The 1153433-nt window shown below is 40.9% G+C and overlaps 3 protein-coding genes, 3 long non-coding RNA genes and 2 pseudogenes across 22 annotated transcripts; 4 read left to right on the forward strand and 4 right to left on the reverse strand.

The window, feature by feature from the left end:
* Nucleotides 1–38117: 38117 nt before the first annotated feature.
* GABRG3 (gamma-aminobutyric acid type A receptor subunit gamma3) lies at nucleotides 38118–604299 on the reverse strand. 5 transcript variants are annotated; one of them, XM_009428671.4, is made up of 10 exons: nucleotides 603892–604299; nucleotides 598313–598461; nucleotides 547516–547583; nucleotides 253557–253777; nucleotides 251698–251780; nucleotides 99291–99428; nucleotides 59929–60081; nucleotides 52462–52658; nucleotides 52099–52158; nucleotides 38118–47466 (listed from the first exon to the last, which is right to left on the reverse strand). In XM_009428671.4, the coding sequence occupies exons 1-10, from the start codon at nucleotides 603942–603944 to the stop codon at nucleotides 47185–47187; spliced, it is 1404 nt and encodes a 467-aa protein (XP_009426946.2). In that variant the 5' UTR covers nucleotides 603945–604299; the 3' UTR covers nucleotides 38118–47184. The 5 variants fall into 5 exon arrangements, with proteins under 5 accessions (XP_009426946.2, XP_054522845.1, XP_063650124.1 ...); XM_054666870.2 differs by lacking the exons at nucleotides 547516–547583; nucleotides 598313–598461; nucleotides 603892–604299 and adding exons at nucleotides 360063–360164; nucleotides 360525–360628 and having other exon boundaries at nucleotides 45909–47466; XM_063794054.1 differs by lacking the exons at nucleotides 547516–547583; nucleotides 598313–598461; nucleotides 603892–604299 and adding exons at nucleotides 360063–360164; nucleotides 360470–360591 and having other exon boundaries at nucleotides 45909–47466.
* On the forward strand, nucleotides 366251–366881 carry LOC129137130 (dual specificity protein phosphatase 3-like; annotated as a pseudogene).
* LOC100611737 (uncharacterized) lies at nucleotides 413282–416843 on the forward strand. 2 transcript variants are annotated; one of them, XR_674426.5, is made up of 5 exons: nucleotides 413282–413555; nucleotides 414721–414773; nucleotides 415534–415633; nucleotides 416182–416312; nucleotides 416423–416843. It is a non-coding gene; the product is annotated as an uncharacterized LOC100611737 (long non-coding RNA). The 2 variants fall into 2 exon arrangements; XR_674427.5 differs by lacking the exon at nucleotides 414721–414773 and having other exon boundaries at nucleotides 413291–413555.
* A 5426-nt stretch (nucleotides 604300–609725) lies between the features above and the next one.
* LOC100611888 (Golgi apparatus membrane protein TVP23 homolog B-like) lies at nucleotides 609726–610241 on the reverse strand (annotated as a pseudogene).
* A 15666-nt stretch (nucleotides 610242–625907) lies between these two features.
* GABRA5 (gamma-aminobutyric acid type A receptor subunit alpha5) lies at nucleotides 625908–708816 on the reverse strand. 5 transcript variants are annotated; one of them, XM_009428669.5, is made up of 11 exons: nucleotides 708151–708816; nucleotides 706743–706807; nucleotides 706202–706361; nucleotides 694605–694726; nucleotides 692354–692421; nucleotides 692030–692250; nucleotides 660110–660192; nucleotides 637778–637921; nucleotides 635042–635194; nucleotides 631687–631898; nucleotides 625908–627182 (listed from the first exon to the last, which is right to left on the reverse strand). In XM_009428669.5, exons 3-11 carry the CDS (start codon nucleotides 706285–706287, stop codon nucleotides 626883–626885), a joined length of 1389 nt encoding a protein of 462 aa, XP_009426944.2. In that variant the 5' UTR covers nucleotides 706288–706361; nucleotides 706743–706807; nucleotides 708151–708816; the 3' UTR covers nucleotides 625908–626882. The 5 variants fall into 5 exon arrangements, with proteins under 5 accessions (XP_009426944.2, XP_016783286.1, XP_016783285.1 ...); XM_016927797.4 differs by having other exon boundaries at nucleotides 708424–708507; XM_016927796.4 differs by having other exon boundaries at nucleotides 708117–708207.
* A 92188-nt stretch (nucleotides 708817–801004) lies between these two features.
* On the forward strand, nucleotides 801005–1029804 carry GABRB3 (gamma-aminobutyric acid type A receptor subunit beta3). 8 transcript variants are annotated; one of them, XM_003314571.4, is made up of 9 exons: nucleotides 801005–801130; nucleotides 801985–802076; nucleotides 802288–802355; nucleotides 951979–952199; nucleotides 991156–991238; nucleotides 994115–994252; nucleotides 1006863–1007015; nucleotides 1013414–1013658; nucleotides 1026435–1029804. In XM_003314571.4, the coding sequence occupies exons 1-9, from the start codon at nucleotides 801051–801053 to the stop codon at nucleotides 1026774–1026776; spliced, it is 1422 nt and encodes a 473-aa protein (XP_003314619.1). In that variant the 5' UTR covers nucleotides 801005–801050; the 3' UTR covers nucleotides 1026777–1029804. The 8 variants fall into 8 exon arrangements, with proteins under 8 accessions (XP_003314619.1, XP_003314618.1, XP_054522849.1 ...); XM_003314570.2 differs by lacking the exon at nucleotides 801005–801130 and adding an exon at nucleotides 801697–801874; XM_063794057.1 differs by lacking the exons at nucleotides 801005–801130; nucleotides 801985–802076; nucleotides 802288–802355 and adding exons at nucleotides 812801–813127; nucleotides 931968–932063.
* LOC107968557 (uncharacterized) lies at nucleotides 915785–917495 on the forward strand. Its single transcript, XR_001709827.1, has 2 exons — nucleotides 915785–916079; nucleotides 917166–917495. It is a non-coding gene; the product is annotated as an uncharacterized LOC107968557 (long non-coding RNA).
* A 92890-nt stretch (nucleotides 1029805–1122694) lies between the features above and the next one.
* On the reverse strand, nucleotides 1122695–1128351 carry LOC129137092 (uncharacterized). The gene is made up of 3 exons (XR_008539278.2): nucleotides 1126723–1128351; nucleotides 1125047–1125140; nucleotides 1122695–1124754 (listed from the first exon to the last, which is right to left on the reverse strand). It is a non-coding gene; the product is annotated as an uncharacterized LOC129137092 (long non-coding RNA).
* Nucleotides 1128352–1153433: the final 25082 nt, after the last annotated feature.

The following is a 1153433-nucleotide window of genomic DNA, read 5'->3' on the forward strand; positions in this document are numbered from 1 at the left end:
ATGGAGAAAATTATCCTTTTTCTAGATAAAAATTACCCTAAAATGTCAATTTTTCCAAATAATCACCAAAACAAGTTGCTGAAATAATTGACACTATTGACTAGAACAGAGCAGCTATCCGCACTGATTAGTCCTGTGTCACTAATACATGCACGGATCCACACAATTTGAGACATTAACCATCTTTTTTTTCACCTAACGATTGCCAGCCTTCATCTGAGTCTGGAGTCATGGAGTTGCTATTAACCCCAGAGGATACCAGGGTAGAAGAACTTTCAGAGTTTATGATCAAGAACACATGGTTTGGATGAAAGCAATAGCTAATTTATTATTTAAAATATCTAGATGTATATTTGGAATCATTTTTACAATCTAGCATAACCTATTTTTGCATCAATTAGAAAAATAATTCACCTTCAAAAGGGGAACAATTTTTTTTTAAAAAAACGAGTCTTGAAGGGTGTGATGGTTAATTTCATGTGACTAGTTGATGAGGCTAAGGGATGCCCAGATAGTTGGTAAAACATTCTTTCAAGGAGTGTCTATGAGGCTGTTTCTGCAGGAGGTTAGCAACTGAATTGGTGGACTGAGTAAAGAAAATCACCCTCACCAGTGTGGGCAGGCATCATGCAGTCCACTGAGGGCTCCAGTAGAACAAAAAGGCAGAGGAAGAGTGAATTTGCTCTTTCTGTCTTGAGCTAGGACATCCATCTTCTGCCTTTGGCCCTCAGCACCCCTGATTCTCAGGCCTTTGGACTTAAAACTGAATTATACTACCAGCTTTCCTCGTTCTCCAGCCTGCAGATGGCAGAGTGTGGGACTTCTCAGCTTTCATAACTGTGTGAACCCACTCTCATCATAAGTCTCCTTTTGTATATTTATATACAGTTGACCCTTGAACAACATGGGGTTTGAACTGCACTTATACAAAGATTGCTTTCAATGAATGTAGTCAGCCCTCTGTATCCACAGGCTCTGCATTTACAACCAAATGTGGATTGAAAATACAGCACTTTTTGGGATGCAAACTTGAGTATATGGAGGGCTGATTTTATATATGTGGGTTCTCCAGGGCTGACCATGGGACTAGAGTATGCATAGATTTTTGTATCTATGAGGTGGGTCCTGGAACCAATCACCTGCAGATACCAAGAGAAGACTGTATATCCTATTGATTCTGTTCTCTGGAGAAATCTAACTAAGATAGGAAAGGGGAACTTTGGAACCCAAGAGAGGGTTGGATTTGCCCCTTTTCTACTTTGAATTTCAGAAGGCATTAGTGACCCATGTCCCATCACTACAGAGTCTGGAGGACATAAATATGGCTGCATGAAAGGTCATGACCTCAGCTCCCCTTTGGTTTATAGAGTCAAGAAGGGTCCCAGGTAAGATCTGGACTTCAGTGGGACACAAAGAGAGCTGGTGCACTGAGGCCATGATGAAGGGCTTCTGTTACAAAAACATGTGATGAAAGGTCTGCACTGGGAGGGGTGAGGATGAGCTCCATGTTCCTGCACCCCCAGAGCTGGAGGTGAGTGCGGACCACTGTGCACTGGCTGCTGTTGGTGTGAAGAGGGCCCCACATAGTCTGGCCATGACCAGACAAGATAACATCAGTAAAACTGTGCAAGTGTCACCTTGGAACCAAGGAGAAGAGTCCCACATGTGGCCACAGTTACATAAGGACAAGAAGTGTAGAATCGACGTCGGGGTAATGTGGGTGGGAGAACATCCAGAGGGCCAAGGGTCACTTTGAGACTGTGCTTAAACTGAAATTAACCAGTACATCCTTACATTGTTACTGAGTTCACCTGGCAATCATGAGGGTTATACTCCCGCCCTAGGCGGCTGCAGGCCTGGAGTCATGCAATCATCACAATTTTGACAAATTGAAGTTCCATTTCTGTATCCTTGCTTCTGTGACTATGTTAGTTGTTACGTGCTGTGCCACCACCACTGCTTCTAAGAATGCTTACTTGGAGTATGTGTGGCAGATCCTAATGGGAGACGTAGTCTGCTTTCCCTTATGAAGATGCTTGATTCTAGTCTTGAGATTTAAAGCTGCCATTTAGTCCTAAGAATAATTGTCAGATTGATGCAAACAGCAAAGACATCACATTCTGTGTGCTTCTAGGATCAATGTAAGATTTAAAAACAGATGAATTCTGAGAGAACCAGCTCTGTCCCCATCTTAACCTTCCATTTACCTTATCCCTAGACTAATGAGGTTACCCCCAAGCTTGAGAGGAAAGACAGAGTTGGGAAGATGTTGGGGAGGGTCTCGCTGTGGACCATATCCTGGTAAGCAGAGTAAAACCCTAGTATGACTTAGTAATGCTAACAACTAAGTAGATAAAGCCCTTGGCCTCAATGACCTGACATGACTGGGCTTATTTCTTGCTTAAATGCTGCATTCAGTGTGGACTATTACAGGGTAGTTTTTGGCACTCAGCTTCCTTGTCTGAGGCTCTGTCCTCTCCTGTTACCTGATGTTGCCTGCATGTGGGAAGGGAATGAAATATGGCACACGAGAAATGTCTATGGGCCTGGATGGACAGCAATTCTGTTCATGTTCCTGTGGCCACATAACCACTCCTCTTACAAGCTCTGTGCCTAGAATAATGAGACAGGTATGGAGAACACTTGGCAAGTCCCTGCTAGACCTCATCACATGTCTGGAAATCTGACAAAAGAGGAGCTTCCTGTATTATGGGGTCATGGAGAGGAAGTGGCAGCTCAGGTTCTGAGTTCACTCTAGTCGTCTGGGTTTGTTTCTGGGTTTTCTGTTCCGTTCCATTTGTCTATGTGTTTGTTTTTTATGCCAGTACCGTGCTCTTTTGGTTACTATAACTCTAGTATAATTTGAAGTCAGGTAATGTGATTCCTCCAGTTTTGTTCCTTTTGCTCAGGATAGCTTTGGCTATTCTGGGTCTTTTATTGGTCCATATAAATTTAAGGATTGTTTTTTTCCATTTCTGTGAAGAATGTCATTGGTATTTTGATAGGGATTGTATTGAATCTGTAGATTGGTTTGTGCAGAAGGGACATTTTAACAAAATTGATTCTCCTAATCCATGAACATGGAATACCTTTCCATTCTTTGTATCCTCTGCAATTTCTTTCATCAGTGTTTTATAGTTTTCATTGTGGAGAACTTTCACTTCTTTAGTTAATTCTTAGGTATTTAATTTTATTTTTGGCTACTATAAATGGGATTACTTTTTTATTTCTTTTTCCTATTGTTCATTGTAGCATATAGAAATGCTACTACCGATTTTTGTATGTTGATTTTGTATCTTGCAACTTTACTGAATTTGTTTATTAGTTCTAATAGCTTTTTGGTGGAATCTTTAGGTTTTTTCAAATATAAGATTATCTCATCTGTAAACATGGATAATTTGACTTCTTTCCAATTTGAATGGTCTTTCTTTCTCTTGTCTGATTGCTCTAAGACTTCCAGTACTATGTTGAATAACATCAGTGAAAGCTGGCATCTTTCTCATGTTCCAGATCTAAGAGGAAAAAGGCTTTTAGTTTTCCCCCACTCTGTATGATACTAGCTGTGGGTCTGTCATATATGGCTTTTATTATGTTGAGGTATGTTTCTTCTATACCCAGTTTTTTGAGGGTTTTTGTCATGAAGGGATGTTGAACTTTATCAAATGCTTTTTCAGCATCAATTGAAATAAATGATCTTTTGGTATTTGTCTTTCATTCTGTTGATATCATGTATCACATTGACTGATCTGAGTGGTTGATTGTATTTATTACACTAATAGTGGATTGCATCTTACACGTGAATTATGATCGAAATAATCCTGTGAAGTAAAAGTCATGTTCAAATTTTTCTTTAATAATTCTTTATATCACGATTAAATCACCAAAACACAAATCAAATCTCAGATGCTTAAAAGTCAATGTATTTATAAAAACTGAAATTGACAAAACTAATATTAAGCACAGGATAACAAATAATGAATTTGCTCATTGGCTTATTACTTCATTTGAAAGTTGTATGACAGCCGGGCGCAGTGGCTCATGCCTGTTATCCCCACAGTTTGGGAGGCTGAGGTGAGGCGCCTCAAGTGAGGCAGATCACTTGAGGTCAGGTGTTCAAGAGCAGCCTGGGCAACGTGGTGAGACCCCATCTCTACTAAAAATACAAAATTAGCTAGGTGTGGTGGTGCATGCCTGTAATCCCAGCTACTCAGGAGGCAAGGCTGGAGAATCGCTTGACCCTGGGAGGCAGAGGTTGCAGTGACCTGAGATTGTGCCATTGCATTCCAGCCTCGGTGACAAGAGTCAAAACTCCGTTTCAAAACAAAAAACAAACAAACAAACAAAAAAGAAAGTTGTATGACATATGACTACATACACTAACTGTATGATTAAGAATCATAATTCAACCATAATTAAATCTTGCAAGTTCCTAACAATTGGCAGGCATTTTGTGAGTTATTAGCTTGAGACAGACATATAGACATATGAGATAAACATGTGACATACACATCCTTACATTCACATGTATTTTTATTCTAAGGTCTATAACCCATCTATTATTAACAATCAGCAAATCATTAATTGAATCACTAATTAAAACTTTCAGTCAAATATTTTAATCAAGTTTTTTTTGTTGTTAAGGGATCTATAGAGTGTCAAAAAGATATTTATAATCACAGTGTGGCTTGGAGGAAAATAAGCCCAGCAGTGAGGTTCTATTTTGTTAGTCTCTCAGCAATCATGTCAACATGCCAGTAGGCCCAGCTAATTGAACATTGGTTGAATAAACAGAGCATTAGTTTGAGAGGAAGTGTCCTCTGAGTACATCCTATTCATTTTTGCTAACTACAGATTGACACAGCCTTTGGAGGTCACATAGTTGGTTGAGAGACAGTGGGAACAAACAACCATTCTGAGTGGCTTTTCTTTGGTCCTCAGGCAAATTCTGAGGGCTTCATAATCAGAGCCTTTGCTTCTTGCAGTGACTCCTCTCACCACCTTCCATCCATTGTGCATGTCTCTGATGCCTTCAGTACCATCTCCATGATCTTCTCCTTTCCAGAAAGATGGTGGGACTGGAAACTTCAGTAACCCAAACTTCAATGGAGGTAACAGGCACTTAACATCAGTGACTTAGGCCTGGAATATGATGGTAATCTGGAAAACAGAGTGCTAAACAATTGTGTGAGACCACCCAGAGAAATGCTCCATGGACATAAAGAAGACGGAGAGCTCAGGTCAGGCCTGGCAAGTACACAAGAGATGGTCTGTGCTGGGGCAGCCCCTCATCCACCCTTTTCCTTATGTGTCCTGCAGGCAGCCCCCACCGAACTCTCTCAGGACTGTGCTGGGGCCGCTGCTCCAGGTTGACCATGAGTGGACGGAAGGACCTTCAAAACTTTGCTCCCATTGCTCTGGTCGTAGCTTCAAAATTCGCTCGGCTCACCTGGCCTTCCAAATGTAACAAGGCAAGAGGGAGGTGACTTGAATCATGGAAAAAGGTATTTTGGTCACTAAAGTACAATGATCTCACTGGAAATCAATATATTAGTGGTCTAGTGTTTTTCATTTAGACCCTTAGGAGGTTGGTTATAGTGAAATAATTTTTCTGGACCCAATAAACTCTGGGATACTGAGGGGCTGAAAAACAGATCCTGAATGAGGCTGAGTGCCCAAAGCAACTTCTTTTAGCATAAAAACCAGGTTGCTTTATTTTCATTACCCAGACAATTCCCTCAACCCTCTTCTGTAAGCATTGCCTTTATTAATAAGGGCCAATTATTCTACAAGTATAACAGATGGGGATGTGGGAAAGTTCCCTAGAGTCACTGTAGTTTGGGTCAAATAACATTTCAACAAATTGACTTTGAAGATCTAATTGGCTTTTGTGAGTGGTTTCATGGACCAGGCAGCAACTCCTGTATGAAACAGAAAGGGGTTCTCGAAGCTGAGCACAGCAGGTGGGCTTCATAGACAGAAAAGATCGAAGAAAGCAGAAACAAGGAAGAAAAAGCAGATTGGTCATTTTAAAGTGGCTTTCCTGGTATGGGTTAAAGCAGAGGAAATTCCTTGTCAGGCCTGCTCCTGTTGACTGGGAGTCTTTTGATGGGTTGCTGGGACTCTCCTGTTTTTTGGAAAACTGGACCATTTCTAAATTCAGTTTAATTGTGTGCTGCTTAGCATGAGTGGACTCCATTCTGGTTTGGTCTGGTCTGCAGGGGGCCTAATGCAGGAGGATAGTCAAAACAATGGCCTCTCACAAACTTTATTTAACATTTGTTACCTCATTTACCTTGCTCCCTAAATGTGCCATTTCTTCTAATTTCAAATGTGTTCCTATAATTCCTACAAAGTGATCAGTTAATCTTTAAAAATGTCTATACACTTGAGGGACTGAAAATAATCCTCACTATGTTTTCAAGCCTTTGACCTGTGACTCCCTTCCCAGTGGAAGGTTGTTCTTCATATATATTCCAGATATTTGGGAAATGAGTTCTAGCAAACAAAACCTCATCTGGGAATTACTGAAATAATAATGTAAGATCTAGAAAATCATTAGGATTTGCAATCAGATGAACCAAACATATCAGAAGGAAGAGATTCATAGGGGCAAGCCACAGGGCCCGGTTTCTGAGTCCTGAAGGAACTGTTTGATTTGGCAAACAGGGCTGTGACCACAGAGTCAGGTGGGTGCATGCCAGGGACCCAGGTGCGGGTGAGATCTGAGGCGCTCCGCGGCTCCCAGCCTGGGGCCCGGGCTTCAGCTACCGCCTAAGGAGCACCACTTAAGGAGCGACCACCGAGTGCCCGCTGCACCTGGCATCCTTCTAGGCACTGGGCACACTAAGAGTGTGGTGGAGACAGATAAGCGGTTGCAATTTTGAATGAAGCGGTTTGGGAAGACCTCAAAGAAAGGGGACTCCTGAGCAGAGACCAAGGAGGGGAAGCAGGGGCAGGAGGGGCTCGGCATGATTGGAGTGGAGTGGGGGTTGTGGGGAAGTGCACGTGAGCCCCAGGGAGGAAGGGGGTACGAGGGGCGGTGGGGCCCTGCCAGGAAGGGTGCGGGCCTGTGCCGAAGTGCCTGCACTGTGTTGCAGAAAGCTCTTTGGGGGCTTTGCAATAACAAGACTGCCGGGAGGAAGGGACAGGAGCTTGTTTACAGGGTGGGGTGAGGCAGCCAGGGCTTTCTTAAATAAAAAATAATACCAGGAGGAAATGGAGCCAGAAAAGTAAGTCCCTGGGTGACAAGGTGGAGCAGCAGGTGCCTGGCACCCCACACAGGCTGGGGCCTCCGAAAAGCCCCGACCCGCCGCAGCGCCACCTGTGACCCGGAGGCCACCAGCTCCCAGAATAGGCTGTTTCACTCATCCCTGCCTCTGTTTTCGTATCAGTGAAACGGACTAAAGTAAAGCCTAGCTCGGGAGATTATTCTGAGGACCCCACGGGGATCGCCATGCCGACGGCTTAGAGCCATTGCTCCAATTCAATGATTAAGCCCGACGGGACAACTTAATCATTGAAAGACCTTACCGTGACTTTTATTGACATAAGGAATCATTTACCTCCGCGTTGCAACCAAACGGCCTGCAGCTTTAGGCTGGCTGCGTCCCAGGACCTTAGTGGCCCTGCCGAGTGGAATAGGGCAAGGGGGAGCTACTGCCAGGAGAGCTGGGCCCCTGCACACACATCCTGTGTCGGAGCTCTCTTGCAAAGCAGAACAGCAGTGCAGCATGGCGCTCAAAGCCCAGGCTCTCCCAGGGAAGGCTGAGACCTTTCCATGCTTTTCCCACACACACACCTTCAGGCTGCCGTTCGCAAGAGCCAGAAGTCCCACCTGAGTTGGTGGGTCCAAGAAGAACCAAAGCTGAGGTCACATTTGATGAAAACACCTATCGCACAGTCTCCTGGGTTTACTGAGCAGTGATAACAAGAACGGGTTTATAAGACAAGATCTCAAAGGAGAACTGAAGAGTAGGTTAGTGGGAAATGTAACGTACACGCCAGGATTTTCATTCATTTTTGTTTGATTTCCTGAGGAATTTAAATCAGTGTCACTACATGCTAAAGTGTGTTTGCGGTGTGTCAAAAGCATTCAGGATGTTAGATTTGTTAAACCAAGTGAATGTCCATTGATGTTTTGACTGAAGTGACTGAATTCCCTAAATATTAATCTTAAGGTTGCGTATTTGCTTCAGACAGGCCTTGACCTTCTCTTAGCTTATGGATATGTAGATCACTAAAAAGCATATAGAACCAAGGCAGATCTATTTGCAGAATAAAATATGGAATAAGTAATTTTTCTATCTCCATGATAATCTCTACAATAACGTCAGATAAAGTGAATTTCAGAGCTAGGAAAATTGCCAGGGATAAAGGTGGTCATTGCATAATGATAAAAAGGTAAATTTACCAGGAAGACACAAAAATTCTAGAAGTGTATGCACCTAACAACAGGTCAAAAACATGAAGGTAGAGCTGAAAGGTGAAATAGACAAATCCACAATTATAATCGGGACACTTCACCTCTCCTCAATCAGTAATTACAAAATCAGTAAGCTTGTAGAGAAACTAAATGATACCATCAATCAACTGGGTCCCATGAACATGGGACCCCATCCAACAGCAGCACACATATTCCTTTCAAAACATGGGAAAACCCCATCCAACTGCAGCACACATATTCCTTTCGAAAGTTCAGGGAACACATTTTAGGATACTGCATAACCCATATCATAAAACAAACAATTTTAAAATAATTGAAATCCTACAAAGTATGTTTTCTGACCATAGCGGAATTAAATAGCTATGGATAACAGTAAGAAATTTGGAAAATTTCCCTATACTCTAAAATTAAACAACATACTTTAAAAAATTTACAAGTCAAAGGAAGTTAGTAATTATTTTGATCCAAATGAAAGTGAAAATATAACATATCAACATTTGTAGAATGCACCTATTACAGTGTTTAGAGGGGAGTTTATAGCATTAAATGCTTATTGATAAGAAAAAACTCAAATCAACAAAATTTTCACCATAAGAAATAAGGAGGAAAAAAGAACAAAAGAAACCCAATGTAAGCAGAAGGAGTAATAGAGATAAAACAGAAATCTATGAACCTAGAATAAAATAAATATAAAAATTATTAAGAGCAATTTCTTTAAAAAGATCAAAACAATTGATAAGCCTCAAAAAGAGAAAAAAATTACCAGTATCAGCAAGGATATCACTCTAATCTCCATAGATAACAAGAAATATTATTAGTATCCCTTACTATTGTCTTCATTGTTTATTAAACAATTTGCCACTGCACTCCAGCCAGGATGACAGAGTGACATCCTGTCTCAACAAACAAAGACAAACAAACAACACAAACAACAGAAAATAAAAAGAAAAAAGAAATAACAAAAATTCTATATCTGTTTTCAGTAAATGAAAAACATTTCCCAATTCATTTTATGTCTGATATCAAAATTAAAGAAGGATGATTGTTTATTAATGCAGACAATAGGGAAATACAAAAGCACTATGTACATATATTTGATAATTATTTAAAAGCTGAAAACTATCAAAACTCATTCATAAAAAGACTAAAAAACTGTCTAGTTTTATGTCTGCTCAATAAATTGAATTCATAATTAAAGACCTTCTTAAGAAAAAAATCCCGGGTCTGTGCATTTTTATTAGTGAATTACATCAAACATTTAAAAAAGAAATAATAGGCCGGGTGTGGTGCTCACATCTATTAACCTAGCATTTTGGGAGGCTGAGGCAGGCGATTGCTTGAGCCTAAGAGTGCAAGTCCAGCCTGGACATCATGGTGAAATCCTGTCTCTGCATAAAGTACAAAAATTAGCCAGGCCTGGTGGTGCGTGCCTGTGGTCCCAGCTGCTCGGGAAGCTGAGGTGAAAGGCTCACTTGAGCCCAGGAGGTGGAGGTTGCAGTGAGCCAAGATCATGACACTACACTCCAGCCTTGATGACAGAGTGAGTCCCTGTCTCAACAAACAAACAACCAAACACACACACACACACACAAAATAAAAAATAAAAAAGAACAGAAAATCTATATTTATTTTCCGGTAAGTGGAAAAGGAAACACTTCCCAATTCATTTTATGTCTGATATCAAAATTAAAGAAAGATGATTAAAGAGAACTATACTCGACTATCTCCCATAAACACAGGCACAAAAATAAACAAGAAAATAGCATATCAAGTACAGCAATGTATTAAAAAATTTAATACATTATGACCAACTGGGGTTAATTTCAGGAACACAAGGCCAATTTGATATCTAGAAATCGATCAGTAAAAGCCATCATATTAACAGATCAAAGAAGCAAAACCACTTGATCATATTAGTTGACACAGAACAGGCATTGACAATTTCAACATCCACCCAATGGTAAAAACTGTCAGCAGCAAACAGGAAATAGAAGGGAAAGAACATCTTTAACCCGACAAAGGGCATCTATGGGAAAAAAACAACAGTAGAGCAGATGTTATACTTAATGGTAAGGAAATGAATGTTTACTCCCTATGATCAGGAACAAGGCAAGGACGTCTGCTCTGACCATTTCTATTTAATATTGTACTGAAAATCCTCGCTGTGCAATACAATAAGGAAAAAGAAAAGACAGATTGGAAAGGACAAAAGAAATCCCTATTTGTAGGTGACATAATTCTTTACATAGAGAATGACAAAGAATCTGCCAAAAAGATCCTGGAACAACCAAAAAAAGTGAGTTTAACAAGGTAATTGGAAACTGAAATTTTTTAAAAATGTCATGTATGGGCCCCTATAATCCCTGCTACTCCGGAGGCCGAGGCAGGAGAATCACTTGAACCTGGGAGGTGGAGGTTGCAGTGAGCCGAGGTTGTGCCACTGCACTGCTGCCTGGGTGACAAAGCAAGACTCTATCTCCAAAAAAAAAAAAAAAAAAAGCCATGTTTAAAAACTTCAAAAATACTTATGTATAAATCTAATAGAGCATGTATATGCTGAAACTACACCATGCTAATGAAAGAAATCAAATTGCTAAATAAATGAATAGGTGTATTGTGCTCATGATTGGGAAGACTCATACCTACATCAGTGGAATGGAATACAGCCCAGAAGGAGAGTCATACAATCATAGTCAATTGATATTTTTTATAAATATTGAAAACAATCAAAGGCAATAAAACATTGCTTTCAGCAAATGTTGGAACAACTGGACATCCATATTCCAAAAAAAAAAAAAGAACCTCAACTACTTCACATTCTCTATAAAAACTAAAAATGGAGCACATCTAAATGCAAAATGTAGAAGCATAAACAGTTTTTTTTTTTTTAAAGAGAACGGGATACCATTTACCTTACCTTGGGTTAGTTAGGTAAAGAGTTCTTAGGCATGTTACCAAAAGCATAATTCATAAAAGTAAAAATGATAAATGAGACTTAATATACATAAAAATGTTTGTTTTTCAAAATGCAGTTGAGGGAATAAAAAGCTGTAGCTTGGGAGAAAATATTTGCCCAGCATGTATTTAATAAAGTAGCTGTATCCAGAATATAGAAAGACCATTCAAAACTCAATAATAAGAAAACAAATACCCAATTAAAACATGGGCAAAAGACTGGAAAAGGCACTTCACCAAAGAAGATAACCTGAGTAACAAAGAAGCAATGCTCAATATTATTAGTCAGGAGAGAAATGCAAATTAAAACCAAGATGAGATAACACTGTGAAATTAGAATGGATAAAATGTAAAAGATTGGTGATACCAAGTGTTGTCAAAGATGTAAATGTATACGTAAAATGGTTTAATTCTTTGGGATGTTTGGCAGTCTCTTTAAGATTTAAATGTATACCTACCATATGATCCATTTCACTCTTATCTATCCAAGGGAACAAAAAACATATATTTGTGCAAAGACTGTATACACAGATATTCATAGCAGCTTTATTTGTAATAGCCTCAAACTGGAAACAACCTAAATTTCCATCAACAGAAAAATGGATAAACAAATTTTGCTATGTTCATTCACTAAAAGAGAAAGAACTGTTGATAAAACAAGAATGAATATTTATCTGAGTGAAAGAAGTTAAACAAAAAGCAGTACATTCTATATGATTTTATTTGCATCAAACTCTAGAAAATGCAAACTAATTTATAGTGACAAAAAGGAGATCAATGCTTGCTTGTGGACAAGTGGTTTGGGGATAGGTAGGAGGAAACTTCTAGAAATAATAGATTCATTTTCCATCTCGATTATGGTGATAGTGTGTGATTACAAAAATGAAAATATTAAAGTATACATTTTAAATATATGCCAGGTAATGCATGTCAGTTAGACTGTGATATAACTGTTATTTTAAAAAAATGTGGATTTCTAGTAAGACAAGGTCCTGAAATTTCTGGAATCTGCCTAGGCTATCTTTAAGGAATGGAAGAGGAAGTTCATCAAAGCATGGTGCCTTCCCTCCTCGGGAGCCCTCCGGGCTGAACACATATGAAGGTGTGCAGTTCTGAGCTCGAAGCTGCCCCATCCTCAGGACCCCAGGGGCGAGATGTAAACAATGGGCCAGGCTCACCTAACTTCAGTGAACATGAAAACAACAAAACAGCCCAGACTAACCTGAGTAATCCATTCTGGGTTTTGAAGGATTTGTCTCTATACTGTTAATAGTAGTTAGAGCACTGCCATCTCTTGGATGTAGCAAAAATCAATCAATCAATTTATTTTAAATGGATTTGGATTTGCTTCTTTCAGAACAGGAAATTTAGTTTTATTTAAACAAAACTATCTAACATTTAAGTACTCATTCTGTTAATCAGAGAATTTGAATGTTACAATTCTGGCTGTATTTCACAAAGCAGTTGAAAATCCAGCCAGAGACAATGCAGGTGTTAGATCAGTGCCAAGCCCAGGCTTGAGTAGGATCAGCTCTGGACTGGAGCCGCCTCAGAACAGCGCCTGGGCTCGTCCTGCCCACTGGCACATTGGCCATGCCTTGACCTTTACGAGGTAAAGGGAAGATGTTGGTTGAAGAAGACTCCACAGAGCACAGTGGACAGGGACTGGGGTGTCATCAGATGATGAGGACATGGTCTTTACATGCACCCTTCCAATGTCCCCGGCTTGATTTTCATTCTCTTAATGAAAAAAAAAAGGCAAAGAGCAGAAGTTTTTTATTCTGATGAAATCAAACAAATTATCATTTGTTTCTCTTTATGAACCATACTTTCGGTGTCATTTCTGAGAAATCTTTATCTAAATCAAAGTTAGAAAGATGTTTCTTCTATGTTTTCCTTGAGAAGTTTTATAATTTTAGGATTTATATCTTGGTCTAAATCTATCTTGCATTCATTTTGTATGTGGTGCAAGAATGTGGATCCAAGTTCATGTTTTTCTGTTCTTTTTTAAAATTCTTGATGACATTTCTTTAAAAGATTATCCTTTGTTTCTGAATTGCCTTTATACCTTTGTCAAAAATTCATTGTCTGACTATATGTACATCTATTCTCAACTCTCTTCTGTTCCATTGATCTATTTGTGTATCTTGATGCTGGTCTCACTAAGTCTTCATTGCTTAATAGTCTTGAAATTGGGTAACGTGAGTCCTCCAAGATTCTTCTTCATCAGAAGTGTTTTGCCTGTTTCACATTTGCAGCGACCTGGAGGGAATTGAAGACTATTATTCTAAGTGAAGTAACCCAGGAATGGAAAACCAAACATCGTATGTTCTCACTCATAATTGGGAGCTAAGCTATGAGGATGCAAAGGTGTAAGAATGATACAATGGACTTTGGGGACTCCGGGGAAAGAGTGGGAGGAGGGTGAGGGATAAAAGATTACACTGCTTGGGTGATGGGTACACAAAATCTCAGAAATCACCATTAAATAACTTATTTATGTAACCAAACACCACCTGTTCCCCAAAAACCTATTGAAATACATACATACATACATACATACATACATACATACATACATACAAGAAGTGTTTCTGCTTGTAGTTCTAGCCACTTCTGCTTTATATATTTTGAAGCCCTGTTATTAGGTACATAAACATTTAAGACTGTTTTGTCCACTTGATGAACTGATTCCTTTATCAAGATAAAATGACTTTAATTATCCACAGTGATATCATAATCAAGTAGCTTAGTTTCAAAATGCATTTTAGGCTGGGTGTGGTGGCTCACGCCCATAATCCCAGCACTTTGGGAGGCCAAGGTGGGCTGATAACTGGAGGTTAGGAGTTCTAGACCAGCCTGGGCAACATGGTGAAATCCCATGTCTACTAAAAATACAAAATTAGCTGGGTGTGGTGGTGCATGCCTGTAGTCCCAGCTACTTGGAAGGCTGAGGTATGAGAATTGCCCGAACCAGGGAGGCGGAGGTTGCAGTGAGATGAGATGGTACCACTGCTCTCCAGCCTGGGAGACAGAGTAAGACTCTGTCTCAAAAAAAAAAAAAAAAAAAAAAAAAAAAAAAAAAAAAAAAATTTAAAAAGTGTTTTCTTCTCTGTAGTCTTTGCCTTGAAATACTCTTTGAAACCCTGTTTTCATCCCTTCCCACCAGACACTCCTTACACTGTGCTGGCTTATGTATTTATGTACTTGCTTAGAAATTCCAGAGGCTAATTATGCAATGAACCATAGAGACCCAGCTGCAGAATCCTCCCCCATCTAGAGATTACCCCAGACAGTTCCTCCACAACCTGACCATTGTGGAGATGGTGCCAGCCCACACTCCGGGTGGACAATAACTCAAAACAGCCGTCGGAACAAGACACACAGACCCTGTATCCTGCACCACTCCTGCGTGTTTCTCATACCAAGTTTTCTTTCTTAAACCCCTTTCCCAGGCCAATGTTTGAAATGGTCCTTTGGAGGCATGAGCCTGGCCCTTTCTCAGTTGCTAGCATTTGATTACCAAAATTGCTTTCCTTTCACTGCATCTTGCTGCTTGTATTTTGGCTTCTGGGCAGCAAGCAGCCAGACTGGCATTCAGTTACAGTATTTCTCGCTCTGAAACCTGCTTCAACTGATGGTAATATAACCACTCCAACTTTCTTGTGATTAGTTTTAGAATGGAATTTCTCACTTCTTTGCTTTTGTCCTATTTGTGTCTTAATATTTAAAATGTCTTTCTTGGAACTAACCTACAGTGTGACTTGCTATTTACCCACACTGACAAACTCTGCCTTGACTGGAGTATTTACACTGCTTGCATCTCTGTGTTCTGTCCTCTGCACTCCAGCTGTCTGGTCTCCTGGACTTAGCAAAGCCTCTTCCACTGCAGGACGAGGCATGGATCCACCCACTGCGGGACCAGGCATGGGTCCCCGCACTTTAACCAGGAAACACTCTCAAGGTACCAAACTGGAGCAATCACCGGGCTCACCTTGTCTGCTTCTCATCTCTTAGAGATTACTGTCCCTCATTTTCTGATGTGCAAGCTCTTGAAAACTTGTTCAAATATTCTCTCTCTCTCTCTCTCTTTTTTCTTGAGATGGAGTTTCACTCTTGTCGCCCAGGCTGGAGTGCAGTGGCACGATCTCGGTTCACCACAACCTCCACTTCCTGGGTTCAAGTGATTCTGCCTCAGCCTCCCGAGTAGCTGGAATTACAGGCATGCGCCACCATGCCCAGCTAATTTTGTATTTTTAGTAGAGATGGGGTTTCTCCATGTTGGTCAGGCTGGTCTCAAACTCCCAACCTCAGGTGATCCGCTGCCTCGGCCTCCCAAAGTGCTGGGATTACAGGCATGAGCCACTGCGCCCGCCCCATCTCATTTTTCTACGTCAGGTACAAGAGTAAATTTTGTTCCTGTTACTCCATCTTGGCAATGAAGCAGAAGTTCCTCCATGATGATTTAAAATGCTATTCTCCTTTCCACATTGGATCAAGTCCAAGGACTTGAAAGGAAAGAGGGCTTCTCTGCCTTTGAGCTTTTCCTCCCCTCTGTTTCTGGGTTCTTCCCCTTTTGCTTATTGAATCAGTGAGTAGGGAGATCAGGGAGTGTTTTTCTTAGCTGGAGGCAGCTGCAAAGGTTCTCCGTGGTCATTCTTGGTGACTCATCCTCTCAGATGCTCTCTTACTTGGGTTTCAGCCTTCCCCAGCCGATAAGAACGCTTCCTGTCTCTCCTTCCCTCTTTTTCCTCCCCTTCTTTTAAGTAAATTGCAGAGGAATGGGGGTAATGGCAGGGATGGCAGGGCCGGTTCAGCAGACTCTTAATAAGAATGGGATGTGTCTGAATTCAGGGTGTGGGAGACGTGGTCTTCTTTGTCCTAGGCTTCAGTTCCCACTTCCCAACCCTGGAACAAGGGTGGCAGTTCTCACTCAGAGTTGTTTCACCCACCCTCCCTTGCCAAGGGACACTGGGCAATGTCTGGAGACAACTGTGGCTGGCACACTTGGGAGTGGCTGCTGCTAACATCCAGTGGGAGGAAGCCAGGGGTGCCACTAAACACCCTACAAGGGACAGGGCAGCTCCCCACAAGCCAAGGGTCGGGAGTGCCCAGGTTGAGAGCTCCTGGGTGCAGGGAGTTGTTCCAGACAACATCCCTTCATACGTAGATTTCTTCTCTCTGCTATATTGTGGTTTTTATATTCTTGATGCTTGGCACATAGTAGTGGTTATTTGTTTACTAGATATTTATGTAGTTACTAACATACATCAGAAACCAAGGCTCAACTTGAAAAATAAAGAACTGGTCCAAAACACACCAGAACTGAGGCCACTCTGTCAGCTGGTACTGACTACACCACTTCCCCCTAAATCTCAGCAGTAGCTAATAGTCAGGAAGGAGAATACGGGGAGAAGATGTTGTGTGGTGGAGCTTTCCAGTTCACTAGGCCTTGTGCAGGCAGAGGGCTTCTGAATTCAGCACTGAGATAAGTACCAGATCAGGCAGTACCCATATGCCACTTTGAAAACTACAGTTTTGTGGAGAAAAATTCAACTTAAAGGCTCAGTGTGGACACATCAGCACCCACACACTGTGTGTGTGTGTGTCAGCTGTGCTTCCTTCTGTACACATAAGAGGACACAATGGGGTTGTGTCCTCCCTGGCACCTGCACCGCGGGATGGCAGCTCGACCTGACACAGTGGCCAGAGGAGAGCACTGAGTCAGGGGTGGGGGGAGGCAGTGGCTCTGTGGGGCTGTGTGTGTGGGTCTTCCCCCTGTGCTCCTAATTCCACTCATCCCATCCTTGCAGGGATAGTTGGGGCATCTCTGAGACAAAGGGAAGGGGCTGATGCCTGATAAAAACAGAAGAGATTAGGGCAATACCAACTTAATATGGAGAGCAGCAGCCCTTTTTGCTTTCCCATGCACAATCTCATTAGATCCTTAAAACTCCTATCCAGTGTCCTATGGGAAACTGAATTCAGGAGGGGTCAGCAAGAATCCAACATTATCTGTCTGTAAGAAAGAGTCGGGCCAGAACCCGGGACCCGCCTGTGCATACAGATGGCATCTGTCCTAGGTCCTTTGGCACAGATTTCCTGGCTGCACTCAGAATGAGTCAGGGTCTGTCATCTCTGTATTGTTAGATACCGTAAAACCAGTTCCGTAGGCAAGAAATTTACTGCAGGATTCTCAATTTTGTCTGTAACCCTGAACTGCCAATCTTTTCTTCCCATGAGAAATTAACAGAAAATAAGAAGACTGTGCAGCAGATCAAAAGGTATTTTTACAAATGATGTGAAAGCTGAGGCACAAAATGAGTCTTTATTACGATTTTCAGACACAGTCTCCTTGGGTGAGATTCCTTTCATTTATCCCTCTCTTGCTCTCATAACTTTAATGAAAGGAAGGAGGAATGGGAAAGGAGTGCAGTGCCACTAATCAGGGCTTTGAACTTCAGGATCCCTTGGCTGCTAAAATGAACCAAGGAATAAGATGTTCCCTGCCTGTGCTAATGCAGTCGCAGCTCAAGAACATTATTCCAACCACAGCTTATGTCCCAGGAGGCTTGGAAAATTAGACTTAGCAATGGAGGAATATCGCAAGCCAGGGTAGAGTACACAAAGGGATGAGAGGAGGAGGAAATATAGCTTATGATTTACTGCCAACACAGTAAGCAGCAAGCATTTTGTTCTGCATAGTGTTTAGCATCTCATGACTTCTAAACTTATTGGCAGGGATTAATATTTTAAACATTTTCTTGTATTGTGAATGGACATAGGGTTCATTTTTTGCATGTTTATTGAACACAGTTAGCACTGCACCAGGTGATTTTGGATACACAAAAATGAATCAATGTGGGCTCTTCATTCCTGGAATGTCCAGCCCTGTAAATGACATTTGATGAGTCCTATGTTGCTCATCTCCCCATCACAGACGCCTACCAACAGAAGCCCCACTCCCTGCAGGGACCCATCCTTTTGGTCAAAATTTCCTCACCAGTAAGGTGAGGGAAATGGGTTTAGGAGGTGACTATTATGGCATGTGTAGCAGATCACTTGCCTGACCCCTCTCTGGCCTGGAGGGTGAATATGAGTTTGGGTCCCAGATGGACTGGAGCCATTGTTGATAACCCCAAAGTGGGTTTTTGGATGCTACTCCTAACATATGTTCCTGCCTTAGAAAACAAACCAGATACTATGTTTGATTTATTTCTGAAATATCTGGTAGGTAGCAGCAGTGGTGCTGGTGATGAACTTGGAAAAGTTTATGGTAGGAAGATCTTGAGCTCTCCAGGCCACCAGGGTAGTTCACTCACCAAATTTTGGAAATGCCCTAACAGGACATGGCTAGGTAACTAAAATGTAAAGCAGAAAGTGTTAATTGACACAGGACAGATACTCATAAATTGTTTTAGGAATTAAGCTTGGGAGATTATTCATGCTGAAGAAATTCTACACTGGTTGTGACCTCCAAGTAGAGCCTTAAAATGGGGATAGGAATTGAACATGTCCTGATTGACAGTGAGGAAGTGCTCTCTAAGCCAGAGAAACAATATCAACAGAGACATTCATGTTGGGAAATGAAAACCATGTAAAAAATGGCTAATGTTAATTTGATTGGAATATAGATAACAGAACAAGGGATTACATGGGAATTAGAGTTTTTGAAACAAGATTGGTGTCAGATTATGGGAAACCTTAAATACCAAAGTAAGAAAATAGAGGTCATCCTTTAGTCAAAGAGAATTAATAAAAACAGAGCAATGACAATATATGATATGTTTTTAAATTTTTTTTTTTATGGTGAACTTTCAAAGGAATCTTCAATGAAGGTTCTATAAGTAGCTGTTGTGGTAAAACAAACAAACACACACAGACCATCCCCCAGTTCCTGTAAAACAGATATCATCTTATAGTGAATCATAATTCTAGTGTCAATTCTAGCCTGACACCTACCCTACCTGAGGCACTAGGTCTCCTGCTGAAGAGAACCCTAAGATATAACTTACTACTATGAAAATTAATGTCAAGTCACCCTTAGTTCTGGCCTTGCAATCCAGGCTTGATGAATGTACCTAAACAATATATAGATACCATAATAAAGTAGTAATATCTGTTGTAAAAATAGATGCAAAAAATCCTAAACAAAATGTTAGTCAATTCAATCCAACAATATATCCACAGGGAAAGAACTTCACTTGGACTAATTAGAGAGATGTAGAGGCAATTGGAATTGAAGTTCCAAGAATGTGGAGAGAAGAAAAGCTTATTGAAATGACACAAACCTTATATGCACTATTTCTCTCCTTGGAACATGAGCAGAGGGCAGGAATCTGAAAAGAGAGGGTAGAGGATAGATTCCAGAAGCCAGGAAGCCACAATACTCTTTGGCAGTTACTTGGGGCTAAGGGGACAAACCTTATAGTTTATGTTTGCCAAGATAGCCAGATCATGAGTAGCTAAGGTCTCATAGAGAAGGGTATTTCAGAGAAATAAGCACTACATTTTGCTCTAAGATTTTCTTAAAAGCATCTGCTGATTCATAAGCTTCACAGGGTGAGAAGCCCAAAAACAACAACAACAACAACAACAAATGAGTAATGAGATTAAAAGCTGAGTGGAGCTTTCAGCAATCATTGTGTGGGGAGAGAAAAAACTGAAGTTTAGTGTCCTCTACATAGAAGTCTCCCTGGTAAACATCTCAGGCTCTCATATGAATCCCTTGAAGGCTTCATATTAGAATTGAGAATAAAATAAATGTAGACCAGGCATTAAAAAGTCTGAAAGAGATCTGAGGTCAGGTTATGCCTGTTTAAGTTGAGGAGATCAATCTGTCCTACACCAGCTATTTGTGGAAGATAGGATGAATCCTTTCTTAAAACGTAATGATATCTGGAGCCTCTATAGTCCTCCATGAAGAATTTCTGTCATACAATCTGGTATCTAGTATGTATGCCAAGAAGTTGACAAAGATGACAAAACAGACAATAAAAACAGGCCCACAGATGATATTAACTTGATTTTTAAAGTAATTTTAATTATAAATACCAAAAAAACTAGTGAGCAAGAAGGAAAATAATATCAATAGAGAACTATAATCTGCCAAAAAGAATAAAAGAGAATTTCTAGAACTGAAATTAAGAACATATGTTTTAAACAGGAGATTAAAAATACCAGAAGAAATAATTAGAGAAATGGAATGATGTATCAAGAGAAAATGTTCATACTGAAGCATAAAGAACATTTTAAACTGTGGGAAATAGGAGAAAAAACAAAAGAGGCATATTCAACATAGGGTAGAGATCTAAATTATGTGTAATTAAAGGCCTAGCACACAGTAGCAAAAAATGGGGTAGGTAAAATAATTGAAGAGATACTGGTTGAGAGTTTTCAAAACTGATGAATGACATCAAATCTCAGATTCAAGAATTTCTAAGAAAGCCAGCTTGGGTAAATACAAATAATCACTCCTGAACACATCAAAGTTAAACTAATGAAAACTAAACCACAAAGAACAAAGTTAAAACAGCCCAAAGAAAAAGACCAAAAAAAAATTGCCTTTAAAGGAGCAACAGTAAGACTGACTACAGACATCTCCAGAAAACAATAGAAACCACAATACCATGGAATCAATAGGGGGTATTGAGACAATTACATGTACACATGCAAAAATGTAAACGTCAATCCCTACCTTGCACTATATAGAAAATTAACTAAAAATAGTTCAAAAGTGAAAATGTAAAACCTAAATCTATAAAACTTCTAAAGAAAACATAAGAGAAAGTCACTTACACAACTATTTCTTAGACTCAACACTAAAAGCATGGTCCATAAGAGAAAAAAATATATAAATTGAATTGTATCAGAGCTATGAACCTCTGCTCTTTGTAAAACATTGCTAAAATAATGAAAATCTGGGTAGGCATGGTGGCTCATGCCTGTAATCCCAGTGCTTTGGGAGGCCAAGCCAGGAGAGCACTTAAAACCAGGAGTTTGAGATCAGGTTGGGCAACATAGTGAGACCACCATCCCTACACAAAAAAGTTTAAAAAATTTGCCTGTAGTCCAAGCTACTTAGGAGGCAGAGGCAGGAGGATTGTTTAAGCCCAGAAATTGGAGGTTACAGTGAGCTGTGATTGTGCCATTGTAGTTCAGCCTGGGTGACAAAGTAAGATCCTGCCTCAGAAAAAAAAAAGAGAAGAAAAAAGGAAATGAATGAAAACCTGAGGCATACACAGAAAATGTTTACATATTATATATTCAACAAAGGTTTGTATCCAAAATACATAAAGAACTGTCAATTTTCAACCACATAAAAACAAACAACCCAATTCTAAAAATGGGCAAAGAACTTGAACAGACTTTTTACCAAAGAAGATATAATCATGGCAAATAAGCATACAAATAGCTGTTAAATAACATTAGCCATTATGGAAATGCAAATTAAAAACATAATGAGACACCACCACACATCAATTTGAGTGGCTAGAATAAAAAAGACTGAAATATGAAGGACTGGCGTGGATGTGATGTATGGAATGTTCATAAGTTTCTGGTGGGAATGAAAACTGCTACAGTGACTGTGAAAAATAGTTTTTCAGTATTTTATAAATTCAAACATAAACTTAAAATTCTGCTCCTGGATAGAGAAATGAAAATTTATGTTTCACACAAAGCCTGCACATGAATATTCACAGCAGCTTTATTTGTAATAGTTGAAAACTGGAAATGATCCAAATGTCTATCAGTGGATGGTTGGGTAAACAGACTGAGATATATTTATACAAGGCACTATTACTCATAAATAAAAGGAATAGACTGTTGATACATGCAATAACCTAGAGGAAGGCATTATGCTGAGTGAAAGACACTAATTTTAAAAGGTTACATAATGTATAATTGCATTTAGATGACATTCTTGAAAAGATAAACCTATGGGAATAGAGAACTGATCAGATACATTAACTACAGAGGAACGTGGGAAATAATTTAGGAGACTTTTAATACAAATTATGCAAACCAAAAGGCAATGGAGTGAGAATTTCAAAGTGCTGAAAGTAAAAAAGCTGTCAACCCAGAATTCTATATGCCACAAAAATATTTTCCCCAAATAAAGGAGAAATAAAGACTTTCTTGGAGAAACAAAAATGGAAAGAATTCATAGCTGGCATACTCACTTGCCAGGAAATTACAGGGCATTTTTCAGGCAGAAAGAATTGGTATCAGACTAAAAATTAGATCTACACACATAAATAAACAGCACTGAGAATAGAATAATTAAAGTTGATTTTTTTAACTTTTAATTTGTCCAAAAGATAGTGAACTCTAAAACAAAAATAGGAGAAATGTATTGTGTATTCATACTACATGTAAGAGCACAATATATGACAGAAAGGATAAGAGGGTAGAATTTGGAATATTTTGCTGTAAGTTTCTTAAAATATGTGGGAAGTAGCATAATATTATTTAAAGTTAGACTCTGATTAAAGATGTATATTGTAAACCTGAGGGCAAACACTAAAAGAAAAGTTTTTAAATAGCAATTCAATAGAGTATATAAAATGAAATCATAAAAAGGTGTTAAACACCACATGGCAAAAAATTTGTTTAAATAAAGAAAATATGAAACTAGTATACAATTACTAGCAAGATGGTAGTTTTAAATTTAACCATTTCAAGAATCATATTAAATATGAATGTTCTAAACACAGCATTTAAAAGACAGAAATCATCATATTAGATACAAAAGTATGACCCAACTATATGCTTTCTACAAAAAAAAACCACTTTGAATATAAAGGCATAAATAAGTTAAAAATAAAAGGAGAGATAAATATATAAAATGGAAACATGAACCTAAAGAAGGCTGGAGTATCAATGCTAATTTAAGCAAAGCAGATTTTAGAACAGAAACCATTAAGGAAAATAGAGGACATTAACTAAAGATAAAGGTATCAATTCTACAGACTAGCATTACCCGTATACTGTAATTAACAAAGACATCACTATAAAAGAATAGTCCAATATCCCTTGTCAGCATAGATGCAAGGCTCAATAAAATATTAGAAAATGGTGTCCAGCAATACACAAAAATAGAATACACTATGACCAAGTGGACTTCTTCTCAGGAATGCAAGACTGGTTCAACATTCTACATTAAAATGTAATGTGCCATTAGCAGACTAAAGAAAAAAAATCTGATCACTTCAAAAGACACAAAAAAAGCAAACAAGAAAATTTAATATACATTCATGATAAAAACTCTCAACAAACTGGAAACAGAAAGCAACTTTCTTAACCTCATAAACACAGTTGACCAAAGAAAAACAACAATCCTACAGCTAGCATAATACTAAAATTATGAGAGACTAAATTCTTTCCCTCTGATAATTAGAACAAAGCAAGATTGTCCTTTCTTACCACTCCTACTCAACATCCCAAGATAAGTTCTAACCAGTTCAGTAAGGTACCCAAGAGATGTAAAAGGAATACACATGGAAAAATCAAGAAATAAAACTGTTTATACATTGTATACAGAACTCTAAGGTAGCCACAAAAAAAGCTCCTAGAACTAATAAGTGAAATTATCAAGGTTATTATACAAGGAATTTGAAATTTAAAATACAATACAATTAACAATAGCACCAAAATAAAAATACTTCTTAAAAATCTCATCAAGTATTAACAAAAACTGAATAGATAACTAAAATCCTCCTCCCAAAGTGAGCTTTAGGTTCAGATGGCTTCTCCAATGAAATCTTACAAAGTGTTAAGATAGAAATAATTCCAATTACTCTCAACTCCTAGAGGATAGAAAAAAGGAACATTTCCTAATTCGCTTTATGAAGTCAACATAATTTTGCCATCATAATATGACAAGAACATTATAAGAAAGGAAAAAGCAATACGATGAGGGTGGGGAAGTACTGTAGAGGAAAAAATAAAGTTACAATTTTTCACCACAGACATCTGGTTTCTGCAGAAGTCCAAGGAGTCTAAGCCAAGTATCAGAAAAATTAAATTAACTCAGCCATGTCATTGGATTTAAGATCAATAAAAAAGTCAACTTTATTTCCATGTACTGACAACAAATGCTTATAAAATAAAATGCAATCCCATTTACCATAACAACAAAAATCTTAACTAGCTAGGAATATATCCAATAAAATGTGCATGAGATTCTACACAGAAAACTACAAAAGATTGTTGAGAGATATTAAATTTCATGGGAAACCCTATTTATTGACTATAAGATTCAATATTGTAAAGATATCAGTTCTCCTTAAGATCATAATAGTCAATACAATTGCAATAAAAATCTCAGCATTTTTTTTTGTAGAAATTGACTAAATTACATTTGAAAATATGAAGGGCCAAGAATGCCCAAGATGATCCTGAGGAGTCTTGCACATGTCTGTTCTTTTCATCTTCTAAGGGACAACACTCCCAACTTTGTTTTGAGTGTTGGTGTCCCTGGCTAGAGGCGACCACCAGACATGATTCTCATGGATGAGTTGTAAACATGTCACTAGTTAGGCTGCTGGGAAATTTTTCAATGTGGCAGATTTGGCTGGGAGCAGTGGGTCATGCCTGCAATCTCAACACTTTGGGAGGCAGAGGCAGGAGGATCACTTGAGGCCAAGAGTTTGAGACCAGACTGGGCAACATAGTAAGACTCCCTCTCTAAAAAAACTTAAAAAAATAGTTGGGTGTGGTGGCACATGCCTGTTGTCACAGCTACTCAGGAGATTGAGGCAGAAAAATGGCTTGAGACCTTGAGGTAAAGGATGCAGTCAACTGTGATCATGCCACTGCACTGCAGCCTGGGTGACAGAGGGAGAATCTATTTCAAAAAAGAAAAAAGAAAGAAAAAAAAAAGGCAGATTTTGTTGATAAGAGGTTTTTTCCTTTTTTCTTGTCTGAAACATGAAGGTGAAGTGAATGAGAATGAGGTGAAACACAGTGGATAAAAGTCACATACAGAGCATGACTGAGTGGAATAGGAAAAGAAGCCCCAGTCTCCAAAAGCATTTTGCAGCTGCTGCAGCTACCCTGGAGTCCCAACCTCCAGACTTCGTGTTCTCTGTGAAGAATATTACATCCATTTGCTTTATCCACCACAGTTAGTTCCCTGTTACTGACAACTGAGGGCAATTCCTATCAGATAAGAAGTTCAATTTTAAAAATTAGATGTATTATAGTTATTTATAATTCCACATGAAGTGATGGTTTGTCAGGAGAACAGACAAGAAACACTTTTATGGTGAGAAAATGACTCTGTAACTCTCCTTCCTTACCCAGGTGTCCTTGGGCAAGTCTAACCAGTTTGTGGCTCACTCTCATCTTCTTAGACTTAGGAGCACAACAGATATTATTTCATAGGTTTGAGATAAGGATTAAGTAAGCTAATGTCACAAGTGCTTGGAGCACTGATTTATCCTCTGTCTGCCCCTGTAAGGTTACATAAAGGCAGAGATTTTTGTTTTGTTCATTGTAGTTCAGTACGCAGTGAGTACTCCTTAAATGTGCATAATATTGAGTAGATGAACGAATAAATGTTATTTCTAGACTAAAAATAGAACTACCATTAGATCCAGCAATCCCACTACAGAGTATGTAACCCCCCCAAAAAAAGAAATCATTGTTTCAAAAAGACAACTGCACTCATATATTCATTGCACACTCTTCTCAATAGCAAAGTCATGAGTCATGAACTAATATAATTACCCATCAGTGGTTGACTGCATAAAGAAAACGTGGCATATATACATAATGGAATACTATGCAGCCATAAAAATGAATGAAATCATGTCCCTTTCAGCAACATGGATGGAGCTGGAGGCTATTTTCCTAAGTGAACTAGTGCAGGAACAGAAGAACAAATACTGCATATTCTCACTTATAAGTGAGAGCAAACACTGGGTACACATGGACATAAAGAAAGATGGAAAGAATAGACACTGGGGCCTCCAGAAGCAGGGAGGTGGGAGGAGGTCAGAGGCTGAGAAATTACCTATCAGGTACAATGTTTACTAGTTAGATAATGGCTACACTCAAAGGCTAATCCCCGCCACTTCACAGTATACCCATGTAACAAACATGCACATGTACTCCACTGCATCTAAAATACAATAAAACATTTAGAAAATGAATACTTTTGGGTACAAATAAAGCTTCATGCATACTCTTTCTTTGTTATATTAGTAGTACGAGCCAGAGTGTATGCAGTATACTTAACATTAGTGTGCAGTGCCGTTTACTCCCTTCCCTGTGAAGTATTTTAGGAAGGCTTTGGGAGTGTGGATGTCATGTATTTTGTGGTAGGATGGTGTTCAGGCCCAGCAGCTAGGATAGAAATGTCTTGACACATTGGATGTGGCATCTTCTACTTTCAGAAGACTCAGAAGTAATAGCCATTTTTCATCCTGTGTCATTTACTGAGCCTCCCTATTTACCTAAGTTTTCTGAGAAAGGTTGAGGCTAAGGGCAAGAGGCGAGTGATACCTGTGACTATTCCTAGGGTCCTCCAGGCAGCTCTGGTGACATTCAGGGTTTCAGGGGACCCAATAAGAGATCTTGAGGGGGGATTGTTAGTCACAAATCTTAGATGAGCTATTTCCAAAATACAAATTATACTTAGTGGCTTAAGCTGAATTTTGAGGTCTCCATCCTTCAGAATCAGTCAGAAGAGGCCGCCAATGGCTGCTCTGTGAGTAGAGTTATCATAGTGGAAGACAAGGGGGTGCACGTTGTCCACTCACACCTGCTCTGCTTTGCACACCTGCCTCCAGGTCAGGGCAAGAGCAAACGGGGAGAGCTGGCAGATGTGTCATTCCCCCATTTCCGGGGTATGTGAAACTGCCAGTACACTAGGAAAATAACCGGACTCCCCAGATCCTTTTCTCCTTCTGCAAATAAGACCCACAAAATCAGTTTTATGTCCACTTTGCCTTTCTCCTAAGCCTTCTTCATAAAGACCCCATTCTCTTAAAGTAGCATCCGTCTAGAACTGCTGTGCATGTATTTATGGGATGTACCCAAGAGACACCTTTGAAAAAGAACATTCGCCATTTCCACAGAAAACAGTGCTCTCCAGCCTTGAGTCTTGCTTCCAAAAGTGTACAGGTGCAGTTGTTGGGAAGAAGCAGGACGTCCAGATCAGAGGCTTTGATCTTGATGGACTCATCCACTCAAGCTTCTACTCACTCAAGGTATTGGGTGCTGCGGTTGTGCCAGGTGCTGTTCCTGGGATCCTGCCACAAGGAGGATGCACTGTGGTCTCAGGGCCCCTGGTGCAGTGAACTGTCTTCCTTCTCATCCCTGAAGCATCTCTCTAAGTGCATTCTCTCAGACCTGTGGTCAGGCTGGACAGCTCCGGCATGCAGAGCTGTGCCACCTCCGGCATGCAGAGCTGTCCCACCTCCTCGGTGTGCTCACAGAGGAGAGCTGCACATGTTTTCTAAGGGAGCTCCTGCCAGTCTTCTGCGTTCTAGGTGGTCTCTGTGAATTGAGTCTTGGAGGTTAAAGCAGTGCACCTCATGTAAGGTTGCTGCAGTGCTGGCGTGATTCACACACAGCTGCTGGAGGCCCTTGGCTTTATGAGTCTTGAGGGTGATTTCAGGGGACCAGCTGCCTGGGGTTGTTCCCATCACTGTCTGGGGGATGACAGTCTGATCTCTCAGAATCAGAACTGAGAGATATTAAAGAATGATATAAATAATACAGGGGGTACTACCTTTTCATACCTCAAACAAGGTAGGAATATGAGTTTTCATTCTCATTTTTCTTGAATTAGATGATGTATTTTTAATACACTCCTGAAGCTTGTGTAAAAAACCTGGACAAGTGTTAGAAAGTGCCATGAGCTCCATCTGTACGAACATAATTTTTTCTCCTTGATTTATCTAGTTTATATTTTGGAGGCAAAGGAAAGAGGTGTGAGCTCTGACCCTCTGACTAGCTGAGCAGGCTCAGGTAAGCCACTGAGCCTTCCTTGGCTGAGTTGCCCCATGCATAACATTGGGATCCATCACTTATTCAGCACACATTTATGCAGAGCCAGACCTGTACCTATACTGTGAGAGGTCCTGAGGAGTCAGTGATGTCTACGAAACAACCCTGCTTTTCCTTGATCCCAGCACTGGAGCAGTGTGGCCGGTGGCGGCAGAGGTGTTCCCACGTGTGGACATGTACAGAGGCCGTGGTGGGCCTGACTGGGAGAGCTGCCTGAGTAGGAGAGAGGATCTTCTGTTGCTGCTTCCTAACCTATCCAAGTTGGTGCATGGTACAAATCAGCTAATGCAGGGAAACACTTTATTTACTTATTTATTTTGGTCTTTAAAAAATCATGGTAAAATATACAAAGCCTAAAATGTACCATCTTCACCATTTGTAAGTGTACAGTTCAGTAGTGTTGACATTGTTGTGCAGCCGATCTCCGTAACTCTTTTCATCTTGCAAAACGAAAACTCTGTACCCATTAACCACTAACTCCCCAGCCCCTGGTAATCTGAATGTTACTTTCTCTGTCTATGAATTGGGCCACTCTAGGGACCTCACATAAGTGGAATCATACAGGAATAGCCCTTTCATAACTGGATTCTTTCACTTAGCATCATGTTTTCAAGTTTCATCCATGTAGTAGCACATGTCAGAATTTCCTTCCTCTTGGCAGCTGAATCCGATTCCACTGTATATATATACCACATCTTGTTCAACCATTCATTCACTGATTGACACTTGGATTGTTCTACCTTTTGGTTATTGTGAATATCGCCACTATGACCATGGTGTATAGGGAAGCATTTTAAAAGTAAAGACTACAAATAGGTTGCTTATTATTATCTCACAGTCTTATAAAAACTGACTTTCTCAAAGGTAGGGTTCACCCATATGTTGCTTCAATTTTTTTCCTGGAACTATGGAACTATTCTCTGGCCTGCACACATATTTTTAAGTCAGGGAACAGCACCAACAGTCTTATGGGGGAAATCAACAACAACATAATCATGAATGAATGGCTTCCATGGAAGGGGAATGGTGGTGTGGAGGACTTGTAATAAGAACTTAGCCCAGCCTGGGCACCTGTGATGAGAAAAAGTCAAGGGACCTTCCCTATAAATGTGAGGTTTCACTTCAGGCCTGCTGGCTGGGATCTGGGGCAATGAGCAATGCTGATTGACATATGTATTAGTCCATTCTTGCACTGCTATAAAGAAATGCCTGAGACTGGGTAATTTATAAGGAAAAGGGGTTTAATTGGCTCACGGTTCTGCAGGCTATGCAGGAAGCATCGTGGCTTCTGCTTCTGGGGAAGCCTCAGGAAACTTACCGTCTTGGTGAAAGATGAAGAGGGAGCCAGCACTTCACATGGCTGGAGTAGGAGGAAGAGAGAGAGAGGCGGCTGGTGCCGCACACCTTTAAACAAGCAGATCTCATGAAAACTCACTCAGTCACGGTCACGAGAACAGCACCTAGGAGATGGTGCTAGCCCTCTCATGAGAACTCTGCCCCCATGATCCAATCACCTCCCACCTGTCTCACCTCCAACCCTGGGGATTACAATGTGACATGAGATTTGATGGGGACACAGATCCAAACCATATCGCTACATTCATTCATCCATCAGCAGCTACTTGCTAGAGTCCCAGGTCCTGCCTTCCCATAACTGGCATTATCTACATAAAGGCTGTACTCAGGGAAAGGCACTGAGGGTGTTAAGGAGGGTTGGTCCATGTGTCTAGGCCACCTGGGCATGCTAATTGGGGCTCATCTGGAGGAGAAGCAAACTCCTCCTGTCTTCCTGACAGGAGGCAATGAGGCAGGTTAGAGGGAGGGCTGTCCTCTCCCCCACTCAGCCATCAGGCCGTCTCCTTTCCCCCGGTGACTGGGAGCAAAGCCAGGGCAAAGGGATTTCCTTGGAAGTTGCCATTTCAAAGAGATGTCTTCCAGGTCCTTGTAGAGACAGTTCTGGGTGATAGAAGATTTACATTCTCAAGGGCAGATGAAGAACGTATAATTGCAAGCTTTCTAAAGTAACTGCCCTATGGTGAGGTTTAGTGGCCTCTTGCCTATCACTAGGTTTTGGTTGGAACAAATACTAAACTTTGTTGGGACAAGTAAATGCTGGAAGCATTGAGTTTTCACTTGCAGGTATTTTAAGGTGGGGGGCTGTGAACATCCCAGGGACATAGCCTCATGCTGCTAAAAGCCATGCCGGTGTTTGGTGAAATGGTTTCGTGCAGAGGTTTGGATGGAGTCACTATGTGTCCACAGTTCTTTTGCAGTTCTCAGGTGTCCTCAGTGTTTAAACTCCACCACTCAGTCATCAAGTGAAAAGCAAAAAGAAGGGAAAATTCTTCTTAAGGTGTATGTGTGTGTACACGTGTGTGTGCACCCATATGTATGTGTGTGCATGTGTGTTTTTTTCATGAGACAACTCCATAGAATATTTCATGAGTGAAGGAATTTAGTATTTCTAAACTCTGTGCCTAGTATATTTTACCTAGTGTCTGAGTTTGCTACAGCCAACCTTTACATTTGGAGAGAAAAGTGAAAAGAACCAAGAAAAGTACCAAAGGTGTCAGGTACATGCCCTGGAGTCACACTCCCGGGGAAGGTGTGTTTCCTCTGGAACACAGCCAAGCCCTGTCAATCAACAATGGTGGGGCAGTAACAGTGGTGTCCAACGTGCATGGTGTGCTTTCTGTGTGTGAGGCCCTGTCCTGTTGACCCAACGTGCGTTACCTCTTGTCATCCAGGGTTTCTCCGTTACCATGCCCATTCATCACATTGACAGAAGGACACAGAGGCCAACTTAAATAGCATTCGCGGTTCCCAACCCTTCTCTGTTCAGTTTTCCAATCCTATAAAGGAGCATATCCATTAAATCCTTAGCAAAGCTCCTCAGGCGGAGGCAGCTGCTGGTGCAAATTCCCTGATGCTCCCCACACAGTTTGAAAAGTATGGAACTCTCAGCTCTCAGCATCTTTCTCTTCTCTTATATATGTCTAAATATATTATTTATTTATGTTTTAGAGACGGAGCCTTGCTTTGTGGCCCAGGCTAGAGACCAGTGGTACCTTCTTAGCTCACTACAGCCTCAAACTTCTGTGCTCAAGTGAGCCTCCTGCCTCAGCCTCCTGAGCAGCTGGGACTATAGGTGTGCACCACCACATCTGGCTGACTTTTTTATTTTTATTTTTGTAGAGACAGGTTCTCCTGAGTTGCTGGGGCTACAGGTGTGCAAATGTCAATCGACTTCAGTGCATCTGGATGAGCCCAGTCTGCATTTCCAATGTCAGGCACTGTGATGCTGCGGGTCCCCCAGAGACCAGGCAGTGTGCATATGATCTACAGCGATTTCTGATATGGCCTTCTGACATTTGAATTGCAGAGGTTCACCTTTTAATTCTGTGCACCTGCATGGCAGGGACCTTCACTCACCAAAATCCATGTTCTCTTCTTCCTGGGGATGCCGTTTTCCAGCCTCCTCTGCAGTGAGCCAGGAGTGACTGTGGACACAGCCTCCTCGGTTCTGGCTGATGAAAAGTTGCCTTTTCAGGCCTAGCCCACACACTGCTTCCACAAGGAACCCTCTTGTCCTCCCTTCCCCAATGGCTGGACACAGCAAAGAAAGGGAAACGTGAGTCTCTGCATGGTGGGTGGGGCTGGGGCTGTCTGCTGAGAAGTTCTGGACTGTGAGGTGAGAAAACTCACTCAGGGGTTGATGTGAAACCCCTGAGATTTCAGAGTTTATTTGTTGTATCAGCCTACCCTGGCCAATACAGCATGCAAGGCTAGACTGCTGAATTTCGGGATTATATTGCTTACCGAGAACACTTCTTATTTCAATCTAATTTCAAGATGCTTTCTCAATTACCTATCTAGTTGATTGATGTGTACCCTCAAAATTTCAAGGGGAGGAGCTTGGAGATTCGCTCAGATTCACACCTCCCTTGGGCTTCCTCTTCACTTCCTCCCAGTCCAGTTAGGCCCACGGTTCCCAAGTGCATGTTCCTGGGTCCTGCTCCAGACCTAAGAAATCAGACTCTCTTCGGAGAAGTGCTTAGGAACCTAACTTTAGCTGCAGGTGTCATGCTTTTCAGCAACCACGTTTTGGAAATGAGGGATTAGGCACAATGGCTGTGTAACGGAAGGAAAAAATGGATTGGAAATGACTAACTTTTTAAACTTTTTGTTTTTAAAAGGGCTTTTCTTTTACGGAAAAATTATTCCCCTCAGGTTTGAATTTTCTCTCTTGTTTAGTTTATTCAATTATTTTTCCCCTTTGGAAAAAAATCTGTAGGAGTAAAGTTTTTTTTTAAATTAATTTTTATTTTTATTTTTTGAGACAGAGTCTTGCTCTCTCGCCCAGGCTGGAGTGCAGTAGCGTGATCTTGGCTCATTGCAACCTCTGCCTCCTGGGTTCAAGCGATTCTCCTGTCTCAGCCTCCCAAGTAGCTGGGATTACAGGTATGCACCATCATGCCCAGCTAATTTTTGCCTTTTTGGTAGAGTCGAGGTTTCACCATGTTACTCAGGCTGGTCTTGAACTCCTGACCTCGTGATCTGCCCACCTCAGCCTCCCAAAGTGCTGGGATTACAGGCGTGAGCCACTGCTCTGCCAGAGTTAAACTCTTAAAATTTAACTTTCCATCACCAAGTAATTTGAGCATTTTTGCATTTTGCTTTAAAAATGCCTAATACTGCTTCTTGTTGGGCCTGGTGCGTTGAAGTAAAATAAAATGAAAACCAGACCTGAAAAATCCTTGAGCAGACAAATTAGGTCAGGCCTCATATGTGACCCTAACCCTGCTTGATTTCAAAAACACAAGGAAAACTTAACTTGGGCTAATTCTTGTAAATGCCTGTATTAAAGAAAAAGAAATCTGGCCAAGTGTAGTGGTTTGTCTCTGTAATCCCAGCAGTTTTGGAGGCTGAGGCTGGGAGGCCAGGAACTCAAGACCAGCCTGGGCAACATAGAGAGACCTCATATCTACAAACATAAAAACAAAAAAAATCAGCCAGCCGTGCTAATTTTACAGGTGCACACCTGTAGCCCCAGCAACTCAGGAGGCTGATGCAGGAGGATGGCTTGAGCCCAGGATCTCGAGGCTGCAGTGAGCTAAGAAGGTGCCACTGCACTCCAGTCTGGGTGACAGAGTGAGACCCTGTTTCTAAAATAAATGTTAAAAAAACAAAACAAAACTTAAGCTCAAACCTTAACAAGGAGCAAACTCAAATTATGTAACTAGGAACTTTCCAGTGGGATAGACTAAGTGAGGCAACCTTGTAACTGTAGTTAATCAAACATTTCCTTTCTTTTACCTCCCTGTTGGTCTCACAAAAGCCTCTCTCTTGGGTTCCTCAGTGGGGCTCCCAAACTACTTCTGGTTCGAAGTTGTCTGATTCATGAAACACTACCCACTCAAATAAACTCTAAAATTCTTGTGCCTCAGTTTACCTTTTTAACAGGTATATGCAGTTGGCTGCTGATACCCATGTTTGCTACTTCACCCGCCTGCAGTGGTTTTCTGCTCCCTTTTGGGTATATATGGTGAGGAGACTTATGCTTTATTCAAATTTGTATGGCGTGGTTGAAGGTGGTGGGTGTGACAGGTCAGATTCAAGTGAGTGTCCAGAAACCTTGGCAGCTCTCTTTTTGATGAGTCACCCTTTGTTAACACCGGAACTCCTCTGACACTTGCGTCTTTGGCCTTTTATTTCCATTCTATTGGTCCTCAGTGGATTACAGCCATCACTATTAGAAAATATGACTTACCTGACTGGAGAGTTGTGGGTGTATTTTTGTGTTGATTGTACATTGCTATTTAAACATTCACCTCCAGTAAAAGCACGTGTTTCTAGGTCATTAAGAAATCTATGAGAACACCTGAAATTCTGGTTTAATTGGCAATGTGATGTGGTCTGCCATGGCAATGAAGAGGCCCTCTGTAAACATACATGTGCTGTGTGGACAGGAAAGGCAAATTTATACATGGAATACTTATCTGTTCTGAAGAGGAAGAACCACTTAACCGCCAGAGCAAGGATGCAAAGTGCTCAATGCAGTGAAACTGCAGCCAGGCAGATAGCTAGTGTCCTAGAGAATGGGGCTGCATCAGAGCCACAGCGTTCATGCCTCTGGGTAAACACGCTCTGAGCTCTCCTCGGTCCCTAGGGCTTATTATAGTCATTGAAGGTCCGGTCATACCACCTGGCCCTGCGACTCTCAGATTTGATGATTCCTGCTGGAACCACAGATCCCAGGTTCACGGTGGCACCTCCCATGGTGGCATCATCTGCAACCTGCTCCAGAGCTTTGGTGGTTGCTCATGAATGCCTTTCTCAGACTCTAGGTGGTTGGGGGGATACTCCTGAGTCCCCCACCTATGTTCAAGTGAGTTCCACTTGGGAAACCCACCCTGACATCCCCGTTTTCCACAGACTTAGCCTTTCCCCCTTACAGTGTATCTGAGGGGCTGGCACCTCATTTTCTTTGGCTGTAGGCAACTGGAAATCAGAGTTTCAGCAGTCACTTTACCTGAACAAACAGTTCATCAACCTTGAAAACAAAGGTTTAGTTTTCTTTTTTTTCTTTAATTTTTTCTTTTTTTTATTATACTTTAAATTCTAGGGTACATGTGCACAACGTGCAGGTTTGTTACGTATGTATACATGTGCCATGTTGGTGTGCTGCACCCATTAACTCGTCATTTACATTAGGTATATCTCCTAATGCTATCCCTCCCCCTTCCCCCCACCCCACAACAGGCCCTGGTGTGTGATGTTCCCCTTCCTGTGTCCAAGTGTTCTCATTGTTCAATTCCCACCTATGAGTGAGAACATGCGGTGTTTGGTTTTCTGTCCTTGTGATAGTTTGCTTTAGTTTTCAAGGTTCCAGTGTTGTTTAATCCCTTTATATATAAATGCAGTCACACCAGCTTTAAAGTTGGTCCTTTCTGGTTCTAACACCCTTAAAATAAATTCCCATGCATGCCCCCAGGCTCTTGCCAATACAGATACTACAGATCCTGCAGCTTCTTCAGTGCACCTCCTGGGAACAGATCTTGGGGTGCTCCTTCCAGGCTGTGTGTGAATGTGACCTTGTTTAGGGCCTGAGGTAATGGGTGGATGATGCCGTTCTTGGAAATAGCGTACCTTGGAAATAAAGCTCAAATCTATCTCCCTGTGCTGGCTTCAAGGCAGTATTTTTACTAGGAATGTTTCAGGAGCTGGTTTCTGAGGTTAGGAGGTGACTGGTAGAAGGAAAGGGGAGGTCTGGGAAGTCCCTGGACATGGACATTTATCTCTTCATGTTACCCTGTGGGTCACATGTGCACACTGGGGGGAGCTAGTATGAAACATGTGATGGAATGAGGCTGTTGTGTCGCCAGCCTCATTCTGTGCAGACTCTAGTTGGCCATATTGGTTCCAATGGACTTCAGCAAGTTTTATTTCATGAGCGTTTCAGCAGGCTGTTTCTTTTCTTACCTGCCACCCTGCAAGCTCAAGAATTTCTGTTACTTACTGGTTTCTTTAACTCTTTGGGGTACAGTTTCAGTTCCAACCTGGCAATGAGTACAGTCAGGCCCTTGGCATGATATGCAGTCTCCACTGCTCTACTTCTGTGCAAGAGATCACCCCATCCCTCACTTACAAATCAAGCAGCCCAGCCAGAGAGTCTTCTGCGTGTGACTTTTCCTTGAAAGGAGCTTGCTGATTTCTGTGGGTCCTGAACAAACACAGCTGACCTCATTGTGCTATTTGTGCACATTTGTAAGAGACCACTTTGAAAGTGATATCCTCTGGCTGGGCGCGGTGGCTCACGCCTGTAATCCCAGCACTTTGGGAGGCAGAGGCGGGCGGATCACGAGGTCAGGAGATCGAGACCATCCTGGCTAACATGGTGAAACCCCGTCTCTACTAAAGATAAAAATTAGCCGGGCGTGGTGGCGGGCGCCTGTAGTCCCAGCTACTCCGGAGGCTGAGGCAGGAGAATGGCGTAAACCCGGGAGGCGGAGCTTGCAGCGAGCCGAGATTGCGCCACTGCACTCCAGCCTGGGCCACAGAGCGAGACACCGTCTCAAAAAAAAAGAAAAAAAAGAAAAAGAAACTGATATCTTCCCCCCCACCAAAAAAGTGGGTTTAAATTAACTGAAAAGTGAATGTCTGCCCTATTAATTTTCTCCGAAGTTCACTCCACAGTCCCAAGGTTTTGGAGACATGCACTGGCAGAGTGTAGCAGCTCGAGGTGTTTGAAGTTACATTTCCAGAGTTTCAGTTCTTTTTCTGCTTTTTTCCAGGTTTAGAATATTGGGCAAGTCTCCATTTTCTCATCAATAAAATTGTGGTAAGACGAATACCCTCTTTATACGGTACTCTCAGGACTGAATGATTCAGTGTGTGCCAAGTTCTTAGCACGAGCTCAGCCCTCAATAAGCATCAGCTGTTGTTTTAATGTACCTCTGGAGGGGCCTGCAGCTTTGGTCACAAAGCAGGGCGAAGGTGGCAGTTCTAGCAAGGGAGGGAATGAATGAACATAAAATGTTCACTGTTGTTCAAGCCTAGATTACAGCAATCCAAGAAGGAATTGCTGCGAGCGCCAAAACAGATACTTCCCAGGGGCCGGATGTCAGAAAACCCTCTTTTAGGGCTGAGGGTTCCCACAGAATCAGCCAGAGGCTGCAAAAAATGTCTCATAGTCCCCCCACCCCCACCCCCTTGTGTAAGTGCAGCCCCCATCCGGGAGGGGTGATTGTGTTGAAGTCATGGGTGAGCTAGGGGACCTGGAATTGTTTGTTTTTATTAAAATGTGTTTCGGCCGGGTGCGGTGGTTCACGCCTGTAATCCCAGCACTTTGGGAGGCTGGGGCTGGTGGATCACGAGGTCAGGAGTTCAAGAGCAGCCTGGCCAAGATGGTGAAACCCCGTCTCTACTAAAAATACAAAAATTAGCTGGGCGTGGTGGCGGGCGCCTGTAATCCCAGCTACTCGTGAGGCTGAGGCAGAGAATTGCTTGAACCCGGGAGGCAGAGGGTACAGTGAGCCGAGATCGGGCCATTGCACTCCAGCCTGGGCGACAAAGGGAGACTCCGTCTAAAAAAAAAAAAGAAAGAAAGAAAAAAAAATAGACCAAAGAACAGTACCTAAAATCCTCTAATGTGTGTTGTCTGCGGTGGTCGCGGTCACCGTCGGTTTTCCGTTTGTCTGTGATGGTGTGCCCTTACTTTAACATGAGCCTGCGGCATCTTCTCCAGGAGCCACTGTTAGGACTTTAGGGTGTCCAGCCTGGCTTCCAGATGTGTTGATGGCGGGTCCCAGAACCCTTCCCCCCACGATTTAATCCACTCCCCAGCTGCAGGTGTGGCCTGGAGGCTGGCACCTGCCACCTGGCTTGGCTGGAGCAGAGTGTCCGGCTCTCCAAGGGTGGCTTGGGGGTCTCTGTTCATGGAGTTTTGCAAGAGTGGAGGAGGACGTTTCCCTTAGAAAAGCCACTTGTACCCTTCCTGCCAGAGAAAAGTCACTCCCCGAACCCCATTTGCAGAGTCTGCCCCTGGGCTGGGCTCCCCAGAAGTAAGCATCTGAGAGGGGCAGTTGGGTCACACCCCTGCGGGCATCAGGGCTCCGTGCAACACAGTGCCCTTGACCCCATCCCGCACGCTCCCAGTCGGCCACCCAAACCAGAAAGACGTCCACTTCCAGCTCAGGTATTTCTGACAACATGTGCATTTATTTGTATTAGAAGTACAAACGTAGGAATCCAAATACAAATACAGAGGGCGGCCCAGCCACGAGGCCCAGCTGAGGGCGCGGCGGGGACGGGACGCACGAAGCGGGGCGCGGCGCCGCCCGTGTCGCCAAGGCACGTCGGGCGCCGGTGCGCCCTCATTTCACTAGGACACCACGAGTCGCACGGATAGCGGGGAGCCACGTCCTCTGCGGAGGGGAGGAGGGCGGCGGGACCTCGGGACCGCCCGGAGCCAGGGCCTCCAATCCCTCGTGGGACGACAGGGACACAGGGGCTACTGGAGGCCACTTGGTGAGGGCGGGGACCCTGCTGGGGCAGGAGGCGCACGCACTGGGGCAGGGCGCGGCCCTCTCGGGGCCAAGCGCATCCACACCGGTGCTCTAAGATGATTCCAAAATGTTTTCGGATTCTGGAATCTCCCGGCCTACCTCCCATCTGGAGGACAATGGCTTCACAGGCAGGAAGGATTCCATGGGAACAGAGAGCAGTCCGCGCCTCTCTCCTTCCCTTCCTGCCTGGGCCATCTCCCAGGACCCCTGACAGTTTCACCTCCCACACAGGCTTCACAGAGAGAGGACCCTGCCCACACCCCGGCTGCTTCAAGCCCGACCTGACGCCTTCCTGTGACCTGCGAATACGACTTCCTAGACAAGGGTGGGGATGGCTGTTTGCCATCTAAATCTTGAAAAGTACTTTTGGCTTATCGGGTCAACTTGACCAGAATGCACGAATGATCAAGGAGTCGCCCAGGTGTGCACCCCGGTCACAAGAGTGATGCTCAAGGACTCTCCAAAGGAGGCAGGCTTGTGTGGACCCCAGAGGGACTCCTGATCAGGTAGTGAAGCTGGATTTTTCTTTTCTTGGAAAGAACATGATCCCACTTTGTCAGGAAATGTACAGATTGCCACTTTCTCTCTCTCCCTCTGTCCTCTCTTTCTCCCTCTCCCTTGCTCCTTTTTATCCTAACCAGAGGCTTAGTGCTAATACGCTATCGCTAGAAAACTGCGCTCCTTTCTACTTGTTTCAGCTAAATTTGGGGTGATGGGTAGAGTGACACACATTATTAATAAGTTGTTTCAGTTTTACCACTGTACGTACAGACACAAATACACAGACCACTGCATGTAAACACAAGATGGCCTCTTGCTCCTAACAACACATAGGTCTGATCCCTGAAAATAATTACTCTCCCAAAACTTTCACAGAAAATTTCACTCCTAAACAACGAACCTTTTGCTCAGTACAGGAGCTGCACGTAAAGGAAATCACATTGTGTAGTTGTACAAACGTGTGAGCAGGTAAACTTGGTTCACTAGCACAAAATTAGACATATCAAATGTCAAGAATGATGGACAGTGTCTTTTAGACTGTTTTAATAAAATAGTTATTCTAAACAGAGATCATATAATAGTAAGCACTGTACATTTCATGAATATATTTTGCCTGTGACTATTTCTATTCAAAGTAAAAATGCCAGGATAAGTTAGGGGGAAACAAAGCCTAGACTCAAATTAGATGATAAGAAGCACAGTGATTGTCTTTTTGAGCTCACAAAATTTGCAGTTTCCAAAGATGCATGTATTTTAGTGAAAAAAGATAGTTGTTAGACAATTCAAACGTTGTCTTTACGAAAAGGAATAAAATAGCCAACCAAGGTAAAAACGGAAAAAAAAAAGAGAGAAAGCAATCAACAAACAACAATTGAATGGAATGTTCTTCTAAATAGTAATTTGAAATTCTGATTGAGGCAGGGCAGGCAGGACTGCTGGGGAACACAGCAGTTCTGGAAATGTTTTAGGCGAGCAAAATTTTGGAGTAGGATCTGTATACTTAACGTTTAAACTCTAATGAAACTTTTTCGCTTTTTCCACGATGTAAGTTCTGATTTCGTTATAGTTCAGAAAAGGCTCTAAGCCTTTGTGTTGAATCAGTAGCTGAGTACTAGTAGAAACATGGAAGAGGACAATGAGGGTGATGATGGTTATGATGTAGATGTACTTCATCCTAAAACCTTTCATATTTGGTGACAATTTAGAACTTGAGGGAGCAAGTTATGTGCATCTTTTGCCACATTACTTATTTTTTAATTACATTGGAAGGAGTCTTTAATTGCTTAAGAATGCAACATTTTTTCTTTTTTTCCTCTCTGTAGCTCCCAAGGCCACCCTGGAGGTGCATGGACTAGCGGATGTGGCAGGCTGGCTCAGGGTGGACTGGGTCTGCCAAGCTACATAGAGGAGTGGGTACCCTGATCTCCCCATGAGAGTGACAGAAGTGCTGCTCTGTGCAGTGGGAGGTTTTCACTCATTGACGAAATTGACATTGAAAATCCTTCCTGTTACAAATATAAACAATATTTTATAAAAACCTGTTGTAAGAAAGCCTAACCAAATCAAAGCAGTCATCATTTGCTCCTGAAAATTGGAAGCTGACAGTGGGTTAGGACTACTTAAGGTGTTTCCAATAATCTTTTATAAATTGAAAGTCAAGCACTATCCTTTCGAATAGACCTCCTTAGATTAGAGAAGCAGCTTAGAGTTCCAAGGAAGTGCTGTGGGTGGGCACAGGCACATGTTCCCACACGTGTGCTAATGAATCCAGTTGTAAAACTCCAGTCCACCCAAAAGGAAAATCATGTCAGCCTGTGCACGGTCATGCCCTTGCCAGGAGCGATTCCACCTGCCCTTCCAGAGGCTTCAGACTTCCGGGTGAAAATTCAGCCCATCTCAGGTGGAAAGGGGATGCTGGCACCTTCCCACTGCCTTGCCGTAGTGAACTTCCCACTTACTGGCATCAGTCCTGATTATCACCATGTCCCTAAAATGACAACTTAGCTCCAGGGTCCACAGGTGCCTTTCCCAAAGGAGATTTGGGAGTCTATTTTACACATTGCTATGTATTGGAAAAACGTTTAACAAAAAATGGGAATTTCAATTCTTTTTTAAAAAGTGGTTAGTGACAATGTTGTCATTTTGAGAAGACTGACATCTTGGGGACTGCAATAATTGTGCTGTGGGCTCGCTAAGAAACACATATTTAAGAAAATACAAATTGGATGTGTTGGGTACATACACATCATTCACCGGGATCGAACTTCAGTAAGTGAGGCAACTGGGAGAAATCGGAGTCTAAGCCCCTCACAGGAAGTGTAAATGTTCCTTTCTCATGAAAATCAAAGAAGGAACCCTGAATAACTAGAAAAGAGAAGAGAAAATGTAGCAGCTACCTGCTCAGTCTGGGGGATTTAATTATTGGCAATCAATGTTCTTTCCAACCTGTTCAATTTAAACTGTTCGGCAGACATAGAGGCTCTGGCTTCCCTGCAGGAACCATTATCATCCTCACATTGTGTAGCCTGCTCACTGGGCTGGAAAAACCCTGTGTGTGTTTACAAATGTGAAAAGTGAAGTGGCGAAAGTAGGTGATTATCTCAATTGTTCAAGCAAAGCAATTTACGTTCACCTCAATAACCTGAATGCTACATTCAAATCATGTCCGTTTTGGAAGTGGTGTGTGTGTGAGAACATATGTTTTGTCTGCCTAATTATTTTCTAGCTCATGCTCTTGTATAACCTAATCTAAAAAGCCCACTTGGTTAACTCAAAACATTGAAAACTTGTCAGTGACTGATTGTTCAACTAGTTTTTCAGCACTGATTTATTTACGTTCGTCTAAAATTTGGCCTTTATAAGTAAGCAGGGCAATAAAAGGTATAAGGGGTTTTATTGACAACAGTAAAACCCAAAGCATTATTCAGCTACGTGGCATTAAAAAAGTAAATATAGGCTGGGCGCGGTGGCTCACGCCTGTAATCCCAGTACTTTGGGAGGCCAAGGCGGGTGGATCACCTGAAGGTCAGGAGTTCGAGACCAGCCTGGCCAACATGGCGAAAGCCCATCTCTACTAAAAATATAAAAAATTAGCCAGACATGGTGGCGGGTGCCTGTAATCCCAGCTACTCGGGAAACTGAGGCAAGAGAATTGCTTGAACCCGGGAGGTGGAGGTTGCAGTGAGCCGAGATGGCGCCACTGCACTCCAGCCTGGGCAACAAGAGTAAAACTTCATCTCAAAATAAATAAATAAATAAATAAATAAATAAATAAAAATAAATATAAAGAAAGTCTGCCTTTTGGCCTTAATACAACTAGATCAAGCTGATATCCTGAAATTGCTAGCTTGTAATCAGTAGAAATTTTAAAAGGAGGAATGGAAATGCCCTAATATCTAGTCTTCAAAACTATTAGACATTAAGAAAAAGAAAGCCAAGTTTTTATTCTTCCAGAAATACTGAATGGCTGAGTTCTTACCAAATCATCTCAAAACATACACGTTTTATCCCTATAATGATAGAGATCTATTTTTATAATAAAACATAAGTCAACAAGGGATCAGCGATGCAGGTGTCATTTATCCTGAAGAGTTATTTGTTGGTTCTTTCATGTGATTACACAGAGAACACAAACATAGAGGCACTGCTGAACTCTCCGAACCTGAATGTTTCCTCCAGGCCAATTTGAGAAAAAAAATAGGTACAGATTACACACTTTCTCAATTTTGGGAAATTTGAAGGGGGCTCAGCAGAATATTGTAAATTTAACCTTTCCAATGTATTCGTAGTCTGGTTCTTTCCCCCTTATTTCCGAAACCTTTCTGAATATCTGTTAAATGATAGTGTTCTAAAGTCAAAGGTGGACAGTGTTTCAGTACAAATAGAACTTAATGTTTCAAAGTATATTTACATCAGATTATGTGGACCTTAAGCCTTTTTTTTTTTTTTTTTTTTTTTACAGAAATTGCAGATGAAATTTCTTACGGGTAGAGTTTAAAATCGCTCAGGAAAAGCACTCAGAAAGAGTTGCAAGATCATGGAGTGAATTCCAAGTGCTTTGTGCCTTGAGAGCACTGAACCGATAAGGTGATAAGAATAATGGTTGGAGACCAGGTGTAATTCTTCAAGTCTCAAAGGAAATCACAGAAAATTTCCATTTTGGCAGCTGAGATAAAAATGATCAAGGAAGAAGAGGTTTTGTCTGTTTTGTGTTCTAGCCCTTTAGATAGAGTGGCTCATTGCTTCCTAGTCATGGGGAGCTGGAGTCAATGCGGAATGGGTTACCGGCCCCTCTCCTGTTGCTTCCAGAGTGTGGTTATATTGCAGAACAACGAAGCAACATGCCTGCAAACTTACTGCAGCAAGCTATCACCAGGTAAAATGATTTGGTGTGCAGTTTCTATAGAGACACTCATCCCCATCAGAAGGACTGTGTTGCTGACGTTTTAGATTGGCCCCAATTTCCCTTATGTAGCGTGAAAATGCTTTGCTCTTGAGAACACACATTTTCTCAGTCAAAGAGCCTGCAAAATCTTTGTACTTAATTGGTTTGATGTAAAATTAAGGGTAAGACTGTTTGGCATATAAAGAAATGAAATCCTATTTCCATCCATTCATAAAAGATAAATAAAACTTGGCATGAAATATAGCTAACTGCAGGAAATGGAAAATCTTAAAAGACGTGTATTATTTGAGCTTTCTGTTTCATTTTAAGGCATATTTTGGGTAAATTGGGGGCAGTATTGGCTGGGTCCAGAGTAAATTATACTAACTTTGTCCTTCTCTGTCTGGTATGTAGGGAGTCTCTGTTCTGGTAGGTGGTGTTGGGACTTTGCAGAAGCTGAAGCTTTCTAGGCTCTGAAGAGACATTTTTCTCCAATTCCATTAATGTGAAATGCCTTTTCTTTGCTTTCCCCCCACCCAGTATGCAGCTTAAAAGACAGACAGTCACAGTTTTAAGTGTGATCCACAGTGGTCAGAAATTTGGATTCCATGTCAAAATACAGAACTGTCATCTCCTCAACTTAGAGTATTTCTGAAAGTGAGGAACACAGTAGCACCTTTGGAATGCAGATCACTCAGACAACTTCCATCCCAAATATTTCCCAATTCTGCATGCAAAGCAAGCTGGGGCTTAGCTGTGTGGAACAGCCTTGCACCTCGTGCCCACACACGTCCCTCCTGATCAGGCATCCTGGCAAAGAGAGTCTTTAGTGAAAGAAAGTGTACTTCCTTCCCACTCTCCCCACACTGCTCCTCTCCTTCCTCTAGACAGTAAACACGTACATGATTAAAAATCCCCTGAGCTCTGCACCTCACCAAGGCACACCCATCTCTTCCTCATTGTGGACTGAAAAGGCTCATCTCAGAGTTGAGACTGATACGGAGAACTTGAATTATGCAAGCCTGTGGAGAACCCGGCATGGACATGCCCTCAGGGGGTGCTTTAGCTCTTTTTATTCAGACCCCCTAGTGGGTAGCCTGCTGTATATGCAGGAATCCACACTATGATGCTCAGTTAGTGAAATCCATTGGACTTTCTTGAGATGAAGGTTCTCCTTCCTAGAAAAGGAGCACTGAACTCATCTGTTTTGAGCAGGAGGGCTGCTGAGGTTGGGAAGAAGAGAACGGCTGGATTCAGAAAACTGAGGTTATTGGTGTATTTATCCTACATGTAAAATTTCAGGAGGGTTGCTAACAATATCCAAATGTTGAGTGGTTTTGAAACACAAGGCATCAGTAAAATTCTTTTACGGTAAAATCAAACAAATCCATGTTATAAAAAGTTGTTTTAGGTTATTTTCCTCCCAATAAGAATTTTTCTAGAAAATTCAGTTCTCTCCAGAACTTCATTTACAATGTAGCAGGTTGCAGTTCTTCAGCTTGTTAGAAATTACCCATTCATAAGGTTTGACATTGTGTCTTAAGACTGCCCTTGGGCCACCTTCCCTTGGCGCTCAGTGCTGTGGTGTGACTTGGATTCCTTTGGTCAGGGTCCTTGCAGAATACTTCTGCCAAGGCTGGGGGTTGCTTATGCATGAGAGACAGAACTAGAGTACCAGAGTGTGAAATTCTCCAATAGAGGAGACATTGCATCTAAGACAATATTTTCAACCTGTTTCTCCACAAATACTCTTTTATTTTTAAAACTGAATTTGCTAAACTGAAGCCAATTGGCTTGTGGATTATGTAGCAACTACCAAACCAAAAGACAGAGAGTTGACAGGGAGAGAAACAATGGGTTTGAATGTCTCACGCTGTATAGACTCCATCTTTGGAAATTCAGACATCATATATCTATATCTTTGCATCCATTTAATATGCAACAATCTTAATAGGAATAAGCAGATGAATCTAATTTCACTTTTTCTGGCCTCTTCTGCTCCCATCCTCTTCTGTGTCTGGTATACATCCAGGACATTGTGTGAAATTGATACTTTTCTATACTTTCTCTGCAAAATATTTTACTTTTCTGGGTAATTATGGTATGCACAATAGATAATTTTAAAAATTATGGTTTCTAGGTGAAATTAATTCAGTTTTCTATGTGAGAAAGATGAGAAGCACAGAGATTCTGGTTTCAAATTTTAACAATGCCAAAGCATTATTAACTGGTAAGGACTTGTGTTTTGACTATTGGTGAGGAGAAGTTTCAAAACAGTCTTCTGCAGTTCACATTGGCATCCAGTTATAACAAAGAACTAACAGCAAGCAGCAAGTTGGTTTTGTATTATAAAAATATCAAAAGAGTATTGATTTGGGGGGATATTTTTTCTTTGGGATTTTGCTATGTATCCATATTTCAAAGTATAAAATAATCTTGTTCATCAAAATATGTACTTGATGATCACCATTGCCCATTTTTTTGCATCTAAAGTTGGTTTGAGTTGAAAATTAATATTCGCTAAATTTTTTTTTTTTTTAAATTTTGGCCAGGCATGGTGGCTCATGCCTGTAATCCTAGCACTTTGGGAGGCTGAGGTGGGCAGATCACCTGAGGTCAGGAGTTCGAGACCAGCCAGGCCAACATGGTGAAAACCCGTCTCTACTAAAAAAACCCAAAAAACAAAAATACAAAAATTAGCCGGGTGTGGTAGCGCACACCTGTAGTCCCAGCCACTTGGGAAACTGAGGCAGGAAAATCGCTTGAACATGGGAGGCAGAGGTTGCAGTGAGCTAAGATTGTGCCACTGCACTCCAGCCTGGCCAGGTGACAAGAGCATGACTCTGTCTCAAAAAAATAAAAATAAAATTTTATCTACATGTCTTTCACATTCTGGTGTATGTCTTCAAGATAACAGGTTGTGTTCACTGTATACCTTTCTTTGCAAAATGACAATTACCGAACCCATAATAATATAACATAAGCTGGACACATACTCGAGGGTTGAGCCTTGGTCTAGTAAAAAACAGCTCTTAAGGTGAAATGTTGTTGAACTAGTCCAAGAACCCAAAGTTCAAATATTGTTGACTCTCAGTAAGTTGGAATAAAGTAATAACCTTCTGATGTTCAGAGATAATCATCTTTGACCCCAACAACATGAGCATTTTGAAAATCTTATTTTCTCCTCCAATGGAAACCGTAGACAATGCGAGTATACTCTCCCCAGGCCTAGAATGAGGTTATTAGGTAAAGGGGTGCCAGCTAACGATGATGGTGCTGGAGCCAGAGAGGCCACAGAGAAAGGAGACTGGGGTTGGAACCCACTGCTGTTCACACTGGAGCACACACGTGCCCAGGCTGAGCCAGCAGGAGTGGGTCTCGGCCAGGGGTGATTCAACACTACTGAGTGCTACTACACCCAGGGCTGCAAAGGAAAGATACAGAAGGACTAGAGGCCTGAGAGAGCATCTCAGACATTCACTTGCACATTTTACAGATTTCTTTGCAAGGGTAATCAGCAGCTGCTTCCAATATCCAAAAACCATTCAGAAACAACACCAAGCTACAATTCAGTAGGGATTAGCAAGAATATTACTTTAAAACTCAATTAGCTGTGTGTGTGTATGTATGTGTGTGTGTAAAATACATAATAGAAACCTTTGCTGGGTACTTCCTGTGTTGCTGAAAGGTCATTTATAACAAGATACACTGAGCAGTGTCCTTCCTTGCTACTCCCGATTGGTCACTACTGGTCTGGGGACGACAGAAGGTCAAGTGTGTACCAAATGCTCTTCACTCTTCACTCTGAGCAACACTTAGAGATACAGGTATCCAACCCAGTAGACCAGGTTAAAGAGCAGGAAGGACGTGGGGAAAAAGACCCGGGAGTACGAGTCCAGCTCCAAGATGTCTATGTGAATACGCCCTTTTCTCCAGGATCCTGATTTACATTCTTCATAGCAGCAGAAGAAGCTCTGACAGTCTTTGCCATCCAGACACTCATAGACACAGGTATCTTCAAATTCCTGCCAGTAAACGGAATTGTTTAAAGTGATCATCGCAGGTGGTGGTGGCCTCATGTCCAGGAGGGAATAGTTCTGCAAGCAACAAGAATGACACAACAACCATCATAAAATGCAATAAAAACACCCTGAGGTGTATGAAGCAGTAGGTCCATATTACATCTGTCTCCTATAGATAAAGAGGATGCGTGGGCGTGCCCATCCCCCACTCTTCCCCCCATGCTGGAGAGAGTTGAGAGAGTTGGTCTTTTTTTTTTTCTTTTTTTGGTTTTAAGGAGCAGAGAGTTTAATAGGCAAGAAGGAAGGAAGAAGAAAAGAAAGAAGGAAGAAAGGAAGAAGCTTCCCTGAACAGAGGCAGAGGGAGGGGGGCTCCAAAGCTGAGAGAGGAAACCCCTGGTCTTTTCAATCCTTGCAATTCTAATGCAAGGAAAATTGCATTGCAGTTTCAAATCTTGTATTTCCCAGATTATTAATGAAGAAGGTTAAGCATATTTTCAAATGTGTATTAGTCATTTGAAGTCCCTATTCTGCCTACTTTTCTGTGGTTTTGTAGTAAGTATGGACATATATTTATCCCTTAAGTGTGAAGCAGTATGTATATTGAAGTGGGGAGAGACAAATATGTTACTTTTTTCTAATTAGTGAAGAGTAAAACGTATGACTTGCAGGAATGATGAGAGGATCTTCATGTCCCATGTGATTCTGGTGACAGTGAGCTTTCAGTGTGAGGTGGCTGGACACCGCTTACCATCTCAAGAAGCATAACCAAAAATGTGCCCACCTACAATGCTTGCTTTTCTACCTCCCAAGCCCTCCTCCTGCAGTGGAAAAGTCCAAGTGGGGCAGATAAAGGAGAGAGAACAACATACTATTCACTCCTAAATGAGAAGAATCATTCCTAACCCTGAGACATGGCTGCAAATAGACTTGTCAATTCTTCAGACAGAGGCTGAGCTCTTCTAAAAAACTATGAAGTGTGCACTACATTGAATTCTGTTAAGGGGATACATTTCTAAATTGGACTGAATAATGGAAGGGAACTAAAAAGCATGTTTGCCTGTCTGCTTTGGTTTCATCTGTGCTGGTTGATCTGAGATGGGATGCCAATGGCAGCCATGGAGGGTGACACCAAGGAGGAGGTGGAGAGGGAACCCTTCTCAGTGGGCTTCCTGGCGAGGGCCTCTGCCTGGGTATGGCACACTGCTGGGACAGAGGCCATTCAGAATTCATTAGAAAGCATCGTCACAACCTCTTATACTTTCATCCAAAAATACGATTCCAAGAAGACATGGCACTGCTTTCCCTCCTAATTTTGGGCCTCAATTTGATTGGACATGCTCATAGTCATGGGGTCATAAATCGGGGAGGGGTGGAAGTGTCGATCAGGCACTCAGATTCAGGACTTGCAGCCTTTGGTGCGTTCTTGTAAATGCGAAGCATCTGTGTGTGAGGACAGACCTAAATTAGCAGGACGGCCTGGACCACATGTTCACATGGTGTTGCTTGCTCCTCACACGTGTGGCCATCTCCCTCTGCTACCATTGGGGCCTCACGGTGCGGCTGCCCACCCTCCTCCTCCTCCACAATCCTGATGAGTAGGCAGAAATAAAAGTCCCGCTGTCTCTATGGGCCTAATGTGGACACGTCTCTTCTAGGTTAATGTTCTTTGTCCCGAGTGGGTGTAAACATCACCAAGCGTTTGCTAAAACATAGCAGTTCCCTTCCTCTACCCCACTGCATTGAAGGGATCTGCCTCCTTTTGACAACCTCCGGTTGAAAGATCTGCCTTTATTAACAAACAATTGCAATAAAGGTTTCCTACACGTGTGCTTTGACAGTGATCAGCCAGACATTCATCCACTCGTTGCTTCATGCCTCTGTGTAGTCCCTTGCTATGTGGATGGAACTGGGAGCTACCGGAGACACAGAGGAGAAGTCTGGCCATTTGCAAGGTAAGGCAGCCACACAGGAAGATTCTGACTTAGACGGGGAGGCAGAAGGCTCTGCTGATGTGGGGATGGCTCACCAGAGATCTAAAGGGCAACCCTTGGAGGCCACAGGCAGGGCAGCAGGATGGCCTCTGGAGCAAGAGAAACCTCCATTTCACTTCATTTAGGGAGCCAAAAAACACCTGGAGATCGTATTTACAATATTGAAAATAGCTCTTATTATGTCTTCATAGTTCACTGCTTCGAAATGAAACAAATTCCATTTTGTAAGACTGAAGCAAAACGTAAGATGTTAAGAGCCCTAAACAGCTTAAGAACTTCTTTACTTGCCTCCTTTTCATTTGTCATGAAAATTTCAAACTGTGCCCAAGATAGAGATTTTAATTAACGATTCCCAAAGTCCTCTTTGGCCCAGCTGGGTCCCTGACTCCCTCCTCTTTTGTGTGTGTGTATAGCGCAGCCCCGTGAGTGTCCCAGAGCACCGTGCTTCCTGGGCACATGTGAAGTTCCTCAGCCTTGCATTTGACACGTTAGGAAAGGGGCACAGAGCAATTGGAACAGCTCGCCCCAGGCCACACATGTGACAGTTCACGGAGTCTGGCCCCTGTCCCTCATTACTCAGAGGCTGCCAATTTCTGCTGCTTTCTATTGGTAACGGTGGCTCCTTCACTAGCATAAGGCTGCAGACCGGAGGACAGACTTCCTTTTTCTTTGGCTTAGCATTATTCTTGCTACAGGTCTCTCTGGTTGTGTCTTCTCACCAGGCCTGGCACCCTTTCTGTCTGTGAATTATTTTTCTTTGTACTTCCTTTAAGGTCATTAAACTTTCCCACTTTCTCTCTTTTTTTTTTTTTTTAAATTTTCTGCTCATTTTGTGATAATATCTTTTTCTGTCTGCGTTAAAGGATTTTTTTCTTCTTTTGGCAGCATCATTTCTGTACTAAAGAGGTCAATGTTTCTCTCCTTCTTTCAACACCCAGGTGCTGGCTATGTGTGATGATGTGCACCCTTCCCCTCTCCCCTCTGTTTTGGTCCCACGCCACTTGGAAGCATTTGTTGGCAAAATCTGTATGTTCTCTGTAGCTCCCCGCAGCTGTAACAGTGATTTGCCCACTAACGTTCTGGAAGAACTATCACGATCCACACTTGCAGAGTGCAGATAACTATGTAGTCTCCTGACAATGGGCTGGAAGTGCGCTGCATATGAGGTCCCGATTAACAAGTAGCAAACCACCTGGCACTGCATATGAGGTCCTGATTAGCAAGTAGGAAAAACCACCTGCGGCTTATGGGTGGGCTTGAAACATTCGATTTAATTAGTAAATTGTAATTAGTATACATATGTATAAAGGAATAAAAGTCATTATTGTAAATAAAAGTTGTTATATGATAAAAGTTGTTCACATCATTAATTTAAAAATATGTTTCTCGATTTTTCAGTAAAGCTACACTCTACCCTCTAGCCAAAAGAAATTCAGACTTGTTAATAGTTAAATGTAACAAATTTGTTTTTAAATTGTCAAACCTTGGTCAATATTTATAGGGCTTAATTTATCCACACTTTAATTTCCTTATTTGTAGAAAGGTTTGTTGTGAGAATAAAGTGAGTTGATACATGAAAACACAGAGAACATAATGTCAAGCATAGTGCTCAAAAGAAAGTGAGGGGGGTCATGTCATTTTGAGGGTAGGAAGGACCTTCCAAAGCAGAACACAAGAAGCAGAAACCACAAAAGAAAACACTAACAGATTTGACCACATGAAACAAAATAATACACGTAGAGAAAGGCACAAAATAGGATAGTGGCAATGTTGCCAATTCAAGTTGGAATAAAAACCACATGACAAACATTAATATCATGAATATATCCTATATGTGACTATATAAATTATATATTTTATAAAATACGATTTATATAATATGTAACATATACACCACTGTCAGATTGCTACCTTAAAATACTAATGAAAGTTAAAAAATATTTAAAAGCAATTCCCAAAAATGGAAATGCAAATCAAAAATAAACGAGTGACAATATTGTCAATAGTCAAAGAAATGCCAATGGGAAAAGTTTGCAGAGCTCATTTTCCTGCGTGACTATCAAACTGAATGCAGGGAAAGTTCGGGATGAGGTGTCTGGCATTGCTGATGGAGCTGGTGGAGTGCTATTTGGCAAAGACCATGCAACGCCTCTGCCCAAACATTCTGCTCCTAGGAATTTATAACCAAATACGTAGTCACAGGTATATACAAATTGGTAGTGAAAAGAATGTAAATGCAAGTGAAAAATGTGGATAAGCCCAGTCAGTGTCCTGCCGAGATTGCTTGTGCATCAATCATGAGCATATGATATGATCATTAAAATGATCCTATAAAATAATATTTGTGGCACAAAACTTAAGTACATATAAGTAGATATTTTTGAGTTATAAAAGAGGCTATAAAACAATATAAAGATAATAATTCAGTTTTGCTAAAATGCATGAACCTATATTATTTGAGTGGCTAAAAGAGTCAGAACTATATATGCCATACACTAATCCCCATGTAGAAGGATTATGATTACTTTTCTCCTCTAATTTCCAAATTGTCAAAGTTGGATTTTTAACCTAATACTAAACACATTTTTGAAGTCAGCATGTGCATCACTCATTGGTCTTCAATACATGCATGCATCAACAGCAATCTATCTTTCAAATGCAATCTTAGTTTAGTGAAAGTTCTCAGAAATATTGGCACCTGCAATGCTATACGTACGGAAGGGGCTTGTAGGCTTATTCGCTCAGGAATCCATCTTGAGGAATCTGGATGTAGTAACTACAAGAAAAGAAGAAAAAATAACTAGGAAACTGTCATGAACATTTGCATCCAAGATCACTCTTAAGAGCAATCTTTAGGGTATGACTAAACCAAACCACGTCACCGGTAGGTGACACCAGAGATGTCTTAGAGTCACATTCACATCTTCAGAATCCCTGTCTGGTTTTGAAAAGTCTTGTTGAATTGGGTATTTATATCATGCTTTATACGATCCTTAGGAATACAACTGCATTTAAGTACACACTCATCTCAAACAGCGCCCCCATTACCTCCCGGAGAACCTTTGCTACTGCAGCTCACCGATGTTGTCTTCTTCGTGGTGGTTGGTTTTCTACAGCTGGAATAGTAGTTGAGGGTGGCATACTCCATCAGCGCGGCGAAGACAAACAGGAAGCACACGGTCACAAAAAGGTCCATGGCGGTCACGTAGGACACGCGTGGCAAGGACTTCCTGGCGATGGTGCTCAGGGTGGTCATGGTCAGCACCGTGGTGATGCCTGAACAGGGGACGGGTAGCATGTTGTAAAAGGGTGCAACACGCAACAGGAATCCCAGACGGTCACCCACATCCCTCCACCCCAGCACGGCTGCCTTACAGGAATCCCTGATGCTGCATACCTCATGTAATGTTACTTTGAATTTTAATGTCCATACAATTTTATAAGCAATGTTTCAATGAAATTTCTTATTATAGTCTTCACAATAACATTAAAGTGCCTGAATCAAATCAACACCTTTCAATTCATTCAGTAATTCTCTCATTGTTGGTAATTTTTAACGTAGACGCTCTTTTTGGCAGTCCTATATGTTCCCTGCTGTTCCACACCTCACATTTCTGCCCAGCTAAATCCTTTTATTTCTGACTTCTCCTCACCTCCCCAGTTTGAAAACCCTCACTATTCTTGAAGACCCGGCTCCAGCACCACTCTTGCCTTCCACGCAGAGCTGACAACATGCACATCTGCAGTATCCCTGTACCTTCTACTATCTCAGCTTTTTTTGTTTTCATTATCACAGGGAATCGCATATGTCTTTACATACCTGTCTCCTAGATAGATTGTGTGGTCTTCAAGACAAAAACAGCCCCTTACTTGTCTTTGTCTGCCTGTCCCCCAGCACAGATGCTAGCACATTTGAGGCATTTAAATGAATGCTTTGCATCGAATGAATCAATTAATTGGTAATACTCAATGTTGGTTTGACTTCGACTATTTTATATGCATGGGTCAACACTGGATGTTTAAGCAAATATTGTGGAAAACATTCAGAAAGGAGACACAGACACACACGAGATGGATAGCTTAGAAGGGAAAACATGAAAAAAGACATGGAGACTATTGAACATAAGAATAAAATGAAGAAGAGCGATTATCATGTGAAACAGGCTAAGACTGACTCTCCCGAGTCTTCCCAAGAAATCAGGACCTGTCAGGACTACTAGACAGGGAAGGTTAGTGACCCCAGATTCATGGGCCCCAGAATCACAGGAATCTGAATTTTAACAGTCACCACCTCTGTAGCTCAATGGGACTACAGTAAAATATCTGCATCGCAGTACTAGTCAGAGAGTAGGTACACAGGACAGATGAGGACACATTACTTTCCACCTTTGCTGCAGCATCACGGCCTCTGTTTAGTTCCTCCCTGCATCTGCTCAAGGCAGTTCTGCCAGGGCCAGGTGGAGAATGGGTCTCAAAGCATGGGGTGGACAGCTTGTAGAGGCGTAAAGAGTACTACCTGAAAATCCAAGCCCTCCACCTTGCTCTAGGCCTTCTCAGCATTTGGCCATGAGGAGTCACTTACCATCTTTGAATCAGTTTCCTTAACTTGTGCAGTGAAAATAGAATGCCAGGCACTCTTTAATATAGGTGGTAAGATTTCATGTAAAAACGCTATGTAAACTGGAAAAGTCCATACTTATGTCAGATGTAGTTTTATGGAAAAAGCTCTTTAGAAAAAAATTATTTTATTTTCTTTTTTAAGTTCTATGGAACATGTGCAGAATGTGCATGTTTATTACATAAACGTGTGCCATGGTGGTTTGCTGCACCTATCAACCCATCACCTAGGTATTAAGCCCAGCATGCATTAGCTCTTTTCCCTAATGTTCTCCCCTAGGGAATACTATGCAGCCATAAAAAAGAATGAGATCATGTCCTTTGCAGGGACATGGATGAAGCTGGAAGCCATTATCCTCTTTTAATAAACATCCAATTCAGCTTTTAAAAATGTGACCATATCATGTCTAAGAAGAAGTTCAAAATCTTAGTTTCTATTTCAATAGAAATACAAACTGTTTGTGTCTGTAATTTCCATAGACCTTGTCCATCAGTTGTCATGAGTGGCCTGTATTCCAGATGTAGACAATGGCCGTGTGCTTTATCCTCCCCACTTCCACCCCCACCCTGAAACTTCACCCTGCTGAAGAAAAATAAACCTTAGGCATTTCTATTTAGTTCAGGGATCTAAGCTACCTAGTAAAGAAGAGTGCTCTGCAAAAACACCTGTTGGCGTGACTTCCTCTTTGGGGAAAGCACAAAGGAGTTTAGGAAGGTTATCTCAGCTGAGTCTAGTACATATAGGATGCTTTGGGGATGATTCTGGTCTCACAGAATCCTAGAACAACTTTCTTCTTGACTTTGGAGGGATGAGTGAATATAAATCCTGGCATCTTACTGCAGTCAGAAGTAAACCTCCTAATTTAAACACAAACTAAAATAACACATTTTGATATTGGCTTTTTTTTTTTTTCATTCAGCACAATGCCCTTGACACATTTAAACTGCTGCTTCATCGATAGTTTGTTCTTTCCTACTGCTCAGTAGTATTTCATGGTTTGGGTGTTCCATAGTTTCGTTAGCCTTTCACTTGTTGCGGGATATTTTGGTTCTTTCCAGTTCCATGAACATTCATGTCAGTGTAACAATATCATCCTATTTCAAGTGACTTTCTTGGAGACACATGGTAGTTGGATCATGCTTTATTTTTTTAATCCTCTCTGCTAATTTCTGCTTTTTTACTGGTACGTTCCAGCAATTTACCTTGAATGTAGTTATTAATATTTAAGATGTAACTATCCCATTTTATATTGTTTCCTGTTTGTTTGTTCCTTTAAAATATCTTGTTTTCTTTTTCCTGCCTTCCCATGGGTTATCTCAACATATTTTAGAACTTGATTTTGCTTTACCTACAGTGTTTCTGAGGCATGTCACTCTTTGTAGCCTTTTTAGTGGTTCCTCCAGTATTATAAATACAAAATTTATCATATTTAACATTTTACCAATGTGACTGAAATGTAGAAACTTTATTTCCCCTTACTCCTCCTTGATTTTAATATAATTGTCTTAAATATTTCCTTTAATTAGTTTAGTAATTACATCAAGTAGCATTATGATTTTTTGCTTCAACCATTATAAGTAATTTAGAAAACTCAAAAGGCAAAGGAAAGTCCATTTTACTTGCCCATATTTTCACTTTTTGTATTTTTTCTTTATTTCTTTTGTTAAAAATTTCTTCTCTTATCATTTTCTATTTCAAGAAATTCCATTAGCCATCATTTTAGGGGACATCTGCTAGTGACAAATTCTCTTTGTTCTTCTTTGTCCGAGAATGGATTTCTCCTTTATTCTTAAATGATACTCTCATTGGGTATAGAATTCTGGGTTGACTATTATTTCCATTCAGCATTAAAAAATGCTGTGCTACTTCCTCCTTGCCTCCATGGTTTGGATGAGAAATCCATTGTCATTCAATTTGTTTTTTCTATATAGGCAAGGCGACGTTTCTTTGCTACTCTTAATAATTTTTCTTCAGTTTTTAAGAGTTTGATTATGATGTGTCTTTACCTAACATTCTTTGGATTTAACCTATTTGGGATTAATTCAGCTTCTTGGATCTCTAGATTTATGCCTTTTGGCAAATTTGAGTATTTTTTATCCATTGTTTCTTTGAATATTTTTTTTAGCCCCATTCTATTTCTCTTTTTCTGGAACTTCAATGACACAAATGTTGGATCATTTCCCTCTCCAATATTTGTGTCAACATTTGAAGATATCCCTAAACTCAGTTGATTATTATTTTTTTTCAATATATTTCCTCTCTGTTGCTCAGATTGGTAAATTCTTGTTGTTCTATCTCATGGTTCACTGATTCTTTCCTCTGTCTTATCTTCTTTTGTTAAGCACATCCAGTGAGTTTTTCATTTTGGCGTTGTATTTTTCAGTTCTAAAAATTTCATTGAGTTCTTCTTTATATCCTCTATTTCTTTGTGGAGCTTTTCTATTTTTTCATTTAGTTGAAGCATGTGTGCATTCACTCATTGAAGCACATTTACTGTGTCATCTTGATATTGGCATTTTCTTTTTGATATGATGAGTGATATTTTATTGTATCCTGGACATTTCTGGTATAATTTTATCAGACTAAAATATTATATAGAAAATCTTTAAAGTAGTCATACTTACAACATATTTAGAACAAAAATATTAATATAAAGACTAACAAATTAAACTAAAATTTCTGCACATCAAATGCATAAAAAGAGGAGAAAGATGCTATTCATTGGAAAAATGTATTGATTTTATATAAATACAAAACCACAAATCTTCATGATGTTTCTTTTTATCTAATAACATGAAATATCTATTCAAGTGTGTTTTCATGTCAGAAATGTTTTAAAGTTTTCCTCACCTAAGATTCACTTTCTGGTCTGAGAAATCTTTATCTAATCTAATATAATCCTAACATTTTTCTAGAAATTTAACATTTCTAGTTTTACCATTTGAGTATAATCCATTTTAAGTAATTTTTTGTGTATGGCAGGAGGTGGATATTGAAATTCACTTTCATGATGTAGTTATTAGGTGCAGAGTTCTGTAATATCCAATAGCTCAAAGACATTGATATTGGTGTTCAGATCCTCCATTCCTTTACTGGCTTTTTGGTTGTTGACTGGTTTAATCACTTAAATAAGTGGACAAATGCGCTTGTTTGTGTACACTGCTGATAGAAGTATATTTAAATATCAAACTGTGATTGATTTTAAAAATTTATCCTCTTCTCGGTTTTTGTTGCTCTTAATATGAAGCTCTAATACTAGGCACAGGCACATTTATGAACGTTTTGTCTTTCTGTTGAATTTACCATTTTATTATTATTATATGCTCCTATTTATTTCTACACTGAATTCTTAGCTATGCTTTTTATTATATTTTCATACCTTTTTAACAGATTCCAATAAGATTTCTTAATATATCTACTTAGAATTTTTTTAGAATTACTTCACCCATTTTTATACCACATAGGAACATAGTTCCATGTGTCCCCCAACCTCATTGCTATTTATGGCTTACATTTTATTTTTTCTGATGTCATAAGTCCCATCTTGCAATATTATTATTTTCACTTTAATTGAAAGAATAAAAATAGAAAACTAGTTTTTTTTAAACTTCACCGTATACTTACCATTTCTGATGTTTTTCATTACTTCTTGTAAATCCATTTTTCTATTGATTATTTCTATTAACCTAATTAGCTTGCTTTAGAATTTTCACTATGGTTTTAGATTTTCTGTGATAAATTAGCACAGATTTTGTTTATCTAAAAAAATCTTCATTCTGATGAAATTTTTGAAGTATATTTTCTCTGGATATAGAATTTCAGTACTTTAAAGATGGCAACTGACTGTCTTCTGGTCTCCATTATTGCACATGAAGAATCAGTCAGTCATATTTTTGCTCATCCACATGACAGGACATTTTTATTTATCTACTTTCAAGTATTCTCTTTATTTTTGATTGTCATCATTTGGACTATGATGGTTTTCTTTGTATTTATCTTACTTGTATCTCACTAAGCTATTTGAATTTGTAGGCTGATGTTTTTCACCAAACATTGGAATTTCTTAACCACATGTTTTCAAAAATATTTGTCCTCATTCTTTTTCTCTTCTTATTCTGATTTTAACTATCACCTCAGTTATAGTCAGTTATAGTTATGTTATGCATAACTATATGTTACGCATATTGTATCACAGATCACTGGGACTTCTTTCTTTTTAATCTTTTATTCCTTTGATCTTCAGATTAGATAAATTTCATCTGGTGGTCTTCAATTTTATATAAACTTTTATTTCTGCCATCTTCAATCTGCTCTTAAGTCTAGTTAGTGAATTTTTCAATCAAGATATTATACATTTCATTTTAGAATTTCTTTTTATATACTTTCTGTGATGAGATAACCCATCTATTCATTAATTAAAATCATATTGTCCTTTAAGTCTTCATTGTTATAATAGTGGTTGTTAAAGTCCATGCCTACTGAGTCAGCAATAGACTTCTCTTTGCTTTTTTATTAATCCTTCTTTCTTTGTAATCATGGGTAACATTTTTCTACATCTTAGAATGTCTAATAAGTTCTTATTGTAACTCCTTATAATGTAAAGAGTCTGCACTATATTATCTTTTTAAGAAGCTCTTTGAATTCTTCTGACAAACAGTTAATTTACTGATGGTTCTCCTTGATCTTGTTATTGCTTGGTTCAAGCTTCATTAAAGGACATCTAGGGTACCCCCTTTATTTCTAGGCACAGACTTTTTGGTGTCTAAACTAAACATCTTATTGTTAATAAAGTTCCTCAATTCTTCTGGCTATAAATTTATTATCTGACTGCACCGTGAAATTCTAGCTTCTGTGTCTTGAGCCCAGAACAACTATTCTCTGTAGGATTTTCATAGTCTCAAGTTGTACAAACATAGTTATATATTATATCACTTTGAAGCTTATCTTTAGATGTCTTGTGTACAGTGACATCTAATATATGTAACTATGAAGCCATAACCCCAAGGGTTAGTCACAAAATCTGTGTTGATTTGCCTACAATTCTATCATGTATTTTCTATAAACATGCAAATATAGTATAGGTAGAGGATATTACAGGCTAATTAATCTCTTGGCATCTGGTCTACCCAGGCCCAGTGCTTTGTTCTTGAACAAACAAATAAAGAAAAACACAGAGAAATAACAATGCAAATATGAGAGATGTTGCAGAAATTTGAAATTGAGACAGCTTCCTCTTTTCTATAGGATTTTTTTTAGGGGAAAACAATCTCTATATTCAGTCTTACATATTACCTGCCTTCAAAAAATCAAAACATTGAAAGTTAAGCAAAATTCCTGTCAGAAAGGAAACCTGACATAATATATGTTGCACAAGTCTAAAACTACTGAAAGTTAGTGTTTTATTAAGAAGATTTTGGGAACCAGAGAAAAATTCATAAAAAGACTGAGTTTTAGTGTGTGCTCACAGCTGAAAAGAATGATCATTTTCTCGTTTGCTGATAAAGTTGCTATATACAAGCAGAGCTTCAATTATTGATCAACTATTTTTTACCAATACTATGTCTTCAGTCCTCAGAGGTGTGTGGCAAATTCTGTTTCCTGACATTAACGTACGGGGACTTTTGAGTTGACAGGTTCTGGGATGTGCCTGTGTTTTTGTGATCACATCAGCCTGTGATACAGGATACTATCACAATGGATTTACTGTGAATCTCCTACGCCGTCTTGATTTAAGTGGCATACATAGAATCCCATTGTGAGAAAGAACAGCCTTGCTTGGCTTCTTAAGAGAAAATTCTAAGCATGGTTCAAGTCACCCTCAAATGAGATCATTCACATTTAAATAGTCTTTTACATTGAAGGCATTTTTTATGAATGCTTCTATATTACAATTACGCAAATTTGTGGAAGAGATTTTTTGAAACTCACCTAATGCTGTTCTTGCTGGCGTAGCATCTTTTTTGATCCAAAATGACACCCAGGATAAAACCACAGTCAGTATACAGGGAATGTATGTCTGAATGGTGAAGTATCCCATTCTTCTACTCAATTCAAAATATATAGTCATGACAACATAATCACCTGTAATAAAATATTGTCAAAATTAAGACAACTTTGATGGGTCAAAAATAATTCAGGAAAATAATTTACAATTTATTTTGTTAAGTGAATGACTTGGATAAAAATGCACAACTGCAACAATATCAAATCAGGAAATGGATCAAAATGCTGGTTTTCTTAAACTTAATTTTCATAGTATCCATGGCTGTACCAGGCATTTAATCGGTCAGTGTAAAGGGCACAAAACGAACATATTCACGGATAGAGTGAGAACACATGCAGATCTCTTCCACGACAGGCCATGAGTTGATGAGCTATTATCGCTTGAGTCCTTCCACAGGTTGTACAATTAAATTCAAGAGTAACCGGTAAACTCAACCCTCAAACAGACCCAGGGTCATTTTAAGGGATGCTTTTCCAATGATAACAAAGCTATCATATCTTACATAAACTTGTGTAACCATTTTATATTTTTATTTATTTATATCATTAAGTTTTGCTTATCAACTTTGCACTTTGTTTTAATTAACGTATGTATATTTATCTGATCCTTTTGTAACCCAGGACTTAAGCTGTGCCAACCCAGAAACAAAAAGGAGTAATCATTTGCTGACATTCCACTCTCTTCTACCGAAGCAGAACCACACCATAAAGAAGTTGGGAGCAATGCAGATGTGACTAGAGATTCCATAAGATCCCCCGGGGGCTTGAAAGAGGGTGCATGCTTAATACATTGTACATCTTCTCCCCAAAGCATCTCCATTCATTTCTTGTCTAGGCCACCTCTTGCTGAGATTATCTCCTCATCCTCATCCTCCCCATTTGAATCCTCCACCCCTTTAGCCTGCTGGATTCAGTCATCCAGTGCCCGAAATCCACCATGTCCAGAACTGAACTATCACCTTGCCCGTGCCAATACCTCCTCTTCTTTCAGGTCCATCTCTCACTTGTTCAAAGAGGAAACCAAAAAGCCACCTCTGACTCCTCCTTTTCTCTTCTCAATGGTTCTATATGATCCATTGCTCTCAAATCCTTTCCCCATCTAGTCCAAGCTACCACCTTCTGCCATAGATCCAAGCTTATCTCCTAATGACCAGTCCTTTTTGCTCTAAATCATTCTACCTACTGCCATCAAAAGGAACTTTGTAAAACACTAGTATCATTTTAGCCTTCTCCTTATTAGCTGCCCTTGCACAGCTGTGACACTTTTATGTGGTCCACATCATTCTGCACTAAACACTCCTTGCCCTGTGCTCTCTACACGCTTGGCATCTTGTCTACCCAGGGCCTCAGACTTGCCAAAACCCTTCCCACACTCCTCTGAATTCCTTCCCATCTGCATAGCATGCTCTTCTTTTTATTTCCCCAGCATCTAGATAGTTCCTATTCACTCACTTAGCTTAAAAATCACTTACTTCCCCAGGAAATCTTCCCTGACACCTTCCCATAAATTGGATGGATTTGTTTCTATAATTACTGGTACAATATCTATCTTAAAACCAATAAACTGGTTGGTTTATAGAATATGTCTCTCTTGTTTACCAATGTTGGCTAACCATAATAAATTAATTAATATTTGCTGAATGAAAAGACTATCACTGACGTCCCATTTTTTTTTTTTTGAGACAGAGTTTCACTCTTGTCACCCAGGCTAGAGTGCAATGGCACAATCTTGGCTCACTGCAACCTCCGCCTTCCAGGTTCAAGCAATTCTCTTGCCTCAGCCTTTCAAGTAGCTGGGATTACAGGCATGTGCCACCACGTTTGGCTAATTCTTTTTTTTTTTTTTTTTTTTTTTTTTTTTTTTTTTTTTTTTTTAGTGAGTTGGGGTTTCACATGTTGATCAGGCTGGTCTCGAACTCCTGACCTCAGGTGATCCACCTGCGTTGGCCTCCCAAAGTGCTGGGATTACAGGCATGAGCCACCACGCTCAGCCCAAAGTCCCATTTTTACTTAAAAGATTGACAGGGAGATGGTATTGGTCTCAGATGAAAACTACGCTCCCAATAAATAAGAATTTTTTGCAGGATGAAATACTCTGTTGTAGCAATATTTAGAGTTGTTGATAGAAACATCAACTTTGATATCATTTACCAAGAAACATTTAAAAATTTAAACAAATTAGTATTTCAGTACAAAGGAATTAGGATGATTAGCCTGAAGCAATAGAGCACAAGTATATAGTTTAAAGTAATGTGAATGCTAAAATTACATTATTTCCTAAGGAAATGTGATTTGAATTATGTGTGATTCTTAATGTCTATTAATTTTTTGCATAAAATTGCAATCAAAACCCTAGAGGAATAAACAAACAAGCTAACATACAGAAAAACAAAGCACAATAAATCACCCTAGGAGTTATGCAGAGTCCAAATGGAACATCCAAAGAGTAATTTCATTTATCACCTCTGCAGGTTACTGACAAGATAAACAGAAAGACAACTCCAGACAAGATGCACAATTTATTACAGCAAATCCACCTGCTTTCTCCCTGCCTGGGGTGAGAGGAGCTCCCCATGCCTGTGCTCAGTATACTCCCTTGCCTAATTCAGAAGTCTACCCGGGCATCCATGGTTATTAGCTTCCATGGTCATCCTACTGAGGCTCTGCCTTTCCCAGACATGGGTGCTTTGCAGGAGGGAGGCAGTAGCATCAGTGAAAGTCCCAGTGTTGGGTGCATGACTGGAGGTATGCACAATATGGAGGTGTGCACGATACTGGCAATGACGGAGGAGGCAGCATCAGACAAAGTCCCAGTGCTGGGCACAATATGGAGGTGTGCATGATACTGGCAATGACGGAGGAGGCAGCCTCAGACAAAGTCCCAGTGTTGGGCACATGCGTGGAGGAGTGCACGATACTGGCAATGATAGAGGAGGCGGCACTAGTCAAAGTCCCAGTGCTGGGCGCATGCATGGAGGTGTGCACGATGTTGTCAGTGATGGAGGAGGCAGTGGCACCAAAGTCCCAGTGCTGGGCGCATGCATGGAGGTGTGCACGATGCTGTCAGTGATGGAGGAGGCAGCAGAATGACCCATGAAGATGACTTCTTCCTCAGCTCATATTCAGAGGAAAGTCAGGACCTGAAACTTGTTATTTCCAATCCCAAATACTTGTTTTATTTATTTCATTAGATAGCAATCCATTCTCAATAATTGCTTTTTAGCATTAAACATAGAAATAAAATTTGCCCCAGGATGATGTTTTGAAACGTCACAGTGGACTAGTTGGGGCTTTTCTATTTACTTATTTATTCATTTATTTTAGAGTTAGTAAGTTCCATATCTGGTAGTTCCCACCACCAGAGAGAGACTGACATGCATTTATTTGCTCTCAGTGATTCCATGTTCACATTCTCAGAAAGCCTCTGACACGGTCAATTTCAGACAGGTCAGAATCAGATAAATAAAACCAGTGGTGTAGAAGATTGTATTGGCTTAGATTAGATTGCTGCCCATCTTGGACAAATCAACTTCAACTGAGGCAGGTTCAGGTAAGAACATGGCAGCTCCCAGGCTGGCTGTGGAAGGAGGAGCAGTTCCCAGAAGATGGGGCTTTATCCCCAGAAGAAAGATAGGTTGACGGGTAGGAATAACAGAGGTAATCTGGCTTGGAAACACCAAAGGAAGTAAGTGCACAAATTTTCTTTGTCGTATCATTTAATGACTCTATATTGAAGTATATTTCCATGTTTCGCAGAGAACATAAAATTATTGTTTATTCACACTTCATACAATTAGTTTATTGTAAAATACAAGGACATGGTACATTTAAAGACCTTTTTCTTCATTTTACTAAACTTTATGTTTGCAAAATTATTATTTTAATGAATCAGTAGGTAGATAATAAATTATTATTGAAAAAGGAAGTTGGTAGGGGTGTTTTTTTTCTCTGAAAATGCTAACCGGCTGCTAGATTACATCTTGTGGGCCACATTAATAAAATACCAAATATATAAGCAAATTTACAATTTTTAAATTCTAGGTTTCTGTTTTGAAATTTGACAGCAACATAGCATCTTATGCTTTAAAAGTCCAGTCGAGTTTCAGATAGAGATCTTCACAGAAAATTTAAAAAAGGAAAACCCTTCACAGAATGTATTTCTAATGTATGCGCTCTAAAGATGTTCCCACCTGAATTTATCATCCCATTTAATTGGTAAGTTTGGAAGTTCATATAGATATTTTCAATACTCCAACTCCTCTACGGACTAGGTGAATCTTTTGTAATTGCATTATTCCCAGAGTATACTATTTCAAAACCATTATTTACTCATGCCATAGATACCACATTTCTTTATTGCATCTCTGGCACCAAAAACATCCTTTGAGTCTCCTTTAAACGTTGTTATTTCCCTCCATCTCCTCTCTTTCTCATGGCCATCTCTTCCCCATCCTCCCGACCCCACCAACTTACAGATACATCCAGCCTGGTTTCCTTTCAAAATTGCCTAAGCTTAATACTCTCTGAAAAGCCACCTGAGGCCTGGAGATTAGCAAGCAATGTTCAGCCAAAAAGCCTAATGTTCTCCATCTTATTCTTCAAGTTTGCCCTGAGGTGACTTGTCTTTTTCTTCTCTTTATTACATTTGTTTATAAAAAGAAGTTCCAGCCGGTCGCGGTGGCTCAACCTGTAATCCCAGCAATTTGGGAAGCCGGGTTAGGTGGATAACCCGAGGTCAGGAGTTCAAAATCCGCCTGGCCAACATGGTGAAACCCCGTCTCTACTAAAAATACAAAAAGTTAGTTGGGTGTGGTGGTGGATGCCTGTAATCCGAGCTACTTAGGAGGCTGAGGCAGGAGAATCTCTTGAACCTGGGAGGCAGAGGTTGCAGTGAGCCGAGAACTATCTCGGAATGCCACTGCATTCCAGCCTGGGCAACGAGAGCAAAACTCCGTCTCAAAAAAAAAAAAAAAAAAAAATTAAGAAACATTAAAAAAGAAGTTCCTAATTTTAGGGAAATTAAATTTATCAACCTTTTATTTTACCATTCATACCATTTGTGTCATTCTTGAGAATCTGTTCCTTAACCCAGGACCATTAAGTTCCCTTACACAAGTTTTGCTTTTCTCCTAGTTTTCCTTCTATGCAATTACTTGTTCTCCAATTCAAGTTTTCTGAATTCTGTGATTAGTGGCTACACCATCATTTATTGCCACTTCCAGTCATCTGCAGGCCCACCTCTCTTTTATTTGTGTGTTCGTATCTGTATGAATCTGTGTGTGCATTTTGATTCTGCCACGTAACCACACTGTCTTAATCAGCATAACTGTGGCAGACACACCCTAAAGTGACCCCAGTTAGTCATATAGTTGTATTGTTCCTTCCTCGTGAGTGTGGGCAAAACCTGATTTGGTTTCACTTGATGGATCAACTCCCTTGATTGAATTTCTTTATATGGCAAAGATGAATAAATTTTGCAAATGTAATTAAGACCCAAAATCTGTTGATTTCAAGTTAATCAAAGATTATCTTGGGTGGCCCTGACTTAATCAGGTGAAAGATGTTAAAAGAAAGACTGAGCCTTTCATGAAGAGAGAGACTGTCCTCTGGTCTCTACAGCTGCAAATAATAATTCTGTCAACAACTTGAGTTTGGAAATTGATTCTTCCGTAGTCAAGTCTCCAGATGAGACTGAAGCTCAGCCAACTCCTTAATTGCAGCCCTAAGAGCCTAAACAAAGTTCCCCGCTAAGCCACACCTAATTCACAGAAATTATAAGGTCATAAATGTGTTTTGTTTTAAACCACTAAGTTTGTGGCAATTTGTTAAACTGTAATGGAAAACTAATACAATAGCATTGGTCACAAGTACAGAAGCTGCCAATCTTTGTATTCTTCTCCATGGATGCCTTGGCTCTTCTTCGGTCTTTGTGCTTATAAAATTGTAGAATCAGTTTAAAAATTTTTCATAAACACTGTTGGTATTTTGATTGGAATAAATTATGCATCCTCATTTATTTATATAATCAGTGTAGCTGCCTGAAAGTACAGCAGTTAAGAAAAAGTTTTTGTCATCATGAAGTTTTAGCTATTTCAATTTGCATATCCTTCAATGAAATATTGAATTACTTCCATAAAGCTTTGGCAAGTCTTTTGTTAGATTTAGTTCTTGATACATGTATATTTCTGTTGCTATGGATGATGTATTTAAATTAAATTAAATTACATTTATATTTAAGTTCATGTTTTAATTTTTTTCTTTCTCCCTGATTTGTTATAACTTTATTAACATGTGTCTCGTGTCCTGTTTTCCTGGGACCTGGTTGGCAGATTCACGTCTTCCTTCATTTCAGGATTTTTTTTCCAATACAGGCTTTAAACATTTTGTTCTATTTGTTTTATTCTTTTCCTCGTCTCACAAACATTAATTATGTGTTTGTGAGTACTCTGTTTGATTTACACATCTATCATTTTTTTCTTACTATTCACTGAGTGCATTCCTCGGTATTACTAAACCTGTTCTTCATATTCCTGACAATATTATCAGCAGGTTAGATTCTGTAACAGCTACTTGTAATGTGGCTTTCATTTTTTTTTTCTTTTTTTTTGAGACGGAGTCTTACTCTGTCTCCCAGGCTGGAGTGCACTGGCGCCATCTTGGCTCACTGCAAGCTCCACCTCCCAGGTTCACGCCATTCTCCTGCCTCAGCCTCCCGAGTAGCTGGGACTACAGGCGCCCGCCACCACGCCTGGCTAATGTTTTTGTATTTTTTTTTAGTAGAGACAGGGTTTCACCGTGTTAGCCAGGATGGTCTCGATCTCCTGACCTCGTGATCTGCTTGCCTCGGCCTCCCAAAGTGATGGGATTACAGGCATGAGCTACTGCGCCTGTCCGTTGCTTTCATTTTTTATGATTTTATTTCTTCTCCTCCCCTCCCCCAAATATCTCCTGGCCTGCTTGATATCTCCTCTCATCTTTTCATCTCTGTCTATGTTTCTTTTCTCCTCTTTTGAGTGACTTCAGTTTTGAGCTAAAATTTTCTTCACTTGGTCCAAGATCATAGGGAAGTATTTGTTTGGAATGTTCTTAATATACATGTCCTCCATCAGCATTTGTAGTGTTTTACGTTTTGTCTTTCTTTGGAATCTCTGCATGTGTCCCATTTGCATTTCTAACTAAAATTGACAGGGGGCACTTTTTGGAGGTCAGCCCTAGGGTATGAATAGTGCCTGCAGGGGTCAACTCAGCACAAATGGGTTGTCTCAGCAGGTTTCTGGAGCCCCTGGCCATCTACTCCCCTGGGCTTTGCCCTTGAGCAGTGTATCTGAGCCCTGTTTGTGAGTTCTTTTCTTCTCCACAACCTCCATATGTGAGTGTGCCAGTGGCTCAGCCTGGAGACCTTCTCCCTTCTATTCTTTAATTTTCTAGAGGATCTCAACTAGTTCCAGGAGTTTAAATACTATCAGTGCTTTGCATAGTGTTGACTACTTTCGGGAACTTTAGACTCATCTACCCTTGCATCATCTCAATGTGTCCATACAGGTATAACAGGCATTTCAAAATCAACAGGCCACGTGGAGTCCTGCTTCTCGTGCCTCCTGCTCTGTAACAAGCAGCTCCACCTGCAGTGTACTGTGCTCAACAAACATTCACTCTGTCCTAGTTGCTCTGACCTTCAACCTCACAGTCAGCCTTTCTTCTTCTCTTATCCTCATATTATATATTTACTCCATAAAAATGCATTAAACATGCTCAGATTCCAACCACATTTTACTACTCTAATGCACCAATGACATTGCACTTGATTATTGTAATAATAATAATACAATATAATATTATTGCAATATAATAATAATTGTAATCGTTGCTTAATTTGTCCTTCTGCAGATTATTTTCTATCTAACAGCCAACATAATCCTTTTAAAATAGGGGTCAAATCAAGCCTTTCCAAGCTCACTCCAGGAACTTTCTATCTCATTGAGATTAATACTAAGAGCGTGGCTTGGACTACAAACTCCTTCATGGTTTGGGCTCCCTCCCAGTCAAGGAAACAGCTCTTGCCCCACTGTCCCTTCTGCTGTCCCCCACACACTTGATCTTGCTCCCTTGCTCTTGCATTTCTAGTTGCTAGAACGTTCCTCCCACAAATCTCCAGCGTTGCTTACTTCCTCACTGACTCAGTTGTCCAAATGTGACCCTATTAGATTATTGACTACCTGTGTAAAGTAAGAACAGTTTGCCATTGGAGACACAATGGATCTATGAACAGTGGGAATCTGTTACCCCTTTCCCTGCTCTGTTTCTCTCTGTAGCACTTATCCTCTTGAAATATATGAGATACATATTTACTTGTTTATCATCTATTCCCTCTACCCCATAGAATACAAGTTCCGTGATGACACTTTGTCCGTTTTCTTTGCTTCCTGAGCTCTTGTAGGCCTTCTGTGAATGTTTGTTCAATGATCTTTTAATCTTTTCATCATCATACCTCCTGGGATTTTGCGTTGAGCAGTATATCAGTGTGGATTTAAAAAGATCTTTATAAGCTACAGGGGTAGGTATAGTGATGTAGTGTTTCCTTTTCCATGGTTAGTAGCAGTATAGCTAATCTCTTTTGTAACTCATGTATTAATTCCCTAATTCATGGAATGGGCCTGTCCCTTCTTCAGCATCACCAACACCTCCCTTTCGCTATCAGAGGGGACATGGCTCAGGGATGCTCCTCTAGACTGCATCCTCCTTGCCCCAGCCAGCTCTCACACACATATACACGGTGTTAGGTAGATCAGAAGTTTCTTGAAGGGCCCATCTATTTTTTACAAAACTCTGCAACTTACAAAAGAATTGTAGATAATTCCATGCGCTTTTGGTGCTTCTTTTAATTTAGTCACTAATTTACCTTGCTCCTTTTATTCCTTGTATTGGCAGATTTGTGGTTACTTCCTACAGTCAATGATAATTGTTTTTTCTTCCTTTTCTTTTCACTTTTGTTTTGGCATTCTATTGTTTCCAGAGAGGAATGTGTGGTAAAAATCTTCTCTATCGCACACTACATCATTTTTAAAAGAAGAATCACACAAGTGTTTTTATATATATAAAGAGTTGAGTTTATACCCATATCCTTACCATTCACTTTTATGACCACTGAAAGAAAAAAATATTTAAAGTATTACATATTTTGAAACAAAAAGTGCTAATTTTTATTACAATCAGTTTTTAACTTCATGCCCGTAATCCTGTTTAACCGTAAAGTAACGGATAGTTTTTAGAACAAGTAATTCTTGGCCAAATTGAGGTATAAATATAATGTAAAAAGTTAATTAGCTAATATGATTGTCTACAAATGAGGTGCTGGAGGAAACTTTAGGATAATTACAGGCACCACCAAATATAATATAATTCAGTAACTTTATTCAGCTAGAAATTTCTACCTGATCACTAAATGCTGAGTCTGAACACCACCATCTTTTTAAATGGAGGATCAAGGAGAATCCTGAGAAAGCCTCCCCATGGGGCCGCCTGGGAGAGGATGACAGAACTCATTGCGAGAACTCCACCCACGTCCACATCATTGTGTCCCCTGTGAAGCAAATGTCTCAGTACACAGCGGGAAGGGCAACAAAAACTGGTGCAACAGGGGAATGGTGGAAATCTACTGCAGCTGTGTGTGTGTGACTGGAAAATCAAGCAAGCACTACCCCTGGGGGAGAGATGGCAGTACCGTTGGGCCCAACATTACATCTGCAGAAGGCACAGGAACACTTGTGAAGGTCACACTCTAAGAACTAGGTTTACAAATCATGCCTAAGACTGAGCCTTACTCCAAACGTTGATAACATCTCACCATCCCTTGATCCAACCACCCACACGCAACAAGCATAGAATGAAAACAGCAGTGTAGTCCAGGTGGTGACTGCAAGAGACAGATGTTCCCTGGGAAAAGTGCAAGGGGAAGAGTCAAAACTGAGCCACAGGACCTGGAGTCAAGCAGATAGTCAACTTCAAACCTGGCTTAACTTCTAACTACATAAGCAAGAACTCTCACACTAAAAGCAGGGCAAAATGAAAGGCATGCTTATTTCTAAGCATACATAAAATTTATCTGAGTATCTACTATTCTATAAAACATGTCTAGCTTCCAGATAAAATTATGGGACATACAAAAACCAAAAATAGCAGCCTGAAAAGGCAAAATAATTACTAAGAACAGAACCAGATAGGAAAGAGGGTATTTAAATAATTATTTAATATGTTAATGGCTCTAATGGAGAAATAGGCAACATGCAAGACCAAAGAGGTGATTTGGTCAATCAATGGAAATTAGCATAATGGAAATTAGCAGATCAATGGAAATTATAAGAAAGAATCTAATGGAAGTACAAGAAATCAAAAATGTAGTAAGAGAGGTTAAGCATGCTTTTGATAGGCACATTAGTAAACTTATCATAGCCAAAGAAAGACCCAGTGAGCTTTACTATAGGTGAGTGGAAATTAGCCAATCTAAAACAAAAAGAGAAATATGAGTTAAAAAATCAGGACAGAGAAACCAAGAGCTGTGAAAAAATAACAAACTGTCTAATATACATATTATTTGAATTCCAAAAGAAGAAGAGAAAACAATATATTTGAATAAATAATGGCTGAGAATTTTGCAAAATAATGACAGACACCAAAGTACAAATCCAAGAAGCTCAAATATCAGCCAGAATCAAAAGAAAACAAACAAATAACAAACCCCCCAACTACATATATCATATTAAAAGTGCTGAAAACCAGATACAAAGGGAACATTTTGGAAGCAGCCAAGGGAAAAAAAGATACATTTTTGTTTTTTGCTTTTTCCCTCACCAGAGGAGCAAAAAGGATAAGATTCACAGCAGACTTCTCTTCAGAAATCATGCAAGAAAGAAGACAATGGAATAAAATCTTTAAGTTTCTGAAAGAAAAAGTAAACCCACAGTGAAACTCAGTAAAAACACTTTCCAAAAGTGAAATAGACATAAACAGTTTCTCAGAAAAACAAAAACTGAGGGAATTCAGCCGGGCACGGTGGCTCAAGCCTATAATCCCAGCACTTTAGGAGGCCAAGGTGGGCGGATCAGGAGGTCAGGAGATTGAAAGCATCCCGGCTAACACGGTGAAACCCCATCTCTACTAAAAATACAAAGAAACAAAATTAGCTGGGTGTGGTGGTGGGTGCCTGTGGTCCCAGCTACTTGGGAGGCTGGGGTGAGAGAATGGCGTGAACCTGGGAGGCAGAGTTTGCAGTGAGCCGAGATCACGCCACTGCACTCCAGCCTGGGTGATGGAGCGAGACTCCATCTCAACAACAACAACAACAGCAACAACAACAAAAACAAAACAAAACAAAACAAAACTGAGGGAATTCATTGGCAGAAGATCTAATCAACGAGAAATGGAAAGGAAGTTCTTCAGAGATATGGAATATAATATATTCAGAAACTTGCATACATGCAAAGAAATGAAGAGTGTTGGAAATGTAATAAATGAGTGTATTTATGCTTTGGTAATATTGACTTTAAAAGTTAACTGTTTAAAGCAAAAATATACAATATATTTTATGTTTATAGCATAAGAAAAAATGAAATGTGTAATAGCAATTATACAAGAGACGGAAGAAAGCAATAGGGAATATACTGTTAAGAGGTTTTTATACTACATATATATCAGCATAATACTATTTGGAGGTCAACTCAGATTATTTAAAACTAAAAAGTTTTAAAAGATTGTTATACACAATAAGTCTAAACAGAAAACAAAATTGGAGCATTGTTAATTAAATGTAACGAAAGTAGCAAGAGGGAAAAGGAAACAACAGCTGGAAGATGTTTTTACAAATGAGAGCGAGATCATATATTTTAATCTGACCTTATCAATAATCACTTTATATGTTAATGATCTAAACATCCCAGATGAAACACACAGGTTGACAGCTTGGATAAAAATCAAGACTAAACTATATGCTGCATAAAAGCCACTTTAAGTATAAAGGCATATTTAGGTTAAAAGTTAAAAAATAGAGAAAGGAATACCATGCAACATTAAGCAAAAGAAAGCTGGAGTAGTTACATGAATTTTGAACAGAGTAGACTTCAGAACAAAGGTTATTTTTAGGAATAAAAAGGAATGTTACATAATGATAAAAGGATGGATTCTCTAACAGAACATAATTTTTAATGTGTATGTACTTATCAACAGAGATTCAAAATATATGATGCAAAAACTGACAGATCTGAAAGAAGAGACAGACACAAAGAAATAAATATAGTTGGAAAATTTAATAATCTTTTCTAAGTGATTGAAAAGACAAACAAACAGAAAATATGTAAGGATATGGAAGACTTGAACAATCGTATCAACCAGTTTGACATTATTTATAATTATATAATACTCCGGGCAACAAAACAGCAGAATACATATTCTTCTGAAATACATATGGAATGTTCGGCAAAATAGAACATATTCTGGGCCACAAACTGAAGCTTAACATATTTATTTATTTATTTATTTATTTATTTTATTTTATTTCTTATTTTTATTTTTTGAGACGAAGTCTCACTCTGTCACCCAAGCTGTAGTGCAGTGGTAGGATCTTGGCTCACTGCAGCCTCTGCTTGCTGGGTTCAAGCCATTCTCCTTCCTCAGCCTCCTGAGTAGCTGAGACTACAGGCTCACACCATCACGCCTGGCTAATTTTTGTATTTTTAGTAGATATGGGGTTTCACTATTTTGGCCAGGCTGGTCTTGAACTCCTGACCTCAGGTGGTTCACCTGCCTCAGCCTGAAAAATACTGGGATTACAGGTGTGAGCCATCATGCTGGGCCAAAACTTAACATATTTAAAAGAATATAAATCATACAAAGTAAGTCCTTAGACTATAGTACAAATAAACTAAAAATAAGTAACAGAAAGATAACTAGAGGTTTTCCAAATATTTTACAATTAAACAACACATTTGTAGGATTTTATGGGTCAGGAAGAAAACCTCAGGGGAAATTAAAAATATTTTGAACTGAAAATTAAAATACAATTTATGAAAATTGTGTAATACAAGTAAAAACTGCATAGATGCACATTTATAGCATTAAATGCTTATATTGCAATATTGCAAAGAATAAAAGACCCTTGAATCAGTAATCTAAGCTACCACCTTAAGAAACTAGAAAAAAAATAGTAACTTTAGTGAAAAAAAAAACCAGAGAAATGAAAAAAATTAAGATTATAAAAGAAGTTAGTGAAATTTAAAAGAAAAAAAACCCAAAAGTTGCTTTTTCAAAAAGTAAATAAAATTAATGTATTAGTTTTTCTACTGCTACATTAACAACTGATTGCAGATATAGTGTTTTAAGAAAACACCCATTATTATGTCACAATTCCATGGGTCAGTCATCCAGGCATGATATTACTACATTCTCTCCTTAGGGTCACAAAAGGGTGAAATCCATATACCAGCAGGGCTGCATTCTTTTCTCGGGGCTCTAGGGAAAAATCTCCTTCTAATATCATTCAGGTTTTGGCAGAATTCAGCTCCTTGTGGCTACAAGATTGAGTCCCTTGTTTCTCCACTGTCTGTTGGCCGGTGGTTGCACTCAGATCCCCCTTTCCTTTCCATATGGCAGCGTTCTTATTTAAGCCAGCAAGACCATATCCAATTCTTCTGGTGCCTCAACTCTCTGAGTTCCCCTTCTGGAACCAGTCACAGAAGACTCCATTTGTAAAGGGCTTGTATAATCAATTAAAGCCCACCCAGATAATTTGCATGTCTTAAATTCTACTGTCTCATATAAATAACTTAGTCATGGGAGTCAAATCCATCAAGTTCACAGTGTGGAAGATTATGTAGCAGGTGGGAAATCCTGGAGGCCATTTTAGAATTCTCCCCATTGCAACTGATAAACCTCTAGACAGTCCGAGCAAGAGAAAGAGATAAGACACAAATTACCAATATCAGGAATGAAGGTAGTGGGGCAACATTACGGGATGGTAAGGGAACAATGCTGAATGCATAACACTATGCCAATAATTCTACAGCTTAGGTGAAATGAACATATCCCCTGAAAAACACAAACTATTAAGACTCACTCAAGAAGAAATAAATAACCTGAATAAACCTATATCTATTAAGTTACATTTTAATCTTTCTAAAAATACCATTCAAATCACAGAAGGCTTCACTAGCAAATTATACCAAGGATCTAAGAAAGAAATAGCACCAATTCTATGTAATCTTTTTTCTCAGAAAATTGAATAAAAGGGAACTATACCCAACTTACTCTATTAGGCCTTAATAGCAAAACCAGACACAGGTATTTTCTGAAAACCACAGGCTAATATACTTAACTAATGTAGACACAAAAATCATCAACAGAATAATAGCAAATTGAATCTAACTAAACACACACACACCACATGACAGGAATACAAGGCTGGTGACATTCAAAAATCAATCAATGTAACTCAACATATTAACACACTAAATAGGAAACACAATTATTCAGAAAATGTAAACAAATTTTTTGATAAACTGAAACATCCATTTATAATTAAAAGCTTCTAGCAAACTGGGAATAGACAGGAACATCATTAACCAATAAAGAACATCTACAGAAATACTACAGCTAATATTATCTCCTTAATTGATTACAGGCTAGACTTAGTGGCTCAGTACTAACAAGTAGAAAATTGCAAAGAAAATATTGTAACTTTACAGTGGGGAAATCTGGCAGACAGCACTTTAACCAAGTGATCAAGGTTAACATCACCAGTAATAAGTTATATTGGCATCATGTAATCCCTATGTGATACAATGAGAAGTGTCTAACATGAGAAAACAGACAAGACCAAGTTGAGGACGTTCTACAAAATATTTCACCAGTAGTGATCAAAAGTGTCAAGGTCATAAAAAAAACAAATTATCATAGATTTGAAGAGACTAAAGAGATGTGAAAACTAAATGCAACGTGGTATCAATAATTGGATCCTAGAACAGAAAAAATACGTTAGTGGAAAAACTGGTCAAGTCTGAATAGAGATTGTAGTTTAGCTAAGAGTATTGTGGCTATGTTAATTTTTTAGTTTTGATAACCTCGCTATGGCAAAGTAAAATATTAACATGAAGGGAAAGTGAGCAAAATGTAAATAAATTCTCTTGTAAATCAAAAATTATTTCGAAGGAGAAATTTTTAAAAACCTTTTAACTTGTAAGCTTATACTCAGCAAATATATGTTCAAAGAATGAAGGCAAAATAAAGACTTTCCTAGACATGAAAGCTGAATTGATCACTAGCAAACCCACACTACAATAAATGTTAGAGGAAATCTTTGTTGGGGCGGTGGTGGGGGAAGAAAAAAAAAGACACCAAATGGAAATCTGGATCCACACCAATGAAATGTCAGTCCCGGAAATGGTAACTACATAGGGAAATAAAGTTTATTTTCATCCTATTTAAATCTCTTTAACAAAAATATTAACTATGTAATATGATATTTAACATATGCAAAAGTAAAATGTATAATCACAATAGCACAAAGTTTGGGAATGGAGAAATATAAGTGTACTCTTGTAAAATTCTTACATCATACATAAAGTGGCAAAATATTTAAGGGTACCCTGTGATAAGTTCAAGATGTATACAATAAGCTCTAAAATAAACTGCTAAAATAACAAGTCAAAAAGTTTTATCTCAAAAGGTAACTATGAGGATAAAATGGCATCATAAAATATGTTCAATCAATATGAAAGAAGGTAGAAGAAGAGGAAAAATGTGAACAAAAAATAGACGAGAAGTAGAGGAGAAAAAGAACAAAAGATGAGAAAAAGAGGAGAAATAGAACAAAAAAGGAGGATCACAGATTAAAACCAAAGGTGTCAATAATTACATCAAATTTAAATTGTGCAAATACCCAAATTAAGTCATAGTTTTTCAATTTGGATATATAAGCAAGACCCAACTACAGGTTACCTATAAGAAAAAAAGTTTAATAATAAAGACAATAATAGATTAAAAGTAAAAGGATTAAATAAAAGTTTTACTGTGGTAATAATAATCAAAGGAAGCTCAAGAGCCTATATTAATCTGGAAGTAGATTTTAAAGCAAAGAACACCATAACAGATAAAGAAATTCATTTCCTAATGAAAAAGGGTCAGTGCCACAAGATAAATAATCACCCTAAACATTCATGCACCTAATAATAGAGCTTCCAAATTCACGAAATAAAAATGGACAGAATTGCAAGGAGAAATAGATGAATCTACAATTATGCTTAGTGATTTCAGTACTTCTCTCTCAAAAAATGCTTGAACATGCAGACAGGAAATAAGTGAGAATACAAAAGATTTGAACAACACTAGCAATCAACTTGACCTAATTTGCATTTATAGAACACTCTACCCAATGTCAGCAGAGTACACATTCTTGGTATGTGCACATCAAGTAGACTGTATTCTGAGCCTTGGGATAAGCCAAATTATTGTACACTCAATAACTTGGACAAATCTCCAGAAGATTATGCTGAGTGAAAAAAAGGAAAAAAAAAGCGAAATCCAAAAGTTCCATTTTATATGATTCCACTGATACAGGATTCCTGAAATGGAGAGCAGATTAGGGGTTGCAGAGAGTTAAAGAGGGTGTGAAGGTGGGAGCAAAGTGGGTGTGGTATAAAAGGTCTCAATGAGAGGCCCATGTGGTGATCGAAATGTTTTGTATCTTGACTGGATTCATGCCTGTATTATGGTTGTGGTGGTCCGCTTTTCCCCAAAGCATTACTATAACATTGTGAAATATATATTTGGCTTCATCCCCATTTTCTGTCATGCAACTCCAGAAATCCTTGGCATCTCCCAGGTGATGCCTGTTTTGTGTGCTAATAATTGACTGATGGCTGGCAGCCTTTAGGCACCTTCAGGATGGAGCTGGTCACTTGAAAGACCAAGGCAGGATTAGAAGGCTGGGACTTTCAGCCTCATTCCCCAACCTCTAGGGAGAGGAGAAAGCTGAAAGTTAAGTTGATCACCAATGGCCATCGGTTTAACCAGCCATGCCTATGTAATAAAGTCTCTGTAAGAGGCCCCAAAGGACAGGGTTCTGAGCACTTCCAGATGGCCGAACATGTGGAGGCTGGCAGGAACGGGAACGAGAACTCACCCACGTGTGGATGCAGGTGGCGCACCCCAACTCCATGGGGAGGGAAGCTCCTGCCCTGAGACCCTTCCAGACCTCGCCCTACGTATCTCTTCATCAGCCTGGTTATTTGTATCCTGTTAAATATCCTTTGTAATAAATTAGTAATCTGAAATAAGTATTTCCCTGAGTTCTGTGAGCCATTCCAGAAAATTGATCAAACCCAAAGAGGGGGTTGTGAGAACCCCAACTTGAAGCCCGTTGGTCAGAAGCTCTGGAGACCTAGACTTGGGACTGGTGTCTTAAGTGTGGGGTGGTTTTAAGGACAGAGCCCTCAACCTTTAGGATTTGATGCTATCTCCAGGTGGAGAGTGTTAGAATTGAATAGGTGGACACCCAGCTGGTGTCCCCTGCAGAACTGATTGCACACTTCAGATCTGGGGGAAAAAGCCACACATTTGGTCACAGAAATCTGTATTGATTGTTGCTGTTGAGTGAGGGAATAGGATAAAGCACTTTGAGTGTGTGTTTTTCCAGCTACAATTACCACTGGGGCAACTGAATAAGGGTGCATGGGATCTCAGTATTTTTTCTTACAACTAAATTTCAATATAAAATCATTTTTAAATAAAATCATTAAACAGCCTATGGACCAAACAATAAATCAAAATATAAGCTAAAAAGTATTATTCATTGAATAACAATGATATTGAATATAAACACTGAATGAAAATAAACTTAGTTAACATGATCCATGGTTGTAATTTAGACTTCATGTTAAATTCGATTAGCTTCTTTGACCTAAGCCATCTAATTTTTATTGTCTACACATTACACACTCTCCTACCTTGAGCTTGACCTTACTTTTAGAGTGTTCTGATGCTAGTGATTGTGGCTTCAGTCCTGGGAGGACTCACCTTGTTACTTGGCCCCTATGGGTTGAGATCCCTGATAGCCAATGTTTGAGAATGCTTCAACATGGGTATGCAAGACTCATGGGGAAGGAAGCAAGTGCTGTCCCCTAAAAGCTGTCATTGTCTCATTATCACATCCCACACTCTTCTCCTGCTTGTAGGTGATTCCAATATGACAAACCAGAGGTGTACCTGAAATGAAAACTCTTTGTTTCTCATCCCTAAGTGTTCAAAGGTGCTTGCACACAACCAAACGAGACAGAACTTGGACTCAGCTATAAATACCTGAAGGATGCAGAAGATGAGGAGAGCCAGGCTGAGATGTTTCATAAGCATATTTTCCTTTGTATAAATCCGCTCAGATCGTGTGTCCTAAGGCTTCGGGATTTTTCATGAGTGATGGAATCCATTCAACTCAAGAGTGAGAGATGAGCTGTCAGTTAGGAGACCTGACTTAAATACAGTAGATTGCAGGAGAATGAGCCTCACTTGGAATGGAACTCATTATATCTGGGAGAAGGGCTTAAAACATGTCTGAGGTGACTGACATTGAGGCTCTAAAAGGCAGCCTCGAGGACTAGCCTGATGCTCGTTTCGTCCCATAACTATCTGCAGGGAATATTCCAGGAAGACTTGTAGAGCTTGCTTAGAAAAGAGTCTGTTCTGGTTACATCACTGTGGTTGATGTCTGTGCTCTTCAGGGACAAAGGTGTTAATCTGCTTCTACCACCCATTTCAACATTTAGAAACATACATTACTTTGGCCGGGCGCGGTGGCTCACGCCTGCAATCCTAGCACTTTGGGAGGCCAAGGTGGGCAGATCACGAGGTCAGGAGATTGAGACCATCCTGGTTAACACGGTGAAACCCCGTCTCTACTAAAAATACAAAAAATTTGCTGGGCGTGGCGGCGGGCACCTGTAGTCCCATCTACTCGGGAGGCTGAGGCAGGAGAATGGTGTGAACCCGGGAGGCGGAGCTTGCAGTGAGCCGAGATCGCGCCACTGCACTCCAGCCTGGGGACAGAGTGAGACTCCGTCTCAAAAAAAAAAAAAAAAAAAAAAAATACGTTACTTCTTATTTTTCTCAGACAGCCTCCCCAGGCTAAATCTAACGTCATCTTTTACCTTTCCATTCCCCCTTATATAAGATTCCTGGATTAATTTTTTTTAACAGCAAATACAAATTACACCTGGTCACTAAAAATATTAGAAACTTAGTGATATGATGAATGCAGATGATCAGACTGTGGTACTGAACACTGCAAAGTTTGCACTCACTTAACTGATACAACAGGGGAATGTATCCTAAAATAAAAATAAATGAGAACATGGAGTAGGCTGGATACATTTTTAGGACTAAATTAGCAGGTGGGGCTTAGGGAAGATCCCAACAGGAAAGGCGTCTTAGGGGCTGGGAATATAAGGGCCTGCTTTATTTAGCACGTTTACGTAACGTCTGGCTGGTGCTGGGCCTTTGCCCACAGATCCATTCCTCACCTGTCTCTTGCACCACTCTGTACCTTTCGAAGGTTGACAGGTGCGGCTGTTTCTGCAGCTCCCCAGGGCATGGCTAAGGGAAGTCGCGGTGGAGTCGCGGTGGGAAACGTAGCTGACAGCGTGGAGCAGAAGGGAAGTCAGGGTGGTTCTCCTCCCCTTCTGCCTCGGGCTGTGTGTCGGGTGCTGTCTTGGCTTCTGGGAGCTGCTGTGAACCGGGCCTCTAGCAACAGTGCCTGCTGCCTCTGTCCTACCAGGCTGGGCATCAGGGTGCTTCCATCCTTTATCATCTCTGGGGTATCTCACTATCCCCTGTCTTCCCTGCCCTTCAGTTCAGCCTTGAATTCCCTGCATTCAGTTCCCTCGTGCTCATTTCCTGGTCACTCTCTGCCCAGCTCAAATCAGCTGATAACGTAAAGTCCACTCCCCACGCAGAGAGAAATGAGCTTGCTTCTCTGAGTGCCGCTCTTCCATGCCTCCTTGCTCTGTGTGTTCCAGACACTGACCCTCTTTTTGCAGCGGGGACACACTGTGCATCCTCTGCCAGGGGACTTGGCTCTCAAGCAGCCCAGCTGCCCAGAGTCACCTGTTCCACCAGGTCCGAGGCAGCCTTTGCCTGGCAAGCTCCTCCCATCCTTTGGGTCTCAGTTTCAAGGTCTCTTTCTTGACTCCTGGGGTGAGCTCAGGCTCCCCATCCACATCCGCTTATGGAGAATTCTGCCTGTGGGCTTTCCTCGGCCCCCAGAACAGGGCCTAAGCCATGGGAAGTACCAGCACGTGTTAGCTTTGCTTTTAAAATGTGCTGAAGTCGTAGACATTGTGTGACACTTTTCAGGCTTTTCAGAATGAGGTGAGTGAAATTTATGATTTGTATTGAATTCCTTCAATAAGAGCTATGAGCTTAATTGATGCTCATGCTTATGGCTTATCAAATATTCTCAGAACTGTACTGCCTCTTACTCCGACATAAACATTTCCATTAAAACAATAGCTTTATATCAAAAGGGAGTTGGCTGCTGAAAACAAATGCAAGCCTAATCCTCAGACTGGGGCTGGACTTTTTTTTAATTGAGTGTCCTCTTGCCAGGGACTGCATTGTTTATAGTTAGTGATTTGTCTTGCTATGTGGCGCTATTGTTTCAATAATGGGAGATCTGAATGGACAGGAGGGCGTCAGGAGGCCAATCTCCCCATGCACTGTGTTTTGTTTCCTGAGACTCCTGGGGAATTTTTTGTCTGAGATCGATAAGTGCTTAGAATATTAACAAAGAACCACTTCATTGATCTGAGTTTTCAATATCCTAGAATTAGTCTTATATCTTTGTATCAAATTAAATCCTGAACATTCTAAGAACTGTTTTAATTTGTAATTATAAATATGACAAATGCATACCCCAAGGCATATGAGGTTGGTTATCTTGGGATGCCGAAAACACCGCCCTTAGCACCACTGCAACTGACGAGGTCTGCTCCGTGAGAAAGTACTGATGAGCAGATATCTTCTTCCCACATTACAGCCAAAGGCTGGACTAAGCGCAGCCACATCACGGAAAAGGTGATGCTTGTTGTGGGAGTCAGAGACAAGCCTTCTGGACAGAGTGGCGGACAGTCACAGTGATCACCGTGAAAACTGTAAAGCTGCCATCTTTCTGATAAGACTTATGATTCAGCTTTCCAGGAAGTTGGAGTCAAAGATGAACCCACATCTGGCCGGGCGTGGTGGCTCACACCTGTAATCTCAGCACTTTGGGAGGCTGAGGTGGGTGGATTACCTGAGGTCAGGAGTTTGAGACCAGCCTGGCCTCAAATAGCCTGGCCTCACGGTGAAACCCTGTCTCTACTAAAAACACAAAAAGTTAGCCAGGCATGGTGGCGTGCACCTGTAGTCCCAGCAGGAGGCTGGGGCGGGAAAATTGCTTGAACCTGGGAGGCAGAGGTTGCAGTGAGCCGACATCACGCCACTGCACTCCAGCCTGGGAGACAGAATGGAACTTTGTCTCAAAAAATAAATAAATTAATTTTAAAAAAAGATGAACCCACATCTAATGGAATTGGAGTTGGACGTCACACACAATGACCAAAGAAGTAAAGGAGAAAATGTTATGCAGAAGAAAATAAAAACAAATGTTACAATCAATCACAAAGCTTTAAAATCAGAAAGAAACAAATAATCTAGAAGCAGAGAGGAGAGTTCCCAGCCTTCTCCCGAGAAGCCAGACTAGCTATGGAAATGCAAAGTGTAGCGTAAAAGCAGCAAACACTAGTCTCACAGTCTGAGGGAAGAAAGGAACAGACACTCCATGCCAGGTGGTGGAGGGAAGGAAGAAGAAAGAGAGAGGGAGAAGGAAAGAAACAGAAGGAAGGGAACATGGATAGGCATATCACATATATGACAAATCAAGACATAAATCCTAAGAAAACACAACTCAGAGAAAAGGAAAGTGACTTCCCTGAGTTTATTCACACAGTAGCATAAGAAAAGAAATGAATAATTTATAAAAATAATTTAAAATGCGATAATGAAACAACAGAATGAGACAAACAGGATATCCTGATTGCAGACCTAAGTAAACAAACTTATAATCAAAAACCTGTTGCAGATGATTACCTTTGTCAGAAACATTGAGGAATGAAAAAACAATGGTGAAGTTTCAATGATGGACCTGGAAGAAATCATGGTGAATGTAGCACACACAGGGGAAAATGGAATTAAAGCCATTAGAAGTAAGACAAAAATATGAAAGCCAGAAAGGCAATCCAATCTAAATTACCTGGTGTTCATAGGGTAGGAAACACTCATATGAAACACACAACATATCAAAAAATATCATACATAAAACTCCACCCTAATCAAAGAAATAGGAACACCAAATCTGCCAATTAAAATAATACATACTTTTCTGAACTCCGAATCATTTTCACATTTAAGCTTTTTTAAAATAAAATTTTCTCATTTAAGAATAAAGAAATTTAGGCATTCAGTAAAATAAGGCAAATTTTTTCCAAGGCGAAAGCATGAGTTTGGCCTCCAAATTCTCCAAAACGATAATCAAGGTCTGAAGACACTAGAACAATGTCTATAAGATATTGCGGGAAAGACACTGTGACTCAGTCAAGGTATAATTAAAGAATCAATACATGGGCAGACATTCTCAAAAGGAAACAAATTCTGGAATACAGCACCCGTGAGTCTTTCGTAAGAGAAATTACTTAAAAATAAATCCCACCCAAGTTAAGAACTCAGAGAGGAAGGAAGTATTATATCAGGAAGCACAGTAATCACTGAATTCACTTAAATATAAACCAGTGCAAAACAACCTTGGAAAACAGAATTTTAAAAGATAACTTGGCATTTATAGAACCTAACAATGAAAAACTAATAATGTAAGCACTAACTAGCCATGAGGGGGATATTGATGAGAGGAGATCTGAGAGTGACCGTGTCTGTGGGAAAGAGGACAGCAGCCTCCTGCATCTGGGCTCTGGACTGGTGCAATGGGCCAGGGCTTGGTGCTGCTGAGACCTGGCCTGGCACTCACAGATAGACTTGGTGTTTTCCTTTTGAGCATAAAATTTTCACAGAACATCATCATCAGACAAGGATATTTTGTGACCCTGATATATCAAGACCAAAAGAAGACCACTTTATCTAAACAGAGACAAAGCATAAACATTGTCTAAGCCACAAGAATCACCAAACATTTTTCTACATCCTGCCATGTGAGTGGCTGCTGCTCCTCTACTGATTACAGACTCAGCCTTGGCCTCGTCTTCCCTTTTAGATATGATTTATTATGATACCCAAGCATACAATTACCTCTTTTTTGGACATTTGCTTCTGAGAAGATGAAGTCTACATACTTTACCCTATCCACTAAGTTAAATAAAACTAATAAACCTACATATTTATATGAAATAATCATAACGCTTTGAAATGTGGAGAAGACCAACTAGGGACTTTGGGACCCGAGGAAAGACATGAAGATTATTTCCCTGGGTTGTCTTTTTGCATCACGTAACCCAGAATAGGGGCTGAAAAAGCCAGCAACCTGGAAGCACCAACAAGTACAGACCAAAAAGCAATGCCCAACAAAGGCTGATTCTCTCTAGGTAAAGACACAAGAAAGTGGCAGCCTCACACAACAGAACACTTCAGACAATAATCACCCGATTCCAGCCACACATCCCAGAAAAAGCCTGTGGCCTCAGCCTCACTCACTCCTGCCAAGGCCAAATAAGGAAGCTAGGCTTGCCCACTGTTCTGTTGTAATGTGATCCCCCAACTCCTCCACTAGGGCAGCATGAGAGAAGGTCAAGAGAGGACCCAAGACTTCCATACCTGCCAGATGGCCATGAGCGCTCCTGGCACAGTGTCAAATCCAAACCCCTCCAAGCCAGAGTGGCGTCAGCAGAGGCCTAGTGCAGAAATCAAATTCCTACCTCTGCCCAGAAAGACCAAGGAGCACCTCACCCATGGAGTATTGCTGAAGGCCAAGTAGGTAACCTGGACTTCTACCCCCACCTGCAAGTAAGGAGACAATGTCCCTCTCCTCCTCACTAGAGCAGTGTCAAAAGAGGCTTCATACAACATTTTAGAAAGATTCAGAGCCTAATAGTAAAACATCCAAAATGTCCAGCTTTCAATAAAAAACAGTTTGCTACACATAGAACAAGAAAGGGACAATCAACAGATGCCAATACCAGGGTGACAAAGATGTGAGGAATTTTACATGAATTTTTAAAGTCGCCCTCAAAAAATGCTTTCACAAGTGATTACAAACACTTTGGAAACAAATAGAGAGTCTCGGCAAAGGTATAGGAGACACAAAAATAATCAAAGGAAATTTTAAAATTGAAATGTATGATAAACAAAATTAAAAATTCAATGGATGAATTGAACATGAATTGTGTTCTCCTCAGAACACAGAGGAGATCAGTGGAAAGAATTATACAACAGACTTTCCTTGTCTTGAGTCTTCTAATTTATGTTGATAGTTGAAGCAAATATTATAAAACTGTTCAATGTGGTTCTAAATGTATGTGTATCCAAGAGAACTCAAATCAGGATCTCAAAGAGATATTTGCATACCCATGTTCACAACAGCATCATTCACAATAGCCAAGAGGTGGAATCATCTCAAATATCCATCAAAGCATGAATGAATTTTAAAAATATGGCATATACTTACAATGGAATATTATGCAACCTTAGAAAAGAAGAAAATCCTGTCACATGGCTACAACATGGATGAACCTCCAGGACGTTATGCTAAGTGAAATAAGCCAGCCACAAAGGGACAAATACTGTATGATGCCACTTATATGAAGTATCTAAAGTAGTCAAAGTCATAGAAAGAGAAGGTAGTAAGGTGGTTCCCATGGGTTGGGGGGAGGAGGAATTACTGTTTAGTGGCTATAGAAGATGTAAAATGAGATGTGGCTTCTACACTACAATTAAACTGATAAAATGTCCATACTAGTAGAGTGTGAAATAAAAGACATCAAACTGTGTGGGATACAGCTAAAGTAGTGCTTAATGAGAGTTTTATAGCACTAAATGTACACTTCAGGAAAGAGGAGAAGTCTGAAATCAATAATCTAAACTCCCACTTTTAGAAACCAGAAAAACAAGAACAAAATAAACCCAAATCAAGTAGAATAAGGAAAACAATAAAGAACAGAAATTAATGGAATTGATGACTCAGAATGATATAGAAGAAAAACAAGAAACAAAGAGATGATTCTCCAAACTATCAATAAGATTAACAAACCACTAGGAGAACCGGCCCCCCAAAAAAGATAATAGCAAATTGCCAATATTGGAAATAAAACAGAAAACTACAGATCTTGTAAGGACATCAGAGGGATAATCAGGGAATAGTGTAACAACTTCTCAAACATAAATGTGGTAACTTAGATGAAATAAACCAATTTATAGGAAACGACAAACTTCCCTAGTTCACTTAATATAAAATAAGGCATTTGGATAGTCTTATAATCATTAAGTAAAGTGAATTCATAATTTTAGAATTCCCGACAAAAAATCTTCAGTCCCAGATTATTTCCTAGAGAATCCTACCAAACATTTAAAGAAGAATTAACACCAATTCTACACAAACTCTTCCAGGACGTATGAGAGGAGGGAACACTTCTCTCTTCATTTTATGAGGCCAGAATTACTCTCATAAATATTATTTTAAAACTCTCAACAAGATATAAACAAATATCATCAAATTGACACAATATTAATATTGAATTGATAATATTAATGTTGTATTGTTAATAATATTAACAATATTAATATTTTAAGAATTTTGCATTAATATTTATAAGAGTAGTTATACCCTCAGTAATTTATAGACATAATTATTTACAATGACCAAATGAGATTTATTCCAGGGATTTGAGGTTGGTTCAATATTTGAAAATCGATCAATGCAACCCACAATATTAACGAAGAAAAAAATCATATGATCACATCAAATGATAAAGAAAAAGTAGACAAAATTCAACATCCATTCTTTTATAAAACCAGAATAACCACAGCTTCCTGATAAAATCCAATCGAGAGCCAAGCCTTAGTCCCTCAAACCTTCCATCCAAACATCTAAGACCTACAATAATTCCTTTATTTCCCTCTTACTGAGGTGCCCCACGGTTCCCCATGATATGTGTTCTTTCACGGCAACAAGTAATCATCCCAATCAATCAACTGTCAGTGTGTTCTTAACAATCTCTGGCTGGTAGGTATTGGCGTTACTTCATTTTTCATAGTGTTGAGACTATCGATTCTGTCTAAAATTGAAGAATATAGCTAATAGTTATCTCTGAATCTTTTAAAAATGTTTTTAACTTCAGAGCAATCTTTCAGTTAATAATATATTTCTATCTCTGAATCTTTAAAATTGTTTTTCTTAACTTCAGAGCAGTCTTTCAGAAAATAATATATTTGTTGATTAAAAAAACCCACTTGTTTGAAGTTTTAATTCCTCTATTTCTTTTTTTATTCTAATAGAATCCAGAAAAATCCCATTTACTTTTTAAGATAACATCAATCATACAAAATTGTTATCAAACATTGCTACATTTTCTGTCTGCATACTGGTCTATGAATCTGTCTGTGTGGATTCACTGAAGATTATTTTGAAAGACATCTACCTGATATTAGCTGTGATTTTTACTAGGAGATAGAATTTAAGTTTTAAAAAAAAAATTCTCATGTTTAAACTTTTCCCCACTTTTGAGATTTTTTAAAAAATATGAAATCAAGTCTATTGTATGAAAAAGAGTATGTCTCATGTTAAAACAAAACTCTGGAAACATATGTACCAAGATATTAACAAAAACTGGTGGAGATGCAGATTTGTTGTTTTCTTCTACGTATTTTTCTGTGATTTTAAAGATTTTTTAAAGCAAAATTTTAAATCATTTGGAATATGCATCAATAATTTAAGAAGAAAAGCATTATGGAGATATGAGAGAAAAGCCACCACTACTATTTTGTCTCAAGGGTATTTTTTATCTTGGTGCATATCCACACCCCAATACAAACACATAAAACAATACAGAAGATTTTATACAACTATTTTTACCTAACATTATATTATGAGCATTTTCTTTTTCAAAATGACTAAATCTTTCTTAGTCTTCTTATTCAATACAAATTATCGAACAGCTTGTGAATTGAAGACACAGAATCTCATAGATGGCAGACAAGTTAACCAGGAAATGCAGGGCCTAAGGCCAGCCTTTACACGCACAAAGTGAGTGCACAGATGTCGGTCAGTGGTTCTCTCATCAACACAAAGAACAACATGAATATATGTCTTGAACAAATAGATGTTCTACTTTATAAAAGCAAATCTACTTATGAAACAAACAATATCACTGCATGGAATCAGCAGTTATTTTGAAGATTGATTCCCTGGAATACACTGGGGCCTCCAGCTTAGTTAAAATGGCAGAAAAAGAAGCCCTGTGCTAGCCAGAGGCTGGGACAGGGCTTCCAGGCTCAACTGCTCTCTCTCCTTAGACTTGCCCCGGATCCCACAGCCAGGGCTGGCAGCTGCTGCAGTCACCCTGGGCTGCATGCCTAGCCATCTTATGATGTCCTGGGAGCAGCGCATTAACTTCACATCATCTTCAGATTCTTTTGAAGTGAGACTTAAACCAAGACCAAAGCATGCTTTTTATGCTCCTTTTATCTGTGACTTTATTACAGAAGAAATAAAGAGCAGTTGGAATGTGCCCTCTCTTTCTACTTGACACATACTCAGAAAGCTGTGATGAATTCTAAGCCAAGTCTGTGGCTCTAAGTCCTCATTAGAATTGGGGGCTGGCTAGCTACTTTTTAAAAAGAGACTTTGTTCTAAGTTGAGCATAATTAGTCCTGACAAATGGGCTAATCACAATGCCGTGCAATTCTGGATAAACTCCAAACCTCTAGAGCTTTTTGTTTTGTATTGATAAAACAAAGGCTTTTGGTATGAAAGACCAATAAATTACCCCAACATGGTTTGACAACAAGGCTTTGATAAATAAAATTACACAAGTCATATGGGATATGACTAAAAAATTAATTCTGTAAATAACAGTAGCATTGGGCATATGGGGTAATAAGAAGAAAATTTAGAGCGATGCATACTGCCTAAATAGCCCACATATTTGAAGTATGACTACAGGGAGTAACAGAGGTGACTTTCAATGTCCTCGTAATTCTTACTTCAGTGAGGCTTTTCCTCAGACTCCTTTTTGTTTGTCGGTTTTTTGTTCTGATCACACTTTTTTACTGGTAATTACTTCTTTGAGGAATAGACATTTAAGCATTACATGGACATATAATTTTTACATTTTATTGTCCTTATACTTAAATTTTACCATAAAATACTAACTGAACACAAGTATATACTGGTCTTATGGCCAATCAGCAGATGTTTGAAATCCAAAGATTAACGGATGGATAGCTTAAAGGAAGTAATAAAACAAATATTAACTGTAGAATCAAGGTGGTAGTAGAATTTTTTGGTTTCAGTATGATGACACATGAGGTGATACTCAAGGAAACCCCCTACGGACAGGAAGAAAGATGTAAACTTTGAGTTGTGATTACAAGGAAAACCCTAGCCAGGACTGGACTGGGCTGCCTGTCTGAGGCTGGGAGGTGCTTGGCTGGAGCATAGCTGACTGCGTGGCTTCTCTAATTATGAATTTTTCTTCCCTGGGAAGAGTAAGTAGGTTGACTGAATGAATGTTTGGATACCCTCTGGGAAGGGGAGCCCCGAGGCCACTGAAGGCAGGGGCCGCAGTGTGGGGCTGACGCTGTGCCACTGAGGGCTGAGGGAGCTGGGCTTGCATGCTTCCACCCAGACCAGCGTGAGCATCTCAGCAGCACAGCAAGGAAGGAGGGCATGAGAGCACCCCTGCCAAGGGCCAGGTGCTTGCAAAACGACTGCATTCCTGCATTCCTCTCATGCGTGGTGTTCTGATAAGTGGAGTGAGTCTCCTCCTGGTTTAGAGCAAATCAAAAGGAGAAGGTGAACTACTAAGTCCAATGTAGTATGACTCCGATGACAGACATCTTCAATGGCCACAGAAATGCGGCAAGAGCAGTGTGAGGGGGGGTGGTGGTGGGGGTGGTGGCAGGACAAGGGCCACACGTGGGGCCACACAATTCCCATGCTCCTGTCTCTGTCAGTTGTTTAGCAAATGAGTCTAAAAGATAAATATATCTTTATTTGTTATGGAGAGCGAAGTGGGAACCGAGCAACATCCGAAGAGCAGTGCTGTTGTCCAGGGAAAGTTGGGGTCTGGAAGGAACTATTTTGGGTACACTCAAAATTTCCTGCACAGAAGTGTCTGATCAGTGACAACCAGTTGAAATAGAACCAGTAAGAAAAGTTGCATTGGACAAAGAGGAAACGCACCCAGGTTATCTAATTGATGGCTACTGTGATAATAATGGTAGAGAGAGATTGACCCTGGCTGGCAAAAGCTTCGTTATCTCAGGAAACAGGCCTGCATTTCTTCAGATTCTGTGTTGACTAAGATGGAAAATGGACGTCTGGCCAAGAGTCTTCAGGTGAGCTAGATGGACATTACCTATGTAAGCTCCTGACTCCCCAGGGGACTCCTAAGGAATCAATTCCCCACCTAGGCAGCCAGCCTCCAAATAGGTCCACAGCATCCCTTGTCTGCACAGAAGCAGTGTGGACTTTTAAAATCTGAATCCTGCTGAAAGCACTCAGTATTTTCATAGAAAACGAATTTGTGGTAAGCTACATGCCTGTGTGAGTTTATAAAAATAAATATCAACCAACTAAAATCAATCTGCTCTGCCCCTTTCAAAAATTTTGGTTCATATATTTGTATCCATATGGCAAAACTAGGCTTATCTGAAAAGTACATAAATGGTGTTGGGAAAACTGGCTAGCCATAAGCAGAAAACTGAAAATAGACCCCTTCCTTACACCTTATACAAGAATTAACTCAAGATACATTAAAGATTTAAGCATAAGACCTAAAACCATACAAACCCTAGAAGAAAACCTAGGAAATACCATTCAGGACATAGGCATGGGCAAAGACTTCATGACTAAAACACCAAAAGCAATGGCAACAAAAGCCAAAATTGACAAATGGGATCTAATTAAACTAAAGAGCTTCTGCACAGCAAAAGAAACTATCATCAGAATGAACAGGTGACCTACAGAATGGGAGGAAATTTTTGCAATCTATCCATCTGACAGAGGGCTAATATCCAGAATCTACAAAGAACTTAAATTTACAGGAATAAAACAAACAACCCCATCAAAAAGTAGGTGAAGGATATGAACAGACACTTCCCAAAAGAAGACATTTATGCAGCCAACAAACACGAAAAAAAGCTCATCATCACTGGTCATTAGAGAAATGCAAATCAAGACCGCAATGAGATACCCTCTCATGTCAGTTAGAATAGTGATCATTAAAAAGTCAGGAAACAACAGATGCTGGTGAGGATGTGGAGAAATAGGAAAGCTTTTACACTATTGGTGGGAGTGTAAATTAGTTCAATCATTGTGGAAGGCTGTGGTGATTCCTCAAGGATCCAGAACCAGAAATACCATTTGACCCAGCAATCCCGTAACTGGGTATATACCCAAAGGATTATAAATCATTCTACTATAAAGACACAAGCACACGTATGTTTATTGCAGCACAGTTCACAATAGCAAAGACTTGGAACCAACCCAAATGCCCATCAATGATAGACTGGATAAAGAAAATGTGGCACATATACACCATGGAATACTATGCAGCCATAAAAAAGGATGAGTTCATGTCCTTTGCAGGGACATGGATGAAGCTGGAAACCATCATTCTCAGCAAACTAGCATAAGAACGGAAAACCAAACACTGCATGTTCTCACTCATAAGTGGGAGTTGAACAATGAGAACACATGGACACAGGGCGGGGAACATCACACACCAGAGCCTGTCGGGGGGTGGGGGGATGGGGGAGGATAGCATTAGGAGAAATACCTAATGTAGATGACAGGTTGATGGGTGCAGCAAACCACCATGGCACGTGTATACCTATGTAACAAACCTGCAGGTTCTGTACATGTATCCTAGAACTTAAAGTAAAATAAAAAAAAATTTTTAAAGTCCCTTGTTGGATAAATTTTAAATAATGAAACTATTAATACAAACAGGAGTGAAGTGTAGCTACTAAAATATCAAAACAATATCTTCAGTCCTATGTCTCCTTAATGCTTCCATATTAATTTTTCTAAGATGACAACTAAATATTTGCAAAGGGATATATTTATCCTTTAGACTCATTTGCTAAACAAATTAAGGGTCATTTTCTCTTCCAAACATTCAAGTACTTTCTTTGAGCTAATTATTTTGCTAGCTCCCTGGGATACCAACAGGTGGATTCATTGGGAAATGTGTAAAATGAATGCCAGACAATGATTGCTGTCTGCTTTGAAGCTCATTAATCCTCACAAGGTCCTTATCTCTGAGGCCGGCACTAGAATTGTCCTCCCCATTTTGCAGATGAGGAAACTGTGTCTCAGAAGTAAGACAATGCATCCAAGATGACAGACCTTATGAGTGCAGGCCTGGAATTTAAACCCAGGTAGGATGGCTCCAGCATCACATTCTCAACCTCCGTTTTCCAAGTCCTCCTTGGTTACAATCACAGGACAATGCTATGTGCTAAGTGTCACTATGGGGCAAAATCAGGGCATTATGGAAGTAAATGGCTGTCAACCTGTCTTGGCCTTTGAGGGACGTGGGAGGGGCTCCTGAAAATGGCCTCCTGGAGGAATGACATCAATGCTTAAAAGCCCAGGGACTACTAAGTTATCCAGGTGGGCTGGGAGGGTATGGGAGTGTGGCATGAGTGCTTGCTAGGATGTGGGCAGGAACAAGTGCTCCAGGAGCTTCAGCTCAGGCGTCAAGGGCTGTTTGGCTTTTATCCAGTGCAGGTTTCTCCTGGCGCATTCTAGAGTGCTGTGCTCCACAGCTATCTCGAGGCTACAGGACGGCTCGCCCTCGCATTTCATGAACTAAGATACTTTTAAGATTCAGTTTGTAATTTGCGTCATGGGATAGTGGCCTAACTACCTTAAAGGGTTGTAGTGTCATCAAAAAAGCATGTAAAACAATGAGTGTTCCTAAGCATCTTCAGCATGGCGATATTCCAGAGAAACAGTTTCCAGAGCCCTAAATCTCAACAATAATGTACTTTTATAGATAATTTAAAATCATCCTACTCTCTTACGTCATGGTACAGATTTAAGACTTTCCTTCTGATCAAATATGGGAAGCAGTAATATAATTCTACAATGGAAAAATGATGATATAAAATATCATCCACGCCAGGGGATGTACTGTTTGGTGTATACAGTCCAACACTGGATAGATAAATAAAATGTTCTGGAAACTGGGAGTCAGATACAGGAAGTCAAATTAACTCTTTGTGGCCCTGGCATCATGAAAAAGCCACCTGCCTCAGAATGAGAGGGTCTAATGCTAGCTACAGTACATATTGTGTGGACTGCTGAAGGCCACGCCTGAGATCTTGCTGAGACTGGTTCCTCATCTATAAATAAAGGTATTGGCCCATGTCCCACCTTGCTCAAAGTATAGAGCGAGAGCCAAATAAAAACCATAAAATTCTCTTATGTAGAAATATTACTGTCATAATATATTAAATGTTATAATTTATTCAGGTCCCATGGAAGGAGTAATTAATTAAATCTGATTTTAAAAGAACAGACATATTCAGATATGATTTGTATCACAGGATTTCAATTTTCTTAGCAGACAAGCAGTTCATTAGATCAAGAAGAGGTTTTTTCTGCATTTCCCGTCTGAATTAGAGATGGAGGATGACTCACAGTGGGTTTGAAAGATTTTTCACTCAATCTTGTGAACAAAATACTGACGCTATTTTTAAAATTATGACTTTCAAACCCAGACTGATATATTACCCAGATTGCATTCAGAAAAATATGACAAAAAGCCAAGAAGAAACCACTTTTTGAGTTTCTTCTACAAGAGCTATTTAAACATATATTCCTATTTGCATTCAAGATATAAATCTCACTATAGCATCCTGTTGGAGCATGTCTCATTGAATAAAATGCTGGCAGCTGGTTTAGTGGATGATTACTAAAGAAAGACAATGCGTAAATCTCTCAATTCTCCTCACGGGAACTACATTGAGTCAATAATAATCGGCAATATTTGTATATATATATTGCAATTATGTACTTGGCATGTGTTCATTCACCTAAATTCACAATACCCATATAAAGGAGAAGGCAGTTTCCCTCTCACTTATGAGAGGAGTGCGTGGATGGGTCAGAGGAATTGCCCAAGGTCACATAGCAGGTAAGTGGTGCAGATATGTTCAAGCACAGTGTGGTCTGACTCTAGTGCTGGAGCTCCTGCCCCCTGTGCTCCCTCCCTCCCAGTGGGCACTGCCGGAGGAAATATATGTATTTTTTAATTAGCTGGAGTGTTAAACACACAGTATCAAAAACTTCATATACAGAATACTTTTTTTGAGTTTGGAGAATTACTTACAGAAGCTTCTACACGTAAAGACTGAATCAACTTCAAAAACATCAGATGTCCACATCAAGCCATGTGGCTTTTGCCATAGCCATGCGAGAGCAGCCTTTCTCCTGATTGTTTTGACTATAATAACTAGTCTCTGGGGAAGCCTATTTGTGGTCTTATAATAAACCAGGCACCAGAGGGAAAGCTCCTAGTGCAATTAATCTGGAGCCCCAGGCTTCTTCCTTGATCTCTTCCTCTGACGTCAGGGAGCCTTTGCCAGGATCACTTCCACTACAAAGTCGCTTCTAAGCGTGCTCTGAGCCTGACCTAAGCACCCTTCAGTTTGCCGTAAGTATGCCCACTGCAAAGCGGCCTTCACATTTCCAGTCCTATCTCACAAAACCTGCTGTGGGTAAGAAAAAAACGCTGCGCATTCTACCCAAATTATTTTAGACAACTGGACTCAGGTTCAAATAGGCATTATGGGCAGCCTTGATATGGCAAAGATATGGATTAACCTGCAAATGTCATAAAGGTTTTACACAAAGGAGAGAAGCAGCTTGCTATAGAGATCATAGAGCCAATCTCTTTCTCTCTTCCTGTTTTTCTTTAGCCTGAAAACATCACTATTTCACCATTATTTTTATTGGCTTTTTAATAGAAAATTCTGTTTCTTTTCACATTTGGAATTCCATTGTCTTCTGGTTGCCATGATTTCTGGTAAAAAGTCAGATACCTGTGTTATTTTTGGGTTTTGATCATTTGGCAACAGTGCACTTTTTTGTATGAAAATCTGTAATAAAAAAATTTATTATCCTTCAGGGGGAGCCCATCATTCTCTTTTCCAGGCCAAAGATTGGGACTAATCACCTTAATGCCATCAGGGGCTGGGGTGACTGAAGGCTGAGCTGTAGTTTGCCAGGTTTTTCAGTCATTTTGCACTTGCTGTACAGATAACTCCAGGGGCTCTAGCTCCAGTGGCATGTTCACCGTGACGCCCCCTCCTGGTGCAACCTCAGTGATGCTCTTTCCTTATCTTGCCCTCCCTGATAGAGTCTGCTTTTCAGACCCTTTCTCCTTGTTTTCTTCACTTTCTTCTTTTCACAGTTTTGAAATTCAGAAAATGTCTGGAGTATAGAGTCCATTTGCCTTTCCTTCCTTTCTCTCTGAGATAATGGCTCATAGGTATTTTAATTATTGACTTTCACTGATGCGCCAACCCAAGAGGATAACTTTCCATAGCCATCTTCTTTCCAGACTCGTAAGGTGGATTTTCATCGCATCATATGCAGGGCACATAGGATCACCATCTATAATCACTGACCATGTTCACCGATCACGTGGCCAAGTGGTGTTCACCAGACATTATCCCCTGTACATGTCCTTCCTTTGTCTCCTCCTGCGCTCTTTGGAAGAAAGTCACCAGGTGCAGCCCACAATTAAAGAGTGGGGGCTATGCCCTACCTCCTTGAGGGAATAACATCCACATAAATCATGTGAAATTCTGCATGGGGGATTTATCTGTGTTCTCCCATGTTTGTATGTATTTATTCAATCATTTATTTGCATCAATGTGGCCTCATGGATATTTATTTTATTCTTGGGTTATAATCCAATACTACTGTATTTATCTTGCTGCTCACATTTTTAGCTTTGACCATTGTGATATCTTTTAGTTGGCGTCTGTTGATATAGCCCCATGATTTTGTGTGTAGGCGGGTGGGTGTGAGGTGAGTGTTTAGCATGTCTTAGTTTCTGGAACTGCAAGATTCTCTAGGCTCATCTTGTATATTCACTGCTGCAGCCTCACAATCTGCCACTTCTCCAAGGAGCCCTGGTTCCTTTAATTGGAGAATGATATTAGAAACCAAGATCTGGGCACTAAGGGTACTTATTGCTCCTGCAGTGTTGTTGCTCCTAGGACTTCTCAGCTGACAGAGCAGGAAATATACGTGTGTATATCAACTCATACATGTATGCATATCCATATATATTTAGCTTCTTTTTAATTAATAACATTTAATGAAAACCAAAGCTGAACATCTTGCCATCAGCCTGTTTCCGATAATTCCAAGGTACACTTCCTTGAATTCGCTGCAGGTTATTCTCAGTGTTGGTAAGCCTACAGATATTTTAAATTATCAGAATAAAAAAATGTAGGAGGTTTACTTATTGCAATTGGTAGATAGATATAGATATATAGAAGAGATAACAAAAAGTCTCTGATTTGCTGGGCGCAGTGGCTCACACCTGTAATCCCAGCACTTTGGGAGGGCCAGATGGGTGGACCACCTGAGGTCAGGAGTTCGAGACCAGCCTGGTCAACATGGTGAAACTGTGTCTCTACTAAAAATACAAAAAATTAGCCAGGCGTGGTGGCAGGAGCCTGTAATCCCAGCTACTCGAGAGGCTGAGGCAGGAGAATTGCTTGAACCTAGGAGGTGGAGGTCGCAGTGAGTCGAGATCGTGCCATTGCACTCCAGCATGGGTAGCAAGAGTGAAACTCCGTCTCAAAAAAAAGAAAAAAACGTATCTGATTTTTATTATGCATGGTGGCCTTTGGCTAGTGCAAGGGAAAGGTCAGCTGCAATTGTCCTTGGAGAATAGCTGAGGAAGGCATAAAGACGGCAGAGAGACTGTTCAAGACCATCAGTAACATAACAAAGCACACTGCTGTGCCAGTCAGAAGTCTTAGTAGACTAAGCTGTGATCCCATTTGAATGTGATTTCTATACCATCCACCAGCCGTACTCATTAAGTTAGCCTAGCCCAATGCCTTCCAAACTTCATCATCATCAGATTCACCCGGAGGGGGAACACTGACACCTGCAAGGAAGTCCAAGTAAAAAGGATGCGTCTGGGACAAGAGAACGTCTCATTTCCCAGTGCAATTGAAATGCCACTCCTCATAAAGTGCTAAACTTTCTGGGTTACTGCCACGGGTTAAATTGTATTCACCTGAAGATGTTAGAGTCCTAACCCACAGTACGTGTGAACATGACCTTATCTGGAAATAGAGACTTTGAAAATGGTTAAGTTGAGGTCATGAAGGCAGGCTAATCCAATATGACTGGTGTTTCTATAGAAAGAGGAAATGCAGATACAGGGATCAACACCTCCAGGGAGAAGACAATAGAACAGAATTCACTTCCTTGAATTTGCTGCAGGTTAGAAGGACATGGAAAGAATACTACCTGCAAGCCGACGAGAGAGGCCTGGAGCAGATCCTTCCTTCACGGCACTCGGAAGATGCCAAGCCTGCCATCTTGATTTTAGACTTCCAGCCTCCAGAACTGAGAGACAACACGTTGTTTCTGTTGTTTGAGCCACACAGTTGGTAGAACTGTTAAAGTAGCTCCAGGAAACTAATTCAGTGACTAATGTTTTTGAACAGTCTTTGTGCATTTTAAATAAACATATTTAATATATTACATCCAAGTCTCAGAATGTCATAAATAATATTTTTGATATTTATGTTATCCCAATAGAGAAAAATGGGTCCAGTCAAATAAATGCAGCTGTTTAGGGCTGTGCCCAAAGCATGGCGGGGCCAGAGTGGCCACAGTGAGAAGATGGTGGGAGGCGAGAATGGACAGAGACCACCTCACAGGGCCTGGACTCGGCAATGCACCTGCAGGCTTCACATCTCTTTCTCCTGATTCTGAGGTTTCCCAAAGTGTTTCCATTTCACAGATAAGTTCCCTAGTAGAATTATTTACATAAGCTTGAAAACTTGGCACAATCATATCCATCCTTTTCAAACTTTACAACGACTTGTGAGAACCAAGTAGACAGTGTTGCAAATGCTTTAGTCTTCTTGGAAAAAAGGGGATTATGTAAGTAAGTGTGTTACTGCCATAGTCATAATGTTGAGTTAGGAGATTGAGAAACAAGGAATAACATTTGCCTATAAAAAGGCATTTATCTGAGAGGGATCCTTTAAAATGCCAACACAGTCCCATGAGTGATCCTCCACATTGTGAAAATGTCAATCACATTTAGCAAGCAATGGTGTTTCATGAATATTCATTAAACAGTGAACTGTTGACACCTGAATTGATGCTGGATATGGCCTGAAAAGCACACATGCAACAACACACCCCAGCTGCAGGCAGGGCATGACTTCTCATGCTTGTGGGCTACAGCCACCATGCGTCCGTCACGAGCATATGAAATGGGATTTTTTTTATTATCCAAAGGACATTTTCCTTACAAATGTAATTATACAAAAGATTGAATATGGTTGTAAAACTTATTAAAAATATGACTTTAGAGATCGATTATAATTTCGTTAAGAGCCACAGTAACACCTAGCACAAGAATTGTTCAGACTGTTGCCTCAAATCTGTTGTCTCCTTCTATTTGCCACTTTTCTGAGCTAGTATTTGCTTGCAATCAGTTTCAAAATTCCCTGAGTTAGTTGGGTTCAGCTTAACTTTGCATTTCCTTTTGTTTTGAGAACACCAGGAAAGGCCTTTGGGATTTAAATGCTAGAGCAGTCCTCCCTGCTGCTTGGTGACTCCCTTCAGGCGGCCTTAGACCCCAAAGGTCTGCTGGTACATTGCAGCCTCTAAGACAGGGAATTACATTACTAAGGTAGGTGCCTCTTAATTGGGAGCAAGCATCCCAAAACGTTTCCCTTTGCGCTGCCTCCACAGTTCATTTAAATAAATTGTGGTGTTCCATTATTTAACATCGTCATTGTTTAATATTTAAACACAGATCCCATTTCTCAAATTTTCTACCATGACACTCATAGAGAATCTTTTGTTTTTCTCCCTTAATCAGGTAACTTTTTCAGGACTTTTCTTGATGTGTCAATAGCTCTCTATTTTACAGTTGTACCAAGAATTAAGACTGGGCTTTAAAGATATTTACAATTAATTCTCAAAACTGGCATCTTAATCTAGTCACCCATAAAATAAATTATTAGATAATTTTAAGACCCAACAAATTCTTCATACTAACAAATAATATCAGTAGAAAAGCTGACTCTACCCCCACCTGCACCCCACACCCTACCAAAAGAAAATCAGTTGTGAAATAGTGGACCCTAGGAATAATTAAATACCCAAAGCAAAAAACAACATAAGACATAAGACAAAAAGCAAAACAAAACACATTCACATATATTCATAGGCAGAACAACTCTTTTTATTTAATTACAGGATTTTGAATATGCATATAATGATCACTTCATAAAATCAAATTGGTGGGTAATTATTTTCAATCGTTGAAAAAGAAACTCAAAGATAAAACTTAGAGTAAATAAAAGCAATCGAAACTCAAAGGACATATCACACCAGCTTCTTTTATGTGTGGATTCTCAATAATATTTGATTCTTCTTATGTATGTGGAAATTTGCAGAACTCTCCCCATCAGCAAAATTGGTTTATGTAAATATGGTCAGTAATGAGTTAGGTTAAGTTTATAGCTAGGTTTATAGACATTATGCAAACACAGCGTGGATTCAAAAATATGAATTATTTCTAACATCCCTCTCCCATACCAATTAAAACATGAAAACATAGTTTCACTTTGAATCACTTGTTTGGTCTCAAATATCACGTATGTATCATGGTTGCCCAAAAGGCTTGTACATTAAGGATATGACTACATATGGCCTTAGGCCTCTCTGGCTTTTGAGAGCTGTGCCTCTTTCAGTAAATTCCTACCTGCAGACGTTGTCACGATTTCTGTGGTGTTTCTGAGGCCCATGAAGTCAAACTGATAAAGCCGCCATGATTTCTGGTCAGCTGCCTCCACTGAATTTTTTCTCCATCTATAAATCATTTCTTCTTTGGGATAGCCATCTAAAAACACAGAGCAAACATTAGCACTTGAAGGTACACATTTATAAATCATTAAAGTGAAAATTATAATTCTGATCAATGAATTATAGGAGTTAGGAGTTAAACTTTTAGGCCATATGTGCTCTCTCAATTTTCCTCCAAGACACAGAAACTTGAAAAATGAATGGCTAAATGCCACCTAATCCAGCTGTAGATCTTCACAAATGGCCAGGCGCTCCACTGCATAGGCCTGGCCACTGACAACACACAGGGAGTGGTGTCTTCATTTCTTTAACCTTGGAGAGCCGCAGCTGCCGTCGGCCTTCGAGGAGTGGAGGTGCTTGTCAACGGCTCCCAGACTCTGAGTCCTCGCCATGCAGATCTAACTACATGGCCCATGCCCACACACCTTCCATCCTTCCCCAAAATGTAGTCCATCCAGATCTCAGGAAAGAGGAGCTCACTAAGGTAATCACTCCAGGATTCGATAGACCCTTTCTCCTATCAGTCTTCAGCTTTGATAGGTGAATGTTGACCTGCTTCAGGGACCCCTTCTCATGTGGTTAATTATTCCAGGAAGGGTAAGCCTGGTGTTTCTGCTGCCTGGGACCCAGGTTGGTGACTGCCTAGATCATGACGTCAGGCAGGTGCTCTGTCCCGCTCCTGCGGGCACTGCACCAGGGCTCCCTGGCTCCCTGAGCCAGAGCTGGCTATTTGCCAGATGCCTGCTTTTCTGCCTGCAACTGTACTCCTGGATTCCCCATTTCTGAACCATGCTTGGAACAACACCATCCCCTCTCTGCTGGAGCTCTTTGACCTGGTGCACCTGCTCTCTTTTTACTGCCTGATCTGCAGGCTCTGCAGCTCTGTCTGCCTCACAGGGCATGCCCTACTCTCAAGAACAGGTCTAGGCCTTATGTCATTGGCAACACGTGACAGCATTGGCATTCTCAGCCTTCATTGATTCATACAGACACTGATGGCATGACTCTGGAAGAAATGTATGCACCATCTTGATGAGTTATGCTGAATACTAAAAGCACTGCCTTAGTGCACACATATGTATGCAAACATATTAATAAAGTGGTTGAAATGTGCTGATTAAACATTTAAATCAGTTTGCAAAATTCTTAGAGGCAATCTGCCTTCTTCATTTTTTTCCCTCTCTGCCTGACATTGCTGGCTTGGCTCCACCATTGAAAGACTAAAATAAAGCACAGGCACAGGCATGCCCTGCTTTCTGATTGTGGGTTGCCCGGCGAAATTATTGTCAACACAGCAGGGATACATGCTCTCCCTTAACTTGAAAATGCTAAGCTCAAGGGACCCAGAGCCGGTCTGAAGCATTTCTATGAAGGAATCAAACACTGTCCTTGGCCATTGGCCATGTCCCAATTGCTTCCTATCCCCATAATTACAAAAGGTGCTCTATGCTACAATTCTTCCTTTTTAACTTTGTTTTTAAATCACCTTTATTTGAGACATAATGCACATACATAAAATTCACACATTTAATGTGCCCAAATCAGGGTTTTTTTTTCACATATTCTCTGAATGGTGGAACCATCACCCCAATCTAATTTTAGAATATTTTCATCACCAAAATGAACCACCTGACCAAGTAGTGGTCACTCCCCTTTTCCCCCCTTTTCCTGCCCACATCCACCACCCATCTCACCTAGTCCTAGGCAGTCACTTATATATTGTCTGTCACTATAGTTTGGTCTATTCTGGACATTTTATATAAATGGGATCATACGATATGTGACCTTCTGTAAATAGCTTATTTCGCTTAGCATAATGTGTTCAAAATTCACTCCTATCGTAGCACACATCAGTACTCCATTCTCATTTATTGCCAAATAACATTTTATTGTACAGATATACCATATTTTGTTTATCCATTCATCAGTTGATAGATCTCTTGGTTGAGTCCATTTTTTCACGATTATGAATGTTGTTATGGGCATTTGTATACAGGATTTTGTGTTGATATATGTTTTCGGTTCTCTTGGTTATACACCTAGGAGTAGAATTGTTGAGTCTGGGTAACTACATTTAACATATTGAGGAACTGCCAGATTGTCTTCCAAAGTGGCTGGAACATAAAATTCTATAGCAATGTACAAGGGTTTCAATTTCTCCATATCCTCTGCAACACTTGTTAGTTTCTGTCTTTTTAGTGATAACAATTGTAGCAGGTGTGACGTGGCATATCATCATTGTTTGATTTGTATTTCTCCAATGACTGATAATACTGAACATATTCTCATGCTTTTGTTGGCCATATGTATGTTTTCTTTGCTGAGGTGTTTGTTGAGATCTTTTGCTGATTTTTTAATTGGGTTGTTTTTATATTGTTGAGTTTTAAGAGTTATTTGTATATTTTGGGTACAAGTCCTTTATCAGATATATGTTTTAAAATATTTTCTCCCTTTCTGTGGTTCATCTTTTCTTTTGAAGTGACTGGAATTTTTTTATTGTGGTAATATACACATAATGTAAAGTGTATCATTTGAATCATTTTTGAGGGCACAATTTGGCGGCATAAAGTACATTCGCAATGGCGCATCCATCTCCAGAATTCCTTTTCTTTCTTTCTTTTTTTTTTTTTCTTTTTTTTTTTGTGACATGGAGTCTCCCTCTGTCACCCAGGCTGTGGAGTGCAGTGGTGCGATCTCAGCTCACTGCAAGCTCCGCCTCCGGGTTCACGCCATTCTCCTGCCTCAGCCTCTTGAGTAGCTGGGACTACAGGCACCTGCCACCATGCCCAGCTAATTTTTATCTTTTGTATTTTTGGTAGAGACGGGGTTTCACCATGTTAGCCAGGATGGTCTTGATCTCCTGACCTTGTGATCTGCCCGCCTTGGTCTTCCAAAGTGCTGGGATTACAGGTGTGAACCACTGTGCCCGGCCTCCTTTTCTTTTTAATAGAATTTATTTTCGAGTGTACTTCTAGGTTCACAGCAAAACTGAGTGGAAAGTTCAGAGATTTCATGTATACCCCCTGCCCCACACATGCACAGCCTCCTCCATTGTCAATATCCTGCTGCAGAATGGTACATTGGTTACAATTGATTAATCATGTCGTTATTACTAAGAGTCCATAGTTTACCTTAGGGTTTCCTTTTGGTGTTGCACGTTCTATGGGTTTGGACAAATGAATAATGACATGTATCCACCACTGCAGTATTGTACAGAGTATCTTTCCTGCCCTACAAATCCCCTGTGCTCCACCTATTCAACCCTCCCTCCAACCCTTCCCTGCAGCAAATACTGATCCTTTTACTGTCTCCATGGTTTTTCTTTTCTAGACTGTCTTAAGGTTGGACTCATATAGTATGTAGCTATTTCAGGTTTGCTTATTAGTAATATGCATTTAATTTTTTCCCTGTCTTCATGGCTTAATAGCTCATTTCATTTTAGTGCTGAATAATTTCCATTATCTAGATGTATTGCATTTTATTTATTAATTCACCTACTGAAAGCCATCTTGGTTGCTTCTACATTTGGGCAATTATGAATAAAGCTGCTACAAACATACAGGTGCAAGTTTTTGTGTGGATGTGACTTGTCTTTTGATTTTTCCTTCGTTTTTGAGGAAAATTTTGCTAGAAATATAATTATTTGTTGACAGTCATTTCTTCCAACACTCTGAAGGCATGATCTAATATTCTTAATGGCTTCCATGGTTTCTCATTAGAAATCTGCTGCTAATCATATTGTGACTCACCTGTAAGTAAATATTGCTTTTCTCTTGCTGTTTTCAAAATGTTCTCTTTGTCTTTAACATTGTTAGTTTGACTATGATGTGTACAGATGTCAATCTCATTAAGTTCATTGGGATTTGTTGACATTCTTAGATGTATAAATGAATTGTTTTGTCAAATTTTTGGCCACTACTTTTTCAAGTAATTTTGCCCCTGCTTCTCTTCTCCTCTCCTCTGAGATTCCCATTATGTGTTTGTTGGCATTCTTCATGATGTGCCACAGGTATATTCATTTCTGTATATTTTTCTTCATTCATTTTTCATTTTGTTCCACTCACTGGATAATCTCCATTGGTCTATCTTCAAGTTTGCTGAGTCTTTCTTCTTTATACTAAGATCTGTTATTATGTCAACCCAGTGATTTTTTTTTATTGCAGTCATTGTACTTTTCAACTCTAGAATTTCTACTGGGTTCTTTTTAACAATTTCTACCTTTTCACTGATATTGTCTATTTGGTGATATCTAGTTGTCATACTTTCCTCTGATTTTTTTAAGGCACGATTTCCTTAAGTTCTTTACACACATTTTTAAAGTGTTTGTCTGATACATTCAATATCTAGAATTCTCCAATGATAGTTTCTATTAATAGCTTTTTCCTTTGTGTGTGGCATGCTTTTCTGTGTCTTTTAAGATTTTGTGATTTTTTTTGTTGCTTTTAGACAACATATTGGAACAACTCTGATATCAGATACCTTCCTCCACTCCAGAGTTTGTTGTTGTCCCTGTTTCTGTTGTTTCTCTTCTTGCCACTTATTTGCTAAGTGACTTTCGTGGACTAATTTTATAGATTATGTGTTTGCTGCAGTAGCCATTGAGTTCTTTGCTGGCTTTTTGTGGTTGTTGTTGCTTTTATGTTCTTTTGAGCCTGGTCTCCTTTGGTTCACCTTGGTTCATATAATGTAGTGGTCATCCAATAATCAGCCACAATATTTCCTCGAATTCCTTGCCCCTACTTCTTCCTACCTTTGTCATCATCAGTGTCATCATCACTACAGTCACCACCACCACATCACTATTAACATTATCACCACCTCCATCATCATCACCATCACAATCATCAATACCATCATCACCATCACCATCATAATCATCATTACCATCATCACCATCACCACCACCACCATTAGTATCACCATCATTGTCACCATCACGATCATCAATACCATCATCACCATCACCACTACCATTATTACTATCACCATCATCATCACCAACACCACCAACATGATTACTATCACCATCATCACTATCACCATCACAATCATCATTACCATCATCACCATCACCACCACCATTATTACTATCACCAACGTCATCACCATCACCACCACTGTTACTATCATCACATCATCATCATCACCACTATCACCATCATGATGACCATCATCATCAACAATATCATCGTCACCATCACCACTACTATCATCATTGCCATCATCATCACAATAATCACCATCATCATCACGGTCATCATCACCATATCACTGTCCATATAACTGTAATTACAGTCTATGAACTATTCCAAGGGCTTTCTATATGGTAAGTCTCACAACAATTCTAATGACATAGAGGTTACTGTCTCCATTTTACAGATAAGAAAGCTGAGGCACTGAGACACTAAGTAATGTACATAAGGAAGAGACAGAGTATAAGGTTAGGATGTATGACTCTAGTGTCCATCCCTTCACCCTCTGCACAACACTGGTCTCCATCTGTTCTTCTGATTGTCATGTTCCCCAAATCCAAGTTCCTCAACTTAGACAGATTTTTTTTGAGATGGAGTCAAACTCTGTTGCCCAGGTTGGAGTGCACTGGCGCGATCTCAGCTCACTGCAACCTCCACCTTCCAGGTTCAAGCGATTCTCCTGCCTCAGCCTCCCGAGTAGCTGGGATTACAGGTGCCTGCCACCATGCCCAGCTAATGTTTGTATTTTCAGTAGAGATGGGGTTTCACCATGTTGGTCAGGCTGGTCTCAAACTCCTGACCTCATGATCTGCCTGCCTCAGCCTCCCAAAGTGCAGGGATTACAGGCGTGAACCACTGCACCCAGCCAGCCACCCTTTTTATAAATCCACTTTTCTCAAGAGTAGAGAGGTGATTGTTTCCAAACTGCTTATTGTCTTGACCTTTATGGAAATACTGGTAATGTTTCAAAAGAACATTAAGATTATCAATCATTTAAAATACAGCCTGTCTTCCATAGTTTTCTCAAAGACTTAATAGAAACACTTTTGTTCTTTGCAGGGCTTTTTATAAAACACTTCCTACTCTTGAGAAGGCTTCAGGGTCCCCAAATCAAGGTCGTGAATGCATTTGATCAGAGATTGACATGCCACTAAGCTAATGAAGCTGGGAACACAGAGCCCTTGCTTGCAGGGGCCCTTCCAAAGCGCTGGAGGGACACAGCAGCTTTTTTTGTGGATAATTTTGAATCATTAGAAAAGACCTCCTGTCCCATTTGTTTCCTCTCTTGGTATTTTTTGTTGGATGTTTGACATACTGAATTTTAGCATTCTTATATTAAATTCATCATTAATTTCTATATTTATCTTTGTATTTATGTTTAAGTAATAATTCCCTGAAACATGCTCAGATATTTTTATATTTCATTTGTTAGTCATTCTGAAATTATTTTGGTCTGGGCCTTTCTACTGACTGCCAATTGGGTATATTTGTGATATTAACAAATACTACTTGTCACCAAATTTTTAAAGAAGAAAATGCCTGTGTTTAGGAAAATGAAGTCTTCATATCAGGTAATTCCTAATCTGCTCCATCAGTCTGTCTGTCTAGCCTCATGTGGTGGTGGTGTGGCTGCAGTCGGCCCTGAGGGCATGGCCGTGATGGCTGGACCTGTTCAGGCCTGCTCCCTGGTTCTTGGGATGGAGAAGTCCCTCTTCAGGGCCTCTGTGTAAAGCCTATGAAACAAGGCATTTCCTGATTTTTGAACCTAGAAACCAATATTAAGAAAACTTTAAGACAGACAAGACAGAGTTTAACCCTTACATATACTTTGTGTTAACTTCATGGTTGCCTTCTGTTTTCATGAAAGTGAAGGGATACTGTTTTTAACTATTAGTTCTTCCACACACATCATGAGATAACAGCCTAATTCCTAAATTATCAGTTTGAGTGTAATATTCACTACAGCATCGCAGAGAAATCACAGTTCTAGTCATAATCATAGATTCTTTTGGAAACCTGATACATTTCATCTATTACCTGACTTATCAACCTATGATAAAAATATGAAAGCCACTTCTTTTTTCTTAAATAACAATAAAATATACAAAGTTAGGCATTTGAAAAAAGAAAACTAAAAACTGATCAGCCAGCTCATTAAATTTAATACTTCATAGATTAAGTAAAACTATCAATGATTTTTGGACCAGACGTTTATAATTTCAGTGGCTGGTCAAATCTGTCAGAAAGGTAATCATTTCTAACTATCTTCTAACACATTCAGTCTTAGTCAACACACTACTGCACAATTACATAGCATTTTCCCCTGTAAAAAACTGCACTTTACTAGTTCTAATTCTCAATGACAGGTGTATTTCTCCCCTTTTCCATAGTTTCAAATTTCCTTGCAAATCAATTTGGGTCCTATAGAAGAAACATATAAGGGCTGCAAAAAGAGGGCAAGTATGAGAAAGCACCAGGCCAATGGGTACCTTTAACATTCAGATGCTGTTAGTGCCATTTCAGCCAGCCCAGAGAGTAGGAAATGCAAGAAAAATATCTAATTATATTTTTATATAGTGAGTATTACAATGATATACAACCTAATAATGAATGCACAAGAAAAGCATTCCCGCTTAAAAATATGAATGTAAAATCTCACATAAAATGATAGTTAATGGAATCCATCAGCACATTCTTTTAATACATTAATACATTATGATCTAATAGGATTTATGCAGGAATGAGAGTAGAAATTCATGAGTATAATCCATCATACATTCATCTCCATAGAAAGCAAAACATATTTGATAAAATGCAGTGTATGTTTGTGTTAAGAACACTGATAAAGCTCAAATATATTAGTCAACATACATATATACATACATACACATGTATATATGTAGAGACAGAGAGAGAGAGAGTACGTATGTTCCTAAGATCCAATAACTTAAATTAATAGGAAAATAGAGTTCCTTTTCCTTTTAAAATTGAAAGCAAGATCATATCCATTGCCTTCCTTACTATTTGTCATTACGTTGTACATATTAGTTAACATACTCTTAGGAAAGTAAATAAATAAATATATAAAACAATTAGAGGCATACAGACTAGAAAGCAACATATGTTGCCAGGAGCGGTGGCTCACACCTGTAATCCCAGGGCTTTGGGAGGCCAAGGTGGGCAGGTCATTTGAGGTCAGGAGTTCAAGACCAGCCTGGCCAACATGGTGAAACACCATCTCCACTAAAAATACAAAAATTAGCAGGGCATGGTGGTATGTGCCTGTAGTCCCAGCTACTCAGGAGGTTGAGGCTGGAGAATCGCTTGAACCCGGGAGGCAGAGGTTGCAGTGAGCTGAGATTGCGCCACTGCACTCCAGCCTGGGCAATAGAGTGAGACTCCATTTTCAAAAAAGAAAGAAAGAAAAGAAAGAAAGGAAAAGAAAAGAAATGTTTACATATCCAGAAGACAGAAAGGAATTAATTAATAAACTAGTAGAAATATTTTCCTAACTTATCATAAAATACCCAGGCATAAACTTAACAAAAAACATTCAAATCCTATGAGAGGAAGTTCGTAAGTTACTACTGAGCCAAACATAGATTAAAAAAATGTAAAGACACACTATTTTCTTGCATAGGAAGACTGTATGACATACAACAGAAAGATGGTGATTCTCTCCAAGTTTAATTATGAATTTCATGTGATCTCAATAAGAAGATTATTAACTTTTTTTCTGTTTCCAAAGTTGATGATAAATTTTATTCGTCAGAACAATCAAGCAAGAATGGCCAGGAGAAGTACAGTGAGTGGGGCTAGCTTTTCGTAGGTTATTAACTATTATAAAACTCTACACTAAACCTATTGTGTATTGGTGCTAGACTGATCAAAGAAACAGGAAAGATGAAAATTCTCTTGGGATTAGTTTATGATGAAGGTGGTTACTTAAATTAGTAGGAGGAAGAAGGTGTTTATGATCAGTGGAAGCCATATGAGAAAAAATCAATTTGGATCCATTCTTATATCACATATGAGAATAAATTCTGAAACCACATTTGCAAAAATTATAACAGCAAGAAAACTATGATAGGGAAACAGATATGACCTAACTGACTCCACCTTGCCTTTAACCTCCAAGCTGCCTGTGTTCACCTGAGCATGGGCTAAAATAACTTTGGGGAAAATTTAGTTTATAGTTTTAGCCCTTGCCAAAACTAAACTGCCTTTATGAAACCAATGAAAGACCACAAGTTTAGGATTATGAGAGGGGCCTGAATTCTACTAAGATGTAGGTGTAGTTAAATGATAACCAGGCATTGTCTGGAGGTCACAAGATTTGTAACTTCAATTACTCCCGTAAATAACATCACTATAGTGGAACCTAAGATTGGCCCTTTGAGATGTCTTTTCAGACTTTTGCATTTCTGATGCCTGGATGACTCCACTGGGACCAGCCACTCCTCTGGTGCCCACACCTAGAAGCAGACTCAGCCTAGGAGGACCACTTTCCACACCCCTATGATTTCATTCCCAACTAATCAGCAGCACCCATTCCCTAGCCCCCACCCCCTAAACTATCTTTAAAAAACTCTGGCCTCTAAATTTTGGGAGAGGCTGATCTGAGTAATAAAACTCTGGTCTCTTGTTCAGCTGGCTCTGTGTGGATTAAAATTAAACTCTTTCTCTAATGCAGTTCCTCTGTCTTGATAAATCACCTCCATCTGGGATGCAGGCAAGATGAACCCACTGGGCAGTTACAATTCCAAATGGATCAGGGATCTAAATATTAAACAAACAAAAAAAAAACAGCCATATACTAGGATTTGAGAAATATGAATAAATTCCTTTATAGCTTTGGCTTTGGAAAAACTTTTCTAGCAATGACTCAAAATCTAGAGGCAATTAAAAACTATACATACAAAATTGTCTACATGAAAAAAATGATTTAAAAAAAGCATGGCAAAAAAGTACCCTAGAAGAAAGGTAAAAATGGCAAATAACAATTTGGGGAAAACAGAGTTAATATGTAACAGGAAAAGGACTAATTACGCTAATAAAGAATGATTTATAGGCACAAGAAAAATAAGACCAAAAATCCAATAGGATGAAAAGGTAAAAACTGTGAATAAACAGTTAACAAAGGAAGAAATACAAATGGCCCATAAGCCAAAAAAAAAAAAAAAAAAAAAAAAAAAAAAAAAAAAGGATTACACCCTCACACCTGTAATCCTAGCACTTTGGGAGGCTGAGGTGAGTGGATTGCCTGAGCTCAGGAGTTCGAGACCAGCATAGCCAACACGGTGAAACCCCATCTCTACTAAAATACAAATTTAAAAAAAATAGCTGGGCATGGCGGCATGCACCTGTAATCTCAGTTACTTGGGAGGCTGAGGCAGAACTGCTTGAACCCGGGAGGCGGAGGTTGCAGTGAGCCAAGATCGCGCCATTACAGAGCGAGACTCCGCCTCAAGAAAAAAAAAAAAAAGAGAGAGAGAAAGAAAGAAAAAAGAAAAAGAAAAAAAAGACACCCAAATTCACTCCTAATAAGAGAAATGCAAGGTACTGGGCACCAACAAATCACACTGAAATTTGATAAGTAAAGGGAAAGAATTAAGCATTTTCCCTGTCTTTCCTGTAGATACTGAATTTCAGGCTAAATAAGTACTGATGTGCAAGTTTTTTCAATAAACAAATCACTAACAAATGCAGGAGGAATGATATAATTAGAATATGCCACTTCACAGCCTCCGATGAATCTGGGAGCACCAGAGGCCAGGGCTGTTACCCACTGAAGAGTCTGTCTTACGTCGTCAAGGCAGCAGGAACAGATATTATGTCCTTTCCATTGTAAGGCAAAGAATTATACAGGGCTGCCTATGATATGTTCTTATCCCAAGAGTTCAACTTGAAGCTAAGCAAAGTTCTAGAATTAACTACTGTTTACAGAAAATGTGGGGGATAGAGAAACACCTTACATGACACCATGAGAATATAGTCAGCCAAACCTAGGATGTGTGAGATTTGATGGGCAAAATGGCCTAGTTTCTGCCCAAATAAATAGAAGGAATTTTTATTGATTAAAAGAGACTTGAGGCCGGGCACGGTGGCTCACGTCTGTGATCCCAGCACTTTGGGAGGCCGAGGCAGGCAGGTCACCTGAGGTCAGGAGTTCGAGACCAGCCTGATCAACATGGTAAAACCCCATCTCTACTAAAAATACAAAAATTAGTCCGGTGTGGTGGTGGGCGCCTATAATCCCAGCTACTTGGGAGGCTGAGGCTGGAGAATCGCTTGAACCTAAGAGGCAGAGGTTGCAGAGAGCCGAGATTGTGCCACTGCACTCTAGCCTGTGCGACAGAGCAAGACTCCGTCTCCAAAAAAATAAAATAAAATAAAAAAGAAGAGAGACTTGAGAGAAATATTAGCAGGATGTGATGTGTAGATCTTGACTGGTACTGCTTCAAACAAGCCAACTGTAAAAAAGACAACTGCAGAAACGGCACGTGGGCTGAGTGTTCTATGACAGTAAGGAACCCATACTAACTTTGTGTAATTATGACATTGGATTAACAGAGGCATGTCTGTTAGAGGTAGCTAATGAAGCACAGCAGTCCCCTGCAGTAGCCTCCATGGGGGATATGTTCTAATACCCTCAGTGGATGCTGGAAACCATGGATAGTGCCGAATCTACTGCTGTTGGTTGGAAGGTGTTTCTATTTATATCTTCCGCCTACACATTTAATGCCTTATTCAGCTCAACTAAGAATTTATCATGCACTATGGCTGTAACTTTTGCAGTTTGAGGTGCAACAGCAATACTAGCACAAATTTCTTTTTCATTGTTCACAATTTCATGAATAGAAGATTTTTTTTACTGTAGATATTAACAACCACAGCATATGATTTTTTTCTTTTCTTATTAAGCTGATAACTTTCATCTTTTCTCTTAAAGGAAGCACTTCATGGCTTCTCTTTGGCATATCCAAATTGCCAGCATCACTACTCTTGAACTTTGGGATCATTAAGTCAAATAAAAATTATACTTGAACACAAGCCCTGTGATACTGAGACATAATAATACAGTGAGGAGTAATACAGTGTGGTCACAAGAGAATAGAAAATCCAGGCAGTAGTTTCACATCATGAGCAAAAGGAAACTTGCAATAGCTGCAGATGCTATGAGCTGATAAGACCCTGAAATACCAGGATGTGGACCAAACTGGCTAAGACCAACTGGATCCAACATGGCACTGAATTTGACTTAGGTTTCCCCTAGGACCTCATTATCAACTCATTAACACAGTAAACCACACAACCACCAACCCCATGACAGTTCCAGGAACACCCATATTTGTTGTAAAAATGGGTGGCACCACAGTTCTGAGAAGTCTCCACCTTTTTCCAGGAATATTCCACCACTTGGTTAAAGAAACCCATAAAGATAAAAGCCCCAAACCCCATGGCATGGCTCTCTCTTGAGTATGCCACACTCCCCTTTCTTGAGTGTGTACTTTTCACCTTGTGATAAATCTCTGTATTTTCACTGTATTCTGACTCATCCTTGAATTCCTTCTCACGATGGTGTCAAGAGCCTGGACGCTGGCAGGGGTGGAGGTCCCACAGGTGTATGGGGACTTCCCCTGACCCGCTGGTATCAGTACTGTGACCGTTGATTTGATAACTGTACCAAAGTGACTAATGGGTGGACAGTGTGTACACTGTGGATACCCTGGAGAAGGGGACGATTTGCATCCTGGGTGGGATGGAGCTGGATGGTAAGAGACTTCATCACACTACTCAGTGTGGTGCCCAATGTAAAACTTATGAATTGTTTATTTCTGGAATTTTCTGTTTAGCATTTTTGGACCCAGGTTGACTGAAGGTAAGTGAAACTGCAGAAAGCAAAACGTGGATTAGGGGAGACGACTACATTTCTAGGAAAATCCATACAATGTACCATTTACTTTAAAGTACTGTTTCACAAATATGAGAGGAGATACATGCAGCCAAAATAGAAGAAAGTTGATGTGGAATAACTGGCACATGAGGTTTCATTGCACTCTTTTATCCATAAAAAATAGAACTAAAGGCTATATTTAGCCAATGAAATAGCTGTTTTAATGCTCAAAAAGTTTATCAACATAAAACAACATAGGTAGGCCCCAAACAGCAGTACCTGCAATCTTAGGCCCTGGATTCAGACTCTGTCCTGTACTCACAAGCTGTAAGACTACGATCCCATTAAGTAATTCAAGACCTTTCTAGATCTCAGACCTCCTATCTGTGAACTGCAGAGAATGTGGATGGGACTCCCACCTCCTAAAATTGCAGTGGTACTGAAGATGGCATGTAACTATATGCTATGGTCTGAACATCTGTGTCCCCCCCACAAATTCATACGTTGAAGTCCTAATCCCCAGTGTGACGGTATTTGAAGGTGGGGCATTTGGGAGGTTAATGAGGCCATGAGAGTGACCGGATGGGATTAGTGCCATTATAATAAGAGATATGAAAGAGATGATGTTTCTCCCTCCGTGTGAGGACCCAGCCAGGGTGCACATCTGCAGGCCAGGAAGAGGGCCCTCACCAGACACCGGGTCTGCTGACACTCAGATCATGGTACTTCCCCACCTCCAGAACTGTGAGAAATGCATGTTGGTGGTTTAAGCCACCCAGTTTTTGGGTTTTTGTTATAATAGCCCCAGATGACTAAGATGCTATATAAAATGCACAGCAGTGTTCCAGGCCAGTCATTACTGAGTTGATGTTAACTGTAGTGTTTATTGTGCTGCCAAAAAACATAAAAATTACATCCCTTACTCAAAATACCATATTAAAAAGTTCTTTTCCCTTTTCACTGGGCTCTCTGGAAAGCTCTCCCTCTATGGGTCTCCAGCCCTTGGCTGCTAAAGAGGGTGGTGGAGAGGCTTGGAGAGCAGCAGTCACCCCACTGCCACCATGCTTACCCTTGGGGTCCCTTCCTCTTCCCTCTGCCACTTTCCTCCTCTCTCTGTGCTTCCAACTAGGATACAACGGTTTAAGAGGAGCAGCAGCCTCAGAGAAAAATTACACTGTGCACAGCCTTTTGTCTACAGAAGAGTGATATTTGTTTTGAATGATAAGTGTTAAGTGGTAGCTTCCCGGTCTGTTGCATTTGACCTACTTTGAGAAATGTTTAGAAGGAAAAGAAGACAAGCATTGATTTAAAAGATGCAATATCAAGCTGTTCCAAATTTATTTTTGTTTCTGTGCAATAACGAATAAGTTCTGCTTTGGAAATTGGGATCATTTTCTTGTCTGTAGTTGTTAATGTGTCCAAGTATAATAATAATTTTACTGATTCTATGAACAATGCTATTTTCCCCATGCATATGTCACACCAATGTCCCAGGGCTTGGAATTGACTCAGGGGAATCATCAGTTACAAATTTACCACTGTTGGGGGTAGGAGGCTCTAGAGATTAAGAGACATTGTAGATTCTACTGAATATTCTGTGGTCTTCTATGGAATATTGTAAAGTCTGCTGCTGGGTCACAAGCCCTTCGCCCACTGTTTAGAAACTACGCCAGACTCTTCCTTAAATTTCTTCAGAGATTTCTCAACTCAGTGCGGTCTGGCATTCAGTGTTTTTCATTATGAAATAAGGGGCCTTGAATTGAAGCCTACAGGTTGTTTAGCCTCAGCTCCTTGTTTAGCAGGTTTCTAGATATTAACCAACCCACTCAATCTCTTGGGGCTTTATCTTTTTAAAATATAACAGGGTGGGCTACAACAGTATTTTTGAAACACTGGGTCTTTAGAATCAGTTCAGTGGATCATGTCCAGCATTTTAAAATGAAATACAGCAGAATACAAAAGAACATATCAGAAGGCATCATGCAGAGTGCCAGCAAATATTATTTTGTGTTATTTTCATTATGTGTATATAACTGTATGTATCCTTGTTGTGGAATGGAAAATGTCTTTTCCAGAGAGATTTGGTATGAGCCATTGAAAGAGACTACCTAGAGGTGAATTTGCAAACTCAGTGCAGGGAGGATAAATGAGAGATTGGGTGACTGGAATGAAGTGTAAGTGCCACAGGGACCTGGAGCCACTGCCCTAGGCAAAGCAGTGTCCCTCCTCTCTGGAAAGAATCTGCCTATGGTCACGAAATCATCTGGCCTTTCAAAAAGAGGCAGAAATAGGGAATTCTGTATAAAATCTCCTGACTTTTAAATGTTGGCCACTGACTCATCTTTTAAAAAACAAGCAAAGTGTGTCCTTGGAACGGATGCTGCATTGTGGGGCATCAGTTGGCACAAAGGAAAGGTTTTCCAATTGTGTTCCCTGAGGGAAAGCAGCTGAGCTGGTAGGAAGGGGTTAGTCACGCAGAGACCTTAGGTTTGTATCCATTTTCATGTAATTTTTCAGGATTTCAGTAGCTTTAAAAATGTGAAAACGCAAGTCTAGACATGCTTACACATTACTCTCTTTAGTAATTCTCCAAAGAGTGCCACTGATCCTTGGTCCCATCAAATGGGAGAAAAATGGGCTCTGCTGAGGCAAGTGGGCTGACGTGGCAAGGGGAGACCCCCCTCCACCAGCAGCTGAGAGAGGCAGCAGCTTCATCACCCTTGATCCGTGCAGGCTGGGGAAACATTCACGGGCTCTGTGCCTGGAAGCATGTGCCTTCTTAAGTCCTCTGAGGTTTACTGCCTTGGTAGTTGTGAAAATTAAGCTATTCATAAAGACTTACATATTTATTAATTTGAAATTGTTAGCTTTGTACAATTTTAATAATCCACAAGATTAAAAAAAGTCAATGCAAATTTAAAAGAGTGCTGGCACAGAATGAGAGAAAATATTTCCAAATCATGTATCTGATAAGATATTTTCACCCAGAATATATGAAGAACTTTCACACGTCAACAATACAAAGACAAACAGTCCATTTAAAAATGGGCAAAGAATTTAAATAGAATTTTTTAAAGGAAGATATACAAATGGGTAATAAGTGCATGAAAAGATGTTTAGCATCATTAGTCACCAAGAGATGCAAATAAATAGTACAAGATATCACTTCATACCCGCTAGGATGGCTAGGATTTTAACAAGGAAGTACAGTATTTGAGGGGTTAGGGAAAATTAGAACCCTCATACAGTGCTGGTGGGAGTGCAAAATGGTGAAGCCACTTTGGAAAGCCATTTCACAGTTCTCTAAAATATTAAATGCAGAGTTACCGTAGGACCCAGAAATTCCAGTCCTACGTGTACACAATCACACCAAAACTTGTACATGAAAGTTTACAGCAGCAATAGTCATAATAGCCAAAAAGTGGAAATAACCCAAGAGGTACCAATGGAAGAATGGGTTAAGTAAACCACATAATGTATAATTCACTTTATATAAAATGTCCAGAATAGGCAAGTTTGGAGGAGCAGAAAATAGATCAGTGGTTGCCTGGGACTGGGAGGAAGGGGATAGGGAGTAACTGCTTAACGGGTACAGGGTTTCATTTTGGGGTGATGACAATGTTATCAAATTAGTAAGTGATAATAGTTAAGCAATTCTGTGAATATACTAAACACCACTGAACTGTACACCTTTATGCCAAGGTATAAAATTGGTGCATTTTATGGGATGTGAAATATATCTCAATAAAGCAGTCATTTAAAAAAACCTGGAGTAGTATGAAAATGCGGAGTGCTGGTGCTCCCACAGCTGTTTAGGGGGCCACGATGCATGGGTGACACCAGCTCATTTTCTCACTTGCACACCCACACACAGCTGCTCATGTGTGACATGAACAATGATGCCTTATGGGAGGGGCACGTGGGTTTGCTGGTCCTGTCTGAACTGAGCCCACTCCCTGAGAGAAGAGCGAAGAGAGAAGTTGGAGTGATGTAGTGAACATCTAGCTTTAAGGAGCAACAGAACAGCTGTCAGCCTCCCCCTGCACAGTGCTTCTAAATTGCCAAGCTTTTCATGGCACCCCCAAAGGAGCAGTGTCTGGACTCGGCTCCATGTCTCCAGGAGAAGGCACAGCTGTGAAATGCACACACTTCTGAGCTCACATCCTAAACATGGACACAGCACACCCCCACAGAAGAAGGTGCTAGGGAGGCCACTGGGAAAGGGGCAGGGCTGGTCACACAGCATGGTTTCAATATCTCACTTTTGCAAATTGTGCTAGGGCCTCTCCCAGGGTCTTGGAATCAGCCGTGTGAATGAGGGCCAGGGAGTTTCAGCTTTCATCTTCACAGTCATCTGCTTCTGGCTCACTGTTAAAGATCCACACTTCGGTGATACCAAAAAATAACACAAATAATTTTAAAGAAAAATTGGAATTCTGATTGAAATATTTACACACCAAATTAGTGATGGGAGGTCAGACATCTTTGCAATATCAAATCTTTCCTGTCAAGAATATATGCCTATCTTATAGTACTTGTTTCACATTCTTCAATAGAATTTTAACAATTTTCTTTATATATATCAGGAGTCTTCGAACATATGTTTGCTTTTGCTTTCCTTTTTTTGTCTAATATAAAGAGGTGTTTTATTTACATTTTTATACAATGTTTGTAATGCAAATAAAATCTGTTAAACCTTATGTATTAATTTTGAATCAAGCTCACTTCAAAACATATATTAATTTTAATAATTTTAGTAGCATGCATTATTTTTTCAAGATATCTGATCATATCATCTGTAAACAATAATATTAACTTTTACAATATTTGTGGTGCTTATTTTTGTTTCCTTCATATATCACTAAAGCAGAGACAACATTCCTGATGCCTGCCATGTGTTTTACATCCAATATTTCTCTCTTTAATACATAGTGTTTTTATTGAAATAGGTCACTGAATCATATTTTAAAATTTTCAATTTGTTTATTTAACAAATTATTTTGAAAGATATTCTAATGTTGCATTATTGTCATCTTTCTGGAATTATAGTATGCCAGTTTTGGGATAAATGCCGAATTAAGCAGACAGTATATTAATCTTTGCAGATTTAGTAGGATACTAAATTGTGGTATGCCATGTATTTCACATTGTAGCACAAAAGTTATTTAAAAACCCTCTATATCAAGTGATAGGAGAAGTTAACACTGGAATAAAACACAGTATTTCAACTTACAATTTTAATTAGAATAATAAACACTGGTTTCTTAAAAGTTTGGTAGAACTTATCTCTAATACTATATATAAGACTAGGGCCTTGAAATAATATACACAGAATATTATATATGAGTATCATTTCTGTGTTCTTTCATATTTTAGACATTTCTGTTTTACTTTTCTCTATCCAATCTGCTGGGGCTTGGCTTTTATTTAGCTTCCTTCCAAACCCAGAGTTCCGGTTATTTATTGGTTTTGCTCTGTTTCCATTTTAGTCAGTTCCTGGCACATTTCTAAATGCTGCAGAAATAACACGGATATAGCAAGGTCCCTGCTCTCCTGGGCTTATCCTTGGGGGACAAGATTGCACACAGGCAGATGCTGATAAGCTTAGAGTGGAGGCAGGGGATGAGAGTGGTGGGAGTGAGGAGCCGGCTCAGAGGGGAGGTGATCCAAAAATTCCCTATAAGACCCGGAAGGAGATGAGGACTTCTCCAGGAAACCGTCAAAGACGGTGAGCAAGGGGCTGGGTGTGCTTCAGGAAGAACGAGGAAGACAACTGAGCAAGGGCAGATGAGGGAAAGGGGTGAATTAGGAGAACTGGTTCTAGAAGCAGCAACTGACCAAGAAGCACGGCAGACAATGGGCATGTTCACCAAGAATCCAAGAGTCAGGGAAATGAAAATAAATCAACTGAGGTTCACTTTTCTCGTGAGATGGGCAACTTTTAACACATGTATCGAAACATCCAGTGTAGACAAAAGTGGTGAAAAAGAAGTCTCTCTACACTGTTTTTGGCTCTAGTATTGAATGCAAAACCATGGTGAGAATTGAAGCCCGCTGGGCTTATGGGTCTGGCGGGGACTTGGGGAATTTTTCTGTCTAGCTAAAGGTTTGTAAATGCACCAATCAGCACTCTGTAAAAACGGACCAATCAGCTCTCTGTAAAACGGACCAATCAGCTCTCTGTAGAATGGACCAATCAGCTCTCTGTAAAATGGACCAACCAGCAGGATGTGGGTGGGGCCAAATAAGGGAATAAAAGCTGGCCACCCGTGCCAGCAGTGGCAACCTCCTGGAGTCCTCTTCCATGATGTGGAAGCTTTATTGTTTCTCTTCGCAATAACTCTTGCTGCTGTTCACTCTTTGGGTGGGCACTATCTTTAAGTGCTGTAACACTCACCCGAGGGTTCGAGGCTTCATTCTTGAAGTCAGCGAGACGAAGAACCCACCAGAAGGAACCAATTCTGGACACAATGGCACGGAATGCAGCACTATCAGACTAGTCAATGTTTGTAAACTTTGATTTGTGAAATTTGCATGACAGAAATACAGTGCCAGCAAAAAAAAAGTAATAAAAATAACGCACACATGTGGGTTGCTGTGCTATTTTTGACAGCTTGAATGAAGGCAGGAATTCTGCATCCTATGGGAGAGGATGATGCCATTAATAAGGAAGCAGCAGCAGCAGTGCTCTGAGTGGGAAAGGCGCCTGCCGCACATCTTGAACTGCGGGACCCTGAGTGGTGAGGAGGGAGTGAGTGAGTTCATCTTAGCAAAAACAATCTCGTGTGTACAAGTGGGAGAGTAGATATGTTTGTATAAGTTTGCATGAGCAAACAGATGTACAGGAACGAGCAGAGACCTGTTTTAGGGCCTACCAAACCTGCAAAGCATGGAAATAAAAATCTTGAGTCCCTTTGCGGGATATTCCAGGCACCTAGCTATCTAGCCCTGAGAAGTAAATAAGCAACCTGATGGAAGGAACCTGGACCCCCACCAAATGGATGGGCTGGAAGGCAGACCTCAGGGACAGGAGCTGAGGGCTGCACTCTGACTTTGCTCTTTGTTCCCAATTTCTTCCTGAGGGGCCTGGAGGTAGTCATGTCCTCGGGCCAGATCTTAACATTCCTTTCTGTCCACCCCAGATTTTTTAGACAAAGTTTCACTTCCTTAGCCGATCGCAAATCAGAGAGTCTCTGAATCCACCTCTGACCTGTAAGCTTCTGCTTCAAGATACCCTCCTGCCTGTTCAGGCCAAACCAGCATGTAATCTCCATGTACTGACTTGCAGTTTTGCCTGTAACTTCTGTTTCCCTGAAATTTACCCCTGCCTTTAAAAACTCTTGCTCACAATCCACTGAGGAGGTCAGGTCTTCAGTGTGAGTTTCCTGGTTCTCCTTGCGGGGCGCCCTGCAAATAAACACCCTCCTTTCTCCTGCAGCAAAACTTTGATGTTTGTGTTTGGCCTCAGTGCACCTGCCAAGCAGACCCCAGTTTGGCTCAGTCACACCAACCATGGCTCAGCCTCCAGCAGGGACACGGGTGGCATGAAGAGGAATGGAAAGTTTTTACTCTGCTTTTAGACTTTGTTTGAATGGTTGCAGTATGCAACTTACCACAAAAAAGGCTTGAAATATTGTTTTTGTTGTTGTTGTTGGACAAAAATATTAACAACTGTGATGTATTTGAGGTACTTCCGGTTATAATACTATTATAATACTTAAATTTATCCAAAGGTTAGCATTTAGGTAAACTCAATCTTCAGGAATGCAGCTGTGGCTTCAGAGACATGGCCTTTGAGTAATGACAACAGTCATAAGGCAGTCCAATTCCATTCAAAGGACCACCATTATGACATAGAGGGACTCCTGTAAGTCAGCCAACCACACTCACCTTTCCCTCACTCTCAAAATCCAGAAACAACCGACTATAAATAAATGAAAAAAATGCAAGTTCAACTCTTGGATGATAATGAAAAGTAACACTTGCTAGCAAGAAATGAGAGGGAAAAACTTCTGAAAATTGAACCAAAAGGAAATGTATATCAGTCGGAGGTATTTAATTTTACTTACAAGGAAGTGTGTGTGTGTGTACGCGTGCACGTGCACAAACATGAAATTGCAAAGACCATCTAATGACCAGTGTTGAAATTTTCACTTTGATCAAGTTTCACTATGCTAATTATATTTTTTTATAGTTTCCTTTTTCTTTTTTAAAAAATATTTTGTCAGTTTATTGAGATAGAATTTACATTAGTATAATCATCCTTTTCAGGTATACAATTAGATATGTTTTTTAAAATTTTATTTTACTGCAGTAAGAACACTTAATATGAGCACATGAGATCTGCCTCTTAGCAGACTGTTAAGTGTGTAATTCAGTAGAGTTACCAACAGGCACAATGCTGTTTCCCAGTTTCATTTTGCCTTTACGGAGGTAGAGGATGACATGGTTTGGGTGATGATACCCTAGCGATGAATTTTTCTTTCCTTTTGGAAAACTCCTGAATTGTCACCTGTGCCACTTGAGGCACACAGCTGTCCATGCATGCGGTGATGTGTGCTCACCTTGATGCTCAGGGACTCCCAGCAGCAAGAACACAAGACTCTACTGTATGGGACTGAGCCTGCCAAGGCTCTCTTTCTTACCAGGAGAGCAGCATTTTGGAAAGACATAGTCCTCTAAGGTATCACACATCACATCTAAACCTTGTTGAGACAGAGGGCAGGAAACAATCGGCTTTTGAGGTTCACAAACACATGCTGAAGGGGGAAGTATTTCTGGGGAAAGGTGGAGAGAGAAGACTTATGGGTGCTGGAAGAATCGAAGAGAAGACTTAAGGGTGTTGGAAGAATCGAGCAATGATGCATGCAGAGGATGGGGCACACCACAGCCTGAGAGGAAGAGAATGTGCCGGAGACGGGACAGAGACACTGACCAATGGGCCCAGGGCCTGATGCCAGCTGCACCCACTCCTACATGCCCAGGGCCACAGGAGCCCGAGCTCATCTAGAAGACTGGGCAGATGAGGCTCTTGTCATTGCAATTGCAGCCTCTGCTGTAGTAACCTGCAGCCATTTTTATCTAGCTAGCTCACATTAGAAATTGCCTCTGGAAAATAAGCCTGGATTTTTCTCCTTTTGGTTATTTTTTTTTTTTGTCAGAGGCATATGGAGAAAGTGAGCCCTGCTCAGTTCACAGAGCCTTCCCTAAGAGGGACACGTTATTGCCACCCAATCTCTGATTCGAAGGCGCCACCAGGCATTGATTGCCTCTCAGCCGGATAATGAGATGGAGCTTGCATCTCCTCAAATTGCGAGGCAGCTGTGGATACCTCTCCAGACTTGACGAGCTTGTGAACAGGGATGCAATTTCAGGGAAAGATGATTACATTCCCAGTAACCAAGGCTGTATTAAATTAGGCCATTTCGACTATTTCAATCAGGGTGAGAATTGGCTAGACACATGCACGTCACCAGTCAAAAAGTACTATTATTAAATGGCCTTGCATTTCCTTCCCCTAAAGTGTAATGAAGATAAACAGCGTCAAGGCCAATACAATTCATGAGGATGGAGCGATGTCATATTACGTGTCAGTTAGCAGCTTTGAAGAATAGGAGAGACACTTCTCCTACAAGCCGCCTTTTGGTGGCCGCACTTACCACGATCTGCGGGTGCTTTCGGTGAAGATGCGGCCTGGATGTGTGTGCACTGTGTGTGCGCCAGTGTCCAGCATGTGCCACACAGCTGACCAATACAGGGAGGGGGACTGAGACAGGTGGGGACTCAGAGGAGAAGAGAGAACCCAGAGTCGGAGGGCCTGAGCATAGTTCCTGCACCGTCCAAGGAGTTCACGACAAAAGCAGATGGTCACAGGCTGTTTCTGCCTCCTCTTTCAGCTACATCAATAAGGTCCCATGAGAGACCCCAAAGCCCTGGTGCCTGGAAGCTTTGTTTAAAGATGTGGAGTCAGGAGAACACTCCAATTGAAAGCTGATGGTTTCCCTGAGTGGGAGTCACTGCACAGGTGCTTTGACAAATACATTCTGTCCTTTAGAGCCCCTTGTGAAACACAGGCAGAAAAAGCAGTGGGTACTCGTTGTACCACTGGCCAGAAAACACGGCGACTGCAACCATCAGGTCAGAGTAAGGAAGGCTGGACCAGGCGTCTAGGCTGATGTGAGGCTGCAGACTCCAAGGAGGCAGCCCGTCCTAGAGAGGGCAGGGCTGGTACAGTGGACTAATCCTGGCCAAGCCACTTTAGATACGGGGCAGGGAACGTGTCCGTATCTAATCGCAGGTCCTCCTCTGCCAAGTGTGAAGCTCTTCATTTAAAGCCCAGACCCACTGCTGTGTTAAAAGATTGTTTATCTCAAGAAAGAAATGTGCCCAAGAAGATTGTCAGTGAACAAAGATAGAGAAGGATGAAAGAAAAAAGGAACAGGTAGCCTTTGGATGGATGTAGGTCTGAAGGTGATGTTTCTACAAACGCGAAAAACAAAACGTCAAATGCTAGCAAGGACTTAGTCCAAATATCTTCCAAGCCTCCTTCCTGTGAGACGCAAGTAGAAAGGAAATGCCTCCTTTCTCTCCACCACCCCGCCGGCCCTGCACTGTACATCTGTAGGAGCGTGGGCAGTTCTTGCAGCCTTGCAGTCACTCCCAGTCCAGCTGCATGCCGCCACTGTGGTCTCTAATGAATGCTACAACTCTCCACCCTCCACTCACACCCACCGTGTTGGTGTCAAGCTGCTGGAGAAGGTGGGGCCTGCAGCTCCCCTCCTCCAGCTCCTTCTACTTCCACACCCCTGCTGTCACAGGTCCTTCTGAGGTCAGCGTGATAGGTGGAGCTTGGGAAAGTGGGGAGCTCTTCTCGGGCTGGTAGGATGGCCACTGTGCCTGTGCCTTGGGGCTGGCTCCTTGATCTCTGGGCAGCACTGCAGGTGCCTGTGGTAGGGAGGGCCCTTCTTCCTGCTGCTGCAGGTGGCAACCCCTCTGAGGACTTTGGGCTCCTCCTGGCACGGGCAGCAAGCCTCCTAGGGAGGGGCCCTGATCAAGGATTAAGGAGCAGGCTCTCTTCTAGGCCCACAAGTATCTGAGACCCAGGAGACGGTGGGTCCCATCACCCAGTACAGCCTGCCTATTTCCTCCGCTACGAGCCCTGCAATCCCCAAACTCCAGGGCAGCCCTGTCACTGTGTCCAGATTGGCCGCTCCCTGGGAAGACATCCTCCTTCCTTTGTCCGTGGGAGGGGAGGGAATGCTGAACCTCTGCATTCTCGACCCACCGGTGGACTCCTGGCCTCTTCTTGTATAATGTGCAGCGGGAGCTGAACTGAATGCATCACAGTCCCTCTGCGGGTCCTTCCCGGGGGGGCCCAGTGCCTTTATTTGGGGTGTGAATAAAGCACAGCGCCCCTAAGGATGCCAGGGGACTCACACTTCACCTCCTGCACACCATGCTGGTCACTCAGCGACTCTTGGGAATTAGCAGTTGACCCAATGTTTTCACAGACATTCTCTCATCTGTGGGTGTCATGACCAACTATTGTCCTACAGTTCTTGAGATCTACAGAGGATGGCAGCTGTCATGGGAAGGGGTAAGACTTGAGGCCTGGCTTTCTACCTGTCCAGGGCAGTAGATGTGACAGCCCAGGCCCAAGCAGGCAGGGAGGTGACCACTGGGAGGCCCAACAGCAGTTACTGGCACCTGGTCATAGTGAGTCAGAAAACAGAATCACCTGCAGGACCAGAAGCAGTGCAGGACCATAGTCACCCAGTTCAGGGCAGGTCTCAATCATAGAAAGCTAAGGGTGGGCCCCAGATGTCAGAACACACTGGGGTAAGATGGCTGTGGACTCTCAACCACAGGCTTCTCAAATTCATGTCCAGTGACCAGGCTTATCCTAGAGTCTGGACACGGGCAAAGTGGGACAGTGACCAGAGCCCCAGGGGTCCCAGAATTGGAGGCAAAGCACCTTCAGAAAGTGTTTACACACAACACACACACATCACACACACTCACAAACCACCTACGGCATACATATACCATGCACATATATACAAATGCACACACACATAGCACACATACACACCACACACACACCACACACAAACTCACAAACCACACATAGCATGCACACACCATGCACATATACACAAATGCACACACACAGCACACACACACACAAACCACCCACGGCATACATATACCATGCACATATATACAAATGCACACACACATAGCACACATACACACCACACACACACCACACACAAACTCACAAACCACACATAGCATACACACACCATGCACATATACACAAATGCACACACACACAGCACACATATCACACACATACCATGCAAACTCACAAATCACACATGGCATACATACCATGCACATATACACAAATGCACACACACATAGCACACATGCACACCACATACACCCCACACAAACTCACGAACCACCCACGGCATACACACACCATGCACATATACACAAATGCGCAGATGCACAGCACACATACACACTAGTAGATTAAAGGGCGGAAGGTGTAAGGTTTTGCAGCAGCCAGAGCTGACCTAGTCTTGGGGCTGTTTACCAGCCCCTCATGCTGCTAGCCCACAGGACCGTGATAGCCAGGAGTGTCAGCAGTGTATCACCTTCTAAGACCTCACAAAGTCAAGATTCTGTTAAGGGAAAATGACTTCAATGAAAAGAATATTCTCTTTAGACAGTTTCAGGCCTCAGGAAGAACATTATTAAAATGATAATGGAAAATGTTTACTGAGCTACCTTAAGATGCCACAGTAAATGCGAATGATGCCTATGTTTATTGAAGTCAAACGAATGCACGTAGAGCTAACTGCCTGAAGGGAGAGAAAAAGAGATGAATAATGACCGTGTAACATGCCAGGCATTGTGGTTCATACAAGATTTGGTACAGAACTGATTGAACTCATTATTGCTTCCTGCGGGGGTTACTGCTTGCAGTTTTCTACTTTGTCAACGTACGCATGTGTTGACACTGAAGTTTCTTTGCAAGAGGCAGAAATGAGCACTTTTCCAAATGTGGACAGGGATGACTTACTTGCTAAGGACTGAAATGCATGAATGGAATACCCATCATAATACAGTAGCTGCTTTGTTTCTGTGGCCTTACTGTTCCAGATAGCTAAAAAACAAAATGTGATGTGTGGGTTTCACCTTTCTGAATCCTCCCAGCATGAAAGAAATGGCATTACATCAGCAGCACTGGGCGTCAGGATGGTGACGCATTACTGAGTCATGAGGCGCCTTGGACTCTGGGACCATATCATTCACTCTCTGGAGAGATAGTCACACCCATGTCACCAGGGTGGTCAATGACCTTTCTATCATGTTTTTCAGTTTAGAAGCAACGTTATTAAAAATCCATTACTCAACTTTCCTGCATGTAGACCTCTATTATCAAATCTCCCAGGACAGCCTTGTAAATGCTTAGATAAGGCGTGGGCTTATGATGCTTTGTGGCTTTTCTCCCATTTCTGTGCAGGCAGAGGGACAGACTACAGAATCCATTCATGTCCATGTTGGACCACACGCTTCATTTTTCTGAAGTGTTCAAGGAAATGGTGTATAATTCTTGAGAAAATATTAAAGGCATACCAAAAGGCATATCTTAAAGACAGGCACATACTGGAGTCACATAAACAAAGGTACAACCCCAAATTGACCTTGTGCAAGACTTTTTCCTCTAACTTCTGGGTGAGCCTGCTTGGTGTGGCAGCTGCCTCTGTGGAACTACCTCTCGGTGTGGACGTGGAGTGGACTGTGGAGCTCTCTAGCCTTAAGACAGGACCACGGAGGGAAGCACACAGGCACAGCTGAGAAACAGTTAAAGGGACAATGGGAATGCTGGACAAGGGAATGGAGAGAAGGGCTTAAGAAGTTGGCTGGGCGTGGTGGCTCATGCCTGTGATACCAGCAATTTGGGAGGCCGTGGCGGGCAGATCACCTGAGGTCAGGAGTGGAAGACCAGCCTGGGCAGCATGGTGAAACCCTGTCACTACTAAAAATACAAAAATTAGCCAGCCATGGTGGCAGGTGCCTGTAATCCCAGCTACTCAGGAGGCTGAAGCAGGAGAATTGCTTGAATCTGGGAGGTGGAGGTTGCAGTGAGCCAAGATTGCACCATTGCACTCCAGCCTAGGTGACAGAGCGAAACTCTGTCTAAACAAACAAACAAACAAACAAGAAAAGAATAAAGTCTGTGTTGTTTTGCATTTAAAATCCTTTGAAGGATGCTGTGAGATTTCAAAGGTTACTGAGATAATTAAATGAATATGCTTTAACTTCAAGACACATGCAACTATTCTATTCCTGAGTATATGAATAACATGTATTTTCATATTCTTCTAGCTTTATATAATTGACAAATAAATATTGTATATATTTAAGGTGTATAACTTGAGATTTTGATATACATTGCAAAATCATTCCCATAATTAAGCTAATTAACATATCCATCACTTCCCATAGTTACCTTCGTATGTGGGTATGTGTGTGTGAGGAGAATGCTTAATATCTACTCTCTTAGAAATTCCAGGTGTACATTATTGCTCACTATAGTCATGGTGCTGTACATTACATCTCAGAACTAACCCCGCATAACTGAAGTTTTGTACAGTTTGACCAACATTTTCTCACATTCCCTGCCCTCAGCCCTTGGCAACCACTATTCTAATCTCTGCTTCTAGGACTTGGACTCTTTTAGATTCCACATATAAATGAGGTCATGCAATATTTGTCTTTCTGTGGCTTATTTTACTTAGCATAATGTCCTTCAGGTTCATCCCATGTTGTTGCAAATGACAGGATTTCCTTCTTTTTGAAGACTGAATAGTATTCCTGTGTCTGTGTGTGCATAGACATTTCTTCATCCATTCATATGTGTATGAACACTTAGGGTGACCTTGGTTATTGTGAATAATGCTGCTGCAATTAACATGGAATTGCAGCTACCTCTTCAGCATACTGATTGCACTGCCTTTGGATATAAAGTGGACTCTTGCACAACATGGGTTTGAACTGCACAAGTGCACTTACACATGGATTTTAGTCTGTCTCTGTCATCCCTGAGACAGCCAGACCAACCCTTCCTCTTCTTCCTCCCCCTCAGCCTACTCAATGGGAAGACAATGAGGATGAAGACCTCTATGATGATCCACTTACTTCCACTTTCTGGTTTTCTTAACAACATTTTCTTTTCTCTAGCTTATTTTGTGGTAAGAGTACAGTATATAATGCATATAACAAATGAAATGTGTGTTAATTGACTGTTTTTGTTATAGGTAGGGCTCTCAGTCAACAGTAGGCTGTTAGGAGTTAAGTTTCTGGGAAGTCAAAAGCTATACATGGATTTTCCACTGTGGGGGTATTGGCCTCCACAATCCCCATGTTGTTTAAGGGTCAACTCTATATTGGGATTGCTGGATCATATGACAGTTCTATTTTTAGTATTTTGAGGAACCACCATACTGTTTTCCATCATGGCTGTATCAATTTACAATTCCACCAACAGTGTGCAATGGTTCCCTTTTCTTCACATGCTCAACAACACTTGTTATCTTTTGCCTTTTGGATAACAGCCATTCTAACAGGCGTGAGGTGATATCTCACTGAGGTTTAGATTTGCATTTCCCCGACAATTAGTGATGTTGACTGTTTTTCATATGCCTGTTGTTCATTTGGATGTCTGCTTTTGAGAAATGTTTAGGTCCTGCGCACTTTTGTTCAACTTAAAAATTTTCTTCCAATTTGACATTATTTTAGGCTTAAGAAAAGTTATAAGAATAGTACAAAGATCTCTCAGATAACCAGCAGATCACCAAATATTATGACAACATTTTACTACATTTGTATTGTCCCTTTCTCTCTCAATCTCTCTCCACCAGATATGCTTATATTTTCTCCATCAGTCAAGTTGCAGCCATGTGTCCCTTGGCCCATTTTTAATTGTTTTTGTTGTTGAGTTCCTTTCATATTTTGGATATCAACTTCTTATCAGGTGTGTAGTTTGCAGATATTTTCCCCCAATCCATAGATTTTCTTTGACTTTGTTGATTGTTTCCTTTGCTGTGCAGGTTTTTAGTTTGATATAATCCCAGTTGTTTATAGTTGCTTTTGTTGCCTGTGCTTTTGGGTTCATATTTAAAACATTATCACACAGATTAATGTCATTGAGTTTTCCTCATATGTTTTCTTCCAGAAATTTATAGTTTCAGTTCTTACCTTTAAGATTTTAATCCATTTTGAGTTAATTTTTGTATATGGTGTGAGATAAGGGTCCGATTTCATTCTTTTGCATATGTCTATACAGTTTTCCCAACATCGTTTATTGAAGAGACTGTCCTTTCCCCATTTCATGTTCTTGTCATCTTTTTAAAAAATTAATTGACCAGAAATGCATACATTTATTTCTGAGTTCTCTATTCTGTTCCATTGGTTTGTGTTTCTGTTTTTGTGTCAGTAGTATGCTATTTTTTAAACTGTAACTTTATGATATAACTTGAAATCAAGAAGTATGATGCCTCCAACTTTGTTGTTCTTTATGAGAATTGTTCTGGATATTTGGGATCTTTTGTGGTTCCATATAAGTTTTAGGATTTTATTTTTCTATTTCTGAGAAATATATCATTGAAATTTTGATTGGGATTACACTGAATCACTTTGGGTGATCACTTTGGGTAGTATGAACGTTTTGACAATATTAATGCTTCCAATCCATGAACATGGGGTATTTTTTCATTTATTTGTGTCTTCTTTAATTTCTTTCATGAATATTTTATAGTTTTCAGTTTGGCTACATTTATTCCTAATATTTTTGATGCTATTTTAAATGAGATTGTTTTCTTAATATCCTTTTCAGATAGTCCATTGTTAATGTATAGAAAGGCAACTGATTTTTGCATGTTGATTTTCTGCCTCACAACTGTACTGAATTTGTTTATTAGTTTTAAAAATTTTGGAGACTAGGGTTTTCTGCATATAAGATCATGTCATTTGCAACCTGAGACATTTTTAGTTCTTTTTTTCAGAAGATTTGGATACTCCCCCCTCCTCTTTTTTTATTGCCTTATTGCTCTGGCTAGGACTTCCTATGTTGAACTGAAGTGGCAAGAGTGGACATCCTTGTCTTGTTCCTGATCTTACAGGAAAAGCCTTCAGCCTTTCACCATTGAGTGTAATAACTGTGGGCTAGTCATATATGGTCTTTATTATTTTGAGGTACATTTTTTCTACACCTAATTTGTTGAGTTTTTTCATGAAAATATGTTGAATTTTTGGCAAATGCTTTTTCTGCATCTGTTGAGATGATCATAAGGTTTTTGTCCTTTGTTCTGTTAATGTGATGTATCACGTGGATTGATTTGCATGTACTGAACCATCTTGCAGCCCTGGGATAAGTCCCACTTGCTCATGGTGTACGATCTCTTTAAGGTGCTGTGAAATTCATTTGGCTAGTCTTTTGTTGAGGATTTTTGCATCTGTGTTCATCGGGGATGTTGGCCTGTCAGTTTTTCTTTGTATTTTCATATTTTGAAGCAACAGATGCGGTAGATTAAACACGAAAAAAATGACGGCAGGAGAGGAAGTTGCAAAAGACAGGTTTTTCTTGTGTGGGGAGGGTGTCAGGCCTATGAAACTCCACCCCCACAAGTGTGTGTCTGCCAGAAAACAGCTCTGCTCTTGTGGAGCGGGCAGTTTCTCTGGAATCTCCATTTATAAACTGAACATTTATCCAGGCTTTCTCCAGTGCAAAATGACAGATAGCAGGGTGAGTTTACAAAATCATGTTTCACATATTGTGAATATTTTAAAAGAGTGACATATGTACACCTATAGAAAAAGTACATAAACTTACCAACACTTTCATATACCTTAAGAAGTGCATCTCATTTTCTACTGAGAGAGTGCAGCAAGCATTTGAGAACACAGGATTATTTCTAATTGAACTTCACACAAATTGAATTGATGAACTTTACACAAATTGAATTGACTGCCGTACGACTCAGCATGTAGGTGTTTTAATATTTTTAGAGTCAGCCTTCATTGTCATTAACCATGCCAACACCCTAGTACATGTGGATAACTTTTCTTTTACTACTCACATAAACAGACTCATTCTTCTGGAGTTAGAGCCAACATAGCAATTAAATATTTCTTTTTGTTTTTCACTATTTTAACCAGATTGTCTGACTCACCTTGGACAACATGGAGGAATCTCAAAATAATGAAACTCTTTTCTGGCTTAACTACCATCACAAAATATAAACATTTTTTACATCTTCCTATTTTCATGGCATTTATCATCTTAACTTCAAAATGGAGATTTTTATAAAAATTAGATTTCATTATTACAATCTTATAGAATGGCTTGTCCAAAATAGGGTCAGAGGATAAGGAAACCTTCTGCAGAGCTGGGCTCTTGCTGATTGAATTCTCTGGGCTTCACCAGCCTTCCTGAGAGAGGTCAGGAGTGATGCTAGAGAGGTGCCTGGATGCGGGAGGAGGTGGCTTGGCTGGAGCATTAGGAAGTGTGGGGAGCTGTAACATTCCAGTGCGAGTATGCACAGGCAGAGTTCTGTTGGAAAGGCTACAGCTCCTAGAACACTCCTTTCCTTCACTTATTGGTGCAGGGAGGCACCTATTTCAGAAGAAAAGCAGGGCAAGGATGAGGGATTAGCATGAAAAGAAAGGAAGTCAGACCATGTATCTGTCACAAACATATTTTGGACAGGGCACCCACTCTACTCCCCTCTTGGAGATTCCAATACACTATTACACGGGAGGCTCTTAAAAGATTGATAGTAAAGAAACTTACTAAATTTATTATCCAGCTGTTTCCTGAGTCTTTCTGAAAGAACTGTGAAAGACAATTTGGGAAATCCCTGACCTAGACCATACAATAAGGTGGCTACTTTTAAATAATTTTTATCTGTTTTTTTTTAAATAACTTCGTAACTTATTTTGTATGTGTGCATGCACACATGCACACATGTACAGGCATGGCACTCCTATGTGAAGTGCTTTCTGTAGTTATGTATTTTCTGCTTTTTGTGTAGTTTTGTAGGTTCTTTGAGGCGATCCTTTCAATCAACAAACATACATTTTCTGAATATCTTCCTTGTGGAATCTATGACATAGGGCATAACAGAAATCCCTACCTTTTCTCTGTAATACTTTCCCTGGCAGGGATTACATAGTGTGTATCCATCAAAACTTGCCAAACTGATTTGAATCACGTTTCTTTAAAACATAGAATATAGTATCATCACATCCCAGTGCCATGTAAGTGTGCTCATATTCTATTTTTTCAGGCATAATCATGTGAATAATTACATCATGAGTGGTATTCACATGAAATGGGTTGCATTTACACATGATTCCTCCTTGTATTCTTCCATGCCATGTCTTCTACTTCCTAGGAAATAGTGCCTTCCAGATCCAGCCCCAGTCATGTGAATTCCAGATCCCATTTGTGCCCTCCACGTCCATTGGGAAAGGGGATGGACAATTATTTCAGTGTGTCTAAAACCAAGTTTGTTCTCTTTATAACAAAATCGTCTTTCCTTCACTATCCCTTGGGTAAATATATTACAGTTTTCTCAGACATGCAGGTAAAAAATATCAGTTGTCACCCATTTGTCCTTTTTTTTAAAAAAAAAGTGTTTGGTGTTTTACTAAATACATGGCACCTTAATAACAAATGTAAGTTCCCCTATCTTTCTCTATTACCAGAGACCTAGCTTTGTTTTTTTAAATATTTATTTGTGTATTTTATCTTATTATACTTTAAGTTCTGGGATACATGTGCAGAACGTACAGGTTTGCTACATAGGTATACACGTGCCATGGTGGTTTGCTGCACCCATCAACCCGTCATCTACATTAGGTATTTTTCCTAATGCTATCTCTCCCCCAGCCCCCTTACCCCTGACAGGCCCTGGTGTGTGATGTTCCCCTCCCTGTGTCCATGTGTTCTCATTGTTCAACTCCCACTTATGAGTGAGAACATGCAGTGTTTGGTTTTCTATTCTTGTGTTAGTCTGCTGAGAATGATGGTTTCCAGCGTCATCCATGTCTCTGCAAAGGAAATGAACTCATCCTTTTTTATGGCTGCATAGTATTCCATGGTGTATATGTGCCATGTTTTCTTTATCCAGTCCTTTTATCTCATCGTCAGCATGTGTAGGTCTGTGTCAAATCTGTCCCCATCTGCTCAGCCCTGTCATCTCTGGCCTAGTTCAGATCCTCCCTAACTCTATTCTGGACAATAGCAGTCTTCTAATTTCTCACTATAATTATGGCATCTCCCCGACTTGGACACTTCAGGTTTATTCACCTTAAGAAACCCTAATTATACAATTTTTCTGACTAAAATCCTCAGTGACTCCCCATTTCCCATAGCATAAATGTCCCCTTGCTAAGCGAGGCCACCAGGCCTGTGAGTATGTCTGCCTACATGCCCAGTCTCAGCCATGCTCGACTCCTTTCCCTGGGGTGCTGCAGGTTAGTCTGATGCTTCTGGGACATGCCTGTCTCTTTTGACTCTGATTTTGCCTATAATTATGTCTCTGGTTGGAATGGGAACCCTCTTCCCAAGCCTTGCCTTACTCCTCCACATAGAATTAGTTGTTCCGTCCTCTGTGCTGCTGGAACATTTTATGCACATTGGGATTGTTGCCCTTGTCTACCAGATGTTAATATTTTTGCAGGTGTGTCTTCCCATGTAGGCTTTGTGTGGGGTTCATCCCTAGCCCCTCAATGCATAGTACTGCCCCTGGTGCACGGGAGGAGCATCAGAGAGGGTGGGAAAGCTAACTCTGTGTGGAGAAGTAAGGCACAATGTGTGTGAGTCGGTGCGGGCATGAGTATATGTGTGTGAATGTGTGTTGGGGGTGTGTGTATATTCTCACAGAATGCCATATTTCTAGCTTCCTCTGTGCTTTTTTAAACTGAGCCTCAATGGAGGGCCACTGACTCCCCTGGATTCAGAAAGTCTTTCCGTCTCTAAAAGAGTCATCCATCCTAGTAATACTCGAGCACACCTGTCCAATGAGATCAACAAGAATTCCCAAATTGTATTTATGTAAACAACAATACCATTCCAAAAATAAAATTAAGAAAACAATTCCAGTTACAATAGCCTCAAAAAGAATAAAATACATATGATTAATTAAACAAAATAAGTAAAAATTTTATACTCTGGAAATTACAAAATTTTTTTTCGGCTAGAAATTTTTATTAAAACATATAGATAATGTAACAGTCTTGTCTCATTTAAATGAATATTTTCCTTCATGCTGATATATGGACGGTGGTGAAAACAGCAAGATAAGAAAATTGCTTTCATTTGGAATGCTATTGCACTTGTGTTTCCTAAGATATTTCAGGGGTCGGTCTGGTGTTAGGACATTAATTCAATCTTCAGTCAAATCAGAAGCACATGAATGTCCTACAAAATATTTAAAAGAAATTAAAGACCTAAATAAATGAAAAGGTATACTATGTTCATTGATCAGAAGATTTAATATTGTTAAGATGATAATACTACTCAAAGTAGTCTATAGATACGATGCAATTTATATGAAAAGCTTAGCTGACTCTTGTGTAGACATGGACAAGATTATTCTAAAATTCATATGAAAATGCAAGAGACCCAGAATAGCTAAAACAAAGAAAAAGAAGAATGAAGTTGAAGAATTCACAGTTCTCTTATTTCCAAACCTAGCGGCAAAGTTAGAGTCATTAAAAAAGTGGTACTGAAATCAGGATAGAAATATAGATCAACAAAATAGAATTGAGAGTTCACAAATAAATCCTCTTATTTACAGCCAATTAGTTCCTACAAAGGGTCCCAAGACTATCCAATAGGAAAAAAAAAGTCTTTTCAACAAATGGTGCTGGCACAATTGGATATCCACATGCTAAAAAGAATGAAATTGGACTACTTCATCTCACCATATGCAAATATGAATTCAAAATGGGACATAACTGGTACTGCAAAACTTTCAGGAGAAAACACAGCAATAAGTCTCAGGTTTAAAAAAGCCTCTTAGATATGACACCAAAGATATAAATATAAAAATACACTTCATTAAATTTTAAATTTTGCACCTCAAAAATTATCATTAAGAAAGAGAAAAAATGATGCTCAGAATGGGAGCAAATGTTTGCAAACCACATAATCTGATAAGGGACTTCTATATAGGACATATTTTAAACCACTACAACTTAGTAATAAAAGACAAATAGTACAATTTTAAAATGGTCAGCAGATGGGAATAGATAATTTTTCCAAAGAAGATGTACAGGTGGCCAATAAACACATAAAAAGATGCTCAACATCAATGACTACGGAGGGAATTTAAATCAAAACCACAAAGTGATGCCACTTCACACTTACCAGGATGGCTCTAATAAAAATAAAAAATGAAAACTGCTCATGAGGAGGTGGATAAATTGCTGGTGGGTATGTAAAATCATATAGCTACTTTGGAAGACAGTCTGGCAGTTCCTCAAGAGATTAAGCAAGGAGATACTGTATGACCCAGCAGTTTCACTTCTAGCCAAGGTAAAATAAAAACATGTCTACATAAAATCTTGAACATGACTGGGCATGGTGGCTCACACCTGTAATCCCAGCACTTTGGAAGGCCGAGGCGGGTGGATCACCTCAGGTCAGGAGTTCGAGACCAGCCTGGCCAACATGGCAAAACCTCATCTCTACTAAAAACACAAAAAATTAGCCGGGCATGGTGGCAGGCGCCTGTAATCACAGCTACTTGGGAGGCTGAGGCAGGAGAATTGCTTGAACTCGGGAGGTGGAGGTTGCAGTGAGCCAAGATTGCACAATTGCACTGCAGCCTGGGTGACTCTGTCCCCCCCAAAAAAATCTTGAACATGAATGTTCTTAACAATATTATTCATATAGGATTAAAGCTGGCTTTGGAAATGTGCATTAATTGATGAATAAGCAAACTTCTAAAGTATAAAAGATACTGTATGACTCCCAGTAGAGAGTGAAAGTAGACTGACGAAATATAATCTATTCAAAAGAAAGTAGGAAGAGAATAAAGGAGGAGAAACAGCAAAGTGGAGCAAATTAAAAATTTGATAGTAAGCTGGCAGATTTAAGTCCAAACATATTAGATATATTAAAAAGGACAAATAGCTATAATTAAAAGACAAAGATTATGAGATTGAACTTTGAGAAATCCTGAAAATCAACAATATACTATTTTCAAGAAACATATTTAAAACATAAAGATACAGAAACTTCGAAGTCCAGTGAAGGTAAAAAATATATCATGACATCATTAACCAAAATAAAGCATGTGTACCTGTATTAGCATTACCATATATGGACTTTAAGAGAAAATAAATAATATTTAATAGTGTTTAAATATTTTAATTTGGGGGAGTTAATGATAATTCTAAATTTGCATAAACCTCAATGGACAAAATCACATGTAGAAATAGAGAAATCCTCAATCATTTTGGAAGATTTTTATATACTTTTTGAATAAATAGACAAAAAAACCACTACGTAGTAAGAAGAATTGAAAAACATGATTGATGAAGTTGATCCCACTTCCTAAGAATTCAGAAAAATAACAGTAAATTCTTTCACTCAGAAGGTTAACATGAAAAGTCAACTGTTTCCAACAAATTTTGTGAGGATAGCATTGCCATGACACTAGAACCAGATAATGATATTTCAAGAAAGGAAATTGACATGAACACTTCAACAAAATATTAACTATCCGAATCTAGCAATAAATGATTACCCCAGGAAATTACTATAACATTTGTTGATTAATAGATATGTTTTACCTTATTAACAGAGTAAAAGAGAAAACAGTATGATCATCTCAATAGATGAGGTAAAAGCATTTCCCAAAATTTGACACCGGTTCATTATAAAACCTCCAGGCAAATTTGAAATAGAAGAAATTTCTTCAACTTGATAAAGGGTACCTGACAAAACCCTCCAACTAATATCACACTTAATGATGAAAGGCTCCCAACGTTCCCTCTAAGATCATGAATAAGAGAAGGATATCTTCTCTTGCCACTCTCATTCAGTGTTATGCTGGACATTCTAGAAAGTTCAATCAGACAAGGAGAAGAAATAAAATGCAGGTGTTTTGGAAAAGAAGAAGCAAAACATAATCCTGTATGTAGAACATATTTATCTATAAAAGGCTACTTAAATTTATGTGACAGCTTAGCAATGTCACAGGTACAAGGTCAGTAAACAGAATATTAGCAATACATGATTCAAAATGAATTTTAAAGTGCAATACCACTTATAGTTGTAATAAGCATGAAAATTTTATGGATAATTTTAACAGAATGTGTGGTGCAAGACCTGTATACTGAACACTGTTTAGAAAAATTAAAGAAGACCTAACTAAATAAAGAGATATACCAATGTAGTACATGGAAAGACTCATTGCTTTTGAATTCTCAATTGTTTGCAAATTGGCCTATTAATTTAATGCTGACTCCTTCTGAGGCCTCTCCCCTTGGCTTGAAGACGGTCGTCTTCCTCCTAGGTCCTCACAGGGTCTTCCCTTTGGGTATATCGGTGTCCTAATCTCTTAAAAGGACACCAGTTTTATTGGATTAGGGCCCACGCTCATCACCTCATTTTAACTTAATTTCCTCTTTAAAGACTCTACCTCCAAATATAGTCACATTCTGAGGCACTGGGGGTTAGGGCTTCAACACAGGGATTTGGGGGACTGACCGCATTGCAGCCCATAACCGACTTTATTTGGGGAGGGCCAAGCTCTGGTGCCATAAAGGGCCCTGTCCCCGCTCTGATGGCACACAGAGCAACCTCATTGGAAGGCTCTGGCATTGGGCAGCTGATCTGCCTTGCTGAGCTGATGCACTGACCTCTTGAAGTTCTACCCCTTGGAAGAAAATGATTGTATGTATGGACTATTTTTCTCTATTCCTCTGAAATATAAAAATGTTATTAGAATTGACAACCTCACCATTTCAACTTCTCTGTATAAAGGGGTCAGATTGTAGAAAAAGTCGAAAAAATAACTTTGAAGTTCCTTGTAGGAGGAAGAAAACTAGAAGACACGGCAGAATATGTGGAAGAGATCACTTGACTGGTTTCCAAAGTGCACTTTGCATAAGGGGACTACATGTGGGATCTAGCTGCCAGGGTGCCTGGTTTTGTTCAGGTGGCTTGATGAGAAGCCTGGACTAGGATGCGTGTATGCTGGGCACCTTTGGTGGGTTCCTCTCCCCAGGGCTTGTGCCGCCCGGAGCAGCAGAGCTGTGGAGCACACATCTGTGTGTGCTATAAGGTGGACATGTGCACAGGAGTGTATTCTGTCACTCCTTTGGTCCCTCTCTCAGCCAGCTTCTCCTCAGAACTGCCCAGGCATTGCCCATCTTCCTGAGGCTGTGGGTATGGAGTGCATCCCTCTTGTGGAGCTCTCAGGGGAAAGTGATGTGTATAAGCCACTTCAGATGAAGGGGAGCTGACTTAGCTGAATCCTGGCTATGGGGCCTGGCTGGGGAATAGGAGCTGAGACCAAGAGCCTGGCTTGGTGCATCACCTGTGCCCTCTGCCAAGGCTGGGTGTGGACTTGCTCCCAAGCTCCCAGCAGCCCCAGGAACTCAGATCTCCCAAACCCTCAGCTCCTGGCAGGTCCATGGCAGGGAGGAACACTGGAGACTGGGCTTCTCTGAGCCTGGCCATGCTTCAGTAGGTCTTAGCCTTGGGTTCAAGGTGTCCCCTAGTGTAAGCCCCACCACTGCTTTTTTATAAAGGGGTCTGTGGCAACATAATTTGGGAAATCTGCACATTATGCTCTCCAACATTCACAGCTGGTGCGAGTAATCCTGAAGTAGCAAACCTTGTTGAAATGTGTTTAATCCAGTGGTTGCCAAGCCTGATCACAAGCTTTAAAAAAACATAACATTAAATCTGTGAGTGTCATGGGAACCACTCCGTAGACTGTGTGGGCATGCCTGCTTCTCCCCAGGAGGTCAAGGCACAGAGAAGAAAGCACAGGGGAAGAGTCTCAGTGGTGGCCCTGGCTGGCCTGTCCTGCCTCCCCCAACCCCCCTGATTTGAACAAGCTCTCAGGGTAGATTGGAAGACCCCAAGATTTTCCAGATCAGGTTTTGGTTCTCATCAGAGCGAATGAAGATGGGTCTGCAGGAATTGCTCTGTGATGCCAGGAGAGGAGAAGAGACATGGTTGATCATCATGCTCCTCTTGGGACTAGGCGTTGGGAATACCTGATTGCTCTGCAGTGGGAGATTCAGGGACACAGACAGGTATCTTTCCAGGGCTGCTCTTCATGTCAAACATGAAGAAACAAAACCATCTCAAAAGCTGTTCTGCGCTTTGCTGGCTAAATCTAGAGCCAAGCAATAAAATACCTGCCACATGGTTTACAAGGATCAATAATTTAACATGATAAATTTAGGATGACACAATATATTCCCTGCTAGAGATTTAAGCCTACAGCAGGTACAGGAAATTGACAATGCACAAATGTTCTAAAGTATTCCATTCCTTTGAAAAAGAAAATTGCAGCAATATTTCAGAAGTCATGCAAAGTGGATGCTTGAAATAAATGCTCAAGACAAATTAGAAGTATCTGCCCTATGTTTTGCTGTACCTTTGTATAATAATTTTAAAAACAAACAACAACCCCTTGATCTTTTTTTCTCACTTGGGCTTCTGAGATAGAGGTGGGGATGGGATGGCATGTTTTGAACTGAAACAGACTGTGGAGATCCCTCGCTGTGATGAGTAGCAACTTAAAAGTTGAGGTCCTTTACACCAAGGCAGGATTATCTCTAATCTCATGCCCTCTGTGCTAAAATCTATGGTTTACCCCATGGGTATACTATTTACATCATCACTTAACTTCCATTGTAGGACAGCTTTCAGTAATGGAATAATTAATCGAATAATTATGATCTAGTCTTAACTATGTTCCATTGATATTGCCTTTAAGGAGTAACTCTAATTCCATCCTTGCCTTGGACAAAATGATGAATCTCTCATCTCAGCTACTGTAACTGTAAAATAGAGAAGGAATATTACAAATGCAGACCTCATCGGTGTGATACAAGGATTAGGTGATAATGAATATTTAGTATGGTTGATCGTGCCTGGCCCAGGAAAGGCCCTGCCTCAATATTAGCTGTTATAGGAACAAAGATTCACACAGGCCTATGAATGTTTAGCCAAGAGAAGTGCCACCAACAGATGGACTTTGATATTCCGGATGGCATCAGGTACATTCCAATGCCCATGAAAAAGCTAATGATGAGTACTACTGAAAAGGAATTTGGGAGCCAGAAGGCGCGAATGGTTCACCAATATGCCTAGCTTGGTGGAGAAAAAAGGTTCACTGATGAAGACCTCAAATATATACACATGAATCGCAGGGGTCACAAAAATGTTGTCTAGGCAGGTAGAGCTTTTTAGCATGAAGGATCACAATGGCTCAGGAATAACCTCCGCAGCTGGTTTGTTCCCATGTACAATGCGGAAAGATCTTTCATGGTTATTCTATGAGTTAAGACGGTGCATTGCCCTGTCAGGGAAAGCCCAGAGGAATTTTTGAGATTGTTGGGGATGGAGGAAAGGGTGGCAGGGCCGGTGCCTGTAAAGATCAGCACCTCGAAGCACTGTGTGTGCAGATGCCCAGGACGGGTGGGAATCTGGAGAGAAGTGGGACGGGCAGAGGCAGACACTTCAGTCACAAAGTGCACCATTCAGGGATGTGCACACAGGCCACAGACAGGCATAATTCATACACGACAGAGGTCTAACACATGCAGTGAGGGATGCAGAGGCATGGGAACGCAATAAGGTCTCTGGTGCCAGATCACACATGTTATGCCCTGCGGGTTATACTGGTGCCGTCTACCCCTAAATGACGAGATTTATCACCTGGAGTAATAACCCAGTGATCTGTCTGGAAATAGAGTTGGGAGATCCCAAATTCCAGCTGCAATCTCAGAGAGAAAAAAACAGAATGTGCCTGCAGCTATGATAGCTAGAACTGTGTTGTGTGCTGTGTACACTGTCTTGAGCAAGACCACGTGGAAACAGCACAGCTAGCAGAGGGTCCAGAGACAGCAAAGGCCTAGGGCAAGATACTACCACTGTCCAGCCAGCCCTGGGAGGATCATGGACCACAATACACACATGGACCCCCGTGGGAATCACTATTTTTAGTGTCAGTTCATAAACACCTGAGAAATGGTGTAGGGAATGATTCTCAGGTAGTGTTTGTCTGTAGGGGGACAGATGATCAACATCAATCTGCAGTAAGATGACTTGTGTTTTGGTTTCTCATTTCAAACAGTGTATCATCTACTGGAAATGAGAGTTACATGCTTTAGCCCAATGTAATTATATAATCAAGTGTTTTCAATGAGACTTTTCGCTTCCACCATCCACCCATCTCTCCTTTGTCCAACTCTACTTTTTAACCAGAAAATGCAGTTTTCCTCTCATGCTGTTGAAAAGAAAGTTGCACCCCAGGGGCCTGACTTGGGGGAGTATTGTGATTACCATGATTCATCTCCTGTTTGGAGGAGTTCCTGTTAGCATCAAGATCAACCACAGGAAATGGAGGCTGCTGGTTCTGACCTTGGAGGAGGCCCTTGCATTAGAAGTAGAGAGGAGGAGGAGAAAGTTAACAGTACAAACAAGGTGGCTTTTCCTGTTGGCCTCTTTCCCCAGGTATTCAGCTATCCCCAGGCTTTCTCCACTGAATGCTGTGTGCACTCTGAACATGCTCCCAGCACTCAGTCTGAAATTCCAGCACTGGGCTGGGAAGTGCTCCCCAGAGCAGAGCAGAGTCAGAGCCACCAGGGAGACAACAGACACCTGGCTCCTCCAGGTGAGGCTGAGAAAGCTGCATGGTGCCCTGGGCCAAGCACCCTGGCTGGGTGTCACGGTCCACTTGTTACAGAAAATCATAATGTACTCATGATGATTTTTGAGATTCAACAGTGGCTGTTTTGAAGAAAAACGTACCTCTTGCCATTCTCTTGGTGATTCATCTTCTGGAAGTGCGCATCAGGCGGTAAAAGAGATCTCCAAGGCAGAAGGACACCCGGAGGAGCAGGAGGCGGGCTCCCTGCAGTCTCCTGTTCTGAAGGTGATGCTGGCATGCAGAGAGACGTGTTTGCACAAATGTGGGCTCTGAGCAGACGGCAGCCCTCCCCTGCCTCAAGCAGAGATGTGGGGTGACTGTTCCAGAGCTGGAAGCATTTCGTAGTTTTCCCAAGTTCACTCTGATTTCGTAGGCAATGCCAGCCTATGTATTACCATTAGAAAGTTAGCACAGGAGTTCAAGGTATTTATTTTACTTTGACTTTTAAGTATTATTTACTTTTTATGAAATTCTTCATAAAAATGTAAAATGCACATAAAATTGTTAGCAAGCAGCTTTAAATTTAGCTAAGCTATTAGGAAATTTCTAAACAGGTCTCTGGTGAATGATAAATTTATTAGAAGTAAAAAATTCCAGTGCCAGTTAAATAATCCCACGCTATTTTCAGGAGAGTGGAACCTGGCTGGCTTCTGACTTAGCGTACAGAAATCCTGTTCATGCAGGAAGACTGTCTCCTTCAGCAGCCCATCTTGGATCCCTGGAGCTTCCGATATCTTCTGGATATTTGTCCCCTCCAAATCTCATGTTGAAATCTGATCCCCAATGTTGGGGCCTGCTGGAAGGCGTTTAGGTTGTGGGATGGATCCCTCATGAATGTCTCGGTGCCCTCCTGTCAGTGATGAGTGAGTTCTGGCTATACTTGTTTTGGAGAGAGCTGGTTGTTTAAAGAGCCTGGAACCTCCTCCTCTCTCTTGCTTCTTTTCTCACCATGGGATCTCTGCACACATGGACCCCTCTTACCTTCTGCTATAAGTGGAAGCTCCCTGAGGCCCTCAGCAGAGGCAGATGCTGGTGCCATGCTTCCTGTACAGCCTGCATAACCATGAGCCAAATAAACCTTCTTAAAAAATAAATCACCCAGCCTTAGGTATTCTCTTACAGCAACACGAATGGATGAAAACACCTACGTAGGCCCAGATCCTGTGTTTACTTCTGCATCTTCTCCAGACTGGCAGCTTCGCTGAGTAGCAGTGACCATGTCCAGTTTTCTCCACTGCATGTCTAGTTTTTGTTGTGGGCCAGGACATAATGGGTGCTCTATACGTATATGCAGAACAAAAGAATGACTGGAAAAAAATGCTTCTACTGGAAGTGAGCAGGGACAAGGAGTAGAGGGAATCTGAAAGTAGAAAAAGATCCGTGGAAGAAAAAGCCATTTTCCTCTGTTCTAAGTGAAATGGAATTCCAACCAATCTATTTTCCAGATGATAAAGAAATTTGTTTGTACCAAAAATACCAACATAAAATAAAATTTAATTTTACTCCACTTGTTAATTAGAGACATGTTTAGGCGTTCTGTGTTCAGCAACTCTAAAACATATAAACTTGTTTGCCAAATAAATTGAATCATGTGAGCAGAGAGCAGGTTCATTTTAAAAGTTTGATTTTTGATTTTTTTTTTTCAACTTCTCTAAGCAGCTACAATTTTAACAGGTTAGCATGTGTGTGTGTGTGACGAATTTAAAAGATGCTTGGTGATAACCAACATTATCCAAGCTAAGCCATTAGAACATGGAAACAAACAAATATCACTGCTGACGTCCTCGTGAGAATGTGGGCGCTCTCTCTCTTTCTCTCTCTCTCTCTCTCTCTCTCTCTATTTTTCGGAGAAGGAGTCTCACTTTGTCACCCAGGCTGGAGTGCAGTGGCATTATCATAGCTCACTGCAGCACTGAACTCCTGGACTCAAGCAATCCTCCCACCTTAGCCTTCTGTGTAGCTGGGACCACAGGTGTACGCCACCAAGCCTGGCTTGCCCCTGGTTTTTTTCTCCCAACCCTCTGAATGTTCTCTGTTCTTTTCTTGCCATCCCTTGCACTGCTCTTTTCGGCCAGTTCATGCTGGGAAGCCCAGCCATGGTCTTGGTTGCTCTGATCTGCACTAGGAGCCACATTCAGTCCCATGGCTTTAATTCCTAAGGATGTGTGGACAATTGTCACGTTATTTTTCCTTCAGACTCTTCCAGCCCTCCAGGTTAATCTACTAGTGAGTAACTCAGCATCTCCACTTGTATGTTTAACAAGAGTAACCATGTTACTATGTCCAACATGTTTGACATTGCCCCACAAACCTATCTACCATCTCAGTAAATGGTAACTGTACATGTCCGGTGTTGAAGCCAAAAGTGAATGTGCAGTACTTTTTATTCATCTCCTCTGTAACACCCATCTCTTATTTGCCATGGACTGAATGTTTGCATCCCTCCAAAATTCATATGCTGAAATCCGAATTCCCAGTGGTATTTGGAGGTGTTACCTTTGGGAGGTGACAAAGTCGTGAGGATGCAGCCCCTTCCCCCCCAAGTGGGATTAGTGCCCTTATTATAAGAAGAGACAGAAAGAGCTTGTTTCCTTTCTCTGAAGACAGCCATTAGCAAACCAGGAAGTGGGCCCTCACCAGACGTCTAATCTGCTAGTGCCTTGATCGTGAACTTCCCAGCCTCCAGAATTGTGAGAAATGAATATTTGTTGTTTAAGCCCCCCAGTCTGTGGTATTCTACTGTAGCAGCCTGACCTGACGAAGACACTCATCAGCAATTGCCATCAGGACTAATCCCCATATCTATATTGAATCTTGTCACTGCTCTCCATCTCTACTGCACTATGCTAGTTGAACAAAGTCCCATCACCTGGTACTGGTAACACCACTCTGGCCTCTCCCTGACCCTGTGCCATTCCCAGAGCCCAGGGAATAGAGCAGCCAGAGGCAAGTTGGATCCTGCTTTCCCCACCTCATACCTGATACAGGGGAGGGGTCACAGGACTGTTTATGGAATTTCTAATAAATGTTTAAAGAATGGCTAATGGACATAGCTTAGAGGCATGAAGTCTATAAATTCTGGATGCTAGCCTCTCTCCGGTTTAGAATAATCACTTTAGTAGGCCTCGGTGGTGATTCCAATACCGTAAACTTAAGTTACTTGACCCAGATAAGATAAGGAGAGACTAGCATAAATACTTTAATATTTAAAGTACACCCTCTATTCATTCCTCATACACTCAACCTATTTATTGAGCACCTATATTCTGGTGGTCAGAGACAGACAATTTAAAAACAGCAACAATCCTCAGTGGTAGAATGTGCAAGCCCAGAAGCAGGGTCAGTGCACTATGGCTGTGTGCAAAATCTGGTCTCCACTCATTTTTTGTAAATAAAGTTTTATTAAAACAGAGCAACACACATTTATTTATTTACACATGCACTACAATGGCAGAGTTGAGTAGTTGCAAGAGAGACCATACGGCCCAAAAAGGCTTAAAAAAGTAAATAACAATATTTACTATTTTACCATTTGTAGACACTTGCAAAACTCTGCTAGAGGGAAAAATAAAATAGTATAAAAGGGGGAAGAGTATATAAAATAGTATAATATAATTTATATAATTATATATAAAATATAAAAGACTATATAAAATAGTATAAAAGGACACTGATCTGTTATATAGGGTGATGGGGAAGACCCTTAGGACAAGGAAAACTTCCAGAAGAGACCTACAAAAGTAGGGCACAGGTCCTGCATATGCAAGGGAAGAGTGGTCCAGAAAGAGAGGGGAGTGAGCACAAAGGCCTGGCAGAGAGAGAGCTTGGCATGTTGCGTGAACAGCTGGGGTATCAGGGCTTCTTGGCCTGTTGGATTGGAGAGAAGTGGAAAGATGAGAGCAGGAAGGAAACTGAAGTAAATGCATAGATGGACACATGGCTAACCTTCAGTCGGACTCCAGCTACTTGCCAAAGGGGAATTATTAAGGCAGGATGCAGGAAGCTATCTTTTCTCCTGTTAGACGTCAAAGAAGACCCTCCGAACCAAAGCCGCCAGAGGGGAGGCACTGCTCCTTCCACTCCCTGCCTACTCTATGCCTCATACTGCTGCTCTGGCCAGGTGTTCACTGCCCTCAATGGCCAGTGGCACCGGCTCTGATGGAATATGAAGGGACTGTTGTTATTTCCACAGACTTATACTTTATTTGGGTAAGTTATATTATGTGCTATCATTTGTTTTCATTTTAAGAGGTAGTCAACATGAATTAGATTATTTCTGCATTCTGGATTTGATAATTATATATATAATGTATAATTATTTATTATGAATTATTTTATGTAAAAGATGAAATGTTTCAAATCATTCACTGTTCACTACATATTATAAAGGCCAAAAAGGCTGAAGAGATGGAACCCAGGTGATCGATGGTATAGTACAGACCTCTTTGTGTAAGTTAAACGTTTCTTTTGCTCTGTGCTTGAATTCTGCCGTTCTCAAAGGACAAGTTATTTTTTAGAATTTTATTTGACAAAATGATTATCCATAAATGTTCATTGTCCCACCATTTTCATAGCCACAAACACAAACTTAAAACACACTAAACGAATCTGCTGTTAACATCTGCATCAATATGCTGTGCATTATTCTGGGCCACTTATAACGTGTATGAATATAGCGTCACTCCAGCAGTTTCCATGTTTATTAAAAAGCTTTAGTGAAGCCAGAAATCAGCTGCATGAAATTTGCTATAAAAATATATTTCCTGGGTCAGATCACGGCCTTTCCACAGCAGAGCTGACATGGATAAATAATGAGGGAAAATGCTACAAATAAAAGAGCTCGTGTAAAGTCCTATAAGAATTGTGTTGCCTAAACATTTGGGGGGAGGTAAACATTTGCTAGAAAATTATTAATCTTAGCTTTTTAGTGTTTGTAAACAGGACACAAGGTCGACTTGAAATTCACCTTTTTCAGAAAGTTTGAGAGTCTAGTAAATGATTTATGACTGTGATTCCCCAGAAAGTTCAGAGTCAGCATCTTTGGAGGCAGGTGGCCTGTGAGGATTTCCACATACCTTGTACTGATTTATTCAGCAGCCTCTTTCCATAGCGATAGAGCAATTGTTTGCCGTATGAACCATATCGACACACATACAATACTAGCCCTAAACTCAAGGAGGGCTACATGGCATCTGTTGAATTAGGGGATCATTTTGATTAATTAGATTTAAAAAGAGCCACCAGAGGGGTAGCTCTTCCAGAATGACAGAGTAAAGACGTCTGAAAATCCACTTCTCCATAAAGGCAAAGAGAACATTGGCAAAAAATATCAAAATCAACCTTTTCGGAACTCTGAAAATTAGCCAAGGCCAGGCAACAGCTGAAGGAGAATGTCCAGGGGAATGTGGACAGCCTCTAAAAGCTGGCAAGGAAAAGCATCTCCTAGAACCTACTGAAGAAACACAGGTTTCCTGACATGTTGATTTTAGCCTGGTAAGAGCCATTTTTGACTCCTGGCCACCTGAACCGAAGATAATAAATTTGCGTTGTTTTAAGCCACTAAGTTTTTGGTAGTTTGTTACAGGAGTAACATGAAATTAACACATATTTGGTACCTGGAGTGGGGTTCCGCCTTTGGGCATGGGCAAAAACTAGAAGCATTTTGAGGACCATGTTAGAAAAAGCCTAGATTGGCCTGGAAAGATTTTGAGTACCAATATGGTCACTAGCAACTCTGGTAATGAGGACTCAGAGGAAGTGAGGAGCACAGTAGAGAAAATCTACATCATCTTGGAGTATACATAAATCATCATAAACACATTCGTGGTAGAAATATTGGTGGTGACGGTGCAGAAAGAGATGAAGAACATGTTCTTGGAAACTGGGGGAAAAGACTTCTTGCTGTACAGTGGCAGGAAGCTTAGCAGAACTGTGTTAGACTGTCATGTGGAATGCAGAATTTGTAAACAATGAGTTGTATATTTAGGTGAGGAGATTTCCAAGCACAGTTGGAAAGAAGCAACCTGTTGAAGGAGCAACCTGGTTTCTTCCTGATGCCAATAGCAAAATGTGATAGGAAAGAGATACATTGAGGAGATAAACTGCTAAGCAAAAAGGAACCAGGATTTCATGATATGAGAAATTTTCAGCACATCCAGATTGCTAAAGATGCTAAATTTAGGAAATTCAGTCAGAAAAATGTGTTCTGGAAAAACCTGAGACTGTGGCTGGACTATCCTTTGTACCTTCTAAACATCAAAAGGTAGAATATTCAGTCACATAGAGGCCTCTCTGAGGTGATCAGGCATGTGACTCTTGGATCCACTAAGCCATCTCAGCTAATGAAAGAACGCTAGACAGAAATTCAAATCCACAGAGAGAAATAAAGAGCACCAAAGGCTCTCTGAGGGGCAAATGTAAAAGACAGTGTAAATGTATTCTGTTTGTAACACTTTTCTTTTCCTGTCTAACTTGAAAGGCAACTACATAAAGTAATAATTACATAAACGTGTTTATGGGCTTATAATATACAGATAAGTGATTTCTATATAATTAATAGCACGAAGGTAGGATGAAGGAAAGCAGCTAGCCATATTGAAACAAAGCTTGTATATACTATACTGTCAAAATTAAGTCAATATTAATCCCAACTACATTGTTTTAAGTTAAGATGTTAATTAGCCTAACAGACATATATAGAAATCATCACCAAACAATAATAACACAATACACGTCATTCTCAAGCACACATGGAATATCCTACAGGATGAGCCATAGACTAGGCCATAAAATAAGCTTCGATAAATGTAAAATTATTGAGACCATGCTATGTATGTTCTCCAACCACAATGGAATGAAATTAGAAGTTAATAATAGGAATAAATTTGGGAAATACACAAAAATGTGGAAATTAAATACTACACTCCTAAAGAATAAAAGGTCAAAGAAGAAATCCCAAGGGGAAAAAGGAAATACTTTTAAACAAGAGCGTGAATGCAAGGTTGGTTTAATATATGAAAATCAGCTGCTATAATACACTCTTAATAGAATAAAGGATAAAAATAACATTATCATCTCAAGAGATTCACAACAAGCTCAGCAAAACAAACACGCATTCATGAAAAAAGCAGTCAGGAGATATGGAATAGAAGGTACTTTCCTCACAGTGATAAAGGGTATCTACAAAACCTCACAGCTAGCAGCAAATGGAATGGTGCAAAACGGAATCCTTCCCCCTTCCAACAAGACAAAATGCCTGCTCTCAACACTTTTATTCAAAACCGAACAACAGGTTTAATACAAGACAATTAAGCATGAGAATGAAATAAGAGACATGCATATGGAAAGGAAGAAGTAAAACAATCTCTATTTATAGAGTGCATAATATCATATATAGAAATTCCTAATGAATCCACAAAAAAAGATTAGAATAAAAAAGTTCAGTAAAGCTGCAGTTCACAAGGTAAAAATACAAAAATAAATTGTATTTCTATATAATAGCAATGAAAAATCTGAAAGGCGAGTTACAAAAATGATGCAATTTTTAAAACTTCCAGATGGCACTCACTTTCCAGAAACTGGAAATCTTATTCCAAAGTTCATATGGAAATTCAAAGGACCCAGATTAGCCAAAACAATCTTGAAAAAGAAAAATAACATTGGAGGACTCAAACATCCCAATTTCAAATCTTACTAAAGAGCTTCAGTAATAAAAATAGTGTGCTACTGTCATAAGGATAGATGGATAGACAAGTAAAACAGAATTGAGAGTCTAGAAATAAACCCTTATACTACTGATTTATTTATTTATTTATTTATTTATTGAGACAGGGACTTGCTCTGTCACCCAGGCTGGAGCACAGTGCAGCGATCTCGGCTTACTGCAACCTCTGCCTCTTGGGTTCAAATGATCTTCCTGCCTCAGCCTCCTGAGTAGCTGGGATTACAGGCGCCTGCCACCACACCAAGCTAATTTTTGTATTTTTAGTAGAGACGGGGTTTCGGCATGTTGGCCAGGCTGGTCATGAACTCCTGGCCTCAGGCGATCCACCTGCCTCAGCCTCCCAAAGTACTGGGATTACAGGTGTGAGCCACCACGCCCAGCCTAGTCAATTCATTTTTGACAAGGGTGCCAAGACAACTAATTGGGCAAAACAGTAGTCATTTAAACAAATGTTGCTGGGACAATGGGATATGCACATGCAAACAAATGAAATTATATCTCTTCCTCTCATCATATACAAAAATTAATTCAAAATGGATCATATGCCTAGATGCCAGTGTTAAAACTATAAAACCCTTAGAAGAAAAATTAGAAATAAAACTTCATGATCTTCACTAGACAATGGAATTTTAGATAATACACCAAAAGCAAAAACAAGAGGAAAAAAAAGGTCAAATTAAATTTAATTTAAAATTCATGTGTTTGTGATTCAAAGGATACCATTAGTAAGTGGAAAGTCAACACACAGAATACAAGAAACTATTTATTTACCATACAATATGATAAGGGAGTTGCATCCAGAATGTGTAAAGATATTTTACAACTCAACAATAAAAAGGATAACCCAATTGAAAAATGGGCAGAGGATTTGAGTAGACATCTCTTCAAAGGATATATATGAATGGCCAATAAGCATCTAAAGAGATGCTCAACATCATTAGTCATTAGAAACATGAAAATCAATCACCGTGAAATAAATACCACTGCACACTCATTGGGATGCCTAAAATAGAAATGACAGGCAATACCAAAGTGGTGAGGATGTGGAGAAATTGAAACCCCCTTACACTGCTCGTGGCCTTGCAAAATGATGAAGCCACTGGTAACTTCTCAAAATGTAGACATAGTGTTTCCATAGGACCACAGAATTCTCCTGTTAGGTATAAGCCCAACAGCACTAAATAAATAATCAAAACCTGCACATGAATTTTCATAGCAACATTATTTATAGGACCAAAATGTAAAAACAATCCAAATGTCCATCAGCCACAGAATAGATCCATGGCTAATCACATTGTGGTATATCCATGCGATGGAATATTACTCAGCAATACAAAGGAATGCGGTACTAATATAAGCTATGAGGTAGACAAACCATGAAAACATTATTCTAAGTGAAAAAGGCCAGTCACAAAAGGCCATATATCACATCATCCATTTAGACAAAGTATCTGAAGGAAGCAAATTCAAGTACCGAGCATGATTGCCAGGATCTGGGGAAAGAGAATGGGAAGTTAATATGTATACTGGGCTTATTTTTAGGGTGATGAAAATATTCTAAAGTTAGACAGTGGTGACAGTTGCAGAATTCTGTGAATATGCTAAAAATTACTGAACTGCATACTTTAAAATGATGAAATTTATGGCATGTGAATTATATCTCATTAAAGTTGTGACTTGAAAATGAGTCATCAGACCACCAGGTTATGGGAGACTTAGAGCCCAGTCCAAGCCCTTCTGCTAACTATGAAGGACTCATCGCCATGTAAGCCTACCCAAGGTCAATCATGAATATATTGTCTTCATGTAGAACATGGAAAGGTCAAACAAGGGCATCTCCTTTCCTTCCATTTCTCAAGACTATAATAATATGAATGATTTATCTCCAAATCTTTACAATACACAACACATACAATAGTTGTGTTTTGAAACTATTAGTGTGGTCAAGTAATTCTCACTCCTAGATTTCAATTTCTAAGTAAATGAAACAATTAGGAGACTCAGTGAGATCTGTCATTCTAGATTGCAAAGATCTATTTGAACCTTATCTATATGTATGAAACTATATCTTTTAAAATATATTCATCAGTATGTTTTCTGAACATGGCAAAGAATTTGGCTTCACAGATTCGTACCTGACTTTCCTCCCTGAATGGTAAACTCTGAGAGGTTTAGACAAAATGTAAGCATGTCACCATTTAGTTATAGGAAATCCATTTGCAAACTGACACAAATTTAAATTGACCTAATTTTTTTTCCCTCAGCTCCAGATTCTTGTTTGCTTGTGTGCTTTTTCACTCAAGACATCTAATACCACATGCCCTCCTTGCTGTCAGCTAGCAAAATGAACTAGGCCTGTGGTGAAGGAAGACTTCCCCCCATTAAGTTTGTCTCTGCTTCATTTTTGTCTGGTGGACAAATTAGAAAATATCAGGTTAAACTGGGAGGGACAACCCCCCTAAAAATGAACAAGAAGGGTTCAGCTTCTTACATATGTTATTTTTGAAAATTACACAAATTCCCCAAATAATAAAAAAGTGTCAATAAATTGGCAGAAAATTGTGCATGGTCTCACTGGAGGTTAGCTCTTCTCTTGCCCATCTAATTCACATTCATGTGAAAACAGGTGGGAGCTAGGGCTCAGCTTATGTTCTGTCAAATAGTTTCAGACAGAGAAATAATACATTCAGGATGAAAATAACCCTTGGCGATATATCTCTGGTGTGAATTACATGACAGTACTCTTAATCATGCTTCTCAGCTATATTTTCACACTTAGTGGGAACTGTGCATGTTATAATCACATTCCCTGGTAACAGTTTTCAAATTGAAGCCCTACCCACCACCCTAAAACTCACATTTTAAGGGATTATTTGCTCAAGTCTTTAAAATTGCACAGTCCAGGAGCAGTGTCTCATGCCTGTAATCCCAGCACTTTTGGAGGCCAATGCGGGAGGATTGCTTGAGGCCAGGAGTTTGAAACCAGCCTGGGCAACATAGCAAGACTCCATCTCTACAAAAGAAAAATTAAAAAAAAATTAGCCAGGCATGGTGGCATGTGCCTGTAATCTCGGCACTTTAGGAGGCTGAGGAAAAGGATTGCTTGAGTCCAGGAGTTCAAGGGTGGAGTGAGTGATGTTTGCACCACTGCACTCCAGCCTGGGAGACAAAGCGAGTCCATGTCTCAAAAATAAATAAATAAGTAAAATACATAAAATTGCAGAGAAGTTGAAATTAACAAGCCACTCCAGAGGATGGGAGGGATGTATCTTGATTTATGAAAATATTCAGGCATGTATGACAAGAATAAAATTTCCAACATACTGAAGAGAAAAAAATGAACTACTTAATCCCTGTGCTTGATTCCAATTTGTTCTGCAAGAATTTGTAATTTGGAACAAATGACTAAATGAGAACTGAACATAGAGGTAGGGCTTTGAATCCAAATCTTGTAAATGACATTTGTTAGATATAGATCTGGGGCCAGCTGCTTGCCACATGCCTAGTAATGATAACAAGGAAAATAATAGAAGCATTAATTACATACTTCTTCTGTGTCAGGCCTACATGAAGCTGTTTATATGGTGTACTGTGTTTAAACTACATCGTAGCAGAAGGTAGGATAATTCCCCATTTTACAAACGGCCTAGAAAAGTGAAATAGCTGATCCAAATGCAGAAGGCGGAACCTGAACACAGACTTTCTAATAGCAAACTCTTGGCAGCCACACTGCACTGTTTATTGCCAACTTCATTAGGCTTTAGGTTCCTTATCTACAAAATGGACTGGAAAATATATACCTCAAATTTTTTAAGATCAGATAAGATTGTGTATATAGAAAGTGCTTTTGGATGAATTAGGATGAGGCATTTAAAATTATTGCACATTAAATATTAAAGGATTAAAACTCAATTACTATAAAACACAATTATAAAATGATATTGTTGCATAACACCATCATAAATCCTATATAAAGGAACATATTTAGTCTCACACATTTGGATCATTTCCCAGAAGAGAGAGTATTGAAACAATAGAATTTTATTTCCTTTTCTAATGGAGCCCAAACATCAGATGTTTGGTTGTCATTCAGAGCTCTTCAAAAAACATGAATGCTACTAAATGCTAATATAACAGGCCTGATTCCAGATGGCCTGGAAAATTTATGGGACTGAAAGCATCATGCAGTGCAAGCCACAACCAGAGAAGCAGCAGAGGAACCCTTGAGAAACTTCAGAACAGCTTTCTTTTGAAATTTCTTTTAGAGACAGAGTCTGTCTCTGTGACCCAGGATGGAGTGAGGGGCAGCATCATAGCTCACTACAGCCTTGGGCTCAAATGATCCTCCTGCCTCAGCCTCCTGAGTAGCTGGGACTACAGGTGTGCACCACTGTGCCCAACTAAATTTTATTTTTTATTTATTTATTTTGGTAGATATGAGGCCTTATTATGTTGTCCAGGCTGATCTTGAACTCCTAGCCTCAAGCCATCCACCTTCTTGACTCCCAAAGTGCTGGGATTACTGGCATGAGACACCACGCCTGGCCAAGAAAGGCTTTGTCTTTTCTTTCTGTCATTTTTATAATTTGGCACGTGTGTTTCGTACCTCATGGCTTTGGCTGATTTAGAGGTTGTCACTGGATTTCCCATGGGACTGCCTGGCATACCTCCTCAGCTTGGACACCAGGCTTCTGCGAAGTTACGTCTTTGGAAGTGTTAAAATAACTAACTCTTTTTTTCCTTCATGCCCTTTTGTGTGGGCAAACCCAGACAAGCACATTATAAACGAGGCTTAACAAAACGAGGCCTGCTTTATCAGGTGGGCAGGGTCAAAGGAGATGAGTTTGTCTCTTTTTTTCCACCGCGCATTTTCATCATCAGCTCTTCTCTTTCTGTGGGGAGGAGGCACTTGGTGATAGACTCTTCATCTTGGACCAGAGCTCTGATATCCTTAGTTCCCTGTAGAGATGCTGACATTTTTACTCTAGGAGAGGAATCTTCAGGTATATCTGAGTATTTGAATTCAGTATTCAAACTGGTGCAAACTCAGACTGTGCTAACGAGTGATTGTTCTATAACATTCTCCATTGCCATTGTAGCCAGATGGGAGAGGGTACTTACCACACTCTATCAGCTTCTTCACTTGTTAAGTCAAGCTCTTTTCAAAAAGTGAAGCACTTTCTTGTGTGTTTAACAAATCAAAGTTTCAAACATTGAATAAAAGAAGAAGATTTAGAAAAGAGTTATATCTAATTTACTAAAAATAGTCCATTCCAGGCCTAAACCTTCATACCAATTACACAATAACAATTACATTCTCCAAGGAGAAGTAATAAGAAAAGATTCTCTCAAAAGCCTTATTTGCACCAACTTAGGAACAACTTTTAAGTAGGTGATGCAAGAATAAATAGATTTTAGGCTTTATGAAATACAAAGTTTGAGGGTTCCATCATCACTTCTTTTTTTTTTGAGATGGAGTCTCGCTCTGTCGCCCAGGCTGGTGTGCAGTGGTGCGATCTCAGCTCACTGCAAGCTCTGCCTCCAGGGTTCACGTCATTCTCCTGCCTCAGCCTCCTGAGTAGCTGGGACTACAGGCGCCCGCCACCACGCCTGTCTATTTTTTTTTTTATTTTTTTTTTGTATTTTCAGTAGAGACACGGTTTCACCTTGTTAGCCAGGATGGTCTCAATCTCCTGACCTCGTGATCTGCCTGCCTCGGCCTCCCAGTGGCCACCATCACTTCTGACACTAACTGCAAGGTCAGGGATCCCCAAAACCATCCCCAGGTTTACAATTCACTAGAAGGACTCAGAACTCAGTCAAGCCACTTATACTCATGGTTAGAGTCTATACAGCAAAAAATGCAGACTACAATCAGCCCAGGGCACAAGTACATACAGCAGGGTCCAGCAGTCAACAAGCCAGGGGCCTCCAGCTGTCGTCTCCCAGGGGAGTTGTACGGACAGCTCTTACTTCTTTCAGCAAGATGTATGAAAAGACAGCTGGAGTACTGCCAATCAGGGAAGCTCACCTGGGCCTTGATGTCCAGAGATTCCACTGGAGATTTGTCTTGGAGACATGGTCAAGTGCAAATGTGACTGGTTTAGTCTTAGCCCCTCCAGAGGTCAAGCTGATATCGCATGGCCCTAGGCCCCTGCTATGCTCTGAATGTGTCCCTGTAGTTCATACGCTGAAATGTAATCACCAATGTGATATTATTAAGAGGTGAAACCTGGCCAGGTTCGGTGGTTCACGCCTGTAATCCCAGCACTTTGGGAGGCCAAGACGGGCAGATTACCTGAAGTCAGGAGTTCGAGACCAGCCTGGCCAACATGGTGAAACCCCATCTCTACTAAAACTACAAAAATTAGCCAGGTGTGGTGGCAGGCGTCTGTAGTCTCAACTACTCGGGAGGCTGAGGCAGGAGAATCGCTTGAACCTGGGAGGTAGAGGTTGCAGTGAGCTGAGATCATGCCATTGCACTCCAGCCTGGGTGACAAGAGTGAGACTCTGTCTCAAAAAAAAAAAAAAAAAGGTGAAACCTTAGGAGGTGATTAAGTCATGAGAGTAGATATCTCATGAATGGGATTAATGCCCTTATGAAAGAGGTACAAGGGAGCTGTCTCCCTCCCATCTGCCCTCCGACCCTGCCATGTGAGGACACAGCAGCTAGGCACCATCTAGAAGTGGAGAGGGCAGCCCTCAGTAGACACTGAACCTGCTGTCACCTTGATCTTGGACTTCCTAGCCTCCTTAACTATGAGAAAGAATTCTGTTATTTATAAATTACCCAGTCTTGGGTATTTTGTTATAGCAGCACAAATGAACTAAGACAGCCCTAGCTACAAATCACACTATTTGCATAGGCTATATGGTGTGACCCAAGACCCCATCATAGATCACACTGTTAGCATAAACTAGCTGAAGTGGCCCAGGGACCCCAGGTAAGCAAAGACGTTCTCATCAAGCAGGACATTCCAAGAGTTTAGAGATTACCTTCCGGGAGCTGGGGGCAAAGGTTTGCTCCTTTCTTTGGGCAAAGTTAACTCTTTCCTGCAGGAGAATATACTAGCATAGTAAGTTGAGCACTACTGACATTTATTGTCTGTGTATTATGTTTCAACTTTATGCTGAAAAATTCATGCCAATTAACTCACTTGGCACTTAACTGCATATGCTAGCTACTATCATCAATCCTATTTTGCAAATAAGAAAATGGAAGCTAGGTGTGGTGGCTCACACTTGTAATTTCAGTACTTTGTGGGACCAGGTGGGAGGATTGCTTGAGTCCAGGAGTTTGAGACCAGACAGGGCAATATAATGAGACGTCATCTCTACAAAAAAAAAAGCCAGGTGTGATGGTGCAAGACTGTAGTCCCAGCTACTCAGGAGGCTGAAGTGGGAGAATCATTTGAACTCAGGAGGTCAAGGCTGCAGTGAGTCATGATTGTGCCACTGTACTCAAGCTTTGGCGACAGAACAAGACCCTAAAACCTCGTCTCAAAAAAAAAAAACAAAAACAAACAAACAAAAACAAAACACAAGAAAATGGAGATGTAAATGGATTGCTCAAATTCTCACAGATCATAATAAAATGTTGAGTCCAGATTTGATAATAGACTGTATAATGCTCCTTTCCCTACATACAGGAACTCACTGTGAACTGATGTTTAAAGCATCATTGATAACACAAGCTTAAGGAAAGAGTTAACAGAGCAGGTCTCATTTCTCTGTATTTGTGTGTCTTTAAGGAAGCCTGAAAGCATGACTGATTCTTGCCCAAGGCTTGGGAATTTGGCTTTCTAGAGGTTTTTTTTTTTTTATCATAATGACTTTTTTTTTTTTTTTTTTTTTTGTATACCTGGGACAACGAACCATGCCATTCCAGCTTGTCAGGATTCCTTTGCACAAGCATAACTCTTGATGATGTACACTGGGTTTCACTGTTGGGAGCCCTGAATTTCAGTTACCCTGGCTGGTCATATAGTAAGATGTGTCTCTGTGGCCAGCCCTTTATAAAAGCCCTGGACCCCCAGGTTCACACTGGCTTCCCTGAGCAGAGACATTTAACTCATGCAAGAGAGAAAGCACTCCTGTGTGGCCCAGGATAGGGGTGGTCTCAGAAGCCAGTGCTTGGCCACTTTGGACTTCATTCAATGCATCTTTCCCAGTTGCTCTTGCTCTGTATCCCTTGGCTACAATAAACCTTAGTTGTGAGTATAACCTGCTCTTTTGCCTTGTGAGTTCTCCTAGTGAATCAGCACACCTGGGGGTGGTCTTGAGACCCTCAAACAAGATTAAACCCCTGCAGTCTTCTCTTTAAAGTCACAGATTTTTGTCACATTATTGATATCAATGTTGAACATGTTAAGCCTCAAAAAACAAACAGTATGACAAAGAAACCCAGTGGGGGAAAGTAACACTAGAAAAGATGAGCGTTTAGTGTCCTTAGAAAACTCAGTGTTGACAGAGAGATAACCCACTCCCATGGATGCCTCAGAACACTCAGTATTGGTGGATATGCAGCCCATTCCCATGGATATCTTAGAACACTCAGTATTGGTGGATTTATAGCCCATTCCCATGGATATCTTACAACACTCAGTATTGGTGGATATGCAGCCCACTCCCCTGGATATCTTAGAATACCCAGTATTGGTGGATATGCAGCCCACTCCCATGGATATCTTAGAACACTCAGTATTGGTGGATTTATAGCCCATTCCCATGGATATCTTACAACACTCAGTATTGGTGGATATGCAGCCCACTCCCCTGGATATCTTAGAATACCCAGTATTGGTGGATATGCAGCCCACTCCCATGGATATCTTAGGACACTCAGTATTGGTGGATATGCAGCCCACTCCCATGGATATCTTAGAACACCCAGTATTGGTGGATACTCAGCCCATTCCCATGGATATCTTAGAACACCCAGTATTGGTGGATATGCAGCCCACTCCCATGGATATCTTAGAACACTCAGTATTGGTGGATACTCAGCCCACTCCCATGGATATCTTAGAACACTCAGTATTGGTGGATTTATAGCCCACTCCCATGGATGCCTTAGAACACTCAGTATTGTTGGATATGCAGCCCACTGCATGGATGCCTCAGAACACTCAGTATTGGTGGATTTATAGCCAACTCCCATGGATGCCTCAGAACACTCAGTATTGGTGGATTTATAGCCCATTCCCATGGATGCCTTAAAACAGTATTGATGGATACGCAGCCCACTCCAATGGATATCTTAGAATACTCAGTATTGGTGGATTTATAGCCCACTCCCACGGACGCCTTAGAATACTCAGTATTGTTGGATACGCAGCCCACTCCATGGATGCCTTAGAACACTCAGTGGATATGCGGCACACTTACATGGATGCTTCTTTTGGGGAATATTGTATAGGTTAAAACTTTGGGCAAATTTTCTCTTCTACAATGTTTTCGAATGATGGAAACAGAATGAGATGAAGACTGTCCATTGATATAAATAGTAACTCATTATTTTTCCTCTTTGGGAGTTACTCCTCTGTCTTCAAAGCTAATTCAATGTGTGGGCCTTCTTTCTGATGAGCACCAGGGAATTGAGACATTCTTCTTGGCCTTAACTATCAGCTCAGCAGTGGTGAGCAGCATGTGTCATCGGTCGAGGAGCCAGTATCCAGGGAAACCAGTCTTCAGATGCAGTGTGTGCCCTTCACGAGGGACTCAGAAGGTGAAGCACCTGAACATAGACTTTTCCACGCTTTTCCACAAAATCTAAGAGTTTCTTTTTTGTTTGTTTTAAATTCGAGTGGCACAAAACAAGGCTCCCTAACTTTTCTGAATGAGCGAAGAGTGTAAGAACGTGTCAAATATTCACAAGCCCCGAGCACATTTACTTCTCACACGGAACTGTTTCTTCTTTTGTGTATTTCCTTGGCACTACTTTTATTTTTTAACTAAACATTTTAGTTTTTCTTTGCCACATAGTTTTGTGAATGAAAATGTGAGAAACTATAAATTTAGTCAAAGTATCCTGCCTGCACCTCTTTAATAATCACCAACTTCTTACCATTGACTCACTTATAACCGTTTCCAGATTTATGGAGGTAAAATTACAAATAGGTTACATACCTTTAAGGTGTAAAACTTGACGTTTTGATATATGTATACACTGTGAAAAGATCACCACAATCAAACTAATTAACATGTCCATCCTCTCACACAGTTACTAGATTTTTTGTGTGTGCAGTGAGAACTCTTAAGATCTACTCTCTTAGCAAATTCCCGGTGTGGAATAGGCATTACTAACCATAGTCACTGGGTGTCCAGAACATACTCATCTCGCATAACTGAAATGTTGAACTCTTCAACAAACATCTCCCCATTTCTTTCATACCCCAAGTTCAACTGTTTTACATTCCACTTATAAATGAGATCATACAGTATTTGTCTTTCTGTGTCTGGATTATTTCACTTATTTGGCTACATTTGATAGCATATTTTCTTCTTTTTCCTGCATTTTTCTTAGTGAGATTTATATTATTTTAATAATTTAAAAATCTGTCTTTCATTCTGTTTGAGAAATCTAACTGAAAGGCTATTCAGAGGAATAAGAAAGAAGTTGAGAGAAGGAGTATTCTAAAAAAAGGATTTGCACGGCAGGGTCTACCCTCTACAGAAATGCTGCATTGAAGTAGTTGATCGTTTTTCTTTTGTTTTCAAGGAAAGAAAACAACCCTTGGTGTTCTTCACAGCCTTGGCTATTACACCCAGAACGGTAACACCCCAGTGTTTAAGTTAGTGGAAAACAGATTATGATTTTTTTAAAAAAATCAAACATTTGAAATATATGTCTCTTGGAGTGTTTTAAAGACATCAAAGAAATTTTGTTCTTCCAGTCTATCCTATAAATTTTTGTCAGCAAGTTCCCAACCCATTTGTCAGAAGAGCAACTTGATATGTTGCAATTCTAAACATCAGTGATGAAAATTCAACATGGTTTTGAGCCACCCTTCCGTTACTTGAGTGTGAAATGGGACTGGAATCTTGCTGACTACCTGCTAACCATCTCTTACCTTAAAGCTGTATTTTCTCCTTTAGTGAAAATCATAATGGGGCCATCTTTATGTTTAAGTGGACAAAGCTGCCCATGTGGTGTTCATGATTTGGCTACGGAGGAGTTATTGAAAGTCTCAATAATTCTCCCTGTTTAGTACCTTGCTTCCTATGACACTCGGAGGCTCCATCCTTTGGTAACAGCAACTTGTATTTCCTCTTGTGAGTGCAAATAATTCTAGGCTAGGCAGCCAGGAGTGAAGGGCAGCATCCAGAGACCATGTGGAACCATTTATTCCTTAATGCTCATCAGTTTAGCACAAAAAGACTATGCTAGAAAATTGAGATGGCTTAAAAGGAACAGGAGACAGAACATGAAAAACAAAGTTGGAAGAACCAAAGGTCAAAATATCAAAAAGCCTGAGGGCCGGGTGGTCATGAAAGCTGTGGCGTGGGTACCTGGAAAGTTGGGAATTGGTCAAGGACAGGACCATCGAGAAGGCCAGCGGGCACTGTAGGGCCAGAGCTGGAAGGTGCAGGAGGTGCAGGGGCCCTTCGTGTTTAGGCAGAAGGCAAATCAGACTGTGATTAAATGAGCCCTTCTCCCTTTCCAAGGATGAAGACCTATCGTACCAATGTGGCAGTTGAAAAATGAATTGCAACACAATGAGATATATTCACATTAGGAGAGGAGCAGTACCTGTGCATTCAGAATTGGAACTGCAGGTGTACCATTACTGTTGATAGAGGCATCTCCTGCCGCGGTCCACCCAGCCTGAGCTGCCAGCCCGCCTAGCTTCTGCAAAGCCCCGAGTTGTCATGGCAACCACTTCCTGAGACTTGATACTCATGCCTGCAGACTCTGGGTCCTGACTTAAATAGTTTTATTTTTTTAAAAAGGCATAAATTGATAGTGCAATGAAATCTGGTTTAAAGATTGCTTCCATTTGTGCCACAATTGCTCGGAGGTTCCCCTTCCCCCAGGTTGAAAAAGAAAACATTTTATTTTAGGTAAAAACAATGCCTTTAAAAATTATTATTCATATGTTTACCAACTAATTCCTTAATGCACTCTTTCTCTAGAAGCTAACGGGGAATATGGGACTCTCTGGGGCTCACTCTGCTGCACAGGCAAAAGTCTCACCAGTGGGGGCCATTGGAATGTGCCTGTGGCCGGGGGTGGCTCGGCTGCACAGTGGCAGCTGAATCAGTGACATCCTCAGAGTCAGGGCTGGTGCCTGTCTCTGCGGAGGGCACCGTTGCTGTACCCTTGCTGCTTTCAGGTAACTCCCTCCTCACATTATGAATGGAGGAGCTCAGGTGCAAAGGGGTCAAGGAAGAGTCTGGGTGGCCAGGCCTGCTTCCTGAGGCCACGCACCGCTCCTCCTGGACAGCCTTGCTGTGTTTTGTCTCTTAGTGTGAAATTAATTCCCAGGAGATTGCTCCTTCCATTCCCATTTCCCCCTCACTACATCAGAGCAACACCATCTTCCAGCTCTGCTGCTATGGCCTGGAGTGCTTCTTGTTGGAGCCAGCACTGGGCTCACAGGGTCCCCTGGCCAGTCATCAGGCCTCCTTCCTTCATATTCATCTGAGGCAGGGCTGCTGCCTTCCTCTGTTTCTCCTGTGAGCATTCAGTGCTTTGTAGGAGTTGCTTTTGCTCATGCTGGATCTTCAGTGCAGGCCAATCCACAGCATCTCAAGCACATCTCCTGAGCCTCTGCAGGTGATGGACCTTTCCCACTCACCATATTGTCTGATCCTCGCAAAAGCCCCACAGGAAATAGGATGACTCGAGTATAGGCAAGAGCCTAGGCCCAAGGAAGCTAAGGGACTAGTCCAAAGGTAGTCACCAGGAGATGGAGAGATGGCTTTAGCCCATGCCACAGCTTGTGAAGTGTGCACCAAGCCACCAGCTACCGCACATCAGTGACAGGTACCTGGCAGATCTGATACAAAGGGAACCCCTGCCCAGTCCTCGCATGGGAAGAAGGGGAAAAACAAAAAATACACTTGACCCAAGATGATCTTGTTGCTGAAATGACAGAGGTAGAGACCCCATCAGAGATAGTGGCAGTAACCAGAGTGAAGGAGCATTTGAGGGAGCTTGTGGGGAAATAGGTTGACATGAGAGAAAGCGGACACACTGTGAAGGCCGATGAGCTGTGGACCTGAGGGCACCTGAGCCCCGGGTGATGGAAGGATGGAAGTGGGGAGAAGCAGAAGTGACTTTTAGAGATGGAAAACATGACCTGCTAGCAGAAAACTGCACCCAGCACCCAGCCAAAGCTGTGGAGCTGGAGAGAGAAACACCAACAGGGGTAGAAGGAGGATTGGGAGCCATCAGTCACCTAGAGGTCATCGAAAATACATAGGCCAGATACTGTCTATTTTAAGAGGGATGAGTGTCACCCACATTAAGTCATCTCAAGAACATCAACTAAGAAGTATCCTGATGTGGCCAGAAATCTCAATTTTGAGATAATTAGAAACATCTCTGGGCTCTACCCACTGCATACCAGCAGCACCCACAGCTCCTGGGCCAGAAATCTCAATTTTAAGATAATTAGCAACATGCCTAGGCTCTACCCACTGCATACCAGCAGCACCCACAGTTCCCAATTGTGACAAGCAAAAATATCTTCAGATACTTCCATATGTTCTTTGGGATGGTAATATCACCTCCAGCTAAGAACCACTGCTCTAGAGAATTCCATTAAAGGGTTGATTACTTTATTTTATTAAACAGCCACCCTTCATTGAACATTTAAGTCCTTTCCAATGATTCTCTGTGATTAGCAGCTTTGGATATACATACCTCTTATTATTTATATACATTCTTAGAAAGAGAATTGTGAAAAACAGGTAAAAAGCTGAGCAAACTGAAAATCAGTAACTCTTCTTGGATTCCTAAGAGAAGTGAGGTCACAGGGCAAAACCACCATCCCTGAAATGGACAGGCTGATCGGCACATAGGAAGAATTGCAATTTACCGGGGCAGAAACCCACAGGCTAAAACCTCTGTGGGAACCAGTGCCAGGGCAGGGAAAACTGAACCATAATTGATGGACTTGCTGGAGGCTCAGTGTGTCAGATTCTGAGAGAGAGAAACTCCAGGGGGACTCAACCGTCGAAAACCCCCTCACTTTTGTGAGTTTTACCTGCCGAAGCTCTACCTTATTCTTACAGTGAATATCAGATAGGAGGCCCCTCATGCTCTGGCAGAAGGAGAAGAAAAGGAACCATTTTGAAATATGCCACAGCATCGGTTCTTCTTAGCAAAGGCTGCCTTCAGCAGATACTGTTCAAACACAGCCTAACCTGCTGGGGTCTTATCAGAGCCCTACTGACCTGAGGGCAGGGAAATACTCAACTCCAGCCCACCAAAGGCCATGCATCCCACCTAAGCGGGGAAATTCAGTCAAGTGGCACAGGCTCATTAAAAGGCTGAGACCCAATCACAGGACTAGATGAAGTTTCCCCACCCACACCTTACCACCATATGATTAGAGGCCAGTTTACAGCAGTTTCTCTTACCCGGTACATCCTGTCTGACTATGAAGAAAAAAGTACAAGACATTCTAATAGGCACAGTTTGACATGTAAGCCAAAAAGTATCTGAGACAGGTCTCAACCAATGTAGGAGTTTACTTTGCCCAAGTTAAGGATATTCCTGAGACACATGCCTGTGCCTTTCTTCGAAGATGATTTTGAGGGCTTCAACATTTGAATGGGAAAAGTGGGCTAGAAAGAGGGGGGGTATGGTAATCCATATGTTGCAAGAGGAAAGGAGCAGGTAGGGAAATACTCAATTATGTATTTATCTCATGCTCAGTAAGGTGACCATAGAGTAGCTACCTGTGAAAATCTTTAACCTTTTATCTGTGGCTATTTGCTTAGGACAAAAGGAAAGGCTGTTTCTTGCATGGCCCCACTTCCAGCTTAATCTTTCTTTTGGCAGAGTGGATTGGGGTCTTAAGTTTTCCTTTCACAGAAGAAACAGAGCAAGAGTCAGAATGAGACTCAGCTATGGAAGGGCTATTAGAATTGCTAGACCAGGAATTTATTTATTTTTTTAAATGTCAGTAGGTTTTGGGGAACAGGTGGTGTTTGGTTACATGGACAAGTTGTTTAGTGGGCATTTCTGAGATGGTGGCGCATTCATCACCTGAGCAGTGTACACTCATCCCCCTCCCACCCTTTCCCCCGGTCCCCAGATTCCATCATATCATTCTTATTTAGGAATGTAAAACTACAATGATGAATATGCTAAGAGATCTAATGGATAAAGTAGACAACACGCAAGAACAGATGGGCGATATAAGCAAAGAGATGGAAATTCTAAGAAAGAACCAAAAAGAAATGCTCCAGACCCAACGCACTGTCAGAGCCATGAGGAATGCCTTCAGGAGTTCACTAGGAGATGGATACAGCTCAGGAGAAACATCTCTGAGCTTGAGAAGATAGAAATAGAAAACTTTAAAACTGCAAAGCAAAGAGAAAAAAACACAAATAATGGAACAGAATATTCAAGAACTATGGGACAACTATAAAAGGGGAAACACATGCATAATGGGAATTTGAGGAGAAAGAGAAAGGAAAAGACAACATCTTTAATACTTATTTAAAATTAATTTACTTTTTAATACTGATTTTGATAATCAAATTAAAATATTGACTTGATAATTTACCCAAATTAATGTCAGATACGAAACCACAGATCCAGGAAGCTCAGAGGACCTCAAGCAGGATAAATGCCGAAAATAAAATTTCACCTGAACAGATCACTTTCACACTCCCGAAAATCAAAGATAAAGAAAAAATCCGGAAAGAAGCCAAAGGAAAGGGAATTGCTGTTATTCTGAAGACTTTGACACCTACTTTAGAGGGCTAGGAGGGCAGGGTCGCCCAAGCTTCTGAAAAACACGGGACAGGAAAATGACGATAAAGCAAAGACGTTTCAGCAGGAGAATGTTGGAGCCACTCTGGACAGTAGATGTTCAGAGTCTCTGACATGGGACATGACAGCTCATGAGAGTGTGGTCTCTGTGATGCCAGATAACTTAGTCACAACCATCCGGTTAAGCAAAACTATGCAGAACATGCCAACAAATTCAAGGTATTAAATGCATTAAGTGGATGCTTCATCAGTACCAAGTCCTCCCTAGTCCCTGGATTTCCTTTGAGTTCCCCATCTGTAAATGCTTGTTTCATTTGTTTAAAATAAGCAGCGTTTATTTGTTTAAAATAAGCAGCAGGACCTTCCCACTTAAAGCATCACAATAGGTAGAGTCTGGGCCTCTTCCAGACTTGGAAGAAATCCGTCTCCCAATGAAACCCCTCCAGGCTGTTAAGAAAGCCATGGCTCACTAGAATAAAGAGTAGGCTGCCCACAGAGGTGACCTGAGAGCACAATAACAGCACGGAAGAGGCAGGTGACGGCAAGAAGAGCCAGAAAGGGAGAAACCATGAGGGCTTTGGGACATTCATGAACCAGAAAGATAACATGAACTGATCCCAAGGGGAGAGAAGAGGTAGAAATAAAATGTTTACATCATTTGCTTTAAAAATATTACACATACTTATTCCATAAACTTTAGGCAGCTTGAGAATAAAACTTCAGTTCAGTAGAGGTTACCCAGTGTTTGAATCAGTAATTCCACATAAGCACTGAAATCTACAATTCCTTCACAATTAAAAAAGAAAGGCTGTGAGCATTAACATCTCTAAGGAATTCCACCTTGCACATTTTATCCATACAAATTTAATTTTCTAGAATAAATCAGAGACCTAACAGATGCCTAGTAGAGCACTTTATTCAAATTAGTCCTTCTAAACATGAACATTAATTAACTGAAAATATTCGAGAGAAAAATAGGAATGTAGAAAAATTGGTATCTCATTCCTTCTTTCCAAACCAAAGAAATAGTTGTTCGAAAGATGAAAAGGGTGCATCTTGAGTTAGACATAACTGCAAAATTACAGCCTTGGATGAATAAATAATTTTATTCTGTGAGCAAGCTTCAGCAGCTGGGACTTATATTCTCAGCTCCCTCTGCATTCTCCGTCTTAAAATCAACCACAACTTATACACACTGATCTGAATGCAGTTTTAAAAATAAGGGCCCAATTAAATGTGAAAGTATGCATTTAAGTTATCTACTCAAATGTGATTTAAGCTGTAACCACAACTTGAAAATAATGATTTTTTGTGTGCTACATCAAGCACAGGTGACAGCTCATTTCTAATGTTATCACACACGTTGTTTTTTCTTTTCAAAATACCGTTTTCCCCCTAAACTATGCAATCTGCATATAATTGTAAATCCTTCTCTAATATCTCTAATTCTAGTGAAGTTTGTTTTACTCTAATTGACCTTATTAACCTTGGTCAAGCTTTACTTCTACATTTTTTGCCTTAAATAATGGCAAATTTGAGATGTGTAGTCTTATGGTAGACTTGTTGTAATTACTTCATTGAATATACTTTAATCATGAATTATTGTAAATAAAAATCTCCTGTAACTGTACATTATCTATAAAACTTTTTTAAAACACTGCTAAAATGGATAAAGTATGATTTATAATCTATTGGCTTACTTGCTGTTTGTTCTAAAGAGATTATGCATCTTTTCATTTTTTTGGTTGCTTTGACTTGAAAAAATAAATATAAAACAAATTTAGACAAAACACATTAAAAATAACTTTGCAATTAATTATATTTATTTCCACAGTGATTTGCAATAAACAGGAAGCAAAGAAAACTGTTACTTTACTGTGAATTTTTTTAAGAGAGCAAATACATCATTTGTAACTGGACATGCAAGGTTAAAATTTGGAGTAAAAAATACTGAAGCAAAAATAACACATTAATTTTTTATTTCCTTAAGGGAAGTCATAATATTTGTTTTTTTCCTTCAAAGAAATGATTTATGATACAAAATCCTAGTCCTTTACTGAACTGTTACAGGAGGAGAGATGAAAGCCAGTGCAAATACAAAGCCCTGCAGGGTGGCTTTGCATTAGAATGCTCAGCACAAAGGTCTAAGACCATGCTGCCTCTTCCACGTTCAAGCATGTGAGAGCTGCCAAGAACATTTGATTTCCTCTTCCCATTTTTACTACCTACCTCTAATCCATGAGCTTAGTTCACTGATTTATGTTCTGCGAATGGATGACACAATATAAACACGCTTTATTTATTTAGGACAGAGTCAAAGAACAATCTGAATGAGTATCAGATAATTCTGCTGACTGAAAGTAAGCCAATTCGAAAAGGTTACATCTGGTATTATACCATTTATATATGGTTGAAATGCCAAAATTATAGAAACAGAGAACAAATTAGTGATTTCCAGAGGTCAAGGACAGGAGGGAGTGAATGTGGCTTAAAAAAGGGCAGCATGAGTGATCCATAGGATGGTGGAAATGTTCTGTGTCTTGACTCTATCAGTGTCCATGTTTTGGTATTGTACTATCCTTTTGCAGGATGTCACCATTGGGGAAATGAGGGAAGGGAATGTGGAAGCTCCTGTATTATTTCTTACGGTTGCATGTGACTCTACAGTTATCTCAAAATACAAAGTTTAATTAGGAAACTTGCATGACTGAAAAAAGTGAAGGAGAAATACAGACTCACAGAAAAATAAAAAGTTAGGGAACAAAATGGCAGCAGACCTGCCCAGAAATAAATATTATAAGAAGTTCTTCAAGCAGAAGAAAAATAATTTTAAAAAATGCAAAATTAAACCTACATAAAGAAAGAAAGAGCATTGGAGAAAGAAGAAATTAAGGTAAAGTAAAATCTTTTATTTTTCTTATTCACAATTGATCTAAAATGTAACTGTTGAAAGTGATAATAGTAATAATGCACTGGGTGTAGCCATCAGTACATAAAGAACAAGAGGGAGAAGCTGAGGATACACGGGGAAAAGGCACCTGAAGTACATGTTAAATGGTATGGTGTTATTTGAAGGGGAGCTTGGTTTATTTAATATGTATATTGTAAATCCTATGGCAACCACTTAAAAACACAGGAATATAGTAAGAGAGAAGCAAAAAACTGACTCATATAAAAGCCTTTGAAAATCCCCTCCATAAAAGCAGTAAGAATACTGGTAGCAACAAAAGTTAAAATCAAATTATTCAGAACTTTGAAAATTAACCAGACACTTGGAACAGTTGAAGCAGAGTTCATGCAGGAAGAATGGCTGGATCTCAGTAATGCAAGGAAGCTATGGGGTATTAAATATTTTAAGTTGGCCAATTCTCATTCCCCATTTCTCATTTCTGTGACAGCCTTGAATTGAGGAACTTTATAACTATGGTAACCATGAAAACCAGCAGCCTAGCAACAAGTAGCGGGGGCAGAATGGGTTAGGAGCTTTGGAGGATTGTCTGGCCTCTTCACTCTGTCAGAAAACCTCATTCATAGGGTTTATTTTTATTTGACCTGAATCAGAGCTTGTTCAGTGAAGAAAGCCATATCCACAGAGTGTTTGTCCAAAACTACTAACCACAGTCGTTTAACATCCTGGATGCCTGAGGTGGTGATGCTAGTCGGGCAAACAAGAGGCAGGTGAAAATCCTTAAATAAATACCACGGATGATGAGATTGTAAATACAGTGCTTTGAAAAGCTCTAACATCTAACTGAAGATCTATAAGGGCATACTCATGTGCAGGGCTGTAGGCATGCCCAGAAAAGGCACAAACGGTCCTAATGTCTCATCGCTGATGGATCTTCAATATCTGTGAAAGACGAACTTTAGAATGAAGGTTAAGGCAGGCCTGTAAATTATCTGCCAAAGCACTGAAAGCATTCCAACACACACACACACACACACGAGCGTGTGCACGTGTGCTCTCTCTCTCTTTCACCAACCTGCTCAACAAAGTGCTAAAGGAAAAAGACTGCTAACCAAGAATTCCACAGTCAGCAAAAATGGCTTTGGAAAAAAATGAAGGAGAAATTAAGACATTCTCAGATAAACTAAAACTGAGAGAATGTCACTAGTAAGCCTTCTCTACAGGAAATACTAAAGGTTAAATAAAAGGATAATAGACAGTACCTTGGATTCACCAGAAGGAAACTGTCAAATGTCAGTCAATATAAAATAAGTAATCTGAATACTACTCTATTACACAAATTAAATATATAATTTTTAAACCTTCTGGAAAAGAAGGCTTCATGCTCTGACAGCTTTAATGGAGGTTTCACCAAATATTAGCATCAATTCTGACAATATTGGTCAAAAACAAATAAGGATGAAATAGTTCCCACAATATTTTATAAGGTCAATATCACCTAAATACCAAGCTAAACTAAAAAAGTACAAAAAAACTATAGTATCTTTTATAAATTGAGATGAAAAATGATTTTAAAAAATAGTAAATTGAATCCAGCCATTTGTTAAAAGGACTATCCAACCCCAAAATGGGATTTATTCTAGCAACAGTTCAATGATTAAATATCAATGTTATCCACCGTAACAATAGACTAAAGAAGAAAAACTAACATGATCTTATCATTTGATAGATAAATGCTTTTGACAAATTTAATATCTACTTATAACTGAAACTCTTAGAAAATTAGGAATAGAGAAAAACATTCTTGGTTTTATAAATAAAATATTTCATCTAACATCACACTTCATGGTTGAAGACTTAATGCTTCATCCCCAATATCAGGACCAAGGCAAAGATGTCCATTCTTACCACTCTAGCACAGTACTGGAAGTTTAAGCCAGTATAATCAGGCATAAAAAGGAAATCAAAGTCATATGGATTGGAAAGAAAGAAAGAAAACACTCTCTAATTGTCTACATACAAAATTCCCCAAAAATCTATGTAAAAAAACTAACTCCTAGAACTAATGAGTAAGTTCAGCAAGGTCATAAGATGCAAGATCAACACATAAAAATCAGTCATTTTTTCTACATATTTTTCTACATACTAATAAAGATATAAATAATGGAGAGATGCACAGTGTTCCTGTTTTGGAAGACTCAGAATAACAAAGATGTCAATTCTCCCTGGTTCCTTATAAAATTCCAGCTAGAGTTTTTTTTGCTACATAAGATAAGCTATTCCAAAAGTTATATGGAAAGGTAGAGGAATTTGACTAGCTAAAACAATTTCAAAAAAGAATTAAAATGGGGGAAGCACTCTACCTGATGTTAAGATTAATTATATAGCTACAGTAATTGAGACAGTTTACCATTGGTGGAGGGTACATACACAGATCAATGACAGAACAGAGACTCCATAAGTAGATTCAAATATGTCTAAGCGATTTTTTTTTTTACAAAGGAGCAAAACCAAGTCAATGGAGGAAGGATAGCTTTCTCAACAAATGGTGCTTGAAAAATTGGACATTCATAGCCCCCGCACCAAACCTTAATCTATATTGCATGCCATGCACAAAAATCAATTCAAAATAGATTTAAATATAAAACTATAACTATTTTGGAAAAACATGGGAATAAATCTTTCAGACAACAGTCTAGACAATGAGTTTTTAGGTATGATATCAGAAGCAAGATCCATTAAAGAAAAAAATATTAAGTTGGATTTCATCAACATTAAAATTTTGCTCTGTCAAAAACCCTGGTATTAGCATAAAAAGATAAGCTACAGACATATTTAGAAAAAATAAAGGACCAGAAAGGTGGGTCTGGAAATATTCCCATCGTGTAGAAATCCATTTAATTGGCTTAATACTTTAAACATTGTTTCTGTAAAGTTGTATAATACATACTGTACAAGATGATTTATGGAAACTTAAAATATCTTCAAGCTTGATGATGGGGCAAAAAATCACTGCACCACCCAAGGTCTTAAAGTGCATTACCAGCAGAAGCTGAAAAGAAGGCAATGGGTCCAGTTTCCTGTCTTTTTTGAATGTTTATCTTATAATATGTGCAGGCAAACAGACATAAGATGTCACTTAGTGACATCTGGAAGTCTGAAGGCAATTAGGGCTCAGCAGGTGCCTTGAGGAGGAGAAATTCTATTGTCCTCTGCAGTCACCCCGAAGTAGAAAACACCACACTGGAAGTCTCTGGAATTCCAAAACGTGGCAGACCCGCGGCCCTCACAGCTATTACCGCTGCATTTCTTACCTTCTCACCTGCTTTGGTCCCGGGGTTTGCTTGTGTCAATGTTCATTTCTTCATGATAATAGGATCCATAGGTCCATTAATAGTTAGAAACAATTTCAGAACTATAAAGCAGCCATTCCTGCCTCTCCTGAGGGATTTTGAGACCTGGTTTCTGGTTGTAGCTCAGCAAACAAATAGCTGCACGATCACTGGCTTTTCATTAATTTTCTGGAAACAGTGTTCTCAACTATATTTTCATTTATATGTATCACTAATATTCAATACATCTGGGGGCTCTTACTAAAAACACAGATTCCAAGGCCCCAGGGCAGTCCTCTTAAAATACAAATTCTGAGACCTGGCAAAAAGTCCCTGGAACCTGCATTTAATAATTTTCCAGTGTTTCTGATACTTACTCTTGTTATAGAACCACTGGTGTGAGAATCAACCCAGATCTACTAGTCTGTGATTTTTTTTTAAGACTTTATTTTTTAAAGCAGTTTTCGGGTCACAGTAAAATTGAGAGAAAGTTATAGAGATACCCCATGGAGGCCCTACCCTACACATGCATGGCCTCCCCATTACCAACATCCCACACCAGAGTGGTGCATTTACTGCCACATTGTTGTCACACAAAGTCCATGGTTCACAATAGGGTTCACTCTTCTTGTGTACATTCTATGGATCTGGACAAACATATGGCACATAGCCACTATTGTAATATCGTACAGAGTAGTTTCAATGCCCAAAAAATTCTCTGGGCTCCACCTATTCATCCACTTTCCTCCTACCTTGCTCCCATCCCCTGGCAACCACTGTTCTCTATACAGTCTCCATAGTTTTACCTTTTCCAGAATGCCATATAGTTAGAATCATACAGTTATAGCCCTTTCAGTTGGCTTCTTTCACTTAGTAATATGCATCTAATTTTCACTCATGTTTTTCTATGGCTTGTTGGCTCATTTATTACTAGCCCTGAATAATATTCCATTGTCTGGGTGTACCAAAGTTGACTTATTCATTTACCTACTGAAAAACATCCTGGTTGTTTCCAAGTGTTGGTAATTATGAATAAAGCTGCCACAAACATCCATGTGCAGGCTTTTGGGTAGACATGTTTTCAGTTCCTTTGGGCAAATACCAAGGAGTGTGACTGCTGGGTCACATGGTAAGAGTATGTTTAGTTTTGTAAGAAGCTGCCAAACTGTCTCCAAAGTGTGCTACCATTGTTCATTTCCACCAGCAACACATGAGAGTTCCTGCTGCTCCATATCCTTGCCAGCATTTGCTGGTGTCAGTGTTCTGGATTTTGCCCATTCCAGTAGGTGTGTAGTAAGTGGCAGCCAATTATTTTTTTTAATAAACATTTGCTTTAGAGCCGAGCGCGGTGGCTCACACCTGCAATCCCAGCAATTTGGGAGGCCAAGTTGGGTGGATCACTTGAGGCTGGAGTACAAGACCAGTCTGATCAACATGGTGAAACCCTGTCCCTACTAAAACTACAAAATTAGCCGGCCGTGGTCGCATGTGCCCCTAATCGCAGCTACTCCTGAGGGTGAGGCAGGAGAATTGCTTGAACCTAGGAGGTGGAGGTTGCAATGAGCTGAGATTGTGCCACTGCACTCCAGCCTGGGTGACAGAGCCAGACTCTGTCTCAAAACAACAACAACAACAAAAAAAAGAAAAAAAATTTGCTTTAGAATAGTATCAGATTTACAGAAAAGTTTCAAACATGGTACGGAGTTCCCATCTATGTTTGACCCTTTCCCCGCTATTGTTAATCTTCCATTACCCTGGTACATTGACAAAACTAACAAACTACATTGGTGTACTACTCTTTAATAGCTCCAGACTTATCAAGTTTTGCTAGTACCCTCTTGCCGTTCCAGAATTCAGCCTTGGATCCCACTACGATTATCTGTGATCTCTCCTTAGTTTCCTCCAATCTGTGACAGTTCCTTAATCGTGCCTTGTTTTTGACGACCTGGATGGTTTTGAGGAGTACTGGTCAGGTACCCTGTTAAATATCCTCAATCTGGTTTTGCCTGATGTTTTCTTGTGGCTAAACATGTGCATGAGTGTTTTAGGGGCTACCACAGAGGTGATTTGCTATTCTCAACACATCATATCACGCTGTCCACATGGCTCATCACTGGTGAGGGTCACCTTGATCACTTGGATGCCATTAGGTTTGTCAGGTCTCACCATTGTAAAGATATTTTATTTCCCCCCTTTCATATTCTAGTCTTAAAAAAAATCATTAAGTCCAGCCCACACTCATGTGGGAATGGTGTGGGGTTAAGCTCCACCTCCTAGCAAGAAGTATCTACAGAAATTATTTTGAATTCTTCTGACAGGAATATTTGTGTTTCTTCCCTCCCCATTTATTTATATGTTCAATCATTATATCTGTATGGACTCGTGTATATTTTATTTTGGGGGCTAAATTTCAATAAATTTAATTATCAATTTTTTTGAGATGGAGTCTCAACACATTGCCCAGATTGGTCTCAAACTCATGGGTTCAAGTAATCCTCCTGCCTCAGCTTCTCATGTAGCTGGGATTACAGGTGCACACCACTGGGCTGGCTTCATTATTAATTTGTTGTTCAAACTGTTTGGCCATTGGGAGCTCCTTTATTTCTTTTACATGCCCCATCTTTGTGTCTTTTAACATTTTCTTACTTCCTGGCACTACAGGATGCTCCATTTGCCTACATTTTCCTCTATTTTCCCTATATTCCCTCCCCCAGTCCTAGAATCAGCCATTTCTTAAAGGAGTCCTAGTTTATTTTATTAGAAAATCATATTTAGAAACCAAGACAAGGGTGTTGGGTGTACTCATTGCTACTGGGCTGTTGCCGCTTCAAAACCCTCTCAGCACACAAACACACACACATACAGAAAAAATCAACCATTATTTATCAATTCACCTACAGATGAACGTTTGGATTCTCACAAATTCTTCACTAGTACAAGATGTATTGCAATGAACATTTTTAGAAATGTCTTCTCGAATGCATAAGTGAAATTTTTCTCGTATATTTGTCTAAAAGTAGAATTGTTTGGACACAGAGGATGTATACCATCAGCTTTACCAATTACCCATAATGATTTTCCAACTGTCAGTGTAAAGCAATCCTTGACCCCCCACACTTAACAAATACTTCATATTTACTGGGATCTTCAAAATGTTTCCAATCTAACATGCATGACATGTCATCTCATTTTTGTGTACATTTATAATTATTTCTTTAATAACAAATGAGGCTGAGCAACATATCATTATCTACTGATCATGGATTTAGTGGTCATAGAGATATTTTCTTACATATGTGTTAATGTTTCTATTTTATTCATATTTATGTTCTTAATCAACCTGGAATTGATTTCTAGGTAATGTGTATAGGGATCTTATTTTATTTTACGTTCTATACAGAAAAAAGTAATGTCCTACAATTATGTACCAAAGAATGCATCCTTTCATCATGTTTTCAATGCAAGCTTTAGAATAACAGGTTTCTGGGGAAGGATCATTGTGTCTTGGGATCTCTATTCCATTTGGTTTGTCCATTTGCTTATTCTTCTATCAATATCACACTTGCTCTTTTGCTCTCAAAGTATAAGCTATTCTTGACTCTCCACACCCTGACTTGCGAGGACATACCAGTGTAAGAATCTAGGGGGCATGACAGAGCAGAAAGAGCCATGCCATTTACACAAAGAACATGCCTCCCGCATCCCACACGGCTGAGACAGACCAAGAGCACAAGGACTCCTCACCAGTCAGAGCCAGAAGAGGACACTTATGCACAGGGCTTGTTGCCTTTGCTGGGCAGTGGTCTCAAAAGCCCTCAGAGAAGATACATGTGGCCACCCTGGATGACTGCCTGTCACACAGTCCCAAGTGGGGAGATCCAACATCCTGAAGGCCAGTGGCGGTGGGTGCCCCAAGTAGAGAATGCCCACTGCTACCCCTGTGTCAGCATCATTTTTGTAGCCCAAGCTCATACCAGTGAGCAGAAAATGTCCATTAACCAGACAGCCCTCCCAGACCAGGCCGGGCCCCAGGGCCCCAGGATGATCACATAGGCACAAGCTCTAGAGCTATGTGGGGTATCTGGTTGACCCCCACGTATAAACAAGAGGTCAGAGAGCAAAGAGCCAGGGGCCAGATGGGTGCATCCCAGGCTCAGGGAGCCCAGTGAGACAGCGCTGACATGCTGCAGGTCACAGCTACCAGGGAGGAACCTGGACAATTACAAGGTAGGCATTGCCAGCCCAGCCAGCCCAGGTACCAGAGAAGGACTTAAAAGTTTTGAAGAAAGCACTCCAAAGTATGCAGACTCCTGGGGTAGGAGGCCTGATAGGTTTTTTTCTTCAGACGGAGTCTCCCTCTGTCGCCCAGGCTAGAGTGCAGTGGCACCATCTCGGCTCACTGCAAGCTCCGCCTCCCGGGTTCATGCCATTCTCCTGCCTCAGCCTCCCAAGTAGCTGGGACTACAGGTACCTGCCACCATACGTGGCTAATTTTTCATATTTTTAGTAGAGACGGGGTTTCACCATGTTAGCCAGGTTGGTCTTGATATCCTGACCTCGTGATCCACCCGCCTCGGCCTCCCAAAGTGCTGGGACTACAGGCGTGAGCCACCGAGCCCGGCTTTTTTTTTTTTTTTTTTTTTTTTTGAGTCTGGCTTTGTCACCAGGCTTAAGTGCAGTGGTGCGATCTCGGCTCACTGCAACCTCTGCCTCCTGGGTTCAAGCGATTCTCCTGCCTCAGCCTCCTGAGTAGCTGGGATTACAGGCGCGCACTACCACGCCCAGCTAATTTTTTATTTTGAGTAGAGACGGGGTTTCACCATGTTGACCAGGCTGGTCTCCATCTCCTGACCTCGTGATCTGCCCGCCTCGGCCTCCCAAAGCGCTGGGATTACAGACGTGAGCCACCAAGCCGGGCCAGGAGTTCTTTAAAAGCATTTTGAATTCACTCCGTTGTCTTCTGAATTCCATCCTCTGAGTTGAGAAGTAACTCTCAAGGTAATGACTGCACCTTGGAAGGAAATTAGTGTTTTGTCTCTAGGTGCTTTCAATAATTTTCTGTTGGGTCTGGTTTTCAGCTGATTACCTAGGTGTGTTTAAATGTCTTTTAATCACATTCTTATTCACCATGATTGGAGTTTATAGGGGTTTGGAATTTTTGATTTGGTGTCTTTCATCCATTTTGAAAATTTCTCAGCTCTCATTGCTTCCAACATCATTGCTCTCTCATTTTCTTCCTTTTTCTGAATTCCAATTACATATGCCTGGCTCTTTGGTAAAAGAGCATTGCCTGATTGGTAGGTACTTCTGCTTCTATATTTTCCATCCTTTAACTTTTCAACATTTTTTTTGGTCATTTTATTCTGGCCAATCTTCTACTTTACTAATTCTCTCTTCAAAGTTCTTAAATTTCAGTCTTAATTTTTTTCTTTTATAATTTATTGTTTCTAGTTCACTGTTTCTTTATTGTTTATTGTTTCTGGTTCACTGTTGAAATTTATATCTTATTTTTTACTTACTTGAACATTCTAGTGATGGTTCTTTGGCAGTCTGATTGATAACTGCTTTATCAAATAGGCTGGACCACAAGACCCCGGGATGATCACATAGGTACGTGCTCTAGACCTATGTGAGGCATTTGGTTGACCCCATGTATAGGCAGGAGGATAGAAAAAAAAGAGCAAGTGGCCAGATGTGGGCGTCCCATCACAGTTGTCCTTGTGAATCAGTTTCTATTTATTTCTTGCTCTCCTCTTGTTAGTTGCTTATGGTATATTTCTCCTTCTCTGTCTGTGCATTTTCTATTAACCCTGGATATTGAATATGAAAATTTGTAAACATAATTTGGGGCTTAAGACAAGAATATTTTGGAGAGGATTTGCATTTCATTCTGGGTAACTAGGAGCACAAGCTCTCCTGGATCCACTTAATCTGATTTTAAGATTGACATAATTTAGTGCTGAGCTTCCAATCCTGGAAGGGCCAGGATATCTCTAGTTTATCCTTACTCCCAGGATATATTTCTTGAGGATTCCTATGCCAAATAAGTGGTGTTTGCCAGGCTGACCCCTTGGTGGGCCTTAGGCTCATTTTGTCCTTAGATTCACAAGGCTGTCAAATGATGTCCTTGGCTCTCAACCCTCTCAGATGCTTAAAATGCTGATATCCATAGAGGAGGGTTGGCCCCAAATGGCCATCTTTCTGTTTATTCCTTCCCCTGAACTTAACCCCTTAAGTCTTCAATATCTTGTTAGCATTCTGAAATATTCAGGCATTTTTTTTGTCTGTCTTCAGAGAGGTTTATCTGAATTATATAGTCCACTATTACCAGACTCTGAAATACCCATCACATCTACAGATTTTCTTTGGTTAGATGGCTTTTGTAAGTAGATTGGAAGAGGGATTGGCTTTAATATTATTCATTCAATTGTAAGCACTTAAATTAACACCTAAAATTTCACCCCTGTATATTTTTTCTTCTTTATGAAGCATTGCCCTTTTTCTGTATGACTATTTTAAAATAAAATTATCACTGTAATACTGGGGTTACCAGCTATGTTTTTAAAAATCCCTGACAGTGTCAAAATTCTTCTTTCTCAGTGTTTGGGCTTGTGGCCAATTGTCTGCATTAGGGCCGACACAGACATATTAAGATTTCATTCAAGGCAATGAATACAATATGTTGAAAAGACATGATTCTCCTCTTTAAAAAATATTGTTATCCTTTGCTTATTTTTATTTGGTCAATAATGAATACATGATAATGAAGAAGAATTTGTAAATTCCATATGGGATATTTTCTCATCTTAAGCTTTATGAATCTTGGCATTGCACAACTCCTTAGAGAACACAGTTAATCTACAGTCCAGCTGGACAATCTAACTACGGTCGCGAGAGCATGGAAGAAGGTCAAGAAGTGAACCTGGTGTTACTTACAAGGAGACATGAAATAAGGTTAGAATGTCACAGGGGTAAGGGAGGGAGAGAGCGAAATAACTGCAAGAGAGGGAGAAATTTAAATATCTACATAATTATCTGTAAACTTAGGAAGAAGTTGAATGCAATCCAGAATCTACATTGAAAAAGTTCACACATTTTCAAATATTGTTTTGGATAAAGCCTGAAAATATTCAAGTACCAGTGAAATACTTTAGGGATGAGGCACTTAATTTTGTTTACACCTTGGGGCCTTTTTGCAATCTGATAATGCCAATAGAACCCTGGTTTTTAAAGGAATAAAATAAAATACATATGGTAATTAAGGAATCCAATCACATTGATGTAAACGATAATCCTACTAATACACTTTTCCAATCCAGTAACATATGCGCCTCTCTGCTGATGCATTAAATAAAACATCTACCAGTGAGCTCAATATTTACTAGAATTTTGATGTAGTAAGGAACGAAAATGGCACTTTGAAATTCCTGCAATCATTGTAATACGATGTGAGAAAATCTGTTATTTTTATTAAGGAACTGCTGTAGTTTGTGCTTCATTCAAAATTGAAAGTCATGCTAAATTTCGGTTAGAGGTTAGTGGAAATAAAAATGAAATTTTCTTTACATCTAGGTTCAAAGATTTCCTCCAAATTCTGTCTATGGACTACTTGTGGAAGAGAAGATCCATGAAACGGGAGACTGTTTTGTCTCCCGTCGTGGATTCTGTAGTTGAGTGAGCCAGGTCTGAGGATAAATACATCTTCGTTGTTTAGAGGACACACGTCCCTACACTAATGCACGTTAAATCAACCAGCCATAGACAATGACGACAATACCAGTGAAATTTAGAATAGAAAGTTCTCTTTGAGCCAGTCAATTTCCTCTCAGTCTGATAAGCTCATCTGGAGCTAGGAACACTCACATATGACTAATTTGAAAAAGCACAAAATCTGCACATCCTCATCTAGTGGTGAGGAATAATGGGGTTATACAGCTCTAAACTCGTTTAAAATTCTGGACTGGTCTCTCCTACATGACTAGTTCTAAGAAAATGAAGTGCTTTCTTAAATATCATTTAAAACAAATAAACCCACATGTGAATGGAAGAGTAATAAAGTGTAAGGAACTAATCAATTTTTAACACAAAGGATAGTATCTTATTCAATGGTAAGGAAAGCAGCATTTTAGTCATTGTAAGACAGTATTTTAAAGCAGATAAATTAATTGGAAACTTTCGTACATGACTGCAAAGTGCTTTGCTAAAGCATGGCAAAATAAATACAAAATGTGAGGTATCTTGCAAAAAAATCTTAAATTGTAAAACTCTCAAATAAACTTATTCTCACAACATAGTTTAAGAAAGAAGGCCCTGAAAGAACATTTAAAAAATATAATGGTGAGTATTCATTTTAGCGTTCTAATAGCTACCAATTATTAGGTAGAGGAAAAAGAAATGTTAAAACTCTCGATATCTGGCTTTTGTATAGAAGAAAAACATCATCTGAAAAATTAGGCATTAGCTTCAGACAAATCCCTTCATAGCAAAGTGATAAAAGATTTAAAATTTATGTGTAGCCTTGAAAATAGAGAATAAAAACTAAAATAAAATGAGCATGCAATAGACACCAGTTTGGATCACCCACATAGACTGATATTTACAAGAATATAACTCCTGCTTATATTTCACCAGCAAGCAAGTCCAGATTCATGTGCTCTGGACTTGAGTTTCGAAAGAGCATCTTAGTAAAATGCAGGTATTTAACTTCTGATTCAACGCCGATCTTTTCTGTCTTTGTGTGAAGATCTGGGTCTACTGTTATCATTCAGAGGAAATAATTTAATAGTCTTGAGATAGGAAATTGAAGACATTTTAACAAAATGGACCAAATGCTGAGAGTCAGCCACTCAAATAGCAAGTACAGATGACGGTTTAAGTTGAATCTAAAATAAAACACTCTCCTTCCTAACTAAGGGCCCCAAGGTCAAGCACAGTAGTCAGTCTCTTTAGAAAACATACTTCCAAGTCAAAGGTTTCTACGAATGTCAAAGCTTAAGCTTGTGCCTTTTGATATATTAATTGGAAACGCACTATGGTTTGAACAAATGTTACTAGGTATGTCTGGGGAAAGCAAAGGAATTACAAAGGAACCGTTGCCATGTAATTAAATAAGGCACTTGAATACTGATTAACCGCAGGGACTGGAGGCCGTTATTATGCATCTTAAGCACAGGTTTGAGTCCAGCAGAGAAAGCACGTGTTCATTTCTGCAGCAACCACAGGGCCCTTTCTTTCCTGTTTCAATGGCCAGAACTGACATCCATTTATTTTTCCATTTTTAGCTGAATCACTCCATTTTGTTTTCAGGGTCTTCTCAAAGAGTTTCTGAAGGGACTCAGAGGAAGTGTTCAGTAGAAAGCCCGTTATTAATAAATCGACTTACTATAATTTTAGGTAATAAATAACATATTTTAGCTGATGAGGGGCTATGCCATTGTTTTAGCTTTTGAGCCCATTGTTCTCTTTTCATTTAGATTTGTGGATGAGAGGAAAGGTCTGCCATGCTAAATTTTCAAAGTTAAGACTAAAGCTCATAAACAATTGCTCTGACAGTGGGAAGCTTCAACTCACAATGTAGAAAACAAATTGCTGCCTTGCTGTGAGGAGTCCAGGCATGCCCTGCACTTGCTATTCAAACTTCCCCTTCCTGGCTCTTAATAATAGTGTAATAGTGTGTCTTCTGCCTGATCTGCTTTCTTGTTTACCTCTGACGATGCAGGTTTTATCTGTAGTTCAAGGACTACTGCGTTCTATCTTTGGAAAAATTAAGCAAATAGTCAGGTACACGTTGGCCAGTCAGCAAGCCCTTTTCTGAACTCAAATATTACTTAATTATACAATGTCTTTCATTGTCCTATAATAGAGGGGTGTGTGTGTGTGTGTGTGTGTGTGTGTGTGTGTGTGTGCGCTTGTCATCTCCTCTACCCAAACATATGGAAAGACTTCTTTGAATTCAGGAGCCTTACTTTTACACTTCCACTACACCACATTGGTAGAAAATCAGCACATATTTGTGATTTTCAGCTCAAATTACTTTTTAAAAAACAAGATAGGTATATATTAATATTTTCTTCAAAGGACTTTTCACAATTTGCACACATGCACACACAAAAACACACGTATGAATACATATATTTGTGATTTCCCAATAAATATTTATAAATTAAAAGTACAATATGTTGCATGAGAGTAAATAAGTCAATTTAATAAGCATGGTTTTCAGTACGGCAATATTACCTACTTCTTCAGCTCCACCTCTGAAAACTTACAAATTGAAATATATCATCTTTAAATATGTATGTATCAGGCACAATGTAAGGCCTTGCCATCCAGAAACTGTTGTTCCTGCAAAGGTCATTCCCAGGCTTTTTTATAAATGACTTTGACATATATGTGATATAGACATTAAGTCTTTGACCCACATTTATAAATGGTATAGATTATATACTAAAATTTCAGAGAAGAGCCGGGCACAGTGGCTCACACCTGTAATCCCAGCACTTTGGGAGGCCGAGGCAGGAGGATCACGAGGTCAGGGGATCGAGACCATCCTGGCTAACACGGTGAAACCCCATCTCAACTAAAAATACAAAAATTTAGCCGGGCGTGGTAGCGGGCGCCTGTAGTCCCAGCTACTTGGGAGGCTGAGGCAGGAGAATGACATGAACCTGGGAGGTGGAGCTTGCAGTGAGCCAAGACTGCACCACTGCACTGCAGCCTGGGCCACAGAGCGAGACTCCGTCTCAAAAAAAAAAAAAAAAAAAATTTCAGAGAAGAAAATGCCTTGGAATTTGAGATGAGGATTAAGTGTGATACCATAAACACCAAGAAAAATACCTGCACACAAAAATCCTCTCTTCATATTAGCTACATGCCAATTACTATCAGCAGAAGTGGGAGGCTGGAGGAGAGTTTAGAAATGGTCAGGGACAAACCATAGATGAGCAGAGGCGGAGGCAAATTTAAGAGCAATGTGAATTAAAAAATCCAAGGGAATATGTCCTCGATCTGGCAGAGGAAGTATGGTGTGGTACATGAAGGGGGCAAAATGAAGAGACTAAGAAAGGAAGGTTATAAGAGAGTTTAAAGTAAAGTTAATTACGTAAGGTGGGTCCTAATGATGGTGAATATTGCCTGAAAGCCACATAGAGGCAGTTGGACATGGCAAATCAGAAAATATAGAGAAATTACAAGTTCTAGATCAAATAACAAATTGTTAGAGAACTGTAGATTTCCATAGGTATCGTTTCCCTATGTATCAGGATTGTAGAAATAAACAAGTTAGTCAAAACTAAAATTGCAGTCGTTCTGGTCTTAAGCTTTACAAAATCAAGTCAGCATATTGTTACTCTGGCCAGCTCTTTGCACCCCCGCCCCCTTCCATGTAGGCATATGTTTCACTTATAATACAGTCAGATTCATTTGTTGAAGTATGAACTTCATCTTTGTGCTTACACCCTGGCAGATTTTTTTAAAGTTTATGTACCGTAAAAATGTATTTTCTTGTTGTGCAGTTCTATTGGGTTTGACAAATGCATAGTCTTGTGTTCACCACTTCGATACCATCACTCCCTACATTTTCCCATGCTACCTCTTCATTGATAATACCCCTCCCCATTTTCCAGCCCCAGGTAACCACCAATCTCTTTTTTCTCCTATAATTTTGCCTTTCTCAGAGGAATGTAAATAAAATCATACAATATGTAGTTTTTGGTCTTCCTTCATTTTTAGATTCATCTATTTTTGTTACATGAATCAACAGCTTTTTTTAAATCATCTCATTATGTGGATGTACAGCAGTTTGTTTATCAATTAATCAGTTGAAGGAAATCTGGAGGGCTTTCAAATTTTGGCAATTATGAATAAAGCAGCTGTCACTTTTTATGTACAAGTCTGTGTGTGTGAGACATGAGTTTCCATTTCCTAGAAATGAGAATGCTGATAATACGGTAGGTGTATGTTTTACTTTGTGTAACCTGATAAACTATTTTCTAAAGTCGCTATACCATTTGCTTTCCAGAGGAAATGTGTAAGAGCTCAGTTGTTCCATCACATCCTCACCAGCATTTATTCTGCAATTTTTCAAAAGACATTCTAATAGGTGCGTATTGGTACTGCAATCTAGTTTTAATTCACCATTCTCTAATGATTATGTTGAGCATATTTTCATACACATATCTGACATTTATATACCTTTTTTGGGAAAGTATCTGTTTAACTCTTTTACCATTTTTTTATTGGGTTGCTTGTTTTCTTATTGCTGACTTCTGAGTGTTCCTTACATACTCTGGATACAAGCTCTGTTCAAATGAAATTTGCAATGATTTTCTTCCAGTATGTAATTTGTCTTCATAATCTCTTAACAGTATCTATGGCAGAGCAAAAGACTTTAGTAAGTACAGGCTCACCATGTTGGCTCATGCCTGTAATCCCAGCACTTTGGGAGGCCGAGGCAGGCAGTTTGCTTGAGGGCCAGGGGTTCGAGACCAGCCTGGGCAAATGTCAACACCCTGTCTCTACAAAGAAATAACAAAATTAGCCAGGCATGGTGATGTGCACTTGTGGTCCCAGCTACATGGGAGGCTGAGGTGGGAGGATCCCTTGAGCTTGGGAAGTTGAGGCTGCAGTGAGCCATGATCATGCCACTGCACTCCAGCCTGGGTGACACAGTGAGACCCTGTCTCAAAAAAAAATGTCCAATTTATCCATTGTCTTTCCATTTATAGGTCATGTTTTTGGTGCAGTATCTAAGAAATGCTTGCCCAACCCAAATGAAGCAGAATTTGTCCCATATTTTCCTCTAGAATTATTTGTTTACATTTAGGTCATAATCCCTTTTTAGTTACTCTTGTGTAAGGTGCTAGGTGTATATCTAGGTTCATTTTTTTATTATGGATGTCCAATTCTTATAGGACTATTTGTTGAAAAGACTATCTCTTCTCTTGAACTCTCGTTGAAATTCAGATGACCGTATTAGTATGGGTTAATTTCTAGATTCTCAATTCTGTTCCATAGATCTATGTATCTACACTATTGACAATAAGACTTTCAAGATTACTGTAGCTTTATAGTAATAGGTAAAATTAGGTAGTGTTAGCTTTCAAGATTTGTTCTTTTTTTCCAAAATTGTTTTAGATATTATAGTCTCTCTGCCTTTCCTGCTAAATTTTAGAATTAGCTTGTTAATATGTACAAGTCTTCAAGTGTCATCAAATGAGGGACTGCAATAAAAAGATAGAAATTACGTACAAGGACCAAATAGACATTCTGTGTTTGAAAAGTATAATATAGCAAATGAAAATCCACAAGAAGGATTCAACAGCAGATTTGATCTGACAGAATAAAGAACCAGGGAAATGTAAATTTTAAGATAGGTCAATTGAGATTACCAGTCTGGGGAAACAGATACAAAGAATAAGAAAAATGAACAGAGCCTCAGAGACTGGGAGACACCATCAATTGTACAAACACATGCACAATGGGAACTCCAGAAGGAGAGGGCAGAGGGGAAAGGTCACAAAGATAGCTGGAAGAAATAATGACCTCATACTTTCTAAACATAATATAAAAAGTTAATCAGCATATCCAAGAGGCCTGACAAATTCCAAATAAAATAAAAAACTCAATGAACTCCACACCTAAGCACATAATAGTCAAGCTGACAGAAGACAATGACAAAGAGAGACTCTTCAAAGCAAGCAAGAAAAAAAAATCTCATAGTACAAGGGCTTAACAACAAGATCAAAAGCTGACTTGTCATGAAAAATAATGGAAGCCAAAAGGCAATGGGATGATATATTTAACACTGTCATAAGAAAAAGATTGTCAACCAAGAATTTTGTATTTAGTAAAATTACCCTTCAAAAACGAAGGCAAAATTAAGACATTCCCAGGTTTTAAAAACTGAGAGCACCCATCATTAACACACCTGCTTTACAAGAAATTCTAGAGTCTTTTGGCTAAAATGAAAAAACAAATGGATAGACAGAGTAATCAGAAGCCATACAACAAATAAAGAACCCTGGTAAATGTAATTACATAGGTAAATATAAAAGACAATGCCAATGTACTTTAATAACAATTTTCTACTTCCATACGCATCAAAATACAACTGAATAAACCAAAAGTTATTAAACTGTGCTTATATACTTATCATACATAAATATGTAATTTATATGACAATAATAAATATAAAAGGGGATAAAATTTGAAGCAATATTTCTGTAAGCTACTAAAATAAAGTTAGTATTAATTTGAGCTGGATTGCTTTATGGTGATGATTATAATCTTCAGGGAAAACACTAAGAGCATAATTTTTTAATGTAGTAAAAGAAACAGCAAGGAAATTAAAGTGTACTCTAGAGAACACATATTTAATACACAAGAAGGCAGTGAGAGGAACAAAAATGACCTAAGACATACAGAAAACAAATATAAAAACCCCAGTTGTAAATCTTACCGTATCTGTTGTTACATTAAATATTAAAAAATAAAATAATACAGTTGAAAGGCACAGATTGGCAGAATAGATTAAAACAAGAACATGATCAGACTATATGCTGTCTATAAGAGATTCACTTTAGACTGAAAGATACACATAGGTTCAAATACTTAGGCTGAAACCCTAACCCTAATCCAATAATGATAATTTATTATCTTACAGATTTGTAGGTCAAAAGTCTGGCATAGATCGTAAGCCCATTCAGTAATGGGCTGAAATCAAGGTATCAGCGGGGCTGCCATTCTGTTCCTTTCTATTCCATCTTGCCAGAGGCAGAAGATGCCACTCCATAGTATATGCTCAACAGAAAGGAGTGCATATATTAATAAGAAGATATAGTCAAGAATGAATTGCAGCTTCACTGGTACTATCTGAAACCACTACACATTTTCTGGCCTTAAAAAATTAAGCAAGTGGGTGGTAAATGGAAAGCCAGGATTCTATCTGTGGAAGTGAGAGTTTACAGATAAACAAGGGAGGAGGCTAGAATGATCCATGATGTAACTGATTAAATATAGATATAGAAGGGTATACAGAGAAATATTTATAGATATGTTTATATGTATGTGTATATGTATATGGTCATTATAAACACATATATTCTCCTGCTTTGGAAGCTGAGAGGGCTTAGAAGCAACAGCACTCCAGTATAAATGAACTTTCTTCACGCCCATGTCCTGATTCTTTTCTTTTCTTTTTTTTTTTTTTTTTTTTTTTGGAGACGGAGTCTTGCTCTGTCACCCAGGCTGGAGTGCAGTGATGTGATCTCAGCTCACTGCAAGCTCCACCTCCCGGGTTCACGTCATTCTCCTGCCTCAGCCTCCCAAGTAGCTGGGACTACAGGCACCCGCCACCACGCCTGGCTAATTTTTTGTATTTTTAGTAGAGATGGGGTTTCACCGTGTTGCCAGGATGGTCTCAATCTCCTGACCTCGTGATCTGCCCGCCTTGGCCTCCCAAAGTGCTCGGATTACAGGCGTGAGCCACTGCGCCCAGACCACATCCAGATTTCTAATACCATTCTCTACTGAAATGAACCGGGGCTCTTAGAAATGGCTAGTTCTAGGATTGGAGAAAAAAACAGAATATAAGTGTGGAATATCTTGAAATGCCAGAATGTAAGAAAGAAAATGTAATTTTAAAAATATAATCATGCTGGGTATGTCAAAGGAACAAAGGAGCTAACAGAATGTGCTCCCAATGGCCAACGCTGGAGCAATTTGAGTAACAAAATAAATACAGTAATGTTGGGTTATAACCCAGAGTATAAAATAAGTATCCAGGAGTCTCTACTGACAGAAGCAAATGATTGAGTCAATTGATAAATGAGGGAGAAGGACAAATTTACCTTTCAGAATTCCAAATGATTTATGTAGTTTTCCCTTCAGGAGGTATAGAATAATGCCCTAGTCCTTAAAGTGTGAGTTGGGCATAATGACTTCCTTCTAAAGTATGCAGAGTACTGCATGATGAAGGGAATAACTTTACAGGGAAGCAACGTGGCAGACACCACCTCAGCCAGGTGTTTAAGGTTATCATCAAAGGTGACAAGTTGCATTGATAGTATGATGAGAACTGTACTTGACCTATGCAGTCTTCCTCTCAAAAACGCATAACCCCGGTCTATGGATAATAAAAACATTGTACAATTCCCAATTGAGGTGCATTCTAAAAAATATGTGACCAGTCATCCCCAAAAATGTCAGGGTCATCAAAAACAATGTAAGTCTGAGAAACTGTTGTAGCCAAGCAGAGCCTGGGAGAACATGACAGCTAAATGCAATGTGGTATCTTGGACAGGATCCTAGAACAGAGGAAGGGTAGTAGATGAAAAGGATGGAATATGAACAAAGCGTGGAGGCTAGTTAATATATCAATACTGGGTTATGAATCTTGATAAATGTATGGTACTAAATGTAAGATGTTAACAGTGGGGATAATGGGGATGTGGTATGTGGAAATGCTGTGCTGTCTTCACAGTGTTTCTATAAACCAGAAACTATTCTAAAATACAAAGATTATTTTTAAAAAATTTAAAGACAGTGGTATGTGTCACAGCAAATGTATGTACCAGGACTGAGAATTAATTTTTCACACCAAATTTCAGCACATGATTCTCATCCAAGCTGCTAGTATGTGTGTGTAGTAAATGCATGGACAGTGTCCACACTCTGCTGCTCTTCTCCTAAGTTCATGCTGATTGAGCTATATGGTTAGCGAACAACACTGCCAAGAGAATGGGTTGAGATCATATCACCGTGTTTTAAACAAAGAATTTAAAATAATTACTGTGGACATGAAAATAGAAGCCTGGTCCAGTTTTGATTGTGTTTACACCCAAAAATCAAAGCCATAAGGTGAAAAGAAAATACGATTTCTCTTCCTTTTCCTCATAACAATCCTCTGAAATCAGGTGAGTTTTTAATCCTATTTTTTGCAAAACAGAGGCCCCCATGTTCCCCAGGTCACAGATCTGATCAGTGGCAGCCAGGGCCTGTACTTTCAGTTGCATATTAGCACGAATACAGGGAAGGTGTTAGAACAGTTCCTAGTAAGTAGGTATTCTAACATCGGCATTAAATATTATTATTATTTTTGCTACCTGAAAATGAAGTGCAGAACTAAGTTCTGAAGTCTTTTGTAGTTCTACATTACCACTTCTCTAAATATATGAAATCATAAGCAAACCTAAACCTGCACTTTGGGATCTGTCTCCTGAACTAAGGGAGTTGCTCTGATGTCTTAGCATTCAGATTTAAAGTTGTCTTGATGCCATTTATGTAAACTCATTTCCTGTAACAGCATATTACTTTATAAGTGTAATAGAACTATAATAAAGTCTATAAAATATTAAAAGAGAAGTTATTTTTCTATTTTACAGAGGCTGCTGAATATTATGTGAACATTTATTCTCCACATCTGCATCAGGTGCCACTGTAACCTGAAGGATTGTGTCTTTTTTTTTTTTTTTTTCTTGAGATGGAGTCTCCATCTGTCACCCAGGCTAGAGTGCAATGGTGTGATCTTGGCTCACCGCAACTCCTGTCTCCTGGGCTCAAGCGATTCTCCTGCCTCAGCCTCCTAGTAGCTGGGATTACAGGCACGTGCCACCACATTTGGCTAATTTTTGTATTTTTAGTAGAGATGGCATTGCACCATGTTGGACAGGCTGGTCTTGAACTCCTGACCTCAAGTGATCCACCCGCCACGTCCTCCCAAAGTGCTGGGATTACAGGCATGAGCCACTGTGCCCGGCCTCATTATGTCTTTTTATCAGAATGCTGTCCATAGACTTCCTAGAAGTGAGGAGAGACTCTCCACACAGACCCTAAAGCCTTGATATAGAATTTCTTCATTTCTCCTTCCTGCGCTACCTAGAAGGCCAAAGATGGAGTGATCTCTGGCTCTGACCAGACTCACCTTAGGACACCAAGATAGATGGGAGGGACATGCTGAGAGTCAAGAGGGCAGACAATGTGCACCCCAGTGCTCCCTGGGCTTGCCCTGACAAAATGACTCCCATGGTCCATGAGCCCTGTTTCTATTGCTGGGCACTGTGGGTTTATTGGACTCACTGAGGAGTGCTACACTGTTAAATAATATTCTGATAAGTTCTTGTGTATTTCATCAAAACAGGCAAAAATTATGTCAACAGTTTGAAGTCTAGTGCTTCAGAAGAAAAAAATATTAAATTTTTCTTGGCTTGTTCATTCTTAACTTGTATATTACAAATTGTAAGCTGTTCACAGTTTACCACGTATTTCTGGTGAAGTCAAATTTAATTTCTACAGAACTAATGTTAATAGTAAATAATAGTGGTTTGTTTTCTCAATTTTCAGTGGCGTAATATATCAAAGAAGCAAAATCAATTTGAGGTGTTATGATTTGTGAAGCATTATTCACTTAAAAATGTATTGCTCAATATCTGTTCTGATTTTATCATAATGTGCATTTGATTTTTTAAAAGTTGAAACAAATAACAAACATCTCACTTGGAGCATCATGGGAAATTTATACCCTTAACACTGGCATTCATATTTGTAAACATTCTTTAATAAATTCTTGGCACACAAAAATTTAGCCTAAGAGGTGAGATAGAATATATTCTTTGTCCTCAAATAATTATTTGCCTATTTCCTTAACTTTATGACAGTTTTTATGCCCTGCAGGCAGTTTTATGCCCGCATATTTTGCACTGCTTTTAAATCCAACCATAAAAGAGAGTACACCACAACATGTTCAATTATTTTACTTTTTTACATTTGTTAAAGGAAGCGATGAAAAGCAAATACTTGGTTGGTTTGTTAAGCATTTTACCAAATATAAGTTGATGTGTTAACTTGAAGGGTCATTTGAATTACGTGCTCTGAGTAGCTGTGACGGATTGTTCTGTAGGATGATATTACATGTGTATATTTTACCAATCAGAGTTAGACTGTGGGATGTACTAGAAGCAAGATGTTACCTGAAAACATCAGGCACGTATAGTGAATGATGATGTGTTGGCAGTGAACACCATTTTTCTGAGGACTACACACACTCCAACAACATATTTTATTTATCAAAATAACCCATTTCACCGCAGATAACAGTGGTGGTGCTGGTACAAAATTTGGTTGAAAAAGCTTTCATTTACTTGAGCATCTGGTGTGTTCTCTGTGGTGCAGGAAAAATTTAAATGAAACCTGCACTGGATATTAAGTTATGTTCACAAAGATTACATTGATCTACGCTATCATAAAACTACCCCTTTCCACACAGACTTACCACTGGATATTTTCAAATCATTTATCTTCTGCTAATCTCATAGTGTAATATGGCAACTCTCTGTAGCTTCTGTTGCTTTCATTCGTATTTTCTATTTTAATGAGATGGAATTGATTTTTCTGTTAACTTTCTATTTGGATCTTTCTTGTGCGTAAATTTCCCATTTACATTATATACACACTTCCCTGTTGCATTGTGTGTTTTATTGATTCATGTTGTTGGTATCGATTTGTGGGACTGCTCTGTTCAGCAGGAACATTATGTGTTAGGATACTTTCAGTTACAAGTCATACAATCAAATGTAAATTAAACTTATGCAGAAAATAAAAGCTAATACATTGGACTGTGTAACTAGCAAACAGAACCAGGCATGGGTTAAGGTGAGGAAAAATTCAGGTCTCTCTCTGTCTCTCTCTCTCTCTCTCTCTCTCTCTGTCTCTCTGTTCCTCTCTCCACCTTCATTTCTTAGCTCTGCTTTCTTCCATGGGGTCTTAACTCACAGGCAGACTCTCCAGAAGGTTTTCTATTTTGTGCATTGATCTGTTTCTTGGGGCCCATGGTATTTAGTTCATGCACTCTCCGCTGAGTCTGTCTGGACTCACTCCACACACTTCTACTGCAGACAGGTCATTAATAGACCTGTTTTCATGCATTGTGGGGTAAGATAACACAGCCAATCATCTACCATCCCAGCACCCCACAGCTCTTTGAGTGACTTTTCCTAAACATTGCCAAGGACCGATTCTGTGGTCCTGCTCCTGGAGAATGCTATCAATGGTACTGAATGGCTTTTCTGAAACCTTGTTAAAAATGAGCCTTCTTAGCCTTTCCTGTGCTGCAAATCCATCAGCAATGTTTGAATCACAGCCAAAACAATTCTGTGTTTGCATCTTATCCCCTTCCTTCCCCTCCCTCCCTCCTTTCCTTCCTTCCCCTCCCTCCCTCCTTTCCTTCCTTCCTTTCTTCCTTCCTTCCTTACCCTCCCTCCTTTCCTTCCTTCCTTCCTTACCCTCCCTCCCTCCTTTCCTTCCTTCCTTCCTTACCCTCCCTCCCACCTTTCCTTCCTTCCTTCCTTCCTTCCCTCCCTCCCTCCTCCCTTTCCTTCCTTCCTTCCTTTCCTCCCTCCCTCCTCCCTTTCCTTCCTTCCTTCCCCTCCCTCCTTCCTTTCCTTCCTTTCTTCCCCTCCCTCCCTCCCTCCTTCCCTCCCTCCCTCCTTCCCTCCTTCCCTCCTTCCCTCCTTCCTTCCTTCCCTCCTTCCCCCCTCCCTCCCTCCTTCCTCCCTTCTCTTCCCTTCCCTTCCTCTCTCCCTCTCTCCCTCCCTCCCTCCCTCCTTCTTTCTCAGCACTGCAGAGTGCACTGACTTTGTACTGTCATGAGCAGAGGTGACATTTGGCCCCCTCCCTGCTGGGGTCTGTGGAGACTGGGGGACAGAGGCCTGCCTGTGATCCCCACTGCACACTAAACTAAGCAAACAACAGCAAAGAGTCTCTGCTTCCATCTCTTTGCTGCCACCTAGAAAGGAGGAATCTGGAAGAAAACATATTCACACATGTGTATCAAGTCCTGGAGATACACCAAATGAAACCAACCAGAATTAACAGACAAAAAGCTTGGAGAAATGAACTAGAACATGGAATACCCCCTAATTACAAATGGCCTCTGGGTAGTGCAAACTAGGGCAGGCCAAAATAGTGTTGAATAGGCTTCGAACATAAAATTAACTTCAAATAACAGCCCACAAAAGTAGGCCAGAATGTGCACTCAAAAACTTACCCATTTATTTCTTGCTAAAACAATAGATTTAAATACCAGAGTCTCATAATTTCATACTCAAAATGTTCAGAATACAATACAGAATGACTCATCAAATAAAAAAAAAAACGTGAATTACAACAGGAATTAGAAATCAGCAGACATCAACACTGAGAGATCACACATGGTAGCCTTGTCTAACAAGGGTTTTAAAGCAGTGCTCAAATAAGGTTTGTACTTTAGTTAATATATTGTACAGTCAGTTTCCTCGCTCTGATCATAGTATATTGGGAGATTCTGGGTAAAGGGTACACAAGTAACTCTCTATAATATTAATGAAGTTTCCAAGTGAAGGTAAAATTATTTGTAAATGGAAAGTTTTAAAAAGTAGAGCAACTTTTATATGCACAGTAACATGGAAAGTTATTTAAATTGTCAAAAGGAAGCCAGATACACACACATAGACAAGTGCATCCTGTGTGATTCCATTTTTCTGAAATCCAAGAACAAAGTGATCTATGGTGGCAGAGTATCTGTGTGAAGAACTTGGCCATTCCTCTCTCAGTTATAATTAAAAATGTCTAGATATTGGCCAAAGGACACACAACAAATTGAAAAGGATTTGTTCAAGAAAATCCTTTGAATCTGGTTATAAACAGCGGAGTCTGTAGCAGTTTAGCCAGGGGTTGCTCACATCCAATTCAAGCTCCATAACATGTAAATTCTGCCCTGGAAAGCAGGGCCTCCCATGAATACTGACAGCTCCACAGCACTGCCACACAAGGATGACTTTATTTGGAGCAGAGCACAGAAAAATTCTCCTGAAAAAAAAAGTCCCCCAAGTTCCATGGAAAAATCCCAGGGTTATTGTTCAAACAACATAGATCTCGGTGACAAACAATCTTGGGAGGCTAACATTGCTGTGATATCAGTGGGGAAAGTAAGAAAAAGCTGATCAGCCAGAAATTTAACATGAAGATCCAGCAAAAGAGAGCCTTGCTAAGCTGTCACTCATCTTGGACCAACTTAGAAGAGGCTAGAGAGGGCCTTTGGAACAAAAAGCCCCTGGATGAACACAGGCCATACTTCTCAACTTCCTCAGTTTTAAAAATCCGACAGCAAAGGACGGGAAACAAACTCACTCAAGCAGTTTAAAGACAAGCTGTGACTAATCAGTTGTCACCAGTAAGGTGTGCTGATCCACTGGCAAGACTTAGGAAGCCTGACTTAAAAAGATAGAAAACACCAGGAAAACAAAGAGAGAGAGAGAAGACGACATCAGAGGCCATACCTATGGAGGTAAACATGCCACAGACTTAGTCTAGGCAAGTCAGTAAACAAACAAAACATTGCAATAACACAGCCTGGGGATATCAGAATACAGAGTTGCCACAATATATTATCTAAAATATGCAGTTTTCAACAAAAACTTATCAAACATGAAAAGAAACAGGAAAGTGTAACCCATGCATAGGGGGAAAGTCATTCAATAGAAACTCTCTTTGAGAGGGCCTGGATGTTGGGTTTAACAGACAAAGACTACAAAGAAGATATTATAAATATACTCAAAGAATTGAAGGAAACCATGCTTGCAGAATTAAGGGAAATATGATGATGGTTCACCAGATAGAGACTGTCAATATAGAACAGAATGATAAAAATGAACCAAATGAAAATTCTGGATTTGAAAGGATAGTAAATAAAATTAGACATTTACTGGAGGAACTCAACAGCAGATTTGAGCTGATAGAAGAAATAATCAGTGAACTTAATGATCATTCAGTAAAGCTCATCCACTCTCAAAACAAGCAGAAAGAAAAAAGAATGAAGAAAAATAAACACAGCTTCAGAGACCTGTGGGACGTCAGTTAGTGCTTCAACACAGGTGAAATGGTAGTACCAGGACAAGAGGAGAGACGCGAAGGAGAGAAAATATGTTCTAAAAAATCATGGTTGAAAACTTTCAAAATTTGATTCAAACCTCAATCTACACGTCCAATAAGCTTAAGAAACGCCAAGTAGGAGAAACACAATGCAATCCACACCTAGACACAAGATAGTCAAACTGTTCAAAGGCAAAGACAAAAACGTAGTCTATGATGATACAAACAATATAGTTGCCTCAGGGCTGTGAGAAATTCGAGTGTAAAGTGTTTTAAAATGTGGCCGGTCACAGTGGCTCATGCCTGTAATCCCAGCACTTTGGGAGGCTGAGGCCGGTGGATCACCTGAGGCCAGGAGTTCGAGACCAGCCTGGCCAACATAGCAAAACTCCATCCCTACTAAAAATGCAAAAACTAGTCAGGCATGGTGGTGCATACCTGCAATCCCAGCTACTCGGGAGGCTGAGGCAGGAGAATCGCTTGAACCCAGGGGGTGGAGGTTGCAGTGAGCCAAGATCAAACCGCTGTACTCCAGCCTGGGCGACAGAGCGAGACACTGTCTCAAAAACAAAAGTGTTTAAAAATGCAAGTGTTACTATTATTCAGGTATGACGAGACCAATAAATCAAGATGTGATTGTCACTGAAAAGACTGCTACTCATGGTTTTTAAGAGAAGAGGGCACACCATGACACTGGGCGGTCAGAGGAAAGGAGGAAAATTTGGGTAAGGCCCTTTACTGTGGTTTCCATGGGAAAGAACAGGCAAAGAAGAATAAACAGTTTATAATTCCCAGTTTTAATAATTTCACTGGGCTGTGGGACAGGGTTGTCCCCAGTTTCCCTGGGGTGATTAGTACTGAATAATGACCTGAGTGTGAGAACCCTGTGATAGCTCTACAAAGGAGGTTGATGTGTGGGCTTCTGACAAGTTGGTCTGCATGTGAGAAGCAAGCTCCTGAGAAAGTGTTTTGCTATCTTAAGAATTAGCTAAATAACCCTAGGAGGGGTGACCACTCCAGAGTCAGGAAGTCCTCATGATGTCAAAGCGTCAGAATGAAAAGACCTGCTGCATGAAAGGGCAGGAGGAACATTTTCGGGATAATAAAAATATTCTATATATTTTTTGGATGGTGGTTACACAGATGTATGCAAGTATGAAAATACATTCAACTGAATATCTAAGATATGTGCATTGTACTATATAGCAATTATACTCTAATCAAAACATATAATACAAATATAAACATAAATCAAGAGAAGTGATCTGATGTTGTATGATTAAAAAATAAGATCTATATTGGAAAGTTATTATTAGGCTCAAATACCACATATTGAAAGTTTCCAGTGACGACTTTGATACATATTATGAGTTTAACATTTTAGTGCCATTTCTATTACTTGTATTATTAACAAGACTCCTCTCTTTTGCACCACTTTTTCCTGTTTAACATTAATCTGTAATTCAGACTTGTGTTGATGATCTAAGGCTCAGAATATTACTAAATAATTAGGACCAAGCATCAGGGCAATTTCATGATTCTCTAATATTCATAATTTATCTAGAACATGAATTAAACTCTTCCGTCAATTAAACTGACTCCAACGTCCCCTTTATCAAGCACTTGTGTGTGTGTGCGTGTGTATTTCACTTTTTACTTGCATTTGTTCTTAGTAGTTTTCAAAAGTCCTTCTATTAAAATGCTCTCTTACTTTTTCAGCAAGCAGGTGGGTTTGTGATAGGATGACTGGAATCATTTCACTTAATGCAATTCCTGAGTCTCATTTCCTAGGCTTGTACTAGATTTTAATGTTCTGAGAATTTTTTCCAGTCACACTGATTTGCATTTAATCAAGGAAAGCTCCAGAACTTGGAAGCCTGAGCCATCTTCTCACTGCTTGCAATGACGCTGTATCCTGGGTATTTTCTGTTGCAGGGATGACTTGACTTCGGGTCTCACAATTTAGACATATAGTCACCACTAGGTGTGTACACAGCATTGAGCTGACATGTTTGCATTTCTATTGAGTAAAATTAAACACTTCCCATTTGTTGAACAAATTATAATTAATTAACCGAAAAATAGCAGAAGAAATCTATTGTGGAAAGTCTGTCATGTAGTCCTTAATTATAGCTTGTTTCTAAAGAAATCCGGAAGAACAGTCAATAAAAATATCAGTTGTTTGGCCTCCACCAACATTCCACTACTGAATGCATCACTCTGCTTCGTGACATTATGAAAACGAACATGGAATTTTGCTGTTATCGTACACTTTGTTTTATTATATACAAGTTACTTTATTTTCAAGCTTTTAAGCACTTATAAAAAGACACACATTATTTTTTGGAATTAACACGTTTTTCTGAAAATAAACAATGAAGAAAATGACATGCACATTTGTATCATGCTTCACACTCAGTGAGCTTTTACAAGGCAAAAGTCATTTTTTTTCTCCTTTAGACTTTGTATCTTCCTCTCATAAACACTAGGTGACCCATGTTCCGGTTGGCTTGACACTGTTGACCAGATGGCTGAAAATATTTCATCTAATGTTGTATTTCACTGACAATTTTTTTAAATGAGACAAATACTGGACTGGACAGATGACTGGGAAACAAGCATACATCAGAATTTTTCTGGGCAACTAAATGAATGAATTTTCAGACAGGAACACTGAGGCATAAATGAGTTGCCCAAAGCCACAGCCTAGACGTGCAGTCTCCTAGTTTCTGTGGGGCATATCGCAGGAGCACAAGACAGGGCTCTATAAAAATAAGCATAGCCTATTTGGTGAACTAGATTCAACAAGCGAAAGAATGGCCTTTGGTAATTTGATAGAAAAAAGAACAGACTTAATATTCTCATGACAAATAAGTAATAGCACAAACTCAAAATTAAGGTACTATCCTCAGATGAAGACAGTTATACCTTGGCTAATAAAGATCTTAAAGACAGCATGGTCAGTTGTTTCCAGGATACAGTCCCTAGTGCATCAGCACAGCTCACGGAGTCCTGGGCTGCTTTCTCCTCATCTCACTAGCCCCTTAATACAGAAGTGTTCTATCAATCACTTTTCTTCTCTCTTCACTTACACCTAGGTGATTTCATCCAGTTCAAGGCTGTAAAAGTCTATTCCTTGCTTATGACTTCCAAATTTATATTTGGACCTCTGCATTGAATTTAGGATTAATATATCCAAGCACACTCAACATTTTCCTGATGCTGTCTGCCAAACACTTCAACTATTCCCCAAGCAAAGCTCCAGATGTTTCCCTAATCGTTCCACCGAAACCAACTCCTCCCACGGTGGTCCTCATCTCTGTAAACAACAACTTGATACTATGACTCCTCTCTCTGCTCATACCACATACTCAGTCCCTCGTCAAATAGCATCCACTATATGCTTAACGTATCCAAAATCCAAAAACACCCCACCACTTCTGAAACACAGTAGTGCAAACCACCATCATCTCTTCCTTCTGTTGGTCTCCCTGCATGTACTCTCGTTCTCCTCCCATTTATTTTCCATACAACTGTCAGAGTAAACCTTTCAAAGCATGAATCAAGTCATGCCTCTTTTGTGTTCAAAGCTCTCCAGTGGCTCCCATTTTCACTCCGAGTGAAAGCCATATGGTGCCCTCCGGCTGTTCTTTGACTCTTCTGAGTATTTTCTGCCTTAGAACTTTTACTTGTTTTTTTTTCCCTTGCCCTGAAGGCTCTTGTCACTTAATTAACTTAGCTGTCACTGTCCTATTTCAAAGAGCCATCTCCCTTCACTGACATCTCAATATATATTCCCTAAATTTTTCTCCCTACATCTTGTCTCCATCTGGTAGACTGTATATTTTACATGCTTGCTTTTAACTTTTATCTAACCTAGAATATGGCATCAACATGCAAGGAAGTTAGAAGTTTTTGGCCATTTGATTTATTGCTGTATTTCCAATGCCTGGAAGAGTACTTAGCACATTAGAGACTCAATAAATTTGAAGTGAATGGAGTGTAGAAGCTTAGAGACGGATCATCTAGCTGTTGCTTGATCTTTAATGAAGTTTTATCAATGCAACTCTAATTTCAAAAATCACAGAATTTGGAAGCAATAATAATAACTACATTTAACATTTGATAAATTATGTTCTAAGATAACAAGTTCCTCATGCTACTCTTGTAATTGGGGCATGGAGAGGCAAGAGGCAGATTTACACACGTGAAAAGCTTATAAATTAATCATACTTCCATCCACTCAACACAAATTATGAACCCTGAAATTCATCTCAGCCTCCCATCTCTCATCCCCACATCCAAGCAGACATATTGTTGAGGGAAAAAGCTGAAATCACCAGCTTGGATCCTACGTATAAGAAAGTGTCAGGAAACAAAAAAGCAGGAGGACTTCTGGTTTCCAGTCCTGGCATATATGGAGCTTGAAAGTCTTCACTCTTATTCTCACTGAAAAATCAAAAACTCGTCTTAGATCCATCAAAGAATTCAGGTCACAAGGCAAATCACTGCTTCCAAAACTGGAGAGACAGATAGGTGGATACAGAGAATCACAACATACTGGAGCAGAAGCCCACAAGCAGGAATCTCTTCCGCAGCCAGCACTGGGGTGAGAAAACCTAAACTGTAATGGACAAATTGCTGGAGACTCAGTGGGGACAAAAATCTCAGAGTTAAAAACTCCAAGGAGTCCAGTCTTGGGGGAGTCCCCCTACTTTCATGAATTTTACTTCCACGAACTCTACATGGTTCTCACAGTAAAGATCAGAGAAAAATCCCATCATGCCTTCAGAAGGAGGAGGGAATAAGAAACCATTTTGAAATATGCCGAGAGCATTCTGTTCTTAACGAGGCCTACCTTCAAGTAAACTGTTTCACCATCATCTAATTGGCTGGGGCTTTATCAGAGCCAAACCAAGCTGGACAAAGAGAAACACTCAACTCCAGCCCCCTCTAGCCTTCCTGTCTCATTTAAAGATGGGGGGAACAATGGAGAATTGTTTATGAAGGTCACAGCCCAGGAACACAGGCTTGATAAAAGACTGAGACCTACCAGTAAGACCACAGAGGCCAGGCGCGGTGGCTCACGCCTGTAATCCCAGCACTTTGGGAGGCCGAGGCGGGTGGATCACGAGGACAGGAGATTGAGACCGTCCTGGCTAACACGGTGAAACCCCGTCTCTACTAAAAATATAAAAAATTAGCCGGGCATGGTGGCAGGCGCCTGTAGTCCCAGCTACTCGGGAGGTTGAGGCAGGAGAATGGCGTGAACCCGGGAGGCAGAGCTTGCAGTGAGCCGAGATTATGCCACTGCACTCCAGCCTGGGCAACAAAGTGAGACTCGCCGTCTCAAAAAAAAAAAAAAAAAAAAACACAGAACACTTCTCCCCCCATGGCCCCTGAGCACCACATCCTGTAAAACAACAGAGGGATATGATGGAAGGAATTACATGACTTAGACCTTATTAAGAACAACTCTCTAGGGAAACCCAAAGACAACAGGGGAGACCAAACAAGGATGCCAGAGAAAATGTTAGCCTCTGACACCTATAGCTGCAGCTAACTGCAAAAATAAAACCGAATTCCTAGCAAGGTAAACATAAAACCTCACAATAAAGACTAATTTACTTCCACTCCTTTTACAAATACACCATGTCTGTCTCTTAATAAAAATAATTATAAGGCATACTAAAAGACAAAAAAACACACACACACACAGTTTAAATAAACAGAAAAGACATCATAACCAGACTCAGATGAAGCAGAGATGTTGGGATTATCAGACCATAAAGTTAAAACAATTATGATTAATATGCTAAAGGATCTAATGGAAAAAGTGGACAACATGTAAAAACAGATGGATAATGCAAACAGAAACCAGGTAACTCTAAGACAGGATTAAAAGCAAAGGTTAGTGGTCAAAAATACTGCATCAAAAATGGAAAATGTCCTTGATAGGTTCATTAATAGATTGGACATGGCTGAGAAAACAGTAAGCTTGAAGAAATGTCAATAGAAATTTTCAAATCTGAAATGTAGAGAAAAACAAAAGGGTTAAGAGGACAGAACAGAACATTAAAAAACCATCGGATAATTATAAAATGTATAACACAAATGGGAATATCAGAAGTAAAAAAAAAGATAGGAAAACACAGGAGAAATATTTAAAACTATAATAACTGAGAATTTTCCAAAATTAATGACAGACACCAAATCACAGATTCGGGAACTGAGCAGCAGGCCCATGATATTCAAACTGCAGTAAGTCAAAGACACAAAGAATAGCTTGAAAGAAGCCAGAGAGGGAAAACCACCTTCACTATAGAGAAGCAGAGGATAAGAGTTCCACTGGACTTCTCTTCAGAAATCAAGGCAGTAAGAAGGGAATGGAGCAAAATATTTATAGTGTTGAAAGAAAAAAATCCACCCATCTAGCATTCTGCATCCAGGAAAACTACCCTTCAAAAATGAAGGAGAAATAAACACTTCGATAAAAATTAAGAAAATTTGTTGGCAATAGACCTGCCTTGCAGGAAATGTTAAAATAAGCTATTCAGAAAGATGGAAAATGATATAGGTCAGAAACTCAAATCTACAGGAAGGAAGGAAGACCGCTAGAGAAGGAATGAATGAACATACAATAAAATATTTTATTTTTCTTATTCTTAATTGATCTGACAGATGATAGTTTGTTCAAAATAATAGCAATAAAGAATTTGATGATTATAGCTTATGGATAAAATGAGTGACAGCAATGTAGTAACAGATGGGAGAGGAAAATTGGTAATACTGTTGTAAAATACTCACACTACCTGTGAAGTGGTATAGTGTTATTTGAAAGTGGATTTAGATTAGTTGTCACTGTATATTGCAAACTCAAGTACAACCCCAAACAAGGGGAAAGATAAGAATAATTGATATGCTGAAGGAATTAAAAAATGGAATCTCCTAAAATTCTCAAAACCAGAAAAGGCAGAAAAGGAAAGGTAGAAACAAAGAAGAGATGACATTTGAGAGACTGGGAAAGATTGAATTCTTCTTCGGAACTTTAGGATGAGTGGGCTTATTTAGAAACAAACACAGTAAAAAATTCACACATACAAACATTCACATATCCACATACATACACATTCATACACAAACTTATGCACAGGGAGACAAAATAAAACAGCACTTCTCCTAACACATACAACATGATTTGTTCTTTCCGCTGAGGGCATTCAGAGAAGACCCACTTCATCCAGTTCCCTTTCTTTTAATCCCATAATCCCCTCTCCAATCTGTTCACAAATAACTTTCTTTTCTTTACACATCAACTCCAGAGGACAGAGGTTTGCATGATCTGAGTGTAATTTTCCAGCGAAATGAAATCTCTTTCATAAAGTCAGTGAAATTGTTGCCCTGGCCTAAACATTAGTAATCAGACTATGTATCATGATTTATATAAATCAATATTCAAGCCATCACATATAAACTATGAAGCCAAAACATCCATCAGAAATAACCAGACTTGAGCCTTTAAAATGCATGACATATTAGGTCACTTTGTTGCAAAACTATGAAATTTTGGAATCCATACCTGGATCATACAGTTATAATAAAAATGCCTTCACTTACTCAAATCCAATTTATTCTCAGTGGGTAAATTTGTCCATGCTAAATCCTGGATTATCTATTAGTCACCATTGCCCACTCTGATAGATATCAAAAGTCCTGATTATCTAAGTAAGATGGGGTCAGAGAAGGTGGTCAAGGCCCAGCCACTCCATATCTGGGCCTACTCTAGCCCACAGGAGAAGCAGAGGAGGAAATTGAGTGATTTGGGGAAAGCTGTGAAGGGAGAGAAAATTTGTGGGTTTTTTATATTTTTTTAAATTTCAGCTTTTATTCTAGATATGCCTGACATTAGTTGTTTAAAAGGAAATGGAAGAACTCCAGGCAATTTCACTAACTCGTAACTCTCACCTGGAGCCTATGCTGATAAATCATGACATCAGCTAAAATGTTTTTTTTTTCTTTCCGTAGGAAGGGATATCATACATAGTACAAGAGCTTACTATGCAACACTGGGTATTTTGGGGCCAGTTAATCCTCTGTAAAGTTCAAAGTGTATTAAATGGTTTCCAAGTTCCCTTTCCCAGCTCTTAACAATTCAGAGCTGTATGATCACTTACTTGCTATCTGAATTCCCCAAATCTTGTTCTAGCACAAAAGCCTCAAAGGAGTTCAGAACTGGGTAAAGGTCAACTAAAATTTGGCTGAATAAGACACAAAAAACCAGGAACAGGCATTATTCTAAAGACTCCATATATACAAGCTTTACAAAGTGTTATATTCACCAAAGGCACCTTTACAGATACATCCATGTAGATGGTGCTGCTCCCTTTGGCATTCATGGCCTGGTATGATTTGGCTGTGTCTGTACCCAAATCTCATCTTGAATTCCAATGTGTTGTAGGAGGGACCCAGTGGGAGGTAGTTGAATCATGGGGGCAGGTGTTTCCTGTGCTGTTCTTGTGATAGTGAATAAGTCTCACAAGATCTGATGGTTTTAAAAACAGGAGTCTCCCCGCACAAGCACTCTTCTCTTGTCTGCCACCACAAGAGACATGCCTTTTACCGTCTGCCAGGATTGTGAGGCCTCCCCAGGCACGTGGAACTGTGAGTCCTTAAACCTCTTTTTCTTCCCAGTCTCGGGTATGTCTTTATCAGCAGCATGAAAACTGACTAAACAGTAAATTGGTACCAGCAGAGTGAGGCATTGCTGAAAAGATACCCGAAAACGTGGAAGTGACTTTGGAAATTGGTAACAGGCAGAGGTTGGAACAGTTTGGAGGGCTCAGAAGAAGACAGGAAAATGTGAAAAAGTTTGGAACTTCCTGGAAACTTGTTGAATAGCTTTGACAAAAATGCTTATAGTGATATGAACAATAAGGTCCAGGCTGAGGTGGTTTCAGATGGAGATGAGAAACTTGTTGGGAACTGGAGCAAACATAACTCCTGTTATGTTTTAGCAAAGAGACTAGCAGCATTTTGCCCCTGCCCTAGAGATCTGTGGAACTTTGAACTTGAGAGAGATTATTTAGGGTATCTGGTGGAGAAATTTCTAAGCAGCAAAGCATTCAAGAGGTGAGTTGGGTGTTGTCAAAGGCATTCAGTTTTAAAAGGGAAACAGAGCATAAAAGTTTGGAAAATTTGCAGCCTGACAATGCAATAGAAAAGAAAATCCCATTTTCTGAGGAGAAATTCAACCCAGTGGCAGAAATTTGCATAAGTAATGAGGAGTCAAATGTTAATCCCAAAGACAATGGGGAAAATGTCTCCAGGGCATGTCAGAGACCTTTGAAACAGCCCCTCCCATCATAGGCTTGGAGGTCTAGGAGGAAAAAGTGGTTTCATGGGCTGTGCTCCAGGTCCCTGTGGTGTGCAGCCTAGGGACTTGGTGCCCTGCATCCCAGCCTGCATCCCAGCAGCTTGCCCTGCAAGCCATGGCTGAAAGGGGCCAACATAAAGTTCGGGCCATGGCTTCAGAGGGTGCAAGCCTCAATCCTTGGCAGCTTCCACGTGGTGTTGAGCTTGTGAGGGCACAGAAGTAAAGAACTGAGGTTTGGGAACCTCTGCCTAGATTTTAGAAGAGCTATGGAAACACCTGGATGCCCAGGCAGAAGTTCGCTGTAGGGGTGGGGCCCTCATGGAGAACTTCTACTAGGGTAGTGCAGAAGGGAAATGTGGGGTTGGTCCCTACTGGGGCACTGCCTAGTGGAGCTGTGAGAAGAGGGCCATGGTCCTCCAAATCCCAGGATGGGAGATCCACTGATGGCTTGCATTGTGCACCAGGAAAAGCCACAGACACTCAATGCCAGCCTGTGAAGGCAACTGGAAGGGAGGCTGTATCCTGCAAAGCCACAAGGGCAGAACCACCCAAGCCATGGGAGTCTACCTCTTGCATGAGTGTGACCTGGATGTGAGACATGGTGTCAAAGGAGATTATTTTGGAGCTTTAAGGTTTGACTGCCCCACTGGGTTTTGGGCTGTCCCACTTGAATAGGGTCTGTAGCCCCTTTGTTTTGGCCAATTTCTACTATTTGGAATGGCTGTATTTACCCAATGCCTGTACCCCTATTGTATCTAGGAAGTAACTAACTTGCTTTTCATTTTACAGGCTCATAGGCAGAAGGAACTTGCCTTGTCTTGGATGAGACTTTGAACTGTGGGCTTTTGAGTTAATGCTGAAATGAGTTGAGACTTTCAGGGACTGTTGGGAAGGCATGATTGATTTTGAAATGTGAAGATATGAGATTTTGGAGGGGCTAGGGGTGGAATGATATGGTTTGGCTGTGTCCCCACCCAAATCTCATTCTGAATTCCCACATGTTGTGGGAGGGACCCGGCAGGAAGTAATTGAATCATGGGGGCAGATCTTTCCCATGCTGGTCTCATGAATAAGTCTCACACGACCTGATGGTTTTAAAAATGGGAGTCTCCCTGCACAAGCTGTCTTCTCTTGTCTGCTCCTATGCAAGATGTGCCTTTCACCTTTCACCACAATCGTGAAGCCTCCCCAGCCATGTGGAACTGTAAGTCCAATTAAATCTCTTTTTCTTCCCAGTCTCAAGCATGTCTTTGTCAGCAGCATAAAAACGGACTAATACATGGCCCCAGGCCTTATGCCCTCGGCTGTCCCTGCAATTCTCCGTCTGACGCTTTGCTGGGACTTATCAACCAATACCCCAAAGTATGGCACTTTGACATATTGAACTGAAGAAGATACCTCAAGCTCTCTCTGACCTTCCCCTGCTCTCCTGTCTCTCAATCCTCTGTTTCTCCCAAACACAGAATGAAGTTGTTCTCTGAAGTTCCCTTGTCTGCCTAAAGGCCAGGCCCCACATAGAAGAAAAACAATCAATCATTTCTTGTCCCTTCCCAGCATTTACATGAACTGAACTAATATCTCTTGAAGGGAGACTGAAGTCTGTCAACACACCTACATACTTTTGTTACAAATCATTGTCTACTCTGCAGGCCCAACAGATTTTGTCCCAAGCCACTGTTTGTTCTTCAGGCCCACTGAATTCCCCTAAAAAGCATTTACTACCCACCCCCCAAAAATTATCCACCTTTCTCCATGTCCCTTTCCCCTAAGAAGAGGGGTATATGACCATCTGTACCCCATTGTGTTGGGGGTCATCAGTCTGTGATTGTCCCCAGGGCACATTAATAAATTTGCATGCCATTTTTCCTATTCATCTGCCTTTTGTCAGTTGATGTTCATCAAGCCTTCCAAGAGCAATGGGGAAGTTTTCCCTTCTCTCCTACAGTTTCCTCCCACTGGAAGTGTCAGGACCTCAGCCAATAATGAACTGAGTTGGAGGACAAACCCTCAGCATTCTCGTCCTCCATCAGGATAACTCTGAGGTGTGGTCCATAACATGGTAACCTGCTCCACACACACCTTGGCCTGGCTGTTTCATTTCCTTATTGTCTACCTCTGCTTCCTGGGTCACCTCCCAAATACACTAGTCAGACTCGGTGCTTGCTACAGGTTCTGCTCTGCACAAACCCACACTTAAACAGTAGAAATGCATAGACAATATGCAACCAGGGTGTATGGATAAAATGTTAGTTTATGTGTGACAAGAACAAACTTGAAAACAGGCAAATAAAATATTAGATAGATTCCTAAATTTCAAATTGGAAATATATCAATAGAAAATTCACTGGTGCCGTGGTGCATGCCTATAATCCCAGCACTTTGGAAGGCTGAGGCAGGAGGATTGCTTGAGTCCAGGAGTTCGAGACTAGCCTGGGCAACACTGTGAAACAGTTGCTACAAAAAATACAAAAATTAGCCAGGCATGGTGGTGCAAACCTGTAGTCTTAGCTACTCAGGAGGCTGTTGTGGGAGGATCACCTGAGCCTGGGGAGGTCAAGGCTGCAATGAGCCATGTTCTTGCCACTGCACACCAGTCTGGGTGACACACTGAAAAAAAAAAAAAAGAAGAAAAGAAAAGGAAAGAAAAGGAAAAATTCTAGGATACATCAGATTGAACTCCTTTTGACAAAGATAATTAAAATTGCATTTATAAAATCATAAGAATTCTTAAAAAACTAAAGAACTTTGGAATCTCCTCTGAGATGAGAAAATAAATAACAAAATAATGAAACATGAAGGTATTAGATGGTATTAGAAAGCAGATATTAGATGGTAGCAGATTAATATTACATGGAGATTGTGGCCAACACGTAATAGTGTTTCAGAGAAAAAAAACAAAAAACATCAGCTGACCTGATCAGGAGAACTGATGAGGATTCTCCTTTATTGGTGTTTTCATGATAATTTGAATGTTTATAAATAAAATTATCCATGTTTTAATCATAAATCATTAGGAGAGAAAACTTACTTTCTTGTAATATGAGGGTTAACAAAAACAAAGAGCAAAGTAAGGGCCAGAAGTTGCTAAAGGTCAGATTTTCAAAGTAATTTTTTTTTAGTAATTGAATTACCATTAATATAATTAAGTGCTAGTAATATTGATTCAGGGCTTTTTAGAATTGGAAAAACCCTTTTAATAGACATTGTTAAAACTATTAATTCAACATCCCAAATATAGTGAAGTTACTTGCTAACTTGTAAATTTTTGCCTAGCAGAGATCCAAATAGTTTCTGTCTGGCAGAAAAGCTAGCCTGGAAGATTGTGGTTTATTTCCCTGTAGGGATTTACTAGGTTTGTATCTAATACAGCAATCTTTTCCCTTAACATATCTTTATTCAATTTTCTACAAATGCCTAGTTCCTTAAATGCTCCTTTAACTGGTATTGTCATTTTACTGAGTTCCTTATTTATTAATGAGTTGATAAAAACACTTGACATGTATTTATTTTATATTCATAAGAATCATCTTTTTAAGTTTTTGAAAATTATAATTTAGAAGCATATAATTCAAGTTTGTTATTTCCTAGGTAGAAATACACTCAGAAAGATTAAGCACCTTTTCCTGATTAAGAGTTGGAGCCCAAGCATCCTAAATCCCAGGCTAGGGTCTTTCTAGTACAGGTCACCCTTCTCTCACTGCATTTTAGTGGCATTTGCGTGCTGTCTCTTTTACAATACTGTAAAGTAGGCAAGGGAAGTCATGAGCATTTTGTAGGTGAAGAAAACTGAACCAGCTGAGAAAATATCTTGCTGGAGGCCACAGCGGAAGTCATTGCCAAGCAATGTAGCTGAGAAGAAGAAAGCTCACCACCCTATGGCTAATGCCTAAAAGGAGTTCACAGGTACAGTGACAACCACTCAAGGTACAGTGTTCTGGGACTGGGAGAGAGACAGAGGCACTGGGAGGGAAGTGAGTATGAAGAGGCCAGGGAAGTATTCAAAGAGGAGACAGAGTTCGAGCTGGACCATTGAAACAGGCACAATGACAGTAACTCTTTAAATTTAGTGGTGGACTTAAGTTTTAAGAAGGGGACTAAAGCCAGGCACGGTGGCCTAGTACTTTGGAAGGCCAAGGCAAGAGGATCACTTGGGACCAGGAGTTTGAGAACAGCTTGGGCAGCAAAGTGAGGCCCCATCTCTACAAAAAATAAAAAATGATTTGGACCTGGTGGCATGTGCCTGTAATCCCAGGTACTTGGGAGGCTGAGGTGAGAGGATTGCTTGACTCCAGGAGTTTGAGACTGCAGTAAGCTATGACTGCTCCACTGCATTCCAGCCTGGGTGACTGAGCGAGACCCTGTTTCTAAAAAATAAATAAATAAATAAATAAATAAATACAAAAAGTTTAAATGAAAATCAAAGTGTTCTATGGCTGTAAGCAGCTCCTTCTTGTAAATAATGTGCAGTTGTTTATCAAACTAGGTGATACTGATAAAACAGAAGCAAAACACATACAAGTATTATCTTTAGCCCCATCTAAACTTCTGATATTATTTCAAATATTGGTTTTTCCTAAAATCAAAAGTGAAGTTGGCATAATAGTGATATATATATATCTCATATGAAACATACATGGCTTAAAGCTTAATGCTGAGTTAATATTTAAGTATAATTTTGTGCAATACGTGAGGTTTTTATTAACTTAATAAAATATTACTAATTATGTTCTAAGCCAATTAAAGCAATTAATACTGAACAGTATTAATTACAGTAAAAGCAATTAAAGCCCACATTGAAGTGATATTTACTAGGACTATTTCCTGTTGTTTTATAAAAAGATCCAGCATGTCACTTTGTTTTTAACCTATCTAAATGAATTAACATCATTAAATTGTATGTTGCCCATCACGTCTATGTTCTAATTTTAAATTGTATGATACTTTTGAATATTTAGCGTTATTTTGTGTTTTCTAAAATATGTTTATATAAAATATTAATATATGTGAGATGACGAATTCATTATAATTGTTTGCACGGAACTGAGATTTAGGGAACTAGATCACCCCTCTCTAATCCTTTTGTCCCCCTCACATATACAGACTTGGATGCAAACAAGAAAAGTCAGAATCCATAGAAACAAGTTGCCTTTACAGCTTGTCTGTGGCAGCCAGTTAGTAAAAGCCTTGGAAGATCATTTAACCTTAACTATAAATGGTGCCCCTTGTATTGTGATTTGCATTATTAACTAGATATGGCCACCTTCAATACCACAAACTACAAGGAAAGAGAGAAGCAGTTATAAAAAGGGTTAGATTTTCCTTCTATCAAAATAGATTCCTGCTTCTAAATAATCTTCTTTTTACAGAATGTGATCAGGAATTTCCTTTATGAATTTATATGCATCTCCTCACCAAGGCTGAAAGAGATTAGTGACACATTCACAACTGGGGAACTGCAGACAGGCTGGGAAAACATGACATACAATTCAGAAAAAAAAATGTTCACTGTCTCAGGGAAAAGAGAGGAAGAAAAATTGTGGCATATTCTATCGATGGTTGCTAATTTAGTTGGGGAGCAAACATGTTCAGAGAGTGTGGTCTAAACAGCATACCTTTTTTTTCCCACAAAATGTTGTTTCTAATTCTGGTAGGAGTTTCCAACAATGGAACTTGGTGTACTGGCCATCAAAGCTGGTTACTATGGGATGATGGTGTAATTGTATAGATTAATGAGGGTACCCAAGTCACTTCGAAATTCAACAGTGGATACAACCACATTTGCATGTCTGTTTTCCCCTATTATCTTGACCTTCAGTTTGAGAAGGAGCAGGGAGAGCAGTGAGCATCCCACTTATGCAGTACAATTTAAACCATAGCTTAGTCAGTTTTGATAAATTGGACATGGATCTGCACCCGTGTTTTGCCACTGCTGGAAAAACAACCCACTCATTGCATCTGCATGCATGGGAAACCCAGATATTTTCTATGTTAAATACAGCAAGAGAGGAATGTGCCAGAGTGCTCACTTCATGTGTCATTCCTAATTATTTTCCAGAAAACTAAAATTCATTGCAGGCTTGTTTTATTGAAATGTAACTAATGGGGAAAAGACCATGTGATTTCTTTAAACGAGCAGCTAATGAAGCTGGAGGAACCTACTCCTCCTCTGAGGTGGTCTCCTGAGATTCCAGGGCAAAACAGGAGCATGTCACAGTGCCTCCCACTAACAGACCAAGTCTGCTGGACCAGGCTCCCAGGGTGGTCCCAGACTCCGCCGCTCAGATCTCAAGTGGAGCCATTAACAAACTGGAGATGATCCAAACAGGTAGGAGACTGGCAGCGTTAGGTTGTCTGATGTCCACAGCTGAAACAAAGCAAGCAAGAGCTGCAGAACAAGTACTCCAGGCTATCACATGAGCAGGCTAAGTGGCTAGCTGGCCATCTGGCATGTGATTCTTTCCTGGCAACCTGTCCATTGTGCTATCCTCCTTAGATTCCCTTTCTACTCTGCTAAATGCGTAGCTCAAGCCTCATGGTTGTCAAAGCTGAAAGATACTTCAGGATCACCCAGGCAAATACTTCATTTGATAGATGTGGAAACAGAGGACCTGAGATGATAAGTGAGCAACCCCAATATTTAATTCCATGGAAGCATGCTGCTTTCAATGCATTTGCTGCTGAATTTCACTAAAGGCATATTTTAAAGAATGGCTTTGTTTTACAAGAACTGAAAGTTTAATTGATTAGGGTGTGCTAAAAGGGGTATGCAATCAGCATCCAACCTACTACGCTTCCACGTTGGAACTGATGGCCTCACATGAGAAGCTGGTGAGTAAGGGGCAGAAGGAACATCTGTCCTCAGCCTCCCCAGGGTGAGAAAAGAGGACCATGGAGATCTGGGTCCGTGCCCACATCTGAAAGGTTTTTCTTAGTATGATACCATAATTTTTTTTTTTTTTGAGACGGAATCTTGCTCTGTCGTCCAGGCTGGAGTGCAGTGGCACAATCTCAGCTCACTGCAACCTCCATCTCCCAGGTTCACACCATTCTCCTGCCTCAGCCTCCTGAGTAGCTGGGACCACAGGTGCCCGCTACCACGCCTGGTTAATTTTTTGTATTTTTAGTAGAGACAGGGTTTCACCGTGTCAGCCAGGATGGTCTCGATCTCCTGACCTCATGATCCGCCCACCTTGGCCTCCCAAAGTGTTGGGATTAGAGGGATGAGCCACCACGCCCGGCCAATACCATAATTTCATAGTGGAGAGCCCATGTTCATACACCAAAGATATTCCTAGAATATCATCCAGTTTTTAGGCAGCATGGCTGCATCATTTCAGGTTGAAGCAGAACTGTCTACAATGGCATTGTTTACAGGTTGGTTCAACCATCATTCCTAACAGAGCTTTCTGGTCAGGCAATTTTCCTCGTTATCCTTCACATTCTCCTTAATTGAAAGGTCATTTACATGACATTTGCTCTGGGAGATCTTGTTTTTGTATTCTTTCACCATTCTGTTATTTTGCTGAACTCACTTGCATTATCTAGAACTTTCTGCTAGCTAGCACTCTGAACATCTATGGTATAAAGCTACTGATGCTGGATAAAGTGACTTCTGAAGCTTTCTAAAATTCAGAAATCCTTTAAATCATCCATTTAATTAAGTTGCTTAGTGCATTTTAGTATTACGCATAAGCAAGGTAAAACTAAAAAGCATAAATGCCAGAGGGGATGGTGAACATATAAAACTTTTCAAAACAATGAAGGAGAAAGGATGACTTAAACTCAAGTTTCAGAAAATATAGATGACTTATTACCTGGCCCTTGACTATCTGTCCAAGGTCATTTCAGAATGTGGGGTTCCTTCGACTTGGAGCTTCATCGGGACAGGCATCAAGCTTTCCCCTCAATGCCTTCCATTCCCCAGTACCTTCTTCCCACACCCAGCAAACTCCATTTACTCAGTGTCTCTACCATAAAGCCTCCCAGACTCCCATGCAGATAGATTTGTTTCTTCCCAAGCATGTCTGCTTGTCATTTTCAGTAATTGAAGGATGATGCACCAGGTTCAGAGTGAGCCTGGGTTCCACTCTGTGTGCCCCTGAGGAAGTGACTGCACCCCTGTGCTCAGTGTCCTGCAGAACCGGAGGTAACAATAATGGAACCTACCTTATAGGGTGTTGTGAGGGTCTATGAAATGTGCAGAAAACTACAACAATGACCAGGACAGGGACATGCCACACTATGCACCTCGGATAGAATGACTATTCTTGTGTTCTTATTATAATTATTCATGCTATGCAATAACTTTATAGAAATGTAATTGTCTTCTGAGGGAGACCACAGGTTCTGTGAGGACAGCCCATGCCCAGTTCCATATTCCTCATATCTAGACCTTCTACCCTGCAACAGTTTTGACCAACCACCCTAGCACTCCGTGAGTGCATGTATGTGTGCGTGTCCACCTGCTTTGCCCACACACCTCCATCATGTTTCCTGGTGGCAAGCTTTAGGAACCAGTTCAAACTCTAGATGAGAGGTGCCCATACTATGTGTCCCGGTCTCCATTACCTGAAACTCACACCTTGATCTTGACCATTGAGCTCTGACCTTTCTCCACTGTGGCAGAAATTAAATGAAAAAAGAAACAGCCCTTCTCTAGGAGACCTACAGCTGGATGGCCCATCCCAGCAGTGCTTTCCCATCCCATTCCTGGCCATTCTGGGGCCGCAGTGTGAGGTGAGAGGCCCAAACCTGAAAGTACCCCAATGAGATGAAGGGGAGATAAGAACAGCATGCTTAGAAAGGAGACAGAGCAGAGAGAGAGATTTCAGAAGAAGACCCTACATCTCCCCTGGGCCCTTTTGACTTCTCCTTCTGTGAAAACACACCTTATCACAGTGGTCCAATTTGTCTTCTCTCACATCTAGACTTTTTTGCATGGGTCAACAGAAGGGAAACTGGGGCAGCTATCAAGGTTAATCAGCAAGGACCACATGGCACAGAATAGATACTATAACTAATGCATAATTAGGTGACAGATTTAAATAATCAACCATACAAAGTTTAGGAAAGTCACCACATATATTATATGCAATGTTATTGAATTTCACTTTAATATGTACAGATACTCCCTTTGTATCTGAAAGATTTCAAAAGTTGTTTGATAGCACAGCCCCTTCCTAATCCTGAAATAGTCTCTCTCTTTCTCTCACTATGCAATGGCCAAGGCACTGTGTTAAAAGAGAATTGTAAAATTGTAGACTCTATGAAGCAATATAAAACACTTTTAGGAAAAAAAATGTGGTATTCTCCCTCCCTAACCTCATCAAGAATTAGTCAATTGTTTTGAATAATGCAGCCACTATTTTTTGCTTTTGGACACCACACACCTTTATTGGTAGGCTGGTTTCTTTTATTATGACTTTGGTCCATCCAGGATAGGTCAAGAGGTGTGTTGGCCTAGAGATGAAGGAGGAGAACTGGGATCTTACACTTAAATGATTAAAATAAATATCTAGGACAACTACGTCCCGGGTGTTCTCACCAGACAGGAAGAGTGCAGGGTGTCCTTGTTGGGGGAGGGAGGTAGTGTGCAGCTCCAGGAGGGTACGAGGATGGAAACTCCACCTCTGGGAAGGAATCCCAGGGCAGTGGGTCCTGGCTAGTCAGGGAGACCTGCGGAAAGCAGTGGATGTGAGGATGCTTAGTCCTCATAGGTGGAAGGGACACACTGGGGCCTCCTTGGTGCCTCTGGGGGACCCACTGTCCAAGCCACCAGGGGATAGGGAAGTGAGCTGACAGAGGGTCCCGATGCCCCCATAGTAGGAAGCAGGGGCATCACAGAGGTAATACTGAGGAGCAGGCTGCTGCAGGTACAGATCTGCAGAGACACAGAGGGATGCACAGAAACAGTGAGGCCAGGTCAGGGTCAAGGTGGGCAGGGGGACACGGGCACATGGGCACAAGGTTCTATTATCACCCATAGCAAAATCCAAATTTTAGCAGCCATACAGGTCTACAGTGGATGTAGGAGGAGCTTATGATGAGGGGAGAAAAGGGTGGTTGTTGCAGAGATGAGCAGAGACCTCCTGAACCTGGACCTGTGAGAGCACCAGGACTCCTCTCACCCCCGTGAAGACACAGCTTGGGTTCCTTAACCCAGGATGTTCATAGATGCATGTTAGCCAGAAGAACAGGGCTGAGGCTGGGAGGAGAGCCTCAAAAGACCTACCCCGCAGACAGGGAGCTAAGCTAGATCATGGGATTGGATACTTTTAATTACTGGTGATCAAAGGCCTGTTCCTAACACACAAGAACCCATGAGAATGATGCCCTGTGAAGTTTAGACCAGTCATGGAAATCAAAGATAATGGGATTCCTTTTTCTTTTATTATTTTCACCCAAGAGCGTTAGGGAATATGTCTTTATCCCACTCCAAAGGATTTTCTCCATATGATGCAGGAAAGAGCCCGGAGTTGGAAGTCTGGAGCCCAGCTGGCTGCATGACCGTGGGCTCATCATGATCTTGGGGCTCCTTCTGCCATCTCCCGAGTCCACATGCCTGCGTGCCCTCTATTTAAACTAGAAGAGCAATCGGTGTCTCATGATAGTGCTTCCATGGATGTCTTTGGATTCTGATGCCTAAACCTGAAAGAAGCTTCATGTCTTCGTTTCCACGAACTACAGATGGAAAGGAGACCACTTCATGTTGCAAGTTTTCGTTCTTCTTCCTCTTCTCATCTGATGCTACTGAAAACGAACTCCCATAAAGGGGAATCTTCTTAAATTTATGCCTAGAAAAATAAAAATCTGTACATTTGAGGAATAACAACAAGCCCTATAAATCAATTCAAAAATGAACTATTTATTTTTTTTGCATTTGATGCTACTGTCTTCCACGGTATAGTGAAAGCAGCTTAAACTTCAGCATGAGACATGAATTTGATTCTTGGCTTCATCTCCAAAAGAAGATAGGACTTTGCACTCTGGTTCTTTACTTTTTAATGAGTAATAATTCCGTCCTCACAGGAATGTTTTGCACACATAGTAGCAAATCATAGTAGCAATCAATTACAGAGAGAAAAATAATGGTAGTGGGGAAATTGGGCAACCTCCCTAATGAGTCATCAAAGTTAACATCACCAGTTAGGGGACGAGTCGGTGTCACCTGTGCCCTGGTATGAGCACTGCCAACCTCTCCTCTGGGGTGTTCCTGCTAAAAATGCACAGCCCAGCTCTGACCAGGAGGAAACGTCAAGAAAATCCTGCAAAATACCTGGTGTGCTCACTACAAAATGTCAGTGTCTTAAAGAGATTGAAGAACCAGGCCAGATTAAAGGACATTTAAAAGAAAGGCAAAATACTGAGTTACTTGTTTGTTATCCTAGACTGGATCTTGCACTGGGGACAGGGAAGAGTGGAAGGTTAATATGTGTGTGTGTGTGTGTGTGTGCGCGCGTGTCTGTGTGTGTCTTAGCTATAAATGCCATAATTGGGACAAATGGTGAAATTTAAATAAGGTCTATAGAATGCTTAGTAGTATTGTATCAGTATATTTCCCTGATTATTGTAAATGTATTTGTATTACATTAAAAAAATTCTGGCTTTGGGAAATATATGCTAAAGAATTTAGGGGTAAAGAGGTACCATGTCTGCCACTTGCTGTCAAATGGATCAGCAAGAACAAAAATTAAACCAAACCTTATCTGTGTGAGTGTGTGTAGAGAGAGAGGGAACTCCCAAGTTCTCTCACCATCTTTGGGTGGTAAAATATCAACATTTGAGGAATATAAGTGTCTACAAAAATTCTTTGTCCTAGTCTTGCAAGTTTCTTGTAAGCCTGAAATTAAAACAAAAAGGCTAAAAAAGTCACGACACATCTGAGATAAGTAGCAATACTATGTATTATAGGATAACCTTTCTTGTGTAGCAGGCTGGCTGCTTTGCGCTAGTTGCATTACTCCTTTATGATTACCTTTGAGTAGACCAGTAAACCTTCAGTAATGTGTTAGTGATCACGACGTAGCCAGGTTATACAAATCTTTTTAATAATTTGCCCCAAACCAACCCTACTCCAGGAAAGCTGACAAAAATCAGTCTGCTCTCCTCCCCTCTACCGACTGCTGTGACTTACTATGAAGGCTACTCTCAGTGTTGGTGAAAAACCAGAGACACAAAACCACTCAGCAACTCAGAGCAGGGAGGATGTGTGTAACTTTCTTATCTGCGGAGCTGTGCCTTTCCAAATGATATCTGAACAGTATCTCCATTTACGGTCCTGTCTCAATGTTTCAACGTGCCATCCTGTCCTCAAAGAAGAAACACTTTTGCCTCCTGTGATTGAACCACTTGTTATCAGGCAACATAAGTGTGCCCATCATTACCCAGAGTCCAGCCCGGAGTCATGTAGAGGCGCATCTGCCCTGCGGGGTCCTATTAATGCCCAGTGAGGCACACAGTGCGTAAGCATAATGTGGCCATGTGACTGCTGCACAAATTAAATGTTAGAGACAAAAACTGCTGCCTTTCATTTGAAGCAATTTGTCTGTTTCACTTCCGTCTTGAAATATATAAAACCAGAAGGAGGTTTTCATAATGCAAGCTTGATGTAACAACAAAACTGTGATTTTTAAAACGTTTACTGAAGTCGCTGCACAATTACATGTACATACCATGATACCTTGTGTTTCGGTAGTGACTGTCCTCTGTCACAAACCCACTATTTTTTGGTACAAACATCAGTGTCCTGCTCTTCTAAAGGAAGGTCCACTTTGGTTATTTGGACCCAACATATGTGCCCATCAGATCTCACACTCCTGGACCAAAACTCAATGGCTCCAGAGGGCAGGCCACGGATCAGGATGGCCAGAGGATCAAACACTGCCACAACCTGGCTGTCTCTCCATTTGCTCATGTCTGAAATTTCAAAGACAGCGCCGCTCCTGCAATGTAAGTCTATCAGAGCTTTCCATGCTGATATCCCCTAGAATAATACTAATAACTCATGCATGACTGTTTTGAGAGGTGTATGGTTAGGTAAGTGCAGAGGGGAGGGGAGAAAATGCCCCTCCCAGGTGGAGATGGATACAGACTTGCCCGACTGCCTCGATTTTGGTCTCCCCTGAAAAGCTGTCATGGCTCCTGGTGGCAGGCGTGCTATGGATCAGTTTTTCCCTCTGCTGAATCCTGCACCCTCACTTCCCTAAGCAGGTGACTCCCGAGGGCAATCTCCAGCAGTCGTCTCCATATGGCCCACCAACTCAGTCCATTAATATTTTCAGGGAACCCAATCTGAGTAGCTTCTGTCCCTCTGGCCATACCCTGTCCTCTCTACTTCTATTGTTGATCTTGATGAGTTTCCTTTCTTTGCTCTCCATTCTAGTCTTAAGATTTTCATGATTCCTGTGGCCAGCTGCACCTGGAATCCTCCTGGGTGGGACTTCCTGGTGGCAGGGACTGGCCTCCTTCCCCATTTCTGACCCCTTAACATATAAAGATCTTGCCCAACTTAGACCATGAGAAACACATGATATTCCTGCTTATTTCATCTGCAAGAAGGAGAGCAGACTCCTCTATGACAGAGAGAAATGTGCCTTTGCAGTGTTTGTGGAGGAGGTCTGAAATGTGGGGATGTTGAGTCCCCTTCCAGCAAATAGGGACAGCCTCTTTTGGGGGCCAGAAAGAGCACAAACTCAGGAGGATACAAATTGTAATGAATTATGTACCAGTTTCTAAGCCCTTAAAACTGAAGTTATTACAAACATTTCTATAATTTATATCAATTTACAGTATGGTATTCTTTTCCTAAGTGGTTGCTTATCAATACAATTGCTGTTTTTCACCTATGCACTTTCTCGTCCCTGGGAATCTTGAAGAACGAAGCATTATGTTTGGCAGATGAACAACTTCTGATGCACCATTGTTTGGAGAGATGCTCCCTTGAAGAACTGATATCCGGCTCTAAAATCTCAGGTGGACAGGTAAGCCCTAGATGGTTAGAAGCCATGAGAATAACTTAAACCTGAACATGATGTTGCCTCTGAGTAAAAGGCTCCTGGGGGAGCATCGCAGCATGCTGAGCGGAGTGTTCCTGGTGAAAAAATCCCAGTTCCTTTCAGATGGTGAAATCACAGAGAAAAACATTTTTACCATGTGTATATTTTTCATGTTTTGAAACACTGGATACAAAGCCAAAATGCTACATCAAAGGGCTTTCAGTGTAGTTTTTTGCTAAAAACTAGTCCTTTGAAAACCTCTGCTTTTGCAGAATTATAAGGTCACAGCATTTTGATTTTCATTCTTGGTATCTTCCAAAGAACATCTTCACAGGCTGATTCAAACCTCAGCACCATGTTTAATTAGACAACTGAACCTCCCAGACAAATCTTGCTGGGATACTTGCTTCATGCAAAAATTCACTCTTGGTAGAACCTACCATCTGGATTCTACATGGTCACCTAATTCTGTCACTGAAGTGAAATCAGCTTCCTGGTATTTCTGATCATGAGCAAAACAGACAGATGATAGTAGAAGGTGTCATTTTGCTACCTTTGCTCCTGTGCTTTTAACATTCTTTTCATACATTTTAATTGAGCCAATTTGAGCTCCTGAAAGCATTCAATAGCTTGGGAGAACATCCAGTCTAGCAAGAAATTCATGCGAACAAATAACAAATCATTCTGAATGATTAACGTGTGTCGTTATCATCATTAAATACATTGAGTCCAGAACTAGGAAAACATCATGAGCGTGTGTGGGCAAGATATACATGTATACATTAATTTTTACCTCGGTCTTTTCTCAAAAGTGAATAAAAAGGAGGTTTATCAGATTATCTTTAAAGGGACTATTGAACATCAGCTAAATAAATCCTAATATTTAAAGACACAGATTACAATAATTTCAGAAATGTTGAAATTACAGACCTAATGGGAAATCTTGTAATGTGGCTTAATTGACACGTCATGTTCTGTTAGCCTGACTCCAGCTGACAGCCAGATTCAGAAACATAACAGAAAGCAAGTGACATTTCTATAAGAACAGATTAGCCCGAAATAGCTGCTTGTCCTCTCACCCTTAAAGACTGTTGACCACCCACCCTCATTAAATGTTAGTGTGCTTATGCCTGGACCTGGGAAACTTCCCCCTGGGCTCTGAGCCGACAGGCGAGGGCTCCAGTCTTCTCTGGCAGGGGAGCCCAAGGGGGATGAAAGGCATGCCATCTTACTCCTCTGGTGGTTGCTAAAGTCAATTTCATGGGACGTTTACCCAGGAAAATAATACTATTCCTTTCATGCTGTCCTCTGGAATAGAATGCTGTTTGAGGAGAACACCAAGGCAGTCCTGAGTCTCAGGGCCTTAGCGTCATCCTGGGAAGAAGTTAATTCAGAATCCCAAGGCCGCATTGGCTTGGTCCTGCCTCCAAGATACCATTTGGAAGAGAGACCGCAGCACCCAAGACCCAGAAATGTGTTATGGTGGGTCACTTGAGAAGGTTTGCTCCAGTGGCCACTGCATTCACAACTCCAAGTGCTCTGCTAAATCCTCCAGCTCAAAGTGCCACAAAGACACACTCCCTTCACAGTTCCACTGTCACTAAGAAGTACCCTGCTCTCTCATGCCCCATCCAGCCAGGAAAGCTAAACGCCACAGCCATGATGGACCGCAGGCACTGAGGGCCTGCCCCCTGCCAGGGCTGTGCTATGAGTGGTCACAGCTGACTGTGTCTCAGCCTCACACGGGCCCCTCAGTCCTTTACCATCTCCCTTTCTCAGCTGGGGAAACTAAGGCCTCCAGTCAGTCACAGAATAAGTCTGCCAGGCTCACACTGCTCATGAGAGGTAGAGCTCAGCTGTGAATGTGAGAGCTGGAACTGAAGTCCCCCACTCATGGCCACACAGTGCCGTCAGAGAGCATCCCACAAACTCATCTGGGAGCCAAAGGTTCTTGGGCTGGGAACCTGCCTGAGGCAGACAGGTTAACACTAATGTGGGAACCCTTGAGCTTCCCAGGGTCATCTTTGCAGCAGGAGTCCAGTTTTGGCAGAAAGGGGCTGCCCTTGCAGATCTTATGTAGAGGCTGCAGGGGAGCAGGAGCAGGCTGGAAGGGGAGTGTCCAACCCAAGGACACACCCAAGGGCAAGGTTCCAGACAGAGGTCGGGCACCTCATCCCGGCCCATCTCGGATTGGGGAATGCTCTTGAGGTCTTTGGACAGCCATGGGTTGTCTACTAGGAATTATTCTCCACTGGTGATTCATGCTGATAAAATCTCCATCTCCTGCAGTCTCATTAAAGCAAGCACACACTCAGAGAAGTGTGTTTCTGGTGGCTCATGAGTTTCCCAGGTAAAATACAGGGCTCCATAACTCCCAGATGGAGAGCAGCTGGTTATCTTTGCCCATGAGATCTCCAACACAGGCCGGGGTCGCGGCCCATTCCACCCGACCTTGTCAAGTCCTCCCTTCTGTCCATGCTTGGAATCCAGTGCCTCAGGCAGAGTGGGGCCACCTGAGAGGGCTACTCGTGCTGGATGAACACTGCGTGGGTCTAAGTCTGTTTACAGGGTCACCCCAGCCATAGCCCTTGGAGAAGCTTCCCTGTCCTCCGCAGGGCCTGGATGTCACTGCCTCCCTGTTGAGATTGTCTAGTGAGTCCCACAGTATTTGCTTCTCTTCCTGTAGCACTCCTGACCCAGTGCACTGTGGCCTGAAAATGCTCCCTTCTGACTCTTGGAGGCTGGGCTCAGTGTCCCTCTGTCCCCAAACCTTCACACAGGGCTCAATGTGTAGTTGGCACTCAAAAACCACATGTTCAATTGAGGAACAAAGTAGGTAAGTTAAACAAACAAACAAACAAAAAACAAGAAAAACGTATGTGGAAATATGTGTATCAGAACTAAATCAGAGAACTTGAAAGTTTTAAAAAGATGTTCAGATAAACTTGGCATGACTTCTCTGGGTTATGTAAGCTTCTGCTTTGAATCTGTCTTACAGCAAGGAAGATGCATGAAAATAGAAGATATCTATGTAACGTTCAAAAACCGCAACATGCCATTTGCCTACAGCGACTTATGGAAACGTTTACAAAAACATTTTGATGGGAATGCGTACACTGAGTATGCCAGTCATAAAGGTGCTTTTCTTTTTATTTAATTTTATGTTCTGTTATGTTCTTAATCATGAGGCTAGATTGCCAATGTTTGTTTCCTTAGCTTCAAATCAGAATTTATAATATCCTGGATGATATATAATTGTACTGTTCATCCTAGCTTTGTTTTATGTTTAACTCAATCACTTTCAAAATAAAGAACTGAATAAATATATCTCTTCTCATTAAATTAAGTTTTAGTCACAGACCATTGTGGAAAATACTAAAATCTGAATAAAATCAAACACACCACAAAAAAGAGGGACATAGAACAATAAGCAATAAAAGGAACATATTTCATTTTTAATGACATAACATTTTAAGCAAAGCAGCTTGTGCCTGCAAGACAGCTGGAGGAGCAGAGACGGGGCAGGTCTCCCCACCGCAGCGGGGAGGGCACCCCTCCTTCCCACCCGGCCTCAGGCAGCTCAGCCGCCCTGCATGTAGTCAATCTTGGTGCAGTGGGAGACCTGACAGGGGCCTGAGGCCGGGTGGCCTCCCAAACCTGGATAGGAGAAGGGAGAGGCCTCTTTAGGGGTACCCCTCTGCAGCTTCACCCCCAAAACTTGTCCATAAAAGGAGCCTGCAGTGCAGGCAGCCACCAGAAGGTGTCACTGCGGCTCTTGCGCTGAGCCTGCGTTCGCCCCGCCGGGTCCTCCCCAGGGAAAGCCTAGATCCTCTTACCAGGACCCCCGGGAGAAGCGGCCTCTGCACTGCCGGGGCCCACTGAGCGGGCCTTGCACGGAGCTTCAGGGTGCTCAAACCAACAAGCTCCCAGAGCACACAGCAACCAGGCCCTCCTACGTAGGGAGAAAGGCAGAAAAACAAAAAGCCCTTGCTGTTCGGGGGCACACCACTTAGCCCATAGAAAGAGCTTGATCTGTGTGTTTGAATATGGTACGCATCATTTCTTATGCAGTACTTTCTCTGGGCGTTCCTTAAATGTTTGACCTTTCTCTCATTTATCACATATCATGAGCTCCTACACAGCATTCCTTTTTGGATCTCGGTGGAACCCGGGAGGAAGGATGGAATAAGGGGCTTCCATCAGACCTGCTAGGTGAGGGCAGAGCCTTCTCCTACGTTGGCAAGCAGTGTGTCACCCCTAATCTCACCCTCATGATTTACTGACCATGCCACCAGCCCTTCTCTCTGCACTTCCCTCCCCGTCTTGACTCAGCAGCATTTGCATAGGAATAACGTTTCTTAAGAGTTGGGAAGGAGAACCCTTCTGACAGAGAAGCCCCCAGAGCAGATTTGCCAAAGGATTTAAAATGAATCCATAATATTCATCCATAATTATCCTTAAATCTTGGGTGCTGAAGGACAAAGCTTCGTGTATGAAATAGCATTTTCACTCGTAAGAGCAACAAACTATGGTTATTTTCAGACTGGGGTGTTTGGTAGCCATTTTCTTGAAAATGAATGGAGTCTGTCACTTCTAAGAAAACAACTGGCAGTATTTGTTGCCAATACTAAAAGTCGAGATTTCCAGTGGAAATTGGGATTTTGGAAAACTCGTATCCACCTTCATGAGTCTGGTAGCTTCTCAATATTTAAATACTTTTCTAACACAATTGGTTGGGAGACTAATAAATGTGGTTTTTGTAATATCGTGTCAACATTTGGATGATCAGCATAACTCTGTGAACCAATATTTTCCAATGCCTGAAGTTACAAATTCATGCATGGGTAAAAGGTACATTCAAAGTACAAGATAAACCAATGTTTTGGAAGGTAACAAGATATGAATAGTATAGAGTTTCAGGTTCCACATTAGAACTAAACTCCAAGAAACTGCTAGTTGTTGAGTTTGATGTGATGTCAAGGAAGAGTATGCATCATTATCTGAAAAGTCTAATAAAATCACCATCCATTTTCATATCCAGCTCAGGGTAAATTTCCTTCACAGAAATTACATGTCGCAACAGATTGAATGCGGAAGCAGATATGAAAATCATCTGTCTTTTATTGAGCCAGACATTAAAGATATTTGCAAAAATGTAAAACAATGTCACTGTCCTTACTAAATTTTCTTTTTGGGGGGTATAATAGAGTTATTTTTTTAGAAATGTGTCACTTATGTAGGCTTTTTATTATATTTAGATTAATCAATAATACATATTTTTGAATGTCTAAGTTGAAATTTTTAATATAGTGAATAATGATAGAGATAATCCACATAAATAAAAGTTTTGGGTGGTGTTCCAATAATGTTTAAGAGCCTTGTGTAGGACTGAGAGCATTTCTGCAGTATTTGTGTGTCCACAGACCAGTAGCTTTATATCTTATACTACGTCAATTTACCCACTTGAATTTCATGGCTGCTAATGTAGATTCTATTGAGACTCAGTGGATCTTAAGAAATTCAGTTACTCACTAGGAATGGTTCCACTGGCAGAACGGGGAGGAAGTGCAAGAAGGGCTAGTCTCTTCTCAGTGTTGGGGAAGACAGAGCGACAGGATGGGTGTTAAACACAATGAGAGGCGCCGTGATCACAAGGGTGATTTTTATATTGGAGTGCAGCCCAATGCAGTCCCCTTTTAAGAGTCTAAAAAACTGGATCTAATTAAACTTCCTACTGTTGGTGATCATTTATTTTTATGACATTCTATTATGAAAATTCCAAATATACAAAAAAGGTTGAAAGGATTTTATAATGAACACTCATTATAGAATGAACATCACCTAGAATTAACGTGGTGAAATATTTACTTCATTGCTTACCTGCAGACATTAAATAAACCTATAGGGTTATGTGACTCTTGCTGCGGTCTAATTGCATGCGTCACTCAACCCTATATCAAGAAACCCCTTCCATCTCAATGAAATGCAAATCCTAAGCATCATGTTCAAAGTGGGCAGCCTACTGTTTTTGTGTGGGTACACCAGGATTTATTTAACCCATTTCTGACTGTTGACTGTTTGGGTTGGTTAAACTCTTTACTAATTTGATAAACATTGAGGAGCACCTGTTTTTCCTTAACAATGATCCTTTATTTTCCTTCTTAGACTTATAGGATTAAATCTAAGAAGCAGAATTCTCTAGAGTTTCTCTTGTGTATAGTGGCAAGTTCCATCAACAGCTTTTCCTTTGCAGACTGAGCCCATATGTAGATGTTGGGGAAAAGACGGAGATTAGTCTGAAGAGAAGAGCCGAGGGATCATGTTAGCTCCTTTCTGATATCCTGCCATATAGTACATTCTCAAAAAATAGCTGTCAAAGGAATGAATAACGAATGTTGAGGCCCAGTGGGAGATGCAGGCTTATCCCTGGAATCACTGATTCAAAGAATGAGAACCACAGAGTTGTGAGAGGTCAACTTTGGTTACACATGAAGACCTCTCTCCCCACCCCCTCCCCTTCCCTCATATATTTATTTTTTCTTCCAGGTGGCACTGTTTTTTGAAATTATCATGGAAATCAAAGGTGAAGTGTAATTTGTTGTAGGACTATAAAATTAATTATGATGAATACACTTTCTGAATCACTGATACTCCTTTTTAAAATAGCAGCTTTATTGAGCTGTAATTCACATACTATAAAGGTCGCCCTTTAAAAGTAGACAATTTGGTGGGTTTCAGTAACAATCTAATTCCAGACCTTTTCCACCACTCCAAAAAACAACCCTATCTGTGCCTTTTAGGTATCATTCCCCATTCCCCAATCCCAACCCCCGGCATTCACTAATATACTTTTTTTCTCTATGAATTTGTCTATTCTAGATATTTCATATAAGTGGAATCATACTGTCCTTTAGTGTCTGGTTTTTTCACTTTGCATGGTTTCCAAGTTTATCTATGTTGTAGCATCTGTTTGAATTTCCTTCCTTTTTAAGGCTGAATAATATTCATTGTATGTCCAGACCACATTCTATTTACCCATTCATTAGTGATAGACATCTGGGTTTCCCCCCACTTTTTGTATATTATGAATAATGCTGCTATGCACATTCATGTACAAGTTTTTGTGTAAATACATGTTTTCATGTTTTCCCTGCTATATACCTAACATTTGAATTGCTAGGTTACATGGTAACTCTATGCTTTACTGTTTGAGGAACTGCCAAACTGTTTTCCAAAGCAACAGAACCACCTGACATTTCCACCAGCAAAGTGCTTGCTCTCTATCATCACCAACACTTGTTGTTATGGTATCTTTTGTGTTATAGCCATCCTAGTGGGTGGGAAGTGGCATCTCATGTGGGTTTGATTTTACATTTCCCTCATGACCTATGGTGCTGGGCATTTTTGCTTGTGCTGATTGGTCATTTGTATAACTTCTTTGGAGAAATGTCTATTCAAACCCTTTGCCCATTTTTAATTTGCTTATGTTTGTTTTTATTGTTCAGTTGCACACTCCTAGGCTTTAATTCTCCCTCTTTCCATGGTCTGTTCATTTACAGGAAATAGATCCATTTGAGGTTACAGACTAAAGATCACTAAGCAGCTCTCATCTGGTGGTACATATTGAGACACGCACAGTCTAAGAGATAAGCAGGTGTGGCTCATCGGAAGGCAGCTGAGACAGGCCTTTAGCTGCCAGCAATGGCCAAACACCCTGGGTCTTCCTGGCACCACACAACTGAGTTTTGTTGCCCTCTCATAATTATTGGCAGAGCTCTCTCCTTCTCAATGATCCTCTGATTAGAACCAGAAAGCACATATCACACAGGTCCTGGACATGAACAGAGAATGGCCTGACATCAAATGTTCATTTAGGAATCTTTAAAAAATCACCCAGACTTTGTACTGAGCATGTGGTGCTGAATGTAGCAGCTGCAGCCACTGACCTTTGGGAGCTTTTGTCTAGTTAATGAGACTCTTCCATAAGATTGTGATAGACATTGAGCTTGTGGGAATTGAATCATACTTTAAATGCATGTGAGATATCCACTCACATAACAGAACCTTACAGTAAACCTGCTTGTTGAGTTCCTACAGTAGTCTCTCTGGTTGTGGCATACTGCTACTGCAACCCATAAAAATCAGAAAATGCATCAGCATTTCTTAAATCTCCTCCTGGTGCTTCTCAGTGCAGCTAAGTGCTCCTGCCCTTCCTCAGGCCCCTGGTGAATGCTCAGCTTTCAAGCCCTGCATCCACACACAGGCAGTGCCACCCACACGGGGACTTGGACTGTTAAGATTGGGGACGGGTGGTGCCCTTGCAGTTCCATAGCCATGTAGGCATGGGTCAAGTCATATTCCATTAAGCATAGTCAGAATGTTGGAGAAGGATTTGCTTTTGTTGATTGGAAATGATTCAGGGTGTGGCAAGCCCTGCACTCCACTGAATTCCATCCTGTTCTTCTGAGAAGGTGAGAAGGAGGTACGCAGGGGCTTGCAGCATTCCCATGATGATAACTGCACAAATGATAACTCACAAATGCTGTCAGTTTTCTGTGTGTGAAGAGTAGCTCACCATGCTACCTGGGCTTGATAAACTTCATCCTCCTAGTATTACCATAATTTTTCAGGCTATGAGACGAAGGCTTAGAAGGTAAATTCCCCAAAGGCATCCAGCTTCTTAGTCGGTACAGGCCTGGATCTGAGCCAAGGTGATCTGACTGTGCAATCAGCCAGCTACCTCATCAAGCCCTTCCTCCCTCCCTTCTTTCTTCCCTCCTGAGCCCTTACAGAGCCAGGCATTGCCCCAGGGGCTGGAGGTGCAGGAGAGAGCAAAGAAAACTCCTTGTCCTTATGGTGTCCCATGGGGTGGGAGAGGCAATGAACACAGAAACTAGACCATGCACAGCATCTCAGAGAAAATGGAGTCCAGGGCTGAGGAGCGGGTACTAGATTACACGAAGAATCTGGGAAGACTTCTTGGATATGGTTACTTTGAAGCCAAGATCTGGAGAATGATTGAAAACTACGCACATGTTGGCTGGGCACCACGGCTCACCCCTGTAATCCCAGCACTTTGGGAGGTGAGGTGGGTGGATCACTTAAGGTCAGGAGTTTGAGACCAGCCTGGCCAACACGGCAAAACCCTATCTCTAATAAAAATATGAAAATTAGCCAGATGTGGTGGTGCACACCTGTAGTCTCAGCTACTCGGGAGGCTGAGGTAGGAGAATTGCTTGAACCCCGGAGGCAGGGGTTGCAGTGAGCTGAGATCGTGCCATTGCACTCCATCCTGGGCAACAGAGCGAAACTCCATCTCAAAAATAAATAAATAAATAGAAAGAAAGAAAACTATGCACACATCTATGGGAAGAGGATTTCACTGGTGTAAGAGAAGAGCTGCTGCAGGGTCCTGAGGCAGGCATGCCCAGCAAGTATAGGACACACATGTGCCCTGTGGCTGAGCCTATGCAGGAGCAAGCAGAGTGGCTAGGCAGGTACTGGGAAGCCTTGGGGCCATGGTTAGGACTGGCCTTTTGTTCCCAGTGAGATGGAGATTGGTTACAGGAACACAGCTGACCAGTGTGGCTACTCTGATGAGAACAGTGTGTAGGTGCCCGGGTAGGGGCAAGAGGGAACTGCCAGGGTCCCTACAAAGACAGTGAGGGAGGGAAGGAAAAACATCAAGGACAATTCTCAGGTCTGCAAAGGAGGAGTTTTTGTGTAATAAAAAGGGAAAAGAACATGAAGGAACACAGAAGTTGGGAGGTTTGCAGACGTCACACTTCAAATACCTAACACCCAACCATCAAACGATCCACTCGCTTTCAATGGCTCATTGTCAGCAATCGTGATAATAAGATAATGCAGATGCAATGACTTACCAAGTGAGCATGTACTGGAGTCTTATTTTACGCCCCCCATAGTCCTATGAGTTAGGTGTTGCTATACCTGGGCCCCATATTGCACCCTCCATCTTGCGCCATATCACCCCGTGCATCTGCGTGAAACGTGGCATATGGGGAAGACACTGAGCTCCTTTCTCAAGCACAATCCTAGGGACCAATAACCAAGACCGATATCACCCAACGGTTTGGTATGTGGCTGCTGCCTTGGCAGGGGCTTCCTTGGCCTGCCTCCCCGGGGCAGTGTGGGGTGGTGTGAGCGCCTGTCCCACAGGTCAGACAGAAATAGCACCTGAACAGCAGGCGGCACAGTTCCTCATCCAGACACACTGCCGGCCCCTGTGTTCTCATTCCTAGGATCCAATTCTCGAATCTTTTTAGTACTAATTAGAAGACTATCAATCTGCTTGGCTCACCCTGGATTTACATCTTGTGGGATTTCCTGGGTTATTTTTCTAAGCTTCAGCTAACGGAATAAGAGAAATTGGCAGAGATCCCACCCCATCACCCCTTGAAGTGTGCGGGGGATAATCGTGCTCTCCCTGGGTCCTCTTCCTCTCACTATGGGTCTGGATTTACGCTGTGAACAGTGAGCGCGAGACGGAGATTAGCTGAACGGTCTGGCAGAATCCCTACACTGCCACGCAGTCTTAAAAGGATCCAAGATACACACAAACACACACACCATATACAAACACACACACCATACACACATCATACATACACACACACCATACATACACACATCATACATACATACGCACCATACACACACACGATACACACATACACCATACACCCACATACACACATACCATACACATACACACTATACACGCATACACCATAAACCCACACATCATATATACATACACACACACTATACACACACACCATACACACACGATACACACACACCATACACACACACACACTATACATACATACACCATACACACACATCATACATACACACACACCATACACAAACACACCATACAAACACACACACTATACACACATACACCATAAACACATACATCATATATACAGACACCATACAAACACACACTATACAAACACCATAAACACACTCATACATAAACACATATACATACACACACAAATACCCCATACACACACACAGACCATACACACACACCATACACACACAAACGCCATACACACACACCATACACACATACACCATACACACACCAACACCATACACACACCAACACACAAACACACCATACACACACACCAACACACACACATCATACACACCATACACACAAACATACACACACATAAACACACACACACCATATACACAGACATACACACACACAAACACCATACACACATATACCATACACATACACCATACACACACAAAGGCACTCACACATACACACATATACCATACACACACATACCATACACACACACCATACACACAAACACACCATACACACAACATATACACACAAACACACACACCATACACACACAAACACCATACACACAAACACACACCATACACACACAAACACCATACACACAAACATACCATACATACACACAAATACACCATACACACATGCACCATACATACACACCATACACACACACAGCATACACACACCATACACACACACTATACACACACAAACACACACACCATACACGCACACACACCATATGCACATACGCCATACACACAAACACATCATACACACCACACAAGTAAATGCATTCACACACCATACACACACACACACACCATATACACACACACCATACACAGACATACACACACACAAACACCATACACACATATACCATACACACACACCATACACACACACACCATACACATACACCATACACACAAACACACCATACACACAACATATACACACACACAACATACACACACAAATACCATACACATACACACCATACACACACAAACACCATACATACAAACATACCATACATACACACAAATACACCATACACACATGCACCATACACACACACCATACACACACAGCATACACACACACCATACACACACACTATACACACACAAACACACCATACATGCACACACACCATATGCACATACACCATACACACAAACACATCATACACACCATACACACAAGTAAATGCATTCACACAGCATACACACACACAAACACACCATATGCACACACAGCATACACACACGATACACACACACAAACACACATGATACACACAAACACACACGACCCCCCCACACACACCATTCACAAGGACAAATACCTGGCTGCCTGGCTTGATAAAGGGCTGTGGAGACCCTTTGTCAGCCCAGGCCACAAAGCCTGTCTGTCCTCACCTCAGCACTCGCCCCAGGCCAGTGCCAGGTGTCTGCCAGGTCTGGGGCTGCCTTCCTCCCCCATGGCTCTGGGGACTTCCTCACCAGGCTCTCTCCCTCTCCTGGGCCCATCATGCACCGTCCATCCTCCAGCGCTGGCCCTGGTGGTGTTGATGCGCTGGACTCCCTCCAGACTCCCTGGACGTAGAGAGGTGGGGGTTTCCACACACATCTGGTCATCTGTGGGTAACTGCTCTCCCACGCCCTCGCCATCTGTCCTACCTGCAACTGCACTGTGAACTCCCTGAGGGCAGAAGGCTTCTGCTTATATTGAATGTGTCCATTTTTATTTACTGATATCCATTTGAGAAAACAAAGCAACAATTGGAAAATATCGAGTTGATTTTGAACTTTTAATTCAATGGTTCCTCCCAGTGTTGAGTAGTGAGAACACGCGATGAGAAGTCAGAAGATGTGATTTCCCAACTCACAGCAACCACCAGCCAGCTCTGTGGGTCCCATGGAGGCAAATGCAACCTCTCTGAGCCTTCATTTCCCCACGAATGGAAGCGAATCTCAGAGGAGGTGATCTGTAAGACATCATCAAGCTTGAAACTTTTAAACGTCAGCGATATGCATGAAGAGACAATCTGAAGGCCAAGATGGTGGCTGGGAAAGTGAGCAGGGAAGAAAAACGTGATAAGAGTGACAATTTATCTAAATTAGAGATTTCGTGTGTATAAAGGGGAAAACTGCAACCCTAACCTGGTAATCTTTTGGCTACTATTTAAGTAGCCAGAAGTGAGTACCGATGGGAAAGTTAGGTTTTTTTTTGTTATTGTCACTGAAGAAAAAAAAAAAAAAAAGACTTTAGGGCAGTAAAGGATGCAGTCAGGTATGACAAAAAGATAAACGTGGTTCTGCAACTTTATAGAGAGCCAGAAAGGACACGTCCCGGGGAGAGAGAATCCAGTGCAACTGCTTTCCCAGAGTCTAGGTTTCTCTAAATTCACAGGCTCTATGAAGCCTCTCAGTTCTCCTCTGTAATTATTTGATAAACCGTGCCTGTGCCAAACTTTCCACAAGGCTGTGGAAGCAGACAGGATTCTGTTATCCTAACTAAACAACAGAGAGATGCCCTTAGGAGGTTTGCAAGGAGAAGGAGACAGAGCAGATGCTTGGTGAGCATGTTCGCTTGCTGGAAGATTCAAAGACAGGGTCGACCCCAGTACCTTCTGCAGTGTCCCATTGAGAGTGGAAGCCAAGGACACCAACCTTTGTGACTTTTGTGGTTTTCTGTATTTGAGTTAAATAAATTCCCTCTAGATTTTAACCCTAGTTTAGAAGTGTGTCTCTTAGAAGAAATGGCATAATCCCAACCCAGAGGCAACGGTTAAGGCAGACATCACTTCCCCTTGTTCTCTGGCTACTGGGAAATTCAAGCTTCATTTTACGTTCAAGCCCAATGAAGTATAACAAGCCAGAAGCCTGGAATATTTTATGTGTTCTTCTTTACAAGCCCCTATTTCATTTTTTAATTCAATTATATATAATTTATACATACTGTATATATAGTATATATAAAATGTGTATGTAAAAAAGATATATATATATGTATAAATTTGGTCATTAGCAACTTATTTTATCATTATCCAATCATATGAACGTCAAATACTGAAGTCATTTTAACTCCTTCCTCTTTCTTATTTCCTATTCTGTGGCTCACAATTCCTTGTCAATTCCTGCCCATGCTCCCCTCCCACTGCCATTATAACAACCATCTGACACCAACTATCTAACTGGTCTATCTGGCTCTATACTGTCCCTCTCCAGTTCTTCCTGTGTCCCACTACACGCTGATTTTTCTCAAACATATATGTGATCCCATCACTTCTTAATTCAAAAGCACCCCACATTTTGCCTTCCCTCTATTTTCCACTGCATACTGCTTAGGAGTTCCTGGGCAGTTCTATCATTTTCTTGCCTCCAAAAACCCCTGCCACTATTCCTGTGTGTCCAATCCTGACTTTAATAACTTAAAATGTCAACTCTTCTCTGATTTCCCATGACAGGAGTAATACCTCCCATCTGAAATGTCAGAGGAAATTTTATTTCCCTTGTCATGGCTTGCATTATTATGTATTAGTATTAGTAGATTATCTGCACTTAATCATTGGAAAGAGGCAAAGTACAGTGGTTAAAAGAATGAGGTCTGGAGCTTGTTTTAGAACCGTGACTACACCCTATGACTCACATAACCTTGAACAAGTTACTTATGTACCCTGAACCTCAGTATCCCTATCTGAAAAAATGAAGAGAATCATCGTCCTATCACAGTGGGTTGTTTTAAAGGCTAAATTAGTTCATCAATACACGAATATAGCACTTAAAACTGTCTCAGACTAGTAAGTGCTCAATAAATGCTAGATACTCTTCTTAACTCTTGGTTAGGTACATGACTCTCTTGACCCGGTTTGGTCCTTGAAGACAAAGACCAAGCAGCTTGGTTCCTTCACTGCACCAACATGAGATTCTTACTGCTTCCAATAATGAGTAGAGTATATGACACCAATTTCAGTCAGCAATCTTTGGTTTCAAGTTTTAATGACACCTGCCTTTGAAAATCTCCAACTCTTTTTTTTTTTTGAGATGGAGTCTCGCTCTGTCACCCAGGCTGGAGTGCAATGGCATGATCTCGGCTCACTGTGACCTCCGCCTCCTGAAATCCCCAGCTCTTAAACATTAACTGTGACTGAAGTGGCATATGCAAGGACTTATGGTATCAAATCTAATATGAAAAAAAGCTTGAAGGTTGTCACACTCATCCTTACAATGAGAAAAAGCTGCACTAAATGAAAATCAATGACTTTTCTTGAACCCATCAGACAACTGCAACCACAGGGCAACCCCCCCTGAAATCTGCAGAGGCAGGTTAATAGAGAGTCACAGCAGGTATCTGTTTACCTGGAGCAGAAGCTGCAGGAGTCATAAGCTGGTAGGAACACTGAAATAATCATTCTGATGAATAGTGGAGGCTGAGTGTGAAGGGGCATGAGACTGAGAAACTTCTGGGGGACAACCACTTCAAGGGGTCCCCCAACACTTTCCTGAGCTTTTCCTCCAGGAATCCTATAAGGTTCTCAAAGTGAAAATGCAAGAAAGATCCCATATTTTCTCTGGCAGGGCTATCTCAGAATTAATCATTGTGAAATACACCAGAGCATTTGCCATAAAAGTGACCTACTCTAGCAGAGAAAGATCTTACCAGAGCCTTATCCCTCCCAGTCAAACTTCCTCTAGCCCTCCTGTTCCACTTAAGGGAGTGGGCATAGTAAGCAGGGATTAGGGCTTCTAGGAAATAGACTGGGGGGCACTGTAGCCGGGAAAGGGAAAAGGAGTAAGGGAGGAAAACTTATGCCACTGAAGAAACTTCTGAAGGCCACAGCCCAGGAAAACAGCTCCACTTAAAGATCAGAGTGCAAATGTAAGATTACAGAACAATCCTCCATTGGCTCCACCCTAAACCATCACAGCCACAGGGCTCCAGGATAGTAAAGCGGATTAATGCTGGAAGCACTGCAAGATGCAGACTCTATGTGAGGAGAAGTACCTAGGGAAGCCCAAAGTCGAAAGAAGAGAAAAACACAAGGATGCTAGAAAAATTTTAAGCCTCTGGCACCCAAAGCTACAGTAGACATTAACCACAGCCCAATTCCTAGTCAGACCAACATGAATTCTCATCCTAATGGACTATTTACCTCACGGTGTGTCTAGCTTTAAAAAAAAACTATAAGGCATGCCAGAAAGACAAACAGAAACAAACAACAAACAAACAAAAATCAATGTAAAGAGACACAGCAATCATTAGAGCCACATTCCTATATGCCACAGTTGTTGGAATTATTAGACAACCAATTTAAAATTACTGTGATTAATATGTCAAGGGTTCTAATGGAAATAGTAAATAACATGCAAGAGCAGTTGGATAATGTAAACAGAGAGCTGGAAACAAGAAGAAGGAAATGATATAAATGAAAAACACTGTAACAGAAATGATGAATGTCCTTGAGCAGGAGGGGTCATCAGTAGAATTGACACAGCCAAGGAAAGAACATTGAGCATAAAAATAGGTCAGTTAAACTTCTCAAACAAATAAGAAAAAAAAAAAGCATCAAAAAAAGCAAGACTAGAACATTCATGAACCATGGGAGAATTACAAAAGGTGTAACGTACACATAATTGAAATACCAAAAGGAGGAGAAAAAAAGCAGAATAAATATTTGAAGTATAAAAATAATGGCCAAGAACCTTCCAAAATTAATGACAGACAAAAAACTACAAAACAGGAAGCCCAGATAACACCATGATTAAAGTAAATAAAGAGATAAATGTAAAATGCAATTAAAAAGATCACTTGGTCATAACATATTCACACTGCAGGAAGCCAAAACAGTCAATTTTGGAAAAAGCTGGGGAATGAAGGGTGTAAATTTTAACATTTGAGAAAGAAGAACAAGAATTCAAATGTACTTCTCTTCAGAAACTATGCAAGAAGAGTGAGTGAAATATTTAAAATGTTGAAAGAAAGAAAAAGCTCCAGACTAAAATTCAATATCCAGATAAATTATCCCTCAAAAGAGAAATATAGAATTTCTTTTTCCTTCTTTCTTTTCTTTCTTTCTCTTTCTTTCCTCTCTTTCTTTTTCTCTCTCTTTCTTTCTCTCTCTTTTTTTTTTTTTTTTTTTTTTTGAGAGGGAGTCTCACTCTGTCACCTAGGCTGAAGTGCAGCAGTGCAATCTTGGCTCACTGAAACCTCCACCTCCCGGGTTCCAAGTGATTCTTGTGCCTCAGCCTCCTGGGTAGCTGGGACTACTGAGTGTGCCACCATGCCCTGCTAATTTTTGTATTTTTAGTAGAGATGGGGTTTCACCACATTGGCCAGGCTGGTCTTGAACTCCTGACCTCAGGTGATCCCCCTGCCTCGGCCTCCCAAAGTGCTGGGATTACAGGTGTGAGCCACGGTGCCCAGCCAAAAGTTTCTCATACAAACAAAAACTAAGGGAATTTGTCAAGAGCAGACCTGCCCTGCAAGAACTGTTAAAAGAATTTAATCACGCAGAAGAAAAGTGGCGTGCCAGAAACTTAGATCTATATAAAAAATAAAGGAGTACTAGAGAAAGTATAAAGGAAACAAAATGTATTTCTTCTTTTTCTTCATTTTTATAAAGGATAACGTTGTAAAGTAACAATTATAACAGTGTGATTATAACACATGGATAAGTAAAATAAAGGGCAGCAATGTTGCAGGATACAGGATAAAATAATTAGGAATTCTCTATCCAGGTTTCTGTACTACATAAGAAGCAGTATCATATTATTTGCAAGAAGTCTTTGCTTTGTTAAAAATGTAAAATGTGAACTTTAAAGCAACTACTAATATTTTTATAAGAAGTACAACTGATGTGCAAAGAGAGAAGTTGAAATGGAATCACATAAAATGCTCAATTAAACCAGAAAAGGCTAAAAAATGGAGAGGAAAACAAAGAACAAATGCAAGCAACAGAAAACATGGTAGATATTAATCCAGCTATATTCATAATCACTTTAAGTGTAAATGCTCTAAATATGTCAAATAAAAGACAGAGATTGTCACAGTAGATTAAAATCTTAAAAAGCCCCAACTCTATGTTGTCTAAAGAAACTCATTTTAAACATAAAGACTCAGGCAGGTTAAAATGAAAGGGATAGAGAAATATATACAATGCTAACACTAATCAAAAGTAAGTTAGAAAGCTATATTAATTTCAGACGAAGTGGACATCAGAACAAGGAAGTTTGTCAAGAATAGATAGTGGCCTTACACAATAATAGATGTGTTAATTCTCCAAGAAGACAAAATAATCCTCATCGTGCATGTACCTAACAAAAGAACATTAAAAGACAAGAGGTAAAACTGGAAGAATTGAAAGAGAAATATATATATCCACTGTTATACTTAGAGACTTAAACACCCCTCTGAGTAAATACAAAAATTTACTTAGCTACCAAACGGCAGAGATGAGACTCAAATTTAAATTAAAAAAAAAATGGTTTATCAATTGGCAATTTCCCAATTAGTTAATCAACCTACAATCAAAGAGAAGCATACTAATTTGTGGCTTGGTATGCTTGATGTTGGTATGCAAATTTCTTAATTTTTATAGAATTTGATACAATGATCAAAATAACTTTATTATAAAAATTACATACCCTTACAAAGGTTCTCAGTATTTAATTTAGCTAAATAGAGAGAACATTTCAGATACTAATTTCCATACAATATTAACTTTTCACTGCAACGAGACTTTAGTGAAACTTCTTTAGAAAGACAAGTCAACAGAATGAGCTCGCCTGCATACTAAATAACCAAAAAATATTTATATTGACCTTTACAACCTGCATCATGTCTACAGAGACAAAAATAAAAACAGGTCCCCACCTCACAGTGCTAAGGTATTAAGATGATCAAGGAAATCCCTCCTTTAAACCAGGCCTGGGCCTTGGCCCCAGTGTCTCTGATACCCCATATATGCTAGTACAAGAAAGGGTGTGGGGTCAGAATAAGCCTAACTAGGGAGGAAATTCATGCTGCTCCTCACTCCCCAGACCCCTCAGAACAGATCACATTATTCATAAGATGAGGACTGAGATGCTACCCTCGCTAGTTTCTCTGGAAATACAGCCTTCCACATGAGCTGAATGTCCTCCTTTTTATGCAAGCATCATCCTCAAAGCCATAGTCTCTGCCTTGCCGGCATGGCTGCAACACAAGGGGTGAAAATGCATAAACTTTTCTGATTTTTTTCCAGATCCTGGTCATCCAAAAAAAGGAAAGGTGCCTAGAAGTATAGAAGGCAGTCCATCTGGCACATTTAAACATTACCCAAGTCCTCTGTTCATGCTCCCATAAAAAATAATAATTGGATTGTTTGGCTGTATTCCCAGATAATCACAATCAGTCTAGAATGTGCCTCAACTATGCCTTTTTTTATTTTGTTTCCTTTTCTTTGAGACACGGCTTTAGAATCTGTTGATGTACCGTGTTCTGAATAGGTAACAGCACACGTCCTCATTAATGAGCTAACCACCCACTTAGTTAAATTGCATTTCCCAAAATGAAGCATTACATGAGTTGCATCATCTTAAGCTATTAACGCAAATGATTTAGCTTAGACAGCCACCTACACATATAAATACCTATTAAGCACCTACTGTGATCGAAGCATTCAGTAGCCCACAGGAGACATGCTCCCTAACCTCCAAAATCAACAAGGCCAAACTTTTTCGAAAATATTGATCGGGTGCATGGAAATAGCAACTTATAACCAAAATACATTAACAGACTTTCTTCCTAATTACAGTAAGGCTGCAGCGGCCCAGCAGGGGAAACTATTTCGCTTCCAGATTTCTCATTTCTATCATTTCATGCTGTTAAATCGGCAACAAAGCACAGGTCTGTTTGAGACACACCTGGCTCATGACTGAGGCACTGCAGGGCCAGCCACAGGGACTTCTGCACGCCAAGACAGTCTCGCCCTGCTAGAGCTGCCACGTGGGGGGAGGCGCTGGCTCCCAGTCCCCCTTCCTCCCTCCCCTTCGTGTTTCCAACTGTGAATGGTCAGATGAGCCCGAGGCACTGCACAGTACCATCCATGAGCCACCGCGAAGGGCAGGGGAGCTTAAAGGAGAAAAATGTCAAGTTTTAGAGTAGACAGGTAGGGTCTTGGAGATAGTTTTGGTAGCAAGTCTGTTTTGAGAGGTAATTTACTGTATCTTGCTGTCACTTGCTGAGTGCATCCCCTTGGCACTGCCCAGGTGATCCTGGAACCAGCCCTGTACCTTGTGCTTTAAGCTCTGAGCAGAATGGGCAACAACGTGAAGCTTGTCAAGAGTCCAGACTAGGAGGCAGGAGCAGGTGAGGCGGGAGCAACGCTCTGCGTCCAGGAGCCCCTGGTCCAGGTAGAACCGAAGGAGTCAGGACCCAGGAGGCAGCCTCCCCGCCTTGGTTCACACTGTGGATCAAAGACAAAGCACAGGGGAAAGGAGCTCCAAGAAATCCTACTGCAATTAAATAAGCTGTTTTCGAATAACGTCCACAATACTCTGATGAAGAATGTTTCAGCTTCTCCCCTTGAAAGAGGCATCCTTCCCGTCCCTTGGGAATGCCCTGAGAATCTGCGAACCCTTGCATTTCCACGTTTCTTTTCTCTGGAAGGTCTGTGGGAATGGAAGCAGCAGCACTGTCCGGTCTGGCATGTGAGTCCATGTTTTTCACTCCTTTATTGAGAAGGCAGTGGCCAGAATATGAATGGAGATGATACAGAACGCTGTGGAGGGGTGATGTGCTAGCAGCAGCCAGAGACACAGGCTGGGGTAGTGGAGAGAACCCTGCACTTGGACAAGAGCTGAGTTCACATGGTTGCTCAACCACACACTAGCTGTGTGACCCTGCACCAGCATTTGAATTTTTTCCCTAAGACTCGGTTTTTGCATCTGTAAAAGGAAATTGGTAGGTGGGGACCGGGGTCAGAATGTGCTTCCCTGAAGATCAGCAGGAAACACATGCACAGAAGAGGGATTCTCACTGTTCTTTGGCCACTGCTTGGCACTGGGCCTGTGTCAGCCCAGTGGGAAAGCAGGACATGGCCTTGGGACTGCGGTGACATGGCAGTGGCAGGACTCCGACATGCTCACACTGAGCTTCACTCCCTGGCATTTACTCCTCTTCCAAATTAATCACCCTGGGAGAATGGAACATTGTCTCTTAAAACTCAGAAAGCCAGGCAACATTCTCAGACATCTCTGACAGCTCTGCAACAGCAGTGACATTTTCCTAATAATTTCTCTGGCTCTAATATGGCTGCAGCCAACACAGTTGTCAGAGATAAACAGCACCATGTATTTTTTAATCTTCATCCCAAGTGGCGAGCCAGGGCAGAGCATGCTGCCGCTGTGTACATCTCATACTCCATGGCCTGAGTGTCTTTTGGTTCTGACTGTCCTCCACCAATAACAATAATGGGGTAACAATATGGGGTAACCATAGCCGTGAGCCCCTTTCTGGCACGTGATATATTGATCCCGAGAGCGCAGACTTGCTGGCCATTCTGCTCTGCTCAAAGCCTTGCCCCCTGCGTGATAGGGGCAGATGACCTCATCTCTTCCTGCTTGATGTTCCTCAGCTGGGAAGGGTGCTTAAAAAAACAGGGACTTCAAAGTCAAGGTAAGGATGAAACGGGATGATGGGCTGAATGTACCTACGGAAGTGTGCAGGCTCCCTGTTCTAGCACGGAGCTCCCTGCAGGCCAGGCGCAGTCATCGGGCTGACCCAGGGCTTCCCTGGCACTCAGCTTGGTTCAAGTTTGATTTTTAAAGTTTATAAAAGTTTTCTAAACTTTATTTGAGTGAATACATGCATCATAAACTATAACAAAAACACACAAAGAAGCTAGCGGTTAGCTCTTTTACTCTCTACCCCCAATTAATGCTAACCTTAAAACTCTGACTAGGGCAAAAAAGAAAAAACATACTTAAAAAGGCAAATAATATTTCTATCACAAAAAAGTACCCTACCATTAAATGTCTTCTCCTACACCATTGCACTAGTAAAATTAATTCTGGAAAGCCACATATAAAAACAAAACAAAACAAAAATCTGGAACTAGATAATAAATACTCAGAAGAGTTGCTGACCTGGCTAACTCTTCAGTAGTTTAAAGAAGCTTTCAGGCCTCTGAAGTCTGTTTATTTCTCAGCACAGTGTTCCAGCCATCTTGCCCTTCTTTCCCTCCAAAACACACCCCAAAACAAAAGCATGCATCATTGAGTCTCTGTTCTTAAAAAACAGCTTTCAAAAAGCAAATACTGCACAAAAGTACATAACAGAACCGTGAAAGATGTAGCATAGGACTTTTTCCTTCTTAGCAAAGTCGTCCTTGCTTTACATGGTTTCTTTTGTATACTCTCCAGGGTTTGTCTACCCCATCAGTAAGACAGCACTTTCGGATTACATTGCATGAAAAATAGAAAATGTCTGACTAGTATAAAGCAAGGAGGTGATAACCATGTGATTAGAATTACAATTGTTGCTGAAGCTTTGGTTCCATTTTTATTGACTTCAGTTTTTCCTTTATGGAAGATGTAAGAAACATGAAGGTTTTCTGACCTTGTTATTTTTGCAAAATTTGCCTTTGATAGAGCAAACGTCTCAATAATGCCAAGAACTCTCAGTGGCTCCTTCAAGTTGTTTGTACTATGGAGAGGAGAGTATGGATCGTACTCCTGGTTGCATTTTTAACTCAACAGAGAGCTTGGTATTTGCAATCTTTGCACAGACATATGTACATTGGTGGGTAGATTATTTAAAATTGAGAAGTAAGAAACCCAGTATGAAAGGCTGATGGCTTAGTGAAGGTTTGGCTATTTTCTCTGCCCTTGAAAACCTTGCCCGTGTAGAATGTGTCTACCACAACTGCGCTTTCTTTCCCCTGGGAATTCCAGAGGCCACAGAGAAACTGTGCAATTATCCCTCGCACCCGCTCCTGCCCACGTAGCCACAACACTCCCATAGTTGTACGCTTTCTGGGCTAACTTAAGTGGGAATCTATAACACCTTCACCTAGAGTCCCTTCCATCATCGTATAACTTGCTGTCATTCCCACCTTGCAGATGGGGAAAGGGAGGTTTAGAGGGGTTTAGAGAGATGAAGGTTCCCTGACACAAGAGGAGAGGCTAGCTGCTGTGTGACAGAACCTGAGAGATGCTGAAAGTCACCCTCACTGCTCGCCTCCCCAGCCTTCCTGCCCCAACGCCTCCTCCCTCCATCAACTCTGGGATGTTTGAGGAAGGGGCACGATGCCTCCAGGTTCACTGCTACAAGTCATGCAGGGTCACCTAAATGGAGTGAGAAGGCCATGACCTTCAAAGTGAGAAGTCCCCTTCTTATCCTCAGAAGCTGGCGTCTCTTATCAATGCTATGATCGTGTTCTTAACCTCTCTGAACAAATTACGTCACTAAAGCTGGAATAAAATAACCCACCTTCAAGACTGGGCAAAAGGAACCAGCGCAATCCTGTGCACCTGTACAGTGGTTTGCCCTCTGTAGTGAGTTTCCACCAAAGTAAGGAGGTCAGTTATTGGGGGACGATACTGAAGCCCTGTTACTTCACTGTCATCTTAGCAGGAATGCACAGCCAGCCCGACTGACTGCATCCAGCAGCCTCCCATTCCACAAGGTGTGCAAGTCTACAGTAACGGGAAGCAAGGACAGGAAGGGGTGGGAGAAGGCAAGGGGCGGAGCATATGAAACAGGCAAAGCAGGAGATGATAAACATCCACCTCACCTGTGGCAGAGGCCTGCCTAGCATGGTCCTTGATGGGAAGCCTGGTTCCCAGGGCAACAGCTTGATTCTTACTCACAGGTCCAGGATGCTGGACATGCCGCAGAGCTCCCTCTAGCTGCTTCCAGAGTTTGTGGATTTAAGAAGATGCTTGAGCATTTAGGACCTTGACGTCTACATGTCTGGTAGGCTCCGCCCTCACCTGGGAAGGTGGACTTCCTTTTGGATGTCCACACCTCTTACCTCTGTGTGAGAGGACCCGGGGCCTCTGTGGACACCTTGCAGAAGCTGCCATTTAGAGATTAACTCCTCCAACTAGGAGACAGGACTCTCCTAGTTGGAGTCTCCTAAAGGAGCAGTATGCTCCTTTCCTGCTGCAGCAAAAGACATGGGGGAAGGCCCCACCTGTTGGATGCCCCACCTGGCAGTGGGCCACCTCATTAGTGCACTTAGGCAGTAGGCAGAAGACAAGGAGATTTTGACCTGGCTTATTATAATACGCACACCAGATACGAAGCATTCGGATGACTAAAGAGTGGTTGATTCTCTCCCTAGGTCACATCAACAAGAGTTTAGAATGAAATACAGTTTGCTGTACTCTATATGCTCTGCAAACAGGAAGAAAGGAGGTATTAGTGCAAAAATATACATTTGCTGGTTTGTTTGTACCTCTGCACGGCCAGTCAATATTGCAAAGCCTGATAGCAACATAGATAAATGCAGTTGTCCTGTCCAGTTCAGGCACCTTACTGTCTGGAGGGAACAAAGCTGACCATGCAACGCACATGGTGCCTCCCTGGGGGCACTGAGCACCTAACTAGGAGCATGGTCCTCCTGCGATGCATGGAGAATCTTTCTCCAAGTCAACACTCCGCACAGACCTGTGGCCTGGAAGGATGCGAGTGCCGTGAACCAGCGTCTGAATCAAACTTAATAGCAATGAACTTAACCTCAGGACCACAGAACCACCACATCAGGGGACTTGATCATCTTAAATCGGTTTCCATTGCCCTCTGGTTTTCTGGCATCTCCTCATAGCAAGTATGTTTAAAAAGAAAGACAGAAAGGATGCCTGGGGTGGGGGGCATCACTGCAGGGAGAAGGAGCAAGCACAGGTCTTTCCAGCACGTTCCTGGTTAACAGCACGTCCACAAGAAGTGTGTTGATGGATAACTTTTAGGGTACCAGTATCAAAAGCAGCAGGTGATGCGGACATGTGTTTCCATTTCCTGAGGCGGACAGGGCTTGTTTTCAGACTGGCCCCACTCAAGGGCAGCCTGAAGCGCTGACCCCACATTCCCGACCAGCTCGGGCACACGAATTAATAGCAGAATCTCCCCCAAGGAGGAGCCGAACAGTAACAAACAATGACTAGTATTTCTTAGCTTTAAGACTCCCCTCCCTCCATATTTAGTGCTGAATTATCTATTAATAACAGTCCTAGTTGATTCAGAGACAGCGTTGCGCTTGAAGGTATCTTCCTCCCCTTCTCTAGCCTGTGTTCCAATAGTGAATGTATAGGAAGGGGTTTAGAGAAGCATGGGTGGTCTGGAACTTTTTGAATCACAAGGCTTATTTGTGTGTGAGAGAGATTTAGTTTATGCACATACAAATACATGCATATCTGCATAGATTTTATAGCTTTTTTTAGGTTAGTCAAGGCATCTCATAGTTGGATTTCAAATCTGGAACTGAGAGACTAGAGAGTGCAGAGCATGTATAAAGAAAGATGCTGGAAATAAACAGGGAGAAAAAATGGGAAAAGAGGAATGAAGAACATGACTGATACTAAACAAAATCTAGGGTTTTGAAGATGTGCATCTTGTGTGAAGACCTCTGCGTGGGTCTCAGACTGTGCTTTCCAGCAGCACGGTGGCCTTGAGAGGCAATAGGCTACTGAGCTGTGAAATGTGGCTACTCTACACTGAAGTGTGCTGTCATAAAACACACACTGGTGTCTACGACTTAGCATAAAAATATCTCAGGCTATTTTATTAAAATAGTTCATTGATAATTTTTCATATTGATTGCATAGCAAAATGACAATATTCTGTATAGACTGTATTGAATAAAATGCAGTAAAATTAACTCCACCTGTTCCTTTTTGCTTTTTATAATGAGACTCCTAGAAAATCTAAAATTGTATCGGTGGCTTGCATTGTATTTCAATCAGACAGCTATGATTTAAGAAATATTGTAAAAGATACAAGAAGTGTTCATCTGAAAATGAAGACATTTAGAACTAAGCAGACCATGATGCTACTCAGGGAATAAGAGGAAAGTGTCTGCAAGTTTGAAAGAGAAGCAGAACAGAGGAAAACCAATACAGATCACCTTGTAGAGTACTGTCATTTTAATAATATTTAGTATTTCAGTTCAAGAACACAAGATGCTTTTCTACTTATTTAGGTCTTCTTTCATTTTTTAAATAACAGAAGACACTTAACAACTCCACCTTAGCTCTCACTTCCTGCTTATTTTGAGAATGTTATATAAATGGGATCCCACATATGTGACCTTTGGAGACTGGCATTCTTCACTCAGCTTCGAATGCTGTTGCAGACCAAGTTCTTGCATATATGAGTAATTTGTTTGTTTTTCTTGTGGAGTAGTCATCCATTTTAAGGATGTACTAACAGTTTGCTTAACCATTAACCACTGCAGAACATGAGGGCTGTTTCTGGTTTGAGGCTATTAAGAATAGTGCTACTATGAATATGTATACATAGATTTTTGTGTCAACATAACTATTCATTTCTCCACGATAAATGCCCAAGCTTGCAATCGCTAGGTCATATGGTAAGTACAGTTTTAGTTTTATACGACACTTCTGTACTATTTTCTGTGTCATTCTACATTCCCATCAGCAGTGTATCCAGGTTTTCCACATCCTTGCCAGGATTTGATGTTCCCACTATTTTTTTATTTTAGCCATTCTAATAGGTATGTAGTGATAGCTTACTGTGGTTTTAATTTACATTTACTATTAATAATAGCTGATGACATTGAACATCTTTTCACATGCAGATTTTCCATGTAAATATCACCTTTGGTCAAACGACTATGTCTCTCACCAATTTCTTCTTTCTTTCCTTTTTCTTCTTCTTCTTTCTTTTCTTCTCCTTCTCCTTCTTCTTTTCTCTGTCTCTCCTTCCTTCCTTTCTTTCTTTCTTTCTTTTTCTTTCTTTCTTTTCTTTTCTTTCTCTCTCTCTCTCTCTCTCTCTCTCTCTCTCTCTTTCTTTCTTTTCATACTGACTCTTGCTCTTGTTTCCCAGGCTGGAGTGCAATGGCACGATCTTGGCTCACTGCAACCTCTGCCTCCAGGGTTCAAGTGATTATCCTGCCTCAGCCTTCCGAGTAGCTGGGATTACAGGCATGCACCACCACACCCGGCTAATTTTTTTGTTTGTTTGTTAGTAGAAATGGGGTTTCACCATATTGGTGATGCTGGTCTCAAACTCCTGACCTCAGGTGATCTGCCCACCTCGGCCTCCCAAAGTGCTGAGATTACAGGCATGAGCCACCACGCCCAGCCTGTCTTTTACCCATTTCTAACTGGATTGTTTTGTTGTTGTTCAGTTTTTAGTATACATTTAAAATGTGATTTAAAAATCCATAATATAAAATGTATCATTTTAACCATTTTCAGTGTACAACTCAGTCATAGTAAGTACATTCCCAATGTTGGGCAGCAATCGCCACTCTATTTCCAGAACCTGCTCATCCTCCCACACAGAAGCTCTGTGCTCCCCTCGTTCTCTCCTCCCCCCATTCCCTGGTCCCCTCCACTCTGCTTTCTCTCTCTATGAATCTGCCTATTCTAGATACCTCATGGAGGTGCAGGCATAGAGTACTCATCCCTTTTTTGTTGGCCTTATTTGACTTAAATGATGTTTCCAAAGGCATAGCATGCGTCTGAACATCCGTGGTATAGCATGTATTAAAACATCCTTAGTCATTAGAGAAATGCAAATCAAAATCATAATGAGCTACAATTTCTCATCCACTAGGATGGGTGTTATCAATAAAAAGGGAAAAGATAACAAGTGTTGGTGAGGATGTGAAGAGACTAAAATCTTTGTGCATTGCTGGTGAAAATGTAAAGTGGTGCAGCTGCTGTGAAAAACAGGTTGTCATTTCCTCAGAGAATTAAATATAGAATTATTATATGGTCCAGCAATTCCACTTCTAGGAATATACCCATAAGAACTGAAAGCTGGGACTCAAGCAGGGTCTTGTCTACCAATGGGTATAGCAGTCACAACAGTCAAAAGGGGTCTTGTCTACTAATGGGTATAGCAGTCACGATAGTCAAAAGGGGTCTTGTCTACCAATGGGTATAGCAGTCACAAAAGTCAAAAGATGAAAGCAAGCCAAGTGCCCATCAGAATATGAACAAACAAATCACGGTATTGCATATGATATAATATTGTTCAGTCACAAAAAGAAATGAAATTATTTAAGAGGTATTTACATATCACAGATTCAAGCCTTATCAGATTTCTGGTTTGCAAGTGTTTTCTCCCAGCCTAATTTGCCTTTTCAACCTCATGACAAGCTTTTGGTAGACCAAAAGTTTTCACTTTTGACAAGGTCCCATTTATCACTTTTTTGGGGGGGCAGGGATCATGCTTTCAGTGTCAAGTATAAATACTCTTTGCTAGCCTTAGTTCATGAATATTTTTTCCTATGTATTTTTTCTAATATATTGTGTTTTTATGTTGATTTTAGGGCCTCAATTCATTTGGAATTAACTATCGTATAAGTTCAAGCTTATTTTTTTGCCCATAGATATCCAACCGAACTTCAGAAATCATTTACTTGTTGTTTGATAGAGTAATGATATATGCTACTTGCATACTTCTCATAACATAGCATTTTAAAGATAAGGTTCAAGACATGCTAACAGCAGCAGTGCCATGCATTAGTGTGACCAGTGTCCCAGGATTTAACATTGCACAATAAAGAGTCAACAGTGGGGTACTCATTATTTTACTGTTGAAAGTTTAATTAAAGGAATGGCATCTCAACTTTGGGATTTTAATCTAGTACATAATTTAAACAATTTCCAATGAACATTTATTTTGCATATATAATTTTCTATATCTCGAACTAAACAACAGAAGGAGATTATGTCGAAGTCCGGTGAACCCCTGTATTAGTTTACAGAAGTGTATATGCATGTGTGTGCCTCTGTGTGTATGTGTGTGAAGAGATACCTCTCTTTAGAAAAAATAATGGCATAGAGTTGCAAAACTGGCATTCTTAACATTTTGTCATTAATTTTTTAGTTGACTTAAAACAGATTATGACATCTATGTATATTGCATCGTTTAGTTAAAGGTATATACTGCAGCTATACTAAGCTAGACACATTAATTTTTCAAAGGCAATACAACTTTTGGAAGTGAAATCATGAGTAAAATAAAGCTCATACTAATATATATTAACCAATCAGCTGGACAAAAAGAAACATTTATTTCATAATGCTGACATTTAATCAAAAGAAAACCAAGAAGAAAACAAATCATTTTCAAAACAACTTAAGGAATGAGGAACTAAATGACCAAAATTTGTATTTTGCCTTTTTATTTAATTTTTTCCATAAAATATATTAAGACACAGATTAAACAATACAGTTTGTCATAATTCACTGGGGAATGATTTTTCCTTTTAGTGAAATGTATTTTGGGCTCGTTCTGCTGTGTAGATTCTCCTGACAATCTGAGAATTGTGAGTGGCATATCGACCAGGCAGGTTCCCAGGTCTTGGAATGCTCTGAGTGACTAGTACTCGTGGCAGGCAAACTAGTAACCAGCAAGGACGTTCACACCCTGAACCTCAGAACCTGCTACTGTGTCACTTTACGTGGCAGAAAGGACTTCAAAGATGTGAGTAAGTGAAGGATCTTAGATGGGAGATCATCTTGGCCCATGTGGGTGAGCCCAACCTAATCACACAGGTCTTCAAAACCAGGGGAGCTCTCCTGTCTGTGGTCTAAGAGAGATATGACAACAAAAGTGGGATCAGAGAGAGGTGCTGTTTTTGGCTCCAAAGATAGAAGAAGGGGACCCACGTTAAGGAATGCGGGCGGCCTCTAGGAGCATGAAAAAGGCCGGGGCACAGATTCTCCCCCAGAGACTCCAGGCGGCAACGCTGCCCTGCCCACACCTTGATTTTAGCCCAGTTCAGATTTGTGATCTACAGAAATGTAAGATATTAAATTGATGTTGTTTCAAGCCACTAAGTTTGCAGTAATTTGTTGCACGAGTAATAGGAAATGAATAAAACAACCAATGCTGTTTGCAATTGAATATTCTTTATGGTTCAGTTTCTATGAGTACACTAAATACACAATTATGGCCAAGTTCTAGACACTAAAAATGTTTGTCCAAGAGTCCATATCAACATCACTTTTAATTCATCCATATAAGTAATTTAAAATTTAGTTTTAATAATTTTAACAAGTTTAAATAAACTAATAACATTACCTTTTAAAGTACATTTTAGGAATTTTTAAAATGTGATCCTTAACCACAATGACTACAGAAAGTGCTATAGGAAATTTTTAATTAATTAAAATATTATTTCAAAAATCTCAACTATTTAAAACATAAAAATCAAAGCTATTACCCAAACATGTTATATAGTAAATGTTACCACCTCATCTCTGTGCATATATTGGAAACTGAGAGAGCCAAGACCAGCCTAACAGTTGTTACTCAATTTTATGATCACTTTATATCTTACTGTACATTTTGGGCAGTTTTCCTAACTTTTATTTGTATGATAGTGAATATAACAAGTTGTTCAGCTTTGTTACTATAAAATTTTTAAGTGGAAAAATACAGCTTCGGAGTGTATTTAATTGAAAAATACCAGGACATTGCAAGGTTAACTGTTCACAAACAGGGACACCACTTCACTTTCTTTTCTTTTCTTCTTTTTCTTTTTTTTTTACACGGAGTTTCACTCTGTTGCCCAGGCTGGAGTGCAGTGGCGTGATCTCGGCTCACTGCAACCTCTGCCTCCCAGGTTCAAGCGATTCTTCTGCCTCAGCCTCCCGAGTAGCTGGGATTCTTCTGCCTCAGCCTCCCGAGCTGGCACATGCCACTATGCCCGGCTAATTTTTGTATTTTTAGTAGAGATGGGGTTTCACCATATTGGCCAGGCTGGTCTCGAACTCCTGACCTCGTGATCTGCTCGCCTCGGCCTCCCAAAGTTCTGGGATTGCAGGCATGAGCCACTGTGCCAAGCCCACTTCACTTTCAGTTGCTTATTGGTATTAGGATTGGCCTCTTCCTGAAAATGGACACCCATTATGTGGAAACAACTTAGGTACCAAACTGATTTAGATGCAAGTATCCCCCATCACTCCAAATTACCAATGAGTGTTTTCATTAGGACAGTGTTATTATTCTCATTTATGAATAGTGAATCCTACACATATGAATTAATGCTACACATGTAAAGTGGTTCAAAAACTTATACTTTAAAGCCCTGTTTTATATTTTGGGCATCCAAGTTTTTTTTTTTTTAATTTGATAATATGGCTCTATCAGAACATTGTGGTTTATGATTGCAATAGATTCCTAATTGATTTCTTTACCTCCAATAAGTTTTTACTAGACTCTTAAAAAAGAAGCAGGTTTAGGTTCACAGAAAAATTGAGCAGAAAGTACAGAGTTCCCAAGTACTCCTTTCCCCAACTATCAACATCCCCCACCAGAGTGGTCCATTTGTTACCATCAATGAACCTAGGTTGACACATCATTATCACCCAAAGTCCAGGGACTGATTTTAGCATTCATTCTTAGTGTTGTACATTCTATGGGTTTGGACAAATATGTCCAACACGACAGTATCATACAGAATAGTTTCACTGTCCTAAAACTCCTCCTTCTGCCCACAACCCCTGGCAACCACTGACCTTTCTATTGTTTCCGCAGTTTTGCCTTTTCCAGAATATCATATAGCTGGAATCAGAGTATGCAGCCTTTTCAGATTGGTTTCTTTTACCTAGTAAATATGCATTTAAGTTTCCTACATGTCTCTTTATGGCTCGGTAGCTCCTTTCTTTGTAGTGCTGAATAATATTCCATTGCATGAATATGCCGTGGTTTGTCTATCCATTCTCCTACCAAAGGACATCTTGGTTGCTTCCAAATTTTGGCAATTATGAAGAAAGCTGCTATAAACACCTGTATGCAGGTTTTGGTGTGGACATAAGTTTTAATTCATTTGGGTAAATGCCAAGGAGTACAAATTCTGGATCATATAGTACCAGTATGTCTACTTCTGTAAGAGACGACCCAGGTGTCTTCCAAAGGGGCTGTGACACTGTGCATCCCCCCAGCAATGAGTGAGAGTTCCTGTTGCCCCACATCCCCACTGCATTTAAGGTTGCCAGTGTTTCAGATTTTTGCCATTCCAATAGGTATATAACTGTGTACACCCACTTTTGCGCTTATAAGATCTTTCATACTGTTCCTGAACATGAATTTGATCCTGCCACTCCCTGATTTTCAGATATGATAATTTTTCTTTGCTCATGCATTGAAGGTGCCACTTTCTGACATTAGATATAAGACTGTCCACCCCCTGGCTCCTACATTCACTCTGACCACCCATCACTACCACGACACACCAGAAATAGGGAAATAGATGTGGTTGGTCACACAAACCATTTTTACTACTATGCCAGATTTCTTCCTAGTACTTTATGCTCATTGCCAACTAATTCCAGAAAGGCATTCACTTTTATGTATTTCCCTGAGTACTATGTGTGAATTGTCTTTAAGAATTTAAATTATTTTATTTCTATAAAAATCTTTTTAAAACAATTTATACAAGCACTATTCTTTCTGGCAGCATTGTGTAAGTCCATGTGCACACAATCCCCTCCTGGAACTGAGCACTTAAAAGGCTCTGTGAATGATTTAAACACATTTTCACAGTATGACAGAACAAGGGAAGCTATTACAGAAAGAAATAAGGTTTCCAGTGAGAACGCGTGCACGGTGTGCAGAGCTCTGCTGGTCTCTGTGGATCTGGACCTGGGCCTCCACGGGCCGCACACTTGCGAGGAGCAGAAGCAAAAGTAAAATAAGCGATGAACATATTTTACATTTGAAGGTTCAGGGAAAAATCTATAACATTCAATGAAGAAAGCCACAAAAACTTCTACATGAGATTTCATCAGATTTGTTTGTCATGTTCCATATGCAATTTTATTTATTTATTTATTTTATTTATTTATTTTGAGACAGAGTCTCCCTCTGTCACCCAGGCTGGAGTGCAGTGGTGCGATCTCAACTCACTGCAACCTCTGCTTCCTGGGTTCAAGCAATTCTCCTGCCTCAGCCTCCCAAGTAGCTGGGACTACAGCACCCGCCACCACGCTCAGCTAATTTTTTGTATTTTTAGTAGAGACAGGGTTTCACCCTGTTAGCCAGGATGATCTTGATCTCCTGACCTCAGGATCCACCCACCTCGGCCTCCCAAAGTGCTGGGATTACAGGTGTGAGCCACCACGCCCAGCCCCATATGCAATTTTAAAGAAAGCCAATACAATAAACTGAATTCTTATGAGTCATACATAAGTACTTGTGATTAATTCATTTAAAATGCCCCATTGTAAATTCATTCACCAGATATCTTTCCATTTTGATTTTAACTTAAAAATTGTATAAATAGATTTGATATTTGATATTCCTTTTATATGTCCTCTTATACTAAGCAGTAGATGTTGTCTTTAAGAACTTGTAAAGGATTAACTGTGATATCTACCGTAAGTAAAATGTTGGAAGATACAATACTATGAAAAATTAAATCATCTTACAATGGTTCAATGAGACAAATATAAGTAAAATTAAAGAAAAATTTGTATCTTTCTACTTGGTAGACAAATCACCTTACTTTAAGATAATGTTAAATCAGCTGGCCACAGTGGCTCACATCTGTAATCCCAGCACTTTGGGAGGCCGAGGTGGGTGGATCACCTGAGGTCAGGAGTTTGAGATTAGCCTGACCAACATGGTGAAACCCTGTCTCTACTAAAAATACAAAAATTAGCTGGGTGTGGTAGCACGTGCCTATAGTCCCAGCTACTTAGGAGGCTGAGGCAGGAGAATCACTTGAATCCCGGGAGGCAAAGGTTGCAGTCAGCTAAGACTGTGCTACTGCACTCCAGCCTGGGCGACAAGAGCAAAACTCAGTCTCAATAAATAAATAAATAAAAATTAAAAATAAATTTAAAAAAGATAATGTTAAATCTAAAATATTACATAGGAATTTTGTATACTTCCAAATAGTATGCACAGCTCATTAGCATAAGGGTCTTTGGTAAATCAATGGTTCCTCAGTTTCTGAATCCTTCCATGTCAATGGTCAAGTTGCTCACAGCCTTATCGAGATCACCTATTTTGTAACATGGCTCCTATGTGACAAGGTCTAGAGTGAAAACACCCAGGTGGTCAATACTGAAACCATCATCAGTTTTCTCTGTGTGTGCAGGGACACTGTGATCAATCGCATGACTGTTTGACAGAAGCAGTACCAAGCTAGGCATCCCTCACACAGCATGCACACCCCGGGCTGGGACTGGTACTCACAGCTGGAGAAAATCAGCGGGCAGGAGTGTTCGTCCATGGGGAAGTTGTGCAGCTGCAGCTGGCACTCGGCATTGATGGTGAGCCTGCGAAAAAGCCAAGTGTCAGTCTAGCTCAGCACACAGCACAGGGCAAGGCCGGCGGCCGTTACGGCACCCCATGTGGGGATGGAGAGGGCCGTTCCGTCACCCAGGGCAGCATGTGCGGCTCACTCTTGGCCCGGGAACCATTCACGGTGAGACTGTGCTGTGTTGCTTTCATGTTGGGTTATTTTGTTTTTCTTTTAACTATCAGTGGCACAGAGAATTCCAGTTAGTAAAATTCCAACTGTGTCTAGAAATACACGCCAAGTCAGAGAGGAGACAAAACCAACTGTTGTTTTATAAGTTGTTTTCAATCTGTTTGAATTAAATCCTTCCTCCATTTGGAAACTGTGTGTTTATCTAAACAGCTATTATGCCAAATTAATGCATGCATCGGGGGGATTTCCTGTTTGGACAACTGCCCCTCTTTCACTAGGCAGGTGGTAGCTCTGCCAAATGGGGGCCCTGCATCCTCCCAGGGCAGCAGCCCCATATTTCAGTGTCTACACGGGGTTCCAGAACTGGCCAGGTCTTCGCCCTGGCTTGCTGAGGTTCCGTGTCATGTCAGAATCTCCGGTGTATGGCTTTACAACTGATGAGGAGACAACTTCTACAAACTCCAGCTCGCAATGTTTTTCATCAGCATGGTTCCCAGCTGTGGCGTTTTTGTTTTGTTTTTTTTTTGTTTGTTTGTTTGGTTTTTTTTGCTGTAATTGTTCCCTCCCTGGCAAAATGAGGATTTCCCTGAAACTTTAATGCTGTCTCACAGTCTGCTTATTTTAATGTCCATCTGTGCCTGTGTGTGTGCTGTGGACATTTATTTAATGTGAGGAATCAGATTTCTCCTTGTGGGAATTCTCAGTACGCACATGGCTTTCATTCTCAGGATGGATGAGCTAAGCCAGCAGGGATGGGTAAGGAGAGTAAAGTGACAGGGGTCAAGCCCTGAGGCAGAAAGAGCAGAGTGGGGAGATGCAGCCACAGAGCAGGTGCAAGAAGGAGCCCTGTGCTCCGGGGCAGTGAGAGTGAGCCCCTGACAGCAAAGCCTAGATGCACCCAGGGCTTCTGAGACCTCAGGAAGAAGGGAGTGCAGTGTCCTCTGGAGCAGCACCACCCGCTCAGAGGACACTGCTGGAGGGACCATCCAGTCCCTGTGCTGGGCGAGCAGACAGGAGTGCAGAGGGCCCGTCATTGCTAGTGCTGTGTTGCTGTGTGTTCAGTTAGACTCTGACCATCCCGGTGGAGAGACCTGAGAGAGACAGGCTCCCAGTGGTGACTGTGGGCGAGTCAGTTCCCTTCTTGGAAGCTCAGTTTCCCTTACCTCTCTGGGTTTCTTCGAAGACTTCCCTGACTCCAGGAGGACACACTCCAGGGGAGCTGCCACTTCCCTTAGGGATGTGCTGGGAAAGGGGCTGACTCTGCCCCTCTTCCTTGTGGTCTCAGATTTACTCTAACTACATTTGTTGATTAGTGCACCAAGACATCTGTATTTTCCTAGAGGAGAGGACCTATGGTGTAAATCTATTAAGAATAACTTTCACAGCCTACTTCCAGCAGAAACAGATTCTGAAGAAATGAACTTATATTCTCTGTGGATCATCTGTATGCTTTTATTTTTACACATGTGGCATGAGGGCAGACTTTCTCAGGATGCTGTAGTATGTCTCACGTGAAAGAGAATAGACTTAGAGATGAAAATAGGGTCTCATTCCTACAGTGATTCAAATTAAGGATCCAATTTTAAACCAGGAGTAATCAAAGATCGATGCAGCATCTTACCTCAAAGTGTAAAGGATTTTCCCGTCATTCCAAATCCGGAGGAGCTGATTGGGTGTGGTGATCCAGTGAGCCTCTGCGGTTTTAGAATTGCGGAAGATGGTGTCTGGGATCCAGATTAACCCCACCATGTTACTGTTCAGAGTAAGAATTTTCATTGTGCTGTTGAATCGAAGGCGACTATCTGTCCAGGTCTGAGCAAAAAATATGTCAATTTGGTATTCCTGAAACAGAGCAGAAGGAGAGGCAAGACAGTTCTATTAATAAATGTTCTGTATAATTTGTTCTCTTTGTCAAATGTTGTGTTCTCTCCATGTTGACATCCTCACCTCCCCAATTCTCTTTCTGATAGAGACTGGTTCAACATGGCAAGCACTCAGTGAATGATGACCAATATTATTTGTCAACAGTGTAGTAACATTAACGTGACATACTATAAACCTTAAGTTCCAATAAATACACGAAGTGTGAAGAGTGGCTAAGAGAGACAGTAGAATCTATTTCAGGGTGTGGAGGCAAACCCTAGGCTCGCAAGTCCAAGCCTTGACAGGTAGCAGGACCTATTGGAGCCTCTGTTCTCTGATCTATAAAATGGGGAACTTAATAGTGTCCACCTTCTCAAGGTGTTAACGAAGATAAAAGGAAGTGATTAAATGAGCACCCTTAGTGCCTGGCAGAGAGCAAGTGACCCGTTCATATTCATTCATATAATAGTTATGACTATTTGTACTTGAGTCTTCTCAAGCAACAAAAAGCAAAACAAAAAGAAAAGTAAGAAATAAAATACAACAAAGAACTGTAGAGAGGACGGCCACCTAGCCAAATGCCAATTCCAAGAGCAGGCTGAAGAGGTACAAATTACAGAGGCAAAGGCCCAGGGTTGAAGCCACTGCAGTGTTCACGGTGCCCAGTAAGACTTTGCTGCAGCCATCAAATGGTTAGGATAGGACTGATTCTATCCTAGGGGCACTCTAGGAGACCCAAAGAAGTGCCTGTAGACTGGGCTGCCTCAGAGGCCACTCCCCTCATCACAGTTTAAAGAATTATTTTAGGTTCATGGTAAGAAGTATGTAGAGGCTGATTGTAAGGGATTTTTATATCTTTCATAATTTTTGTTATGTATTAGATATTATAAATGTATTACTTTTGCAGAGTCTGAATTTTTTGATTCTCAACAAATCTCATATTTACCCTTTCCACTGAGTTTCCCATTAAAGAATCTTTCTGTGATAGGTAATTCAATTTCAGGTTTATAATTCAACTGGTCTTTCATTAACTAATGCATTCATTCATCATTTCTTTGCTTCACTGAGTATGCCAGGCTTTTCAAAGCAAAGAAGACCCAGCACTGTGCCAACAAGAAACCCCCTCCCTCCTAGAGCTTATATTCTATCCAGGGAAGATGGGCCTTAAATAAATAGGTTGGTGGTCATTTACACCGCACACAAAAATAAGGCTGGTGTATTACTAAGGATTCAAATTAGAGGAAACAAAAGGTATCCAGGCATCCAGCATAGGAGGAATTATGGAACAGGCAATGTGAGTCTTGCATAAGCATTTATGCAGTTGGGGGAGCAAATGGCAGGAAAGCAACAGCTGGGAGCAGGTTCTCAGCGAGCTTTTCCAGAAGCCTCTCATGGCTCAGCAGCCATGGCAGGTCACGTGTAGCATCTCAGCAACCAGACGGACCCTCCCAAGTCCATGTGTCTGTCTGAATGTGCCCTTGGGGATGAATGGCCTCAGCCTTGTTTCCGCCTTCCGAAACTTGGCATGCCTCTCACTGACAGACTCTGAACCCAGAGCCACACAGTGAAGGTGTGTGTGTAAGTGTGTGTGTGAGTGTATGCATGTGTGTGTTTCTGTCATATAACCTAGCATGTGCTGACTGATACAAAAATGGGGTTCAAAGAGTGGTGAAATGAAACGAAAGCAGGTAGCATTGATGCTTAGAGCTCAGGAATGTGGAACTGGAGGCCAGACGCCTGGTGTCATGCATGGGTGAAATCTCTAAGGGGACGGAACCTGTTTAAGGAGCGGGTAGCTCTCTGGGCAGAGGTTGGAAAAGAAATGGTAATTAGCATGTGTTGACTGCTATTCTCCATGCTTGGTAAGTTATCACAGGAAGGAAATTATCTCCAAAAGAACCCGGTGGTTTGAAAGCTGTTATAAAGAGGAAAGAAAAAGCACACTTGGGGTCTGGCGAGGCTGGGAGAGGCAAGGGCCTCATCTCTACAACAGAACATCAAGAACAGCTTGCAGTGCCAAAGTCCATTGAAACAACCTGGCAGAAATAATCACACCCATTGCTAAAGCCTCTAAATGGATTAGGCTGCCACCCAGTAACCTCTTTAATTATGCAAATATGACTCAAGGGAAAGAAACTAAGGTGTGGCCCTTCCACTGAAAGCTGTAGGGCCCAAATACCTATACTTCAGAGAGAAAGGCTCAGAGTAAAGCCCTGGAGAGGGAGAGGTGCTGGCCTGCAGAAGCAAAGATGCACAGCAGCTCTTGGCATTGCACAGAGAAAGAACTCTGAATGCGGCTGTGCACATGTGAAGCTGGCCTCAGGTAGAAAGTTGGCTCGGTTTTAAGGAAGTTCTGCCAAAGGAACCACAAGTCAGGAAGAAAAATGACTACTTGAGATTGAATGGTACCGTTGCCTGCCTGTCTTTCATGGGCAAATGGCAGCCTCTGCTTGGACCCCAAAGGAGGTGTATTATCCAATGCCCACTTTACCATGGCAAAAATGGTTAATGGAAGAAGAATATATTCCCAGACAATGGAGGCAAGAGTCAGAGTGAAAACATACCTCAGGGGCCCCACCCTAGGGAAAGAATTAGAGCTGAATCTAAGAAAAACCTCACGTCATGGAACCCAGCCCATCAGGATCTGCCCAGTGGGGACTTAGGCTGGCCCTTTTCCACCTTAGTACATACACTGCACGTGTCGGGTGGGAGGGAGATCAGATAGGTCTTCTTAGTTTACAGGTCAGTGGATCAAAGAAAACCACATCCAGACTTGATGTCTCTACCAGGACAGGTATACACATATATACATAACCTTGACCTTGGGCCGGAACAAGGTTGACCTTTTGAGTTGCCTCCTTTGAAGATGGGAGAAGTGTATTTTTCTCCGATGAGAAAGACAGAAGCTAATATTCAGTGGCTAGATACAGATCATGATAGTCATTGGTGCTGTTTGCCAAATACCGCAGCTTCCGTGCTTGCAGGCATGTGATAGAACTGTTGTTCCCCGTTTGGGGCTGGGTGTGGCCACATCACTCATGATGAAGTGAAACACAAGCAGAGTGGTGTGTGCCACTCCTCGGAGGGCCCTGGAAGAGCCCATGTGGGACCTGCTCACCCATTCAGGCCCTGAGAGACTGTGTGGAGCAGAGCTCTGCTGACTCACGTGAACCACGTGCCCTGGGTGAGAAGCATCCAGAGCAGTTTGTCAGAGGAGCCCGTCCAGACTGATAGAGTGGGGAAGGAGGGAAAGGGTTCTGGGGTGTGCAGGTGCTGGAGACATGGGAAAGCCATACAGAAGCCAAGACCTCAGTGAGGTGTAGAGTGAGACAGGCATATAGATGGTGCAGCAGCAAGTTCAAAGGCATCCCTGCAGAACAGACTGTGAGCTGACAGCTGCCTTCCCTCCATCCTGGCAGGATTTGAGCTTAACGATGATTTCTGACTAAAATGTGTAATAGGCTATATTTGCACAGAGAACACACTCAATACTTTAACTAAAATTCAGTATGTGAGAATGGTCAGGGAGGCATATATGGGCATTTTTAAGTTTTACTCCCTTCTTTCTTTGAACACTGGTTTACTGGATTGAGGAACGAGACGAGAAGGATGAAAATGTCCTCCCAAGCACATCCAGGGCCCACCAATGCGATCAATAATGTCAAAGTAACCAATATTCTCTACAAAAGCCCCATCTGAATTTTGGAATCTGAAATTGTTCAAAGCTTTTTGTTTGTTTAACCTAAGTATAACAGAGAAATTGAAGCTCAGAAAACTTGAAGAATTTTACCAACATTACTCAATATGTCAAAAATATTTTGAATTACAGGACCCTCCACTAACAATTTCTGAATGAGCCTTTTTAGTCTATACACAGGGTAAGGCAAAGAGTGACTGGCAAACAGGGCCCTCTTGTTCGCCCTTTTTCTCCTTATCTTCTGTCTCCATCCCCATTAAGGAGCAGTTTGTGCCCCTTCCCCATAAAGCACTTTAAGATACAATATGAGATCGGGAGAACACAGAGCTGGATGGAAGGCGTGTTCTAGCATCCCTCCCAGGAGACACAGGTGCATTCTGTGCCAGGCGACTGGATTCCTGACACAGAGACAGTGACCACCCTTCCTTCCAAGGGTAAACTGAGGCCTAAGACATTGAGTAACCTTCATCCAGTCACACAGTTACTAAGTACCAATTATTCTAAACTCTGCAGCTCAAATCCATTTCCCTGGATGCGACTGAGAGGGAAGGCAGCAGCGGAGTCTGGGTGTTAGACTCGGGGCATGTGGAAGAACCCCAGGGCAGAAGTGTCCTCCACATTTACACTGTTCATAAACTGTGTGACATCATTTACCTTCCTTAGCCTCAGTCTCCTCATACGTACAATGCAAGTGTCGGATTGGATTAAATGTAACGACCCTTCTGACTCTAAAATTTTACATTTCCATATCCCTGCCTAGAGTTAGCCTTTCCCTCTTGAAACTAATTTTCACTTTTTTCTCATTTCTCTATCTTACTTTTGCAAGAAGAACATGATGGGATGGTTTCTTCCTATGTCCCATCTTCCATTATTGGAAGGACTTTCATAGGTCTGAATTCTGCATGAAGTATTCGAGAACCATCCATGAGGTGGAGGCTTGCAGAGCAAGGCAGGAATCCCCACCCCTGTCCCACACAAGATCGTACTCCTTCCCTGTAGCAGAGGGGAGCATCCTACAGTGTTCCGGGTGCAAGCTCTTCCTCATTCTGAAATCTTGCCATGAATGCCACTTTAAGACAGAGTGAGGCTGTGCATGGTGTGGATGTTTTATTGTGTCTACATTTGACTAAATGTTGAAGAAACACTTCCCACCCACATAGAAATATTTTTATTTCTCTCATAAACTTACTTTGTAATGGCATTAATCATCCTTCCTTTTTGCAAAGAAAAAAAATTCTTACAATGTCTATCTGAAAATAAAGATTCTATATAATTCCTTAATGCTATGAAATTAATGTGTCTGAAATACTAACAGATGAAACTCATGCGGACCCTCCAATGTAAAACCATCAGGCTGGTGAACAGCCCAAGTTCATGATTTGTTTCAGTCACTGCAGAGCTCAATAATTTCCAAATAAGCCATGAATTACCGCGACACGCGGATCATTTTAAGAAAACAGAAGAAAAGTTATGCTTCTTCACAATATCCATCTGTAACTTCTAGAAAATTTGGAAATTATTTCCTCACACTTTTCTCCCTTCCTTTATTAAAGAAGAGGACCAAATGAAGAAAAGGAGATTAGAGCAGGATGGGAACCTTGAGATTCTGGTTGCAGGAGACACTTGCTGGGGGACAAAGCCTCTTTCCCCCTATTGGGCCTCAGCTCGTTAGCTTGAGTTAGATAAACAAATCAGGAAAAGAAGCCACTGGCTGTTTTCCTTACAAAATGGTAGTAATAGGCCTTTGCCAATTAAAGGTTGTTCAGGGTTCTTATCTAACAATGTATAATGCAGTGATTAGAGTAAAACCATTTTTATTTCTTCCTTCTCAGGTATGGAAGCATAACTCAAATATATGTTTTTTTGTTTCTTGCAGGTGTTATTTATTCGGTTGTCCTGGGAAACATGGCTTTGACGGTGGGCTTCCCTCTCTCCCTGGGCGCCTGTCCCTGCTTCACAGGCACAAGGGTTTTCCCAAGGTCTGGCCGCCTGGTTGAGCATTCTTCCCAGCTTAGCCCAGGCGCCTCCCTTATTAAGAGTCCTTTGCGGGGCACTGTGCTAGATTTATATAAAGACTAACACCCCTGAGGACAGGTGCACCGTGGGGTCTGGTGAGCCCTGTGAAGGCCCCGCACCAGGGGAGGGCAGACACCTGCAGACAAGGAGGCCCTGTTGGCGAGATGGGAGCTCTCTGCTGGAGGCCACATCTGGTCCCCAGACCACCAGGCTGAAGTTGGAAAGGTGAGGGGTGCAGCAGTCAGAGAGCCACATCAGAGCCCAGAGGACCAAGGCTGCTCCGAGGAGGGCAGGTTGTGAAGGGTTAGTGACAGGCCCTGGGAAGCATAGCAGGGGGTGACGCCCTGTTGCCACAGAGGGGCACGTGGCTCCCCTGAGGAGGCCATGTCAGTCACCTGATGTTAATGCAACCCAGGCCCTTTTTAGGAAAATAATGCAAAATTATAACATTAATATAAATTATTAATATGAATTATGAAAAATCAATATTTGTTTCTAATGAGAAAAATGTCATATTTTAAAACTGCAAATATCACAAAAATCACATCTAAAAGGAATAGATCTTATTTTTATTAATCTGACCACTGGCCCTCCTTCATCATTCTCACCTGCCCTGCATCTTTTGGCTGCAAACTCTTTGATCACGACCTTCCATGACAATGATTTAATAACATTATTTTTTAGGAGCAAGACTCAGAATATATTTATTTCCTCCAGCACAGGGAAGCAGAATTACATTATAAATAGTTTTTAGAAGTTTACTTAAACTTGTAGCATTATTGGAAATAGGACCTGCATGTTTAGGATTCTGCAGTGTGGAAAAAGCCTCAGGTTTCTTTTGTGTAAAGTTTGGGGCTCCCATACACAAGCTGTGGGCTCCAGGTTTCTCCTTCATGCCACCCACACCTCTGGAGCCCTAGACCTTTGAGAGACAATAACATCGGGGTGCACTTCATCCTAGACAGAAGTCGCCATGCCCCATATTCCACTAACCTTGTTTGGAAAGCATCCCCTTAGCCGGGTGATAATCACCTGCCCTTAATAAAAGGAGCAGGTGACAGGGGATGTCAGAGGAGAAAAAGATAGCAGCCTTGTATAAAACATCTTGCACTTGTAAATATCACAAGCAGTAAAAGACCAAGTGAACACACAGCTACGACCTTCCCCAAGACCTGGGAGAAGGCTTCTGCTAGTGAGGGGTCCTTGGGCTTTACCTTTACAGGCTCTATGGTAAGTTTGCCTCTGGCTAGGAGGCCCTGGGAACCGGGTGATGCTAGCAGATCTGGGCCAGGACCCCCTGGTGGAAGCAGGTGCCCCTTGCACATTGCTATAGACATCCTGCCTTTTCTTGGTTTCCTTTCTTGTGTAGAAATCCTCCCTCTGCCCTCCCCAACCCACTGACTGCTTTCAGATTCGCATCCCATTGAATGCTATATTCTCCAACTATATTCAACCACATATGCTGCTATTAAAAAAATGTATCATGGCTACCCAGAGCCTACAGAATTGGGGTTAATATTCTCTGCATGATACTCAAGGCTCCGTGTATCGTGCTTGCTTACAAACCAACCCGTTACTATAGCCACCATGGTGCACGCATTGGTACAACATCCCGGCACAGACCTCCCTTCCTCCCCATCCCATTTGTGCTCTGCCCACGCCTGGACGCCCTCTTATCCAGCCTCGTCCAGTCCTCTCCATCCTCCTGTCTGCCATCTTCCCGTGGCATTGGCATATTTGCCAACAGCCTGCCCCTCCTCATGGTATTACCCACTATTTTTTCTCCTTATGTTAACACTCTATGTCTTCAACTGCCGTATCACAATTATCCGCAAATTCCGCATAGAGACTGCCCCACCACAGTGCTGGTCAGCAGTGACCTGTGTTGGTAATAACTTGCACTTACTACAAATTACTAGGAGTCAGTCCACTTTCCAAATAATTGACATAGCCCTACTGTACCCAATGTTCACGACAATATGAATATCCCCATTCTACAGATAGGAACTAAGAAGAGCCATCCATCCACATCATCAAGAGAGCAGTGACCGAGGCTCACTGGAGCCCTTGTTGGTTTCAGACATTTTTTCCCCCCTGGCTTTACTGAGCTAGAATTGACAAATAAAAATTCTCTATGTTCAAGATGCATGATGTGATGATTTGACATACGTGTACATTGTGAAATCGTTACCACAATCAAGCTAATTAACACATCCATCACCTCACAGTTGCCTTTTATTTTTTATGGTGGTGAGAACATTTATGATCTACCCTCTTAGCCAGTTACAAGTATACAATATTGTTAGCAGATTTCAAGTACACAATACAGTATTATCTATAGGCTCCCTGCTGTACATTAGGCCTGCGGAACTTAACTGCAAGTCTGGACCACTGACCAACATCTCCTTATTTCCTCTGTTCCCAGGTCCTGGTAACCATGCTTCTGTGCTCTGGTCCAAATGGTTTCCAATGACTGCACTCAGCAATAATGAGAGGCTTGCCTTGGACCCTTAGACCCCCAGAGAGGAGGAGGGAGGCAGAAGGCGGAGCTCTGCCCTTAGTACTAGCCCCCATTCCTGGAACTACTCACCTGGGATCCACAGCTAGAAACAGTGTGAAGGGGACATATTGCAAACATCTGAATTCCCTCCAGGAAAAACAAAACAAAACAACAGTAAATGCACTGACTCGAAACCTGACCTGAGGATCCGCAATGTTCCCTGGGCACAATCGGCCCTAGGGATGGGCTGGAATTTCTGACTGTGTCAGAAGCAGATGCTTTAGCTGCTGGACTCAGGCCTCCCCTTAGTGATTCAGAGCATCAACACACGGTATCCCAAGGTAGCTCTACTGGAAGGAGGTGGGACTCACAGTCTTTCCCCCACCTCCCTGGCAGGGTGCAAGTACCATCTGAGGGGACCCTTAGTATTAATGATGAGTATTACTGATGAGGTTAAAGAAGTAAATCTCCTCTTTGGGACATAGTTTTACACAAGGCCTTATAAAGGTAATAGTGGAAGGAGAAAAAAAATGATGTGGTTTTCCTGTGCCTGAAGAAAATGATTCCAATTCCACAATGGGTTATATTTTAATATTTAAACACACAGGCTCCCAGAAGCTCCTGCTTTGAGTACCCTTCCAGAGTGCTCATAAGTGTGCACTGCCACCCAAAACAGAATCATGAGAGCATTAGAATGGGGCTGGTTTACTCTAATACTCTATAAGGGAAGCTGTAGCAGCTGCTTCACAAGAGCACAGTTTTTATTGTATGTAATTTAGGGTTTTTGTAGCCTTGAAGAATGGGCATGGGTTCTTTATCTTATCAACAATGGCAAAAACTCGGGATTCCACACTTCAGAGTGTTCCGTGTTTTGAATGCAGTGAGTGTTTGCTGTATTGAGGATGTGTTAACAGTGGCAGATTTAAATTGCATGCGCTAAGGATGTGCAGAAGTCTTTCCATGCCTTTCTTGCTCACAGGGTCTAAATCAGGAAAATGATGCCCTATTTGGGATGTCTTGAAAAAACCTCTCAATCACTTTTTTATTTTTTAGCTCCAAAAGGTTTGATTTTTCTATGAGAAAATGATTTAAGTCATTCTAAATGCTTCACCAGCGTGAAGTTGGTCACGGTCGGTGACCATCCCAAGTTAAATCACATTGTCAAATCACGTTTTACCCTCAGACTGAAATGTTCTTTTAAAAAAAATATTTAGACTGAACATGCTTAGCCTTGCCTTGTGACACCAGCCAGTTTTCCAAAGATGAGGATGGGCCTCCTAGTGAGGCCTCTCAAACACAAAGCCCCTCTGAAGGAAGTCTGGCTGAGTCTGGCTGATGAAGAAGAAACTGAGATAAAGAGAAACAGTGGCCATCAAAGGAAATGGCAGCAGCGGGTTCCTAGGCTTGTATACTAGAAGGCCACGACTACATTGGTAAAAACAAACAGGATTAGCTTGAGCTGCTCCTCAGAGGAGACGCTGTTGACGTTTCTTCCCAGCAGTCCCTGCCATGGAATTGGGGGGTAGTGTCAGCTCGCTGCAAGTCCTGTGGGAGATGGTACCCTGGGGAGGCCACCATGGAGAGGGTAGAGGAGTCAGAGTTGCCATGCCAGGCTAAGAGCACAGAAACACAGAAGGAATGTGAGCTGGCATGGACTGAAGGGAAGAGGGTGGAAATACACAAGGAGAGGCCAGGAAAATTATTATGAAGATGGCGAGGGGGTCCAAAGGGCACCGGAGTTCAACACCTCTGACCTAGAAAGACAAATAAATCAGTCAAAGCAGTGCAAACCATGAATTCAGGGATTAGGCTTAGCAAAAGTGAGAAGATTTTTCTGTATAAACGACAGTACTTTGTAACCTCACAAGACACTGCTGAGACTTTGTTAATCTTCCTCTCACTAAAATTTTCAGATTCTCTGCAAATATTTAAGAAGAGCATTTAATTTGGAAACTGAAATGAAACTGGAATGAAAAAAAACCACACCAAAATCCACCACTTTCTCACATAAACTAAGGGAGATTAAAAGCACCATTTAATGAAACCACACTCTCAGTTTCACAGCCATAGCCTTGATAGAAATTGAATGTCATGCTGGAAACTCCATCCACCTAAAATGAACCAAATTCCTCATCATTCAGGGGAATTTCTCCCACATAAAAAATGTTCATAAGTTAAAAGCGTAGAGTATCCTCTTGGACTACAATCTTAAACACTTTAAATCATGAGCAGTTGACATTGACTGTGCAGTTACTATACTATTTGATAGGTATTATTTCTTTAATCTGACCAATGACCTTGTGAGGTAGTCTTCGTGACTTCCCAATTTTCTATCCAAAGATGGTGTCAAGAAAGACGCATTTTCTTTTCAACTTGAAGACAGTTTAACCATTTTTGCATTTTTTATGTTTGCTGAAAATAGCATTTAATTACAAAGCAGAATAAGGAAATGAAATTTACAAGTACAATAGAAGGAAAATAGCGTTCAAAATTGTCAAGTTGCATCAGACAAACGCTTACAAAAAGAACTCATCCCAGGTTATGTTAATAATGTGGAATGCTGCATCTACAAAGACCAAGAGATGGATATTTTCAAAGATATAAAGTAGCTTGAGCTACATAAGGAGAAATGAACATCAAAAACAGAAGTAAATGAATATATACTTGTATAAGCTACATATAGGCTTCATAGGAAATCATCACATAAATCTAAGAACATTTTAATTATTTGCAAAGTGTGAACAGTTGTATAATGAATGCATCTTATAAAAATGGTATTACCAAAATTATTTTAAAGTGCAAGATTTCATATGGTATTCATACTGTGAATAAAAATAATGTTGCTTGTGTCTGTCACCATAAGAGGAAGAATGCCTTTGAAGAAAATTCTTAGTGTTCAGGGTCCAATTTGCCAAGGTCCAATTACCCAAGACTAACATTCATGATAATGGGAATATGTCTATATAATACGTTTTCCTAAAGTATCTCCAAACACATCACTATATTTTGTGCCAGGACCTTCTACTGCAATGGTTACATATACATGAAAGATCATACATTTCAAAAACCGCAATGAGCCTTCCAGATTTGTAGTTCTGTATTTAATGTGTATATTTTGTCCTACTCAAGAGAGTTCTGGCTTCTCTGATTGCTAAAGGCATTACATTATTTAACCTATGATTTATCTAGACACTGTAAAGTAAGCACTTGGCACAATTTTGAAGTAGTTCACTAAAAGGCCTCAATGACATGCTAATCTGTTATCACTTACAGATGTTGCACATAAATTCACCTTGTAGTTTGCTTTTCTTCCTTTTAATTCTTTTTAAAATAAAAGACATTATTGATTTTAATAAAGTCCAATTTCTCACTCATTCACCTTATAGGTAGTGGTTTTGAAAAATTTTATTTTACTGCGGTAAGTACACTTAACATGAGGTCTACTGTCTTAACAAATTTTAAGCGTATGATACACTTTTTAAGTGTTGTTATACAATGACAGTGTTGTACAATAGATCTAGAGAACTTATTCATCTTTTATAATTGAGGCTTTATGCTCATTGATTAGAAATTTTCCATTTCTCCCTCCCTGCAGCCCCTGGCAACAACCATTGTACTCTCTGATTACATGAGTTTAATTATTTTAAATAACTCATATAAGTGGAATCCTGCTATAACTATTTTTCTGTGACTGTGTTATTTCATTTAGATGATGTTCTTAAGGTTCACTGTGTTGTCACATAGTGCAGTATTTTCTTCTTTTTTAAAGGTTAAATAATTCCACTGAATGTATATACCACATTCTCTTTAGCCATCTGCCAATGGACATTACGTTGTTTTCATATCTTGGTTATTCCTACTGGTGCAACAACCACTGGAGTGCTAAGATATCTTTGAAAGACCCTCATTTCAATGCTTCTGGATAAATACCCAAAGCTGGAATTGCTGGATTATATGGTAGTTCTATTTTTAATTTTTGAGGAATCTCCATACTGTTTTCCATAGTGGCTGTATTATTCTGCATTCCCCCAACGGTGTACAAGGGCTCCACTTTCTCCACATCCTTGCCAACCCTTGCTGACTTCTGAATTTTTGATGATAGCCATTTTAACAGATGTGAAGTGATAACTCCTTGCGGTCTTGATTTGCATTTCCCTGATGATTAGTGACGTTGAACATCTTTTCATATACCTGTTGGCAGTGTGTATGTCTTCTTGGGAGAAATGCATAGTCAAGTCTTTAGTCCATTTTTAAACCAGTTTATTAATATTGTATGTGTCAAATTGTAGGACTTCACTATAGTTGCCTTTTCACTCTGTTGATCATTTCCCTTGTTGTGCAAAAGCTTATTGGTTTGATGTAATCTCGTTTGTTTATTTCTGATTTTCATTATCGAGCTTCTTTTTTCTTTCTTTTCATAGTCTAGCTAAAGGTTTGTCAATTTTGTTTATCTTTTTAAAACACTCTTAGTTTTGTGGATTTTTTCTATTGTTTTTCTATTCTTTGTTTATTTATCCTCTAATCTTTATTTCCTTCCTTCTACTAGTTTTGGGCCTAGTTTGTTATTCTTCTAGCGCCTTGAGATGTAAAGTTAGGTTGTTTACTTCAGGTATTTATTCCTTTTTAATGTAGGTGTTTGTTTATTACTGAAAACTTCCCTCACAGTACTGCTTTCCTCATATCCTATAAGTATTGGTATGTTATGCTTTCGTTTCATTGGTCTCAAGGTATTTTCTAACTTACTTTTTGATTTCTTCTTTGACCTATTGCTTGTTCAAAATTATTCATTTTAATATATTTATGATTTTACATTTTCCTTCTGCTACTGATGTCACTTCATTTCATTGTGGTTGGAAAATATATTTGGTGTGATTTCATTCTTCTTAATTTGTTGAGACTTGCTTTGTAATTTAACATGTGATCTATCCTGGGGAACGTTTTAAGTGCACTTGAGAAGAATGTAGATTCTGCTGCCGTTGGATGGAATGTTCTGTACGTTTGTGTTAGGTCCATTTGATTTATAGTGTTTAAGTCTACTATTCCTTTGTTGATTTTCTGTCTGGTTGGTCTATCCAGTATTGAAAGTGGGGTGCTGAAGTCTCCTACTATTATGTATTTCTATCGGTGTCTCCCTTCAGTTCCATCAATGTTTGCTTCATGTATTTTGGTGCGCTGATGTTCGGTATATATATATATGTTTCTGATGAATTGACTCTTTTATCATTACATTATGGCCATCTTTGTGTCTTGCAGCCATTTTTGAATTAGTCTATTTTGATTGATATAAAGGTAGCCACCCCTGCTCTCTTTTGGTTGCCATTTGCATGGAGTTTTTTTTTTTCCACCCTTCATTCTCAGCCTATGTATGTCTTTAAATATAAAGTGAGTCCATTACATCCATTTATATTGTGCACCCATAAACACATTTTTAGTTATATTTTATACTTTTTTTAACTTTTAGACTAGAATTAAAAGTGATTTACCCACCATTATTACAATAATAGTCTATATTTGTCTATATATTTACTTACACTAATGAGATTTTTTTACTTTCTTATGTTATAATGTTGCTGTTTAGTGTCCTTTGGTTTCATCTTGAAGGTATTAACATTTCCCGTAAGGCAGGCCTAGTAGTGATGAACTTTCTCAGCTTTTGAACATCTTCACCTCTCCCTCATTTTTAAAGGGCAGTTTTGCCAGGCATAGTATTCTTGGTTTCCAGTTCTTTTAGTACTCTGAATATATCATCTGAATCCCTTTTGGCCTGTAAGGTTTCTGCTGGAAACTCCACTCACAGTTTTATGGGGGTGTCCTTGTGTGTGACAACTTGCTTTTCTCTTGCTGCTTTTCAAAATTCTCTTTTTCTGACTTTTGGCAATTTGATTATAATGTATCTCAGTATGCATTTTTGGGACTCATTTTATTGTCATTTGGGTTTCCTGGATCTAGACCATTTCCATCTTCAGATTTAGAAAAAAATTAGCTACTGTTTCTTTGAATATGCTTTCTGGTGTTTCTCTTTCTCTTCTTCCAGGATTCTCACAATCCATGATCTGCTTGATAATGTCTTTTAAATCCTTGAAGCTTTCTTTACTCTTTATTCTTTTCTTATTTTTGCTCCTATGACTGAATAATCTTCAGTGATCTGTCTTCATGTTCACTGTTTCTATCTTCTGCTTCATCTACTCTGCTGTTAAACCCCTCAAATGAATTTTTCGGCTGAGTTATTATTCTTCAGCTCTACAATGTCTATTTGGTACTTTATATTTTCTGTGTGTTGAAATTCTCACTTTATTCATTAATTGTTCTCCTTACCCTGGTGAGCATCTTTATAATAGTTATTCTAATTTTTTTCAGGCAAATCATATACCTCCATTTCATTAAGGTCAATTTTTGGAAATTTATTTTTTTCCATTGTATGGGAAATATTACCGTTTCTTCATTTTCCTTGACTCTCTGTGTTGTCTGCACATTAGATAAAACAGCTACCTCTCCCAATATTCACAGACTAGCCTCATACAAAAGACCCTTATAATCAGCCCAAGCAGAGATTTTCGGAGCCTCTCCGACCTTTGTGTTAGTCCAACCTGTTTTCTTGGTTTTAAGCAGTCCCTAGGCATCTAGAATATACTGTGTCCCATCAGTGCTCTGAGAACAAGCAAGACATAAGCCAGTTCCTCAGGCCACCTCCAGAAAAGTTGAATCATTGGATTCCCTGTCTGCTTTTTTTTTTCCCTAACCCCAGGGAGAAACTGACATTTGGGTTTTGTGTGTGTGTGTGTTTTTTATTGTTGTTGTTTTGTTTTGGTTTTTAGCTATTTGGTCTGCATCAAGCTGGAGAGAAAGCTGTGGCGACTAGCTGCATATTAGATCAAATTGTCATCTCTGTTCTCACTTACTTGTGGGTGGCTAGATGATGCAGGTGCATCAGCACTCTGAGACAGGCTAGACAGAAGCCCGTCCTCCAGGTATCTCCCAGTAAAGTGGGGTTCTGGATGCATAGTCCATCTCTTTCCCTCCCCAAGGAAAATCTGGGAGCTGGGGGTTTCCTTGCAATTACAAGGCACAGTGCCAAGGGCAGGGATTATGGCAAGAGGGTGTCTTAAATTTCCCTACTGACTTTGATGTGGGTAGTTTTGTGCTCACCTAGGGTGCAGAAGCCTCTCAGCTAGTTTCTGCATTCTGGACTTCACAGGAAATTTGTCCATGCTTTGTTGCTGAATTGGTGAGATCACAGGGTGGAAGGAAGGTCCAGGGCTTCCTATTCTGTCTTCTTGCTCAGGAAAGACTCATGTGAATAGTGCTTTTAAAATCCTATTAAATTCTATCTCTGAAATCAGGAAAATAGCCCTGCTTATTTATGTTCAGAAGTTTTATTCTCTTGACTTTTATATTTAAATCTATAATCTACTACAATTGGGTGTTGTGTGAAGTAGAGGACAAGTTTTCTTTTCTTCTCATAAGAGCATCCAATTACTCCAACACTATTCATTCACAGGACTATGTTTCCTCACTGCTCCACCTGCCATGCTTGTCACCAACCTAATGTGTATATATGCTTGGCTTTGTTCTAGACTCTAATCAGTTTCACTGACTTTTATTGTACCCTTGTTTCAATACCACTATCCTTCTCATTGTAGCTTTCTAATAAACATTGATAACCAGTGAAGCAAGTTCTTCAAATTTCTTCTTTTTATTCAGAAGTGCATTAGCCATTTCTGGTCATCTACATATTATATACATTTTAGGATCAGGTTGTAAGTTTTCACAAAAACTAAAAACGATTGAAATTCTGATAAGGAGTTGCATTGACTCTGCAGATCGGTTTATGGATAATTGTCTTGTTTCCAATACAGAGTCTTCTAAGCCATAAATGTAGATATGCTGACCTTTATTTAGGTCTCTTTTAATTTCTCTCATTAATGGTTTATAGTTAACTCTATAGAATAATATGCATCTTTTACTAGATTTTTCTTAGACATTTAATGTTTTTGATGCTAGTGAAAATAGTGTCTTTCAAGTTTTATTTTTATATCATACATTAACTTTTTCCATAGATGTATCATGCATGACCTTCCATAAATTTTAGACACATGTATATATTTGTGTAGCTATCAACATAATCAGGACACACAATAGTTCTATCACCCCCTGCCCAAAACTCCCTTCTGCTAGCCTTTTGTCATTGCCCCTTCCCTACCCATAACTGCTGCCAACCACTGATCAGTTCTCCATCCTTCTACTTTTCTGTGTGTGAGTGGATTCTTTTCGTTGGGAGGGAGTAGAATATACATGGAATACTATAGTATCAACCTTTGGTGTGTGGCTTCATTCCCTAGCATAATGCCTCTGAGATTTGTCCAAGTTGTTACATATATTAAAAGTTCATTATTTTTTATAAATATTATGCCATTGTTCAGATGTGTCACAGTTTGTTTATCCATCCATCCATCACATTAAGGACATTTGGGTGGTTTTCAGGTTTTAGCACTTATTAGTAAAGCTGCTGTAAATATTAATGTACAGGTTTTTATGTGGAAATAAATTTTTCATCTCTCTAGCCTGAATATCCAGAAATGGACCACTGGGTTATATTTTAGAACAGATTAGCATTTATAAGAAACTGTCAAACTGTTTCCCACAGTGATTGTACAATTTTATATTTCAACCTGCAATTTACAAAATTTCAAGTTACTCCACATCTATTACTTTCCTTGCTCTTGTCAGCAATTTTTATTGAAGTTAAAATAGGTGTTTAGCACTATCACGTCATGGTTTTAATTTGCATTTCCCTAATAGCTAAGAATGTTAAACATCTTTTAAAGTGCCTATTTGTCATCCTTATATCCTCTTTGGTGAAGTGTTTGTTCATGCCTTTTACCAAGTTTTTTGTTTAAGGTATTTAAGTCAAAGTTCATTTTTTATATGTAGATGTCTAGTTCTTTTTCAAAACTGATTTGCATAGGCTAGTCCCTCTGCCTTTCCAAATACATTGTGAAATACCTTACCCATATCTACAAAAATTCTGCTAAGGTTTAAATTGGTAAATATATATATATATATACACACACACACACATATATAAAACACACAGAATTCATATACATATGTATGTGTATGTGTATATGTGTGTTTATATATATGTTTACATTATATGTGTTTCTATATAAACATCTATGTCTACATTATGTTTCTATATAAACATTTATGTTTACATTATATGTGTTTCTATATAAACATCTATGTTTACATTATATGTTTCTATATAAACATCTATGTTTACATTATATGTGTTTCTATATAAACATCTGTGTTTACATTATGTGTTTCTATATAAACATCTGTGTTTACATCATGTGTTTCTATATAAACATGTTTACACTATATGTGTTTCTATATAAACATATGTTTACATTATATGTGTTTCTATATAAACATATATTTTTACATTATATGTGTTTTCATATAAACATGTTTACATTATATGTTTTCATATAAACATGTTTACATTATGTGTTTTCATATAAACATGTTTACATTATATGTCTTCATATAAACATGTTTACATTATATGTGTTTTCATATAAACATGTTTACATTCTGTGTTTTTATATAAACATATGTTTACATTCTGTGTTTTTATATAAACGTATGTTTACACTATGTTTTTTATACAAACGTATGTTTACACTGTGTTTTTTATACAAACGTATGTTCACATTGTGTTTTATATATAAACGTATGTTTACATTATATGTGTTTATATATAAACGTATGTTTACATTATGTTTATATATAAACGTATGTTTACATTATGTTTATATATAGACATGTATGTTTACATTATGTTTATATATAGACATGTATGTTTACATTATATATGTTTATATATAGACATGTATGTTTACATTATATGTGTTTATATATGTTTATATTACATATGTTTATATATAAACAAATATGTTTATATTATATGTTTATATATAAATGTGTTTATATATGTTTATATTATATACATTTATATATAAACATGTTTATTTTATATATACGTTTATATATAAACATATGTTTATTTTATATATATGTTTATATATAAACGTATATGTTTATTTTATATATGTTTATATATAAACGTATGTTTATTATATATATATTTTATATGTAAACGTATGTTTATTATATATATTTTTTATATATAAACGTATATGTTTATTTTATATATATTTTATATATAAACGTATATGTTTATTTTATATATATTTTATATATAAACATATGTTTATTTTATATATATCTATATATAAAACTATAGGTTTATATATATTTATATATAAACCTATAGGTTTATATATTTATATATAAACCTATAGGTTTATATATATTAAATATATAAACATATAAACCTGTTTATATATAAATATATAAACATACAGAAACCTATGTTTATATATAAACATACAGAAACCTATGTTTATATATAAACATATATAAACATATATAAACCTATGTTTATATATAAACATATATAAACATATATAATATAAACATATATGTTTATATTATAATATAAACATGTTTATATATAAACATATATAATATAAACATGTTTATATATAAACATATAATATAAACATGTTTATATATAAACATATATAATATAAACATGTTTATATATAAACATATATAATATAAACATGTTTATATATAAACATATATAATATAAACATGTTTATATATAAACATATATAATATAAACATATATGTTTATATATATGTTTATATGTAGACATGTTTATATTATATATATGTTTACATGTAGACATGTTTATAATATATGTTTATATGTAGACATGTGTTTATATATGTATAAACATGTTTTTATATGTTTATATATTTATATATAAACATATGTTTATATTACATATGTTTATATATAAACATGTTTATATTATATGTGTTTATATATAAACATGTTTATATTGTGTTTACATATAAACATGTTTATATTATATGTTTATATATAACCATGTTTATATTATATATGTTTATATATAAACATATATGTTTATAAACATGGTTATATATTATGTTTATATTATATATGTTATATATAATATATAACATGTATTATAAACATATATGTTTATATAATATATGTTTATATATAAACATATGTTTATATTATATGTTTATATATAAACATGTTTATATTATATGTTTATATATAAACATGTTTATATTACATATGTTTATATATAAACATGCTTATATTGTTTATATATAAACATGTTCATTATATATAGTTTATATATAAACATGTTCATATTATATGTTTATATATAAACATGTTTATATTATATGTTTATGTATAAACATATGTTTATATTATATATGTTTATATATAAACATGTTTATATTATATGTTTATATATAGACATGCTTATATTATACATGTTTATATGTAGACATATGTTTATATTATATATGTTTACATGTAGACATGTTTATATTATACATGTTTATATGTAGACATGTTTATATTATATATGTTTATATATACATATGTTTATATTATATATATGTTTATATATATACATATGTTTATATTATATATATGTTTACATATAGACGTTTATATTATATATGTTTATATATAGAACATAGATGTTTATATTACATGTTTATATTATAAATATGTTTATATTATATATGTTTATATATAAACATATAGGTTTATATTATATATGTTTATATATAAACATATAGGTTTATATTATATATGTTTATATATAAACATATAGGTTTATATTATATATGTTTATAAACATATAGGTTTATATTATATATGTTTATAAACATATAGGTTTATATTATATATATGTTTATATATAAACATATAGGTTTACATTATATATATGTTTATATATAAACATAGGTTTATATTATATATATGTTTATATATAAACATATAGGTTTATATTATATATGTTTATATATAAACATAGGTTTATATTATATATATGTTTATATATGTTTATATATATATAAAACACACCACACACACAGAATCCATATATAAATTTATGGAGAATTTACATGTTGACATGTTTACCACGTTGGGTCTTCTATTCCTTGAAGACAGTATGACTCTCTATTTCTTTATTTTTCAAATATCTTTTATTAGAGTTTTAGTTTCCTATAAACTTACACTGTACACATTTTGTTACATTTATACCTAAATATTTCAATTCTGGAGTTATTTTAAATGATGTTTTAAAATTTTTCTGTTTTCCAGTCTGCGTTCTACTGTATAGAAATATACTTGATTAGAGTACCAAAATAATTCAATGGAGAAAAATCGTCTCTTCAACTAATGATGCAGAGACATTGGAATGATACTGGACTGTTGCCTTACACCATATGGAAAATTAACTCAAAATGTATTAAAAACCTAAAAGTTAGAGATAGTACTATAAAACTCTCATAGTTGTGACACCTAAAGTAAAGCCACCAAAGGAAGAAATAGATAAATTAGGCTTTATGAAAATTCTAACTTTTGGTGTATCAAAGGATACACAATAAGTGAAATAACCCAGAGAATGGGAGAAAAAAATGCAAATCATACACCTTGTCAGGTTCTAGTATTCATAATATCAGAATATGTAAAGAACTCTTTCAACTTGTGGTAGACAGAATAATAGTCCCTAAAGATGTCTGTGTCCTAATCCCTGGAATCTGAATACATTATATCACTTGGCAAATAGTACTTTGGATATCATTAAGTTGAAGACCATGAGATGGGAAGATTATCTTGAATTATCTGGGTGGGCCCAATGTAATCACTGAGGCCCATGTAAGAGAAAAACAGTAAGATCAGAGGCAGAGAAGGAGATTTTACAATGAAAGCAGAGGTCAGAGTCATGCAGTCATGGATCGGGGAATGTGGGTGGCTTTAAGAGGCAGAAAATGCCTAGGAATGAATTCTCTCTTTGAGCCTCCAGAACCTCTTCAAGCATCCATTCTAGAACGAATTCTGCTCCACTGACACACTGACTTGAGTCTAGTAAGACCCATTTTGAACTTATGACCTTCACAACTATAAGATAATAAATTGATTTTTTTAAAAAAAGAAATATACCTGATTAATAATGAGTGCTGATCTTGTATCCTGTGATTTACTAACTTCATTTATTAGTTTTGGGAGACTTTTTGTAGATTTCTTGTGATTTTTATATAGAGTGTCATATCTTCCACAAATGGCACTTTCATGTCTTCCTCTCCAATTTGTACACTTTTTATTTTCTTCTTGCCTTTTCCACTGACCAGAACTTCTACTAGGTTAACAGGAATGTTGAGTTTGCCACTAAGCTTAAGAGAAAAGCTTTCAATGCTGCACAATTAAGTATACTCTTAGCTATAAGATTTTCCTAGATGCGAATTTTTGAGGATGTTCCGTTCTACTCTAGTTTGCTGCGAGTTTTTTTTTATCATGAATAGATGATGTATTTTGTCAAATGTTTTTTCTGTTTAAATTTCTATGACCGCGCAGCTTTCCTTCTTTAGGTTATTAATATGGTCAATTACATTAATTATTTTCAGAGTACTGAACTAGTCTTGTATTCCTAGTATAAATTCTACTTGGTGCTTTGTATTATGCTTTTTATATATTGCTGGAATCACTTTGTTAATATAGTTTGTATTTGTGTGTGTGTATATATATGTATATATATATTTGTGTGTGTATATATATGTATATATGTATATATATACATATATGTATACATGTGCACATATATACATATATATGTATATATATATACATATATATGTATATATACATATATGTATATATGTGCACATGTATACATATATGTATATATATACATATATGTATATAGATACACACACAAATACATATATGTATATAGATAGATGTGTTTATATATATATACACATGGATTATATATATATATAAAGTGGATATATATATCCACACACATGGAGATATATATATATATATATATATATATATACATCCATGAAATATATTGTGTAGTTTTCTTTTTTCTTGTCAGATTTTGGTACCAGGTTGATGCCAGCCTCATAAAATGAGTTGGGATACGTTTCCTTTTCTTCCATTTTCTAGAAAAGATTCTATGGAATTAGTCTAATTTCTTTAAATATTTTATTCAATTAACCAGTGAAACCACATTTAGGCCTGGAAGTTTATTTTTCAGATTTTCGGGTAGGTTTTTAAAACATTTTTTTAAACTATGAAATCAATCACTTTAATGGTCATAAGACCATTCTTATGATCTATTTCATCTTGGGTAGGCTTTGATAGTTTGTGTTCCTGGAAGAATTGGTCCATTACATCTAAGTTGTTGAAGTTATTCCCATAGAGGTGTTTCTAGTGCTCCCTTATTATCCTGGAAGGCCTTGTAGTCCCATTTCTTTTCAATTCTTGATATTGGTAATTTGTGTCTTTTTTTTTTAACTTTGTCTGTCTTGAATGCATTTACAAATATTTTCACAGAATTAGATTTGATTTCACTAATTTCATCTACTGTTCTTGGTTTTCAATTTCATTGATTTTTACTCTTTATTATTTCGTTAATTTGGCTTGATTTAAGTCTGTTTTACTCTTTGCTTTCCAGTTCTAAAGGTGGAAGCTTAGGTTAGTGATCTGAGGTCTTTCTTCTTTTCTAATATAAACACTCAATGCTATAAATTTCTCTCTAAGCAGTCTTTTAGCTGAGTTCTACAATCTTCATTATGCCGTATTTTTTATTTTTACTCATTTCAAAATATTTTCTAATTTCCCTTGAGACTTCCTCTTTGGTCCACGGCATATTTAAAGGTATGTTGTTTAATTTCCATCGGTTTCAATATTTTTCTGTTGTCTTTCTGATATTGATTTCTAGTTTAATTGCATTATGATCTGAGATGATACTTTGAATAATTCCAAATGATTTAAACTTTGGAGTTTGTTTTATGACCTAGAATATATTTTTGTTATGAATGAACTGTGGGCACTTGTGCCTTCTGCTGTTTTTAGGTAGAATGTTCTGTAAAATCAGTTAAATCTGGTTGGTTCATGGCACTGACTGATTTTTCTATATCTTTGTTGATTTTCTACCTAGTAGATTCATATATTACTGAGGTGTGGATGTTGAAGTCACCAACTTTAACTGTGGATATATCTATTTCTGTTTTCAGTTTTGTCTGGTTTTGCTTCATGTATGTTGCATCTCTGTTGTTTGGTGCATATGTATTTAGAACTCATATCTTCTTGGTAAATTTATCCTATTTCTCATTATGTAGTGTAACTGTCCCTGGTAATTTTTTATGCTCTGAAGTTTACTTTTCTGATAAAACAAGTCAACTCTTCACAATCTGCTTAGAGTGAGTATTCTGCCACTTCATTTGGAATGTATAGCTAATATCTTATAGATTCCGTTACCCTCTCCACTTTATTCTATAGCTGTCTTATACATACATGGAGAATTTTGTCAGACACTTTCATGTATTTTTTTCTTGTATATATCAAACATATTTTGAAGAATTTCAGTATAAAAGAATATTCTATTTTCTAATACATCTACCATTTCTCTCACTTTTCCTTCATTTCTGATGCTCCAAGTTTCCTTCTGGTATCATTCTTTCTGTTTTAACAGCTTCCTTGTGTAATTTTTAAGGATGGTCAGATTCCTAGTTTTCCTACATCTGAGAGTGCCTTTATCCCTGAAGGATATTCTTACTGAATGTAGAAGTCTAGATTGGCAGCTCTTTCCTCTCAGCACTTGAAAAATGCCATGCCTCTTCTTTCTGGCCTCCATGGTTTCTGATGAGAAAGCCACCATTATTGAATCACTGTTCCACTATAGGTTATGTGTCATTTTTATCTGACTGCTTTTATATTTTTTGTAAAAAATGTAATATGGAATCACCCTATTGAGGTTTGCTTAGCTTCTGAAAACTTTAGGTTTTAGTCATCTACCAAAGTTTGGGAGTTTTCTTTTTTGTTTGTTTTTGTTTTGTTTTTAACTGTTATATATTTTTAAATAAATTGTGATACATATGAAATAATATATACACACACACTCACACACATATATATGTAACATTAAGTTATAAAGCATAATGATATAATGAACAATTAAGAACTCAAGCACCAGTATTTCTAACTTCCATTTACCTATGTTTTCCCTTGTGCCATTCCCCTTCTTCCCCTGACAGTTATTTTCCTGAATTATGCTTTTTTAGTAATAGGAAAAACTAGAAATAACCAAAGTGTTTCATTAGCAGGAAACCAGATAAACTGTAGTATATTCACAGATATTATTCAGCAGTGAAATAGAATAAACTATAGCTACAGTGATATGATAATATAGATAAACCCTAGAAACAAAATGTGACTTTAGAAAGCAAGTCCCAAGAAAACAACACACAGGTCAAAATAAAGCAAAACTAAAGTATATATAGTTTGGGAGTTTTCAACTATAATTACCTCAATTTTCTTTAGCATCACATTCGCTTATCCTTCTTCGATGACAAGAACTTTAGATTTTGTCATTTTCCCTTAGGTTCCTCTACCTCTGTTCTTTTTTCTTCAATATTTTTCTCTCTGTTGTCACTTTTGATAATTGCTACTTATCCATCTTAGAGTTCACTTAACTTGATCATATGTCATATATGTCATCTCCATTCCCCCACTGATGTTATCCTACAAGTTTTTGTTTGTTTGTTTGTTTGTTTTTGAGATGGAGTTTCCCTCTTGTTGCCCAGGCTGGAGTACAATGGTGCGATCTTCGCTTACCGCAACCTCCATCTCCCAGGTTCAAGCAATTCTCCTGCCTCAGTCTCCCCAGTAGCTGGGATTACAGGCGTGAGCCACCGTGCCCAGCATATCCTATAAGTTTTTGTAGTTATTTCTTATTTCTAAAATTTCCAGCTGCTTCTTTTCTTAATCTCAATTTCTTTGCTGATAACTTCTGTTTTTAACATTTGTTGAAATAATAATCCAGGTTTGTTTTTTTTTTTTTGCTTATTTATTTATTTATTTTGAGATGGAGTTTTGCTCTTGTTGCCCGGGCTGGAATGCAATGGCGTGATCTCGGCTCACTGCAACTTCCAACTCCCAGGTTCAAGCGATTCTCCTGCCTCAGCCTCTCAAGTAGCTGGGATTACAGCCAAGACAAGCCTGGAATATATAAACAATTTTTATGGAGTCATTTTCTTGACCTCTTTTCTTTCTGCAAGCTACCTAGTACTTTTTTATTCTCTGGCATGTGTTTTTTGGGCCTCTGGCTAGAAACTTGGGGCTCTGGTTACCCTCTCTCTGTCACACACTCCCATATCCTTTCTCAAGTGAGGAAAGACGCAGAGGGAAAAGCCAGCATGCGGTCCTAGGAATGCAGCCCCACCTACTGGAGAGGAGGTCCCTCTGTCTCAGAGTTTCGTGTTTCTGGGTTCCAGATGCAGCAACAGCCATCACCTGAGTGGAATTGATTCCCTGGGGACTCAACTTTGAGAGAATGGAGGAAATGGGAGATGTAAATATCCTCTAAGGATTAGGAGTGTTCGGTTCCAACTCCCCATCCAGAACTAGAGGGCTTACATTAGAACTCTTACTGCTTGCAAAACAGTGCCAACTTTCAGATTTCAAGTTGTGTTGAGTTCAAATCAAGAAGTAATGAAGGAGAAATAATGTAAATTCATTGATGATTTGGCAGTACTTCAATTTCTGGTGTTCTTCAGCAATCCACCTATTGTTTTATTTTTAGTGTCTTCAAATAGCTTTTCCAGGCATTATGGCCATGGGCCATGATTTTTTTTGTTTGTTTTTGTTTTTGTTTTTTCTGAGATGGCGTTTTGCTCTTGTCGCCCAAGGTGGAATGCAGTGGTGCAATCTTGACTCACTGCAACCATTGCCTCCTAGGTTCAAGTGATTCTCCTACCTCAGCCTCCTGAGTAGCTGGGATTACAGGCACCTGCCACCACACCCAGCTGATTTTTGTATTTTCAGTAAAGAAGGGGTTTCACCATGTTGAACAGGCTGGTCTCGAACCCCTGACCTCAGGTGATCCATCTGCCTTGGCCTCTCAAAGTGCTGGGATTACAGATGTGAGCCACCATGTGGCCATGTTTTATGTCTTACACAGTGGGAGATAAAAATGAAGCATTTTGTTGTTGTTGTTGTTCATTTAACCCAGAACAGGAACTTATTTTTTGCTGCTGGATAAAAAACATTGATCTTGAACATATTAATTATATGGTCAGGAACCTGAAAAACTTATTCCTTTTTAAAAGCAGAGTCTAGTAGATTTTCCATGTACACAATTATTAATTTCTAATGTAATTCCCTTGTGCTTGGAGACTATGCATTGCATGTTCTCAATCGTTTTAAATGTACTGAGGCCTATTTTATGGCCTAACATATGGTCTTTCCCATAGAATATTCCATGTGTTCCTAAGAAGAATGTGTATTTTGCTGTTGTTGGGTGGAGTGTTTTAGTAATGATTGTTAGGTACAGTTGGTTTATAGTGTTGTTCAAGTCTTCTATATCCTTACTGATTTCTGTTTTTTCTATCCATTATAGAAAGTGAGGGTATTGAAGTCTGTGCATATTATTGTTGAATTGTCTATTTATCCCTTCAGTTCTCTAATTTTTTGCTTTAGGTATTTTAGGGCTGTGTTATTAGGCTCATGTAAGTTAGATCTTCTTGACAGGTTGACCCTTTTATCATTATGTAATGCCTTCATTTATCTCCAGTAATATCTATTTTTCTTGAAGTTTATTTTGTTTGAATGAGTATAGTCACTTCACCTCCCTAATGCTTGCTGTTTGCAGCATTATGTGAAAGGAAATAGAAACTTAGGACTCTAATTCACACTGCCAAAAGGAAATAAATTAAGCTGAAAATAGCAATCCCACTACTGCGTATACACCCAAAGGATTATAAATCATTCTACTATGAAGACACATGCACATGTATGTTTATTGCAGCACTGTTCACAATGGCAGACTTGGAACCAACCCAAATGCCCATCAATGATAGACTAGATAAAGAAAATGTGGCACATATACACCATGGGATACTATGCAGCCATAAAAAAGGATGAGTTCATGTCCTTTGCAGGGACATGGATGAAGCTGGAAACCATCACTTTCAGCAAACTAACACAAGAACAGAAAACCAAACACCGCATGTTCTCACTCATAAGCGGAAGTCGAACAAGAACACATGGACACAGGGAGGGGAACATCACACACAGGGGCCTGCTGGGGGGTGGGGGGCTAGGGGCGGGATAGCATTAGGAGAAATACCTAATGTAGATGACAGGTTGATGGGTGCAGCAAACCACCATGGCACATATATACTTATGTAACAAACCTGCACGTTCTGCACATGTACCCCAGAACTTAAGGTATAATTAAGAAAAATAAAGGATTGGAAATATAAAAAAAAATTAAACTTAAAAATTAAGCTTAAAATTGAGTCCTGCAAGAAGCTACCTTTCCGTCTGTTTCTAAGCAAGTACCTACAAATAAAAGGTTAAATATCCCCACAGTTAGCCACGCTATGCTCACCTTATCTTATGTAACGTGCTGATTTACTGAGTACCCAACGAATACATAATTGACTATTCCCCTACCTGATCCTTTTCTCTTGCGACATATGGATTACTGCAACCTCCCTCTTTCCCCTCCAGCCCACTTTTCCTTTTCAAATGCTGAAGCCCTCAAAATCATCTTTGGAGAAAGGCATAAACCTTTCTCCCAGGCACGTCCTTGATTTTGGCAAAATAAACTTCTAAACTGATTGAGACCTGCTTCAGATACTCTCTGGTTTACACATGGTATATCTTTCTTCATCCTTTACTTTCAGCCTAGATTCCTGAATCTAATGTGTGCCTGCTACAGACAACATCTTAGAGGGTCTTTTTATTTTTATTCAATCTGATAATCTCTGCCTTTGACTGGATTGTTTAATTCATTCACATTTGTTATTCATAGGGTTCAATATACATCTACCATTTGCTTTTTACATCATTCATATGTTTTTATTCTTTTGCTCCTTTACTTACTTCTTTTGGATTAAGTGGATATTTTCTAATGTAACGTTTGAGGATCTATAATGATTTTTAATTTATTAAAAAAATTATACTATTAGTAGTTGTTTTGGGATTTCAATATACATGTTACCCTTTAAAATATATTTTAAATTTATTCCAATTTATTCAAGTGGAATATAGAACTTTACTCCTATATAACACTATTCCCCCTCCCCAATTTTCTGTGCTATTATTGTTATAGTATAAAACTTACATATGTTACAAACTCAACATATCGTTACAATTATTATTTTATATAATCTATGTTTTTAAATCTCTGAAAGAAGAAAGGAAGGCAACTATATAGTCATACATTGCTTAACATTCTAAGAAATGCATTGTTCAGCAAATCTGTTGTTGCGTGAACATCATAGAGTGTACTTACACAAACAGAATGGTATAGCCTTCTACAAACCTAGGTTATGTGGTATAGCCTGTTGCTCCTAGCTTACAAACTTGCATTGCATGTTCCTGTCCTGAATATTCTAAGGAATTGTAACACAATGTTAAGTATTTGTATATGTAAACATAAAAAATGTATGGTAAAAATATAGTATAAAAGATAAAAAATGCTACACCTGTATAGGTCATTTACCAGAAATGGTGCTTGCAGAACTGGAAGTAGCCCTGGGTGAGTCAGTGAATGAGTGCTGAGTGAATGTGAAGGCCAGGACATCCCAGTACGCTACTGTAGACTTTAGAAACACTGTACACTTAGAGGCTACACTAAATGTATAAAATATATTTTTATTTATTCAATAATTAACCTTAGCTAATTGTAACACTCTTACTTTATAAACTTTCTTTTGACTTTTTGACTCTTTTGTTATATCTAGCTTAAAATGCAAACATATGTACTATTATACAAAAACAATTTATTTCTCTACATCCTTATTCTATAAGCTTTCTTTTATTTTAAAATTTTTAAATCTTTTTTACCTTTTAAACTTGTTTGTTAAAAACTAAGACACAAACACATACATTAGCCTAGGCCTACACAGGGTCAGGATTTTCCATATCACTGTCTTCCAACTCCACACCTTGTCCCACTGGAAGGTTTTCAGGGGCAATAGCACACGTGGAGCCGTCATCTCCTATGATAACAGCACCTTCTTCTGGATATCTGGACCTGCCTGAGACTGTCTTATAATGAAATTAAAAAAAAAAAGTAGAAGGAGTACATTTTACAATAAAGATAAAAAGTATAGTAAAGCAAATACATAAACTAGTAACATAGTCATTTATTATTATTATGAAGTCTCAGGTACTGTGCATAATTGCCCCAGCTATAGTTTTACAGCAGCGCAGTAGGTTTGTTTGAGCCAGCATCACCACCAACACCGTGTAATGCTTTGAGCTACAACATTACAATGACTATGCTATCACTAGGCGATAGGAATTTTTCATTTCCATTATAATCTTATGGGACCACCGTCACATATGTGGTCCACTGTTGACTGAAACATCATTATGTAGCCCATCATTATGTAGCACATGACTATTTATATGTATAGAATTTATTATATTAACCATCTTGCTTACCATTTCTGATTCTTTTCATTTATTCCTATGGAATAAATGAAAGTTACTCAAGTTAGCACCCAGTGTCAATAATCCTACTCAAATACAGTTGTTCCCAGCCACTTCCTTGTCTTATTGTATATGACATTTCTATATGTTACAACCATAAAACAATTCTACACATATTGTTTTATGCAACTTCTTTTTAAGTCAGTTAAAAGAAAAAGAAGAAATATGCAAGTATCCTGTATTTCATAATTACATAATCGCTTTACTCATGCCTTTGTCTTTTTCATGTGGATTTAAATTACTGTCTAGGGTCACTTGCTTTCAGCCTGAAGAATGTCCTTTAGTATTTCTCATAAGGCAGGTCTTCAAGTCAGGTGCAGCTGAGAGGACAGAGGCTCCTTCTCCACCCAGGTCCTGCTCACCAAGGACAAGAGCTCTACTCCTGGCACGGAAGACCAAGAATGAGGGCCCCACTGACCCCTGCCACAATTCACTTGTAGGACGAAGGTTCCACACCAGGAAAGGTAAGGCTAGAAGATCAAGGGCTACCATTTCCCCCATTGCCAGCTCATAGAGCAGAGAGAGGCACTCTGGGAAAAGCAGAATGCTACTGTCCCCACCCCAGCTCCTTTGAAGTGGCCTAGATCACACTTACCCTTTCCCCCTTATAGGAGTGGGACTCAGGGTGCATCTATTTCTATTCCACTTTTACTCCTTGGCTGTAGACTCTGAGAGTTACAACCTGAAGTTTGCAGACTTTACCAGACCCCCTCTGGGAGGGGCTTGCACTCTAATTTTTGTCCCCCATGCCTGTAGGCCTGCCTAGAACTTCTGCTGAGAGTCTCCGCATATTGTTAACAGCTTATTTTCAAAGTCTGAAGATGCTCTTAAAATAGCATGGCCCTAACTGCCTGGCTACCCATGGTGAATATTTTTTTTTATCACTTGAATCTTTGTTCCAAAAGTTTTCACAGCCATCTCTCATCTCAAGCAGGATTTTGACAGTTTGTCCAGCCCTTGTGGTTACCTTCACTGGGTCCCTTATTCTGATCTCCCTCGTTCACCATTATCAGAAGCAGAAGCCCAGCCCGTGCTTTTGAAATGGTTACGGGAGAGTTGAGGTCTAGCAAATCTTAAAATCTAAAGACAGTTAAATAAGGCTTTACACCAATTAAAGTGAGAGAAGTAGGATGATGCAAGGCAACCATGTACTTTCCCACTCCAAGCTGGAGTATCATTCTAACATTAAGAACTGGAAAGGAAGGCGAAATAGTAAAATTTAATTTTAAAACTTACTCTGCCTCACTTTGGGTGAAAATCCAGCAGTGACTTTTGATGGGTTTCTCTTTAGGGACACTTTGCTTTCAGATTAGTTCTAGAAAGCTTCTTCTTTCATTCACCATGAATGGGACTCTTTTCCCCCAGAATTTTCTCAAGATTGGGTGAACTGATGCCCCGGAATCTGACCAGTGCTTCATTTGTCCTTCGAGAATTGCACCTGGCCAGGTCTCCTTCCTCTTTGGGCAGCTATTCTGACCATTCTGGGTTCTGATGAGGGCGCACTGAGGGTGTGTCTTCTCCATTCCGGAATAAATTCTGTTGCACCTTTTCTTCTTACAGACAACCAGATCAGGGTGTAGGAGGCCTAGAATAGCGGTTGGCAAATTGGGACTGGTTTCTGAAAGATTCTACAGACAAGAGTCAGAAGTGAGAGGGGTCACTGAAAAGAATGTGCCCCTTGTTTACAGACGTGATTCTCAGAATGACCTGAGGGCCTGTTAAGACACAGGCTGCTGTGCCTCACCCTCCACAGTGCTAGATTATGGAAGTCCCAGCTACTGCCTGAGAATCTGCTTTCTAACAAGCTTCCTGGTAATTCCAGTGCTGCTGAGTCCAAAGACAACCCCGTAAGAACCACTGCACTGGAACAAATGAGCAAGAAATGACATTGGTGAACCATTGTCCAAGACTGGGAAAAGAGGCCAGGTGTGGTGGCTCACATCTGTAATCCCAGCAGTTTGGGAGGCTGATGCAGGAGGATCCCTTGACCCAAGAGCTTGAGACCAGCCTGGGCAACATGGCTAAATGCTGTCTCACCCAAAAATACAAAAATTAGCTGGGCGTGGTGGTGCACACCTGTGGTCCCAGCTACTTGGGAAGATGAGATGGCAGGATTGCTTGAGCCCAGGAGGCAGAGGCTGCAGTGAGCCATGATGGAGCCACTTTACTCCAGCCTGGGTGAGAGCTTGTCTCAAAAAAAAAAAAAAAAAAAAAAAAAAAAAAGAAAAGAAAAGAAAAAGAAAAGAAAAGGTAGCAGGATACAGAGATTACAGATGACAGGGATCTGGGCTCTGGCCTGGACTTGCTGCAATCTGGGCATGTGATATTGTCCTCTCCCTTCTTACTGGAATGCTCTTCCCAGAATATTGGGACGGCTAACTCCCTCAAGTGTTTCATACTTAATGGAGCCAATTCTGATATCCTAATTTGAATCACAATCCCACCTTTCCGCTCTAAATTCTGCTTATTTTGTTTTACCATTTGTCACATGCACAGACATACCCTATACTTTTTTTATTTATAATCTTTACTTTTTATGGCCTATGTTTTCCCTTGAGAATGTAGCTCCCTGGAGATAGGGATTCCTGTCTGTTTAAATCACTGATGTGTATTTCCCAAGAATGGAAAGTAGTATCTGGCCTGTAGTAGATACTCAATAAATATGTGCACAAATGAATACCTTTTAACATTTCATTTGCAAGTTGAACATGCATAATCCCTAAAGTGCCTTCCAGCTCTCCAGTTTTGTTCTGGTTTTTTTTGTTTGTTTTTTTTTGAGACAGAATCTCACTCTGTTGCCCAGGCTGGAGTACAGTGGCATGATCCTGGCTCACTGCAACCTCTGTGCCTCCCAGGTTCAAGCGATTCTCTTGCTTCAGCCTCCCAAGTAGCTGGGATTACAGGCATACGCTACCACACCTGGCTAATTTTTTTTGTATTTTTAGTAGACAGGGTTTCGCCATGTTGGCCAGGCTGGTCTCCAACTCCTGGCCTCAAGTGATCCCTCAAAGTGCTGGGATTACAGGCGTGAGCCACCATGCCTGGCCCCAGCTCTCAATTCTTAACCTCTAATTGTTCTCTCTGCATTCCCCCCAGCATTTACTCCCAATAAACACAGCTGCATCAATTATATTTTTTCTTTTTTATCAGATCTTTGTTATATAATGTTGCAATTCCATTCAGATTCCCTCCATTAATTCTAAATCTAATTCTATTTATATCACTTCTCCAATTTCTACTTACTCTACATCTCACACTCATCCACCATCATCTTTGGTAGAAACAAATTAAGGAAATTTCCTCTGAATTTCACAACAAACAAATTGCAACATTAGTAGTAGCAGTCAGTAATCCCTTAGCCTTTAAAGGTGTCAGGCATGCAAGTTCACGGCATCGCCCCAGGAACCTTCGTGGCATTTTCAATGAATGCAGTTTCCCTATCTTATGTTTTAAGCTATTAGTTCAGGATTAGGGCTTTCTATATATTTCCTCCTGTAATATTATTAATGACTAATATCAATATCGCTAGGTAGAGAAAAGTGTAGTCTACCCACGATCAGCAGATCTCCCGGTTGCTATGGAAATAGTCCTGATTTCTTTTCCTTTTGTCCTTTGTCTGAAATCTCTTCTGTTTGCTGCTGTGATAGAAATAGTCTGCATCCTGGTAGCTATAGTAACAACTTCGGAAAAGTTGCTTTTCACATTGTTGCTTCTCCCCCATCTGTCTGCTCAGACACGGTCCTCATTTCAGCTAACTCAAGTGAATTATTATTATTTTTTGTTTTGTTTTGTTTTATGCTAATAGAGAAAGATGCCTATTATACTTTATTTGAATAGAGAAAGTTCCAGAAAAAAATTATGGTACAATTCTATTTTTGTATCATCTATAGTATGATTACATATATGTACATAATATGTGGTTATACATAATTAAAATAGAAAATTTCCAGAATGATACATAAAAACAAGTTGCTATATTCAGAATATCTGAATTAGGGGAAGGATTTTTTTTTCATTTTTTTAAATTATACTTTAGGTTCTGGGGTACATGTGCAGAACATGCAGTTTTGTTACATAGGTATACACATGCCATGGTGGTTTGCTGCACCCATCAACCTGTTGCCTATATTAGGTATTTCTCCTAATGCTATCCCTCCCCTAGCCCCCCACCCCCCGACAGGCCCTGGTGTGTGATGTTCCCCTCCCTGTGTCCATGTGCACTATTCACAATAGCAAAGACTTGAAACCAATCCAAATGCCCATCAATGATAGACTGGATAAAGAAAATGTGGCACATATACACCATGGAATACTATGCAGCATTAAAAAAGGATGAGTTCATGTCCTTTGCAGGGACATGGATGAAGCTGGAAACCATCATTCTCAGCAAACTAATACAAGAACAGAAAACCAAACACCACATGTTCTCACTCATAAGTGGGAGTTGAACAGTGGGTTATTATTTAGCAACAATTATGGGGAGGTAACCTGTTCTATCCTTGCGTACAAATGTCCCAATGACACTTGCAGAGTCAGTTATGTGGGGAGGCACCGCCATACCCTTTCTCTCTCACACACATACATCTGATCAATACCCAAATTTATTGAACATAGAAGAAAAACACTAGGCTCTTCTCTCTATTGGAGAGCTGATCCAACAGTGTGTAGACACATATGTGTGTAGTCAAACCATGTGGGTTCACAGTTTCCACTCTGCCACTGAGGACGCAGATGTTTGTTCTTCAATTCACTTTAAAGAAGTTCAATGATTTTGACAAAATTTGGAACATGAACTCTAAAAAGACAAGATACTCATTTTCTTTAAACTGTTTTCATTAAATAAGAAACTTCTGAAGTGGACTGTATAGTTCAGCTTTTCATCTTGAAATTAAATAGAAACTACTGTTTTAAAACAAGCACATCTGCTGCCACTTTGATGGATTTCGGTGGGACTCAGTTATATGGGGAGTGATCATAGATGGGAATGATTATAATGATTAATGTTTAGCACAAAAGCCACGGTTACACTAATATTTCATCCAAGCACAGGGCAGATATTAACATACAAAGCATGATGACTCAAGAACAACCTACAGTGAATTTAAAATAACATTCTTAAAATATAAGTGATATCTAAAGTTACATAGAAAGCCATATTTATCCCCAACTCCAAAGCCATTAACCATTGATCTACTTTCATAAGTATGAGTTATGTCTAACTTTAGAATACTCAGTTATGAAATGTTGCTGAACATCTTGGAAATGTTTAGTACAAGCAGCTTGGCAAAGAATACACACACACTCCTTGTATAAAATTATCTGTGAATATGATCCTTTCTATAATTACTGAAAGAGGTGTTACAAGAAAATATGAGCACTTCTGTTGTTATTGGGGCACTTATAATTCATTGTACAATTCAGTAAACTCCAAATGCATTTTCCATGCCTTATTATTTATTTTCTTAATATTAAACCAACTTTTATAAGAGTTTTAGATTTACAGAAAAATTGCAGTGGTGCTAAACAGTTAAATATTCCACACTTACTTTTTCGTATTATTAACATATTACATTAGTATGGTATATGTGTTACAATTGATGGACCAGTATTTTTACACTAGTATGATTAACTACAGTGTATACTTTATTCAGATTTCCTTAGTTTTTCCCTAATATTGTTTTCACTTTTGGATTTCACCCAGGACACCAGATCACATTTAGCCATCATGTCCCCCTTAGGCTCCTCTTGGTTGTGACAGTTTCTTAGATTTTCTTTGTTCTTGATGACCTTGACAGTTTTGAGGGGTACTAGTCAGGACTTTCATAGAATGCCCTTAAACTGTGATCTTTCTGTTGTTTCCCTAGTGATTAGATTGGTGTTATGGTCCTGGGGGGATACACAGAGGTGCAGTGGTGCTCTCATCGTATCACAGCGAGTACAAGTGGTCACCATGATTTAGCCCTGCTGATGTCACCCTTGATCATCTGGGTAAGATCATATTTGCCAGCTTTCTCCACTGTAAAGTCACTTTTTTGCCCCTTTCACATATTCCATTCTTTAAAAGAAAATCATTTTACTGAGCCCACACTCAATTGTGTGTGTGGATGGGGCAGTTAAGCTCTATCTCTCAGCAGGAAATACCTACATAAATCATTTGAAATTTTTCTGTATATAAGATTTGCTTCTTCTAATGTCTTATTCAATCTTTTATTTATATCTGTTCATCAATATTTATTTTATATTTTGGCTTATAATCCAATATTACTTTATGTATTTTATGGCTGAAAATCTTCAAGCTTTTTGAAGGGAGGTCTCTCAGCTGGCTCCGACATACCTCCATCAGTGCATTTTCTGTTTTGTTTTGTTTTAGCATGTCCTTGCTTTCTGGCACTAGAAGGTATTGAAAAGTCTTCTGATATATTTCCTTCTCCAGTGACAGAATCAGCTCTTTCTCCAAGGGGCTCTGGTTCCTTTTATTAGAGATTGGGATTATAAAACAATATCTGGGTACTAGGTATGCGTGTTACCACTGGAGTCTCATTATTCCCGGCCAAAACAAGGAAATTATGTGTGTGTATTAGTCCATGTATATACACATATCTATAAATATTTCTATACGTAATCATCTATATCTATATTAGGCTACATGTGAGCTCATACTGATGTCTCCAACTCTAAATCATTAACACATACATAATTCCAGCCTCCTCCCCTTGTTTATCTGTAAATTCTCATTCCAACTGTGGGAAACCCAGATCCCACCATCTTCCATTCATTCACTTAATTCTTGTATACTGTACAGTGGTATCAGAATTGTTAGACCATAGCTCCATGGATACAACTTGATCAATTAGAGCACAGTGCTTATGTGCAGTCCTAGATTCTTTGTCTTGAGTCTTACAGATGCCACTCATTTACAGATAGCTAGGACAGCAGGTTTTCCCCTGCCCCCATCACTGAGATTGTTTCATTTGTAAATAGTTAAGATTATTTTGTCATATTCCACATTCATTATAGGGCCACTTAACAGAATAATATAGATGACAAGGTAAAGTGCCAGAAACTCAAAGACAGATCATCCAGTTTGAAGAATAAAAAAATAAAAATAAAAATATACAGAGGCTTAGGGACTTGTTAGATTTAAACATTTGTGTAACTGGATTCTCAGAAAAAAAAAGAGTAGAGGCATAGAATGGGCGGAAAGCAATTGAAGAAATAATGTACAAATACAAACCTAAATGGATCAAGGAAAAAAGTTACAGATTTAAGATGCACAGGAAACCTAAGCAAGACAAATATGAAGAAGATCTTGTCTAGGTATATCATAATCAAACAGGTGAAAACCACAGATAAAATCTCAAACACAGTAACAAATAAAAGACATTATATATATACAGAGGAGTAATGATTTCACTGAATACTGATTTCACCTCAAAGTTATGGAAGAAGATGTTGGAACATTTTTCAAGTGCAGAAAGAAAACTCTTAACCAAGAATTCTATACGTAGTGAATACATCCTTCTAAAGTTAGTGTAAAACAAAGGCCTTTCAGAGAAGAGAACTAAAAGAATTCATTGCCAAGAGACTTGCACTACAGGAAATGATGAAGGTTCTTCAGGCTCAAGGAAAATCACATTATGTGGAAACTTGGACGAGCTTCAGAACTGGTACATAACTGGATAAATAAGATCATTAATATTTTAACTTTTTCCTCTTAATTTTTTTTTTTTTCTGTGAGACGGAGTTTTGCTCTTATCACCCAGGCTGGAGTGCAATGGCGTGATCTCAACTCACTGCAACCTCCACCTCCTGGGTTCAAGTGATTCTCCTGCCTCAGCCTCTGGGATTACATCTGCTCCCTATCACTCACATTAATGCCTGAGCTCCACCTCCTGTCAGATCAGTGGCAGCATTAGATTCTTATAGGAGCATGAACCCTATTGTGAACTGCATGTGCAAGGGATCTAGGTTGCACACTCCTTATGAAAATCTAATGACTGATGATCTGTCACTGTCTCCCATCACCTCCAGATGGGACCATCTAGTTGCAGGGAAACAAACTCAGGGCTCCCACTGATTCTACATTATGGTGAGTTGTATAATTATTTCATTATATATTACAATATAACAATAATAGAAATAAAGTACACAATGAATGTAATGTGCTTGAATCATCCTGAAACCATCCCTTGACCCCTGGTCTGTGGAAAAATTGTCTTCCACAAAATGGGTTCCTGGTGCCAAAAAAGATGACAGAAATCCCAAAGTGCTGGGATTACAGGCATGAGACACCGTGCCCGGCCAAGATAGACAACTTTTGCTAGTAGACATCCTACTCCATCAAAACACCAGAAGAAAATTCATGCCCCACCCCAACACCATCAACAAATGCTTGGCAGTGACAAAGTGCCCCAACCCCTTCATGGTGCTGGCAGAGACCAAGTGGGAATCTTGGACTTGGAGCTCCATCCAGCAGTAGGAAAAGCCCTCCACCTTGCCAAGAGGATGACGTGGGTTGGGGGTGAATGCGCAGCCTGAATTTCCACTGTAACTCAGCACAACAAAGCACCCTGTTCCCTTGCAGTGGAGTGTCATCTATATACTTAAGATAGATCATCTATATACTTGAGAATAGCAGGACTTTCTCAGGTATCAGAGGGAGCCAAGGGTAGCCTGAACCGTCTCCACCACCTTCTGTTAGGAATGCCCCTCCCTACCTGGGGCCAGTGAGGCTGGTGGGGTGTCCACCTAGCACGATTTTAGCAGAGGACTGATGAAGTAGAAGATCCAGTTTCATCGCATAATACTCAGGATAAAATTGAAAATACTCATGCTACCAAACCAGGTAGATGCTATCTCATGCTATCTCAACTTGAATGGAAAAAGATAATCAACAGAAGCCAACAACCAGATGACAAGACATTAGAATGATCTGACAAGAATTTTAAAGCATGTATGTAGAGGAAATATTTAATCGCTCCAGTGAGCAATTAAGAACTCTATGGACACAAATGAAAAAATGAAAAATCGCATACACAAAAAAACCTATGATACAAAGTAGAACCAAATGGAAATGTTAGAACTGAAAAAGACAGTAACTACTACTTTAAAACCTTACTAAATGGGCTTAATAGAAGAATGGATGCGAGAGAGGAAGCAATCAGTAAACTGAAGCTAGAGCAAGAGAAATTACCCAGTGTTAACGACAGAGGAAAGATACTGGGGAAATAAGAAGAGCAGGGCCTCAGGGACTTCTGGCCTCTGTGACAAAAGATATGACATTCACATCATTAGAGTCAAGAAAGGAGAGAAGAAAGAAAATAAAACAGAAAGTTACTCAATTAAACTTCCGAATTTAGGCAACAGACATTAACCTACAGTTAAAGAAGCTGAGCAAACCCCAAACAGGCTAACCCCAAAGTAATCCATACCAAGACACATTAAAATCAAGCTTCTGAAAACCAAAACCAAGGGAGAATATTGAAAGCAGCTGAAGAGAAACAAACACTCATGGGGAGCAATGATTTGGATGATAACAGGTTTCTCATCAAAAACACGAAGGCCAGAAGGAAAAGGTACAGCATTTCCAATGCTAACAGAAGATAAATGCCCATGCCCAGAATTCTGTGCACAGCAAATAATGTCTTTAGGAATGAAGGTCAAAACAAAACATTTGCAAATGAAGGAATAGTGAGAAAATTGCTTGCCAGCTTAATAAAATTTATCAAACAGAAAGGGAATAATAAAAGTAAAAAATTTAGAACACGAAAATTAAGAAGAAACAGTAGAAAGAGTGAAAATATGGGTAAATATAATAGATTATTATTTCCTCTACAGTTTTTAAAAAATATATTTATTAAAAATTATAATATTGTCCGCTGTATTATCCTATGTATGTAGAGGATATATTTAAGACAAACATATTATAAAAGAAAGGAATAAATTCAAATTTATCCTAATTAAAGTAATATTTCTATATTTAAATCAAAGTAGGAAAAGTACAGTGTCCGAAAAATACAAAGTACCAACAGATTTTGAAAAGTTGTATATGTATCATGTATCACCCACAGAAACCATTTAAAAAACTATACAAAAAGATATACCCCCTAAAAACTATAGGTAAATCAAAGTGTAACTGTAAAAAAAAAAAGAATTAACCACAGGAAAATGAAACAAATAAAAAACAGAGAGATGCTATCCTTTCAATTTTTCTGTATATCTAAAATTGTCCTGAAAAGATGAAGTCTATTTATTTTTAATCTGGAAAAACGGGCAAAGGTGGGAAAAAGAAAAAAACAAGTGATAAAATAGCAGAGGGAAGGCTTAGCACATACATAGCTACATTAAATATAATGATCTGAATACACCAAATACAAGATATTGGTAGAATGCATTTAAAAGCATGATGTCTACAAGAAACTCCATGAAATATAATAATACAGGTAGGGTGAAAGTAAAAGGATGATAAGGATATATCATGCAAGCATTAATCAACAGAAAAGCATAAGATAAAGTAGATTTCAGAGCAAAGAGAATTACCAAGGTCAGAGAGGAACATTACCTAAGAATAAAATAGTCAAACTATCCAGAAGACACAGCAATCTTAAGGTATATACATAAACAGCACAGATTCAAATATATGAAACAAAAACTGATAAAACTGAAAAGAGAAATAGACACATCCACTGTTATAGTTGGAGGCTTTAACACCCCTCTCTCAACTTTGACAGAAAAATTAGTCAAAAAATGAGTGAGAATATAAAAGGGTTAGACAATATAATTAATGAATGGGCTTAAATTGGCATTTGTAGAATTTACCATCACCAACAAAAGATATTATTTTCTTGCAGTCATCAAACATTTACCCACATAAACTGTATCCTAGACACTAAAACAAACCTCAACAAATTTAAAAGAATTGAAACCATACAGAGTTTGTTTTCTGATCCTAACGGATTCAAACTGAAATGTAATTACAGAAAGATTACAAGAAAGTTTCCTAACATTTGGAAATTATAAAACATACTTCTAAATAACTTATGGGTCAAAGTAGAAGTCAAAGAAAATAAAATACATTCAACTGAATGAAAATAAATATAAAACATAAAAAACATATCAAACTGTGTGAGACGCAGCTAACTCAGTGCTGACAGGGAACAGTGTAGCACAAAATGTTCACACTAAAAAACAAGATTCTATGGCCATACCACCCTGAACATTTCCAATCTAGTCTGATCTCAGAAGCTAAGCAGGGCCTGGCCTGGTCAGCACTTGAATAGGAGACTGCCTGGAAACACCAGGTGCTATAGGCTTAAATTTTAAAATTGTTTTTAAAACATTTTAAACTTTTATATTCATTTTATTTAAAAATAAAAACATTTTTTAAAAGAGGAAAGAAAAACATTCTCATATCAATAATCTAAGCTCCTACCTTAAGAAAAAAGAATAGCAAAATTTTTCCAAAGAAAATATAAAAATCATAGCAGAAATCAATGAAATTAGAAAGAAATAAGTAATGGAAAAAAATCAGTAGGGGAAAAAATGAACTAATTAAAAAAATCACTAGTTCTACCAAAGGAATTTCATTTCAGGAATGCAACATAAATAACAAACCTGTTACAGTTTCCAATCACTGTAAAATATGAAATATATAGCTTTAAAAATGACAAAATCTATATAGGATCTATATGCTGAAAGTAAAAAACACGAATTTTAAAAATCAAAGATATAAACAGAAAGACATCCTTTTTTCATGGATTGGAAGATTCAATATTTCAGATGTCACTGCTCTAATCATAACGCTAACCTGTTAGTTTAATATAATATCTACCCAAATCCCATAGCTATAAAAATGTATTCTAAATTTATATAGAAAGGCAAAGAAATCAGAGTAGCTAAAAAATTTTTTTAAAGAGAAGAATAAGTAGTAGTTTATTACTTTACCTGACTATAAGACTTATACATACAACTACAGTAATCAAGACCGTGTGGTACTAGCAGAAGAACAGAAACATCGATCAATAAAACAGAGTAGAGAATCCAGAAATAGACCCATGAAAGGATAACCACCTGACTTTCAACAAAAGTGCAAAAGCAATTCGTTTGAAGAAAGAGAATCTTTTCAATTTATGGTGCTGGAGCACTTGGATATCCATAGGGAAAAAAATGAACCTAAAACTAAGTCTCATACTTTACACAAAAATTAATTCAAAATTGATCATGGACTTAAAAGCAAAATGTAAAACTATGAAACTTTGAGAAGAAAACCTAAGAGAAAATCTTCAAGATGTTTAGCAAGGTGAAGAGCTATTCTACATGAAATCCAAAACACAATGCATAAAAGGAAAAAAATCAATAAATCAGGACTTCAAAATTTAAAATCTTTGCTCTCCAAAACCCTGTTAAGAGGAAGAAAAGACAGTCTACAGACTAAGAGAAAATAGTTGACAAAGACCACATATCTAGAATATATAAGGAGCTCTCAAAACCCAACTATACAAAAACAAACAATTCACTTAGAAAATGAGCAGAAGAAACTAACTGACATTTCACAAAAGAGGAGATACTGATGGCAAATAAGCATACAACTTCATTAACCTTAGTTCCAGAAAGGCAAATTAAAGCCATAAACTTAGAAAGGAAACAGAACGTAACAGCACAGGCTGGAGAGGAGGCACAGAACTCAGATTTCTCCTGCATTGCTACTGGGAATGTAAAATGATCCAGCCACTCTGGGAAACAGCTTGGTAGTTACTGCAAAAAACAAAACAAAACAAAACGAAAGCAAACATACAAAACTCAACATACGCTTACCATATTACACAGAAATTACGCTCTTGGCTTTTATGTCAGAGAAATGAAAACTTATGCCCATACAAAAACCTATACACAGCAGCTTTCTCATAATCACAATATCCAAAATAACGCCAATGGCCTTAAAGGAGTGAGTGGTTAAACAAACTGTTGGGCATGCATACCAGGCAATACTCTTCAGGATTAAAAAGGAACAAACTATTGATACACATAAGTTGGAGAGATGTCAAGGGAATTATGCTGAGTGAGGAAAGGCAATCTCAGAGCAATACCTACTATACAATTCAATTCAAAACCCACTCTTGGAGCACACATTAGTGGTGTCTGGGATTAGGGATGGGGGGTGGCATAGGTGTGGCTGTAAAGGAACAGACAAGAAGATATTCTTCCTGAGATCCCTGTGGTGACAAGACAGTTCTGTGTCTTCTCTGTAGTGGTGGTTACAGGCACCAGACATATAGTAAAAATGCACCGAGGCCAGGCGCAGTGGCTCACGCCTGTAATTTCAGCATTTGGGGAGGCCGAGGCGGGCGGATCACAAGGTCAGGAGTTTGAGACCAGCCTGGTCAATATGGCAAAACCTCGTCTCTACTAAAAATACAAAAATTAGCCGGGCATGGTGGTGCATGCCTGTAGTCCCAGCTACTCAGGAGGCTAAGGCAGAAGAATCGCTTGAACCCGGGATGGGGAGGTTGCAGTGAGTGGAGATCATGCCACTTTACTCCAGCCTGGGCAACATAGTGAGACTACATTTCAAAAAAAAAAAAATGCATCGAGCTATATACAGACACACACAGATGAGTGTGTATAAAGCTGGTGAAATCTGAATGAGGTTTGTGAATTGTGCCAATGCCAGTGTTCTGGTTTGGCTATTGTTACTATAGTTATTATGATAGATGTGGTCCCTGAGGGAAGTGGGGTAAATAGTACCTAGACCTTTCAATACTATTTTTTCAAATTCCTCTTAAACTATAATAATATAAAAATTTAAAGTTAAAGAAATAAAAGATAATGGTTTAATGGCCTCTAAATTTCTTCCTTTTTTATTGTTGAACAGTAGCAGATTTAATTGCAGTTATTCAGAATTACAGTAGTTAGAATTAAGGTCAAAGTCTTTTGTAATCTTTATAGGTACTGTTGTGAAGCAGAGAATAAGGAGAAAAAGTAGAGAAAAAGGCTGAATCCATTACAGTCACCAATGTCAGTTTATCAATAGCTCATTATATAATTATGAGTTTTATGTCCTGGAACAATGAACGTCTGGGAATATTTTTATACTGATTCCACTAATTATGGCTATCAATCTCCTCCAGTTAGGCATCACTGATTCTCAGAAGTCATCAAAGAATTTAAGGTAACTAATTACAAGCTCTGTCTTCATAATTAAACAATATAAACTAGTTTGTACTCAAATGTCTATACCCTGCAATGTTACATAGTTATTAGGGAGCAGGTAAACAATGAACAAAGTGGATAAGGGAGAGAAGGCTGGAAAAGAGCAGGTGACCATCTGTCACACTTTTGCATGACCGCTCATAGAAATCCTCTTCTGTAATGTTCATTTTCTTTGCCCCTTTCTCAAAGAACTGCCTTTCTTTGAGATTTCATCAGGAAAATAAAATGAAGTTGTTTGCAAGATGTCTCTCTGTTGCCAGCCTATACATGGACCTGCCCTCATCACCAACCTTCCCAACAGATTCTCTCCTCCTTCCCTGCCACAGGCAAGGATGTCAGCCTCTGGTTGCAGACCTCTATCTCACTCTGGCTTTCCCTTCTTGAGCATCTTATTAGTTACCAAGTTCTGATTTTTTTCTTCCTTTACTTTCATCTAAACAAACCACAAACTTCTCCCAGATAGCCAATCAATCAAACTCCCGTTTCTATTTTAGCTGGGAAGAAGTGATATAGAATAGAAGTGTTTGTACTACCCTCATAAAACATGTGATCCCAATGGCATGGAATGATATCTACACAAGCTACATAAAATACGTGTCTCACAATCCAAATTTGGAGCCTGCTTCGACTTTGCTTTGTCCAAATGTTTTCCTTACCCTTTAATGCATTGTGTGGACCAGGCATTTCCTGTTTTGAGATGCTATGAGCAAGAAGGCAACACAGACCTGCACCACGCCACTCTTGTTCCTTTATGACTAATGAACTATAAAACAAAATTCCTTAAAAAGAAGCTAATCATTCCCATTCCCAACTCTCTTAGTAACTCGGCCCAGCCTTATTTATTTCTTAATAATTTAAAATTATCATACAGTACACTGAAGCTTTACTGTGCATGAAGTGCTGTTCTGGGTGCTTGGCAGCATCTCATTTAATCCATGAAATATTCTAGTCTGAAAGAACAGACAACGGACAATGGCCAGACCACAGAACTCTGAGTTCTGCAGCCAACAGCCTGGGAAACCTCTGCAGCAAATAGCCTGGGAAGCTAAACCACCACATTTGCACCATTGGCACAGCATATTCGGGATCTGTCAATAACTGAAGCTTCCCTAATTTGTGCTGTCATTTCCAACTCAGAACCAACCTGAAAAAGCCAAATATGTTCCCCAAATCCATCACAAAGAATGCCTGGCTTTTTGTTAGCCTGTGCCAGCTTCCTCATGCTAACAACCTCCTACCAAGGCCTACCCAAAGCCTTCCCTTCTTCTACCACAGAGCCTTCCCACCCTGCCTGCTCTTAAGTCTCTGCCAAATGCAAGGGATGGTGGCTGATCTCCCTTACTAAAGCAACTCTGAATGAACAGCCTCTGCTCGTTCTCATTTGCGGGTTCTTATTTGTTCCCACAAGTCCTGTGGTCCTGCAGGATCATGCATATCTTTTGCAGATGCAGAGACTGATGTGCAGTCAACAGAAACCTGCAGAAGGTCATTATTGCCCAACAGGATCTCTCTGCCACTCCAGTCTCAGAGCCCCCCACTTTCTCCCACCTCCTTGTGCTCATTGTCATTTGCTCTCACTATTAAATAATGCCATAAGCCTCCCCATCGGACCTGCAGTCACAGAAATCAGGGGCTAATGTTTACATTTCTCTTGGTGACTTTAATTTAAATGATTAGAGTGTTTCCTTTTGTCATAGGAAAAGGAATGCGAAACCTGGCCACACACTGAGGACAACTGATCATTTGTCTGTTCTTAACAAGAAGATACATTTTCTCCTATGCCAAAACAGACAGAGGAAGAGTGATGAGCACTGGGAACCATCAGAAATTCAGCCCAGTCTCTGGGGGAACTGACCTGGCTGATCTGGCTGATGCAGTCTGAGACAAGTATCCCAAGAGGGGGATGAACTTTCCTGGACACTGCTCATTAAACACCATTTTCTCCATTCAATTCCCATAGGTCCTGACTGAGTAGGACCAGTTTAAAAGCTCTATCTCAAAAAAATGTTTAAGATACTAAAAATATTGTTATTTTATAATATTTAAAGTATTTGCTATATGAAAGCTGGTCTTACCCCCTGCCAGAAGGGGATAAAACTACATATATAACTCAAAGGGATAGCAGGTACATATAGAAAGAACCATGAAATTTTGAACAATAATACTTAGGTATTCACCAAAAGCTCAAGGTTACTTGACAACCTGGGGACTTTTAAAATGCATAGACTGCAAATCTACTTAACATTTGAGACTGTCACATGCATGGCAGAGTTCATTAATGCCCCTCATCATGGATAAAATCCTTACATTTTATTGTTGCTTAAATCCTAGAGGTCATGGTTAAGCAAATTCACTATGCTCAGGCAGCACGCTGTGGCTCCAAGTTCAGGTTATTGCAGCTCTAATTCTATCCTCTTGCCCTTACTAGACTTCAGTTTAGAAACTCTCGGCATTTCTATGGCGTTGGTCTTTATGTCTACCAAAAACACTTTACTAACTTAAGAACTGGTGGAAAATGCACAATATTTAAATTTAAAAAATCTCTCATAAGGTGGTGCCTTAAGACTAATTTATTTTTTAATGAAAATGCTATTACTTGTCATGACTCATTGCAGTGTCATTTTAGGTAGGATGATATAATAATTGGGCATTAAAAGTAAGCAAAGCACTATGCATGTATAATGTCTGTGTTATATAAGTAGGAAGGATGGTAAATCAGATGAGGGTAGAAGTGCTCCATGGAGGAGTGGGTGAGTCTTGAGGGCTGCTATGGTTTGTTGGTCTACACCAAAACTCGTGTTGAAATTTGATCCCCAGTGTGGTGGTATGGAAAGGTGGGGCCCATAGGAGGTGTTTGGGCCACTGGGCTTGGTACAGTTCTCATGGTAGTGAGTGAGTTTTTGCTGTGGTGAGGCTGGACTGGTTCTTGAGAGAGTGGGTTGTTGCAAAGCAGGACAGCCCTTGGATTTGGTGCCTCTTTGTACCTGTCCACTTCCCCTTTGACCTTCCCTGCCATGTTATGACAAGACACAAAAGCTCCTGCCAAAAGCCAGGACCATACCCTCGAACTTCTCAGCCTGTGGAAGCTCAACAAGCCTCTTTTCTTTAAAAATTACCCAGCCTCAGGTGTCCTGTTACAGCAACACTAAACAAACTAAGACAGAAAAGCAAATACCACAGTCTTTGGGTAGCTCAGCAGCAGGACAAGCAGTCGGACCATGCAATGGCACATGGATTGTCACTTCCAGTCACTACTCTGTCCTTGATCCTACACAATACATAAGTGAAGGCTGTGTCCTCCTGGAATGCTTATGTCTCTTTCTCCAGAGCATCATGACCGCCATGTTGTCAGGAAGCTCAGGCAGCCTATGGAAGGATCCACACGGTAAGGAGCTGAGGTCTCACACCAACAACCACATGGGCAAGCTTGGGAGGAGATCCTCCTTCAGCTGAACCTTTAGAAAGGAGCTTGACTATAACCTCTTCAGAATCCATGAGCTAGAACCACCTAGCTAGGCTACTCATGAATTCCTGAACCCCAGACATGGCAAGATCCCATTTGTTGTTTTAAGCTAAGTTTGGGTGCAATGTATTATGCAACAATAGATAATAAATATACCAGATAAGAAAGTCTGGGAAATGTGATTAGGATTATACTTGGGAAAATGTTTCAGTCATTCAACTGTGTATTATATTGATACTATGAACCAGGCACTGCACCAGGCACTGATATACAGCAGTTGACTAGGCAGATAATCCTGTTACCTGTCTTATGTTCAGGTGACTGTACTTCCTCATCTCCCATGCAACACAGCATAAGACTAACCATTTCTTGCCAGTGGACTGAGAACAGCTCATATGACTTCTGCGCCTTGAGCCATCAGCTTCCTCTTCTATGCTCCCTTTGTTCTTGCTACCAACTGAAGACAGACTCGACCTGGTTTCAACCATGCAGAACATGTTAATATCTTGGTAGTGATGGATCAAAACAAGTTAGAAACCTGGATTTCTGATTTACAAGAGCAGAGTCACTCCACTGACCTGATGGCTCAAAGCAGGGCCATTACATGAAATAATAAAAATAAACTTCTATGTTTTTTAAGCCCTTGACTGTTCAGTTTCTTTGCTGTAGCCTGAACCTTATTGACAAAATTTATAATCCAAAAGAAAAATGTATTAGACACATGATTGAAATAAACTGTATACAGTTACTCCAAAAAATGCAGCGTCTTTCATGTATCAGATAGAATCCCGAGACAATTCTACTTTGGGCTTAGAGGACACATTTCTCTATCATTTTTACTCCTTGTATTTTTTTTTTATCATTGTAGAATAAGAGTCAACAAACTATGGCCTAGCCCACCACCTATTGTGGTAAATAAAGTTTTATTGGAACAGAGCCACATTCATTTGTTTATGTGTAGTCGATGGTTGCTTTTGCACAAGTGCAGGGATGAGTGGCGGCAATAGACCAAATATTTACTCTATGACCCTTTATATGACAGAATCTTTCAATGCCTGTTGTAGGGTATATGTTTCAATGGTAAAATATTTTAGTGAAAACACTTTTCTATTAGCTCATTATTAAAACTCATAATGTCTACTTGTCCTGATTCTATTTTGAATCTCTGAGCAGCCAGGGTTTTTTTCTGTTACTTTCTTGAAGGAAAAAAATAAAACAAGCAATGTCTTTTTGAAGCACTCTTCTTTCTGAATGAGAGCAAAGCACACCCCCACCAGAGTTCTGCTCCCTTCAGAGGTGGCTGGAATGGTGCGCTGTGGGCTGTAGCCACTCTAATTAGTCTTTAACTCTTGTCTTGGTGTGGATGATTCAGCCCTGACTTAGCAGCCAGACTTTCAAAAAAATACAAAAACACTCTTTGGAACAGCTTAGAGTAGGTGCAGTCATAGACACCTCTTTGCAGAGGTCTTTGAAAACACCACTGTACTATACTGTTACAGACATACCATGGCTCTAAGATCAATGACAACATAAAGCCCACTCAGGTATCTCACAGAGCCCACACTGTATGTCACTTAGCAATATGACACAACCCCGCCTGGGGGTTCCAACCCTGGCCCAGTGATGACTGAGTCTTTGTGACAGTGGAACCTAAACACTCTGGGTGCCCAAGAGACAAGGCCACCTCAGCACAGATGCAACTTCCATGAGCCTTAAAGCTCACCCTTGTGAGAATAGCTAAAACTCCTTTTGTCAAGGAAACACCTAGTTACCCACGGGGAATGAATACAGTATAAGAAAGAGGGAAGAAATCCACTAGTCTCTGAGGACAGTCTGGATGGAAACCCTGCCCAGGGCATCTGACACCTGACTGTAACTGGCCCATGCTAGCAGCTGCTCCCCACTACTCTCTTGTGAGAGTGCCACTGAACAAACTGCCTGTGCACCAGGCAGGGCCTGAGACTCCCCTCAAGGAGAGTCAGAGGGAAGGGGAATAGTCACCTCTGGGGAAACTGGTTAACTAGAACCACCCAGGGCCCCAGAATGCACAAGCTCCCAGGGGATACTTATGCAATTAAGCCACCCCAATTTAAGTTAGATGTGAACCTCAACAGTAGTTAGCATGATGGAAAAGACAGGTTTTAACAGCAAAGCTTCCTCCAGACCTCCCCATCACCTGCCTACGCGTCCCTGACCGCTCTCCTCTCTCCTGATCTAAGGTGCATTGGCTCTTGGTGCAGGAGGTCCCTCTGGCGCTGTGCCAGCCACCACACACCCGCTCCCACACGGTTCCCAGGGGAGGCTGTAAGAGTAGGTACTTACAGACAGCTTATTTTCCTGCCATGTTTGTGACTGACTGACTCTAGGTTGCATACCCAGCAGCCATCCTCTTCTGTACCCCTCACCCCAGCTTCTGGGGAGATCTCCTAAAGGGCGTGGCCTGGGGGCTCTGGGGCGTGGCCTGTTGCTCTGAGGGCATGGCCTGAGCTCCGAGGGCGTGGTCTAGGCCTCATTCATCTGCAGCACCTGGCATACCAGCTTGCGCAGCTCCCTGCTTAAGACCCGTGGAAAGCAGCGAGCACGAGGAGGACAGAGTGCAGGTGGCAGCGAGAGGCACCCGCGGAGGCAGTTCTGGTGGAAGAGCCACACACACCTCAAAGGTCTGTCACAGGGCTGGAGAATGGGTCAGGATGTCGGGACAAGCCCTTTCAGCGCGCAGGGCAAGTGCAGGGAGCACTCACTTGCGGAAGAGCCTTTCTCCCTTGTCCTCTCGGGTACTCCTTGTTGTCTGCAGGACCTCCTGGCATGGGAGGACAGAGGGACAGAGAGCTAAACTCCTGTAGGGTTAGCGCTTCACCTCTCTGCTCAGGCTTCCATATCTCAGTCCTTAAAGTTATTGTAAAATCACAACAAATAACAATCCTCACCACCCAGGACCTTGAATTCATCCGTTGAATTTCCTCTACTGTTTCTTCCTGGCCACCCATTCCCCCAAAGAATGGCCTGAGTTAATCCATTCCCCTTATAATGTTTGGTCCTGGATAGTGAATCATGGTGCATCACCTTTTTAAAAATTACATTTTCATTTATGATTGACATGAAATAATGTTACACATTTATTAGGTAAGGGTGATCTTTCAGTGCACGTATAAGCTGTAGAATGATCAAATCAGGATCGTTACCATATCTATCAATTTAGCCATTTCTTTTTGGTGATAACTCTTAGAGTTACATCTCTAACACTCTTGAAATATGCACTCCATTGTTATTTGCTGTAGTCACCCCACTGGGTCACAGAACACCAGAACTTATTCCTTCTAACTGTAACTTTGTACCCGTGGAACAACCTCTCCAATTTCTCCCTGCCCTCCCTAGCCTCTGATAACCACGATTCTTCTCTCAACTTCTGTGAAATCAACTTGTACAGACTCCACATATGAGTGACATCAGGCAGTATTAATATTTCTGTGCAGGGCTTACTTCACTTACTATCTTTCAATAGAACTTTTCCTCTCCATCTGTCTGGCTATGATTTCTGAGTCGAACAAACAGGGCCACATGACCAGCTGTTGAGGGACCCTACTAAACAAACTGGCACGGTCAAGCTCCACACCGACACCAACGTTCGTATTTTAAAGACATAAGGCACACACACAAAAATCAATTATCAGACATCTACACACCTCCTCTTCATGGCTTTTCTCTCCTGCAACAGAGACATTTCTAGATCCTAAGCCCAAACACAGATCATTCATAATATTAATGCAGAAAAACTTGATTCATTTTTCTAAGAGTTGTATTATTATTGTCACCATTTTTATATTACTCTACACCCTGCTATTTTGGATTCTATCTAGAACACTCATTATCTATTCCTGACTTCCCTTTTGCAATGGACTTGAATTTCTTTGAATTTTGGGTAGAAAGGGAATCACTTCTCTATAAGAGGACATAGCAGAAGTATTCAAATTTCAATGTTTCAATAACATAGCTAATATTAGTGAATATTATAGTTAATATTAGTTTATATTAGTAAAATATTTTCCAAGATTCTTAAAACTTAATATAGGCATATATATTTGTAACAGACATGTAGATAGATAGACAGATATGGATATATATATATATATATATGAAAATTAACAATGAAGGATCATTCGGCTGCCCATCACCACTCCTGCTGACCCAGTGATGCCTTTTGATACATGATCCTCAGGCCGATTTCAAGCTGACTTATGTTTTAGCCCATAAATGTACTCGTGTCACCTATTAATGTCAGGACTACGCAGGGCCTGAGACACAAAAGATGAAATATAAATGCTGTGGCTTGCTTTCAAGGGCTTTAGAGTCTTGTAGTCACATAGATGTGTGAAAATTCATTTAAAATATGAAACTTGCTGGGAGGGAGATATGTAGAAAATGCAGTGCAAACACAAGAGCGAGAACACAGTGTGGGGAAGTGATGGTTAGAGGATACAACTTTGAGCTGACGCTTGAAATTAGGATAGGAACTTTCTGGGAAAACCCGGAATTAGAGGCCATGCTAGGAAAAGAACAGCACACACAGAAAGCACAGGGTAATAAGAACAACATGTCACTTGAAATTAGTGAATCAGGTGATGGTGGGCAGGTCCAGGGGGCCTAAGGGAGGTACACGATAAAGTAGACCAATAGAAACTTTTAAAAAAGTATTGGTTACAAATTAAAGTTGTGTAGATATTACACTGAAATCATGGATACCACTGAGGAGTTCTGGGTGAGGCCAACTGCCCTGGCAGGAGGATGACAGATTGGTTAGGGGGCAGTGGAGAGGCGATGCAGTAGTCCAGCTGAGAGGCATGCCTGCTGGACACTGGCAGAAGTGAAGGATGTGATTCATGCTTCTGGCCAAGATGAAGGAAGAAGGATTAGATATACCCTCCTGCCTGAAATAACTACAAAAAATGAACAAGATAAATGAAACAAGAGATTTGCAAGACAGACCCTGGGCAACAGTGTACGAGATTCAGTAATCCCTGAGAAATGAAAATCAAAGGAGGTGACCCCTATGATTGTCCCAGCTAACTGGCTTAGAAGAGTTTCTGGGTCTTAGTGTGAGAAAGGAACACCCAGGGGGAAGCCAAGAGGACTCCTTGAGGTGAAGAAATGAAGCTGAGAGTATGGGAAGACCAAGTTGGGTAGAGTTTGCAAGACAAGAGTGTTAGAAGACAGAACTGCACAGAGATAAAAATATTTGAAATGAATTTGAAAAATACAACATAGCAAAACATGCAGAATGTATCTAAACCAGAACTAGTAGAAAATATATTGCACTAAAGGCAATATTAAAGATAGACCTTAAATCAATCACCTCAGCTTTCACCTTAAGAAACTGGAAAAAGAAAAGCAAATTGATACCACATCTGCCTCCAAAAAATAGAAGAAAGGAAATATAAAAATCAGAGTAAAAATTAATGAAATAAAAAAATTGAGAAAATCAATTGAACTAAAAGCTTGTTATTTGAGATTAATAAAACTGACAAATCTATATCCAGACTGAGCAGAAAAAAGAGAAGACAAATTAGTTGTATCAAAAACCAGAAGAGGTGACATTACCATAGATTCTACTTATATTAAGAGGAGAATAAGAGGATATTTTAAAGAACTTTATGACAATAAATTGGTATCTGAAGTGACATGGACATATTCCTTAAAAAACACAAATGGCCAAATTGCACAGAAGAAATAGATAATCTGAGTATCTTTATATCTATGTTAAAATTGAAATTTCAGTAAAAATTCTTCCCATAAAAAAACTCCATGTCAAGATGACTTCACTAGTGAATGTACTAACAATACCAGTAAAAAACAAAACCTACTCTCTACACACCTTCCAGAAAACTGCAAAGGAGGGACTACATCCCAACTCATTATATGAGGCCAGGATTACCCTGATATCAAAACCAGAAAACGACATCGCAAGAAAAGAAAACTACAGAGCAATATCCCTCACTGGGGATAGAAGCAATTTTTTTAAAAATAGTATATTGAATCCAACAACACATAAAAAGGAAGATGCATCATGATCAAGTGAGGTTTAATGCAGGAATGTAAGCTTGGCCTAGGATCTGCTCATCAATTAATGTAATTCACTGCAATAATTTAAGTAATCATATTAATAAACTAAAAAAGGAAAGCATATAATCATATCAATAGATACAGAAAAATAATTTGTCAAAATTCGTCTATTTTTGTGTTAAAAAAACTCTCAGTAAACTAGAAATAGAAGAGAACTTCCTTAATCAGATAAATGGCATCTATAAATTCCTTGAGCTCAGCTTGGGCAATATAGTGAGAGACCCTCTTTACAAAAAATTCTTAAGATTAGCTGGACTTGGTGGCCTCTGTAGTCTCAGCTGCTTGGGAGGCTGATGTGGGAGGATTGCTTGAGCCTGGGAAGTTGAGACTGCAGTGAACTATGATTGCACCACTGCACTCCATCCTGGGAAAGAGAGCAAGACACAGTCTCAAAGAAAAAAAAAAATCCTTGAGCTAACATGATACTCTAAAGGTAAAAGACGGCCAGGTGCAGTGGCTCATGCCTGTAATCCCCACACTTTGGGAGGCTGAGGCCGGCAGATCATCTGAGGTTGGCAGTTCATGACCAGCCTGGCCAACATGGTGAAACCCTGTCACTACTAAAAATACAAAAATTAGCCAGGCATTGTGGGGCATGCCTGTAATCTCAGCTACTTGGGAGGCTGAGGCAAGAGAATTGCTTGAACCCAGGAGGAGGAGGTTGCAGTGGGCCAAGATCGTGCCATTGCACTCCAACCTGGGCGACAAGAGCAAAACTCTGTCTCAAAAAAAAAAAAAAAAAAAGTAAAAGACTAGATGTTTTCCCCCTAAGATCAGGAACAATATACGGATATCTGCTCTCCATCTGTTAAACTTATATTGAAGGTTCTAGCCAATGTAATAACACATGAAAAAATAAAGAAATAGAAGACATATAGATTGGGCAGGGAGAAGTACAAGTGTAGTTATTCATAGATGATATAATTACTTATGCAAACTATAAAGAAAGGTATTAGCAAAGTTTCAGGATACAATATCAATATACAAAAATAAATTGTATGTCTATATACTAGCCACAAACAATTAGAAGTTCAAATAAAAAAATACCATTTACAATACCATCAAAAATGTAAAATACATGAGCATAAATCTGGCAGAAGATGTAAAACATATGTACATTGAAACCACATAGCATTACTGGGAGAAATTTTAAAAGACTGGAATAAATGGAGAAATAGACTGTGGTTGTATGTCAGAAGACTCAATATTGAGAGCTAATTCTCCCAAATGATAGATTTGATGCATTCCTAATCAAAATCCCAGCAGGACATTTTTTAGAAATTGACAGGCTATTTCTAAAATTTTTGTAGGAATGCAAAGCACCTAAAACAGTCAAAGTAACTTTGAAAGAGAAGAACAAATGTGCAGGATCAAAATCTGATTTCAAGGTTTATTAGAAAGCTACAGTAATCCAGACAGTGTGATAAAGACAAACAGATTGATCAATGGAACAGAACAAAGTCCAAAAACCAATTTTTTGACAAAGGTAAAAACCAATGCAGAAGATAATCTTCAGCATAAAGTACTGAAAGATGGGATATCCATAAGCAGAAAAAAAAAGAATTCCAATCCATACTTCATATTGCATACAAATATTATCTCAAAATGAATGATTGATGTAAATGTAAAATAGAAAACTAAAACTTCCAGAAAAAAAAATCAGGTCCAGGTGTGATGGCTCACGCCTGTAATCCCAGCACTTTGGGAGGCTGAGGAGGGCAGATTACCTGAGGTTGGCAGTTCGAGACCAGCCTGACCAACATGGAGAAAATCTATCTCTTCTAAAAATATAAAATTAGCCAGGCATGGTGGCACATGCCTGTAATCCCAGCTACTTGAGAGGCTGAGGCGGGAGAATTGCTTGAACCCGGGAGGTGGATGTTGCGGTGAGCCGAGATCCTGCCATTGCACTCCAGCCTAAGTAACAAGAGCGAAGGTCAGTCTCCAAAAAAAAAAAAAAAACCAGGAGAAAATCTTCTTGACCTTGTATTTGGTGATGAGTTTTTAGATAAAACACCAAAAGCATGATCCATGAAAAGAAAACAATTGGTAAACTGGACTTCATCAAAATTGAAAACTTCTGCTTTTAAAAGACACAGCTGAGAGAATGAAAAGGCAAGCTGCAGACTGAGAGAAAGTATTTGCAATGTCCATACTTGATAAAGGACTGGTAGCTGGAATGGAAGTGCTCGCTTAAATCGTGTTTCCTAGTTGGGACCAGCATGGTCCTTGAAGACCTGTGTCTGTTCATGTAACTCCCTGCCTAATGCTTTCAGTGCTTCCCTTTGCTCCGATGTGAAGCCCAGGGAACCTGGGTCGTCTTCCACCTGTCTCTATTGCTGTGTCTCAGGTACCCACCCTTTGCTGTCTGTTAGAAATAAGGCTTAGAGTTTTAAGGAAAAATGAGTATTTAGATAAAGGATTTTTAGTAAAATAAATTTATTTTTGCGTAGAAGGGTGTTTTTTGTATGGCTGGTTGTTATGAGAGTATTTAGAACAAAGGAGAGTAGAAGTTTTTATTTTTAATATGACTTTTGTTTTTGCGTTTCATTTTCAATTGACATTGGCTTTTATACTATAGAAGTGACTGGGGGCAGGCTTAGGGTCAGCGGAGGTAGAGGTAGTAATAGAAATAAGGATAGGGTTGTATTGGTGAGATTGGCAATTAGGGAGAGTGGGTTTTTTGGTAAAATGGAGGAGGGGCTTTAGATTGATGTAAACTTTTTTGTAGAGGTTTAACTTTGGTATGGGGTGGTTTAAAGGATGTAGTTTTAATTATTATAAGGTTGTTAGGCTGTGGGAGTAAAGGAAGGGTGTTTTGGTTGTAGATTATTATAATGGTGAGAACTAGGGTTAATTGTAGAAATTAGAGGAATAGGGTAGAGATATTTATTTGAAGAAGTTGGTTGTTTTTGTTTTTTTTAATTTTTATAAGGTATAAAAGATAAGTATTAAGAATAATGGTTTGGGGTGAGTTACATTCAGTTATATTAATAATGAATTAGTAATAGAGTGAGGAAAGAGGGAGAGACGATATAAAAGGTATAAAAGAATTAAGAATTAAGTTTTTTTTGTTTTAATTTGGTAGGGCTTGACTGGAATAATGGCTTATAATTTTGAAGGCGATGGTGGCGGTTTTTTGACTTAGGTGTGGTGAGTTTACTTTTATGTTGTTGTTTGGATTGTAGTTTTAGTAGTTAGGAGTATTCATAAGGTTTTTTTTTTTTAAGCTGGTTTGAGGGTTTTTTATAAATTTTTTGACGAGGATGTGATTTTTAGGTTGGTGTTGATGTGCTGGGAGCTTTAGGGGTAGTGTTTGTGTTAGGATACTTTGTTTTAAGAGAAAAGAAAGTAGACTAAGTATATAGGTTTTGAGGAACTGATGTTTGGTTTTAAATGTAGGGACATTAGTAGTACAATGTAAATAAGGCAGTCCATATAGTATTTTATAAGGGGATAAACTAATATTTTTTGAGGGGCAGTTTTGATTTTTAATAAGGCAGTGGGGAAGCATTTAGTTTAGGGTAATTGGGTTTTTAGGACTAATTTGGTTAGGTGGATTTTTAGAGTTTGATTTTTTTTATTTTTATTTTTTGAAAAGGATGGATGCTAAGGGATATGGTACTTTTATTTTATGTTTAGTATTTGGGCTAATCTCGCACTCCCTAACCATTTCTCCAGTTTCTCCAGAGGCCGCTGTCTGTTTCTTCTGGCTTCTAGATCCTCCCTCTGTTGTTACTTCTGATTTGAATCCTGCCCTCTCCTCTGTGCCCCTCCCTTGCCCAACAGTCTCCCTTCCCATCCCCTACTATATCTGGCACGTCTCCCCGGTATATGTTCTCAAAGCATCCTGTACTTCTCTTTTCCAGCACTTTTCTTTTCTTTTTTTTTTTTTTTTTTTTTTTTGACAGAGTCTTGCTCTTTCGCCCAGGCTGGAGTGCAGTGGCGCGATCTCGGCTCACTACAAGCTCCGCCTCCCAGGTTCACGCCATTCTCCTGCCTCAGCCTCCGGAGCAGCTGGGACTACAGGCGTTTTACCACTGCAATTTATTAAGCGACAGTCCGTCCGGTGGTTGTCTAAACATGGGACCATGTGCACTGTCTCAGCCTGCAGCATGACCCCACACATAAAAAGAATTCACAAATATGTGTGTAAGAAATCATAACTGAATACAATTAACTTTGCAGAGATGAGTCAGGCATAGCATTTGGGGTTTATAAATTTAAGTTTAAAATTTTTCCCACAGATAGATGGAAAGAAAACAAAGGTTTTAAATATTTGGGGTTCCATCTGTGCATCGGACGCTCCCATCTGCTCCTAAAATGGCTAATCACAGGTCTCATCTGCTTGTTTGAGAAAGTGTTTGACAAGTTCAAATCTCTTAATGTGGGGAAATATCCTAGTATCAGTCATTTCTGTCATAGAAGGAACAGCTAGAGGAAATTAGGACCTGGTGACTTCAGCAGAAAACAGCATTACATATTGCAGGTTAATTTTCTCAGGACTTAACAGTTTACAGATGACTGACCATGGGGGTTGAGATCAATGGATCACTAAACTCTGGAAAACAAGATTCTGGCTGTAACGCCACATTTCTGTGCTAAATTTAAATCACCTTTGTTTCTCCATATAAGCCCTAGTGATAAATTTCTCATCGATTTCTTTCCGAGAAGTTTACGGTCACTGTCACCTTGTCATGACTGCTGATGCGGCACTAGCGTTCTGCATTATCTGTGACAGCCCCTGGCATTGACCTAAGTGGGTTTTGATGGTTCCCTTTCCAAAGTGGAATTTATTTAATATTTATCCTGGGCTACAATGGGAATGAGAGTCCGGTTGATTCAAAACCAATAGCTCTCACCTGTGCCAAATCAATATAGTAATCAGTGGAGAAAACATGTGTTTCTCTCTTGCAGAAAATAGCGCTAGGCATAGTGAAGAAAGAAAGAGAAAACATATAAGTTAGTGCACTCTCTGTTATCTCAAAATTATTTGCTGATTTAAAAAAATGTATTTATTTTGTGCGGAAAGTGGCACTAAGCAGAATAAAGAAACAGAGACAAGGCATATAATTACGTGGACTCCATTTTCTCAAAATCATTTGCAAATTTTAAAAAGAACCTTAATTCAATAGATTTCTTCTAAGTCATGTAATTGTCTTCTGATTCTACATACGCTTCCCTACAAAGTTCTCCAATAGCCGAAGACAATATCTACACCAGGTAAGGACATCGCCCCACTTCAAATGAGTAAGAATGACAAACGTGACGGAAACGTGTGAGCTTCCTCAATACTCAGATGGGGTGGGGGCGGCGATGAGAAAGGTCACCCAGGTATCATCCTCTGACGCTGCAGAACTGGGTCCTGAGAAGAAACTGTTCACTGAAGAAGGGAAGTGGAGATGGAGAAAGGAATCACTAAGGCCCTCAGTGGTGATGAACTCTACACATCCTGTTGCATTCTTGCTTTGGACATAGCACTCTTACCATCAGCAATGTGGAGAGGGATCTTGTCTAAAGACACCCAGGATTACTGGGTAGAAGAGTCCACAGACTACCTCCAGCTTAGACCTCAAAACAGCAAACAGACGCAAATGCGTGGGAAGGCCCATTAAACACCGAGGCACTCAGCTCCCCTTGCCTGGTGCAGGTGACCTTTCCTTCTCCTTCAGGGACACATGGTCTCCTGCCATCGCCTTAGCAAGGATGCCCAGATGTGGGACGTTTATCATTGACTTCTGCTCTAATGAAGGAAGTCTAGAAGGGAAAGAATTTGAGAGAGCATGGCTGGCTGGAAGGCATGATGGAATCTTTCCTTGGGGATTCATTGGAAGAGAGGGAGAAAGAAACCATAAAGAGTAAAGCCATTTAGTGAAGAGGTTTTGGGCATACATAAGATGCAGCTGAAATGGAACCCGGAGGCTTACAGGGAAAATAACGGAAGAAACATTATTATTGGCCTAAACTCTCAGATATAAATATAGAGAGTGGAGGCATTTTTATTCCAATAGAAGCGTAACAATGTAATAGCATCCTTTGTTTGGGCTGAAATAAACTTTTCGATAATCTTGTAAGGTAAGAAGTTGCTCCCACAGATGGAAATACGCCAGGGAAGGTTTATATGAAGAAGAAAGGAAAGGGATAGTTTTTACTCATAAGTCTTTGTCAACAAAAATGTCAGTTTGATGAATATCAAATATATTTCATATGTTTTAAAAATATTTTACATAATTACACACCTTCATATTCAATTACATACACATATATTAAATATATATATATGAATACTGTAGTACGTAAGGGTGTGTGATGGGCATTAACAGCACCGTGCCCATCTCACCAACGCAAATCCCTCCGTCTTGAGCAGACACAGTGGCACTTGGGGGACTGGGGAGAGATTCATTCTTTCCACTCTTTCCAGTCCTGACAGTTAACTCCAGATCTCTAGGTAATACCTTCTCATTAAAATACATCTTGATTTATCAATTTTAGACTCCAATACATCAAACCAGTCCTCCCAATATGGATATAAGACTATTAGTTATATTGGTTACCTTTGTAACTTTAAATAATCTACCTTCAACCATTTCCTTCTTCTAGAGACACCTTGATTCCTAGTGCAATAGAATAAGCTGACCTTTGCTTCCATCCTTTCCTCCCATTCCTCAGATCCTAATTTCTGTCATTTATAAACATAATTAAAGTTTGCATATTTGTTTTTAAAGTTGAAAATCAATAAATAATTATCATGATTGTGACTATGCAATGTATACTTTTTTAAACCCACAAAACAGGTAGAATACTACTGTAGAATACCATTGTGTCCTTGTATTTCCATGCATCCTGTGCGTTTCCCCGTGATTTCCTCTTTCTGTCCTGTGCTGCCCCGTGTCATACCTCTCAGTGCACACCTGCCTCTTCCCAGAGCCTTACTCCTGCTCCCGACCACATCAGCTCATTAGGACAGGTTCTCCAGCCTGCCACCCAGCAACACCTGGGGCTCCTTCATCAGGCCCCTATGTTGGCCTCCCTGTTTCCTGGATCCAGTGTCTTTCTTGACATTTGATTTATCATGCCATTTTGCTGGAAGGAGGCCAACTGTCTGAGTCCTTGAACATACAATCATCCCTCAGTATATGTGGTGGATGGGTTCCAGGACCCCACAGACACCAAAATCTATAGATGCTCAAGTCCCTAAGATAAAATGGCATGGTGTTTGCATCTAACCTATGCACATCCTCCAGCACAATTTAAATCGTCTCTAGATTACTTACACTACCTAATACAATGCAAACGATACATAGTTATTATACTGTGTTGTTTTATTTGTACTGTTTTATTTATTGTTTTTAAAAATATTTTTTATTTATGATTGGTTGAATCCTTGGAATGCAGAACTCACAGATAAAGACCTACTGTTTACAGGTGTCTTTATTTTACCGTGCACCATGTTATAGACTGAATTTTGTCCCCTAAAATTCATACGCTGAAGTCCTATGCCCCCATGTGACTGTGTTTAGAGATAGAGCCTTTAACAAGGTGATTAAGGTTAAACGAGGTAGTAAGAGTGGGCCCTAATCCAACAGGACTGATGTCCTCATCCGAAAAAATAGATGGGGACTGCCTGAGTAAGAAAAGACCATGTGAGGACACAGCAAGCAGCATCTGCAAGCCAAGGAGAGAGGCCTCAGGGGAAGCCAGCCCTGCCCACACCTTGATCCTGGACTCCCAGCCTCCAGAACGGAGAAAATACATTTCCATTGTTTAAGCCCCACTGTCTGTGGTACTTAGTTACAGCAGCCCGGGCAGACTAAGACAACACATGATAGACAGGAGTCCCGAGGATGGAAATTAGGACACAACATTATTTTTCTGGAGAAGTTTCAACACATCTTCCCAGGCCCTTTGTCTTGCAACATCCAGTGTCACTGAGGAAGATTCTCAATCTATCTAATTCTCTTTCCATTCACAGCTGACTTTGATCCCTGGGGTCGCAAAATTTCACAGACAGGTGTTGTGGTACAAATTTCTGTTTTTCTAGCCATTGAATCTGGCGTTTGATCTTCCCCATATGTGGATTCCCTACTCCACCTGCCTTCCACCTTCCAAGATATTTCACATAATATCTTGTCTCCATTGTAAATGAAGTGCCATTTAATACCTCATTCAATGGAAAGGATGGCGGAAAGAGGGACGAATATGCACCTTCCCTCTCTATCTGCTAAGTGAAGAGACTTACTGACAAGTTAACCCCCAGAAGGCCAAGAGCTCTTCTCAACTTAACTCTTACTACCAATGGAAGGGTGTGGAGGAGCTGGGAACTCTAAGAGAGTAGGACCTTGCTGCCCTGGAATTAGTGAAAGTAAGGAAATAATGATTTCTTTGCATCTCAAGTAGACACATTCTCAAGGCTTTGAGACAACAGGAGAGCCTGTAAAGCTATGTCCTGACTACAATAAGTAGAAACAAGGAGGCTCTGCAGAAAGCCTCCGCTCTGCTCACCCTACCAAAGGACATCCCCAAGACAGAGAAGGACGGAGCCCAGTGGCACAAAGCTGCACCTCCAAACTGGCAGGGGAGTAAGTGGCAGATGTCAGGAAGCTAAAGCCTCCTGATAGGCTGAGTAGTCACCACATGACCCAGCAATGCCACTACTTCGTTTAACCAAAGGAAGGGAAATCAGTACATCAAAGAGATACCGCAGCCCCATGGTTACTGCAACACTACTCACAATAGTCAAGACAGAATCAACTTAAGTGACCAAACAGACGAATAAAGAAAATGTGGTGTATACATGGAATACTATTCAGCCATAAAAAAGAATAAAACCCTATCATTTGCAGCAACATGGATGAGTCTGGAGTTCATTATGTTAAGCAAAATGTCAGGCTCAGATAAATACCACATGTTTTCATGTAAATGTGGAAGCTAAAAGGAAATGTGAGCTCACAGAAGTAGGATGTAAACTGAGTATTAGAGGCTGGGAAGGCGTGTTGGAGGAGGCTGCGGAGAGAAGAGGTTGGCTATTGGATACAAAACTATGGCCAGATAAGAGGAATGAGTTCCAGTGTTCCGCAGCACTGTAGGGTGAATACGGTTAACTATAACTTACTGTACATTTTCAAAAAGCTAGAAGAGAGGATTGTGAATGTTCCTACTACAAAGATATGATAAATATTTGAGGTGGTGGATATGCTAATTACCCTGATTCGGTCATTGCATACTATATGCATGTATGGGAATATCACGCTGTATCCTGTAAATATGTACAGTAATTACATGTCAACTAGAAATAAAAGGGCAAAGAAAGTACTAAGCAAAAGAGTCTTCTTTTGCTTTGGTCTCAGAGCAAGCCAAAGGAAGCATCAGGCTGGCAGTGTATCCCGAGAAGGCCAGGAAGGTGCAGTGTGTGCCCCATGGCTCACACTCAGCTATGCAGAGGGTGCAGAGCCTCTGGAAAATGGTCCCGCATGCTGCGTGGGTCACTCAGAACCAGGAGTTACAGAGGAGCCATTTCTCAGGCTGCGAACAAGGTGAACCTGGAAACTAGAGGGGGAGGAGAGACAGAGGTGAATGGTGCAGGCACTTTTTAAAATATCATGCTTTCATTACTATTATATATGTTGGGCATTAAAATTACCATGATACTGAAATAAGGTAATAAGGTATAGCTTTATATGCCTAATCCTGTTTGCATCCACTAACCATGGGTGCCTGAGGTCACCTCCCCACTTAGGCTGCCCTCAGAAATTGCAATTTTCCCTTACAATGCCCTTGTGAGGCCATGGCCACCCCTCAGCCCGTCGTTACCCATTAGCAAGGACAGCAGGGCGTTTCCAAGGAAGCTGTGGGGAATCCACAAATCACTTGATTGTTCTTTAAATATAAATAGCATTTTCCCTTTTGAACTATGAAGTCTTATAACTTTATTAACTAAAATAAGAAAGACCTCACGCTGGGCACAAGGCTCACGTCTATAATCCCAACACTTTGAGAGGCAGAGGTGGGAGGATCACTGGAGCCCAGGAGTTCAAGACAAGTCTGAGGAACATAGCAGGACCTCATCTCTATAAAAAGTTAAAAAAAAAAAAAAAAACAGCCACGTGTGGTGGTGCATGCACATAGTCCCAGCTACTTGGGAGGCTGAGGCTGGAGCCCTGCAGTGAGCTACGATCATGCCACTGCACCCCAGCCTGGGCAACAGAGCAAAACCACGTGTCTAAAATTTTTTAAAATTACAAAATCCTCTCAGTTTTCCAGAACTGGAAATGGTAGGTACAGCTTCTTCAATAAATGGTGCTGGGAAAACTAAATATCCCCATGCAAAGAATAAAACTAGATGGACCCTTATACTATAAATGAAAATCAACTCAGAAATATCTTAAAGACTTCAATGTAAAACCTGAAACTATAGAACTTCTAGGAGAAAACAGGGAAAAAGCTCCATGACATTGGTCTGGGCAGTGATTTTTTTGAAAATGATCCCAAAAGCACAGACAATAAAGGCAAAAATAGACAAATGAGACTGCACCCAACTAAAGGATAAAATCAACAAAGAGACAACCTACAGAATGTGGGAAAATATTTTCAAATTGTACATTCGATAAGGGATTAATACCCTAAATATACAAGGAACCCAATTCAATAGCAAGAAAACAAATAAACTGATTTTAAAAAGGACAAAGGACCTAAAGAGACATCTCTCAAAAAAAAACAACAAAAAAACACAAATGGCCAACAGATTTATTAAAAAATGATCCATACCACTAATCATCCAAGAAATGCAAATTAAAACCACAACGAGGCATCACTTCACAGTTAGAATTATTATGATCAAAACGACAAAAGACAATTCTTGGCAAGGATGTGGAGAAAAGGGAACCCTAGTGCATTGTTGATGGGAATGTAAATTAGTATAGCCATTAGAAAAAAACAGCATGGAGGTTCCTCACAAAATCAAAAATTGAACTGCCATATGATCCAGCAATCCCACTGCTGGGTATCTGTCCAAAGAAATGACATCAGTATGTCCAGGAGAAGTCTGCAGTCCCGTGCTTTGCAGCAGTATTCACAATATGACATGGACCTAAGGGCCCTTCAAAGTGTAGCAGTGGAACAGCAAAAGAACTAACATAACTCACTCCATTTTTGTTTAAGGGGTCTTTACCCATTCCTGCGCATAGGATAGGATAATCTTAGAGCATTGAGGTAACAGGCAAAACCGGCAATCGTGTAGTTTTTAAAACTAACCTGGGGTTAAAGAAGACGTATGTAAACACGTTTTGTTAATGATTTATAGAAGCAAAGACTGTCCTGACCAAAGACAAAGGAGTTCCCACCCTCCTCAGAACCTTGCTGGCACCCCCAAATGTCTGAGGTCATCAGTCACATCTTGATCCCAGCCCCCTTCTCTTCTCCCCGCCCTGCTACCCTTAACATAAGAGTCTAAAATTTGGTTTTTTTTCTTTTTTTCTTTTTTTTTTTTTTGAGACAGAGTCTCGCTCTGTCGCCCAGGCTGGAGTGCAGTGGCACGATCTCGGCTAACTGCAAGCTCTGCCTCCCGGGTTCACGCCATTCTCCTGCCTCAGCCTCCCAAGTAGCTGGGACTACAGGCGCCCTCCATCGCACTTGGCTAATTTTTTGTATTTTTAGTAGAGACGGGTTTCACCATGTTAGCCAGGATGGTCTCGATCTCCTGACCTCCTGATCCACCCGCCTCGACCTCCCAAAGTCCTGGGATTACAGGCTTGAGCCACCACGCCTGGCCTCTCTGTCCTCTCTTTCTAGGTCACATCTCCTCTGACCCTCTTGCTTCCCTCTTACAAAGACCCTGGTGATTGGATTGGGCCCACGTGAAGAATCCAGTATAACCTCCCCATCCCAAAATCCACAACTCAATCACATTTGCAAAATCTCTTTTGCCATGTAAAATAACATAGACACAGGTTCTGGGAATTAAGAAGTGAACATCTTTGGTGGAGAGAGAGGGTCATTATTCTGCCTTCCACACTCACTAACAATGGGTAAAAAGTCACTAAACACATGCTCTTCCCGTTTCTAGGGAGTTTTGGCATCTTCAAAGCCAATTTGGAAGAAAGGTGCTGTGCATCCCCAGAACCTGCCCACCCTGAAGGCAGCAGACCTGGCTACCAGCCTGGCTCTGCCCTCAGCAGATGTATCATCCACTGCTCCTGTGAGCTGAAGTTCAGAAATCAGCATTCCCAAGGTCTGGGAGGATGCATGTGATAAAATACATAAGGTGCTTCCTGGAGCTGAATAAGTACCAGGATTTAAAAGAGTGAGGACAGATCATCAATACATTTCCAAAAAAAAAGGAAAGATGAAAATGGAATACAAGCTGCCATTTGAAAAGATATCGGTAAAAGGAATGGTCTGAAACAGAATGGTAACTGTGAGAACAGGCAGCACCCAAACACCTATTTAGTTCCGTTTTGTCCCTGAGTAAACTAAGAGTGAAACAAGATCTGAGAATCCTAACAACTCTGATCACTGCCATGGTCTGGGTCCTATAGAATTGGCACGTGGCAAGGGTTCTACATGCTATGAAAGTCTGTTAGAGAATCATCCCACGGCACTGACTGTACCACCCTTGGTGTTTGGAGCTTGGGACTCTTGATTTCACAGGACATTCTCGAGGAGGAATCCAGCCCAGGGGGTAAGAGGCAGAAGGGTGGATCCACAGGCTCCTGCTCCTGCCACCCCAGGTTTGCCTGAGGATGAGCCCTGTGGGGAGGAGTGCAACTTGTTGCTTGCTCGGCATCAATAGTGAAGCCCACAGGAGGCAGCCGCTGTCAGGCAGCCCTGGGAGCAGGAAGGAGTCTATGCAGAGCCAGGATCTTTGCAGGGGCTGGGCCTGGACAAACTGCAAAGGCCTGAGCAGAGGGATCAGAGCCCAGAGTGACCGTGGGAGGCATCTGGTGCAGGGGGTATCAGGGCCGGCTGTGGGTGCACCTCCCAATTCTGTCTCAGAGCACCCCAGGCACCTCACCTCTCATTCCATGTCTGTCTGTCTGTCTGTGTCTGTCTCTCTCTCTCTCAATAAAGCTCTAGCTATTTGTCTCCCTGCTCCCTGACTTTGTGCCTACCCAACTGTGCTCTATTTCCACAGAGCAGTGCTATGACCTGGGTGTTTGTGTCCCCCCCAAATTCATACATTGAAATCTATCTCCCAAAGTGATTATTTTAGAAGAAGGAAGGGCCTTTGGGAGCTCTCACAAATGGGATCTGCACTCTTATGAAAGAGGCCCCTGAGAGCGGCCTTGTCCTTTCCATCATGTGAGGTTAGAGTGAGAAAACGGCCACCTATAAACCAGGAGGTGGGCCCTCATCACGCACTGAATCTGCCAGCACCTTGATCTTGCACTTCCCTGCTTCCAAAACTGTGAGAGATAAGTTCCTGTTGTGTATAAGATACCCCATTTGTAGTATGTTGTTATTGCAGCCCAAAAGACTAAGACAAGCAACCACAGAGAAGATCCATATAAGCTAGAAAATGCAACTCCCTTAACTAAACAACACAGTAGCGTACTCAGATGAACAGGCGAGAACCCTCCTGTGTGACATGCTCCATCTGACGGCATCTCTCCCCTGCGCCTTCTCAAGAGTCCCTGGCCTCTCCCTGGCCCTGCCTCCCTCCCTCTGGAAACCTCGCAGCCTGGTTCTTTTCTCCCCAGCCTGCGTCCCCACCTGGCATATCTCCAGGGGCACCTGTTAGTGTGTGGAGCCGCTGAAGGCCAGGGACCTGCATTGTCGCCAGTGCATTCCAGGGCTGGGTTTCTGCAGCTATTTGAAGATTCCAAAAACTACAGAAAAACAAGTTCTCCAAAGAAACTCAGAGATTCTTTAAAGCAAGGTTATTATAGTCAGTAATTTGGAAAATTAATTTCAAGCATGAGATCAGGTCACTTCTTTCGTTATGGGGAAGAAATGTCAATTGGAAAGCGACATAACCTCTGAGGATGACTCTATTTAAACCAGGAAATTTAAAATATCACCAGCCAGTCATTCATTCCTCTCCTTAATGTGAAATTGAGCTACTGCGAGAAGCTGAAAATAAAGGAACCAAAACTCAGCTCACGGTAAAATGGAAATTATTACTTCCCATTCCATTGTATTGCAAAAGACAACCCAGCTGGCTCAGTGGCAGATGAAGGCCTGAGCCCCCGACTTGCCAGGGAGATCAAGAAGAGAGTTCTGCCTTTTCCATCGAGGGAAGCTCCTGCGGAATGGGAAAGGGCTGTGGGCGCCTGAACTCTCAGAGCCTGACGCAGCCGCTCTGCCCCTGTGTCCAGCTTTCCAGAGGATGCTTAAGCCAGAGGGAGGCTCTTGCCTTTCAAATGCATTTCATAACTTACAGCAGAAGGCATCAATACTCCCAGGGACAGGAAACCCTCAGGTGAATTTCCCCAGGTGGGGAGTTCTCCTGTGGCAGTCAGATTCTCAAAGCCATAAGGAGACAAATGGGCCAGCTGAGTGGACAGCTTGGGGAGGGAAGAGCAGGCAGCCTCCACGCTAAGGCAGAAGAGGGGACAGGAAAGGGGTGGCAGCCACCATGACCCTGCAATCCAGCCTCAGGCCCCTCCCAGCACCCCAGGGCTGGGGTGTGGAGCTGCTCTGGCCATTCTTGCATGAGTCAATCCATTCCCTAAATGCCCAAACCCTCCCATGTGAAAAAGATGGGCCTATGATTTGATGCGTCCAGCCTTTGCAGTGCCTTCTTAGGGAGTCCCTTCCTGAGAGACAGACACACGCTCCAGCAGTGGGTCCAGCAGCCCAGTGACTACATGAGTGACACCCAGAACTGTTCTGTGTTCCTTCTGTGAGCCTGCCATAGGCAGCATCGATTCGGCATGGTGTCTAAACAGACAAGGCGCAGCCCGGAGCAGTGACCTCAAAACCATCTGAGACCTGGGCTGGTGTCGGGGCCAAGGCTCTTTTTTGGTCAAAGCAAATGGACCTCAAGTAAGCTGTCACAGCCCTTGAAGACACATGGCCAGATTACAACAAAGCCGGTATTGGAGACTAACAAATGGATTACAGTTTAGAATTTTAAATCACTAGACAGTGTGCTGTGCAATTATTTATAACAAAATCCTCCAGACACGGACCTTTTGGATCCTGAGTTTCTTTATCCATAAGATGATGAAGTTGGATTATCTCAGAAATCTCTTCCAGATTCAATATTCTGCCTGGGGTCAGACCTGCAGGTGGGAGGTGCCCTCTCTCACTAAGTCAAATTCCCAGCCAAAAGGGAAGTCGGCCCCAGGAGGCCCCGCAGATGTCTTCAATTTCTGCTGTAACTCAGAAACCTGAGGGTTAAGGAAGCTGTAGAAACTCCTCAGAGGACCAGCAGGTTTAACAGACGGCGCTAGTATCCCCTGGCTGGGGTGGGGCGGATGCATCATGTTCTGACCGACCTGGACAATCTGGTCTCCTCTATGCTGAGCCTTGAACCTTCACAGGACACTGTGTGGGCTCCTGGCACGGCATCCACACAGCCACCCACATACAGCACATCCTGCTTAGAGATGGGGAGGTAGTGCTGACACAGAAGGACTGCCCAGCCTGGGGTCTGGGAGCAGGGGAGGACCTCAGGAGCCAGATACCGGGGGCCAGTTCAGACTGCAACTCCTCGGACAGGGCATCGTGGACACAGAGGGACACATCGGTGAGAAGGAGGGCCGGTGAGGAGGCCAGGCCAGCCCATGGCCACCCCCTGTCTCTCAGGCATCATCCTCATGTCCCCTGATTTCACAAACAATCACCCTCATGTCCCCCGATTTCACAAAAAGCTGAGTCGGGCACTAGGGAGGGTGAGGGAGATGTCAAGTCTCATTTTAACAAATAATGACAGATCCCCTCAGGGCCATCTTTTTCCAGCGGGCACATCTGCACTGAATCTGCATGCATCATTTCAGCCCCCAGGGCCCGGCAGGTAAGTCCCCGCAGGCTCACAGGGCTCTTACTGCACAGCTGTGCTGAGGAGCCACATCTGACTGTGGCAAGGACGCAGGCCCGGGCTATCAGAGGCGGCAGAGGCAGAGAGAGGGGGTAGGACCCAGCAGAGAAAGCCTCCAGCCCCCTCTGTCCTGGCTTTGTTTTCCATCTGAACCCTGCGTGCCCTCAGGTGAACCTGCATTTCCCCCTACAGAACCAACTCTACTTGTGCACTGTGTAGACATAAAGGCTACACAGTTACTTTTTTTAGAAGAAAATAAACCAAAACCTCACCCAAATGCTTGCATTGTGAAGAAAAGCCCATTCAAATGAACTTAGGGTGCACTACATAATATTTAATATTTGATTAGGATTTCTTTAAAATGCACTGTAATTTATCTGTAGATTTCAAGTCAAAATGGTACTACTTATATGTATGAAGAATACACTTTGTAAATAAAATGGCCAATGAAATAAAACAAAAATGCAAATACGTGTGTCCAAGGGAGATTGGACTCTCCATGTATTCTACACTGTCCAAGTTTCCTGGGCTCCCTTTGCGTCTCTGAGCAGAAGATATCTGAAGGAGTGTTTCCCTTCTTCCAACCTGTCTGGGAAAACCCTGGCTGACCGTCACCTTGGAAATCAGGTGTCTGTTGCTCGGGATCTGTTGTGAAGGAAGGATCTGGAAGCAGAAGCTGAAATGAAACAGGAACCGCTGAGGACAAGAGAGGCAGGCACTAAGTTCAAGACCTCACAGCAGAGGCAATCTGGGCCGAGGAAAGACATTCTCTCTTAGGGGAACTTTAGAAAACAGCCAAGCAGAATCAGAACAACAAGGTTGACCTTCCCAGTCACTAGTCCACGGATAATAGAATGAGCCAGGCAGCAGGCGTGGCAGTCGATTCACGTCAGAGGTATCAGCGTGGGAAAATCAGTGGCGTGTTCTCTGCGACCTGCAAGTGTGGACTGCGCTGTGATGGCGAGCAGTTTGTAAAGTGTGGCTGAAGGTCCAGTTCTCCCTGGACCTCCTGAAGGCAAGACAGGGAGGAAGGAACAACACAGAGAAGCGCTGCACCCAGCGGGTGCTGCCCAGGTGCCGGCCAGGAGGAGCAGCTGCCCTCCACGTCCTCTCCTTGCTACCCTGGTGGCCTCAGCCTCTGCACTCTTCCCACCTCCGACTTAATTGACTAAGAAAATGTGTGAGATATTTAACTCTTGTCACGGGCACTGTCTAAAGTAGTGCTTCCTGAGGCCAGTCGCGGTGGCTCACGCCTGTGATCCCAGCACTTTGGGAGGCCAAGGTGGGCGGATCACTTGAGGTCAGGAGTTCGGGACTAGCCTGGCCAACATGGTGAAACCCCGTCTCTACTAGAAATACAAAAATTAGCTGGGCATGGTGGCACATGACTATAATCTCAGCTACTAGGGAGGCTGAGGCAGGAGAATCGCTTGAGCCCAGGAGGCAGTGGTTGCAGTGAGCCAAGATCGCACCACTCCAGCCTGGACGACGGAGGGAGACTCCTTTTCAAAAAAAAGCAGCGCTTCCTGCAAGGCTAGAAATGTGCACATAAAACACATGACTGGTTAGCACTTGGAATGCAGCCAGTGCCGCTGAGGAAGTGAATGCTTGACTTTATTTACCTTTAACTTGATTAAATGTAAGCAGCCTCCTGTGACTAGCATGTGGCGCTGGACAGCATGGGTCTGGAGGTGATCAGAGCTTACTCTCCAGGTAGCAGGGAGGAGCTTTCAAGGGAGGAGCTGATGGTGCTCTTCTAGGGGTTTCGGTGAGGGGAGTGTGGCAGGTGCACGGGCATCACAGTTCCTGAACTCATACGTGGCCGGCCAGTCCAGCAGAGGCGACAGAGCACCTGGTGGGGGCTGGTGAGGGGGCTTTGGAGAGGAGGGAAAAGAACAGACAGGAGGATGGAGGACACACAGACGCAATGCTGACATTCGCCTCCCACCTGTGCGTGCTGACTCAGCCCCACCCCATAGACTTCAGTGCCTTCTCCAGGCTGCCCTGAACTGAGGCTGCCAGCTCTTTCCTGCCCCTGCACACCCAACCCACTCCACCTCCACACATTATGATAATGTAATTATCTTAATGCACCTAATTGAATTATGAAGAAACTTCCTTCTGGATGTAGCTAAGTGAAGTATCATTGATTTCTTTTTGCCATTCCTCCCCCACGATGTCTGGTAAAAGGTTTTGCAGCTTGGGTTGAAGGAATTGGAATGACTTTCATAAGGTGATATCTTTTTAAGTCACATTCTCTCTTTAATACATTTACTCACTCATCCCTTCTGCATGGCTGAACTCACACTCTGTCACACTGTTGAGGGGCTCAGGGCACAGCAGGTCCTACTTAATTCAACCAGGGGCCAAGAAAACAAGAAAAGCTACAGTGCATCCAGTGGTGAGCACAGAACCTTATGAAGCAGATGTCATAACCGGGGGCAGCTGCCCATTTGGCTGGGACAGTACTCTCTGAAAATTTAAGAAGGTACTTTATCTGTCATTGATAAAACAGAGATGGTCTCACTTGGGACTCAGGGGTCACGCTGCTCTGCAAGGCCCAGGTGAGGTGGGGGCCCCCGACCCGGAAGGGCGCGCAGCCGGGATTGCGGTGGAAATCTGGGGGCTTCTGGGATGCATGTGAGGAACAGGGGATGTGCCCAGCCCCGCGTTTTCATGCCAGCTGTCATCTGGTTTTGGTCCTTGGCCTGTTCCTGGCCACGCGGAGGAGCAGCCTCCCCGGAGCGCCGCGCACTCCCAGGGTATCTGGGTGGCCGGGACGCAGCTTCCAGCATCGCTCACCACCTCCCGCAGCCGCATCACCTGAGTCCAGTCGCTTCAACAGCCCACATCACCCAGGTCACGTGTTGAATATTCCTTTGTATGCACTGTCGCTAGTTATTCCGACCATTTGACTAAACTCTGTGTCCTTTCTCCTCGGGGCAAACAGTGGGTCTCCCTTGCTTGACATCCGCCCAGGGCAGGGCCTGTCTCGGGGTCCTCAGCCTCTGGGGCCAGTCGCCGATGGCTTTGCATTAAAAGAATCCCCCGTTCGTGGTGCAGCCCCAGGTGACAGCTTCCACAGCCCCTGCCCTCTTCAAGAGCCACAGCAGCTTCTCTCTGTCTCTCTTTCTCTCTCTCTCTCTCTCTGTGCGTGTGTGTGTGTGTGTGTGTGTTTTCCTTCTCACTTAAAACTCTTCCATTTTTAGGTCATTGCTGGGATCATGAAAACTTTACAGATCACTGATTTGAATACTTTAAGGCATTCTTAGTACCAAGAAGGTAACAAGACGCACATGCTAGACCTCTGTGGGCAGTACAGGGCAGGTACACAGGCTGACAGAGCATTTAACTTCTGCCAATATGGGATGTTGGAAAATACTTATATTTTGTGTCTGAGATGTGTGTGCTGTGTCCTGGAATTTTACTGTAGTTCTTTGCCTGGCCTTTTTATACCAGTGGCTGAGTAATAAGTAATCCAATCATTGTACATGGTATACTCAGCTCTGACCATGTAGCCACAGGACTAGTGGGAGGCCAGAGGTCAACAGAGGCAGACAGCCCTGTGGACCCATCAGCCACACTGGAAACAAACAAGTGGCTGTGAGCCCTGGGAACAGGGATCTACCAAAATGGGGTTATCAGAGAAGCCCCTTCCAGGGCACCTGCTCCTAGGAGGACGGGAGGTCCTTTTGAAAGCAGTGAGATTAAAACAGAATCTAGAGCAGCACTTCCACGTGTGAAAGAAACTGCAGGCAAGACAGGCCACCAGTCCAGAGGACCACACAGCCACAATAAGAGTTAGAAAATAAGGAGGTGGAAACTCCTTGGCCAATTATCTGAAGAAGTGTTCTGCAGAGTTAACGGGAGGAAAAATAAGTAGAAACACAGACAGTGACAGTGGAGTCACTCCTGTCTCTACCTTCTCTCTGCATGTCTGGTATTGGACATCTGCTTATGTGTAGTCATGCGTTATGGTTTGGCTCTGTGTCCCCACCCAAATCTCATCTTCAATTGTGGCTCCCATAATTCCCATGTGTTGTGAAAGGGACCCAGTGGGAGATAATTGAATCATGGGGGCAGTTTCCCCCATACTGTTCTCATGGTAGTGAATAAGTCTCATGAGATCTGATGGTTTGATAAGGGGAATCTTGTTTTACTTTGCTCTCATTCTCTCTCTTGCTGCCACCATGTGAAATGTGCCTTTCACCCTCTGCCATGATTGTGAGGCCTCCCCAGCCATGTGAGACCGTAATTCCAATAAATCTCTTTCTTTTTTAATTTGCCTAGTCTCCGGTACGTCTTTACCAGCAGCGTGAAAACAGACTAATACACCATGTTACGGCAGTGAGGGCTCCTTTCTGTCTCTTAAAATACACAGCCTTTCCTTTCCTGGTAGAGTTGGGGTAGAATTTTGAGAAGATCTCTCAGAATAAGCATGCCATTCAGGGGTGTTCTGCATCAGATGGCATCTGGAAATGCTACGAGGACAGTGTGGCTGCAGCCACACCAGGTCAGGTCTAGGAAACAGATGACTGTTCTTGCAGGTACCAGGAGAGAAAATGTGGTCAAGCAAGGCCACCTGAGAGGGGCTTTGCAGAGCTGGGGCTGGAAGAGAGTGGCAGGAGCACTAAGCCCGAGGGTTAGAGGGGCAAGGACTCACAAGGAGAAGAGTCTTTATGAGGGGGTTTTAAAGATGAGTGGGCAAGGCATGGTGGCTCATGCCTATAATCTCAGCACTTTGGGAGGCCAAAGTGGGAGGACTGCTTGAGGCCAGGAGTTTGAGACCAGCCTGGGGAACATAGTGAGATACCATCTCTACATACAAATTTAAAAATTAGCTCAGCATGGTGGTGCACACCTGCAGTCCCAGTTACTCGGGAAGCTGAGAAAGGAGAATTGCTTGCACCCAGATTGTGCCACTGCACTTCAGCCTGGGTGAAAGAGAGGAACCCTGTTTATAAAAATAAAAAGATAGGAGTATGTACATGTGTACATTTATTCAAATATGAACACACGTGCAACACATGCAATCATCAAGCACAAGAAACATTTGCAAATCACAACGCTACTTAACGTGTTCTTCCATTCAGGTCACACTGTTTTTGTTATGGTGCTGCCTTTCGATATTTATACAAACGGGAGAAATTTTCTTCCATGGCAGGTCCTCGCAAGTTACTGCTTAATAATCAAATCATGATAACCACAATATTTATCCAAATAGGTCTGTGGTTATTTTAATTCAAGGCAACTGCTGATGCTAGATTAGAAATCCTAGTGTTAGGAGCCAGAGTTATCCCTTAATTAGAACATTTGCCCAAATTTGATATTACTTAAAGCCAACATAAAAAAAAATTTAAGCTAAGAAAGGTTTTCTGGGTACTTTTCTTAAAAGAAAAGTTTTGTAGATAATGTTTTATTTTATGTCTTATACATTCATAACAAAATGATACACATAACCTTTAGAGAATGAAAACTACCTTATACTAGACCTATCTATTTATCTTTGCACATTGGCTTCCATTTGGAAATGGAATAAGTATATATGTAGAAAGTAATTATTCATAAAAAGACCACATGATTCAGCAACATTCTCCCTTCTAGTCCAACTTGTTTCCTCCATGTAAAGAATATACCATATTGTCTTGGGATTAAAAGTTTCCTAAATATATTTACATTTATATATTTATTTTATTTTAAAAAGAAAGAAAGAGATTGCATCCACATGTCATCAGGTTCCTGGAGATCAAATATGGTTTGGATATCTGCTTCCTCCAAATCTCATGTTGAAATATGATCTGCAGTGTTGGACACGAGGCCTGGCGGGAGGTGTTTGGGTCGTGGGGCAGATCCCTCATGAGTGCCTGGCAGTGATGAGTCCACATGGCAGCTGGCTGTTTAAAAGAGCATGGCGTCTCTCTTGCTCCCTTTCTTGCCATGAGACTCATCTGCTCCCCCTTCACCTCTACCAAGATGAAGTGCTTCCTGAGGTCCTGACCAGAAGCAGATGCTGGTGTCTCCCTTGTACAACCTACAGAACCGTGAGCCAAATAAACCTGTTTTCCTTTTTGTTTCTGTTTTTGTTTTTGAGATGGAGTCTCGCACTGTCACCCAGGCTGGAGTACACTGCAACCTCTGCCTCCCAGGTTCAAGTGATTCTCCTGCCTCAGCCTCCCGAGTAGCTGGGATTATAGGCACCAGCCACCATGCCCAGCTAATTTTTTGTGGTTTTAGTAGAGACAGGGTTTCACCATGTTGGCCAGGCTGGTTTCGAACTCCTGACGTCGTGATTCACCTGCCTCAGCCTCCCAAAGTGCTGGGATTACAGGTGTGAGCCACCATGCCTGGCCTATTTTCTTTATACATTATCCAGTCTGAGGTATTCCTTAATAGCAGTGCAAAACAGACTAACACAATATCCAACACATATTTTGGCTGATTTTTGAAGACAGATTTTAGGAAAATCTAATTTTTAGCTAAATGATTCTCAATAATTTCAACAACTCATTAATATATTTGCTCTCATATAACTCATACCATTTATCAAAAATTAATTAAGTACTAGACATTCATGTTACAACTTTTATCAGTCTTATTTCATCAAATCCACACTGCCCTATGAGGTCTTTCGTAAGTAAGAAAGCAGGCCCCTTGAAAAATTTAGTGTTTCCAAATGGCTGGGTTGCTTCACCAGCTTTTTCAGTCACTCACTCTGCCTGGCACCTGCTACCTGCCCAGAATCGTCACCTTCCAAGGCCTGGCTATGCCTCACCTCCCCTTCTCCCACACCGCAGCAGAGGAGGGCAGTTCTCCTCTGTGGGACTGGGCTCCATCAGTCAAAGCAATGCATCCCTGTAGAACGTCCCACAGGACTGAGGAGGAGGGTCCAGCGCTATCACCTCATCCGCACGACCCGTGAGATGTCTGCAGAAGGCAGAAACTCCCACAAACTTTCACTCACTTCTTCAGGAGCAAGGAGCCCGTGGAAATTTTTAAAAACCTACACCAGCCATGACCACCCCATACACACTGTTGCTAAATTTTAAAAATGAAATTTTAATTTTCAAAACAAATAATTTAAAAAGAAAAATAACCCTCCTTTAAAAGAAAAAAAATTAAGGAAATAATTTTATGTAAATATTTTAATTTAATTAAATTAATTTTGAGACAGGGTCTCACTCAGGTGCCAGACTGGAGGGCAGTGGCACAATCACAGCTCACTGCAGCCTCAAACTCCTGGGCTCAAGCGATCCTCCCACCTCAGCCTCCTGAGTAGCTGGGATTACAGGAACACGCCACAACCACAATGCCCAGCTAAGATTTAAATATTTATTTAAAAGGGATTTTTATTCAAATGATATTGTAATTCAAAAATACTGCAGATATTCAATACACATGTGCAGCAAGTTAAACAAGCATCAAATGGAGTAAACGCAACAGACCTATCTAGGTTGAAGCCATGTTACATGATGGGGCATGATATGTTCTCTGTTAGCTAAGCGCTGTGTGGTTCTGAAGATGTCCTGAACCTCGGCACCTCCTGGGGGAGATGCTCCCAGCATGCTCACCAGGCAAGGCTCTGTTGCCTTTTTACCCCTTCTTTGCAGTAAGTCTCCTGGGACCTCTGCCCTCTGCCCATCCTCACCCATACCTTGCTATGGTGCTGACTCTGTGGGCGGTTAATAGACCTGTTAACATATTTCATTCCACATGTAAACCACAACTCCTACAGCTCAGTGACCACCTCTCTTTCATTTTCATTTTCCAAGCCCTGGTACACAGCCTAGCCTCATGATGCTTAAAAAAGATGGTTGGTGGATAGGAGAAGCTATATTTTCAACCTTACCTCTTAAATGTCTTCACATCCATATGCTCTTCATCTCCAAGCAGGCTAAGAGATGATGTCTTCTACTCCCTCTAAATCTTTCCACAGTGACCAGGAACCAGTATTTGCACACCCTATACTTAGTAAATATTTTAAATGCTTTCCTAATTTCCTTAACCCCATGGATCAATTTCAGATTAAGCAAAGCCAAAATAAATAAACCAGTAGAAACAACAAATAAACACTGAGTGCGTAAGGTTCAAAAAAACTTCCATTTACTGGAAAAACCATGATTGGGGTCTTTTTTTCTTGAAATTGTCTACCATGCATTTTAAGAAGATGCCCTTTAAACCTTATTAGTACTAACTGATGTTGAATTGGTATTAACAAAATGAATATACAAATAGACAATGGCCAAACCATATAGAAAGACAGAACTCTGAGCAACAACCTTTGCAGCAACCAGCCCAGGAGGCAAAACCACAAACTCTGCAAACAGTCAGCCCAAAATATTCTCAACTTGGTCAATAACTGCCAGCTTCCATCATTTTTGCCTTTGCTTCCAATTTAAGAACAACCCCAGGAAGCCAAATATGCCCCCTAACCAATCCCACGGGAATGCCCTCTTCTGTTTGCCTCCAGCGTCCCCTGCAAGCAGGGTAAACCTGAAGCATGATGTGTTCAGGTGTGCCTGAAGATATGCCTTCTTTCTTCCCCATCCCCTGCCTACATTTGAGTCTCTGCCAAATGCAAGTGAGATTGGCTGACCCCTTGATACAGCAAGTTCCCAATCAAACATAACATTTGCTTGTTTTCTTTCGGGTGTTATTTTCACGGTGTTCACAATGGTAACATTAGAGTGTCTTCCTTCTCGCATCTACATGGAAAACACACACCCTGCCTCTTACCTAGCATTTTATTTTTCTAGTGATTACAAGAAGGGGGTTGTATTACGAGTATACTTTATCACTAGAGGCAGAAGATATTTGTGAAGTTGACCTGATTGGCTACTGAAGTCTGTAACTCCTATCAGAGATCAAAACACTACGGGTCGTAATCATCTATGGTGACTCTGACCATACACCCCACCTTGGATTTATGCAGCTGCACTGTCTCTTACTAATGGATGTTGAGGAAAAATCCGAACATAGTCACAAATAAATTAAATATGTCCTAAGAGCTTCAATTCATTCATTGATTCTTTCAATTAATATTTATAACCCAACCAATATTTATGTGCCAATCTCTCTGAGAGACATGAAGAAATGGCTCTATTTTAAGTGTTTAGAATAATCTCATAGTTAACAAACAGCAAATTACCCCAAATTAAATATTTGTCACCTATGCATTCTTCTGTTGAGACTCTTTCTCCACTCTTTAGCAAATGCTGGCCCGAACTGCACTATTCTTCATCCTACTCTGTCAAATCAAGACTTAACACATACCTACTCTCAGTTTCAACTGAATAGAACGTAAATTGAGCATGGGTTTGATAAATATGTTGGATTCTGGAAGTACCTTTGTCCTGATTGGGAACTATTAGCAATGAATTCTTTCACAGGAAATGAGATGTCAAGCTCATTTTTTAAAAAAATCAAAGTAATATGAGTAACTTTTAATTTCTATGTAAATTAGGGACCACTCAGGCAAGACCTAACTGGATTGTCCCTAGTTAATTAATAATTTGGTTAGAGACAACCTGTCTTAATCACATATACTCAAAGATTTTAAAAATAACTATTCTGTGCCCAGAGCAACTAAACTAATGTCACAGCATGGTAGAGACACCTGGTTGCCTCTCATTAACCCCTGAATCCTTATAAGGGAACTCTTATAAAACATGTCCAGCTTAGAGAACAGAATCTCCCAGCCACCTCTGCAGCTTGGTGCAGCCACACATCTGAGTTGTTGCTAAAAAGATTGCTTACTGTATAGCATTTCTGTGAGTCATTCTCACACCCTTCCTCATTCCTGCTGTTTGAAATGCTGGTGCAGCAGTTGGGCCAGGCAAACCAGGCATCTCGTGCTGGAGGATGGAAGCAATTCGGGACACAGCAGAGCTCTGAGGGAGAAACCTGAGTTCCAGTGGTTTTACGAAGCTGTCATATCAGCTGAACATCCTCTGGAAGAATAACCACTTGTATGGTTAAGCCACTGATATTCAGTCTCTGTTACTATTTGTCAAATTCAATTCTTAGCTTATATACAGAATTCACATACAGTAATATTGAATCTAGTTTTAACTCTTGTCAAAAGTCAACCTTTTATGAGAAAAACTAAAAGAACACAAAGTCAATAATGTCATATGACAGTGAAAGAGACATAGCGTGAGAAGAAATCTGGCTCACCTGAATTATTCACCTTGGAAAAGACAGATGTTCAATTTAATTATAGGATGTTTGTGGACTACTAACTATGCACTAGAATAGTGGCTGATGTGTGTCAGAAATTAAATAGTGCATGAAAGAGAAACATTTAAATGGAAAGTGAATTTTTAGATGCAGCATCCAAACAGTCTTAGTGACAACACAGTCCTGTCGCTGAATGCCTGGTTTGCATGCTAAATGTGAGGGTGTGCTGAAAACCTGTTGCTCGAGGAAGTGTGACATTCACCACCACACAAATAGCATACTTCCTAGAAAGGAGTCACACTCTTTTACCCAAAATAAGGATGGAAATAAGGCATTGCTGCTGTAAGTCCTTTACTGCTTTGTATAACAGTTCTAGAAACTGTTGCCAAATGTCTAAACTTGGTCAATTAAAAAGGTAAGAATACAGGAGGAAACAAAGAAAATAATGCTGCCACTAACTTTTACTCCATGGAGAGATACAGGTTTCCCATTCCCTCACACTCACACTGACACAAACACCTCATGACCAATGAATGACCTGTTGTGACCTCAGGTACCATATAGTATGTGAAAATTTGTTGACCTTGAAAAGACTTTAGAAGACATAATTCATAGTTGCCTCTTCAGGAAGATCTAATCCAATCATTTTTACTGTGTGTTAAAACACTTATTGTCACACCCTTTCCTGTGGATGCTTGAGATAATCTGGAATTATCTAAGAGGTTGTTGAGGGTGGCAGGAAGGGAGGCATGGGTTGATGGAGATGGTAGGGCTTTATCTTGCTCCAACTTCAGTAAGAACATTTCAATTTTTATCAGGATTCCATATGAAATGTGAAATTTTATTTGAGAAAAAGATTCAGGGTCTAAAATAAATGAATAAAAAACAAACATCATGATCCTGAGGACACACAATGGTATCAACTAATCACGTTCAGTTAAGTGTTGAAACCTGCATTTCACACATTATTTTATCATAATAATAGAAAATACACTTAAGTCTCTATGAAAAGTTATTGATCAGATCTAAAAGAAAAAATGTTAAAGTCAGGGTTCTATCTGAAAAGTATCCAGTATCTAAGCTTAGACTCCTATTAATGCATTTAAACAGATGCTTTGTTGTTCTTTGTGGATAAAATTAAGTTATAATTCCCTTTTATATTTTAACATATTAGGAAAAATGTAATAAATATTGTAAATGATTTATTTTGGTAATTCAGAGGAAAGCAAAATCATTTCATTGTTCTTATGCACATTTAATGAGATGGTATGAGACTTATAACATATTAACTAATTGTGATGTAACTTCCCCAAATCATGTAATCAACAACTTGGATGGAGTCGTCATTTGCAGAAATCGATATGATGCCCCACTGAGTCGGCAAGCAAGGCTCCTACCTTCTCTAACTGGTCTTCTTAGCCTCCAGCACTGTGGACTAGCTCCCACCTCCAGAGTTCTGAGCGCTCACGTGTGTACCCCAACTCTGCCCTTTGCTCTCAGGACTACACCTGCTGCTTTCACTATAGCAAGATAATGAGCTGAGTCTAGTTCATTTTTTAAAATTATAGAATGATCTTAACAACATTGAGGGGGCTCAGAAAGAGAGTCACGATGATCATTTAATAGAGCAAGTGAGAGATCCCAGTGGATTTGTCTAGGCTGCCATACTGAAGTTTAAAATTCAGGGAAATTACTAAGTAATTGATGACACTAATTAATTAGGCATTTTCATAAATGTTTTAAAGCATCAGTACTAATGACTGAATTTAACATCCGCTGCATAACCAATCATTACTAGTATTATAATAAGGATATGGTAATTTATCATAATACAATTAGCTGGAGGTCCAAGCATATAAATTAGTACTGCTTTATAATGTGAAGAGATCTTAGATAACTGCTGTGAAAGCTTAAGGCAATGACAATTCTTATATTAGAGGAATTTATAAATGGCTGTCGACTATCATTTACTTTTTAGGATAACTGAGAATACATTTTTAGAAAAATGGCAGAAACCAATATATTTAAGCAGATGGGAAAATTTTTCATCCTTTAGACCTAAATACATCTTTATACAACTTGGGAAAAATTTTTATCAATAACATACATAATTTCTGAAGCATCTCATGAACACTTAATAGATGTTTATTATTTAAACCAATGCTCTAAATTTCATATTAGAAAAATAAATATTTAAAATTAGCCTAACAAATTCAGGCACATCTTTGTGTTTAAAAGTATATACATGTTCAGAGGTACAAGGCTAGAAAATGCAAAGATAATCCTAAGCTTTATAAAGACTTTTACTACTAAAGAGCTTATGCTTTCTTTGAAAGAATCAATATTTAGCGAATATTCTTCTGTGAAAGTTGTCAGAATCAAAATAGAATCACTAATGTTGAGAAAACCTTGACAAACAGAGCAAGGGAAGGCCACGAAGAGAGGGTTCTCACACTTGTATGCCTCATAACAAAAAAAGACTCCATACAAAACATAGCCTTGGACAAAGGCCATTGCAACTTTAGACAAAAAAATACTTCTTCAAGGACATCTGCCAAGCAACTGCCTGTGTAAACCGCGGACTGGTGTCACCCTTTCCTTCATCTTCGTATCCAAAAGTGATTATTGCAAAATCACTGTGTAATCTTCCTCATTTTTTTCCTTTAACAATCTTTGTCCTCCTTTTCCTCCCTGAACACACACCTAGTTTACTATGGCAAGCGTATTCCCATTGTAATGCTTCATTCCACATAAATGCCTTTTCTTTTAGAGAGACTCGCTCTGTTATTTAGGTTGACACTTCCGCATGCCAAATTTTGGTTTCTGTTTGTTTATTTTGTTTGTTGGGATACTAACAATTGTGACATATGTGGAAGCATCTGAAGCAATCCTAACCCCGGGTTAGTACAGCACAATAGCAACGCTGGCTGTTCTTTGGAAATTCAGATAAATTAAACTCATGTAAGTTACTGCTAACCCTAGGGAACTTTACTTTGTCTTGTCATAGAAAACAAACTCTTAAGTGACTGAAAAGTTCGAAAATATCCAACTCCTTTGCAACAAGAAAGAAAACGGGAATATATGCAGAATTAACAAGTAATAATTATTTAGTCAATTACATGTCACACACAGACCTAAGACATGTCTATACAACTTAGGCAAACTTTGTATAGAAATTTGGGGGCTGTCATCCATCCCTTTCCCTCTTATTTTCCTCCTGTTACAGAATAGAGAAGGAGGGACACAGTACATAATTTAATAAGATTCTCATCCAGATCTATGTAACTCCACAATATCCTCCAGGGCCTCCCGCAGTGGCCTCCCTCATAATGTGAAATAGCTGCAGTGATGACGCACTGCGCCCCCCCGCGGCTCCCTCCAGCTAAGGCAGCCGTGGATGCTGGGTGTGGGGCGAGGCAGGCTGCCAGGCAAGCTTGCTCCTCCGGCCGGTGGGCATTAGGGCCCACGGTCAGACAACACTGTCTCTCCTAACTGTATCCACTTAAACACATCAAACAACTGTAAGTTCAGTGACTGCTTCCTAGGGAAGCATACATTCCTCATCCTGACGTCTCATTTATCACATAACTGATAGGAAACAGAAATGAAAGAAAAAAAGAAGCAAGAATCTGCCACCGCTGCTGTCTGCGAGACACAGAATCTCAAGATGATCCCATCACACTAGGTCCAGTATGAACGACTAAACGCTTCAGCTTCCAAACGCTGAATGGAAACAAGGTCTAAATTAACTCTTCTTCTCACCTTCTCCTTCTTTCCTTCTTCCCAGACATAATAACAGTATTACAGCGTTCAAGAGGGCATGCAGAGTCTAAGCATAACAGGTGTAAATATAATTAAATTTACAGACACATATTATCCACTTAATCCTCATAGAGACCCTATAAATTTGGTGCTTCCTGCCTGGCTGTAAAGTCAGTTGAATGGGCCGTGGCATCCCAAGTCCCAATGAGCAAGGACACAAGCTGGGTGGGAAGAGGTGCCTCCCACAGCCAGACATCCTAACAAAGCTTTATGTTGTGGGTGCAGCTGGCAGGAAGTAACTTATTAAGCTGATTTGAAACCATGCACTGTTGCTTCTCTTTTGAAAATCACATCCAGTTTAATACATTACTTTGCACTTATTCTGTGACACCATTTGCTTCTTGTAGCCGTGGTCACCTTTCCTAACTTATCCCTGTCCCTGTGTGTCTTTTGAACCCATGGAGCTGTTTTCTGTGCCTCTCAGGGCAGGTCAAGGTCCTGCTGCCCGGCTGTGTGGCAGTGGCGACTGCCGGCTGCTGGCGTGAGGTCCAGCTCAGCCTCTTCACAGCTCAGCATCCTGATCCTGCAGCCCAGGACTGGACACATTTCAAAGGTCTTGGAAAAACATGAAGGATGATTTCCCATCTGTTCTAGTTTGCATGACTCCAGAACAATTGGGTCATGTTTCTTTTAAAATCCATACTTACATATCTGACCTCTTTAAGTCCCTCTGTGTTCTAGGTCTTCACTCATACTGGTGTCCTGAAACTCTGCTCGTGCGTCAGCACTGGATTTAAATAACCCATTCTGTATCTCCTCTTCCAGAGAAGTGATAAATATGTCTGAAGGAGGCTCTCACCCTCACAGCCATTCTAGGCTTCATGTTCTCTTGAATTCTCTTCATTTGCACAGGTTATGAAATCAATTTGAAATGGCTGAATGATTCAGAGTGCATCAAATGAGTGTCAACTGAAGAACTGCAAGGTCCATCCATTTGGAAAGGAGAGCTTTATTTCATACGGGTGGCCGTCCTGCAGGCTGGGAAGCATAACCTCCAGCACAAGCCCAGAGCAAGTCCTCCAAGGGAGGGGTAAAGGGAGCAGGAATGTCTGCTGAGTGGGGGGATGGATATGTATATTCAATAAGCTATTGGAGGAATCATGAATATTGATAAAACAAACACATGTGCAATTGCGCTTCATGCCTCTTCATGGGACCCATGTTAAAAAAAATGGCAGTGTTCGCATGATCCGAGGATAGAGTTTTTGGCCCTCTGATGTCAAACGGTGAAGCAAAGGACAAGAAACCCTCACTGTGCATCCTCCCTAGGCTGGTCAGAGCCACTCTGTGGCTGGTGGTCTCTAATCAGGAACAGGTGTATTGTGAAACTGGTGGGCTGTCACGCTGAGGCTGTAAAGAGGGAGGCGGAGTCTGATCCTGGCCTCAGGTGACTGGCTAAGGGCGATAAAGGGATAAGTTGTTCATTTCTTGTTTTCCAGAGCTGGTTTCTGCTTCCTGCTTAGAGAGAATTCTGGTGAAAGGTTACTGAGGAAGGGTACACTGAGGCGTGTCCTACCTCCTGTCCTGTCATGGCAGGGAACTCAGTTTCTAAGGTTTCTCTCAGCCAACAGTGGGCTGGGGACCTTAGCATTTGATGCTTATTTCTCAGAAGCTCAGCTCTGCTCTTCAGTCTCCCTCCAGGGCTGTGCAAGTAGACCCTGGGAGACTGAGGGACTTCACTCATGTAGTGCTGAGCACATCAGAGTCTCCACAGGGATGAGCAGGCTTCCTCCTGAGATGCTTCCATGTACGCCGGACATGGTTTACAGAAAAGTGTTCTGGGTCTGTACCATGGATCTGATGGGGCTCAGGACACACCAGCCAAAAACATATATAACTAGGAGACCAGAATATGCTACCCCAAAATATGTCTCTTTCATATAAGGATTATTTTGAGCAACTGCACACCCAGAAGAAGCTCTGCAAAGTGATCTTTTGTAGAGAACTTTACTTCTATCAAGAAAAACCATTAGTAAGGGTGTGTCCATCTCTGCAGCAGGAAGAGGAGGAGGACTTTTCATCATCTTAATCACTAGAGACTCATCAGTGGAGAGGTCTGCAGAGCAAACCTCTGCGTCTGTTTCTTGTTTTCCCAGCGCTTTCCCAAGCCACCTTAACTGGATTTTTCCTCTACAATGTTCTTTGTTTCAGAGAACAATGGCATTTGAGCCTGGAGTCTAAGATATTTCTTTGAACTCTACCCTTGAGATCTGCTTTCATTTCTCTGGTTTATTGCCCTTGTATACAGGAGGCATACCTGTCAATAAACTTCTGTTTGTTTTTTCTTATTAATCTGTCTTTGGTTACAGGCAGTCCCAGCTAAGAACTCATGAAGGATGGAGGAGAAAATTATGTTTCCTTCTTTAGGGATCCAAACTCAGCCCCAGGAAGGCAAAATTCCCACCCACACCTCAGCTTTCCACATGCCAGTTTTAAGAAATAAGTCTAAATTGAACGACGGTTTGTAAAGATAAGTACATAATCTCACAAACACAGTGAGCCATGTGGAGCAAATGATGGAGTCACTGAGAGATAACCCTGGCAATCTCCCCTGACCATCTAAGAAAGCCTGAGGATTTGCTGGGCTGTGGCGGTTCACCTGTGAACTAGGTTGACCTATGACCTCTAAATTCCTGTCTCTCAGAGGTGAACAAACCATCTTCTGTGCAGGGATAGGTATACTGACTACACCTTTTTCTGGTTTGGGGGACATTATGTTTTATTTCTTACAAAACATGTGACAAGAGTTTAAATTACAATTTCATTTTTTAACAAGCTTTTAAGACAAAACAAAATCTTTCAAGGACATCTGGAGCTTCCAGTAGGAGCCTCTTTGAGTTACAACTAGATTCCTTAAGGGTATTAAGGCATTTCTCTCTCATTACTTGGGTAGAAAGGGGATCAAAACAGCCCCCCCACGCCCTCAGCCAACAGGCCAGAAATGTGGCTATTTGGAGAGTGGACCAGACCACAGAGGACTGTTTATTCATCTCCCTCCACCCTGACAGCACCCCCCCTTTCCCTCATGCTGGGTACCTCAGCTGCTGCAGGAGCCCAGGTGGCCCCTCTCACCATCTGGGCAGCAGGTCCTTGACAACACAGGCCTGCTTTGGAGTAGATCCCTTTGCTTCCTAATTATTATGTCATTCATGAGAGAGGGCCACTGGACAGGAGTCAAAATCTTTAGTCATCCATAAGAGAAGCCACTTCAATATAAAGATTTCACTGCTGAGCAAATAAATCCTGTAACAGAGACACCTACTTAGTAACTAAAAGGTGATCATCCCAGAGCACATTAGTCTAGCACCAGTACCCAGGAGCAGGTGGCTCAGAGCACCGCGGTCTCCAGAACCGAGAATGTGTACCCTCCTCATGTGTGTGATAAAGAAGAGGAGAAAGGCAGATCACACAGCTTGCCTATTACATGACAGGCAGGGAGCTGAGCTTACAGGACCTGCTGACATGTCTAAGCATCACAGCAACCCTAGCAAGGAAGTGTTATTGTTATTTCCATTGTACAGATGAGAAGACGGAGGCCGAGACTCTAAATGCACCTCCAAAGATCACCAGTCAAACACACAGCAGGGCTGAGATGGGGCTCCTGAGAAGGGCCCAAAGCTACATGTCTGCTCTCTGGATCATGGTCCTGGCCAGGGAGCCTCCTCTGGGAGTCTGCAGCACTGGCTTCTGTGGGCTGTGGGAGGCTTGTTTTTATTTCCAAAAAATAAGAATCCAGCAACCAAATGTCACAGAACTAGACAGAATAGAATTAGACAGAATAGAGGTAGTTGGTTCTAAATGATTTTTGGTTTCCTTTTCAACATAATTACAGAATTTTATTCCTTATTTTTTCATCTCCTTAGACTAACAGAAAAAAAAGGAAGCAAGTCTTGGGGATATTTCTCTGTAAAGCTCGCTCTCCCATAGGTGATTGTCTGAATTAGAGATGCTTGCTTCACAAAGTGTAGAGGGAAAAAATGTCATATTGTAAATTGAAATAACTTGACCCACATAATTAGGTATAAAATATAAAACTGATATAGAATACATAATTCACATGATGTGTAATAGCTTCCCTGTTTATAGAAAACATACAAAACCTGAATGAGGATGAACTCTCAACCCTACCTTCTATTGGTATCCTAATCTGGGTTCCCTGGTAGTTTGTACAGGCGTCTGGTATCTTTTGTAGAAAAATGTTCATGTAGTGGGTTCACTTAGTCACATATACTGCTATCTACTAAATGTTCGTGTCCTCCCAAAATTCGTGTGTTGAAAGTCGACTCCCCAAGGTGATGGCTTTATGAGGTGGGGCCTCTGGGAGGAAATTAGGTCATGAGGGTGGAGCCTTCGTGATGAGATTAGTGCCTCATGAAGAGAGGAAGAGAGATGCCCGCATCCTGAGAGGACACAAGGAGAAGGTGGCCTTCTGCACACCTGGAGGGGCCTCACCAAGAACCCAACCAGACTGGCCCGCTGACCTTGGCCTTCCAGCCTCCAGAACCGTGAGAAGTCAATGTCTGTTGCTTGCAAGCCCCCACTCTATCCTGAATTCTCTTCCACTCCAGGGACAAGGTATTCTGTTAGAGCATCCTGAGCTGACTAAGACAGACACCCTTGTCCACTTTTTTATGCTCGCTAGAAAGGTTTTCACGCTCGCTAGAAAGGTTCCACGAAATAAAACCACTGGAAATTAAAATAGAAGCCTAACACACAGGTATGTGGGCACAAAGCAAAATACAAACACAGCCCCTGTCCTCCAGGAGGCCTTCCCTACCCTCTCCCCAGTGAGCCAAGGCTCTCACATGACCAAGCCTCTGGGTGGGAACAGCTTCCAACACAAGTGATCAGGGGTCTCCAGAACCCAAGCCCCCATCTCTTCCACTCCAGGGACAAGAGGAGGTGCCTGGGGCCTGGGTGCCATTCAGCTGGACTGATGCCCACAGCAGCCTACCGGCTTCTGGCTGTGCTTCCTGGCAGTCCTGCCCCTCCTGACCACAGCCTCCGAGGGAGTGAGGAGGTAAGTGGCTCTCCCAGCTCATTTCCTCTGGACAGGTAGTAGAAGAGATCACAGGAACAAATTTAACCACCATGGGCCTGAATATTTCATCTTATTTCAGAAGGAATGTTTAATAAATGGTAACATTTTTCACTAAAAATGTTTATTAGTAGAAAATTATTTGAATTCATAATGTATTTTGGCTCCAAACATATTCATCAAGAAAAGGAGAATAACGGCCTCACCTTTTTCAGCCAGGCCTTCTTGTCTCCTATCCCCAAGTCAAGACTGCATGATTAAAAGCAGAATTGCAGGGAAAAGCCTCTAGTCCCAGCACTCAGAACATGGTCTGGCAGGAGAACAGCTGCCCCAATTTACCCCAAGGCACTGAAGTATCCTGGGTCTCTTCCTTGGTCCTAACTGATGGCTACATTCAATCCAGTGAGTTGGCCACATGCTAACTTTATTCATGGAGACATGGGTTCTGGAACGAGGCAAGAAGGAGGCTCCAGGTGGACGCCCAGGTAAGATGACAGCTGCTCACACCACACTCACCTTGACTGCAGTTCAAACCAGATGCGTGCAGAGTGGGTTACTTTAAGCATCTACTGAATTCAGTATGAGTCATGTTCATTCTCTTTTATTGTACTGAGTTATTATAATCTGCCCTCAATTCATATTCCATGTGGTTAAACACCATTTTTAACCTCAAAGTTAGACTGAATTATGACATACAATTTCCTACAATAAAATTGAATTTTACTCCATTTAACATGGTACAATTATTATAATAAAACAGTCAATGTTTCCATTTTTCCTGAAAAAATTAATCTAAAATTGTTCTGCTTCTTGTAGATCATTTTCATATATTAAGAAAGTATTTTTACTAGAATTGGAAGAGCTGGGAGAGCCTACTCATGTCTTCACTGGTATGATATGATTTATTGTACAGTCAGCTTTATTATTTACTTGGATGAAAATTGGATTTTTGTATGAGAAAATCTTATGAACCTCAGGTAAATGAGAGTAGCATTACAGTTTCTCCATCTATTGTTTAGATCAGACAATGAAGTAGAAAAAATCTTTAAGTTAAAAAAATTTAATATGTTTCACAACATTTAGATAATGGGACCATTCTTTCCTTCATATAACTGTGGAAAAATCAATACTATTTAGATATTCTCTGTCTACCAAGCAAAACCTAAAAGTGTTACCATATCAGACAAATGAATAAATAAAAAGGAAAATGACAGTAAGTTAAATCCTCTATTTTCAATTCCACAGCCAGGATATGAGGGATTTTCTAGGATGTCAGCCTTGACCAGCCCCTGCCTTTCATCTCCAAAAGACATTTTCTGGGAGTCACTAACGTTGGGTTTTCAAACCCACATTCATGAATTATAGCAGATAATCCAATGACATTCAGAAATTGACAGGTGACTTCCCTCAGGTCTAAAATCTCCTTGGAATGGACCAAGCCCTCTTCTGCCTCCTGCTCCTCTTCTCCCTACCCCGCTCACAACGCTTTTATCAGAGGAGCTTCAAAGCTTCAAGCTTTGTTCTGCAAAGAAAACCTTGCTGCTCAAGCAGCCTGCGAAGTCATCCATGTTACTGTGACTTAGTTATCATTAGTTTAACTACAGTTATATTATTATGTTGAGCATATGGCACTGAACAGAACTGTTTGTTACAGGATTTTTTGAAAATGTAAATGTTTGGAAAATACTTTAAAATATAAAGGCAACTTTATAAGTTCTTGGTTTATTGATACAATAGCTCCAGTGTAGCACTTGTATGTATGTACCTAAAAACGTAGGTTTGAGATATGGATATTTGATATTTCCTCTAGAATAAGTGTTTTAAAATTTTTTCTATTTTCTTGAATTTCCTTTAATATTAGGAAGAAAGCACACACACACACACACACACACACACACACACACATTTTACTGTTTTAAACTTGGCTTAACCACTTAAAATATAGTTTAACAATTACATTCACTATTCAAAGGACCAAACAATAGCCCAGATTTTAGCTGCTCCTCACCCTGCTGCATGGTACTTTGCAGCCAGTTCTTAATGACATGCTACAACAGAATGGTAAACTCAGGGCTGTAATTTGTAAAATTTATTTTTAGACACTTAATTTTTTTTTCTGAGCTAAGTCGTTTGGTGGCTTAATACCAAAAGTAAAAATAAATAAATAAGTAGATCACAATAGAAGCATTTCCCATTTTCAAATGGCAGCTATTCCAAAGAGGGTGGGGTAATTATTTTCTTCATTCTTAAAGGGTGAAATGAAACAGAGGAAACCTATTCACCCAAACCATAAGCAAATGGTTTAAAATAAAGCATATGCAAACTTTACAAACATATACAAATTATAAAAGCCTATGCTTCATTTTGCATATAGAACACATATTTCTAGGGAAAAAAAATCTATAATTAAAAAATAACAGTAACAGGAGTAATATCTAATACAGAAAGTAAGAATAGCAATGAATTAATTGTGCCCTCTGGGGTCTGAGCACATAAAGGGTATGTCTTCCATACCCCTCCTCAGCCGTCTATAGTGACATTCTGACAGGTAGAAAATAGTCAAAATATGTGGAAATAAACTGACTATTTTTTTAAAAACCAGGTAGTTTGAGCTGTAGATCAAGTTCAGGTGATTACCATTATAGTGCATCTCAGAATCATTCTACAGGTTTGGTTCGATTTATATGAAGTTCAGAATTTTATGTTATTACAACCAAACTGAGAGTCAAATCAGAAAGGCAATCCCATTTACAATTGCCACACACACACTAAATAAAATACCTAGGAATATAGCTAACCAGGGAGGTGAAAGATCTCTATGATGAGAACTACAAAACACTTCTTAAAGAAATCAGAGAAGACACAAACAAATGAAAAACTTCCCATGCTCATGGACAGGAAGAATCAATATTAAAATGTCCATGCTGTCCAAAGCAATTTACAGATTCAAGCCTATTCTTACCAAACTGACAACAACATTCTTCACAGAACTAGAAAAAAAATATTTTAAAATGTATATGGAACCAAAAAAAGAGCCTGAATAGCTGAGGCAATCCCAAGGAAAAAGAACAAAGCTGGAAACTATACTACAAGGCCACAGTGACAAAAACAGCATGGTACTGGTACAAAAACAGGCACATAGCTGGGCACAGAGGCTCAGACCTATAATCCCAGCACTTTGGGGGTCCGAGGCGGGCAGATCACCTGAGGTCAGGAGTTAGAGACCAGCCTGGCCAACATGGTGAAACCCTGTCTCTACTAAAAATGCAAAAATTAGCCGGGCGTGGTGGTGCACCCCTGTAATCCCATCTACTCGGGAGGCTGAGGTGGGAGAATTGCTTGAACCCGGGAGGTGGAAGTTGCAGTGAGCTGAGATCACGCCACTGCACTCCAGCCTGAGTGACAGAGAGAGACCCCCTTCTCAAAAAACAAACAAACAACAACAACACACACACACACACACGCAAACCTAGGCACATAGACCAATGAAACAGAATAGAGAGCCCAGAAATAAGGCTGGCTGCACATCTATAGCATCTGATCTTTGACAAAGCTGAAAAAAACAAGCCATGGGGAAAACTGCCTATGCAATAAATGATATAACTGAGATAACTGGCTAGCCATATGCAGAAGATTGAAGCTGAACTCCCTTCCTTATATCATATACAAGAATCAACTCAAGATGGATTGAAGACTTAAATGTAAAACCCAAAACTACAGCAACCCTGGAAGACAACCTAGGCAATACCACTCTGGACATAGGAACGGGCAAAAAGTTCGTGACAAAGACACCAAAAGCAATTGCAACAAAGGCAAAAATTGACAAATGGGATCTAATTAAACTTAAGAGCTTCTGCACGGCAAAAGGAAATATTAACATATTAAACAGACAACCTACAGAATAGAAGAAAATATTTGCAAACTATGCATCTGACAAAGGTCTAATATCTACCATCTATAAGGAACTTAATCAAATTTACAAGAGAAAAACAAAAAACCCCATTAAAAAGTGGGCAAAGGACATGAACAGACACTTCTCAAAAGAAGACATACATGCAGCGAACAAACATGAAGAAAAGCTCAACATCACTGATTATTAGACAAACGCAAATCAAAACCACAATGAGATACCATCTCACAGCAGTAAGAATGGCTATCAGTAAAAAGTTGAAAAATGACAGATACTGGCAAGGTTGCAGAGAAAAGGGAACCCTTATACACTGTTGGTGGGAGCATAAATTAGTTCAACCATTCTGGAAAGCAATAAGGGGATTCCTCAAAGAGCTAAAAGCAGAACGACCATTCAACGCAGCAATCCCATTACTGGGTATATACCCAGAGGAATATAAATCATTCCACCATAAAGATACATGCATGTGCATGTTCATTGCAGCGCTGTTCACAATAGCAAAGACATGAAATCAACCTAAATGCCCATCAACGGTAGACTGGATACAGAGAATGTGGTACATATATACTATGGAATACCATGCAGCCATAAAAAAGGAATGAGAACATGTCTTTTGCGGGAACATGGATGGAGCTGGAGGCTACCATTCTTAGCAAACTAGCACAGGAACAGAAAACCAGATACCGTATGTTCTCATGTATAAGTGGGAGCTAAATGATGAGAACTCATGAACATGAAGAAGGAAACAACAGATACTGGGGTCTGCTTAAGGCAGGAGGAAGAGGAGCAGAAAAGATAACTATTGGGAACTGAGCTTAATACCTGGGTGATGTATTAATATGTACAACAAACCCCCAGGACATGTGTTTATCTATGTAACAAACCTTCACATATACCCCCAAACCTAAAATAAAAATTAAAATAACAAAAGTATGTATTATTTCATTGGTGCTAAAATGTTTTATTTATTTTACATTTAGTGTGTTTTCACAGGCACTAAGCATTATCCTTTATTTAACCCTTTTGAGCATTTAAAAATTTTAAAACATGCACTAAGACAATTAAAAATATTTGTTCCTAATTATGAGCAAAAATAAAACCAGCAGTTTCATGTGATGTATCAAGATTATGAAGAAAAACATGCTGGGTAGGCTGGCATATTCAAATAATTGCCTTAGCATCTGTTATTTTTCAAAAGTAGTTATGGTGGAATAAGGTTTCCTGAAATTTCCTTATTTCCACGGGTAAAATCTAGTAATTAAATTTTGCAGATTAAAAAAAATTGCCATGGTTGTTTTCTTTTTTTTTCTTTAGAAATAGAGTCTCACTGTCACCCAGACTAGATTGCAGGTGCAATCACAGCTCACTGGAGTCTTGAACTCCTGGGCTCAAGCAATCCTCCTGCCTCAGCCTTCCAAATAGCCAGGACTACAGATGCATGCCACCACGGCCAGATAATTTTAAAAATATATATTTTATTACATTTTTTCTTTTTTTGAGACAGAATCTCACTCTGTTGACCAGGCTGCAGTGCACTGGCACTATCATGACTCACTGCAGCCTCAATGTCCTAAGGCTTAGGCGATCCTCCCCACTCAGCCTCCCAAGTAGCCAGGACTACAGGTGCACACCACCACGCCCAGGCCCAGGTAACTTTTCTGTTTTTGGAGGAGACAGGGTTTCGCCACGTTGTCCAGACTTGTCTCAAACCGAACTCCTGGGTTCAAGTGATCCTCCTACCTTGGCCTCCCAAAGTCCTGGGATTACAGGCATGAGCTACCAAGCCTGGCCTGTTTTTATTTCTTAATTAATTGTGTAATTACTATATGTTCTAATTTCTGTTAATGAACTTGATACCTTAGTGTTAGATCAACAACATTCTATGTAAGCTAAGATCGAAGGACACTTAGAGCCCTCACCTTACAGGCGGCTGGCTGTTTATGCACCTCATGGGAAACATGGTTTACTTTCCTTTTTCTTTCAGTTTTTTTTTCCTGATATCAACATTTTATTAAAGGAGAATAAAATTTTCTTTGGGGATAAATAGTACTGCTTTAGGAGGCAGAGGCCTGGCTTTTTGTTTCTTTTCTGAAAGTGAGGGACAATGTATCCTAGGCCAAGTCCCTCTGGGCCTCATTTGTTCCAGAGAGTAAAGTGAGTACTAGATAAGATGCTGGCTATGGCCAAAGGGACAAGGTGCCTGCCAAGAAGTGGGGAGCATTCCTCTGTCCCCATCTCTCAGGGCCAGAGGGGGATCTGCTGGTCAGGAAAGTTATGTGCCCGTCACTCCAGGAACCAGAGACCTGGTGAATGCACTGGCTGAAAATGGCAGGCAACTGCCCCGCATAGTGCCCGTTTGCTGGGGGAAGCACCGGTGGCTCCTCTGAAGCCCGGGGCATCCGGATGGCAGCCCACAAGTCACCACTGAGTGGTGGCTCAGGCCGGGAGCAGGAGCTGTGCAGGGTTCTCCTCTCCGCACATCACTTTGGCCAGCTTGCCCGAGGCCCAGCCAGTGTCCTGCATCAGCATGGGCCACGTCGTCTCTGAAGCTGGGTGAGGACACTGCGGTCCCACCCCCTCCACTGAGTGGCCGCGATTTGCTTTGACCTGGACCAAGCTCACCAGGAGTACAAAGCTCACGTCATCCTCCCTGACCATGCTCAGTCCCTGAGAGCACATTGTCCATGTCAGCAGCATCCAAGCCTGTCCCTTGAGTTCCTGGATGTTGCAGTGAGAGGTATGGACCTGTGCCCTGACAGTCACCTGAGGGCATCACCAGGGTGCCTGTGCATCCATACCCAGGAGTGCCGGGTCCTCATCCCTAGGCGCTCTATTCTCACCCCTCTGCCAGCTCAGGGCCCTACTGACTTTCAGCCCCTCTCTGCCCTGGCCTCAACCTCTTGCCTATTTGCATCAACTCACGCCTGCCTGGGACATCCCAGCACCAAAAGCATCCATGTTGCCATTTCTGTGCCTGTGCCTGTCTGCAAGACACATCCAGAGAAATAAATGCAAAAAGTAGTCATCATTTCCAAAGGGAGCCCCTAATCTGCCAATCATCTTAGTCACAGGCTCTGGGTCTCTCATCTGGGCTCCTCCTCCTCCCCTGGAAGCTCCAGCCATGTGGAGTCTGTTCTTAGGGCTCCCTCTCCATCCACAGCAGCCCACATGCACTTCCTGTGGGCACCAGCTCTCTCAGCACCCTATTCTGATGGAGGACTTCTCGAAGACCAGGGCAGGTGGAGGGCACCTGTTAGAGGGCAGCTGCCAACTTCAGATGCATTTTACTAGACAGGCTACAAAGTCCCTCACACCATTCCTGGGCCATGCCCTCAATAGCCTGGTGGTGGGTAGGGAAGCAGGATTCCATACTTGCCTCTTCATCCCTCTGGGTGGAAGGCAGGTGGGAAGCGTAGAGGGAATGAACAACCCAAATGCCCAGCATTTCTCACTTAGATTCTTCTTCAGACAGGAATGGAAAACATCATAAATCTTGATCTACAGGTAAACTTATTCCGACTTTATAAGTAAAATCGTCAGACTAAACAATCGGCAGCCCACCCTTGTAAGTAAAATCTTCAGACTAAACAATTGGCAGTCCACCCTAAGCACCGGCTCCGATTCTGCTACCTGCCTGCCTCCATGTGGAGGGGGGTGGGGAGGTGGCGGCTCCAGTTCTGCTACCTGCAGGGCGGTGTCTGGGAAGCGAAGGCAACTGTGCTTTAGTTTATGGGCACTGTCATGGGAAGGACAAGGGAAGACAGCTTTCAGGTATATCTGTTGTTTTCAATTAAAATTATAAAAGCCTGTGTACTACACTGTGATTATTTTAAGTCAGTCAACAGAATTAAGATACTTCAGTTAGGAAGAACAAATCATTTGATTATTAATCACCAAATAAATGTGATGACCACACCCTGGAGGAAGGAAGAAAGAACCCTAGTCTTTGTCAGAGCAGCAGAATGAGGTGGGAGCTTCCAAGGAGGGTGAAGACTCTCCTCACCCCAGGCGGTGGGTGGCACCAGAGGCATCCACCATTCCTAGCAACTGAGTGACCATGTTCAGCTCCCCTCCTGGAAGGAAACCTAGCGTCCCATTAAATAATGCTTCCTACAGAAACGGCTATGAAATGCTTAGCCTTGTGAATGAAAGAGGAGCTCCATTAAGCTCACAAATAGCACTGCCAGAATGATAGATGGAATACACTAACGTTATCCTACATGCACAGCATGCAAGAAAGCTTCATTGCAGGGATGTGAAAATAATCAAATCTGTTACTGCTTAACCTTTCCATCTTAAATACCTGAGAGATCAAATACATTCTCATCATAAGCCGTGACTGTGGCAATTCCTTGCTAGGAGAGTGAAAAGCATTGCAAGAAGAACCTGTTGAAATCCAGTCCACTCGCATTCAGGTGAGGAAACTGAGGCACAGAGAGGATGCCTTGCATGACGTCACCCTGGGCTTTAACACAGACAACTGGAGGCTACCCCATCAGCCAGCATGGCCAGTGCAGGTGGGAGAAAGGGCAGGCCCAGGTGAGGACCCGCTTCCTGGGTAGCTGTGAGGGTCAGGTAGCACTAGACATTATTTAGGTTCTCAAAGAACCACTTCCTACGCAGCTGGTAAGGCTGGCTAACACTACTCAGCATTTCAGGCCTTCTAAGAAAACGGTTCTGCACTTAGGGAAACTAAAATCCAGATTTAAATTTAGCAGCTTGGTGAAAACATGATCTTTTCCTTTGAAAAATGTTTTACTTCTTAGGTGCTGGCACACACGGAGAGCACCGGGGATGCAAACATGCGGCACCCCCAAACCCCTGGCCTCAGCAAGGCCCGCACCGCCGTGCAGGGAGCAGCCCGGGAGGATGGAGGCCACTCGGAGCTCAGTCCACGGCCTCCACGTACATCACCTGGTACTTCCTCAGAGCTCAGTCCACACCCTCTGGGTACCCCACCCAGGTGCCAGGCTTCTCACCTGCATCTTCCCCTCTCCAGCTCCAGTGGGAGAAAGGGACTAAAGGGAAGGCAGACATACAGTGTTAAGGAACAGCACACCTTACACCCAGACAGGTTCTGAAATTTATCTCAAAGAAATGATCCAAAATACAGAAGAGACGGTAGAGGCAAGTGTTCTGTAACACAAAAAGGGGGGCAATCAGTGTGCCTGCAATGAGGACGTGGGTCAGGAGGGTCAGGGGCAGCACTCACTGGGTTCACCTGAGTGTTGCCCAGCAGGGGAGGCAAGAGCATAGTGAGTGTGAAGTGTGGCACGGGGGACAAGGTATTAGACACCTTTCCATACCCATCCGTCTGTCCAGCATCATTATCTGCACATCTAGTATTTTAAACATTTTTGCAAACCCTACAGAAATGTGAGAAGTGGCTGGGTTAGGGTAGTAAGATTGTGAACCTTTTAAATATTATTTTCTTCATATTCCATTTTTTTTGTAATGCCTTTCTGAAGCTGGCCCAAGTGTCCCACATAAATATTTATGAGTTTTTAAGTAAACATAGAAATTGACCCTCTGGTCTTAAAACTTGAAGCTTCCATTTGTCTCATCTGAGTTCCTTCCTCAGGAAATACACCCTCCAGCAAAGAACTGAAACTCATCAGATTGCCCTATCCAGGCTCCTCCTCCCTGGCAATACTTGTCTCAGCGATTGGCTTTCTGTGCAGCAAGCAAGGGACCTAGACAGAGTCCCTGGCCTTTTGGTAACATTTCTATTATTTCAGTAGAAAAAATATATTCTAATTATTAACTGCTCTCAGATTTTGACACAATAAACAAAATATTACAGTTGTTGATAAGACAATTTCATCAGGGCTGACCCACATTAATATTGGATTAAAATGAAATGCTATAAAGATACAAATGGATGTTGCATCTTTAAATTATTCACAGCCTCACTTTTCATCCTTTTAAAATGAATGAACCATGACTTTGGATTATACCATATCTATCCTCAGAAAAGTAAATAAGAATCAACAAAACTTGTGAACAAAGGAAGAAGTGGGAGAATCTCTTATGCTTGAAAGTTGATTGTTTTCATTCCACTCTGGCCTCTGGATGTCCAAGTATGGCCAGGATTCTGAAGTGAGACTGTGTGGAGAATTAAGGCATGGCCACTCTGTGTGTTCCAGGGCTGTGGGGAACCATTCCCAGGAGAGTGCACTCACTGGAAAGCAGCCAGTGGTCTCCCGGGAACACTGCAGTGGCCGTGGCTGGAATCAGAGGACCATGATATCTGGTTTGTAATGAGTCATGTAGGGCATCTAATTCAATGTAAGAATCCACTCCAAGACTTCTTAAGGTCTTAATCACATCATGGGCACAGAGCTCCTCTCTTGGGGTTGTGCATTCTGTCCTTTGCCATTTCTAGTTCTTAGGTCATTGTTTACACTGACAGACTAAGTGACTAAGTTCCTGCAATATGCACCCATGACTCAAGTACCCGAATCGAAGTACTTGGAATCCAAAGTCCATGTCCTCTACTAATTCACTTTAGAAAATAAGGAGTTTGCTTGTGGATCTTTTGCAGAAAGTTCCAGCATGAAGTCCAAGGTCCAAGAGGAATCATATTAATAGTAATTATAGGTAATACTTCTTTGGTATTAAGTATCTCTCAGGTACTCTTCTAAGCACTTTGGATCTCTGTAAAACAACTTCTTCTGTTCCCCCATTTTGCGTGTGGGTGCACTGCTGCCTTAGATGGCATTGCCAGTAAATGATGAAGCCAGCATTCAAGCCTGCGCAGCTGGCTGGGACGTCTCTGGCTGCTGACTCTCAACTGTGAAAGAGGAGAGGGGTGATTCCACCCAGGTGTAGCACTCACAAAGCAGAGAGCCATTTGGGGCATCTTCTGTGGAAGAACGTGCTAGAGATTTAAGGGACTAAGGTTCTCCAGGAAGAAAATGAGGAGGGAAGAGATAATGGGATTGAGGAAAATTTGCCTTTTGAAAGGCAGAAAGAATATATTAAAGATTTTGAAAAATAATGTAGAACTTCAGCTCAGGAAAACCAAAAGCACCTGCTATCCTCAAACTAAATGGATTTCAATCATGTAGCCCATTTGGGGACAATCATACGAACTCCTAGTGCATGGCTTTACCAAAAAAATATAGATAGAAAACAGCATCTTCATCATCTTTATTTGCCATCTGGATGAGCAAGGTCATTTTGTTGACCTTAAATTTTGAGTTCTTGAGAAACACAGGAAAGAAATGTTTTATGAAACTAAAACAGGCTACGTTGATCCAGACAAATACAGGAGAAATTATTAAGGGCCATTTAGACATTCTAGAAAACAGCTACTTGGTTGTAACAAGACAAAATTCACAGAGACAACTGGAAATATGATTCAGATCAAATGTTTGATAGGTAAGCCATGGGAGCCCCCTAGCATTTGCACCCCAAGGGACTCTCCAGGTCTCTCTGAGAGACCACCTTGAGAATGGCATCACTTTAAACAGGCTAATTTTCTGTGTATTTTCAAACTAAAAATTAGCACCCATGCAGTCTACCTTAGTTTAGTTTGTGGTTGTTGATTGTTTTTGTTTTCTAATTTCCTCAACTCTTTTTCAAATCATGTGGTTATCAATATGCTTTGTGATTTAAAGTTAGAAAGTACAGTAACATAAACTAATAACGCATGGGGAACTGGCTGGTCTTCTCACTCTTTTGCAAGCAGATGGCAAGAGAATAAAACCTTGCTCTACCAGATCAGCACATTGTCCATCAAGGAGCATAGCAAATGTCTACAATAAAGGTCACTGAAGAAAGGAGAAGCATCATGCTTCTGTCTCTCTGAACAGGTCGATCTCTCTCAAACGTCTCATAAGATTTTAATCATCTGTTTTGTAAAATGCCCCATCTAGTTAGAGCATGTTCTGATTCCCCTTAATTAATCCTATAAGCTTGAGCAATTTCCTCCCTGAATCTCGTTTATTAAGGACATCATAATATTTATTGAATAAAAGACAGAAAAAAGAAAGAAAAAAAAAAAAAGAAGCAATTCCAGGTTCATCCAATGGAAAGGTTGAATAATGCTTTGCATTATTGTCCATTCTGAAGATCGAACTGAATACTTGATCTGCGATTACTGATTACAGCTAATGAAGATGACGAAACAGGGCAGAGATCCCCCTTAGGGCCCTGCCACCCCACCCTCGGCATGGAAATAAAGGAAAAATCTTGAATCCTCAAGTTCTGAGTCCCTTCCAGGGAAATTCCAGGCACCCAGTGACCCCAGAGAAATAAATGGGCAACCCAGTAGGCAAGAAGACAGTAGGAACTTAAGCAATGGTCTCCAAACAGGTTAGAGTTGCAGATGTTCTAGGGACTCTATAGAACATCTTAGCATATGTTCTTGAGTTGTTTTTCAGAAACCCAGGCCCCTACCAGATGGAAAATGCCCACTGCTGTCACGTCACACAGTCCTCAGATAAGGGGGAAACGGGACTGAATTCTGACCACGTTCTTTGTTCTAAATTTCTTCCTGAGGAGCCTAAAGAAGGTCACGTCTACAGGCCATCACTCTTGCTAATCTGGCCCCGCATACTGTGGCTTACCCTGGTGACCTGACTCTGGTATAACACCACATGACAATCACCAGGGTTCCTTATCCTAACTACCATATGTTAAGGTCAGCCCTTAATATTCCTTTCTGCTCACCTCAAATCTTTTAGACAAAGCCTTGGTTCCTTAACCAACTATAAATAAAAGAATCTCAATCTATCTATGACCTATAAACTCCCACTTCAAGATATCCCACCTTTTTAGGCCAAACCAATGTATAACCTCCATGTGTTGATATAAAATTTTGCCTGTAACTTCTGCTTTCCTGAAATGTACCCTGCCTTTAAAAACTCTTGCCTGTAAGCCATCAAGAAGGTCAGGTTAGGTGTGAGCTGCCCATTCTCCTTGTTGGGTGCCCTGTGATAAATGCCTCTCTCTTGCTGCGAATCCCAGTGACAGTATTTGGTCTTGTCTGCATGCTGGGCGAGCCGACCCAAGTTCAGTTTGGTGACAAGAAGAAGCATCCCCTACTAACTAGTAAAATGACCACCCTCCTCTATTGCTGGTGAAGAATAAGGAGTCGTTCTTATGAAAAACAGTTGCACAAGTCCCTGCAAATACAGACACTGATCTAATTAATGCATTTCTGAAAACATGTGTTAAGTAAATCATACTAATTGTAGGCAGATGTTTTATAGGCAAGGCGAGGAGGGAACAGGCATTCAGTTTTCTGGACTCTGTAACCACTGATGCTCCAGTCCCTGGTGGCACTCCCCATTAGGCACACCCAACAGTGGCCAGCCAGCAAGAGTCTGGGGGCTGCAGCTGGGAGGTTGGGCGCTGTCTGCCTGGTGGGCACAGAGGTGCTGGGCACAGGTGGGGAGGACTAAGGAGGGTGTGGACAGAGGGGTGGGATGCTGCATCCAGGGCCACAGGATCCATGGACATGACCACTGTCCTCGTCCTGCCCACCCTGAGCTGCCCCATCACAGGTGCAGGAGCTGGAATGTGGGGTGGAAAGAGGCAGACCCACAGAATGTGTCTCACTCAGTTCCACAACTTAAAAACCATAAAGGGAATGGAGGTTATCTTGCCCAGACCTTATCTGACTCAGAGTAAGGGAGGGATTGAGCCCAAATTGGACTCTGCCTACCTTGGAGGAGCACAAACAATGGTCCCAAACTAAAACCCAGCCCGCCCTGAGGCCAGCCCGCCCTGAGGCCAAGAGCACTGCACACATGAAAATACTGGCTTCTCTACAGTGTAGAGCAATAGAAATAGAAAATAATATGGCACAGGGTCCCCTTGGGACTTGAAATCTGCGAGAGAGAATGATAACTAGCCAAGAGATAGCATATCAAAGACTCTGGAGTCTCAGGGGAAGAAGCTAGGACTTGGGGCTGTAGCCAGAGGAGAAGGCCAGGTCAGAGCACGCGTGGTTCCATTGGGAGATTGGTGGAGAGAATGCTTGCCCTCCCAGACCCTGGTATGGCCAGGGTCATCAGGGAGAGAGGAGACCAGGGGGATTTGCATCCATTTGTTCATTTCCTCATTACTCTGTGATTCACAATAATGGAAGCTAACTTCCTCTCCGTGTGTGAATGTGAATGGATGCAGAGCCTTTATCATACTGTGGGGTGAGGAAAGGCAGACTCCTCTGGAAGGTGACCTGGCCACGGTCACCACCCATTACCATCAGTCGCAGCGGTTCAAAATCAATGACATCTGACTCCCGAGCACTATGCTAAACCTCACTTCCTTACATGAAAAACCCAGCACATAAGATTTGCATTGAGGGTAGGAATGAGATGTGAGAATCACTCTCAGAGCTCGGCCTCAGCAGGGACAGGAGGCATCCAGCCAGGACACCATACTCAACTGAGTCAGACAGATGGGAACCGAGTGGAGACGCTGAGCAACTGAAACACAAGCAGCAGCAGCCCTGGGACATAAGCCTCCATCACTGCTGAGTAAAGGGGTTCAGAAGACATCACCCCAAAATATGTCACTTTGGGATGTGGATTATTTTGAGCAAAAGGTCATTGAGAATCAACAAGTGCAGCAAGATGCCTTCTCAGAATTCCCCTTTTCTGAGTAAGAGAAGAAAATTCTGAGAAATGAGGATTGCCATAAATCCCCTCTTAAGGGAGTTTTCTGCCACGAATAAGACGGAACGTTGACAACAGGGCTGGGTGCTTTTGTCACATCTGTGACTCTTAACACTTTGGGAGGCTGAGGCTGGACAGCCTGGGCAACATGGTGAGACCTCATCTTTAACAAATATTAAACATTAAAAAAAAATTAGGCAGGCATGGTAGCACACATCTGTAGGTAGTCCCAGCTGCTTGGGAGGCGGAGGTGGGAGGATCACTTGAGGCTGGAGGGTGGAGGCTACAGCGAGCTGTAATCGCAGAGCTGCACTCCAGCCTGGGAGACAGCGCGGGAAGCTCCCCTGCAGTTCGGAGAAGTGGGGAGGTTCCCAAATTCAGGTCACCTCTGAAGGCGACAGACTGGCCCTGGTTCTCCTCCGCCTCCCTACTCTGTCCCTGCGGCTGGTTTGCAGTTCACCCTCCTCCCATCAATAACCAGCTCAGGGAGAGGCAGGACAGCTGTCCCGCTGGGAAGAAGGCACCTGTGGCGACTTGGCCTGGGTCTAACCTCAGGGTGTGCCCACACATGGCCTTGCCAGGAGAGGACAGCCAAGCCCTCTTTTTGACACTATGTGTGTCTATGTTGAGAGTAGAATGTTTTGCTTTCCTTCATCCCTCTGTGTGTGCCAGTGACTCAAATCGTAGTGAGAGTGCACTTAACTATGATACTTGTTGGTGTGTAAAATACAAAGCACTACATGGAGTAAGAAAGGGTGAGATGCAAAATTTTGAGGCCACAGCACGGAGCAGGATCCTGGAGGCTCCCTGCTGGGCTGGGCAGAGCTTTCATTTCTAGAACCTGGGGCAGATCCCACAGGACAATAACAATGGACAAGACCATCAGAAGGTCCCATGTAGGGCCAGGAAGCCAGGGCAGTGGGGCCAGTGTCTCAGAAGCATGATACCCACTGGTGGGTGAAAAGAAACAGAGAGACATCAAGCTCTCCGTCAGATACCTAGAGCAGTGTTGGCTGAGGCTTCACTTCCAGTCCACTGATCATATTACAAAGGGCCATAGCAGACACTCAAAAATTCCTTAATTGAAATGAATTGGTCAGAAATAATGGCAAGTTTAAAGCCTGGAAGATCACACCGGTAGAAACAGAAAAGGCATTCATCACAGCATGAGCTCTGCTTTGAGTTCCAATGAAATTTGGTGACTAACGATTGATTCCCAGGAGGGTGTTTCAGAAATATGCGGTGGATTTGCCTTAAAAACACACGGATGGAGGTAAATGTCAGAATAAGCTGAGGATGTGCCTTGGTCATAAAGACGCTTTGCCTCTGCACTGCACCCAGGGCAATGGTCCTGCCTTGCAGATGTAGCTGTGGAATGCCCACTCCCTCTCCACTCCCAGCAGCTCTGCAGAGTGAACCCTGTGTGCAGAGGTGCTGGGCTGAGCTAGCTGCCTCTTTCCCATGTTCACTGTCTCTAAGGGTTACCACTTGTGGCAGATCCTCCCTTTTATTTTTTAAAAGCTAGATATACTTCATCTTCGCTCATCAATTTATCACTGACTCCATTACCTGATTTGCATTTTCAACCTGAGTTTGCAGAGGGCCCTGTATCCGAATTTGGTCTGCAATGCCCACAAAGGCAGCCTGGGCTCCACCTCCTTAGTTCTTGCCATCTACAGGATGGCTACTCTCTGCTCTGGGCAACATGCTGCAACTGAGCAAATGCTCCATTAGAACATCAGTGAGGCAGAGATCTTTGCAGAGTCTCCTTGATAGCATGCAGGTTTATCCCAGCCAATTCCTTCCATTCATTAAGCGACATAAATGGGACTGAAGCCACCCTTCACCTCTTCTGGGCCAGCAAGCACAGCTCAGAAAAAGACAAGAGTATGGATTATTTGTAAATTGCACACCTAATTATAGGTAACAACACGCACATATTCACCAGTGCCCAAAGAACTACTTGGAAGGAGAGGACATGGCTTAGTCGAATCCATCCCTGGGACTACAAAGGCACAGCAAAGCTTACTGACATCACACAGGGTCACTGCCCACATTCATCCAGCACAAACTGGTCATGGCATGACCCACACCCCTGACTCGAGCAATCAGAATGCCCTGGTCTTCATCCTGTCATTCATACCTGAGAAATGGACTTCAAGCCTCCCATGCAAGTTTTGCAAATGTGTTTAATAACAGGTTCAGCTAAGAAGAGGAAAACTGAGCCTTTGCCATCCTAAGACAAAGGGGTCTTAGGATCCTTGCAATGTTCAGGAAGAGGTTAGAACAATCTATTAAGGTTAGACATAGAGCCTAAATTGGGTCAGAGCTTGCAGACAGTGTAACTGCAGGGTAGCATAGATAATGTTAAATGGCAAGAATGGGGTGCATCTGGGAGAGCCCTTCCTTCTCTCCAATCCTGGCCCTTAGGAAATGCACTGGAAAGTACATGAGGAGGGCTTGCCAAGGCAGATATAACATGTTTTTGAGGGCAGCAAAGTCAGAGCACCCAACAGTTATCAAGAGAAAGAGAAGCCAGGGAGTTCAGGGGCTGTGGGGGCAAGGGGCCCTCATCACCCTGCCAAGAGCCTCCCTGACTCCTCTTCCTCCTTCAGAGTTCTCACTTCCCCCTGCAAGGAGTTATCTAAAACATGCCAGCTGCTTCTTTTTAAAGGCATATTGGAGGAATATGACATAGAGTAAAAATTAGCTAAGAAACTGGCAGACTTATCTAGGACAAAAGAAAAAGAAATGAAGGCCATGGAAAGAAATGCAAAACACAAATCTGCAATCTGGCCATCCTCGTAGTGTGTGTGCATTTACACAATACCAGTGACGATACTAATAGCCATAGGGTTCCATGCAACTCATTTTAATAGCTAATGACAGGATTTGGACCTTTTGGATTTTGCTATGTTTCAGTTTGTTTTTCGAAGAACAGACTGGCAGAGAAGGAGCTTTACTCTCCCTGAAGCTCTCCAAAGAAGGAGATGAGTCTCACCTCACCAGCAGGGCCTGCACAAACGCTCAACACCTTGCAATGTTGTTTCAATACCAGTGACCAGGATTCTCAAAGGCTATTTGATGAAATGAGTCAAGCTTCCTACCAAAAAAAAAAAAAAAAAAATGTGGATGTGAGAGTTTCAGTTAGATTTATGGCTAAATTTGTTTAGAAATTTTTGAATTAAAGAAGTTAGTTAAGAAGATGAGGAACCTGCATTTAACCTTCTAATTCATTTAGAAATATATAGAAAAAAATGTATAGAAAGTATACAGAATTTTTTTTTAATAACAAGATTCAGCTTTTTCCTTCATATGTAGTTTACCCAAAACTGAAAAGTTAAGTCAGGGGCTATCGCCCTAAATGCCTACACTGTTTTTGTTTGAGTATTTAACCGTAAACCTTGCCTTTAGGAAAAGGGACCAGGGCTCAGGAGGAGAGGAGGATCTGTCCCCAGCATACCCGACGCGGCCATCATGGCCATTACAGGGGCCTTGTTGGCATCTCATGGCCATCTCCTTAAGTAAGTAGCCTTGCATCTAATCAGAATGTTCATTTCACATTCCGTGGTTAAAAACACTGCTGTTGCTATGACTACCATTACTAGATAACTGGCAACCCCCACCTGTTTAACAATGCCTTTTGTCTTCACAGCAACCCTATAGACTGAATCCTGACATTGAGCCCATCAGAGGTAAGTTGGCTCCGAGAGGCGAGGTGACTTCTCCAGATTGCCTCAGTTAGCAAGACTGAGACTCAATCACACATCTTAGCGAAGCCAAAGTCTGTGATTTTACCTGCTAAAAAATGCTGCTCTACTTCACCAAATCAATGGTCAATAATAGACTGTTTCCTTGGAAGCACTCCATAATAAACTTTGGAAACTCTGAGTTTCCCCCTTCGCTGAAACTCACCTCCAATCCCAGGTTGCAAACAAGCAAACACACCCACTCCACGTTCCTGCCTGTGCAGCTTTCACCACAAGTGTGGAGCTGAATATGTGGAGCAGTGGAGTTTGAAGGCCAGTACAGTGGTGAAACATTACATGGTTGAAACAAAGTTCCAAAAGGTGCTCACCGTCTGAGCTTTGGAAATATAACTTCATGGGAATGATTTCCTTTAAGAAGCTCTGTGCATAAGTGTTACAGTTTATGGGAGGCCGCTGTTTTGGATGAGCCCCTGCACCAGGCCCCAGCATCTCAGAACAAACCAGGATGGCCTCACTCATGTTCCACATAATCCAACTGAACTTTGAAACAGGCCAGTTTTCAAAAATCCCCAAGAGGTTCTAGTTTATCTGAGTTAATGTAATAACGAAGTCTCCTGTGTTTTAACGCTATGAGGAAAGTAACTGAAATGACCAGTCCACTCTTTGCTCCCTGTTTCTGCTTTCTTCAGCCCTTTTGTGCCTAGGAAGCCAACCTCATCAGCTCATTTCATCTGAACACTTACTCTGTTTTACAGAATGAGGAGCTTCTCAATTCTAGAATTGCAAATACAAGCCAATTAATCTTTAAACTAAATTGGTGGTAATTCTATTTTGACATAACCATGAAAAGAAGCTGAAATTATGTGAAGCCTCTCACTGGTGGTGACTAGTTGTCTCTTGTCCCACACCAGGCAGTTGTACTTCTCCTCCTTTTTGTCACTGAGGAGTTTTAGATGCCTCCTCCCCTAGTGGTCCTTAGTCACATCTCTAAGCTAAACATGTACCTTCAGACATTTGGCCCAAATACATTTTTTTATGTAATACAGCACTAGAGTTAGACTGAAGTAAAGAGAGTGTACAACTAGAGAGGAATTGTTAAAGTATGAATGGCCAGGAGACATTGGAGAGGGGATGGATAAACACAATGTGGCATGTGGTATATCTATACAGTAGAATATTATTCAGCCTTCAAAAGGAAGAACCTTCTGACACATGCAACAACATGGATGAGCCTTGAGGACATGATGCTGAGTAAAGTAAGTCAGTCACAAAAGGACAAATACCATAAGACTCCACTGGTATGAGATCCCTAGAATGACCCCAGAATGGTCAAAGTCATAGAGACTGAAAGGAGAACAGTTGTTGCCAAGGTCAGGGGGAGGGAAAGGGAGTTAGTGTTTCGTGAGTACAAAGTTTCAGTGTGGGAAGATGAAAAGGTCCTAGAGATGGGCGGTGGTGATGGTTGTACGACAACGTGAATGTGCTTCACACTAGTGAATGGTCCCATGAAAATGGCCAAGATGGTACGGTGGATGTGTATTCCACCACAAAATAATAAGCATAAGGATTTTCTTTAAAATCTCATTCGGACAGAAGAAAATGACATCTCAAAAAATAATCGTGTAAAAGATTTCCTAAAAGAAACTTACCCCATAACTAGGGCTTCAGTTAAAAATTATTTCCCCAAATACTGAATGGATATGCTGTAAACAAAGCCAAGATTTCAACTATCATTTAAGCCTACTGAAACTGAGGTGAAGAACTGAGGAAGCTGGGCCAAATATCAGCTACTTGATCATTTAAATGCCTTATAATTGAGCTGAAGCACCTGGAGCGATGCCAGATTCCTGAGTCCCTGTCAGTAGATTACATGTATGCCACTGTTTGTCCCTCAGACACTACTGCTTCTGTAATCACTTGTCTTCCCCTTTAGGTCCTGGGAAGACAGGTGTATACAGTTACACTGATTTGTTTTCTCTAGACTTGACATCAGCTTGAAAACAACTGCAGTTTATATACCAATTTTCCTTTCATCCCTTGGGTCTAGCCACCATAGCCTCTGCTCTGTTTTTCAAAGGAAACAGAGCCAACACTGAAGGGATATTTTAAGAAATTCTTCTTCACTGCAGCTGGGTCGGCCTCCAGGCTCTTACAGATGACCCTCGAGTGATCTGCAACAGCAAATAAGAACTAGTTTCTCAGGGGCTGGGCATGGTAACTCATCTAGAAATAAGTTAGATGTGGTTCCATCCTCTAGGAGAATATACTCAATGTAGTAGTTTTTGCAGATAAATGATAGTAATTCATGCAAGCTCATGAATATATAGTAAGTCCTGAAGAAAAGCAAAAAAGCACAATTCTAGGTGGGAGGATGGAACTGGCTCCACAGAGAGGTGGACTTGGATGTGGATAACTTTTATCACACTGCACAGAATGCTTAGGGGTGGTTAGCAGGCTAGTCTAGCTAGCCTCAAAAAAGTTGTGATTCTAAATTGTACTATCAATTCAGTAAAAGGAAAACCATTTTAGCTTAAGCTGTTAGTCATTTTGCAATGTATCTGTGTATAGCTGCAGAGCAATAGTCCTCAAACTTAATTCAGCATGACTATAATATAAAAGCATACATTTTTAAAAACTGTATCTGGTTTAGAAGTATTTAAATTCAGTTACTCTAAAGTGTATTTGTTTTTAGGATGGGGCGGCTCCACACTTCACGGATTATTTGTTTCCTAAGCAGTCCTTCTCTCTTACATCAAACGTCTTGTTGTCTTGTTGATTCCATTGTAAATGGCTTCACAGTTCCTGTTGAATGTTTCATTTCTATAATAATGTTTTGTAGGTTGTTAAATAATAAATCATGGCGCTGCTTCTGTGATCTAGCAACAGAGTGGATAAGAGCAGGAAATCTAGAGGCAGATCCACTCCTGGAGGGCCTTGGGTGGGATCCAGGACACACTCGTGTGATGAGGACATTCAAGATGCTGGCCTGCCAAGCAGTGGTGTTTCCTCATTGGTTCATTCCTTTCCACGTCTTTTTCTACCTCTAGCTCCTACAATGACAAAAATCTACTCCCTTACAGGCTAAGACATGCTCTGATAATTCTGATATTTCTCTACCCCCTCTTTTATTTCTAAACTTTCTGGAAAATAGTAAAAATGGTCCTTAAGGAGACACCTTAATAGTGTATCTTCTAAGAAATTTGGAGAGACCTATGTAGAGAGGAAATGGAGAAAATATTTCCCGGAAACAGGCCTTCTGGTCTACTCTAACAACCCTTGTCAAGCAAAATGCTCACACAGCGCCAGCCCACTTGGCTCCTCCCAGTGGCGGCTGTGTCCCCAAAGGGGCCTCCTCAAATCTTCATGGGGTGTTCTTTTCAGAGCTGTGGGAACACCACACCTCCCACCCTGCTGACACTTGACTTCCAAAATGGCAGTGTTTAAACATTCAACACAAACCATCACTGAGTGCATGTTCTGCTGTCTGCATGCACTCTGAGAATACACACTAGTCTCCATTTATCAGGGGCAGTAGACGTGGTGTTTGTCAGGGTAGGCAATGCTCTGGAAGTGCAATTGTGTATCAATTTGGGGTTGTCATGTGAGCACGCGTGTGTGCATGTGTATGTGTGTGCACGGTGTGCGTGTGTGATGGAAAGAGAATGCACACACTGCAGGCAGCTCAAAGCCAGGAGGACAATAGCAGGATATGCCCTTGAAAACTACATGAGTCAAAAGGAGAAAATCTCCCACGTGCAGGAAAACGTGTTCATGAATACTCATCTAAACTCACTTATTTTAGCATCTGTAAAACAGAGACTGTGCATATGGTCTGAAATACAGAGATAAAAGTTCCAAAGGAGTTACAGGTGTTCTTGGTGCTGAGGAGGAATGGGGGCCCTTTTCTCTGAGGTGGCTGCCTGTCCACATTCACCCGACCCTTGGAGGTCCCTTCAAAGGAAGGCCACCTCCTTTGGAAGCTTTCAGCATCCTGCTTCAACATCCCATAGTTATGGTCCAAACTGTGTCCCCCCAAATTCATATGTTGAAATCCTAACCCCCAAAGTGACTGATTTTGGAGGTGAAGCCCTTAAAAAGGTAACCTGGGTTAAATGAGGTCATCAGGGTGGGCCCTGACCCTATATAACTGATGTCCTTATGAGAAGGAGATCGGGACACACAGACGGACACCAGGGATGCACGTGCAGAGGAAAGACCGTGTGAGGACACAGCAGGAAGGTGGCTGTCTGCAGGCCAAGGAGAGAGGTCTCAGAAGACACCAAACTGGCTGACATCTTGATCTTGGACTTCCTGCCTCCAGCACTGTGAAACAGGAGATGTGTGCTGTTTGAGCCCCCAGTCTGTGGCATTCTCTTACAGCTGCCCCAGCCACCAGCAAATTCCCCTTCCTAGGGTTCCTGTGGCCTCGCTCTGGTGGCCTCTAGAGACAGCTGCCCTGTATAAGACCAGGGAGGCCCACCCACCTGGGCACAGCCCAGCACCCAAGGGAATGGGCTCATGTGTGGTGCCCCTGCTGGGTACTGGGACCTTTCCTTGTCTTGAGGGCAGCCCTGACCCAGGTTTCTGGCCTCAGAGACATCTTCCTCTTACATTGCTTGCATAGACCAAAACTGTTAAGAAGCACTGGCCGGGCCGAGATAGCGCCACTGCACTCCAGCCTGGGCAACAGAAGAAGAGTCCATCTCAAAAAAAAAAAAAAGAAAGAAAGAAAGAAAAGAAAAGAAAGAAGGAAGGAAGGAAGGAAAGAAAGAAAGAAAGAAAGAAAGCATTTCCCAGTGCTTAAGAACACTGCTTCCCATTGCCCAGAAAGGGGCCATCATCTGCGTGCTGCTCAGAACCACTCTTCGTTTGGCCTGGCTGGCCTGAACTCCTTCTTTGGATGACAGGACTCTCCATTCTGTTTTGGACAGCAAGTGGGTGCTGTGACTGATGGCCAATGATCAGGACAATGATGCAAATGTTCCAAAATCCCTCACAGACACAGATCTCCATTTCAGCCACGGTGAGCTGGGTGTGCCCTGAGCAGCCGTGCTGGCCTCTGTCTCCATTTCCATGTGGGGAGGAAGCATCAGCAACAAGGTCCGCCAGGCTCAGGGAATCAATGGCTCTGTGAACTTGGGTGAGTTTCTTGCCTTCTTTTTTCTTCAGTTTCTTTGTATACAAATGTGAAATTATATGTGTGGCCAGGGTTGCTCTGTAGTGTCCTCCAAAAATTCAGATCAGATTATATTAGTTTCTTTGCATAGAATCCGTATATGACATCCCACTGACCTCAAGATTAATTTCTGGCTCTTAGCAGCACTCATTCATTCATTCACTTAACAAACATTGATCTCCTATGATGTACCAGGCATTATTTTATTTGGTAGGAAAACTTCAGTGAATTAAAAAGGACAAAAGGGCCTGCCAGACTCCCCCTTGCTGGCTCCTGCACAGCATGCCGGGCCCCACTGCTGCCATGACAGGCCCTTTCAAATGCTCCATGGAAGATCTCAGTGACCTGCTCTCAGACAGCAGTGGCTGCTACAGCCTCCCAAGCCAGCCCTGCAATGAGGTCACCCTGATGATTTACATGGGCAACACATCTGTGGATAAGGATATCCCCAAGCTTCAGAAACTGGGCAGTATTCATGCCCTGAATACCACTGAGGGCAGGTCTTTCATGCACATAAACAATGCCAACTTCTCCAAGGACTCTGGCATCACCTACCTGGGCATCAAGGCCAATGAAGTGCAGGAGTTCAACCTCAGCACCTACTTTGAAAGGGCTACAGACTTCACTGACCAGGCCTTGGCTCAAAAGAATGGCCACGTGCTCGACCAGTGCTGGGAAGGTTACAGCCATCTCCAGCTCTAGTTATCATGTACCTCATGATTGCCAGAAGTTGGACATCAAGTCCATCCTGAGTATCATGAGGCAGAACTGTGAGATCAGCCCCAATGATGGGTTCCTGGCTCAGCTTTGCCATCTCAATGACAAACTAGCCAAGGAGGGGAAGGTGAAACCCTGGGGTGCCCCTACCACCTTTGCTCGAGAGGTTCAGTGGGAGAGGCCCTGGTTGAAGGTATCCTGTGACACTGTACCCTGATCCCAGCATCATGAGCCACTTGCCCTCAAGTCTGTCTCAACAAGTCCTGGGCCACTTCCCTACATGAAGCTTGCTAAGGAGGGCATCCTTGCTCCCTGGTTGTCCTGTTTCTGTAACTTATGATGTCTTTTCCCTGAAGTGGGGACTCAGAGAGGGAAGTCCTATAGCCTGCATGATTCTCAGTGGCCAGGGCAGGAGGTCTGCAGAAATGTAAGGCCTGGGATGTAAAGGGCCCCTCATGATTGCCCTTCCCAAACCCTTGGATACTTCCTGAGTGAATACCTCAGCACCAAGAGCGCTAGCAAAGGAGCTGTGCAAACACAGGCTGTTCTCCTTACCACATCTGTGCCCCCCTAGTGTCCCCCACAGTTTTCCACGTGCTGTGCAGAGATATTGCTGTCGCATCATAAGGTCTGAAGCTTGTCCACTGACAATCCATCAGTTGTCAGTGGACAGAACTTTTCACTAGAGGCTGTATTTTAATTATTTCCTTAGGATTAATGGTACCTACACAAAGAAGCCCTTAGGTGGGCAACAAATTTTCCTGAAGGAGTCTCCTAAATTCATAGAGCTTTCAAAATGTGAATCTTTGGAAGGCTTGAGTTCGGAATCCACTGCTTTGGAGTATTTCCCTTGGACCTATCTCAGTCACTTTGTTTGTGAGAAAAGCTATGTCTTGGACATGGTTATATTTTTCCCTTTTAGAAAACAAGGTGTTGAAGTCCAGCCTATTTAAAAACCCCATCATTTGCAAAATTACAAGGGTTTTGTCCTGAATTACAGTGTTGGTGAGCCCAAGGCACTCGTGCTAGGTGCTTTATTTCTTGGTTGCTAGTCCAAGATCAGAAGGAGGAGATAAACCAGTGACACTATAAAGCAACTACACAATCAAGTCTACATAACCACCAGCTAACAACATGATGACAGGATCAAATCTGCACATACTGTTATTAATCTTAAACGTAAATGGACTAAACACCCCACTCAAAAGGCACAGCGTGGCATCTTGGATAAAGAAGCCAAAGCCAATTGTATGCTATCTTCAAGAGACCTCTCACATGCAGTGATACCCATAGGCTCGAAGTAAAGGGATGGAGAAAAATCTATCAGACAAACAGAAAACAAAAAAAGAGCACCGGTTGCTATTCTTATTTCAGACAAAACAGACTAAACCAACAATGATCAAAAGGACAAAGAAGGATATTACCTAATAATAAAGGGTTCCATTCAATAAAAACACTTAACTATCCTAAATATATACGCACCCGGCACTGGAGCACCCAGACTCATAAAACAAGTTTGTAGAGACTAATAAAATCACTTAGATAACTGCACAAAATAATAGTGAAATAATTCAACCCCCAACTGACAGTATTAGACCTATAATCAAGGCAGAATACTAACGAAGATCTCGGGATAAAAATTCGACACTTGATCAAATGGACCTAAAAGACATCTACAGAATACTGCACCCAATAACAGAATATACAGTCTTCTCATATGCACATGCCACATACTCTAACATTTACCATATGCTAAGCCCATAAAGCAATTCTCAACAAATTCCAAAAAACGAAATCATACCAGCCACACTTTCAGACCACAGCACAATAAAAATAGAAATAAGTACCAAGAAAGTCTCTCAAAACCATACCATTAGATGGAAATTAAATAATCTGACCCCGAATGACTTTTGGGTAAAGAAGGAAATTAAGACAGAAATCAAGAAATTCTTTGAAACTAATGAAAACAAAAATACAACATGCCAGATCTCTGGGACACAGCTAAAGCACTGTTAAGAGGAAAGTTTATAGTGCTAAATGTGCACATCAAAAAGTTAGAAAGATCTCAAATTAACAACGTAACATCACACCTAGAGGAACTAGAAAAACAAGAGTAAATAAATTCCAAAGTTAGAAGAAAGGAAATAACCAAAATGAGAGCTGAAGTAAACGAAATGGCTTACAAAAGATCAATAAAAATAAAAGGTGGTTCTTTGAAAGAATAAGTAACATTGACAGACAAGTAGCTAGACTAATTTTTAAAAAGAGAAGATCCAAAAACACACAATCAGAAATGACAAAGGAGACATTACCACCAACCATAAAGAAATTCAAAAAACCCTAAGAGTCTATTATGAACACCTCTATGTACACAAACTAGAAAATCTACAAGAAATTGATAAATTCCTGGAAACATAAAACCTCCCAAGATTGAACCAGGAAGAAACTGAACCTGAATTGACCAATAACAAGTTCCAAAATTGAATCAGTAATTAAAAAAAAAAAAAAATCCTACCAACCGGGAAAAGCCCTGGCCCAAATGAATTCAGAGCTGAATTCTACCAGGTATGTAAAGAATAGTCTATACCAATTCTGTGGAAATTATTCCAAAAAAATCAAGGAGGAAGGATTCCTCCCTAACTCATTCTATGAGGTCAGCATCATTCTGATACCAAAACCAGGCAAAGATACAGCAACAACAACAAAAAGAACACTTCAGGCCAATATACCTGATGAACATAGATGAAAAATCTTCAACAAAATACTAGCAAACTGAATCCAGTAGCACATCAAAAAGCTAATCCTCTACAATCAAGTATGCTTTATTCCTGGGATGCAACATTGCTTCAACATATGCAAATCAATAAATGTGATTCATCACATAAACAGAACTAAAAACAAAAAGCACATGATCATCTCAATAGAGACAGAAAAAAACTTTCTGTAAAATTCAACATCCCTTCTTGTTAAAAATCCTCAACAAACTAGGCATTGAAGGAACATATCTCAAAATAATAACATCCATCTATGACAAATCCACAGCCAAACTCACATCGAATGGGTAAAAGCTGGAAGCAATCCTCTTGAAAACCAGAACAAGACAAGGATACCTTCTCTCGCCACCGCTATTCAACATAGTACTGGAAGTCCTAGATAGAGCAATAAGGCAAGAGAAAGAAATAAAAGGCATAGAAAAAAAGACATACAAATAGGAAGAAAAAAAGTTGAACTATCATTTTCACAGACTATATGATTCTATACCTAGAAAATGCCATCATTTCTGCCCAAAGACTCGTAGATCTAATAAACAACTTCATCAAAGTTTCAGGATACAAAAATCAATGTACAAAAAATCAGTAGCATTTCTACACACCAATAACACTCATGCTGAGAGCCAAATAAAGAATGCAATCTCACTCACAATGGCCACAAAAAGAATGACATATGTAGAAATACAGCTAGACAAGGAGGTGAAAGATCTCTACAATAAGAATTATAAAACACTGGTGAAAGAAATCAGAGATGACACAAATAAATGAAAAAACATTCTATGCTCATGGATGGGAAGAGTCAATATTGTTAAAATGGCTATACTGCCCAAAGCAATTTACAGATTCAATGCCATTTCTATCAAACTACCAATAACATTTTTTTCACAGAATTAGAAAAAACTATTCTAAAATTCATTTGGAACCAAAAAAGAGTCTGAATAGCCAAAGCAATCCTAAGCAAAAAGAACAAAGCTGGAAGCATCAGATATCACTTCAAACTATAGTATAACTCTAAGTAAAGCAGCGTGGTACTGGTACAAAAACATACAGACCAATGCAACAAGTCAGAGAAACCAGAAATAAAGCTGCATACCTACAACCATCTGATCTTCAACAAAGCTGACAATAACAAGCAATAGGGAAAGCGCTCTCTATTCAATAAATGGTGTTAGGATAACTGGCTAGCCACATGCAGAAGATTGAAACTGGACCCCTTTGTTTCACCACATACAAAAATCAACTCAAGATGGATTAAAGACTTAAATGTAAAACCCAAAACTATATAAACTCTAGAAGAAAACCTAAGAAATACTGTACTGGACATGGACTGTGGCAAAGACTTCATGACAAAGACTTGAAAAGCAATTGCGACAAAAATATTGACAAGTGAGACTTAATTAAACTAAAGAGTTTATGCACAGCAAAAGAAACTGTCAACAGAGTAGACAGACAACCTACATAATGGGAGAAAATATTCACAAACTATACACCTGACAAAGGCCTAACTTTCAGAAACTTAAGTTCCTTAATAAGGAACTTAATCAAATCAACAAGAAAAAAACAAACAACTCCATTAAAAAATGTTCAAAGGATATGAACAGACACCTCTCAAAAGAAGACATGCATGCAGCCAACAAGCATATAGAAAAATGCTCAATATCACTACTCTTTAGGGAAATGCAAATCAAAACCACAATGAGATACCACCTCACACCCGTCAGATTGGCTGTTATTAAAAAGTCAAAAAAGTAACAGATGCTGGTGAGGTTGCAAAGAAAAGAGAACACATATACTACTGGGGAATATAAATTAGTTCAGACACTGTAGAGAGCTTTCTGGAGATTTCTCAAAGAACTTAAAACAGACTATAATTCGACCCAACAATCCCATTACTGGGTATAGACCCAAAGAAAAAATAAATCATTCTACCATAAAGAGACAGGCATGTGCATGTTCATCACAGCACTATTCACAATGCCAAAAACATGGAATCAACCTAGATGCTTAACAGTGGACTGGATGAAGAAAAAGTGGTACATACATATCATAGAATACCTGCAGCTATAAAAAAGAATGAAATCATGTCCTTTGCAGCAACATGGATGGAGCTGGAGGCCATTATCCTAAGTGAATTAACTCGGGGACAGAAAACTAAATACTGCGTGTTATCACTTATAAGTGGGAGCTAAACATCGAGTACACATGGACACAAAGAAGGGTACAATCGACACTGGGGCTTACTTGAAAGTGGAGGGTGGAAGGTGAGAATTGAAAAACTACTTGTTGGGTACTATGCTGATTCCTTGGATGACAAAATTATTTGTACACCAAATCCCTGTAACATGCAATTTACCCATGTAAAAAACCTGCACATGTACCCTTTGAACCTAAAATAAAAGTTGGAAAGGTAAAACAGTTCCATATAGATTAAAGACTTAGTGGTAAAAAATTAGAACAATAAATACTTTAGAAGATAACCTAGTAGAAGTACTGTGTAACCGTTAGGAGAGGTATATCCTATTAGTCAAGACAGGATATGTGAGGGGAAACGAACATATTTTACCACATAAAAACTAAAAATTTTGTATGATCATAAAGGAAATGAGAGACTGAGGAAATAACTTCACAAAAATACATAACAGATAAAGAGTAAATGTTCATAATAGTCAAAGAGCAGTTCCTTGATAATAAAACCATATAAAAGAGAAAAGAGGTATATGGGTAAGAATATGATAGGCAATTCACGAAAGATGAATTCAAATGACCAATTAACATAAGAAATAATGCTGAAAGAAGCCAAAAAATGCAAAATAAAGCAATAATATGACACCAGTTTTTCACTGATAAAACTGGAACATCTTAAAATAATGCCAATTGCTGGTGAAGATGTAGGGAAATGGTCACATTTATACAGTGCTGGTGGGAATGTGAATTACCACATCTCTCCTGGAAACCAACCTGCCAATCTATTCAAATGTACAAATGTGCTTCCAGCCAGCAATGCAAATGCCATAAATACCTTCTACAGAGACACATAATATAATACAGACAAAGATGTTTTGTGTACCATTACTTGTAGTGGGGAAAACTGAAAGCGGGTAGCCATTACAAATAATGAATGATTTATGTGTCTGTTGACCTGAAGGATTGACCAAGATGTATTGTTAAGTGAAACAGAAAAAAAATGAATGTATAGAAAAATATCTTTAATAAGAATCTAACCTTACAAAAAGGAAACAAAACATATATATGGGTATATGTCTTTGTATAGGATTATATGATTATAGAGAAATGTATGAAAGGGTATACATTGGGTTACTTCCATTGGTTCTCCTGGAGAAGACAAAAAGTTAGAAGATGGAAGCAGAGAGGAGATGGGGAAAGGAAGTAAAAAGGTGATAGCAAAATGAAAATTGCCAATGAAATGATGCTGAATATACTTGTATGATGGTATTTGTGTTTACATTTTTGCTCTTTTAATGAATTAAACTTACCACAAACTTGTCTATTTTACAGAAATCAGCTCTTAGATTTTCTCTTTCCTGATGTGCAAATTGCTACTTTTAACTTCATGTTTACTCTCTGCCATTCAATTTAGTTTAGTATATTCTGTATCATTTTAAGAACACATAATGTCGCATTTTTATCTGTATCTAAATTATTTACTTTTATATCTACAATTATTTAGAATTATAAGTTCATTATTGTTCCAAGTATAAACAGCACTAAAAGGGGAATAAAAGGATAAAAGACCAGAGACCCACATCCTCTGTGACCTAAACCCCATGTGGCTTGGCTGAAGCCAGCTCCTACACACCCTATAGGGATGCTGTGTAATAGCGCCTCCTCTTTGGACTAATCCAGCTCTCAAGGTGTAAGTGTTACAGCCCCTTAATGGAAATTTCTGCTGCTTCTCCTCAGCTCACACTCCCTCCTCCCTCCCTCTCACTTTCCCTCCCCTATTTCCCTCTGTTTTCCTCCTCATCCTCCTTTTCCTTCTCTTTCTCCCTCTCTTCTCTCTCTCCTCTGTCTTCTTCTCTTTCTCTTCTCTCTCTCTCTGTGAGTCTCTCTCTCTCTCTCTCTCTCACACACACACACACACACACGCACCCCTCACTCCCCATGCCCCACTGGCATCGGATGTTGAGCTCTGTCCACCAACCTCCCTGTGTTCACCTCTGCTGAGTATCTGCTTGTCTAACTCTCTCCCTGACCTGTCCATACTTGAGGAGCGGGAAGCTGTGTCCTGCAGCTATGTATTCTGAGGACTCAGCACACTCCCAGAACTCAACAGGTGCTCAACAGACAATGGTTTCTTTTTAAAGTCTTCTTGAGAAATCAAAGCAGACACCATTAGCCAAGCAGACAAGGGCTAAACACAAATATTCTGCTCTATTTCTTTCCCCAACTCTACATTTGTTTGGATTAATGGAGACTATTCCAGAGGCAGGGCATGGAGAAGGCTGAGTATCTGTACACAGAATGCAGACATGCTGTTCTTTGTGTCTCATGAACTATGGATGAGCTAAAAAGCTGGAGACAGCTCAAAGCAGTCGGGAGGGTAGGCAGCCTCAGTAAAAAATCTGTAGTATAGAAAATCTCGAGGCCTTAAATAAGGACTTCTGTCAGAAGTGAAGACTGTAACCCACAGGTAGCACACCTGGGCTCGAGTCCACCCCGAGGCCAGCTTTTGTGAGTAAAATGTTATTGAGACATCACCATACCCATCACTGCACATAAGTTACAGCTGCTTTCACTGCCTGGCCGTAGTAGGTACCATAGAAATCCGCTGGTCCACACGTCTCAAGGATTTATTATCTAGCCCCTTACAGAAAAACTTTGCCAACTTCCTCCTCTAAGAGGTGAAAAGGGTCACTTTGCCTGTGCCAGAAAATGAGCTCCGTGAAGGAGGGGTCTGTCCCTGCTGTATTCAGTCATGTGTCTGGGGCACCTGGAGAGGCAAGGTTGCACGCAGCACCTAACACACGGAAGGAACAGCCTGCATTCTTGATTCAAAGGCCCACCCAGGAAACACACAGATGATGTTCTCATTTTACTTCACGTAAAACTCCCAAAAGGAAGCATATATTTTAAGAGTGAAGAATGAGAAGGTAGTGTTTCTAATATGGCTCATGGAATTCCTCCTCTGTAATAGACAGAAGATTTAGGGTGAGTGTGACAGCCATGCCTGCCCCCACATAAACTAAATTTAAAGTTAACAGGTCAACAGCTGCACACAGGCAATGTCAGTCAATAAACATTACTGGTCTATACCCACTACAACTTATTTGTTTTAGTGGCCACAGAGCAGCTGGTAAACAATCCTACTTGTTGCTTTGTTTTACTTTTTGTTTGGAAGAGGCAGAGGCGAAGCTTTAGGATTCTGGAAAGAAAGGAAGGAAAGAAGGAAGAGAGGAAGGGAGGGAGAAAGTAAGGGAGGAAGGAAAGGAGAAAGCTAGGAAGAGAGGAATAGAGGGAGGAAGGAAGGGAAAGAGAATGATGACAGGAAAGAGAGAAGGATGACGGGAAAGAGAGAAGGATGAAGGGAAAGAGAGAAGGATGAAGGGAAAGAGAGAAGGATGAAGGGAAAGAGAGAAGGATGAAGGGAAAGAGAGAAGGATGACGGGAAAGAGAGAAGGATGACGGGAAAGAGAGAAGGATGACGGGAAAGAGAGAAGGATGACGGGAAAGAGAGAAGGATGACGGGAAAGAGAGAAGGATGACGGGAAAGAGAGAAGGATGAAGGGAAAGAGAGAAGGATGAAGGGAAAGAGAGAAGGATGACGGGAAAGAGAGAAGGATGAAGGGAAAGAGAGAAGGATGACGGGAAAGAGAGAAGGATGACGGGAAAGAGAGAAGGATGAAGGGAAAGAGAGAAGGATGACGGGAAAGAGAGAAGGATGACGGGAAAGAGAGAAGGATGAAGGGAAAGAGAGAAGGATGACGGGAAAGAGAGAAGGATGACGGGAAAGAGAGAAGGATGAAGGGAAAGAGAGAAGGATGAAGGGAAAGAGAGAAGGATGACGGGAAAGAGAGAAGGATGAAGGGAAAGAGAGAAGGATGAAGGGAAAGAGAGAAGGATGACGGGAAAGAGAGAAGGATGACGGGAAAGAGAGAAGGATGACGGGAAAGAGAGAAGGATGACGGGAAAGAGAGAAGGATGACGGGAAAGAGAGAAGGATGACGGGAAAGAGAGAAGGATGACGGGAAAGAGAGAAGGATGACGGGAAAGAGAGAAGGATGACGGGAAAGAGAGAAGGATGACGGGAAAGAGAGAAGGATGACGGGAAAGAGAGAAGGATGAAGGGAAAGAGAGAAGGATGACGGGAAAGAGAGAAGGATGAAGGGAAAGAGAGAAGGATGAAGGGAAAGAGAAATGGCTGAATGGAAAGAGAAATGGCTGAAGGGAAAGAGGGAAGGAAGGAAGCAGGGAGGGAGGAAGAAAGAAAAAAAAAGACAAAACAAAATACAAACCAGCCACAAAAATTTAAAGGATAAGTTTCTTAGTCCATTTTGCATTGCTATAAAGAAATATCTGAGACTGGGTAATTAATATGAAGAAAAGGTTTATTTGGTTTATGGTTCTACAAGGCACTGGCATCTGCTTGGCTTCTGGTGAGGCCTTGGGAAACTTTTACTCATGGTGGAAAGGAAGGGGGAGCAGGCACATCACCTGGCGAGAGGGAGCAAGAGAGATGCCAGGCTCTTCTAATTAACCAGCTCTCTCATAAACTCATAGAACAAGAATTCACCCATTACCACTGGGAAGACACCAAGCCCTTCATGAGGGATCCACCTCCATGACCCAAACACCTCCGACGAGGCCCCTGGCTATCACATTCAGTATGAGATTTGGAAGGGACAGATATCCAAACTACACCAGTGGGTATTTCACTTTGGGCTAGAGTCCTCACCCTCCCAGTGGGGAACACATTCTCTTTCGCTCATACTCCATCAAACAGGAATCAAGTTAATCCTAGCATTGAGAAATATTCTGGGAAATGTTGTTTTGTTGCAGTAAGGAACAAATTCATTTAAAAGAAAAGTGCATCACTTCCAAGACCAGACTCATATAATGGCTATCCTAACAACACAATAAAAAACAAAGCAGTCTGTCAACACGTGGTGCGTTTGTTCCAGTAACCTTTGGCTCTATTTTTCCTTAATTCTTTTGTTTTTATATGCTTAAGTTCTGGGATACATGTGCAGAATGTGCAGGTTTGTTACACAGGTATACATATGCCATGGTGGTTTGCTGCACCCATCAACCCGTCATCTACGTTAGGTATTTCTCCTAATGCTATCCCTCCCCTTGTCCCCCAAACCCCAAAAGGCCCCAGTGTGTGATGTTCCCCTCTCTGTGCCCATAGGTTCTCATTGTTCAACTCCCACTTAGGAGTGAGAACATGCGATGTTTAGTTTTCTGTTCCTGTGTTAGTCTGCTGAGAATGATGGTTTCCAGCTTCATCCATGTCCCTGCAAAGGACATAAACTCATTCTTTTTATAGCTGCACAGTATTCCACGGTGTATATATGCCACATTTTCTTTATCCAGTCTATCATTGATGGGCATTTGGGTTGGTTCCAAGTCTTTGCTATCGTGAATAGTGCTGCAATAAACATACATGTGCATGTATCTTTATAGCAGAATTATTTATAATACTTTGGGTGTATACCCAGTAATGGGATTGCTGGGTCAAATGGTATTTCTGCTTCTAGATTCTTGAGGAATCACCACACTGTCTTCCACAATGGTTGAACTAATTTACACTCCCACCAACAGTGTAAAAGCATTCCTATTTCTCCACATCCTCTCCAGCATCTATTATTTCCTGACATTTTAATGATCACCATTCTAACTGGCTTGAGATGGTACCACATTGTGGTTTTGATTTGCATTTCTCTAATGACCAGTGATGATGATCTTTTTTTCATATGTTTTTTGGCCACACAAATGTCTTCTTTTGAAAAATGTCTGTTCATATCCTTCGCCCACTTTTTGATGCAGTTGTTTTTTTCTTGTAAATTTGTTTAAGTTCCTTGTAGATTCTGGATATTAGCCCTTTGTCAGATGGATAGACTGCAAAAGTTTTCTCCCATTCTGTAGGTTGCCTGTTCACTCTGATGGTAGCTTCTTTTGCTGTGCAGAAGCTCTTTAGTTTAATTAGATCCCATTTGTCAATTTTGGCTTTTGTTGTCATTGCTTTTGGTGTTTTAGTCATGAAGTCTTTGCCCATGCCTATGTCCTGAATGGTATTACCTAGGAGCTGGATTTTTGAAAAGATTGACAAAATAGATAGACCACTAGCCAGACTAATAAAGATGAAAAGAGAGAAGAATCAAACAGACACAAGAAAAATAATAAAGGGGATATCACTACTAATCCCACAGAAATACAAACTACCACCAGATAATACTATAAACACTTCTACACAAATAAACTAGAAAATCTAGAAGAAATGGATAAATTCCTGGACACACACATCCTCCCAAGACTAAACCAGGAAGAAGTCGACTCCCTGAATAGACCAATAACAAGTTCTGAAATTGAGGCAGTAATTAATAGCCTACCAACCAAAAAAAGCCCAGGACGAGACAGATTCACAGCCGAGTTCTACCAGAGGTACAAACAGGAGCTGGTACCATTCCTTCTAAAACTAAGCCAAGCAATATTTATCCTTAATTCTTTCTTTTGAGACAGTTTACAAAAAAAACGCACGTGCAATGTTTACTTCTAAATGCACCGCTCAACATCACCCCAACCCTAAGAACATCAACCCTGAAGGCCACTGCCTCCAGGGCTCATGCGGTGGCTCTCTCATTCACATGATACTGATGATAAAAAAAAAAAATAGCTGTTAAAGGAAATAGAGTGGGGGCTTAAGTTGCTATGGAGAGTGCCATTAGTATTCTCAAAAGCCCTTCTGTGAACATAAACTTCTTCTTGCTCACATAATGGATCAAAAAGGCAAGTTTCATCATGAAAGCTGTTTGGGGCAGAAGCGGGTAGCTAACACTGAATTTTAAATGAAAAGTATATTTCAGTCTTTGGTCTAGAATTTTCATATAAGTACAGATGCTCCTTGACTTCTGATGCAGATACGTCCCGATAAATCCATCATAAGTCCAAAGTATCAGGAATCCAAAACGCATTTAGTACACCAATCAACCCATGATTAAATAAAAAAAATCACAATTCAAATCAGCATAAATCAGGGCCTATCTGTAGATACCTGGGAGGAATGAGAAGGATCGTTCTATCCATTCCTTCTCACATCCTGTGCTTTTAACGTTGCAGAATGTGACATCCGCCTTTTATTACTTAATAGAGCTGTGTGCTCTTGGGCTATTTGTTTCACCTCACTGGGCCTCACTCTAAAGCATGGCAATAATACTAAATACTGGCAACAGCAGCAACTACATCACCTACTGAATGCTCACTGTGCACAGCACCTCATGCTGAGAGCTCTTATGCATTACCTTCTTTAGGCTTCACAACAATCCTGAGGCTACTGCCCATATTTCAGGAGGAAGAGCTATGATCCAGATGGGATTTGCACCTGGGGCTGACAACCGCAGAGCCCGAAGTCTTAACTTCTTTGTGTGTCTGTTACTTCATTGGATTATCATGAAGATTAATTAAATGTTGTCTATTAGGACATAACACAGTGCCTGCCACAGAGGATCCAAGTAGGAATTATTATTAAATTACATAATAAGGTCTTCCTATAAATATACTGATCTGTGAGGTTTTCACTTTGAAAGGAGAAAAGGCGGAGAGGCAGTTTAGAGCATATTTTAGAAACAAGAGCCCTTAATTCCCTGGGGAGGAGGTTATACATAATTTGATAGGCAAAAAAGACACTTTGGCATTTTAAGCAAAGAAATGGCAAGGCTGAGCCCTGGGAGAGCTCCCAGCAGCTCACAGCGAGCACAGTTTGAGCAGACAGCAAGTCGGGCAGGGGCCTGGAGAGAGAGAGCAGGAACAGGAGGGCTCTGGGAGGGCTGAGGGGAGCAGGGGAGCAAGGTCTTGGTGATACTCAAACATGAAGGATGCCTAACACTGGTATAAGGAAAAGGGTGTTATTTATAAGAAGAGGAAATCAGACAAAAGAGCTGACCAGGAATGTATAAGCAGGGCTAGGATGGAGCTGAAATGCCACTGCACTCATCTGCAATGAGACATCGGGTTACTGCTCCACCCTTGCAAGAGTGGTGTCAGTGGGGCTGAAGGGACGCTGAACATTCACTGCCATGTGGCCTTCCAACTACACCTCCATGGGGAGATGCCTGTGAAAAAAGTATATACAGAATCCAGAGTCTCATAATATCCCAAATCTTCAGTCTACAATAGAAAATTACCCATCATGCTGGCTGGGTGCGGTGGCTGGGTGCGTTGGCTGATGGCTGTAATCCCAGCACCTTGGGAGGCTGAGACAGGCAGATCACTTGAGGCCAGGAGTTTGAGGCCAGCCTGGCCAAAATAGTGAAACCCCGTCTCTACTAAAAATACAAAAATTAGCCAGGCATGGTGGTGGGCACCTGTAATCCCAGCTACACAGGAGGCTGAGGCAGGAGAATCACTTGAACCTGGGAGGCAGAGGTTGCAGTGAGCTGAGATCATGCCACTACACTCCAGCCTGGAGAACAGAGTGAGACTCTTTCTCAAAAACAAAAACAAAAACAAAACAAACAAACAAAAACATGGCCAGGCATGGTGGCTCACCCAGCAATTTGGGAGGCCAAGGCGGGCAGATCATGAGGTCAAGAGATTGAGACTATCCTGGCCAACATGGTGAAAACCTGTCTCTACTAAAAATACAAAAATTAGCTAGGCATGGTGGTGCATGCCTGTAGTCCCAGCTACTCAGGAGGCTGAGGCAGGAGAATCACTTGAACCTGGGAGGCAAAGGTTGCAGTGAGCTGAGACTGCACCACTGCATTCCAGCCTGGTGACAGAGTGAGACAGATGGACAGACAGAGAGAAAGAGAGAAAGAAAGAAAGAGAGAGAGAGAAAGAGAAAACAAATTACTCATCATGCCCAGAACCAGAAAGTCATAAGATGTATGGAAAAGAAGATTGACAGATGCCAACATCAAGATGATACAGATGCTGAAATTGTCGGACAAGGATTTTAAAGCAGTTGTCATAAAAATGCTTCAACAAGCAGTTATTCATTCTCTTGAAAGAAATTCCTAAAAGAAAAAGCTCAGAAAATAACTAAATGAAAACACAATTTTTAAAAACTCACTGGATGAGCTTAATAGTGAGGATGCCACAAAACAGACTGTATAGAATTGAGGACAGATTAAAATTATTTTACCTACTCTAAACCACAAAGACAAAGTAGACTGTAAAATAAATAATAAACAAACAAACATTCTCAGGGAACTAGTACAACAATTTCAAAAGAGTTAACTTTTATACTGTCAGAATTTTGGAAGGAGAAGAGAGAGAGAGAGGATTGAAACACTATTGGAAGTATTGCAAGAAATAATGGCTGAAAACTTCTGAAACTTCGTGAAAGATATAAGCCTACATATTGAAGAGGCTAAGCAAACCTTGAGTAAAATAAACCCAACAAAATCCATACTGAGAAATATCATCATAAAAAATAAGGTAAAAAATCTTAAAAGCAGCCAGAGAGAAATAACACATTGCATATAGGTTTAAAAAATGCAAATGATAACACACTTCTCATCTAAAACCATGAATGCTAGAAGGAAATTGGACAATATATTTCAAGTGCTGAAAGTAAAGAGCTGTCAACTATGAATTCTACATTTAGTAGAAATACCTCTAGAAACAAAGGACAAATAAAAACGCTCTCAGCCAAAGAACTGTCAAGCAAATTTGTGTCTAGGAAATATCCCTTAAAGAGTTGCTAAAGGAAGTTCTCTAAACTGAAAGGACATGACAATAAAGGAAGGTTTGGAACTTCACAAAAGAAAGAAGAGTATGGAAATATGTAAGAGTAAGGATAAAAATATAATTGACAATCCATCTTTACATGAGTTTCTAAAACAGTATTTGATGGTTGAATCATAACACCATCTGATGTTGTGCTCAACATATATACAGGAAATACCTAAGATAATTATATTCAAAAGGCAAGGAGAAACTAGGGAACTAAATGAAAGTAAAGTTTCTACACATTACTTAATGTGGTAAAACATTGAGACTGTTATAAGTTAATTATGTATATATTTATTCTTACAGTAACCATGAAGAAAATCATACAGAACAAAATATTGAAAGACATTATAAATAAATTATGATTAAATTCTAAAAACTATTCAAGTAATCCATGTGAAAACAAGTAAAAAGAAACAGGAATGAGAGACAGAGAAAACAAACATTATAATGGCAACTAGAATGCAAGTATCTCCTAATATATTAATAACTACCTTAAATGTAAACAGCTTAAATTAACATCGAAGTGGGGCAGGAGCCAAGATGGCCGAATAGGAACAGCTCCAGTCTACAGCTCCCAGCGTGAGCAACGCAGAAGACGGGTGATTTCTGCATTTCCATCTGAGGTACCGGGTTCATCTCACTAGGGAGTGCCAGACAGTGGGGGCAGGTCAGTGGGTGCAGCGCACCGTGCGTGAGCCGAAGCAGGGAGAGGCATTGCCTCACTCGGGAAGTGCAAGGGGTCAGGGAGTTCCCTTTCCTAGTCAAAGAAAGGGGTGACAGACGGCACCTGGAAAATCGGGTCACTCCCACCCGAATACTGCACTTTTCCCACGGGCTTAAAAAACGGCGCACCAGGAGATTATATCCTGCACCTGGCTCGGAGGGTCCTACGCCCACGGAGTCTCGCTGATTGCTAGCACAGCAGTCTGAGATCAAACTGCAAGGTGGCAGCGAGGCTGGGGGAGGGGCGCCCGCCATTGCCCAGGCTTGCTTAGGTAAACAAAGCAGCCAGGAAGCTCGAACTGGGTGAAGCCCACCACAGCTCAAGGAGGCCTGCCTGCCTCTGTAGGCTCCACCTCTGGGGGCAGGGCACAGACAAACAAAAAGACAGCAGTAACCTCTGCAGACTTAAATGTCCCTGTCTGATAGCTTTGAAGAGAGCAGTGGTTCTCCCAGCACGCAGCTGGAGATCTGAGAACGGGCAGACTGCCTCCTCAAGTGGATCCCTGACCCCTGACCCCTGAGCAGCCTAACTGGGAGGCACCCCCCAGTAGGGGCAGACTGACACCTCACACCGCCGGATACTCCTCTGAGACAAAACTTCCAGAGGAACGATCAGACAGCAGCATTCGCGGTTCACGAAAAACCACTGTTCTGCAGACACCGCTGCTGATACCCAGGCAAACAGGGTCTGGAGTGGACTCTAGCAAACTCCAACAGACCTGCAGCTGAGGGTCCTGTCTGTTAGAAGGAAAACTAACAAACAGGAAGGACATCCACACCAAAAACCCATCTGTACATCACCATCATCAAAGACCAAAAGTAGATAAAACCACAAAGATAGGGAAAAAACAGAGCAGAAAACCTGGAAACTCTAAAAAGCAGAGCACCTCTCCTCCTCCAAAGGAACGCAGTTCCTCACCAGCAATGGAACAAAGCTGGACGGAGAATGATGAGTTGAGAGAAGAAGCCTTCAGACGATCAAACTATGAGCTACAGGAGGAAATTCAAACCAAAGGCAAAGAAATTAAAAACTTTGAAAACAATTTAGACGAATGTATAACTAGAATAACCAATACAGAGAATTGCTTAAAGGAGCTGATGGAGCTGAAAACCAAGGCTCGAGAACTACGTGAAGAATGCAGAAGCCTCAGGAGCCGATGAGATCAACTGGAAGAAAGGGTATCAGTGATGGAAGATGAAATGAATGAAATGAAGCGAGAAGGGAAGTTTAGAGAAAAAAGAATAAAAAGAAATGAACAAAGCCTCCAAGAAATATGGGACTATGTGAAAAGACCAAATCTACGTCTGATTGGTGTACCTGAAAGTGACGGGGAGAATGGAACCAAGTTGGAAAACACTCTGCAGAATATTATCCAGGAGAACTTCCCCAATCTAGCAAGGCAGGCCAACGTTCAGATTCAGGAAATACAGAGAATGCCACAAAGATACTCCTCGAGAAGAGCAACTCCGAGACACATAATTGTCAGATTCACCAAAGTTGAAATGAAGGAAAAAATGTTAAGGGCAGCCAGAGAGAAAGGTCGGGTTACCCTCAAAGGGAAGCCCATCAGACTAAAGCGGATCTCTCGGCAGAAACTCTGCAAGCCAGAAGAGAGTGGAGGCCAATATTCAACATTCTTAAAGAAAAGAATTTTCAACCCAGAATTTCATATCCAGCCAAACTAAGCTTCATAAGTGAAGGAGAAATAAAATACTTTACAGACAAGCAAATGCTGAGAGATTTTGTCACCACCAGGCCTGCCCTAAAAGAGCTCCTGAAGGAAGCACTAAACATGGAAAGGAAAAACCGGTACCAGCCACTGCAAAATCATGCCAAAATGTAAAGACCATCGAGAGTAGGAAGAAACTGCATCAACTAGCGAGCCAGATAACCAGCTAATATCATAATGACAGGTTCAAATTCATACATAACAATATTAACTTTAAATGTAAATGGACTAAATGCTCCAATTAAAAGACACAGACTGGCAAATTGGATAAAGAGTCAAGACCCATCAGTGTGTTGTATTCAGGAAACCCATCTCACATGCAGAGACACACATAGGCTCAAAATAAAAGGATGGAGGAAGATCTACCAAGCAAATGGAAAACAAAAAAAGGCAGGGGTTGCAATCCTAGTCTGATAAAACAGACTTTAAACCAACAAAGATCAAAAGAGACAAAGAAGGCCATTACATAATGGTAAAGGGATCAATTCAACAAGAAGAGCTAACTATCCTAAATATATATGCACCCAATACAGGAGCACCCAGATTCATAAAGGAAGTCCTCAGTGCCCTACAAAGAGACTTAGACTCCCACACAGTAATAATGGGAGACTTTAACACCCCACTGTCAACATTAGACAGATCAATGAGACAGAAAGTCAACAAGGATACCCAGGAATTAAACTCAGCTCTGCACCAAGCTGACCTAATAGACATCTACAGAACTCTCCACCCCAAATCAACAGAATATACATTTTTTTCAGCACCACACCACACCTATTCCAAAATTGACCACATACTTGGAAGTAAAGCTCTCCTCAGCAAATGTAAAAGAACAGAAATCATAACAAAACTATCTCTCAGACCACAGTGCAATCAAACTAGAACTCAGGATTAAGAAATTCACTCAGAACTGCTCAACTACATGGAAACTGAACAACCTGCTCCTGAAATGACTACTGGGTACACAACGAAATGAAGGCAGAAATAAAGATGTTCTTTGAAACCAACGAGAACAAGCACGACATATCAGAATCTCTGGGACACATTCAAAGCAGTGTGTAGAGGGAAATTTATAGCACTAAATGCCCACGAGAGAAAGCAGGAAAGATCCAAAATTGACACCCTAACATCACAATTAAAAGAACTAGAAAAGCAAGAGTAAACACATTCAAAAGCTAGCAGAAGGCAAGAAATAACTAAAATCAGAGCAGAACTGAAGGAAATAGAGACACAAAAAAACCTTCAAAAAATTAATGAATCCGGGAGCTGGTTTTTTGAAAGGATCAACAAAATTGATAGACCGCTAGCAAGACTAATAAAGAAAAAAAGAGAGAAGAATCAAATAGATGCAATAAAAAGTGATAAAGGGGATATCACCACTGATCCCACAGAAATACAAACTACCATCAGAGAATACTACAAACACCTCTACGCAAATAAACTAGAAAATCGAGAAGAAATGGATAAATTCCTCAACACATACACTCTCCCAAGACTAAACCAGGAAGAAGTTGAATCTCTGAATAGACCAATAACAGGAGCTGAAATTGTGGCAATAATCAATAGCTTACCAACCAAAAAGAGTCCAGGACCAGATGGATTCACAGTCGAATTCTACCAGAGGTACAAGGAGGAACTGGTGCCATTCCTTATGAAACTATTCCAATCAATAGAAAAAGAGGGAATCCTCCCTAACTCATTTGATGAAGCCAGCATCATCCTGATACCAAAGCCCAGCAGAGACACAACCAAAAAAGAGAATTTTAGACCAATATCCTTGATGAACATTGATGCAAAAATCCTCAATAAAACACTGGCAAACTGAATCCAGCAGCACATCAAAAAGCTTATCCACCATGATCAAGTGGGCTTCATCCCTGGGATGCAAGGCTGGTTCAATATATGCAAATTGATAAATGTAATCCAGCATATAAACAGAACCAAAGACAAAAACCACATAATTATCTCAATAGATGCAGAAAAGGCCTTTGATAAAATTCAACAACACTTCATGCTAAAAACTCTCAATAAATTAGGTATTGATGGGACGTATCTCAAAATAATAAGAGCTATCTATGACAAACCCACAGCCAATATCATACTGAATGGGCAAAAACTGGAAGCATTCCCTTTGAAAACTGGCACAAGACAGGGATGCCCTCTCTCACCACTCCTATTCAACATAGTGTTGGAACTTCTGGCCAGGGCAATTAGGCAGAAGGAAATAAAGCGTATTCAATTAGGAAAAGAGGAAGTCAAATTGTCCCTGTTTGCAGACGACATGACTGTATATCTAGAAAACCCCATTGTCTCAGCCCAAAATCTCCTTAAGCTGATAAGCAACTTCAGCAAAGTCTCAGGATACCAAATCAATGTACAAAAATCACAAGCATTCTTATACACCAATAACAGACAAACAGAGAGCCAAATCATGAGTGAACTCCCATTCACAATTGCTTCAAACAGAATAAAATACCTAGGAATCCACCTTACAAGGGACGTGAAGGACCTCTTCGAGGAAAACTACAAACCACTGCTCAATGAAATAAAAGAGGATACAAACAAATGGAAGAACATTCCATGCTCATGGGTAGGAAGAATCAATATCGTGAAAATGGCCATACTGCCCAAGGTAATTTATAGATTCAATGCCATCCCCATCAAGCTGCCAATGACTTTCTTCACAGAATTGGAAAAAACTACTTTAAAGTTCATATGGAACCAAAAAAGAGCCCGCATCACCAAGTCAATCCTAAGCCAAAAGAACAAAGCTGGAGGCATCATGCTACCTGACTTCAAACTATACTACAAGGCTACAGTAACCAAAACAGCATGGTACTGGTACCAAAACAGAGATATAGATCAATGGAACAGAACAGAGCCCTCAGAAACAACGCCACATATCTACAACTATCTGATCTTTGACAAATCTGAGAAAAACAAGCAATGGGGAAAGGATTCCCTATTCAATAAATGGTGCTGGGAAAACTGGCTAGCCATATGTAGAAAGCTGAAACTGGATCCCTTCCTTACACCTTATACAAAAATCAATTCAAGATGGATTAAAGACTTAAACGTTAGACCTAAAACCATAAAAACCCTAGAAGAAAACCTAGGCTTTACCATTCAGGACATAGGCATGGGCAAGGACTTCATGTGTAAAACACCAAAAGCAATGGCAACAAAAGCCAAAATTGACAAATGGGATCTAATTAAACTAAAGAGCTTCTGCACAGCAAAAGAAACTACCATCAGAGTGAACAGGCAACCCACAAAATGGGAGAAAATTTTCGCAACCTACTCATCTGACAAAGGGCTAATATCCAGAATCTACAATGAACTCAAACAAATTTACAAGGAAAAAAAAAACAACCCCATCAAAAAGTGGGCAAAGGACATGAACAAACACTTCTCAAAAGAAGACATTTATGCAGCCAAAAAACACATGAAAAAATGCTCACCATCACTGGCCATCAGAGAAATGCAAATCAAAACCACAATGAGATATCATCTCACACCAGTTAGAAAGGCAATCATGAAAAAGTCAGGAAACAACAGGTGCTGGAGAGTATGTGGAGAAATAGGAACATTTTACACTGTTGGTGGGACTGTAAACTAGTTCAACCATTGTGGAAGTCAGTGTGGCGATTCCTCAGGGATCTAGAACTAGAAATACCATTTGACCCAGCCATCCCATTACTGGGTATATACCCAAAGGACTATAAATCATGCTGCTATAAAGACACATGCACACGTATGTTTCTTGCGGCACTATTCACAATAGCAAAGACTTGGAACCAACCCAAATGTCCAACAATGATAGACTGGATTAAGAAAATGTGGCACATATACACCATGGAATACTATGCAGCCATAAAAAATGATGAGTTCATGTCCTTTGTAGGGACATGGGTGAAATTGGAAATCATCATTCTCAGTAAACTATCACAAGAACAAAAAACCAAACACCGCATGTTCTCACTCATAGATGGGAATTGAACAATGAGAACACATGGACACAGGAAGGGGAACATCACACTCTGGGGACTGTTGTGGGGTGGGGGGAGGGGGGAAGGATAGCATTGGGAGATATACCTAATGCTAGATGACGAGTTAGTGGGTGCAGCACACCAGCATGTCACATGTATACATATGTAACTAACCTGCACATTGTGCACATGTACCCTAAAACTTAAAGTATAATAATAAAATAAAATAAAAAAATTAACATTGAAGCTGAGAGCCAAATCAATAACAAAATCCCATTTACAATAGCTACAAAAAGAATAAAATATCCAGGAATATAGCTAACTAGGGAAGTAACAGAGCTCTACAAGGAGAACAACAAAACGTTGATGAAAGAAATCAAAGATGATGCAAACAAATGGACAAACATCCCAAGCTCATGCATTGGAAAAGTCAGTATCATTAAAATGGCCATACTGCTCAAAGTGATTTACATATTCAACACTATTCCTATCAAACTACCAATGCCATTTTCTTCACAGAATTAGATAAAGAATTCTAAAATTCATATGGAATCAAAAAAGGGCCTGAATAGCCAAAGCAATCCTAAGCAAAAATCACATTACCCAACTTTAAACTATACTACAAGGCTACAGTAACCAAAGTGCATGGTACTGGTATGAAAACAGACTCATAGACCTATAGAACAGAATGGAGAACCAGAAATAAAGCTCCTCACCTACAACCATTTAATCTTCGACAAAGCCAACAATAAAAAGCAATGGAAAAAGGACTCTCTATTCAATAAATAATGCTGGGAGAACTGGTCTGCCAGCCACATGCAGCAGATTGAAACTAGACCCCTATTTATCACCATATATAAAAATCAACTCAAGATGGATTAAAGACTTAAATGTAAGACCTCAAACTATAAAAATCCCAGAGGAAAACCTAGGAAATGCCCTTCTCAATATCAGTTGTGGCAAAGAATTGAATGGCTTAGTCCTCAAAAGCAATTGCAACAACAAAATAAAATTGACAAGTGAAACCTAATTAAAGACCTTCTGCACAGCAAGAGAAACTATCAAGGGAGTAAACAGACAACCTATGGAATGGGAAATCAACAAGCAAAAAACAAATAACCCCATTAAAAAATGGGCAAAGATTAAGAACAGACACTTTGTAAAAGAAGACAACAAACGTGAAAAAATGCCCAACATCACTTGTAATCAAAGAAGTGCAAATCAAAACCACAATGAGATACTATCTCAGAACAATCAGAATGGCTTTTGTTAAAACGTCAGAAAATAAGAGATGTTGGCAAGGCTGCAGAGAAAAGGGAATATTGTTGGTGAAAATGTTAGTTCAGCCACTGTGAAGGGCAGTTTAGAGATTTCTCAAAGGACTAAAAACAGCAGAACTACCATTATACCCAGCAATCCCATTACTGGATATATACCCAAAGGAAAATAAATCATTCTACCAAAAAGACATATGATGCACCCACATGTTTATCATAGCACTATTCATGATAGCAATGACAGGGAGTCAACTTACATATCCATCAACACCTAGATTGGATAAAGAAAATGTGGTACATATATACCATATAATACTATGCAACCATAAAAAATAATGAAGTCATGTCCCTTGAACAACATGGATGCAGCTGGAGGCCATTATCCTAAGTGACCTAAGGCAGAAACAGAAAACCAAATACCACATGTTCTTACATATAAGTAAGAGGACGCATGGACATAAAGATGGGGTCAATAGACCCTGGGGACTACTCGAGGAAAGAGGGAGCGGGCCAAGAGCTGAAAAGCTGTCTATTGGGTACTGTGCTCACTACCTGGGTGACAGATTGATTCATACTCCAACCCAGCATCACACAATATGCCTTTGTTACCAACCTGCATATGTATCCCGATTCTACAATAAAATTTGAAAAAAAAAAAAAAGATTTAAATACAACATTTAAAAGACAGATTTTAAAAACCTTGATGCAACTGCATATTGTTTATAAGAAATTCACATCAAATTCAACAGCGTAGAATCTTCACAGTGTAAGTAGGTTGAAAGTAAAAGTATGAAAAAATATATAAAATTAATTTTAAGAAAAAGCAGTAGTGTCTATATTAGTATTTCATGAAGTAGACATCAGAGAAAAAAATTACTAGTGACACAAATGGACATTAAATAATGATAAAAAGATTATTCCACTAGGAAGACATAACAATCTCAAATATGTACATACCAAACAAAAGCATCAAAATACATGAAGCAAAAACTAATAGGCCTGAAGAAGAAAGATACAAATTTATAGCTATCATTGAGAACATCAAAACCTTACTTAAGCAACTCACAGAACCATTAGACAGAAAATTATCAAGAACATTAATCTGACCTACTCAATCCACCAATGGAATCTAATTGACATATACCAAAAACTCTACCCAATAACATTGGAATCCACATTTTCTCCCAACATGTGTAAAATATTTACCAAGATATTCCATATCCTGCAACATAAAATAAATCTCAAGAATTTTAAAGTAACTGAAAACATATGAAGGAAGTATGTTCTTTGACCATAATGAGTCAAAAGAGAAATAAAGAAGAGAAAGACAAAAGGGAAATATCCAAACACATGAAAATTAAATAACATACTTCAAAATAATCTATGGGTGAAGAACATACGTCAAAGGAAAAATTTTAAAAGTACACAGAACTGAATGAAAGTGAATATATAACATATCAAAATATGTGGGATGCAGCTAAAGCATTGTTGAAAGAGAAATTCACAGCTGTAAAGGCTTATATTAGGAAAGAAGAAAGGTCTCAAATCAATAATTTAAATTATTATGTCAAGCAACATGAAAAAGAAGAGCAAAATAAACCTGAAGTCAGCAAAAGGAAGGAAATAATGAAAATAAGAACAAAAATTAATGAAACTGAAAATAGAAAACAATAGAGGAAAAATCAAAGAAACAAAATGCTGGTTCTTCAAATCAATGCAAACAATAAACATCTAACAAGAATGACAAAGGAAAAAAAATAAGACGCAAATCGCCAAATATCAGGAGTGAAACAGAGGATCTTGCTACACCTCTCGCACCCATTAAAAGGATAATGGTGGCGACCATATAGAATATTACACTCAGAAATTTGCCAGTTAAAAAGAAGTGGACCGATTCTTCAAAATCCACAAACTGCCAAAATTCAAACTACATTAAACACGACCTGTATGGTCCCATAACCATTAAATAAATTGGATCCATAATTTAAAAGCTTCCTCAAAATAAGTGTTTGAACTCAGATGGTTTCACTGGAGAACTTTACCAAACATTTCAAGATTTATTAACAACAACAATTTCATACAATTTCTTCCATTATTTGTGTTTGGTGCTTCCTTTCAAGTAAAAATTCTGCCTCCTCCACCAGAGCATAAGCTTCATGAGACCAATAACTGTATCTATATTTTCAGTTGCCAGTGTAGAAGATGAGAATATGCCACCCCAAAATGTGCTGTTTTGGCATAAAGATTACTTTGAGCTGAAGGCAATCGAGAAGAATCCAGATACAGGAAAAACTCTCTGCCCTCTCCCTTTTTGCCTGAAAACAGGATGTAAATGTTCACAAATGTCCCAGTTACCCTTTCTGTCAGGGAGAGGAAAGGGTAGCCACTGAAAACAACTTGATATCCTTCTCAGCCTGGAGACAGCAGCAGAGGCACCTGCATGACAAACCTTCCTATCCTTGATCTATCATTAGTTTCCCATTTGTTTTTCCTTCCCATAATTTGCCTTCCCTAAAAATTCAAGGTCCTTTATCTTTGTCTTGTCACTTCGCTAAAACTTTATTGTTCATTGTGAAGATGTTATATAAGTTGGAGTTCTAAGCCACCCCAGTGAGAATGACTTGCTCCCTGGCTATCTCCCATGTGTATATGAAATACACGTTAATAAACTCCTGTTTGTTTTTCTCTTGTTAATGTCTTTTGTTACAGTAGTCCCCAGGTAAGAGTTAATTACTCAGAATGGTAGAGGGAAAGTGCCTGGCACAGAGTTAGTGATGAATAAATGTGAGGTGATGAATAACCATGCATAGGAAAATCCCTCAGAGAACATCCTAGAGTACTATGTGCAAACATATGCATTTAAAACACATAGATTAAATATATATTAAATTTGTCTGATTAATATGCTTAAAATTGTTAACAGAGCTTGCCTGAAAGGAACGGAACAAGATTATGTGGATGAGTAACAGAGGGAAAAATTCCTCTTGCATAATATAACTCTCTGCTCTTTATACTTATTTTTAATTGGAAATGTATGCTTGTGCATTACTTCTGAAACTCCAATGTTTGTTTTTTAAAATAATTCGAAGAAGAATATAATGCATGCTTCAATAGGCAAACAGCCTTCAACAGTTTTTTAAGGTCCAGTGCTATTTCAATCACCTCTTCACCCCCTTCACAATAATACTTTTGTTAATTAAATGTGCAGTGTGGTGGATGAAATCATGGAGTCTGGATCCACGCTGCCTGGCTTTCAATCAGCTCCCGACGCAGCTGTGCAACCTCAGGCAGGCTACTCCATCACTCCTTCCCTCCCTTTTCGCTGCCATCAGCTCATGGCCAGGAGCTAAACATAAGCTGCAAAGCCAAGCCTAATGCTTTGTTTTGTTTTATTTTCTCCTTTCCAGTTGTTCTGTGGCCTAGGGAGAGTAAGATAGCTTTTTTATATTGTATTCAGATACACAACAACATGATCAGATACATATTAGAAAGAAAATAAAGCATGTTTCTCACCCACTAACCTCTGGCTGATTATTTCGCTGCCTGTTCATAGGGAAAAAAAATTGGAAAAAAAAGTCATCTGTAAAATAATATTTCACAAATTAGACATTAAGGATTTAAAGAAAACAACCACCTAAGGCTCTTCTCGCTAAAACGAATTAATCAGCTTCACTAAAAGCTAAAAACGATTCGTAAAAGCAGAAGTTTTATGTTCTTGCTATTGTTTTCGCTCTATTTGGCTTGATCTCACCCTCAGACAACATCCTCAGCTATCAAAGGATGATTTTGCAGGTTTCCCGTAAACACTGGTTTCCCATTAGCGGCCTGCACCAGCAGCAGCTCGTCTCGGCCAAATGGACATCCTGTTCATTAGGTCATTGAGCCTCCACACAGCCTGGCCCCGAGCAGAAGCCCTTTCAATTCCCAGCAGTTGCAAATTCAGCGAGCGCACAGCACATCCAATGGAGCACTTGACTCCAGCACAAATCTCTTTGCTTGGCGGCCCTGTGGGGAGTGCTTTTCTATGCACCAGCCTCTCAGCTAAGCACCCCCTCCTGTCATCTCATTCAACTCTCAGGACCACACTGGGCACAGAGAATCATTACCTCCATTTTATAGACCAGGAGCGGAAGCCCAGGGGTGTCCAATTCTAAAGTCACTGCTTTCACATGGCAGGTTCACATTCAAACACAGTCAGCTTGATTTCCTGCTACATGCTTTTAAACATCATTTACAAAAATCATACAGCCCAGCCAAACCTGTACAATCCATGGATGTAGCTGCCAAAGTCTTTAGTATTTGAGAGTAATTTCTTAGATCCATGGCATTTTATCACCTGTAATTTTGAATAAATACTGTACACATTCGAATAACAACCTAACACGACGAGTGAGTAAGAGTGAATTACCCAGGTCCCAGCCACCCCTGCTTCCCAGGCACCTGCCTGCATTTCAGCATAGAACATGTGGCCTAAAGGTCAGCTGCAGAAACTGTAGACGGTGACTTCCACCAGGGACTATCCCCAGAGCTGATGTGAAATTGATGTCTTGGAATCTGCATTTGTACTGGCTCCAGCACATCACTCTAACATCTGTGTCTACAATCAACTTTGTGGCTTTCTACTTACTACTAACCCTCAATGGGGTTGCATTTTGTTTTCAGTTACATTCATATTATATTATTATAATATTATTATATTATATATTATATAGCATATCATAGTAGAAATTATAGTAGAAATGCTATGTTATAGTGGTGTTTGGTAGTTTGAAGAATTCACAATGATTTCTCGTGTACAGAACTGGATGAGAAAGATTGCTAAGTATCTGGTAGAGTTTGACAGGAATAAAAAAAGCCCAGAAACATCTTAGCTATGACCTTATAATCTGAAAATGACCAGAACTCCTTACTTCTGAGTGTTGGGATCTTTTGTCCACTGCTGTTTTCCTACCATCACTCACAGGAATGCTTACATGCAGCAGCCACTTAAAGTGTGTATATTAAGTGGAGGAATAAGTATTTGCCATAGATATATAACAGAAAGAGAAACAACTGCTTCCACAAAGACGTGGGCAGGATGTACGTGTAGAGTCAGATGGCTTTGCATATAGCATAGAACAAATAGAGGGAGAAATTCATTCAGACAGAAATCTTCAAACCTGTTTTCCAGGCCCTAACATCAGCCTGATGCCCTAAGTATGGTGGCTCTGTGCAGCCACAAGTCTGTGTTACAGCCTTCCCCATCTGCAGCATCCCCAGCCATTTGTATTAGGATAGAAATCTCATACAAATCTTCCCCCAAAACAAGAGTCTTGGTTGAGCCTCTACCAAATAAAGGTGTGCATGGGTAAGAGAACTACCTCTTGTTTTTCTCTCCCTGGTGGCAAATCTCTAGAATGAAGGACTTTGGGGTTTGACGAGAGACAGCCTGGGGAGTATTGATTCTAGATCCTCTGCAGACAATTACCCTACTGCCTGTGCTCGTGGGCAGCTAGCATTGGTCCTTCCCCGTGTAAAGTCTGCTTGCCACAAACTGCTCCTCCCCACAGGTGCCTGCATTCAATGCCTCCAGCCCTGCATGCTGGGAGCCACAGAGGTTTCATGGACACATATTTATTTATTCAAGGTCAGCCCTTCAACCCTTTAGGCCTTTACTGCCCTGTGCCATCTCATGAAGTTGTGAACTACGGCCCTCCTAAGAAGTCAGCACAATTCAGCAGCTGAACGTAACACCCAAAGCGAGAGGGGTTTTCAACCCTAAAATACTTAACTGGAACGATAATGCTGTGTTAGATTGGTTAGTCCAAGCCTCCAGCCTTAAGTAGACATAAGATAGACCTTTTCAGTGGCTACATGGGGTATATATGCTGATAGTGACAAAATGTGAGTGGATAAGAGCATTAGTCAGTGGATTTAGGGCCAGGAGGTATCAAGTAGAAATTAGGAAAATAATTAAAGAAAATAGGTTTCTGTTTTTCAATTATTGCTAGAACTGACCTGGGGTGCACGCGCGTGCACACACAAACACACACACACAGACACACACATGGCGCAATGTGTAAGTTCACCTTAGAAACAGAATCTGAGCTGGGGTAAAGTTGAGTGAATCAGGATGACATGGTTAGAGCGATGAGTTGAACCTGAGGGTATACGTGGAGCAGGGTTTGTTGAGGGAAGCGCAGCAGTCGGTGCTTCATGATGAATCTAGTGCAAGCATAGGGTAGGCGGAGAGTCCCGAGTGTGACAATGGATGCACAACGTGACCTCAGGATGCAAATGCACTGCCTCAAAGCACATGGCAGTCATAACCTGAAGCATTCTACAGTTGCTCTTCTTGTTCAATCTCATTTTTGGCTTTCACTCAAGCCATTTGCCCGTTTACTCTAGTTGCCTTTGTGACCAGAATGTACATCTACTCCCGCTTCTACATCAGTGGTTTACAAACTTTATTTAGACCGTGCTAAGGTCCTTCAGAAAAAGTGTGTTCATTATGGGCAGGCTCAATTTATGTATCTCACCCCCAGGGCCTGGACAACTTCTTTGTGAGTTCTGTGATTGGTAAAACAAGTGCAATGAGCCCCACAGTCTCCTGGGGAAGGCCGAGACTCACAGAGATGTTCAATCAGGCAGTGGCTCTGCAGAAGGCCATTTAGCCACTTCCATGTAACCATGAGTGTGCAAAATGTACTGCCAGAGAGAAGTGCTGCAGCTCTTCAGAGCCACGTCCAGCCTCATCTAGGAGGCGATGAACTGTGAATCAAGAGAACAATCTGGTAACAGGGCACAAACATTCAGCTTATTTTATGCACACAAGGCCTAAAAGGACCCCACTGTCTCTCTTCTACGCAGGTCTCCTCCCTTTAATCAATATAGTTTTCTTTTCCAAAGACCCAGTGCATCTTTGGCTTCCATCTTTCCCACAGCATTCAAAATTCACACCATGAAAAGACACAGGACAGATGGCAACAAATAGAGAATCAAACAAAACTTCTGAAGATACAAGATGAATGGACCCCTGGCAGGACAACAGAACTTGAGGGTTCTGTGCATCTTTGTAGTCTGGAAATGAGTGAATTCTGAACAATTTGAAACTGGAAACTACTCACTTGGGTAGTTCTTGCTTAAAGTTTTCTTACTCTACCGATGGGGAAAATGATAAATTTCTCAGAGCCAGACCAAGCATAAAGCCAGCGAAATTGTATCACAAAAATCAGAGGAAGATTTTATGCAAACAAGGTAAATAAGCAATTACAAAACTGAGGGCATCATTATCAACAAAAATGGAAAAAGCACAACGTACCTTATTTTGAATGTGGCTAATGTGCTATTCTCACGGACACATATGATAAAGTGCATTGGCCACGTGTAGGAAATTGTTACAGCTGCTCCTGAGGGGAAGGTGGATTGCCACGCGGGGCATGTTTGACATGGCAAATCACGGCAATGCATTGATGATAGGAGTAAGCAATATTTCTGATACAGGCATTGATTAGAATTTCTGAAGAGGATTTTCATAATTTCTGACTTGTAAGCTTCCATGAGTTTTCTTTGTTTATTTGTTTTATTGGGGATAAAAAACTATAACCCAAAATGAAGGCCCCAAAAAGAAAAGTTTTCTCTGACCTTCTCCTGCTCTCCTCTCAGTCCCATTCTCCTCTGAGGCTGCCATAGAAACAAGAATCCCTCTTCCCCAAGGCAGGTCATAGAAACCAGAACCTGTTTTCCTACAAAGCCAGCCATAAACCCTAAAAAGTATTATGTACCACTCCCTCTGCCCTATCTGTGTAAAACCTGGCCCATAAAGACATTATCTGCCCTACTTTGTTTGACTGTAGGTCATCAGACCCCCATTCTAGAGAGGGGCCTGCCTCATACCCGGAAAAGAGGAATATGTTTTCAGAGAACCCAAGAAGAATCTAGACCGATATGCCTTGCTGTATTTTCCCACTCAGTCTATGACCATTAGATCACACCCTTTTTGTTTAATCATATTTCTACACAACTGTCCATATTTTGTTGAAACTAATTATAAAAACAGACAACCTCCCCCGTGTCTCTGGGTCTTCAGTCTGAAGGTTATTGTATATACATGTTAAATAAATGTGTATGTCTTTTCTCCTATTAACCTTCCTTTTGTGAACCGACTTTTCAGCAAACCTTCGGAGAGCCAAAGAGAAAGCTCTTTTTTTAGCTTTTTTTAGATTTTTAGCTGCTCCAGTTGCTCCTTTAGATAACAACACTATCGTAAAACCTAAGACTGGTTTTGAGATATTTCTCAGACTTTTGCATTTTGGCAACCAACTGACTTCCCCTGGACCTGTAACTCATACCAAGGATCTGACTCAACCAGTCCTATGAGCTGCTGCCCAAGAAATTGACTCAGCACACAAAGACAGTGTTGCCACTCCTGTGACTTCATCCCCACCAAATCAGCAGTACCTATTCTCTAGCCCCCTGCACATCAAGTTATCCTTAAAAACCCTAGCCTCTGAGTTCTCGGGGAGAACGATTATAAAAATATCTCTTGTCCTCCCACTAAACAGCCTTGCAATAATTAAACTCTTTCTCTCTATTGCAACACTGCTGTCTCAGTGTATTGGCTTTTCTATGCAGTGGGCAAGAAACTGTCGGGTGGTTAGACAGTGAGTTCAGCATCTCATCTCTAGCATTTTCCAAGCTCTCTTTCCAGCACACAATAGTAAACGCAGATAGCTGGGCTGCCCATCCCCAGCTCCCTCAGCTCCCCACCCTATGGCATGCCTAAGTCGTTTTCAACTCTAGATACTTCCTTCAAAAGCCCCCATGCCAGCCTCTATCAATGCTACTGTCCTGTGATGCCTGGCTAGGGCAAGGGTAACAAAACCCAGGACCTTCATGCAAGTTCTAGAACTTGGACCTTCTGGTCACCTCTTCTGGGCAGCCTTCCTGACTTTCTAAGGCAGAGTCAATCACTAGAGATGTTTAAAGTGACAACTGTTATTCTTAGCACAGGATCACTCATGCCTTTACTTGCAGTTCCTTATACTCCATAACTGCTAGTACTCCTCATGTTTTATTATCATGATTCATTAACACTTGTATCTCCTTGAAAGCAGAGTCCTAAGCTTAAGATCCTTTGGCATAACCTAGAACAACACTAAGCTATTCAGTAAACACTGGTTCAGAAAATGAGTGGTTAGAAAAGAAATACTATTACTTTTATTGAACTCAGCGTTTTGGTGCTAATAAGCACAATAGCCCCTACAGCACTCAACTTGCACTAGTGCTTTGTGGGAGCATGGATTTAGAAAGAGGTGGAACTCTTAAAATAAAGGCATAAAAAGGGATGAGTGGTTTAAGTTAGCATGGGAAATGCTGAAGGCTAGCTCTTTGAGAAATTCACATTACACATTAGCATAGTAAAAGCTGTATGGTCTCTTAAAGTTAAAAAAAGGAACTGGTTTAATTTTCATTAGCATTCAAATGTGAGCTATAGAATGCATTTTTGGCTTGTTTTCTTTTTTCTTTTTTTTTTTTCCCAGCATACTGTTTACATAGGCCAGAATCCCAGCTTGATGCCCTATGCCTTTTTAAAGCAAAGTAGCTGATCTGACCCTCTAAGCCTTTTCTGTGCATAATTTGCCCCAGGCCTGCTGCCCAGGTCTCTCTGAGGAGGCTCTGCAGGCTGATCAGAGGAAGGAACAATGTCTCTTTTCCTTCACTGTAACCAGCACTTACAGGTGAACTAGAATGTTTAAAGCAACAACTGAATTATTCTTAGCACAAAAGTCAGAATGCATGGTGCAGGGAAAAGAATGCAGGCATCTGCTCTCCAGGGCAATCTCAAGGGATGTCTGGAGTACTGTGGGCCCATTTGCCACGCTTCCTACCATTTACCATTTGCTTTGTTTTATCGTCTCCATTGGGAATGCCAGTAATGTCCCCGTGAGAGCCTCATGTCTAGCTCTTGTCTAATCAGACTGCTTTTAGTTAAAGACATTATTATTGGGCGATGGAATCAGGGTGGCTGCAGTGTTTCTGAATTTTTCCAAATTCTTACTGCAAGTCAAACAGATTAACAGGATAACCTGGAAAACCTATGGATGATATATTTAGAAACAAGCAAACAAAGAAGTATCAGGAAACCCCCTGCTCCCGCAAATACTGGTAGTGTGGCCATAGCACTTACTTCAGTGAGCCCTGCAAGGGGTTAGCACCAAGGTGTCAGGGCTGTGGATGATGCAAGGGACACCTGAGCCCCACAGGCTGTCCACAAACACATACCCCCTAAACCAGGGGCAATAAGACAGCATGTGGTGACAAGGCTGGGGAAGTCCTGCAGGCTCCACATTGCAGGTGGAGGTAGGACCTTCCTCGAGCAGGGCAGAAGCCCTGGGGTAAGGGAGACAGCCAGTGCCCTGGGTGGGAGGGGTGCACAGGAAGCACATGCCAGGGAGACCTCACAACAGCAAAACCCACCATCCCCAGAAGAAGGTCCCCTGGAAGGCCGAGAGACACAAGATTAGGGGCCAATCTTGGTCCTGATTGGTTTTAAACAATATGTATTTCCTAGCTCGGAGCAACAGAAGGTTCTAGAAACTGTGATGACCTAACAGCAATGCCCACGTGCCCATGTGCCGATGCCCAAGGTGTCAGATGGTATGTTCTAAATGCCATTCCCCTCTGAGAGGGGCAGAGTCCCTTTTAGAGGATCAACCTATTCTAGGGCTTGGTAAAGAAATGTACAGAAATGCTGGGACAGCATGTGATGCCCGAGGACCACTAAGGAGAGGTCAAAAGTCATGAAAGCCAACTTGCAGGGGCTTCTGTTAGCCAAAGATAGGACAATCTGAGAATCACATAGAGTAATGATGGTATCTGATTAAAATGCATTGAAAACATAAGGACCTACAAGTTTATAATGAGAGTCAACAAGATGTGAGAGAGAGAGAGAGAGAGAGAGAGGCAGTCACTGGTCCACACTGGAGATAACTAGGGCACTACCCACTCAGCAAATATAAAGGGAGAGATTTCAGCATTTATCCTCCCTTTCCTGTACAATAGGCTTTCTGGGAGAACCAAATAGTTCTAACTGATGAGGGAAAGCTGCTTTGTACCAAAGGATTCTGGCTATTAAAAGAGGAAGAAATGGCCTGTGATGAGTTACAACATATGAAATGCAGAAAATGTGGGGAATAGAACAAGTTAAATGATACCATGAGAAAGCAAGCAGACAAATCTTTTGAACAAATCAATGCTTGAGAATCAAGGACATGTCTCAAAAGACATGAGGGTATCACCAAATGCACTGGACAGTCTGATACTAATTTAAACAAAGCAACCACACAATGGTGTTTGGAGATGGGCTGGGTAAGACATGATGCCAGAGAAATGCTGCTAATTGTGTTGGTAGTACAATAACATTGCCATTCGTTTTTTTTTAAGTCCGTATTTTTTAGCAATGAATTCTCAAGTATGTAGGAGCAAAATGATAAGAGGCCTGGGTTTGCATTAAAATATTTCACCATCAAAAATATCAAAAGGTGCAAAAACATCTTGATAGCTATCGAATCAGATGATGGGTAAACAGAGTTTTATTATACTGTTTTCTTTGATGTTGTAGGTGTTTAAACATTTTATCTTCTTTTTTTATTTTCAGAGACAGAGTCTCACTCTGCTGCCCAGGATGGAGTACAGTATCATGATCACAGATCACTGTAACTTCTAATTCTTGGGCTCAACTGATGCTCCTGCCTCAGCCTCCTGAGTAGATGGTACTACAGGTGCAAGCCACCATGCCACACTAATGTTTAATTTTTTTTTTTTCTGGCAGCGATAGTATCTTGCTCTGTTGCCCAGGCTTCTCCTGAACTCTTTTCCAGTGATCCTCCTGCTTTGGCCTCTCAAAGCACTGGGATTACAGACATGAGGCACCACGCCTGGTCTAAATGTTTCATAACAAAATTTTCTTACAAGTGTTACGGTAAGGGAAAAGTACTCCAAATATACATATTTATAATTAGGTTCAGGTGAAAAGAAAACTCTTAAAATATTTTGGAGTGAGGAATGCTATTCAGAATCTCTCTCTCTTTCTCAATAAAATGAAATCAACCCATATCCAGATGGCTTTGAATCATTAACCAAGGAGGAGGTATAATGGGTATGTAAGTTTGAGCTACTTTCTCAGTGCTGCGGCCCTGTTAGAATGCAATAGTTCTTTGCTGTACTGCTAACGGGACTCTAATTGCATACATTTCTCTGCAACTATAAAGTAGATCACATCCAGAACATTTTGAAATAAATTAGGTAGGTAAAATACAACAGGAAGGAAGCCCTGACAGATCAACTTTAGAGCTAGGAAATGATTCTAGGCTTTTAGAATGGAGTGTTAAGATGCACTGTCACAGGAGATGAATCTAACCATTTGATGTGATGTAGCCCTCCTAATCCCAGAGTGAAGTTTGCAGGAAGGAGGAATGTTTGTTTAAGTGCATTCACAGATGAATGAGTGGAATTCAGGCCACCCAAATGACGCAGGGTACAAATTGCTGCTGGCGGCCTCATTTGTGTGGTTCACTTAGGGTAGCTGTTCTCAGACCCACTAATTAATCCTGGATCACAGTTGGCCCGAGAGGAATGAGCTCCCTCCTTCCAGGTGCACAGACCTGGACGATGACGCTGTCTATGGAGTGGAGGCCCTTCTCAAAAGTTGAGAATACCAAGAATAACCCTGGATACCTGGAAGGGCAGGAAGGCATCTGCCCTGGGTAACCGGGTCTGCAGTCATATTTAACTTGACTAAAAGGGATTCAGTGGCCACTTCTGGCTCACTGTGGACTAAGGTTGCAAGTGCCTGTTGGCCGTTATGTATTAACTACCTGGACACTGCAGGAGGCGATGACCAGGTCTTTTCCTGCAGCTAGAAGAGAGAGGAGACCAGGTAATGATGTTCTGAGTGCCGAACAGCCAGTGGAAGTGGGCAGCAGAGTGTCGCAGAGGAGTTTAATTTGTAAAAGTGCAGTATACAAATTTGAGGATAAACAATCCCATTCACACACGTCAAGTGAAGGGCTCAGAGCCAAGGGAGAAAGAAAGGGTGGTGGCGGGAGTTGGGGGTGGGGTCAGCGTAGAGCCCAGTCTTGACAATCCCCAGAGGAACTCTAGAGCCAAGAAAGCCACTAAGTGACAAGCACACTAAGAACTAAGGAGCCTTCCAAGATTTCAAAAGGGCTACTCCAAGGACCTGTGCAAAGCTTCACTTATCATAACACTTCCTTCCATGCACCTGTCCACACTGTCCTAGCCCCGTCATATCACATTTTTGCTCCACGTATACACTCTTCTCCTTTGAGCACTGCTGTGGGTTGAATGTCCTGTCAAAACTCATGTTGAAATTTAACTCCCATTGTAATGGTATTAAGAGGCATGGCTTTTAAGAGGTTATCAGGCAAATGGATTCATGCCATGATCATGGAACAGGTCAGTTATCACAAGAGCGAGCTCCTGATTAAAGGTAAGTTTGGCCCCGTTTTTCTGTCTTTCGTGCTTATTCGGCATGTGACACCTTCCACCTCGGGAGGACTCTCACCAGATGCCAGCACCATGCTCTTGGACTTTCCAGCCTCCAAAAACCAAAAGCCAAATAGACAGCTTTTCTTTATAAATTACCCAGTCTGCATATTCTATTACAGTCGTAGAAAATTAGGTAAGACAGACACCTTGGAAGCTAAAATCTCCTTTATTCATAGTCCCTCACTGCACATAGAAAGGCAGTGCCTGGCTCAAGCAGGCACCACACATATGTATCTTGGTTGGCCTAAGAACTAGGTAACATCTCTAAGAATATATACACATACTAGACAGAAACAGACAAAAGCTATGGTGTCAGGTAGCAAGAAAAGGAATATATTTTTCTTTCTATTATGTTCCTAATTGTTGGTATAGCATCTCTCTCTCTCTATATATATATACACATATACATATATATACATGTGTATACATCTGTATATGTATATATATATATGTTAGACATGCACACACACACAATTTGGGGAGAAAAGTGATAGCATGGCATATGTCTTGGGAACTTCCAAGTGACTCAATGTAGTGACTCAATGAGGGCATCTATGTACGACAACGTTCCTTTATTTCTAGCTTTTACATTGGTAGGCCAGGGGAAATAAAAACATAATTTTCATTTACTACTAAGAGACAAGGTGAAATAAAGTGAAAGGATTCCATGATTAAAAATTTGATGCAGATATTCAAAGCTATAATTCATTTCTTAACTAGGGGCCTGGATTCTACAAGCCTGATGTTTTATTAGTCCTACTAGGTGTACAGACTATATTTTAGCAGAAACATTTGATGCCCAGGCTTTCACCCCACCCCCAGCCCCTGCTGAGCAGTGAACCTGAGCATCATGGCTGTGAGACACTGGTCCTCTCCTCTGGTCCCCAGCATCCTCAGCCAGCACCAGACAGTGCCCCGCTCCCTGCTTTTCTGTCACCTGATGAATCGTCTGAGTCAGCTAAGAGCGAGTGCTAAAAGCCCAATCTGGAAGGGACAGACTTGAAAGTAGTAATTATATATTTTCAATTTGAAAATTGCTTGAGATGAGAGATTCAAAATCTATTTGGGGATGCATAAATAATACACTGGTAATTGGCACATTTTTACATCAGCCTTTCCATTTTAAACACTCAGGACAACTAAGGAAAAGTGCTACGAAAATAAAAATGAGATCATATATTTCTTGCCCACATCTTATTTGTTACATTCTTTACATGATTCACATGGTCCATGGAACACACCTCCACTGTCATGTTCTCAAAATAACTGAGAGCACTGATACCTCCACTGGGAAACTGATGGACTGAACTTATTAACTGAGGCATTTGGTCTGTTCACACTTGATATAATTACTTATATGTTTCTGTCTGTCTTTCATCCTGCTTTTTCTTCTCTTTGTTCCATCTATTTTTGTTCTGTCTTCTTCTCTTGTTTTCTTTTGGATCAGTTGAGCATTTTAGAGTTTCTACTTTATCTCCCTTATTGACTCTTAAGCTTTACCTCACAGTGTTGTTTTTAATGGTGGCTCTAGGGTTCATAATATATATACATATGTATGCACACACATGTATATATACATATATGTATATATTTATCAGTATCTATTACAAAAGAACATCTTGTATGCACATTACATGGTCTATGTGATTTACAACAGTATATTTTCACTTTCCCTCTCTTGTCCTCTGGGCTATTGCTGTCACATATGTCATTTCTACCCATGTTATAAACTCAACTATTTTTGCTTTAGATGGCCAAACATCTTTTAAAGAAATGAAGGAATGGAAAAAATTTACCCACATGTCTGCATTTGTCTGAGCTCTCCACTCCTTCAGTAGACTCCCGTTTCCATCCAAGGCATAATTTTCCTTCAATCTGAAGAAGTTTGACTGTTTCTTGTAATGCAATTCTGCTAGTGATGAATTCTCTCACTTGTTAATCATAAAATAGCTTTATCTGACCCTTATTTTTAAAAGGTATTTTCCCGGATACAGGATTTTTGTTGGTAAGATTTCTTTCCTCTCTCTCTCCCTCTTCCATCAGTACTTAGGATGTTTTTCCATTGTTTTTGGTCTGCAGTATCTGTGATAGCAGAAGCATCTTTTCACTAACATTCCCTTTCCTCTGTGTAATGTCTTTCTTCCCCTCTGGCTGCTTTTGGATTTTTTTCTTTGTCTTTCAGTAATTTGAGTATGATTTTCCCAGTTTTCAAGAACTGTGAGAAATAAATGTCCTTTGTCCAAGGCTCCCTGCCCGTGGTATTCTGTTATGGCAGCCTGAGCCTGCCGAGATGGAGTGGCCGGGAGGGCTGCTATCTAAAGAGGCTGTGCTATGCTGTTGCTGGTCATCGACTGCAGCTCCTCTTGTGTGTGACCTCCATGGGAAATGTCGGGAGCACAGTTTTGATCACATCCCCATCACCACGGCCTCCCCTCCGATGGTTCCCATAGCTTTCGGCACTCACCAGGCCCAAATGATCTATCCCTAACCTACCTTTCCAGACCCACCTACCAACATGCTTCTCGTCCCTCCCCTCCTTTCACTCACTGGCCTTCAATCAGTTCCTCCAATGGGCGGTGCTTCCCCAGCCTCACACCTTTGCAAGGTATTCCTCCTCCCTCCCCAGGAAGTGCTCTTCCACTCCCAAGTACAATTCACTTGCTCAACTCATGATAATCCTCCAGGTTCCAACACACCCAGCACTTATCCAGGGAAGGCTACTCTGCCTTTACTAATCAGATAAATTCTCCCATTGTACATTTCATGACATCTGTCTGTAGCACTGACCAATATCTACAAGTATGTTTTCTGTGAATACGAGACTAGTGGCTCTTCCCTGCACTTGTCTTGCTCCACAAACACAAGTGCCCATGTCTATTTTGCTCACCATTGCACTCCCAGCCCTTGGCACAGTACTTGGCCCACATGCCTATTGTGTGCTCAGCTATCTATTCTAATAGACTCATTAACAAAGAGCAAGAAGGACCTGACTGCCAAACACATTAGGTCACAGCTGCACGGCTCTCTCCTCAGGCCTGGGCTTAATTCCTCTGCAAGAACTTGGCTAGAATGGTTTTCTCAGTCCTTTCAGTCTGCTATGACAGAATAATATGGACTGGGCAACTTACAAACAAGAGAAATTTATTTCTCATCGCTCTGAAGGCTGAAAAGTCCAAGATCAAGATACCAGCAGATTTGGTGTCTGGTGAGGGCCCGCTTCCTGGTTCACAGACCACATCTTCTTGCTGTGTCCCCACACAGTGGAAGGGATAAGGTGTCTTTTTGAAGTTTCTTTTTGAGGGAAATAATCCCATTCACGAAGGCTCCCCACTGGGACCTACCACCTCCCAAAGGTCTCACCTCCTACCACATCACCTTAGGCGATACTGTATTGATGGGCTGATTCTGGATTGATAGTTCACTATGTTGATAGGCTTTATGGTGTGAACTGTTTTTGGGGGGGGGGGGTCACAAACATTCAGATGATACAAGAGTCCTAAGAAAAAACAGAAGGAGAAACTTCTTACCTAAACAACTGAACTTTGTGCCCTTCACAGGGGAACTTGCTTAATCACGGTGTGTGTTCAGACATGTGTGGGGTGACTGCCTGCTGGCGAGTGGTGGAGGGAATTTAGGTATTGAATGAGAGCTTCAACATGATAAAAATGAGAGCTTCAATCTGATTGAATGAGAGCTTCAACCTTCAAATGCTTACTGCATGAGCACATTCTCAACTCCAGCTGCTCCCCCATGACATCAAGTGGTTTTGGACATCAAGCCATGTATTGGGAGATGTGTATTTTCCCTTTTTTTTTTTTTTTAAACTGAGCTTCTTTAGAAAGGTCTCAGAGATCACTCACAACAGCTTTATGACCAAGTGCTGTTTTTCCCATAAAGAAAAGGGGGGTCCCCTGAGTCACCTTCCTATAGCTACACAGCTGGTGTTAAGAGTGAGATTTGGGCCGGGTCCCTCCATCACTTCTGCTCGCCTAGCGGGCATCTGACTGCGAGGGAGCCTCTTCTGCAGTCTCAGGTGCCAGGGCCTGTGTTCCTGCACACTGTGCAGGGTAACAGTACCAGTGATCGCCTTGATCGCACCTCCACCCCCACTGCCATGGGGTGCAGCCACTCCTTCCCTACGGACCCTGGCAGCCGATGCAGCGCAATCAGAGAGAGTCACTTTCTTCCCAGTTGGAAGCTTTTCTCCTGGTGTGCACCTCACCAGGCTTGAGGACAGAGGGGAGGCCTGCAGAGCTGGGAGGCCTAGCTGGAGTGAGGACGTCAGAGGAGGAGCAGCTGTTTCCTCTGCTGTCTTTCCTCTGGGACACTCCAGGTGGGCGCCCTTGAGAGGGGTCTCATTTTTGAGCTCCAACTAGTAGTATGTGGAGGGATTTCTGTTATTTTTAAAATCTGATTAGTTTTAGCCTCTGTTAACTAAGAACAATAGCCTCACTCTGAGCCACCCACCACATGCAGGCAGTGCTGAAGCAGACAGTGAGCACAGCTAAGCTGAGCCCAGCCAGGACATCTTGGTTTTAATTTTGGTTTTTGCACCTTGGGTGCTCTTTCTCTACATGGGATGACAATATCCACCCTGCCTTTCTCACGGGAGCTACAGCAGATAAATCCAGGGAGAGAAAGCAATTTTCAAATGGCCAAGTGCTCTAAAGGACAAAAGACAAATGTACTTCTTACTTTAGCAGATATGGAAAGAGAGGAAAAGAATCAGGGGGCCCATGACAGAGGAGGCCCAGGGGACCTCGGGCATGGGCTATCTGCAGTCATCCCTTCAGCCATTCACCCAGGCAACAGGCACAAAGCACAGAGACTAAGCTTTGGGTGTGCAGTAGCCGGGGACACAAGCATGAGAAGACAGCCCCTGCTCTATGTGAGAGGGCCTGGAGAGAGGGGCTGATAGCTAAAGAAGTATTTACTCAGAAGAGCTGAGCAAAATTAGTGCAGGTCACACTGAGCAGGAGAGTTAAACCCAGGGAGAATAAGGCTCCGTTTCTCTTCGGTTTTCAATAAAGAGCCTTGTGGCAACATGAAGTCCTTGGAGGTGACAAGGGAGTGGGTTTCAGGCCAGGAGAGACATCCTATCATCTCTTTAAAATACGTGCTAAGGAACTCAGTGCTTTGTCTTTGCATTGAGACATGCACCCTGCAGTATAATGGATTTCTTTGCTGCACTAGGTAAAATTGTGATTTTATTTGCATAATCTATTTGTAATAATAAGTGGAGTGTCTTCATTCCCTAGGAAACAGCAGGAGCTGTTTGTTTTGCCACCCCAATCCTAGTTCCTTGCAGGAAGCTGGAACATCACAGGTGTGGCTGGTGCCTACTGGTGTAGGGGGTGGGCTGCGAGTCATGGGAGCTGAAAGCCATCATTCCACACACGGCCTTCACGCATGGGCCAAGCCAGGGGCGCAGGCAGGGGCCTCCCTGCAAGACCTTTATTACCCTAGAGGCTCCCCTGAAGAGTCCTCAAGCCTGGAAGAAGAAGACAGAAACACCTTTCACTCTTCCTACAAAATAACAAACCACTCTAAAACCCAAAGAAGAAGGTGTTGTCCACATTAGGGCATTTCTTAAATTGATTTTTTAAAAGAGCAAATCAATACTAAAATGGAATTAATGGTGATATTCTATTTGCAATCAGCTGAGATACTATAAGAAAAATTGTTCAAAGAAAACAAGAACACACTTCTTTTTGTACTTTTCCCCTCTGTTATTTCTGAATATTATCTGAATATTAGTTGAGAAAGTTCACTATCTCATATGGAGATGGATATGGATGCATTTTCCATCCAATTTCCTTCTAAAATAAAAGGTGTGTCTCTCCCTGTTACTACTCTCTAATGTGAATCTCATTCTGCAAGCTTCGCATTGCCTAAAGACATAATCAGAGCCACTGAGAAAGGCTCAGAAGGCTCACCGTGCTAGTTCGCCGCATCCCACCCCATCCCACTCTCTGGTATCTTGCTCTCCCCTGCTTTGTAGCTTTGCATGTCTTCTTAAATCTCTCGCTTCTTGGACTTATGCCATGCCCACCCCTCCCTAGAAAACAGCCACTCCTCCAATACTGAGGTTGCCTTTTCTTCCTCTAGGGCTAGCGACCACCTCCTCCTTTGCGACAGGTATGACAGGTGCCCCAGACAGGTGCCATCTCACTGTCAATAGCATCCTCTGCTGGCCTGATCCTCCTCTCACTGACTGGTGAGCTCCCTAAGGACCAGCAGTTTATATTGGTTTTCACAGGCATGACATGTGCATGGCAGACTTAAATTATTGTGTGAGGTAAGAACAGTAGGAAGAGAGGGGAGACAGAACGCTAGAGCACACATGTTAAAGAGAAAGCAAGCAGAAATCATGCACTTGGGAGATTGAAGAGGAAAGGCAGAAGGAGCTCAGGATGCTAACACTGGAGAAGAACATCTTTGGAGAACGTAAGAGCAATCTTCAAATATTTGAAGGGTTTTAAGGTAGATAAAGCATGACAAGAACTAGAATCTGGATTGACCAGTGAAAGAGTGAGGACATTTTCACGCAGAATTTTCCAACATTTCAATGGTCAAAGATGCCCTGACACAGACGCTTTGTCATGCAGGTCATTGTGTGCTTGGTGGGGACCAGCGCCTGGGCGGAGGTGGAATGCTGGGTTAGGTGACCTCGCCAGCACTGCCCAATGCTGGAAGTCTAATTGTCGGTAAACATACCACCAGCAACAAGGTACTCTGGCGTGAAGCCCTACTCCATCTGCCTTATATCAGGCAAAAGGAAAGAAAATTATCTGGGAGAGGAAACTAAATAGCCCTGAATGGTTGATCTCAAGAACCATCAGTTTTTGGTATGCCAAATTCTAAATTCTATATTTTTTTCAAGTTTCACTAGTAAAAATATTCAGAAGCACTTTTGCCATCCTAAATGTCTCGGACATTTATATGAATGGTTTGAAAAAAGTTCTTATCCAAGATTGATTACTGATCTGCTTTTGGAACTGGCTTTCTAAACACTTCATGAAGCAACATCGCTTGATACGAGAGACATCACTTTCCACTGAGAGGAGCCCACCTGTATTAATATCACTTCCTTATTTTGTAAAGAACTAATGAATGTGTACAGATTATGATGAGAAGATCCCCTTTCAAAACAGTAGTCAGCACAATACTTGATACTTAATATCTAAAATGATTTCACCAATGTGATATTACAGCCACAAAAGGTTCGACGTAAATCTCATCATCATAGAGCTATCAGATATTGCAGAATGCAGGACATTTTACCCGTCTAACAGATAACTGCCCTGGAATCTTCAGGAAAGTAAATGCCATGACAAATACATCAAATTGAATAGGAGGGTGCCAATCTAGATCAAAAGAGCCTGAAGAGACACAACAAGTAAAAATGTCAAGGGTGAAGCTTTGATTCCTGGATCAAACCTGGATCAAAGCTATGAAAGATCTTTCAGCTGCAACTGAGAACCCAGTAGTAGTATTTGTCTTGTGTGCTAATACTAACACTAATGTGCTAATACCAATTACAGTAACATTAGGGGTAGTAGTATTTTTGGACTGTAGATTTGATACTAAATGACAACTTTGATTTACCGTATTGTGAGTATGCGGGGGAATGTTTTCATTCTTAGGTGCTACATATGAAATATTCAGGACTGACATGTAATGTCTGCAACTTATTTTCAAAGGATTGGCAAAAGAGAAGCTGTGTTTGTGTGTGTGTGTGTGTTTGGAGAGACAGTAAATGTGGTAAAGGATAACAATTAATCTAGGTGAAGAGTAAATAGGTGTCTATTATACTATTCTTCAGCTTTTCTTTACATTTGAGCATTTTCCAAGTAAAAGTGGGAAAACAATTTTGGAATGTTTATGTGTGAAACATTCTAATTTATTCTATGTGTAATGACAATAAAATTTGCTTGCGAACATGGACATAGGTCCCTCTGACATGTCCTTCTTCCATCCCCCCGTAACTGAATTGGTCCGCTCCTAAGGTGCAGCTGAGCGACAGTGGCACCCCTCACAGGCTCTCACAGCCCCTGCAGGGGAGAGATGTCAAGAAGACCTGCACGTTCCCTGCCACACAGAACTGTTTTACTTCATGGAATGGTTAAGACAAGCAAGCCCACTCGCACATGGTAGACAGTGATGCTTACATTAGGAGAGATAAGTTCACAAAAGTTTTGGGGACACTCAAGAGGTTTGGAAAATTGAAATCACTCAGGCTGGAGAATAAAAGAGAGTAAGATAAAAAATGGAGTGTGGATATGGCCACCATGCTGAGAAGCACTGACTTATGTATTTATGAGACAGGGTCTCACTGGAGTGCAGTGGCACAATCGTAGGCTCACTGTAACCTCAAACTCCTGGGTTCAACCAATCTTCTGGTCTCGGCCTATTACCTATTTGATCCTAGTAACAGCCCAAGAGATTGCAGCTGTTTTTCTAAAATGAAATGCTCCATGTGATCACATGGAGGTTATGAGATTTGCCTACAATCTTAGTAGGTGACCCCACTCTGGAGCCAGGGCAACACAGCAAGACCCTATCTATACAAAAAAATAGGAAAATTAGCTGGGCATAGTGACATGTGCCTGCAGTCCTAGCTACTCGGGAGGCTGAGGCTAAGTTGCCCAGGCTAAACACAAGTCCTGCCCTCAAGAAATCCTCCCTCCTTGGTTTTCCAAAGTGTTGGAACTACAGGCATGAGCCACGGTGCCCAGCCTAGATTTAATTTAGAGGGCAGTAGGAGTCTCTGAGGATACTGAGTAGAGATGAGACATGGTGAGAGGTGTATTTCAGCAGAGTTCATCTGGGACCAGGCTTGGTAGGCAGGTGGGTCGGGGGAGCTGAGAGGTAATGTGGGGAGCAGCCACATGGGACACTGAGACTGGCGAGGGCAAGAAGAGGTAGAGTGAAAGTGATGGCCACCAGCCCAGGCTCCAGAGCTGGGTCACCTACTAAGATTGTAAGTGAATCTCGTAACCTCCACGTGATCACGTGGAGCTCTTCATTTTAGAAAAACAGCTGCAGTCCCTTGGGTTGCTACTAAGATCAAATAAGTAAGAGGATTTCAATGTTTTGAATTCTAAAAACAATGATGTTGCCTTACCCTTATGTGTGCAAGCTAATTTTCTGCTGGTCCCTTATCCCAACTGTGAATGCAGAACCCTCATACCTCCTGCCAATGTTTCTTCAGCTCATCAGCTATATCTAGGGGCATCAGAGGATGCTTCACACATGCTAAGGAGCAGGCCCAGTGCAGTCTCTGGCCAGTCATCCTGTGATGCCCATTTTCTTTCCCTATTCCAATTCTAGAAAACCCTAGGTACTCCCTTTTCCATTTGGCATGTTTCTCCATTGGATACCATTGATATCCATTACTGCCAGGTACTGCACCCGATCTGGCCCCTACCTACCACATCAAAAATGTGCCACTACCATTCCATCTAGCCCAAGAGGACCAAAGCTGCACAGTGGTCAGTGGCACAGGGAGGAGATATTCACTTTATCCTTTTGTACAGACCCATATCTAAGAAGGCCAAAAGTATGGCTGCTTTACCATGTCAATACCTTACCATGATTTCAGTGAAACAGTTTTAGCTTTCCCCTTACCACCTCCTTCTCAGGTACCCAAGGAGAGAACAGAGTACCAAATGCTACACTCAGAGTGATCCCTAACTCTGTGGACCAAAGCTTTGCTAATGAATCAAGTTCACCACCTTGGGTTGGGCTCTCTCCCAGGAAATTCCTCAATATGTCATAATATACAATTCTTCCTATATCCTTAATTTTTTCCTAAGCATCCCCAGATATTTTGGGTCAGATGGGACAACTTCAGTACTAGTAAGCTGTAAACAGTCTTAGAGAATCATTATCAGTTTTATTGCATAAATTTTCCCTTCACTTTTACAAATAAAATTATAGTGTATGTGTAAAGTTTATTTCTATGCATATATTTTTAAGTTCCTTAAAGACAGGGAGGATATCTTTTATCTTTGTTTCCCTTGAAGAGCCTGTCATTTGGTAGCACACAATAATGGCAGCTGCATTAGGTTTCACATCCTTTAGTTTATAGAAGCTGTGATATATTAACTACAGTATCACCTTCCTGGTCTTTAAGATTCTGCACATGCTTTAAACTAATTTTTCTAATACGTGTTTCTGTAGCAACTAGATATCAGTATGAAGAGAAAAACATGAACCTTGACTCCTACCTCATACCACAAGTAAAAATTAATTTGAGGTGAATTATAGACCAAAATGTGAATGCTAATATACTCAAAATGCTAAAGTATTCAAATTTTAAGAAAAAAGCAAATACAAATTTATATGACGTTTAAATAAGCAAATAACTTGTAAATAGGACATGAAAAACACTAAACATAAAAGAAAAAACATTGGCAAGCAAATTGAACTTCTTTCAGAGCTTTTCTTCATCAAAAAGCATCATTAAAAAGGTATGCAGACATTGTAAAGATGGAGGTTTCCTAAGTTCAGGGTTCCTCTGCTGTGGCACAAACTGGTTGGCTGTTTCACACTGCCCCCATGGAACTTGGGGGGCAAGGAGAACAGAGGCAAACATGAAGCTCACAATGCCTGCTGTGACATCAATGCCTACTGTGTAACAATGTCCTTTGTCTCTGACCCAGGCATCTCTTGTCTTCTTCCAGAAACCATGACACTATGGCAGGCCAACTTACTAGCTTTCAAGTAAGGTAACATCTCAGACCATCACAGGTTTTGACAGGGGAAACTCTGAAGGACCACAGGAGTTGGAGGTTCCACGTATCTCTAAGTAGTAACATACAACGGGTCCAAAACAGAAGAAAGAGAACTCAAGATTCCCGAGCCACACAGCTGTTGATTGGAGGCTGACTCAGAGAGACCCTGGATTCAGTGACATACAGAGATAACAGGTGGGTGCACCAGCCCCTTTCCTTGACAGGCTCCCAGCATTTTGTCTGTAGGTTTACAACTTCCCAGGCAACAAATTAATAGAAAAAAAAAATCTTCCATCTGAGGAAATTAACAAGCCAAAGTAAAAAGACCTGGAAATACTAACAAGCAGTACTTCTCTGAAATTCCCAGTTTTCATCCTAATATGAGGCCCATAGAGAACTTCCAACCAGCCAGGAGTGCTTCATATCTACTTATTCATGAGAGGCCAGTAGGGAAATGCTCTATCATGAATGATGTACTCCAAAACAAACAGAAGCAATGTGAGACCAGAAGAAAACTTCCAGAAACTATGGTTAAGATCCTCCAAAAGAAAAAAAAAAAGTTACTGGTTCATTGAAATAACAGGAGGATGCTGTAAAAAAGAAACATCCTAAGTATTAGAAAGATCCTTCAGAAATTAAAAAAAAAATCAGTAGTTGGAAGGTAAATTTGAAGGGATTTCCCAAAAACTAGCATAAAACCAAACAGAGAAGTCTTATAAAAGAGAAAAGTAATAAAAGAATTATCAAAGAAATAATACCAAACAATCTCAATAATCAAATGACTTTACATATAGTTAAGACTTGCCTAGTCCATGGCATATGAAAAGAAAATCAGAAATACTACCATTTGAAATTCCAGAATAAAAGGGGGAAGACCTTTCTGGTTGTGGCTGAGGATAAAGGGGGTTGGGGCAAGAAGCAGCTCACAATCAGACTGACCTAAGGAAAGATGGCCCAGAACTCACCCACAAGCAGTGGATCAATGTTTGCACAACTCTCAGGGGAAATTATTTTCTACCCATTCACAAAGTTACCTTCCATGCAACATTCCTCAGAAGAATCCTGGAGAATATTCTCCACCAAAGTAAGGAAGCAGAATGACCAAGACTGGGAAGATCTGGTGGGGAACCAGGGAGTCCACCCAGGAAAGAGCAGGAGGGTCTTGCAGTATGACAGTGAGGGGTTCAGGTGGGCCACTGTGGCAGGCAGCCCTGTGGGAATGGGAGGGAGGGTAATCTGAGTCTGTGGCCACGGAGGTTGGCTAAAGCCTTCCAACCCATGGAGAGGGCTGTGTGCTTCCATCACAGCTGCCAACAAAACACTACAGTGCTTGGATGTCAGACATTATTTTCTTTTAAAGGGACTTAATCGCCTTCTGGACAAACATAATCTATGCGACCTCCTCCCCAAAAGGTAAGCAGGTCACACTAGGACATTCTGCAAAGTTCAGTAATTACATGACTGCAACATTGTAAGCAGGGAATGTGTATCTGACCAAATCTTGGTTCATGATTGTTTTGGAAGGTGAGCGGGGGAACAAAAGGGGAAAACGGGTAGAGTGTAAGACAGGGAAAGTCTAGCGTTTCCAGGAGGCATCAATGTAGCTGAGAACTAATAATCAAATGTTCATATAAGGATATTACTAGGAACATGATGGAAAATAAGAGAAGAAATCCCTTAAAGAATGGAAAATGAACCCAGGTTCAGGCAGGATGGAGGGAGCTGCACTTTTTTTTTTTAAGATGGAGTCTCACTCTATTGCCCAGGCTGAAGTGCAGTGGTGCAATCTCGGATCACTGCAATCTCCACCTCCCAGGTTCAAGCAATTCTCATGCCTCAGTCTCCCCAGTAGCTGGGATTACAGGTGCGCACCAGCACACTTGGCCAAATTTTGTAATTTTAGTAGAGATGGGGTTTTGCCATGTTGGTCAGATTGGTCTTGAACTCCTGAGCTCAAGTGATTCACCTGCCTCGTACTTCCAAAGTGCTGGGATTATAGGCGTGAACCACCATGCCCGGCCTGTATTTTTCTTTTTGAGTCTTTTAGTATTATCTTATTCTTTTAACCATAAAAATTAAATTGCTTAGATAAATATAAATTTTATAGCAGAACATGGAGGAGGAGGGCGTGGAGGAAGAGGGAGGAGAAAATAAAAAATAAAGTCTTTTGTAGGTGCCATAAGCAAAGTGAGCGGTTTGGAGAGAACACTGTACATGACTTCCTGACTACAATGGCCTGTGGCTGATGAAGTACAGCACTTTGGTGGAAACAGGTGGGCAGTGTGTGTGGGTGAGGAATATGATGGCTTTAAAGACATCTTTCAAACTAGAGTGAAATGAGAGACCATTCTCTAAATAAATATTCAGGTGGTAATTTGCCATACGAAAAATTTCAGCTGTAAGATGTGTTCACCTAATAAGGAGGTATTCCCCACATGACATGGTTTATCATGGAAATAATGAAGGTTTTATTTTTCCTTTTTTAATATTTGACAATAATGCCATTTACTTGTTATTAAATTTTTAACTTAGCTACATAGCAGTTTATTCTAACCCTTGGCACATTATTTAAAAAGAAACTCATCCCAGGTCCATGGCGAAGATAAAATAATTTGTCTCTCTCAGATAGAAATCTTATGAAAACAGGTATGATTATTGTAATTCCTTTTAATTACTGCTATAATTGCACAAAATCTTTAACATAAAGCAAATGTAAACAGTATTTATAAGTATAATTTGAGAGTAAATGAAAAATCACTTTGAAATAAACATGGAATAAGGGAAAATCATCTTTAACAGTCACTTCTTCATGGACTCTTAGGTACAGGATCAGTATGGGTTTTAATTGAGGGGCTCGGCACCAAATGACAGACTTGACACATCCACCCCCACCATGGATGCTGTCCGTCCACTGTTGCACAATGTCCTTCAGTGTCTAATTTACAGATCCAGGTATATTTTACCTTCCTCCTATTTCTCTGTCGTGGTGTAATTTACCCTAAATCAACCAGACCATTTTCCACGTATTAAATAGCTTTCATCTCAGGTCTTATTCCTCGCAGCTGTATTTCCCCTTCCACCTGCATCCCTGAAGTTCCTCCCACCTGAAAACTTCACCTGACCCAAGAAAGCAAAGGAAAAAACCCGGAGAGCCAGCTCATGGTCTGGTTCACTGTTTAACAGCCAGAAGCCAGAGCCTGCGTACTAGAAGTGGATGCCCAGGAAGTACTTGTGAGCTGACTAAGAATGTAAGAACGCCACCCACTTCATTCAGGAAAGTGAGGCAGGATTCCATGCAGTGTGAATGACTGCACATGGAACAAGCAGGTTATCATTTATATTCAGCAAGGGACCTCCATGGACAGGACATTTGGGGAGCTGCTATCAAACATCAGAACTTCTGACACTGTGCACACAGTCTTATATTGTGCCTTGTCTGTGGTGATGTCTCACTACAGTAATGATTAAGATGATGAGCACTTATGCGTTGATATTGCAATATGTCTGCGTAAGAACTATCGCTAAGGCAGGTTATATTATTACCCTCAGTGTATAGGTAAGGAGGTTAGACTGATAACTTACCCAGTGTCACATAGGTAGTAATGGCCAAACTAGAATTGGAACCTGTCTGCCTACTCTCCAAGCTCAGGATTGACTTGAGCACAAGGGTAAGTATCTCACATGCTTTGTAAAGTTCAGGTTGATAACAAAATATGTGAAAGGCAGGGGTATAAACAACAGGGGGCATATGAAATACGGGAAGAGCCTAAAGAAATTCAAGTCTATTACTTTTAATCCACTGCTGTCAAATGACAAACGATTACTGGCTTTTCTTCAGCTTATGATTCCTGTATTCGAATCCTGAAAAACTTACATTTCATATATTACCAACTATTATGGGGAAAACTATTACATGGGAATAAAACTCCAGTGCCCTAAGGATTTGTTTAACGCTAGATAAATCTTATGAGTTTGCAAACTATAATTTTTAAAAAGAATTCAGTCTTTTTCTTCTCCCAAATATAAGTTTCCAATCTTCCATTCCAGACATGCAGCAATTGAATTCGAGTCATCTGTGTTTCATTTTTTATAGTGCAATACTCTCTACCTGCAAGTACAAATAATTTTTCCAATAACATATTCTTCTCTTCCACTTCAGAAATATGATTCTTTCTCTGTTGGACTTGGGGCTGGGGGAGGGAGTCTTCATCTCCTGCAACTCTGCTTCTAGAAAATAATGTCATTCTACACATAAGTCAGAGGCAGGCAGGAAAATGATGGGAAGAAATGACTTGTCAGGTGTGGATTTCTTCAAAGCATGAACTGCTTAGAAATCAGTGGTGGCAAATAAGCCTGCAAAAGACAGGAAAACACTCCACACCATCGAATTCTATCTGTAATTCTATCTGTAAGTTCCAAATGTTCATGGCCCTATTGCTGAACAAAAATCTGACTGCTGATCACCTTCAGAGTAAAAGCTGGAAAACAAATTCATCTTCAACCAAAATCAAAAATTTCTCTTGTCAAGAAAACAGTGAGCTGAGGAAAATTTTTTAAAATATAAATCCATTTCATTTTGGTAAGATGGAAGAGACATACTTGTCTCTACTTTTCTTGCTAAATGCAACTAAAATCCCTGGATACTACATGTAAAACAATCATAATAAGACTGAGAATTAGACAAAAGGCAAACCAGTTAGGGCATCAGGACCCAAGGGATGACATGGTAGCGAGTATCTTGGGCTTTCTTTGCTTTTCTTTTCATTCCAGATTTGGAACTGAAGAAGCTAAAAACTCAGACACACCAATGCACGGGAATTTTAAAAATTCTCAACAGAAGCCTGCTCTCTCTAGTTAAAGGACAAGTAAAGGGGCATCCTAACAAGACAGAATACTTCTATTTCTTTCTTTTTTTTTTTTGAGACAGAGTCTTGCTCTGTCACTCAGGCTGGAGTGCAGTGGCTTGAACTCGGCTCACTGCAAGCTCCACCTCCCGGGTTCACGCCATTCTCCTGCCTCAGCCTCCCAAGTAACTGGGACTACAGGCGCCCACCACCACACCCAGCTAATTTTTTGTATTTTTAGTAGAGACAGGGTTTCACCGTGTTAGCCAGGATGGTCTCGATCTCTTGACCTCGTGATCCGCCTGCCTCAGCCTCCCAAAGTGCTGGGATCACAGGCATGAGCCACTGTGCCTGGCCACGACAGAATACTTTTAAACAATAACCACTCTTTTCTAGCCAAACAGAATAGATAAAATGGTGGACCTGGCCTCGCTCACAAAGGCTGAGTAAGGAGCCCTGAATTCTACCCTTACTGGGCTACAATAAGGCATCCATCCCTCAACTAAGGTGGTTTCAGAGAGTGCTGATGAAGGAGACAGGCGTTTGATTTCCTCTAAACAGTAATGAGCTTCCTCTCCTAATGATATAGTTGGAGACCACGTGGAAGCAGGTACTTGTACCCGTCCAGCCAGCACACTATCTGCAGGGACCTAGAGGGAAGCTAGAACTCCCTCCCTACCCAGCAATTATTAGGAGACAGCCTCCAAGGGTAAATAAGCCCAATAAATAAACCCAAGGATGGAAACTGGACTTCTGTAGCAACCTGGAAGTGATGAACTCCAACTCCCTTTCCGCCAGAGTGCTGTTGCAGAACGCCAAAACAGACAGCTTAAATAAGATAGACTGTTGCATAAAATAATATCTGAAATGTTCAGTTTTCAACTGAAAAACACTCAGCCCATTCTACCAAGAACCAGAAAGATCTCAAACTGAAGGAAAAAAGATAATCAGTTGACATCTATACCAAGAAGGCAAAGATGTTAAAATTATGTGGCAAAGATTTTAAAAAATAATAAAAGATAAAAGCAGCCATCACAAAAATGTTTCAACAAGCAATTACTAATATGCTTGAGACAAATGAAACAATAAAAAGGCTCAGCAAAGAAACAAACTCTCAGTAGAAGACATAAAGAAGACCCCAATGAAAATCTTAGCACTAAAAAATATGATGACAAAAATAATTTTTAAAAACCTTCACTGGTGCATTCAGCAGCAGAATTGAGGAAAGAGGAAAGAATCAGTGGAACTTAATATAAAACAATAGAAACTGCACAATCTGAAAAACCAGCAAGAAAACAGACTGAAAAAATAAACAGAGCCTCAGAGACTGGTCAGACAAAAGATCTGGTATTTGTGTCATGGAAGTCCAGGAAGAATGGAAAGAGAGTAAGGATGAAAAAGTACTCAAAAATTGACAGAAAGCATGTCAATTACAGGAGAATTCTACCAAATATTAAAAATATAATACAAATTATATACAATCGCTTCCAGAAAATAGATAAGGAAGGAACATTGCTAAATTTAATTAATTTTATGAAGCCCCATCATCCTGATATCAAAATAATAGAGACAAGGACAAAAAAAAGTATAAACCAATATTCCTCATGAATATATGTGCATAAACCTTAAAGATACATATTAACAAACAGAATTCAGGAACATATAAAAATAATTATATACAATGACCACACGGGGTTTATTCCAAGGATTCCTGGCTGATGCAATATTCAAAAATCAATCAGTATAATCTTCCACATTAACAGGCTCAAGAAGAAAAATAACATGATTGGATAAGTCACAATGCAGAGTAAGTATCAAACAAAATGCAACACCCATTCTTAGTAAAACCTCTCAGCAAACTGAACAGAGGAGAACTTCCTCAACTTGATAAACATCTACAACATACAGTTAACACTGCAGGTAATGGTGAGTTACTGAATATTTCCCCCCTTGAGCTCAGTAGCAATTCAGGGATGCCCACTCTCAACTCTCATTCATCACAGTACTAGAAGATCTAGCCAGTGTAAGAAGGCAAAAGAAAGAAATAAAAGGCACTGAAAAAGATTCTCTGCTTGACCAAAATTTAGTCAGCCTGAAGATACAGGGCTACTAAAAGACAGATTTGATCATAAGATAATATAAATTTCCCCTCTCGCTACACCATGCCACATATCAACAGGGCTCCACTATAATAAATAACATTAGTTTACAGCTGAAAGACCTCAAGGTGCAGATTCTATACAAGGAGGGATTCTTAAGGAAGCCAAAAGACAGGAAGGGGAGGCACAAATAAAGAATTTGGAGTTCCTGTTACATATACTGCAACAAATACTAAGCACAGCCCAACTCCTAGTAAGGTTAACATAAAGCCTCACACAAATGGCCTATTTACCTCACTTCCTGTTACTGATGTATCATGTCTTCCTTTCATCTAAAATTTACAAGTGATGTCAAAAGGCAAGAAAAAACACAATCTGAAGAGAGAAAGCAAACATCGGAGTAGAATGATTCAGATATGACACAGATTTTGGAATTATCAGAGAATTTTAAATAGCTACAATTAATATAAGGGATTCTAAATAAGTACACAACACACTAGAACAGATGGGTAACATAAGTAAACTTCAGAACACCAAAGGATAAGACAAAATACTGAAAGAAGCCAGGAAACAGAAAAAATATATATGTTGAGAAGATATATGTTGAAAATTACAAAATGCTCATGAAAGAAATCAAAGAAGATCTAAATAAAAAGATATTCCATGTTCATGGATTAGAAGATTAAACATCGTAAAGATGTCTTTCCAAACTAATGTGTAAGTTTAACACAAATTGTATAAAAATTATTTAAAAATATTTCGTATATAGAGCTACAATTATTCTAAAACTTATAGGTAAAAGCAAAGTACCTAAAACAATGCTGAAAAAGAAGAGTGCGGGAAGAATCACTCTACCAGATATTACAGCCTATTGTATAGCTACAGTAACCAACATTGTGTGATATTGTCAGAGGGATACACACATAGATCAATGGAACAGAATAGAGAACCTAGAAATTGCCTACACAAAAAGAGCTAGGTGGTTTTTTATAAAGATGCAAAGACAACTCAATGAAAAAAAGATAATCTCAATAACTATCTGAAATAATGAGATATTCATAAGCAAAAATGTGAACCTTGACTTACACCTGAGATCTTATACAAAAACTAACTCAGGCCAGGCGCCGTGGCTCATGCCTGTAATCCCAGCACTTTGGGAGGCCGAGGCGGGCGGATCACAAGGTCAGGAGATCGAGACCATCCTGGTCTAACTCGGTGAAACCCCATCTCTACTAAAAATACAAAAAATTAGCCGGGAGTGGTGGCAGGTGCCTGTGGTCCCAGCTACTCGGGAGGCTGAGGCAGGAGAATGGCGTGAACCCTGGAGGCGGAGCTTGCAGTGAGCCGAGATCGCGCCACTGCACTCCAGCCTGGGTGACAGAGTGAGACTCCGTCTCAAAAAAAAAAAAAAAAAATTAACTCGAAAACGATCATAGATTTAAATGTAAAACTATACAAGAAAAACTGAATTGTAGGATGCTCCACTGGTGTCAAATAATTGCTGAAAAGCACTTAAGGAAATCATATCTGAAATATGCAAAGAACAAAATGATTTTTCATGTTGTAAAAAATCCAATTAGAAAAAGGACAAAAGATATGAAAAGACATTTAATACTGATGAGAAATCAAAGAAGATCTAAAATCACTGAAAGACAGACAGTTTTTATGACTTCAACAACTCAGCATAATACAGATATGAATTCTCTACAAATTGATAGACAGGTTTAATAAAAATTCTATCAAAATTCCAGCAAGATTTCTGTAGAAACAGAGAAGATTATGCTAAAGCGCATATGGAGATGCAAAAGAACAGGAATAGCAAAACCAATTTTTTAAAATATTTAAAAAGTAAAGTTGGAAGAATTAATTTACCTAATTCAAGAATTTTTAATAACTATGGTAAACAAAACCTTTTGGTACTGATGGAGGAAAACAATAGATAAATAAAACAGAATAGAGAACCCAGAAAGACCTCCATCCCCAAATATATGGCCAACTCATTTTTGACCAAAGTGTAAAAGGGATTTCATGGAGGAAACATAGTCTTTTCAGCAAATTGTGCTGGAAAAATTGGACATTTATTTTTAAAAAGATTAACTAACCTTGACCTATATCAAAAAGTAATTCAAAATGTATCACAGAATTAATAAAACTATAAAACCTTTAGGAAAACTACGGAAGAAAATATTTGCAATTTAGACCTATAAAAAAAGGTCTACTTCTCTAAAAGCATGACCCATAAAAAGATCAGTTGTCAGGTTAGACTTCATCAAAATTAAAAAATTTGCTGTATGAAAAACTTTGCTAAGAGGATGTCAAGACAAACTACAGACTGGAGAAAAATATTTGCAAACCACATATCCAACAAAGGACTAGGTACCTAGAATAGATAAAGTGTTCTCAGAACTCAACAGAAGGCCAAAAAGGGCTTCAACCAAGGTGTTGTCCAGACAGTGCTCCTTCTGGAGGCGCTAGGGGAAATCAGTTTCCTTGCCTTTTCTGGTTTCAGAGGCCTCCTGCAGTCCTTGAGTCAGGGTCTCCTTCTTCCATTTGGGTTGAGTTAATCTAACACAGAATCACTCTGGCCTCTGCTTTCCTTTTCACATCTATTTTTCTGACTCTCCCTTTACTCTCTTTCCCTGATAAAGACCCTTGTGATACGTTAGGTCAACCAAGAAATTCAGGGTAATGTTTCCATCTCAAGATTCTTAACCAAATCACACCTTCAAAGTCTTTTTTTCCACATAACACAAGACATTCACAGGTTCTGATGATCAGATCATGAACATCTTTAGGTAGGTTCTTATTCTGCCCAGCATACTACGGAATACTACTCGCAATAAAAAGTAACCATCTATTGATATTCACAATAACCTGGATCAATCTCCAGAGAAAGATGTTGATTAAAAAAAAAAAAAACACAGTCCCAAAAGGTGGCAGTCTGTGTGATTCCCTTTGTGTCATATTCTTTAATTAACAAAATTATAAAAATGGAGGACAGATTAGTCGTTGCCAGGAGTTAAGTAGGGAGTGAGAGCAAGAGGGAAATGTGTGTGGTCATAAAAGGGCAACATGACAGATCCTGCAGTGAACAGGATCTATCTATCTTTACCAATGTCAACATCCTAGTTGTGATACTGTAGTATAGTTTTGCAAGATGTCATTATTGAGAGACAGTGGGTAAAGGCTACAGAGGAATCCCTGTATTATTTTTTGCTTCTGTATATAAAGCTACAGCTATCCCAAAATAAAATGTTTAATTTTAAAAAACCCATCTCAGCTATCTTGGGAAAAATCAGTAAATTTGGAAACGAGATGTTCTGCAGGATTTCTTCATCATTACCTGAGCAGCCAGTAAAAATCCCTGCTGAACTCCTCCCTCTGAAAACTCACAGTCAATTCAACAGCTTGACCAAATTCTCTCTTCTCTGAAGTGCCTGTTCCTTTCCCAACCCCCTGCTACTAAAGGTTGCACTTACAGAGTCATAAGAGTGGGCTGTAAGTAGTCAGGCTGGAAAACTCAGGTCCCACATCTGCACTCTGCCAGTAACGAGTTGTGTGAGGTACTTACTAATGGCAAAGTGCACAGGTAATTCACAAAGTGCCTTCTGATGAGTGAGTAGGAGTTGCATGGAAAATGGCAAGGGTTAGTAGTGAAATCATTTTGTATTTTCATTGGGATTAGCGTAGTTGATAGAAGTTGTTGTGAGTGCTCTAGAGAAGAACAAATGTGTTTTAATAGCATTTCCAAAATTATTTGACAATGGAACCCGGCCAGCCCACCTTCACATTTTTTTCATGGAAACATCTTGTTAACTATTGCCTATGGAATACATTTTGAGAAACGCTGAACTAAATAAAATAAAGATATGTTAATACTGTTTTATAGTATACATGCATTTTTTAATTCTTAAAGTAATACTTGGTTGTAAAATATTCAAACATTACACAAGCACAATAAGGTTCAAAATGAAAACACCCATTTGCCACTCCCACTCCCCAGAGGAAACTGACTTTAATGGTTTGGTGTAAACAGGTTCACATTTTTTCCTCTGTATTTAAAAATATATCACTTTTATAATCAGAACAAAAAATAAATGTGATAAAAAGGAAAGAAAGAAGGTCAACCCTTCCTATTCCCAAAAGAAACATCTAAATGATGGTTGTATCACCCCTGGACACCTTCAGGAAGGAGGAGTAAGGGGTAGTTAATTGAGTTTCTAACGTTATCTCAGGTTGCTCTTGTAAGGAAGATATTACACTTATTTTACACACAGTAAATCTGAAAATCAGAGATTAACCTACTTGCCCAAGATCACACAGTAGTAATAAATGTCTGCTTAGTATTATATGTTAAATTCTAAACCAAGTGCTTAAAACTTTATCCTTTTGAGTATTTATGGCTAGCTTCTCAGGTAGGTGCTGTCCGGATGGTGCTTATCCTTGTTTCAAATGAAACTGAAGCCTAGAGGGAAGCCAGACTATTTTTCCCCAGTAAATTATCTTGAGCCCTTGTCAAAAATCAAGGTTTTGGCAGGATTGTGCTCCTTCCGGAGGTTCTACGAGAGAATCTGAGATGTGATACAACCATAAATGTAAGAGTTTATTTCTGGATGTTCAATTTTATTCCATTTATGCATATGCCTATCGTTATACTAGTATCACATTGTCTTGACTGCAGTAGTTTTGCAGTAGATTCAGAAAATGCAAATTGTCAATCCTCCAACTGTGTTCTTCTGCAAGATTGTTTTTGCTATTCTGGATTGCTTGCAATTTCCATACACATTTTTGGAGTAGCTTGTCAATTTCTGCAAAAAAAGGAGGCTGAGATTTTGACAGGGATTCTACTGAATCTAGATCAATTTGGAGCTATTACCATCTTCACAATGTTAAGTCTTCCAATCCATGAACATGAGTTGTCTTTCCATTTATTTAGATTTTTAATTTCTTTTAAGAATATTTTAGTTCCTAGTATACGTCTTATACTTATTTTGTTAAATTTATTCCTGAATATTTTAACATTTTTGATATTACTGTAAATGAAATTATTCTCTTAATTTTCAGTGTTCACTGCGAATGTATAAAATTCAATATGTTTTGTTTATATTGATTTTGTATCCTGCAATTTTGTTGAACTCATTCATTATTTTAATGTCTTTTGGAGGGGGCAGACGCTCTTAATTTTTTATATGCAAGAGCATGTCATCTGCAAATACAGTTTTACTTCTTTCCAAAAATATGACTTTTATAATTTTAATTATTAATAGATGCCTGCACTAGGTAGAACCTCCAATAAAATTGTGAGTAGAAATGGTGAGAGCAACATTCTTACCTTGTTCCTGATCTTAAGATGGACACTTTTAGACTTTTATTATTAAGTATGATATTAGTTGCAGATTTTTCATAGGTTACATTTATTGGGTTGAGGAAGCTACCTTCTGTTCTTAGTATGTTGGATGTTTACATCATGGAAGAATGTGTAATTTTGTCAAATGATTTTTTCTGCCCATAGAGATGATTCTGTTATTTTTGTGCCTATTCTATGAATACAGAGTATTACATAGAATGATTTTTTATGTTGAACCATCCTTGCATTTTTTAGATACTACTTGGTCACTGGTGTATAATCATATTATATGTTGCTGGATTCAGATTGCTAGTATTTTGTTGAGAATCTTTGCAACAGTATTTGTATATTTGTATGAGGTGTTGATTTGTAGTTTTCATTTCCTCTGATGTCTTTGGCTTGGAGATCAGGATAATATTGGCCTCATAGAATGAGCTTGGAAGCATTCGTTTCTCTTCAATTTTTAGGAAAAGCTTGTCAAAGAATAGTGTTAAGCCTTGTTAAAAGGTTTGGTAAAATTCTCCAGCAAAGCCATTTAGGTCTACACTTTACTCGACGGTAAGGCTTCTGGTTACTAAAATAAACCTCTTTTTATGTTATGAGGCTTTTTAGATTTTACTTTTTCTCGATTCAGTTTTGGTAGTTTGTGTCTTTCTAGGAATTTGTTTATTGCATCTAATTAAGTTTAATAAATTCACTGCAACTAATTTAGGTGATAATCTAAATATTATAGATTATAATCTAATAATCAAAGTATTCTTTTGTAATTCTTCCCCCACCCCATGAAGTCAGTAGTAGTGTCTCCTCTTTCATTCCCTAATTAAGTAATGTGCATCTACTCTCTTTTTCTCTTGATCAGTGTAGCTAAGAGTTTGTCAATTTTGTTGATCTTTTCAAAAAACAACTTTTGGTTTTGTTAAATTTTTATTGCTTTCTATTCTTTTTTCATTTGTTTCTCATGTAATTTTTATTATTTCTTTTTTCTGCTTGCTTTGGATTATTGTTCTCTTCTTTTTCTAGTTGCTTAGGGGAAAGGTAAAGTCATTTATTTGAAATCTCACTTTTTAAAAATAGGCAACTGCAGCTATCTATTTATGAAGCACTGCTGTTGCAGCATCTCATAAGTTCTAGAATACTGTGTTTCTGCATTTTTAAATTTTAAAGTGTTTTCTAATTTCCTTATGGTTTCTTATTTGACCCACTTTTTATTTTGGTGTATATTGGTTAATTTTCATATATTTGTGAATTCTCCAAATTTCTTTCTGTTGTTGATTTCCCATTTCATTCCATTTTGAATGGGAAATACACTTAGTATGATTTCAATTATTTCAAATTTCTTAAAACTTATTTAATGGCATAATACACAATTGTGTCCCCCACTCACCCAGAGAATAAAGGAGAATTACAATACACTTGAAAAGAATATGTATTCTACTGTCATTGGGTTGTACAGATGCCTGTTAGGTCTAGTTGTCTTAGAGTGTTGTTCAAATATTCTATGTCCTTGTTAATCTTCTGTCTACTTGTTCTTACTATTATTGAAAGTGGGGTATTGAACAAGCCAACCACTATTTTAGCATTAAGTATTTCTACCTCCAATTCTGTCAGTTTTTGCTTCATATATTTTAAGGCTCTCTTGTTTAGGTGCTTATATGTTTATATTTATTATGTGTTCTTGATGAATTGACTCATTTATCATTATATACATTAATATTATATACACATATAAGATAAATGTGTATCATTTTTGCCTCCTATAGTGTTAAAGTCTACTTTGTCCAATATTAATATAGCAACCCCAGCTCTCTTTTAGTACTCTTGTCATGGTATATCTTACTTCTGTCCTTTCATTAACAACTTACTTGTGTCTTTGAACTGAAACTGTCTCTCATAAACAACATATATATGGGTCATATTTTTTAAAAGCTGTTCTGCCAATCTCTGCCTTTTGACTGCAATATTTAAACTATTTACATTTAATGTAATTATGAATAAGGTAGAATTTATATCTGCATTTTGCTATTTATTATATATTATGTCTTTTTTGTTCTATTCCTTTACTTTTGCCTTCTTTTGTGTTAAATGAATATTTTATAGTGCATCACTTTAATCCCCTTGTCCTTTCTTTTACTACATTATTTTTTAGTTATTTTCTTAGTTGCTACCCTAGGAATTACAAATAACATCTTAATTTACAATAAGCTAGCTCGCATAACCAACTTAATTTTAACAATATTCAAAAATTTTGCACTTATATAGTTCCACCCTTCTTCACTTTTGTGCTATTATCATACCAACTCAACCATTTTATATTATGATGTCCATCAACAGAGAATATAATTGTTGCTTTATGCAGCTGCTTTTTAATTTTGATAGGAGAAAAAAATAAATAAAAATATTGAGGGAGGAATTGTATTTACCTTTTTAGCTATCTTTACTAGTTGTTGTTGTTGTTGTTGTTTTTGAGACAGAGTCTCACCGTGTCACGCAGGCTGGAGTGCAGTGGCACAATCTCAGCTCACTGCAAGCTCCGCATCCCAGGTTCAAGCCATTCTCCTGCCTCAGCCTCCTGAGTAGCTGGGACTACAGGCACCGGCCATCAAGCCTGGCTAACTTTTTGTATTTATTTTAGTAGAGACAGGGTTTCAACGTGTTAGCCAGGCTGGTCTCAATCTCCTAACCTGATGATCCATCCACCTTGGCCTCCCAAAGTGCTGGGATTACAGGTTTGAGCCACCGTGCCTGGCAGGTTATTTCTTAACGTAGATTTGAGTTACTGTTTGGTGTTTTTTCATTTAAGTCCTATAGTCCCTCTTTAGTATTTCTTGCAGGCAAGTCTGCTAGTGATACGTTTTCTGTTTTTTCTTTTTTATTTGGGATGTCTAACTTCTTCATTTTTGAAGGATCACTTTGTTGGATATAGAATTCTTATGTGACAGTCTTTTTTTTCTAACACTTTGAGTCTATTTTTCCACACTTTCTAACATCTATGTGTTTTCAGGAGAAATTAACTGTTAAGCTTACTGAGGATCCCTTGTACATGATGAGCTGCTTCTCTTTGTTGCTTTCAAGATTTTTTCTCTTTGGCTTTTGTCAGATTGATTAAACTGTATCCAGCATGAATCTCTGAGTTTTTCCTATTGAGAGTCCATTGAGATTACTTGATATGAAGATAAATGGTTTTCATCAAGTTTGAGAAGACTTTGGTCATTATTTTTTCAAATATTAATTCTCTTTCTCACCTCTCCTTCTGGCACTCTAGATAGATAGATAGATAGATAGATAGATAGATAGATAGATAGATAGATAGATAGATAGAGAGATAGATATATGTATATATGCCTAGTAGAGTAAATAGAGAGTAATAGGTCTCTGAGACTGTTGACTTTTCTTCATTTTTAAAATTCATGTTGCTGAGACTGGATAATCTCAATCAACCTAACTTTATGTTAACTGATGCTCTCTTCTGTCACTTCACATCTGCTGTTGAGTACCTTTAGTGAATTTTTCACTTCAAATATGGTATGTTTCAACTCTAGAATTTTATTTTGATTCATTTTTATATGCTCTCTATTTTTTTTTTACAATCTCCATTGGGTGAGATGTCTTTCTTACTTCTTTTTAGTTCTTTATACATGGTTTTCTTAGTTTGTAGAATGTTCTTAAGGTAGCTGATTTAAAGTCCTTGTCTAAGAAGTCCAATGACTGAACTTCCTCATGGACAGTTTCTGTTGACGGTTTTTTCCCTGTATATGGTTCATTCCTTATTTTTCCTTGGTTTGTCTCACAATGTTGGTTGGAAACAGAACATTTCAAGTAACATAATGTGGCAAATCTTGTGATATCAAATTCCTTTTTCTCCCAGAGTTTGTTGTTCCTGTTTCTTGTTGCTGTATTTGTTTGTTTGTTTGTTAGTAGCTTTTCTGAACTAATTCTGTAAAGGCTGTATTCTTTGTTATCTGTGGCTATTGACATCTTAGCTAAGTTAGTGGTTGGGCAGAAATTTTCTTAAATGCCTAGAAGTAATACATCTCCCAGCCTTTGCCAAGTTGCTCTGTGTGTCCTTTTTGGGAATACACCTTCAATTCTCACGTAGGTATGTTACAATTCTTTATTAGCATTCACTTAGCATTCCAAGGTCAGTCATAAGTGAGAGCACAGGGCCTTCTTAGGTATTTTCTGGGTGTGCATATGACACTGGGCATGCCCAAAGCCCTGCACATATGCCATATATGTGAACTTCTGGATTTCCAGGAATACGTTCCATCTTTTCAAAGGCCTCTTATGCACATCTCACTCCTTAGCTTTTCCTTTGAATTTTTTGGTGAGCTTTCTCTCCCCCAACTTGTATTGCCATCTCAGGCAGGTGTTGTGACAAATAGTTTTCAACAAGTACTCCTGAAGAAAAGACTATTTCTGCTGGGAGAGCTCTGATTTAGGTCAAATAAAGACATGCCCTTTGAATGGTGGTTTCCTGAGAACTACCAGACAGTTTGAATAATGACAATACTCTAAGAATGTTGCTTTAGGGGAACTACAAACCCATGCTGCCTCTTCCAGGGGCTACCAGGCTGCTGATTTTCAGCATGATCTGTGGGCTGCTGGTTTTCAAGGATATCTCAGAGGTGGGGAGGGGGTCATGAAAGTGAAGCAAGTTAAGATGCCACACAGTCAGTGTTCTTCCCAAGACTGAGATATTTTACTTGAATAAATGCTACTTAGATTATTGCAAGCCTTTAGTTAATTTCATATTTTTGAAAGGATGATTTGCCAACTGTCAGCATTGTTATTGCTTTTTTGGAGGAGTATCTTAATTATGGGGGTCTTGACTCCACTATTCTTCTTACCAACTGTTAGGGTTCTTAATATTTCATAAGTCTTGTTAATGGCAATCTGGGTTGTGTTAAAATGTCTTCCAAAAAGTAACAAAATATTGCCTTATCTTTTATTTGAGAAATAAATTTCCCGTTTTCTAGTTATTTCTCTACACTACGAAGGTGTATTTATCTTCATCACACCAAACCTCATGGTCAACAAATTTATGAATTGATTGAGAGAGGGACACATAAACATCCAAATCAGTTTTTTAAAAGAACCCAATGCTGGTTAGCAATCCAAGTTGTTACTTTAGAAAGGGTCATTTCAAAGTGAATCATATAACATTTTACATTATTGTTATGGTCGCTCACCCCAAAACATCCTTCCAGCTTTAGCAGAATGTTAGTCACTTTTCAAGTCTATAGAAAAGATACACTCGCAGCTTTCCACGGCATCATCTCAAATGTTGTTGTGAAATATCATCCTGTCACCTGGGCTTTTCCATTTATTGAGAATGTATGACTTGATTTGCTTTTCTCTGCTAGCATGAAAGATTCTTTGGTAAAATTTTCATTTGATAAATCAAATAAATGTCAACCTGTGAGAATAACTGACAAACATTGCTGAGACAAATCTACTATTTAGGGCAGGGTTGCACTACACTCTCTTGTTGCTTCTTATAAGAAACCCAGCCAGATATGGTAGCTCACACCTGTTATCCCAGTGCTTAGAGAGGCTAAGGCAGGAATATTGCTTGAGTCCAAGAGTTCTAGACCAGCCTACACAACACAGCGAGACCCCCATCCCTACAAAAAATTTAAAAATTATCCAGGCGTGGTGGCACATGCCTGTAGTCCCAGCTACTTGGGAGGCTGAAGTGGGAGGATCACTTGAGCCCAGAAGATCAAGGCTGTAGTGAGCTATGATTATGCTACTGCACTTCAGTGCAGTGAGACAGAGTGAGACACTGACTGTAAAATAAATAAATAAATACATAAATAAATCCAAATAATCTTATCTATCAGCTGCAGCAGCTCATGCTTTTAATCTTAGCATTTTGGGAGGCTGAGGCAGGCAGCTCACTTGAGCCCAGGAGTTTGAGACCAGCCTTGGCAACATGGCAAAACCTCATCTCTACAAATACTACAAAAATTAGCCAGATGTGGTAGCTCACGCCTGTAGTCCCCCCAGCTACTGGGAAGGCTGAGGTAAGAGGGTCACTTGAGGAGCCATGGTTACACCACTGCACTCCAGTCTGGGCAACAGACAAAACCCTGTCTCAAAAAAAAACCAAGCAAACAAACAAACAAATCCTCAGTAACCCCTGTCAACATGAAGGGATAAAGTGAAGTGATAAAGCACACTAGTGTGTAGGGAAGACTGACTTGCCCAAAACACTGCCATTTAAATTTGACCAAGGGGAAAAGTCATGCACGGTAAACTCATTTGAAGTGTCCATGGTTTGGCTCTGTGTCCCCACCCAAATCTCATCTTGAATTGTATTCCCACAATTCCCACATGTTGTGGGAGGGACCTGGTAGGAGATAATTGAATCATGAGGGTGGTTTTCCCCATACTGTTTTCATGGTAGTGAATAAGTCTCACGAGATCTGATGGTTTGATCAGGGGTTTCCACTTTTGCGTCTTCCTCATCATTTCTCTCTTTGCCAACTGCCATCCATGTAAGATGGGACTCGATCCTCCTTGCCTTCTGCCATGATTGTGAGGCTTACCCAGCCACGTGGAACTGTAAGTCCAATTAAACCTCTTCAGTTTGTAAATCCCCAGTCTTGGATATGTCTTTATCAGCAGCGTGAAAACGGACTAATACATTGTTCTTCTCTTAAACAGAGTATTTATCAGACCAAAATATAATGAATGAATAAGTTATCAATGAAAAATGGAAAAATTATATGGATTTTATATAATGAGTTAAACTAGAGTTCCATTATGAAATTATAAATTGTGAAATACTGAATGTAAATTCAAATTAAAAAGAGGACATCTGAAATACTTTTAAAATCAAGGTGAATGTGTAAAAACTTTTCCACTCACTTCTTTTCTCAAAAAATATCAAAGAAAAGAAAAAGGATTATAAACTGAAATAAAACTAGAAATATTTAAAACCCATCAAAATACATGAAGACAGAAAGCAATGGCAAAGACAGATGAGAGATGGGTGAGCACACAGCAGAAACGGCCAACAAGTCCAGGAAAGGCAGTGCATCATCGAAAACACGTCCCCAAAAGAGAAAAACAGACTAATTCCTCTGTAGTCCTATTGCTAGGTTTTCAGTCGGGTCTTCATTCACTGTATCCTGAATGGTGCACACATGTTGTTCAGGATCAGCAGGATCAGAGAGACATATTTTTTATTAAATACTTTATGGTAAATAAGAAGTTTGTTAACTGCCACTCCCCTCCCTCTTTGCCATAGACCTTATCCCTAGAGTGACACCAAGCCATTTGTCCTACATGAGTAGCTGGACATCTCAGAGGTGCAGGACAAGGAAAATAGATTTTTCTTTGCTTATGAATAGGAAGAGGGCAGCTTTCCTTTGCATCTCCTGAAGGAGTCTCCTAGAAGATGCAATAGACCTGAGTCCTAAATCCAATCTTTTGATGTGTGAATAAAATCTCGCAGAAGCCAGAGAGCCCTAGAAATATGTCTAATGTTTCCAGTTCCTTCCTCCTTGAAATGTGAATACCTAGAAAAACGACACTCCAATCTTCCTTGCACCTTAGAGCTTAACCTAGGATCTAGTCTGGGCTGTAACAATTTGGTCCTTTTTGTGGAAATAAGAGATGTCTTACTGTCTTTTCAGATCAAAGCAAATAACTAGACAAAGAGGTCTAATTCTTATGGTGTGTGAGGGCTGCTTCTCAGTGAACTAGGGCTTTTTACAGGAATAATAATCTATTCTCCCACAATCGCAAAGGCTAATGTCAAAAGCTAAGCTTCTATCCACCACTATTCCACCCAAAACACTACCTCTAAGTCAGGGCATCTGAACCCACTTTTCTGCATAGGGAACCACAGAACAACAATAACAAAAAAAGCAACCACAAAAAGGCTGACAATTTTGGACTCTACCGCGAGAAAATATGAAGGACGACAGCTAACCTTACAGTAAAGCTCTCTCTCACACACAAACATTTTAACATTTTCAGTCCCTCACTCTTAAATATAAATGAGATGTCAAAAACCAGAGAATCAGAACCATGAAACAGACAACAAAATCAATAGATGAATAAACAACATACAGCGCGGAAGAAAATATTAAAATAACTACAATTAATATTCTCAAAAAGATGAAAGTCAATGCATACATAAAACAAGAATAAGATACTATTATGAAGGAACAATCAGAGAACAAGAAAATAAGTCTTAGAATGTATATATTAAGAAATATTATTAAAGTTCAATAGAAATTTGTAAATTAAAGTTGGGGAAATTCCTCAGAAGGTAAAACAAAATTTAAAAAAACCTAAAGGACTAATAAACAGAATATTAGCTGATGGTCCAATCCCAGCTCATGTCAGTTCTAAAAAGGAGGGGAAAATGGGAATAAAATGATAAACTATCAATTAAATACTGAGATTAAAAACACTCAAACTGAAATTTCTTTTGATATTCTCTAACTCCACAACAACAATGAACACAGAAGACTTCTGTGCCCAAACGTGTAGGGATTTCTCCCCATCAACAAGCAAGCAAGCAACCCACAATGGACACCAGCTGGGTGTCCTCTAATTCAATTATGACACTGTCCACCTGGAGATAGCGTCAGCCCTCACGGGTTGAGGGCTCAGTCCCCAGGATTGCCCCGCACTTGCCACCAGTCACAAGTCCAGGCCCTCAGCCAGCTTCAAGTTAGGAGTCCCACAGCCCCCTATTTGTGTTTGGTTAATGTGCTAGAACATCTCACAGAACTCAGTGAAACTTACCTTTACTGGTTTATTATAAAGGATATTGCAAAATATCCAGATAAAGTGATGCACAGGGCAACACCTGTGGGAGGAGGTGGAGCTTCCGAGCCCTCCCTGGCACCTGCCTCCAGGGACCTGCACATCCTCACCTGTCCGGAAGCTCTCTGAACCCAATCCTTTTGGGTTTTTATGGAAACTTCACTATGTGGGTATGATTGATTAAACCATTGGCCATTGGTGATCAGCTTAACCTTCAGTCTCTTTCTGCTCCCCAGTGGTTGGGGGTGGGGCTAAAAGTCCCAACCCTCCAGTACTGCCTTGATCTTTCTGGTCACCGGCCCCATCTTAAACCTACCTAGGGACTGCCAGCCATCAGTCAGCTCATTAGCATACAAAAGACATTTCTTGGGAGATTCTAAGGATTTGGGGAGTTGTATGCCAGGAAACAGGGTCACAGACCAAATATATATTTTATAGTATCACAAATAATGTTTAAAAATTCAGATATATAATTTCTGGGAAAAAATTTCAGAAACAGTAAGTACCTGTGAGAGTTAATTTTAGGTGTCAACTTGATTGGATTACTGATGCCCAGATAGCTGGGAAAGCATTCCTTCTGAGTGTGTCTGTGAGGGTGTTTCTGAAAGAAATTGGCATTTGAATCAGTGAATGGAGAAAGGATGATCCCCATCACCTGATGTGGGCAGGCACCATCCATTCTGCTGAGGGCCCAGATAGAACAAAAAGGCAGAGGAAAAGCAAATTCTCTCTCTCTCTCTCCTGAAGCTCCTTTTCTTACAGTTGAACATTAGAATGCCAGGTTCTCTGGCCTGTGGACTCCAGGACTTGCACCATCCCCTCTCTGCACCCCCCAAACCAGCCGCAGTTTCTCAAGCCTGCAGCATTGGACTGAGAGTAACATCATCAGCTTCCCCGGGTCTAAGGCCTTCAGGCTTGGACTGAGCCATGCTCCGGGCCTCCCCAGTCCTCCAGCTTGCAGGCAGCTCATCATGGGACTTTTCAGCCTCCATAATCCTGTGAACCAGTTCTCATACACCTCTCTCTCTGTCTGTCCAGTTCTCATATACCTCTCTCTCTGTCTGTCTGTCTATCTGTCTATCATCTATCCACCCATCCCCTATTGGGTCTTCCTCTCTGGAGAACCCTGAGTTATACAGTACCCAAGACAGACAAAAGCTCCTAAAATGCTCAAGAAAATGAATGAGAAAAAAACATTTCTATCCACATTGTAATAAAATTTTGGAACACCAGGAATTAAGAAAAGTTCCCAAAGCCTCCAGAGAGAAGAAAAACAAGACAATGGATAATTATTCAGAATGATATAGGACTCACAACAGGCAAAACCAAAAGACAATGGAACTATGCCTTCAGAATCCTGAGGGATAATAATTTTCCACTCTACAATGGAAGATAACAAAAGATGAGGAAAGCCTGGGATTGGCACCAAGGACATCCAACACTTCAGGGTGAAGAGAGGTGTCCAGATGAAGGCATCCAGGGGGGCACTCCAAGTGCACAGGAAGCAGGACAGGCTTAAAAGAGGGAAGGATAATCCGCATGCAGAACTCATGTGTAAAGAACTCTGTGGAGACATATTTTACAAACTTTTGGAGGCTGAAGGAAGATTTAGTGATGCATTCCAAGAACATTGGGGAAAAAGTGCCCATTTTTTAGTCCAAGGAAAAACAGAGTTTGATGAGAAAGGATGTTATATTACACTTGGGCTATATATTATAGCACAGCCCAAGAGTGAACCATATTTACGTGGTCAGAAGAAAAAGCCTTTATTTGTGTTTATCCAGTTTAGATGTAGTTACCAGGAGGGGTGTGAAAAGGGGCATGACTAACCCCCAGTCCCCAGCAATCCTTATAAGAAGACAAATTGTTTGTGTCTAAAGTTGAATCAGAAGAGCAGGATATGCAGATTATTCTGAACTACAGGCATAAATATCAGAATAAATAGCTGAAAAGGCTGAAAGTGGTTGCCACTGGGAAATAGGATTAAGGAAATTATAATATTCTTGTTGTTGTTATGCTTTAAAATATTTACAAATAATATAGGGTAGGAATAACAAGTTAAACGAGCACAAAGGAAAATTCAGAAAATGTAAAGATATTTTTGAAAGTGCTGTTGCACCACCTTCTTTGATGGGTGCATGGGTGTCAAATCCTAACAAAGACTTTGTCACAGCCCCTGGAGAGGCAGATCAACAAGTAGAAGGGAAAACCTTTACTTACCTTAAACAAAAATAAAAGTAACCTTTGCCCACCCACCACCACCAAAGGAAAGGGGAGAAAGACAAGAAGTCACCTGAGCATTTGCCACAGAATATCTATCGCTTTATGAAACGAAAAACCACATGTGCCTTGGATGTAGCCACAAAGTCCTACAATTAGAGACAAGTCCTGTGAACTCAGTGTTTGAAAACAGAGATAAATTAGGGAGTCAGTGTTATGAAACAGTTGGTCACACGACTTCTCTCAGTATTAATGCATGTTATACATTAGGCTTCATTGTCCAGAGAGTGTGTATGCAGGGTGTGTGGAAGACCTAATATGAAATGGACACTGATCTAATTCTTAAAAGAAAAATCACATCATGTGATTTTTTTCACAGGCGTATTTTCACATTTGGAAAGGGAATCTTGCCAGCATTTATTTGGAGACTTTTTCATCAACTGTTTCTCTTGGTCACAATTCTATCACGAGTTTCCTCAAGCTCTGTTCTTATAGAGAAAGGCTCCTTTGTTTGTCCAGGAGCCTTCATTTGGCACCCACCACATGCTAAGTCATGTGTATTTCATTGGAGACAGTGGTAGGGATGAATCTGTAGAGTCCATGGACTAGGAGAGAGATGCAAAGAGAGCTCTCAATAGATGCTATGGAGGAGTACTCAAAGACTAACCGTGGGAGTGTGGGGCCAGGGCTCAGAAAAGGCTTCCTGGGGTATTGATAACAGCATCTTGAGGACGACAAGCAGGGTGGCTGCCCAGGCAAAGGCCCAGAGCATTAAGATAACAGGGAACCTTTTATAGGCAGGTACAAGTCAGGCAGCTCCTCAGGATGCTGGGCTGGAGCGGCGAGAGCTGGGGCTTGATTCAGGTGAGGAAGCATCTCATCCATCCTGGTGGGCGTCAGGCTCTTCTCTTGGAGAAGAGGCAACTGGGAGTTGTTACAGTATTTAATAAAAGGAGTGACCTGGAGGCGGGGGCGACAGGAGGGAGCCCCCTAGGTTAGGGCTGTGGCAGTCATCGGAGAAATGTTAGGTGGGGAGGGTGGGCTCCCTGGGAGCATTCAGGTGCTGGAATTGTGAGATGTTGTGACTTATCCCTTGAGTTGGATGAGGAGGAATCTAGGATTAATTCATACTTTCTAGGATGGGGAGTAAATTTAGAATACTATATCCAAGATAACATAATTGGGAAATGCTATTTTTTATTCTTAAAAAAAAAGTTTGCCCATTTCCACATAATCAGAATTCAAGGCAGCTGCCCTATGATCACAGTACAGGAGATCATCCACTGGAGAAATGGTCTCTGTCATCCACAGCTGATCCCATGCCTGAAACACGATCACCCCAGCCCTCACACTTTTAAACAGAAGCTGGTAAGACACAGAAGATACATGGATTAAGCACAGCCACCTTCCACCCTCTAAAGTTAAAACCTACACTTTATCTGAATCTGCTTTCAATTATGTTCAGACATAATTTAGGGGTATTAGAACATGCAGTCAAAAAAATCTCTTGAAAATTACTCTTTCAAAGCTTATATATGTCAATTTTACATTCCATGTTGGCCATTATAGAACTCAGTTCCAAATTTTCACTCTTTGAAGACCAATCTAAATGATTCCCTGGTGCAGAAATCATTCTGACAAGTATAGCTCTTCAGAGCCTTAAAAAGAATAAAATGTTTAATCACTGCATTCATATTTAATTCATGTTCATAGCACCCCTTTCACAAGGCATGCTGGAGCTCAAAGGATGGAGCCTACCACTACTCTTCCTTCAGGACATTAAGGAGCTGTGGACTCCCTGCCACCCCTCGTGGTGCTGTCAGCTCTTCACAGCTCCCATTAGAGGGAAGGGAAGAACTGAGCTTTCTGAGCATCCACTTTGGGTACAACCCTGTGCTTTCTCTCCCTTATCAATCTGTTTTTTGATGTTTTGTTTTGTTTTGTTTTTTGTTTGTTTTGTTTTGGAGACAAAGTCTGGCTCTGTTGCTCAGGCTGGAGTGCAGTGGCATGATCTCAGCTCACTGCATCCTCCTCCTCCCAGGTTTGAGTGATTCTCCTGCCTCAGCCTCCTGAGTAGCTGGGATTATAGGCGCACACCATCATGACTGGCTAATTTTTGTATTTTTAGTAGAGATGGGGTTTCACCATATTGGCCAGGCTGGTCTCAAACTCCTGACCTCGTGACCCACCTGCCTCGGGCTCCCAAAGTGCTAGGATTACAGGCTTGAGCCGCTGCACCTGGCCTCCCTTATCTCCTTTAACTCTCACAAGAACCCTTAAGTCAGTGCTAAAAATTTGACATTATTTGCCCTAGCTCATACAACCAGCATGCTTTGAGACATGGTCTGTCTGATCCATCCAAATGGTCACCCTTAAATATCTACACTAAGTACTGGATAGTGGAGCTACTCTGAAAGATCTGCTGAACAAATCAGGACTGGGTACAGAATTCCCCTCGCTGCTTATGAGAACAGACTGCTTTCAAGCACATAAGAACAGCCACTTAGGAAATTAGCCCTCATATGTTCATTCAAAGAAGCTCTACCTGGCCACACTGGCTCTTATTCTCAAAGCTATTAATGAGTTCTGCTTGATTAAGATCAGTTCCTAGTTCCTTTAATTAAGCAGGAACACACACACATATGCCATATATCAATCCCATCTATCAAAACTAGTGAAATTTACCATGATAGAAAAGTGGCATCACTGCCTACATAAGCACTTCTCTTTACTATAGCTAAAAACACGTTTGCTCATCAGTATAATTAGATGTTAGAATAAAAGTTTTCAGAAGAGACTACTGATGTCCCTTTGTGTGGTGTGTAAAAGTCCCATACTATCATTCAAGGTCATAACTGTTCTCATTGCACTTTGTAAAGCTGACTCTAACGTGGGCAACACCTTAATGCACTCCTGGAAATTTGTATCTTATTTTTTTAGTCAATGGAGGACCAGCCCTGTAAGATTTGGAAGTGCAACACAGAAGCTCCAGGAAGGATCCCTAGCTTCAGGGGAATTTTGATTCTCTCAGAGAGAATATTGTTCTTTCATAATATCATCTGCTTTGGAAAGAGTATTCAATTCCACAATGCCAACAATGATCGCACAGTACCTCTGTGGAGGGCAAGACCAACATGAGCAGCAGAAGCCCTGGAGGGCTTCCTGGAGGAGGTGACTTTAGCGACACCTTCAAAAACATGACAACGTGCACCTGGGTCTTTCTGAGGAGGACAGTGAACACTAGGAGAGGAGGGAAGTGAAAGGAGAAGCCGGGCATGGGTGGGACTAAGCCAGAGCCCAGTGTGGTGACCACAGGGCCTCAGCAGTGGTAGGTAGACAGTGGGGTGTCACACTGCAGAGCCCCCAGAAGCCAAACAGAGGAGGCTAACTTTGAACAGAGCGGAGAGTCACCATGGTGGTCATCTTGAACAGGAGGGTGTTTCTAAAAAAGGGAGGTTTGGGGGATTGCCCTGACAGAAAATTGGAGATGGGGGAGGTTCTTTTAATATGGTGAGGAAAAGGAGTGGCTGGAACTGAAGCATGTCTAGGACAAGGGCTGTTTTGTCTCTTGCACAAATCCTGTGTTTAGTACCTGCAATCTGCTCGCTAATAAAGTGTATGCTTAAGTTAATGACATTCATTTTTAACCCTGGTCTCAGGCCAATCATGTTCAGCCATTTCCTAACATTCGTAACTCCCTAAAGAATAAAATGAAGGAAGTGTAAGATCATTCTTTCTGATGCCTATGGACAAGCTCAGTGATGTGAAATTCACTTTCCCTTTGGTGGTGGGAGATAAACAGCAAAGCATTTAATTACAGAGAGACCTTAAGAATCAGGAGCCATGGTGCTACATGATAATCTCTTTGATTCATAAGTAAAATATTCTTGATTTTTCTGCAATTATAAAATTCAAAAAGTCCAAAGAACTTCAAATGTTTAATCCTCTGTGAGAACTGTTTTACCCACTAAGGTGTGTGGGTCTTGTTGAACTGTGAAATCTGAAAAGTGCATACTGTAAGATGAACCTAGACATTTACACCAACAAAAATGATTTATCATGTTGAAGTTAACAGCCCAATTGCATTTGCAGCTTGTAACAATTTGCTCTTCATCTTTGCACATGACAAATTCAATTAACTTGTCACAAATTGCCTAATCAAGAAAAACTTCATTGTCATAAAAACTAATAAAAAGCTCTCCCAGAGAAATTCATATTTGGATTTTAGAAAGCAAATTAAATACTTAGAAGCAGAGCAACTAGCCTTTTGTCAGTATAAAAACATGTCAGCAGGAGCCTGTTTCAAAGGTAGAAATGCATAAAACAGAAAAAAAGGAAAGGGAAATTCATAGCTCAGGATTGAGCCATAAGTAATCCACAGGATGCCTCACCAGCACCTTGGGCAATGGCTACAGGAAGTCACTCTGTGACTCTGAAATGGGGGTGTAACACCACACAGGAGTGGGAGTCTCCATTAATAATACATAACTGATTACAAAAGGCATGTGGAAGTGGAGAACCCGAACATTCATAGGTATTAATTCAGGACACATGTTTAAAAAATGAATCTATTATTTAAAAACATCTTAACTTCTCAATAGGCTGGTAGAAAAAAAGTAGTATTTTCTAATAGAAAGCCAGCTATATGTTAAGATGGAAGGATGATCGTATTCACTTTTCTCTATAGTTTAGGGAAAAAAATCTCAATAATAGAATAAAACTATAAATCTAAAGCAGAAAAAAACTTTAAAAATCACAAATATGTGGAAATAAACAACATATTCTTAAACAACCAACAGGTCCTAGAAAAACAATATCATAAGAGAAATTAGAAAATATCTTGCGGTAAATGAAAATTAAAAGACCACATAAAAAAAATTATAGAACAGAATAAAAGCAATGCTGAGAAGGAAATTTAGAGATGTAAATGCTTACATTAAAAAGAGGAAAGATGTCACATCAATAATCTAAGTTTACACTCTAAGGAACTGGAAAAAGAAAAATGAACTAACCCCAAAGCTAGCAAAGGAAGAAAATAATAAAGATTAGAGCACAGATAAATGGAATAAGAAATAGAAAAAAAAATCAACAAAATAAGAGTTGATTCTTTGAAAAAAATCAACAAAATTGATAAACTTTTACCTATACTGACTAATAAATGAAGAAAATGCATGTAACTAAACTCAGCACCAAAAGATGAAAGAGACATTACAACAAATTTCAATGAAATAAAAAGGATTACAAGAAAATACTAAAAAAATGCCCACCAATACATAGAAAACCCAGATGAAATAGAAAACTTCTGGAAACGTACAACCTTTCAAAGTTGAATCAGGAAGAAAAAGAAAATAAGCCACAAAAAATAAAAATAAAAAAACCTGTAACTACTGGGAAGATTGAATCAGTAATCACAAACCTCCAAACAAGGAAAAGCCCAGGAATAGATGGCTTCACAGGAGAATTCTCTTCAATAAATTGTGCTCTGAAAACTGGATAATCACAGGCAGAATAATAAAACTAGACCCCTATCTTTCACCTTATACAACAAACAACTCAAATGGATTAAACATTTAAATGTAAGACCTGAAACTATGAAACTACTAGAAGAAAATATAGGGGAAATGCTACATGACATTGGTCTGGGGAAGGATTTTTTTGGATAAAATTTCAAAAGCACAGGCAATAAAAGCAAAAATAGACAAATTGGATTATATCAAACTAAAAAGATTCTGTACAACAAAGGAAACAATTAGCAGAGTTAAGACACAACCTACAGAATGGAAGAAAATATTTGCAAATTATACATCTGACAAGGGGTTAATATCCAGAATTTATAAGAAACTTGAACCACTCAATATCAAAAATATAAATAATCCAACTTAAAATTGGTCAAAAGACCTGAATATACATTTCTCAAAAGAAGACATGAAAATGGCCAAATATATATTTTTAAAATGCTCAACATCTCTAATCATCAGGGAAATGAAAATCAAAACCACAGTAAGATATCACCTTACCCCAATTATCAAAAAGACGAAAAATAACAAATACTGGTGAGGATGTGGAGAAAGGAGAACCGCTGATGGGGTGGAAATGTAAATTAGTACAGGTATAACAGAAAACAGTATGGCTGTTCCTCAAAAAAATACAAATAGAACTGCATTTTACCCTGTAAGTATGTATAACAATTACATGTCCATCAAAAATAAAACTTTAAAAAAATTAAAGAAGAATTAATACCAATTATCCTCAGATGCTTCAAAATATTGAAGAGGAGGGAACACTTCCAAACTCATTATATGAGGTTGGGTTTATCCTGACATCAACACCAAACAAAGACACTCTAAGGAGACAAAACTACAAACCAATATCCTTTTTGACTACTGATATGATACAAGAATCCTGAATGAAATGCTATCAAACAGAATGAGCAACACATTAAAAGGACCATAGAGCATGAAAAAGTATGGTTTTTTCCTGGAAAACAAGGATAGTTTGACATAAAAAAAATCAATCAGTGCAATAAACCAAATTAACAGAATGAAGAAAAAAAAGCACATGATCATCTCAATTGATGCAGAAAAAGTATATGACAAACTTCAACGCCCTTTTGTGAAAAGAAGCACTCAAAGACTCAGAATAGAAGATAACGAATGCACCACAATAAAAGCCATGTATAAAAACCCACTGCCAACATCACATTCAATAGTGAATGACTGAAAGCTTTTCCTCTAAAATCACGGACAGGACAAGAATGCCCACTTTACCACTTCTATTGAATGTAGTATTGGAATTTCTAGCCAGAGTAGTTAGGAAAGAAAAGAAAATTAAAAGGCATACAAATTGGAAAGGAAGATGTAAAATTATCTCTTTTCATAGACGTGATTTTATATGTAGAAAAGCCTAAAGATTTCACACCAAAAAAAATAATAACAAAGAAAAAAACCTGTTAGGACTAACAAATGAAGTAAGTAAAGTTACAGGACAGTATACAAAGTCAACACCCCCAAATCAGTTATATTTTCATGTAACAAAGAACAATCTGTAAAGAAAATTAAGAAACAATTCCATTTACAATAGTACCAAAAAGAATAAGACACTCAAATAAACTGAACCAATGGACAACAGACATGTATGCTGAAAGAAATTAAGGAAGATACCAAAAAAATGGAAAGATTCTGTGTTTACAGGTCGAAAGATCTAACATTGTTAAGATGTCAATACTACCCAAAGTGATCTACAGATTTAATGTAATCTCTATTAAAATTCCAATAATATTTTGGCAGACATTGAAAAGAAAATCCTAGAATTAATATAGAAATTCAAAGGACTCCAAATATCCAAAACAGTCTTGAAGAAGAACAAAGTTGGGGGTCTCATAGTTTCTGATTTCAAAACTTACTACAAAGTTACAGTAATCAAAAAAGTATGGTAATTATATAAAGACAGATATCTAGACCAGTGGAACAAAGAGCCCAGAAATAAAGCCACACAAATATTGTCAAATGATTTTTGACAAAGGTTCCAAGACCATTAAATGGAGAATGGACAGTCTTTCCACAAGGGTGTTGAAAAAACTGGATATCCAGAAGCAAAAGAATGAAGTTGGGACTTTATCTTACACCACATACAAAAATTGATTCAAATTTTAACAAAGACCTACATATACCAGCTAAAACTTAACTGTTAGATGAAAACCAAGGGGAGAAGCTTCATGTCATTAAATCTGGCAATTATTTCTTGAATATGACACAAGAACACAGGCAACAACAGAAAAAAATAGATAAATTGGACTACATCAAAATCAACTTTTATGCATCAAAAGTCCCTATCAACAAAGTGAAAAGACAACATATAGCATGTGAGACAATATTTACATATTATTACATATCTGATAATGGGTTAATATCCAGAATATATAAAGAACTACAACAGAACAACTATTTCAACAACAACAACAACCTGATTTAAACTGGACAAACGACTTGAATAGGTATTTCTCCAAAGAAGATATAGAAATGGCCAATAAACACATGTAAGGTTGCGCAGTATCAGTAGTTATTAGGAAAATGCAAATCAAAACCACAATGAGACACCACTTCACACCCATTAGCATGGCTGTTATGAAAAAACAAAACAAAACAGAAACTAACAAGTGTTGGCGAGGATGTGGAGAAATTGGCATTTCTTTGCACTGCTGGTAACAATGTAAAATGGCATAGCCACTATGGAAAACAGTACGGGAGTTCCTCAGAAAAATATAAATTATCATATGACCGCAATTTTACTTGCAGGTGTACACCCAGAAGAATTGAAAGCAGGGACTCAGGCAGATATTTGTGTACACATAGTAGCATTATTCACAATAACCAGAAGGTGGAAGCAACCCAGGTGTCCATCTAAGATTGAATGGTTAAATAAAATATGGCATATACACATAATGAATATTATTCATCTTTAAAAAGGAAGGAAATGCTAAGACATGAATGAACCTTGAAGACATTAATGCTAAATGTAATTAAACAGTAGCAAAAGGACAGATGCTGTATGATTCCACTATATAAACTACCTTGAGTAATTAGATTCATAGAGACAGAAAGTAGAATGTGGTTGCCAGGGACCGGGGAATGCAAGGACTGGGGAGTCACTGTTTAAAGGAAGTAAAATTTCAGTTTTAGAAGATGAAAATTTCTTTGGCTGAACAGTGGTGATAATAGCACAACAATCTGAATGTTCTTAATGACACTGAACTATACCCTCAAAATGATACATTTTATATTATATGCATACCATACATGTTCTATGTTATGTATATTTTTACCCTCCCCAAATTTCCCAAACCTCCAATATTGACTTAAATTATTTTTAGTTTTATCTAAATATGTGGGAACTTAAAAGTAGATATAAATTCCATATCTTCTAATTCTCACATCACTGTAAATTACATTTTATAAATAAAATTCAAAACTGAAAATCAATTAAAAATATCCAATTGACCTCATTCAAATAATGAAACACACGGTATCGTTCTGCTGGCAGGTAACTGCAGCCTGCAATAGGAATAGTAGGAGAACCCCAGAAATTGTCACTTGTCTAGAGCCAGAGGGCTCTGCGAAGAAGTCATTTCAGTTCTGGACTCGGCTTTCTATCTCTGCCTTCTTCCCATGGTTGTGGAGAAGTTCTAACAAAACAACTGTGTCAAATTGTTCTGCTTTACAAATGCTCAGTGTTGCACTTATTTCATCAATGCCCCATCCAAATATATAAAATATCAGCAACGTGTCAATGCAAGTGACAACATACTCTGTAAAACATTCACACACTAGAAGGGAAGCCATGCTGGCTGCAGCTCAACCTCAGGATTATGGGCTTCAAGGCGTGGGCAGATGACTCGCTCAATGGATCTCCCCAAAACTAAGCCTTCTGGACAATTATTTTAAATAATTCCGGTACCTGAATAAGTCTTAAAGCACTGACTCATGGGTTGATCATGCATGAAGGGAGAAGTGTGTGGTGAATCTGTGGCATCCAGCACCCTCCACAAGGTAGAGCGACACACAGCACACAGCACACAGCACCACAGCAGCCCCAAGCTCTCCTCCACCAGATATGGACGCCAAGCACTATTCGCAATAACAAACCACATTTTATCTTTTTTGTAGAGACAGGGTCTCACTATGTTGCCCAGGCTGATTTTGAATTCCTGGCCTCAAGCCATCCTCCCTCCTGGGCCTCCCAAAGTGCTGGGATTACAGGCGTGAGCCACCATCCCTGGCCTCAAACCACGTTAAAGGATGAAAGGTTTCCCTTTATATGTCATGAGATGTGTCCAGTTTTTCGCCTTCCATACCCAGGTCACATTTCCTGCTTCTCACTTTGTAATCTCTTATCTACTGAGGAGACGCTTTATCACCAGCACCCACGTGGCTGGCTCACAGGACAAAGCAGCTGTCCAGGCTCATCTCCACCCTCCACACCTACCAGTGGGGGGTCTCTATTCTTACTGCCCACTGTGTGCTGTCCAAATCTGCCAAGGCCAAAGGCTATTTTTGTTGTAAACACGTGTATTGTTATTTAAAATATAGATGAAGTATGAGTTTTGTTTTTTAAAGAATGATTCTTGCTTTGAACGCTAAGTTGATGACTTGGGGAAAAGGGGAATAATGGGGTCACCAAAACAAACACTGCTTAAGCACGTGTCGGCCATGCAGGTATAAACGTGTGGGGGCTGGCATTCTGTTCGTTGGTATCTTTAAGTACTCCCTCCACCGTGAAGTGCAGAAATTAGAATTCACAGAAGAAGCTGTGCTTTCTGCCTAAAAGCAGACATGATTTCCAAGGAGACCCCAGAGATTTTCCACTTTCCCCAAGTGGAACCCTGTCCACATTAAACGGCTCCCACCCCCCACCCCTCAGCACCTGGCAACCACCATTCTACTTTCTGTCTCTATGAATTTGACCACTCTAAGTATTTCATAAAAGTAGAATCATACAGAATTTGTCTTTCTGACTGGCTTATTTTACTTAGCATAATGTCCTCAAGGTTCATGCATATTATAGCACATGTAAGAATTTCCTTTTTTGGGCTGAATCATATTCCATTCTATATATCTATCATATTTTATCTATTCATCCCATCAGTGAGCACTTGGGTTGCATCCAAGTTTTAATTACTGTGAACAATGCTGCTAGGAACATGGGTATACACAGATGTGTTCAGGACCCTGTTTTTAATTCTTTTGTATATACACTTATAAGTGGAATTGCTGAAACCACTTGATTTTTTAGGATCATCTTTTTCTTTTAATGCCCTGCCAAATGCAATCAATACCCAGCAATGTATACTATTAAAAATCTATTTTCCAATCTCTCCGCTGGCCATGAGGTCTGTAGGTGCCTGACCTGCCTTCCAAGTTATTGCCCCTGAGGCCGAATGCTACCTCACTACATGCCAGGGTCACCATGTCCTCCACTTACTCAGGGCTCCATCACCATCGCTGTCACCTGAAGCCAATGCTGCATATTTCAGGTTTTGGGTCATTATGCCATCCATCCCTAGCACCTGTCTTGAATCCATCATGGCGGGCTAAACTAATCTATGGCAAAAGGCGGTGCTGCAAGTTCAGAGGCCTCAAACAACAGCATTATTGCCCAGTGGCTCAGTGCTGTTCCATCCTCACCATGGATTTGCTCCACTTTGGGGAGATGACTCACCACAGCAGAGGGCAGGGGAGCTCGGAAAGGCCTCACCCCAGCATTCAACGCTCAGGCCTGGAAGTGACACCCATCACTTCCATGGAAAACCCATGGCCTCCCCCAGCCAGTTGGCCATGACGCACCACAGTGCAGCCACAGCCACAGCCAGGAAGTGCCCTCCTGAAGATGGTCAGAAGTCGGAGGCCTGGAAGCACTCTGAGAACAGTACTGATGCTACCGTCGGTGGGAAAGATTGAGGACCGAATGCAAGTCAAATGTTACGGTGGATTCACCAAGTCAGACAAGACCTAATCGCGAGTCCCTCCCCTGCCTATATGCTGGGTAACTTTGACTAAGTTACTGAGCCTCTCCGTGCCCCAGTTTCTTATCTGTAAATTAAGGTGATAATATGATTTATCTTTAGGATATTTGTGGGGATCCAATAAGACAATATATATAGAGTGTTTAGTAAAGAAAGTGTAAAATAAAGAAGCGCTGTTCTCTCAACTTGCTACTCACTGGTTTTATGTCATGCCGCTGGTTGCTGTAAGCACGTGAGATTGTGTCTCTCCAATATCCCCGTGGATTTGGGCTAAGGGAAGACACATTTAATTGCACTGTGATCTGCAATCACTGTGTCTAATCATCATCTCTGCTGAGTTGCATGCATAAGGCAGTTCTTCCTTTTTACTGGAACATGCCATTTGGAAGCTCCTAATAGATCATATTATCTGCCCTCATTCTATTAAGAGGCGTTTGGCTGCAAAGTTGAAGATGGTGTTTCATTTGGTGTTTGCAATAGTCCCAAACAGACTTGAGGACGAGTGCCACAGCGCACACAGCCCAGCCTTGCGGCAGACAGCGGCCAGTTGCTATGTGGCACATGGCTGCTGTCTCTGTTTCCCTCTGAGAGATACTCTCCCTTTCAGGGACACAGCGCTCCCGCAAAGAATACTAATATCTAATACCTAATGCTAATATCAAACAAAGTTAATAGCTAATGTCTAACAACGCTAATATCTTATTTTTTTCCTTTATCTTTGGTCAACACATAAAATTGTACATGTTTATGGAATACAGAGTGATACTTCAATATACGTATATAATATGTAATTATCAAATCCTGGTAAGTAGCATAACCATCACCTCAAATACTTATCAGTTGTGTTGTGAACAGTCAAAATTCTCTCTTTTAGCTTCTTGAAAATATGCAATAAATTACTGCTAACAATACTTGCCCTGCAGCACTCATTCCTATTTGGCTAGAACTTTGTGCGCATTAACAAACCTCTCCCCACCCTCTCCTCCTCCCTTCCCTTCTCAGCCTCTAATAACCTCTATTCTCCTCTCTGCTTCCGAAAGCTCAAGGTTTTTCTTTAGCTCCCACATATAAGTGAGACCATGCAATATTTATCTTTCTGTGACAACACTATTTCTTTACCTATCTTTGAATTACCTTCCACTGTACAACAGTGGCTACAAAAAACAGCGATACATTTCATATGAAATATTTCTTTTTTTACTAATAAAAAGTCTTTCGGCATATCATCACACTACATCTCTTTGGTTTGAGAAATATAATTAAATTAAAATGTTTTGGAAATGCAACTGGCTGCTGTCATTAAAAGCCAAAGTCTGGTGAACATCTAGGGAGAAATAATCCCACACAGCAGTAAGCAAGCAGGAAGAATAGTACCAGAGTGCACTGAGGTTTTGAAGAAATCAGTAGCCATAATTAGAGTGAATGTAATTATAACACATCAAACAGGTAGTCTCAGCAGCACTGCTGAAAAAGAAAAAGGTTGGGCAAGCTTTCAAAGTCTATTTTTCAAAGGAACCAGAACAGCTCCTCCAGGGTTTTATAAGCAGAGATAACCTTTATGGGGCCTTGCCTGAGGCAACAAGCTGGTGCCTGCGGTGAGCTGGCTCAAGCACCCACAGCTGTTGCCCCCAGGGTCTACTGGGCCTTCCCCCTACTCCCCTGCTTCCCTGGTAGAGCTGTTATCTAAAGCCAAGAGGCGCTGAGTCAGGCTCTGAAAGACTGAGGCATTGCCAGTAAGCCGTGATGATTAATCAATGATAACAGGACTTCAGCAATGACCCATTGTCAAGACTCTGTCATGGGCATCATCGTCTCTCCCTCCATTTCCCCGGGTCACACCGTAAATTAGGGCAAGGACATCTGCCTCACCTGTGTGGAAAAAAAGGCTCTGCTCCAGATGCTAGGAGGAGAGGTGGTTTGGTCATGCATTCCTGGACAGAGAGCCCAGCAGCAGGGCCACTGGCCTTCATTTCCCACCTGTGAAGTGAGTGTCATCAGACCTCACAGGGCTGCCCTGAAGATCCTAGAATATTAGGTACAGCAGAACTAGATACAATGTGGTAAACGGAATTTCTTACCACTGCTGTTCCAATGATCCCCTTCCACAAGTTATATTTATTGGCTAACACTATGGCTTTACACTATCCAGAAGTGTCTATTTCGGTAGAAATCATGGACATTGCAATTTGTTCCCAGGCTCTAAGAAGATATCCACACAGACCATTCTTCTGTGATCTTAACATGAGTTAAACTGCTAAGGGTCGACCTCCTCACCGCTGCTCTCCAAACCCCCCTCTACCAATCTGGAGTTTAATTCAGCCCACTAAAGCGTAGGCTTCCAAGGCAGGGCTGAGTCAGCAGGGAAGGCTCCGGCCGCCTGGGTGTCCAGAAAATGTCTAGTGAGTGGTGAATGGCCCTTCCCAGGACAGGCCCAAAAGCCAGCTTCCTTAACCCCTTGAGTGACCTCAGGGACTGCTGTGCCTCCACAGTGGCCTCGGCTTCCCCTTTTGCTTGCCTCCCTGGTTCGAGTCCTGCTGTACACAGCAGCAATGACTCCATTATCATCCTCGTGTGTGTATTTCACCCCACTCAGCACCAAGCGTTTGAGAGCAGGGGCTGGAATGGGAGTCATTTTTATCACTCCCACTGTGCTAATCACTCGGGACGCCACTGGGACTGTGTGTCATACGCACCCATCATTTTCCGATGGGCTAGAACAAAGAATACGGGCTGAGATGTCTATGCCAGTCCATTTGTGCTGCTATGGCTGATTAACTTATACACAACAGAAATGTATTGCTCACAGTTCTAGAGACTGGGAAGTCTAAGATCAAGGCTCCAGCAGATGAGGTGTCTGGCGAAGGCCTGTTCCTCATAGACAGTGCCTGCTGTGTCCTCTCATGCTGGAAGGAGTGAGGGAGTTCCCACAGGCCTCTTTTATAAGCACACTAATCCCATTCATAATGGCTCCAACCTCAGGACCTAATCACCTCCCAAAGGCCCCACTTCCTAGTACTATCATCTTGGGGGTTACGTTTTGATATACTAATTTTGCAGGGACACAGACATTCAGACCATAACAATGTCCAAGAGTCAAAAAGATATCTGATACCTACAAGAATGAGAACTCATCTATTTCTTTTCACTAACATATTGACACACCTATTTTACCCATCAGCATATTCCAACCTTCAATTAAAGTTTCACTGACAAAGAGAAAGAGTGATTTCACAGATGCCCTATTAGGCAAAATCAGCATGTGAGGGTAATATGCTTCTTAGAAAAAGATGGAAAGGGAGAGGGAAAAAGGGGATCCCCTGAGCTCCACACCATCACTGCCAGCCAGGCCCATCTTTGCCCTTCATCTTACTAGAGGTGGGCCAGATTGGCTTTGGGGACCACCCTAACCTTCCTGAAACAATTTCCCAGCTTGCTTTCCATGCTAAACACAGCCTCTTTTCCAAATACCAAAATGAGCTACACGGGGAAGTGAGTGAAGCTCTCTGGGTGAAGGGGGTCTCCGCTGCTTTACTAAGCTTCAAGTGCAATCGTCACCTAATTCTCTACTTTGTGGAGCATGAGGCAGTAGCTAAAGTCGTACCAAGGCATCTACTGACACCATTGGTGTAAAGCTTTCAACTGGAGGCCATGGAGCCAGCCCAGCCTTGCGAGCAGTGCAGTGACCTTCTCCACGGCACAGGCTGTCTGCACCTCCATTCTGTAGGAGAGGAGTTTCCCTGAAATCATGTTGCATTGCTTTTCTCTCTCGATTGCTTTTATTTTTTACCAAGTGCAAAGCAGAGTCATAGGGATAATTCCCCCACACATGGAATAATCTGTGGCAGACTGGTTAACAACAGTGCAGATGCTGGGTTTGAACCCACTTCTAGCTGTGGGAACCTGAACAAGTTATTTCACGTTTCTTTGCTTCACTTTCTTCAACTGTCAAAGAAGATAATAATAGCTTCTATCACAGGGTTGGTCTGATAATCCCATGGCACACTGCATATACAACAGTACAGTGTTGAGCACATAAATGTTTGTATCTATATTATTTGGCCAACAGATCTTTAAAACATTTTTTCATTCTTAATTTTTGTGGGTACACAGTAGGTGTATATATTTATGGGGTACATGAGATGTTTTGATACAGGCATGCAATGTATAATAATCACATCATGGAGAACGGGGTATCCATCCCCTCAAGGCTTCATCCTCTGTGTTACAAACAATCCAATTACACTCTTTTAGTTATTTTTAAATGTACAATTATTTTGACTAAAGTTACCCTCTTGTGCTATCAAATATTAGGTCTTATTCATTCTTTCTAACTATTTTTTGTATCCATTAGCCATCCCCACTTCCCCGCTCCATCTCCACTACCCTTCCCAGCCTCTGGTAACCATCCTTCTACTATCTTCATGAGTTCCACTGTTTTGATGTTTAGATCCCACAGATAAGTAAGAACATGTGGTGTTTGTCTTTCTGTGCCTGGCTTATTTCACTTAACATAATGATCTCCAGTTCCATCCATGTTGTTGCAAATAACAGAATCTCACTCTTTTTTATTAGCCAAACAGATCTTATAGACTCAACCTTTTAAGGTTATGTATAATATTGTGGTGGAAACACACTGCCTGAGTTCATACACTGGCTCAACTATTTTCTAGCATTATGACCTTGGGCAAATTACATATCCTTTCTAAGTATGTAAAGAGCTTGGAACAGTAGGTGGCACAGCATTTAGAGGGGTGCACAGCATCATTGTGGTGGTGGCTGGCTGAACAGCCCCAGGCACAGCCTCTACACAGTCACTGTTAGTCACATTAGCTGCACAACCCAGAGTCACTATGTAGTTATGCATATAGCTATTGACTGAATAACTTAGGTGCCATCTGCTCAAAGGGAAATTAGACATGATGGAACCAGGGTGGTATCGCCGAAGGGAAGCTGAGTCCCTCTTCAAGGCTCTCATCTCTGAAGCTGTTAGGTACGAATGTGAGCACTCTCCAAGGGCAAAGGCATCTGGAGCCTGTGAACATCTACCTTACAGCAACCGTGAACATCTCAGTTCAGCTTCAAAGACTGACCCCAGACACAAACTCCATTCTGTTGGTGAGAAAATTAACCAGCTTCCAGAATAACCAGACATTTGATTCCTTACCTGGTTCCCATCATGGGGCTGACGTATGCAGTGCACCAGACCCATAAGCTACTCTGTAAGAACGCCACCCTCTCATTGTCTAAAAGAATTTTGCTAGCTAGAGATAATAAACGACGTGAAAATGGAATCCAAAAATTGAATGGCATTCCTTCCCCAAGGCAGCAGACTCTCTGAATGCCAGGCTGTGGATGACCTCAGATTACTTACTTTGTTATTTTAAGGTCAACTAAGTTTGGCATATGCTTGAGCAAAAATTGATTTTTAAAATGAACAAAGTCTCCCAAGAGTACTGAGATATTAACAACTGGGGAGATTAGCTGACATTTTTATGACAATGAAGCTATAATCTCAGGCTGCCTTTGACCCAGGTGAATATCTATATTATGTGAGACATGGTCAAATAACTTAGAGATTTTAATACATTTCCTATAAGTCAACCTTGTGATAACAAGAAGATGGCCTTCAAGAATTGGCCTCAGCCAAAGGAGTATTGGTTGGCAATGACAGCCAGCAGCCTGCTTACTAGGAGCCCAGTCCAGGAGCGCCTATAGACAAGCAGAAGGCCCACACGCAATTAGACCTTGATAATTGCTTATTACTTTTTATCACTCCATAATTACTAATTACTTTATCAGGGGCCAAAGATGAAATATCATGACCTTCCCTACAATCACTGGCAAAAGCAATAGCCAGAATTCCACAAGCAATGAGAACAGTCAACAAGAGTATGTATCCCTAAGGAAAGAAGTAACATCACACATAGACCAGGAGTTATAAAAACACAAATGTCACCAGAGGCCAGCCAGATAACACAAATAACTGAAGCACCTAGATGCGTGAAAAGCACCTATGCATGCAAGACAATAAACAACAGCAACATACAATAAGCAAGAAAGGATTGTGATGAGATGAGTAGCAATGCAACTGCTCAGAGCAAGCAGCTATTTCTCAGCTCACACTGATACTGGTCACATTAAAGCAGATCTGGCATCAGGCTTCCTAAGATCTGGGGACACGTGGAGTTTTAATATGAAATTTCCTGACATTTCCTGTTAGCAGTGAATTCAGTTGTTTAAACATTATTGTCACCGACGAACTCAAAGGAATCTTCCATGATCCCCACCTCCTGGTGTTCACACATTCATTTAATCCCCACCTCTTGAGTATGACAAGGACCTGTGGCTTGCTTCCAACCAATAAAGTACAGCAAGGTGACAAACGTCACTCCCATGATCCCGTTACATTGCACAGGACTCTGCCTTGCTAGCAGATGTGCTCTAGGGGCTCTCCTTGCTGCCTTAATGAAGTCAGCAGCTGTGCTGGGAATGCCCACGTGCCAAGGAAATGGAGATGGCTTCTTGGAACTGTGGCACCTCTGGGAGCTGAGAGCAGTGGCTGGGAGCTGTGATAAGCCTCCAGATGACTTTCCATATGAACCCAATGACCTCAGTCCTGAAATCACAAGAATATGAATTCTATGAATGACCTGAGTGAAGCACACATTCATCCCCATTTGAGACTCTAGATGACAACACAGCCCAAGGACACAATAACTTCAGCCTCATTAGACCTTAACCAAAGAACTCACTGAAGACATGCCCAGACTCCTGACCTGCAGAAATCATGAGGCAGTAAGTGTATGCGGCTTTACACCACTGTGCTCCCCTGTTACACAGCAGTAGGTAACTATCATCATGCAAACCAAACTAACCACATCTACAGGACATATTTCACCATAAACATGTAGGACTGAAAAAGTTATATCTTTTCCTTAACCATTGTAAGGTTCATGGCTGAAACTCGTATAACAAAAGACAGATTATCAAGAAAAACATACAAATGTATTTAGTATAAGATTTATGTTACACTGGAGCCTTCATAAACGAAGACCCAAACAAACAGGGAAAATGGCATATGTTTATGCTTGGGTCTGATGAAGACTGGACAGTTGCATACAGGTGTAAGTGGATGAAAGGAGGTGTGATCTGACAATGAGGAAACAGGGAGAACTTAGCAAGGTCTGTGTGTTCAGATTCTTCTTGGTGTCTCCACATTTCATACCTTTCCTCAGGGTACAGGGAGGTACAGGGAGAATACCGCTGGGATGAGGTTCTTATGATAGTGGAAGATTAGACAATTATTTTATGGCCTGCTTCAGGGAAGAATGGTAGGAGAATGTCTGTGAGTGACCTTTCTGCTTCTGTTGTTCCCTCAAAGGCCACGGTGCCATATTTTGGGGCAGTATGTACTGATCCCCTCAGTCAACTAGGTTGAAACTAGGTTGCAACATTTGGTGTATTCCATCAAACCTGACATCAGTATTTGCCAAAATTATAAAACTCTCTGGGCCAGGACTCCAAAGCATCTAAAGAAAACAGAAGAACCCAGAAAGTCCTAATAATACATGAAGGGTAAATATAGTAAATAGTACATGAAGGGTATGGTTTTTAAATTTCATATCCTCATTAGTGAATCAGCAGAATGACTGAGACATAACCCTAGATTTTCCTATGACTTTTGGTAAAATTTTATGTTACCAATTTTATTCAGACTGCACCAGTGTGGTCTACATGGTAAGACAAACAGCCTCAGAGTGGAACTCTTAAGGCACTGGGTGATTCACAAATTGAACCGAGTCAGATGCACAGTAGTTGTATATTAAGTACATGCACAAATGACACTAATGGACAGTGCTGCCATGGCACGTCTCAGTCATCTGCCCTGGTGCTGTTCTTTTTGCAATATCAGAATTAGTAACATAAAACAGAGGGCCTGGATACCAAATTCATGAGTGACATGGTGTTCGGAGGGAAAGCAAGTAGGTTGAAATGCCATGTTAGTCAATGCCATCATCCTTATCTCGTGTACCATATAATACGTACACATAAGCCATGCTGCCAGTAGTCCCTTCCCTCTCTGTTCCAGGCCTTGGAGAACCATGGTCACTTTTGAGAAGTACCACAAATTAGAGTCATCTGGAGAATTCCACCAAGCATAGCAGCATGTTTGATACTCAATAAGTTATTATTAAAGAATTACATTATGGACTGACTTAATGGATAGACTATAAACTAAAGCATTGAAGAATGGTCTGGAAAGATGAAGCCTTGAAACTGGTTATGAGAAGAGGTTGTGAGAGGGACAATGTGCCATTGTATCATTCTGGTTGCGTACATTGGTTAAGTACGGGAGCCAGACTGCTTGGGTTCAAATCTAGGTCTTACACCTGCATGTTATGTTACTTACCCCCTTTACACTTAAGTTTCCTTATTTGTAAAATAAAGATCAGAATATCAGCCCCTTTCTCTAGAGGGCATTCTTGAAGAGCCAATGTATAAGCACATTCACTGGGCTTAGAAAGATATACAGGACACAGCAGCACTTACCAGCATTATTGGTTATTATTGTTGTCATTATTATTTAAATTATTTTTCATTAGATAAAGAGCTAGTAAGAAGTAGGCTTAGTCTGAATCATTCCAGAGGTCAGAAATAGTATTAGCAGATGAAGAAAAACTTTCTAATAATCTGAGCAGCACTGAAATGGGAATGGGTTGTTCTGAAGAACACCTCACCCCTGGAAATCTGCCAATCATTTTCTATGACATTTTTGAGAGAGTTCATATGAAAACATATTTTATTTGTTTCAATGACTCCACAATTCAAGTGCTCCTCATGGGAGTCCCTTTGACCCAACCCTACCCCAAAATGGTACAGGAGGACCAATGCGTGTGTCTTGGGAGAAGGCTGGGATAATATGACTCATTTAGGCTACACAGAGAGGACTCACTTCTCTGTGGTCTGCTAGTATCTGCACCTAAAAAACTTTGAGTATTGTTCGGCTCCAGAGGAGAAGACTTCAAACTGAAATTTAGTGCTCAGATTAACAGAGTAGGGGGTGGGAAAGACATTTACATATGCAAGACAAGAATAAAGTTTCAAAGAAAATACTTCAATGAAATGAGATTTCTTTTTAAAAAGGGAGTTCAAGGTAAGAAACAAAAGCTTTGGGCTGTAAAGCCAAACTCTCTGGGTTGAAATTGTTTCCTTCCCTTATTAGCTTTGTGACCTTGAGCTATTGTTTAACATCCTTCTGCCTGAATTTGCTTAACCAAAATTCAGGACAGTAACATAACCTACCTCAGATGGCTGTTGTGAGGATTAAATGGTGTCTTTCTGTGTGTACTGATATAACACGATACCTGAGACTGGGTAGTTTATGAATAATATAAATGTATTTCTCATGGTTCTGGAGGTGGGGAAGTCCAAGATCAAGGTGCTGGTGGATTCAGTGTCTGGTGAGGACAGCTCTCTGCTTCCAAGATGGTGTCTCTTGATGCACCTTTACAGGGAGGAAGGCATGAATGCTTTGTCTGTCCTCACATGGCAGAAGAGGTAGAAGGGCAAAAAGGCCAAATGCTGTGTGAAGCCTCTTTTATGAAAACCTTAATCCCATTCACAAGAAAGGAGTCCTCATGACCCAATCACCTCCTTAAGGCCCCCCTCTTAATACTATTGCATTGGAGATTAAGTCTCAACATGAATTTTAGAGAAATACGAACACTGAAACCATAGTAAATCGTGGCTATGTTTCTTCTTTTCCTCCTTACTTTTCTTCTCCTTCTTTTTCTTAGTTGTCATAGTAGAAGTGGTAGTACTAGTATTATTTTGCTAGAATCTTTCCTTATTCCTGGCAATTTGCCTTGGATGACATAGGTAGATAGTGGATGTTTCTAGTGTTTTTGCCATTAAGGAATGCAAGATAAAATGATATACAACAAACACAAGACATATATGAGAAAAAAATATATAAAAGTCAAATCATAAAGGCTATTATTGTAACTGTTACGGAAAAAATGAAGAAGGAACAATGACAAAAACTCTCTCTTTGACCAAACTTTAATCAGCCTCCTCTGAGTCCAGCTAGGCTCTGTCTTTGGGCATGTTCCCCAGGGGCCCAAGTGTAATATGAAGCCTGCTAAGTCAGTTTAGCCAGAACTCCCCACCCTTGATATCTGATGACATTCTCTGTCCTCCTCCATCCCCTGGGCGACATCTGGCCACCATGGCCTGCCTTCAGCGGGTTGGTTGAGGTTGGTTTAGCCAGAATCTCTTTAACCCTGATGTTTCCCCTTAGTAATTTTCCCTCCACTGGATCCCACCCTCTGTTCCTTGCATATAAATTCTCACTTTTCCTTGTTAAATCTGGAGTTGAGCCCAAGTTCTGCACTGAGGGCTTCATTTTCCTACTGTAACAGTGTCTTGAGTAAAATCTGACTTTACCCCTTCATTGTCTAGCTCTGGTTTTCGTTTGACTACCATTAAATCCTGTTTGCAAGATGTATATGTAACCGCCTTGGTTTGAAAATTGAGAATTTTGAAAGTTTTACTCTGTTCATAAATGCATGAAAGAATTTTGGGACATTACAATGAAAATAAATGTTGATTTAGAATATATATTGAGATAATATGAAGTTCAAAGGTATGTTGGGAGGACTGGTTCCAGCAGGCCTGTAATTAGCCTGAGCTGTCAGACTGAAATAAGAAATGTACCTGCATAGTCTTAGCACCTAGTAAAGGCATGAAACATAATCATTGGCAATACTGATGGCAAACACAGATCCAAGGAGTTTTGGGGGATTCGTACCAACTTTTCAGCATTGTTTATTGATGAGAAACACAGAAGTATCTGCTGTTTGGGTTGGATGTGTGGCAGGAAAATGCCCACATGATCAGGAGAGTACTAAAACATCCTGACCACATTCCGCCCTCAGCTCCCTGGGTCCACCGTGTTCTGTGCACTGGTCAGTGGCTCCTGATCTCAGAGCAGAGGTGTTTCCATAAGGCCAAATGGAGCTCGCAGCTGGACCCAGAGGGAGCCTTTAACTGCCGTGGATATTCTTTCTTTAATACTGCTGCTGAATTGAACCCTTTTCCTGCAATAAACCATGGCTTTGTAAGCATGGTTGTTTGGGGTCCTCTGAGGCTTCTTAGAAATAGAATGCTGCCTAACTGCCACCATTAGTGAAAAAGGATAGCCTACTTACAAAAAAAAAATTACAGAAGTAGCTCACTTCCCTTTATTTCATTTTTATTTACAACCATTTCTTGGCTGTGATAATATGAAAGATAAATTTTAACAGCAAGAAAGTTATCAACATTTATCTAAAAATTAATATTTCCAGAATTCAAGGACCAATAGCATCTATTGAGAGACTTAGCTCAGGTAATAATGATAATAAATGTCTTTGCAATGAAACCTGCAAATGCTAATTACATCTGCGAGTTCCATGTGATGGTATATTTCCATCAGCAAATAGAATAATCCTTCTGTGCTAGAATGGAAGGGGTTTAATGAAAAAAGAAAAAAGAATGATAACTCCTTTGGGTAAGCATTCTCTTATGCCTTTAATAAGTCTGCACCTTTCATTATCTAGTCAGTTAACTTTGTCTTCTGCTTTCAATTTTAAATCACTGTCTTCATTCATGAGCTAAAACTATGCAGAAAACACAGCAGGATGTTTAATTAATGCTCACTCAGCTACTTTCATGACTATTTTTCAAGTCAACATTTTAAAATTATTCTCTTTTTGTGGAGAATACAGCAAAGAGCACTTCAGAATTCAAACAATCACTGCTTCTTGGTATGGTTATACTGGGACTGTTATGCATGTGTTATGGATTAAAGCAAATAAAGAATAAAGTCAGTGAACTGGAATCTCCAACCATGGGAGAAAGAATGCACAGCTATAAGATTGATGAAGTTAGGTAAGATCAGGTAGCCCTGAATTTGAATTAAAGTATCATGGTGAGCTCATGATGTATTATAGCTTAAACATATATATTTTCTACAACATTCCACTGAAAAATCCTAGAAACAATGTCTACTGTAATGGCAATCAGTACCCCTAGGGGATCTGGAAAGCAGTCTCTAAATACTATTTGGTAGAAAAGGAAACCAGGGACCTTTGAATAACTAGTCATTCTATGTTTGAGCCAAGAAATGTATGAGACAAGCCTAGAGCATCTTTTATAACAGACGGCAAATAATCTATTAAAAACTATTGACAGTATATCCAAAGGTCTTGGAAATAAATTTTAATTTCTGCCCACTGGCAAAAGATAAGAAAGAATAAGGTTTAGTAAGAATAAGCACAATGGATTGAAATCTATCAAATATGTTTATCTCTTGCCTTTAGAAAGGTATTTTTTAAATATGTTGGTCATTTTTGCAAAATAATGAGCTGGTTCCCTAGCATCACTCAAACTAGTAAGTAAAGGGGAAAGACTCAAGTATTTGTCCACCTTTTCCTCTACGAATTACACCTTAGGGCATCCAGGCAATCAAGCAGTCTTAGGTTTATCCCTATAGAAGTATCACATCCCCACCTGCGATTAAACATACTTCAGTCATGTAGGAGGCTATGTTCTAGGTCAGATTTTAAATTTTTGATAAAACTTATTTCACTTAAAAGTGAATACCTGAAGAGACCCATTGCTCAAAGCAGGAAGCTGGGGTCCTTGGGTGGAAGGTATAAAGAACTGACCAATGAAGAAGCTAGGGCCACTCTGCTGCCAAGGTATAATGACTGTGCAGAGGCCTTTAAGCTCCACAGTGTATATCCTCTATAGGCATGAAAGCCCTGATGGACTATGACCAGAGCATCACCCCCAGCCCTCCACCTGGGTCACTACACCACTGCAGTTTCTGCATTCACCATCCGGTAACTCTTTCTTTGGTATTCTATGTCATGACATGATTTGGATCTACTCGTCACATACATGGCTATCAAGTCAGTCTATGAGCAGACCAGAAAGGGGGTCACTAGAGAACTAAAAAGAAAAAATTAACACAAAAACAGCAACTAAAACAACAGGAAGAAAAGGGAACTTGGAGGAAACAGAAACAATGTACAGGGAAATAATACACAATAAATTATTATTAATGATCTTAAAGAGATAATCATTATTGCAGTCAAGAGACAAGTTCAGAAAAAAAATAACTGTTAGAAAAAAAAATAAGATAGTCCAAATAGAATGAAAGGAAGATGAAGTTGAAAAAATATAGGCCCAATGATTAGGAAAACAGAGCTGAAAAGCAGTGGAGAAAATATATGCAAAATAAATGATTCCCTCCAGAAGTCATCTGAATTGTAGGAATTCTATAAAGGAAAATCAGAAGAAATATATTACAGAAAATTATCAAAGGAACATTTCTAGACTTTATTCTTAGAACTGAAGGACAAAGTTTCCATGTTGTAAGGGATTGCTAGCTGTAAATATAATACAACGGGGAAAAAGGTCTGCAAACAAACCACAGTGCTGTAAACTAGCAAGTTAATCGCTCATAAGGGGTTAGCTGACTGATTGATAGGGTGTCCACACAATGGACATAAAAGCATCACAACATTGTGTTTTAAAAAGTAATCAATGTGGCTGGGCATGGTGGCTCACACCTGTAATCCCGGCACTTTGGGAGGCCAAGGAGGGCAGATCACTTGAGCTCAGGAGTTCAAGACCAGCCTGGCCAACATGGTGAAACCCCATCTCTACTAAAAATACAAAAATTAGCGGCTGTGGTGGGGGGCGCTAGTAGTCCCAGCTACTCAGGAGGCTGAGGCAGGAGAATCGCTTGAACCCAGGAGGCGGAGGTTGAAGTGAGCTGAGATTGTACCACAGCACTCCAGCCTGGGCAACACAGTGAGACCCCATACCAAAAAAAAAAAAAAATCAATGAAATAAGTAAATGCTGAAGATATGGGGTTAAGGGGAAAATAAAAAAGAAATTAAAGAGGACATCCAGAATCTGCTCATACATATATTGAGAGCTAGGATGTTGTTACTCCTGCTTTACAACAAGAAAAAGCTGGACAAATTGAAAAACACTGACCTTTCTAAATCCATCAGAGAACTGAAGTCACCGGAAAATACTGTTACCCTAAAATGTGGAGAGATGGGTTCATCCTGAGAGACACTGCAAAGATCTGCTTGCTTGCAGCAGAATCCACAAGGGCCATAAAATGATGGGAATTGAAATGATGACTTGCTGGAGGCTGAGTGTGGACTAGCTTGAGAGTCAGAAAACACTGTGGGCCCCTGCCTTAAGGGAGATCCTACACTTCACTGAACTTTTCTTCAAGCGTTCCACCAGATTCTCATGGTAAGGATCCAAAATAGATCCTCTCCTGGTCCTGGCAGAGGAATGGGGAGAGTAACTGTTGTAAAACATTCATAGAACCTTCTCCATGAAAAGGCCTACTCTCCTGGGGAAATCACTTTGCAAGAGCTGAACTGTGAAAATCCATCCCACCCTGGGGAATGGAGGTTGGGGGTAAAACTATCACTGGAGTAGGGACAGGAACACTTAGGAAGCTCACAGCCCTGAGATGCAGACCTGCTACAAGACAGATTTAAGCAGAAAAGTACAGAATGCTCCCTCCACGCCACATACAGCCCCTGTACCAAGGCAGCTCCACTAAAGCAGCGGGTTACAGCTGAAACAGCTACAAGGCGTAGACGCTCTCTGAAGAACAGCACACAGGAGAGACCCAAATCCAAAGGGGAAGACAAAAATGAGGACACTAGAGGGCTGTGAAGCTCTGCTACTTACAGATACAACACACAGGAAACAAAGCCCGCTGCCAGCAATCTAGCGAGAAACCTCACCCTACAGGACTATTGACCTTGGATCCTATTACCCAACACATCATGTCTGGATTTCAGTAAGAAAGTACACGGCACATCAATAGGCAAGTAAAAACACAGTCTGAAAGGACAAACCATCATCAGAACCAGAATCAGACATGACAGAAATGTTGGGAATAGTAGACAGGGAATTTGAAGTAACTATGATTATGCTAAGGACTCTCAGGGAAAAAGCAGAGGACATGCAAGAGCAAAGGAAGCAAAATGAAAATTCTAAAACTGAATCAAAAGCAGATACTAAAAAAACACACGCACAAGAAAAATGAAGAATGCTTCTGAAAAGTTCATGAGTAGACTCAAAACAGATGAGGAAAGAATCAGTGAACATTAACATAAGTAAATAGAAACTGCACAAACTGAAACAGAAAGAGGGAAAAGAAAAAAATTAAACTGGAATAGAACACCCAGGAACTATGAGGCAATACCATATATTAATATAACACATGCATCATTTGAACACCAGTAGGAGAATAAAGAGAGAATGAAGCAGAAGGAATATTTGAAGTAATAATAGTAAGAACTTTCCAAAAGTAGTGACAGACACCAAATCACAGATACAGAAAGCTCATCAAACACCAAGCAGGAAAAATACCAAAAATAACCCACTTGGACATTTCATACTCAAACTGCAAAAAACAAAGGCAAATGGAATATCCTGATAGAAGCCACGGATGGGTTGGGGTGGGGAACACTACACCTATAGAAGTGTGAGTTTAGGAATTACAGTGGATGTCTCATCAGAAATTATGCAAGCAAGAAGAAAGTGAAGGAAAATATTTAAATTGTTCAAAGAAAAAAAACCTCACCAACTTAAAATTCTACATCCAGTGAAACTGTGCTTCCAAAAATGAAAGAGAAATAAAGACTTTCTCAGACAAAAAAAAATTGAGGGAATTTGTTGTCAGCATACCTGCTCTACAAAAAATATGTTAAAAAAAAAAAAAAAGGTCTACAAGCAGAAGAATTACATAGGTCAGAAACTCAGAGCTACATAAAAAGAGAAAGAACATCAGAGAAGCAATAAGTGGAGGTAAAATAAAAAATCTTTTATGTTTACTATTTTAAATTGCTCTAAAATATAACTTTGAAGCAATAACAGTAACACTGTATTAGTATATATATAAGTTAAATTAACAACAGTAATGTATGAGACATAGGAAGAAGAAATAAGGAATACACTGTTACAAGGTACCTGGTTTATACATGGTGCAGAATAGTGTTATTTGAAAGTAATTTGACATTATTTTAAGCCATGTATTGGAAACACTAGGACTATTAACAAATTAAAAATAAGCATAAATGATATGCTTAAAAAAAGATAAATGAAATCATATAAAAAGCTTAGTTAAACCAAAGGAAACAAGAGAGAAAAAGAGACAAAAATCAAATGCAAGGAATAGAAAACAGTTAAAAGATTTTTGATATATAGCTAAATATATCAATAATCATTTTAAACATGAACAGTCTAAACACACCAGTTAATAGACAGAGATAGACAAAGTGGATATAAACACAAAGAAACAAAAAACCCAGACCCAGCTAAATGCTGTTTTTAAGAAAACCATTTTATTTTATTTATTTATTTACTGGAGACACAGTCTCGCTCTGTCGCCCAGGCTAGAGTGCAGTGGCGCAATCTCCACTCACTACAACCTCCCTCTCCCGAGTTCAAGTGATTTTCCTGCCTCAGCCTCCCGAGCAGCTGGGACCACAGACACGTGCCACCACATCCGGCTAATTGTTGTACTTTTAGTAGAGACAGGTTTTGCCATGTTGGCCAGGCTGGTCTCAAACTCCTGAGTCCGGGTGATTCGCCCGCCTCAGCCTCCCAAAATGCTGGGATTATAGGCCGTGAGCCACAGCGCCCGGCTGAGAAAACCATTTTAAATACGACAACTCTGAGTATGTAAAAGTAAAAGGATGGCAAAACTATGGAGACAGGAAAACAATCATTGGTTGCCAGGGATTTGTCAGAAGGAAGGGATGCCTAGGTAGAACACAGGGGATCGGAGGTAATGAAACTATTCTGTATGATACTGTAACAGTAGATACATAGCGTTACACATTCAGCAAAGCCTATAGAATGTACAACACAGAGTGAACCCTAAGGTAAACTATAAACTTTAGTTAACAAAATACATTAATAGTGACTTATCAGTTGTACCAAATCAACTAACCACACTAATAGTAAGGGAAACAGCATGTAGTGGGAGAAGGACTCTATGGGAACTCTCTGTAAACTCTGCTCAATTTTTCTGCAAACCTAAAACTGCTCCAAAAAATAAAATCTATTAATTAAAAAGATTATATATCCAAAGAAAGACTGTGGGGTAAGTATATGCTCTGCAACCTTAATTTACAACAATCTAAATGCGTAACATCAGAGGAATATTTAAATAAACTCTGGTACATACATACAATAGAATGTTGTGCACAAATGCTCATAATAATATAGGTGAAAAAGAGAAACGAAGCTAAGAGATCTCTTAGCTGCTTTCTCTCCCTTTTTGCCTATTTTATTATGAGCATTTTCCTATGCCAATAAGGTACATAATGCTAACTTTAATCAAAGGAAAGTTGGAATAGCCATATTAATTACAGAAAATCAGGTTTCAGAACAAAAAAAAATTATTAGAAATGAGGAGGATCACTCCATCATGATAAAGGGGTCAATTCTCCAAGGAGACAGAATTATCTTAAATGTATAGAAACATAAATACCAGGGTATCAAAATAAATGAAGGAAAAACTGATAGTAATGAAAGGAGAAACAGAGACATCCACTATTCTAGGTAGATTCGACTGCATCGTTAATTGACAGACAAAGCAGGCAGAAAACCAGTAAGGATATAAATGACCTGGACAGCACTATCCACCAATTTGATCTAACTGACAGTTATTGAATACTCCATCCGACAACAGCAGAACAAGCCCTCTTCCCAAGTCTCATGCAACATTCAGCAGCATAGACCATGCACTAGACCATAATGTATACCTTAATAGACCATGCACTGAACCATAATGTACATCTTAACACACTTACAAAAACAGAAATCATACAAAGTCTATTCTCAGTCCATGATGGAATTAAAATAAAAATCAATGACTAATAGGTAGCTGGCAAATTAAAATTTCAAAATTAAACAACATACTCTGCAATAACCCATAAATCACAGAAAAAGTCTCAGGAGAAATTTAAAGTAATTTGAACTAATTAAAAACAAAATAAAGATCAAAATTTGTCAGTCAAAATTAAAGCAGTGCTGAGAGGAAAACTGGTAGCATTAAACAAATGTATTAGAAAAGAATCAAAATTCCTAAGCTCCTACTTTAGAGAACTAGAGAATGAAAAGAAAATTAGGCCTAAAACAAACAGATGAAAGGAGGTGATAAAAACTAAGAGTATAAAACAATGGAACTGAAAAGAAAATAGAGAAAATCAACTTAACCAAAAGCTAGTTCTCTGAAAAGATCAATAAAATTGATGAACTTCTTGCAAGTTTAACCAAGAAAAAAAATGAAGACACAAATTATCAATATCAGAAATGAAAGAGGGGTTATTACTAATCACCCATGAACATTAAAAGAAGGGAATACTAGATAAAATTCCATGCAAATTTGATAAGTTGTTAATAAAACTATATCAACAAATTTAATAATTAGTTGAAATGAGCCAATTCTTTTAAAGACACAAACTACTAAAACTCACTTAATGGGAAATAGTCAACCTGAACAGCATATATTTATTGAAGACACTGCATTAGTGATTAAATGCCATCCATAGAGAAAAAAACAACAAAGCCCAGATTATTTCACTGGTAAATTCTATCAAACATCTATTAGGAAGAAATAATACCAATATTCTATAAACTGTTGCAGAAAATTGAATTAGAGAGAACTTTTCCAGTTAATTTTATGAGGCCAGCATTACCCTAATAGCAAAAATAATAAATAAAAACACTACAAAAAAAGAAAACTAGAGATCCACGTTTTTCATAAAGCTACATGCCAAAATCATTAAAAATATTAAATCTAGGAATACATAAATGTCATCACAAGCAAGGAGGCTTCATTTCCCAAATGTATAGCTGGTTCAATATTTATAAATCAATCAATGTAAATCACCATATGAGTAAGTCAAATAAGAAAAACCATACGATTCTACCCACTGATGCAGACAAGCCCCTTGACAACACTGAACACTCATTCATGAAGATCACCTTAAGGAACCAGAAATAGAGGGAAACATTCTCAATACAGTAAAAGTAATATATAAAAATCCTACACCTAACATCATATTTAATGGTAAGAGACTGAAATCTTTTCCCCTAAGACTAGGAATATTTAATGGTAAGAGATTGAAAGCTTTTCTCCTAAGACTAAGAATACGGCGAGGATGATTTTTTTCTCTACCTCTCTCCAATATCTCACTGGAAAGCCTAGCTAGTGCTAGTTCTCATTTCTAAAAGGAATGTGTAAAATTGAAGAGACTGTATGGAATTGTTTTGTGAAGCTATCTAGGCCAGGATATTTCCTTGGCAGACTACTACAATTATAAATTAAATTCCTTTAATGACTATAGGGCTAGATTGTTTATTGAACTCTGATAGAGTTTTAGTAGTTGGCAGTTTTTGAGGAACTAGTCCATTTCTTCAAACTACTGAATTCATGAGCATAAAATTATTCAGAGTGTTCCTTTTTTATCTTTTCAATAGCTGCAGACCTATAGCGATATCCCTCATTTCATTCCAATAATGGTGATTTGCATCATCTCTCCTTTTATTTTTGTCAGTCCTGCTAAATCTTATAAATTGTATTGACTTTTTGAAGATCCAGCTTTTTGTTTCATTTATTTTCTCTATTTTTCTATTTTCACTTGCATTAGTTTCTGCTCTTATCTTTAGTATTGTCTTCCTTCTGCCTGCTTTGGATTCCTCTTGCTTTTCTTTTTCTATTTTCTGTAAGTTAAAAACTTAGATACCTTTGAAATCTTTCCTCATTTCTTTCTTTCCTTCATTCCTTCTTTTTTTCCTTTCTTTCCTGCAGGACTGCTCAGAATATTTTTAAAATAATTTTATTGTATATACTTAATGTATACAATGTGATGTTATGGGATACATATAGATAATAAAATGGTTACTATAGTAAAGCAAATTAACAAATCTATCATCTTACATAGTTGCCCTTTGTTTTGTTTTTTGTAGCAAGAGCAGCTAAAATCTACTTATTTCCCAGGAATGCCAAATGCAGTACAATTTTATTATCTCCTGTTATGCATTAGACGTCTAGAAACTTGTTCATCCTACATATTGCTACTTTGTATCCTCTGATATACACATCCCTATTTCCTTCTCAGGACCCACCGCTGGTAACTATTGTTTTATTTTCTGTTTCTGTATAGTTGACGGAGTTTATACATTGCATATATAAGTGAGATCATGCAAACTTTTCCTTTCTGTATCTGGCTTATTTCACTTAGCATAATATCCTCCAGGTTCATTCATGTTGTGGCAAATGGCAGGATCTCTTCTTTTTAAAAGTCTGAATAATATTCCAATGTATATACACACCACAGTTTATTTATCCATTTGTCCATCCATAGACACAGGTTGTTTCCGTATCTTGGCTATTGTGAATACGCTATAATGAGCATGGGAAAGCAGATATATATATGAAGTGGTGATTTCATTTTGTCCCAGAAGAGAGGTCATATAGTAGTTCTATTTTTAATTTTGTTAAAAATCAGCATACTGCTTTCCATAATGACTGCACCAATCTACGCTTCACCAACAGTGTACAAGGTTCCCTTTTCTCCATACTCCCACCAATATTTGTTGTCTTTTGTTGTCTTTTGGCTTTTTGATAACCGCCATCCTAAAACGTTATGTTAATGATTTCTAGTCCGATTACATGATGGTTGCAGAACAAATTCTTTATGATTTCAATTATCTTAAATTTTCTGAGATTTGTTTTGTGACCCAAGATACAGTATATCTCAATGAACATTCTATAAGCACTTGAAAAACTGTGTATTCTGCTGTTGTTGGGTGGAGTATTCCATACATGTAACCTAGATCTTGTTGGTTGATTGGCTGATCAAATCTGCTTGACAATTCAGGAAGTGTATACTACTATACCTTTTCCAAGTATAATTATAGATTTATACATTTCTTTTAGTTTCATCAGTTTTTGCTTCATGCATTTTGAGGCTCTGTTGCTTGATGTGTACACATTTAGCATCATCATGTCTTCCTGGTGAATCGATCCTTTTATCATTATGTAATGTTCCTCTTCATCTCTAATAGTTTTCTTACTTTGAATTTCACATCATTGAATATTACCATAGCTTCTCCTGCTTTTAAAATTGTAATTAATATTTACATGGTATATCTTTTTCCATTCTTTTACTTTCAACCTACCTATGTTATTTAAATTTTAGCGGGCTTCTTGTAAACAGCATATAGTTGAGTCATCAAAATTTTTTAATGTTTTAATCCACTCTGCCAATCTCTACTTTTTGATTGGTGTATTTTGATTATTTACACTTAAAGTGATTATTGACATGTTAGGGCTTATGTCTGCCATTTAATATCAAATTATTCTATCTGTTTCCTCTGGTTCTCTCAATTCTTTTAAAAGGTTTGAAAAATGTATAGTTCCATGTAGACAACAGTGGAAAGAAATTCTATGATTTGTTACCATGGCTTTCTCTGTCTTGTGTGATCCCAGTGTATTTCAGTGTATTGCACAGTCTGTCTTCGATTCAGCTGAGGAAGCAAACAGCACCTGGGGCTTTTGTTCCTACCTAGGCAGATCAGCTCATTTAAAGTATCATGATGCAAAAGAAAAAGTTATGGGCAAAACACCCACTGAGGCCAGGCGACCTAAGCCATGCCTCGTTGGTGTCTGTGGAACAAATGCACAGCACGTCACTAGACATACCATATATCAGTGTTTCCTTGGGAGTGAGTGAGTGAATGAGAACAGTTTCAATAAAACCCATACACAAAACTACAACAAACCAACCAATAAACAAACACAAATTTTTAAAGTCCACATCCTACTAAGACTGGATAGGGAGCATCTACATTCATACTCAAAATCACGCACCACTTTGGCCATGACTGACTCATGCCACGCCTCTGGAAGGCAACAGCACTTGGTCAATTTAACTTCATCTGTCCTGGCTCATACCACTGATTCAGCCAATTGCCATGAGCAGAAATGAGAAAACGTGATATATAAATAAAATTAGTGAAATTGTTTTGAGGTAGAATAGCTAAACATCCTAAAAATAGAAGCTAATATTTTTAAGTGACTTCACATTTCATTAAATTTTCTCTTCTTGAAACACTAAAAGGCAAGGGCCATTTCATTTTCTATAACCTCGATAAACAAGTAAGGTACAATGAAACTACCTCAACTTGGTAATTTCCAAATATTGAGCAGCACAGTTCCATAAGGTTCTGGCTGAGCCAGCCTTTTGTTCATTAATACAAGTGCTTATTTATCTTCCCACTAATTATTAAAGAAAATCCTCACCATGGGAAACAGATATGTCAAAAGAGCATTTACAAGGCAGTCATTTGAAAGGTGTATAATTCTATAGCTGAAGACATATATAAGAGCAGCTAGAAAACTGTGGGTGGATATGCCCCAAGCTATTGATATTGGTCACCTTGAGAGAGAACCTCAAGAGTTCTGAGGTCACCTTGAGCGGTCACCTTGAGAGAATGACCTCAAAAATTGGTCATTCCTTGAGAGAGAACAAGGAATGGAAAGGCAAATTCATTGTCTTTAATAGGCCATTGTATTGTATGCTTGTTACAATGGATGTGTAAAATGTTTGTAATCTTAAAAGTGAAAAAAAGTTAAAGGGAAAGGGGAGGGGTTAATTTTGCTTTTCTCTTCTCCATGCTCCCTAACCGAGCTTTGGTATTTATTAAGGTGGTTCTGTTGCTTCTGATTCCCTGCAGCTGCAGGAGCAACCCTGTACGGTCTGGTGCCAGCAGGCTGGCCACCCTAGTTGGACATGCTGTGGACCCTGGATGGACCTGCTGTGGACCCTGGGTGAACCTGCTGTGGGGATGCTCAGGGGTCCATGGTTCAGACACTCCTACTTTAACTGTGCCTGGGGAGTGGTGTTTCACGTGAGCCTCCAACTGCAAAGGGTTTAACTTTTAAACATTACTAACACCTGAACAAAATAGAGTCATTCCTGAGGAGTGGGTTGTCAGTACAGGGAAAATATGTATACGTCAAAGAAGAGGTAAGGCTTCTGGGCAGGCCCGGAACCTTCCAAGAGCACCTGCGGAGCATGGTGGAGTGTGTTGCTCCAGCATCAATTTCATACAGATCGCAATACCTGTTAAATCTTCCAAATTCACTGAGAACTAAGAAAGACTATGAGTAAGACTAGTTTCATAATTCACAAACCTGAATGCTGAAGGCATAATCCAAGCTTTCAACTTTTTACAGGATAATAATCCAAAACAATTAAAGAAAGTATTTGTTAGAAATAGAGCTACATCATTTTTATCAATGGCAGTTTTATTTGTTCTTCCTGGAATTTTCAATATTTAAGACATGGTTAGTTTTTAATGCCGGTAGTACTTGGGGGAGTACTATGGAAGAAAAAGTATCAACACATACAAATTATATACTTATGTCGGTGAATAAGATATTAACAACCACACATGACATTTAGTGGTTATTAAAATCTATTACTTGTTAGTACTTTTATTAGGAGAAGTAAGCTCACAATTATATGGTGGAAATACTGTAATTCAACCCATAGCATCGTATTCCTGAAGCACCTAGTGAAGAAAGCAACTTGTTTATAGTTTATGTGACCAAGGAATAATCTTCAGCCGAAGATTCCATACACTTACCAAATAGACTTTAAGTAACAAATGCAGTCCCCACGACCATAATAGAAAATCCTCTCACCCAGTGAGCCAAAAGCACAGAGTTGTCACCAAGCATGATTTTATAAAAATTTAATATTAGTATCATGATCTGTTGTTGTCATTGTTATTATGGAGCCCAGGCATTTATCTGAACACCCCTCATAAGAAGGAATAGGCCTCCTAATCAGTTTTTAGAGCTCAGTTCGAGTTTCTAGCTCCCTCGTGGAAATTCTGATTAGTCATTTCCAAATCCTCAAAGAAAGAAGCAAGTCATAACAAAAACCAAACTCATTTCTAAAACTGTGTAGAACACGGCAATTTGCAGAATTTTATGTTCTTAAGACTGAAATGAATTGACTAGCTCTCCCAGCTCCTAACATTGGCAGCAGCCCATGTATGTAATGGGACTCCCGGGCCTTGCTGAAACACAGAGCTCAGGAGTACTGATCCACTTTGGAAGACATCCCACATCAGGGGAGTCCACGATGGCATGGCTTCGTTCACATGGACGTAGAGAGGCTGGACGTGGTACATCTTTTATATTTCATTTTTAGTTGATTTTTGTATAGGGTGTGAGGTTAAAGTCTCGGGCAAGCTTGTCCAGCTGGTGGCCCATAGGCCACGTGCAGCCCAGGACGGCTTTGAATGCAGCCCAACACAAATTCATAAACTTTCTTAAAACGTTATGATATTTTTTTCAGAATTTTTTTTTCTTTTTTTTTAGCTCATCAGCTATCGTTACTGTTAGTGTATTTTATCTACGGCCTAAGACAATTGTGGTCTTCCAGTGTGGCCCAGGGAAGCCGAGAGATTGGACACCCCTGGTCTAGGGTGTTGTTTTGTTTTTGTTTTGTCTATGGATGCCCAGTTGTTCCAGTGCCTTCTTCCTCCATTGAATTGCTCTTGCACTTTTGTCAGTAAACAGGTCGATGTAATTGCATGGGTTCATTTCTGGATTCTCCATTCAGATCTATGTGTCTACTCCTCTGCCATACCACACTGTCTTGATTATGTAGCTATATAATATAGCTTGAAATCAGGCAGACTAATTCCTCCAATTTCATTCTTCTTTTCCAAAACTATTTCAGCTATTCTAGGTCTTGTACTGTTCTGTGAAAATTTTCAAATAAGCTTGTCTGGATTTTGGTAGGAATTGCATTAAACCTGCAGATCACGTAAGGAAAAATGGACATCTTTACTATGTTAAATCTTCCAATCCATGAACAAATACATCTCTCCATTTACTTAGGGCTTCTCTGCTTTCTTTCATTTGCATTTTATAATTTTCAGCATATATTAATAGATTCTGTACCTGTTTGTTAGATTTATACCTAAGTATTTCATTTTTTGAAGCAACTGTAAAAACTATTATGTTTTTAATTTTGGTTTTCACATGATTTTTGTTATTATATACATATGTAACTGAATTTGGGTGATAATCTTTTATCCAGAGACCTTGCTGAACTCACAAGTCCTAGGAGTATCTGGTAGATTCCTTGTGACTTTCATGTAGACAATCAGCTTATCTGTAAATCAGGACACTTATTTTACTCTTGCCAATCTACTTGCCTAATAATTGCTTATTCTTGCCACATGCAGGTGCTAGGACTTCCAGTGCGACATTGAAAATGACAGTGAAACCACACATCCCTGCCTTGTTCCTGGTCCTCAGTCTTTCACCATCAAGTTTGATGCTAGCTGTAGTTCTGCGTGCATTTTGTAGATGCTTAGTATCAAGCTGAGTAAGTTTTCCCCTATTCTTAGTTTGCTGAGAGTTTTTATCATGAATAAGTATTATATTTTGTCAAATACATTTTTGCATAAAATGATATAGTTGTATGATTTTTTTTCTTTTGCCTGTAATATGGTGGATCACACAGATTGATTTTGAAAGCTGAATCAACCTTCTATACCTGAAAGAAATCCCACCTGGTCATGATGTATAATTCTTTTAAACTTTGCAGGACTCTATTTGCTAATATTTGTTGAGGAGTTTTGCATGCAAGTTCATGAAAGAAACTGCTCTGTTGTTTTTCTTTTTTATGCTGTCTTTTTCTGGTTTTGGTATCAGGTAATATTAGCTTCATAAAAAATGATGGGGAATGTTTCCTTCTCTTCTGCTTTCTGGAAGAGATTTTGTAGAATTGGTGTTAATTCTTCTTTAGCTGACTGGTAAAATTCTCCAGTTACACCATATAAAACTCAAGATTTCTTTTTTGGGAATATTAATTACTAATTCAATTACTTAATCGGTAGAAGAATATTCAGGTTTCCACTTCTTTTATTGGTAGATAGTGAATTTAAAAAAACTGGTCCATTAATTCTGATTTTTTTTTTTTTTTTTTTGAGACAGGGTCTTGCTCTGTCACCCAGGCTGGAGTGCAGTGGCACGATCTTGGCTCACTGCAACCTCCACCTCCTGGGTTCAAGCCATTCTCCTGCCTCAGCCTCCCCAGTAGCTGAGATTATAGGCATGCACCACCACACCCAGCTAATTTTTTTTGTATTTTTAGTACAGACGGGGTTTCACCATGTTGGCCAGGCTGGTCTCGAACTCTTGGCCTCATGATCTGCCCACTTCGGCCTCCCAAAGTGCTGGGATTACAGACGTGAGCCACCGTGCCCGGCCAATTCTGATTTTTAGAATAATATCAAATTTATTAGTTAAAAGTCTATTATAGTATTCTCAACTTATCCCTTTAGTGGCTGTAGAATCTATAGTGATAGACCACGTTTCAAGGATAATATTGATGATTGGTGGTTTTTTGTGTTTTCCTCCCCTTTGTTTCTCATTCTTCTACTTCTCTTATCTGTCCAGGGATTCTTGAACATTTTATGGGATTTTTTTTTATTCATAATGTTTTTAGTATATTACTTGTACAGTTTTCTTTGTGGTTGCTCTGGATATTACAACATGAATACATAAATGTTAGGGGCTGAATTGTGTCCCTCCAAAATTCGAATGTTAAAGTCCTAGCCCCCAGCACTTTAGAGTGTCATTGCATTTGGAGATTGGGTCTTCAAAGACGTAACGATGTTAAAATGAGGCTATTACAGTAGGTTCTAATCTAATACAAAAAGAAAAATCATAAGAAGAGAAAACTTGAACACAGGCACAAACAAACAGGGGAAACCATGCGAAGACACAGGAAGACAACAGCCACCTAGGAGCCAAGGAGAGAGGCCTCGGAAGACACCAAACCTGATGATCTTAGACTTCCAGCCTCCAGAATGGTGAGAAAATAAAGTGCCCAGGCTGTGATGCTTGGTTATGGCAGCCCAAGCAAGTAACGCAACAACTTACCACAGTCTACTGTCATCAGAGTGGCTTAGCACTTGGAGTGAAGTGTAGAAAACTTACTTCCATTTAGGTCCTTTTACTGTCCTCATTATTTAGATGTAAATGTCTAAGTATTTTCTCTGCATACTACATATTTTGCCCAATAATTACAACATCTCATTCATCTTGCTGTTGGCAAAACTCATTTCATTCTCTTATTCAAGGGTGTCTTTCCTGTTTTGCTGTAATTCAAGTGAGTTTTGATCATATCCTCGGCACTTTGGACATATTACGGGACTGGGGCTAACTCATCATGTGTTGTCCCTTAAGTCCCAAGGTCACCAGGCAATCCACCTTCTTCTTTTCCTGTGCTGGCTTGTTTTGTCATGACCAGGGACTTTTGGTCCTAAGTGGAAACCAAGAGCAAAAGGGTAGCTCCATCTTGACTGGCACTAGAAGACTCTCTGGTATGACACATTTTGTCTAGTATATTGAGGGTTTTTATGTTTCTGGAATCATTTGTTTTTGTCATTTTACATATGATAATTTGCCACATATGAATTCTGCAAGAATTTCTAATTTACTTGAACAAGTAGAGACTTTGCTTGTCCTACTAGACTTAGGAGACTTTCAGTACCAAATCCTGGAATAGGTTTAGGGAAGGCTCAAACTCTTTAAAATAATCTTGATGACAACTGTCAAACTTCTTATTTAAAAACGAACAAAATATTTCCTCTTCCTAATGCCCAAGTCAAGTTGGCTTTAAAAAAAGGAGAACATATCTTCAAAATTAGGTCCTGAGATACTGACATTCAGTTTTTTTGTGTATTTTTGTTGTTGTTGGTTTTTGAGACGGAGTGTCTGTCTGTCACACAGGCTGGAGTGCAGTGGTGCGCTCTCAGCTCACCGCAACCTCTGCCTCCCAGGTTCAAGCAATTCTCCTGTCTCAGCCTCCCGAGTAGCTGGAACTATAGATGCCTGCCACCACACCTGGCTATTTTTTGTATTTTTAGTAGAGATGGTGTTTCACCATGTTGGTCAGGCTGGTCTTGAACTCCTGACCTCAGGTGATCCACTCACCTTGGCCTCTCAAAGTGCTGGGATTACAGACGTGAGCCACCACACCTGGCCAACATTCAGTATTTTTTAAAAGACTGAATCTTCTCTTCCTGTGTTCTCAGAGCATATTAACAAAAATTTAAAATACTAAAATTGTGATCACTCCCAATCATTCAGGCCTAACTCTTTCTGTATGTTACCCAGGACTTTGTTGTTACAGTTTCTTTTTTTTTTTCTTTTAATTCCTTCTCTTCTTATAAGACATCTGATTAAAAAAAAAGAATAGATTTAAGAAGAAAAAAATTAGCTAATAATGACAGCAGGCTTGTAATATTATCATAATGTCATTTATCATAGATATCCTTATTCTCCAGGGCAGCACTTCTCAAATCCTTGACAGTATGACATTTTGGGCCAGCTAATTCCTTAGGGAGGGACCTTTCCTGAATATTCAGGCTGTTGAGTGGCCTGCTTGGCCTTGACCCGCTCACTGCCAGTAGCACACCTCCCCCAGGCTTCAGCAGCAGAACACCTCCAGTCACTCAGTGGGGACTGGGTAGGTGGGAGACAGAATCGCACCAGTTAAGTGTCTCTGCGGCAGGGTGAACAGAAAATTTAGAGAATATTATAATTAAAGCTGTAATCCTGAAAGACAAAAATGATTAGGAGTGGTTGGAAAAAGGAAGGAGAGACAAGAAAGAAAAAGAGAAAGAGAAAAACAAAGGAAGTAAAGGAGGGAGGGAAGGAGAGAAGGTAAAAATAACTGAATAAAATTTTTCTATGCCTCAGGAAAAGTTGTGAATGAGGTGAGCTGTGTCTACAGGGAAGATACTCTTTCTTCCTAAGCCCAGAGAAATAGGGCCCTCTTTCTAAGCCCCAAGTACCCAGGGTCCCCAGGAGCCCATACTCTTGCCTCAAAACATCTGCAGCCTTTCTGGGCAGCTTCCTCTGCCTTTCCATTTCTTACATGCCCAGCAGCGGGCCAGCATCTCCAAGTATCTGCCCACCAGAGCTCAAAGTCTGGTAGAAGGAACTGACACTAGAAACGCATTCAAGGCCAGGCGCGGTGGCTCACACCTGTAATCCCAGCACTTTGGGAGGCCAAAGCGGGAGGATCACCTGAGGTCAGGAGTTTCAGACCAGCCTGGCCAACATGTTGAAACCCTGTCTCTATTAAAAAATAATAATAATAAAAAAAAAAATACCCGGGTATGGTGGCATGTTCCTTTAATCCCAGCTACTTGGGAGGCTGAGGCAGGAGTACTGCTTGAACCTAGGAGGTGGAGGTTGCAGTGAGCCGAGATTGGGCCACTGCACTCCAGCCTGGGCAACAGAGTGAGACTCATTCTCCCAAAAAAAAAAAAAAAAGGAAGAAAGAAAAGAAAAGAATCTCATTTGTATGGTTCACAAGTGCTTTCATGTAGAGTTGGACACATACAGCAATAGAAAAACAACAACAAATACAAAAAGAAGGTGGACAGGATCCAAAACTGGTCCCTTTTCTGACCCAGTGTGAATTTATTAATTATTTGGAAACTGGTTCCAGATTTGAAAAACATATGCAAACAGAAGTTAGTATCTTATAGTTACTGGTCCCTCCCAGAAGATACAAAAATGAAATGTATACACAGAGCTACTGACAATGAGAAGGAAAATGCTGGTTCTAATTTCATGCCTTGTGCAGAGATCCTTGTCCTAAGACAATTTGAGATTCCAGCTCAGCAGCCCTGGCTTCAAAGTCCAAAGATGAATAAGCTGTGAGCACAAAGGTGAGCAATTAACTAATCATCTCTCTGCTGAAAGATACAATTTTTTCTGATCTGCAAAATACAACAGAGGAACAATGATTCATATGGTTGACCAGATGTCTGTGGACATGTTTTATCCCCTTACTGCACTAGATGTTCCTGAAGGGCAGAGACTTCCTCTGATGAAACTCAGAATCCTCAGCAGCGCTGAGCCTGGAGCCCCTACACAGTTGTGCTCAATAAATATTTGCTAAACTAAATGACAAACATGAGGAAAAGACACACAGAAACCAGAACCCTGCTTTGTGTGACGGTGCCCACTGTGAATCGTGAAAGAACAATTTGTCATGAGTTAGTATGAGCTAACTGGCTATACTTTGCTGGGAACCGTATGTGATGAATTGGAGCATTTCCAAATGCAAGGATCTGCAGCCTGCCAGGCTGACCATATGGTGGCTGTTGATGAGATGCGATAATCCAGGTTGGGCTGAACTGCTGGAAATGGAAGAGTCGTTGTGGGTGCCCAGGAAGGGAAGGCGGGTCCTGGGGGAAATCCTGCAGCCAGGAGGAGCTCAGTTTCTGCATGCAGAGAAGGGATCAGGCATCCATGTCTGAAAACGGGTTGGTGTGGAAGAGGAAGTCAGAAGAGGCAGAGCCAGGAGGAAGGCACGTGCTTCCCGGACCAGGTCTCTCCTCCTGCGCTCCACTGGGAGGACACTAAAGTCCCAGCCTCTCACTGCTTGGAGCACAACATCCAAAGAGAAAAATCTAAGTTTAGTGAAAGAATAGGGAGCAGATGATACTTGTCTCCTCTCCCATGCTGTGGCATCATTCTCTGCTAGGAAGTGATGAGTATACACTCGGTTATGAAAATTGTGGGACAGCTTTACAAATAATTAAATTATGAGGGACAACCACGTGTAATGCCACGAGGAAGAAGTTCACTGTGAGATACCACACCTTCCAGCACATTCGCCATCATCTGTGTGGAGACGGAGACCTACACAAGGGAAATCACTGTGATGAGAAAGCGTGTGTTTCCCACACCTGTCGCAAGAAAGTATATGGGGTGTGTCTTGATTTCCAGAACTCTCTTTTATCATCACAGAAGCATGTGTGTGTCTGCATATGCATTTACCAATTCTTATACCACAGTGAAGTTCTGTAATCCATGCACTTTTGCCAAAACAACCATATAAATGCCTTCATTCAACAGAGTTGCCAAGAGCCAGCCACACAGGGGCCTGAGCCATTTGCTGCTGACATGACGGTGATAAGACAGTGTAAGTCCAAAGTCCTTGTGGAATTTGTTACTGAAATGTCATTTTTTAGAAAACTGACAATGGGAGACATCGGTGTGGCGACAATCTGGTCCTGTTCATTTGCAGAGATGCCTGTCTCTCAGAGGGTGGAGAGTGTATTAGGGTTAAACACTGAGGCAGAGCTTTGAGGTACAGCTGTAAAGAAAAGAAACTATGGTATAGACACAGATAATTATGTGTCTTGTGTATAAAACAGGCTAGAAAATGCTATTCTCAGTGTAAATTGTGTGTATGTTTGTTGTCATATATATTTGGAAAACTATATACTAAAATTTAAATGGTAATATCTAGGATTTTTTCTTCTTTGTGCTTTGCTATGTTTTTAAATTTTAACAATAAATATCTATTTGTAATCAGAAAAACAAATCTTTTGAGTTTATGCTGCACAAAGCATAAAAGTGCTGCTTCTAGTTTGAGTTAATTTATGTCCTACACTCTCCACCCTCTGAGAGACAGGCATCTCTGCAAATGTAGGTGACATAATGCTCTCAGGCCCAATTCCAACAAGGGAAGGCTCTCCCTGCTCCCTGCAGAACTGCTTCCCTCTATTTATGTTTCCTGAGGCCCAGGAATCTGTGCCTCCTCAGGCCCAGAAGCTTTTCTTAGAATCCAGGAAGGTCAATCCCATCTGTATGGCCACACTCCAAACACATTAAAACAAGATCATCTATTATCTGGGGCTGAGACTGGGAGACACTGTTTTCTAGACCAAGTACACTGCAAATATGGAGACAGACAACTTTTTAAGAAGGCAGCTGGTGCAATAAAAAGCTGCAGAGCCTGATAGTCCTCATCTGGAAACCCTCATCACCTCAAATGCCTTGGGCCATGCACTCTGGCTTTCTGACCCCTGGTCTCCAAAGGAGTAATGAGGAAATAATGCTCACCCCTGCAGCCTCTGAAGGCTTGACTGCTGTGGCCTTCACTCTAAAATGGAAAAGGCAAGCACCTGGGTCCTTGGCACAGAACCCAGGACAGGACTCGTGGAAGCAGCCAGCTTAATTCAGGTCTGTGGGCTGTATGGAGCAAACACTCGCAACCACTAAGGGTAACTATATGCATCTCCCATGTGCCAAAGACTGTGCAATGTGATCTGCATGCATGAAACCAACGTCAGGTGTCAGAACAATGGCAGGAAGACTAATACTGCTAATAACATCTTTATTTTTTAAGTGAATGGTCATGGGGCTGAGAAGGTGTCCCATGGCACTGGCCTTGAAACCAGGTATTCTGACCAAACTGTGAGCCGCTATGCTCTGTGCCTCCCAGCATGAAGTAAGGCATGAACCCATTTACACGCTGAAGGGACCTCGACATTTAAAAAGGTGCAATAGTGTCAATACCTTCTGAAGTTCCTTTTTTAGGGCTCTTTATGTCACTCTCTGACTTACAGAGTATCCATCATACTGGAAATTGGGTTTCTATCTTGAGTGCCCAAATATTGTTGCCAAAATTTTCTAGCCTGTTTTCTAAAATTTTTAAAAATAAAAATTTTAGGGGCCTTTCTTTTAACAAAACATCATAGCTACGACCATGCATAATCTTTCTGTATGTCCAATAGAAGGATCAACATTAGAAGTCAAGAGAATGCACACTCAGGACTGGGCCTTGTGTATATGAACAGCAGAGTCCCCGACTCCAGCAGGGAGCCGCAGGGCTTAGCAGCTCATAACAAAGAGTACTTACGATGTCATGACAGCTGACTCTCAGAGAGCACCAGTGGACTGTTCAGTGCTTCATACACTTTTCTCAGACCTCCTGACTATTATCATCATCATCCCCATTGCACAGATGGGAAAACCAATGAGGAGGGCATGTAAGAGTCTGCTCACTGTCATGCAGTAAGTGTCAGAGCCTGAGTCAGCCTGGCTGCACCCCTCCACTTCATCGCAGCTCTCCTGCCTCCACCTCACCAACCTGGCCACATGTGACATTGGTCTGTTCCGTTCTCATTTTTACACTCCTTTCCTCACTAGCTTCAAGCCTCAGGTGCCAGGGACACAATGCTCAGGCACTCTCTGAGTGAGCACCCACTCCAGAGGAGATCCTCTCACTCATCCCAATGGCTGCCTGTCTAGAGGAGTCCGTGGGGGTAGGGTTCAGTGACTGGGGATGTGTGCCAGGAAAACACATTATAGAAGGAGGCCCCTTCTCAATTCCCTTTCAACTGCACCATGCAGGAATCTACAAACTCAGCTACCAGACCAGGTCTAGTGAAAACTCAACGAGAAGACCCTGTGGATGGAGATACTGGTAATTATGTGGGGCTGCAGGGGGGACACTCTTCTGGGAGGGAGAGAGCTGCTGTTTGATGGACTTCTGTGAATTCCATTCCCTAATTTTGTAAAACAAAGACACTGAGCAAGTCATCTCGAAGGTCCCACCCTTCCTGTTCTGAAAACTCTGTAATTCAACTTGCACACAAAGGAAACACATATTTGATAAGCACATCTATTTTTCAATGGCTGGCCTGCCTGTTATTTTCTCCAGCACTAAATCACCCGAGATTAAGCACAGTCCGCTGCACGGCAGCTCACACGGACGGGGCAACACGACACAGAGCCTCCAGAGCATCCACTGGTTGCTGCAGACACAGGAACAACCATTACCTGTGAGTGCTGCGGGTCCTTACACAGCAGCTACCTGACAGCAAACAGCTGTCCAAGGCAGGCAGGACCAGATAGTGAGGTCTCAGACAGTGGGAGAGGAGACCAGAGAGATAAACATGGACACATAAAAATAGGATAACAGAGAAATAAAACATGAAAGACAAGCCCTGCCTCATTTGCAGTTATTTGGAAATGCGCACACACAAAGAAGCATTCTTTATAAGACTCAAATCTGGGAGACCATCCCCCATAAAGATTCCCCAGTTCTGTCAGAAAGGAAGTCAAAAACTAATAAACCGAGTCATAACAGAATTACATGGCTGGTGTGATCCAGACACAGAAGCCCGGGGTGAATGGGACATCAGAGGGTGCTTCCCGTAGAGGGCCAGGTGAGAGAGGAAAATGATGAGACTCTTTAAACTCCACAGTAAAAGAACTGTTGCTTCATAAAACAGTGAGTGTGTAAGAAAAGTTTATTTAATAGGTGTGACAGCAAAAGGGTGGAGCAGGGACCTCTGGGGTGTTCCTCCTAAGAAATGCTGAAAAACTTGACAAAAACTGGCAGAATCAACCTTATCAGCATGCCGAAAGATAGCCACAGGGTTATAACAACCAAGGAATGTTTGCCACTGAAACAGGGCAGGAGAACACTGCAGGATTTTAGCTTGCCGTAGCTCTGCCCCACGATGCAGTACAGCAGCCATCTTGAATAGGGCAGGCCGAGTTTCCCATGTGGACATTTCTGGAAAGAGCAGAGTGGATCTTATACCCAAGGAACCACATTTGTTGGTTTTGACCTGACAGGGGTTTCCCTGGAAAGACGTATGCAGGGAAGTGACTCACAAAGAAAATGGAAAATCCGAACAGATCTAGAGCAAGCAGCGAGGTTGAATCAGTGATCAAAACTTTCCAGCAAAGAAAAGCCCACGATCAGATAGCTTTTCTGGGAATCCTACCAAATATTTAAAGAAGAATCAACACCAGTCCTTCTCAAACTCTTCCAAAAATAGAAGAGGAGGAAACTTCTAACTCTTTCTATGAGGTCATCATTACAAAGCCAGGAAGAGACATCACAAGAAAAGAAAACTATAGAACAATATCCCCTATGAATATATATGCAAAAATCTTTAACACAATGCTAGCAAACTGAATCCAGTAGCATGTAAGGGATTATACATCATGATCCAGTGGGATTTATCCCAGAAATGCAACAGTCATTCAGTATACAAAAAATTAATGCAATACATCACATTAACAGAATGAAGAGAAAAACAAAATGATCAATTGATACCAAAAAAGGAACTCACGAAATACAGTATCTGTTAATGATGAAAAATTAACCCAATAAACTAGAAGCAGAACTTCCTCAACATGATAAAATGTATGAGAAATCTGCAGCTGACATCATACTCAATGACAAGACTGCACCCTTTCTCCCTTAAGAGCAGGAACGAGACAAGTATGCCCTCTTTTGCAACATTTTACTAGAAGTTCAAGCCAGAGCAATTAGGCAAGAAAAATAAGTAAAAGGCATCCAAATAGTAAAGGAAGAAATAAAACTATCTTTACTTACATATGATACACCCTTATATGTATAAAATATAAGAACACACCCACAGAGCTAATAGACAAATTCAGCAGTGTTGCAGGATACAAAATCAACTCAACAAAAATCAGTTGCACCGATTTCATATGCCAGCAATAAAAAGCCTGAAGAGGAAACACACTAGCAATAAGCAAAAGTAGGAAAACTATTTCATTTACAATAGAGTCAAAAATACTTAGGGATAATTTTAGCCAAAGAAGTACAAGTCTTGTATACTGAAAATTATCAAATGTTGAAACATTTTTTTAAAACACAAATAAATAGAAAGACATCCTAGATTCATTAGCAAAATGCAAATCAAAAACACAATCACATACCTCCTCACAGCCACTAGGATGACCATGAAACTAAAATAAAATAAGTGTTGTAGAGGATGTGGAGGAATTGGAACCCTCATAGGTTGTTGGTGGAACTGTAAAACGGTGCAGCTGCTATAGAAAACACTTTGGCAGTTTCTCAATCAGTTAAACATAGAATTCCCATATGACCAACAATTCCACTCCTAAACGCAGGTGCTGCTCAGCTTACAATGGGGTTACCTACGGATAACCCACCATATGCTGAAAATACTTTAAGTAAAATATGCATTTAATACAACTAATCTACCAAACATCATAGCTTAGTCTAGCCTACCTTAAACATGCTCAGAGCTCTTTATTAGCCTATAGTTCAACAAAATAATCTAACACAAAACATACTTTATAATAAAGTGTTGAATATCACATGTAATTTATTGAAAGTGAAAAATAGTATGGTTATGTGGGTACTCAAAAGTATGGTTTCTACTGAGCGTGTAGTGCTCTCACTCCATTGTAAAGTCAAAAAATCTTAAGTCAGGGACTACCTGTCTATACACAAAAGAACTGAAAACAGGTGTTCAAACAAAAACTTGTACACCGATGTTCATAGCAGTTCTATTTAAAATGGCCAAAAGGTGAAAACAACTAAAATGCCCATCAACAGATGAATGGGCACACACAATGTGGTATATCTGTATAGTGGAATATTATTAAGCCATGAAAAGGAATGAAGTACTGACACGGGGTGCAGCATGGATGAACCTTGAAAACATGATGCTGAGTGAAAGAAGCCAGTCACAAGAGGGAGGCCACATGGCATATGATTTCATTCACATGCAATATTCAGAACGAACAAATGCACAGAGGCAGAAAGCAGATGAGTGTTTGCTGTCCTGGCAAGATGTCCTCCCTTCGCATGTCCACAGCCTTCCTGCATGATCTGCCACTGTGCCCTGTGCTCGGGGGTGTCCAATCCAAGAGCCTCTCTCCCCCTCCTACCCTGAGGCCTGGCAGGGGCTGCTACTACGGTCACACACGGTAGAGTCCTGTGCAAACACATGCTTGTCTCTGAACTGCCTTTCAACTCTGAGTCTGGTTCCAGGGCTATGGACCCCGGATGTACCCTAGAGTCACCTGGGGAGTTGACTGAACCATACTAATGCCAGCCTGCCCTAGAGACTAGACTTAGAATGTGGACAAGAAGCCTCTGGTGTGCTCCCCACAGAGGACACTGCAGCCTGCACCCTCTTCCCAAAGTGTCTGTACCATGGGGACTGCAGGCAGCAGGTCCACCTCGCTCCTCCCAGTTGCCTGCAGACGAGCTGTCCTCTCCAATCCAAGGGAATCTCGCGCTCTGTGGATTCCGCAGCTGATTCCCCAATGCTTGGCCACCGTTCTGCCTTCCCTGTGGCTCCTCCTGACCCCAAGGCCCTGCTTCCTGTCCATTCTTTGCACCCACAAGTCTGGTCCTTCCACGGTCCTTCCTGCCCTATGGCCCCAGCTCTTATCTTCCAGAGGATGTGCCTTGCTCCTGGTCATTGCCCAGGCCTTAAGAACCGACATTCTGCTCTGAGACGCCCTGCTCAGGGCTCCAGAGCCCGGCGCCAGCCAGCCTGACACCCCCAGGCTCTCCCGTGTTCATCGGGCTTCGATGCCCTGGACCCGGCACAGCCCCATTCCCCTCCTTCCCAGCCAAGGCTGTGATCCTCCCCATGCATCTCCCCCATGGCTCACCCCGTCTCCCTTCAGAGTCCTCTACTGCAAAGTGCAGCACCGCTTCCTCGGGCACTCACATGGCTTGGCTCTGCGTCCCCACCCAAATCTCACCTCCAATTGTGAGGGGCCTGGTGGGAGGTGACTGGATTTTGGGGACGGTTTCCCCCATGCTGCTCTCCATAGTGAGTTCTCAGGAGCTCTGGTTGTTTACCTCCTCAGGTGCTCGCTCTGTCCTGGCCACGTGACGAAGAAGCCTGCTTCCCGCTCGCCTTCCACCAGGATTGTGAGTTTCCGAGGCCTCCCAGTCAGGCTGTTAGGCCTGCGGAACTGTGAGCCAATGAAACCTCTTTTCTTCAAAAGTTGCCCAGTCTCAGATAGTTCTTCACAGCAGTGTGAGAACTGGACTAATACAGGCAGTGTTCACGCGCAGCCTGCCCGGCACACAGCCTCCCCAGTTGGCCAGAGTAAAGCCCCTGGGGCTGCAGACTCCCAGCCCTGCCTCCCACGAGCGCCTGCCCTCTGAATAGCGCACCCTTTCCTTCTCCTGGGGCTTCCCCAGAGCCCTGGAGGCGCCAGGACGAGGACCCCACCTTTAGCCACCACCTCCCACTCCTGGCCCGCGCCCGCCCCCGAGCACTCCCAGAACGCACCGCGGCGCCCATCTAAGAAACGTGTGTCCGCCGGCAAGGCTGCCTTTCCAGACCCACTCACACCCTCAGCTGCTTCAGGCCTCTCCACACACATGCGTGCACACACACACACACAACCATGGCACATCACACACACACACACACTGCAGCACACCACACACAAACACCACAGCATATCACACACTCATACACATGCACACACACAACCATGGCACATCACACAGAGACACGCACATGCACACACACACTCCACAGCACACACCACACACCACAGCACATCACACACACACCACAGCACACCACACTCACACATGCACACACACACATACCCCACAGCACACCACACACACCCCACAGCACATTACACACAAACACATACACATGCACACACACATACTCCACACACACACGCACTCCACGGCACACTGCAATCTCACACATACTCGCACTCACCCTGACATGCACACACCTCAGGCCCTCCTTACTTCCTTTTCCTGCTTTACTTTTCCACAAAGACTTTATCACCATGTGGCATGTTCACATGTCCTTTTTAAAAGTCATCTTGGCCCACACTTTCAAGTGTCAGCTCTGTGAGTGCACAGATACTGTTCTGTGAACCACTGTGCTGCCAGCACCCCAAGGCGGTCTGACACAAGTAGGCTGTCAATAAATGCTCAGTGAGCCACTCGTCCTACAGAGCTCAGAAGAACACGAACTGTGGACCCCGAGGTGAAGCATGCAGGCTGGGATTCCACTCAGGCCCCTGCCCCGGCACCAAGTCCCCAGAGGTCAAGGCTCCCATGCCCTGGCATGGCATAGACATGCCCGCTGCACCTCACTGAGCAGCAGCCTCGCTCGATGTCAAGTGTAGTTTCGATCAGCTTAAACTCCCTCACTGCTGAAGACGCAGACTGGAAGGGGCCTCCCGGGTCACGTCACCCATCTCTCAGTCTCCAGTCACTCCAGCCAAGCACGGGGGCTGGCCCCGTGCAACCTGTTACTGTGATGGCTCATGAAGCAAGAACCCAAAGATGTGATTTGGGCACTGCGTGTTTTCTTTGGCCTGCAGACACTTTCTGGAAACGGAAGTCCGGGCTCCCCAGAGGGGTTCCTTTCCCTGTCCCTGCCCTTGTCCTGCATTCAGCTATGGACAGAACCACAGAGACAGTGGCCCACAAGGACGACCTGAAGGCAAGTGCTTCACCCAGCAGGCCTCAGAGAAGCCAGGACAGCACCTCAGAGAGAGCCTCCAGAACTCAAAACTCTCCCCACCAGAAACTGCTACAAACAAAACATTTTCAATCTGACAGAAATAAATCAGCAAATCCAGACAAACCCGAATGTTTTTTGCATGCTTTACCTAAGCAGCAGCAATTCAAATAAACCGCCCATTGAAAAAATGCGTGTGGAACTAACCTAAATGTATGTTATAAAGCTTTTAATACAATAACTTCATTTTTGTTCAATTTCCTTTCCATGTTGACATTAATTACAGTTTTGATGACTTTCCATTGTATAGGACTTTCCAATTTGAAAAGTGCTGTCATAACATATTATTCTTTGGATTTTCAATACATTCTGGCAGGGGAGGCAGGGTAGTAACTACAGCGCTCATTTTCAGAGATAAAGTTGGACTTCCCAGTCTAAGCTCAGAGACGTGCCTGAGTGACACAGACATGGATCTGGAACTGCACCTCCCCCACAACCCATGCTGCCTTTGTAAATGCACAGAACTCTGACCTGCTCTGTCCCCAGTAGGAGCAGGCTGCTCACAGATGAAGGGGGGTTCTTTCTTCCACCAGTGACCCTTCCACCTCCTGCTCCTAGGGAATATTTTATGAATTGTTGCCTGGCATGTCGGATCCACAAATATTCATTTATCTGACTCCTTACTCCCTCTACTCCATGTCCTTTACAAGAAAAAAAAAAAACTGTCAAAACTCCAAAAGGTTCAATTTTGTTAAACTGTATGTAATATTTAATCTTAAAAACCAAGGAAAGTTTAGAAGCTGATAAAACAGGAAGTTCTTACGTTGAGCTCTGCCGTATATAATGCAAATTTGGAGTTGGTTTTAAGTTCTTCAGTGAAATGTTTAAAATGTTAGTTACTATAAAGTACACAGGTCACTATTCTGAATCTAAAAGCAGGATATATCCAAATAGCATAGATGATTCATTGTAGATTTGCAGATCATAGGAAGGATTTCAATATACTAAAATAATATGCTAGGGAGAAAAAATAAGCTGAACAATTTTGATTGTATTTTAAAATTAGCATTTTGTTATTTTCAAATTAACTGAAGCTTGCTACCTCCCTCCAATGCAGGCCTGTGTTGTTTCATTCAATCTCTCCCTATCACAGTTCATAAACAAAAAAAAGTTTGTTATTGATCACCAGATTAGCAATTTTTAAGTTAAAATAATTGATGTTATGCAGTGATTGTCAGAGGGAAAACAGCAACCTTCTACACTGTTGATGGGAGTAATTTGAGACAATATTTTTCAAATTTTTTAAAATGAAATTTCGCAGTAACTATACAAATATAAGTACACAGACCTTGAAAACAGCGATTGAATTTCTAGGCACACATCCCAGAGAAATATTCCTAAAAGTATTTAAGGGTGCCTGTGTAAATATATTTCCAACTGATTTGTTTGGAGAAAAGCTGAAGACACCATCAATAGCACACTGGTTAAAAAATAGCTGGTGTACCAGTGCTATAGGTTATTTTGCCTCAATCAGAATGAGGCAGATCTATTAAGTCTGTGAAAGGTGATCTGTTATGATGCAAAAAATTACAAATAACAAGATCACAGCCTAGAGATGTGACATCCCATGAGGTCAGACTCCCCTCCTCTCCAGCACTTCCTCCAGGGTTCTCACACAAGTGTCAGAATGACTGTTCACACCAGCCTTGAAATGAAACCCTTATTTGCCCTCTTATGTGGTGCATGATACTCTCATTCAAACATGCACCTGCTGAGTATCGAATAAGCCTGAAGTGCTTCTTGACAAATACTGCCAAAAGTCACTTCTATGAATTGCTAAGATCAGAGGCCCTTCAACTACTGTACATGTCCCAGGGCCTGTGGAAGTGGCTCCTAGGGCTGGTGCTCACACAGAGAATTAAGAAGACACAGTGTCAGAAGGAGAGCCACGTTTTATGTTGATCCCATCTGTTTGCAGCAGCCCAGGAAGCAGCTCTTCAGAGAGAGTGGCACCGCCCTGGAGACCCTGGCCTCCTGGCTTCTGCAGTGATGGAGGTCAGTGGTCAGTTGCTGAATCCAGGTAAAACTAGCATAGAGTCTGTTCCATGTGGCTGAAGACTGTTTTCCTACACAGTACCCAATTTGCTAATTATTTGGTCCCCATGACGAAAACAGACATACTTAGTTAACTACTGACTATAATGGTTAAAGACTGAACAGTCTTTCCAGAAGGTTCTCTGACTCTTGTGCCATGCAGCCCCAGGCTAGCCTGAAGTGCCCAGGTTCACATTCATGGTTGTACCACCAGGACCAGTCTTCTCAGTGTTTGCTTATTTGTCTCACTACAAAAGAACCTTGGGCTAAAGACTGAGGCAATCTCCATCATATCTCAACATTCTGGCTGAGGGTCAGGGCAGAATAACCTCCATTTCCCATTTGGAGGCACCTTGCCAGGTAGAGACACACACACTAAGAATTTTGTCTTTCTAAAAAATAAGAAATGTGCCTGGAAAACTCAGAAGCAAAAATGAAAAAGAGGTTGTAACCAAAGGTCTAAGAGAGACACAGAACCACAGGATTTCAGAGGCACCTGGGATAATCCCGAAAGGCTCAAGGACAAGATGGTATTTGAGTCTGGACTGAAAGAATCAACATTCCATCAGTTTATCTGAGCAGTTCAGCTGGAGGATGGAGTGTGAGCAAAGTGGTTGAGGCAAGACAGGGCCTGGATGAGATGAAACGTTTGCCTACTGGGACCCAGGGTTCTCAGGTGGGGTGAGGCCTGAGGCTGAGTCTCTCCACTGTGCCTCCAGCTCAGACACCAAACCAGGCTTCCCTGCACACACTTTTGCTGTGGATGAGTGGTGACAAGTCATAGGTGGACTGTGATCATGTGGACAGGGAAAGGTTGGCAGCTTACCTTCACAGCATGTGAATGAGGAGGCTTATTGAAGAAATATAAAGAAAGAGAAGTGTGGGAAACAATCACTTATTTAAACACTGCTAACGGGTATTTAAAACACTCATGCCCCACATACATGGTGAACACATACTGCAGATGGTACCTGGGGCTTTGTGACACTGTTTGGAAAGGATGATCCATATGTAGATTTTGACATCCTTCATGAGGCCATGGTTTTTTGGCCTTTGCATATAACTGCAGGCACTTGGAAGTCATGGGAATTAATTGAAAATAGAAAAGTTGGCTGGGCACGGTGGTTCATGCCTGTAATCCCAGCACTTTGGGAGGCCGAGGCAGGTGGATCATGAGGTCAGGAGATCGAGACCATCCTGGCCAACATGGTGAAATCTCTACTAAAAACATAAAAATTAGCCAGGCATGATGGTGTGTGCCTGTAATCCCAGCTACTCAGGAGGCTGAGGCAGGAGAATCGCTTGAATCCGGGTGGTGGAGGTTGCAATGAACAGAGATCGCACCACTACACGCCAGCCTTGGTGACAGAACTCAAAAAAAAAAAAAAAAAAAAGTCAATAGCTCTTACTTTTCAAGAATCCAAATTTTACCACTTGTCGGTTCAGATGACTAAAATTTTGATGCCGCTTCCTTTCTGAATGAAAGTCAGGAAAAAAATGATCTTAGCCTTTGTTACTACAGCATTTGTTAATGCTTGTCTGCAAGTATCATTTGAGTCATAAAAACTGCCTCTATTTTTCCCTGCCTCATTTGTGTTATGCTAACAAGTCTAGAGCTTGTAAGTTATCACTAAAAACATGAAAATGTATTTTTTATAGTTTAGGCTGGTTTGATCTTTACCTTATATGATAAAATATAATGATGAAACAAGCTGCACTACACAGACACACAGACAGGCTTTATAAAGCACAAAATAAATGGTTAACGGAGAAAACTTGTAGTCCTGAGAATTCTGTAGTAGAAGCCAAGATGCAGGGAGTTCGGGGAGGCTCGCCTCTTGAGGCAGAGAAGGCATGAGTGACAGAGAAGCGGGAGCAGGTCCCTCAGGGAACAGAGCTCTAGCAAGCATCAACATTCCTGCTGCTGTCCTGGCTGGTCTTCATTCACCAAGCCAGGGTCTACTGCGGCTTTCATTGCAGCGGACTTTAAAAGGCATCTGTGGTTCCTGGCAGTCATTTCTTATCCTACTATTCATAAACTAAATGAGTTTGCTTTCTTTATCCTTTCCACATCAATCATGTTCTGCAACTACGGAATGACTCTGTGATTTTATCGTGATCTTGAATACTCCACAACATCCTTCTTCAGTTGTGGGGGTGGGACGCACACCCAACCCTTGCCCAAGTGGCTTCTAATCAGGTTCCATTTAATGCAGGGCACCCCTTGTCATGATTCCTCTCATAACATTTCTGATCTGAAACCTTGCCTGCAGAATTTTTTTTGTCTTATTATGTTTAAAATTCAGCTATGAATGCTGATGAATGTCATACAAGCTCATGCGTTCCCTGCATAAATGCAAGGTTATGCATTTGTGGCATTCTGGAATCTTTCTTCTACAATTATACCTGCAACTTCATTTCCTTTCATGAAAAGCAGGAAAGAGGCTTCATGTGAAATTGGGTGGCTTTTCAGGTCAGAGGTCAAATGCACTGTGACTTATTTTTCCACAGTGTTTTTGTGCCTGACACTTGTTGCCCCTGTGGATCAGCATACAGGACTCTCTCCGTCATCTCAGGGAGGACACAGCCACAGGGTCAGGGCCATGTCTGAACCTACCTCCACCAGAAGCAGGCAAGAGAATCTTGACCACAGAGCTTCTCATGATGACATTGAGGCATTTTATTTGTAATGTGATGTGACTGTGTGCCTTGCTTCACCACTAAACATTCACCAGGATGTGTTCAGATAAACACTCTAACTTAAGCACTCTCTGGGTCCCCAAGAGAACTCTCACTGAAGATTAGAACTCAATTCAGTGAAATGTAACCTGTTAACAGCCACTGGAGGGATCTACCACACCAGGAAATATAGCTCCAAGAGCCTCCTTTCTATTGAAAATCAATGTCATATCCATACGGGAAAAGCATGAGCATCTGCAGTATGTCTCCTGGGGAGCGGGGTCGACCACAGCAGCTGGGTTCAGTCACAGGCTCTCAGCCGCTGGCTCTGGGAAACCCATGTTGTTGGTATCGTAGTGGCATGGGAGGGGACTCAGTCCTGCCTGCCACTCAGTGTTTACTCCAGCTCCCTTCCCTCCTGGCCCATGGAGTAAGTCAGTGATCCATACTACGTGCTGTGACATCCATTTGGGGCCAGCCTCCTCTGCTGCACCCACACATTGATAAGACATAGCTATGCAGCCAAGAACTCCTCAAACAATGAACATATTTTTCAATCAATGAATGTATTTCTATTCAAGAATAAATGAGTGAATATTTAATAATATTCAATAATTTATGTATTAATATTTAATAAATTTCAAATGAATGTTTAATAAAAGTACAATAGTTAAGGAAACTACTAATTCTACCAGAATATGTATTATAATTCATCAGTTTCCCAACCCAAAGCAGTCTAATCTAGTAGGAGAAGCACTCAGCAAAACATGAGAATTAAAAGATCCTAGTTCTATCAGTATGTATCTAGCATCCTTGTAGCCTCTGGGCCCCAGCTTTCTAATTTGCAAGCTACCTGTTTGTGGGGGGCAGCATCTATACCTGTTAGCTTTTACTATAACCAACACTCACTGGCTTAAAGCAACAGCCATTTATTACTGCTCAGGAGTCTCCAGGTCAACTTGTGGTCCTGCTGATGTGGGCCAGGCTTAGCCAAAGTGGGCTCAACTCACTCAGCTGTGTGCCCTCAGCCACCCGTTAGGGAGCATTCCACCTAAGACGACCTGAGTGGGGTGGCCCGCCTCTTCTCCAAGAGGTCTCTATCCCCCTCCCCACCACCACCCCCACCAGCAGGCTAGCTTGCCTGGTTTCCATGGTGGTTAGAAGGGTTCCAAGCAAGTCACTGGGAACCACAAGGCCTTTTGCCTCCCAGGCTTGGTGAGGGCTAACTAGCACCAGCTCCTCTTGTTGGAAGCAAGTCCCAGGGCCAGAAAGAGACTTGCCTCTGGATGGGAGAGATTGGAAACTCACACTGTAGAAGAATGTGGACAGAGGGCCATAACTGTGGCCACTGCTTATAAGCAATATCTTATGGTGTCTTATCACTCGTTCTCCAGTGTGTGTTCCTGGACATTTCTTTTTTAAAACTTTTTAATTTCATTTCATTTTATTTTTAGAGACAAGGTCTCGCTATGTTGCCCAGGCTGGTCTCAAACTCCCAGCCTCAAGTGATCCTTCCACCTTGGCCTCCTGAATAGCTCAGAATACATGTGCAAGCCATCATGCCCAGCTTGATCAGAAGGACTATAAATCATGTTTTGTTTTCTGGTTTTTGGTTTTTTAGAGATGAAGTCTTGTTCTGTCACCCAGGCTGGAGTGGCTCACTGCAGACTTGAATTCCTGGGCTTAAGTGATCCTGCCACCTCAGTCTCCCAAGTAGTTGGGATTACAGGCACACACCATCATATTCAGCTAATTTTTATTTATTTATTTATTTATTTATTTATTTATTTATTTAATTATTATTTACTTACTTCCTTATTAGAGAGAGGTTCTCGCTATGTTGTTCAGGCTGGCCTTGAACTCTTGGGTTCAAGTGGTCCTCCTGCCTCAGTTTCCCAGTAGCTGGGACTACAGGTGCATGCCACCATGCCTGACTTTCTAGACTATTTCTGTAGCAAGATGGCCCCTTGCTAGAGAAATGGTTTGGGGACCTTGAGGCAACCTTAGAGAGGACGCATCTACTCTAGGAAGATGACTTTCTTCCAAATGGACTTGGCTTCTTGGAGATATTGGCAGATCAGCTGGCATTTCCCCTGATCCCTAGAGATGATGCTTAGCCTGAGCCAGCCCTCAAAAGCTCCACCTCTGCATACTGAGTGAGCTGGGAGTGATGTTGGGAGGATACCTTTCTTCCAGGAAGACAATCAAAAGAAAAGCAAACCTGAGAAAGTGCGGGCTGATTTTTATTTAATTCTCCGCTAACTCATCCTTAGCCATTAGAGGTCTTAATGATGCTAAGTCTGAGGCTCACATGATCCAGTTTTCAGAGCTGTTTTGGGACAGTGTTGGAGACTGTCTGTTCAATTTACCTTGCTTTATAGCAAAGTGATGGCAATGTTATTATTTTTTTAATTCTGTCCCTGAATAGAAGGCCCGAGACTGGGTCTCACTGGTGAGAACCATCAAGCTTCCTGCCAGACTCCCTCAGGGGTTCTTGAAACGGCTCCACTTCCATTTGTCCCTTTTATCCAAGCTGCTTGATAGATTGTTAGCCCTCGCCAAGACTTACATCAATCCTGCAGTGAAATCTCACCCACTCCCAACACACATACTCCACACGGCATCTTCTAAATTCACTCTATTTGTGGCTTCTGTATGAAAATCACAGTGATCATCTGTTCTGCAAACACGTGTGCCTCCCTGCTCCTGTTGTCCTTTAAATCCTATTATACTTAATTTTTAAAAGTATTCTGACTTCCAAAAGTTCCTCAATATTGTATAAAAACAAAATTATTTGCCCTTTTTTTGGCACTATCTTGTTGCTTCTCTACTCTTTACATATGCAGGCTCCTTTAGCAACTCCTGGCTCTTTGATTAGGGATATTCATGAAGCCTCCCTGAGCACTGGACATGTCTCCTGAGGTGCTGCTGCCTTGCTCACACCCGACCATGCCTACAGTCCAAAACAAGTCATCAGCTGGGCCATGCTCTCTCTGCAGGGTCTGGGGGAAACGGTTCTATGCCATCTGTCAGCTTCTGGTGTTGCCAGCAATCCTTGCACTTCTTGGCCCACAGATGCATCACTCCAGTCTCTGCCCCCATGGACATGAGTCCTTCTACCCCACTGGGTGTTTTTCTCTGTCTCTTCTCTTCTTATAAGAGGAGTTACAATGGATTAAGGCCCCACCCTACTAGTCCTGTGTGACCTCATCTTAAGTAAGTACATCTGCAATGACCCTATTTCCAAATAAGGTCATTTCTGAGGTTCCAGGAAGGATATGCATTGCAGGGGGACAGCATCCAACCCAACACTGACCACTTTACTGGCCAGCCAATGTTTACTGAGCCCTTAATATGGTCCTCATGAGAAAGACACTTCAAGCATGGTCTCCTTTCATCCTGAAAACGAAGGAATCAAGAAGACACTCTTATGTCCCCTCTTTACAGACGAGGAGCCCCTGGGCGGTGACCAGTGACAGCTGGTGTTACATCTACAGAGAGGTGCTTCTCCTCTCATAGCCTCGGTACCCTTTGCCTGGCATATGTTTCCATTTCTCTACTGCAGTTTCATCTGACATCTACAGATTTCCTGATATGCTGTGGTTAAGGCATGTTTTTCCTTTCATAAAAACAAATTTTTCCATAGCATATAGAAGAGCTAAAAACTTGGTTTTTCAAAGTTAGAAGTAAGTGATCAAAACCCCAAATCATAAAGCAAAACAAGGTATATTAGGGTCCCCCAAAGAAACGGAACCAAAAGGATGTCGAGAAAGAGAGATTTATTGGAAGGAACCGGCTCACACAATTATAAATCTGGCACCTGACTGACTGACTGACAGTGTCATTTAGAGGAAGTCAGCCTTTCATTTTTCTATCCGGCCCTTCAACAGATCAAATGAGGCCCACTCACATTGGGGAAGCCTAGTCTACTGACTCAATTGTTAATCTCATATAAAATCACCCTCACAAACACATCCAGAATAATATTTGACCAACTATCCGGCACTCCATGGCCCCCAGTGAAGCTGACATACAACACTGATCATCACGCAAGGAAAGCCCGGTCTGTGTGTCCAGCCAGCATCACAGAGGGCGCCAGGGAAACAGAAACATGGCACATATTTCAGAACCTGAAGACACCTCCCCCGAACCCCCGGCGGGGAGGCCGAGGAATGGCTGGGGTGCACAATAGCTCCCCTGATATTTGCTGGGCTGTGATGATGCTGAGAACTGCCCTCCACAGTGGCCCAATCTTAGTGCTAACTTTTTGGTCCTCATAGGACTCAGCCTTAAATACTGTTTAGGACAAGAGAGAAAAAAGTCCTTCCTTTCATTTCCAGAGTAATCTGCAGCTGAATAAGCGGAGAGAGATCAGGGGAGCATTACAAAACCTGGCAAATCACTTGCCATCTCAGAAAATGGTTGCTTCCATCTTTACCCAATTTTCTCAAAACATTCTGGAAATCGACAGAGTGATGGGGAAGAAGGCTCACACGGGGTCTGGGGAAGATGTTCCTTTTCCTGCTGGCTGCCTTTTACCCACAAAGGTCAGCACAGAAAGCAATCAATTAAGCCATAAGGGGCATTTGCAAATTAGTTTCCATTTGTCTTGGCATTTCTAAAGATAATGCACCCCAGAATAGAACAGAACAGAAAAAAAAATGAGAGAGTAAGAGTCCAGCTGCTCTGGAAAATGCAGCTGGCTGGAAGGATCCTAACAAGCCGGTGTGTGGCTCCACAAACCCTGGGTGCATGGGGACCTGGTAATCCTAATTGTCATCTGAAGAAAGCCTGTATGAAACAGAGACAGGCAAGCACGGTTGGAACCGCTCTGCTAATGAAACATAACCACAAACGCGCTGCAACACAGTGATACCCAGAGAGGCTGGGCATGCAGGGTGCTCCCTAGAAACTCTCTCCTCCACGAACACTCAGCCACTATCATGCTAAGACTGCCCATGGTTTGGCCTCACTGTGTGGTCTGTTCAGGAAAATTGCAGAGGAAGACAGATAGGTCAAGCATCAAACTTTGGCAGCGTTACAGAATCCAAACTCAAAGGCTATTGGGGATCATCAGAGGGCAGCCTCGGGTTGGAGCAGGTCACCTGAATGCTCAGAAACCAATGTCTTCACTTTTCATAAGGAAGATACATTAGCTTCCTGTGGCTGCCATGGCAAAATACCACAAACGTGGTGGGTAAAAGCAACACAATGTTTTTCTCTCACAGCTCTGGACACCAGAAATCCTAAATCAAAGTGCTGGCAGGGCCACGCTCCCTCCTGAGCTCTGGGGCCGAATCATTCCCCATTCTTCCGGCTTCTGATGGCCTCTGGTGTCTGCTGACTTGTGGCAGTGTCACTCCATGCCCTGCCTTATCTTCTCTTCTGTCCACCTCTCTCTGCCTCCCTCCTAAGAACACTCATCATTGGATTAGGGCCCACCCAGGAAGTCCAGGATGATCTTGAGACAGTTGGCTCACCGGGCACGGTGGCTCACGCCTGTAATCCCAACACTTTGGGAGGCTGAGGTGGGTGGATCATGAGGTCAGGAGATCGAGAACATCCTGGCCAACATGGTGAAACCCCATCTCTACTAAAAATACAAAAAAATTAGCTGGGCGTGGTGCTGCACGCCTATAGTCCCAGATGCTCAGGAGGCTGAGGCAGGAGAATCGCTTGAACCCAGGAGGTGGAGGTTGCAGTGAGCCGAGATCATGCCATTGCACTCCAGCCTGGGCAACAGAGTGAGACTCCATCTCAAAAAAAAAAAAAAAAAAAAAAAAAGACGGTTGGCTCAATGTCATCAGCAAAGGCTCTTTTATAAACATGTCAGCTGCTGCAGCTTCCAGGGATTTGGCATGGATGTTTTGGGGGACATCACTTTCCACCTGCCAAAGGACTGGGGAGAAGGTCTAGACCTGTCAAGTTCTGCCATTCTGTCAACCAATGAAAACAAAGTTCTTGGTGCCAGGGCTCTTGCTGAAACCACTGATGGCAGAAAAGAATGCAGCAGTCTACAAGATGAACACTCAGGACCAAACACCTGCAAGCTCAAGACTGTGAGGAAGCCCCCAAAATGACTCTGCAACCCTCAGCACAGGGACACAGAGAAACTCACATGCTACGCGAACACTAGCAGCACTTCCGTTCCGTGACTCTTACTGTGGAAAGGACCAGCACATGGTAGAACAGACACATAGCATCTGGATGACAGTTCCTTAAATCAGGACCTTTATACTGGGTTCCCCTGGACTGGAATCCTTCACACTCCTCATGATCTGACAGAGGACTTGTCCTTCAAGCACAAGTCTCACCCCCACCAGGGAGCCATCCTGATACCTCCATAGAAAATCCACCTCTTCCTCAACAAAATGACTTATACATCCTCTGAAGTGCAAGGCTCATATTGCCTTATGACATGGATTTCTTTTAATGGTCTAAATGATACGACTTTGAACATCTCCTCTAGCTTGCTTTCTGGGTTTTGGATTGTTTGACTCTTTCAGGTTCCATGAATTATTCAGAGGGCAGAATGAATTTCTTATATAAACAATATGGAAAGAGTTCTCTGCCGAATGTACAAAGCCTTCAGCTCTAGGGTTTGCCTTCATTTTTGCACTAGATTGAGGATAAATTTTATAACTTATTCATTGCATAGTCCAGCACTGAGCTCCTGCAATGTGGTAGGCACCATCCCTGATGCTAGGATGCCAAAAAAAAAAACAAGATTCCATTTCCCTTCTCGAGAAACCATAGCATAGCTCAACCAATGTAAAGCCTCCACACGTAACCATTTGCAAATAAAATGTCTTTGTTTAAAAAGCTTCAATATGTCTTAAAATTAACATAAACCTATTCCACTAAATACCATGAGATGTTTTGCTCAATAAAAGAGGGAAGCTTTTCAGTTAAATAATTTTCACCTCATCGTAAGAATTATTAATAGCCAGTTATATTACTCTAAACAAATGAGAAAAAAATCACCAATAGCTAAGTGAAATTCTAAAAAATTGTTTTTGAAAATCGTGTTCACATTTTACTTGAAGTTGATTGGTTTTTATTCATATATTAGTATCAATAAAAATGTCCTTCAACCTCACCTTTGAATGTAAGCTGTTAAGTCTGACCACAACTATTACTTAAAACTGATGAAGATGAGTACATGTTCTCATCATTCAAACACAGTGGCTCCTCCAGGAACTTTGGAATAAAGCCTCCATGTAATGTCCAACTCTTTAAAAATCAACCCCAACATTTCTTTTCAGCTTCACTTCCTTCGATTCGCTTTCCACCTGTGCCATCCATTCACTGCCTACACACACACTCCTGATGTGTTACACTAAATCCTACATTTGAACACCTGCTCCACCAGTTAGTGTCAGACACTAATGGATCTCAACTTCAATTTTATTATTTGCGAGGTAAGGATAATAATAGTTGCTTCAGTCTTGTAAAAAAAAAAAAGTAAATGCTATGGAATATATTCACACAGAGTAGGTTCTTGATAAAGGTTCCAGGATGGGCTGAAATTAGAGCCACCTCCTGGTACTCAAGCCTTGGGCAGTCCCATCCTCTGAGGAAGGGACAAGAGTCCAAGCTTGGCTTGCACAGGGCCCAGCCAAGCCAAGCTTGGACTCTTGTCCCTTGCACTGAGCGTGGGCAGCGTGTGAGACATGCTTCTAGCCAGCAGCACAGAAGGAAGTGGTCACATGTCACTCCTGTGATTATGACTGTGATATCCACCTTGCTGGAACACTCTCTCTCTTGCTGGCTCTGATGAAACACAGCCTTGTCAGAAAAGCCCACGTGGTAGTCTCTGGTCAACACTCAGTAAGAAACTGATATGGTTTGGCTCTGTGTCCTCACCCAAATCTCATCATGAATTGTACTCCCATAATTCCCCCGTGTTGTGGGAGGGACCCAGTGGCAGATAATTGAACCATGGGGGCAGTTTCCTCAATACTGTTCTCCTGGTAGTAAATTAAGTCTCAAGAGATCTGATGGTCTTATTAGGGTTCCCCCTTTTGTGTCTTCCTCATTCTCTCTTTGCCTGCTGCCATCCATGTAAGATGGGACTTGCTCCTCCCTGCCTTCCACCATGATTGTGAGGCTTCCCCAGCCACGTGGAACTGTAAGTCCAATTAAACCTCTTTCTTTTGTAAATTGCCCAGTCTTTATAAGCAGCATGAAAACAAACTAATACAGAAACAAAGGCCATCTGTTGATGTGAGGAAATCCATGTGAACAACCACCACGAGGGCTTGGCAGTGATCCTTCCTCAGTTGAGCCTTCAGATGGAAACCCAGCCGGGGCGGACAGCCCGATCTCCACCTTGCAGAAGGCCCAGCCAAGTCAAGCTTGGACTCTTGTCCCTTGGAATATGTGAGCTAATCCATGTGTGTTATCTTAGCCACTGAGCTTGTGGAGACATTATTAAATAGCAATAGCTAACTAGTTCACAAGGTGAGCTCAGTCAAACATGGATTTGTGCAAAAGCAGAAATAAACAGTAGAAGAAAAGGGAATCCAGGAATGTGCATCTGGAGCTATATGATAGCAGGCAGAATTATAAAGGACTTTAAGCTACAAAAGCCTGTTGAGAATTCCCAGTCACAGCTGGTGGCAGCACTTCATTAATGACCAGGTGAAGATGTCATCTTTAAGCCAAGCTTCTTGTTTCATCTGCCTTGGACACAGCCACTATGAAGCAGAAGCAAATGGCACATGGGGTGGCACCCCTGAGGCATGCTGCTGACACACCTCACTGGAGGTCCTGGAGGACCATGGACAAGAAAGACCTTGCAGAAGTACAGCCAGCACCAGGGGTCCCCTCCTCTTCCAGGCAGACATGCTGCAGGACATCTGCCAGGCAGGATCTCATGAGGCTGCATTCCTGAAGGCTGTGTGAACTCCTCTATTCCCTTTCCAGAAGGGAGGTTCTAGGGAGGATTCTGCCTCTGCTTCCCTATCATGCTTTGGATGGGTGTGCTGGGAGTCCTCAATCCCTGGACACATCAAGTCACCCCACACTCAACAGACTGCTCAGGTATCCGGGACCCTGGGCTGGATGCAGCACTGGACAGGAACTTGTTTTTGTTTGTTTGTTTGTTGTTTGTTTGTTGCTAGTTTGGTAGTAAATGTACTTGGCCTACATTTGGAAAATAGGGTCAGTCTGACTATCTGCTGGCCAGAACAGTGGGCTGTGGCAGGGATGGCCAGCCATATCCCAGAATTCCACATTTTCCACTCCACAGGGAACCATTTCTCCTGGGAATTAACTTTCTGGGCTGTCTTGCAGTTGAGTGAGTCCACAGGCAGAGAGAAGTGTGGCACTTCTGAGCCTGGCCCACAGTGCCTCTGGCAAACGCCCCTTCTTCCTCGTGGTGGGTGGCATGGAAACAATCCTGGGGCACCTTGGGAGCCAGGGGCTGAGGAAGGCAAAGTCCTTGTCAGCCTTCTCCCTCAGGCCAGCTTGGAGACGCACTGCCCCCGACCTGTTCCTTCCGCAGTAAGTCACTTGCGCAAGAAATGGACTGGTGTCATTTGAGTCATTGTACCCTCTGGAGTCTATCTGTCACAATAATTAGCATACCCTAATAAAATGAATCCTACAGGCTGATATGAAGTGAGATGAAATGTCCTGAGAGAGGTGGTATCTGAAGCTATTTTGAGTGTCCTCTAGAATCTTGGACTAAGATGAATACCTGGGTGGTTAGGAATGAAGGAAAAAGGAAATGAAGGAATGAAGAAAAGGAAATGAAGGAATGAAGAAAAAGAAGGGTGTCCATGGAAAAGGAGGTAGGATGCTGAAGACAAAGTTGATCTACCTCACAATGTTACCGAGTGGACTGGGGACACAGAGAGAAATTCCATTCGTAATATGAAAAAATAAATAATGTATTTCCTTGCAGGCTTGAGTTTTCAGACCATGAGAAGACTCACAAGGAGAGCAGGCAGCCTTCAGGACCTTCAGAAGCAGAAGGAAGCTGTCATCACGAAAGCATGACTGGAGGTGGGGTACTGCGAAAGGCTCTTACTTTTAAGGGCGGGATGAGAAAATCAAGGCTGTAGGAACTGCAATAGCTAACCAATCAGGTGAGCTCTTTGTGCAGCTTTGCTTATGGCTTAAATACCGTCCTGATTTAGTAGGAAATGACCTGATCTATCTTCCAGCCTGAGAGGAGCTGTGGAGACTGTTTTTTCTTATCCCCACAACTGTGAAAGAGGAAAGTAATCAACTAATCAAGTAATAACTGCTCACCAGAAAAGCCGTCTTAGTACGCTTGAATACAATGTTCAAGCTTAAGATACACTTTAAGAAGGTAATACCTTAACAACCCAAATTCAGAGTAAATATCCATATCTGACTGCAAACATTACAATTTTGACATCTCTAGAAAATAGGTCTTCAGCATATCTCCAGTTGATATTGCTTTATCGCTGAGGGAGAAAACCCCAGCCTCACCGTACTACAGCCAGAGAGAGCCGCCAGGTGCTTTTGCTGCACCTGCGCTGGCCTTCCCACAGTGTGCAGACTGCCCCAGTCAGGAAAAGCAATCACATCTATGGACACGGTAGTGAAAGGCAGACATCCGTCAAGCTGGAGAGCTCTATCAGGACAGGTGCACCAGCTTCCCTAATGGGAGCACTCAGGTTTGCTGTGTCGTTGCTGCATTTACCAGCAAAAGCAACAAAGCAGGTGTGGGGCAGGTATGTCAGCTAGTGTGCAATTAGCACAGGCCTTCCTCTAGCCTCACATCGAATCAGCGCTGTCCGAGGTGACTGGACTCAGAGGGAAGAGAGGAGAAGGGGGTAGGGTGGCAAAAGGGTAGAAATGCCCCCTCCTTGGCCTCTACATGCAACACAATGCCACCAAACACCACTGGCTCCTAGCAGCTTTGGCCCCAAAGGGTCAAAATGACAATATCAACACAGCTACTACCCAGGGAGCAGGGGTTGTGACTTAAACACACAGGACGCCTCCCACTTTGCATTCTCTCTCCTCTAAATGGTTGCCTAGGATACGAGGGAGCCCAGATTTTGAAAAACAACACAGACACTGATTGCAAGCTCAGACTTCCTCCTAGTTATTCAGATGAACAGGGCATTAGAAAGCAGCCACCAAGCAGGTTCTCCCAGCGCTTCAGGAGGTCCTTAGGCTGGAGAGGACCTCGCAGTCCCGTCTGCACCTGCAAAGCGGAGCTGGGTTCAGCCAGCCACAGGGAGGCTCTGAGGGGCTACCTTTGAACACAAAGGAGTGAATTGGGTAGTTCTCATTTTCTAAATTCAGAATAAGATGTGACCATCCATCACTGAAACACTTACTTTAGTGATTTATTTCCAAGATTCCTATTTTCTAAATAAATCACCCTACCAGTGCACTCTATTTCTGGCTTCCCAAATGCCTTTAGGGTCACAGCTTGCTCAGGGCCAAGAAGAAATACATTCCAGGTTTTTCATTTATACAAATTGTCATAAACCTTAACATTTCATCAAATCCTCTACTTCAATCTCTAAAGCAAAAAAGGGCAAAAATATGAACTGACCAAATATTCTTCCAAATGTTGGTGACAAGCATAATTCCATTCTTAGGGGTGCAAGAGAAGAAATTTTACTGATGTGAAACTTATATTCACAAAATTTTTCAATGAGTTTCACTCATACGTGGAGTGCAGTCGGATTGAACAGAGGACGGAAGCCTGGCGTAATGGAATGTTCTATGTGGTCACAGTCCCTCTGAATGATGAAAACAGACATTTTCAACTTGGCATATGGTCATAACCTCTTGATAATGTTCCAGAACAGTTCCTGGGTCACACCAAATGCACATCCTACCAATGGGAAGCAATATCCCTATTTGATTATCTGTCTCTATGTTTATGGCACTGAAGATACAGAGAAAGGTCCAAACTGCATTCAGGCTGTTGCAAAAGGTTTTGTTTTGCAGACAAGATGACATAAGTGGAATCTGGGCACCTGCCCTCTCCTCACGTCGGAAAGGACTCCCCTCCAGGAGCATTGGATAGCCATCTTCTACTTCCTTGGTTTTCTGTTTTTTTCACAACACACAATTCTCTCCTTCCTCTCTCTAATTCACTTCTCTTCCTGCCTCTTCTGGGAAGGGAAGCTTGCATTGTCTTCCAATGGAAACGATAGAATTACCAGCATGAGCAGAGACAGAATGGTATTTGGAAAAAGCACTGTTCCACAATGTACTGTTGCAAGATCCACAGGCACTACTGCAAGCTCTCTGTGCCCATTTCTCCAGTGGATATTAACGACCAAGGCATCTGATTTTTGCACGTGTTTCAACATGGGTATTTATACTCTGAAAACAGATGAGCTGAATATTACTTCTAAATAAGTTCTACTTTTCCTGATAATACTAGTGATGATTCCAGATTGTGTAACATTTGGAAGATCCAGTAAAGTATACAGGTGGAAATTTAAATCATAGTTTAAATAATAATCCTGTTTCTTATAATAACGGCAGTTAACATTTTAGTTTATACTCTGCTAGCCTTTCCCTTTCATATTTACACATAAACACACTCAGACCCTTATATGCACACAGTGAAAGAGAGGAGATGGATGTGTATGCACAGTTTTGATTCCTGCGCGAGTCTCTCTGACAGTATACGGTTACCTGATACACAGTAGAACTGTAGAAGTGCACAACATTTTAGAACTTTTTCATGTAACTCATTCATTGTGGGCCCACAGCAATTGAGACAGGAGACACAGAGAGGCTTTCAGGGTGGCCCAGGTGCCTAGAGGGATGTAGCCTGCCTCTATGTCCAGTGCTCCCTCCACTATGCCATGAATGTCTAGAACAAGTGTCTAATCCCAAATTTATACTTGACCTTAGAAAATTCACAAATATAAAACCCTGGAAGTATTACTCATTGTGAAGAAGCACTGAGCAGCTCGAGGGTTCTGTGAGCAGACCCATGTCTCAAGGGCACACTGCACCCATGCAGCTGCCTTGTGGCACAGAACTGCAAGCTGACAAAACAAGAACAAGGGCAAAATGATTTGACCCAGCGTAAACATGCCTTCTCTTAGTTATTTCTCTCCCTTGGGATTTAGGGTCCCATTTGCAAGGTGGGGAAACAAAGTCCTACTTAAAATTAGCAGTTCCTGCAATGATGCCTGAGTGGTGTGCTTGCTGGGAAACAGTGGCATGTGGTACCCAGAACAGGAGGTATCATCTCTCTCAGAAGGTTCAGGGAGACTGGGAGAGTAAGAGATTATGGAGCACTGATTAAACAAAATGCCCTAACTACAGTTCCCAGGTAAATGTTTTTCACTTTCATTTTTGAAGAAGATACAACTCACCCTCTTCAGTCTTTCTCTTTGCAACTGCACTGCATGTTTATCACAGACTCCCTGTCATATCCATGACTAGCTAAGAGGCCCTGCCAGTGCAACATGTAAGGAAATGAGGCATTTTTCCAAGTATCAATCCATGCCTCTCAGCTCTGAATTCACCCTTCATTGACTGTTTTGTGAAAATGGATCTGGGCCCTACAAATATATCTCCTTTGCTAACTGGCAGTAAGCTTTGTCAGCAGAGGATGCTGAAGAAACATTGCCAAAAGTTTCCTTCTTGTTTCTGCAGTGTTGTCTGAGCAGACACCTGCAGCCAGACCGCTGCCACCCATACAGTTCCCCAGTGCCCAGTTCCTGCAGTTCATAGGGCCTTTCCAGCTCCAGGCTCCTACAGTGCACAGAGTTTCTGCAATGCTCTGCTCCTGCAGTGCGGGTGGCTCCTCCAGCCGCAGGCTCCTGCAGCAGTTTCCCCAGTGCCCAGCTCCTGCAGTGCAAGCATCCCCCCCAGCACCTGGCTCCTCTGTTACACAGCAGTGGTTATGCTTGGCAGCCAGCAGCTTCCACCAGCACCTTCCTCGGGTGATGTTTCAGTGGAGTAATTCCCCAGTGAGACACCTTCCTGTGAGCAGATCTCTCTGGCAGCTTGGAGGGCAGATTTCTGGCAAGTTTCATGGGTGCTGCAGCAACCCCTCTGCCATCCATTGAGCCATGGCCACGATCCCTCCTTAGGTATCTATTTCTTTTTAATGTGCTCCTTTTCTCTGCTATTCCTGTATTCTTCTGTGCACTCTACTTACTAGCTAAGCCTTCTCTACTCCAATGCCTATTAGTAATTCTCTATATTAAACTTTTCATGTTCAAAGTATGATGCAGCTTCCCTCTTCTGATCTGATCCTGGCAGATCCAGGCATAAAGCTGTTAGATCTCCTGATTGCAAGCAAGAGACACCAACCCTAGCTGACTTAGAACAGAAAAGAGATTAGTACAGGATAGCTGGGTGTTCACAAAATAAAGAGGAGGCCTGAACAGCCAGGCTTGGAAGGCAGAGCCGCCTGAACGGACCTAAAGTTCCAGGTGCCTAAGCTGATGGGCTCAGCCTCCCTGAAATCGGGGCCTGAAATGGGATGAGTCAGGAAAGGGAAGGGGAGTGGAGAAAGGAGGAAAAGCTAAGGATGCGGTCTCAGCTGGAGGCAGCTGCAGCCTGACCCACAGGGGCACTCTGGAGCACCAAGGATCACAGAATCACCCCATCTGCAGCAAAGGCCCTGGGTGTGACCCGGCTGTCGGCCACCCTGGGGAGCGTGGGACAAAACCTTCTGGGTAAGGTGATTCCATGTTCTCTGGAAAGGGGCAGAGGCGAGCCCTTAGCAGGAACACGCTCCCTCCATCATACATCGCGAGAGGGGACACAGAAGGGGGCGGGTAGATGGGGAGTGAGGCAAAGTCCATGTAACACCTAGCCCTGCCCCGCCAGCTGCGTAGTGAAACACAGACACGAACTTCCAGGAGAAGGCAGAGAGCTGAAGCCCTGCCTGGTGGCTTTTATCTGGGTGACCCCAGGTCCACTCGGCTCCTGGAGTGCCAAGTCTTCACCAGCCCCAGATGCTCCCACTGGAGGGACGGGAGAACATTACACGACAAAATGTTCCCTCCACGGCAAAGGTGCAGCCGCAGGGAGGCTGGGCAGGGCTGTGCTATGTTTTCATGTGTGCACGTGATTTAAAACCCGGGAACAGTGCACTCCTGTACTTGCTGATATTTGTATTTTTCTTGGCCAGAGAGAAGCTAGTAGTCAGATTATCCCACCATGCCCCTCAAAGTCCTGTTTGCACTGAAGTAGTATGTAGTTGTGGTTTCTGTTTGCCTCACCCTTGACATTCTATTTCTCAGCATTACAGATAGCAGCAGTGTATCTATGTGATATTCTAAAGAAATTCAAATTTCTTCACTCCTAGAACTTGAAGGATTTAATGGGATAAAATCAGGAAAGGGATTATTCTGGAAGCATGCAAATGAACAAGATATCACTTTTCAAGATAGAACGGAATGGGCGTCCAGGAAAAGTGACCCACATATGACCTCCTGAATGCCGATCAGGCTCTGGCCTCTCTCTGTGGTCAGCCCACGCATTCCGTAATACCCACTCTCAGACTAAGAGGTCTTTCCCTGCACCTGCGGATACCACTTGTTTTTCTGAAAGTCCTTCCGGTGGTCTGAGGTCTACTTTTAAATGCTTCCACTTAAATGGGGCCTATTTTTCTTTTTCTTCCAGGCATATTTAAAATCATAGCATCAACTATGTGTTGGCATCTCATTGAAAGCAGTCCCAGTTGTTTCTAATGTTAGGAGCTCTTTCCTGTCTCAGGTTTGGACCAGCCTGGACCAGCCAGTCTTCTAGACCATTCAACAGCAACACTGAAACAGCCCTATCCCTCCAAAAGACATAAACACAGAAAAAACAGCCACACAACTTCAAGAATATGCAGAAATGGATGGAATAACTACAACAGGTGATGACTTTGATGCTTAAAAGACACACTGTTAGTATTGAGTGAGGTTTGTATGAACGTAACTATATCATAGTAAGTACTATTAGCTCTATCAGGGCTTAGGAAAAAAAGGAGTATCAGAGATGTCTGAAATATCCTGAATATAAATGACCAAAGGATGTTTTCCAGAAATCTAATGTTTAATCATTGCAAACAGCCAATGTCACTTTCGCTGATTTATTTCAGCTATCATTGAGCAACAGTATAGGAGTATGATCATGCAAAATCAGTCATTTTCTCAGAATAGGAGGCAAATGTCATCTTCCTGCAGAGAATGTTTTTCCCATTAAAAGTATAAATCCAGGTTGACATGTCTAAATTGACCAGGATTTTCTCTGTTTGGAAACCGAAGTCCACACAGTGTTGCAGCTGTCTAGTTAAATTCCCCGGAGAGGAATCCAATGGAGATCAAGGCTGAAAGAACGCTCAGCTTATTTTTCCATTATTTTTCAAAAAGCAGCAAGTAAAGTGCTGTGTCCTATTGGGCAGCATTTTGGTTGTTCAGTGGTGGCAAGGTGACCCCAGTGACTGCCGGAAGGCTGCTCAGCAGGCAGCTAAGGTCTCTTCTCTTGTAAGTTCTTTGCAAACAAAAGTCTTATGCTACACATCTTTTATCAAAACAACACAAAGCACACAGAGATTACTGGAGTTGACTTCACATTTCCTTGTAAATGTTCTGGTCCAAACCCAGGGGATATTGGGAATGGAAGGAACCGAGACCCACCGGCTACTCACAGCAGCTTCTCCGGGGACCAAGGGAGAGAGAAATTGGGCTGCTGTGTCCTCACCATCGGGAAACATCTGACCAACCAGGGAAAAACACATTCCTGGATTTCTGCCTTCAATTCTTGCAATAATAATGTAACAGCCTCAGATCCTTTCCAGTTTTCAGACATAAAGATGACTGTCTAGCAGCAGGTTTTGCTGAATCCCCAGCACAGAAGCAACAGCCAAGTCCTATTTAAATGTTTCATTGTGCAGATCATAAAGCAGAATTCCTGCATCCATTTGTTCACTTAGTATTCATTCATTCATTCATTCATCCACTCGTTATGGTGAGTAAAAAGTAGACCGCCATAAACAGCCTTTCCTCCTGAGTGTCCCCATTGAGAGTGGCAGCCAACGTGAGACTAGTCACCAGCTGCCAAGGAAGCAATGGGGAGCCTCAAAGAGAGGGTGCAGGAGCCCACCACACGGCACCTGCACCTTCTCAGGAAAAATGATGATGTCAGCCTCTTTACTGGTGACTCTATTGGAGGAACAAAATTTAACTGACTAAAATTAGTGTCTCAATTGTATATTAATTAAAAAAGGAATACAACTTGACACACTTTTAAAGATGTTTAGATGGTCATGAAGAGAAGGTGGGACTCAGTCCTGATTTTTCAGTGCACCATCAATAACCAGTCATGTATGGCTACAAAATCATAAAGTATTGCTAACACACGGGATGGTGTGCAGAGGCCCTGAGTCCTGAAAGCACCTGTGGACACCCTGCTCTGATGAGAAGGCCCAAATGAGGCCCTCCTGTGGGTTGCGTGCTGCATGCTCATTCTTTAAATAATGCTTTGGGCCCCCAGCTGAGATGAAAGAAGAGTGGCTGGAGGATGATGGAAGCAGTAAGGCAACCCCACCAGATTATTTAGCATGCTTCCTGAAACACAGGGGCTAGAGGACAGCGAACAAAGAGGCAGCTGCCCACCTGAGCCCTAACCCCTCAACAAGACCACCCAACCAAGCCAGACAAAGGCCAGAAAGCCCAGCGCTCCCTTTCCTGAGGAGCCAGTGGGCTGGGGCTCCTGAGAACGGGTGAGATTCATGGACGAAGAGAAGGGTCAGAAATGCTGCACCAAGCTCCAATTTCACATGACTCCAGCGCAACCACAGGCCTTACCGCCGGGCCTGGAGGGACTCTCACACCTGATGGTCAAGACCTGATTCCGGCTGAAACATTTCACTTCTCTAACCAGAGTGACATGTGGCCATCTGCTTCTCACACCTCATGCTAGCCAACACTGCAAGTATCCAGTATCAAAAGCGTGTTTTCCACCCTGCGCCCTCCTGGGGAGAGGCTGCGGACTTCCTCTGTACCTCCACCCTGCACTCTCTGCCACCCCACTACGTGTCCAGTTCCTTCCATTTCTCTCCCCAAACTCAAGGGATCATTTGCATCTTGAGATAAACACATTAAACGAATCTACTGCGTCTCCAAAAACAGTTGCTTGGTTGATCATTTCTCTGATTGGGGACAGCACCTAGAGGGCAGTAAGGGATGGACTGTGTGGGTTTCATGTCAACCCTGAAATGACACCCATGTCAGGAAAGGAGGCAAAAGGAGAAGGGGTGTGGGGAAGTGGGTGAGCAGGCCGGGTGGTCAGCAGGTCTTTCCTGCCTCCTAGAACAGCTTGCGTTGCTCATTCTGACCTGGGGGGCTCTGCAGGGGCGGACTCTGTGCTCATTGCAAAGACGGCAGTGATTGACGCCAGCCTGCAGGGCAACCCCACCTGGCCTGAGCTGGCTCATTCCTAAGGTGCTGTCTTAGGCCATTCTCGCAAGGCTATAAAGAAATATCTGAGACTGGGTGATTTAGAAAAGAGGTTTAACTGCTCACAGTTCTGCAGGCTGTACAGGAAGCATCTGCTTCTAGGGAGGCCTCAGGAAGCTTCCTTTCAGTCACGGGCAGAAGGCGCATCACATGGTCAGGGCAGAGCAAGCCAGGGAAACGGGGCCACACAATCTTAAACAACCAGATCTGGTGCAAACTCAGAGCTAGAGCTCATTCATCAGCAAGGGGATGGCCCAAGCCGTTCGTGAGGGATCCTCCCCATGATCCAGATACCTCCCACCAGGCCCCACCTCAGAGACTGAGGATCGCATTTTAACAGAGATCTGGAGGGGACAAACATCCAAACTATATCAGGCACTCCACAAGGTTTGCCAAAGACACCTGCAGATCTGGATCTCCACCTGAAAACGTCCACCCGAAGACACTCCTGTGTGTCCCTGAGGCGCAGGCAGGGATAACACTGAAAGGGAAGCTGTGTTGGTCAGCTGCTTTCCACTTTTGTCATGGCTCCAGTTTTGTCCTCATCTTGCAACAGTTTAGTCAGGCTTAGGCAAGGGAGTAATTAAAACTACACATTTCATCCTTTGAGCTCATTCCTCATTGGGGGGGAAAACGCATCACGCGTCACCTGCTGTTTACATTTTGCAGTGCAAAATGCCATCTCACGACATTGAACCATGATACATGAATTTCTTTTCTATTGAAAGGATCAGCAGATATTAGTGCCAAAAAGATCCCAGATATAATTTTGGCCAAATCCACTTATTTTACAAATAAAGTAATAGCGCCAAAGAAATTAACTGTTAAATTTCTCTTTTAGGATTTACTTTATCTTTTAAACACATCCTTTACAGTTCAATGAAAATTAATGGAGCATTAACTAGTAAGTACTAACTCTCTACACCTGGCCCTTGTGGCACCTGCACATGAACATAAAACATCTGGTTAAAGGATTGTTCACAGTTAGTTAAAACTATCTATTCCTGCTCTCAAGCTAAAGATTGACATACTCAGTGATTTTTGTTTGTTTTTTTTTTGTTTTTGTTGGTTTGTTTGTTTTTTGAAACACAGTCTCTCTCTGTCGCCCAGGCTGCAGTGCAATGGCAGGATCTTAGCTCACTGCAACCTCTGCCTCCCAGGTTCAAGCGATTCTCCTGCCTCAGCCTCCTGAGCAGCTGGGATTACAGGCACCCCCATCATGCCCGGCTAATTTTTTTTTTTTTTTTTTTTTTTTAGTAGAGATGGAGTTTCACCATGTTGGCCAGGCTGGTCTTGAACTCCTGACCTCAGGTGATCTGCCCACCTCGGCCTCCTGAAGTGCTGGGATTACAGGCGTGAGCCACCACACCCAGCCGATACTCAGTCTTTTAAAAGTGGTCAGGGTGAACTCACCAGCACCCACATGCCCACGTGCACATATAAGCACAGCGGAGCCAGCTCCCTCTCCTGTGACTCCACATCCACACACTCTGGCTCCAAAGGGGAGTCCCCGTTTGCACAGCCAATAGTCCTATGGGATGGCCAGGTCTGGAAACTCTATCACAGGCACTCTCGTGGGACAGGAAGACTCAGAGAACGTGACAGCTGCCGTCAGTTGCCCGGAAGGCAGCCCATGATGGTGGATGAGAGAGATTCTGTAGCACTCCAGAAGGCAAAGTATAGGGTCAGTGGACAGAAGGAAGGAGGAGGCTGATTTCAGCTTCCTGAGAAGCATCTGTTAGTCATAGGAACTGTTCAAACATGGAAGTGCCTCCTAGGGAAAATGCCAGAGCGGAGAGCAGGCAGTGCCTCTCGGGAGTGCAGCAGGATTTCCGCACGGGGCGGGAGAGGGGTGCTGAGGCTTCCACCAGGCCCGGATACCCTTTAAAATCCATCTGGCTTGCTACTGGAATGCAATTTATTCAAGGTTATCAACTAAGTCGGGGTCAAAGCTGGCACTGCAGTTAGCAGGGAAAAGACTTTTTTTCTCTTTGGTGGGGAGCAGGGAGATAGAAGATAGGGAGACTTGCCCCATCAATCAACTTGAGCATTTTCTTTGAAACCAGTACTGCCCATAAATCTCTACTGCTTGTGACTGGCATGCGGGAACATCACTCATAAGTACATGGATGAAACTTGAGACAGTTTAAATCATAATCTGGAGGGTTTTATGCAGCTGAACAGTTTGTTTTCTAGTGAAAGGGCAAAATATGACATTTAATTTTAACCAAAAAAAAAGAGCAGTTACCTCAATGGAGCACTGTTTTGTTACGATAGACTTATTAAAAACCCTAATCAGCTAGATGGCCAGCGTTCAGAATCCACCCAGCCCCGTATACAGTGTGAGAGCAGGCAGTGCGGTGTTCTCACACCGTTAGCCACTGGGGCATCCTCGTTCGAGTGATGCAAGGACACCATTCACTGCACCAGCGATGTAAGAGTAGACGCCTGATGAACACGGCCATGGTCGTAAAAGTACACAATAAACTCTCAACCAATTGGCCTTTCACTTCTTACCAGCATAGACAACATCTGTCTATATGTTTACCTTATTGGGAGAAGAAAATATTAATCACAGGCAAGCAATGGCAATTGCCTCATTCTTCATAGACTCCTGTTTTGTATGATGACCTTCTCATCTTTTACATTCAAAATGTGCTACTTATGGCGTCACTCAGGCAAATTGTATGGAGGTATGGCCATCGCCCTATTAAGTAAACTAGAGAGTATTTGGTGGCATTTAGTGATTCCAAAAAAAACCTCAGAGACCTATTAGGACCATACAGAAGAAACAATGGAACTATTTGTAGTCAGAACCACTAGGAGACATAAGAGCTGAAGAGAGACATATAAAAACTAGACCAAAGCCATCATTCCCTTTACGGAGGGGAGAAAGTGCTGTGGCTATTTTCAAGCACATAAAATAATCAGTGAAAGTGGCAAAGGAAGAAAGGTCCCTCCTTCCTTACACCCTACAGCTTGGTCTCTGTATTTCCACTTAGACGTGATTCCTGCTGCCTCATCATTTGATTTTCCTTTTGGGCAGGGACTCGTCAGAAATAGTCTCTGCATCATCCCCACGCCACTTAACGCTTCACACAGAATGATTCCATCAAATTCACTGAATGGCATGGACTCACGAAAGCATGCATCTGTTGACATTCTCGAAGTTTCAGGGAACTTCTAAAGCTGAGCTGAGTCCTTATAAGCAGGGATTGCTTTGCAGCATGTGATAATGACACAGTCTGTTAGTTCCAAGAGCCTGTGGGGCCACCAGCAGTTTCCCAGAGCAGTTTCCGGAGCAGCATGCCACATCTTTGTGCACCAACCTGCAAAGGGAAGCTCCAACCCTGCTCAGGGGCCAGTGTGGCCAAGGAGGAATTGCACCAACAGGCCAGTGGGCTGCATTCAAATAGGTGCCACCCCACCCTTTCTTGCTGCAAAATAAAACCAAAGTTCACGTTGGACAAATATGCATAATGGTCTTAGACAATCTCTCCTCCTGGGAAAGCTCTTGACAACAAGCAGTTAGATACAAAAATGTTAAAAAACCAACTGGATTTTAAACTCCCCTTACCATCACATAAATCAAAATGCACATTTTAAAATAATGTAGTTGCCATTTTTCCTCATCTCTTGGTTTATGACCACATTGTGGAAAGTCTAGTGTTTAATTTTATAGCATTACTAAGGGTTATAATTAATTTCTACTTAAGAGAAGAAAATCTAGAAAGAGAACATTGTTCTTTCTTCCATAAGCTTTGACTGCGCAGAGGTAGCAGGAATGGCTGCCTTTTGCTACAATGGAATACAGATCCTTAAGCAAAGAGCGCTCCCAACTCCCTGGTGATTGGTGCAGACATTTCTATTCTCTGTGGTGCCACCTAGTGGTCAATAATCTAACTGTGTCTTTATTCAGAGTGAAGCACCATCGTCCGCGGGGACCCAGACCTATGCCCATGGCCGCAAACCCTTTCACTCTACATCACTCGCCTTCATGCCATCTCAGGACCACAGTCTTGGAACCCATGTCTCCTCTCTTGGACGTCTAACACAGAAATGCAAAACAGTGTATGTCAAATGCCTTTAGGTTTCTTAACAGCGTAAGAGGTGAACAGTTATATTCTTGATTTGGAACTATATCTCCAATTCAATGTTTATTGATCCAAATTTTCAAATTGGAATAAAAGTGTTATAACAGCTATCAATAGAAACTTTGAAATTATAGCCAACATAGTATCTCATAACTGGGATTCAGCTTATAGAATAACAGAACGGTGATCGAGACTGCTATTTGTCCACCAAAATCCGTTTTGCCAATTTTCTACAACAGAAGGGCTGCAGGTGGGAGCATGGTGTCTGTCAGATGGGAACCCCGCTTCCAAACCACCTGTAGCTGGCTGTGGCCCCAAGACTCAGCTCTCCCCAAAGGAAATGTAGAGAGCAGTAGGGGTGCCCTTCAGGCCTTCCTGCTGGCTAGAAAGAGCATGTATGGCAACCTTTGCAGCCTCGTGTTGGGAGTGACAGAGCCTTCATTGTCTTCTGCTTCCCTGAATGGCAGAGGGCACCAGGGCAGCCTGCCAGCCTGAAATGCTCACTTCAGAGTTCTTATATGAAGAATTTCCATATTTTCCAATTCAGTGAATTAGTTTGAGTCTGCTGTCACTGCAGCTTAGCATTCCCCAAATGGCAAATCAAGATCTAAAATTGTTTTAATAGTGGCCACAGGATTCAAAGTTCATTTGTGTATAGGGTTCATTAATGGTTTTATTGGTGATGATGGTTGCGTTTAGTTTAAGAGCTTTTCAGAAATATGTACTATAGCAACACAAAAATAGTTAAGAAGCAATTTTACTTTATACAATATGGCATAGTTTTATAGACAGTGCTAATCACTTATCAATTTTGATGAGGCCCGCGAACTCACTGGTTTCTTATAGACTAAATCGGTCTTAAGCACTGTATGGGTAAAGTCACAGCAAATCTCTAATCTCTAATTGTTTAAAGATGGTGGCTCCTGGTTTCCAATATGGCAATTTGACTTTGAAAAAAAAAAAAAGTACTTTCACAGATTGCAACAAATCAAAACAATGACCAGACACTTGACATGTAGCCGGACAGTTGGGAATTTATAAATTAACTTCCCAAACTTCAAAGATGCTACAACTCCTGGTTGAGCAAGAAATAGCTCATTTCCTGTTCAACAGGCTTCCAACACTGAGTCAAACAGAGCAATCAGATGATTCAGACCTCTGCTGAGTGGCCCTAATGGACGCCTCCAAAACTTACAATGAAAAGCATACTCAAAAATCTTTACCCTCGTCTAAACTGCTCAGCAAGACTCTGCCATCTGTAATTCTGAGCTCTGCTGTGCGGAGATAGCCTGGTGTGGACTCTTGTCCCTATCATCTCCATTCTCAGATGCACCGTAAATGGGAACACCTGGACTTCCTTGGAGAAATCAGCGCTTCTCTTATTTTGTCCCTGCGTATTTAAGATCCGTGTGTTCTGATGCGTTATCATAGTGAGTCATCACAGGAGTCCAGTAAGACAGGACTTTAAAATTCAAGGCTGGCTCTGCAGATGGAGCAGATACGAAATGCAGCCTCGCCACCCAACCACGGGCAAAGCCTGCATGCTTCCTCAGCTTTGAGAACTGTCGGCAGATTCACTGTGAGAGTGAGTATACAAGCCACCTCCCAGTGGATGGAGAAAGCACTCTCATGTCCTGTAAGAAGCCCGGTTGCAGAGGCCAAAGCACACATCCTCTCGAGTTGCAATGGGAGCGGACTGTCATGACTTTCCTTCTGGTAGTGGATGTGCATGGAAACTTCCTTTATTTCTTCATCAGTGGGACTTCTTTGAGGCAAGTAAAAATGGCTTTTCTATGTCTCGATTAAATGGCAAATGTCCTGAACTACAGCGATTCCACCTGCCGGTATGATTGATTTCCAAAGAATAAGTACGTGGTAAGATTCCCGGACAACAACACCAGTTTTTACTTAGGAAACGCCTGAAGGACATGAGCAATGGGAGCCCCGAGGGTGACCTGGCGGCCAGGACACCTCTCTCCATCACAGGTGCCCTCCACAGCCCAGAGGCCTTTCCAGGGGGCTCAGACACGTCTTCTAGGATCGTGCAGCCCCGTAGATGTATAAGGCACAGGAAACTGAGCAGACCTCAAACCACCCCATGACATTCTCTGAAATGTTTTTGTTTTAATAAATCTCAGGCATTGTACTTGTCATTTACCATTTTCTCCTAAAAATCAGAGGCATAAATCACCGTAAGTGTTGACGCCTTCTTGTAAGCTGGTTTCAGAAAACATTCTCTACTGAAACTACAAGAGCAGAAATGGTTTAATCCCATAAAAATTATGTTCTGTGACTTTTGTCCTGGCCAGATCGGAAAACTTCTTTATTGAAGTTGTCAGCCACAATGGGCACAAGAAGCAGAGGAGTTTCATGTGTGTGAGTTAGGAAGAAAGATCCACCCTTGGAAAAAACCACCAGCTAAAAATCTGATGACCAAAAAAATGGAATCAAGGACTAAAAGCTTCAAGAAGGGGCTGGGGTTAGGGGTTCTGGCCACTGTTGGAAGGTTTATTTCTCCACCTGGACAATGGACATGAGAGCAATGTTTACTCCACACCCTGTCTCTGAATCCTTCCCTTGATAATAAGCAGGGAAGAGTATAGAGTCTGAACAAGAGGAGATAGCAGACAGGGACAATATTTTTCATTAAGGAGGACCCAAGCACATACTGTACACAGAGGAACTAGATGATGAGAAGGTGCTTTTTCCCGATCACAGCCTTGGGTCTCAGGAGAAATCAGTGAAGAATCCAGAATAATGTGCTGGAGCCATTCTTAAAAAGCTACCCTACAAACGAGTTCCATTTATTGCAGAATAAATCAACAACTCTAATGAAAACGCTCATCCACCACCTCTCCCATCCTCACGTCCACTGGTTTTCTGTTTGCGGTGGAAGCCACCATGGGGGGTCTTGTGAACTTCCCACTCAGTCTGAGCTTGGAACACCAACAGCAGGATCTGAGCTCCTTCCGGCAGAGGCTTCTCACAAACGCTCTCCACACACCCCAGTTTCATTCTCCCACCAACACTGGACAACACTTCTCACTTCTTTCCACAGCTTTTTCCAGCACTGCATGATCACTTTTAGAACATTCTTGCAAATTCTCAGGCTGGTTGTCTGGTGTTAATTTTCATTTCAGGACCTAAAACCATGCCTGACTCAAAGAAGGGGTTCAATATCTCAATATATATTTGCTAAATGAATTACTTTCTTTGGTCACTGACTTTATCATTGTTTTGTATGTTTCTTTTCTTTTTTCTTTTCTTTTTTTTTTTTTTTTTTTTTTTGAAACAGGGTCTCACTCTGTCAACCAGGCTGGAGTGCAGTGGCACAATCACAGCTCACTGCGGCCTCAGTCCCCCCAGGCTCAAGTGATCCTCCCACCTCAGCCTCCCAAGTAGCTGGGACTACAGGTGTGTACCACCACACCTGGCTAATTATTTTGCATTTTTTGTAGACATGGGTTTTCTCCATGTTGCCCAGGCTGATCTCGAACTCCTGGACTCAAGTAACCCACCACCTCAGCCTCCCAAAGTGCTAGGATTACAGGCTTGAGCCACTGCACCCAGCCTGTACGTTTATTTTCTGTTTGTGACTATTTGTGATTTTTCTCCTCCTGCAAATTTTTAAAAAATATGACCTTGAGTTGATCACTGCAGAATGTATACATGTATCAAAGTGTCACATTGTACCTCATCAATATGTGCATTTATTATTTGCCAATTAAAATAATATAAAACTCTTTAAAAATTAAAAACCATATATTTCCCTAGTATTTCTGGGATGATTTTTTTTTCTCAATGACTTTTGAGAATGCTTTTGCTTTGTTCTCAAACCTTTGATAATCTCCATCATTACTGGTTGGGTATCCCTTATCTGAAATGCATGGGACCAGAAGTGTTTCAGATCTCAGATTATTTCATATTTGAAAATATTTCCATATAGATAATGAAATATCTTAATAATGGAAACCAAGTATAAACAGGAATTCATTTATGTTTCATACACACCTTATGCATGTAGCCTGAAGGTAATTTTATTATTCCCGTGGGAAGGCTGAAAACACCGTGTGTTCTGCGCCAGCGTTTGACTGTGACCTGCCATGTGAGGTCAGGTGTGGGATTTTCTATTTGTCGCATTAGGTCAGTGCTCACAAAGCTTTGGATTTTGGAGCCTTCTGGATTTCCGATTTTCAGATTTGGGATGCTCCGCCTGTATCTAAGTCTTCCATTATCTCCTTTTGACTTCCTAAATAAATACTCATAACATTAGCAAATAATGATAGCTTTAGAACTAATTTCCCCGAGTTACAGATGTAACAAGTTCAGGTTATTTTTTTGTACTGATTGGTCTTTCCATCCTTCTTAAGATGTTACGGGGTGAAAGCCCGGGACGTGCCAGCAAGCTGCTCTGGTGCGGGACACAGAGTCTCTATCACAGGCTGCTCCAGTGCGGGACGCGGAGCCTCCATTACAGGCTGCTCTGGTGCGGGACACGGAGTCTCTATTACACAGTCTTCTTTTGTTTGGGGGGCTAGTTGTTGATGCTGCTGCTGCTGTTTTTCACAATCCTTTAAGAATGTAAAGACTATTATTAGCTGACAAGTCATTTAAAAAAAAAAAAAAAAAAAAAAAAAACAGGTCTTGGCCCCTGGGCTGTAACTTACAAACTTTGCCCAGTTTCACTCTCAGGTTTGACGCTCTTGCTTTGTGGCTGACGACCATTCCACCAAGGGTCCACTCAGAGTCCCCCTCAAAACGAGGACAGTAACTTAGACTTTTGTAGTCGATCTTAATAAAGACAGGTAGTTCCCCGCTGGTCTCAGGGCTTCAGTGTGGTGCACAGCAGCTGTTCCTCCCCGCTCAATACAGAGCTCATCTCACAACCTGAAGCCCCCGGATCTGCTGAGTGTCCTTTCAGAGTAATAGCTGCTTTTGAAGCACCATCCCTGGCATCAAGACTGATCTGTATCCATTCCATCTGACGGATCTGCAGCTCTGCGTTGTCCTGGCCAGTTTTCTGTATGGGAGTCAGGGCGGCACCACAAAATAAACGGATGCATTTCCACCTTTCTTGTAACACTCAGTCAAGTCTTACAGCCTTGGGAATGTTGCTTCTGAAAAAATCTGAAAAACATGACTTTGGCTCTGGAACCTGTTTTGGAGGAAATTCTTTGATAACTTTTACAGTTTTTTCCAGTGTTGCTTATTTCCTTCTTCCTTGTTTATTTCTATTTTTATTTTAGATTCAGGGGGTACATGTGCAGGTTTGTTCCCTGGATATATTTCGTGATGCTGAGGTTTGGGCTTTGATCGGTCCCATCTCCCAGGTGGTGAGCACAGAACCCAACAGGCAGTTTTTCAGTCCTTGGCCCCCTCACACCCTCCCTCCTTTTTTCTTTTTTTTTTTCTTTTTGAGATAGAGTTTGGCTCTTTCGCCCAGGCTGGAGTATAGTGGTGCGATCTTGGCTCACTGCAACCTCCGCCTCCCGGGCTCAAGGGATTCTCCCACCTCAGCCTCCTGAGTAGCTGGGATTACAGGTGCGTGCTATTTTTTTAGTAGAGATGGGGTTTCACCAGGTTAGCCAGGCTGGTCTCGAACTCCTGACCTCAGGTGATCCACCTGCCTTAGTCAAAGTGCAGGGATTAGAGGCGTGAGCCGCCACGCCCGGCGCCTCCCTCCTTTTGAAGTCCCCAGTGTCTATTCCCATCTTTATGTCCATGTGTATCCAAAATTTAGCTTCCACTTATAAGTGATGACATGCAGTATTTCATTTTTGTTTCTGCATTAATTCACTTAGGATCATGGCCTCCACCTTCCCATCCATGTTGCTGCAAAGGATATGCCTTCATTCTTTCTTAATGGCCGCGCGGTATTTCATGGTGTATATTTACACATTTTCTTTTTTCTGTCAACCATTTATGGGCACTTCGGTTCATTCCATGTCTTTGCTATTGTGAATAGTGGTGCAGTGAACATACAAGTGCATATGTCTTTTTGGTAGAATGATTTATTTTCCACTGGGTATATACTAGGTAATGGGATTGCTAGTTCTGTTTTTACTTCTTTGAGAAATCTCCAAAATGCTCTCCACAATGGCTGAACCAATTTACCTTCTCACCAACAGTGTATAAGTGTTCCATTTTCTCTGCAGCCTCTCCAGCCCTGCTGGCTTTTAACTTTTTAGTAATAACTATTCTGACTGGCGTGAGATGGTTTCTCACCGTGGTTTTGATTTGCAATTCTCTGATGATTAGTGATGTTGAGGATTTTTTCATTTGTTGGTCACTTGTATGTCTTCTTTTGAGAAGTATCTGTCCATGTCCTTTACTCACTTTCTAGTGGGGTTATTTGTTTTTGTTTGTTGATTTAAGTTAGTTATAGATTCTGGACATTAGGCCTCTATTAGAAGCATAGTGAATATTTTTCTCCCATTCTGTGGGTTGTTGATAGTTTCTGTTGCTGTACAGAAGTTCTTTAGTTATTTGGTCCCACTGTCAATTTTTGTTTTTGTTGCAATTGCTTTTGAGGACTTAGCCATAAATTCTTTGCCAAGGCCAATATCCGGAAGGGTATTTCCTAGGTTTTCTTCTAGGATTTTGTTATTTTGATGTCTTACATTTAAGCCTTTAATCCACCTTGAGTTAATTTTTGTATATGGTGATATGTAGGGTCCAGTTTCATTCTTCCGCATGTGGCTAGCCTGTTTTCCCAGCACTATTTACTGAACAGAGAGTCCTTTCCCTATTGCTTATGTTTATCAATTTTATCAAAGATCATTTGGTTGCATGTGTGTTGCTTTATTTCTGGGTTCTCTACTCTATTCCACTTGTCCGTATGTCTGTTTTTGTGCCAGTACCATGCTATTTTGGTTAATGTAGTCTTGCAGTATAGTATGGAATTGTGTTTCCCTCTTCTTTTGATCCAGGTTAATCTTTCCCTCAAATTGTCCACTGTATCTAGACTTTTTAAACTATGAGCATAGCTCTACATTAGGTATTTTAATCATCTGCTGATCCATTTGCTGAATCTTCTTGCTCATTTATTTTTGTTTGTCTTGATACTAGATTTCGTGTGTTTTAGAAGCAACAGGAGGGAAGTGGCCTGCCATCACGCACCCTCACAGGCACTGTGGCACTTTTGTCAAGGAGTTACAGGAGGAATGAAGGGCCTTATGCTTAGATTTTCTGTGATTCTCCAGGCCTAACACTCCACATTGGCCCACAGAATGCCAAGTTTTTCTACCACCTGTGCCACACCCCAAGGCCCCACTGGCCACTGGCTATGGTGCCACCACCTGAGGGCTGAGTCCTTTCTCTGATCTGGTCACCATTTGCAGCACGGGAGTGACAGCACCCCCCCAAGGTGATCAGAGGTGTTGTGATCAACGTAACTCAGCACTCTCAAGAGACAAAGACAGACCAGTCCCCACCAGAAATTTCATGGGGGTGGGACAGAGAACACACCATCCTTCTACCAGACATGGCATTCTTCCTCTTAGATCAGGGGGCCCCAACGCCTGATCTGTGGCCGGGTATCGGTCCAAGGCCTGTCAGGAACTGGGCCACACAGCAGGAAGTGAGAGGCGGGCGAGCAAGAGAAGCTTCATCTGTATTTACAGCTGCTGCCCATCACTCACATTACTGAGCACCACCTCCTGTCAGATCAGTGGCAGCATTAGATTCTCATAGGAGCACGAACCCTATTGTGAACTGCACATGCAAGGGATCTAGGTTGCACACTCCTTATGAGAATCTAATGCCTGATGATCTGTCACGTCTCCCATCACCCCCAGATGGGACCGTCTAATTGCTAGAAAACAAGCTCAGGGCTCCCACTGATTCTACATGATGGTAAGTTGTATAAGCTGTATAATTATTTCACTGTATATTACAATATAATAGTAATAGAAGTAGACTGCACAATAAATGTAATGCACTTGAATCATCCTGAAACCCCCAGCCCTGGTCTGTGGAAAAACTGTCTTCCATGAAACCGGTCCCTGGTGCCAAAAAGGTTGGGGACTACTGTCTTAGATGGTATCTTCCTGCTGTGTCCCCACACAGAGGAAGGGACAAGAGTTATCTGAGGTCCCTTTTATAAAGTCACTAATCCCATGTGTGGGGCCTCCACCCTCATGACTGAATCCCCTTCCCAAAGGACACACCTCCTAATATCACCACCTTGGGAGTTAGGATTTCAACAGATGCATTTTGGGGGAGACACAAAATTCAGTCCACAACATATACTATTCATCAAAATGTGTATCCATTATAAACAATGGCTAATTCACTATAGTTTATCTTCTGGATGGACATTGATGGATAGATGCATTTTGGAGGGACATGACCTCAATAAAAAAAATAAAATCAATAAAACAGCATTTCTTCTGAGATTCTAAATTGCCAGTAAATTTAGGTCAGGTCTAATCATTACCTGAAATAACTGAAAACAGGAGAGTCAACAATTGTAGCTTGTCTAGATTCTTTCCCTTTGGAATGAAAGTCTATAGAATTTAAGGCAAATGTAAAAAACAACTGCACTATGGTCATCTAATAAATACAAAGAATTTGTGGTCTGAGTCCTATTGCCTCAATTTATCTGGTTACACCTAGCATTGTATGACTTTTATGTGCTACAGCTAACAGCAGTAAAAATTTGACCATATTTGGATCATTTTCCTCTTACCATATAAAATGGATAAATCTCTTCCTCTCATGAGTTTAAAAACTACATAATTTGCAATAGCAGGACCATGATATTAAACATCATATTATAAGCAAAATATGTACAGCTATTGGTAATAAATTGTAATGCTTAATATATAGTAATCAGTGGTAATACTGTATGACTACTATAAGTAATTTCCTTGTAATTACAGATAATTAGTCTATAACTTAAGAAATAGTTAATAATATTATAATTAAATTTAAAAAGTTTATAAAAGTAACTTATTGTCATCCACTTGGAAATAAAACACCCAAGAATAAAAACAGCCCCCTCCAGAAGTCTGAATCTTAATAACTCAGCTGCTTCTACATTACTGAGTTTAGGTATTCGAGGAAATCTTGTTCTCCTGGGCAAATAAGGGCTTTACAGCTTTACTGGTAGTAAAATCCAGAGATCCTCCTAAGATCCCCTGAGATGCTATCTTATCCTAGGAACAGCAGGACGAAGGGCAAGGCAATGGTGTGTGGCTGCCCTGCCACCTCCCAGGTGAAGGGAGTTGGCTGGAGACCTGAACAGCCCTGCTGTGCCTGCGAGAAAGGGACAGTAATTTCACCCACCCTCGGGAAGCAGGGGAGAATGCAGTTTGGGGTCGCCAGGGGGCCCCAGGGACAGAGTTTCAGGCATGAGCACAGAAGAAGGAGGAAACAGCTCAAAGCAAATGCCTTCCTTCATACAGGAAGTAAAATATTGTGTCTTTTCCCTACAGCTAATCTCTTTGTGTGTCATCAAAGAACATGTAGAGACTATCTCAGTCCATGCCCAATATAGAGACTAAATCTCACTTTAGAATCTGCATATACATAGGTATCAGAACGGGATGTACCAGAGATTAAATTTAAATCTTCTTCCTCTACCAAAAAGCTGTGTGTTTCCTCTCTGCTTTTGGAAAGGCCCGTCTCAGAACAGAATAGAGAAACCCACTTATTATAGGTCTTATTCAACATATTTCAGACAACATCACAGGCATTTGATGTATTATCTAATTAATCCACAATCAGCCCGTCCACAAGAGGGTTTAACAAATACAAAAACAGAGGCCCAGGGAGGGCACACAGGTGTCCTGCTGTCACACAGGTGGATATGACCTTTCATCCCCGCTCACTGTGCCCCTCCCAGAGCCCTGCTCTTCTCCTGGTCTAGCAGTGTGCACGCATCACTCATCCTTTCTTACTCTTCTTTCAGGGAGTTAACTATGAGCTATTGCACTAAACACATCTACCCGTTTATGCATTTCTGATGTAATTCTTAAATATATTTGATAGGTGTTTTTATTGTGCCTGCTCTTCAAATAAGGGAAATGAAAAGTGTCATGTTCAGTACTTGGGAGGGAGCATTTGAGCCCGGGTTTGCCTTATTCCGTGACCATGATCACCGGCATCCCTGCTGGGTGTGTGGCTTTCATTTCTATGGTCGGTCCTCAGCTCAGGGGAGTGATTGGTAAGGCTGCTGGGAAGAAATTGAGCTCCCAAGTTAGAAGCAGTAAGATTAGAAACTGGAAGAAACTAATACAAACAGTGTGAAGCACAGACAGCTAGCAGGTGCTCCAGGAAGATAGTGAAATTCTAAGACCATATGAGGGTTTAAATAAATGAAGCTCTGATTTGTGCGACTGTAGTCTGTGGACCCATGTAACGCGAAAGCATGAACTACCTGAAGGCAAAGACACATCAGCAGCTGGGCTGCCTACATAATTTGTGGGGCCCAGCACAAAATAAAAATGCAGGGCTCCCTAATCAAAAACGGTTACGCACATCAAGAGAGAGACACCAGAGCATTAAACCCAACCCTGCATGTGCAGGAGATGCATGCTCATGCAGCCACCCTGCCCAAAGGCAGCTCAGCACTTCCTGGGAATCTCTGAGCTTGCAAAGCTGCATCTTTCTCTAGTGTCCGAGTACTGACTTCCTCTAACAGGCTGTGCGTCCGAGGCTCACAGAGCCCCGTAGCGTGGTGGGCAGCAGGCCCCAGGGTAGCCCCCAAACACCTGAAGGAAAGTCAGGACCTGGCTGTCACAGAAGAATCCAACTTCCATCCATTTGCAGGGGGCAGGAAGGAAGGAGAGGGAGATACAGTCAGAGATGGTCAGGGTTAGGAGAACCAGGGCCTGGCGCCTTGGACTCTGAGATGAGGTTGCCACAACCTGGCACAGAAGCCACATGATGGTGACATATTTAATCCCCACATCTCTCAGGAGAGATTTAAGTATAAGGAAATTTCAAATGGTCATTGAAGACATCTTTCTTTTTGAAGGAAATTGACAATGCCTGCCCTCCCGTGGGCAGCTGATTAATGTTATGATTTGATGCTATTAGTTCCAGTGGCAGTTTCAGGGGACCGAAACCTGCCTGTTTTTCTCAGACACCTAAGATCTTCATAAGACCATGGGGGACGGGTGGAAGAGCAAAGCCCCAGCCACCTGCCTGCAGGCCCTATGGAGGGACTGAGGTCGGCTCCTGGGGCTTTGGGCTCCTCTGCTGAGTTCCCAGCTGGCTCCTGCTGCCGGGGCCAGATGAACTCCCTGTTTCCGAACACATTCATGTCTAGTCTGCTTGTGAGGTCGGCCGGGAGCCTGGCACCTGGAGCTTGCATTTGCCCAGAGATTCTGTCTGGACGTTCTGGATCAGAGGGTGGGCTGGCACACAAACCATGTCAGTGGCACCTCTGAGGGAAAGGAAGCCTGGGCCTCCACACCCTCTTCAGAGTAAATGAGCACATGAGAGGCACACAGCCTGCTCCCAGGACAGTGGGGTGCAGTCCTCTGGCAGGTATGGGGCCCCTGTACTCACCCCCCTGCAGCACCCCTTGCTGGGGCCTCTCCCCAGGCTGGAAGAGGATGGAGCCCCCCTCCAGACTCCCTGAGCCATGGCGGCCCTCACTCACCGACTATCTGTGTTGTACCTTGCCTGGATGCAAACAACCTATTCTCAATGCATTTTCTGGGACCCCTGCTCATCTGATTCTCTCATTTTCTGTAATTCAGTTATTTCACAATTTAAATTTTTATCTGGGTTCAACACATTTAGCAAAATGACCACCAGTTAAAACTTAATAGATCCAAATAAAGATAAAGTGCACAATTAAAGGTTGTCTCCTAGACTAAGGTAATCCATCCTGATTCCATTTTTAGCCCAGAAATAGATTCACACTGCCTCTCCCAGATCTGCAAAGTCGGCAGCAGCCCAATAGCAAAGACAATATCATTTTCAGCTTGTCCTTTTAAAATCGACCTGACCATGAGTCTCAGACACTGAAAATTAACTGTTTTATAAGGAGGCTTGCAAGGTATAAATCTGAAAAACTTTAAACTGTGCATTGCCAAATATTTCTCAAGTATTAAAAATTCCCTTTCTTATTCACTAAACAAAGTTGATACAAAGGGAACAGCCCTTGACTTTTAGCTGAAGTTTTTCACATGCAACAGATTTATGAGAACCAAGAATCATGAACACATATCTGATTTTCATAATTAACTATGATATGACGTTAGGGCTCCCTGTAAGCCAGGCCATGGGCACACATTTTCAATCAAAATGATAGTCAGTGCCCATGAATTACAGTAATGGAGGTGCTGGGCCTCATCTTATTCAGTGATTCTACAGATAATTATGAGACCTGCGAGGGTGACATGTTTCCCTTACCAAACATGCATAGTGCACCCTGGACTGCTAATTCTCCAATAATGTCAGCAGTATGATAACTGTAAGACTGGGAAGTCTCGGGGAATATAGAACATTTGGCCAGAATGTTCCTTCAGAACACAGCGGCCTGAAGATACCCTATATGTTGGATTTAAAATGAGTATGTGGTGGTTTATCTCTGGAGAGGAAACCAGCATGAAAAATTATGCAACAACTAGCTGAGCAAGCAACTGACACCATATGGTCCCACTGCAGACATTATCTTACATCGTCTTTCACCATCCCAGAGGATTAAAGAACAGAGTCATTCAAGAGACATTTTAAATAAATAATAAAACTGATAAAACAAGAAAGAAGTACAGTGGCAATAACACTTCATTTGATAACATCACTTTGTCTGAAAACATCAAATTCCTCTAAGTGTTTGAGAGCCACAGATGTGCCTGATTATATTCTACCTCCAAAAGAAAAAGCTGAAATGGCAAAATGAACATCCTCTTCCTCTCCAAGAGTGGACTGACATTTTAAAGGTGTGTGCCTATTTTCAGACCTCCAAAAAAGATACCTCACATATCCAAAAGGGATGTAACACCAACATGCTGTGACTTTGAAACTGGAGTTTAATGAATTTGCTATCAATACATGACAGAGCAACAGAAGCGGGAAGGATTAGCTTTCTCTTGCAACACAAAGCTGTGAATGAAACATGGACAAGCCAGTAAGGGATGCGCACAGCACTAACGATACAGGAGAATGACCACACAGCGATCAGCACAGGCAAGGGAAGACCTGTGGCTGTCTTCATGCAGCTGGAGAATACAGGAGTGAGCCAGGGGACACTGAGTAAGTGGAAACAACTTTAAGAAGTATATAAGGGGCCAGGCGTGGTGGCTCACGCCAATAATCCCAGCACTTTGGGAGACCGAGGCAGGTGGATCACCTGAGGTCAGGAGTTCAAGACCAGCCTGACCAACATGGAGAAACCAGTCTCTACTAAAAATACAAAAAAAAATTAGCCAGGTATGGTGGTGCATGCCTGTAATCCCAGCTACTCGGGAGGCTGGGGCAGGAGAATCGCTTGAACCCCGGAGACGGACGTTGCGGTGAGCTGAGATCGTGCCATTGCACTCCAGCCTCGGCAACAAGAGTGAAACTCCATCTCAAAAAAATAAAAAAGAAAAAAAAGAAAAAGAAGTATGTAAGGATTCAAGGGCATCCCTTCCCTCGCCCTTCACACTTCCGTGACGCTTCCCTCGGAACTCGGAGCTCTCTGCAGTTCTCACGTCTGCCCACATCCTCCTCTGGCACAGCAAACGTAATTAGTATCACCATGTGCAGGTGAAGAGGCTGAGCCAGTGTTTCTCCATGCATTTAGAACTCATCGGCCCCTGCATGAGGACTTGGTTTTGCTGCAAAGTGAAGACAGGTGGCCTTGCAGAGACCACGCTGCCTCCGGAGGAAAGACCTGGGCACGGGCATTGACCGCTGTCTCACTGCACTTGGTTCCCTGTCTCCAAAAAGACGTTGTGGGCTCCCTGAGGACAAAATGAGGTAATGTGTGCAAACTGGCACACATTGAAACTCAGTAGATCCTAATTCCTTTCTCTTTCGCCTTCCATGAGTGTGCACCTGCTTCTGATAAAGTGAGGCAGAGCAACTGCTGATGCCCCTTGATGCCCAGCAATTGCAGCAGATTTACGGTTTTGTGCTCTAGCTGAGAGCTGCTTAAATTGATTGTTGCCAAAGCATATATCAATTCCTTCATTCTAGATAGTTTATCTCGCAGTAGATGCTGGGCGCACACCAGAAAGGGAAAACAGATAAAGAGACACTGTTGGGTTGTGTGCAAACTAATAATGACAGAGCATAAGGAACTGACCTTCTGGAGTTTGTTCCCCCAGTGAGAGAAGTGGGTATGTTCTACCCTCATGTGAGTTTCGGGGTGTGCTGTGCGGCACCTAGCATGAGGCCTTTGCACCTCCCACTCCGTCCTGTTCAGGACAACCTGAAATCACCCCTTCGCCTGGCTGACCTCTGCTCAGCCCTCTGGGCTCATAAGCTCCTCAGGGAATTCTCCAATAAGTCTGATCTAGGCCATGCTCCTTTATATATAATGCAGCTTCAGAGCTTCTCATTCCACTTCTGAAATAACTCCTCTGACTTCTATAATAATCTGTCTCAGTAGTTATGTGAATTAATGACTACCTGCATCTTCTAGGCTTTATTTTGTGGGTATTCCAATTTAAGATTACTTTTCAGTATTGATTGTTAGACTGCTGTTAAATCAAACTAAATTTGGGCTTTAGAGGCCTCCATACCAGCTGTGTGTAATAAGCTCCAATCTAACTCAGTATGTAAATAAATTGAAAGGCTAACTTATGAGTATGCTTCTGTAACAAATAACTGAGTCTCAGCCAATCACAGCTGCCAAGCTTCAGCCAGTCACAGGCGGCCAACTGGTTAAACCAGGTTCAAATAAGGCCACACTGAGTGGCAACCAATGGAGCTGTTTCCGTCCCTCATTTCCTTTTCTCTGTCCATTAACACTGTTTGACTACTTTTTGGTTGTAGTAACAGACTTTCTGAACCTATTCTGATTCTAGGGCCTGCCCCCTTCATGATTCACCCTTCACTCAGTTAAACTCTGTTAATTTAACTTGTCTAAAGGTTTTCTTTTAACACTGGCATTGTACTTTATCATTATGTATTAAAAGGTTTTGCTTTTCTTTATTCATGCAAATATTTTATCTTAATATTTTTGCAATGGTATATTTAATATCAACATTTGATTTCAAAATGTGAAAATTATAAGTATTTTGACAACAATGGATATCAACAAGTTTGCATTTTGACATCTATTCATATTTTCTTTTAGTCAATACCTATTGATAGCTTCAATTTGCCTAAAAATATCAAAACCGTGTTTAGGGCAAGAACAGAAATCACCTTAATTTCAGAAACCATGTCTGGTTTTACTTCTAGAACAGTGACTGGCACAAAATAAGTGTGTGGTCTTCAGCTTCCAAAACAACTCCTGAATATCTCCCCTCCTGACATTCAGGCTTTGAGTATATCCTCCCAGCGCACGAGGGCTGGGCCTAGTGATGTGTTGTTCCTAACCAACAGATATGGCCAAAGTGACATGACATCACTTCCGAGGTTAGATTATAAAAACCTCCTCTCCTCCCCTCTCCTCTCTCGCCTCCCCTGATCCTTCCTCCCTCTTTCCTTCTAATAAAGCCAGTTTCCCAGTGGAGGGGCCCTTGTGCCAGGAACTGAGCCAGGCCAGGCAAAGGCCAGGGAGGAGTTGAGACTCTCAGCCCGACAGCCTGAGAGGAGCTGCATCCTGCTGGCAGCCAGGAGACGGCTCTGGAAGCAGCTTCTTCCGGGCCCAGCCTCGGGAGGACTGCAGGCCCAGCACTGCTGCAGACTGGGAGGGACCCTGAAGCGGAGGAGCCAGCTAAGCTCTGCCCAAATTCCTGACCATATAAACTGCGAGGTAAAAAATGTGTTCTTTGAAGCCACAAAGCATTGGGGTACTTCGTTACACAGCAATAGGTAACTAACTCACACTGTTAAAAGACAAAAATTAGGACAATTCTAGAATCAAGCAATGCCTCATTCCATGAGATAGAATGAGTGTTCCAGCGAGCTGAGCAGAGGAGGGGGCTCTGTGGGCAGAAAAGGGCTGAAGGAAGCAGAAGCATGGGACAAACAGCAGATCAGCCATCTCAAAGTTACTCTGCTTTTGGGGTTAAAACAGAGGGGACTTCCTATGATACCAGCTCAGGTGAGCTGGCCCCTTCTGACAGGCTGCTGTGTTCTCTGCCTTGGAAAATTCCTGTTTCAGAGTTCAGTTTGCTGATATAGAACATGAGTGAGTTGGTTCTGAGCTGGTCTGGTCTGCCAATGCCTAGTGCAGGAGCTCAGTCTAAACCCACGGTCTCCTATAAACTCTTTAACAATCGTTAACTACACACCCCTAGCCTGATGGATAAATACCATATTTACATCAAAGCAACAGTCGGGGAATGTGGTGTTGTTCTGAGTTGTAGAAAAACTGAGGGTCCCACCAAATTCCATCTAATCAACAATTCTGCCTGGGCTTTGTGAAGGAAGGCTTTACTGAAGACATGGAGGGTATTAGAATGGGGCTGGAAAGATGGGGTGGGGGGAAGAGATTCCAGACACAGGAAGGAGCACGAGCAAGTTACGTTCATATAGAACAAGACAGTTATTGAGCATCTGATCAGGGCTGGTCGCGGAGCCCGTGGCTGGAGAAAGGGATACAAGGCCCCCACCCTTGACAGCTTATGACTGAGTGCAACATGCAAGCCTCAAGACAGGACAGTGACAACAGCATCTCCAACTGTCTGGCACCTGTCTGCACACGCTTCCAGGCCACACCACGGGGAGGCCCTGGCCCTGTTAAGAGTGATGCAGAAAGCTTCCCAGGACAGGCCAGCCGGACTCAGGCTGTCGGACCCGACGGTGAGAGTCATCCAGGTGGCTGAGCATTCCCATGGGAGGGAGCAGCACCGCCCGGGGCATAGCCCCAAGGGCATGTGGAGAGACTGACACCCAGGCACCGGGAGTTTGGGAGTTGAGCCTGGAAGCCAAGCGAGCATGAAGCAAAGGGAGGCTCCCACAGAATTGCACCAGCGAGTGTGGTGATGTGTGCGGGACATGGTGGAGGGCAGGGGAGGAGCCAGGAACAGCACCCAGGGAGGGTGAGCCAGCTGCAACCACCACACTGCACCAGGGAGGCAACGGGCATCCTCTGAAGCTGGCAGCAGAGGGCCGCCAGGCCCCTTGGCCCGTTCTGGAGGGCGGCTTGGCAGCAGTGTGGAAGAGGGATGGAGGAGGATGGGTCCAAGTCAGCAAGCAGCAGGAGAGCTGCAGCATTCGGGTGAGGGCCCTCAGGTGGCAGGGGAGGCCCCAGCTCCCTCCGCCCACTCGCATCCCTGAAGCTCCAACTTTCATTCATTTCATATGCTTGGCTCCTGTGTAAGTCTTTAGAGGAACGAAGGGTGGGGATTTGGGAGCTTCTCAACCGGAATTCTCTGGTCTAGGGGACAAATGCTGCTGAGAGGGGATGCAGACGGGACCCACATGGGCAGCCGCTTGCATCCAGCCAGGCCACAGTATCCTGTGTCCTCACACGCAGCTCTGTCCTTTGGAGAACCTCGTTCACTGAGGTCAGCCTGGGCTCCCTGCCTTAGTTTCCACTGAAGAAATCAAATCACACAAAACAAGGCCTAAAAGAGGAGACCTGCATTGCACATAGAACAGGAATGTCTGGAAGGATGCCACCCTTCCTTCATCTGCATGAAGACCTCTCAGAGGTCTCACCCCCCACCTCAAGTACCAGAACACCTCAACCAGGGAGGGACGGCAAAGGCCTCCCCCTGCAGGACCCGAAGTCCTGGGACTGATGGCACCTCTCCTCTTGCTGTGTCTTCCTGGAGGCTTAGAGAGGAGTTCAGAGCTCAAACTGCATGCTGGTAGGATCACCTGGCCAACACATCTGGTGACCAGACACATGCAGAAAGTCAAAGACACAAGATCAAAGATGATTCCAAGTGTTTCTGGCTTTGATGATTGGCAAATGTAGTACATGAACACACTATGAATAATATGGAAACCAAAAAGGGGAAGTTTATTTAGAATGAGTTAGGATGTTCAATTAAGAATTTACTGAGTGAGAAGTATTTACTGGATAGCCACACCATGAGATCTAGGAAGGTGGTAGAAATTATGTCTGCAGCATAGGTTTAAAAAGGTTTAGGTTGGCTGGGCATGGTGGCTCACACCTGTAATCCCAGCACTTTGAGAGGCCAAGGCAGGAAGATTGCTTGAGCTCAGGAGTTTGAGACCAGCTGGGCAACATGGGAAAACCCTGCCTCTATCAAAAATACAAAAATTAGCTGAGAATGGTGGTGTGTGCCTGCGGTCCCAGCTACTTGGGAGGCTGAGGTAAGAAGATCGCTTGAGTCTGGGAGGAGGAGGTTGCAATGAGCCAAGATTGCACCTCTGTGCTCCAGCCTGGGTGACACAGAGAGACCCTGCCTCAAAAAAAGTTTAGGTTAAAAAGCACACATAAACTAAACAAGATGCAAAAATTATAGGAGTTTTATAAGAAGCATTGTGAATGGTGCATATACCATCTAAATTTGTCTCTTTTCAGTGGTTTTTGGTTCATTCAACATTGCAAAAGAGAGGAAAAAAATTTCAGTAAATATGGTCCACAAATGCTGTTTGAATGTTGGATATTGGAAGAGTTTTCTCCCCATACGAGCACACCTCACAGAGAGGCCAGAGCCTACTCTTCACAGAAACAGGGTCTTGCTCGTCAGTTTTATCATGATAGAGTCGTTCAGAACAATTTCAGAAGAAGAAAGGAGAACCAACTTCATATGGTCCCTTCTTATCTCGTGTAAATTCCTTTCCAATGCTTAAACCTTAATTGCTTTCCTCATTTAAATGTCTTTCTCAAAATCTCTAACGTGTAACTTTGCAGCCAAAAAAGAGAGAAAAGAGAAAGGAAAACAGTATTTTAATACTTTCTTTGATAACTCTAATTCATTTTCCCTGCACAGTTCCAAGGACGCTTCTATCTTTAGACTGCTGTATTATGAGAGAGGATGGGAGAGACGAGAGCATCAAGAAACAAAAGGTGAGTGATTGCAAATCACTGGCAAAATTAATTGTTGGTAGGAAATTTTAAAAGACTTTCTTCTGTATTATAAAATCAAATTTTCCTTTTGTGTCACAGACTCATGGAATCATAGGACATTCACCTTGGATGAGACCAGAGAGGCCACCCCATGTGTGTATTTCCCCACCCCATCCAACCCCCAGCAACTCACTCTCCTCTGGACACACCCAGTGACTTGGGAGCAGTCAGCTATGCCCTATGGGAAGCACAGGAGCTGCCTGCCTGCTTGCAATGACCAGCCATTTGATTTGCCTGCTCTGTACCCTGGCTGCATCTCAAGGGCTCTTCAAGGGACAAAGAAGTTACAGTCAGATTGGTTTCTGTGGACGGAAGCCTGGCAGCTCAGCACCTGTCATGGGCCACCCTGAACACAGCAAGTGGAAATGCGTCCTCTGGACCCCCACCTGCCTGGGACACTCACCTCATCCTGACAGGCCCAGCCCTTCTCTGCCATCCCGTGCTGCGAGGCACCACCAACTGCCAAGGTGTGGGCTGAAGGGCAGCTGCCCAGGCCAATGGAGACTTGGGGAAGGTAAGGAAAGGAGAACCAAGAATTAAGTGGGATGGAGGGAGCAGAAAAGGGAAGAAAAGTGTCCCAGCAAGGAGGAACTTCCTGGGAAGATGAAATAAGAGGCAGATTCTCCTCGGTGAGTGGTTGCATAAGTCTAGGGCAGCTCCATAGTAAGATTCCAGGGGCACTAGGGGTGGATGGAACATCAACGCAACCTCAATGGCGGACTGTGGGGTGACAGCGAGGGGTGCCTCCTGCACACCAACAGGGTCTGGTATTTACTTTAGCACAGGCCTCAGGAATACAGTTCTGCCTCATAAAAGACTAGGGAATGCTGACAAAAGAAAGTTCTGTGCTTTCCTGACAACTGCATGCACTGTCAGGAAACAGTGGGTCCTACTTAGAGTTGAGTTGGAAAATGGATTTGGGGGCTGAAGAATCAAATGATGCTGTGAAGCACTCTCTTTGTGGCATCTTCATAACACTTCATGCTTGTGGAGCTGGCAGTCACTGGATTCAGCTTCCTCCCAATGCAGGGATTCCTTACACACAACTGCTGAGCAGCATGCAGGGACCTAAGGCCACTCCGTGGTGCAGCCGGCTAAGAAATGACAGGGCCACCAGGCCGGCTGCACTCCTGTACCTTCCTCTCTTATTCAGTGCAGGAAGCCCAGTGTTCCTGTAGCAGGCAGCCCCATGGTCTTGCTCAGTCTAGCTCCACATCCTGTCCTCAATGTGACAAAGATCCTGTGCTTGGCCAGTCTTTAGTCAGGCCCTGATCCTTCTCCTAGGCCCATTAGCAAGAACCCCAGCTAAGTCAGTCTGGCAAGAATTCCCCACAGAACCATGCTGACATGCTGACCTGCCTTCAGCAGGAACCCCTTTAGGCTGGTTTGGCCAGAACTGCCCGCAGACTTGGCGTCTCCTCTGAGTAACTTTACACCCACTGACCCTCTGCTCCTTGGCCATCAGTGCCCACTCATCCCTGTTGTACTTGTAATGGAGCCCAACCCAGCTCTTCACTGAAGTCTCTTTTTTGCAATAGTCCTGAATAAAATGTGCCATCACTGATTTGATTTCTGCTGGCTCTGCTTTTCTTTGATAAGGCGCCACCTTGCTCATGGCACACATCTCCTCAGGCTCCAGCCGGGAGGGGAGACTGGCACACCTTTCCCTCTCTCAGGAGATCAGTTTCTTCCTGACAGTTCTTTGCTGACATTCCCATGGCCGAGCTCCAGCTCTTCTGCTGTCACTCTGACATCCCCAACTCCCCAACACACTTGCCCCCTACCCTCTGCCTTTCTAGGGCAGGGCTCCCTGCACCCCTGAGAGGCCACACTGCATGGTTCCCATGTGCCCCAGGCCCCGAGAGCTTGGTTGGTCCTGGAGAATATGAGGAGGTCATTCACAAAGTGGGAAAGATATCGACACAGTCTGTGCCACTTTCCCAGCTTTTCAGGCTCTGCCAACCCTAACACAGGGAAGGGAAGCCGGTGGTGTCCAGGAGAAGAGCGTGGTGCCAGGAAAGTGTGGTGAGCAGCACCAGTGTCCACAGGTGGTGGGCACACCTGCCACGGGACAGGAGAGGCAAGAAACTCATCAAACTCCCAGCCTCAGAATTTGATGCCTCAAAAGAATGCCTGGGTTTGGGGAGTAATAAGACCTTGGTACAGAATGACACGACTGAGAGACCATGCAGACATGAAGGAAGGTCGTCCTTCACATTTATGTCCCCTGCACCATGTGACGACACACAGAAAGTACCACAGAAGCAGAGAGCAGCCCTCACCATATGCTGCACCTGCCGGCACCTTGATCTTGGACTTCCCAGTCTTAGAGTTGTGTGCAATAAATGTCTGCAGTATGTAAACTACCCAGTCTAAGGTATTTGTTATAGTGGCCAACCGGACTGAGACGGGGCTGTTCTGGGACTAGTTATGGAGCATGGACCAGGACCCGATCGGGACAGCTCTCGACCTTGCTAAGCAGCTGCACACAGAGGGATGCTGCAGGCTCTTCCCCGCATCTGCTGGCCAGAGCCTGGCTGGGACCCTGCATGCTGGGGACGGGGTGAGGGCAAGGGTGAAATGCAACCTCCCAGGCAAGCAGCAAGTTGGTGGCATGTGGAAAGTAGGAATCTGACAGAGCAGGAGCACCATGATCTCGGACAAACACCGTCACTTTAAACTCCAGCTCCCTTTCTAGACTCCTTCATTTCAAGGAAATCACTTCTCTTCTAACTACCAGCAGCCAGAAAGAGCAGACAGTAAAACACAGATAAGACAGCTCAGGCACAGAGGGAGGTGGGAGGAAAGTCTCTTGAGTAACTGCCAAACTTTGCCCTCATCTAATGGGCCCCAGTAAAACAGTGGCTCTTAATAAGCACCTTCCTTTTCCTTCAGGTGTACTAAGATAGGGAAGCTAAAAGCAGACTCAGGGGATATGCCTGCAGCTGCAGAAAGATGTATGGGAAGAGACACACAACTCTCCCTCCCAGATAAGCACAACAAAGAGACACAGAAGCAGTCCAAGACTCTGATAAACTCTCCCACCCTGAATCCTTACAAACTCTTAGTCTATAAGACAGAGTGCCTCTGACCTAACTTAGCCAGTCGCCCCTCTCAGGTTTATTGAAAATAAACCTGTCCCTGTTGACTGTCGAGCCACCCTTTGTGTTTCTCTCCTGTTTCTTCAATTCTTACAGAATCTCTTATATATGGACAGGACCTGCGAAATGTAGGCTAGGCCTGTGTTAGTGCTAGTGCCGGGCTGCTACGGTAATGCAGCACCACTGCCCGGGGCTCACACAACAAATGTGTTTTCTCTCCGGGTTCTGGAAGGTGGAAGGCCGAGATCAAGGTGTCAGCAGGGCTGGTGCTCTCTGGGGGCTGTGAGGGAGAAGCTGCTCCAGGGCTCTGCCCCGGCTTCTGGTATTTGCTGGTATCTTTGGTGTTCCTTGGCTTATAGAGGATCACCCTGATCTCTGTCTCCTTCTTCACCTGGCGTTCTCCCTGTGAGTGTGTGAGTCGTTTCCAAATCTCCCTTCTTCATAAGGACATCAGTCATACTGCAGTAGGGGCCACCCTTCTCCAGAATGACTTTAATGAATTACATCTGCAATGACTCTATTTCCAAATAAAGTCACATTCTAAGGAACTGGAGGATGAGACTCAACCTATACCTTTTGTGGGGGACATAATTCAACATATGAAAGGCTCCGTCAACAAGATTCATAGCTGTATTCTACCGTCTCCAAGGAACTGAGGTCAGGGAAGGCTGGCTTTTCAACCCCTCACATAGTCAGTGTACGGCATTATTAGTATTATTATTATTTTTGAGACGGAGTCTTGTTCTGTCGCCCAGCCTGGAGTGTAATGGTGCTATCTCAGCTCACTGCAACCTCCACCTCCCAGGTTCAAGCGATTCTCCTGCCTCAGCCTCCTGAGTAGCTGGGATTACAGGTGCATGCCACGAAGCCCAGCTAATTTTTGTATTTCTAGTAGAGACGGTGTTTCACCATGTTGGTCAGGCTGGTCTCCAACTCCTGACCTCATGATCCGCCCGCCTCAGCTTCCCAAGTCCTGGGATTATAGGCATGAGCCACCGCGCCCGGCCGGCATTTAAAAGTGAAACACTTTACACAATTTCCCTGCTTCCTACCTTGCATAGGCTTCTTCCAGAGCCCAGAACAAAACGCAGGCCCCTCACACTGGTCTGCAGGGCTCCCCTGTGATCTGGCGCCTAGGAGCTCTCATGTCGAAGCTTCCTCCCCTCTCCTGCCCGGCCCAAATTCTATGCAAGGAAACCTTCACGCGGTGGCCACACCCAGGAGTTTAACTTCTTTATAAAACTGTCCACAATTTGAAATAACAGTGTACATGTTTGTTTATTCGATGTCTTACCTCAAATAAACTGAAGACTCATGAACACCACAGCTTTATTAATTCCCTTCACTGCTGTGTTCCCATTACCTGCTTCAGCATCTTGCACATAGCAGGTGCTCAGCCATATTTATTGGATTAGCAAATGCTGTTAGGATGTGAGTCACCCTTGACTTCTCCCACTGTCTTGGAGGTTATATTTCTCAAATCCACAGCCTCTTCTACAGCCCATTGCAAATCTTCAGACTCAGAACTCACCATTTCTCACCCTGGAATTTCACATTTCCCCTCACATCTGTGTAACTCAGCCTTTCCAGCCCCCACCGCCATTCTCCACAGTGCTGCCCAAGGGGCTTCTGTGAAAGATGCACATCAGCACCCACCACAGGGCCCCATAACAGTGCCTCGTCCTGTCCTTCCCCAATCCTGCTGTCCACGCACACTCAGCTGTGGCAAGCTCCACGTGGCTCCCTGTCTCTAGGCAAGTGGGGCCTGTGCAGGGGCTTGCAGCAAACCTGTCAAGGTAAAGCGGGAGAGTTTCTTCAAATGTGCTAATAGGGGGCCCAACCCAACAGCCCCACCTTTTCACAAAAGGAGTTTTGTGGAACATAAAGATGGTGCTCTTGTCAGAGGTACATTATGTAGCTCACATTGTGAAGAATGAGGAAAATCAATTGTGAAATATCCAATCGAAGTGCAAGAGTTCAAGATGAAAGGAAAATAAGAAGCTATTCACACATTTGAAGAAGTCAGTGCATGAGATCGCTGCTAACAAAGATCCAGTGTCTTATCATGATTACCGACATCTCAATGTCCCTAAATCACTGAAAAGTTCCCATTCACTCCTACAATGGACAACACCCCATCCTACTAGGTGGCATCTCTAATGACATTTTGTATAAAATGGTGACAAGTTCTAAGACACCCGAGGACAGAGAAAAGAGGACACAGAGTGTGAGTTTAAAATTAAGCAGTTTTACATGTCAGACATGCCTTTTAGCCAAGCCCACCCGGGTTCCCTTCTTCTTCCAGGGATGGAGACATGTGCATGGTGGTCCTTTCATCTTCCAGACGGACGGCCTGTGAACTCTCAGAGGAGTCTCCTAAGCTGCGTCGCTCCATTACCTGTGAGCTCAGGTGCTGACAGCCATGGCCTCATAGGTTTAATGTCAGGATTACATCCTCAAAACAGCAGAAGCCCTGGACACAGTGTTAGCTAAGACTACTGAAGCAAAAGAAGCCTATTAACTAAGGAAATTGTGAACTGAAGACAGTAGTGTGCAGGCATGTAGAGCAGGATGTGTTTACACACAAAAACAGACTAGCGGGCATGCATGTGAGAGGCAGAGGGAGACAAGGACTGTTATCCATTCACTCACTTGACACATATTTACAAGGGCCTCTGGACTGGATGCTTGGGGTAAGTAAGTGACCAAAAAGACATGTGGGCCTTGGTCCAGGGCTCATGGGCATCTGCCACACAAAACTCGATGGATCTCAGGCTCGAAAGCCTTTAAGTGTCATCTTCTTTTTTGTCCTTGGAGATTTTTTTTTTAATTTGCAGAGATCATTCCCACAAAGCTTGTGTGGCTCCTCCAGGCTATTCTCTATTGTTTTACTTACTAACATGTATACCTTAAATATTATTGTTCCTATTGTTATTAGTGTGGAAAGAGTTATTCTTCCAGTGATGAAACAAATCTTGAACACACACACTTAATGTGCAAAGGTATTATTTTTCACTTCTTTTTTTAAATGAAACAAAACAAATAAATAACACACTGACCACGTGGCCATGGGCAGACTTCTTAATTTGCCCCAACATAAAATGAGAGCATTAAGAGAACTGGCCCTGAGTTACATGCGTGGCCTGAATCTTCAGTGATGGACTATTCTCTAACTCTGCAGAAAGAGGACAACAGGACATCCACAAAGCCAGAGGAGATGTATGCTTTTAGAGAATAGAAAACATCAAATTAAGGCATCAACACAGGCATATACGTTTTCATACAGGGTAAGCTGTGTATGCTTTTCATATGGAGAAGTCATGGTGAGTTAGCTGGTATCCCTCACATTTTAAGGTGGATGACAATGATCTGGAGATCCTGTTAAAATGCAGATTCTGATTCAAGGAGATCTGGGGTTTGGCATGATTCTCTGCATTTCTAAGAAGCTTGCCAGTAATGCCAATTCCTCAGGTCCAAAGGCCATGAACACTGAGGGGAGAATTCACGGATGACATGAAACTGAAAGTGTCACAAAATTTACAGGTTGTAATATAATAGCAAGAATAGCAACAAACAATCCTTTTGAACATTTACTATATACTATATTAATGCATAAAACCACAAAAAATCTATGACAGCAATAAAATTTTTTCATTTTTCAAGTGGAAAATGAAATATTGTTCATTTTATAACATAATATTAAAACCACATATAAGACCATCATCCTCTTAAACAACTGAAAAGGGCCACATGCTTTTTTCATCTAAAGCTAATATTGCTAAAAGAAATACATAATTCGTATCCCTTAGTGTCGTTCAAAGCATCATTATTTTATAGAAAAAACCTGAAAACAATGGACCCTAGAAAATCCTCTTATTCGCTAACCTGAAGGCAGTTCAGGAGGTTACCAAAGCAACAACAACAAAAATCTCCCAGTCAGATTGTATCTGCTTTGACTCTGCTCCAACTTACTTCCTTGCTAGCTATCCAGAATCAATCCTTATTCCACCTAAACTTAAATTTCCAAATCAAGGATGCATGGCTAGGATGGGATACATTGCAGTAGACTGGCACCCTCACTAAGAGCAAGCGAGAAAGCTAAGCAAAAATCCATCTGAAGAAGCCAAAACAGAGGCAGCAGGCTCACCATGGTAAACATTTCCTGCACGCCACTTCCCCCGAGAACTTGTCTTCTGCTGACAGGGCACGTAATGTGAAAACCTGGACAGAGAGAATAAAGAACCCAGGAGAGCTTGAGGGAAAAACTGGCCAAGGAGTCAAAAAAGGAGGGGCCACAATTTCAGGGAATATGAATGTCAGAGAAGAAAGCCAACCAATACTGGTTATCTCCTCGACACATTTACTGACTAAGTTGTACAACATAAGAGGTTAAAAAACAATTGTAAAAATGGCTTAAAAAGAAGGGCTGTATTTTCAGCCATTTTTTGGTGTTGACACATTCCAGGCCCTCAGTTGGGACCTCTGGGGAATGATGCAGAAAGGCAGGGGAACCAGAGTCCAGTGGAGCCTCTGCAAGACTGCAGGTCAGCCCCATGCCAGCTCAGACCTACAGAGAGGCAAGGGAAAAACCACTCAATGCCTCTACAAATCTTTGTACACAATGAAAACTGCCAGGTGATATGGTTTAGATGTTTCATCCCCTCCAAATCTCATGTTAAAATGTGATTCCCTTGTTGGATGTGGGGTCTGGTGGGAGGTGTTTGCATCATAGACATGGATCCCTCATGAATGGGTTAGTGCTGTGCTCATGGTAATGAGTGAGTTCTCACTGTTAGTTCACAAGAGATCTGGTTGTTTAAAAGAGGCTGGCACCTCCTCCCTCTCTCTCTTGCTCCCTCTCACCATTGACAAGCTGGCTCCCCCTTCACCTCTGCCATGATTGGAAGCTTCCTGAGGCTCTCATCAGAAGCAGATGCTGGTGCCACGCTTGTACAGCCAGCAGAACTGTGAACCAAATAAACCTCTTTTCTTTATAAATTACCCAGTCTCAGATATTCCTTTAAAGCAATACAAACAGACTAATACATCAGGCATACCAAGTAATAGAAAGAAGCAAGAAAACAGACATTAGAAATGGAACCAGAGATGGCAGAAGGGACTTCATGGTTAATGTGTTCCAGAAAACAGATTGCAAGATGGAGAATCTCACCAGAGAACTAACATATGTTAGAAAGAATAAAATTAAAATTTTCGAACAGAAAACATAATAACTGAAATCAAGAACTCAATAGACAGCTTCAAAACGTCACAGAACAGAGATGAAGAGTGACTTCATATGCCAAAAGATGGAGTGCAAAGGAAGAAATAAAAAACAGCACAAGTATAAAAGCAAGTGGGACCTGGGAGAAGCATGTAACCTTCACATGACCAGAGTCCTAGGACGGTGCCAAAACAATATTTAAGAAATAATGGCCACTCTTTTTCAAACACTGCTGAAAGTTATCGAACTACAGATGCAAAAACTGCTATGAACTTTACACAGGAGAAATGCAAAGAAAAACAAAACAAGGTCAGGGGCACCATGGTGCTTCAGCTGTCACTTATTTTAAACTTTCCTGAGCTTAGATGACTCCAAAAGACTTCCACAAAGCAATAGATCATCCTCCAGTAATGACCAAATGGAATTTACCTTCCACAGGCCCTAATCAGGACTTGGTATCCTGACTTCACTTCTTAAAGCTTCAGCCACAAGTGGAATGGAGCAGAGATAGGGTTGAGAGGCCTCATGTGTTCTTTATGGTTTCTCTGGCTGCATGTCATCTTTTCAGTTTTAAATGTGTAGGTGATCTATCATATAGTATAATTTGGTGATGTTGGGCCTGTCCCACAATCCACAGAGCCATCCCATCAATTTCTGGTAACACATGGTCACACTACAGTCACATCACGGTGGCTCACTACAAGTCTTAGATTTCCTCAGATGAATTAGTATCAGTGCTTTTTAAAACGAAGGAAAAAAAGCCATCCTACAAGGCTGACTATTGTATAATTTGAAGTATGTGACACTTAGGAAAAAGCAAAACTATGGAAACAGTAAAAATATCAGTGGTTGCCAGCGTCTGGGGATAGGAAGGGATAAACAGGTGGAGCACAGAGGATTTAAGGGCAGTGCCACTGTTCTTAAGATACTATAGTGGCAGATACATGGCATTAGACATTTGTCGAAATCCATAAAATAAACAACACCAAGAGTGAATCCTAATGTAAGCCATAGGCTTTGCATGATAAAGATGGATTAAGGTGCATTCATTCATTGTAACAAATACACTAATGCAAGATGTTAATAATAATGTGTTATGTGTTGTGTGTGTGTGTGTGTGTCTGTGTGTGTGTAGAGGAAAATATATAGGGGAACTCTACTTTCTGCTCAATTTTTATGTAAACCTAAAAATGCTCAAAAAATAAAATTTATTAATTTAATTCTTTAAAAAAAACACAGAAAAGTAATCCTAACACTGAGCCTTTTATGTCTATATTAAGGCTGTGACCCTACAGGTATGTACAGCTGCTGTGTGTCCACATTGACTAGGAAACAAAGCCAGGGCTTTGTTGCCAAGCAGGTCACACTCAGAACCTTGCTCTAAGATGTCTTCCACAAGCTTCCACTTACTGGACACAAACAAGCAGGAAGGTCAATATCTTCTCCACTATGGTCTTGTGAAGATTAAAGGATTCGGGGTCAATAGCACAGAGTAAGTGTCAGAACATTGGTTTTCTTCTTTGCTTTCCTAAAAGGCTGCTTGAAGTGGATATTCTCAAAAATAAACTCACAAGCCCCCTTGCATGCAGCTTTCCTGGTGTGGAAACAAACCACGCACACTTTCTTTGATGAATGCTACACATTTAGGTATGTTGCAGCGACAAAGGCAGAGGATGCTGTGAAAGCTTCATGTAGAGGAACATTCCCGTGGTCCCGTTTCTAATCTCGATAACTAGAAAAAGCATAAACAGCTCCAGGATAAACAAGACAAAGATAATCTATTAAACAATAGATTGAGACACAACTTCATTTCCACTCCACAGAAGGAATGGCTGAGGCGGAGTCTTCAGTGTTAATAATATCAATAAAAGGCAGAAAGTGTGAAAGAAGGAGGAGGAAGAAGAGGAAGGAGAAAGTGAAATAGTCATTGTTCCCTGTTTCATTGATTGTTAAATGACTCTTTGGACAAGAAGCCATAATTTTACCAGGCTTTACCTTTACGGTCAAACCCCCAATACAAATTTACATCCTTAAACCCTGTCTGCATCTCTAAATTGTGCTTCTTCTCATCTTGTATTCTTTGATTGTTTTAGTCTTTCTTATATTCTTTTTTATTGCTAACTCAATCCCCAATACCCACCTACACCGTCAGTTCTCTACTTTAAAATTTCTATTATTTTTCCTAAGATCTGTGTTTCATTTTTAAGCCCTTTACTTCTTTTAGAATTGCGTTGTTTGGTTTCACAGACATAGCGGGTCTACGTGATGCACTCGGCAATGTGAGATGCCCTTATCATTCTAGCATCCCAGCAAAGCATTCCCAGCGCAAAGGTAAGAAACATTCTTCCAGAAGTGGTCCCCGAGGCCCCTGCCTCCTGAGGGCTTTGAAACTTCCCTCAGGCCAGCCAGAGCCTGCCAGCTCGGGGCTGCTTAGAAGGGAACCTACCTCCACTCTGGCACTCAGCTCATCCACAGACTTGCCCCACCAAAGCAGGCCTTGGTTCGTCGTGTCTCACCTTCACCCAGCACAATGCCTCACATTAGTCGGATGGCAAATGTGCGTGAAGGAACAGAGAGAGACACACAGCAACTCACCCAAGGAGAACATGGGAATTAAACATGTAAATGTGTGTGTGTGTGCGTGTGTGTGTGCGCGCCTGTGTGTGTATGTGTGATGCATGTGTGCCTGTGTGTGTGCACGAGTGTGTGCATGTGTGCATGCGTGTGTGTGTGTGCATTTTAAACAAATCCTTGCCTGCCCTCTATGCTTTGCTGAGCCGAGGTAGGCTAGTAGTATGTTGTGTCTTCCTCAGGAAATCAGACTCCAGAATGGCCTAGACAGTGCCATCCCTGCTGAGCGCTGACTGCGGCCTCGGCGCTGTTTGCAGAGGAAAGCACTTGCTAGCATTCGGCTTCCCCAGGGCTGCGTGCCAGCTGCTTCCGACTCACACAGCAGCAGGCAGCCACACAGGCTCTCCACCCCTTCAGTAGGGTAGACAGCCATGCTAGAAAGAAAACCAACTGGACTAAGTGAAGTTTCAAAATATTCAGGGCAAGTTTTACAAATGAGAGAGTTAATAGAAAATAGCTTTCTACTCCACATCCTGCCACAGCTCAGCCTCGGAAACCTGCTGTGTCAGCCTCCAGATGAGCAGGACGCTGGTGCACACGTGTTCTTCTCCGGGGCCCAAGGCTTACAATGCCCCCGGCCGTTCTAAGGTCGTTTCTCACCCCACAGGGAAGGATCAGAGTTCATGATTTCAAGTCCCTAATGTGAGCTCTGCATCATCATGTAGTTTTTGTTTTTTTTTTCAGGGAGAGAGGGGTCTGACTAGCGATCTTACTGGATTTTTTTTTTTTTTTTTTTTTGAGATGAAGTCTAGCTCTGTCACCCAGGCTGGAGTACAGTGGCTCAATCTTGGCTCACTGCAACCTCCGCCTCCTGGATTCAAGCGATTCTTCTGCCTCAGCCTCTCGAGTAGCTGAGACTACAGGCGCCTGCCACCATGCCCAGCTGATTTTTTATATTTTTAGTAGAGACAGGGTTTCATCACGTTGACCAGGCTGGTCTTGAACTCCTGACCTTGTGATCTGCCTGCCTCAGCCTCCCAAAGTGCTGGGATTACAGGCGTGAGCCACTGTGCCCGGCCTGGATTTGAACTAATCTCATGAAATATGACCTGCTCAGATCTCTGATGGGAAAAGGTTTTCACAGTTTCCAAACACAGGGATCTGTTTTGGATGAAGAGAAGGCTGAGGTCCGACACTTAACTGCAGCTTCAGGGCCTTGGTCACAGCTGCCCCCACGTGCCCCTCCAGGCATCTCTCCACACATCACTCCCTCGTCCCCAGCTGTGTGACGCACTCTGTCCCCCTGTGTTACTAAGGACCTTCAAACTTTATCCCACCTAGCAAACTCTTGCCTATCCGTCAACTTTCAGATGAACAGGACCTCACTGGAGAAGTCCCTTCCACTCCTGCAGCAGGGCCGTATCACCCTGAAGGAGCCTGTCACTCACTCGGCCTTCTCTGCAGCCCGTGATTTCCATATGAAAATTCCCGTCTATTCCAATAACAAAGCCTAACACGAGGCACAAAGTAAATTCTAAAGTTAAAGGCCTGCAGGAAAATCCCTCTATATGCAAATGCAATTGACTTCCTGCAATAATTCTGTAACCATATATCCAGGAAGGCACTTCTTCTTTGAGTGTTAGACATAAATACATGTTAGACATAAAGGTGTTGAATAAACGGTTGTGGAACAAATGCAAGAAAATAAAACTCCAGAACAAGAAACATACATAAGAAAGGGTTACTCTAAGCAGTCAGCTGAATAATGATGTATCAGGAAAAGGGAATATTACACTCACGACTTGATTTTAATATACAGCCATCTGCAGCACATAGGTTGTGTGAAATAATTCTCCTTTATTCATTCCACTTCTTTGCTCCAGTTTAGGGATGATATGGAGATTTTTTAAGTGAATCACCCACAAATATAACTTTACCCCTGCATGGAACCCTTATATCACCAGAGAAAAGAACACTTTTAAAATCTGGCAATGAAAAGAAACGATTTTGCTACTAATTTTGGAGGGGTTATTTCCACCCACAGAACACTGCAATGAAAAGAAGAAATTTAAGTCAGCATTTTGGCAATTCCCCTCCCTCGGCCTCACGTCTCCCCAAATCAGGAGCAAATGTGCAGCAGGGAGCACAGGCAGGACCTCCGCAGGCAGGAGCTCCTGACAACGCTTGAGGCTGCAATAGACAGGCCTGCTTGGGGATCCTAGGTAGTCCTGTTAACCCCTTGCTGGCAGGTGGACTGTGGCCTTCAGCCCACCACAGAAGGCTCTCACCCTAACGTATTTCAATACCCCCCCACTCGCTTCATAGCCAGGCACTTTTGCACAGGGAAGGGCTTCTTTCACATCCAATAGTTCTTGAGCTGAATTTGCTTATAAGCCTGTGGGAATACCCTACTCGGGGAAAGCACATATTTGATCCCATACTAAAAAGCAGAGGCAGTTTATTTACTCTCAAAGTCCAAACTGAAGACAAAAGTATAATCTGAGTGATCTCGAATCCTTTCCTAAGAAACACTATAAAAGACAGGTCTCTTGGATGTTGAAAGAAGAAACTAAAAGTGGAAATGCTACTACCATCACAAGCTATCTTTCTTCATTGTTTTTTTTACCATTTTCAATATTCCAATAAGTGTTACAGATTTAAGAAGTCAGTGTGAGTTTTAAACCTGCATGATAAATCTCAAACAGAAATCCACAATGAGAATGTAACAAGAAGAGGTGCAACAGCCGTTAGATCAGAAAATAAAGGAGCTTCTTACCATGTTTATTGATGACACAGGACCAATGCTGTTAACATAAATGTCAACGTCAATTACGGTCGGTTTTACTGTGGAGAAAAATACATGTATGTTAATACTTCGTGCCAGAGAAAGACAGAGGAGAGCACATTCAAGTCCTAAAGTCTCATACATAGCATCACAAGGACATGGTGGAAACACACATGAGCAGGGCTTTCTTTGGGACTTCTCTTGTAATTATAATTCAAGCCCTGCCTGCCTTTCTTTTCAAAATTCTCGAAGGATGAGAGATTCTTACTTGTATCTTTTCAGTTCTATCTAGGAAAATAGAATATTTATACACTGCAATTTGCCAGTCATAGAAGACTATAAAGATATACCGTAACGTTACTTAAGCTGATTTTTATGGCAAAGATAGGAGATACAAGGTGAGCTACTGCATGAGTAATTTAATGTCAAAGTTTTGCTATAAAACTCAACACAAGAGAGGCGCAATGTCAGTGACGTTGTTGGGTTATGTGTCCACCACATAGCTGTCAAGCTATCCTTCCAAAGCAAAGCAATTCAAGGCAAAGTTCTAGTGAGTCTATACACCAATAAAAAATGAGAATTATTATTTATTGTTATCAATATAACTTAAAGATACATATACGCACATACATCACAGAGTTTAAATCCAACTCAAAACACAATGGAATGTTAATAAGTCAAAGAATTACTGTTTCAACTATGAAGGCATAACATTTATATAATCACAGGTTGATCTCTCTAACGCCGTATGTCAGAGTCTGCCCTAGCTCACTTGGCTTTAAGGGAAACCAGTTTCTCTTTTGATGGCAGCAAAAGAACTGAGCAAGCCTGATAATGAGACAGCTGAGCCCACGGACCTCTGAGTCGGGGGCTGATGTCCTCTGAAAGGAGGACATTCCCTTCACCCTGCACTCAGTGACTGACAAAGGATGGGGCAGAGCCAATTCCAGAAAATTTCTGCCCAGGAGGAATATGAACAAGACTCCTGAACCTTTCCCCATGAAACAGACTGTTTCTATAGAAACAAGAGTGTAGTCTATGCAATTATGTGAATGTGCTTCCTTCAATTGTGCTGAAGAACTGAACATTCACAAATGGAATTCCACACTCTACTTCTGAAACGATGAATGGCAGCTCTGAGCTCTCAGTCTCGTAAAATTGCACATAAACTGGTCTGTGCCCTGGGCAACGATCTCCAGACCTTCACGTAATGAAAACAATGATAATGACTTTGAACCAACTCCTACAACGTCTGTCAGTACAGCCAATCATGTGAGCTGCAAGAGCAGTTGGCATTTTGGAAAATGCCCCAACACAATTCCATGCACTATGTATATGGTGCTTAAGTTTCATAAAAGGAGTACTCTTCATTTTAGACTAAGCTTTGCTAACTACTATGGAAATTAGGTAGCATCTTTCTTCAAATTATTGGATTCAACAAGTGTTCCATCTCCAAATACTGCAGAACCTTTGATTATGCTATACCAAAGGGTGTTAAGTCAGTTGGTTAAGGACCTACATTTAGTGAGAGAGTTTTCTGGTTGTTTCATACAACTTATTAGACTTTGGGCTTCCAGAGATTTGTATATCATTAAATAAAAAGAACCAACAAACATAAAGCCTTAACAGCTTGCAGTGAGAAGCGGCAAATGTAATAAGTGCAACAGTGCCATGAAGGGTGTAAGAGATAAGAGTTTGCAATAAGTGTGCACACACACACACACTCACAAAATACCAAGGAAAATGAAGAGCTTTTAGTAGATGCTTTTTTTTTTTTTTTTTTTTTTGAGACAGGGTCTTGCTTTGTCTCCCATGGTGGAGTGCAATGGCGCAATCTCAGCTCACAGCAACCTCTGCCTCCCGGGTTCAAGCGATTCTCCTGACTCAGCCTCCCAAGTAGCTGGGATTACAGGCGCCTGCCACCACGCCCAGCTAATTTTGTATTTTTAGTAGAGATGGGGTTTCACCATGTTAGCCAGGTTGGTCTTGAACTCCTGACCTCAGGTGATCTGCCCACCCCAGCCTCCCAAAGTGCTGGGAATACAGTCATGAGCCACCGTGCCCGGCCAGTAGATGCTCTTTTAAGCAGTCATGCTAACGTAAATGAAGCAGTAGAATAGTGGCTCTGACAGTAGAATCCAAGAAGGAGATTGGCCACAGGCAGCTGAAGGTTTATAATTCAAAGACTCAAGACTAAACCCTGACAAATGATCTTTCACAAAGTTGCCAAGACCTTTCAACGAGGGAACGGACAGTCTTTTCAACCAACAGTGCTAGGAAAACTGGATATCCACAGGCAAAAGAATGAAGTTGGACCCTTACCTTATGCCATAAACAAAAATTGACTCAAAATGGACTTGAGACCTAACTGTAAGGCCTAAAACTACAAAACTATCAGAAGAAAACACGGCGGAAAGCTTCCTGACATTGGATTTAACAACAATCTCTTGGATATAACACCAGAACATCAGGCAACAAAAGAAAAATAAATGAATTTGACTATAACAAAATTTAAAACTTCTGTGCATATAGGACACAACAGAGTAAAAAGACAACCCATTGAGTGGGAGAAAATATTTGTAAATTGTGTCTCTGATAAGTGGTTAATATCCAGAATACATAAAGAACTCCTAGAACTCAACAACAAAAACAAACGAACCTGATTTAAATGGCAAAAAAACGTAAATAGACATTTCCCCCAAGAAGATATACAAACAGACAATAAGCACATGAAAACATCATTAGTTATTAGGGAAATGCAAATCAAAACCACAAAATAACACCTCACACCCATTCGGATGGCTACTATTAAAAACAAACAAACACAACAATAACAGTAACAGAAAATAACAAGTGCCGGCCTGGATATGAAGAAATTGTAATCCCTGTGCACTGTTTGTGGGAAGAAAAATGATATACCCACTGTGGAAAATAGTAGGATGATTCCTCAAAAAACTAAAAATACAATTACCATAGGATCCAGTAGTTCCACTTCTGGGTATACACCCAAAGGAATTAAAAGGAGGGGCTCAAAGAGATTGAACAGCTATGCTAATATTATTCACAGTAGCCAAAAGGTAGAAACAATTCAAGTGCTCATCGACAAATGAACGGATTTTAAAAATGTAGTATACATAGACAATGGAATATTATTTTGCCTTAAAGAGGAAGGATATTGTGATACATGCCACAACATGGATAAACCTTGAGGACATTATGCTAAGTGAAATAAGATAGTCACAAAAGAGCAAATACTATGATTCCACTTATATAAGCCTTCTACAGCACTCAAACTCATAGAGACAGAAAGTACAATGTTGGTTTCCAGGGACTGGAGAAGGGGAAATGGGAGTTGTTTAATGGGTACAGAGTTTTAGGTCTGCAAGATGAAAATAGTTCTGGAGATGGATGGTGGTGGTGGCTACAAAGCAATATGAACAGACCTACTGCCACTCAACTGTACATTTAACAATGGTTAAGATAGCAAATTTCATGTTATGTGTATTTTACTACAATATAATAAAACCTAAGTAGCCAAGAGAAAGATGGGGATATGAAGGTAGGAAAGCCAGAAATGGGGTGGTGGGGAGCAATTTTCTGAGTGAAAGAAAGCAGATTCTACTTTTTAAAAGAAATAGGAATATTTTAAAATAGGGATGATGGAACTGAGGCCCATACATTCAGTTTAAAATGGATTCTTCCTTTGAATTCTACCTTACTTATCTGGTTGCTATTATTTCCTAAGAATTGAGAATTAGTATGTCTGAGAAGAATCATAAACTCATAAGTTGTGCAGCATATGTGAACCTTGCAAAGATCCGCCAGCTAAGCCTCAACAAGCATCAGCCACATTTGCTCTGTTGATGGATTGAGGTGGTCCTAAGGGGAGTACATGGGCTGCCTTTTCTCTTTGCCTCTGTCACAACACTAAAGCAGACCTTTGCTTGGTTGTTTTTCTCCACTCTCCATGGCCGTCTTCATCCTGGAAGAAGCCAGTGAGGAGAGCTTGGTGGAGGGCTATTTGAACTATCATGATGAGCTGAGGAGACAGCCCCAGTGGGAAGGGGGACCTGACAGCAGCCTTGCTGGGGAAGGAATGCAGGGTCGGGCGGGTCTCTCTGTGGATGGACCTAGAGGCACATACCAAAAACTAGGGGTGAGCAGATGCTTTGCCTTGCTTATTGTGGACGTTAAAGGAATCCTGTCATGGTCAAAAGGAAATAAATTGTATTTTATTTGAAGAAAGTTCCCGACATCAATTCCTTTGGGACTTGACATGTAAAATCACATTTAATATAGTACAAGATTCCTGCTAAACTTGCCTCAGCCCCTCTCCTGATGGTCTTCATATGGTAATAAATGTCTCATTTTGCTAACTTTGATAGTTCCTTATTTGGCCCTGGGCCCCCTGAGGTGGGCACAGATGTTATTTAATAAGTCAGGTGGGTTAATAAGCAAGTTGTGTCCTTCTAAAATGGGGTTAATTCCTGGCATGATTCATAAGAAGAAGAGAGGAAGCCTGGCTGATCTGATTCTAGATGTTCTCCTAACTTTTCCAGCGTGAAATGGCAAGTTGTATTGAGCTGGCTTCTCAAAACCCCAAGAAGTTTCTCTCTAAAACCAGACTTATGACAGCATGATTTACTTTAGAAAAATTGAGGAGAGGGGGGAAAAAAAGGGTAGAAAAAAAGACAGAGAAATTGTGCTTGGCTCAGCATGCGTTCATAGGGCATGGGTTCTGCAGTCATCTACCAGGGGAAGGTGGCAGGGCAGGAAGGCATCCCAGAGGAATGAGCCTATGGATTTACACAGAGCCCCAGAGCATGGAGGTGGCAGGCATCCAGGGCCACAGGGACCAGTATTCATAGTCACTTAGTTCTTTCTGAGTTGAGTCTTTTGATTAATATCTCTTACAAAAGATAGTTCTCATGCAAATTTTTAAACTTATTGTATTTTATTACTTATTTATTTTGAGGCAGGGTCTTGCTCTGTTGCCCATGCTGGAGTACAGTGGTGCAATCATGGCTCGCTGCAGCCTGGACCTCCTGGGCTCAGGCAATCCTCCCATCTCAGCCTCTAAGTAACTAGGACTACAGGCACACACCAACATATCAGGCTAAATTTTTAAATTTTTTTGTAGAAATAGAGTCTCGTTATGCTGCCCAGGCTGGTCTTGAACTTCCAGATTCAAACAGCCTTCCCGCTTGGGCCTCCCAAAGTGCTGGGATTCCAGGTGTAAGCCACTGGACTCAGCCACTCACATAAATTTCGAATAAGTGTCTGGGGTCTTTTAGGGAAATTAACATACAGTAGTGGAGAAGAAAAGATGTATTTCCTTTCTCTGAATCCCTACCTTGTATGATTACTTCCTACTTTTAGGTCATGGGCACCTTTTAGCACCCTCAACAAGAAAAGCTGGTCATTGGAAGGCAGGTCTGTGTGATTTACCCTCACCCTTCCCACAGCATCTGGTACTGTAGGTGACCCCTGGATGTTGCATAACTATGGTTCGTAAAAATTGCAGTTGTAAAGTTATAATTACTTAACTTTACATGTTAAATGCTCATGAGCTTGCCAATTGCAACACGAAAAAATATGTTCTTTTCTCTTTTAATTTTTTTTATTGATACATAACAGATGTACATATTTTTAGGACACGTGTTAATTTAATACATTTATATAGTCTATAAAGATCAAATCAGTGTCATTGGAATATCCATTGCCTTAAATATTTGTCTTTTCTTTGTGCTAGGAACATCTGAATTATTCCTTTTCAGTTATTTTGAAATATACAATAGATTATTATAAACAACAGTCACCTTACCGATTACCTAGCACCGTCTTACTTTTGAAAGAGAATAATTTTTAAATGTCCCCTAGAACATGATGACGATTACAAGCTGACCCAAGTAGTCAAGCGGGAAAAGAGCTGATAAAAGATCGTCTGAGACAAAGATGTTCCTAAAAATAATCATCTGTTACAACAAAAATTATATCACCTCCGTGGAGACGAAAAAGTAGAGAGTGACATCGCGAGAGCAAATGAAACCATGAATATTCATTCATAAACAAGCGAGAGATAGAAAACAACAGGCCGGGCGCGGTGGCTCAAGCCGGTAATCCCAGCACTTTGGGAGGCAGAGGTGGGTGGATCATGAGTTCAGGAGATCGAGACCATCCTGGCTAACACAGTGAAACCCCGTCTCTGCTAAAAATACAAAAAAAAATTAGCCGGGCGTGGTGGCGGGCGCCTGTAGTCCCAGCTACTCAGGAGGCTGAGGCAGGAGAATGGCGTGAACCCAGGAGGCGGAGCTTGCAGTGAGCCGAGATAGCGCCACTGCACTCCAGCCTGGGCAACAGAGCGAGACTCCGTCTCAAAAACAAAGAGATAGAAAACAACAGAAATAGAGATTCCAACAGAAGAGCTACAGGACCAATAGGTGTTGACAAGGACAAAAAGGTGGAGGGGGAAGAGGTCGAGGTGTTTACAGCTGTCCATGCAAGGGAATCCCTAAAGAGCTGCCCCACACCAGCAGTGGGGATGAGGCCTGGAGACCCTGAGGAATTCTGAGCAGACGTGTCAAGTGAGGCGATATGCCCATGGAGGGTGCGGCCTGGCTGCAGGGGGGCTCAGCTGCTCACCAGCTCTATCATCTCGAAAAGTTTCTTCAGATCTCTGTGCCTCAGTTCCCCTACGTGGAAGAGAGGCTGAAAACAGAACCTAATTCAAGATGAGGGTAGAGGGCCGGGCTGTTACGCAGTAAATAGTGGGTGCTCAGTAAATTTTTAGCTATGGTTGTTAAGGCCCCTGGAATTAAACGCAGAATAGAATGCCAAAATATTGCATTTGCTGCCTTTCAAATAATGTTTATGTTTAAAAATCACCCTAGGCACTTAAGTTTCTATTTTTTCATGAAAAGAGTAAAAATGACGTAAGTATTTAAATATCAGCACATGAATTTTCAGAAGATGAATAAATAACATTAACTCTCATGCCCCCAACGCATAAAAGGCTCTTCCAATAACTGGGAACCTCCCTTCCATCTTTCCTGCTTTTGGGGACAAGGGTGGGGAACGGGGGCTCATCTGTCCCTTTCCTTTCCCTAAACTAAGAGTCCCACTGAACATAATGATGTATTAGGCAGAGGATCCCCTACACCCCATCACCAACCTTCCTTCAGTTCTGCCTTCTCTCCCTCTGCTAATGTCCACAGATGAAGGATGATAAGATTTATTACATGGCACTGTGATAAGCACTTTGCATTTAATCAGTATGCAGTAGCATTCCTGTTCCCATTTTACAGAGAGGAAGTTAAAATAGGAGTGAGGAGTGACTTAACTGGGATTCTGCAGCTTCACCAAAGCAGAGAATCCGGGGTTCCACCCTCAACCTCCTGGAGTTTCTATTTTGGTAGTGAGGCTTCAAGAGACTCTAGGCTGGGCGCGGTGGCTCACACCTGTAATCCCAGCACTTTGGGAGGCCGAGGCGGGGGGATCATGAGGTCAGGAGATTGAGACCATCCTGGCTAACACGGTGAAACCCTGTGTCTACTAAAAATACAAAAACAATTAGCCAGGCGTGGTGGCAGGCGCCTGTAGTCCCAGCGGCTCGGGAGGCTGAGGCAGGAGAATGGGGTGAACCCGGGAGGCAGAGCTTGCAGTGAGCCCAGATCGCACCACAGCACTCCAGCCTGGGTGACAGAGCAAGACTCCATCTCAAAAAAAAAAAAAAAAAAGACTCTAGGGAACAAATACTTCAATGGGATTAGTACTGTTTTTTATCATCATCATCATGATTATCGTGACAAATAATCTTTCAAGAATTTTTTAAACACAAATTCCCTGTCTCTGAGGATTATATTAAACCTATCCACAGCATCTCAGTGAAGACTTGTTTTCAAATGCTTTTTTTCTAACTTGGAGTATACTATTATGGGGACTAAGTGGAAGAATCTGGGTAAAAGGTACATGGGATAAGCAAACTTGGTCAATATTGCAGTTTTGTCAATACTCTGAGTCCATGCAAAAATGTTTTCTATAACTTAGTATTGAAGCCCTGAGACAGTAAAGTCACTATCACAGGTCCCATTCCAGCTCAGTTAAGGTCCAATTTGGCCAATTTACTTGGCTCAGACCCTTAAATATAGGGTTTACAGCTAATTCCATTTCCATTAATCCCAGAACTATAGATGTCAACTCCAAAGCCCGCACTCCTTTCCCAAACACCCTTTAAATATGTGATCTCAAGAAGGCCAGCAAGAGTTGACAAAGATAAAGATAAGGTTATTGTCATTTCACTGTGGGTCAGATATGATAAGTAACAGGGAAGGAGGCAAACAGTGACATTCTACATTTTTGCACATTCATATAAAATATACTACTAAGAGATCTTGAGAATTCCTATTCTTAAAAGAATAAAAACACTGGTGTTAAGTTCAGAACCACAAATCCTTCAGAGCTCTGATGGGTAGGTACTCGAAAGCTCAGATCTAAATTTCCACCTCCTGAAAGGGTTTGATGGTAAGAATATAAGAGAATTGAGGAAGGCATCTGCCAAGTCTAGTAATGTTATAAATTTGACTCTGGAGTAGCCATATGGCCTTGAGAAAGTCACTTAAATTTGATGGGGCTCATTTTCTCCATCTATAAACTGCATATTTGAAGTTAGTTCTTTTTCCAAACATGAATTCTGTTCGTTATAACAGGAAAGATAAGTTTTCAACAACTCTGTTCATAATAGCAGCTTCTCTCTTCCACCATCTGGCAGGGAATGCAGAACTGCACTGACCAGCAGAGCTGTGAGTTCAGAGCAGATGTGAAGGGCTAACTGCACTATGCCTTTAATAAAGAGGGCACTGAGGATGGTATGAAAATCCTCAGTGCTTGACAAACCTCACTGTACCTGAGTGACATGAACAAAGTGACACCAGCAAGATGGCAGAGTAGAAAGCCCCAGACCCTACTTTCCATGTGAAGCTACTGACTTAACCACACGATACAGACCCACTGCCTCTGTGAGAAATCTAGAATACAATTCAGAGGTCTCTGCAGCACCCCTGGCCAGTGCAAAGCCAGCCACACAGAAGTCCCCGTAGGAAAATTCCTGGCACACAACGTGCCAGAGTGCCTCCCGCCAAGTACCATAGGGTGTGTTCAGAACATTCCCAACTTCTCCCTGAGGAAAGAAAGAAAAGAGTAGAATATTTTCAACATTCCGACTTTTTGTGGGGCTGCCCAAGTGACTGGTTTCTGTGTTCTCTGAATTTAAGTGCTTAGAGGAACAGGGTGGCAGGTTGGTGGACTCACAACAGAGGCAAAGAATAGGGCTTGTTCTACCACCAGAGTCTGCAGTACCATGGAATGACAGTAGGGGGAGTGCCAGTACCTCAGTTTGCTACACCACCAAAGAAACTGCAGTACCACAAATAGACATCAGAGGGAGCCCCTGAGTAGAAAGCAACACACCCATTATTAACTTGGTGCAAAAGTAATTGCGGTTCTTCGAAATTACTTTTGTACCAACCTAATACATTAAGTGTGCAAGTCCGGGGGGTACGCATCCCCAGAAAAGGCTTTAGAGGTCTCTAGAGTCTCTGGCCATGCTGATTGGTGAAAGTCCTTCCTGCATGAAACCAGACCACAAAGACTGGGCCCAAGGTAACAAATTAAATATCCTGAAACTAACCCTAAAGGCATGGGAACATATGAATTAGCAGATAAATAATTCAAAATAACTGTCGTAAGGATGTTCAATGATGTAAAAGAAGGCACAGATGGAAAAAACTAATGAAATTTTAAAAAATGAACAAAATGATAATATCAGAAAAGAGACAGAAACTAAGAAGAAGAAACAAACATAACTACTGGGAGTGAGGAATACATTAAGTGAATTTAAAAATTCACGAGAACTACTCAATAGCAGACTTGATCAGATAGAAGAAAGAACCAGTAAATTTAAGAACAGGACTTTTTAAATTATCAAGACAAGCAAAAACAAAAAAAAGAGTGAAGCAAAGCAGAGAGAGCCTAAGGGACTTACAGTAGAGTGTTGAGCAGAATAACATATGCATTATGCGAATTTAAAAGGAAGAAAGGGGGAAAGAGACTATTTGAAGAAATAATGGCTGAAAACTTCCCAAATCTGAGGAAAGAAATGGACATACATAATCAAGAAGTTAAAAGAACCATAAGTAGAATACAAAGAGACACATCATAATCCAACTGTCAAAAGTCACAGACAATGAGAATCTTGAAAGCAGAAAGAGAAAAGTGACTCATCATGTACAAGGGAGCTTGTATTAGATTATAACCTCATTTCTCAGCAGAAACCTTGCAGGACAGAATGAAGTTGGATAATATATTCAAAATGCTGAAAGGAAAAAAAATCAACCAACAATATTACATATGGTAAAAACTCTCCTTCAAAAATGAATAAGAATGTAAGACATTCTCAGATAAAGTAAAGCTGAAGTGATAGAGCCACTGCACTCCAGCCTAGGTGACAGAGTGAGAGTTTGTCTCAAAAAAAAAAAAAGAAAGAAAGAAAGAAAGAAAAGGGAAGGAAAGGAAAGCTGAGAGTTCATCATGACTAGAGCTGCCATGTAAGAAATACTGAAAGTAGTCCTTCAAATTGAAGTGGAAGAATGATAAACAGCAACATTAAACCATATAAATATATAAAAATTACTTTTAAATCAGGTATAGAATTTTTAAAAAAGCATAAAAAGTAATTATAAAACTATGTTAATGCATACACAGTATACAAAGAGGTAGGTGGAGTCATCAACATCATAAAGTGTGGGCAGACAAGTCTTAAAGACATGTCAAGACTTAAGACTTGTTAAGACAAGTCTTAACATATAAAGAAGATTTAAATTATTCAAAGTATTGTATTTGACCACAATGGAATGAAACAAGAAATCAACAGCAGAAGAAATATAATTTTTATATGCAATTGAAGTTATCAGTTTAATAGAGATTGTTATATTTCATGTAATGGTAACCAGGAAGAAAATATCTATAGAATATACACAAAGGAAAATCAAAAGGGAATCAAAGCAGGTCACTCAAAAAAATCAAACACAGCCGGGCACGGTGGCTCACACCTGTAATCCCAGCACTTTGGGAGGCTGAGGCGGGTGGATCACGAGGTCAGGAGATCGAGACCATCCTGGCTAACACGGTGAAACCCCGTCTCTACTAAAAATACAAAAAAAAATTAGCCAGGTGTGGTGGTGGGCACCTGTAGTCCCAGCTACTTGGGAGGCTCAGGCAGGAGAATGGCGTGAACCCGGCAGGCGGAGCTTGCAGTGAGCCGAGATTGCGCCACTGCACTCCAGCCTGGGCGACAGAGCGAGATTCCGTCTCAAAAAAAAAAAAAAAAAAAATCAAACACAAAAGAAAGTGAGCGGCAAGAGAGGAAAGAAGGGGCAGAAAGTTATAATACATCCAGAAAAAAAAATTAACAAAATGGCAACAGTAAGTCCTTCCCTATCAGTAATTACTTTCTAAGTAAATGGATTACAACCCTAATTAAAATATATAGATTGACTAAATGGATTTTAAAAAGATCAAGGAGCATGCTGTCTATGAGACTCACTTTAGATCTAAGGACATACATAGGTTAAAAGTGAAAGGATGAGAAAAGATATTCTATGCAAATGGGAACCTAAAGAAAGCAAGGGTGACTATATTTGTATTGGACAAAAGAGATTTTAAGTCAAAAACTGTCACAAGACACAAAGAAGATTGTTATTCAGTAATAAAAGGGTCCATTCACAAGAAAGACATAACAACCATAAATATATATACACCTAACATTAGAGTTCCCAAATTTATAAGGTAAACATTGGCAGAGCTGAAGAGACAACTAGACAGCAATACGATAATAGTAGGAGACTTCAATATCTCACTTTCAGTTATATAAAGAACCAGACAGAAGATAAGCAAAGAAACAGAGGACTTGAACAACACTACAAACCAACTGGACCTAACAGACATATTCAGAACACTCCACCCAACAACAGCAAATTACGCCTTCTCCTCAAGTGCAACTAGACATTCTCAAAGATAGAAGACATGTTAGTCCACAAAACAAGTTTTACCACATTTAAGATTTAAATCACTCAAAGTACAATAGAATGAAACAAATCAACAGGAAAGCAAAACAGGAAAATTCACAAATATATGGAAATTGAATAATTTACTCTTAAACAACCAAAGGGTCGAAGGAGAAATCACAAGGGAACTTAGAAAATATATGGAGACAAATAAAGAAAATACAACATATCAAAACTTACGGGCTACAACAAAAGCAGTACACAGGAAGAAATTTATAGCAGTAAAGACTTACATTAAAAAAGGAGGAAAACCCTCAAATCAACACTCTAAGTTTACACCCTCAAAAAACTAGAAAAAAAATAAAGAAATGTAGCTGAAGAAAGCACATAATACAAATTGTACAGAGATAAATGAAATAGGAAATAGAAAATAGAAAAAAAATCAACAAAACCAAGAGCTGATTCTTCGAAAAGATCAATGAAATGTATAAACCCTTAGCTAGACTAAGAAAAAAATGAGAGAAGACTCAAATAATGATACTTAAAAATGAAAGAATGTTACAACTGATGTCACAAAAATAAGAAAAATTGTGAGACTATTATGAATAATTGTACGCCAATTGTACTAAAGAGGCAAAGGACTTATACACCAAAAACTACAAAACATTGTTCGTAGAAATTAAGGAAAACACCAGTAAGTAAAAAGACATCTTGCTTTCACAGATTGGAAGGCCTAATATTGTTAAGATGTCAATCCTATTCGAAGCAATCTACAGATTCTATATAATTCCAATATAAATGCCAACTGCATTTTTGGCAGAAATAGAAAAGCCAATTCCAAAATTATATGGAATCTCAAGGGACCCCAAATAGCCAAAACAATCTTGGGGGAAAAAAAAGAAAGTTGGAGGTCTGACACTTCCTATTTTGAAAACTTACTACAAAATCAAACAGCGTGATACTGGTATAAAGACAGATATAGAGACCAGTGGAACAGAATAGAGAGCCCATAGTTAAATCCTTGCATATAGTAGCCAAACGAATTTCAACAATGATGCCAAGACTACAAAATGAGAAAAGGACAGTCTCTATAAATGGTGCAGGGACAATTGTATCTCCATATGCAAAAGAATGAGGTTAGCACTCTTACTATATATCATATAAAAAATTCAACTCAAAATGGATCAAAAGCCTAAATAGGAGACCAAAAACTATAAAATATCTATGAGAAAACATTGGAAAAGATCATTATATTGAATTTGGTAATAATTTCTTGGATATGACAGTAAAAGCTCAGGAAACAGAAGCAAAAATAGACAAGTGGACTACGTTAAACTTAAAAACTCCTGCACATCACAATAGCCAAGACGTAGAAGGAACAGAAATGTCAATCAACAGGCGAATGAAAAAAGAATATGTGGCATATACATACAATATTGTTCACCCTTAAAAAACAAAGAAATCCTGTCACGTTCTACTAGGTGGATGAACTTTGAGGACATCATGTTAAGTGAAATAAGCCAAGTATAAAAGGAAGAATATGTCAAGATTCCACTCATATGAAGTATCTTAAAGTAGTTAGAAATCCAGATGTGAAGTCCTATGATTCCATTACAGCTGATAAGCCTAACTACTACAAAATATTTTATTTTTCACTGAATTATTTCAAATTTCTTTCACCTTCCAATCTATTCTTACAGTTCAAACATTTCCAGTATTATAAACTGTTTGAAGGGTTTTATTAATACGTACCTTTTAACAGCCTCCCTTCTAGTGTAAGTGGTAAGTAAATCTTGTTTTTGCCTTTCTGCTTACCACTATTCATTCAACAAATAATTAGTGGATGACTGGTGAGCTAGACAGAGTTCTAAAGTCTGAGGACAGAGCATAATCAAGACACAAAGTCTCCACTTTCTTAGCATTTAAATCACAGTGCGTGAAACGGAGATTAAACAAGTAAACTAATCAATAAACCAGCCGTTTTTTATAGTTATGAGTACTATGAAAGGAATAAAACCAGGTACTGAGATAAAGATTGACTATGGTGTGGGAAAGAGAGCCTACCTTGGATATGGTGATTCACTCCCCATATCCATTCCTTCCTATAGAGTTAATACAGCCTTGAAAAAGCACACAACCCAGTAACATCTAATGTTTTACAAAGAGAATACATATATAATACATCCCACAAAAAGATATTGAGATTTTAAAATATATCTGTAAAGATTATAGTCAAGAATTTCCCAAAAGTGATGAAAGACATCAAATCACAGATCTGAGCACTTCAACAAACTCCAAGAATGATGAACGTTATGAAAACCATACCTGGGCACATCATTATCAAACTGCTGAAAAGTTAATAAAGAAACAAGTCTTAAGATGAGCCCAACAAAAGGTACATTGCATAAATAACAAAAATAGTTAAGATCATGGCTGACACCTTATAAGAAACAATAGAAATCAAAAAACAATTGTGTGAGATTTTTTCAAGTACTGAAAGAAAAACATATTAGCCTATAATTCTGTACCCCCAAAAAAGACCTTCAAAAATCAAGATGAAATAAACATCTTCACACAGAAAAATAATAGAGAATTCATCTCCATCTGATCTGCAGTATTCAAAATATTTTAAAATATTCTTTACACTATTAATAAATTATAGCATATGGAAGCTTGGATCTACAAGAAGGAACAAAGAGCAGCAGAAAAAGTAAGCTATTTAGTTATCCACCACTACTGAACTCAATGAAAAAGTGTTGAGTCTATATGTGAGAACTTCAAGAATCTGACAGAATAGCCATGCACCTCAATTTTCCAGAGGTGAATTAGAATTGTAGATCTTTTTTTGTTTGTTTTTGAGACGGAGTCTTGCTCTGTCGCCCAGCCTGGAGTACAGTGGCGCGATCTCTGCTCACTGTAAGCTCCGCCTCCCAGGTTCACGCCATTCTCCTGCCTCAGCCTCCCAAGTAGCTGGGACTACAGGCACCTGCCACCACACCCGGCTAATTTTTTGTATTTTTTAGTAGAGACAGGGTTTCACCGTGTTAGCCAGGATGGTCTCGATCTCCTGACCTTGTGATCCACCTGCCTCAGCCTCCCAAAGTGCTGGGATTACAGGCGTGAGCCACCGCGCCCAGCCTAGAATTGTAGATCTAAGTAGTATCCTGATTTAGGCTAAACTAGAAGATTGGAAAACATATTTTCATACATGAGGTTGGGGGTTGAAGCCACAAAGGCTGGTGTTACTATCAAATAAAATGCTGTATAAAATGAAGAGAAGAGACTGAAAGATAATGTATTGAAAGGCCAGGAATCTGGGTGATGGAAGGAGGAAGAGAAGCCAGGAAGGGGACAGTGAGAGAGGAGAAGATATTTCACTGAAGCAGACAGAGAAATGCGTCCTTCTGAAGAAAGTGTCAAAGTTGTACACGTCACAATAAAGATAAAGAACATTTCTGAAAGTCCTAAGAGAGTTGCAGAATTGAAAAAGTAGATGCTGTGGTTAGAATTTAAAGTAAGAATAAGAATCTCAGTGTTTGCCCGGGAGCAGTGGCTCACACCTGTAATCCCAGCACTTTGGGAGGCCGAGGCGGGCAGATCACTTGAGGTCAGGAGTTCGAGACCAGCCAGTTCGAGTCCAGCTGTCAATGTCCAACATGGCAAAACCCTGACTCTACTAAAAATACAAGAATTAGCTTGGGCATGGTGGTGTGGGCCTGTAATCCCAGCTACTCCGGAGGCTGAGGCAGGAGAATCGCTGGAACCCGGGAGGCAGAGCTTGTGGTGAGCCAAGATTACGCCATTGCACTCCACCCTGGGCAACAAAGTGAGACTCCATATCAAAAACAAAACGAACAAACAAACAAACAAAAACAACCTCAGTATTTAAGCCTCTCTGAGTTATGTCAAGGACCAGATCTGAGGATAGTGGAACGGCAAAGGCAATGGAGATTAAGCTCTTTCAAACTGAGCATGTCCCACATCTACGACAACCAGGAGTTTGGGATATGGGTGTGTTTTTAAATAGAGAAGAACAGAGATGAGAAAGGGGAGAGGGAAATGTGTGAAAGTGAAGCTCAAAGGAGGCAAGAGCTTCAAGAGAGAAGGTGGAAAATGGTGTGGAAATGACTTGAGAGCATGAAGTTGGCCAGTCCCAACTTAATCTAACCCTGCTATTTTCCAAGAGCCAAACTGATGTTACCCTGGATCTTCTCTTAAATTTAGGAATGCCTGGGGCTATTGTTTTGACCACAGTGAAGCTATCTCAGTTGTTCTAGGTAAAAGAATCAAGCAAAGTTACTGCATTTCTAGAATATTTAATTAGCTGCTTACCCTGATTGCTAAAGTTATCACCCTGTTCATTCTGTGGCCTGGGCGTTCCTTGATGAAGAATCTTTCTTTCAGGTGAAAGCACAAACAGAGAGAGGACAAAATTCCTAGGAAGGTGCCTATGGAGGAGGGGTGGCACACAGCTCTGGATATCCAACAAATTACCCTAGATCCCAAGCTATCAGCCTAGGTATGTGACATATCAGCCTTGTGTGCAACACCTTAGCTTAGGTATGCAACACTGGCTCTACAAAAACTACAAAAATTAGCCGGGCTTGGTAGTATGTGCCTGTAGCTCCAGCTACTTGGGAGGCTGAGGTGGAAGGATCACTTGAGCCCTGGAGGCAGAGGTTGCAGTAAGCCATGATCGTACCACTGCACTCCAGCCTGGATGAAGGAGTGAGAGCCTGTCAAAAAAAAGAAGAAGAAAGGAGAATGAAGAAAGAAGAAGCAGCAGCAGAAGCAGAAGGAGGAAGAGGTGGTGGAGGAGGAGGAGCAGGAGGAGGAGGAGGAAAGGAAGAGGAAGAAGAAGTTGCCTGAGGAATCTAGGACTCCCACTTTAAGCATGCTTTACATCTTAGGAGAGATGGTCAGTTCTGTGCTGGGGCATATGTGTGATCACCATAGGATGGCCAGACCTTCCTGGCTGCCCTTTTGCATCTGGCTCCAAATTTGGATTGATGATACTGTTTGGGCCTCAAAAGGCTTTCATTGCCTTGAGGATGAGAACTGTCCTAACGTAGGCATTGTTAGCTTTCCCTGAGCATTTAGAACATGAGTATGGTCTTAGCAGTAGGCTCACTAAGTAAAGTCCTAGGCAAACAAATACATATTAGAAGCTGAAAAATACTGGAAACCTTTCTCAGCCTTTCCCAAATTTCTTCCTTACCTGGCTAGAACTTTTGCTTGTTTGTTTATCTAAATATGTAAATATGTAGGATGTATATATTGGATCCTAACGGTTTTTTCAATCGTCATGTGTCCTCTGATAAAAATGCAAATATCTTGGTAGGACTAGTACTTTCCAGTCTATATAACCAGCTCAGTAAGGGGACATCAGAACAAAACTGAGAAGAAAAGCAAAAAGATTCCCAAGACCAACCCACCCTATTACAACACTGACGGCTTGTTCTACACGGTTTGCTATCAGTATTCGAGCTCTCTCAACTTGGAATTCTTTATGTCAACCTAGAGGAGCCCGCAGCAGTCCAGTGTGCACCTGTGGAGTATGTGTCGATGCTCAGGGCAGCTGAAGAGTGAGCTGGGGACGCAGTGTCTTCCAGACGGCACCGTGAGCAGAGTCTGAGCTCAGCCTAGGACTGTCAGAGCCTACCATCCTGTCCCCTGCACTTCCTTCCCTCTCCTTGCTCTACATCCTCGCCCCGTCCCACCCCTACCTCTCTTCTCTGGAAACATTCCTCACCCATGGGGGCTGCAGCTGAACTGAGAATGGGAACAGATGCTGGATTTTCTTCTGACTCAGCCCCTAGCGAGGTGCCATTGAAAAGGCCAACTGACACCCATCATCGCCTCAGCTGAGCTTTACCCCAGAGCAGCACTGCAGAGATGTCCGCTCACGGCGACCCTGAAAGTGAGCAGTGGCTGCTCTGCGGGTGCCATTTACCGGATTAATATTCTCTCCTTCCCTTTCCTTCCAACTTAAAAAAATGAGGTGTGTGCCCTTTTGCAGGGGGATGGTAGGGAGTGGTGGGGGGAGAATGTTATAAAAAAAAAAAAGCTGCCAGCACCTGATATTTAGACAAGCAATACGGGAATTTAAGAAAACAGCCAGATTAATTAGTTTTATTTATGGAGGCCACACAGGCCTGCCAACTTCTAGCACAGCAGAGTACCCCAGATTCAATTCTCGACTGAATCTCTGAGTGATTGTCAGCCAAAAGATTCCTATCCCATCTATATTTGGAAGAACTGTTCATCTATTTTTGGAGTGAAAATTAAGGGCATGTGCACATTTTTTGAGTGACAAGAAAAAGTCACCTGAACCTGCAATACAAATATTCAGAATATGAGACTATTGAGAGTGAGTTACTCTTTTTAGCCACATGGGCTCATGTTTAACCTTCCAGATTAACAGTATGAACTAATGCCAAATATTTAGTGATTACGTTCTAATGCATTTGAGTAGGTTAATACATACTTACATATTTTCAACACTGATTCTGGATGTGAATTTTTCTGTTATTATTTTAATGCACATAAAATATAATTATTTAGCTAAATTAATTTTAAAAGGCCCATATGCTGGGAACACTTAAGGCTAATTTCAATTCAATACCAGTTATCTGTCATATGTAACACTAGCTGTAGTATGTTTAGTAATAGTTTGTATTATGCTCCAGAAAGAGAAGATGGACAGTAGATAACATATACTGAACAAAGATTTCATGATGAATACATCAAAAGCAATTGCAAAAAAAGCAAAAATTGACAAAAGGGACCTAATTAAACTAAAGAGCTTCTGCAGAGTAAAAGAAACTATCAACAGAGTAAACAACCTACAGAATGGATGAAAATATTTGCAAACTATGCATCCAATAAAAGTCCAATGTCCAGAATCTATAAGGAAATTAAACAAACCAGCAAGCAAAAAACAAAAAACCCCATCAATAATGGGTAAAGGACATGAAACAAACACTTCTCAAAAGAAGACATATATGCAGTATATGAAAAAATGCTCAACATCACTGGTCATTAGAGAAATGCAAATCAAAACCACAATGAGATACCATCTCACACCAGTCAGAATGGCTATTATTAGGAAGCCAAAAAATAACAGATGCTGGTGAGGTTGTAGAGAAAAAGGAACGCTTATCCACTGCTGATGGGAATGTAAATTAGTTCAGCCACTGTGGAAAGTAGTATGGTGATTTCTCAAAGAACTTAAAACAGAGCAAACATTTGCCCCAACAATCCTATTATTGGGTATATAACCAAAGGAATACAAATCATTCTACTATAAAGACACATGCATGCGGGCCAGGCACAGTGGTTCACACCTATAATCCCAACACTTTGAGAGGCTGATGCAGGCTGACTTGAGCTCAGGAGTTCGAGACCAGCCTGGGCAACATGGTGAGACCCCTTCCCTACTAAAAATATGAAAAATTAGCCAGGGATGGTGGTGCACACCTGTGGTCCCAACTACTCAAGAGGCTGAGATGGGAGGATCGCTTGAGCCTGGAGAGCAGAGGCTGCAGTGAGCCAAGATTATGCCACTGTGCTCCAGCCAGGATGACAGAACAAGACCCTGTCTCAAAAAAAAAAAAAAAAAAGACACATGCACATGTATGTTCATTGCAGCACTATTCACAACAGCAAAGATATGGAATCAAACTAAATACCCATCAACTCTGGATTGGTGGTGTGTGCATGTGGTCCCAGCAACTCAGGAGGCTGAGCTGGGAGGATTACTTGAGCCCAGGAGTTCGAGGCTGCAGTAAGCCCGACTGTGCCACCACACTCCAGCCTGGGCAACAGAGCAAGACCCTGTCTCAAAAAAAAGAAAAAAAAAACAAACGAAATCATGTCCTTTACAACAACATAAATAGAGTTGGAGACCATTATCCTAAGTGAACTAATGCAGGAACAGAAAACCAAATACTGCATGTTCTCACTTACAAGTGAGGAGCCAAACACTGAGTACACACAGACAAATAGAAAGGAACAACAGATACCAGGCCTATTTGAAAGTAGAGATGAAAGGAAGGTGAGAATCAAAAAACTACCTATCGGTTACTATGCTTATTACCTGGGTGATGAAATAATCTGGACACACCAAATCCCCATGACATGAAATTTACCTATATGACAAACCTACATCTGTACCCCTGAAGCTAAAATAAAAGTTGGAAGAGGGCCGGGCACAGTGGCTCACGCCTGTAATCTCAGCACTTTGGGAGGCCAAGGTGGGCAGATCACTTGATCCCAAGAGTTTGAGACCAGCCTGGCAACATGGTGAGACCCCATCTCTGCTAAAAATACAAAAATTAGCCAGGCATGGTGGCGGGCACCTGTAGTCCCAGCTACTCGGGAGGCTGAGTCACGAGAATTGCTTGAACCCAGGAGGCAGAGGTTGCAATGAGCCTAGATAGCGCCACTACACTCCAACCCAGACGACAAAGCGAGACCCTGTCTCAAAAACAAACAAACAAAAAAAGTTGGAAGACAAACAAAAAAAACTAGGAATGTAAAAAAAAGTTTTATTGAAGAAACTTTTTCCAGATTTTGCTTTGAGGAAATATATGTCTAGATAAAGTCCACAAACACTGGTCCAGATGAGAGTCAATAACTATATACAAGATCAAATAATGTTATTCTCATTTACCCTTTCTCTTATTCATTACATTCAAAGCTTTGCCTAGAACTGGTAAAAGGCTGGTAAGATTTTGAGATGGTCACTCTGATGCACTGCTGGTGAACATATATATCAAGTTAATTTTTATGGAAAGTTTGCATCCTTTGGACAAGTAGTTCCACTTCCAAAGGTACAAATTAGGGAAAAACTGTCATGGTAAATTGAAATTGGCCACAAACTCTACCACCAAGGGTAGACTCTACTTGATCTAGGTCAGACTTGCAGCTTGCTTTGACTAATAGAATATCATAAAAGTGATGCTGTATGAATTCTGAACAAGACTTGCTTCTAGTCTCATCCAAATTCCGACTGCTCCTATATGAATAAGCTCACACTAGACATCTTGAGACAGAGCAAGCCCCTGTCTCAAAATTAAAAGAGTGAAATTCTGTCCTTTGCAGCAACGTGGCTAGAGCTGAAGCTTCTTCCAGTTCTAGATCAAAGGCTTGAGCACAACGAATAAGAGAAAGGGTAAAAGAGGATAACATGATTTTGTTTCCTATATAGTAATTGACTCAAAAGTTTGTTCAAGGTCTCACAATTTCTTTTTAACTTAAAAATAAAAATAATATCTAAAGAAAAAAATGAAATGCTGCACTCAAAGCACACTGCTTCATTAAGATATTTAACAATTTAAAGCTGGGTGTGGTGGCCTGCTCCTGTAGTCCCAGCTACTCGGGAGGCTGAGGCAGAAGAATTGCTTGAACCCGGGAGGCGGAGGTTGCAGTGAGCCGAGATTGCACCACTGCACTCCAGCCTGGTGACAGAGAGAGACTCCATCTCAAAAATAAATAAATAAATTAAATAAAATAAGATATTTAACAATTTAGATATTGAGGGAAAATGTTAAATAGTTTAGACAAATACTCCCATGATCCTGCTACTAAAATTTCTAAAACTGTTATACCACCTGTACCCCCAATAACTTACAGAAAAATAAAATAGAATAAAATAAAATAAAATGCTATCTTTGAATGACCACCTGGAGGGGCCCAGCTATTCTTGCCTTTCCAGTCACCCCGCTGAGGCCCAGATGGGCCAATGGAGCCACTGAGCACCATCCAGCCAGTCCTCCAACTGCCTGTAGACATATTAGGTATGTCCAGCCCAGCTGACTCCCGCTCACAATGCCAGTCCACACAGTCATCAGTCGTAGGCCAGTGAATCTTAAGGCGGTTTATTTTACAGCAATATGTAACTAATACAAATGTCAAATGCAGGTAAAAAATTTCTGCATTGGTGTTGTTTATCATAATGAAAATTTTAAGACCAAATAAATGTCCGACAACTGGGAAACATAAAACAATCAAGATGCAGTTTAAAAACTATTTCATGACACTTGAATACCAACGATATAAGGCTATGTGAGAAAAACTAAATTCTGTAATTTATAAATGTAATAGAAGCTTGAAGAAAACATATTTAAATATTCACATGTGATAGTTTCTGGATGGGGCATATGGTTTTTGTTTTGTTTTGTTTTATTTATTGTATTTTATTTTATTTAATTTTCGAGTCAGGGTCTCATTCTGTTACCCAGGCTGGAATACAGTGATGCAATCATAGCTCACTGTAACCTCAAACTCCTGACCTTAGGCAATCCTACTGCCCTGGCCTCCCAAAGTGCTGAGATGATAGACATGAGCCCCATGTCCAGCTGCATGGCTTTTATTTCTAGTTTTTATACTATTCCGCACATCCCACATTTTTACAGCATAAATTTCTTAGCTTAAAAATAAAAATAATATCTAAAGAAAAAAATGAAATGCTGCACTAAAAGCAGAATGGCTTCATTAAGATATTTAACAAATTAAAATGTTGAGAGAAAATGTTAAATAGTTTAGACAAATACCACCATGAGCCCGCTGCTAAAATTTCTAAAACTATTTGTGAAATCAGAATGCATGCTGAGGGAGGAAGTGCTATCTTTGAAGGATAGCTTGCTGCCAGGAAAGTGTGGATGATTCAGGCACTGAATTGGTGTCCTGGACAACACTGGAAAATCCCCCTGTGGGCCAGTGAGCCCTGACAGAAAACACTACTGTGTGTCCTTCGAGTGCGAGTTCAGTCAGCAGCCTTCAGCAAATTGTATTACAGTTATACAATGAGTGATGTAATGGCTGGAAAGTTTTAAATAGTTTAGTAAAATGCTGACTATTTTTGAAGTCTATTTGCTGTTGGAAGAAGGTTGAGTTTACTGGTAGGAATATTTTAAAAGTTGAAGCTTCTCATTGTTGTGGTTGACTCAGGTAAAAATGGTTTCCTATGTAATCACTTTAAAATTTATATAACCACACATACAGTAGTTATCACACTATATCTTCATCTACATCATAATACCCAAACAATCCCTAAACACTCTAGTTTGCACTGACCATATCTTAAAAAAAAAAAACAAAACTGAGTTATGGGAACCTCTCTTCAAGAAAAGTCCCCTTCTGCCATCTGTTCCCAAAATCAGCCAGTGGTCAATTGATTAATCCAGATTCAAGGACTGCCTTGGAGGAAACAAACCACTGGAGAAAGGTCATATGACCTCATTATTTCCATTCTTTCCACAACCTAGCAGTGGCTTGTTTGGAAACATAACAGTGGTGAGCACAAAGCTAATATGACTCTACCTATCCTCCTAACAACTGCACATCCCTGCCCTGTGACAAACACGACCTAATAAAGAGTATCCCAGTGAAACCATAGCTAAAGCAAGTAAGTCCTCCTGCTACTCCCAATCTAAGAAGTAGTTCCTCAAACTCAGTGTCTAGAAGAAATTCAACATCCACAAATGCTAACCTGCAGAGAAGCAGCCATCAGTGGCCAACAACTGATGATTGTGTGGAGTGGCATTGTGTGCGGGAGTCAGCTGGGTTGGACACACCTAATGTGTCTACAGACAGTTGGAGGACTGGCTGGATGGTGCTCAGTGGCTCCACTGGCCCACCTGGGCCTCAGAGGGGTGACAGGAAAGGCAAGAATCGCTTGTGACATCAAACTCAGCCAGCAGGAAGAACACTTCTGCTCTACATTCAAGGTGAAGTAACTGGAACTGGGTTTACTTTTTCACTTGAAACAATCAAAAATCAGACAAACTATATGAAACAATGTTTTTCAAGACAATCTATATCAGGTAATGAAGGACGGTGGTCACTGAGGCTGCAAACATGCAAAATTATCCCTAGAATTGCCCCAGCTTAGGGCCTTGAAAGAGTTTCTAGCCTATGGCTCGTGACATGGAGACCTGTAAAGGTCCTCGCTTGGGTAACCAGTGCATGTGTGTGAGAAGACTACTTGTAACCATCCAAAAACCATCCATAAGGATGAAGAATGGTTTCCAGTCTCCCCATATGACTGGGAACAGGATCTGTTCCCAACAGCTAGAGTGGAAATAGTCAAAATGCACAGGGCTTTTATATTAGTCCATTCTTGCATTGCTATAAAGAAATATCTGAGACTGGACAATTTATGAAGAAAAGAGGTTCAACTGGCTCATGGTTAAACGTTTAATGGTTTAACGGTTCTGCAGGCTGTACTAGAAGCATGGTGCTGGCATCTGCTCAGCTTCTAAGGAAGTCTCAGGAAACTTACAATCATGGAAGAAGGCAAAGGGGGAGCAAGCACTGTCACATGGCCAGAGCAGGAGCAAGGTGGTGGTGGGGGGAGGCGATACACACTGGTAAACAACCGGATCACATGAGAACACACTCACTATCACAACAGCAGTACAAATGGGGATAGTGTTAAACCATTCATGAGCAACTGTCCCCATGATCCATTCACCTCCCATCAGGCACCACCTCCAACACTGGGAATTACAATTGAATATGAGATTTGGGTGGAGATACAGAACCAAGGCATACCAGCTTTGGGTAGAGTACTCAGGAAAATCTTGACTCAGTAGTGGGGAGTAATTAGCCCTAGAGTCTGCCAGAACACTTCTCCAGATCTGTCTAACAAACCTAAACCACAAGATTCAAAGAATCAAGTTGCTTCCAACTAACTCAACTATACACCAAAATGATACTCAAGAATATCTATAGGAATATGAAAATATCAAGCAGTCAACAAGATAAAATTCACAGTGTCTGAAATGTCAACAAAGATTAGTAGGCATGCAAAGAAGCTGGAAAAACACAATCATAATGAGAAGAATAATCAATCAAAATTCAACCAGGCTGATACAAATGCTAGAATTAGATTAGCAAAACAGACATGAAGCAAATATTAGAATTAGAAGCAAAGATAATTAGAGTCATTAACTGTATTCCATATGTTGAAAAAATGTTAAAAACAGGGATATTCAAATAGTAGAGACATGAAAAGATATAAACAAGACCTAAATCAAACTTCTAGAGATAAAAACCAAGATATCTGAGATTAAAAATAATACTAGAAAAGATTAACTGTAGGTTAGACATCACAGTAGAAAAGAATAGTGAACTTGAAGATACAGCAATAAAATCTAAAATAAAACTTAAATAAAAGAAAAATATTTAAAGGAAAGAGCATCAACAAGCTGTAGATCAACTTCAGACACCACAAAATATGTGCAATTGGGGCCTTTAAAGAGGAAACAGATGGAAGAATCAGAAAAATATACATTTGTGGAAATAATGATTGAAATTTTTAATATTTAATGAAAAGTACGAACCCAAAAATCTAAGCAGCTCAAGATCCCTAAGTATTTTTCATACTTAGGAAAAATACCAAGAATACTACCCTAAGGCACATTATAATCAAAATGCTCAAACCCAGTAGTAAGGAGAAGAACTTAAAATAATTCACAGGGGGGAAAAAACACATGAAACACAAAGGAACAAAGATAACTATGACCGCAGATTCTTCATCAGAAACAATGCAGGTGAAATACAGTGGATTTCAATGTCCTTAAAGTATAACCATCCTTTGGTATTGGCAGGGGATTGGTTCCTGAACCCCTATATCCTGTCTATATCAAAATCCATGAGTTCTTAAGTCTCATATATAAAATGACATGGTATCTGAATATAACCTATGCATACCATCCATTATATAAATTATTTCTAGATTACTTATAATACCTAATACAATGTAAATGCTATGTAAATAGTCACTACATTCTATTGCTTTTTTGTTTGTATTATTTTTATTGTATATTGTTATTTTTCATTGCGTTTTTTTTTTTCAAATATTTTCTACCCATGGTTGGTTTAATCCATGGATGCAGAACCCATGGATAAGGAAGGGCCAACTGACAGGTCAAAAAAGTGGTTAACCCAGAATTCCACATTAAAAACAAAGGCAAGGGATAGGACTTCCAGAATGGCAAAATGAGGAGCCTGGGAGCTCTCTTTTAAATAAAGACCCATTTAACGGAAAAACATTATTTTTTAAAGCATTTAAAATCCCTGGAAATTGTTTTAAGGGTATACAGCAAAGGAAGAAACATTCAATCAAAAAACTTTACTAAATCATTGTGAGGACAATGAGAGCCTGTGGCCTCTTCCTCCACCCTAGATTCGTTTTATAAAACTCGAATCTGATACTCTATGCTGGGTAAGTTAGGTCAACACAGCGGAGCCTCCCATTTCTCTGGGCTCTCTGAGTGTAAGATAATGATTTCACTCTAGAAGGGGATGGTCACCAGTGTTTCTCACTCTCTCCAGCCCCATTTTTCAGAAGTTCTATTCCAGCCAGGCATGGTCTAGAGAACTGATATTCCTTTTCTCCACCAAGGCCTTCCTCATAGTTAGGGGGAGTTTATTCCAGGTGCTCTCACCTTGTTTACTTGAAGAGTGGGGGTTCCATGCCAGAAAGAACAAGCCAAGATCAGGGGTTGCCACCAGCACCACCCCAGTGCCTGTTGTGCAGCAGAGATATCACTCTGGGAGTATTGGGCTGCTGTCCCAGGCCCTGGCATTATATACTGGCATGGGGATTCTGCCCAGAAGAAGAAGAATGCCATAAGGATTAAGAACTCTGGACAAGGAGGATGGCATCATTTAGAACAAAGTGTGGAGAATTCCATGCCTAAATGTGTTGTTGAAAACAACGAAGCTCTTGATGGAGAGCAATCAAGAAGCCGCTCTTAGATTTACAATACTAGTAACAAAAAACAAAGCAGTAGAGTAACCAGAAATTTAACAGACAGAGCCAGAGAAAGAAGCAATCACAAAAAGCTCTCCTGGAATCACAGTCAACACTGGGCATCAGAAATTCCATGCACAGGCACTAAGTTATACTCACCCAGGAGCAATTGGAGAAAAACACAAGGTAGGCTGAAAACATTTCCCAAGCCACAAATACATCAATAAAGATTGTAAATCTCACTAGGGCTTAAACACAACTGCTGACCAAATACTGGATGAACAATAAGTTACACTGACCCAGAGGCAATTCCTAAGGGAACTAGGCTTTAAATAAAATTACTTGCATCTCTCATGATCTGAGAGACTATACATAACTAAGGCTGTAATATATCAGGAATTAGAAGGAGGAAAAATCCAAGCTACTAGTCCCTAGCTGAACATGGGACAAAATGTAAAATTCCTAAATTGTGATAACAGACTCAAAGACACACAGATATCCATTGATAAAGAGAAAAATCTAACTGTCTAAAATGACTTATGGACAAACATTGGTCAATAAGCAGAAGATAATGCTGACCTAGGCAAGAGGCAACACTAGGTAGCTGGGCTAAAAAATGAATATAAGGAGGAAGAAATTTGAGCAAATACATCTGAAGTTGCCTTCTCTGGGGGAAGTAGACTTCTTGGGATTAATACAGGTAAGTTACTAAACAAATAAAGGAACAAGCAAACAAAATCAATGTAAATGTTGGAAGGGTGGAGAATTATTATCTAGAGTTGTTATATTTTTTCAAATGTCAAAGTTTTTTTGAAATATGAGAAATGCAAATAAATGAGTAAGTACGATTCATACACAGGAAAAAAAGAACAGCAGGCAATAGAAACTACTCTTGAGGGGTCCCAGATGTTGCCCTTAATAAAGATGTCAAAAGAGACATTACAAATTAAATGAGTTCAAAGAACTCAAGGAAACCATATCTAAAGAATTAAATGAATATATGATAACAAAATCTTATGAAATAGATAATATCGGTAAAGAGATAGAAATAATACGAGGAACCAAATAGAAATTCCAGAACAAAAAAGTACAATAATCAAAATGAAAAATTCACAGGAGACATTCAACAGTAGATTTGAGCTGGCAGAAGAAAGGATCACCAAACTTGTGGATAAATCCATAGAAAAAGTGAAATCTGAAACAGAGAGAAAAAAGAATGATGAAAAACTAAGAGACATTCAGAGAGATGTGTGGTGCTATTAAATACACCAGTATAGGCCGGGCGTGGTGGCTCACACCTGTAATCCCAGCACTTTGGGAGGCCGAGGAGGGCAGATCACGAGTTCAGGAGATTGCGACCATCCTGGCTAACATGGTGAAACCCCGTCTCTACTAAAAAAATACAAAAACATTAGCTGGGCGTGGTGGCAGGGGCCTGTAGTCCCAGCTACTTGGGAGGCTGAGGCAGGAGAATGGCATGAACCCAGGAGGCGGAGCTTGCAGTGAGCGGAGATTGAGCCACTGCACTCCAGCCAGGGCGACTGAGCAACACTCTGTCTCAAAAAAAATTAAAATAAAATAAATAAATAAACAAATATGCCAGTATATACATAATTGGACTACCAGAGGAAGGAGGTTAAAGGGTCAGAAATTCCAAGGGAAGAAAAACACAAAGGAACTCATACCCAGATACAACATAGTCAAAATGTTGAAACACAAAGAGAAAATCTTGGAAACCGCAAGAGAAAAACAATTTATGACATACAAGAGAGGCTCAACTGACTTATTACCAAAATGATGGAAGCCAGAAGACAATGTGACTGCATATTCAAAGTGATTAATATAAAAAAACTATCTCTGAAAAGTAAACATAAAATTCCCACATTAAAAAAACAAGAAAGGAAACAGAGAATGTGTTGCTAACGCACCTGCATTACAAGAAACACTAAGGAAGTTCTTTATGCTGAAAGGCAGTGACCACAAACAAAAATCCAAATTTAAACAAAAAAAACAAAAAGCCCTAATAAAGATAATTACATAGATTGTCATAAAAGATAATATAATTGCATAAATCTTCTCAACTAACTTAAAAGGCAATTGCATAAAAAAGTACATATATAATTACATTGTTGGGCCTATAACAAGTAATATATTTAACAATAATAAAATATATTTAACTACATATATCTAACAATAACAAAAGACAAGCAACATATTTAATAATAATGGCACAAGGATGTGAGTAGGAATACAGCTGCATTGGAGCAGATAATGACCCCAGATGGTAACTCTAATTCACAGGAAGACATGATACATCATAAATGATAAATAAATATGTTATTTAAATGGTGCATATAAAAAAGACATAAGGTTGTACAACTAATGTGAAAATAAATTTTTAGGTTTGTAATATATTGAGATGTAATATGTATTACAGCATAAAAAGGGTGAATTAACAGAGGCTTGCTAATGACAAGCCTACTGTTACAGGCTTCTCTTGCTGATTCCAAAACAGCTTTTAATCATTAAACCAAAATCTTCTACTAGAAAATATCCACTTAACAAAAAAAAAAGATATTAAACGAGAAACAGAGGAACAAAAAGATTTGAGACACATAGAGAAAAAAAAGCAAAACATCAGATTAAGTCTAACCATATTAGCAATAATATTCAAGATAAATTGATTAAATAATATAATGGGCAGAAATTATGAGAATGGGCATAAAAACAAGATCAAACACCATGTCGTCTAGGGGAGACACATTCTAAATTCAAAGATACAAACAGTTTAAAACGCAAAAGATGGAAAAAGATATACAATGCAAACACCAAACATAAAAGATACAAAGTAGCTATACTAACATTAGATAAAATACACCTTAAACTGAAAATGCTTCTAGAAAATAAAGAGAAATATTTCATATTGATAAACAGCCTATGTATTGGGACATATAATAAATATAAATATTTATGTACCTAACAACTCAGCCTAAAATAACATAAAGAAAAAGCTGACATAATTGAAAGGGGAAACAGATAATTCAATGTGCAATAATTGGAGACCTTAATTCTCCACTTTCAGTAATAGAGCAATTAGACAGAAGATCAACAAGAAAACGGATTTAACAAAACTATAAAATGATGAGACTTACCAGACTTCTATAGAACACTCCATCCAATAACAGCAGAATAAACATTTTTCTTAAGTGCACATAGAACATTTTAGGGGATGGAGCATGGCTTATGCTAAGCCATAAAACAAGCCTCAATAAATTTTAAAAGACTGAAATCATGTGAAGTCTATTCTCCAACCACAATGGAGTTATATTAGAAATCAATAACAGAAGGAAATGTGGTAAATTAACAAAAGTGTGGAAAATGAAGAACACACTCAAACAATGAGCAAGAAGCCACGATTTAAAGGTACAAAACTCACTGATAATAGCAAGCACCCAGAAAAACACAGAATAGTATAACACTAACTGTGGTGTGGAAACCACTCTTGCTCTTAAATAGAAAGAATAAATGATGAACCAATAAATAATAATAACCACAACCTTTGAAGACATAGACAGTACAATAAGATATAAAGAGAAACAAAAGTTAGAAAGTGGGCAAATTTAAAGTGTAGAGTTTTTATTAGTTTTCCTTTTGCATGCATTTTTATTTTTACTATCAGTGGTGAGTTATCATCAGTTTCAAATAATGAGTTATAGAGTATTTGCAAGCCTCATGGGAACCTCAAATCAAAAAACATAAAACGAATACACAAAGAATAGAAAGAAATTAAAGCAAACCACCAGAGAAAACCACACTCACTAAAAGAAATACAGGAAGGAAAGGAAGACTGCAAAAAACCGAGAATATCAATAACAAAACAGCATAAGTAAGTCCCTACTTAGCAATAATCACATTGAATTTAATGGACTAAACTTTCCAATCAAAAGACATGGAGGGCTGAATGGATGGGAAAAAAAGACCCAATGATCTGATCTGTTGCCTACAAGAAACATACTTCACCTATAAAGATGCATATAGACAGAAAATAAAGGGATGGGAAAAGATATTCCATGCCAATGGAAACCTAAAAAGCAGGAGTAGCTATATCAGATGAAACAGATTTCAAGACAAAAACTATGGGAAGAGACAAAAAGGATCATTATCAATGATAAAGGGTTCAATTCGGCAAGAGGATATAATAATTTTAAAGGTATATGCACTCAACACTGGAGCACACAGATATATATATATATAGCAAATATTATTAGAGCTAAAGAGAGAAACAGACAATAGCACAATAATAGCTGGAGACTTCAATGCCCCACTTTCAACACTTGAAAGATCTCCCAGACAGAAAATCAACAAAGAAACACTCGTCTTAATCTGCACTATAGAACAAATGGACCTGATAGATATTTACAGAACACTGCATTCAAGGGCTGCAGAAAACACATTTTTCTCCTCAACACACAGATCATACTCAAGGGTATACCATATGTTATGTCACAAAACATGTCTTAAAACAGTCAAAAAATTAAAATACTATCAAACATGTTTTCTAACTGCAATGAAATAAAACTATAAATAATAACAAGAGGAATTTTGAAAACTATATGAACAAATGGAAATGAAACAATATGGCCCTGAAAGACTAGTGGGTCAATGAGGAAATTAAGAAGAAAATTGAAAAACTTCTTGAACCAAATGATAATGGAAACACAACATACCAAAGTCTATGGGAAACAGCAAAATTAGTACTAAGCGGGAAATTTATAGCTGTTAAGTGCCTGCATAGAAAAAGAAGAAAAACTTCAAATACGTAACCTAGTGATGTATCTCTAAAGAACTAGAAAATCAAGAGCAAACCAAACTCAAAATGAGTAGAAGAAAAGAAATAATAAAGATCAGAGCAGATATAAAAGAATTTGAAGTGAAAATAATGCAAAAGATCAATGAAACAAAAAGTTTGTTTTTTTGAAAAGATAAACAAAATTGACAAACCTTTAGCCAGACTAAGAAAAAAAGAGAGATGACCCAAATAAGTAACATTGGAAATGAAGGGAGACATTACAACTGATACTGCAGAAATTTAAAGGCTCATTAGTGGCTGCTATGATCAACTATATGTGAATAAATTTGAAAATCTAGAAGAAATGAATAAATTCCTAGATGATACATACAACCTACCAAGATTGAACCATGAAGAAATCCAAAACCTGAACAGACCAAAAGTAATAAGATCAAAGCCATAATAAAAATTTCCCCAGTAAATAAAAGCCTGGGAACTGATGTCTTTACTGCTGAATTCTACCAAATATTTAAATAACTAATAGCAATCCTACTCAAACTGTTCCTAAAAAGAGAGGGGATACTTCCAAATTCATTCTATGAAGTCAATATTACCTTGATACCAAAACCAAATAAAGACACATCAAAAAAAAAGAAAACCACAGGCCAATATCTCTGATGGATATTGATGCAAAAATACTCAACAAAATACAAACAAACAGAATTCAACAATGAATTTAGAAGATCACTCATCATGTCCAAGTGGGATTTCTCCCAGGAATGCAAGGAGGGTTCAACATACACAAATCAATCAATGTGATATATCATATCGACAGAACAAAGGACAAAAAACATATGATCACTTCATGCTGAAAAAGCATTTGATAAAGTTTAATATCACTACATGATAACCCTCAAAAAACTGGGTGTAGAAGGAACATATCTCAACATAATAAAAGCTGTATATGACAGACCCACAGCTAGTATCATACTGAATGGGGAAAAAACTGAAAGCCTTTCCTCTAAGATGTGGAACATGACAAGGATGCCTACTTACACCACTGTTATTCTACACAGTATTTGAAGTCCTACCTAAAGCAATCAGAGAAGAGAAAGAAATAAAAACATCCAAAATGGAAAAGAAGTCATCAAATCATCCTGGTGTAAAGATGATATGATCTTATATTTGCAAGAAACTAAAGATTCCACAAGAAAACTATTAGAACTGACAAATTTAGTTAAGTCGCAGGATACAGTTTGACATACAAAAATCAGTCACATCTCTATATGCCAAGTGAACAATATAAAAAAGAAATTTTAGGCTGGGCGCAGTGGCTCATGCCTTAATCCCAGCACTTTGGGAGGCCAAGGCAGGAGGATCATGAGGTCAGGAGATCAAGACCATCCTGGCTAACACGGTGAAACCCCATCTCTACTAAAAATACAAAAAATTAGCTGGGCATGGTGGCAGGCACCTGTAGTCCCAGCTACTCAGGAGGCTGAGGCAGGAGAATGGTGTGAACCCAGGAGGTGGAGGTTGCAGTGAGCCGAGATCATGCCACTGCACTCCAGCCTGGGTGAAAGAGCAAGACTCCATCTCAAAAAAAAAAAAAGAAAGAAAGAAAAGAAAAGAAATATTAAAAGTAATCCCATTTACAATAGCTACACATAAAATTAAATACCCAGGAATTAACCAAAGATGTGAAAGATCTCTGTAATAAAAACTATGAAACACTGATGAAAAAACTGAAGAGGATATCAAAGAATGGAAAGATATTTTATGTTCATGGATTGGAAGAATCAATATTGTTAAAATGTCTATACTACCCAAAGCAATCTATAAATTGAATGCAATCCCTATCAAAATACCAATGACAGTTTTCACCGAAATAAAATTTAAAAAAACTATCCTAAAATGTATATGGAATCACAGAAGACCCAAAATAGTCAAAGCTATCCTGGGGGGAAAAAAATTGAATGAATCATATTACCTGACTTCAAATTACATTACAAGGCTATAGTAACAAAAACAGCATGGCAGTGGCATAAAAAACAGACACATAAACCAATGGAACAGAATAGAGGACCTGGAAACAAATCCATACACCTACAGTGAACTCATTTTTGACAAAGGTGCTGAGAATATAAGACACTGGGGGAAAGAGTGTCTTCAATAAATGGTGCTAGGAAAACTCGATATTCATATGCAGAAGAATGAAACTTGGCCCCATCGCTTGCCTTAACAAAAATCACATCACGTAATACCAGCACTTTGGGAGGCCAAGGCGAGTGGATCACAAGGTCAGGAGTTCAAGAACAGCTTGGCCAACATGGTGAAATTCCATCTCTATTGAAAATACAAAAGTTAGCCAGGTCTGGTGGTGCATGCCTGTAGTCCCAGCTACTCGGGAGGCTGAGGCAAAAGAATCACTTGAACCCGGGAGGCGGAGGTTTCAGTGAGCCGAGATTGCACCACTGCACTCCAGCCTGGGTGACAGAGCAAGACTCTGTCTTAAAAAAAAAAAATCAAAATGGATTAAAGGCTTCAATCCGAGACCTTAAAATATGAAACTACTACAAGTACTACAAGAAAACACTGGGGAAACTCTCTAGGACACTGGTCTGAGCAAAAATTTCCTGAGTAATAGCCCACAAGCAAGGCAACCAAAACAAAAATGGCCAAATGAGATCACGTCACATTAAAAAGCTTCTGCATAGCAAAGCAAACAATCAACAAAGAACAAAGTAAAGAGACAACTCACAGATGGGAGAAAATATTTGCAAACTATCCATCTGACAAGAGATTAATAGCCAGAATATATAATGAGCTCACACAAACATTATAGGAAAAAAAATCTAATAATCTGATTTTTAAATGGGCAAAAGATTCTAATAGACATTTCTCAAAAGAAGATATACAAATGGCAAACAGGCATATGAGAAGATGCTCAACATCACTGATAATCAGAGAAATGCAAATCAAAACTATGAGATATCCTCTCACCCCAGTTAAAATGGCTTTTATCCAAAAGTCAAGCAATAACAAATGCTGGCAAGGATGTGGAGAAAAGGGAACCCTTGTACACTGTTGGTGGAAATGTAGATTAATAAATCACTACAGAGAACATTTTGGAAGTGTTTCAAAAAACTAAAAACAAAGCTGCCATATGATCCAGCAACCCAAAATAAAGGAAATTAGTATATGGAAGAGATATCTTCATTCTGATGTTCATTGCAGCACTGTTCACAATAGCCAAGATTTGGAAGCAACCTAAGTGTCCATCAACAGATGAATGGATAAAGAAAATGCAGCGCATATACATAATGTAATACTATTCAGCTATTAAAAAATGAGATCCTGTCATTTGCAATGCCATAGATAGAACTGGAGATCATTAGGTGAAATAAGCCAGGCACAGAAAGACAAACATTGGATGTTCTCACTTATTTGTGGGATCTAAAATCAAAACAATTGAAGTCATGGACATAGAGACTAGAAGGATGGTTATCAGAGGCTGGGAAGGGTGGTGAGGAGGAGGGGAAGGTGGGGACGGTTAATGAATATAAAAGAATAGTTAGAAAGAATGAACAAGACCTAGTATTTGATAGCACAAGAGGGGAACTATAGTCAAAAATAATTTAATTATACATTTTAAAATAATTAAAAGCATATAGCTGAATTGTTTGTAACATAAAAAAACGCTTGAGGCGATGGATACCCAATTTTCCTCGATGTGATTATTATGCATTGCATGCTTGTACCAAAATGTCTCATGTACCTCATAAGCATAAATACCTACTATGTACCCACAAAAATTAACAATAAAAAAGTTGAATAAAATCGGTCAAAAACTAAATCATCCAGCAATTCCACTCTTAAATGTATATCTAAGAAAAATCAAAACATTTATCCATGTAAAACTTATATACATATATTCATAGCATCATTATTTAGAATATCCACTATTGAAAAACAATCAAAATGCCTATTTAATGTTATCAGTATCAACTGATGAAGAGACAAACAAAACACAAACATATAATAGAATATGATTTGGCAACTAAGAATAAGATGAAAGAAGTACTGATACATGCTATCACATTGATAAAAGTTGAAAACATTTAAGAAACCAGTCACCTATTCTAACGGTTCCATTTATATCAAAGGTACATTACAGGCAAATTTATAGTGATAGAAATTAGACTATTGGTTACCAAGGGCTCAAAGAAGAGTGGCAAGGATAATGTGGGGTGACTACCCCTGAGTGAGTAGCTTTCTCCTTTTTGCAGAGATAAAGATGTTCTAAACCTAAATTATGGCTGCACAATGTTGTGAATATACTGAAAGCCACTGGACTGTACACTATAATTGGATGAATTTTATGGTATATGAATCATATTTCAATGAAGATGTTTTCACACAGGCAAAATAAAAATATTTTCAGCCATGCTGAAAGGGTATAATATTAATTGAAGGTAGACTGTGATAAGTTAAAAATGTATACAATACTATAAATCTTTAATGCAACCACTAAAATAACAATATAAAATTGTAGTTACGGCTAATTAGGAAAATAAAGGAAGACAATCATAAAAAGAGGGGAAAGGAGCAAAAAAAGAAAGAAAAATAAAAAAGATCATAAACTGAAATCAAACTGCATCAATAGCAACAGTAAATATAAATGGTCTAAAGACTCCAATTTAAAGGCAGAGATTGTTAGATTGGGCTTTTTTTTTAAAGGCAAGATTCACCTATATGTCATCTACAAGAAACGCATTTTAAACACAAAGACAAACATAGGTTAAAAGTAAAAGGATGGAAAGACGTATATACCATACTAACATTAGTCAAAGAAAAGCTGAAGTGGCTATTTTAACACCTGACAAAGTAGATTTCATAGCAAAGAATGTTGCTAGGTATAAAGACGTTCATTATACAATGATAAAGTGGTTAATTAAGAAAACATAAAAATCCTAAATGCATTTACCCCTGGTAATAATGCTTCAAAATTCATGACTCAAACACTGATAGAACTAAAGAAAAATACAGCTACAGTTATTGCTAGAAATATCAAGATTTCACTCTTGGTAATTAATAGAAATAGATAGAAAAGCAGCAAGTAGACTTTAACAAAAGTATAAACCAACTTCATCTAATTTGTCTAATTTATGAAACAACTGCATCTAACAACAGCAGAATACACATTCTTTCCAAGTACACAGCATGAGAGACCATATTCTGTGCCATAGAACAGCTCTCAATAAGCTTAAAAGAATTTATGTTATTCAGAGCATGTTCTTTAAGCACAGTGAAATTAAATTAGAAATCAATAACTGAATGATATCTGGAATAACCTCAAATATTTGAAAAATAAATACCACACTAAATATTCCATTGGTCAAAGAAGAAATCAAAAAGGAAATTAGGAGCTATTTTTTATTGAATGTAAGTGAAATTAAAACACTGAAATCTGTAGGATGCTAATAAAGTAATACACAGGAGGAAATTAATGACACTAAATATGAAAATTAGAAAAGAGGAATTTATCCATTTCTTCTAGATTTTCTAGTTTATTTGCGTAGAGGTGTTTGTAGTATTCTCTGATGGTAGTTTGTATTTCTGTGGGATCGGTGGTGATATCCCCTTTATCATTTTTTATTGTGTCTATTTGATTCTTCTCTCTTTTTTTCTTTATTAGTCTTGCTAGCAGTCTATCAATTTTGTTGATCCTTTCAAAAAACCAGCTCCTGGATTCATTGATTTTTGAAATGGATAAATTCCTCGACACATACACTCTCCCCAGACTAAACCAGGAAGAAGTTGAATCTCTGAATAGACCAATAACAGGAGCTGAAATTGTGGCAATAATCAATAGTTTACCAACCAAAAAGAGTCCAGGACCAGATGCATTCACAGCTGAATTCTACCAGAGGTACAAGGAGGAACTGGTACCATTCCTTCTGAAACTATTCCAATCAATAGAAAAAGAGGGAATCCTCCCTAACTCATTTTATGAGGCCAGCATCATTCTGATACCAAAGCCGGGCAGAGACACAACCAAAAAAGAGAATTTTAGACCAATATCCTTGATGAACATTGATGCAAAAATCCTCAATAAAATACTGGCAAAACGAATCCAGCAGCACATCAAAAAGCTTATCCACGATGATCAAGTGGGCTTCATCCCTGGGATGCAAGGCTGGTTCAATATACGCAAATCAATAAATGTAATCCAGCATATAAACAGAGCCAAAGACAAAAACCACATGATTATCTCAATAGATGCAGAAAAAGCCTTTGACAAAATTCAACAACCCTTCATGCTAAAAACTCTCAATAAATTAGGTATTGATGGGACATATTTCAAAATAATAAGAGCTATCTATGACAAACCCACAGCCAATATCATACTGAATGGGCAAAAACTGGAAGCATTCCCTTTGAAAACTGGCACAAGACAGGGATGCCCTCTCTCACCACTCCTATTCAACATAGTGTTGGAAGTGCTGGCCAGGGCAATTAGGCAGGAGAAGGAAATAAAGGGTATTCAATTAGGAAAAGAGGAAGTCAAATTGTCCCTGTTTGCAGACGACATGATTGTATATCTAGAAAACCCCATTGTCTCAGCCCAAAATCTCCTTAAGCTGATAAGCAACTTCAGCAAAGTCTCAGGATACAAAATCAATGTACAAAAATCACAAGCATTCTTATACACCAATAACAGACAAACAGAGAGCCAAATCATGAGTGAACTCCCATTCACAATTGCTTTGAAGAGAATAAAATACCTAGGAATCCAACTTACAAGGGATGCGAAGGACCTCTTCAAGGAGAACTACAAACCACTGCTCAAGGAAATAAAAGAGGATACAATCAAATGGAAGAACATTCCATGCTCATGGGTAGGAAGAATCAATATCGTGAAAATGGCCATACTGCCCAAGGTAATTTACAGATTCAATGCCATCCCCATCAAGCTACCAATGACTTTCTTCACAGAATTGGAAAAAACTACTTTAAAGTTCATATGGAACCAAAAAAGAGCCCGTATCGCCAGGTCAGTCCTAAGCCAAAAGAACAAAGCTGGAGGCATCACACTACCTGACTTCAAACTATACTACAAGGCTACAGTAACCAAAACAGCATGGTACTGGTACCAAAACAGAGATATAGATCAATGGAACAGAACAGAGCCCTCAGAAATAACGCCGCATATCTACAACTATCTGATCTTTGACAAACCTGAGAAAAACAAGCAATGGGGAAAGGATTCCCTATTTAATAAATGGTGCTGGGAAAACTGGCTAGCCATATGTAGAAAGCTGAAACTGGAACCCTTCCTTACACCTTATACAAAAATCAATTCAAGATGGATTAAAGATTTAAACATTAGACCTAAAACCATAAGAACCCTAGAAGAAAACCTAGGCATTACCATTCAGGACATAGGCACGGGCAAGGACTTCATGTCCAAAACACCAAAAGCAATGGCAACAAAAGCCAAAATTGACAAATGGGATCTAATTAAATTAAAGAGCTTCTGCACAGCAAAAGAAACTACCATTAGAGTGAACAGGCAACCTACAAAATGGGAGAAAATTTTCGCAACCTACTCATCTGACAAAGGGCTAATATCCAGAATCTACAATGAACTCAAACAAATTTACAAGAAAAAAACAAACAACCCCATCAAAAAGTGGGTGAAGGACATGAACAGACACTTCTCAAAAGAAGACATTTATGCAGCCAAAAAACACATGAAAAAATGCTCATCATCACTGGCCATCAGAGAAATGCAAATCAAAACCACAATGAGATACCATCTCACACCAGTTAGAATGGCAATAATTAAAAAGTCAGGAAACAACAGGTGCTGGAGAGGATGTGGAGAAATAGGAACACTTTTACACTGTTGGTGGGACTGTAAACTAGTTCAACCATTGTGGAAGTCAGTGTGGCGATTCCTCAGGGATCTAGAACTAGATCCCTGTTTGACCCAGCCATCCCATTACTGGGTATATACCCAAATGACTATAAATCATGCTGCTATAAAGACACATGCACACGTATGTTTATTGTGGCATTATTCACAATAGCAAAGACTTGGAACCAACCCAAATGTCCAACAATGATAGACTGGATTAAGAAAATGTGGCACATATACACCATGGAATACTATGCAGCCATAAAAAATGAGGAGTTCATGTCCTTTGTAGGGACATGGATGAAATTGGAAATCATCATTCTCAGTAAACTATCGCAAGAACAAAAAACCAAACACCGCATATTCTCACTCATAGGTGGGAATTGAACAATGAGAACACATAGACACAGGAAGGGGAATATCACACTCTGGGGACTGTGGTGGGGTGGGGGGAAGGGGGGAGGGATAGCATTGGGAGATATACCTAATGCTAGATGACGAGTTAGTGGGTGCAGCGCACCAGCATGGCACATGTATACATATGTAACTAACCTGCACAATGTGCACATGTACCCTAAAACTTAAAGTATAATTAAAAAATAATAATAATAATAATAAAAAGAAAATTAGAAAAGAACGTCTCCAATCAATGCCTTCGTCTTCCACCTCAAAACTAGAAAAACAACACATGAAACACAAAGTAAGCAGAACGGTTATCAAAATGGAAATCAAGGAACTAGAAAACGGAATAACTATTCCGATTCAGTAATTCTTGAGGTTGGGCTCTGACTTCCAGCTCTTCCGGCGGTTCTGACGTAATGCCAGGTTTGTGAACTGTTGGACTAGATGTCCTTTAGAATCCCTTCAAACCATGATATCCTAGGAAACTATGATCTTGCGTTTACATTGGTCCTTGAATTATGGATTATGAGAACGATAATCTGATCAGTATAGGCACAGTAATACTTCATAAGAGGATCTGTAAGATGTCTTGGATATGGATGTTAATTACAGACTGATGAAATGCAGACAGCTGAACTGAAAGTTCAATGTAAGGCAAAGCATTTATGACAGTAAAGTTGTCTAAGGGCTCTATTCCGGTACTCATAAACCAACCCGAAACAGGAGCCGAAGCACTGTGTGGAGCTGGGAAGTATGGAAGGCACCTGATGCCCCCTGCCATCTTACGAATTATAGTGTGATCTCGGCTCACTGCAAGCTCCGCCTCCCGGGCTCACGCCATTCTCCCGCCTCAGCCTCCCGAGTAGCTGAGACTACAGGCGCCTGCCACCACGCCCAGCTAATTTTTTTGTATTTTTAGTAGAGACGGGGTTTCACCATGTTAGCCAGGATGGTCTCAATCTCCTGACCTCGTGATCTGCCCGCCTTGGCGTTCCAAAGTGCATTACCTGTAATTCTTACAGCAGGACTTGGAATATAGGTTTAATTATTTCGTTTAGAGACAGAAACCCACGGTCCAGTGAGGCTGTCTCTTTCACTCTGAAACCTGCTGGTAACTGGTGGGAGAACTCATTATGTGAGTCCAGATCTTTTCTCACTCAAACACTTTCTAATCCACATTGCTCAATTCCTGAAGCAGTAATGAATAAACATAAGAAACAGATCATTTGTTATTCTATGAACTGAGCTGAATATTCAAATCAAGACCAGTCACTAGATTATACCTCAGGACATGTCACCTGAGTTATTTGCCAAACAGCATATAAGAAAAAATAAAATACTTAGATGCTGAAACCACATTATATATTCCCTATTTTTGAAATCCAGCACATATTTTTAATGAACTGTGAAGTGCATGAGTGGGCTCCAACACAGCACTGTCTCACACGGAGCTTTACCTCAATAGGGGTGGCATGGTGCAATCCTAGGTGCTCAGGTGTGTGTGCGAAGGGTCAGCTGCCCAAAGTGGTGAGGAAGAGGTGGGGAAAGTTCAGCCACCAACGTGTGTTAAGCTGAGGTCTGAACTCGGTGGCCTTTGGATGTCTACTTAGTCTCTCCTGGAGATGACAGGTATAATTTCTCTACAAAATTTATTCTCCACCTCCCTTATGCATTTGAATTAACTTTGTGAGAGAATCAGTTAACTAACTCTACAGTAATAGCTTTTACTTCAAGCACAGCAATTAAGAATGTCTGTTTCCTCTCCTCCTACATCTGTTCCGAGAGTGGAGTGAATACATTTGAATTATTTTCTGGATATACAGTAATTGCTGGTAAATGACAAGTCATTCGTATGCACGGTGGGCTGTGGATTTCAGGTGAGGACTGGCCAGGCTGAACTACATGAACAGCTAACACAGTTACCAGATGTGCATGGAGAAGGAAAAGGTTGGTTTGATTCACTGAGTCAGAGGGGTGGTCTGGCACGCAGTCACCAGCCTGGGGCACCTAGATGGTGAGTCATCAGGACACAGTGGATCGAGGGACCCCAAAATATCCCACACTCTACCTCCAACTCCCACTTCCTTCACCTACACTGTGGCATTTGTACTTTACTCCTTTGGATTAAAACATTGTGTCTCCTATTTTTCTTAAAATACGGAAACAATCAGGATGAAGGACTATTGTATGCCTTCATTATCAATCATGGTATCTTAATCATACATCTGGTTCTTTGCACGGCCCTTCATACACTCCAAAATTCACTTAAACAGGGCGTTCCAACATAATCTCTCAAAACCTGTGGCAGGGCATGGCGAGGTTATTCCATTAACACCAAGACCCGCTCAGAAAAATGCAGGTGGGGGGCTTTGTCTGCTTTCCACTGGCTAATCCAATCCTCCTGGAGGTGGCCCATCTGTGACCAGTGCTCCCTCAGCTTCCAGCCTAGAGTTCTAAGGCAACTCAACTGTGCTTATAATTTTTCACTGAAAGACATCAAGGAGCTGCATAAGAAGACTCATTTAAAAATTATAATTCAAGGCCCATATTTTATTGCTTTTAGTTGTTTTAAAACCTAGTATCTGCAACAAAACTAACTCCTGACCTATTTGGGGGACACAGCCCCACTCTACAGCCATTTTCTGTTTTCCCTTCCTCATCCAGGAACGGGCAGGGATTCCTCTTGCACTGCCCAGCAAGGAGTTGTCTGCATCATCTCAGCCATCCTGAGTCAGTGCCCGGTGTCATGTCCAGCCTGGAAAGCTGGAAGAAAGAAAGCCCTGGTGGCACCTTCCTCCAGCATTCCTGCCCAGGTGGGGTGTGTGGGCAGCCCTGGCAGAGGAGGAGGCTGGGATCTCCTGCCATGGGCTGCAGCCATAACACACCTCACCTCCTCACCATGCAACCAGCTTCAGCACATACTGAATATTCTTATTCCATATTTAGCAGAAGTTTCAACTGAACTGGGAAAATACATTTTAGAAAAGCCCGGAACAGAAGTTCGGATATGCAAACACTTGAAGAAGCCCTCTAGCCATTGATACGGCCAAGACAAGATGATTCAGATGTTTTGCCTGGATTCAGTGAACCCATCAGTCAGCGTTGCCCAGGACTCCACAGAGTGTCTATTCACCTTTAAAAGCCAATATGTAACCTTCTATTTTTCCCAGCATGACCATATTTGGCACAGATTGATTGCCCACATACTGGGGAGGGAATCTGTATTCTCTAATCATCTGTTTTCAGTAGAGTGGTTTAAGTTTCTTGAAACCCTGAAGGAAGTGAAATTTACTTAGGCCATTTCTCTTCCTTTTCATGATTTTCTTAAAAGGTTTATCCTCCTCCAGCCTTTCCCAGCTCACATGACAAGATCTGTTCCAAGAAAAATGACACCCTACATCACCCTGAACCAGCTAAGGACAGGGCTGAAGCATTACCTAAAAGGATGGATAAAGAAGGGAACTAAAACAGATATATCCATAATTTAGAAGTTAGTTGAGAAGAAATAATGTCTAGGAGAGGAGTCATTATTTTTAAAACATAATGATCACAATTTGTATTATGAAAACTAATTAGAGGATTCCATGCAGATTTGTTACTTCCACGCAACATGAACGAACGAGTCTATTAAATCCCATCTATTTGTTGTTAAAAATAACAGTGATGCACAATTGTTTCCTGATGATGGATCGCCCTGCTGCATTTGGACCACGTATGTTGGGAGATGCCAACATACATGGATGCCTCTATAGTTAGGAATTGGAAACAGCGCCCTAGAGGGAAAAAAAAAAGACCAGTCCTCAGCTGTACAATGTGGAAAGTACACAACAATGCTGTAGAAACTGTTCACGTCACACCATACCACATTATCCTCAAGACAGGCCTTCGAAGTGTATTATCATTGTTTCAAAGATGAAAAAACTGATGCTAGAAGAAACTCACCACCACAGTGGGGAGGTGGGGAAGGTACACGAAATGAGGGAGGGCTTCCTGTAGGGGGCGACAACGAGGCTCGAAGACAGGCATGGTGAGCTCAGCACAGACGGGGGAAAAACGGGCCAGGACAGTGCAAAATCAAGGGTCCAGAGGAAGAAAACAGGAGGTCTAGTGTCCCTGAAGTACCTGGCACGTGATTCACAGAGTCAGGAAATGGTAGCGGAGAAGTAGAAAAGAAACGGATAATAGTTTGAGGCTTGAGGCTTGTCTCTTTATGTCTTTTTAAAATTATTTTCCTTCTAGAGACAGGTTCTTGCACCATCTACCAGGCTGGAGTGCAGTGGCACAGTCATAGCTCACTGCAGCCTTGAACTCCTGGACTCAAGCCATCCTCCTGCCTCAGCCTCCTGAGTAGCTGGGACCACAGGCATGTGCCACCACACCTGGCTATTTTTTACTATTATTTTTGTAGAAACAAGGTCTCTTATGTTGCTCAGACTGGTCTCGAACTCCTGGGCTCAAGCAATCTTCCTGCCTCAGCCTTCCATCTTAATGTCATTTTTAAGGGGCTTGGTCTTTATCTGAGAAGCAAAGTGCAACTTTCAAGAGTTTCAAATTAAACAGGTTAATTTAGACCAAAGTGGGAGTGTCCCTATCTACTCCGAAGTGCTATCTGGAGAGTCCCCTTCCTTGTCTGTCGCCATCAGAAGATCGCAAGTGTGGAGAGCCTCCCGGGGGCTCCCAGGGTGCACCAGGGTCGGGGATGTAAAGGAGGTGAGCAATGAGCTGGCCTCTCCCACAAACTAATAGTAAATCCACGTACAGCACATTATGTACATATAAGTTGACTGCACCTTGATGAGGGATGAGAAGGCCTGATGGTTATAGCAAATGAAATTGGCTAGATTTGAAAAAAAAAAAAAAAAGTCATGAGAAAAGAAAAGGGATTCAGATGTTTATAGGAAGTTCTCTTTTAAAGCAGAGCCCTTCTGAGCCATGAAAGAAAATGGTTTCTAATTCAGTATCTTTTACCGGGAGAGCTGTTCTTGGGTAGTGACTCTGTTTTCTGATTGAATATCATCAAGTTGCTGGGTTCTGCCAACGACACGTGATTTAGCATTTAAACGAGACAGGCAGACAAGTCGTAATTTGTCCCAGGGATCATGGGTGCTTTCATCAGCCCCCTCTGCTGCCCCAAGGACCGGACGATGATCATGGTGGAACGTTAAAGTCACAAAACCAAAGAGGAGCATCCTACCTCATAACTTTATGTTTAGTTGTTTGTTAAAAATCTTTTCACTCACAAAGCACAGAGCATGTTCTCACATGTGATGATGACTTATGAGGACTAAATGACAGGATGCTTTAGGGGAGCTGCCTTCTTTGAAATGAACACTTGTTCTTGGTGTGTATATATGCTGTTTTATTTAGGAAATTTACAATTCCTTGTGTACACAGTGGAAAAATCTCTAGGATTGTGAATTCTGCTTGCCTATTGCACATGGCAGCACCTTAGTATATCTTCTTGCAAGTGCTGCATTGTTGGGGTGTGAGGAATATTTTTGAATAGGCTTGCCTTGAGTTTTCTACAAATAGTGCAATGGTCAAATCATCTTGCTATAGAGCCAGAGAGATCTGGGTTGGAAGCTGAGCTCACCCACTGTCTCCCCATTTGCAATTTTCTACCTCAGGGGATTCATGTGGTGCCCAGTGATACCATGAGGAAGTTGCTTCACTGTAGCCTACCACAGGATACATGAACTTCCAACTAGACTTAGCTTATCCAGAGGGGCAAGGAACCAGTCTTGGGTATCTTTGCTCTCTGACTGAGCAGTGTCTGACAATCAAGGAGGAAATCAGTAACATATTCTAAAGCATCTCTTTCTATATAAATGTAGAAGAATTGCTGTACACTCTTCACACTAGAAAGATTTTCTGTCTAATTAGGATGCAAACACTGTGGTGACAATTGAATTTGTGAACTTGTGCAATGGTAATTTAGATATATCACTCACTGAAGAAATATTTTAAAGCTGGAAGGAAAAGTTAAGAGTCATTTTAGTCCCTCTCTTTCATTGCATAGGAGAGGCAACTGAGGCATGAAGGATGATGATTTCTCCAACACTGCACTAGACCCACATCTTCAAAGTCTCCCACACTACACACATGGATTTTGAAATTCGATGGTTACTGGAATCAGCATAGTTCTAGGTCCTGCTACAGACATGCTGGAGTCCTGGGCTTGCAAAAATGGAGGGACAGTGTGCCTGGGCAGTGTGAGTGCTAGGAAGCTATCAGGCAGTGGAGCCTCCTGAAGGAGAAGAAGCAAGCCACGGTCAGGCACATCCTGCCGACGGTGCGTCTGCTGCAATCCCCACTTCCCCTTACTGTCACCACAAGGCCAGTGCATGCCTGTACCAGCAATTGTATGTGCCACTTCCCTCCTGGCCAAATATACCACTCCTCTCTTGGGTCAGAATCTGCTTTTTAATCTATCAATTGTCAATCTATTCAAATAATCAATAAAAAACTAGACAGAAAATAGGCAAGGATATAGAACTGAACAACACTATCAGACAACAGGATCCAGTCCATCCATTGATGACAGGATACATACTCTTTTCAAGGCCATGGAGCATTTGCCAAGATAGACCATATCCTGGATGGTAAATCAAACATTAACATATTTAAAAGAATTAAACTCATATAGAGTATATTCTCTGATCATAGTGGAATCAGGCTAGAAATCCATAACATATAATAGGAATATGTGCAAGTACCTGGAAACTAAAAACACACTCTCTTTTATTGTACAGAAATGCTCACAGCAGTTTTATTCACAAAAGCCAAAATTTGGAAACAATTCCATTTCAAAACCTAAAACACAATGGTTAATCTCCCTCTTCAAGAGTAAAATTTGGGAATGTTTCTCAGTTGAAAAATCATGCCCTTGTTGGGATGAAAGTTCTCTATGAAACCAAGCTTGTTTTTTTAAAAAACTTTTATTTTAACTTCAGGGGTACATGTGCAGGTTTCTTATATAGATAAACTCATGTCATGGAAATTTGTTGTACAGATTATTTCATCACCCAGGTAATTAGCCTAGTATCCATTAGTTATATTTGCTGATCTTTTCCCTCCTCCCACCCTCCACCCTCAGATAGACCCCAGTGTCTGCTGTTCCCCTACAAAACAGGCTTCTAAATAATTCATGAGTTAAAGAAAAAAATCTCAAGGGAAATTAAAAAATACATTTAACTGAATGAAAATGAAAATACAACATACCAAAATTCATGTGATGAAATTAAAGAAGTACAAAAAGGAAAAGTTCTTACATAAGAAAAGAAGAGTCTCAAATAAAAGAATCTAAGTTTTTTTTTTTTTTTTTTTGAGACAGAGGAGTCTTGCTCTGTGGCCCAGGCTGGAGTGCAGTGGCGCCGCCATCTCAGCTCACTGCAACATCTGCCTCCCAGGTTCACGCCATTCTCCTGCCTCAGCCTCCTCAGTAGCTGGGATTACAGGCGCCCGCCACCAGGCCTGGCTAATTTTTTTGTATTTTTTAGTAGAGATGGGATTTCACCGTGTTAGCCAGGATGGCCTTGATCTCCTGACCTCGTGATCCGCCTGCCTTGGCCTCCCAAAGTGCTGGGATTACAGGCATGAGCCACCACACCTGGCCAAAAGAATCTAAGTTCTACTTCAAAAAGAAGAAAACCAAAATAAACCCAAAGCAAGAAAAATAAAGGAAATAATAAGTATAAAAGCAAAATTGATGTAATTGGGAACAAAAATAACAGAAAAACTATCATACAAAAAGTTGGCTCTTTAAAAAGGTCAATAAAATAAACCTCTAGCAAGACTGACAAAAAAAGGAAGATGACACAAGTTACCAGTATCAGAAATGAAGCAGGGATATTATTATAGGTCCTACAGACATCACAAAAGATTATGAGGGAATATCATGAACAATGCTAAACACATAAATTTGACAACTTTAAAGAAATGGACCAATTTCTTGAAAAAAACCACCACAACCCTAATATGAAAGTGATAATTTGAATAGACTTATTAAGGAAATGAAATAACTCCCAGAAAAGAAATCTCCTGGCCCAGAGGGTATCACTGGAGAATTCTATCAAACATTTAAAGAATTAACACAAACCCTTATATAATCTCTTCTAGAAAACAGAAGATGAGGGAGTACGTCCCAACCCATTGTATAAAGCTCATATTACCCAAGACTCAAAAAAATAGTCCCTTAAACACAGACATGCAAAAATCCTTAACAAAATATTAACAAACAGAATTCAGCAATATACAAAAGGAGGTATTATTAAACACCATGACTAAGTGGGATTTACTCCAGGAATGCAATACTGATTCAATATTTGAAAATCAATTAATATAATCCACCATATTGACAGACTAAAGAAAAAAATCATATAATCATACCAATTGATGCAGTAAAAGGAAGTCTTTGGTGAAATTCAATGCCCATTCATGATTTTTTTAAGTATCATGAAACTTTTTTTAATGTATCAGAATACTAGGAATAGAGAGAACTTTCTCAACTGGATAAAGAACATGTACAAAATACCTCCAGCTAATATCATACTTTATGGGGAAAGACTGAAGGCTTTGCCCCTAAGATCTGGAACAAGGCAGAGATGTCCATTCACACCACTGCTGTTCAACACAGTGCTGGGAGTTCTAGCCAGTGCAACAGGCAAGAAAAAATAAATAAAAGATACCCAGATTGGAGAGCAAGAATGAACACTCTCCTTATTTGCAGATGACAATGATGGTGTACATAGAAAATGCCAAGGAACCTACAAAACAAACAAACAAAAAAAGTCCCAAACTTCTATAACTAATAAGTTCAGCAAGTCAGAGAACACATCAACATACCAAAATCTATTGTATTTATGTATATTAGAAATTAACACAGGCAAAAAGAAATGTTAAAATACAGTACTATTCGCAATTGCTCCAAAAAACAAAATACTTAGTCATAAATCTAACAAAATACATTCAGGACATACCTCTTGAAAACTAGAAACCACTGATACAAGAACATAAAGAAGATCTAAATAATGAAGAGACCTATCATATGCATGGATTGGAAGATGCAACATAGTAGAGATGCCAGTTCTTTCCAGATTGATATCTACACTTAACAAACTCCTACAAAATCCCAGCAGGATTTTTCCGTAGTTACAGAGAAAATTATTCTAAAATGTATATTGAAAAGCATACGAACTATTAGAAGTTAAGATGAGCTAATGTTGAAAAGGAGGAATAAAGAGGTTGAATTACTTGATCCAATTTGAAGATTTATTATACAGCTATGGTAATAAAAATTGTGGGTATTGACAGAGTGACAGACATACAGATAAAACAGAGCGAAACAGAGAACCAGAAATAACCCACACCAGTCAAGCCAGCTGATTTTTGACAACTTCATAAACGCAATTCAGTCAAGGAAGGATAGTCTCTCCAACAAATGGTGCTGGAGTAATTGGGCATCCATGGAGGGTGGGGAAAAGAAATTAGATCTAAATCTTACATATTTATTTTATATAAAAATCAAAACATAACAAATTAAAATGTAAAGGATGAAATTATAAAACTTTCAGAAGAACACAAAGGAGAAAATTTTCAAGAGCTAGGGCTTCATGCAGAATTCTTAGACAATACTCTAAAAGCATGCTCCATAAAAAAAAATCAATAAATTGGATTTCATCAATATCAGAAACTTTTCCTCTGTGAAAGATGCTATTAAAAGGATGAAAAGCAAACTACATATTTGACATAAAGGATCATACCTAGGATATACAGAGAACTCTCAATTTCAGCAGTAAAAAAATAAAATAAGACCAAATAATCCAATTTTTGAAAGGGCAAATAACATGAAGAGACAATTCAATGAGAAGGCTATACTGATAGCAAAATAAATAAATAAAATAAAAGAAGAGTTCAGTATCACTAACAATTAGGGAAATGCAAATTAAGACAATGAGGTATCAACCTATTAAATATATACCTATTAGAGCAGCTAAAATAAAAAATAGTGAAAATACCAGTTGCTGGTGAGGACACAAAGAAACTGGATCTCTCAGATATTGCTGGGGGAAACGAAAAATAGTGTATCCACTTTGGAAAACAGTTTGACGGTTCCTTAAGCAATTAAACATACTGCTGTCGCACAACCCAGCAATCGTACTCCTGGGCATTTATCCCAAAAATACAATCTTATGCTCACATAGAAACCTGTATACAAATGTGCTCAGTCATTTTATTTGCAATAGACAAAAACAGGAAACAATCAAAATGTTCCCCAACAGATGAATGGCTAAAGAAGCTGTGATACACTCATACCATGAACAACTATTCAGCAGTAAAAAAGAACAAACTACTGACACATGTAACAACTTGAATGAATCTCAAAATCATTTTGCTGAATAAAGAAAAGCCAGTCTCAAAAGGTCAATGATTCCATGTACGTGACATTCTCAAAATGACAAAAAATAAATAAAAATAAAATAACAAATTGAACAAATTTGAGGCTGACAATGGTTAGAAATTTGGGGGGAAGGAAGCAGATGTGACAGTAAAGGGATAGCAAGAGGTGATACGAGATCCACTTTCGGTTGATGAAGGAGTTCTGTATCTTGACTGCAAGGATCATTACATAAGTCTACATGGGATAAAATGACACAGAGCCATGTTCCTGCATGGCACCAGTGTCAGTCTCCTGGTTTGGTATCACACTAAGTTATCTATTGTGTGACAAGTACAGGAAATCTTTCTGCACTATCTTTGCAATACTCTTGGAATTTACAATTACTCAAAAGTAAAAACTTCATATCACTACAGCATATTTTTCTATTAGAATAACAAAAAACAACACTCACTTCCAATATCTGGCCTCAGCTTTTTATCATATTCTCTTAGCAACTTGTTGAGAATAAGAGTCACGTCGGTGTCTTGGGATTTTGGAGCCAAGACCCACTTTTGGTTTGATGATGAATCTTCATATTCATCCTCTTCCACCTTTCTGGACCTGGAGTTATAGCACAAAAATGCGACATGTAAGTGGCAGCAATGGCTCTAGGAAGAGCCTAAGTTTGTCCTATCCAAGTACCATGAAATGGGTAGAAAGTCCCCAGTACCCACAGCCCAACCACACACGTGAAAACCCGAAAATATTTTTTAAAAAGAAAGAAACACAAAATACGAATGATTCCATAGGAAGAATGCTACTGCTATTAACATGGTATGTTTTTATTAAATGCCAGAAGACCATTCCCCATCCCAGTTAAACTACAGACAACGTGGCAGGTAAACAATACCAGAGGGCCAACCAGCAGGCAACACACCCTTGGATCCACCCCGATAGCCTGTGAAGGTCAAGGCACAAACCTTCTAGAGGTTTTCTATATGGTGACTGCATCGTGGTGTTTCCACCCTGACCACCAAGACCTCATTTTCGTTGAAGGTGAGATTAGCTTTTGCAGGGTGGACTCATTCAAAATAGTTGAGTCTGACTCAGTGCTTCTCTTGGAGGCAGGAATCTGGGGGTCCAGGCACTTGAGCATTGTGAGGGGGTCTGCTTTGCCGGCACTCAGATTGGAGGCAAGGACAGCGATGTCCACTGATGACTGGTGAAGACCCTCTAGCAATCTTGCACGCCTCGGTCAACACAAACTGATTCATCTCCTGCACAGCAGGCTAACACAGACATGAAGAACTAAGCTTTCTAATAAGTCTTCAACATTCTGACTTCTTAGTAAATGAGTCTCAGTGAATGCCTGGGCATCTCTGAGCTTGTTTTGTGCAGGGAGGAGCTGGACAGCCTCCTCTCCCGTGTGACACACACTGACAGGAGTGCCTGAATGGAGAGGCCTCAGGATGACCGGCGAGTTTTCCCTTTTGTTTTTTTTTTTTTTTTTTGGTTCTGCAGTTTTGGGTTTTTTAAAACATGTTTGGTTTATAATTGGCACACACTTGTACTTGACAAGCTGGTTTTCTCAATGAGTGAGGCCGTCTCAACACCATAGTTATTTGGGCTTGGAGAGCAGACAGTCTCTTTCTGCCTTAAAGCAGCATTTCCAGGCAGACTACCATTGACCCCAGCAAGAAAGCATGTGAAACAAACCAAACTTTTCCTTTCTAGTTTGTCAGTGTGGATGCTTTAATGACTTTTTCTTCACAGAAGAGAATAAAAAGAATTGAAAACTGCACGGAGGCGGATTTGTCCTGACTGGATATGAACTCTTTTCTGTTTAGCTTCCCAGATGGGAGCCAGAATGTTAGCGTCATGTCAGGACACTTGTGCTCTGGGATGTAAGTTTCTTAAACTTAATTTTGAGAATTGCCTAAATTATCTATAATTAACAAGATGTTAATTTTAAAAAATAAAATTTCATATTCATTTTTTCTACTTAATTTAGGTCTTCATATATATATGCACATGCATATTTATGTAATATATACATGAGTCTTTTAAAGTGTGTTAACTAGCCATAACGTAGACTAGAGTGTTGGCCAGATAGTCTACACCTGTATGAACATGTACATAAATGAGAGATGTTGACAATGAGTATACGGCATATGTCTCAAAGAATGACTTCCCCACTTACGTTTTTCCTAGGCTGATCTTAAAGTATAATTCTATTTCTTGAGTACCTATTGGCTAGAAGGTTAAATTGAATCATCCATAAAAACTATAAATTGCTGTTGATTTTTATGCACATTGGATATTCACGATCGATAGGAATTTTTAAATGTGGGGCACCTATTCAGTAAGGAATATGTTGCATTTCATTATTTATTAAAGTGAACATTTACAAGTAATACTACAGAATTTTAAATGTTACTCTAAAATATTTCATGTCATCTGGCCGGGCATGGTTGTTCACGCCTGTAATCCCAACACTTCGGGAAGCCGAGGCGGGTGGGTCATCTGAGGTCAGGAATTCCAGACCAGCCTGGCCAACAGGGTGAAACCCCGTCTCTACTAAAAATACAAAAAAAATTAGCGGGGCATGGTGGCACATGCCTGTAATCCTGGCTATTCAGGAGGCTGAGGCAAGAGAATTGCTTGAACCCAGGAGGCAGAGGTTGCAGTGAGCCGAGATAGTGTCACTACAATCCAGCCTGGGCAACAGAGCGAGACTCCATCTCAAATAATAATAATAATAATAATAATAATAATAATAATAATAAATTTAAAAAATAAAATATTTCGTGTCATCTGAAATATTATCAGAAATGTTAATTTTATCATCTTGCAAAATTTTTTTAAAACTTAAAGAGCAGGTTGAAGCATTTAGATAGCTGGGAATCAAGCACTGCCCACGGGACAGGGCAAATCACTCCACAGCAAGGGCATCTGGGGCAGTGAGGAGAGGCCGGTAGCTCATCTCAGCAGAATCAGGCACAACATGCTCAGGACACTTGGCGACTCAGCCCAGGTGCCTTCCTCCCTCCCTCTGCTGTCTCTGTCTTGGGCACTGTGAGGGGGTCTGCCTCACTCTTCTTCCCCTCCCCTCCCGTTCTCCTCCCCTCTCCTACCCCTACCACTACAGAGCCAGACCACAGCCTCCACCCTCTGTTATTGTCTATGGCCCTGATAATCACATACACACAAACCGAGCACAGTAACCAGCTTTTCATCATTCTCTATATACGCAGCCTTAGTTTTTGAAAATTACTTCCAGCTACTTACAGGTATTGTAATAAGCCTAATTCTCCCTCTAGTGGTGATGAGAGGGTTTTCCTGAAATTGCAAGCGCTTCCTCCTTAGAGGCCAGGACAGGTGGCAGTGAGGGGGACCAAGAAAAAGAAAGCAGGAACGTTCTCTTCCACCCCTTTGGGAGGCATATCAGGGCCCCAGCTGTGTAGCCTGGTTGGGTAGGCAGTGGGCAGAGTGAGGCCGAGATGCTCTAGGTCCCTGGGCAGTGAGCACCCTTCTCCCTCAAATCCTGAAAATGAAATAGAAGCCTCACATTGCTAGTGCCAGACCACCAGGCCCACAGGAAAATCTTTGCTTTGACAAAAATGAAATCTCATCTCAGGGGACCCATTAGAATGTGGATAATATAGAAATATTCTCTTTTCCCTAAATTCTAAGTAAGTTATATATAATCTTTATGAGCACTGTTACTTGCATTGTTGGATCCTAAACACCATTACTGAAATTAGCTTTTTCTTAAAAATAAATCAGTGATGTATTGTCATAGTCAAACAACAACTCAACCTTCAGATGTTATTTTCATGTCTTACACCTTAGCTTAAAGCGGAAGGACAGAGAAAAAGTCTGAAGTATTTTTAAGCATTAAAAGAGTTCCTAAACCTCAGAAAGCAGTTAAGGCATCACCAAGGTCTGAGTGGGAATCAGTGCGTTTTATGATGCCCATGGGTGTCAAAATGGGAAGTCCCCCCCTTCTGGGGAGCCGCTGAGCCATCACCACAAAGCACAGCCATCAGACCCTTATCCAAGGAACTTCCACAGCAGGAAGGGACTCAGAGTGCAAATGAGAAACCCCTCCAAATTTAAAACAGTTTTGAAAGATGACACTGCACATCAGATTATTTCACATGTCTGTAAAACCCATTCAGAGAACAAAGACACTCTCAAAGAAGAGGCATATAGCAATAAAGTTAGTATAAAATTTGGATTTTTTAACTGATCTGCAAGCTCTATTATGAAAGCTGGGGAACGAGCCCAAATAGAGAACAAATGAAAATCATTATGTCTGTCTTAGTAGAATGGAAGGATGAAGAATCCCCAGAGATTTTGCGTATATTTGGGAATCCCCAGTAACCGGACTGTTTTAAGGCAGAGGCTGAGGTATCTTCCTACTAAGCACATGCAGTAGTGAGGACAATAGGCAGTGTTTCTTCTAGAATGTTAAGAATCCAGAGACCTAAACAGTTGATTACTGAACCCTGAATGGCTGGTCACTCGTTTGAGTTGGTGGCAACAGAAAGGTGGCAGAGATGTGACTGCCGGCCTCAGCGTTATGCCCGGTGCTGTCTGCCTCCCTCTCCAACTCTAAACAGAGATACAACCAGGAAGAAGCAACCTCAGAAAGCATGTTTCCATTTCTTGCACCAGCTGCCTCTTGAGACAGAAAGAAACTTCAGCTGAAAGGCCCAAGGAGTGCTCTGTCTCTTTGAAAGAGTTGCCTGTGAGTCACCGGTGGAGTCGGTTTCCACACTCAACTCAGCAAAGAGGAGCAGTTGCAAGGGGGAGGGCCAGGGCTTCCTTCCTCAGGGTAAGCACCTCTGCCCAGTTCAGGAGTGAGAACTGGGGCCCCCTTCATGTTTAGTAGGATTTATTCATGTGTCTTCCTAGCTCCTTGGTAGTTCACAAATAGGAATGAAAAGGCAAGGCCTCCTGGCATTGCCTCCTGATGGTGGCCAGGCTTGTGCACGCAAGGATGCCCTCTGATTCTCTAGCTCCCAGACCCAGGAAATGGAGAAGCGTCAAAACAAGAGGGTTTGGGGGATAGGGGCACGCTGAGCTTCCTAGGGTGGGGAAAGAGGTAAAGGCCAGACACTGCTCCAATTTTCAAATAACAGGACAGTCTGCAAGCTCTAGCCAGAAATCCAGCCAGAGAGACAGAATTAAAGAAACTAAACCCAGAATCTCCAGTTGTGTTTACAGCAACAGGATTTAACCCTTTGGGTCCCACTGTCCTTGTATCCTCATGAGCCCTCTTCATCTCTTCTAGAGTGATTCTAAGCTCCCATTAGCCGGTTGGTGTACTGGGAGGAAGGTTGCGGAATTTATGGTGAGATGATTTCTTACATTACCAGGCAGAAGCCTTATTATCCATTTCGACATGCGTGCTTTATGGGGGTGGGAGTGCGTGTGTTCCTCTGTGTGAAAGTGGCTGATGTGGAAGGTGTGTGTGTGTGTTTGCAGGACCTGGGAGGGGAGTCCTCTCGGACAAGCAGGGCTTTCTGCTGCCCACCTGGTTCCAATCCCCCCGCGCCTGCCTCCAATGCATTAGCTCTTTCCAGCCCGGTCTAAACTAGGCAGTTAGAACCACGGTTCCCGGGTTCTTGGAAATTTCAGAGTGATGGAAATGACAGAGAATGTCAGCCAAAGTGTGTGTGTGTGTGTGTGTGAGCCCCTGAAACAGCTGAGGTGGGAATTAGGGGTCGGTAAGGAGCCAGAAATGGCCCCTGCCCCCTGAACCTGGTTTTCAAAACCCCTTAAAACCACCAGATCCTAAAAGCGTCAGGAGACGAGCCCATTAATCTGAGTCCCCACACTCCCGGCTGCAGAGGAAAAAGCAGATGACCGTGTCCAAGGGAGCTGGGACAGGTGAGGTGCAGGCCGACTTCCCAGTCCCCTCCCGGCCCGCCGTGCCGCAGCCCAGCCGACGGCTGGCGCGCCAGGGACTCCAGCAGACAGCGCCCCCCGCCGCCCTGTCGCCCAGCTCGGGGCCTCCGGGGATGCGGCCCCCGCGCCACTTACCGCGCGTGCAAGCCCGAGAACAGGCAGAGGAGGAGCAGCAGCTTCGGGGCCATGGTGCCGTGGAGCTCGGGGCGCAGGGTCCGGGGCCTCGGCCGGGCGCGGCTTCCTCCGGCGCGGACCTGGTCTCCGCCGGCCCTCTTTGCCCTGGCTTCCTCCGAGGCTGCTGGCCGCGGCGGGCGGGACAGGTATCTACTCCGGCGCTGGCCGCGCCCCCGCGGGGCGCACACGGGACGCACACGGGACGCCGGGCCACCGCGGCGCGCCGCCCCCACCCGCGCACTAGCGCCGGTCCGCGCAACCGGGCGGCGGGAGCAATGGGCGCCGGGGACCCCCTGGCGCGGCGCCGCCCACTCCGCCTGGAGCCGCGAGCGGGAGCGGGTGCCCAGGCCGGGGCTGTGTGCGCTGTGCTAGGAGGTGGGGGCAGCTGGGCGGCTGTCCTCTGGCAGCGCCTCCGAGGCGGTCCCGGCGGGGAGGAGTTTCCCCAATTACACGCCTGACAACGCGCAGGGCGAGGAAGGCGAGGTTTGAATGGACTCGGAGTTTGAGGCCAGGAAGGGGGCGGAGCTCCGAGGGGGAGGGGAGGCTGGGGATCCCGCAGGGAGCCTGAAGAAAGGTCCCCGGGGTTGGCACCTTGAGAGCGAGCCCGCGGTCCGCCTTCCTCCAGCCATTTCTACCCCAGTGCAGGTTTCCTCCAGCGCTCCCTGACCTCCCGTGCCCGCCGTCGCCCGGGGTTGAGACGGTTTGCCAAAAGCAGCCCTTCCATCGCACTCTTCGTGCTAAGTCCGCTGAACTCCTAGGCACTGATAAGATTCTGTGCTTGGAAAGGTGGCTTTCTGCGGGAATATTTGGGGAAAAAGCACCCCAGATTTATGCCTTTCTTACAGAAAAGAGAGACTAACACATAGCAATAAACAGTAGAGGTGGAAAGGCATGTTAAAGGTAGGAGCTAGAAAAATCCTAAGGCAAGAAGCCAAAGACGTTCCGTTTGGTGGAAGCATGAGGTGCGCCTCATTCCATGTATTTTCATATTCCAAAAACCGAAAATGGCATTTACGCTTTCATTTGTCATAATCATTCAGAAAGTTAGTCTTGCACCATGTAAGTATTGCAATCTCAACAGTGTAGTAAATCCACTAGGAATTTTACATTTCTATCATCCCCAAAAAGTTCTTAGAAAATGTTTTATAACTGCTATTCATAGAATTATGTAAGGGTGTGATAACTGTTTCTTTAATATTGTCAAATAGCTTTGTTCGGCCAGGCACAGTGGCCCAAGCCGGTAACCCCGGCACTTTGGGAGTCCGAGGCAGGCGGATCACTTGACCCCAGGAGTTCGAGACCAGCCTAGGCAATGTGCAAAAACCCTGTCTCTACAAAAAATAGTAAAGAATTAGCTGGGCATGGTGGCATGGGCCTGTATTCCTCTGGTGTGTTCCCCCTTGTTTCTGGATAGGCATGAAGTGGAGGGGAGTGCAGTTGTTAATGACAATATTGTTTTTCAACAATGGAGCTGTCATCTCCCTGGCATCACCTTTCTGTCTCTGTGAGGTGCTGAACTCACCCAGCTCCCCCCCTTTCCAGGACTCTTTCTGGCATTCTCATCCTCCTCTGCCCAGCACATCCCTCCTACTTAGGTGCACATGCCCTATAAGGTCCCCTCTTTGATGAAGACTCTGATGCCCCTGCATTCTTCCACTTCCAACACCTGTACCACTCCTTTAGGCTTCAGGGGAATATGAGCCTTTATCATACTCTGCCCTAATCTCTAATTTTCTGTACCAAAATCTGAGCACTTTAAAAATCAATTAGATGATGATTTATTGTTCCTTCATTGCTTATGTCGTCTCCACATAAGAGACTTGAGTCTCACTCTATCGCCCAGGCTGGAGTGCAGTAGTGTCATCTGGACTCACTGCAATCTCTACCTCCCGGGTTCAAGTGATTCTCGTGCCTCATCCTCCTGAGTAGCTGGGATTACAGGCACACACCACCACGCCTGGCTAATTTTTGTATTTTTAGTAAAGATAGGGTTTCACCATGTTGGCCAGGCCCTTCTGCAACTCCTGACTTCAAGTCATCTGCTCGCCTCGGCCTCCCAAAGTGCTGAGATTACAGGCATGAGCCACCACGCCTGAGTGTGCTGCAAGAATGCTGCAAATAGAAACAATTCTTTTGTGTTTCCCTTCTTAACACAGTAATAGAAACATAAGTAAAAATAACCATCTGACATTGATCACATAACAGGGGCCAGGGCCGACAGGAAGGCTTTACATTGATTAACTCATTTTAACTCTCACATCATTATTTCCGTTTCGCATATAGAGAAAAAGCACAGAGAAGTTAAGTCGCTTACCCCAAGATCACACAGCTAGTAGGCGAGGACTGGGGGTTAAAAGCCAGGCAGCTGGCTCCAATGTTTCATTCCTAATCACTACACCATACTGTCTGCCTGAGTAGGTGCTCAGCTGACATTTGTTGTTGGGCTAGTTGATGAAAGTTTTGGACTCCTTACCATATTATTTATTTTTTGAGCATGAGTTAAAATACTCACAAGTTGTTTATAATAGAAATAGACTGTTACTTGAGTGATTTTGTAAAATATCAGTAAACAAGAAGTGTCCTGAGATTTGTTTGTTGTTATTATTATTTTTACAATTCAATCAGTGAACAAGAAAACGCAATATTGTTTTTACATCCCTGTGTTCTTTATTCTTCTCCTTTCTTGCATATTTCAACGTGCTATTATGAATGAATGCAAGATGATCCCCTCTGGCCTTTGGAATGCTTCGCTTTATTTATTAGATTGAGTAGGTCAACTTGATACGTCTGAACATTTTCTCTTGGAAAGCCCCTCCCCTCTCCCTGGAACGAGATTTTGTTTTTTAAAGCTAAATGAGCTGAAAGGTTGGGGAAAAATCAAAGCAAGCTTTCTAGGCGTTAAGTGTGAAAGCAAAATGCAAGGTTAAGAATCTTCAAAGGAGAAGCCACAGGCTTTCATGTCGCTGCCTTGCCCCGGTTGACCTGCGGGGATGCTCTGCGGAGCATGCGCAGTGCGCACTCTCCAAGCCGCCTCAGCCTCTCCATTTTCAGCCCGGGAGAAGCGGGCGGGATTTACACTTTCTCCCCCTAGCTCGCGGGAATAGAAAGGGAAATAAAAAGTAAGTGAAAGCGAGCGCCACCAGAAGACTGGCTCTTAGTCCTAAGAGGTTAGGGTAACGAATCGGTTCTCACAACCGAAGCGCAGACGTGGCGGTAATGACGGAACAGCTCCAGCCTGGCGCGCTGCTTTGCTCCTGGCTTGGCGCTGGGTCCTCGGCTCCGGAGGTTCTGGGGAAGACCTGGGCTGCCCGCGCAGCTGCGGGTTGGACTGCACCTCGGCGGGGGCGGCGGGACCATAGCAGCGTTGCCAGGAAGCGCCTTTCAGATCCCGCGGTGGCGCGCTGCGCCCCGCAGGCCGCGGAGCCACCCCGCTAACCACGCGCCCTTCAGCGCGCATCCGCTGCTACGTGGTTGCCCCAGGTTCTGCTTTGAGAAACATCTCTCCCACTCCCAAAACTGTACTTCTGGGTTACATGATGTTTCGTGGTTTTATATTTTGAAAAAGCGCCTTTCCCTTGTCAATCAAAACGGTACTATCAAGGGATAATGCACACACAACAAAAATGCACCGATCTTAAAAGTATGGCTCAGTGAACTATTTCGCATGTGTATACCATATGTATATAATAGCATATGTATAGCATCTGGATTATTATATATAACAAATATATAATTATGTAATTCCCAGTGGCTGGGCCATCTTCAAGTCAGTGCCGACACTGGGTAACCAACTATTCAGGCTTTGGCCACAGAAGCCTGGTTTTGCCTAGTCTTGCACCTCGCATAGATGTGGTCATGCAGTATTATCCACTTAGCCTCCGGCTTCTCTCACTCAGTGCAGTGTCTGTGAGATGTACCCTTATTGCTACATTACCAGTCATTCATTACTTTTTACTGCTGTGCATGATAGTTCATTGTGTGAATACACCACACGTTATTTATTTGTTCCTATGCCAATGGATTTTTGGGTTTGAAACTTTGGGATGTTATGAATAAAGCTAACATGAATATTCTTGTCTTTTGATGGACATATGTGTTCATTTCTCTTGGTTATCTGACTGAAAATAGAATATCCAGATCACAAGGAAGGCATGCGTTTCATGATTATAAATATTACTACAGAGATTTCTAAAGCAGTTATATTCATCACGCATTGGCAATATATGAGTTCTGGTGTATACCCTTGATGAAATGTGGCCTTGCCATTATTTTTGTCACCATTCTGATATTTCTTTTTTTTTTTTTTCTATTAGACGGAGTCTCGCTCTGTCACCAGGCTGGAGTGCAGTGGCGCGATCCCGGCTCACTGCAACCTCTGCCTCCCGGGTTCGAGCAATCCTCCTGCCTCAGCCTCCCGAGTAGCTGTGACTACAGGCGCACATCACCACACCCAGCTAATTTTTTTGTATTTTTAATAGAGATGGGGTTTCATCATATTGGCCAGGATGGTCTTGATCTCTTGACCTCCGTGATCCACCACCTCGGCCCTCCCAAAGTGCTGGGATTACAGGCATGAGCCACCGCGCCTGGCCTGCCATTCTGGTATTTCATTCTGGTTTTGATTTCATAGAACTTCTTTCAAATTTTTACCAGCCATTGGAATATCTTCTTTTATGAAGTGTCATTTAAGTCTTTTGCCCATTTTAAAACTAGACTGTTGGCTTTCTTTTTATTTGTAGAAGCTCTTTTGTGTTTTCATATTTTTTTGTTTACCATTACATCTATTGCTTTAATAAATACCACCAATATTATACAAATATATGATTTACAATATCCCTATTATAGCAAAGAATAGAGTCATAAAATAAAATGTCTTTTAGGCATTTATTATGCCACGCATGCAAATTATTGTCCTCATTATGACATAAAAATAATACTCTTTTGGTGACAAAAGATATATTGTATTAGCTCAAAGTCCACTGAAGAGCTTCCAGGAAGTTCTAAATTAAAATCTGGCCATGTTTTCTATACAATAAACAGAACAGCAACAACTTCTGCTATCCCTTAAGCATAAACTATCCTTTTACATAAACTTAAGTGAATGGCTTGTTACAAATAAAAATAAATAACATTTTAGAAACTAGTTAACATCACTGGCCCAAATGTGGTTTTTACTTTCTTGCGTATGTCTAAGAAATGTCAACGTGAAGTATATATTAAAAATTAACAATAATTTCTAAGGTATACATGAGCCAAGCTGCTCACTCTTACTGTGGAAGCAAAGCTTACTTCGGAAAGTAATATACAGAAATAATATGTAAACACATAGAGCTTGAGATAGACTAAGAACATCCTTCTGTGTTCTATGGACCAAAATACAAAGGTCTCCATTACATATGTAAATGAACACACTTTCATTAGTTTGGGATATATTGATATTACATGACTGTGGGCATATTTTATGTACACCATAAAACAAATGTTGACAATGTCTTCAGTGACAACATGCATTCTAGCCCCAACTACTGGAAAGGATATAAAACCTTAAGAAGAAAACTACTTTGCTTTGCTTTAACTAAAGTTTTTAAGTGAAAAACAAAGCCAACATTCCTTGTTGCATCATGGACCGAGGTCTAAAATGTTCAGAGTCAACAATCTCTTTGTTTGCTCCCCACTGTAACAAAGCACATAAGCATTCTCTCTCTGTTCACAAAGTCTGATCATCCTCAGTGTTTTGTCTTAAAAACTGCTTTCCAAGTATGAGGGACCCATGCTGGTTACATTCTTTCCGTTGCCTATTTACACCTGATGTAGCCATATAGGTTGGCACCTTGTAGCACCACACCCATGATAACCACTGCTAACCACTTTACCCTGAAGGAGAAGAGGCCACTAAAGATAAATATCACCCACAGCACTGGACAGGCATTAAGTCCCAACCAAAAGATTTGATTCAGCCTCTGAGACAGTTTTGTCCTCCCGAGAGGATGCCTTTCTGGACTCAAGCACCCAATGGCTCTTTCCATCTTCATCATGTGATTCCAACACCGTAGACCCACCACTAGTCTACCTGTGACATTCGTCACTGCCCTAAAGTCACATGACGAGATAGTTGTCACCATACAAGCAGTAAAGCTGCTGCTGACCAATTTGCAAAGAAGGTAGACCACAATTGCACTGACTTGAAAGAATAGCTGGAAACGTGAGGCCACTGGATATCTGATTTTGGATTGTTTTGTTTTGTTAGTTGTCTCTTCCACATCCAACACTGAAATGTCTTCAGTGTCATCATTACTGTACTGATGCAACATGGTAGCCCTGTGCCGGCCCCCTAATATCACATTTAAAAAATTACTATGGCCTTTTATTTTCTTAATATCTATTATTGTTAGTGCTCTGAATTTGTTCATTTATTTGTTTACTTATTGCTGTTCTAGGTTGTTTGCATCTCCGTATACATCAGCTTTTAAATTTTCCCCCAATTTTTAAAACTGTCCTCTTGGAAGTATTCACAAGTTTACAAATAAATGTGTAAAAATAATACTATAAGTTTCTGTAATATTATCTAATCTACAGTACATAGTCTAATTTTTCTAACTGATCTAATAATACCTTCAATAGCATTTTTCCCATATAGCCCAGTAACCCATTCAGGATCACACATTTCACTAGTTATTGTGTCCACTTGGTCTGTTTTTAGTCCAGAACAGGTTGTGGCCATTCTTGATCTTTCACAACACAGTAGTTTCAGTAGACAAAAGTATTTTGTAGAATGTACCTCTGTGTGAGTCTTTCTCATGATCAGATTCAGGCTATGTATTTTGGGAAGAAATATGACATAAGTAATGTTGCTTTTCTTGGTGCGTTATTGTAGGAAACACACGATGTTGGTTTATCTCATTGTGGGTCACACTGATCACTTAGTGAAGCTGGTATCTGCCAGCTTTCTCCACTTTAAAGTTACTTCTTTTTCTTTCTAAATGGCTGACTGTTCTTTGGGGAAATTATTTGAAAATGTTTAACTATCTTAGTTTTAACATGCATTGATGATTCTTGCTTGCTGCTTGTAAAATGGTGATTTTCTAACTTTACTGTTCTACATTTATTAGTTGGTATTATAGGAAGCACTCCTCTTTTTCTAGTGTTACTTTCTGTAGAGACTCATGGTTTCTTGTTTTATTTAATGCACTTTGATCCATTACTGTCATTATTTATTGTTATTCTCAAATCATCCAAGATTTTGACAATAGGAGCCTCTTCAAGCTGACTCCTGTATTTAGCATGTCCCCAATATTTATTGTTTGAGATTTGTCTCAATTTTTTTATCTTTAAAAAATTTAAAATTTTCCCCAGGTGTATTGAGGTATAAGAGACAAACAATACAGTACGTATTGAAGGCACACAAGGGGATGATTCGATATAGGTATACATTGGGAAGTGGTTCCCCTATAAACCAGTTAGCAGAGCCTTCACCTCACATAGTTACCTTTCTTTCCCCGCTCACTTTCTGAAGCAACAGGATTGCCACTCATATTTTCTTTTTCCCTACCCTTGAATTCAAAATTTCCCCTTGGTTCCTTTTAATAGAGAATGATATTTGGAAAACAAATCTAGTTGCTCTGAAGTATTATTGCTTTGAGACCTTTTAGAGGACAGAATGCATAATGTCATATATTATGATATAATAATACTATTTCATTACACACTAGAATTAATGAGTATGAACTTATGTCACCCATAAAATCCTTTCTTGTCTTTGAACTTTCCCTATTTGTAACTCCTTCCATAAGATTCCCAATTTTCAACAAAATTAATATATTTTTTAATTTGCTCAACGTGCAATATACACGATATAGTTTCAGAATTACAGTAACCATGTTACAATGAAAAGAAGACCCCTAGGTTGAGTTCAGAATGTGTTTTCAGATGTTTCTGCTCTCCCCCTTTAAGCTAAGAATACAAGAGAGTAATCAAAATGCTATGCTCAAAAGTTATTTGATTTACTTTTTTTTTCTCCAGTGCAGTTATGTTATTAATTTAAAGTGGAGCTGAGTTCATTAGTTTCTATTTGTATTACACTTTAGGGCTTTTCCTCATTATTATGGATTTAATTCTATTTTTGAATATGTGAAATTTTAACATGATCCCAAAAATCCACACTATACAAAATGAAACAAGACATATCAAGAGAAGTGCCATCCCACCCCATTGTTTCTACTTGTTTCTGCCACACAGATACACAGACACCTCCTCTACATAATACATTTCATGAATTTCTGCTTTATTTTTTTCTTTTTCCAAAAATAAACAGAAAAATAACTATTTTCTAATTCTACTTCCTTTCTGACATCAAACATCACACGCTATATAAAACTTTTGCATTCTGATTCTTTAACTTCTTCAGTATTGTACCTTGGAAATACACCAGTTAATGCAGCTCTTACTTATCCTTTTTACATAGCTGCATAGTATTCTATTGCATGTAAATATCATAATGTTTAAATTAATGTACTTTGTTGGGGTATTTTCATAGTTTCCAATATTTTGCAAATACATATAATACTGAATCATATAACTTTGTGCATGCCAATTTTTATGCTGTTGAAGGTGTATTTTCAGGGTAAATTTCCAGAAGTCAGATTTCTAGGTCAAAGGGTACATGTGTAATTTTATCATATATTGTCAAATTTCCTTCTCATAGGGAAGTTTTCTCCATTTCTCATTCCCACTATCAATGAAAGAAGACACCTATTTTTCAATAGTCTTGTCAGTAGTGAATTTTCAAATTTGCTAGATTTTACCAAGCTAAGGGGTAAAAAGTGATATCACCACACAGTTCTAATTTGTGTTTTGTTAATTATGAGTATATTGAACATTTAAAAATATTTAGGACCAGCTGGGCGTGGTGGCTCATGCCCGTAATCCCAGCACTTTCAGAGGCTGAGGCAGGCGGATCATGAGGTCAGGAGTTCAAGACCAGCCTGGCCAACGTGGTAAAACCCCATCTGTACTAAAAATACAAAAATTAGCTGGGCGTGGTGGTGGGCGCCTGTAATCCCAGCTACTCAGGAGGCTGAGGCAAGAGAATCATTTGAACCTGGGACGTGGAGGTTGCAGTGAGCTATGATTATGCCACTGCACTCCAGCCTGGGCAACAGGGTGAGACTCCGTCTCAAAAAAAAAAAAAAAAAAAAAGAAAAGAAAAGAAAAAGAAATATTTAGGACCATCTTATATTTTAGCAAATTATCTTTTTTGTCCTTTGCACAATTTTCTATCAAATTTTTTCATATTTTGTCCTCAAATTTTACATGTTACAGGCATTTTTCTGTGGCATAAGTTGCAAATAATTTCTTCCCATTTATCCGTTGTCTTTTGATTTTGGTTATACTTTACTGATCATGAAATTTTTACACCTGTTTCTCTAGTCAAATTTATCAATATTTTTTGCATCTGGATTTGGGGAAATAATTAGAACCTTTCCCGATAACTTTCACCCAAGTTATAAAAGGGTTTGCTCATGAATTATTCTGGTATCTCTATGATTTCATCTTCTACACTTACATCTCTGATCCATTTGAATCACAGTCTTAAGTAATATGTAAAGTATTGATGTAATTTAAATACTTTCCATCTAACCATCCAGGTCTTCCCATACTTATTCAAAAGTTCAACTTTGTCACACTAATTTGAAATACCATAATTATCATATGCTAAGTTTCCATGTATACCTGGATCTATTTTTGTATTTCTTTTCAATAGCTAATTAATGAGTAATCTGCTTGTACCACTGTGTTAATTATAAAGATTTTGTGTGTGTTTTAATATCTGGTTGGGCTACGGCTAGCAGTTCATCTTATTCAGTATTTTCATGTATTCTTGCATATTTTTTCTTCCAAATTAACTTTAATCTCAACATATATAGCTTCAGAAAAAAAATTCATATTTTATTGGGGTTCTATTACATGGATAAGTTAACCGAGGGAGAATCTGCATCTTTATAATATTGAGTTATCCTACACAATAACAATGATTACATTTTCTGTTTGTTCATAAGTACTTCTCATCGGGTTTTCATACTTCTTACTAAGTTCATTTGTGAGAATATTATCTATCTTTCTGATACTATTTTAAATGGTATTTTCTCTTCCAGTGTCCTCTGATTGCTTACTAATCATGAATATAAGCATTTCTATTATTTTATGTAATTTTTATATCCTCCTTGCTTTCTGAATTCTCTTAATATTGTGTTAGTTTTATCACTGGTTCTCCAGTGTTTTCCAGTTTTACTATCATATTATCTGCAAGCAGAAATAGATGTACTTCATCATACCCAATTTTCATGCCCCTAATAAATGTCTTGTGTCTAACTGCAGTGGCTAATGCCTTCTGTAAAAATGATAAAGGCAGGAGATAATAGGCACACTCTTCCTATTCCAGATCATCCTGGAAAGGTCTCTTGTGGAGGCAGACAGACTGACAGAAGGAGAAAACAGAGGAGATGCCCATACCTTACTATTTTCAGGGTTTCTATAAAAAAATCAAGAATGGGTGTTGAAACTTGTCAGACCCAATGGGGAGCATCAATGGAGAGAAATATTTCTTCTCCACAGTAAATTATATTATTGAATTTCTTTCTATTGAATCATTCTTCTACTCCTAAAACTAAATTTGTAAGTTTTCCTTAATTTTGTATGTTTTGGAAAAATTTATTTGGCATCAGACTGGCATGATCTTTATATGTTTGGTAGAATTTTCCTGTAAAGGCACCTGGGCCCTTTGTCTCTCTCTCTTTCTCTCTCTCCCTCTGTGTGTGTGCGCGCGCGCGTGTGTGTGTGTGTGTGTGTGTGTGTGTGTTGGCGAGTAAAAGTTCCTTGGTAATTTTCTCTTTTTTCCATAGCAAATGGCCCCCTTAAGCATTCTATCTATAATGGGGTCAATTTCAGTAGTAAAATATATTTCCCCAAGAAATTCTCCAATATGTATATGTTCTAAATTTTTTGAATAAAGGTGGGTAAGTCATCTGTTATGACTTTCATTTTTACTGTGTCATTTCTTATTTTATTTATATTCCCCATTTTTTCTTAAATGGTTTGTGTATTTCATTTTATTAATCACTAGAGTTTTGATTCATTCATTACATCTCTTGTTTTTATATTATCTATCTGATCAAATTCTGCTTTTATCTTTATTTTATTTACTTTGTGCTTTCTTTTGGTTTATTTCTAGTTTTTGAGTGGGAAGTTAGTTCAGTTTCTTATATTTTTTATTGATATTGATATATGCTTAACAATATGAATGTTCTTCTAATATGCTTTAAAAGTATCTCATAAACTTTTAAAATCAAGTATTATTCTTTTTTAGTTTATAATTCCACTTTTTAAAAATTGAGAAATAATAATTGGACATATATTTAGGATAAAATGTGATGTTCCATTTGTATACACATTGTAAAAAGGTTGAATCAAGCTCATTAGCCTATCTACTACCTCACCTGCTGATCATGTTTTGCAGTAAGAACATTTAAAAACTATTTTAGCAGTTTTAAAATAGACAATACATTATTATTAACTATGGTCACCATGCTGTGCAATAGATCACTAAAACTTTATTTCTCCTCTCCGAAACTTTGCACCCTTTGATGAACATCTCCCCCTTCCCTACCCTCACCCCTACCCTCTGGTAATGGCCGTTCTACTCTCAGCTTCTATGAATTTGTCTCTTTTAGGTTCCATATATAAGTGAAAACAAGCAGTATTTGCCTTTCTCCACGTGGCTTACTTTAGTTAACATAATGTCCTTTAGGTTCATTCATGTTGTTGCAAATGACAGAGTTTCCTTCTTTTAAAGACTGTGTAGTATTCCACTATGTATATAGACAACATTTTTCAATCCATTTATCCACTAATGGACACTTAGGTTGCATTCATTTTTTGGCTATTGAAATAATGCTGCAGTGAACATGGAAGTGCAGCGAGCTCTTTGACAGACTGATTTCAGTTTCTTTGCATATATACCCAGAAGTAAGATTGCTGGATGATGTTGTAATTTTATTTTTAGTTTTTTCAGGAGCTTCCATACTGTTTTCCCAAAATAGCTGTACTAAGTAACATTACTACCCACAGTGTACCAGGGTTCCCTTTTCTCCACATCCTAACACTTGTTATCTTTTGTCTTTTTGATAATACTCATTCTAACAGGTGTAAATGATATCTTGTTGTTTTAATTTGAATTTCCTTGATAATGAGAGATGTTGAGCATTTTTTTCATATATCTGTTGCTCATTTGTGTGTCTTCTTTTGAGAAATGTCTGTTCAAGTCCTTTGTTGATTTTTTAATCGGGTTATTTGTTTTCTTGCTATCTAAGTGTTTGAGTTCCTTATATATTTTCAATATTAACTCCTATAGAAAATATTTGAGGTGGGTGTGGTGGCTGAGGCCTGTAATGCTGGGAAGGCTTCCAAGGTGGGTGAATCACTTGAAGCCAGGAGTTCAAGACCAGCCTGGCCAACATGGTGAAACCCCATCTCTACTAAAAATATAAAAATTAGCCAGGTGTGGTGGCGTGCACCTATAGTCCCGGCTACTTGGGAGGCTGAGGCAGGAGAATGGCTTGAACCAGGGAGGCAGAGGTTGCAGTGAGCCGATACTATGCCACTGCATTCCAGCCTGGGTGACAGAGCAAGACTCTGTCTCAAAAAAAAAAAAAAAAAAAAAAGAAAGAAAGAAAATATTTTATTTGCAAATATTTTCTCCCAGTCCATATGTTTTATCTTTACTCTGCTAGTTTTTTCCTTTGCTGTGCAGAGGCTTTTTAGTATGATACAATCCCATTTGTCTATTTTTGCTTTTCATTGCCTGTGCTTTGGGGTCCTATCCAAAAAATTATTGCCCAGACCAATGTCACAGAGCAATTCCCTTAAATTTTCTTGTACTGTATACAATGAAGGCCATATATGACAAGCCCATAGCTAACATCATACTCAATAGTGAAAAGTTCAAAGCTTTTCCTCTAAGTTCATAAATAAGATGCGGATGCTCACTCTTATCACCTCTATTCAGTATAATTCCGGAAGTTCTAGCCATAGCAATTAAGCAAGTAAAGGCATCCAAAAAGTAAAAGAAGAAATAAAATTATCTTTTTTATTAAAGATTTTCTATGTAGAAAACCCAAAAGACTCCACCAAAAGGTGTTAGAACTGATAAATAAATTCAGGGAAGTTACAGGATACAAAATCAACATAAAAAATCAGTAGCGTATCTATACACTAACAACAGACTATCCTAAAATAATTAATGAAACAATCCCATTTACAGTGCCATCATAAAATAAAATAAAATAAAATAAAATACTTAGGAGTAAATTTAATCAAAGAGGTGAATGATCTGTATACTGAAATCTATAAAACATTAATGAAAGAAATTATGAATAACACAAATAAAAGGAAAGATGTCCTATGTCCATGGATTGGAGGAATTAATATTATTTAGATCTCCATACTACCCAAAGCCATCAAAGATTCAATGCAATCCCTATCAAAATTCCAATTTTTTTTATAGAAATAGAAAAAAATTCTAAAATTTTTATGGAAACACAACAGATCCCGCATAATCAAAGGAATCTTGAACAAAAAGAATGAAGCTGGAGGCATCATATTACCTGATTTCAAAATACATTGCAAGACTACAGTAATTTAAGCAGTATGGCACTCACATAAGAACAGATACATAGACCAGTGGCTACAGATAGAGATAGAGAGCCCAAGAATATACTCACACAAGTAGAGTCAATAAATTTTCCATGAAGATATCAAGAACACACAATGAGGAAAGGACAGTCTCTGCAATATATTGTGTTGGAAAAACTAGAAGCCACATGTAGAGGAATGAAATTGGGCTCTTATTTCACACTATGCACAAAAATCAACTCAAAGTAGATGAAAGACTTAAACGTAAGACCTGAAACTATAAAACCATTAAAAGAAAATATAGGGGAAAACTTTTGCTACATTAGTCTGAGCAATGATTTCTTGTGTGTCATAAATTTTTATGTGTAATTTTAAATTAAATTTGACTTTTCGAAATTTTATGACATTTTAAAATCTTTATTTTCATCCTTTTGTTATTAAATAGAAGAAATTTTAAATTTCTAGTTGGAAGATACTTTTTTTAAAAGCTGTTTTCATTTGCAATATTATTACTTATGACCAAAGTGTTATTTTATAACATTGTTATATTATTGGCCTGCATGGTGGCTTATGCCTGTTATCAAGCACTTTGGGAGGCTGAGGTGGGTGGATCGCTTGAGGCCAGGAATTTGAGACCAGCCTGGGCAATGTAGTAAAACCCTGTCTCTACCAAAATACAAAAACTGGCCAGTTTCATGACCTGGTCTCAAAAAATATACATATATATAATGTCTATATTATGAATGTACCAATATTTTTAATATTGATATATGACCCAGCATGTGATTAATTTTGTAGATTTTTCATGTGTACTTGAGAATGATAAATGCTTGAGGTGATGGATGCCCCATTTACTCTTAAATGATTACTATGCACTGAATGCCTGTATCAAAATATCTCATATACCCCATAAATATATACACACACTATGCCTAATACCAATACAAATGTGAAAGATAAAATAGGAATGGGGCATGGTAGAATTTAAGACTAATTCATTGGAAAATAAAGTGCATGTTTCTTACAATGACCCAATTAAAATTGGTCTAACAGAGGCATTGCAAACTCAAAGGCCTACAGGGTGAGGCAGGCTTCACACTGGAGATGACTAAAGTATGGATTGGATGAGAACTATATGATGGATTCCTTGCTAAAGGCAGGATGAGCACAGGTTCTAATTTGCTCAAGAGTATTTTAATTTATGCCTGTTGTTCTGATGTAAGTATTATCGTTAGGATTCTTAAAAGTGTCCTGGTTTGAAAAATAGATTCCTAATTTAATTCCATTGTTTTTTGAGAACATACTTTGTATGATCTCAATCTCTTTAAAATTATTAAGACTTGGTTGGGCACAGTGGCTTATGCCTTTAATCCTAGCACTTTGGGAAGCTGAGGCAGGTGGATTTCTTGAGCTCAGGAGTTCAAGACCAGACTGAGCAATATAGTGAGACCCTGTCTCTACAAAAATAAAAATTAAAAAATCAGCTGGGTGTGGTGGTGCATGCCTGTAGTCACTTGAGCCTGGGAGGTCAAGGCTGCAGTAAGCCCTGATCATGCCACTGCACTCCAGCCTGGGTGACAGAGAACAACCCTGACTAAAAAAAAATAAAAATAAAAATAAAATTATTAAGCCTTGTATTATTGCATTAAAAAATGCTCTATTCTGGAGAATGGCCTTGAAAAGGATATGTATTCTGCTGCTGTTGGGTGCAGTGTTCCTTAGATGTCAGCAGATCAAGTCGGTTGATAGTGTTGTTCTGGCCTTCTACATCCTGGCTGATTCTGCATCTTGTTGTCCTACCAACTATTAAGAGTGGAGAATGAAGTTTCCAACTACTATTGTTGCACTGTTTATTTCCCCTTTGAATTCCATCAGTTTTTGCTTCATATATTTTGGGCTCTGTTGTTAGGTACACAGATACATACCTGTTTTTAATTGTTATATATTCCAGATAAATTAACTGTTCTACCATTATAAAATGTCCTTCTTTGTCTCTAGTAATATTATCTGTATTAAAGTAATTTTTTCTGATATTTGTATAGTCATTCTAGCAGTCTTTCAGTTACTGTCTGCATAGTATATCTTTTCCATCCTTTTACTTTCCACTTATTTGTGTCTTTGAATCTAGAACATACCTCTTATTGAAACTATATGGTTATGTCCTTTTTAATTAATCCAGTCTGACATTCTCTGCCTTTTGATTGGACTGTGTAATGCATTTTCATTTAATTATTGATGTGGTTGAATTTATAGCTGCTATTTTGCTCTTTGTTTTCTTTTGTGTTATTTTCTAGTACACTATTTTAATTTCTTTGGATTGTTCACTACCTTTTCTTTTACTTATTTTTTGTGGCTGCTCTGGGGATTAAATATGCATCCTACCTTAAAACAATTTAGTGCTGATTATTACTAACTTAATTTCAAAAGTACATAGAAATTTCCTTCCAATATCATGACTTGTCCTTCTCCAAGGTGATAGTATTGTTATACAAATTATGCTTATAAACTCAACAATATAGCTTCATAATTATTGTTTCATACAATTGTCTTTTAAATTGGTTGAAAGAAGAAAGAGTAAAAACTTTATTTACATTTTATATTTACCCATGTAATTTCCTTTATGGTGATCTTCCTTTCCTTGTGTGAGTTCAAGTTAACATTGATTTATCATTCCTATATACCTTAAAAGACTTCCTTTGGTATTTCTTGTAGAGTAGGGCTGCTATAAATGTATTGTCTCCATTTTTATTTACCTGGGCATGTCTTTATTTCACTTGCCGTTTTGAAGGGTAATTTTGCTCAATATAGAAGTTTTGGTTGATGGTGGGGGGTTCCCTGCTTTGTTTCAGCACTTTGAATATATTGTCTCACTACCTTCTGGCCTCCATGGTTTTTTATGAGAAGTCAGCTGTTATTCTTATTGAGGATCCTTGTATATGATGAGTCTCTTCTCTCTTGCTTTCAAGATTCTCCCTCTGTCTTTGGCTTTCAACAGAACAATTATGTTGTGTCCAGGTGTGTATCTCTTTAAGCTTACTATATTAAGACTTAGTTGAGCCTCTTACAAGTGTAAATTAATGTTTTTAATAAATTATGGGAAGTTCAACCATTATTTCTTATTATTATATATTATATTATTTATTCTTATTATTATTAAATAGCTGATTTAAAGTCTATTTACTAAATCCAACTTCTGGGCACCTTGAGGGCCAGCCAGTATCTTTTGATGGTTTTGTTTCTTGTATACAGGCTGCACATCCCAATTTCTTTGCATGCCTCCTAATATAATAAACTGGAAACACTAGCCATATATTTTAATACCATTGAAATCTAATCATCCCTTTCTCCCACTATTTATTGTTGTTGTATTTTGTTGTTGTTGGGGTTAGGCTTTGTTTGTTTACTTTCCTGGACCAGTATGCTAGTGTTTGCATTCCCTATACTGAAGTCTCTGTCTGTTTTCATTTTTAGTCCTGGCTTTATAGGGGTCACCCATATGTCAGCATAGCTTAGGGCAGCCAATGATCGGTCTTTAGTTTTCTTGAATGCTTTATGGTAATACGTTTTTCACCCTTTGCTGTGAGGATCTGTGTGTAGTTTGGAGCATGCTTTCAAAGTTTAGGCAGATTAAGTCTTCCTTGTCTTTCACTTTTTGCTTTCATGGGACATCAAGGTCAGCCAGGGATGAGTAAGTAACTAAGACTCTCTCTGCTCTTTCTTGACGACCCTGCACATACACACAGGCTTTCAGATCCTCAGGAATATGTCTGAGATTTTTATAGTCCACTGTGAACTAGATCTGATTCCCCAGATCTTCCTTTTACATGTTTGGCTGGTGTCTTTCTTGCCTTAGCTGGCATCACTGTCTTGAAGGCTTCAGAGTTCACCTTCCTCAAGTGATGCTGATCATCATTATCATCAACAATGCTTTGGGAATAAAACTTTCCCATGGAGCTCCAAGTCGGGTCAAATAGTGGCAAAACTCTGGGGATGGGGCATTTTGTAGAGTTCCAAATTAAATCATCCCCCTCTGGTGGCAACAAGGCTTCTGGTCTTCATGGTACCATGCCAAGGAGCTGAGAGGGATATAGGCAAATCTCTAAGTTAAAATGGCGTAGACCTCACTGTTCTTATTGAAGTTCAGTACTGTTTCTTCAGTAAACACTTTTAATTTGTTGTATGCCTTTGATTTTATTTCCAGAGTTCTGAAATGTCTGCTTTTATATAATCTTGCCAGCGTTTTCATTGCTTTTTGTGGAGAGAGGATTTACGGAGGACCTCAATCCACCACTATGCAAGTCTCATGTCTGGATGATAAATTTACGTGCTCACCCGACCTAAAGGAGCAGCCTGTCACTCAAGCCCAGACAATTGTCACCTTGTGGGATCATGTTCCTCGTGTTGTTAGGTCAACTATGGATAGGTTTACACAAATCTTTGAAATTCTTATTTTATAAATTCTTAAGAAAGGATTTCCTTTGGGTGGAATATTACCACCAATTTGCAATCCCTACCTGAAGGAGTTTCATCAAATCCAGTCCACCCACTTATCAGGATTCATTTCTTCAGTCAGTTCACATTCATCTAGCTCCTGCTACAGGCCTGGAATAATACTGGCTGGTAGGGAGACAATGATAGCATCATGAAGAATGTAGAATAAATTGGATTTAAATGAGCATATTGGATCAATTAGAGCTCACTTCAAATTTTTCCTTCTGAGGTCTTACATTGCAAAATAGAGTGCCTGATCCTTGGGTTATCTGATTTTCAATCTGAACTCAGAAAAGTTAAGTAAACATTTCTTCAGACTTTTTTTTTCCTTAAATATCTCTTCAGACTTTTATATTAGGGAAATTGTGAAGAGTAAATATTTTTCAAATTACAAGTTTCCATAAAGAACCCACACTCATTTCAAAACAGGCTACAGAGCATTTGAATTTAGAGTAGAGATAGTCTATTTAAAATGACAGTGAAAAACAGATAATCATGTAAATCTTTGATGAAATGAACCTTTTTGCAGACTTCAAAATCATTACCTTATATCACAGCAAACCTGGCAAGTAATTTCAGTGATCAGAGTAATTCATATTCAAATGCTCAACGTGTTTGCTCAGGGCACTGATTGTCCCAGATGTGCTAGTATATGGTAAAAAGACATTAAGACTAATTTTTAAATATTTAAAATACTGTTTTCACTGAGTAAACTGTGGAATTTCCAATTTTCCAAAGAAAAGGTTCTTTTTGATTTGAAGTTAGTTCTTACAATGAAGGATGATGTTGATTGAAGACTCAGGGTCACAGTCAGTTATGCTTTCTCTCGAGGCAGATCCCTCCCAAGGCAGTCACATCATCATTCAGGTGGGAGCTCGGGAGGAACAATCACATCAAGATCCTTGGCTCTAGTCAATCAGTGCTCCTCTCTCTCTCTCTCTTTCTCTCTCTCTCTCTCCTTGAAGGGTAGTTGGGGGGAGTGCTACCCTAACACAGGTCCATTCCATCAGGAGAGGTTTTGAAGATCACAGAAGCACACCCTTCTTTATATAAGAAGGGGCAAACTTAAAGATGATGTTTTCAGTGCAAAAAAGTGCAAAAAAAAAGTTTCTCTAGGGCATTGTTTATAGATAATCACTCAACCAGGGCTTGAAGCAAGATTTTCCATTTTAGGTTATATTTTTGTTCTAAATCAACTTCCATCTGGAAGCAATCGCATGGTATTGTGAGCCCTGGGTTAGAAATTATGAGGACTAAGATCTAGGCTTGCATGTCCTCCTAACTTTTGATACGACTCTGAGCCAATGGATTAACCTCTTTGGGCTGCAGTATCCCTGTTTATAAAATAGAGGTTACTCATTTAGTGTACCTGCTTCTCATAATTTGTCCTGTAAACTAAGAGTGTCTGACTGAGACAGGTCTTCATCAATTTAGGAAGTTTATTTTGCCAAGTTTATGGATATACGCATGACACGGCCTCAGGAGGTTCTGACAACATGTGCCCAAGGTGGTTGGGGCACAGCTTGGTTTTATACATGTTTGGGAAACAGGAGACATCAAACAATATATGTAAGATGTACACTGGTTTGGTCCAGAAAGGTGGTACAACTCGAAGCGGGGAGAGGGCTTCCAGGTCATAGGTAGACAGCCTGGTTTAGTGAACCAGTAAAGCAAAGGAAGCAATCAGATATCCATTTGTCTCATGTGAGCAGAGGGATGATTTTGGGTTTTGCCTGTCCTTTGTCCACAAGGAACTTCTTTGTGGGCAAATTGTGAGGGAGGTATGTAGCTTCTTATCTTTGTAGCTATCTTATTTAGGAATAAAATGGGAGGCAGCTTTGCCTGAGATAGTTCCCAGTTTCACTTTTCCCTTGCTTTAGTGATTTTGGGGTCTTGAGATTTATTTTCTTTTCACAGTCCCATGAGAGACATAAAGCATTATTTCTAAGACATGAGAAGGACAAGTAGGTCAGAAGATTTACAACCTCCTTGTCAATCTTCAACAGAGGATGTTTGCTGTGCTATTTTAAGTTTGATAGTTACTCCAGAGGCATTTGAACCCAATTTTTTGTATACAGACACATACTTTGAGGCCAACATTAGTCAAGGCTTTTCCTGGATAGGTCTTTAGATTCCAGAGAAAGTACAGAAGTAATACTGATTAAAAACATATTAGAATATTCTCTCTATTTGTGGTGATGTCAAAAGATATTTAAATATCCTTGCTCTAAAAGCATGGTACTGTAATTTATAATTATTTTCAGAACTTTTTATTTCTTGCCTTGTTATCATTATCCCCAAGGTGATTATTATGTTCTCATTAAAAATAACAAATGCTGAAATATCTACAATACAAAATCAGAAAGTAGAAAGCTAATGTGACCTTTTTCACTAAATATTCATCAGAATTAAGGTTCAGCAGCTTGTAAATGTGGTAGGCATATCTTCAAACTGGAGCTCATTGGAGGTTTTCTGTAATGAAGGCTAGAACTTGTCAAGAAAGTTACTGACACCTGATATGGAAAACATCGTTTTCTACTGTGGCAGGGATTTGAGTTACACACAATGTACGTATTTGTCCACACTCAGCAAAGGTGCCGTTAATACTTGTGTATTTCACACTAAAAATTTTGCTTCAAATGAATAAAGCAGTAAGCTAGTATTGGACTCTAGTTATAATGACATGCATGCTGACATATGGAGTGGGAAATGCATTGCCATCTGAAATTTATTTTGAAATGTAGCAAAAAAAAGAGATAGATTGAGGATGGGTGTATTGATGGACAGATAGAGGGAGAGATGACAGGTGGTGAGGACACCTGTTGCTTACTCTTCTATCGATGGATTGAGATGTTTAAAGAGGGTGTTTATGCATGTAGCCATTTGGACATAATTTACAGTATATTTTTCTCCAAACCACAGCACAAAGCTAAACTCTACAGACTATAGGAGAGGAATGTAACTATATAGTATACGAAAACAGGATCTTCTATTGAGCCTTAAGTTTGTTTTTTGTTTTTTTGTTTTTTTTTTGGCTGGGATTTTTGCTGTGGTATAATAGAAAACACTCTCATTATACAAATATCATCATTATTTATAATAGGGAAATGCTTCTTCATGTGCGCACTGAAGAGGATCTTTTCTGCTGGTCTTTACCCTTCCATTTGTGAGATCCTAAAACCAGTTAATGAAGGGGCAACGCAGGAGTTCAGGACTAGCCTGGGCAACATAGTGAGACCCCTGTCTCTATGAAAAATTTAAAAATTAGCCAGGCATGGTGGTGCATGCCTGTAGTCCCAGCTACTTAGGGGTCTGAGGTGGGAGAATTGCTTTAGCCTATGAGGTTGAGGCTACAGTGAGCCATTATTGAGCCACTGCATGCCAGTCTGGGCAACAGAGCAAGACCCTGTCCCAAAAAAAAAGTGGGGTGGGACGGGGGGATAATGAAATCTTCCCATATGTAAAGAACCAAGTAGTCACCATGCCCACAACAAACACCCACCTTGAAACACACTCAGAGAAGACTCTATCAAGTAGAGGCCCAAGCGACACTGCACCACTGAGAAATTTGTGATGGACTATACCTGCTTTTAGCTGTCTACCCTCGCTGTGGTTTAAGTAAGTTTTCTCTCCAGGTGCTACTCTGTGGAATTAGGTTGGACCAGAGACAAGCCACCAAGTAAACGTTTTGTTTTGTTTTGATTCATTCCCAAGCAATTTCACAATGGGTTCCATTTATGCCACTTTCAGGAAATGAGTCCACCAAAACATGAAATTAAAAAAAAAAAGAATCCTATATGTCCACAAGATCAGTTCATTTTTTATTTTTTAATGAACATTTAAGATTCATATACAAAAGCTGACAGAGCAGTAAGTCCAGTCATGAAATACATACAAGGAAATAAAATGGAAAATAACTCAATTACAATTTCTCACCACTGAAGCACTACACGCTGGCTGTAGGGAGAGGTGGTCAGTGTTTCAGAGACAGCGATCACATGGGCCAAGTGCTGAGAATGTCATCAAAACACTGTTTGTTTTAACATCTCCTTTCCTTTCTTGGCTATTGTTCAGGTAGTGGGTGGTGTGGGGTAAGAAATGTTTCTTTTTCTTCCCAAAAAATTTAAGCAGTTAATTTTTTTTCCTCAGGGAAATATTTTGTGTATCTAACATATGATGTATTTCTGTTATTAATCTGTCTGCATAAAAGTTTGCCTATTCTATTTCTTCGTGTAAGATCATGCAGTACTTTCCTAATTTCAGAACAGTAAGAATTATCAAAGGCAATTCATTTTGTACATAAATGTCCAAGTTTCCTCATAATGGAAAACGTGCTCTTTATGATCTCTGTTTCTCGCAATATAGTTGGTCAACTAATAATCATGGAGAGTTTCCTAAAATATTTATTCACTGGGAAAATTTGTATGAAATGACATTTGAAGTATAAAAAACATTGTTAGGTAACACTTGAAGCAGTTAAAAATATACGTATCTTGTTTGTAAACTATCAGCGTATGATACTGGGCATCTGAGTGTCAGTCATCGTATCCTGTTTTTCCAGAAAGTTGTTTGCTTGAATTATCAATGGGACATCTTGGAAACATCTGAAGTTACATATAGAAACATCAAGGCAATATTATTTGTACATATTATTAAACATGCAAAAATTTCCTGAAAGATAGTGCTCACATATGGAGAGTCCCTGTGAGCAAGACCTCTCCTTGGTACCATTTTGCTGGAAGTATGGCTGTCTTGGAGTTTGGGAGTGTGGCCGGTTATTTTGGAGAGGCGGCTCCTTTTATCACCGGCTCCCTATTCAAATACGTTGCCCAGTAAACTAAGTTGAAAGTGCCGAACAAGACTGGGAATACGATTCGGGACATTTTGTCAATTTTGCTGATACTGTTGTAAGTCTTTTTGCTTTCAGAAGTCTTCTCTTCAGAGGGTTTTACTGAGACTGAGGTTGTATTCGAGGTCCCTGCTGGGGTCTGTTCCTTCGGAATGTTTGGGGGGTGAGACATCTTCCCAGTTGTAAAAGCGTTTGTTGACTTATTTAGTATGACTTCACGCTTTTTCTGCAAAATATAATACGAATGTAAGGACACGCCATTTGCAGGCAACGGTCAGCTCACCTTGGAGTTCTAAAGGTATACCTCTCAAAAGAGAGAAACACCTGTTTAGCCTGGGAGAGGGCCCTCCTCCACTGATGTCGCCAGGTAGCCTGCAGACAGCGCACACATGAGAGCTATGATTGCTATTAAAGTCTGGCAATCCCACAACGGGATACATTCCCAGAGGAATACAGATCATTCTACCATAAAGACACATGCATGAGAATGTTCACTGCAACACTATTCACAATAGCAAAGACATGGAATCAACCTAAATGCCCATCAATGACAGACTGGATAAAGAAAGTGTGGTACATATACACCATGGAATGGTACAGCCATAAAAAAGAATGATAAAAAGAATGAGATCCTGTCTTTTGCAGGAACATGGATGGAGCTGGAGGCCATTATCTTTAGCAAACTAACACAGAAACAGAAAACCAAATACCACATGTTCTTACTTACAAGTGGAAGCTGAATGATGAGAACTCATGAACACAAAGAGAGGAACAACAGACATTGGGGTGGAAGGTGGGGAGGGGGAAGAGGAGCAGAAAAATAACTATTAGATACTAGGCTTAGTACTTGGGTGACAAAATGATCTGTATAACAAACTCCCATGACATGAGTTACCTATACAACAAACCTGCACATGTACCTCTGAACCTAAAATAAAAGAAAAAAAATAAAGTCTGGCATTTCTCAAGATCTTGCCATAAACGGAATTAGGACTTGCCCCCTGCAAGGCAGCCATCACTTCTTTACCTTCAAGTGCACCAGCGGGAGGGAATACGGTGTGTGGATATAAGGGAAGCCCTAAGATGTGGCCTGCCGGGAAGGAGGAAAGGATGCGATTAAACATCATGGTACAGAATGCATTCTTTTGGGAAGGTATCTTCCACCCAGCACAAGGCTTTTGAGAATCACCCATATTGCTGTGTATATCAGTCGTCCCCTCCTTTTTATGGCTGAGTGACCTACCTTTGCATGAATGTGCCACCGTTTGTTTACTATCCTATCGATGGACACCTGGGCTTTCTAATCTTAACTCTTATGGATTAAGCAGCTATGAACATTCTTGTATACATTTTTTGTGAATATTTTTTTTTGGATATAAAATTCTAAACAGGTAAGTTACATTATGGTGGAAGAAATAAAAATAGTGGATATGTTTGGAGAGGTGGGGTCAAGCACTGCCTGGGAAGAGGCATGGTGAGCTTTCTGGAGGCTGGTGATGTCCTCTACTGTGGCAGGGATTTGAGTTACACACAATGTCCATATTTGTCCACACTCAGCAAAGGTGCTGTTAGTACTTGTGCGTTTCACACTACAAATTTTGCTTCAAAGGAATAAAACAGTAAGCTAGTATTGGACTGTAGTTATAATGACATGCATGCTGACATATGGAGTGGGAAATGCATTGCCATCTGAAATTTATTTTGAAATGTAGCAAAAAAACAGATAAATTGAGGATGGGTGTATTGATGGACAGATAGAGAGGTGACAGGTGGTGAGGACACAGGCATAGGTAAGTGTTAACAGCAGACAGGTTTTCACTGTAAACCTCTTTAAACATTGCTGTGTGTTTAAAAATGTGCACAATAAAATGTTAGACAACCTGTGTTCCACTACTAAAGTAATATAGTCTCATTAATTAAAACTTGAAAAACACAAGAGAGTGAAGAAAATAAGTCAACCATTAAGAATAAAGAAAAGATAAAAAGCAGAAAGCCCAAGCGTGGAGCAGGCGTCAGGGGAAACAGGTGAAACAGGTGAACCAAAACCAGGCCAGGGGCAGGGGCATGAGGACCCCCTGGGGAAACCGTGCGGGAGCTTGAGGGAGGCGGGCCACACCTCGGAAATGCGATGGCAGTTTTGCCGTCCCCGCCTTCCCCACCATCACTGAGAGCTCATGCAGATCTGCCAGAAGAAATCCATACATGTGAGTTACTGCTTAGAATGGTTCTGTCTCTGGGTAGAACCAAGTGAAGGGCAAGCCCTTTAGAAGATACTGCTCTGTCCTGAGGGTGTGCGTTTTTACTGGGAAGGAATGTGCAGCGGGGGTGGGGGCGGGTGGCAGGGAGCACCCGCCTGGGACTCAGCATAGTCACAGCGCTGGTGGTGATTTACACGCGCCCTGGAATCTGCCTTGCCAGAAGGACGTGCTCCCCAGCTGCAGGCAGTGTGGCCAGGTGTCAGATCTTCTGGCAGCCTGAGTTGCAGAGGGCTGTCTGGCCAGAGTCAGGCCCTTCCTGGGGAAATCAGACACATCTGGTGGGCAGCGAGGCAGGAGTCTAAAGCCCTGGCCACATCCCTGACATGAGGCAACTCCACTGGGCATCAGCTCACACTCCCCAGCGGGTTAGCCTGGGCTTTGCTGGGCCTGCATCATGGTTCAATTTCTTCCTCTCTGAATCTCACTGCCTCCTGTTTCCTTTCCCAAACGTTCACTCCTAAAAACTGCCTTACACCCCAAACTCTGACCCAATGTTTGCTTCTGGAGATCCCAACTTGGAATGATGGTGAACACAGTCTATTTTTTTAAAGTCCTCTCTACTTCCATGGAACAGTTTACTCGAGTAGGCTGACACCAGGCTGTGGTATTCACGCTCGTGGCCGGTGTCTGACCGCGGGGTGTGCAGCCTGCATGCCTGCAGATGCACCATGGCTTCCAGCACGCAGAGCCTTCCTGGCAGCAGGGGTGGAACCCCCAGCGCCATTGCCTTCCCAGGAACGAGTCTTAACATTCCACAAGCCAGCTTGAGGCACGCGGCTTATTCTAGAAGACCCTTTCTCTCCTCGGATTAGACAATGCGGGTCACTTTCATCCTCTCTCCTCCCTCCAACCCTCCATTCAGAATTCAGATCTATGGTGATTAGATCAGCCGCCACAGGAGGCAGAGCGGACATGGTGATTGACAGTGTTGGCGACACCCAACAAGAACACCCAGCCACAGGTGTGCTCTCTCCATTCACCCGGGGGCTCATGTTCCTCCTAGACTCACAGGCATGAGCCCAACAACCTCAGTGACTGCCAGGGACTTCCGGCTCCTCCCTGACCTCAGACCAGGCTCCAGCCCACTATCCATCATGCACCTTCTATGTCCCAGGCAGGTGACAAACAAGCACCTTCCAGCAACACAGTGCAGGGTGTTGGGAAGCCCCGTCTCCCCAGACTCCATTCTCGTTCCTCCCTGCACAGCACCTTCTCTGGACCCCTGGTCTGCAGGAACAAGTTCAAACGTGTCGGCCAAGAACCTCTATCGTCTGAGAACAGCCTGCTCCCAGCCCCCCAGTCCCTATCACCCAGTGCAGTCAGATCACTCCTGTCCCTCCTCTCAGCCCTCAAAGCATACCCGTGCCCGAGGCCCTTCCTCCGGTTTCCCCTTTCCTCCCTTCATGAGAGCACCCAGAATGGGTCCTGCCAGGCCTTCCTCCAACCCGGGAGCTAGGCTTGGAAGTGGGGCTTCTATGCTGAAACTACAGCGGGGGAGGGGCTCCTGGCACTTGGAAATAGTGAAGGCCCAACGGCGAGGTCAGGCCAGAGCTCCTGACAGCGGAGTCAAACCCTCAGAGCAAGCACAGGGCTGTGGATGGGATGGAAGCAGGTCTCCCAGGGGAACCAGGGCCTCCTGCTCTGCTGTAACTGGCTTGAGGCCCCTGGCTGGGAGGTCGGACTTATACTTCGAGGCCTCTCTAACGCCTTCCAGGACTCCCTTCATGCTGATTTTCCAAAGGACAGATTAAGTTTTACTTTCAGGTCGCCCTGATGGCTCTGACCTCCTGTTCTCTCCATACAGAGATTTGTGTGTTTGTTTTCTGTGTGGTGAAATTAGCCGTTCACCACATGCTGCTTTATTTACTGTCCACGAATGTTATTCTTATCTCCCCAAGGAAACAGTACAGCTTGGAATAACATTTTTTCTTCAAATGTTCTTAAGATTTGGGCATAAATCAACCTTTAAATACTTGGTGGTTCTTTGCTTTGTACAGAGTAATGCTTTCACAACAATTTATGTGCCTGGTGTAAGGGGGTTCAATCATGCACTCGGTGGGGCTTGGGTGTGCTTTGCTGAGGAACACCTTCCATTACATTGGTGCCCCCTTCTCGACCTGAGGGCCACCTGAAGAGGACACCCTGCATGGTGAAATGAGATAAAATGAGCGTAAGAACAGATTCCACAACTAAAACCAGACAAGTCGTCCCTCAAGATGCAGGAGTTACTTCTGCCAAAATAATAGGCTTGAATATAAATAGGCCCAAGCCATTCACACCCCATCGCCTTTTGCTGGAGTGAAAGTTGGACCTGTTGTCAGTAAGACTTGGTGAGGGCCTTGAATATGAGGAAAGGAGCATTTGGGGGCTGGCGGGTAGGAAGGAGCAGCACCTTGTCTCATGTTTGGATAGAATCAGGCACACTTTCTCTGTCAAGGGGACCTGGAAGAAAGGAGGAGAAATAGTCAGTACCTTGATCTTGGCTGCTTCCAAGGCTTTTTTGCCATCCCAGGCCCAGCCTCTCTTGGTAAAGTAATTGACCGTGGCAAACTCTATCAGCGCCGAGAAGACGAAGGCATAGCACACAGCTATGAACCAGTCCATGGCGGTGGCGTAGGCCACTTTGGGCAGAGAGTTCCTGGCGCTGATGCTGAGGGTCGTCATGGTCAGCACCGTGGTGACCCCTGCGGGGGTCAGGCAGGGCAGAGTGAAAAATGGAAACAGGGGTCAGTGCTGGCACCCAGGACCCCAGTACAACACGCCCAAAGTGATAGACACAAAGGGGACTAGTGATTTTTATTTTTATCTTGAGACAGAGTCTTGCTCTGTCGCCCAGGCTGGAGTGCAGTGGCACGATCTCGGCTCACTGCAAGCTCTGCCTCCCTGGTTCAAGTGATTCTTGTGCCTCAGCTGCCTGAGTAGCTGGGATTACAGGCAGGTGTCACCACACCTGGCTAATTTCTGTATTTTTAATAGAGACGAGGTTTTGCCATGTTGGCCAGGCTGGTCTCGAATTCCTGGCCTCATGCGATCCACCCACCTCGGCCTCCCAAGGGACTGGTGATTTTAATCCCAGCCTGCGCCTTCCTCTACTGTTTTGCTAACATCTAGCACATTCACAGCACTTAGATAGACAATTGCTGATGTTCTGTGTCTTGATTGTCCCTTCCCTTTAGAATGTGAACTGAGGAGGGCAGGGATTCAGGTCTGATTTTGGCTCCCACTGCCATGAACAAAGCCAGGCAAACAGCCAGTGCTCAACAAAGACGTGTAGAGCGAGTGATACGATTCTGCAGCACTAAGGCAAGATCCAAGGCAGAATGACAGTCACATTCATGCCGCAGCGAGTAGGTGCCTCCCAGTGATTTACTATTGCACCTGGAAGTAGAGGGCTCCCTGCAAACAGGTGAGACAGACTTTCACCCGACTGCAGACTTGTAAGAGCCAGAGAGTAACAGAAGCGCCATATCTAAATCTGGGTCTGGGCATGTCACTCCCTCAAAGAGGGAACAGTATCCCCTGGAGCCTGCTGTGCATGGTGCCTGTGGCCACTAGGAAAACTTTGCAGTGACCACACAGCCAGGCTGGATCCCTGGAAGGGGACAGTCCTTTGGACTGGCAGATTATGCACCAGCTACTGGGTCCACTGAGTGTCAGACTGTAGTCTAAACTGCATTCTGGATGGGTGTCAGTATCCCTGTTTGGCAGGTGGGGGAGCCTGAAGATTTAAAAGTATTTAGCAAGGTGCCCAAGCTCGCCAGCAAGGAGATGAGACTACCCACACTGGGAGCCAGGCCTGCTGGACTCTTGCAGTTCACATAGCTTCCACCTGCTAGCCCTGCCTTCTGCATAAGCGTGCACCTGTGTGGGCGATGGGGGTGTAACACACCTGCTATTGGTCAAACTGTGGGCCTGCAAAATTCATATGTTGAAGTCCTAACCTCCAGTACTCTAGATTATAGCCTTATTTAGAAATACAGTATTTAAAGAAATAATTAAGTTAAAATGAGGTCACTGGGATGGGCCCTCATCTGCTATGACTGATGCCCTTATAAAATGGGGAACCTTGGAGACAGACATGCACACAGGCAGCATGCCGTGTGAGGGCGGGAGTGATGCTGCCATGAGCTAAAGAGCTACCAGAGGCCAGGAGACAGGCCGGGAACAGATCCTTCCCTTACAGGCCTCAGGAGGAGCTAGCCCTGCCAACACCCTGATCCCAGCCTTCCAGCCTCCAGAAGTGTGAGATGATACATTTCTGCTGTATAAGTCCCCAGTGTGTGGGACTTGGTTACGGCAGTCCCAGGAGACCAGCACAGCACCAAGGACATGTAGTATGGCTGGGGCTTCATTCAATGCCATCCTTCACAGCTCTACAAGTACTCCATGAACGTCATTCCCTGCATGAAATCAACACTTCCAAAGGAATCAATAGAAATCTTTGATTTTTTTTTTTTTTTTTTTTGAGAAATCCAGTTAATCACTGTGTTGCGGGGGAAGTGTTCCATGCATGATCTTAAACAAGCCTCTTGAGTCTTCTTCTTGGGCCTTTAATATCTTAACATGCATTGGGAATCTCCCTCCACCCCCCACCAAAAAACCCAACAATAACAGGCAATACCCTCCCAGCGTTTTTTCTGCCTACCAGCTAAATTTCCCCTAAAGAGTTCATCAGGCACATTAACTTGGGGAGCACTGCCTGGTCACCAGCCAACCTCCACACCTTCCTGAAACAATCCTGATGCTTGCTCAGGCTTGGTAAGTGAAGCTGGACTCTTGGCTGGAGGCAGAGTGATGATCAGACGGGAGCACCCCTGTGCCACTCACTCCTGAACTCCCTGTGCTCTTGGTCAGCCTACACCCTGGGGGAGCATTAAGATAAAATGCACGCTAACATTTTCCTGCTTTGGAAAGGAAACTGCAATAGCAAATGCTGATGTGTGAATCGTACTTTACAGTTTACAAAGATGTGAGCATCCAGGATCACGACTGACTGGCAAAACTGCCTTTAGTATCTTCCTGAATCTGAGGAAGCTGAGCTTCGAGGTAATTAAGACTCAGACACTCAACTGTGCCTGCTGGGCCAAGGTACCTCCTGAGTTAGAGCTCTCCCAATTTAGTTTATGTCTTAGGGATGTAAAATGATGCTGCTCTAGATTCTTATCAGGTATATATATTTAATTTATTACTATTGTATCTCATTGATTGTTATTTGGTGGTTAATTTTAAAGTGGCAGGCACATTTCAAAGAAAACTACCTAACTTACAAAGTCATACTTGGTGAGAACCAAAAATTCTACAGACTGAGTATCCTTATTTTAAAAATCCAAAACCTGAAACGCTACAGAATCCAAAACTTTTTGGGCACCGACATAATGCTCCAAGAAAATGCTCCGTGGAGCTCATTTCGGATTTTCAGATTAGGGATGCTCAACTGGTATCATGCAATTCTTCCAAAATTTAAAAAAAATCTGATATCCAAAACACTTCCGGTCCCAAGCATTTGGGATAAGGAATGCTCAACCTGCATAGCAAAATCTCACATAAAACAGATACATGCTGGCAACGTCAAACCACACAAAAAGGCTTTTCAACAAGGAAATAACTATCAAATAGACCAAGTGATATTCCTTAAACCCTTCTTTGGAGAGAAATCCTAAACCCTAATCCTTAACATTAAATTCTTAATTAATGGGTCAATTTCTTTTCCAGGTCACACAACAAAGAGGCAGCACTAGAAGTTTCGTGGAGGTTGTTGCTGTTGCTTCGGGGTGGTTAGGGTCAGTCACAAAACACCAGTGTCCAGGCCTGGCTTGGGGACACTCACCAAAAACTGTCCTGGCTGGGACTGATTCCCGGTTCAGCCAAAAGGACACCTGTGATAAGATCACGGTCATTATGCAGGGAAGGTAGGTCTGGATGACAAAGTAGCCAATCTTCCTTTTCAGATGGAAGTGAGCTGTCATGATTGTGTATTCGCCTGCAAATAAGCAAATGACTGCACATCAGTCCCCTAGAGTCTCTGCTTGCTGCATCCAAGGAGTTCACCAGGAGCCTCCCTTCCACTCCCCTGTCGGGTTGGACAAGCATTCATTTGTATGATCTGGGTTAAGGAGAGGACACAGGAGGATGCATGAATTTGTTATCGGTCATTTTATAAGGAAGTCTTATGACCCCTGGTCTCTGAAGAGCCTTTGATGACGGATGCTCTTCCTGGGGAAAATCAGATTTGTGTGTTTTACTAATCTCCAGTCACAATCTGTGCCTCTCTACCCCCACTCCCTCGCCTGCTTCTGCAATTAGGATTTCAGGATTTAGCCTCCCCAGATGTAACTCAGGATTTCACAGAGCCCTGCAGAGGGTGGACAGAGTCCTTCCTGTTTCCAGCCTAGAGGCTCCAGGGAGGTGAGACGACCACTCCCACCAGCAGCAGGCCCTGTGCTGGCTGTGTCGCAGGTGCAGAGTGAGATGCAGCAGCTCAGGAGGCTCTGGGTCCTGGCAGCTCAACCCTTCTGCCACCTACCAGAGAGGTGTCACCTGTTTTCTGAAATCGGGGGCATTTCGTTGGCGATGCCCCAGTGCCTTCTCTGGATTTGCCTGGCTGTGTGGGAGGCACGAGGAGACCTCCCATTCATTGCTGAGAATGATGCCGTCCTCACGGTGAACTGGTAAGGAGCTGAGGTCGGGGGCTGTGGTCAGAGAGTGTGAGGCCCGCTGGGCCAGTCTTCTTGCTACCTGGATTTGCCTCACCTTGGGGAGATGGGAAGTGTTCTTTGAGGGGTGGAGGAAGAGCAATTCAAAAAACTTTGGCTGAATTGCGAGGAGTGGATGGTGTGGCTGGAGAGCTGGGATGCACTGTGAACGTGGGGAGAACAGGCTTTGGGGGCTCCATCAGCGCAGGCTCTGGTCTGTCTGTCAGAGTAGTGGTCTGCTGCTGCAGGAACTGCGTGTTGGGACATTAGAGTCTGACAGCACAGTTGCAGTGCTTACTGTTGGGATGGAAGCCCACAGCTCAGCAAGGGCCACTGTGGATGCTTCACTGAGTGCCAACTCAAAACATGGCATATGTCGGAGACGAAGGAACCATAGCAATCACATGTGGCAAAAATCTGCCCTCTAACACAAGAGGAGCCAACAATCTCAGCAGTGCCTGGACAGGCCCGCAGTGCAAAGGTGCACTTTCCCCATAGTCCGCAGCAGGTGAGGGAGCAGAGCCGAGAAATGGGCAAAGAAGAGGGAGAGGGTATGTTGGTAGCAAGGACTGGATCTCTACTGGTGATCCAAGTCTTTGTCTCCTTAGCACTTGAAGAAGTGAAATGGCATTCTGTTTTACAGTAGGGCTTGAAATTACTCTCCTACTTCTAATTATTTTGGCGGTAGTTCTTTTCATTTTGTTTTATTTTTGAGTTGAGGGTAGGAAAATTTGGTAGTGTTTGTTTTAAAAGACTGTAGAATGCAAATAGGAGTAGAAATCCCAGTTATTAATATTTAAAGAACTACATGAAACAGCTCCAAACTGGAGCATCACAATTGCTTACACCAAACTCCTGCTGCACTACTTTCCACTGGTTTGCATAAAACCGGCCAGTTCCCTCTGCCTTTCCCTTTAGCATGGTAACCAAATGGTGAAGCCATCCTCCCAGACTCTCATATCCCCCAGGGATGCCCAGCGCGCAGGCCCGTGGGTCAACAGGGTGCTGACTGCGTGTGTGTGCATGCAGAACAGGCTATGCACTAAATGGCCTGTGTGCTCGGCCAGCTGCAACGGTAGGGGTGCTGACAATCAGCTATGCTGACAGAGCGTTCCCCTGAAAATATCCTCTGGGGCTTAGAGCTCTTTCTGCCATCAGGGCCCCCTCCCTCCCTTTAGGCTTTTCTCCAAGGCTGCAGAGGCTCTTTGGAGCTCAAAACCCCCTCCCTTGCTCACGGTACCCTTGGTGACCTTGACCTCTATGGCTGGGCCTTCCTGTCCTGGAGACATCTGGCCACATAACTTGCAGGCTCTGGAGATGCAATGCATCCTGTTTCTTTGGTTTCCCCACCAACTTTGTGTCAAGGGAAGCCAGGCTGGGATGGGGCTATATTGGCCCTGCAGGGCTCAGGCCAGCCCAGGGCACTTGGCATTGAGAGCATCTGCTTCCTTCTTGTACATTTCAGCTCTTCTCTGTAGGCTGCCTGGTTGTGCTTTCCCAATTTCAACTCCAGGGAAATCTCTGCACTGTTTAAAGCAGGAGGTGGGGGAGCAGGTAACTGGGGTATTTGTAGGAAGCTGTCTACCTTTCCTGCTTAGGCAGGTGTTATATAAGCAGGTCCACCGCAACCCCTGGCCACAGCTGGTGCCTCTGTGTGCAGCTGCAGGGAGGGGCAGGCTGGGAGGATTCCCTTGGCCAGCTCTCATACAGCTGTGGCCCATGGAGAGCACAGCTGGTCAGGACAGGGTGTGTGGGAGGCTGCTGTGCGGCCTCCCACGTGGCCCCTGCAGAGCGGTGCTGGGAGCAGCGAGCTCTCCGAGGGTGTGGTGTCCTGAGTGCGCCTGGGAGCACAGCGCGTGCCAAGCCCTCACCTGTGCTGGTGCTGATGTTCTCAGTGCCCACCGTCTGCCCCATCAGGTGGTACTGGTTCAGTCTGGAGCCATCTTCCGCCACCACCACCGACTTGGTGGAGCCGTTGGTCCAGACGTAGACGACTTCAGAATTAGGGTACGCATCTGTATGAGGAGGGGGCAGAAAGTGACATAAACATGAAATCATTCCCAGCTTTTACTAAAGTAGCAAGAGAGAGGATGAGAACGTTTGAAAAGTCAAGGTTCCACGACTTAAAGAATGCATAGGGTGGTTGGACCAGGGCAGACGCCACTGCAGTTCGGCATCTTCCCATGTCTAAAGGCCTGGGTGCCAGGCTGCTGTCTGGCACTTCCAGGTACACTTGTGTTTCTCTGCAGAGCGCACGATGGTGCAGGAAGTGAGAATATGAGCTCTGAGACCAGAGTGCCTGGGTCCCTCCAGCTCTGTGACTTTGGCAGGTCACTTATTCTGTGTGCCTCAGTCCCTTCATCATAGAATGGGATAAAAACAGCAACCATGTCTGAGGGCTCTGGCTATGACTGCGTGACCTACATCGAGATTTACAAGCACAGAGCACCTGAAGCAGCGCCCGGCCGCATTCCCTACTCCAAGGCTTCCACTCTGCAACAGGCACCTGCTGTCCACGCCATCCTGGGTGTGAAGGTGGTGTGGCAAGCAGGACCTGCACCCCTGGTGTCACACTTGTGAATATGGTACCTTACTTGGCAAAAGACACTGCTGCACATGGAATTCATGTTCTGGACCTTAATATCAGAAGATTATATGTGATTTTCCCAGGGGGCACAATCTAATCACTTGCCTCCTTAAAAACAGAGAACTTCCCTAATCAGAGAGATTAGAAGCATGACAAAAGGGCTCCACTCACCACTGCTGGCTTGAGGATGGAGTAAGGGGGGCCATAAGCCAAGGAGAGTGGGCAACCTCTAAAAGATGTGACTAGGCTGGAATATATTAATCTGGAAGCTTGCAAAGGAGCCCAAAGCTTAGGGCAGTTCTGGGAGTCAGGGACTGTATTAGTCCGTTCTCACGCTGCTATGAAGAAATACCCAAGACTAAGTAATTTATCAAGAAAAGAGGTATAATTGACTCACAGTTCCACATGGCTGGGGAGGCCTCAGGAAACATACAATCATGGCGGAAGGCACCTCTTCACAGGGTGGCAGAAGAGAGAATGAGTGCAAGCAGGGGAAATGCCAGACGCTTATAAAACCATCAGATCTCGTGAGACTCACTCACTATCATGTGAACAGCATGGGGGAATTGCCCCCATAATCCAATTACCTCTACTAGTCCCGCCCTTGACATGTAGGGATTATTATAATCCAAGGTGAGATTTGGGTGGGGACACACAGCCAAGCCATTTCAGGGGCCATCTGAGAACACAAACATTCATCTAAACAGCGTGCAGAGCACAGGAAACAATGCCGCCCTCATCAGCCGATGAGGAGCTAACAACTCAATGCCAAATCTGCTCAAGGATGAAAGGGAAGCAGGGAGAGGAAGAGAAGGAGAGATGCAGGGAGGGGGATATAGGGTTCCTCTGGGACTTGTAGGGGTCTGAGGGTGGAGAGGCCTCCTGCAAAGGCCTGGAGGGAGGCAGACTGAGGACATGAGACACGATGGGATTCGTGAAGTGTGGAGGCTGTGGCCCACTCATCACTTTCCTCAATCGGACTGCTGATGGCTCCTCCTGGACTCGAGGCCAAGTGGCATACTAACCCGGGACCAGGGGCACGTGCCTGAGCACTGCCAGCAAGGAGAGCTGTGGGGAGGCTGGCTGGGGCCGAGGCCAGCCTGACCTGAGGCCTCACTGGGTGCAAGTCCTGTGAGCCGCTTTCTCCATGGTTAGGGGGCAGAGGTTGGATGATAATCCTTACCTTACAGGAAGAATCCAATGAAATAATCATTGTAAGGATGAAAGATACCTAGAATCACTGAGTGACATATAATGCATCATCATAATTCACGTGGTCTTGTTTTTCAAACTACTAGTGAATATTAAATGACCTCTTGATATTGACGATGTTAATAGCACTAATAATGACAGCAGCAAGAGACAATGTGGTTGCAGTGCGTCAGCTGGACATCACCAAGTTCTGCTCTCCTCATCACATTAAGGGTGGGAATAAATGACCCCTTGTGTCCATTTCAGCTCCACCGTTCAGCAACCAACACTAAATTCCTTCTCTGTGTCAGCAGTGTGGCGTTCAATCTTTTTGCCGGGACAAGAGTAAATGAGGCAATCAGGTTGCAGTGCCAGCATTTGTCATGATTTAGAACTCCGGAAAACATAAAGCTCACCCTCTTCTGACCACACATCAGCAGAGCCAGGCAAGAAGGTCTGAAACATTTTCACTCGCATAGGGCTTGGAAATTCATCACCGTTTTCCTTCAGGCTTCTTCCCCTGAGTTGACCCTGCCTGTCCTGTCCTAGCCTTGCAAATCCTGAGTGGGAGGTGGCAGTGGCACAAATTCTCAAGGTATTTCAGAAACCATGGGTCTTCTGAATAACTACAAAGGAAGTAAGGCAGCATGGGCCTGACACTCACTACCAGGGTGGCCTTGAGCAACCTCTTTGAGCTCTCAGCCTCAATTTCCCCATCTGTAGATCAGGGAAAATAACCCCCATCTCCTAGTTCACTGATGACAAAGTGGATATGTGAATGTCGAGTATTTAGCACGCACCTGACTCACAGTAGGTACTTCATCAACAGCAGCTATAATGGACATAACCGTGTGGGGAATGATTTTTCCTTGGTGTCAAATCCGAAAAGGTCTTTCTACTTTAATTTACTTTCTTATTCTTGGTCCAAAGCAAACTCAGTTTGTGAGTCTCTGGTAAGCTCCGGCGACTGTGTGACTCTGTGTTTTCACTGCTTGTGACAATGCAGATTAGAATGTAACAGGTTCTTGGAATTTTTGGGATTTGAAAAGGTACAGGGTTTGAGTTATCTAAACCCATATCTCTAGGCTTCCCATTCTTTCTTTCTTTCCTTTTTTTTCTTTCTTTCTTTTTTTTTTTTTTTAAACATTCTCTTTCTATCGCCCAGGCTGGAGTGCAGTGGCACGATCTTGGCTCACTGAAATCTCTGTTTCCTAGGTTCAAGCAATTCTCCCACCTCAGCCTCCCGAGTAGCTGGGATTACAGGTACCTGCCACCATGCCTGGATAATTTTGCATTTTTTGTATAGACGGGGTTTTGCCACGTTGGCCAGGCTGGTCTTGAAGTCCTGGCCTCAAGCGATACACCCGCCTCGGCCTCCCCTCTCTTTGAAAGCCTGGGTGGGAATGAGCAGAGTAACAGCAGCACAAGACCTTGTCACAGCACCCCAATGACACCATCTGCAGTCTCCTGAGCTGAACACCAGGTCAGCACCTAACACATCAATGGTAAAACTTTGAAAAATACAAACAGATAAAGACATGTTATCTCTGATGGCCTACTGGACACCCAATATCTCTGCTTTAAATTTGACAGTAAAAATGACGTGAGTGGGGTTTGGCCACACCCTTTCCCTTGCCCAAGATCAAATGGGAAGTAAGAGGAATAAGCCAATGGGGATGAACAGATAACACGTCTGCCCAGGTACCAATAAAGATACACTCCCATCACTGTGCCACAGTAAGACCTTGCAGAATCACATAGGGTTATGGCCATGACTGGCCTGACAGGGAGAGAGTCAGAGACCATGCTGTTACTATTTATGAACTTAATGGGCCCAGATCAGGAAAGAAGAAAAAGGACTGTCACTCTCCCAGCAGAAAAGACTGTCTGCCCTGCAGACAGCAGTGAGAAGCAAGGCAGGAGGCCAGCCGTGTTTAGGAAGAAATCTATCATGTAACAATTGCTTACCCCTCCCTCATACGCCAGTTGGCTTTTTTACCTTCAATTCACCAGCTCCTTCCAATTATTTCCAATTTCCTCATGGAAAACAGTATTTCCCAAGTCATCTGGTCTTAAAATGGAGTGGCTGTCTTTGAATTACGTCCCTCTTTTCCCCTCTACATCCACTTTTCATATCTGGCCACCACCCTGCTCTCTGCTCCCTCACTTCTAACGACTTCATGGGAATTCCCAGCTTTTGGTTTCAACTCCACAAATAGTGATTTTTGCATATTCTTCGTCTGCTCAACAAACATCACTCAAACTGCCTGCTACTTTTTTTTTTTTTTAAGTTCCGGGATACATGTGCAGGATGTGCCTGTTTGTTACATAGGCAAACATGTGCCATGGTGGTTTGCTGCATCTATCAACCCATCACCTAGGTATTAAGCCCAGCATTCATTAGCTATTTTTCCTGATGCTCTCCCTCCCCCCACTACCCCACCACAGGCCTCAGTGTGTGTTATTCCCCACCCTGTGTCCATCTGTTCTCATTGTTCTAGCTCCCACTTGTAAATGAGAACATGCAGTGTTTAATTTTCTGTTCCTGTGTTAGTTTGCTGAGGATGATGGCTTCAGCAAAGGACATGATCTTGTTCCTTTTTATGGCCGCACAGTATTCCATGGTGTATATGTACCACATTTTCCTTATCCAGTCTATCATTGATGGGCATTTGGGTTGATTCCATGTCTTTGCTGTTGTGAATGGTGCAATGAACATATGCGTGCATGTATCTTTATAATAGAATAATGATTTATATTCCTTTGTATATACCCAGTTATGGGATTGCCAGGTCAAATGGTATTTCTGGTTCTAGGTCTTTGAGGAATCACCACGCTGTCTTTCACAATGGTTGAACTAATTTACATTCCCACCAACAGTGTAAACTCATTCCTATTTCTCCACAGTCTCACCAGCATCTGTTGTTTCTTGACTTTGTAATAATCACCATTCTGACTGGTGTGAGATGGTATCTCATTGTGGTTTTGATTTGCATTTCACTAATGATCAGTGACGTTGAGCTTTTTTTCATGTTTGTTGGCTGCATAAACGTCTTCTTTTGAGAATTGTCTGTTCATGTCCTTTGCCCACTTTTTAATGGGGTTGTTTTTTTCCTTGCAAATTTGTTTAAGTTCCTTGTAGATTCTGGATATTAGACAATTGTAAGATGGATAGCTTGCAAAAATGTTCTCTCATTCTGTGGGTTGTCTGTTCACACTGTTGATAGTGTCTTTTGCTGTGCAGAAGCTCTTTAGTTTAATTAGATCCCATTTGTCAATTTTTGCATTTTTTGAAACTGCTTTTGACATTTTTGTCATAAAATCTTTGCCCATGCCTATATCGTGAATAGCATTGCCTATATTTTCTTCCAGGGTTTTTATAGCGTTGGGTTTGACATTTAAATCTTTAATCCATCTTGATTTGATTTTTGTATAAGGTGTAAGGGAGGGGTCCACTCTCAATTTTCTGCATATCCTGCCTGCTACTTTGACTCTTTCATATTTAAGACCCTTCCTGTTTGAGTGGTAATGCTATCCTGTCACTTCCCCAGATGAGGCTTCTCCTTTGTTTCAATATCTTGACAACTGATCGGTGGCCATTTGTGTTTTGTTCTGTTTTCCGTTATACCTCTTTCCATTCAAATCCTACCAGATTCAGCTCAAAGCATGGTCCTCATAATAAATATTTCCATCTATGAATTCCAAATGGTTTCAACTGCACAAAGGTATTTAACCCAATTTTCCAAAAGTGCCCATAATGAGCTCCTTGGAAACAGACCATGGTTCATGCTTCTGTGTTCCTCACTGCACCTAGCTGAGTGCTGAATGCTTAACACACCTGCTATAGACTGAAAGTTTGTGTCTTTCACAAAATTCTTCTGTTAAAATCTAATCCTAAATGGGATTGGTTGTAAGAGCCTTCGAGAGGTGATTAGGTCATGATGGGGGAGGCCTCATAAAAGAGGTCTCAGAGAGACCCCTCGCTCCTACCACCATATGAGGGCACAAGGAGAACATGGCCATCTGTGAACCAGGAAGCAGACCCTGACCAGACATCAAATCTGCCAGCACCTTGGTCTTGAACTTCCCAGCCTGCAGAACTGTGAGAAATACATTCCTGTTATGTATGAGCTACCCAATATTTGGTATTCTGTTATAGCAGACTGAATGAACCCAGACAGAAATTGGCGGCCGGGCGCAGTGGCTTGCACTTGTAATCCCAGCACTTTGGGAGGCCGAGGCGGGTGGATCACTTGAGGTCAGGAGGTCAGGAGTTCAAGGCCAACCTGGCCAACATGGTGAAACCCCGTCTCTACCAAAAAAATACAAAAATTAGCGGGGCATTGTGGCAGGCGCCTGTAATCCCAGCTACTCAGGAGGCTGAGGCAGGAGAATTGCTTGAACCTGGGAGGTGGAGGTTGCAGTGAGCCAAGATTGTGCTACTGCACTCCAGCCTGGGCAACAGAGTGAGACTCTGTCTCAAAAAAAAAAAGAAAGAAAAAAGAAAAGAAGAGAAAGAAAGAAAAAAAAGAAAGAAATTGGCACCAAGAGTGGGGTGCTGCTATAACAAATACCTTGAAATGTGGAAGTGGCTTTGGGACCAGGTTATGGGTAGAGGCTGGAAGAGATGTGTGCTAGCAGAAGCCTACATTTTCATGAATGGACTGTTTAAAGCAACTCTGGTGAGGGCCCAGAAAGAAAAGAGGAGAGTTGTAGAGAAAGTCTCCATTTTCTTAGAGAATATATAAGCAATCCTGAGCAGAATGTTGGTTGGAATATGCACAGTAAAGGTCATTCCAATGAGGTCTCAGACAAAAAATGAGGAACATGTTATTGGAAACTGGAAGACAGGTGATTGTTGTTACCAAGTGGCAAGGAGCTTGACTGAACCATGTTCGTGTTATAGTCATAGTTTTCGTGGAAGGTGGAACTAGGAGTAATGGAGTTGAATATTGGCTAAGGAAATTTGCTAAACAAAGTGTTGAAGTGACCTGTTTCTCTAACAGCTTATTGTAAAATGGGAGAAGAGGGAAATGACTTAAAGATGGAATTGTTAGTTAAGAAGGGAGCAGGCCGGGCATGGTGGCTCACGCCTGTAATCCCAGCACTTTGGGAGGCTGAGGCAGGCAGGTCACCTGAGGAGTTTGTGACCAGCCTGGCCAATATGGTGAAACCCCGTCTCTACTAAAACTACAAAAATTAGCCAGGCGTAGTGGCGGGCACCTGTAATCCCAGCTACTCGGGAGGCTGAAGCAGGAGAATCGCTTGAACCCGGGAGGCGGAGGTTGCAGTGATCGTGCCATTGCACTCCATCCTGAGTGACAAGAGTGAAACTCCATCTCAAAAAACAAAAAAAAAAAAAAAAAAAGAAGAAGAAGAAGAAGAAAGAAGCAGAATTTAAAGATTTAGGAAATGTTCAACCTATCTATTTTGAAAGGAATGAGAAAGCCTGTTTGGGAGAGAATACCAGGGTGGGTGTGGCCAAAGGACCATTTAATAAAGACATTCATTAGTCAGCCATCCCAACAGAAGCCAAGAGCTGCTGTGCAAGACAATGGGAGAATGCAAAGGTGGGATGCTGGTACCTGCAGGACAGAGAGGCGCCCTGCCCTGCCCTGCCCTGATGTGCACTGCCTTACCTCTTGGGCTCTGCTCCCTGCTCTCCAGCACCACACTCCTCAGCCACCCCAGCAGGGGTTCTGGGGGGCCCTGGTGTGGTGAGGGCTGCGCTCAACAGAGCAGAGGGGGCACAATGGCCTCCACCTAGATTTCAAAGCACTGGGCTTCCAAGCACAGCCATTAGGACCCCAGTCCCAGAGAGCTGTGGGGCACAGGCATAAGCTGCTACAGGGGCAGGGGATCCCCAAAGTCATGCGGCCCAATCCCTGCCTGGCAAAACTGCTGGGACACAGCTGCTGCCCCAGTGTGACTGGAAGATATGGACCTCTTTCCCCATGGGTCTGCAGGGCAGAGCGTGGGCCAAGGAGGGCTAATCTGAAGCTTTAAGGTCTGATGGAACTTGCCCCGCTCGGTTCTGGACTTTCTCTGCACCTCTCACTCCCTTCTTCCTTCTCACTTCTTCCTTTTGGAATGGGAATGTCTATCCTGTGCCTGCCCCCATTGTATTTTGGAAGCACACAACTTGTCTGGTCACAGTTTCACAGCTTGAAAAGAATTCTGCCCAAAGATAAATCATACCTTGGGTCTCACCCATATCTGATTTAGAGGATATTCAGCTAAGACTTTGGGCTTTAGACTTTTGGATTGAAACCATGTGAGAAGAGCATGAATGCTGGGTGTCCAGGGGAAGAATGTGATAGACTAAATAACTGTGTCCCCCCCAAAATTCATATGTTGAAATCCTCAGCCCCAAGATGATGGCATTAGCAGGTGGGGCGTTGGGAGGTGATTATGTTATGAGGATGGAGCCCTCATGAATGGGATTAATGCCCTTATAAAAGGTGCCCCTGGGAATTCACTCACCCCTTCCATCGTGTGAGGGCACAGTGAGATGATGCTGTCTTAACCAGAAAGCAGGCCCTCACCAGACACTGAAACTGTTGGTAACTTGATCCAAAACTTCCCAGCCTCCAGAACTGTGAGAAATAAGTTTCTGGTGTTTTTAAGTCCCTCAGTTTATGGTATTCTGTTATAACAGCCAAACCAGACTAAAGCAACACTCAGAGTATCTCTTAGATGGTAATTGTTTTAGTCTGCTTGGGTGCCTTCTCATTGTCCTCACATGGCAGAAGGGACGGGAGAGCTCTCTGGGACCTCTTTTATAGGAGCACTAATCCCACGCAGGAGGACCCCCCACCGTCACGTCCTAATCACCTCGTGAGGGCCCCACTTCTTAATACACTGGGGACTGGGTTTCAACACATGATTTGGGGAGGAGACAAACATTCAGATTCCAGTGACAACCAAGGGTAACTAACGCATCAACGTGATTGTTGAAACAATCTAAATTCAGACACCGCACAGTTGAAACTTCGGTATGTTTCTACAACTGTTGAGACTGTAACATGTTCACACGAGGCAGTCAGAAACCTGTGTTCTAGATCATCCACGCTCATCCTGAGTCACTAGAAGCTGGGGATGATGAATGCAACAGCAGGCATAATTCATGTGTCTGAATGGAATAGTAGCTCGCTCCGGTGAAATTCACCCCTCATTTCCTGAAATTCTCTCTACTGGATGACTACCAAAGAAGCTTCCAGTTCTAATTTAGTACATATTTTCGTGAATCCAGATGTCATCTCATGGCTTAATATTTAATGAATCACTCCACAAATAAAATGAATGACATAATCTAAATATATTTTTTTCCTAAATAGTCTTGTTGTGTTTAAGTATTTGCTTCCGAATGGACACCATGCCATTATCTTTAAGGAATTTCCTTATGGACCGAGAAACATCCTTTTGTAAGCTGAGACTAATTTCAAGATTTGATGGAATTCTTAAGAGTAGAGATACCAATAACAGAAATGTCTGTTAATTCAGTTCTGCATTAGAGAAACTAGAGCATGTGGCTCATTAGAATAATGACACATATTGCATTCCTTTGTCTCCTAATAGCAGAGAACTGTTGAATTGAGTAATTTGAAACTCATTATACTATCACATTTAGCCTCTGCATGCTCAGATGCCAATGGTATAAGTGAACAAGTTGGCCAAGCATCTATTTTTAGTAAATCTAAAAGATGAAAGACAAGTAAGAAAAAAACTTTGTTGAATAGCAATTCTTCTCTTAGAATTATCATGTGCTGAGCTGAAATCATATAACTGAGGAAAGGTGAAGTGTGTACAGTTTTCTAGCTCTTGGTCAACAGTTTACACACAATACATGACATATGAATAAAATCATTCTTATTGTTTTTCATAGTAATAATATTAACAGTAAATATAAATGAATGATCAACCTCTGAAGCAAATCATATCAATCTCAATAGCAGGCAGATATGCCGGGCGCAGTGGTGCACACATGTAATCCCAGCACTTTGAGAGGCCGAGGTGGGTGGATCACGAGGTCAGGAGTTCAAGACCAGGCTGCCCAACATAGTGAAACCCCAACTCTACTAAAAATACAAAAAAAAAAAAAAAAAATTAGCTGGACATGGTGGCGGGCACCTGTAATCCTAGCTAGTTGGGAGGCTGAGGCAGGAGAATCCCTTGAACCTGGGAGGGGGAGGTTGCAGTGAGCAGAGATTGTGCCATTTCACTCCAGCCAGGGTGAGAGTGTGAGACTCTGTCTCAAAAAAGAAAAAAAAAATAGCAGGCAGATAAAAATAAATCTGACATAAGAGTTCAAAATTCCTACTGAGTTCAAGGAGCACTTCTATTGGTTTTACTTCTTATATATAATATGAATCTTATTTTATTTGATTGAATATAGAAAGTGAAGAGCTTTCACTGAATGAGTATTTTAGCTTTGAGTGTGATAAATGATTTAACTGCAGTTGGTTCGTTGTTAAAGATGAAAATTTAGGAAATAATCAGGTCATCGCGTAGTTTTCTTTACCAAAACTTACTTTTGTGCTACCTGCCCTGCTCACCAGTAGCATTACATCTGGGTATCACGTTGACTTGAACTTAACCAATGATCAAAAAAAAATCACCTTTGACTTAGAGTGTTTTATTTTTGATCACATCAAAAGCACAATTTTCATATACAAAGAGTGGCATAATTTCAAGTTGTACAACTCCACTTCCTCTGAGGATATAAACAAGTAATTTTCTTTCAAAGACATCAATCAGTGATTCCCAAATGAAATGCCTCAGGGATCTTCAGAGGGTCCTTTGTTCTAAGTAATGATGTCCCCAGCCACCCCTTTCCATTATACTGGCCTCCTCAAATAAATGTATATCTTAATCACTGTATATATCTAAAGATCATAGTTTGAAAAAGTTGAATTATTTCCATCTAACCTAACATTTGGCTCATCACTTATAATTCCTCTTCTAATTCCAAAAATCTCTTTGGAATGATGGAAGTAATATAAAATGAAATTCTTGAAATCAAAACATTTTCTGCATCCAGGAATGGCAGAATGCCTGCTATTAGGTAACATCCATTATCTCTGGATGTCAGATGAAAAACTACTCCCTGAAAGCCCCGGAGAGACTCAAAGACAAGCAGAAATGGACAGGAGTTGCCATTTAGAGGAAAGAATGGCTTTTCACTTAAGAAGCTGTGGGTCAGCGCTGCAAGGCAGCTGATGCTCAGATAGGACCCCTCCGTCTCCCTTGCTTGAAGAACCTAAAGAAGAGCCTGGAACTATTAAAGCAGCAGCTGGAGAGTGAGGTGCAAAATCCTAGAAGGAAAAGAACCACAAGGGAGGCCCACAGTGATGTATACAGATGTACATAATCTCTCCCCAGATCTCTAACTCGCCCCTCAATTATGCATATGCATGCGGGGAGCATAAGCCTATACCAGCCCAACTCCAGCGCGAGAACCACCTGTGTTTCAGGGCTTGCCTGCCACAAGGAAGACAGAGCTGGGAGTTCACACTCAGCCAAGTTAACTGGCTTAAAAACAAATAAATAAAAATGAACACTTTAAATTTAACAGAATCCAGAGCCTGTACAATATAACCATAAAATATCCAGGAGACAATTCAAAATTATTATACGTAAAAGAAACAAAAAAAAAGGACCTGTGCTCAAGAGAAAACGCAATCAGTGCAGACTAATCCCAATAGGATTCAGATGATGGATTTAGCATCTTAGAATTTCAAAGTAGCTATTATAAATATGCTTAAGAATACAAAAGAGAATATGTAATGCTTTATAATAAAAAATTGCTGTAATAAAAAACTAACAGTAAATCCTAGTAGAGAAATTGAAACTTTAAAAGAATCCAATACAAATGCTAAACCTGATACATATTGTATACTGAATAATGAATTTATTGTTTAGGCTTAAGAACAGGTTGGAAATGACTGAAGAAATAGTCAGTGAACTTGAGGCACTAAATATAAATTATCCAATATAAAAAATATAGAGGCAAGACAATGGTTAAAAACATGAGCACACCCCTAGTGATCCATGGGATTATACCAAAAGGTGTAGTACATGTAATTAGAACCTCAGATAAAAAAGAGAAAGAAGATGAGACAGAAAAAAAAAATTAGAAGAAATAATGGTCAAAATGCCTCAAATTTGGTGAAAGACAAATTTAGATTCAAGAGGCTCAGAAAACCACAAGTATAAATTAAAATGAAAACAAATCTAGGGGGATTGCCACTTTCAGAAAGATGAAAATGCATTTTCCTCTATTCCTCCCACTAAAAATAAATATCATATATTTATATTTATAAATAAAAGTGCATATTATACATAAAATAAATGTAGGAAAAATCTGAATGATAGAAAGAAGCAGGCAGATAGGTCTTGGAACCGAAGGGATGGCCTAGTGGTGACTGTCTGGTTTTCTTCCTGTCTTACACATCCCAGGTTTGGAGCTAAAGAAGCTGGCAACTTGGAAACACCAACGGGCACAAACAGACAAAAACTGATGCCTGTGCGATCTAGCCACAGGACCAGAAAGGGTGCAACCTAGTAGGACAAGAAACTTTTTAGACACTGGCCACTGTACTCCAACCAAGCATCCCCCCAAAAAACGTGGCCCTGCCCTATTCCAGGCTAGCAAATGCTGAACAGACAGCTAAGACTTCTGCCCTCACCAGGTGCCCAACCCACTGATGGAGTGACACCAGAGAAGGCCACAGACTAAGGGGGCCAGGATGTTGATTCCTGCCAAGCTGCAATGAGGCCCGTCCCCTAATGGTAGTAAAAGCCATGTGGGAAGCCTGGAGTTTCATCTAGACCAGGAGGGGCAACTCCCTCTTGCTCTTTATGGGAGTCACGTCAGAGGATTAGTAGATGTTCCAAACTTTCTCCACCACTTGGCAGTAATGAGGCCATGCATATGGTGTCAGTGAAAGCTATGTGGAAAGTGACAAATCACCTCAGCTCCTCCCATCTAGGGAACTATCAGTAGAGGCCTAGCATGGATCTGGAAGTCCTGTACACACTAGCATTAACAAGGAATCCCAGGAACTCTTGTATCAATAGAGGCTAAGCTGGAACCTGATTTCTACCCTGACCCAGTGGTAATGAGGCTGTACCACACCTTCCCCTGACAAAGCAGTGAGAACAAAAAAAAAAAAAAAAAAGCCTTGTATTATAATATACAGAATATCCAGGTTATGATAGAAAATTATTCGTCAAACCAAGAATGAGGGAGATGAAACTCAATAAAAACAAATCAATAGATGCCAAAGCAGAGATGACAGAGATCAGAATTACTGGACAAAGGTGTTTTTAAAGCAGCCATTGTAAAATGATGCAACGACCAAGTACAAACATGCTGGTAACAAACTTTTAAAAAACTGAAAGTCTCAACACAGAACAGAAGCTATAGAAAAAAAAAATAGAAGTTTTAGAATTAAAAAATAAAATATCCATGATAAAAAGTTCCTTAGAGGAACAAAATAAGATGGAGGGGAAAAAGGAAAGAATCAGTGAATTGAAGACAGAACAACAGAAATTGTCCAATCTGTAAAACAGAAAGAAAGTAGATGAAAATGACAGTGTAACAAAAGAGCTGAGATCCATGTCTTGGAGGTCAGGGAAGAACAGAAACAGGCTGGGCCAGAAAGAGTGTTCAAAGAATTAATTCATAAAACTTCCCAAACTTGACCAAAACCTACAGAAACAAGCAAGCACACCAGAAAGGTTATTGGTGTAGACCAATAAACCTATAAATATCATATGCCTACACCAATAAACATCATAGTCAAACTTCTGAACACTAAAAACAAAGAAAAAAAAGTCTTTAAGGTAACAAGACAGAAATGAGACCTTACCTATAAAGAAAAAAAATTTGAAAGACAGATTTCTCACCAGAAACCTGGAGGCAAGAAGGAAGTGGCACATTTTTCAAGTGCCAAAAGAACTGTCAAAGCTTAATCCCATATCCAGTGAAATATCCTTCAGTAATCAAGGGCAGAAGTCAAGACATTCTTAGATGAATAAAAACTAAGAGAACTTATTGCCAGCACACCTACCCTGAAATAATGGCTAGAGAAAGTTTGCTTAACAGAAAGATAACCATAAAAGAATGAATCTTGGAACACTGAGAAGGAAAAAAGAACACAGTAAGTAAAAATATGGATAAATATAATAAAATTTCCTTTGTCTATTGAGTTTTCAAAATTAAGTTTGATGGTTCAAGCAAAAATTGCAACACTCTCTGATGTGGTTTAAGATGTATGTAGAGGAAATATTTAAGACAACTGTGTTATGATTAGGGAAAGGTAAAGGGACATAAAGGGAGGTAAGGTTTTCATATTTCACTTGAACTGGCAAAATGAGTATACAGCAGAAAGTGATAAATTTTGTATATATAAAGTAACACTGGCCAAGCACAGTGGCTCATGCCTATAATCCCAGAACTTTGGGAAGCTGAGTCTAGAGGATTGCATTAGGCAAAGAGTTTGAGGCTGCAGTGTGCTATGATCACCCCATTGCACTCCAGCCTGGGCAACAAAGCAAGACCTTGTCTCTTTAATTAATTAGTTAATTAAGTAAGTAACACCTAGAAGAACCACTGAAAAAGCTATACAGCAATGTACTCATGATAACATTATAAATAAATCAAAATGGAATAGTAAAAAATGTCCACAGTAAGACAGACAAAAGAAAACAAAGAAATAAAAACACAGAAAAAGCAGAAAGCCAAAGAAATGGCAGACTTAAGCCTTAACATTTCATTAGTTACATTAAATATAAAGAGTGTAAATATATCAATTAAAAGATAAATATTGGGAAAGTAAATTTAAAAATCTGAGCTATGCTATTTATAAGAAACTCACTTTTTATCTAATGATATATAGAGGCTGAAAGTAAAAACATGAAAAAATATTTATCATTCAAATATTAATCAAAAGAAAGCAAGACTGGCCACATTGATATCAAGTTATGTGGACTTCAAAGCAGAGAAAAATTTCCAGAGACAGAGAGAAATATTAAATAGTGAAGACAAACAATTATATATGTGTATGCACCAAATAATACAGCTAAAAAATATGTGTAACAAAAATTGATTTACTTGAAAGTGGAAATAGACAAATAGACAATTATAGCTGAAGATTTCAGTGCCCCTTTATTAACAACTGATCCACAACAATGAGACAGAAAATCATCAAGGATAGAGGTGAAGTCAGCACCATCATAATCAAGATAATATAATCAAAATTTGTAGACAATCCACCCAGCAACCACAAAATGCACATACTTTTCAGATGTTCACAGAATAAATATCAAGTAGGCCATATTGTGCATAAAACAATGCTCACAAATTTAAAAGAATTGTAATTATACAGAGGGCATTCTCTGGATATGGTGGAATTAAACTAGAAGTCAATGACAGAAAGATAACAGAAAAATCTACAAACAGTTGGAAACTAAATAACATATATCTAAATAATACGTGGGTCAAAGGGAAAGTCTTAAGGGAAATTTAGAAATACATTTAATGGAATGAAAGGAAAATACAATGACTAAAAATTTGAGCAAAACAGCTAAGGCAGTGCTATAGAAACATTTATAGCATTAAATGAGTACACTAGATGGGAAAAAAGTCTCAAATCAATAACCTAAGTTCCCACCTTGAGAATCTACAAAAAAGAAATGCGAACTAAATGCAAAGTAAGCAAAAGAAAGAAAATAAAAAGATGAAAGCAGAAATCAGTGAAATAAAAAATAGAAAAGCAATAGAGAAATCAATGAAACAAAGAGCTACAAATAATAAGATCAATAAAATTGAAAAACCTCTATCAATCTTGCTGAGAGAGTAACACAAATTACCAACATCAGAAATAAGAGATATCACTACAGACACTGCAGACATCAAGACAGTAATATAACAACTATGAACAACTCTACACAAATTTAATATAACTTAGATAAAATAAACCAATTTCTCAAAAAGCGCAATTTACCCAAACTCACCTAATAAGAAGTACATAGTTCAAATAGTCTTAAATACTAAGAAAATTTAAATCATAAATATCTCCCTAAACAGTTACCTTCAAGCCCTGGTGGTTTCAGTGAAGAATTGTAACAAACATCTTAAATAATCAACACCTATTCTATACAGTATTTTCTAGAAAATAAAAAAGGTGGGAATACTTCCTACTTTATGAAGCCAAGATTACCCTGGCACCAAAACAAAAGATATTATAAAAAATGAATATATATGCAAAAACTCATTTACAAAATATTATCAAATTGAATTCAACAATATATAAAAATAATTATATGTGATAACCAAACAGAGTTTATTCCAGGGCTGCAAGGCAGGAATGTAACCCACCATTTTAACTGGCTAAAGAAAACTCACATGATTATATCAACTAATGCAGAAAACGCAGAAAGACAGCTTCTCTGAGGGCTGTCTGAGGAACCGATTTCAGTCTTGCTTGTCTCTGAGTGCTAGTGGGATCCAGCAGACCCTAGATGCCTAGGAGCTGCTTAGAATAAAGAAAGTGAGTTTGACTAGCACCAAGGTTGGAGAGGTCCCCAGAATCTCTGGCAAAGGTGGACTGGTGAAGGTCTTTCCCTGTACAATGCCAGTTTATGAAGATTGGGAGAGGTGAATGTTTTATTTAATGTGCACACCAAATACAGAATATAAAGAAATGAGGAACAGGGATATATGTTCCATAAAATGAAAGAAGACAAATCTTCAGAAACTGAGCCTAATGAAATGGAGTTATATAATTTATCTGACAGAGAATTCAAAATAACCATCATAGAGATACTTACTGAAAACAATATATGAACAAAGTGAATTTTCAATAAAAAAACAGAAAATATTTTTAAATTACCAGAAAGAAATCACGGAGTTAAAGAATACAATAACAGAACTGAAAAATTCCTCAGAGGGATTCAACAGCAGACTAGATCAAGTAGAAGGAAAGATCAATGAATTCAAAAATAGATCACTGGAAATTATTCAGTCAGAGGAGCAAGAAGAAGAATGAAGAAGAGAAAAGAAAGCTTAAGAGACTTATGGGACACCATCAAGTGACTAATATGTATACTGAGTTTCAAAAGGAGAAGAGAGAGAGAAAGAACAACAACAACAACAACAACAAAAGCTTATTTAAAGAAATAATGGCTGAAAATTTCCAAACCTGGGAAAGGAAATGGAGAAACAGATCTAGGAAGTACAGAGGATTCCAAATAAGGCAAACCCAGAATCCACACCAAGACACATTAAATAAATTGTCAAAAGTCAAAGAAAGAATTTTCAAAGCTGCCAGAGAGAAGCCAGCTGTTATAAATAGTCATGTCATAAGATTATGAATGGATTTTTTTATCAGAAACCTTGCAGGACAGCAGGGAATGATAAAACACATTCAAAGTGCTGAAAAAAAAGTATACCTGGCAGAACTCTCCTTCAAAAATGAAGGCAAGACAAAAACTTTTCCAGAAAAACAAAAGCAGAAAGTATACAAAACCACTAGACCTGACTTGCAAGAAATACTAAAGAGAGTTTTTCAAGTTGAAAGAATGCTAAATAGCAACACAATAGCATAAGAAAGTATAAAACTTGTTGGGAAAGGTAAATACACAGACAAATAAAGAATACTGTATTATTGTAACGGTGATGAATAAGTCACTTTTAATTCTCGTATAAAAGGCAAAAGTATTAGAAATAATTACAACGAAAAATGTTAATGATGCACAATATAAATGAATGTAAATAAGTGTGTGGGAAATAGTAATAAAGTGTAGTCTTTATATGTAATTGATGTTAAGATATTATCATAAGATAGTGTTATACATTTAAGATATTTTATATAAGCTACACCGTAACCACGAAGATAATAACTATAGAAGTTACAGAAGAGAAAGGAATCAAAGCATATCAATACAAAAAAAATAATGAAGCACAAAGACAGCAGGAGAGTTAAAGAGGAGCAATAGATAAAAGACAAATAGAAACAATTACCAAAATGCCAATAGTGAATCCTTCCCAATCAGTATTTACTTTAAATGTAAATGAATTAAACTCCTCAATCAAAAGACACAAGAGAGTTTGAATGGATAAGAAAACAAGATCCAACTCTTTTTTTGTGTGTTTTTTGTTTCTTGAGACAGGGTGTTACACTATTGCCTAGGCTGGAGTGCAGTGGGGTAAATATGGCTCACCTCAGCCTCTGCCTCCTAGGTTCAGGTGATCCTTCTGCCTCATCCTCCCAAATAGCTGTGACTACAGGCAGGCACCACCATGTCCAGCTAATTTAAAACTTTTTTTTTTTTGTAGAGATGGTGTTTTCCCACATTGCCCAGGCTGGTCTTGAACTCCTGGGCTCAAGCAATCCACTCACCTCAGCCTCCCAAAGTACTGGGATTACACAACTCTATTTCATCTACAAGAAACTCACAGTAGATTTAAGGACACACATAGACTGAAAATGAAGGGATGGAAAAGGGTATCTCATGATAAAGGGCCATGAAAAGAGAGCAGGGATGGCTATATTTACATAAGACAAAATAAATTTAAGTTAAAAACTGTCACAAGAGATAAAGAAGAACAATATGTAATGATAAAAAGATTGAGTCACCAAAGAGATATAACAATTATAAGTAAATATCCACCCAACGTAAGAACAACTGAAAATATAATGCAAACATTGACAGAACTGAAGGGAGAAACAGCAGTGCAATAATAGTAGGAGATTTCAATACCTCTCTCTCAGTTATGGATAAAACAACCAGACAGAACATCAACAAAGAGGTACAGTGGGCTGGAACAACACCAGACATACATAAAACATTTCACCTGCAGCAGAATACACATATTTCTAAAGCACACACAGAACATTCACATTTCATGTCACAAAACAAATGTAATCAATTTAAGAAGACAGAAATTTCCTACCACATGGAATGAAACCAGAAATCCACAGCAGAAGAAAAACTAGAAAATTCATACATATGTGGAAATTACACAACACACATTTGTACAACCAATGGGCCAAAGAAGAAATCAAAGGGGAACTTAGAAGATACCTTGAAACAGATAAAAATGAAAATGCAGCATATCAAAACTTATGGCATCTAAGAAAAGCAGCACCAAGAGGAAAATTTATAAACAACCTAACTCCTTCAGGAATTAGAAAAAGAAGCACAAACTAGTCTAAATGTAGTAGAGGGAGGAAAATAATAAATATTAGAGCAGAAATAACAAAGTAGGGAATCTAAAAACAATAAAAAAGAATCAGAGAATCAGCAAAGAGTTTGTCCCTTGAAAAAAAATAAAACTGACAAACTTTTATGTAGATTCAGAAAAAAAGAAAAGTCAAATAAATTAGAAATAAAAGGAGACATTGCAACTGATGCCACAGAAATAAAAAGATTTGTAAAAGACAACAATGAACAATTATATGCCAATAAAATGAATAATCTAGAAGAAATTGGTAAATTCCTAGATACACACAACCTACTAAGACTGAATCACGAAGAAATAGGAAGTCTAAATAGATCAATAACTAGTAAGGAAGTTGAATCTATAATCAAAAACCTCCCAACAAAGAAAAGCCCAGGACCAGATAGTTCACTAGTGAATTCTACCAAACATTTAAGGAAGAATTAATGCCAATCCTTCTCAAACTCTTCAAAAAAAACTAAAGAGGAACAAAGACTCAAACTTATGAGTCCTGCATTACTCTCATATGAAAAGTGGTCAAAAATATTCCAAGAAAAGAAAACAAGAGGCCAATGTCCTTGATGAATATAGATGCCAAACTCCTCAATAAAGTATCAACAAACTGAATTCAGCAACACATTAAGAGATTCGTATCCAAGCAGAATTTATCTCTGGGATGCAAAGAAGGTCCAACACATGAAAATCAATTAATGTAATACATCACATTAAGAGAATGAAAAACAAAAACGATTTGATCATCTCAGTAGATGCAGAAGAAGTGTTTGACAAAATTCCACACCCTTTCATGATAAAAATTCTTGATACACAAGGAATAGCAGAAAATTACCTCAATATGATAAATGCCACATATGAAAATCCCACAGTGAATTGCATAGTCAATGGTGAAAAACTGACAACTTTTTCTCTAGCATCAGGGACAAAGCAAAGATACCCACCCACCATTACCACCTCTATTCAGTACAATACTTTAGGACCTAGCCAGAACGATTCAACAAGAAAAGGAAATAAAAGGCATCCAAATCATAAAGGAAGAAGTGAAACTCTCCCTATCTATAGATGACATCATCTTACATACAGAAAACCCAAAAAACTCCACCAAAAGACTTTTAGAACTAATCAATAAATTCATTAAAGTTTCACAATACAAAATCAACATCAAAAATCAGTTCCATTTCTATATATTAACAATGAACTATCTGAAAAAGAAATTAGAAAAACAATCCCACTTATTATAGCATCAAAAAGAACAAAATACTTATTAATAAACTTAACCAAGGAGATGAAAAATCTATACACTGAACACTAATATAGTGATGAAATAAATTAAAGAAAACACAAACAAATGGAAAGACGCCACTCGTTCATGGATGAAAAACTTAATATTATTAAAATGTCCACACTACCCAAGTGATCTTTAGATTCAATACAATGCCCATCAAAATTCCAGCAGCAGTTTTTATAGAAATAGAAAAAACAATGTTTAAAATCATATGAAATAACAAAAAAACCCAAATATCCAAAACAATCTTGGGAAAAAAGAGAGCTGGAGGCATTACATGTCCTGACTCCAAAATATGTTACAAAGCCACAGCAATTAAAACAGTATGGCACAGGCATAAAGGTTGACATAGAGAACAATGGAACAAAATAGAAGGTCCAGAAATCAATCTATGCATATACAGTCAACTGATCTTTGACAAGAGTGCCAAGAATACAAAAATGAGGAAAAGATAATCTCTTCAACAAGTGGTGTTTCTTTTTAAAGAGGAAAGGAAAATAACTGAAACAATAAGTGTAAAAAAATTAATACTTGGAGAAATAAATACTTCAGGAATATTTTTAAACATTCTAATTGTCACAGTAAGGAAAATGGAATACATTTTCCAGTAAGACACAGAACTTTTCAACTTGGATATATAATGAAACAGGAAACAGACAAAAAAGGAGTAGAAAGATATTCCTGGCAAGAATTAAAGAAGAAACTGGTGTGGCAATATTAATATTTGACAAAACTTAGTTCTATAGGCATTACATGGTGAAAGAGAGATGATTTATAGTGATGAGACATGCATCCTGTCAAGAAGCTATAAATATAATGAACTTTTATGGTAATGATGATGATGGGCATTTATTGAACACTTTAACTGGTGTTACTCTGCCAGTTTCAAACATATTATAACAGCCCTCATCTATTTTACAAATGAGGAAAGAGGCTCAGAGAGTCTAATTAACTTGCCCACAGTTACTCAGCAGAGGAGTGGGATAGCCAGGATTCAAACCCACACAGTTTTCATGCTTCATCTCAAGGAGAACATTCTGCTTTCAAAGTGAAAACTTCATATAGCATGTGCACAAGTGAAGAGTAGAAAGAAAGATGGAAACTAGATCAGTTTCAAGTCTGCTCCCAATAGCTCACATGTGGGGATGATGCTGAAACAAGTGTAACAAAATTTAATACTTGGAGAAATAAATATTTCAAGAATATTTTTAAACATTCTAATTGTCACAGTAAAGAAAATGGATTACATTTTCCTGTAAGACACAGAACTTTTCAACTGTCTCAACTGTCAATTCCTCTGTCTGGAATGGCTGGAATCCAGGAATTCCTATTAGAATTGTATAAGTGTATACCTACAGTATTGTGATATGAATAATTTGTTTATTTGTTCAAGCAACACATATTTCCTAAAATGCTGAGTGTTGTGGGTGAGCACTGACTATGAACATGACAGATGAGGCTGTTGCTCTTATGGAACATTCTAGAAGAAGTGAGTCAACACAGCAATGATTACAGCACAATAAAAAATATCACTGGCTGAGTACTGGGTACTGGTCACCTTTGACCAGGTGACCTGTAATCTGAGATGCAAAAACAAAAAAGAACTGCCCGGTTGAGATCTGAGGAGAAACACCCCCAGAGGGGCACATTCCAGATTGTTCAGTGATGTCACTGGCATTGTCATAGTTTATCCTAATCTGTGATGTATGGCAGGTGTTAATGACCCCATTTTGCAGACAAGAAAGCTAGTCTGGGGAGAACAATACACTCTCCACGCTTCTTAAACAGACTGCATCCTATTGTGCTTATGTATATGCAGAACCTAAATTCTTCTGAATAAATGTGGAATTGATCCCCAAAGTATATGTCCAAGGCTCTTACTTGTGAAAATAACTTACAGCTGCCAAATTTCAGAGGGCAAGCGTGTGCATCCATCGGGAAGTCCTCAAGCTGCATGGGGCACTCTGCAGAGATGGTCAAGCTGAAAAATAAAAGATGAAGACCTTTGAACGACTCTCTCACTCTAGCCATTCACTGAGCCACCATCGTGTCCCAGAAAGCCATATTAAGTACTTTTAAAAATTAATGTCTCTTATGAGATTATCTGAACTATCCCCACCAAATTACGTAAGTTTGTGTTGTAGGTGAATATCATTCAGAAATAAGGCTTAAATCAAATCTACTCAGCAGTTCGGTGGCTTAGGGTGTGTACCTATACATATATTACTGCTTGTAAAGCAATTTAAGATGCCTTTAAAAGTTATTTATTCTTTGTTTCCTATCCCTTATTGAGCATTATCATAAAACTTTCCTTGACGGGACTGAAAACATGCATTTTCTAAAATAGCTTATAAGCTCAAAAAATATAAATGTAGAATAAATGCACATATATTCGTAGAATATGGGAAAATACAGAAAAAGTTGAAGTAATACAATTACAAATATCCACTATTTCACTTATAACTTCACGTGGTACATTTAGTGCAGAGTTTTCCTACACGCCCAAATTTTGACCGGAACCTGGCTATAACCATTGTGTAATGGGCCAATATGAAACTGTATAGTAAGTGAACCTGTAATATCATAACAATCTTCTGGTACACCCTAATTATTATTTTTTAATCCAGGCCTAGTCTTCCAAATTATAATATCACCGAGCACTACCACTGTCACTGGTAACTACAATAATGATGGTAACAAGAGCTGGCATGTCTGTGCCAGGCAGCCTGTGAGGGATTCTACCTGCATTGACTCATCTCACCCTAACAGCACGGGGAGATCTGGTGCTATAACCATCTCAGTTTACAAAGAAGAAAAGTGAGGTGCGGATATTAAGGAATTCGGGGCCTAGAATGCAGAGCTGCTCAGTGGTGGAGCCATGACAATAACAATCACCCAGGCTGCCTTGCCCTGGTTGCAGAGGTCCCTGAAAGGCACCACCACAGGCGGCATAGGCAGGGCTCTGTTGTGTAGGAAGCCAGTGCACTCCCAGAGCCGCCACACCGTGGTGCTCTCATTTCTCTACCACCTTTGCCAATTACGGATGGTTCTAAATTTTATTAATGAGCCTATCTTCTGTTCGTTAGTTTTTCTTTCCATTATTTAAAATAAATGAAATTACATACAATGAAAGATGAAGATACAAAACGTTCAACTTCAAGTGCATGTTATAATTCTATTTTTAGAGCAAATAATAATTCAAGGTTACATTAGTGCTATTGTTCATTCCTTGTTATATAAGACTGAATGTCGCTGGTTAGCCTAGGGTGAGAATCAAAACATAAACATCCATTTTTGCTTTTACTACTTCCTTCTGTGAAAATAGATTAACCTTTTGCTGTTAAATTGGTCACATAATTCACACGGTAATTGCAGACTGAGTAGTCAATGTATGTATTTTCTGAATGAAACTAAAATACATGTCAGTGGAAGGGAGGTCTGTCCATCAAAGATAGGAAATCTTCTGTTGCCACAACTTTTGACGGTAGGTTTCCCCAAAGATGGAGTGACTCACAGAGGCTTGTGTGTGTAGATGACCTAGAACACAACACAAAAGTCTCACATTCAGGCAAGGAGAGGATTTTTTTTTTTTTTTTTTGAGACAGAGTCTTGCTCTGTTGCCCAGGCTGGAGTGCAGTGGCGCAATCTTGCCACACCACAATCTCCACTCCCGGGTTCAAGCAATTCTCCTGCCTCAGCCTCCTGAGTAGCTGGGATTATAGACGCCTGACACCACACCTGGCTAATTTTTGTATTTTTAGTAGAAATCATGGTTTCACCATGTTGGCCAGGCTGGTCTCAAACTCCTGACCTCAGGTGATCTGCCAGCCTCGACTTCCCAAGGTGCTGGGATTACAGGCGTGAGCCACTGCATCTGGCTGGGAGAGGAATTTTTAAATGATTTTCCACACATATTCACAGAATAAGAAGATAATTATAAACATCGACCACTTCACTTACGATTTCACCTTCATTTAGCCCTGAGTTTTTCTACATGTACATATATTTTCTTTTCATTCTTGGTATATAAAAGTCAGTCTTGTTTATACCTAGCATTAGAACAGAAGTACTCCCCCCATCACCAAAATCTTTATATAATCATGACATTGAAAGGTTAAATATTTGATTTTAGCATCCATGTGTATGTGTGTGTTTCTGTCTGTATGTGTAAATTATCAATTAGCTGTTGCTGGACTTTTATATTATTTTACCTGATAAATAACCTGCAATTGACCTCTTCAATCATAAATTATGAAAAAGGGCTGTTATTAGAGACTATGAAATTGGTAAGGTAAATAAAGAAAAAACTTATTGGAATTAGGAAAATTAGAACTTTTTAAAAAGTCACCTATAAGGATGGCATTCAGCCAACACAAAGGAAAACAGGTTACTTTATATGGTTGTTAGCAAATTTAAGCAATTTGTCAAGTGATGCAGTACTGGAACAGAGAATCTCAACGGGTCAGATGTGTTCTTGAAGACAAAATCACAATGATCTGAAAATATCTAGAATTTCCTTAAGAAGGAAGACTTTAGTCAGGAAATAGGAAGTATATACAAAGCTGTAAGATTAGATCCATATCAATAAATGTGAAGACGAGCACATGAGGAAACAGCACTGTGGGAGTTTAGAGAACACTTCTGATCAGGAGAGGCATGCTTTGCGCTCGCCTGTGGCCTTGGCTGTAACAGGAACACGCGGGGCTCACACGGGAGCAGTCTGAGGTGGGATGGAGGGGAGGGCGTTTCAAGTGACCTGACTGTCTTAGCCCAGCTGTGCTACTGAAGACCTCAACCAGCAGCCCTGGCTTTACTCTTTGAGTCTTCTGACAAAGATGCTAACAACACTATAACCCCACACAGTCTATGCCATCGTCAGGGTGGATATGGAGATGGTCATCTTCTCTCCAGACACTGCCATGTCTGCCAGACCCCGGCAGGCACTCAGTTTCCCACTGGGTCTGGAAGCAGCCTAGAAGTCAGTCTACGGGCTGAATTCCTGACAACTTGGAGAGTCCGAGTTACCCCCAACCCCTTGCTCTGTGCTGGCATCCAGCTCCAATCCACCAGGCCATTGCAGGCACCAGACGTGACGTTTCTGTTGCATGCACCTACTCTCAGAGCAGACCCCAGGGAAACCTCATCCCAAAGGCCTCGTGAGGCACTCTGCCAGCTCCTGGTTCATTCCTCCTCCTTTCCTGGGCAACACCGTGTGTTTATAAAAGGGACCAGAGCCGCTCCTTCTGCCACGGTGGGCTTCATTCTAGCTGTTTGGCCCTGAGAACTGCCCACCTTCCGAAAATTACTGCACTGATAATGTTGAAAGATGGCATTCTGACAAGGAATGCACACCAAGGAGCTGGCTTTTAGCATATTGCAGGAGTGTGTGTGTTTGTGTGTGTGTGTGTGCGTATGCATGCAGCAAGGGTGGGGGCAGGGAGGGTACACAAACACAGGTGGACAGCATTTAGCTGGATCTAAAAAAAGGACACTTTTAAAGAAAAAATAACTCCAGTAAAAATGTAAAAAAGACAGTTTTTCTACAATTACCATCTCAATAAATGCTATTATTAGAGCCTTGTGACTTCTCCCAATTTTATAGAGCCCCTTAGAATTAGAATTCTAAACCTCAGGAAAGTATACTTCATCTATGATAGTGTCTCTCCTCTAACACATGAATGTATTATTCAGATAAATCTCTCAATAAGAACTGTTTCAGCCTCAGTCAGGAAATAAATTTAAATTTTTGATCCCTCTAAACATTTCAAAAATGGCCTATGCTTTTATAATACTCAAAAAGTATCTCTCAGTGAAAGAAAGCCTTCTATTCATGGGGCTCTTGAAATGTGGAATGCTTTGATGTGGAACCAGCCACCTCCACACAGAGCTGAGATCAAGGCCTCTGTGGAGTGGGTGACTATCATAACGCAAGAGAGACAGCTAGGTCACCTGCTTGAAACCCTCACTTTTTCGATAAAGAAAATCAAGCCCAAAAGGTTAAGAAACTTGACTGTGGAAAGACTTCACTGAATTACTGGAAGACCCAGGAATCCAGTATTTTTCCAAAGGTCCAATTTCTGTTTTACTTCCAATTTCTGTTAAGATATTCAAGCATTCACTTATTGAAGCATAATGTCCCATTTTTGAAGAACATCTTGATTTTAGGATAAGGAAATGGGATTTTTCTTTTTGACGGAGTCTCGTTCTGTCGCCCAGGCTGGAGTGCAGTGGCATGATCTTGGCTCACTGCAACCTCCACCTCCCAGGTTCAAGTTATTTTCCTGCCCCAGCCTCCAGAGTAGCTGGGATTACAGGTATCCGCAATCACGCCCACCTAATTTTTGTATTTTTAGTAGAGACAGGCTTTCACCATGTTGGCTAGGCTGGTCTCAAACTCCTGACCTTGTGATCCACCTGCCTCAGCCTCCCAAAGTGCTGGGATTACAGGTGTGAGCCACCACGCCCGGTCGGGCATTTTTATAATTTAAGATAATTACTTCAACTTGGATTTATGTCATCGTAATTGAGGGCTTAGGGTCCTAAACTCAAGAAAGAGCTCTCTGCTTGGTCAAGAGCAGCTGATGGGTGAAGAGTGCTTTATGACGGGTAAAATGGCCAAATTCTAGAGTAGCTTTGCTATTAACTAATTGTGTGACCTTTGCAAAACTGCCTAACCAATCTGGTCCAGTCTTCTTGTGTGAAAAAAAAGAAAAAAAAACATTTATTTCATTCTCTGAAATAAATAATTGATAGGTATAAAAAGGGTAAAAAGGCTTTGGCTATTACCAGTTCAATGACAATGAGGTGATTAAAGAAAGTCTCCAAAATTCTACTAAAATCTTCTTCAAATCGAAGCCTTCCTCATTCTTGTGGAAATCCTGCATCAATGCAGTAGGTGTGACAGTGGCAGGCAAAATAACAGCACTGCAAATATGTCCATGTGCCAATGCACAAAACCCCAAACCTGTGAGTATGCTACCTCACTCAGCAAAAGGGCTTTGCAGATGTGATTCATTTAAGGATCTTGGGATGGAGAGATAATCCTGGATTCTCCATGTGAGCCCAATACAATCACAAAGGTCCTTCTAAGAGGGAGACAAGAGTGTCAGATTCAGAGAAAAACATGTGTTGAGGAAGCAGAGGTCGGTGCAAAGTGGCCAAGAGTCTAAGAATACAAGTGTCCTCTAGAAACCGGAAGGGGCAAGAAACAGCCTCTCCCCTAGAGCGTACAAAAGAAATGCAATCCTGCCAACAGCTTGACTGTAGCCTCCTGGGACCCTTTTGGAATTACAAGACAATAACTTTGTTGTGTTTTAAGCCAAAATTTGTATTTCCTATTGATGCTATGACAAAATGGTGGTCTCCAAAGATGTCCATGTCCCAACCCTTCCTACCTGTCAATATGTTTCCCTTATAGCAAAAAGGACTTTTCAGATGTGGTGAATTTAAAGCTTTAGAGATGGGAGGTTTTCCTGGGTTATCGGGGTGGGACAAATGTCATCATGAGGCCACGTAGAAGAGGAAAATGGGAGTGTCAGGATCAGAGCAGGAAATCCGATGGCGGAAGTGGAAGCAAGAGTGACGCAGGGCCATGAACCAAGGAATCTGGCCCCTCCAGAAGCTGGGAGAGGCAAGGACACAGATTGTGCCCTAGAGAAGCCAGAAGAGAGGCCATCCTGCCCACAGCTGCATTTCAGACACACAAGACCCATTCCAGACTTCTGGTCTCCAGTGATGTGAGAGAATAAATTTGTGTTGAAAAGCCACTAACTATGTAGTAATTTGTTAAGCAGCAACAGGAAACTCATACAAGTCTAATGACCAGCAGTTATTGTGCCAAAGAGCAGCCCCATGCATATTTTGAAATCATTTTCACAAAGGTGACAAATAAATTTAGTAATATTAGCCAATTTGTAAGTAGCTCACATCATGTTCACTGCAGTGAAAATTCAGACTTTGATAATGAAATAGACATCTCATGTGAGGCATCCTAGCTGGGTCAGTTATTGAACAGCATGCCGTGCCTCAGCTGGAATTACTGGAAACATGACCTCCCTGTGAAGATGCTACCCGTGACTCTCAGGCAATACAGGAATTTATTTAGGGACCCTTGAAATTCAGTATCAACACAGTATCTAAAGATTGATGCTACAGAAAAGAAATAAGGCTTAATTTCATCATGATCTTTGTCTAGTCCTGAGAGGCCTTGTAAAAAACACACCAATGCTTAACTTAGAAAACTTTCTATGCACCAGAGTTGTGCCCATCGGAAAGCCTGCAGGGTTTGGAGACACAGGGTTTGGCATTCTGCAGCTGGCATGACGGCAGGCAATATTCTTCTATTGGGCTGCAGCCTGACTCTGGTGCCTCTGGTGTACTCATAGCTGCAAGTCTGTGCAGGGCTTATTCAGCACACCAGTAGGGATGCTGCTAGTGAATTTTCACTCTACACCTGAGTCACATCCTTAGCAAGGATGGAAGAGGGGATTCACATCATGCACACAGAGCATAGTTTGTGCTATGAGTGGGGCGTCTTGGAAAGGAAACCCAGCTGTAAGGATTACAGGCCTGTTTCCCTATAACTGACTCAAATCAAGATTAGCAAATGAAGATATACTGTTCCAAATATTCAATTAAAAAGAACTGGCATACATATGCATGCATACAAATGTATAAATACATACATACATATATATTTAATAAGTTACTGATGCTAGCAATACAGGTAGCCTGTTTCTCCTTCAGAAACTTTCCCATGAGCCCTGCCTGATGCCCAAATCCTGCCTGGCTAGACTTTTCTCCTCTGTACTGCTGCGCTCATAAAAATAACTCCAAATTTGTTTACTAAAGAATGCACGGATGGATTTGTTTTATTATATGCAGTCAGTATCATGATGTACCATATGTGTTATTTGTATACCTGTAGTTAGGCATTGCTTGATTTTCTAGGAACCTAACTTCAGCTTACAATAATATTTCAAGGAAAAATGTATTCTGAAGCTCAGTCAACTATATGAAAACTGAACTTTTGGAACAGAAACGTTGGTAAGTCAGGATCAGAGTATGTCGGAACCCAAAGGCCATTGCCAGGTTCAGCAATTCCCTCGCCTTTTTTTCTGACTGTGACGTGTGTACTGGTCCCATTCTGTGATGGTTGTAGATCCACTGCAGTTGTGTTTGATCCAGACAAGAACTGCAGACCTAGTTTCTTTCAGTGCCTGGCCATTGTGATTGTCCTGGTTTGCCAACCTCCTAAGGATCTTTACCTTAGCACTAAGTCTGACCCCGTCAAATCCAAAGCAAGATTTTGCCTGTCATAAGAAATAGATGAGACATCAAGTCCTGCTGCGGGGCAGGAATGGAGAGTAGGCAGCAGAAAGCTAGAAGAATAAAGTGTACATTGACCTATTTTATACATAATAGAATTTAAACTCAGTGAAGGGCAAGCTTGTAAAAGTCAACTTAGGGTATTACTGAAATTTTAAAGTCTTTCAAATAAGAATACACTAAAATGATCCACGCTTTGGTTTATATTACTGTAGAGTTCCTTGCTTTAAAATATCTGCTATTGAGATAACAAAGTGTCTCCTTTTTAAAAATAGATCCAAATTATACGGCTTACTTTGAGTTTGAATTACAGATTTCATGAATTATTTTAAGGCTAATGGATTTCTTTTGTATCCCTGAATGTAGTAAGGAGGTACATGAGACCAACCATCAGAATTATACTGGGCTAAAACTTCTCACTGTGCTTTGCACTATTAGGATCCTCATTCCTCTTTGGCCACTGAAAAGAAGATGTCAGCAATTCCTATTTATGTTGGGAAAACCATTGTAAGTTTGATAATTTTGAGATGTTAGTATATTTCTTATCCAAAAGAGATATAAAGTATATTGATCTATTTTGATTAACATAGCTGTTGCTTTTTTCTAACGCTCATGTTTCTCAGGAGGACATTGTAATAATTGACGTGAAATGGAATTATTTTTGTTTAATTTGTTATGTGCGTCTACACATTCCATAATAAATCTTTGTAACAGATCAAATGTAGGAAAATACACATAAGCCTGAATGATTTTTTAAAAATACTACAAAAGAGAAACAGCACAAATCCACAAAAAAGGTTCTTTCTCACAATAAAATTCAAAGTTTAACTTTAAGAAATTAAAGCATTTATTTCATCATAAAGCAAGAAAGAAGAGGCTGAGGAAAGGTATACATAATGAACAAGGGCTGTAAAGCTCCCACTTATACCAGGAAATCTAAGAGGTCACGTGCATGCCCAGGGCTGGACACATACTAAAAAAATACCTAAAAAGACCCAAAGTTTTCATGTCTGGCTGACCTTCAAACTCCACACAAGAAGAAAGCAAAGTTACAGCAATGTTGTAAACTATCTGGCTAGGCACTGAAAGAGTGTTTTAACATGCACACAGACCCTATCTGCAAAGACAGAGAGAGGCTTTTATTGTTTTGGTTTTTAAATTTTGGTTTCAGGCATTAAAAATATCTCTGTCAAATCATTAGTTGACCAATGAACTAAGGGAAGAGTGGCCCTGTAGAACAAACAATACAGATTTCACAATATTAGCTCAAAAACTCACCAAACAAGCAAACAACAATAATCACAACAGGCATAAACAAACAAACAAACAAAAACCACTATGGACATGGGAGAATATAACATCCAGGGTCACCACATTATAATAATCAAAATATCCTGTTTTCAAGAAAAAAATAAAATACATCAAAGAAACAATGGCCTGTTCAAAGGGAAAAATAAATGAATGAAAACTGTCTCTGAGGACACACAGACATTAGACTTACTAGAAAACATGTTAAATCAACTGTCTTAAATATCAAAGATCTAAAAGAAATAAGAAAATAAAGGAAACCTGGAGAACAATGTCTCAACAAATAGAGAATATAAATAAAAAGAAGTTATAAAAAGAACCCAAAAAATTCTGGAGGTGAAAAAAAACAACAACTGAAGTAAAGAATTCACTAGAGGGTTTCAACAGCAGATTGTTCAGGTAGAAGAAAGATTAAGATTCAGCAAATTTGAAGATAAGTCAAATGAAATTATCCATTCTGAGGAGCAGAAAGAAAAAAAATGAAGAAAAATGAACAGAGTCTAACGGACTAACAAGACACCATCAACAGTATCAAATTATACATAATGGGAATCCCAGAACAAGAGAAAAAGAAGAAAGGGACAGAAAGAATATTTGAAAAAAATTATGGCTGAAAATGTCCCAAATTTTATGAAGGAAAAGAAACTCAATGAACTTCCAGTAGTATAAATTTAAGAGATCCAGACTGAGCTGCATTATAATCAGACTTTCAAAAGCCAAAGATGAAGAGAGAATCTTTAGAGCAGCAAGAGAGAAGAAACTTATGCACAAGGGATCCTAAGTAACATAAATAGGTGATTTCTATCAGAAACCATGGAAGCCCAGAGATGGTGGGAGGAAATACTAAATGTGCTGAAAGAAAAAAAAAACTTGTCAACCAAGAATTCTATTTCCAACAAAATGATCCTTCAAAATGAAGAAGAAATTATGATATTCCCGATAAACAGCCACTGAGGGAGCATTCCAAAATCAATTAATGTACCCTTCATGTTAAAACTCTCTAGAAACTATGTACTGAAGGAACATACCTTAAAATAATAAGAGCCATCTATGACAAATCCACAGTCAACATCACTCTGAATGGGCAAAAGCTCGAAGAATTCTCCTTGAAAACTGGCGCAAGACAAAAATGCCCTCTCTCATCACTCCTATTCGATATAGTACTGGAAGTCCTGGCTAGAGCAATCAGGCAAGATAAAGAAATAAAGGACATCCTAATAGGAAGCAAGGAAGTCAAACTATCCCTGTTTGCAGATGACATGATCCTACATCTAGAAAACCCCATAGTCTCAGCCCAAAAGCACCTTCAGCTGATAAATAACAAAGTTTCAGGATACAAAATCAACATAAAAAATCAGTAGCATTCCTATACATCAGGAACAGCCAAGCCAAGAACCAAATCAGGAATGTAATCCCATTCACGATTACCACAAAAAGAATGAAATACCTAGGAATACAGCTCACCCAGGAGGTGAAAGAGCTCTACAATGAGAACTATACAACACTGCTGAAAGAAATCAGAGATAATACAAACAAATGGAAAAACATTCCATGCTCATGGATAGGAAGAATTGATATCACTAAAATGGCCATACTGCTGAAAGCAACTTACAGATTCAATGCTATATCTTATCAACCTACCAATGACATTCTTCACAACAGTAGAAAAACTATTTTTAAAATTCATATGGAATCAAAAAAGAGCCTGAATAGCCAAGGCGACCCTAAGCAAAAAGAACAAAGCAGGAGACATCATTCTACCCAACTTCAAACTATACTACAGATGTACAGTAACCAAAACAGCATGGTACTGGTACAAAAATAGCTGCATAGATCAATGGAACAGTACAGAGACCCCAGAAATAAGGCCACACACCTACAACCATCTGATTTTCAATAAAACTGACAAAAATAAGCAATGGGAAAAGGACTCCCTATAAATGGTGCTGGGATAACTGATTAGCCATATGCAGAAGATTGAAACTGTACCCCTTTTTTACATCATATACTTAAACGTATATTAAAGATGGATTAAATACTTAAAAGTAAAACCCAAAACTATAAAAACCCTACAAGACAACCTAGGCAATACCATTCTAGTCATAGGAATGGGCAATGATTTCATGATGAAGATAGCAAAAGCAACTGCAACAAAAAGCAAAAATGAACAAATGGGATCTAATTAAACTAAAGAGCTTCTGCACAGCAAAGGGAACTATCAACAGAGTAGGCAGACAACTTATAGAATGAGAGAAAATATCTGCAAAAGTCTAATATGCATCTGACAAAAGTCTAATATCCAGAATCTATAAGGAACTTAAACAAACTTACAAGAAAAAAAACAAAACATCCTGTTAAAAAGTGAGCAAAGCACGTGAACAAACACTTTTCAAAAGAAGACATACATGCAGCCAATGAGTATATGAAAAAAAAGCTAAATATCACTGATCATTAGAGAAATGCAAATCAAAACCACAATGAGATATCATCTCACACCAGTCAAATGGCTATTACTAAAAGGTCAAAAAATAACAGATGCTGGTGAGGTTGTGGAGAAAGGGGAATGCTTATACACTGTTGGCTGGAGGGTAAATTAGTTCAACCATTGTGGAAAGCAGTGGGGCAATTCCTCAAATACCTAGAGGCAGAAATATCATCGACCCAGCAATTCTGTTACTGAGTATATACTCAGAGGAATGTAAACCAGTCTATGATAAAGAGACATGCACACTTACATTCATTATAGCACGATTCACAATACAAAGACAAAGAACCAACCTAAATGCCCATCAAAGTTAGAATCGATGAAGAAAATGTGGTACATATACACCATGGAATACTATGCAGCCATAAAAAAGAAGATCATGTCCTTTGTGGGGACATGGATGGAGCTGGAGGTCATTATCCTTAGCAAACTGATACAGCAACAGAAAGCCAAATACCACATGTTCTCACTTATAAGTGGGAGCTAAATGATGAGAATACATGGATGCAATGAGGGGAACAGCAAACACTGGAGCCTTCTTGAGGGTGGAGGGTGGGATAAGGGAGAGGATCAGGAAAAATAACTATTGGCTACTAGGCTTAATACCAGGGTGACAAAATAATCTATAAACAAACCACTGTGACACAGTTTATCTATATAACAAACCTGCACATGTACCCCTGAACCTAATACGAAAGTTTTTAAAAAACAAAAATCAATTAATGTAATCCATTACATCAACAGGCTAAACAAGAAAAATCACATGTTCATATTAATAGATGCAGAAAAAGCACTTAACAAAATCTAATACCTGTTTATGACAAAAACTTTCAGTAAATTGGGAATAGGGGGGAACTTCCTCAACTTGATTTTTTAAAAATCTACCATAAACCTACAGCTAACATCATACTTAATAGTGAGAAATTAAAAGCTTTCTCACTAAGATCAGGAACAAGGCAAGGATGTCTACTCTCACTACCCTTTCCACATTATACTGAAAGTTCTAGCTAATGTAATAAGACAAGTAAAGGAAGTAAAATTTATATAGATTAAAGAAAAAAAGAAACAAAATTGCGCTTGAGCACAATTGAGCTTGAGCATGCTCGTCTATGTATAAAATCTGAAAGAATCAACAGCAGAAAAGTCCTGGAACTAATACATGAATAGAGTAAGCTTGCTGATACAAGGTCAATGTATGTAAGTCAATTATTTTATTATATATCTGCAATGAACAAATGAAATTTTAAAGACACAATACAAGTTACATTAGCACCCCAAAGTGAAATCTTTAGGTATAAATCTAACAAAATTAGTATATAATATTTAGGGGAAAAACAAGAAAACTCTAATAAAATAAATTAAAGAACAAAATGGAGATAAATTCCATGTTCATTCATAGGAATACTCAATATTGTCAAGATTTCAGTTCCTCTCAACTCAATCTACAGATGCTATGCAATGCCAATCAAAATTCAAGCACGTAGTTTGGTGGATATTAACAAACTGATTCTAATATTGATATGAAGAGGCAAAAGACCCAGAGTAGCCATAATGATATTGAGGGAAAAGAACAAAGTCAGAGGACATACACCACCCAATTCAAGACTTATAAAGCTATAGTAATCAAGACAGTGTAGAACTGGTGAAAGAATAGACAACTAGATAAATAGAAGAGAACACAGTCCAGAAATAGCCACCCAAAAATACAGCCAACTGATATTTAACAAAGGAGCAAAAGACCATACACTGAAGACGAGACAGTCTTTTCAACAAGTGCTGGACCAAATGGGCATGCACGTGTATAAAGATGAATCTAGACACTAACCTTATACCCTTCACAAGAATTAACTCAAAATGGATCACAGATCTAAATGGTAAATGCAAACTATAAAACTCCTATAACATAAGAGAAAATCTAAATGACTTTGGGTTTGGTGATGACTTTTTAGATGAGATACCAAAAGCACAGTCTGTGAAAGTAAGAATTCATAAGCCGAATTTCATTAAAATTAAACATTTCTGTTCTGTGAAAGACACTGCGAAAAGAATGAAAAGACAAGTCACACAGTAGGAGAAAATATTTGCAGAAGGCATATATGACAAAGGGCTGTTATCCAAAATATTCAAAGAACTCATAAAACTCAGTCATAAGAAAACAACCCAATTAAAAAATGATAAAAGACCTTAACAAACATCTCACTAAAAAAGACATACAGATGATAAATAAGCATATGAAAAGATGCTCCACGACATATGTCATCAGAAAAACACAAATTAAAGCAACATTGAGATATCACTACACATCTCCTAAAATGGCCGAAATCCAGAACACTGCCAACAGTAAACACTGGAGAGGATGTGGAGCAAGAGAAACTTGCTCATTAACTGCTGACGTGAATGCAAATTGGTTCAGCTACTTTGGAAGGCAGCTTGGCAACTTCTTACAAAACTAAACAAACCCTTACTGTATGATCCAGCAATTGTGCTCTTTGTATTTACCCAAAGAAATGGAAAACTTATGCCTACACAAAAGCCTTCACAAGAATGTTTATACCAGCCTTATTCATAACTACCAAAACTCGGAAGCAATCAAGATGTCCTTCCATAGATGAATGGATAAACTATAGTGTATGCAGATAATGCAGTGTTGTGCCAAGGAAACTCAAATGCATTTTACTAAGTGAAGTGAGCCAGTTTGAAAATATGACACACGGTATGATTCTAACTATTTGACATTCTGGGAAAAGGCAAAACTATAAAAGAAGTAAAAAGGTCAGTAGTTGTCAGGGGTTCAGGGGAGAGAGGGATAAAATTAAGCAGAGCACAGAGGATTTTTAGAGCAACAAAAATACTCCTGTGATATCGTAATGGTGAGTACATGTCATTATAATTTTGTCTGAACACACACAATGTATTCCACCAAGAGTGAAACCTAATGTAAAGTATGGACTTTGGGTAATAATGATGTGTCAATTTAGGTTCATCAGTTGTAACATATGTGCCACTCTGGTTGGGGATGTGTAAGGAGGGAAGCTATGCATGTGTAGGGACAGGGATTTATGGAAAATTTCTGTACCATACTCTTTATTTGTCTGTAAACCTAAAACTGCTCCAAAAATGAAATTATTTTAAAAATACATTCTTTAAAAACTGAGGGAGTTCGTTGCTATAAGACTTGCCATATAATAAATGCCAAAGGAATCCTTTAGGCAGAGATAAAAGGACACAAGAGGATAACTCAAAACCATATCAAGAACAGCAGTAACGGTAATGATGTAGGTAAATATAAAATCAGTATGATGATATTTTTGATTTGTAACCCATTTTTTATCCCATATGACTTTAAATACAAAAAAAATTGTATAATTATTTAATAATGCATAAAATAATGCATAAAATAATTGTAAATCTATGTTAATAAATATTTACAAATCTATGTTATACAAACTATGTGTAAAGATACAATTTATGACAATAACAATGGGAGGACAGAGCTACTGGAGCAAAGTTTTTTATATATGACTGAAACTAAGTTGGTTTTAACCCAAACCAGATTGTTATAAATTTAGATGTTAATTTTATTCTGCAGGGTAACCATTAATAGAATAATTTAAAAATATACAGTAAAAGAAATTACATGAAAATTAAAGTGGTATGCTAAAAAACATCAATTAAACACAAAAGAAGAAATGAAAGAACTGTAGAACAAGAAATGAATAAGCAATATAGAAAGCAAATAGAAAAAAGGTAGAAAGTCCTTCCTTTCAGCAATTATATTAAATGTAAATGGACTAAATACTTCAATTAAAAGGCAGGTATTGGCAGAATCAATATAGATATATAAAATAATTCTTTATCATGTACGAGGACTCATTTTAGTTCCAAAACCATAAAAAAGTCAAAAGTGAAAGGATGAAAAAGGCATTCCATTGAAATCAAAACCAAAGAGAACTTTAAGACAAAATTTGTTGCAAGAGACAAAGATATTACATGATAATAAGTGGCTCTGTTCATCAAAATGTATAGAAATTATAAACATAAATGAAACTCAAAATGGAAACTCAAAAATATATCAGACCAAACTAACAAACCTCAGAGAAAAATACACTATTCTGCAATATCAGTTGGAAACCTCAATATCCCATTTTCAATAATGAGTAGAGTATCTAGAGAGAACATTGACAAGACTTTGACTATACTATAAAGCAACTGGACTTAACAGGCATATATAGAACACTCTATCCAACAAAAGCAGAATACACATTCTTCTCAAGTGCACAGGGAGCATGACCAGGATAGACAATCTGTTCAACTACAAAACAAATCTCATACTTTAAAAATGTAAAATCATACAAAGTATCTCTTCTGACCAAATGTAATGAAACTAGAAATCAGTAACAGAAGGAAAATTGAAACTTTCACAAATATGTGGAAATTAAACACATTTCTAAATAACAAATGGGTCAAAGAGTACATCATAAGAGAAATTTTAAAAATTTTGAGGCCAGGAATGGTGGCTCACACCTGTAATCCCAGCACTTTAAGAAGCCAAGGCAGGAGAATTGCTTGAAACCAGCAGTTCCTAACCTGCCTGGGCAATATAGCAAGACCCTATCTCTACAAAAATAAAAGAAATTAGCTGGGCATGGTGTCATGTGCCTAACTACTTGGAAGGCTGAGGTGGGAGGATCACTTGAGCCCAGGAGTTCAGGCTACACTGAGCTATGATGGCACCCTGTCCCTAAAAAAAGAAAAAAATGTTGAGATAAATGACAACAAAAACCCAAATTATCAATACTTATGGGACTAGCAAAAGCAGTGCCTGGAGTCAAATTTATAGCTCTGAATGCCCACATTAAAAATGAAAAACGATTTCAACTGATAACTGAACTTTACACATTAAGGAACTTTACACATTAGAAAAAAAAAAAAGAGCACGCTAAGCCCAAAGGTAACTGAAAAAAGGAAATAAAGATTGGGTAAATGAAATGGAGACAAGAAAGCCCATAGCTTGTTGGGCTTACAGGCAGGTCAGAGGGAATGCTGACTGGGGATGTGAAGGCCCACAGGGTCCCTGCCTACAGGTGCCAGTCTTCCATCCTACAGATGTTGCTGCTTTCAATCGCTGGATCTCCTCTTCCAGAATTCTGAATGCCTCTGATAACCAATGAATACTTTGAGCTAATATTTATAATGCCATTTAAGCACTTTGTTTTAACAACGCAGACTCTTTCAAATGATGGCACCACATCCCCTCTCTGGGGAGTGGAGAGAAAGGGTGCTTGTTGAAGCGTGTGGGTGAGTGGATAGAAATTTGATGTATAAAGTGACACTCAGAAGCCCACCTGAGGGTAGCCTCACCAGCACGGCTGTACAGCATCCTCCACTATGCAAATATTTGGTTTACGTTTCCCATGGGCCTTGACTCACTGAACAGAGGATTTGTTTTTCCATACTTGGAGACTTGACAGCAATTTTCCACCTATCTGCCAATCAGTAGCATTCTTCTCAATTTCTAAGAAAGTGATCCAACCCTAAATCTCTTCTTTCCAGTGCACGTTTCAAAATGCTCTATTTTCTACCACGGCAACTCATTTTATGTCAGTCTATCATTACCCCTAAGTGGCCAGGCAAATATTCTGGGAACATCTGGAGTTTCTGTGAATGAGGAAATGTTGCAGGTTGTTCTTGCTGTCGTTTAAATTATTGAGCTCTGAGTTACCAGTCCCCAAGTGTCATGAACTTGGAAGAGGTGCATTATTTTTTAGAAAACAATGTGATAAAATGGGCACTAAAAAGCCCCTCCGTGGGTCAGTTGCATCCCCGAGACACAGGGGATGTTCAACATGTGATGTTGACTGGTCTACTTCTTTTAAGTTAGTGCAGCAAAGAATCAGAGACTTGTGATGGAGGAATTGACATGTAACAGGGAAAGTAACGAGAGGCATCTTGTTCCACCCTCTCTATGATTAAAAGACATTTGAATCCTGAAACTTTAAGTGTTATCAAGGGGGAACTTGTACTCCTGTTGAGTTTGTAAAGAAATGGATTGACACCTTGAGTGTGAAGTTGATGCAGCGTATCTGCCGAGTCAGGGCTCTTCATTTGCACAGCACTGGAGCTTCTGTAGTAGTCTGCTGAGGCTGCCATTACAAAGTACCACAGGCTGGGTGGCTTAAACTACAGACATGTATTTTCCCACAGTTCTGGAGGTAGAAGTCTGAGATCAAGGTGTCGGCAGGGATGGTTCTTTCTGAGGCCTCTGTGCTTGGCTTGCAGATGGCTGTCCTCTCCCTGTGTCCTCGCATGGTCTTCCTTCTGTGGGTGCCCGTGTTCTAATCTTCTCCTCATTGTATAAGGATCCAGTTATATTGGATGAGGGCCCTTCCTAATGACCTCAAATTCATTTAATTACTTCTTTAGAACTCCTTCGCCAAATGCAGTCGCACTCTGACAACGGAGAGGTTAGGACTTAAGAATTTGGAAGCAACAAAGGCATGTCACATAGCTGCTTTGGCTGGTTAAAATTCACGCTCATGTATTCGCTATAATGGCAGTGAAGGGACCTCTCTTTCCATAGGTGCTGTCATAAATGTGTTGTAAATGTGTTTACATCTAGAGATGTAAAAATCTACATCTCTACATCTCTAAGATGTAGAGATTTTTTTCTCTACATCTCTAAGATGTAGAGATTTTTTTCTCTACATCTCTAAGATGTAGAGATTTTTTTCTCTACATCTCTAAGATGTAGAGATTTTTTCTCTACATATTAATTTACACTGCTTAAATTCACATAATAAAACTTTTTGAAAACATATAGAAAAATAAATCACCCGAGGAAATGGAGCAGTGATATAGATACTTGCTCAATCACCTTGGGCCAACTTGGTGATGACTGGGTTAACCAGGTGGTAAATTAGCGTCCTTCTGATGTTTAATTCACACTCATCACTACGCAATTTCTTTTTTCCTTCATATACTCCCTCAACATCTTTAGGCCAGTGTGTATAATCACACTAGCACTTCTCATTGTAAAAATAAACCTACCAATTCCTATTTTGGGGTACTATAAATTGAAATAATAAATTATTGCAAAGTAGTAATTGCTTAACACATGGACCTGGTTAAATGAAAAGATGGAGAAAGTCTTGTGACTGTTTATTTCTAGTAAACATTGTTTGTTCTTCCCCTAGAAAAATAAAAACAAATTTGGAAGCAACAGAATTCAGCCCATAGTAATATCCAATTAATTTTCATTTAATTAATTGAAACCCACTGGGTTTCTGGCCTGACAAATGATGGGAGAGAGACTGACACAGACCATGAAGAAATCTACTCAAATTAGTTGAATCATGATTGTTGGTCAGCGAGATTTTAAAGCAGGGTTAAAACATTTGAATTTCTGAGAGAAATTATGTCCTATTTCATACACCTCTTTTGTAAAGCTTTTTTGGGCTACTTTGCAGAGACACCGATAAATGTTTGTTTCTTTGGAGACAACATGAACACACTTACACAAAGACACATCGGAGCCCTTAAAAAGGAAGAAAATACATTCCAAATCATTGAAGACTCTGTATGATGTCGGGCAAAGGAGCGGTCAGCGGTTGCCCAGCAAGGGAATGACTGAAGGGTGGGAGCAATGGGCACTGATAACCCGGAGGAAGAATGTGCGACCACAGGGTGCAGGGAAGGGTGGAAGGGGATCCGGGCCACTGTGCATGGAGGCAGGGGGAGGCTGGTCCAGCTCTCAGGGAGACTCTGTACCCAGCATGGCCAACAGGAGCTAAATGAGTATCTCTGGGCTGGGTGCTGTGAAAAAACTCTTTTCACTTATATTTTCTCTTTCTTCTTCTTCTTCTTCTTCTTTTTTTTTTTTTTTTTTTTTTGAGACGGAGTCTTGCTCTGTCGCCCAGGCTGGAGTGTGCAGTGGCGCCATCTTGGCTCTCTGCAACCTCCGCCTCCCGGGTTCAAGCGATTCTCCTGCCTCCGCCTCCCGAGTAGCTGGGATTACAGGCGAGTGCCACCACGCCCGGCTACCTTTTTTGTATTTTTAGTAGAGACGGGGTTTCACCCTGTTAGCCAGGATGGTGTCGATCTCCTGACCTCGTGATCCGCCAGCTTCGGCCTCCCAAAGTGCTGGGATTACAGGCGTGAACCACCGCGCCCAGCCTCATTTACATTTTCAACAAGACTAGGAGACAGGTACTATTTCTATTCCATAAGGCATGAAGCAGTTGGATAACTTCTCCCAAGTCACACAGTTAGTGACGGAGTTCGGATTGCACCCCAAGCAGAATAGTGGCAGAGCCTGCACAGGCACAGAACTGGAATTACGAATGCGCAAGTTAGTCCACAAGCTACAAATCTTTAACATGGTAAGTCCGGGTGGTCTTTTACGTTGGTCCTGGCATCCATATTCAGAAGGAATATTAATAGGAGAGAGAATCTGGCAACAAGGAACCAGCTGTGGCAGTGGCAGCCATCTGTGAGGTGGGGGGACTGAAGGGTAAAGGGGGCGGCAGGTGGGGTCAGGACGTGGTGGGCGACCTGCAGCAGTAGCCAGGGGCTAAAAACGAAGGGCTTGTGCCCCCGGGTAGAGAAAGAACGAAAAGGAGCCATCCATACATAAAACCAGCTGGTTAGCAGAGAACCAGGCAGCAGCTCCTGTTTGAGAAGAGCTCTGGGCTCAGTTTCGGACCCCAGCAGGATGCCTAAGAGGGGGCGCCCAAGGAGCCACCGAGAATGAAATCGGGGCTTGGGTGTGTTTTAAACCATGTCAGAAAACAGAATAGACAGAAGTCGGACCCACGGAAACAAATGAATTTACAGAAAAGATACTCAAGACGGAGACTGGAAGACAAAAACATGGGAGGAACCAGATATTCTGCGGCCGGACTGTGCCTATGGATCCGCGGGGCTTCAGAAAGGTCCCAGAACTGAGTTCCATCACCTGCAAAATAGGGACACCTCCTCCGGTGAGCGCACAGCACACTGCCAGGCGCTACATATAACATCATTCCTAGAGCCAGGATCAGAGAATACAGGAAATCAAAGGTTCATGCAGCCGAGAATGACGAAGGCAAAGGGATCCCGAGGAAGGAAACTGAGGGGAAACTGGATTTGACCAGGAGAAGAGGCTTGACATCATGGGACCAGCTGTTACAAGTAGGTGACAAAGAACAGCCATCTGAAGCCACGGAAATTGCAAATTGTGTGGAAGAGGAGCAGGCAAGAGCCCGGGGGGAAGGAGGGGCCCGGGATCGTTCTGGGAGCGCTGCCCGCACCATCTCACCCGGGGACCCACTGGCTGCCCGCGAGGCCGGCAGTGAGAACAGACGCTGGGTGCAGGCGCGGCCTGTGAAGGGGTGGCCCCGGGACGCACACCGGCCTCTCTGGAGTCGAGGTTTGCGTTGCTAGCCTGGCCTGAAGAAGGAAAAGCATCCCGAGAGAAGTGTAGTGTATACGCGGGAATACGCATCCCTCCCAGAAGGCTTCCGTTTCCACGTTTGTCCAAGTGAAGGCTGGGCTGCTCGCGGAGTCCGGGCCCAGGTCCGGCGCCGTCTGGGCAGGGCTTCTGCCCGGGCCGCTGCGCTCCAGCCTCCGGCCCTTGGCTTTCTCAGTGCAAAGGGCGTCTGGGGAGCACAGGGGGCGCGCGGAGAGAACTGCCTCCCCTCTCCAGTCCTCGACCTAACACTCCTGGAGGCCCAAAGGAAACAGTGACCAGCCTTCAAGCAAGGGTCCTTGGAATCTGTCCCCGGCCACCTTTGAGGTCTGATTTCCTGCTCCCTCTTGACCGGCTGCCGCCGCCCCGCGCGCACATAGGTCTCACATCTTGCACTCTGACGCCCCGGTCCATGCTGCTGCCCAAGCGGGTCCCCGGGCCCAGCCTCTCCACCTTCGCAGCTCGAGCTCACCCCAGACTCCGTGCCCACCGCCTGGTCGCCGGGCCCTGCTCCCCGCACTCCCAGACTCAGCCCCTCGCCCACTCCTGTGCCCCCAGATCCTCCTGTTTCCCCTGCGCCACTCCAGGGTGAGCAGGCCCTGGGCTCCGCAGACAGGGCTCAGTGAAACTGAGTGGTAGAAGGGATGGGCGAGCGGGAAGGACACGAGGCACAGAGGAAGGGGAGCCCTAGGCAGCCCGACCAGCTGCAGTCCTCCCCACCGCTGCTCCCATCAGATCCACACGCAGGAGGGAGGTCCAGGCCCAGGCCGTGCCCTGCTCATAAAGAACTTCACATAGGGACCTGAGTAGGGGCAGTCACACACACGCCACACACTATACACACACACACGCCACACACACACCACACACACACACCATACACCATATACACACAACTATAAACACACGCCACATACTATGCACACCGCACGCACACACACACACACCATACACACACACCACATTCCATACACACACGCCACACACCATATACACAGAACAATACACACGCACTCCACACACTATACACACACATCATACACACGCACCACACACCACACATGCACACACACTGTACACACACGCTACACACCATACACACACACACAACCACACACTACATATACACACCATGCACACACAACACACCATACACATACACCACAGCATACACACACACCCCATATAGCCCCCACACACACCACACACCATACACACAACACACCATACACACAACACACCATATACACACACCACACACCATATACACACACACCACACACTATACACATACACCATATGCACCACACACGCCACACACGCACACACACGCTGTACACACACACACGCGCCACACATCATACAAATATACACACACCACACACTACATACACACACCATACACACACAACACACACAACACACCATACACATACTCCAAATAGTCCCTTCACATGCTACACACCATACACACACAACACTCCATACACATACAACATGCCATATACACACAACACACCATATACACACACGCCATACACCATACACACACACCATACACACACAACACACCATATACACACACGCCACACACCATACGCTCACACCATACACAAACACACTATACACACACACGCCACCACATACACACCCCACACACGCCACACACCATACACATAGAAACACGCCATACACACACACTAGACACACACATGCCACACACCATACACCCCCAAACACGCCACACAGCGTACACACACAACAGACACACCACACTCCATACATACGAACACACCATACACACAACACACTACACACACACGCCACACCCTATACACCCCCCACGTGCACCACACACCATACAGACTCACAAACTACAAACACACACTCACGCATCCATACACACATCACACACACACAACCTCATACACACACACACCACACATACCCATACACACCCACACACTGCTCCGTCCTCCCCGCACAACTTGCTCAGAGAAGCCTCCGGAAGCCGCCCAGACCTCTCCTGCCCCAAGGGGCCCTTCAGCTGATTCCATCCCACGATCCTCTTCTCCACGTGTGAATGCTAACGGACAGTAACAGCCCCTCTGCTCGGACCTTATTAATATTGCTTGAAGCAATGCAAAAAACTTGAGATCCTATTGAGAAGAAAACTAATTTCAATAATAAAACTTTAGATTAGCAATGGGTATTCGTTTCCTGCTAGATGTCATAGTTTATTTGATCATTCAAACTTCTAAAATGCTCTAGAAAAATCGCCTCCGTTAAAAGATTGTAGCATAAATACTCTAACTTGCCTTGAAATATTTTAAAGCTTCCCTGTGTCCGCGGACTCGCAGGTCATGTGCGCGCGGCCGGGGAAGGCAGCCCCCCACTGCTGGGCCCCCGGGGCGCGGGCTGGGCAGGGCCCGGAGAAGGGAGCCTGGGGCTGCCACGGGGCTGCATTTCCCCGGGGCTGGGTGACGCCGCTGTCCACACTGCCCGCCAGCGCGGAAGCCACCGTTCACAGCCGGCTACCCACTGCTGGGAATGTGGCTGGCACACGGGGGACCTGGATTATTAATGTTTTTCGACCTTAATTTTAAAGTGTGATAAATGTCTAGTCACCGTTTCAGACAGTGCAAATCATAGGAGTGAAGACCACAAAAACTCCGGATTCCGGGCCAACCGGGAAACACTTTGGGCACGGAGGCCTCTGCCAAGTCTTCCTTCTCCAGCAGCATGGGGCATACGCCTAACTATTCTCAGGGTAAACATGGAAAGCCTAATCGCATCTGCCTCACTCCTGCCAGGCGGTGGCTGCTCCGAATTTTCCACCACCCGGTGCGCTTGGCCAACGTTTCTGGGGCATTTGCGCTCAAGGCCAGAGAGCGTGCAGGAGATGAGACCATCAGTTTCGGCCTGCTGAAGGGACCACCGTCCGAGCTGAAATGAGCAGAGCGGGTGACTTGGCTTACTTTTCCCCGCTGACCGGGAGGGGAGGGATGCCTGCAGCAGCACTGTGGCCCTGACTCGGGACTCTGGTGTCCGGAAGCCCGGTGGTGGGTGCAGGCTGGCTGCGCACTAGGGGAGGACCTGGGGCTGAGCGCAGCCTCCCTGGCTCTGAGCAACCTCAAGGCCGCGCAGACCTGCCAAGCGGCTCGGGAACACTCTGCAGACATGAAGCACTTTGTCTTCCCTAAACGTGCTTCGGTGAATCCGGGGCTTTAACCGGGCTCTAGAATGCCCTCCTGTCAGTCTTCCCCTCGATGCACGAGGCCACGGCGCCACCTCGTGGACATTATTTTCAGTCCCCATGGCTGAATAGCGCGCATAGCTAGCTTCCTGTTGCATGCTTGATATATATTCTATCTATGCAAATAGGGAGAGGCCAGGAGGTTTGGCACTTGGACATTATCGATGGGCTAATTGCCATGTGATCATTTTTACCTGTTTCATTTATCACATCTGTGAAGGGCGATAAAGATACTACCAAATGTTAGGGTGTTATGTAGTTTAAATGGGTTTATATTTCTGAAGCTCTGGTTTCTGTCTCACTAGGACGAGGATGTCTGCAGCCTTTGTGGGGTCAGGACCTACGAAAGCAAACATGTGCTGGAGATGGTCCATTTGCAAAGGGTGATGTGGTCCTGTGTGAGATGTGTGCCCGAGGGTCCAAAGCATGGCCTGGCCAGACGGAACTGCCTGCAGTGGCTGCAGACTGATGGCCTTCTCAACAGGCCCAGAATATGTCTGGTCACGTTTTCAAACCAAATATGCAAAAAATGTGTGTTGAAATGTCCTTATTTGTATGCTGCAAGTACAATTTTAGCAAAACTAAATCTGACTCTTTATTAAACTGGCAGAAACCTAAGCACAGAACATGTCTGTGAACCAGACATTCTCTGGATCTCTTTCCAAGTCCCTCATACTAGGGTCTGGGTGGTGAGATGGCCTCATTTAGGAAAAGGAGATCTCATTCATTCCATTATGGTTCATTCATTCACAAGCACACACATAAGTTCCTCCTGAATGCCCAGTGCCGGGATGACAGGGAGTATATGGAATTACACAGGACACGTGTATCATGCATGTGTCATACATGATTGAGACATATATGTCCAAAAGACTTTCTGCGGGGAACACAGAACTTCAGCTGGGAAGTCAAAGGCAGTGGGGCCACAGCAGGCTGGTGCAAAGTCTCTGTCTTCAGTGACTGAGGACATGAAGGATGGTGCGGCTGCATGCCTACGGGGAGATCGGCGGGACCAGACAGAGGAAAGGGCAGTGGTGTCCCAGGCAGGCTCCATGTCTCCAACCTTGGGAACAAGGCTCAATTCAAGTTAAATCAGGACAAGGGAGCTCTGTGAGGCACGTCCCAAAGCCAAAAAAAAAAAAAAAAAAAAAAAAAAAATTGAAGTGACTACAAATCTTGAGATGAGTAACTGTTATGCATGGTTTTCAATGGACTGGCTAATTGGATCTCATGTAGCAAAATGGGCAGAAATTTCATGTTCATTTTTGTATATAAGGTGCCAGAGAGGAAGTAATAGGTGGTCTCTACTCTCACTGTTGATGGAAGTGAAACTGGTACTATTTTTCTAGAGAACAGTTTGAAAATCTGTATTAATATCAAAAATGTATGTTTTGTCCAATTCCTGGGATTTGTTCAAAGGATATACGTAGGTGCTTGGACCAGAATGTTATCACAGAGAAAAAAAATAGATGTATCATGAATTTTTTTACAGAAATCATATAAACACAGGATAACCACATGATGGGATGTGCTATATCACAAAGTTTCAAAACAATGTTTAATGACATGGGAAATGTTTTCAATGCTGTATATTTTAAAATTGTAAAGCTCTTCACAAAAGTTTTCAGTGAATGAGGCCACTCAAAAACTATAGGAGACTATGCGCGCATACACACAGACATACACATATGTATTCATGAATGTCTATACGCAGAGACACATAAAGATGATACACACCAAAATATTAACATTGATTCTCTTTGGTCTTGGTGTTATCATAACCATATTCCACACTTTGTAATTTTTTATGTTTTATAAATTTTTAAATCATATTTTGATTCTTGCCAATATAAAATGTGTTACCTTAAAAATTGCAAGTCAGCCAATACATCTGGTTTCAAAGAAGCTTTGAACTTGACACTTTGAACTCGACAATGTATAGCTATGCATGCTTGTACATATATACAAACACATCTCAGTGTCTAGTTCAAAACTTCCAGATACGTATGTATCCAAGTTACCTATTAATGCTATTTGATATTGACTACCAATCATGAAGCAAAAATGTGACAATGCTGCCCCCAAGTGGCCGTTCAAGGAATATGTGTATTTACTAGCCGTTTTCAAATAACGAAACAGACTGCAGCTAGCTATACTGCATTAGAAAAGAGAAAAACCAAAACCAACCAACCAGAAAAAAAAAAAGACAGTGGCTCTAGGAGATTAAAATATAATTTCCAAGGACTCATGACTACTAAATGACAGTCAGGACCTGAATTTAAGTCAGCCTAACTCCGAAGTCCACGATCTTTTCACTACATCGTATTTCCCCAATTCATGAATTAAGCAGGGGTTTCCACTCATGGGGAAAATCCAAATGGAGTGGAGTGTAAGCAATCATCAAAATATGTCTTCCTTAAAGTAAAAACAGCACAGAGGAATACATAGTGTGCAAAAGAGATGATGCAGAGCGGTATTCAGTGCACGACTGTCTAGTGTTATTTTACTCGGTGCAGCGTATCTACTACAACGTAAAAATGTCAACATTCTACAATGTTTGCCCAGATCTTTCTATTAAACAGGCACGGGCAAGTGACCTTGGGTGGAGCAGCGGCCGGGTTCTCTGAGCCAGGCAGAACCACGTGGTGCAGGCAGAGCCAGCCTTCTAGGGACTCCCTCCTTGCCTGTTGCAGTCACACAAGAGCCTACCAGGGGGACTTGCTCTCCTGCCAGGGGCCCAAAGACCAGAGGGACATTCCCTAAGGTGACCCTCACTGTGTGTTCTCACATAAGTTGGCACTTTTAGAAGGTGTGGGAAGATGGCAGATGAAAGGGAGCCATTGCCTCCCAATTCACTTGGTTATTATCTCTATATGCTCTTTATAACTTACATAATGGTGTATGTATGTCAGATCTGGTGGGGTCTCTGAAACAGGTGGCCACCCTGTACTTCAGGCACTTATCTGGAGGGGACTATGGACCTGCTGCTATGTAATGACAACCAAAGGCTCTATCTCCCCTCACCCGAGAAAACAATTAAGGGACGGTCATCCATCTGGACCCTAGATGACCTCGGGCCAGTCCCTGGGTTCAGCTCCCCTAACCTCTCCAGCCCTGCAAAGGAAGGCGTGGCGGGGAGGAACTGCTCTGAGCTTCCTTGGAGTGACCTGACTGCCCTGCCTAATGCTGGAAGCCTAATTCTGGGCATGGTTCTGTAAACTGGCTCACTCCATTTGCTGAAAAATGGTCCTCAAAGAAATTGTTCAGTACTTTATAGGCAGCATCTTGAGGACGCAACAGGAGATGTTTGCTGCTCTCTTTGGGCTGATTCTGAGAAGCTACTGAATTTCACTTGTAAAATTCAGTGAATGCATGACCCACTCATGGTAGGAAGTTCTTCAGAGCCAACATCATGGATAAGTTCCAGAAAAATGCCTCGGGCTCACTGCCAGACATTTGGGGGAGCAAACAGCATACATTCCCTCAGCTTTTTCTGAATATCTTATGTAAAGAATTCCAGCTCACTCAATTGTGTGTAACTCTGAATACTAATTTAAAGGAATTTGGAAACATGGCAGGGATTTCCCATTAAAAAATCTTATTCAATACAGTTAACTGTAATTTATTGTGTATTTTCAAAAAGGTAGAAGAGAGGGTTTTGAATGTTTACAACACAAAGAAATGGTACATGTTTGAGGTGACGGATATGCTGACCACCCTGATTTGATCATTATACACTGAATACACGTATCAGTCTGTATTTCATCTAGATGTGCAATTATTATGGGTCGACTAAAAATAAAAGGGAATTTAAAAATATATATATTTAAGTACAATAACCTATATGGAGTCACTTTTAAGAAAATGGTAAGTGAACTCCTGCAAACATTTCTAGATGTTTGTCTCAGGTTAAAAGGGCATCATGGGGGCTGGGTGCAGTGGCTCACACCTGTAATCCCAGCACTTTGGGAGGTCGAGGTGGGTGGAGGCCGAGGCTGAGGTTAGGAGTTCAAGATCAGCCTGGCCAATATGGTGAAACCCCGTCTCTACTTTAAAAACACAAAAATTAGCTGGGCATGGTGGCAAGCACCTGTAATCCCAGCTACTTGGGAGGCTGAGGCAGGAGAATCACTTGAATCCGGGAGGCAGAGGTTGCAATGAGCCGAGATCACGCCACTGCCCTCCAGCCTGGATGACAGAGCAAAACTCTGTCTCAAAAATAAATAAATAAATAAAAGGCATCATGGAAACCTAGTTTGTTCTACACTTTCATATTTTGTCTTTTTACTTAGGTCCAACATCTGAAAAAAAATTAAAGATACATTTTCATTTGAAAAATTTACCAAATTTTAATATTTCTTCCAATGTTTGGTATCATAAGTAATATAATAGACACCTTTGTGCATAAAGCTTATTCCATAGTCCTAATTATTTCCTTGAGATGGATACTATGTGGGAATGACTGGATCAAAGTATACCATTGGCTTTCCATGACTTGACAGTGTGGCGTCTTCCCAACCAGAAGGACCCTGGCACTGAAGTGCTCAACCACAGGGTGATTCGTGCTTTAGTGATTCCTATTTCACCAGTAGTTTGCATAGCCATTTCACCAGCTTTGCTAAATCAATAGGTAAAACTGCTGTAGCATTCTAGCTATAGCTCTATCACATTAAAATTCATAACACTTGGAAGTGGAACTATTTCCACTTTCCAAATGTTGTATATGACTGAAAAAGAAAACTCATTATCAACCTTGCAGCTCATTAGCAGACTCTTCCTCCGCACAAACAGCCACTAATTACCACTGGCAAGTCGCTCTGGTTCTCACCTCTCCTTGGCTCCCTTCTGGGCATGACACTCCCAAAAAGCCACTCTCAATCTAATGATGCTGTGTCCCTCGAATTTTCAAATGTGGTGGATTAAACAAGAACATTGCTCAGAACTGAGCTCAAATTCCTGTGACCTCCTCACTAGCTGTGTGATCTTGGGCTGGTTACCAAACACCCCTAAGCCTTACTCTCTCTGTCCATTATGGTCACAGTGTCACCTGGTTGGCAGGGCTGTCTGAGGGCTGAAGGACGCTGTGTCTGTGAAGTTGCCTGCTATACAGACTCAGTAGGCGGCCCCATTCCTGCCTCTTCCCCTTGTAAGGAATGACACTAACTCTCCATCCCATTCAGACAACAATGCTTCAGAGAATAGAGTGTGTCCCATTGTCTTCTAGAATTAAAACTGCTCACCTTGGCTGGGCACGGTGGCTCACATCTGTAATCCCAGCACTTTGGGAGGCCGAGGCCAGTGGATCACCTGAGGTCAGGAGTTCAATACCAGCCTGGCCAATGTAGTGAAACCCCCTCCCTACTAAAAATACAAAAATCAGCTGGGTGTGGTGGCACACGCCTGTAATCCTAGCTACTTGGGAGGCTGAGGCAAGAGAATCGCTCGAACCCGGGAGGCGGAGGTTGCAGTGAACCGAGATTGTGCTATTGTACTCCAGCCTGGGTGACAGAGTGAGACTCCGTCTCAAAAACAACAACAACAACAACAACAATGGCAAACTGCATATATGTGATACACTTTTCAGGCTTTGGACCCAAAGATTAAATTAAGATTAGATTTAATTAGGATGCGAATCAAGAACACTAGTCCGACGAGGACCAGGAGTGTATTCTCATTCCATGAGCAGAACACAGGCATCCCCACAGTTACCACATCCAGCATTCCTCCCAGCCCTACGTGAACCCCTAGACATCCTCCAACACCTCGGCCTCTGTCTCCAGACCTGCTGTCTACACACAGGGTTGAGACTGCACTTGCTTCTCTCCAAACCCTTCCTTTTTCCATGGACTGATGGCTAAGGACTTATTCTCAACCCTTGAAATATTTCTCAGGTTTTCAACAACCTCTCTAAATCAACAAGGTAATGTCCAAGGACACTGATGCTCAAAACTCACATCTCCATCTATGGGCAAACACGTTCAAGATCAATGCGAGGAAAGACAAAATGCCAAGTTGTGTGCTCTAGGCTCACTCATCACAGCTCCTTATTGGGCTGTTACCAGGACAGTCCTGCTGTCAAATAGATTTGGAACTGTGAGACAAGGTAACAAATGTGAGAGAAGCCACCTTTGCTCATTTCCACCTGCCAGCATCATTTCACAAAGCCCCTGATTGTGTCTCCAGAAAGATGCTTTGAAGCTCAAACAGGATAGAGCTCACGCCCCCAACATCTCTTGCCTGAGTCACCACATTCTTTTTTTTTTTTTGAAACGGAGTCTCGCTCTGTTGCCCAGGCTGGAGTGCAGTGGTGCGATCTGGGCTCACTGCAAGCTCCGCCTCCCAGGTTCACGCCATTCTCCTGCCTCAGCCTCCCAAGTAGCTGGGACTGCAGGCATCCGCCACCATGCCTGGCTAATTTTTTGTATTTTTTTTAGTAGAGACGGGGTTTCACCATGTTAGCCAGGATGGTCTCGATCTCCTGACCTCGTGATCCTCCCGCCTCGGCCTCCCAAAGTGCTGGGATTACAGGCGTGAGCCACTGCGCCCGGCCCTGAGTCACTACATTCTTTACAAGATAAGAGCACCAGTCCTTGCCTTTTCCTACACAGAAGGTAGGGTCTGAGGGGGTTAGTGATTATGCCTCCGCAAACCATAACCAAATGTGCTCTTGGACCCAAGCTGCGATGAGATGTTGCACAGGCTGATTATCCACCACGAGTGCACAGCAGCGGGATGAAACACTGCGCCGCGCCGTTGGTAAACCCCCTCCAAAGGGCGGCTCCCAGGCTACAGGCCTCAGTCTGCAGCCCCTTGTAATACCTCTGAACAAAATTTAGTTCTTTGAAAGCTTGATTTTTTTCCCCCTTTAATCAACAGGACACAGTGTGTTACAGTATTCACCAGAACATATGCTAGGAAACACAGATCCTCCAAAGATGAGAGCATCAATATTAGTTTCCACTATGATTACTCTTTTTAAACATAAAGTTTACCGTGAAAAATTGTAGCAAGATAGAGAAATTCCAGTACCTACGCAAAAGGAATGTGCTTCCTTTTTTTAAACTTGACTTTAATGCTGTTTTTTTCAATTTAAAAAATATTTTCTGAAGCCTACTTCCATAGACCCACTTTGGAAACTTTGAAAAACTCTAAAGGAGCCTTTCTCATTGACCAATTTGTTGATTTATCCAAGGCAATGAATAATTCAAAATTTTAAAAATGACTAACTCCATTTAAATTATAAATACTAAAACTTAACCTCAACATTGGAATGTTATCCAAGCATGTGAGAAATAGGCTTTTAAAACTTCCAAAGGCTACACAATTGCAACAAAAGAAAATAAAAAATTCCCTTCTTTTTTTTTTTTTTCTTTTTTCGAGACAGAATCTCACTCTGTCACCCAGGCTGGAGCGCAGTGGTACAATCATGGCTTAGTGCAACCTCAAACTCTTGGTCTCAAGGGATCCTACCACCTCAGCCTCCCAAGTAGTTAGGACCACAGGTGCATGCCTCCTCGCCTGGGTGAATTTCTTTTTTTTTTTTTTTTTTTGGTAGAAACAAGGTCTCGCTATGTTGCCCAGGCTAATCTCGAACTTCTGGCCTCAAGCAATCCTCCCACCTCAGCCTCCCAGAGTGTTGGGATTACAGGTGTACAGGCATGAGCCACCACGCCCGGTCCTCCTTAGATGTTTAAGTTTAATATAATAATTTTTCCCTATCCGACATTATATGGGCCATGGTTCCAAAGATGCTCTTGAGCTTGAACCGAATAAACGAGTCCAAATGACAAACGGCCACGGACCTATGGCAGCCCTGGGAAAGAACGTCCAAGAGCGCTGGTGTGGGCAGATGGCAACGGGGAACCCCCAGCACACACGCGCCGCAGTCTCAGACCTATGGTCAGAACAGCTCCGCGGCGCGGCTCCTGCGGCAGGATGGGCAGCCGCGCCTGCCCCGCACCGTCCCCCGGCCCCGCCCGCCCCCGCCCGGCGCTCACCGCATGGTGTAGAGCAGGGTGCCGTCGTCCTCCAGCCGCAGCAGCTTGTTGGGCGTGGTCATGTTGTGCGCGATGGACTTCTTCCCGTTGTGGAAGAACGTGTCTGGGGTCCAGATCTTGCTGGCAAGGAGGTTGTTGAGAGGGAGGCGCTGCATGGGCCCCTTAAACCGAAGCCTTTCATCTTTCCAGCTTTGTCGGAAAAACACGTCTATGGTGTACTCCTAGTGGAAAGGAAGGCACGAGGCAGTCAGAGGGCACGGGGCCTGGGCGGGGGCCTGCGGCGCGGAGTAAGAATTGTCTGCCCAGCCATGCCCCGGGACCTACCATTTCCGTGTCGGACACCGGGCCGAAGCTGGTGACGTAGATGTCGGTCCTCACCTGAGTGATGCGCTCTGAAACACAGACACAGGTCCCTGGGCTGCACCGACCCACCCTGCGCGTCTGGCACACCCTCGTGCTCTCAGTCCAGTAACCAGGGTCACCCTCTGCAACTGGGGGCTTTTGCAGTGCGTTTGGTAAATTTGGAGGACTTGACAATTACCAGATGAAATCGAGCTGCTCCCCGCTATACCATGAAATGAAATTCCCATCATACAGAACACAGCTTGGCTCTCCTCCTCCTTCTGCTCCCTGGGGAGCAGTCCTAGAAAGACCTGGGCTGAGGCCTCGCCGTGGGGCCTTGGGGTTTTGCAAACATCCGAGCTTCCATTTCCTCCTCTGTAAACCTGGAGCAATGATGCCAGCCTGGCAGCTCAGGGCCATGCCGTCGCCATAGAGAGGGGCTTTAAAAAGCATCAGACAATTCAGGATGAGGGGAGCTGACTTTCCAATCAAAGCAGAAGGTCCTGGGTGGTCTCTAGGAAAGGATGTTGAGAATGTGCCCAGTGCGCCCTGAGACAGGAAGGAAGACCCACTTCTCCTTATGTAGCATTTCGAATTGTTATTATAGAAAGCCCTATCATGGGAGACTGTGATTTCAAACAAAATTATTGGAAATAGGTAAAGTGATAAAAGTGGCTAATAATATTTGGGGGGAAACCTGTGTACTTCCCTGGGCACTACCACAGCCCTATAAGTCCCCGTGGTCATGAGTAGGAAGCAATTCAAAGTGCACTGCAGCCCACACCGGGTAACTTCCAGCCGCACTGTGGGCCTGCCTCTCCAGCAGCTAGCGGTGCGATGATCATCTGTCTGCATGGCGTGCATCTGTGCGTGGGCAGGTGTCTGTGTGATGCTGTGTGTTGTATGATGCAGTGTGCCTGTCTCCTGACTGAGATGCCAGCCCCAGCAGGGTGGCCCGGGAGGCTTTCCATGGTATCCTCCTACTCTGTAGGACTGGAAGGCAGAGAGGATGAGAGAATACCACAAGCACTGACAGCAGCTTAGGGCTCCTCTAGATGCTCTGACCCTTCTGAGTGTGTTCAAGGGACTGGACTGCTGGGCACACAGGCCTAGGAACATAATTCAGAGGGCAGGGTAAGAGACTGTCAAGGAGCCTGTGCCCAAAAGGCAGAGAGTGGCAACTCATGCTTTAAGTGGATCTCCCTGTTAAAAATGCAAATACTAGGCGGGGCACTGTGGCTCACACCTGTAATCCCAGCACTTTGGGAGGCCAAGGTGGGCGGATCGCCTGCAGTCTGGAGTTTAAGACCAGCCTGGCCAACATGGTGAAACCCCATCTCTACTAAAAACACAAAAATTAGCTGGGCGTGGTGGTGTGCACCTGTAATCCCAGCTACTCCGGAGGCTGAGGCAGGAGAATCACTTAAACCTGGGAGGCAGAGGTTGCAGTGAGCCGAGATCATGCCATTGCACTCCTGCCTGGGCAACAGGAGCGAAACTCCATCTCAAATAAAAAAAAAAAAATGCAAACACTAGACAACTAAATTTTTTCCTCCAAGAATGTATTCACTGGAAAGTGTCTACCTCACCTAACCCAACAAGTTCAGACTCCACATCTAAACTGTAGAGCCAAGGGGATTGCACATGCCTGGAAACTGCACACAATTCTCAGCACAACAATGAAGCTGTGCCAGGTGCGCCCTACAAGAACAATCTACATCAGTTCATTTTTATTGAATTCCATAAAGTCAAAGTAAATACTAGGACTATAGCCATAGTGAAGCACTAAATGCATAACCCATAAAGATATAAAGGATGACTGCATTCCACAGGGGATTTCTGAAAAGGACTCGCATAGATACAAGACTATGAGGTTGATTTTATATTATTTCTTAACATAGGGTAATCTCAGCTTTAGTAACGCCTAAAAGCTGGTTCCTCCTTAAGTTAACCAGACTAGACATTAAGACTATCTGGGAAGAGGGGATTTTGCAAAGATGTTTGGGAAGACCACTTCCCCCAGCTTCTTCTGCCTAGAAATAACAAAGGATCTTGCGTCTAGAAAATAACAAAGGGTGCATGATTCTTGGCAAGAGTGGAACAGCCATCATACCAAAATCCTGGCAGGGAAGCTCTTTTAGGAATTGTTTGAATCAGTGCAAACCCAAGCTTGAGACGAGACGTAAGCCCTTCCTGGATCCTTGCTGGGCTCAGCTGAGGAGAGCACACTCACCTCCCAGCCCGGGCCGAAGTCTGTTGTCGTAGCCATCCAAGAGCCCATCCAAGATCCTGGTAAATATCGTGATGTTGTCATTGGTCTCATCTTTCACTGAACTGGTTGGCATCTGTGAAAAGCTTTTAAAAAGAGAAACAAGAGGAAGCGTTAAAACATATTATTTCTTACAAATTCTTCTCAAGATACAGAAACCAGGGAGTCACGTGGAGGCTTGTCTCCTGAGACGAGGATCTGAGAACACAGCTCCCATAGTGCCTAGGGGATTGTTTGGCCTTGATACACCTCAGTTCTCCAACATCCAAGGATACTCTGCTTGGGGCTAGTTATCCACCTAACCTGAGGCTCAAAGTCTATCATTCTGTGATTCTAAGGAATTGGTTTATGTCAATATTTTAGCCATTTTTAACAACCAATTAGCCATGCGCATGGACTGGCAGAGCCTAATCCACTCACAGGGGATTTCAGAAGTTTGGTTTAGACACACAAAAACCGAGTTCTCATATTGCTAGAGTCACCTGCACTGGACGCTGGGGCATGGAGGGGACACTGAGAAACTTTCCGAGGTTGTTGTTCCCAAACCTCACTGCATCCTTAGTTGGTCTGGGAGCATTTGTGCTGTGAATAATATGCCAGGATTGGAGAGTGAGTGACAGACATGATGGAGTCTGTGTCATCTCTGGGGTCCTGCCCCTTCAGTGTGCCAGCTCACAACACATTCTGTGGGACCCAGCGTCACACAATAAGCCCTCAAGAAAAGTGGGCTGACCCTCAGGGAAGACACAAGAACATTTTTTGTTTGTTCAATCAAGTTATCCAGATTCCAAAAGCTTATGTAATATGAGCAGAACAAAACTAGAAACTGCCCTAGCAGATCTAGACAAACTGAGGATGGTATCTTGGGGGACAGAGAGACCACAAGCCCAGAAGACAGCCCCACAGCTGAAGAGCTTGGATCCCACCTCAGGTTTCTACAGCTGCTTTCAGATGTGCAAATAGCAACTGGTTTTGAATTACTGAGCACTTGACTGCAAATTTGGCTTCAAGGGGACTTACCAAACTGAAAGCCAGCTGTGGTCCCCAAGAAGCAAGTGCCCTGGACACTTGGGAGAAGAACATGTGATTCCTGGTACTTCCCTGAAGTGCCCAGCTGTGGGGCCCTAGCTGTGCTTAAAGTGCTTTCTCTCCCATGAAAAGGCTGAAATCAGAGCTGAGAGCCACCAGCCATGGAGAGATGCTGAGCTCAGAATCGATGCAGGCCTGCTCCACCCTGTTCTTAAAAGTCAGTCATTTTTATTGATTGCATCTAACAGATCAATTCTTTGCTGGCCCTAAAGCTATTCCCTTTTGAATAGAATGAGAGAATAAAGAATAAAGGAATAATGCTCTTTTGATCTAAGTTTCACATCACCATAAAAATGCATATACTTGAAGCTCTAACAAGCTAAAATTCACTCCTGTTAGTATGGAGCCCACAGATGTATACTTTTTTAACTCTGTGATTTCATATTTAAAAACATTAAATTCCCCTTTCTCCAACATCCATGGTAGTTGCACACTTCGGAAAGACATAGCACTAAGCCTAGCACAGCTCCTCCCAGTGAACAGCCTTCTTCTTCAGGGTTTTGCAGGGGGAAAAAAAGAAGGTTATATTTTGTACCTGCCCAGTTGTGTAACTATTGGTCAAACCAGATCTGGCTTCATGATGCACTTCTCATGGACTTCATAATTGTCACCGAGTTTGCAACTCAATTTTAGACCACGTCCAGGTGCTCAATTTTTGGAAGGTCTTTGCTGTCTCTTTATCTTACCAATTGAGGTACTAGTAGAAAAAGCAGATCTTAATGGTGAAAGTAAAGTTTTCTAAGCTACTCCATTCTCTGTTGTGAAAATGTTCCTAAATTGTGTTAGATGGTAACAGCCCTGGCTGTCCAGAGACAAGGGCTTGACTTCATGATTGACCATTTGGAGGCTGTGCAGCCACAGTGATGTCTCTGTGAGCGTTGTTTTCCGTGGCTCTCTCCAGAAGCGGAGATAAAGACACAACCTGCTCTGCCAGTTTTAGGGAAACACCATCCCACTGGGCTCTGAATCCCACTCACAAATACCCTAATCATTTCCCACAGTGACGGAATAGAATGCTATGCTTAAGAATTTCAAAGCTCGGATTCTACTTCTTGATCAAAATTATTTTCATTAGTTTCAGTATATCTACACACATTTGCACATAATTACACTTTTCTTGGAGGAATTTCAGTGTCTGCCCTTTCCTGCCATAACTGCCTTTTGCATTTATCTGTAGACCTTTCTTTGTATGATGGGGCCATGGCTGGGGATTTGCAGTGTTGTCCTTGCTGTATTAACTGAAGATAGCCTCTAGGAGGGAAGAAACAGATTCTTAAAAAGCGCTGATGATGCCTATTGGGGTAGGAGCAGAGGGGTTTTTTTGTTTGTTTGTTTGTTTTGTTTTATCATGAACTGGAGGCCCTCCTCTGTCCATAGGCCATCCTCAAAAATGCTTCATCTGCAGTGCGTGGTTATGAAATACACCGCTTTCACAGCCATGGAGAGAAAGGCTCGTGCTGTATCATAGAAGGCAAATGCTGGGTTTTCTCAGCCCCTGGTGTGTAAGTGCCTTCATACAGGAGACCTTCACACATGCCTGGGGAACTGGCTAGCGCCTCTATCAAGCTGTATGATCTTTAAGAACTGCTGCTAAGCTAGGGAGGAACTTCAGCTTGCTTTGTTCCATTTTGGCTCATTGAAAGCACTTGAAAAACAAAATAACACAGAAATCCAGGGCTATGCCTTTGGTGAGCACTAATGTGCAGCGTGTGACGGATGAGTCCTCCAGGTGGAAACCAAGGTGTCCTCAGCCCATAAAGCGCTCACTCCGTTTAGGGTCAGCAGGCAGCCTGCACTCGCTGACGCACCACTTCTGCTTTTCTTAACTGCACTGAGTACAGCCCAGGAGCTCTGCTCATCCTGAGGTCGACCGGAGTCCACGAGTGCTTCAAGGACAAATAAAGGCTCCATTCTTTGGGGAAGTGAATTTTTGTGAGCTGAGATTATATCCCTATTACTAACAACAGTCTTAGACGTAACAGAAATACTTGAAAATTTGGTGACTTACCCTTCAATTTTAGTCTGGGTTAATTCACTAGGTTCTCTTAAAATAGGAATTATTTCCTTATATTGAATGCATATTCTCTACAAAACATGTCCCACTTATGCCATATTCTCAGTTCCAACATTTTCCTTATTTGGTACTTGAAAGAGTACAAGTTGTGGCGCCATTTCTGGAGAAGAAAAAATCTTTTCGGTATTGTCATTCCACCACGGGTGCTAGTGAAGGCAGTGTGTGACGTGCTTCTTTGTGATGTAATCTTCCTTATATGGATGACCACTTCTGACTTACATACAGTGAGTTCGATAATGGCAACTGCAGACGGATTTTGACTGGAAATTACTTTGGACGTTGAACTGCGCTTGTTTTAAGCTGCAGCTTATCTGTCTTCTTAAATTTTGTTCTTCCCCAGTAATTAATGACTTCTGAAAAATGTCTCTTCTGTTTATTTGTCTGTTACTTTCAGGTCATTAAATGAGTACCTCTAAATGGCACCATTGTGTGATGTTTTCCTCAAATGCCCATTACCCATCACTTAAGCACCATATTAGAAAAACAACAACAATGTAACAGAAAAACAAAACCAAGATGGACACTGGCTGGACAGTGAGGGTCAATCCTAGGGTTCCAAATAACAGCTTTCCCCTCTTAAGGTGGAAAACGTGGACAGGCACCACATTGTTTTATGAGGCTCTGAGTCTGTGCCATGGAACATCATGCTAGAACTCTCCGATATTCCTGCCAAATCCTAAAATCCCCCGGTTCTCCCTGCAGCTCCTGAAATCCTACTGAAGTGTATTCCTCAATCTTCATGGAGGTTCTCCATCCTTGCCCTTGGCACTGCTGCCCAACTCAGAATCCTGCTGCCCACAAGGTAAAACTCAAGCCCTATGGCCCCACAGGCCAGAGCCACCTCTCCCACCCTGCCCTCCTTCCTAGACTCAGCCCTGTTCCTCCTCCCAGCCACACTGGGGGTCCTGCATAGGTGATGACACAGTGATGTTCCATCCCAGTCCTTACACACATTCTCCCCATTCTCTTGCCATGCCCATCAGCAAGCACATCTGCTCTAATACCACTGCTCTTTAAAAGAGCCTTTCATTCACCCCATATTCCCTTCCAGTCACTGCTCCATTCTTTGCCCGTCTTCCATGAAAACTCACTGGGAGATTTGTCCATATGAGCAACCCCCGCTGCCTCCCCTCCCTTCTCTTGTAACCACTCTGCCAGGCCTTCACTACCTGCATCCCAAGGAAGCTTCTCTTCTGGAGGCCAGTAATGAACTCCACATGGCCAAATCTGAAGATCAAGTCTTGGTCCTCAGCTTAGTTGACCTGTGGGCAACATTCCTACAACCCTTTCCACTTGGCCTCAGGGCACGGCTCTGTCTGTCTTTCCCTTTACTTGCCTCTTCCCCTCAGTCTTGCTGCCTCTCTTACCTTCCTGACCTCAGAACACAAGCATGCCCCAGGGCACGATCCAGACACCCTTTCCTTTTTGTGTGCACTTAACCTCTGACTGTCTCATCCAAACCAGTGGCTTAAATGCCTCCCAAAGTATGGAAACACCTCAGGTCCACACCTCCAGCCCAATCCCTCTCTGTCCTCCAGACCTCTACATTCACTGGGAGACCTAGTGGTGTCTCCAGGGGCTTCCCACACCACCACTGCACCTGTGACCTTCTGTACCCAAACCTCTTCCCTACTGCCCTCTCCAGCTCGATCATAGGCAGGTGAACCTGTTGGGTTCTCTAGCAAAATACCTAGGGGTCATCCCCGACTTCTCTCTTTCCTTCATGCCCACAATAACCTATCAACTAATGCTGCTGGCCAAAACAGCCACTCCCCTGGGCCACTGCAATCACCTCTTCACTGTCCCCACTGCGTCTCGGGTTAATCCCTCTCACCTCACTCCAGATTCCATTCTATTCTTTCACTCTGCACCCAGAGTGAGCTTCAACGTTTAAGTCACATCATTATCACATCTAAATTGGATCATGTTTCAAACCTACTCAAAACCACTCAGTGGCCCTCTCTGCCCTTCCAGATAAAAGTCAACTGTCCTTCCTGATACTCCCCTGCATGGCCTATAGCACTTTTGGAATGTGATCCCAACCCCAGCCCTTCCTCCCTGACGACGCTCCCTCCCCGTCTCCCACTTCCTCACGCCTGCCCCTCCGCTGTTCCTAACACGTCAAGCATGCACCTGCCACACAGCCTGGGATTCACCCGCCATTCCTCCTGCCAGTTCAGGTTTCTCTGCCAACAGCTTTGCTCACATCCTCACCTCCCTCAGATCTCTGCTCAAGCATCTCTTTCCAGCACACGCACTGTCTCTTACTCTGAATTACTCTTCATAGCAATCATCATAACCTACTAACACTTACTCCATGCACACCAGAGTGTACCCTCCTGGGAGGCAAGCCCCACTCTGCCCCTGCTCTGCTCTGTGCATCTCAGTACCTGGAACAGTGCCTGGTGCATGGTGAGAGCATGGTCCACATTGGTGTAGCTGCAGGGCAATGTCCCCCAGGATGCCCCTGCGAGGGAGACATTGCAGATGTGGGCAAGGCAATGACCTTGCTGTGCTCAGGCTGAGGCCAGGCACCATCTCACACTCTGGGTCCAGTAAACCCCAGGAGTCTCCTGGACACAGAACCCAGAATGGCTTGGTGCACTTAGCATACCCTCCCCTGACACAGACCTTGGCTTGCTTAAGCATTTGGCATAGGTTGGCAATTGATCCTTCACACCAGCCTTGTGATCCTGGACCCATGATTAATCCCACATTGAGATTAGAAACTGAGTTGCAGGCAGGTGAAGTAACTCTTCTGACGTCACACAGAGAGCATGTGGACAGAGATCGAAGCCGGGCAGCTACACTGCCCTCTGTCAAAATGACACTTAATGCCATCCTAAATATTCACCAGCGGTCCTGAAACAGGAACCGAACTGACAGTACAGTGATGGCCCAATTGTTCTTGTTAAAACTAAAAATTACCTGGTTCTGTGCTTCATTCACTTTTAGGTTGACTTTTTTTATTTTAAAATAAGTTGTTAAATAAATACAAATAAAATAGAGTTTTCAATGAACTGCTGAAGCCTGTTTCACTGCAGGTCTTACTCTCACTAGCAAATGATCTTTCTCCACAGTATTCCAGTTCACAGTCTATATTCCGTGTTGGAGTTTATTTGGGCTGCAGTAGACAATGTTTTCATGGTGGTAACATGTGAGTTCTAGATTAGGATATTCTTTGGTTTTCCATATATAGTCCTCCCCCCATTCCTTCCCTTTTCAGGGCACTATAATAAAAATTAGGACATTCTGGAGCAGGCCCTGCAGTGGAGCGCGCTAGCCCAGCCTGCATTCTCAGGGATCCCTTGCTTTTATCACTTTTAGATGGTAAAACTTGGACACACTTCTCTAAGCTCTAACACCTGAGCTCTTTTCACCTGCAAATCAAGAATTTTGTGTAAATTAAACAGTGCATTTAAAAAAAAATGCATTGTGAATATTAAGGGGATACACTCATATACATGCCGATAAATGAGCGTATATGATACACTCATATACATGCTGAAGTACCAGCAGACTTCTCTGATGAGATTTCTTTTTATTTTTGCTTCTAGTACTTTCCTCTGAAATTTCTCATTAATTAAAATGAGCATCTTATGCAATTTGAACCTTTGTAAAAACCCGAAAGCCCACATGCTCCTTCTCCCCTTGAAGGGAGTCGGTGACTCACTCCCGAGCTGACTGCCAGACAGTCTTGGCGGAGAGCTGCGCTGGCCGACTCTCCTGCCTGCTCAGTGCCTGCTGAACACGCTGAAAGTTTCCTTTATAAAGCAGATAACTGGGAATTATTTACTTTGGGTACCTTTAAAAACATGTTGGACATTCCCCTATAGTCCTCTTTTAACCACCTACATTTTTTGCCACGTGCAAGAACTGCCTTTTGGCTCTCCCAGGGTCGCTGAAGGCTTTAGGTGTGCCACCACTTGTGTTCCCGCTCCCTGCTTCAGTGGGCTTTCTGAGTGCTTTCAGAATTGTTATCATAACTGTCCCGGGCCTCATGAACCCGCAGCTATGGTGCAGGAAGAATTTTTCATCTGGGGATTCACAAGGGAGAACTTTCCATTTAAAAAGATATCATGAGTACCTGCGTGATTCAGAGAATGTACTTTCTGCTCTACTTAAAAGAAGGGAACTGTCTTTGAGTGAGCGTATGGAATGGTTCTCTTCACAAAAACAAACATCCACACTGGCACACTTGTGTAGACAGATAAAGAAGACTCTGTCTGTTCATGTTCAAAAGCCACTTCTCCAATAACATACTTTTAATTGCTGCTCATAAAATCTTGTTTTCCAAAGTCTATTTGAGTTGCAGCTCCCACATATTAAAATTGTTCGACAGATTTTTTATCAATCAGTAAACCTCCAAAATATATTTAAGACAATAAAATCAATGGACTCAGCCTTTATCTTATTATTAAGCTGATAATCCTCAATTTCATCTCACAATTGTCACTGGTCTATCAGGTCTGATAAAGTATGATTTTCTTAATGATGATAAATTAATTCCAGTTTAAATCTAATATTATGTATTTTGACATTATATTGGTGCCAATATTGTTTCTGTACTGGTTTTTCTATACTATGTACTTTTGCTTACTGGTCTTACTACAATAAATATAGTACTTCAAATAATCCCAGGTCATCAAACGTACCTTAGCATGGGGCTGAGTGTCCAAAAAGGGCCTTATTGTATTGTATACTTGACTCGGTCTCTGTTCCATAACTTAAAACTAACAGAAGAATTAGGAAGACTATTGCAAATGAGCTGCTGGTGACTCCAATCAAATTTAGAATATGACCAAGAGAAGGAGAACACTCATGTATTTTCAAAGCAATTTCACATCAGTTATCCTATATAATCACCAAGTACATTGCACTTATCACATCTATAAATTTTCCAACTGCCAGTGCCACACACGTTTCACAAACACTGCATCTCGACTTGGTCCACGCACATAGCCCTGCTCTTTTTCTTTTTCCTTCTTCTTCCCTGCCTGATTCTCTATAGTCCTCCTCACCCTCTGCCAGTTCTCTGGCCTCTCAGGAGTCAGCACTTCTCTTGTCCTAGAATCAGGTTCAAATTAAACCCTTTGATGCTTCTCCTTTCCCCTTTCTTTTGAACCCAATCACATAAACTCTTTCTTTGGAGGGAAAATAAACTGAGCTGACCCAGACTCTTTTTTCCCGCTAATCCCCAAGTACTGAAAACTCTCTCCACTCTGAAGCAGGTACTACCTTTTAGAATTATGTTCCCTCTTGTCTAGACTGGTTTGATCCAGGGCTACCCTGCAAACTGTGTGCATTCAAGTCAGGGAGCCCAAGAAGTGACAGGGGGTGGAGTCACACAGGAAGCTCCGAGTAAGGACTCCTGACTTCTGAGGTTACGCATTCATCCTCCCTCCTTCCCAGCTAGAAGATGGGCTAACGGTGCTCAGCGCATACAGTGGCTCCTAGGATTCATCCAAAACCAAAACACGAAACATAAAGACAGGTGCTCCACGTTGTGGTAGCTATTTTTTCAAGATTTAAAGTTAACTAAATATTAGGAAATTTCAATCGGGATTTGACACAATTATTCTTAAGTCCATTTAGATAATATACAAGTGAGAGGAGTCTCCTATAGGAAGGGAAATAAATAGGGGCTTGATGTATTTTATGATGTCTTTTGTGGCTGTTGAAAAACATGCCCTGCTGGCCAGAATATGTGAACCTGGCTTCCCGCTTTGCTAGAAACCCCACTTCTTCAAAAGCAATTGGGCGCGCAGGGTCAAGAGTGAAAAGTGCTCAAAGAACCTGATGTAAAATTCCTCTTACAAAAATATCTTCTAATATAAATAATCTCAAATACCTAAGAAAACTTGTAAGCCAAATACGTTCACTACAGGAAAATTTATAACAGCAAAATCATTCACTACGTAAACATCCCCAATTAGGGAAGAAGCTAACACAAGGCGCTCTTGCCCTGTCAAATATGCAGCCATTTAAAATAATACATTTTAAAGAATTTGTGATAATGTATTGGGTAGGAAAAAAGCACAGTACCAAACTGCACAGCCTGATCCCAACTGTATAAAAAACATGCACAGAAGCAAGGGGAAGTCAGTGCACCAAATGGGAAGCATGGTTGTCTCTCGGTGGCGGAATTAAAGAGATTCCTTTCATTATCGATTTCTGTATCGCACATATTTGCTGCAATTAGTCGGTGCTGTTTTATGATGGACTACTGGCCATATACCTAAAAGATTAAAAACTGCTCCAACAGTTAATTTTCTGGAAAGTTTGAGGGGTATTCTACCACTTACTCAGTGTTAGCTTTCAGAGACTAAGATACCCCTCTATTTTGAAGATGACCTCAGCAAGCTACAGAACTAAATAAGAAAGCATACCTGCTTCTTGGGGCTAAACTCCTTACACACATTACTTCCTATTTCAGACCTGCATCTACCAGGGAGTGAAACCATTTCATGCTTATTCAATGCAAATTCATAATACATTTGGCTAAGATTTTGTTTGTTTGTTTGTTTTGTTTTGTTTTTGAGACAAAGTCTTGCTCTGTCGCCCAGGCTGGAGTGCAGTGGCATGATCTCAGCTCACAGCAACCTCCACCTCCCAGGTTCAAGCGATTCTCCTGCCTCAGCCTCCCAAGTGGCTGGGATTACAGGCATGTGCCACCATGACTGGCTAATCTTTGTATTTTTAATAGAGATGGGGTTTCACCATGTCAGCCAGGCTGATCTCGAACTCCTGACCTCAGGCGATCCGCTCCCCGCTTGGCCTCCCAAAGTGCTGGGATTACAAGCATGAGCCATCGCGCCTGGCCTAGCCAAGATATTTTAAAGAAAATATAAGTTTCCAATCCTGATATATTCTTCGCCACCAAAATGCTACCAAATATATGTGGTATATCAAACAAACCAACTACCTAATGCATTAGATGACAAATTTGAATATTCTGTGTGATTTCACTTATGTACAGACATTTCATTCAGAAGAACATTGTGAACATGCTAGTTTACAGGCTTTGGCAGCTGCAGAGAACTTGTAAAGGAAAACATTCATTTAATAGATAAAAAAAAATCTGAAGGCATGGGAAGGGAGGCATCCACTCAAGATAAGCAAGGCAAGAGCCATGGCCAATGCTCTTTCCCAAGGGAATACTTAGAATGGCTCAAAGGGCTGAGACATGCCACACACCTGTTCCCGTCAGTGTGGTTAGAGTGCACACACTGCCTGGCTTCTGTTGGTGAGGGACAGGCATCTTCCTTAGCTCAGCTCTGCTGGACAAAGTCTCAGCTGATGGCTCAGGCTTGCACCCAGGTGGATGTGGACTACAGTCCCAATGCTGTCTTCTACCAGCCACTGCACCTGAGCAAGGCCCCCACACCCACCCCTTTCTCTGCACAGAAGAGTCAGAAGAGCAGAAAATGTACAGAGGACAGACAGAAAACATCGTGGCCCTGGGGATGTCCTCTTTCCCCCCAGATGGGAAGGCTGTCTACAGGCTGTTGCCAAGCCACTGGGTATTCCCCATCCTGTGATTATTTACATAAATGCAGATAGGCTGTGAAACCTCTGGACCCCATTTTTGCAGCACTAACGCTGGGCAACTTTTGTCCTGACATTTAATTTCTTAATTATATGCCATCAACTTCAAGTTACAATCCTTTTGATTAACCAGAACAATTCTAGGGCACGGGTCAGAACAGGAACAGCAGCCTCATAAGAACATTCATCCACGATGTCGGTTATCACTAGTTTCATGAAAAAAAAGGTTAGAGTTGGTATGCGGATACTAAAGGCTAAAATGAAAGAGGGGTTACTGGAAATGATAGTGCCAGAACCTCAGGGGTGTCTTTCAGATCTTCAGGCACCTGTGGTTTATGGTGTCTGCACCTGCATTCAGATGGTCACAGTTCTAGGGCCTTGGCTCAGGCCAGGACCATTGTGAGTCCTTTTCAATGCCAAGTAGCATGGGCCTGGCTTTCAAGGCAACTTTGATTGCATAATGGAACCGTGGAGGGCAACTGAAATGTTGGCACTGCCTTGTCTAACAAGCAGTGACTGTCCTTCATGCATGTGAACTCCTGAATCTTGTTTTAACCTGAGTAGGAAGAATCACAGCTGACTCGGATATCATCTTCAGCTTCCATTTCTGAAAACATAATCTGCCTTTTTTTCTCTGACTCACTTCAGAGACCCCACGTGAGGAGCAGCCTTGCTCAGGAAGAAAGCGTGGGTCAGGGCAATGACTCCATTTATTTACAACAAGTGAAGGGCTTGGGACTGCAATGGTGGCAGGCGAGGACTTGCTCAATGGATGTGCTGCTCCCATAACATGTCTGAAAGGCACCAGTGTCCCTAACATCATAAAATAAAAGCACAGATGGTAACTTACCCAAAGTGACTGGATAAGTTCATGGAAATACAAAAGAGAAGGAGGTTTTTGATCATGATAAAACCAGAGAACATTCCATTGTCCATTCCCAATAAGAATAGTAGTTGAAGCAGGTGAATATGGAGGAATAACTCTTCCCTTCTCCAGCTTGTTCTTGAAGCTGAAAAGCACACAAAGCGGGGAAGCACGTGAACATCAATGCTGTTGTGTCACAGTTCCTGGAATCAAATCACACTGCTATCACAACAATTTGCAAAGAAAGGAGCCCGCTGTCCTTCCCCAGGACAGCTGCACACCAGGTATTTTCCACCACCCTCACTGGGCAGTAAGTTGGAGCATAAAAATAAGTAACAAGAGGCTTATTTTTACTTCTACTCAGGGTGCAGAATCATCCTAATTCGTTGTTTTCCACTCAAATACTCTGTTTTGTTTTTTAGCATGTTATCAAATAAACCATTAGTCCAATTATTAAAATAAACGCTGTAGTTATCTGAGCGACTGTATTTTGTATCCGTCAAATCCACAAGTGTAGTAATTTTACCTTTCTGAAATATCTGCCACGCCACGCGTTCAAAGCCAGCAAGCTACTCCTCTCTCTGCAAGGCACTGAGAAAGTACGTGGAAAGAAGTGGGGAAAAGCACATTTAAGAAACAGGTTTTCTGCAGGATCACAATACTGTGACAACTGCCTATAAAAGAGTGTGGCTACTTTCCCGGCATTCGGTCCCCGTGACTACATAACTTAAGCACTGCATCTGTGGAAGTCTCTCCGCTCAATGCTGGACCCTAATTAATGTATTTGAGATCCAGGCAGACATTGTCCCTGGGCTCAACGACTAACCTTCCTGAAAACACGCATTTCTCAGTATGCGCATAACGCAAATAGGTGCTCACAGGCATCCGAACAGTATGCTTCGAAAAGAAGCATTTTCCCAAGAAGCCCCCCCAACCCCCATCCCCCGCAAACTCCGGAATTGGGAGACACAACAGGTACTTCCACCTCGGAAGCGAAGGCCTTCTGCGACTCCTGCCAAGAAGGGCAGGGTGCCATGCGGTGGTCGCCTGGGCGCGTCCTGGGGCTCGTCGCGGGGCCCGGGCCAGAGCCAGGCGGCGAGCACGCGGCGCTGCATGCGGGAAACCCGGGCGGCGCCTCCCGCCGCCCCTCAGCCCCGAGCCAGGGACCCCCAGGAGAGGCTGCGCTCCCACGACCCTCCGGACCCCCACAGAGGCTCACCAGGGCCGGCGCGCCAGGGCAGGTGGGCGCGGGGGCTGCACTGCGGAGCCGCAGCCTGGGTCGCCCTGGCACCCGCGGTCGCCACCCGCGCGGTCCGCAGCGGCACGCCGAGGGTCTCCAGCTCCCCGGCCCTCCCCGGCTCGCTCCCGGCTTTCGCAGACCTCCCCTGCTCCTGCCCCGGGTACGAGACAAGCGCTCCGCCAGGCAGCGCCTTCCTCCTGGGCTGGGAGCGCGCGGTGCAGCGGCGGCTCCAAGTCCCCTGGCCTCGAGCAGCCCGCGCGACACGCGCGCGACACCCCCGCGGGGTCCGAGTCCACCCCGCGAGCAGCACCGGGACGCCGCGCGCCTCAGAGCCCCGGGGCTGACGCTGGCTTTCCAGGTGGGCGATCTCACCCCTCCGGCTCCCGTGATGGTGGCAACGGGTGTCCCCCACCCCCAACCGGTCACCGCGCCCTGGTGCCCCGTCCGGCAGGGATGAGCCGCCCGGACCCCGCTCTCTCCCGCGCCCGGCTTCAGCCCCGCAGTCGCCAGGGTAAAGTTTGCGCTCTGGCCTGGCTGCGCGCCCCGCCTGCTCTGCACCTCTCCTCCCCGGCCACGCAGCCTGCCGCTCAGGCGCCCCGAGGAGAGGGGTGCGGACCGAGCCGGGGCGGCCGGTCCTCTTCCCCTCTCGCGTCCTCTTACCCCACTGCCCCGGCCTGGCGCGCCCAGGGCTCACCCTGCGCGCCGGCCCCGGGAGGCGAGCCGTCGGTGAGGATGCATCTTCCTTCTCCTCCGCCTGCTCTCGCCCGGCTGGCAGGCGCGGAAGGCCGGTGCGGCGTCACCGCCCCATGCTGCCAGCGCGAACTTCCCCGGCACTCCCGGCGGAGCGGCTCTTGCGCCCCGCGCTCCCGCCGCCGCCCTGCAGCTCCGCTCCGCGCCGCGCCCGGGGCCGCGCGCCGCCCGCCGCAGAGCCCCCCAGCGCCCCCGGCGCACTCGCGCCCGCTCTCACCTCGCCCGAGCGCCACATGTCGTCTCTGGGCTGGAGGATCGGCCCTCTGCAGAGGTGCTCCGGTAGAGGCCGCCAGACGCTCAGCAAACGCGCCCTCGGCCGAGCTGGGCGGAGGGGGAGGGCGCAGGGCCCGCAGCTCGGCCTGCAAGGGGAGAGGCCCTGTTCTGCTGAAGTTTCTCCAGGGCCCTCAACAGCATCTTCGGCGCCTCGTGTAGTCACCACCGCCCGCTTGTAGAGCAGGGATGGGAGGGCAGTGTCAGCAGTCGGGTGATAGAGGCCTGGACTCCGAGAGCTTTGCTCCCTAGAGCCGGCCCCAACGCCTCCCTGCCCAGGCCTGGGTCCTTCCCGGGTGCTCCATGGCACCCCTTACATGCGCATCTCTTAGGCGCTTCTGAAAGAAGCTGGCCTGTGGACATTCTTTTCATCTCACTCATAGACAGGAATGCATAACTACGGGAGGGAAAGCCAGGGTCACATTGGACTCGATTAGAATGAAATCCTTACCTAACGCAGTGTATATCTGGGGGTTTTCTGAAGTTCCATTTCTTGACAACAAGCCGCAGTGGCAAGGGGAAAGGGCCAGGAGCCCTGGGGGCTGCAGGTCGGAGAGCGCGTCTGGGGTGACGGGGCGGGATCTCCCCAGCAGGGCTTCCGAGCCACGTCGGGTCACTGCCTCATTAGCCATGTACATGGGGTCTTACTATGGTCATTACATCGGTGTGTCGTCCGTCCTAGTGGTGCAGTTCCTGGGAGGTGAGGGTGGCATTAATGACAACTGCGCGGCAGCAGGGCCCCTTCAAACAACACAAGTAAGAGCGCATCGTCTCGGGGTTGCGAGGTCTTGCTTCCTCAGGAGGTGGGGGACTCTCGACTATAACACCCAGTGGAAAACGTTCAAGACTCAAAGGAAAGCCACTGAAAACGTGATGGGGAGGTTTACTTACACCATTGTCCCATTCCTTTTGTGAAACTGCATTATTCATAATCTCTTTTAACAGAATAATGGTAAGTAAAGGCAAATTCCTAACTCCCTCCGGGAAAGATCTTTGACCTTCCAGTGTAGGAAGCCTCTCATTTTTCCAGTTATCTCTAATACAGTGTATTCCAAATCTAAGTTACCTGTTAATACTTCTGCACATTCCAGAAATTCTGAAATTTTCTGAAAAACAAAACTTGTAAATCTATTCCAGGAATAGGACATAAATATACATAAATGTGCAAATATACAGGAAGTGTTTCTCTGAATATACATTTAGCCACACTATTAAATAACTGTTTCCAGTGGTTCTTCAGGAAATATGAATGAAATAAGATGCTAATTTGAATTTTCTAATTCTAAAATGGATCACTGAACGTATGCATTTCTTCGTTTTCTAATTTCTCAAAAGATGTACCACTAGGGTGAAATTCCTTGGGAGACATTAAATTTTAAAAAGTTAACAACATGGTTTTATGATCAGCCTAATATAATTTTCACCTATTAGGTGTTGGAATTCTAACACCTAATACCAGCGACAGCTGCTCTTCTCTCAGGATTAAACAGCATAATGCAAATCAAAGAGTTGGAAGAATTGGTAAATTTAAAACTTCACAGCTTGTCACACAAAGTCATTCGGTGTGAGTTTGCAAAAATAAATGTATATAAACAAGGGATGATTTTTGTATTAGCGAGGGTTATAGACATTAATTCTTAATAATAAAAGAAATGTCAGCTGTAAGGAAATATGTTCTTTTGATGGATTATGTTTAAAACTTCCACGTTTTTTTGGTACACTTTCTATCAGCTTTATGTCCACACAACACATATTATTGAATATATAAAAATCATCTTAAGTTAGAGTCATTCTTTAACATTGTATTTCAGCATGTTGCTTAAATTCTTTTCTCTTCCCTGTAATGAAACGGTATGCCACTCTCTCTCCTCCTAGTGTTTATGTAACATAACATAGCCTCACTTTAGATGGACTGCCCTGAGGGGACAGTGAAATCGTAAGGCCCATCAGAACCTTATAGAAACTCACATTGCTAGAAGAGTGCTTACTACCATTTCAATGATTTTTGTTTTACTATAGAATTCTGTATTTGTGCTGAGAAATAATGGGCTATCCGTTGAATTCCCATTTGTTTCATTAGCATTTTCTCTTTATTGAATGAAATTAAGCAATGTCGTGATCGTTGTAGAAGACAGTAGAGGGCACCCTAGTTCCACACAACCTCGGCCTTGGACCAGTCTTCATAAGAATTTCATTTCCAGTGTCAGAGCCTAAAATAGCTGAAGGTGGGGAAGCTGGGCCATGAGTAGAACACGTGTTCACAGAGCACCCACCCCGTACCCCGGTCAGGGGCAGGAACTGAGACAGTAGCTGTGTTTGCGTGGTTGGGTGTGGTAGATGTGGCTGAGACATGAACACAGTGCCATGGTATAAGTGAGATCATGTGCTATTTGTCTTTCTGTGCTTGGCTTATTTCACCAAGCATGTTCTCCAGGTTCATCCATGTGGTCAAAAATGGCAGGATTTCCTTCTTTGTTAGGGTTAAATAATATACTGTCGTATATGTATGTTATACATATACGTGTGTGTGTGTGTGTGTGTATGTATCTCACAGTTTCTTTATTCATTTATCCATTGGCAGACGCTTAGGTTGTTCCATTATTTGGCTATTGTAAAAAATGCCAAAATGAACATGACAGTTCAGATCTCTCTTTCAGATACTGATTTTATTTCCTTTGACTATATCCCCAGAAAGGGGGTTACTGGGTATATAGTGGTTGCCACGGGCTGGGAGAAGGAGAGACGGGGAGATGTGGGTCAAAGGGTACAAAATTTCAGTTATGCAAGATGAATAAGTTCTGGGAATCTACTATACAACATCGTGACTACAGCTAACAACACTGCGATATATACTTGACACTTGCTAAGAGGGTAGATCTTATGGGTTCTCATCACACACACAAAAGAGGGCAGCTCTGCGAGGTGATGGAAATGTGAGTGCATGTGATTGTGGTGGTGAAGTATATATGTATCAGTCATCAAGCTGAACACCTCAGAAACCAGATTTTACATCAATGAATGGATGAATGAACAGATCTACATTTCTGGATTTAAAAAAATAAAAAGAGAAGACACCCCACAGCTTTAACAACATGGGGCATCCGTTCCCACCCTCCTGCATCACCTCCATTCTACTGACACCTGACATGGGTCCTTAGAAGAACATGGTCTATTCTTTTTCACACTTTGCCTTCTTTATGTAACTAGGAAAATAGAGGCATATGGGGCTTTTAAAATGATACTAAATTTTTTTCTAATTTCATTGTATCTATTTTATCTTCTTTAGTGTTTTATTTATCATATCTCTATTTTGCCATATTTCATTTTATTTTGTGATAGCTCTAGGGTTTACACCAGGCATCTTTAACTCATCATAACCTATCTTTTTTCTTTTTCTTTCTTTTTTTTTTTTTTTTTTTTTTTTGCGACAGAGCCTTGCTCTCTTGCCCAGATTGGAATGCAGTGGTGAAATCTCAGCTCACTGCAACCTCGAACTCCTGTTCTCAAATGATCCTCCCATCTTAACCTCTCAACTAGTTGGAACTATGGGCATGCACCACCACACCCAGCTAATTTTTGAATTTTTAGTAGAGACCAAGTCTCACTATGTTGCCCAGGCTTGTCTTGAACTCCTGGGTTCAAGGGATCCTCCCACCTCGGCCTCCCAAAGTGTTGGGATTACAGGCGCGAGCCACCATGCCCGGCCTACAGTTTAACTTTAATTAACATAATACCATTTCATGTACAGTGTAGTGCATGAAACTTACAATAATATACTTCTTTTTTTCTTTCTGTCCTATTCACTCCTGTTGTCACACATATGACTGCTGCATTCAGTGACTTATATTTTACTTTAACAATCAATTTCTTTTTTTTTGTTTTTAGTTTGTGAATGTAGAATATCAAGGTGCCAACTCTTGTTGACATGTCCTTTCTTTTTAAAAAACATTCAATAGATTTAAGGACACAAGTTGTTTTTGGTTACATGGATGAATTGGACAGTGGTGAAGTCGAGGCTTCTAGTGCATCTATCACCCAAATAGTGTACATTGTGCCCAGTAGGTAACTTTTCATCCAGTAGGTAACTTATCTTTCACCTCCCTCCCATCCTTCTCCCTTCTGAGTCTCCAGTATTCATTACTCTGGATGTCCCTGCATACCCACAGCTTCGCTCCCACTTATCAGTGAGAACATGCAGTATTTGGTTATCTGTTTCTGAGTTACTTACTTAGGATAATGGCCCCCCAGTTCCATCCAAGCTGCTGCAAGTGATGTTATTTTATCCTTTTTTATGGATAAGCAGTATTCCATGGTCTATATATGCACCAGATTTTCTTTATCCACTCAGTTGATGGGCACTTAAGTTGATTCCATATGTTTGCAATTGTGAATTGTGCTGTGATAAACATAAATATACAGGTCTTTTTGATTTAGTGACTTCTTTTCCTTTGGGTAGATACACAGTATGGGGTTGCTGGATCGAATGGTAGATCTACTTTTAGTTCTTGGAGAAAACTTTGTCCTGTTTTCTGTAGAGGTTGTACTAATTCACATTCCCACCAACAGTGTATAAGGACTCCCTTTTCATCACATTCTTGCCAACATCTGTTGTTTGCTGACTTTTTAATAAGGGCTATTCCTGCAGGAGTAAAGTGGTATCTTATTGCGCCTTTAATTTTCATTTCCTTGATGATTAATCATGTCGAGCATTTTTTCATATGTTCATTGTCCATTTGTACATCTTCTTTTAAAACATGTCTCTTGATGTCATTTGCCCTCATATGAATGGGATAATTTGTTTTTCTTGCTGTTTTGTTTGAGTTCCTTGTAGAACAATCAATTATTTTTAAAATAGGTTTTCAAATGAGAAAAAAATTTTATTGGATATGACTTTAGTTCTGCTCATAGAAAACCCTTCGTTACTTCCTGCAGCACAGGTGTTCTGTGATGAGTTCTACAAACTTATTTCTCTGAAAACGTTTTTCTTTCATTTTTCACTTTTTAAAGATACTTTTTCTCAGTATAGAATTCCAAAATTCTGAAAATTTTTGAATGTATCTGTATGTATCTGTATATACAGATATTTTTATATGTACAGATGTTCACCAACTTACAATGGTTCAACTTATGATTTTTGACTTTATGATGGAGCAAAAAGTGATGTTTCGGGAGAAGCTATACTTTAAGTACCCATCAACCATTCTGTCTTTGACTTTCAGTAAGTAGTCAATAAATTGCATGAGATATTCAACACTTTATTATAAAATAGGTGTTGCTTTAGATTATTTTGCCCAATTATAAGCTAATGTAAATGTTCTGAACACGTTTATGGTGGGCTAGGCTAAGCTATGATGTTTCGTAGGTTAGGTATATTAAATGCATTTTCGACTTATGATAGTTTCAGCTTGCAATGGATTTATCAGGATGTGAGCCCATTGGTCAAGAAACAAATACAGTCATACAATGTAAAATGACATTTCAGTCAACGATAGAATGAATATACAATGGTGATCCTATAACATTATAATGGAGCTGAAAAATTCCTATTAGCTAGTGACATCATAGCCATTGTAATGTCATAGCACAACTACTTAGTTTTTTTTAAATTTAGTGTAGCCTAAGTGTATAGTCAGTGTTTAAAAAGTCTACAGTAATGTCCTGGGTCTTCACATTCACTCACCACTCACTCACTGAATCACCCAGAGCAATTTCCAGTCCTGCAAGCTCCACTCACGGCAAGTGCCTTAAACAGGTGTTTCATTTTTTATCTTTAATGCCAATAGGCTATGCCATACAGCCCAGGTAGGCTATACTATCTAGGTTTGTGTAAATACACTCTGTGATAGTCACACAATGACACCAATCAACTAATGATATATTTCTCAGAACGTATTTCTATTATTAAGTGACCCATGACTGTATGCTAAAGCCCTGTTCCACTGTCTTCTGGCTTGCATTTTTTCTAACATGAAGCCTGCTGTCATTCTCCTCTTTATTTCTCTATACGCAATATGTCTTTTTCTTGTGTCTGATTTCAAGATGTTCATCTTTTTTTTTTTAGTATTTCAATTAGAATTTGTGACTTGGTGTATTTTTCTTTCCTTTATTCTTTCTTTTTTCTATTCTGTTTTGGAATTCTTTGAGCCTTGGATATGTTAGCTTATAGTTTTCATCAAATTTGGAAAATTTTTATACTTTTTTTTTTTTACATCTTTCTTTCTGCCTCTTCCATTTCTGCTTTCTATTGTCCCCATAGGTCACTGAGGTTTGGTCAGTTTTTTTTTTCCTCTGTACTTCACTTTAGATACTTTTTATTTCTCTTTCTTCAAGTTCATTGATCTTTTCTTTTGCAGTGTCTGGACTGCTATTGAGCCTATTCAATGTATTTTTCACTTCAGGCATTGCATTTTTCATCTGTGGAAGTTTTGTTTTTTTCCTTAATATATTTCATGTCTCTCCTTGTTATTTTCATATTTAAATCTAAGAGCATATTTATCATAGCTATTTTAAAGCCATTGCCTGCTAACTTTATCATCTTTTGGTTCTATTTATGTTGACTGCTTGACTGATTTTTCTCCTGATTATGAACCACATTTTTCTGCTTCTTGTCACTTCTGCTAATTTTTCGTATTGGAGGTTACACATTGTTCATATCCTGTTGTTGAGTGTCTAGGTTTGGTTGTCTTACTTTCAGGAAGGTTGTACCTCATGCTGGCAGGAATTTAAATTACTTGAAGTTCAGGTGGATCTTTTAGAAGCTTGTTTTCAAGCTTTGTTACAGCAGGTTTATAGTAGCTTTATTCTAGAACCAGTTTAGCCCACTCTAATATGTGTCTCCTGTGGTGACTCCATTGAATGTCCCAGGCATTCAACAAGGACCTTCCACTTGATTCTCTCTCTCTTTTTTTTTTTTTTTTTTTTTTTTGAGATGGAGTCTCACTCTGTCACCCAGGCTGGAGTGCAGTGGCATGATCTCTGCTCACAGCAACTTCTGCCTCCTGGGTTCAAGTGATTCTCCTGCCTGAACTTCCTGAGTAGCTGGGATTGCAGGCATGCGCCACCATGTCTGTCTAAGTTTTGTATTTTTAGTAGAGACGGGGTTTCACCATATTGGTCAGGATGGTCTCGAACACCTGACCTCGTGATCCACCCACCTCAGCCTCATTTTTTTTTATTTTTTTATTTTTTTTGAGAGACACAGCCTCATTCTCCCTCCCAGGCTGGAGTGCAGTGGCACCATCATAGCTCACTGCAACCTTGAACTCCTGGTCTCCAGCGATCCTCCCACCTCAGTCTCTGGAGTAGCTGGGACTACAGGAACATGCCACTGCCCCCAGCCCAATGTGACATAAATATGTATTGTGAAATAATTACCACAATCAATCTAACCTGTCCATCACCTCACATAGTTACAGGGTGTGTGCATGTGTGTGTGTTTAAAACATTTAAGATTTAAGAAACTGGCAGTTTCTCAAATATCAGTTGCAATGTGGAATCTATGTACAAAGACTATTTTATTTCTTCTTCACAATCTGCATACCTTTTATTTCCCTGTTTTGCCATATTGCACTTGCTAGGACTTTCAGTAGGAAATTAAATGGAAGTGGTAAAAGAGGACATCCTTGCCTTGTTCCCAATCTTAACTTCCGCATTTTTAAAATAAGTTAAGAATAGGAGTCAGTAAACCATGGCCCTTTGTTGAAATCCAGCCTACTGCTTAGTTTTATAAACAAGGTTTTATTGGAAGACAGCTGTTCATTTGTACATTGTCCATGGATGCTTTCTTGCTGCAATGACAAAGGTGCGTAATTGTGACAGAAATCAACTGGTCTGCAAAACCCAAAATACTTATTCCCTCGTTCTTTACAGAAAAAAAAAATTCTGACCCCTGGTTTACACTATTTGCAGTGATAATCATCAAGTATACATTTGCATTCATTTTTATACTTTCTCCCATCCTATTTCATGTTTTTATTTGCTCTGTCATTTTTATTCTTCCCTTCTTATCTTTTTCCCGATTCCATTTATTTTTCCTCTAACAAATTGAAGAATTTTTTCTCTACTAAGTGTTTTTCCATTTAAATTTTCAGAGTCTGGCTGGGTGCGGTGGCTCATGCCTATAATCTCAGCACTTTGGGAGGCTGAGGCAGGCGGATCACTTGGGGTCAGGAGTTCGAGACCAGCCTGGCCAACAAGATGAAACCCCCTCTCTACTAAAAATACAAATATATATATATATATATATCTGGGTGTGGTGGCGGGTGCCTGTAGTCCCAGCTTCTCTGGAGGCTGAGGTACAAGAATCCCTTGAACCCAGGAGGCGGAGGTTGCAGTGAGCCGAGCCGAGATCATGCCACTGTGCTCCAGCCTGGGTGACAGAGCAAGCCTCCATTTCAAAAAAATAAAAATAAAAAAATAAATTTTAAGAGTCAAAAATTCATCAAGAGTCCACCCTCTGTCTGATTAACTTAAGTGCTTTTAAAATCTGAGCACCTATCATCCTTGACTGGACACACTGTCATTTCCAGTCACTATTTTAAATCCCTCTTTTTTATAACACCATGGATTAGACACTATTATTACTGTCATTTCTACACAGTATTTTTTAAAGTTTTACCTTTTCTTTCACTATTTTTACTATTGAAAATCTTTTTCCTGGAGTCTTTTTTCTTCCTCTTCTCTGCTGAAGTTCATTGTTTAGATTTCCTTAGTATATGTCTGCTGGATTACATGCTTTTGTGTGTGTGTGTGTGTGTGTGTGTGTGTGTGTGTGTGTGTGTGTGTGTGTTTGGGATTTTTTTCAATCTGAAAAATATCTTGGTAAGACCCTCCCCTTCTCTCTTTCTTTGTCTCTCTTTTAGTGTTTTTTGAGTATACTCAGTGTGTCTCAGTGTACATTTTTAGATGCTTTTCTATGTGGAATGTATTGTATGCTTTTCTATTCTATGATTTTGTGGTTTCTAATACAGTTTTAAAAATCTGGACTGCTCCCTTGTTCTACTTATTTTCTCATTCCAGCATATTAACGAGCTATCATTAGGACTTCTCACTCTGTCATCCACATTTCTTAATTTCACATATTTCCAACTTGCTTTTCCGTGCTACATTTATTTTTATTTGCCAGTTTGTGAATTTTCCTTCATGCTGTCTCATTTATTTAAGCTATGGATAAGAATCTAGTCTTAATAACAACATTTATTTTCCAAAAGTTGTATTTGGTTTGTCAGATGTGCCTTCTCATTTTGACAGTTTCCTGTTCCTTGCTGACTTTTCTTATTTATTTATTTATTTATTTAGAGATGGTGTCTCACTCTGTCACCCAGGCCGGAGTGCGGTGGCATGCTCTCAGCTCACTGCAACCTCTGCCTCCCAGGTTCAAGGGATTCTCATGCTTCAGCCTCCTGAGTAGCTGGGATTATAGGCATGAACCACCTCACCCTGATAGGTTTTTTAATATTTTTAGTAGAGACAAGGTTTCACCATATTGCCCAGGCTGGTCTCGAACTCCTGACCTTAAGTGATCTGCCCACCCAGTCTCCCAAAGTGCTGGGATTACAGACATGAGCCACCGCACTGGCCTCTAACATTTATATATCTTCTAAATACAATAATTATGTGCATATAGACATAAATCATATATATAATTTTGTATTTAAAATATATAGTAATGTCAGCATGGCTATTTTATCTAGATGTCTGAATATTCCGGTACCTGAAGTTTTTGTGGGTCTAATTTGTTTCTCCCATTGACTGCCTCTGCGATGATGCCTTGTTTACTTGTGTTGGGTAATTGTGTACCTATGTATGTAAATTCTGCAAGTTGCAATTGGGAATACTTTTCTTCCATGAGGATTTCTATTTTTTCTGCTTGTGCTGGGTTTACCCACCTGGATTTACTTTAATCTAATTTTTTGTCATCGTTTTTGATTTTTCTCTGACCAAGAGGTTGGTGTAGAGTTGATTTCCAAACTCCAAGGCAGTTCTGCAGCCTCACATATTCATAATAGACTCTCCTCCTCCTCCTGTTCCTCTTCTCCTCCTTCTCCTTTCCTTTTTCTTCTTTTCTTCAGAAGCCACAGCAGAAACAAGTTTCCTAAAAAACTCTCTTTTCTGGAAAGCAGCTTTTTAGCTGGCCCTCCCCTTCACTGCGATTGTAAGAATTTACGTGTCCTAATTGAATGTAGAAATATCCAGTTGGGCCCCCACTTTCCTTGGGTCCAATGCATAGTCTTCCATGTCTCCGAGGTAACTACTCAGCAGATCCAGCTCGTTGTTTCCTTCAACATTCACCCTTGGGAATTTCACTTACTTTCTATGAAGCACATCACTACATGGAATAGGTCTGTCATAATTTACCCTTGATTTACTTTCATTGTGTAGGTAGCCATTTAGAGAATCCCATTATATTTCCAGAAATAGAAGTTTCTATTCTAGTTTTATACCTATTCTAATGCAGGTTACATTTAGAAATGTTTTAATTTTTTCTTTATGTGATTGTGAGATCAAGAAAGAAAATGAATTGACCTTTAATACATGCATCCATATTCTGATAATGAGGAGTGTGCACCACGTCCTCTGTGTTTTATGAGCTCCAGCTGGCCAATTCTGTGTAAAGCTGGTGAGCATTTATGTTTTAGCTACGAAAAAACACAATGGGGAGCTTACCCAGCTCCGTAGAAAGCTCAGTAGAAGCAGGGTCATGATCACCCTCCAAAAGCAAGTCTTACGGCCCATTACATCAAGCAGGTAATTCCTACAAATCGTAAGAATTGTGGACTAGAGTTACCGCTCAGATCACAACTAATTGTTTTGGGAAAAGTGAGACTCATGTGAGACTGAAGTCACATGTTTATCAACATTTGTCTGGAAATTTGTAAAAGTAATTATTTATCTTAGACTTTGATATGTCAGGATACATGAAATTCTAAAGTAACCATGCAAAGGTGCTAAAGATGACTTCCATATGTGCTGTTGAAGGAAATACACATTAAAAGCAAGGATTTAGAAAGTTTGAAAGTAGAGGATGAGAAAAGATAGACCATTTGGCCACTAACCAAAATAAAGCCAATATAGTCATATTAATATCAGATAAACTAGACTTTAAAGCAAAAAGGTTTGCTAGAGATAAAGAGACGTATCTCATAATTTACTAAGAAGATATAGTAATTTCATATTTCAAATAATTAATAATTCTAAATTTCTGAATAATTCCAAAGTTGTAGTATCTTTTAAATAATTAGACTCAAGTGTATATAAATTGTCAGAATTATCAGAACTTAAGAGAGAAACAGAAAAATCTCCAATCATCATGGAAGGGTTTTACTCACTTCTCTCAGCAGTGATTTTTAAAAAGCAACTGAAAAGAACGGGTACATATACGGAAGACTTAAAGAATCCCCTGTTTTTAACACTGTTTAAAGTTACACGGCCACACACTGAAAACACTGTCCCCTACAAGGCAGAATACACATCGATTGGGTAACAAAGAAACAAAGAGTATGATCTCAGAGTATAGTGAATTAAGCTGAAAATCAAAAACAAAAAACATACAAGCAAAAACCTCACAGAATAAGAAAAAAGAAACCTGTAAAATCTCAAAATATTTCAAAGTTAGAAAGCATACTTCTAAATAACTCTTTAGTCAAAGAAGAATGCACAAAAGAAATTTTAAAATATTTTAAACTGAATGATAAAAAATATGCCACATCAATACTTCAGGAGACAGCCAAAGTTGTGATCTGATGGGAACTGAAAATTACATACACACAGAAAAAGCCTAATTATAAAAAAATTTACGAAAAGGAAAACATATTAAATACAAAGAAAGTAAAAAGAAATATATACAAAACTAAGAGGCCAGGCACAGTGGCTCACAGCTGTAATCCCAGCACTTTGGGAGGCTGAGGTGGGAGGATCACTTGAGGCCAGGAGTTCAAGACGAGCATGGACAACATAGTGAGACCCTGTCAGTACAAAAAATAGAAAAATTGTCTGGGCACAGTATTATGCACCTGTAGTCCTTGCTACTCAGGAGACTGAGGCAGGAGGATTTCTTGAGCCCAGGAGCTCAAGGCTGTACTGAGCTATGATCATACCACTGCACTCCAGCCTAGGAGACAAGAGTGAGAACTTGGCTCTTAAAAATAAAAATAAGAGCAGAAATAAATTTAAAATAACAGCTGTCTCTATTCGTGTTGCTATAAAGGAATACTTGAAGTTGGATAATTTATAAAGAGAAGAGGTTTATTTGGCTCACGGTTCTGGAGGCTGTACAAGAAGCAGAGTGCCAGCATCTGCATTTGGGGAGGGCTCAGGCTGCTTCCACTCAAGGTGGGAGGGGAGGGGGAGCCCGTGTGTGATGAGATCACATGGTGAGAAAGAAAACAAGAGAGAGGAGAGGGAGGCGCCAGGCTCTTTTTAAAAAGCTTTCCTGGTAACAAACAGAGGGAGAACTGCCTCTCTCCCTCCCTCCTAGGGTGAGCATTAATCTTTTCACGAGAAATCTGCCCCCATAACCCAAACACTGCCCTTTAGGCTCCACCTCGAAAACTGGGGATCAGATTTCAACAGAAGTTTGGAAGGTCAAATATTCAAATTATAGCAACATCCAATAGAAAAGGCCAAAAGTTGGTATGAAAAGATAAATAAAAATGATTCACTCCTGACCAGATTGATCAGGAACAAAGGAGGGAAGGTAGGGAAGGTATACATAATTGCTATTATGAATTTTAAAAGGGTAATCACTACAGATCCTATAAATATTAAAATATAATTTTAAAAATTGTAAAAAATTAATGCCACAATTTGACAGTTTGGGTGAAATGAACAAGTTCCTAGAAAAACACACTTCTCACAACTGATGCATTAAAAATACAAATATGAATAACATTACTACTAACAAAATTGGATCCATAATTAAAATTAATGGAGAAAACTCTAGGCCTGGATTCCATAAAACATTTTAGAAAGACATAAAACAAATACTTCACATATTCTTCGAAGAATAAAGAAATATTTTCCAACATTTTTCTAAAGCCAAACTGCAATACCAAAATCTAAATGGAAATTGCAAGAAAGAAAATGTTCTGGACAATCTCTTTGATAAAAAGAGGTATAAATAAATATATATCAGATAATATCCAGTAATTTATAAGAATGCTAAATATCATGACCAACTTGGACTCATTTCTGGAATCTGAAGTTAGTTTAACATTTGCACAATTCTTACAGCTCACAAGTAACAACAACCAAAAAACTTTATTCTCATTTAGTAAATATAGAAAAAATTAAATTATCTTTCATAATTAAAAACAACATGAAATATCTAAAGGAATATATTTAATCTGATGAAAGATCTATTATCAACACATCAGTTAAAATAAACAGAAACTTAAGAAAGAGCATCAGAAGGCTGGGTGCAATGGCTCACACCAGTAATCCCAGCACTTTGGGAGGCCGAGATGGGCAGATAACCTGAGATCAGGAGTTCGAGACCAGCCTGGCCAACATGGTGAAACCCCATCTCTACTAAAAATATTAGCCAGGCATGGTGGCGGGCACCTGTAATCCGAGCTACCCGGGAGGCAGAGACATGAGAATCACTTCAGCCCAGGAGGCAGAGGTTGCAGTGCGCCAAGATCTCACTACTGCACTCCAGCCTGGGCAACAGAGACTCCATCTCAAAAAAAGAAAAAAAGTAAAAGGAAAGAAAAGAAAATGAGAAAACTTTTATTATAACTGGATTATATTGCTATGTCCATAGAAAAACCAACCATTGAGATAAATTATTAATATTAATACATGTGTTTAGTAGATTGCTGAATACAAGGTTCAGGTATAAAACCAATTTTCATTTACACATATTGGCAACATGCAAGTGACGAACACTAACGGCCCTCCTGGCCTTGGCTGGTATTACATAAGGCCGCACTCAGCAATTGCAGAATATTCTTTTTGTATTCTTCAAGTATGCATGATACCTTCACCAAAACAGAGCATATGCTGCAGCAATAAGCAAGTCTCAATAATTTTAAAGAATCATATGGAGTATGTTCTCTGACCACATGTAATTAAGTTAGAAATTAATAATTAAAAGCTTTCTGAAAATGTCCCCTAAGTATTTGGAAATTAATAACACATTTCTATATAACCTACAGATCATAAAAAAACAAGAAAAATTAGAAAATATTTTAAATGTAATAATAAAAATGCAATATATGAAAATTTGTGTGGTGAAGATAAAGCAGTGTATAAGGGAAAACTTATAACTTTAAATGGTTCTATTAGATAAGAAACAGAATCTAAATTCAGTTTCCCAAGATTTAACCTTAAGAAGATAATTTTTTTTTAAAAAAAGAGCAGTATCTGCCAAACAAGTAACAAGACAATACTAAATATAAGGCAGGAAATAAATGAAATGGAAGACAAAACAGAAAAATTAAGCCAAAAGTTCTTTCTGAAGAAAAGATTAATGTAAATCACTAAGCTCATAGAGAAGCAGGAGAGCAAGAGCACAAAGTGCCATTTCTCAACAGATGTTCGCTTGATGATAAATTGTTGTCCTAAATATTTTGTTGTGTGCACTTTGTATGTGATTTTGTTTTGCAATACAAATAGTTTCAAAAATAAAAAAATAAATAATCATGCATATGCCTACTGCTATTTCTATGAGGATAACAATGGTAATTTGGTACTAGTGTCAAACACGTGCTGTCTTGCACACATGGCCCGGCCACAACTGCTATCAGCTCATGGCCAGTCCTGTGACATCTCTACCCTCACTCGCTCATACCCTCAGAATTAAGTTTTAAGCAAACTTAAGGTATCATATCTTTTTATCCATAAATAATTCATTTTGTTTTCAATACACATATTCTTAAATTTAAAAAAAGCAAATTACATAACAATGCTTATACTATGAAGCTATTTTTAAAGGTTTAGGTGTTTATAGCCTAATTTGGGTGCACGTATAGAAAGCCTTGGAAACTTGCACATCAAGTCAGCATATAAATGCGTTTTGCTTCTCTGAAAGGAATTGTAAGATTATTTTCTTTCAGGATATAGTGTTTCACACCCTGTTTGCTTCCCCTAGACACAAATGTTGGACCTTATGATACCCATTTCAGCCTGTATTTAAAAATAGGACTTCAAATACATCTAGAGTTGACCACATACTTGCCAAGAAGGAGAGGAAATATCCATGTCTGGTAGCTTAAACACACACACACACACACACACACACACACACACACACACAAAAGGAATAGTTTATTGTAGATAAATAAAATAGGTAAGAGGGTAAAAGTGCTGGGAAAGGCAGAGACAACAGGTCCAATGTAAAAGTTTAGCATGCCTTGACCACACACCATCGGTAAGGCTCTGAACAAGTAACAGAGGAGAGTGTGGGAATATCAGCACGTGGTCCATTCTTGCAGCATCTATAGTGAGAATGATCATCATTCTCAACAACCAGACAGTTGACCTCTCATAAAATGTCAACATCACTTAGAAGGGACATCCACATTTTATGAAGGACCCCAAAAGAGTCCTGCAGAGGAACCTCAATCACATCAATGTGAAACTCAGCTTCCTTGGAAAGAAAAACAAGCAGCCCTGGGTTGATGAATGGTAGGAAAAAGAAAGAAATCAGCTCTTTTTTGCACTCTATATTGTCATTGACCAAACATGATCAAGGATCTCCACTACAAAATGAAGTTGCCTGCATTCACCTTCCCAACAAAGTTATCATTCAGGAGACCAGGTGTCCTGCTGACATTCACAACTTTTTGGATAAAAAATATATCTGCAAAGTTTGGATGAGGTCAGGTGTTGCTTGATATTTTAAGCCCAGGAAAATAAGTTAATTCCTAAGTGAAATGGCATGGAACTTGTATCAAGTTCAGCTGCATTGATTCAGCAAGCCATGACAGGTTAAAAAAATTAAAAGAAGAGGCTGGGCGCGGTGGCTCATGCCTGTAATCTCAGCACTTTGGGAGGCCAAGGTGGGTGGATCACCTGAGGTCAGGAGTTCAAGACGACCAGCCTGGCCAACATGGCGAAACCTCGTCTCAACTAAAAAAAGAAAAAAAAAAAAAAAAATTTAAAAAATGTAAAAATTAGATGAGCATGTTGGCAGGCACCTGTAATTCCAGTTACCTGGGAGGCTGAGGCAGGAGAATCGTTTGAACCTGGGAGGTGGAGGTTGCAGTGAGCCATGACCGCACCACGGCACTCCAGCCTGGGCAACAGAGTGAGACTCTGTCTCAAATAAAATAAAATAAAATAAAATAAAAAGAATACCAGAAGATTTGGAATGGTATCTATTTCTGTGAGAAAGAAAGCTGACGAATAAGATACAGAAGTTCTTCATTGAAACAAGATGCTGAATGATACCTAAGACCAATTTGTCATATATTTTTAAGAACAATAAAACTATTTTACTGATCAATGGAAGACCCAATACATATTTGTACAGAACCAACAGTATGTTGAGTTGGGAGAGGTAAAAATAGACCACAGTACACTGATCTGAATTGAGAATGTGATACAAAAGAGGTGGCAAGCACCCGGGAAACGCAGTCTCACACTAAACTTCCATTTGAGTTAAATCGTTCACATTCACAGGCTATAGCAGTACTTGCTAAATGTGGTTAAAATCCCCACTTTGACAAAATAGCAGAGACATCTCCAGATTGGCATGTGCCTGCAGAACAGTTTGCCTTCCTCAAGGAAAGGTGCTGCCTACTATGATGTTGTTAGCTTTGTTAGCTTTTGGTTTTGTTTTGATTGGATGTTTTCCAGCCTTCAGAATTTTGAATTACTGTCATCTTTTGAAATAATGCCATACTAATTCAAATGCCAGCATAAATTAAAATACTTCTTAAGCGCTTAGAAGAAATTAACATCAACGAGCCACATAGTTTTAAAAGAAACATAATGATTTCTCCTAACGTAAGCAAAGAAGCCTTCCAATACACACTCAACAGATGAAGCTGCTGCTGAGTGACTGGAAACTGAGATTCCTGGGACTCTGTTCTACCAAAAACAGTATTGGCAGTCAGGAGAAACAGTTCTGAATACAGATTTTGGGGTCCGACGGATCTGGGTCCAAGTACTGACATTGTACCCAAATTACTATTTGGGTGACCTTCGTGCAAGGGATTTGGGCCCTTTGGTCTTTCATCTCTAAATAGGATGATGACAGTTGCCTCCTAGGAGGGAGATGAGGAGAAATTGAGATAATGTATGTGAAGGTGGTGTGCCCACCTAGCCCAAGTGCCCAGTAACTATCAGCTCTCAGACCACTCTTTTGCTCGCTTGACACTCCGTGTTCATCCAAGTAAGGGGGCTACACTTTAACACAGAAGGTAAAGTTCGGGCATAAAATGAAAACAAACAACACTCTTCTTCCCCTAAAAGTATGAATTATTGTTATAAAGTATCATTTTTAATGTCCCCTTAAAACATTCTCCCATGTCCCATGTGTCCACATCCACATAAGTTTTATCCAGTTCTTCATCACATCTCTAAGGCATCTCCAATTAGTGGAAATCCTAGAAAGATCATCACTTGGACCCAGGTGTATTCACTTGCTAGCCCTGCCCTGTTGTTCAAGTCATTTCAACTCCCTGAGTCCCAGCCTTGCTCTTTGTAAAATGGACAACAATGTTTACTTTAAAGAGCTTATGTTCCAGTGGAGAGATGTCAAACACAAAAGAAGGCAGGTATGGTATGTCAGCTAGTGATAAAAGATAAGGAGAAAAATAAAATGAAAGTAGACAGGAAGTGTTGGAGGAGGAACAGTTTGAGATTTTACCTATGGTGTCCAGAGAAAAATCACATATGACTTGAAGAAAGTGAAGCAGTGAGTCCTTCAGAAATCCAGGACAAGAACAACAAGGAGGAAAGTACTGCAAGTTCAGGAGATGTCAGCAGGAGGGCACCAGGTATACTCAAAGTTTGGAGCTGAGGCCAGTGTGGTGGGAGGGTTAGGTGACTGAAGCTTGAGGCAGTGAGGGCAGAGAAGTCTTAGGGCCAGCCATATGACCCTATAGGTAACAGCAAGACTTTTGGCTATTTACTCTGAGAAGTGAAACCACCAGAAGATTTGGGCAGAGCAATGACTTGGTCTGATGTTCTTTTAGCAAGATCTGTGTTGGGAAGTGTTAAAAGAAAAACTTTAGACAAATTAAATTAAACAGAATTTAATTGAGCAAAGAATGATTTGAGTCATGAATTGGGCAGCACCCTGAACAGGCAGAGTTTCAGAGAGCTCCACCCAGCAACATGGGAAGGCAGTATTTATACATTAAAAAGGGAAGTGCCATACAGAAACAGCTTGATTAGTCATGGCTGGGCATTTGCCTTACTGGGGCATTGCATGGTGATGAGGCATTTGCCTTATACAGGCATGGTCTGATGAGTTGGCAGCCTGTGATTGGCTGAAGCTCAGTGGCTGTGACTGGCTGAGACTAAGATATTTGTTACAAGAATAATACCCTTAAGTTAGGTTGCAGTTGTTTTTTGTATACTAATGTGGGTTACAGTCCTCTATGCAGGAACTTGAAACACGAAGGCAGTTTCAGGCCACATTTAATTTAATTTAACAGAAGGAGATGCCTGGAAGCCAGGGCAGCAGGGTGGAGTCCAGTTGCAATAATTGAGGTAAGAGATGATGATAGTTTTGGCCAAAGTAGTAGCAGCAGAGGTGTTAAGAGACTGTTGAAGACAGAGCCACAGACTATGCTGCCATTCAGACGTGAGGTTGTATGGGAAACAGAGAAATTAAGTTCTGAACAACTGGAAAGATTGCCAGTTACTTAAAACATGGAAGACTGCGAGAAGATCAAATTTGAAAGGGAGAAAGAAATATCACCTTAGTCTTATGCATTTTAAGTTTGAAATGCTTATTAAACATGAATCTTGAGTTCTTGGGAAATGTCTGAGATGAAGATGCACATATAGGGTCCTTCTACTCAAACAATTTTGTCTATAGACATAGAAATGCTGTTAAGAAAAAGATGGCATAGACTAAGGGGCAACTGAAAAAAGTTTCATGAAGGGCACCAACAATGGTCACCATTAGAACTCAGAGCATAAAAATGGTAGGAAGCTGGTGTAGACTCTGGGGAGAGCGGTCTGTAGCCATGGGAGCAGGACCACCAGAAAGGGCTGTGTCACCGGTAACAGGACAATGCCATGGACAGACCACGTCCTGGCAGTATAGGAGCTGAAGCACGGGCACTCCCAGCATCCCCCTCTACCTGCTCACTGATCAACTGCTGATGCTTGCCATTGACTGAGCCAAATGAGACAGCAAGGAAGCCCATTTGTTATAGCCCACAGATTGAACATCCAAGACACAGAGACGGCAGTGAAGGGTGGACAGGGAGTATCGAGAGGCAAAATGAGAAGAGCAGACACTGTGAATCACGTAGGGAGCATGCATAGAAAGAAATGAGACGTTCTATGGCTGAACAATGGGCCTTCCAACAATTAAAAAAAAAAAAAAAAGGAGGAAAAGAAGATTCACAAGGGAGACTACAGTGATCAGCCAACTCAGGGGAGGAGCAGAAGCCAGGTAGGGTGCAGAGGTGGCTGGGCGCACTGATGCCTCCTGGACTCAGACCAGCCTATGTGCTCCTTCAAAGTTGACAGATCACTGAAGGTCACTGGGCCTCGGTCTCCTCATTTATGTATATATTAAAAAAAAAACACATTAAACTGGATTATCACTATGATTCTCTTCATATCTTTACTATGCCATTTGTATATCTCTGTTGGACCTTGAAGAGGTGGCTCCTCCTCGCTGTAGGGCCATTCCTTATTTCCAGAATACAAGACAAAGTTAACGTGGATGCCCTCAAATGTTTCTTCAGCCCACCCGTCATCCTATCAAGTGTCCTCCCATGTCTGTGATGAGCTAAAGAACTCAACAGAAAGTGACAAGAAGTGGGTTCCTGTAGGAGTTCTGGACCTGAGTGAACTTGCAAAGTTTCCAAAGCTTTCTCTGCCTCAGCTTCTTCCAGTATAAGGAAAACATCTGTTCTGGCGAGATGAAAGAAATGCACAGCAAGTTGTTTGGAAATCTGTAAATGCGATGCAAGTGAGAGCTATTATAACGCAATTAGGTCAGTGTGCCACGCTGTCCCCCAACATGTGAGTGAAAGTATTATTTAGGATATTTAGGACAGCAGCAACTATATGAAAAGCAAAATCAGCGGGGTTTTGGTTCAACTAAGTTCATCAAATTCTGGTTTAAAGAGATGCATGATTTTGAGGCTTCTCAGAGCTTTTCATATGCTAATCAGTTTTATGACCGTCTAAAAGAGAGAAAAATGCAATGATTCCCGAAGTAACTCAGCACCAAAATCCCTTTTTCAAAGAGCATTTCACAGACCATATTCGGTTATTTTTTGCTGCACACCCAACAGAAATGCCAAGTGACGGTGATCATAATCCTATTAGCCGAAGTAACGTGTATTGACTGTCTCCTGGGCCAGCATGGCCGTTAGGTGCGGGCCTCGGAGTCAGACAGGTGTGTCCACTGTGCGCCTCAGCTTCCCCGTTTCAAACGGGTGTCTCAGCTTTCCCTTTTCTTTACATTGGAGGTAACACCAATTCCTGATGCTTAGGGTGTAGTGAGGAGTCTGCGAGCTAAAGATTGACAGCATTTGTCCCAGTACCCGCTGCTTGGGAGCACTGCACAACCGTTGTTTTGTTGGTTTGTTGTTTTTGTTTTTTTGTTTTGTTTGTTTTGTTTTTTGAGATGGAGTTTCGCTGGAGTGCAGTCGCGCGATCTTGGCTCACTGCAACCTCTGCCTCCCGGGTTCAGGCGATTTTCCTGCTTCAGCCTCCCGAGTAGCTGGGATTACAGGCACGTGCCACCACACCAGACTAATTTTTGTATTTTTGGTGGAAACGGGGTTTCACCATGTTGGCCAGGCTGCTCTTGAACTCCTGGTGTCTGGTTATCCGCCCGCCTCGGCCTCCCAAAGTGCTAGGATTACAGGCATGAGACACTGCAGCAGGCCTACTACTTTTATTATTAGCCATCACAAACCCCTCCTGAGGTGGGTTCCCTAATTATTCCTTTTGATGCACAAGGAAACTAAGGCTCAGAAGTAACTGATCTGAAAGCATGCTTTCGTGCTTAGAAAGCGGGAGGGCTGAGTTCTGTATGTGCTCGGTGTGAATCCACCCCACCCAAAAAGCGACGGCAAACTCATTCCCACTAGGGATGGAGCTCTGCAGGGGGCGAGTGTGTGATTGTCTTGGGTTGGACATTGGGACTTGCAGTGCTATGCAACATTTCATGTGCACATCTGTACTGACCTCAGACAACGTTCTGCACTTCCGGGAGCTGGAATAGGTTATTTTTCAATGGAATTCAGCACTTCCCAGTAGAAAAGCTGGAATGTGTGATGTGAATACTATTAAGCAGTAGCTTGCATTTATTGATTACTTTGGGTTTCAATTTTGGCTTTTCACCCTTCTGCTTTGATTCTTTTCCATTATGTTTCTCCCTGTTCGTTTTCACCCAGGTCATTCTTGCTAAGGGAATATTGATCCAGTTCATTCTTAACCAATGAACTTTAATATGCTTTAATTATGCCTGGTATTTTGCAATATGAAAGGAAAACTAAAGGAAATACTTTCTAAGGGTAGAATTTAATGTGTTTGTCATATCTAAGTTAGGGGAAAGAAGTATATTTAGATAGCAGGGTCTTTCTTCATGTCCCCAAATCATAAGGGGAGTTGGCCTTTATTTTTTTCTATCCCCAAGGCTGGCTTCACCTACACACATGGTTTGGAAACAATGGTCAACCTCTGACTCTTCGGAATTGGATGTTTAATCCATTTATTATCATTTTTTGCTAATGCAAAATTAATTAAAATTTAATAATGAATAATCTTAATTATCAATTTATAATTTTATATTTTAAATATATATTATTAATATTTAAAGCATTATAATATTAAATTATTTTAATGCCTAATTTAAGTAATACTTTTAATATTAATAACAAATTAAACATTATTTTTTTGTCAGGCATATACTTTATATCACATTTTTGTGTTTCTCCTATGTGATGAGTTTTTGTTTGCTTTTGAGATAGAATCTCACTCTGTCACCCAGGCTGGAGTGCAGTGGTGCAATCTTGCCTCCAGGTTCAAGTGACTGTCCTGCTTCAGCCTCCCAAGTAGCTGGGATTACAGGGGCACACCACCACAACTGCGTAATTTTTGTATTTTTAGTAGAGATGGAGTTTCACCATGCTGGCCAGGCTGGTCTCAAACTCCTGATCTCAAGTGTTCTGCCTGCCTCAGCCTCCTAAAATGCTGAGATTACAGGTGTAAGCCACTGCACCTGGCCTTGTCATGTTTTTTCACAGTGTAACTTTACGAAGAATTTGCATTTTCCCTTTAAACCAAGACTTTTTAAATGGAGACATTATTAGGGAATAGGTAGAGAAATACAGTGTTGTTGCTATTTGTTTATTTCTTTCCTAGTTTTATTGTATGGCACATTATTTCTTTCATTGTGATTTATAGAGTTTTTTTCTTCTTTGTGGCCTAATACTGTATCAATTTTTATAAATTTTTATTTGCACTTGAAAAGAAGGTATATTCCCTTATGGCAGAGTTTTGAGGTTAATATATTTCTATTAGAGTTGCTTCGTTGAATAATTTTAGATCTTCTATATTCTAACGAATGTTTTGACTCTTTGATCTGGCCTTGTCTGAGAGAGGCATGTTAATGCCTCTTGTTAGGAGTTTCTATTTCTCCTAGGATCTCTTTCATATTCTGTGTCCAAAAGTTGTTTATTTTTTATTGGGGGCGTAGATATTTATACCTTCTATATATTCACATGGGAAGGTAGCCTTTTATAAAAATACCCATCTTTTTTCTCATTTAATACTTTTTATTACATTATATACCTTTCCTAATATAAAAATCACCATTCCTCCACTTTTAAAGTTAATAGAGAATTTTTAAAAGAAGTTTTCAGTTGATACAAAAATTGAGCAGAGTGCAGAGTCCACAGTGCCCCCGCACACCTCTTCTCCCTCCAAACGGTTTCCCCCGTTATTTACATCTTGCATAGTTGGGGTACATTTGTTTCAGTTGATGAACCAATACTGATAGTTTATAATTAACTAAACTCTACGGCTTATACTAGAGTTCACTCTTTGTATATTTTATGAGTTTTAACAAATGTATAATGTCATGCAGCCTCCATTACAGTATCATATGGAAGTCTCACTGCCCTAAAAAATCTCCTGTGTTCCACCTGTTCATCCTGCCTTTGCCCCAACCCCTGATACCCACTGCTCATTTTCCTGTCTCCCCTGCTTTACCTTTTCCAGAATGTCATAGAGGTGCAATCATGCAGTATATGCCCTTTGGAGCCTGGCTTCTTTCATTTATGCAATGTGTCTTCAATATTTCGATAAAATGTTTTTATTTTGTTAAAGTTTTCTAGAATTCTAATTTTAAATATTTGTTCTGTTTCATCGCTGTAGTGTACTGGTTTGGGAATTTCAGTATTACACATGTTAGATCTCCCTTGCCTGTCTTACATGTATTAGTTTCTCTCTTGCCTTTTTATATTTTTTTCTATTTATTGTTGAACATTTTCACTCTTCTTTTTGTTTTTTATTTTTCTTCGTGTGTTTTTTACGGTATTTATCAATCTTATAGTTTTTTTTAATTTTCAACCATTCTGAAATATTAGATTAGAGGTTTTGTCTTTAATTTGGGTTTTCCCAGAAGCAGACCATGGGAAGTGGATGACAGTGAAGTGTTTTTTGGAAAGGACGATAACCAATTAAGGCTGCATTGTCAAGGAAGTTTCCTTTCTGTGGAATCGCAGCATCTTCCCCTGGGAACTCAGAAAGCTGAGGTAAAGGTGCTCTCCTGAACAAGCCACCTAAAGGGTGCTCCAGCTAGGTGCTCAGCAGCCCCCACCACCGGAGGAAGGGTGCTTCAGCTGGGTACTCAGCAACCCCCACCACCGGGGGAAGGGTGCTCCAGCTGGGTACTCAGCAGCCCCCACCACCGGGGGAAGGGTGCTCCAGCGAGGTGCTCAACGGCCCCCACCACCGGGGGAAGGGTGCTCCAGCTGGGTACTCAGCAGCCCCACCACCGGGGGAAGGGTGCTCCAGCGAGGTGCTCAACGGCCCCCACCACCGGGGGAAGGGTGCTCCAGCTGGGTACTCAGCAACCCCCACCACCGGGGGAAGGGTGCTCCAGCTGGGTACTCAGCAGCCCCACCACCGGGGGAAGGGTGCTCCAGCTGGGTACTCAGCAGCCCCCACCACCGGGGGAAGGGTGCTCCAGCTGGGTACTCAGCAACCCCCACCACCGGGGGAAGGGTGCTCCAGCTGGGTACTCAGCAGCCCCCACCACTGAGGGAGGGGCGCTCCAGGAGGGTTTACTTCTAAGGCGGACCCAGTGTCTCTAGGGACGCAGCCACAGAAAATGCCCCGGCAATGCCGAGCAGACGCCAGGAGTGGGCTGGCATGCCCTGAACATGAGAGAGGGGTGCTCACAGCACCAGCTGCAGTTTTCATCTTTAGGTTTCTTTTCATCACATTTTTTTCCCCGGTAGGTTTCAATATTTGTTGGAATTTAAACATTTTTCCAAGTACGTGTTTTGTAATCCTTTTTTGTTTTTTATCAGGACAACTCTGTGACAGCAGCGACTGTCCAGGGTCTCTTTCAACTCATGGCTCAAGGACACCCTTTTAAAAGGACAACTGTCTCAAACTATTAAAAATACCCTCGTGTGTCCGCTCCTGTCCCTCAGGATGCAGTCTGATTGGGGAAGCTTCCCGTTCCCACCGCAGAGCACCGCCTGCACCTTTACCGGCTCTGTAGGGCCGCCTGCAGCCCCTGCCCCTGCCCCGATCTCGGGGCCTTCTTTTTCCTAGGATCCCAGGATGCCCACTTTAGGTTTTGTTGCCATTCGTTTTTCTTTCAGGTGGATCCTTGTCCTTTGGAGAGAAAGTGTTTGTTTGCTCTTCCTGGCATGCCAAGTGATGTGGGTTTCCCGTTTAATGTTCACCTATCCGTTAAACTTACTTCTAACTGACGGAAGCCTTTGGGGCTGTTCTGGTTTTTCTGGGATTCATTCCTTTAGATTTTTGCGCAGCCTACAGTTTTCTTACTGAGGCAGTGGTGGGCGAGTGAGTATTTCATTTTCCTTCCAGGACTCCTAGGGCCAGGCGATGCTTCCATCTTCCCTGCCACTGCAGAGTAGCTGCTGGTCCCACGGAGACTCGCAGCTCTCCAGTGCTTGCCTGTGCCTTCCTCTACCATGGGCCTCACGGGGACTCTTTCTCACCTGGTTCTGCTGAAGATGCTGCCAGCCCCAACGCTCACCTCGGCTACCCTACTTGCTTGCTTTGCTTTCACCACTGTACCCTCAGACATAAAAGGAACAAACAAACAATAATCAATAAACCTATGTTGCAACCATATTTTTGCTGCTAGACTTTCTCTGTTCTTTTTTGGGTCTGTCTTGGTAAGATTTATTTTTGTCGGAAAGTGATCATTTTATCTACATTTTCAAAGAATATTAGAACAAAGATTTTCACAATATCCTCTTATTATTTTTGTGATTTGTGTAGTGGTGCTCACGTTATATTCCTAATATTGATTAAGTGTGGTTTTTTTTTTCATTCTTGTTGGAATTTCACCAGGGATGTCATTATTTTTTGTCTTTTCAAAGAACTGAATTTTGGCTCTATTATCTTTGTTATAGGTGTGTTTTCCTTTTCTTTAATCTCTGCTATTTTATTTATTCATTATTCTTGTCTTCTATTTTTTGAGAATTTGGTTTTCTTTGCCTGTCTTCCGGGAGTCTTTGGACATCTTTTCTCTTCCAAAATAAGCATCAATGGCTATAAATTTTTTCCAAATAATTTTTAGTTGTATTCCACAAGTTCAAAGTAGTTTTAAAAATATAGTTCATTTTGGATTTTTAAAAATCCTTATTTCTTCTTTGATCTATGGGTTGATTACCTAGCAAATGGCAATTTTGTGTTTATCTTTTTCCATTGGTTTTGAAATTAATTGCATTTTGTTTAAGGAAAGTAGTACACTACTTTCTCCTTTTGAAATTTATTGAGACAGGCTGTACAATGGAATAACATTTGTAAATATTCCACCTGACCTTGCAGAGAGCATGTATTTCACATTTATTGGATAGAGTGTTCGACATGTGTTCATAAGGTCAATTTTGTGAATCATAGCGCTCAAGTTTTCTATAGCTTCACGAATATTTTTTCTATTATTAATAGATATGTGTACTGGAATTCTTACATTGTTATTGTAGATTAATCTGCTTTCCCTCATATTCCATAAATGTTTTCCTTAAAAGTTTAAAAGAATACATTGGTATATGAAAACAAATTTGAAACAGTTTATCTTTTCAGTAAATTTGATAATTTTTTTACTCTAAAATATCCATTTGATTTCCAATAATTATTTTGCCTTAAAGTCTACTTAAAGTAGAAGTCTACTTTGATTGCCTTAAAGTCTGCAGCCACATCAGTTTCCTTTAGGGTAATTATTTCTAGTATATATCTCTGCATTCTCTATTTTTAATCTTTCTATTGAGTCGGATCATAGCTGAAATAGACATTTTTGTAAGTAAACATGAGTCACAAGCAATGTATCCTGTGGTAGATGTGTCTCTTGTAAACCATGTGGCTGGATTTTGCTGTTTGAAAAATATCCAGCCAATTTGAGAATTGTTTTAAATGGATTATATATTTTATTCATATTTATTGACAATTTTTCAATTTAATTTTGAACCACATATGAAATCACCATTTTTATGTATTTCTGTTGAAGTTACCCTCCTTGTCTTTTAGTACTATTTAGAATGCTGTCTCCAAAGCAAAAGGGCAAGAAAGGAAAGAAAGGGCATGTGTGTTTTCATCTTCAAGTGCTGTCATTATATACAGAGAAAGCCCAAACACTGAAATAAATACTAGAAATTGTTTTTAACAGTTTACAAAGGTGGCTGGCTACTTAATTCACATGTGTTCTAAGTGAAGCCTTACAAATCATCAAGAAGCATGTAAAACTACAAAGATAATCTCTTCCACATTAAACACAGTTGACAAAACACCTTAGAGTAAATGTAAGTACACTAAGGTTTTAATGAATAGAATCACAAAAAGTCATTGAAAGATGTAAAAAAGAGTTGAATAAAAGGTTAAGAGTGAAAATATCTGGCTGGAGAAACCCATTGAACATACGTCAGTTTCCATAGGTTTTACGTTACCGTGTCCAAATATGGGAGCAAGCACTAAATTATAGAATTATTAGTACCGTTATAGCTCGGTCTGCTTTCATCTCTAATGTATGCACACTGCAATGAAGGATAGCATATATCAAACAGCACGTTACTTAACAGGGGGAAAGGCCTGCTTTTAATTTTTTGTGCATTGCACAGGCTTACTTTGAAGCATTAACATTGGAGCTTTCACATATGTGTCTGTTTTTATACATTGCTTTGATATTCGACATTTATTATAACAAAACATAAAAAATAAAAAGGAAGTTGAAGGAGAAATGAACACATACGGAAAAACTGTCCTTTTGGAGAATGAATGAAAGTTGCAAATTTTCACCTTCTTTTGATTGTAATTAACTGACATTCAAAGGGTCTGAGCTAGGGCTCAGTCCTAGTCTCCGCCCGCTGGGTTCCGCTGAGCCCTAACTCGCCCTTCTACAGCCTCCTACACCTCTCCAAGCCCCATCTCTCTTCCTTGGAGAATCCAAGCGTGATCTTTACAAAAACAAAACAAACAAAAGAAATCCCATCAGCCCCAGCTCAGTGGGTCCTCCTCACACTTAGAATAAAATGACAGTGACACCTGAGAGCCCCACAGGCCCTACATAATCTAGCCCCTGTCTCCACTCCGTCCTCCGTGCTCTCCCGCTCCATCTCACCCCCTCTGCACCGTTTCCACGAAGGTAGAGTCGCAGTTTTCTGAAGGAGGCTGGAGGGGTGACCTGACCTCCTCGGAAGGGCAGGGCGAGCTCCTTTTCGCCCTCTTGTGGCCATGAGGAGAACTGTCCGATCGTGGCCAAAACGCCGCAGTGGGTGATGGAAGGACGCCAGAGCTGCCAATAAAGAGAGTGGGGCCGCCGGGCTCCAGTGTTCCTGCAGAGTGACCCAAGAACTCCTTAAGTACCAGCAAAACAGCTGAACGACGAGACGTGGGCATCAGAGGACATATATCACACATTTAAAAATCTAGATAATGCAAAATAGATGAAGACGTTTGAGTGATGAAACAGTAGAAGCAGCAAACACCTGGCTGCCTAGAGAGGGAAACCTTAGAGAAGCTGACTGCCGGGTGCATCCCAGAGGGGGACTCCGGACTCAGAGAGCAGGAGAAACACCAGGCAAGATTGCTAACCGGGACAGAAACCAGGAGGTTAGTTATGTCTATGAGGAAGCCACGCAAGAGACCCCATAGCCAGACTTGCGCATAGAGGTAATGTGTATAACCCACAACCAGACCTGTGCACAGTGGCAAAACTTGGGAGGACCATTCTCAGGAAAATGCACAAATGAACATGGTCATAATTGGAATATCAGAAGGAGAAGTGGAAAGAATGGAACAAAGGAAATAATGGACAAGTTATTTACAAAATAAATGAAAGACACTAAAGTACAGATCTAAGTTCAGAGAACATCAAGCAAGAAAAAATGGAAACAAACAAACAACTAGGCATATTAGAGCCAAAGTGATACATGTGTAAGACTAAGAGAAAATCTTCAAGGCAGCTGGAAGAAAAAAATATACACTATTAGGTTAGTGCAAAAGTCATTGCGGTTTTTGCCATTATTTTCAAATGACAAAAACCGCAATGACTTTTATACTAGTATAATATAATATATTCAAAGGAACAAAGATAAGCATTACGGCTGACTTCAGAATCCATGCAGCTAATAGACAACAGAGTGACACTGTTAAAGTGCTAGAAGAAGGAAAGGAAGCAAAACCCCCTATTATGTATTCAGTGAAAGTATCATTGAAAATGAAGTGGGTATAAAGACTTTGTTGGACAAAAAAAATTGTAAGAATTTATTACCAGCAGTTCTCCTGAAGAAAATTTAAGGAAGGTCTCCAGGAAGAGAAAGATGATACCAGATAGAAGTTAATATACACAAAGGAATAAAGAACACTAAAATGTAATCAGTGAAGGTAAAAATAAAATTATTTATTACATTCTTTTCCTATTCAAATTGTTCTAAAAGATTACTGACTGCCTAAATCAAAGGAAGGAAAAATGCATATTGTATGATTATAGCCTATGAAAAAGTAAAATTTACAATAACACAAAGGATATGAGAAATAAATTGGGAAAATACTGTACATTTTTTCACTGTTTTATAAAGTGGTATGATATATGAAGAGAACATATGAATAATTAAAATGTATATGGAAAACTCTGTGGTAAGCTATAAAAATGGAAAAGATTAAAAAAGTCAATAGAGAAGATTAAATGAGTAACAAAATGCTCAGGTAACCCAAGAAAAGGTAAAACAAGAGGGAAAAACAAAAATGAGTTGGAAGAGATAAAAAAAAAAATACTAGTAAGAGGGACATACATAAAGGGGGAATATGTCTCCAGGAAGACACACAATCCAAAATGTGTATGTACCTAGCAGTAGAGGTACAAAATACATGGAGCAAAAACTGATGGGATTAAAGAGGAAATGTACACATACATAATTATACTTGAGACTTCAACATTCCTCTTTCAGTAACTGACAGTGAAACCAACCCAATAGTCCCACAGACTGTCCATTTTGAATACACATAGAAATGTATCCTTTTGGTCTTAAAGCTTGAAACTTATATTTGCTTTATCTGCATTCCTTCCCCAGGAAAGGACCTTCTGGCCTCTTAAAAAAAGTATCAAAGAACTGAAACTCACCATATCAGTCTTCTCAAAAAAGTATAAAAGAACAGAAACACACCAGATCACATCAGATGCCAGGACCCTCATTTACCATGATTGCGTCTTTGCCACTCCCTAGGTTTTTTCTTACACATGGTTACATTTCTTCACTACTATACAAACCCCTAGTTTTATTTGGTCAGGGAGATGGATTTGAGACTGAGCTTACATCTCCTCGGCTGCAGCACCCAATTAAAGCCTTCTTCCTTGGCAATCCTTGTTGTCTCAGTGATTGGCTTTCTGTGCGGTGGGCAGCAGGACCTAGATGGAACCTCTGGTGTTTCAGTAATAATAGAACAGTAGGCTGAAAACTGGTAAGGATCTAGCTAACCTCAACAATACTATCCAACAACTTGACTGAATCAGTGTATATAGAACACTATAGTCAACAATAGCAAGCATGTGGATATTACAACTTCTCTGCAGACATTAAAAAGATAGCAAAGAAATGATAGCAACAACTCTATGCCCATCAATTCACAAAATTAGATGAAACCTAAAAATGATTTGAATGATACAGGCTATCAAAACTTGCTCAAAGGGAAGTATGTAAATGAATAGTTCTATGTCAATTAGATAAGTTGAATTGATAGCTCAAAACCTTCAATAAAAAAATTCCAAGCCCAAATGTTTTCATTGACAGATCCTATAAACGTTTAAGGAAGAAATAATACTAACTTTATTATACTTTCTCCAGTAAATAGAAAAGAGAACACTTCACAGTCACATTTTCAGCCAGAATTGCCCTAATAACAATATCAGATAATTATATCAAAAGAAAACTACAGTTCAATATCCCAAAAAACCACTAATACAAATAATCCTTGACAAAATAATAGCAAATCAAATTCAGAAACATATAAAAAACTTACATCACAATCATGTTCTTATCTCAATGATGGAAGCCTAGTTCGATATTTAAATATCAATCAATGTAGTTTACTGTACAACAGACTAAGAAGGAAGTCAAATAATTATCTCAATAGGTGTGAAAAAAACAGGCAAAATTCAAAAGCAATTCATGATAAAAACTCTTAGCAAAAATTAATGGATGTAAAAAACCATATTAATAAATAGAAAATAAACCATATGATTATTTCAATAGATGCAGAAAAGCATTTGGAAAGATTTAACACTTTTACATGACTAAAAATAAAACACTCAACAAGCTAATAGTGGAAGGGAACTTCCTCAACTTGATCAAGGGCATGTGTGAAAAACCCACAGCTAACATCTGCTAAGATCGGGAAGAAGATAAGCGTATCCCTTTTCACTGCTTCTATTTGACAATGTACTGGAATTTCTAGCCAAGGCAATTAAACAAGAAAAAAGAAATAAAAAGCACCTAGATTGAAAAGGAAATAAAACTGTCTCTATTCACAGATGGCATATCTTATATATAGAAAATTCTAAAGAATCCACAAATACATACTCAAAAACCTATTACAACTAATAAACTAGTTTAGCAAAGTTTCAGGATACAAATAAATATGAAAAATCACATGTATCTCTATACATTAGCAATGAACAATCTGAAAAGGATATTTTAAAAACAATTTCATTCACAATAGCATTGAATGGGATAAAATACTTAGCAGTATATTAAGTCAAGAAAGTGTAAGTCTTAACACACTGAAAACTACAGAACATAGTTGAAAGAAATTAAAGAGGACCTAAATAAATGAGAAGATATTCCATGTTCATGGATTGGAAATTTTAATACCATTAAGATGGATTTCTCCCCATATTCACTACAGATTCAGTGCAATCCCTATAAAAATTCCAACTGCCTCATTTTGCAGACATTTATGCATCCATCCTAAAATTCATATGGAAATGCAAGGGACCTCAAGTAGTCAAAATAACCTTGAAGAAGAGGAACAAAGATTGAGGACTCAAATGTCCTGGTTTCAAAACTTACTACAGAGCTACAATAATCAGAATTGTGTGATATTGGCATAAAGATAGGCATATAGATCAATGGAACCAGATTGAGAGTCCAGAAATCAATCCATGTATCTCTGGTCAATTGATTTTTGGCAAGGGTGCCAAGAGCATTCTGTGAGGAAAGAATAATCTTTTCAATAAATGGCACTAGAAAAACAGATATCCACATGCAAAAGGATGGATATCCATGTCACACCATATGCAACATTTAATTCAAAATATAGCATGTATAAATATAGGTGATAAAACTATAAAATTCCTTCAAAGAAATGTAGGTGTAAATATTTGTGACTTTGGATTAGGCAACAGTTTCTTAAATATGACACCAAAAGCACAAGTAATCAAAGGAAAAAAAATAGCTAAATTGAGTTTCATCAAAATCAAAAGCTTTTGTGTATCAATGGACACTATCAAGAAAGTGACAAGTGGCCAGGCACCATGGCTCACGCCTGTAATCCGAACACTTTGTGAGGCCGAGGAGGGCAGACTATGAGGTCAGGAGATCGAGACCATCCTGGCTAACACGGTGAAACCCCGTCTCTACTAAAAATGCAAAAAATTAGCTGGACGTGGTGGCATGTGCCTGTAATCCTAGCTACTCGGGAGGCTGAGGCAAGAGAATCGCTTGAACCTGGGAGGCGGAGCTTGCAGTGAGCCGAGATCGCGCCACTGCACTCCAGCCTGGGCGACAGAACAAGACTCCATGTCGGAAAAAAAAAAAAAAAAAAAAAATAGAATTTATCATGTGATACAGCAACTCCACTCTTAGGGATTTACATAAAATAATTGCAACCTTATGTTCATACAAACATATATGAACATATAGGACTTTTCATAGCAGGATTATTCATAACAGGCAAAAGGTGAAAACAACCCAAATGCTCCACAACTGAGGAAAGGATAAACAAAATGTAGTGCATCCATATAATTTGTTTCAGCCACAAAAAGTAATGAAGTACTGCTACATAGTAGAGTAAGGATGGATCTCGAAAACATTGCACTAAGTAAAAGAAGAGAAACACACACACACACAAACACTACTTTATGATTTCATTTATATGAAATGTTCATAATACGCAAATCTATAGTGACAGGAAGTAGATTAGTGGTTGCTAGGGAGTAGGAGAGAGGGGAATTTGGAAATACCGGTTTCTTCTGGAGTGTGGAAATATTCTGGAATTAGACAGTAGCTGTGGTTGTACAACATTGTGAAAATACTAAAAATCACTGAGTCATAAACTTTAAAATAGTTAAAATGATGAATTTTCTGTTATGGGAATTTTATATGAATAAAAGAAACAAATACAAAACTCTTAGTAAACTACTAGAAAGGGACCTCCTTAACCAGTTCCAGGGCATCTACAAAAAATCTACAGGTATCATCAATCTAAATGTGAAAGAATGAATGTTTCCACCCTTAGCAGATCACCCTAGGAGGCCCCTTCCTTATACTGCTAATTGACATTTTCCTGGAAGCCGTACCCAGTGCAGTAAGTCAAGAATAGACCTACATATTGTAAATGAAAAGGTAAATCCTGTCTGTACTCATGTGACATAATTGTCTAGAAAATTCAAAAGGATCTACAGAAAAACTTCAAGAAAAAGTGAGTTCAATCAGATCTTAAGAAACACGGTCAATATACAAAAGTCCATATAATTTCTACAGGTTAGCTATTGTCAAATGGATTTTTTAATTTTAAAAATATAATTTATATTTTTAAATTCTTAGGTATATATTTAACAAAATACATGCAAAGTCTGTACGCATATAAAGAGGTAATGGAAGAAATCAAAGAATACCTAAATAAAGGGAGATATATCATGTTTGTGGCTTAGAAGATTCAATATGTTAAAATGTCAGGTTTCCCCAACTTGATCAATAGATGCAAGGTAATTTCAGATGAAATCTGAGCAAGGTTTCTAGTGATATTTCTAGTGATATTCTAGTGATATTAAGCTGACGCTTAAATATAAGGAATGTCAAAGAAAATAGAACAGCTAATACAAACATTAAAAGTAACAAATTTGGAGGATTCGCACTACCTGATTTCAAGATTCACAACAAAATCACGATAATCAAGAGAGAGTGGAATTGATGAAAATTTAGAGACATAGATCGATGAAACAGAGTAGACAGTCTAGAAATACACCAACACAAGTCAGGTCAACTGACTTACGAGAAAAGTGCAAAAACAATTCAATTGAGAAAAAATGGAATTCTCTACAAATGGTGCTGGAACAATAGAATATTCATATTTTAAAAAAAACCTTACATAAAATGATGTAATTAAAAGTGATCATGGATCTAAATATAAAATAAAAGGTGGTAAAACTTCTAGCAGAAGGAATAATAAACATCCGTGAAAGTCGTCCGGTTTTGGAAGAAGTTAATTGTAGATATGATGTTAAAAGCACGATTCATAAAAGGAAAAAATGATAAATTGGCCTTCAGCAATGTTTGCCCTTTGAAATATACTGTTAAAACGAAAAGACACGCCACAAGCTGGAAGAAAATATTTTTAAGCCACATATCTGATAACCGAATTTATCAGATACAGATTCTACCCAGAATATATAAGAAGCTCTCAAAACTGAAAAATAAGAAAACAACACACTTTTTTAAATGGGCAAATGATCTGAACAGACATTTTACCTAAGAGGATACATGAATGGCAGGTAAGCATATGAAAAGATGTTCAACATCACTAGTTATTGGAGAAATGCATAGTAACCTACAATGCGATACAATTACACATCTACTGGACTGGCTAAAACTTAAAAACAAAACAAAACAAAACAAAACAAAACAGAACAAAAACAAGAACTGAAACCGTCAAGTCCTGGTGAGGATGCAGAGAAACTGGATCTCTCACACATTACTGTTCGCATCCAAACCGGGCCACACAGCAGGAGGTGAGCGGTCAGCAAGAGAACTTTGTACTTATCTGCCTCGCTTTGCTCACATTACTACCTGAGCTCCGCCTCCTGTCAGATCAGCAGCTGCATTAGAGTCTAATCTAATGTAACTTTGGAAGTCCATTTGGCAGAGTCTTTTAAAATTAAACACACACTTACCACCTAACCCAGGAAAGCCACTTCCAAGTATTTATACAAATGGAATGAAAATTTACATTCACACAACCTTTTTGGCACCAGGGACTGGTTTCACCGAAGACAATTTTTCCACCGATTAGGGCAGGATGGGGTGGGGAGGATGGTTTCAGGAGGATTCAAGCACATTACAGTTATTGTGCACTTTATTTATATTATTATTACCTTGTAGTAATGGAATAATTATACAGCTCACCGTAACGTAGAATCAATGGGAACCCCAAGCTTGTTTTCCTGCTGAGAGGTGACACCGGGTTGGCAGTCCTCATAGCCGTCGCTCGCTCTCGGCGCCTCCTCTGCCTGGGCTCCCACTTTGGCGGCACTTGAGGAGCCCTTCAGCCCACCGCTGCACTGTGGGAGCCCCTTTCCGGGCTGGCCAAGGCCAGAGCCGGCTCCCTCAGCTTGCAGGGAGGTGTGGAGGGAGAGGCGCAAGCGGGAACCGGGGCTGCGCGCGGCGCTTGCGGGCCAGCTGGAGTTCCGGGTGGGCGTGGACTTGGCGGGCCCCGCCCTCGGAGCAGCCAGCCGGTCCTGCAGACCCCGGGCAATGAGGGGCTTAGCACTCAGGCCAGCCGCTGCGGAGGGTGTACTGGGTCCCCCAGCAGTGCCAGCCCACCGGCGCTGCGCTCGATTTCTCACCGGGCCTTAGCTGCCTGCCCGCGGGGCAGGGCTCGGGACCTGCAGCCCGCCATGCCTGAGCCTCCCACCCCCCCTAGGAGCTCCTGTGCCGCCGGAGCCTCCCGGATGAGCGCCGCCCCCTGCTCCACGGCGCCCAGTCCCATCGACCACCCAAGGGCTCGGGAGTGCAGGTGCACGGAGCGGGACTGGCAGGCCACTCCATCTGCAGCCCCGGTGCGGGATCCACTGGGTGAAGCCAGCTGGGCTCCTGAGTCTGGTGGGGACGTGGAGAACCTTTATGTCTAGCTCAGGGATTGTAAATACACCAATCGGCACTCTGTATCTAGCTCAAGGTTTGTAAACACACTAATCAGTACCGTGTGTCTAGTTCAGGGCTTGTGAATGCACCTATCGACACTCTGTATCTAGCTACTCTGGTGGGGCCTTGGAGAACCTTTGTGTCCACACTCTGTATCTAGTTAATCTAGTGGGGACTTGGAGAACCTTTATGTCTAGCTCAGGGATTGTAAACGCACCAATCAGCACCCTGTAAAAACAGACCAGTCGGCTCTACCAATCAGCAGGATGTGGGTGGGGCCAGATAAGAGAATAAAAGCAGGCTGCGGGAGCCAGCGGTGGTAACCTGCTGGGGTCCCTTTCCACAGGGTGGAAGCTTTGTTCTCTCGCTCTTTGCAATAAATCTTGCTACTGCTCACTCTTTGGGTCCACACTGCTTTTATGAGCTGTAACACTCACCGCGAAGGCCTGCAGCTTCACTCCCGAAGCCAGCGAGACCACAAGCCCACCGGGAGGAACGAACAACTCCAAAAGCACCGCCTTAAGAGCTGTAACACTCACCGCCAAGGTGTGCAGCTTCACTCCTGAGCCAGCGAGATCAGGAACCCACCAGAAGGAACAAACTCCCAACACATCCAGATATCAGAGGGAACAAACTCCAGACGCGCCACCTTAAGAGCTGTACCAGTCACTGCAAGAGTTCTCGGCTTCATTCTTTAAGTCAGTGAGACCAAGAACTTACCAATTCCGGACACACTGCAACTAGACAGTCCTATCTGGGGGCGATGGGAGACAGTGACAGATCATCAGGCATTAGAGTCTCATAAGGAGCATACAAAGTAGATCCCTTGCATATGCAGCTCACAATAGGGTTCGTGCCACCACAAGAATCTAATGCCCCCACTGATCTACAGGAGGCAGAGCGCTGGTGCTAATGTGAGTGATGGGGGACGGCTGTAAATACAGATGAAGCTTCACTTCCTGGCTTGGGGAACACTCATCGGCTGTGTGGCCCAGTTTGTAACCATGGCCTGGTGCATGGCTGGTGGTTGGCGACCCCTGCTGAACATGAAATATATAGCACCTTTTTTCACGCTTTGCAAAGACTGAAACAACCCAGACAGCCTTCAGCAAATGAATGGATAAACAGTCTCTAGTGCATCCATAACGTGGAGCACTATTCAGTCGTAAGAAAGAAACATTTATACATTCATGCAACATGGATGAATCTGGAGTGAATTTTGCTTAGTGAAAGAAACCAAACCCAAATGACTATGTTGTTTGATTCAACTGTTACAGTGTTTTGGAACAGGTAGTACTATATCAAAGAACTGATCGGTGGTTGCTCGCAGCTGAAGATGAAGGATTGATGACAGCCAAAAAAGGCCATGCAGGGATAATTGTGTGTTTGTGTGTGGGTGATGAATTGTCTATTCTGTGTGGTACTTTGCTGATGGATGTATAACCCTAGGCATCTGCAAAAACCCATGGAATTATACACCACAAAGAGTTAAGTGCATATTTTATTCCAATTTTTAAAATCAACGAGGATATTGATAGAAGCCAAGGTCGAAGCAAACTGTGACCAATGAATCTAACTCTATTACAAATAAATGTTGTAGTCATGTTGAAGGAAAAGGCTGCATTGGTTGTCTCAGGTGTGAGGACCCTTCGAATGCTGGGAAGAAACTTTGTCAGTCCCTTTCAGGATGGCCCGACATGTATGTTCGGCCTGAAGGGCTTCATTCATTCTGTTTTCTCTCATGTGGACAGTCAGCCTAACTGAAATATCAGAATGCTTGAAGAAAGAAGGATGGAGTAGAGAGGATCCCAGAGACGTTAGAGACGTTGGAACCAGAGCGAATCCATTTGAGCAAGGGCTGGGAAAATGAGGCGGGACTTACTGGGCTGCATTCCCAGAAAGTTAGGTATTCCTAGCCTCTAGATGTTTATGGTTAAGGGAACAGACTGATAATGTTTACTAAACAGATCCAGACTTGGGAATGCCCAGATATCCTGATATCTGGAGAACAAACGCATTCCTAATTTTTCTTTCAAGATAATAATATTTCAAAATATAGTAATTAAGAAAATTAATTCTTTATCACAAACCTTTGTACCAGAGCACATCTCCCCATGACCTTTTTTTATCCTATATACATACACACACGAGCATTGTACCTAGGGTGGACTCGTTTCCTCCTCTTACTTTCAGAAATGCCCGACTCTGTCTATGGAGTAGCTGCACTTTCAACACTTTACTTTCTTAATAAACTTGCTTTTGCTTTGCACTGTGGACTCGCCCTGAATTCTTTCTTGTGCGAGATGGAAGAACCCTCTCTGGGGGTCTGGATCGGGACCCCTTTCCTGTAACAGTGGGACAGCTCAGAGTCTGGATCCAAATGTGTCTCCCACCTACCCCACTTACAGACTCTTCAGGTAAATAATTATTAAATTCCCATTTTTTTCCTCCAACAAATTTTGCTACTGGTAATCTGAGCCATCCTATGGGATGTACCTTCTGTGTACCATGTTGAGGAATTTACTCCAGCATGTGCTTCTGTACAGTTGGTGAGGAAATCAACATTAAAAAAAAAAAAAAAAACACCTGAGATTCAGGAAACTGTATCCAACAAATGAATGCAACTATTGGAAGTCCTGGTGTTACAGGAAAGGGGCCCCGATCGAGACCCCAAGAGAGGGTTCTTGGATCTACTGCAAGAAAGAATTCAGGGAGAGCCCTTAGTGCAAAGTAAAAGCAAGTTTATTAAGAGAGTAAAGTGGAGAAAGAACAGCTACTCCATAGACAGAGTGGGACGTGGGACATTCCTGAAGATAGGAGGAACGCATACACCCTAGGTACAATGCTTGTATATATGGGGAGATGTGCTCTGCTACAAGGATTTGTGATAAAGGATTAATTTTTAATCCTTACTATATTTTGCAAGAATCAATATTATTATCTTTAATGCAATATTAGGAATGCCTTTGTTCTCCAGATGTCGTGATATCTAGACACTCCCAAGTCTGGGTCTGTTTAGTAAACATTATTAATTTGTCCCCTTCATCTTAAACATCTAGAGGCTCAGGATACCTAACTTTCTGAGAATGAAGGCCAGCAAGTCCCAGCCTTATTTCCCCAGCCGTCACTCAAAATGGAGTCGCTCTGGTTCGAAAGCCTCTGACACTCAGATCACAGCTGCTGTGCAGCAAGCAAGAAAAATAGCCAGTGTGAGCTGGGGCAGGAGGGAGCTACCTGGGTGAGGCAAGATGTTATGGATTAGATATTATACCTCAGGGTTTGAGAATGGCAAAAATATTATGCAGAGTAAATAAGGGGTCATAATCAGTAGGAACCAAATGTTTTGCAGAAGATTCCTAAAGACCGTCCCCTGAGATTGCGTTGGCAAAGACTGGGTCATAAACTTTCACATCCCACAGGCAGGGAGACATCATTATTAAGTAAAAGGCCAACATCCTTTGAACTTAATGGGACTTTGCACACCCCGAAATAGCTATCTTCTGTCATCAAGAAAGTAAGTGGGGAAGTCAACACTTTCCACAGTAGCATTTCACCAACCCATGAGAAAAGACTGCAAACTTGGGCCCAGAGTCTCACCTTCCCACAATGCCAGGACAACAACATCCCTAAATCTTAGGTCACCCCAGGAGACAGGAAAGAGAAGGGAAGCAGCAGACTCAGAACCAAGTGGAAGTTACAAAATGCCTGAGGAAATTACATAGGTACATAAATTGTCTGCACTTGGCAGGTGGGGGCTTGGTAAGTACAATTATTTGAATTAAATGGTTGTGTTTGCACACCAGAGTCTGTGACTGTAAAATTCACACTACTTCTGTAATAAGCCCGCATTAATTTTATAATCAGAAAAAGGCCATGTTTTAAAAGTAGCAAGATGTAGCTGGGCGAGGTGGCTCACGCCTGTAATCCCAGCACTTTGGGAGGCTGAGGTGGGCGGATCACCTGAGGTTAGGAGTTCAAGACCAGCCTGGCCAACATGGTGAAACCTTGCCTCTACTAAAAATACAAAAATTAGCTGGGCGTGGTGGCATGTGTCTGTAATCCCAGCTATTCGGGAGGCTGAGGCAGGAGAATCTTTTGAACCCAGGAGGTGGAGGTTGCAGTGGGCCGAGATCGTGCCACTGCACTCTAGCCTGAGCGACAGAGCAAGACTGTCTCAAAAAAAAAAAAAAAAAAAAAAAGTAGCAAGAGGTATGCAGAAAGCACAGCTAGTCATGGAACTGGAGAGAGGTGTTGGCTTTTTGCAGATGAAGATGGTAAGCCATTATTCTATTAAATGGTATTAATAGAATAATTAATAGAAGCCATGCTTCTATTAAATGTGTTGTGGGAAGGCTTGATACCCATTTGATCAGTCATAGTAATCTCCTTGGCAATAAGCACTAGTTTGATTTTACAACAAATATTTCCATACCAAGATTGATTTTGTAGCTTTTCCTGTGAATATTACTGGTGTTACTAGACTTGCAATGGCAGCTTCCACTTACATTGCAATTGATTGCATTAAAAAGGCTTTGCAAGGCAGAGAAATTCAATTTGCCAGCCATTTACTCCAAAGATATTTTTCTGAGCAAGAAGAAAAGCAAAAGATTTCTCATCACTAAGAAGATTAAGAAAGTTTCAGAGCCTCAGGAGAAAATGTAAAAAGAGGCTGGTCAAATAGTCAGAAACTACATTATTGAAGAGCAATTCTGTAAAAGTCATCGAGGCTTTTTCGTCTTCTAATGACTGTTGATTGTCTGACACTGCTCAAGGCTTGGCAGGTTCTGGGAAAAAGAAATACCAGCATAACTGCTCATATACTTGTTTTGAGCTACATTCATTTTTTTGATATAATCGTTATGTAACATATATCCTAAGTGTTTTAATTTTTCTAAAATATACATTATGTTTAAAATTACAAGAGATTTAAAATTTTTTTGAAAGATATTTTCCTATAATCTCAATTCTATTTTTTAAATTCATCTATAATTTATAGTCACTTTATGATTATGAAATGGTATATGAATTTGGACACTACAAAAATTAACTCATTATTTCAATACTCAGAGTTGTGCATTATTTAAATTTCATCTATTTACTAAGCATACACAGGCAAGGTTTAGTATTAGGATGTCATTTAATATTGTGTTGTGAGCATTTTCTTATATCATTAAAGATTATTGAAATAGATGATATGTCTGATTAATATTCCTTTAAAAGTCTGTTACCATATTTTATTGAACAATTTCTGTATTGTTGGACACATACTGTTTCTAATAGTTTAGTGGTAAAATGTATTGAGATAAATATCAGCTTTTTTATAATCAGCTTTTTGGCCATGAGCTTTTTTAATAATCAGAAATCAGCACGTTATTTTCTACAAGCAGATTCCCACATTTGTAATTACTACCCAGCTATTCACTGTTTAATTTTACTATAAATTATTTTGAAGATATTATCAGTTTAAGATATTTACATATCATTCATTAATCATAATAGTACTTGGACTATGCAGGAAGTACCATGAGGATGTACATATAGTTCATTGAAGAACATGTAAATTATTTATATGTTAAAATAATAATAATAACTCTTATTCTTAGTTTATTAAAATTTTGTTTTAAAAATAAAAGAAAAGAAGTGTTGGTTTTTATTAAATATCACTTCTGCAGCTATTGATGGGATGGCATAGCCTAGTTCATTTGTTATTTTGAAGCAATGTGATATATTGTAAGATTTTAAAAATGGGAAAGAAAATCCTTCATTGCAGTAAGTACTATTTGGTTATTGAAAATTTTCTTTTAAAATTATTGTTGAGATTGACTTAATTCTTTTTGGGATTTTTGTCCAGAGAATCAAAAAAATTGATTGCTTTTTCTTTGGAACTATACTGGGTTATTGTGTGTAACCTGTCTTAATATAATGAGTTGATTAACCTTCTAATTTACTGCATGCTTTGAAACACAATATATAGTGTCCTAGAATCATTGCGAAAAGATTTCCCATGAAGTTTTCCACACCTAGAGCTTGTAGAAGGTAGTTTTCACCACATATGTAAACTTCAGGCTAACTTCAAGGTAATCGTGCCTTGAATCGCAGTAAAGACTGCGATTGCAAAGCCCCTCTTTCTTGATTTCTAAATATAGATGGCATTTTACTTTCTCTCTCTTTCATACCCTAATTCCATTCCCCTGCCATAGGCAGCCATTCAAATATCACTGATACATATTCTTTCATTTGTATTCGTTCTTACCCAGTTTGTAATATTACTTTCTGAACATGCACTTTTACATTAAATAAATAGCTTTTGATATAGACTTTAATCTATTTCTCGTTTTCCACTCCAATCTATGTTTCTATTTTGTTTTGTTTTGTTTTTGAGACAGAATTTCACTCTTGTCACCCAGGCTGGAGTGCAATGGTGCGATCTCAGCTCGCTGCAACCTCTGCCTCCTGGGTTCAAGCAATTCTTCTGCCTCAGCCTCCTGAGTACCTGGGATTACAGGCACCTGCCACCATGCCCGGCTAATTTTTTGTATTTTTAAAATTTATCTTCTATTTCAGTGCTTACAACTATTTTGTGACCTATTATTTTTGCGTAATATTTTCCGTATGAATCCATTATGTCTTAAATTTCCCCAAGTTATGGACAGCTTGATTGCCTCTAACCACCACTCCCAAAGACAATGTTCTGATGAACATAATTGTACACATCCCATCATCAAACTGTGTGAGAACTGTTCTCTATATGGTCACAGCAGCGGGACCGATGGTCACCACATCTGGGCATATTTAACTGGACCAGGGCCCCCAGGTTCTCTGCAGAATGGCTGCACCTGTCTGTATTCTTATTGGCTGCAGATTAGGTTTCCTCTATCCACAGAATTTTACTAACACTGCATTACCCAGCTGTTTTTGCCAATCTCTTACGAGTAAAATGATATCCGATTATTGTTTTAATTTGCATTCCTTTAATTACTATAATGTTTGAACAACTCTCCAAATGCTCTTTTGCTTTCTGGCTTCTTTTCTGAATCACTTTATCTGTTCATATCCTTTGCTTAGTATTTCAACTGATGTGCCTACATTTCTTCTTGTTTACTTGAGGAGTCCTTGTGTAATCTGGGTATGGATGCTTTTTGGTATTAGACTTGGCAAATAGTTCCCCACAATCTGTGATCTGTCAGTAAACTGTGTCATATTCCATATGGAACATAATTTTTTCTTTTGATATAATCACATATCAAATATAGCAATATTATACCTTGTGATTTGTGCTTTCGGCATTTAGGTTATGAAGACCATCCCTGCTTTTAGGTTACAAATGTATTTTCCTACATTGCCATCTATTCAATTTTTTTTCCTTTCACATTTAGTTTTTAAGATACCTGGAACCAAATGCTTCAGATATGTTTATTAAAAGCAAAATCTATGTATTACTTCATTTCTTTCAGACTACACTGTGTTATTATGTATAATGTCTTGAAAAAGTGAATTGATTAGTTTTCCAACTTACTGCGTTATTTGAAACAAACACATATTGCCCTAGAATAATGGCAAATAAACTACCCATAACATTGCCCACGCCTAGGGCCTATGGAAGGTAATTTTCTAACGTTTTAATTAACTATATATATCATAGTATATATATATAATATATAATATAATATATAATATGTAATATAATATATAATATATATTATATATTATATATACATTATATATATCATAGTATATATAACATATATATATATAGTCTGATATATATATATCAGACTAACTTCAAGGCAATCATGAAATTGTATTTTTATATTTTTCTTTATGTAGTGACTCAGTTTTTCCAAAACCTTAAGCTAAAATGTCCCTTTGGCCATTGGTTTTTAGTACCAACTTTTCCAGATTTTATGAGCCTATCTAAGTTTAAATATGTCATTGAGATCTCTATTGTGTCACATTAGCCTTGCAGATTCTTGTTGAGCCGGCACCTTACTGGTCTTATTTTTATAACTTTATAACTTATTTTTATAACTTTATGGTATATCACAGTATCTGATATGCTTAATCATTCTTCTTTGCTTTCTTTTAAAGAGTTAATTATTCAAAACATTCTGTATCTCATAAATTTTTGAATCAATGTATTGAGTTTCTCAAAAACTCCAGTGGGAATTTCGATGGAAATGACTTGAATCTATAGATTAATTTAGGAATAACTAACATGTTTCTATTTTTAGCTCATCATAACCATGTGCAAGAAATATCTTTTGTTTTAGAAAACTGTCAGTCACTTTAAAAAGTTACTTTTAACGTTGATTGTGTGTTTATGCTTATTTTTTCGCTGTTTGTAATAAAGAGTCCGACCCTAATTGTTTAATGTCTGACTCCGGAGACAGCTTTTTTTTTTTTTTTTTTGAGACGGAGTCTTGCTCTGTCGCCCAGGCTGGAGTGCAGTGGTGTGATCTCGGCTCACTGCAAGCTCCGCCTCCCGGGTTCACGCCATTCTCCTGCCTCAGCCTCCCGAGTAGCTGGGACTACAGGCGCCCACCCCAACGCCCGGCTAATTTTTTGTATTTTTTAGTAGAGACGGGGTTTCACCGTGTTAGCCAGGATGGTCTCGATTTCCTGACCTCGTGATTCTCCCGCCTCGGCCTCCCAAAGTGCTGGGATTACACGCTTGAGCTACCGCGCCCGGCCTCAGACAGCTTTTTAAGCCTCGTTCCTTCTTCTTACCCTTGCGCCTCATTTCTGGGCAAGCTTAGAAGAAAACCTGGTGCTCTCTCCTTTGGCACCAGTTGGGGTTTCAAGCCAGGCAACCACCTACTGATATACGGAATTCCTCACCCAGGCGGCCCCACTCCCTATATGCAATACAAAACCCTAGCCAAGCCAGGTGCAGTGAGTGGTGTGTGCCTGTTGTTCCAACTACTCAGCAGCTGAAGCAGGAGGACTGCATGAGCCCAGGAGTTCCAGCCTAGCCTGGGCAACATAGTGAGACCCTGTCGGTATTAAAACAAAGCAAAACAACAACAACAACAACAAAAACAACCTAGCCAGTCTCCTCCCTTTCCCCACTCTCTCAAATCACTTTAAGTCCAGTTTGGGAAGCCTGCCACGCTGTCCCCCAAGATCTCTGCTATGCGAGTGATAAACATTTCACGCCCTCTCAGTTTGAGTGTGGCAACAGCCAAACCAGATTTTGGATGAGGGTCCATCTTCTTTCTGCAGAGCAACAGCAACAATATTTAATTATATTTTACTTTTATTATGGTCTTATGTTTTGTAAAGTATTATATTTTTTAGTAGTTTTACTTTTGCAGAGAAATATTTGGTTTTGGAAATTGACCAAAATCTGACATTTTGCCAAACTCTTGTTGTTTTAATAATGTATTTGTTTATTATCTTATTTTTTTCTATTCAAATTATCATGTGATCTAACATAACAATAGATTTATCTGTTCCTTTCTAATCCTGACACCTGATAACTCTATTCCTTTCCTAGATTATTATCTAGAATCTCCAAAACGACATTAAATTAACATGACTCTAGTGGGCATTTTCACCTTATCCTGATCTTAAAGAGAGGGCATGTAAAAGTTCTCTGTTAAGCATGTGTATGCTACAGATTTTATATGCTATGTATATTTTTGGAATGTAACATCTTCCAAGATTAAGAAGTTTCCTTCTATTTCTAATTCGCTGAGTTACTTTTTAAATCTTCTTTTATGTTTAATTTTTGTGGGTACATAGTAGGTGCATGAGATGTTTTGATACAGACATGCAATGTGAAATAACCACATCATGGGGAATGGGGTATCCATCCCCTCAAGCATTTATCCTTTGTGTTACAAACAATCCAATTACATTATTTTAGTTATTTTAAGATGTACAATTAAGTTATTATTGACTATAGTCACCTGGTTGTGCTATCAAATAGCAGGTCTTGTTCATTCTTTCTATTTTGTGTACCCACTAACCATTTTTACCTCCCCCCCAACTCCCCACTCCCCTTCCCAGCTTTTGGTAACCATCTACTCTATGTCCACGAGTTCAACTGTTTTGATGTTTAGATCCCACAAATAATTGAGAACATGTGATGTTTGTCTTTCTGTGCCTGGCTTATTTCATGCCACATTTCTTTATATACAGCAGGCTGTACAGTATTCCATTGTGTATATATGCCACATTTTCTTTATTCATTGATCTGTTGATAGACACTTAGGTTACTTCCAAACCATAGCTATTGTGAACAGAGCTGTAATAAACACGGGAGTGCAGATATCTCTTCCGTATACTGATTTCTTTTCTTTTGGGAATATACCCAGCAGTGGGATTTCTGGATCATATGGCAGCTCTATTTTTAGTTTTTTGAGGAAGCTCAAAACGGTTCTCCATAGTGGTTTAACTAATTTATATTCCCTTCAACAATGCACAAGGGTTCCCTTTTCTCCACATCCTTGCCAGCATTTGTTATTGACTGTCTTTTGGGTATAAGCCATTTTAACTGGGGTGAGATGATATCTTATTGTAGTTTTGATTTGCATTTCTCTAATGACTAGTGATGGGGAGCACCTTTTCATAAACCTGTTTCCCATTTGTATGTCTTCTTTTGGGAAATGTCTATTCAAATCTTTCGCCCATTTTTTGATTGGATTATTAGTTGTTGTTGTTGTTGTTGTTTTTCCTATAGAGTTGTTTGACCTTCCTGTACGTTCCGGTTATTAATCTCTTGTCAGATGGGTAGTTTGCAAATATTTTCTCCCATTCTGTGGGTTGTCTCTTCACTTTGCTGTCTGTGTTCTTTGCTGCGCAGACGCTTTTTAACTTAATGTGATCCATTTGTCCATTTTTGCTTGGGTTGCCTGTGCTTTTGGGGTATTGCTCAAGAGACTTTTGCCCAGACCAATGTCCTGGAGATTTTCCCCCAATTTTTTTGTAGTAGTTTCACAGTTTGAGGTCTTAGACTGAAGTCTTTACTCCATTTTGATTTGATTTTTGTATGTGGTGAAAGATAGTTTTCCAGTTTTATTCTTCTGCATAGGGATATCCAGTTTTCCCAGCACCAATTATTGAAGAGACTGTCTTTTCCCCAGTGTATGCTCTAGGCGCCTTTGGTGCAAATGAGTTCACTATAGGTGTGTGGATTTATTTCCGGGTTCTCTATCCTATTCCACTGGTCTGTTTGTCTGTTTTTATGCCAGTACCATGCTATTTTGGTTACTATGACTCCGTAATATAATTTGGAGTCAGGTAATGTGATTCCCCTAGTTTTGTTCTTTTTGCTTAGGGTAGCTTGGCTATTCTGGGTCTTTTGTGATTTCATTTAATTTTAGGTTTGTTTTTTATTTCTGTGAAGAATGTCATTGATATTTTAATAAGAATTGCACTGAATCTTTGCAATTGCTTTGGGTATTATGGCCATTTAAAAAATATTGGTTCTTTCAATCCATGAGCATGAAATATTTTCCATTTTCTGTTGTCTTCTTTAATTTATTTCCTTGGTATTTTATGGTTTTCATTGTAGTTTTTTTTTTTTTTTTCACTTCTTTGGTTAAGTTAATTCCTAGGTATTTAATTTTATTTGTGGCTATTGTAAATGAGATTACTTTTTAAATTTCTTTTCAGATTTTTTACTGTTGGCATTAGGAAAGCTACTGATTTTTGCCTATGGATTTTGTATTCTGCAACTTTACTGAATTAGTTTATCTGTTCTAATAGTTGTTTTGCGGAGTCTTTAGCTTTTGCAATAGTTGAGTTAGTTTTTCATATCACAAAAAATTTTTGAACTTTTCAGAAGCTTTCTTTGAATCTGTTCAGATAAGCGTATTTTTTTTTCTGCATTCCAACATGGTATGTTCCACTGACAGATTTTCTAATGTGAATTCTCCTTGCAGTTCTTAGTTAAATGAAATTTTGGCCTGTAGTGTATTCATTGCCATCCATTTCTGAGTATTTATAATCCTCAAAATTATTTTAAATCTAAGAATCGTTTTTCCAAAATACGTAAAATTTTAGCAGGAATATATTGTATTACATTTAAAAAACAGTCTGTATGACACTGGTTCGTTGGAATTGGTGGAAGATTTTCCTTTATGGCCTAAATAATGCATATGTTACCAGATCATTTAATGTCTCTATCCCAGGTATAGTGCTCAGATTGGCTCAAGTTTTCATTTTAAGTGATGTTTTAATTTTAAATACAACTCTTTGTATAGTTATTTTTGTGGTTGCTCTAGGGATTACAATATACATACTGAATCTTTAAAAGTCTATTTAGAATAAAAATTGTACCTGCTTAAGTGCAGTATAGAAACCTTTATAGGTCCCTTTAAACTTGGTTTTGTTTTTTTTTTTTTTGGTATATTAGCCCATATATTTTCTGTGTTGTACAGACTCATTTAATCTAAAATAGTTCTTGTTGAATTCTGGGAAATTTGTTCTAATTTTATCACAGAACTTATTTCCTGGGGAGTTTTCTTTTTTTGCACTTCTGTTATTTCCTATTTTCCAGATGTTGTCACTTGCATATTTTCTCTCTCTTTGCTATTCCTAACTCCTGATTCTTCGGTGCTGCTTTTGAGACTCCAGTATGATCTTCCAGGCCACTCACTTGTTCTTCAGTCATTTACATTCTATTTATTCCTTTCCACATGTTCTTTCTTAAAACAGTTTCATATTTTATAACTGATACTTTATCATATTCTTTTTTATGTCATTTCATCTCATGCTACTAATATTCTCTTGTGTCTTTGATATATTTATTTTGCCTCTTTTACTTTATTGCCTCTTTTACTCCATCTTTGTCAGTAATTTCACTTCATGTCAAAAATGTTATCTGGTTTTTCCTTTTTAATTCTAGAAGTACTTTTTAGATGTCCAGTAATTCTGTGTGAGGCAGCAGCTGACCTGCCTCGTGACAGGTGTCAGAGAAAGGTTAAAGGCCAGGCCTCAGGTTGTGTCCTTCCACATCAATGACACATTTTTTTTTTTTCTTTTTACTATCAGTTATAGTTTTCCTACCTTCAGTTATGGATTTGTCTTTCACTTGTTTACTTGCCTTAGTTTTCTTATTTTAAATGACTCTTTCAGCATAAGAAATACAGTGCCTTGTACATAGTAATCAATACATAATTATCATTTCTATTGTTACCATTAACAATAAGGTTTAATTCTGCATATGAATATCCAATTGTTCCAACACCTTTTGCTGAAAAGCTTGTTCTTTGTCAAGAATGATTTACTGTATTTCTGGAGTCACTGTTTTATTCAATTGACCTATATGTCTCGCCCTTTCACCAATACCATACTGTCTAGGTTGGTTTACTGTGGATTTATGGTAATTCTAAAAATGTTAAGGGTGAATCATCATTCACCATTGTATGATGATGGTGAAGGGTGAAGATGTTGATGATTTTTTTCTCAAAACATACTTGATGCATTTATACCTTAGGAACTTTGAACTTTGTATTGCCTCTGTTTTCCCACAAATCTCATGGTTAACTTGTTCCATGCCTCGGGTTCCAACTAAAAATTTGTTCTCTATGGAAATTTTTATTTTCTTTTTTTTTTTTTTTAATACAGGGTCTTACAGTGTTGCCAAGGCTAACGTGCAGTGGCACAATCTTGGCTCACTGCAGCCTTGACCTTCTGGGCTCAAGCAATCCTCTCACCCCAGCCTACTGAGTAGCTGGAGTACAGGCATATGCCACTATGCCCTGTTCATTTTGTTTATTTTACTTTATTCTTTTTTGAGACAGGGTCTTACTCTGTTGCCTAGGCTGGAATGCAGTGGTGCTATCTTTGCTCACTGCAGCCTCGGCCTCCTGGACTCAAGTGATCCTCCCACCTTAGTCTCCCAAGTAGGTGGAACCAGACCTGCGCTACAAAACCCAGCTAATTTTTGTATTGTTTTTGTAGAGACAGTGTCTCACTATGTTGCCCAGGCTGGTCTCAGACTCCTGGACTCAAGCAATTTTCCCACCTAGGCCTTTCTAAGTGCTGGGATTACAGGCATGAGCCTCCGAACCTAGCCAATGAAACTTATTTTTTTGCATCCTATTTAATATGGCTTCTCTCACATGATTTTCTATTATAATATTTTATTTTAATTTTGTTACTGGATATACCACAATTAGAAATTATCTTTATTGTTTGTTTTCTGTCTCCTTCGCTAAAATTTAAACAGTGGTTCAGTAACCACGTTAGCTACTATTGGAGCAGAAATCAGGCCTAAGCTTATCTAATACGATGTGTATTACTTTTTAAAAATGTGTGTACATTTCTTTAAATATTATTTCTTGATTTTCACAAAATGCTAGTCAAGATATCTTAAATAGACAGAGTTTGGGAACATGCTTATTAAAGGACTTTTAGACCTTAGCAATAATCATGAAGATTACCTTTTATCCTTCTTTGTGTTTTTTTTTTTTTCAGGAACGCAGTCAAAGAACACAGAACATTTTATGCCATTTATGAAACCAGGTACGTCCATGATGCCTGCATTTTATCAATGAAAGGTTTTCACTTCTTACTAATGCTATGAGTATTAGTAGTGATTGTAATATAAGTCTATAACTTATTTTATGTATTTTGTTGTTGAAATGCTTGTCTAAATTATGTTAAGGAATACATAGAGAGAGACTAAAAGAATATAATGATGAAATAGTATCACCTTAACTTGTGTAATTTTGCTATAATTTTAAATGAAAGTTTTGTTGAATTCTATCAGGGCATCTGATTCTAGGACTAAGTGTATGCAAGTTTGAAATCAAGTGATTTAGCATGGGAAGGAGCTTCAGACGTCCTCATCTGCCATGTTTCAAAAGGTAGCCCACGAAGTTTAGGCTTGTCCAAGATCACACAGCTACTCAGAAGAGGAGTTAAAAAAAGAAAACATGTTCCTTTACCTTTATCACCATGCTCTCACATTGCTCCACAATGACTGGCAAAAAAAAAAAAAAAATGCCCATGTAATTATTTTGTGCATATAAAATCATATTCTCCAACTGATATTCTCTTAGAAAGAAACAAACTGACAACAAAATATTGCAGTAACTGTTTGGAAGTCATATATTTAAAGAAAACTAATCATGTAATACTTTCCTTTAATCTTTAAAGATTCAGCTACGCTACAATTTCACAGTTAAGACTTCTCTAGATACCAACCACTCCCAACCTCCAAACCAAATCAGCTAGCATTCCAGCCAAAGTTCATTCTTCTCTGGGCCCATTATTTTTTAATGTTCAAAGCTTTTCTATGTAAAAATATAACGGCTCCTTCCTTCCTATTTTCTTTCCTTCCTTCCTTCCTTTCATATACCCAGTCTCAGTACTGTAATATAAACTATAGTAGTTGTTAAATATTATTGGTAGAATTCATAATTTATTATTAAACATAATTCTAGTTTATCATTTTTGCATATATATAATTTTATTTACTCATCCACATGTGAGCATCAAGAAATGCTCCAATGGATATCTGAAAATCAAATATATTCCTGTCTGTAATCTTCCTCCTCATAATGACGTGGGTCAATTCCCCTGACCATATGGCAACTCCAGTTTTAGCCATCAAGTTTACTGGCATGAGAAACCCAAAGTGACCAAGCAACAATAGCTTCATTGTTATTGAGGTTATTAACGTGCCCACTTGTGGGAGTGTCCCTTTTCTGAGAACCAGGACAAGTATACCCAAAATATTGATGTTTTTTATTATTCACTATTAACATTAGGGTTCACACTTTGTGTTGTAAATTCTACAGCATTTGAAAAATGTGCAATGACATATCCGTACTTGAGAACAAGTATAGTATAATAGTAACATATTCTGTGTGTATTATAGTATCATACAGAGTAGTTTCACTGCCCTAAACACCTCCTGTTCTTAATCTATTCGACCCTCCTTCCCTCCCCCTGAAGCTTTAAGAACCATTAATCTCTTCTTACTGTCTCCATCATTTTGCCTTTCCAGAATGTCATATAGTTGAAACCCTACAGCATGTACCCTGCCAAGACTGGGTTCTTGTGCTGAGCAGTATGCATTTAAGAACATTCCATGAATTTCTGTGACTTTATAGCTTATCCCTTTTTATCTCTGAGTAATCTTTAATAATATGAATGTGCCACAGTTTGTTTAGACACTCAATTATTGAAGGATATCTTGGCCGCTTTCAAGTTTTGACAATTATGGATAAAGCTACTATAAACTTTCGTGTGCAGATTTTTGTGTGGACATACATTTTGAACTCAAATTAATAAATACCAAGAAGCATGATTGTGGATTAAATGGTTTATTAGTCTGTTTTCATGCTGCTAATAAAGACATGCCTGAGACCAGGTCATTTATAAAGGAAAGAGATTTCATTGACTCAGTTCCACATGGCTAGGTAGGGCTCATAATCAAGGCAAAAGGCGGATAAGGAGCAAAGTCATGTCTTACATGGCAGCAGGCAAGACAGCTTGTGCAGGGAAACTCCCATTTATAAAAATCATCAGATCTCATGAGACTTACTCACCACAAGAATAGTATGGGGGAAACCACCCCCATGATTCAATTATCTCCACCTGGCACAACCCATGGTACATGGGGATTATTACAATTCAAGATGAGATTTGGGTGGGAACACAGCAAAACCATATCAAATGGTAAGAGTATCTTTAGTTTTATAAGAAACTGCCAAACTGTCTTTCAAAGTGGCTGGACTACTTTGCCTCCCAGCCAGCAATGAATGAGAGTTTCTGTTGCTCTATGGCTCAGTCAGCATTTGGTATTGTCAGTGTTTTCAATGTAGCCAATCTAATAGGTGTGTAGGGGCATAGCATTTATGTTTTATTTGTAATTCCCTGAGGACATGTGATGTTGAGCATCTTTTCATATGCTTATTTGCCATCCATGTTTCTTCTTTGGTGAGGTGTCTATTCAGGTCTTTTGCCCAATTTTGTTTATTTTTATTTTTGTTTTATTTTAAATTCTGGGATACATGTGTAAGATGTCCACATTTGTTACAAAGGTAAATGTTAGCCATGGTGGTTTGCTGCACCTATCAACCCATCAACTAGGTATTAAGCTTAGCATCCATTAGCTTGCTGTCCCTCCTACCCCCTCCCCCAGATAGGCCCCAGTATGTGTTGTTCCCCTCTGTGTCTATGTGTTCACATTGTTCAGCTCCCACTTACAAGTGAGAACATGCGGTGTTTGCTTTTCTGTTCCTGCATTAGTTTGCTGAGGACAGTGGCTTCTAGCTGATCTATGTCCCTGCAAAGGATGTGATCTCATTCTTTTTATGGCTGCATAGTATTCCACAGTGTATATGTATCACATTTTCTTTATCCAGTCTATAATTGATGGGCATTTGGGTTGATCTTCTGTCTTTGCTATTGTGAATAGTGCTGCAGTGAATATACATGTGCGTGTATCTTTATAATAGAATAATTTATATTCCTTTGGGTATATACACAGTAATGGGATTCTTGGGGCAAATGGTATTTCTTGTTCTAGGTCTTCGACGAATTGCCACACTGCCTTCCACAACGGTTTAACTAATTTACATTCCTATTAACAGTGTAAAAGTGTTCCTATCTCTCCACAGCCTCACCAACATCTGTTGTTTCTTGACTTTGACTTTTTAATAATTGCCATTCTGCCTGGCATGAGATGGTATCTCATTGTGGTTTTAATTTACATTTCTCTAATGCTCAGTGATGTTGAGCTTTTTTTCATATGTTTGTTGGCCACATAAATGTCTTCTTTTGAGAATTGTCTGTTCATGTCCTTTGCCCACTTTTTAATGGTGTCATTTGTTTTTTTCCTGTAAATTTGTTTAAGCTCCTTGTAGATTCTGGATATTAGACCTTTGTCAGATGGATAGATTGCAAAAGTTTTCTCCCATTCTGTAGGTTGTCTGTTCACTCTGATGAGAGTTTCTTTTGCTGTGCAGAAGCTCTTTAGTTTAATTAAATCCCATTTGTCAATTTTTGCTTATTTTTTTTGCAATTGCTTTTGACATTTTCATTATGAAATCTTTGCCCATGCCTATGTCTTGAATGGTATTGCCTAGATTTCCTCCTAGGGCTTTTATAGTTTTGGGTTTTACATTTAAGTATTTAATCCACCTTCAGTTAATTTTTGTACAAGGTGTAAGTAGGGGGTCCAGTTTCAATTCTCTGCATATGGCTAGCCAGTTCTCCCAATACCATTTATTAAATAGAAGACCCTTTCTCCATTGCTTGTTTTGTCAAGCTTGTCAAAGATCAGATGGTTGTAGGTGTGCAGTCTTATTTCTGAGCTCTCTATTCTGTTCCATTGGTCTATGTGTCTGTTTTTGTACAAGTGCCATGCTGTTTTGCTTACTGTAACCTTGTAGTATAGTTTGAAGTTGGGTAGCATGATGCCTCCAGCTTCGGTCTTTTTGCTTGTGAATGTCTAATTCTGTGAAGAACGTCAATGGTAGTTTAATGGGAATAGCATTGAATCTATAAATTACTTTGGTTTTGTCCAATTTTTAATTGGGACATTTGTTTTTCTGTTGTTGAGTTTAAGGGTTTTTTTGTTTGTTTAATAGTTTGGAAATCAGTACTTTAACACATGTGTTTTGCAAAGATTTTCTGCCAGTCTGTGGCTTGTCTTTTCATCCTCTGAACAACGTCTTTCATGGGGCAGAAGTTTTTAATTTTAATGAAGTTTGACTTACCAATTTTTTGTCATTAATAGTGCTTTTTGTGTTGTATCTAAAAAGTCAACACCAAACCTGAGGTTGCCTAGGTTTTCTCCTACATTATCTTCTAAATGTTTTTGCATTTTACATTTAGGTGTATGATCCATTTTTAGTTAACTTTTATGAATTTTTATGAAGGTATGAGATCCCTCCCCCTCTCCATATCTATATCTATGAGGCATATGTATATATGAGGCACATATATATATGAAGCACATATATATATGAGGCATATATATATACACATATCTTTGCATGTGGATGTGCAATTGTTTCAGCGCCATTTGTTAAAAATTCTATCCTTTGTGCATTGAATGGCCTTTGCTATTTCATCAAAGATCTGTTGACTCCACTTGTGTGAGTCTGTTTCTCAGCTCATTGTTCTGTTCCCTATATACATTTATGAATTCTTTCACCAATACCACACCCTCTTGATAATTGTAGCTTTATGGGAAGTCTTTTATTTTAGGTTCAGGGGTACATGTGCAGGTTTGTTATAAAGGGAAACTCATGTCATGGAGTTTGTTGTACAGATTATTTCATCACCCAGGTACTAAGCCTAGTACCCAGTAATTATTTTTCTTGGTCTTCTCCCCTCCCACCCTCCACCCTCAGGTAGGTCCCCGGTGTCTGTTGTTTCCCCTCTATGTGTCCACGTGTTCTCATCATTTAGCTCCCACTTATAAGTGAGAACATGTGGTACTTGATTTTCTGTTCCTGCATTAGTTTGCTAAGGGTAATGACCTCCATCCATGTTCCTGCAAAGGACATGGTCTTATGGCTGCATAGTATTCCATGGGGTATACGTACTACATTTTTAAAATCCAAACTACCATTGACGGGTACTTAGGTTGATTCCATGTTCTTTGTATTGTGAATAGTGCTACAGTGAATACACAAGTTCATGTGACTTTATGATAGAATGATCTATAATGCAATGGGATTACCGGGTCAAATAGTAGTTCTGTTTTTAGCTCATTGAGAAATCACCATACTGCTTTCCACAATGGTTGAACTAGTTTATACTCCCACCAACAGTGTATAAGTAACCGCTTTTCTCTGCAAACTCACCACCATTATTTTTTGACTCAGAGCCTTTCTGACTGGTGTGAGACAGTATCTCACTGTAGTTTTTATTTGCATTTCTCTAGTGATCATTGATATTGAGCTTTTTATCATATGCTTGTTGGCTGCATGTATGCCTTCTTCTGAAAAGTGTCAATTCACGTGCTTTGCCTACTTTTTAATGGGGTTGTTTTTTTCTTGTCAATTTGTTTAAGTTCCTTCAGATTCTGAACATTAGACCTTTATCAGATGCACAATTTGCAAACTTTTTCCCATTCTTTAGGTTGTCTGTTTACTCTGTTAATAGTTCCTTTTGCTGTGCAGAAGCTCTTGAGCTTAATTAGATTCCATTTGTTAAGTTTTACTTTTGTTGTGATTGCTTTTGGTGTCTTTATCATGAAATCTGCTGGTTCCTGCGTCAAGAATGATATTGCCTAGGAGCTTTTGGGCTGAGACTATGGGGTTTCCTAGATATAGAATCATATCATCTGCAAACAGGGATAGTTTGACTTCCTCTCATCTTATTTAGATGCCGCCCCTTATTTCTTTCTCTTGCCTGATGGCCCTGGCCAGGACTTCCAAAGCTATGTTGAATAGGAGTGGTGAGAGAGGGCTTCCTTGTCTTGGGCTGGTTTTCAAGGGGAATGCTTTATAAGAAGTCTTGAAGTTGGGTAGTATCAGTCCTCTGACTTTGTTTTTCTCCTTCAGTCTTTTGTTGGCTATTTTGGCCCTCTTGCCTTTCCATATAAACTTTAGAATTAGTTAGTCAACATTTAGAAAACAATTTGCTGGAATTTTGATTGGTATTATGTTTAATCTATAGATCAACTTAGAAAGAACTGACGTCTTGGCAGTGTTGAGTTTTCCTGTTCATGCACCTGAAATATCTCTCTGTTTAGATCTTTGATTTATTTCATTGAGGTTGTAGTTTTGTAGTTTTCCTCATATAGATCTTCTACATGTTAGATTTATTCCTAAGTATTTCATTTTTATGCCAATGATCAAATAGTTTTAAGTTATATTATCCTTTTATTGTTTACCATAGATATTATAGTAGGCATTCTTTTAGTAGAGTCTCATATGAATTATAATTGTCCTACTTCATAATTATCATTAATTTTAATTCTACATACATTTTAAACCCTACAAGTTGTTATAATTAGCTTAGAAGTATATTTTACACATTCAATATTCATTTAGATTTACTGACATATTTACCACTCGTGCAGTTCTTAATTTTTTTATACACTACCATGTTTCTCTTAGCAAGTATATTATGTATGGGAAGGACTCCTTTCAGTATCTCTTAGTGCAAGTGTACTGACAGCAATTTCTCCAAGTTTTTTGTCTGATATGTCTTTATTTTTCCTTCAAAAGTGAAGCATGTTTTCACTGAGAATAGAATTATTTGTTGGCATGTACTTTCTTTCATCACTTTAAAGATCAGATTCCAGTGCCTTCTTTGTTGTCCTTTTTCTGTTAAGAAGTCAATTACCGTCAGTCTTACTGCTGCTCTTTGAAGTTAATTTGTGCATTTTGGGGATGTGTGTATAATTTTTCCTTTGATTCTGATTTCCAAAACTTTTACTACAGTGTCATTTTCTTTCTTTTTGTTTTTTTAGATGCTTTGGTTTCATAGTTTCTGTGAATTTGTGGCTTAATCTCGTTTTACCAATTTTAGAAATGCCTTCTTAGCCATTATCTCTTCAAATATTGCTTCCACACCATTAGATCTGTTCTCCCCTCCTGGAACTTTAATTAGAACCATGTTACACCTATTTCATCATAGTCTTAGGTATTTTATTCTCTTTTCTGTGTCTCCATACTTCATTTTTTTTTCCATGCTTCTGTCTGGTTATTTCTTACTGACCTATCTTCCACGTAACCATTTCTCTCTTCATTGTATCTGATCTGCCATTTGGCCCATAGTTTGTGTTCTTAATTTGCCATTGTATTTTTTATTTTCCATTTAATTAGCTCATACAGATTTTCATTCTTGGACGTCTTTTTCTATCTTGTCATCTATGTCAAGTATATTAATCAAAGTTTTCTTAAAGTCTGCATCTGATAACTCTAATATCTGGATCACCACGGTTACAATTTTATTGCTAGTTTTTTAGGTTCTAGGTCCTGGTATGTTTTTTAAATTTGATTTAATGCCAGAGATGTGCTTTAAAATATAAAAATTCTAGATCAATATTGTGCAATAGAACTTTCTATGGAGATGGAAATGTTCTATGTGTATGCTGTCTGATATGGTAACTATTAGCCACATGGAGCGTTTGAACGGTTGAATTATGATTAGTGTGACTGAGGAAGTAATTTTTAATTTTATTTACTTTTAGTAAATTTAAATGTAAATAGCCACATGTGGCTTGGGGCTGACATTGGTCAGCACGGTTCTAGATGAAGTTTCTTTGCTCTCCCTGGTTACCCTGCCTCTTAGTTTGTCGTTCCCCAGGGTCATGCATGAAAGCCCAGCATGAGAACCTGGGCCTCTCCACCTTGCCCAGTTCCGAATCCCAGTTTTTGTTTCCTAGAATGACGGGAACCCTGGTGGTTCTCCTCAGCCTTCCAGCCTGTCACGACCTGCCAGCTGCTCAGCTTCTCTGCCTCTTGGCCTGTGCTGCTCAGGAACTGGCAAAGGGCTTAGGAGAGTAACGGGTCAAACTCTTGAAATCACTTTTCTGCACTTCTTTTTTCCCGGATCTTGGCCTCGCAGGCCCTGGCTGTGTGGCGGCCCTGATCCTCCATTTTCATCTCATTAGGCCTGCCAGCCTAATGAAAGCTCTCCTCAGCCTCGCGCCCTCCGCAGCTGCTTTCTGTTCAGCTTCACAGCCTCTGCCCCACACAGCGAACGAATCATCAACTGGGCTGCCTTAGTGCAGACCCTGAGATAAATGTTACAGTAAAAGTCACTTATTTGGAGGCTGCAAGGGACACTGGTCATGGCATGGGGAAGTGATAGAGAGGGGAGGGCAGCTAATAAATTTATTTCATTAAGCCAGTTACCACGGGAAGCAACTGGGGCTGAGCCCTTCAAGGAAACTCTGGAAAATGGCTCAAAACACCTGTCTCATATTTGTCATACTTCATTTTTGAGGGATCTAGGGGGTTTTGTACCGACTCCCAAGGGCTGCGTTGGGAGGGAGGTGGTGTCTGTATCCCCCACCCTACCCCCACCTCATATCCAGCCTGCCACAACTTAGAAGAGCCTTCTAAACTTCCCCAAACCCCAAATTGTCACGCACTGAGAGAGATGCACACACAGACATTGGAGGTCTACTGGAGCATACCCAAAGGCTGCCAGCTGCAGCACAGCAAACGTGACACAGAAGGTCGGGTTCACCTCAATGAATTTGTTTTCCTTCCAACATTTCAGTCTCTTCAGTCCTGGCTACTTTAAGAGCTCTCAAACGCCCTCATACATATATAGTTTTTTTTTTTTCTTTCTATTTTTATCCATTTATTTTCTGCTTGTTCTAAGTGGGAAGATTAGTCTTCCAGAAAGTTAGTCAGTCATAGCTGACAAGCAGAAAGCTAGGTTGTTGTATTTTGGACACTAAAAGTATGTTACTGAATGATTTATGGGCCTGAACACCAAAATATCTTTCTATTGATTTGGAATTTGGATAACTGTTATCCAATTTGTACCAGTGAAATGAGAGTATTTTAAAGACCATCAAGCAATTCTCAACAAACGCGGACCCACTGGAGACCCACTTCCTCATCTCATTGACCTACTGATGTACGTCTCTTCCAATTAAACGTCTCTCCTACTGTGTTTGTTATTTTTTCATATGTGATTATCTATGAAAAATTAAAGAAACAGAGTAAAGTCTTCCAGTATCATCCTTCCACACAGTTCATTGATGGAATCACTTTGAGAACAAAATGGAAATTGCTAAGCGGGGGAAGAGTCCTCCCTGATCTGTAGTGTTCATGCTTGCAGAATTGTAATGTTCCTGGGCTTGCTGCCAGGCCACAGTCAGGCCCTGTTGCTGAGAAATCCTGGCCTCTAACTTGCTGAGAGCTCAGTTTCCCTTTTGGGTACTGCCGTCGGTGTCAGTTCTCGTGCTCTCTGAAGCATCTGCCACATCTTGGCTGTGTTTTACTACTGATTGACAACTGTCAATGTACATCGTCTCTTGGCATCCCTGGAACTCCCACTTAGGTACTTCCTTGTTCCCCAGACGGGCTGCCCCCGACCTCATGCCCCATGCCCTGTGCACAATTCTATCAGCACAGACCATGCCAAGCAGTAGGATGTGCATCAGGGGCCAGAAGTGGAGAGTTTCTGTGGACTGTCAGAGGCCACCGGGCAACAGGCAAGCAGCCGCCTTCATAGCAAGTTCAGGGAATGTGGACTAAGGAAGGAGGAATTTGAAGGAACAGCTTCCACCAAGCATTTTTGGTCATATATACTAACAGTAAAATATAATTCAATTCTACCCATATATACATTATGCTTTTTGTAAAATGCATTAATGCAAATGAGATTTTTTTTAATGTCCAAAAAAAAAAAAAGAGCTCTCATTTTCTACCTCCAGCAGACCATTTTAATGACCTCTTGGGGAAATCATTAACATAGACAAGAAGAAAGCCAGGTACCAGGAAACCCAAAGGCACTGCAACTGGAAAAGTGCCATTGTAAAGCAACCCAAGGTCAGTCCTTGGGGTAGAAGTGACAACAGGCTGAGAGACCAGTGTGTGCCAAGTTCCACAGGATGCAATCACTGAACTAGCTTCCCCCAGGACAGAATCCAATTTCAGAGGAGCTTAACTAAGCCTTGTAAGCAGAATGGTTAATGAGCAGCTTCGAATTGAAGTGGAATATGTAGAGAATTAGTGTCGTTTCCAGTGAGAAAAACCAAAGAGATCCTGAGCTTGCACTGAGTTAGTTTCTTTGCCTTCGAAACCTTACATTCAATGCAATATATACTCCACTGTGCAGATATATTTGTATCTGTTTTCCAACACTGAACATCAGGGTGGATTTTCTATCTATTGGGGTGCAATTCAATCTCATTTTACTTACAGCAGAAATTAAGTGTAGCATGACTTTTTTGTTCCATTGTTTAAATTGAATGAGTCAAAATCTGATATTGGCTCTTGCAGTTAATGCTGAATTGGGAAAAAAAAAAAAAGCAACGGATGGTAGTTGTAAATGTTAGCATAGATTTGCAGGGGAACTTTGCATTTATGCTTCTCCTGTCCAGCGTTTTTCACATCATCTATATTTGGCAGCAATAGTAAAAGTGTGACTAGTACTGTGAAGGTACCGCCAATATTTGTGTTCCTTTTGATCACCGTCAGAACCTAGTGCAGGATCCCCAGTAGGAGGAGATAGTACAAGGCTCCTTGTCAATCTTCATGCAGATGGGAGGCACAGTGACGCATGCTGCCACCTGACCCTCCTTCTCATCAAATGGAGAGTATCAGGTGGCTTCCGACTTACGTATCTTTATTCCTGGTACTTATCTATTAATACCATACTCCAGACAGGTTGACATCACCAAGCTCCTGGAATGAGAACACCTGCAATTATTTTCCAACCAGAGCACTGTAGCCAAGAGAAAGTGGCCTCTGCTCCATTCACAGTCATATGTGTCTGACCCATCATGACAAGATCCGAGAGAAAATCTGGTCTAAACCTTAGGAGAGTATATTTTGTCCTAGGAGTGTCTGCTTTCCCTTTCCTTGAAAGCTTGTAAGCAAATATGTTGTGAATATTAGGCAAAAAAAGTGATTATCATCATTTTTGTATCTGGCTTTATTCCACTTTCTGTCCACCTATAAATTTGGCACCAATAAGTTTGAAAATAAGAGTTCTGGCAGGGTGCAGTGGCTCATGCCTGTAACTCCAGCACTTTAAGGTCCACGCAGGAGGATCAATTGAGGCCAGTAATTTGAGACCACCCTGGGCAACCTAGTGAGACCCTCAACTGTACAAACATTTTTTGAAAAAAATTAGCCAGCTGTGGTAGTACACACCTGTGGTGATAGCTGCTGGGAAAGCTGAGGCAGGAGGATCACCTGATCCCAGGATGCTACGAGCTATGATTGTGCCACTGCCCTCCAGCCTGGATGACAGAGCAAGACCCTGTCAAAAAAAAGAAAGAAAAAAAAGAAAGAAAGAAAGAAAGGAAGGAAGGAAGGAAGGAAGGAAGGGAGGGAGGGAGGGAAGGGAAGGGAAGGGAAGGGAAGGGAGGAGAGAAAGAAAGAGAAAAAGAAAGAAAGGAGAGAAAAAGAAAGAAAGGAAAGAAAAAGAAAGAAAGAAAAAGAAAGAAGAAAGAAAGAGTTCTGTTGAGTTTATATATTTGAGAGCATTAGGAAACTAGTCACAAAACCATCAGGGTTTTCGTGGGCCTACAGTCAGCCTCCTTTTATTGTCTGGCCCCTGCTGTCTCAGGAATGTGCGGTGGGACAGCCGCGGAAGCCTTTCCCACACAGAGGCAGTCAGGGCGGTGCTGAGTGGCAGCTGTCTGCACGTTCCACCCAGGGACTTTAATGGGCTCACGGCTGTGATCCCTGTGAGAGGAGCAGCAAACGAGATACGGCTTCTGGTCACTGAGATTTCCGCCTGGACGTAATTTCCAGAACTTGGCTGAGGAAAGGGGAATCCCAGTCCGGCAGCCTGGTTGAGCTGAAGAGCGGGAGAGGGTCCTCAGAGGCTGAGGTCATCATTACATGGTGCAAGACTCTCAGAGTGGAGGCAGATACACAGAGAAGGAGCTGCAGACACAGGCTTGGGTGCACCTGAGACTGAACATCCATCTGCACGTGCGTAGGGCAAACCTGCACGTGGCCAGGCAAAGAAAAATGTGCAGGAAAGACTAACTACTGGGAAATTAAAAGTTAAAAAAACAAAACAAAACAAAAAAAAAACTCAGAGATCACCCAGGGCCAAGAATCATTTGAATTCCCCAAATCCAGAGTGGAGAACACTTGAATACATGAGGTTTTCAGTAGGCCCCAGAAAGATGTCCTAGTAATGAGGCGAAACTAGACCTTCAGGAATATGGTATGCACCGGAATCCATCATGAAAAAAGCTTAAAAGCCAGTCTTGAAAACATCAAACTTATCCAGAACAGTCACAGGAAACTTCGTAGGCATACAGCAAAGCCCAGACTCAAAAATGTAACATTCACAATATGTGGCATTTCACTGTATGTAAATTATACCTCCGTAATAGTTGACTTTAAAGAAATCAAATATTCTCGTCTCAACAGACACATTAAAAAATTGGTAAAACTTAATACTAGCTCATTAAAAAGCAAAAAAACATTTAGCAATCTAGCAATAGGAGACAGCATCCTAAAGGCTATGATGGGGCATAAGGCTCTATTAAAATCACAGTTAATAAGGAAGCATTAAGCACAACCCCTTTCAATCTTTAACATCTGCTATCAGCATTTGTATTTATCAGAATACTGGAGGTCCCGACCAGCAAAATAAGATAATAGAACAAAATTAAAGATAGAGGGAAATAAGATAAAGAATTAGAACTTCTTACATAGTTACTGGCTGCATATAAAGTCATATATATAATAGCAAAACTGCTCAAACTCGGAGGGTCTAGCTCTAGAATACTTGAGTTCCCCAGCAACAACTAATTAGAAAATTGACTTTATAATAACCAAGAACTCCAACTTTTTACAGCTGAGTTGTATATCATTCCTAAGCATATGTGAAGACCTTGTGGAGAAGATTAAAATTTTATTGAAAGGCATAGAGAAGACCTAAATAAATGCAGAAATATGTTATGTTCATGGATGGTATTATCGTAAAGGTGGCATTTCTTCTCAAAGTGATAGTAAATTCAACATAATTCTAATTATTCAACAGGGCTCTTTCTAAAACCTGACCTGGTGATACTAAAATTCAAGAGCAGATAAGACAACTGAAGAAGAGAAGTAGCTAGGGACCAATTCAACCACATTTTGGGTGTTACAGCAAAGCTATGGTAAAGAAAATGTGGTTCCAGGAAGGTCACTAGGTAATGGACTAGACCAGAAATCCCAAAAATAAAGCAACAGGAGCACAAGAATATGGAGTGTGATAAAGGTGGTGTCATAAATCAGAGAGGAAAATGTGGATTTACTCATTCATGACACTAGGATAACGGGCCATGCATGCAAAAGCAATAAAGCCAGGTCCGTATCTCGTCCCTTACACGGAATTGGCACCAGATGGATAAAGCCAGGTCCGTACCTCATCCCTTACACGGAATACCTCATCCCTTACACAGAATTGGCACCAGAGGGACAAAAGACAAAAAAATGAGGAAATAAATTGTAAAACTTGAATAGAACAAAACACGAGAGAGTATCTCGATGATAGTGGTGGAATAGATGCCCTTCTTGAAGTACACACACACACACACACACACACACACACAAAAGCACACATTGCAAAAGAGAAGGCTGATAAATCAACTTTGCCAAAAATTACAACTTCTGTAGGAAAAATGTGAAAATACAAGCCCAAAATTCAAATGTGTGCAACCTTCAGTAAGCCATAAATAATATGAAGAATATATATATGTGTGTGTGTATGTACATATATATATTATACACAAAATGGGCAGCAAATATGAATGATTAGTTCACAAATTTTAAAAAAATCCCAATAACTAATAAGCACATAAAAGTTATTACATTTAATTAATGATAAAGTAAGTGCAAATTGAATAGTAATCTATTACTAGTTCATATTCATTATATTTGTAAAAATTAATGTTTTATCATGCCAAGAGTGTTAATGATGTAGGAAAATGAAAAACCCTTATGTGGAACTGATGACAATAGGTAAGCCTATTGATAACACATTATAATGTATAACAGGTTATGATGTATAAATGGGTACAACAATTTTGGAAATTAATTTGTCAATACTAGTAAATTTAAAGATACAAGTAATAGACGATTCTATTTCTAAAGAAATTTTCATCCACTAAGATTTATGTACCAGGATAGTTATTTCAGCAGTAGGTAATAGTGAAAATAAAAAAAAAATTTAAATCCTAACCTTTTTAATGTGAGGAAATGGATAAACTAAGGAAGCAGTGATTGAAAATTAACACCTTTATCTTGTTGACTCTTCCAGTGCAGAAATAAGATGGATCATTTTATTTCCTTTCCTTTAGCTTTTCCTTTATGTAAGCTTAAGCTTTGTAGTTAGGTTCATTCCAAGAAATCTTGTAACTTTTATAGTTATTGTTAATGTGAGACTGTTTGCGAATACATTTTCTAATGGTGTATAGGAAATCTTTTATTTTTCATGTTGGCTTTTTAATGTGGCTACTTTCCTTCCTTCCTCCCTCCTCATTTAGACTAATTTTATTGTTCTTTTAAAGAAAGCATTGACTTGAATATTTATTTAGTTCCCAAATTTCATTCCTTCTAACTGTACAATGAATTGATTCAAGGCAACAATTTTCACATGTGTTTTTTGGGGGAAGGTGCAAATTTATGACATTCTCTTGTTTCTAAATAAATAGTTGTTTCAGTTTTCCTTTCTCCTAGTGATTTAATTTTTAGGTGAAGAGATATTTTGGCTATCCTTTAGTTCTTAATATGGAATTTTGTTACATTGGTTAGAGCACATTGATTTCTGCTTTAAAAAATTTGTAGACATTTGCTTTTGCATAATGTCTTTCCTGTGACTGGTCTGTACGTGTTTGCAAAATTTCTGTTGGTTATATGTACGTACATTATCGTATTAGGTTATTTTTTTCTCCAAGCTAGTTAAACTTGTTATGTAAATCTCTTATATTCTTATTTATTCTGAAAGAGTTGTATTAATATCTCTCACTAATTTTATGGGTTTGTCAATTTCTCCTTACATTACTATTTATCTTTATCATTTACTTTATATACATATATTAACATCATTAGAGAAATAAAAGAGGAAATAGAACCTGCATTACAAGAGTATGTTGCAGATTACTCATTTCCAAGATGTCCATATATTGCTTATGTTTTAGAAAGACCATTAGTGATCTTGGAAATAAGGCATAAAATTATCCAAATTTAAAAGTAATTAAAGTGGCTGGGCATGGTGCCTCATACCTGTAATCCCAGCACTTTGGGAGGCCAAAGTGGGAGGATGGCTTGAGCCCAGGAATTCAAGATCAGTCTGGGTAACATAGTGAGATCCTGTCTGTACATCTCTACAAATACTTTTAAAAATGAGCTTGGTGTGTATGGTGGCATGTGCCTGTAATCCCAGCTACTCAGGAGGCTGAGGTGAGAGGATTCCCTGAGCCCAGCAATTTGAGGTTGCAGTGAGCTGTGATTGTGCCAGTGCACTCTGGCCTGGGCGACAGAGCAAGACCTCATCGCCAGAAAAAAAACAAAAATAAAAAAGAATAATTTGTATGTTGAAAGTGTACATTGAAAAAGTCAAGAATATACACTAAAATGATAATGATATTATTTTGTGTTGGGAATAAGAGCAATCTTATATTCTTTTTTATTTTCCAAAATGATACTTATTATTTGTATAATTTTAAAAAGACTAAATAAGGGCAAGTTTGTGTAAAATGAGAGGGGAACTATATGCATTGTTAATACTTAGTTTTAATGGATAATATTTTGCATTTCATTTCTTGTCTTTGAATTATAAATAAAGTGATATATATTTTAATATTTGATCGTGCTTAGGGTACTGGCATGAACTACATGAAGAAGCCTACAGTAATACTAAACAGTTATATTGATGGAGAATATTTTGAAAACTCATTATTTTTATCACACCCCATCACATAATACTTGTTATCAGTTAATGCCTTATATTAAAAAATTAATTTCATGAGCTCACCTGGATATTATACTCAGACAGAAAAATGTAAGAAGGCTATTGCATATGAGTATAAGCCAATTTGTCAATTGCTTTTAATTAAACAATATATTTAAGGCTTCGGATTTCATCCTTACCATATAAAGGAACTTGTAGTAGTCACTGCTGTCCTTACAACAAGAAAAGTCTCAGCAAACTGAAAATGAGCAGCTTTTCTAGGACTATCAGAGCACTGGAGTCGCGAGGCAAATCGCCTCCCAGAAATCTGGAGACACAGGGCAATTCAGAGGGGCAGAGCAGAGAGCCGGGGGTGCAGCGGGGGCTGCTGGAGTTCACCCCAGAAAGATTCCTCATGGACAGCCTAAAATGTACTTCAATTTTTATGCAAGGGTATAAAAACTGTTTATCCTCTACTTCTAGGAATGAATTTTAAGATTCTTAAAATCAACATCCATGTGTGGGAACACGTACAGGGTCATTCTGATGACCTGATGGAGGCTGAGCACTGACGAGGCAGGGTGTGAAAATCCTGGGGGCTGCAGTCTTGGGACGTGGTCCACACTCGTGTGGATTTTACCTGCAAAAATGCCACCAGGTTCTCATGGGGAAGATCTGAGAAACAGTCCCTAGTGTTCTGACAGGAGAAGGGGGGAATTAATTATTATTTTCTCTGCCACAAAAGCCTACACTCCAAGGAAAAGAATTCCCCTGAGCCCTATCCCAGCTGGTGAAAGATATTCTTCCCACACCAGACACCTCTAGACTACCTGCCTCGTGGTAAGGGCTTTTTTTATTTTTTATTTTTAAAGGGCATTACTACTTTGGAGAAAAAAAATGTAATCGTGAAGGTCATAGCCTTTACACAGGATGGTAAAATGCTGAGATTTAAGTATTTTATATATACTTTATATATGTATATATATTCACACACACACATATATACATATATATATAGGAAATATATATATAAAGGAAAGGAAATAAAATGTGTATATATATATGTGTGTGTGTGTGTGTGTGTGTAGCAGAATGTTCAGGAACCATGGCACAATTTTATTTGTTTGAGGCAGGGTCTTTGTCACCCAGTACACTTGTGTGATCCGGACTCACTGCAGCCTCAACTTCCTGGGCTCAATGGATCCTCCTATCTCAGCCTCCTGAGTAGCTGGGACTACAGGCACACGCCACCATGCATAGCTAATTTTTTGTTTTTGTAGAGATGGGGTCCCACTGTTTTGCCAGGCTTGTCTTGAACTCCTGGGCTCCAGCGATCCTCCTGCCTCGGCATTCCAAAGCACTAAGATTACAGGCATGAGCCTCTATGCCCAGCCTTAATCAAAACATTATAAACTATTCTCCTTTCCCATACCTGGCCACTACACCAACAGAGCTTCTGTAGAATAACAAGGAATTGCAGTGGAAAAATATGAAAAGCACAGAGTCTGTCTACGAAAGAGTAATTTGGGAGCCCAAAATCAAGAGGGGAGACAAAAACAAGAACACTGGAGGAATTGGAAACCCCTGGCAACTAAAGCCACTGCACACATTCAGTAAAGGCCAACTCCCGCCCAGGTTCACACAAACACTCACACTAAAGGCCTCTTTACCGCAGCCCCCATTACATGATATGAGTTTGACTTTCAACAATAACTACAAATAATGCCAAAAGGGTAGAATAACAGAATAGTCTGAAGTAAACAACAAAACTAGCCGCAGATAGGACACAGATGTTGGCATTACCAGAGAGGGACTTTAAATAACTGTGATTAATGTGTTTCCATTAGAGCCCTCATGGGAAAGGTAGAAACATGCCTGGACAGATGGATCATGTAAGCAGAGAGATGGAAACTCTAAGAAAAATTCAAAAGGAAATGCTAGAACTCAAAACTCAAGAACAGAATTGAAAATTCAACAAAATCGAGAATGCTTTTGATGGGCTTCTCAGGACCCTGGGCATGGGCAGGGAAGAGTCAGCAGATGGAGGGCATAGAAGCTTCTCAAGCTGAAATGCAAAGAGAACAAAAATCAGCAGAACGTTCAGGAACTATGGCGCAATTTTATTATTTCTTTATTATTTGTTAAGAGGCAAGGTCTCACTCTGCTGCCCAGGCTGGAGTGCAGTGGCACAGTCACACCTCACTGCAGCCTCTGACTCCTGGGCTCAGGTGATTCTGCTGCCTTAGCCTCCAGGCTAGCTGGAACTACAGGCTCACACCATCATGCCCAGCTAATTTTAAAAAATTTTTGTCAAGATCCTGTCTCACTGTGTTGCTCAGGCTGGTTTCCAACTCCTGGCCTCAAATGATCCTCCTGCCTCAGACTCCCAAAGTGCTGCAGTTAGTCATGAGCCACCGTGCCTGGTCACTGGGACAATTTTAAAACGTGTACATTCTCATAACTGGCATACCAGAAACAGAAGAAAGAGAAAGCAGAGGCAAGAGAAATATTTGAACTGAGAATGTCTGAGAATTTCCCGAAATTAATGACAAACACCAAACAAGAGATGCAAGAAGTTCAGAGAACACCAAGAAGAATGAATACCAAAACTAAAAACCAACAACAACAGAACTAACAGACAACACCTAGGCATATCTTATTTAAACTTCAGTAGACAAAAAACAAAGAGAAACTAGAAAGAAGCTGGCAGTGTGGAGCTGGGGAGAGCTTCACCTCTAGAGAAGCAAGGATAAGAGTTAGAGTGTACTGCTGTTCAGAAACCATGCAAGCAAAAGGAGTGAAATAAAATATTTACCATATTGAACAAACAAACAAAAACCAACCCACGATTCTATATCCACTGAAATTGTCCTTCCAATGTGAAGCAGAGATCAATTCTTTTAAGACAAACAAAAACAGGGAATTCAAAATCAGTAGACCTGACTTGCAAGAAATATGAAAAGACTTTCTTCACTGAGGAGAAAAATTGTATAGGTCAGATTTGGAATGACAGGAAGAGATCAGAGAAGTTAGAATGTAGATTAAACTAATCTAAAATGTAACTATTTCTTTAAAGTAGGTGTTGTCACCATGTATTGAGTGATTATAGCACATAGATCATTGAAATGAATGACAGCAATGTCATAAGGGAACTGGAAATAGTTTTAAGGTCCCTGCGTTATGTCTAATGAAGTATATTGTTTTTTTAAGGTGAATTTGGATTTATTAAAATATATAGTAAACTCTAGGGAAACCCTTAAGAACATTAAAAAATAAATAACTTATTACATTTATAATAATAAAAAATAATGTGTTAATAAAGGCAACAAATCAAACCACATAAAATGCTCAATTAAAGCACAAAAGAGAGAAGAAAAAAACAAAGAACAAATACAATGAACAGAAAACAGTTACCAAGATGATGGAGATTAATTTAACTACTGTATATTAATAATTACTTTAAATGGAAATGGAAATGGTGTAAGTACAACAATTAAAACACAGAGAACAAGACTGGATCAAAAACCCACACCCAAATAAATGTTTTCTAAAAGAAACCCATGATAAAGATAAAAATCATAGATTGGCTGGGCGCAGTGGCTCAAGCCTGTGATCCCAGCACTTTGGGAGGCCGAGGCGGGCGGATCACGAGGTCAGGAGATCGAGACCATCCTGGCTAACACGGTGAAACCCCGTCTCTACTAAAAATACAAAAAATTAGCGAGGAGTGTTGGCTGGCAACTGTAGTCCCAGCTACTTGGGAGGCTGAGGCAGGAGAATGGAGTGAACCCGGGAGGCGGAGCTTGCAGTGAGCCAAGATTGCGCCACTGCACTCCAGCCTGGGCGACAGAGTGAGACTCCGTCTCAAAAAAAAAAAAAAAAAAATCATAGGTTAAAAAAATAAGAACGTGAGGCCAAGTGTGGTGGCATACACCTGAAATTCCAGCTACTCAAGAGGCTGATGTGGGAGGATTGCTTGAGCCCAGGAATTCGAGGCCCCAGTAAGCTTAGATTAGGGCACTGCACTGCAGCCTGGGCAACACAGTGAGACCCCATGTCTTAAAAAAAAAGGTGGGAAAAAACGTAGCAATGCTGTGCTGGGTGGAATAGTGTTCAGCGTCCTCCCTAAATCATGTCCGCACGGAACCTCAGAACCGGAACCTCAGAACCAGAACCTCAGAACGTGACCTTGCTTGGAAATGGGGTCTTTGCAGATGGAATTAGTCAAGATGGATTCCAGTGGCTCTAAATCGAAAGACTGGCATCCTTACAAGAAAGAACGTAGATGCACAGGACACAGAGACACACAGGAAGAACAGCATGTGACGATGAAGGCAGAGGCTGAAGTCACACAGCTGACAGTCAAGGAGTGCCACGGATTCCAGCCACCACCAGAAGCCAGGGAGAGGCAAGGAAGGATTCTTCCCGAGAGCCTTCAGAGGGAGCATGGCCCTGCCTGCATGTTGATTTCAGACTTCCAGCCCCAAAACTATGAAAGCACCCACTTCTGTTGATTTTAGCAACCCAGCTGGTGGTTTATGACCACAGCCCCGGAAAGCCCTGTGTTGACACTACGAAAGCAAAGCTAGCATCGCCACAGTCGTTTCAGACACAGTAGACTTTACAAGAAAGAAGATTATCAGGGTAAAGAGGGAAACTGTGGCTGGGCATGGTGACTCATACCTGTGATCCCAGCACTTTGGGAGGCCGAGGCAGGCGGATCACGAGGTCAGGAGTTCAAGATCAGATCAACATGGTGAAACCCCATCTCTACTAAAAATACAAAAATTAGCTGGGCAGGGTGGTGGGCACCTGTAATCCCAGCTACTTGGGAGGCTGAGGCAGGAGAATTGCTTGAAACTAGAAGGCGGTGGTTGCCATGAGCCGAGATCGTGCCACTGCACTCCAGCCTGGGTGACAAGAGCGAAACTCCAAAAAAAGAAAAGGAGACTGCATGATGATAAAGGGGTCAACTTTCCAAGAAGGCATAACAATTCTCACTATTAAGAGTAGCCTAAGAAGACACGACTACTAAAAAAAACAGGGGATCCTGAGTAGTATCCTGGAACAGAAAAAGGACATTAAATAAAAGGAAGAAAACCTAGATGAAGGATAAACTTTATTTATGTAATGTATCAATATTGGTTAATTAATTGTAACAAATATGCCTGTTATGTCAGGTGTTAATAACAGGGGAGACTGAGTGTGGTTTATACGTTAACTTTCTGTACCTATTCTGCAACTTCTCTGTAAATCTAAAACTGCTTTAAAATCAATTGTGTGTGTGTATCTGTGTGTATCCCCTTAGAGAAATGCATGATTACACAATTTAAGAAAAAGTAAAAATGTCTCATTTAAAACATTTTACCTTAATAATAAAAGTGCCGTACTAAAAAAAAAACAAAACCCTTGAGTTGCTATTTTTCACTCATCATCAAATGCTCACAGATTAGAAGATGAAACTAACATCTAGGTGGGTATTCTGAATTAATGAGTGTCATACTCCTCACGTGACTTCAACTTATAAACTTTGGAAAAAATAATTGAAAATATTACTATATCCTTTTTATAAGGTCCACACCATTTGACTAAATCATTCATTTCTTGAAATGTTCTAGAAGGCAAGTGTCAAAATGGAAGCAAAGGTTTTGGCCCCAAGACTTCAGACAGGACACTGACTTATAATATTGCATATTAAATAGAATGTGTCCTGTATAATGTCTAGATACAGCTAACAGTTTCCTAGGAGAAGGCCACTTTGTTCTTCGTATTCTGTTTTTATAAAATGCATGTCAAGAGCTGAGCTGGAAAGCTGAGCTGCCAGTTGTTGGAAGTCATTGATTAAGACAAGCCAAAATGAAGGTAATGGCCAAGCCTTGGGTCACCGACTCTGAGAGTATAAGCAAGAGGCTACTCAGGACAAAGTGTCCGTCCTAACCGCCACTCACCAGCCCATTTTCCCCACAGAACAGTGTAAGGTGTGGGGCAGGTGGATCAGCTCAGAGGTGGGGATCATAGCTCTTCTCCAAAGAAAGGCTGCTTACATTTATGAACCTGGGGGCTACGAGGATGGGTCAGGGCAAGGGCTAGGAGTGGAAAAGTACTAAACCCTGAGTCAGAGTGGAGAACGTGCCTTCAAAGTCATCTATGCCTGATAAGAAGGGTCCCCAGTCAACAGGCCTGGGAGATAGGAATAGAGAGATGCCTAACAGCATGGCTGGCCAGGGCCTGGTAGTTGCAGCCGCTCCCATCAGAGACTGCAGTGCACTGACTGTGCACCAGGTCTGGTGTGGGGAGGGCAGCTTCCCCCATGAGACTGCCAGGTAAAGCATCTGTAATTGTCTGTAGTTGGCCTGAAAAATCACACACAAGACTTTGGCCAGGAGCTAGATTCAACATGCTCATCTGTTGAAAGAATGCTTTTCTGTTGCTGTTTGCATAAGGGGAAATAGACTCATGTTTCCAAGAGCTGTATATTTTTAAATGAAACGATGTGTGGTAAAATTCTTAAGTGATATTCCTGTTACAATAGACAGAATGGTAGAATCATACACAGATGTTTTGAAAGAGTGTCAGGAATAAAAAACATGCCAGGCACAGTGGTACCTATCTGAATAGTTCCAGTTTATCAGGAGGCTGAGATGGGAGGATGGTTTGAGCCCAAAAGTTCAAGTCCAGGCTGGACAGCACAGCAAGACCCACATCTCTTAAATAAATAAATACAATTTAAAAAGTATTATTTTAAAAAGAAAAAAAGGACATATCGAGAGATATCATGTTGCTGAGTGCAAAGTAGCTGTTAGTTAAAAACCATACTTCTTGTTTGGTGCTCAGGAAGTGATGTGATAAAAATTCTACAGCTTGGAAAAAAATTAATGATAAACTGATAGCAATAAAAACGTTTAACAAATGTTTCTCCTATCTTTGTAAAACAAGGTGGCAAAAATAAAGATTTCTAAAACATATATCTGAATCATATAATCAATGGCTTTTTGCCTAAACTTACCAACTTCGATAATAGAGAAGCACTACAAACTCCTCTCTAAATGCTTATGAAGCACTTATAACAATTGTTTATATATTGCAACACACCAATAAACTAAAAATAACAGAAAAATATTGATCAATGTTCTGATTACACTGCAAAAATCTGGAAATAATCACATCATATTTTTAAAAATTAAAACAAAAAATAAAGTAAAAACCTTATTACTTGGAAAATTTTTAAAGTATTTTGGGTCAAAGATGAAATAAAATTAGCAATCATGGAGTATCATTGTATACTGAAATCCACTAATGTAGCCAAAGCTGATTCAGAAGAAAATTTATAGCCTTAAACAAACAAACAAACAAAGAAAAAACACAAGAAATAAAAAACTTCATGATTTTAACATTTAAGTCAGGAAGGGGGATGAAATCTAATAAATACACACAAATACAGAAGAAATTAATGAAAATATATATCAGTAATTTAGAAAGCAAATAAAGAATAGAAATGATGTATGAATCCAACATCTCTTTTTGGGAAAAAGAGTAAAAGGCAATGACAAATATTCTAATTTTAAGAAAAGAAAAGGCAAAAATACATGAAATTGCATATAGAAACACTGCCAATGTGGTTTTTAGGCAGAAATCTGTAAATTCATAAATCAGTGAAGATATATAATATGCATGCAATCTCAAAAATATAATTCAAGATTCGTTATCAGAGACTTAAAAAGAAAGAAAATTCATAGTGATGAGTAGACTAATACTCCTTCGGATGTTAAAAAAATACCCATTTTTACTTATTATATGATATCTAATCTTAATATGAAGAATAATATATTTTACATGTCAAATTTTATTGTGAACAAGTAATCATCAAGGAACTATTAAAGTGAGATGACAAGAATATCTACAATAATCAATGTTTAACATTGTTTTGTACATCAGAGGCAATGCAATAATGGCTAAATTAATGTGATATTAGCAACTGACAAGAGAACACACATTTGTCTTATTTCAGATGTTATAAATATTCACCTAAAATACCAGGAAAATAAAGTTTTAAAGTATTTAGAACCAAAAGAAAAATATTCAGTAAGTCTTGCACCTCAGAATTAGCATAAAGTTAATAATTTTCCTGCATGCTTTTTTTTTTTTTTTTTTTTTTTGAGACGAAGTCTCGCTCTGTCGCCCAGGCTGGTGTGCAGTGGCGCTATCTCGGCTCACTGCAAGCGCCGCCTCCCGGGTTCACGCCATTCTCCTGCCTCAGCCTCATGTAGCTGGGACTACAGGCGCCCGCTACAACTCCCGGTTAATTTTTTTGTATTTTTAGTAGAGACGGGATTTCACTGTGTTAGCCAGGATGGTCTCGGTATGTTTCTAATAGTCATTAAAAAATACAATGAGGAGCTGGGAGCGGTGGCTCACGCCTGTAATCCCACAACTTCGGGAGGCCCAGGTGGGTGGATCACTTGAGCCCAGGAGTTCGAGACCAGCCTGGGCAACAGGTGAAACCTGTCTCTACAAAAAAAAAAAAAAAAAAAAAAAAAATCAAGGCATGGTGGCGTGTGCCTGTTGTTCCAGTTGAGGTGAGGTGAGGGAGGCTGAGGTGGGAAGATTACCTGAGCCTGGGATGCAGAGGTTTCAGTGAGCCATGACGGTGTCACTGCACTCCAGCTTGGGCAACAGAGCGAGACCCTCTTTCAAAAATAATAAATAAATAAAATAAGATAAAAATAGCTTAAAAATACAATGAGAAGCTTCGGGCTGAGGAAGGTTGGTGTGGGAGCAGTGGGTAGTGAGGCTGGGTTTGATTGCTAATGTTTACAGGGCTTCTTTTAGATGGATGAAAATGTTATAAACAGAGATCGTGGTGTTGGTTGCAAAACCCTGTGAATAAACAAAATTCAAAGGAGAATAAAAGCAGAATAACACAGGAAAAAGGGGAGGTTGACATTCTTAGCATGTGAAGCACTTGTCCAAAAAATTAGCATGTGACAATCCATAACCTATGATTCAGTAAGAAAAATAAAGTTTGTCTTTGTCTGAAGGTACAAGCAAATATAAACGGTCAGAAAATCTGAAAAGATTTCTAAAGTTATGAACAAACAGGGAACTGCAAATTATCACTGCACTACTATTTCATTATAGAACAAATTGACAAAAATGTAATTCTTGGTATTACAGAGAATTATTGAATATATAGACCAAAGAGAAGTTTCAAGCTCTGCTATTATAACTGTAAATTGATACAGTCCATTTGGAAAAGAATTTTTGTCAATATTTAGTAAATACAAAGATGTATATATTCTTTGATAAGACATATTTATATGTGTGTGCAAATTTACTGGAGCCACATTTATTAATAGGGAGAAATCTAAAAATCATAATCTTAAGGAATAAAAGCTAGTTACACGAGAATAGGAAGTCTAATGATCTGCACAAGCATTTGGGTATCTGGGGGCCATCCATACTCATTATTACCTCAGTAGAAGTTCTTTGCACGAGGAGAGTAGAGTCTTCCCTCCTCCACTTCCCTCCCTCTTCGTGGTGTTACCATTTAACTAGCACATTGCACTTGTCTTCAGCTGATAACTGAAGCTACTATTTAACAAGTGTACTTTTGTGGCTCTATGAACGTCTCCAAATGATAGTCAAAGAACACAATTGTAGTATGGATGGCTGAAATGCTTGCTATTCTAGCACTCTGCAGGCTAAAGTCAGCTGATCTGGTGGAATAAAGTTTGTATCTTCTTCTTCTGTCACCACTCCATGACTTTTCTTAGCAGGTAAGCAACTGACTTTAGTAATGAGAGGTGAAGCTGACTGGGCTTCTGGGTTGGGTGGGGACTTGAAAAACTTTTCTGTCTAGCTAAAGGATTGTAAACACACCAATCAGTGCTCTGTGTCTAGCTAAAGGTGTGTAAAAGCACCAATCAGCACGCCATAAAAACAGACCAATCAGCACTCTGCAAAATGGACCAATCAGTGCTCAGTAAAATGGACCAATCAGCACTCAGTAAAATGGACCAATCAGCAGGATGTGGGCGGGGCCAACTAAGGGAATAAATGCTGGCCCCTCAGAGCATCTGTAGCAATGTGCTTGGGTCTGTGGAATGTTTGTGTTTTGGCTATTTACAGTAGATCTTTCTGCTGCTCACTTTTTGGGTCGGCAGTGTGTTTATGAGCTGTGATACTCGCTGCAGAGGTCTGTGGCTTTACTTTTGAAGTCGGCAAGAGTAACCAGCCCACGAACCCACCGGGAGGAACGAAAAACTCGGGATACGCTACCTTTAAGAGCTGTTAACACTCGCTGCAAAGGTCTGCAGCTTCACATAGATAATGAACTCAGAGTATCAACCCACCAGAAAAAAAAAAAAAACTCTGGACCCGTCTTAACAGCTGGAGGAACAAACTGCAGGCACTGCATCCTTAAGAGCTGTAACACTCCCTGCGAGAATTTGCGGCTTCAATTTTGAAGTACGTGAGACCAATAACCTGCCACGCAGTGTAAGTTCTGGACCCAATAGTAGGTAGGGGCGTCTTGAATTTTATTTGTTCCATCTCGTTAAGTCCTCCTCTTTTTGTCTGCCTTGGTAGGGTTTTTATGTTAATGCTTGGCTGCAGCGGCTCCCATTTTTTTCTTAGTGAAGCTTTATAGTGCTGTTGTCTTCCTTCTTAAATTTAAGGGAAAGAAATGGATAATCTCTTTGAGTTCTTACATAGGCTTTGCAATTCCACTATCACAAGCTGTTAAAAGGCAAGAAGTGTGTTACATTTATATTTTTGTTCGATAAATTTGTTAGCAAAATGGCTAAGATAAGGTAGATTTCAAAAATGGTGTAATTTAAATGGATGCTTAAATATAAAGAGACAGAAACCTGAAAGCATTTTCAGACTGGCTTCTAAACGTTTTAGATAACAACCTTATTTGCTTAAATTATACATTATGTATTTCAACATGCTATATACTATTATATAATGGAGTAATTGTGAAGCTTAAATATTCTTAATATAAGTTTACAGTACATCTGTTGAAGACATGGACTGTAGAGTACATTATTTTAAGTTTCACAATTTATTGCTGTATAATATAGAATGTTAAAATCCATGGTTTATAATTTATGATTTAGACTGTATTATATACTTAAATGTAACGTATAATGAAATATAATTTAACACATTAACATGTTAAATGCTACAGTGTATTTTCTAAAAACTTATTTTGAAATTATTTCAAACTTACTGGAAAGTTGCAAAAATCATACAGAACTACCATGCACGTTACTCAGATGTAGCAGTTTAAAATATTGTTCCACATTGTTTTTTCATCTGACTCTACAAATATAAACACACACAAATTATTTTTGCCAATATATTTCGATATAACTTGCATACATCATGTCTTTTTACCTCTGATAATTCAGTGTGTACTTCGTAAAAGAAAGGGCAAGGGTGTTTTTTCTCAAGCTAAAGAGACTACTCAAAAATTCAGATGTATTGAAATGGTGCAAGATTTTTTCGTCTTTTTACTTGTGTTTTGATTTACACTTTTCATTAAGATGCAGCCCTATGGTGGAGTTAGGCTTTCAAGCTTGTGTCAGTTTCCTATTTGTATGATCTTAAAACACAAAACAGTTCTTTATTTTTTCTGTGTCTCTCGTTGCACCCAGCTTATACTTGTGAGTATTAGGCCATCTTTTCACTATTTGTGATCATCATTGCCATTTAGTCAAGTTAGGAAGGAGACCCACACAGAGAATGACTCAGGAGAAGAAGAAAAAGGGGGGACCATGGCATGAATCTTAAAAGAAATTAATGATGTTTTGGAAATCACTGATTGACTGATAGACTTCTAAGTTCATTGTTACTGAATATGTTAAAATCTGGGTAATATGTCAGAAATGCATTGTATCATCATTGGATTAAGCACTTGTGGTGTTTGTGGTGTAAGTAGAGTATTTTTGGAAACCTTGGGTGGTAAAATGTTCCAGAGGCAGGAAGACGACAACAAACTATATGATTTATTATTGAAAAATATTTTACGTTATCACCAGTAATCATGTTCTTCAGAGCAATTCTTGTCTTCTATTTCTTTGATTAGTTAAAAATTAGCCAAGCAGGTCACGTCTTTTCCCCTCTCCCTATTGGCATTTCAGCAACTATTCCAGAGAGAAGGGTTTTAAATTAGTTTTTCTCATTGGGATTTTGCCATAGGTGTAAATATACTTAACAGGATATATATACATACTTCGCTAGTAAAGTTATGAATTTAATGAGATACTGAGATAAGAACCTTTGCTGCTTCTAGTTCAGTGTTATGAGAACAATGACAATTACTCTCAGTAATTGCTCTTAGTAACATCAATAGTCATTTCTCTGTAATCAAAATCAGCTTGAGTTCTCCTTCCAGCAATAATGAAGTAAATGTGACTAGACTTGCTTTTCTATCATAAGTCACTAGAAAAGCTGAAGAAAACCTATGAAACAACTGTACGTAGTCATTAAACAATAGGTAGTTCGGTACTGTGATCCCTTAGAGAAAGGAAACAAGAACCCTACAATTGACTTGGCTTTTTGCATAGAGACCTTTATGGACTACAGTGTGGTGAAAAGAATCTTAAGCAGGACATGGCAGATCACTAGATTGAGAGGACAGAGATCAGCGTTCTGAGAAAATGCAGCAACTTAAATTTGCCGAATTATAGAATGAGGAGGATGCTTTGCAGAGAGAGAGCTCAAGACATCTGGGTTCTCTTGCATTTGTTGATGAGTATAAAGCTGTACATGCATAGAGTGAGTCTCCACAGAGCTGAGTAGACAATAAGCCGGGACCTACAACCTATATGATTTTCGGAGTTTACACAAGACTACATGACTTTCTAATTCTAACCAGCAAGAATGGAGGATCTTTATTAAACATATAAAGACCATTAAATAGGACCATTAAATGGGCATATTAAGTAGGTATCCCAGAAGGGTAATGCTTTAGTAGGACTAAAATAGCTTTAGGTTAAAGGCCACCTTAGACCTTCCCTTTGAAGAACTTTAAAACTAGTCTCGAAAAGATCAAACTGATCCATTACATAACAACTGCTGGAATAAAGACAAACACCCTTTAAAAGAAGATGGCAAAATACAGCACAGAACAACATAAAATTCACAATGTGCGGAGTCTGAAAAGAATTATTAGCATACCAAAATTCAGGAAAATGTAACCATAAGCCGAAAAAAAAAAACCACTCACTATAATAACAGCGCAAGAAATGATTGAATAACCAGACAAGAAAATGATAAAACTACTGTTGATGAGCTTAATTGTTTAAATAAAAGATGAACACAATGAAGGCAATAATGGAATATATAAGAAGAACCAAATGAAATTTTTAGAGCTCAAATACAATTTCTGAAAAGATTGTGTCACCGGACAAGATTCAAAGCAAATTGCATAATGCAGAAGACAAGAGAAGTTGGGATTCCCACTGTCCCAACTGTTACTCAACATAGTACTTGAAATCCTAGCTAGAGCAGTCAGACAAGAGAGAGAAAGGGCATCCAAATTGGAAAGGAAGAAGTCAAATTGTCCTTGTTTGCAGATGATGCAATATTATATTTGGAAAAACCTAGCGATTTCACAAAATATATATTAGGTTGGTGCAAATTGTGGTTTTTCTCTCTAATATAATTACACATGTTAGAAAATTACACAATTACATAATTGCATAATTCTAACAAAATATAGTTAGAATGCATAAGATGTATTTGATAGCACAATAGGATGACTACAATCAACAATAATTTATTGTACGTTTAAAAATAAAGTATTCAGAGGCCTGTGAGACTGTATCAAAGTGTCACACATATGTGTAATTGGAGTTTCCCAAGAGGGGAGGAAAAATGTTTTTGAAAATGTTAGCTGGAAATTATCCAAATGAGATGAAATCTATAAACACACAGACCTGAGAAGCTCGATGAGTTCCAAGAAGGATCAACAAAAAAGCACATCTAGGAACATCAAGATAAAATTGGTGATAAGTATTGATAGACGGAAAAACTTAAAGCCAACTCAGGTAGTGTATATTAAGATGTTAAAGGCTGGGTGCAGTGGCTCATGTCTATAATCCCAGCACTTTGGGAGGATCACTTGAAGCGAGGAGGTTGAAAGCAGCTTGAGCAACAAACTGATACCCTGTCTCTACAAAAAAAAAAAAAAAAATTAAAATAAAAAATAACTTAGCTGGTCTCAGTGGCATGCACCTGTAAGTCCCAGCTACTAGGGAAGCTGAGCCAGGATGATCGTTTGAGCCCAGGAGTTTGAGACTGCGGTGAGCTATGATTGCACCACTGTACTCCATCCTGGGTGACAGAGCATGACCCTGTCTCTGAAAAAAAAATGTACATGAGGACAGAGATAATCTATTTTTATTTATTGAAATACATAAGTTGTTATTAATTTCTTATGAAATAACAAGGGACTACTATTTTTAAACTGCTAAAAGAGAGCTTGTGAACTTTGACTTTTACATCTACAATATAATCTCATGAAAATGTAGGCAAACAAGATTTTCAGTCAAGAAAAGCTAGAATTGTCACTAGCAGATGTGCTGTAGAATAAATGTTACAGTAAGTTCTTTGGACAAAATGATGTCAGATGAAAACTTGTATAACTACAAAGTAATAAAGAGTGCTATAAACAGCAAATATGTAGAGAATTATTTTATTTTAAAATATTTCTTGAAAGGTATAGCAATATCAATGTGTTACGGTATTTTAACATATATAGAATATAAGAAAATAGCACACAATTTGGGGGTGATACAATTGCACTGTGGTAAGGTTCTTGCATTAAACTTTAAATAGAATTATAGTATTTGACACTAGCCTGTATTTAAACGTTGTAAACCTTAAACACCAGAAAAAAGGCGTAGTTTATAACCCCACAGTAAATATGGAATTGAATGCTAAAAAAAAAAAACGATCTGAGGGGTTTGTTTTCTTTGTTTGAGATGGAGTCCCACTCTGTCGCCAGGCTGGAAGTGCAGTGGCGTGATCTCGGCTCACTGCAACCTCTGCCTGCCGGGTTCAAGTGATTCTCCTGCCTCAGCCTCACGTGTAGCTGGGACTACAGGCATGCGCCACCACGCCCAGCTAATTTTTGTATTTTTAGTAGAGACAGGGTTCACCAAGTTGGCCAGGATGGTCTTGACCTCTTGACCTCGTGATCCGCCTGCCTCAGCCTCCGAAAGTGCTGGGATTAAAGGTGTGAGCCACTGCACCAAGCTGAACTGAATTTTTTAAAAGGCAAGAAAAGGTGGGAAAGGGCAATGAACACATGAGACAAACAGAAAACAAAACAAAAGAAAGTAATGATGCTTGGCTTAAACTTTACCACTTCAATAATGACATTAAATACAGGTAGTTTAGATTTGCATTGTGCAAAATGGTAGCTAGTAGCCACTTGTGACAATTTAGCACCTGAAATGGACCTACCCCAAATTAAGATGCACTGCAAGTGTCAACACCAGATTTTGAATACTTACTATGACACTTTTTTTCATTACATCGATTAAAGGTTGAAATATATTTTGGATATATTGGGTTAAATAAAATATATTACTAAAATTAATTCCACTTATTTCCTCTTTTTAATATGGCTACAGAATGTTTTTGAAAATTTCAGTGTGTGGCTTACATTACATTTCTATTAAATAGATCTGAACTGGATAGTCCAACTAAAAGGCAGGAATTATCAGACATGATAAAGAAGCTTGGCCTGACTAAATGAAGCCCACAAAAATGATTTTAACTCTAAGCAAATAGGTTGAAATAAAAGGAAAAATTATAAAAGAGTTGGAGTACTTACTAAGATAAGACAAAGCTGGCTCTATGCAAAGAATACTACCAGCAACAAAGAGGAACATTTCAGATAATAAAAGAGACAATTCATTGGGTGGATCACAGGCTCAGGAGTTCGAGACCAGCCTGGCCAAGATGGTGAAACCCCATCTCTACTAAAAATACAAAAAACTAGCCAGGTGTGTGGTAGTGTGCACCTGTAGTCCTAGCTACTCAGGAGTCTGAGGCAGGAGAATCGCTTGAATCCTGGATGCAGAGGTTGCAGTGAGCCAAGATCATGCCACTGCACTCTGGCCTGGGCAACAGAGCAAGAATCCATCTAAAAAAAAAAAAAAAAAATCGTAAAACTCCTGCATGCCTATGCACCAAATAACAGTTTGAAAAGACAAGTAGACAAGTAGCAGAAACTCAAAGAATTGAAAGAAGTAATAGACAAATAATAATATTTAAAGACATCAACATTCCCCTCTCAGTAATTGACTTAACAAGTACACAGAAAATCAGTAAGGATATATAAAACCCAAACATCACTGTCAGCCAACTTAACCTAATTGACATTTATATAATACTCCATCCCCAAAGAACAGAATGCACTATCTGCTCAAGTGTGCATGGTATAATCACCAACCTAAACCATGCACAAGTCAGAAATTTTATCACAGCAAATTTAGAAGAGCTGAATCTATAGGAAATACGTTCTCTAATTATAACAAAATTAAAAATAACAAAATAGAATCTAGCATCTTTTAATGGTTTGAAATTAGAGAACATACTTCTAAATACCTATGGCTAATAAAAATCAAAATAAATGAGAAAATACTATGAAGTAAATTAAAATTAAAATATAGCATGCTAAATCTTTTGGAATACTAATGAAGCTTAGAAATACATAGCTTTAAATGCCCGTATTAGAAAAGTCCTAAAAATCATTAAGCTTCAATCCTAAGAAACAAGAAAAGGAAAAAGCAAAGTAAGCCCAAAGAAAGTAGAAGAAAGGAAATAGTAAAAACAGAAGCAGAAATCGATACAAAACAGACAAATAATAGAGCAAAGTGGTACAACCAAAACAGATTATTTGAAAAGATGAATGAAAGTAAGCAACTTTTAGCTAGACTCATCAGTATAAAAAAGAGGACACAAACTACTAATATCAGAAAAGAAAGTGGGAGCATAACTACATGCACTACAAACTTTAAAAATTATAAGGGAATGTTATAAATATTTTTTATTAATAAGTTTAGAAATAAGAAATCTAGCCTATGTCTGCTGAAGATAATGTATTTATTATTTAAAAATTAAAATGTTCAAACTTCATTGGCTTCATTGGCAAATTCTAGAAACTATTTAAGAAAGATGTAATGACAATCCTACAGAAAAATCTTTCAAAAATTACAGGAGAAAGTAACACACATGGAACCTTGCTTTCTGAGGTCAGCATCGCACTAATACAAAAACTAGGCGAGAAAAGGCAAACATAACACCAAAACACTCATGACCATAGGCACACACATTTTTAATAATAATATTGGGCAATCAAATACAGTAACAGGTAAAAAGTATAAGCAAAATGACCAAGCAGTGTTTATCCTAGGAATACAAATATTGCTTAACATTGAAAAATCAATGTCATTTATCATGTTAAAAGAGTAAAGGAGAAAATTAATGATTATCTCATAGATACAAAAAAAAAGCATCTGATGAAATTGCATACGTTTTTTGATAAAGACTCTCCATTAAACTAGGAATAGTAGGCAATTTCCTTAATCTGATAAAGAGCATCTGCAGAACTTCCTTACACTTTTTTTTTTTAGTTTGAAGTTAACATTACAGAAAACTTTTCTCACATATCTTAGTGTGGTTTCATACATACAAAGAGCCTTTCAGTGTTATTACAATACAACCATCAAAATATCAGGAAATAGATATTGTTAAATTGTTGCCATTCAATCTTTACACCCCATTTAAGATCAATCAATTGCCTCATTAAAATATTTTACAGCAAAATGATGGAGTCCAGAATTATGCATGCAATAAGAATTCCTGTCTCTGGTTTACTTTTGTTTGGAGTAGTTTATCAGCCTTTTCTGGACTTTGATGGTGAGAGGTGACAGCGTGCTGGCAGCACTCACAGCCCTCACTCGCTTTCGGGACCTCTTTGGCCTTGGCGCCCACTCTGGCCACGCTTGAGGAGCCCTTCAGCCCGCAGCTGCACTGTGAGAGCCCCTTTCTGGGCTGGCCAAGGCTGGAGCCGGCTCCCTGAGCTTGCCGGGAGGTGTGGAGGGAGAGGCGCGGGCGGAACCGGGGCTGCCTGCGAGGCTTGCTGGCCAGCGCGAGTTCTGGGTGGGCGTGGGCTCAGCGAGCCCCACACTCGGAGTGGCCAACCGGCCCCGCCGGCCCCAGGCAGTGAGGGGTTTAGCACCTGGGCCAGCAGATGCTGTGCTCGACTTCTTGCCAGGCCTTAGCTGCTTCCCCGTGGGGCAGGGCTCGGGACCTGCAGCCTGCCATGCCTGAGCCTCCCCGCCCTGTGCCTTGGACTCCTGCACAGCCCGAGCCTCCTGGACGAGCGCTGCCCGCTGCTCCATGGCGTCCAGTCCCATCCACCACCCAGGGGCTCAGTGTGGGCGCACTGCACAGGACTGGCAGGCAGCTCCACCTGCGCCCCCGTGTGGGATCCACTGGGTGAAGCCAGCTGGGCTCCTGAGTCTGGTGGGGACTTGGAGAACCTTTATGTCTGGCTAAGGAATTGTAAATACACCAATCGGCACTCTGTATCTAGCTCAAGGTTTGTAAACACACCAATCAGCACCCTGTGTCTAGCTCAGGGTTTGTGAATGCACCAATTGACACTCTGTATCTACCTACTCTGGTGGGGACTTGGAGAAGCTTTGTGTGGACACTGTATCTAGCTAATCTAGTGGGGAGGTGGAGAACTTTTGTGTCTAGCTCAGGGATTGTAAATGCACCAATCAGCACCCTGTCAAAATGGACCAATCAGCTCTCTGTAAAACAGACCAATCGGCTCTCTGTAAAGTGGACCAATCAGCAGGACGTGGGTGGGGCCAGATAAGAGGAGAAAAGCAGGCTGCCAGAACCGGCAACGGCAACCCGTTTGCGTCCTTTTCTGCAGTGTAGAGGTTTTGTTTTTTTTGCTGTTTGCAGTAAATCTTGCTGCTGTTCATTCTTTGGGTTCATCCTGGGTTTATGAGCTGTAACACTCACCGTGAAGGTCTGCAGCTTCACTCCTGAAGCCAGCAAGACCACGAACCTGCGAGAAGGTAGAAACTCTGAACACATCTCATCGTCAGAAGGAACAAACTCTGGACACGTTACCGTTAATAACTGTAACACCACGAGGGTCCGTGGCTTCATTCTTGAAGTTAGTGAGACCAAGAATCCACCAATTCTGGACACAATGGCATTTGCACTTTTGGATTATTATAGGGTTATTATGTTGTAGGAACTCTCTTAATTTGGGTTTGTCTGATGTTTCCTTGTGATTGGGTTTAGCTTGCATATTTTTGTGAAAATGACAAACTGATATAATCTCACTGCATTATATCATGGGATGCATAATTTTGAGATATCTCATTTTTTAAATTTGTTCATACTGATCTGTTGATTAAAATAGCATCGGCCCAGCTGAATTATAAATATACTGTTTTCAATTTATAATTAATTTTAGTTAATTTTATAATTTTGTGAAACACATACTTAAATGCTATGTAATATATTACCGTTAATGATCAAAATATTCATGATCAAACACAATGTGTATGAACTCTAATTTTCCTATTTTTTCCTTTGGGTTGTAATTCATTATTACTTATTAACTTTACTCAAATCATTCCAGAATTAGGCAGTATAAAAACATTCAAGTTGGATTTTGTGTCTGTATGACATGTTCTCATCATTCTTTGCACACCTCTTTGCTCTCCCACAAATGTTCCAATCCCGTCTTACACTTTCCCTGTCTGTTTTTGGAAGTATCCATTTTCCCAAGTAGCTCTGGTTCCTTTCAGTAGAAGATAGTATGGAGAAGCCAAGATCTGGGTGCAGAGGGTGCTCATTGCTATTGTGCTGTCACTGTTCCCAGGCCCTCTTGGTGGGTAGAAGCAGAGAATATATATACACACACACACACACGTGTGTATATGTAGGTATACAGTAAGTACATATATACATGTCTATATATGTATATAGTTGTATTTATACATATACTTTGAAAATCAGTAGTTCACACTAATACATTCAATTGCAATCATACCACAGGGATTATTTCTTCTTTTTTTTTTGTGCTTGTAATTCCCATCTCCAACAGAGAGAAACTCGGGTTCCATTACTCTTGGTATATGTATTTATTGGATTAAGTTCCCACTATGTCTCCCATTGCTGCCACTGTTTCCATTCCCTGCTGGCATTCTCCTCTTCCTGTTCAGGTTCTGACTCCCCATTTTGGGCCATCCCAGTACATGGATGCCTTCCTGACCTTGCTTGGGCTGTTTTTCCACAACAGGTCACCTTATCAAGTGAATGCTCCCCTCATCTTCACCTTGTGTATGCCTTCCTGTGGGGGAACCCTCCTAGCACTGTGTGAGCTCGAACTTTGTATGCCAGGCTCGCCCACCCAGTGCTTGCCCTCCTCCTCCTGCGTGGGCTTAGACCCTCATGCAGGGCAGGCTTCATGCATAGACACTCTCCTCACCCTCTGAAACAGACTGCCAAACCAGACCAGGCCTCAATGGGGATGTTCTCTTAGCTTTGCTTTGGCTGTAATTTCAAACACAGGCTACTTTGCCCACATTCCATGATCTGAGAACTATGGCTGGCTCTCCCTCTCCAGGCCTTCCCTACTTCGCTTTGGCTGTGATTTTCAAACTAAGCCTTCCATGTGAAATGGTGCTTTTCTCAGTTTCTCAAGCTATGAAGCTTCGGTGCCGTCTTCACACTGCGTGGACTCTGGCCTGAGAGCTCCCTACTCCTTACCAGGTGCACACCATGTACTTCTCTACTCTTAGGACTAAACTTTTCCAGGAGATGAAAGAAAAGGAAGAGAGGGGAGGGGAGGGAGAACAGAAGAAAAATAAGAAGATGTCAACACCATACTTAATGGTAAACAAACGAACAAAAAACAAAAATCCCGAACAACAGCAACGACAAAATCTGAATATTTTCCCCTAATATTGGAACGAGGCAAGGGTGTCCACTCTTACCACTTCCTTTCCACATTGTACTGGAAACCCCAGCCAGTACTGTAAGGCAAGAAAAAGAAATTTAAAATATCTACATATAGGAGAAGAAGAAATAAACTGTCTATATTCACGGATGATGTAATTATCTCTTGGATATAATCCTAAGGAGTGTACAAAAAAGTCTATTAAAATAATAAGTACATTGAGTAAGGTTGTAGAATGTAATGATAATATAGAAAAGTTAATCATATTTATATGTACTAGCAGTATGCAATTGGCAATTAGATATTTTAAAATCACTTATAATAGCATAAAATATGAAATATGTTAAGATGTCAATTTTCCCTAGATTCATCTACACAGTTTATGTAATACAAATTAAACTCCCATCAGGCTTCTTTATAGAAATTGAAAAGATCATTCTAAAATATTTATGAAAATGCAAAGACATCACATAGTTAAAATAATTTTGGAGAACAAAATTGGATGGAATATGCTACATTATTTCAATATTAACTTTATAGCTACATTAATCAAAACAGTATGGATTAGTATAAAGATATATAGATAAATTAATGGAAAAGGGTAAATAGAGTAAAAAAACACAGCCACACATATAAGATCAATTGATTCTCAACAAAAATACAAAGGTAACCAGATTGAAGGAAAGAATATTTCCAACAAATCATGGTTCATGATATGGTTTGAATCTATGTCCCTGCCTAAATCTCATGTTAAATTATAATCCCCAGTGTTGGAGGTGGGGCCTGGTGGGAGGTGATTGGATCATGGGGGAGGTTTCTCCTGGTTTAACACCATCCCCCTTGGTGTTGCTGTGACAATAGTGAGTGAGTTATTGTGAGATCTGATTGTTTAAAAGTGTGTAGCACCTCCCCTCCTCTCTCTTCCTCCTGCTCTGGACATGTGACATGTCTGCTTCCCCTTTGCCCTCCGCCGTGATTATGTTTCCTGAGGCCTCCCCAGAAACAGAAGCCGCTATGCTTTCCACACAGTCCGCAGAACTGTGAACCAATTAACCATTTTTTCTTTACAAATTACCCAGTCTCAGGTATTTCTTTATAGCAGCGTGAGAACTAATACACTTCATTTGGAAGAACCTTGATCCTTACATCATCCACAAAAGTTAACAAGTAACAAGTCTAAATATTAATGCTAACTTTTAGATAACATGCAGAAAATCTTAACTTTTAATTGGGCAATGATTTCTAAACTAGAATATCAAAAGTGTGAACCTTAAAAGAAAAAAATGGATAAATTGCATTTCATCTAAATTAAATTCTTCTTTTCTTTGAAAGATACTATTAAAGAAATAAAACAGCAAGGCCGCAGACTGGGAGAAAACATTTACATTACATATATCTGACAAAGGATTTATATCCAGAATATATAAAGAACTCTAGTTGGGCATGGTGGCTCACGCCTGTAATCCCAGCACTTTGGGAGGCCAAGGCAGGTGGCTCACAAGTTCAGGAGTTCAAGACCAGCCTGGCCAACATAGTGAAACCCCGTCTCTACTAAAAATATGAAAAATTAGCCAGGCTTGGTGGTGGGTGCCTGTAATCCTAGCTACTTGGGAGGCTGAGGCAGGAGAATCACTTGAACCCAGGAGGTGGAAGTTGCAGGGAGCTGAGATCGAGCCACTGCTCCCCACCCAGGGCGACAGTGTGAGACTCCATCTCAAAAAAAAACCAAAAAAAAAAAAAACCAAAAAAAAAAAAAAAACCTCTCACATCGCCATAAAAAAGATGGAGAATGCAACTAAAATGGGCAGAAATCTTGTATCTTCGCAAAGAAAATGTGAGTGGCCAATATGTAAATGAAATAGGCTTACTTATATATCACCAGGCAAATGCAAATTAAGACCACAATGGGTTGCCACTATACACCCAACAAGATGAACCGAGAGGATGTGGAGCAGCTGCATTTCTCTTGCATTGCAGGTGAGATGCAAAATCCTCCAAGTGCTTTGGAATATTTTGGCAGTTCCTTATAAAACTAAACATACACTCACCACATGATTTAGCCATTTTACTCCTAGGTATTTGTCCAAGAGAAATGAAACCTCATGTCCATATAAAGACCTGTATATGAATCTTTATTAATAATCACTAAAATTAGAAAGACCCATCAACAGGTGAATGGAATACTATTTGGCAATACAAAGGAACAAACTATGGATCTGCAACAACATGAATAGATCTCAGAAACATTACACCCAGTGAAAGACGCCAGACATGAAACAACGTATAGTACATCATTCTACTTTTATAGAATGCCTAGAACAGGCAAGAAAAAAAAAGTAACAAGTGTAATGACAGAATCTATGTGGGTCAGAGCTTGTCTGGAACCCTCAGTTGCAGATGGGTCAAAGGGTCACAAGAGAACTTTGGGAATGATGAAAATGTACACTAGTTTATACATTTGTTCAGACTCAGCTAACTATACATGCAACATTTTATTTCATGTACTATGAGTTGTTTTTTTGAAGAGCATTAAAATGTAGTGCCAGAAAATTTTGATACTGTTTAAAAAAACAAGTTTTCTAAAAGAAAGAAGAGTGACTGAACGAAATAGTTTGGGTAAAAGGCATTTGGGTCAATGAAAATGCACAAACATGGATAAGGTAACGTGATCACCTGATGCCTCCCAGCTATCTGCTTCCCTTCCTTCTTTTTACCTTGAGAGTCTCCAAATATTCTTCTAGACCATTTAAAACCACCTTCCTATGAACAAAATGCCATTCATCTCCTTTTCCTTCTGCCATGAAAAATTACCCTCTGTGGGACTCCTGGAGCCTTTTTTTCTTCCAGTCTAAAATGAATGCAAGTAAGAACTGAATTAATAATTTTCTGCTGATTTGGCTAATACGTAATTACTATCTAAGCAAGAGAGCACAAGGATGTGGGTGCTGGTGTTCAGTGCTTCTCCACCCCTCCCAGATGGCTGCCTATGTTGGAGGGAGCTGAGAAAGGAGGAAGGGCGGCAGGCTGCATGTCCACCCTTTGTTGCGGATGTAGGTGCAAGTTGGGCAGCGACTGTGATGTGCAGTAGTGTGTGGGTGTGTAAGGACCTTATAGCCCATGCATCCTGATCACACCCTTGCAGTCTTTCTCTTTGATTTTGCCTTTTGAAAGAGACTGTGTTTTAGGTGACACTTCTAGTGACTTGCCGACTAATTTACAACTCAGCCTAGGTTCCCCAGAAAACATATCCTGAGGCAAAATTTAGGTGGTGATATGTTACTAGGATGTTTGATTCCAATGAGAACAGGAGCAAAGGAAAAGGGAATTGTGGCATGGAAAGAGAGGGAGCAGATAGGAGGGTTCATTACCAGGCAGACCACCCACTGCTGAGTATAAAGTACAAAAGATGGATCCATCTCACAAGATCATCTTTGAGAGGCCAACAGCGACTGCATCTCAGGACATTTCTTAGGAGGCAATAAAGGGAGACTCTTTGATCCATGGATATGTGTCCATTAGACAGAAGTCTGCCCCATAGACTTCTAACTTGCCTGAAATTTCAGATTGCATATATGTGAGTACTGAGCAAATCCCGTGGTATCTCAGACCTTGTGGATATGAGGTGAGCATATCCCATGTGGGCTTGTTCCCATGTAAAGCTGATCAGACCTCTTGCAGAACTGGGTGCTGAGGCAGCAGCTGGGGTGATAAAGCCAAAAGCTCCAAAGAAGGTGAAGCCAAGAAGGTCTGATGTGATGCACGGTTGGATAACAATGTTTGTAATGTGGTTTTGCAAGTCTTAGAACATATAAACTGGTAGTAAGGGGGCTAATTCTTGCTATGTTGTTGGTTTTATTAAAACAACTTCTTTCCATTGTTTACTTTTTATAGCCACGATCCCCAGCAGGGCATTTCTCCAAAAGAACTGCATGCAAATAGGAGAAATAAACTGAAATATGAATGTGTGTGTGATACAACAGATATAATTTTCCAGATAATTCCATTGTGCATTAACATTGAATGCAAAGCAGTGGTGAATAGACTTTTCCAGAAAATAATTAGGGTGCTATATTTATCTCTGAATCTTTCAGGTACTGCGGTCACATTTTCTGTTCCAAAAATAAAATAGCTGATTTTTTAAAAAGGCAGTATATTTAAAATTAATGCACAGAAACATGCCAACGTGAGATTTAGGATCTAGATTTAGGTATTTACTAATATAAAGTCTCAACGATGTTAAAAGCTTAAGCTTCACGGGAAAAAAAATGAGTCAATACAGGAAAGTAGTTATCTATTATTAACCATTCATTAAGTCCTGGAATAATCTGAAGAAGTCTACAGAACACAAAAACGAGCTTGATGTGTAGATTTTGTTAGTTGGCTACAAGTGGGATTGTGTAACCATCTTCTTCAATATTAGAAGTCCGAGGTACAGATAAACTTTATTGGGGATCACTCACTAAAATATAAAACCTGTGGCCGTAGGTGAGTGGCCCCTTAGGTGTGCGGTGGTGGTCCAGAGGGCGGGGTGCATCCGGTGTGCACTGGTACACCAGGGTCCTTGCGCCAGTGCGCCAGTAGCCTTCTAATGACAGCCGAAGGAGGCCTGCTGCAGGGAAGCAAGGACCGTTGCCTTATATTAAGGACCACGGATAGCTCTGGGCGGCACCAAAAAAGGCACGTATTTTACCTGGAATGACAATCCAGTCTCCAAGTCTGGCTGGGATTCCAGTTTGCTGATAACAAAACACATATTCAGGCCTCACTTAACCATCCATTATATTTGTATATATGTGAGCAGAAAGGGCTCAGTGCTCCCAAGAAATGTTCAGGAGTGAGGGTAAGAGGTGCAGTTTAAGGAGCAGCTGTTTAAAAAACAAGGTCCAATTTTATAAATGAAAAATAGGGCCGCCACGCCAGGGGCTGGAAGATGGGTCAGGCGGGAAAGCCTGGGGGTGGGGGTGGGGGTAGGGGCGGGGATCCCTGCGTCGCCGTTTGGCTGCTCGGAGACTAGGCGGGAGAGCGGATCCCAGCAGGTTAGGCCGGAGGAACAGCGCCATGTGCTCCGGGCTCCTGGAGCTCCTGCTGCCCATCTGGCTCTCCTGGACCCTGGGGACCCGAGGCTCTGAGCCCCGCAGGTGAGGCGGGGGCTTCCCGGCGTTCTGCAGGCACCGTCGGGAGGCGGCGGGCAGAGGCGCGGCACCCGGGGGCTCTCGGGCTGCGCTGCAGCGGGCGGTGGTCGTCGTGCGGGGCCAACTTTGGGGGCCGGGGTAGGCGGGCAGCGTTTCCGCCGCCGCTTATGCCGGCGCCGAGGCTGCCGACAGTCCCCGCACTGGCCCGGCCGCCGAGAGCCCAGAGGAGCCGGCTCAGTGGACGACCCCCCGCCCCTCCCGACTCCGCGCAGCCGCGGCTCCGCTCGCAGCGTCCGGCCCAGGTCGCCCCCGCACTCCGCGGTCCCAGAAGTCCGAGTCCCGTGCGGCGGCCGCCGAGGCGGGAGGGGAGCGCCCAGGGCCCCGGCCTCGGGCCGCGGCGAGCGTGGGGGAGGGCAGGGTGCGCGGCGCGGCGGCTCCGCCTCCGACTCTCCGGCCTCCTCCCCCGCCCCGCGCCCGCGCGCGCTCCTCCCTCCCCGCTCCTCCTTCCTCTCCCAGCGCCCGCTCCTCCCCCTCCTCCCCTCCCCCTCCGCCCTCCTCCGCTCCGGGCCAGCGCGGCGGCGGCGGCGGCGGCAGCAGCAGGAGCAGCCCCGGCTGCGGGTCGCGACGGCGGCGGGGCGCCCCCTCCCCCGTGCCGGGGCGCGGCGGAGGGATGTGGGGCCTTGCGGGAGGAAGGCTTTTCGGCATCTTCTCGGCCCCGGTGCTGGTGGCTGTGGTGTGCTGCGCCCAGAGGTAGGGTCGCGGGTGGGCCGGCGGGCGGCGGGCAGGGCGCGGGGTGCGCGGGGCGCTGGCGGCTGAGCCGCCCCTGACCCTGCTGTTTGTGCTCCCCGTCCCTCCCCCAGTGTGAACGATCCCGGGAACATGTCCTTTGTGAAGGAGACGGTGGACAAGCTGTTGAAAGGCTACGACATTCGCCTAAGACCCGACTTCGGGGGTAAGTGGGCTGCGCGCGGCCGCTGCGGGAAGCGCGACCCACGGCGGCGGCGGCCTGGGCAGAGGGAGGCGGGGGCCGCATCCGCGGAGCCGCGGCGGGTGGGAGTGGGGGCCCTTCGCCCGCGCCCCTCCTGGGATAGCCCCCAGTCCTCAGAGCCGCCCGCGCCCCGCGCCGGAGCTGGGCTGATCGCCGTGTCCTGTGCTTCCCGCAGGTCCCCCGGTCTGCGTGGGGATGAATATCGACATCGCCAGCATCGACATGGTTTCCGAAGTCAACATGGTGAGTGCCCGCCCTCCCAGGGCGGTCCCTGAGCCCCCGGCCCGCTGTCTGGGATCACAGGCGTCCACAGTGCTGGGCTGGAGGCCTCTTCGGCCGGGGCCGAGTTTCCCCGGTCCGCAGAGGGAGCCGCGCTCCCAGGCGCCGGCCCCTCGCTTGCCCGGCTCCCTGCACCCGCCCCGGGCGCTCGGGGGCCTGGCTGGCGTCGGAGCCGCGAGGGCGCACCCTTCCTGCGGAAGGGTCCTGGCCGGCCTAGTGCTCCCATCTGCCGCTGCCCGTGGGCTGCCAGCTCCTCCAGCGCTCTGTCGCCTGGTCCCGAGGTTTCCCGAGCGCTGTCTCGCCTCCTTAGCAACAGGCGCTGGGGAACCGGGAGAGGCGAGATGTGGGGGTGGCTCCTATATTCTAGGTAAGAGGTACTTAAGGTTTCCTTTGTTGTCGTTTGGAAAGAGATTCTGGCTGCAGGAAAGGGGAACGAAGACAGTGGTCTGTGCGTTCCAGGGGTGTGTCTGCGGTTTTTCCAAGGCTGCCTCCTGGACTGGGAGACCCGGGCCCGGCACCGCCAGTCTCTGTCCGAGGTGCTGACAGGCTTCCGCTGCTTCAGAGAGCGGGAGGCCGCGCCTAGGCGGGCTCTGAGAGGAGCCGCTCTACCGGGAGAGTCGGAGGCTAGTGACCCAGTGTCACTTAGGTCTTCTGTGAATACAGACTGGATTCAATATTCTGACCTGTGGGAAGCGGAGGTCAGTACCCCGAGGTGCGAAGCGGGCTTTTGCCAGGAGTGCTTTAGGACGCCGGGGAATCAGGAGAAGGATGGCTCTTTCATTTGTTAATTGAGCTGAAACGCCGTGGGATTTGAAAACTAGTTTAGTTTTCTGCTGAGGGACACTCTGGAAGGAGCATTTGTAAACAGTATTTTTTTTTTTGGAAGAAATCGTTTGGCAACTTTTCTTTCGGACATACAACATTGAGAATACAGTGAGACATGGTTTTAGATCCACTCTGTAGGCTTCTTAACTCTCGTGTACGTCGGAATCACGTGGGCAAACTTGCTTTAAATGCATGCCTGCTAGTTCCTCACTCCAAGGGATTCTGATCAAGATAGGCTGGAGTCTTGGGGTCCCTGCATTTAAAACTACTTCTTCAAATATTTTGAAGCGGGTATTTTGTGGACAATATTTTGAGAAACTTTGCAGTAAGTCACAGATATATGAATATATACAAATAAAGTAAAACTATTTTTAAAAATAGACGTTAGTGAGATACTTTTAAAATACCTACCACTAAGGATCTTATAGGAAGAAACTTTTGACCACGCCAAGCTGTTCTCATTAATTTTTCACTGTTAATCTAAAGCTTTTAAATATACAATCCCATGTATTTAAAAATGTACTTTTTTCCAAAGTATATCACTTAGGACATTTGTAAGTCAAATATTGTATCAGTAAAAGTGTTAGCAAGGAACACAGAAGGAATGTGACTGCATAAATTACCTTACAATAAAAATTAACATTATGTCTATTTTACTTTTTATGTAATACTATAAAAATAATTTTACTCAAAATGTTTGTTTTCTGTTTTTAAGGAAACAAGTTAATACATTTAAGATCCACACTGTGTGATCTGAGATTTTCTCAACTGGGGACTTCACATTCTCTAGAGAAGACAATTTAGTACAGAAGTTAATTGATTATTTAGTGGATTATTATGTCAAAAATAATTGTCAGAGGATGGCAGGTGGAAGAGAAAATGTATTGATTTGGCCCTTTAAGAACTCTACACAATAGTAAAATAATTCGGGGAGTGAGGAGAGTGTGCTGTTGCACACCATCACATATTTGTTTGAATTATTTTTTAAACTTAGTTTTCCAGTTGTTCTGGCATCATGTTGATAGTTGGTACGTTTAAAAACTTCATCAGTGTTTGCCTAATTTGTAGTCTGTGATTTGAAGTGTCTCAATTTTCTCTGAACCCAGTAAGAGAAAGACAAATGGAAGATACAGGCCATTGTACTGAACAATCTGTAAGTGTATATTCCATAGCCAATAGGTATGCATAGCATGCCAAAATATACTTGTACGCATTTTTTTTTGCATTCTTATGACAGTAATTTTTCTGGCTCTGTAAACACACACCTATTATAAACAAATATTGAGGATCCCAGTAGGATTGGAGACTGAAGGCTATTGGGCAGATGTGAATGTCAGCCATTTAAAATGTCTTCCTCCCACAAGCAGATTGGTCACGTCATGTTTTAGAAAAATCTGATTTTCCTTAAAATATTTGTGCATGATAATAGCTATGGTATTTCACCTGTTCCTAAAGGAGCCTCAAATAGAGCAATGGTTAAATATTTAGGGACTCACGTTTTAGAGGGGAAGAACAGAAAATATATGAGCATAGGTTTAGAGCTGCCACTCAGTCATGTTGTTTGAAAACAGTAAAATCTATTCATGAGCTTTATTAATCACCTTACTGGTCACACAAAACTAAGTGTGGTAAGTTATGAAACTCAATAAGAAATGGTCTCACTTTAAGTGTGTTGTAACTCTTAGAGCAGATATGACAAACGGTTGTTCACAGGTAGGATGTGGCAAGTCCCATTAGAGGAACAAGTGACAGAGGCACACAGAAGAGAGAGGGAGGGAGGAGGAGGGACGAGAGAAGCTGGCTGGGAGGAAGGAGGTATTTGATGTGGAAACTTTCATGAAATAAGTTATATTTAAATTGTGTGAGGGGTATGAATAGAATTCTGACTGGCTTACTTGAAGGAGGATATTCTGGGTTAGGAAAGAAAATGGCAGAGTTACGAATGGGTGGATGAGCAGGATCAGAGATTTAGAAGGGGAGATTCCAGAGACGAAGTTGGAAAAGCAAGACAAACCCCTGTGCACCTAGGCCGTTCTGCAGGAGGCCAAGGCCTTCACATGATAATTTCAGGAAATAAGGAGCCTATAAATGGTAAAGGTTTTAAAGCAGGTAATTGACATGATTTGAGATGTGGCGTAAGATGACTATTTTGGCCATAAAGTTAATTTAGATAGAGGATTAGCGATGGTGAGGTAGAATGAATGAGGGATAAATGATCTTGGAAGATTCTTTCTTGAAATTTTCTCCTCAGGTTTTGATAGATGCATTTCTGAAAACGTGTATGTAGTGAAATAAATACAAATTCACCAAAGTTCAAAACAAGGACTTTGAAAAACACATGTATCTCAAAATGGGGAGAGATGTGTATGCATTTGTTCAAGGGCTTTTTTTAGTGTGATTGCAGAGAACAGTAACAGATACTACACAAGAATGATGCTGTTGTTGCTTTTTGCTTTAAACAATTGTAGACTCCAGTCTTTATCTACTGGTAGCGTGTGTAGATGATGCCTCCAAAAAATGTCTCCGATCTCAAATAAACACATATATAGATCAGTTAAGCATGTAAATGCATATCATTCATTTTGGTGTTTTGTGGAAACAATCTAGGAAGGGATTTGAATGTTTTAATATTTAGCATTGGTTTTGCCATAGCTTGCTTCATGGATAGTGGAGTTACGCATTTCCATTTTTTTTCTAAATCTTTTAATGTTTCTTTTCATACATTCTTTTTTTTTTAAATTAGCTGACCTGATACTTGTCAAAGAAAATTTTGTTTTGTGTAACTTCCCTCTTGTTTCTCTTAGCCCCTGTTTAAAATTTTAGATAATCTATAAAAATTATACACGGCTAGATAATTATTGAGATTTAGTTTGTATATTTCTATAAGTGAGATTGCGTATGTCCAATAACACTGTCTGCTGAAAATTACTGTGTGTGTTATAATTTTGGTGCTTACCAGTGGTTCTAGTGAACAGTAAATGTGTTGAGTAGATAGATGAAGAGATCAACAAATGGGAAAAACTTTGCAAGTATAGGAAACATAAAATATTGAAAAACAAAACAATTAGGGATTTTCGATTTAAAAACAGTATTTTAAAATATGAGTTTTAAAAAATTTATTAAAATGAGCCATTGTTTGATCTGTTAATTTGGAGAAGTTACATGTACTTACTTTTTACTTCGTTAACTATCTGGTATTAGGGACATAAAACTAGATTCAGACTCTAGTGATAGTAATGATAATTCCTGTGATTTAACTTGCACTTCACTATTACTTCATACTTAATTAATCCATTAAAATTAACTCAAACCTAATGAAAGTGTAACTACAGGACTTTTTTTTTTCTCATTTCATGTGTATAAATAATAAATTATTGTTTTTTGTTTTTAAAAATTAGAGTTCCTTTTGGGTAACATACAATGTGTATTTTTAGTTGTCATGAGACATACTCATCCATTATGCTAGCTGTTTTGTGTTCACTTCTCACTTGTTGCATTTTCTTATAAAATCCATTTTTTAATGTCTAGGTGTGAAATAAGTGTGCATGTGAACATAGTTTTAGCACATTTCAAGAAGCAGCTTTGGAGCTGTATCACTACTAAATGGATACAGTCATACCCATGTACAAAAATCACACACACACACATTTGCACTATTATTTTATGTTTTTCTTTCTTCTTTTTAGAAGAGGGGCAAAGAGGAGAGGCAGATTCAGGCTAGAGTGAGCTAGGGTTAGAGGCTTGGAAAATGCAACTTTTAGACATCTTTTGACTAAATTTATGTTAATTAGACCTCCTTCCCCCTACTTCAGGGTCTAGAAGCTGCTTTGCCGTCAGTGAGTGCTGAATGAACACAGTGCATCTAGTCCCTGGCCAGGTTCTCAGGCAGGAGGAGCTGAATCCCAGGGGTCCATGTAGTGTGTTTAAAAAAAGGCTTATAGCATTGGGAGCTATGAGTTCTGTTTCCAAGTCCCTGGGAACGTCTAGCCTCAGGCAAGTCACTTAATCCTCAGGAATTCAGTCGGAGGTTTCCAGATGCCCATTGTGTGGGGACACAATTGATACCAAAGTGATATCATAAGAGGCTGAGCTCTACAGAGAAAATCTCAGTGAGGACACCCACACTATCACATGTTAGCAGGCTGTCCTTTACTGATTGCTTCTGGAGAGCCCTGGGCCATATTCAGAGTTTGCATATGAATTGCTATTAGCAGTTTAAAGGTAGGAAATGCGCTAATGCTTTTATTACAAAGCACGCTGGAGGATGACTCAGCAGAAAGGAAGAGTTTCCCTGACCCAGTTGGGGTTGGAAAACTGCTTACATGGAAGGCACTTCAGGGGTAAGGTCCAGGGTGTGTGTCTGTGCTTGGCTCTAGGTTGCTCCATGTGGGAGGTAAGGGTGTTTATTGAGCACATTACTTTTCACTGACAGTATGTTTCATGCATAAGTTATGATCATACATCGATGCTGGGGCACTGATAAGAAAGCATATAATGAACTTCAGAGATGGAAGACAATAATACCTTATATAATATGCTCCTTAGTAAGAGAGGCTTGTGTTTAATATTAGAACGTATGGTATAGAGAGCAAAAAGAGAATGCTTTTTGCCTTTCCCCTCAGGAAGGTTGTAAAGCTTATGTTACATCTCTTAAAAAAATGGATCTTACATGCATGGTTCTGTTGTGGATGGCCTCTTGCTTGAGCCCGTGCTGGGCTCTAGGATCTTATGGTATGTTGTCTTTAGTTTGATGTGATGGGGCAAATCTGCTTATTTACATGTAGTTAAAGAATTAACTACATGTAAATAAGTTAAATCTGGTAGGTTGCAGTTGGAGTTGCAGTTGACAAATTAGGACTGGCGTCTGTCTTTGACTCCAACATTTGTTTTTTCCAAAGATAAAATATTCTGTTTATATTTCCTTGGATAATGGTAAATAAAATGAGTTCAAAAAGATAGCTGTTGCTTCTTGGGCTACTTGCCAAATGAAGGACTTGTAGATTTGGTCTTCATGTAAATGAAGAATGGAGTAGATGTTAATGAGGAGGGTAGTGTTCTTTTAATGAAATGCATGCAGGAACAAAAGAAATGGAGAAGTGTCAATAGCAGGTGTAGAGTTCTCCTAGGGTGTCACATCTCTTGGACAGAAAGGCTCATGTTTGGGACTGCAGACTTCTTGATTTTCACAAGTAATACCATCTGAATTCATCAACTGACTTTTCAGAATCTAATATGGGTGACAGCTCTTCTTTTTTGTCTATGAGTAACTGAACCTTTCTTTCTCATAGGGGTCTGTGTCTTACGCATGCTGATCATTGCATTTTGATGACTACCAAACATTTGGAATAAATAAATGAAGCCTATCAAACATTTGAAATCTTTTGTCATTCATAATGAGGTGTGACCTAGGGAGTTGGTAACTAACAGTTTTACACCATTCTGCGGTTTATAAAATGCTTCAGGTATTCTGTCACATTTGATTATCAAACTTGATCCATCAGCTGGTGAGGTAGGTAATAGAGGTGTTAACCTCATCTCCATTTTTTAGATAAGGAAATAGGCTCAGAAATAGCACCGACTTTCTCACTCTTACTGCAGGACAAAGCTGGGAACTGGTTCTGCTTCTTTGATCTTTCTACCTCATGATGCTACAGGACAACAAAAGATGCTCCATTAAGGGCTCACGGGACTTTATCTTCTTCCATGACCTTCACTGCTATCTAAATTAGACGTTTCCCATTCTGCACTTCTGTGAAAACTTATTCTTTCCTGCAACACTTACTATAGTGTTAAGTGTTCTTTGGGTGTGGTTGTTTGCTTCGTCTTTCTTCTCTATCTCTCTCCATTAGAGCATACACTCCGTGAGGCAGGGCTGTTTCTATGAACCGTTCTTTGCGTAGGATCCAATAGGTACAAATATTTGTGGAAAGGAATATATGAATGAAGAATAAACAAATGAATAAATATATAAGTGCATGAAGAAAGTGATATGTAAATTTCCAATGAAATACTTTAATGTCTCGGAATTTGGACTCAGGACAAACAAGAATCTTACAGGCTAAATGTGATGTATACAGTGTTTACTTTAGAGGACATAATTCAACCATAATTTGTGTGATTGTACCCAATTATAATACCACCAACCAAAGATCACAAAGTCTGTAAAGTATTCTGTAGCTGGTACCCCTTTCACTGGGGAACTTTTATGCTAATTTCAAAGCAGAAAGAAGAGTAAAGGATTGCAGTGTTCTCTCAAAATTTAGCCTATGTAAGCGCTGGTGAGGATATTCTAAGCACCAATCACTGGTACCTTTGCACACCGAAAGTTTTGTGTCTCCTTAGAAAGTATATGAGGGTGGAGCTTTCGTATATTATAGGGAAGTTTTGACTTTTTTTTTTTTTTTTTTTTTTTTTTTGAGTCGGTGTCTCGCTCTGTCACCCCGGCTGGAGTGCAGTGGCGTGATGTCGGCTCACTGCAAGCTCCGCCTCCCGGGTTCACGCCATTCTCCTGCCTCAGCCTCCCAAGTAGCTGGGACTACAGGTGCCCGCCACCACGCCCAGCTAACTTTTTGTGGTTTTAGTAGAGACGGGGTTTCACTGTGTTAGCCAGGATGGTCTCCATCTTCTGACCTCATGATCCACCCGCCTCGGCCTCCCAAAGTGCTGGGATTACAGGCGTGAGCCACCGTGCCTGGCCTTGACGTTCTTTTTATACAGGGATTCTTTGGGCTATGTCTTCCCTTCCGCCTGCCCACTCAGCAGTGCAGTGGAGCAGAGGTGGTTTTCATTTGTTTGCAAGTTTCTGGTGCAACTTACTTCTGGGCCATTTATGCCAGCCATTAAGAGGATTGTCTAGCTGCAAAATTTGGAAGAAGAGGACTAAGATAGGTCTCTTGGCGATTTGCTCAGTGCCATTCAATCAAGATAGAGTGAGTCTCTTGATCTCTGTAGCTGGAAATGTAGATTGCCCCTCATTCCTTTGTAGTCAGGAGACCACATCCAGAATTAGAAGCCATGTGTAAACATTAACTAATGTATCTCTTTTTGCATTTTTCCACTGAACTTAAACATCTCACAGAAGCATTTACTACAGATATCAAAAACTTTGGCATGTGCGGTGCTAACATTTCACATGAATAAGAATAAGGTTAAGATCTGAGAACATCGCAGTTCTTTAAGTGTCCTAATTTGTTTTTAAAAGAGGATATGAATTCTATTGATTACATCATCATCATGTTTTACCCCAGTTCTACAATAAAAGAATTCCTTTTATGTAACTGCTGAATCCACATGCCATGATTCATGACACTATATATATATATATATATATATATATATTTTTTTTTTTTTTGAGACCGAGTCTCTCACTGTCGCCCAGGCTGGAGTGCAATGGTGCGATCTCAGCTCACTGCAACCGCCGCCTCCCGGGTTCAAGCAATTCTCTTGCCTCAGCCTCTCCAGTAGCTGGGATTACAGGCGCATGCCACCGTGGCTGGCTAATTTTTTTAATTTTTATTTTTAGTAGAGAAGGGGTTTCACCATGTTGGCCAGGCTGGTCTTGAACGCCTAACCTCAGGTGATCCACGCGCCTCGGCCTCCCAAAGTGCTGGAATGACAGGTGTGAGCCACCATGCCCGGCCCATTTGTTTTATTTTATTTTGTATTAACTTTAAAGATTACAAAATCTGCTAGCTTAAAATGATATAACCCTGACTGTGTTTGCCATATATGTGTAAAATATTTGTCAGCTAGCTCAACATCACATCACTGTTCTTTTAAATTTTATTTTTTTGAATAAGACTTTACAATAATTAGTTTTTATGAGTAGAAGGAACAAGTTTTCTGGGTCATCCATTATTCCATGGTGTGTGTGTGTGTGTCTGTGTGTCTGTGTGTGTGTATCTATGCAGACCAAAAATGGTTGTGAAAGAACAAAACCAATTGGGATAATTTATTGTAATATTGTTAATTTTTGCCAATTATGCTGACTGTAATTCTCTATGTGAGAGATAAATCCATATATCAGGTCAAAAGTATACTAGAATGGCCACAGAGCACAGTTCTTGCCAGGTAGGATATGCTTGGTAAATATTTGTTGAGTGAATTCTTGGAGTCAATGGCCCTTGCAGTAAAGGTGTTTTATTGCAGAGATTCTCTTTTTTGGGTGTTTAGCCCATAAAAATTAACCGTAACTTTAAACATGAAGATCCCTGTGAACTTGTCCCAGAAAAAATATCTGAGTTATGGAAAACAGTGCCATCCCTATGACCCAGACCAGTGGTTCCAAAGCTATAGGCCAAGAACCCTTGGGAGGCGTTGGAGTTACTGCCAGGTGCCCTCCAAGTATAATTTCTCACCACTGATACACACTGAAGGCGCAGAGTCCACAATTAGGGCAGAGCCTGCAAAATGCCTTGCCTTTCCAAGGCAGTATGCATGCTAGAAAGGGGGCGGGGATACCTGTCTGAGGACCTGGATTGATTGTGCGATATTCTTTGTTGAGGCTCTTAAACATTCTGCAGTTAACTCATTGGTATGAGGGTATATTGGACTGTGCCATTGAATGAGTTTTCATTTCTGAATCTTTCTTTTGATTTGGCCCTGGGCACCAAAATTCCCTGTGAGGTGTCATTCCTTGTGGCATGGACTAAAACAATGGTTGCTTGGAGAACACCGTCCTATAGAATGTTAATGTGTGTCCTGTAATCATTCCCTGTGAGATGTCATTCCTTGTGGCATGGACTAAAACAATGTTGCTTAGAGAGCACCGTCCTATAGAACGTTAATGTGTGTCCTGTAATCTAAGTGTTTCTGCTCAAATAATATTGGAAATTATGGCCAACACATTAAATAGGTTTCTTTGCTGCAGGAATTGTCAGGTTCTTTAATACATTAATGATTTTGCAAATCTTCATGAGGGGGTGAAGAATTCAACGTTTTCCAGATATATTTGACTGGAAATTTTTTTTTCTTTGTGAAGGGGTGAGGGGCCCTTAATTAGCACTTCTTCACAGAGGTTTTGGTAGAATACAGTTTAAGAAATATGGGGCTAAAGGACTGAATCAGAATGGTCTTCCATATTAATGACAATAGCAGAGAAGAGTACTGTATTAGCAAAGCCACTTTGACTGACAGTGCCCACATCGTTGAAGGCAAAATTTTGACAAATAATCTACTGGTTTACAAGGAGATGAGTGATATTTTGCAGAAATGAAGATTAAAGCACTTGTTATAATTAAATTGATTTTAAAAAATAAGATATTTTTTGTTTTACAGTAACAGTCTCTGTGACATTGAGGGGAGGTTTGTATGTATTAAGCCTTCTTATGTTCTTGTACCTATTATAAGAATAAATGATAAAGAGGGCTGGGTGTGGGGTTTTATGCCCGTAATCCCAGAACTTTGGGAGGCCAAGGTGGGCGGATCACCTGAACTCAGAAGTTCATACCAGCCTGGCCAACATGGCAAAACCCCATTTCTGCTAAAAATACAAAAATTAGCCGGGCATGATTGCACTCTCCTGTAATCCCAGCTGCTCGGGAGGCTGAGTCACAAGAGTCTTGAACCCGGGAGGCAGAGGCTGCAGTGAACTGAGATCGCGCCACTGCACTCCAGCCTGGGCGACGGAGAGAAACCCTGTCTCTAAATAAATAAATAAATAAATAAATAAGAGGGATAGAGGTGTGTGTTGAAGAGGAGAAAGTGCAAGAGGCGTCAACAATAGTAGCTTAATTTGGAGAACAAAATACGGCTCCCTGAAGCTACTGGGTGTGGCCGTGGTTGGTAGCCTTGGATACCTGGAGATTCCTCTTGGGGGCTGTAGCAGCAGAGGAAACAGGCAGTGCTCAGACACTGCATCCCACTAGGGAGAGTCCCATTCCATCTTTGAATATATTCTATTATATACACAGGTATGGTGACATGTAATTTATATTATATACAATGAGAATATATAGTATAGCATATAATTTTTATATCAGATATATTTACATATAAAATGAAATTCTGTTTGGATGAAAGATTCTAGTGATGAAAGTATTTGGCCTCCTCTGGAGGAAGTCATCTCCAAAATTTCTCTTATGACTAATATTGTATTTTTTTTTTTTTTTTTTTGAGATGGAGTCTTGCTGTGTCACCCAGGCTGGAGTGCAATGCCGTGGTCTTGACTCACTGCAACCTCAGACTCCCAGGTTCAAGTGATTCTCCTGCCTCGGTCTCCCAAGTAGCTGGGTCTACAGGCGCATGCCACCACACCTGGCTAATTTTTTTGTATTTTTATTAGAGACGGGGTTTCACTATGTTGGCCAGACTGGTCTCGAACTTCTGACCTGGTGATCCTCCTGCCTTGGCCTCCCAAAGTGCTAGGATTATAGGCGTGAGCCACCGCGCCTGGCCTAATTTTGTATAATTCTATGAAGAGTGTAAACGTGTTCAGGAATAGTCACTAACAGTAGCTCGGGGGCAGATGCATTTTCTGGACTCTTCTGTAAAGCACAGTACTCTCATAAGAGGACAATATTGATTAACCACCTCTGCAGAGGCATCTCTGGGACCTGGCCTGTACTTGGCTCAGAGATTGTAAAAGGCTGGTGATCATGGGTGAGTAAATGAAAGCAGATCCAGAAATTCAAAGAGATTCAAAAATGTTAATTAATTGTGGTGGGTTTTTGTTTGTTTGCTTGTGTATGTGTGTGTGTGTGTGTGTGCACGCACGCGTGTGTGTTGGCATTTAGAAGCAGAGAAAACCAGTTTTTAAAAGAAGCATTCTTATTTTGGAAATACAGTGCTTATCTATGTATATCTATATCTGTATCTATATCAATCAATCAATCAATTATCCATTTATCTTTCTTTTTCTCCTTATGCCTGGAGAACCACTTTTCAATCATAAAATAAAGATAAAGTTTGAAGCAATACTAAATATGCTAAATAAAACATGGTTCTCCAGGCTTAAGATTTTACTCTATTATTATAAACTGTTTGGAATGTTAATTATCTAGGCAATTTCCTCCATACTTCAGGGTATTTTGCCTTTAGAGAACATAGAGGGTTTAGCTTTCAAGCTCGCCCTCTGCAGTGGAAAATCTGAGGTGTAAGAGCGTTTAGATCCCAAGGAAGGGTTTGTGTGAACTCTGGCAAGTCGTTCAGACTCAGTTTGATCATCTTTCTAATCAGGGTGCTGGAATGGATGCTCTCTGAGTTGCCTTGCAGCTCTGATTTCCATGTTTCTTAGAGTCCGTGAGCTGTTTGAAACGTAAGGAGACCTTCTATTTGCTTTACACAGACCACAGCTTCTTGTCATTTGATACTGCATGTGGTTTAATTGGTTGTCCACGTGGTGGTCAGTGGCACGGAGCCTATCTCCTCTGGCAGCTTGCAATTGTGTGGTCAAAGCATGGTGGGCGTAGAACCCGGAAACTCTTTCTTCAGATTCCCTTTGCTGTATGCTATGAGCCTCAGCTACTTTGTACATAAACAGCTGGGATTTAACATCCGAATCCATGCTCAGTAATTTTCAGGTCTCAAACATAGTTGCATCAGTTTTTTTGGTCTGAATTTAGAATTATTAGTTTGTGAATAAAACCTTCAGTGAGCTATTCAAATGTTTCTCTTGTATCCAAAGCATAACATTTCCCTTGTTACCTAAGAAGAACCATCCAGTAGAGAAGTACCTTAGTTTTTGTTATTGGGTTCCAAATTGTCCATATTCAGGTTTTTAAGAACATTTTACATACATTTAATTAATGCACCATTTTTTAATCTTTTGTGGTATTTTAGTAACAATCTTAACATTCTTTGAGTTCATAATCCAGATCAAAAGGAAGAGGACAGGGGTGTGGTCAGTATCGTCTGCAGTGCTGCACTCGGCCAGTGTGGGGCCAGGAGCCAGCATTTAATGCAGATAATTTTAAGCTTGGACGTCAATTATGGCATCTCTACAAAAAATAATGTTTTGGCTGGGCACGGTGGCTCACGCCTGTAATCCCAGCACTTTGGGAGGCCGAGGCAGGTGGATCACGAGGTCAGGAGTTCAAGACCAGTCTGGCCAACATGGTGAAACCCCCTCTCTACTAAAAATACAAAAATTAGCTGGGCATGGTGGCGTGTGCCTGTAATCCCAGCTACTCAGGGGGCTGAGGCAGGAGAATTGCTTGAACTGGCACCCGGGAGGCGGAGGTTGCAGTGAGCCAAGATCGCGCCACTGCACTCCAGCCTGGGCTACAGAGCGAGACTACATCTCAAAAAAAATTTTTTTTTGCTATGTTCTATTTTTTTTGATTCCTAGTCTTATTAATGAAAAAATTTTATATACATAAAGTCCGAGCAAGTAAACCACTGCTGGTGTAGAGATGAAGACTTTGGTCTGCTTGCAACAGAGATGTGCAAAGAGACCAGGAAAATTGCTTGATTTTATTCTGTCATAGGAAAAAGGTGGATGTGCAAATTATTAAGTTTTAGGAAACTACCCAGTCAGGATTAGGATTATATAGATCCAAATGTGGAGTGTGTACCAAACTTGGAAGTAGCCAGTGACCCCCACAAACAATTTCCAACTGTTTAACTTAGGTTTTTCCGCTGTAGATGAAATCCTGTTGGTAATGGATTTAGTGTTTGTGTGGAAGAAATTACAATGTAAAGAGAGTAAATAAGTGATTTGCGCTAATTTACCACCTTGACATAATTTGTCTACAATGGTGGTGTCACATATGTTACTTAAGGTTGTTTTTTTTTCTTTTTTTCTTTTTCTCTTTCAGAAGTATGACTGCTCCTTGCAAAGTTCAGATGCTTACAAGGGGAATGCACTTTGTTCCAAATGTAACCAAATTAGCACACCTGGGGTAGAATCAACTCTGAGAATTGGTGGGTGGGTATAGATCGTGGGCATTGGTTGGTTTGTTGAGATTAAGAAGAAAAGGTCAATTAATGGGGCAGATTGTCCCGCACTGGTTCTCAGCTGCCTGCTTGAATGACATTTACCTCTCCTTAGGAGATAAGCAGTGATGGCTTTACCTGCTGGTTTCTGTCTCCAAGTTTGGATACCTCATGAGTCTGTTTGGCTCAGTATTTTTTCTCTTTGTATCGCATCTCTGAGTTTCTAAAATAATTAAGGAAAATTCTCTTCTCCAACATCCTTCAGAGGAAAGCAGATAGAATTTGTTGAACAAAGGCTAACAGGAAAGCAAGCCTCTGTGAATTGACATCTAATTTCCTGATATGGCAACCTTTGCCCAAGACTATATTTGATTATGCAATAATGTGCAAACAGAAAAATCAGAACCTGCTCATGCTGCCATATTAATAGGCACCGTCAGTCAGCCAGAGAGGGACTCACATATCAGACTTACATATTACTAAACTATTTTCTGTGTATTATCACAAAAGCGTGAATGTTTCTAGGTTGCACCTCTACGGTTTTTTTTTTTTTTCTGTGTGGCTACTTGCATTATAAAGGAAACTGTGAAAACAACAACAATCAGAACAAAACCCTGAAATGTAAAACAAAACATGTTAGAATTTCATTATACTGATAGTGGAGCCCGTTGAAATGGTAGAGAAGAGGGCTTGTAAGGGACTGGTTTTGTGAATATGTATGGCAAAACGCTAGTTTTGATGCTTCACAGTGAAGTGCTGTTAACTAATTTACACTTACTCTAACAGGTTAGTGCAAAGTGAGCTATATAGAGAGAGATTTTTAAAATTCTAGACTTATCAAAGCGCTTTGCATTTTGTAGGTTGACAGTGGGAACTAACTGGAAGGAGGCAAAACGGTGAACTTTGCCATTTTTGATTTTCAAAATACATAATGTCACTGAATAATTACCGCTTGTATTCTCTGCTATGACTTGATTTTTAGTTCAATTGCTCCGTGTTGATTAGTATATTCTTGCTCTTTCCTTCTAAATACTTAAGCTTTAAGGGGCAGCTTAACTCTGTTATAACTGCTCTTGTAACTAAATGAAATGTCCAGTGACATAAATCCAAATGATGATAGTTTGGGATTTTCCACTTTTTTAGTGCCCCCGTTCAAGCTTTGCAAGTTTGACTTGTGACACTCATAAGTCCTCAAGGCCACATTAAAGTTACTGAAGAAACTCATGAAGAGAATGTTTGGTTTGAGCCCAGGAGCGAGTGAGCCATTGAGCGCGCCAGGCAAGGAATGTGTGAAGAATGAATAATTACAGCTCCTAGGGACACTGTTGGGCTGTGGTTGCAGGGCAGGAGTGAAGAAAGGGATGAGTTTCTGGGCACTTGGCCTGGGGAGCTGACACTTAGTCCACAGCAGACTAGAAGGCATGGAAAGACCCAAGGGAACCACGGTGGGATACGAATAGCAAAAAATGGTAAAATTGGTATAAGAAACAGGAGTTTTCTTTCTTTAAATACTTGGGACACTGGGATATCTTGCTATGCTTCATCAGAAGGTAGATATATACCAGTTGCTATTGTGCCCAAAATTAAATTCTATTTAGTTTAGCTCTTAGTATGTTTATCCCTGATACAAGTGAAACCGCTGGGGGTTTTGACTACCTGAAATGTTTCTACCATCATCCTTCTGGTGGCAGCCATGTTGGTACATAGTTTCTAAGAGGGTTACAACCCGCAAGGAGCTGGTGCAGAAGAATCTCCAGGGGTTTTCAGAGCTGCAAACTTATGGGGTGCTTAGACACCTGCTCTGTTCAGATGTGATGAAAGGGAGGAAAGCAGGTAGGAGAATGGTTAAGTAGAAAGAAGTGAGGCAGACATTCTCCTTTACTTAGCTGTGAACTCTATACATGATCTGTACACCCATGGGTTTTTATACATAGCACATATGTGACTTTATACATAACACATATGTGAGATTACATTTTTATATATTTTTTAGCATTGTGTCAGGTGCAGGAACTTTTTACCTGTGTGGAGTGTTCTGTACTTTAAAAAATTTTTTTTGAGACAGGATCTCGCTCTGTCGCCCAGACTGGAGTGCAGTGGTGTGATCTTGGCTCACTGCAACCTCTGCCTCCTGCGCTCAAGTGACCCTCCCACCTCAGGCTCCCGAGTCACTGGGACTACACGTGTGCACCACCACACCTGGCTAATATTTCTATTTTTTTTTTTTAGTAGAGAGGGGGTTTCACCATGTTGCCTGGGGTGGTCTCGAACTCCTGGGCTCGTGATCCACCCGCCTCAGTTTCCCCAAGTGCTGGGATTACAGGTGTGAGCCACCATGCCCAGCCTGTTCTGTATATTTAAATTGTGAAATGAAGACCCATCTGGAGTCGATAAGATCATTATTTAGGAAATTTGATACTCATTACGCTTTGACTGCTTCCACAAAATAATATCTATTATTTTCCAAAATTAAAAAAAGTCGTCATGAAGAAAATTTTATAATATGTGAATACATTTGGATGTATTTCTTTTAGTTTTTCATGCACATTTAATATGTATGCACTATTATTTACACACTGTACATACAAGTTACTATCATACTTTTACATGTAACTTTATATTATAGATACTCTTGTGCTATTAAATATGTTTTACATTTGTTTTAAGGGCTGTATAGTATTCCCTTGACTGGCGAAATAATGTATTTTACTTAGTAGTTTTCTATTGTTGGACATTTAGATTACTTGCTCTGATTTGGTTGACTAAATAATGTTTTGATGAATATCTTTATGCCTAAGTTACTGTATGTGTTATGGATTATTTCTTTGAGATATATTTCATTAAATAAGATTGCTGAGTCAAATGGTATGAATATTGTTTTCAGGTTTTTTATCCAAGTAACCAAGTAGCTTTCAAGAAAAGATCTTTCACTTTGGGCTCCCATTGGAATGTCCAAGAATGTTCTATATCTATACTTCTAGAATCAATTTCTATTAGTAAATGGGAAGACAACTGTAGCCCAAAAAACATTTGAATGCAAAGTAAAATTGAGTTAAATCCCCAGATATTCTGAATATTACCATTATTCCAACATGATCTCATATAATAGTAAAAAATAGCATATACTTTCGTTTTACATTAAAATTGACTTTAATTTAATTATATATTTGATATTCTGATAGGTGAGCAATAGAATACACATGTTCAAGTCATTGTTTTGGTTTAGTCATTCAGACTAATTCTAATTTCCGCAGTAAATCTTACACAAGAAAAGAAAAAGTTTCTCAGAAGTCAGGCCTAAGAAGTTGGGAAAAAAATTGTTAGGGGTGGCCGGGTGCGGTGGCTCACACCTGTAATCCCAGCACTTTGGGAGGCTGAGGCAGGCAGATCACAAGGTCAGGAGATCAAGACCATCCTGGCCAACATGGTGAAACCCCATCTCTACTAAAAATACAAAAAAAATTAGCCGGGCATGGTGACCTGCACCTGTAATCCCAGCTACTTGGGAGGCTGAGGCAGGAGAATCGCTTGAACCAAGGAGTTGGAGGTTGCAGTGAGCTGAGATTGCACCACTGCACTCCAGCCTGGTGACAGAGCGACACTCCGTCTCAAAAAAAAAAAAAGTTGTTAGAGGCTCTAACCATTTTTATCTGGAGTTCCATGTGGTCAGATTCCACCAAGGGATTTAAATCTCCTTTTAATCCTGTGTTTTATCTCCACGACTGAGCCGAGCCTCGATCCCTCGGGTGTTTGAGTGCATGACACAGTGGTGAAATAAAGCATGGGGAAACTGAGGTCTCAGGCTTGGCACTGATAGGAGCCCATCATCACTGCACACACCTCTGGGGTAAGGGGTCCTCCTCTGTGTCGTTGCCTTGATCTTTGTTGGAGTGCAGTGAGGGTGTGCCAAGTGAGCACCGATTCATTGGAGGTGTTGTTTAGTGAACCATTAGTTTACTTTGCCTACATGGGTAACATTTTCGGAGACTGTTTTCCATGTAGTTAATGAGAAAAAAAAAGTCAGACATCATTTAATATGATTCAAAGTTTGGTCTACTGATGCAGAGACAAAATGTTAAGTGGCTATTAACATGTAATTGGGAAGGGCATTTGGACTAATTTGGATTTTTCCACATTGATTGTGAAATGAATCAGTAACTGTTTTTCCTCCCTACCCTAATTCTTACTCCTTCCAGCATGCCCAGAAAAGCAGCACCTTGGTGAAATCTGCTCAGAAGGGACTTCACATTTCTCCAAGTTTCTCAACTACTTCTGATCTCTCTCTGTCTGTCTCTGTCTCTCTCTTTTCTTGTTTTACGTTGTCAGGCATTTGAGCAAAGGTGCTCTTCTGCTTTCGAGAAGACGGTTGTTGCTGGTCGTCTTCTCTCCCTCTCTCCCATTCTTACTCTTCCTTCTGCTCTGTCAGAAATTTTAGTTCGACTCGTGCTTAATTGCCTGGTTCTGCCTCCCGTCTTAGGCAGCAAAGAAATCTGTTTCAAGTCCCTCTATCCCCTTTAAATCATGGGTTTATGTTGCTTTTTTCCAGCCTTCAAAAAGTTGCTGGGGAAAACGTCTGAAGCAAGCCCACACACTGGAGAGAATGGTCTCTGATGACAAAATGTCTCCTAGTAAATACATGTATTATTTTATCTTCATTGTCTTCACCACCCAGAACATTCTCTGTCCTCAAGGCCTTCATCCTAACATCCCATCTTTGCTGATAGTTATGGAACTCAAGTTCTGTTTCCATCAGAAGACCAACAGCATTGGTTTACCTGTAGCCTGCCCTCACCCCAGACCAGTGTATTTCTCACAGAGATGCTGCACCCTGCGGAATTCACCTCTCTACCCACCCTCTATATTCGGCTTTTCCTGTACCCACATTCACTGTCTCCTTTCTAAAATGATAGCTTCCTCTCCATCAGGTTCTTTCCTTTAATCTTCATATAGGAAATAGAAAGTATCTGTATTTAAAAGAGACTGGCCAATCCCTTTGCTTGGCTGCACTGCCTCTAACAGTTGAGTTCTTTTTTACAACCACCTCCCACCATGTATTTCTGGACAGTTTCTGGGACCAAAGTCAATAACCAGGTCTCCTGAATTGTGCTTCACTTGTCACTCAGTCCCAAAGATCATCTTCATCTCTTTCTTCTTTCTCCAATATGTAATTATTCACCCAGTCTTGCCTAGTAATTTTGGTAATATAGTGAAGACCGCTCCTTTTTTCCCAGTGCCTCAGTGTGGAGCCCTCAACTGTGCAGTGGTCTCTGATCTGTCTTTCACCTGTGAATCTCCTGTGGTCTGGTTCCTCTTACACAGTATTATCAGTCAATTCTTCCTGCCACTCCCAGCATAGGTAGCCCTCACGGCTCTACAGTGCCCGCTTGATGTGGGTCGTGAAGGGGTAACTGGAGCCAGTGTCTGCGGTGACGGGACACTAAGAATAAGGACCAGCTCCACCATCTGGGGAAAGTGCCTGTGGACATCCAGGCAGCCCTCAGTGCCTGGGGCAGCTCAGAAGTTAGCTCAGAAGGTAGGGAGTTCTGAGGTTCTCAAGAGGTATCAGAGCCTGCAGCACCATTTGGTCAGTACAAGAAACAAGATTTAGCTTTCTTTCTGAGAAAATGCCAGAACAATAGAAGAACAATAGACACCTCAAGCACGTGTACTGGTAGTGATGCTATTTTGATTGAGGTGACCAGAGGCAGAAGAGGACCTAATCTTCAAGGAAAGCATTGCCCAGAGAAAGAGTGCAGTGGGGCAGACAGAGCCAGATGTTGTCCTGGCGTTTAGTGTCCCTCGGAAGGAGGATGCTCTGGAGAGCTACTGTACAGCGTGCCGACTGTAGTTAATAATAACGGACATGTGAAAATTGCCAAGAGGGGATTTTAAATATTCTCACCACAAAAAATGCTAAGGATGTGAGGTGATGGATATATTCATTGGCTTGATTATACCATTCCACAGCAGGTACACACATCAAGGCCTGATGTGGTACATCATAAATATGTACAGCTTTTATTCATAAATTAAGAATACACATGAAAAAATGCTTATTAAAGGAGAGGGGCCGGGCGCGGTGGCTCATGCCTGTAATCCCAGCACTTTGGGAGGCTAAGGCGAGCGGATCATGAGGTCAGGAGATCGAGACCATCCTGGCTAACACGGTGAAACCCCATCTCTACTAAATATACAAAAAATTAGCTGGGTGTGGTGGTGAGCACCTGTAGTCCCAGCTACTCGGTAGGCTGAGGCAGGAGAATCTCTTGAACCCAGGAGGTTGAGGTTGCAGTCAGCTGAGATTGCATCATTGCACTCCAGCCTGGGCGACACAGTGAGACTCCATCTCAAAATAAATAAATAAATAAATAAAATAAAGAGAGCAAGCGATCAATTCTGAAATTTTGAGAGTCTGCAGGAAGTCTGTCCATGTCTGCTAGTTGCTGATCACCATTCCCTTAGGTACTGTGGTTACAGGGAGAACCAGAAAGGAAAGACAGAAAGAAGGTGTGCATGAGGAGGCTCTTGGTGTGCTAGTTAAATAACACTAGGTTGTTGACTTTTAAAAAATGTTTTAAAGCATGCTGTTTTTTATATAGAACAATTTATTTCTTGGGAGAGGCAGACATGCCACCTCAGATACATTTATATTTTTCGTCTATTAGCCCATGTTTCCTCCTTGCCAAGCACCCATTGAAAGCCATGTTACATAGTTTGCCTGAAAATCAGCAATGCATGTAAGGTTTCTAGTTTACTAGTGTGGTGCAAGAACATGGCTTTTTTTCCTAAAAAAAAAAAAATCTGAAATTAGCTAGGAAAGGAACAAATTTGACAGTATGAAATCTAGAGAAATGAAGGCATGATTTATGCTTGGACCAAAATTTATTTACTGGAATGCTGAATCAACAGTAACATAAAGGACCCCCTTATGAGGGGTCCCCCAACATAAGGGACCCCTCATTACCAAAAATACTAATGAGTTAGATATACTATTGATTTTTTTAAGGGTGCTTTGGAAATAATAGGCTATAATGAAAATTAGGAGTGTAACATCAAATTCTGAATCAGGAGGAGGCAGTGGAGGTGGTTACTTTCAGATTCTTTATCTCATGATCTTCTGTGTCTAGAGAGCCCTTTTTTAACGAAGGAAATCTGATCACTGCACTGTTATTACTGCTGGGCTGTGTTCCAGGAGTCGGAAATTGTAGCCTTTGGAACAATGCAGCTTTCCCTCTGCAATTGTTCTGGACACATTCCTGAGCATCTCTGGTTTGAATTTCTACAATGTAATTGTTGCCAGTTGATGTTTAAAAGGTTATTATTTTAAATATTTGATTAACATGGATAGTAAAACGTGCTTTGTTAAAGAAAGAAAGGAATCCTGTGAATTCTAGATAGCCTTATCATCAGAAACCATTTTTTCCCCAAGTTGACTAACATGGAAAATACAAAAGCTCAGATTTTGAAGAACTTTTGTAAAAACGCATCACATATGTTTCAGCATTAGCAGTTCTTCAATCTTTTGTTATCTGGAAAGATTATAAAAATCTAGAGATTTCACTATTCTTAAGTGTGAATTGTATTTTATAATACATAATTTTAGAGGAAAAAAAGGGCCAAATACTGACTTGTGTTACTTGAGGGACTTAAGAATAAACACATCTGATTATATCATAATGAAATCTGAAAATAAATGTTTGGCAAAATGTCTGTAATTCATGATATTTCTGAGTTTCATTAAGTAATTAGCAAAAAAATGTACTTTTCTTATTCATTCAATATAACAGCATTGCCTTGACTTCTTCACTTTCTAGCCTGCATCACAGGTTTTTACAGGCTTTCATATCTCTGGCAGTTTTCTACTATTTATGAGTTGAGCATTTTATGAAATTCTATTTTTTTCAATTTAATAATAAAGCCATTTTACTCTAAAGAAGCTTCTTGCATTAACTTTTCTCTTCATAATCAGCTTAAATTTAATGTAAACACACATTTTAGTTAATCTTAATTCACTTGTCTCTGTGTATTCTGCCCAATTCTTATTATTTAACTGAGCATGCCTCGAAGATAGGTACCATGTCAGCTGGTCCCTTTGCTTGACACACAGCAAAGAAAATTTTTAAAGCATAATTTATGCTTTCCTAACAAAAAAATTGACATTTCCATTATATCATACAGTTTCTCAGTTTGAGTGGGGAATACCCTATTCTCTGAGCAGTTCATCTAGAAAGCAACGGAAGGGCAGTATCTTGGTAGTGAATGGGGTCTAAGCCTTAGTATTCCACTACTGCTAATTGAGGGCTTGGGTTGAATGGATAATTAACACCCACAGTTTATTGGAAACCTCATTTTAGTAAGTAGTTTTAACTTCTTCCTTCCCTGAACCTCTCCTAGAGTTGCTAATGTGTAGCAACATGGCCTGATTTGAATTCCAACTCCTTTAATTTCCCAGTCTTCTTTCTGTTGGAGGTGCTTAGAAGCAGGAATACCATCAAAAGGCGTGAAGACACAGGGGAAGAAGAAATTGAAGGGAGAATAGAAACAGTTAAATTTTTCTAAACAGATTTCCAATTCTGGCCAAGATGGAATAGTGCCATTCCTCCCAGGTCCTTCCTCCCGGAACACAAAACTCTGGCCATAACACAACAAATAAACACAGGAAGAATCTGAAGGTTGAAAGAGAAAGGCAGCTTGCCTGAGAACCTCAGGGCTTGGGGAATGATGCTGCGTTGAGTTCCTTAGGCTTTCTTTTTGCCTTTCATGTATCCCAGATACTGCTCTGGGAAGTCTGCAACCTGACACTGCTGACAAGCAGACAGACACACAAACAAACAAACACCAACAGAAAAGCCCCCGCGAAAGGACCAGGAAAAAGATGGTCTAAGAGCACAAAAAACTTTTTGATAATGCCTACCCTACTCCAGCCAAACACCAACCAAAAGCTGCATGCACTTCCTCCTCGTTTCAGCAGTCAAGCTGGGAGCTAATCTTTCACCCACCACTGAGTAGAAACAGGAGGATGTGCTCCCAACATACAGAAGAACCAAATGACGCCATCAGTCAACAGGATTTGATTGACATTTATAGAACATTTTACACAACAAAAGCAGAATAAACATTCTTTTCGTCTGCCCAGAGAGCATTTCAGAAGATAAACCATACCATGAGTCTTAAACAAACTCTAGTACATTTAAAATATTAGAATTATACAGTTTATGTTTTCTAAGCATAGTGAAATCACACTAGAAATCAGTGACAGAAAGATAACACTAAATCACTAAACTCTTGGAAGTTAAACAGTAAACTTTTAAGGAATCCATAAGTCTAAGAGAAAGTCTCAAAGAAAATAAAATGATACATAGTACTGAATGAAAATGAAAATGCAGCATATCAAAATTTGGAGTGCACAGTTAAACCAGTGCTGATGGTGAAATTGTAGCACTGAACGATTAAAAAAAAAAGAAAGAAAAAAAAACTCTCAAATTTAAGTCCTCAAAAACTAGTAAAGGTAGATCAAAACAAACCCAAACCAAGCAGATGATTTTGTCTTATTTTTATTTGTTTATTTATTTATTTTGAGATGGAGTCTCATTCTGTTGCCCAGGCTGGAGTGCAGTAATGCTGTCTCTGCTCATTCACCCTCCACCACCTGGGTTCAAGTGATTCTCCTGCCTCAGCCTCCCAAGTAGCTGGGACTCCAGGTGCACACCACCACGCCTGGCTAAATTTTGTATTTTTAGCAGAGACCGGGTTTCACCACATTGGCAAGGCTGGTCTCAAACTCCTGGTCTCAAGTGATCTGCCCACCTTGGCCTCCCAAAGTACTGGGATTACAGGCATGAGCCACTGTGCCCAGCCCAAACCAAGCAGATGTAAGAACATTATAAAGATAAAAGAAGAAATAAATGAAATTGAAAACAAAAACCAATAGAGAAAGTTAATCAAATAAAAATTTTTATCTTGCCCCCCAAAATCAATTAATTTGATAAACCTTGGACAAAAATAAAAAGAGAAAGACATCATGTCAGGAATGAAACAGAAGCTATCACCACACATCCCACATACGCTTAAAAGAAAATAAGGGAATATCATGAACAATTTTATACATATAAATTCAACACTTCAGAAAAAATAGACCAATTCCTTAAAAAACAAAAGTTACTAAAATGTACCCAAGATGAAGTAGAGAATCTTAGTAGTCCATTAATGACTAAAGAACTTGAATTTGTAATTAGAAGTTCCCAAAAAAGAAATCTCTGGGCCCAGATAATTTCGCTGGAGAATTCTATGGTACATTTAAAGAAGAATTATTACTAGCTGTATGCAGTCTCCTCTAGAAAATAGAAGAGGAGGGAACCATTCCCAACTAATTTTACGAAACCAGTATTACACTGATACCAGGAAGAAAGACAGTGTACTAAAGGAAATCATGGAACAAAATCTCTCAAGAACAATGGCACAAAAATTCTGAACAAAATATGGGCAAATCAAAGCCAGCAATATCTTAAAGGAATTATATGCCATGACCAAGTGTGATTTATTCCAGGTGTGCAAGGCTGTTTGAAGAGTTGAAAATCAACCACTGTATCCACAGTATTGACAGGTTAAAGAAAAAAATTGTAGGCAAAAAAAAAAAAAAAAAAAAGCATTTGAAAAATACAGTACCCATTCATGATAAAAATTCTAAATAAAAAAAAAAATTATCAAGACTTTTACAGAAAAAGGAAAGAATAGGGGAGAATTTCCTTAATTTATAAAGAGAATCTACAAAAATCCTACAGCTGTCATTATAGTTAAAGGTGAATGACTGGATTTTTTCCCCCGATTGTGAACAAGGCAAAGATATCCACTTTCACCTATCTTATTTTAGCTACTTCAGTAAAGCACAGGCGATAAATAGAAAACATACAGATTGGGAAGGAAGAAATAAAACAGTCTCTGATTGACATGGTTATCCACATAAAAAATCCCAAAGAATTTATATAAAAACTTCTGGAACTGATAAGTGAATTAAACAAGATTACTGGATACAGGATCAACACAAAAATCAATCACATCTATACGCTAACAACAAATATGTGGGAACTGAGATTAAAATAAAGACATAACATTCAGAATCACTCTAAGAAAATGAAGTACTTAGGTATAAACTTAATAAAACAAGTGTAGAAACTGTATGCTGAAAAAATGCTGTTAAAAGAAATGAAAGAAGACCTAACTAAATGGAGAAACTTCCCGTTTTCATGAATTGGAAGACTTACCGTAGCAAAATGTCAATTCTCCGCAAATCAATCTATAGCTTTTATGCAGTCCCTATCAAAGTCCCAGCAAGGATTTTTGTACACACAGACACACATACTCTAAAATTTATATTGAAGTCTGGGAGAAGGGGATTTATACTGAAGTCTGAAGACAGGGATTGCATAAAAGCTATAGACTGATTTGAGGAGAATCCCAGTCTGGGAGGACACTGTGGGGGAACATTCTGCACCATGGTTATGCTTGCTGTATTACCACAGTAGTCAATGGAATAGAATAGTCAATTCAGAAATAGACCCCCACAAATATGCCCAACTGATTGTTTGTTTGTTTGTTTGTTTATTTATTTATTTTGAGATGGAGTCTTGCTCTGTCGCCCAGGCTGGAGTGCAGTAGTGCGATCTCTGCTCACTGCAAGTTCCGCCTCCCGGGTTCATGCCATTCTCCTGCCTCAGCCTCCTGAGTTAGCTGGACTACAGGTGCCCGCCACCATGCCCGGCTAATTTTTTGTATTTTTAGTAGAGATGGGGTTTCACCGTGTTAGCCAGGATGGTCTCTATCTCCTGACCTCGTGATCTGCCCCTCTCAGCCTCCCAAAGTGCTGGGATTACAGGTGTGAGCCACCGTGCCTGGCCACCCAACTGATTTTTAACAAAGGTTCAAAGCAATTCAGTGGAGTGCCTTTATAACAGTGGTGATGGGCAAATGACTTTGACCTAAACCTCAGACTTACACAAACTCCAAAAAAAAAAAAAAAAAAAACGGACTTAAATGTAAAATGTAAAACTTCGGAAAAAAACATAAAAACATCTTTAGGACATAGGGCTAGAAGAATAATTCTTAAATTTAACACCAAAAGCATGATTCATAAAAGGAAAAATTGGTAGACTGAACCTCATCAAATTAAAACATTTGTTCTGCAAAAGACTCTAAAGACTCGCGTACACTTAGAAAAAGTATCTCCAAACCATGCATTTGACAAAGAACTTGGAGTATATAAAGAATTCCCAAAATTCAGCAGTAACAAACAATCCAGTCAGAAAATGGGCAAAATATATGCACTGACATTTCAGGAAAGAGTATATACAGATGGCCAATAAGCACATGCAAAAATGTCCAACATCATTAGCCATTAGCAAAATGCAAAAAAAAGCCACAGTGAGATATTCCTAAACACCTATCAGAATGTCTGTAAGAATAATAAAAAAAAGTGACACTTTAATACTGGGTAGAAGGTAGAGAAGCTGGATTGATCACTCCTACGTTGCTGGTGGAAATTAGAAAATCATACAGCCACTCTGGAAAATAAGTTGGCAGTTTCTTATAAAATTAAATCTGCAGTTACCTTACAACCCAGCAATTGCACTCTGTGGCATTTATCCCAGAGGAATGAAAACCAATAGTCACACAAAAACCTATAAACAAATGTTCACAGCATCTTTATTTTTAATAGCCTGAAACTGGAAACAAACTAAAATTGTGAATCATTAAACAAACTATGGTGCATTCACACCATGGAATTCTATTCAGCAACAAAAAGAAACTATTGATACAGGCACCAACTTGGATGGCGCTCATGGAATTATGCTTATTAAGCGTAAAGGTTACACTATATTTTATTTACATAATTATTATGAAATAATAAAATTACAGAGAAAGAGGACACATTAGTGGTTGCCAGTGATAGATGGCGGAGGCCAGTGGAGGAGGGGTGTGGGTAAAGAAGGTGACACCCGGAGCCTTGTGGTGTGAGAAAAAAACTGAGCCCAGGAGGTCGAGGCTGCAGGGAGTCTACGCCTATGATAAAATTGCATAGACCTATAGCTGTTCCTGCCCACATATGAATACACACCCACGAGTGCATGAAATCCTGGTGAAATCTGAATGAGGTCGTGGATTGTACCATATCACTTTCCTGGTTTTGATATTGTACTATAGTTACACATGATGTAAACACTGAGAAAACTGGGTATGGAACCTCCCAGTACAATTTTTTTTACAACTTCTTAAGAATTTATTTTTCTTTCAAAATTAAAAAAATGTTAAACTTTCTGAAAACCTATTGATATAGTTTGAATATATGTTTCTGCCTAATCTCACGTTGAACTGTAATCCCCAGTGTTAAGGTGGGGCCTGGTGGGAGGCGTTTGGGTCATGGGGATGAATTCCCTCATGGCTTGGTGCTGTCCTCATGGCTGTTAGTGAGTGAGTTCTCACGAGATCTGGTTGTTTACATGATGCGTGTGGCACCTCCCCTGCCAATCACTCTCTTGCACCTGTTCTCGCCAAGGGATGTGCTGCTCCCACTTTGCCATCCACCATGAGTAAAAGTTCCCCGAGGCCTCTCTAGCACCATGCTTCTTGCATAGACTGTGGAACTGTGAGCCAATTAAGCTTCTTTTCCTTATAAATTACCAAGTTTTAGGTATTTCTTTATAGCAATGCAAAAATGGTTTAATACACAAACACACACGTATACACTTATATAAATAAATGTCAATAAGTAAAAATTTTCTTGAGGATATAACTTGAAAATTGAAAATATGATTTTTGATGTCGTGAGTTTGATACTGGTTATTCAAGTTTTAATGAAAGTTTCTGTTATTGGTTGGGCACAGTGGCTCACGCCTGTAATCCCAGCACTTCGGGAGGCCGAGGTGGGCAGATCAGCTGAGGTCAGGAGTTAGAGACCAGCCTGGCCAGCATGGTGAAACCTCGTCTCTACTAAAAATACAAAAATTAGCCAGGCATGGTGGCAGGCATCTGTAATCCCAGTTACTCAGGAAGCTGAAGCAGGAGAATTGCTTGAACCCAGGAGGCAGAGGTTGCAGTGAGCTGAGATGGCACCATTGCACCTCAGCCTGGGCAACAGAGCAAGACTCTGTCTCAAAAAAAAAAAGTTTCTGTTATTGTTGATGAGTTAAGTTGAACACGATTTCCACTGTAGTTATTAACTCTTTATTTCGATAAGGAAGCATAGTTTAAATTTTTAAAAATTACAAAACCAAAAGCCATGGGAGTTACAAAATTAGTTAAATGTTTATACAGGCTATCTAATTTTTTAAGTGAAATATCTGAGAATTTTCATGCTTGATTTTAATATCAAATGCAATTACTCAACTGCTGTGTCCTGAACCATGCCCAATTGCATGGATAAGAGCATGTAGATTGTGCTGTTTTTGTATGGGTCACTCAGAAAACCTCGCCCTGTGTAAAATTCCTTCTCTTTAGTTTGTGTGAAGCTTGGCTGGTGTTTTAGTGGGAGACACGATGTTGGTCACACTGGGAGGGGAATTAAGTACATAAGACTTTGTTTTGGGGTGACTGGTCTCATTCTTTTTCCCTAGTTTCCTTCCCCATCAGTAAATGCATTCTCTTTCCTACTTAGCGGGGAGAGTTGAGAAAGAAGTTTGTTTTAGAGAAATCTGAAATGAGTTTCTTAGAGACGAGTGCTCAAAGCATACAAATTGCTGTTGATATTTGTGTGCATCTGCATTCATCTCTGGTGACCAATCTAATCACAGCTTGGAGTCAGTTGCTTGGTAGGAATGCAACTGGTGCAAGGTAAGTGTTCATAAAGAGAGGTGATCAGCAGATGGGGAAGACAGTCACTGTAATGACAGAAAATGGCCTTTTCCTATTAAGGCTGTCGGATTACATTTTGCTGAGTAACAAAACATACAGAAAAACTAATGATGTTCACTTTCCCCACAATGTTGGATTTTCTTCGCTCTGGCATAGACTGTCCATTGATCTAATGAAACCTTTATGTGAACACTTAGCTATACTCTGGCATCATTCTGACTTGAGAAATATTTACAATAATATATACCAATAGCCAAAAGCCTACAATTTAGGGCAAGTTAAAGATTATATGGTTAAATAACAACAGCCATCTGTCACAGTAGAACACTCAAAGAGACTAAGTAAATTGCTCCAAGGCATGTAGCCTTCGTGGAACTGGGATTCAACTCCTACCTGAAATGTTTCTCCTGCAGAGCTGAGGGGTGTGTTAGGGGCTGTGGGAAGAGTAGAGATGAGAGGCAGAAGAAAAGAGTATTGTCTATTTCATGTGTGCCATTTTCAAGGAGAAAACAAACTCCAGCTGGGCGCGGTGGCTCACACCTGTAATCCTAGCACTTTGGGAGGCCGAGGCAGGTGGATCACGAGGTCAGGAGTTTGAGACCAGCCTGACCAACATGGTGAAACACCATCTCTACTAAAAATACAAAAATTGGCCTGGCGTGTTGGTGCATGCCTGTAATCCCAGCTACTCAGGAGGCTGAGGCAGGAGAATCGCTTGAACCCGGGAGGCGGAGGTTGCAGTGTGCTGAGATCCTACCACTGCACTCCCGCCTGGGTGCCATAGTGAGACTCTGTCTCAAAAAAAAAAAAAAAAAAAAAAAAAAGAATCTCTAATGGCTAATGATAAGGTGAGGAGGCTTGTTGTATAGATACTAATCATTCCCAAATTAATATGTAAGATGAAATTCCAATTGGAATTATAACTTTTGGCAAGAACTTAATAAATTGATAAAGTTCATGTGACAGAATACGTGGGTGAGAATAACAAAGTTTGGGAGAAAAAGATGAATTACAGGACTTTCCTTAAGCATTTAAAAAGCAGTTGGAAACGAGGGCCGGTCAGTCACAGCAGGATGATATAGTGAATCAGTGGAAGAGAAAAGACAGTTCTGTAGCAGACACATTCATACATGGGAATTTAGACAGGTAATACAGATGGTGCGTCAAGCCTTGGCAAAGGGATAGTCTACTTAAGGTGTTGGGTGAAAACATTAGACACAGTTTTCTATCTCATGCCATGTATGAAATATCTGATGGAGCAAAAGCTTGCGCATTTTAAAAGGACTTGGGAGAAAACATAAAGGAATATTTGGACCACATCTTGAATATAAGTTATAATCCTAGAGTAGGAGAGGCTTTTTTTTTTTCAATACATCATAGAACAGAAACTAAAGAAGAACAGAGTTTAAACTAAAAATTGGGTAAAGAATGGATGAGACAATATTCACGCCAAAGGGTAAAGATCCAATGCAGTAAAAGGACTCCCAGGCTTCAAAGACGTCAGAGAGCCAGTCCTGGGAAGGACCCAAGAGGCAAACTCTAAGAAATACATGGATAGTGGTAATGGGGAGGCAGTCAGTATCGATGATATGCTTAGAGAGACATAAGGATAAGTCACTTTTCACCCAGCATTACTAAGGATATGGGAAAATGTGCTTCTGAAAAATGTCATGTAGGAGTGCATAAGGGGCCAGTATAAAAAAAACTGCGTACTTTTAACCCAGAAATTGCATTGTGAGGATTTTCCTCCGAAAATATTTACATGATTGTTACAGAGATTCTAATTGCATCCTTTAGAACTGCAAATACTCATAGTAGGAAAGGCTGGTTAAATTAGCATAAATACTGTCAGACAACTGGATAAAACTCTCCAAAGAGTGAGGAGGGCCAAGGCAGGAGCATCTCTTGAGACCAGGAGTTTGAGACCAGCCAGGGCATGATAGCGAGACCCCCATCTCTGCAAAAAATTAAAAAGTTTAGCCGACATAGTGGTGCATGCCTGTAGGCTCACCTACTCGGGAGGCTGAGGCAGGAGGATCGCGTGAGCCCAGGAGTTTGAGACTGCAGTGAGCTAGGATCCTGCCAGGGCACTCCAGCCTGGGGGACAGAGTGAGACCCTATCTCCAAAAAACAGACAAACGAAAATGAGGTGTATATATTCACATGATGCTGCAGTCATAAATATTTGCAAAACCAGCATACGTAGGATGGACATGAGTTAAGAAATAAATGTATATAAACCGGAAATGACCAAGAAGGGTTATGTGTTTAGTTCTTTTAGGAGGTGTCAGGGAGATGAAGTCATAGGTTGCTTACATGTATATGTGTATAAGATTGTCTTTTTAATGGAGATGGAGATACTGGACAGCAGACTGTGATGACTGTGATGGGTCTCGTGTGTCAGTGTCTGGTAATGGCACTGTGCCCAATGGAAAGGCTACCATGTTTATTTTCCTTTTTTTCTTCTCTGAAGAATATGTAGAAATCGCTGAAAGCAACTATTCATCATATGATGGGGAACTCAATTCATATAAGGCTTCTGCATTTTCCACTCTGACCCTAAGCTTGGTACTTCAAGGGATGAAAGATTAAAAAGAAAAGGAAGTAACACCACATAAAGTCCATATAGGAATTTTTTTGCCATGTGCTTGTATAAAGTACTGGTGTACACACACACACACACACACGCACACAGACACACACTCATTCCTCCCTCGCCCATCCTGCCATTCTACAGGTGAGGAAATCGAGGCATTCTGTGAGTTCTCCTGGCCCATCTGAAATTCTGACTCAGAGTCGGCTCCGTAACTTGGCTGTGTGCCGCTCCCGCCATCTCCCCCTCCAAGTACTTCCAGGAGTGCTTGTGTGTGTTGGGGAACCTGGGAGGAGTCTTATGGCATATTGTGCACACCAGCAGACTCTGAGAGTGAATGAGTACATTCTTAGTACTCTGCTGGGACAAGCAGGAGTGGCCAAGGCTGTCCTGGACAACATGGGGCCACCAAAACTGACCATCACGTTAGATGTGGCTCCTATTGCCTGATACTGTGAATGTGCTTCACAGCACAGATTAGGAAAAGTCCTGTGAGGATTCCAAGGAGGGAGAGCCAAGCCTCAGCTGTGGAGACAGGGAGGCTTCCTGGGGTGCCCACGGGACAGAGGGAGGTTGTCCTGGTCCCTTGGGTGCTCCAGAGGAGGAGGAGAGAAGACAGACCCAGTGAGTGGACCAGGTGCTTTCGGGCTGCAGTGGACGTCAGATGCAGGTGCTCCTTCAGCCATTTCTCCTGCCAGGAACACAGCCCAGTCCCCAGGTCCTCACTGCAGCATCCTTGTCATCTGCTTGGCGGTATCCTTTGATCCTTGAAGAGCCAGCCTGTCTTCCCCCTCATAGTGAACCCCCTCTCCCATTCAGCCAGGGTGAATTGATCACTACTTCTACCCCATTGGGCCCCTGAGCCCTGCATTCACTTCAGCTGCTCTTTTCACATTATCCTGAGTGTTGGCTCATTGGAGTGTGTCCCCTGTGGGCTTCCCGTTCCTACAGAACAGAGACCCCCAGCCTAGCTCCCCTGCCTGCTCGCCAAGCTAGCACCTGGCACACTGTGAGGATGGGAATGGTGGGGGGATCTCAAGTCACTTGGTCAGCCCTGGGAAGCTGCCGATTGTTGTTTCAGCAAGAGAGTGATGATACCCACACTGGCTTAGAGGAAGATTATTTTGTTGACAAGTTGTTTAAAAGCAAGGGAGTCTTGGAGACAGAGACAAATGAGCGGCTCGTGCAGGTGTCACGGCAGGAAGTGGAAAGGTCTCTGTTAAGAGGCTGGCTCTAGCAAATCTCTTGTGTGCAGCCCCTTTTGTTTTCTGAAGATAAGAATGGATTTTATCTTAACCCCATTATTCTGTTTTCTGTTTTATAAATTCTTTTCCTAGCATAAAGGAAAGATAAACGATGGATAGTCCAATTAAGAAAAGTGATGGATGTTCCAATTATCCTGATTTGATCTGTACACAGTATGTGAACATAACAAAATATCACATATACCCCCCCAAATATGCACATCTATTATGTATCAATAAAAATCTTTTTCTAATAAATTTTCAAACTTCATTTTTCCAAATTTATAGTCTAGACACACCTAGTATTTGCTATTTAGAAATACCTGGTCAATGAGAAAAGGAACGCTCATCCTGCCTGCCAAATCGGCCCCTCCTTGCATTGTGAATATTTGGTGTAGAAAGGTGAATTAATTAATGCATTAATTCACTCGGCAAATATTTACTGAACACCTGCTGATCCCTTCATAGATTTCTATTTCCCAGCAACCGTATCGGACCAACCATTGGCTATAAACAAGTAGTTTTTGTCAATAAGGATAAAGCTGTCTGGATTTTTAGGGAAGTTAACTATTCCTTCTACTCGGCACTTCTGAAACAAGCAGAGACGAGAATAAGCTGCACACAGTGGTATCTACTTGGCCAAACGTCGCTGTTGTTTGAGAACAAGCTGGTGTGGGTTTCTGTAGACACTTGACCTTACTGAGTGTGATGTAGGACGGCCAAGTGGAGCAGACAGGGCTGGGCTGGGCGAGGCTGGACAGAGGTGCCCTATCCGCCTCCCAGTGTCAGCTGTGCTAGGACTCCATGGAGCATCAGCACCAGGCAGTGATGAGCTGGGTCACTGTGGGCCACGGTGTCCCTTCTCTAAGCCCATATTTGAGCTCCTATCTTTGCAATTTATCTATCAGGGTTGTTGTTGGAATTAAATTAGACATATTGTTAGGAAAGAAAACTGCACGTGCTGAATACATCCTAGGTCTTTCTTCCCCTTTTTTTCTGTTTACCTCATCAAATGTGAAAAACCCACTTTCTCTTCCTCTGTTATGTAATTGTTTCTGTTTTATTAAGATATATGGCTAATTTCTCATGGATAAATGCATCTAACCCTCAGGCTGAGATAGCTCAGGGAGCCAGGGAATGTGGACAGAGAGTAAGCCCTGGTCCTCCTGGAAAGTGAGACTGAGCCTCTCTCCTGATTGCAGCAAAGTTACATGTTGTCTGGGAGGGAATTCCAAGGTAGGATGGGAGGTGGTAACAACAGGTGCAGTTACAGAGGGAAGATAAGTGCAAAGAAGGGGGTGACCAGGCAAGGGCGCCGTGAGAGTCAGTCCTTGCGGTCTGCAGTCTCAGTGTATGAGAGTATTCACTACAAGCTTAGCTTTCTCTGCCAATGTTTTGTATTGTTTATTGAGTTCCCTTTAAATAGTTTCAGCCAAAAAAGGAATTATAATTCTCATAGAAGACAAGGAGACAGGGACAAAGGTTCTCTCAGGTGCAGCTGGTAGAAAGAGAAATCCGTCCTTTTTGTCAATAAGCCCAAGACTGGATGGGTGCTGTGGCTCATGCCTGTAATCCCAGCATTTTGGGAGGCCGAGGCGGGTGGATCAACTGAGGTCAGGAGTTCTAGACCAGCCTGGCCAACATTGTGAAACCCCGTCTCTACTAAAAATACAAAAATTAGCCAGGCATCGTGGCGGGTGCCTGTAGTCCCAGCTATGCGGGAGGCTGAGGCAGGAGAATTGCTGGAACTGGGGAGGTGGAGGTTGCAGTGAGCCGAGGTCACACCATTGCACTCCAGCCCAGGCGACAACTCCATCTCCAAAAACAAAACAACAGCAAGAAGAAGAACAAAAAAAAAACAAAACAAAACATAAGCCGAAGACTCTTCAAAAAGTCGATAAATTTTGCCTAGTAATTTCTCTTCCAGCAATCAACCACACAGAAACATTCAGGAACTTAGACAAGGACTCGTGCCACATTGTAGTTTTAGTAGCAAGAAAGGAGAAACAAACTCAGTGTCCAGTGAGTAATTGTATATTGAAACGATAGAATATTACACAGCAATAAAAATTCATGTCTTCAGAACTATTTCCTTATGGCGGAATGTTTATATAACATTAAGTAAAAAAGTATGATATGAAAGTGTATGAACAGAATGATCCCCTAGTGTGTGTATATATAAGAACTGGGCTGGACAGTGGTACCCTGTCCACATCCCAGGGTCAGCTCTTGTATATATAAAAGAGTTGATTTTATTTTAACCCCATTATCCCCTTTTGTACACACACACACACACACACACACACACACATTGTAGTAAATTAAAATGATTACGGGAAGTTCTTTTGGTTTATTCTGTGTACTTCTTTATTATTTTTCAAGTGTTCTATCTTCTACCCTCTGTTTTTCCTGCCCCTGTTCTAAAGACATTCATTGAGCACGCACACATAGCAGGGGCCTGAGGACTGACCGGAAGAGTTTCTTTCCATTGTCCTGCAACATTCATCTTTAGTTTCACTTTTTATCTTGGTGAAAATGTTGTCATTTATATAGTCAAAGAAACAAAACGCGCCTGATTTCAAATCACTTTGGTGGTTGACTGTGCAGTCCTCTTGTTTTCCATGCTCAGTCTTGTTTTGTACAGCGAGTTCTTCCTTCCCTGGGCTATTGAGTCATCGCTGCTTTTGAGGTCCCAGCCTTTTGAAGCATGCACCAGCATCACACAGACAGGGACCACTTTTCCAGTCAGATATCTCACTAGCAAATCACAGAGGGGGCAAGCTCCAGTGGCCTCAGCCGTGTTCTCTGGAACAGACCTAGAGAGTTTCTCTCGTTGCGACAGCACTTTAGAGGGTGGTGGTGTTCCTGGAGGCCTGGTGGTGCCACAGGTGGCTAAGAGGGAAAATCAAGGACGTTAAACCCAAAAGGACAAGGCTGTGCTTTGCCAGCTGCCCTCCTTATTGGAAAATGCACTCTTTGCAGACCTAACCTGGGAAGTGCCGGTGACTTTTGCATCAAAGTCAAAGGATGTTCTCATTCACCCAGCAGCTTCAGACCCCTTTGGCCCTCTCCCTGTCCAGGCCTGTGGCCATTGAGTTATGGGTTCATTCAGTCAGTGTTCCCTGAGGATTTGCTACCTGCCTATCCTCACAAGAACCCACATTGTGTGATGTGCAAATGGAACACATTCTAGCGAATTCCTTTCTTAGGTCACAAAGCTACCCTATGCTCCAGATCCACAGTCCTGCAGCACCCCACCCTATGGAAGTTGGAATGCTGGCCTCTCCTGCAGGAGCTGGGCCTCCTCCCTGCTGCCCCGGCTCACTGCCAAGGGGCAGCTCACAGAGTGACATTGCAATATGCTTTCCTCAAACTCCGGATTGAAGTTGCCTGATACAAACATTTAGCTAACAATTTCAGAAGGAGTACTTCTCAAGACAGCAATTTCTGTCATGTTTCATTATTTCCTTCCCTGTAAACTGTTAACCATTTACCTCAGGTTAAAATGAAGCACAAGTTATGCCTTATAATTTTATCATGTTATTGAGTAGTGTATTTCTTGTCTGCTTTATACTAATGGGAAAGTAACTTTATGTGATTCTGCCAATGATGTGCCTTATGTAAGTAGCTTATTTTAAAAATTATTTATTTTTATTGATGTAAAATACATAAAATTTATCATCTTGACCATTTTAAAGTGCACAGGTTAGTTGCATTAAATGCATTTGCACTTTTGTGCAATAATTGCCACTATCCTTCTCCATAATGCTTTTCAGCTTGTAAAACCGAAACTGTGTACATTAAATAGTAACTCTGCACACCTCTCCCCTCAGTCCCTAGCAGCCATCACCTTACTTTCTGTCTCTGTGATTTTTACTGTCTAGGATCTCATATAAATGGAATTATATAGGATATGTCTTTTTAGAACTGGCCTTTTTTTTGAAGACAAGGTCTCTCTCTGTTGCCCAGGCTGGAGTGCAGTGATACGGTCATAGCTCACTGCAGCCTCAACCTCCTGGGCTCAAGTGATCCTCCTGCTTCAGCCTCCGAAGTAGCTGGGACCACAGTCATGTGCCACCATCCCCTACTAATTTTTTATTTTTATTTTTTTGCGGAAATGGGGTCTCCCTATATTGCCCAGGCTGGTCTCAAACTTTTGGGCTCAAGCGATCCTTTTGCCTTGACCTCCCAAAGTGCTGGGGTTACAGACATGAGCCACTGGGCCTAGTATGACTAGCTTCTTTGACTTAGAATAATGGCCTCAAGGTTTATCCACATTGTAGCTTGTGCCAGAATTTCCTTCCAGCTTAAGGCTGACTAATATTTCCTTCTATAGATATACCACAATTTGTTTACCCACTCATCTGTGGATGGATTCCTGGGTCACTTCTACATTTTAGCTATTGTAAATACTGCTGCTATGAACATGGGTGTACAACTATCTTTTTGCAAACTTGCTTCCGATTCTTTTCGGTGGGATTCCCAGAAGTGGAGTTGCTGCAATTTTATCCAGAAGTGGAACTGCTACCTCATATGGTAATTCTATTTTTAATTTCTTTATAAAGGCCACACTGTTTTCCATATTGGCTATACCATTTTACATTCCCATCAACAGTGCATAAGCATTCCAATTTCTTCACATCCTGATCAACACTGGTTATTTTCTCTTTGTTTGTTAGTAGCCATTCTGTTGGGTATGAGGTAGTATTTCATTGTGGTTTTGATTTGTAGTCCCCTAATGACGAATGAAATTGAGCATCTTTTCATGTGCTTATTGGCCATTTGTGTATCTTCTTTGGAAAAATGCTTGTTTATGTCCGTTGTTCATTTTTGAAATGGGTTGTTTTTTTGTTGTTGAGTTGTAGGAGTTTTCTATATATTCTGGATATCAATCCTTTATCAGATATATGACTTGCAAACATTTTCTCCCATTTTGTGGGTTGCCTGTTTACTCTACTGATAGGGTTTTGTTTTGTTTTGTTTTGTTTTGTTTTTGACTGGTTCTTGCTGTGTCATACAGGCTGGAGTGCAGTGGCACAATCACAGCTCACTGCAGCCTCAACCTCCCAGGCTCAAGCCATCCTCCCATGTAGCTGGGACCACAGGTACACAACCACCACTCCTAGATAAATTTCTGTAGAGATGGGGTCTTGCTGTGTTGCCCAGGCTGGTTTTGAACTCCTGGATTTAAGCAATCCTCCCTTGGCTTCCCGAAGTGTTGGGATTACTGGTATGAGCCACTACACCAGGCTTTTTTTTTTTTTTTTTTTTAATTTGAGACTCACCCTGTTGCCCAGGCTGGAGTGCAGTGGTGTGACCATTGTTCATTGTATCCTTAAACTCCTAGGCTCAAGTAGTCCTCCAGCCCCAGCCTCCCAAAGTCCTGAGATTGCAGGCATGAGCCACCTCACCCAGCCAGATAGGGTTTTCTGACATGCAATGTTTTAAAATTTTGATTACATTCAGTTTGTCTGTTTTTTTCTTTTGTTGCCTGTGCCTTTGATGTCATATCCAGGAAGTCACTGCTAAATACAATGTTGTGAAGATTTTGCCTTGTGTTTTCTTCTAAGAGTCCTATAGTTTTGTCCGGGTATGGTGGCTCATGCCTGCAATCCCAGCACTTTGGGAGGCTGAAGCAGGCGGATCACCTGAGGTCGGGAGTTTGAGACCAGCCTGACCAATGTGGAGAAACCCCATCTGTACTAAAAACACAAAAAATTAGCTGGGTGTGATGGTGCATGCCTGTAATCCCAGCTACTCGAGATGCTGAGGTAGGAGAATTGCTTGAACCCGGGAGGCGGAGGTTGTGTTGAGGCAAGATCACGCCATTGCACTCCAGCCTGGGCAACAAGAGTGAAACTCTGCCTCAAAAAAAAAAAAAAAAAAGCCCTATAGTTTTAGGGCTTACATTTAGGTTTTTTACCTATTTTGAGTTAATTTTTGTATACGGTGTTAGATAAAGGTCCACCTTCATTCTTTTGCATGTGGATATCCGGCTTATCCAGTAACATTTGTTCAAAAGACTGTCCTTTCCCTGTTGAACAGTCTTGACTCCCTTGTCAAAAGTCATTTGTTCATATATTCCAGCATTTATTTCTGAGGCCTCTATTCTATTCCACTGGTCTGGTCTGTGTGTCTGTGTTTACATCAATGCCATGTTGTTTTTATTACTGTTGCTTTGTAGTAAGTTTTGAAATCAGGAAGTGTGAGTGCTCCAGCTTTGTTCTTTTTCAAGATTGTTTTGGCTATTAGGGGTTCCATAAAAAGAAAGATGGGCCTTTCTTTTTCTGCATAAAACATCATTGGGATTTAGAATTGTATTTAAAAATCTGTAGATCACTTTGTAGTATTGTCATCTTAACAATGTTAAGTCTTCAAATTCATGGACTTTGTTTTCATTTATTTATGTCTTTATAGTCTTTTAGCAGTATTTCATAGTTTTTATTGTACATGTCTTTCACCTCCTTGGTTAATGCCTAAGTATTATTATTTTTTATTGTATCATGAATAAAATTTTTTCTGTAACTTTCTTTTCAGGTTGCTCATTGTTACAATATAGAAATGCAGGTAATTTTTGTGTGTTGACTTTGTATCCTGCTACTTGGCTTAATTTATATCTATTAGCTGTAACAATTTGTGTGTGTGTGTGTATGTGTGTGTAGTATGTGTTTTCTACATAAAATATCATATCATCCATAAAGGGAGAGAATTTTACTTTTTTCTTTCCAATTTGAATGCCCTTTATTTTTCTTGTCTAATTGCTGTGGCTAGAACTTCCAGTACTACGTTGAATAGAAGAGGCAACAGCAGGCCTTCTTGCCTCGTTCCTGATCTTAGAAGAAAAATTCAGTTTTTCAGCATTGAGTGTGATGTTCACTGTGAGTTTTTCATATATGGCTTTTTTTTTTTTTTTTCTGTTAGAGACAGCGTCTTACTCTGTCACTCAGGCTGGAGTGCAGTGGCACAATCATAGCTCACTGAAGCCTCAAACTCCTGGGCTCAGGGAATCCTCCTATCTTAGCCTCCAGAGTAGCTGGGATGACAGGCACATACCACCACTCCTGGCTAATTAAAAAAAAGAAATGTATTTTAGTAGAGATGGGGTTTCATCATTTTGGCCAGGATGGTCTTGATCTCCTGACCTTGCGATCCACCTGCCTCGGCCTCCCAAAGTGCCGGGATTACAGCTGGCCATGGTAGCACATGCCTGTTATCCCAGCTACTCAGCGGGCTGAGGCAGGGGAATTGCTTGTACCCGGGAGGTGGAGGTTGCAGTGAACCGAGATAGCGCAGCTGCACTCCAGCCTGGCAACAGAGCAAGACTCCATCTCAAAAAAAAAAAAAATTTTTTTTTTGGTAGAAAGAGGTCTCACTATGTTGCTCAGGCTGGTCTTGAAATCCTGGTCTCAAACAATTTTCCCATCTCTGCCTCCCAAATTGTTGTTCCCTGTTTTTTAAGAATCTTTAAACATGATGGAAGTCTTTGTGTTAATGGATAATCATACTGGAAATTGGACTGTAAGAAGAAGTGTGATTCATAGATGTGCTGTTTATTTATCTTTCTATCTACTCATCCATCCATCCATCCATCCATCCATCCATTTATCCATCCATCCATCCATCCACTTGTCCATCCATTCATCCATCCATCCACCCATCCATCCATACATTCATCCACCCTTCCATTGATCCATCCATCCATCCATCCTTCCATCCATCCATCTGTCTGTCCTTCCATCCATCTATCCATCATCTATCCATCCATCCACCCATCCACCCTTCCACCCATCCGTCTACCTGTCCATCCATCCATCTGCCCATCCATCCATCCACCCATCTGTCCATCTGTCCACGCGTCCATCTGTCCATCCATCTGGCTATCATCAATTCACCTATCTGTGAGAAGCTGGTCATATCTAACCAAATTTTATACTGACTTTGTTACCAGGAAATAAACATAATCGGTACCCAAATATCATTAAATCTTCATTTTAGCCACATTTACCTTGTTGAAGAGGTAAAGGTTGTTTTTTTATCTTTTTAAAAACACAGCTAAATGGTATGCAGGATCTACTTTTTCGTGTTCACAACTCTGCTGTGCATGTCTGCTATGTTTGTTTGTTTGCTGAGTTTTGGCATAAACCATTTGCAGTTAGTTTCAGTGTGTGCAACATTACATGCAGAAATAAAAATGCAGAGTGTGAGAATATGAATATGGCGGGGAGGGAAGGCCATTATCTTATAAACTGTAATCTCCTGGTTGAGCTGAATTTCAAAGGAGGGAGCAAAAATAGGTCTCCTGCTGGCCTGCATCCCCCACTGGCATATCTGTGTGGGTATATGTCTACTCTGCTTTCCATGTGGGTACCAGAAAGAACCACTGAGGTGCAACCTCCTCTGTATGGACTCCAAAGTGAGGTCCACGGAGCTGGCAAAGCCTCAAAAAGGTTTTATTCAACTCAAGAATTCAACAAGGATATGATTCTGGCAAGAATTGTATACAATGAAAAGTAACTGCCTCCCTGGTGGGAAGCAGTCTTTTGAAAGCTTCAGTAAAAATGCTCATTGTAGTATGTATGTATGTCTGCTGGTTTTCTTCATGATGTTTATTTTTGTTATACTGTTGTTTGCTGATTTCTTTCATTATTTTATTTAATAGGTCATATGTGTTCTATAAAATGATCTCATTTTTAAAACAGAACTGTGAGATCAATGTCAATTATAATCTTTGTATGAAAATAGTCATTGATTTGTTGAAAAGATTAATAGAGAGAGAGAGAGTGAGTGAGAGAGCCTGCATCATTAATACTGGTGTTGCTGAAAATAAGACTTCGCAGCAGTGGCTGAAAAGATCACACCTGTAAGGTTAAATGTTGAACCCAAATTGTATTCATTATTGCTTGATAAAAGTAATCTGTTAGCTTCCATTATAAGTGCTGCATATGTGTGAGTTCATTTGCTGCTTACAATGCTCCTATGAGAAAAGTATTTCACTCTTAACCCTGTTTTACATATGAGGAAACTGAAGTGTATTTGGATTGAGCAATTCACGTGATATGGCATAACCAGCAAAAAACAGATGGAGGATTTAAGCTTGGACATCTGGCACTGACTTTTGTTCTTATCTTCTCTATTATACTACTTTTCATTAGGTCATTCATTAATATAGATACCAAACCTAGAAAAAATCCAAAATGGTAAAATGACTCTAAGATGTAAAGGAAGAATAATGGTCCTAAGGACCCAGCCCCACCCTGGCCATTCGCTCTGTGGCCCTGGGCTGAGGGCTCTGGCCTCTTCAGCTCCTCTTCTTTCTCTCCACAATGGGACGTGACCGCATTCATCCGCACGGGGGGTGGTGAGGTACCTGTGCACTGGGAAACTGTTGTTTCATCCTGCAAGTCTTATTGCCCTGGTCTTATTCAATTAATCCAGGGGCAACAGGGCTTCAGGAAATGGGATATAACCAACAGAAGAATGATACATTTTCTCCACTTGGACTGTAAAAAGAAATATTTGCTAGATGTCTCAGGAATTTAGAATATTTGAAAGCCAGGTTTCTTCTAAATTTCTTTTGTGTATATTGGTGTTCTTCCTGTAAGTATAGAGACGATACTGCTTCTGCCTGACGTGGCCAGGCCATTTATGAGTTCAGCATTCATTTGACAATATTTAATGCATATCTCTTATGCACCTAACTTGGTTCTAGGTACTGAGGTTACATCAGGGAATAGAATGAAGCCTCTGCCATGCTGGGGCAGATGTTCTGTAGAGAGAGACAGACTACAAATAAACATGCAAGTAAACATCTATTGTGTTGGATGGTAGTGTGTGCTGTTGGGCACGGCAGAGCCTGGCAGGTAGGGAGTGCAGGGAAGGCCCTGCTGCTTGGGTGGAATCTGAGTGTGCACCTGGAGGAAGTGACGGAGCTTGCTGGGGGCATAGGGAACAGATGGTGTGAACCTTTCTGCCCTGAAAAAGGAAAGCATGAACTGATCTATTTTTGGCTCAAGAGGTTATAGGGAGAAGTGAGATTTTGTTCCCCACCCTCCACATCCACAGAGAATTTGGGGGCCTGATCCATGGAGGCTTTAGAAACACCCAGATTAACTTAAAGGCTTCTTCTGCAGGGGTTGTGTGCAAAGTCTGCAGGCCTCCTAAAAGGCTAGCCATTAGCTTGGCGCTTTTGTCCAGTGTGCTGTGCAGAGGATGATGGAGAGGTGGCAGTCAGTGGCTGGATCAGTAAAGGCACCAGAGTCCTCCCCAGCCTTCTTGGGTTCATGAGCCTCCGAGGAAGGGGAAGGTGGAGGGGACAGCTTCTGGGGTGGGATGGTGGGTCAGTCTGCCAGACTAAAGCTGTAGGTTTGTTACCTACATGTCACTCCCGAGGGCCAGTTGGAGACAGTGTTGCTCAGTGTTCTCCAGGGCGGGGAGCTGAGCAGTCTGAATACACTGTGCAGCGGGACCACTGAGAACACAGAGGCCCCCGGCCCCTTGCCCAGACCTCTTTCCTGCTGCAAGATCAGCAGATGCCCACTTGCAGAGGCGTGGGGGAAAGCAAGTGAGATCCGAATGATAAATATATTTTTAAAACAGGTGAAGTATCTTTCTTATAAGTTACTAAGTCAGACTTAAGTCAGACTTGACTCACGTATACTCAGTATAGGGGTGTTTCTGTTATACCACCAAAACCTGGACCTTCTTGAGGAAAACTGCATCAGGAAGCTACATTTTCATTGCACATTTTAGTGTTGTGTGAGCAAATTTATGTAACCATATGCATTTAAATTGCTTAGCACAAAGCCTTGCCTATATAAGGGATGAAATAAAAGCCAGCTGCTGGTATATGAGCTGATAAATCTAGACAGGACCAGAGATCTTTTGGAAAATAACATACAGGTAACAACATGAGAGTCCTTTGAGTTTGAAAGTCTGAGGAAAGTCCTAGAGCAAATACGTCATGAAAGATGAAATACGTTAATGATGACTGCATAGAATACCACTACCAGAGCTTTTGGAAAAGGCACTTTAAGTGTATCTCTCCATTATGAATATTTTGTGTTGGCAGCGTGTGCTGTGTGGCCTGCTCACCATATCCATGGTATTTTCTCCCTTGGGCCTGGAGCTAGCCCACCCTTCCCAGTCTCTATTGTAGTTAGATGAGACCTCGGGCTTGAATTTCAGCAGAAGTGATGTGCATCCTTATAGTCACTGCCTCCACTCCAGCACGCGGTCTTTATTTTCCATAAAGACTCTGTGCGTGTTGGACTGGAGGCAGTCCCTGGGCCAACCATGGAGGGCAGGTGCGGAAGACGACAGAGTCTCCATATGTGTGGGAACCAGAATACATGGAGGGGACACTTTGCTCATTTGTTTCCCCTGTCTAGTGCTGTTACAGAGGGAAGATTTAAACTTTGATGGTGTTTGGGGTTTTGGTCTCATTGATACAGTTGTGAGCCTCACCTAGTAGAGTGAGGTATCCTAAGCCATTTGACAGAGAATCCCTCAGTTGTTCCCCTGGAGGAATGTCTCACTTCCTGTTTAAATGTTACCTTTAGATGCAGTGTATCTGGACGGGCTGGGATGGGCAGAATCAAGAATCAATGTAGGTAACTTGGAAAAACAGTCTTTTGACCATTGACTAGAAGGGAATAACAACTCCTCTCAAGTATTGTATTCTAGTTAGTAAGGATTTTAGTTTCTCTCAGGGGTACGTGATAGAATTTCTGAAATTATCTGTATTCTAGATGTGAGTAAATAAGTGGGTATATTCAATAATAAGAGCAAGTTTCTCATTGTCTAAGAAAAGAGTGATAAACAAGGAAGCAAGTAAGGCTTGTATGAACCTTTTGATGTTGAATTGGAATCAGTGGTATTGGTATGAACACATGAGGTCATGATATATATGCAGAGAGAGATAGAGAAATGGATGTGGCTGTGTGTAAATGGACTCAGAGGTCCCAGCTCTGGCTACAGCGATGGCTGAGAAGCAGTGTCATTTGAGCATGCCTGGCTTCCTGATCTTGGTTTCTAATATCCTCCAATAAAATGAATCAGGGCTTCTAGGAGCAATCCCTGATTTCAAGGCTGGGGTAGGGAAAGTGCTAGGTAAGCTTAGGCGAGCATTTAGTATCAGAAAGTAAGAAAGTGCTTACAAATGTTGGGAGTCTATTGAAACAGCATAGAACAGAATAGAAGGGTCTCCTGATGGCCAAATCGGGGGCAATTTGAGCAACAAAATAATGACATCATTTTGTACTAAAACCTATAGAATAAAAGTGTTCCATAGAATAAACTATCCATGAGTCCACACTGATACAATACATAATTAAATAGATATACACATAAGTAAATACCTAAGGAAGGAGGGACATCTCTTCCTTACTGTAGAGGATGATGGAATTAGACAGTCGTCATTTGACAGGAATCATAATAACCAAAATTTCAGGTGAGAGTCATTAGTACATGCTAAAACTGGTGAGTGATTTTTTTTTTTCCTGAGACCGAGTCTTGTTCTGTTGCCCAGGCTGGAGTGCAGTGGCACGATCTCAACTCACTGCAACCTCCACCTCCTAGGTTCAAGCAATTCTCCTGCTTCAGCCTCCCTAGTAGCTGGGATTACAGGTGCATGTGACCACACTCAGCTAATATTTGTATTTTTAGTAGAGATGAGGTTTCACCATGTTGGTCAGGCTGGTCTCGAACTCCTGACCTCATGATCCGCCTGCCTCGGTCTCCCAAAGTGCTGGGACTACAGGTGTGAGCCACCGCTCCCGGGTGTGAAATTTTAATGAGAAATAAAATATTTGCACAATCTCAAGGTATCTCCCCATATGATGCCTCTTAATTGCGAAAGGAAAAGCAAAACAGTGACTTTGCAGTGTAGAAACCCAGCAGATACCAGCTTGACCAAGTGGTAAAAGTTAACCTTGCTGACAGTGGCACAAAGAGACATCGTATGATCATCGTATGATCATACTCCTTGTATGATCACCAAGAAGGGCACAGCATCACCTCTTATGACATATTTGCCAAAAATATGTAACTTGAATTGAGTCACGAGGAAACATCAGGCTATCCTAAATTGCAGACATTCTATAGGATACCTTCTCGGAACTCCTCAGTGGTGTCAAGATCATGAAAGACAAAGACAGATTGAGGAAGTGTCCAAACTTCGAGAAGACTGCTAAATGCAATGTCCATCCTTGTTTGGAACCAGGTCCAGAAAGGAACTAACGTGGAACTATCAGTGACATTCAAATAAGACTTGTGAATTAGTTAATATGAGACCACTGTTGATGTCCTAGTTTTGATCATTTTACTGCAGTTATGTAAGATGTTAACATTTGAAGAAGCTAGACTAATGCTATATGGGATGTCTTTACACATGTTGAGCATCCTTAATCCAAACATCCAAAATTTAAAATGTTCCAAAATCTGAAACATTTTTAGTGCTGATATGATACCAACAAGTGGAAAATTTCACATCTGACCTCATGTGATGGGCTGCAGTCAAAATGCAGGCACACAACATACAGTTCATTCAGTATCCCCAAGGGAAAAAACGACCCTCCCAGCTCCCTCCAGCTGTGATATGTCTTTTCTGCGCATGCCCAGCATACCCAGATTCCCCCATAGTAGCACACCCACAATGAGGAGTAAAATGACACACGTGCAGGCTGGACATGCCAAAGCAGGTTCCCACATGGGACCAAGACTCATGAGCATTACTCACTGTGTTTTTTGGTGGTGACGCTGAACAACCACAGATTGTCTACATGGGTGGCTGAGATAGTGACACCTTTGATTTTTGATGGTTCAGCATATGCAAACTTTGTTTCATGCACAAAATTATTAAATATTAAAAATGTCATACACAATTGCCTTCAGGCTATGTGTATAAGTTGTATATGAAACATAAATGAATTTCATGCTTAGACTTGGGTCCCATCCCCAGGATATCTCATTATATATTTGCAGATATCCTCAAATATGAAAAAACTCCAAATTTGAAACTCTTATGGTCTCAAACATTTTGAATAAGGGATAGTCAACTTGTTCTAGATTTGCAACATTTTCAAAAGTTTGAAATCATTTCAAAGTGCAGAATTAAAAATTAAAGAATTTAGAAGTAATTTGCATGTAAGCATCATTACCAGCTACTTACTATGAGATCAAGGTTCATAGCAAGTAACATTGGCGCTTTTGTCCAATGTGGTGTGTGAAGGATGATGCAGAGGTGGCAGTCAGTGGGTGGATCAATAAGGGCACCACAGTCCTCCCCAGCCTTCTTAGATCATGTGCCTCTGAGGAGGGGAAGGTGGAGGGGACAGCTTCTGGGGAGGGATGGTGGAATTATAAACTTATTTAAAGACTGTGCATCAGCCTGAAAAGACACCTGAAGTTACAGCTACTTAGTACCTTCCCAGAAAAATATTCAGTCAGTTGAAACTCCTCACAAGGCTATGAAAATCCAGATCTTTGTGTGTATGTTTGAGGGAATAAGGCACCTTTTCCTAAGAACCAATTCATTCTACAGATACCTGTAGCATGAGCTATGTACAAGGAGGGGAACTGTGATGGGGGGACAGCAGTTAATTAGAAATGGCATTGTCTTCAAGAAAGTGACACTATACCAATTGCCTTTGACAAGTCATGGCCAACATTCACATAGTGTATTGTGAGCTCCATGGGCTGTGTCAACGGAAGAATGTCAAGGGTCATAAATTTGGAAAGGGGAGCTTTATTTCTCATAAAGGGTTGCAGCCTGCATGGCCATTCTGATAGGCTGGGAAGTGTAGCCTCCCATTAGAAGCTGGAAACAGACACTTTGAGGGGGGGCAAAGGGAACAAGAATTTATGCAGACTGGGGTGGCTAAATATGCATATTTAATACACTGTAGGAGGAGTCATGAATATTTATGAAGGAAGAAAGGAGAACCGTGCACATGTGCAGTTAGTCTCATGCCTCTCCATGGGACCTATGTTTAACAATCTGTGGTGTTATCATCTGAGGGTGGAGTTTTCAGCCCTCTGACATCAAAAGGTGAAGCAGAGGATGCAATACCCCTCACTGTACATCTGCTGTAGACTGGCGCCAACCACTCCATGGTTGGTGGTCTCTTATCAGGAAAGAATGCTGGTTGGTTATTTTGCTGAAATTGTACAAGCAAGAGGCAGCCTCAGACAGTTGGTTGCTATCGGTGGAGTCTTTCAAAAGGGCTGGTTTCTGTTTAGCCCCTGGGAAGAAAGGTGGTTGGTTAGCAAGGGAAAGGATATATAATGAGGCATTTCTGACCTTGCATCCCATAATGGCCAAGAACTCAGCTTCCAAAATTTCCCTAGGGAATTCTTGGCCAAGAGGGGGTTCATTCAACTGGTTGGGGGTTTTAGGGTTTCATTTTTATTTCTCAGCTGTGATGGCCCAGGAGGAGAGAGGATCCACTGATACTGTTAGATTTATGTGACATGGAGGAGAAAAGAAGAGTTTCAGAACAAGTGACATTTCTAGAAGATGGGCAGAATGTTCCCTGGCAGAAGAGTGTTGTGGGTGAAGAGCTCTGCATAAGTAACAAAAAATGAATATGAAAAGCTTAGCTTGTGAACCAGGCGAGCAGAGTGATGTACACGTGGACTGTAGCAGCCAATGAAATGTGGGAAACAACACCAAAAAGGAATCTGTCCACATTGTGAGGTTCCCTGCTCAGGAATGTGCCCATTCCTTGGGGCTAACCAATTACCATTCTTGTTTATGACATTTTTTTTTTTCTCACAGAAAAGGAATTCAGGGAACACTGGTACAATTGGTTTACATCACGTGTCTGATAAGTTTTTCTTTGTGAAAAAACAGTGGAGCATAGGAATCGTGGCCTTGGTTTGCCTCATGGATAATCAGAGAGAAATGTGGTAGGCAGTGATATCCTCATTCACAAAACAAGCATTTCTGTTTACCTGTGTGTTCCTCACGTTCCTGGTGACCTATATTATTTTCTGAGTTAAAACATACAGGTTTCCAACTGACAGAGTCAGTGAACTAGAACTTCTAGGAGAATTCATCGAGACAATGACCATGGCTGGGAGGTCAGGTGTGTCCCCTCCAGGCTGCACTTCCCACCCATGGGTGCTCAACACTGTGTCTGCAGGCAGAAGCACATTCTATCTTCATATCTGTGAAGATAATTATTTACTTAAATTAAATGTGGGTAGTTCATTCTTTGCAACATTATAGCTGATGAATGCCAAAATGTAGGATTTCTTAGTGTGAAAATAACTACCCTAGGTAGGGAGGGGTTATATTCCAAGATAGTTCCACACTTATCAGGATGTGGAATTAGAAAGAATGCCTTCAGCAAAGCAGAATACAACATTCAAAAGACTCAAATTATTTTCACATAGGAAAAGTTAAAAGATGTGTATAACTTGTTCAAAGCGCACATAATTTTATATTGTGACCTTGTAAAGACTCTAATGATAAAATTAGTTTGACAGATATCTTCTGCAAATTGAGTGGAATTTTTCTATGATTTTTTCCCTCTGATTTGTGTAAACTTCAGGGCCTCTACCCTTACCCCTTTATTAATGTGCTTACCATGATTGAAGAACTTGGAATCTTCTCAATGGAAGAAAAGAGGCCCTTTTGAGTGACATTTTGGAAGCTACTCTAAATGTCTTAAGGTTGAGAGCTTTCGTATTATTATTAAAATGAAATCACTCTCCTGGGAAATGAATGATACAATCTAACATAGTGTGAAGCTGATAGGTCCCTGAGGCAAAGCAGTGGGCAGGGAGAGGCAGTCACAGTTGCAGCTGAGCAGAGGCACCCAGGGGGAGTGCAGGGCTTGGCTATGGCACGGGGAGCCAGAACGAGGAAGCCCAGCGCTCGGATCCAGTGACTCACATCTGAAGGAACAGAAAGAGTGTTATGGGAGGAGTCAGAAAACCCTGATTTCTGTGACTGCTTCCCGGGCCAGCCATGGTATTCCTGAATGAATGCCTTTGCCTTCGGCCTTGGTTTCCCTATCTATAAAGTCAAAAGTGTTGCCAAGAAGATACTTAAAGACGACAATGCTGCCAAGCTTGAAATTCTGTCAGATTACGAGGACTGAATATTAACGTAAAGTTCAGTGAATAAATTGCCTTAGAATTTCCCCCTTCAACTGCAGCCACAAAGAAGAAATGAAGGTGAGAAGCCAGTTTTGATTTTCACAGCACGTCATGTGGTTTGTTTTCCATCTGAGTGCCTATGTCGCCAAGACCCTAATTGGCCCAGAAGAATAAACAACTGGAGGGCCTCAGTGTTTGTGAGATGGTTTAGTCCTGCATTCTCAAATTCTCTCTCTTATAAACAAGCAACCCAAACAGCCATCCAGAGATCTTGGTCGTTTGCTGCTCAGGTCTCCTGCCTTTCGTGAGATAGTTTGGCAATTCCCGAAACCATCTTACAACGCATCCTGATAACCCATGCTCCACCCCAGCCCAACTGAAGCTCTCCAGGTTGTTCTAATGAGCAACCCTTGTTGAGGACCTAGATGGGGCAAACTATATCTGAGCAAAGAGAAAAGAAGGAAATTAGGTGAGGTAAGCTAAGATTTATTGCATGGAACCTGCATATACTGGGGCTCATTAAAAAAAATGGATTGCATTTCAATTTAAAGAATGTAAAACTTTTTTCTTAGCAATATTGAGTAGATGGAAAACTGAGCTTGGTGTGGAACTACAGTTAGAAAAGTAACCTGTGACCACATCAGGAAGCTTTAATTGAATTATCATGTACAGTGGTCTTTCTTTGATGTTCTCAGATGCCACTACATCCTCTGGGAGCAATGAAGGTGCAGCTGAAATCTGCTAGTCCTGGCTCTTTCTTGGTGTCTCCACTGACTCACCAGGCAGCCGTGTCTCGTCAGATTTATGATGCCTGTCAGGGAGCACTGTAGACATTTGAGGTGGGCTCTATATTTTGTGGTGCAGGCTCTTTCCCTTAGGTAGGGGTGCAGGAGTAGACAAATCATTTCCCCTCTACCCTTTACAGTTCTTAGTTGAGATGGAGCTCTGTAACAAAAGACAGATCAACAAGAGAAAAACAAGCAGAAGATTAATGCATGCCCATGTGCAGCTGTGAGATACCCAGAGAAATGAGTACATCTCAAAGAGGTGGCTTTGAATTCAGGTTAACTGTCATCCTCTGCTGAAACGAAGAAGGGAGTGGGGAGGCCTGGCTTGGGGAGGTGACCTAGAGGAGCAAGAATAAGGCTTGTTATGCAGATTTCAGCGGGTGCCTCTCCATTGATGAGTGATTTAGAGTCCTCTTCTTCCTGGTACCCAGAGGAAGACACCCTTACAAATGGAGATTTCCTTCTTAGATGCAAGTTTCCCTTCCAAAGGGCCACTTCTGCTCTGTTTCCAGAGCTTCTCCTGCCTGCAGTTTCTCAAAATTACCAGCTTAAAATCATCATTATGCCAAAGAAGCATATTTTGGGGTGGCATATTCTGGACTCCTACAGGAGGTTCAGCTTCTCTGTCCCTACTTACTGCGCCTAGCAGCACTCCCTGCATTCCCACAGCCGGAGCATCCACACATTTTCGGGTCCCCTCAGGAGAGCTTGTGGGGACCCCTGGGCGGATGGAGGAGGGTGAAAGCCTTGCAGAATGAAGTGTTTACTGAGATTTGACATGTTGGGGCGGTCTCCCCCCCTACACACACCCCTGCAGGATCTTGCTTGCATCGCCTTTGAGTGCCTTATTTGGGCCAATGATAATATTAACATTTTTTTTAACACTTTTCTGATAAACAGAATCTTGGGAATATCCGCACAATGCACTTCACTAGAATATAGGTTCCATGTTGCAGAAGTAAGGTGTTCCTGTTGCTCAGCAGTTCGTCCTTCAGCCTCGATTCCGGGTTCCCTTTTGGGGAATCTTCCTCCCTTTTGAAGTAGCTAGAAAATCCTCAGGGATTGCGTATGTGTAAAGGCCTTATACATGTATAAAGAAGGTTTAAGGAGAAAGAATGTAACAGCTCATGAATCAGAGACTCTTGGTATTCCTAAGAGAAGGTATTTGTGGTCCAAGTAAAATCTAATTCCTTTTGGTGGGGAGAGGGGAAGAGATGGTACAGTTGCCAATTTTTAAAAACCTGACCGTCTGGGTCCCTGGATACTCTGAAATGATGCCTGCTGGCCCCGGTCTCGTCTTCCTAAGTCACAGCACCTTTGAATCTTCATCACATGGATATTTCAGACACCAAGTTCTACAATGCTGTGTGATTGAGCTAGGGATCAGAGAGCCAGGAGAAACATAATGACTGACAGCAGCTGATAGAGGTGACAGGTAAGTTTCACTCGCGTCCGTGTGAAGAGACCACCAAACAGGCTTTGTGTGAGCAATAAAGGTTTTTAATCACCTGGGTGCAGGCGGGCTGAGTCTGAAAAGAGAGTCAGTGAAGGGAGATGGGGTGGGGCCGTTTTATAGGATTTGGGTAGGTAAAGGAAAATTACAGTCAAAGGGGGGTTGTTCTCTGGCGGGCAGGAGTGGGGGTCACAAGGTGCTCAGTGGGGGAGCTTTTTGAGCCAGGTTGAGCCAGGAGAAGGAATTTCACAAGGTAATGTCATCAGTTAAGGCAACGACCGGCCATTTTCACTTCTTTTGTGGTGGAATGTCATCAATTAAGGCAGGAACAGGCCATTTAAATTTCACTTCTTTTGTGATCCTTCAGTGACTTCAGGCCATCTGAATGTATATATGCAGGTCACAGGGTATATGATGGCTTAGCTTGGGCTCAGAGGCCTGACAGTAAGACAGGTTTCAATGACCAGTCAGGTTTGGTAATTGCCGGTTTGGGGTTATGATATCAGTTATTGGGTGAATTTTTGGATTTAACTGTTTCTCATCTTTCTCTTATTGTCCTAATTTCTTCAACTGGCTTGTGAAGTTAATATTCAGAGCTGACCATTCTTAGCATAGCTGTGTCCAAACTGATGATCTGACGTATTTCATGACAGAAACAGTGGTCAATGTAGGACGATAAGCTACAATGCAGGGATCAATGTGTTCACACCTCGAGACATTTTAAAACACTGTGCTTGAATGATAATAAATATCTGCTAAGTAGTGTTGTCAGCCATTCAAAGCTGAATATTTAAAACTTAGCTTTTACCCATGGATATTGCAAAATGGAGCCTATTAAAGTGTGAATAAAATTTGAATAATAACAATTTTGGGAACGATTGACAATTGTTTGAATCATTGTGCCATGGATTTTCATATAATGATTTTATGCCTGATTTGAAGTGTGAAATTGAAACCAAGCACATTCCATTTATAGAGGGTGCCAACCTGAGTTCCTGGAAAGAAAGGCATACCTGTCAGTGTGTGTGCGGAGTCCTGGAACAGTCCGTGCTGAGCAGGGTCGTTCCTTCACTCTTTAGTTGGTCCCACATCTGTGGAGCAAACACTCATGGGCACCTGCCGTGTGCCTAGCACTATGCCAAATGCTTCGCATGCAGAGCGAAGACCAGGAGCTTGCTGTGCTGTTGTGGACATGGCAGGAATAATTACAATTCAGACCAATGTGCATGTGCCCGCCCAGAGGTCAGTGTGGTGCATGCAGGCAACCTGTAGGAAGCCCCACTTGCCAGGTGGCGGTGGGGACCATGAGGAGATGCACAGAGGGGCCTGGTGAAGGGCAGTGGAGGAAGCATTGCAGCAGAGGAAGAGCTTGTCCAGGCCACCAGAGGGTGAAGTGGCCCCACAGCGTGTCAGCAGCGAGTGTGGGGAGAGGCAGGCTGAAGAGGGGGTCAGATCTGATCACATTGGGCTTGCGAGCTGAGCCCAAGAGGGCCACACTTCAGCAGTGTGGGAGCACGGAGGTGTACAGCTTCAGGAGTAACAGGATTAAGTTGGCATTTTTGAAAAATCATTCTGGCCACCTTGTGGAGAATGATGGATGCTGGGTGGTGTTCTGAATATCTGAGATAGCTACAGCCATCCAAAGCCTGCTGCTAAGGAGGAAAGGTGGATTATCTGGATCAGCTGGGGAATAACTATGGACAAGAGTATAATAAGAAAAAAAACACATTGAGCATCATATTAATCTTGAGATTGTATGCAAAATGTTTTGCAGCGTTAGTATGGATTCTTTATAAGTATTAATAGAAATAAGCTATTAAGGCTGGGCGCGGTGGCTCACGCCTGTAATCCCAGCACTTTGGGAGGCTGAGGTGGGCGGATCACCTGAGGTCGGGAGTTCGAGAGCAGCCTGACCCACATGGAGAAACCCCATCTCTATTAAAAATGCAAAATTAGCCGGGCTTGGTGGCGCATGCCTATAATCCCAACTACTTGGGAAGGCTGAGGCAGGAGAATCACTTGAACCTGGGAGGCGGAGGTTGCGGTGAGCCGAGATGGTGCCATTGCACTCCAGCCTGGGTAACAAGAGCAAAACTCCGTCCCCAAAAAAAAAAAAAAAAAAAAAAAAAAAAGGAAATAAGCTATTAAATTGTACAAGTTGTCCTTTGCCAATTCTGGCCTTTGACTAGACCTTTGGGGAAGTTTCTTTTTTGTTTTCAGGTGTGTGCAGGACCAACAGCTTCCAGAAAAGAACACTAAACAGTGCTGCCATAGATAGGTTATGTATGACATTTTTTTTGGTTGTTTTTCTTTTCCAAAGTGGGCAAAAGAGAAAGAATGAGACAGAATGAGAGATAAACTGATTGTGGAAGTACTTGCAGAAGTGAGAACTCTTCTTCCTTTAAAATGATTAACAGAGGATAATATCATTTACAAGGATCAAGGGATCTCTACCTTTGGCCTAAGAGGCAAATGGCTTTGGAATGCTTGGATTTGTTACAGCTGTTGAGTTCTGTTGGTTAACGCCAAATACCAGACTGACAAGACGAAGATCCAGCTCAGCTTGTAAAGAGGTGTCTGTTCCAATGGGAGAGAAGAAAAATATGGAGCAAGGGAAAACAAAATCAGTACCCCTAAGAGAAGCATGACGCATTACGTGTGATGGGTGAGGGAGGGAGCCAGGGGGAGAGAGAGATTCCATCCAATTATCAGATCTGAAGGACTGTCTTTAAAAAATGTGGAGTTCCAGTTCTGGATGAGCCTTGTTGGGAAGGCATGGTTTGGACAAGGGGAGAATTCAGGGTAGCATCTTCCCTGGAACCCACAGCATGTTACTGTTTTGGTGATGGGTAAGTAATCGAAGTGCTAGGATGTGTGGTCTTAGCTTTACACATGGTCCACATTATCCAGTCCCTGGGAGCTCCAGAGCTGGAGAGCAATGTCATTAGAACTGGGCTGTTGTTGGGTGGATATTAGAGCTGGGTTGTCATAGGGTGGAGGTCCCCAGAGCTGGGCTGTCATAGGATGGAGGTCCCCAGAGCTGGGCTGTCATCGGGTGGAGGTCCCCAGAGCTGGGCTGTCATAGGGTGGAGGTCCCCAGAGCTGGGCTGTTGTTGGGTGGAGGTCCTCAGAGCTGGGCTGTCACTCGGTGGATGTCCCCAGAACTGGGCTGTCATTGGGTGGATGTCCGCAGAGCTGGGCTGTCATCGGAGGGAGGTCCCCAGAGCTGGACTGTCGCTGGGTGGAGGTCCCCAGAGCTGGGCTGTCTGTCATTGGGTGGATGTCCCCAGAGCTGGGCTGTCGTTGGGTGGAGGTCCTCAGAGCTGGGCTGTGGTTGGGTGGATGTCCCCAGAGCTGGGCTGTGGTTGGGTGGATGTCCTCAGAGCTGGGCTGTGGTTGGGTGGAGGTCCTCAGAGCTGGGCTGTGGTTGGGTGGAGGTCCTCAGAGCTGGGCTGTTGTTGGGTGGAGGTCCTCAGAGCTGGGCTGTGGTTGGGTGGATGTCCCCAGAGCTGGGCTGTGGTTGGGTGGATGTCCCCAGAGCTGGGCTGTCTGTCATTGGGTGGATGTCCCCAGAGCTGGGCTGTCGTTGGGTGGAGGTCCTCAGAGCTGGGCTGTGGTTGGGTGGATGTCCCCAGAGCTGGGCTGTGGTTGGGTGGATGTCCTCAGAGCTGGGCTGTGGTTGGGTGGAGGTCCTCAGAGCTGGGCTGTGGTTGGGTGGAGGTCCTCAGAGCTGGGCTGTGGTTGGGTGGAGGTCCTCAGAGCTGGGCTGTCACTCGGTGGATGTCCCCAGAACTGGGCTGTCATTGGGTGGATGTCCGCAGAGCTGGGCTGTCATCGGAGGGAGGTCCCCAGAGCTGGACTGTCGCTGGGTGGAGGTCCCCAGAGCTGGGCTGTCTGTCATTGGGTGGATGTCCCCAGAGCTGGGCTGTCGTTGGGTGGAGGTCCTCAGAGCTAGGCTGTGGTTGGGTGGAGGTCCTCAGAGCTGGGCTGTGGTTGGGTGGAGGTCCTCAGAGCTGGGCTGTGGTTGGGTGGATGTCCTCAGAGCTGGGCTGTGGTTGGGTGGAGGTCCTCAGAGCTAGGCTGTGGTTGGGTGGAGGTCCTCAGAGCTGGGCTGTGGTTGGGTGGAGGTCCTCAGAGCTGGGCTGTGGTTGGGTGGAGGTCCTCAGAGCTGGGCTGTGGTTGGGTGGAGGTCCTCAGAGCTGGGCTGTCATTGGGTGGAGGTCCTCAGAGCTGGGCTGTGGTTGGGTGGAGGTCCTCAGAGCTGGGCTGTGGTTGGGTGGAGGTCCTCAGAGCTGGGCTGTCATTGGGTGGAGGTCCTCAGAGCTGGGCTGTTACTGGATATATGCCATGTGAGCTGGATGGCCTGTGAAAGAGAAAGGCAGTTGGTGATAAAAATAATTGGATGATTCTTAAAGAAATAGAAGAGACTTGCTGTTGGCAGTGAGAACCCACAGGAGGCCTCTAAGGAGATGTAAGTAAGTGGGATTCACAAGTTGATGTGAGGCAGGCTGTGAGAAGTTGGTGAAGACGGTTTATGGGTTTGACCTGCTTGGGGAACTTGCACACATTGCTCAAACCCCCTGAGCATCATTTCTTCATGGCAATTGTGAAGATGGGTTAGGTGCTGCATGGTGAAATACAGAGGGGAGCTCTTAGCTCTGAGGGACTTGAATGTGCTGTGGTATGACACAAAGGGCTGAGATAGGGGTTTTAGGAGCCTGTGGTTCTCTATAAATATGAATGCAGCATCATCAGCTACATCGGGTTCATTATCCTACCTCTTTGTTGGATGTGCTTCCACCTCCACTCCCAGTGCACACCCATCACACACACAGCCACGTTCAGTGGGAAGAGGATCAGCATGTAGCATTCAGTTGCTGAGAGCTGTTTTGCAGTTTGTACTCTCTGGGCCTTTAGGAGAAAAAAATCAATACAATCTTACATTTTGAAGATGAGACTTTTCTGTTTCTTTCCCTTGAGTCAGGATATTGATCAGCGCATGTATAGCTTGAGTTGGATGCACTTGCTTTAGAAGGTGTGGGGAATTCCTGCATGGCTCGGCTTTCCATTCTAATTGAAAACCAGCACTGTGTTCACAACAGTGTGTGTTCTTACCATGGCTTGTTCTCTGTGTATTTTGCTTTTTGTGTCTGGAAGATGTAGCAAGTCTGGAAATCTTAGAGCAAACTATGGAGTGTTGAGGTCACATTCTCTACATTATAAATGAGTTGCAATAAAGAAGGCCCATAAACGCCAGACCATGGATGTTTTTAATAGTTTACTAATAAAAGAATGGATTTTGCACACAAGACAACAGATGATTCAGGCACGGGATGCATCAGAGTAATCTACTTATCATTAGTATATTACATATCACAATGCAACCAACCCCATGCACCTTAACAACATTTTCTAGCATTTCATTATCTATATTTTTATCTGAAAACATATTCTATGTGCTCAGGACTAGTAAGAGAATCGGTTTATAAATAGTTATTATTTCATAATTTCTTCAACATAATTACCAAATGCTAAGTCATGTCCTTCTCATTCCTGCCTCGGCACTTAAGGACTTATTGTCATAATTTGGCATTTTTGTGCAAGTCTTATTACATCGTGTGGGTTTTCTCTCCTCTCTCTTCTGGGATGTAGCACATCCCACACACAGCTGCAGGGAAAAATTCTCTGTCACCATCATATCTGTTGCTCTGTTTCCTGCTCAGTTCTTAGAGAGGATTCTGAGGACCCTCAAAACCCAAAGTTAACTTTGCTGGCTGGAAATGGCAGCTTCGAATAATTGGTTTTTCTGCTGTCTCCCAGATTTTTCTGACCTCTTCAATCACCAGCCCAAGTCTCCCACGTGTGTTCCTGCCTCGTTCCAAGGCTGGGATGGTTAGAAAAGCTCGCTGGTCCTGGTGAGAGAGACTCTCTCCTTGCTCACACCTGCCTCCTGCTTCAAGCTCAGACCCCCCCAGGTCCTCAAGGAGCTGCCCATGAACCCCTCTTGCCCTCTTGTCTGCATGCCCTCAGTATGGATATATTTACCTGGCACCTTGTTTTTTGTGCCTAACTGCTATGTGGCTTTGTAATTTTTTTGCACGTGGCTTTTTTGGGATGTGCTTTATCTCCCCTTGAGGCAGCGGATGGTTGTGTTTCTCTGTTTTTGGTGTGACCTCTGAGAACTTAGTGTTCTCCACAGACTTCAGATTTGTCTTTCACTCCTGTTTCCTGAACTGCTGTTCATTGAGACAGTCCTGAGTGATTTCCTATGCACCTTTAATAATTACTAACAGTGATAATGAAAATAATAATAGATAGTGTGAAAGGAAAATAAATCTTGGGACCTCTAAATCACTAAGCTAAAGGGAAAAAGTCAAGCTGGGAACTTCTTAGGGTCAACCTGCCTCCCATTCTATTCAAAGTCGCCCCTCTTCTCACTGAGATAAATGCATATCTGTTTGCCTCCTTTGGAAAGGCTAGTCAGAAACTCAAAATAACTCGACCATTTGTCTCTTATCTACCTATGACCTGGAAGCCCCGCCCCACTTCCAGTCTTCCTGCCTTTGCTTTGAGTTGTTCGGCCTTTCCAGACTGAACCAATGCTCATCTTACATACACTGATTGATGTCTCATGTCTCCCTAGAATGTATAAAACCAAACTGTGTTCTGACCACCTTGGGCACATGTCATCAGACCTCCTGAGGCTGTGTCATGGACTTGCAGCCTCAACCCTGGCAAAATAAACTTTCTAAATTAACTGAAACCTGTCTCGGATTTTTGGGGTTCACAGTAGTTATGGGGGCATTGTTATATTTCAGGCACTGTGTCAAGCAGTTTCTGTGTATCATCTCACTACATCTTCACACCGACCCCAATGCAGGGACACTTATGAAGCTCTTTTTACAAGGGAAGAAACTGAGGCTTAGGGAAACTAGGTGATTTGTCATAGCTCAGACGTCTAAATATTCTGCACACCTTCCTTGGCTGTTTTCCATGTGTTTGAATGCAGTGACAAACATATTCTCCTTATTATTGTTCTCGTTGCTGGCACGTGTTGAGTTTCCTTCTGGGTCAGAGTCTCTGCCAGAGTGGTCACCTCAGCCCCGCCATGGCAAGTGTGCCTGGGGAAGGCACTTTGGACACTCACAACATGTGGCCGTTCAACCTCCACCAGCCGTCTCTGATCCCTGGTTCCTCTGCTGGGTTTGCTTCCTTCTTGGGTCTCTTCCCCTGAGGGTGTGTGGTTTGCTGAGGTACAGCACACCTGCAGTAAGGAGGCAGAAGTGGGCACAGGAGTGTGCTGCCTGATGAATGCTCACTTGCACATAAGCTCATGCAACCAGTGCCCAGATGGAAACGGGGAGCATGCTGTCTCCCACCCACGACATTTTATGGAAACAGCGTGTTGCGGCCACCAGTTCTCACTCCTTCCTGTGCCAGCATTGCCTGTCCACAGCATTCATTCTTCCCACCCTGTTGGCCCCTCTTGGAGAATCTTTTTGATGCATATCTCTGATGTTTTTCCAGCCTCTACCCTACAGACCTCCAGGCTGGATCATCCCGGTAGCCTCTTCCTCTCTCCTTACTCCTGAGCCCAGCATTGTGTTTCGGGGCCCACAGAGATGACTGATGGCACCAGGCGACTGAGCTGCCAGTGTTGCTGATAGGGCCTGGGTCTCCCCTCTCCTGTGCGTCCACTCTCTGCCTGTCCATCCTCTGCCTCTGCTACCATTCTCTCTGCCCGCCACATTCTCAGCAGACGGCCTCACACCATGAAAAAATAATAAAAAGGTTATCAAGAGGAAGTTCATTTGGCTGTCCTCCCACTACCACTGCCCCTTCCCCTACAGTCACGGCCTCCTGGGACACCTTTCCCACTGCCGCACCCTGCCTCAGCCGCTCTCAGGAGCTGAGTGCCACCTGGTTGCCCAAACCAGAGTCAGGAGGACCCCGACCGTTTGCTCGTCCTTGCCCTCATGGGCACCTTGACCAGCAGAGCCTGGTTCTCCCACTTCTTAAAAAGCTGTCCTTTCTTCTACCCCTACCTGACCCTGGAACTCCCCCATGGTGGCATGCTGCTTCTGGCCAGCAACCTCGCCCCTCCGTCTGCCTTCGCTGTGCAGCCAGCATGATGCGGAGTTTCCGAAGCCTGCAGCCCAGTGTGCTGCCTCCTGTGGCTGGCTTTGGGTTTCCCTGCACATCTCCTCAGCCTCTGCTCTGGCCACGATATCTGCTCTGTGCCTCCCAGCTGTTTGCTGTGGTCTCCTCAAGGGCATCTCCTCCCCACCTTCCCGAGGTGGCCGTGGGCACAGGGCCCTGGCTTCTTCTTTCTCTCCCCCTCCTCGCCTTTCCAGTGCCTTCCGCACACTGCAGTAACACTGACATGTAATACAAGCTGTCACTTCTCCCAAGGGCCAGACTCACATCCTAAATGACCACTTGGAGGTTTCAGCACCGCAGATATCAAATGTCCACAATAGGATTCTGGAGTCACGGGCTCTCGGCTTCCCCACACTCTAGTCCTTGTTCGTCAGAGAATCCTATAGTGTGCTGCCTGCAACAGCTGCACAGATTGAACCCCCCCTCACCACTCCTGCCCACCCCTGCTTTCCCACAGCTTCAGCGTCTCCATCTGGACACTTCTCCCAGCCTCCTTGCTGCTCTTCTGGTTCCCCTGCTTCTTACATAGTAGCCAGAGTAACCAGAGAAAACCACATTTATTCCCTTAAACAACCCACTGATATGGGCAGGCATGGTGGCTCATGTCTGTAATCCCAGCATTTTGGAAGGCTGAGGTGAGAGAATTGCCTGAGGCCAGGAGTTCAAGACCAGCCTGGGCAACATAATGAGATGCTGTCTGTATAACAAAAAAAAAAAGAAAGAAAGAAAAGTCCACTGATGTGAGCATTCTCCTTCTCCTTCACATCCTTCCCAGTCTTCCCTCTGCCCACCTCCCTGGCCTCCCACTTAGGCCCTGTGCTCCAACCTGCTGTCTCACCAGTGCATGACGTCTGTGCCCACCCAGGGTCCTTGCCCTTGCATCTCAGCTGCTCAGCCTGCTCTGCTCGTGATCTGCACCAAGCTCTCTTCTTCTCAGTACTCAGATCGATACTAAAATGCCTTCTCCTCAAAGAGCTCTTCCTGTTTCCAAAGCAGCTTTTCCTCTCCATGCAGTCCCTCTCTCTCCCCTTACTTGTTTTACTTTTCGCGAATTGACAAGTGTTAAGATTGCAATGTGAAATCATTAGTTTATTTCATTACGTTCGCTACTTCATTACAATACCAAGACAGGTGGTTGATGCTGCTGGCTGCGGCTGTAAGAAAGGAAAGGCTTCTTCCATGCTAGCGGCAACCAGAGCCATTCCAGGCAGGAGCTCAGGTTGGTTCCCCACATTTTCGGGCTCACTCTGACGTGTCCTGCTGTGATCATGGGCTTTGTACGCTAAGACTCAGAAGAATGGGAGATGGGGAGCCTGGGGCGGGGGAGGTAGTGTTGACAAATCTAGATAACAGCCAGTCAAAATCACTCTCATGCAAACACAATAGAATACATTCATAAAATGAATATGAAGCAGATGGAAATGATATGAGGCCCAGCGGAGCAGTGGATTTAGAATATGCCACATCCGTCACGAAGCTGTAATATGTGAGATCCACAAATTATCATCCAAGGGGGTCGGAGGGCCAGTTTCCCAGAAGGAGAAACTTACTGTTATGTGGTGGTGTCTACCCGGGAATCAAACTTATTGCTTAGGAAAATACAGTCATTTCTGTCTTCAAGACCAGCCGACATCCTCATAGAAAAGGAGGAGTTCTTTGCCATATGACAATGTCCTCAAAAACATCTTTAAAGTAAACACAGTGATATATTTTGCTGGCCTTTCCTCATTAATATAGGCCAATGATATCATTCCAAAGGGAAGATGGTGGAATCCATTTGCCAGATGAATTGGCTGTAGAATGATCTATCTAGATTTGTTTTGGAATAGATGGTGTTGAACTTGATAGAAAACACCAAAAAATTGTAAGGTATTTTCAGACTACTTCCAGAGCTTATGAGGCATAGTATGTGCTTAGATTAAAGGAGATGTCAAAAACAGTCTCCCAGGAGAAGTCAAAAACAGTCTCCCAGGAGAACTGAGAGATGAAAAAAAAAAAAAAGATCAAAGTGTTATTCATTAAGAAAATGAAAAGACAACCCACTAACTGGGAGAAAATATTTTTAAAGTACATATCTGTCCAGTATATAGAAAAAACATTTATAGCTCAATAGTAAGAAGACACAACCCAGTTGAAAAATGGGCACACTCTTTGTATCAATATTTCCCTTGAAGATTGACAATACTAAGTATTAGGAAGCATTTGGAGAAATTGGAGTCTTTATACATTGCTGGTGGGAATATAAAATGGTAGACACTCTGGAAAACTATTTGAAGGTTTCTTAAGAACTTAAACATAGCGTTACCGTATGACCCAGCAATTCTGCTTCTTAAGTATCTGCCCAAGAGAAATGAAAATATAGGCCATCCCAACACTTTGGGAGGCCAAGGTGGGAGGATCACTTGAGGTTAGGAGTTGGAGACCAGCCTGGCCAACATGGAGAAACCCCATCTCTACTAAAAATAGAAAAATTAGCTGGGCGTGGTGGCAGGTGCCTGTAATCCCAGCTACTGGAGAGGCTGAGGCAGAAGAATCATTTGAACCTGGGAGGTGGAGGTTGCAGTGAGCTGAGATTGCACCACTGCACTCCAGCCTGAGCAACAAGAGTGACACTCCGTCTCAAACAAAACAAAAAAACAAATTATATGCCACATGATTTCTGTGCAGGGTATTCAAAACAGCCCTAAACTAAAAACAACCCCAGTGTTCAACTGTTGAATGAATAAACAAAATATGGCCTATCTGTACCATGTAATACTATTTGGCAATAAAGAGAAGGTACATGCAACCACATTGATGAACCTTAAGGAACATTATGCTAAGTGAAATAAGCCAGACACCAAAGACTACATAGCCTATGATTCCATTTATATAAGAAAGGCAAAACTATATTTAGAGAGAGTAGATCAGTACTTGCCTGGGGGTGAAAGTAGAGAATGACTGCAAAAATGCATGAGGAAACTTCTTGGGGTGATGGAAATTTTCTAAAACTGGATTGTGGTTGCCTTAGTCTGTTTGTGTTGCTACAAAGGAATACTGGAGGCTGGGTAATTTATAAAGAAAAGCGGTTTATGACTGGGTGTGGTGGCTCACGCCTGTAATCCCAGCACTTTGGGAGGCCAAGGTGGGCGGATCACAAGGTCAGGAGATTGAGACCATCCTGGCTAACAGGGTGAAACCCTGTCTCTACTAGAAATACAAAAAATTAGCTGGGCGTGGTGGTGGGCACCTGGAGTCCCAGCTACTCAGGAGGCTGAGGCAGGAGAATGGCATGAACCCAGGAGGCAGAGCTTGCAGTGAGCCGAGATGGCGCCACTGCACTCCAGCCCGGGAGACAGAGCAAGACTGTCTCAAAAAAAAAAAAAAAAAGAAAGAAAGAAAGATAAAAAAGAAAAGAGGTTTACGTGGCTCATGGTTCTGCAGGCTGTGCAAGAAGCACGGCACCATCAGCATCTTGTGGAGGCCTCAGGAAGCTTCCAATCATGGCAGAAGTAGAAGGAGGGTCAGCATGTCCTATGGAGAAAGAGGGAACAAGAGAGGGGAGGTAGGGGGTGCGGGCCTTTTAACAACTCTCCTGTGAACAAATAGAGTGAGAACTCACTCCTTGCCCAGAGGCGGGCACCAAGCCATTCATGAGGTCTCCACCCGCGTGACCCAGACAGCTCCCACCTCCAACATTGGGAATCAAAGTTCAACATAAGATTTGGAGTGGACACATATCCAAACTGTATCAGTGGTGATGATTGCTTGACTATAAAACATTTGCTAAAAATTGTTGAGCAGTACTCTTAGAATGGATGATTGTTTTATCTATAAACTGTACCTCAATAAGTTGCTTTATGAAAGTAAAAAATATATCCATATGATCTTTTAGCAGAAAAGATAATAATCAATATTTAAATTTTCTTAGAAACATAGTACAAAATAAGATATGCAATACTAATAGTAATAGCTAATACATACCAGTTATGTGCTTCTGTGTGATAGCTCTCTGGATCCTTCCAAATAGCCCGCATAAAGGTCCTCATTTTACAGACAAGGGAGCTGAGGAAGGGAAAAGCTGGTTATATATACCTTGCCTAAGGTCACACAACTTTTAGCTGGTGGAACCAGGATTGAAACTCTGATAGCCTTGGAGTTTGGCTAGCAATCACGGACAAGCTGATGACCATGGATGTGGCATGCTGTCTTCCACTTCAGGTCTTTTGCACATGCTGATTTCTCTGCAGAAACACTCTTGAACCTTCTCTTCCCTGTGATGACTCCTACTCTTTTTGGAGTTGAGCTTCATCGCCTATTCCCTGGAGGTATTCTTTCACCCCCTCCCATATAGCTCCTCTCCTCATGCAGTGCCCTAGTACCCAGGACTCTCCTTGTGGAAGCAGCAGTCACTTTTGCCTATGCCCTCATTCCCTCATTGACTGCCTGTCCCTGGAGTGTACTGCCTAGTACAGTGCCTGCACCTGGTAGCTGCCCATTTCTTGGCACTATCTGATCTGCACCTGTATTGAGCAGGAGTTAGTCAACAAGTGAGCTGAATAGTAGTTGGTAAATGCCATCTGTGGATCTGTTCTCACTTTCTGCTTCATCATTTCTTAGGGAGCCAACTGGGACATAGCACACATTTCTTGAGGGCGACTGTCATGTAGAACAATCAATTGTACTCATCCTTTTAAAGATTCAAACTCTAGAAGAACATGAACATTTTTATTTCTCATAGAACATCTCTAGGAAAACTAGCATTTCCAGAATTTTCTTGGAAGTTCTGACCTGGTCATGTATTATAGGCTGAGTATTTTTAATCTGAAAGGCTGAAATCTGAAATGCTTCAAAATCTGAAATTTTTTCTGTGCTGACATGATGCTCAAAAAAAAAAAATGCTCACTGGAGCATTTAAGATTTTGAATTTTGGGGTTGGGGATGAGCAGTTGGTATAATGCAAATATTCTAAAATCCAAAAAATTTGAAATCTGAAACACTTCTGGTCACAAGTATTTCTGATAAGAGATCCTCACCTATGTATCATTTTGGGGGTCATTCTTTTCCTCCTCTCCTCTGCAGTCTTCCCATTTCATGTAACTTCTGCCCCATCATTATGCTGAAACACCTCATGTTTAAAAGGCCTATGTCCACCTACTTGCCAAGCCTAAGTGACACTGTTCACACTTATAAGATCGGGTCCTCTTGCAGCATTTGACAACTTAGCCTGGGGCAGTGAACCCTAATTACCTCTGCAGCTAGGAAATGTGTCTTGCTCTGTGTGGCAATGCCCTCCACATCTCAAATGCACCATTGCCAATAATGAATGCATCCTCTTCTTCCTGGACCATATTCTCTCTTTTTCCATGACCTATGGCGGAAACTCAGGCTCACACATGACCCTTTCTTGCCCTAAGCCTGCACTTCTAATTAAACATTCACTCTGAGTGACTCTATCCTAGATATTTTTCAAGTCTCTGCCGTCTTTTCCAGCCTAAACACCACAGTTTTCATTCAACATCTTGCCATTTCTTGCCTGGACTTTGTAGTCATTTCCCAACTGGTTCCCCTGCCACTGGTCTTGCTCTCCATCCCCTGTGCTGACATGATATTCCTTTAATATCTATCGGTCTTACCTCACAACTTCCATACAAAAGAGTTCCTGGGAACATGCCTGTCCTGCTCTTCTCACTGGGAACCTTATCCACAGTGCTCCGTGCAATTCTTCCTTCTCCGTGAAGCCTTTCTAGCCTCCAAAGATACTTTCTCTCTTATGATCCTGTGGCATCTGGTGCATTTTGTTAAAATATTTATCATGTGTTTGCAATCATGTATTTCCCTGATTCTTTCCCGTTGATTGTGTGAGTGCCTCCAAGGTGGAAACCACAGTCTCATCCTTCCTGGCACTCTGACACCTAGCACCTTGGCCAGCACAGAGTTGCAGCTTCAGCACTGCTTCTCAAATACAAACCCTCCTTCCTATCCAAACTTCCATCTCCACCTTTACTCCTCACAGAAGGACTGAGGGTAAAGGAAGATGGCTGGGAGGCTGAGACTCCCTTTTATTTTCATGCAGAATATCTGTGTACAGATTTAGGGCATAATGGCTTAAAGAATTTTTGTTGAATGAATGAATACATGAACACATGGATAAATGAATGAAAAAACACACCCTTCCTCCCTGAAAACCCTTGTTCATGACTCTGCTTCACTCATTCCTTTTTTACTTTGAGGTCCTTTTTACTCTATTCATGCATTTACCCCTATTTTCTCGTTTTTTAAACCTAAGTTGTTTTAAAACAAATTAGTGCAGATTTTATCAGAAAAGGAAGCAAACCTTTTTTCTCCTTAACTGCAGTTAGTCCATTTCTTTGTGTACATTAGTTGCTAAATAAATGTTTGATGAAGCAATGAATATATTAACAAAGCATAACATGCCATAGAATGAAAAGGAACAGAAAAAAGAAAACCCTCAATTTGATTCCAAAGCCCTAAGTGACTATTACCTAGGTTTTTGAAAATAACAGCTAAGTGTGAATTTCCAAGGAAGGATTTCTAGGCTCCTGTAACACTTCTGTATGAACTCTTTTGTATGAAGATTTTATGGATAAGTATGTGTCATGCCTGGTTGTTTCGTTGCATGAGGCGGGTATTGCCTCAGGCGCTGTGCCAGGTTCAATTTTTGTGCTGGGACCCCGTTGAGTTTCGAAGGTGGGTAGAGCCTGAAGCATCTTCTGATTGAAGTGAATGAACATTGAGTGGAGTGGGATAGTCTTTGTTTTGTTTAGTTTTTTGGGGCATAATCAACATCCATGTACTGCACGTATGTATTTATCTATTTATTGTGTTTTAATTTTAACTTTAGAGTCAGGGGAAACGTGCAGGTTTGTTACAAGGGTATATTGCATGAGGCTGAGGTTGGGGCTTCGGTGGATCCTGGAACCCAGATGGTGAACATGGTACCCAATAGGAAGTTTTTCAGCCCTTGCCTGCCTCCTTATCTCCCTCCTTTTGGAGTTTCTACTATCTGTTGTTCCCATCTTTATGTCCATGAACTGCACATATTTAAATGATACCCTATGGTGAACTGTGAAAACCCAGGAAACCATCACCATCATGAAGGGAATGAACATATTCATCTACCCCCAAATGTTTCCTGCTGCTCCTTCATAATTCCTTCCTCTCATGTGTCCCCCCTCATCTTTTGTCTGCACTGATTGGTGTCTCCTAGAATGTTCTATACATATAATTGTATAGAATGTACTCTTGTTTGTCTGGGTTTTTTGTTTGTTTGTTTTGTTTTGCTTTTTGCTCAGCATAGGTTTTTGAGATTTATCCATGTTTGAGTTGTATCAACACTTCATCCTGTTTTATTGGTGAATAGAGTTTCATTATATAGATATATGCCAGAGTTTGTTATCATTCATCTGTTGATGGACATTTGGGCTGGACTATGTTTATGTCTCCCAAAATTTGTATGTTGAAATCCTAACCCCCAATACGATATTGCTGTGGTTTGAATGTTTCCTTTTCAAAATTCAGGTGTGCCAATGTGATAATATTAAGAGGTGTAGCCTTTAAGAGGTGGTGAGGCTTCTTCCCTGTGAATGAGATCAGATGTCTTTATAAAGGCGCTTGATAAAGGCGGTTGGTTCCCTCTTACCCTTCTGCCTTTTGCAATGTGAGGACACAGCAGGAAAGCCCTTACCAGATTATGCCAGCACCTTGATCTTGCACTTTCCAGCTTCCAGAAATGTGAAGGAATACATTTCTGTTCGTTATATATCATCTAGTCTCAGGCATTCTGTTATAGGAGCACAACTGGACTAGGGCAGGACTTGATAGGGTAAGTCAGAGGAGGAGAGTGTTGCTATAACAAATACCAAAAAACGTAGAAGTGGGATTTGAACTGGGCAGTGGTTAGTGCTTGGGACAGTTCTGAAGTGAACGCTGGAAAAAAGCCTATATTGCAGTGAATGAAGCATTAAGAGTGATTCTGGTGAGAGCTCAGAAGAAGAGGAGAGGTGAAGGGAAAGCCTCATTCTCCTTAGAGATTACCTAAGTGGTGTTGGCAGTGATGATTATTTTGATGAAGTCTCAGAGGGAAATGAGGAACAAGGTATTGAAAACTGGAGGAAAGGTCACCCTTGTTATAAGGCGGCTAAGAATTATATACATGCTGTAGGACTTTCTGGAAGGCAGCAATTAAAAGCAATGGCTAGGATATTCAGCAGATGAAATCCCAAAGCAGCAAGGTGTTCAGGATCCTTCGTGGCTTCTCTTACATGCTTACAGTAAAATATGAGAAGAGAGAAATATTTAAAGATGATTTATAATTAAAAGGGAAGGACAACGTAGAGATTTGCAAAATTCTCAGCCTGGCCATTTAAAGACTAAAAAAATGTGTTTAGGAGAGAAAACCAAGGGTGTGGCCAAATGACTGTTTGGCAAGGAGATTAGTACGGATAAAAGGAAGCCAGAGGCTATATACATCAAGACAATAGGAGAATGACCTCAAAGACACTTGAAAGAGGTTCAAGGCCTTCCCATGGCAGACTCCAAATGCTACAACCTTGAAGGCAGAATGGATGCAGGGCACCTGTGGGACCTCAGGACTTACTTCCCAAGGGTACTTTAAGTCTTTTCTCCACATTCTGGCACAGCACTTCCCAGACACCCTGGCTGTTGCTGAAGCAGGCTGAACTGTGGCTCTGACAGTGGCTCTAGGCCTTGGCAGTGTACCCTTAGTACTGATTCTGTGGGTGCACAGAATGCAAGAGCTGTGGTGGCATGCCTTCCTCCTCCCAGATGTCAAAGCCTATCTCAGAGAAGGCCCATGCGGAGAACTGCCACAGGGGTGGAACCATCACAGACAGCCTCCATAACGCATTACGTAGTGGAGTCTTGGGGCCTGGCTGCCACCAAGACCCCAGAATGTAGAGCCATCAATATGCAACGCCAGCCTGGCAGAGCCATAGGCATTTGACTTGAATGTATGAGAGCTAAGGTGTGGGTCCCGCAAAGCCAGCAAAGTGGGGCTGCCCAGGGCTTTGGGGGTTCATCCTCTACCCCAGTGTGTCCAGGAGGTAGTACATTGAGTCAAAGATTGTTCTTCAGTCTTAAGATGTAATGCTTGCCCCCTTTGGGTTTTGGACTTACTTGGGACCTGTTACCCTGTTCTTTCCTCTCTTTTGGCACTATCCTATGCCTGGCCCTCCATTGTCTTTTGAAAGTATATAACTTGTTTGATTTCACAGACTCACAGCTGGAGGCAAATTTGCCTTGGGATGAATTATACCTTGAATGTCACTCATGCAATGTTTGGATGAGATTTTGGACTTTAGGCTTCAAAGTTGATGCTGAGATGAGTTAATACTTTTGGGCTATTGGCATGGAGTGAATGTATTCCAGATGTGAAAAGGACAGCGTTTAGGGGGCCAGAATCAGATTGTTGTGGTTTGAATGAGTCCTCAGGTGCTGCCAATGGATAGGATTAAGAGGTGGAACATTTAAAGGATAACTGGGCCATGAGGGCTCCTCCCTTGCAAATGGGATCAGGTGTCCTTGCAAACGGTCTTGACTGAGGGATTGGTTTTCTGTTGCCTTTCTGCCTTCCACTGTGTGAAGATGCAGCACCCCCACCAGGTGCCGGTGCCTGAATCTTGGAATTTCCAGCCTCTAGAACTGTGAGGAAATTAATTTCTGTTCTTTATAAATTCCCCAGTCTTAGGCATTCTGTTATGGCAGTACAAAATGGAGTAAAATGATGCTTATTAGGAGGTGGGGCATTTGGGAGGTGATTAGATCCTGATGTCAGAGCCTTCCTGAATGGGATTAATGTCCTTATGGAAGAGACTGGAGAAAGATTTCTTGCCTCTTCCACCACGTGAGATTAAAGCAAAAAGGCCATTTATGAACCAGGAAGAGGGCCCTTAACCAGACACCAAATTTGCTGGAGACTTGATTTTGGACTTTCCAGCCTCCAAAAGGCTTTAAACAACAGAAATGTATTCCTCACATCTATTTGAGAGATGGTATTTATGGTATTTTGTTACAGCTATTTCGTTATAACTGCCTGAATGGATTAAGACAGGCTGTCTCCAGGTTTGACTATTAAATTAAAAAGGCTGCTATGAACATTCATGTACAAGTCTTTGTGTAGACATATGCTTTCATTTCTCTTGGGTAAATACTCAGGGGTGTATTGGCTGGATCATACGGTAAGTGTTCATTTAATGTTTTCTGAAATAACCCACAAGTTTTCCACTGTGATAGTATCATTTTATGTTCTCATCAGCAGTGGGTGAGTGTTTCAGGTTCTCCTTATTTCTGTCAACACTTGGTATGGTCAGTCTCTTTAAAATTAGCCACTCGAGTAGATTTGCAGTGCTCCTGATTTGTATGTCCCTAAGGACGAGTGATGTTGAACACCTGTTCATGTGATTAGTTGCTGAATATTTTCTTAGGCAAAGTGGCTGTTCCACTCTTTTACCCATTATCTTATGGAGTTGTTTATTTCCTTATTGTTGGATTTCAAGAGTTCCTTACATATTTGGATATTCAGATATATGCTATACAAATATTCTTTCCCAGTCTGTCTTTTCATCGTCTTTTAGCAGTGTACTGTATGTTTCAAAAGACAAAAGTTTTTCAGTGTAGTGAAGTGTTTTTTACAAATTGTGCTTTTGGTATTGAACCAAAGAAATCCTTTCCCAATATAAGATCATAAAGGTTTTCTTCCTGTGTTTATTTCCAGAAGTTTATAGTTTTAGGTTTTACATTTAGGTCTCTGGTTCTTTTCCACTTGATTTTTATGTATAGTGGAAGGTCTGGGTTGAAGTTTTTTTTGGGGTATGGATGTTTTCGCCTATGGATATACAGATGTCAAATTAGTCTAGCAGTATTTATTGATGTTTCTTTTTCATTGAACTAACTACCTTTGTCAAAATCTGTTGTTCAGGTATGTTTCAGTCTATTTCTGGACACTATATTCTGTTTCATTGATCTCTCCATGTATAGTTATACCAATACCACACTATCATAATTACTGTAGCTTTAAAATAACTCTTGAAATAAGGTGGTGTTAGTTGTATGACTTTATCCTTTTTGAAAATGTTGTTTTGGCTATGCTAGGTTCTTTGAATTTGCATGTGAATTTTGCAATGTTTGTCAATTTTTGCATTGAAAAGCCTGTTAAGTTTTGATTAAAATTGATTTGAATACACAGTTAACTTGGGGGAGAATTGACACCTTAGCAATATGAGTTTTCTAACCTGTGAACATGGCATATCTCTCCATTTATTTAGGTCTGCTAAAATTTCTCTGAAATATTTGCTGGTTTCCATTGTATAGGTCATTCACGTCTTTTGTCATATTCATCTCTATTTCTTATTTTTGTAGGCTATCATATAAGGAGTATTTTTAATGTAAATTTTCAATTGTTTATTGCTAGTATACAGAAATAAAATTGTTTTTGTGCATTGACTTGATACCCCACAGTCTTGTTAAACTTGTTTATTAATTCCAGTAGCTTTTCTGTAGATCCCATTGGATTTTCATGTCATCTGTGAATAAAGACAGTGTTGCCTCATCCTTTCCAATCTAGATGGCTTTTCTCTCTATTTTTTTCCCCCCAACTTACCACACTGGCTGGATCTCTCAAGTGTTGAAAAGAAGTGGCAAGAGCAATATCCTTGTCTTGTTCCTGATTTAGAAGGAAAGCAGTCAGTCTTTTTACTGTTAAGTATGTTTGTAATAGTTGTTTCACAGATGCTCTGTCTCAAGTTGAGAAAGTCCTCTTCTCTTCCTCATTTGCAGAGTTTTTTTGTTTTTTTTTTTTTTGAGACGAGTCTCGCTCTGTCTCCCAGGCTGGAGTGCAGTGGTGCGATCTCGGCTCACTGCAAACTCCGCCTCCCAGGTTCACGCCATTCTCCTGCCTCAGCCTCCCAAGTAGCTGGGACTACAGGCACCCGCCACCACGCCTGGCTAATTTTTTGTATTTTTAGTAGAGACGGGGTTTCACCCTGTTAGCCAGGATGGTCTCGACATCCTGACCTCATGATCTGCCCGCCTCGGCCTCCCAGAGTGCTGGGATTACAGGCATGAGCCACTGTACCCGGCCGAGAGTTTTGTAAGACAAGGAAAGGATGCTGACTTTCATCAAATGTTTTTCCCATGTCTATTGGGATAAACCAATTTTTTTTTCTTAGTATGTTGAATTACATTGATTGACTTAAAAAAAGTTAAACTTTCCTTGAATTGTTGGAAACTTGGTCAAGATATATTATCCTTTTATATGTAGTTAGATTTGATTTACAAAATTCTATTGAAAACTTCTGCCAAAATGTTCATGAGGGATACCGATCTGCAGTTTTCCTCCCTTGAAATTTACTTGTGATTCAGGGGTCATGGTAATTTTAACCTGAGAATAAACTGGGAGGTGTTCTCTACTTGTCAGTATTCTGGAAGAGTTTACATAGAATTGATATTAATTCTTCCTTATATGCTTGGTAGAATTTATGCTTGAAATCATGTTTGTGGGAAGGTTTTTATCTAAAAATTAAATTTCTTTGATAGATAGAGGTTTATTCATGTTATCTATTGTTTCTTGAGTTTGCTTCAATAGTTCATCTTTGAAGAATTTGTTGCATCTACATTGTAGAATGTATCAGCATAAAGTTGTTCATAACATTCCCTTAGTTTTCTTTTTGACATCTGTAGGCCCTGAAATGATGTCTCTTCTTTTATTCCCAATGTTAGTAATTTTGTTTATTCTCTGTTTTGTTTGTTTTTTTTCCTTATCAGTCTGGTAAAGGTTTATTGATCTTTTTGAAGAACTTTTTGTTTCATTGATTTTTCAGTATTGTTTTTGTTTTCTATTTTATTGACTTCTAATATGATCTTTATTATTTTCTTTCCTCTACTAACTTTGGGTTTAATATTATCTAATTTTTCCAGTTTTATAAAGTGGAAGCTAAGGATATTGATTTGAAACATTTTTTTTAAAAAAAATAGACCTTCAGTCGTTGTAAATTTTCTTAAATATTTCTTATTTAAGCAGCCCACAATATTATGTTTCCATTTTTATTCAATTCAAAAATCTCACTTACGCTCTTTTATTTTTTCTTTTGTTTGCTCTCTATATTTTATTTTGAGTTGTTTCTAATGCAAAGTCCTCAAATATACTCACTTTTTCTCCTGCAAGTTCTAGTGTATAGCTACTTCCATCTGTGTATTTTCATCTCAAATATTATTGATTTTATTTCTAGAAGATTTATGTTATCTTTCATGGATCGAGTTAACTTTTTGAGTATTGAGAATAGACTTATAATAACTTTTAAAATGTCTTTGCTAATTCTGACATTTAAAAAAGTTTTGAGTTTTTTTTTTTTTTTGATTCATCGATGTACTTCCGTATTATGGGTTATATTTTCATGCTTCCTTACTTGTCTGGTAATCTCTGTTTGGATGCCAGACATTGTGAATTTTAACTTGCTGAGTACTGGATATTTTTGCCTTCCTAGAAATATTCTTGCGCTTTGTTCTTTGACACAGTTAAGTTACTTGGAAACGTTTTATCCTTTTGGGTCTTGCTAATATTGGTTAAGCAATACTGGAGCATTGCCTAGTCTAGATTTAATCATTACTATTACTGAGGCAAGACCTTCTGTGTACTCCATCTCATGCCCTATGAATGCTGCTCTTGTGGGAACAGATACTGTTCCCAGTTCTGGAAACTTCTTCTTAAACTCTGACAAATTTTCCTCTAATATTTATATTCCTGCTTCTCAATGCACTTTGTGTCCGTTTTTCCTTTTTTTCACTGTTCTCATAACATTAACTTAATGTAAAATCAAATGCTCATCACACTATATGAATGACGTTCCTTTTTCTCTTAGTTTTATTAAAATTTTAATTATTTAATCTAAAATGGGCAATTATGTCACTATTATAGAGGTTCAACATAGCTCACTCAAAAATAAATGTTATGTTTTTGTCATTGTTTTAGTTGATGAATTAGATTTACTATATCGGCTTTCTTTTTCACAGTCTTTGAAGCTAACATTTTAACAGATGAAGTTTCTGACAGCTGAGTGCAGGGAGAATAAACATGCATCTGTGAACACAAGCCAGGCGGGAGCCTTTGGGGAGCGACAGGGGAAAGGCAATAATGAGCCCGAAAGAGGGAGGATTAGCCCCATAAATATCGCTCATCTCCCATCAGACCCTCTCTTAACGTTGCCCCTTCCCTCCCTCTTCATCCTGTTTTATCATTTGTTTTCTCTCTTGGATGTATACTTTTTGTCATTAAAATTTTTTCTCTCTTCTATTTTTATCCTTTTGAACATTTAAAGACTCTCTTCCTTTTTTCTTGTTGCAGGTCCCTTGTCACAATGTTGTTTATGTTTGCAGAGCAGTACCCTATAAATGTGTATATAATTGTGATTCCCTGAGTGTGGTCACAAGATGATCCGTTGAATTCTAATAGATTTCACTTTGGAATTCATAGCCAGTTCACAAAAGAAATGGAAGAATATGTAATAAAGAGTAAATACATCTTTTAGCAATATTTTAGCAACCAAAATATTACCCGACCCTAACGTTGTGGAGTCTATGGGTAAACACTTTTGCATTTTCTCCCTGTTTCTAATTCTCAGAGGCAAAGAGGCTAATGACGTTATTCATGTCAATCCATCTGTCCCCTTTCCTCCTGGGGTATAATCAGTTGACATTTCTTTGGCAGTCTGGGAGGCTAACCTGGCAGCTTCCTTTGCATCTGTCTTTTGTGCAGATTGCACGGGGGCTGTTGTGTCTCTTTTGCTGGGCATGATTCACGGAGGCTTGCTTAGTTGATGAGCTGGGACTCCTTTGATCAGCTCTAAGGTGATGAGGGAGGTGGGTAAGTTGAAATGCCAGATGAGTTCTAAATTATTTCATAGATCTGTAATTCAACAGAAAAATAAAAGTATTTGGTGGCATCTCTTTTGATAAGAGCCCGGAGTTCTGCTGGGAGAAACAGTGAACGTGGAGAAACAAATGAGAGCAGAGCGTGGTTGCCTGGTCCTCAAGAAGCTTGTATTTAAGACCAATTTTCTTCAGTGAGGGCTTGCAGGATTTACCAGCTCAGTGACCTCAAAAATGTTTGGATTGGAGGAGGGGGATATAAAGAGATATTGCAGTCCCTTTTTTCAACCACAGGGGACAGGGGACACATTGGACTTTTTGCACACCGTCTCTGAAGCCGTGGGATGAGAATTGAAAAGCAGCATTTAAGGGTGAATGTGGGTATGGACTGGCATATGTGCTCCCTCTTCCTGCATTATCTGAGGTCCTGCTTCCCTGGAGGACTTGAGAAGGACCTGAGAGAGTGTGCCAGGGTGGAGGGAAGGAGAGAGGCCACTCTCAGCAGGGGTAGGAGGCTTACCCTTGGTGGTCAGGGATTGAGACATTGATTCATTGGTCATTGAACAGATTGTGCTGATAGACTTTGCTTCTCTCCAGAAAATGTTCTTTCTCAAGCAGAAATCTAGTAATTTACTTTTTCAAAGAAAAGCACATATAGGTTATGTTTATTTCCAAGGCATTCAAAGGAAAATCACATTATTTTAATAATAAGGAAAAGCTTACCCTTTGAGAATAGATCATTACTTAGGGTAATGTGTTTCTTAAGAAACATTTTTCATAATCTTGTGCTTAAAAATAATTGAAATCTTAGAATTACACTTTCCATGCATTTAGCACTCTAAGGAATCTGTGGGGATCTGAAATTGCAAGGCCACAAGTAGGTGGAAGTAGCCAGAAGAGACTTGTATCTTGCAAGGATTCTTAACAACTCTGTGGGTTTGGATATAAATGTGTTTAAAGCACAAGTTTTGATGTATCATTTCTTTTAAAAAAATTCCCTAAATTTGATTTTATCATTTGTTGACATTCCCTTAAATTCACTGCATGTTGGCCATTGTCGGGGTGCAATATTGCAATGTCAGAAGTAGCCCAGTGTTGCGGTGCCAGGGGTCACAGAGCACACATGCTTCATATGCGAGTTTTTTGTGGGAGCATTTTGACATCAAAGTCTCCCACCTGCATTGGTGTTCAGGTACTCTCGATTGTACTGTGGGTCCCTGAGACCCTCTGCAGGTTCCAGCCTAAGTGTGGTGAATGGGTCAACGTGGCAAAAGGCAGTGTGGCTGCAGGTTGCTGGGGAGACAAGAGTCAGATTGCCTGGGACCCTGAGAAGAGAAACCCCTGTCTAGATTCAGGTAACTGTTGATCCAGTGTCAAGCTAAGAGTGTATACAGGTTTGCTGTATTGAAAATCCATTCTGACTGAGTACATGGGGTTATACCAGGCATAGCATATCTCTGTCCCCAGGAAAAGATGATTATCTGTATATGGGAGGTAAGATTGCAGGTCCCAAAGTTTGGAGTGCAATCCTGCACCTTTCTGCTCTACGTCATCGGGCCTCAGTTTATTCATTGTTTGAATGATAATAATAATAACAGTAATTATAATAGTAATAGCAGTAGTACCTATCTTAAAAATGTGTGTGGGGTTTAGATGGGAAAATTTATATACAAAATGCTAAACACCATGCCTAGTCACAGGAGGCACTAAAAACAGGTGACTATTATTAAAATAAAAAAAAAATAAAGTATGTGACAGAGTGACAGAGACTGCACTGTTTACTTTATCAGTATGTGTGCACCTGTGGAAATAAGCTGGAGGAGGAAGGATGTTTATAACCTAGATTCCTATAAGTCCAATATGGGAAGAGACCTCAAAGAATGTAAAATTTCCATCTTAGAGAGAAATAATTTCAGCTTCCAAACACTGTTGCTTTTTGTTTCCGGTTTTGCTTTGTATTGTTTCATGGTTCCCCATGTAGAATTTACTTACTAATTTCTTACTTAAACCTACCGTGGAAGAAAAGACTTTTGGGAGTTTTCATAGGCAGAAAGAAAAGACAAATTGCCTCTCCATGCCTGAAGATACAGTTTCCTTGGATTTACTGTCTCAGTATCAAGGAAAAGCCTCTCTGCTCTCTGTTTCGGCTTCTAGGATCTGGGAAGAACTTCCAGGATGTTTTGCTTATTTCACCTATCCAGAAGCTGTAGTCACCAAACCCATTGTTGCTATTATCATTTTGAACAGTTATTTGTTAGATCAATTAAGAATTAGGAAAATAAAATATTTTATTTTACCATCACTTATTTTTTTTCTTTAATGCTTTCCCTTTCTTTATACAGATCTGAGTTCCTGACCTATGTAAATTTTTTTCTCTCTGAAGAACTTCTTTTAACAATTTCTTGCAAAGCGGAACTACTGTCAACAAATTTCCTCAATTTCTGTTTGTCTGAGAAACTATTTCTCCTTTGCATTGCAGGGATAATTTTGCTGAATAAAAAATTCCAGGTTGTTAGTTATCTTCTTTCAACAATTGAACTACGTTACTCTACTCTATGTTTTCATGGTTTCTGAAAGAAAATTTGATGTAGTTCTTATCCTTTTTCCTCTGACTTTCTTCCAGCTCTTCACTCTACTGTATGTTCTCATGGTTTCTGGAAGCAAGTCCGGTATAAATCTTATCCTTGTTCTTCTATAGACAAGGTGTTTTTTCCTTCTGACTTTCTTGAAGATCTTCTCTCGGTCCTTGGTTTTCTGCAGTTTGAATATGATATGCCTAACTGTACATTTTTTGGGGGTCATTTATTCTATTTAGTCTGTCATTAATTTTGGAAAATTCTTAGCCATTGTTACACTGACTATTTCTTAAGTTCCTGTCTTTCTTCTGTTATTACCATTACATATATGTTTGTTATACCTTTTATAATTGCCCCATGGTTCTTGGATATTCTGTCAATGTCTTTTTTCCCTTTATTTTTCAGTTTGAAAAGTCTCTATTGACATATTTGTGAGCTCGCTGATTCTTTCCCCAGCTATGTCTGATCTACTGATGGGCCCATCAAAGGCATTCTTCATTGCTGTTACAGTGTTTTTGGTTTCTAGCATTTTCTTTCAATCCTTATTTAATGTTTTTATCCCTCTGCTTACATAACCCATCTGTTCTTGCATACTGTGCACATTTTTTCTATTAGAGCCCTAAGCATATTAGTCATAGCTATTTTTTATTTTTTGTCTGATAATTACAAAATCTCTGCTGTATCTAAATCTGACTCTGATGCTGACTCTGTCTCCACACTGTGTTTTTTGCCTCTTAGTGTCTCTTGTAATTTTTTGTTGAAAACCAGACATGATTCATTGGATAAAGAGAACTAAGTTAAATCAGTCTTTAGAGTGAGGCTTTATATTTATCTGGCTAGGGGTTCGAGTGTATTTACTCTTTGCTGTAGCTGTAGATGTTAGAGGTTAAAGTTTCATCTAGTGTTCTTGTTTTTGTCTTCTCTTTTGTCTTTGGGTTTCTCTAGACGTTCCTTCTTAAATAGAATCTGAGCCTTTCAGTTCTTCAGTGGTGATTCCTTGTTATTACACAAGAGCCCTGTTGGGGTCATGGTAAGGTATCAGGGAGAAGTATTTTATATTTCTGTGATTAGGTCACAGTTTTTAGTAAGTCTGTGTCCCTGGCCTGTGACCTTCACAAGTGCTTCTCAGCTCTTTTTCTCCCCCTTAAGTGAGAGAAGAAGAATAGATTTGTCTGGAATCAGGTACTTTCCTTCCCCCATATTGGTTAGGCTCTAGTAAAGTAGTTATCCTTGCAGATAGGCCTTTGTTAAGGGAAGAAGGCTCTATGGGTGGATTTTAAGATGATTTCTTTTATAAAAATTTTTTTAAGAGACAAGATCTTACTATGTTGCCCAGGCTGTTCTCAAACTCCTGGCCTCAAGTGATCCTCCTACCTCAGCTTCCTGAGTAGCTGGGAGAACAGGTGTCAGCCACTGAGCCCAGTGGAAGATGATTTCTTTTCCCCCCTTCCTGCTGGAAGAACAAGGGGATTTTTCTGTAGTCTTCTTCTGAGAACTTGATGGGCCTATTGGTGGGAAAAATTCTCAAAAGTATAGGGGCTCTCCTAAGACTGGGCCCCCAGGAATTTTTAACTCTCAAGGTAGGCTATGCTCCATCTACAGTCTCAGCAAGTATGTTTTCCCAACAGTTGCTGGCTACAGTGGCAGTTTCCCCTCTTAGTGAGCTATGATTCTCTGTATCTATCTGTCTCTCTCTCTCTCTCCAGTTTTCAGGGCTTTGTCCTATGGATTCAGTTTTTGGATGGATCTAATAAGAGTTGTTTTGTTTTGTTTGTTCAGCTTTTTTTTCTTGTTGTGAGAACAGGAGTGATGAACTTCAGGCTCTTTACATGTTGGAGTGGGAGGCAGAAATCTGCCAGAGGTTTCAAGATCACCTCCTCTGGGAGTGTGAAGTGTAGCTCTCATGTGGTGGAAATACCGCTCTGGTGGAGCTCCTCATACCAGGCCAACAAGGGCACATGAAGTGCCTGTGTATTTAGCATGATCTCATAGGGGAAATTCCTTTCCATTTCCTCTCTTATGTTTCCTCTTGCTGTTTCATTTTTCTGGAAACGTTTAGAGACTGCTAGGAACACTGAGCCAGCTTGGGGCTCTGCCATTAATCAGCTGAGTGAATTCAGGCAACTCAATAATCTTTCTGTGCTTTGGATTTTCTTACCTGTGAAAACATTTACTGATACATGTATTCTTCACCTGATTCTTGTCAGAGTCAAGTAAAACAATGTACAAAGGCTCTTTAGAATGAGAAATCCCTGTTCATAGATTATTGGTATGGGTTTATTTTGGCCAGCTGGAACTGTTGTGACATTAGATCCTTAACATTTGAAAGACGTCTGAGCCTGGGAGCGGGAGAGATCTTCCTGTGCAGTTCTGGTTTTCATGGACTCCAATTTTTGCATATATTCTCCCTCAATCCTTTGTGTAACCAATAGTTTTCTTAAAGTTTGGATCTAAATCCTTTGCTCTTTAGGGAAAATTTTTGTCCAATAGAAAAGAAATGAACTTTTCTCAAAATTGGAAACATTAGAACTAGGCTAAGTAAAACGAGATTTCTTGGTCTGACTGTGTGTAGTTCTGATTCACAAAGCATCCTAGTGTGCATGCATTTATACTATACCATTATCAAAGCAGTATAAATAATACGAAAAAGATTTTTTTCTCTGCCTTCATTGCAAAAGCTATTGGGATTATCACATGTAGACTTGTGACTAAAGTAAATATGCATGTATCCTTATCAGCTACCTCCAAATAGTAGTCAGCCATGCATGATGCAGAACATAAGCCTTTGAGTGCAAAACCTAGGGAATTAATAATCACAATTTAATGCCATCTCTAGCTTCCAAGCTAGAGTCAAAATACTTGCTTTTTTGAGTTGATTACAGTCTTGGCGGGATAGAAAATTACTTTTGGACTATAACTGATTGTTTTACCAAATACTAATATCTAAAGATTTCACAGAAATATAAAGGAGATCTTTGTGATGTTCAAACATGGGAACTTTTGTATCTGAAAAGGTTTCTGCTGCCACCAAGAAAAGGTAGTTTAGCTGTAACTACCTTCCTCCTGCATGCAATCTGTTTGGCCTCTTATTTCCGTGTAATGTTAAAGTGTATTTCAGTTGGATACCCTCTCTCTTAGACAACCACAAACCAGAAAAGGGATTGTTTCTGAGAAGAGAAAGATCACCTCCATGAGATTAATTCATGTTTGGATGGCAGAAAAGACACTTGGCTTGAAGCCCGTCAATATTGAGTTGATCAATGTGGGAAGTATTGAAGCAGAGGTTGATATGTTCTTCTGGGTTATTTTCAATTCTAATTTTTATAATTATGTTCTCTTTAGTCTAATTTACTATAGACGGATTTGTGGCAAGCTACTGAGAAGAATCAGTAAATTCTAATCACAGCCACTTGAACCAACACATGACCCTGGTGTAAGGCTCCAGTGAGCAGGTTAGTTATAATAGATACAATATAAATAATACATTTTGATTAAGGATGCTAAAACTGGAAGATACACCAATATATTTGTAAGATCCATGAGCTGCACATAAGGAATGGGTTGTGGGGCAGATTATTGAGTCACTAGCAAGGCCTTTCTTTCTTTCTTTGTTTTCTCAACTTGTTGAGAATTTTTGAAATGACCTAAAAATTGGGTCTTGATATCAGTAGGTAGGAAATTAATTAAGTATAGAAGAACCCCAAGGGAAGGAACAGATAAGTAACCATATTTCTTGTAATTCCTTTTTCATGAGATTAGGTCATTAAACAAATTGTGATTCAATTTTTCTTCTTCCTTCCCTTCCCCGAAGAACCTGCTTGCAAATTCCCTTCGCCATGGGTCATTTACTTCCTATCTATCCTCCTTACTCTGAGAGGCTGCTAGCTCAGCTGAGGTAGCTGCCTGGAAGCAGAGTGGATGTAATGAATGGAAGGGATGCTAATAGGGCCAGAGGCTCCCTGGGGTGGCCTTTTTGGGATTCACCCATGTGAAGTCCCCTAATCCTTTTTACTTTCTATTGTTCAGGCTTCTTTTTTCTTCCCCGTCTTTGCATCTTGATGGTTCTTTCCTTCCGTACTAGGAAATTTATAAAGAAATCATTTCTTTGCTTCACGTTACCATAGAAACTCATATACAAAACTCATATATTAAAAAGGGGAAAAGAGGGAAAAAACAAGAGGAACCTAAGGGGTGTTTGAGAAGATAGAAATGAAAACAGAGCCGGGAGAGCAAGACTGGGCCTCAGTGTCTCAGTACCAGCTGAGAAGGTATTTGCTGTCCAACCTGTGCTGAAAGAATCCTGAAGAAAAAAGAAGGGGAGGAAGAGGAGGGAATAAGGACCAGGAATGGGAAGATGCATTGCGAACAGGAGGAGGGGGAGCGAGTGGGGAGGGGAGAAGAGGACTGGATCACGCTGGGGTTTGAAAGAGATCTGTAGAACAAATGCGATTGGCCAGAACTGTTGCATCACCACTGATGTAATCATGCATCTAATGATGACAGGTTTTGCATAATTCCTTGCACCAGAATCAAACAGAGCAAGAATTTTGATCTCTGGTTCCAGGAATTATGCAAAACCTGTCATTAATTACCATAAACATGGCATGATTTGGAGTCAATGGCAAGTATATCCAATGCCTTTTTCTCCCTCCAAGTCCTGGTTACTGGATGGACGACTGTGCTGGGCACAGCACAAACACTAAGTGGGAACATCAGCCCCACGATCACTGGGACAGGATGAGCAAATGCCAGCCGTGTGCCCTGGAATGACCAGAGGGTGCCCACTACCCATCACCAGCTCTATGTGCCCACCTGATCTACGTTTTGTCCTAGATGTCCATGCCGACACCAACAGGCCAGGGCTGAGTGATAATTTGACTTGGCTCAGGATTAATCTTATTGGTAGTCAAGAAACCATTTCTTTCTTATTTGCCTAGAATGAAACCGTTAGTGCCTCCAATGTATTTGTCCCCAAGTCTTTGTAACTGCTTTTGTACAAGAATTTCAGGCCTGGCATGGTGGCTTATGTCTGTAACCCCAGCACTTTGGGAGGCCTAGGTGGGAGGGTCACTTGAGGCCAGGAGTTCAAGACCAGTCTGGGCAACATAGCGAGACCCTGTCACTACAAAAAGTTTAAAAAAATAGCTAGGTGTCATGCCATGCACCTGTATTCCCAGTTACTCAGAATGCTGTGGCGGGAGGATCACTGAGCTATGATTGCACCACTACACTCCAGCCTGGGTGACAGAGTAAGACCTTGTCTCAAAAAAAAAAAAAAAAATTCCGTGTACCTTCTCATTCTCCAGATTGGTAAAAAAAAAGAGCTGCATCTAGTGGGGTATGGCCAATACCCTATTTTAGATGTATTTTAGAGCTGTTAGTTTAGGTTAGAGAAATAAAAATGAAATTCTAAGGCCTCCAGCTGACTGAATGGACACCCTCTTGGCCGAGGGCACCCTAGAGCAATCTTGAAAACTTTCCCAGCCATGGCAGGAGGGGAGATCAGGCACGCCTCGTTATCATCCCTCCCTTGCTAACCATGATTAGGCTTCTTTCTTAAGAATTAAACAGACCAGCCCTTTGGAAAGGCTGGCTTCACCGCTGATGGCAGACAGCCTCCCCAGGCGGCCTCTCCCTTGTAATTTCAGCAGAACAACCGGCCAGCATTCCTTCCTGCTTGGGGAACACCCAGCACAGAGTGGTTCTGGTTGGTTGACATGGATGCACAGTGAGGGTTTCATGTCCTCTGCCTCACCTTTTGATGTCAGAGGGCTGAAAACTCCACTCTGGGGTCATGCTAACGCCACCATTTTTTGAACATGGGTCCCAAGAAGAGGCATGACGTGTAATGAGGCATGAAGTGTAATGTTTCTCCTTGCATAAATATTCGTGACTCCTCATAGCTTAATAAACATGTTTACTCGACCACCTCACTCTGCATAAATTCCAGTTCCTTTTGCCCCTTCCTGGAAGTGTCTGTTTCCAGCCTGTGGTGGGTAGTCAAGCTTCCCAGCCTGTCAGAATGGCCATGCAGGCTGTGACCCTTTATGAGAAATAAAGTTCTCTTTTTCAGGTTTATGAACCTCGTCATTCTCCAGGTGACAGGTGTGATTGAGTGCACGTTTGCTGTCCCTTTTCCTGTTGTGTGTGTAGAAGCATCTGAGTCACCAGGGCAAGTCTGCGATGGAGGTCGCAGGAAGCCAGGTGCGGGAGACCAAGACTCTCCCAGGCGGGGCACTGGGGGACCTGGGACTAACCCCGGCCATGCTGGGTCAGTCCTGAAATTACAAACCACTGAACTCACTTCATAAAGAGGCCTTGTGATTCCACCAACCCATCTCTATTCTGCAGGAATGTGGCGAGGACAAATATGAGTTGAAATCTCTGTGAACCTTTTAAAAGAGAGGCAATTCCAGGAGTGTTCTTCCTGCTTTAGGATCTGAATAAGAAAATGGGGCTTAAAGAAACCAGAATAAAGAGGAGCTGAAGTTTTATTACAGATTTGTGCTTTACAGTCCTGTCAACAGCTTAGCCATTCCTAAGACAGCTGAAATCATCTATGGAAACCTTTGTAGGTTTCTTTGAATATTACTGTGTTCAGCCTGGGTAGCCAGCTGTCAGTGGCTAGCTTTACGTAGCATCGGAATTTCTCAGCCACTCCTCAAAAGTGACTTCTATGATTCCTGTCCCATAGAACCAATGCAGTGAATGTGGATCACAGTAGCCTTTATCCACTATGGTTGAACTCCAGATGGACATAAGCAATAACTTAGGAGATGGATCACAGAAACTCCACAAATAGCATCGGTGACACACCTATGGCTCTCATTTTTATTGATTCCTTCAGAGCATGTTTGAAGAGTCCTCTGCTTCTCTGAATTCTTTATGCCCCACCCTCAAAGAAACACAAAACAAACAACCACAAAACCAGTATCGGCACAGAGTCCTAGAAGCTTACTCCATGGACAGATAATTGTAAAATGCTGGTTCACCCTCAAGTCAGCCATCGCCCCTGCTGAAGTTTAGAGTGGGAAGGGCTGGCTGGGGTCATAGAGCTGGTGATGGGTAGTGGGCACCCTCTGGTAATTCCAGGGCACACGGCTGGCATTTGCTCATCCTGTCCCATTGATCATGGGGCTGATGTTCCCGTTTAGTGTTTGTGCTGTGCCCAGCACAGTCGTCCATCCAGTAACCAGGACTTGGAGGGAGAAAAAGATATTGGGTATACTTGCCATTGACTCCAAACTATGCCATCTTTATGGTAATTATTGACAGATTTTGAGCTTTCCACTCAAATGACCAGTCTTGTGGTCATTATGAAATGAAGAAAACTTTCTAATTTTAGTTTCTTACACTTTTTGGCTGAAGGTCATATGTCATAAAGTCAGAGTGTCTTCCTCAGTAATAGGTTGTCCACTGGAGTCAAAAAGCGTGCTCTGGAAAAGATGAAAGTTACTAAGATTCAGTAATTGTAACCTACTAAAAATTAAAATAATAGGTGTTTATTCTAGGTAATTATTTGGTTTGAAGCTGGGCTTCTTTTTAAATACACATTTTCTAATGATGTGAAAAGAACATTCGTCACAGAAGTACTTATTAAAACTTTCAGTCAGCAGGTGTAATTAACAGCACCAGATATGCTACAGGGCAGCAGAAGCAATCGGTATGGAAAATGCAAGACATGCCCCGTTTTGCGCTTGTCAGTCAAACTTTTCTCAATTAAGTGAAAAACAAAACAAAGGATGTGATGGTTCTAAATATTTTATATTATACTATTTTTCATCATTCTGAGAAATGATTGAGAAGGAAGGAAGGGAGAGAGGGAAAAGGGAAGAGAGGAAGGAATGAAGCAAAGAGAGAAGGGAGGGGGATGGGAGAGGCAGGCAGGCGGAGGAAAAGAGGAAGAGAAAGAGAAGCATGATGTCGGGATGTGTCAGGTCACGCTGATTTAGGGCATTGCATGGACACGTATCCTGTTAGCGTCACCTCCTCTTTTGTATCTAGGCAGTTGCATCTGTATGTGGTTACTTATGTGAGTGAACATATGATTTAATAAAGCTCTTTGAAATTTTAAAATCTTCACCAGATTCTAAATCTCACATACACATATATAATTTTGGTCTTTGAAAAGGTGGCATTGATGAATTTCTTGTGAAATATCCTTAAAATAAATTATGAAACTGCACGAGAAAGCTGAATATGTAAGTGTTCAATCTAGCTCCCTGGAGCACAGTGGAGAGTCATCTGACAGTAGGATGAGGAGGAAGACACAAGTCAGAACACCCAGAGACTCCTCCCTGCACCCTCACTTTCCAGAGTGGCAGGGGAAGGCCCTAGGTCCCAGAGCCAGCTCGCCGTCCCTGTGCGCCTCTTGGCATGGAGCCCCGTGGTGCACCAGAGCTGGCGGGTGGCTGCGTGGTCATCTAGCTTATGCCCGTTGTGCTGAGCTTGTCAGTTTCACCTTGGCACTTTCCCAGATGCGGCTACTATTGATACTAGAACTTCCATTTTGTGGAGAACCATCACACTCTAGGTAGAGCTTCTGTTAAATATATTCCTTCCAAAGCAGACTTTGTGCAAGTTGGCCATTCACAGCGACTCCTGGATGGCATCCCACGCCGGGTGCCCTGTGGCCCGGTAGCGTCACTGTGCCAGCACGCTAAGGAGGCTGTGCTCATGCTGTCTCAGCACTTCCCTGGGACACTGTCAGGGCAAGGCAAGGCAACACTGCTGGCCTATTACCTTAACTTTGTGAAAACCCTTTGATCTGGGGTATATTTCCATGAGCTGTGACACTATTATCACGTTAATTGTTAAAGCCACACAGTATGACCATCAAAATGTCTCTGAGTTGTCAACACCTATTCTTGCCTTCTGATAGGAGTTGCATGATTTTTAGAGCTTTGTGTATAGTAATGGATCTCATACTGTTATTTATCAGTATCACTTAGTTATTTATCAATATCACTTTGTGAGGGTACTGAATATTCTCAACAACAGCAAAGAGGTGAGAATGCCTCCTGAAAACTTCAGTGACATCTCATCTTCATTTGTTGAAAATCTATTTTTATATCCAGTCCTTTTTCAAAATAGTTGGTGGTCATTTTTATAACAGTCATTCATATTTTAGGAACATAAGAACCACCTTAGAGCTGGGTGCAGTGGCTCACGCCTGTAATCCCAGCAACTTGAGAGGTGGAGGCAGGAAGATCCCTTGAGGCCAGGAGTTCAAGACCAGCCTAGGCAACATAGCAAGACCCCATGTTTCTACAAAAAATAAAAAATTAGTCAGGTGTGGTGGCACACACTTATAGTCCCAGCTACTCAGGAGGCTGAAGGAAGATAGCTTGAGGCCAGGAATTCGAGACCAGCCTGAGCAACATAGCGAGATCCCACTCTACAAAAAATTAAATTAAAAAAAATTAGCTGGGCATGGTGGTGAACACCTTTTATCCTAGCTACTTGGGAAGCTGAAGCGGGAGGAACGCCTGAACCCAGGAGTCTGAGGCTGCAGTGAGCTATGATTGCACCACTGTACTCCAGCCTGGGTGACAGAGTGAGACCCCGTCTCTAGGGGAAAAAAAAAAAAAAAAAAAAAAAGACCATCTTACTACTGAGATCAGTCCAATATTCCTGCCATCGGCTGTACATTTGCGGGTCTTTCCTAGCCATCATTTTGACAAGTTAGAGGCCCACTCCTACTATCACTAGATCCCTTTAATAATTTATTTTGAATAAACTGTTTCATAATTGTACTGAAAGTATTCTTGAATCTAATGATTTCTTTCATCCTGCATTACTTTTTGAGATAATCTCATCTGCTTGATACCTAAAACGATCTCATTTTTTTCTACATTATATTTTTTTATACTCGTATATGGGGTAACACATAACACAAATGCTTGGTGAAGTATTTTCAGAAATATAGAAAACAAATCCAAATTCTCTTTTCCCTTGGAAATTGTGCTGTTATAGAGTTGGATCCTATCTTTATGTCTTCCCATTCTAATCATCAGCCATTCGTGCCTCCATTCCTGTATCATCAGCTCCATCTCATAGGGGGATGCGTTAGCCTCTGTGCTGCAAGATTCCTCAGCTCTGCTATGAATTGCCTTAGTTGGCTCCCCTGTAAGCAGACCCTGAGAAGATGAGCTGAGAGGAAGGGGCTTCATCTGAAAGGGTTGTGAATGCTGGCGGAGAAGTAGGGCAGTGACCCAGGTGGGAAGGCAGCCACCAAAGCCCTGTGGTTAATTCACTTGTCACCGCCTGGAGCTTCATCCCATGGGACCTGCAGGGAAAGGCTATGCTTCAGTGTCATCTGACCCCTGAGAAAAGGAGGAGGCACAGTGCAGGCACATCTAACTTTATCACACTTTGCTTTAGTTACTGTGTTTTTTACCAACTGAGGGTTTGTGGCAACCCTGTGTCGAGCAAGTCTATTGGCGCCAGATTTTGAATAGCATGTGCGCATTGAGTGTCCTCAAGTTATATTTTGGTAATTCTTGCAATATTTGAAACTTTTCTGTTATCATTCTGTCTGTCATGGTGACCTGTGATCAGCGATCCTTGATCTTACCACTGTAGTTGTTTTGGGGCACCATGAACAGCACCCATAGAAGACGGCGAGCTGAATCCATCAGTGTTGTGTGTGTTCTGACTGCTCCACCAACCGTCTTTCTCTTTCTCTCTCTCCTGTTTTTGGGCTTCCCTTTCCTATACCCTGAGACCTAGCACTATCGGAAATAGGCCAGTTAATAACCCTACCATGGCCTGTAAGTGTTCAAGTGCAAGGAGGAGTTGCACGTCCCTCAATGTAAATCAGAAGCTAGAAATGATTAAGCTTAGTGAGAAAGGCACGCCGAAAGCCAAAACAGGCCGAAAGCTAGGCTTCTTGCACCAAACAGCCAAGTTGTGAGTGCAAAGGAAACATTATTGCAAGAAATTGCAAATGCCACACACTGGTGCACTCTGGTGCGTTTTTCTTCCCATATGTGAACATTTCTCTCGTACTCCCCATCATTTGTTCTCCTCACCTAGACTGACCGCCTTCAGCTGCATTTCCGCGTCCCTGCCTGTGGCCACCAGACCTCCACCCTGCATCCAGGAATAGGTGGCAATGTGGGGGTGTACCTATTGTCTCTTCGTTGTCAATTTCCATCCTCCTGGGTGGATCCAGACTCGTATGTAAGTTTCGGACTAAAGAAAATGTTAGGGTCTTCAGGGGACGTCCTGAGCATATTCCTCACCCCCCCTTCCTAGGTTGCAAAATGAGAGTGTGGAGCTGTTCATTTGGTAAGTCAGTCTATTAACCTAACCATGCACACCCTGAAGTGCCACCTGCTGTCACTCTTATGCCTAAATCTCACTCTCAAAACTTCTTCAGTGGTTTTTCCCATTCCTTGGATGAAAGGGAACCTATTATACTCCTTATAATAACTCAGCAGCATCTGAAAACCTGGAGGTGGATTTGTGCCCTCCTCCTTCTAGGTCAGTTATGGAAACGTCACAGCGATCTCCACACCTCCCTAGAGAGGTCTCCAGTCCTCTGATTGGAGACATTCTTCATGCCATTCTTTCCTTTTCCACAAGCCAGGTCCCCACTCATGAGTGTATAAGAGTGTATAATCCTATGTAGTTTTAGAGTGGCTAACAGGTTGTTTGTGTTTTGTTCCCCCTGACCCTGCCCCCTAGGAGCATGTGGTGGAAAAGCCATGAAAGTGTTTTTCAGGTCTAAACTCATGATCTGTATTGAGATTCCTCCTGTCTTCCAGTTCCAGGAGACGAGGGTGGCAGAACATCTGACATAGATCAGGTTCACGTATGTCTTCTCTGCTACGACAATCATGTCTGCACCTAGAGGTCAATGGAAAGGTGTCAATCTCGTCCATTGATTCATTCACCAACCTTTTAAAGCATTTACCGTATATCAGGAACTGGGCTAGGGGCTGGTGATGGAGCAAAGAACAGACCAATTGGGTAGCCCTCATTCCCCACCCCACCCAGCAATGAGCTGTTTCCTACCAGGAAACCCAGCGATGGGGGAGCTCTGAAACTCCAGGTGGGTGCCTAGTCTGGAATTAAAATCGACCCTCAGATACCTAGAGGAAGTTCCAGCTCACATATGCTGTCTTTATTATTTTGTAATAATGCAATTTATTAATTTTATCAATTCTCTTAAACATTTATTATAAATGTTTTTATTATTTTATAATAGAGGCCTGACAAAAGAGTGTTTACAATCCGCATCACACCAACATCCAGCGTTGGCTGCCAGCAGCTTTGTTGATGGAAGAGTTTTTTGTGAGCAGCTCTCACCTGGCTGGCCTGGGGAGTCTGTTTTGAAGCAGAGGAAGAAGTGCAGGCCCTGAGTTTGTTCCTAGAACCCAGTGAGCCGGCTGCTGGGGGCAGTGGTGGGGGCAGCACTCTCTAGTGGCCAACAGCCATTCAGGCCACAGCTGCAGGAGCTCCTGGCACTGTGAGAGGAGCTGCTCTTTGGGCTCCAGGCTGAGTGGCCGGCCGTGTCCCCAGCTTGCCGAGTGTTCCGGGAGGTCGATGGGTGTATTTGCAGGGTAGTGATGGCCCTGAACAGAGGGGCAGTGCCCCCTATGCATGGAGGACAAGGGATGTCTTTTCAGAGCCTCCAGTCCTCCCACCTCATTGTCTAACAATACTGGGCCTCCAGGCATGAGGGAGTGTAATCCCTGAGTTGGTACAAATCCATCATTATGTCAAAGGACATTAAGGTACAAGGGATGTGACCTCTACTCCAAGTCACCCTGCTAGTTAGGGGCAAAGCTGGGACTCAGAACTCCAAACTCCCTTTCAGCATCAGGCTCCTACCAGCACAAGAGTGAGTTTTCTATGACATTGTGTTGATGCTCTTTCATTTAAGTAAGCTCGGGGGCTGTCCCGTGCCGGGCTCCGTGTCTGTACATCCTGCGTGGGGTTAGGTCAGTACTGGTCTTTTCACGGGCTCTGCTCAGATTTCATTTTGCTCCATGATAAGGCTTTATGTGCTCTGTGCCGGCAAATAATGGGGAAGCTTATGGAAACCCGCCCGGGCATTTCCCTTCAGTATAACAGTAAAAAGGGCCAGTTGCACAGGGAGTGGGAGAGGGAGGAAGGTATTGAAGCGCTCATTCCAGGATTTCATGCAGCCTTTGTTGAGGACGTTGTGAATGTGAAGGGGAAAGTAGAGTTGCTTGCGCTGTGGATGAGTCACCACTGCCTTCGCAGCACCGTTGAGAAATGCAAGAAACTGACGGTCAGACATTAGCACCAGGCCTTATAAGGACAAACCTAAGGGTAAATCATTTGAGTCAAAGATTTAGTAATCTTCCTCCAAAAAATAAAATAAAATGAAAAGACCCAGAAAATATTCAGGGTAAATAGAAGCAAGTAGTTAGCAATGCTGTGATGATTTTATGAAATAATGATTTTTTTTTGAGACAGAGTCTCACTCTGTCACCCAGGCTGGAGTGCAGTGGCTCAGTCATAGCTCACTGCATCCTCAAGTGATCCTTCCACCTCCACCTCCCAAATAGCTGGGACTAGAGGCACGTACCACCATGCCTGGCTAATTTTTCTTATAAAACATTTTCTTTGTAGAGTCAGGATCTTACTATGTTTCCCAGGCTAGTCTCAAACTCCTGGCCTCAAGCTAGCTATTCACCCACCTTGGCCTTCTGGAGTGCTGGGATTACAGGCATGAGCCACTGTCTCTGACCAAAGACATTCTTTTACATCATCGGAAATACATTTCCAAGCTGCAAGGCCTGGGAATGCCTGGCATTAATTAGAACCAAGATAAATTTACAGTTTCTGTTTTGTAACATGGAAAATTATATATATCTCAACTCTTGAAAACATCGAGAAGGACAGGAATCCATAGCCCGTTGGAGGAGGGACAAAGGGACTTTTCCTGGGTGCTCTGACTTTGCATACCTTAGCACAGACACAACGTGAAGCAGAACCACTTCATGGTCAGGTGTAGCACCTGGGTTCTGACAGTATCCCCTTTCCCATACGGTGGCGCAGAATATCAGTTTGGATATTATTTATGTTTTTAATAATCTGATTTCGAGGGAAAGTAATAGGCATTTAGAAACTTGCACTGATTTTCTCCCTGAGGAAGGAGATGAAAGGCAAATTATATCATCCCTTCACCTTGTCATTTTGAGTCTAAGTTCTGAATGAAATGAGGTAGGAATCCAGGATGATCGCATCCATTTCTAATATTAGAAATGCCGCTGGTTGGTTGGTTTGTTTATTTCTCATCACATCCAAAAGACTGAAGGCAGCTTACAAAAATACATAATGAGCAATACGATTTTTAAAAGGGAGAGATTTGATATCAGGCCTAAAGGAAAACAAGGATTAGGATGAAGTAATATAAAGCCATGAAGAGGGTTAATCTTACAAAATGCATGCATTCATGGCTGCTACAATTGCAAGAGGAAGGACACAAGTTTGCTTCCTTTTTTCTAGCAAGCAGCATAAAGCAGACAGGATAGTTATTCAGTAAGAATGTGGTGTTCCTTGACCTGAGTTTGACAACAAACCCTCTCTGGGGCCTCAAAAAGGGAGCAAGCTGCATTCTCCACTCACTGCTGCCACCATTTAAAGTAGTGTATCTCTTAATGATGATGTTGAATAATCATGCCTACTTATTGGATATTTCTCATATCCAATTCTATGGAGTCAGTAGCTAAAAAAGTTTAGCTGCCTAGTAAATGCTTAACACTGCAGTCAATCTGACCACCACAACTTTGCTTTTAATCATGCGGTAAATGAAGAGAAGAACAAGTTTAGGAATTTTTACTCTGAAAGGTAAGCATCATCTATGCCAGAAGACATATCGAACAGTGTTCCCATGTGTCATTTTTGGCTACCATAGAACTTGACTGTTACACCAAGAAGAGTCAATTTCATAACAAGGCTGTAGGGTGCCCATAGGGTAGGATATAGGGTGTGAGCAAGGGAGGACTAGGAGGCCAGTTCTTCCAAGGTGGGGATTCATTTCACTTGCAGTGTTAGGAAGGGAGCAAGAGTGATAAAGTGCCTGTCAGCCTTCTCCAGAGAAAGAGAACCAATAGGATGTATATAGAGAGATACTCATTTTAACCAGTTGGCTCACACAATTGGGAAGCCTGGCAATTCTGAAATCTGCTGTGCAGGCTGACAGGCTAGAGACCCTGGAAAGAGCTGATGCTGCAGCCTTAGTCTACAGGCAGTCTTCCTCCTGGGAGGACCTCAGGCTTCTTCAGGACCTTCGACTGATTGGATGAGGCCCACCTTCGTCATGGAGGGGAATCTGCCTTACTCAAAATCTATTGATTTAACTGTTAATCCCATCTGAAAAATAGCTCCATAGCAACATCTAGACTTGTGTTTGAACAGACATCTGGGCACCATAGCCTACCCAACAAAATGAATGACACGTGAAATTAACTACCACACCAGATTATGAAAGAAATAGAGGGAAGATGCTAATAAGAAAGTTAATCTGTAGAGTAACCTGGCCACAGATCAGGGCTCAGTCTCTCCACATATGATTGACAAGTGCCTTAGAGAGTAAGGAGTTAGATTTATGCTGTGGATCCAGTGGGTCCCAGCCCCGGGATGCAGCTTTTCATCTGATGCAGGGAAGAGCAAGTTGCCCTGCTCACTGGGACAGGCTAATTCCCCCATCTCCGGAAGCTTTCTGGAAGCAGTGAGATTGGCTCTGGGCTTTTGTGGAGGGAACTGTTTCTGGCTCTGGGTGGTCCTAGATTCAGTTCTAATATTCTCTGCTATTCTCTATTAGAGAATATTTAACTTAAGATATTGTGATCATCAAAAATGATTTCCTTTCCAAAATAAATGGTCAACCTGACCTTGAAAGTAGGGAGGTGGGGTGAGGTAGGGACAAGCATCTGGGTTTGTGATGTGAATGTATAATAGACACCACATCATAGAGCAATGCGTGTGACCGGATCAGAGTGAAATGCTAGTACGTATGTGCGACTTCTCAAGAGCAGGTGAGTGCGATTCTCACTGTTTTATTCTGAAAGTTCAGGGAGGATATTTTAGAAAGGTAGATGCCAGCCTGTGCTTACACTAAGGAGGTCAGCAACAGATTTCAGTGGACAGTGTAGCCACATTGCTCAGTGAGTGAGGGGCTAAGAAGCAAGTACCAGAGGGCAGAGGGACTTTCCCACCAAAAGAGTTAATGTTTTCATTTTGATTTTACACATTCAAATAAGACAACAACCTACACCTCATGTCCCATAAGGTATGACTGAAGTGTTGGTTTCATCGCCAATGATATAGACCTTGTTGGTGCCCCCGGGGTGGATGCTGGCGGTCTTTCTGCAGGTTCTGGGTCTCCTGTTCCATAGAGACCTGCCTAGAGGGACCCTGCCCTGTGGGTCTTTGCAGAGAACAGCCTCCCTTGAGCTATCCCACTCTGTCTGTAGAGTTGAGGTTCATAGAAACTCACACTAACATATCGTGGCTTCCCACTTAATGGAAATTTTACAATCACTGGGCTCCTCTGGTTCTTGAACTGAAGTCAGCCTCAGTGAGGTACACTTTCATCTGGGACAGAGAAACACCAGCCCCCAATTGCCTTTTTGCTCCCAGCAACCAGGGCTCCAGAAAAGCAGCTTCCCAGTGTATACCTGGCTGTCCTTCAGAACTCACCTTCCTGGGTGGGTTGAGAGCCATGGTCACCTCAGAGTCGATCCATCTGTATTTCCTTTAGAATCTCTCTTACTGTTTCTCTTGCTCTGGCTTTTTCTCTGTTTTTCTTCCTCTCTGTATCTCTCTCCCCCTCTCTTTGCCTCTCTCTGTCACTCTCATTCTCTGTCTCTCCCTGTGTTGCTCTCTTTCTCCCTCTGGCTTTCTTTCTCTTTCTTTCTTGTGCTTTCTCATGCAATAAGGTTCACAGAGAAGCATGGAAGAGCACAGGGCCTGGGCAGGCTGTTGCCAGGATCTTCCCCGCACTCTGCAGTCAGGAGTGTTAGTAACACCGTGCTTGCCGAAGGCCAGGAAAACAACATTGTCGGGAGCCTGAAGGAGGCACTAGAATGTGTGCCAATTAATTTAGAATAAGAAATTGTCAGCAGCCTAAGCATAGAAGTCCACAGGGCCAGCTCATTCTCTCCCTGCAGTCAGCCTCCTGAGAGGCCAAATCATAATGAGAATGTTGCTGTGGTTGGTGAAGATAAAAATCACAAGGGATTGAGTGGGTCTTATGAAGATGTCTCAAGAGCGTTTGGGGGCAGCCCTATCCTAGCCCTCACATGGTTCTGCTCTCACTCTTGTTTTGGGCTTTCGTTTCTTTGGTGCCACACCCACTCTGTTTTTTTTCTTTGGATTTGTTACTGGCACTAGTCAAATTGCTAAAATGCCCACACAGCGCAGTTTTAGATAGAGCTGGCCCCCAGTGCCTAATTAGAAAATAAATTCCTGACCTCTCTTTCACAGATGTAGTGGAGGCTGCTTCATGTGTTTCTGGAGGCCCTCGTTGAACAAGATTTGTCTGATCTCTTCTATGGATATTTGCATTTAAACAGTCCATGTTTGAAATCAGCGAAGGGAAAGGTGTTCTAACTGGGAATTGGGGCACCTTTCATCAAACAGGGAACGTATTTGGGGGGCAGAACAGCCTTCCTACCTCTGAAATCACAGCTGTTTTCAGTCCTGCCCTTTTGATCTAAAGGACTTAAATTTCAGATGTTTTAGATGAGGCCAAAGAATAAAAGTAATATAGAGGTCAAAAGAGGCAACTGGGATCCAACTTATCGATGTTATTCCATGTGCGACCATTTCAATCATGGAAGAGTTCTTCCCAGCACAGGTACCAAACCTGTCATACCCAGTTCACTCAAAAGACAAGCCTAAAATGAGCAGGCATGAGCCACTTCTCTAGTTAATATTATTGCTAAAATAGATTTTTAAACCAAAGTCGCTATATAAATTTTTAAAAATCTAAGGGAGAAAAAATTCATAGAAAAAAAATATATAATATCTGGTATCATGTGGAAATTGTAATCATTTATTTTATCTTGAAAGTATTATTTGATTAACATCATTCATGCTTAGGTCTGTTAGTGGGGGAGTGTAATGTAAATGATGGAATTAACAAGATTTATTTAAGACTGATCTATTTTAAGCCTGATGGAGATGTTTAAGCATGGAGAATTTAGGAGTGTATGTATGCCTAAGAAACTGAAATCTAAGATAGCAAGATAGAATAGCTCACTAAGTTCTTTTCTTCCTGTGTTAGTAGCTTGAACTTAAGAGCCATTTCTGGTAAGAAATTGAACACTTATAAAGAATTGGCAGTTCTGCCCCTGTGCACCTGTGTGTGTATATGTGTGTACACACACAAGTGCAGTGCCTTGAGTCTCTGTGATCTTCCCAAGTGGTAGTTTTAGTCCTACCGGGTTCTGTTTCGTGTCTGGGAGCCTGTCCACTCCTTGTTGGTCCACTCTCATCTCACAGATTGATGGACAATGCCCTGAGCCAGCCTTCCACCCCCAGGGACTTGGCAGGACCACAGTCAGAAATGAAAAGAGAAGAGGAAAAACCCTGGGGGGAGCCGCAGAAATCTGATTTTGTGTAACTTAATCAAGTGCTAGTCACAAAGAGAAGTCTGTTGAAGCAAAATAAATAGTTGCAAGCAGGTGCTGAAGAATTCATTGCTTAACAACTCAGGAACTTTGAAAGGTGTGCTCTGTGCTTATGGATGCAAAAAGATAGAGGGTCTAGTGGTGACTCCTTAAGCACTGTAATTAATTAGCTCAATTCCTTTCTTAAGGACACTTGCATACTGCATAAGTTCTGATGACAAAGAGTCTCTCCTTGACCAAACTCTAATCAGGCCTTTCTGAACTCACTTCTCAACTGGGCCCTGACCTTTGGGTGTCAGTGTTCATCTCTGCATTGGAAACTTTTAGCAAGAACCCTGCGAAATCATTTCGACCAGAACCCCCAACCCTGGATATCTGACTGTCTTCGGTATCTGTTCAGTTTTCTCATTTACCATCTGCCTGGTGGTGTTTGATCACCCTGGCCTGTCTTTAGCAAAAACAAAGTTAGGTCAGTTTTTCCAGGATCCTCCCTTACCCTTGATGTTACCTCCTAGTAATTTTGCTATTGACTGACCTCCCCCCACCTCCAACATAAACGCATTCTGCTCTTTTGCCATAAATTCCCACCTTTCCTTGTTGTATTGGGAAGTGAGCCTGACCTTCCTCCCCAACTGCAGGATCCACTGCAGTGGTTCCTATACCTATCTCAACAGCCCTTATACCTATCTCAATGGTTCTGAATAAAGTCTGCCTTATTTTCTTGAACAAATGTCATGAGTAATTTTTAACACTGCTTACCTCTACTCCCAACACGCGCACACACTCACACACATGCACAGGCACACACACAGACACACAAGGTAGGGGGTGTTCAGAGTCATCCAGTCTTTAAACGGGTTCCTGGTTGGGTTAGGTCCTCTTGGAAGGGCCCGAGTGTGGTTGTGAAATGAACAGAAGGTGGTGGAGCTCCCTCTTTTGAGCCAGTGCTCCACTCTTCAGTAGAACAGGGCACTGATTCCAAATCAAATCTTTGGTTTTATAAGCTGCAAAAGATCTTTAACATGTTTTGTTGTTGTTCAGAAAATTGAGAAAAAGAAATAGCAGTGCTATGAGAAATCAGCTCCACAATCTCAACTGGACCCAGAGCTCTCGAGTGTAATTTAATATTCAGTTCCTCATTAAGAGACCCAGGGACTCCTGACACTTTTGAAACCACAAGTAATTATTTCAAAGGAAGGCCCACTAGCTTGATCAGTTTGATCCTACCTTCTCAGGGAGAAGGAAGGCAGATGCTTGGGTTATATAAGGTTAACTCCTTGTGGTAACTTCGTTTTATTTGATACGTTATTAACTTGACCTCAAGGAGAAAACAGTACATCTAAAATGAAGCCATCCCTTCCATTTATGCAGGAGTGTCCTGTTGATCCTGTAAGCCTTGCCCTTCTCAAAACTGGTGATTTCTGTTGAAATCCTTTCCCATAATTTTGCAGCCACTCTTCCTGGTTCTAATTTCACGATTTCAGATCTCGTTTGGGCACATGCCCTCAGGTTTCTGCTCAAAGTCATTCCCCAGAGAGGCCTTGTGGCATCCCTGCCTGCCCCTTCTCATGGCTCTGTTTTTCCTCGTAGATCTTATCAGTCTCCCTCATTTCATTAAATGTATATGGATTTGTTTGTTATTTTTTTTCTAGAATTTCAATGCTGCAAGTACAGGGTCTTATATTCCTCTCTGCTGTGTGCATAGTTTCTTTTTTTTCTTTTCCTTTTCTTTCTCTCTCTCTTTCTTTCTTTCTTTTTCTTTTCTTTTCTTTTCCTTTCCTTTCTTTTCTTTTCTTTTTTTTTTTGAATCTGAGTCTCGCTCTGTCACCCAGGCTGGAGTGCAGTGGCGTGATCTCGGCTCACTGCAGCCTTCGCCTCCTGGGTTCAAGTGATTCTTCTGCCTCAGCCTCCCAGGAAGCTGGGATTACAGGGACCTGCCACCATGCCAGGCAAATTTTGTATTTTTAGTAGAGACAGTGTTTTACCATGTGGGCCAGGCTGGTCTCAAACTACTGACCTCAGGTGATCGGCCCGCCTCGGCCTCCCAGAGTGCTGGGATTACAGGTGTGAGCCACTGCGCCCTGCTAGCTCTGCCCATGGTTTCTAAAACACCATCTCAGGAAATACTAAAAAAAAAAAGGGAGGGTTAAATATGTGATTGATTGATTGAATTAATACATTGATGTACACACTCCTGAAACAGTTTGGCTTTTGCTGCCAGATAACACGTTTTATAGATTAACAATGTTAGGCATATATATCTTTAAGAGAGGACTTACATAACAATACTGCTAAGGTAAAAGATATAAATAGAAACAGAAATCTGCTTTAATGTGGAGTTTTCCCCATAATGGGTCATTAATTAACTTGTCACATTCTAGCTCTATTCCATTCCAAGAATAAAAGCTTTGGACAAAGTTTTTAACACTCTGGTGCATTTCTAGATTTATGCGTGGTGGGCAGCTGCCGTGAAGAGTGGCATTTGGGGCTGGCTTCTCCTTCCTGCCTGGGACCTTTGTCTTGTGATGCACGTAGTTGTCTGATTTGCTCTGAATGAGGGAGCTTCTGGTGGCTTTCACAGTCACTGCTTTCACAGGCATGCTGGATAGGGTCTTTGCTCCATGTCTAAGAATGGAAGAATAATTCGTATCATCAGTGTCACTGTATGGCCAGGATTTTGAGGTTACCGTTCTATCTTACTATACTCCAAGTACCTTAGGGGATGAAGCAAAATTTTAGGTGAACAGGTACAGCTGCTGACATTGTCCGGTAAGTAATAAATGCAGTGGCCACAAGAACTCACTTTCCAGAGAGAATGTGAAGAACATGAATAAGCTGAAGTCTGAACTCAGCTATTCACTCATCTATGGTTTAAAACGATGTGTTAAAATAAGCCTTGTTACTAAGTCGCCTGCATCTACCCTCTAAGGAAGAAGGAAGGAAGGAGGAAGGAGAGAAAGGAAAAAAGGAAGGAAGGAGGTTACAATTGCAACTTTTTTCTAGCAGAATTAATGAATGTTGAGTTTCAAGAGTTACTTGAGTTTTAAGAAATGCCCACTTTCTGTGCCCGGCTTGTTTGGAATTTAGTCCCAGAAAGAGTGACCCCAGAAAAACACGATAGGAGGTCAATTTGTAGCTCCATTATGATATACTCTGATTTTTGCTTAAAATGCAAGTTTTTCCATTTTGTGCATTGGCTTTTGATAGGTAAGTATGACATGTGCTTGTAATGTTTTTATGAAACAGAGTTTAAGACTCCATGAAGTAAGTAGTTATTCAACCCCAACAGGCCTACATTTTCTTTTGCTGTCTCCTTTCTCTTGGTGTTTTTCTCTCTTTAATGGCATTTTATCATTCTTCCTCCATCACATATTTTTCATCCGTCCTTGTAAACATTGCGCATCTGCTCTGATCATGATGTTTGAGCCCACAGACATTCCCATCATCAAAACTTTAATTTGTGTGTGTACATGGAGAATTATGCCAAGAAAAGAAATCAATGGTATTGGACAGTGTAGGGAAGAAAAATTTTTTTCTCCACTCTCTTAGGTTCAGGGGCTGGGGGTGGAGGGCTGTGAATTAAAGCAACGTCAGACAGGTGAACAGAAGAAAAGGCCTACTAACTTATTACTGCTAAATTTTATGTGCATAGGGGCATCATGGAAAGAAGTGAATACGCAAAGGAGAGGTGAGATTTGAGAGCTGATACCAATCTTCATAGGGGAGAGAGAGAGGGAAAAACTCCATTTACGGAAGAGCAGATGATCTTCAGGAACTATAAGTGGGTCTTAGGAGGACAGATGGGCCATGTGGTGGCTTGTGACGATGTCTGGGTGTGGCGCTGACTTCTCTGCTCTCTTGTGATAACAGTCAGTCTTCCCTGGTTATAAAATGCCTGGAGATGGGATTTATGACAGCTGAGGTCTTTTTGAAGGGTCCCTTTTTTGGGCAAAAATGAGAATTTAGAGAAAGTTTCTTCCTGCGTTCCTTGATTCTCAAATGTCTTCAGCTCAAAATAATCCTATGTCACTGTGGCACGTTCTGGACCTTCCAACAGTTTGTAAAGTTCTAAGCACGCAAAGAAAAGGAGGGAGGGAAAAGAAAACTATAGGAAAAGAGAAAAACATTAAGAAAAAACAAGAAGGATACAGGGTAATTATTCCAAATTTTTCTCGGTATGACCCATTGTTTCTATAGTGAAACCATTTGTTGATATATATCAAAGTGAATTAGCAAACTTATAGATGTGAAAATGACAAGTAACTTTTTCCCTGGGATCAAATGAGCTCAAACTCTTTGAGACAGTGACTAGGAGAGAAAACAGAATTCCCTGCGTGTGGTCTGCTCAGCAGGCTCAGAGCCCTCACCACCTTGTCCCCCCGTGGCACTGAGGAGGGGAGGAAAGGCCTGATTATGCACTTCCAAAACTCATTTCAGCTTCTTAATAGTACAAAGTAAATTGAAAACATGTCAACCATAAAATTGATGAAGCACAATAAAATCAGTCTGAGATTCTAGCAGGAAAGCCTACCCCAACTAATCAAATAAGAAATTTATAATTCTTTAATACGACTCATCCATAAAGCACCCCCAGCATTTATAAAGCACACAACTCTCTTATAGATTCTGTTGGTCTCTTGATGAATGTTTAAAGCACTCTCGAAACGGGAAGCCCTCACCCAGAGATTCTCTTTTTAGTGGCACTGGTTTCATCTGGGAACTTGGAGGAATGTGTCCCTGCTCCAATCTTAGCTGGTCTTCTTGTCCTTCCGGCACAACTGTGGTACAACTAAGGCCATCTCTGGCATGTTTTCTTAGACATATTTGAAAAATGAATTTGGAGTTTGCTACAAATTTGCCAGATACTTGAGTAGCATAATGAATTCTGTTTATTTCAAATCACTTAGTGATGGAAGTTTCTCCTAATTTATTTTATCATGGAAAAAATTTCAAATCAATCAAGAACCTGAAAGGAAAATGACCAATTATTCAGCTTCTGTTCTGAGGACATTTTTGGAAATAAAAGGCCTTATTTCTCTTCTTGATTGGCATAATGTTGTCATTTCTTTACACATCACAGTATTTCTTACTTCCTTAAGTGACCTAGGGCTTATTCCTCAGCAGTCAACTATCTCATAGATTAGCCAGGCATGGTGGTGCACACCTGTGATCCCAGCTACTTGGGAGGCTGAGGCAGGAGGATCACTTGAGCCCCGGAGGTTGATGCCGTAATTGTGCCACTGCACTCCAACTGAGCGACGTTTCTCTGAAAAAAATAAAAATAAAATAAAACTATTTAAAAAGTAAATATCTCATAGAGTAGCTGTGTGATAAGGATGTTTAGCTATGAATGGTCTTTGGAAAAGGCAAGGGCTTAAAAGAAAGAAAGAGGCATAGGAAAAGCGAGTTTTAAATTTTTTACAAGTTGTAGCTTGTGTCTTGTGTATGCATATATGAATCTCGTCAAATTGCTCAAAGTACAGTTACACTTCATAATTTTCTCAGTGTCAGTAGTATCATCCTCCCAAATCCCAGAATTGTAATTTTCCTATCTCAATATTTATGGGAAAAGCTGCAGCTGGGGTATGGAAAGCCCAGCCGGAGTGGGCTCCTGTGACGGCCGCGCGGCTCGAGAGCTGGCGTGGAGCTGCGGTCGGCACGGGCCTGGGCTCCTCTTCTCCTCCCTTCCTCCCTTCCCAGGCCGTGCTCCGAAGCCGCGCCTTGGCGGCCAACTCTGCGCCCAGCCTCCCGCGTCCCTCCGCAGCCAGCCACGACCCTGCTGTCGTCAGACCTGCACCTGCCACCTCCCGGAGCCCATGCTGCAGTGCCTGGACCGGGTCTGTCCAGTGCGCCGTGCCCTGCCCTGCTGCTGCAGACTGTGTCCCGGGCCCCTCTTCCCGCCTACCCTTACCTCTCCCGCCCCTCCATGCCCACCTGGAGCATCCTGCACATCTCTGCCTGGCCTCCCTCCTGCTCGCCGCCCCGCCCCGCTTACCCGCTGGGCTTGAGCCCGCGTTGGGGCGTAGCGGTCTCCGCGCTCAGCCCTGTAGGCTCCCGCACCGGGAGACTTCTTGCGTCTCCTCCCAGGTGAGGCTCCGGGGCGCTCGAGCAGCAACCTTCACGTGGCTCTGTGCCCGTGACCATGACTGTGACCTCCTGCACAGCATGAGGGGTGCATTGGAAGATGGACAGGGCCTCTCTGGAAGTGACACTGGATTCAGACACACATACTGCAGGTGCAGTGCACGGCATCAGGAGAATGCCCAAAAGGCAGTGGCACCCAATCCTGAGAAAGGGAATCACAGGAAAGGTTAACTTGACCCAAAAGAGAGAAAGGATCAGGATCAAAAGAAGAACCGTGAAACAACTCAGAGCTCTTACAGGGAGTGGGTGATGGTGGTTGTAGAAGATGGAAAGAAAAGGTAGCAAAGGAAAGACAGCAGAAATAGGAAGTCTTGGACCAGTATTTAAGTAGCCAAGAGAAAAGGTCAAAGAAAGGGACATTTTTATGTCAGAATAGGAGGACTACTCAGGGAGTGCAAGTTAAAGGAGAGGGGTGGGGGAGAGAGAGAGAGAGATAGAGTGAGTCTTGGAAAGAGGCTGTGGGTGATGAGAACATCACAAGATTACAGGCCACAACGTTCTTGGAGGGAAAAGCAGGTTGTGGTGTGAACTATCAATAATTAAGGAAGTGAAATGATAATATTAACATGTTGAACACCTACCCCATGGCAGACAATGTGCTAGGTGCTTTGGACAGCTTATATGATTCACTGCTCACTGCACATCAACGAGGAAGATACCAGCATAATCCCCAATAAGCAAATGAGGAAAATGCAGCTTTGGGATGCCACACACTTAGCGAACATGCAGCCAGGACTTAATCCAAGCTGTCTAAATTTTGGAGATACTTCCCTAAGTAGGAAGGACATCACTGAAATGAAAGAGATAAAATTCCTGTGGTAAGGAAAGGGCAGGATTCTGTGGGGGTCACAGAGCAGATACACCAGGGGTTTGAGAGGTGGGAAAAGAGATAAACCAAGAAAGGAGACAGAACAAGAAGAGGGAAACAGACAGATAGACGGAGTGTGGGGCCGTTTATGGAAGAGCAGTGAGCCTTACTCTGGGGAATCAGATAGTTTGACACCAGGACTTTCCAGCTGCCGTTATGGAGGGGCAGGTACAACAGTTATCTGGATGCATAGTCATCCTCATTGTGTTCGATATGGTGTGATTAATCTTAGCCTCGCTTTTCACCCAAGGGTACCCTGCAGGGAATATGTTCATTTATGAATCAATCACCCATGCATTCATTTAAACTTTGTTTATGCTTCTTAAATCATAGTCCTCTACAACCTTGGGGAGTATGGAACTTGATATTTTGAGGGCCTAATATGTACAGTTTTTGCATAGAGAGGTTTTGCTGCTCACTTCCTCAGATGTTATAGTCATGCAATTTATTCCCCTTGATTAGGGAACTCTATTTACACATGATTTAATCTTAGCTATGTATTATTTTGTGGAGTACACATTAATTCTTCAACACCACTGATTAAATAACTTTCTCAAGAAAAGATAGAAAAGAGGGAGTATTTAGGGACTACATGCTCTTAGCAAGAGCTGACAGGCCAATTGACAAAAAAAAAAAAACACATAAATTACATCCAAGGTAAAGGGAAAACTGTATGTATGAGGCTGAGGGTTCTCAAAAGAAGAGTGAGCCTTGGTGTGACTGAGTCAGTTCGGCCCTAGGCAGGGGCTGCAGGCATTCCCAGCCTCATGTAGTAAGCGCTTATACAAATGATAGTCATAGAATATTTGCTTTCTGCCATCATAGTATCAAATCTTGTTTTCATATTTTTAATAGCACATTAGCACTAAAATAGCTAACACTATTTACCTTAAAATATCTTAATTCCAATTTACTTTGCTGAGTTAAGTAAATTGTATTCATTTTGAGTAGGCATATACCTTATTTCCTTGCTTGCAAAGAAACCTGTGAGGTAGGTCCTGTTACTGTTCCCTTTCTACAGGGAAGATAATCAAGGTTCATGGAGAATGGCCTGCATTATAAGGAAGTAGCAAAGCTGAGACTCTGACTCTTGTCTGGGTGACTCCAGCAACTGTGGTCGTAAAACCACTGTTACGCAGGGAATCTTGTTTCCTATTTCTGGAATTATCTTCCTCAAACCTCGTTTTGATTGTTTTATTTCTCTGGCCAACCTCACTACAGTGCATTAAATGCAAGTCCTTGGCCTGCTGCTCTGAGCTTGCATCTGGACTTCCTACTTCATACGGGATTTGCAGACCCAAGGTTCTCATGCTTGAGCATGCCTCTGAGTCACGTGGAGGGCTTGTTTCAACACAGCTGGCTGCATCCCACCCCCAGAGTTTCTGAATAAACTGGTCTGGGATGAGGCCCAAGAATGTGCATTTCTAACAAGTGCCCAGGTGACGCTGATACTGCCGGTCTGGAGATCCTACTCTGGGAATGAGTGCCTGAGACCACAGCAGAAGGAATTACCGTTAGATTGTTTTAACTCAGTGATTAGTGGAGGTCACCTTTTAACACCAAAGAGAACATATTATGAATTTAAGAATTTAAAATAAACCTGATTAAACCACACCTTTTGTAGAGGGCTGATGCATTTTAAAACAGCCAGCGCTAGCACCCCGCCTTTGGAGTTCACATGCTCCAGGTAGAACTGTGTCACATAAGAGTTTACCATCCTGAACTGGTTCTTCTGGTGCGCTCCATCCGGTGGCCGCATTAGTCAGAGCAGTTAAGATGAAAGGGGGCGGGTGAAAATGTCCCGGACTGTGTCACCCCCAGATCCTACTAGAAATAAGAAAATTCCACTGCCAACATCTATGGTCCCCACAAGTCCTGGGAGGCTCTGCTGCTTGGCAGTTCACTCCTCGGGCTCTGGCATTGGAGACTTTGGCTGGAATCGTGGCTGTGCCCTAACCCAGGTGTGAAACCTGCAACCGTGACCCTCTGTTTTCCTTCACTGTAGAACAGAGACAGTAATACAGGATGCGTTTGGGACCGAAGCGAGGTGATATTCATGTAGTTTGGAGTGGTGTGCTCTCAATCAATCCATGTCCTGTTATTTTCACACCAAAAGCACCTAACCCCTGCAATTGGTGTGCACGGGGGTGGGCACCAGTTCTTGTGCTGGCCGAGGTCATTTTCAGAAGGGATGGATAACTCCTTGCCTCCCTGGAAGAAGGCAGAGATGAGTGTTCAGATCTAGAGGTGGCTGTAGTGGAAATAGAGAGCCCTGATCCTTCTTGCTCAACGCTTCCTGGGCCGTGAAGCGACTGGCTTCATGTTTCTTCTTCCTGACACGTCTTCCCTTTGAGAGCAACTCTGGCTGTCTAAATGTGTCCTAGGACCATGGAACATTGCTTCTGCACAAATCCTTCCTCTTTCAAGGCAGGGGGCGCCCCAGGCCTCCATTCCCGTAGGTACCCTGAGTCCTGCAGGTGACATAGGAATCCCTGAAGAGGCAAGAGGCACTCGATTGCCTCCCTAGTTCCTGCCCTGCCCTGCATTTGACATGCGCTGATGATTAACCATACAAGTAACGACTGTCAGGCTCTCAGCGGCTTGCAGACCATTTCGTATCCTTCCATGTTCGCCTGTAGTTTCTGAACTGCTTCATGTAGAGCAGCCAATGGCTCGTGACAAGCCTGGCAGGGTCACTGCAGCCCTCGGCCTCCCCCTACTTCACCACGCTGAGTGACTTCCGTGCGTGCAAGAAGCCGGGTATGCTGCTGCTGAGTGGAAAGTACATTACCTCTGACAAATTACTTTTCAGAAAGAGTCACAATAGAAATATTCTGTTTTTGCTTCCCATCTGCCAAGCAATAGGAATACGCTACTCAGTTGGTGCCTTAAAAATTGTTTGACCATAAGTAATATGGTACTTGGGTAGAATGAAGGAGTAATGCTTTCATCTGAACAATTCATTTCCCCTGAAACCTAAAAATAGCATCACACTTGGCTGGATTATTGAGGAGTTTCACAGAGGCCATTTTTCAGTGCTAGTGTACTTATGTAAGCATGCTTTCCTTTAGACAGTGGCTTCAGGCTAAAAAGCTGGTCTGTGTGTGCATGTTTGTGCGTGTGCTTGGTAAAATAACATTCAAAGGTCAGGGGGTTTCTACTTTGAATTATCTGAGGTTGAGAAAGGTTTTATACTTGTAAACCTACTTGTCTCAGTGGCTTACCACACGTGCCATTTCAACACAAATGCACACTTTTTATTGTTATCATCCATTATAAATAGCCAGGTTTATACTTTTTCTTCTGTACAACTTTATAATTTTTCCTATTGCTGTCATATGAAGTAGCTCATTAGCACCTTTAAAAGAAAAGAAAAAAAAAAGCAACAACACATAAGCCTGTATGGCAGTTAGATGAGGTTTTATCATTTCCATTTTGAAGATTAGGAAATGGTGCCCCAGAAAGATGAAATGATTTGTCGGGAGTGCCCAGCCTTTCCAACATGAGTGCCCACATGAGCATTTATGGTCTCCTTTTACCTGACACCAGCTCCTTTTTCTCCCTTATTTCCTATTCCTCCTCTTGTCATGCATGGGAAATGGAATGTCACTTAAGGTGGGCCACAGGGTAAATATCAAAAAGAAAACGTTCATTTGCTATTATTACTGTCATTACTACAGCTATTTAAAAGATACTTTTAGTTTTTAAATCTTGGTTCTTTAATTTTATGTTTACATCCAGCCTTACAAATAACAGTTTGGTAATCTCTGCTACCTTTGCAATTTTGCATGATGATTCTGTTTTGCATTTGTTAAATGCGAGTATTTAATTCTATGATCTTGAAGATTTCTTCCCCCGAAATTGAACTCATGGAGAGAGAGTAGAGTGGTGAGGCTGGGAAGAGTGGCAGGGAGTGAGGGATAAAGTGGTCATGGTTAACAGGTAGAAACATACAGATGGATACAATGAATAAGATCTAGTGATAGGTGGCACAGTAGGGCGACTATAGTTAAAAATAATGTATTTTGTATTTTAACGTTTTAAATACTTTAATTTTAAAATGCTAAAATATAAAATGTTATATATAAAATATACATTAAAATGTTAAAAAAAATAACTGAAACAGTAGAATTGGAATGTTCCTAGTGTTCTTAACCCAAAGAAATGATAAGGGCGTTCACGCCTGTAATCCCAGCACTTTGGGAGGCCAAGGTGGGTGGATCACCTGAGGTCGGGAGTTTGAGACCAGCCTGACCAACATGGAGAAACCCTGTCTGTACTAAAAATACAAAATTAGCTGGGCGTGGTGTTACATGCCTGTAACCCCAGCTACCTGGGAGGCTGAGCTTGAACCCAGGAGGTGGCAGTGCAGAGGTTGCGGTGAGCTGAGATTGCACCATTGCACTCCAGCCTGAGCAACAAGAGTGAAACTCCACCAAAAAAAAAAAAAAAAACAAAGAAAAAAAAAAAGAAATGATAAGGGCTTGAGGTGATGGGTACCCCATTACCCTGGTTTGATCATTGCACACTGTATGACTATATCAGAACATCACATGTACCCCATAAATATATGCAACTATGAGGTACCCATAATAATTAAAAATAAATAAATCGATTTTAATATGCAAAAAAATGATTTCTTTCCACCATGAAACATACACAGTCAAGACTGAATGAAGTTATAAGTGAAGATGAGGCTTGTAATTCTGGCCAACATGGCGTATCCCTCTTCCTCCCATGCCCTGTCCACAACTAAAACACCCTGAACATGGTATGAGTAAATGAGTGATAAATACAATAGGCTGCCCCTCTCATGAGTTTTTTTTAAAGTATGTTTGAAGATTGAAACAAAAATTAACGTTACTATCTGATGTAGTGTTCAGTGAATGTAGAGGAGGCCTGGGCAACATAGCAAGACCCCATCTCTACAAAAAATTTAAAAAACAATTAGCTGGATATGGTGGCACATGCCTGTAGTCCCAGCTACTCAGGAGGCTGAGGTGAGGGTCGCTTGAGTCCAGGAGTCCGAGGTTATAGGGAGCTATGATCACCACTGCATTCCCACCTGGGCAATAAAGTGAGACCCTGTCTCTATTAAAAAAATGTGGAGGAAATTCTTAAGACATTTCTATTTTAAAAGATGGGAGAATAAAAGGACTTAATAGAGGGCAAGTTTTTAAATTTTGCTTGAAGTGTTAAAATGCTGATACCAGTAGGCTCTGATGTATGACTTACATACATGTTAAAACTTAATCACTAAAAATCATACCAAAATATATAATGGAAAACACTATAGAAAAATTAAAATGGACTTCCAAAAGATGTTCATGTGATCTATAAGAATGCAAGAGGAAAAGCAAACAGAGGTATAGAAAACGGAACAAACAGAAAACAAGAAATAAATTGGCAGGCTTTAGCCTTGACCTCTCAAGGCTATTAAAATATCTACTTTAAATATAAAAGGTCTAAACATAGCAATTTCAAGACAGGGATTTTCAGAATGAATAAAAACTAGGATGCAAATTCAGTGCATGCTTTCCGATAAACTCACATCAAACATGACAGCACAGGTAAGTTGAAAGTCAGGTGATGAAAAAAGATATATTATGCAGGCACTAACTTTTAAAAAAGCAGGCATGACTATGTCAGATAATGTAGATTAAAGAGCAATGAAAAGAAGGACATCACATCACAATTTAAAACATCAGTGTAGCAATTAGACATAGCAGTCCCAAATATGCATGCATCAAAACCATGAAATTCGTGATACCAAAACTAATAGCTTAAAGGAGAAACAGACAAATTCACAATTATAGTTGAAGATTTCAGCACCCCACTTTTAGTAATTTGTAGAGCTATTAGATAGAAAATCATATAATGTTCCTAAAAATAACAAAATTGAAAAGTTGAATACGTCAGTCATTGCCAGGGTTGGGATTAGAGAGGAGGGAGGCTGATGTGGCTATGAAGGGGGTCACGAGGGAGACCTGTCACAATGAACGGTTCTGATTGGTTCTGTATCTCAATTGTAGTGGTTGCACAAACCTATACATGTGATGAGATTGCACAGAACTGCACACAGAGACACACACATACGTTTACATCTAAAGCTGCTGAAATCTGAATGTGATCTGTGGAATGTACCAGTGTCTATTTCCTAGTTTTTGATATTGTGCTAGAATTATGCCAGATGACAGCCTTGGGGGACACTGGGCATGGGGTATGTGGAACCATCCTGGGCTTTTAAACATTTGCAACATCTTGTAAAGCTATAATTACTTTAAAATAACTGTAAAGCAAATGAAGAATGCTAACACTAAAAGATGTGTTGGGTCTGTTGGAGTTGCCTCTGTGTTCCTGGTAATGCTTTTCCTATCCTCATGTGACTGTGTCTTCCTTTCTTGATCTGATTTGGATTGGGGTTGTAATGACACTGCCCTGAAAGGTATGCCTGTGCACTGTGCATTAGAAGTGAGGGCCTTTCTCTTGTGATTGCTGGGGCGAGCTGTGCGTGCAAGGACCAGGGTTGTGGGCACCTTTTTTCTAAGGCCAAGGCTCTCCCTGTTCATCTGTGCAGAGGCACCGTGGCATGAAGCTGCACAGAGTAATGAGGCCTAATTATTACGGGGTTTTACACAAACCACTGAAAGCTAAAAATAAGGCCGTTTGTTTCCTGATGCAGGTTTAACAGCTGTGGAAATGCCCCTGGCTGTGAACTGGGCAGCGTAATCCAGTGAGGGAGTCGTGGTTGGATGTGTCTGTGGAAGGGAGGGAGGATGGCTGAGCTTACCCCCTTGGATAAACCTTCTTTTCTGCCCAACCCAATAGAGAGTTAACCCTTTATATCCTGTCAGGGTTCTTTTAGAGCTATCTTTGAAAGCACAGAATCTTTGAAAATTGTAGCATTCGTGCTTTTCTATGGTAACAGCAATGCCTATTTTCTTTGTATAAAATGTGGATAAAGATGAAAGAGGATAAGTATAGATCAGCTGGGAAGATATATTTCTGGTAAACATACTTCCTTTGTATGCACTGCACAGGTTCTAAAGCCTCCGTTCATTCAAAGGGATTGTGTTTTGATGGTTATTAAAGATGGCATCTGAGGAAAGTTAGGAAGTACAGTGGAGATGAGTCATCCGTGGGTTATATTTTAATTTGACTATCTCGGCTGCGTTTAATTGAATACTCAGTGTCTGTTATATAATACAACATTTTTTTTCATGTGGTTTGTGGCAATCAGAGCTACACGTCAGACATAACAACCATATTAATAGCTCAGCACTCACATAGCCAAATTCCTTCCTAGGCAGTACTTCGGCCTGAGGACTGGGAGGACGCTGTTCCATGCGGGTCCAGGTTCACATCCTGGCTTGCTTTCCCCCTGCTTAGCTGGGCTCTTTCCGGTGGGATGAGCTCCTGCATCTCCTTGGGTGTCCCCTCACTTCATTGCAAGACCCCTTCCGATCCCCACTCTCGTCTTCTGTGCATCCCATATGCATTTCCCTCACCATACCTGAAACCCCTTCTTGCTCTTGTGCGTGTAAGCCTTTCCCTGCATGCTTCTATGCTCCACTCCAGAGTTCAGAGGTGCTGCTTTTGTCTGCGTTCCCCAAGCACCTTGTAAATGTTGCCTGGCTGACGAGTGAATATGATGATGAAAAGGGATGCCTCGTGTAGACATCTAGCAGGGGTCTTGCATACAGGTGCTCAGAATTAAAGGAAACTTTAATTTGACTTGGCTCTCAGATACCAAGTGTGTTAGATACTTAAGAGTTTGCAAATAATTAAGGGGAGGCAAAGAATTGTGTGCGTGTGTGTGCGTGTACATGTGCTTTGTGTGTGGGTTTGTATGCATGTGTGTATGTGCATGTGTAGGCATGTGCATGTATGTGGGTATGTCATAGTTTTCTCTTGAGCATGTCAGTGTTGAGAATTCAGTTGAGAATTCAGCTGGTGATCAGGAACCATGAGTCTCCTTCACTGTGACTATCTCAAACTACTCAATTTGCCTGTTTTCACCTACACTAATTGTCAGTGAGGAAATAATTCTTTTAATTTTGTTTTTATTCTTGGCTGGGCACAGTGGCTCAAACCTGTCATCCCAGCATTTTGGGAGACCAAAGTGCGAGGATCACTTGAGTCCAGGAGTTCAGGACCAGCCCGGGCAACATAAGGAGACCCCCACACCTCTACAAATAATTTTAAAAATTAGCCAGATACAGTCGTGCATGCAGGATGCAGTGAGCCATGAGTGCACTCTACTGCACTTCACCCTGGGCGACAGAGCGAGACCCTGTCTCAAAACCCCTTGCCCCGCCAAACCAAACAAATATCTTTATAATTCATTATAATTTCCGGATGTGGGCACTTGGCATCTCGCTTTAAGATCGTAACAGATCTTTGTGGTGTACCTAGCAGGTTCTGTCTCACTTTGCAGGTGGGGAAACTGAGGCTCACAAGAGTCGTGACCAGAAAAGGCAAAACCAGATCTACAACCCAAGTTGTCCGTATCCTGGGTGCTTTCCCCAAAATATCCCACAGAATCTGGCTGCTGTGTGGTGGTGGTTCTCTCTGTATGATAAACAGGCCTGGACTTTCGCCAGATTTGGGGAATAGTCCTTACTGTCAAAGCATTTTGGGCAGTTGCCAGTTGCTTTTCATTCTAAATTAGGCAACTATTAACTCTGATGTATTTATCCTCTATATATAGAAGCTTAGAGGAGAGAAACGAGGAAATTGACTTGGGATTTCAGAAATCCCTCACCATCTGAGATCCAGTGGTTTTAACTACAATGTAACAAAACTGTTTATTACATACATTCGGTTGCTATGGAAATAGCCATAGTTCTCCTAATCAACTGAATATCTAGAGGATCCCAGTGTCGCCACATTTACACGTATATTTTGCCTTCTTTTTTTTTTTTTTTTCCGAGATGGAGTCTTGCTCTGTCGCCCAGGCTGGAGTGCAGTGGCATGATCTCGACTCACCGCAACCTCCACCTCCCGGGTTCAAGCAATTCTCCTGCCTCAGCCTCCTGAGTAGCTGGGATTACAGGGGTGTGCCACCATGCCTGGCTAATTTTTGTATTTTTAGTAGAGACCGAGTTTCACCGTGTTGGCCGGGTTGGTCTCAAACTCCTGACTTTGTGATCCACCTGCCTCGGCCTCCCAAAGTTCTGGGATTGCGGGTGTGAGCCACCACGCCCAGCCTCATTTTCCCTTCTGATGGTCAGGCCTTCTGTTAGTTGCCACTCCCTGAAGTGTGCTTTTTAAAGGGATTCCTCCATGATTCCTGACAATACTGGCAACAAGATGCTTTTACAATGTAACTTTCTGTGTGTGCCTCCCCATGGGTGGCTCAGTGCAGGCCGGTGCTCATGGTGGATGGTGCTTGCTCTCCAGGAACATGCTGGATTATGCTAATAAACTACTCCTTTCTTGACAAAGAACATGTATTTCTTCCTCATTTCCATCTTCCTCTTTCTACTCTCTATTCAGACTACCAGGTGAACCTGTTTGGAAAATGGTATATTTCAGTCAAGTTTGTTGAAAATAGTCTCAAGATTTTCAGCTTTCCATTTGCCATCATCATGATACTTAACCTGTTATTTATTTATTTACTTATTTATTTATTTTTTTGAGACAGAGTCTCTCTCCATCGCCTAGGCTGGAGTGCAGTGGCACGATCTTGGCTCATTGCAACCTCCACCTCCTGGGTTTAAGCGATTCTCCTGCCTCAGCCTCCCAAGTAGCTGGGATTAAAGGCGCTCCCCACCACGCCTGGCTAATTTTTGTATTTTAATAGAGATGGAGTTTCACCACCTTGGCAAGGCTGTTCTTGAACTCCTGACCTCAAGTGATCCACCTGCCTCAGCCTCCCAAAGTGCTGGAATTACAGGCATGAGCCACTGCGCCCAGCCTTAACTTGTTTTAGATAAATTATTGGTTTCATTTTTCAAACAGAAAATGAAACTTCAACAAGCTAAAGAATAGTGCATGACTTGTACCATTGACAGTGGTTCCATGGCTGCCTCCAACAACCTCCCAGGCCCCTTCCTGAGCCATCACAGGCATCTGAAGGCACCGTCTTTACCCCTTGGTCTCAAGAGCAAAATAGAGTGGATGCAGCCTCTGTATTCATGTGGCTGAATAGGAAAGTGAAAACAAATTCCAGGGACTGAAATGGAATTGCTTGTAGGAACAATTTGATCAATTTATTTTAGTGTAGTGATTCTCACCTATGACCTATCATCCAAATGGGTATCCTGTGACTTCCTTTGTTGTTGAATAATGGTTTTGAGTGTTCCGTTTCAATTGGCAACATAGCAGTTCCAGAATGTTTGCAATCAAAATGGCCAATTTCCATTCAAATATCAATTACTATGGGTGAGGAAATCAGCATTACGTCACAGATGTGTGAGTACCTACACAAAGCCTCCAAATGCTGGACAGAGAACCTCGTGCAAATAATATGGCAGTATTGGCAGGAATGATGGAGGAATCCCTTTAAAATGTACACTTCAGGCAGCAGCAGCTAACAGAAGGCCTGACCATCAGAAGGGAAAATGTACATGCAGATGAATGTGTGGCAGCACTGGGATCCTCCAGATATCCAGTTGATTATGAGAACTATGACTATCTGCATAGTCAGAGTCATTCTTTGGAATCAGACAGATGTGTATGGGCTGGAGTATGTACATATTAGGGCCATAACAATGTAAGTGCCCGTCGAGTTCTTGACTGCTGCCTAGATAGAGCTGATTTATTGAGATACAGGAATTGCAGTAGAGAAAGAATTTAATGCACACAGAGCCTGCTAGACAGGAGACAGGAGTTTTATTATTTCCTCAACTCAGCCTCCCCCCACAATTAAAAAATTAGAAGGCTGGGGTTTTTTTAGAGATAGTTTGGTGGGCAAGGGGCTGGGGAATGCTGACTGGTCAAGTCAGGGATGAAATCATAGGGACCAAAACTGTCTTCTTGTTTTTCATTCCTGAGTGGGATCACATAAATAGTTGAACCCGTTTACTGGTCTGGGTGGCACCAGCTGGTCCATCACAATGCACAGTCTGAAAAATACCATAAACATCAGTTTTAGGTGTTACAGTGGTACTAGTTATCTGTAGGAGCAATTGGCCAAGTTTGGAACCTTGTGGCCTCTGGCTGCATGACTCCCTAGCCGTAAATTCTAATCTTGTGGCTACTTTGTTAGTTTAACGAAGGCAGTCTGGTCTCCAAGTAAGGACGGGGTTTGTTTTGGGGAGGGGCTGTTATCTTCTTTGTTTTAAAGTTGAACTATAAGCTGAATTCCTCCCAAAGTTAGTTAGGCTGGGCCCAAGAATGAACCAAGGGCAACTTAGAGCTTAGAAACAAAATGGAGTCAGTTAGGTCAGATTTCTTTCACTGTCATAATTTTCCTAGGTCAGACTTTTCTGTCATAATTTTTGCAAAGGTGGTTTCATTAAGTGAATAAAACCCTTTGAAATTCAGTTACCTATGAACTGGAGATGATACTTCTGCTTCTCATGTTTGCTGTGAGAATTCAACAAGGCCACATATATAAAGCACCTAACACAGTGTCTGAGACATACCATGCTTTCCCTTTTCTGGTCTTCAGCTCACTGTGTTTAGAAAATAAATACAGTTTTACCTACACTTGAGCATATTGGGTGGCTAGCTTGTCACCTAACATCCATCCATAGATTTAGACCGTACAGGTCTCTGTTACTAAACTAGGGCAAGTGAGTATTAATGTGTTAATGTTTCATTGTCGGAATAACTTTGGATTGCATTTGGCAATTAGGATTCAAGTCAGAGAATTATCAACCATTGATCACCAGTTTTCTCTGAAATAGTCTGAAAACTGGTGAAGAGAAGCCACTCACCATTTGCTACTAACAGCTCAAAGGTGAAGAATATTCCATTAAATAAAGCACTAAAGAAGATAAGCCTCTCCTCAGGCGACAAAGGGCCAACCCCAAATGAAGTCCATGCTGCGGGTCTTAAGGTCATCTCCTGCTCATAAGAAACTGGTCACTTCTGGTGTGAGTTAAGATGAATGGAGAGAGAATTGGTTCCCAGAGACCACAGTGAAAAAGGTTAAGAACATAATAAAGACCGTAAGTTCCCGAAATAGTGAATTGTGTTCCCTTCTTCCTAATACAGAAAGGAAGGGTGCTACTTTTCACTCTGAGACAGATGGAGCTACTAGGTAAAGCATCATTATTGCTGTTTCAGTCTCTATTTGAAACATCATTTCCTGGGACTTAGATCAATAAGGATCTCAAAACTCAGACAAGAATTTTTTATTTTAATCCTGCGTTTTAGGACAGGGTCCCCAACCTTTTTGGCACCAGGCATCTGTTTCGTGGAAGACAATTTTTTCCGCAGATGGGCGGTTGGGGGAGGGGTATGGTTTTGGGATGAAACTATTCCACCTCAGATCATCAGGCATTCGACTCTCATAAGGAGTGTGCAACCTAGATCCCTCACATGTGCAATTCACAATAGGATTTGTGCTCCTATGAGAATCTAATGCTGCCACTGATCTGACAGGAGGCCAAGCTCAGGCAATCAGGTTCGCTCACCTGCCCCTCTCCTGCTGCTGTGTGGCCCAGTTCCTAACAGGCCACGGACTGGTCCCAGACCACAGCCCAGGGATTGAAGACTCCTGTTCTAGGATAGGCAAAGTAAAATGAACAAATGTTAGCCATGTGTAAGGTACTTAAGGAAAAATCGTAAGTTTGCAGCAAACAAATCATGCCCCTCAGGTTGTCTGAGAGACTCTGATTTTATGTGTCACCTAATCCTTATTGGCAACATTTGCTATTTATGAAGTTTAGGAAGGATGAACTGAGTTTGCCTTGCACTGAGTCACTAGACAGTTTATCTTTCTGGAGCTGGAGGGAAATGAGAGACAACAACTGGCTCCCTTTTTGACAAGTGCGGAGGCTGAAGCCCAGGCAGGTGAGTTCTGCTGAGAGTGACAAAGCTCAGCTCGGGACTGTCACCTGTACCACGCGGCCTGACAGAGGAGGCAAGCTCTATCTGACCGCTGTGAAAATATGCATCTGTATCTGACGGCTGTTAAAACGTGCACATCCCAAAGTAACGAAGAGATGAAAGGCAAATAACAGAAAGGAAAACTAACTTGCCAAAATACGTTAGTCAGAGGTTTAATAACCATAATATAAAAAGAATGCTATGATAAGAATAACTCCAACCCTCAAAAAAACAGTGATGCAGATTACTTGTGCTTGGAAACAAAAAATGTAAATGAAAACAATAATGAGCTTTCTCTTTGGTCTGTCTAATGAGCTGATTAGCAGGTGCCTGAGTTGTGAGGCCATTCAGGTATACAGGCACCAACAGGTACAAGTACACAGGTATGCAGAAACCGAGGGTTTTTTTTTTTTTTGAGACAGAGTCTCGCTGTGTCGCCCAGGCTGGAGTGCAGTGGCACGATCTTGGCTGACTGCAAACTCCACCTCCTGGATTCAGGCCATTCTCCTGCCTCAGCCTCCCGAGTAGCCTGGACTACAGGCGCCCGCCACCACGCCTGGCTAATTTTTTGTATTTTTAGTAGAGACAGAGTTTCACCATGTTAGCCAGGATGGTCTCGATCTCCTGACCTCGTGATCCGCCTGCCTTGGCCTCCCAAAGTGCTGGGATTACAGGCGTGAACCACCATGCCTGGCCTAAACCGAGGGTTTTTCCATGTGATCATAGCCATAAAATGTGCATTCACCCCCAGTCTGCATCCTACAAAATAATAATGTGGAAACTTGCCTTTATGGCTATGGAGGTGTTCATCATTATGTTATTTACAACAGTTAAAAGGGAGGTGGGTTAAATAAATTATGATATATCAGACAGTAGATTTTCACATAATAAAGTGATTATTAAAGGATTTTGAATGTGGAAAGATGTTCAGCATGAAATTTTACATAATGTGAAGCATGCAGCACAAAATTCAATATAAGCATGATCTCTACTATATTAAGTTAACCCATATGTGCAACACAAACTTGTAAATCAATTCACCAAAATATTCACAATCCTTATCTCAAGATAGTGAGGGTTTTGTTTGCTTTACTTTTTATAAACATTCTACAATAAACAGAAATTATTTTATAATCAGAGAAAGGAATATACTTATTTAAAAATAATTGCTAAGCAGGGCATGGTGACAGTCTTAGCTACTCGGGAGAGTGAGGTGGGAGGATAAGCTAACCCCAGGAAATCAAGGCTGCAGTGAGCCGTGATCGTGCCGTTGTACTCCAGCATGGGCAACGGAAGTGAGACCCTGTCTCCAAAAAAGGCAAAACTAAAACCAAAACCAAAAACAAACAAAAAAAATTTTACAAAGATAAATGAAATTGAACCTCCCTCCCCTTTTTTTGAGACAAGGTCTCACTGTGTCACCCAGGCTGGAGTGCAGTGGCACGGTCACTGGTCACTGCAGCCTTGAATTCCTGGTCTCACATGCTCCTCTTAAGTCAGCCTACCCAGGAGCGGGGACTACAGGTGTGTGCCACCTCTGCTGGCTAATTTTTTTAAATTTATTTCTTGGAGAGACGGGGTCTCACTATGTTGCTCAGAATGGTCACAAACTCCTGGCCTCAAGCAGTCCTCCTGCCTCGGCCTCCCAAAGTGCTGGGATTACAGGTGTGAGCTACTGCACTTGGCCAAACCCATTTTTAAGAGCACCTTTATTGGCCGGGCACGGTGGCTCACGCCTGTAATCTCAGCACTTTGGGAGACCAAGGCAGGCAGATCACAAGGTCAGGAGATCGAGACCATCCTGGCTAACATGGTGAAACCCTGTCTCTACTAAAAAATACAAAAAATTAGCCAGGCATGGTGGCAGGTGCCTGTAGTCCCAGCTACTCAGGAGGCTGAGGCAGGAGAATGGCGTGAACTCAGGAGGTGGAGCTTGCAGTGAGCTGAGATCACACCAGTGTGCTCCAGCCTGGGCAACAGAGCAGGACTCCATCTCAAAAAACAAACAAACAAACAAAAGAACAACTTTATTTACCACAAATTAAAAAATTTGAAGTCATCAAACTTTATATATTTATAGTGCATCTTCTGTAGATTGCAAGAAATAGCTATTGCCGACCTCATAATGGTATTATTTCCTGGTGTTCTTTGCATTTGGGATTTATTGTTTTAACATTTAAGCAGTTTATTAGTCCGAATAAACATTATAGTCATGATCTGGTTGAGTACTTTTCCAAGCTGCTTCCCAAATTTTCCATGAGCCTTGAAAAAAGGAACTTATCTAAATATTCAAACACTGCAGTTTATTCCTTCTCAGTTTCTACATGCTTCCTGTTTAAAAAATATTTAGGCCAACATTTATTTGATGTATGGAGAACTTTACATGCATAGTTCTGAAACTGCCTTTGCAAAAATTATGACAGTAAGAAAATTATGACGGTGAAAAAGATCTGACCTAACTGTAACCACCCAATGGGTTCATTTTGCCTGCTGCCCAGATACAGCCAATATATCAAGATAGAGGAATTGCAATAGAGAAAGAGTTTAACTCATGCAGAGCCAGCTAAAAGGGAGACTGGAGTTTCTTTACTCAAATCAGTCTCCCTGAAAACTCAGAGTCTGGAGTGTTTAAAGGATTAATTTGGCAGTTAGGGGACCAGAGAGTGGGGAGTGCTGATTGGTCAGCTTGGAGATGAGATCATAGGTGATTGAAGTGGATTCTTCTTGCTGTCTTCTGTGCCTGGGTGGGATTGCTGAACTGGTTGACTCAGTTTACTGGTATGGATGGTGCCACCTGATGCATTAGAATGCAGGGTTTGAAAAATACCTTGAACACCAATCTTAGGTTTTACAATAGTGATGTTATCCTTAAGAGCAATTGGGGAGGTTCAGAATCTTTTGGCCTCTTTCTGCATGACTCCTAAACCCTAATTTCTAATCTTGTGGTGAATTTGTTAGTTTTACAAAGGCAGTCTTGTCCCCAGGCAAGAAGGGGGTTTGTTTTGGGAAAGGTCTGTTATCCATCTTATTTTAAAGTTAAACTATAAACTAAGTTTCTCCCTAAGTTAGTTCTGCCTACTCCCAGGAATGAAGAAGGCAGGTTGGAGGTTGGAAGCCAGATGGAGTCGGTGAGGTCAGAACTCTTTCACTGTCATAAGTTTTCTCCCTGTTGCAATTTTTGCAAAGGCCGTTTCAGTTTTACTTGGTACTCAAAACAATCCACTAAGGTGTGTACTCGTGTTATTCTTATTTTAAAGAGGAGGAAAGCAGGACTTAAACTTTAGGCTGTCAGACTCTCCCTTTCCTGCCCCACATCATTCATTTTCAATTTCCTGTATGCTGGAGATAGAATAAATCAGCGTGAAAAAACATTTTCATTGTTGCAGTACAAAAATATAGATTTACCCTCCTTTTAGGGTACAACTCAGTGGTCTAGGAAACTGCAAATCTTCCCGTGGCTTTTGAAGCCATAAATTGGAAAGGATTAAGGGTTTCATCTAGGCTAATACTCAACTTGCTGTTGACTATTTCCAGGAAAGGTTTATGGCCTCTATTTATATTTCTACATATATATTTATATTTTTAATATATTTTTATTAAGGACACATTTATGTTTTGATGGAATTATGGCCCCAACTGTTTCTATTGCATCATGCAGTTAAAATTCATGTGATTTTTCTTTGGTAATATTTGTCATTTTTGTTCCTGGTAAGATGTTAGCCTCATGATTGTAAGAAAACCAAATTCTGCCAAAATACATTTAAAGAGGTTTATTCTTAGCCAATAGGAGTGACCGTGGTGCCGAGTAAGAGCGCCTGAGGCCGTTAAGTTACAGTTTGGTTTTACAGTTTGGTTCAATATGTGAATTGCAGATAAAATTGTCAGTACCTGGAAGGTATACATTGGTTGTGCCACGAAAGGAGGAACATCTTGAAGCCATGGGGCTTGCAAGTCATAGGTGGGTTTTAGAGATTTCTTAGTTGACAGTTTGTTGAGAGTTAAGCTATTATCTAAAGACTTGAAGTCCGTGGAAAGGAATGCCTGAGTTAAGATAAGGGGGTTGTGGGGCTAAGGCTCTTGTTATGTAGAGGAAGGCTCATAGGTGGCAGCCCTCAGAGAGAATAGATGGTGAATGTCTCTTCTCAGACCTTAAAGGTGTCAGGCTCTCAGTTAATCTCTCCTAGATCCGGGAAAGGCCTCGAAAGGGAAGACCTGGCTGCATGAATGGAGATGCACTACAGATGAAAATTTTCCCCACAAAAGGTGGCTTTGTGGGGGATATTCCAATCTGTTAGCCCTGTGGCAGCCATTTCAAAATATGTCAAAGAAATATATTTTGGGATAACATGGTTTGATTTCCTTCAGGGCCTCCTGTCTGCCATGTGATGCTGTACCAGAGTGAGGTTGGAGAGCAAGGCACATCATATCGGGTTAAGAAAAAAGCCCATCAAAATGAGATGTTATGGTTTGTAGGGTGTGACTCCTCAAGTGCCTTAGATATGTATTTTGGCAAGAGAAAAAAAGGTCAGAGTTTAGTTTTCACTTGAAAGCATTAACCATGTATAAGAATTATTTCCCTTTCTGATCTTCTTAGCATTATCTTAGCATTTAGGAATGGGGTCTAACCACGGATTTTTCCTCAGTCAGAAACCACTGATATAAGGGATATTTACACCTGATTTTTATAGCTCTGAGCATACTTGAATGTTCCCACAAGTCAGCACACCCTCTGGTTTTTACCAGCAAGTAGCTGAATGCAGAAGGATGATACTAAGGCTGAAGTTAAATTGATGCAGTATTCTTCTTGGCCCCTTTGCTGGACACACCACAGGGGTGCCCTGTTTATTCAGTCCACCTGCTCAACCCCTTGTGGGAGGGAGTGTGTGAACAAGCGGGTGAGGGATCCAGTCAGCTCCTCTGGACGCCAGCAGGGGCAAGCTCTGTGTGGGGCCTGCAGTGGTGCCTAGGTGGCGTGTTCCAGTGCTGTCCTAGCTCCACTGTCTGCAGATGGCAGTGTGTTAGCAGCTCAGTTGGTCCCTTGTGGCAGTGCCCAGAGCAGTTGCCCTCTGTCAGTGAGGGCAAAGGGCCTGTGTAACAGCCTTTTTGGGTACCCATACTCAGTGGGTCCCTAGCCCTTGTCTGGCATCCAAGAAGAATGAGGTCGGGTTGGTCGCACAGACAGTTGAAGGATGGTGAAGCCGGATAATTTTCTTAAGTGATGAACATGGCTCTCAGTAGAGAGTGGAGCTGGAGAGGGGACAGGAAGGGCAGGCCATCTTTCCTGAAGTCTGATCGCCTCTTCTCTGAAGTCCATCTCCTCAAAGTCCAACCATCTCCCCATCTACCAACTGAGTCTGGGGTCTTTATAGGCACAGGATGGGAAGTGCATGCTGATTGGTTTGCGAACATGCAAAATAGGTTAAAGTGAAGACACCACTCAATGGTGGGCACAACAGTGCAGAAAACCAATTAGGAAAGGGTAGGCACATGTAAAATAGGTGAAGGGTGGGGATCAATCAGAAGGAAGGCAAGTTCTCAATCCAGTCTGAGGATTTAACTTAAATTTGGCTTCCAGGCTTTAAATTGTCTTCAGCTTGGAGGTGGGGCTTCACTGGGTACCCACCCCATCTGTCTAGGCATTTGGCTGCCTCCTGTTGCTATCAAAAGAAACTATTTCCATTTACTTCTGAAGTCAGAGGGATCCTCTGAAAATCTGCTTCTCTTTTGGCCCTACTGGGTCTTCAGCCTGACCTCTCCTCATAGGTTAAGTCCCTCTCTCAGCATCACCCACTCCAGCCCAGTTACCCAGGTCTGAGTCCTTCACTGCTCAGATGGGGCTAAGGGTATGCATGGGGCTGGGGTGAGGCCAACTTGACTCCACTTTTGAACTGCTGTGAAATCCCAAGGGAGTTCATTAACCCAATACTCATCTTTCTCACCTGAGAATTGGTGTGATAATGTGAGCCTTGGAAGGTGGTGGGGTGCGTACATGAAGCACGCAACAGGGCTCTGGACAGGAACTGAGTGTTTCAGAGATGCACAGCCTTGGCGTGGTGATTATTCCAAGCTCATTGTTGCTGGGCTGCTGAGGGTAGCTGAACAAGGCCACATAAACTTGCTGGCTGGCTCCACTACAAATGCACAGTTTCAGTCTCTGTTGGACACTCAGAACTGCTCAGAATTTTGTTTGGGTTTTGTGCCCAATTATCTCTAAACATAGAATTGGACTGTTTTATCTCACTAATAAAATATCCCCTTTGTAGGAGATTCGGAAATTACAAAACATTATTAAAGACTGAAATTAAAAACTCATGATCCCACCCCTCAGAGACAGCTATGATTCCATATTTCCATAATTTAGTGTATTTTCTTATTGTCTCCATAGCTACCATCTATCTATGCATCCATCCGTCCATTCTTTTATCGACTTATCTTCTCTCTCTCTCTGTCCTAATTTCACACACACACACACACACACACACACACACACACACACACACAGCCTTGGCTCTGTCCTGCCTTCTTCTATGGGCTCAGCACATTTTCCTTTCTCCTCATCAGCTCACTTTCCCTGTAGCGGCTGTTACAAGAACCTGACCTTTCTCTTTATGCTACCTCCAGTCATGCCTGTCTTAGTCCATTCCTGCTGCTATAACAGAATACCACAGACCAGGTAATTTATTAACAATAGAAATGTATTTCTCACAGTTCTGGAGACTAGGAAGTCCAAGGGCAAGGTGGCAGTAGGTTTAGTGTCTGGTGAGGACTACGGTCTGCTTTTAAGGTGCTGCCTTGTTTCTGGGTCATCACATAGTGGAGGGAGAAGAGAGAGAGGAATGCTGTGTCCTTATATGGAAGAGGAGACAGAAGGCATCTCATGTCCCTCTAGCCCTTTTACAAGGGCACTAATCCCTTTTGTGAGGGCAGAGCCCTCATGACCTAATCACCTTGAAAGTCCCCACTTCATGACTATCACCAAGGTGATTAGGCTTCAGCATATGAATTTTGCAGAGATGCATACATGCACATCATAGCAATGCTTCTTACCGTAGCAAATGACCCAGCTTCTGGATCCACCAAGAAAACAGCGCGAGAGAAGTAGATGGTTCTGCTGCCTCCCTGCTCGCCCAGACCCTTTGTATCTTCTCATCTCTTAGCTCTTTGCTGTTTCCACATCTGCATCTCTGCTTACCTCCTCCATGACTCAGCTCCTCCTGCCACCCACTCTGCAGGCACCCCACAAGCTCCAGCCCCTCCCTGGAACCCCACCAGTCATCCACATTCTGAAGGCACCCACTTCTGTCTGCCCACCTGCTGCTCAAAATCCCAGCCGCTGTCAGTTCTTTCCTTCCCCATCAGAGAGGAACCATGGTCTCCACACTAGTGATTCTGTCTCCTGCCTCGCCCTGCTGACGCATCCTTGGGCTTCTGTCTGTGGTTTTACAGACACTGTTTCTCTCCTGTGACCTCCTGGGTCCCCAAGACCTTGGCCTGTTCTGTATGCCTTGTCTCAAATTTTTTGCCACATTATTCTTGGCTACCTGGGATTCCCACTGCCTGGTTCTCCTGCCGCTCCCTCACTGTTCCTCCTCAGTATTTTTAACTGATGGCCCTTTCTCTGCCCCTTTCTTCGGGATCATAAGGTTCTCACTGTACACCCTCTCCATGGTTAGTTCATCCATGCCAAAACCTCCACTTATTTTAAATTTAGAGCTTTAGCGCTTCTCTTCCACATGCACAGTGATTGCTTCTCCCTAGTTTGCCCCACAGGCACCTCCAAATTACTCTGTGCAAACAGAACATTCTTACAATAAATTATTGTTGAGCCTTGAAAAGGAAGAAAAGTCTGAGACATGTTTCCACATGGATGAACCTTAAGGATATTATGCTAAGTGAAAAAAGCAGTCACAAAGGACAAACGCTATGTGACTCCACTCATATGAGGTCCCCAGAGCAGTAAATTCAGAGACAGAAAGGAGAATGGAGGTGGCCAGGGGCTGGGGCTAGGGGCAGGGGAGTTGGTGTTTAATGGGCACAGAGTTCCAGTTGGGGTGATGGAGAGTTCTGCAGATGGATGGTCATGACGGTAACACAACAATGGGAATGTACTTAATGCTGCTGAACTGAACACTTACAGATGGTTAGTCTGGTAAATCTTGTTAGATGTGTTTTACCACAATTGGATTAAAAAAATAAGTTTTTCCCCTTCTCTTCTGTCCACTTGCTAACCAGGGTAACCCGTTAGTTGTCTCTGTTTTGAGAAGGCTGTGGGCCACTGCTTTTCCTCCTTGACTAACAGTGGGGGAGGCAGCTGTGCCCCTGGATCCTTCAAATTGTCCCTAGTGCTGGCCAGGCAGCCCCGCTTTGGGATCTTGCCTTATCCTGCCTTTTCTAACAGTCCCACAGGTCCTGCTGTGGCCTGGCTTTGGTTTCATCTCTTGAGAACGTCTGCCACTTCTGTTGAGTCTACAGACTGCATTCCAAACGGTCTTTTTTCAAATTGAAAAAAAATTCAAATTGTACCCCGTTCTGTAGAATGCCTGGCCTTGGCACCTGCTCTCTCTTTACCAGGCCTGAGTGCACTGTCTCCTTTCTATGACAAGCAAATTTACAGACCAATGATCTGCACACAGAAACAAACTCAAAATGCATCCTCCACCTGAATGTAAGATCTGAAACCATGAAACATTTACAGAAAAAATCCTTAGTACTAAATCTTCCTGATCTTGGGCTCAGCAAAGATTTCTTAGACATGACTTCAAAAGCCCAAGTGATGAAAGGAAACATTGATAATTTGGACTTCATCAAAATTTAAAACTTCAGCTCTTTGAAATACTGTTAAGAGACTGAAAAACAATTCACAGCCAGGAATAAAATATTTGCAAAGCATATAACTGACAAGGAACATGTATTCAGACTATGTAAATAACTCTCACAACTTAACAATAAGAAAAACAAATTTTAACATATGTGGGCAAAGAATCTGAATAGATATTTCTCCAAAGAATTTATATGAGGCTGGGTGCGGTGGCTCATGCCTGTAATGCCAGCACTTTGAGAGGCTGAGGTGGGTGGATCACGAGGTCAAGAGATCGAGACCATCCTGGCTAACAAGGTGAAACCCCGTCTATACTAAAAATACAAAAAATTAGCCAGGCATGGTGGCAGGTGCCTGTAGTCCCAGCTACTGGGGAGGCTGAGGCAGGAGAATGGCATGAACCCGGGAGGCGGACCTTGCAGTGAGCCGAGATCGCACCACTGCACTCCAGCCTGGGCGACAGAGCGAGACTCCATCTCAAAAACGAACAAACAAAAAAGAAGTTATATGAATGGCTGATAGGGAAAAGACAGTTAACATCATTAGTCGCTAGGGAAATGCAAATTAGAACCACAATGAGATACCACTTAATTCCAGCTAGGATGGCCATAATTTTAAAAAACAGAAAATAATAAGTGTTGATGAGAATGTGTAGAAATTAGAAACTTCATATGTTGCTGGGGTGAAATAATGCAGCTACTTTGGAAAAACATTTTGGCGGTTTCTTATGTTATTTACCATATGACCCAGAAATTCCACTTCTGGATATATACCCAAGCAGAATGAGAACACTATCCCACACAAAGACTCATACATGGATGAGTTTAGCAGCACTATTCACAATTTCCCAAAAGTGGAAATAACCTACATGCTCACTAACTGGTAAATGCGTGAACCAGTTAGTTTATTCATACTATTTAATCATGTTTGGCAATAAAAAGAAATGAAACACTGATACATGCTACCATATAGATGTACCTCAAAAGTATGATGCTAAGTGAAAGAAGCCAGGCACCAAATACCACGTAGTATATGATTCCGTTTGTCTGAAATGTCCAGAATAGGCAAATCCATAGAGCCAGAAAGTGGCTTAAGGGTTGCTTGGGGTGACGGAGTGTGAAGGGAGAGTCACTGCAAATGGGCACTGGGTTCATTTCTGGGGTGAGGGATATGTTCTAAAATTAGACTGCAGTCATGGATGCACGACTGTCAATTTACTAAAATAAATGATTCGATTGTACCCTTAAAAACAACTGAAATTTTTGGTGTGTAAATTATATCTCATTAAAGTTGTTAAAAAATAGGTCCCATTATTTGGTAAAATATTACTGAAATGTGGAAAATGATTTTTCATATATTCTTTTTTTTTTGGATTGCAAAAATTTATTAAAATTGGAGACATTGTTTTAATCTTCTTGTGCCACGAGACTCCATCAGGCGGTCTACAAAGACCATTGGGAGGCTGAGGATCACTTGAGCCCAGAAGTTTGAGGCTGTAGTAAGCTTCAAAGGCCACTGCACTCCAGCTTGGGTGAGGCAAGACCCTTTCAAGCAGTAAGCTGCATGCTTGCTTGCTGTGGTCATTAAAAACCCTAGTTTAGGATAACAGGTCTGCCTGCATTTCTTCAAGCATGAATTCTGAGTCCTTTAAAAGGTCTCCAAACATCTGCACCCAAGCAAGCCATCCACGGACAAAAATGTTACCAGGAGTAGAACCATTAAGCTGGTCCAGACAAGTTGGACTCCACCATTTAAACTTCCAGCTTTCTGTCTAATGCCTGTGTGCCAACGGCTTGAATTAGGGTTGCTCTTTAGGACTTGAGTAGCTATTCTTATCCCTCCTTTGGGGACACAACTGTCCATAAGGTGCTATCGAGAGCCACATTGCATCTGCACCCATCACCGTACCTCACAGGAGTCGACTCCTACCTCGAAAGGCTATATTCTTAATATGAGGCATGTAAAAATAGTTCCATTTCTGTTAACAAGTCACTATCTTTGGATACACACATCCAGATATGTACTGTCACTGTCACACAGAAAATGACCAAAAGAGTTCACCAGAGCAGGAACAAGTGGCTTTTTTTTTTCTTGGAGGGGGAGACATGGTCTCACTCCGTCGCCTAGGCTGTAGTGCATCGTGCAATCATAGCTCAGTGTGACCTGGAATTCCTGGGCTCAAGCACCCTTCCCGCCTCAGCCTCTAGATCGCTGGGACTACAGGCGCACACCACCAGGCCTGGCTCACGTTACACATTTTTGTAGACAGGGGGTCTCACTCTGTTTCCCAGGCTGGTCTCAGATGCCTCAAGCAATCCTTCCTTCTTAGCCTCTTACAAAAAGTGTTGAAATTACAGGAACGAGCCACTAAGTGTAGCTTTGTATTGGAGACATTGGAAGTGTTTTTCATTTTCTCGTTTAAGCTCATTTCAAAATTTTACTACAAACCTATCAAGTTTTCTGTGAGTCTCCATCACATGCTGATGTGTCCCTGAGTGGAACTGTTCTCATGTGGACCCACCTTGGACTTGCTTCTGCTCCTCGGGCTATGGACAAATCATCAGGAAGGCCCTGTTGTTTGGCAGCTTAAATTTCTCCCCAACACAGCCATGTCTGACTGTCACTGTCACCACTCCTCATGGGCTGCAGCAGTGTATCCATCTGCTAGGGCTGCCATGGCAATGTACCACAGACCGTGGTCTTCAACAACAGAAGTTCATTCTCTCACAGTTCCGGAGGCTGGAAGCCCCAGATCAAGGTGCCAGCAGGGTTGGCTCCTTCTGAGGACCTGGAGGAGAATCTGCCCCAGTCCTGTCCCCTCCTTGTGGTGGTGGCTGGCCATCTTTGGCATTGCTTGGCTTGTACAAACATCACCCTGATCTCTGCCTCCTCCTTCACGAGGCCTTCTCTCTGTGTGCGTGTCTGTCTCCAAATCTCCTCTTTGTATCAGGACATCAGTCATGTGGGATAAGGGCTCACCCTAGCAACCTCATTTTAATTTAATCATCTCTGTGAACACTTCATCTCCAAATAAGGTCACATTCTTGAGATACCAGGGCTCAGAACCCCAACATATGAATTTGTAGAGAAGACTGTTTTCCATGTAGCAGGAAGACTGAGATTTTTAGTGCAAACCCAAAAATGTGCAGTATCTTCTCAAGGCTTTCCAAATAAAACCAAAAATCTGTACCAGAGCCTCTAATCTTGGAGTGACTAATCCTGCCCTCTGCTTCTGGTCTGAATGTCCATCCCTGCAACCGCTGGTAGGCCCCTCAGCCTGGAATTCCTTCCCTCACCTCCTGCCCTGGGTACCCTCAGTCATCGCTGCCCAACTCCCTGTCACTTCTCATGGTGTAATATTTCTGTGGATGTTTGTCAGTGTCTGCCTCTCTCACTGAATTCCACGAAGCCCCACTAAGGCAGACAGTGTCTGCAACATAGGAAGTGCTAAACAAGTACTTGTTGAGTGAATGGAAAAGGGAAGGATCCGCAGTTTTGGTCTTTGCTAGCCTATGAGCAAGATCCTGACAGTGTCTTATTGTCTCCCCTATGACGGCAGGTGGTGGGTCACCAGTAGTGTTTGTTGGATGAATAAATGAAAAAGTAACAGAAGAGGAGGAAAGTTTGCACTTCAGAGGTCAGACTGAGGTCACCCGGGGACTTCCTGTGTGTCAGAACCAGTAGGGTGAACCCCCACACACACGCACGCGTGCACACACACACACAGTGTCATGAAAGCTGGGGTGCATGTTGGTTCTATTACGTTCTCCTTGTTCAAAGAGAATGCTGATGATAGGAGCGTTGACCTCTGTGTCATGGGAGGGAGACTGAAGACACCACAACATGAACATTGCTCCTGCCTGAAGTTGAAAACTACCCTTTGGCTGGTACCCTTAGCTGTTGTTTTCGGAGTTTGCTGTATGGAGTGACTCTGATCTTGAGGGTTTAAGGTTGCCTGGTGGATGTGCTCAAAATGGGCTGTGCCATCTCTGACGGCTCCTCGTCTCTTTGCATGGCTTGCTCTTCTGCTTTCTGGCATCCCATCATTCTGAGGCTGTGTTCCACCATGACTGCAGTCAGGCACCTGGCCCCCAGGATGGGGTCACAGGGCAGTGCATGAGACCAGGGGAGAACAGCTCCTCGGTGAACCGTTATATAGGGCCTGTGGTGTTGTGGAGAAACATATAATCTTCGCAGGGACAGGATCTTGCTGGCCATTAAGGATAACCTTCTTATGTTAGATGAGCAACTGACAGAGTGCAGAGTGTCAGCTGAGGGTTCTTTGGTGAGATGGGACAGACGGGAAAGACTTGTGAGATGGTGAAAACAGAGGAGGGCCATGTGAGGAGAGTAGCAGGGAAGCCCCGAGGGACTGAGAGACTGGCGATACCGGTGTAGTAGCGAAATCAACCCCAAAGCTGTGGACTGAGTCCATGACATATTTCTTTTATAAACTTGGTGAGGCAAATGTAATGAATAAATTAATAGAAAATGATGAATGGATAAACACAATAACTGAGTTCATAAATAAATGAATTTATTTAATAAACGTTCATCTGTTGAGTGATAATCTTTCTTGCAAATAACTCACAATATTTAAAAATTGTGTATCAGTGCAGCTATCTATTGCTGCTTTGGTGTGTGTGTGCGGGGGGGTACACTTACATATATGCTTATATATGCAGGTAGAGAGGAGGGGGGATTATGTGTAGGATAGCACTTAGACCATTTTTAAAATGAGAACAGTAATTCAAAGTGTCCTTCATGTTTCTCATTTCTTTGCAGGCTATGCAGGAACTGCACAGCTAGGATTCAGCCACTGTGGAACTAACGTGGCTTATAGATTCATTTTTTCCTTTCCAGGAGTTTGGAATTGAAAATGTATGTATACATATATATACACAGTTGCCCCTCAGTATATTCAGGGGATTGGTTCCAGGACCACCCCCATACCTCCAAGTACACCAAAATCCACACATATTCAAGTCCCATAGTCAGTCCTGTGGAACCCAGGTATACCATACACGAAAAGTTGATCCTCTATTTTTGACTCACATTTGGCTGCAGATTCAGAACCGGTGGATATGGAGGTCCAACTATATTTATTGAAAAAAATCTGGGGGGAAGGCTTGGTGGCTTATGCCTGTTATGCCAGTGCTTTGGGAGACCGAGGCAGAAGGATTGCTTGCGGCTGGGAGTTCAAGACTGGCCTGGGCAACATGATGAGACCCTGTCTCGCAAAAAATTCTTTAACAAATTAACTGGGCACAGAGGTGAGGGCCTGTAGTCCCAGCTACTTGAGAGGCTGAGTTGGGAGGATTGCTTGAACCCAGGAGTTTAAGGCTTCAGTGAGCTATGATCGAGTCACTGCACTCTAGCTTGGGTGACACAGTGAGACCTTGTCTCTAAAAAAAAAAAAAAAGAAAGAGAAGAAAAAGTAAAACAATCTGTGTATAAGTGGGCCCCTACAGTTCAAACCTGTGTTGTTCAAGGGTCAGCTGTCTATTTTCCCTGTTCTTTATTCCTGATGCCACTTCATTAGTGCAGGACATCAGTATGGGTCTTGCTGTCAGCTGTCCTCCATCACAGCCAGGGAAGCCAAGGGGCATCTGGCCATGGCCCAGCCATGAACTGGTAGAGTAGTGTCGGCATGGTAAGTGTGGCCCACAGGCAGTGCTGATGGAAATGACCAGAGGCAGATGTGATCTACCTGTCAGGTCCAAAGGCTTCAATCAAGGACAGTTGAGGGGCAAAAATAGAATGCTGGAAACCTTCATTCTAACCAAGAGTTTGTATTCCATAGGAATGCTGGCTCCTGCACTTCAGCACCCTTCTCCTTTAGTGTCAGTTTTGAACCTCAGCTATGCCAGTCAATTCACTTTCCTCTCCCTTCAGTGTCTTGCCTTCCTCTGGCCAGTGCCAGAGGGAAGGCATCCCAGAGAGGTGAGGGGGAAATGCCAGCTGGCTGAAGCAAGCCTTCTCTGCAGAGTCTCCCAACGTGGCTCCAGTTCTGGGAAGTCGTAGCATGCAGCGAGCAAGTTCTAGGTGTTATTTCTCCGCCTCATGTCCTGCGTCAGAAGGCGATCTGATCATTGCAGGCTGTCATTCATAAAGGTATATTTGATAATGGGCTGTAGTGCTATAGAGGCTGAGATGGGAGTCTACGGATCTTCATAGATGTTCGCCACTCCTCATACTGTTCTGTTTAACCTTGCTCCTGGACAAGGTTAGAAGAGGGTGTTGGATTTTGAGCCAGGGCATAGCAGGAGACAGTCAAAAGGATTGCAGCTTTTGTGACATCACATCCTATACATTTTAAGTGACATCAGTTTCACAGTTTTAAAGGTGAACGTAAAGCAAGTGAATCATGACTGATTAAATTACCATCTGTTAATTATATTGCCGGTTATAAATTATAAACCCTAATTCTGATTAACACAGCAGCTAATGAATTGACATCTCTGGTTATGTTACAACTGAATCTGGCATGCACAATTCCAAACTCATGGGAGGTTTGGACAGTGTATCTCTAAGCTGTGTAATCATCTCCGCGGTGGCTGAATCCTGGCTGTGCAGTGCCTGCAAAGGAATGAGAAACATAAAGGACACTTTGAATTATTGGTCTCACAGTAAAAATCGTCTAGCTGCTATCCAACTTGAGGCAACTCTCACATATGGAAAACCTATATTTTAATATCCAACCTTACTCACAAAATCAGGAAAAGGTACAATTAACTTGATAGTTGATGCTTTAACCAGTGCCATGGTGAATAGAGACCTTTTGCTACTTTTTTTTTTTGAGACGGAGTCTCGCTCTGTCGCCCAGGCTGGAGTGCAGTGGCGTGATCTCGGCTCACTGCAAGCTCCACCTCCCGGGTTCACGCCATTCTCCTGCCTCAGCCTCCCTAGAAGCTGGGACTATAGACGCCCGCCACCACACCCAGCTAATTTTTTGTATTTTTAGTATAGATGGGGTTTCACTGTGTTAGCCACCATGGTCTCAATCTCCTGACCTCGTGATCTGCCTGCCTCGGCCTCCCAAAGTGCTGGTATTACAGGCATGAGCCACCGCGCCCGGCCAACGTTTTGATACTTTAAATCACCATCTGAATGCTACTGGAAAGTTTGCATTCAGTGGCCTCAAGTTGGCTTGGCTGGTCCATACCTCTGTCATAACTCCCTCGAGCTCATTTGAATATGAATAGTGTGAGATGTTATGCTAAAGTTTAACAGGACTACAGCTTGTAGCTGAGGGAGTGCCCTGCTTTATTAAAACAATGCTCTCCGTTTTGAGTAATTTAATAGTTCTTGTTTATTTACTGACTTTCAAACCAAAATATGGCGATTTTTACAATGAAAATCATCCATTCACAACTCTTGTTGGCATCATAGACATTTCACCTTCTTTTTGTGAAACCTAAATCTTCCATCTGCCTGCCTGATATGTGTGCATCATCACTGAAAGGGAATAATTAGAAACATCTGTTTACATTTACCAGGAGCAGATATTAGAGGAATTAAAACAAACACAATCATTACCCAACAGCTTAAAGAAATCGAATGTACTGGCATGTCTGAATTTCACAAGAGCAAGGGATTTCTATATGAATACACTATGTGAATACACTGTAGGATATGGAAGTATCCTTTACATAATGATAGGAGCCAGCAAGCAAAGTTAACAGGTACTGGGTATGTACAGTTTTCCCTCCATATCCTTGAAGGATTGGTTCCAGGACCCCTTGAGCATACTAAAACCCACAGATGCTCAAGTCCTTGATATAAAATGATGTAGTGTTTGCATATATCCTACACATATCCTCTCGTATGCATTAAATCATCTCTATTCTCATAATTCCTAATAAAATGTAAATGCCATGTAAATAGTTGCTATACTGTATTGTTTAGGGAATAATTACAGGAAAAAAATGTACCTGTTTGGTACAGACATAACCATCTTTTTTTTTCTTTTTTCAAATATTTTCCATCTGAGCTTGGTTTGACTCCACAGATGAGAATTAACAGATACAGGGGGTCTACTGTATTCTGAAGTATTCATTTCTGTTCTTAGTTTTACTGAAACACCTAGTCATTTTGGAATTAACAACGGGCATTGGGTTGATGGCCATGATTATTATAGCATCAGGCCCTGGACGAAGGCAGGTCCTCATGCTGAGGCCATCCTCAGACACCTGTGCTGCCATGAGAACCATCTGAAAACCGGTGATGCTAGAGCCATGACCTGTGTCTTCTTGCTGTCATGTCAGGTGTTGACATGACATTGATGGCTTTTTGGAGACCCGCTTGAAACGGTTTGCAGCAAGACCATATTGACATCCACTAGAATCCCAGAAGCGAGTGGAAGACTGTGTTCTTGCACCTCACCGGAACAGACTCTTCCTAGTTCCCGGCGGAGCGTGGTGGGGGCTGTTCCTCTGCCAGTGGCTCAGCACACATGTGCATGTTTCTAAATATAGACTGTTGATTTCAGGAAATAGAATTTTCTGATTTGAGTGAAGTTGAAAGGTTTAAATCAAAATAGTGACCAGAATATGTATTAATGTCATAAAGACTGATTACATGCAAAAATAAGAATTCCAAATGGAGCTTTTAAAAAAATACCAGGCTTGGGCTTTACCTCCTGGGATTCTGACTCAAGGCAACTGGGGTGGGTCTTGGAACTGGATTAGGAAACAAGGAAAGAGAAGGAATAAAGATGACAAAGAGACTACAAAGTAGTGCTGTCAGAAGAGCAGCTGGATAAGGGATTGGCACTCAGAGGGGTCTCCGGCCTTCAGCCAGAAATGGGTGTCATCAGCTATGGTTTTGGTCAAACATCTTAGGAATGATTGAGATCACCTTGGAAGAGAGGAAGGAAGGAGCACGGCTCAACTGAGGTAATCTAACCTTTAGACCTAGAACAGAGGTGCCGTCTATCCTGGGAGCCCTGAGCAGAGCAGCCAGCCAGTGAAGTAAAAAGGCAAGAGGAGCGGGTATCACAGAGACTGGGCAGACAGGCATAAAGAGAACAAGCTCTCAGCCCTGCTGCATCTGCCTAGATATTGAGTAGGATGAGGACAAAAGAGTGCCCTTTGGGGGTCATTGTGTGACCTTGCTCTGACCAGGCTTGGACCAGGTTCAGAACCCTGGTGGGCTGATGAGGGATGGGGACTTCAGTGTCCAGAAATATGATTGACAACCAATTCTAAAGAACCCTCCATATAAAGCCACTAGAAATGGCAGATAAATTATAATGCACATTATTTAAATATATTACTTAATTCATAAGAAAATAATAGGAAGTCCCAGCTAAGAGTGAAAGCATTGTAAGCTGCACTTGGAGGATGGAAAGCCTGAGGTCTTTTGCCCTTGGTAACCAAGTGGCTTGGTGTCAGTGGCTAGGCAGAAACAGGAGGCTAGGGACTAGGCAAGTCCTCCAAGCAGAGGGCTGAAATGGAGTCCTCATAGAGCTGGTGCAATCAAAGGGGTACACAGTAAAAGGGTGTTCTAGAACAATGGTCGCCAACTATCAAACAAGGAAATGTGTCTGTCTCGCTAATGCTTCAGGTGGCCAAGACAACGTCTGCCCCAAGAATTTGTATCCCATGCCTGTGCTAATCTGGATTTGGGGTTTAACTTTAAGCTGCAGAGACATTTTCACTGGAAGTAATCCAAGGCTATCAACCAATCTGGAACACCTCTGAAAAAACATACAGATCTTTTCTGAAGGGACACACCAACAACCAGGTTATACAGAACTTCTACACACTTGTTCAGTAGATTTTTATGCAATGCCTAATTTGTGCTCAGCACCATCCTAGATGCTGCAGATACATCTACGAACCAAAGAGAAAGAATTTCCTGCACTCATGCAGCTGATGTTCTAGCAGGGGGAAAAAGGAAAGAAACATAATAAATAAGTGCAATAAATAAACCTATCATCTAGAGTATGATTAGGATTAAGAGGATGGGAGCGTGTAGAGGGTGCGGGTTGCCACTGTCAGGAGGGTGAATCTGAGCAGACTTGACTAAAGTAAGGAAGTCAGGAGAAGGTTGTTAGGGGAAAGAGAGTTCAAGGCAGAAGGAACAGCGAATGCAAAGTGGAAGGATGCCTGGGTTGTTTGAGGAGCAACGTAGAGGGTGTTGTTGCCAGAACTAAGCTAGCAAAGGTGACAGTAATGAGAGGTGAGGTCAGAGAGATGCTAAGTGGGCCAGAGCATGTTGACTTAGGCTTTACTTAGGCAGGGAGCCACTGTAGGGTTTTGAACAGGAGAGCAAATGATCTGACTTCAGTTGTTCATTAATCATTCTGGTTGCTCCGATGGGAACAAGACCGTGGGAGAGAAGAGTGCAAGGACCCAGTTAGGACACCCCTAGACTAGGAATGGGGAGAGATGGTGTGTTTGACAAGGGTAGTAGAAACAGTGGTGATAAGGTATGGTGGAACCTGTGTCTGTGTTTAACATGGGGTCAATAGAATTTCAGACAGATTGATGAAGAATGTGAGAGAAGAGATGAGTGAAAAATGACTCCAGAAATGTTGGCTTGAGTAACTGCAAGGAGAGAATGCCGTTGTGTGAACTGGGAAGACCACAAGTGAATTGGTTTTGAGAGTAAGATCAATAATTCCATTTGAATGTGTTGAGTTGATTCTGGAGTTTGATTTAAAAATTTGGTTGGAGACAACATTTAGGAATTCTAAGCATATAGATGGAATGATCAGGATCAACCATGCAGCTAGAGGCAATCACTTAAGGGAGGGAGTGCAGATAGAGAAGAGACCAGGGTCTGGTGGAAAGGGTGGGTGGATGGTGGCATAAAAAGAGGAGCCCTGGGGCCCTCTAGCATTAAAAAGAAGAGGCAGAATTGGAGGGAGTAGCAAAGAAGATGAGCCATTTAGGTCGGAGGAAAGGCAGGAGAGCATGTGTCCAGAATGGTGGAGAGTCTGTTTTGCCCTAATTACAAGCTAGCAAGTTGGTGCCATGGATGCTGGAGGAAGACATGGATCTGAATGGTCAGAGACAAAGGACAAGGTTAGTTCACAAGCAGGGCCAGCTACCTAATTTGAGGGGCCTAGTGCAAAATGAAAGTACAAGGTCCTTTGTTCAAAAAGTAGAAATAAGGTGCTGTTATTCTCCAATCTAAAGGTTAACACTTGTGTTTTCCCTCCTTCGGCACTGTGCTTGATTGGGTGTATGAAACCTGCATGGTAGTTCCTTTCTGGCTACCTGGGCTTTGATTACAGTATTCCAGAGGAAAGGGCTGCTTTATGCAATGCCTTGCAGAGATGTCCATCCAAATATTTATCCAATTAATAGCAATTCAGAAAAGACAACTATCAAACTAATATTTCTCGGCTATATCAAGTGCAGTACTGTTGATATTGTGATTTATCTAACAGCAATAATCTAATAAGTTCTGCACAGAAACTAGAAATAGGCATGATCTCAGAAATGAATAGACTTGCTCTCTAAAAATAGCACATCTCAGACATTGAAAGAACTCTAAAATGTGTGGCATCACTAATCCACGTGATTTGTCTTTGAGGTGAGGAAATCCATTGACAAATCCTGATCTAGATGCATATATATGAAATCAAAGGGCAATTGAATTTTCACAGTGTAAGGGTATGGGAGCGGTCTTAAGACAGAAATACTCATTCTGTAAATGAAAGGGAGTAAAAAAACCCATTAAGAAAGGTTGACTGGTACGGTTCTGGCATTCACTTGTGCCAAATATCAGAAATTATTCCTCCTGATAAATAAACGTCTTTCTTTCTGTTTAAGCATTTTTTTTGCCTTGTCTGCTCTCTTGAAGGGATTCAGAGAAGTAATTTTAAGTGATACTCAGTTTAGCAAATCTAATAACACAAACTCCATAAATCATGCCACCCAAGAGAGGACCATCACTATTTAAGAACATAGAATTCTTAACCTTATGGTCATCTGCAGGAGCTATGTTTAAGCAGGGGAAGAGCACAGAGGCATAGATCATCCAGCCTGATACACGTCTCACAGTCAGAATGGGGATGAATCACTCGCCAGTCTCCAGGGGTAATGTTCACCCAGTTCAAGTACCTTTGAAATATGGAGACTGAGGGTGCCTTGTCCAAGCAATATGGATGTTTTTCACAGCCAGTTCTCAGAGCATCTTTGGAAGAATGATATCACTGGAGTCACTGCATTCCCTTTTGGAATTCTCTTAATTAAAGATAGTTGCCGGAAAATAAAACTATGGCTTTGATTAGTACACATATGTTTCAACATATAAAGTCTCTCTCTCTTCCTCTCTAAATATATATATATATATATATATATATATTTAGAGATACATATATCTCTTACTTACTTGGGAAAGTTATCTAATCTTTAGAGATTATCTAATATTTAGAGAGAGATATATATATAATTTTTAAAGTTTTTTCTCTCTATAAATATGTGTGTATATATGTGTGTATGTATACATACACACACAAACACATATATACACACGTATTTAGTGAGTATTGTTCAGATAAATACCTGTTTTAAAGAAAGGAGAGTATGCAATGACTCTGCAGTTTACCAGCACATTCCAGAAATTCATTCATATAATATTGTGTTGAGTTGGAACATCTGCTCCCTTATAGAGTGTGAGGCATCTGGTCATTCCCTATATTATTCTATTTAACCCATAACATGTCTGAGGTTTGGTATTTGACCTCCATACTCTAGACACCATGGGTAAGCATGCTTCTGGGATGCAATTTGTGAGTCTAGGCACTCATCCTCTAATCCGTTGCCATGGCGACATCAGTGGAAACACTCCAGCCCTCAGCACTGCAGCTGACCTCATGATCCCATTCTAGAGATGAAAGATTTTTAGGAAATAGTATCAACAGAACATAGTGGCTGAATGATTGTTGGAGGTTAGGGTGAGAATGAAAAAGGCTGGTATATTGCTTCTGGTTTGGGTTGGGTTGCGTGAGTGGGTGGGTGGGTGAACGCATTTGAGGCACGAAGACAGTGAGTTAATTTTGGACATGATGATCTTGGGTTGCATGTGGGGCATCTGGATGGAAAGGTTCAGAAGGCAGTGGGATCAATGCATCCAAATCCCAGGAAAGTAGAATGGGCCAGAGACAGCAGTGGAAGAACGAAGACCCAGAGGCTGATCAGGAGTGGGAAAGGGGGGTGCCCCTCTCCCTTAGCTCTTTGGTGCCCAGTTTGGGAGAAGAAGCAACCTCTCCAAAAAAAGGCTACAGTAGGTCACCAACTTACAACTAAAGGAGGCTGCAGAGGGAATGCTTATTGAAAATGTTCCTTATATGGAGGAGTCACTTTGTTGTACCTGAGCGAGTTAGAGAAAATGCCACACTTTGAGACGAATTAAGAGTCTGTTTATTTAGCCGGTGGCCAAGAGATGGCTAACGCTCAAAGTTCTTTCAGCCCTGAAGAAGGGGCTAGATTTTCTTTTATACTTTGGTTTAGAAAGGGGAAGGGGGTCCAGTTAAAACAATTTTACAGAAATAAAGTAGGCAAAAAAGTTAGAAGGATAAATGGTAACAGGAAAGTAAACAGTTCCAGGTGTAGGGGCTTTAAGACTATTACAAGGTGATAGACGTGGGGCTTTGGGCGTTATCAATCAGACGAATTCCTGGGAACTGCGGATATTGCTTGCCACAGTATCTTATCAGTTAATTGCATTCTTGGATGCGCTGGGAGTCAGCTTGCACAAGTTAAGTCCTTGAGGAAGGGGCTGCCGGTGAAAGAGCCAAGATGGAGTCTGTCTGGCTGTCTTAGCTAAGGGAGAGTCAATTCAGGTGGAAATAAGGCTAGGTGATTAAAGGAAAGAGGAGAGTCTAAAAACAGGGTTAGTAGTAACAGGTTGGGCATTACACTTGACTATAGGATGGGGTTTTCTAAAGGTACAGGGAAGAGAGAGTGGGTGGGAGGTGAGTCCTGGAGCACTGGAAGGGTGGTTGTCAGGGTCAGCTGCAGTAGGATGGCTGGTGGTGGTTTCATTTTGATTAGCACTGTAGCTCTTTTATAAATTTGTGTTTAATTTTAATTTATAATTTCAAAGTAATTCACAGCAGAAAAAATGTTTTATGAAAAAAAGCTAGTGACCTGATACATTTCAGGAAACAAGCTTGTATTGCATTTGGATATTGAGTAGATGATGAAACTTGGGATTTGAGAGCAAAGGGTGAAGCCTGCTCCAGATAATTTTGGGAATTCTACACCATTGGGCTGGGATTTCTTCACCTGCATCTCAGGAAAACACAGCACATTTTCATTTGTGGTTTGGTGTGTACTTGCTGTAGAATAGTGGGGCTGGGGGCAGCTAATAAAGAGGGTCCTTTTTCATTCGGTTCTGGAGGGTCTTCTTTCAGGGGTGACTGGCCCTGCTCTTGAGACAAGAGAAAGTACAATTTTCCAAATGCCTGTTATGAATCCATCACTGTGTTAAGCATTGTTAGATCAATTAATGGCTACAGCACTTTTGCAAAAGGAGCATTTTTAGTTTCATTTTTACACAAGAGGTTGCTAAGGCTCAGAATAATTAGATAACTTTCCCAAGTAAGGCACATGGCAAGGGTGTCACCCAGCGAGTCTGACACATTTTGCTCCAGCACACTCAACACCGTCGGCAAACAAGCACCTGCATGAACAGTTTATTTAGTGAAGGGCATCTCTCTTACATTTCCCTGGTTCTCATTGGCTTAGGTTGAATTCTCCAGAGTTCTTCTCACAGTACAATGTATTTGTCCTCTGAATGTAGGTCAGTGCAATCATTTTGCTTTTCAAACTTACTTGACTCCAGAAAAGTATCTTTTTAGACTTATAAAGAAAAACATTTTCAAAATAATTCCTATCCTATGCCAGCTTTTCAGATGGCTTTAGGGGCCTGGGAGACTTATATCTCTTTTCACCAGCCCTTTCAGATTTCATACAGAGGTGACTACTTCATCTTCTGACTACATTTAGCATTTAGATGGATGAATAAATGCACACTCTGCCTTTTGGCAGGTATAAAGGCTGAAAAGCCTCAGTAACTGGACTCCTCTCCTGCCAGCCCTAGGCTGAGTGAGAGGACCCTTACATATATACTTCTTTTGCATTGCTGTACACTTAACTCAGCACACCATGTCCTCCCCATGCTAAGGACTTCAGAATGCGTGGCAGGCAGTCTTCACAGATCCAGTGACAGGCATAAGACAGTGAGGTCGCCTGTCACTTGCTGGGCCAGTAGGAGGCCAACTTGAGACTTCGGCACGTTGGCTTCCAAAGCTGCTTCTCCTGATCACTCTAATTGTACTTGGATCCATTTTTCTTTCTCCCCACTAGATTGTGAGCTTTTTAAAGGTACCAATTCCGTCTTCCTTATCTCTGGATCCCTAACACTAAGTATGGTTCTTGGCCTATGGTAGATAATCAATGCTTAAAGCAAGATGGAGGGAGGCAGAGAAGGAAGCTGTTTTATTATTAAACATCAAATAGAGTCAACAAATGGAAAGCTAGATACCATCGAAGTCTGTTGTGGGAGGAGAGTTGGTTGTGATGTTAGATATTTAGTTTTTGGTCATTAAATGGAATAGATTGGAATTTCCAAAATAAATTTTGTTAATAAAAGTGCCAATTCCCTGAGCCTAACCTTCCTTGTAGGAATGACTGCAAAGGAAGTCACCACCACCTAGGGCTTATGTAAGCTTCTCAAAACTATTTTCCATCTTCCCTGACCTGAGAACAACTTACCTGCAAGGTTTTGTATCATAAACTTGCTGAACCAGATGCAAATGCAGGTGTCCTGTGGTTTTCACAGCTGCAGTTAAATATTTAAATTTGGTTTAGAAATGGCATTTCTTTCTCAGGGATAGTAAATTTTTTCTTCATTTCCTGTGCTAAGGAATGTAGTCAATTACTTAATTGCAGAATAATGAGCAATATTTCCACTTTCAAATGTGTATTCTTGTCATTTTAATGTCATAAACGCCAAGAGATTTGCAAAAGCAGGAGGAAACTTTGTTGTTTATATGTCTTACTGCAATTCATCTGAGCTGCCTGAATTATACACCTAAAGATGAGCTGAGGTTTCATTTTTGTTGTTGCTGCTGCTTGTATATTCTCAGGAGATTTTGAAAGGGCAGTCACTATGTATAAATGCTTCACTTGTGGGTGGCTCATATTCCAGAATGCCTGCTCCCGGCACTCAGGGCTTCCTCTACAGCTTCCAGGTCCAGCAATACTTTCCTCGCCTCCCAGCGGCACTGTGGCTCCAAAACAGGGAGCCTGGGCTAGTCCTCGTGTCTCACCAGGAACCGTGGCTTCTTACCTTAGCATGAAATGGTTTGATAATCTGGAGTGAAACCTAACAACCCTTTTTGTCATATTTTTTTCTATAGGAAAACACTGCAGACATCCTAAGCAAATGATGTACAAATTTGTGGAACTCCACCCACTAGTATTGAAAGCAATTTGAGCTTGTAAAACACGCATGCCATGAACTTCAGGGTTTTGTGCTAACTGATTGATACACACACCAATACTGAGAGAGATTGTATTTTCTGTGGAGAGGGCCCCCGATTTCATTAGATTATCAAAGGGCTTTATGATCCCCAAAATAAGCCAAGATGAATAAATGACTTTTTAATTCAAGTGATTTTGTTTGCAAAGTTTTTAAGCAAGACCCTTTTTTTAAGAAAGGTTCTGTTTTTAAGAAAGACCCTTTGTTTTGAATGCAACTCTTACTCGAATATTTCTTCATGCTGATTCTAAGTTCTTCAGAAGGCTTTTATGAGAGAAAGGTATTGATTCAAGACATCTTATCTAATGATTTTGATAAACTACAATAGTTCAAACCACTATAATTCAGCAAAACAACTCACATGCTCCAGAGAGCATACTCCAGAGAGTTCCAGTTCCCAGTAGACTGGAGAATTCCCTTGTGTTTTCCTCCTCACTGCCTGAGCACTCTCCATTAAATCCCATATCCCAGGGCTGCAATGTCCACAGGAACCTGTCACGGTATAACCAGAGGTGCTGGCAGCTTTCCCTTCTGTGGACAGCTGTTTCAGGTACAGAGGGACTGGGTAGAGCAGGGGCCCAGAAGGTTTCTGCAGGTGCCCTGGGCTCCTGCCCACCCAGAGGAAAGAGCCTCACCTCCGGGAGCCTGGCCGAGGAATGCAGGAGTCCAAGGATAATTGCTCCACAAGGGCTTCCCCAGCGGCCTTCCCTGGTGAGGGTTTGGGGTTGAACCGCTGCGTAAATGGGGTGGCAGAGGTCGTGGAGGGTTGCGGGGTGCCAGGACCTCTCATTGCCTTTACCTACAGCCTTCTAAGTACTGTATCCATCCAGGGCCAGCCCCATCTCAGGATTGGCGCTGCACCTTAACCAGAAGCCAAACGTTCTCAGGGTGCCCAGGGCTATGGAGACACGTGCTAACAAAATAAGTTTGAGTCAGTATTGGTGAACACACATTCAGTGTGTCAGTTAATTAATTTACAGGAGGGATATTTTATAAATGCTTGAATGGCTATAAATCTCAACTCCCACTAAGACTGTAGTTTTCTAAAGTCAGGTTACATCTAATTATAACCAGAAGGGGCTCGGTGAACTCAGAAGCTGCACCAGGGCTGAAGAGTTTGGTGATGTGAGAAGTGGAGTGTTACCACCTTCGGTTTGTGGGGCTCACCCACAGCCGAGGACGAGGACACTTCTGCATCCCCTGGACACGGGGCTGTGTCTCCGCAGCCCCACTGGAAGCTGCTATTTTTGCAAGCTCTGACCTCTCCACCAATACCCCCTCCTCCTCCTCCTGCCAACACATTCGGTCTAGATGTGCTGATAAGGCTGGTTGTGCCACAGCCAAGAGCCAGTGCCAGGAGACAGCCTGTCTCTTCCCGCTGTGTGCTCATCTAATCAGGCCCACTCTCCCAGGGCGAGGTTCTCCACGCGGCACAGCGCCGCGCACAGGGAGGAGCTTGCCCGCCAGGCTCCTGAGCTGGGCCACGCCTTTTCCGCTACGGGCCACGCCTTTCGAGCCACAGACCACGCCTCCCCGCTCGGGGTCAAGCTTCCGCGCTGCCCTCCTTTGCAGGCCCCGCTACTGATTGCCGCAGCTTCGCAAAGCCCTGCGTTTCCCGGGAGCTGCTTCTCCCCACACTCCACCCCTGCGCCTCCCCGAGCTTCAGCCTCTCCTGTAAAGAGCAGAGATGGAGAGGAAGCGACCGTCACAACTTCCGGTTAGCGTGGCGGAGGCTCTCCGAGTCTTTGGGACCTCAGCACCGGGATACCGGGAGACTCCCTCGTGTCCCCATGTGGGCCACCTACCAGACAGAAGAGGTAAAAGTCGGGGACGCGGGCTCTCGGCAGTCACAAGGAGTGGAGGCGCTCTTGCACCTGACTCCCCCACACCTCCCAGCTCGGATTTCCAAGGCCTGAGAGCCTCCGTTTGAGGACTGCCGATTCAGGCCTCTGCTGGCCCCCTTTCGTCTCTCTAGGGCTCCCTCAGCTACCCTGGGGGGGTCACCAACCTAGGTAGAATGTGAGGTCCACCCTGTGGAGCCATCTCCTCTGCCTAGCCCTGTGGCACTGTTTTTTGTTTTTGTTTTTTTTGTTTTTGCGAAAATAGCTGTGTAGGGTCAGTTGATAACAGGAGCTGCTTCGTCCAGATGTCCATACCCAAGACTGGCCCTCCAGGGGCAGCCGCCCTTCCCTTCACATAGCTGAATCTTTTACTTCTAGGTTTAGATCAGATGGTTGTTTTTCCAAGAATTCACCTGTAGTCATCCTTCCCAGAAGTGGCTTCTTTTTCTGATTGCCATATCCCTTCGTGTTTAGTATAGCACTTAACCTAGATTGCTTTTGAATTCTTGGAACCTGCAATTATTGTCTCTGCCACATGGGCAGCCCCTGAGGGCTCACAGTGCCTCAGGTTCATCTTCGTCTCCCCCAAGTTGCCTAGCAGGCGGTAAGCACTCAATAAACATTTGCTGAATAACTGAGTAAATACAGGCACACCCTCAGAGATACTGCAGGTTCTGTTCCAGACCATTGCTGTAAAGCAAATATCATGAAGTGAGTCACAAATTTTTTGGTTTCCCAAGATATATAAAAGTTATGTTTACACTACATAGTAGTCTATTAATTGTCCAATAACATTATGTCTATAAAATATACATACCTTAATTGAAAATACTGTATTGCTAAAAGTGCTAACAATCATCTGAGCCTTCAGTGAGTCATGATCTTTTTGCTGGTGGAGGGTCTTGCCTCAGTGTTGATGGCTGCTGGCAGATCAGGGTGGTGGTTGCTGAAAGCTGTGGCAATTTAAGACAACAATGAAATTTATTACTTTGACTATTCCTTTCATGAAAGATTTCTCTGTAGCATTGGATGCTGTTTGATAGCATTTTACCCAGAGTAGAACTTCTTCCAAAATTGAAGTCAGTCCTCTCAAACCCTGCCACTGCTTTATCAACTAAGTTTATGTAATCTTCTAAATCTTTTGTTGTCATTACAACAATGTTCACAACATCCTCACCAGGAGTAGATTGCATCTCAAGAAACCACTCTTTGCTCATCCATAGGAAGCAACTCCTCATTCATTCAAGTTTAATCATGAGATTCCAGAAATTCAGGGAAATCTTCAAGTTTCACTTCTAGTTCTGTTGCTATTCCCACCACATCTGCAATGACTTGAACCCCTCAAAGTCATCCATGAGGGCTGGAATCCACATCTTCCAAACTCCTCTTGGTGTTGATATTTTGACCTCCTCCTATAAATCATGAATGTTCTTACTGACATCTAGAATGGTGAGTCCTTTCCAGAATGTTTTCAGTTTACTTTGCCCAGATCCGTAAAAAGAATCACTGTCTATGGCAGCTACAGCCTTGTGAAATGTATTTCTTAAATATTTTATAAAACTTGAAAGTCAGTTTCTCCTTGATCTATGGGCTGCAGAATGGATGTTGTGTTAGCAGACATGAAAACAACATTCATCTCTTTGTACATATCCATTAGAGCTCTTGAGTGACCAGGTACATTGAAAATGAGCAGTAACATTTTGAAAGGAATGTTTTTTCTGAGCAGAAGGTCTCAACTGTGGGTTAAAAATATTCAGTTTTGTAAATGTGTTGACACCCAGGTTTTATTGTTGCATTTTTTGAGCATAGGCGGAGTAGATTAGCAGAATTCTTAAGGGCCCTCCCTGGGATTTTCAAAATGGTGGGTGAGCATTGGCTTCAACTTAAAGTCAGCAGCTGCAATTAGCCCCTAACAAGAGAGTCAGCCTGTCCTTTGAAGCTCTGAAGCCAGACATTGACTTCTTCTCTCTTGCTATGAAAGTCCTACATGGCCTCTTCTTCCATTAGAAAAGACTTCTTCCAAAGTCTACACTGAAAACCTGTTGTTTAGTGTAACCACCTTCATCAGTGATTTTAGCAGGATCTTCTGGATAACTTGCTGCAGCTTCTCCATCAGCACTTGCTGCTTCACCTTGCACTTTTATGTTATGGAAATGGCTTCATTGCTTAAACCTCATGAACCAATCTCTCCTATCTTCTAACTTTTCTTCTGCAGCTGCCCTACCTCTTTCAGCCTTCACAGAATTGAAGAGAGCTAGGATTTTACTCCAGATTAAACTTTGACTTAAGGGAACGTTATGGCTGGTTTGATATTCTATCCATATCAGCAGTAAGGCTGTTGGACTTTCTTATCATTCCCCAGAGTAGCACTTTTAATTTCCTACTAAAACTTTTTCTTTGCATTCACAATTGGGCTAACTGGTAGAAAAGGCCTAACTTTAGGCCTATAAAAATCTTTTGCACATCAATCATTTGACCTGCCTCCCTCACTAAGCTTAATCATTTCTGGTTTTTCATTTACCATGAGAGATGGGTGACTCTTCCTTTCACTTGAACCCTTAGAGGCCGTTGGAGGGCTACTAACTGGCCTAATGTTGATATTGTTGTGTCTGAGGGAATAGGGAGGCCCAAGGAGAGGGAGAGATACAGGGTTAAGGGTCAGTTGGTAGATCAGTCAGAGGACACACAACATTTGTACGATGTTTGCCATCTTATATGGGTGCTATTCCTGGTGCCCCAGAGCGATAATAATAGTAATATCAAATATCACTGATTATAGGTCACCATAACCAATATAAAAATAATGAAATACTAAGATTGAAATCTTGTGAAAATTACCAAAATATGACCCAGAGACATGAAGTGAGCATATGCTGTTGGAAAAACAGTGTTGTTCAACTTACATGCTCAATGCTGGGTTGCCACAAACCTTCAATTTGTTAAAAATGCAGTATCTGTGAAGCACAGTAAAGTAAGGCAGGCGTGTATCTAATGATACAGATAGTCTCTTGTGCAGCCTGGGGGTCTGGCAAAAGAGGGAACGTTAGCAACTCAACTGGTGGAGGACGCGGGCTGCTTCTGTAAACGATATCAACAGTCTGTCTCATTTGGTGTCCACTGCTACCTCCCCAACCCCTTGTCAGCCAGCAGGAACCATAGCAACAGGGATCCACCCTGCCCCAGAGTGGCCAGCTTGGCTGTTCTTTGAGAAGCTCCACCCTTCCCAGTCATTTCTTATTTTTGTACCCAGACATCGCCTGAGTCCACCTCGAGCATTAAGGTTAAAGAACAAAGGCTTAATTTCCATTTCATGTTCTGTGAGGAATCCAGTGTCCCCTCTGCTCCCCACAGCCAATATTCCTTTAATCCTTGGAGCTTTTAAAGTCTCAAAGTATCTCAAAGACCCAAACTGAGAGGCGCTGCTGGTGGTGCGGAGAGCGACACAGTCCAAAATAAGACGCGGAGCCCGAGCTGTCAGGCTGTGAGTGACAGCCGGGCTCCCAGGGCTGACTGACAAGTTCTCTCCCTTCTTGTGGCAAGCCATGTGCGAGCCCATCCGGAGGGACTCTGAGAAGGGCGCTAGACATCGCGACTCAGGCGTAAGCTTGCAGGGTTAGGAGTAAAGAAAGAAACAAGTGAAACTTCTATTTCAATACGAGTGTAACATGGAGGGTGATAGTAGAGAAACTCTGTGGTCACCACCACTAACACATCCTCCTTTTGTCGTGAAACCACAGCTTTGCACGCCTCAGTTCCAGTGCACCGCCCACACCAGCGAAAGGTAATGGTGATGAAGGGGCGGAATATGCCCTGGGAAGGTGCATTCTCATCCTGATGTTCTGCATCAGCCCAGTGTCCGAGAACCTTTCAGGCCTTTGCTTTACCCACCACTCAGCACTGTCCACTCCTCGGAGGCCTCTGCACACCATCCCTTCTACCCCTTGAACTCACCATTGCTACGCTAGTTTTCCTCACAGGCGGCTTTGTGTTTTAAACTGGAGGTTTTATTATTATTTAGGTCAGGCAAGGCCGACAGATCAGGAGACAACTGCCATTGAGAGGAGAGTGTGTTCCTTCCAGTTCCGGAGCAGCAGGGTGCCACACCATGCCATGGGGGCTGCTCAGGGAGTGCCAGGGTGGGTCAGGCAGCAGAGGGAGGGGAAATGCCTTTATTGTGGTTGCTGGGAAGGAATGGGTGACACGGGGTGTGCAGGCTCAGAATTGGCTGATTTAAATAATTTCAGGCCCGTGGGGCACAGGGGCTGTCTTTAGTTGTCCATTACCTGGACCTGGGGCAGTTTAAGCGGGTGATAGGGACCCCAGAATGTGCAAGCTCAGTAAAAGAGGTGATTGGAGTCTAAGCCGCTGAAATCTATGCCCTATGAATTTATGGCATAATAGGTATAAAAAATAAAAGACCTCTGGACTGTAAAAACAAACAAACAAAAGAGATGGTTGGGGTGTGGGTTCTGGATTGGTTGGTTTGCATGTGAAAAGTACACTCCTAGGAGAGTTGCTAGCCGTCTCTAGGAATTAGCCAGCCCTGGAAGGGGCCCTCCTCCAAGGTCCACAGGGTCGCAGATCAAAGCATCAGAATACAGAAATAAAAGACACGGTTAATACTCTTGGTCATGGCTCTCTGCTCCATGGAAACTATCAGTGGCTTTCATTGGCTGCGAAGGTGGCATTCTAGTTTCCACCTTGTGGTCACTGCCCTGGGGTCTAGCCTGACTCATCGCTCTGCTCTCTTTTCCCCATAAACCCAGCATTCCAGCAAAACTGCACTCCACAGGCTTTTCCATCAGGCCCTTAAGAGCAACACTCCATGTGTTTTTTGATGTGCTGTACCTGCTGTCTACCTAGCCGAGGGTTATCTTTAGTGTCACCTGCTCTGTGAGAATCTTTAATTGGTGGTGGTGGTGAGGGCCCCCATAGGTTATTACTAGGCACAGAGCTGTGCCCACAAAAGTGTCTGGAAAAAAAAATGCCTGCTTCTTTTCATCTGCTTAAATGCTGCCTCTCCTTTAACTTGAAGACAAGGCCTCTCCAATGACTGTCCAGCCCATTTGGACTTTCTTGCCTTTCCTTCCACTCTTAATTTTTATGGGACTCAAAGCTTAAAAACGTATTTTGTTTACAGTGATATAGTACAAGCTGGTTTTGTTTCCCCTTCTTGTGGCAAGCACCTGAAGACAAATCGATGTCCTCTATCAGTCCCTAAGCCTCTATATTCCAACACTATTGAGAGCAGCAATAAACAGCCATCAGTTTAGCAACACCGTGAATTGCCCTGCAAGAAGCAAAAAGAATACTGGAGGGGTTGTCAGGAGGCCTGTGTCGAGACTGGATTCTTCAACCGATTTGCTCTCCATCTCTCGCTGTCCACAAGTGAGGATGTTTGCAGACATGATCTTAAAGTGTGTGAACTCAGAAAGCTGCTTTTGCAGAATGGCAGCGATTTTTTCCCCTCCGTGGTTGGATAATTTACCTCCTAACCTTTGATGTTTTCAGCTTGTATCTTTCCACAGAAGGGTGCAAAATGTCCTGTGAATATCACCAGATTTTTAGACTTGGTCATTCTAGAACTGAGTAGTGATTGTCCCCAACAAAAAGAGAATTTCTTTTGTTCCCCCATGTCTAGCCTCTGATTTGTCTTTTTTTTCCACTTTGTTCTCGATAAACTAACTGCTTTGGCAAAACGAAAGCAGAACCATCACGTAGATATTTGGTAATTTTGTGGGCAAGCCTGTGGACAACACCATGGCCCTGTCTGTCTCCCACCTCCCATATCCTGCTTGGACCTCAGGTTCCCATTTTCCTCAGGTGAATATGTCATCATCTCCGGGTGATTTTATGGTCCAGTTAATGTAGAAATGGCCACAGCAAGCTGGAGGAAAAAGGAAATACAATAGGTAGGGCATGGAGACCTCCCACAGTCCCTTGTGTCTCCAGAGGATGTTTATGGAAGGTTTGTATTTATAGCCCTCATGGAGGGCAGAACCAGAGGAAAGTGGCTCAAATTGCAGAGAGAGAGTTTGTAGATAGAGCTCATCTGTTGTAGGTGGTTAAAGCACCTGTCTGCCTGGTGGGAAAGAGAACATCCATGGGAACAATCTAGTTCCCCGCCAGCAACCTGATTTTACGATGACTTTTTCCCGTTTATTTCTATGCTGTTATCTGTTAAATGCCAGTTTGTCTAGTCTGCTTCTTAACCTAAGTAAAACAGAGGACATCTATACGTGACACACACAGACTCATGTACCTATTAAAACTGGTATTTGCATTCACAAGAAAGCAGCCATTGCTTCCCATCCTGCATAAAAATGGCATCCGTTTCTCCTGGTTATTCACTGTAGAGCCTAGATTGCAACCTGAATTTGGCTGGTCGTGGAGGAAATACACCTGTGGCTGAGTACAAACTAACTTTCTTTCTTTTCTTTTCCCCCCAGGATTATACCTTAACCATGTATTTTCAACAATATTGGAGAGATAAAAGGCTCGCCTATTCTGGGATCCCTCTCAACCTCACGCTTGACAATCGAGTGGCTGACCAGCTATGGGTGCCCGACACATATTTCTTAAATGACAAAAAGTCATTTGTGCATGGAGTGACAGTGAAAAACCGCATGATCCGTCTTCACCCTGATGGGACAGTGCTGTATGGGCTCAGGTCTGTGTGCTTCTTCAGGACCAATTTTGCTGTTGCATGGTGCATGGGTGTTGAATATCTCACTTGAGATGATTATTGTAAGTGAGGCAATGACCTCAGATAAATTAGGAAGCATCTATGAAGCACTAAAGCTTTGCAGAAAAAAAATCTCATAACCATAAAATTTGGGGCATTACTGTTACTGTAAGTAGTCATCAAGCAGTTGAAAAACAGCCACCTTTGGATCAATTGTATATAATTGGATTGCCATGTCTAAGAACACAGATTCCCTCAGGATGGATTTTCCATATCATAGCCACAGAGGCCTGTAATTAATATCGCCCTGACACTGCAGTGGCTTCAGTGAAGTTTTTTTCAAAGCTGTCTGCACAGTTGAAAAAAAATGTCTGTTGCGCAGATTGTAGGGTTTACTCTCTACGGAGCTTTATTGAGGTAGTGCCACGAATATTTATGGGAATGACTAAGTGAGAGGTTTCCTGATGAGAAACATCTCTCTCCAGCTCTCATAATATAATCACTCAAATCAGGAAACCAGGCTGCCTTCCTGAGTCCCAGTGAGGAGGCCCTGGGCTTCCCTGGTTGCCCTGGAAACCGCCAGGCCTTTCCATAGAGCTCCATCCCAGCTGGTCGTCAATTATTTTGAATATCACCTTGCTAAATGGTGCTCTTAAAAACCTTCTGTCTCTTGCATAGATTTTTGCCTGATTTTTGGGTTGTTTTATTTAGAACAGTATTTTGTGTGTAGGTGTCTGTTTCTTGCTCTCCTGGCCTAAAAGTGCCCTTGAGACCCTCTAGCAGTGGCTCTCAGTGTTGAGTGGGACACATGTGGATAGCTTGGAGAAAAGATGTATCTGAAAGTGTTGTGAGCCCAGAGTCTTTGAACTAAGACTTTAACAGCTATAAGCGAAATCATAACAGTATATATTTAAATCCACATCCCTGGGACTTTCATGCCTCAAGACGGGTAGAGTGAATGATTTAACATAGCCTCAAATAGAACATGTGAGTGACTTTCTCAGAACCGCAGTACAGAGAGCAGAATTTGGGATTTTAGCAAAATCAGATGTTTTTAGTGGTAAGTGGCACATGTCAACCAAGCCATGGTGTTCCTTTAAAAAGAGTCTAGCCTGGAGTTTCTTTGGGAGGTTTTCAGCATTTTATGTTTTTGCCTAAAAATGAAACCTGTGGTTGTAAAGCTCCGGAGGTTCAGGTTCTGATAAGTGCATTAGCTATACAAAAGACTATTCAGAAGTCCTGGGAATGTAGAATGAGGAGCCATTTACCTGCCCCCACACCCAAAAAACTAAAGTGAAAGAAGCTGATATGTGTGTGTAAATGCATGTGAGTTTGTGTGTGTGGGTGTGTGTTGAGTTTTGGGTGTGTGCGGTATGTGATGTGTGTGGTGTATACTTTGTGTGTGTGTGGTGTGTGTTGGGTTTGTGTGTGTGGTATGTGTTGTGTTGGTGTGCATTGTGGATGTGTGTTTTGTGTGGTAATGTGTGTGTTATAGGTGTGTGCACATATGTGTGTGATGGGGAAGAGCAAAAAGAAGCAAATATCAACAAAAATTAATCTAGGAATTTTTGGCTTTTTAAACAAAACATGCTATTTCAGTTTTCTCCACTTTTATTTTTGCATTCTTTATTTTTTATTTATTTATTTTTATTATTATTATACTTTAAGTTTTAGGGTACATGTGCACAATGTGCACGTTAGTTACATATGTATACATGTGCCATGCTGGTGTGCTGCACCCACTAACTCGTCATCTAGCATTAGGTATATCTCCCAATGCTATCCCTCCCGCCTCCCCCCACCCCACAACAGTCCCCAGAGTGTGATGTTCCCCTTCCTGTGTCCACGTGTTCTCATTGTTCAATTCCCACCTGTGATTAAGAATATGCGGTGTTTGGTTTTTTGTTCTTGTGATAGTTTACTGAGAATGATGATTTCCAGTTTCATCCATGTCCCTACAAAGGACATGAACTCATCATTTTTTATGGCTGCATAGTATTCCAAGGTGTATATGTGCCACATTTTCTTAATCCAGTCTATCATTGTTGGACATTTGGGTTGGTTCCAAGTCTTGGCTATTGTGAATAGTGCCGCAATAAACATACGTGTGCATGTGTCTTTATAGCAGCATGATTTATAGTCCTTTGGGTATATACCCAGTAATGGGATGGCTGGGTCAAATGGTATTTCTAGTTCTAGATCCCTGAGGAATCGCCACACTGACTTCCACAATGGTTGAACTAGTTTACAGTCCCACCAACAGTGTAAAAGTGTTCCTATTTCTCCACATCCTCTCCAGCACCTGTTGTTTCCTGACTTTTTAATGATTGCCATTCTAACTGGTGTGAGATGATATCTCATTGTGGTTTTGATTTGCATTTCTCTGATGGCCAGTGATGGTGAGCATTTTTTCATGTGTTTTTTGGCTGCATAAATGTCTTCTTTTGAGAAGTGTCTGTTCATGTCCTTTGTCCACTTTTTGATGGGGTTGTTTGTTTTTTTCTTGTAAATTTGTTTGAGTTCATTGTGGATTCTGGATATTAGCCCTTTGTCAGATGAGTAGGTTGCGAAAATTTTCTCCCATTTTGTAGGTTGCCTGTTCACTCTGATGGTAGTTTTTTTTGCTGTGCAGAAGCTCTTTAGTTTAATGAGATCCCATTTGCCAATTTTGGCTTTTGTTGCCATTGCTTTTGGTGTTTTAGACATGAAGTCCTTGCCCATGCCTATGTCCTGAATGGTAATGCCTAGGTTTTCTTCTAGGGTTTTTATGGTTTTTAGGTCTAACATTTAAGTCTTTAATCCATCTTGAATTGATTTTTGTATAAGGTGTAAGGAAGGGATCCAGTTCAGCTTTCTACATATGGCTAGCCAGTTTTCCCAGCACCATTTATTAAATAGGGAATCCTTTCCCCATTGCTTGTTTTTCTCAGGTTTGTCAAAGATCAGATAGTTGTAGATATGTGGCGTTATTTCTGAGGGCTCTGTTCTGTTCCATTGATCTATATCTCTGTTTTGGTACCAGTACCATGCTGTTTTGGTTACTGTAGCCTTGTAGTATAGTTTGAAGTCAGGTAGTGTGATGCCTCCAGCTTTGTTCTTTTGGCTTAGGATTGACTTGGCGATGCGGGCTCTTTTTTGGTTCCATATGAACTTTAAAGTAGTTTTTTCCAATTCTGTGAAGAAAGTCATTGGTAGCTTGATGGGGATGGCATTGAATCTATAAATTACCTTGGGCAGTATGGCCATTTTCGTGATATTGATTCTTCCTACCCATGAGCTTGGAGTGTTCTTCCATTTCTTTGTATCCTCTTTTATTTCCTTGAGCAGTGGTTTGTAGTTCTCCTTGAAGAGGTCCTTCACGTCCCTTGTAAGTTGGATTCCTAGGTGTTTTATTCTCTTTGAAGCAATTGTGAATGGGAGTTCACTCATAATTTGGCTCTCTGTTTGTCTGTTATTGGTGTATAAGAATGCTTGTGATTTTTGTACATTGATTTTGTATCCTGAGACTTTGCTGAAGTTGCTTATCAGCTTAAGGAGATTTTGGGCTGAGACAATGGGGTTTTCTAGATATACAATCATGTCGTCTGCAAACAGGGACAAGTTAACTTCCCTTTTCCTAATTGAATACCCTTTATTTCCTTCTCCTGCCTAATTGCCCTGGCCAGCACTTCCAACACTATGTTGAATAGGAGTGGTGAGAGAGGGCATCCCTGTCTTGTGCCAGTTTTCAAAGGGAATGCTTCCAGTTTTTGCCCATTCAGTATGACATTGGCTGTGGGTTTGTGATAGATAGCTCTTATTATTTTGAGATACGTCCCATCAATACCTAATTTATTGAGAGTTTTTAGCATGAAGGGTTGTTGAATTTTGTCAAAGGGCTTTTCTGCATCTATTGAGATAATCATGTGGTTTTTGTCTTTGGTTCTGTTTATATGCTGGATTACATTTATTGATTTGCGTATATTGAACCAGCCTTGCATCCCAGGGATGAAGCCCACTTTATCATGTTGGATAAGCTTTTTGATGTGCTGCTGGATTCGGTTTGCCAGTATTTTATTGAGGATTTTTGCATCAATGTTCATCAAGGGTATTGGTCTAAAATTCTCTTTTTTGGTTGTGTCTCTGCCTGGCTTTGGTATCAGGATGATGCTGGTCTCATAAAATGAGTTAGGGAGGATTCCCTCTTTTTCTATTGATTGGAATAGTTTCAGAAGGAATGGTACCAGTTCCTCCTTGTACCTCTGGTAGAATTCGGCTGTGAATCCATCTGGTCTTGGACTCTTTTTGGTTGGTAAGCTATTGATTATTGCCACAATTTCAGCTCCTGTTATTGGTCTATTCAGAGATTCAACTTCTTCCTGGTTTAGTCTTGGGAGAGTGTATGTGTTGATGGATAAATTCCTCGACACATACACTCTTTGTTTTTTTTTTTTTACCAGAAGTAGAGTATGTCAGTCTGTCTCTGTATGTCTTTGTTAAAAGCAAAGAGTTTCAACTCTGTTAAAATAGAATTATGTAATACATAAAAAAGCTCTGTAATAAATTCCACAACTCTTTGAAAATGTTGGATTTTAGGTAAGAGTAAGATCAACCAAGAAAATAAAGATTGCTTGGTCTGTAAGTTCATATGTAAATGTTAAATAATAATGTAATAATAAGCCATGGGAAACCTTTAGTAGTAAACTAATATAATAACCTAAAAAAGCATTAGTCAAATTTATATCCATCATGCCTCTCAAACAGCCTCTTAAATCAATAAATGGATTTTTAAGTAAGTAGCTGGTTTTTTTTTTTCAAGTGTAGTATAGGTATACTCCTTGGCTCTTTATTTAGAGCATCATATTTTTGAAACACTTCTTCAGAGTTATATGGACCTGGATAAGCTGTCATGAAGAAAATCTCCAAAGTGCAGACTGACCACCACATTCTTCATGTGTTTAGCAGCTAAACTTACATCATCTGCTCATTAGAAATTCGCTATTCTAGAAATTTCTGCCTTGATATTTAAAAAACATGTAGCTCTAGAGATTGATTTGAACTACTGGACAAAAGAGCAAATTAATAAGTCTCAACCCTGATCATTAAACTCATATATGCATATTCTTTGCTATCCTATATAAACTTCAGTACCATTTATATATTTTACATGTGACTTTTGATAAAAAACAAGGTGTGAGTGCTCACATGGATCAGCCACCCTCCATCCTCTCCTTGGCCCCAAGGCCCACCTTCCCTCCCGTGTCTTTTTACTGTTGCACTGGCTGGATGGTGACATGGCAGGCCCGGAGTGGGCCAGTGTGTGTAACCCAACAATGCATTGCATCCTTTTGGTAAGTAGGTACTATGGCCCTGGCCTGGAGGAGGTCTGGCACAGCTGAGAACACTGAAGTTAAATTCCCCATGGTGGAAGGTTTGCAGAGAGCTGGGGTTGTTCCTGCTGTTCCTGCTTATAATGTACTGCTGGGGAAGGTCCTGCCCAGCAGAGATTGCTTTCCTACTGATTATGTGCTTGAAATACTGGTTGGACTGGCTGTATCACTGAGACCTTCAGACTGAATTTCTCTCACCCCTGGACACTGGGATTGGCTCTCACCTTGTCTATCCAGCAGTAGCCTACACTGGTAGGTCAGTGACCACTTAGCTCCTCTAGGCTTCTTTTGTTATTCATGCCCAGCCATTATGGGAACAGCATCAGTGGGCTTTTGCTTTATCTAGGCTAGATGAAGACCTTTGGCTGTAGATGAGCTGTCCGTGACGTAGGTTTGTACGTCAACTCAGCCTTATTCTGGGAAATCATTAATCCTTAACTCTGATGACTCTGCAAAAGTAGTCACTGACCACTCACGCAGATGCTTGAGAGTGATCACATTCTTGTAGTGATAAAAGGTTGTTTTAAATCATGAGCCATTTTTCCCATGACTCTTGTAGCCCCTTGAGCTTGAAACTTGGGGTAACACTAGCTTGCTCTTCTTACCAGCTTGAGCTCAGCTGAATACGACGGTGAACTGAGATCCCTGCACCAGCTTGTCAGCATGTGATGGGAGAGAATGCTCTGGACAGGGTATGCATGCCATCCTAAAATAAAACATAAATCCTTGACAATTTCCTTTGGACAGTCAAACCATTTAAGGAACTAGGAAGATCTTGGCTGACTAAGAGACTAGTCCTTTGTCCTGTCCCAGTCACAGCTTTTCTGTTTTCTTTGACGCTGCACTGAAGTTTTCTTCTATTTGTAAAAAGGCAGAGTTATCATCCCTTTTCCTAACTTTCTTTTTCAGTCTCTTGGCCCTCGGATGTCACTGAATGTCTCACCTTGCATCATTAAGCATACTTTGTAATGTGGTCTTTTCTTCATGCCATACATGTTGTATCTGATGCTATGAGTTGGCGAGGGGGAGTTCACAAAATAGTATTCAGTTTGCTCCAAAAAGCACCTGGGAATCTGAGGCTGAGTCATCAAAGCAACATAATCCATATTTTGCCTGAGAAGTGTATTGCAAAACCTGTTGGACAGTACATTATAAAGTTCCCACTTGTGGCTAAAAATTGCTTTAAGTTGGCAAAATTGCCATTTCTATACTTAAAGATTGAAAGCAATATTAAAATGAAGCTAGAACTTATATCAGAAGATTCAAATTAAGTCATCGAATTCGTTTGACTAGCATCTTATTCTGAAACTGTTTTATACGGTGGTTCTGTTAAAATACTTTTCTCCTCAGAAAAGTTGTCAACTCACAGAGGTATTAGGTCTCGTGTGATTTTTATGCAGCCGTCCCTAACTCCCAAACCCTTGTTTTGTCACCATCTCCCAAATTATGCAACTAAAAAGCATATTGATAAATTTCTTACCAGATGGGATTATGCCAATTTACACTCCTACCAGCAATAAAGTATATATTAGCTTTAGGATTGTGATGCCTGCTTTGGAATTTATTATTACTCAGGCTACTGCAAGTAATCTATCCATTTTCTTCATCTCTCAAAGCTGGTGAAGATTGCCTGACTCACTTTAAATTCTGGCTTATACACTTCTCTGCTCCCCACCCCCAGCATGTTTTATCCTTCCCCTCCTTATAAGGACTCTTCTCACCTTCTCTGCAAACTCTCCCCTCACTTGGATTTAATGAGGTTACTTCAAACTTTAGTTGGAAACACAGAAACTTCATCTTTGCATTACAAAGAGCCCACCTGAGCTATCTGTTGGCTCATTCTTTGCCTCCCCTATCAAAATGGGGAGCAGCTCGGCATCCTGACCATTTCCAAAATGAGCTTCACCTTGGCACCCTGTCACTACTGGAGGACTTGGCTCCTGCAGTCCTGACCTTGCCCTTTCTGCTACTTTCCTCCTCCCTCATCATGCTTCCAGTACACACACTTTCCTTCTGCTCTTCAGAAACATCAGGCATGCCCCTGTCCTAGGGCCTTTGCACATGCCCTTGCTGTATATGGCTACACTGTGTCTAGATGGTTATGTATTGAGCATCATTAGAAGGTAATTAGGTAACTAAGGATTGCTCAGCTGTCACACTGATAGGGAGAGCCCTTCTCTGATCATTCATTCACTTTCTATTACATTACCTTTCTGGGTTGTTATCATAGCACTTATCCAGAGCTAACATTATCTTGTCAGTTTATTGCATTTCTTACTTATTGACTCACTATTCCCATCCATGATGACGGGGAAGCCACTGTGAGAATATAAACTCTTTGAGAAAAGAATGGTTTCTGTCTTGTTCATTATTCCATCCCCAAATTCTAGAGTAGTGCTTCATGGGAAAAAAAAGTATGGCATGAGAGTTAACTTTGAATTCCATTTAGCCTTTCCATAGTACTTATATTTTCATAGTTTCCATTTAGGTGTTCAATCCCTTGGAATTTATCTTGGTGTAGGATGTGATGTAGCTATCCACATTTTTGTTTCCTTCCTTCCTTCCTTCTTTCTTTTTCTTTCTTTCCTTCTTTCTTTCTTTTGAGATGGAGTCTCGCTCTGTTGCCCAGGCTGGAGTACAGTGGCGTGATCTCGGCTCACCACAACCTCCACCTCCCAGGTTCAAGCAATTCTCCTGCCTCAGCCTCCCGAGTAGCTGGGACTACAGGTGTGCGCTACCATGTCTGACTAATTTTTGTATTTTTAGTAGAGATGGGGTTTCACTACGTTGACCAGGCTGCTCTCGAACTCCTGACCCCGTGATCCGCCCGCCTCAGCCTCCCAAAGTGCTGGGATTACAGGCATGAGCCACTGCACCCAGCCTGTTTGTTTCTTTTGAGACAGGGTCTTGCTCTGTTGCTCAGGCTGGAGTACAGTGGCACAATCATGGTTCACTGTTACTTCCAACTCCCAGGCTCTAATGATCCTCCTGCCTCAGCCTCCTGAGTAGCTGTGACTGAAGGTGCAGGCCCCCACAACCAGCTTTTCTTTTTTTTTTTTTTGTGAAGATGGGGTTTTATTATGTTGCCCAGACTGGTCTCAAACTTCTAGCTTCAAGCAGTCCTCCAGCCTTGGACTCCCAAAATGCTGGGATTATAGGCATGAGCCACCATGCCATGTCCAATTTTTTGTTCTTACATGCTTAGCTATTTGTCCTAATAGTTACCAGTTTATTCTTCCACATTAACTTTAGAATCATTTATTTTATCAAATTCCCAAAAGTATAGCTTGTGTTGTTTGTTGAAATTATGCACACGTAGCACTACTTTGGCAAGAGCAAAAGATATACTATATTCAATGTTTCTTGCGTGAACATGGCATGTCCGCATTCATGTCTTTGTTTATGGCTTTTAGTAAAGTTTTGTCATTTACTCCACTGACTGCTAAACATTCCATTTTTAACTTAACATTTCTTGCTAAACTTACTCCACTTTTTGAAAGTGTGATGCTCTTAGAAGTGGAATCATTGCTCCATTATTTTTCTAGCTGGCTTTCCCCGGTATGTGGGAAGGCTCATGGTCAATTTGTATATAACTACCTTTAAGTATGCATCTATCAAAAATTATATCTAGTCAGTCTGATGTTTCATTATTTTCAACAGTTTAATCCTGATTATTTTAGTCTTACAATCATATTGCTTATAATGATGATTTTTAATCTTCATTTTCAATTGTTTTTATTCCTATTTCTGTTTTATTGTATTTCCACCTTCCAGAATAATGATAACCAGTGATAAAAGTGTTAATATCAGCACATTTTTCATTGCAATGGGTGCTTCTTGTGGCCCACCATGAAGGATGAGCTGCACTTTTAGTTTAATGTAACTATTCCTTATTCTTTTACTTCCATTGTTTTTTGTTCCTGATATATAAATTAGTATCTTTAAGTCCACCAACACCACTATGCATTTTGTGCAATTTAGAAATTACTTCAGGCATGTGACTAGTAAGCATGTTAGTGCTAATACTATCTATGCAGAGGAGCAAGTACAGTGTGAAATAAAGGAATGCGAACATTTATGTGAAATGTGTATTCATGCTAAATCTGTCTTTAGGCTTAACTCTATTAAAAAGGAATTGTCAAACTGCCAATGTATTTCATTACAATATTTCTTATTTACTTTCATCAACGCTAAGAGCTTTAACTATGACCGATGTTAATTAAACCAACTTCTCCAATTTTCTATCTCATTTTAAAACAATTATTATCTAAACTTTTTCAACTTTCTAGTTCCTCTGCATGTGCATGAAGATAGACATACAGAGAAACAAACAAACAAAAATTACGTATGCCTTACACAGACATGCTTGGACTTTCTGTTTTTTCATGCATTTTCTGTTTTTTAAGTAACCAGTCATTTTACTTTAGGACAAAAATTTAGCATAGGCCATAATTTGAAACAACTTTTAGATCAAATCTGAATTAGACAAAAGTTATTCTTTTATTCAATAAGTACACATCTTCTTTGGCATATTTTATATACAAAATTATTCACTGCAGTTCTTATTCTTAATAATATTAAATTTTGTGAAAACATAAGAAGCAAGAAATCCTGAACTGCCTATCAAATGTTAGCATTTTATATATGAGAACCATTCTATAATTTATAGAAATGTTTCCTCATAATTTTTATTTGACTAGAAATGACCCAGACATCCAATGAACATGAAAAGAATTTTAAGGTTTTAAATTACACAAAAAGTTCACCTACAATGATTTATTCTATTTACATTTACTCAAGCCTTTCATTTTTTAAAGAGTTTATCTAGATTAATTCTGAGAACTGAGATATTATACAAAACTAGTTATCATTTCCAGTTACTTCCTTGTTCGCCATTTTTTAAAATAGTCTGTGAATATCAGGTGTTCACCTATGTAAGAACCTTAAGGTTAAATACATGGGTATTTTTGCCAATAACTCAGAAGATTCGGCTGTTTTCATTAAATCAACAAGCCTAAATTAGTCATTTCTCAAACAATGTCACATAAACAAAGATCATTTTGTTTTGGCTGAGTTATAATTTTATAACCTTCTGTGCTAAATCCTGACACCTCAAAATATCTAGCAGAGACAAATATAAAACCCAGACAAAAATGTATGCTGACAATTCTGAAGACATTGCTATTTTCATCTTTTACTTTGGAACTCTAGCAATGAGATAGCAATACAAACCCACGAGTTTATGAACAGGTTTACATGCTTAAAATTTGTTCTGATAGGTAATCCAGTGAAGGCTGTGAACCACAGTTTTAGGTAAAGCAGTTTCTAGTTAGGCTCCAGAGATCACTGGGGCCAAAAAGTACTACAGAAGATCATCACATAACTCCATCCCACTTTCCCATTTAACAGCAAAATGAGGTCCATAGGGAGCCCAAACTTCTCCAGATTCTAAAGAATACTGGGGTCAAACAGTATTATAAAAGAATATCAGCTTATCAAATTCTGATTTCCCATTACTATGTTGATACATACACAATCAACCACCAAAACACAATCCGCCTGCTGCAACAACCAACACATTTATGATCACGGAACCAAAATCTGTTACTGAAATACCAGGAGTTTGGTCTAGGTCTGGCTACAAGCCACACAGAAAGCCAATCACTGAGATGAGTGTTGGCAAGGAACAAGGCTTTCTCCGGGTGCTTCAGCTGAGGACATGGGAGATCAGTCTCAAATCCATCTCTTCAACCAACAAAAATTAGGGGTTTATATGCAGTTTTTGCTATTACTTTTAATGGCAAAAACCACAATTACTTTTGCACCAACCTAATATATTAGCAGGGAAAAAAAATCTGTATATGGGAAAACAGTAATTAGGGAGGGATAAGGAAGAGGAGTTGGTCAACAGGAAGCAGATCAGGCAATCATGATGTGTGAAGGGTCTGGCCTCTCATTGTCCAGATGTGGTGAGCCAGTATGTTTCAGTTCCTTGATACCGTCTGCAGGACCTGATGGTTGGTTTCCAGAGAAAAGAACTCAGGTAAGACAAAAGTAAGTTTTTCCAGTTTGAAGATGGGGAGGGTCAATTTCTATGGTTACTCAAAAGAAACTGTAAACAACAGTTCTATGGGACAATTGGGTCAGTTTCAGAATAATTAAATCAAGTGAGTTAACGTATTTATCTAGCTAGCTAATATTTGAACTAAACTTTTTTTATGGTAAGCACATTTCAAATTTATTCTCTCAGCAACTTTGAAATGTATAAAACTCTATTATTAACTATATTCACCATGCTCTTCAATAGAACTTAAAAATAACATATTCTTCCTGCCTAACAGATTTTTTAAAAATAATATGGGAAGTCCTTTATTTTATTATGTGACACTATATAGCAGCTGCCTAACCACACAATGTAGACATGAATAGGGAAGATGGCTCAGAAATAGCAGTACTAGTGACTCAAGTAGTTAGCTTTATACAATAAAAGGAATGAGTTTTGACTGACTTATGAGAGTTTTAAAATGCGTTTTATATTGAGTAGATTTGTTTCATGTTTTCTTAAAAGAATTATTGTATTGAACCAAAAATAAACTAGATATAGTTTGTTCACATAATGAATCTACGTTCGAAGACATGCTTACAGATTACCATTTGATAATCATTGCCCCATTCCCCCCATCCTCCATTCTCTGTAACCACTGTTCTGTTCTCTGCGTATATGAGTTCAACTGTAGATCCCACAAACAAGTGAGAATATGTGGTATTTCTTTCTGTGACTGGCGTAATTCACTTAGTGTAATGTTCTCCAATTCCATCAGTGTTGTCCCAACTGACAAAATTTTTTTCTTTATTAATACTGAATAGTATTCCATTGTGTGTGTGTGTGTGTGTGTGTGTGTACGTGTGTGTGTGTATCATTAAAAAAACAATTTATCTGTTGATGGACACTTAGGTTGATTCCATAACTTGGCTGCTGTTAATAGTGCTTCAGTGAACTTGGGAGTGCTGACATCCCTTCAGCAAATTTATTTCAAATCTTTTGGGTAAATACCCAACAGTTGGATTGCTGTAGCATATGGTAATTCTATTTTAAGTTTTTTGAGTTTTCCATAATGTTTTCCATAATGACTGCACTAATTTGCCTTCCTACCAACAGTGTACAAGGGTTCCCTATTTTCCACATCCTTGCCAACACTTATCTTTCATCTTTTTGATACTAGTCATTCTGACAGGTATTAGATGTTATCTCATTGTAGTTTCAATTTGTGTTTCCCTAATGATTAGTGATGTTGAACTTCTTTTCATATGTCTTGTTGGCCATTTGCATGTCTTCTTTTGAGAAATGTCTCTTTAGGTCCCTTCTCCATTTTTTAAATTGAGGTTTTTTTTGTTTTCTTGCTGTTGAGTTGTTTGACTTCCTTAAATATTTTGGATATTAACCCGTTAATGGATGGATTGCTTGCACATATGTCTTCCAATCTGTTGGTTGTCTTTATATAGTATTCATTGTTTTTGGTGCAGAAGCTTTTTAGTTTGATGTAGTCTCATTTGTCCTATTTTTGCATTTGTTGCATCAAATCAAATTTTAAAAATCATTACCCAGCCTAATGTCATGTAGTTTTCCCCCTATGTTTTCTTTTAGTAATTTAACAGTTCCTAGTTACATTTAAGTTTTAATCAATTTTGAGTTGATTTCTGTATATGGTGTGAGATAAGGGTCCAATTTCATTCTTCTGAATGTGGATATTTAATTTTCCCAACATCATTTATGGAAGAGATTATTCTTTTCCCATTGCATATTCTTGGCACTTTTGTCAAAAATCAATTGAAAGTAAATGAATGGGTTTATTCTGGGCTCTCTAGTCTATTTCATTGGCTGATGTGTCTTTTTTTTTTTTTTTTTTTTGCCAGTACCATGCTGTTTTAATTACTATAGCTTTGTAGTATAGTTTGAAATAAGGTAGTGTGATACCTCCAGCTTTGCTCCTTTTGCTATGATTGCCTTAGCTATTTTGGGTTTTTTGTTTTGGTTCCATATGAATTTTGTAATTTTTGTTTCTATGGAAAACTACATCAGAATTTTGATAGGGGTTACAATGAAACTATAGATCATTTTGAGTAATGTGGACATTTTAATAATAGTAATCCTTCTAATACAGATATATTTCATTTGTATCTTTTTTATTTTTTTTTTATGAATGCTATAGTTTGCAGTGTACAGATCTTTCATTTCCTTGGTTAAATTTATTCCTAAGTATTTTATTTTATTTTATTTTATTTGAAACTATTGTAAATGGGATTGTTCCCTTGATTATTTTTTTCAGATAGTTTAGTGTTAATTTGTAGAAACACTACTATTAATGTTTTTTGTAAGTTGTTTTTATATCCCGTAACTTAACTGTTTTGTTTTGTTTGTTTGGCGAGTGTTTTTTTTAGACAGGATCTCCCTTTGTCACCCAGGCTGGAATGCAGTGGGGCAGTTATAGTTCACTGTAACCTCAAACTCCTGGGCACACAGGATCTGCCCACCTCAGGCTCCATAGTAGCCATCACTAAAGGTGTGTGCCACCACACCTGGCTAACTTAAAAAGACTTTTTGTAGAGATGGGCCTTGTTATGTTGCTCAGGTTACTCTAGAATTTCTGGTCTTTAACAATCCTCTTGCCACATTGATTTTACTTTTAAATTAGTTATATCAGTTCTTTGGTGGAGTCTGTAGATATACATAGATAAAAGTAAAACTTAAGCTGAATTAAATGTAAGAGAGTTTAATTGAGCAATGAACAATTTGTGAATCAGGCAGCCCCTAGAATCATAGTAGATTCACAGAGACTCCAGGGGTGCCTCGTGGTCAGAACAAATTTATAGACAAAAAAGGTAAAGTGAGGTAGGGGAATCAGAAGTGAGGTACAGAAACAGCGAGATTGGTTACAGCTCGGCGTTTGCCTTTTTTGAATGCAGTTTGAACATTCAGTAGTCTTTGAGTGGTTGAAGTATGGCCGCGGGGATTGGCCAACACTCAGCCATTGTTAGAGGTGCATACTATTAAGTTAGGTTTTCAATTTTGTGTGACTATTAAGCTAGGTTACAGTTCATCCAGAAGGACTCGAATATAGAAGTGTAGAGTCCTTCTCAGGCCATATTTAGTTTGCTTTAACCATATCTATCTATCTATAGATCTATCTATCTATAGATCTATCTATCTATCTATAGATCTATCTATCTATAGATCTATCTATCTATCTATAGATCTATCTATCTATAGATCTATCTATCTATCTATAGATCTATCTATCTATAGATCTATCTATCTATCTATAGATCTATCTATCTATAGATCTATCTATCTATCTATAGATCTATCTATCTATAGATCTATCTATCTATCTATAGATCTATCTATCTATAGATCTATCTATCTATAGATCTATCTATCTATAGATCTATCTATCTATAGATCTATCTATCTATAGATCTATCTATCTATAGATATATCTATCTATCTATAGATATATCTATAGATCTATCTATCTATCTATAGATCTATCTATAGATATATCTATCTATAGATCTATCTATAGATAGATCTATCTATAGATCTATCTATAGATATATCTATCTATAGATCTATCTATAGATAGATCTATCTATAGATCTATCTATAGATATATCTATCTATAGATCTATCTATAGATAGATCTATCTATAGATCTATCTATAGATAGATCTATCTATAGATCTATCTATCTATAGATCTATAGATAGATCTATCTATAGATAGATCTATCTATCTATAGATAGATCTATCTATAGATAGATCTATCTATCTATAGATATATCTATCTATCTATCTATAGATATATCTATCTATAGATATATCTATCTATAGATAGACAGATATGTATGATATGTATGATAGATATATATGATTACGTTGACAATTTACCTCTTCTTACTTGTTCTTTTCCGATTTGCATGCCTTTTCTTTCTTTCTTTTGCCTAATTGCTCTAGCAAGGACTTCTATTATTGTGTTGAATTAAAGTGCTAAAAGTAGGCATAGCTTTCTTGCTCAATATCTTAGAGAAAAGGTTTCAACATTTTACCATTGAGTATAATGTTAACTATGGGCTTATCATATATAGCTTTATCGTGTCGGAGTATATTTCTTCTATTCCTAATTTGTTGAGAATATTTTTTCAATTTTTTCAATTTTTAATTTTTGTGGGTACATAGTAGATGTCTATATTCATGGGATACATGAGATATTTTGGTCCCGGCATGCAGTACATAATAATCACATCATGGAATATTGGGTATGCATTCCCCTAAGCATTTACTCTTTGTGTTACAAACAATCCAATAATACTCTTTTAGTCATGTTTAAATATACAATTCAATTATCCTTGACTATAGTCCCCCTGTTGTGCTATCAAATATTAAGTCTTATTCTATTTTTTTGTACCCATTAACCATCCCCACCTAATATGGTTTTGATCTGTGCCCCTGTCCACATCTCATGTTGAATTGTAATCTCCAGTGTTGGAGGAGGGGCCTGGTGGGAGGTGATTGGATTGCCGGGCTGATTTCCCCCTTGCTGTTCTCATGATAGTGAGTTCTCAAGAGACCTGGTTGTTTAAAAGTGTGTGGGACCTTCCCATTTGCTCTCTCTTCCCCATGTTCTGACCATGTAAGACGTGCCTCCTTCGTATTCGACTTCCGCTGTGTTGTGTTTCCTGAGACCTCCCTAGCAATATTTCCTGTACAGCCTGTGGAACTGTGTGCCAATTAAACCTCTTTTCTTTATAAATTACCCAGTCTCAGGTAGTTCTTTATAGCAATGCAAGAACTGACTAATACACCACCTGTTCTCTGTCTCCCTGTACCCCCACTACACTTACCATCCTTCTAGTCTCTATCTCCATGAGTTCAATTGTTTTGATATTTAGATCTCACAAATAAGTGAGAATATGTGATGTTTGTCTTTCTATGCCTGGCTTATTTCAATTAACATGATGACCTCCAGTTTCATCCATGTTGTTGCAAATGACAGAATCTCATTCATTTTTATGACTTGGACTTATACACAAGTACTCCATTGTGTGTAAGTACAACATTTTCTTTATCCATTCATCTGTTGATGAAAACTTAGGTTGCCTCCAAATCTTGGCTGTTGTGAACTGGGCTTCAACAAACATGGAAATGCAGATAATTCTTCAGTATACTGATTTTTCACCTGTTGGGTGTATACCGAGCAGTGGGATTCCTGGATCATATAGTAGATCTATTTTTAGTTTTTTGAGGCACCTCCAAATTTTTCTTCATGGTGGTTGTACTAACATGCATCCCCACCAATAGTATTTGAGGTTCCCTTTTCTCTACATCCTTGCCAGCAGTTGTTATTGAATGACTTTTGGATAAAAGTTATTTTAACTGGGGTGAGATGGTATCTCATTGTAGTTTTGATTTGCATTTCTCTGATGATCAGTGATGTTGAGATTCCTTTTGTATACCTGTTTGCCATTTGAATGTCTTCTTTTGAGAAATGTCTATTCAACTCTTTGTCATGTTTTAATTAATGACACTTTGTTCTATAGAGTTGTTTGAGCACCTTATACATGCTGGCTATTATTCTCTTATCAAATGGGTAGTTTGCAAATATTTTCTCCTGTTTTGTGGCTTATTCTGTTACTTTGTTGATTGTTTCCTTTGCTGTGCAGAAGCTTTTTAACTTGATGTGATCCCATTTGTCCCTTTTTGCTTTGTTTACCTGGCTTGTGGGGTGTCACTCAATATTTTCTTTTTCCCAGACCAATGTCCTGGAGAGTTTCTCCAGTGTTGTCCTTTAGCAGTTTCGTAGTATCAGGTCTTGTATTTAAGTGTTTAATGCATTTTGATTTGATTTTTGTATAAGGTGCGAGATAGGGGTCAAGTTTCGTTCTTCTGCATCTGGTTATCCAGTTTTCCCAGGACCATACATTGAAGAGACTGCCTCTTTTCCAGTGTATATCATGGCAGCTTTGTCAAAAATGAGTTTACTGTAGATGTATAGATTTATTTCTGGGTTCTGTATTCTATTCTGTTGGTCTGTATGTCTGTTTTTTTGCCAGTACTATTCTGTTTTAATTACTCTAGCTCTATATTATAAAGTCAGGTAATATGATTTCTCCAATTTTGTTCCTTTTGCTTAGGATAGCGTGGGCTATTCTGAGCTTCTTATGATTCCATATAAATTTTAGGATTGTTTTTTCTATTTCTGTGAAGAATGTCATTGGTATTTCAATAGAGATTACATTGAATCTGTAGATTGCTTTGGGTAATATGGACATTTTAACAATAATGATTCTTCCAATCCATGAACATGGAATACCTTTTCATTGTTTTGTGTCCTCTTCAATTTATTTTATCAATGTTTTATAATTTTCATTGCAGAGATCTTTCATTTATTTGATTAAGGTAATTCATAGGTATTTAATTTTATTCGTGGCTATTGTTAATGGGATTTTTAAAATTTCTTTTTTAGATTGTTCACTGTTGCCATATAGAAGTGCTACTTGTTTAGTATGTTGATTTTGTATCCTGCAACTTTACTGAATTTAGCAGTAAACAAATAGTTTTTTCATGGAGTCTCAAGGTTTTCCAATTATAAGATTATACCATCTGCAAACAAGGATAATTTGACTTCTTCCTTTCTAATTTGGTTGTCTTTTATTTTTCTCTTGTTTGATTTCTGTAGCTAGGACTTACAGTACTATGTTGAACACCAGTGGTGAAAGTGAGATTCCTTATCATGTTCCAGATCTAAGAGGAGAGGCTTTCAGTTTTTCCCCATTCAGTATGATACTAACTTAGGGCTTGATATATCAGGCTTTTCTTATGTTCAGGTATGTTCCTTCTATCTTAGTTTTTTTAGTGCTTTTTTATCATGAAGGGATGTTGAATTTTATGCAATGATTTTTTAGCATCAGTGGAAATGATGATATAGTTTTTGTCCTTCGTTCTGTTGACACAGTGTGTCACATTGATTAATTTGCATATGTTGAACCATCCTTGCATCTCTGGAATAAATACCATTTGGTCTTGATAAATGATTGTTTTAACATATTCTTGAATTTCGTTTCCTAGTATTTTGTTGAATATTTTTGCATCAATATTCATTAGAAATATTGGCCTGTAGTTATTTTTTGTTTGTTTTATTTTTTGTTTTTGTATATATTTTTCTGGTTTTGGTATCAGGGTGATACTGGCTTCAGAGAATGAGTCTGGAAGTATTTCCTTCTTTATTTTTTGGAACAGTTTGAGTAGGATTTACATTAGTTCTTCTTTCAACGTTTGGTAGAATTCAGCAGTGAAGCCATTGGGTCCCAGGCTTTTCTTTACTGAGAGACTTTTTATTGTGACTTCAATCTTGTTACCTGTTATTCATCTGTTAGGTTTTGGATTTCTTCGTGGTTCAATCTTGGTAGGTTGTGTCTAGAAATTTATCAATTTCTTTTAGATTTTTCAGTTTATTGGTAAATAGTTGCTTATAGTAGCCACTGATGATCCTTTGAATTTCTGCAACATCAGTTGTAATGTCTCCTTTTTCATCTCTGATTTTATTTATTTTCATCTTCCCTCTCTTTTTTTGTAGTTAGTCTGGCTAAAGGTTTGTCAATTTTGTTTCTCTTTTAAAAAAACTTTTAGTTTCATTGAACTTTTGTATTGCTTTCTTCATTTCAAATTCATTTAGTTCTGCTCTGATCTTTATTATTTCTTTTCTTCTATTAATTTGGGGTTTTGTTTGCTCTTGCTTTTCTAGTAAAGATACATCAGTGGAAATGGTTATTTAGTTGAAGTTTTTCTTTTTTGATGTAGACACTTACAGCTATAAATTTCCCTTTTAGTACTTACTGCTTTTGCTATATACCATAGGTTTTGGTATGTTGTGTTCCCATTATTGTTTGTTTCAAGACATTTTTCAGTTTCTTTCTTAATTTCTTCATTGACCCGCTGGTCATTCAGGAACATATTGTTCAATTTCTATGTGCTTATATAGATGCCAAAATTCCTCTTATTATTGATTCGTAGTTTTATTCTGTTGTGGTCACAGAAGATGCTTGGTATTATTTCAGTTTCTTTCAACGTTTTAAACTTGGTTTGTGACCCTAACATATGATCTATCCCTAAGAATGATCCATGTGCTGAGAAGAAAAATGTGTATTCTGTAGTCATTGAATGAAATGTTCTATAAATATTTATTAAATCCATCTTTGTTCTATAGTACAGATTAAGTCTTATGTTTCTTTGTTGATCTTCTATCAGGGAGATTTGTCCAATGCTGAACATGGCTTGTTGAAGTCTTTAGTCATTTCTGTAAGGACGCCTATCTCTCTCTTTGGCTCTTATAATATTTGTTTATGCATCTGGATGCTCCAGTATTGGGTTCATATATGTTTGCAATCATTAGTTTCTCTTGATAAGTTGACCCCTTTATTATTATATAGTGACCTTCTTTGTCTCTTCTTATATGTTTTGTCTAGGAATATAATTTGTTTGATATATGTACAGGTTCTCTTGCTCTTATTTGGTTTGCACTGGCATGGAGTATCTTCTTCCATTCCTTTATTTTCAGTATGTATGTGTCTTTATAATAAAGTGTATTTCTTGCAGGCAATAGATCATTAGGTCTTGTGTTCTCAACCATTCAGCCACTCTATGAATTTTGATTACATCATTTATTCCCTTTACCTTCAATGTTATTATTGATTAATATGGACTTACTCTTGCCATTTTGTTGTTTTCTGGTTCTTTTGGAGTCTTCTCTTCCTTCTTTCTTCTTTCCTGTCTTCCTTTTTGTGATGGTGATTTGCTCTAGTAGTATGATTTAGTTTCCTGATTTTTATTTTTTATGTATCATTGTATATTTTTTGATTTGAGGTTGCTATGAAGCTTGCAAATACTGTCTTCTAACTCATTATTTTAAGAGGATGACAATTTAACACTATTGCATGAACAAACAAAACAGTTGAAAATAAAACTTTGTCTCCACTTGGTAACTTTTTGTTATTTCTCTTTTTTTGAATAGTTAATCCATTTATATTTGAGATAATTATTGATAGGTAAGATCTTACTACCATCATCATGTTAGTTATTTTCTGGTTATTTTGTAGATACTTTGTTTCTTTCTTCCTTTTTTGTTGTCCTCCTTTGTGGTGGCTTTCTGTAGTAGTATGCCTTGAATCCTTTCTATTTTTTTTTTTCTTTGAGGCGGAGTTTCGTTGTGTCGCCCAGGCTGGAGAGCAGTGGCGCGATCTCAGCTCACTGCCACCTCTGCCTCCCGGGTTCAAGCAATTCTCCTGCCTCAGACTCCTGAGTAGCTAGGATTACAGGTGCCTGGCTAAGTTTTGTATTTTTAGTGGGGACCGGGTTTTGCCATGTTGGCCGGGCTGGTTTCAAACTCGACCTCAGGTGATCTGCCCACCTCGGCCTCCCAAAGTGCTGGGATTACAGGTGTGAGCCACTGCGCCTGGCCAAATCCTTTCTATTTTTATTTTGAGCTTCTTCTAAAGATTTTTGCTTTGTGCTTACCATGAGCCTTATGTAGAACATCTTATACTTACAGCATCTCATTTCAAGCTGATAACAGCCAATTTTGATTACATACGACTGTACACTTACTCCCCCCCACACATTTTATGCTTTGATGTCAGAATTTACCTCATTTCGTGATGTGTTTTCCCTGACAATTTATGGTAGCTATAGTTGTTGTTAATAGTTTTGTTATTTAACCCTCATACTAGAGATAACATCTTACACATCATCATTACTAACCTAGAGTATTCTGAATTTGATGCTGTTTTACTTATATCATTGAGTTTTATTCCTTCATATGTTGTATATTACTACTTTTTGGCTTTTTGTTTCAGTTTAAAGAATTCCCTGGCTGGGCGCGGTGGCTCACGCCTGTCCCAGCACTTTGGGAGGCCGAGGTGGGCGGATCATGAGGTCAGGAGATCGAGACCATCCTGGCTAACACGGTGAAACCCCGTCTCTACTAAAAAAATACAAAAAATTAGCCGGGCGTGCTGGCGGGCACCTGTGGTCCCAGCTACTCGGAGGCTGAGGCAGGAGAATGGCGTGAACCTGGGAGGCGGAGCTTGCAGTGAGCCGAGATTGTGCCACTGCACTCCAGCCTGGGCAACAGAGCAAGACTCTGTCTCAAAAAAAAAAAAAAAAAAAAAAAAAAGAATTCCCTGTAGCAATTCCTGTAAGGCAGAGCTAGGGGATAGTGATGTCTTTTACATTTGTTTGTCTGGGAAAGTTTTTATTTCTTTGTCGTTTCTAAATGACAGCTTAACTGGATAAATATTCTTGGTTGATAGTTTTCTTCCTTTATCATTTTGACTATATCATACCACTCTTAGAATGCAGGGTTTCTGTTGATAAGTCTGCTGATAGTCATATTGGCACCTCTTATATGCGATACGTTTCTTATCTCTGGATGCTTTTCTTCTTTTTCTTTGTTTTTGATAATTGGTAGTTTGATTATTATATGTCTTAGTGTACTTTATTTGGGGTTGAATTTGATTGGTGACTTCTGTATTTCCTTAACTGGATGTTGGTATCTATTACTAGATTAAGAACGTTTTCAGCCACTATTTTTTAAAATATGCTTTCTGGCTTTTTTTTCTCTTCTACTTCTGCAAATCCTATTATGTGACTGTTTAGTCTCTTGATGATGTTCTATGATACCCAGAAGCTTTCTTCATTCTTTTTAAATCTTTTGTTGTTCTTGTTTATCTGACTGGATAATTTCAAATATTTTGTCTTCCAGCTTACTGATTCTTTCTTCTGCTTGGTACAGTCTGCTGTTGAAATTTTCTATTAAATTTTTTAGTTCAATCATTGTAGTCTTTATCTTACAGATTTGTATCTGGTTCTTTTCTATTCATTCTATTTCTTTGTCAGTGTTTTGCTTTGAGTATTGTTTTTCATATTGTATTAAATTTTATCTCTCTATATTGTTTTAGTTCACTGAACTTCTTTCTGAATATTATTCTTAATACTTTACTAGTCATTTTATAATCTCCATTTCTTGAGGGTTCATTGTTGGAGCTTTATTAATTCTTTTAGAGGTGTCATGATTTCTCGATTCTTTTTAATCCTTGTGTCCTTCCATTGTGGTCTGCACATTTGAGGAGATAGCTCTTCTTCTGGCCTTTACAGGTGTTTTTGTTTTTGTTGTTGTTTTGTTTGTTTTTCTGTTTGGCAGTGATAGACCTTCACTATCTCATCCTCTCTGCCTTCTAGCCTGTGATTCTGAAAGGCCAGCTCATGACAACCTTGCAGAGGCAGAGCTTTTCAATTCTGTGGTTGATGGGTCTCTGCCTTTGCTTTGATGTTGAATGAAGCTGCTGACTGTGCTCTACTCTCTGGTGAGGCTACTGGCTGGACTCTGCTATCAGGCAGATCTGCTGGCTGGTTACTGTGATGGTTCCTGGTCAGGCTGATTATGGACTGTATTCCCTGGCTGGGCACTTTTGCTATTTGGGATCTGTAGTTGAGCAGGGCTGCAGGCCAGGCCCTGAGTTTAGGTGGGGTCACTGTTCAGGATGGGTGGAGCCCATCCTGATGTGGAATCACCTTTTTGTTGAGTTCAGTAGCTGTTTGACCTCCCAGCTCAAGCTGGAGGAGCTGGATGCTGATGGAAAGGTCTAGCCCCTTTCCATCTCTGGAATGTGCAAAGATAGAAGTTTCCTTACCAGATGGGGTCATTGAGTGGACATTCGGCTAAATGGAACACTGCTTGACTTTCTGGTTTAAGCTAGTCTAGCCCCTTTACTTTTCTAAAGTGCATAGAAGTGGGAGTCTCCCTTCCTGGGCAAGGTCATTGTGCAGGCTTTTTGGCTGAGTGGAATCATCTTGACTTCCTGGGTCAAGCTGGTCTAGCTTCCACACTTCTCCAAAATGTGCAGAGGTGGGAGTCTCCCTGCCTGGGCAGTGTCATTGGGTAGGCCCTGAGGCTGAGCATGTTGACTAGCCATCTAGAAACTCGAGCTAGGTTAAACTTCCCACTCTGTTTCTGAAGGCAACCAAATCAGCTTTGTGGCTAGTTTATGAGGTGTGGTTTGGTGCCACAGCTGGGAGAAACAGAAGTGCCACCCAGATTTGTTTGCTGGTGACTATGACCTCTGCCTCTTTTCTTTGTTTCTATCTAACCCTGGGCAATCTAGCCATGTTATTTCCCCCTAATGTTCTTTGTGAGGTGAAACTAGGGTGAGCTTCCTGGGAAGCCTTTCCAAATGCTTGGAAAATGGGATGACTGCCTCCAATTTTCTTTTCCCCATGTAGAATATGTGTGCCCATAGAAATCCTTTTTCATCTGGCATCCTGCTGACTTGGGGAAGGGGAGTGCAGTCAAAGTAAGACCTTTCTTTTTACTCTTCTAATTTGGATTTCAATCAGTTCTGCAGACCAAATGGATGTCTCAGGCTTGTTTCAGTATTGAAATTTTCAAAAGGATGTTCTGGTCTGTAGACAGTGGCTATTTGATCTTTCTTTGTGGGGTGGAGGGGTGAAGGTGGAGTCTGACATCCTATTCCACCACTTGGTGACATCACTTCCCCCACCGAATCCATTCAGTTTCTGGGATAAATCCTATTTTATGTTGATGGATAATTCTCTTATAAAAACTTTAATTTCGCTTTGCTCTTGGTTAATTTACCTTTTTTTTTTTTTTTTTTTGCTTAAAAATTCTTATTCGACCAGTTTATTGATTAAAAAAAAAAAACTTGTGATCTAGTCATAATGCAGTTATACCCTACTATTAAACTTTGTTCAGGGAGGTGTAAAATTTCTCTACCTTGGCGAAATTTGGACAGATCTCATGGTTTTCTGCCAATGTTTTGGTAAAAGTTGTTTTCTATCTTTATGTTACACAGGTATTCTCAGTTCAGTGTTTAATACTAAATTCAGATTTAGCATTAACATTTTCCCTTTCCACAGCCCATTTGTACTTCAGGCTGGAAGCCTGCAGTGGCAAAGAGCAGGGACTTGGGGCTTCTCAACTTCTCTGCCTTCTACTTTCTCTTTTCCCTACCCCTACCCAGTATGATAAATTACATATGACTTCCCCAATTTTAAAGATTTAATTTTGAGGGTGGAGAAAAAATGGATAAGAAGTTTTACATTAACTGATACTGTTTTCTGGTGGCTTCATACTCTGACTTGGAAAATATTGAAAATTAACTCTTCTCAGAGCTTTCCAGCAAATTCCTTGGCTGAAATTGGGTATTGGTGGTGGAGCCAGTAGGCAGGTTTTCTATTCCATGGAATTTCTTGGGGCTTTTGTTAGCTCTAAGAATGTATCCATCATGGTCATCTTCCATTTCTCTGCTCATCTAGGCAGCTCTATTGTAGAGGATCCATGATAAATCCAGGACCTCCATTTCATCCATGTAGCTCATGTGTGTGCAACAGGAAATGTGCCTGCATTCTTCGTAATCTGAAAGGCCAATTCCTATTCAGTCTCCTCTATCTTGTCACCTTAACAACACTTTTCTCAGGTGTAAAGTAGGCACCATTACTCCTTGTATGCCACTTGGAAGGTGCCAACCTTCCTTCAAGATGTGTGTAAACTCTCCCAAGAAATCTATTTCCAAGTTCCCTCTTTGTCATCTAACATCATGGCTTGGCTGAAGTTTCTAAGAAACATGAGCCAATTTATTGAAATTTCCTAGATAAACTATCCAATGTAGAGGTGGTAGTAGGAAGCCCTGCAATGGTTTGAATGTCCCCTCCAAAACTCCTTGAGTTCCAAAACTCACTGAATCCCCAGTGTGGCAGCATGGAGAGGTGGGGCCTTTAAGAGGTGATTGGGTCATGATGGCTCTGTCCTCATGAATGGATTAATCCATTTATAGATTAATGGATTATGGGTATTCATGGGAGAGGAACTGGTGGCTTTATAAGTAGAGGAAGGGAAATCTGAACTAGCACATGAGTCTGCTCAGCCCCTCTTGCCGTATTATACACTACACTGCCTCGAGACTCTTCAGAGAGTTCCCTCTAGCAACAAGGTTCTCACTTTCTTCAGATGCATGTTCTCTACCTTGGACTTACCAACCTCCATCACTGTAAGAAAGAAATTTCATTTCTTATAAATTATCCAATTTCATGTATTGTGTTACAAGCAACAGAAAATGAACTAATGAAGGTTGTCTCGCCCATTTATCTGTGATATATACCATATACAGTCTCTTAAATATAGTAACAGATTATATATGTCTTCTTTTTTTGTGTGTTTTGTCCTAACATGAATCAAGTAGATTTCTCTCTTTTTTTATGTTCTGCAGTGGATAATATTATATGGGAAATTTCTATACCTGAAAGGGTTGATATTCCTATAAGTATTTAAAGGTTTACCCATAAATGTATAATTTATATGAAATATTTTTGGGGGGAATGTTTTATAAATGCATGCTACTTTGTAAAAGATCTTGAATAACATTTTCCACCCTGACACACAGGGCTTCAGTTTCTGCAATACTTAATGGGTCTCTAGGTTTTCTGCTTGCATTAATCATGAGAATTCATGTTTTTCAGGAAGATGTCATTTTTATTTGGCCTTTCTAATCATTAGCATGCACATGTACATTGCTTTTTCTTATGTTTTAAGCTTCTTAGAACATACTGTTATATTCCCTTTTTCATTTATAACTGTGTTTGTTCGTATCAAGAAATATCTATTTTATTTATATTTCTAAAGAACTAGGCTTAGACTTTATATCATAATTCTATTCACTAAATTCCTATCTATCTTTGTAAACACCCTCCTTATCTTGCCTGTAAAGACCCTTCTCTTGCTTTGGAAACACCCTCCCTCTCCTGCCGTGATCAACCCTGATGTTGGGTTGTTCTGCAGTGGGCAGGTCTGTACACGCCTACCCCCAAAGGCTGAGGAAGCTGAGAGGCTAAAGAAAGAGGCTGACAAATCCAGTTTGTTAGAAAGACACATTTAATGAGAACTTATGAACAGGGGCCATGTCTTTGTCTCAGGCAGCAGTGAGACAAGATGGTGGATCCTCACACCATTACCCTCAAGATCCAGGGCTTATATAGCCTAGGGAGGGAATGCATAGGACAATCGAAGTTGACCTCTCAGGGAGAGGCAAGAATGCTGTGTGAATCTGCTTAAGGGCAAGATTTATGGTCCAGGCTCTTTTGACCTAAAGTCAAGATTTATGGTAACAGTAGAAAAAGTAGAAATCTTAGAGGCATTCCTGGAACAGGGGTTAATCAGAAGTCAGAATGGCAGATTACCATCCAAAATGGGGTTGCTTTAGGCTCCACTTGGATGGTAACATCAGCAAAGTGGCAGACTAAAAAGCTCCAAGCTCTTGTCCCCTCACAAAAACATCAAAATAAAACAAAACAAAAACTAGAAGCTGTCTGAACCAACCTTGTAGAAGCTCTGGAAATCAGTTTAAGGCTCACAGTAACCAGTCAAATGCCCAATCAAGAAAAAAGCTATATTAAAAACAATAGGAAAGTTTTGTGGCATTTTTCACTTGCCGTTTCCCCCACCCATATCCTAGGGCAGGGATTGTTTTGGTTTTGAGCAGGCAGCAGCCTAGTTCCCAGTTCTCCCTCTCCTACCAGAGGGAGCAGAGCAGATCTTATTTGCAAATTATTGTGTACATATGTTCTAAACTGTCTGGAGGATGCCTGAAGGACTGAAGCAAGATGTTCATCTCAGCTTTGCCTAACTCAGAATGCAAGTAAGAGAAGGGGCAGGCAGTGCTCATTAAGGCTACAGGGTTAAGACAAACCTAAAGATGCCTGGGTTGGGAGATTTTGGATGGAAGCATAAAATACACCATCTAAGGCTCAAAAGAGAAGCTGGGATGAGACTCTTAGAGAAATTAGGTCATGCAAAAGCAGCCACATATGTAGAAGTACTTAAAACTCCATGCACATGCCTAGACAAGAAGTATGCTCAGAAAAGTCCTAAGGAACCTCCAATTTTTGCTTTTGGCCAATCCCTAGGCTTAGAGGAAAGTGTGCCCCAGCACATAGGCAGTCTGCAAAGACTGAGAAAGAATGCTGTTCTCTTTTTCGTTTGTGTGTTTTTTGTTCGTTTGTTTCAGCTCTTGGCACTTAAAGAAATTCTTGTTAAAACATTTTCCAGGCATGGTGGCTCATGCGTGTAATCTTAGTGCTTTAGGAGGCTGAGGTGGGAGTATCAGTTGAGACCATGAGTTTTAGACCAGCCTGGGCAATGTAACAAGACCCCATCTCTACCAAATAAATGAGTAAATAATAATAAAGAAAAAATCTAGCCAGGCATGTTGGTGCAGGACTGTAGTCCCAGCTACTGGGGAGGCTAACACAGGAAGGTCACTTGAGCCCAGGTGTTTGAAGCTACAGTGAGCTGTGGTCATGCCACTACACTCAGCCTAGGCAATAGAGTGGGATCGCATCTCTGACAAATACATACATAGATAAATAAATTTAAAACATTCTCTAAACATGAGCTAAAGCAGCAGAGACTTCACTGATTAAACTTGACAAGAAATAATCTTTTCAGAAAAAGTTTTGAAATGATTCAAAATAAATGGACTCATAAAGTTAAAAGCAGCAAATCCTGGGCAAAGGAAAGAATCTGAATTTCAGAGTGACAGCATTATAATGATGAAATGCCCAAGTTTCAGGGGAAAAAAATCACAAAGCATACAAAGAAAGAGGAAAACATGGCTTAGTCAAAGGAACAAAATAAATTGGCAGAAATCTAATTATTGGACTTACTTGATAAAGACTTTAAATAATCTCTTTATTCAAAGAGGTAAGGGAAAACATGGACAAAGAACTAAAGGAAATAGGAAAAAAGACAACAGCCATCCTAATGTGTGTGATATAGTACTTCATTGTGGTTTTGACTTGCATTTCCTTAAACCACAATGAGATACTACATCACACACATTAGGATGGCTATTATATATATATATATATTTTAAAATGAGAAGAACAAATGTTGTCAAAATCAAGAAAAAATAGGCACTTAGGGATTGCTGATGGGAATTTAAAATGATTCAGTCACTGTGGAAAGCAGTATGGTGGTTCCTCAAAATTTAAACGTAAAATTAACATATGATCCACAATTCCACTTCTAGGTATATACAAAAGAAGTGACCCAAACAGATATTTTTACGCCAGTGTTTATAGTGGGATTATTCATAGTAGCCAAAAGGTAGAAACAACCCAAATGTCTGCCAACAGATGAATGGATAAATAAAATATGGTATATCCATATAATGGAATATTTTTCAGTTTTAAAATTGTATGAAATTCTTGTACATGCTACACCATGGGTGAACCTTGAAAAAAATATAGTAATTGAACTAAACCAGGCAGAAAAAGACAAATATTTCATTTATATGATTTCACTTATGTGTGGTGACCCATAGAATAGGTCAATTCATAGAGACAGTATGTGAACAGGTTACTGGGCCTGGGGTTAGGGTAATCGATGTTATTGTTTAAAAGGTACAGAGTTTCTGTTTGAGATGATGAAAAAGTTCTGGAAATGGATAGTAGTGTTGGTTGCACACCAATGTGAATGCACTGAATTATATACTTAAAAATCACGAAAATGGTACATTTTATATTGTGTGTATTGTATTTTAATTAAAATTTTTTGATTGTTTCATGTTTAAGTTTAATTTGCTAATTTGGATGCTGTTTGGTCTTGCTCTAATAAATCTCAGTTACATATCCATTTTATCCCCTCAGTATCTATCATCTCCTCTGTTTTCAAAGCTTCTGCCTCTGAGTAGGTTTTGCAAGTTTGCCCTCTCCTTTCTACTCAAAATAGGGTCATCCAGACCAGCATCAGCATCACCTGGGAATGTTATCTGGGAATTTCGAATGAAAGACCCACCCAATTCCAGAATCTGGATTTTTTTTGTTTTTTCTTTTTTGACGGAGTCTCACTCTGTTGCCCAGGCTGGAGTGCAGTGGTGTGATCTCAGCTCACTGTAACCTCCACCTCCCAGGTCCAAGCAATTCTCCTGCCTCAGCCTCCCAAGTAGCTGGGACTAAAGGCATGTGCCACCATGCCCAGCTAATTTTTTGTATTTTTAGTAGAGATGGGGTTTCACCGTGTTAGCCAGGATGGTCTCAAACTCCTGACCTTGTGATCCACCCTCCTCGGCCTCCCAAAGTGCTGGGACAGAATCCGAATTTTAATAAGGTCCTTTAATAACGTACGTGCCCATTAAAATGTAAGAAGCTTTCCATGCCGTTAAAGGATTTTCAGCCATGTTAATTCTATTCCCTTGTCTTCAGTACAGATTTCAATTTGGCATTTGTGGCTAGGATTTCTTGCATTCATCTCTCAGTGTTGCAGCTTCTTCTCTCTGTCTATGCCTTCATTTCAGAATGTTCTTTTGCCTCCCCGTTCTTCTTGAAAAGAGGCCATATCCACTCATACATTTAGTAACCAGACACAGGTCATCTAAATTTTTCAACTTTAGCTTTTTCTATGCTTCTATTGCTTTTCATAGAACATCTCTTCTTTTATTCAGAATGTTTATGCTTTGGTGGGACAGATTCATAGAAACAAAGTGACTTTCTAGTGCCAATATGGATGTGGTGATCTTGACTTCAGTTTCACTCTCATATTGGAGGCTCTAGCCTCTAGGATATAAATGTGAAGATCAGGTTAAGGTGACCCATTTGTTACGCCTAATTGTCACTTAATTAGGGTAGGTCTTTCTGTCTGGCTGCTGAGTTATAACTAAACCTTGAAATCAGACACACTTTGGGTAGAGTCTTGAGTGACATTTTCTACCCCAGCATGCAGGGCTTCCTCCAGCTGTGACAGCTTACGTTCAAGCCTCTGGGTTCCATGCATTTGACCATATCCCCCCAACTACATTCATCCAGGGAGTCATGTTCTCTGAGGCTAGAGACAGATAGCAAGCTATTATTTTTGTGCTGTCTGATGGAGCTTTCTGTGGTAATGGGGGTAGTCCGTAATCTGCATAGTACAGTAGCTACCAGCCAGTCACAGAGGGCTGTTGAGCACTTGATATGTGACTAGAACATCGGAGGAGCTACATTTTTAATATTATTTCATTTAAATTGATTTAAAATAATTAATTCTAAATGTAGATATAAATAGTCACACATGGTTGGTGGTTACTGTTTTGGACAATGCAGTTCTAGATTGTGAAACCCCCAAGTGCCATAATTAGATCCAGATAGTTGGAGTGACTCAAAGTACTTTAGTGATTCTTTCAAGCTGTTTTCTCTCTTCCTCTTCAGAGGGTTGAACCTGTGGTGTAGTCCTTAAGAACTTCTCATTCCACCCTCTGGGCAGTTCCTTTCTTTCAGGTATTCTAGAATCTGGCATACCCCTTTCGTTCTGGCTTGAGCACTATTGCCAGTTTGCGGCTTTGTGTAGCGTGTTGCCAAATTCTTTGAAAATCAAGAGGAGGTACATTGGGCCTGTCTCATTTGCCTGATGGGACTACTCATTCACCAAAATTAGGATTCCTAAATGGTAGTGGAGTTATGCTTCAATATAGAAACAGATGTCCCTCTTTTAGAAAAATGCTGTTTGCTAAGGGTTTTGCTATCTTATGACACTCCTCAGAAGTATCAGGTTGTGATCCCTACGTAGCGATAAGAGAATTTATGCTTCTGTATGTTTGCAGTTACTTGTGTTGACTATCGTATCGGTTATCTATTGCCGCAAGAGTGCTGTGTAACAATCAGCTAGAAAGCCTCAATGCTTACAATAACCCCAAAGTGCTCATTGCTTGTGTGTCTGGGTTGTTAATGAGCATCTCTGCTGATTCTGGCTGGCTCTCTCACAGGCTGGGTATGGGAGACCCATTAGCTTACCCAGGGTAGTCTCTGAAAAGATGAATGGTCACCTCAGTCCTGCTCTCTGTGTTCATTCTCCTGAAACCAGCAGACTCTTCTGGGCATGGCTTTCTCACAGCAGAGGAAGAAGCAGAAAAGCCTAGAAAAAGAATGCATCTTAGGGCCTAAGCATGGGGCTGGCACGTGGTCACTTCCAGCCTTTATATTAGATAAAGCAAGTCACAAAGTTGGCGCACATTCAGGAGGCAGGCAAACAGCCAGCTCCTCTTTGGTGAGTAGAGTTGTAATGACATGGCTGGGAGAGTGGATTCTGGAAAGAGGAAAGGAATTGGCTGCTAACATAGTCAACTTACCACAATAATTTTCCCAGCAACATCTTCAAGGAGTTCCCATAGCAAAAGCCTTTGGATAGTTCTATGAATGTGTTTTCTTATGTATTTTGTAAAGTAAAACAAAAATCGGGATAAACGAAACATTGGCCTATGTCCTGTGACTTCTTCACATTGAATAACAAGCATTTGCTCAAGGAAAATGCTTGGTCTGAATTATTTGACTTAGGTCCAACATCCTAGCATCTGAGTTCCTTTTCTTGGTAAAATGATAGCTGCCTCCACCAGCCAGTGCATCCTGCATCAGAGGAATGACAAATGAAGATGAGAGTGAGTTGCCGTAGGGTGACTGCAAAGGGCCAAATGGTTACCTGTGAAGCAATGCCTTGGCTGTGGTGCTAACCCGTGGCCACAAATACAACTCTCGCCCAGATTTCTGGAACATTTGGGCATCTCGAGTGCAAGCCAGAAGTCACACCAAAGGAGCTACTAACTTGCTTCCAGGTCCTGCTAGCTTAACAAGATTGTGATCAGAGATCCAGGACTCCCCTGAAGGTGGCATTTCATTGTGGTCTTCGCTGCAGCTGAAGCCATAAAGCTCTCGCACATTGATGGTGGATTCAATTCTGCAGGATTGAATTCTGCAGGTAAGAATTGAATTCTGCAACATAAAGATTCACGGAGACCACTTGACCATAAAAATAGGGGATTCTTATCCAAGCCTCTTGACCGGTGACCCCATGGAGGTTCTCAACAGAGTCCATAACCATGCACAGCCAGGTTGTGCTGGGAGTTTGCATGCTGGGAGTGCTTGTTAGCGGGAATGTGTCCCCGCTGACTCTTACATTTGGGACATTAAAGCCAAGAAGGACTAAACCAACTCCTTCTCTTTCCACATTTTGCTCGAGTCCCACACTTCAGCTTATGCCTGGTCCTCTTATCTTGAAAGTCATTTGTTCTGAGAATATTTACAGGACACTTACTCTGCGTGTGTGGTTGGGGTTGCTGCGGTTCTAGGTACTGGGGAGAGAACCGTGGACAGGAGCAATAAAGTCCTGCTCTTGTGGGCTCACCTGGGGGTGAGTGAGGGGCCAGCAAGCTAACAAATAATGGACATTCTGATTTGTAGGTGTAATGAAATGTAATGAAAACATTCAAAAGGAGGAAGCTGAGGAGAGATAGAGACCAAGATTGTTTAGTTCCAGAAGCTTCTCTGAGAAAGCTGGTCCAGGACCTTGGCATACAGTGACCAGCCAGGGACATCAGAATCAGTGCTTGCAATGGACATTTTAATCTGTTCTCTCCAGTGTTTACAGTGAATCAAAACTATTCATACAAATGGGGGAAGAGATTGTGTGCATTGCTGGATTCACTCTAAGCATGAATCCCAGACTCTGACCATATCCAGCCTTTCCCAGCAACACTGACAAGGAGCACTTTTATACCTAAGTCAACAGGTAGATGTTTCAGACAAATGTTTGCAGAAGTGAGCAAGTCCCTGACCATCAGACAGCAACATTTACACAGCAGTCCTTATGCAGAGAAGTTTGTATTTATGCAATTCATGAAGAGTTTGCATCTGCCCTTATTATGATTTATCAATGTGTGAATATTTTAAAAATGGAAATGCTAATGCCAGAAAGTATTTCACAAGCTTAATACAACTGAGACAAAATGAAAACCCTTCAACACACTGACATCCGTGGATCTTGACATCCTTGACTCAGGCGTGCAGGGAACGGTCTGTAAGGGTAGCTGAAGACAGCGTCCAAAGACAGTGCGTCACCAGAATCTCAAAATATGATTTTACACTTACTAGAGATAGTGCTCTCCTTACAACTTCAAGTTTATTTCTTACATGTTAATACTTTTAATTCTTAATCATATCTTTAGACATGTATTATTTGTAAAAGCAGGAATGATCTAATAAATGACCCTATTCCACAATGGGTGGGAAGCTGTTGGATTAAATGTCACTATAATTACTGTAGGAATAGCATGTAGAATATTTATTTTCTGCATTTACTCATTATATTTCCAATTTGACATATCTAATGAGAATATTATGAATATATATGTATATATATGCCTATAATATGTGTAAGTATCAATATTTATATCTCTGTCTACATAAATTTATCAACCTTATTGCTCTTCATTCAAAACAAGATTCTCATTTCCTGAGCAGGCCTTTAAAAGTTGAATGTATCTTGTATGTTTAAGGTAAAAGAGGTAATATAGATGTAGCAGAGCATAGGGTTCAAACTGCTTGGATCTGAATGCCGCATTTGCCTTCCAGTGGCATTGGGAACGTGGTCAAGCTGCTTACTCTTTCCAAACCTTGGTTAACTCATCTGCACAATGGATATAATAATAACAATACCTCTATAATATGGTTGTTGTGAGAGTAAACACGTGTGTATTGAAGTACTTGGCACAGAACTGGGCACTGAGCAACTGCTCAACTGGTGTTCCATAAAGTACAGATATGACTGGTGGTTGTCCTGGGCACTGAGATGATGAATTAGCACCATCCCTGTAACGTTGTCCAGTTCTCTAGTCCTCAGTCCTCTGTCTCTTTGTCGACTTTTTTGTTTGTTTTTTCTCTCTACTTTCAGCATTCTCAAAGTATGACTGTAAAGAAAGGATATATTGGACACAGGCGTGTCTTCTGTCACTTGGCCATTATCTTCCTCTGCTTCTCTATCAGAAACATACTTCGTAGTCACAGAGACCCTAAGCACTGCTTTCTCTCAATCATAAAACAAAAAATAAACAATCGAAAGAAAAAAAAGGAACCTACTGAAGAGTAATACTGAGAGAGCCTCACCCAGTCCTATTGGATTCCGATTGCTGAGCTTCACCACTTAGGAATAACAGTGGAATTCTCAGATCACAGAGGGCTGGAGAAGGTGGCACTAGATGTTGGTTAAATTATTCTGTCAGAACGAAAAATATATATATTTATTAGGGAAAATATAAAACCATGTGTGTGAGTGTTGGGGATTACACAAGTGGAGCCCAGATGTCACTGTGGCCTATCTGCCCTTGGTTGATCTCCGTGCACTAGGCTTGAACTCTCAGTTCTACCGTCTGTGAAATTCCTCAACCCTTCTGTAACCCTTCTCAACCTTAACACAACTCCTGCACAAGCTTTGAGAAGCTGCTCCCTGGAGAGGTTGAGCACACATTCGATGATTTCTGCAACGTCCCAGGGTCGATTCACTCAAAAGGCCCACTCTCCCAGCCTATGATGAGTTTAGCCAACTTGGATGAGGATTTTGTGGCTTAGGGAGGGGCATGCTCCTGCTCCACAGCCTACTTCATCGCTCTGCTCCCCACCCCTACTCTCTCTCTTTTTGCCTTTTTATCCCAGCTGTTCAGCTACTTCTATCTTGATGGTTACCTTTTGCCGCATGAGCAAGAGCAAGCTCATGTGCCTCACTCTTCACTCTGAGAGGGTTTTCTGAGTATTTCTTCCAAATAAAGAAAAGTAGTGAGTAGATGTGTCTACCTTATTCCTCACATAAAAAGAAAAAAGTGGCTCCATTTTTTTAATTGTAAACTGACAGTGTATAATTGTATAGATTTATGGGTTCTGTGAAGAGGGAGTTGCGTGGCGGAAAAATGTATGGGGCACAAAATGATGTTACGATTTATGAATCTAATGTGAAATAATTAAATCAAGCTAGTTAACATATCCATCACCTCAAATTATTAACATTTTTTTTGTGGCAAGAACATTTGAAGTTTACTTAGCAATTTGAAATGTACAATACTCTACTGCTAACTATATTCACCATGTTCTGCAATAGAACGCACGAAAAGAGAAAACATATTCTCCCTGTTTGAAATTGTCTACCCTTTGCTCATCACCTCCCCATTTTCCCTCCTCCAGCTTCTGCCACCACCATTCTACTCTCTACTTCTATAAGTTCATTGTTTTAATTCCACAAATAAGTGAAAATGTGATATTTGTCTTTCTGGGCCTGACTTATTTCACTTAGCATAATGTTCTCCAATTCCATCAATGTTGTCACAAATTTCAGAATTTCCTTCTTCTCTTTCTCTCTCTTTTTTTTTTTTTTTTTTTTTTTTTTTTGAGATGGAGTCTTACTCACTTTGTCGCCCAGGCTGGAGTGCAGTGGCCCCATCTCAGCTCACTGAAATGGGGCTCCATTTTATAGCCAGCATTATAACAGAATGAGAAGACCTGGACAGCTACTGTACTTGGTGTACTTGGTGGGAAAAGGGCATGCTGTCACCAATTCTTCTAGCCTCAGGTTCCCCTTCTCCCTCCAATAATGTGACCACTGCACATGGTGTCCCCAGACAATTTGGGCATGTTTATGTGTGTGTGTGTGTGTGTGTGTGTTAGGGGTGGTTTGAAAAGTGAATAAGAAAACAGTAAAACAGTAATTTCAATCATTTACTCAGTTCAAGTGAATAGGTACCAAAATATATAAGAAAATTAAGCCAGGCCCGGTAGCTCACGCCTGTAATCCCAGCACTTTAGGAGACCAAGGCGGGTGGATCGGGGTCAGGAGATCGAGACCATCCTGGTTAACACAGTGAAACCCTGTCTCTTCTAAAAATGCAAAAAAATTAGCTGGGCGTGGTGGCAGGCGCCTGTAGTCCCATCTACTTGGGAGGCTGAGGCAGGAGAATGGTGTGAACCTGGGAGATGGAGCTTGCAGTGAGCCAAGATTGCGCCACTGCACTCAAGCCTGGGCGACAGAGCAAGACTCTGTAGCAAAAACAAACAAACAAACAAACAAAAAGAAAATTAAAAAATTTGAACATTGTCAGTGAAGGTTCTTTTCTTCTTCATAAAGATTCATAATTTTAGCAGAACTCTATTCTAATTTTGCATTATAGGCATCTTGTGTGGTTATTGGGTTGTCAATCTGCCATAACACATGCCAGAGTTGAAAGGTGTGAGTCTGGAACTTCAGTTGGCTAGAATGTTAAATGCTGTAGAAAAATATGCCAAAGAGCTATGTGTTGATTTGGGATCACAGAATGTAATGCACTCCTTGACTCCATGGATAAGGGGAAGTGTTATGACATTTGGAAGGAACACACTTTCACCATTGGTATGGATTTTATTGATGATGTCTGCATGGTGCATGCATGCTATTTGCATAAAAAATTAAGCATTGACCTGTGTGCTAAATATGTTGGCATTATCCCTCACTGCTTCTCTCAATCTTTGGAAAGTAGAATGTTGCTCAACCTGCTTGCTTAACCAGATGCTAATGGAAGGACATACTTTACTCCATTATTTCCTTATCACCTGAGTTTAGGGTAAATGACACAAGTCCATCAGTATTGGCACATGTCTAGTGTTTTACAGGTGTTTGGGTTAGGATCTGTTGGTAAGAGTCGGGCTTGCTCATTACCTGCAGCATTAGTAGGTTTGTTGTGAATATTCATAATGAAGATCATTCAGAAAAAGCTCAACACTGGACTTCAAGAAAGATGAAACCTGAAGGACAGCTGGGGATTGAAGGTGACTCTAGGGATCTCAGGAGAAAGCATTCTCACATTTTCATTCTTACTCCCCATCACTGAATGGGCATAGCCAGGACTGCCAGTTACACAACTCCTGCACAGGCTTTCAGAAGCTGCTCCCTGGAGAGGTGGAGCACACATTCAGCAAGGCCACCCGCTGTGGCCTGGGGCACAACTACGACTGCAACCTCAACTCTACTTGCTTTACCTTCTCTCCCTCTATGATGCTTTCTCATCCTTTGCTCTCCAGTTTGAAAACAGCATCACAAGCCTGTAAACCATGGCCTTGCAGATGCACTTCCACTCTTATCTTTACTGTTCAATTCATTCTTATGGAAGAGAGTCTCTTTAGCTTCACTCTGCCTTTCAACTCAGGCCATGTCATGTATCTCTCACCCACTAATGGCTTGCTGTCTTTGACTCAGGAACCCACCACAGTCCAGTCACCTTTGACAGTGGTGGGGAAAGGGTGGGGTTCTAGAGATATGTAGTGTAAAATATAATAACCCTAATAGTTGCATTTTCAAAGAAGCAGCTGTGAGTAAGTTGGTCTCCCTAAGAGAAGGCTGCAGGCAGAGTAGGAAATGGACTTGACATTTCTAGAAGTATTGTTTCTCAGTGTAGGGTTGGCTTAAGCATTGCATGGTGGAGCCTTAACTGCTTTTGGGAAGTAATTATTTCCATGGCTTTAGCTAGCCCCAAGAGAACTTAACCCACCCAATTTTGGTTCATAATTGATAAAATAGGAGCCAAATATTTGTTTTGAAAAGATAGATGATCACACAGTAAAAAAATTTCTGTAATAGCAGAATCCAGCCCAACAGACAACTATAATAAAATAGAAAGAAGCAGAGGTGAGGTTTAGAGTTTCAAAGTGTATCTGTAGCTGCTTTAACACTTCCCTTGGATAGTCAAAGACCTCAGTCTTAACCTAATTGGTGGTGTCCCACACATAGGCTCTGTCTGTACTAGAGAGGCTAGAGAGCCTATAGACAAGAAGAGAAACAAAAATTGAAGGTAAGAACTCCCTTGGAAACCCCTTTCTCTGCCACTGATTATCCAAAGTCAATAAGACCTAGTAAGTTTTTGGTACAATATGGTGACTATAGCTAATAACAAAGTGCTGTATACTCAAAAATTGCAAGAGGGTAGATTTTGCATTTTCGTTACACACAAAAAGAGCTAAATGGGTGATACAGGCCAGGTGCGGTGGCTCACGCCTGTAATCTCAGCACTTTGGGAGGCCGAGGCAGGCGGATCACGAGGTCAGGAGGTCGAGACCATCCTGGCTAACACGGTGAAACCCCGTCTGTACTAAAAAATACAAAAAAATTAGCTGGGCCTGGTGGCGGGCGCCTGTAGTCCCAGCTACTCGGGAGGCTGAGGCAGGAGAACGGCGTGAACCTGGGAGTTGGAGCTTGCAGTGATCTGAGATCGTGCCAGTGCACTCCAGCCTGGGCGACAGAGCAAGACTCCGATCAAAAAAAAAAAAATAGGTGATACAATACATTTGTTAATTACCTCAATTTAACTATTTCACAGTGTGTATATATTTCAAAACATCATGCTGTATATTACAAACGTATACAATTTTTATGTCAATCAAAAAATAAATGATTAAAAATATATAATAAAATAAAGTTTTGTGTTTTTTTTTTCTTGATAAATCTGGTCTATATTATGCTGAAAAGAGTTTCTTATTTACTCAAGTTTCTCTCTATATATAGTGAATGATGTTTAGCCAGGCGTACTTTGGGCAGGGTTCCCACAGGGGCTTACTCGTTTATCTAAGAGCAGTCTCCCTGATACATTTCTCAGCCCTTCTTTAATGTCTTCCCTCACCCTGTGTATTTCAGAATCACCACGACAGCAGCATGCATGATGGACCTCAGGAGATACCCCCTGGATGAGCAGAACTGCACTCTGGAAATTGAAAGCTGTGTGTATCCGTATCTGTGTTTCTTTCTCCTCCTATTTGTACTTTTGATCCTTTTGTCATTATTTAGCATCTTTTTTCAAGGCATCCATAATTTTTTTGACATAGAAAGAGGGGAAGACACAGAGAGAGAAACACAGAGAGAGAGAGAGACTCAGTATAAAAGAGTTCTTCATTCTAATCTGATTAAGAGAGTCTGTTTGCTGTGCTGAAATAGAAGAAAACAAATGCCCCTCATTTCAGTCCATTCAGTGAGAGGAGAGCAAACACCGAGATGCTATTTTCCTACAATATGCTTCATCACTCATGAGTGGCTGCACTGCTGGGACCCTGGGCGGTCAGAGTAAAACTCATTTCCCATCAGGAACTCGGCTTGACAAGCAGGCTATTTCTGCATCTCGGCAATTTTCTTCAATTTGAGTAGTATTCAGATGCTTTATTGATAATTCAGCATTGAGTACTCCTATAGGAGAGATGAGAGCTGCATCCATAACATCTAACAATGACCCTCCTGCTACCTAAACTACACCTCCTGGCATATCAGGATATGGTTTTTGTTGTTGCTTATCTTGGTCTATTATGAACTGGTTTATAACTAGTCTCAATTGGATTTAGGCTTGTCAATATTTATACTGAATTTTAGGGGGATAAATGACTTTGACTTTGCAGTCCCACTTGAAACAATTGTGGTAAGAAGCGAATGTCTTTGTGAATGAACATATTGAGAAACTGCACTGGTGGTAGGCTAGTGTAGATCCTGGGTGAGGCTGGCCCCATGGTGCCCCTCACTTCCACCCTACATCACTGTCGTGTTTTCCGAGAGCTGTGCTTTCACAGAATAAGAAAGACATAAAGCCATGTCAAGTGATGCATAGTTGAATTCTCTGGGGACTTTTACCTTAGAGGACAGAAGGCTCAGGGAAAAGATGATTTCCCAGTATTTGAAGGATGATCTTAAGAAGTTAACTGGCTTCAGTGTGGCCAGAGAGCACAGATCCAGTGAGGGCACAACTCCAGTGGAGGAAGTTTCAGGAAGGCCAATTTGGAATCTAAGTAAGGCAGCAGCTCCTATTTCAACTGTCAAGTCACACAGTGCATGACTCCTGAGAGAGAGGACTCTGCCGCTGTGGTGTATGGGCAGTGGTGTATGATGAGCAGGAAGATCTGCTGTAGAAGAGGTTCTCTCCATGTGTGAGGTCCCTTCTCTGCAGAGAATCATGGTTTAATCATTTGAGTGGAAGAAGGGATTCTCCTGATTTTCTTCTGGTCTGACTACACATGTCTCCATATTGGGAATAGATAAAAGAAAAATGGTGTCTTTATTTCCACACTTGAGGGCAAATTCATCAACCCAAAGTTTATCCAACAAATACTTACTGGACATTAACTCTATGTAGGCACGGTTGTAAGCAAAGGGATATTTAGAGATGACAGACAAAACACCTGCCTTTGTGGAGCTTATAATCCACAAAAGACAGGAAGCCATTAGACCAAAATCAAATAGTGGTAGTGCTTTGAAGAAAGTAAAGTCTGATAAAAGCATAGTGAGTGATTGCGAGGTTGCCTGTGAGATGGAATGCCAGGGAAGGCTTCTGCAAAAGGTTTTATTTCAGCCAAGGTGCAAATGTGGGAAAGAATGAGCTATGTGAAGATCTGGAGGTGTGTCCCTGCACAGGACCCAGGAGCTCTGGGCAGAGCACGCTGGTCTGAGCTGCAATAAGAGACCAGTGAGGCCTGGCTGGGTGAATGAGAAAGGAGGGCTGAAGGCCCAGGGGTCAGGCCTGTAGGTTCTTGAGGTTCTTGTAAGGAGTTTGTACTTGTTTTGCTATTAATAATTTCACTAGGAAGCATTTGCAGGTTTTAAGTAGAGTCTGCCACTTACCATGTGGAAAGATGCATGTTTTATTAAAGAGAGGAGAGTAGGTAGGACCAGGAAGGTGGCATTAGCTGTGGGGAGCAACTCTTCCCCACCCTACAGCTTTGGTCCATTTGTTTGACTAACATTAAATATTGAGTGAATATTTTTTCTTATATTTTATATTCAAATTAAAAAGTCTTTTATATTGAGATAATATTGTTCTCCCAATCTCTGCTTTAAATGGTCTTATTGACAAAGTTGACCTAATGTTTTAGGAGACTCCTGGGTGTTACAAGTAAGAATGCACCTATTGCCCCACTTACTCATCCTCAAGAAGCCATGATTAATCACCCTGTAAATATGAGCACTGTGCTAAAGCTGGATTTGGAGCTATAATCCAGCTAACGACCACTGTTCTTTCTGATGAGACCACCTATGCCCATCTCTAAGGGTCAGGAATATCCCAAGAACAGGCATTTCTAAGGTTGGCAAACTTCATGGCCAGGAAGAGCTGATAAAACCATCCAAATATGCCAAGGAGAACATTGCTTTTGCTCTGAGCTTACCTCATGTAATCAACCACTGATTGGTGAAATTCACCTTCAGTATTTGAACTTTGAACTCTCTCAGAGGCTCTTGAGAGGAGTATGCCTTTCTGGAATTCTTCATACTTCAATTCTCATTCTCTTAAAACTATCTTATTCATTGCAGTTAAATTCATCTCTGTGTGGTGTCTGGGTCAGCTCTGAAGTTACACTTCGCAAATAGAACTCTGGTCAGAGCACCCATTCTCCCCAGCTTCTCGACTTTTCAGTACCAACCTGGTACAAATAAAATGGCAGCAGTCACATGAGAATATTGGAGAGTTAGTTCTTTGATGACACTTCCCCTAGGCAAGCACATTAAGCAAATCTACTCAAAACATAGCAGAGCCGCAACCTCCATGTTAATGATAGTTTATTTAGCCGTGCATTTATACAAAATGGTGATGTTTGCTGTCTCCCTGCTTCTCTCTTGGCAGATGGCTACACCACGGATGACATTGAGTTTTACTGGCGAGGCGGGGACAAGGCTGTTACCGGAGTGGAAAGGATCGAGCTCCCGCAGTTCTCCATCGTGGAGCACCGTCTGGTCTCGAGGAATGTTGTCTTCGCCACAGGTGAGTCCTGCATCCACTTATAGTCCCTTCAGGGGCACTGGCTCCATGGGCGTGACTAGAGTGACAAAATGTGCTGCCATAGACTCACAGCACAGGATCATCTGAAGGAGTGCTGTTATCATTCACACATCACACACACCCCTCCTCTCTGTATCTAAAGGAGAGTGATAGGCTTTGATGGGGAGGAAGGCTCACCTGAGAAGAAGATGCTCTCTGGGACTGGTTATTGAAAAGACCGAGGATGAATTTCACCAATCAATGTTTGATAACATAAGAATCTCCCATCCTTGGGCAGACAACAGGTCATTGATGACCTTGGAGGCAGGAAGGAAGAGGAAGGAAAGAGGATGACCAGAGGAGGTAGGTGCTGTTCTCCTCCCAAGAGTAAGCTGCCTTCGCTCCACTGGGGTTAGCAGCCAGCCTTAGTGGTCCAGGAACTTGCGCCACCTCCAGTCCGCCTTGCCCCATTAGACATGGTCATCTTCTCCTGATGTTACCTGATGAAGGTTGCCTTAGCCTGGGTTTCCTTGTCATCTTTATATCAACTGCCCCAAGATTGAGATGGCGTCTTCTGCTCCTCAGTCTGTTCTTGCACAGGTTTTTACTAAATTACTAAATGTATATTTTGCAGTGTGCAGTGCTGACTGTGCTTACTGAATGCTATGCATTGTAATTGGTATAATAAATGAAAGTGCTTTGTAAAATGTAAAGCATTTCAGAGATCACCAACTCTGGGTTGAAAATGCTAAGAGAAGGCAGAGCTGTTCATGTAGCTTGAACAAAGAGTGCATAAAAATTGACCCCAGTCCTGTGATGACAACCATGAAGCCAGTGAATGGGTTGGTTGAATGCTCCTGACCCATGGCCACCAGCTTCGCCTTCATGTGGCTAGCTCCGACTCATTCTTAGGCTTCATCTGGCGCTACTTCCTCTGGGAAGCCTTTTCAACCTGCTTGACCCGGCACAGCCCCCCAGGCTGGATTAAGTGGCTGGGGTGCATCTCCACAGGGCAGTACTGACCACCTTCCAGCTCTGCTCACAGCTCACGGTGCCTGCATCTGCAAGGGCACACCTCCCTGAGGAGGGACCTGCGTCAGTCATGCGTGGTTCATCCTCTCCCCACCCCCATCTTGAGTAATGCCCAATGTGTCCTGGGTGTGTGGCAGTTGTCACTGAGTAAGTAATTGATCAGTCAAGGTCACCAGCAACGTTCCCTCCTCTCCACCCCAGCCCCTAAGAGCCAAAGTACATGATAAGTAGATGTAAAAGCCTGAATTTTTAAGACACCAATCAGATCCTTTTTTTATGCAGTGCCACTTTATCCTCCACCTCAAGAGGTCTTGCAGATGTCCCTGCGTTCTCCGGAGAAGACGCACTGAGAGGTTTACCTCAGGGAGAAATGAGAGCCAGCAGGAACTTGGGCTTATCATTAAGAAATAGTGTCCACAACCAAGAACGTTGGCCTGTGAGGCATTGAAAAAAATGCTATGTTACTTCTAAAACTGGGTTTCAAAGTGTTCCATGCCCTGAGTGGTAGGAGCTAAAGGTCTGCTCAGAACAGAGGCTAGCACACTCACTGTGGAGTAATCCTGCCCACGCAGCCTTTGCCTAGAAAGTTGCAGAAATGGCCATGAGGGTGCTGCTATGAGGATTTCTTACTGCATTTTCATGCAGCCTCATTAGAAAGCCAGGTGAGGTGTTTGTAGAGGGTATGCTGCTTCCGTGGGGGACCACAGCCACTTAGAATGACTTCCTGAATCCACTAACTTGAAAGCACTTAGAACCACCTTCCTCCAGGTGCAATCCCCATCTTTCTTTTCAGTCTGTATGTGGTAGAACACATCCTAAAAATGTCTGGAGAAAATAGGCACTACAGGTATGTGGCAGAACACTTAAACTATTCACAGACCCATGGGGCTATCAGAATGCAGTATCATGTCTTCCTTCCAGCACATACTGAGTCCTGCATTTACTGGGTGTAGCGCAAGAGCTCCACATCAGTCAGTTACAAAATCTCCCAACTTTCAAAAGCTTGTGCTTTAAAGTTATTCTAATTCACCTGTGCATGAAGAAATGGCATAAGTTGCAGTGTTCTAAAGATATTTTAATATTAAATGTTATCCTAATTTATTTTCCTTTCCACAAGTATTCTGAATTAATAAGAATGTGACTAGTAAACAAGATTGAAGGACTTTCTAGCCTGAGAGAGTATTCCCGAAAAAGGGGATTAGAGGCTGGGCACAGTGGTTCACACCTGTAATCCCAACGCTTTGGGAGATCAAGGCAAGAGGGTCAGTTGAGGCCAGGGGTTCCTGCCCAGCTTGTGAAACACAGTGAGACCTCATCACTATAAAAAATAAAAGATTTAGTCAGGCCACGGTGGCAGCATCTGTGGTCCCAGCTATTCAGGAGGCTGAAGTGGGAGGATTGCTTGAACCCAGGAGTTTGAGGCTGCAGTGAGCTATGATTGTACCACTGCAGTCCAGCCTGCAAGATGCTGTCTCCCCAGAAAAAAGGTGTTGGGGGGAGCTAGAAAAGAACAAACACTCTGGAAGTTTGTTAGGACCAGACTATGATGTCACCAGGCGGTAGGAATTTTTCAGCTCCCCTATAATCTTATGGGACCCTGTCCATTGACTTACAGGTCGTTACGAGGGGCACGACTGTAACTTGTTTTTCTCCCCCTGCAGATGACTTTGTGATTTTTCTCTTTGTTTTTGGTTTTCATGGGCATTATTATGATGTACCAAGTTGCAGCTTTCTCTGTGATTATTCTTCTTGGAGTTTTTTGTTTGTTTTGTTTGTTTTTTTCAGACAAAGTCTCACTCCGTCACCCAGGCTGGAGTGCAGTGGCACGATTTCCTCTCACAGCAACCTCTGCCTCCTGGGTTCAAGCGATTCTCCTGCCTCAGCCTCCCTAGTAGCTGGAATTGCAAGCACATGCCACCATGCCTGGCTAAATTTTGTATTTTTAGTAGAGACGGGGTTTTGCTGTGTTGGCCAGGCTGGTCTCGAACTCCTGACCTCAAGTGATCTGCCTGCCTCAGCCTCCCAAAGTGCTGGGATTGCAGTTGTGAGTCACTGCACCTGGCCCTTCTTGGAGTTTATGGACCTTCTTGAATCTCTGGTTGGATGTGTGTCTGAGGGTTTGGAGCATTACTGGCCATCATCTCTTCAAGGGCTGCCTCTGCCCCGTTCTCTCTTCTTCTAGAACCCCAATTACACACGTACCCGATCTTGTCATCATATCCTGCCTATCTTGCTCATTTCTTTCTGTATGTTGCATTTCATTTTCTTCTCAGGCTTCATGCTGGAAATGCTCTTTTGGTGTATCTTTTAGAGAGGATCTATGCTTGCTTCTACTAGACAGCTGGAGGCATTAGCAGTCTAGGATAAGCTTCATCTACTTTCTAGGGTATGAGTAATTCTGAGTTCAGGCTCAGTCTTTGAACATGCATAAGTCCGTCTGGTTTATCTGTACATCTTGAGCAAAACTCTCTGTGTAAGTATAACCAACCCAAGCTGTAGGAGGTTTAATGTGGCCCCCTTCTTGATGGCCTCTATGTCCAGTGCCTGCCCCCTTAGTCCCCTGAGTCTTGGATGTTCTAATTAGCTTCTCATCTTTCCCTTATGAAAACTGCAGGTATCTGAAACATGGAGCTCTTCTCTCTGTTTTCTTTCTCTCTCACATCTTGATACAGATTTCTTACTGGCTTTTTATCTCTCCATTTAAATCTCTCCAGATTTAAATAAATCCTCAAGCAGATTTATTTAAATTCTGTCCATTTTTTCCAGTCGTTTTCAGTAGACTCTATAATACCCAAACCCATGTTTTATTTTTCACTCCTCTTTATATTTCTCAGAAAAGTTTCCAGTTGTTTTGATATGTAATTCTTATTTAATTTGCACTACTAATACATGAGCGTAAAAAAGAAGAAAATTTAGGAAACCTTTTTTAAAATTTCATTTCAGGAAATTCTGTATTTTTCTGAAAACATTGTAAAGAGGAAACATTTATCCAGAATACTCTGCTGTTGAAGAAAGCACTATAAAGCTCAGTCAGGATATTTGAGCCGTTGGCTGTAACAGTTACAAGCTGTGAAAACGTGAGCAAAGCGCTTGCATAACAGACAGATTACGGCATCAGGTTAAAAGAAATACTGAATTAAATTTATTTCAACAAACATATTCAGCTAAAAATCAAAGAGCTCCTCAAATATCACTGTGAACACACTGATCAACAGATTGAAACTTCAGCTTTGTACTGGTCTTGAAAATGTGTCCCGCTCACCAGCAAAATGTGGGATATACAGTTTTTGCCAAATCTGAAATTTACTTGTCACTTCAGAGTTGTCTTTGAACGGAAAGATTGAGATTTTCGCAAGATATGTGGAGAACAGATGATTTAATATGCTTCTTTAATTTTGTGCTGTTTGTCTTTCTCTTCCTTTTTTCTTTGGTACATTTGGACAGTGATATATTCTGACTTTATTTCAAAATACTTTGGCTAAGATTGGAAGAAAAAGAGAAGGGTGCAAAATGAATAATGATGAGACATTTCAGTTAAGATATGTGAATTTTCTTTTTTTCAAAAATCAGTTTTCAAAATACTGCTTTATTTTCTTATTAATGATCATGACAAATTATAAATTTTTTTAAAAGTCCACCTGTCACACTGTTTGTAAATACATGCACTCAGCTTTCTCTTTAAGAGTCCATTTGTGAACTCCAGGCTTTAGTCTGCTTAACTAAAGCCTAGGATCCAATTATTGCCCATTCAGTCTATAAATACTGTCTACTAGAGGTATAGAAAAGATAGATGAAACATTAAAAGGAAGAATTACCATCTGTCTTTTATTTGTAATTTAATTTTACCTTAAATTCCAGAGAAAAATTTCTATTTCTTTTCTCCCCATTGACTTTTGTTACTGGGATCCTTAGAGACAATTCACCTGTGCTTCCTAGCTGGTTACAATCCCTAATCTCTCAGTCCAAAATGCTGGACCAGAGCGTGCTCACTCCCAGGGCCAAGGCAGCGCTTAACTGGTTCTCTTTTTGCTGTGACATCACTTTTTATAAGGGCTTCTGACATATGAAACATGTCTCATTACAGAAGACAGACTTCTTCAGAAATTCATTGCCTTAAATCTTTTTTGCAAAAAGAGTTTTTAACTACCTTCATCCTTTTGAATTGCCTTTAAGACCTCCAGCAAAAATTTAAAACTGTGCTCAATGGTGAAATCCCTGATTACAGAATCATGAATAGAGAAAGCACCAAAGTAGGAGAAAAAGAAAAGAAAGAAGGAACTTGTATTTATTGAGTGTGTACTTTGGGTCAGATAGCATGTCTTATAGTTGATGTGAATTTGATTGCCAGTAAAAATACATGTAGTAAACATTTTTTTTTCCTTATAATGGATCTATTGAGATACAATTCGCATACCATACAATTTACCCATTTAAAGGGCACATTCAGTGGTGTTTAGTATATTTGCAGAGTTGTCCAACCATGACCAAAATCAATTTTAGAATATTTTTATCACCCCAAAAAGAAGCCCTGTATCCATTAGCAGTCTCTTCCCATTTCTCCCAACCCTAGACAACCACTAATCTAGTTTCTCCTTCTATGGATTTGTCTCTTCAGTACATTTCATATCAGTGGAATCATTTGTGTGGTCTTTCGTGTCTGGTCTTTCACTTGCATGATGTTTTCAAGGTTCATCCATGTTGTGCCATGAATCAGTACTTCATTCCTTTTTATTGCCGAAGAAATATACTGCATTTTCTTTATCTGTTCATCAGCTGATGAACATTTGGCTTGTCTCCCCTTTGGGCTACTAGCTATAAGGCTGCTATGAACATTCAGGTATAAGTTTTAGTGTAGATATATGTTTTAATTTCTTTTAGGAAATTAACTCATATACTTAGGAGTGGAATTCCTGGGTCATATAGGGTAACATCCTTTTGAGGAACTATCAGACTATTTTCTAAAGTGGTGGCCTGATAATATTCCTGCGGGAAGTATAGGAGGGTTCCAATTTCTCCATATTCTCACCAACACTAGTTATTTTCTGTCTTTTTTATTGTGGCCATAGGGTATGGTGTGGTATCTCATTGTGGTCTTGACATGCATTTCCCTTATGACTAAATGATGTTGACCATCTTTTCATACGCTGTTTTGGCTGTTTCTCTATCTTTGGAAAAATATCTATTCAAAGCCTCTTCCCAGTTAAACAATTTCAGTTATTTGTCTTTTTTATAAGCATTCTTTTCTTTGAGACAGGGTCTTAGTCTGTCGCCCGGGCTGGAGTGCAGTGGCACAATCTTGGCTCACTGCAGCCTCAATCTCCTGGGCTCAAGCGATCCTCTCATCTCAGACTCCTAAGTACCTAGGACTATAGGCGTGTGCCACCATGCCCAGCTAATTTTTGTATTTTTTTGTAAAGATGGAGTCTCACTGTTTTGCCCAGGCTGGTGGTCTTGAACTCCTGGGTTCAAGCAATCCTCCCGCCCTGGCCTCCCAAAGTGCTGAGATTGCAGGCATGAGCCACCCAACCAGCCGCATTCTTTATGTATTTTGGATATAAGTTCCTTATCAGATACATGATTTGCAAATATTTTCTCCCATTCTGTAGGTTGTCTTGACGGTACACTTTGGAGCATAACTGTTTTTAATTTTTATGAAGTATCATTTAATGTTTTGCCACTTATGGTATTCTTGCCTTGATTTTACACACAAGGAAAGAGAGGATAGTAATCTTCTCAAAAAGGAGTATCCCAAATAATGGAGAGGCTGGATTGTTGAAACAAACATCCCTGTTCTTTGCTGCACTGTTATGTGGTTCAATGCTGGTTTTTCTGTGGAGGATTAGAAAGGACTCATTGTCTGGTTGAGACAATATTTCAAACAATTTTTTTTAAACCCCAATCCCATTTTTCTTCTCTCTCTTTTCTATTTCATATATTTCCTTTTCTTAATGGATTTTTTCAACACATAATAAGGTGACTAGTAATGGGAGTAAAAATTAGAAACACTATTTTTAATTTTAGGCTGCATTATAAAGTAAAAGATAGATAATAAATGAATCATATAGCATGATAATGGGCCCAGAACGGCTCTAAGTGAGAGCTCACAAAGCTTCCCAGGCTGCAGTGGGAGTGCCTCACCATGGCGGCTTAATGGGAAGAGGAGCATGTGATAAGTGAGCTCTGCTGCAGTTGCTGAAATACCAGCTTATTAGTTCACAGATGCATTTGAGTGGCTCTTAGCACTCTACAAAGCTGGCATAACCTTCTGTGTTCACATTTTTAATGAGTTCTTCAAAAATATTAATGCCTAGAGAATGATATAAATTCAGGCTGGATTAGAGACCCAGAGCTGTGTTTTTGGCATAATGGTAACTGCATCTGAGGAGAAAGGGCCGGGATCAGCATCTTCACTAGGTAGTTTTGCTAAGGAATCCCTGCCTTGGAACAATGCACTTGTGCCCAGGGACTGTGCCTCTGTCTGTTGGCTCAGCATCTGCCTGGGGACCTGACCACATCTGCATTGGCACACAGACATTAGGGCTTCAGCGCATTTCAGTTGTAAATTCAAGCTTCTGTTTCATTTTAAAAGGGATGTCTTAGTGCAGCTGACTCATTACTTCTCAACTTCAAGTTATTCGCCACTAGCTGTGATCACTTGGGAGTTTTCCACATAGATACCGCCTATTTCATGGCATTCCATCCTGCCAGTGTAAGGACTTTGTCTACCGGAGCTACAAAAATACTTCTATGTACTCTTTAAGATGCACATCAAATGGGAAAAGCCTTTGCCTAGCAGAATAGATCTATTACGTCAGATAATTCTTGGGTTGACTAACATTCTGAGGTCTCTGTCTCGTGGCATCTTGAATGGCTCTGCTGGGTCCATTACCTTGAAAACTCTCCTTCATCCCTGCCTGAAGGAATCCTATTTAACCATGAATGTCTCATACACCAGAGGTGCATACAATGTGAAACCTCTCCTAAATCACTTAGGCATGTGCCCTAGCATATTTTTATACCTCCAGGATAGTGCACGCCACAGCTTTATGGAGGCCAGTTCTGAATGAATCTGTCTGACATGGGTCAGGAGCTATAAATAGTTGGGAAGGTAAACTGTGCTTTTATTCACCTTCGTTGTTTGCCCCACTTACTGTTTCCACCTCAGAGACTAGGATGTGTGGGGCATGCGCCGAATACCGGAACATTTTGCTGATTGGAAATGGCATTTTCCCTTTTTTTTTTTTTTTTTTTTTCTTGAGACGGAGTCTCGCTCTGTCGCCAGGCTGGAGTGCAGTAGCTCAATTTCGGCTCACTGCAACCTCCGCCTCCCAGGTTCAAACGATCTCCTGCCTCAGCCTCTTGAGTGCTGGGATTATAGGCACCTGCCACCACGCCTGGCTAATTTTTGTATTTTTAGTAGAGACGGGGTTTCACCATGTTGGCCAGGATGGTCTCGATCTCTTGACCTCGCGATTCACCTGCCTTGACCTCCCAAAGGCATTCTACTTTTAACAAATAGAATGTATTTGCTAAACAAATGCAAAAGAAAATGGTATATTTTCTTACTTCCAAATTCTGTGTCAATGAGTATCTTGGCGAATTTCCAGAGAGTAATGTGTTTTTGAAATCAGTTTTGTATTCTTCTTCAAGGTCCCTAATGATCGTCCAAGTGTTTGTTTGACTGTACAGTCATGGCAGTCAATAGTGGTTTCTACTGCCCACAGTTTCCCTGAAGATGTACTTTGGAAAATGTTTAAGAAAGTTGACTTGGCAAATGGAAAGTTGGAAGATATAGTAAATTACATTATCATTCAAAAATATTTGCTGTTCTTCTCTGGGAGATGGTTAAACGTTCCCGTTCTCCTGACATAAAAGTTGGCAATGAGACTTGCTCTGGCCACAGAAACATGATGGGAAGTATGTATAGCTCTTCTACCAGAGGCCAACAGTGTTGCAGACAGAGGGAGCTAAGTGGATATATTTTTTATAAGAAAAATTTTTGTTACAAACTACTGAGATTTGGGGGCTGTTTGTTACTGTAGCATAAGCCAACATGTCCTGACTGATGCAGAGACTGTTCCATGTATGGTGGATTATAGTAAGATTTACCTGAAGCAAAGAGAAGCAAATAAGTGATAAGAAAGGTCTGAGGTTGCCATGAAATTGCAGATTAAGAGCCAATATTGAAGTTACTTCAGTAAAGATATTGAAGTTACCATGGGATTTCAAGCTACAATTCAATAAGGATGTTGAGCCTTTTGTGTATTAAGCTCAACTAAAGAGTCACATAAAGAAACTAAATACTCCTATTTTCATTCATTCAGCCTTCAGAAGTATTTATTCATAACCTATGATGGTTTTGACATTTACCTAGGCATTGTAGTATATAAAAAAAATTACCTCACAAATTCTGCCCTGGGGACTGTACAGCTTATTAAGGAAGATCTTACCTTTGTAAATATTTATAATTATAATAATATGAATGAGAAAAAAAATTCAAGAGGGTGATTACTTACATTTGGAAGGAGAAAAAAGAAAGGATTCATGGAAGATGGGGCTTTGACCAAGACCTTGAGGTATAGATAAGGAAAGACACGTCTTCAAAACTGGGATGTGAGTCAGCAGAGGCAGGAAATAGAGATGAATATTTTGAGGCAGTGAGAACCTCTTTGACTAAAAAATGTTATACTTAATGCAGAAACATGGTGGAAAATAAAACTGAAGTTAATTTGGGAAAAGATGGAGAAACTGAAATTCCTGGATGCGTGTTTTGATGTTTGTGGGAAGCAATGAGCCGTAGAAGATTTTGAGTGTGGCATGACAGTGAGCATCATTTCCATGTTTCCCAAATGTGCCCAAGTCGCGCAAGGCCCAGAGCCAGGAGGGCGAGGCCCGCGAGGAGGGTCTGGCCCCCGTGCATGGTGCGCAGGCCCATGATCCACATTTACAAGAAACGGAGTCTTAAAAACAACAGAACTGTGTGAAATGTATATGAAGGGAAGCCTCATTCTACTGATGGTGTTGGAGAAACCGGTTTGCTGTTTGTGGAACCAAAATCCACGTATGTTTTCACCTCATGTCAAACACTGAAATAATTGCCAACCCTCAAAATAGGTTTGCAGGTAGATCTGTATTGTGAACTTACCTAAGGCTAAACACAAGTTTTAACAATCACAAGGGAAGAAGTGAAATGGATAGAAGTAATTGCATACAAAAAGTTAGGGATCTGTGTGTCCTCCACTCAAAGCCATTACAAGGTGTACAACAGCAACTGGGAGAATGCTCGCAGAGAATACAAGCGAGGATTAGCATGTAAAGTGTTGCAATGAAAAGGTAAAAACCATCAGAGGAAACAGAAATGAGAAAAATAAATGAGTAATCAGATGACTTACAAGATTAAATATAGAGACCAAACAAACATTTAGGAAGTATTCCATTTTTAAAAAAGTAATTGAAAGGACAAGGTTTTCCCAAGGGATTTAGCAAAAACTATTTATAAGAGATAATGTATAATGTCATATTTGCAAGGTGTGCTAGGCACTTTTATTAATCTGCTGATAGTGGCAGCGGCGTACATTGGTTTCATACATTTGCAAAGTAATTTGACAATATTTATCAAAAGCTTTAACCTTTGGCCTAGCAATCCCTCCTTTGGCATATTCATCCTCAAGAAGTAAGTCTAAATATGGAAAACCGGCTCTGCACAAATATATCCTTAAGAGTACTATTTATAGTTTTATAAAAATTGAAAACACCTAAATCTACAGCATTCAGGAATCTGTATTTATAGAGTCCTTGTGGTGATATTTGATGGATCATTAGGAAGAATCGAAAATTGTGTTTACAAATAATTTGTAGCAACTCTAAAAATTATTATACTATGATGACATGTGATATATGCATTTGATCAGAGCTGTGTAAGAGAAATTCTACACAGACACACACAAAGACTGGAGGAAATTTCTGAGACTGTCAGCCTTGAAGTGCTGGGTATGTTTGGTGATTTGTTTTCTCTTTTATATAATCCTGGCTGCAAATGTGGTTGATGCTAAGGTAGGAGGCCTAGAGATAAAATCGTTCATCTCCTGCATAATGGTAGTATTCATACGAGTGAATCAGACTGCCAAAGAGAAGAATCTGGGGACAGACACAGAAAGGGACATGGAATAAAGCCTGAAGAATGCATATATTTAGGGGCAGGAGGAGAATAGGAGCCTGCCAGGCTTGGAGTAGGAGGAGATCAGGAAAGGTGAGGCGTCTTGGAGTTTAGGGTGTGGGCAGCTTCAGAAAGAAGGCACCTGCTAGTGTGGGGGAGCAATCAGAGGAGCTGATTAGAGAGGGTCATTGGGTTCTCACTGGCTGGCCCTCAGGCAGCTCCATCAGAATCCAGAAAACAAGGAGTGGTAGGATTGGAACTGAGAAAGTGGCCTATTGAAACAAACAGGGAAACAAGGCGACACTTGCCTTGCTCTAAGAAAAGCAAAATAGGCCGGGCTCAGTGGCTCACGCCTGTAATCCCAGCACTTTGGGAGGCCGAGGTGGGTGGATCACAAAGTCGGGAGTTCAAGACCAGTCTGGCCAATATGGTGAAACCCTGTCTCTACTAAACATACAAAAAAAAAAAAAACCCAAAAAAAAAAAAAAAAAACTAGCTGGGCATGGTGGCAGGCACCGGTAGTCCCACCTACTCGGGCGGCTGAGGCAAGAGAATCGCCTGAACCAGGGAGGTGGAGGTTGCAGTGAGCCAAGATCGTGCCACTGCCCTCCAGCCTGGGTGACAGAGCGAGACTCCATCTCAAAAAAAAAAAAAAAAAGAAAGGAAAACAAAATAAGACAGAAAAGGCAAATATAGCACTGAATGTGGCGTGATAAATGGCATATTTTCTCACTCTGTCATGGTGGTGGTGGTAGGATTCCAAAATGTGTTGAGTGGAATGTTCACATCCGAGAATTAACACTGGGACTCATGGGCAAGAAGGCAGACAGGTGCTCCTTTGAGACTCTCGTTAATGCCTCTTCTGTGGCCGAAGCAGAAGCCCTCAGTGTGCACCACTGCTTTCTCCGGGACTGGACTTGCTTCTCTGCCTCTCTCATTCTTAGGGTGCCCCTGAGCTAGCCCAGTCACTCTAGGGGCAATGCCTCCAACATCTGTATTCAGGGCTGAACTCCAGGTGGGCTGAAAGGACAACTGGTAAAAGCCTTTCTTGCCCAGTAAAGCCTTGAGCCACATCTCCCCTGTCTACAAGGAAGAAGGGGATAATCATTCATTAAAGAATAAACAAGGTATTTGGCATTATTCTGGATTCTAAGCTAAAAACGAATACGTTTTTCCAAGTTCTCAACCGAGCGTTTAGCCTTAGAAGAGCATCCTCATCACTATCTTATAAACAGACCGAAAAGCACCCCCCTCCTAATTCTTCTATAAATACCGCTAGCAGACAGAAGCAAACTGCTTGGTGGTGGGTCACCCCTTTATTCGCAGACTTTTCCATTGCATGTTGTTGACCTATGGAAGTCAAAGCAAACTCTTTAGTCTGCCATGTTGTTTCTCCAGTGTAATATCCTTGTCTGTTTCCCATAGGTGCCTATCCTCGACTGTCACTGAGCTTTCGGTTGAAGAGGAACATTGGATACTTCATTCTTCAGACTTATATGCCCTCTATACTGATAACGATTCTGTCGTGGGTGTCCTTCTGGATCAATTATGATGCATCTGCTGCTAGAGTTGCCCTCGGTATGTGCTATTTTTAAGTGATATTTAAATGTAAAGTAACCGTATCATTACAGTATTAAGAGAGTTCAAAGGCTGTAGTTCAACTACCATTTTTTGACAGCGTGACACAAGCATTGCCCATATAGTCACTTTTTATCTTGAAACACTAATTTCACGCACGATTCCCTTGATGTGTTAATTTAATTATAAGGCTCAAATGTGAATTTTCATGCCCATGAAAGGGAAAATATGCTTGCAGAATATTTGCATGATAAAACTATTTTTGACACTAATTTTAAAGCAAGGATTAACATCTCCTGTTCAAAATTATTCCATGGCCCAGAAAGAAGACTTGATTAATTGTGCATTCTTCTTTTTTAAGTCAGAAAAATAGTCCAATATTACAGCATAGAATTGGAATTACACAATTTAATGAGCATTAAAATATGGAATTCAATTCTGAATGATTCCCAAAGGCTCTAGTGATCTTTTCTGACCATTGGTTATTTGACAGCTGGATTATTAGCTGATGTACAATATGTATTATAGGTTCCAATATTATTTTTAGCATTTTGATTATTAAGGGAAGGCTTATATTTTCAGAAACATTATTCTCTATTCAGCTGATTAATATGAAACTGCATAGAAAAAATAATTATTTAAATATGTTTATGTAAGTACAGAGCTGATGCAATCTGCAATCCATCCCTTTGGATAGGGTTGAATTTATTTCCTGAAAGTGAACGTATCAGTAGTACTTATAAAAATTGATGGAAAAGAATTACCAACACATTATCTGGCAAAGTACCTTACAAAAAAACATAAGAATTCAGGGTTCCAGTTATCCCTTCTTTCCTGTTCTTTTCTTTTTTTTGAGACAGAGTCTCACTCTGTCACCCAAGCTGGAGTGCAGTGGCACAATTGTGATTACGGCTCACTGCATCCTCAACCTCCTGAACTCAAGTGATCCTCTCAACTCTACCTCCTGGACAGTGGGGACAACAGGCACACACCACCACACTTGGCTAATTTTTTAATTTTTTGTAGAGATGGGGTTTCGCCATGTGTCCCAGACTGGTCTTGAACTCTTGGCCTCAAGCGATCTGCCCACCTCAGCCTCCCAGAGTGCTAGGAGTATAGGCGTGAGCCACCACACCCAGCCCTTTTTCTGTTTACCAACTTTTCCCAGGACCTTAAATTGAATAACATGTTTTCTTTTCTAATAAAATGTAAGTACATGTGTGTATATGGATGACAAACATGTGACTTGCATAGTTGTAATCAAGATCAAATTTATTTCCCAGGAAATAACACGTAATTATGGCTTGAGAAAATCAGGTAGCTATTCCTAAGGGTGTTAAGTGGATAAGAAAACCACTCTATGAAGAGTAAAGCTGCAAAAAACTGAAAGTGCTGTTTTAATTGTTATGTATTTCTAATAGGTATCATAAGCACAGTTCTCTAAAAAAAGAAAAAAAATCTCCAGGACTTTTCTACAGCCTGCAGATCTTCCCCAGTAATGTCAGTCTTTATGTAGCTTTTACTTTAAAAATATGTATATTGCTAGATTACTCTTTGTTAAACTCTTTTTTCACTTGGAAAATTCAAAGATACATTTGTAGGGGCAGATCTAAATTATGCAGAGCTGTTAGCTTATACAATTTCAAGCACCCCCTTTTAAGAAAAATAATATGAAATATACAAATACAAAGTTGCTCGGACCCTTCCCCAAGCCTAGAAGAGGCGTATGAAAGTGGAGACCGATCTGAAGCATCTGCTACAGAGAATTTGCCATCACTGCGATAGTTAGTGAAATATGAGTACCAAGGAACCATGATTATCTGACATCACAAGGGGTGGGGTGTACTGAAAATGTGCATATCTGAATTTCCCAGCCATTACAGATTCTCTCCCTCCCTAATTGTAAAGTATTGCCTTCTACAGTATTAAATCGTTAATACCCCGGAAGTGAGTTACATTCAACCCAATTTCATTAAGGTATATGAAAGTAGATTCCACTTTTTCTTCATGACAGCATTATTAATATAAACAAACTGTGCCTCTGTGGCTTTGCTGGGATAAAGGCATGGGCTGGCTAGGGTTGCTGAGGCTTCAACATTGGAGGATTGACACTTGTGCTCTGGGAGGCAAGCATGAGAGCCAGAGTGAAGGGGATATTCACTAGAGTTAGGGTGACCCCGCGGTCAAGAGGGCAGCTGTGATCTTAGGGCTGTGGGTCTGGCCAGACAAGAACCCAACAGATCCAGCTCTCAGAGTATGACTGACACCTGCACATGCATTCCCTCTGTCCCTCCTGCCAATACAAGACTGAGTCTAGATCTACAGTCACTGGGAAATGTCAGTTGGTGAATTCAGAAAAAGTATGACGCAGTGTCAGGAGCACTGAGTAACATCATCATCATCATCATCAATACAACAGACAAGATTAATAAAGGCTGAAAATTATCACATAGTTAGGTGCCACATTCTCTGCTAAGGCCATTCATGTAGTTATCTGTTCTGGAGAAGATTCACAGCACAGTACGAAGTATTATTGCTCCAGTTTTACAGAGCACAAAAATAAAATACAGAGAAGCTAAGTAACTGGTACGAAGTCATATAATTACCAAGTTTCAGAAGAAAGATTTCAATCCAGTTAGTATAACTTCCAGACCTTCTCCCTTAACTACTGCATATAATTCCTAAAGTGTCAGTAAAACTACAGTAAAGAGTTATTTGGTCTACTATGTTGTAAAAGTCATGGATTTGTTTAAGAGAAGAAAAAAGCTAACCAAACATTATGAACTCTTATTATTGAGGAATCCCTCATAACTGTTAAGATGCTACTGAGCTCCATAGGATACAGCTATAGTTTGGAGGGCTTTCATTGGAGAAATCCCCCTTCCTGCCACCCCTTCCCAAGCACCTAGTCTTATAGCACAGCTTTGAAATGCTCACAGTGCTTTTTGCATTCATCCTAAGGGACTGCACTGTGATCAATACACATTGCTTCTAAATGCATGATAAAGGTGCTGCCTCTGCACAGGTAGGATGGGTGGGGCTCGGCAGAGGCCTCTATTGAGGGCTCACCCTTGGGCTCTGGGCACTGTTGGACCTGGACTCAACGCGGGAGGGACTAAGGGCCTGTTCTGCTGGCTCTTCAGACAGCCGTGCTCCTTGGCTGCTCTGTGGGCTTCAGCATGATATGCTTCTGCTGCCCGGGGTCTGACCATCAGATACATTGAACTGTTAGCGTTAACGACCACCAAACTTTAAAGTGGGAAGTTGTAATTAGATGGCCTCCCTCAAAACCCTCAGTGAATACAGGTTGGGTGTCCCTTATTCAAAATGCCTGGGACCAGAAGTGTTTTGAAAATCAGATTTTTTTCTAATTTTGGAGTATCTGCATTATACTTAGTTTGAGCATCCCTAATCCAAAAATCCAAAATCTGAAATGCTCCAATTAGCATTTCCTTTGAGCACCATGGAGGTGCTCAAAACGTTCCAGATTTTGGAACATTTCAGATTTTGGATTTTTAGGTTAGAGATGCTCAATCTGCAAAAGTACTGATACTTCTAAAGGTAAAAACGTATACTGATAAAATTTAGGCCAGATTATTTTTATCATGAGGAAGAGAAACAAAATATTTTGACTAAATAATGCAAAGAGATTATATTTTTATTTCATATTCATTTTTATAAATACAGCTTTCAAATACAATATTTCATACATAATCTAAATGACAAATAAGCTGAGGCTAGCAATTTACAGAAAGACTTACAAGCCTGGTGAACGTACAAAAAAACACGAAAGCCACCACCCAGTCATTTCCTGTACTGCAGCTGGATGATTTCCCTTTAGAGAGCAGAAGGTCAAGGCAAGGCCAGGAAGCCTAGAGGCTACCGAAGAATGATTTTTCTGTAATGATGATAGTCATATGATTATTTGTTGTTAGTGTTAACAGTGCCGGTTACTATTTATTGGCACATCAGAGCTTTTCAGCCATTGCCATTAGATTTCCAACAGCTTGAAATGATGGCTACAGACCCACAGAGGCAGAGCTGGGCTTTGGGTCTGGGCCATGTGGCTCCCCTTTACAGGCTGTGGACCACCACAATACACCACCATCCACAGTATCCCACATAGCAGGTAAAGCAATAGAAGGACTTAGTAAATGCATTGGCCTCTTAAGCTAAGAACTCATGTGGCATGTGGGTCCAAACTAGAAAGACCTGAAGCACTCACTGTGAAATCTTATTGTTAGGGATTCCTGAGCCTGTGCCAATCAGCCTGGATCCAGGGTCCTAGCCCAGGTCCCTCTGGGGTTCATTTACCAGGCTGAGTGCCTGTGAGATGTGCTGGCTGTACCTATTCCTGTGTGCCTTCAGCCCATTGTCTGGGACATCTGCCGAGGCCTGTGTCATACATGTCCATTCAAAATAGCCAGCAGGAGAGGCAAAGCCGTGACTAAAGCAAAGCGCTCGGTCTTCCCAAATCCACGTTGAAGGGGGAGAGACGGTAGTGGCAACATTACAAACTTTTTGAATAATGGTGAGAATGCCTAATTTTGTAGCATTTGCATGGTGTTTTCACATTTATTTGTAAACAGTAATTATCCCATTGCCATTTTCAAATTTAAAAAGTCCCCAGGTGCACATGAATGTGATGTTAAAAGAGAATCTTAAAATATTCTGACATCTTGGATTTCCATACATTCCGTCAGCAACCATGGTTTGCAGTTCTACATAAAAAGAGTTTCTCAAGTCTTCAATTCTCTTCTTAGCTTTTAGTAGCAGTTCAGAGCTCAGTGGAGGGAGCACTTGTGTTGGAGATGGAAGACTGGGCTGTCTAGCTTGCTCTCCAGCTGATTCCCAGGCCAGCTGAGCTCTGCAGTCTCAAGGTCCTCCCTGTGGGACACAGAGGATGAGGATGCTGCCTCCCAGGATAGGATGGGAAATCAGAGGGCATGAAATTGGAATGCTTAGTAAATTCAAACTCTGCCCTGGAGGGCTGGGCTGGGACCATGTGCAGAATGGCCTGGGCTCCGTCCCAGAGTACATATCTGGACAGTGCTGAACTGTAGGGCTGGCACTACCTCTTGGCCTCAGTGATGTCATGTGGGTTTTGGGTTACTGAGGATGAAGGATTATGGTTAAGCTCTCTCCTTTGAAAGTCTCCTTTTTCAGGGAAGCCTGACAAAGCAATGCAGAGGAACCTGTTCTCTTTATTGGGTCCTGAAACCCACATCTTCACATTCAGTGGCATCAGTGGCATATGTAGAAAAGAGTTCAGCCCTCAAAGCTGTCTTGCTTCCTTGAGACATATTAATATGTCAAAAATACAGTCTCCAAGAGAGCGCGTCAGCTGCAGTACTACCATCCCACCCTACCACAAGGGAGTGATCCGTGCCTTTCCTGTAAGCGCAGTGTAACTTAACTCCACAAGCTCTGGGCATGTCACTGACTTGCCTCCTGGTGTCTATGGCCTCAGATGATTCAGTGCAGAATCTTATGTCTATTGCTATGGGAGGGAGAATTGCAATACATGGTCCACACATGGTTTTAGACTAAATTGAGCTCTATTTGGGAAACAATGAGATCATCCATACAATACTATGTAAAGAATTCAACATAACGACATTTAAAAAAAGGATCTGATGAGTTGCGCCAGAGTATGGTGGGATTCTATAAGATGAATGAAATCATTAACTCTTAACTTGAGCAAACATTTCCTAAGCAGCTTGTGTACAGATTCTTTCTTAGTTGAGGAGGGAAGTCGCTTTCTGAGATCATCTTCCCTCAGAAGCTTCACTCAGCTATTTCTTTCTCTTTGAGCTCAGGACTCGATCTCATGGCTAATAATTTTAAAAATCATTGCCTCATTCCTCTTGCTTCCAATAAGCATTGTAGTAGGAATTATTTTCTTCTCACAGGCTGCCTCACTGAGCTCTCGCTCATAGCCTTGCCTCTGCAGCCACAGACACCTCAAATTCATTCTTTTTCCTGGAGGTTTCTCATCTAGACACTTTGTGCTTTATGCTAAATTCTGGGCTTATTTTTATTTTTTCCAGCATTCATAAAAACCACATTCTTTTTTCCTGCTCTACATATCTCTTCTTCTACTCTCAAAATTCCATCCTGTGTGATAGCAAGGTGTAGTGGGCAGGGGGGTGGGTGGGGGAGGGAGATGCCCTGCACGGCTTCACTTCCCCAGAGTACAGATGTCAGCTTGCTGTTCTGAGTGGTGACGTGCGGTGCAAATGACAAGATGTATGCTCTGTTGCATTCCAGTCACCCCACAGTATTCAACCCCTTATCTCTGACTACTTAAAGCTGTTTGAGAAAACATAAAAGGAAAGTGAAAAGTGAAGACCAATGTGGCAAAGTTTCAGCCTCTCACCACTTTGTTTCTTTTCTAGGGATCACAACTGTGCTGACAATGACAACCATCAACACCCACCTTCGGGAGACCTTGCCCAAAATCCCCTACGTCAAAGCCATTGACATGTACCTTATGGGCTGCTTCGTCTTTGTGTTCCTGGCCCTTCTGGAGTATGCCTTTGTCAACTACATTTTCTTTGGAAGAGGCCCTCAAAGGCAGAAGAAGCTTGCAGAAAAGACAGCCAAGGCAAAGAATGACCGTTCAAAGAGCGAAAGCAACCGGGTAGGCTCTCCACCACCTTGACCCCACCTGGTCCCTGTAGCTCAGCAGCTACTGCATTTACTCGCATGATATTTCTTTGTTTTTTCCCCAGTAGTGTATGTCAAGCCACACACCCTTCTTGTACTTGTGACATAGCCCTCATGACATGGCACCCAGGTGTTTTTTATTCAGGGGTTGCTCAAACCAGTCCAGTGGAGTCCTGACCATCTAGCTAGGACTGGCCAGAGTTCACTGAAACCAGTGGTTGTAGGCTTACACAAAGAGGACTATTGGATTGGCCAACAAAATTGACTTTTGACATATCCGTGCACATTGACCCTGGCCCGGTTGCTTTTTGCCCAGGTAAAGCATGCCCAACAGTCGCTTTCATTACTCCAGTCTACCCTCAGGGCACAGACCTAGGCTTTCTTCCTCTCACCAGTAAGCCCCTTAAAACAGCGTCTATCTGGATGGGCAGCCTATTGAGAAGTGGAGTGCATTCTTGAATTTGGGTGAGGGCATTTGGACTGGGGCTGGTTAATCTCTGGCCTAGTGTTGAACACAAGGGAGAGGGTCAACATGGAGCTGGCAATGAAAGACTCCCTTGCCCTTTCTGAATTCTCCACTTACAGAAGTGAGTAACAGGGCCTAATGGTTTTTAAATATACTTGCATCAGCTTTGTGTAGGACTTGGGCAGGCTTGATGATCATAATCTGAAATATTTCCTTGTGCATGTCACAGGGTTTCCTATAAAACCAATATTAGTGTTGATGCTGGAGAAGCCAAAATCATCTATAGTTTCCTACAAAGAGAACAAAACCTGTGGGTCTGGAAAGAATGAAACGCTGGGGTGGAGAGTGTGAATTTGTTCTACGGAAGCATTTTTCCAAAATGTTTCAATATTCCTTTAGTTGTAAAATTATCAATTTGATGATCCAGCATGCTGCCATTCTTTGCACTGGAGCAGGCTCACCATCTTTTGTCCACCTGCCCAGTGGCCACAGTCTTCTAGAGAAAAAGCAAAGTCCAAAAGGAATTCACAAGGCAGGAGCAGTGCTCTTTCTGGAAGCTCTCATAGATCTGCCGTGGCCCTGGCCCCTCCCGGTTGTGTTCTGCAAAAAGCCAGGGTTGGGCAGACCTAGACACTTTGTTTTATGAAGTCCATGAACTTTCTAAAGCCCTTGCACACCCTCCTCCAGCCCAGCCCAACTCAGCAATGCTGTTACATCCTTCCAACCACAAAGCCACTTTATCTTTAGATGACATTTCAGCTTATATAAAAGCAGTATGTTGTTGTGATTATAAACAACATTTGAATGAAAGCACATTATAGTTCCAATATAATTTTTAAAATTTATCTTTCCACCTCTTCTATCCCCTCAAATCCTCAAGTATATATTTCTACCTGTTTACATGTTGGGTTTCTTCCCACATTTTTTTTTAATTCTTCTTGTTAAACTTACTGTTAGGCCATTGTTCTGTTGCTATAAAGGAATACCTGAGACTGGGAAATTTACAAAGAAAAGAGGTTTAATTGGTTCACAGTTCTGCAGGTTTTATAGGAAGCATGGCAATAATGTCTGCCCGGCTTTTGAGGTGGTTTCAGGAAGCTCACAATCATGGTGGAAGTCAAAGCAGGAGCTGCAGGCAACTTACATGGCAAAAGTAGGAACAAGGAGGAGGGGAAGATGCCACATACTTTAAAACAGCCAGATCATCTCATGAGAAGTCACTGACTATCACAGACAGCACCAAAGGGATGGTGCTAAACAATTCATGAGGAATCTGTGTCCCCACCCAAATCTCATGTCAAATTGTAATCCCCAGTGTTGGAGGTGGGGCCTGGTGGGAGATGATTGGATCATGAGGGCGGTTTATCATGAATGGTTTAATACCACAATACCACCCTGCTTGGTTCTGTCCTCGTGAGATGTGCCTGCTCCCCCTTTACCTTCTGCCATGATTATAAGTTTCCTGGGGCTTCCCCAGAAGCCAAGAGGTGCCAGCACCATGCTTCCTGTACAGCTTGCAGAACTGTGAGCCAGTTAAACCTCTTTCTTTATAAATTACCCAGTCTCAGGTATTTCTTTCTTTCTTTCTTTCTTTCTTTTTTTTTTTTTTTGAGATGGAGTTTCGCTCTTGTTGCCCAGGCTGGAGTGTGATGGCGTGATTTTGGCTCACAGGCACCTGCCACCACGCCCAGCTAATTTTTATATTTTTAGTAGAGACAGGGTTTTGCCATGTTGGCCAGGCTGGTCTCCAACTCCTGACCTCAGATGATCCACCTGCCTTGGCCTCCCAAAGTGCTGGGATTACAGGCATGAGCCACTGTGCCTGGCCCAGTCTCAGGCATTTCTTTATAGCAATGAGAGAATGGCCTAATACACCTCCCACCAGGCCCCACCTCCAGTACTGGGGATTACAGTTCAACATGAGATTTGGGCAGGGACACAGATCCAAACCATATCACATACTTATTTCTCAAGCCTGTGGAGGTTTTCTTGCTCTATCCTGTGCCCTCCATGCCTTTATGGGTCCACACCTCCCAGCGAACACAGTAGCTCCTTGGAGGACTGCCTGTGCCCATAGGCCTGGCAGAGGCCCACGAACATTCATGAACCCATGGAAGTACATTAAGTGAATGTAAATGGCTCCTTCCTTTCAGCACAGCATAAATAAGAGTTGGTCAGAAAACTGAGGGTCTGTGAATAAAACCAGATTTTTCACAGGCAAAACTATCTTGAATTTCTTAGTGGAAAATATACTTAGTATCATACTGTTATGTTTCTAAATAGGTCCACATCCTACTAGGAACACACAATACACTTTGGTCATGCTGTTTCCAAGGAAACTAGAATTCATCACATCATTATTGTTTCCATCACAGAGGCACACGTATCCACACATACACATACACATACAACGCTGTCTTTCCAAATTTCCTCTTAATTTAAACAGGTTATAAATTTTTTTCTTCTAAATGTGACTATTTAAAACAGTCAAACTGTGGTGCTGCAGAAATACCTTTATGGGTACGAGGCTTAAAATCTAAGATAAAAAGACAAAAAAACTCTAGCATCCATAGAGAAAATTAGCAGGATGTAGAAAAAGTATATTATAAATTAAATGCAAAAGAAATTTTTCGTTGATTCATGAGTCCATGTTTATTGTTTGGTTTTTCAAAAATCTGTTTCTCTGTTTTCTCGGCAATCTTAGTAAGGCCTTTATATATTTACATGGTTAAGAATCTGTATTGTAGATCGGTACTTAAGGTTTGAAGTCAACGTATGATTATGTGTATGCTAATTCTAAATGCATATTTGATGCTCCTAAAGATAAACATTAAAAATTGTTCCTGAGTACACCTAAGACTTTAGTGATAATTTTTAAGTAGAAATGTAACTCCCAAAAAGTTTATATCAAGTAATGTGGATGAATGAAAGGAACATGAGAAAAGAATCAAATTTTACGTGAAACAGAAGTGGTACTGTATACACAACCTAACAGCTTCTACAGTCCTTTGTTTCTTTTTTTAACTATTATCTTAGCTTCAAGGGTACATGTGCAGGTTTGTTATATGGCTAAAGTGCATGTCACAAGGGTTTGGTGTACCGATTATTTCCTCACCCAGGTAACGAGCATAGTGCCCCAAAGGTAGTTTTTTGATCCTCTTCATCCTCTCACCCTTCACACTCAAGGGGTCCCTGGTGTCTGCTGTTTCCTTTTTTTCGTCCATTCATACTCAGTGTTTAGCTCCTACTTATAAGTGAGAACATGAGGTATTTGTTTTTCTGCTCCTGTGTTAGTTACCTTAGGATAATGTCCTCCAGCTCCATCCATGTTGTTGCAGAGGACATGATCTTCTTTTTATGGCTGCATAGTATTCCATGGTGTATATGTACCCCACTTTCTTTATCCGGTCCACTGTTCATGGGCATTTAGATTGATACTCTGTCTTTACTATTGTGAATAATGCTGTGACGTGTCAGGGATAGCACCTGGGATTGCGTCTCAGTGTGGCCAACAACACCCTGCAGCTTCGCCCTGACTGGCAGCTGCTGGCTCCACAGCAGGGACTTGGCTTGTCATTGTCTTTCTTGAGACCACTTTCTGTGTCCTGTAAGGCATCTCAAGAGAAAACAGTACCCTTATGGACACTGTAGGCCACCAGCAACTGCCTCTTGGTACTATGGTTTTAGTGACCCTACTGTAAAACCATGAGTAGGTTTTCCTTATATTTAGTATTTATGCCATATTTTAACCTAATAATTGATTCATGAATGCTTAAGACATTCACATATTCACTTAGTATCTCCCCAGACTAGTGGTACCATGTAAGCCTTGACCTTAATTTATTTGTGCATACCATCTGTTTGTTCCTGAGTTGTTTCTATACCCAAGAGTTCATCTTTGGTTGTAATTCATGCATTATGGTTACAAGCCTTACGATACTTTACAAGTTGACCAATTAGTATTTGAATTTCATGAGGTGGTAGAGAGTCATAATTCTTGGCAAGGAATCAGAGCTGCAGACTCAACATCATTCTTACTAAAGAGCAAGATTTCATTCTTCACGTGGCAAGTCCTTTCTCATTCTTCTAAAACGACAGTATTTTACTTAACTAGAAGCTGGAAGAAAATTAGAGAATGAGATATCAACTGTGTGCCAATCTGGTGACATATTTTAGGAAAAAACAAAAAACCTCTCTGTGCTATATTCTGAATGAGATGTTTTTAGTCTTTGAATGTTTGCACCTGTCAAGGTTATAGAGCAGGAAGAAAAACTTCATTGAAATCAATGGTTCTAATTATAGTAGATATGAGATGAACCCTTCAAAATAAAGAGTATTCATGAAATGATTTAAAAATTGCAAGTCATCTGTCATTCTATGAAGGGCATTTCAGCCTCGTATTTCACCCACAATCGCTTCTTTCTACTTTAAGACGTAAATTCTAGATGATAGAAAAAGACTTTCTCTTGGAAATATCTGTTTATTTGGCTCCTAAGATTTCACAGATTTTTAGTAACCCTTTAGTTCTTTCAGAAAAAAAAAATCCATGAGTAATTTTCGTGGAAATTTTCTACATACTGGTTCATGCTTAAATGAAAACCATACAAACGTAAAACCATAAATAAAGCAGCCAAACTATTTAACACTAAGATCTTATTAATTCAATATATATTCAGGTTCCTTTTCACACTAGAATGAGAGTTACCTGCACTGTTGTTTCCGTTACAAGTGTTCACCCACTCTGAAATAAGAATAATGTAAAATTGTATTGGTTCTTGAGTTCTTTCTCACATGTGCTGTGTCCTAAGACAGCTACCAGTTAGTCATACATGTCCAAAGCCCCCAAGAGCACTGTAGTTTTGTAAATTATTAACAACATAGGTGGGGAGGTGGGTTTGACTTCCCTCAGTCTAAGTTTTCTTCACTAGAGTTCAAGGGCACAGCCTTAGAGACCCACGTTCGTGAGGTCGTTTCCCAAACACAACAGTGGCCACAGCGCTGGGGAAGACAGGACATGGATTCATACAGATTTGTATCTAAATCTTGAAAACTCAAGTCAACATTCATTTTACCCGATGTCTTGTGTCTTCATTCTCCCTGTGCAGTTCCTGAAGTCCCCACCTACATGATGACCCATTCCCCTTCCATTGTCCTGTCCTCTCTACCTAGAATGCCTTTCTTCTTGGTTCACATTTTCCCTCCAAGATCTAAGCCAGATGTTTTCCTCCATGACATTTTCCTTGGTTGTTTTTTGTTTTGTTTTGTTTTTATGATGGAGTCTCACTCTGTCGCCCAGGCTGGAGTGCAGTGGCGCGATCTCAGCTCACTGCAACCTCTGCCTCCTGGGTTTAAGCGATTCTCCTGCCTCAGCCTCACAAGTAACTGGAACTACAGGCACCTGCCACCACACCCAGCTAATTTATATATATATATATTTAGTAGAGACAGGGTTTCATCATGTTGGCCAGGATGATCTTGATCTCCTGACCTTGTGATCCGCCCGCCTCGGCCTCCCAAAGTGCCGGGATTACAGGCGTGAGCCACTGTGCCCAGCCAACAGTTTCCTTGACTTTTTTTGCCTACCACTTATCTGCATCCTGCCCCATCACTCCCTGCTCTAAGCAGTTGGTTTTATTTCTGTTCTCCCAACTTATGGGGCACATGCTTTATACTTGTGAAAATGGCAGATCACTCACGTCCCACGTGCCCAGCAAGCTTTGCATCCTAGACAGCATCTGACTCTCTGCATCTTCCAAAATATGCACACCCATGACGCGGACGTGGTACACGTGCTCTTGTAACATGTGTCCATGAATGAGTGCTATTTGTCATGGATTTGGTCACACTGGAGAGGTATGTTTTTTCCACTTTCCTAGTGGGAAGAGAGGACAAGGCTTATAAATGTCATCTTTATAAAGCTGGGTAAAACTGAGTCATTAGAATCGTCAAAGTTCATCTGACTAAACAGATTGCAAAATACTCCCCTTTCTTCCTTTAAGAAAAGACATTCCTCCCCTTGGTATTTCACTCCACGAATTTGTTAATTCTGGTCTACTAGATTTTGATAAAAGGAGCTTTTTATATGTTATCACTAGAAAAGAGATGGTATTTAAAAGTGTGTTTAGGCCAGGTGCGGTGGCTCAAGCCTGTAATCCCAGCACTTTCGGAGTTGGAGGCGGGAGGATCACTTGAGCCTGGGAATTCCAGATCAGCCTAGGCAACAAAGAGAGACCTTGTTTCTACTATATGTATATATATATGTACACTTTATATATATATATATATACACACACACTTTATATATATATACACACTTTATATATACACACACTTTATACATATATACACTTTATATGTATACACACTTCATATATAAATAAATATAAATATATATATATATATAATAGCCAGGTGTCAGCTACTCGGGAGGCTGAGGTAAGAGGATCACTTGAGCCCTGGTATTTGGGGCTGCAGTGAGCTATGGTCACGCCACTGGACTCAAGCCTAGGCAACAGAGCAAGACCCTGTCTCTAAAAAGTAATAATTATCAATGTGTTTAAAAGGCAACATGCAGTATTTTTTCAAATGCACTTGTTGATTATTTAAGGTCTCATCAGTTAGACCCCTTGAGGGTGAGGACCTTCTTGTGTTCACTTTGTGCTCCTAAGGACAGGGCAAGATGGTGACATGTAGCAGCCACATGGTAATGTTTTAATGAATGGTCTCGAACAATCCCAGCCCCTTCGTGGAAGTGCATTCTCCAGTGAGGCATCGCACGTCCTGAAGTGGACGACTGGGCTTTTTTTCATCTTACAGTTTTGTTATTTACAACATTGCATCGTCTGTAGAGAATATTTTTCTAAAGCTAAATAATGCTTTCTGTTTTTTTCTGTCTTCAGGAAAACGATTTCACTTTTCTGATATCGTAATTCCCAAACCATTTAGTATTATTGAAAAGAACAAATTCTGCGTTACTACGCAGTGGCTCATGCCTGTGATCCTAGCACTTTGGGAGGCCGAGGCAGGAGGATCACAAGGTGAGGAGATGGAGACCATCCTGGCTAACATGGTGAAACCCCGTCTCTACTAAAAATACAAAAAATTTGCCGGGCGCAGTGGTGGGCGCCTGTAGTCCCAGCTACCTGGGAGGCTGAGGCGGGAGAATGGTGTGAACCTGGGAGGCAAAGCTTGCAGTGAGCCGAGATCACGCCACTGCACTCCAGCCTGGGTGACAGAGCAAGACTCTGTCTCAAAAAAACAAAACAAAACAAAAAACACCTACAAGCATCTTCCACCTTTGATTATCTTCTGACTCAACATCAGATAGATTTTAAACATATAAGCTTACCATTTAAGTAGAACTGTTTAAGATGCTGGACATTCTAATACAATCGAATTGAGCTTATTTGATAAATGACCTCAATTTATCAAATCCCTTTTCATGGTAACCAAATATGCTTTCTCTCATGATTCAAAATCAGACATATTTGGTGGGGTACCAAGCATATTCGTTGCAGTAAATGGAATGAATGGAACACCCCAAATGAACAGGAACACATTGGTTGAACCCCCCTCCCAGGCCCTCTCCACAACAAGATTCCCAGTGTGAGCCAGGCAGCTCATTCTCTCCACCCACTTCTTTCCTTTGTGGCACAAGGTACGGTAGAAGATGCTGGAAGGAGATAAAGACCAGTGGACAAGCTTCTGTCCTGGAGAATCTTGCTGTGAATCGTTCTTCTTGCAAAGACCAGCTGGGCTGCCCAGTCAAGCCCTCCTCCCTGCAGCATCCAGGGCAGGTTCAGGTTACCCCTTCTTAGGGATAGTGAATGACTACTCTTGGGCAGGAAGATGTGGCCCTAGCACTCCCACAGCTAGCCCTAGGTGGCCTGCACAAGGGACATGCTACTGCCATGGGCACCTGTTTCAGCCACACCTGAATTTAACTGTTGGGCTTCTCCTGCCATATCCTCTTGGTACAATGAGAAACTCTGTCTCCCAAACCAAGGAATGCTTCCATTGTCTCAAAGACATGCAGACACACTTTGTCATTTAAAGAGTTTTGCTGCTAATCATCCCGTGGAAAGAAAACAGAAAGGACAGATACATAACAGAAGGCCGGGTGTGGTGGCTCACACTTGTAATCCCAGCACTTTGGGAGGCCGAGGCGGGAGGATCGCCTGAGGTCGGGAATTTGAGACCAGCCTGACCAACATGGAGAAACCCCATCTCTACTAAAAATACAAAATTAGCTGGGTGTGGTGGCACATGCCTGTAATCCCAGCTACTTGGGAGGCTGAGGCAAGGAGAATCGCCTGAACCCAGGAGGAGGAGGTTGCGGTGAGCTGAGATTGTGCCACTGCACTCCTGCTTGGGCAACAAGAGTGAAACTCTATCTCAAAAAAAAAAAAAAAAGTCAAAATTTCACCAAGGTCTGACATTCCAGGTGCTTTTGAGATACAAGCTCCATTAGAATTTTCCTTCTGCTGGATAAAAAATATAAGAAAATGCCCTCCTCACCTCCCCACATCACGTGTCTCCATGAAGGGCCTTCTTCCAGCACAGGTGGTGTGATCTCGGTCCATTCCCATCTCCAAGCACTCAGCCTGGCTGTCCTCCATTCTAAGGAGGCCACTCCATCTAGTGGAGGACAGATGAGGTCACTATCTGACGACTTCTAAACCAATGCTGCCTGTAAACTATAAGGAAGACCCCGCGGTGACACTCTTCATCCTATAACTGTAGGATGTAGCATTGGTTTAGAAGCACTGGCACGACCTGGACTCATGGCACACTTGCTGCAGTGTGGACGCTCCTGCTAGGAGCTCACAGGGGACAGGAGTGCATGGGCCGGGGTGGGATTGGAGTGCTGAGTGACTTTCCACTACTTCCCCAGCCCCTGAGCTGCAGAGATTCAGCACTGGGCAGGCGAAGGCCCAGCGTTGCTGCTGTGGGCATGCCGTGTGTGTCTCGAGGCTTAAGGAAAACCTCGAGATACGTTGCAGTGGCCGAGGGAGCAGTTATTCATGGGCTTCAGGCATTTCTATTCCAGACTCCACTAAAGGAAACAGAAACCATTGCAGGGCGCTCTCCCTGGGGCCCCTCTCTGCACTCTCTTCTCAAATTCAATTTCTTATAGCTTGAGTTGCACTTCAGAAGTCTATGACTTTCTACCTAGAAAGTACTCTTCTTCCTGTTTCCTAAAGAGTTAAATTGAAATTCTTTCACATGACATACAAAAAACAAAAACTTCACTGGCCTAAATCTAATCTGTGCTTCCACCCAGCACTAGGTGTACTTTCCTACTATGATAAGAGGATACAAAAGTGATCATGACAGTGATGATGACAGTGACCTCATCTGTCTCAGGCTTAGTATGTGCTGGGAACGGTGTTTGCCTTTCTCAAAATATTTCAGGTGCTCTTTAAGTCTTTGCTTTTGATGTTTTTGCTGCATTTTGTCTGAAAAATTTCTACTCGTTCTTTGAGGCACAATGCAAATGTATCTTCCCTCTCACCTCCTATAGTAGTTTTGATTGCCACTGTAACAGATTACCACAAATTTAGTAGCTTCAAATAAGACCGTGTTTTATCTCATGATTCTGTTAGGCCACACGTGCAGGTACAGTGAGACTTGGCTGGGTCCTTCCCTTAGGGTGTCAGGAGGCTGAAATTAAAGTATTGGCAATCTGTGCTCCTTTCCTTTCCACAGGCTCTGGGGTTAACTGTGCTTCCAGAATCATTCAGGTGCTTGGTCAAATACAGCTCCCTGTCGTAAATTGAGATCCCCATTGCCTTGGCTGGATCTTATGGTAGTTCTGTTTTTAGTTATTTGAGAAACCTCCATACTGTTTTCCATAATGGCTGTACTAATTTATATTCCCACCAATGGTGTTTAAGAGATCCTATTTCTTGGCTGTCTTGCCAGCACCTGTTATTTTTGTCTTTTTGATAGTAGCCATTCTAACTGCGGTGAGATGATATCTCATGTAGCTTTGATTTGCATTTTCCTGATGAGTGATGTTGAGCATTTTTTTCAAGTGCCTGTTGGCCTTTTGTATGTCTTCCTTTAAGACATGTCTATTCAGATCCTTTGTCCACTTTCTAATGGGATTATTTGATTTTGGGCTGTCAGCTGGAGCCCATCTTTGCTCCTATCAGCTGCCTTGTTCCTTCTTATGTTTTCCCTACAGCCTTTCCATCAAGGGTGACTCAAGTCCTCAGTTTTTGAGTTCCTCTGCTTTTATCTCTCTGGCTTTTTCTCCTGCTTCCTGTTGGAGAAAGTTCTCTACTTTTGAAGGTGTGATGAGATCGAACCCACCTGGACAATCCAGGGTCATCTTCCTATCTTAGGGTATGTGCCCTTAATGACATGCACAAAGTCACTTTTGCATAGGGTTACATACTCACAGAATCTGGTGAGTATGGTGAGCTTGGTACTGAGCAATGAATGGGCTCACTGCCTGATGTGCTGGAAACCAATACGATGGCACCAGATTTTGAGTAAATAAAAGTTTTATTGCAAGTCAACTGGCAAGGAGATAGGAGGAAATGCTCAAATCTGTTTCCTGGAACTGGGGTTTGGGGCAGGTTTTATAGGCAGAGGGTAATGAGGCGTGTTCTGATTGGATCTTGCAATGAGGTGATGCTGGGAGGTATGGTCTGACTGCATCCTGCCATGGGCTCAATCTGATTGGATGCTGGATCCTGCCATGTGGTGGTTGCTTCTTAACTCTTCAGTCTGAGCACTTAGGTTCCACTCATGGTTGTATGCTTGGTTCATCTGGGCATGCTTAGGTTACATGACCTTCAACCTAGGGGTTCATGGCAACTGAAAATAACTCACCATGTTATTACACAAGGTTGAACCAGACTGGGTTGATCCTGTGGTTACAACCTCCCTGGGGGCCATTACCCTAATGACCACCTCACTTTCCCCAAGCATAATGAGGTGACCCAGAATGGTGTTACCAAACCTGTAGACATCTGAGAGTCCTCTTTGGTGCCTTTCCACCACAGTCTGAGTGGTCCCTGGATGTGTGCAGCCCTTCCTGTGTCACAGCCCCCTTGAAGTCTGAGGCCATCCCACCGGCGGTCTTATCCCTACTTGGAACTCCATACAGGCCCGGCGCCTTCTCAGGCAGGACTCCTCTCACCACCTCACCTCCTGCTTATCTAGCTGGATGCCATTGATGAAATTAAAGTGTATGCAGAAGGCGGGAAGACACAAATTAATACGGCAATAAGTTATTCCTACACAAAATAACTGTGTTTTGTGAAAGATTCATGGAGGAAGCCACAGACACTTAATCTATTACAGGAACACGGAGTGGGCTTTCCACAGCCTAAAACAGGGCAAAGAAAACGGCCCTCCAGGCAAAGAAAGGGAAGAGAGATAGGGAAGTGTGGGGCTTGCTGGAGTGAAAGCCCAGGGGACTGTGGAATGGTCCTTGGGGCTGTGGCAGGGATGGGTACAGCTCAGAAAGCAGATGCTACTAGTTCATTTAAGAAAGGACTCTACTGGGGCCCCCAGCCCCAGGATGTTCTGTGAAAGGTTGAAAGTTCCAGTGCAGACCAACCCACAAACAGAATGGACCTTTGGCATCATCATGAAATGTCTGAAGCTAAATTTGGCACAGAATAAAATGCTATCATTGTAAAGTTTGGCTCCATTGTGGGAAGGGAATTTCGTCTATTTTATATATAGCCCTTCAAAAAGAAGTCTCCTGCCAGAACCAGTATTGGGCAAGGAGAGCCTACCTGAGTTGGGGTGGGGGGGTGTCTGTATCTACTCCACGGAAGTCATCAGGAATGATCTTCGATCACAGGACTATTCATGTGTTTCTCTGTAGTAATTTGGGTGTGTTATATCATCAGAAAAGGGAACAAGATGACTTCCAAAGACAAATGGGAGAATATAGTTTTTATTCAAAGTATAGTTGTGAAAATGGTTAGAGCACCTGAGTTAACATCTTGAAAATCATTTGTACTTTAATCTTTTCAGTAAGGATTTGTATCCATAATGTGAAATTGCAATTTGAAAAAGCCCCTCCCCCTTATTTCATCTAATCTCTTACATGAGCATTTTTAGATCAAGGAAATAAAAATCTCTCAACTGCAATTAACCTCCAAAATGACATTTTCCAATAAAACGGAGTGCTGGATTTGACAGATGTACAGTTTCTCGTAAAACATGCAACGTGATGGCATGACATCATTCTGTCCGGGATCTGCATAGGGAAATTATGCTGCTGGCTGTCTAACCACGTGCATTTTCCTTCCAATTAGGTGGATGCTCATGGAAATATTCTGTTGACATCGCTGGAAGTTCACAATGAAATGAATGAGGTCGCAGGCGGCATTGGCGATACCAGGAATTCAGCAATATCCTTTGACAACTCAGGAATCCAGTACAGGAAACAGAGCATGCCTCGAGAAGGGCATGGGCGATTCCTGGGGGACAGAAGCCTCCCGCACAAGAAGACCCATCTACGGAGGAGGTCTTCGCAGCTCAAAATTAAAATACCTGATCTAACCGATGTGAATGCCATAGACAGATGGTCCAGGATCGTGTTTCCATTCACTTTTTCTCTTTTCAACTTAGTTTACTGGCTGTACTATGTTAACTGAGTGACTGTACTTGATTTTTCAAAGACTTCATTTAACACTGAGTGAAATATTACTCTGCCTGTCAAGTTTTTATACCTGTACACACACAGACACACACACAAGCAGACACACACATATATACATACGCAATTGTATATATATGTGAACTTTCTCAGCATATATATAAAATACACGTGTATATGAGGATGTATGTGTATATGTTTATACACACAGGAGTCAGTGCCCATGTGTATGGAAGACAAATACACATACATATATACATTTTGCAGCTATGGACAATTTACCACAGGATGCATATTAAAGAAAGTCATAGTTTTTTTCTTTTTTAATTGAAAGGGACAAGTATCATCTAAATATTATGCCTTGAGAATGAGGGCGTGAAACACAATATCATCCCCAAATGTGTCTTCTATTATCATAAGTTAGATGTTTTAGTTTAAAAATCAGAAAGACATTCTTAGTTAATCTTTGAAAACTCATACAGTGGTATTGCTAGTTTAAAATGAGTCACTTACTTCATATCCTCTCGTTCAGTTTAGTAAGCGAAGGCTTCTTGGCTTCTCTGGTGATGGGGTTTGTTTTCATCGGGCATACGTTTTCTGCAATGGTTTAGTGGCTGGGGTGAGCCACTGGCAGTGTGCTTACCTGTTGTCTTAAACAGATAGATCCCACGTTGATGTCTGAACGACCGTCTTTTGAAAACTCATCGGGAGTGAATGGCATCTCGTTGTAAGTACTCTAATATACAGTGTGTAGTTTGTTTCTGTTGTTCACTTGGAGTGGATCCAGCTTCACTGTCATGTGCCAACACAGTGACAGGTTTGGCCAGTGACATTTCAATCACGGAAAATGTGCTCTACATCTCGTATGGATTTCTGGGCCTGATATCCAACAGAAAGCATAGACGTCTCAGGTTATTCGTTACTCTAAGGTAAAACCATCTAGGATGATTTTCCCCCTTGCAGTTATGTTATCATTCTTATAACATTGTATGTTAATAGAAAATATATTTGCATAATATGCATATATATGTATATTTACCAAGATTTTGTTTCTTACGCTTGCTATCATGGCAGCATGCGATGTCATATTTTCCTTTATGTGATGTAACTACTTTCTGTTATCTAGAAATTAAGATTGAAGCTAAAACACTTCTACTGTTCAATTTCAGAAACTAAGAATCATCCTCATGCCTTTATTTCTGTATCTGACATATTTCATAAGCACATCCAACTACTCCTAGACTGACTAGGATTCTGCAGGAACACGACCCGTACACACCACGCGTCACCCAACGACCCATGACCGTTCTCTGAGGCAAAGGAGGGCAACCTGACAGCAAACACAGTCACTGTTGGTTCCTTCTGATCCACAGCCTCATCAGTATTTGGACTTTTTAAAGCTCGTAGAAACAAGACAAGGTGCACCGGTTTCATAGACGCAACCTTAACTTACTATTTAGATGAGATCTTTCTAAAGAAAAAAAAAAGAGATGATATATTTTTTGTAAACAATATTTCTATCACAGGCATCCATAAACTGAAATGACTACAGTTGTGCAAACAGGTGTCACAGTGAAGTTGAGCATTTGGAGAAAAAAAAAAAAGCAAAATTTGCAGGAAGAACTGCTAAATTAATACTTTATCCCAAAATGCCACGTATGCCTCACCCTCTCTGTTCTATCCAAAACCAAGGACCAGAGTGCTCCAATGGTAGGCCCCAGTTGTCTCGATGTAGGTAGAGGCACCACCCTCCCCGAGGATGCGTGTGGTGTGGACTATCCCCATGAGCTGACCACTACTTGATTTTTCTTTGGTGGCCGTAACAACCTTTAATTTGTGGGCATCTGCAACAGTTCATAACCCACCATCAGATAAAACATAATCCACAAAATCTCACGCTAGAGGCAATTACCTACTTTTAGACTCTTTTCCCTCTTTCATTCCTATCTTTTTCCTCCTAATCGCTGCTCTCTGGTTTTATTTTCATCTGGAGACTAGCCAGGGATTTCTTTGGCTTTGGCTTTTCTCTGACCATTTTTTCCATGGGTAACAATGGGGGATCCTAAAAGTTAAACAGATTGGGAAAAACCTTGTTAAGTGGCCTTATCATTATTATCATGTTAAAGAAAAAAAATACATTTGCAAAGACCTTATCCCTTTCAATACTTCAGGTATCTTTTTCTGTATCCAGTAATTAAAGGTGTGAGGTCCACATGCAGAAGAGGGACCCCAAAATGTAAATGGATGTGGACAAAAACAGTCAATGGTCTATTTAAGTGTATAATTTATACTATTCAGAACTGTGACATTAATTCTTTCTGGGAGAAAAGTGATTTAAAACTTTTTTGATGCATAGTTGAGGTACCCAAATATCAAAGGCAGAGACCCCATGGGGCTCCAAAGAGCTGCAGTCTCCTTCCCAAGGTTTTCTGGATATAAATTTGCATGGTATAGTCATAATAGCTTTTGAGCTTTTTATATGCATTTGGCACCAAGACTGGGATCCACAACTTTGTAGACACTGCGATGAAGTTAACATATTAGCTATACTATAAATAGTGTTTGTAACTACACACACACACACACACACACAAATACATACATATATTCTGTAAAAACAAAAAAAGAAAACTTTTTAAGATCCTTGGGTATGTGTTTGCTTTACTCCATTTCAGAAGAAAATTACTTTTCTTCTAACAAAATTATTTTATAGCTTCTCCATTTTTAAAACTTGTGAGAGCATTGAGAAGAGAACTCTGACTGTGTTAACAGAAGAGAGTTGAATTGGAGTCTCTGTTGTGTTAAAATGACCTCTCGTTACTCCACAGTAGTTATTTGAGCCAGTGACTGAGTCGCGTTGAGGAATTCTGAACCCGGACCTCTGACATTGTTGGGAGGTGGCTGTTACCCACACCCAGACTTGGGTATGGACAAGTTTCTGTCTTGAGTAAGGACAGAAACGTTATCATTGGGGATATAATGAGATTTCTTTCTTAACAATTGAAAGTAATAAAAAGTTAATTTTCTCAGTAGTCCTGTCTTTCCAAAATGCGCCACAGGGGCTCAAGATCTACAGAAGAATCTTGTTATGACAGTTTGTTATTACCCATATTCAGATATCCTTGAGATAATGGAAGAGCCCTGCTACATAACTCCCTACAGAGAAAGACTGATAGACTTGAGTAGTCCTTAAAACAAGTGTTATTCCTGTTCACCAACCCCGGGACTGTGGAGGGGTTTCACTGTCTATACCATGCGACATCCATTTCCCCTGAATCTCAAACGAACTAGAAAGTATGTCATGATAATGTTTCCATTAGATTTGGAAGCTACCTGTACATCTGCAATATCATGTGTTTTTAACGCCAGCACCCAGAACTTTGACATGTTCAGTCACTCCCTGAAAGGCACTTCTCTCTTGTCCAAACACAGCGTTGACATTTTTACCAAGGAGATCATCTCAAAGGTGATGCCAAACGAGTCTGGGGCTGGTTTTAAGGGGACAGGCACATTGCAGTTGTAGGTGTTCATTTTCAGCATCTAGTAGATAATCCATTGGTGTTTGTCCCACCATTGGTGTATTCTAACAAGAATGTGTCCAACTTTGAATCTCCTGGCTTGAAAGTATAAACCATCACTTAATTCTTATTTTAACTCTCCACCTGAAAACCAGTTCATATTTCTGGCCATTTTATGTAAGCAAAACTGAACAATTGGTGAAACATTTTGTTACTCTTGGAATTGACTCTGGCTGTCAGTGTGAGCCATTAGAGTAACATCGAATCTTGGGGCAAAGAGCTGCCCAGGTGAATTAAATTTTTCCAGGACACTATCTAGTGTGCCTTGGATTGCTTACCTCTTCTACTGCATTGAAAGGTGCCATGTTTTCCTGAAATACTAAATTCCCAACACCTGGGTAAACAATGACGTCCCAGAGAGTGGCTCCCGTATGCCTCTCCTTAGGACCAACCCCATGAACATGTTTTGTCACGCTTGTCTCACGTTTCTACTTCACAAGTCAGTGAGTGTGTTTAAGGTAAGTACAGGATTATTCTAGTAGGAATAGGCGATTGCTGTCATAATCAATTCTCATGTTGATTTCATTTTATTGTAAAGATAAATTTAAACCCAGTTTTGCTTAAGCACATTGATGTAATTTTTTGGTATTATTTGACATGAAAAAACAGCAAAATTGAGTGATAGATACAATATGAAACTTGTTGATGAATGAATTCAAATTTATTAAAAAAGGAGTAACTGACCTAAATGTGAAGACTGATTTTTTTTTTCTTCCTTGGCTATCTTGTGAAGATGGTGTGGTTATTTTAATTCTAGTCATTCTTGCACATGCCCTTTTGGGTTATGCTGAAAGTAAAAAAAAATAAGCCCGAAATTGACTGCATGTGAGATCAATTGAACTATGACTTAAAAAAACGAAAATCACAATTTATTCTCAACTTCAAAGGACAACTAGACACACAGAGATCTAACTTGTCCCTGTCTTCAAATAGGTATTTTAAGCAAGTAATATTTTTATATTAAAAGTCAGGGAGCCAACCTACCTATAAGCTCTGGCCAAGGTGGTATTGATCCTTATCTTGAGTTCTTTAGGCAATTTCTTTGTTTTTTTTCTCCAGTGAGAAAGTACCAAGCAATGTCTCAGAACTAATTAATTAATTAATTCAGATCCTTGGACACTTTAGGTAGAACTTTTATTGAGAAATATATTTCTAGGCCTCCAGAGAAGCTGTTGGTTCGCCTGCAAACACCTTAAAAGGAAGGTTCCCCAATGGTGGTTTAAGTCTCACAAAATGCCCTCAGGCTTACCTCCAAATTTCCTAACTCTTAAGCAAAATAATGCAGATTCTTTGGGAATTCTTTACAGGTCCTGTTTTCATTCTTTTTTTCCCTTGTTTGGACAAGTTTTTTACATTCCTGGTCTACTTGGGGACCCCAACTTGGACATATTCCACACTAATTCTTCGTCTAAGGCTGGAACTTCACGAATGGGGACAGTTCTCACCCATTTCACTAGGTTAAAACCTTATCCATCCCAGGGGACAATCTTAAATTACCATAACCACAGAAGAAAGGATTTTCAAATACTGACTGGATTTCTAAAAGCTTTTTCTTTAAAGAGTATTCTTCTTTTAATTGGTGGAGGAAGCCTCCCTGCATGTGGGGCCCAGTGATACCCAGACCATCTCTGCACAGCCTCCTCACTCCTGTCTCATCACTGCCCTGCCCACACCCACGTGTGACACCGTCTTACAATTTCTGCTCTAACTTCCTTTTTACCAGCTTCTAAAGGGTAGGCTTTATGAACCCTCCTATGAATGGGAACATTATTCTTCAAAGAAGACAGACTCTTTGGAACCTGTGATACCATTTTTAAGGTAGGACATGCAGCCCCATGTTGCTAAACCAGCAATGGTTATTGATTGAGGTACTCCTGGCATTAGAGGGACTTGTGCTTCATGGCCCTTGGTTTTTATAGAAAGAAGTTCCAGTTAGAATCAACAGGCAAGCAATGTAGAGGGTACTTGTAAGTAAAATGCAATTCATTGAAATGGCATGTTGGGTGTGGGTGTGGGTCTGTGCATCTTGAAACCAAATAGGAAACTAGTTAGTGGCTCTCATAGCCAGGTGGTTTTAGGAAAATGTCTTCATAACCTACATCTCCATTTCTTATTTCACTAGATATGGGAATTTGTCTCTTGACTTCCCATTTTTTTAGATAAAGATACAATGCCCCCATCCTTCCATGTGTTTCTCTTTCTCTTTTCCACCTCCCATCTTCTGTTTGCTGTAACTATAATTTTACATTATCTAGGTGGAAAGCATTTACACTGAGATCATAAAATTATATTTCAGTATTTAATATTATGTTTACAGATTGATCCTAAAAGTTGAAAACTAACAACAACCCACATTATTGAGCTGTACTATGTAAGTATGGTTCAAGGTTTAGTATTTTGTTTGAATATGTAAAGATAAACATTAGAAGAAGAATAATAACAGAAATACTGTAGTGCTTTTAGCCTGGAAAGTGGAATTTGTTGATGGCATGTGAAAAAAGAGATGTTCTATCAGCTGTTACTTCGTTGTCAAGATCCAGAACTTTTACATTTGGCACTCTAACTATACTTCAGCCTTGAGGGGTTTACTTATAAATAAATTCTGAAAGTTACAAACAAATTAACAACTGTGATGTTATTAAGATTATATAAATATTATTGAAAGCAGAGCTAAGCAGTTTGCTTGGGTTTCTTTCTCACCTTTAGAAGTCCAATGTCTCAACTTTGGGCTATTTCAAGGAGAATATTCCTAGGATTGAAGTCAAATGAATTATTTTTCTTACATTCCTTCAATTGATCCAAACCACATGACATTTATGTTTGCATCAGGACCTTCTTAGGTTTCATTTCACTCTGTCACCCACAAATATCTATTCTGGAGTTTCTAATTTGCATTCTTTTTTAATGAAGAGAGACGTATGTGCCTTCTTGACTGTGTGCATAATATTACCACTACTTCAGTCATTAAATTTATTATTGGGAACCTTTTCCATTTTCCTTCATGAAAATATTCTTCTTGGCATTGACTAACTTCCCGTACAAATTAGGATTGTTGCAAACTAATTCCTCGTTATAAATCTCATCCCGTGATTTATTTTCACTAAACTCCTATATTCCGTAATTTTTAAATATCGTTCATGTTTTTCCTTTTTTCTGGTTTTGTCCCCATTTTGCCTAAGTTCATCTTCAGTTAATGTCTCAGGAAGAGCATAGGTGACCAGAGGTTTCGAGGCTTCATGCGTCTCTTGACTCTTCCTTTGGTCCTTCATGTTTAATTGGTAGTTAGCTAGGTATTGACTTGTGTGTTGGAAAGTAATCTCCCTAGAACTTTGAAATCCTTGCACCATTGTATTTTATCATTCAATGATGCTGATAACAGGCTTGATGTCAGATGATCTTATTTGCTTATAGGTTACTCACCCCCAACTTCTCACTTCCCCACTATCCCCACCCAACCAACCCTGGCCGAGTGAGGTTTTTCTGGTATTTCATAAAGGTGAATTTAGTATGAATCTTTTGTTTATGGTGTTGGATCCTGAGCGAAACTATGGTGTTGGATCCTGAGCGAAACTCTCATCCTAAAGATCTGCATCTCTTAGCTCTAAACATTTTTCTTCTATTACTTTTTAGAAAATTTCTTCTGCCTCTTACTAGTCTGATTTTGCACTTAATGGTTTGATTCTTAATATATAGTCTTTCTGTCCTGTTCTAGATTTTTTTTTTTTGTCTGTTAGCTATGTTTTCTGGGAAATTGTTTTTATCTTTCAACAATTCTATTTTATTTTCTAAATGGCATTTTTAAATTATAAATGACACACAAAAACCACACATATTTAAAGTGTGTAATTTAATAAACTTTGACATCATGAAACAATCTTCACAATCAAAATAGAAAACATTCGTCCCCACCAAAATTTTACTAGCATCACTTTATAATATCTCCACCCCACTCTAAGCCTTCCAATCCTGTCTCCAAGCAACAACAAATGTGCTTTCAACAATTGATACACTAGGGAAAAGTTTGCATTTTCTAAAATCTTATATAAATGAAATCAAATAGTACACACTCTTTTTTCTCTACCCTTTGACTCAGCATAGCTATATAAGATTCATCCATGTTGTTGTGTGATCAGCAGCTCAGTTTTATCACCGAGTTGTATGCATTGTATGACTACACAACAATTTGTTATCCATTCACCTGTTGATAGACATTTGGGTTGTTTCTACTTTTTGACTCTTGAATATAAAGCTGCTATGAACATCCATGCACAAGTCTTTGCATACTTCTGTGCTTTCATTTTTCACTTGATCTTAGCTAAAAGGCCGAAAAGTGAAATGCTTTCATTTTTCTTGGCTAAAGACACAAGAAAGGATCTTATGGTGGTATATGTTTAACTTTTTATGAAACTACCAAACTGTTTTTCAAACTAGTTTCACCATTGCACATTTTACCATTTGTGTATGAGAATTTCAATTCCTCCACATATTCTCCAATACTTGGTGTGGTCAGTCTTTCAAATTTTAGCCATTCTAAGATTGTGTAGTGGTATTTCTTTTAGTTGCAATTGGTATTTTATTATTAATTAATGATATTAAGCATCTTTCCTTATGTTTACTTGCCTGTTTACATCTTCTGTCCATTTTAATTGGTTTGTTTCTTATTGTGTTTTGAGAGTTCTTCACATAGTTTGGATACAAATCCATTATAAGATATATGCTTTGCTTTGTAACTTTTCCCTCCTATTCCTTGGCTTCTCTTTTATTCTCTCAGCAGTTTTTCAGAGAGTATAAGGTTTTAATTTTGATGAAGCCCAAATTATTTTTCTCTTATGGGTCATGCATTTGGTATTGTATTTAAGAAATCTTTTCCTGACCAAAGGTCCTCAAGAATTTTCCTTATATTTTTTTCTAGAAGCTTTATAGCTTTAGGTATCACATTTAGACTTATGATACATTTTGAGTTAACATTTGCATATACTGTGAGATATAAATGAAAGTTCATTTTCTACATATGCATACCCAATTGTTAAACACCATTTGTTAAAAAAGAAAAAACTATCCCTGCTGAATTGACTTTGCATCCTTGCTGAAAACCAATTGTCTGTATACATATGTTGGTTCCTATCTAGACTCTCCTGTTCCACATGGCTATGCTGCAGTCAATGTCACACTGTCTTAACCTGTGGTTTTATAATAAGGCTTAAAGTCATGTAGTGTTAGTTTATCAAATTTGTTATTCTTTTTCAAACGAGTTTCAGCTATTTTAGGACCTTTTCATTTCCTTAAGAAGTTTAGAACTGGCTTGGTAATATACACACACACAAAAAAAGCCTTCTGGGAATTTGATTGGAACTGCATTGAATTTATAGATTTGTGGAGAATTGCTACCCTAACAATGTTAAGTCTTCTGGCCCATAAACACTGTTTACCTCTCCACTGTGCATCATTGCCAGGGTTTCTCAGCCTTGGCACCTTGACATTTTGGACTGAGTAACTCTTTGTTGTGGGGAACTGTTCAGCAGCATCCCTGGCCTCTACTCATCAGATTCCAGTTGCGTAACTTGTTTTCCCCATCCCCAGGTGTGACAACCAAAAATGTTTCCAGACATTGCCAAATGTCCCCTGAAGCAAAAAAAAAAAAAAAACCAAAAACTGACTGAAAACCACTAGTTTAAGTCTTTTAACATTTCTCTCAGCAGTAGTTTTCGGGTTTTTTTTTTTTTTTTTCTGGACGGAGTTTCGCTCTTGTTGCCCAGGCTGGAGTACAATGGCGTGATCTCGGCTCACTGCAACTCCTGCTTCCTGGGTTCAAGTGATTCTCCTGCCTCAGCCTCCCAAGTAGTTGGGATTACAGGCATGCACCACCACACCCAGCTGATTTTGTGTTTTTAATAGAGACAGGGTTTCAGGCTAGTCTTGAACTCCCGACCTCAGGTGATCTGCCCGCCTTGGCCTCCCAAAGTGCTGGGATTATAGGCGTGAGCCACCGCGCCCTGCCAGTTTTCAGTTTCCAGTGTAGAGACCTTGTATACCTTTTGTCAGATTTATTCCTATTATTTTATATTTAGGGGTGTTACTGTAAATGCTAATTTTAAAATTTCAATTTCTCATTGTTGCTGGTATGTAGAAATGCAGTTGACTTTTGTATATTGACCTGTATTTTGAAATATTACTAAACTCACTAATTAGTTCTAGTAGCTCTTTAAAGTGACTCCCTCAGATTTTTTACATAGACAGTATTGCTGTCTCTAAATAAAGAGAATTTTACTTTTTTCTTGCCAGTCTGGATGCCTTTTATTTCTGTTTCTTGCTTTATTTCATCAGCAAGAACCTCCAGTACAATGCTGAATAGAAATGGCAATAATGTTCTGGCCTGGTTCCTGACATGACAGAGAAAGCATTTAGTCTTCCACAATGAAGTTAGTGTTTGCTGTAGGTTTTCATACACGCCCTTCATCAGATTGACAAAGTTCCCTTCTTGTCTTAGTTTTCTGAGTGCATTTCATCAGGAATGCATATTAGATTTTTTCAAATGCTTCTACTCCTAATGAGTTGATGGTAAAGCTGTTTTTCTTTTTTTCATGTGATGAATTATATTGATTGGTTTTTGAATGTATGCATATATATACATACAGACATACATTTTATATATATATATACTTTAAGTTCTGGGATACATGTGCAGTACGAGCAGGTTTGTTACATAGGTACACACGTGCCATGGTGGTTTGCTGCACCTATCAACCCATCATCGACGTTAGGTATTTCTCCTAATGCTATCCCTCCACTAGCCCCCCACCCCCTGACAGGCCCCGGTGTGTGATGTTCTCCTCCCTGTGTCCATGTGTTCTCATTGTTCAAGTCACACTTATGAGTGACAACATGCAGTGTTTGGTTTTCTGTTCCCGTGTTAGTTTGCTGAGAATGATGTGTTCCAGCTTCATCCATGTCCCTGCAAAGGACATGAACTCATGTTTTTTATGGCTGCATAGTATTCCATGGTGCATATGTGCCACATTTTCTTTACCCAGTCTAACAATAATGGGCATTTGGGTTGGTTCCAAGTCTTTGCTATTGTGAATTGTGCTGCAGTAAACATACATGTGCATGTGTCTTTATAGTAGAATGATTTATAATCCTTTGAGTATATACCCAGTAATGGGATTGCTGGGTCAAATGGTATTTCTAGTTCTAGATCCTTGAGGAATCACCACACTGTCTTCCACAATGGTTGAACTAATTTACACTCCCACCAACAGTGTAAAAGCTTTCCTATTTCTCCACATCCTCTCCAGCATCTGTTGTTTCCTAACTTTTTAATGATCACCATTCTAACTGGCATGAGATGGTATCTCATTTTGGTTTTGATTTGCATTTCTCTAATGACCAGTGATGATGAGCTTTTTCTCACATGTTTATTGGCTGCATAAATATCTTCTTTTGAAAAGTGTCTGTTCATATCCTTCACACACTTTTTGATGGAGTTCTTTGTTTTTTTCTTGTAAATTTCTTTAAGTTTTCTTAAAGAAATTTCTTGTAAATTTCTTGTAAGTTCCTTGTAGATTCTTGATATTAGCCCTTTGTCAGATGGATAGATTCAAAAATTTTCTCCCAATTCTGTAGGTTGCCTGTTCACTCTGATGATAGTTTCTTTTGCTGGGCAGAAGCTCTTTAGTTTAATTAGGTTCCATTTGTCAATTTTGGCTTTTGTTGCCATTGTTCTAAATTTGTTGTTTAAGTCATGAATTCTTTGCCCATGCCTATGTCCTAAATGGTACTGCCTAGGTTTTCTTCTAGGGTTTTTATGGTTTTAGGTCTTACATTTAAATCGTCAATCTATCTTGAGTTAATTTTTGTATAAGGTATAAGGAAGGAGTCCAGTTTCAGTTTTCTGCTTATGGCTAGTCAGTTTTCCCAACACCATTTATTAAACAGGGAATCCTTTCTCCATTGCTTGTTTTTGTCAGGTTTGCCAAAGATCAGATGGTTGTAGATGTGTGGTGTTATTTCTGAGGCCTCTGTTCTATTCCATTGGTCTCTATATCTGTTTTGGTACCAGTACCATGCTGTTTTGGTCACTGTAGCCTTGTAGTATAGTTTGAAGTCAGGTAGCCTGATGTCTCCAGCTTTGTTCTTTTTCCTTAAGATTGTCTTGGCTATACGGGCTCTTTTTTGGTTCCATATGAAATTTAAAGTAGTTTTTTCTAATTCTGTGGAGAAAGTTAATGGTAGCTTGATGGGAATAGCATTGAATCTATAAATTACTTTGGACAGTTTGGCCAAATTCATGAAATTCATGAAAACTCACAATATTGATTCTTCCTATCCATGAGCATGGAATGTTTTTCCATTTGTTTGTGTCCTCTCTTATTTCCTTGAGCAGTGGTTTGTAGTTCTCCTTTAAGAGGTCCTTCACATCCCTTGTAAGTTGTATTTTTAGGTATTTTATTATCTTTGTAGCAATTGTGAATAGGAGGTTGCTCATGATTTGGCTCTCTGTTTGTCTATTATTGGTGTACAGGAATGCTTGTGATTTTTGCGTATTGATTTTGTATCCAGAGACTTTGCCAAAGTTGCTTATCAACTTAAGGAAAGTTTTGGGGCTGAGACGATGGGGTTTTCTAAATACACAATCATGTCATCTGCAAACAGAGATAATTTGACTTCCTCTCTTCCTACTTGAATATGCTTTATTTCTTTCTCTTGACTGAATGCCCCAGCCAGAACGTCCAATACTATGTTGAATAGGAGTGGTGAGAGAGGGCATCCTTGACTTGTGCCAGTTTTCAAAGGGAATGCATCCAGCTTTTGTCCATTAAGTATGATATTGAATGTGGGTTTGTCATAAATAGCTCTTATTATTTTGAGAGATATTCCATCAATATCTAGTTTATTGAGTGTTTTCAGCATGAAGGGGTGTTGAATTTTATCAAAGGCCTTTTCTGCATCTATTGAAACAATCATGTGGTTTTTGTCACTGGTTCTGTTTATGTGATGAATTACATTTATTGATTTGCATATGTTGAACCAGCCTTGCATCCTAGGGATGAAGCTGACTTGATTGGGATAGATAAGCTTTTTGATGTGCAGCTGGATTTGTTTGCCAGTATTTCATTGAGGATTTTCATATCAAAGTTCATCAGGGATGTTGGCCTGAGATTTTCTTTTTGTGTGTGTGTCTCTTCCAGGTTTGGTATCTGGATGATGCTGGCCTCATAAAATGAGTTAGGGAGGAGTCTTTCTTTTTCTGTTGTTTGGAATAGATTCAGAAGGAATGGTACCATCTCCTTTTTGTACCTCTGGTAGAATTTGGCTGTGAATCTCTCTGGTCCTGGGCTTTTTTTGGTTGCTAGGCTATTAATTACTGCCTCAATTTCACTTGTTATTGGTCTATTCAGGGATTCGACTTCTTCCTGGTTTAGTCTTAGGAGGATGTATGTGTCCAGGAATTTATCCATTTCTTCGAGATTTTCTACTTTATTTACATAGAGGTATTTACAGTATTCTCTGATGGCAGTTTGTATTTCTGTGGGATCAGTGGTGATTTCCCGTTTATCATTTTTTATTGTGTCTATTTGATTCTTCTCTCTTTTTTTTTCTACTTTTTTTTTTCTTCTCTTCTTTTCATCTTTTTCTCTCTTTTCTCTGGCTAGTGGTCTATCTATTTTGTTAATCTTGTCAAAAAACCAACTCCTGGATTCATTGATTTTTTAAAGGGTTTTTCATATCTCTATCTCCTTCAGTTCTGCTCTGATCTTAGTTATTTCTTGTCTTCTGCTAGCTTTTGAATTTGTTTGCTCTAGCTTCTTTAGTTCTTTTAATTGTGATGTTAAGGTGTTGATTTTAGATCTTTTCCGCTTTCTCCTGTGGGCATTTAGTGCTATAAATTTCCCTCTAAACACTGCTTTAGCTGTGCCCCAGAGATTCTGGTACATTGTGTCTTTGTTCTCATTGATTTCAAATAACTTATTCATTTCTGCCTTAATTTTGTTATTTACCCATTAGTCATTCAGGAGCAGGTTGTTCAGTTTCCATGTAGTCGTGCAGTTTTGAGTGAGTTTCTTATTCCTGAGTTCTAATTTGATTGCACTGTGGTCCAAGAGACTGTTTGTTATGATTTTTGTTCTATTGCATTTGCTGAGAAGTGTTTTACTTCCAATTACATGGTCGATTTTAGAATAAGTGCTATGTGGTGCTGAAAAGAATGTATATTCTGTTGATTTGGGGTGGAGAGTTCTGTAGATGTCTATTAGGTCTGCTTGGTCCAGAGCTGAGTTCAAGTCCTGAATATCCTTGCTAATTTTCTGTCTCATTGATCTAATATTGACAGTGGGGTGTTAAAAGTCTGCCACTATTATTATGTGGGAGTCTAAGTTTCTTTGTAGGTCTCCACAAACTTGTTTTATGAATCTGGATGCTCCTGTATTGGGTGCATATATATTTAGGATAGTTAGCTCTTGTTGTTGCATTGATCGCTTTACCATTATGTAATGGCCTTCTTTGTCTCTTTTGATCTCTGTTGGTTTAAAGTCTGTTTTATAAGAGACTAGGATTGCAACCCCTGCTTTATTTTGTTTTCCATTTGATTGGTAAATCTTCCTCCATTTCTTTATTTTGAGCCTGTGTGTGTCTTTGCATGTGAGATGGGTCTCCTGAATACAGCACACTGATGGATCTTGACTCTTTATCCAATTTGCCAATCTGTGCCTGTTAATTGGGGCATTTAGTCTGTTTCCATTTAAGGTTAATATTGTTATGTGTGAATTCCATCCTGTCATTATGATGCTCGCTGGTTATTTTGCCCATTAGTTGATACAGTTTCTTCATAGTGTTGATGGCTTTTACATTTTGGGTTGTTTTGCAGTGGCTGGTACCGGTTTTTCCCTTCCATATTTAGTGCTTCCTTCAGGAGCTCTTGTAAGGCAGGCTGCCTGGTGGTTACAAGATCCCTCAGCATTTGCTTGTCTGTAAAGGATTTTATTTCTCCTTCACTTATGAAGCTTAGTTTGGCTGGATATGAAATTCTGGGTTGAAAATTCTTTTCTTTAAGAATGTCGAACATTGGTCCCCACTCTCTTCTGGCTTGTAGGATTTCTGCCGAGAGATCCACTGTTAGTCTTATAGGCTTCCCTTTGTGGCTAACCTGATCTTTCTCTCTGGCTGCTCTTAACATTTTTTCCTTCATTTCAGCCTTGGTGAATTGGACGATTATGTGTCTTCGGGTTGCTCTTCTCAAGGAGTATCTTTGGGTATTCTCCATATTTCCTGAATTTGGATGTTGGCCTGTCTTGCTAGGTTGGGGAAGTTCTCCTGGATAGTGTCCTGAAGTGTGTTTTCCAACTTGGTTCCATTCTCCCCATCACTTTCAGGTACACAATCAAATGTAGATTTGGTCTTTTCACATAGTTTCATATTTCTTGGAGGCTTTGTTCATTCCTTTTCCTTCTTTTCTTCTCTAATCTTCATGCTTTATTTCATTAAGTTGATTTTCAATCTCTGATATCCTTTCTTCTGCTTGATCAATTTGGCTATTGATACTTGTATATGCTTCACAAAGTTATTGTGCTGTATTTTTCAGCTCCATCAGATCATTTATGTTCTTCTCTAAACTGGTTATTCTAGTTAGTAATTCCTCTAACCTTTTATCAACGTCCTTAGCTTCCTTGCATTGGGTTAGAATATGCTCCTTTAGCTCAAAGGAGTTTGCTATTACCAACCTTCAGAAGCCTACTTATGTCAATTCGTCAAGCTCATTCTCTGTCCAGTTTTGTTCCCTTGCTGGCATGGAGTTGTGATCCTTTGGAGGAGAAGAGGCATTCTGGTTTTGGAATTTTCAGCCTTGTTGCACTGGTTTTTCCTCATCTTCGTGGATGTATCTACCTTTGGTCTTTTCTGTTGGTGATCTTTGGATGCAGTTTTTGCATGGTCGTCCTTTTTGTTGATGTTGATGTTATTGCTTTCTGTTTGTTAGTTTTCCTTCTAACAGTCAGGCCCCTCTTCTGCAGTTCTGCTGAAGTTTGCTGGGGGTCCACTCCAGACGCTGTTTGCCTTGCTATCACCAGCAGAGGCTGCAGAACAGCAAAGATTGCTGCCTGTTCCTTCCTCTGGAAGCTTCATCCCAGAAGGGAAGCCTCCAGATGCCAGCCAGAGCTCTCCTGTATGAGGTGTCTGTCAACCCCTGCTGGGAGGTGTCTCCCCGTTAGGAGGCACAGGGGTCAGCAACCCACTTGAGAAGGCAGTCTGTTCCTTAGCAGAGCTCGAGCACTGTGCTGGGAGATCCGCTGCTCTCTTCAGAGCCAGCAGGCAGGAACGTTTAAGTCTGCTGAAGCTGTGCCCACAGCCACCCCTTCCCTCAGGTGCTCTGTCCCAGGGAGATGGGAGTTTTATAAGCCCCTGACTGGGGCTGCTGCCTTTCTTTCAGAGATGTTATGCCCAGAGAGGAGGAATCTATAGAGGCAGTCTGACTACAGCAGCGTTGAGGCACTGCCGTGGGCTCTGCCCAGTCCAAATTGCCCAGCAGCTTTGTTTACACTGTAAGGGGAAAACGGCTTACTCAAGCCTCAGTAATGGCAGATGCCCCTCCCCCCACCAAACGGGAGCATCCTAGGTCAACTTCAGAGTGCTGTGCTAGCAGCAAGAATTTCAAGCCAGTGGATCTTAGCTTGCTGGGCTCCTTGGGGGTGGGATCTGCTGAGCAAAACCACTTGGCTCCCTGGCTTCAGCCCGCTTTCCAGGGGAGTGAACCGTTCTGTCTCACTGGTGTTCCAGGTGCCACTGGGGTATGAAAATAAACTCCTGCACCTAGCTTGGTGTCTGCCCAAATGGCTGCCCAGTTTTGTGCTTGACACCCAGGGCCCTGGTGGTGTAAGCACCCGAGGGCATCTCCTGCTCTGTGGGTTGCGAAGACTGTGGGAAAAGCATAGTATCTGGGCCAGATAGCACCATCCTTCACAGCAGGCACAGTTCCTCATGGCTTCCCTTGGCTAGGGGAGAAACTTCCCTGACCCCTTGCACTTCCCAGGTGAGGTGACGCCCCACCCTGCTTCTGCTTGCCCTGTATGGACTGCACCCACTGTCTAACCAGTCTCAATGAGATGAACCAGGTACCTCAGTTGGAAATGCAGAAATCACCCGCTTTCTGCATTGGTCTCGCTGGGAGCCGCAGACCAGAGCTGTTTCTATTCAGCCATCTTGCCCGAGAATCAAAACTGAAGATTTTTAAACCACTAAAAGACTGCTTAAGTAATCTGTTTCTTCTTGAATAAGCTTTGCTAGTTTGTAGTTCTCAGGGAATCTTTCCATTTAATTGAAGTTGTTGAATTTATTGGTGTGAAGTTGTTTGTAAGATTCCCTGATTATCCTTTAAATATCTATAAAATATGTAATGATATTACTACTTTCATTGTTGATGTTGTGATCTGTATCTTATCTCTTTTTATTCTGATTAGTCTGGCTAGAGCTTTAGCATTTTACTTATTTTTTCAAAAAAAAGATTTTGGTTTTATTGATTTTTCTATTTTTTTATATTCTATTTCATTAAGTTATTTCCTTTTAAATTTGAATTTATTTTGCTCTTCTTTTTCTAGTTTCTTAAGGTATAAGCAGAGGACATTGATTTGGGACTTCTCTCCCCTTTTAATATAGATACTTAGGACTATAAATACCACTCTAAGTACTACTTTAGTGGCATCCCACACATTTTTGTTTGTTGTATCGTCATTTTTACGCTGTTCAAAATATTTCCCAATTCACCTTTTGAAATCTTCATTGATCTACCAGTTATTTTGAATTGGTTTTAAGTAGTTAACAAATATTTGGTCATTTTCCAGATCTTTCTAATTTGGTTCCATCTTGGTCAGAGAACATACATACAGGATCAAGGTTTGTCTTGTGGCTCAGAATGTGGTCTATCTTGGTCATGTTTCATGAGCCCTTGAGAAGAATGTATATTCTGTTGTTGGATGGAGTGTTCTATAAATGTCTATTTGATCACCTTAGGTGATAGTATTGCTCAAGTTTTCTATATCCTTATTGATTTTCCGTCAACTTATCTTTGTGATTATTGAGAGAGTTGTATTGAAATCTCTGCCTATAATTGTTCATTTGGCTATTTCTTATTGCATTTCTATTAGGTTTTGTTTCATGTATTTTGAAGTCCTATTACCAGGTGCTTTACATTTAGCATTATTATATCCTCTTAATGACTTATTTAATATTACAAAATGCCCTTCTTTATCTTTGCCAATTTTCTTTGCTCTGAATTGTACAATGTCTAATACTGATATGACCACTTCAGCTCTCCTTTGCTTAGTGTTAGTATGATATATAGTTTTCTATCCATTCCTTTTTTTTTTTTTTTTTTTGAGACAGAGCCTCATTCTGTCACCCAGGCTGGAGTGCGGTGTTGCAATCTCAACTCACTGCATCCTTCGCCTCCTGGGTTCGAGCGCTTCTCCTACCTCAGCCTCCTGAGTAGCTGGGACTACAGGCGTGTGCCACCATGCCCAGCTAATTTTTCTATTTTTAGTAGAGACAGTGTTTCACCATGTTGGCCAGATTGGTCTCAAACTCCTGACCTCAGGTGATCTACCTGCCTCAGCCTCCCAAAGTGCTGGGATTACAGGCATGAGCCACTACACCAGCCTCTATCCATTTACTAAGAAGCTATATGTGTCTTTATTTTAGAGTACATTTCCTGTAGGCACATACAGTTGGGTCTCATAGGTACATACAGTTGCTTTTTTTAATCCAATGTGATAATATCTGCCTTTTAATTGGTATGTGTAGATCATTTACATTTAAAGCTGATATGGTCAGGTAATTATTTTTCTGATTATCCTGTTGTTATATCATCCTATCCTTTGTGGCCCTTTGTGAGTTTTTGTTTGTTTGCTTTTTTTATAGAGGCAGTGTCTCACTCTGTTGTCCTGGCTGGAGTGCAGTGGTGTGACCAGAGCTCACTGTCTAACCTCGAACTCCTGGGCTCAAGTGACTTTCCCACTTAAGCCTCCTGAGTAGCTGAGATGACAGGGGTGTGCCACCATGCCTGGCTAATTTTTTTCTTTTTTTTTTTTGCAGAAATGGGGTCTTGCTATGTTGCTCAGGCTGGTCTCAAACTCCTAGCCTCAAGTGATCTTCCTTTCTTGGCCTCCTAAAGTGATGCCATCCTATTCTTGATTTATATAGTCTATATTTCCTTACCTCTCTCCAAGAATAGTAATGACTTTTTTTATCCACAAAGTATTTATTTTTAATGCTATTTTTTATCTTTTATTTAATTTACTGTGGTCTTTTATTCCCCTCCTGTCAGTGGTTTTCATTCTAAGACTGAATGATGACCTTTTGTGATCCATTCATCTTTTAAAGTGCATACTGGTTTGAATTTTTGTGGTAGTTTTCTCATTTTTTGTTAGCACATGTAGTTATCTTTATCATATCTCATGTGGTTATCTTTTGCAATCTACTAAGAGTAAATAAAAGGTCTGGATATGTTTCTGGGATTTCAGCAGACATGTTTTATTTTAAGGTTAGTAAACAGCTGACCCAAGTGGTGGGGCACCCCCCCGTCTCAGAATAAAAAAGGCCTTTCTTTTCTGGGCTCCTTAAGCCCTCTTTAGAAGGCTAGTTCTTCATTGGTAATTATATTTAAATGTCTTTATTAAAAATGTCTGAAGATTTTGTTGTTATTGTTGTTGTTTATCTATTTGTTTGTTTCTTTCATCCCGATAATAAAATACATCATGCATGGGTTGGAGGGAAGAGGACAGGATGGTGGTGAGTTTGGAGACCCAATGGGACTGATAGTTCCAAACAAAGGTCTCCAATTGCTTTTCAGCTTTTTGGACACCTCTTTCTCATTCTGCTAACATTCTTTACCTTCATACTTGGACTGAGTCAGTTTTCTTCTTGGCTGCAATGCTCTGTTTTATGTTCTGGGAGTATTTTATTCATGTTAGTCATCAACAGGTTACCATCCACTTTTCTACTCTAAAGGTTTAGTGGAAATCAGTTGGCCGCTGATGGTTAACTTCACTGTGATGTGCATATTCCTTTTAATAATCTCAGTTTAATGAGGTATTATGAAGGAGGGGACCCAAGTACTTGTGCTGGGTCTGCCAAATTGATTTGAGACTTTTGGGAAACATAATTCAAGGGTAGAGAATGAAACTATTAATTTTACATGTTTGTTTGGGGTTGTTTTGGATATATTCTTTAGAAAATTAGAAAGAGACATCTTCTGAGGATAAGCCAGAAGGCTTATTGATATGTTTACGTTGGTTGTATATTTCGATAAATTAGGGTTTGGCAAACTACAGCCAGTGAGCCAAGTCCAGCAGTATCAGTTTTTGAAAATAACGTTTTATTGGAACACAGCCCTACTCACTTATTTATGTATTTGTCTATAGCTGCCTTTATGCTACAATGGCAAAATTGAGTACTTGTTACAGAGATTGTGTGGCCTGTAAAACCTAAAATATTCACTTTCTGGCATTTATAGAAAAAAATTTTCAGATCCTATATTTAGATGAACCTGTAATTAGAAGCAAATCGTTCAGAATCCAACGTTTTAGGTAAAATCACATTCCAGTCTTAAGTCCCAAAAGGATTTTCTCTTTGAATAATTATTATTATTTTCACTACTGTGGACTGAGCACACTAAAAATTTCCCCCATACCACATTGAGTTAGAATGGTCTTTTTCCATCAAATCTGTATCTGGCCATAGTTTTACTCAACTAAAGCTGGTAGCTCCTTTAGGGCAGTCAAAAGTTCCTTTAGAAGATAAGCTTAAAAGCAAGATTTAGAATCAAAATTCCAATTTTACATTTTAAAATAACCCAAGTCAAAACAATTTAGTATCAGTGCTTTGGAAATGAAATTATCTTACTGACCTGAAAGCACAGGAGTCAGTGCTGGACTCATTCCATTGGTAATCCCTCACTCACAAAAGAATAAACCTCACAACGGAAAGAGAAAAAAAGCTGTTTTTGTGGGATCTACTCTGTTGAGTGATTTACATGCCTTGTATACATTACCTTCACAGAAAAAAATGGTATTATTTCTCCAAATAATAAGTAAACATGAACTAAAGGGAAACAAATTTTAGAGCCTTGCATCTTTGATAGACAAAGTCCTGCTTCCTGCCCCATCCATTAAAAACACAAATGGTTATTTGTGGAGATAGCTCACAGAGCATCAGATTTCACTCTGAGTATGTCTCTTGCAATTACAAATAATTAAATGAAGCTGCTTGTCTCTACTAGTAATAATTAAGTATGAATGCGGGAAATCAACAGAACCAAAAAGTGGTCCATGAAAAGATCAAGAAAATTGACAAAACTTTAGGAAAATTTATCAAGAAAAAAAGAGAGACTAGTTAAATGACTAGAATCAGAAACGAAATAGGAGATGTTACTATTTATTTTACAGAAATAAAAGAATTATAAAGGAAAACCATGAATAATTGCACACTAAAAAATGAGATAACTTAGATGAAATGGACAAATTGTTACAAGCAAACTGCCAAAGGGACTCAAGAAGAAACAGACAATCTGAATAAACCTATAACAAGCAAAGAGATTGTATAATTACTTTTAAAACTTACCCACAAAAAGTCCCAGGCCCAGATGGTATATCATTGCTGAATTCTACCAAACATTTAAAGAAAAAGTAATATCAAAATTTCACCAACATTTCCAAAAAGTAGAAGAGGAGAAAATCTTCCCAAATCATTGTATGATTTCAGTATTACCCTGATACCAAAATGAAAAATATTATAAGAAAAGAAAACTTTAGACCAATATATTTTATGAATATAGATTCAAAATTCCTCAACAAAATTTTAACAAACCAAGCCATGCAACATATTAAAAAAATATGCACCATGACCAAGTGGGATTTATCTCAGAAATCAAAGGTTGGTTTAACACCCACAAATAAATTAATGCAATAGATTATATCAATATAATTTAAAAATCACAATGATCTCAAATGCATAAAAAGTATTTGACAAAATCCAACACTTATTCATGATATTAAAAAAACTCAATAAACTGAAAAAGAAGGAAAATCCCTCAACCTGACAAATGATATCTACAAAATCCCACAGCTAACATTAGACTAAATGATAAAAGAGCAGGTGCTTTTCCCCTAATATCAGGAGCAATTCTATGATGTCTTCTTTTGCTACATGTATTCAACACTGTAAAGGAGGTTTTAGCCAGGACAATTAGCCAAGTGAAAAATAAAAGGCATCCAGCTTGGAAAAGAAGAAGCAAAGCAACTTTATTTGCAGATGGCATGATCATATGCCCAGAATCCTAATGAATTCACTAAAAAATTAATAGAACTAGTAATTAGTTCAGCAGGGTTATAGGATACAAGATCAACACACAAAAATTAATTCTATTTCTCTATATATGCAACAAACAATTCAGAAAATAAAATCAGAAAAATTAGAATGGTCTTTTCAGTAAGTGGTGTGAGAACAGTTGAATTGTCATGAAAAAGAATGAAAATGGACCCTTACCTCACACCATATGCCAAAATTAACCAAAAATAGACCAAAGATCTAAACATAAGAGTTAAAGCTGTAAAACTCTTAGCAGAAACATAGGATAAATATTTACAACCTTGTATTTGAAGGATTTTTAGATATGACACCAAAAGCACAAACAGCAAAATTAGATAAATTGCAGTATTAAAGTTTAAAACTCTTGTGACTCAAAGAACATCAGCAAGAAAGTGAATAGACAACCCACAGAATGGAAGAAAACATCTGCAAATACTGTATCTAAAATGACTCATATCTGGAATATATAAAGAACTGTCATAACTCCATAATAAAAACACAAATGAACTAATTTAAAAATGGGCAAAGGATTTCAATAGACTCTTCTACCACAGAGAAATACAAATGGCCAATAAGCACTTGAAAAGTTGCTCAATATCATTAGTCATTGGAGAAATGCAAACTAAAACCATGATGAAATACCACTTCATATGCACTAGGATAGTTAGAACCAAAAAGTCAGATAGCAAGTGCTGGCAAGGATGTGGGGAAATCGGAACTCATGTACACTACTGGTAGGAATGTAAAATGGTGCAGCCACTTTGGAAAGCAGTCTGGCAGTTTCTCAAGTGGTTAAACAGAGAATTAAAATTTGATGCAGCAATTCTACTCATAGGTATATGCCCAAGAAATATGAAAACATGGGCCGGGCTCGGTGGCTCACGCCTGTAATCCCAGCACTTTGGGAGGCCAAGGCTGGCGGATCACGAGGTCAGGAGATCAAGACCATCCTGGCTAACACGGTGAAACCCTGTCTCTACTAAAAATACAAAACATTAGCTGGGCGCAGTGGCAGGCACCTGTAGTCCCAGCTACTCAGGAGGCTGAGGCAGGAGAATGGCGTGAACCTGGGAAGCGGAGCTTGCACTGAGCCGAGATAGCGCCACTGCAGTCCAGCCTGGGAGAAAAAGCGAGACTCCGTCTCAAAAAAAAAAAAAAAAAAAAAAAATGAAAACATTTGCCCACACAAAAACTTGTACATAAATATATATAGCAGCATTAGTCATTAATAGACCAAAGGTGAAAATAACCCAAATGTCCATCGATGAATAGATAAAAGGAATATAGCCATAGAATGGAATATTATTTGGCCATAAAAAGGAGTGAAGTACTGATACATGCTTCAACGTGAATGAACCTAGAAAACATGACAAGTGTAAGAAGCCAGATACAAAAGACCATATAGTATATGATTACACTCATTTGGAAGTCCAGAATGGGGACATCTGTAGAGAAAGAAAGCAGATTGATTAATGGTTCCTCAGGGCTGACTGTTGTTATGGTTGCACATATTTGTGAATATATTTTAAAAGTTAACATGTACACATTAAATTGATGAATTTTATGATGTATCTTAACAAAGCTGTTAAAAATTGAGTTTGGTTGGTAGTAAAAAAAATTAAAACAATGGTTTTAATAAGATATGTTTAATTTTTCTCACATTCAGAAGGTCTGGAAATAGCCAGTCTATGGCAAATATGGCAGTCCAAATTTTCAGGGACTTTGGCTTCCTCTGTTTTATTGTTCTCAAGGTACCTCATGATCTAAATGGCTTCTGGGGTGCCAGCCATAAACCTGACTTTTAAACAACAGGAAAAAGGAAGAGGGGAGAAAGTTAAACAACTCCCCTTTTCATGACACATCCAAGAATTACATGTATCATAATTGGCCACAATCTGGTCACATGTTTGTACCTGTATGAAAATGAAGGTGGTAAATATAATCTTTTTATTTTATTTTATTATTATTTTTGAGACAGAGTCTCTCTCTGTCACCCAGGCTGGAGTGCAGTGGCACAATCTCAGCTCACTGCAAACTCTGCCTCACGGGTTCCAGTGATTCTTCTGCCTCAGCCTCCCGAGTAGCCACCACGCCTGGCTAATTTTTGTATTTTTAGTAGAGCCTGGGTTTCACCATATTGGCCAGGCTGGTCTCGAACTCCTACCCTCGTGATCTGCCCGCCTTGGCCTCCTAAACTGCTGGGATTACAGGTGTGAGCCACTGCACTTGGCCAGTAAATATAATCTTTATTCCAGTAGTGCTATTGCTATCAAACAAAAGAGGAACATTTGTAAGTGGATATCAGCAATCTTTGCAATGTTAACAAAATAAATATTTTATCAAGGTTGCTATAAAAATGCAATGTTCAATGAAATTCTAAAATGACTTAATTCTGAGCATAGAGCGAAGGAAGGAGAGGAGAGATAATATTTAATTAAAAATACAAAAATAATATCAAAATTCTATATTAAGGGTTCTGAGTGGCAATGTAATCATTATAACCAAATATCAAATATAAAGATTGTATAAACTACAGAGAACCAAGCATAAGCTTCAAGAAAGCACCTGATTTAAGGCAGCACTGAAGAAACAGGAAGATAGATGAAGTTTGGCTTCTCCGTGAAAGACAAGACAATTAAGTTACTGAAGTGTCAACATCAAAAAAGCAAGTAAAGAAAAGCATATGCAGATCAATTAAAAGTTCAAGGATGGTCTCCTTTTTATACCTTGTCTTGTTATTATGAAATAGAAATGTATATTAAGGAAAGTTTTGATGAGTGATGATATTTGGGAGTAAAATCTCTTTATTACAAAGGCATGAGAGCCAAAAACAATCAGAGTGCAGTTAGCAAGGTAATTTAATCTGCAGCCCATACTATTGCCTGATTTTGAATATTAGCACAATTGATGGTGTGTTGAGGAAATTTAGCAGCCAGAGGTGTTTACTTTAGCTTCAATTCTTAGTTCACTTGGAGGGGTTGGCAGTGCCCTCACTTCCGTCAAGGAATGTAAATAATACATGAGGAACTATTTAGTAGCCAGAGGAGGTGTTGATGTTTAATGAGGTGACATTTTTAATTGTGCACTACACTGAGTAAACCAATACATTTGTATCTTCAAACTTATAAATGTAAAATAACTATTATAATTTAAATAATTATAAACATTGTAAATAATAGCTTACAATAACATTCTTGGAAATTGAAGGAACTCATTCATGGGTAGAACTTATTTGCAAGTGCAGTGGAAAAGAAGATAAATAATGTGTGTATATAAAAACAAAGAACCAAATTTGCCCAACTTTTCTTTAAAAAGATGTTACTAAAATTACATTTAAGAACCTTTGATGAACCCTAAGAAAACTGGGTTTAATGTCACTTCCTAGCTGTGTTACCCTGGGTAAGTTAATCAGCCTTACTGAGCTTCAGTTGCCTCTGGTACAGAATGGTAATCCCTGCCTCGTATCAAGAGGAGATCACTGAAGTGCTTGGACTATATTAGGTACTAGATATTCCCTACCCCACCCTTCCTCTTCCCTCCTTTATGGAAATGCATCAAGATCATCAGTATACTATAAAGCATGGGGCAGTGGAAAAATGGGAAGGCCCAATTATACAGGCCATTGACATTTATTTTTTCCATAATTAGTTCCCAAATTGGTATTTAGGTTACAATTTGGTTGAAGACAACAGCTGATGTAAGATGCAATGATCAACGTGGGCTTTCAGCTGACACTGATCCTAGAGTGTTGGCCCTATCCATCACAGGATGTTTCATTTCACATCATTTTGCCAAGTCCTGAGTGCACGCACATCTTCTCATCGGTTTCTGGAAGCTTGTGGTGAATAGACTGCGTTAGAAGCGCAGGAGTCAGACTTCCTTCCTCTCCTGCCCATTGGCTGAATGAGCTTCACAAGAGCCTTTCTATCCACGCTTTCCTCTCTCTACGTGGCGCTAAGTACTGCCATGGGACTAATAAGCACATGCAGAGGAATGACTAATAATATCTCTACCATCAGCTCTCGTTTATCACAGCCAGATAATTTGAATTTCAAATTATCTCCAGAAAGCCTCTCTTTTGAATATTTATTGACATTTCAACAACTCTTCTTAATTAAGTAGTTTATTGGAATGAACAAGATCTTTGTTTACTCTAGTTCAGCAGAAGCGTGAAGAGTCAAAATAACAGCATTCCTGCTCTGCAGAAGACATCAAGGAGAACTTTGTCAAGAAATCTTTGTTCGGCTGTAGGTTTGTTATTCATTTCTCCAGCTGTCAGTGAGTGCCCGTATACAACAGACATGCTGCTGGGCACATGTAAATGAAAAAATACGTTTGTTGACCTTAGGAACCCCAGAATCTCCCTAGGAAAAGAGACATGCAAAACATGATAATATAGAAAGAAATGTATCTCGTGGGAAGTGCAGTAGAGAACAGGAGGAGACGTCTAAATCAGCCTTACAGAATCCAAGACTGAACAGAGGAGAGGATGGTACTTGGGCTTGGCCTGGAGGTGGGGGTCGGAGTGTGTGTAGCTGACTACCTGGGAGGGTGGCTGTGTAGTGGCACTGCAGCGGCCACACAGAGGCAAGGGCAGTCCTTGGCTTCTGATGTCAGTTTTCTGAGTGGTGCTGTAATCTGTTTCCAACAGAGGGTGGATTACAGAAGCCGAGTGCCCGTGGTGGTTTCCCTCTTTAAAGTAACATGTTATGTGCGCTCAGAATATCAGGGGCTCCTGATTTCACACTCTGATGTTAAATAAATCAAGATCATTGACTTGTATCTGCATGATTTATTATTTCAGGCATTTCACGCTGCTAGGGAAAGGTTCTATTTGGATTGTTACACACTACAACTCTTATCCCAGGAGGAAAGATATACATTGCCACTTTGGTTGCCATCTAAGCAACCCTACAAAGGATAATAAAGGGCTCTGTGTATTGAATTTTCATATATAGTATCTCATTAAACAACATATATTAATAATTATTTTTATTTATGGTTGTTTAAAAATATCTGTAAATCTTGTTAGAAAAGTATTTAGCTGCTTTTCTTAATGCAAACTCTAGTTTTTAAACACAAATAATTACCTCTTAACTGAACCAATACTAATTCTCTTCAGGTTTTGTATGATATATAAATATGTCATTAATTTTAAAAAGTCCTTGGCATTTTTTTACCATCATATTAAACACCTCATGTTTATTTCATGTTTTCAATGAATAATGAATGAAATTTCTATTTAATAATTTTTTTAATGACTACTGAAAATGACTAAGAATAAGCGTGTATAGAGAGGTAACCATTTAGAGAGGCATAAATACATTATCCAGATACAATTATTGGAGTCAGAGCATCTTTGAGTGGTAAGAGAATTGTGGTTTTTTTTAGACGGAGTTTCACTCAGTTGCTCAGGCTGGAGTGCAATGATGTGATCTCGGCTCCCTGCAACCTCTGCCTCCCAGGTTCAAAGGATTCTTCTGCCTCAGTCTCTTGAGTAGCTGGGATTACAGGCACATGCCCGGCTAATTTGTTGTATTTTCAGTAGAGACGGGGTTTCACCATGTTGGCCAGGCTGGTCTCGAACTCCTGACCTTGGGTGACCCGCCTCCCTCAACCTCCCAAAGTGCTGGGATTACAGGTGTGTCACCATGCCCAGTCAGGGAATTTAAAGGTCATCTTTCCCTGCACCTATCCAGTGCCTGTGTGAATCTACAACCCTTTTTTTCTCCACCTGACCTTACCATTCAGAATTTTTTTACAAAAGCAAGTCATTTTTTAAGCTTTGAACAAAAGGGTAGGAAAAAAAGAAAAACCCCCACTTGGGGAAAAGGGGGAAAACTGGTAAGGTGGGTGGTGGTGTGTGGAATCATGCCTAAACTGGTGTCTTCAGCCACCTGTGGATGTTTTCCCTTGCCTTTGTCTGGTCTCCCTTCCGATTTATTTCTCTGAATATGGAATTGGAAGAGGAATGTGTACATATCACCATGGCCTGGATACATGAATGGCTCTGCGTCCTCATTACCTTCTGACTGACAGGTGTCAGGTTCTTCTCACTGCTGTTGGTAATTGGATAATGGGTAAATTACTTAATGTATTTCTTCAAGACAAATATTAACATTGGGGTTTTCCATTATAGAAATGAAATCTTTCAAACCAGAATATAAGGTCAAACCATGCCATCTGAAATAGTTTGATGCAATATTTTTCCCTTGCTTTAAACGTTTAAGATGTTACTGTTGTGTAAGTATAATGTGATACATGCATCCCATTTTAATTTGACTTACACATGATTATCTAGTGTGGATGACTTTTTTCAAAGAGAATGTCATTACATCAGTGCTGTGTTAACAGGAAAGTATATTAGCTTCTGTTTGTCAGTGAATATTAAAGGCTAGGAATATAATTTTTGAAATAATGGCATGGTGCTGCTGAAAATCACAGCCTTTATTTTCCAGTTGCCCACATTGCAGAATTAGTTAATATGACTCAGAAAAACAGCCACAAAACAAATGAAAGAAAATCTCATAACACATCCAGATTGCTTTCCTTTAAAAATAATCTTGCCCTTGTCTTGAGCTGGGTGCCCTAGAAGCAGATCCTGAAGCAGGTATTCAGGTTCAACCGATTTAGTGGGGATGTTCTCAGGTAAAGGGGAATGGGAGTGGTCTACGCTCAAACTGGCTTCTGTCCAGTCCCATGGGAGCCATGTGAAGGACCCTGCTGGGGTAGCTTCTGCACCCATGTCAGTCACTGGCCCTGGTCAGAGAGGACACAGCTCCTGTTTGGAAGTCGGCAGTTCTCTGGAGAGCAAAGGGCAGTGAGGTGGCATCGCCTGGCCACAGTGTGCCCCATGATACTCAGCCTCCCAACGACAGCTCGGGCTGTCACCCTGGCTGTGAGAAGTGAGCAGAATTCAAGCAGTAGCTCTAGCTGGCAATCATCTTCAAAGATGGTGTGAAGTTGAGAGGTGAAGCCAGCTGGATTTCTGGGCCAGGTGGGGACTTGGAGACCTTTTCTGTCTTACAAGAGGATTGTAAAATGCACTAATCAGCACTCTGTAGCTAGGATTGTAAAACGCACCAATCAGTGCTCTGTGGCTAGCTGGAGGTTTGTAAAATGTGCCAATCAGCACTCTGTAAAAACACACCGATCAGCTCTCTGTGGCTAGCTAGAGGTTTGTAAAATGGACCAGTCAGTGCTCTGTAAAATGGACCAATCAGCACACTGTAAAATGGACCAATCGGCACTCTGTAAAATGGACCAATCAGCAGGACATGGGCGGGGACAAATAAGGGAATAAAAGCTGGCCACATCCATGCAGCAGCAGCAACCTGCTGGGGTTACCTTCTATTCTGTGGAAGGTTTGTTGTTTCACTCTTCACAGTAAATTTTACTGCTGCTCACGCTTTTGGTCCATGCAGCCTTTAAGAGCTGTGACACCGTGAAGGTTCGCAGCTTCAGCCTTCAAGTCAGCCCGACCAAGAACCCCCGGAAGGAACCAACTCTGGACATCCTCAGTGGTGGTAGGTGGGAAGGAGCTTCTTGGGGTTTATTTCATAAGAATGCTAATGCTATTCAGGTGGGCTCCACCCTCATGACCTAATCACCTCCTAAAAGCCCACTTCTAAAATTATCACTTTGGGGTGAAGATGTAAACATGATCAACTTGTGACACAAAGAGTTCAGCCCAGCGTGGCATTCCCACAGAAACTCTGCTTGCAGCTGTGCAGTTAGTGGGGTGAGCACCAGCCGTGCGAGAAAAGCCACAGGAAACTCAAGCCTGCCAGTTTATTGTATGCTTACACCTGGGAATAAACTAAGAATACTGGGAAAAGGAGAATAACAAAAACAGTGAGGAATTGCTTAACACCAAAAAGAAAGGTGACTCCAGAAAGCTTGCTTTATTTGCTGAGCAAAGGTTCTTCAGCTGCGGTGCTGGGGGACACCTGAGCTTACATTTCGGGGGATGGGAGAAAGCAGAGGCTCACTGCCCTGACTCCGCTGCCTGGAAGGCCCAAGGGGGTTTCCCTCCACAGTTGCCAGGGCGTGGAGCTCACATTATCACCAGGTGGAGGGACTGTGGAACCGGAGTTCCAGGTGGGTGGTGGGGGGCGTTCCGCGCTGCACTCTTGCCTCCCGTATTTCCAAGTCAGGGATTCGCCCAAAAACGTGCGTTTAAAAAGTTACCAGGTATTTAACGCATTCACTTAAAACAGCGTCTCCTCCCTAGAAAGCGTGCACGCGGTCAAATATTGATGTCCATTCAGCCTTCACTGGTCACTGGCTGGGCCCAGCACTGCTGGTTTTGTGAGGCATAGATGGCAGTGCTGATGTCCCTTGCTGGGGTCTCAGCACCACAGCAAAGGAGTTTCCTAGGTGGATCAGCCCGTTCTCTTGCTGCTATAAAGAAATACCTGATTGGGAGGCCGAGGTGGGCGGATCACGAGGTCAGGAGATCAAGACATCCTGGCTAACACGGTGAAACCCCGTCTCTACTAAAAATACAAAAAATTTAGCCGGGCGTGGTGGCGGGTGCCTGTAGTCCCAGCTACTAGGGAGGGTGAGGCAGGAGAATGGCGTGAACCCGGGAGGTGGCGCTTCTAGTGAGCGGAGATCGTGCCACTGCACTCCAGCCTGGGTGACAGAGCGAGACTCCGTCTCAAAAACTTAAAAAAAAAAAAAAAAAAACAACCCTGAGACTGGGTAATGTATAAAGAAACGAAGTTTAATGGGCTCAAGGTTCTACAAGCTGTGCAGAAAGCATGGCAGCATCTGCTTCTGGAGAGGCCTCAGGGAGCTTCCACTTACGGCCCAAGGCAAAGCGGGAACAGGCCTCTCATACAGCAGGAACTGGAGAAGAGAGATTGAGGGTGGGAGGTACCACACACTTTAAAACCACCAGATCTCGTGAAAACTCTACCACAGCACTAAGGGAATGGTATTAAACCGTGAGAAACCACCCCCATGATCCATTCACCTCCCACCAGGCCCCACCTCCCACCAGGCCCCACCTCCCACCATTGGGAATTACAATTCAACATAAGAGTTGGGCAGGGACACAGATCCGAACCACATCACTACGTGACGGGGAGCTAGTGACATGGAGGGTGTTTCTGATAGGCCCCCTCAGTGCACAGTGCTGTGGAGCCTGGCAGGTCCGGCAGGAAGTATTGCAAGGATGCTTGCGGTGGTAGTGGCGGGGCAGGAGCAACCAGACCTTGGCTTCTCACAGATGCTGACCTCATTTGGTGTGGATTCGCATCCGTTCCTCTCCTTATCATGTGAGAAGTGCCAAGGTGCTCCCTGAGTCCTTCATTGGCCGCCTGCACTCCAGGGGAGAGCTGGAGTATGTGGTCCATCATTCTAAAACAGCAGGCGCTAAATAAAGGTTGGTGTTGGAGGTGATGTAACCTCTCCTAGGAATAGATTAGCATTGAAGAAATATAAAGCTTTAAAAAACAAAAGGGGTTATCTTTACAAAGTGGCTGTCTTCAGTGCTGACCAGGGAGCCTCATGCTTTCTCTGGCAATCCCCACCGGTGTGCGGAGAGCCACAACTCAAACATCCACAGATGCTGCCTCTCCAGGAGCCTCCTGCTTTGCCAGTGCTCTGCAAGGGGCCAGGGGATCCCACAGCGGGATGTGGGTAACTGCTCCCAGTGGCTCTGGCTTCAGTCTCACCAGCCAGTGCAGCAACCAGGCACTTCTCGGCCTCAGATGTAGTTTCCAATTCAGTTGCAAAAGGTCAAAAAGCAATTTTGAAAATAATCACTTTTGTAGCCTGGATGCTGTGCTGGGTACCTTTTTTTTTTTTTTTTTTTTTTTTTTTTTTTTTTTTTTTTTTTTTTTTTTTGAGACGGAGTCTCACTCTGTCGCCCAGGCTGGAATGCAGTGGCGCAATCTTGGCTCACTGCAAGCTCCACCTCCCGGGTTCACGCCATTCTTCTGCCTCAGCCTCCCGAGTAGCTGGGACTACAGGCATCTGCCACCACGCCCGGCTAATTTTTTGTGTTTTTAGTAGAGACGGGGTTTCCCCGTGTTAGCCAGGATGGTCTCCATCTCCTGACCTCGTGATCCGCCCGCCTCGGCCTCCCAAAGTGCTGGGATTACGGGCGTGAGCCACCGTGCCCGGCCTGTGCTGGGTACTTTTATAAGCATTTTTATGGTTTCCTCAAACCCTTAAGACAATTAGAGAAAGGTAGCATTATTAGCTCCCCTTGACAAAGGAGAAACCTGCTGCTGCTTTGTCAGTTATGTAGTAAGTGGCAGAGCTCAGGGAACTGTGGGTTTAACTTGAATCAGCTGGTGCTGGGGGGCTAGAGGTGGTTTATAGACTAACTACTGATTTGTTCATATGTAATTGGAAAGTTAGACATTACGGGAACACAGATGAGGGACACCTAAGCCAGCCTCCAGGAGACAAGGAAGACTTCCTGGTTTGTATTTCTTTATGTGTTGCTAAGACCGCAGTAATGAATTCTCTTGTTATATAAGAGGTTTAATATCCAAATACCTCTGAAGAGTAGTGCCTTTATAGTGAAAGGACCAAGTTTATCTGAATGTTTGAAACGTCTTTAGCTCACGGTCGGTAGTGCCTTCACCTCAAAGCAGCAATGACTGAAAAAAAAACATCCGGAAGTCAAAGCTTCATGTGCACAGTTTCTCTTGCCCTGTATCTTGAGGGCAATGCAGGGTGGTTCAGGGTGATGTCGCACACTCGGTGGGTCTGTGTCACAGCTAAGTAAATCCGAGCTTAGGAAACCTCAGTCTTATAAGGGGGTTCCAAGGGAACTTACTATATATTATCCTGACAGGAAACAAATATGTCCTCTGGCCTGAAGGGAGACACCGTCTGTCTTCCAAGGCTATTTGCTATAACATCACCCTTGAAAAGACAGCCTAGGAGGAAGGCTGCAATAAGACACAGAAACACTGTAGAAAGTTGCCTCCAAAAGGCATGATCTGCAGCCTCTTAGGCAAACTCCAAGCCGCTACTACCCACAACCACTATTACTTAGGCAAACTCCTACCCACAGCTGTGCAGGCTGGCCAGGTGCTTTCAATGCAGTGACGTAGATCATTGTATGTGTAAATTGGAGCTGTCCTCAAATTTACCGACGTATCCTGGATTGCAAGGTCTTTGTCTCCACTACATAGTCATTGAGATACATTTATAATGTGATTTCATTTATGTGTGCAACCTTTTTCTTTTAATCTTATACAATTATAACATTGAAATGCAGATGACAGTTTTGACATTCGAAAAAAATGTAATTTTAATTAGTGTGTTGATTACTTGATCTAAGAAGCCAGATGCCTAAATATCATGAAAGGTCACAAGAACAAATTTTCAGTTTTCATCTTTTGATATTCTAATTTTATTGAATTAGAAGTAATTTAATTTAGTTGCATTAGAAGATGATTTTATTTAGCTCCCCACCCCCCCCCTTTTTTTTTATTCTTTAGGATAAGTACAGAAATTCAAATCTCATAAAAGGAAAAAAATAAGGTTACCCAAGCCCTACCCATATCAATTTTCTTTCCTTTTTTTTTCCTAGTGGTGAACATTGATAATAAAAGCTCAATGACTTCTCTTCTGAATAGCAGCTTTGTAACAATAGCAATATAAGGAAAAACCCTTTGCTGGGTGCAAATAACTAGAAAGACAAATATGAAGAGACCTCCATTTGTAAAGTGGTTTTAACAAAACTATTATTATTTCTCTGCTGTGTTCTCAGTGTTTCATAAGTTCCCTGTTAGATTTCCAACTAGGTAAAAGAACCATGTCCAGTTAGGTGAACTTTCCACAATCTAATTTGAAGTTAAAATATTGTCAACATTCCCTGTACTTCAAGTAGTTTGCCAATGGAATTAATCACATGGTTCTTATTCTTTGGTAAATCTAATCTGAGGTATAACAAAACAGTTCATTAAACACTTCCTCATCTGCCCCATGCTGGAAAAAGAAAACTAATAATGGGGCAATTACATGAAATTTGAAATTCAACTCAAATTCATACTAGAACAATTTCCAATCTTGTTGTGTGGAGTTATCCTAGTTCTATTATTACAGAATCTCCCATCTCTTCGAATCCTAAGGATTTGAGCATCTTGTAACCTCTTTTATTTGCCTAGACCTTGCAGTGCTTTAGTAGTGATTTGTCTTCCTTTCTGTTTCAACTTGAATTAATGTGTGAAATTATAAGTTTCTTTTATTGGATTTTTATCTCCTTAATACAATATAAGAACACTCAGTTAAAAAAAAAACTAGGATTTTAGCCATGTAATGAATTAGTATAACCTTCTATAATGTAAATTATTGCCTACTTTTTGAAGTGTGATTTTATATGTTTTGATTAATATGCACAGTTAGACTCACCTACCTTAGTATTCCTGCCTCATGGGCTGTGCTCTGACAAAGCAAAACTGCTTGATGTTGTCTGTCCAGAATCCCACATTGGCATAGGCAAGAACTGAGCCTCAGCCTTTCATTCTCAAGCCAGCATTTGATGAACTAGACCACTCTGGGATTTCCAGTTTTATGCAAAGAGCTTGGAAGTTGTAACTCACATACTTAAGAAAAAGCTGACAAACGGAAATCCAGTGACATGTCCTGCAAATATCAGAAAACTGAGATCACAAGTCAAACTACAATTCCACAATGTGGAGAGTCAGGTGAATACAGTCACAACAATGATCTTCTTACCTAAAGCAGAAGCCACTGGAGCCATAAACTGGTATGGACACTTAAGTGGTAATTTTGATACATTGAATAAGACTGAGTATGGACCAGCCCAATAATGAGAAACTCTGGGGAATGTAGTCTTAGAGGAACCACCATAGGAATCCTGCCAGGTATGGTGACGATCTGAGAAAGACCCTCTCATGGCTTTGTCATGGAAAGGGGAAGAGGAGTCACTGGGTTATATGCGCAGATCCTTCTCCATGACACTTGCTCTCCAGAGAGAAGCAGTGATAAGCCAGAGGAAAGAAATGCCAGGAGAAAGGCATTTCTCTCAATTCAGATGCCCCTAGCTCTCCTGTTTCACCTGCAGGTTGGAGCAGGGAAAGGTGGAACTATAGTCAACACTACAAAGAAAAATATAGATGGTGAACACTGCAGCCAGGAAGGGAAGTAACCCAGGAGGGAAAAGCTGTAGCACTAGAGAAACACTTGGGAAAGTCAGAGACAGTCTCCCTAAAAGACTGAGATTTAATCGTAAAATTATAGAATCCTTTCCCTGTTCATTCTCTATCACCACACCAAAAGTGCTCCAGTATAATAACAGTGGGTGATAGCTGAAAGATCTGCAAGACACACTCTTTCTAGGAAGAATACTTAGGAAAGTCTAAAGTCAATAGGAAAGACAAAAACTGTTATGGACATTTGAGAAATGATTGGGGCAATCTGTGTATGAACAATATTGAATTAATGTTTTTTTTTAGGTGTAGCAGATACTTCTGTTTGAGAAGATTTATGTCATACTGAAATATTTAGAGGTAAAATATGACTTCTGTAATCGATTTTCAATTGTTTAGCAAAAGAAAAATGTGTCTGAATGGCATTACCAATAAAAGACAGATTACTTGAGAAAAAAATAACAAAAAACAAGGATACTTGAGCAACTGTGTCCTATAGGTACACAAACATTAAACATAGCCCAACTCCTAGCCCAGGCAACATAAATATTTACACTAAAAGCTGATTTACTTTAGTTTCTAGCACGTGATACATGTTCAGCTTCCTCAAAAAAAAAAAAATTTAAGGCATGCAAAAAGATGTTTAAAATAGCCATCATCAAAACCAGACTCAGATATGACACAGATGTTGGGATTATCAGGCAGGAACTTCAAATAATAATTAACATATAAAGGTTGTAATGGAAAAAGTAGACACCGTGCCAGAATGGATGCATAATGAAAGCACAGATGAAAGTAAATGCTAGAAATCAAAACACACTAAGAGAAATAAAGAATGCTTTTGATGGGCCCATCAGTAGACTGGACACAGCCGAGGATAGAATCAATGAGCTTGATAGTCAACAGTAACTTCGTAAACTGAAAAGCAAAGAGAAAAAAAAATGAAAAAAAGAATCCCACCATAGACCATCCAAGAACTGTGTGAAAAATTTAAGAGGTGCAACACATACATAATTGGAATCCATAAAGAGAAAAATAGAGAATGCAGTAGAGGAAATATTTAAAGTAATAATGGCTGAAAACTTTCTAAAATTAATGACAGAAACCAAATCACAGTGCCAGAGAGCTCTGAGAATACCAGGCAGGACAAATACCTTAGGAAAACCACACCAGGGAATATTGTCATATGAAAACCACAGAAAAGCAAAGAGAAAAGTCTTGAAAGATGCCACGGGGGAAAAAAATCACTTACATATAGAAGAACAAGAATTAGAATTACAACAAACATCATCAGAAACCGAGCAAACAAGAGGAAAGTGGAGTGAAACTTGATATTGAAGGAATAAAAAGACCAATTGATAACTATATCCAGAGAAATGGTTCTTCAAAAGTGAAGGAGAAACAGGCTTTTTTAATACAAAACCTAAGGGAATTCATCACCAGCAGACCTCCTCTGTAATAAATGTTAAAATTTCTCCATGTAGAAGAAAATAAGTCATAAATTTAGATCTGTGTAAATAAAGTATGTCATAGGTAGAATAAATGTAAATCAAATAGTTTTCAAGTTTTCTATTATCTAAAAGATAACTGTTGAATAGTACAACACATTGAGTGAGTGTAGCATTTGGATGAAGGAATGACAGCAATGTCACAAGGAATGAGAAGAATTGGGAATAATCTTCCATAAGATACCTGCACTACACATGAAGTAGTGCAGGTATCTTATGTTATTTAAAGTATGTCATGCAAGTATCTTATGTTATTTAAAGCTAGACTTAAATTAGTTAAAATGTATACTGTAAACTCTAGAGCAACAATTATTTTTAAATGAAGTACAATGAATTATTCCGATGAAATCATATGAAATGCTCAGTTAAATCAGAGAAGGCAGAAAAAGAGGGAAAAAATAAATTCAGTGAGTAGAGAACAATTAGAAGCATGGTAGAATTTAATTCGTTCACATAAATAAGTGCTTAAAATGTGAATGGTCTAAATACAGCAATTAAAACAGTATGTATATATATTTGTGTGTATATATACATATTTGTGTATATATACATATTTGTGTATATATACATATTTGTGTATGTATTTGTGTGTGTGTATCTATATATATATATCTATATATATATATCTATATATCTATATATATATATATAAAGTCCAAGACCCAGCTGTATGTTGTCTATAAGAAACTCACTTCCAATATAAAGACAGCTAGGTTAAAAACAAAGGAATGAATAAAGGTATACTATACTAACTCTAATCAAAAGAAGATTGGAATATCTATATTTCAGAAAAAAATACCCTTTAGAACAACGAAACTCATCAATAGTAAAGAAACTTACTGTCTAATGTTAAAATGGTCAGTACTTCAAGAATACAAAGCAATCCTGTGTATGCACCTGATAACAGAGCAATAAAATATATGAGGCAAAATTGATAGAACTAAAAGGAGACATACATAAATCCACTATAATAGTTGGAAACTTTAGTATACCTCTCTCAGTAATTTGATACATCCAGCAGGTAGAAAATCAGTAAAGATGACCTGAAAAGCACTAACAATCAACTTAATCAACTGATATTTATAAAATACTCTACCCAACAAAACTGGATTACTCATTGTTCTTAGGCTCATTCTTTTCCATAACTATATTCAGTTGTCACAGAAACGTTTGTCAGAAAGACTATTTTTTTCTCCCTTTGAGTTGCCTTGGCCTCTTTGTTGAAAAGCAGTTAGCCATAAATGTTAAGAGGTTATTTCTGAACTCTCAATTCTGTTTCATTAATCTGTACAAATTGGCTTGATTGCTACATTTTATAGTAAATTTTGAAATCAGAATGTGTGAATCCATTAACTTTTTGATGACTGTTTTGGCTGTTCTGTGTTCCTTGCATTTCCATATGAATGCCTGGATCAACATGTGTATTCGCTGGGATTTTTCTCTACACAAGATTATTTAATCTATGATTAAAGAAAAATTTACGCTGGTTGAGGTGGCTCACACCTGTAATCCCAGCACTTTGGAGGTCAGGGTGGGCAGATCACCTGGTCAGGAGTTCAAGACCAGCCTGGCCAACATGGTGAAACCTCATCTCTGCTAAAAATACAAAAATTAGCAAGGTGTGGTGGTAGACACCTGTAATCTCAGCTCCTTGGGAGGCTGAGGCAGGAGAACCACTTGAACCCAGGAGGCAGAGTTGCAGTGAGCTGAGATAGTGCCACTGCACGCCAGTCTGAGCGACAGAGACTCCATCTCGATTAAAAAAAAAATTACTTCTTTCTTGCTAAATTCCTTTTATTTATTTTTTACCCAGTTGATCTTATTAAAACCTCCAGTACAGTATTGAATGGAAGAGGAAAGAGATATCCTTGTGTTTCCTCCATTGGGGGAAAGCATTCAGAACTTTACTGTTTAGGATGATGTTAGCTGTAGGCTTTTCACTGATACTGTTCGTTGGGTTTAGATTCTCCTCTAGTCCTAGTTCATAGGGTAGGTTTTAATCATGAAAGAGTGTTGGATGTAGTCTAATTGTTTTTGTTCATCTATTTAAATAATCATGTTTTTTGTCCTTTATTCTATGAGGCGTATAGTACATTGATTTTGGATGTTAAACCAATCTTCTGTTCCTTGGTAAATCCTACTTAGTCATGTTGTATATCTCTCTTTATATGTTACCAGATTTGGTTTGCTAGTATTTTGTTGAGGATTTTTTGCATCTATAGTCCTAAAAGATGTGGGTTTATAGTTTTTAAAATATATATATTTTTGGTTTTGCTATTATGATAATACTGATCTCAAAGAACAAGTAGGAAAGTGTTTCCTTTCCTTTATTTTCTGGAAAAGTTACTAAAGGGTTGGTGTTCTTTAAATGTTTCGTAGCATTCACCACCAAAGTCATCTGCATCTGAGCTTTTTTTAATAGAATACTTTTAAAACTTCTCATTTCTTTGCTTGTTCATTGGTCTATTTATATTTTACATTTCTTCTTAAGTCAGTTTCAGTAATTTGATCTTTCTAGGATTTTTTCATTTTATCTCTGTTATCTACTTTGCAGCATACAGTCATTCATATTATTCCCTTATAATTCTTTATATTTCCATAAGGTCAGTAGTGATTTTTTTTGTCAACTTAAATCTACTGTTGAGCCCTTCTAGTAAAATTTATATCTTAGTTATTGTATTTTTTGATCCCAGAATTTATGTTTGGTTATTTTTAGAATTTTTATATCTTTATTGACATTATTTGTTGAATTATTGTTCTCATATCTATATGTGACTTTATAATTTTCTTTAGTTGTTTCAGGTCTCTCTGTATTAAATTCAATATCTTACCCCTGGTAAGATATTGGTAATTGTGTTTCCTACATTAGGGGGAAAGTATTCAGAACTTTACTGTAATTTCTAGTGGCTATTTTATTTCCTATGAATGGCCTACACTTTCCTAGTTCTTTGTATGTCTCATACTTTTTGGTTAAAAACTGGAAATTTTACATAATATATTGTAGCAATTTGGATAAGGACATACACCTTCCTTCTGGGGTTTTTAGGTTTTGTTGTTCAATCACTGTGTTTACTGATTTGGTTGGACTAACTCTTTGATGTCTGCACAGTATGCAGCAATCTGATGTCATTGCTCAGGATTTTCTCTTTATTTTTAGCCTGGCTTTTTTTTTTCTTTTCTTAGCACAGTCTTACTCTGTCACCTAAGTTATAGTGCAGTGGCAGAATCTCTGCTCACTGCAACCTCTACCTCCCTGATTCAAGCAATTCCCCTGCCTCAGCCTCCTGAGTAGCTGGGACACAGCCATGCACCATCACACTTGTATTTTTAGCCTGACTTTCTAAGGGTCATACTTGGAGTCTGCATTGACTACATTTTGGTCAAAAGTTGTGCTTAACTCCCCTTAATCCATTACATTTTCACCCATTGCTGTTGGTAATAAGTGCAGCTTGGAGGCTGCTTTCTCTGCTTGGGAAATTTACAGTTTTTGTCTTCTCCTACCTCAGTGATCATCCAGAGACACGTTCTGAGGCTACGTCTCCAGTGACACGCGGCAGAGCACAGCCTTAGGTCTGTGCACAGTTGTTCTGATGACCAGGGATGAGTGAGATTTCATTTTAAGCTTGTCTTCCCATGAGCTGCCCCAGGTCTAAGTAGCTTATTTTTCTGCCAGTGTCTGGTCACAGGTTGTTTTTAAGCTCCTGGAAACTTTAGGGCTCAAAGTTCTTTTTGTTGAGGGATCTGTGAATGGCTTGAGGTGACTTTTTCAAGGCTTTACCACACTGTGCTTTGATTTTCCAGACTGGTTATAAGATAGTGCCTGTGCACACTCTTATGGCCCCTCAAGGATGAGGGAGTCTCCAGGATGAGTCTTCTTGGCTGTCCCTTTCCTTGTTTTCTTCTAATAAACCTCAAACTCAGTGTTTGCCAACAGGGGTTTTTAGACTTCCTTAAGGGCTCTTTGTCTGTTTGTATACTGGTCTAATCCACATCGGATGTACCAGGAGGAGGACAAATTAGACAACATCTTGCTTGATTCCTAGTGTTTAGCAAGGTTTCTTTTCACACAGTTCTGGTCAGCATTATATTTGCTCTCAGTTATTCTGAATAGAACGATACACAATATATTGCCTCTAGCACTCTCCTCACCTTCACCCTTCCTACAGGAATCGTATTTGTGAAGATTATATTTTCTGGAGTATAATGCACTCTCACTTCTCCCCAACCTCTGAATAATGCAGGTGGAAGGATGAGAATACTTTCCTGGCCAAAAAAAAAAAAAAAGAAGGAGAGAGAGATATTTTATGATCAAATGGACAGCTGTATTAGTCTGTTCTTGCACCTCTGTAAAGAACTACCTGAGACTGGGTAATTTATAAAGAAAAGAGGTTTAATTGGCTCTCTGTTCTTCAGGCTGTGTAGGAAGCATGGCTGGGGAGGCCTCAGGAAACATACAATCACGGTGGAAGGCAAAGGGGAAGCAGGCTCATCTTACGTAACTAGAGCAGGAGAAAAAGAGAAAAAGGGGAGGTGCGACACACTTTTAGACAATCAGCTGTCATGAGAACTACTCACTATCACGAGGACAGCAAGGGGGAATTCTGCCCCCATGATCCAATCACCTCCCACCAGGCTCTTCTTCCACTATTGGGGATTATAATTCAACATGAGATTTGGGTAGGGACACAAATCTAAACCGTATCAACAGCCATCTATTATTCTATTGATATATAGACGCATGAGTTGGGTTTTCTGTAGCACATCTAAGAGAATACTTTCTAGATACTTTCAGTAGGACTGGCAGACAGCATCTTAACAAGACTGGCACATTTTACAGTTTTCAATTCCCCTTTCACTATAGTTTGAACATAAAGTTCTTGGAGATCTGACACTATTGTCAATCTTATTTTTCAACATTTTAGTAAGATTAATGTTTTATTAAACATTATTTTAGTAATGTTTTTGGGTATTCATAGGTATATTAGTGATAGACCGTGGTCAGGAATTCTCAGCTTTATGACATTTTAAATTGAAATCCCAATACATGCACTCTGTCGTTAATGTATAAGCATAGACTGAGGATGAATTGGCTAGTTAAGTTAGGTCAGTATTTCTCACTATGAGCTCTATGTCTGGGAATAGAAAGGTCCCATAAGTCCATAATTCTGTTCCTCAACCATTGGCAATAAAGAAACCACACTATCATATAAAGGCTGTGAGAAACCTTGTAGTGGGGAGACTTCTTGATTTTTTTGTATTTGGCACAGCAATATAGATCTGTATTTGGCAGAGCTACAATAACTTAGGTGACAGTTTGGTTGTTTTGACTTTGTTGTCATTTAAGTTCAAATAAAAAAGGATTGGGTGTGGTGGCTCATGCCTGTAATCCCAGCACTTTGGGAGGTCGAAGTGGGTGGATCATGAGGTCAGATTGAGACCATCCTGGCTAACACGGTGAAACCCCGTCTCTACTAAATATACAAAAAATTAGCCAGGCGTAGTGGCTAATTTTTTTTTGAGACAGTCTTCAAAAAAAAAAAAAAAGGATTGAGAAGATGTAAAAGGCAATATTACAAAAAACCCAAGCTGTACATAAGACTGGACAGAAAAGTGAAAAACAAGCTCTTCCTTCCATCTCTGGTGGAGATGTCTTTTCCACGTTGCTGGTCTGTTGTCTTCTCCTGTTCCTCACGCAGACAGGCTTTTTCTATTTACTCTGCTCATCTTGACTGAATTTTAGTTTGTTTTGGAAAGGAGCAACTCCATCCCAGTATATATGCTGTCTTTTAGTTCCATCTCCTATCATAGTTTAACTGGCCTAGCCTCTCACTGTTTTAGGTAATCGAGAGACAGCAGATACCCAGCATGGATCAAAGTCTCCCCTTGATAGGCCTTGTGGAAAGTGAGACTTTTCAGGGTTGTGGGCAAGATCGGTTTTCAAAGATGGGAATTTGAAGCCAGGCATGGTGGCTTACACCTGTTATCCTAGCACTTTGGGAGTCCAGGACAGGAGGATTGCTTGATCCCAGGAGTTTAAAACCAGCCTGGGCAACATAGAGAGACCCTGTCTCTTAAGAAGAAAAAAAAAATGAAAATATGGGAATTGGAGTGTAGAGGAGGTGACTGACATCTCTGTCTACTCTATTTACCGTCATATCATAGTGTAAGCTTATTTGATGGCAAACATTTCTTTGGCATGAATGACACCTGTTAACATCCATTACAGATGGAAAAGATTAGGGAACACTAGCATAGATAAGATGGTAATGTTGATGAAAGTGGTCTATGGAGGTAATTAAGATGACACAGTATTGGAAGTTCTGATGTGAGAGGGTTCTGCTGGACTGGGCTTGTTGAGAAAACTGAAAGATGCTTCCATGTAGCAAGAGACACTGTATGTGTACTGAAAACTCAATGTGGTGGGAAATGGTATGGCTTAAAAGGTAGAAATATATTTAGGTAGGAGTCGCTGCTTATTCCCCTGGCTTCTTTGCTGAGGAAGTTGATGTAAAGAAAATGAAAACTAGAAGGGAACCAGGGAAAAATGTTATTAAAAACTAGGAAGGTGCCTGATATTCTTGGGTAAAAGCTGAATTTGTGTCTATGGTCTTAGGAAGCTTCAGTGAGATCTGAGATCTTTCTTTCTTCTCTGATCATTTTGTGCCTACCTCCCCAAGCACTCATTATATAAGATTGTAATCACTGCAGTCTGAAGAAAGGCTAATCCAAAGTATACCCATAAGTGTCAACAAAGGAGTAGCAGCTACACAGCAAGAAACAGTTTCTCCAGTGCTTAACAGCAAGCTAGCCTAGACCCCATAGCCTGTGTCCAAGCCTGTACCTGGCTGCCATGTGGAAAGAGAGAGAAAATGACTGGCTTGCTTTGCAAGAGCTTGTTACTCTTAGCACTGTCAAAACAGTGGAAGGCAGGGCAAGAGGACATACCCCATGTAAGCATGAAACTTCAACACATGATGTCAGTCACCATGACTCATAACAAGACACATGGCCCAATGACTGGCATGCTTTAACAAAGCAAATTAGCTGCCCCCTATGCATGACATGTTTTAGTAACAGGCAGAAAGAAGAGCCGGGATTGTTTCCTCTGCCCCTTTTCCATTATGGGGAGAGCTTGGATAGAAATTTGGTCTTGCCTGGAGCAGAGGCAGAAACATGACAACAAAGGGACAGCTGTTCTTTCTTTGGCACTGTACTCTATCGGGTCCATCTAAGGGGGTAAAGAAGTCAGATACTCTTTTGTGACCTGTTCTAGTTACTTGATCTCACTAATTTTCAGATTTCTCGTCTGTAAAATAGGCATAATAATCCTACCTTCATTGAGTGGAATGTGAAAGCCTGAAGCAATAAAAGAGCTCAGTAAATATTAGCAATTGTTATTATTAATATACCATATTTATAAAGATTAAGTGCTTTACTGTGTAAGTCAGTGCTTATGCATTCAATAAATTATGTGTCTTTGCTCATTCTACTGTAAAATAACTTGATAGATAAATTGAATAAAGACAATCAAACTACTTGATTGGTTCACAAGGTGTGTGGACATATTTTAATATATTTTCCAAAAGCATAACTTATTTTAGTCAAAGATGGGAGTACTAAAATTTAGTAAGATTAGTCTTTGGAAAATCACCAGTTTCCATCGGACCTACTTTTAGTTTTTGAGTTCCTTTTTTTAAGAAGTTCAAGCTATTTATAAGGATTTATATTTATAAAACTCTTATTCTTTCTTAGAAGTCTTCCAAAAATGAGTAATTTTACTTATTTTAAATAAAATCACATATTTTATTTTATAATTATCATATGGGTCCATTGGACCTTTTAATAAATCTAAGATACAGTATGAGATCTTAGTGATGTTATTTTTGTGTCTTGAAATATTTTTTATATTTAGCTGTCATAGAAATTATCTCATCATTGCCCATGAATTATTCCCAACTATGCTACAAAAGTTGTAGAATAAAAAGAAAGTAGAAGAATGACAGTGTGACAGGCAGAATGAGCCCTCAAAGATGTCCACACCCTAAACCCTGGACCCTGTGAATATGTTACACTACATGGCAAAAGTGGTTACCAACTTTATGATATGGAGATAATTGTGAATTATCCAGGTGGGCCCATCTAATCACATGAGCCCTTAAAAGCAGACAACCTTCTTTGGCTAGAGTCAGAGAGATTAAGCACAAGGAAAAGTTGGAAGATTTGTTTGCTTCTCCATTAAGTTTGAGTCACAAATGGTGTCGGCAGGGCTGCCTGGCCTTGTGGAAAGTACACATAAAAATCAGAAACTTGGATCCTACTCAGTTTGTCCACTTACTAGCTAAGTAATCTTATTAATCACTAAAGCCATGCATATTTCATAAAGTTGTTATGGGTCATAATAAAATAAGAGGGTATACCTACTTTATAATGGAGAATACAATTACTAGATGGTAACATGGCACTGAAAACTGTCGGCCCTGCTCATTCTTCTCATTTTTAGATTTATGCATTCTTAATTTTTTCTTCATGGTTTTTTTAAGTTTCCTGTTCACTGAAACATTTATATGATCTTGCTTTACTTTCCCACTTTTTCTATTTGTCAGATATCTTGGCACATAAAATCAGTAAAATCAAGTGAAATGCAAGTATTCTTCACTCAATCCCGATGACTATTATAGAGTACTTTGTTAGAACATAATTGTGTCACAAAGTCAGAATTTCTGATATAAATACATAGATTGACTTTTTTTTTCTAATTAATGATTTGAGCTCATATTTACCTATTGCCTGCTAACAAATAAAAATAAGAAGAGGAAGGGGCAGAGCAAGACAGTGGAATAGAAGGCTCCACCAATTGTCCTCCCTGCAAAAACACGAATTTAACTATCTGTACAAAAACGTAACTTCATGAGAACCAAAAATCAGGTGAGCACTCACAGTACCTGTTTTCAACTTTATACTGATAAAAGATGCACTGAAGAAGTAGAAAAAACAATCTTGAATCACCAATGTCACTCCCTCCCATCCCCCAGCCGCAGTGGCATGATGCAGAGAGCATTTTTGTGTGGTTGTGAGAGAGGGAGAGCACAGCAATTGTGAGGCATTGAACTCAGTGCTGCCTTATTACAGCAGAAAGTAAAACTGGACCAAACTCAGCTGTTGCCTGCCCAAGGAGGTAGCATTTAAATTAGCCCTAGTCAAAGGGGAGTTGTTGATCTCAGTGGTTGTAACTTCAGTTTGTACAAGCCTCATCACTGTAAGCTAAAGTGCTCTGGGGTGCTAAATAAACTGGAAAAGTAGTCTAGGCCACAGGGACTAGGTGAGTCCTAGGGCTGAACCAGGCCCAGAGCTAGTGGAGGGGTGGGGGCACGCAACCTACTGAGACACCGGTCAGGGTAGCTAAGAGAGTGCTGGCATCACCCCTCCCCTAATCTCAGGCTACACAGCTCACGGCTCCTTGCTTCCACTTGAGGAGAGGAGAAGGAAGACGGGGGAGGATTTTGTCTTGCATCTCGGCTATCAGCTCAGCCACAGCATGATAGGGTACTGGTCAGAGTCATGAGGCCCCTGGTTCAGGTCCTAGCCCCCAGAAGACATTTCTAGACATATCCTGAGCCGGAGGGGAAACTGCTTCCTTGAAGGGAAGGACCCATTCCTAGCACGATTAATCACCTGCTAACTGAATAGTACCTGAGCCCTGAATAACCATCAGCAATACTCAGGTACTGTGTCAAGGGCCTTGGGTGAGCCTCTGACACTTGCTGGCTTCAGGTGAGACTCAATACATTACCAGCTGTGGTGGCTATGTGGCAAGAATCTTTCTGCTTGAGAAAAGCAGAAAGAAAAGAGACTTTGTCTTGCACTTTAGAAACCAGCATGGCCACACGGGGGTAGAGCAACAGGTAGGCTCTTGGGTCCCTGATTATAGGATGTGGCTCTTGAATGGCATTTCTGGGCCTGTGCTAGGCCAGAGAGGAGCCTTCTGCCCCGAAGGATGAGTCCCAGCCCAGACAGCATTTATCACAAGCTGACTTAAGAGACCTTGGGCCTTAAGGGAACACTAGCAGTAGTCTAGCAGTACTTCCTGTGGGCCTATAGTGGTGGTGGCCAGGAGGTAAGGCTCCTGTGCCTTTGGAAAGGGAAGGGAATAATGGAAAAGACAGCATCTTGTGGTTTGAGGGCTAGCTCAGCCTCAGCACAATAGAACACCATGAAGACTTCCAAAGTTTTTTACTCTGGTTCCTGGCTCCCAGATGGCATGTCTGGACCCACTCAGGACATGAGGGATCTCACCACTCTGAAGGGAAGGACACAGGCCTGCCTGGCTTTGCCACCTGCTAAGTGTAGAGCCCCCAGGGCTTTGAACAAACATAGGCAGTAGCCAGGGAGTGGTTATAGGGGGCCTTGGATGAGACCCAGTGCTGTGCTGGCTTCAGGTCTAACCCAGCACGGTCCCAGTGGTGGTGGCCACTGGAGTGCTTGTGTCACTCCATTCCCAGCTCCAGGTGGCTCAGAACAGAGAGGGAATAAGAGAGAGAGAGGGAGAGGGAGAGAAAGGGAAGAGAACAGGACTCTCTGCTTGGTAATCCAGAGAATTCTTCTGGATCTTGTCTAAGACGATGAAGGCAGTACTTCTGTAAGTCTGCAAAAACCGTAGCATTAGCGGGCTTTGGGTACCCCCTAAAGCAGATACAGCTTAGATCACCACACCTAAGCCCTTTAGAATATCTGGAAAGACTTCCCAAGAAGGATGGGTACAAACAAGCCCAGACTGTGAAGACTAAAATAAATAAGTAATTCTTCAATGCCCAGACACAGACAAACATCTACAAGTATCAAGACCACCCAGAAAAACATGACCTCACCAGATGAACTAAGTCACCAGGGACAAATCCTGGAGAAACAGTGATATGTGATCTTTCAGACAGAGTATTCAGAATAGCTGTTTTGAGGAAACTCAAGGAAATTCAAGATAACATAGAGAAAGAATTCAGAATTCTGTCAGGTCAATTTAACAAAAAGATTGAAATAATTAAAAAGAATCAAGCAGAAATTCTGGAGCTGAAAAATGTAGTTGTCATACTGAAGAATGTATCAGTCTTTAAATAGCAGAACTGATACAGCAAAAATAAAAAGTGAATTTCAAGGTAGACTCTTTGAAAATACACAGTCAGAGGAGACAGAAGAAAAAAGAATAAAAAGCAATGAAGCATGCCTACAGGAGCTTAGAAAATAGCCTCAACAGAGCAAATCTAAAAGTTACTGGCCCTAAAGGAGAGGTGGAGAGGTAGAGAAAGATAGTGGTGGAAAGTTTATTCAAAGGGATAACATCCGAGAACTCCCCAAACCTAGAGAAAGATACCAACATTCGAGAAGGTTATAGAACACCAAGCAGATTTAACCCAAGAAGACTGCTGCAAAGTATTTAATAGTCAAACTCCCAAAGGTCAATGATAAAGAGAGGATTTTAAAAGCAGCAAGAAAAAAAAAAGATGTATAAAGGAGCTCCAGTACATCTGGCAGCAGACTTTTTAGTGGAAACTTATGTGCCAGGAGAGAGTGGCATGACATATTTAAAATGCTCAAGGAAGAAACTTTTACTCTAGAATAGTATATCCAGCAAAAATAGTTTTCAAACATGAAGGAAAAATAAAGACATTTCCAGACAAACAAAAGCTGAGCAATTTCATGAACACCAGACCTGTCCTACAAGAAATGCTAAAGGAAGTTCTTCAATCCGAAAGAAAAGAATGTTAATGAGCAAGAAGAAATAATCTGAGGAATAAAACTCACTAGTAATAGTAAATATACAGAGAAACACAGAATTTTATAGCACTGTAACTATGGTTTGTAAAGTACTCTTAAGTAGAAAGTAGTAAATGATCAATAAAAATAATAACTACAACTTCTCAAGACATAGTACAATAATATTTGAATAGAAACAACAAAAAGTTAAAAAGCAGAGGGTTGAATTTAAGGCACAGAGGCTTTATTCATTTTCTTTTTGCTGATTTATTTGTTTTGGCAAACAGTGTTATTATGAGGTTAAAATGAGTTGTAGGATAAAATTTGCAAGCTTCATGGTAACCTCAAATCAAACAACATACAAAGGATACACAAAAAGATAAGAAGCAAGAGAATAAATCATGTCACCAGGCAAAATCACCTTCACTAAAGAAGACAGGAAAGGAAGAAGGAAGAGAAGAACACAAAACAACCAGAAAACAAGATGGCAAGAGTAAATCCTTACTGATGGATAATAACATTGAATGTAAATGGACTAAACTCTCCAATCAAAAGACATAGAGTGGCTAAATGGATTAAAAAAAAAAGACTCAATGATTGGTTACCTGCAATCAATGCAATTCACCTAAAAAGACACACATAGAATGAAAATAAAAGGATGGACAATGATATTCCATGCCAATGAAAACCATCAAAGAGCAGGAGTAGCTATACTCATATCAGAAAGAATAGATTTCAAGACAAAACATGTAAGAAGAGACAAAGGATATCACTATAAAATAATGAAGGGGTCAATTCAACAAGAGGATATGAGAAGTTTAAATGCATATACACCCAACACTGGAACACCCGGATATATTATAAAGGAAATATTATTAGAACTAAAGAAAGAAATAGGACCCAGTACAATAATAGCTGGAGACATCATCAACACGCCACTTTCAGCATTGGACAGATCTTCCAGATAGAAAATCAACAAATATTGGATTTAATCTGCACCATAGAACAAATGGGCCTAATAGATATTTATGGAGCATTTCATCTAACAGCTGCAGAATACACCTTTTTCTCAGCATATGGATTGTTCTGCCATTCTCAAGGATAGATCATATGTTAGGTCAGAAAACAAGTCTTAAAACATCTTAAAAAATTGAAATGATGTGAGGCATCTTTGATCACAATGGAATAAAACTAGAAATCAAAAAGGAATTTTGGAAACTATACAAATACATGGAAAAAAAAAATATGCTCCTGAGTGACCAGTGGGTCAATAAAGAAATTAAGAAGAAAATTGAAAAACTTCTTGAAACAAATGATAATGGAAACACAACATACTAAAACCTATGGGATATAGTAAAATCAGTACTAAGAGGGAAGTTTGTAGCTATAAGTGCCTACTTTAAAAAAGAATAAGACTTCAAATAAACAGCCTAATGACACATCTTAATGAACTAGAAAAGCAAGAGCAAACCAAACCCAAAATTAGTAGAATAAAAGAAATAATAATGATAAGAAATGAATGAAATTGAAGAAAACAATACAAAAGATCAATGAAACAAAAGTTGGTTTTCTGAAAAATTAAACAAAATAGACAACCTTTAGCCAGACTGAGAAAAAATAGAGAAGATCCAAATAAAATCAGAGATGAAAAAGAGATATTACAACTGTTACTGCAAAAATTTAAAGGATCATTAGTGGCTACTCTGAGCAACTACATGCCAAAAAACTGGAAAACTTAGACTAAATGGACAAATTCCTAGACTCATACAACCTACCAAGATTGAACCATGAAGAAATCAAAAATCTGAACAGAATAGTAACAAGAAATGAGATTGAAGCTGTAATAAGTCTCCCAGTAAAGAAAACCCCAGGATCCAATGACTTAACTGCTGAAATCTACAAAACATTTAAAGAAGAACTAATACCAATCCTACTCATACTATTTTTTAAAATAGGATAGAATACTTCCAGAGTAATTCTACAAGGCCAGTGCTTTTGCGATACCAAAACCAGACAGACACATGAGAAAAAGAAAATCATAGGCCAATATCTCTGATGAATATTGATAACAAAAATTCTCAACAAAATACTAGCAAACTAAATTCAACAATACGTTAAAAAGATCATTCATCATGAACAAATGGGATTTATCTCTGGGATGCAAGAATGGTTCAGCATATGCAAATCAATCAATTTGATATATCAACAGGATGAAGGACAAAAACCATATTATCATTTCAATTGATGCTTAAAAAGCATTGAATAAAATTCAACATCCCTTCATGATAAAAACCCTCAAAAATCTGGGTATAGAAGGAACAAACCTCAATATAATAAAACCCATATATGACAAACAAACATTTAGTATCATACTGAATGGGGAAACACTGAAAGCCTTTCCTCTAAGACCTGGAACACAACAAGGATTCCCACTTTCACCACTGTTACTCAACATAGTGCTGGAGGTCCTAGCTAGAGGAATCAAACAGAAATAAGGGGCATCCAAATTGGAAAGGAGGAAGTCAAATTATCCTTGTTAGCATGTGATATGATCTTATATCTGGAAAAACCTCAAGACTCCACACACACAAAAAATTAGAACTGATGAACAAATTCACTACAGTTTCAGGATACAAAATCAACATACAAAAAGTCAGTAGCATTTCTATATGCCAACAGTGAACAATCTGAAAAAGAAATTAAAAAGTAATTCCATTTACAATAGCCACAATTAAAAATACTCAGAATTAACCAAAGAAGTAAAAGATCTATATAATGAAAACTATAAAACACTGATGAAAGAAATTGAAGAGGACACAAAAATGGAAAGATATTCCATGTTCATGGATTGGAAGACTCAATATTGTTAAAGTGTCCACACTACCAAAGCAGTCTGCAGACTTAATGCAATCTCAATTGAAATACCAATGACATTATTCACGGAAATAGAAAAAAATTCCTAAAATTTATATGGAATCATAAGAGACCCAAAATAGCCAAAGCTATTCTAAGCAAAAAGAACAAAATTGGAGAAATCACATTACCTGACTTCAAATTATACTATGGAGGGTAGAGTAAGCAAAATAGCATAGTACTGGCATAAAAACAGACAAATAGACAAATAGAATAGAATATAGAACCCAGAAATAAACCCACACACCTACAGGGAACTCATTTTTCACAAAGATGCCAAGAACATACACTGGAGAAAGGCAGTCTCTTCAGTAAATGGTGCTGGGAAAACGGAACACTCAAATGCAGAAGAATGAAACCAGATCCCTATTTCTCACCATATGCAAAAATTAAAACAAAATGGATTGAAAACTTAAAGGCTCAAACTATGAAACTACCACAGGAAAACATTGGGGAAACTCTCCAGGATACTGATCTGGGAAAAGATTTCTTGGGTAATGCCCCACAAGCCGGACAACTAAAGCAAAAATGGAGAAATGAGATCACATCAAATTAAAAGGCTTCTGCACAGCAAAGGATACAATCAACAAGGTGACAACACAATTTATAGAATGGGAGAAAATATTTGCAAACCACTGTTCTGACAAGATATTAATGACCAGAATATATAAGGAGCTCAAACAACTCTATAGAAAAAAATTAATTAAAAAATGACAAAATATTTGAATAGACATTTTTCAAAAGACATACAAATGGCAAACAGGCATATGAAGAGGTGCTCAACATCACTGATCATTAGAGAAATGCAAATCAAAACTAAAATGAGATATAATCTCACCCCAGTTAAAATGGCTTATACCCAAAAGACAGGCAATAATAAAAGCTGGCAAGGATGTGGAGAAAAGGGAACCCTCATACACTGTTTTTGGGAATGTAAATTAGCACAACCACTATGGAGAACAGTTTGGAGGTTCTTCAAAAAACTAAAAATAGAACTACCATATGATCCAGCAATTCCACCACTGGGTATATACTCAAAGGAAATCAGTATATAGAAGAGATATCTGCACTCTCATGTTCACTGCAGCACTGTTTACAATATCCAAGATTTGGAAGTAACCTGTGTTCATCAACAGATAAATGTATAAAGAAAATGTGGTACTAATACACAATGGGGTACTATTCAGCTGCAAAAATGAATGAGATTGTTATTTGCAACATTGATGGAAATGGAGGTCATTATGTTAAGTGAAATAAGCCATGCATAGAAGGGCAAATACCGCATGAATCTAGGATTGCTACCTTGCGCTGGGTACTGAACCTTTACAACCCCACTTTCTTTATCTAAACAATGTTGTGAGGATAATAAGATTATGTATATCCAGTAGCTACTTTGGTGCACATAAGTAATAAATATATTTTAGAATTGTTAATATTATGTATACATATGTCTCGTAGTGAAACCCCAATGTCTGTGAGCATCTGTAAAATGAAGAAGAAATAAAGGGTTATATTTAGTTTTATGTTGTGAAAGATTGTGCTGTATTTGTCAAGATTACCTGTTTCAATATTATATAGCACAAGAGGTAAAATTTCAAAATTCTTCTTTACCAACTTTAATCACTTGAATGAGAAAGTCGTTTTAAATTAGATAGTGTAGGTCAAGAATCCTCAGGAATTTGAGGATCCAGATTCACTGTGTACAGACATGAAGGATTTTTTTCCTGCGACGTCTTTAAGTTATCTCTTGGCCTCTCCTAACAAATTTCCCCCATCTGTTACTGAATTTATGTCTACTAGGCTATAAATTCTAACAAATGTAAAGGATTATACAAATAGAAAGGCCTACTTAGAATGGTAAGTGTGCTGAAACTTTGTGAAAATTCAAATTATCAAATATTTTGAGAAAAAGTAAAATAGAATTGGGAATTTCAATGGTTTTAACATCTTAAGGTTAAAAATGAAACATTTGCCACTTAATACATTGTTCAACACTAAGTCCCCAAAGAAGCAAACAGTTAGCAGATGTGTTACTGGCAATCTGGAGTATTCAAAAACAGTTGAGGCTTGTCAGAACCAAATGAACACCCACCATGCCATCTTCCCAAGCTGACTCTTGCTGTATGTGGAAAATATAGAAGAAGCTCTTCCCATTCCACATCCTGACTCAAATCCAAAACACTGCAACTTTCAGTACATGCCATCTCTCCTCTTTCTCAACATATCCAGACCAGCTTGTTTTACAAGTGAAAACTATGTGGTTTTTGTAGAATGCTATCATTAAGCAATTAAGTACTTCCAGAGCCACCAAGCTACACTTTTCTAGCTCTGAGATGATAATATGATTTTCAAAATGTTCCTATATTCATAATGTATGTTATTTCACTACCCAAGCATGTGTATTCTGTTAACCTTTTGGCTAGCTATGGATTTATTCAATTTATTTGTCTTTTTACTGTCAAAGTAGCTGCTCATCTTAGATTAATCAATCAGAAATGCTGTCTACTGTGTAAAATTATTTTGATAGACTGTCAATTACTGACTGTATTTTATACTGACAGTGCTTACTGATTTTCTGCAGACTGATTGATTCTCCTAATATTCTTTTTGATAAAATAATATGTTGTAATTTTTTCATGGATTTATTAAGCATTTGAGAGATCTAAAATTCAACTTTTAAATTTTATAAATGAGAACATTCATTAACACATGCTTATTATGTACCTATTTAAAAATTTTTTTTTGAAATAGCTTTAGATTTACAGAAAGTTGCCAAGATAGTACAGCAAGTTCCTGTATACCTTTGCTCAGCTCTCCCAAATGTTATCGTACATGACCGTGGTAAATCTAGCAAAACTAACAGAGTACATCACGAATTACTAAACTCCATACTTTATTCACACCTTGCCAGTGTTGCATAATGTTCTTCTGTCCCAGGGTCCAACCAGGGCCTCATACTGCCTTTAGTTGTCTTGTCTTCTTGTCTCCTCCCATCTGAAATGGCTCCTCAGTCTTCCCTGGTCTCTCGTGACTGATGACAATTTGACAATTTGGGTTTATTGATGTTTTCTGTTGGCTGGATTGAGGTTGCCCCTTTTGGTTTGTTCAAGAATATGACAACTGTGTTGTGCTTTTCTCCGTGCATCATATCAGATAATCCATGTCTGATTATATCTTGCTCACTTGGCTAGGATGGTGTCTGCTAGGTTTCTTCACTATAACATTACTATTTTTCTCTTTGTAATTAATAAATATTTTGGGAGAGATACTTTGAAACTATGCAAATATCTAGTTTTTCCTTTTTTTCCATAGATTTTGGCATCTGTTAGTGGATCTTGCTTACAATTTCACTGTTGTGTTTGCTTAATGATACTTTTGTGTCTTCCTCACTCTTTCTACATTTGTTAACTGGAATTCTTCTGTAAGGAGAAGATATCTCTTCTTATTTATCCAATCTTTTTTGTATATCAGTATTAACTCAAGCATATTTCTTATTTTATCTTATGGCCTGCTATGGTTATTCGTTTTCTTGATCAGAGTGTTTCAACTTTGGCCATTGGGAACGTTTGCAAGTTGGCCCCTCAGTGCTTTCAACATGCCACCATCATTTTTTGAGCACTTCCTTCCTTTCTGGAACCACAAGGTCCTCCAAAGCTCATCTTGTATTTTTGCTGTTCCAGTCCTGGAATCAACCACTTCTCTAAGGAGCCCCAGTTTCTTCTGTTGGAGAATGGTATTAAAAACTTCAATATAGGTGCTGGTATTGAGCACTTATTAAGTGCTAGGCTCATTTCTGGAAGTGTGGTGACTAATTGTGAGCAAACAGACCAATATCCAGTCACTTCTGGAGCTTTCATTCTAGTGTGGGAGCATAAACAGTATTATAATAAATAAGTAATGTCTCTACCTTGAAAGAAGGTGCAAAGTGCTATGAGTAAAATTCAGCAGGAAGAAAGGAAAAAGAAATGCTGGAGACAATGGGAAGATTGATGGAGATCAAAATGCAAAATTAAATAGAGAGATTAAGATGAACCTCATTGAAAAGGCAACATTTGAGCAAAGACTTGAGGGGGTAAAGAACTTGTCTTCATTGATTTGGGCCGCTATAACGAAATACCATAGGCTGGGTGGCTTAAATAACAGACATATGTTTCTTACAGTTCTGGAGGCTGGAAAGTCCAAGATCAATATGACGACTTATTTGGTTCCTGGTGAGGACCCACTCTTTGGCTTGCAGATGGTCACCAGGTCACTGTGTGCCCACACAGGGTTTCTTCATGTGGAGAGAGATCTGTCTTCTCCTTCTAATAAGGGCACCAATCTCATCATGAGTCCTATCATGGATTAGGGCTTCAACATATGAATTTGGGGGGATAAAAACATTCAGTTTGTAACAGAAGTTGACTGCCAAACATCTGGATAAAGTACATTCAAAGAAGAGAAAGTCTTTAGGCTTAAGAGAGACTGTGTGCTCCAGGACCATGACAAAGATCAACGTGACTAGAGGATAAGGTGCAGGAGATGAGGCCCAAGAGGCAGGATGAGAGACAGGACCACCTAAGGCCAAATAACTTAGGGCCCTACAGGTCATTGTAAACCCAGAGGTTATGAGCAGAGGAACAGTCAGATCTGATGTAGGTTTTTAGGTATCACATTGGTTGCTGCATTGAGAATGGACTGTATGGTGGCAAGGGTAAATATTGGTTGACCAGTTAGGGCACTGCAGCAACCCAGGCAAAAGATGAGGGCAGTTCAGGTTAAGGTGGCAGTGAAGGAGGTAATAACAACAGAGAGCTGGGTATTTTAGGTATTTTGATTTAGAGCTAGCAGCACCTCACTTCTTGCTGGATGAGATGTGGGGCAAGAGAAACATTGAATTGAGATTTTGGTTTGAGCAGCTGGAAATATGGAGTTGTCATTAACTGAAATGCAAAAGGCTTTATGTCGAGCAGGTTCTGGAAAAGGATCAGAGCCTTTGCTTTTTTATTTCTGAACAGTATTCATCTGATCATGATGCTCTTGTGATCAAATGTATCTAAGGCTCATAACAGCACCTGGCATCTAGTAAGAGCCAAACGGATCGTTATAGTTGTTATATTCTTTGTGACAATGCCCATCATCATCATCAACATCATCATCTCTGACATATCCCAGAGTCTGTAAGAGGAGAAGAGAGGCTGATAGAAAGAGCTGGATGTTTTTGCAAACCAGTGACTGGCTAGTTTAATCCCTTAATTTTGCAAAAGAGACAATTTTGAACTGAAGTAGTGAAAGAATCTTTCGTGATTCTCCAATTTCCCTGTTCCTTTAGAGGATACTTTGAGAGAAAAATAGATGTTTATGTATTAAAGCAATGAGATTGTGAAATAGTTTGTTAGAGCACTTTGTTAGAGCAGTATAAGCTTAACCCTTTTGAGTGACAACCACAGTAAGCCATTATAGAAGTTCACATTCTGATTTCTAGTTACACCTTCCACTATTCCATGATGATATATGATTGTGCATTAAAAATATCCCTTAATAAATTATAGTGAAAATGAATATGATGGTGTATATAAAGGAAGGCACTAGCTTGGGAGAAAAGGTGATTGTCTTCATAATGGGGTAAAGGATTTGTCTGTTGCAACCATCAATATGTTAACCATACACTGGGTATCCTTCTAGGAGTCAGGATTTGGTGTGGCATGAAAGAGAGAGAAAAGGCTGGGTGCAGTGGTTTACACCTGTAATCCCAGCACTTTGGGAGGCCAAGGTGAGTGGGTCACCTGAGGCCAGGAATATGAGACCAGCCTGGCCAACATGGTGAAACCCTGTCTCTACTAAAAATACAAAATTAGCTGGACGTGGTGGCATGCACCTGTAATCCCAGCTACTCTGAAGGCTGAGGCAGGAGAATCACTTAGAACCTGGGAGGCAGAAGTTACAGTGAGCCAAGATTGCACCACTGCACTCCAGCCTGGGCGACAGAGCAAAGACTCTGTCTCAAAAAAAAAAAAAAAAAAAAAATGAGGGAGAGAAAAAGCCTTAGTGCCCTCGCCTGGGCTCCAGATGGACTGCTTCTGGGAAAGATAACTTCACCTTTTCTTTTGGAGGGCTGTGCAATTGCAGAGTGATGGGACCTCACTCAGGAGCATTATCTAAGGAACACTGCAAGGCATTAGAAGTCTTTCTATTTTAGTTTTCACCTTCTTTCATGTACTGCATCTCAATACTTTAAAAGAATCAATTTTTCAAAGTTTATTATTGAAAAAGTACTCTCCAACACCTTCCCAAATCCTCTTCAACAGAGCCTTTGACATTTTGAAGTGTTTGTTTTGGTTTCTATTTTTATATTTCTAGATAGATAATCATATTGCCACTTCTTCATATTTTCAGTTTTTGACCTTATGAGAAGAGATTTTATCTCTTGTTCCTGTTGCTTTCAATACACCACACACACACACACACACACACACACACACACACAATTTCCTCATCTTCAATACTCTCAGTATAATTATAACATATTTTAGTTTAAATCAGTATTTACTGTTTACATATTACTATTATGAAATATTATTCAGAGCTGAATCTACTAGCACAGTGCAATTACTTTTCCTTTTTGCTTTTATTATTTTTGTCTTGTTTTCATTTGCTTACTTTTCTATGAACTTATCAGCATTCCCACCCCAAACTCTCCCCTAGATGTTTAAATCTCATTAAAATACATCAATTCTGTATTTTTAATTTTTTTTTCATTTCTTCTTCTTCTGTACAATTCAGTAGTCTTAAAGAACGCTCTGCAATGGACTTTAGATCTTCTCCAGGGCTCTCTGGGCCTCCCCAGCTGCCAGCCTGGAATGCCCCTCTTCCATGTCCTGAGGACGCCCTTTGGCTCTTTCTTGACATGGACCGCTTATATTCAGGATGCTTGGACCCCATCACTGAATTACTCTTATTTCCGTACAGCTCCTCGTCAGGCAGCTTCCTGAGAAAAGGTAGAAGAGAGGCATGTTTATACAATCCTCACATTTAATAGAACTTTTTTCTAGGTTTAAGATTGGAAATAATTTCTCATCAGAACTTTAAAAGTTTTGTTTCATTGCTTCCAGCTTACAATTTTGCTACTGAGAAATACAAAGACATTTGAATCTCAATCTTTCATATCTGACAGTTTTTCTTCCTTTAAACCTTCAGATATACTTGTTCTCAGAATTGTGATATTTCACAATGTTAGGCTTGATTTTATTTAAAAAATGTATTGTGTTGGCTACTCTATCCACTTTTTAAATTTGAAATTTATGTCCTTCAATTTTGGAAAACTTCCTTGAAGATTTTAAAGATCATTTTTTACTCTCTTAATGTGTTGTGCTCTTTCTGAAAGTCTTTTTTGAGTTTTGAGTATTGGATCTCCTGAACTGATTCTGTATTTTTTATATCTTTTCTTTCTTATTACTCACATATTTGACTTTTTGTTCTATGTTTGGGAACTTTTCTAATCTTCCAACATATTTACTGAATTTTTCACACATCTTATCTTAGTTTTTGTTTATCAGAACTTCTTCTTACCTTTTTTTTTTTTTTTTTTTTTTGAAACGGAGTCTCACTCTGTTGCCCAGGCTGGAGTGCAGTGGCACGATCTCGGCTCACTACAACCTCCACCTCCTAGGTTCAAGCGATTCTCCTACCTCAGCCTCCTGAGTAGCTGGGGTTACAGGCACCCACCGCGCCTGGCTAATTTTTGTGTTTTTAGTAGAGACGGGGTTTTGCCATGTTGACCAGGCTGGTCTCAAACTCCTGACCTCAAGTGATCCACTGGCCTCGTCCTCCCAAAGTGCTGGGATTACAGGCGTAAGCCACCATGCCCGGCCTTCCTTTATTTTTTTAGTGTGGTTTTAAGTTCATGGCAAAATTGAAGGTAAGGTACAGAGAGTTCACATATACCCTCCCTGCCCTCCACCAGCCTCCCTCACTATCAACATCCCCCAGCAAAGGGGTACGTTTATTACAATTGATGAACCTACGTTGACACATCATAATCCATACAAGTCCATCGTTTACATGGTTATCCATCAAAGTCCATAGTTTACACGAGGGTTCAGTCTTGTACATTCTGTGGGTTTGGACAAATTATATGGACGAGTATCCATCATTACAGTATCGTGAAGAATATGGCACTGCCCTTAAAATCCTCTGTGCTCCACCTATTCATCACTCATTCCCCACCATTCCCTGTCAAACACTGATCTTTTTACAGTCTCCATAGTTTTGCGTTCCCCACAATCTTATATAGTTGCCGTGATACAGTACGTGGCCTTTTCAAATTGGCTACTTTTACTTACAAATACACATATTTAAGTTTCCTCCTTGTTTTTCATAGCTTAGTTTCTAGTGCTGGATAATATTCCATTGTCTGAATGTTCCACACTTTTTTTAGTATTCAACTACTGAAGAACATATTGGTTGGCAATTATAAATAAAACCGCTATAGACATATGTACAGATTGTTTTTGTGGACATGTTTTAAGCTTCTTTGAGTAGATATGAAGGAACATGATTGCTGGATTACATGGCAAGAGCATGTTTACTTTTTTAAGACAATATAAAATTGTCCTCCAAGGTGACTGTATCATTGTGCATTCACATTGGCAATTGCCTTTTTTTAATTAATAATTGTTTAAACAACATCCTGTTCTTATTTCCTGGATGCGGTATCTTCCCTTTCATTTTCTTTATAGGAATACTATAATAGTATAGTATGGATATGCTGTAATGATAGCGTTATAATTACTAAAGTTTTATTTCCCTGCATAAGCTCTCCTTTCTTCAAGTATCCTTTTCCACATTGGTAGGTTTTGCTCATTAACTTTGATAGAAGAGGCTTCCCTAAGATAATCTAGTCATTCTTTCTGTGTGTTCTGATTTAAGGATGGGCCCCCAAGATAATGAGTGGGAGATCAGCACGTGGAATGCTCAGTGGTGGGCTTCACACATTGCAAATGGGGTGGAGAGTGCCATCAGGGAGCCCCTGATCTTATTGTAGGTTCTTCTTCTCAGTCTGTTAAGGATTTCTGCAGAAGTCCCTTCCCATCTCCTTCTTGGAGCTGTTAGAGTACCTTGTAGATTTCTGAGTATCAAGTAGGGGAAGAGGACTAGGGGATTCACATTCAGTATATAAATTTTCACTTAATATCCCTGTGTTTAAAATTATACCCATCTTCTCACTGCACCTCAGCTTTTCCAAGTGCCTGTGTCAAGTGACCTCTATGTTACTCTCCGGAGAGGATAAAACTGCAGGAGTTCTGCCGGGATCATGCAGCTCTCTCTCTCTCTCTCTCTCTGCCTGTGTGTGTGTGTGTGTGTGTGTGTGTGTGTGTGTGTGTGTGTGTGTGTGTGTGTGTGTGTGATTTTGGTGGAGGAGAGGGATATCTGATAATGTAACAGTTTCTCAAATAACCTTTAACTAATCCTATTCATAATCTGCTTCCATTTCCAAAGCCATCTGGGTGCTTCTAATTCCTGAGATTTCTGGAAATTCTGAGCTGACACAAGGTTTTCTTCTTGGCTGTCATCGCTGCAGGCTCAGGATTCAGTTTTCTTAGTTCTACAAATAAGTTTCCATTTTTTCTTTTGCAATTATATTAATATTGTCTCTTGTCCTATACCCTTCGTCCTAGTACCCCCCCGTATCACTTAAAAAAGAGAAAAAAAACCTTTTTTCTCTTGTTCCAGTGAAATTTTTCTGAAAAACGAAGTTACATGATGTGTCTAGTCAGCAACAGTTTGCAACTTAAATGTTACTTAACAGTTTGTCGTAATTATATAGCCTTTTCCATCTTGGTAGATTTGTTAAGGAACATCTTAAGGTTTTGCACAGAGGCCTTAAAGTTGAGTAATGCAGCTGGTCTTCATTGAGAATATTTTTTATTTCCAGTTTCCTTCATTTACTATTATAGCATTTTCAATATAATTGAAAATTTTCAATATATTGAAAATGCTATTATAGCATTTTCAATATAATTATACACACTGCAGCAAAAACAAATATTAATTACATTCTTCTGCTGCAGAATCCCATCCAGGATACCACATTACATTAGTAATCATATCTCCTTAGGCTTCTGTAGACTGTGACTCCCTTTCCTTATTATCAATGACTTTGAAAATTTTGAGGTGTACTGGGTTAACATTTTGCAGAATGTCCTTCAGTTTAGATTTGTCTGATGATTTGCTTACAACAGGATGACAGTAGGGGTTTTTTGGAGGAAGACCAAAGAGGTGAAGTGCCATTTTCATCATATACCAAGGCTGCAGACTAGTAACATGCCATGTTAACCTTGATCACATAACTGAGATTGGCCAGATTTCTCCACTGCTAAGTTACTTTCCTCCTTCCCATATTCTCTTCTTTGGAAGCAAGTCACTATGCACCGCCCATGCTAAAGAGTTGGGGAGTTCTGTTCCACCACCTTGATGGGGAAATACCTGCATAAATTATATGAAATTCTCTCTATGTGAGATTTGTTTTTCTCCCCTATTTATTTATTTATTCAATAGTTTATTTATCTCCGTATGGGCTCATACATTTTTAACTTATACTTTGGATTATAATCCAATACTACATTACTTATTTGGTCCAAATTGTCCAACCTTCGGCCACTGGGAGTCTTTCAGTGGACTCTAGTGTCCCTTTGACATGCCCCAATCCTTTTGTGTTTTGGGTACTTCTCTATTTCCTGGCACTACAAAGTCCTCCAGGCTTATATTGTATATTCCCTGTCCCAGTCCTAGAATGAGCCCTTATTCCTTTTTGTGGAGAGTAATACAAAAAACTGAGATCTGCATACTGGTGCACTCATCAGTACTGGGATGTCCTTGCTTCTAGACCTTCTCAATGAACATAGCTAGATGACATGTGTGTGCATACTAACTAACCCATGTACACACACACACACACAAACACAGATTTCTATATGTAACCATCTGGGTCAATATTAAGCTAAACATGAGTTCATGCTGATGTCTCAGTCTAACCCAGTACCACACGCCTCATTCTATCCTTCCTACCTTGCATGTCTGTAACCTTTCACTCCAACAGTGAGAAACTTGATGCCCACCATCCACCATTCAGTTACTTATTTGTTCAACCCCAGTACACATGTACTTATGGCAGTTTCAATATTGTAAATCCATACCAACTAGCACAATCTACTGTACAGTTCCTTTTGTTTTCAGTCTTATGGACTGGTCCTTTCCAAAGTTACTTACATTAGTATCACTTTTCCTCACCCTCTTCAGTGAGGTTATGACATGCATTTCTGGTACTGTTGGATTATTTTATCAGTTTGTAGTCTATGCAGGTCCCCCAGTTATCCAAAATCTTAAAAAAATTGTAAACATTAAGCTTCACTCTTTGTGCTGTAAAGTTCTAAGGGTTTTGATGAATGCATAATGTTGTTTATCTACTACTACATTACTGTACCAAGTAGTCTCATCTCTCTATAAAATCTCCTGTACTTCACATAATCAAAACTCTTCTCTCCCTAAATCCCCAGGAACCACCCATCTCTTTTCTGTTTCTGTAGTTTTGCCATTTCTAGAATGTCATATGAATGAATCATACAGTATGTGGCCTTTTCAGACTGGCTTCTTTCATTTAGCAATACACATTTAATACTCATACATGTTATTGCATGGATTAATAGCTTATTCCTCTTTATCAGTGAATAATATTCTATTAGTTTATTTATCCTTCACCCATTGAAAGGATATCTTGGTTGCTTCCAATCTTTGGTGATTATAGATAAAGCTGCTATAAATATTAATGTATGGGATTTTTGTGTCAACATAAGTTTTTAAATCAGTTGGGTAAATACCTGTCATTGTTAGATCACATGGTAAGACTATGTTTAGCTTTGGAAGAAACTGCCAAACTGTCTTCCAAAGTAGCTATATAATTTTGCATTCCCACCAATAATGAATTCTATTATTGTTCTATATCCTTGGTAACAACTGGTCAGATTTTTTCTTTTTTATTTCAGGCATTCTAATGGGTGTGTAGTGGTATTTTGTTCTTGTTTTAACTTGCATTTCTACTGTGATAAATGGTGTTGAGCATCTTTTCATATGCTTACTTGCCACCTGTATATCTTCTTTGGTAAGGGATCTGTTCAGATCTTTTCTCCACTTTTTTGTCTTTAAGTTTTTATTTTGAAATAATTTCAAACTTACAGAAAAGTTGCAAGATTAGTATAGATAACTATTATATAACTTAACTCATTTTCTTAATACCTATATACTTAAATATTACCATATTTACCATAATTCCTTCATGTTTTTTTTGTCTCTCTCTCTCTTCCCAAACATACACACACATATGTCTGTCAGTAAAGATATCTACATCTAGGTAGATATCTATCTAATCTATCTAAAATTATTTGAGAATAAATTGCAGATATGCCCAAATATCCCTTTTTTTAGTGCAGAGTTCCTAAAAATAAGTATACACTCTCATACAAAAACTCAATTATATGCCTGACAATCATAAATTAGATTACGTGGCAGTATCATGTCAGTGATAGAATTGCCACAATCTCTTCGTAGATCTCATGAGTCTTGACTATTTCTTTAGCCTTCATTAGCCTTTCTCTTCCCTTGTCTTTTACGACCTTGGAATTTTTGAAGAATAGAGGTCAGACATTTTGTCAAATACTCCTTAGTTTGAGTTTGTTTGATATTTTCTTATTATTTAATTCACAACACTTATATTTGGCAGAAATGCCCCAGATGCAATGCTGTATTCGTCTCCAATTATCTTATCAGGAGGTATAGGATGTTGGTTTACCCACTTACTGTTGATAAATTTGGTCACTTGATTAAGATGGTACCTGTATTTCTCCATCATATTTTTGCTTTTTCTGTTGTTTTTCTTTCCTTCCTGATGGTCCACATTTTCTCCTTTATTATTTTGTTTATGTTTCAAGATTCCCCTTAGACATTCTTTTACAGATCTGCTGGTGACAAATTCTCTTAGGTTTTTTTGATCTGGAAATGTCTTTACTTTCCCTGTATTCCTGAAAGATAATTTGGGCAAATATAAAATTTGGAGATGACATGTCTTTTCTTTAAGCACTGAAAAATATTTTGCCACTTTTTTCTAGCTTCTCTGCTTCCAATAAGAAGCCCACTGTCACTCAGATTGTTTTTTCCCCAATAGATAAGGTATCATTTCTCTCTCACTGCTTTCAATATATGCACATTGTCTTTCATTTGCAGAAGCGTGTGTCCTCATATGAATTTCTTTGGTTTTATCTTGTTTGAGAATCACTCATCTTTTTGAATCTGTTAGCTTGTGTCAAATTTGGAAAAATTTCAGCCATATTTAGTGTGAGGTAGGGTCAAAATTCATTCTTTTGCATATGGCTCTTGTTCCAGCACAATTTTTTGAATAGATAATCCTATCTCCCTTGGATGGTCTTGGCACCCTTATCAGTTGACCATAACTGTGTGGGCTTATGTCTGGACTCTCACTTCTCTTCCACTGATTTTCATGTCTATCTTCGTACCAGTGCAACACTGTCTTAATTGCCATTGCTTTTGTAGCACATGTTTAAAATGGAAAGTGTGAGTCTTCCTACTTTGTCTTTCTTTTCCAACATGGTTTTGGATATTCTGGGTCCCTTGCAATTCCACTTGAATTTTGGAATCATCGTGTCATTTATATACAGCAGTCAGCTGGAATTCTAATAGGGATTATATTCAATGTATAGATCAATTTAAGGAGTATTGCCATAGTAATAATGTTATATAATTCATGAATATGAGATATTTTTCCAGTCAATTAGATCTTCTTCAACATTGTTTTGTAGATTTGAGTACACATTTTTCACTTATTTTGTTTAATTTATTCTTACATATTCTTTTAAATGCCATTGTAAATGGAATTGCTTTCTTAATTTCATTTTTAGATTGTTCATTAAAGGAATATAGAAATACAACTGACATTTGCATATTAATCTTATATTTTTCCACCTTTCTGAACTTGTTTTTTAGTTCCACGGTTTTTTAGTGGATGTCTTAGGATTTTCTATGTACAAGATTATGTCATTTGCAAATAAATAGTTTTACTTCTTCCTTTCTAATCTGCTTGTTCGTTCGTCCTTCCTTCCTTCCTTCTTTCCTTCCTTTAGTTTTTTTTTTTTTCTTGCTGAACTGTTGTGGCTAGAACCTCTAGTACAATGTTGAATAGAAGTGGTGAGAACATACATGCTTGTCTCTTTCCTGATGTTAGAAGAAAATATCCAATCTTTCATCATTGAGCATGATATTAACTTGGAGATTTTCAAAGACTTTATCAGGTTGAGGAAGTCCTATTCAATTCCTAGTTTGTAGAGTATTTTTAAATCATGAAAGGCTGTCAGATTTTGTAAAATGATTTTTCTGTGTCAATTGAGGATCTTTTTTTTGTTTTTTATTCTTTTTGTATAATGTATTACATTAATTGATTTGTGGGTATTAAACCAATCTTGAATTCCTAAGATAAATCCAATTTGGTCATGGTGTATAACTCTTTTTATATATTACTCTATTCACTTTTTGCTACTTTGTTGAGAATTTTGTGTCCATATTCAGAAGAAATGTTGGTCTGTGGCTTTCATATTTCTCAGAATGTGGTCTCATTTGGATACAGAACATTTGCACATGTAATGAGTTAAGATGATGTCATACTTGATTAGAATGGGTCCTAGTCCAGTGACTGGTGTCCTCACAGGAGAAAATAGACACAGACAGATAGATACACAGAGATAATTTCATGTGATGACAGAGGCACAGACTAGAGTGATAGTTCCTCAAGCCAAAGAACTCCATGGAGTGACTACAAGCACTAGGAACTAAAAGGCAGAACAGAATCTTTCCAGTGATGCCAGAGACAGCATGGTCCTGCTGAGATCTGCTTATTTTCTCAATGGAAGCTTGGTAGAAAGGACAAAGGAGACCTGGGGGTTTGGTGGCATCTCTAGGTCATCTGCCACTGCGTCGCCTGTCTAGTCACATATTCTCTGCAGTTTCTCAAGAGCACACTCTCCCCACCCCATCCACTGCTCCTCTGGCTAATTTCTACTTACCTGTGTCATTGCCTTAAAGATGCTTTCCCTTGCTTCAAGTTTAATTAGGTTCTGCTAATTGATCCCTTTTCCAATAAGCCTTATTACTTTTTTCTTCAAATCTTCTGCGATGCTTCGTAACTATATCCTTTACTCAATGGTCCCTAAGATCGAGGGCAATTTGTCTATTTTCTTTATCATTATATAGTGCCTGACTCAAAATAGGTACTAGACAAACATATTTTGAACAATGGTTGAGGAAATGGATCCTTATTTTTCTGCTCATTAGTTGGTCAATTTATTAGTTGTGTGATTCTGAGCATACTTCTTTAAGCCTGGCATTCTTGTGTCATAAAATGTGAATCATATTTCTAATTATGTATAAAATCACCGGGCAGAGAATAATAAATACCCAATGGTTTATTAGGATGTTAGCTTAATACAATACTCATGAAATTGTACTCTAGTAATCACAAAAATCTACTGTATGAATATGTACTTTAATTTTTTTTTTTGCTGGGACCTGGATGTAAATAGATGCTCCTTGAGTGTACGAAAGTAGAGGAAAGCATCCTTCTCTAGGCATGTTACATGGAACTTTTCAACAACGTCCACATTTGAGAAGTCTTCCAATTAGGCAGTTAGCGTCACTTACTTGCCTGCATACTAGCCACACTGGCACCTTCAGGGCAAGCTTTTCTAAGCATGTTGTTCACCTTCCTTCACACCAAGCTTACGAAGATCTTTTGGGGTAGTCATGACACTATATTGCAATTTATGCTTTAAAGTAACCTAAACCAGGAATATTAACTCTACTGATACCAGTATATTCCTACACTCCAAAAGTCATGCATAGTTGAAGGTTTCCCCTCAGAATCATTGGAATACAGTCACAGGATTAACTGTAACTGGATGCCAAGATTAAGCTTTGGAAAAGTTGAAGTAAAGAAGTTCAGAAGTGGGGAGGAGGGGTAAGAAATGCTGTCTTAATATGTTTCAAGTCAGCTTCATTGAAAGGTCTTTCTCTCTGGCCCATAATTTCATTCAAAAACATTACAACAAACCTACATTGATAGCTTTTTATGTGCCAGCATGGAGCCTTGTGCTGATATAGAGCAGAAGTTTGGATGAAGATTGGCTTGGAGATGTGTTCTAGGTCATTCAACTTCCCACGATGGCTTGCCCCAAGATAAGTTCTAGGAAAGGCAAGCAAATGCATTACACCGCACCCAACCATCTGTCCCACTTACAAATCCCCCAAAATTTAAATCCCTAGAGGTTGTGTAAACCTGTATCGAGAAAGATGACTTAGTTCCAAAGTATAGTCTGAGACAAAATAGCCTATCCAGGGTGCTGAAAACCTCTTGGAGAGAGTGGAGCCCAGATGTGCTGAGGCCCCACCTTGACTCCCAGTCCTTTCTTCTAAGACCTACCTGCCCTTTAGGGCTACTCTCCAGTTCCATAGCCTCAGTCCAAGCATCCCTGGAAATGTGCACTGTGGTCTCTCTCATCCCTGAATTCCTGCAGTATTTGGCAATTTGCATTGCTGTAGATGTAGCATCTGCAACATGTTGGCTTCATTGGACTATGGCCCCACTGGCATCATAAGAGGGTTGAGAGGGGACCTGCTGTGTGAGATGTTGAAAAATGACTGACTGAATGAATAAATGATAACCAGGGCTGGGACTGTTTCTATATATTTATTTCACATCACCTGGCACAAAGTCATACTCTAAATATGTTGCTGATCATGAAGGTGATCATTGATGCTAGCTTGATCCATGCCCTAGAGAGATAATTTTACAAAGATTTGCAAGAAAGTTTCCTTCTCAAGAAACATAATGGAGTAAAACCTATTTTCTTTGAGAAGAAACTGTTCTGCTGTTTTATGTCAGATTCTTTTTTACTTTGTTTTAGAATGTGATTTGTCTAATATAGGGCTAAAAGGAACGAATTCTACCCATAGAATTAAAAAAAAAAAAAAACCATTTGGAAGACCAACAAAGAACTTATGAGGACTGAGTATGGACCACTTCCTGCTTGGACTTGATGGACCTGAGGCTTGAGGAGCACTCTAATTCTCTCTGTGTCTGTTTTGCACCTTTGTTTAATCAGAACCATGGCATTATCTGGGTCATGAGCGTGCTGCTTCTTTTTCCTTTAGCGATCCAAATGGTTACCATCAATAATGTAAATCAGGAAAGAAAAGGCCAGGTGCAGTGGCTCATGCCTGCAATCCCAGCATTTAGGGAGGCAGAGGCGGGAGGATAGTTTGAGCCCAGGAGTTCAAGGCCTGCCTGGGCAACATAGCAAGGTCCTGTTCTCCAACAACAACAAAAAGGCTGGGCGCGGTGGCTCATGCCTGCAATGGCAGCACTTTGGGAGGCCGAGGTGGGTGGATCACTTGAGATCGGGAGTTTGAGACTAGCCTGACCAACATGGAGAAACCTCGTCTCTATTAAAAATACAAAATTAGCCAGGCATGGTGGCACATGCCTGTAATCCCAGCTACTCAGGAGGCTGAGGCAGGAGAATCACTTGGACCCAGGAGGCGTAGGTTGCGGTGAACCAAGATTGTGCCATTGCGCTCCAGCCTGGGCAACAGGAGTGAAACTCTGTCTCAAAAAAAAAAAAAAAAAAAAAAAAAAGAAAAGAAAAACAAATAAATAAATGAGGGAAGAACTGATTTCCCTGTTTTCCTGTTGTTTTAGTCTTCAACCTTAGATGAAATTACAAACCAAATATACCAAAGCCCACAACTTTCTATATTAAATGCCACAGTTGGTTTTCAGAAATCTAACTGTGGACTTGAGATATCATGACTGCAATTTTTCCAGACATTTAAAAATGCAAATTACATATTATGTCAAAATATTTTTTAACATGGCTTTATTTCTTATTGTTTAGGATTAAATTTAGAGCTGCTTCTTCTTCCATCTTGGAGAATTCTCATAGTTAAAGAAATCAAGTAAAAATTAGTCCTCATAAGTAGATTAAAACAATGAAAGCCAGGCCACTGACTGAATGATTAAGTCTGTGCTGGGCATGACGATGAATTTAACCCTCTTGCCAGCCTAGGAGAGCACACAGATGCAGGAAGAGGATTGAAAACCTACTTTTCAATTTTCTCTTCTTCCTCACCCCTTCTCTAATTTGCCTGACCTGTTTCCTTTCAAAACCTTGCTGTTATCAGTACCTTGTCCATTTTCACTCTGTTTCTCTTTGTAGACTAATTCCTTGCTGCTTCCTCATGGGAGATAAACTCATGCTCATGTAAGAAGAACATCTGTCTTGGGCTAGGAGGAGCACAGGAAGATGCCTTTATCTCAAAAGCTAGGAAATAAGGCAACTGTATTAAATTGTCAAGGGAGGACAGCAGACCAACAAGGATGAAGAAGCTTGAAAAATTCTTCATTGCAGGTAAGCAAATACTTTCTCCTTTTAGTCAAATAACACTGAACCCCACCAAGTGTGGGCAGAGGGGTGCAGGTGCTTGCCAATGCAAGTGCAACAGATTAAGAAAAACTTTCCAAGGCCCCAAGGAATGAAAAAAATTTATCTGAAATGCTGTTGTCAATGATCTTTTTTTCCCCTCATAAAATCATGAATAAAGACAAATATACCAATTAGATTAAATTAGCCCAGCAGCAGGGACTTCTATATTTCACTTGTGCTTAGCAGCTGGTTCGCTGTTCGGCATCTGTCAAGAATAGTTACCACCAATTCCGAGAGGCATCTCTAATTCACTGTCTATTTTCACATAGGAACAAGAGGTTAGGTAACATAGCTAATTGGAGAGAGATAAAAACATATGTAAAATACCAAGCAGTGAATGTGATTATACTTCGGTTCAAATGTAGTTTCTCTTGCTCATAGGATAAAAATAGTGCCTAGTAAATCTCTCTCACTTGAGCTTAAGAGGGCTCATCCTTTGGCAGGCCTTGGTGTTTGTATTACCTTTTCCATTTTAAAAACATCCTGGTTGGGTTTAGCACATCTTAACAAAAGTGCATAATCTTGAACATTTTCCCTTCTGCCTCAAGCCTAAATGGGAGGAAATTTGGCAGTGTCAATGCCAGGAAATAGAAATCAGAAGCCTCGGGAGCCACCACAGTTTAGTCTCACTAGAAAACCTACCAGAAACCTCATCATGGCCTGAAATGAGATTTAAGGCCGGAGCTCAGAAAGTCTCCAAATATTGAAGTCCGTTTCAGAATGTCATTTGCAATGCTTCTTTCACCACTCCCTGGCAGATGAGGACAATCTCACAACTGCTTCTATGGAAAAGCAAGGGGCAGACAGGGTGTGTGGGGTGAGGGGAGAGTGGCAGGGAGACTGGCCCAGCAGGCAGCTGACTTAGACTCCTGGGCTAAGCCAGGTGCCTTTCTCATCAGAGTGCTCCTTCCCAGAGGGATTAAGAATGATATGTACAAGAACTCGATGCAAAGAAAAGATGGAACACGTCATATACATCATTTACCAACACTGGGATGCTTGACAAAGCATTGAAAACAAGGGACAACCTTATTTCAGAGTAAAATCCATTATGCTACTTTTCAAAGCTTCTTATAGAATCCAGATTTCTAAGTTTACAGATTAGAAGACTTTTTATCTGGACAGGAAGAGGAAAGTGCACCATAACATGAAACAAGCTTCTGGGAAAAAGTTGCCCATTGATCAGAGTCCTCTCTGAGAAGAGATGACTAATGAGGGGCACTAGAATGAAGGTGTCAGCCGTGGGACAAGGCAATGACCTCTCTTCAGCCTGCCCCTGCTTCACCACCAGTCTGTGCCCATGGGCACCCCTCTACCAGCCTCAGGCCTCTGAAGACCCCCCTGGCCTTCAGATTGGTCTTTCCTTCTAAACATCTCCAGCTGCCTCGAAGGAAACAGGTTTTTAAAGGTTTAGGCCTGTCCTTTAATCTCCTCTTGCAGGCTTTAAAACCCAGTACTAGAATTCAGTAAAAACCATTCTTTCTCTTTGATTTTGGAATGAAATGATTGAATGTTCTGCGTAGTGGAAGAAAGGAAACTCCTTCTAGCTTTTCCTCAGGAGCCTGTAGATCTTATGGTTTTTCTTTAACACAAAATTCTAACATGTCCTTGAAAGATGCTTAAAGAAGTTATATATATGTACAGCCAAATTAGGCAGTGTATATCATAAACAGATGACCAGAATCTTCTGTAATTCTTTCCCTAACATATCTTTACATGAAGAAGATATTTACCGGTTTGTGTGCTATTATGTGTAATTAACTCAGAAACTGTCACACTCTGAGTCTTTTCTGTCCAATGTATGACAAACATCTTGCCCTTAACATTTCCTAAGACCATGCCTAGCGCAGTGAAGATGGGTGATGTCTAGGTTTCCTCCAGACCCACCTGCAGGGGTCAGGGCTCACTGCAGGACGCAGGAGTCACTCCAGGGCCGTTAGTCAGGAAATGATACAGTACACAGAAGTAGATACGCACACAGCTGGTGGAAGAGCTGAAAGCAGGAGGGAACAGGCTGGCCTCCAGAAACGGCCCTGAGTACACAGGTCCCACCCACAGGGAAGTTCCTACCACTGAGGCTATGAAATGTGGCCTCTAAATCTCTCCTACAATTGCAAACCATCACAAAGCTATGTCCCCGCCGGCTGCCTCTTTCACTCAGGGAGCAAGAGAAGGGCCCCCGGGAGCAAGCTCCTGCCCAAAGCCTCCTGTTCCTATGACGTTGCTTGTGCACAGAACCAACTAACAGACGGGAGTCCAGCCTCCTCGCGTCCTCTCTTCCAAATCTTGAGCAAATCGTCATGAATTGGTTTAATAGAGTTGCTGCCTCAGCACCCATTTTTAGGCTTGACATAAGTTGTTCGAAATGGTCCTATCTGTCCATTTTGACCTAGCTAAACCTTCCCTGCCCTGTGTGGTTGTCTGCAATATTGTCTGCTGGCATCTTGTTCCACTGACCCAAAACCCAACACACCCTGCAGCTGCTGACCACAATAACAGCAGAGTCATTTAAAGAGGTTTCCTGCTTTGTGCGTCTTTTTTTAAAACTAGCCAACTCAAAACCCCATGGGAAAGCCTAAGGAAATGCCCATGGGCCTTAATGAAGGCCTAGTCCCAGCTCCTGCCTCTCTTCCTCTCACTGGTTGAACTCCCTCCCCCTCCAGACTTCCTGTCACCACCCCCAGCCTCTCTGGGACTGGGAGTAATACATTTCTTCTGCTCCCTGCATTTTGGTTTTACTTCCTCTTGTGTTTTAACTGACTGACTCACATGAACTTAACTTTCCCTTTGTCAGTCTTGTCCTAGAGAGTGGTTCTGTCTTGGCTTCCGACCCTCTCAGGAGAGAGACCCCCAAGACCAAATTAAAAAGAAACAATAACAATGGAAATCACAACACATGCTAATTTAGTTGGCAGGGACTAATCAGCACCCTAGATCCTAGCTGCAAGAGACTCCAGGAAATAAGAGTGTTTAATTTTCAAGCTTCTCCAAGTGGAAGGTAGTGATACAAACTGGTTCACAGCATCTAGTTCTTTTTCTGTTTGGGAAATGAAGAAGCTGAAAGGCCTGATGAGTGTGAGAGGCTCTCAAGCAAACCTTGCAGCTGAGATGGGCAGGGAGTTGGTCCAAGTGAGTCAAGAACAGCAAAACCAAAGGAAAGTCCTTAGGACTCTTGACCCAGTACTCCTATGAGGACTAGAGGTTGGCCTCAGTGAAGCCCTGGGTCACTAGGGTATAGTGATGACCATTACTGTGATCCTACCAAACTTCACATTGTCACCCTGATGGGTCCCTGTGCTGGACTGGGACCCCATCCCACTCAGTGCCTTAGCAAATGTGGAACAGACAGGTTATAGATGATAGATGATAGATGGTAAGTGCTGCCTGGGGTTTAGTTGCTGTTCTATGGTCACAAAGACTGACTGAGTAAGAAGTGACCCAACTGCCTTGGGTGTGCTTTCTCAGGACCTCTTGAGATTATGTAACCTGGGCCATGGCCATTCCTATTGGCTCAGAATAAACCTCTAACATGTTTTGGCAGAATTTGGACATTTCTGTCATCACTGTTTTAAACAACACAGTAAATAGGAATAAAAACTAAATAAAATGGGCAAAGAGGATTTGTGTTAGAGGCTGGACCAGGCAGGGGTGATCTGGAGGGAAAATTACCATGTGAGAAGAGCAGCAGCCTGCAATTTGGAACCAGAACACCTGGGTCCCTTTCTCTGTGCGTCCAAAATAAGTCATTTTACCCCCTACCTTGTGCCCTCTTCACTCATATGCAAAATGAGAAGACAGGGATTGCTAAGATTCTTTCTATGGTAGAATGCTAAGAATTTTTTTCACATGTCTTTAGTGTTTTCTTCCCTTTATTTATGTAAGTTCTATGTACTGATGAAAAATACTTTGCCTGAGAAAAAACATGCAAAGAGACACAGGAAACTTTTGGAGGAGATGGATGTGCTTATTACCTTGACTGCGGTGATGGTATTCGGGTGTCTGCAAATGTCCAAACTCATCAAATTGCATACATTAAATATGTGCAGTTTTTTTGCATATCAAATTCACTTCTATCAAAGCTGTTAAAAGTATTTTTGCCTCTCCATTTAGACAGCACTTAGACAACTGACAAGACTTCATGCCTCATCCTTTGTTGTTATAGGCATTGGAAAAGAAAGAATTAATATAAAATTCTAAATAACACATTAATTTTAGAACCTCTTCTCCCTACCTTTTGAGAATAGAAAAATAGCTCCTGGCAGTGTGAGCTGTGTGAGGTATTGCAAAATGTATCAGGCTCAGGGAAACCTGAGTGTGGGACTTCAGTCACGCTCCTCCTTCCTTGGAGGCAATTGCTTAAAGTCATTTTGTTTCTGACTGTCTGCTTCACCTAGTATCTTCGTGTTCCTTGAATTTGTGATACAAAGAACAATGTACAGCCAATCAATAGCTTATGTTATTTTAATGCAAATTCTTGGTAAACAACTCAGGAACTGCCTCTTCTTTTCCTTTAAAAATCGACTAGTAACTGTTCCTAATCAGAGTGGAGATTCAGGGCAACTTGAATCTATGCTCCCGGGTTGTAATCCTCAAGCTCGGCCCAAATAAACTCTCTACTTACATTAATTTCGCCTCTGCTTCTTCCTTTCGGGTCAGCATTTCTCATCTTAACTACCATGGTTTCACAACATTAGCTCTAGCTCTGGCACTTTTTCAACAGAAATTTTCAATCGTTTTGTTACATTTGGTTGAATCAGTGCTGTACCAGCACAGTTACTAATTCTTTTCGTTTGATTTGATGAAAGCTGTAATTCTTCAAAAAGAATAGAAACTTAAATCCTCTTGTGAGTTGTTAAAGTACTCGTTTCAAAGATCTTGGCAAAAGCAACATTTTTTTTTCACTCTGTGAGATCTAAAGTGTGGATACTTGTTCTATATTTAAGTGAAAAGAATATGACTTTTTTTTTTTTTCTGCAGAACAAGATTCTATGGAAGTCAGACCTTTTCAGACTTTAACATCAGCCCTCTATCTTAATAATGTGGTTTATAAGTGATGAACTATTGTTGTGCTTCATCCAGGAAACACTTTTGTCAAACACAGGGGGATTATATACATGTTTTATGGAAGAGGATGCCACAGACAAATATAATGCTATCAAATGGAAGATGATGGCATTTTTAAAATGTGAGGTCCAGAAGAAAGAAAAAACTGAGCCAAATTAATACAAGTAGAGAGTTTATTTAGGCCATGTTTGGGGACTGCAACCCGGGAGACATAGATTCAAGTTGCCCTGAAAATGTATACTCTGATTAGCAACAATTATAAGTGGGTTCTTAAAAGGAAGGGGCAGTTCTTACATAGGTTCATTAAAATAACATTAGCTACTGATTGGTATACATTGTTCTTTGTATCACAAATTCCAGGAACATTAAGATAATAGGTGAAGGTCACTGTGCAACTTGTGATAACATTTTAGGTAATTTATCAGCTTGCCTGGAAACTACAGGGAAGGAAAAAGAGCAAAATGCCTTTAAACAATTGCTCTGGGGAATGGGGGGTGTTTGACTGCAGCTTCATGCTCATGGCTCTTTGGGCCTGATAAATTTTGCAGACCTCACATAGCTCAGACTGCCCAGAGCTACTTTTCTTTCTCAAATGTTTACATGTGTTGGGGCTCAGAAAGCAATATCCCAAACACAGGCTTTGCCATGCTAAGAGGGCTTAAGAGCTGCCTCAGAACCAAGGTCCCTCTGACCTTGGTAAACAACTCAGGAACTGCTGCTGCTTTTCCTTTAAAAATCAGCTTGGGGCCAGACACGGTGGCTCACGCCTGTAAGTCCAGCACTTTGGGAGACCAAGGAAGGCAGAACACGAGGTCAGGAGATCGAGACCATCCTGCCCAACATGGTGAAACCCTGTCTCTACTAAAAATACAAAAATTATCTGCGTGTGGTGGCATGCACCTGTAGTCCCAGCTTCTTGAGAGGCTGAGGCAGGAGAATCATTTGAACCTGGGAGGCGGAGGTTGCAGTGAGCCCAGATTGCACCAAGGCACTCCAGCCTAGCAACTGAGTGAGACTCTGTCTGAAAAAAAAAAAAAAAAAAAATCAACTTGTAACTGCTCCTAATCAGAGTGGATATTCAGGGCAACTTGAATCTATGCTCCTGGATTGCAATCCTCAAGCTCGGCCCAAATAAACTCTCCACTTTTGTTAATTTCACCTCTGCTTCTTCCTTTCAGGTCAACACTTCTCATCTTAACTAACATGGTTTCACAATATTAGCTCAACAGAGTCCCTCCCTGTGCCCATGCTCCCACCCGCAAGCACAGGGAGGGACTCTAGGATTTTGTTATCTGACCAAGAAAGCTTCTTTCCAGGGGAAACCCAGTTGCCTTCAGTTCTCTGCCTGAAATCTCATTATCTATCTCAGAAAAGAAGACTGGGGAATGAAGCCACACTCGGGAGGACTTTTCACAAGGTACCGCCTGCCTCTCAGATGCTTTCAAATTCCAAAGACAAATTTTACAAATTAATTTCTATCTCCAGGGTCCACTCATTCTCTCTAATGATTTGCTGCTCCTCAAAAGAATGTCTACACTCCTGATTGCCCCTTTTGCCATGAAAAAAGGTATATATGCTTCTCTTCCCCCACTGTGGTATTGGGTAATCATTCTCCTTCAGTTCTCCCATGCTATGTACATTAAAATGACATTTTGGATGCCTTTTCTCAGACTATTCTTTTATCAGTTGATTTTCACTGAGCCTTCAGAGGGTGAAGAGGAAGCTTTTCCTTGACTTCTACACAGGCTGGAAATAAATAACCTCCGCTTAGGACACCCCTGGCAGGGGCTTTCCAAACCACTTCCAACCCTGGAGAGAAAGATAATGATGTGCCCAAACAAGTAAGTGACAGTAAGAAATTAGTGAGTGTGGCAGATGTTGGGGAAAGGCCTGCAGCCTATTGCTTCTGCTCTTTGGGATTTCAAGTCTCAACTGTGGTCATGGCAAAGCGCTGTAAAAGAGGTGGGTTGCCAGTGCTAAGGGAATGGCCAAACAAAATTACCCAAGGATATTGTAAGCAGTGGTGAATCCGTATAGGCCTTCAGCAACCTCAATGTTCTGTCCTCATCAGAAGAAAGAATTTGACTGAGGGGCATAAACCCAAGTGAGAGACTGAGGTAAGTTTTATAGCAGGAATGAACGTTTATTAAAAATCTTCAGAATAGGAACAAAAGGAAGTGTACACTTGGAGGCAGGCCGAATGGGCAACCTGAGCGTCAAGTGCATGGTTGACCTTGACCCTGGGGTCTTATACGTCAGCATGCTTCTGGGCCTTATGTCACTTCTCCCCCGATTCTTCCCTTGGGGTGGACTCTCACACGTGCAGTGGCCTGCCAGCACTTGGCAGTGGGCGCACATGCAGTGTGTTTACTGGAATTGTGTATACGTTCAATTGAGGCATTTTCCCATTACCAGTCGAATGCTCCTAGAGGAAGGTCATAGACCACTTAGACTCTGCCATTTTGCCCCTTAGTGGTCATAGACCACTTAGACTTTGCCATTTTGCCCCTTAGTGGTCATAGACCATTTAGACTCTGCCATTTGCTCAAGCCTACTCACCCAGATCCTGATATCCTATCCAGACGCCAATCACCAGTTTCAGGTGTTTTCTCTCTGTTGGGAGACGGCCGTTCCCTGGCACCAGCTGCGACCAATTATTATTTTGGAGAAACAGCTTAATAATTGCCTGCCCATCACCTGATTGTTGCCTGACATTTGTGGTGGGACGGGGGCCTCTCCTGCTCTGCTCATGTCTACCTGGCTGCCTACTGTAACAATGCTACATCTAAGTGTCATCCAAAAGACTTCCAGGATGGCTAAATAGCAAAGAATGGAAAGCTGTATTGGTGATAGCAGTTTGGAAACTGAGAAGAGAAATGTCTGCAAAGCAGACTGGAGGTGTTCTCTTTTCAAAGACGGGAAGGACAGTTGGGTTTTATCCCTTACAGGGCCTGAATCAAACAATAGAGTCAAACATATTCAGCAGGTTTGGGGAAAAGCTGTACCAATTTCTGAGGAGACCCAAGCACATTCATAATGGGTAAACGTATACGTAGCATACGTCCCATGCTCACTTTGGGGTGGGTGTTACCATTAAAGTGAGGTGGAATTTGGGTCTTTATTTCACAAGAGGTGAACTATAGCACACAAAGACAGTTTGTATACCGTCTCTATAAGCCGCTGGAACTGGCTTAGGGTCTGCAGTTGCTTATCAGGAAAGAGCATCTGTAAGGGCAATTCTCTAACAGAGTCCTGATGACCTCGGTTTAAATTATCCTTGTAGCATTAGGGAGTTTAGCAAGGGTGTGGCCTTTCTTGTAGTCCCAGGAATTTAGAAATTTGCCATGCCAGCTGGGTCCTGAACCCTCATAGGTAACTTTCTTTTTCTTTCTTTCTCTTTCTTTCTCCTTCCTTCCTTTCCTTCCTTCCTTCCTTCCTTTCTTAATTTCTTTCTTTCCCCTTCCTTCCTTTTCTTTCATCTCTTTCTCTCTCTCTTTTTTGAATAAAGTTCAGGGATACATGTGCAGTTTTGTTATATGGGTAAACTCATGTCGTGGGGATTTGTTATACAGACTGTTTCATCACCCGGGTATTAAGACTGGTACCCATCAGCTATTTTTCCTGATCTTCTCCCTCCTCCTGCCCTCCACACTCCAATAGGCCCCAGAGTGTGTTGTTGCCCTCTATGTGTCCATGTGTTCTTATCATTTAGCTCCCACGTATAAGTGAGAACATGTGGTATTTGCTTTTCTGTTCTTACGTTTGTTTGCTAAGGATAATGGCCTCCAGGTCCATCTATGTCACTGCAAAGGACATGATCTTCTTCTTTTTAATGACTGAATAGTATTCCATGGTGTACATGTACATTTTCTTTATCCAGTCTGCCATCGATGGGCATTTAGATTGATTCCATGCTTTTGCTATTGTGAATAGTGCTGCAATTAATATACATGTATGCACGTTTTTATGATAGAAAGATTTATATTTCTTTGGGTATATACCCAGTAATGGGATTTCTGGGTTGAATGGTAGTTCTGTTTTTAGCTCTTTAAGGAATCACCACACCGTTTTTCACAATGGTTAAATTAATTTACACTTCCACCAACAATGTATAAACATTCTTTTTCTCCAGAACCTTGCTAGCCTTGGCCTGTTATTGGTATATAGGAATGCTAGTGATTTTTGTATGTTGATTTTGTATCCTGAGACTTTGCTGAAGTTGTTTATGAGCTTAAGGGGCTTTTGGGCTGAGACAATGGCGTTTTCCAGATATATGATCATGTCATTTTTTGTTTTTTGACTTTTTAATTATAGCCATTCTGACTTGTGTGAGATGGTATCTCATTGTGGTTTTGATTTGCATTTCTCTAATGATAGTGATGTTGAGGTTTTTTTTCATATGCTTGTTGGCTGCATATATGTCTTTTTATTTTTTGAAAAGTGTCTTCGTATCCTTTGCCTCTTTTGAATGAGGTTTTTTTTGTTGTAAATTGGTTTATAGATGCCAGATATTAGACCTTTGTCACATGCAGAGTTTGCAAAAATTTTCTCCTATTCTGTAGGTTGTCTGTTTACACTGTTGATAGTTTCTTTTGCTATGCAGAAGCTCTTTAGCTTAATTAGCTCCCTTTTGTCAATTTTTGCTTTTGTTGCAATTGCTTTTGGCATCGTCATCATGAAATCTTTGCCCATTCTTATGTCTAGAATGGTATTGCCTAGGTTTTCTTCTAGGCTCTTCTTATAGTTTCAGGTTTTACATTTGAGTCTTTAATCCATCTTGAGTTGATTTTTGTATCTGGTATAAGAAAGGGGTCCATTTTCAATCTTTTCCATATGGCTAGCCAGTTATCCCAGCATCATTTATTGAAAAGAGAGTGTTTTCCCCATTGCTTGTTTTTGTCAGCTTTCAAAGATCAGATGGTTGCGGGTGTGCGTTCTTATTTTTGGGTTCTCTATTCTATTCCATTGATCTGTGTGTCTGTTTTTGTACCAGTACCATGCTGTTTTGGTTACTGTAACACTGTAGTATATTTTGAAGCCAACTAACATGATGTCTCCAGCTTTCTTCTTTTTACTTAGGATTGCCTTGGTTATGCAGGCTCTTTTTCAGTTCCATATGAATTTTAAAATACATTTTTCTTCTTTTGTGAAGAATGTCATTGATAGTTTGATAGGAATAACATTGAATCTGTAAATTGCTTTGGGCAGTATAGCCATTTTAACAATATTGATTCTTCCTGTCCATAAGCATGGTATGTTTTTCCATTTGTTTGTGTCATCTCTGATTTCTTTGAGCAGTGTTTTTAGTTCTCCTTGTAGAGACCTTTCACCTCCCTGGTGAAAGCTCTAATTCTAGTTATTTCTAGTCTTCTGCTAGCTTTGTGTATTTCTTGTTTTCTGCTAGCAGTATTCCTTGGTATTTTATTCCTCATTTGGCTCTTGGCCTGTTTTGTTTTGTTTTTGTTTTTGTTTTTTTGTGACAGAGTCTTGTTGTCTCGCCCAAGCTGGAGTGCAGTGGTTTGATCATGGCTCACTGCCACCTCTGCCTCCAGGTCTCAAGTGTTTCTCATACCTCAGCCCCCCAAGTAGCTGGGATTACAGGCATGCACCACCATGCCTGATTAATTTTTGTATTTTTAGTAGAGATGGGTTTTTGCCATGTTGGCCAGTCTGGTCTCAAACTCCTGGCCTCAAGTGATCTGCCTACCTCAGCCTCCCAAAGTGCTGGGATTACAGGCAAGAGCCACCATGCCCAGCCTTGACCTGACTGTTATTGGTGTACAGGAATGTTAGTGATTTTTGTACATTGATTTTGTATCCTAAGACTTTGCTGAAGTTGTTTATGAGCTTAAGGGGCTTTTGGGCTGAGACTATGGAGTTTTCTAGATATGTAATCATGTCATCTGCTAACAGGAATAGTCTGACTTCTTCTGTTACTATTTGGTTGCCTTTTACTCCTTTCTCTTACCTGATTCCTCTGACCAGGGCTTCCATTACTATGTTGAGTAGGAGTGGTGAGAAAGGGAATCCTTGTCTTGTGCTGGTTTTCAAGGGGAATGTTTCCAACTTTTGCCCATTCAATGTGATGTTAGCTGTAAGTTTGTCATAGATGGCTCCTATTATTTTGAGGTATGTTTATTCAATATCTAGTTTATTTAGAGTTTTTAACATGAGAGGGTGTTGCATTTCATCAAATGCCTTTTCTGTGTCTGTTGAGATAATCATGTGTTTTTTGTCTGTAGTTTAGTTTGTGATGAGTCACATTTATTGATTTGTGTATGTTGAATCAACCTTGCATCCCAGGGAAAAAAAAGCCTACTTTATCTTGGTGGATAAGTTTGTTTGTTTTTGAGATGGAGTCTTGCTCTGTTGCCCAGGCTGGAGTGCAGTGGTGCGATCTTGGCTCACTACAAGCTCCACCTCCCGGGTTCACGCCATTCTCCTGCCTCAGCCTCCTGAGTGGCTGGGACTACAGGTGCCCACCACCATGCCTGGCTAATTTTTTGTATTTTTAGTAGAGACGGGGTTTCACCGTGTTGGTCAGGATGGTCTTGATCTCCTGACCTTGTGATCTGCCCACCTTGGCCTACCAAAGTGCTGGGATTACGGGTGTGAGCCACTGCGCCCGGCCGGATAAGTTTTTTTGATGTGCTGCTGGATTCAGTTTGCCAATATTTTGTTGGGGATTTTTGCATCAATGTTCATCAAGGATATTGGCTGGAAGATTTCTTTTTTTGTTGTGTCCCTGCCAGGTTTTGGTATCAGGATGATCCTGACCTTATAGAAGAAGTTAGGGAGGAGTCTCTTCTCCTCAATTTTTTGGAATAGTTTCAGTAGGAATGGTATCAACTCTTCTTTGCGCATTTGGTAGAATATGGCTGTGAATCAATCTTGTCCTGGGATTTTTGGCTGATAGGCTATTTATTACTGATTCAGTTTCAGAGTTTGTTACTGGTCTGTTCAGGGTTTCAATTTCTTCCTGGCTCAGTCATAGGAAGATATACATATACAGGAATTTATCTATGTTTTTCTATATTTTCTAGTTTATGTGCATAGAAGTGTTCACAATATTCCATGATGGTTATTTGTATTTCTGTGGGGTCAGTGGTAGTGCCACCTTTTTTGTTTCTAATTGTGTTTATGTGGATCTTCTCTCTTTTCTTCTTTATTAGACTAGCTAGTGGTCTATGTATTTTATTAATTTTTTCATAAAAACAATTCCTGGATTCATTGATCTTTTGAGTATTTTTTTGTATGTCTCAATCTCCTTCAGTTCAGCTCTGATTTTGGTTATTTCTTGTCTTCTGCTAGCTTTGGGGTAGGTTTGCTTGTGGTTCTCTAGTTTTTTTAGTTGTGATGTTAGATTGTTAAATTGAGATCTTTCTAACTTTTTGATGTGGGCATTTAGTGCTATAAATTTCCCTCTTAACACTGCTTTACCTGTATCCCAGAGATTCTGTTATGTTGTATCTTTGTTCTCATTAGTTTCAGAAAACTTCTTGATTTCTGCCTGAATTTCATTATTTACCCAAAAGTCATTCAGGAGCAGATTATTTAATTTCCATGTAAATGTATGGTTTTGAGCACATTTCTTAGTCTTGATTTCTAATTTGTGCTGTGGTTCAAGAGATTGTTATAATTTCAGTTCTTTTGCATTTGCTGAGGAGTGTTTTGTGTTCAATTATGTGGTCAATTTTAGAGTATGTGCCACATGGTGGTAAGAAGCATGTATATTCTGTTGCTTTTGGGTGGAGAGTTCTGTAGATGTCTATCCAGTCCATTTGATCCTGTGCTGAGGTCAGGTTCTGAATATCTTTGTTATATTTCTGTCTTGATGATCTGTCTAATACCGTCAGTGGGGTGTTGAAGTCTCCCACTGTTATTGTATGGGAGTCTAAGTCTCACTGAAGGTCACTAAGAACTTGCTTTATCAATCTGGGTGATCCTGTGTTGGGTGTATATATATTTAGGGTGTATATATATTTAGAATAATTCTTGTTAAATTGAACCCTTTAAGATTATGTAATGTCCTTCTTTGCCTTTTTTGATCTTTGTTGGTTTAAAGTCTGTTTTGTCTGAAATTATGATTGCAACCCCTGCCTTTTTCTGTTTTCCATTTGCTTGGTAGATTTTCCTCCATCTCTTTATTTTAAGCCCATGGGTATCATTGCATGTGAGATGGGTCTCCTGAAAACAGCATATTAATGGGTCTTGGTGTTTTACCCAGCTTTCCACTCTGTGCCTTTTAATTAGGGCATGTAGCCTGTTTACATTCAAGGTTCACATTGATATATGTGGATTTGTTCCTGTCGTGATGTTAGCTGGTTATTTTGCAGACTTGTTTAGATGGTTGCTTTATAGTGTCACCGGTCTGTGTACTTAAGTGTGTTTTTGTAGTGTCTGATAACAGTCTTTCATATTTACTGCTTCCTTCAGGAGCTCCTGTAAGGTAGATCTAGTGGTAACAAATTTCCTCAGCATTTGCTTGTCTGAAAAGGATCTTGTTTCTCTTCATTTATAAAGCTTAATTTGGTCAGATATGTAATTCTGGGATGGAATTTCTTTTCTTTCAGAATGTTGAATATTGACCCCCAATCTCTTCTGGCTTGTGGGGTTTCTGCTGAGAGGTCTGCTGTTAGTCCGATGGGCTTCCCTTTGTAGGTGACCTGACCTTTCTCTCTAGCTGCCTTTTACATTTTTCTTTCATTTTGACCTTGGAGAATCTGATGATTATGTGTCTTGGGGATGATTTTCTTGTGAAGTATTTTACTGGGGTTCTTGAAATTTCCTGAATTTGAATGTTGGCTTCTCTAGCTAAGTTGGGGGAATTTCTCATAGATAATATCCTGAAATATGCTTTCCAAGTTGCCTACACTCTCTTCATCTCTTTCGGGGACACCAGTGAGTCATAGATTTGGTCTCTTCATATAATCCCATATTTCTCACAGGGTGTGTTCATTCTTTTTACTATATTCTTGTCTGTCCTATTTCAGAAAGTCAGTCTTTCAAGATCTGAGATTCTTTCCTCAGCTTGTTCTAATCTGTTATTAATACTTGTAGTTGCATTATGAAACAGAGTCTTGCTTTCTCTGCCAGGCCTAGAGTGCAGTGGCACGATCTCAGCTCACTGCAACCTCTGCCTCCTGAGCTCAAGCAATTCTCCTGCCTCAGCCTCCCAAGTAGCTGGGATTACAGGCATGTGCCACCATGCCTGGCTAATTTTGGTATTTTTAGTAGAGACAGGGTTTCACCATGTTGGCCAGGTTGGTCTCGAACTCCTGATCTCACGTAATCTGCCCACCGCAGCCTCCCAAAGTGCTGGGATTACAGGCGTGAGCCACCATGCCCGGCCGTGAAGTTCTTATAGTGTGTTTTTCAGCTCTATAAGGGCAGTTACAGCCTTTTCTATATTGGTTATTTTGTCTGTCAGCTCCTGTATTATTATGATTTTTAACTTCCTTGGATTGGTTTTCGATGTACTCCTGCATTTCAGTTATCTTCATTTCTATCCATATCCTTAATTCTCTTTCTGTCATTTTAGCCATCTCCACCTGGTTCAGAACCCTTGCTGGAGAGGTGGTGTAATCGTTTAGAGGAAAGAAGACACTCTGGCTTTTTGAGTTATCAGAGTTCTTGCATTGGTTCTTATCTTTGTGGGCTGATGTTTCTTCCATCTTTGAAGCTGTTGACCTTTGGATGGAATTTTTTCCCTTTTATCCTATCTGGTGACCTTGAGGATTTGATTATGGTGTAAGGTGGATTCAGCCAACTGGCTTTGTTTCTGCAAGATTTTAAGGGGCCAATGCTGAGCTCCCAACTCTTGTACTGTGTGCCCTAACTCTGGGGGACTTATATTGGGCCCTGACTTTGTTCTCTGGCTCCTTGAGTTTGTGAATCCACCGCACTAGGGGGCCAAGGTGCTTCTGGACCATTGGTCACTACTCTGGTGGGTGGTGTCAGCCAAAATGTTTATAGTAGGGAGACAGCTGGATCTGTCCTTGTTTGCATGTGCCAGCAGCAACAGCAGTGGCAACACGGCAGGGTGCTAGCATGGGCCGGGGTGCCTGCCTCCATGTGGGTGTTCACCACAGTGGTGGAAGAAGCACAGCTCCGGGGTGAGGGGCCCCTGATGGTGACTGCACATGTGGTCATGTTGGTAGTGGTACTAGCAGCAGGGTGGGGCGCTGGTGGGCACAGGTCTGTGTGTGTTCTCTGTGCACCGCAGTCAGGAGTGGTCACTCAGGGAAGGGGAGGGTCCACTGTTCTCCATGTCTAGTTTTAGTCCCTCAGAAATGTTGACACAAGGGTAGGATGCTGGTGGGGGTGTGGCTGGCTGGCTGTATACCTGTCAAAGCTCCACTGTTGGTTTGGTGGGGGTAGAGTGAGCGGAGTGCACTCCCACCACAGCAGTGGCAGGGCAGGGTGCACACACACACACACGCACGTGCTAGTGAGACAAGGAAAGCAAATGCATCTGCACACACACATGTTGGCATCAGTAATTTAGGGACTGGCTGTGGGTCCATGGGAAGCTTCAGTGTGGGGAGGGGGTATGCAGGATAGTGTGTGGTCATAGGGGCTGCCCCGATGGAGCTCTCCACTGGATGGGCATAGTCTACCAGGGCAGGAGGTATGATACAGGTCCCCAGGGTATCCAAGGCTGCTCTGCCAGTAGGTTGGGGCCCTGGGAGAGGCCAGCAGACCAAGGGATGCTCAGATTGGACAGGACCCATATGATGGACAAGACTGCCCTGCAGAGATGAGGTCTGACAGTTCCCCTAAGGCTAATATGTCCTACGGGAGCAAGTGGAGGCAACAGGAATGGGCTTCCTTGGCCATGCTCCACTACAGATGCTCCAGCTCCAAACCCTCTGAGCTCTGCTTCAACAGGCATGCCACCCCTATCACTTCTCTAAGCAGCTCTCTGCCAACTGGAGTGTCTGTGCTGGTCAAAGGGTCTCCTCCCGCTAAGATTCCAGAGGCTCGTGGTGAGACAGGGTTGCTCAGGGTTGCTCCTTGCCAGTCCAACTTACCCATTCCCCTAGAGTTGTTGGGGGCCAGGGATGAGTCTGCAGGCTGCACAGGAAGCATTGTTGAGGAGGCCTCAGGAAACTTACAATCATGGGGGAAAATAAAGGGGAAGCAGACACATCTTACCTGGCCAGAGAAGAAGAAGACAGAGCAGAGGGGAGGTGCTACACATTTGTAAACAACCAGATCACAACAGAACTCGCTCACTATCAGGAAAACAGCAAGGGGAAAGTCCACCCCCATGATCTAATTACCTCCCACCAGGCTCCTCCTCCAACATGGGGGATTACAATTTGACATAAGATTTGGGCAATGACTCAAATCCAAACCGTATCAGAAATCAAGAAAGGTCTCCTGCTTTCTTTATTAAAACACCTCAGCAAGAGGGAGATGAAAGAATCTGAGGTGTTGCCAGTCCTGCCTTCTGTGTCAGTGTCAGTGGGACTTTCCTGGCTACACCTTTGCTTGGCATTGCCCGTTCACTCACCCATTCATTCATTCCTTTTGCAAACTGTTATGTGGTATGTCCCAATACACCATGTTTTAGGGGCTGACACTGCAAATGAGCAGTGTATAAAACAAAATCCTGGGGTCCCCATTTTAGTCACTGAAAGCCAGCTGATGAGCAGACAGGGAGGGAGGGATGAACAGGAGGAGCAGAGAGGATTGCGGGGGCTATGAGACTGCTTTATATGATACTACAGTGGCGGGTACCTGTGATTATGTACTTGTCCAAACACATAGAGTGCACAACACTAAGAGTGAACCTTAATGTAAGCCATGAACTCTGGGTGACAATGATCTGTCAATGCAGGTTCTTTCATTGGAGCCAATGTGCCACTGCAGTGCAGGATGTTGACTGGGGGAGGGCCATGTATGTGTAGGGGTAGTGGGCAGATGGGAACCTGCGGTACCTTTTGCTCACATTTGCTGTGAACCTAAAACTGCTCTAAAAAATAAAGTATATGAAAAGAAAACATAAGAAGAAAGGCATAGGATAGTGGTAGGAATTCTCCAGATAACTGAGTAGGGTGAGGTGCTGGACAGGGGATGTGTCTGGACCTGGACTACTTTCAAGATCTCTGTGCACACTTGGCTGCATGACTTTGCTGACACAGTTCAGCTGCACAACACGCCACCTACCCTTCTACAGAGGTCAGCAACCTGGGAGAGGACCCAGTCAGTTCCGGGGAGTGAAATGCCAAGACTGTTTGATGGGCATTCCAGGAGAGTGTATATTGTGTTGTTAACTAGAATGGAAACGATTTAGAGCTGCCAGGGGTCTTGGACAGTAGCTTATCCAAACTCCTCATTTACAGAGATTTTATGGACCCTTCAACATCACTAAAACACTATTGGAGCCTCACAAGCCTATAAAATCCAAAGGACAACTGGGTAATTCTATATAGACATTCTTAAATTTTTGACCTAAAAGGAAAAGGCTGAGGTAAAATTAATATAAGTAGAGGGCAGGGCACAGTGGTTCACAACTCTAATCCCAGCACTTTGGGAGGCTGAGGCAGGAGGATTGCCTGAGGTTAGGAGTTTGAAACCAGCCTGCACAACACGGTGAGACCCTGTCTCTACCAAATCAAAAAAAAAAATTAGCCAGGTGTGGTGGCGCATGCCTGTAGTTCCAGCTACTCAGGAGGCTGAGGTGGGAGGACTGCTTGAGTCCAGAAATTGGAGATAACAGTGAAGTGTGGGTCATTGTGTTTGGTGCAGCATTATTCGGTTAATTTCTAGCTACCTGTGGCAATAGTAAGTAGTTGCAAGAAATGAATACATAGCTCATGGGTTAAGTAGGATGTGATTGTTATCTCATTTTACGTCTCTCTGGGCCTGATAATTTAAAAGGATTCATATTCCTCGAATAAAAGTTATCTCCTTTTCTCAAGATCAATGGTCCCTACTGGCACCTATCAAACTGGCCATGCCCATGCCCATTCTGGGCCCATATGGAAGCTCTGTTTGCACCTTTTGGTTGACCTCTGAGGAGCAGCTTGGATACCTTCTTCCCCTTAATACTGTAGAGGCTCTCTCTGCAACAGAACTCCCTACATCTCACAGCACCAGCCTCCGTTCTCCTACCAAGTGTGATTTGTGTGTCTAGCCTTCTCTAGGACTTCTGCCAGATTGGGTGAGTCCAAAAAATACTGACCTTCTTAACATTTCTTTGTAAAAACAGCTCTCATTTCTCTGTTTTTATATTTCTTTTACTTTCCTCCTCTTCCTCCTCTTTCTTCTTTTCCTTTTTTTAGAGACAGGGTCTTGTTCTGTTTTCTAGGCTGGAGTGCAGTGGCATGGTCATAGCTCACTGCAGCCTCAAACTCCTGGGCTCAAACCATCCTCCTGCCCCAGCCTCCCAAGTAGCTGGATCTACAGGTGCTTGCCACCATGCTCAGCTAAATTTTTTAAAAAGTCTTTTTTTTTAGAGGTGGACTCTTGTATTGTTGCCCACGCTGATCTCAAACTCCTGGCTTCAAATGATCCTCTTGCATCAGCCTCCCAAAGCCCTGGGATTACAGGTGTATGCCATCACACTGGGCCTGTTTTTCATATTTCAAAGACACAAAGCCACCCCAGTAGAAGGTAGGGATTTGAGTGAGATCTTTGTGATTATTATGTGCTCTCCTGAACTAAATTCAAGCGTGCACAAGTCCATGTCTTCTCTGAAGAACTGAATCCATAATGGTAAATATTCTACACACAATACACCTTGTATGCAAGTAGGCATGCATGAGCACATCATCTTTAAATAATGAGATTCAGAAAATATGATTTAGTATAGAGTTTATTTGAGGGCAATACTTGAGGAGAGCCACCTGGAAACACTAACTCAACATGAATGGTGTTAGCATTCTAAAGTGGAGAAGTTAGTTTCACCTAGATAGAAATATTATTAGCAGGATTAGGACATTTTCCAGACAAGACTAGTGCATATACTGTAGCAATTGATTGCTTACAGATTGCTATATTCCAGGGAAGATTATTCCTCCATGAGGAGGAACAGTGATACAAGAGGGTCTTACCTCTGGCACTGTTTGATCTTAATAATTTACAGAAAAAAAAAAAGGAGTTGCTGCTCCCTGCTATGTGACTCAGTCTGCATAGCCACATTCCTCTCAAGGCTCAGAATAATTTAAAATTCCAACATCTTAAAGTTTAAATTATTTAATTTCACAAATGGTATATTTATGTCTTTTCACCCTTAGCCTCTCTTCAGGTACAGCTAGGAGAGCCACATTCAAAACCAAGAAGAGAAAGGAGTCATAGAGCCACAGCCAGAATGTTTAGGATCCAAGGTACGAGAACATGCCAAAATGCATCAAAATCTAGCAAGGTCAGGTGGTAGAACCTTACAAATACATAAATGCTCAATGCACACTTCAAACCTTTAGGTAATTGCTTAAGAATAGTTAATAATTGTGCTTGGTATTCCATCATTTGATTTCCCAAGTAGATTACAAATTCCTGGAAGGCGAGCTGACCTCCGGGAAGCCAGGCTCAGCAGTGGGTTCTCCCTTCAGTACACCCAATGCCAACCGAAAGTTTGGGCATGAAAGGAAGTGTGGACTCCAAACCCAGTTAAATGAAGATTTCTTTAATTTTGAGCTCAAATATAGACCTATAAGAGTGGAGGGTATGATATATAACACCTTTTAAGATTTGAATTTTTGTTACTAAAACACCAGGGGTTAGGTCCAGGTCTCTTTGCTCACTGAATGGAAAGACAATCTCTGCGATGACAAATATTGTCCAGGAAGAAAGCACTATTTGAGTAGTGTCAGCCAAGAAGACAAGAGATAATTCTCAAACCTGTCTCGCCAGCTGACTAACATTGGGGTTTAATATAGTGCACAGGAATGTAACTACATGCAGAAAAACAGAAATTAGGGAGGCATGAGGAAGCAATCATGAAGGATGAGGGGTCTGGTGTCTTAGAGCCTGGATGTGTTCATCTAGTGAGTTTCAGTTCCTTGCCCAAGAAAGGAACTCAGATAAGACAAATGTAAGTTTCAAGTTTTAAGATCAGAGGATCAATTTCTGTTTATTCAAAAGAACCATCGAAACCTGGTAAACATCATTTCCATGGGGAAACTGGGATGGTTTCATTTTGAGATCAGTAATATCGACACCAATACTCCTGAGAATGGTCCAAGGAGCATCTGAGTTAATGTGCCTGGGAAGTAATAAATGACATAGATTTTTGGGTCATGTGCTCACCTAATGCTGCAGAATGTGGAGTCAGGCCTTGGGAGACTCCCTGCTCACAAGGATACCAAGTGATTTTTATGCAAATCCTATTCTGAAACACAAGTAGCTGCTGTCAGTCAAATGGGACATCCACCTGAAATGAGGATGGCCTTTTGATGTCGGGTGATGTGCCTTGGGGCTTGCAGGATTTGAGGAGACAGAGGAAGGGTGCAGCTTTCCAGTGTCTCAGGCTGAAGTTCAGAGGCTGAGATGTGAAAGGACACAGTGGAGGCCACTGTTTTTCCTATTTCTACGTTTAGGGTTCACCTGGTTTTAAGGAAGCTTCTAGCTGCTCTGGCTCTGACTTTGAAAGAACATTTGGTTGAAATGCAAATGCCCCAGCCCGGGCAGCCACCACAGCATTTCTATAAGAAAACAAGCTGTTCACAACTGTGTCAGACCTGTGAGCTCACATGATGTTTTTCCTCTGTGCCTTAAAAATAATTTCCAAAATTAGCTTTGGATCTTTAAACTGAGATGTAATGGTTATCTCACAATGAGAAAAGTGTTCACATTTCTCTTTGTAAAACCACTTCTGAGTCTGCCTTTTGATTCAGTGGGGATATCGCCACCTAGACCCATGCTCTGAAAACTCCCACGGTAATAGGCAGAAATGCTTCTTTTTGGCTCACACAGGCAAATATAATCCCAGTAAACAAATAACTTTTAAAAAAGCATTCATATTATACTTTACACAGCATGGTGAATATATTTAATTTCAAAAGTGAAGACTTTACAAATATTTGTCAATACTGACAAATAACTTATGTCAGTATTGGGTTTGGGTGTGTTTGGCTGAGACATCCAGAATAAAAGAGCTGATAGGAAGTGGAATTTCTTTTTTTTTTTTTTTTCACTTTAAAGAAGCCCAGGATAAGCAGTAAGTTCCCCAGGGGCCCTTGCTCCCTTCCGCCAGCCACTCTGCCTGCCTTAGCTGGGGCTCTTAATCTTGTGCTCCAAGGTGGCTGCCAGGACTCCAGATGTCACATCCCTTTCCCAAGCAGCAGGATGGAGAGAGAAAGAGAGAAGGTCGTCCAGTCTCTCTTTGAGAAGACTTCCTGGAAGAATTGGTAAGATTTCTACTTACATCTCTGTTGGCCGCATACCTGGACACAAGGCCACACCAGCCTCAAGTCGGCTGGGAAGTGAGGGCTCTGTCCAGAGGAGAACATCACAGCCAAGCCCCTCATTCATTTCTGACTCAGAACAGGAGAATGAATATTGGGTGACAAGTAACCTGGCATGCCTCCCGTGTTATCACTCTGAGCTTGGACAATGAGAGACATGTGATTCTGAGATAGGAAGTTGGCAGGACTGTTTTACAAGACCTAGCTCAAAAAACAAACCAACCAAAAAAACAAAAAAAACCTGATAAAACAGGATGCAGTAAAGCAGCCAGCCAAAACCCACCAAAACCCACCAAAACCAAGATGGCCACAAAAGCAACCTCTGGTTGTCCTCACTGCTCATTATATGCTAATTATAATACGTTAACTTGCTCAAAGAAACTCCTACCAATGCCATGGCAATTTACAAATGCCATGGCAGCATCAAGAATTACCCTATATAGTCTGAAAGGGGGAGGAAACATTAGTTCCCATAACTGTCCTCCCATTCCCCCAAAACTCATGAATAATCCACCCCTTGTTTAGCATATAATCAAGAAATAACCATAGAAAAAGCCAACCAGCAGCACTCAGGGCTGCTCTGCCTATGTCATAGCCACCCTGTTATTCCTTTACTTTCTTAGTAAACTTGCTTTCCCTTCACTCTGTTGGCTGACGAATTCCTGCCTGCACAAAGCCGAGAACCCACATGGCCTCCCAGGCTGAGTCTCAATTTTTGAGTTGGCCCCGTGGCACTTCATTGTCATGAGGAAAGTATTACTTTTATGAAGACCTGTGATCTTGGCCTCTGTGTTAGATTACTGCAGGTTTCAAGGATCAGATATGTCTTCAGGTAACCTCTAGTGAGCACTTCTTTTTAAATAAGAGGACACAGAAAATGAAGTGAAGGAAAGCCTCTAAACAGCCAAAATATTTATCATATTCATTTCCTAAGAAACTATTGAGTGCTTACCTTACACTAGGGACAGCATCAGTTATTTAGGCATGAGTCCAGTCATCTCAGAGAGTGCAGGGTTGAAAGGTATATGTGTGTATAGATGGCAGATATAATGCAATGGTGCACCCATTAGGCCAGAGGAAGTCTGTAGGAGGATCAGGAGGGACAGTTCCATTAGTCTTCACAGGGAGCATATATCCTTTCTTTGAGCTGCGGTGTACGGTGTACGGAGAGGTATTATATGAAGAGAGGCCATGCAACAGTTCTGCCAAAGTGGAGAAGGGCTCAGGTATGGTCTCGTGAGTGGTGCGAGGTCAGAGATAACCAGGTCCATGCAGGCTTGTGTTGTTCCACAGTGTCAACCTTTTATTGATGCTATTTCAATCACAAAAGCCACGAACTTCATGGAGTTCCCAAGTAGACAGTTCTCCTTAGTACTTCCCATTCACTCAGTAGTCAGAGCCGCGGGGACACAGGTTCAAGCCACTCCATAAGTCAGTCAATATTGCAAACCATACATAATAGTATACTTAATCAGTATATAAACGTTACAGATTAAACATTCCACAACAAACAAAGTCACATTTAGCGTTAAGAAAAGATAGGAAAAAGGGTTAACAAGGCAGTACAGGGAGAGTGACAAAAAGATTAAAAGAATCTCCCCGTCTGGCCCCAGCAATTCGTCTTGCAAGGAAGAGTCTTCGATGTGGGCAGATGTTGGGTGCTTATCACAAGTGACAGCAAGACGATGTCAATTAACGTGACCGTTTTGAACAGCTGAAGTCCTGCTCTTTTTTGGGCCAGAGTCCTCTGGGGAGGGCCAGTAGTGGAAGAGTGTGTTTATATCTTTATCTGGTTGGATGCAATCTTTATTAGGCAAACTCTCCATTGCAGTGTATCCTATGAACTGTAAGATGATGGAACCACTTATGTCACGGGTGCTCTATATACATGGTTATCTAAAGCCTCTGCAGACACACATCATGTGGCTGGGGGAGCTGGTCTTTCACTGCCCTCAAGGCAGGCACTGGTGGGTCTGTGCCTGTCTCGCCACCTCATTCTCCCTGTGTCCTTGGTGCTGATCCTCTGGCTGCTTCTGCTGAGGGTGCTGGTTCTGGTTCAGCTGTGCCAGCTGCTCAGGGTATATAGCAGTGCTTGGTGGCCCAGGAGCAGAATTCTTCCCCAGTCTGCACTCCCCACTCTCTACGTCTCCTCCTCCTGTCCTCCCTTGAACCATTCCATGTGGGTTAGCCCCACCGGTCCACCAAAACTGGCCTTGTCGCGGCAAACAATGACCTCCATATTTCCCAACCCAGCAGCCTTCCTCCTACTTGATCTTTGGGGAGCGCCTGGCCCAGGTGACCCCCACAACTGCCTCTCCAATATCCACATTGGCATGGTTCTTTCCCTCGTTGTCTTCGGGTCTCTGCTTGAATGTCACTCAACCTGAGCACCTCTGACTGCTTAGCTTCCTTTCTTGATGATTGCCCGTCCTGGCTGCTATCACAGGGCATATTGGATACCATCTCTCTTTCCCACCACCACGAGAGCAGAGACTGTCTTTCCTTCTCACTGCTGTACCTCTGAACCCAGTGTGGTGCTCTGCAGCCGGCACTCATCTGAGACACATTTACTGGCTGCATAGATTCTATGGGGTGGGGCTGAAGGGACTGGAGGTGTCATGCACCTCGAGTCTCTTAGATTCCTCTCTCTACCACAACCATGGCATAGTGGTTTTAAGTGTCAACTTTTCTTAGTGGCTGCCTGTTGGGCAACTTAATAAGCACATTTAATCAGATGAGCGCTGTCCCTCCCGAGGGTCAACATGGTCAGACACAGGTACCCTAGTTCCACTGGGGCAGCTGAGAGGACTTTAGAGCCCTGGTCATATTTAATGGTGGCAAATATGTGAGCTTCTAAGAGCATAGTACACATTTAGAGACAGAAAAATGAGTTTTGAAATTATGCTGTTCAATCCGAATCATTTTTTTTCTTTACTCAAACATAATCTGGAAATAAATGACTGAGACCAGTTGTTTTATGTGCAGCATATGCACTGGGTTAGATGATAATTATACAAGCGGTCCTCTGAAAATGATGTAAATAGAGGCAGCAATTTCACGGCAGGTACACAGCCTTAAAGAGGACTACCTTAACGGACTTCCCGTTTTGTTTATATGCCTAAAATTAGATTGTAAATAATTTATGAAAAAATAAACTGCTTCATAGCTGAACCTAATATACATTTTACTGTCATCTCTAGATCTTATGATATTCCCAATTCTACCTAGCACTGCTACAGATCTTTACATGATATGAGTTGTTAGAAAAAAATGTTTTCCTTAAGGGCCTAACATAAAACCAAGAGTGATGTTGGCAGTAAAGGACAAGGTAATGGGTATGTTAGTGTGAGTAATAACTTTTTGGAAAATAAAAATATCAACATTTTCAAAATAGAATTCAGTGACTTGTATACTTCATCTTTATCATTATTCTCTACCCTTATCCATTCTTAATGTTGTTCAGGGTCAATGACAATATTTTGAAAACTACATTAGGAAAAAAATCCAACTCTCTCAACTAGATAATAAAAGCACTCAGCTGTGTTTAAAATACCATATGTAAAATATCTTTAAAGAGCAGTCATCGATAATGAAAAACTCTCCAGTTAATATAAAGTCAAAATTAGTTTTTTCCATCTCAATTTAGAAAACTAATGAAATAGTATTACAATAAAATCTCTCATCTGCTTTTTCTCAGGTATAATGATAGATTTTTAAAAATTCCTCTGTTTATAAACATAATGAGAGCTGTTCACTAAACCAAAGTCATCTTTACAAAATGGGGTATCCTAAGTCAATTTGCAAAGCAGATGAATCTTTCTGTTGGTCCCAGATCCTTGTCCTATTTTTCACTTGAGATTAACTGGCAAGGAGTTGTTGTGACATCTTGAATTACTAAAGCCATCTTACCTGTCCAAATTGACAGCACATCTGCAGATGTTCCGTGGAGCATCATCACCAAAAATGCACACGAAACTGCCACTAGAAGCAAATGGAGGAAGCACACAGCAGGACTGGGTGTCTTTAATTGCCATTGTGGTGAGAGGTTTATTTGCTCTTTTAAACAATTAATTCTAACGTGTACTTGAGTCGCTAGTAACTAATATCTGTATAGGTAGAAATACTTTAAATAAATGGCAATGATCATACTGGAATGCACAAATAACAGGCTATTTGACCTGGAAGAGAGTTTCATAGTCATTGAATCTAATATGCTTATTTGACTAACAGAACATGTGTCCAGCTGCACCACGTGAATGATTTGCGGCACAGCCGGGACCTGGCTCGGTTCTCTCGACACATACATCAACTCGCAAGCACTGAAGTGGCAAGGCTGTTTGCAGAAGACATTTAAGGCAAAAATAGATTGCATCTTAAAAGTGAGTGAACTCCTTTATATGGGATAATTTAGGCACTGATATCTTTCCTTCCTAATCACAGCAAAATCTATCTTATTATTTCAGCTAAAGGAAAGGAAAAATTGAGATTTGTGTTTTAAACCATACCTAGATGATATCACTGCTGCTGTGAAAAATATTTCAAGTCAGTGATTTGTTACTTAATTTTGGAAATTAGTAAAAACCCTGCAAGTCATTTTTTTTTTTTTTAGCGTTGTTCTTAGTTTTCCAATCTGCCCTTGAGGTCTTGCCTTTAATCATTAAGTATGTATGTTAGAGTTTGCTGCAAGAACATTGAAACTTCAAATTTTTTTAAATTAACAAATTCAAGGCCAACTAGTCAGTAGATAGAATGATGAGGTGAGAGTTGGTGGCCATCCCAAGCTCTGTGTTAACCAGGAGCAAATCATTTAACCACTTCCTTGGCACTTCTATTTGTTAATTGATAATTAATTGATTCATTTATTCAGTTGTTTTGTACACTGGAAGAAATGCTTCATTCATTTATTTCATTTATTCTTTAAGTGTCCAAGTAATGTATCAAATACTGGTGATTAAAAGAAATTGCACAAAATGAGACTTTTAAGCTGAGGAACTCAGAGTTTACTAGAAGCGACACACATATAAACAGATGAAACACAGACTAACACATACCCGGCAAGATAAGAACCAAGTACAGAGTGCTGGAACAGAGGGTAGCGTGTCTGTTTAGGTGGCTGCAAAGATCTCCAGGACGTACCCAGGTGCAGAAGCCATGCAGGCATGAAGCCTGAGGGTTGCATCTATGGTAACAGCAGTACAGTGCTATCTCCAAGGAACAGGAGGACATTCTGAGAGAGGGCAATGTAGAGTTTGGTGGTACAATGGCAGTGGATGACATGGGATAGAATAAGATGGGATAGAAATTTTGTGACAGGCCAGGCGTGGTGGCTCACGCCTGTAATCCCAGCACTTTGGGAGGCCAAGGTGGGCGCGGATCACAAGGTTAGGAGTTTGAGACCAGCCTGGTCAATATGGTGAAACCCCGTCTGTACTAAATGTACAAAAATTAGCCGAGTGTGGTGGTGGACACCTGTAGTCCCAGCTACTCGGGAGGCTGAGGCAGGAGAATTGCTTGAACCCGGGAGGCGGAGGTTGCAGTGAGCCAAGATCGCACCACTGTGCTCCAGCCTGGGCAACAGAGCAAGACACTGTATCAAAAAAAAAAAAAAAAAAAGAAAAGAAAAGAAAAGAAATGTGACAGAAAGTGACTAGCTTTGTTTGCCAAATCAAGGAAACAAAAGTTTAAGGAGAAAAATAAGTCTCTGAAAGATAATCTTCAATTGCTCTGTGATCTCAAGCTGGACATTTTTCCATAAATGGAAAGTATTCATAGTTTAGTACAAAGCATTATGTAGAATCTAGATAAAGCAAATCAATCAGAAAATATTTAATAAACCAATGTACAGTGATAATTGATGTTTGGAATATTGCACTTGGACACCAGAAGCATGCACTTTATGAATCGAAACCAGTGTAACCTTCAAGGGCTTAGGTATGAATTCATTGCTTTTGTAATTCTAATTCTTTGCTAACCAGTGTTTCCTTTTATATTCTTGATGATTGGCTAATATTCTTGTTAACCAGAAAATCAAACCAAGCTCAGCATCCCAATTCTTAACAGATAGATAATAAGGAACTTACCATAACTAACTAACTTTAAAAAGAATATTACAAAGGAAATTTCCAAGTTTGACTGAGGTTTTCTTAGTCTCTTTGTACATTCACTTGAAGGAGGAAAATATATAGAATAATCAATGACGATAGAAGCCAGGGGTATAAATCACAACAACTGATAAGGAATCTTTACAAACAAATCTCCAGGAGGCAGGCTTGTTGACATTTGCTGTCACTTATAATGAGCCACAGATTGCTACTGTTGACACATGGGAACAATATAAAAATGTTTGTTAGCACCAGTGGAATGTGGACAATGACACCTAAATTATGCTGAATATGATTTTATTCTTAATGTCTGAGGCAAACTAAAAGTTAGAGGTAACTATCTGCTGCATCTGAAGAGATAAGAAAGCGACAGAGCTGAGGCTGGTCTCAAGACTGGGGGTTATGGTTATGGTTTTAACACACCACTCTCCGCTACAATACGATCAGTGTGATGATTTCAGTTCATTGGAAGGTGAAGCAAGGAGGGCCCAGACAGCAAGGCATTCCATTCCAGTGAATAGGAGAGTCAGGGAACTTAAAAACGGGTTCTCAGAGTTGCTCGGCAAACCAACCTCTGTGACCTATGGCGAGAACCATGCTATTAACATCTATACAAAGGAGCTGCTCAATCAGCATTTCCTGAGTGAATTAATAGTGATAGAATGAGTCAACGTAGAAGGAAAGAGTAATCAAGAAGTTCCACATCTTTATTATAATAAAGTATAGAGCTACCAATATTCGGTTCTTTTTGCTAATGAGAATATAAATTAGTGGGTGAAAAAAATTTTAAAGTTCTTCAAATTATTTCAGGCTTCTTCTCTACCTGAAATTTTTCCACAAAGGAATAAAGAAAGCAAAATAATATTTACCGACCACCAAGCAATGTATGTGCATCGGGTAACTGGAGTCCCAGCAGGCCCACTGGGTAGATTGCCATCCTTAAGAATAGATTAGGAATATCAGCCTCCTAGGACAATAAAAACAAGCTCATGATATCACATATTATAACCTCTAGTATGAAAATTCAAATCCTCTGGCCCGAAGCTATAGTCTTCATATTTTATGAAATGGGTACTGTCTGCCTCATAAAAGGAAGACTAATAATATAGCACAAGGTGTGAAGTCTACTAGGATTGGCAGAGAAGCATATATGTGACAACAAATTATTGAGTGATCTATGGCATAACACAATTCTGCATTGTGATTTCAAGTTAATCTATAATGATCACTTTTTTAAATTGGTAAAAATGTTCTACAAAAAAAAAGTATTAGAACTTTTCCCAATTTTAATTCCTCAAGAATAATTGTGTCTGTGTTGTTAAATGTTCAAGACTGTCTGCAACTTTTATAATTAATTCAAGGACAGTAGATTAATGTTGAGTTGCTTGGCAAATTCATGCCAAATTTTATAACAGCTTAAAAGCAAAAGTAGTTTATTTCTCACTCCCTTAAAAGTACAAAAATGGGGCCAGGGCACAGTGACTCATGCCTATAATCCCAGCACTTTGGGAGGCTGAGGCAGGTGGATCACGAGGTCCAGAGATTGAGACCATTCTGGCTAACACGGTGAAACCCTGTCTCTACTAAAAATACAAAAAATTATCTGGGCTTGGTGGCGGGCACCTGTAGTCCCAGCTACTAGGGAGGCTGAAGCAGGAGAATGAAATGAACCTGGGAGGCAGAGGTTGCAGTGAGCCGAGATCGCGCCACTGCACTCCAGCCTGGGCAACGGAGCGAGACTCCATCTCAAAAAATGAAGAAATAAAAATTTTTAAAAAGTACAAAAATGGATGCTTCTGTTTGGAGGACAGCTTCCCTTCAACCAGTGTTTGCAGTGATTCATACCTCTTTCACTGTGTGGCTCGGCCATAACACTTGTTTTTTATGCCTTGTGCTTACAGAGTTGCACCATTAGTAGCTTAATTCTTAATTTCTAATTGCATTGAGGCTTACAAATTTTTTTATGCTTTTTAGTAGACAGAGTAAAACTACAAAACCTTCCAAAAGCTATGCAGGCTCCATATTCACTGAATTATAAAAAGAAACTTGTTAAAGGCATAAAAGAAGAGCTATAATTGGAGACATATCACATATTTATGAATGAGAACAATCAATATTTAATGATGCCATTTTCCCCAAATTAATCTAAAATTCAAAACAATTCCATTCAGAACACCAAAGCCTTGTTTATTTTTGGTGAAAAATGAGAATATAAATAGATATTAGTCAGGGTTCTCCTGAGAAAGAGAACCGACAGGAGATCTGTTACAGGAATGTGCTCACTTGAGTATGGAGGGAATTTTATTTATCAAAAGTTACTGTAGAAAATGTGAAAAGATAAATTAAAAATTGGAAAAGCTGCAATACAGCCATACCCTATGACTTGGCATTTTTCAGCGTACACAATCTTAGGAAACTGCTCATATCCATCCAGAGACACACACAAATCAGCTTATAGCAGCACAATTTATAATGCCAGAAAACAGACAAAACAAACAAACAAGCCTAAATAGCCAAAGAGGTAGATTTTTAAGTTGTGGTATACTCACAAAATGGAATATTTAATATCAGAATATTTCATCCAGATCAGCAAACTTTTCCTGTAGATGGTCAGATAAATATTTTTGGCTTTGCAGGCCATATGGTTACAACATTTCGGTGCTATCATTGTAACAGAGATGCTGTAGTCAATACTAAATTGCTATGTGGAAGAACAGAGAAAAAGAGAAGAAAAAACACCAGGAATTTCTTCCACTGTCTGAGTTTTAGGGGGTCTCTTTTTTCCCTTCCAGCCCAAACTGGAGGATTTCTTCTGCATCTCACTGTATCCACTCCATCATGCTCACTTCCAAGTTTCAGGCTGTGTCGAGTTAGGATAGGAACACAAGACCCACTAAGTATGAAACTCACTTTTTCGAGTAGATTTCAGATTCTCTCGCTCTTCCCTGATGATGGGCTCACGTCTACTTTTCAACGTTTCCAGTAGCTGCCTTTGCATTCTCTCCAGATTTTTTTTGGCTGAATTACTGAGAAATAAAGGGAAGCATGTCTCCCCCATCTCTAAAACCTGGAGGACATATTCTAATGTTCTATTTTTAAAAAGACAAAAAAAAAAGGAATGGAAGATTTAAAAATTCCTAAATATTGGATCTATTTATCAGTGTAAGCTCACTTGATAATTCACAATTTGAATGGGTTTTCTAAGCATATTAAACAATGAGAAGTAGGGATTTGGCAATTTTATGGTTGGTTAATTAGGTCACTGTTCCTGTGAATTGTGAAAGTTCTTCTGACATGTGGGCATTGTTTGTTTTGAGGCAAAAATGAACGATGCTTCTAGTAAAATGTGGGTCCTTTTCAATTCCCACATGAATGCGTAGATCTCTAGGATATACAAGACAAATATCCACAAGGCACAGTGGACCTGGGCACCTTCTATTTGATTTTTTAAAAATGTGTTCAAAGGGGTCTTACACAAAATCAGTATAATTAACACTTTTTTCTCTTGCTCTCAATTTCCTGTTTTCTCAGATTCATTTCATTGTTGATGTTGTTAGTCAATGACCTGGAAAATAAAACAAAGTAAGTTAGGGAAATATATATATGAAGTTGCTGATTTTTATGGCTTGAATTTTATCCCTTCAAAATACATATGTTGACATCCCAACACCCAGTACCTCAGAATGTGATCTTTTTGGAAACAGGATCATTGCAACTATAGTTAGTTAAGATGAGGCCATGCTGGAGTAGGCTGGGCCCCTAATCCAACATGACTGGTGTTTTAAGAAGAAATGATTTGGACACAGGTACCACACAGGGGAGAACACCATATGAAGATAAAGGCAACAATGGGAATGATGCTTTTGCAAACCAAGTATGCCAAAGATCACCAGCAAACCACCAGAAATAGAAAGGCGTGAAATAGAGTCCCTCTCATTGTTTTGAGAAGGCACCACCACCCTGTGGATGGCTTCATCTTGGGCATCTGGACTGTAAGACAATGCGGTTCTGTTGTTTGAGTCACCCAGTACGTGGTACTTTGGTACACCAGCTCCAGCAAATGAATACACTGAGAAATGTAACAATTGAAAAATAAATTTTTAGAAATACGTTTGTCCTTAAACAATTTAGAGGGTTTTTTTTTTCTTTTTGGCCAGTGTAAAATATATTTTGGGAGTCATGTTAAATCCTATCAAAAATAATAAAAATCCTATCAAAAATAATAACATAGTAAAGATAAGATAAAAAATTATAGGTTAGCTATCTTAAAAGTAGCTGTGCAAAGAAGTCTTGAGAGTTATTAGCAGAAAAATTCTAAGGTCTCAGTGCTGCACTGTGCAAAATAAAATGAAATAAAAAGTTGGTTATACTCACACATATATCCAGCCTGTATAAAACGAATGCTGGTAGGACATGACTGGCTCTGCTATTAATTGTACCCCAAGTAGAGACAAGACACAGCTGGAGCTGGAGAAGATTCAAATTACACAGGGAATACAACACAAGGGCTTACAAATATCAGTTGATGTGGGTTTGTGTGTTGCATTGGGGGAAATTGTAACAATTTAGGAAAGTAAATGCCAGAAGCAGTGGCCCAGATGGATGAGATAAAGGCTTTATATAGTAACATTAAAAATGTTATTGCAAATGCTTCTGGCTTTTATTAATCTTACTCTATTAAAAGGTGCCATAAGGAAATCATAATAAAGACAAAATGCAGTCAACAATTATGGTATGAGGGGCTCAGGGAAACTTCTCCCATGGAGAAACATATATTAAGTTGGTAAGATTAGCATATACATCATTCAACATCATTGGGGGTCTAATCAAGGGATTATAACTAATTGACAACTATATATAGCAAGCTGAGAACCATTTATTCAATGAAACCTATGGAAACTCAGTAAGAACTGTGATCTGAGAGACCAAAACAGACTCCCCTTCATCAACCATGATGGACACTAAGGTTAAGGAAACAAAAGTTAATGATGGCTGGAGGGTTCAGCTTGGCTGGCATGGCATCTTCCTAAATTCCTATGGCTACAAGAAACCCACACTTTTGTTAAATTCTCTAAGAATGGGAGTTAGCAGGCAAATGATCAGATCCCTCTTAACCCTGATTTACAACCCAGGTCACTGCAGCTCTGAATGGACAGAGGACTGGCCTCACTGATGCTCTTTCCTGATAAGCGACTGCAGATCTCAAGCCAGTTTCAGCAGCTTCTAGAGACTGCATACAAACTGTCTTTGTGTCTATAGTTCACCCCTTTTGAAATAAAGACCCAAATTCCACCTCACTTTAATGCTAACACCCACCCCAAAGTGAGCATGGGACGTATGTTACATATATGTTTACCCACTGTGAATGTGCTTGGGTCTCCTCGGGAATAGGTACAGCTTTTCCCCAAACCTCCTGAAGACGTTTGTCTCTATTGTGTGATTCAGGACCTGTGAGGTGAAAAACCCAACCTGTCCTTCCCCGTCTTCAAAGAGAGAGCACCTGTGGTCCATGCTTGAGATGCAGTTTCCAAACTGATAACACTGTAAACCAGAAATAACATTCTAAGGCCTCTCGGTTATCTGAAAGGACCTCTCCTTTTGGCCGAGGGCATTGCAAAGTTAACCTGAAAGAGGAGTTCAGGCCATGATGGGAAGCAGGTTTGAACATATCTCATTATACCATCCTCCCTTTTGGAATTCAGGAAAATTCAACCAGCATTTACAATCTATTACCTTTGAAGCCTGCTACTTAAAGGCTTCATCTGCATGATAAAACCTTGTTCTCCACAACCCCTTATCATAATCCAGACATTTCTTTCTATGACCTGGAACCCTGCTTACTTTGAGTTGTCCCATCCTTCCAGATCGAACCAATGTAAATCTTACAGGTATTTGATTGATGTCTCATGTCTCCCTAAAATGTATAAAACTAGGCTGTGCCTGACCACCTTGGGCACATGTTCTCAAGTTCTCCTGAGGTCATCCATTTTTGGCTTAGAGTACATCTCTTCAAATATTTTACAGAGTTTGACTCTTTCCATAAACATCACCAGTCAAGCTCTCCTTTCTACCATTTAGCCATCCTGATGGTCTTTTAGATGACAGAAATGTGGGAGGCTATGCCATATGGGGGAGGAATTAAACCCATTTCCCTCAACTCTGCCTCATGGAGCAACTGTGTATCCTCAGCACATGAGCAGCTGTTGTCATCTCCCCAGCTCCTGGAGGTGGAAAAAGTAGGTACTTTAGGTGGTCTTGCCAGCCCTTGAACATGAGAAATACCATTTTTCACAGCTCCATGCAAAGAAAGGCCCATATCACATGAACACCAGCAGCTGGGTGCTGCCTGTTTGCCCACACCCAACTCCTGCTCTGTAGGGAGGATTTGGGAGGGGCAGCTGGCAAAGAGTACAGCCCTTGCATCCCTCACACATCTGTGTGGCAGGACAGCCACTTCAGCAGGCATGGCTGTTAGTCACACCTCCCATCTCTCCCAGCTTCCTAAGGCGGAAGCTCTGCTCCAGGCAGAGATGGCAGCCAGTGGACATCAGCCCATCTCATCTCCTCTGACCAGGTTGTGAAAGACCCATAGTGGATGATGTGGCAGCAGTTGGGTTACAGCACCAGTGCCTCTGCCACACACAGCTCCTGCCACACAGAGAGGATCTGTGTGAGGTAGATGGAAGAAAGCAAAATCCTTCCTCCACCTAGGTTCTGCACCACAGTGCAGAGATGCTGCCCCAGAGAGGCTAATTCTTTGCCCTTGCCAAGGAGCCTGGGTTCAATTGGATCAGACTTTGGAACAATTCATACTGCAGGACATTGTCAAAAACAATACATGAATCAGGCCAGGCACAGTGGCTCATGCCTATAATTCTAGCACTTTGGGAGGCCAAGGCGGGTGGATCACCTGAGGTCAGGAGTTCAAGACCATTCTGGATAACAAGGCAAAACCCCGTCGGTGTTAAAAATACAAAAATTATCTGAGTGTAAACCAGAAATAAAATTCTAAGGCCGCTCATGGTGGCATGTGCCTATAGTCCCAGCTACTCAGGAGGCTATACTGGGATCACAGCTGGGATTGCACATGTGCCCCGACCACCTTGGGCACATGTATCAAGACCACCTTGCCATGTGCCCAACCACCTTGGTCACATGCGTCCAGCCATCTGAATGGACCCCTCCTCTTTGCCAAGGGCATTCCAAAGTTAACCTGAAAAAGTAGTTCAGGCTATGATGGGAAGAAGGAAGTAGGTAGACTCATACTTATCAATTTCAAAATTTACTACAAAGATGCAGTAACAAAGATAGTGTGGCATTGGTATAAAGACAGATAGATACATCAAACAAATAGAATTCAGAGTCCAGAAATAAACCCTTACGTTTATACTTATTTTCAACAAAGGAGCCAAGACAATTCAGTGTGGAAAGAATAGTCTTTTCAAGAAATGTTTTTGGGACAACTGGGTATCCTCATGTAGAACAATCAGTTGTCTTGTTATTGAGTTGCTGGGGTTTCTTTTACATGTTGGATATTAGCCTTTTATCTATTACATATTGGGTATTAGCCCTTTATCAGATGTCTGATGTCCTAATATATTCTCCTGTTCTGTAGGTTGTCGCTTTGATTGTTTTCTTCACCGGGCAGAAGCTTTATAGTTCAACTTAATCCAATTTGTCTGATTTTCACTTTTGTTGTCTGTGCTTTTGGGGTCATAGCCAAAAAATAATTGCCCAAACCAATGTCATGGAGCTTTTCCCCTATGTTTTCTTTCAGTGGTTGTACAGTTTTAGGTCTTAAATGTAAGTCTTTAACTCACTTTGAGTTTATTCTTGTTTGTGATGTGAGATAAACGTCATATTTCATTATTCTGCCTGTGAATATCTAGTTTTCCCAACACCATTTATTAAAGAGACTGTCCCTTCCCCATTGTGTGTTCTTAGCACCTTTGTTGAAAATCAACTGACCATAAATGTGTGAGTTTATTTTTGGGCTTTCTATCTTAGTCCATTGGTTCATGTGTCTTTTTTTATGCCAGTACCATGCTGTTTTGATTACTTACAGCTTTGTAATGTGAAATTAAGTATTGTGATGCTTACAGCTTTGTTCTTTTTGCCCAAGATCACTTTGGCTATTTATGGTCCTCTGTAATCCCTACTTCATACCATACACCAAAATTAGCACAAAGTGGATCATAGGCCTAAATGTAAAAGCGAAGCTTTAAAATTTTTGGAAAAAATACAGGAATAAATCTTCAATATCTTGCTTTTAAAAATGATTTCCTAGATATAATCCCTAAACACAGCTAATAAAAGGGAATATAGATAAGTTGGACTTCTGAAATTATAGGTAAGTTCCAAAATTTTAAACTTTTAAAAAAAGTTTGTGCTTTAAAGGGCATAAAAGAAAAAGAAAACACACAAATCGGGAGAAAATATATGCCAATCATATATCCATAAAGGGATTTTTATGAAAAATTTATATGAAAAATGCTTACAGTTCAATAAAGGAAAGACAAATAGCCCAAATAACAAATGGGTAAGAAATTTGAATAGTTATTTCTCCAAAAAAATATGAATGGCTAACATGCAAATAAAAAGATATTCAATATCACATTATTAATTAGAGAAGTGAATGTGAAACCACAGTGAGATACCATTTTGCACTCACTAAGATAGGTAAAATAAAACAGACAATCATAAGTGCTGATGAGGATGTGGAGAAATTGAAGTTCTTATACATTGGGGATGGGAATGTAAAATGGTCCAGGAACCTTGGATAATTCCTTTTTTTTTTTTTTTTTTGAGACGGAGTCTGGCTCTGTCACCCAGGCTGGAGTGCAGTGGTGCGATCTCAGTTCACTGCAAGCTCTGCCTCCTGGGTTCACACCATTCTCCTGCCTCAGCCTCCTGAGTAGCTGGGACTACAGGTGCCCACCACCATGCCCGGCTAATTTTTTGTATTTTTTTAGTAGAGATGGGGTTTCACCTTGTTAGCCAGGATGGTCTCGATCTCCTGACCTCGTGATCTGCCCGCCTCAGCCTCCCAAAGTGCTGGGATTACAGGCATGAGCCACCGTGCCCGGCTGAGAATCCTTTTGTAGTTCTTGAAAATGTTGACTCTACAGGTACCATATAAACTGACAATTTCTATCCCCTAAATATCCACCCAAGAGAAACAAAAACAAATGTCAACACAAAAATCTAAACATGAATATTTGTAGCAGCATTATTCATAGTAGTCAAAAAGTGGTAACAAACCAAATGCCCATTAATTCTTGAATGGATGAACAAAATGTGATGTATCTAGAATGGAATATTACTTGGCAATAAAAAAGGAAGGAAGTACTGATACCTGCTACAACTCAGATGAACCCTCAAAATGTGCTAAGTAAAAGAAGCTAATCACAAGATAGCACTTGTCTCATGATCTAATTTATATGCAATAGTTAGAACAGGCTAGTCCATAGAGGAAAATAAATATGTTGTTGCCAGTGACTGGTGGGGGGAGCCAAAGGCAGGGATGATGGGAGTTAACTTTGCATTGTTTCTTTTGGGACATTTTGGAATGAACATGTTTGAAAATTACATTATGGAGATGATTGCAAAACTCTATCAATATACCAAAAACTATTGTACATTTTGAATGGGTGAACTTTATGGTATGTAAATTTATCTCAGTAAGGTTGCTTTAAAAAGTTATGGAGAAATGAAGATATTATCAGCAAACAAACGCAGGGAATTCATTGCACCCAGGCATATTCTACAAGAAAGTTAAGGAGGTTTTTCAGGTGAAAGGTAGGTGATGTGGATTAGAAACTTGGGTCTACACAAAGATATAAAGACATCAGAAGTGAAAGACAAAAACTGCACGATCTCAGTCATATGTGTAATCTAAAAATATTGATCTCATAGAGGCAGAGGGTAGGAAGGAGGTAACTAGAGGCTGGGAAGGGTATGGGGAAGGGTGGTTGGAGAGATGTTTGTCAAAGAATACATACAGTTAGACAGGAGGAATAAGTTCAAGAGCTCTGTTATACAGCAAGGTGACTATAGTAATAATGATATCGTTAAAAAATGCTAGGAGCGCACTGTGCTGGGTGGGTGGGGACACAGAAGATTAGGCTTGGCGTGGGGACACTGAGGAGAGAGATTAGCTCTGGCAGGGGATACTGCCAGTAAGTGTTCTTACCACGAAAAAACCAAAAATAACTGTGAGGCAGTACATTTGTTAATGAACTAGAGTTAACCATTTCACAATGTATGTGTACTTTAAAACATCATGTTATACACAATAAATACATAAAATTCTATGTCATTCTAAAAAATAAATAAATTTGGGGGAAAAGTGAAATAGAGGTGAAATAAAATATTTATATAATTTTAAGTTTCCCTACAAGGTAACAGGCTGCTAACACATTAACTTTATATGCTTCTAACAACAATGCACTGTAAGTTTATTACATACACATAAGTGAAATATATAACAAGCACAAGTGGTAAGGATGGAGAATCAGGGAAGAGAAAAAGAGCTGTGCTAACCTTTTTATTTGCAATGCTTTATGAAAAATAGGGAAGAAAGAAAAAGAACAGAAGTGAGGTTAGTGGGTAATGAAAGAAAAACCTGAAGAGATAAGCTGTCCACTTTCCAAGTGGCTGATCATCTTCCGTAGAATCCAAACTATCCATTCCAAATGATGGGAGCATGGCCCAGCGGTTAGGGAAAAATCAAATGCAATGTCCAGAGACCCAAATAAACAGAATGCAGGAGTGCTCAGTGTGTGATTGCTTTAATCTGCACGACCTTCCTATCCTAGATGACTTGGGTGCAAAGGAAGAAATAAGCATGCACTGAGAAAAATTGGAAGGACATGTATTCCCAATTCCTGGTAAGGAGAGGGAGATGGGAAACCAAATAAGAATGTCTGAGAGTCCCAGCTAATAGATTTGCTGGAACGGAATTCTATTTTAACACGACTACTTGTACTGGTACTACTACTCTTGCTACGACTGCTGCTAACAGCTACTGTGGACTGAATGCTTGCTGCTTGCTGGGCTGTGTGCTTTGCATGGGCTGCCTCGCTAAGTCCTTATAAGGATCCCAAGAGGAAGTTACTGTTAACCCATTTTACACACATGGAAGCCGAGGCTTTCAGAGTCTAATCGCACCACTCAGCGCATTTGCCTGTTGCTGTGACGACACTGCTCTCGCTGTGACACTGGTCTTGCCTTGACTGTCTCTTCCACAGTTTGTGCTCAAGTCACTGTGCTGGGTGGGAGGGGACACAGAAGATTAGGCTTGGCATGGGGGGCACTGAGGAGAGAGATTAGCTCCGGCAGGGGATACTGAAAAAGTACACAATACATTCTGTAGTGTTCAGGGAGGTGGCATTCTTGCTGGTACAGGGATGAGAAAAGCAAACAGTAATTAGTAGAAGGCACCAGCACAGCACAGAGGAAGTATTGCTGAAAAACGTCTAAGGCTGAATAAAGGCTCATGAGGGAAGCAGCAGGCAATAAGTTGGAAAACTGAGCTGGGGCTGGATGCATGGGTGTGAGAGAGGCCTGCAAATGCCACATTAAAGGCTGTTGTTTTGTGCACTGTGAGTGCTAGGGTCTAAATGTTTGTGGCCGCCTTGAATTCATATATTGAAACCTAATCACCAATGTGATGGTGTCAGCAGATGGGGCCTTTGGGAGGATATAGTCATGAGGCTGGAGCCCCTGTGATGGGATTAGTGTCCTTATAAGAGGGGCCCCAGAGAGCTCCCTCACTCCTTTCATCATGTGTGGACACAGACCCCTCTGTGAATCCACTGATGCTTCAGTGACCTCTGGGCAGCGAGGGAGAAGTGGACACTGAAAGGTCTCCTAAGGCCCAGGCCCAGGAGTCTTGAACATCTGCCATGTTTTGTTGGTCAAAGCAGGTCACACAGCCAGCCCAGCTGGAGTAAGGCAGAATCTACCTCTGGTAGAATGAGGGATAAACTCCCATTACCTGCATACCAGGACAAGGAAAATGTATGACTATTACTCAGCGTCCCCCCCTTCCCCCAGATATCCTATGTGTGACACACCCAGCCCTTGAGCCCACTTCAGAGTATGGAGGGCCATGGAAGAGCAGGGCCTTATCACTCACTCCAAGCAGAAAGCACCTTCACACCCGGTTCAGATTCAGCAAGGACCATGTCTCTGGGTCTAAGAGAGCCCTTACCCTAAGACTAGAAAGATGAAGGAGGCTTGCTCAGTTTCCACTGAAAATAAAAGAACCACACAAGACTAGTCCCCCTCCGTGGGCACAGACCAATCCCATTTTGGAACATACTGCAATCAGTCCCAGAAGGACGATGGGCATGTGAAAGACCCTGCCCAGGAAGCATCTTGTTCCTTACCTTGGCCTTCATGTGGGGGTATTTGAGGACATGCCCTACACTAGATTTAAGAGAAGATAGTATGCTAGTGAATCCATGCAGATGGAAGTTGCTTTCACCTGTCCCCAAATCTTCATGATTCCCCCATTGTCTTAGTCCATTTGGACTGCTATAACAAAATGCTATAAACTGGAGTAAGATAAATCAATGCAACTTACATTTGTGGAATTGATGCTGTGTATATGCCTTTTGCTAGGTGCTAGGAATAATGACAACACTATGAACCTTAAAAAAGTTTCAGTCTAGTGGGTGAAATGGAGCTACACATAAAGGAGCCTGATTCAAGGCAAAATGGGATACGTACTATAACATAGAGAGCAAAGAGATGACGTGTGAGAGATGCAGAGACATGTACCAAGCTACAGGGAATTAGAAGCTTTAGAGCCAATTGTCCAACTCACTCAAATATGTTAAAATTTTTACATCCTTTTTTTGTGTGTGTGCAAGTGCCATTCCATAAATGTGTTTTGCATTTGTCGTTAAGTCACTGATGTGCTGGACCTGCTGTGCCCACAGGCCTCTTCAGGAACTCCTTGCACTTGGGTCACTTTGACCTTCGTCTGGACCCACAGTCCTCATCACAGTTGAGGGGGCCGAGCCAGGAGCTGCTGTCTGGCAACAGCTCCCTGGAGGTCACCACCGCAGGTGGGGAGCAGCCTGCACAGGACTGGAGGAGCTAACCCATTCTGATGCCTCAGTGTGAGCCCTAAAAATAAGTGTCAGACACCCACACACACACACGGGTCCACACATGCACAGAAAGTTCTAGAAGAACCCACGAGGCAGTGTGAGCCTGAGAAACAATTACAAAGAAGAGAACGGAGCAAAAGTCATGGGCAATGGCAGAAGCAGCAGAGCCAGTAAGGACCAAAGTATTAGAACCCGTGTGATGAGATAAACCCGGAGCCCCACCACGTTAGGTTCGGTGCCAGGAAGGTCTGCCGGAGGGCTCCTCAGTGTGGCCCAGTTCCTCCATGGATTCCTGAAATGCTGTGGAGGCTGGAGCTACCAACGTCCTCCATCAGAGCATCATCTCCTATTTTGACCATGTCTACAGCCCTTAATTATACCCCTTGCATCCATTGTCTGTCTTCTGCCCCTTGGACCCACTATTACACGGTTTCCAAACTCTCAGGCGATGGCTCAGTCTCACCCTGCTGGGCTCCTGTGTACACTGTCCCCTGCCCACAGTATGAAGTCCAAGGGTTTAGTGGGGCCCAGCAGGCTCTCCTCCCTTTGCCTCAGGTCCAGGGCGCAGCAAGCTCCTGTGTACATGAGAAATTCTGATTCACCTTGCCATGTGGAGCCAAAGAGTCCATAAGCTTTCTTCATTAAAAATTTATTTTATTTTTAAGCAAATAAACACTCACATAGTTTAAAACCATAAAGTATTAAGGGATTTTGAAAACTCTGCTTCCCAGCTTTAGACTCAGACCTCTCTTCCTATCCTCCTCCCTCAATATCTTGTTTATTCTTGTACAGCATTTTGCGCATGTATTTGTCAAGATGGAGATATACTATTTTCTTTCCTGTAATACAAACATTTACATACAATGCAGGCTGAACCCAACGTTCAGGTGCTTTCTGTTCACCCATGACTTCCACACTCCTCCCTCCGAAGAGTGACACATATTGAGTGGGCAAACACCTCTGGCAGAGTAGCCATCATCTTCCCAGAAAGATATTAAAAGAAAAAAAATACAAGTTATAATGGTTGACAAAATAAAATCAATAAATAACTTTGAGAGAAGGAAAGCTAAACACATCTCTCATTTCAAAGGAAAAAGCATTTGTAAAATGTAAGATTCATGCAAGTTTGTGATTTACATTTTTTTAATTCAGAAAAATAGTGCTAAAGAAATTTATGGTTTAGAATGGACACAAAGGCCTTAATGGCAAAAAGGCCAAGAATAGAATTTGCTCATGTTTTCCAACAGGAAATAGTGCCTGGCACATAATAGGTGTTCAGTAAAAGTTCTGATGAAATCATACGTGTATGAATGAATGATGGGCCCAGGGGCTTTGAGTTGGGGGAGAGACAGACCTAACAGCATAGAAATAATGAAATATCAGTGGCACCCAAAGAAAGATACTACTAAACCTGTTTTGTAATTCTGATGCAACACTTTCCTAATCTGTGTGAAAAATCATTTTAAAAGAATAATGAGATTTGAGTTGTGATTTAATTGACTCAAACCTACCTTAAAATTCACATAATAATATGTATGTGAGTTGAGAACAATCACTACTGTGTTAGTCTCTAGTTGCTGTAGAATCACATTCACAAAAGCATCAGAGAGGAAAATAATCTAGGATTATTATGTCTCTCATCAGCCTGAGACAAGCTAGCAAGTCAAACAAGGGCCCTATTCTTCGCTTAGAGGGATGAACCCATTCATGGCCCCCAAAATGCAAGAGAGAACATGCCGCCCTTAAAAATATAATAATGAGGCCGGGCGCGGTGGCTCACCACTGTAATGCCAGCACTTTGGGAGGCCGAGGCAGACAGATCACAAGGTCAGGAGATTGAGACCATCCTGGCCAACGTGGTAAAACCCCTTTTCTACTAAAAATACAAAAATTAGCTGGGTGTGGTGGTGTGCAGCTGTAGTCCCAGCTAATCGAGAGGCTGAGGCAGGAGAATCAGTTGAACCCAGAAGGCGGAGGTTGCAGTGAGCCAAGATCGTGCCACTGCACTCCAGCTTGGCGACAGAGCAAAATCATTATCATAATAATGAAAAAGTTGGGAATAATATGACACATAGGGACCTCGCTTAGAGGCCTGCCACTCCTTCCTCACAAGCATGGAAATACAGAAAAACCCTGTGTTCCTCCGAGGAAAATCCTAGGCCCCTAGCTATCCCTAACCTTTTACAAGGTTAAAAAGCAACCTTGTAAGCAGGAAGGTAATCGAAGCCTAAAACAATAGTCAAGGAAATTAAAGTCACGAGATGTTCGGTTCCTATGGAAACTAAAGAGAACATGTTAGCATATACCCCTGAGTTCTTTTTCAGAAACTCAGACCTCCACCAAAGGGGCAGATAATGGGCAACCAAGGACTGAATTCCAACGACGGTTCTTTGTTCTTAATTTCTTCCTGAGGGCCCAGAGGAAGTCATGCTCACAAGCCAGACCTAACATTCTTCTCTGCCGACCCCAAGACTTTAGTCAAAGCTTCCCTCCTTAACCAATTGCAAATCAGAAAAACCTTGATTCTACCTATGACCTGTAAACCCCACTTTAAGATATCCCACCTTTTCAGTTTGAACCAATAGTGAACCTCCATGTATTGATTTGCGATTTTGCCTGTAACTTCTGCTTTCCTGAATTTCCTGCCATTAAAAACCCTTACCTGGAAGCCACTGGGGAGTTTGGGTCTTAAGTGTGAGCTGCCCGATTCTCCTTGCTTGGTGCCCTATAATGAATGCCTTACTTTCCCTTGCTGCAAAACCCAATGTCAGTGTTTGGCTTTGCTGCCCGAGATAGGCAGACTCAAGTTCAGTTCGGTAACAGTAATGCAAGTGCTCTGGAGAATGACTGACACTGTGGACCAGGCCCAGGTCCTCCTTGGGTCTGTGCCAACACAGCTCCCTGGCTCACTCCAACTTCCCAGCTGGCCACAGGCAACTTAGTATTCAACCTCAGCAGGGCCAAGAAAAGTCTCCCGTTTATTTCCTTCCCCAGGTTTTTCCTAATCCCTGGAAAAGCGATGTGATAACCACCTCATTTAGGGGCCACTCCAGGGCACCATCTGGCTGCATGACCCACACACATGTAGCCAGTCTCATGGCCCAGCCTTCAATATTAGCAGATATGGGAAATCAAGAAAAAATACGCTTGTTACTTTCGCTTGATCAAGGATCCAAAATACCTGAGTCCATTTCCACACGGCAGCCACACCTTCAAGCCCCACAGAGAACTGAAAACATGAGAGCGAGGGATCCCAGCTGCTCCAGTCTCCACAACAATTCAGGAATCCCATAGAGGACCTGGGTGGCACTGATCCCCTCACTGTCAGCTGCAGACCTCCCTGGCGCCCCGCCTGAGGCTTCGAGACTCCTGTCGGCTCCTGGTTCTGCCCTTTACTGCTCTGTGCACACTGGCTCTGCTTCTCCCACCATTGTCCGTGAGTTTCCCTCTGTTCTCTTTGTGGTTTTGCTTCTCAGGCTCACACTGCCTCCTGGGTTCTTCTAGAACTTTCTGTGCATATGCACACACCTGTGTGTGGGCATCTGGCACTTACTTTTAGGACTCACACTGAGGCATCTGAATGAGTCAGCTCCTCCAGTCCCGTGGAGGCTGACCCCCAACTGTGGTGGTGACCTGCAGGAAGCTGTTGCTGGACAGCAGTTCCTGGCTTAGTCCCAGTCTCTGCCCGCTTGACTGTGATGAGGACTGTGGGGTCCAGACACGAAAGTCAAAGTGACCTAAGTATAAGGGGTTCCCCAAGGGGTCTGTGGGCACAGCAGGTGCAGCACATCATTGACTCTATGCCAATACAAAGTACGTTTATGAAATGGCACAAAAACGAAAAGATTTAACATATTTGAGAAAAAGTCCAGTATGATGTATATTAACATATTAACAGAATCAAATTGGACTATTGAGAATGAAGTCCCCTTTTACTGTGAACTTCCTCGGACAAGAACACTTGATTCTTGAAAAAATCAAGTGCACAGGAGCCTTCCTGTGTGTCTGCTTTGCTTGTTCATTCCTAGAATAACTTTCCCCATGCATGCTTTAGACTGTCTTTTAGAGAGAAAATAATTACATATCCTTAGCATTTAACTCATATGAATGACATGACATTTCCCAAAAGTGAAATGTGGCTCAGTATGTGGTATTTAGTCTATAGGGTATTGTACATCACGACTGGAAAATAACAAATGGTTTTCATCTTGAGGGTTGACTAACTCAATGTCCGTTTTTAGCATTGCCATAAGGTAGAGCTCTGTCGCTGAGAAATAAGTTGTTGTTACTAGGAGGGACACACTGGTCTGCATAACTTTACTAATTTTTTTTTTTTTTTTTTTGAGACAGTCTCACTCTGTCACCCAGGCTGGAGTGCAATGGCATGGTCCCAGCTCACTGCAACCTCTGCCTCCCGGGTTCAAGCAGTTCTCCCACCTCAGCCTCCCGAGTAGCTGGGACTACAGGCGTGTGCCACCATACCTGGCTGATTTTTGTATTTTTAGTAGAGACGGGGTTTCACTATGTTGGCCAGGCTGGTCTCGAACTCCTGACCTCGTGATCCGCCCGCCTTGGCCTCCCAAAGTGCTGGGATTACAAGCGTGAGCCACTGCGCCCTGCAATTTTACTAATTTTTTTAATTGAAATTTTTCTAGTGATAAGTGAAGATTCACATGCAGCTGTAAAAAGAATATAGAAAAACCCCTTGTACGCTGCTCATTTTCCCCAATGATAACATTTTGCAAAATTATAATTTCACAATCAGGATATTAACATTGATGTAATCCATCAATCTTATTCAGATTTCCCCAGTTTTACTGATACTCATTTGTGTGTGCATGTGTGTGTGTGTGTGTATTAGGCTGCACACAAATTTCTCACCTGTGTTGGTTTGTGTGTCCACTGCAAGAGTACATACACCAAACAGTTCCCACACCACAAAGACCCCTTTTGTTGTTGCCCTCTTATAAATACACCCACTTCCTTCCCCCAACTCCCTGGCAACCACAATCTTTTCTTCATTTCTAAAATGTTTTCATTTAAAAGAATGTTATATTATTGAAAAATACAGTATGTAACCTTTTGGGATTGGCCTTTCTTCACAAAGCATAATTCCCTGGAGATGCATCCAAGGTGTTCCATGTATCAATAGTTTGTTCCGTATTTCCAAGTAGGATTCCATGGCATTCTTATAGAACACCTTGTTTATCAATGTACTTATTGAAGATCATGTGGGCTGATTCTAGTTTTAGGTGACTACAGATAAAGTTACTTTATCTACAGGTTTTGGTATGAATATGATTTTTATTTTTCTGGGATAAATGCCCAGGAGTGCAATGGCTGGCTCACATGGTAATTGCATGTTTAGTTTTATAAGAAACTGACAAACAATTTTTCAGATGAGTTGTATTATTTATACTCCCACCAGCAATATGTGTGTGTATCCTTGCCAGCATTTGGTAGCATGAGTCTTTTTTTCCTTGTAGCCATTCCTATATGTATATGCAGTGATTTCTCATTGTGGTTTTAATTTTCATTTTGTTGATGCCCAATGAGTTAAACATCTTTTCATCTTATTTGCCTCTTGTATTACTCTTTGGTGAAAAATATCTTCATGACTTTTGCCCATTTTCTAATTAGATTGATTGAGTTTTAAGAGCTGAGTTTTAAGAGCTCTTTGTATGTCCTAGATACTAATCCTTTGTCAAACGTGGTTTGCAAATATTTTCTCTCAGTGTGCAGCTTGTCTTTACATCCTTTTCACATGGGGGTTGACAGAGCAAAATATTCCACTTAAATAAGGTCCGATTGATTGATTTTTCCTTTTGCAGATCGTGTTATTATGTCAAGTCTGAGAACTCAACCTAGTGACAGATCCCAAAGATCTTATGCTGTATTGTTTTCTAAAACTTTTATGGATTTACATTTTAAATTTAAGTCTGTGGTTCATTTGAGTGAATTTTTGTATAAGATATGAAGTTTGAGGTTCCTTTTTTGCCTGTGGGTGTCCCATTGATCCAGGACCATTGGTTGAAAGGCTATACTTCCTTCATTGAATTGCTTTTGTACCTTTGTCAAAAATCAACTAAGTATACATAGGTATTATGTGTCAATTATAAATAAAATAAAACTTTTAAAAAACCAATCAAGGCCAGGCACAGTGGGATGCATCTGTAATCTCAGCACTTTGGGAGACTGAGGCAGGAGGAATGCTTGAACCCAAGAGTTTGAGATCAGCCTGAGCAACATAGCAAGAATCTGAGAACCTGTCTCTATAAAAAATAAAATAAAAATAAAAAATAAAGAAAAATAGCCCGGCATGGTGGTGTGTGCCTGTAGTCTCAGCTACTCAGGAGGCTGAGGTTGGAGGATCACTTGAGCCCTGGAGTTCTAGGCTTCAGTGAGCTATGATTGCATCACTGCACTCCAGGCTGGGTGGCAGAGCAAGACTCCATCTCTTAAAAAAAAATCAATGGAGCTTACTTTTGTGGGTCTATTACTGAGTTTGCTATCTTATTCCATTGCTCTATGTGTCTATCCACATCCACACTATCATGATCAGTGTAGCTTTATAGTGAGCTTTAACACAAGGTATAGTGATTCCTCTTGCTTTTTTTCTCTTTGTTCAATATTGTTTTAGCTATTCTAGGTTCTGTTCTTTTCATATAAATATTACAATAAGCTGGTCTATATCTATAAATAACTTTTATAGGACTTTGATAGGTATTTATGTGAAAACTATAGATAAATTTGGTGAGAATTGACCTCTTAATATGTTGAGTCTTTCAGTCCATGAACACAGTGTCTTTTTATATTTATTTAAGTCTTTGATTTCTTTCATCAGCATTTTATGATTTTCATCATACAGATCTGTACATGCTTTGTTACATGCATATCTAAGTATATCATTTAATTTGAAGTGATGGTGAGTGGTATTGTGTTTTCAATTTTGGTTTCTGTATGTTCGTTGCTATTATATAGATATGTGATTAACTTTTGTGTGTTGATCTTGTGTCCTGTGATGTGCTTAAAACACTTAAAAGTACTAGGAGTTTTTGCTTTTTTTTGTATATTTCGGGAGATTTTCTATGTACACCACTATGCCATTTGAAATAAGGACAGTTTTATTTCTTCCTTTTCAATCTGTATGCCTTCTATTTCTTTTTCTTGCCTTATTACACTGGTTAGATCTTCCAGCACTATGTGGAATAAAAGTGATGAGAGTAGATATCTTTGCCTTATTCCCAATCTAGGTGGAAAATATTCAGTCTTTCACCATTAAGTATGATATATATCATAGTTTTTTGTAGAGCTTCTTTGTCAAGTTGAGGTAATTCCTCTTTGTTGATTTACTGACCCCTGACATAAGTGATGCTTCTGGGGTGTTGGCATTTTCTTTTTCTTCTCCTGGGTAGTGTTACACAGTGCTAGACAAATTGTTGAACTTTGTACTAAGTCATCAATTGTGTGTTTATATTTTCTGAACTTTTATGTATGTGTGTCATATGCCAATATATGTTTTTCAATGGCTGATAATTTTCTGGAATCAAATTTAACAAAAAGTATGCAAAGAATTCTAAAAGCTACCAAAGAGAGGAAAAAAAAAGGATAACCTACAAAGTTGCAAGAATTAGTCTCTCATGAAAAACAGTGAACCAAAGAAGATAATGAAAGACTCTTTTTAAGATGCTGGAAGAAGGGTCCTTTTAAGCTAGAATTCTATATTCAGTAAAATTGCATTCAAATGTAAGAGCAAATGATGACTTTTAGATCATCAAGAATTCAGAACTTTTATCCTGATAGACTCTTTCTGTGAAAATGAGCAGAAATTATATTTCAGCAAGAAAAAATAACATGAGGAAGAAATAGAACAGAAACAAATGATGAACAATGACATTAGTGAAAGATATTTTTCCTTATATGAGTTGCTTTTCAGCTTAACAATATAAATCTGGCAATAAAATGCCAGATTATAACATGAGGGAGGCAGAGGTAGGGGCGTGATTTCATACTGAGACTATTACCTTGTTTAGAAGGATACGGACATTGATTAATTGTTGATTTTTTCAAATACATATGGTAATAAATTATAGGCAACACCAAGGAAAGAAAATGTATAAACTTCAATCAGTAGTTCAAAACTGAATAAGCAATTATGAAAAATAAAATAAGTAATGAATTGAAGTTTTTTATTTAATTCTAAAATGTACTCCTTTGTGCGTATTTCTGTTTCCTTTCAAAGGATCCAATTATATGAAAACAGCACCTGCCACTGAAACTACTTCACAAGCAATAATTTTCATTATTTTGACTGCAATAGCAAAATTCTGACCTGTTATCTGATTTGCATTTACTGAAATAGCTCTCAAAAGATTCAAAATGAATTTCTGAATAATCTCACAAGTGAAAACTCTAAAATTAACAGGAACTCTACTAAAACCACTAAAGTTTCAATTTCAGAAATCAAAGAAGAGATCCTTTTGCATTTTGCTTTTTCCTGTATTGGTGCTGAAGTCAAGGGAAAAAGACTGCAGAGTAAGCTGAACAGGAGCTATTCAAATTGTTTAATGGCAGTGATAATTAATGACCTACCCTGTTATCTTACAAAGCTGGTAGGGAAAGCAAGTCATATTAATAGCCATATTAACAAAGTCTACATGAAAATTTAAATATGTTATCATTTGCACAGAGGAATAAAAAATATGAGAACATAGGACCTCTTAAAGGAGCTATAATTTTTCTTTATAAATATTGAGAAAAATTGGGGAAACTGCAATATCCAACCACAACTGGTATGTTAAATGCGTTTATACAAGAGAGCCACTTAATGGGATTATTTGGATATATACATTTTTAACAGCAAAATGTTTTTATAATATAATAAGTGAAAATAATCACTTTACCAAGCAAGATATATATAGAAGAATTCCATTTTTAAAAATATGTATTCTACAAAAAATTTGCCAGGCGTGGTGGCGGGCTTCTGTAGTCCCAGCTACTTGGGAGGCTGAGGCAGGAGAATGGCCTGAACCCGGGAGGTGGAGCTTGCAGTGAGCTGAGATTGCGCCACTGCACTCCAGCCTGGGTGACAGAGAGTCTGTCTCAAAAAAAAAAAAAGTATTTTAATACAAAAGTATATTTATATCTATATCCATATCTATATGTACAGAGGGGCAGGAAGGCCTGAAGCATGAACATAAATGTATGCATATGGTGCTACATTTTTGGTGTTGCATTCTTTAGTTTAGTTTTTGATTTTCCTAATTTTCTGATCCAATTAACACATATTGCCTGTGTACCAAAAAACAAAGGAAGGAGGGTATCCACTAAAAGAATAGTGAGAAAGACCGTGGCAACTATTTCTATCCAATTTCTCTTCAAAACCCAAAACAAACAAAAATCAACTAACATCACATAATTATACAGATCAATAAGAAAAAGAAATGCAACTAAAAAAAATTCCACAAAAATCGTAACTAGAAGTTTGGGAGCACTAAAAACTCTAAAATACTTGTAAGTAAAACATAAACACCAAATTCAGCAGAGCTGTAGCTGAAGCTTCTGCTTGCAGGCATTTGGGGCAAACAGGAGGAATCTGATTAAACCTGTGAAGGAGAGAGGAAACAAAAGAGAGCCTAAGATGGAACAGAAATCACAGCCTGAAGTACAGTCCTAGATCACAGAATTGATTTCAGGGAGGAGATTTAAAATTCCATGGGGTCTGAGATAATAGCCCCAAACATGCATGCATTGCTTCTGGAGGTAGGAAGTGGATAAAAATGTTGAAAAGGAAGATGAGCCCTGTGGGTATGGGGTGGTAAAGAAGAACAGTTTAAGAATTTAACAGACAAAAGAAAAAATAGAAAGGACTCATAGTCCATTCCTTCCTATGCAGGCAAGAGTTAATTCAACAGACCTAGGTTGTTCAAACCTTGCACATTCCCACTGCACCACCCCTCTCCAAAAAAAAAAAAAAAAACCCTGTTTTAAGAACTGGCCCTTGGCTACATCCTTGGAGATGAGCTCTGAGCCCTAGGAATATTCGGCCTGATAAGAGTGATTTGGTTGCCTGAGGCCTTGTGCCACACTGTGTAAGTTTGATCAGGTATTTTATGCTAATAACTGTGGCTTATGGCGATTGCCTGTTTTTGCTCTGGGGGGCTGGAGTCTGGGTAGCAGAGGTATGTAATGCAGTTGCTGCATGGCTACATAACTAACCTCCAATAACAACCCTGGACTCAAGGCTCAGGTGAAGTTCCCTGATCGGTACACTTTGTACCTGTTGTCAGCCATCATTGCTGGAATAGTTAGCTGCATCAGCATGCCTTTACTGGAAAGGACACCTGGAAGCTTGCACTCGATTTCTCTTGGACTTTTCCCCATGCATCGTTTCCCTGTGTTAATTTTAAACTACAGTTTTGCTTTATTAAACTGTAACAAACATATAGCTAGACTAAGAAGAGAGAAGACAATAAATAAATGAAATCAGAAATAAAAGAGAAGACAATATAACTGATACCACAGAAATACAAAGGATCATAAGAAATGACTAAGAAGAATTACATGCCAAAAAACAGATAACATAGAAGAAAGAAATACATTTCTGAATGCATACAACTACCAAGACTGTACCATAAAGAAACAGAAAATCTGAACAGAACAATAATGAGTAAAAAGATTGAATCAATAATAAAAAGTCTCCAATAAAAAAAAAAAGCCCCAGATCTGATGAGTTTACTGCTGAATTCTACCAAACATTTAAGGAAGAACTAATACCAATCTTTCTCAAACTCTTCCAAAAAATCAAAGACAGAATAATTTCAAACTCTTTTTACAAGACCAGCATTACCCTGATATCAAAGCCAGAAAAGAGCATTACAAAAAAAGAAAATTATAGGCCAATATCCTTGATGAACGTAGATGCAAAAATCCTCAACAACAAAATGCCAGCAAACTGAATTCAACAACACATTAAAAAGATCATTCACCGTGATCAAGTGGGTCCATCCTAAGGATGCAAGGATGGTTCAACATATGCAAATCAATAAGCATAATACAACATATTAATAAATCCAGGACAAAAATCATATGGTCATCTCATTAGATACAGAAGAAGCATTTGACAAAAATCAACATCCTTTCAGGATAAGTACGCTCAAATTAGGAGCAGAAGGAATGTGCTTCAACATAATAAAGGCCATATATGATAAGCCAACAGCTGACATTATATTCAATGGTAAAAAGTTGGTACCCTTTAATCTAAGATACAGAACAAGAGGATGCCTACTTTCATGACTTTTATTCAACATAGTATTAGAAGTTTTTGGCAGAGCAATTAGGCGAGAAAAAGTAATAAAAGGCATCCAAATAGGAAAGGAAGAAGTGAAACTGTCACTGCTGACACATAATCTTTTATTTAGAGACCCCTGAAGATTCCCCCAAAAGCTGTTAGAACTAATAAAAAAATACAATAAAGTTGCAGGATATAAATTCAACATACAAAAATCAGTAATGTTTCTATATAATAAAGACAAATGATCTGAAAAGATAATAAAGAGAACAATCCCATTTATAACAGCTGCAAATAAAATAAAATAGTTATGAATAAATTTAACCAAGAAGGTGAAAGACCAGTACAGTGAAAAGTATAAAACAGTAATTGAAGAAATTGAAGAAGACACAAATAAATGGAAAGTACTCCATGTTCATGTACTGGAAGAATTAATATTGGTAAATTGTCTATAGTATCCAAAGTAATCTACAGAGTTAATGCAATCTCCATGAAAATTCCAATATAACTTTTCATAGAAATAAAAAAAATCTTATAATCCATATGGAACAGGAAAAACCCCTGACTAGCCAAGACAATCTTGAGCAAAAAGAACAAAGCTGGAGGTATCATACTACCTTATTTTAAATTGTACTACAGAGTGATTGTAATTGAAAGAACATGATACTGGCATAAAAATAGACACATCAGCCAATGGAACAGAATAGAGAGCCCAGAAATGGACCCACACTTGTGAAGTCAATTGATTTTCAACAAAGGTGCCAAGAATATATGATAGAAAAAGAATAGTCTGTTCAATAAATGGTATTGGGGAAAACTGCATATCTATATGCAGAAGAATGAAATTGGATCTTTATCTCATACCCTATATTTGAATAACTCAAAATGGATTAAAGACTTAACATAAATACCTGAAACTGTAAAACTACTAGAAGAAAACATAAGGAAAAAGCTATATAACATTGGTCTGGGCAATGAGTTTTTAGATTTGACCTCAAAAGTACAGGTAGCAAAAGCAAAAAATAGACAAATGAAGTTACATCAAAAAAAAAAAAAAGATTCTGTACAACAACAAAAAAAAACAGAATGAAGAGATCATCTATGAATCAGAAGAAAATATTTGCAAGCCATACATCTAATAAAAAATCCAAACATATAAACAATGCAAACAACTGTATAGAAATAAAGAAAACCCAATTTAAAAAGTGGGCAAGTGATCTGAAAAGACGTTTCTCAAAAGAAGACATCTAAACGGCCAACAGATACATAAAGAATGCTCAACATCATTAATAATTAAGGGAATGCAAATTAAAACCACAATGAGATATTTCCTTACACTTGTCAGAATGGCTATTATCCAAAAGACAAAAGATAAGGAATGTTGACAACCATGTGGGGAAGAGGGAGCTCTTGGACACTGTTGATAGAATATAAATTAGTATAGCCATTACTGAAAACAGTAGGGAGTTTCCTCAACAAAATAAAACTAGAACTGCTATATGATCCAGCAATCCCACTTTTGGGTGTTTAACCAGAAGATTTGAAATCAGTATGTTGAAGGTATTTCTGCATTCCCATTTTCATTGTAGCATTATTCAGAATAGCTAAGTTATGGAATCAACCTCTGTCCATCCCCAGGTGAATGGATAAAAACAATGTGGTGTATATACATAATGGAATACTATTCACCCTTAGAAAAGAAATAAATTATGTCATTTGCAGTAACATAGATGGAATTGGAGAACATTATGCTAAGTGAAATAAGCCAGGCACAGAAAGACAAATACCCAATGCTTTCACTTACACGTGGAGTCTAAAACAATCAACCTCACAAAAGCAGAGAGTAGAATGGTTGTCACCCGAGGCTGGGGTAGGAGGAATAGGGAGATATTGGTCAAAGAGTAAAAAACTTCAGTTAGAAAAGAGAAATAACTGGTTTTTGTTGAGATTTATTGTGTAGTGTGATAAATGTAGTTAATAGTGTATCCTATATTACAAAATTGCTAAGAGAATACATTTCAAAAGTTCTTACTGCAAACAATGGTAAGTATTTGAGGTGACAGATATGTTAATTAGATTAATTTAATTATTCCACATTGTAGTCATGAGTCATAACATCACTTTGTACCTCATAAATATATACAACCATAATTTGTCAATTTTCAATTTCAGAAAATAAGGGGGCGTAAAAAGTATCAGAGACAAAAGAGTTGAAATAGAAAATGGGTACATGAGATCCTGCCTTCTTATAATTGCAATCCCTGAATATCAAAAACAAAAAGATAGAATAGAACCAGTATTTAAAACTATAATCCAAGGTCATTTTTAGAAGAAGACTGGAGTCAACATACTGAAAAAAGCTTCAAGGTACGTGGACAAACTAACCCAGAACGATTAACTGTAAGACATATCTTAAAATGTTCAGACTTTAAAATGAAGAAAAAAAGAAATCTCAGGGCCTCCAGGAAAAAGACCAAATAACCTACAAAGACAGAAGAGGCAGGCGCCGGACGTTCCAAAAGCAACACACAACTCAAGGCAATAAAGGTGAAGCATTTTTAAGACACCCCAGAAAATAAAGTGTGAACAAAGGATTTATATCCAGTCAAGCTGTCTTTTAAACAGTAAGGCTATAGAAGAAACGTTTTAAATAGGTAGGCGCTCCGAGAATACTGAACTCATGAACCCCTCTCCAAGGAGCCAAGTTCATCCAGCTAAAGCATGGCTGGGGAAACTTTGTCAAAAGGACTGTTAACTATGAGATGTTTAAAGGGTACTCTTTTCATCTTTGTACTTCCAGCCCTGAGATTAGCACCTGGACAGGGCAGTTTATCCCACTTTTACTGTACAACGGAGGTTTTAAGAGGAAAGAAAGAAATCTTGTAAACCCTCCTACATGTGGGATTTTACTAGGCTTAGCTGTGGGGTGTGAGAAGACCTCCCTATTGGAGAAATACGTATAAGAGGAAGATAGGAAATGAATTTACAGGAACTAACCTAACCATGGAACCAACAGCAACAGTAAGCAGTGTGGGGGCAAGCAATGCTGGGTCCAAGCCAGTACCAAGACTCTTTGGCAGCTAAAATATCAGGAGAAAGAAGAATCCGATTCAGGCAACAATTGGTCCACATTCTTTAAGGCAAAGTTGGCTCAGCTGAGTAGCTGCTGCCCCTTCAAATGGTCAGGGGCTTTCTCCTTTGCTGGAGAGCCCACTACTCACTACTGCATCCCTAATATAAGGCTAGATGCCAGCTCGTATGTGTCATTCTTCTTTCCCAGTTCTTCTGACGCTTCCCTAATGTGAGTTCTCTCTCTGGCACCTGTATGCACTTGAGAAAAGAGTTCAAAACCCTTATTAAAATGTAGAATGTTCCATTTGTACAGAGCTAGTAACAAGCTTACTCTGACTTCAATGTGCTGAGGTTTCATATGGCTTTTAAAGCATTGAAATGGTGTGTAACTGAAGTCAAAGACTCGACACATTCTCAAAGAGAATTAAAGAGATTAAAATTTAGTTCTACTATCTTTCTGGGAATTGTAAAGCAGTTCATTCAGTAAAAAAACTGATAAAGCATAGCTCTTGAAGTTCATCCAAAGCTTTTGACACTTCTAGTTCCCTTTTTAGAGGTATCACTATCATCAATATGATATGAATCCTTTCACACCTTTCTCTAAACACATGCACACACTCACATATGTATATATAGTGTGTTTATGTATATGTATATAATATGTATATATCCCCTCTGAAAATATATAACATCCATACGCATACTAACACAATGTTGAACAAAACCTCATTAAAAAAAAGAGAGTATATGAAGTTCAAAACACAGGCAAAATTAAATAAAGTGCTTAGGGCTACACGCTTAGGCAGTAAAACAAAAAAGAACAAGAAAGTAATTACCAGAAAATCAGGATAGCAGTTAACTTTTAGGAGAAATAGGTGAGGGGCCGGTGTGAGGGTGGAGGAGTAATTGGTAGTAAACACTGGTGGTTTCCAGGTTGGTGGCAATATTATATTCCATGACCTGGGAAATATTCTCACAGGTGTTGACTTTGTGATAATTAGTACAATGTTAGTACAATGGCTACCTTTATTTTGAACACTTTATTGTGTATACGATATACAAAGAGTCAGTAAGAATGGTGCAATTGTAAAGAGCCCTGCTAACAAAAAGCAGCCAGGGGTCACGCCTTCTCAGACACGCCCTTCCCCACTGGCAGACACTGAGCAGATGGCCAGGAAGTCCTGGGAAGGGGATCCTGCCACAAGTGCGCAGCCCAGCAAGCCTTGCCTCCAGTGGCAGAATTAAGACTTCCCTCCCCCATGGAGAGACACCAGGTGGCCAGGAAGTGCTGGCCCAGAAATTTCAGCCACAACAATCACCCAAGAGAGCCTCTGGAAAGCCTCTGTCTCCTGGCCTGAGACTCCACTCCCTCCCACAGAGACCACTGGGGGTGAGCAGCACTCCAATGGGAATCCCACTGGAGCAAGTGGGCTGAGAAGTCATTTCTTCCCTCAGGCCAGAGACTCCCTTCTTCTCTGGGAAGTCCTGCCTGGGGAGGGCTCTCTGTGACTTCAGGAAGCACCAGGGAATCCCATGGGAACCACAGCAGCACCCCATAAACCAAGCCAACTGGAATAGCACTGGAAAGGCTTTGAAAATGTTACTTTCACTGGAACCACGGCCCACAAAAATAGGCCACGACCTCTGTACTGAACAGTGAGACTGCTTGCCAATGAAGAAGCTAAGATAGCATCTACGGTCTCAAAATATAATATCTCAAATGCCAGGACACAACTGAAGATCACTTGTCTTGCCAAAAGCCAGGAAAGTCACAACC

This window comes from Pan troglodytes, chromosome 16, assembly GCF_028858775.2.
Source record: "Pan troglodytes isolate AG18354 chromosome 16, NHGRI_mPanTro3-v2.0_pri, whole genome shotgun sequence".
Classification (NCBI taxonomy): Eukaryota; Metazoa; Chordata; class Mammalia; order Primates; family Hominidae; genus Pan; species Pan troglodytes.

Excerpts from the sequence above, each read along its gene's own strand:
- GABRG3 (XM_009428671.4), bottom strand. The coding sequence starts at position 603,944 with ATGGCCCCGAAGCTGCTGCTCCTCCTCTGCCTGTTCTCGGGCTTGCAC. Across the intron at positions 251,781-253,556 it reads AAAATCCTTTACACTTTGAG|GCTCACCATCAATGCCGAGT; the intron begins GTAAGATGCTGC and ends GCTTTTTCGCAG. Across the intron at positions 52,659-59,928 it reads GCCAGCAAGAACAGCATTAG|GCATCACCACGGTGCTGACC; the intron begins GTGAGTTTCAAA and ends TCCCCTGTTCAG.
- GABRA5 (XM_009428669.5), bottom strand. The coding sequence starts at position 706,287 with ATGGACAATGGAATGTTCTCTGGTTTTATCATGATCAAAAACCTCCTT. Across the intron at positions 692,251-692,353 it reads CGGTGTCCGACACGGAAATG|GAGTACACCATAGACGTGTT; the intron begins GTAGGTCCCGGG and ends CCTTTCCACTAG. Across the intron at positions 635,195-637,777 it reads GAACATCAGCACCAGCACAG|GCGAATACACAATCATGACA; the intron begins GTGAGGGCTTGG and ends GCTTATTTGCAG.
- GABRB3 (XM_003314571.4), top strand. The coding sequence starts at position 801,051 with ATGTGCTCCGGGCTCCTGGAGCTCCTGCTGCCCATCTGGCTCTCCTGG. Across the intron at positions 801,131-801,984 it reads CGAGGCTCTGAGCCCCGCAG|TGTGAACGATCCCGGGAACA; the intron begins GTGAGGCGGGGG and ends TCCCTCCCCCAG. Across the intron at positions 952,200-991,155 it reads ACAGTGCTGTATGGGCTCAG|AATCACCACGACAGCAGCAT; the intron begins GTCTGTGTGCTT and ends TGTGTATTTCAG.